At 47.2% G+C, this 1153433-nt stretch overlaps 1 protein-coding gene across 1 annotated transcript; it reads right to left on the bottom strand.

Moving 5' to 3' along the window:
- Positions 1 to 75953: 75953 nt before the first annotated feature.
- TANGO2 (transport and golgi organization 2 homolog) lies at positions 75954 to 614856 on the bottom strand. Its single transcript, XM_078667926.1, has 10 exons — positions 614726 to 614856; positions 575199 to 575305; positions 431827 to 431945; positions 322868 to 322956; positions 304610 to 304729; positions 279134 to 279248; positions 142823 to 142893; positions 107791 to 107944; positions 86486 to 86590; positions 75954 to 78618 (listed from the first exon to the last, which is right to left on the bottom strand). The coding sequence occupies exons 3-10, from the start codon at positions 431880 to 431882 to the stop codon at positions 78501 to 78503; spliced, it is 828 nt and encodes a 275-aa protein (XP_078524052.1). The 5' UTR covers positions 431883 to 431945; positions 575199 to 575305; positions 614726 to 614856; the 3' UTR covers positions 75954 to 78500.
- Positions 614857 to 1153433: the final 538577 nt, after the last annotated feature.

Below are 1153433 nucleotides of genomic sequence, written 5' to 3' on the forward strand. Positions count from 1 at the left end.
CCAGACGGACCAATGTCCCGGGAGACAGCCCACGGAGAAGACCCAACTGGAAGTCGCAGTTAGCGCAACCCGAGTTTCTCTCTAAAGCATCCCAGTGAGACCGTCCAGTCCTGAAGCCAGACCGACATCCCTGGAGACAGCCCAACGAGGAGAACCAAACGTAAGCCGCCAGCGCAAAGCAAGTATCTCTCCAATGTTTCCCCGCGCAACCATTCCGTCCCAAACACCGACGGGATAAGTCAGACAACATCCCTGTGTCCGACAGCAGATGACACGAGCGAAAGCATTAGCAAGATAAAGGCAAGCTGCAAAGACCCTCCAGTCCTTCTCGCTCCGCAAACTCACCCAAGACAACAGACGGCCGCCTGATGCCCAACTCAAAAACAACAACCGTTCATCATCGCCACCAAGGAGAATCGCACCACCAACGTGAATCCACACACTCCAGATAACCGGAGTTCCATGAGCTAGCCACCCAGGAACCGTCTCTGTGTGTCCCCGTCAACCTGCAGCATACCGAAGTAGAGCGTACCCGGCCATTGGAAGATCCACCCCTGGGATTACGCAAGACTAGGCCATGGCCATGAGGGGAGTTTTGCAGCGACCCCTAAGCACGGCCTACGCAAAGGCCCGCACAGCCCACGTGGAAATCCAGTGGCAAGGGGCCTCGGGGGAGCTCCCGTAAAATGGGAGTCTGAACGGGAGAAATGCATCGGCAGCAGCTCCTCGACACACACAGGACGCAGAAGCCACACCCGAAGACCAGGAGAGGAAGGCCTCACACAAACAGAGATCTTCCCGAGTGGACCTCACCACAGCTCCCAATGCACTGATGCTGGACTTTGTACATGGACTTGGACACTGTGAGACCAGGCCGGTCAAAAAAAAACAAACAAAAAAACAGTTTGCCAAGCCCAAATAAAACATCATGACGATGCGGTCCAAAGCTCCAGCGATGCATGGCTGACGACCTGAAGAAACTCAATTAGTGCTATTTGTTGTTTGTTTATTTTCGTCCAGGTTGGACTTTTGTTCCTTTCTTTTCATTAAGGTGGGGGGGGATGTAGTGTCTAGCTAGACACATTCTAGTGTTCTGCCCGCAAATGTAACACATTTTACACCCACCCACCACAGGCGTCACCAGTCAGGCGACCCTGTCAATAAAAGGGGCCGGGCGCACGTGCCCGAGGCCAGTTATAGCACCAGACTATCGAGTGTCCGTGTCAGTCAATCATCGCCATGTGGGCCTGAGACCCAATATTACAACACGCGGGGCCAAACCATTCCAGACGTTGACAAGTGCAGCTTCCATAACTCCTCCACGTGACATTCACACATGGGTTACTCGGGAGCCGCAAATGCTACACCCCCTGTAAACTTTGCACATTACATTACTTACCATGTTTTTAGAACAGAGCAATGAGAACTTACTAACTTTCTCACTTTCCCTAGAAGTGCGTGGCATCCGTTCTGATGGCGCACTGCAGTGCTGCGGCACATCGTTTGAGAATCGCTGCTGAAGCGTATTACAAACCTATGTTGTACCTGCCCTCGTTGGATAATTCATATCCCAGGAAGGTCACTGTCAGGTAGGCAATCTTTGATTTCTCAGAATTAATTGTGTAGCCAGGTGATGCTAATATGGTCACCACTCTATCTACTCAGGTTAGGTGTAGATTCAAATCATTGTCAGTTAAGCTGATATCAATATATGAAAATACTTTAGGATCTACTCATAAGAAGTCCATCATTAACACTGAAAACAAGCCAGGACTACTTTTATAGACCAAAGGCAAACTTCGGAATAATAACTGCACTCAGTCAAAACAGAAAGTGCTGGGACACTCACTTTCAGGTGCTATATTTTGACTGAAAACCCTATTGAAAATATCCACTGTCGTTTTTTATTTCTTCCGCACCAGGTTCATCATTAAACCGTGCTGTGCGCATTTTGTACAGCATATGTTCTGTGTGCAAATTCAAATTTCTATGGCCTAAGACTATTCTATAGGAACAGCTTGGCTTAGAGACGGGGAAAAAGGGGCATGTGTTAATAGTGTAGTGTAGTTCCTATATTCCCAATAGGCTCTGCGCATTGGAATAATATAAACAGCAGTGTAGACGTAGGACTGAGGTCATCTAGGTCTCTACTGACTATATTAGACTTAATTAGTTTTGCCAGCTAGCTCAGAGGTCACTAGAAACTTTCTCGAATGTTCAGGAAAGAGTTAACCGTCCTGATTTAGACAAGAAGGGATTAGTTTCTGACAACTGCATAAACATGACAACTTTCCTCCCTCAGAATAAAGAGTATATCTCTAGAGTCGTGTGAAAACAATAGACAGCTATTTCACTCAGTCAATCGTGCATACTTAGTTTCACCAGAGTGCAGAGAAATAGAGACGGGCGTTTTCAATAAAAAGGTGTTATTTATTGAGCAGTCTTCTTTCTCATGCAAGAGAAGTGAGTTGCCACAATTGCAATACTTATCATAAAGTAAAGTGCGTACAGTAAAAGTAGTATTATGAAATAATACTGTAAAAGCATTGATATGGTTTGTTATCCATATGATACTTTAAAATGGATAAAATATATACATACATAAAAACATTGACTAACGTACTCAACTGGTGCTTCTAAGATACGCCTACCCCGGTGTACCTGACCTAAGCCTAATACTTGGGAAGGAGTAAGTAAGTTGCAGTTTAAGTTAAGTTGCTTTTTTTGCCAAGAATCTGAATCAAGGAGGAGGAGCCAAGCTGGCGACCGAGATGGCTGCATAGACGCTCGGCTCCGTGAGCCTTCTCACCCCGCGCATACATCCTGGCAACTATCCTGAGCCGTAACGGCATATTTAAGTAGGCGAAGGATAACTTTCACTGACCGTTTGCTCCTGAGGCTTTTACGTGCGGCAGACCCGTGGAAATGTCCCCGACTGTTTTGCGGCCTTCACAGAGCTGGGACCGGGGTGTCGGGTGAGGAGAGTAGCCGGCCGCAACTGCGACAACAGCGGCCTCTGGTGGAGGTGAGGAGTCGGCCGGAGGGCACCGGAGATCTGATGGGCCGATGGCGACAGTGCCGACCCAGTCCATCTAGTGGAGTGCCTTGTGGGATGTGCGGTAAAGCAGGGTCGAGGGGGGTGCACGATACTTGGCCCCCTTTCCAGTGTTGTGTCCGGGCATGACTAGTGACTTCTCCCGGAATCGGCGGGCGGCTCCCAGGGAGCGGCGGAGATTTTGTTTAGCCTTTTGGTGGCCCTTCGATGGGAAGCTGCCTTGACTTTCGGGGTCCTCGTGGTGACTCCTGTTGCGCCCTGGTGTGGGGCCCGGTCCCGAAGTGAGGTGGAGAAGGACGAGGCCGGATCAGCTAAGATGGCGGACAGCACCCTCTTACGCAGACTGCATCCAGGCAGAGAAGCTGCTGTGCGGGATAGTCCTGGGGTCTGGCGACACGAGACAGAGCCCACGACCAGAGATATACTGGCTGCGCTAACAACCCTGCATACGACCCTGCTCCGGGACGCCCGGGATCTGGGAGGAAGGATGGCCGCCATTGTTGTCCCACCGTTCCACACGGGCATAGTTCGATCTCAAGGAAGCGCCGATGTGCCCGCCTCTGCGTCAGTGATGGGTGCTCCAGCTACGCCTATGTTCGTGGAGACGCTGGAAGACCCGGTTCATGAGATCGCTTTGGACAGATCTGTTGTACATGTGAGTGACTCGTCGGGGCACTTATCTATTCAGCGGCTGGGGAAGCAGCGTCGATCTATGGTTTGGGCTGCCCCGGCGGCGTTTCAGCGCTCACCGGGTGGTGTGACTCTCTTTCCCTGGCTGGTGAGACTGTGTTCGGACTGGAGGATGTTTTCGGGGTCGATACTGACACAGACGGATTTCCGCCATACATATTCGGCTGGGTTTTGGTTGCTGAAGTCCCATGGAGAAACAACACTGCCTGGTCCGCCCGGATCACTTGGACCCTCCACGCTGCTCTGTATGCCGATTGATAAGTGGACGTATGTTGGTACTATTGATAGACAAGGCCAGGGGTGAGACCGTCTAGGACATAGTGGAACTTATTGTTGGCTGACGGTGATTTGGGGGACACTCCGTGGGGATGTTATTGACTGTGCTATCGGTGATTAATGTTTTCCATGGCTATTCTGATCTTGCTTTTAGGATGTTTCCTGTGCGCGGTGGTGGGGGGGGCCGGGTGGCCAGATCGATGGCCCTTCCCCACATTTTTCCCCTTTTTCTTCTTTTTCTCTTTTTCTATATTTCGGGTCTCTTATTTAGCGCGACAGGCACGCTGCTGGGGGGGGATAGGCCGTAGCCTTCTGCAGGGATGCAGGGTGGGGCGTAGGGGGATGGGGTTTGTTCATTTGTCCTTTCTTTGTTTCTATGGCCCTTTGTCTTTCTTCCTTTTTGGTGTCGTCGTTTTTCATGTTTCCTACAGTATGTTTCGTTTTGAGGGGTGGGGTACAGCTTTGCTACGAAATGTGTTTGTTTTTACATTTATCCTGACTCGTATGCCTTACCCCCAATACTTCAAACGTATTTGCACTATTTGCGGATTTCCTGCTTCATGCTTGCTATTGTAGGACCATGTATGACCGTATGGCATTGATTCTGAGTTTTTCTTTATTGTAAAATGAACCTTCTCGAATCCTGAATCTTGCACAGTACGCTTGAATACAAGTTATATCCTGGACACTTATTAGACCCTGATTTTCGGGCTGCTGTATTTTTCTACATTGATTTGCAGTACTTATGACTTGACTAGCGGCCGGCCGGGGTGGTTGTAGGCCCATACTTGTATTTACTTGAAGTAACAATAAAGGTTCTCAAAAAAAAAAAAAAAAAAAAAAAAAATCTGAATCAAGAATTCTCTTAAGGGTTTAGTCAGCTCCGTACCTTGGTAATAGAATGTAGGAGGTCTTGTTTCTCTCTCTCAGGACTCGATCTCCCAGCAACCCGCAAGGGTGACTGGAAACACCGGAGCTGGATTTTCTCGGCTGGAGAAAAAGACAGCGTCTCCCTCAGTGCGTCAAATGGGAGGGTCGGCTTCCTTCGGCTCTCGCATCAGCTGAGCGTCAGGCAAGTAGATAGCCGCTCTGCTCCAAACCACCGTGTGTTTGCTTAAGGCAACGTTGGTATATTTATACCTGAAAGGTGCCGAGTTTGACGTAAGGTTGGACATAAGACGTCACTAAGAACTAACAGTTCTTTCTGGACTCCAGGAGTACTTGTGCAAATCAAAACAAAAGCAGGGGGATTTCCCGGGCTGCAGGAGGCTTGGTTTGTTTAAAGAACGCGTTGTACTTTCTAGGAGTCTATGGGAGTAGCCTTGCCGTATTTGGACCGCATGGGCTATTACTAAATATGGATATAATTCTTATGCCTTTATAAGGATATTATTTGTTATAACCATATAAGGGCATAAATCGGGAATATCGAATTAGGGTCCTAGATAGAATCACAATAATAGATGAGAGGCAAGGTGCTATGATGACTTGATACTACAGCTGATCGAATATTACTTTGAGTCCACGTTTTGCTTCTAGCTTTAAAAGATATTGTTTCGGTGGTTGTGGTTCACTACATAGGGGAATAACAAATGGACTAGAGTGCTCGACCCACCCTGCTTGGTTCCTGTATAAGGTCGGAGCTTGTCTCACAGCTCAGTCTCTGGCATAGATTTCTCTGAAATCTTCAGATACTTTGGGAGAGAAGGGTACCCTTATGACTTCCTTGCCCCAGGGTGCTTCCCTAATGAAGTGCGGAGGCCAGTCATTTTATGGCAGGATGATGCCATAATTATATATTTGTGTCCAGAAGACTGCTTTGAATGTGCATGCTATATCCACTTCCAGATCCAGGTCAACCCCAGAAGAATTCTACGTGGAACTTTCATCTACAGACCTCCTGGACCCCGCGTCCCATTCACTAACACCATCACAGACCACATCGCACCCCTCGCCTCCATGGACTACATACTGTTCGGAGACCTGAATTTCCACCTCGACAACCTCAGCAACCCCAACTTCACCACCCTCCTAGACAACCTCGCCAACATCGGCCTAAAGCAACTTGTCACCACCCCCACCCACAAGGCGGGACACACCCTCAACCCCTTCTTCGCCGGAAGAATCAAAATTCGCTTCAATCACACCACACAACCCCTCTGGATGGAACACCACTGCATCCACTTCTTCTCGGAACCCACTGCACACAAGCCAATGCCACACCCCCGCACAGGATCTGGAGCAAGATCACTGAAGAGCACCTCACCTCTGCCATACGCCTTCCGCCACCATGACCGACGCCAACTCTGCAGCCAACGAACGCCACAAATGGACCACTGACTGTGCCAATACGCTCACACCCCTCCAGAACTCCGACAGACAGCACACCACGAAAGCCACCTGGTTCACTACAGACCTCCGAGAATCCAAACGCTTGTGCTGATGACTAGGGAAAGCATGGAGGAAAAGCAAAACAATAGAAGCTCGCACCGCCTATAGGACCGCCACTACAGCACACTACCAACTCGTTAGATATACGAAGAGGAACTTCATCCAGGACAGAATCCTCTCCAACTCCTGCAACACCAAAGAACTCTTCAAAAGCATATAAGAATTGACCAGACCCCCCAGCAAAACCTCTGACGTCCCTACCTCCCAGGACCTCTGCAACAAACTTGGTTCCTCCTTCCACCACAAGATCAGGGCACTCTATGACAACTTCAACAAACATGACCAAGGGACCGACCCCATACCTTCCACCAGCAACGCCACCCAGCCGGCCATTCTTACCTGGACTCCTATTACCTTAGAAGACACCACAAAGACATTGCGGAGCAAACATTCCGGAGCACCCACTGACCCCAGCCCCCCACACATCTTCCACAGGGCAGCCATCGCACCAGAACTGCGACGGACAATCAACTGCACGCTTGAAACAGGCACATTCCCCAACAACATGGAAACGCATAGAAGTCAAACCTCACCTCAAGAAGCCCTCTGCAGACCCAACAGACCTCAAGAACTACAGGCTCATCTCTCTCCTCAGCCTTCGCCGCCAAAGTCACAGAGATCGGCAACGCCCAGCTAACTATCTTTAGAATCCAACAACATCCTCAACACTTCTCAATCCGGCTTCCGCAGCAACCTGTCAGGAATCAAACCCTGGGTTCCATCCTTAGTGACCCTAATATGAGGCGAGCTGGTCAAGATGTTTCAGTCAGACACACTTGGACGAAAAATTTACAGATTTGGAGAAATAAGATGGCCGCCGCAGTGGCCACAGCAGAAGGCGAGTAGACACTCTAGTCTCTCTGGTCACAGCTGCAGTGAATTTTAGGAGCAGCGCGAGCGCATTAAGGAATGCGCACTTCACCACAGAATTTGACCGGAGAAGTTCGTTTCAAGGTTGCGCTATAGTTTAGTCAGAGAAATGTTCCAGTAAAGATTGGTATTTGGTTAGCAATAAAACAAAAAGAAGTCAAGTTCAAATAGGCTCTCTGCGCATTCAGTCAAGCGCGAGTTGCCGAGTCAAGTTAAATTAATTAAGCCCTGAGAGGTGCAGACGAGTCAGAGAAGGTCACAGAGAAAAGATTCATCAAGTCTAGCTGTCAGAAGGAGTTTGGAGGCAAGCAGTTCGAAAAATCGTCTGGAGAAAGAAGCCCTGTGACGCATGATTTAAGAGGCTTGCGTGGCAGAAACCAGCTGGAGAAAGATAAGCTTAGTGAAAGCAAATAAAGCTTCAACAGACTTTTACAGAGTTGCAATGTTAAATTCGTCATTTACCTGACTAGAAATATTCACTGAGTCCATCGTATCTGAAAATAAAGAAAAGGAATATAGATTTAACATGGACAGTGTGCTTAGCCAGGCGAAAGAATATAATGAAATGTAAATATTGTAAATACTCACCAGGAGTTGAGGAATTGTAGTTTGCCCAGTCAACCTGCAAAAGACATTAAAATATCTGGATTAAAAAGTGTAAGAGGTGCAGAGCAGAATAACAAAGAATAACAGATCCCCAATTAGAGAAGAACTCCGCTAATTAGTGAAGTAAGTGCACTTACTCTAAGAAAGAAATTTAACATAGTCAAGGCTCATGTTAGGAAAAGTAATTTAAAACGTTATTTTTATTATATACTAGTGACAACTAACTAGAGGAGAATTGAAACACAACCATATAACAGAAGAGGAGCTAACGTCCTGACATAACGGTGGGTGAGAGAAGATTACAGAGTAGAATCTAAATAGTTTAAAAGAGGCGAAGGACCCATACAGGAACAGTCTCTTCTCTTCTCTTTTGTTATTTTATCCAATTTCCCCCTTCCACCGAGGTAATGCAAGGAGGTTCTGATTAAAGACCTACTGGCATTGCTGAGAGGGATTTGGGTACAAGCATCTCTGTTCCTGTGCAAGAACCGGTAAGCCAAGGTCTAGCTTCGAGTTCTGACAGAGTGAAGTGCCCAAGTTGCCTTCAGCACCCGAACAGAGATGGCGGAAGGAATTGACCTGCAATCCTTAGGAACAGTCTTAGACGCCATACAAAAGGAATTGATAGCAGTCAGAGAAGATAATCGAAACCTCAGACAGGAGGTAGTTAATTCCAGAAAAGAAACTGCAGAATTAGCGCAAAGGTTACGACAGTCCAGTACCTTAGAGAGGGAAACGATGAATCCAGTGTTAGAAGCCACAAATAGATCCACCACACAAGTAATTCATTCATTATCCCCTGTTATACCATTAGCCGCTCCCGAAAGATTTAATGGGGACCCACAGAAGGCACAAGTTTTTCTTTCACAATGTTCATTACATTTTATGTGCCGCCCTTCGATATTTCCCGACGCGCAGTCCAAGGTGGCTTTCATACTGTCTTATTTAAGTGTGGACGCAGCATCATGGTCTATGCCCCTAGTCACTCGAGATGATCCTTTGTTAAGAAATTTTGAGGAATTCAAACAAGAATTTCTTCGAATATTTGATCGGCGGAGAATATCCCAAGTGGTGGACAATGAGTTATTGGATTTGCGGCAAGGCAATCGAGAACTGATAGCGTACTTGGCCCAGTTCAATAAACTGGTGGTGGAGACTGACTGGCCAGAAAGCAAGAGAGCGGCAGTTTTTTATAGGGGTTTGAGAGACGAATTAAAAGATACTTTGGCCCAAATTCCCAATCGACCAACCGAGATTTCAGCACTGATTGACTTAGTTTTGGAGATTGATTTCCGCCAAGGAGAAAGAAGAGGTGAAAAGAAAAAAGACTTTAGGACAATCGCTCCAAGGTATGATAGAGCTCGATCTGACAGCACCAGAAGTTCAGAGAGCCAACAAGGAACTGAGTCCATGCAAATTGGAACGATAAGAGGACCATTATCCAAAGAAGAGAAGGAAAAAAGGAGAGCTAGTAATTTGTGTATGTACTGTGGATCGGGGGGGCATTTTGTTAGGAATTGTCCTAAGAAACCTAAAACAGCCTTTAAGCCGAAGGAAAACTAATGGCACCACCTGTGGAAGGAGTTGAACAGGTGAGTGCGATTCAAGAAATGACTTCAAGTGAACATCGGGTAGCGAACAACTTGCAAGCTGCGGCTCCGCATCTAAATTTATCAATGAAAGTGAGATTCGGACAGACGACCTTAACAGAAGTATCAGTCATGATCGATTCAGGAGCGACCGGAAACTTCTGCGACCTAAGATTCGCTGCTAAAGTAGGCATACAAGCAATCAGAAAAAACAGGAGTGAACCAGTCCGGGCAGTTGATGGAACGGACCTTTCATCAGGGCCTATTGTGAGTCACACGGAACAAATTCAATTGATCTCTAATGATGGCCATAAAGAAAAGATTCAGTTTAACTTGATTGATGCTCCCCAGTTCCAACTAATTCTGGGCCTCCCATGGCTCACCGAGCATAATCCCACGATTGACTGAAGTTCCAGAACCATCACAATGGATTCAAATTATTGTCAAGAGAATTGTTTTGGTACTAAGAAAGGACGTCTAGAGTCCAATGCGGCCTTATCCTGTGCTCAATCGGTCATTCAATGTGTGTAATCACCGCCCAAGAAATACCAGAGGAGTATAAGGAGTTTGAGGATGTGTTCAACGAAGTGGAGGCCGAACAGCTACCGCCGCATCGAGTCTATGACTGTAAAATAGACTTGGAACCGGGTTCAAACTTACCATGCAGTCGTGTCTATGCCCTAACGGAGAGAGAACATCAACATTTAAAGGAGTATGTGGATAAATATTTGGCCAACGGCTTTATTCGGACCTCTCAGTCCCCAGTCTTGTCTCCTTTATTTTTCGTGCCAAAGAAGGAGAAAGGAGAATTGAGAACTTGCATCGACTACAGAGCAATCAACAAGATGACAAAAAAAAATCGGTACCCTTTACCTTTAATCTCGGTACTTCTGGATCAGGTGAAGGGAGCTCAAATTTACACCAAATTAGATCTAAGAGGCGCTTATCACCTGGTCCGAATGCGAGAGGGTGATGAGTGGAAAACGGCATTCCGGACGAGGTTTGGGCTTTTTGAGTATCAAGTTATGCCCTATGGATTGTGCAACGCTCCAGCAGCGTTCCAGCATTTTATAAATGACGTCTTGAAAGAATTTATTGATCAGTGCGCAATTGTCTACATCGACGATATTTTAATCTATTCGGCCGATGTAACCAGACATCTAGAGCAAGTCAAAGGAGTGTTGCAGAAGCTACGAGAAAATAAATTGTTCGTAAAATTGGAGAAGTGTGCCTTTGATGTGTCGGAGGCTGAGTTTTTGGGGTTTGTCCTTTCACCATCCGGAATATTGATGGATCAACGAAAGGCCGAAGCAGTCACAAATTGGGACTCACCTGCGAGTGTGACGGAAGTTCAGAGCTTCATCGGATTCGCCAATTTTTATCGAAGGTTTATACGTGAATTCTCCAGAAAGATTCTCCCTTTGACGAAATTACTAAGGAAAGGAATCAAGTTTGAATGGACAAAAGAGTCAGAGGAGGCCTTCCAGTCTTTGAAGAAAGATTTCACCACGGCACCAGTTCTATTACATGCCGACCGGTCGGAGCCTTTTTATGTAGAGACGGATGCTTCAGACCAGGCCGTGGCTAGAGTGTTGTCCCAACGACATAAGACCACAGGACAGTTACAGCCGGTGGCTTACCGATCCAGGAAGTTAACCCCAGCGGAGGTCAACTATACCATAACCGAAAAAGAGCTGTTGGCGATTAAAGATGCCTTTAAGGAATGGAGACACTACTTGATGGGAGCCCAGCATCAAGTGACGGTGTTCACTGATCATCGCAATCTTACATTTTTGAAGACTGCCAGAACGCTCACGCCCCGACAATTGAGATGGTCTCTATACTTTGCAGATTACGATTTTGTAATTACCTATCGTCCGGGTGCGCAAAATGGAAAGGCAGACGCATTATCTAGAATTGGCACGGAAGCTCAGAAAACCTTAACTGAAAATCAACCAATCATTCCAAAATCGAGGATAATTGGAGCCACAACTTCCATCAATCTGGAGAAAGAAATGGGAGAAGTCATGAGTTCAGAGTCATTGCAAGAATGGGTTAAGGAAGATGCAAACAGAAGAATCATTCAACAATTGCCGTATTTCCAGGACACCTTGTATATTCCCACTACAGAATTACAACAGCAAATAATGCATGAATGTCATGATGATCGTCTAGCTGGGCACAAAGGAGAAGCCAAGACTGCAGAGTTAATTAAGAGACATTATTGGTGGCCGAAGATGACCTCAGACATTGAGAAGTATGTTAAGTCCTGTGGGATTTGCGCGCAGGGAAAATCGGAGCGGCAGGCACCTAAGGGGCTATTACAGCCATTACCCACACCACCTTGGCACACAGTAACACTTGACCTTATCACAGATTTGCCAAATAGTCAGGGTTTCGACACCATCCTAGTAGTAGTGGATGCCTATTCTAAGATGGCCCATTTTGTAGCACTAAAAGGGGTTCCCTCTGCCAAACAACTAGCCACCCAATTCAGTTCCCAGAATTCCAAAAATAATAATCTCAGATAGGGGTTCCCAGTTTTTATCTCATTTCTGGAGGGCCTTCATGGAGAGTCTAGGAACCGACGTTAGGTTTTCCACCAGCTATCACCCAGAGACTGATGGGCAGACTGAGAGAGCAAACCAAGAACTGGAACAATATCTACGTTTGTATCTCCTGGAAGAGGAGGGGGATTGGTCTGACTACCTATGGTCAGCAGAGTTTGCTCACAATAATGCAAAAAACTGTTCGACTGGGTATTCCCCCTTTTACTTAAACTATGGCAGGCATCCAAATGCGACTATTCGACAAATGGAAACAGCAGTCCCTGCAGTAAAGGAAGTCATTTCGCATTTGCATCAAATCCAACAAAGAGCAGAAGACAATCTAAAAATAGTCAAAGAAAAGTATAAGAGTTACGCTGATCAGAAGAGACGAGAGGGGCCTTCCTTGACAATTGGAGATCCGGTCTGGTTGAGCACCAAGAACTTGAGGTTAAAGGGAAATCGGAAGTTTCAGCCTCGATTTATTGGTCCTTATCCTATAGAAGAACAAATCAATCAGGTCACTTACCGATTAACTTTGCCACCCAAATTAAAGATTCACCCAGTTTTTCATGTATCTTTGTTAAAGAAGGCCTCGACAAACCTGAGAACTCAATTACCTCCAAAACCAATTCAGTTAGAAACAGGAACTGAATATGAAGTAAAAGAAATTATGGATTCCAAGAAATCCAGGGGAAGACTGTACTATTTAATAGACTGGAAGGGGTATGGGCCTGAGGAACGATCTTGGGAACTGGCGGAAGATGTTCATGCTCCAAGGTTGATTAGGTCTTTTCACCAACGGTTTCCCAGTAAACCCAGAAGGAGAGGACCTGCCTTGTTGGGGGGTACTGTCAGGACTCAAACCCTGGGTTCCATCCTTAGTGACCCTAATATGAGGCGAGCTGGACAAGATGTTTCAGTCAGACACACTTGGACGAAAAAGGTACAGATTTGGAGAAATAAGATGGCCGCCGCAGTGGCCACAGCAGAAGGCGAGTAGACACTCTAGTCTCTCTGGTCACAGCTGCAGTGAATTCTAGGAGCAGCGCGAGCGCATTAAGGAATGCGCACTTCACCACAGAATTTGACCGGAGAAGTTCGTTTCAAGGTTGCGCTATAGTTTAGTCAGAGAAATGTTCCAGTAAAGATTGGTATTTGGTTAGCAATAAAACAAAAAGAAGTCAAGTTCAAATAGGCTCTCTGCGCATTCAGTCAAGCGCGAGTTGCCGAGTCAAGTTAAATTAATTAAGCCCTGAGAGGTGCAGACGAGTCAGAGAAGGTCACAGAAAAGATTCATCAAGTCTAGCTGTCAGAAGGAGTTTGGAGGCAAGCAGTTCGAAAAATCGTCTGGAGAAAGAAGCCCTGTGACGCATGATTTAAGAGGCTTGCGTGGCAGAAACCAGCTGGAGAAAGATAAGCTAAGTGAAAGCAAATAAAGCTTTAACAGACTTTTACAGAGTTGCAATGTTAAATTCGTCATTTACCTGACCAAAAATATTCACTGAGTCCATCGTATCTGAAAATAAAGAAAAGGAATATAGATTTAACATGGACAGTGTGCTTAGCCAGGCGAAAGAATATAATGAAATGTAAATTTTGTAAATACTCACCTGGAGTTGAGGAATTGTAGTTTGCCCAGTCAACCTGCAAAAGACATTAAAATATCTGGATTAAAAAGTGTAAGAGGTGCAGAGCAGAATAACAAAGAATAACAGATCCCCAATTAGAGAAGAACTCTGCTAATTAGTGAAGTAAGTGCACTTACTCTAAGAAAGAAATTTAACATAGTCAAGGCTCATGTTAGGAAAAGTAATTTAAAATGTTATTTTTCTTATATACTAGTGACAACTAACTAGAGGAGAATTGAAACACAACCCCATAACAGAAGAGGAGCTAATGTCCTGAAGCTCAAGGGTGGGTGAGAGAAGATTACAGAGTAGAATCTAAATAGTTTAAAAGAGGCTAGAATTGTGATAATGTATTATTGTTTTTAGGATCCTTAGCGAAAGACAGCGACAGAAGATAGCTGAGCAAAGGACCCATAAAGGAACAGTCTCTTCTCTTCTCTTTTGTTATTTTATCTAATTTCCCCCTTCCCCCGAGGTAATGCAAGGAGGTTCTGATTAAAGACCTACTGGCATTGCTGAGAGGGATTTGGGTACAAGCATCTCTGTTCCTGTGCAAGAACCGGTAAGCCAAGGTCTAGCTTCGAGTTCTGACACAACCACAGCACCAAGGCTGCTCTCCTAACTGCCATGGATGTCATGCGCACACTCCTCGAGCAAAGCCACACTGCAGCCTTCATTATACTAGACCGCTCAGCAGCTTTCAACACCGTCTCCCACTACACACTAGCTGCCAGACTCCATGACGCCAGCACACAGGGAACTGCCCTAGACTGGATCCGCTCCTTTCTCGCCGGTCAAACGCAAAGAATAAGACTCCCGCCCTTCCTCTCCAAACCCACAGAGATCAGATGCGGAGTCCTCCAAGCATCCACCCTCAGCCCCATGCTCTTCAACATCTACATGGCCCCCCTCACAACCATCGTCAGAACACACAGACTCAGCATAGTATCCTACGCCGAGGACACCCAGCTCATCCTCTCCCTCACCATGGAACCCAACATCACCAGGCACAATTTCCTGAAGCTCAACTCAAAGAAAACAGAAGTCCTTATTCTTGGATCCACCCCCTCCGCGTGGGAAGACACCTGGTGGCCCCCCGCCCTCAGCAACCCTCCTACACCCGCGGACCACGCCCACAACCTCGGCATCATACTCGACTCCTTCCTCACCATGAACCGACAGATCAACACCATATCATCCATATGCCTCAACACCCTCTGCATACTCCAAAAGACCTTCAGATTGGATCCACCCCGAATCCAGGAAGACCGTCACTCACGCACTTATTACCAGCAGGCTGCACTATGGAAATGCACTCTACGCCGGAATCAACAAATCTCTACTGCGCAAACTCTAGACCATCCAGAATGTCCTCAGCATTCCACAACAAGACCACATCACCCAGAACTTACAAGACCTCCACTGGCTCCCCTTCGAAAAAAGAGTGACCTTCAAGCTGCTCACACACGCCTACAAAGCCCTCCACAACACTGTATCCCAATACATCAACAAAAGAATTTCCTTTTACGCCCCCCCAAGAGAAACCTCTGCTCCGCTGACTTAGCTTTGGCTAAAATCCCCTGCATCCACAGAGCCAGAACAGGAGTCAGATCCTTCTCCTACATCACGGCCAAGACCTGGAACAAACTCCCGCTCAGCATCAGATGAAGCCCCACCCTGCAAGCATTCAGGAGGAGCCTCAAGACCTGGTCTTCAAATGACTGGAGCTGCTTGAAACTCCCCAAGCACCTTGAGACATTCACGGGCGAGTAGTGCACTCCACAAATCCATGATTGATGGATTGCATTGGTATGCTGAAATTATAAACCATATCGGGAGGATTTAGAATGTTTTTCTGGAGTCTCAATAAGCATAAAGTCATGAGTTGGATTCGCATCCAGAAACCTCTTTAGCGTCTGATGTATAATCGTGACTTTTATGGCACTGTCTAGAAAAGCTCTCACCCAAGTCCTGTTTTATATGAGGAGTCAAGGCTGGATCAGCATGTTTTTTAGAAAGTCCTGTCACTTTCTTCTTTTTTTATGGGGGTTTTATAGTCCAAGCCATTCTCTTCCCTCTTTATGATGACATCAGTTTTGCAACCTCCTTGACTTCTCCGAGTGTATTCTTTTCTTCGGTATCAGATCGGCACCCACTTTCTATTCATTTACCTTCAGTGTCCTGAAAAGAATGTGAAGAACAGCATATCAGAAAACTAATACCGGTCTAGTTTTTAAATTTTCTCATGGTCTCTTAAGTTATAACCACCCCTGCTGAATTCTCAAGAAGCGGGTGATCCAGTCTGTCTTTTATGTTTGTCTTGTTGTTTTTTCTTCCCTTACATTGCACATTTCTCCTTAACAGATCCTTCAGTGTACTTTTTAGGTTTTAAATGTGGCTTAACAGGTCGAGTACTTAAGGTATCTCAATCTACAGAGGTATAAACTTCTGCAATGATTTTTGGTAGTTCCAGTACATAGTCGTGAACCAGAACTGCTTCCAGTCTCTGACGTGTAGCCAGAACTGAAGCCTCTCCCTTTATGTTGCTTAGGATGATAGAGGAAACTGTGGAGAAGTTCCCCATTGACTTATTTCCTAAATCCAGAGCTTGTGCAGCTCTGTGCTCCTTTTGTACCTGTCTCAGTACATCAGGGAGGACTGCCAATGAAGGCGTGCCATGAATACTGGTATAAACTCATGCAAGGAAGCTTCCCCAGGAGTTACTCCTCGAACGGAGTCACCACCCCAAGAGGAAGACACATGGTCAATATCATGAGTTTATCTGGGGCGTAGTGTACGTATACACTGCTTCTAACTGATTGGTCTACGGAGAAATCCAGAAAGTCATTCATTACGCTTCGCAGATGCTTTTCCCATGATAGTGTTAGTAGTCTGTGGAGAAACAGTCTGTATTTGTGTGGGAACAGCAGGCCCTGCTGCGACAGCTCAAAGTTCATTATACAAACTGTATGAGTTTGCTGTATAAGGTTGTCAGGGCGAGGAACAGGAGTGTAACCAGCTAAGACTGGCTACATAGCGCTGTGATTGCTCAGAGACCCCAAATGGACATGTCTGTGTTTATGCGGCAATAGACCACCAAACCAATTTTGGTGTTCGTGATAAATTAAAGGGATTTCCAAATCTTGGTAAGCCCTATAATGTGCTGGTGGATCTACCGCTGTATATTCTTGAAACTGCCCTGAGGCAGCATGGATAGGCTCATACTCCACCTAGGGATAGAAAGTCTCAAAGGCATATGCTGGATATGCAGCTATTACAAATGTAACTCCCCCCCCCCCCACACTCTCCCTCCCCCCGGGATACCTTGAGATTAGAGATGTTGAATAAATGCTTCCCTGCAATTGACCGCTATAACAAGAGGTGTTGCCATGATGGATGGACTCAATTTCAAATCTGGAATCGAAGAATTAGAAAACTCACAGAACTGGGAATAACCTTTTTTGAGTCAAGCTTGATGAACCTACGGAAATAGATGCTCCCTTATCTCCACTCGGAGGTAACTATGATTACTACGGATGTGTCCATAACGATGTAATATTGGTTCAGGTGTGTGATAAGTAAAAACTACTCAACGCGTAACCGTAAAATACTTACCCCACGTTGGGCACCAACTGTTGAATAAGTTACAACTTTGGCATAACTCTACAAGCTGTGCTTTCCCACCCATGGGTAAACTTGGTTCAATGAACCAGCGATGAATGTTAAAGACAGGTTATTGTAGCCCAAACAACACTTTTCAATGTGTTATTGACATAAAAGAATTGCTTTTGAGTTATTAACAATCCTAGAAAGGGACCAGGGGCACCATGGAAACAGAAACAAAACCTTATTTCGTTATTCCAGAATTACACACACTGTACTAAGAAGAACGAGCACTTAAGTAAAAAGTATATATTTCTACAAGAACAATCTGTTTCGCAGTACATCTAAAACAGCTACACAGAATATTATGAAAACAGCAAGAAGGCACGTTATCAATAACACAAATAAAATGAATATGTCTACCATTGTTTATAATGTTATTTAAAATGTCATCTAGAACCTAACGTCTACTTCTATGCGCCATACTGTGAGAGCATGGAAGGCAGAGCAACTTGGAGTCTAGAGTTTCTTAGGGAAAAGAGACGCACTGCATACTTTGTTGACAGCAAAGGTTGTCTTTATTAGCGCTGTACCAAGACAGTGATCCCCGCGTAGAGCAAACACACACTGTGGTAGCAGTCAGTCAGTCTTCCTCTGGGACTCCGCATTATCAGCTTCAGGCTTTAGGTGAGATGTTGCATCTACAAAATGCACTGGCAGTAGGTGAGACCACCTCAGGCAATAATCTGGGCAAAGGACCGGTCCTTACATATTATATATTTAAACCTCAGCAGAGATAGGACTTTTTATATAATTTTAAGAATGTCTAGCATAGATGATCTGCATCAAGGTATTGCCCTAGATGTTTTCTTATGAACATACAAGGTAAAAGGATGTCATGTCATGCTAGAAAATAGACATTTGATCAAGACAAATGTTGCCTTGTTGGTTGTATCTGTGTTATAAATTGAAGGGCCTGATGCTTTCACAGTTCTTAGAACGATATGGTCGGGCAACGTCTGCGTCTAATAGCAGACATGATAATGCTTCTCCGCAAATCGGGAAAGATGGCGCATTGGCGACTTCTAGCGTTTGAGAGAGGGAAGATGGCAGTCTCCATTAGTCAAAATGGAATCGAGGCCTACTTAAGATGGAGTTGAACCTTAGGGACTTTATGTTATACAGACTATGCAGCGGTTTATATGGTAAACACTTAAGGAATGAAAAATGGGTATGATGGAAACCTATGTATTTCTGAAAAGAACACAAGATACTGAGGGCCAAAAAGATCATACTTTCACGCAATGCAATGCAGCAAGACATCTTAGTGCGTTGCATGAAAGGGAGAGGGCAGAACTATGCCATGTTCAACATTACATGGCACATTCCTGCCCTCTCCTTGTGCTGGTTCACAATGTGCAGTTTTGCACCTGAGCGGGTACCCTTGCGCTGTGGGGCAAGTGTGCCGGTATTGCAGGCAGGATTATTTTTGTTCAGGCACGGGCGTTTTCCTCTTTCTAAGTGTGCTGCAGAATACAGTTCACTTAGAAAGAGGAAACGACAAGGAGAAATAAAGTTATTTCTCGGCTGGGTGCATCCCCTCGGAAGGTGTAGTATTTTGAAACATTCCCAGGTTTACCGGTCTTGGAAAATCCGTGAATTTACCAACATGTATGGGTGGATATGTGGTAACACCCCCACTCTACCCATCAAACGCCTTCCCAGGGGCTTCCTTGCGTTACTACAGAGTTACCAACAACGCCGGACCATGCAAGGTGGCCTTGCTTAGCTTGGTGAATCTGACTTAGAGTTTGTTTTACCCTTATGACGCAAGGGCCATACAGTCCCATGATAAATCTAGCCCCGAGTTTGAGAACAGTGGTTATTTGTACACCTTTGAATTTGTGGTTACCCACACTGCAGCAAATGGGTTCTGCCCATTTAGTACACCTGTTTTTTTTTGCAAATGACTACCCAGTTTTTGGAATTTTACTGTGAGTGAGTCTCAGTGCCTGTGTCTCACTCATAGTAAATTCAAGGTTATTGGACCAAGTGTTTTAATCGTCAGTGTCTGCCTTTTTAAGAAAAGGCTTCTGCTGCACAGCTAGGGTAAAGGGAAGTGGATTGGTTACACATGAACATGTGTGCACACGCATGTACACACATGTGCACACGCATGTGCAGGTTGTATGTGTAAGGCTTCCGTCATGAGCAGCATAATATCGTCAGACAGGTAGCCTGCCGTAGAAAGGACTCTGCAAGGATTAGTTCTGAGCTGGAGTAGGACTTATGAGTGGGCATTCATAAAGTAGGTCTGTGGTGCTTACTGCAAAACCTATTCTGCTCAAGTACAGGGTCGTTCTAATTAGGCCTACAGGGTCCAGCAAGGTACTAAACTGGGGTAAGTAATCCACTACCACACTCATGGAACTTCAAGATTTGTCACATTTGTTTGGCTCAGCTCTTATCCATATTCTAGGCCTGTTAAGAAATTGGATTGTTTTATGGGGGGGTGACTACCAATCTCAAGGGATAAATCACAACCCATGTCAGGGTGAACCCTAAAATTAAATAATCTAACCTAAGCTCAACCCCCTTGTAGCAGACAGGCTTAACTTAGGGTAGTGGGGAAAGAAATAAAGTCAAAACGCAAAACAATAAAAATCCCAAACCGAATTAGAGACAGAGTACAAATTAATACACAAATTGAAAACAAAATGACAAAAATCCAATATGGGGAAACAGCAATTCATTTTTAAGTGATAAGTAGAAATTGCACCAAAAAGCACAAAGTGCCAATGACAATCACTGGTTGCGGTAGATCGGGACCCAGGCATGATTTCAGGCTTTCCTCAATGGGGGGCACGTTGGATACACCAACCAGATTAGCCTTGGTCAAAGATTTTACCTCCTGAATTAGTCCTTTAAGTCCCAACCCACCATAAGAGTATACTTCTAGAGTTCCCAGGACCTCAGGGAGGCACTTAGACACTCACAGGGTTTCAGACAGAGGCCAAACAGGAGGGTCCAGTCCAGGTCCAATTGCTACTGGTCAGCTGGGCAAGTTACATGAAAAGGTCTCTTATAGTTTACTATGTCCCTTTAGCTTTAACAGGAGGTCATCCTTATGACCCGTGGAGCTCACTTATTTGTCCTGGGTACAAAAGGGAGAGCAGGTCCAGTCTCCAATGCTTTTCTCAGGTTTCAGACAACAGGTTTGGTGCTCTTCTGATCTTCCACAAGTCCACCTCCAGGCAGTGGTTGCATGGAGGTGCCACATTTATGCCAGGCATGAACTTGTGGGTGGGAATGACTCCTGGGATAAAAGTTCCCAGTGCCAACCTACACACTTTGGGCATTCCTTTAATAATGCGAAAGTCTCTGGTCACACTCACCTTGGGCTTTGTAGCCTGAGTGTGTATATGGGGAGTATACTATGGTAATCCTAGTGTCATCCCACATCTAACATTAAAATCCAGTTTGGGTGGAGTCACTGTAATCCCAATAAACCCAGAGACAAAAGTCTGGTAGAACAAAGCATGTTTTCCCAGCAACCAGACCGTGAATACACAAGAATTTTTTTGGAATCATGTTTCTTTGTCTTTCAAGTGCGCCCCTATGTATTATATTTTAACCCCAGCAGACCCGCCAAAGAGGATTTGACAATCCAGGAGGATACGGAACAAAGGAAGCACCCTACCCAGGTGTCAGCTAACATTTACCTGACAGGGGAGGCCTCTTTGAAGCTAAGACAGTTCCTATGCCCAATTCTACTGGTCATCCTGTCAAGGGAACAACAATGCCTCCCCAGACCCAGGCCTTTGTTCTCTGCTCTGGGGCCAGTTTTCACAGCTCCTCAAAAGCTAATGACTGGCTGGCAGACTTGGGTAAGCAAATGCAATTCTAGCTTCCAGGAACTTCAGGAAGGGAAAAGGTAACATTCTAAAAGTTACTTGTCAGTAATATTTATTTGAAAAAATGACCACCATTGAATTAGATTTTTAATAACTATTAAAAATAGTTGCTGAACAATTTGTATTGCTAGTCTCAATCCTGAGATACAGTATTAGTATTGTGTTGTAATCTGTTGTTTGTAATCTATGCGCACAGTACTTTCATACCCATGAAACATTCTGTGCAATGTGGGTGCCAGAGGCTGTAAGTGTAAATGCTATATATGGGGGAGTCCTAAGGGGGATTCTGGCTAGTGACGGTCCAAGATGGCAGCAAATGCCTGAGCTCCGGTGTGGAGCCTCCAGCTCCCCCACCTCCTGGAGCTCATTGTAAGCGGGGGGAGATGCTAGAGTCCAAAAACAACAGCGTTGACTCAAGCGGGGATTTTGCCTGTTGAATTGACCACTGCCATTGCCTGAGTAGTGGTGTGGTTGAGTGGAAGGAGCAGAGGCAGGCTCGGTCAAGATGACAACCCACATTGGCTGTGCAAAGTAGGCGCTGCCTTGCTGTGGGCTGAGGACTCTCACACTGATTGCGGCTCTGGCTCTGAGATAAACAGGTGGTGGGTGGCAGGGGTGAAAATGAAGAGGCTGCAGAGGGGGCTTCAAGAGGACTGCACAAGCGTCAATTGCTAGGAAGGAGCGGTGTGGGGGCCTGATGGAATGAAATCGTCACTGCGGTGAAGGGGCTGCAGGGCAAGAGCGGAGGTGCCCGTAACAGCCAGGCGCAAAACCTGCAGATGCAACGATAACCCAGTGAGGACCTGGGTGGAGGTTGTACCCAGAAACTCACCAGTTGCTGCAGCCCAGGAAAGGGCCTGATTGAGAGAAAGGACTCGGAGGGTTTGCACGGCTAAGTCAGAGGCCACTAGAGATGAGAGTGTCCCCGGCTCAAGAGCTGAGGAAAAGGCACTGCCGCCTCCGAAGACGCCGGCTCTGAGGCAAGTGAGGGGCAGACAGTGGGTCTGAAGCAGCTGCAGCAGGGGCCTTAGAGGACAGGGCAGCTACAGGACCCTAGGAAAGGACGGTCCGGTGGCATAGTGGACTGGGCACCTTGTGGATAGCACATGGCCAGTGGGGTTTGACTGTTGGCGTACGGCCCTAAACGAGGTGATGGACTTTGAATCTGTTGGTCCTAAACATACCCGAGGCCTGCTCGCAACTGCAAGGACACCATCTGTGGGTGCACGGCACAATGCAACGCTACTGATGGTGCCATAAGAGTCTCACACTGGGAACTGCTGCAACGACCTGAGGGGAAGCCAGAGGATTGGAGGCGAGTACCTTGGTAAGTGATGTGGCGGCCAAGGGAGAGGTAATTCCCCCAGACGCTGGACTTGGGTGTCAGGGCTGTCATAATTCTTTGCGCTTAAAAGGGTGCACAGAGTGCTGGTGTGCCCCCCCCCCCTACCCTAAGTGCCGCCTAGGTTGGTGATTGTGAGATTACTGCATTACCGGGATAGAGATTTGATCCTAAAGAAATCATGAACAGCAGGCCGCCTACAGGTGGAGAATGCTACAGTGGCCATTTACCCCGACTGTATGCTGTCATTCCAGAAAAAGTGGGCCACATTCATTGCAGTAAAAAAAGAATTAAGGGATGCAGGCATACGCTTTCCTCTCCTCTTTCTGGCCCGCCTTAAAGTCCTTGTGGGTGAAAACACCTGGTTCTTCGATGAGTCAGAGGGAGCCTGGAACTGGTACGAGAAATACAAGAAATACACCTCCTTCCTCACTGGAAAAACCCAGAGGATCCACCTCCCACCTCAGAACCAAAGATCACCCACGGTGTCTACCAGGGCTCATCCCACAGCCCCACGCTCTTCAACAAAAATATATGACCCTGCTGGCCAACATTGTCAGATCCCAAGGTCTCAGCATAATTTCCTATGCAGACGACACCCAACACATCCTCTCACTTACCGGCGATCACACCGCCACCAGAACCAACTCCCACCAATGCCGCTGACTGGATGAAGAACTGACTTCAGCTAAACACAGACCAGACGGAAATACTCCTCTTTGGCAACAGCAGCAAAACATGGAACAACTCCTGGTGGCCATCAGACCTAGGACCTGCACACACTCTCTCAGACCACGACAGAAAACTCACAGTTATCAGTGAAAGCTAGCACACCATTAATTCACAGATCAACACCGTCTCCTCCACCTGCTTGTTCACTCAGTGCATGCTAAGTTAGATTTTCAAGTGGCTACCCCTACATTCGAGACGCACTGTGCCAAAGGCCCTCATCACTAGCTGACTGAACTACGACCATGCCCTCTACGTAGTAATTGCTTCACACATCCTACAGAGACTTCAGACCATGAAGACCACCACAGCCAGACTCACCCTCAGCCTTCCCTGATGAACCTGCATTACACTCCACTTCTGGCAACTCCACTGGCTCCCACTACAGAAGATATACAAATTCAAGCTGCTGACCCACGCACAGGGCTCTACACAACCAATGATTGGCATAAATTAACCAATTGTCAGGTTTGCACTCCGCAGGATCCGCATGCAGTAACAATGCTCCACCTCCGGACCCTCCGAACACCCTGAAGTATAGGCACAGGGTGTTCAGACGATACGGTGAGGGAAAAACCCCAAAAGGGGAAAAAACCCAAAAGAATAAAAAGAAGAAGGAAGGGGCAGCAGGGAAAAAGAAAGTGTAAGACAAAAGTACAATGGTCAATACAATTATTAACCCTACACTCATTTGATTCTCACTAGAACACAACCAGTAGATTCACCTGTAGAAAATGCGCACAGACACCATACTGCTGTTTCTTCAGCCTTCCTTCTAACCCCATAGCCACTACTCAGCAATCTCTGGAGAATAGTACCATATTAATCAAGAAATGCACCATGAAATATGCAGCACGCCAGTGCTAAAAGAAAGTAAGGAGATCCACTTTATGTTGACAGAAAACCTCCTTTGCTACGATAGCGCAAATGTCTCCTTTACGCTGTGTACACCCAAGGGTTAACCCAAACACGGCATGGTGTAGTACCCTTACTACTGCCATCCGCTTTGGTATTTAGAATTCCAAATCCAGTCTGAGAAAACACCACGTCACTGATTCATGACGGTAGTGCGGAGGTCCTCATCCCCCCCTGCACTCCGCCACTTGCTAAGCCAAGTAAAGTATTTAAAAAACACACCACTGTTAGTTTTCACAGCGCGTGCACATCCGGACTCCGAAAGCCTAGAAAGGAAGCTTCCTCGCCGCCGCGAGGCAAAACAAACACACAGAGTTGCTCCGCTCCGCAGAATAGTTCGTAGAACAAATAACAACAAACGCGCTAGCCAGCGCGTTTCACAAATATTGGGCACAGTCTCAAACCTCAGAAGATATGAACAGCAAGGACATCACAGGAATACTCCGGACTCAGAGGAGCAGCCGCTACCTCCATCAACCAGGAATCACGAGCCCCGATCGCCAGGCTCCGCCCAGTGATATCCTGCAACAACGCCGGGAATTCTGGGAACAGTAGTTTAGAGCCCTAGGTTACTGGGAAATGTAGTCTTTTAGGCAGGCGCGCTGACCTACAACCTGACACCAATGCCTGAACTTCCACCAACCGTCAAGTCTGGGCTCCGCCTCCCTTTCACGTGCTCAAACGCCCCGCATCTACTGAAGCAGAAGTGGAGGACGCTCCTTCTCCCACATCGCAGCAAAGACCTGGAACAGCCTCCCCATGAACCTCCAGACCTTCACCACACTTCAGGAATTCCAAATCGCCCTAAAGACCTGGCTGTTTGAATAAGCCTCCGGGACCTGCAAGTGCCTGGATACCCTATTGGGTGATTAGCCTCGCTTTATGAATTCTGATTGATCTTCGACGTGGGATCACACAACGTTCCGCAACCAGGATTTAAAGTAGTCTTGTTTAGCGGGCCTAACTGGGTCCCTGTATCCAGTCTTCGCTCCATTGCAGTCGGCCCGAACGTGTGATTTCATCCCAGTCTGCCGTGACCAAATAATAACAGTAGGTGCTTTGTGCTTCTAGACACCACTTTTACTTAAAACAAAATTTGCAAATCTACTATTCTACTGATTGGATTTTCGTTGTTTTGGTGTCAAATAATTTACTACATTTGTGAGGAAATGGGGTGTATAATATGATGTGGTTGTGTGACCTCACTTTGTAATACACTTACCAACTCTTTTAGGTCCAGTAGGGTCTGTCTGTAAAACCCTCAGCTCAACCCTCGGTAGCTATGGCACTTTTCAGCAAGGCTTAAACAGAGGAACAAGTGTAAAGCATTTAGACAGCACCAAAACAACTAAAGAAGAAATCGACACGACACTCAAGAAATCTGACACCAATTTACAAAAACAGACTGTATTTTATTAAGAATTAAGACACTAGATTGTAAAAGATCCACCGGAGGGCTCCAGAGATATTGATTTTACAAGCTAAAGTAAATGAAAGCTATTTCACTTAACTGTGAACAAGCCTTGGCAAAGTCAACAAATTAGAGACTTACCGAAGCTTTCTCTGAAAAACTTTCTAAGTGTCAATGTGGTCAGTTAGAAGAACTTATGACACCCAACTCCGGCAGGGAGCTAGGGGGACCAGCAAGATTCTCAAGTACAGTTAACTCCACAGAAGAATCAGTCCTCCAGCAGTTCCAGGCACTTTATCCGTGTTTCTCTGGAGTGGTCCTGATGCAAGGGATTAAGGATGCTAAAGATGTTCTGAGGATGCTGTGGATGCAGCAGGGGTCTTTCTACAGGTATTCTTCGGGCCACGAAGATGGTGAGGCGGTCCTTTTTACAGGGTCGACATCCCAATTAAGTCCCCTGCAGTCTGGCCAAAATCCAGTTGCCACTGGACTACGAGTCGCCAGTTGTCGCGGACACAGTCTAATACTTCCTAGGTCGATAGCTTTCCTTTGAGGGTCCCAGCAACTCTCCAGCAGCACTCCCAGGCTTATCGAACTGGGGTGTAACGCTGTGATTTGGGTCTTAGTCCTCAGTGCTGCATGGTGGTGGCGGTAGCAGCATAAGGTCTAGGGGCTACCAACTTGCCCCAGCAGGCTTCTTCAGCTGTTGTGTCACTGAGCTGCAAACAGGTCAGTCAGCTGGCCCTTGGAGATCTCTAGGCTTAACTGGGCTCTGATGATGCAGCCTCCCTTTCCTGGTCTCTTGGTACAGAAGGGCAGTCCTTCTTTAATCCTACTCCCAAGGAAGTCGAGATCTGAGTTCTGGGTGGCAGGGGTGCCCTCTTTATTTAAAAAAAACTGCCCTCAGGCTAGGCTGAGGTTGGCAGCCAATGGGCTCCCCAAGCCCTTGATGACCACTTCCTGGGAAGTGTGGCATCAGTCTTTCCCAGGATACACCATTCTACCCACCCCAACATATGGCGAGGCCCCTCTCTTGACACTCAGTGTCCCCTAATCCACTCCCAGTGGTCGGCCACACGCTACTGGAAAGACCAGTTTGACATGGGGCTTCTCCTCTCCTATACCCAGGGCCAGTCTATCTGCCTAAGAAATAGAGCAGCCCCTCTCCCAAGTGTTACCCATTTGCCCTTGAAATGTGGCTTCTCCTTTGAAGCTCGCCTTTTGGGCTAACACCCATGTGGCTTCCTGCAGGCTCCTGGGAGTCCTTAGCACCCCCCCTAGGAGGGCAGATAGCTGTCTGCAGGATGGGCCATGTGTCTATCAATAAACGGCCACTTGAAACCATGGGCACCTAAAGTGGCAAATTCTAAAGTTGCACTTTGCCCACTGGTGACATTCAATTACATTTAACCATTAAATAGGATTTAGTGCACGGATTCCTTTGATACCATACCTTAGTAGTACCATTCAGAAGTTAACAGTGCTGGGGTGCCAGCCCGTAACTCTGTACTTGTCAATGGGGCTACTAGGGATGTATGACGTTACAACGCATACTTTTACCACGCATACCTTTACAACGCGGTATTTACAACGAATACCGTTACAACGCATAGCGCTTTGGGGTGCTGGATAGTGGCAAGTATAATTTTCTATTCCAACTCCAGTCCCCGTGGACACTAGGGAAGGTGTTGGATAGAAAATTAAACGTATTACCTATCCTAGAGCGCCCCCCAGCGCAATGCGTTGTAATGGTATGCGTGGTAATGCCTGCGTTGTAATGGTAGTGCGTTGTAAAAATTTCGTTGTAAACGTTACATACCGGCTACTAGCCTTTCCACAGTAGACATTTACATTTTGGGGTTTCTACTGCTGGAACATGTAAAAGCACGTGTTCCATTTTTTAACATACAGCACCCGGCCTTGGGGTTTGCTAGGCCTGCCATAGTTTTAAACTTCCCTTCTGCAGTGGCAGACTGGGAGTTAAGTTGTACCTGGTCCCACTTAAGGTGCCACAAAAAGTGCTGCAGTCCCTGGGGGACACTAACTTACTGGCCCTGGGTACCCCCCTGTATCATATACTAGGGATTTGTAAGTAAGTCACACTATGGCAATTGGGGACAAGCCAATTAAACATGCACTATTTAAGGGTCAGCGTACGGGCACCAAGCATACCCCCCCCCCACACACACCAGCTAATACTTCCAGGAGAACACAACCAGACTTTTGGTTAGTCTTTTTCGCTATTCAGAAAGAAAGGATGCAGGGGAACGGGCCAACCATTGCGGGACTTACTCAGCCTAACATCTTTCTGCCAGAGTCATTCCCACTCGAGAGATGACCTACATCAACTATGACAGGCCTCAACATAAATTGGGCCTTGCCTAGGACTGTGTCTCTGCCAACCATTCCTCCACTTTCTACTTGGAACTCAGAGGTACGTATCTCACCTAGCCCTAACTTGGCTAGCACAACACCTAGCTTACCCAACAAGGTCTCCCAACACTTGAGTAAACCCACAAAGAACAACAGGGTCATGGGGCCTACCTTACTTTCTGTTATGGTGCCTGACCCCATGTTAAGGATAGTGCCACAAAGGTAAGCACCCACCAGAGGCTACAGAAGCTGTCAGTGCCCAGAACCACACCCGAGCACTCTACTGACTGGTGGATGGGCTACATGAGGGGCTACTGTGGATTCCTGGGGACTCTAACTTTTCAGAGTGGGGGGCTACCACTGCAGTTGGCAGCCATCCTCCTTCCACCCTTTCTTCAGTCAGTTCGGGGGTGAGACCCATCCTCTGAGCAGTTGCCTGACTCTCCAGGACTTCTTGGGGGCCAGGAGGGACCTCACCAGGGCCAGTCTTGCGGTGAGGTTGCCACCTGGGTCTCTAAGTAAGAGTGGCCATCCCTTCCTACTCTTACCCCCTTTCTGGGGCCTACGTCTAACTTTAGGGACAGGACCTCCAGGATCCCTGGGACTGGCAGCACCTTGGTCGATCGAGATGTGAGTTCTGGGTGCCAGGTGTGTTCACTTTATCTTCAGAAAATGCCATCAGGGTAGATTGTGGTTGGTAGCCAATCGGGTACCAGGTTCCCTCATCCCCGATGACCACTTCCTGGAAAGTGTGGCATCTGGCTATCTGAGAATGCACCATTCTGCCCACTCCTAAGATGGTGCAACCCCTCTCTCAGCACTCAAGAGCTCCCTCTCCCACCCCCAGAGGTGTGGCTACCAAAGGGCAACATGCTACTGGAAAAACTGGTTAGACAACTGCCCTCTTCTCTCCTGTCCCCAGGGCTAGTGTGTCTGCCAAACCAATAGAGCAGTCCTTCTCCCTTTGTTGCCCAGTTGCCCTTCAAAGGTGGTTTCTCCTTAGAAGCTCGCCTTTTGGGCTAACAAGCCTGTGGCTTCCTGCAGGAGGGAGACAACACCTCTCTCCCATTCAGGCTCCTATTGTGAGCTTTTTTAGGAGTCATAAACATGTCTTCCCAGGAGGGCAGAGCGCGCTCTGCAGGACAAGCTCCGTGTACATCAGTAAACGGGCACTGGAATCCTTGGGCAAGTAAAGTGGTATTTTAGTGACACTAAATGTGATTTAACCATTACATTGCATTAGTGCACCAATTCTTTTGATACCAAACTTACCAACCTTTGAAGTCCCATTCAGAAGTTAGAAGTGCTTGGGTGCCAGACTGTAACTCTGTACTTGCTAATGTGGCAACTAGCCTTTCCATTGTAAAAGCAACAATTTAGTGTTTTTACTGGTGTAACATGTAAAAGCACATGTTCCACTTTTTAACATACGGCACCCTGCCTTAGGGCTAGTTAGGCCTGCCATAGGGGTGAGATATATATGAAAAAGGGAGATTTGAGCTTTGCCGTTAATTTAAATGGCAAATTGGAGTCAGCAGTTTTAAATTGGAGATATGTTATATCTTGTCCCACTCAGGGTGGCACAAAAAGTGCTGCAGTTCCTGGGGGAACACTGTTACTTACAGGCCCTGGGTACCTCTTGTACCATATACTACAGACTTGCAAGTAAGTTTGGCTATGCTAATTGCGAACAAGACAATTAAAAAATCACTATTCTAGGGTTAGAGCACATGCACTGAATCCTGTTTAGCTGGGCTCAGGGCATTTTAGACCCATTACACCAGTACCTAGTAGTAAAAATTGAGATTAAAAAAAGTTGGGGAAAACCTGCAAACAGCCTGTTTCCTTACAACCATTTACTCTATTGTTCTACATTGGAGTGGAAATGTTCTTGTGTAATGTTTTCTCTTTATTACTGTTCGACCTACTGCATAAATACTTTACACATTGCCTCTAAGTTAAGCCTGACTGTTTGTGATAAGCTAACAGAGGGATAAGCATAGGTTACCTTGGGGTTTGCTTGCGACTTCATCCTGACAGAACATGTGCTTGCTGCCCGAGTAGGGTTTCAACCCTCTCATCCTGTAACCCAATTTCCAACAGGTGGCATATATGCAACAAACACAGGGCAGGCACAATTTGGTGTTTTCTTTGATGATGTTCCCCCATCCCTTCCACCAATTCTCACCCAGGAGACCGGTGCCCGCTGATGTTGGCAAGGGATTATAATTGCGTAGCAGATATATGCTTGGACAGATTGGTGCCTCCCATAGCAGACTTTCCGAAAGTACAAATGGCACAGGATGTTCGGACATGGATAGACAACTAGTGCCTATCCGACCCATGGTGGCCACTGAATGCAGGGAGGAGGAGTACTAATTTGATTCACCAATGCATTACTAACATGTCCGTCTTTATTATAGCCTTATAGCCCGCTGTAGAGGGCTCTACCGGCTATTTAAAGGCCCTCTCCAGCGTTAAAGGCCCCGAGCCAAAGGCGAGGGCCTTTAACAAGGGAGAGGGACTTTAATAGCCGGTATAGCCCGCTACGAAGGGCTATAAGGCTATTAGAACATTCTGCCACTAGAGGGCAGAATGTTCTAACAAAAAAGAACAAAGCCTTATGGGTTCCTGAGGGGATTGGAATCTTATGAGGCGCTTGACCCGCCCCTAGCAGATGCGCTGGAGGTGTTCCTTGCTAGGGCATTGATTGACAGGCGAAGACAGGAAGGCTCTGCGAGGTCCTACTATTGAATCTATGATCAGGGGTGCACTTAAGGAACTGTCTTGGGGTAAGACTCCTGGTACAGACAGAATGCTGGTGAAGTTCTATCAGACATATGTATGTATGTATAATGTATGTATAAACCATTTTGTAACACGCTCTGTTACTTGGGAATGTCCTGGCGCGATGGGGAAAAGCAGAGGAAGACTTAGCAGAAACCAACTTACACCAAACTAGTGAAAAAATGCGTTTTTAAGTTTTTCTTAAACTGGGCTACACACTGAGCAGAGCGCAGATGGAGCGGAAGGGCGTTCCAGGCCCGGGCAGCCACCACAGATATGGATTGGCCCCCTAGTCTGGATCGCCTAAAGCGGGGGAGAGTCATCTTATACTGAGAGGACGATCTAAGATCTCGAGAGGGGACATATAGAATGAATCGTTTCTTCAAATAGGCAGGCCCTTGATCATGAGTTGCTCTAAACAGGAGTACAAGGGATTTAAACAAAATGCGCAGTGACACTGGAAGCCAGTGAAGACAGCACATGTGAGAGCGAACGCTCTTCCATCTCGGCACGTTGAACAGAAGCCGGACAGCGGCATTCTGGATAACCTGCAGGCGGTTGACCAAATAAGCAGGAATGCCACTAAACAGAGCGTTAGCATAATCCAGCCTTGCTAGAATGAGAGCTCGGGCAACCGTCTCTTTTGCTTTCCTGTGAAGCAACAGAAAAAATCTATGTAGCATTCTCAGGGTAGCAAAACAAGTCCCAGATAGCTTTTTAATATGGTCCTCGAATCTTAGGTCCTCCCCGAACCAAATGCCAAGATTTTTCGCGGGACCTCCCATCACCTTGGGGCTAGGAGTGTTGGGTGGCCACAGCGAGTTTTTAAAGCAGGGGGGAAAGAACCATAGAAGAGGACCTCAGACTTGTCCTCATTACATTTCAGCTGGGCCAAAGTCAACCAGCGGAAGACAGAGGACAGACAGAGTTGGACTGCTGAGGTGTCAAGTTGGTCATCTGGCCAGGTGAATAACAGCTGGGTGTCGTCAGCATATCCGATAATCTTAGCCCCGTACTGTTCCGCCAGATATACCAGGGGAGTGATGTAAATATTGAACAGTAGGGGACTAAGAGTGGATCCCTGAGGAACCCCAGTGAGAAGTGGTTTAGGCTCGGAGGCATAAGGCGGTATCCAGACCTGTTGAGACCTGTCCGATAGAAACAAGGACAGCCAGGCCAGGGCACACCCCCCAATACCAATTGCAGACAGCCTGGCGAGGAGGAGGGCGTGCGGAACGGTGTCAAATGCGGCAGAGAGGTCCAGCAAAATCAGGACCGCTCTGCCGCCACCGTCCAAACACTCTTTCTGCCATTTCAACCAGGGCTGTCTCCGTACTGTAGGCCGCCCTGAAACCTGATTGGGCTGGATGTAAAGCATTAGAGGTCTCAACAAAGCTCTCGAGTTGATGAAAAACCACTTTTTCACAGATTTTGGCCATTGCTGGCAAAAGGGATATGGGATGATAATTCCCAGGCACAGCCACATCCAGCCCTGGTTTTTTTAAGAGCGGCAAAAGCTTTGCTTGTTTCCAGCCTATAGGAACCTCTGCTGAGAATAGGGAGAGATTCACCAACTGGGTGACCTCACGGCAGACATTACTAGCCACTTCTGCAAGTACCTGAGCCGGGCATGGATCTGAAGGTGAGCCCGATTTGAGGGACTGGAGAAGGGGCAGTATGTCACAATCCACAGCTAGTGAAAAGTCCTTGAACTGTAGGGTGTCGCGCTGGCATGGCAGAGAGGAGGGGCCAGCCACTAGGTTGGCTGTTGGCAACGCAGAAAGCAGGTCCTTCTGAATTCTAGCTATTTTATTAATAAAGAAATTAGACAATTCCTCACACCATTGCATGGAAGAAGGGAGTGTGGTTGAGTCAGCAGCCGGGGATAAGAAGCTTTTTACAATAGAGAAAATGTCCCTACTGTTATTATCCGCTTTAGCGATTCTCCCTGCGTAGTAATTCCCCTTAGCTGTCCTAATAGCGGTATAGTATTTCTTTTGAGCAGTGCGTAGGGCGGATTTAGTCTCCAGACTGTACTCGCGTCTCCAGACCCGTTCCAGCTTTTTACATCCTAATTTCAGCTCCCTTAACTCGGGAGAGAACCAGGGTTGAGACGGGGTACGACGGAGCCTGGACAGAATAGTATGTTTCGTAGAGAGATTGGCCGCCCGCAGCACCCACTCGTTAAAGTCATTGACCGCTTCACCTATCTCAGAGGGGAGCGTTGGGTGAGCTCTAGACAGAGCCTGGCCAAACGCATCCAGGTTGATCTTCTGGGGATGGCTTCTAGGCAGAGCAGCAGCTAATCTGCATGCACCCTCCACCTCCCATGAAAACCTAATAAGATCATGGTCAGACCACGTCACTTTCTCTAGATTCAATGCCTTAATGGAAAAATTGGAACAGACTAAGTCCAGGAGGTGGCCTCCAACATGTGTCGGAGAGACCACCCACTGTTTTAGCTGAGCTAACTCGAAGACTTCCTCCAGTCGGCGAGCCTCCGTAGAGAGAGAAACATCTAGATGGATATTGAGGTCGCCAATCAGCAGGAATTTCAGGAAGCTCAGAGCCCGAGGCACTATGCACTCCTCCAGAGAATCAATAAAGTGGCTGGCATGACCTGGAGGCCTGTAAATCAATGATCCACCCAATGTGTCACTCCTGGTGCCGAGACTGACCGCAATGGATGCAGAGGCATATTCTTGAGCTGTGCTCTGACACCACTAGAGAGGGGCTGGTAGTATTGGTCCTTAACCCTTTCGCTGCTGCGGCAATTCTGCCGCAGAGCCTAAGGGGCGGGGGGGCCGCGCGGCGCTCGGACGTTTGTGATGGAACCGCTCTGTCACGCCCCTCGGGTGGGCTGTGCTCGTGATGGAGCGGTTCCATCATGGCCCCGCCCGCTCACTAGGACACGCCGCGCAGGCGCGAAATCAGCGCCGCGCAGGCGCGGCGAGCGGGCCGTAACGGAACCGCTCCGTCACCAGCACAGCCCACCCGAGGGGCGTGACGGAGCGGTTCCGTCACAAGCGTGGGAGGGGTTAAACTCCATGGAGATGCAAAAGACGTGGCACCTTATAGTCCCGCTATCCGTGCTAAATTTGGATTATAAGATCTTGAGTACATTATTGGCCAATTGGCTGCATCCTTACCTACACACAAAGACCAAAATGGTTTTATATCCCAATGCAACACCTCCTGGGCAGGGTTTAGCACTGCGCTGGTGGCGCCCAGTGGGACAAGCCTTCATTGCGCCTCCCCCCTGGATTACCTACTCCTCAGATTCCTTGACTACCACATGGCATAAGGGCCCCTCTTCTCTCCATTGCTCCTCTCGCACATAGATTTTATTTGTTTCAAACTGCTGGTAAAGGCTGGCTTTACTACTCCAATCACCTATCCAATTTAAATACAGATCTGTTCTTTGCAACAGGCATATTAACCCTCTGCCCTACTTTATCAAAACTGCCACTAGATAAAACTCCAATCTCTCTATCTAGCAGCAACATTAATCACAAGTTATCTTGACATTTGTATTGCTGCCTGAAATCTGAAGGCACAAGGAACTCTGCATCAGCTGCTTTTAAATCGTAAGTTATTGCTAAACATAGCGTCCCTAGCTGAGGTCAGCGCCCGGTACAGCTGCTCAGGTCGCACTACCTTAAAGCCACCTACAACAACAGATGATTTTATATTGTATTATGGGTGAGGCGCCACAAATTGAAATCCCCAAGGCGGTGGTGCTCTCAATAGACGTACTGAAGGCCTTTGAGATGCTTTACTGGGATAACGTAAGAGTGGTCATGCATCTGATGGCTATTGGTGACGGAACAAATGGGTTTCCCATATTTATACCAACGCACAGACGAGGCTGCGCAGGGGCTCTTGTATATCAGATCTGTTCCCAATCCATAGGGAACCGCGACAGGGCTGCTCTCTCTCGCCGATGCTGTTTGCGTTAGCCATTGAACCGTTTGCTAGCATACTGAAGGCCGGGGCAAGGGTATCTATCTGTGGGATGGAGGGTATCACATATCACTATAGGCAGATGATATGCTACTCTCTGAAAGATGCCAATGTAGGGATACAGTGGGCCGTGGCGGTCTTAGCAGAGTTGAGCGAGGTGTCCGGGAGCCAAACAAAACCTGTGCATTCCCTGTGAAGGCCTCCCTACAGTAACCACCCAGTGATTGCCGTAAAATTTGGAATTAAACGTGAATTCAAGAGTCCTTTGTTACTTGGGGGTGAGGGTATATCACACAGACGCTGATACTAGGGAAGGCAATCTTGGTAGGGCCCTACGGTTCTTGAGTGGGAGCATAGCCTTCAGGCTAACGCTGCGATTGCCACTCATGGCCAGGATTGCATTGACAAAAATGAATGTATTGCCTTGAGTCCTATATTACTTGGCTAACCTATCAGATTAGGGTACGCAGAACTTGTTTGACTCATTGAGAAAGCTACTCTGAGTTGATATGGGACGGACGGCGTAACAGCATGTCGTTGAGCAAGCTTCAAAGGCCACGGTGGGAGGGGAAACTTGGAGTACCGAGCAGTGAATTCTTTTACTATGCGGTACAACGCCAGTGGCTGGCTCAATGGAAGGCTAGTACCTTTGTGGCAAACTAGGGGGAGTTTGGGGAGAACCACAGTGCGCAGGATCTCCTGGCCATGCTTTTAGGGGGTGAAATTACTTCCTGTAAAGAAACCAAGGATTCTAGACATAGCCCTCCGATGCCGGAGGGGTGCACTCAAGTGTGTGGGAGGGCGCATTCGGTATGCAACAGCACTACTGCTAGTAGGGCTCCCCACCACCAGGGGTGGCTACTTCACAGCATGGCAGATGGAGAAACAGCAGCAGAGTCACTGACCCTGGGGGCTGCTAATGTAGAGGGAACCTTTCGGTCTCTGAAGAATCTGAGCACTTAACTCCTGGACTTGCAGAACCTGACGTATAGGCATTGGTACGGGTGACACACCAGCTCTATAGGTCACTGGACCCAGAGCCACCCCCCCCTCCATGCATGCATGACCTACTCCAGATGATTTTGAATTTCTTTTTTGGGAGGCAGACAGCTAATCTCCTGGCTATATAGAACAATATTGGCCATGACTGTAGATGTGCTGCTGAAAGCCTGTGCTAAGTGGGAGGCCATTAAAGGCTGGCAGTTCACAGGGAAGAAACAGGGAAGAAACAGGAAAGGACACAGGAACCTACTCACACTATCTCCAGAAACACCTGCTTTCAATACACTCAGTTTAATTGCCTACAGACCATCTACCTCATGCCACATCGCCTGAATAGGATGCTACACACCACTGACATTAGTTGCCCTCGATGCCATGCGGTAGACCCAGACTTTGCCCACATGGTCTGGGTCTGCCCGGTGATCGCCCGGTTTTGAAAACAGATTATTTCAGAACTGGGATATACTCTCAACCTGCAGGCAGTATATAAAGTGACACTCTGCCTGCTGGGACTCTATAGCTGGCAGGTAAAAAGGAAAGCCGGCAACGGATTCCGCGATTTAGCGCTAATTATAGCTCGCAGAAATATAGCCAGACACTGGAAATCAAATGATGGCCTTCCGCATAGCAGGTAGAAGGCAGATGAATAAAGCTGGCCACTGGAGAAGGAAACTGTCACACATCTAGAGGAATACAACAGAATGCGCAGGAAGCCTCTAGTGGATCAATGGCAAGATGTTGTCGACAGTTTTCTCACTGCGGAGGCACATAGAGTATAAGCAAAGTATGCATATAGGAGCAACTATGCAGAAGACGCAGCATGCGTAGGAGCGCATACAAGAGACACACCAGGGGACACCCCTGACACCAGCCCCTCCTAACACCTACACATATGCCATACTAGAGCATGGCATCACGTAAACCAGCACCACTCACGCACTCACTTGGCCTAGTTGGGAAAATTGTTTAAATTTTTACCAGTTATTCTTTCTAATTCATAAAGATTTTTTTTTTTATATATATTTTTATTATTTTAACACAAGAGAAATAATACACATATCGGGCACCACCAATCGAAACACAGCGCAGCTGTGGATGTGCGAACAAAGCAATGAAACACCATACAGTCATGAGCAGGAGAAAAATCAATACCAGCAAAGGCTGGAGCAAGCAGTTAAACGTCAATGACCGCAGGCATCCCCCCACATCATCCACCCACCAAAAATACAGGATATACGATGCATACACGTGACACCCAGATATGCTAGGAAAAACAGGAGAATAAGCCACAGCTCTTGCGGAGAGGGAAAAGGGAAATAGAAAGGTCATGGAAAATAACTAAGGAAAAAAAAAAAACGCAACCCACCACCCTACACCCCTGCTTATGGCTACGACCTAACCCCACTAGCAGTGTGCCTGTCGCCCCCTAAACTACACCCCAAGGATGGGGAAAAAGGTGGAGGAGGAGAATGTTACAGTACGAAACGAGCTCCCAGACTCCCATCCCCCCGCCAAAAGCAGACACCCCCTACCGGCAGAATAGCAAATCTCAGCAAATCAAAAGATAGTCCGTAGGGGAGCAGCAAACAAAGAAGAGAACATCCCGTCCGACCCCGGCTCAACAGAAATAGCAAACCCCGTCCAGACACATCAGAAAAACAGTAACCAGGCTAATCAAACGTACAGCCGGCCCCGCTCCCACAGATACAACCCAGCAAAAACAAAGGGAGACATTGCATCGAAGCGTAATCAAGTTCAGCCCAAACCCTCACGATCCATCACGAAAAGCCCCTCCAGCGCACATAGATCGCCATGATTCTTCACGTTGAGTACATCCATTCGAACCGCCATCACAACAGGAATACCAGAAAACAGTAGAGTGTCAAAGTTAATGCAAGGAGAGGAAAAGCAGGATAAACGTACGCAAAGTGCAAAAGTCAGAGCAAGTCCACTATCCACCGGTGAGAAAGCAGCAAGGCGGTGACGATCAATTACAGAAAGAGGCGAAGGTCGAATTTGGCAGTCGTAGTAGAAGGCACCTTGATCCATGATGGCAGTCACATCCAACTCGGGTGGCTTCAATGTAGGGCTTAACTCACATCCAGTCCTCTCGGCCTCGATAGCCGCCATTTTAGGGTTGCTGGGAGGGTCCAAATCAATATTCTGCACATGGACCTCGGTGCCAATAAAGACGGTATCCTTGGGTGGAGTATCTCGGCTTTCTAACAACAAAGGGTCAGAATCCGGTCTCGAGCCAATACGGTCTGCAGTTACGATCATCCCTTGGATGTTGGCGGTGAACCGTTCGTGAAGCTGCAAAATGGCGGCCATTACAGTGCGTAGCGACGGTGTAGTTTCAGTCCGCTCCATCGCCCCTCAATGAGCGACCGGGCGGGTATCCGAACCCCAGAGGTCGACTTCTCCGGGGCACAGGGCAGAATCGTTGTAGAAACCACTATAAAGCACGTCCACAGCACAGTAGATGCACCGTCGCCGCCCACGAGGAACCGAGCCCAGAGAACCACCGGGAGCTCAACGGGGTCTCCGGGAAGCGGATCCCCGAACAAGTAGACGATATTAACAGGCCACTGTAGTTGCAGGGTAAAGCCGTCACCGGAGCACCATCCAATAAGGGAGAAGCAAAAAAGCCGCTTCGGGAGACCGGATCCACCCACTTTTCACAGCCGATGTTGTTCGACTCCAACCCGGCCAAGTTGAAACTCGAGGCCCCGGCGTCAGATCGGAGGCAGGCCAAGAATGGCGCACGGTATAACTTCGCCGTCCGGGCCGCCAGAGATTTCGGGGTTGCACCTTTCGAATCAGATGCTGTTCACCAGCACGGGAGTCCGGCGGGAGTTCAGGATAAAGTTCAGGATTTATGAGCTCCTGGCGGAGGTCAACGGAGCCGGGAGCTTATGCGGCCATCTTGGTTACGAGCGTAGCTCCTCCTCCCAATTCATAAAGATTTGATGTCATCCAGTATCCACTGAAATGTCAATACTGTCGGAAACATAGCGGGTGATAGACTTGTACTGATGTTGCCTGTGAAATGCTCAATAAAAGTATGTTAAAAAAAGCATGGACATCCTGATCATCTTTCTAATAACCCTAATTGTTATCCTTATAATTCTACATGTAGAGGTTGTGGCAAAAGAGGTCATTTAGCTTGCATATGTAAAAGCACTAACATGCATGGTGCAAATGATGCTCCAGAGATCAGTCAAAAGTTCATATTACAAGTCATACCATCCCCAAGCAGTATTAACCAAGTGGATGCAGAGGCTGATAGAGGAGGGGGAGGTGAATCACTATGCCTGAGAGTAAAGTTGAGAATGGAAGGAAAAACTGGTTACTCTTTGCTGACTCAGGCTCTCCTTTTACTCTTGTAGGGGATAAAAATTTGGAAGATACTGATGGTAACAGAAATATAACCTTGTTATCACCAGATATAAACCTTGAAAGGGACGGTGGTTTTACGATTGATTTGATTAGCTATACAGTGATGAACATTAATTATAAGGGGAGAGGAACTGGGTGCAAGATTTACGTAGCTAAACGTGGTGAAAATCTACTAGGGTGGCGTCACCAAAGAGATTTAGAGATTTCAGTCTATCCCAATTCCCCTGACCAGGTCCTGTTGGTCATGAACGTTAGTGATGATGATGGAATTGTAAGAGCATTCAGAATAGTATTTGGAGAAGAGCTTGGACGTCTAAAGGACTTTAAACATAGGGATGTCCTAAAGAAGAATGTTATGCCAGTGGTGTATAAAGTAAGGTGGGTACCCAACCTAATCTTAAGACCTCTCCAAGAGGAGTTAGATAGGTTTCTATGCATGGGGCTATTGAGCAGATAGATGCCTCAGAATGGTTGGCTCCTATTGTTTTGCCTCCCAAAGATAATGGCACTGGCCGTCAGGGGCCTTGACCAGTGTATATGGGTGGACCTATCAATAACAAAAGGGGGAGAGAGAGACTAGATCAAGAAAGGATTCGTTCTCTCTGAACTAATATAAATAAACAAAAGGAATCCAATCCTTTGGTGTTAGGTGTGTCCTCCAAGAGTGGGGAGCACCCTTGTTTTTTTTTGTCCCCTCACACACCAACAGGCTCCTTGGTGTCATGCTTCATCATCGGGGTCCTCGTACCCCTCTACGGGGTACGGCGTGCTGCAACCTGGGAATACGCGGGAGCACTTATAAAGACTATGGGGCCGATTAGGATGGCGGACGGACGCAAGTCCGTCCGCCATCCCAGAGGTGGAGGGACCGTCCGCATGGACTGCGGAGGTCCCTCCGTGCAAAGCAGGATGTGACCGCCACCCTGGCGGTCACATCCTGGATATTTAACATTGCGGCGGGTGCTGCTTCAAGCAGCACCCGCCGCAATGTTAAAAGTGCATGTGTAACATTTACATGCACAAAGCGGCAGGCACCGTGCGGTGCCTGCCGCTTTGTGTATGTAAATGCTGGGGGGTACCATAGGTACCCCCCATGTGAACCCCCCACCCGCCTACGCCCTGGGGGCCCGCAACGGGCCCCCAAAAGCAAAAGTACACATGCTTTTCCACGGCGGAAAAACCGCTGCGGAAAAGCATGTTTACTAATGCATCCTAATTTGGCTGGCGGTGTCTGATAGACACTGCCAGCCAAAGGAGAGCTTTTCCGCCGCGGTTGTAATCCGACCGCGGCGGAAAAGCAGCGGACAGAATCCAAGACCCACCAGCCATCGTAATGCGGCGGTGGGTCTTTGGTGACTCCGCAGAGGATTTTCCGCCTCCTCCGGGCCGGCGGTGGCTTCCGCCGGCCCGGAGGAGGCGGAAAATCCTCTATCATAATCGGCCCCTAAGTGTGGTGTGGATGAGGTATTTTTTAAGTGAGCGTGTAGTGGGGTTTTTATTTATAGTGAGTGACGTTTAAAAAGTACCTGGCTCGTGGGGTGACAAAAAAAGTTTTTAATGGGCCCCCGGGCTGGTGCAATTAAAATTAAGTGTGGGAGCTTTTTTACGCAAAACAATGTGCGTCACCTCCTTTCTGTGTGCGTCGACATGTTTCGGTGTAAAACACCTTCAGGACGGGGTACACAAATCCCCACCTTACTCAAGTTTCTCTAACTTTTTTGTCTCTAAAAAGTGAGATATATAGTGCAGGTAAAACAGTGTACCTAACAAAACGCCGCTTAGTAGTCGACCTGTTAAGAAAAAGAAGACAAAAAATCTTTTGTGGTGGTCCGCTTTTCTTTTCAACAACCGTGGTTAAAGTGACCAGTGGTTTACAGGTTACCAAAATTGCGGTATAGAAACATACTATAGGTGTAAATCGTGCCTATAGTGAAGATTTGTTTAAAAAATGGGACAGACGAGACTCATTTACACATAACATAAAACACACACTTTCTAGATTTAGAGTGCAGTGTTGTTAAAAGGAATTGTAACACCATTTGTAGTCATAGGTATTTGTCATATTGTTTTGTGCCCCTGTAAGGAAAAAAAGAGACACTCCATGGCCCTGTGTCTATGTAACATACTGTTTTGAAGGGGTAGAGATGCCCCATGAACCAAGTATCCAAACGTCAGGGTCCCTTCTATTGCTTTGCACCTGGAGAGAAACACCTAGGTCAGAGGACTGATTCTACTTACATTAGCGTCGTGCAGACAGTGTTGCCCAGTGTTGTATATACTCACAATATCGGCGAGGTAATGGCTCCCGACCAACCCCTTCGTGGCTCCGGTGATTATGCCGCCATGAGTCTGAGTCTGGGGTATTTATACCTTTTCCGGTCTTTAAGTTGATTGTTTAAGTGTATAATTGGCGTTTCCGCCCTGCCCTTCTAAGGGCTTGTTGTCGGTTCTGCCCACGGCTCGATGCTATAGTGTCTCGCTACCGCGCATGCGTGTAGCTGGTCCCGCGCATGCGCGAGTGTCGAGTGTGCACTGATCTCCTCGCATTGAATTTATTTGCTCTTGTCCTTTGCAGAAAAGGGGAGAAGGAAGTATTCAAAACGTTTACATACACTCTATGGTCATCATAAGCATGTACTCTGGCCCGTGTATGTTCAGGATGAGACTCTAATGGTAGCATGCGCGAGTGTCGAGTGTGCACTGATCTCCTCGCATTAAATTTATTTGCTCTTGTCCTTTGCAGAAAAGGGGAGAAGGAAGTATTCAAAACGTTTACATACACTCTATGGTCATCATAAACATGTACTCTGGCCCGTGTATGTTCAGGATGAGACTCTAATGGTAGTACAATATATGTACTAAATAACCACTGGTGCTTGTGCTGTTGGGCTTGTACAGTTGATTCCCTTTTCCCCAATGTATCTCGAGGGTTAAATACTATGATTAGAAGACAAGCTCAAGTATTGCTGCCTGATTGTTTTCCAGTTGGATTGTGTTTTCAGGATGGGTCTTAACACATTCGTTCACTTAAGAGGTCAGAATAGGTTATGTTTCGGATTTTTTCGAAAAACGGACAATCCCTATACTAGTTGTCCCCAGGGGATGTTGTCGTTCAGGCCTTGGATACTTGTCCCCAGACGACATACCCATCTTTGTTCTTTTTCAAAGAGTCCTTGTTCTGACGGCAGCTGTTCTACTACTGTCCACTTTATGTCATTATATCAAAAACACAGGAAGGAGGTAGAGCCAATCGTTGGATTTATGCTCCACTAGGTATTTAAATAAACAAAAGAAATCCAACATATAATGGGGAGGGCGAGTGATCAATGAATATTGAAGCACTCAGTGTTTGTGAAAATACCCCTCACACACCAACAGGCCCCTTGGTGTCATGCTTCATTATCGGGGTCTTCGCACCCCTCTATCGGGATGCGGCGTGCTGCGACCGACGGCTACGTGGGAGCACTTAAGGTATTGGCTATGTGTGGTGTACAGTGTGTGGGTTATGTTTTAAAGTGAGTAGGGTGTGTGGTGAAAAAAAGTTAAAAAGTACCTGGCGCTAGAGTGGAAAAGAAAAAAGTTTTTATTCTGTACTCTGGCTGGTACCGTTAAAAAGAAAGTGCAGGGCGAGGTCAAACCTGTTGTATTAATGAACAGGACCTCTGATGTGCTTTTGTGTCGACATGTTTCGGAGACAAGCTCCTTCTTCAGGACAGGGGCACAGACTCCCTTCCCTACTCACGTCTTCTACTACATAAAAATGTGTATTTACAAAAAAGTGAAATTTATTCGGCTAAGTGTGCCTACAGCGGTCTGCTACAAGCACAATGACCTGTAGAAAGACAAAAAAATATATGTCACCTAATGGTTACCCATGTAGCGGGTAGTTCATGCAGGTGCAGTCACCTGGAACCTCACCATTTGCTTTTAATAAGCTTACGGAGAAAAAAAGGGGGGGGGGAATCACAACACATACAACATAAAACACATAGAGAACTAGGATTTTTACTGTAAGTTGTATTCATACTTGTGAAGCTTGGTTGTTGGCTTCATGAGCAAAATAGGAACGTCGGGGTGCTGCTTCAATGGCTATCTGCAGTGAAGAATGGTGAGGCTTTTACAATTCATTCTGTAACACTTACTTATATAGATGGTTTCAGATGTTCGTGGCCTATTGGTACTCCATCATTATCATACTCACAAAGTCAGGACGCTCTGATCACCGCCTTACCCCGCACGCTGCTCCGCTGTTGTGGAGTCAGGTAGCGGTCATGGTTATTTATAGCCCGTTTCGCTAATTGGGCGGAAAGAAAACTGTTCCCATGTATGGGTAATCCGCTCTGTAGCCATACAGGGCGTCTGTATGTTGCAGACGAGTTAACACAGGATTAGCGTCTGCGAGCGCCGGTGGTTGCTTCTGAGCATGCGCGGCCGCCTGCCACTATTCCGCGGCGCATGCGTATTAGGAGATGTCTGTTCCTAGCGCATGCGCACCTGACACACGCATGCTAAGTTCAGTGTCTACAGTACGCGTGTTGCCTACCAACTGTCGATCTTATCTCGGTCCGACTGGTGATACCGGTATCAAGTAGAATAAGAGAGATTAGCCTTATGTTTAGTGATAGATTCCTGATTTAGACCCAAAGTCTCCCCAATTAGCAGACTGACACTGTCATCTCCTCAATGTCTACAGTGCGCGTGCTGCAATTAGAGTTTTATAACGTTGCTGTTGTCCAAGTGGGCAAGACCTGTTTTAGAGGGATAAATAAATAAATAAATATACAAAAGGAGGGCCGTACGTATGATTACAGATTTCAGATATCAGGATTCATGGTCTTTTCATACTGCCTGGCGGACACTGTCATTTAGAGTGGACACTCATTATTTGTTCAGTGAATGTATTGCACAGTGATAGTCTCTTATGCTGATAATTGGCTCCATGGGACATCATCATTGAGCCCATTCAGATGGGTACCCAGACGGAACACCCACCGCTGTTCTTTCTGGAAGAGGCCCACATCAGAGGGTAATTGTTCAATGATGGTCCATTTTAAATCGTTTACGCAATGTTGGGATGTCAAAAAGTGCGTGGCCATTTTTGTAGTACTTTTTTTACAACGCACATTGCTCTTATGTTCATTCATTCGCGTTTTTATGGCTTGTGTGGTCATGCCCACATACTCCAGGTTGCATGGGCACTTTATAAGGTAGATCACGTTTTTGGAATTGCAATTCGTGAACCTCCTTTGTTCCCATGTGGAGCCATTGCTGAAGTTGAGTATGGTACTTTTTGCAGTCAGATGACAGCTGCTGCAGTTCCCGCATGGAAAATGTCCCCGGATGCTTATGGTTGGTTGTGAGGACGCCATCGTTGGTTTTGGTCGGGTGTGTACCAAAATGTCTTTGAGGTTACGTCCCCTGCGGTGTGCGAACATTGGTTTTTCCAGGTCTAGTTCACCACATGTTAGTATCCTCCAATGTTTGTTAACAAGTTTGGACACCTCGTTGGACATTGTGTTAAACGTCGTGATACAAATGGGTCATTTATTTTCCGTTGGATCCCTGATTCGTTCCTCTAACAATGCCTCTCTGTTATTGTTTTTTGCCCTCTTGAAAGCTTTGTTGATAATCCTGTTGGGATACTCTCGTAGTTTGAGTTTTTCTTTCAGGTCATCCGCCTGCCTCTTGAATTGGGACATGTCTGTACAGTTGCGCCTTAGGCGTAGAAACTGACCGTATGGCAAGTTCTCACGAAGATGTCGAGGATGAAAACTGTCATACCTCAATAGACAGTTTCTAGAGGTTGGCTTGAAGTGAGTTGTGGTTTTTAACATCCCTGCTTCTGCGTAAATGTTGAGGTCCAAAAACACCAAAGTCTGGTCTGAAATGGTGATTGTGAAGTTCAGGAAAGGGTTTTGGTTGTTGAGCCATTCCAGAAAGTTCTCAGCGGACAGGCGATCACCTTCCCAAATGACCAGGATGTCGTCAATATACCTCTTCCAGCATTTTATATTCGACCTGTATGGGTTTTGCTCGTGGAGGATTTTGCTTGTCTCAAGGTGGTGCACATAGAGACCAGCCAGGCTTGGAGCAAATGTGCTTCCCATGCTGGTCCCATGGCATTGTTGATAGATCGTGTTTTTATACTGAAAAAAGTTTTTTTGCAATGCAAGAGAAATGCATTCCAGAACCAATCCTCGTGGCGTTTGATACTTCCATGGTGTGGAGAAAAGCACCTCCTCAATAATCATCAATGTTTCATCATGAGGAAGGCTGGTGTAGAGGCTCTCCACATCGAGGGACAGCAGTAGTTGGGTGTTTGGGTCAAATGTTGTTTCCTGCAGTAGTTGTAAGACGGCCTTTGTGTCCTTTAGGTAGGTATTAGTAGATTGTACTAAAGGTCTCAAGAAAGCATCAGCGAATTTGGACAATGGTTCTAAAATCGAACCAATGCCAGAGACTATTGGTCGGCCAGGTGGTTGGTTAAGATCCTTGTGGCTCTTAGGAATACTGTAAAAATAAGGGATGCGTGGTTTTTTCTGCTCCAGGAATTCTCCTTCCTTTTTGCTCAACCAATCATGTGTTAGGCCTTCCTCAATCATCCCTCCGATTTTAATCCTGAGGTTTTCCGTGGGGTCTTGTTGCAGTACCATGTAGTTGCGTCTATCCGACAGGAGTCTCAGACACTCGTTGTCATAATATTCAGTGGATTGTAATACTATGGCTCCCCCCTTATCAGCTGGCTTAATAACTATGCTGGTATCATCCGATAGGGTTTTCAAGGCAAGTTGTTCTTCCTTGGTTGTGTTATGGAAGGTGCGTGTGGATGAGACATCCAATTTATTGACATCAGTCATAACCGCTTTTTCAAAAGCCAGTAACTCAATAGGGAGTACTGAGTCTGGAGGGGTGAAAGTAGACTTGGGTCTCAGACCTGTATCAGTTGTCAAAGCTTGTGTCGGTTTGTCCATAAAGAAGGCTTGTAGTTTCAATTTTCGTACAAATTCCTTCATTTCTAGGTTCACCTTAAACATATCCGATCTCTGTGTTGGCACAAATCCCAAACCTTTATTCAGTACCTGTCGCTGGATACTCGTTAGAGGTTTGGACGTTAAATTCACCACTAAGTTCCTCTCTGGTTGCTGGTTGATGCTTGGTTGGGCAGGGAGCCTGTCATGCTCCTGGTTTGCCGCGGGTTCCCTTGATCTGCCTCTTCCCATGTGACATTGTTGCCTTTCCGGTTCTTCCCCCGTGTCCCTGGGCGAGAGCCTAAAAAAGGTTGTGGACCGTAGAAACCTCCGTTGAAATCTTGGTTCCATTGTGGGAAACCTTGGGCATCTGTAGGGTGATTGAACTGGAATGGCTGGAATGGCGATGGTCCCATGTGTTGGATTTCTTTTGTTTATTTAAATACCTAGTGGAGCATAAATCCAACGATTGGCTCTACCTCCTTCCTGTGTTTTTGATATAGTCTAGGCAGCGTGCAGCTGCGGGAGTTATACCCCTAACTCTCTTCACAACACATAATCACATACACTAGGTACCTGTAGACCACAGCGATCGCAAAATATGGAGGACGAACATGGCCTAACCTTCGGCGAAGACGAAATTGATAGAATCCTGACAGCAGTAAACCCCTTTGAAGGACTTAGCAACCCTGAAACCGGCCCAAATATTGATGACTGGAACGAACTGGTGAAATTGAGACGCAACCAGATAAAGGCAGCTCTGCACGGTCTGATAATGATGGAATACTTAAGGAACAAGATGGGACCACCAGGCTTGATCGTAAAAAACGAACCCTTCATTTTCCAGACGGACATGCAGTTTAAGAAGGAATGGTCATTAATTTCTTGGCACTGTACCAGGGACTGGTTAGTTCTGATCATAAAGACAGCAACCAGGATCACACAGGAACTAAAAATCGATATTGGAAAGATTGAGGTAAAACTAAACACATACATGTCAACCGAGGACCTCAAAAACAGACTAGATGAGCTCAACCAACAAATGACAGAATTTGAATTCACTTTGAAACAGAGCAAACTCAACAAACTGGGCAAGGACAAAGACAAATTTACACCTGAAGGGACCTATCCGTACACCAAAGCTGACTATGTTTCCATGAAAAATGATACAGACAGTGATGGGTCAGACAACAGTAACGCCAGTTTAAATTCCAGCGGAGGGAGAAGGAATCGCCAAAACCGAGGAGGATGGAGACAGAGGAGACAGCAGTTCCCAAGACAACGAGGGTGGAGAGGTTACCCACCCCAGTACCCACAATACATGGGACCATCGCCATTCCAGCCATTCCAGTTCAATCACCCTACAGATGCCCAAGGTTTCCCACAATGGAACCAAGATTTCAACGGAGGTTTCTACGGTCCACAACCTTTTTTAGGCTCTCGCCCAGGGACACGGGGGAAGAACCGGGAAGGCAACAATGTAACATGGGAAGAGGCAGACCAAGGGAACCCGCGGCAAACCAGGAGCATGACAGGCTCCCTGCCCAACCAAGCATCAACCAGCAACCAGAGAGGGACTTAGTGGTGAATTTAACGTCCAAACCTCTAACGAGTATCCAGCGACAGGTACTGAATAAAGGTTTGGGATTTGTGCCAACACAGAGACCGGATATGTTTAAGGTGAACCTAGAAATGAAGGAATTTGTACGAAAATTGAAACTACAAGCCTTCTTTATGGACAAACCGACACAAGCTTTGACAACTGATACAGGTCTGAGACCCAAGTCTACTTTCACCCCTCCAGACTCAGTACTCCCTATTGAGTTACTGGCTTTTGAAAAAGCGGTTATGACTGAGGTCAATAAATTGGATGTCTCATCCACACGCAACTTCCATAACACAACCAAGGAAGAACAACTTGCCTTGAAAACCCTATCGGATGATACCAGCATAGTTATTAAGCCAGCTGATAAGGGGGGAGCCATAGTATTACAATCCACTGAATATTATGACAACGAGTGTCTGAGACTCCTGTCGGATAGACGCAACTACATGGTACTGCAACAAGACCCCACGGAAAACCTCAGGATTAAAATCGGAGGGGTGATTGAGGAAGGCCTAACACATGATTGGTTGAGCAAAAAGGAAGGAGAATTCCTGGAGCAGAAAAAACCACGCATCCCTTATTTTTACAGTATTCCTAAGATCCACAAGGATCTTAACCAACCACTTGGCCGACCAATAGTCTCTGGCATTGGTTCGATTTTAGAACCATTGTCCAAATTCGCTGATGCTTTCTTGAGACCTTTAGTACAATCTACTAATACCTACCTAAAGGACACAAAGGCCGTCTTACAACTACTGCAGGAAACAACATTTGACCCAAACACCCAACTACTGCTGTCCCTCGATGTGGAGAGCCTCTACACCAGCCTTCCTCATGATGAAACATTGATGATTATTGAGGAGGTGCTTTTCTCCACACCATGGAAGTATCAAACGCCACGAGGATTGGTTCTGGAATGCATTTCTCTTGCATTGCAAAAAAACTTTTTTCAGTATAAAAACACGATCTATCAACAATGCCATGGGACCAGCATGGGAAGCACATTTGCTCCAAGCCTGGCTGGTCTCTATGTGCACCACCTTGAGACAAGCAAAATCCTCCACGAGCAAAACCCATACAGGTCGAATATAAAATGCTGGAAGAGGTATATTGACGACATCCTGGTCATTTGGGAAGGTGATCGCCTGTCCGCTGAGAACTTTCTGGAATGGCTCAACAACCAAAACCCTTTCCTGAACTTCACAATCACCATTTCAGACCAGACTTTGGTGTTTTTGGACCTCAACATTTACGCAGAAGCAGGGATGTTAAAAACCACAACTCACTTCAAGCCAACCTCTAGAAACTGTCTATTGAGGTATGACAGTTTTCATCCTCGACATCTTCGTGAGAACTTGCCATACGGTCAGTTTCTACGCCTAAGGCGCAACTGTACAGACATGTCCCAATTCAAGAGGCAGGCGGATGACCTGAAAGAAAAACTCAAACTACGAGAGTATCCCAACAGGATTATCAACAAAGCTTTCAAGAGGGCAAAAAACAATAACAGAGAGGCGTTGTTAGAGGAACGAATCAGGGATCCAACGGAAAATAAACGACCCATTTGTATCACGACGTTTAACACAATGTCCAACGAGGTGTCCAAACTTGTTAACAAACATTGGAGGAAACTAACATGTGGTGAACTAGACCTGGAAAAAACAATGTTCGCACACCGCAGGGGACGTAACCTCAAAGACATTTTGGTACACACCCGACCAAAACCAACGATGGCGTCCTCACAACCAACCATAAGCATCCGGGGACATTTTCCATGCGGGAACTGCAGCAGCTGTCATCTGACTGCAAAAAGTACCATACTCAACTTCAGCAATGGCTCCACATGGGAACAAAGGAGGTTCACGAATTGCAATTCCAAAAACGTGATCTACCTTATAAAGTGCCCATGCAACCTGGAGTATGTGGGCATGACCACACGAGCCATAAAAACGCGAATGAATGAACATAAGAGCAATGTGCGTTGTAAAAAAAGTACTACAAAAATGGCCACGCACTTTTTGACATCCCAACATTGCGTAAACGATTTAAAATGGACCATCATTGAACAATTACCCTCTGATGTGGGCCTCTTCCAGAAAGAACAGCGGTGGGTGTTCCGTCTGGGTACCCATCTGAATGGGCTCAATGATGATGTCCCATGGAGCCAATTATCAGCATAGGAGACTATCACTGTGCAATACATTCACTGAACAAATAATGAGTGTCCACTCTAAATGACAGTGTCCGCCAGGCAGTATGAAAAGACCATGAATCCTGATATCTGAAATCTGTAATCATACGTACGGCCCTCCTTTTGTATATTTATTTATTTATTTATCCCTCTAAAACAGGTCTTGCCCACTTGGACAACAGCAACGTTATAAAACTCTAATTGCAGCACGCGCACTGTAGACATTGAGGAGATGACAGTGTCAGTCTGCTAATTGGGGAGACTTTGGGTCTAAATCAGGAATCTATCACTAAACATAAGGCTAATCTCTCTTATTCTACTTGATACCGGTATCACCAGTCGGACCGAGATAAGATCGACAGTTGGTAGGCAACACGCGTACTGTAGACACTGAACTTAGCATGCGTGTGCCAGGTGCGCATGCGCTAGGAACAGACATCTCCTAATACGCATGCGCCGCGGAATAGTGGCAGGCGGCCGCGCATGCTCAGAAGCAGACGCTAATCCTGTGTTAACTCGTCTGCAAAATACAGACGCCCTGTATGGCTACAGAGCGGATTACCCATACATGGGAACAGTTTTCTTTCCGCCCAATTAGCGAAACGGGCTATAAATAACCATGACCGCTACCTGACTCCACAACAGCGGAGCAGCGTGCGGGGTAAGGCGGTGATCAGAGCGTCCTGACTTTGTGAGTATGATAATGATGGAGTACCAATAGGCCACGAACATCTGAAACCATCTATATAAGTAAGTGTTACAGAATGAATTGTAAAAGCCTCACCATTCTTCACTGCAGATAGCCATTGAAGCAGCACCCCGACGTTCCTATTTTGCTCATGAAGCCAACAACCAAGCTTCACAAGTATGAATACAACTTACAGTAAAAATCCTAGTTCTCTATGTGTTTTATGTTGTATGTGTTGTGATTTCCCCCCCCCCTTTTTTTCTCCGTAAGCTTATTAAAAGCAAATGGTGAGGTTCCAGGTGACTGCACCTGCATGAACTACCCGCTACATGGGTAACCATTAGGTGACATATATTTTTTTGTCTTTCTACAGGTCATTGTGCTTGTAGCAGACCACTGTAGGCACACTTAGCCGAATAAATTTCACTTTTTTGTAAATACACATTTTTATGTAGTAGAAGACGTGAGTAGGGAAGGGAGTCTGTGCCCCTGTCCTGAAGAAGGAGCTTGTCTCCGAAACATGTCGACACAAAAGCACATCAGAGGTCCTGTTCATTAATACAACAGTTTGACCTCGCCCTGCACTTTCTTTTTAACGGTACCAGCCAGAGTACAGAATAAAAACTTTTTTCTTTTCCACTCTAGCGCCAGGTACTTTTTAACTTTTTTTCACCACACACCCTACTCACTTTAAAACATAACCCACACACTGTACACCACACATAGCCAATACCTTAAGTGCTCCCACGTAGCCGTCGGTCGCAGCACGCCGCATCCCGATAGAGGGGTGCGAAGACCCCGATGATGAAGCATGACACCAAGGGGCCTGTTGGTGTGTGAGGGGTATTTTCACAAACACTGAGTGCTTCAATATTCATTGATCACTCGCCCTCCCCATTATATGTTGGATCACTTTATGTCATTGACACAATGTTGAAGATCAAGAAAGTGGGTGGCCATCTTCGTGGTGATCTTTTTGCAACGTATGTTGCTCTTGTGTTCACCAATTCGCACCTTCACTTGTCTTGTGGTCATGCCTATGCATTCCAGTTTACATGGGCAGGTAATCATGTAAATAACATATCTGCTATTACAATTCGTCAGTTTCCGTTGTTCCCACTTCGTTCCGTTGGCGAAGGTCAGTTGTTTGCTTTTTGTGTGAGGTAGCAGCTTGCACAGTTTCCACATGGATAGTGGCCCCCCAGGCCATGCTGTGAGAGTTATTGTTGTGGTTTTGGTCATGTGTGAACCAGCATTCGACCAAGAAGAGGGCCAAAAATAATAACAGGGAAGCCTTGTTAGAAAACAAAACCCCTCCAGAACAGGGAACCAGCAGACTCATCTGTGTGACAACATACAGCTCACATTCCAACGAAGTGTCCAAGTTGTTGAACAAACACTGGCGCATTCTTACGAGCAGTACTCTGAAGATTGAGAAACCAATGTTTGCCCACAAACGAGGAAAAAACCTCAGAGACATGCTGGTTCACACACGACCAAAACCACAACAACAACAACAACTCTCACAGCATGGCCTGGGGGGCCACTATCCATGTGGAAACTGTGCAAGCTGCCACCTCACACAAAAAAGCAAACAACTGACCTTCGCCAACGGAACGAAGTGGGAACAACGGAAACTGACGAATAGTAATAGCAGAAATGTTATTTACATGATTACCTGCCCATGTAAACTGGAATACATAGGCATGACCACGAGACAAGTGAAGGTGCGAATTGGTGAACACAATAGCAACATAAGTTGCAAAAAGATCACCACGAAGATGGCCACCCACTTTCTGGATCTTCAACATTGTGTCAATGACATAAAGTGGACAGTAGTAGAACAGCTGCCGTCAGAACAAGGACTCTTTGAAAAAGAACAAAGATGGGTATTTCGTCTGGGGACAAGTTTCCAAGGCCTGAACGACAACATCACCTGTGGACAACTAGTATAGGGATTGTCCGTTTTTCAAAAAAATCAGAAACATAACCTATTCTGACCTCTTAAGTGAACGAATGTGTTAAGACCCATCCTGAAAACACAATCCAACTGGAAAACAATCAGGCAGCAATACTACAGCTTGTCTTCTAATCATAGTACTTAACCCTTGAGATACATTGGGAAAAGGGCATCAACTGTACTAGCCCAACAACACAAGCACCAGTGGTTATTTAGTACATATATTGTACTACCATTAGAGTCTCATCCTGAACATACACGGGCCAGAGTACATGTTTATGATGACCATAGAGTGTATGTAAACGTTTTGAATACTTCCTTCTCCCCTTTTCTGCAAAGGACAAGAGCAAATAAATTCAATGCGAGGAGATCAGTGCACACTCGACACTCGCGCATGCTACCATTAGAGTCTCATCCTGAACATACACGGGCCAGAGTACATGCTTATGATGACCATAGAGTGTATGTAAACGTTTTGAATACTTCCTTCTCCCCTTTTCTGCAAAGGACAAGAGCAAATAAATTCAATGCGAGGAGATCAGTGCACACTCTACACTCGCGCGGGACCAGCTACACGCATGCGAGGTAGCGAGACACTATAGCATCGAGCCGCGAGCAGAACCGACAACAAGCTCTTAGAAGGGCAGGGCGGAAACGCCAATTATACACTTAAACAATCAACTTAAAGACCGGAAAAGGTATAAATACCCCATACTCAGACTCACGGCGGCATAATCACCGGAGCCACGAAGGGGTCGGTCGGGAGCCATTACCTCGCCGATATTGTGAGTATATACAACACTGGGCAACGCTGTCTGCACGACGCTAATGTAAGTAGAATCAGTCCTCTGACCTAAGTGTTTCTCTCCAGGTGCAAAGCAATAGAAGGGACCCTGACGTTTGGATACTTTGCTCATGGGGCATCTCTACCCCTTCAAAACAGTATGTTACATAGACACAGGGTCATGGAGTGTCTCTTTTTTTCCTTACAGGGGCACAAAACAATATGACAAATACCTATGACTACAAATGGTGTTACAATTCCTTTTAATAACGCTGTACGCTAAATCTAGAAAGTGTGTGTTTTATGTTATGTGTGAGTCTCGTCTGTCCCATTTTAAAAAAAAATCTTCACTATAGGCACGATTTACACCTATAGTATGTTTCTATACCGCAATTTTGGTAACCTGTAAACCACTGGTCACTTTAACCACGGTTGTTGAAAAGAAAAGCGGACCACCACAAAAGATTTATTGTCTTCTTTTTCTTAACAGGTCGACTACTAAGCGGCGTTTTGTTAGGTACACTGTTTTACCTGCACTATATATCTCACTTTTTTAGAGACAAAAAAGTTAGAGAAATGTGAGTAAGGCTGGGATTTGTGTACCCCGTCCTGAAGAAGGTGTTTTACACCGAAACATGTCGACACACACAGAAAGGAGGTGACGCACATTGTTTTGCGTAAAAAACCTCCCACACTTAATTTTAATAGCACCAGCCCGGGGGCCCATTAAAAACTTTTTTTGTCACCCCACGAGCCAGGTACTTTTTAAACTTCACTCACTAAAAATAAAAACCCCACTACACACTCACTTAAAAAATACCTCATCCACACCATACATAGTTTTTTTAAGTGCTCCCGCGTATTCGCAGGTTGCAGCACGCCGTACCCCGTAGAGGGGTACGAGGACCCCGATGATGAAGCATGACACCAAGGGGCCTGTTGGTGTGTGAGGGGACAAAAAATAAACAAGGGTGCTCCCCACTCTTGGAGGACACACCTAACACCAAAGGATTGGATTCCTTTTGTTTATTTATATATGGGTGGACCGCCAATCTTTCTCCAACGTCACTGAAGCATTGGAAATGTTAGTTTCTCACTGTTATGACTCTTTCAGCTGCCTATCAACAGGTGCTTTTTCATGAGGCCTCAAGTGCTCTCACATTCTGAGTCTCAGCCTTAGGTGCGTTCAGATTTATAAGGATGACATTTGGGCTAGCTTCACCGGCTGCTTGCTTTAATAGAGTAATGAAGGAGTGTTGTCAAGGATTGATTCTGTGGAGTATGGAAAGGGCAGTGAGAGTCATGATGTTACCATGAGGAAGGTCTTAACCAGTTTGAAAGATAAAGGTCTTGCACATAAAAGAGATAAGTGCAAATTCAGTACGGGCACAGTTTATTTAGGCATACAATATCTGGCCATGGAATAAGTCCAAAGTTAGACCTGGCTAACTCCATTATTTTAGCACCCTCTCCAGGTAACAAAGATAGGTTTGCCTGGCAAAATACTGAACAAGTTACTTACGTTCGGTAGCGCCTTATCTGGTAGAGACTATCTAGCTGCAGATTCTATACCTTAGAATTATCCCCAGGCGTCATACTGGATCCAGACATTTTTTGTAAGCAGTACCCCAGAGCACCAGTGGGTGGCATAGCTCGGCTCCACGTAGCGTTGTCCACGAGAAAGCCTGTCTTGATAGTAAGGAGCCTGAGTGGACAATTGTAGAGAGGCTCAAAGGTAGCGCACATAACGAAGGTTAGGATGAGATTGAGATCCCACTGGGGCATAACCGAGGGAATGGTAGGAAACATAAGTGACAAACCTTTAAAAAACCTGTGTACAATAGTGGATTGGAAAAGGAAGGTCGGTCAGGCAACCGAAGAAAAGCAGAGATTGCAGATAGGTACCTCTTAACACTACCCAGAGCAGAGCCCTGCTGGGCAAGGGAAAGAACAAACAGGAGCACCCGAGAAAGGGGATCAATGTTTTTTCTGAACACCATGCCACAAATTTGGCCCAATGGCAGACGTAAACCGCCTTGGCAGAGGGATGCCTGGTTGCAAAAATAACATTACAGACTTCTGGCAGAAGGTCGAAGACGATCAACTATCACTGCTCAATCTCCACGCAAGAAGGCGGAGCTTTGACAGGTTCGGGTGGAGAACCCTTCCCTGCTGCTGCTGCGAGAGAAGATCCTCCAGAATCTGCAGCCTGATCGGAGGACCGATGGCCATGCTCAACAGCTCGGGATACCAGACTCTCTGTGCCCAATCTAAAGCCACAAGGATGACTTGGGCCTGGTCGTTCCGGATCCTCGAGAACTCAGGGCAGGAATGGTATGGGCAGAAAGCTGTAGAGGAAGCCTCAGCTCCACTTGTGACGAAATGCGTACCAGAGCGAGAGCTGCCTTGGAAACTAATGGTGTACAGAAAGCCTGAGCTCCACTCGTGACTAAATGCGTCTCAGAGCGAGAGCTGCCGTGGAAATTCAACTGCATAGAACTGCTGACATTCATGCTTTCGTGTCAGAGGTGAACAGATGTAACCAAGCACCTCCCCACTGCTGAAAGAGAACTTGCACCACCTCAGTATGGAGACTCCGTTCGTGATCTGCTAGGACTCTGTGGCTGAGTTTGTCCACCCTGGAATTCAGAGAGCCCGCCAGGTGTTGAATCATCAGGGAAATGCCTTGACGTTTCAACCATGTCCACAGATGCAGGGCCTCTTGACAAAGGGTCAACAATCCAATTCCGCCCTGTTTGTTGCCGAACCACCTTGCGTTGGTGTTGCCTATAAACACCTGCACTAGCCTTCCCTGGATGGAGGGTAGAAAGGCTTTCAATGCCAATCTGATCGCTCGGGGCTCCAACAGGTTGATGTGGAGTCCGGATACTGCCAGAGACTAGAGTCCTCGGATCTCCACCTCTCCCAGATGGACGCCATGAGTGACACATCTGTAACCACTGTCAGATCTGGTTGGGGAAGGGAGAGGGGTATGCCACTGGCCCAATCGCGGTTCGTAAGCTACCACTCCAGGTCAATTGTAGTTCCCTCCAAGATCTGGACTCTGGATTCCCCTGATGCTGCACCCACTGGAACTTCAGGTCCCAGTGCAGAGCGTGCATATGCCAATGAACATGTGTCATAAGCAGGATGCAGGATGCAGGAGGCCATGAGGCACAGCAGTGTCAGAGTCAGTCTCACCGAAACCCAGGATAGAGGCTGAAACATCTGTGTCATAAACTAAATGTCCTGGACTTCCCCCTTGGTAGGATAGACCCGAAACTGCACCATGTCCAGAACAGCTCCGATGAAAGGGAGCGTCTCATACGGAGTCAGGTGTGACTTCGGCACATTGATATTGAACCTCAGTGAATGCAGAAGGTCTGCCGTAGTATGGAGGTGGGAGACGACTGCCTGGGGCGAGCCTGCCATCAACAGCCAGTCATTGAGAGTCAACAAGCATCTGCACCCCTGTTCTCAGCAGATGAGCTGCAACCACAGCTATCCACACGGTGAGCACCCGAGGGGCTCTGGTGAGGCCAAAAGGGAGCACATCAAACTGAAAATGCTTGTCGCCCTCTGTGAACCACAAGCAACACCTGTGGGCTGGTAGAACGGGATTGTGGAAGACTCGGTCCTGCAAGTCCAACACTACCATTCAGTCTCTATGGTACAGGGCAGACAGGACCTGAGCCGGAGTGAATTTCTCTTTCTTGATGAAGAAATTGAGAGAGCGTAGTACGAGCATAGGATGAAGGCCCACATCTTTCTTGGGCACCAGAAAGTAGCAGGAATAGCAACCGCGACCTACTTCTGGCGCTAGCACTTTCTCTGAGGCTCCTTTGGCCAAAAGAGCCATCACTTTTTGGCAGAGAAGAAATAGGTGGTTCTCCGCCAGCCTGTCGTAAGTAGGTGGCATGGAGGAAGGGGTAGTCTCAAAGGGGAGGGAGTAAGCCCTTCGTTCAATCTGCAAAACCCACTTGTCTGTTGTTATGGGCCAGTGGGGCAGGTGATGGCCAATTCTGCCACCTACTGGGTGCTCATGCCATGCTATTGGCATGGGTGCCGTTATAAGCGGGCAGAGGAGGAGGGTTTGGAGGCTATGGCTGCAGGGGGGTGGTGGAATGACCTGACCGCTGGTCACCTGACCCATGGGCCGATAGGAACCACAGCAAAGATGAGGCTGGAAAGCCTGTGCGCCTCAGAAGCTGGGTGGGTTATGACACAGTTGCATGCCACTTCCGTGGCCACAAAAGGAGTGAAAGGCAGATTGGGGTAACGAGGGGTGACAGAACTCCCAAAGGACTGTCATTAAAGCCCTCCAGCACCACATCTGTCGTGTCCCCAAAGAGACGGAGGTCATCAAAGGGCATGTCCATGAGTGAGGGCTGGAGATGGTAAGAAAAGCCAGTTGTCCTCCACCAGGGAGAGCACTGCCCGGGGCCTCCTCTGGGACTGTTGGCAGCACCTGCACAACCGTATTCCGCAGAGTGTGGAAACAGTGGCCCAAAAGGCATGCAGTGTTCATAGAGTACAGTGCCAGGCTGGCAGAAAACATCTTCCCAAGATTGTCCCACCTCTTGGATTCACAGTCTGGAGGTGCAGTGGGGAAATCGCTAGGATTTATGTGAGGAACTTTGTGTCCCCTGGAGCTGGGCGGTGCTGGTGGGCAATTGTCCTGTTCACAGTAGCCCCTGTGCTGGGTTTGGACTAAGGCCCAAGCAGAGCATTAGTAAGTGCCTCATTGAAAGGGAAAAGCGCTTCTGATAAAGAGACTCCCAGCTGAGGTCTGACTGCCACCAAGGGCAAGCTAAGGTCTAGGACCTCAGTCACCGTCTGAATCACCATTGCAAAAGACACTTCCTAGTCTGTAGCTACAGTAGGGGCGAGAAAGCATGCCAGTATCTGGAGCAGTATCCAGTCCAGAGGCTTCACCCAGATCCCCACACCAATACATCTGTTTCTGATAAGGCTAGTATTCTACAGGGTCCAGTGACCCCTCTCAATCCTCGTCGAGTTCTAGCCCGTAAGAATAGGGCTCAGACTCCGGCCTGGAAGGCATGTCTCCAGTCGGCACCGGAACGGGCGTCGGATGACGCCCCTTCAGTTCTATATAGGAGTTGGGGATGAGAATGGGGATGGCACTACCTGTAGGGGACAGAGGTGCCGGGAGTGTTGGCCTTGGGATAGGAGTTGGGGAAGATCGAGGTGGAACGAACAACACTGATCCATCTGTAGATCTTTGGGGGCCTGAATGGCATTGGAAGCTGTTGTGTGGATCCATCAGTGGCCGGTACTAAACCTGTAGGGCCTGAAGGTGTGCCAGAAGGAACAGCCGCCCAAAGATAAAGAGCATGGCTTCATAAAACTCTCACAATTGGATGGAGGTCTCTCTGGCTCCCGGAAATTCAGGGACACGCAGGGCCAACCCAGGCACTGGCTCAACCGCGATACCAGGCCACAAGTGGCAACACTCTCTCGTCTTGTCGACCAACGGATGAGGTGCAGTCGAAGCATGCTTCGACTTCTACTTGTTGTGGGACGTGGATTTACCTGAGTGGCTTGATGACTTGGAATGCGATGACTACCTCAAGCTCTTTGACCACTCCCAGGAACTTCCACTTGACCAGGACCGTGATCGTCACTGCAGCTGCCATAAACTTAAGGGAGCGCTCCTCTAGGCCTTCGGAGGCATATCGCAGCAGTCAGAGCAGGCCTTCGGGTCATGATCCCGCGCGAGGCACCCAAGGCATACAGGGTGCGGGTCCATTGACATCTGTCGGTGACATGCACCGCAGTGCTTGAAGCCGGCCTTCTTGGATGACAACACTACCACACCTGAAGATAATCCTCTAAAAAGACCAACAAAATGTCACAAAAGCCTAGTAAAAAAAATACTAAGGGATAGCTCTTCATGTATCTGTGCTGGATGGTGCAGAAAGAAAATAACTGTCGTCCATGCGCCTCTGTCTCGACCTATATAAGAAAAGCAATCGTCACTTCTGGCGCAGAGGACGTCATGCGGAACCAAACCATGCAACATACTGGCCCACAGAGCATACTGCTCATGTAACCTTTCCAGATCCAGTCGGACACCTGGCGATAATTCTAAGGTAAGGAGTCTGCGGCTAGAAGTCTCCATCAGATTCTCCACATTTGTTCAAAATTTTGCAAGTGTTTTGCAACCTAAGACTACAGCTTAAGAAGGATGTGAGTTTTGAATGGTTGAAGGAACGTGAAGAAGCTTTTGGGAACTCTGGAGCACTTTGAGGTTTAGAAGAAGACTGTCATTATTACTGATGTCAGCTCAAAAAGGTTAGGGGTAGTTTTGTGTCAGATTCTGGAAGGTGAAGAAAGGGTGGTAGCATTTGCTTCACAATCTCTTGAGGCAGCTAAGGAGCAATATTCTATAATCGAATGTGGGGACATGGCAGGCATATGGGCAGTGTGCCATTTTTTGTTTTTTTCTGTGGAGTTTGCCATTTCTACTAAGGACAGATCATAAGAATTTGTTCCAATTATTAGATTGCAAGAATATTGATAAAACGACTCCTCTCATTAAGAGGTAGGTTGAGAGTTTGATTGAGTTCAATTTTCATGTTGAGTATCTTTCTGGTGCTAAGAATATTCTGTCAGATTGCTTATCCAGATAGTTGGTAGACAAATCAGTTTAGTCAGACACAGACGGGTCAAGGAGTCAACCGAGTAGGAAGCAGACGTGGCTAAGGATGGTGGGAGGAAACTAGTGTCAGAATATGTAGTTGCTGGGTGGTCCAACCTTAAATTTGTTTAGAAGGAAGCCAAGGTTTTTTTGCAAAATAAGGTATGAATTAAGAATTGTAAGTGGTGCACGGTACAGTGGAAGATCAGTTTAATCCACCTGTTGGATTATGGAACAAAATCATCAAGCTCGCACTCGAGGGGCATTTGGAATGGAACTTGACCAAGAGAAGGGTGTGAAAACATTACTGGTGGCCGGGTTTGGACAGCCAAACAGAGGGAGTGGTGAGAGACTGTCTGCATTGTGCAAGTAACGATAAATCCAGGTCCGTGAGGGCAGTGGCGTAACAAAACTTGAGGGGACCCCCCTCTAAAGTACATGGAGATAGCCCCCCATTCTCCACGTCAGTCAAAAGCGCTCAGGCCAGCGACCCGCCATACTGCAGGGGCTCACGCCAGCCATAAAAAAAGGATTCTGGTTCCTCCATTGGTCACATCCGCCCTTTCATTGGGCGATTTACATACATCAGTAAATACTGCTGCTACGCCCTCCAGCAAAGTTACGTAACACTGCCTCCAGCCGGACCACCAAACACATCCTCCTACTTGATGGCCCACCTTCAAGCGAAGCCCGCTCAGTTGACCACCTCCAAACACAGACCACTGCCTTCATGCCCGGTACTAACACATTCATTAACTCTACTCTCACCCCTATGAAATCCGCAGTTATGCTTTTACGCCCGCCTTAAAACTACCCCTTGGATGTCACTGTGAACTCGTGACTGCTGCCCACTGCTCCCCTGTCAACAACCGACCAAAAGACTGATGGCCGATCCCCATCTAACCACTGCCTACCAGTAAAGACAGAGCCTTTCAGCTGCTGCCCTCCCCAATGCCACTGTAGTAGTTTAAAACATGTTAAACAATCTCTTCAACTGACCACCCCAAAACAGTTCTTGCTGTTAGCTTCTAGGGCATCAAAGCCGTTCCTGCTACTTTTCATCCTCTGCATGATGCACACAATAATATTAAATGTACAAAGGGTCCGATTTTTGTATCCTCACGCCAACAATAATTTACACTATGTCCCCTACTAAACCATACCTCCTGTCAAGGCAAACCTGATATCATGGGTAGCACCAGTCAGCAAGTACCCCAAGGACAAACACCAGAGAGAATGCACGATTCATGTAATTAAACTTACAGTGACAACGTAGCATTTCCCCACACACTGTCAGCCCAGCAAAGTCTGCAACCGCACAGTAGCCATCAATACCGGCAACATCTAAAGCGCATTTCCACTTCCTTTGAATGGCAGCTCCTGATACATACACCTATGACCTCTGGGCGGCATCTACCACAGACCACAGCCTTCTTTGTCTCCCTAAGACTAACCAAATGCTGTTGGTGAACGCTTCTCTTCCCCCTTCTTTACTAATAGCTAATGGAGGATAACAAAAAATATAGTATTTTCTTATGCAAATAGCGTATCAAGCACTTGCTGCCCGCAGTCCTCACCAGATCAACACGTATCAATATTCTGCTATCGCACCATCCTGTCAACCCTATTATTATCTGGAGATGTTTTTATCCCTTCCGTGAACTGGAAAAAGCAATACCTTGCAAGAAAACAAGTCCCTTTAAAACCTTTGCTACTTATACAGGCTCACAAAGCACTTGCTTGTTTCACTTACTGTTGTTTTAAAGCAAACAGGTAACTCATTCTAGGATTGGAATTACTGCTTAGAAGTGTGGAAGTTAATACTGAGATGTAGGATGATTTTTTGCACGTATGCCAGACTCTCGTTCTTCCCTGCATGCGCATACAACACAACAATACAATTTAGCTTAACAAATTGTTCAGAAATGTACCGGAAGGTAAAGAAACAGCCCGTATTATTTTTACAAAGAAAAATAGAGAAACGTCCACTTCATACCCTATGACATAAAACCCTTAGTGTGCACAGCTTGTCCAAATCCACGCCACATAATTCAGCCCTGCCAAGTACCACGCATCTGGCATTAGACTAACGCATTTCCGTGTGGTGATCCGCATCACCGCACTGAAATGCAAAATCACACATAACAGGTATCGCGCCTCCTCGGGTACCAGTGCTGCTAATCAATGCTGGTGTACTATTATTTCCATGTGGCCGCAGTCTGTTTTCTGGTGCTTCCCCTGTCTCCTAAACGCGATACGATAAATATCGTTATGCAGTACAGCTGCATGTGTGGTAGTCCTGTAATGAATGTCCCTTTTCTATGCCCACAACATTTTGCCGTATTTCCATAGTGTGTCCGTAAAGTTAGGTCTCGCAAGGATTTGTTGCAGGCGTGTGCGCACCATGTGACATCTGCAAGGACTGGTTCCTGACAGGAGCTAAGGGGTTGAGAAGGGCACCGGAGCTCTGGAGTGGGTGATGTTGTGACCCGGGATAACCTCCGCCCCCCTGCGGGGATCTATGTGCAAAAACGGCCGCTCTGCATGAAGGAACCGGGATCCCAGATTCCAACACGATGACACCACAGCGCTGAAGTGCCCAATTTCATTGCTGTTTTAATGTTGGGGGAACGGAAATAACGAGGAGTAAGTATTAAAGGAATAACATGCAGGAATCTGTTTCCAGGCGGATTCCTACTTGTTTTCTTCAAAACTTTCACATAGCTGTGAGCTACTTTTAGCAGCAGACATCCTGGAATGAAAAACAAAAACGTTAATTGTGAAGGTCCCGTAACCAGGGCCGGGTCTAGGGCGGTGCGATCGGTGCCAACGCACCGGGTGCTGACTTGGGGTGGGGGCGTCGTTTTCCCAAGTATATGATCATTTTAAAAGCACCTGCTGCCACGTTCCTGTCCTCCAGCAATTTTCAGGCATCAATTTCAATGTCAAGGGAACTCTGGTGATTAATCGTCTTCCTGGAAAGAGACCGGAGGTTTGTCTAGTGGAAGTTTTGAATCGTATTAAGGTAGCGCAGAGGGTTAAAATGCCTGCTGCTAAGAACGGGTACCAAGGAGATGACAAAGCGCATATAATGTAAATAGGTCAGTGGGTTCCTTCTTTTATAAGAGAGCTCCTTTTGTTACTTGTTGTTTAGAAGTCAAAATTCTGATATAGAACATTGAGCTATTAACTGTCATCAAAGAGCTGCATGCAAACTGCAAGTTATATGTTAAAGTACATGCTCTTTTTTGCCAAGTCTTTCATTATACTAATCTTGCCAATAGGGTTCATTTGGTTAGAAAACAATTCTTATTATTAAAGAGAACTCCTAACAATGAAATTATGTTTTACATTCTGAACTAGCACCTTACCAGAATAAGGACTCAAACTATATTGCCTACCAGTATCGATGACATGTCACTCCTACACTACACCTTGTAGTCCTGCCTGAAGTAACATTTCCTATACACTGATTTACACACATATGATTGTCTCTGTGCAATGTGTGTGTGATGTAAAGTACTCAGACACCTTATACTGGTATGAGCGGTGGAATAAATCGAAATTAATCTGAGAGTCAGTGGTTACGGAGACTTGAGGGGGCACCGTTAAAAAGTGCTAGTAAGGGAATACGTGCAGAGGTGGTCATTTGGGGGGGGGTGCCAAAAAACATTGTCGCACAGGGTGGCACCAGTGTTAAGGCCGGCCTGGCCCGTAATGTCTGTGACCTAGGTGTATTAGTAACTCTTACCTGTACCATAGCATTGATTTCTTCAGATGCAAAATAGATATATAGCTGCACTGATTATGGGTGTTACATTGAGTAATTGCTAAATGCGTGACAATGGGTTTCGAAAGTGTTACTGAACATGGTGACATTGTATTGATACCGCACAATACACTCTCTGAGTGCATAGACATAACCTCCCCTCCCCTTACTGCCATGAATTATTGCTCCTCAGAGGGTTAGCGGCTCCAGTCATCTCTCGTAGTTTCACCTATTACTGTGCTCAGTCACCTTGCAGCCATCCAACACCTGTTGGCCCTCCCGCGGTCCTCAATGCTCCTCTTTTGACTAAAGCCCATTGAGAGACATGTTCTAACAGTGTACTATATTGCCACATCCAGCCTCTCAAGTTCGGGCCTCTGCCTGCTGGTCGCAGGCCCGTCAGGCCCACTTTACACACACACAGAAGAGGCCTCAGGTCCCCCTCCGTGCAGCAGGTGTTGTATTATTGCACCTACAGACCTTGCTCCGCAGACGAGCTGACTGCGCAGAGGCAAAAACAATAGGCGATGAACAGAATGCAAAACAATGTCATACATTCACCCCAGTACAGAAATTTGGGCCTATATCCATTGTTTTTTTGCTCACCATGACATTCCAGTTTGAACCCAGCCATATGCAAATCAGTCTTGACCCTGTGCCCCATGGGAACAGTCCAGCCGGAACTACCAAGCCAGGTCCTCCTTGGACTGGAAACAAGCATCCAAGGACCGGTTTCGGGCGTTCAGCCCTCATCAGCCTGGATAGCTTGATTCCAGTGGCATGGAGAGCACGGGACTCACGTCTGCGCATAACCGTCCCACTCGGGGCGACAAATGCAAAAACAACAGGTGATGGACAGAATGTAGAACAATGTCATACATTCACCCCAGTACTGAGATCTGGGCCTAAATCCATTGTTTTTTTGCTCACCATGCCATTCCAGTTTGAACCCAGCCATATGCAAATCAGTCTTGACCCTGTGCCCCAAGGAAACAGTCCAGCCCGAACTGCCAAGCCAGGTCCTCCCTGGACTGGAAACAAGCATCCAAGGACCGGTTTCGGGCTTTCAGCCCTCATCAGCCTGGATTGCTTGATTCCAGTGGCATGGAGAGCACAGGACTCACGTCTGAGCATACCCGTCCCACTCGGAGTGACAAATGCAAAAACAACAGGTGATGGACAGAATGCAGAACAATGTCATGCATTCACCCCAGTAGAGAGATATGGGCCTAAATCCATCGTTTTTTTGCTCACCATGTCATTCCAGTTCGAACCCAGCCATATGCAAATCAGTCTTGACCCTGTGCCCCATGGGAACAGTCCAGCCTGAACTGCCAAGCCAGGTCCTCCCTGGACTGGAAACAAGCATCTAAGGACCGGTTTCAGGCTTCAGCCCTCATCAGCCTGGATAGCTTGATTCCAGTGGCATGGGACTCACGTCTGAGCATACCCGTCCCACTCGGGGTGACAAATGCAAAAACAACAGGTGATGATGGACAGAATGCAGAACAATGTCATACATTCACCCCAGTACAGAGATCTGGGCCTATGTGGGAAGACTGATTGCCAGAAACTGGTCCTAAGATGCTTGATTCCGGTCCAGGGAAGAAATGGCTTGGCAGTTCGGTCTGGACTGTTCCCATGAGGAACAGGGTCAAGATTGAATTGCATATGGCCATGTCTGAACTGGGGTGGCTTGGTGAGCAAAAAAACGATAGATTAAACCCAGATCTGTGACTGGGGGTGAATGTTTTGCCATTGTGCAACATTCCGTCCATCATCTTGTGTGTTTTACTGTTCACCCTATGTGGGAAGGGTATGCCCCGACGTGGGTCCCATGCTCACTACGCCACTGGAGTCAAGCTATCCTGGCTGAAGAAGGCTGATTGCCAGAAACCAGTACTAGGATGCCTGATTCCGGTCCAGGGTAGACATGGCTTGGCAGTTCGGCCTGGACTGTTTCCATGAGGCACTGGGTCAAGACTGATTTGCAAATGGCCATGTCTGAACTGGGGTGGCTTGGTGAGCAAAATAACGATAGATTAAACCCAGATCTGTGACTGGGGGTGAATGTTTTGCCATTGTGCAACATTCCGTCCATCATCTGGTGTGTTTTACTGTTCACCCTATGTGGGAAGGGTATGCCCCGACGTGGGTCCCATGCTCACTACGCCACTGGAGTCAAGCTATCCTGGCTGAAGAAAGCTGATTGCCAGAAACCGGTCCTAGGATGCTTGATTCCGGTCCAGGGTAGACATGGCTTGGCAGTTCGGCCTGGACTGTTTCCATGAGGCACAGGGTCAAGGCTGATTTGCATATGGCCATGTCTGAACTGGGATGGCTTGGTGAGCAAAATAAGGATGGATTAAACACAGATCTGTGACTGGGGGTGAATGTTTTGCCATTGTGCAACATTCCGTCCATCATCTTGTGTGTTTTGCTGACTGCGCAGAGAGCCTAGATGCCTACAGAGGCGCAGGGAGCTGTGGCCTAACTCTAGTCTGGGAGAACATCAGAGGCACCACTGCACATACTGCTTCAGTCTTGGGTCTTCCCTCCTCTCACACTCCTTGCTAAATGGATGAAACACTTCGCCCCAGGACAGTCTAGACCACATAGTCCTAAAACATGTTAGATCCCAGTTGCACACTACCTCAAACAGAAGATCACTGAGGAGGCACTAGAGGGTAGGCCACTGGGGCTTACTGTGATTTTAGCATCCCAGAAATGGACTGATTATTCATAGATGAAAGCAGCTCTTTTTGGAAGGTTTAATCTGACCACAGATTAGCACTTAAAAACAACTTTGCAGCATTTCTACGCAGAGTAACCAGACATTTTGGAAGGCCTGATTGGATCTTGAATGAAGTGCCACTTTTAAAGTGCTGGAGTAAGTGTAACTTGGCGCAGGCAAACCTCAGATTTGTGCAGAGACCATCCTATGTATTAATTTTTGTAGAGTTACATTAACATGTAGCTGATGGAAAACTGCTTGGCGCTTGCAAGTTTGCAAAGACAGCTGGCAGGCTGGTCACCATGAGGGTGCAGAGGAATACACCTCAATTAGAGCACATTTTCACACAGATTCACTCATAGATGCCAAGGTTTCAGATTGGTAAGTGTGACGTTTTCATCATTTAACTGTAATAAAGGGCGACATTCACGCAGTCTGACTCTGCTCAGTTTTCTGTAGCTTGTTAGCGCACTTTAGTTCAGTGACTTTCTTAGAGTTTCTAGTTGCTCAAATTGGTGTAATTTCTGATATTTATATGTTTCCTTGCTCTTCATTGGTTGATTTTGCTCACGAGAAATAGTCACTCATAGTCGTTGAAATGTCACTCATAATTACACTGAAATTATGAAAATGTCACACAACAATCTGAAACCTTGGCAGCTATGGTAATTCTACCACACACAACACATTTCAACATCTCATAATTCCATGCCACACAATTCAACTATAAATAATTTCACCCTACAACAATTAGTACCACATACTTACAATCCTAAAAATGAAAAAACACATATTTCCACTTCACTCCATACCACATAATTCTACATCACATAACGACATTTAACACAACTTTAACACCACAACAAACCACATAATTACACTCTACACATCCCTATTCAACTACTCATAATTCCACTTCAACCTATATATTTATACTTCACACAACATATTTACACTTAACTTCAAAAGACATAATTACCCTCCACAAAATACACCTCTGCAACATGCTGCATAATTTCACTTCGCACAATTATACACCACACCATGCCACATAATTCCACACGTCACACAATTCACCCCCACAATTCATCACACAACATAATTACACACCACATACCACTCAGCACCACATAATTTACCTCCTCATAATTATTCTCTACTCCATATAGCATAAATACTCCACATAAATCCAGTCTATGCCACGTAGCAACGTTCCACATAACCACACTTCACACCATGCTTCATAATACACTCAACACAATTTTCACTCAACAGCGCACATTTCCACGTCACACAAATTCACATACACATTTCCATTCCACACCACATAATTCAACAACCTACATAATTCAAACCAACAACACAATTACACAACACACAACATACATCCAATTTACACCACAAAATTCCACATCATGCTACAATATTTAACAGCATACCACATAAGTAAACTCCACTACATACCACTCCACAACACAAAATACCATTCCAGATAATCTGACTCCAAGACATACAATCCCACTCCATGACACACAATCCCATTCCACATAATTCTAGTACACTCAATACCACACAATTACTATCCACATAATTACACTGCACACCATGCCACATTATTTCACTACACAGATCTAATCCACACAACACAGTTCCACAACTAACAATTCCAATCCAAACCATATATGACTTGCATATATGCAAATGCATATATTGCAAAACCATATATTGCAAATGCTTGTTTACCTTCCAATGCGTCCCAGCAGATCCTGTTCCTGGAGCTGCAAACCTTCTCCTGCCCCTGTCAGCTCTCATCTGTGCTGCCTCCTGCTCTCTCGGAGGCCACCACACCCTTCCTTTTTCCGGCTGGGCTCTGACTGAAGAGAAACAATGTAACTTGTTACTTTATTTCTCTTCAGTCCTGGTCCACCCGAGGAGTTCAGAGCAGGCTGCACACTACAGCTGCCTTAGAGCACACCTCCCACAGCTCTCTACCAATGAGCTGAGGGGGCCCCCTTCATGTCCTGAAGACTGGGGCCCCCCGCACCGCCTGGGCTGCGGGGGTGTTTGTTAGGCCCTTACCTGAGGGCAGTACCGCTGTCACCAGTAGAAATTCCTGATGAACCCTTTAGCAAGTTGGAGCTCGATATAGTTGGCTCTTTTGAAATTTTGCCACCTGGATAGAGATAGGCACTAGTATTGGTGAATTAGACGTCTAAGTGAGTCACAGCGTGCTGTGTAGGCTCCATAACCACCAGGAGCTTTTTGGAATTCTTGAAGGATGTACTTGCATGTGAAGCTAACCCCACAAATAATGGGTCCAGTTTGTGTCCGGACTGATGAAAACATTTCTGGATGGACTTTCAACTGTATACAATCACACTGATTTATATGCTCCCCAAGCTACTGGGCGTGTAGAAAGCATTAACCGACTGGTGAGATTGTTTGCTCAAACAGCATTAGAAATGAGGAATGTCTCTCAGGGAAGTGCCACTTGACTGTGTTCTGGTTCTGAATCTTCGGGTGCTTCGGCAGTTGGAGACTGGAGAAGTAAACTGGCATGACGCAGGCTGATGGGCTCCATTTATATCACTCTAATTCTTTGGATTAAATCTGCCTACATCTACAAGTGACTACGGTCATTAATTCTGGTCTTCGGCTGCCACAATATTCATAACACATTATGAGTGAAAGGGGTAAATTCAGAGGAAATATCTTATTTCCTCTGCTTAGGACGCTAAGAATTGTTGAGTTTTATTTTCCTTGTTCCTGTTCCATCATGTTCCTGTTTTATAACTCTTAGTTTGGTGTTAATGATTTTACCCCTTTCATTCATATTTCCTTAATGTTTATTTGTTTGACAACAGAGCTAAAGAAAATTCGAGCTAAAGGATAGCTGTAGGAACATCTATACATGTGCACAAGGTTTACCCCTCCCAAAATGACCCTTCAATTCGAACCGGGTAACAGAACCTGGCATGTAAAAAAGCTTTCCAAGAAGGAAATCTGGGTTGTGATAAAAATCCATTACATGTGCAAAGGAACAACATACACAAATGATAATAACATTATTTTTAATAAAAAATAATCACAAATTGTTACCTTAAAACAGCATATTTATAGCACAGAAGTGACCCAGAGAGGCTGCATCAAGGTGACTTCCTGCAAACTGCATCTGTAGTGCTGCTGCGACTGAATCCTGGACATCGTAACAACGCGGTGGTGAAAGGATCCTTGATCTCCAGTTTTGCTGTGGTGAGTCAAGGCGCAAACGCTAGCTCCTGCACCGGGAGAGATCTTTGTTGAGGTTGGGGCCCCCCCATAGTGACCAGGCACGTAACTACGCACCAACGCGGCCTGTCTGACTCTAAAATGGCGGTCAATGAAATGACCATGACAAGGGAGGACTGCACATCGGAAGGAAGGCACACCCAATGGTCATAAAAGGAAAAATTGGGAGAAGAAAAGGCAGAATGACCTCCCCTCACAAAGCCAGGTCCCTAAACCTGGTGTCCTCCTTTGGTGTCCCCCTAGCACTTCATGATCTGCGGGCCTACATCCAACCGGGGGAGCATGGGCGGAATGGGAGTTCCCCTCAGATGTGACACATTGCAACACTCACATGATAGCAGCAGAGACTTCTCTGGAAACCGCCCCTCTGTCATATCGAATAGGCCAGGGGACTTCATTCAGAGCCAAACTTTTCCTTACAGAACCCTCTCAGGATAGTGCCTGACCTCAAGATGGTGTCTGGATTTTATTCGGACCATGGTTTCTCACCCTCCAAACCCCCCTGTGCTACTTTGACATTCTCTGAGTACACCTGATCAGTATCCTGACAGCGGAGTTAGAGCATTATGTCCAACGCCCGGTGGAGCTGCTCGGTTCAGCTATTGAGGAGATTGGCCCTGGATCCTCCCCTCGGCCGTCACCTACCCAGCCGGACATTGGGCACAGTTTCTCCCGGTCTCCCTGTTTCTCCCATTCCTCCCCCTCCAATAACGAATTTCTGTAACTCTGCTCCTTTTTTTTTGTTTCCTATGTTTTGATTTCTATTGAACACATGTAACAAGTTAGCCTGTAACTCTGATACTCAGGTAAAGCGCTCTCATACATCCGGGTCTAGACAGTGCTATATAAAACACAATAAATAAAAAAAAAAATAAAAAAAAATATATATATATATACTAAGTTTTATTGCATTTTTAACACAATATCTATCCCTTCTGTGTGCTCATACTGACGATTTCATTGTTGAGGAAGATCCAGATTACTAGATTGAAAGGCAGGGAAAGTTATGCCATGAGGACCAGATCTACATGCCAGACTGTCATTTAAGGAAGAGAGTTTTATGTTGGAGGCATGGTGAACTTATAGCTGGACATTTGGGAGAAAATAAGACCTTTGAATTTATATCAAAACATTTATGGTGGACCAGGCATTAAGATGTGAAAACATGTGGAGGATTACATGATTTGTGTTCATATTAAAGGCATACACAAGAAACCAGCTGTCCTGACATCTTTACCTACACCTAATAAACTATGGAAATGATTTTCTATGGATTGAAGTACTGATCTGGCTCCTTCTAGGAAGACCACTCTGATCTTATAGTAATAGACTACTTTAATAAATATGTTCATTCAATACCCTTTGTCAGATTTCCTACATCTTTGCAGCTGGGTATAATTATGTTTTATAGGGTTGGTGCATTTTCATGGGATACCTAGCATCATTATTATGGACAGAGTTCACAGTTCATGTCGAACATTTGGCACAGTCTTTTGCATAAACTGGTATGGTAACCAACATCTTCAAGTCTACCAGTCATCACCTGCAGATGGATTGGCAGACTGAAAGGTTAAACCTACTTTAGAGCAAAATCTGCGTTGCTATACGTTGCAAACACAAACTGGGGGGACTGGGGCTAGAATAAGGTCCAGCATACGTGCCCTGTGTCAGGCATACGAGACAAGCAGTATGTAGTTCCTAAAGGGGGGTCTAGGTCTACCAGGAGGGGGGTGCTCCTTTTAGGAGCAAGGGGTGACATGCTTCATCATTGGGCAGCTCCTCGTTGGCCCGGCGCTGCGACGAGGGGGCTCTTTGCCTATGTGAAGTGTGAGGTGGGTTGGGGGATGTAGTGGTTAAGTACGAGTAGATATGGAAAAATGGTGTGCTTATTAAAATAACTAAAAGGAATCCAAAAGGCTTTTTATTCACTGGGTTCCTTTGTTATGATTAAAAAACAAAAGTCAAGGGGAGAGGTGGATATATTGATGTACTGCAGCCCTAGTTAATGTATGTGAACAAAAACATTTCTTTACATACATTAACTAACACTTACCCCCTACATCCCTCACTACCCTCACACTTCACATCGGCAAAAAGAAAAGAACTCCGGTAAAGAGCCCCCCCTCGTGGGGCCAGTTGGGCATTGCAGCGCTGGCACAACGAGGAGCTGCCCGATGATGAAGCATGAAACCCCTTGGGGAGTGTGGGGGCCCTTGCTCGGTCTCTTGCTAGACCCAGACCCCCCTTTAGGAACTGCATACTTCTTGCCTTGTAAGCTTGCTATACATTGCACCAAGAAGAACAATGGTCCATCTGGTTACGGACTATAGTGTTTGCATAAAATAAATCGTTGTACTACTCCTTGGGAGAATCACCTTTGTTGTACTACTCCTTGGGAGAATCACCTTTCTTTTATCCTTGTAATTTTCACCCTCCACTGCTTCCTTTGATCTTTCTTCTGCACTCTCTGTGTCTGCCTAACTAAAATACACATCTTCGGTTCACATTAACATCTTGCTACACTTACATCAAGCAAAAGCATATTATAAACACTTCATGGACAGCTAAGCACAGTGCTAGGTTATAACAAAGGGGACTGGATGTTGCTGCCTACTCGCTATCTTTCTTTGCCCACGTTTTATTGTAGGTTAGTTCCGCATTTTGCAGGTCCTTTCATATCACATACTAAATATTGTATGGTACATTAGCTTAGGCACTACATGTAAGATGGAGAGTATATGCTGCTTAATTAATGCCAATCCTAGTAAATGGATCCCTAAGGTTTGAGGTTCGGTCAACCATAGAGTCAAGGAGGGTTAGGGGGTCAGTTGCAGTGTTCGTTGGATTGAAACGGTTATCAGCCTTCAGAGGGTCCCAGGAAGTGGTCATCAGGAGAGAAGGAACATGTAGGAGCCAACAGCCATGATGATCGTTCGAAGCCGACGCTCTGTGGTGAACCTGCACTTCAACATCCGCAGCGGTGCTTCGCTGCATCAAAAAACCACCCGGAGAGCGAATTCCGCAAACGGAACACCTGCAGCCTTTCTAGAACTTGGTCCTGCTTTTCTGGGATGGTGGAAAACCGAAATATGAGCCTCAACAATTTTGAGCGCCCATGACCCAAGATGGCACTTGAAGCAAGCCGAGACTACTACCAGAGACCGTAGGACGGAAGCTGTGACATCCTGCTCAGACTATCTGCGAGGTTACGGCGAGTGAGAAGAAAATAAACAGTTAAATATTGAAACAAAAGCGGTGCGGCAACAGCTGTTCGTCCACTGGCAGCGTGAGGCATCTTATTCAACTGATAACCGGTCCCAATCCTGACGTGATCAGAGAAAGGTGTCCCAACAATATGGCGTGGCAGGATCCCTGACCGTGAAGTGGAGATGCTGCACTTTCTCGGATACCGAGTATGCCTTAAAAGTCCCCATTGTTGCTTGATCTCTTGCCCAATGCCGATTTTTGTTAAATAGCTGAAGTTTCTTGGGGCTGTGTATGCCGGTGTGGAGGATGCCTCTCCATAATTGCCGATCTTGAAATAGCGACGGCTCCTTTCTAATTTACATATTTCGAGCGTGTCTGTGTTTCACACGCTGAGCTGCTGCTACATACTTTTGGTGTCCTATGAATGCTCCCCAAGGCCAGGTCTGTAATGAGGGGCATGGGGGCCACCATGATCTTTTGGCAAGCAACTTTTTAAGGCCTCCCTGTTACTATCTGTTAATCCCTTGCCTGACCCCAAGATGGCTGCCACTGTGTTCCCTACCACGTCGTGCTACTCCTCTGATAAAAAAAACGGACTTCGAGCAGACCTCGAACACTTCCCCCATCCGGCCTACCCTTCAGGATACTGAATCTGTGAACCTACCTCTGACCGTGGAGAACTAGCTATTTTGGCCGATCCCCAGTGGAGCTACTTGATAGCTATAAAGGAGATGAGCTGTGGACTACCCCTTCGGCCTTCACCTACCCAGCCGGACATTGGGCAGACCTTACTTTGTCTCTCCGTCATACTTTCCCGCCTCCCCCTTTACTCCACCTACTTTCTCCTATACGCTCCATTTATCCCTCCTCTTTGCTCTCTAATTGTTTTCTCTTTGAGACCTAGCTGCTTGACTGATGCCCGGTGGAGCTACCTGATAGCTATAGAGGCGATGGGCTGTGGACTTCCCCCTCGGCCGTCATCTACCCAGCCGTACTTTGGACAGACTCTCCTTCGTCTCTCCATCCATCCTATCTCCATCCTTTCTCCCTCCTATACCTTTACCCCACCCCTTACCCTTCTAAGCTCCAGTTATTTTGCCTTCTGATGCTCTTGAAATGTTTTCTCGTAACTGATGTAACTTCTAACTGATGTCATTTTGTGGATCCTTATGTAAAGTGCTCTGATACCTCCGGGTCTAACCAGTGCTGTATAAAATTCAAATAAATAAATAAAAATAAATGGTAGTCCATTTGCTACCAATCGTATACTACCCGAGGGCATTGTCTGAAGATAAATAGGGCACCCAGATCTTAGATCTCAACCGACTTGGAAGGACAGAAGGAGGACTGTCCTGCTGCATCGAGGGACCAGCAAAGAGAGGGAATGTGCCTGCCATGATTGCTCATGGGGAATCAGAGTCAAGCCAAGAGAACTCCAAGGACCAGCTGAGTGGCCTCCTGTTTGCAGCACAGGGACACAACACGTTTACATTTATACAACAGCTGAAGAAGCCTGCTGAAGCAAGTTGGTAGCACAAAGTGTTCAAGCCACTACCACTGCCATCGTGCAGCACCGAAGACCAAGACCTGATGCAGAGAGTTGCAGCCTAGTTCGCTGAGCTGTAGAGTGATGTCTGAGAGTTGTTGCGACCCTCAGAAGGAAAGGTATTGACCCAAGAAGGATTGACCTGTCACAGCGACAATGGGCAGCTGGTAGTCCAGTGGTGATTGGACTTCAGCCAGACTGGAAAGGACTCTGTTAGACGTTGACTTTGCAACCAGGATCCCCTCACCATCTTCGTGGACCAAGGAATCCCTCCAGGAAGACCCCAGTCGACCGCACCGCATCCACAGCATACTTCGAGGTTCTTCAAAGTCCTTCATTCCCTCTGCTCCATAGAAATCCACTACAACGCAGATAACGTTCCTGGAACATTTGAAGGACTGCCTCTCCTATGAAGGTAACATTTCTTGAGGAACTTGCTGGACCCCCTGACTAGCTCTCTGGAGTTGTTCGCCTCCAAGTACTTCTAACCGACCACAGTAACATCTAAGTATTCTCTGATAAAGTTTCGAAGTGTCCAATTTGTTGACTTTGCCTAAGGCTTGCTCGCGATTGAGGGATTAAGCACTGATTTTTTATTGCTTGTAAAATGTATATCTCCAGAACCCTCCTGTGGATCTTTTCTGTACTGGTGTATACATTCTTATAAAATACAACACATTTTCATAAATAGGTATCTGTTTTCTTGAGTGTCGTCTAGATTTCTTCTTCAATTATTCTAGGCTATTTAAATGCTTCACACTTGTTCCTCCGCATAGGCCTTGCTGCTCAGTGCAACAGCTATCCAGGGTTGAGATAAGGGTTTTACAAAACCGATACCTACTGGACCGAAGGTGGTTGGTTAAGTGTATTGCACGGGAAGGTTGTACAACCACACCATATAATACACCCCATTTCCTCACACCTATATAGAGCCTACATATAAACCTCTTGCTGGACTATCCAAATTCCGCGTACTTTTGTTTTTCAACCTGAGGGTTCCTAACAGAACTGACAGAAATCACCTTCGGCGAGACCCAACCATATTCCATCTTCTTGGACGTGTGCTAGTTTCAGACGCCTCATCACAACTTGCACTGTTTCGGAACAATAGTTCAGTTTTTTTTAAAGCAAGTTTGGTGGAACCATACATCAAACTAAATGTTTGGGGGATGTTAAGGCTATGCAGTACTCAATTGTTAAGGGAAGAGGTTACTGGAGGGCTGGTAACAGTATCGAACTAGCAATGGTGTGCTAGACTACTAACAATTTTGGGATTATATTGCGATTTCTTTAATAGTGCATTTGATTCTTGTCCCAATAAAGATATGTTTCAGCATCACCTGGATCCACCTGACATGTGGACCAACATGCAAAAATGGATATGAAACAGGACAGAAGCCTCGTCGTCATCACAGTTTATTGTGAAATGTCAGCCCCCCTTGACGGGTCTCAGCACACATAACCACAGAATAATACCATACAATAAAGAGAACATACATGGAAGGGCAGGCTGAAAGAGCTCAACGGAAGTAGCAAAGATACCGAACGCTCCATGAAGTTTGGATTCATGGTGGATGAACACTTTGGAAGGTTTGACCCTACCCCACCGTCCGATGGAGGCAGTATACCTAGTTGTGTGAGTCTTGGCTGGACCCTAAGACTTCAGTGCATATTTATTGCTACTAAGTGGTAAAGGAGCACAGTTTCTGTATTCAGGCAGACCCAAGATCATGCCATGCTTGATTGGTTATTCAGCCTTTGATTGCACTGTTGATGACATCTCAGAGGCCAGGAATGGGGCTCATGTGTGTGCACTACACAACATGCTCACAAAGCCAAGATACTGTGATCTGCGTTAGGCTCTTGCAGGCACTGAGTGCAGCGCTACCTGAGACACACCCAGAAATCCTACAACGTAAGTAGGTAACTTAGTCGTTGCATGTGATTTGGGAAGAGACCCATCCTGAGACCTAAATACAATTTAAGGCTGCAAGAAATGCCAATTAAATATAGCACCGACATAATAATGCAAGTTGGGGCCAAACATAATTAACTATGTATCTCAGCCACAACCCATGCTCCGGAAATGTAAACAAACCTACGACTAACCAGGGAAGTGTACACCCTAAGCATCCTGTGGACCTGCTGCCAAGTTACCATCATGGTCTGTGACTTCACAACATCACTGCTGAATCTGTCTCTCTGACACAAGTGAAGCAACATTGGGTGGATCTGATGTTATCTTTACTTGCCTCTAAAGCACAGATTTTAAGGACATCATGAAGCAACAATCTGATGTCACAGACCTTGGTGAGAAGTTGACACAGGGCATTATAATCAACTGACATGTCCAGAAGACAAACAATCTGATTCAATCACCTAGAAAGCCTGTTTACCGCCCACTCGTTCACAGGTCCCATGAAATACAAGCAGCGCTACATTTATGGAGATTTGCTTCATCTCTGGTAGGAGTCAGAACTTTCAACCTCATTTTTGATGCCAAAGTTCCCTTTTTTCCAATAAATTAAAATCCTGTAAACTTGATACTTGTGCGATTCGTCCGTCTGAGCTCTGGACTCTACCAGAGTATGGTAGCCAATAGTAAGTGCCTAAGCCTGGCCTCTAGCACCTGAACACACAACTGGAATAAATATATGATGGAAAGGAAGAGATAAAATCAGATGCCCTCAGACTACCAGAAGCCGAGGACACTCAGAAGGAAGACTTACATGGTGTTTGTGCTTTTGTGAGTGCAAGGCAAAAGGCTGCTCTATGGCAATTCATACCACATTTTAAGGCTTAACTCTTGATGGGGTGCTTCCCTGATGATATGGAGCACATATGTCTTTCTGAGAGACTCCGAAGACTTTTGGGCTTGGGTTTTTGTCTTTTCAAGCTAGACGTGTTCACAGCGAGAACCTTCAAAACATGGCGTCGAGGATTCAGGGATCGCACATGTATTCAAGGTGTCCCTCGCTGCTGGGTTTTTACTCAGCAGGTAATGGCGCCCTCCCACTGCCGTCAAAGAAGGGGCTTTTCCTCTTGTTAGACAACTTTCAACTATTACATTTAGGCCAGAAAAGTCCATCCCCGGAGATGTGGATCCAGTTCTGGCATCTGTGTGTGTGCTGTAGACGCAGTAGGTTAGCTGCCACCAGACCACACTGTATGCATTTTGACATCCACTGCATATGGAAAAACTAAAATTGTTTTGAGCAGTGGGAAACAGTGAAGAATTAATGATCACTATAAACTCTACTGCACACACCTGAGTATCAAGGGAATATCTGCTTTACCTGGAGAGATTCTGTTTTCTTGCTGGGTACCTAAAAAACGATATAGAGCGAGCAGGCTCGATTATATGTCGCTACAGGGCCCTATACTATCACGCTAATAGAAAATGGGGGTCATGGAGTCGAGCCTCTGAGCCTTCTCTGACCCATGTATAGCTACAAAAGGTGTGTACTGAAGTTCTACCTATTTTAAATACACACAATTTAAAGCATGCCAATAGAAAAATAAATTAATTTCAAGGACATAATAGAATTAAAAACAAATAAAAACACCTTTCGGTTGCTAGTCAAAAGGCTGCTAAGTGCAGATCACAATGCAGTAGTAGGTACTTCTAAAGACATAAGGTTGCCATCGACACAGGTGAATACTTCCACAAACTACAAACATACAGGGCTCAACCCTACTCCAAAACACACAATGCTCGTCTTGCTCAAAGTCTTACATCATAGGTGCAGTAAAACAAATACATTTTAAAGCAGGTGACCGGTATAAAGCTGCTGATTTTTGGTATGGTGTGAAGATTCCTATGTTTGAATTTTGCAGGGTGCTGTGAGGTGCTATGTGATATTTCGTTTTTTTTTTTTTAATAAAAGCTCTCTTTGTAGTCCTGGATTTTCGTAATTGTCACTTCGATTGGTGGGATTGGCGGGTATCACGGTAGCTTGAACTGGTAAGTGCTGGTTTTCCATTGGGTGACGTCTGCGTTGAGCATGGTGCGTTCAGTGAAGACGACATGTCCTGCGGCATCTACCAAGACAATGGTATTGGTCCTGAAAATAAAGCACCGGAAAACAAATTGAGAAACAAGCATTAAAGAAGCCAACAGGTCTACCCTTCGCAAGCACAATTCATTATTTTATGTTTCTGTTGCAAACAAATCCAATATGCAAATACACATGCAAAAGTATAATGCGCATTGCCACAACTGATAGGTCAATCATTTGGGACCTTTTGGCTTTGCTAATAGCTTACGTTAAGTAAATACTTTGAATTTGTTACCCTCTTCCATGCTCATGACGAGCTGAGCTCGTCATGAGCCACGGCGCTCCAGTGCTCATAACGAGCTGAGCTCGTCATGAGCCACGGCGCTCCAGTGCTCATAACGAGCTGAGCTCGTCATGAGCCGTGGAACGCTCACATGCGGGGATAATTCCCCTGCTGTGCTGAGCGTTCCACGGCAGGTAATGCACCTGTGACGAGCTGAGCTCGTCATGAGCACCTGAGCGTCGTGGCTCATGACGAGCTCAGCTCGTCATGAGCGTGCGGGCGCCGTGCGCGCCCCCCAGCACAGCGGGAAATTAACCCCCGCAGCGAAGGGGTTAACACTTGTAAACTCTTTGCTTTGGTGCAGTTTTGTATTATAATTTATTAGTACCGTCAAAGCCAATAGGCTGAGCTAATGGGTTTTTGCAATGCTTGTTTGCGACATGCGAGATGAGTCACATTTAGGAGCCCGGGTGAGTTCTGGCTGTGTGAGGTGTTCATAGCTGGGCACGACTGGGAGGTCAAGAACAGAAGCTGAAGGCGGTGTGAGTCAGTGGACCATACCTGTATTCCAATTCCATGCTCATCCAATCAATGGGCTCTCGCATAGTTCACATAGTCATTTCACACATATGTACCATTCCTAATTGCCACATCTATTTACAACAAAATCATAGTTACTCATTTATATCACACTGCTAGCAAGCACTCATATAGCCAGTAGGGCAGGCTTGCTTTTGTCATGTTTGTTTTTGTAAAATAAGTCTTGATGCAATAGCAAAAAACTCACAAACAGGAGTGTAAATGCTCGGTAGGCTGCATGCTATGTAAAGCACAGCATTGTCGTTTTTTTTGTTGCCAAATATCTTTTTATTGATTTTAAAGATAGTGAAATATACAAGTATGCAATAATAACATGTAGGGGAAGGCAACCCTGATGTACAATATCAAACAAACAGTACAGTGTGCTAATAGATCATACACAGTTTGTGAGCTAAGTATCAGCAGTTTCCAACTAGCTTTAGTAGAGAGCGTTCGGGTGTGACCCACCCCACCATTCCCCTCCAATCCATTGAACATAAAAAACATAAATTGGGGTGTCACGGTCAGTAGGCGAATTGCACAAATAGAGGCTGTATAAGGACATAGAAAAACACTGCACCAGACTGCTGTTTGATGGGGCAAGTTAGGTGACAAGTGGGTTCTCGACCTTGATGAAGTGCGTCTTGCATGGAGTGTTTTGAGGATTGTTAGAATACAGGCCCTTCAAGAGGCAGTGAAACAGGATATCTTGGTATCCTTGTAAATCGCTCCTATTACAAAAGAGGACGGGGCGTGGTTGTTTGGTGAATGTTTTGATTTATCCTGCATTCCGCCCATCAATTGTGTCTTTTGATGAAAGATGAGCATTTGAAACGTTTCGTTTTCGATGTATTTGTTTATGAACCAAAAATCTAAAATCAGTCTGAATTCTCAGAAAGGCTCTTTCTTTTGAATCAGGAAATACTGCTATATGGTTAAATGAGGTGGGACACGAAGGGGGGTACAAGGTTGACATTGCCTCCTGCCTGAAGAATGAATTCTTTTAGGAGTTGCTGGCTTTGAGGTAGTCTTGGATTTGAAGAAATACCTTTTGTATTGGTATCTTTAGCTCTGTGGACATTGTTATGTGTGAGATAGTAAGGGGATTGAACACTCTGTTGACAGATTAAGCAGTATTTAGCATTAAACCCTTGTTTAAAAATGTTTTCTTTTCTTTTAATCCCAGTGCATTGAAGATTTTCACTTTATTCTTTATTTTGACAATTTCTTCATTGGCAGGATGACCAAACAGAGATGAGTCTGAAAAAGTAAGGATTAAAACCTTCCATTGAGCACCTGAGTTCAAGGTGACGAGTCCAAGCAAGGGATTCATAGCAAACAAGGGTGGAGGTTAATTCTACAGCTAGACTGCTCACTTGGTTGACCAATGGAGAACTCTCAGAGTTTTTCTGGGATGTCTTGTTGCTGATGTTTTGGCAAAACATTCATAAAAGCCTAATGCTGTTTATTTTTCACTCTGTACCTGCCAAGAAGAGCAGTTACACTGTTTTTTTTTGTGTTGCAGCAGTTCCGCAGACTTTCCGACTTGTCACATCCTACCTCTTACTCTCTCTGTCTGGAAAAAGGGAAGATTTTGAAAACTTTGGTAATGTAAGTCTTGGCAAATGAAAGAGCTTTGACCAGGCAAGTGAAAAATAGGAGAAGACGGACAGTTGGACATATGGATATCGGTGGTGATGGAGAGATATCCATCCTTGGTGGTCTTAATGTTGAAGAAGGTGCTCTTGTTTGACGTTGAGCGATGTCTTCTCTTAGAGGTCGACGACGATGATGGCTTTGTTGACATAAACAGCGATCTTGTCAACATTGTTTGATGCTCATTTGACTTCACATTTTTAGAAGATCAATGCCTCTGGTGTATATGGCGGTGATGAATAGATGGAGTCACACCAACCTTGGACGGCGAGCAAGTAGGCATTGAAGCTTTCGACTCAGTATGTTTCGACAACGATTTTGAAGGACGACAGGCATGATATTGTTGGATGTGTTTTTCTCCTGATCTTCTGTCCCTAGATCTCCCTGTTGGGGTTTCCTTGTTGGGACTGACTTGCTTACAGAAGGCGTATGGGAAGAGATTCCTCCAGCATCTTCTTCTTTTTCTTCTCCTCTTCTGTCCTCCTGTCCTGGAGCAACCCTCTGAGTATTAGGTCCTCATAGTCCTATGAAGCCATCTTTGCCATGTTCTAGCAGGGGTGTATTACACGCACATTATGAAGCTGGGAGACGGACCAAACAGATTTTGTGTGGGTCTGAGTTCACATTCTTCCTTTCACAAGAAAAGAAAGGGAAGGCATACTGAATGGAAAAAAGTCTACCTCTGGATGAAACACATTCCACTCATTACATGGATTCAAAATAAGTCAATTGAAGGTAAAAAAAAATAATCACAAAGATGACTGACATTTTTCTATAAAAAAAACAAGTACCAAACCTCACATCTTCTCCAAGACCCAAGCACAGAGGACAGAATAATGAAAACATTAAAAAAATATCAATGACTATCCTACGATGCAGAACAACAAACGTATGTAAAGAGAATCTGGCCAAAAAGGGATGATATTATGTGAAATATTAATGTATTATCGATTCATATGGTGGTTATGTTTATGACCAAAAAGACTTTGGGCTATCTATGTAAAGAACAGTCACAAATAGATAATTTCCATGAAGTAGCATCTAGAGACAGTGCCACAGGATAAGGAATATGGATAGGGAAACTCTACTACGTATAGAAGTGCATTCGCGGCTGCACATTTACATCCTAGTGATGTCATCATTCATGCTGGCCATCTATGTTCCCAACCTACATATCCATCTAACGATCAAACAGGAACCTTTGCTTTGAGTCTTCTCTATAATGACATATTCAAGGTCATTCTCCCTGACAACAGCTGATGCAATAGTTATCCGGGTGGTGTTTTTCTTGCACCGTATACTGCTCTTATGTTCCCATATTATAACATTCATTATCAGTGCTTTTTGGGTGTCCATGTCTTTATGTTTAAGGCCACCAGGACAAGTGATCATGTAGATAACGTTCTCGGAATTTCAATTTGTGTTTTCCTCCACTGCCACAGTTCACACATGTTCAGGTCAATAGTCTTAGTGGGTCTTGTAATAGACCGTGAGCTTCATCTCCGCAGGGAAAGTGTCCAATCGCCAATGGCATCTTCCAAAGAGTGGTTTTGATAACATCAAGATTGTAATTTGATGGTCTACTATACACATGTAAGTCCCCTAAATTTTGAGACTCTTTTAAAGAAGCACACAGGTTTTCCTCATTTTAGGTTGTCGGGTTCAGTACATGCCAGTTTCTGCTAATTACTTTTTTGATTCGGACGGAGATACCACGGTATGTGGGAACACATATACGCCTGTCACACTCATTCTTTGACAATGTCTCTAACATGGCTTCACAGTTATTATTGGCTACTCTGACTGATAATTCCTGAGTAATTCTTTTGTTGGGTCATTTATCAAAATATGGTATCTTCCAGTGTCTGCTAAGAGATGTACTACAACTGCTCCAGTCTTGTCCATAGGTTTGATGACTATTTCAGTGTTAAAACATCAATCCCCCAAGGCTTGCTGTTTGTTACTGGAAAAGTTGTGGAAAGTTCAAGTAAGGTTGTGTCCATTGATAAAACCTCTTTAATGACTGCCTGCTTATGGCTGTCACTTGAGGTGGGATATTGCTGGGTGGTAGATAAAAAGATGACTTTTTACATAAGCCTGAGTTGGTTCTGGTGTTAGGTGTAGCAGCAAAAAATACTTTCAATTTTATTTTTCTAAAGAATTTTGCTAATTTGCAGTATTGTATAAATAGGTCAACACGTGGGACCGGGACAAAGCCTAAGCCCTTATTGAGTACTTGGAACTGGCGTTTGGTCACAGATGTCTGGGTAGTTTTTGAGCAGGTTTACGCCTTGCTTGTCCCTGGTTGAGGGTCTTAGGACATAATCTGACATCACTTCTTGATGGTTCTCGTGGAAGAGGACAGTACATGAATATCTTAGTATTTCCATATCCCTGGATGTTTAGCGAGAATTTGGGTTTCTAGGGAAATGCAGAGGTGTTAATGGGGGCAACCAGCTCCTGGTCATGAACAGCACACAGCTCAGAAAATAAACCTGCACTCTCATGCATGAAGCACAGCGCGAGCCTAGGGGAAGAATTTACAGAAGGGAGCAAGACATTTCCTAGTAGGCAGTGCCTCCTAAAGGCAGCAATGCCGTGAGCCACGTGTTCGGATTCACATAAAACTCTGTCCTAGGACTACTGACCTTTCAGAAGCACCGGTCTCCTGGGACATATCCCAGCAGGTCTACACGCCCACCCATCTATGCAGCGATCTGTTACTGTTCTGCGATAGTGGTAAAGCACAGCAAATGCCAATTGCAGAGTCTTGCTGGGGGTATGCTCATGTCCTGTGCCATGTCCCTGGGGTGTATGATCTAAGATCTTAGTATCAATATCTTTGTCTCAATAGCTGTATCTCAGTATCTCTGTCACCATGACAGTGTCTGTGTCCAAGAGTAGGCATCTGTTTCACACGGCTTGTGGCCCCATGTTTAGTGCTTTCTATTGCTATCCAAATGTTTACATCCCAGAGATCGTCCCCAGCCCAGACCCTGTGCTCACGTCTGCCTTCCAGGGCTTGTGCCTCCTTGTTCCAGTGTCCATGTACCCACGTTACTGTTAGTGCCTGTGTCCCAGCATCCATGCCCGTGTCACCAGCCCAGTGTTTGTGTCCCTGTCGGATTCCTAAGGTTTGTGTCTATGTATTCATCCCCCATGTTACTTTCATCGTATTGGTGCCTGTGTCTCAGTGGCCCCCTCCGTGTCCCTGGCAACACATATGTGTCAATGCCTGATTAGTGTCCATAATCCCATATCAGTACTGGTGCCACTACCTGTTTCCCAGGATTCGTGTCCCAGAAGCCATGCAATAGAATCCTTGTTCCCAGCCCACTGCTCTTCTACTTTCTGAGCTTTATTCCTTGCGCATCGGGGTTGCAGAAATCCCTGCTCCCATGTCAGTGCTCGTGTGCTGGTGCCCTTTTCCCAGACTTCTTGTCCCAGGAGACATGTCCCAGAGTCCCTGCTCCCAGCCCAGTGCTCGTGTCTCAGTGTGCTTTCCAAAGATTATGGGGCATATGTAGGAAGGCGTTTGCGATTCGCCGGAATTCGGTGTTTTGGTATGTAGGTGCCACTTCGCAAAATAAGGAATCGCAAAAATTGTGATTCCTTATTTTGCTCAAGCATTTAAGGAATCTCAATTTTGCGATTCCTTAAATGCTATGTAGGGGTGCCTTTAAAATTGCGATTTTGGCTTAAGGAATCGCAAAATACCACCTACTTCAAGTAGATGGTATTTTGCGATTTCCTGTCAAAATGCATTTTAAAAAAAAAATTCAAAGTGCCATGTGGCGCACAGACATGCCCTTAGGGGATGTATGTGCGTCATATGTATTTACAGGCACATTCCAGGGGTGCAACAGGTGTCCTTTGGACACCCTGACACCCTTGGAATTGCGATTCTCAAATTGCGATTTTCTGATAGAAAATCGCAATTTGAGAATGTATCCCCATTCATTCCAAAGGGCCTCTTGGCCCATAGGAATGAATGGGACACTCATTCCTTAATTGCGATTGGCAATTTGCTAATCGCAATTAAGGAATGTTAGAGATTCACAAAAAAAATTGCAAATTATTACCTACATTCCATTTTGCAATTCTCAATTAGCGATTCCTTAAAAATCGCTATTTGAGAATCGCAAAATGGAAATTACCCACATATGCCCCTATGTCTTGTTCCTCCGAGTCCAGGCCACTGCCCAATATCAGTGCTCTTGTGTCGATGCCCTTTCACCAGAATTCGTGTCCCTGGATCCATGTTCCACTATCCGCGTCTCAGGACCCTCGCCTCTATGCTAACGTCTCCAGGATTTGTGTCCCCAGATCCATGTCCCATTATTCACATCTCAGGACCCACCCCTCTGTTAACATCCTTGTTTTGGTGTCTGCGGCCCAGTGTCCATTTTCCAGTGAGGATCCCCACGCCTGTGCTTGTGTCTCTGCCTACTTACCTGCATTTCCCAGTGGCACTGCCAAATGTTAATCTCAGGCCGGTTGCCTTTCCTCAGGATTCGTTTCCCAGAGCCAGTGATGCATTATTCATGTCTCAGTATCTGCATCCCCGTGCTGGCACCTTGTGTTGATGCCGCTGTCCTATGGTCCACATTTGTGTCCTAGTGTCCGTTTCCCAGATTTCCTGTCTCCCGCCACCCCCCCACCAATATAAACCTGGTCAAAAACTTGCCAGACATATCTTTGACTAAACACCAGGTGCAAGTACTGAATAAGAGCTTAGCCCAGCCCAATGCTTGTGTCTGCTTCACAAGGTTTGTGTCCTCTGTGTTGCAGTGTCCCTGCTCCATGTCAGCGCTCTGATGTCGGTGCTCTTTTCTCAGGATTTTTCTGCCCGGGTCTGTGTGCCAGTACCCATGACCCAGTATCTATGTGCCAGTGCCCATGCCTCTGTGTTTGTGTCACTGTGAGGATGCCTGTGTACACCTTCTTGTGTCCCAGTCTCCGAGTTCCTTGCTCGGTCCCTCTGTCCAGGTCTGCTCCCCATAGTTTGTGACTCTGTTCATGCACACATGTTGGTGTACTTGTGTTAGTGCCTCTGTCTCAGTACCCCTCCGTGCCCCAGGATCCGTGTCCCAACGTCCTTGCCCCAGTGTCCCAGCCCAGAGCTTACATCGCTGTCTGCTTCCCAACCATTTTGATTTTGGTTGTCCCAGTGTTCCTACTCCATTGCCAGTGCTTGTTTCTTAGGATTTGTATCCTGGGTTCTGTGCTGCAGTATCCACCTGCCAGAGTCTGTGTCCCTTATTCCTCCCTAAAGTCAAGAACAAGAGCAGAACCGGCTTTCGGTGGTCTGGACAGGGCGCTTGCGGTCATCAGCGACGTGTGAATCCTCGTCAGTGGGTGACGAAGGAGACTGTCATGGACAAACCTGTAGGAGGTACCTATGGTGATACTCACCGGGTTCCGTATCCAGGACAACGCACACACACAGCAGAGTATCCATTAATGATGGGCCGCACAAATTCCTGCCCTTGCTCCACGATTAACGGGTCCGGCAATTGCCTGGAAAAGCAAAAGACAACACAGTCAGATCCCCCATTCAAAACATCATGCAAACAAAACAGCTTTCGTCCACAAACATCTTCTCTGGGAAAACAGCTCAGTGGGTTAATACACCTGCATTTACCATTCTAGTCACATTTGAGAATCCTTGCAGGTCTGGCATAGCCATCCATGTCTTTGAGGTAAGTACACTAAAAAGATATGCCCTAGGATTTATTTTTCGTGATGCATAAAAAAGAATAAAGTATTTGACAAAGAGCATTAATACCATCATATCAGACAATAACTATAAGAAATCTATCTCTCGACAAGGGAGCATTATACCAATTTTCAAAAAGATTTTCATACCTCCCAGAATTATCTCTTGTTTGTCCAACCTTAATCCTAACTAGATGAAAGGACGACTCGGGAGAAAAGAAATTAACTAATTGCATTGTATTCAACTGGATTCTGCCAAAATGTATGCTGATGATGTGGTGTCGTCCTGCAATGTCTGGACAGGAATAAAAAGAGAGGGCGAGAGAGAGAGGAGAGTATGTATACACATATATCTTATATAAATTGCACATCTGCATTTGTAAGAAATTTGCATAATCTTGGATTTATCTCTAAAATTGATGCCTTCTAGAGATAGGTGGGCCAAGGTGATGCTGGACGGTCTAAAGTAGAGTTTGGTCCTTGTCCAACACTTTTTCATCTAACTTTTCAGATTTGGACCTCGGGTTGAGATCTTAGATCATCTCTGCCCAACCACCAGACTGGGGGCTATCTTGACATCTGATCCTAGGTGGTTGTAATCAGCATAGAAATAAACAATGCTAGATCTAGTCCATGACTAGAAAAAACTGGAACCAGATTCTGGTCTTTGCAGTAGAGACTGTTGCAAAAACCAACATTGTAATTGGTGAGATAGATAGGCTGGTTGAGATTAGGTAATGTGAGATTACAGGGATAAGGTTTTAAAAAGCAGAGGTTGTGATCTATGAAATGAGGTATCAGCCAATTCCAAAATTGTATCATGAAGGATTAAGGCAGGCAGGCAGGAGACTGAGAAGAGGCTATTCTCAGAAATCGAAAGTATGCAGAGGATGGAAAACGGTCACCGAAGAAAGAAACAATAGGAATGAAGCAGGAGTAAGTCAACCTCAATTTCTATGCAGGATTTAAGAGTATAGTGGAAGAAGGTGTTCTGACTTAACAAGCAATCACAGAATGTATGCTGTAGGGAGAAACCTAGTGCTCAAAATCTGGGGCAGACAGCCTAATCGTATGATTCTGAGTGTACAAGGCATTTAAACATTAAAACATTAAAATCATGTCCCAAGGCTAAGGCAGCCCTTTTAAACATAGCCTGGAGTATTCCAACCTTGGTACAGGGGCCACACACTGCACAAGGGGAGTTGGCACAGAAAAAGAAAAGTTTTCCTTTAAAGATCTTGCCTCACTATTCTGTAAATAGAAGGTGTTTTCACTGACGCACTTACTTATTTGGCACTGGTTGAGAGTCTCGCCAATACGCAATCACATTTATACCTGTTTTGTCACCTAAAATTGTCCAAGTGAGTGTTGTGCATTTTTCTGTGTGTGACTATTGTAGTAAATTAACTATATGAATAAGTGAAGCAGAGTGACAAAGGCCTGTGGGTTCCATTTTGGATGACCCGGATCTGTTTCTGTGCACAAGTTGGGGGGTGAAGTTGTTTTCCCAGATACTGAAAGTTATCAGGATTCAGGGAGGAGAGACCTAAGTGAGGACAAACGAGGCAAAGGTCATATTGAAATTCGATTAGATCATTCCTGTGGCACTGTGAATGAAGGGGGCTGCAGTCTGTTGTTCAGAGTGAGAAGGGTCCTTCAGGGTAGACCAGTCTTTTCCCTCTTTCCTGATCACCATCTTTGTAGCTGTTTATAGCCAGATGTAGAAAGTTCACGCCTCTTTATGCCTCTGCTGTGGGTGCTCCAGGCTGGATACTACTCGGCTGTGAGGGTGCATCATCCCCACAAAGGCTCTGTCTACAGAACTGCATAGAGAGGCACTTGAAAAGGAAGCCATCCCAAATCATTCTCCAGCCTGTTCCTCTTGTTTTGATCCTTTTAAAATCCCTGTTTCCATGACATCACAGAACAAAAACATATGTCTCACTCCCACCCCCCAACAACTCCTGAATGTGCACAGCCCAGCCACAGGCACTACACCCTGCTGTGTGCTCCAAAAATAACATCCCATAGCCCCCCCTTCCACAGTCTTCGTACCCCAGCAAGACTGAAAACACAATCCACCCTACCCCTCTTCTTCGGATGGCAAAACGAGATGGATCAGTATGAGGGGGAGGGTGTGTGAGGGGGAGGGTATGTGAGGGGGAGTGTATGTGAGGGGGAGGGTATGTGTGGAGGACAGGCCTGATCAGGCAGTGAAATCACTCCATTCCATCTCATATGTGCGGGCTTCATTCACTTACTCAGAGCCTATCCGAGAGTGCATGTGCTCACTCTCGCAGCCCAGTCGTTTAGTGACCGTCTCACTATAGAGCGGTGCACACGCATACTGCCTGACAGCATGTACCAACTCACAGCCTCAGAGGCGCACAAGTACTCACTGCTTTGTAACGCTAAAAACAAGTTACATTTTGATTGACTCGCAGTAATAAGTCCGGGGAATCACCGCCTGAGGTCTCAGTCCAGTAGGGAAGTCAAGACACAGTGAGAGTGTACCACAATGAGAGAACACTGTATGTAGCAAGCAATTCTAAAGCTGTCTATCTCTCTCTCTCTCTCTCTATATATATACATATATATATATATATATATTTTTTTTTTTGCCCATTGGTCTGGCCCTACGCAGTCACCCGCTGAAGAGCGATCCTGTTGCAAGACCACATTGCATCAAATCAAAATATATATGTGTATACACACACCCACACAGAATGTACATACAATATCTATATTAATAAGCACTCTACTTTTAACCATAAACTCTGCAACTCTAGATGGATTCCCAGGAGCAACAAATAAGGTGACAGTGCTTTTGTGTTCGGAGGGGGACCACTCTTTCATTGTCATTACCTGCATGCAAAAGGCAAAACAAATCCAATAAATCATTGATCAACTTTCTCCACTTTTCAAACAAAATGTCGAAATTGTGCAGGCAGTTAGAAAATATTCCAAGACTATCCAGTTGCCAAAGCTTCTTACAAATTTACTCTAGCAGAAACTGGCAGAATTGCCAACTACATATCACCAATATAGCACAATCTGTAACGGCTGCTGCCGGCTGTGGACAACTTTCCTTGCAGCTCGCAAACTGCTGGTGCCGGAGGCTATTGGACAAAGAGGCTGCCAGAATGCTTATCGCGAAGGGGGAGCAGAGTGGGAATCATGGATAGGACTGATGGCGTAGAAACAGGTTTCAGACTGATCAGGCTGTACGTGCAGCAGAGGGGGGCCACCAGTCGCAGCATCGCCTCCATCCCCCCTCCTGTTGCCCTGCTGTGGAAGCACACAACTTCTCCCCAATCAAAGCATGTACTCCGGGTTCCCAACACGTGGGCGTAGCCAACCGCTCTCTAGTGACGCCCACATAATTGTCTGGCAACAGCTGTGTTGCCAAGCCATTGTCAGGCGACAGCTGTGCTGTCAAGACACTGTCTGTTGATAGCTGTGCTGTCAAGCCATTGTCTGGTGACAGCTGTGATGTCAGGCCAGACCAATAAAATCCAATACAGGGAACCAGAGCGAAAGCACAAAGCACCAGTGATAGTCAATGGTTGCAGTAGACCAGGACTTATGCACAATGTGAGGTTGACTGCAATGCAGCATGGGTCTGAAACACCTAGCAGGTTCATCCTGGTCGAAGATTGTACCTTCTGACTTAGTCTTTTACGTCCCAATCCACCACAGGACTACATGTCTAAAGGGGAGGCACTGTGAGACTCACAGGGTGTCAGGCAGAGACCAAAAGCAAGCTCCAGTACAGGTCCAGTTGCCACTGGGAAGCTGGGTACTTCTAGGAAAAGAGATATTGTAGCTTGTGGGCTCCCTGTAGCCACACAGGAGGTCACTTCTTTGTCCTGGTTACAAGATAGGCCAGGTTCAGTCCTTGAGGAATCCTCTCAGGTCACAGACAGTAGGTCCAGTCCTTTTCTGATCTTCCTCAAGTCCGGAAAGTGATCTGAAATGAGTGTCTGGAGGTGCCACGTTTATGCCTGGCAATAGCCAGTGGGTGGAATGAATTCCTGACACGCCCCAATCAATGGGGTAAAAGTTCCCAGGGATAACCCTATCCACTTTTGCAGCAGTTCCTATTTGCCTTACTGAAAACAGGATCAAAATACCATGTTTTGGCATTTTCAAGATTGTGAAAGTCTTCAGCTACAGTAAACTTGGGCTTTGAGGGCTGTGTTTGAGTGAGTAGTGGTGGGTGTACTATGGTAATCCTTGTCTTCTCCCACATATAACACTAAAACCAAATTTGAAGCATGTACTGTACCCACAACAAATTCAGAGACAGATGTCTGGAAGAACAAATTCAGTAACCAGGCAGTGGATATACAAGAATTGTCTTTGCATCTTGGTCTCTACTATATAAAGTGCACCCCTAGTGTCACATGTGGCTCAATAGGCCTGTCGAGCAGGATTTGACTGTGCTGTCAAAAGGGGGCACACTCCCTCCCCACCCCCCTGCATATTCTGTTGAACTCAGAGGAGTCCTTTATGGCCATTCACATCAGCCTATTGATTTCTCCAGGGCACATTTTCACACTTATTCAAGGCTGAGCACAGGCTGAGAGCTGGCAGAGACTTATACTAATGAGCCTTCTGACAGTGCAGACCGCTAAACGTAACTTTCTAAAATCTACTTTTCCTTAATATTGGTTAAAACTCCAATCTCACCATTAAAAATAACTATTGAAAATAGTTTTCATTATTTTTCTAGCTTGTCCCATTGCCAACGTCCGTTATTGGTATTTTAATCTGCACCCTGGTGTTCTACATAGGCCAGCTAGGCCTGCAACAGTGAAGATATCTTTTAGGGCCTTGTTACTGTATGGACATTGTAACATTAACATTCTACATGTCCTACTTTTAAAACACATGCACCCTTCCTTGTGGGCTACAAGGCTTACATATGGGTGGCTTACTAATATTTAAATGAAGGTTTTTACCTGCCAAAGAAGAACCTATTTTGACAGATTGCAATGCATGTTTTATACCCTTACAGTCAGGCTATATTGGAGGCCAGAAGCTATGTTTGCACTGCCACCAAAGTAGATGGCACAATAGATGCTGCAGCCACCTAGTGGCATTATACTTCCAGGGCCCTGGGTACATTTTCCATCATATACTAGGGTCTGGTAAGCAAGTTAACTATACCAATTGGAAGTATGCCGAATCGACTATGTTTGAAGGGGGAGCACAGGCACTTTACTACTGGCTAACAGTTGAAAAGTTCTGAAGCCAGCTGAAATATTCTACGGGGACATCACACAAAAGATGCTTATTTACTACTGTGACTCAGCCCAGTTAAATGAGCTCTGCAAGTTATGCAGAAGCAAAACTGAAGATCTAATTGTAGCACAGGACAGCTTTTGGGAGAAAGAAGAATCTACTGTTGGATGGGAGACAGGTAGAGACCACAGTGGCCAATAGAAAGAAGGAAGGCAACTGGCTTATGTCCTTACACCTTGGTAGTTCCAAGTGGATAAAAGTTATCAATGCTTTAAAGACTCACAATCATTCTCTGTGAAAATAGGGGAAAAACAAATCAAATATGCTACGAGACGATCACAGGGGTGATGCAACTGGGTCTTCTTAAGAGTGGTGGAAAAAGGGCAAGAGTCACTTGCACTTCATTGCCCAGCCGTCCCATGATTTCCGTTTGATGTTCTCCTTCCACCTCTGTCAAGGTGAGAGACAGGGTATCAGAGCTGTTAACCATGGGTGAGATGGATAGGAATGAGAAGTGCTGTGGTGGATGGAGTGGATAAAGTGATTTTGTCTGTTAGGCCTCCTTCAATCCCTAAAAGAGTTGCAAGTGTTTAGATTTCTTCAAACAAGAGTACTTAACGTAGAGGGTGCGAAGAGGTGGGTAAGCTTGGTTTGTTAATGGATTTCCAAGTCATTTAAGAAGTCTCTAGCCTCACACTTAAGCAGAGCAAGCCAATGAAGATGTGGACTGGATAAAGGTCCCTAATGATAAGGCCTTGCCTGGAAAAGAACATTTAATGCAACTTTTCTTGAGGTCGGCTATCAACCCTACAACAGTCAATATACGGGTAAAGCTAGAGACTAAGAGCTTCCTGTGGGACTACAACAGCTGGGAAAACATGGAGACCTAAAGAGCCTGTTGATCTTTTTGCACAGTCAAAACAGAAATAAAGTGAAAACAAATAAACTAATAAAAGAAAAACTTATGGTACAGGAACTCTCACGAGTGAATGAATGAAGAGAGTGCTAAGTGTGGGTAAAGGAATGTAGAAAGATGCAGCATACCTCTAAGAAACAGGAGGTATGGGTTAAAAGAAAATACCACAGTGAATTGTGCAATGCACCTACAGAAAGGATACAACTGAGTTTATCCTTTCAAAAAACTATGTGTGAGTGCGTTTTGTTGTATAGTAACATTGACAAACCGGATAACATCTGGGACAATTCAGTTTGTGATTTAGTGCACCTGAGATGGTTTTTAAATCAGTCACAAATATAGGTTTCTCACTCAGTTAACATATGGTAGTAACCTGATCCAACCTGATCCAAGGCATGTAAATAGTGTATCTTCAGGAGCCAACCCATTACCATTTATGGAACAGCGATATCTTTAGTAGTCAAATGACTACCATTCACTTCATCCCTTCGATGGTCAGCCCACTTCTACTCTTTAAACACCATGGGCCCAATTCACACACAAAAAAAGCTGTATATGTTTTCACCCACAGATTTACTTCTATGTCCGGGTGCAGATTTACTACTTTTTTGGAATTTACGAACATTTCCTGAAGTATATATATGGAACGCTGCACCAGTCAGAGGTTTCTGGCAGAGAAATGTGACTGTTTCTAAGGATCCTATTCCCCAGTGCAGAATTACTGACAACAGAGAAGCTGGCAAAGGGGAATGGAGCCCTCTGTGCAAACATATCCATATGCTGTTTTTTCCAAAGGAATAATATATCCCCATGACAGGACTGCTTCTGCAACAGCTCCCACCAAATGTGGGGGTGATTTATTCACCTTCTTGCCCTGAAAGTGGAGTTACTGCAGCCGTTTGCTGGAGTAAATGTCTGACAATTTCTAGGGCGGGAAGGGACCGGATCTTAGTTTGGGAATGCCCACAAATGTACACATTTGGTGCCTTCCCGCCAAGGCAAACCACATCCTGGAATACCCTGTCCCACCATTTGAGCACACATAGCTGTCAAGTTTCCAGTATCCGTGTGTGTGTCTTACATTTCAATGGTTCAAGTGTGCTTATATGTGACATTTGATTACCTTATGTGTGATACTTTGAGTGACACTTTCAAGTCAAAGCAGCTGTGCCTGTGTAATGTTAATTTCAAAAAGTCCTGAGCAACCCTGAAAGAGTGAAGGGAAGGGGAGTGTAGTTAGGCATGTGCTCGATTACTGAAAAAGGGACTAAGGCTCACATGCATCAACAATGCCATTTGCGTTTCCTTATTAGCAAAAAATAAGGATTCGCTAATAAGGAATAGCAAGATGCTATGCATAAAGAAATCGCTAAAAAAATTGCGATTTCTTAATATTCCTTAATTGCGACTCGCCAATTGTGAATGGGAAGACATTCTCAATTTGCGATTCGCAATTAGCGAATCGCAAATTGAGAATGCAATTTCAAGGGTGCAGGGGTGTCCAAAGGACACCCTGTTGCACCCCTGAAATTAATCTGTGCACATATGTTGCGCACACACATGCCCATAGGGCATGTGTGCTGAGTTCAGCCATATATTGCTACAGCTAAGGGATGGTACGACCAAGACATTAGGTTTGAAGCCAGTGCTTTATTTCTTTGGATACACCTACTAGCGTCTCTCAAAGACAAACAAACTGGTTGTGTTAATAATGAAGGCTTTTTTTAGACAAAGCAGTCAAATATATCTAGGTAGCCCTATAACTGCATTTCCACATTATGGCTTCTTTCCCACCTCATACTGGAAGCCCTCCACTGCCATCCATAGCCAGGCTCTCCATACCCTTTCTCTGTCTAGCCTCATGCCCCGTGTGCCTGCTGGTCAGACCTAGTGCTTTGGCATGGGAGTCCGTGCTTTTGTCGCTTGAACAAAAGCATGACCCACACGCACATTATTAAACTTCTTAAAACGTTTGCTAATCTTGGCCAGTTGTTCGGCTGACAGTCTATCCTTTTCCTTTGTACTCATTCTTGATGTCAGAGCATCCGTCAGGAAACAATACATTTTCACTCTCGGTTTGTTTGCACTTCTCTGAACCAATTTCGGTTACACTTTCTCCCATCAATGAACAGGTCGACCACTCCCAATAACAATTTTTATTTCCCTCTACTAATCCACCACTAATTCACCTTCGGGTTCCAGAGTACAGTGCTACTCGCTGAAAAGTGCTTCAATGCCTCGTCTGTGGTAGTAAGTTCTACATAAATACAATTACAATTACTTGACTCCTGTTTGATCTTTGACCGCACATTTCAATATCACCACAGTGTTAAGTAGTCGTGGGGGTCTTGAATGGAGCAGCCTGAGAAGTACAATTAGGACTACTTTCCAAGAGATGAGGCCTTTGTAATTAAAGGTGTGTTTTAAAACACAAACTAAAATCACAAAGCAACAGCCATGCAATAAAACAAACACAAGCTATTGACTTTGCCAATTCTTGTTATCAGTATCATATAAATGAGTAACAGTAATTTGGTTGTGCATGATTACAATGGAAAATGTTTTAATTCTCAAATCGCGGGACAGTAAATGAAACATTACTACGGTCAGTGGAAGGGGTAGTAGTCTTCGGAGTGTATCAATCACTCCCAGGGCCCCTTTCACGATCCAGGTTCTTCTGCAGGTTCTAGGTTACACTTGCACCATTCTTCTCCTGATATCTTTCTGAAACCATCCATCTGCATATCTTACACCTCTCTTTCCTCGTCCGCAGTCTCTTTTAATCCCTCCTGTGCGTGCTTCCTTGAATCCCCTTCATTTCATCACCCCCCACATACAACACAGCCACTCACATGTAAGCACAGCAGTTTCTTTTACTATTGCCCTGTTAATGTTTCAACAGCTGTGTATCTCCTTCACACTGTCCAGCACAGAATAATAATTGCTATCGCAACGCCTGACCCTTGCTTTGTGTGCTCTGTAGAGAGGCCAAGTATTTGAATGAAAATGTTTCTGAACCCCTTTATGACCCACTGACTAGCACTTAGAGAAACTCGCCCTTCCTTGGGCCTCAACTCCAGAGCCCTCAATCATGGCATGATGTAAACACCCATCCACAACCTGAACTCAGACACCTAGGAGTACAGACTCTGCATGATATGTTGCATGGGAAAAAACTACAGAGTGAAACATAATCAAAAATGCAAATACTCTTGACAATGCAAAACTAAACACAAGTACATAGATCACCTCGAGTCTTATCCGGAGCATTAATGTAACCAAGGACGTACCATCGTTTGTGTCCTCTCAAAAAACCTAAGAAGTGTCAATCAGTAAGGGGAATCATCCCTTAAGGATTAGAACCCTCACTCACCCAAAGGTGACATGCTTCATCATATGGGTCCCCCTTACCAGTGTAGAAATCCTAGTCAACACTGGGAGCTACTACTTCGCGTTGTTATGAAGGAGCTCAGAGATGTTTTGTTTTACAGGGAAGGATGGGAGCTAATTCCCATGAGAGAATGGTGGGTGTCGTGAGGTTGCAGCGCCGTGTAAAAGTAAAGTGAAAGAAGTGAAGTTAAAACTGTCTAGGATAGATGCACTAACATCAGTTTTATTTTTGTGCTCTCCTGGCAGAATTAAAACGTGAAGCAACACAGTGGTATGGCTTTATAACCACTGTCACATTAAGGTCACAGTGGTTATAAATCCTTTGGGTGAGTGAGGGTTCTAATCCTTAAGGGATGATTCCCCTTACTGATTGACACTTCTTAGGTTTTTTGAGAGGACACAAACGATGGTACATCCTTGGTTACATTAATGCTCTGGATAAGATTCGAGGTGATCTATGTACTTGTGAAATTCGAATTGGGGAATCTTCACCTCGTGGGTCTCTAAACTTGTTCCCTTGGACCCCTAATCTACGGTAGTTGTATATATAATGCAAAACTAAAACCTGTGAAATGTAAAAAGGAACAACATTGCTGACATCCTGGTAAGGACCTGTTTCAATACCAGTTTTTAGGTCGAGTCTAGGCAGTGCATGCGTTGTCTCTCGACATGCTGTATCTCCTTCGGGGGCTTTCACCACGCACACCACTTACACTAGCTCCTTGGGTAGCCTTTAAAAATGCTTAGGTTTGGTAGGTAAATGCTTTACTCTCTCCCACCGTTTGGCTGATTAGTTACCACCCTGCAGACTGACCCTGTTACTTGAATTATTTCCTGATCAGCCATATATATTGTTGATGCACTACTTTTTCTTTTGCCTGGCCTTTTTTCTCGGTTGTTGTTGCTTATATTTCGAGCTTAGCTCCAAACTCCATGCTGCCTTTGCTCCCGCCCCTCCCGTGTTTGTAGCGACCACCTCACTCTTCCCTCCTCCTCTCCCTTTTCTGGACATGTTTTTTTTTTTTTTACTTAATGTTACTTTTTTGCAGTACGACAGTACATCATCGTGCGTCCACTTACATCAATTTACGTTCGCGGCCGAGCTCCTTCAATAAAGGGTTTGTTTAAACTGAGACTGGATGGCTACAGCATATGTATAGGCAGAGGCCATCTTATGTTTGTAGTCCAATGGAACCCGAAAGACAACAGGGTGACGTAGCCACTGCTGCATTCAGTTGTTGTAGCCAGACAATAGCGTCGATGTCAGCGAGGGGTAGGCAATACAGGGAAAAGAAAGTGGCTGACCGAAGTGTTCTCATCAACAGTGCTACTGTTTACTTGTGAGTCTACTACAACATCCTTAAAGGAATTATTTTATTAGAACTAGAGTGATAACGTTTTGCACGGTTTACTTACTGTACAGTAAGCCGCCTATAGTGTGTTCTGGGGGCTGATTGGGATGGCTCGCTTGGCTGTGTGCACAGTGAAAAACAGAGGCATCTTTTTGGTACTGTTATCATGTGAGTGTCACCAAGGGCGCAATACTGGAAACTGAACAACTGACTAGAACGAAAACGACAATTCCAGAATGCATTACTATGTGAAAAGAAAAACTCGAGCTGTCTCCCGGTTTCTTTGTAACATGGAGTCATCTTGTAACCAAATTTTAGTACCCCGATTAGTTAACCATGGCAACTGGGAGAAGCTGCAAAGTAGCAGGCATCCTGCAGGTTTACCAACAAGTCTTTATCTGTAGAGCAGCTAATGTTGAAGAGGTAGCCGTCCTGCAGTGAACTGCGTCAATCTAGCAGGAAACTATCTCTAAAACCATTATTTGCACATTTCATTCAAATCTGCCACCACACCCCAGGTCTACCTTGAATGACCTATGGGGTCCCAATAATGCTGCACACTAAGAAAATCAGATATAAATCTGCACACACCGACACAAGTCACATGCCATGTATTTGGGTGTTAGTGTGCTCTTGTAAGCACTGCCCATCACAACAAACCACACTCCAGCGTTTAATTGCATACATTAAGCTGAAGCTCTGAGCATACGCCACTCGCCCTCCTTATCTTTCACCAGCTTCACTTCAATTACTCACCTCAATTACTCCTTCTCTCCCCTTAATCATTCTCACCAACTTGCAGAAATACCTTCCCCTTTTACATCCTTCCTTTACTCACCACCACTACATCTTTCGTTGCATTCACAGCTCTCCAGATTTCCTCCCTCTCGCTAAGATCACCTACTCCTCTCTTACTCTCTCCCTGCTGTCTCACTCTAGCTGCATCTCCCACTTCCCTTCTGCACCCCTCTCCATTCCACTTACCTCCCCATGTCCTCATTGCAAAGCTCTACCCTGCATAATTTCCACCTACTCTCCCTCTGGCCACACTGATTACAGTGGCGTCCCTCCAGATAGGTTTGGCACGCGTGGGTTATTCTTCACTAGTGACCAGAGATCATATCATACAAATGCACGCTGGCCCCAGAGCGCCCCAATTTCGGTGCTTAGAAGTTATTTGTATGAAACCGGCATGTTACTGGTACTTGGTGCTAAAATAAACCACTCCCTTTCTTTCACATGCTGGCCACTGGTATGGTATTTCAACATTTCATCCCTTTGGATCTCAATATAATCAAGCTGAAATTACAAGGGCCAAACCTATTAACGAATCAGAAGCCAGTATTTACTAAGGACAATGCCACAAGCCAATGGAAAATATGGGCGGAGAGTAGGAGGAGCTTCAAGTCCATACTCGAATACAGCATGCCTCGCAGAGCAGCGCATGCGCTGTCCAGGCTCGACCTAACAAGAAAGAAAAAGACAAATCTGACCGTTTTTCTCAGAGCCCATCTTCTTCACGTCACTGCAATAAAGATGCTGAGGGGAAACGCAGTCATTGCTAGGCCTTGCTCATGCAGGGTGAGCGGTCATTATATGATCTCCTCCAAGACAGGAAGGCTACTATTGACGCCATCAACTACAAGATGATGATTATAGAGTCAAATCTGGAAAAACTCATAGGGAAAGGCGTCCAGACCAAAAAGGTGGCGCTGGATTTGGGTCGATCAGTGACACAAGTGAAGATGCAGGTTAACTTTCCGGGGAAAAGAATGAGTGACTATGAGGACATTAAGGTAGGTTTCTTAACCTTGGTACTGACATTGCAGAATGGGTTGGATAACATTGCAAGAGCTTAACGGTTAAAGTTTTGGAGGCCCCTTCTTATTAGATTAGTGCCCTCAGGCTGTGGTTTTTGGAGGAGGGCATTTTGTGGATTGATGTTTAGTTCACTCTGGAGATTTGCACATGGAGGCCAGGAACAAGAATTCGGGAACTAGGACTTTGTCTTTAGGATGGATCTCTCAAGACACCCAGTAGAGTAACAAGAGTTAGGGCACATAAATATTTAAAATTCAGAGGGCGCAAAGTATTGTCTCCTTCGACATGAGTCGGCAGACTCAGAATAAAAAGAGAACTACATGGAGTAAAATAAGACTTACTAGCACATAATCTGGAGGCTCCACTTTGGTTTCCAGCATCACTGCAGGCAGTAAGGAAGGGTATGATTTTCTTCTTTACGCAGTCTAGGTGACTCAAAACTTCCTGGTTTGATGGGAGGTTGATGGGTCTATAACAGTCTCTTGGCATTCCAGGCTTCGAGGCTTGGTTACTAATCGGCTCAGTCTAAGTGCTGTGTGATAGTTTAATTCTGTGTGTAGCAGGGAAGTACTCTAGTTTTCATTGACTGATTAGGAGTATCTACACTTGGTCATCCCATACTCCCTATTCTATTCCCCAATGTTTTTGGCTGGATGAGAGCGTATGCATTTGATTTATTATTTTAGCAGCTGTTTCAATCTCACACGGGGGCAGCTTTAACTATCTACCATATTCAATTGGATCATTCAGAATGACAATCTCCACATTTAGATGTGGTAGTTGTAAGAAAATGTCTCTTTTGCATGATCACCCCCCTGATGCTGCTGGTATTTTGAGAGTGCACTAAAGTTTGCTAACCAGAATTCAGAATTCAGACCCTATACAGGGTTTAAGCCGGACTGCTCGAAACCACAGCCACCCGGGGTTGAACTTTGGTTTAGCAAACAAGCTTAACTGGACCCAAGTTGATGTTGTGAGTGTTTTCCACAGTGAGATCCCACAACCACACCATATAAAACACCACGACTCCTCACTGTAGTCTTTATATGTATCTGAGGCACAGTACAGGAAGCAGCAGTGTGACGAAACTTGCCTTGTTAGGAATTTGCGTTCTTTTGGCTATATTCAACTAACCCAAAGAACAGATGCACAATCTCTTGTACTCTCCAACCTCGACTATTGTAATGCTCTTTTCGCTGGCAGAACGAACAAGAGTCAGTGGCATCTTCTAGGGCTGTCCCTCACGCTGTACCTATATTAATGGCCAACTCCTGTAAATATGATCATGTCAAAATTGGCTTCTGATTGAGACCGAACAGATTTGTAAAACTGCCGGTTTAGCATGTAAGGCACGACACAGAAAACTCCCTAAACATCTTTTGCAGAAACGGACCCTATCCATACCGAGTTAATTATCGTCTTCAGAGCCAAAGGTTCATGAAAAGTGCTTCCATTTCTTAGGCTACTTCAGACCCTACAGCTAAGATAGGAGATTCCTCGCTCATATCCATCAGAATATCTGACTCCTTTCACCATCTCAAGGAATCACCGAAGAGAAAAACTTGATGTCCCCCATGTCACGTCTCGTATTGAAAACAACCAATGATCCCAAATGGTTACCCATTGCACGTTATCCTCAAGACTCTTAATTGCATCGGTAGATTAAAGCCCTTACAGCATTTTTTAGAAACACTCCAGCAACAGTCTTCGGAAATGTAAATCAATGAACCTAGAAGGTTGCTCCCTGTAAACTGAACCAATGCCCACGTTAGTTTCTATAGAATAGCTACTGATTTATCACAATGCTTGTAGAGATCATGAGAATCTGACATCCTCCGGGGTTTTGTTTGAGCTGATCTAAACCCGTAGAAATTAAAATGAGAAATGACTCCTTTCTCACGACTAGTCCAATGCTTGGCTGGTGAACTGTGCAAAAGTCGAAGCGGAGGCCTATTTATCAATACATTCTTCTGGGCAGGGATTGAGGGAAATCTCTGTATCAAACATGAACCCCATGTCTCGAGAACAAGGGGAATTTAAATACTGAGAAGTTTGACTGATCACCTTTGTGTCATTTGTTATGCAAGAAAACAAAAATAAAATTCTCCATTGTCGCGTTGTGCATCTGGGTCCATCACCTACACAGTCCTATGACTGTCACCGTGTGCCCCGCTCCAGCTCCATGAGGTGTGGCCAGAGTTGTGTTATACAGGGGGAGTTTCAAGAGTCAACAAACCTCTGACCTCTTGGTGAAGAGTGTGTAGGAATAATAGTAAAATGGTTATTTATATACTGGTATACACTACATTTTTACTGTTTCTAAGCACTGATTATATAACAAGTGTTATTTTTACCCTATTTAATGGCATTCAGTTTACCTATCTTGGAAAGATGGTACATTGAGCAGGTCTTATTGGGATAGGAAATCTGGAAATCAAATTTGTGAGATAACACATTTCTCAGTGGCAACTCTCCAACTCACTAGGCCGTTCTGCTGTCATAGATGAATACCTGTTGTAGGTGTTAATTGGAATAAACTGAACTTCAAGGTAACTCAACATTCTATGTTCTATCCAAAATCGGCTTACAACAAATGGCTAAAAAACTATTCAGCATTACCTTTGTCTGAGGACTGGAAGAACAAGTTACTTACCTTCGGTAACAATGTATCTGTAAGAGGCATGGGTTAGTTCTATATTCCTTACCTTAGAATCACCCCCAGGTGCCAGACTGGATCAGGAGAATTTTTTCGTAACAGTACCCCTGCGTGTCGGTTGGTGGCATTGGTTGACTCCGTGTCCGTCGTCGGCATCGTGTCGCCTGGATGACATTGCGGTGCCTACTTAGACGCTGACCCTGCATGCTTATGTCAGTTCTGACACGACTTTCCATGCCAGAAGAGCAGAGGCATGCAAGACACTGACCACTGGTGAGCTAAAACTAGGGCCCTGCAAGGGAATCCCTGACCCTAGAAGTCAGTTTGCAGAGTGGGGATGATGGGTGGGACGGTAAGGAATCTATAAGTAACCTATGTCTCTTACAGATACATCGTTACTGAAGGTAAGTAACTTGTTCATCTGAAAGAGACAGTCATAGATTCATTACTTTAGAATAGATACCCCAGCAATACCAACCCCGGAGGAGGTTTAGAGAACCAAGTTCACACCAGAAAAGTCCTGGAGGACAGAACCAGCAAAATAGCCGTCTTACGGACTTGGCTGTTCAGGCAGTAATGTCTTGTGAACTTGTGCAAGGATGCCCACATAGCTGCCTGACAGATGCAATGAGTGGAACTCCATGTGCAAGGGCAGTGGTGGCTGCCGTAGCTCTAACGGAATAAGCTTGGAGTCCTACTTGAGGTATCTTTTTCGTCAAAGCGTAACAGACTTTAATATAAAGGACAACCCACCTAGAGATGGTACGCTTTTGAACAGCCCAACCTTTTGTGGCACCTGCATAGCCAACGAAGAGTTGATCACCCACTCCGAAATCTTTTGTGGGGTCAAAGTAGAAGGACAGCGCACGTTTAGGGTCCACGCAGTGGAGTCTATCCTCCTCCTTGGAAGGGTGCTGAGGTGGGAAAAAGTGGGCAAAGTAATGGTTTGTCCAATGTGAAAAGGTGTAACCACTTTTGGAAGGAACAAGGGTCTTGTTCGTAGCACCACTATGTCTGGACGCACAGAGAAGAAAGGGGGCTTAGAAGAAAGAAGAGCTTGAAGCTCACTCACCCCGAGCAGAGGTCATGGCAACAAGGAAGGCAGTTTTCATTGTGAGGTGCCTGACAGGACAGTAGGTAAGAGGCTCAAAGGGAGAACACATAAGATAAGTTAAGACAAGGTTCAAGTCCCACTGGGGCATTACGGAAGGAGATGGAGGTAAGAGATGAGTAATGCCCTTAAAGGATCTATTTGCAATAGGGGACTTGAACAAACATGGCAGATCTGGTAGCCGAAGGAAAGCGGTGATGGCTGCAAGATAGCCTTTAAGAGTGCCCAGAGCAGAGCCCTGCTACGCCAAAGAAAGTATGCACAAAAGGACCTCTGAAAGAGGGGCAGAAAGGGGATGCACAGCCTTTTCTGTGCACCATGTCCCAAACTTATTCCATTAATAGGCATATACCATCTTAGTGGAGGGATGCCTGGCTGCTAAGATGACATCACAGACTTTGGGCGGAAGGTCCAAAGCTGTCAACTATCGCCGCCCAATCTCCACGCAAGATGATGGGAGGCTGGACAGGTTTGGGTGAAGAACCTGCCCTGCTGCTGCAACTGAAGTCTGAGTGGAGGATCGATGGCCATGCTCAGGAGTTCTGGGTACCAGAATCTTTGTGCCCAACCCGGAGCCACAAGAATAACTTGAGCCTGGTCGCACTTGATCTTCTTCAGCACTCTGGGCAGAAGTGGTACAAGCGAAAAAGGCCCACTTTCAACAGCCAGTCGTCAAGATAGGGGAAGATTGGAACCACTGATCTGCACAGATGGGCTGCAACCACCGACATCACTTTTGTGAACACCCGAGGGGCACTGGTAAGGCCAAAGCAGAGCACCGTGAACTGAAAATACCTGTGGCCTACCGTGACCCGCAGGTAGCGTCTGTGGGCCGGCAGGACGGGAATGAGAAAATAGGTGTTCAGCGCCACCATCCAGTCTCCAGGGTCGAGAGCAGACAAGACCAGAGCCAAGGTTAGCATTTTCAACTTCTCCTTCAGGAGGAAGCGATTGAGGGTCCTGAGGTCTAGACTGGGACACAGGCCTTTACCCTTCTTGGGCACCAGAAAGTAGCGGGATTAGCAACCACAACCTACTTCTGGCATAGGAACCCGATCGATAGCTCCCATGGCCAAGAGAGCGGAGAGTTCCTGGCAGAGAAGTGCCAAATGATCCTCCGACATGTGATCGAAAGACAGTGGCATGGAGGGAGGGTAGTCTCGAAGGGGAGGGAGTAGCCGCTTTGGACTATTTGCAAAACCCACCAGTCTGACGTGATGGTTTGCCAATGGGGGAGGTGATGGTGAATCCTGCCGCCCACTGGCTTTTGGTGGCCCTGAAAGGTCGGACTAGGAAGGTTTGGGGGCCACTGCAGGAGGGGAAAGGTTGGACTGGCCCCGACCGCTGGCTCCCAGACCCACATCACTGGGTCCCGCGTCCGTGGCCAGGCAGAGGCTGGGCAGCTTTCGTGAACCGGTGGCTGATTGCTGCCGGGATACAGTGATGATACGCGGAATGGATTTCTGCCAACCTGACGGATAGATGGAACTTATCATGGCTCCTTAAAGCAATAGGCGGTGGAAGAACAACATACCACAATTCGGATTTGTGATATATTTGGAACTGCAAAATAGCGGAACGTGATTTTGGGAAATATTGGATCTGCAAACACAATACAAAAGAAATTGTGTTCAATACACAAGCTAAGACCCTTGAGGAAGCCCGAATGGGGCGAAACGTGCGTCGGCTGTGGATCATTGTCGATTGAACAATAAAACTTGAACTATCAAATTCACATGGCTACTGGAAGTCGCTTTTGATAAAGAACATTGATGGACAAAATAGTGTTAAATTGCACAAGGGATAAAAGTGACTATCTTTGATGTGCACTGGTGTAGTATCTTTTGTATTGTGACTGACTGCCTGAGATCTGTTTGGGCAGGGGCTCTTTGTGGATGCCCTAGGTGGATGTGCATCATACGCCAAAGCTGCACTCTATATTAAATTGCTTGATCGTAAAATTTAGATTTAAAGCTAATGGGACTGAAAGAGAACATATGTTGATGTGCAGGTCACCATAGCAAATCCACCATTCTTTGTTCTTGATGTGAACCGGTGGCTTGATTGGGTCGGACATGGCTGAGTGCCCCTTCCGTAGCTGCGAAAAGCAGACGGAGGTGGACGGGACGATGCAGTGAGACCCAAGGATCGGGCCGTAGCTCTAGAATCTTTAAAGCACACCAGCACAGAGTCTGCTTTGTTGCCGAAAAGGTGCCGACCATCGAAGGGCATATACAGGAAGGTTGACTGGACATCCCCCGAAAAGCCAGATGCCCTCAAACAGGCGTAGCGCCTAAGAGCTACTGACATGGCAATCGTTCTGCCTAGTGAGTCGGTGGTATCCAGTGCATAGCGAATCGTGAACTTTGCTGCGTCCTTCCCATCTGCCACCGCTTGGGAGAGAACAGCCAGGGACTCCTCCAAGCACTGAGGCAGCACTTGCACAACAGTATCCCAGATAGTATGAGAGCTGAGGCCAAAGAGGCATGCGGTATTCCCATACCGGAGTGCCAAGCTGGAGGAAGACAAAATGAGCTTCCCAAGATGATCCAGCTTCTTGGATTCCCTGTCTGGGGGAATGCACCCTTGTAAGATGAGGCTTGGACCACCAATCGCTCGGGGGTGGGAGGTAGGGTGAGGAAAACTGGGCCGCCCGGAGCTGGGTGGTGGCGGCAGGCATACGTCCTTTCCACAGGAGTGCTTGTGCTGGGCTTGGACCAGGTGCCCTAAAGGACGTCAGTGAGGGCTTTGTTGAATGGCAAAAGGGGTTCGGAGGAGGTTGCTGCCCTTTGAAGCATCTCTGTTAGGAGATTAGCCCATGACTGCCACTGAAGGGTGCTCCAGGCCCCGGGCCTCGTCTTCCCTTCGCACCACCACAGCTTAAAACACTCCCTCCTATGTAGCCACTGTAGGGGGAGAAAGCATGCCACGGTCTGGGGAAGTGCCCAGACCACTGGAATCACCCAGGTCTTCTCTACAGTCCCACTCTTCAAGCTGGTCTGCTAAAGGGCCCAGTGACTCCGCCCAATGCTCATCACCACCTTCTGGGCGATAGGGAACATCAGGGAGGAAAAGGGGAACAAAAGTACCCTCCGGCATCGGATTTGACGTTGGCTGACGTAGGTCTGGCTTCGGGCCAATCTTGTGGGTCAGGTTGGGGATGGTGTTGGCTGGGGGCATGATCGACGCCGGGGGCGTTGTCGCTGTGATCGGGGAAGGTTGAGTGAGGTTGCCGGGCACCAATCCTGATTCAGGCCTGGATCCATGGGGGTCCTCCGGTGTCGGGGCCACCTGCATCAAAGGCCCAGGACCCCCAACCGGCACCACGGGGCACGAAGGTGCGCCTGCAGAGTCGGGCTGCCCAAAGGTGGAATGGAGGGCTTTGTAAAATGCACAGAGATGGGCAGGGGATGCTCCAACTCCCGGAAACGAGGGTAGGCGTGGAGTCATCCTAGAAGAAGGCACCGAAGACGGAGCCTTGGAGCGACGACGCTCCGGGTAACGTGTTGCATCAGCCGAACGATGGGGAGAAGGTGAAGAGCGACGGTGTTTCTTCACCTTCTTCTCGTGCTTTGACTTAACTGAGGATTTCGAAGACTTCGAGTGCGACGAGGTGTGGGGGCTCCGCGAGTGGTCTCGATACCTTCCTCTCGAGCGAGACCGGAAACGACGTGGAGCTGACTGCCGGGCCTCCAAGAGTTTTCGGGCTCGCTCCAGCAAAGGCTTAGGATTCATGGCTTGGTAGTCGGAGCACAACTATAGGGTTGTGGTCGCCCACCAGAGGCACACAAGGTGCTGGTTCGTCACAGACATCAGTTTGTGACAGGCCTCGCACGGCTTGAAGCTGGACCAACGATGGGATATCCCTCCCACGCTAGGAGTCGAAGACTCAAAAAAGAAGTCGACAAAAGTAAAAAAAAAAAAAACAGCTTAGTCAAAAAATGACTAAAGGGGTAGCTCTCTCCTGATCTGTGGAAAAAGAAATAACGGAAGACAGCACGCAGGGGTGGCACCGCAATGTCATCCCGGCGAACAGGACGCCAGCGACGGACGCAGAGTTGACCAATGCCACCTACCAACGCGCATGGACTGCGGATCCAGTCTGACGCCTGGGGGTAATTCTAAGGAAAGAAATCTATACCTAACTGTTTTTCAGATACATATTTTTGGTACATGCCTATCAAAGCATCGCTAGCCAGTAGCTCTCACTAAAGAAAGTGATCTGGACAGACCCCAGCCATCTTCTCACTCTACGCCTGCATACCATCGCTTTCAAGGCCGAGGCACGGCACCAACAATCATCTCCATAATGCACTGTTACTTCTATGCAGCCCCTTTTACTCCGGTCCCCTTGACAATGAGAAAAGTCACTTCTCCCTTCCGTACCCTGAAAAGGATCCCCATTAGCAGGGACACCAGGGTGTCTGTCACCTATTTCACCCCTGGGATCGCATAAGTATTCTCGCAGCTGCCGGACGCTGGCGCTGGGTTTTTAGGCCATGTTCTTACGGATCTTCGTTAGTCATCACTTTAATGAGATCCTGCACCAGTTCCTCCTTGGAAAGCCCTTGGCTTTCTTTGATGGCTTCGGTGAAGAGATGCTTGCCATACTCCAGCTTCTTCCATGGCGTGTTCAAGATGCAGCAGCTCAGGCCATAGACACCTAGGGTAGTAGAGAACAAAGACAATTCAAAGGAAGAAAGATCCACAACACATGACCATACACTTATGAGAAACTCAACTTAATCGTAAGGAGAAGATGGTCTAGACATTAAAGCACCTCAAGGTTTAAATACTGTTTTGCATGTGATTGTCCAATCCATCTCATAACTTTTCAGTTCACCTAACAAAGGGCACCTGTGTCTATGTCTGCTTCATTTCCCAGTTACTGAACTAAGGAAACAGGCAAACAGGTGTTAGTGACTGCATAGTAGGCATGTTAACAGTGGCATCTCCTACCAGATGATAGTCCTTGTTATTGCCAGTGGCAGCATCGACACCAGAAAGAGCTATGGTAAATCTGACCCCATGCAGAGGAATGACACTTCAGTCTACGGAGGCTCGGAGATGGCAAAAGTGGCAGAGATTCTCTCCCATAGGATATTTCCAACAATGAGAATCCACTTACACATGAACAGTATATCAAAAAAATATCCTTCACCCTAATTAGAGTGCCAGCAACCAGATTATGGGAAAATACATTCTGCCATGAACATTTGAACTATGCCCAAGAGCATCAGTACCTCAAAGTTGAAATGCAGCACAGGGACTGGTGCGCTTCGACACCACAGTGTAACCTTGAGCTACAATCTTCCACACTAACTCAGGACTCGTTCACAATGGCCGAACATGGCCTGGACGACTGAAGTACTCACTCTGACATGCAAAGCACCAATATTGTGTATTTTGCTTCTGGTATTACAATTCAAAATCTTTTCCTTGAACAAGTGTACCTTCCAAAGTTGCAGAGCTTACGGAATTATATAATAACAGTACGTTTTTTTGGGACAGACTTATGCACTGAGGAAGCCCCTGATTGGGCAAAACATGTTGACTGCGTTGTTGTTTACAGTGAAGAAGGATGTAAAGAATCAAAAGCAAATTGCCTGATTATTGCTGTGCAATTACTGTTTTTTTCTGCACTTCCTTTTCGATACTCTCGATTTATGTTGCCTCTCTAATGTAAATAAATAACTTTCAAACAGTTTTGTCTTTTGGGCAGTATTGATTTTGGCGGTTATAAAAAGTTTATAGATGGCTGATGCAATATGTCTTCCTTTAGTTATTTCCTTATCAAAGCAATCACAGAGGGGCACCCTCCACCTCATTCGCAGGTCTAGTTTGGGTTGTAGCTATTAAAGCAAATAGAAACGTTAGGTAAAATTCTATTTTCAATGAAGACCTGTCTAAGGGCTTGTTGTCGATTTCCAACTCAGTGCTGCCCAAGGGGGCAATGAAAATTAAATCATGCATATAGTCTCAGTTATGTCTGAGTGGGGAAAAGTTTGCAAACCTGGTATAGCCAACTAAATAAACCAATAGTGATACCATTTTCGGGAACACAATGATGAATATGTGCTAAAGCTTACAGAATTACAAAGAACAATAAAAGAAGCAGGTATTGCGCGAATGTGAAGCATAAAACTGAGATGAAGCGAAGAGGGCCAAGTGCCAGGTACTATGGAGACTCTATTGTCAGGCTAATATTGAATAATATGTAAATTTGAGAAAGAGGACAATGAAGTTTAAATAAAGTGCAAATTGTTTCCTTAGAAGTTTATAGAAAATAATCAAAAACATTTTAAAATGTACACAGATAGAAATTAAAAGAAGTCCAAATGTTGAGGGTAAGGAATACAACTTTTAAGATTTGGGTATATCCTTATAAAAGTAGCGATGATGGGAAAATCCTAACTGACCAAAAATGTTTGTTGTTTTCGGTTATTCCTACACATGAAATACCCAATAAGCTTGTCATATTTTTAAGCATCTGTAACATATGCTTTGGGGAAGGTTAACAAAATATCGATTAGCCAAAACAATGAGTTTGGGTTCAATATGATAATAACCTAAAAAGGCACGCTATATTGCGAGAAGACACAGAATAATCTTCGGTTGCAACCCTGCTTCAAAAAGCATGAATATAATATTCGGAAATGATTAGTCCTCTTCCTAGAGAATATATGGTTTTAACGTATGTATCTGTTTGGGAAGTCGGGGAACAATTAGAGTAGAAGGGTATTACACACATTTTAATGAGTTTGTTCTTGAAGGCTGAGCTAAGATAATTAAACTTGCATATGGAATTATATAAAAAATCTTTTCTGCTACAGAAAGTATGATATTATGTTTGTTGTTTCTTGGTCACCAAAGATTGAATCAAGTTTCATTTTAAAAAAAGAAAAAAATCCTGTCACAAATTAGGGGAGGTATTACATTACTTCTAAAAATGAGATATGTCGAATTGCTGTAGCAGTATTTGGGATGGGTTTGTTCTCAAGAAACCACATCCTGCCTCTGGAAGTTTAGAGGAACAAAACACTGGTCAAGGCAAAGTGGTACCTCTTCATTCACAGCCAGGGAGCGATCAAGCGGAACGTGGTGGGACCACCTACCTATGCAAAGAAAGGAGTTGGCCAATGTGTCTCATATGGCCTCAAATGTGGGAAATCAAGTAACCCAGCTGACAGCTAGCTGACAGGGGTGTGAGCCTTGAAAGCATTTTTGCATCAACAGAGCATGAACTATGAGTGCATGAAGAGAGAACCTACTTTTGTCGCTCTGTGGGGATACCTTCTTTTGAGATAACAGATATTGCTGTTGCTTCCTGGAATGGGTGGAGCTGGAACTTAAAGAGTAATTTTACTAGCAACATTAAATGGAAGACTGAGTGACAGTGCTCGTTTTTCCTTCACACCTGTGAATAGTGGAGATGGACTGTAAGAAGTTCTAGGAGTGCTATTTTGTGAGTGGAGAACAACCAAGTGAACAAGAAAGGACTGCTTACACATGCTGCCAAGTATCACACTTCACGTGTGACACTAACGCATTTCAGTGTGGTGTTCCGCTACACCGCACTGAAATGCGTTGTAACGCATTTAAATGCCACTGTCTCACTTTGCTGTACCAGCGCTGAAACTGGTTACTAGGCTGCTAGCGCACGCACTGGCTCTGCTCCTCCCTGCAGGGACTTGCCAGCAGGCTCAGTAAACAGTTATTAATCTTGAACACAGTCTGCTGCTTGCTACAATGTTACTTCTTTTAGCCCTGCAGCCTCTGGCCTTAGAAATTCGTTCCCGCGCCGCGGCTTTCCGGAAGTGAGGTTGGATTCAGGAAGCGGGGGGCCGGGGACTCGACTCGAGTGGAGTGGAATGGTGCACTGAGTGCTGTCCCAGCGACGCGGCATAATAAGTGCGCTGCTGCCTGCGTATATTTATTACCAGGGATTTTGGACCGGACAGGACGGCAGTATCAACACTCTCACCATCATGGCAGTGCATGAGTCGAGGCCTCGGGCGTTGCAGGAAGATGCAGTCAGTGCTGTGCGGCCGCGACCGGTGTGGCTCACCGCCGCCGCTGCACCGAACTCACGCTCAGAGTACTGGATTGCCCCATCGCTGGGCATGTGCCCACGGGAGGTTTGCTATAGGTGTTGGAAACGCAGCAAGGGTAACTAGTTTGCAAGTGTAAGTAAAGCAAGGCCTCTGAAGCCTGAAAGTGCTGTCTGACAGGCAGAAGATAAAACGGACTTGCCACGTCAGACCCATGGATGCAATCAACCAAGTCCCCTGTGCTCAGTCATTCCCAGGAAGGGCAGCAGGCGAGTATCTGAAGCATCTGAGCGGCAATCGGAGCTCATTCAAAAGATGAAGCAAACCCCAGAGTGCACCTCAGAGTGGGGACTCGGTGATGTTTGCACGAGGCAGCGGTGCAGCCTGCATCAGAATGAGGTGAACGAGCCACACCAGTGCCCGTCCAGTGAGGACGATTTCCATCGGGGGCCAAAGCACCCAAACACAAACCTAGGTAGGGTAGTTCGAGACACCAACGTGTGGCATGAAATCCCTGCAAGAAGTACTTGTCCCAAAGAGTGCGGTTCAGGGGCAGTCTCTTGTCACTAGTGTCACCGCACAGCTTATGCGACTCACTGTCAGGAGGCTTGTGTCCTCAAGACTCACTAATCTCAAGGGGTGTAGGGGGAAGAGAGGTAAGGCTGCCCCCCACTCAATCACAAATAATCAAACTGTAGCCCTACCTCAGTGAACACACCATCCACTTTTCCAGGCCACAACCTGGGTAAAATTCGGGGAGGATCGTCGGAAGCACCGGAGGGACTCGGCACCAGTAAGGCGGTATCTGTGAGAGTGAATGTACTTATGGGCTGGTCACTGGGGTGCTGGCTGTTTTAACGGGTCGTGTGCATGGTGTCCGGTAGTGACTTTAGACACGGTAAAGCAGGCAACTTGTTGGGAATGACAGCGTTACTATTTTCAGAATATCATGAGTGATGTACCCACATGATATATCAGTAATTTCGGGACTGGGTTCTTTGATTAAATATCAACCGAGAGGCGGAAACTGCATTTTTAGTTATTGTAAACCCTAATGGAGCCGCTTCCTCCAAGTGAGGGGGTCGGGTCAGTCATCACTGTATAAGCAGGCCAGTACTATCTTTATGACGAATATTCATCAGTATACAAATAGATTTTTCGTTCATTCAATCCAACACAGGTGGCTCCTATCAGGACGAGTCACTGCGAGACACGTGATCACGTGACTCGGTGTCAATCTGATGGTTGCCGGTACATAATGGTTGGGCATCCCTAAGGTAAACAAAGAGCCTTTATTCCAACTTGTGCGTGGATTTTGGAACGTCCTAAAACTGCACTCTCTTGCCATAGAGGTGCAGCATGAACAGTACAATCTCTGCAATGCTCTGGTTTTTATTCACACAGGTCCTTGTTCAAACAAATCTTGACGTGAAGTTTGAGAATAGTGAACCCCTTTTGCGCCCTGATAAAGTTGCTGAATTTATAGCAACGAAACATGTTGGCTTGTTAAAGAAGAGGATATGGTATATAATTAAACCATTTTTAATGGAAGGTCTTGCAGCATCAGAATAAAGGAATAAGACGGCCAGCAAGACTTCTCCAGGTTTTACTTATTTGTTTGTGTTGATTGTTTTGGGGTCTTAGTATGTATATATGTTGTCACAGTATTGTCTGAATTCACTCACTGTGCTCTGTGTGTCTTTCTTTGTCACTATTCTCATCATTTTCACTGTGTGTACTAGTATATGTGTGCACGTCTATTACTTCACGTAGAGAGAGTAACCGATGATGAGAAGTGGGTAGACCGGATATTGCTAAACCGGCAACCCCCTCGGGTGTTACGACCGTGAGGTACTCTCTATTTCTCACACTTTTTCTAGTATATTTTGTTCTAATAAATGTCGGCCTGTGATTTTACTTGGTTTATGTTGATTCACTGAGACACCCTGGCCAAAGAAATAGTGTGAATACACACACCTAGGATATATAAATAGACATTGTTGTCTTTTACCCCGGTTGTGGCCTGGAAAAGTGGATGGTGTGTTCACTGAGGTAGGGCTACAGTTTGATTATTTGTGTCCTCAAGACCCTGCTTTATGAAGGGCCCCCCCACTGCGGTTTCAGGGCTGAGGACACTAAACGGGAACAAGTGTCTCCACATCACAGAGGCTGTCCACGTGTGTCCCATGATGGGGGGTGCTGATGCAACTTTAGCCTCAGAAAGGAATATAAAGCTTCCTGGAACAGGTCCGGATTCAGCCGGTCGATGGTCGGACCCCATGGTAGCTGCACATGACCGGAACACAAGGAAAATACACGTGTGTGCAGACATGTGTCCGCTAGGCTGAAGCAGATAAGGAGTCAGGACAGCTGATCGACCTGGACGAGTCTACTGCTGGAAGCGGACCTGACGGCAACCTCTCATTACTACAACCTGCGGTGACTCAAGCCCTGAGCCTGCCTACAGCAGGCCTTGCCGATCAGAGTCGCTGCCTTTAATTATGGAGCGCTGCGCCAAAAGCGCAAAAGCGCAAGGGCAGACATTGGTTAAGCATGTTAACCGTTCAGGGAGCCCGGCAACTAACCTGCTGCCCCTGAAGGTTTCTAGGCACTAGATCTCATTATGGTGAGAACTTTTTTCTAAGTTGATACTGTGACGTACGTACTGAGATTTGCTAACTTCGAGGTTCGTTTGCGAGGGAATAGGTTGGTGTTTTTCCTGAATAGAAATCCCGTACAGTGACTGTCTTCTACATTAATTTAAAACAAGATCTGTATTATATTTAATTAGCTTGTCTGTTCTTCCATTTACAATAGTGAAGCACTGAAATTCGTAACATGCTTTAGTGTCGTTGAGCAACATAATTTAATTTGAAAAGTAATTCTTCTTAAATATATGTGCAAGAAACTATCTAAAACAGCTGTAGCCCAGCATCAGTCCATAGACCTGAATGTACCTGAACTCGTTTTTCTCTCGAGTGCAGCTCTTTTATTCTCTCTCTGTGATGGACTGTCTGGTTGACAGCTCTCACCTGTGTATGTGCTACAGTACATATATATAGCTTTCTTTGTGCTTAGGACTTATCTTCAACGTGACAAATGGGGAATGTCATTTCTGAATGGCCATTAGTCTCTAGACACTCTACACATAACTTTTTCTGACTTTAATATTTGTTCCAGGATTTTGTGTTTAGGATTATGGAGTCCTCATCATGGGAACTGATAAAGAAGTGCTCCTCCTCCCAAAACGTATGGTGGATTAATAAAAAAAAAGGAAACTCCACAACCCTTTTGTTGCCTGTGTGAAACTTTAACGATTTCTCTTTTGGTCTGTCGGCGTCTGTCATATGTTTGCATTTTCTCATGAAGGGACATCCTGTTTAACCACAACAACATCCAGGCTGTAACCTATGTGTGCCTCAGCCTCACTCTCCTGAGCATTGCCCAATGCAGAGTGGTTGTGGCCACTGTCCAATCAGATTAAAAGGGCACTAGGTTAGTTCCCTTCCATTTCTAGAGACTTGCAGCTGTTTTAAGATCTTCTTAGAATGCATTGTTGTTCAAATGAATGTAATTTCCGATATTTATAGTTTTCCCTTTCCCTTCATTGCTTGATTTTGCTCGGTAGAAAGTGTCACTCATAGTCGTTGAAATGTCACTCATTATTATCGTGAAATTATGAAAATGTCACACATAGCAATCTGAAACCTTGGCAGCTATGCTCACATATTTTCCACTATTTTTCTGCAATGACTTCCGGGAGCCTTTACATACCAAATGTGAGGCCCAGCAAGCATGTCAGGAGGAATATGGGTGCGAATGGCCTGCAGCAGTGGTGGAGTAGAGAGTGCACTCTGATTACTGGACAAGTGGCCAGCAATGCCACTCCTACTGGGACTGCCATGCGCCTGGGGGGCCAGGGGGGCGGGGCAGAGCAGAAGTTCATAGACTGATGCAAACTACTCTGCTCATTCAGTGGCGGCTGCTTAACCACTTGCATGCTAATGACAAGGTGAACTCGTCATGAGAGCATACTGGAGCTGTGCTCATGACAAGGTCAACTCGTCATGTATAATGGGAAACATAAATCTCCAGCACGGGAGGGGAAAACCCCTTAGCAGCCAAGTTTAAGGAAACATTAAGCAGGAAAAATGTCATCACTCACACAGCATGATAAGTCAAGCACTGAATGGCAGGTACAAGGACTTCTACTAAATGTCTGGTGTCCTGTGGGCTGAATAAGAGCAAAAGATCCTCCCGCAGAGCAGTTGCTGAAGGAGGCTGACCAAAAACACTTTCTGTATGTATTAGTAAAAACATGACTGACTAATTGTTGAGATTTGCAAACAATTGGTGAGACAGCTAAAAAGCGCTTCTTATGCCAGATCTACAAAAAGAAAAAGAAAAAGAATTGTCTACCATCAGAGAGAAGAAGCAGACGGAGGCAGGCTTGAATGCCGTCAACAATGTTCAGTCGGGCAGCCCTTGAGAAAGAAAGGGCTAAGAAAGCATGGAAAGGGCCTAGGGCCAGAGCTCCTAACCATGCCTCACCTCCATTCTTCTGAAGTCTTACTACTTTTATCTTGAACATGCCCTCGTTCTCATCTCTTCTGGTTTTGTCCCTTTGCAGCACCCATTGCCGAGGCTGTGCCTCATCCCCACCATGATTGGACACACTATTGTCATGTCTCCACGTGCCCTTAAGCTTATGCTGGTCCCACTTCTGAGTTAACACCATAGACTGAGTACTGCAGTGTAACCCGGGAGAGTCGTCTCCTTCGTTCCTGGGTGGACCATGTCCTGTTTCATAGGTCAACAAAACCCGTTGATGTAAACCAGATGAAAAGGACAATATAAGGTAAATAAAAAAGTGTTACGCTCCCCACACCTCTCCACTACATGCCACGCTTTCGAAAAGCTAAAAATGGAGTATGCCAAGCTTGGCGCACACCTCTGACACTTGCATGAAATCAAAATCCTGTCCACAAAGACCACTATAAACAACAATCTACCAACTACATGTCACAAATGGAGTGGATATTTATTTGCCCAATCATACAGTGCTTTAGGTATACAACGTGCTACATAAATCCCAATACAATGCTACTTAGACATGGTTTCAAGGACCAGCGACAGGTATCAATTATTTCCTAATTTAAAGTCTTCAGAAGAGAAAATGATATTAATTGTTGAGTCATAGCCACCGACAGATGAAAGCATCCTGTAGAAACCAAAGTTGAAATACAAGGCACCAGACTCCAGGGGATAGGCAGAGACTGTCCCCATCAATTTAAACTTATTTGGGCTAGGGCTGTGGCACATAAATAATGGCAATTTGAGGAAATCCCCTATGTGAGAAGAGACATAAAATTCAGAAGTAGTAACATAGGGGTGACAGGTAAAAGCAGAGATGAGGAACTTGTGTCCTAGACTTCAAGAGACAATTCCCAGGTATTAAAGTTTTCAAAGTTTGGGAGAGGGAAATATGAGAAAAGAAATTTCGCTCATGTATCTGAAGATATTCATAGAGTCTGCTGGAAAAGTCCTCAGTATGAAGAAAGGCTGGGCTAGGGACAGTACCTTCCTGAGGGAAGTTATGCTGGTGCCTTTGGATGAATGTACAAGGATGGGTGGAATCCCAAAGAACAACAACAGGAGAAAGAAGCACTGTAGGGGATCCAAGGAATCGGCACAAGGTCCCAATGACGGAGAACAGAATACAATTGTGACATCTACTAGATGAATGCAGAAGAGCAGAAGCAGTGCACAGGCTTTGCTTGGGGAATGCAAACCAAGCTAGGTACAGTGCAGCTCAGGTAACCGAGAACAAGACCAAACACAATAAAAATGCTAGAAAATGTCATCAGCAATACAGTGATCCCAACACCTAATACTCAAAATTACGATCCAGAAGTAAGAGACAAAAAAATAAATATTAACAACTAACCAGAGAGCTAAGATAATGAAAGAAAGAAAGAATGTATACGACTCCCTTGCTAGTTGGAGAACTTCAAGCAGTCTTATAAGATCTTCTCACTGCCTGGAAAGTATAAAATCTGGCTCTCCACGTGACCCTTTACCGGCCAAGATCCTGAATCAACTTGACTTGGATTCCCGCCGTGTTTTGATGAAACTTCTTAACTCCTCCTTGGAAGAGTCACATGTCCCACAGGAGTGGAAACATGCGATGATTATTCCTCTCCTAAAAAAGGTTGGAGCTGATTCTTCTAACTTATCCAACTTTAGGCCCATCTCGCTGTTGCCTATTTTTCTAAGATTTTAGAAAGACACATCAACACACAGTTGACTCATCTTGTGGAGAGCTCGGGCTTCCTGCATTTGTCTCAATCAGGCTTTAGAGCGCATCATTCCACCGAAACTACACTTTTAGGAGTCACCGAGAGATTGCGCCATTGTATCGATCGCGGAGAAACATCTGCACGCATTCTCCTTGACTTGAGTGCGTCACATTCCATCCTTCTCGCAACTCTTCGGACCCTAGGAGTTGAGGGACCGGGTTTAGCTTGGATAGCCTCCTTTTTAAATGGTCGCACTTTTCAAGTTTTTTCCGCTAAAGCATCTTCTATAATTTGTCCATCGGTGTACGGCGTTCCCCAGGGGTCTATCCTCAGCCCGCTCCTATTTAACATATATGTTAGACCCCAGGCCACCATAGTGGAGGAAGCTGGTCTTACTTTATTTTCTTACACCGATGACACGCAAATTATTTTTTCCCTCTCTAATATGGAAGGTAATAAAACCTCCGCTTTGAAGCAAGGCTTGACTCAGGTTTCCAAATGGATGCAGAGCATTTCTTTAAGCTAAATGGGGATAAGACAGAGGTTGTGATCCTGGGCAAGGACAAAGATCTATGGGGGCCTCAACACTGGTCCAAGGATATGGGCCCTACCCCTCAACCCGTTGCTCAGGTCCGCAATCTCGGATTCCTCATTGATGAAAAGCTCACGATGCGGCAGCAGGTAGTGAAGGTGGCCTCCATCTGTTTTGCCACCTTGAGATGGCTTCAAAAAATCTTGTGGATGCTCACTATTTCCACACAGAGGACTGTAGTCCAGGCATTGGTTGTCTCCCGCCTGGGCTACGGTAATGTCCTCTATCTTGGAGCTGATTCAACAACAGTAAATAAACTCCAAGTTGTTCAGAATGCAGCTGCACGACTTCTTCGCAATGTTCCCCGGAGAATGTCTGCCTCCCAAGCACTTCACGATCTTCATTGGCTTAGGATTACGAGCCGAATAAAATTCAAGGCTCTTTGTCACATTTTTAAGATTAAACAAGGCACAGCCCCGAAGTACCTACAGGGTCTCATCCAGGCCTATAAGCCCAGTCGTTCCTTGAGATCTTCGGGAAAAGGCGATTTCATTGTTCCGAGATTTAAGTTAGTAAAGATGCGACGGTCGATCTTTTTCTCATCTAGGTCCTAAATCCTGGAATGCCTTGCCCTTGAACCTAAAGACTGAAACTGATCTTTTTCGTTTCCGCCAAGGACTTAAAACCTGGTTCTTCCAGCAATGATTAGGATGGTCTTCTTCAGTAAGTTTTCGTGGCAGTTCTTTCTTTCTTTAATCTGTCCCTTGGCGCCGGGAAACCCACTGCGGGTAGCTGTGCGCCTTATAAGTTTAAATAAATAAATACATAAATAATCCTGTGGGCACTACCAGATATGAGAAGAAAAAAAGGCCATCCTCAAGAGGGTGGGATTAGACAGACACCTATCGTCAGCAGTTTTGGAAAACCATATGGACCTAAGGAGAAAGTCCCTGTGCTTTATTCTACTGAGTGCAAGACCGATGATTAGGACCAATGACTGTTACCGTTGAAGATTGTAAAGTGCTGCTGGAAAAGTATTTTAAATGGCTTCCACTCAATACTTAGCAGCGTGTAAAATAACATCCCTAAGTAACATTTCTAGAAGCAACCGAGTTGGCCTATCAGTGTGTCATGGTCTTCATCCTTTTTCAGTCACTTGCCAGTCTACTGGGTCTATATCAAAGAGACGGCCTCTGCTTAAACCCACCCTAGCAGACGGACCTGGTCTCGGCCTCTTTGTCCTACTCTAGCTTTTTCAGAACTCATCTACTCTACGTTTGTCCCCAGCGGACCCCAGTATTTGGATTATGGGGAAGAATATACTGGCAGTCGGACCTGGAAAGCACTGACCAACAATAGCTACCTGTGAAGATCTGTGTATGATATAGAAGGTCAAACCAAGGCTTATAAAGAAACCTTATTTATAATGAACTGACTTTCTCTTCAGGCACTATTAGACACTGGTGGCCTAGACACCAAGCTAAACTTGCACATTAGTAAATCAATACATGTAAGTTTAATTTGACACTTTTGACTAACTTTACTACTGAGCTATTCACCAATTAAGAATGTAAACTTACTCAAAAGTGTACACTTACATCGCCACCACCTAAAACGAGGTGGAGTCAAATGTATGAGTGTAAAGTAACTACAGCCAGCACGGAGCAGCAGTAAGTCCAGTAATACACATGGTCAACCACTGATTATGCAACCCTACCATGGAAAATAATGGCGGTAGGGGCTTAAAATGGAACTCAATAGCAAATAATGATACATTTAAATGAATTAAAATATTTAAACATAAAAATACATTTAATTTTATCATTTTACATGTTAAAACGTTATGCAACATTTGTATTACAGTAGTTAAATCAATTTCAATTAATTCAATAGACCACTTCATTTCCTAAATTGATAGGGAAATTCTTTCACTGGTGACAGTAGCCCCAAAGAGCAGGCTGTGGTTCGGTTGTCCAAATCGATCTAGTGAAGAGTACAGCATTTCCTCAAAGAGTCTGAACCCATCAAAAATATATCTATGAATGATGCCTGCACATTACCAGAAAATCTGGTTGACTTCATTCATATGTGCCTTCTAAGTACAATACTGGTCTCAACTACCCTGCCAAGGCTCTTTGAAGTGTCCAGGCCTGCACGTATTACGTACTTTGCTGTATCCTGCCCATCATGTGTTGTCCAGATAATTTCTGAGGTCTTCTGGGACTACAACAAGATCTTATTTGTTACATCCCACTGGGCACGCATCAACCTGCCCAGTAAGAAAACAGACTTAGGAGCCAGGCTTGCAGACAAAAACACCCTCTTACCAAAATCATCAATCCTACTTGAGGCGATTAGATCCAGAGGAGTTGTCAGAAAGGAATGAGGTTAGACCTTATTAGTTGAAGTCTGCACAATCGGATTCTATTGCTTAGTGTTCTTAGTTAGGACAGGTCTATGGGCTGATAGAACGGCAAGAACAAGGCATGAGCCAGGCATCATCAAATGATAGCAAGGGCTCTGACAACGTCAACTCAGGTGGAACGATTTCGGTCAGAATGTTTTTGCCTCAAAAGATAGCAACTGCTGATCTAGCACCTCAGCTGACCGTTGCATGACCGCTGCAAATAAGTCACCTTTTTCCGTTAGTGTCCTTCTCTGAAAACCACAGTCCAAGAGAGCCTCTGAGTGCATAAGGGCTTGTATGTTGTGACCACAAGCATGACACCAAAGGCCCACCTAGTGCAAGTCTGTAGCCAGTTATCAGCTTGCTGCAGTCTCAGCACAGGTTGAAGCCTGTGGTTTTCAGAGGACACGTGATACCCTAGAACGCTGTCTGCAAATTATGGGGTCATCTTAAGAATAACTGAAGTTGGGAGTGGAGTTCTGAATCCACATCAGAAGGCAAGAAAAGAAATGAACAAATGTCAGTCCACGGGTTTTACACACACATGCACTGCTGTGTTGGATAAGATTCACAATCTTTTACGTGATCAGTTTCAATAGACATTTCACTCCTAGACCTACATGAGAGTAGGTTGCGTCGTAAGCCCTGAGGAGTCGTAGTGATTTGTTCCCACGCGACGAAACACGTGTCGGCTGGTTGTGGAACCAATAAACTCATAATCTTCTTCCAAGAAATTGAATGAAATTGCAACTGTCGTATTTTGCCTTTATACATATACTGTTATTTACTGCATTACCATTGTGAATATACCTTGTTTGTTGTGTGAGAGGGCTTTTGGTGTTTTAAAATGTCAGTGCACGGGTTACGCTTATGTGCAGCTTCATTTTGTCACATCCAGGGCTGGGCAAAGCCTACACGGAGCATCACAACGCCACCTTCAAGCACATGGGTGCATTACTGTTTAAAATCTCTAGATCCAATATGCCAACTGGGGGTACTGTACAGTTAGAAGTATGTATCAGAAGAGAAAGGAGTGCATGAAACCTGAGACAAAAAACTGCCCTTTCTGCCACACAAGAAAGATATTAGGGGTATAGATTTGGGGAAATTAAAATAACCCCCAAGTAGATAAGGCGGAAACTTTTGCTAGCTTACAGTACCATCAGACTAAAAAGCCATTAGGGCTTTTTTAGGCACGGTAGGTAATTAGTGAAGCTTCATTCCCACCTTTGACACTCAGATCTACCCTTTGACTAATCTTTTCCAGAAGCATGTAACATCCGCTTTACCGTACCAAATTCACATATGCTGGAGGCCTTCCATACCATTAGAAACGCTCTATATTCCTCCCGCCAATGTCTTACAATGTCCTCACTTTACTAGACTGCTCCATGTACAGGAAGATGCCACCGGCTTCAAAGTAGGTGCTGTTCATTCCCTACCTGATACTTAGGGAGTAGAAGAGTGCACTACGTTAGATACAACTTATGATTGACATACACAGTCAGTATCATCTTGTAAATGGAAATAATCTTTCCTATAGTCATATAGTAACTCGTCAGAGGAGATGGGCTGCTTCAGCCGGGGCCGTGTAATTCCGAGTGCAGCAGGCCAATAGACAGGGCATGTCTCTCAACACACACACTTACACAAACAATCTCTTTACCATACTACACCCCCTATGGACCACATCTAGACCCAAATCCTATTTTTTTAAGTTCATTTTTATTGATCAATAACTGTACTAAAATAAGACAGATTTATATTTTTAACCAAAACATACTCAAACACTATTTTTACTTACCCATTTCTTTATTTGGAAGAGACACAATAGATTGTTTTAAGTGTCACACATCGCTATGTCCACCCTGATCAATATGTAATTTAATTTTGGTTAAGTTCTACTTGGTTAATTTAAATTGGCACTAGACTTGGCATTGTAAGTGCAGCACTATATCCATGCACCGTGTGAAAACTTACACAAGAGCAATCTGTGTCTCATACTTTGCGTAAAAACCATAGAAATATTGTCATAATATTTGACGTGGGATTGCTTACTCCACTATACATTTCTCTCTCTTGTCAACGTCTGTTGTAGAACAGCCCTTTGCCTCCAACTTACGAACAAAAACACCATTGAAATCAGGGGACATCCGGACAGAAACATTATGCCAGCTACCATCCGTCGGTCAGGCGAATCTGTGAACATCTGATCTTTACTTCTTTAATTCATCAATAATCATTTGACAGCATTTTCTGTACTTTTTTTTAGATTTTAAATATTTCAATTGTGTTTTATTGGTATTTGTTTTTCTTTCGCGTATTTATCTCCAATATGTCCGAATTTGTGGTGAAGAACCCATTTTTAGTTTGACGGTCCATCATTTTACTTTACTCTTCTCTCTATAGCTGCTGTTTCAATAGCAACTAAGAGGACACTGGTCCAGTGTCTAACAGCAAAGGAGTCATCGGGAAAGGAAACCTATGTGGCTGGCGAGTTGCCACCATAGAAGTGTAATATTTCCATGCATGGATCAAAAATAGCTTTAATCGTTTATTTAAGTTCTTGTGATACTAACTTTATTCCATTTCTTTCTCGAAATTTAGTATTGTCACTAATATATTTGCTGTATTTCAACTTTTTGAGCCTACTTTTCGCAGGTATAGGGGACACTGCAGGGGAATGATGCTGAACCCCAAGGATGGGGAACAATCCAAAGACAAAATCCAACCCTCCTTAAAGCATCTATCTCAGCAGCCAGCAATGCCCAAGAAGAAGGAGGAACAGAAGCTGGAGGAGGAGGATGAGGATGAGGAAGGAGGGGATGAGGTGGAAGACATTGGTGCTTTCAACACAAAAAACAAGTCCTCATCATGACTGGCAGGATCACTTTTGTGGAGTGTCATTACCCAGCTTTCAACGAAGCAGCAACGGATGCTTATTCTGCCTATACAAGACTCGCCTCTACACAGCCCCCATCTTACATGTACCTCTATACACTATTCTCATGCAGGTTCCTCAACAATCTTCTCAATCATCTGAGGGAGAGGAGAGGATATCCATGAAGAGGAACAACTCTCCCACTTTATTAATACCCTCCCCAAAAACCTCCCAGATGGCAACCCGCTCTGCGATAGTCAAACTACATGCGATGACAGACGGCAACATATCTGGGAAAGCATGACATGGTGTATTTCTTCGCTCTGGAAGGATCACATTTTCCAACAGCAGGCAACTACATGGTGGAACATTTATTCAATGAACGCTACTTTTCATGAGATGGCCGACAATCTTAAAGGGCTCCCTCAGATGCTTGAACAGCAGACCTCCAGACCTTGGATATCTTTGTGACATATTACCAAGACATGCAAAAGGTGCCCCGTGAACATCTTCATAGTTTGAGGGAAGGGAATGAAAGACAGAATGCCTTGACCATGAAGATAAGAGGTGTTAACATACATGCATCAAAGTATATCTTCACGGCCAACGTATGTACATGATTAATCAGAAGCACATTAACCAATGAATGATACATCGCCCAACTAAACCACCTCAACCCCCTGCAATACCCACATTCTGCCCACCTCTACTTCAAACACCTGCATGTGCTCCACCACCACCAGCCAACACATCCACCACCAAATAAAACACCACCAACTTAACCACCACAAGACAAGAATGTCAATAGCAACACTCACCGCCAGCATTGCTTAGGCAGAGTTGTAGGACATAAACCCTGAAAATTAATGAACATTTAAATAAATTCACTACTTGTTCCCCAGCATACTCGCTGAAGCCTACATTTAAAAAAGAAAAGTATGTACCATTTGTGAAAATATCTTTGTGTAAATGTCATCTTCGACCAATTTGGTAATTTAAACTTAGTACACAGTAAAGTGTAATGCATGTTGTGTTCTTTGTTGCCATTCACATTTATGGTTTTCAAATTTGGTTTATGAAATTGTAAAGAATTCTCTACATACCAGGATGTTTTGTTTGATGTCAGAAAAAGAATATTTATTTTTTTCTTTGAAAATATTTTTTCCAACAAGTTTTTTTTACATAAAGTTGTGAGAATTTATAAAATTATTATAGTAAAAAATTGTACTTGGAATAGGGCAACAGGAAAATGAACAAGCTAATTCTCTTCAGTAACATTCCAGTGGACAAAGGTGGCTAGTCTCTAGTCATCGCAAACTACAACCCAAAGGAAACCGTAAATATGGAAGTGCTAAAGGTGCTTAAACAAGCAGGAAGCAGCCACATTAATACCCCCAGACTTAGGAAAACCCTGAATCAGATACAAACGTCCTTGATACCATACTGAAGGACACAAACTGATTCTAATCTGGTTTCTTCTTGTAAATGCTCTTTCTTTTCTTTCTTTAAAGAGCTTCTAGTCAACACCTGTTTTGTCTGGCTTCATCTTCAAGACTTTGCCAGGGATAAAAAATACACAAAAAGTTCCTCTTTGAGCCTACAATTATACCTCAGATGATATTCCATCACTTCATAAAGGACCAACATAAGGAGGGAAAACCACAGAACAAAATCATAAGAGAATTCAGTGCTAAGTACAGGGGTGCTTCGTCAAAGGTTGCAGTAAAATACATAACAATAGAAGTCCCAAATTAAAGTGTGCACATTCAAGTATATTTCTGTAAAAGGGTCTACAAATGCTACATTTCGACTAAAAGCTGACTCATATAAAAAGTACATGATGTATAAGGAACAAGTGTGTGTAAGAGAGAGGCCAATTTACTAGTAAATGTGATTATCAGCACCTTGAATGAAGTAAGAGTTCATCAAAGTATGCAAGTTCCTTGTGGGTCAAAAAAGCCATTCAATGTAGTTCCCAATATCCATAAAACAATTAGGAAACTACAGGCCATCAGTAATTAAAATCTTTCACAGTCCCCAGATACCGCCTGGTGTAGCCCTAAAGTTGCCATCACTAAAATCTTTGTATCAGTGCGGCATCACAAGTGGTCAAAGTAAAGCCGGCACTTTGCCTTTCAAAACCACGCCCTCATCCTCGAATGGATTGGAGTGATGGGGTTGCCTTCATACATATCAGCCCCCTAGAGTAGTGCCATTGCCCAACTTTCCTTGAAACGCTCTAAGGATAATGGCGTTCTTGCCGAACAAGCATGAGCCATCAAAAGGCAAATCCACACCTTTACGTCCCCGGTGAAACATGTGGAGTGCATCCGTGGGGTAGAATCACCCTGGTACCAACCGCCCTTCCCAGACAATCGGTAGTATACAAGGCCAGCTAAAATCCCATATTTGGTCACATCCTGACCACCTTGAAGCAGAGAAGCCCTAAGGTACTCCAAGACGCCAGCATGCTCTGCCATGTCCCGGATGGCATGTGCACATCAACCAAATAAGCAAACTGTACTGATAACCTTTTTGCTAGGCGAACTGCAAAAAATATTTGTTTTTTTGAATGCCTCAATCCTCTTAGACTCCATACAGGGGGAGTCGTAAGGAAAGAACTGGGGTTCACATTGCTGGGTGAATCTTGAACAACCAGACTCACTGGAGTAGGATGTTTCGTGAGGAAATCGGGGTCTACAGGAACCAGCCTGTGACATCTGGCCACCTGCTTATTTATCAGAAGGCAAAAACAGGGCTTAGAACAGAGGGCCCATTAGGGTGTCATTAGGGTGTCATCGATGGCTTCATTGAATGGAAGCAGTGGCTCAAATGTGGCCCAGGTTGTAAGTTTTCCTTAAGGGCATTTATCTTAACCTTAATAGAGGACAGCTATAGGTCTATGACCTAGCCGCTTGTTGAATTACCACAGCAAACGATTCATTAGAAGTCCAAGAGGTTAGTTTAACCCAGTATCAGAGGAAGTACCAAGTCCACTGACCTCTTCGCAGTACATGTAAACATCTTAAAGGAGGGGTAAATCACCCCCACCGCCATCTTTTTTCAGGTTGGGGGTACGCTTTGGTCAGAATCAGCGCCAAAAAGACAATGGAGCATGAGCGGGTGCGTTCATACAACTGGATTACACTGAGGTTGTATGGTGAAAGGATCCACTGTAGTGACTTTATAGAGCAGCCTCGGTCAGGGTCGTTCCAAACCCCGCAGCGGATAAACCACCATTGGCGATGAGGTAGGAGGGACAGACAGGTCGTGGAGCGGGAGTAGAAATCTGCAACAAATCTGCATACAGCCTGTGATGATCATTATTCTTTCTTTCAGTCCTTGTTTTCCTTGCTGCAGGCTCCTCTCTTTCTTGTGAGTCCTGATGATTGTCCTCACATCTTCTTGAGGGGTCGAAAGGTTGTCGTCTAGCGCTACGGACCTTGGATAGTTTATATCATTTACAAATGAGCCGTGTTGTTTTTGTTTTCAAGATACACAACTTTGATCACTAAATTTGTTCACGTGTGCATCACTTTGATGAGAGCACCAAGCACATTGCTCACATCCACATCCACTGCACCGCCACAATGTAATTTATTTTTTCATAAAAGTAATCTATATATGGTTTATTTAACTAAAGATTAAAATAACCATTTGGTCCATTTGTATAGCGTGTATTGCTTTCAACAGTGGTCCCAGAGTATCTTGATAATTTACAAAGCCATCACGACCAGCATCTCTGCTTATCTTGCAGACAAACTCAGCATCTCTGGTGGTTCTCTTAACACCCACACTCAACACACCATCCGACTGCAGGGACAGCCCAGACGCTGTTCCAATTTAGGAAGGAGTTGAAGACCCGCCTCTTTAAAGACAGTTACATCCCAATGCATTAACAGCTCACAGCCCAACTTCCTATTCTATTACTGGTTGACTTTATGTTGATCTTTGACCAAGTTACAAGGTAAGGGTAAACCCTGCATGCGAGACGGAGGCATTTTGAAGACTAGAGATTAAAAGCACCTGGCGGGCTTTACAAGTATCGTGACCCAGAACAAACAACAGAGATTTGTCTACAATGACTCATTGGAACTTTACAGTCCAAGTCAATCTAACTACTTTTTAGGTTTAATGGCCGATTTAAAGGGACAGATTCCCTATTAATTTATTTGTAGTGCCATATATCCGCCTTCGCCTTTGGAGCCTACCGTACCACCTACAGTCAGGGGTGGTTATGGTGCCCCCCCTCCCACCTTCTTCACAGAACTGAGGAAGACCCCGCCGTAAGGGATTAAGCAACCTACATATCTTCGGGGGTCGAAACGTCGACTTTGTAACTGTCACATGCCAGCGATTTCTCACTGTGATAGTGTACTTTCAACCATGGCTATGCATTTTCAACCTTTTAATTGTGAGGCTTAAGGATAAGCCATTCTTCAATGTAAATAATTGTGTGATAAGTTTAATGTCACTATCTTTCCTTTACATTGTTTCATTCCGCACTGGATGCACAATACCACTCCCCCCTAGTTTCCTTTCCCCCCATGTGGGGCACTTGTTTTTGGCATATTCTTTGATTGATTCGCTGACTCATAAGCATTTGCTATGTTGAATGTGATTAAATAAGATTGGACTTAACATTTACAACGTATTAGTGTATTTATGCTTACTGTGTTTTCAACTGTGTGTTTTGCTAAAAATTGTTCTACTGGGACCAATTCTATACTGTACGATCTTTGACCATGTGCAGTGCTCCACTGCCTCTTGGCTAGGGTCCCTCTATAAAAATACCATGTAAATACAAAAATAATGTCCTAAATCATAGTCATTGCCCCAATCTAGAGTGTGTGTATGAAGCAGATGCCTGGCAAGGGGGCAGAAATGACTTAGCATCCTCTGGCTCACTTTTCAACACAACAATACTTATATCCGGATTTGACATTGATGTTACAAGCTGGCTGCTGCAGGACCAGACGTCCCAGGGAAAACTATATATGATGGAGTAGTGGGGAAACCAAGTACGTCAGACAAACTGGAAGATAGTACATCAAGAGGTGGGCTGGGTTGGGGAGGGGCATAAGACATTACGGCTGCTATGATGAAAGTCAGGAGGATCCACGTTTGGAACTGTTCACTTATTGACTCCTGGAGTATTTGCTGCTCTCATTCAACGTCCCAGGTATCCCGAGAGATTGATTCCTGAACCTTTTTTAAAGATTAGATTGGCCCAGAGAGCCACATTCTTGGCACCCTCTGATGAAACCACTGGAGAACAGGGTTGTGAGAATTGACTGGACGACTCTCCCTGCTCAGCTAGTACAGTTTGACCTGAAGCGAGGTAGTAAGTGTATTATTTTTCTTTTTAAATAAGAGCTAACAAATTGTGAACGTTTTCTGCCGTAAGGTAGTCAATCTGAACTTGTCACATATCCCCAAAATCCTCAGCAACAAACCAATGTCCAGAAAGTGACTGACGGAAGAGGTAGCTTTTGTGTTTACTGGAAAGGCAGCGGATGCATCACTGAAGCAGCCCCGGGCATCACAGGAGGCTTGTACACTGAAGGTGTGCCAGCAGTGTCTGCTGCAGAAAAGGTGTGCTGTGTGCAGTGTTGGACTAGTATTCTGGGCAGCATGGAATAGGCAGATGGCCCAGCTTAAAAGGACCAGTGTGTGGGCTGTTTTTATGTCTCGGCCTAGCGAAAGCAGCACATGCGCTGCTCTCGCCATGCAGGGGCTTCTTGGAATCAATACGGATTCCCAAGCCTTGTCCCTGCTCCTCCTGCCTTTTTCATTTGTGTGCGCCGTTTGGCGTCACAAATTATTCCAAAGGCAGAGCAATGATTGCACAGGAGGCATTTCAATCCCTCATGGTTACCACCCTGTCCCCTTTTGGCGCCGCCCAGCAGGATTGGATCTCTTACCACGGCGAGACACAGTAGGCTTATTTATTAACTTGCTGCATCTTTTTTTTTAAACCACTGCATGCGTTTCTGTGTGGAATGCATTGTATGCTTGTACGCTACTTTGTATTCCATTCTTATTATTACGCTACTTTGTTGTTATAGGTTTCTTTTTGTATGTACGCTATCTGTTTTTTTTTTTTTTACTTTGAAACTGAGCGCGGCGCCGCTTCACGGACACTGCGCTTGGATTATTGATATATTTCTTAACTTTACCACTGAGCACAGTGGCCACTTCAAGGACACCGCACTCAGTGTTAAAGTTAAGAAATATATATATTTTTTAAAACAGCGCGGTGTCCGTGAAGCGGCGCCACACTCAGCTTTAAACCCAAGCATTTGCAATGCAATCAGACCAATTGCATTGCAAATGCTTGTTTTTTGTACCAGGTAATTAACAAGCAAGAGGCAAGCTTCTCTTTAAATGTGGTAACGCTTCCCAAGCTGTAAAAGTTATTTATTTTGTCCTAAGTCTTCACCCGTGGGCCGCTTTAACCCTGATGATCCCCGGACAATCAGAGTGGGAGGGGCCCTTGGCTTAGAAAGGGCCTCGGGGGGGCTCAGTGTCTGGTTACAGTATTTCACCGCTGACCCACCATTAGGAGCGGAGCACCGGCACCTCGGAGTCATTTACCCCTCCAGATCCCCTGCTGCTATCCTCCTCCCCCGCCCCTAATCTCACTGTGAGGCCCCACAGTAAACAAAGCCTGGTGTAGGACATCTGGTAAACCCCACAGAAATTGTTTAAAGGTGGGTCCTGCCTTGGGGGTTTACAAGTGCCAAATAAAACATGACCGAATGGCAAAGCCACGTGTGCAGTGGGCACACAGTCGCAGCCAAGAGGCTACAGGAGTGCAAAAGTGTAAAGATGGCTTGAATTTTAACATTTATCCAGAGTTATGCAGCGGGTTAAATTATTTTTTGCTGCTGTATATAGCGCAAACTCAACTCAAAGGTACTGGGGCGCTTTACATGAGCCCCAGTTACATTACATGGGGGGGGAGGGGGTCAAGTTCATTTTCTGTGGGCATGGTGAGATTAAACGATTTGCCCAGAATCACTGGAGCGGACGCAGAGACACGGACCTAGTTCCCCAGTTCCAAAGTCAGCAGCTAGGGCTGCTACGCCACAATGAATGTAATTTGTCAATTCATGTACCTCGAAATCATGAAACGTTGAGCAGGACCTGCATGTTACACCATAAGTCACACTTGTTTGTTTTGTTTTTAAACCCGCTGAAGCCAACATTTTAAGTGCAGCCAGGAAATGGCACCCCTGCCAGAAAGGGTCCTTTTATTTACTTTGGGTTGCCACCCCCTCAAACTCAGACAAAACGGGCCGGGACGGCAAACCACTTTCTCAGAAGTGGTGAGGTGCATTGTGGGAAGCCACCAAGTGCCCCGTAGAGAGCAGGATCGGATTTGAATGGTCGCAGATGTTGAGAAAGTGACGTAAACGGGTGTCCCTTGAGCTGGTGAAGGTGATACAGCTATTGAACGGACCATGAGTTTATTTATTTTGTTTCAGTTTTATATAGCGCGAACTCGACCCGAAGGTACAAGGGCGCTTTTTTTAGTGGGCACAGGGAGATTAAGTGACTTCACAGAATCACAGGTAGGTGAGACCACACCCACACTCAAACCTGGCTCCCTAGCTCCAAAGCCATCAGCTCTGGCCATTAAGCCACAGCCTCGTGCTGGCTTGTAGATTTAGAGGGCCGGGAACATTGGGGAGGTATTTCCCCGTGCAAGGACTCACCACTATTCCTGTATCTGTGTCCAGTAACAGGTGGCAGGAAGCTATAAGGTATCTGGTCGCCGGGGGCGTAACTGGTGTCGCTACAAACAAGCATTGAAAATGCAACAGGTCTCGCCTTTGATTGCGTTAAAGCCATTTGCTTTGCTAATGGTATTGAATAGCAAAGCAATGGCTTTAACTTAATGAAAGGCGAGACCTATTGCATTTTTAATGCTTGTTTTCTTGGTCATGTGTGCAGTGTCAGACTACAAAAACACAGTGTGCACACAGGCCCTCTTAAGATGCCAGTGCCGGACCGCCCAAAATAGTAGTTTAACAGTGACTGTGGCATGGCAATAAAGTGGTACACTTCTCTTCTGATGCACGTCAGTACCTGATGCAAGCATTGGGACTGGCTTGCCTGTGACATGGCACTGCTGTTTGAGCGGACCTTCTGGAAAGATCCAGTAGCCATGAAATGGAGTGCGGCCAGTATTTTGACATAGCAGAGATAACCTGGGGGAAGGCTGTTGGTCAATCAAGCCCCTGCTCCTAGTCTGCAACCACATCAAAGATCACTTCAGTTGAGAAGCCGTATCTGTCCAGGACTGCGTCCCTGGACATGCCAAATATATTCATCCTTTGCCTGTAAACCCGCTCTCGCTCTCCTTCTCAAATAATTGTTCCTCAAAATTAGGAGCTAAGCTACGAACACATTCATCAACATATTGGAGGCAGGAAAAGTGTCTGGGTGCATGAGTGCTTTTATTATGCGGTCAGCCTGTATGTGATTGGTTGATGTGATGATGCGTTTCATCTGTTGATGTGTGGGAGTCCAGAGCCATTACTCCTTTCAATACCAGGTGTGTTGCAAGTGTTGTAAGCTTTCTTTTTTTTAAAATAAATATATAGATATTAAAAAATAAACAAAAAAGTAAACAAAATATATATCACATTGTAATCCCATTGCTTTCTATTGGTATTTTGTGCACCTATTATTTATACAGCAGTGTGTTGCAATACCTGTGGGTGGCCATGTGTGGTGCTAGACTTACTCAAAGGCTTGCATGGAGTACATTTCCTACTGTGTTCTGCCCTTTCCGCCTTCAGTAACTATAGAAGCGGAGTTTGTGAATAACAATGGTCGTACTATTTCGAGGGTTCTTTGCATGTCCCTCGCTAGTAGGTCTCCCTAAAACCCAAACATTTAGGAGTAAGTAGTTCCCAATTTTTCTGCTAATCTCGCTTGAATAGGAATGTGTGCAGATATCTTCAACCACATGGGAGAAATCTCTGCACATAAAAGATAGGAGAGGTGGAGACCTCAACACGCAGGTTTGTAAACAGCATTTTGTAGTACATGAGCAATAGGCTCTAATGTGTTTTAGTGCTCATGGTAAACATTTTTAATACGCCAATCATGCCCAGGTAGTGATCATTTCTGAAACTAACAGCTTTTTTTTCCATTCTGTTCCCCATGTATGGGGTTGGACAGGTAATCTAAAAAGTTAGAATCTCAGCACAAGTAGTAGAGCGAGTCGCAGAAGCATCAGCTGCTGAATTGGGACTAGTCTCTGGCCAGATACAGGCTCCTCGGATTGTCATTGTACATTTGCTTAGTTGCAAAGGGTGGAGTCTGTGCCATAGTAGGATCTGAGTGTTGCACCTACTTTCGGAACACCTCTCTCCGCATTCATGAACAAATAGACACAATTAGCTATAGTGTGAAATAATATAATTGTGTACATGACACATTTAGCCCGGATGTAGAAGGAATTAGTCCTTGCTGAAAGATATCTTTGGAGGACGACCAACCCTGCCTACTGCTTGCCAGAGGGCAGGGGTAGGTTCACTGCGTTACACACTGATATGATCCATCATTTTTGCAGCAGCACTGTCGCGGCCCTCTGCTATGATGCAAGGTGCACAATATTCCTGACGGGAGGGTTGGATTAAGAAACCTCATTAGGTCTACTGAAAAGTAGGTACCTGTGCGACTTACTCCCAAAAAAGAAACACCCACTTAACCCTGAGGGTACGGCAAGGAATTCTCACTTTTTGGTCCTGATGAAATGTCATGGATTCCTCCTGTACCCCTGAGGTGTGAAACATATCAACCTATACACGTTGATAGATTGTTTACTTATAGTTATGCAGAGATGCAATCTGCACATACCTTTTATCCTTACCAAGGGGTCCCTGGATTAAAAATATATTTGTGGTAGTTTTAATTCACCATTTCACTTATGGCCCACACACCTGCACTCATCCTCACGGCTTTTTTACTAAAAGATCTCCGCTAAAGAGCCCTCTCGCGGGGGCCGGTGCGATATTGCAGAGCCGACCCCACGAGGAGCCAAGCCCGATGATGAAGCATGACACCCTTGCGGGTGTGTAAGGGCACTACTGCCTAATAAGGTAGACCCCCTCCCTCTGCTACAAATCTAACCTGAGAGGCACTGCCGCAGGAGCAGATACCCTGGTAATATTCTCATATTTGTTCTTGGGAGCAAGGGTTCTGGACCTTTTATTAGCTCCCTGTCCCCCCTCTTTTTGTGATTGATGGTATGTCAAGTATGCATGGAGACACTGATTTTCTTTCACACTGCCTATGTTATGTGATCTAATTGGAAAAACGCTGGTAACCGATACATACAGAATATCGCTGACCCAAAACTACCACAACACCTTAAAGTCAAAATAAAATGTGCATGAAACATTTAGTTAAATAATTGTGAACTCTACTTATGTTAGATTTAGTTAGTAAATATTTTGGAAAATGCAAAAAAAGAAGGAAAAAAAGTAAAATCATATTTTCTACAACCTCAAAGTGGCCGAATCTTGACATTACCTTGCCATATCATTGCTTGCACATTGTGGATTTTAAAACTCTACCTTTAGTCCTAGACAATTTGTGGGGCAAGTTGTAGTAACAAGCAAGGTTTGATTTCCAAACTGTTCTTTCCAAACGATGGGTCTCATGTTTTAGGCCCAAGCTGCAAACTATGCAGCGTTTTTAGCACACTGACTGGTTTGCGGCCTGAGCTTTATTCTGTGATGAGACTCATTTTGAGATGCTGTTGGTATGCTTGTCAGTTGCAATGAAAAAAGCACATCTGCAGATGTCACACAAATATCTGCCTTATTAATAGTAAAGAAACGTGAGGCATTCTGTAACTCCCTTTTTTTTTGTGCAGTTTTATATAGCGCGAACTAGACCCGAACCGAATCAGGTATCAGAGCGCTTTACATATTTTCCAGTTACGTTACATGAGGACACACTTTCATTTTAGGCACGGGGAGATTAAGTGATTTGCCCAGAGTCACGGGAGGTTTTTGGCGTCGTTACCGAGACTCGAACCCAGGTCCCCAGGTCCGAGGTCGAGCGTCCTAGCCGTTAGGCCAACCCCTCTCCCACTGCTGCTTGGAATGGAGCCCTTCGAGGGACTGAACATCCCTGCATCTCTTCCAATACAAGATGTCCACAGGCAAGGTAGTAATCATGCAGTGGTACCCTGGACCAACCTCTGACCCCTCTCCTCCCCCCCTTGCCATCCTCTCCCGCCCCTCACTAGCTGCCTGCCACCATTCACAAAGTGGGAGCAGTTTCAGGAAGTAATCTCTTACTTTGTGAATCAGATTCCACCTTAAGTCGGTGTTGGCACATGTTCAATGCTCTGCAAAGACAACTTAAGTTTAAAACCACTGATAGACTGTTTCAGGGTTACAAACAGGAGGGTGACACCCGATTGACTCTCTTTGAGATTCCAAATGAGCCCAAAAAGGATTTCGGCAAGTAGGAAACAATTTTCCGACTTAAAAGTACCTTTAGGACATTAGGACTTGTAAGTTGTGGTTGCAAAGCCTGTTATTTTGCAAATTAAGCCTTTAAGATCGCAGAATCAGTTCGTACTTTCAGCCACCTAAGTGTTTTCGAACTAACGGATTCTAAGAAAGTCTTTTTCAAACCAGACATTTTAAACCCTTTGGCCAACACTAGCAGGACACGGTGTGGTAAATACACAACTGGAGTTCCTAATCTTTGCCCCAGGATCAGGAATACTGTTCACAGCGATGTACACCTTGCGCTATCTTTTACACTTTCGTAAAACCCTGAGACTTAGCAATTCTTCTATTTACTCCCAAGGCAGCTCTTGCGCGTGGCCTTAGAACATTATTTATACTAGTCCATCCACTGTGACTGCAGTATGCACTGAAAGTTAAATGCACTGCGTTTTCTATCCCGCTGTGTCGTGTAAGCATCAGAACAATCCTAAATATGTTTGCTTTTCAAATGGGCAGAGACAGGGACACCAAACCCAAGCAAAAAAAAGCGTTAATTAGTGGAACAATGCAGCAGAGGCTTACGGCTTGGAGTGTCATCACCGCAGATCTGGGCCGAAGTGTCAACAGAAGAATCACGTTCAGGCTCCTCACCCACGCACACAAGTCTCTCCACGACCTGGGCCCCAAGTAACTCAACGACCGCCTGACCTTCTACACGCCCACCCGCCAACTACGATCGACCAGCCACGCCCTCGCCGCCGTACCACGCATCCGCAGAGCCACTGCCGGAGGAAGATCCTTCTCCTACCTGGCAGCCAAGACGTGGAACTTCCTCCCCATGCACCTTCGGCTGACCCAAGACCATCTCTCCTTCAGGAAGCAACTCAAGACCTCGCTGTTCGAGCAGTGACGTACCCCTCTCCCCCAGCGCCTTGAGACCCTTCCGGGTGAGTAGCTCGCTATACAAATGCATTGATTGATTGATTGATTGATTGATTGAACTGCAACCACTGTGATCTGACACGTCAAGTTAATTCTTCCGATAAGGTTGGACGCCCTGGCATAAGTGCTGATGATTGACAGCCAGTTGTAATCAGACTGGAGTCTCAAGGGTGATGCATTACCATTGACTGACTCCAAGCATCAGATCAGAGATCCGGTAAATACATTACCATTGACTGACTCGGATATGAAGAACTGAGGTCTTGAGTGATGTATTAATGTTGATGGACTCTGAAAATTGGATCGGAAGCCTTAGCTACCACATCGATTACTGATTGCAAATGGTAATCAGACTGGCGAACAATTGAGACATAGGAAGACCCATACTGATGCAACCTATCTAGTCTTTAGGCACCTTGAAAGAAGAAAGAAACAAACATATTCACTATTGTCATTTTCCAATAAACAGAGGGCCTGATTATAAATGCTGGATAAATTGCAATCCCTGAGCATACAACTATTTGCGCAGTGATTTCAATTCAAAGTGGTGCAATAAACAAGTTACTTACCTTCGGTAAATCATTATCTGGTAGAGACTTAATCGAGCTGCAGATTCCTTACATTTGAATTTCCCAGGTGTCTGGCTGGATCCGGAAACTTTTGCCGAGCAATATCTCTTGTGCGCTCCGTCGGGTGGCTCCACTCGGCTCCGCGCCACGGCATTGGTAGCGTTGGTTATGACGTCGCGGTCACCTATATAGGCGCCACCCAGGCGCACAGACTTCGGTACTTTTTGTTTTTTTCCACTCAAGAAGCGCAGAGTCACGAAGTAACTGACGTAGTCATGTGCAAAACTAAGGCCCTGAAAGTGGAGTAACCCTAGCCCTAATAAAATCAGTCTGCAAAGCAGGAAAATCATGGGTAGGGCTGTAAGGAATCTGCAGCTCGATAGACTCTCTACCAGATAATGCGTTACCGTAGATAAGTAACTTGTTCATCTGATAGAGACCTCTAGTTGCAGATTCCTTACCTTTTAATTGGATACCCAAGCCATACCAGCCCTGCAGTGGGGGCAGACCAATACCTTATACTATAAAGGCCTGCAGGACAGAACAGCAAAATGCCCATCACTGCGGACATGACTTTTCAGGCAGTAGTGCTTGGCAAATGTGCAAAGATGCCTACATTGCTGCCTGGCAGATGTCCACAACTGGGACAACCAAAGCCGTGGCAGTAGTTTCAGCCTTTCCCCTGGTGGATTGGGCCCTTAATCCCTCAGGGAGCCGCTTCTTGACCAGGGCATAGCAGATCCTAATGCAGAGAATGATCCAGCGAGAGATTGACCTTTTCTGCGCTAGCTGGCCTTTCTTAGCTCTTAAACACCCAACAAAGAGTTGGTTGTCCACCCGGAAATCTTTTGTGCAGTCAAGGTAGAACGACAACACTCTTTTTGGGTACAGACGGTGGAGATGCTCCTCTTCCTTAGATGGATGCGGGGGAGCAAAGAAGGTGGGCAGCGTGATGGACGGCAGGGCCGGACTGGGAACCACAAACGGCCCTGGCAAAGTGCTCAGCCGGCCCCGCCTCTCCACTCGGGGGGTTGGAGGTGCCACTGAGCTCTTTGCCGGGGCTGGTTTTCGGCCTTTTTTTGTTACAGTGCCGATTTTGCAGCTATGCTGCAAAACCGGCCTTGTAACAAAAACGGCACCAAGGGGCCCAAACCCGACCCCACCCGTGCAGCGCACCGGGGGATTGCCCGGTGCCCGCTATGGCCAGCCCAGCCCTGATGGACGGACCCAGATGGAATGGGATCACAACCTTTGGCAAAAATGAACCACTTTGTCCGGAAAATACATCATGTAGGGAGGCGTGCAAGATAACACCTGCAACTCACACACCCTCCGGGCAGATGTAATCACCCCAAAATGCCTGTCTTGATGGCAAGCAGTTTGAGAGGGCAATTGTGTAAAGGCTCGAAGGGAGCACAGATAAGATAAATGAGGACCAAATTAAGGCCCACTGCAGCCAAATGAAGCGCATGGGTGGAAGCAAGTGAGCCGGCCCATTTTAAAAACCTATTTACAATTGGAGATGTAAAGAGAGAGGGTTTGTCTGTCAGCCGCAAAAAACGCAGACAGAGCAGAAAGATAAGCCTTGATAGTTCCCAAAGCAGAGTCCTGTTGGGCAAAGGTTAGAATGAACAGTGGCAAGAACAGTGGAAAGAGAAGCAGAAAGAGGGTCAATAGACCTTTCTGTACAGTATAATACAAATTTCTGCCAACGCCAGGCGTATACCGTCTTAGTAGAGGGCTGCCTGGCCGCCAAAATAACGTTACAGAATTTGGGAGGAAGGTCAAAAGTCATCAACTGCCACCGCTCAATCTCCATGTAAGAGGCACACAGTTGACAGGTTCGGGTGGAGAACCCTCCCCTGCTGCTGCAACAGGAAATCCTCCTGAAGGGGCAGCCTGATCGGAGGATCGATGCTCATTTTCAGACGTTCTGGAAATCAGACTCTCCTCGCACAGTCCGGAGCCACTAGGATGACTTGGGCCTAGTTACTCTTGATCTTCTTCAGAACCTCGGGCAGGAGTGGTAAGGGTGGAAAGGCATACAGCATGCTTGAGCTCCACACGCGATGAAATGCATTGCCAAGCGATAGCAGTCTTGGAAACTCCAGTGCGCAGTATTGCTGACACTGCGCGTTCTCTATGAGGCGAACAAATCTAACCAAGGTTCTCCCCACTACTGAAAGAGACCCTGTGCCACCTCAGTCTGGAGACAAAATTCGTGATCCGCTAGGCATCGACAGCAGGGTTTGTCCATCCTGGCATTCAGAGAACTTGCTTTGTGCTGAACCATATCCAGAGACGCGGGGCCTCTCAACAAAGGGTCCACAATCCCACCCCACCCTGCTTGTTGCAGTAGCACATGGCGGTGGTGTTGTCTGTGTACACCTGCACCAACCTCCCCTTGACAATGAGAAGTAATGCCTTCAATGCCAGCAGAATAACTCCAAAAAACTGATATCGAGCCCGAATCCGCCAGAGAGCAGTGTCCCCTGATCTGCACGTCTCCCAGATTGCTGTCCCATCCCAGAAGTGACTCATCTGTCGGGTGGGGGAAGGGAGGGTGGGTCTGCTATTGACCCAATTGCGGTTCGTCAACCACCACTGCAGATCTCTTGCAGTTCCTTCCGAGATCTGGACCACATCAGTGAGATTTCTTCGATGCTGTGCCCACTGGAACTTCAGGTGGCCATGAGGCCTAACAGCCTCAGAGTCAGTCTCCAGAAATCCAGGACAGAGGCTGAAACATCAGAATCATAACTTGAATATCCTGGACTTGCTGCTCAGGAGGATAGGCCCGAAACTGCAATGTGTCCAGAACAGCTCAGATGAAAGGGGGCGTCTGAGAAAGAGTCAGGTGTGACTTCGGCACGTTCATAGAGTACCCCAGAAAATGCAGGAGGTCGCCGTAGTCAGAAGGTGGGAGACGACAGCCTGGGTCGTGGACGCCTTCAACAGCTAGTCGTCGAGGTAGGGGAAGACTGACTCCCCTAACCTGCGCAGATGCGTTGCAACCACCACCATCACCTTGGTGAACACCCGAGAGGCACTGGTAAGGCCGAAGGGGAGCACAGTAAACTGAAAATGCTTTTGGCCTACCTTGAATCGCAGGTAACGCCTGTGGCCCGGCAGGATGGGGATGTGAAAATACGCTACCGACCAGTCTTCTTGGTCTAGGGCAGACAAGACCTGAGCTAGAGTGAGCATCTTGAATTTCTCCTTTTCGAGTAAGAGATTGACAGTCCGAAGATTTAAAATGGGTCGCAACCCTTTGTTCTTTTTCGGAATCAGAAAGTAGCAGGAATAACAGCCAATGCCTACTTTTGAATCTGGGATTCCTCTCCATAGCTCACTTGGCCAAGAGAGCTGTAACTTCTTCTTGGAGCAATTTTAAATGTTCCTCCGTCAACCAATCCAGATATGGAAGAATGGGAGGAGGAAAAGAAAGGCAAGGCAGAGAATAGCCCTTCGGAATGATCTTCAAAACCCAGATGTCCAGTGTGGGAGATGATGATTGATTCTCCCACCAACTGGAGTAGTGCAGTCTTGCAGAGTCAGACTAGGAGAGCTTGGAGGATGTGGCTGCCGAGGCCAGGGTGGCCAACAACTTCTGTCTTTCATTCCTAGGTTAGAATGAACCATGTCTTCGCACGGCTTGGTAAGCCTGCGCAGGATGGTGGCTGGGACAGAGCAGACGCGACGGGATACCCCTTCCAGTGCCACGAAAGGGGCAAAAGCTAGACAGGCCACGAGTTGAAGATGAGAGGCTAAAGAAACTGGCCGTACCGCGAGAGTCCTTGAACCTCACTAGGGCTGAATCTGCCTTCTCTCTAAAAAGGTGGGTTTCATCAAAAGGCATGTCGATCAAATTTGTCTGGACATCGCCAGAGAAGCCAGTTGTACCAAGCCAGATATGGCGCCTCAAAGCCACTGTCAAGGAAATCAATCTGTCCAGGCAATCAGTTCTATCAAGGCCACAACTTATGGCGAATTTTGCTGCCTCTCTCTTGTCCTTAACTGCATGAGAGAGAGCACAGCCCTGTCCTCCTCCAGGACTTGTCGGAGCACTTGCACAACCGTCTCCCAAAAGGAGTGGAAGAAACGGCCCAATAAGCATGCGGTATTCACCGACCGCAATGCCAGGCTGGAGGAAGAAAACATCTTACCAAGTGAATCCAGCCTCTTGGATTCCCTATCCAGAAGAGAACGCACCGTGGGATGTAGAGGCCTGCACCACCAAGCTTTTGGGGGTGGGGTGTTGTCTCAGGAATTTTGGGTGGGCGATGGTGGCATGCAATTGTCCTATTCACAGGAGCCCCTGTGCTAGGATTGGACCACGTGCCTGGAAGGGCATCAGTTAGTGCTTCACTTAAAGGCAAAAGGGGTTAGGAGGTGGAAGCCCCAGGCTGAAGCCCTCCGGTCAGAAGATTAGTCCTGACCTGCACGAAGGGCAGTTCTTGTCTGAGGACCTCTGCCGCCCTTTTAAATACCATAGAATAAGATGCCACCTCCTCCGTAGATACAGTTGGCAGAAACCGCATGCCAGTGTCTGGGGACTTGTCCAGTCCACCCTCCCATTCCTCTCCCGAGCCTAACACATCTTCAAAGTATTCAGGCAACAACATAGAACCCCTAGGTTCAATCAGTGCCGAACGAAGCCGTTCCGATTCAGTGTCATCGGGGATAAAAATTGGGCTGGCACTACCGGCGGGTACAGGCAGCGCCAAAGGCACCGATCGAGTCGGACGCGATAGGAGGTCGCTATGGCATGACCACCGTCGACCTGGATCAGATCCCCAATGCCCCACCGGCGCCGTGGCCGGACCCTACAGCGCTTAATCCGATGGGGTCCCTTCTGATCCAACGGGACCCGTGGGTTCACAAGAGGGGTAAGCCCACGCAAAAATGTCAAATTCTTTCATTTGGGGCAGAGGTCGTAAAATCAGCCCCGACTCCGGCTCCGCAGAACCGTGCCAAGAGTGTTGGTGCTCCTTACCTCTTTCGTTGACGGACGACAGCCCAGGCGAAGATGAAGTCCACTTGGACTTCTTCTTGTGCATCTTCCACGAGTGTCCCGAAGCCCTCCAAAGGGATGAAGAGAGCTCTGAGCTCCAGGAGAGGTCCAGCAACCTCCTCTACTTCGATCGTGACCTCTGCGAAGTCTCGCTGGACGTTGTTGACTGCCAGGCTACAAGGAGCTTTATAGCCAGCTCGCACAAGGCCTTAAGAGCCATAACTTGACAGTCTGAGCACGACTTTGAATCATGGTCGCACTCGAGACACCAGAGACAGACGAGGTGGGGGTCGGTAACTGACATCATGCGGTGGCAGGCACTGCATGGCTTGAACCCTGACATCTTCACACACAAAGCTGGAAAAAATTCTGAAGTCGAGAAAAAGCCAGTCAAGAAGCAACATATAGGTAACTCTTGCCGGATCGGTGCTTAATTGACGCAGAAAGAAAAGAACTGATTTCCTAATGCCTGGGTGACGCCTTTATAGGTGACTGCGACGTCATAACCGGTGCTACCAATGCGTCAAGGTCACGCGGAGCCGAATAGAGCCATACGATGGTGCGAAAAAGGGGTAATGCTCAGCAAAAGTTTCCAGACCCAGCCTGAAGCCTGGGAAATTCAAATGCAAGGAATCTGCAGCTAGAAGTCTTTATCAGATAATGATCACACCCAGTAATTACCAGGTGGAAAAGAGATTGCAGAATTTGATACATTTGAGCAGTTCAAACCTGCCAGAATTCAACAAGAGGACAAAGCCGGGTGTTTACTGGGCTGTGCGAACTTTGATGTGGTGAGCACCAAAACATGCAGCATGTTATTCCTCAAAAACTCGCAACAGGTGATAATTATTGCATCAGACGTGATTAGGCCCCTAGTAGGGTCTTATGTTCCCTCAACTAGGTGAATGACACTACTGATCTGAGTGACTTGGTAATGTGACAACTGAGTTTGGGGCACCACTAGTCTTACCAGGATGAACATGTGTGGATACACAACACCACCAGTGAACCGTTTGTCAGTCAGTTCAACTTTATTTGGACACAATAGTACCCATAAAAGCACACAAAACAAATACATCACAGCAGGTAACCAAAAATTAATTAAAAAGGGTTAAAATATCCAATATACAGATGCTAAAGTGACTTGTGCAGAGCTATACAGCGTATTAGTACATATATATATATATATATATATATATATATATAGTGAACCGTTTGTGCTTTTCAACACTGTACGGCACAACCCTCACCCTGTGATGAAACAAAGCTGAACATGTAAACTTCACTGACGGCACCCTCCATAGCACAGACTGACTCCCACCGCCACACATTATTAAGCCCAGAGAGACATTTGACTCACCAGCCTTCAGGGCCATGGGCTCCGGCTCCCCCTGGGTCCCGTAGTAGTACATCGCATTGTCTTTAGAAGAACTGGAAGCAAAAAGAAGAAACAGTTAAAGGGCATGCGTGTCTACCACAAGACAATGCTTTGCTTGTGTTCTACAGGCTACTACTAGTCCTTCAACAGGAGTTGCAGGTCACTGAAGCCTTGGACTTGTAGCCCTGGACCAGGAGAGGCTGCCCTTAGGTGGGATCTTTCTCAATCTAAGGCACTATCCTTGTCAATGCACATAGTCCACAGTACTGATGGTACAGTGGGCTGAAGACTCTTCCACTAAGACCCTCTGGGATCTGTGAGGGGCAGTAGATGGGTGAATGGACAGGGCACTGTTGGCTCATCGCCAGCACCTGCCTGATGCCTGGAGGAAGGGCCTGTGCTTTGAAACCTGCTGTTTCTATTCTGGCCGCTCTGAATACTGGCACTGCGCAGCGGTCTGGGTGTAGCATATAGTGCCTATGAGCTCCCCGATAAACACACGCATTATACCCTTCAATCTCCTCCACAACTCGACAGAGGAAGGGTCCAATTTCTATCTGCTGCTGTCTTCCCAGTCCTTCGCCAACTCCAAACACAGACGCCCTAACCCCATGCCAGTGGTACTGGGACAAAGGTCAGACTGGGGTGCTGGCATCAATGTTACATCACTAAAGTCACAGGGACTGTGAAATGTCTAAACGCTACATAAAAAAACAAGCATACCAAATACACAACACCCATGCGGCAGGAGAGTGGTAAGTGTGTGTAGCTAGTGATGCATTTTGGAGCATGCTGTGGCAAATATAATACTAAAGCAAGGTGTGTCAACACCCGCTCGTTTACAGACAGGACATTTTCCATTGAAATGGCAACGAAATTCACTGTCGTGGTGGTTTACTGATAAATCTATGTAGTGCATAAACAGGAGAAGTGTGGCCCACCAATTAGAGCGGCAGACCCTGAGCAGAGGTCTAGCCCGGGACCAGGGTTCAATTCCCGACGCGGCAGGGTCTCGCCTCGGTGCCTACTCTTATCATGGGTCCCACTCTGCAACTCTGGGCAATAGCTTGCTTAATCTCCACAACGGCCCCAATAGCGCTGGGATGTCTGGCTTCACCTTGGGGGTGCCCAGTAAGGGGCATCTCACAGGGAAAGCCAGGAGGGGTTCCACAGCGGTATACAGCGCCAAGATACCTTCTAGGTGATAGTGCGCTTTACAAGTATACACACATTTAAACACATTTACAATATGTGGAAAACTGTTTCCAACTAATATTGACCATTTGCAAATCACTAAGTAGTGTCTTGTTTTTTTTATCCTATTAAAACCTCTTTCCACTACACTTAAGAATTGCAAAAACAAACGCACTTCAGTATATATATATTTATATATTTGTTTCGTTATTTTACCTGTATTTAAATGTTGTGAGTTATAAAAAAAATCTGACATCCTACATCCTTTCCTTTCACACTCCCTTTACCCCTGCAAGATTGTCTAATAGCTTCCTTTAACAAAATTCTTCAGTTTTGTAGTCAAAAAAAGGAAAGCAAACACCAATATCCAAGATAAAAGGACAAGCAGCAATTTGTCATAGGACACGGACTGACATTTGACCTCTGTCTTTGAATGTACAGCAAATGTAAAAAGATAAATATCAAATTTGAAGGCATTTTCATTGCTCATCCACCTTCTGAACTCCAGCATAGTCATTTTGGGGGTGCTGCAGCACCTCCTGCACCCCCTCTCTCGGTGCCTATGCCCACGCACAGTTCAGTGGTCATATAAATACACACACCACCCTGGGAGATACTGGGCCGCGTCACCCATCTGTGAACCTCCAAGGGGTGTGCCCAAAGCCTACGAGGAGGGAGCTGCGTCTGCCTTCCCGCCTTGTGGATGTCAAGTCACCAAAACCCTCAACCACAGCGGAAGTGACATCATGGACCCTTCGACCTCTGTGGCATTACAGGGGTCACCCCACCTCAGCAGGCTGCTAGCCACTGCTAAGAGGTGAGTGGAGAGGCGACGAGAGGGAACTGCAGCAGAACAGTGATAGCAAGAGTGACTAGCAAAGGGCAGGCATGGGAGGGGTAGCAAGAGAGGTGCCAGGGGCCGTGACTAGCAAAGAACGGGTATAGGGGTAGCAAGAGAGGTGCCAGGGGCCGTGACTAGCAAAGAACGGGTATAGGGGGTAGCAAGAGAGGTGCCAGGGGCAGTGACAAGCATAGGGCAGGCATGGAAGGGGTAGCAAGAGAGGTGCCAGGGGCCGTGACTAGCAAAGAACGGGTATGGGGGGGGGGTAGCAAGAGAGGTGCCAGGGGCCGTGACTAGCAAAGGGCAGGCATGGGAGGGGTAGCAAGAGGGGTGCCAGGGGCAGTGACTAGCGAAGGGCAGGCATGGGAGGGATAGCAAGAGAGGTGCCAGGGGCAGTGGCTAGCAAAGGGCAGGCATGGGAGGGGTAGCAAGAGAGGTGCCAGGGACAGTGACTAGTGAGGAACGGGGAACATCCTTTTCAACAAAACCCTAACAACGCGGTACCATTACAACGCAGGTTTTAGAACGAAAGTCGTTACAACGACTTTCGCTGGAGGGCGCTCTAGGATAGGGAATAGTTTAATTTACTATCCAACACCTTCCCTACTATCCACGGGGACTGGAGTTGGAATAGTAAATTAAACTATTCACTATCCAACGCCCCCCAACGCAAGTCGTTGTAACGACTTGCGTTGAAAAACCTGCGTTGTAACGGTACGCGTGGTAATACCACGCGTTGTACCGTCATACATCCGCGAGGAACAGGCATAGGGGGTAGCAAGAGAGGGGACAGTGACTAGCAAAGGGCAGACATGGGAGGGGTAGCAAGAGAGGTGCCAGGGGCAGTGACTCGCTAAGATCACATTACCGGACACCTAAAAGACCTCCACTGGCTTCCCGTCAACAAAAGAGTTACATTCCGTCTTCTCACCCATGCGCACAAGGCCCTCTACAATCTAGGACCCGAATGCCTCAACACTCGACTATCCTTCTACAAACCCACCCGCCAACTAAGATCGTCCAATAAAGCCCTCGCTGCAGTCCCGCGCATCCGAAAATCCACCATGGGAGGAAGATCCTTCTCCTTCCTGGCGGCCAAAACCTGGAACTCACTCCCCATTCGCCTCCGCCTTACTCAAAACCACATCTCCTTCAGAAAAGAACTTAAAACCTGGCTATTCGACAAATAATTAACCTCTTCCCAAGCGCCTTGAGACCCTCTGGGTGAGTAGTGCGCTATATAAATGCCCGAACTTGAACTTGACTAGCAAATAGCAGACATGGGAGGGGTAGCAAGAGAGGTGCCAGGGGCAGTGACTAGCACAGGGCAGACATGGGAGGGGTAGCAAGAGTGGTGCCAGGGGCAGTGACTAGCGAAGAACAGGCATAGGGGGTAGCAAATGAGGGGACAGTGACTAGCAAAGGGCAGACTTGGGAGGGATAGCAAGAGAGGTGCCAGGGGCATGTGACTAGCAAATAGCAGACATGGGAGGGGTACCAAGAGAGGTGCCAGGGGCAGTGATTAGCACAGGGCAGACATGGGAGGGGTAGCAAGAGAGGTGCCAGGGGCAGTGACTAGCACCGTGCAGACATGGGAGGGGTAGCAAGAGGGGTGCCAGGGGCAGTGACTAGCGAAGGGCAGGCATCGGAGGGGTAGCAAGAGGGGTGCCAGGGGCAGTGATTAGCACAGGGCAGACATGGGAGGGGTAGAAAGAGAGGTGCAAGGGGTACAGAATGAGTCAACAAGCTAGGAGTAGCAGCTGGCACCCCATGCTGTGACCTATAATTGGTTTCCAGGCGCTTGATGCTAGGCAGCAGCCTTCCAAGCACTAGGATAGCAGTCGAGTTGTCTACAGTCGTGCTGTAGGGTAGGCGCCCCTCTGGAGCTGCCCGTGACCCCACTCCAGGCCCGCGTCACGACAGCCACTGGCCGTTACTCACCTTCAGAGCAGACCTCAATCTTCTCGGTGACAAACCAATTACAGGCCCCGCCGTAGCGCCTAATTTACGAGGCCTGCGTCCGGGCTCTAGCGCTCCGCTCTTCCAAGTACAGACCCTCCCTGACGGACTGTAAAGACGCCTCCCCAGACAGAAGTGCGAGCACTGCAAGCCCCGGCGCACTTCATCAGAGGCCTCGGTGCATTTCTCATCATTCGCGCTCAGTGATACCTTCGTGGCAGCCTCTGAGATCTGGGTGTAAACATGGCTCATAAAGAAATAATCTCTAATGCCCGCTTCCGCCTGCAGCCCGCCCATATCCAGGCGCGCACTGCGGCCTGGACTCATTTTACAATGATTTTACGTCCGCACCCGATTGGATGCTGCCCGTAGGCATGAGTAGGCCCCTTTTGAGGCACGGAAATGTGACAGACGTGTGACGAAAACTGCGGAATGGCTGACGTGGGAGGGCGGAAGTGACACTCGCATTTCGATTGCATTTTGTGACTGCTCTGAAGAGCTCACAGAAAGGTTAAGAAGTAGAGGCAGCAGCGCTTTTCCACAGTCCCTACTAGGTCATCATTTCCTGCTGTGATGTCATCGACTCCCAGAATAACGTTTTAAACTCCATTGGACAGCAGAATCAGTCTGTGATGTCACCTAAACCTACCATAATGTAATCAGATCATATTCTGGGGTCGCCCTAATCTAGCGTGGCCACAGAGCCCTGTAATAATGTGATCAATGCCTGTAGTGACGTCATCAGCAGACGCTTGAACTTTGAAAAGCGACCCAAGATGGCGCCAGAAGCCCACGTGGACCGTAGGGTGGTTTTCGCACGACCTATAAGACTGGGACAGAGTGGCCCGCGTGGGGGACACGTAGCTCGCCTCTACCCCTGTCCTACAACATTTAAAAGGCATAAGCAATCGTAACTGTAACCACGGGCAGGCTTTGGTAGAAATATGTACGTTTTAAGTTTATTGAAAGGCGAAAGAAGCCCTCGCGCGGTTCTGTTGTCCAATCCACTTGGAATGACGTCAGAGTTCCGCATCCTCGACACCAAAAGTCAGTGCTTGCGCTAAAAGTGCAGGATTCAAGCAGAGAATCAGTGACAACAGGATAAACCAAATGAAAACGCCAAGCAGCACACACCTTCTCCTTTAAAATAACAGAAAAAAGTGACATCTTCCAAATACTTTGGAGTCCTGTCTGACCTTCTGGCAGTGGTATCAGCCGGGGAAGGCATGACATTGACCCGGGTACAGCATTCCGATCGAGGAAGCGGGTGCCACCTGCGATATATTGACTAAATAAAAAAACCCTACATGCCCTGACGAAGTTGCGTAAAATTCAGCAACGAAACATGTTGGCGATCCAGACACACTTCTAACGTGATTTAGCGTGAGTCTGTTTTAATTTGGGGTGCTCTCAGCCCAGAATAAAGTATGAGTGGCTAGTGAGTTCTCCAATTTTAATTTGGTGAAGAATTTTTCTTTTTTTTCCTCCTGGGGTTTTCTGTGAATGTGTACACTACAACAGCGATTGAAAGTTGTTATTCGCTGCTTCATGAACACCTAGTACATTGCTTGACTGTGGTGAAGCAAAAGGATTATTACATGGCGTTTGTCCTTTTCCCCGTTGTGTTTGTGTCTTTTTCTTTCCACTGTCTTGAGAGTGAGCTACCGATGATGAGAAGCGGGTACACTGGCAATTACTAGCCAGATAACCCCATTGGCGGTTCTACCGTGAGGGGCTCACTCTCTTTTTCCACACTTTTTTGGTGGTGCGAGTGATTGTTGTTGTGACAATTTTATTAGTGACCCTGTGTGTACTTTGACGTAGTTTGACACCGACACATGAACTAAAATTCTCGAAATATAAAGGGAAGGAGTAGTGATACTATTATGCACACACCCGGATGGTTCATGTAGTCCTATTGTTATATAAGAGTGTCGAGAGGGAGAGGCCACATTCTGATTTAGCAAAATAAAAAACCTGACAACCTACAATTGCATCCTCATCAATGCCCTTGGACACCTCAACAACATCCTCTGAACACCCATCAGCAGCAGCCTGGTCAGCCTGTACAATCCATCTATGAAGCCACCGACCTCCACCCGACACAAGGGCACTTCCAGACATCCAACCACACTTTCTTCTTTGGAGAAGCCGGAGAACTTCCTTGACCCAACCAGGGGTTTCAGTCCATCAACCCCACAACAGCTTGGTTCTTTAACATGCATCCGTCAATGACACCCCTCTCTAGCCCACATCCTCACCTCACCGACGATCCAGAATAAGACAGTTACAAGACTCTAGGTTGTAGTACATGAAAGTGCAAACCCGGTGGAACTATGGGGAGTAGTGTGAGGACTCCAAAACTTCACTTAAACTTCAATGTACACCATGCCACCAGCAGTGCGAGATTGCACCCCACCCTTAAAGAAACACTTCACTCTAACAGACTGCTGTACTTTGCTTTCTAAAATGCCTTCCAATCAACAGAGATGAATCAAATTACAACATCTTAAAGTAACCTCACCTGTAATAGGAAGCGCTGCTGGAAATTAACTACACAAGCCATGAAAGGCGAATTGCCAAAGTAATACGTTTGATCATAGCAGAGACATAATCGGACAATACGTCACACAATCCGTAGATAAATTTCCCAAGGTCCCTCTTGGAGCTCTACATTCCATAGGTGCATTTTCCATCATTCAGTTTATTGAAACACTAGCATTGGTTACGGTCATTCATATATAATTTGACTCATTTGTCCATTACTTGCCACTAACAGACCTTGAGTGAATTGTTCTTTCAATAGTTGTACTATATTGTTGTGGCTTTAATACCGACTTGCCCAAAAAGTGCATCTACAAAATCGCCTACAAAAACAATGCTGTGACAGTGGGTAGTTAAGGATAGTAAATGGATTCTTTATTAACTGAGTGGGATGATGAGAAACAACAATGATGGAGGACCACCTTAAAGGCTTCGAACCCCAACGTTCACCCACAGTGCTGAGAAAACAAAGACCACCGGGGACAGACTGTCTGCTGCAGGAAGTGAAACTGTTGACACAAGAAAGCGAACTGGAGCACTGCTGTTCAACCTCTTGTACTCTCACATCCAAACAGGGGAAAAGCCTTCTCCATGGCCTCCCAGACGGATGTACGTCATTACAACGCATGCTTTTATAACGCATGCCTTTACGACGCAAGTTTTACAAAGCAAGTCGTTACAACGACTTGCGTTGGGGGGCGCTGGATAGTGAATAGTTTAATTTACTATTAAAACTCCAGTCCCCGTGGATAGTAGAGAAGGTGTTGGATAGTAAATTAAAACTATTCCCTATCCTAGAGCGCCCCTCAGCGAAAGTCATTGTAAAAGTTGCGTTGTAATGGTTGCGTCGTAAAGGTACTTTGTTGTAAAAGTTGCATTGTAAACGCTGTTCCCTCTCCCAGACTGCCCACTGACCAGGCTCATCTAGGACCAGAAATACAGGATCACATCACCGAATCCAGAGGGAACTGCACTGACTGTAGTCCCAACCATATTCAAAACCAGCTGCATGATTTATAATGCTGGAGGCAGCTACGCAACCTTCACTGACCATGGATTGTAAAACATTCCTATTACATGTAAGACACGCAGACCTTTTCCAACGTGTCGCTGTAATATTATTTCAATTAATTAAATGATTCACAGCCTGAACCAGGTTGTCACAGTGTAATGATATCAATAAGCCAATATTAAAATTCATACTTGTATAAAGCATTACATTCAACAGCTAATATAAAACAAACAGGTAAACAGGTACATACACACACACAATTATTTGACCATTAGAAGATCTTGTAACACTGAACAAATATTTCTCAATCACAATTTCCGACTGCACTGAGGTTGTCCGGAGAATCCGACAAGATCTCGCTGGCCAGGTCTCACAAAGCATGAGTTTATTAGAGGAAGCCAGAAGCATTTGAAGTATTTACAGAGTAGCATCTTTGAAGGCCACTATCGGCTGCTAGGTCAACGGCTGGGGACTTCGGGGCACACCAGGACAAGATGCGGGAACATGTTGGATGTAGGCGACACCATGGGAGTGAGATCTTTAGCTTGACCTTCCGTGATAGGATGGTGTCAAGTCCCCCTTAGTTTTTAGGTCGAGCCTTGGCAGCGTGCATGCGCTGTCTGCAAGACCTGTTGCTATCTCCTCTATCTGCTTTTGGCAAGCCCATGAATTACAATTTGTTCGTTGTTGTGCCATTTAGAAATATGGGTTTTTTATTGGTGCATTCGGTCTGATTCCGACGCCTTAGCGTGCTTGGGTCACGCTCAGGCAATTTCACTCATTGTTTGCATGTGTGGGCCATCCCAATACGTTTGCAGTTCCTCCTGGTCATCCTGATTTGCCTTTTTATTTTGTAGGCTATCAACATTGTTTTAGGCTTTCGGGCCGTTTCACGGAGCAATGCTCTGTTCAGCACCTGCAAAGTGGCAAATTCTGTCCGGTAGCTGTTGAGCTATGCCAATAGCTCTAACTCAAAATAATGCGAGACATATTGCATTTCTAATGCTTGTTTTTTTGCACTTACGTCTCGTTTTCGAATTGGACATACTAGAAGACTTCAACTGGGAAGTCTACTTTCGCAGGAGTAGACTCCTGAAACTGGACTTGTGTTCCAGGCACGACCTTCTCTTATGTTCAGTGATGTAGAACTTCGCCTCTCATCCCCTAATTGCTTTCGGTTTAATGCATACTTCTCACGCAACTGTGAGTCGTGACTGAAGCCAAGGCACCATGGACACATGTTGTGTAGGTCCACGACTGACATCGGATTCTTGCATTCCGGGCGCAGTTTAAATTCGGTCGTTTTTGGCAGGGAAATTTTCCCCAGCACACTGTTGTAGAAGAATCTTTAAGTCACTGAAAGAATGACAAATTTGGGAGCGGAAATCTGGATCCACATCAGAGGGTGCAGAAAGAAAGGGATTGACGTCAGCGTGCATGGGTGGTGCTTATATACGACTCGGCTCTGTCACTTCAGAGCTGGTATGGAGTCACCTTACAGCCCCATGGTGCCACTTACCAGTGTATGCGAGCACTGATGGAAAATGTATCTGGATACAGTCTGGCCCCGGAGAGTATTCTAAAGGTGAGGAAGTATTAGACAGAGAGAAAGACACACACTTGGGTCCTCCAGATGGCAAAGTTCTTTTGCATTGTACAAAGTATAGCGGGGTATCATCAAGTACCCGTTCTTCACTATTAACAGACTTAATGAACACAAGTATGTGCTATAGTTTGTACACATATAAGCCCTTTGGTGTTTGTACTCCATGGTTCAGTTTGGCAGGCCCCATAAAACTATGTGTTACTAAACAATGGAGGAGATAGAAGCCAGAAGGATGCCAAAGCCAGCAGGTGAAGTAACGCTGAACAGAAGCTGAAAATCAATGAGGACTGTGGGAACATGCAGAACAACCTGATGGAACTGCAGAGAAAAACAAACAAGGGGATGGACAGAGGCTAGTGAAAAAAGAAGTGTAAAAGAGGACAAGCCACGTAATGCAAAGTGTTGTCTGATGCTAACAGATGCCATTCCTGGACCTAAATACATGTCTGTTTACGTTGAGCTGGAAGACCAGCTGCCTATTCTGAACTGCACAAGTTCCTTAGCTTCGACGTCATGAGCCAGTCTGCACACCTCTACCTTAACCGCGATCAACCTACCTCGCGGCTCTCTACTTACTCAACTCTCTTTCTATACCTCATTTAGTCGTTGCTCCGTCATCTCTCCTTCCAACCTTGCTCGCTCTACTTCAGACTACCTCCTTGTCGCTTACTTGTACCACCTGCTGCCTACTGTGCTTGTGTCTACCTCTCCCTTCTCTTGCTACCTCAACCGTTCACTACTCCATTTCTCTCTCTGCCTCTGTATCTTGTTGTATCTCTTCTCTTTTTATCTTACAAATCACTAAATCATCACTCTTCTTTCACTGCACCTCTCGTTGACTACCTCTAGGTCAACTTTCCCTACTGCCATCTATTCTCTGCATGAATTACCCATCTGAGTCATGCCTCTTGCCATACCTCCCCTCACCTCTGCTGCCATAACGCACTCTCACATCTTCATGTATGTGCCCCTTCTGTCCAGTTGTTCTCTCTCGACCTCACGCCTCTTCAGCGCACCTGCTGATAAAGGACAGGTCCGCTGCACGGCGCTAGAGAGAGTGGGCACCCATGCCTCAATTTCTCTATAGCAAGGTAAGCTCTGTAAGTTTTTCAATATTTGCCTCATCACACAGGACCATCAAACCTGTGCGGATTGTTCTTTGTGATTCTTCTGCAGTGTGAGGATGAGACGAGAGCAGGGCTCTGTGGTCTGAAGGGTCTATGCTAGAGAGAAATGACAGTGGTGGCAGCAACAGACTACAGCAGCGGGCCTTTGTCTTTCGCCTTAGTGGGAGATCTGCCTACTGGCCTCGCCTGTGTTTTTAAATTGGTCTGCTAGTCCCCTGCAAGTAGGTCCTTCGTTACATCCAAGTGGGACATGGATGACACACAACTTGGTGACCATGTTTACACAGTAGGCTATCCACGGCTGAGACCACGCATGAATCCATTCTACTTTCCTGCATTGGGATGGGATCTACAATGGAGGGTTGCAGAATCCCCAGTTCAGATACTTCGTCATGGGCCAGCCATTAAGGCAGGAGGCACAGGATCCCTTTGTCATACAGGGTAAACCCATGTCCCTCCCGGTTTCAATCTTTACCAGAAGTGTTACCCACTCCAGATCAGTGGTCCTGTGAGGAAGCCTCCTCCTCTTTTTAGATTTTGCTGTGGGTCTCTCCTGACAGGAGATGCCGAAGTCCACCCCATCATCCTGCTCACACTACAAGATAGAGGCATTGACTGGCCCAGTCTCTGAGCAATACACAAAAGGCAAGAAATGCGTGAAACTGGTCTCAAAGGTGGACTTGTGGACTACACAATCTGTCTGCAAACCCTATGCGCGCATGAGGAAAGCCACTGAACCAAGCTTTTTCTACCAGAATCCGGGAATCCCACACCAGTGGAGACTATTGAAAAGCTTCCAAGCTACAGGCTTGGGTTACTGACTGCTAGCTCTGCTTTGCCAGGTTTGGGATGTGAATCTGGCGAGGTCGACAGCCTGCATGGGGAGCTGCCATGGTCCTGCCTTACAGGAAGGAGCGAACAGGTTTCTAAGAGGGACATTTCCTGCTCTCTTGCACGAGGGAGGCGCGGCCTAGAGGACCTGAGGCAGGATAAACGGAAGCTCTGCGTTTGGTGTGTGAGTTATGGTTTGCATGACAGTTGTGGGAGTCAAAAACTGCGCTCATGGTAACTTCGGAATTTCAGTGTTTTTTTCAATTCTGAACTGAAATGAATTTTAACTGTGTTTTCTTAGGTGAAGTTTTGAGCCTTCTTAAACCATATGTTGACGTGTAATAACTAAAGCCAAAGCCAACTATAACTTCACTATAACCTTTGCTTTTTTCAGTGTTGTTTTTTTGTTGATCATGTGCCACATACAAGAGTCCCCAGAGGTTAACCGTCCACAGCAGGCGGCCAGCCCTCTGTGTACAAGGCGTTTGCACGAGCTCACGTTTCTCTCTTTCCCTTTCGTCCCTAGATATGTCACCACCTCCCTCAGCTCTGGATATTCCATCTTCTTCCCTTCACTGTACTGTTCTTTTTACCACTCTGCCCTTCTCCTGGCCGCTTCCATTTCGCTTACTCATCAAAGCTGGACGTCAGTTTCCTACCAGCGAAGTTTACACATAGAAAGAGTCGAGAAGGGACAAGGCAGAAGAAGAAAATGACCGGGAAATGTTCAGATTTCAACGGTGGAATGGTGAAAATCCTTACCGTATTGCGTTGGCATTCCCTGTTGGAGCAAGAATGCTGCGAAGGGTGTTATTTGTGACTGAGAATATCTGCCAATTAAGGCTACCGTTTCAAGTGCTATGTGCGTCTTAATATGATTTCATGCTCTAGTTTACTCAACGTTCACCAAGTCAACCATACCTGGTCTTTTCTACAGCATAAGGAACAGGTTGATTGAACAGGGACTCCTTGTAAAATACTGCTGTTGCAAGTAAAAACAAGCATTTCCAATGCAATAGGTCTCGCATTAGGAAAGTGTGAGCTATTGGTACTGTAAATGATTTTTTTTTAATATGTGTTGGCTTTGAAAATATATAAATTAATAGCATTGTTATTCACAAAGCCAATAGCTTACACTTTCCTAATGCGAGTCCTATTGGCTATGGAAATGCTTGTTGGTAGCAAGCAGGGACAGTGCTGTTGTGGTGCTGAGTGATGATGTGGTTGGGCTGAGTGATGTGGTGGTGTATTAGAGTGATGTGGTGGTGTCACAGAGTGATGTGGTGGTGTCCCAGAGTGATGTGGTGGCGTCCCAGAGTGATGTGGTGGCGTCCCAGAGTGATGTGGTGGCGTCCCAGAGTGATGTGGTGGTGTCCCAGAGTGATGTGGTGGTGTCCCAGAGTGAAGTGGTGGCGTCCCAGAGTGAAGTGGTGGCGTCCCAGAGTGATGTGGTGGCGTCCCAGAGTGAAGTGGTGGCGTCCCAGAGTGATGTGGTGGCGTCCCAGAGTGATGTGGTGGCGTCCCAGAGTGATGTGGTGGCGTCCCAGAGTGATGTGGTGGCGTCCCAGAGTGATGTGGTGGCGTCCCAGAGTGATGTGGTGGCGTCCCAGAGTGATGTGGTGGTGTCCCCGAGTGATGTGGTGGTGTCCCCGAGTGATGTGGTGGTGTCCCCGAGTGATGTGGTGGTGTTCCTGAGTGATCTGGTGGTGTCCCTGAGTGATGTGGTGGTGTCCCTGAGTGATGTGGTGGTGTCCCCGAGTGATGTGGTGGTGTCCCTGAGTGATCTGGTGGTGTCCCTGAGTGATGTGGTGGTGTCCCTGAGTGATGTGGTGGTGTCCCTGAGTGATGTGGTGGTGTCCCTGAGTGATGTGGTGGTGTCCCTGAGTGATGTGGTGGTGTCCCTGAGTGATGTGGTGGTGTCCCTGAGTGATGTGGTGGTGTCCCTGAGTGATGTGGTGGTGTCCCTGAGTGATGTGGTGGTGTCCCAGAGTGATGTGGTGGCGTCCCAGAGTGATGTGGTGGCGTCCCAGAGTGATGTGGTGGTGTCCCAGAGTGATGTGGTGGCGTCCCAGAGTGATGTGGTGGCGTCCCAGAGTGATGTGGTGGCGTCCCAGAGTGATGTGGTGGCGTCCCAGAGTGATGTGGTGGTGTCCCAGAGTGATGTGGTGGCGTCCCAGAGTGAAGTGGTGGCGTCCCAGAGTGAAGTGGTGGCGTCCCAGAGTGATGTGGTGGCGTCCCAGAGTGAAGTGGTGGCGTCCCAGAGTGATGTGGTGGCGTCCCAGAGTGATGTGGTGGCGTCCCAGAGTGATGTGGTGGCGTCCCAGAGTGATGTGGTGGCGTCCCAGAGTGATGTGGTGGCGTCCCCGAGTGATGTGGTGGTGTCCCCGAGTGATGTGGTGGTGTCCCCGAGTGATGTGGTGGTGTCCCCGAGTGATGTGGTGGTGTTCCTGAGTGATCTGGTGGTGTCCCTGAGTGATGTGGTGGTGTCCCTGAGTGATGTGGTGGTGTCCCTGAGTGATGTGGTGCGCGATGTGCACGTGGGGGGGCCGGGGAGCGGCAGCCTTTGAAGTCTGATGCCGAGGAACAGACAAATGGTGGTGTGTTATGTGGCTGGCGTGCACGCGCCTGTCTCACATGACCTGTATGGGATCCGCAGCCATTTTGGTAGACTTTTCTTTTCCACTTACTATAATTCTCGCCAGCAATCCGCAAACGCATTGGCAGGCGAGACCTAAAAAAGTCTAGATCCAAAAGCAAAAATAATTGCTTTAATAATTATTTTTTAACAATCTATTGCAGCCTAGAAAAAGTCTGGTGGGACGAAACATGTGTCAGCTGCAGTGTTTTGGAACTCTATACTGTGACTGTCATTGTGAAGTAAAAGAAAAACTCCAACTTCAGTGGATTGGATCGATTTATTACTAATAACCGATATACTCATTATGAGTTGGACTCTTAAAATACCAGGACTAGTATGTGCTTGTCTTCTCGCTCTGGTAGTATTTAGCTGGTGAACGCGAGGCAGTGTCAGATTTCCACAGTTTTCACATGACCTCACTTTTGAAAGTCTAACATAACTTGGCATAGTGAGGACCTGCATGAGCTGAACGTGCACAAAAAAATGTCAAGTTGTTTTGAACATGGGATCCCAAAATGTGTCTTGCCATGTCCTGACAGATCTTTAAGAGGGCACAAGTGGGCATATGCCAGCACAAACGAGTACAGCCGGAGAAGGGCCATTACAGGAGGCAGAGGGTAAATGTTGACTGTGGCATCAGTTTAGTGGTTCGGACTGGGTAACGCCATCAGTTGCAGGCGGATCGGTGCCATTTGTCACTGTCTGCCCTGGCAGCCAGAGCTTGGCACAAGATGTATGAATCTGTTGGACAGGATTATAAGGCCAGGCGCAATACAAGAAGGGCATTAAAAATAAGGCTGTCAGTAGAATTTATTTGTTCTGTTCGTAGTAATAAACCGTCAGATAAAAAAAAACATTAATTTCTTGGTCTCAAGTTTCATCGGGTTGTTGTGGGAAGTAATGCATCAAGAAAACAAAACGTGTGTGTTTCGAGAAAGTTAAATTAAAAGACACTGTGGCTAAGCAATAAAAGTTAATTTAGCAGAATTAGTAGTAAATCCTAGCCTCCTTTTGTAGTCACTGCTCAATGGCGTTGACCTCCGCCCCCAAGCTGGCGTGGGTGACCCGATTTAGATTTACTGCCACTATCTGAGAACACTGTGGTGTACACAGCAACAGGGGATGTGGAGTAGTGCATACTCGTATTGGTGACTTACCCACTCTAAGATGGCCACGGCTGACTGTAGGAAATAAGGGACATATCTATCCAAGATGGCGGCCAGTTTCTGCCTCCGGGTCACGACAGGCAGGACAGTATATAAGGGCTGCACCTTCAGAAAGACTCTGCCTGAGCGTGTTGGTGGCTTCCTTGCTCTAGTTCGAACCCAGCCTCCCTTCCAATTGCACCTTTGTGGTTTTCTTGCACACCTGCAATTCGTTTCCCTGTAGCAGGATTTTTTTTTTTTTTACAGTATGAGCTCATGTGTGGTCTTCCCGACCAGTATACCCCAGCCTTTCAGCACATTGAGCAACCGGCACGGCAAAGGCTCCATCACTAGTGCGAACAGGAGGGGTGACAGAGGGCATCCCTGCCTGGTTCCCTGGTGAAAGGTGAACCACCAAGACACTACCCCCCTACTCTCACTCTCACCATTGGGTCGCTATACAGTAATTGCCCCCATTTTATGCATTGCTTTCTCATGCACACCTTCCGCAGGACTCTCCACAAGAACTTCCAGGACAATGAATCGAATGCTTCTTCGATGTCTAGGATCGCCAGTGCTTACTGGTCCTCGTTGAGGTTATGGGCATGCATAACCAGCGACAGCTGTCTCAAATTGCAGAGGGTATTCCTACATGGTATAAAGCCGCATTGGTCTGTATGGACCAACCGAGGCATATACTCCAATAGTCGACTTGCCAGCACTTTACTGATGATTTTTACGTCGACATTTAGCATCTACAGGGGGCGCTAGGACGCCACCTTCGAAGAATCCTTTTTGGCTTTGGGCAGCATAACAATAAGCGCCTCCCTGGAAGGAACCCCAACCCAAATGCCTCGTTATAGACCACCAGTAATTGGTCCAGCATCTGACCTGCCTTGCGTTGGTAAAATTCTGCCGGCAGTCCATCTCAGCCCGGGGTCTTAGCTGTCCTCAGTGCTCTTATTTCAACCATTATTTGTTCCCTGGTTATGGGAGCGTCCAGACTATCCTTCTCATTTTATCAGGAAGACATCTGCCGGCCAGCCAGACATGCGTTCCCGCTCACCCCCGTGGCGTGCCAGTTGCCCGTGCCGCTTAAACCCGTTGCAGGTGTGCAGCAAAGACTTCCATTGTACCCTGTGGCATGCAGACCATCCGCCATCCGGTGCACCTGACCCTTACCATTGGTGGGGTACGCGGTTCGCTGCGGAGAGGCGCGGGGCGAGCAGTCTACTTGCATTATCACACTCCATGAGGAGCCGCTGTCTGTAATTCGAGTGGATACATTTACCTAGACAGTCTCAGGACTCCAGCAACTCTCGCTTCCGTTCATTCCAATCCTGCAATCTACGCGGCTGCTCAATCGCACAAACCTCCAACTCGCTGAGAATCTTTTCCAGGACGTCAAGGGACCTGGATAGTTTCACACCATGATACTTTCACACATTCTCCCCAAATCACCACCTTCAATAAAATATCATTGTAAAAAAGTAATATAAATAGTAAGGAAAAATACACAATATTAAAATAACAAGCAAAAACTTGCCATGCTGGCACGTATCTATGACATGACTATTTTAAAGGTATTGGATTTGATGGTAAACAGGTCATATTAGTTGGAGCCTTTGGACCAGAATCAGCTGAACGAGATGCCACACACTTCCTGACTCTCCTTCTCGGCTGGTGTCAAACCTCCTCTCCTTCCTGTCCCTACATCTGGCTGATGAGAGCTTCTCTGCTCCTCGCCCCTACCTCTGGCTGCTGTCAGAGCTCCAGTGCTCGGCTCTACCTCTGCAGGGGCGGCTCTAGGCTCATGGGGGCCCTGGGCAGGGAGCGTAGGTAGGGGGCCCCGAAAGAGGGGGTCCGGGCAGGGCGGAGCGCGTAGGACAGTGAAGAGGGGGGGGGTTATCAGGGTGTTTGGAAGTGGGACAGAGCGGGAGGCCGCCAAATCCCTGCCAGGGGCCGCCACGCAAATATGTATACACCCTCAGAGGATTATTATATTAAGGATATATATTGTCATGGAGGCCCCTGGGGTTTGGTGGCCCTGTGCGGGTGCACAGCTTGCACATGCCTAAGGCCGCCCCTGACTTCTGGCTGCTGTCAGAGCTCCTCGTATCTACCTCTGGCTGCTGTCAGAGCTCCTCGTCTCTACCTCTGGCTGCTGTCAGAGCTCCTCGTCTCTACCTCTGGCTGCTGTCAGAGCTCCTCTGCTCGTCTCTACCTCTGGCTGCTGTCAGAGCTCCTCGTCTCTACCTCTGGCTGCTGTCAGAGCTCCTCTGCTCGTCTCTACCTCTGTCTGCTGTCAGAGCTCCTCGTCTCGACCTCTGGCTGTTGTCAGAGCTCCTCTGCTCGGCTCTACCTCTGGCTGCTGTCAGAGCTCCTCGCCTCTACCTCTGGCTGCTGTCAGAGCTCCTCGTCTCTACCTCTGGCTGCTGTCTGAGCTCCTGTGCACCTTGTCTCTACCTCTGGCTGCTGTCTGAGCTCCTCTCCTTCCTGTCCGTACCACTGGCTGCTGTCAGAGCTCCTCTGCTGACGCCCCTGGCTTCTGTCAGAGCTCCTCGTCTCTACCTCTGGCTGCTGTCAGAGCTCTTCGTCTCTACCTCTGGCTGCTGTCAGAGCCCCTCTGCTCGTCTCTACCTCTGGCTGCTGTCAGAGCTCCTCGTCTCTACCTCTGGCTGCTGTCAGAGCTCCTCTGCTCGTCTCTACCTCTGGCTGCTGTCAGAGCTCGTCTGCTCGTCTCTACCTCTGGCTGCTGTCAGAGCTCCTCGTCTCTACCTCTGGCTGCTGTCGGAGCTCCTCATCTCTCCCTCTGGATGCTGTCAGAGCTCCTCTGCTCGTCTCTACCTCTGGCTGCTGTCAGAGCTCATGTGTTCCTCGGCTCTACCTCTGGCTGCTGTCAGAGCTCCTCTGCTCGTCTCTACCTCTGGCTGCTGTCAGAGCTCCTCGTCTCTACCTCTGGCTGCTGTCAGAGCTCCTTGTCTCTACCTCTGGCTGCTGTCAGAGCTCCTCTGCTCGTCTCTACCTCTGGATGCTCAAAGAGCTCCTCGTCTCTACCTCTGGCTGCTGTCAGAGCTCCTCTGCTCGTCTCTACCTCTGGCTGCTGTCAGAGCTCCTCTGCTCGTCTCTACCTCTGGCTGCTGTCAGAGCTCCTCGTCTCTACCTCTAGCTGCTGTCAGAGCTCCTCTGCTCCTCGTCTCTACCTCTGGCTGTTGTCAGAGCTCCTCTGCTCGTCTCTACCTCTGGCTGCAGTCAGAGCTCCTCTGCTCGTCTCTACCTCTGGCTGCTCTCAGAGCTCCTGTGCTCCTCATCTCTACCTCTGGCTGCTGTCAGAGCTCCTGTGCTCGGCTCTGCCTCTGGCTGCTGTCAGAGCTCCTGTGCTCATCTCTACCTCTGGCTGCTGTCAGAGCTCCTGTGCTTGTCTCTACCTCTGGCTGCTGTCAGAGCTCCTCGTCTCTACCTCTGGCTGCTGTCAGAGCTCCTCTGCTCCTCGTCTCTACCTCTGGCTGCTGTCAGAGCTCCTTGTCTCTACCTCTGGCTGCTGTCAGAGCTCCTCTGCCCGTCTCTACCTCTGGATGCTCAGAGAGCTCCTCGTCTCTACCTCTGGCTGCTGTCAGAGCTCCTCTGCTCGTCTCTACCTCTGGCTGCTGTCAGAGCTCCTCGTCTCTACCTCTGGCTGCTGTCAGAGCTCCTCATCTCTCCCTCTGGCTGCTGTCAGAGCTCCTCTGCTCGTCTCTACCTCTGGATGCTCAAAGAGCTCCTCTGCTCGTCTCTACCTCTGGCTGCTGTCAGAGCTCCTCTGCTCGTCTCTACCTCTGGCTGCTGTCAGAGCTCCTCGTCTCTACCTCTGGCTGCTGTCAGAGCTCCTGTGCTCCTCGTCTCTGTCTCTGGCTGCTGTCATAGCTCCTGTGCTCCTCGTCTCTACCTCTGGCTGCTGTCAGAGCTCCTGTGCTCCTCGTCTCTACCTCTGGCTGCTGTCAGAGCTCCTTGTCTCTACCTCTGGCTGCTGTCAGAGCTCCTGTGCTCCTCGTCTCTACCTCTGGCTGCTGTCAGAGCTCCTCTGCTCGTCTCTACCTCTGGCTGCTGTCAGAGCTCCTGTGCTCCTCGTCTCTACCTCTGGCTGCTGTCAGAGCTCATCTGCTACTCGTCTCTACCTCTGGCTGCTGTCAGAGCTCCTGTGCTCCTCGTCTCTACCTCTGGCTGCTGTCAGAGCTCCTGTGCTCCTCGTCTCTACCTCTGGCTGCTGTCAGAGCTCCTGTGCTCCCCGTCTCTACCTCTGGCTGCTGTCAGAGCTCCTGTGCTCCTCGTCTCTACCTCTGGCTGCTGTCAGAGCTCCTGTGCTCCTCGTCTCTACCTCTGGCTGCTGTCAGAGCTCCTGTGCTCCTCGTCTCTACCTCTGGCTGCTGTCAGAGCTCCTCTGCTCCTCGTCTCTACCTCTGGCTGCTCAAAGAGCTCCTCGTCTCTACCTCTGGCTGCTGTCAGAGCTCCTCTGCTCGTCTCTACCTCTGGCTGCTCAAAGAGCTCCTCGTCTCTACCTCTGGCTGCTGTCAGAGCTCCTCTGCTCGTCTCTACCTCTGGCTGCTGTCAGAGCTCCTCTGCTCGTCTCTACCTCTGGCTGCTGTCAGAGCTCCTGTGCTCCTCGTCTCTACCTCTGGCTGCTGTCAGCTCCTCGTCTCTACCTCTGGCTGCTGTCAGAGCTCCTGTGCTCCTCGTCTCTACCTCTGGCTGCTGTCAGAGCTCCTGTGCTCTTCGTCTCTACCTCTGGCTGCTGTCAGAGCTCATGTGTTCCTCAGCTCTACCTCTGGCTTCTGTCAGAGCTCATGTGTTCCTCAGCTCTACCTCTGGCTGCTGTCAGAGCTCCTCTGCTCGTCTCTACCTCTGGCTGCTGTCAGAGCTCCTCTGCTCCTCGTCTCTACCTCTGGCTGCTGTCAGAGCTCCTCTGCTCGTCTCTACCTCTGGCTGCTGTCAGAGCTCCTCTGCTCCTCGTCTCTACCTCTGGCTGCTGTCAGAGCTCCTCGTCTCTACCTCTGGCTGCTCAAAGAGCTCCTCGTCTCTACCTCTGGCTGCTCAAAGAGCTCCTCTGCTCGTCTCTACCTCTGGCTGCTAAAAGAGCTCCTCATCGCTACCTCTGGCTGCTGTCAGAGCTCCTCTGCTCCTCGTCTCTACCTCTGGCTGCTGTCAGAGCTCCTCGTCTCTACCTCTGGCTGCTGTCAGAGCTCCTCGTCTCTACCTCTGGCTGCTGTCAGGGCTCCTCTGCTCGTCTCTACCTCTGGCTGCTGTCAGAGCTCCTCTGCTCGTCTCTACCTCTGGCTACTGTCAGAGCTCCTGTGCTCCTCGTCTCTACCTCTGGCTGCTGTCAGAGCTCCTCGTCTCTACCTCTGGCTGCTGTCAGAGCTCCTCTGCTCGTCTCTACCTCTGGCTGCTGTCAGAGCTCCTCTGCTCGTCTCTACCTCTGGCTACTGGCAGAGCTCCTCTGCTCATCTCTACCTCTGGCTGCTGTCAGAGCTCCTGTGCTCCTCGTCTCTACCTCTGGCTGCTGTCAGAGCTCCTTGTCTCTACCTCTGGCTGCTGTCAGAGCTCCTCTGCTCGTCTCTACCTCTGGCTGCTATCAGAGCTCCTCTGCTCGTCTCTACCTCTGGCTACTGTCAGAGCTCCTCTGCTCGTCTCTACCTCTGGCTGCTGTCAGAGCTCCTGTGCTCCTCGTCTCTACCTCTGGCTTCTGTCAGAGCTCCTTTGCTCCTCGTCTCTACCTCTGGCTGCTGTCAGACCTCCTGTGCTCCTCGTCTCTACCTCTGGCTGCTGTCAGAGCTCCTGTGTTCCTCGTCTCTACCTCTGGCTGCTGTCAGAGCTCCTCGTCTCTACCTCTGGCTGCTGTCAGAGCTCCTCGTCTCTACCTCTGGCTGCTGTCATAGCTCCTCGTCTCTACCTCTGGCTGCTGTCAGAGCTCCTCGTCTCTACCTCTGGCTGCTGTCAGAGCTCCTCGTCTCTACCTCTGGCTGCTGTCAGAGCTCCTCGTCTCTACCTCTGGCTGCTGTCAGAGCTCCTGTGCTCCTCGTCTCTACCTCTGGCTGCTGTCAGAGCTCCTGTGCTCCTCGTCTCTACCTCTGGCTGCTGTCAGAGCTCCTCGTCTCTACCTCTGGCTGCTGTCAGAGCTCCTAGTCTCTACCTCTGGCTGCTGTCAGAGCTCATGTGTTCCTCAGCTCTACCTCTGGCTGCTGTTCGAGCTTCTTTGCTCCCCATCCCGACTTGTTGTTGTGGTTACATGTCTCCACCATTAGACTGGTGTCAGACCACCTCTTCTCCCTTCCCCCACCCCCCTTCTAGCCGTGCTATTATCGGACTCCGACTCTACATGGGCATTAGAGCTCCTTAGAGAAGCTGCCTGAGGCTTCTAGGCGGGTGCTGCTGATAGCAAAGCTCTCGCCACAACACTGTTCGCGGTGTCTGCTCGGCTGTGTTGAGACATTTATATAGCGCTTGCTATTAATGACGGGGTTTTGAAGCGCTGTGCTTGTGGTCGGAGAGCTGACAAGAGCACTGGTTGGCGGAATTCGGCCCGCTGCTTTCTGCCGGACCATGACGAGAAGGTGTGCACTGCATGGGAGAGGAGTGCTCAGAAAAGTGTAGCGTGCTGCAAAGAAGTGCTGCAGGGAAGGTGGTGTGCTGCAGAGAAGGTGGTGTGCTGCAGGGAAGGTGGTGTGCTGCAGAGAAAAAAAATTCTGTAGGGTACGTAGAATATTGCAGAGAAGTGCTGCGGAGGGGTAGTGTGCTGTAGAGAAGTGCTGCAAGGGAGGTAGTGTGCTGCAGACAAGTGCTGAAAAGAAGATAGACTGCTGAAGAGAAGTGCTGCAGAGAAGGTCTACAGGGGAGGTAGTGTGCTGTGGTGAAGTGCTGCAGAGAAATTAGACTTCAGCAGAGAAATGCTACAGGGAAGGTAAAATGCTGCAGAGAAGTGCTGCAAAGGAGGTAGTGTGCTGCAGAGAAGTGCTGCAGAGAAGATAGTCTGCTGCAGAGAAATACTAAAGGGAAGGTAGTGTGCTGCAAAGCAGTGCTGCAGGAAAAGAAGAATGCTGCAGAGAAGAGCTGCAGAGAAGTGCTGCAGGGAAGGTAGTGTGCTGCAGAGAAGTGATGCAGTGAAGGTAAAATGCTGCAGAGAAGTGCTGCAGGGAAGGTGGTGTGCTGCAGAGAAGGTGGTGTGCTGCAGGGAAGGTGGTGTGCTGCAGAGAAAAGAAATTCTGTAGGGTACGTAGAATATTGCAGAGAAGTGCTGCAGGGAAGGTAGTGTGCTGCAGAGAAGTGATGCAGGGAAGGTAAAATGCTGCAGAGAAGTGCTGCAAGGGAGGTAGTGTGCTGCAGAGAAAGGCTGCAGGAAAGGTAGTGTGTAGCAAAGCAGTGCTGCAGGGCAGGTAGTGTGCTGCAAAGCAGTGTTGCAGGGAAAGTAGAATGCTGCAGAGAAGTGCTGCAGGGGAGGTAGTGTGCTGCAAAGAAGTGATGCAGGGGAGGTAGTGTGCTGCAGAGAAGTGCTGCAGGGGAGGTAGTGTGCTGCAAAGAAGTGATGCAGGGGAGGTAGTGTGCTGCAAAGAAGTGATGCAGGGGAGGTAGTGTGCTGCAGAGAAGTGCTGCAGGGGAGGTAGTGTGCTGCAAAGAAGTGATGCAGGGGAGGTAGTGTGCTGCAAAGAAGTGATGCAGGGGAGGTAGTGTGCTGCAAAGAAGTGATGCAGGGGAGGTAGTGTGCTGCAGAGAAGTGCTGCAGGGGAGGTAGTGTGCTGCAAAGAAGTGATGCAGGGGAGGTAGTGTGCTGCAAAGAAGTGATGCAGGGGAGGTAGTGTGCTGCAGAGAAGTGCTGCAGGGGAGGTAGTGTGCTGCAAAGAAGTGATGCAGGGGAGGTAGTGTGCTGCAAAGAAGTGATGCAGGGGAGGTAGTGTGCTGCAAAGAAGTGATGCAGGGGAGGTAGTGTGCTGCAGAGAAGTGCTGCAGGGGAGGTAGTGTGCTGCAAAGAAGTGATGCAGGGGAGGTAGTGTGCTGCAAAGAAGTGATGCAGGGGAGGTAGTGTGCTGCAGAGAAGTGCTGCAGGGGAGGTAGTGTGCTGCAAAGAAGTGCTGCAGGGGAAGTAGTGTGCTGCAGAGAAGTCGCTGACGAACACTTCCAACTCTTTCGATAACACGATAAATGCGACAACGTACGCATTAACGAATTGAGCAGCATCCATTCACAGTATCCACTGGCTCTCCCAACCCGTCAATTATCTTTTTTTTATTTCTGTTAACACCCTGGCCACACCAGAGTGTTATGAAAAGTTCTGTGTACTTGTTGCAGTGACGAGAACTATGGCCATTGCTCTGGGTGGTCTCTGTTAACCGCGTTTCATGGACCAGCTCATCTTTATACGTTGCCCTTGCGAAGTCCATCTTGTCTTTCATTTATTGGACCAAATAACTTATAGGAATCTTGACCTTTTTGTTTGTAAAGTGCCTTCATACAGGATATGTACGAAGTACATCAACTTTCTGTTATATATGATTTGTTACTTGCCGCAATAAAACTTCAATATAGATTTATTGAAATAAAAAAAACACTGTACCAGCTGGTAGACCAGTCCCATGCCACCTACCCTGGCTAGCCAACCACTTCTTTACAACCCAAAGAAGACATCTCTCCCATTCTCGCCATTCATGCTAAGAAATCAAACGAAGTGCATTTTAATTTCTTTTTTTGATTTGGCTTGTAGATCCTACTCCTGAGTTTGTGACATCCACCATTTGTTTTTGTAATTTGTGGCCTTATTAAGAAGATGGTTTCTAAACATTTTCTCTCATTTCCCCCAACTCCTTATGAAAAAAGTGGCACTCTTATTTTGTGTAGCTCCTATAAGTGTCATGAGATTTACTCAGCACTATACTCCTGACTCTGTATCAACTTAGGTCAACTAAATTTATTGTGAACACAACTTTGTTTTGGTAGAGTGTTCCATATAAGTGTAGCTGGTCAGTCAGTCAGTATGGTGGGGTGCGGGGATTAACTCAGTCAGGCTTCAAGGTGCCAAGACATATGATTGGTACTTAAGTGCATTTCTGAACCTGCTGCACTTCGATCATGTAAAAGTCAAACAGTGGAGATGGAAGCCTGCAGCGTGTACACAGCACAACAAAGCATGCCGCGCGGCAAGACAATGCAACATACCATAATATAACATAATTGGAAAAACATACAGAAGGCCCCGGATCAACAACACAAAAGAGAAGCGTGGAGACCCCCAGTAGAACACGCGCTGATCAGAGGGGTACTGTATGCATTCCTTCTGAAGTGAGTGAAGTCCCTTCCAGTCTGGGCCTGGGGGTGCTGCAGAACAGCGCCCGCTCTTTCTGTTGTAAGAAACATAAATGTGCACCGTCTGCTCAGGTAAAGTCCGAGCACATGGTACATGAGCGGTAACGAGGAAGCCCCAGAACCCCCAAAAGAAAAGCTAGGCCTCGTACTAGTAATGGCCACCCCCTGGGCGGGGCCAGTCTGCATTCATGCACTCTCAGATGGCAGGGCTCACTTACACGTACTTTCACGAGGAAAGGGGCCTGTCCTCCAAAGCCTGCGCCCCTCCCGACCCTCGGCCAGTGAGAGGCGTCGAAGCCTTGATACTGTATTTTTTTTGTGATCACAGCTGCACTACCAGAGACGTCCACTGTGTGGCAATGTTGGACCGCTTTCTAAATGCTGTCCTTGTTCTGTATTGTACGTGGCTGACTGCAGCATAGTGCTGGGCGTCCTCGTCCCATATGGTGCAAACCAGGCGCGTGTGTGCCCGGTGGCATTTGTAAAGATATCAATTACAGACGGCTAAGTATAAATATCGGACACCTGGAGAAGGTGACCGTGAGGCGCGCGTGAATGCCCCGTGGCACCTGCAGAACATGTGATTTACACCTCATACAGGAAAATTATCCCTATCACCCCTATAAGCTCAAACGCCCCCTTCACCAAAACAGTCTTGTAAGAGTTGTGCTGTTTGCTCCACAACTGCAGATCTGCAACTACACACAAGCTGGAAATATCTGTCACCATCATTCATCACAATCTTGACATTCCTTTCCTCACTGTGACCTGGTTCAACGACACCTCTCATACTATTTTTGATCTTCTGCTACCCACCGACTAATCCACCTTCACATGCCTTTTATTTAGGTTTTAGAAACAGAAATAAAAGGCATTGTCATTTGCAATGTCAATAGCTCAAACTTGCGTAAATGCGAGACCTATTGCATTGCAAATGCTTGTGTTTTATTGTTGTGTGCTAGGAAAAAAAAATCCTACCCCCTCTCTTCTTTCATTTATAGGTACTCCGCAGGATTGTCACATAATTCTCTCACTTTGAAGTCAGAGAAGGTAAAGTAAACACCAGGCTCCCTCTGAAGACAACTTCACGTGTGACCTCTGTCTTTGAATGCACAGCAAATGTGACAAGATAAAGAACAAGATTTAAGGACCTGCTTACACAAAGTGAGTTAGTAGGAGAATAGAGTAAAGAAGGTTTGGGCAACGGGAGGGATGAACTCAAGCTGGACAACCTAAAACTAATAAAGCCAGGAAATGGAAAGCCAGAAAATGTGAGTCACAAAGGTAAACAACCTACTTGTAGGACACCCCCGCGCCGCACGGCCACCAGCTGCTGCGTGTGCCCCCTCCGCCCTCTGCCTCGCTGCCCAGCTGCTGCCACCCGACCACGCCCCCTCCCTCGAGCCTCGAGGTCCGTGGTAGCTCCTGTGCCCAGCTGTCTTTCTGTTAGGCTTAAGTTAGATCTGTATTGCTTTATTCTGTGTAATATTGTCTTTTTCCTTAAATTGTCAGCATTGTAGTTTCTGTCCCTCTGTTCCCTCCCCGCTCCCCGCTTCCCGCCACCGCCGCTAAGCCCCGCCCCTTTTGCCTTCTGTATCCCTCCCCGCTCCCGCCTCCCAGCTGCCCCGCCCACCCGCGCACTTGGCCATATATGGCGACCGTGCGACGCAGGTGAGTGTGACCTACTTGTAGGACACCCCCGCGCCGCACGGCCACCAGCTGCTGTGTGTGCCCCCTCCGCCCTCTGCCTCGCTGCCCAGCTGCTGCCACCCGACCACGCCCCCTCCCTCGAGCCTCGAGGTCCGTGGTAGCTCCTGTGCCCAGCTGTCTTTCTGTTAGGCTTAAGTTAGATCTGTATTGTTTTATTCTGTGTAATATTGTCTTTTTCCTTAAATTGTCAGCATTGTAGTTTCTGTCCCTCTGTTCCCTCCCCGCTCCCCGCTTCCCGCCACCGCCGCTAAGCCCCGCCCCTTTTGCCTTCTGTATCCCTCCCCGCTCCCGCCTCCCAGCTGCCCCGCCCACCCGCGCACTTCACCATATATGGCAACCGTGCGAACGCGCAGCGGGCGCGCCGATTGTGCGCCGAAGGCACGCCAAAGGTAAGCCCGTCTGCGCCCGTCCGCGACCGGATCGCGACCAGCGCCAGGACCCCTGGCCCCCACCGACGGAAGCCGACCCGACGAACCTACAGCGCCGTCGATCTCATCGCACTCAACACCGGCCGCATCCCAGGATGTCACCGAGCCGCCCCGAAGCACACCCACGGACCCTTCAGCTGCCACGCCTGCAAGTTCACCTGCATCCGGACCTTCCCTGCACCCGCCAAGCCGAACACCAGCAGCACCCACCTCAAGTGCATCCTGCTCAACACCCGCTCCGTCCACAGACACGCCATCGAACTCTGGAACCTCCTAGACGCCACAGCCCCTGACGTTGCCTTCCTCACGGAGACCTGGATGAACGCCTCTTCAGCTCCCGACATCGCCATCGCTATCCCAGAGGGCTACAAGATCATCCGGAGGGACCGCAACGCCAACCAGATGGGAGGAGGCATCGCCATCATCCACAAGAACACCATCCGCCTCACGACCAGCACCGACAACACCCTGACCACCGCCGAACACCTACATTTCCAGATCCACACCAACCCGAACACCACCCTCAGAGGCACCCTGATCTACCGACCCCCTGGACCACGCACACAATTCAGCGAGGACATCGCCGACTTCGTCAGCCCGCATGCCCTCCCCTCCGCTGACTACATCCTCCTGGGGGACCTCAACTTCCACCTGGAGAACAACAACGACCGCAACACCAGCACCCTGCTCGACAACCTCGCCAATCTTGGACTCAAGCAGCTGGTGTCCACCCCCACCCACCTCGCCGGACACACACTCGACGCAGTCTTTTCTTCCAGCGCAGACATCGACTTCAGCCACGCCACAGAGCTTCAATGGACGGACCACAGCTGCGTCCACTTCACCTTCAAGAGAACGACGACCCACCACCACCAGCAACAGGCCGCCCGCAGAAGCTGGAACAAGATCACAGCAGACCAGCTCGCCACCTCCCTGAGCCAGCACCCTCCCGCCAGCTCAGCGAACCCCAGCCAGGCCGCCAACAACCTCACTAAGTGGATCAGCAACTGCGCGGACGAACTCGCCCCTCTGAGGACCCCGCCCAGCAGACCCGGCAGCAAGAAAGCACCGTGGTTCACCGTCGAACTCAAGAGCTCCAAGAAGAACTGCCGAACCCTCGAGAAAGTCTGGAGAAGGGAACCTACACCGGACAACAGGACCTCCTTCAAGCTTGCCACCCGGAAGCACCACCAGCTGATCCGCGCCGCCAAGAAAACAGCATTCAAGGATCGGTTGGACAACAACGCACACAACAGCAAGGAACTCTTCAACATCGTGAAAGAGCTCTCCAACCCCAGCGCAGGAAACAACGACATCACCCCATTGCAAGACCTCTGCAACTCCCTCGCTTCATACTTCCACAACAAGATCGCGGACATACACAACAGCTTCAACAACCAACCAACGCACACCATGACCGAACAACCACCCCCCACCACCACCCTCCGCGCCTGGACCCCGATCAGCACCGAAGACACCATCCGCACGATGAACTCCATCCACTCCGGATCACCGACCGACCCCTGCCCTCACCACGTCTTCAACAAGGCCGACGCTGTCATCGCACCCCACCTGCGAGACATCATCAACACATCCTTCGACACCGCCACCTTCCCTGAGAGCTGGAAACACGCCGAACTCAGCGCTCTACTCAAGAAACCAACAGCGGACCCCACCGAACTCAAGAACTACCGCCCCATCTCGCTCCTCCCGTTTCCTGCGAAAGTCATCGAGAAGACCGTCAACAAGCAGATGGCCGCCTTCCTCGAGACGAACGGATCCCTCGACCCCTCACAGTCCGGCTTCCGAGCCAATCACAGCACCGAGACCGCCCTCATCGCCGCCACCGATGACATCCGAGCCCTGATGGACAACGGAGATACAGCGGTCCTCATCCTCCTAGACCTCTCCGCGGCATTCGACACGGTCTGCCACCGCACCCTAGTACAGCGCCTCAGCAACATCGGAATCCAGGACAAGGCGCTGGAATGGATCATCTCCTTCCTCGACGGAAGAACACAGAGAGTCCGCCTACCACCGTACAAGTCAGAGGCCTCCGAAGTCATCTGCGGCATCCCTCAAGGATCATCTCTGAGCCCCACCCTCTTCAACGTCTACATGAGCCCCCTCGCGGCCATCGTACGCAAACACAACCTCAGCATAATCTCCTACGCCGACGACACCCAGCTGATCCTCTCCCTGACCAACGACCCCGCCTCCGCCAGAGCCAACCTGCACGAAGGGATGAAAGAGGTAGCCGAGTGGATGACGACCAGCCGCCTGAAACTGAACTCTGACAAGACGGAGGTCCTCATCCTGGGCTCTTCACCCTCCGCCTGGGACGACTCCTGGTGGCCTCCCGCCCTGGGCACCGCACCCAAACCGACAGACCATGCACGCAACCTGGGCTTCATCCTGGACTCCTCCCTCTCCATGACCAGGCAAGTCAACAACGTCTCCTCGGCGTGCTTCAACATCCTACGCATGCTACGGAAGATCTTCTGGTGGATCCCCACCGAGACCAGGAAGACCGTCACCCAGGCCCTCGTCACCAGCCGACTGGACTACGGCAACGCCCTCTACGCCGGTACCACCGCCAAGACCCAGAAGAGACTCCAGCGGATCCAGAACGCCTCAGCCAGACTCATCCTCGACATCCCACGAACCAGCCACATCACCGGACATCTGAGAGACCTTCACTGGCTCCCCGTCAACAAAAGAATCACCTTCCGCCTCCTCACCCACGCACACAAAGCCCTACACGACCAAGGCCCGAGCTACCTCAACAGCCGGATCAACTTCTACGCTCCCAAACGCCACCTCCGATCAGCCAACCACGCCCTCGCCGCCGTCCCCCGCATCCGAAGAGCGACTACAGGAGGAAGGTCCTTCTCCTACCTGGCCGCCAAGACCTGGAACTCCCTCCCGACCGACCTGCGCCTGACCCAAGACCACCTCTCCTTCAGGAAGAAGCTGAAGACCTGGCTGTTCGAGCAGTAGCGGCACCCCCCCCAGCGCCTTGAGACCCTACGGGTATGTAGCGCGCTCTATAAGTGTCATTGATTGAAACAACGGGCAGAATGCATTCCTGGGCCAACTTTCTGAATGCCCCCAAGATGCCTTTAGCCGCAGCTGTCTGGTAGGGTTCGACCTAGCCGAGGTATTCAGAGTGTAGAGCCATGCGTTTCTATGTGGAACGAATAGTGAAATAGAGAGACGGCGACAAGGTAGTGTCCTTGTATGTCACAATTAAGGTGCAAGACAGAAGAAGCTAGCTCTCTCTCTCTCTCTCTCTCTCTCTCTCTCTCCACAACGGCCCCAGCAACGCCGGGGATGCCTGGCTTCACCTTGGGGTGCCCTCTCACAGGGAAAGCCAGGACGGGTTCCCCAGCGGTATACAGCGCCAGGACGCCACGTAACGAGGTAACAGTGCGCTTTACAAGTATACATACATTACATTACACACACAGACACACACACACACACACACACACACACGTGCTGCTAATCATGAACAGCAAGTGTCCGTCTCCAGCAGCGAGGTACCTTCGCACCACTGAAGGGCAGCTCTGTGCAAAGGACACGTTTGGATTGTATTGTATTGTATTGTAAGGGGTGCTTATAGAGCGCACTGACACCATGGGTTTCCTGGCGCTGGGTAGACATAGAGAGTACAGAAAGACTAGAAGGATTGGGGGAAGAGCCAGGTTTTTAAAAGCTTACGAAAAAGAATCAGAGAGTTAGAAACTTTAAGAGAAGAGGGAAAAGAGTTCCAAAGCTTGGGGGCCTGCGTCTGGTGGTATCTTAGCAACATTAATGCGAAGTGGAAGAACAAGGAAAGACGATGTCTGGCACGAGGAGGAATAAAAACAGTTATTTTCGCTCCCCCGAGGCCTGTGTGAAGAGATATTATTTCTACACATTCCTTAAATGGCGCGCGCAGGCCTCGGCCTTGGATCAGCAGCAGAGATGTGCGTACCGTGAGGAGGGCGCGCGGCCGAGGGAACGCACGTGCATTCACGCGCCACAAAAGCTCTCAACAGACGTCCTCTTGCCATGGAGCCATTTAGAGGTCGCACTTGCGACCCCTAACTTGCCCCTTACTACCCTGGCACTGCCTTTGTGACCCCTGGCTTCAGAGGCAGCAAAATCAATGCCAAGAAAACAGGGGTGTCAGGCATTATCAGTCAGGCTCCAACCTCGTTTTCTGCTAATTTTTATTACATTAATAGTGAATAACAGTTTATTGTTACCTATTAGAGTGATAAAAAGTGGAGGAGCAAGATCTGGATCTTCATTGGCATCTTAGATAAGAAAAATAAAATGGTTTCAATGTTAGTTATGTGCGTGCATGTGAGTGAGAGAGTTTGGGTGAAAGTGTGTATGTGTTAGCATGTATGTTTGTATATGGGATCTTGGATGTGTGTGTGTCAAAATGAGTAAGTATAAGTGAGTAAGAGTGAGTGAGAGAGTGTGAATGAGTGATTCAGGGTGAGAGTGAGTGCATGAGTGTAGGTGAAAATGAATGAGTGCTTATGATAGAATGAGTGTGAATAAGTGAATGTAAGTGAGCGTGTGTTGCTATGCTTGCAGATCCGCTGTTGGACCTGGCTGGCTTCTTGGATTATAGAAGCAAACTTGACAATATGTTGGCGCCGGAATACTGGAGGCAATATTTACATATGGCATGCCCTCAGCAAAATGCTACTGTTTGCCCTCTATTGGTACATGTTGGCATGGAGCACCCATGAACAAATGCCAGCGTTGGCCTCCCGGAGTAAATTCTTGGCATAGTTGGCACCTGGGGCACATTGTGTGTATTGTGCACTCCAGTTGTTGTCTACTATGCTGCTTCTACTCAAATGTGATGGCACATTCTTGGCATATGGGATGCCAACTGTGGCAAGGTCATGGGGCCATCCATGACAAAATGTGGTCTTTGACATATTAGACGTAACCTTTTACATGAGGGACATTCATAGTGCAAGAAAAGCAATATTAGGAACATTGTGGCTCTGGCATATTGTATGTAATGTTTGTGCAAAAGGGGCCGCCATGGCAAAACGCTGGTCTTAGCAATGGGGATAATTTGTGACATAAGGGGGCACCCATAGGACATTTTAAAAACATAAATGGCTGAACTCATAGGGACGGTCAGATTTCAGTAGCTTGGCACACCATGAAAGGACTTGAATATTTGTGAGTGTTTTTTTTTAGAGCCTATGGCTTTTTAGCAAATGTATGGGAAAATTGTGCATCAAAATACACTAGTAAAGACAATTTTTTCTCAATTTTCTCAGAGAAGAGAATCTCCCACCCTTCCTCCCCTACAATATAGAATATTAATGTATGTAACTTCAGCAATGTTAATTAATGTGATGTCATCAGGATTAAGGTTATGTGATGCAGGGTCAAAGGTCATAGGATTACACTTCTTGTGACATCATTAATGTCAAAGGGAATATGATGTCACTTTCACTGCCCCTGGCATTTTGGTAAGTCAACATCCATGCCTCCTGCTGCATCTCCATCTTAACTTCCATCCCTCTCCCTACCCACTCTACTATTCTCATCTTAACTTTAATCCAGGGGATTACGCAGGCCCCATGCAGTGCTAAGGGTGGGGGGTTCCAATCCTTCAGGGGGCCTGTGCAAAAGTGCCATCTTTCTTGCATTGGTATGCCCCCACTTTTTTCTGAACTGCTGATGTGCTTTGAGTGATTGTGCCCTGGGTACCTGCCAACCAGGTACACAGGGCCTGTGTTCCTTCCCTAAAATTGTGTTGAAACTAAAACCTAATTGGCATCTCTGGCCACCTTTCAGCCCCTAGTAAATGGTACCCCTGGGTACCCAGGGCATGGTGACCAGAGAAGATCCCTGAGGGCTGCAGCACTTATTGTGCCACCCTCAGGGGCCCTGTACCCTGACACCCACACACTGTCTTTGCAGGCTGAGTGTCTTAGTACAGAACCAAACAAAGAGTCGACATGGCACACATCCCTGTGTGCCATGCCCACAGAACCCACTGCCATGGCATACTTCAGTAACCCCTCTAGCTGGGTGCCATATGCCAGAGGTGTTGGCACAGGTGCATGAGCCCTGTGCCCCTACAGTACCCAGGGCCATTCCTTGGCACTGTAAGTGCAGTGATGCCATTAAGAGTATATGGTGCTGGGAGGTTGTCATTACGAACTCTACAGCACCATAATGGCTACACTGAAGACTGACAAGTTTGGTACCAAACTTCTCTGCACATTAAACTCGCACTGATGCCAGTGTGGGATTTAATGTAAAATGCACCAGAGGGCATCTTAGAGATGCCACCTGAAAACCTAACCTACAATCCACGTCTGGGCTGAGTGGCTGCAGAGGCTGCCACAGAGCAGACATGTTGCTGGACCTCTGGGTAGGAGAGCCCCCGCTCTCCTGGGACCCCTGGGTAGGAGAGCCCCCGCTCTCCTGGGCCTACAACAATGCACATCCTGGGCGAGGTGCTATGTCTCCTCCCCCAGGATGGGCAGGGGGAAGCTTCAAAGGCATGCCGCCTCTGTGAGCTTCTCCAGACCATTTGCTGTACCCAGCAACCAGCCCCCACCAGTCCTGACCCCCACTCTGGGGGGAAAAACTACGTCAGGAAGGGGGGTGTGCCAGCCTGTGCCAACCCCACCCCTCAGGTGGAGGAGACTAGGTGAAGCACAACGTCGGGCTCCGGCCATCTTGAAGACGGGGAGCCCTGCCCATACCCAGCTAGGCTCCTGCCCCCTCCCACAGAAGAGGAGCAGGCTAGGGGGTGTACTCACCCCAGGACAGGGACCCATTGGTCCCTGTCCTTGCCCTACCTGTAACGCCCCTAAATTCTGTATTTAGGGGCTCCCTGAACCTTCCTTCCTTAGATCCCGAGAAGAAAAGAAGAAAGAAGATCAAGAAGGAGACTCGCCGTGCAGCTGCTAACCACAGGACGACAACAACTGACTTGGCCCCAGCCCTACCGGCCTGTTGATCCTAGAACCAGCTCCTGCCTAATCCCGGCGACTTCTGCGGACAGCAACCTTGGGACACCCAGAGGACCTGCCTGCCTTGACCCTCTTGAAGATTGGGACTCCCATCAGCAGAGGCTCTGCTACAACAACCCCCCTGGTGCCAGCCAGGAAGCTCCGGACCAGCCCACTCTGCACCTGCCGAGCCCGGGCCGAGCACAACCGAACCAAGACCACGAGGACGTCCCCCCAGCGACTGGGACCCTAAGTCCAGTGCCCAAAGACCCTCCTCGACGAACCAGACGACGCCTGCAGATTCTGAACCAGGGGCCACCCCAACCGCGACCGGCTGAGGGTAGGCTTTTCCGACACCCAAAGACGCACCTGCACCCGGTGCCCTACAGCCCCCTGTGCCTCCCTTTGGGGTACCTACCTGTGCTCCAAGATCCCAACTTACCTCTCGAAGTGCTGGTCGCCCAAGGAGAGTCTCCGTCCCCGAGCCTGCCGCATTTGTTCCCCTTTGACCTTTCCCATTGGATAACAATGAGCGCCCGATGGCTCAAAAGCACCCTGCACCCAGCTGCCCGAGTGCCGCTGGCTGTGCCACCTTTGTCCTACCTACTTCCCCCCTTGCCAAGGGCAAGTGACAGGGAACCCAGGTCCCACAGCCGCGTGGCCTGCTAGCCAGCAGCCACCAACCGGAGGCCCCCTTTCCCTCACTGGATATCATTGGGCCTAACTACCTCTGCACCCGGCTGCCCCTGTGCCGCTGGGGGTGAACTAACTGTACTTACCTGACACTGGGGGACCCCTGAGCCTATGCCCAGAACCCTGACTTCACCAGCCAAGTACTCACCTGGAAACCGGTAACTCACTTACCTGCCATTGGATAACATTGACTGGTTTGACTTGAAAAATCTTCTAAGTGTGAAGTTTTGGAAACTAAAAATATTCATATAAAATCACCTGAATTCCGAAGTACTCACCTGTGATCAGGGGAGAAGCCAGTACTGCACCTTGTAGCCCAATACTGAACCACTAAAGCAATCCTTACCGGGTTTATCAGTAGCCTGTATTTTCTCCATAGAAATCCATTGTATGCTTTTCTCTGAAATTTCTTCTAAGTGTCTACTTTTGAAAACTTGAAATATTCTTTAAAAATCCTACGAAATACTGAAACGCAATTACCTAGCTGTTTTAAGTTGAGACCCCAGTGTTGGCCCCAGGAGCCAAGTACTGGATTACAAAAGTAATGAGATTGAACTTTACCTGCAACCTGAATTTTCTCCCATTGAATAACATTGCCAGCTTTACAGTGAAACGTTTCTAAGTGTGACATTTTAAAACAGCTTTATATTCCTGAAAATTCACTACAGTAACTAAGTCGTTTTTGCTAATCTGGTTTCAGCTTAGACCCCAGGACTGAATCTAGGATCTAGTCCTGGCACTCCTAAAGTAATCTGTACTGTAATCAACTGTACTTTTTATGATGACAATCCATTGAGCTCAATGCTAAAGTGTGTTTAGACTGGTGTTGCCTACTACAACCCCTATATCTACTGTGTTCACAAACTTTGTTGCTTCTTTGTAAAGTAATTACACGAGAAAACTCATATCTAGGAAAGTATATTTTTATGCCTGTTGGTTCTAAAAATAAAACAACTATATCTTTGGATATAAAAACAATCGGCCTGGAGTTCAGTCTTTGAGTGTGTGAAATCCTTTGCTGACTGAGTGTGTACAACAAATGCTTTGCACTGTCCTCTGGTACTGCCTTACTGCTCGACCAAGCTACCACTTTTGAGAGTAAGGTCAGTCCTGACTTTAACCTCTGTTATACCTTTGGGGTTTGTGGACTCTAGTAAAAAACACAAAAGAGCAGCCAAGGTCTACAGATGGTGTTTGACTGCAGTAGCAACCGTGAGGCACTGGTGGAGAGCGCATGGGACAAAGGGTTGTTAAAAATTGAAGACTATTAGTCACAAATAGGCTAAAATAATTCCCATCAGACCACCCATGTGGTGGAATTGCGTCATATGGGAATCACTGATCATCCCAAACCAAATCTGACCATATAGTGTCGATCCGGGAAGGGTTGTCAAAAAATAGTCCTATTGTGACAACATGAAGTGTTATGAATGGACAAAGTGCAGTGCTAACAAAAAATGTGTAAAATAAAATTAACTACCAGGACACCAGAGAACATTACAATAGGAGTCCAAGTGTCAAAGATTAAAAACACGCCAAGTAGTAAGACTACTCAAAGGCGCTGTGCAGTACGGTCGACATGTTTCAGCTATAAGAGCCATTGGCTCAGCTTTCTTCAGGACCTTGAACAGGAAAACAGCTACTGCAACTACATATGATACGTATAAGTGAAAAACAATGTAGATGTACTGATACAGAGTTACATATATACCAGGAATTAGTATACTTAAATGTCCACTCGAGGGAAAGAAAAGTGTCTTCTTCCTAGCAAGAGAGAAAAAGAAAACGCAAAAGACAGTATGTCAAAACAACACCGAATCCAACACGCTCACCCACCGTACACACACAGAGACCGTACAGACACACCTGCAGGAATAATTAGCACTTTGTCCATTCATAACACTTCATGTTGTCACAATAGGACTATTTTTTGACAACCCTTCCCGGATCGACACTATATGGTCAGATTTGGTTTGGGATGATCAGTGATTCCCATATGACGCAATTCCACCACATGGGTGGTCTGATGGGAATTATTTTAGCCTATTTGTGACTAATAGTCTTCAATTTTTAACAACCCTTTGTCCCATGCGCTCTCCACCAGTGCCTCACGGTTGCTACTGCAGTCAAACACCATCTGTAGACCTTGGCTGCTCTTTTGTGTTTTTTACTATGGTATAGGGGAGCGAGCAGTAAGGTCAGTAAATATTTCCCCCCGACCCTCCACACACCTGTTTGTTTTTTCAGTATATAGTGCAGCTTTCTAGTTGCGGGTCGTTTTGATTAGGGCGCAACCTGGTTTGCACCTCATAGCTCACCTAACTGATGTGTGTGTGTTGTCTTTTTGTCCACCCTCACTGACACCCTAAGATATCAACCCCCACTCTCATTTAGGGTCCCCATAAGGTTTGGTCACTATATCAATACACACTGACCCATGTTGGTATGTGTGCCCTTGAATTTAATTCATATTGTAGATTTCCCCTACTCAGCGAGCCATAGACCACTCTATTAGTATGTCCCATCGTACATATGACACCTGGAGACTCATGCTAATCACATTTTTGACCTGGGACAGCCGGCCCCCTATTTACAATTCTCGATCTGGGACAGTTGGTTCCCAATTTAAAATCTATAATCACACGCTATGGTGGTAATAGTGCAACATTCTTTGGTTCCATCACTAATTGCTGATATATATTACAGGAGCCCTGCATGATGACATTCGCCGATCTGGTGTTATTTAAACTCTACCTTCCGGGGTGTTATGTAAATGTGATCCTCGGAGCACAATGGATCTGCCATCATACATTATTAAAATATTCGCTCGTTAAAGCTCCTACCGGGGATTTATATTTCCGTTGTTTGGTGAGTCCGAGGGTCGGCGCATGCGTTATAGATTAATGGCTCCTTGCCTCCACGCATGCGCGAGAAAGTAGCGGCTTTCGCTACGCGATTTACCGCGACTACCTTCAACCCGGACTCATTACCCTACCAACGAAGGTTTAAAAGCAGGAAGGGGGGGCGTGTCCAAGATGGCGGCGTGATCGGACGCAAGTCTCCGGAGCTCCCTGCCCGATCCCGCCATATCGCCTAACATAGCCGCAATTCTCCGTTCATTGGCACCCGGAGGTCGGAGGAATCAACCGCCGGTGCTCGGCCAACCGAGAGACGGACGCCCATCGCGCCTGCTGCGATAGAGCCGCCGGAGCCCGGATTTGGCGCCATTGTGCGGCGGCTGCACCGCTGGACCGGAGGGGGTCCCGTTGGCGACCGCCGGCGGCTCGCTGCCCCCCTGTGTGGTGGGGACACTCCTGGACATCCGGCGAGGCTTCGCTGAGCCCCGCTGCCGCCCGCTCGAGCCCTGGGGGCTTGTCGCTGCACCAGCACCTCTGCCCGGGCCACCCTGATCCTGATCCGGCGGCGGACTACGCAAGACCCCGGCTTCTGGCCTACTCGCGTACCGCGGGCGGGCCTGTGCATCGGGCCGGCAGCAGTTCCGGCGGGGCGCCGGCCCGCCCCTTCTGCAGCGGACCTCCTCGACTGCATTCCAGGCTGCCACGCACGTCGCCTGAGGCGGAGGCTGCCGCCCCAGCAACCCAGCGAGCGGCCCGGCGGCTGTGCAAATCGAGGCCCCGGCTTCGGGCCTAGCTCACTCCCCCACCTGCCTGGAGTTCCCGCTGAGGGCCGACCAGAGCCCCGACTGGCCCCGCATCCGAGGGGGCCCTGGACACTGCCCCCCTGGTTTTCCGGCAACCCGTGGCGACACGGCTGACCTGGCCTGGCGACCGGAGTCCCTGAGCACGCCGACCCACCACAGGTGAGGAGAGTGGGGAAGGGAGTGGAAGAGCTCGGGGGGCACGACCGAGTCCCCGGCGTACGGACATCCCTGTGGGCCCCCGCTGCAGAATCCTAACTGGTACCTTTGGAGCGCCTCTCTGGGGGGGTGGGCCGCACTCCACTCATTGCGGTCTCTCGCCGGTCGGGCGGAGGCTTCCACCTTGCCTCTCCCCCCCCCTTGGGCTTGCGGTCATCTGAAGACATCGGTCCCTGCCCGTGCGCAGACGTCTGGACACTGCCTTACCCCCCACTCCCCGTCTGCCTCCTCACTGGTCCCTCTTAGCACAAGCGCTCCAATCTCCAACTGAGTGTCGGGGCCATACCCCCTCCCGCGCCATGGCGGGACAAAGAGGCAAAAAGGGATTGCAAACTCTCCTTGAACTGTTGGCTAAATCGCAGCCCAAGCCTGGCAAAGACCCGCCGTCCCCTGGGACCGGGAAGGCGTCATCGGCGACCACGGATGACCAAATGCCCATCACCAAAGCCTTTCTGGAGACGCTCTTCAACTCGCTACGGGACGATTTCAAATCCCTGCAACAGGAGGTGGCGGGGGAGGTGAGGGAACTCCGGCGGGATGTGGAGGACCTCGGCGAACGGGTGGTCGCAGTCGAGGAGGCTGATCAAGCCAGGAGCTCCGAGATCGAACTGCTCCAGCAAGAAGTCCTGCGACTCACGGACCAGCACCTTGACCTCCAGGCCCATACGGAGGACCTGGAAAACCGTTCCAGACGGAACAACATACGGGTCCGGGGGGTCCCTCAGAAAGAAGAGGGGGCTGATGTCACTGCGTACCTGCAGGCCCTCTTCAGGAGCATTCTGGGGGAGGCAGAAGATTTCCACATCCGCATTGACAGGGCGCATCGCGTAGGACTGCCACGCAGAGCCCCAGCCCCACCGCCGGACATCTTGGCCTTCCTTCCAGACTTCCCGCTTAAAGAAAGGATCCTCCGGGAAGCCCGGAGAGCTCAGCCCGTCCAGTTTCGAGGCCATCCCATTGCCCTTTACCAAGATCTTTCCGCCACGACTCTCCAGAAAAGGAAGGAATTCAAGCCAGTCACGGACTTCCTGCGGGGAAAAGAAATCTCATATTCTTGGGGGCACCCCTTTCGAATCATATTCAAATGGAACGGACGGCTACAACAGCTACGATCTCTTAAAGACACTTGTGGTCTCCTGGGTCTTGACCAAGTAGATGCTGAACCGGTTTTCAAGAGCTCGCAGGGCTCCTCCAGAGGGGGTTGGCAGACTGTAAGCCGCAGACGATCCCCTCCTCAGCGCTTCAGGCCCGATGCCTCTGCCATCTCCCGGGAGCGTGAGACTGCGGTGGCAGAGGTGATCAGAGAGACCTCTTCCCCAGAGTGATACTGACTCTTGCTTTGGAGATTGTGTATCGCACCTGCTCAGCCCTGACGACTGGCGGTTCGGGCGGGGGGCCCGGTGAAGCTGCCATCGGAAATGACCCCTTCATTGTTCTTAACCACAATCCTGTGTGCCTTGACGGGATTGGGACTACAAGTTTTCATTTTGTTGGGTTTGGGTGGGGGGGAACTGGGTTTGGGGTTTTGTTATTACGCCGCGGCCTACTACTGTCCTTATTTGCCTGTGCTACGTTGCCTACTTTGGTGGCTGCGGGCTGTTTCTGGGAGGGATGTTGGGTTAGGGAGGGACCCGGGGTGGGGACCAGTGTGCCACGCTACTTCAGCTTTCGCGCGAAGAGACCCCTCACCAAGGTGCATGTGCCGACTTGGAGTCTTCACCCACACAAATGGCTCATACCTAGACACATACAGGGACCACACCATACACTATTCACCGAGAACCGCCACGTGCTCCTTTGACGTGCCTATGGCCCACTCAGCGCTGCATCACACGCCCACTGCGCGATGACAGACAACTCCCTTAAGATTATAACGCTTAATGTGAAGGGACTCAACAACCCGATCAAGAGGAGAGCTGTTCTCTCTTACTTGGAAAACTCTGAAGCCACTATTTGCCTGCTACAAGAGACGCGTCTCCTCCAGAAGGACTGGCACAGAATGCGCTCGCGAGCCTTCCCGCAACAATTCTTTTCCTCCCTTCCAACAAAGAATGCTGGGGTTGCGATCCTAATCTCTAGCTCATTTAAGGGGAGGGTGGGTAATAAGGTGGGGGAAATCAAAGGCCGCCTCCTGGCATACGCTCTTACCGTGGGTGACAACGCTCACGATCGGCACCCTGTACGCTCCAAACACAGGTCAAGCGGCCTTCTTAAAAGGCGCCATTTCCGAAGCCCTCCAGACACCACACGCACCCCTACTCCTGGGTGGGGACTTTAACATTGTTATGGATACACATGCCGATCGGTCTGGCCACCGCTACGGGGACGTTGGGGCCTTGTCAACTGCCGGGCATGATTGGCTATCCGAAAGGGGCTTGGTAGACCTCTGGAGGGCACGTCATCCGACGGCCTCACAATTCACGTTCTACTCGCATGTGCACCACACCTACGCCAGGCTTGATCACTTCCTGGGTTCTTCAGATCTCCTTACAACCCTTGAGGGCATTACCATCACACCCGCAGCCCTCACTGACCATGACGCGGTGGAACTCTCCCTCGCTCTCCGAGCACCCCGACGCCCTCGAGGCCCATGGCGCCTCCGCGAACCCTTGCTACAGCGCCCTGATGTCACTAAACGTATTGGGGAATGCATAGACACTTACCTATCTACCAGCGATACACCGGGCATCTCGGCGACGGCTCTTTGGGGGGCTCTGAAATCGGTCGTGCGGGGCGAGCTCATAGCTATTTCGGCTGCGGAAGCTAAAGACCGCAAAAGCAAGAGAGAGGAACTTACGGCGCGGGTGGCGGAGCTGGAACGGGTGCATAGCCGCACGTGTGCCCCTCGTGTGTGGAAACAGCTAAAAGCTGCTCGGGCCCAACTCGCCAGTCTGGATACAGACAGGGCGGAGTTTGCGGCTCTCCGCCTACGGCATACTTATTATGTCGGAGGGAACAAAACGGGGCGTCTACTGGCCAGTGCTCTAAGGGCTAAGACCCAACGGGCCAAACTCACCTCTTTGGTTGGCGCCAATGGTAAAGTGCTCACAGACGATGCCCAAGTGGCCGAGGCGTTTCGTTCATACTACGCTTCCCTGTACGGGGGGGGAGGAAGTCCCGTCCGGGGATATTGAAGCGTACCTAAATACTGTGGCTATCACAGCGATCCCTGAATCTACCGCGGAAGCTCTCGATGCCCCCATAAGCCAGGAAGAAGTCTTAGCTGCCATCTCTCGACTGCGCCCCCTTAAATCCCCGGGCCCGGACGGCTTCTCGGCGGGCTTCTATAAGCTCTTCAATCGGCGTTTGGCCCCGGTGCTTGCTCGCCTCTTCAACTCTTTCGAAGGGGCGGCTACCATACCTCCGGACATGCTAGCCGCTGAAGTGGTAGTGCTTCCTAAACCCGGGAAGAAACCCACGCACTGCTCTGCGTTCCGCCCAATCTCGTTACTGAACCTAGACCTGAAGCTTTTTACAGGCATCCTTGCTGCCCGCCTTGGCCCGTGCCTTCCTGGTCTTTTGGAACCAGACCAATCTGGCTTTGTTCCAGGCCGCCAGTGTGCAGACAATACTAAACGGGTGCTCCACCTTATTGACAAGACGCATTCTCGAGCTTCGGACTCTGCGCTTCTTGCCATCGACGCGGAGAAAGCGTTCGATCGCGTGAACTGGGATTATTTACAACTCGTACTCCGCCGGTTCGGTCTCAGTGACCGTTTTTGCTCGCGCATAGCGGGCTGCTATCATCATCCACAGGCCACGGTTCGCCTGGGGAGCCTGCGCTCGCCCCCGTTTGAGATCCAACGAGGTACCAGGCAGGGGTGCCCCCTCTCCCCCCTCCTATTCGCGATGTATATCGAGCCTCTAGCACAGAGAGTCCGCGACAATCCGAGGATAGAGGGCATCGACTTCGGGCGCGAACCCCATCCTATCAGTCTATACGCGGACGATGTCATAGCCACTCTATACAGCCCTGCTACTTCGGTGCCTGCCTTCATGGAGGAACTTGACTCGTTTGGGGCTGTTTCAGGCTTCCGCATTAATATCGCAAAATCCCTCATCTTACCTCTAGGCAAAAATGCGCGCCCGCAGGCCCCGACATTGGGTCACCACAGCGGCCTACAGGTGGTCGACCGGGTACCATACCTAGGTATCACCTTGACTCCCTCAACCGACCTCACGGTCTCCACTAATTACGCAACTCTTGTCACCCGGATCCGCTCAGACCTGGCGAGATGGTCCAAACAACCTCTTTCTCTGCTGGGGAGGGTGGCGGCTATAAAAATGTCAGTCCTGCCGCGGATTTTATATTTATTTCAAACAATTCCCATTGTGCCCCCTGCGGGCACGTTGAAAACCTTACAAGACTTACTGTCTGGCTTTATTTGGGAGGGGAAGAGAGCCCGACTTCACAAACTGCTTGCATACAGGAGCATGGATGAGGGCGGTCTCGGAATCCCGGACTTGGCGCGGTACTTCCAGGCATCCCAACTCCGGTACCTGGTGGAGTGGTACAGACCCGAATCGGAAAAGAGATGGCTTTTCCAAGATAGAGCTATGGCTCAGACGCCGCTGTGGCGGGTTCCATTCCTGGCCAAACACCACAGGCCCAGATATATGTCACGGTCCCCAATCACTCGCACGACCCTACAGGTGTGGAATCGGGTAGCGCTCAAACGCGGACTGACTACTTTCCCTTCCCCTTTCACTCCCCTTCTGGACAACCCTGACTTCCCCCCAGGTGAGGGCCCAGGTGCATTTTCTCAATGGCGGGGCTCGGCGTGCCGAGCTGCGGGACATCTTTTTGACCTGAACGGATTCCTTTCCTTCGACGACATTAAACAAGGATACGGGATAGAACACCCCCACTTCTTCCAATACCTCCAGCTCCGACACTGGCTCACAGACCCGAACGTCATTACCCTAGTGGGCCGCCCCATGACGGACTTCGAGAGGTGGCTGCTTACTAAGTCAACAGATAAGCGCCTCGTCTCCGAACTCTATAAAATGCTTGCCCCTTCACCCTCCCAGGCTAAATCACCTGGTCAACGGCGCTGGGAGGCTGAACTTGGGAGGACCTTGTCATCCAAAGAATGGGGATACATCTACCATAGAGCCTCACACACTACACGAAACACCAAAGCGAGGGAAACTGCAGTCAAACTCGCCATATATTGGCACCTTACTCCGGTCCGATTACACCAGGGAAACCCGAAGCGCAGCGACCTTTGCTGGAGAGGGTGCGGGGAACGTGGTACCTTGACTCACATCCTCTGGGGGTGCCCCGAGCTGGGAGACTTTTGGAAACAGGTCCTAGATGACATAGACTCCACTTTCGAAACTGAAGTCCCGAGATTCCCAGCGTACACCGTGTTGGGCCTGCCCAATGCTTTAATGTTTCCCCTCAAATCACTACGCGGCCGGCAGATGGGCATCGCTATGCAGGCAGCCACACAACACATCTTGTCACTATGGGGCACTACGACTAAACCTACGCACACGGGATGGCTCCACAAACTGTGGTTCACCCTTGGGATGGAGCGTATTCATGCCACTCTCACCAGCTCCACAGACGCCTTTCGCAAGACATGGCTCCCCTTGCTGACCCTCTTATCCAAGGAGTTCAATGAAATCACCTGCCCCAAGTATCTTAGGGTTTTGCGTCTCACTAGCACCACCGATGACTCCCGGTGACTCTACTACTCATGGCCTCGTCTTGCTCCCGCGACTCGATGCAGGTGTCACTGACCTTCGTGGGCACACTGGTCGGGGTGGAGGGAGGGGGGATTTTGTGGGGGAGGGGTGGGGGTTTTTGGTTCGTGTTGTTTTCCTTATGTCAATCTTTTGCTCTTCCATGCATGACATTGCATCGCTAATTGGGCGTACCTTCCTTGCTTCATCTGCTACACAAGGGAAGACATGCTTGTCTGTCCCGCCCGCACTGTACGCTCTGAGTTTACTTTTCTCACAGAACTGTCTTACTATATGCCTGTTAAGAATTTCAATAAAAACACTTTTTGAAACTAAAAGCAGGAAGGGTGTGAATATTTTTCACCTCCACTTCAGCTCGTATTTGCAGCGAGAGCACCGACGGACAGGTGAGTCAGTGAGTGCCCGCTTTTGAGTTCAGTGAGGAATCTATTCACGGTGTACCAGTCAGGTTAGGAGGACCTGGCGGGCCCCTATTCTTCTATCTTGGTTAAGGCCAGGGAATTCCCGGCCTACTAATCAGCTCAGGATGACCCGGCAGGGCCCCTACCTTGTCATGTTTGGTAGGTCCTGGGTATCCTGCTTTTAGATATGGGGAGAGAGCTCAGCAGCCCCTTAATAGGGTTGGCCTAGGTAGCAACTTAGGGGTCATGCCCCAGAATAAACCTCTCTCGCATATAGTAACGCTGGAGTCCCCAATGGGCCATGACATTCCATAATATGCAATACTCTATATAAGGGTGTAGGGCATACAATACCTTGCATAGGAGTTTTCTTGAGATACACATAGATACCAGTTTTCTGTGTGATGTTAAGGATCGCAGGATGTGCGATTTTTATGTACCCCTTATGAATCTCTGTGGTGTTCAGGGTGGGTGTGACATCTTGTGTACTATCACACGTCAGTTGGGTTATATGTATAGAACCATTGAGTAGGACATTGTAAAGTTGTGTGCTTACTGTGTCTTTTATTTCTATACTATAGAGCGGGGCCTCATACTCCCGAGCGGTTGCCGGGTGAGGTGAGGTCATCACCCACACAAAGCTGGGTGAGTATCACTGAGAGGAAATGCCTCTGAGTGATTATAGCTAATTTGCTTGTTAGAATGCAGAATACAAATTATTCCTGCAGGTGTGTCTGTACGGTCTCTGTGTGTGTCCGGTGGGTGAGCGTGTTGGATTCGGTGTTGTTTTGACATACTGTCTTTTGCGTTTTCTTTTTCTCTCTTGCTAGGAAGAAGACACTTTTCTTTCCCTCGAGTGGACATTTAAGTATACTAATTCCTGGTATATATGTAACTCTGTATCAGTACATCTACATTGTTTTTCACTTATACGTATCATATGTAGTTGCAGTAGCTGTTTTCCTGTTCAAGGTCCTGAAGAAAGCTGAGCCAATGGCTCTTATAGCTGAAACATGTCGACCGTACTGCACAGCGCCTTTGAGTAGTCTTACTACTTGGCGTGTTTTTAATCTTTGACACTTGGACTCCTATTGTAATGTTCTCTGGTGTCCTGGTAGTTAATTTTATTTTACACATTTTTTGTTAGCACTGCACTTTGTCCATTCATAACACTTCATGTTGTCACAATAGGACTATTTTTTGACAACCCTTCCCGGATCGACACTATATGGTCAGATTTGGTTTGGGATGATCAGTGATTCCCATATGACGCAATTCCACCACATGGGTGGTCTGATGGGAATTATTTTAGCCTATTTGTGACTAATAGTCTTCAATTTTTAACAACCCTTTGTCCCATGCGCTCTCCACCAGTGCCTCACGGTTGCTACTGCAGTCAAACACCATCTGTAGACCTTGGCTGCTCTTTTGTGTTTTTTACTATGGTATAGGGGAGCGAGCAGTAAGGTCAGTAAATATTTCCCCCCGACCCTCCACACACCTGTTTGTTTTTTCAGTTTGTGGACTCTATACACACTGTACTGCCTTATTGTCCAGTATATATAGAGCCACTTTCTCAGAGGGCCCTAAACCCTTCAAGGGGGCGGGGGGCATTTATTCCAAGACCACTGAATATCTATGAGATATGGGAGGCTCAGGGGCCCCTCTTCACATTGAACATGGGGGGCATCATTTGATGTTATGCCAGTGCTTCCACCACACCCCCTCCCTACCCACTCTACTATTCTCTTTACTTCCACCGCTCACCCAGTCTAGGCCTCTTTGCATCTTATTCTCCACCCGCCCTCTACCTTCTACACTATTCTCATCTTTACTTCAATCCCTCACCCATCTACTCTCCTATGCTCATTTTTACATCCACCCCACCCTGTCCGTCCTCCCCCTACGCTCATCTCTACTTCTGTTGAAAATGGCAATGTATATGTACATAAGCGGCGTTCATTTGTGTTCACTGTAAGCGGAACGGATATCGCTAAACACTGACTGTGTTATCCCGCCAGCATAGACCCATGCACACACGTACAAGACAGCCATTTTAGACACCATGGCCTTTCTGCCCATCTGTCCCCGGCACCCCTCACCGCGCGCACTGCTCGTGCATCAGCCACAAGACCCTCTCCCTCTGCGTGACCCTGCTCTAGAAGTAGCACTCCTGCTTGACCCACACCCCCCATTTCCTCCCAAGAACACCCTTCCCCTCAGCTGACAACCCCCCCCCCCCCCGGCTGCACTTGGCCTCTCGACCCGGTCCCAAGTCCTAAGACCAAGCCTCGTGGATGTACATCCCCCTTTTCCCTGCCCAGCATAACAAAACCGTGATACACCAACCGAAGTGTCCGACCTTATCACCTGACCAACCTTTGACCTGATCATTCCCTCCTGCCCTCGTGTCCTGTAGGAATGTCCGGCTGAGAGATCACAATCTCTCTTGTTACATTCAGGAGGGGAGGATAACATCTGAGCGACTGGTATGGGAATAGGCCTGAAGCTGGGATTCCAAGCATGCCTTTTTCTACTTCAAAGCGTCTTTATTGTAATAAGGAATGTTTGTGCATCATAAACATGTGTATAAAAGACGAAGCCTCAGAGAACTTGTTAGAGCACCTCCTGAAGACACTATGCGAGTGTCCGAAATGACAGGCTCTCCTCATGAGAAATAAAACTCTATTCTTGTCTTCCTGCTTCCAGCGCCCGTCTCTTTATTTGGTAATTGTTCAAGATGGAAACTAAGAGGCGTCCTGCGCCAGCAGCCTGGGCATCAGGTGCGTTATGGGCTGACTTTTCCTCACTTCCAGCTCCCCTCATTTCCTCATCTTTCCTTCCATCCCTCCTTCTGTTCTGTGATCTATTCTTCCTCTCCCATCGTCTCCTAAACTATATTTCCATTACTGAACCTCCCCTCCCCAGTCCTCATCTTTTTTCCATCCCTCCCCTTGTTCTTTCCTCCCATTCGTCCCCTGTCCTGTGCCCCAGACTCCTCATTACATCCGTACCTTCCTACTGGTCCTCTCCCCTCCCCTCCTCTCACGTCTCAATACCTCTGCCTCCGTCCCTGCCCTTACTCCCTCCTCTCTACTCTACCACACCCTTCTTGTCCTCATCTGCCACACTTCCCTAACCTCATCTTTACTCCCTTGTCTCCCCCATATTTACACCCCACACCCTGTCTTCGCCCCTCCTCTCATCTTTGCTCTCAAGTCTCCATACCTCTGCCGCCATCCCTACCCTTACTCCCTCCTCCCTGCCCGTACTCCGTCCATCCCTGCCCTTACTCGCTCCATCCCTGCCCTTACTCGCTCCATCCCTGCCCTTACTCGCTCCATCCCTGCCCTTACTCCCTCCCTCCCTGCCCTTACTCCCTCCCTCCCTGCCCTTACTCCCTCCCTCCCTGCCCTTACTCCCTCCTCCCTGCCCCTTCTCCCTCCTCCCTGCCCCTTCTCCCTCCATCTCTGCCCCTACTCCCTCCTCCCTGTCCTTACTCCCTCCATCCCCTCCCTCCATCCCTGCCCTTCCCCCCTCCATCCCTGCCCTTCCTCCCTCCATCCCTGCCCGTACCCCCTCCATCCCTGCCCTTACTCCCTCCACCCCTGCCCTTACTCCCTCCACCCCTGCCCTTACTCCCTACACCCCTGCCCTTACTCCCTACACCCCTGCCCTTACTCCCTCCTCTCTACCCTACCACATCCTTCTCCACGTCCTCTTCTCCCACACTTCCCTAACCTCGTCTTTACTCCCGTAGGAGGGTGGACGACTGAGAGTGCACGGTTACATGACGGAGGGTGGACGGCTGAGAGTGCACGGTTACATGACGGAGGGTGGACGGCTGAGTGCACGGTTACATGATGGAGGGTGGACGGCTGAGAGTGCACGGTTACATGACAAAGGGTGCACGGTTACATGATGGAGAGTGGACGGCTGAGTGCACGGTTACATGATGGAGGGTGGACGGCTGAGTGCACGGTTACATGACGGAGGGTGGACGGCTGAGAGTGCACGGTTACATGACGGAGGGTGGACGGCTGAGAGTGCACGGTAACATGACGGAGGGTGGACGGCTGAGAGTGCACGGTTACATGACAAAGGGTGCACGGTTACATGATGGAGAGTGGACGGCTGAGTGCACGGTTACATAATGGAGGGTGGACTGTGAGAGTGCACGGTTACATGATGGAGAGTGCACGGTTACATGATGGAGGGTGGACGGCTGAGAGTGCACGGTTACATGACAAAGGGTGCACGGTTACATGATGAGGGTGGACGGCTGAGTGTACGGTTACATAATGGATGGTGGATGGTGAGAGTGCACGGTAACATGATGGAGGGTGGACGGCTGAGTGCACGGTTACATGATGGAGGGTGGACGGATGAGCGCACGGTTACATGATGGAGGGTGGACGGATGAGCGCACGGATATATAATGGAGGGTGGACGGCTGAGTGCACGGTTACATGATGGAGGGTGGACGGATGAGCGCACAGTTACATGATGGAGGGTGGACGGATGAGCGCACGGTTACATGATGGAGGGTGGACGGCTGAGTGCACGGTTATATAATGGAGGGTGGACGGCTGAGAGTGCACGGTTACATGATGGAGAGTGCACGGTTACATGATGGAGGGTGGACGGCTGAGAGTGCACGGTTACATGACAAAGGGTGCACGGTTACATGATGAGGGTGGACGGCTGAGTGTACGGTTACATAATGGAGGGTGGACGGTGAGAGTGCACAGTTACATGATGGAGAGTGGACGGCTGAGTGCACGGTTACATGATGGAGGGTGGACGGATGAGCGCACGGTTACATGATGGAGGGTGGACGGATGAGCGCACGGTTACATGATGGAGTGTTGTAAATAAAACAACGGTATTATTAAGCATTAGCTGAAGCCATAATGCATCAGTCCAAATATCTAGTATAGGGATTCCATTTTGTATTTCGAGTCCGCCATTTTTCATCCCTACATTGCCATGTGCTCAATGTTCTGATTGTCCTACCTCTCTGCCAGTTACACTGTGGATTCTACCTAGCAACAGTTATTATTAGTCCTTCTTGAGAGTGTAGCGCATGCTCAGCAGAAGTAACAGTTGTTCCTTATTAGCATAGCCCTCCCATGTTCTAGAAATACTGTTAGCTCCACCCACTGATATATTTGGAAATGTCCTTACGTGGTTGTAACCTCTGTCTAAGCTGTAAACTGAACCCCTTCCACTGTGTATAAAAGGGGCCATGTGCTTGTATTCAGTGTGCTACTCTGTACAATACTGTAGAAGTGTTGTGGAGGTTGTATCACCACCTTTAAAGGTTTAATAAACTATGTTTTTGTATTTCCAGTTCCTTGCCAACTTCATTTGTAAGTCTAAGGACTTTGTACACAGAAGGGCGGACCCTTTCGGTACCTTTGGGCCTTGCTGAGGCCTGAACTCATCAATTGGCGCCCGTCACGTGGGGCTCATCGGCGACTCGGAGGCTCGAAGGACTGGTCGTGACGAAGGAATGGAACTCTGCCGGGGAAGTGATCACTGCCAGCGGCGTCTTTAGTCCTGGCATCCTGAGGTATTTCTTCCTTCCTTCCGATTTGACCATCTGGGTGGCGCCGGTCTTCGACTGAGACCTCTTCTGTCGGTTTGCTGTGGATAAGCTGTTTGAGCAAATTGTGGAACTTGGCAAGTGAAATCTGGACGCTCGTGCTTGGTAAGGACCAATGTATGGTAATTACTGTGAGTGTTTATGGTAGCCAGTGATTAGCAAGGCAGTTTTAGGATACGCTTGCTGTGGCTTATGGATATGGATATGGAGATGTTTGGATGATCGATCATATTATGATTATGAAAATGGGTATATATGCGTTGCAACACATATAGGCAGGCAATGTGGAGATTTTTCTCCAACATATGGTTGTGAGCGGCGCAACGATTAAGTGCCATTTTTTTTGTATAAAATTGCGTATTTCGCACTATTTCTAGCATGCCTGCTTTTAGCGCACTACGTAAGTGGTGCTGCTGTGGAAACCGGTTAAGTCTTGAAGACTCGCAGCCGGCTCCCCCAGAAGGGACGCCGAATAGGGACATGTACATTAAGTTTGGTCTTTCCCTTATAATGTACAGCACATTGTGGAAGAAGTATACCAAGAAGGATCCTGAGTTGAGATGGCCTTTGTATGGTTCGTTTGATGTGCGCAAAATTGAGTATGTGGAACAGTGCCTGTGTAAGCGCCGAACGAGACAAGACATGTTTGAGAGTGTGCGAATGTGGGTGAAAGAAGTACGTGAGCGTGAGAAACGTGAACATGCGCTGATTGAGAAAGAGCAGAGGAAGAATGTGCGTGAGAAGGAGCAAGAAATGAGACAACGTGAACAAAAAGAAGCGGAAGAAAAACGGGAAAAGGAACGTAGATTGCAGATATCTGGCCAATATCCTATTCGACGGCCTCTTTATCCTGTCCTTAATAATTCTGATGATGATTTTTCATTACTAGATCGTTCTCCGCCTCCGTATGCTGGCCCGTCTGCTCCGAAAGGGGAAGATGAGGATTCTGGATCATTTAAAGATAAGGTAGACACGCGGTCTAAGTTAACATCTGATCGTATGGCGGAGCTCCGACAAATTTCTTATCGTATTCTTAAGGGTACAATTCCTCTTGCTGAAATATTGTTGTCTCTTGAAAAATGGCCGGACAGGGAAAAAATGTATTTTCTTGAAACCTTTTGATGAAGTAGTCGGGGCTTTTCGAAAATATTCTCCTGTTCTTGAACCTGATGACATAATACAAGATAAGAAAGAATTGCGTAAAGGTCTCTTTTCTCCTTCCCAGGCAGCTGATGCAGTTCGACGGTTATTCGTATTGCGGGATGAGGCGTCTCGGTTACGAGAAGAAAAACGACAAAAGACGGTGGACGACAAAGAGACGGGTTTGAGTGGCGACGGGAAACAATCACCTATCTTTTCTTCAGATAAGGTCGATATTGTGCATGTTAAACCTATGCGAGAGGCAGCGCCTTTGTATGTTCCTCCTAAAGGAGCGGGTACTAGTTCAGATAAAGATTCAGCTGATGCCCGAGGGTATTTTATCTATAATTGGGTATATACTCCTTGGAATAGAGCGGATGTTATGGCCTTAAAGAAAGCGTTACCTGACCCACGGAAAAATCCTGCTGCCTTTTATGAGGAAGTTGAGGGGGCTTTGAATTCTTGTACTATGACATTAGCTGACATTGATTTATTCTTTGGTCTTATATTACCCCCTGACATGTGGAGATCAGTACGGAAAATTGATGATTTAGTGACGTTTAAAGCTAAATGGGAAGACATTGAGGAGGAGGACAGAGCTAGGAAACCTGCGCAGAAACCACCCCAGCTCATTCTAGACCTCCCTGCTGCCATTTTGATTAAATTGAAGACGATTATCCCCCCTAAAAAGATTGACTGGACTATGTTAGCATCTTGCAAGCAAAAGACAGATGAATCAGTTTCTGACTTCTTTACGCGATTTGAAGAAACTTTTCACGATTTCAGTGGTCAGTCTCTGACGGATGACACGGGTTGACATCTGTTTGTAGACAAATATGTTTCAAATTTATTACCGGGAGTAGCAGCTCGGTTGAAAGCGAGTGAAAGCTCCTGGACGACTTCGACTCCGGCATCCCTCCTGACAATGGCTCAGTATTACGAGCGTCAGGAATTAGAAGCAAAAAGTAATGAAGATAAGAAATCTAAGGATTTGAAAACAAAAGTTATGTTAGCACAAGTGTATGGACCACCCCAGAGAGGAAATAATAGAGGTGGTCGGGGTTTTTATGATTCTACATATAACCGCACAGACTTGGCTAAAGATCAATGTGCATATTGTAAGCAACGAGGCCACTGGGCCAATGAGTGTCCTTTAGCGCGAGAACACAGGGCTATGGGACGGGGTAGAGGTTTTGGGAGAAATCGTGGGGGTTTCTCTGGACCACGAGGTAACCTAAATGACAGGGCTAGATTCGAATCTAGGGAGCAACAACAAGGAGGGTCTAATACCTTTGATAGACGAAATCAGTATCAGATGTCTGACTATGTGCACCCCGAAAGTCATGATTCCCAATATGCATAGGATTGCGTAGGATGGGGGGAGGAATCAGTTGAAGTACCAGTAGATCAGAGGGGTCCTTATGTTACAGCACATGTTTTGGGTTCTACTGATCAGTTTCTGGTTGATACAGGGGCTACTCGTAGCGCTTTGTCTAAACAATTGGTTCCGAGGGCTCCCCTGTCTGGCTTAACGATCACATCTGTAGGGTTCGATGGAACACCTTCCCTTAGCCCATTATCCCAACCCCTTGCATTTCATGTCGACAAATTTACAGCACCATGTCCATTCTTGCTTTCCTCAAACACGCCTGACAACATTGTGGGTCTAGACATGCTGAAACATTTTAGAGACACAATCCGCTGCTCCCCTGAAGGAGTACGCGTGATTTTAAATGACAATTACCCTGCAAAAGAGAGAGTGTGTATGGTCGCTGAAAGTGCTGCATTAGCCTCTTTACCTCACACGTTGTGGGCTACTTCAGACACTGATGTGGGACAGATGGTCATTCCCCCGGTTCGCATTAGTGTAAAGGAGGGAGCTGTGTTGCCACGCCTGCCTCAATATAGGATTTCACAGGAGGGTGAGGAGGCGCTCATACAGATTATGCAGGATCTTATTCGAGTGGGGGTGGTGGAAGAAGTCCCATACAATGTTTGTAACAGTCCTATTTTACCAATCTTGAAGAAAGACACTGATACTAGGGTATATCGATTTATTATTGATTTGAGGGAGGTGAACAAGATAGTGGTGCCCCAATACCCTGTTGTTTCTGACATCACGACACTCCTTACCTTGGTCCCACCAACAGCGACAACATTCTCGGTTGTCGACCTGAAGAACGCCTTCTTTTCGATCCCTATTCACCCTGATAGCCGTTACCTTTTCGGCTTCACTTTGAATAATCGATCGTATAGATTTTGTAGAATTCCACAGGGCTATACTGAGAGCCCTAGTATCTACAGTCAGGCATTGAAAAGACAGTTGGATTCCTTGGTCTTGCTTGAGGGGGTAGTGCTTATTCAATATGTCGACGATATTTTGTTGGCTGCTGACACCCCTGAGCAATGTGAGACTTGTACGTTGTCCTTGCTTTCCTTTTTGGCTTCTCACAATCATAAGGTATCTAAGAAGAAATTGCAATTCTGTAGACCTAAGGTGACCTACCTAGGCCACCTTTTGTCTAAGGAGGGGCGTGCACTTACATCAGATCGTATCCAAGCCATCCTGGACACACCAACACCTTCTACACAGAAAGATGTTCGAGCATTTTTGGGTCTTACGTCTTTTTGTAGGCAGTGGATACTGGGGTTTTCACATATAGTCAAACCACTGTTAGCGCTATTGACAAAAGACACTTCAATTCCCCTTCCTTGGACAGATGAATGTGAAAACGCTTTCCAACAGTTACGTCAGGCCCTTTGTTCAGCACCGGTGTTAGGCACTCCTGATTACACAAAACTTTTCACATTATATGTACATGAGAGAGATGGATGTGCGTCATCTGTGTTATTACAGATGCATGGGGACAGGCAGCGTCCGTGTGCATATTTCTCGGCATTGCCGGGGTGTTTTCGTTCGGTCGCAGCGACAGCTGTGTCAATACGTCAGAGTGAGGGAATAGTGTTATCTCACAAGCTGTTAGTGTTGGTTCCCCATGCTGTTGACGCCCTTTTGAATCAAACAAAGACGCAGCATTTAACAAGTGCCCGTCTGACCGGATATGAACTAACGTTGCTGGCTCCCCATATCACATTGAGGAGATGTGCTACGTTAAATCCAGCAACATTGTTACCATTCCTGACGACTCAGCCTGAGGCACAAGAAGCACATGATTGTATTTTTGTGACTGAGGAACAGACAAAGGGTCGTATCGATCTCCAGGATACGCCTTTCTCAGATGTGGATGGCTCCTGCCTGAAGCTACCGGATGGTACGACTTCGGCAGCATATGCCATCACTACTTTGTATACCATCGTGGAAACAGCACGCATACCACAGAAATCAGCCCAGGCAGCGGAGCTGATAGCATTGACACGAGCATGTGAGCTTAGTGCAGAGTTGTGTGTGAATATTTATACAGATAGCCGCTATGCTTTCGGAGTAGCGCACGACTTTGGCCTGCTCTGGAAGGAAAGAGGTTTTCTGACATCACACGGAACACAAATTATGTATGGAGAATTGGTGCACAATCTTTTGACTGCCCTGACATTTCCTAAAAAGATAGCTATAGTGAAATGCAGTGCACATAAGAAAGTTATTGACAAAGTAGGGCAAGGAAATGCTTTCGCTGACCAAGTAGCACGAGAAACTGCAATGAGACCTGACTCCACTTCAATGTATGTTGTGAAGTCACAAGCAGAACGAAGGCATGATGCTAGGAAAGAAGTGAGGGAAATACAGAGAGTTGCTTCTGATAAAGAACGAGAGCAATGGTCTGAAAATGGAGAACTGGATGATGAAGGTTGTTGGCGCAACAAACAAATGGATAGGTGGAAGTTGCCCACAGCTTTTGTCCAACCTATGGTTCAAATGGCACATGGGCTAGCACATGTTGGAGCTTCAGCGATTGTGAAATTACTTGCGCAAGTTTGGGAGCATCCAGAGATTGCTAGCACGGCCAAGAGAGTGGTACAGACCTGTATGATCTGTCTTAAATACAACCCAGGGAAAGGAACACGGACTCCAGCAGGAGGATTTGAAATACCTACTGCACCTTTTGAAGTCCTGCAAATGGACTATATCCAACTTGAACGCTGTAATAATCTAAAGTACGTCTTGGTGGTGGTGTGTGCTTTCAGTAAATGGATTGAAGCCTACCCTACTAAGGACAATACTGCAATGACTACAGCAAAGGTGCTACTGAAGGAGTTCTTCCCTAGGTATGGTGTTTGTAGACTATTATGGAGTGATAACGGGCCTCATTTTATAGCAGACGTTATCAAGTACGTTCTGAGAGGTCTGGGGATAAAACAGAAGTTTCATGCAGTGTTCCATCCACAGTCGGCTGGCTTGGTGGAACGCTACAATGGAACACTGAAGCTTAAACTAGCAAAGATCCAAGCTTCCACTTCTCTGACTTGGCCCGACGCTTTGCCTTTGGCATTGTTGTCAATAAGATCAGTACCACACTCCCGAACCGGCCTTACACCGTATGAAGTGGTGTTTGGTCGTCCCATGAATATTTGGGGAGTGCCCAAACCAAGTTCCGTATATGATGTACCTTGTGTATTGATGAATGACTATCTGGCACAATTAACTGATAACTTGGTTTCTATTCATCAACAGGTTCGAGAAGCACTCCCTGACCGGTCCACAGGTGAGGGTCATAGTCTCCGACCCGGTGACTTCGTCCTCATCAAGGCGTTCGAGAGGACGAGTGGCCTGGAGCCCCGATGGTGCGGTCCCGAGCAGGTTCTGCTCGCAACAAGAACGGCCGTCCCAGTGACCAACCGGAAGAACTGGATTCACTCCCTTCATTGTCGCAGAGTGCAACCCGGATTGGTGGAGCCTGCCGTGTTGACTGACCATCGAGAAATCCTGACTACAGAGAAAGGCCCTGCTGTGGTACCTGATGAGCATGAGGAGTTCTTCCCGGACCCGACGACTTCTGGAGTAAGAAAATACAACCTTCGACCCAGGAAGAAGTTTGCTGCTGTTTAGACTGCTGTCAGAACGGCCTCTCGGTTGGTGCAACGGAGAGCCGATGAGGCAAGGGGGGGGGGGGGGGGGATCAGCCTTGCATTAGAGTAGTGACACCCGTCTTGGCCCGTTGGTGAAGAAAACAACAGCCGCCTTGGGGGAAGAGTTCTGACAGCCTTTTTTTTTAGTTTCAGGAAGATTTGCGAGACATTTGTTCAACATGGAGAGAAAGAAAGTGATCTGCGCCTTTGGATTTATTGCTAGTGTGGCAGTTGTTGCCATTATCACGTGGTTTGTTGAGGATGTAATTCCTGCCCGTGATCTATATGTGGTTTCTACACCGGTGCCAGAGGAGCATTTCTTTTATACGCTCCCCTATCAGGAATCAAAACACCGCTTGTCCTTTGTAAATAACACCTTCATTCAGATGCTACATCATACCCACACTGCTACAAATGAAACAAATTGCTGGATATGTGGTATGATGCCAGCGCACCAGAAGAAGGGGGGAACACCGTTTATACCTCTCCCTTTCTCTCATAATGGTTCTTGTCGTGCCTGGTATACTCTTCTATTTGCCACAAGAAAGCCTGCTGTTGGAAGATTACTTTTTAGACTAAACAAAGAATGTCACCAGAATAAAGAAGGCTATCCACAAGCCAATGGAACTATATGGGAGTGGGAAGAATATCGACCGAACAATGAGTCTACTCCCTACATTTTTACGAACACTAGAGACACTGTCAAAAGTGAAAAATTTGTGATCTCAGTTGCACAAGCGGACTTATGCGTACAAAGTGTTGGGTACATCCCTGTAGGTGTTAGTGATTGTATTAAAGTCTTAAATATAGATGGTCTGAATAATAGCACATTTGTAGCATCCCATAATACATATTTTGTATGCGGTAATAGAGGATATTATCGATTACCAGCTGGCTGGTCAGGAGTATGCTATGTATCGTTTTTATTACCACCAGTGTTTTTAGCACCTGCCACTTATCATAAAAACTTGAAATTGTTGAATAAGGCCACTGTGAATAGATACAAACGTACTTTATCTATCGATGATGTGGACCAGACCGACACTAGTTTGCAGCAATATGTAGATTTTAACCTAGGTTTATTCTTCTTTGTTGGAGCTGCCCTAAACAGTAGAAAGATAAGAAGATTAACTAGAGTTGTAGAGGCAGTGACCAACCAAACTGCTGCAGCACTAGGAAACGTAACTGAAGAGTTGCAAATTACTAGAATTGTTGCCCTGCAAAACAGAATGGTGTTAGATGTCATATTAGCAGAAAAGGGAGGAGCTTGTAGACTTATTGGAAGTAGCTGTTGTGTCTTCATCCCAGACAACTCGCCTTCTGTTTATAATGCCATAAATAAACTGCATAAAATAGCTGCTGACATACATGTAGATAATGGTACATGGACCTTCTCTAGTTGGTTTTGGACCTTATTTACTACATGGGGTTGGAAGATCCTCACTGGCCTTTGTATAATAGTAGTAATTCTTTTCACTTGCTGTAAGTGTATTCAATGTGGTCCTATGATATGTTCTCTTTGCATTACCTCTTGTATACCCAATAAGAAAGCTGTTTCCGAAGCTGCTTATCAAAAGAGTCTAACTAAAGAGATTTCTAACATTATGAGCATTGACATTCAAGATGAGTTTGATGACTACCCTATGAAATGGAATGGCTTCAGCTAACGCCGAAAGGGTCGTCTGTTGTAAATAAAACAACGGTATTATTAAGCATTAGCTGAAGCCATAATGCATCAGTCCAAATATCTAGTATAGGGATTCCATTTTGTATTTCGAGTCCGTCATTTTTCATGCCCTACATTGCCATGTGCTCAATGTTCTGATTGTCCTACCTCTCTGCCAGTTACACTGTGGATTCTACCTAGCAACAGTTATTATTAGTCCTTCTTGAGAGTGTAGCGCATGCTCAGCAGAAGTAACAGTTGTTCCTTATTAGCATAGCCCTCCCATGTTCTAGAAATACTGTTAGCTCCACCCACTGATATATTTGGAAATGTCCTTACGTGGTTGTAACCTCTGTCTAAGCTGTAAACTGAACCCCTTCCACTGTGTATAAAAGGGGCCATGTGCTTGTATTCAGTGTGCTACTCTGTACAATACTGTAGAAGTGTTGTGGAGGTTGTATCACCACCTTTAAAGGTTTATTAAACTATGTTTTTGTATTTCCAGTTCCTTGCCAACTTCATTTGTAAGTCTAAGGACTTTGTACACAGAAGGGCGGACCCTTTCGGTACCTTTGGGCCTTGCTGAGGCCTGAACTCATCAGGAGGGTGGACGGCTGAGTGCACGGTTATATAATGGAGGGTGGACGGCTGAGAGTGCACGGTTACATGATGGAGAGTGCACGGTTACATGATGGAGGGTGGACGGCTGAGAGTGCACGGTTACATGACAAAGGGTGCACGGTTACATGATGAGGGTGGACGGCTGAGTGTACACTTACATAATGGAGGGTGGACGGTGAGAGTGCACGGTTACATGATGGAGGGTGGACCGCTGAGTGTACGGTTACATGATGGAGGGTGGATGGCTGAGTGCACAATTACATGATGGAGGGTGGACGGCTGAGTGTACGGTTACATGATGGAGGGTGGACGGCTGAGTGCACGGTTACATGATGGAGGGTGGACGGCTGAGTGTACGGTTACATGATGGAGGGTGGACAGCTGAGTGCATGGTTACATGATGGAGGGTGGACGGATGAGCGCACGGTTACATGACAGAGGGTGCACGGTTACATGATGGAGGGTGAACGGCTGAGTGCACGGTTATATATAGGAGGGTGGACAGTGAGAGTGCACGGTTACATGATGGAGGGTGGACGGCTGAGTGCACGGTTACATGATGGAGGGTGGACGGATGAGCGCACGGTTACATGATGGAGGGTGGACGGATGAGCGTGCACGGTTACATGATGGAGAGTGCACGGTTACATGATGGAGGGTGGACGGCTGAGAGTGCACGGTTACATGACAAAGGGTGCACGGTTACATGATGAGGGTGGACGGCTGAGTGTACGGTTACATAATGGAGGGTGGACGGTGAGAGTGCACGGTTACATGATGGAGGGTGGACGGCTGAGTGTACGGTTACATGATGGAGGGTGGATGGCTGAGTGCACGGTTACATGATGGAGGGTGGACGGCTGAGAGTGCACGGTTACATGACAAAGGGTGCACGGTTACATGATGAGGGTGGACGGCTGAGTGTACGGTTACATGATGGAGGGTGGACGGCTGAGTGCACGGTTACATGACAAAGGGTGCACGGTTACATGATAGGGGTGGACGGCTGAGTGTACGGTTACATAATGGAGGTTGGACGGTGAGAGTGCACGGTTACATGATGGAGAGTGCACGGTTACATGATGGAGGATGGACGGCTGAGTGCACGGTTACATAATGGAGGGTGGACGGTGAGAGTGCACGGTTACATGATGGAGGGTGGACGGCTGAGTGCACGGTTACATAATGGAGGGTGGAGGGTGAGAGTGCACGGTTACATGATGGAGGGTGGACGGCTGAGTGCACGGTTACATGATGGAGGGTGGACGGCTGAGTGCACGGTTACATGATGGAGGGTGGACGGCTGAGAGTGCACGGTTACATGACAAAGGGTGCACGGTTACATGATGAGGGTGGACGGCTGAGTGTACGGTTACATAATGGAGGTTGGACGGTGAGAGTGCACGGTTACATGATGGAGGGTGCACGGTTACATGACGGAGGGTGGACGGCTGAGTGCACGGTTACATAATGGAGGGTGGACGGTGAGAGTGCACGGTTACATGATGGAGGGTGGACGGCTGAGTGTACGGTTACATAATGGAGGGTGGACGGTGAGAGTGCACGGTTACATGATGGAGGGTGGACGGCTGAGTGCACGGTTACATGATGGAGGGTGGACGGCTGAGAGTGCACGGTTACATGACGGAGGGTGGACGGCTGAGAGTGCACGGTTACATGACGGAGAGTGCACGGTTACATAATGGAGGGAGGTCGGCTGAGAGTGCAGATTTACATGAATTCCACGGTGGATAAAAGATGCAGGACTTGTGCGTCATGGCTGATGCTACCATGATCGGAGCAGGACATTTGTGAAGATGAAGGAAGACGCACTGCTCAGGCCTGGCACAAGAGGCACGTGTGCACAACACGCGGAGACAGAGAGGGGAGGATGCTTCAAGCAAGGGGGGGGGAGATGACGGGTCACTATCGAGGCACTAGAAACATTGTCTGCATCAGTGATGGAGAGAGGCAGACCTACCTGGGCAGGTTGTTTCATCGGTGTGCACTGCCATTGAGAAACAGAGGTCGCTTCCGGAATTTGTTCTCTGATGCCCAGCGGCATATGGTCTCATCTTATAGTACCATCATGGCAACGGTCCCCCCCACCATGCATCCCGCAAATAAATACTCACCACACAAGTTTAAATTTGGGGAAAGCTGCTGCAGGTTTATTACATACGAAGTTATGTAATCTGGTGGGTTAGCTTACGGGTGATCCAAGGGCAGGCAGCATTCTCGCCACCTGCCCGCCTGATGAGCCAAGCAGCACCGTGGCGAACCACCTTCCTACTGCACCTTCTGGTGATCCGCTTCCCGGATCACATGAGCATTGGTCCCTTATACTCACGCCCCTTTCAGGGCGGAGCGTAGCTAGGCAAGCCCCTGGTTGCTCTGGTCCACAACCGCCCGAAGGCCTAACGGGGTGCCGACACAGGTTCCAGGAACTTCCCATGAGGCCCCTGGGGTTAGGCTCGGGCACCCCTGCCTGGCGCACCGGACATGACGCAGCACGCCCACGACCCCAGAGGGGACTCCTTCCTTGGCCAACCTCTCCCGATGGAAGGGGGAGGGAGAAGCCCAATGCCACCAGAGGGCCGCCCTCCTGAATGGCACCCTGCGGATGCCTCGGGCAGCCGCAAAGTAGCGCTATAACGTGAGGCGCCACCGCCGCGGAGGCCGCCGGACCTCTGTGCTTTGTTCATTATGTAACTACTGTCACTGAGGGGTTGGGCCTTGCGTACAATAATGCCAGGCGAGAAGGCGGGAGATGCTATTTTATATTAATCTTACTATTGGCTCCCTGACTGAGCAAAAAACACGATTTCAAGGAAAGCACAACCCCTAAAGTTCTGCGATTAAATAACTGGCAAAAAGGGAGGGGTCTCAGAGCCCCCCACACAGTCTGCACCTTTGAATACGACACTTGTGAGGTGAGTTGTGACGTCGGACGGAGAGGCTCAGTGTTTGATCTGCTGTGCCTGTGTCTGATCTGCTGTGCCTGTGTCTGATCCGCTCTGCCTGTGTCTGATCCGCTCTGCCTGCGTCGGATCCGCTGTGCCTGCGTCGGATCTGCAGTGCCTGTGTCTGATCCGCTGTGTATTTGTCTGATCCGCTGTGTCTTTGTCTCATCTGCTGTGCCTGTGTCTCATCTGCTGTGCCTGTGTCTCATCTGCTGCGCCTGTGTCTCATCTGCTGTGCCTGTGTCTCATCTGCTGATCCGCTGTGCCTGTGCCTGATCCGCTGTGCCTGATCTGCTGTGTCTGATCTGCTGTGCCTGTGTCTGATCTGCTGTGCCTGTGTCTGATCAGCTGTGCCTGATCTGCTGTGCCTGTGTCTGATCTGCAGTGCCTGTGTCTGATCTGCAGTGCCTGTGTCTGATCTGCAGTGCCTGTGTCTGATCTGCTGTGCCTGTGTCTGATCTGCTGTGCCTGTGTCTGATCTGCTGTGCCTGTGTCTGATCAGCTGTGCCTGATCTGCTGTGCCTGTGTCTGATCTGCAGTGCCTGTGTCTGATCTGCAGTGCCTGTGTCTGATCTGCTGTGCCTGTGTCTGATCTGCTGTGCCTGTGTCTGATCCGCTCTGCCTGTGTCTGATCCGCTCTGCCTGCGTCGGATCCGCTGTGCCTGCGTCGGATCTGCAGTGCCTGTGTCTGATCCGCTGTGTATTTGTCTGATCCGCTGTGTCTTTGTCTCATCTGCTGTGCCTGTGTCTCATCTGCTGTGCCTGTGTCTCATCTGCTGCGCCTGTGTCTCATCTGCTGTGCCTGTGTCTCATCTGCTGATCCGCTGTGCCTGTGCCTGATCCGCTGTGCCTGATCTGCTGTGTCTGATCTGCTGTGCCTGTGTCTGATCTGCTGTGCCTGTGTCTGATCTGCTGTGCCTGATCTGCTGTGCCTGTGTCTGATCTGCAGTGCCTGTGTCTGATCTGCAGTGCCTGTGTCTGATCTGCAGTGCCTGTGTCTGATCTGCTGTGCCTGTGTCTGATCTGCTGTGCCTGTGTCTGATCTGCTGTGCCTGTGTCTGATCAGCTGTGCCTGATCTGCAGTGCCTGTGTCTGATCTGCAGTGCCTGTGTCTGATCTGCAGTGCCTGTGTCTGATCTGCAGTGCCTGTGTCTGATCTGCAGTGCCTGTGTCTGATCTGCTGTGCCTGTGTCTGATCTGCTGTGCCTGTGTCTGATCTGCTGTGCCTGTGTCTGATCTGCTGTGCCGGTGTCTGATCTGCTGTGCCGGTGTCTGATCTGCTGTGCCGGTGTCTGATCTGCTGTGCCTGTGTCTGATCTGCTGTGCCTGTGTCTGATCTGCTGTGCCGGTGTCTGATCTGCTGTGCCGGTGTCTGATCTGCTGTGCCGGTGTCTGATCTGCTGTGCCGGTGTCTGACCTGCAGTGTCTGTGGAAACATTCCAAATAGAAAGCAGACCTTTGAATTGCATGACTGGGCACATGTATGTGTGTGCAGAAAGTGTCAGCTGGATTCAAAGGGTGATTAGGGTATTTATTGAACTTCAGGTACTAACACTGATTAACAATAACTGAGTGACTGAACACAAAGCACTGACCTTTAGAGTTCAAGGACAGAGTCAAGGTTGCAAGCCTACAGTCTCTGAACTTGGACAGTGTGCAGTCCTGGACTCAAATCCCAGCATCCTACTTCGATCACACTGTGTGATCCACGTCCAGCTGCGTTCCGTAGCGTATAATTCTACTTAAGCACACAGTGTGAGAGAACAATGACTCAATTCAGTTCAAGGGGTGCTTCTCCAAAAGGAAAAAGTGAATATAAAATAACAACGTTTCATGTTTAATAATATAGTCCACGTAGAGAAGATGAACAACTGGGTAACTCTAGGGAACTTAAGCAAGAGAGGTGGGTGTGTGTGTGTGGGCGGAGAGGGGGGAGGGGAGGGGGGTGTTCTGGCACATTTAGAAAAAATCTTACTTTCAACAAATGTCACTAAATTCTTTGATATAATCGTATTATATGTACTTGCAATTGAGACGCTGAGAAATACTGAAACTATATATTTGTGTCGTTTTAAAGTCTTCATCGTGTTTTTCATGACATTTGATGCCCGGTTTATACCTTTCGAATACTCGACGTTGCTGTGGGTGGCAGAAACAAGACCCCTTGGCTCGGCTCGCCCAAGGATTTTTGTGTCGACCCCAGAAATGTCGTTTCTCCTGGCACCTCGCCCTCCGCCCCTCTAACTTACGTTGCACCCGTCTCTCTTCTCGCTGTCCCCGCCGCTAGGGTGCAAAAGCGCACTGAAGTAGCCCATCTGAGATATTGTGGCGCTATCCACCCATAAACGAAGATGTGGAAGAGCAGATCGTCTCCCCACCCATGAAGGACTGCACCATCACGGCGGTGCCACCCCAGCAGAGACTGCCCCTATGGCGGTGTCACCCCAGCAGAGACTGGCTCCACGGCGGTGCCTCCCCAGCAGAGACTTGCTCCACGGCGGTGCCTCCCCAGCAGAGACTGGCTCCACGGCGGTGCCACCCCAGCAGAGACTGGCTCCACGGCGGTGCCACCCCTGCAGAGACTGGCTCCACGGCTGTGCCCCCCAGCAGAGACTGGCTCCATGGCTGTGACCCCAGCAGAGACTGGCTCTACGGCGGTGCCACCCCAGCAGAGACTGGCCCCACGGCTGTGCCACCCCAGCAGAGACTGGCTCCATGGCTGTGATCCCAGCAGAGACTGGCTCCACGGCGGTGCCACCCCTGCAGAGACTGGCTCTACGGCGGTGCCACCCCACCAGAGACTGGCTCCACGGCGGTGCCACCGCAGCAGAGACTGGCTCCATGGCTGTGACCCCAGCAGAGACTGGCTCCACGGCGGTGCCACCCCTGCAGAGACTGGCTCTACGGCGGTGCCACCCCACCAGAGACTGGCTCCACGGCGGTGCCACCGCAGCAGAGACTGGCTCCATGGCTGTGACCCCAGCAGAGACTGGCTCCACGGCGGTGCCACCCCAGCAGAGACTGGCTCCATGGCTGTGACCCCAGCAGAGACTGGCTCTACGGCGGTGCCACCCCAGCAGAGACTGGCCCCACGGCTGTGCCACCCCAGCAGAGACTGGCTCCATGGCTGTGACCCCAGCAGAGACTGGCTCTACGGCGGTGCCACCCCAGCAGAGACTGGCTCCACGGCGGTGCCACCCCTGCAGAGACTGGCTCCACGGCTGTGCCCCCCAGCAGAGACTGGCTCCACGGCTGTGCCCCCCAGCAGAGACTGGCTCCATGGCTGTGACCCCAGAAGAGACTGGCTCTACGGCGGTGCCACCCCAGCAGAGACTGGCCCCACGGCTGTGCCACCCCAGCAGAGACTGGCTCCATGGCTGTGACCCCAGCAGAGACTGGCTCTACGGCGGTGCCACCCCAGCAGAGACTGGCTCCACGGCGGTGCCACCCCTGCAGAGACTGGCTCCACGGCTGTGCCCCCCAGCAGAGACTGGCTCCACGGCTGTGACCCCAGCAGAGACTGGCTCCACGGCTGTGACCCCAGCAGAGACTGGCTCCACGGCTGTGACCCCAGCAGAGACTGGCTCCACGGCTGTGACCCCAGCAGAGACTGGCTCCACGGCTGTGACCCCAGCAGAGACTGGCTCCACGGCTGTGACCTCTGCAGAGACTGGATCCACGGCGGTGCAACCCCTGCAGAGTCTGGCTCCACGGCGGTGCCATCGCAGCAGAGACTGGCTCCACAGCTGTGACCCCAGCAGAGACTGGCTCCACGGCGGTGCCACCCCAGCAGAGACTGGCTCCATGGCTGTGACCCCAGCAGAGACTGGCTCTACGGCGGTGCCACCCCAGCAGAGACTGGCTCCACGGCGGTGCCACCCCTGCAGAGACTGGCTCCACGGCTGTGCCCCCCAGCAGAGACTGGCTCCACAGCTGTGACCCCAGCAGAGACTGGCTCCACGGCTGTGACCCCAGCAGAGACTGGCTCCACGGCTGTGACCTCTGCAGAGACTGGCTCCACGGCGGTGCAACCCCTGCAGAGTCTGGCTCCACGGCGGTGCCATCGCAGCAGAGACTGGCTCCACGGCTGTGACCCCAGCAGACACTGGCCCCACGGCGGTGCCACCCCTGCAGAGACTGGCTCCACGGCTGTGACCCCAGCAGAGACTGGCTCCACGGCTGTGACCCCAGCAGAGACTGGCTCCACGGCTGTGACCCCAGCAGAGACTGGCTCCACGGCTGTGACCGCAGCAGAGACTGGCTCCACGGCGGTGCCACCCCAGCAGAGACTGGCTCCACGGCGGTGCCACCCCAGCAGAGACTGGCTCCACGGCGGTGCCACCCCTGCAGAGACTGGCTCCACGGCTGTGCCCCCCAGCAGAGACTGGCTCCATGGCTGTGACCCCAGCAGAGACTGGCTCTACGGCGGTGCCACCCCAGCAGAGACTGGCCCCACGGCTGTGCCACCCCAGCAGAGACTGGCTCCATGGCTGTGACCCCAGCAGAGACTGGCTCTACGGCGGTGCCACCCCAGCAGAGACTGGCTCCACGGCGGTGCCACCCCTGCAGAGACTGGCTCCACGGCTGTGCCCCCCAGCAGAGACTGGCTCCACGGCTGTGACCCCAGCAGAGACTGGCTCCACGGCTGTGACCCCAGCAGAGACTGGCTCCACGGCTGTGACCCCAGCAGAGACTGGCTCCACGGCTGTGACCCCAGCAGAGACTGGCTCCACGGCTGTGACCTCTGCAGAGACTGGCTCCACGGCGGTGCAACCCCTGCAGAGTCTGGCTCCACGGCGGTGCCATCGCAGCAGAGACTGGCTCCACGGCTGTGACCCCAGCAGAGACTGGCTCCACGGCGGTGCCACCCCAGCAGAGACTGGCTCCATGGCTGTGACCCCAGCAGAGACTGGCTCTACGGCGGTGCCACCCCAGCAGAGACTGGCTCCACGGCGGTGCCACCCCTGCAGAGACTGGCTCCACGGCTGTGCCCCCCAGCAGAGACTGGCTCCACGGCTGTGACCCCAGCAGAGACTGGCTCCACGGCGGTGCCACCCCTGCAGAGACTGGCTCCACAGCAGTGACCCCAGCAGAGACTGGCTCCACGGCTGTGACCCCAGCAGAGACTGGCTCCACGGCTGTGACCCCAGCAGAGACTGGCTCCACGGCTGTGACCCCAGCAGAGACTGGCTCCACGGCTGTGACCCCAGCAGAGACTGGCTCCACGGCGGTGCAACCCCTGCAGAGTCTGGCTCCACGGCGGTGCAACCCCTGCAGAGTCTGGCTCCACGGCGGTGCCATCGCAGCAGAGACTGGCTCCACGGCTGTGACCCCAGCAGACACTGGCCCCACGGCGGTGCCACCCCTGCAGAGACTGGCTCCACGGCTGTGACCCCAGCAGAGACTGGCTCCACGGCTGTGACCCCAGCAGAGACTGGCTCCACGGCTGTGACCCCAGCAGAGACTGGCTCTACGGCTGTGACCGCAGCAGAGACTGGCTCTACGGCGGTGCCACCCCAGCAGAGACTAATTGCAAACACAACATTGATGGACAGAATGTGGATCAATGTCACACATTCACCCCAGTCCAAAGATCTGGGCCCAAATCCATCGTTTTTCCACTCCACACCACCCTGGGTTAGACAATGGCGATATGCAAATCAGCGCTGACCCTGTGCCCCATGGGAACAGTCCAGTCCGAACTACAAAAGCCATGTCCTTCCCAGAACGGAAACAAGCATCCGAGGACCGGCTCCGGTTTCGAGGTAACACCTCTCATCAGCCCGGCTAGCTTGATTCCAGTGGTGTGGAGTGCCTGGGACTCACGTCCGAGCATCCCCAGTACACTTAGAGCGGTAATTGCAAACACAACATTGATGGACAGAATGTGGATCAATGTCACACATTCACCCCAGTCCAAAGATCTGGGCCCAAATCCATCGTTTTTCCACTCCACACCACCCTGGGTTAGACAATGGCGATATGCAAATCAGCGCTGACCCTGTGCCCCATGGGAACAGTCCAGTCCGAACTACAAAAGCCATGTCCTTCCCAGAACGGAAACAAGCATCCGAGGACCGGCAGAGACTGGCTCCACGGCGCTGCCACCCCAGCAGAGACTGCCCCTATGGCGGTGTCACCCCAGCAGAGACTGGCTCGACGGCGGTGCCACCCCAGCAGAGACTGCCCCTATGGCGGTGTCACCCCAGCAGAGACTGGCTCCACGGCTGTGACCCCAGCAGAGACTGGCTCCACGGCGGTGCCACCGCAGCAGAGACTGGCTCCACGGCGGTGCCACCGCAGCAGAGACTGGCTCCACGGCTGTGCCACCGCAGCAGAGCCTGGCTCCACGGCTGTGCCACCGCAGCAGAGACTGGCTCCACGGCTGTGCCACCCCAGCAGAGACAGGCTCCACGGCGGTGACCTCAGCAGAGACTGGCTTCACGGCGGAGCCACCCCAGCAGAGACTGGCTCCACGGCTGTAACACCCATGCAGAGACTGGTTCCACGGCGGTGCCACCCCTGCAGAGACTGGCTCCACGGCGGTGCCACCCCAGCAGAGACTGGCTCCACGGCGGTGCCACCCCAGCAGAGACTGGCTCCACGGTGGTGCCACCCCAGCAGAGACTGGCTCCATGCCTGTGCCACTCCAGCAGAGACTGGCTCCAAGGTGGAGCTACCCCAGCAGAGACTGGCTCCACGGTGGTGCCACCCCAGCAGAGACTGGCTCCACGGCGGTGCCACCGCAGCAGAGACTGGCCCCACGGCTGTGACCCCAGCAGAGACTGGCTCCACTGCTGTGACCCCAGTAGAGACTGGCTCCACGGCTGTGACCCCAGCAGTGACTGGCTCCACGGCGGTGCCACCCCAGCAGAGACTGGCTCCACGGCGGTGTCACCCCAGCAGAGACTGGCTCTACGGCGGTGCCACCCCAGCAGAGACTGGCTCCACGGCTGTGACCCCAGCAGAGACTGGCTCCACGGCTGTGACCCCAGCAGAGACTGGCTCCACGGCTGTGACCCCAGCAGAGACTGGCTCCACGGCGGTGCCACCCCAGCAGAGACTGCCCCTACGGCGGTGTCACCCCAGCAGAGACTGGCTCTACGGCGGTGCCACCCCAGCAGAGACTGGCTCCACAGCGGTGCCACCGCAGCAGAGACTGGCTCTACGGCTGTGACCCCAGCAGAGACTGGCTCCACGGCGGTGCCACCCCAGCAGAGACTGGCTCCACGGCGGTGCCACCCCAGCAGAGACTGGCTCCACGGCGGTGCCACCCCAGCAGAGACAGGCTCCACGGCTGTAACACCCATGCAGAGACTGGCTCCATGGTGGTGCCACCCCTGCAGAGACTGGCTCCACAACGGTGCCACCCCAGCAGAGACTGGCTCCACGGCTGTGCCACCCCAGCAGAGACTGGCTCCACGGTGGTGCCACCCCAGCAGAGACTGGCTCCACGGTGGTGCCACCCCAGCAGAGACTGGCTCCATGCCTGTGCCACACCAGCAGAGACTGGCTCCAAGGTGGAGCTACCCCAGCAGAGACTGGCTCCACGGCGGTGCCACCCCAGCAGAGACTGGCTCCACGGCGGTGCCACCGCAGCAGAGACTGGCTCCACGGCGGTGCCACCCCAGCAGAGACTGCCCCAACGGCGGTGTCACCCCAGCAGAGACTGGCTCTACGGCGGTGCCACCCCACCAGAGACTGGCTCCACGGCGGTGCCACCGCAGCAGAGACTGGCTCTACGGCTGTGACCCCAGCAGAAACTGGCTCCACGGCTGTGACCCCAGCAGAGACTGGCTCCACGGCGGTGCCACCCCAGCAGAGACTGGCTCCACGGCGGTGCCACCACAGCAGAGACTGGCTCCACGGCGGTGCCACCCCAGCAGAGACTGGCTCCACGGCTGTGCCACCCCAGCAGAGACTGGCTCCACGGCGGAGCCACCCCAGCAGAGACTGGCTCCACGGCTGTAACACCCATGCAGAGACTGGCTCCATGGTGGTGCCACCCCTGCAGAGACTGGCTCCACGGCGGTGCCACCCCAGCAGAGACTGGCTCCACGGCTGTGCCACCCCAGCAGAGACTGGCTCCACGGTGGTGCCACCCCAGCAGAGACTGGCTCCACGGTGGTGCCACCCCAGCAGAGACTGGCTCCACGGTGGTGCCACCCCAGCAGAGACTGGCTCCATGCCTGTGCCACTCCAGCAGAGACTGGCTCCAAGGTGGAGCTACCCCAGCAGAGACTGGCTCCATGGCGGTGCCACCCCAGCAGAGAATGGCTCCACGGCGGTGCCACCGCAGCAGAGACTGGCTCCAGGGCTGTGCCACCCCAGCAGAGACTGGCTCCACGGCTATGCCACCCCAGCAGAGACTGGCTACACGGCGGAGCCACCCCAGCAGAGACTGGCTCCACGGCTGTAACACCCATTCAGAGACTGGCTCCACTGCGGTGCCACCCCAGCAGAGACTGGCTCCACGGCGGTGCCACCCCAGCAGAGACTGGCTCCACGCTGGTGCCACCCCAGCAGAGACTGGCTCCATGCCTATGCCACTCCAGCAGAGACTGGCTCCACCGCGGTGCCAGTCCAGCAGAGACTGGCTCCATGCCGGTGCCACCCCAGCAGAGACTGGCTCCATGCCGGTGCCACCCCAGCAGAGACTGGCTCTACAGCGGTGCCACCCCAGCAGAGACTGGCTCCATGCCTATGCCACTCCAGCAGAGACTGGCTCCAAGGTGGAGCTACCCCAGCAGAGAATGGCTCCACCGCGGTGCCAGTCCAGCAGAGACTGGCTCCATGCCGGTGCCACCCCAGCAGAGACTGACTCCACGGCGGTGCCACCCCAGCAGAGACTGGCTCCACGGCGGTGCCACCCCAGCAGAGACTGGCTCCACAGCAGTGCCCCCCAGCAGAGACTGGCTTCAAGGCGGAGCCACCCCAGCAGAGACTGGCTCCATGGCGGTGCCCCCCACCAGAGGCTGACTCCACTGCGGTGCCACCCCACCAGAGGCTGTCTCCACGGCGGTGCCACCCCAGCAGAGACTGGCTCCATGGCGGTGCCACCCCAGAAGAGACTTGCTCCATGGCGGTGCCACCGCAGCAGAGACTGGCTCCATGGCGGTGCCACCCCAGAAGAGACTGGCTCCACGGCGGTGCCACCCCAGCAGAGACTGGCTCCACGGCGGTGCCACCCCAGCAGAGACTGGCTCCACGGCGGTGCCACCCCAGCAGAGACTGGCTCCATGGCGGTGCCACCCCAGCAGAGACTGGCTCCACGGCTGTGACCTCTGCAGAGACTGGCTCCATGGCGGTGCCACCCCAGAAGAGACTGGCTCCACGGCGGTGACCTCTGCAGAGACTGGCTCCATGACGGTGCCACCCCAGAAGAGACTGGCTCCACGGCGGTGCCACCCCAGCAGAGACTGGCTCCACGGCTTTGACCCCAGCAGAGACTGGCTCCACGGCAGTGCCACCCCAGCAGAGACTGGCTCCACGGCAGTGCCACCCCAGCAGAGACTGGCTCCACGGCGGTGCCATCTCTGTGCAGGAGCAGAAGGCCTCGGGCGCATCTAGCTCGCTTCTCGCATTAGAAACAAGTTCAAAGGCCTGGCTCCCATGACAACTGCAAGCATACCTGCCTAGTGATGGTAATACCATGTGCCGCAGCCTTCAGCCCTCCCCATCCCCGCCAGCGCTCATCCCTCAAGCTGACCGTGGTTCCATGTGCAGCCCCCTCCTCTCTGCACAGCGGGGATCCCAGAGCCGAGCATTACAGCTCGCATCCGTGAAACCAGGCCCGCCCCACTTACATACAGGCCCCCTGGCATCGCATCCGTGAAGATGAAGCCCCTTACGTACAATCCGTGAAGACAAGGGCACCTTACATACAACCAGTGGGAAACCAAGCCCCCTTCCATCGCATCTGTGAGATGAGGCCCCCTTACATACAATACGTGAAGATCAGGCCCCTTTAGACACAACCCGTGAAGATCAGCCCCCCTTACATACAATCCGTGAAGATGAGCCCCCCTTCCATACAATCCATGAAGATCAGCCCCCCTTCCATACAATCTGTGAAGATCAGGCCCCCCATCCATACAATCCGTGAAGATCATGCCCCTTCCATACAATCCGTGAAGATCAGGCCCCCTTCCATACAATCCGTGAAGATCAGGCCCCTTCCATACAATCCGTGAAGATCAGGCCCCCCTTCCATACAATCCGTGAACATGAGGCTCCCTTATATACTATATGTGAAGATCAGCCCCCCTTCCATACAATACGTGCAGATCAGACCCCCTTCCATACTATATGTGAAGATCAGCCCCCCTTACATTCAATCTGTGAAGATCAGACCCCCTTCCATACTATATGTGAAGATCAGCCCCCCTTACATACAATCTGTGAAGATCAGCCCCCCCTTACATACAATCTGTGAAGATCAGCCCCCCTTACATACAATACGTGAAGATCAGACCCCCTTCCATACAATCCGTGAAGATGAGGGTCCCTACATACAATCTGTGAAGATGAGGCCCCCTTACATACTATCCGTGAAGATCAGGCCCCCTTACATACAACCCGTGAAGATCAGGCCCCCTTACATACAACCCGTGAAGATCAGCCCCCCTTACATACTATCCCTGAAGATCAGGCCCCCTTCCATACAATCCGTGAAGATGAGGGCCCCTACATACAATCCGTGAAGATGAGGGCCCCTACATACAATTCGTGAAGATCAGGCCCCCTTCCATACAATCTGTGAAGATGAGGGCCCCTACATACAATCCGTGAAGATGAGGGCCCCTACATACAATCCGTGAAGATGAGGGCCCCTACATACAATCCGTGAAGATGAGGGCCCCTACATACAATCCGTGAAGATGAGGGCCCCTACATACAATCCGTGATTATGAGGGCCCCTACATACAATCCGTGAAGATGAGGGCCCCTACATACAATCCGTGAAGATGAGGGCCCCTACATACAATCCGTGAAGATGAGGGCCCCTACATACAATCTGTGAAGATGAGGGCCCCTACATACAATCCGTGAAGATCAGGCCCCCTTCCATACAATCTGTGAAGATGAGGGCCCCTACATACAATCCGTGAAGATCAGGCCCCCTTCCATACAATCCGTGAAGATCAGGCCCCCTTCCATACAATCTGTGAAGATGAGGGCCCCTACATACAATCCGTGAAGATGAGGGCCCCTACATACAATCCGTGAAGATGAGGGCCCCTACATACAATCCGTGAAGATCAGGCCCCCTTCCATACAATCCGTGAAGATGAGGGCCCCTACATACAATCCGTGAAGATCAGCCCCCCTTCCATACTATCCGTGAAGATCAGGCCCCCTTCCATACAATCCGTGAAGATGAGGGCCCCTACATACAATCCGTGAAGATGAGGGCCCCTACATACAATCCGTGAAGATGAGGGCCCCTACATACAATCCGTGAAGATCAGGCCCCCTTCCATACAATCCGTGAAGATGAGGGCCCCTACATACAATCCGTGAAGATCAGCCCCCCTTCCATACTATCCGTGAAGATCAGGCCCCCTTCCATACAATCCGTGAAGATGAGGGCCCTTACATACAATCCGTGAAGATGAGGGCCCCTACATACAATCCGTGAAGATGAGGCCCCCTTACATACAATCCATGAAGATGAGGCCCCCCTTACATACAATCCATGAAGATGAGGCCCCCTTACATACAATCCATGAAGATGAGGCCCCCTTACATACAATCCATGAAGATGAGGCCCCCTTACATACAATCTATGAAGATGAGGCCCCCTTACATACAGGCCCCACTCAGGAAGGGAACCATCTGGTTGATCTACCAGGCCAGACTCATCACAGAGATGGCTAATGGTTACAGATACCCTTCTGACCTCTAGCAATGGTATTCCCCCTTCTGACCTCTAGCAATGGTATTCCCCCTTCTGACCTCTAGCAATGGTATTCCCCCTTCTGACCTCTAGCAATGGCATTCCCCCTTCTGACCTCTAGCAATGGTATTCCCCCTTCTGACCTCTAGCAATGGTATTCCCCCTTCTGACCTCTAGCAATGGCACCCCCCTTCTGACCTCTAGCAATGGTATTCCCCCTTCTGACCTCTAGCAATGGCATTCCCCCTTCTGACCTCTAGCAATGGTATTCCCCCTTCTGACCTCTAGCAATGGCATTCCCCCTTCTGACCTCTAGCAATGGCATTCCCCCTTCTGACCTCTAGCAATGGTATTCCCCCTTCTGACCTCTAGCAATGGCATTCCCCCTTCTGACCTCTAGCAATGGCATCCCCCTTCTGACCTCTAGCAATGGTATTCCCCCTTCTGACCTCTAGCAATGGTATTCCCCCTTCTGACCTCTAGCAATGGTATTCCCCCTTCTGACCTCTAGCAATGGCATTCCCCCTTCTGACCTCTAGCAATGGTATTCCCCCTTCTGACCTCTAGCAATGGCATTCCCCCTTCTGACCTCTAGCAATGGTATTCCCCCTTCTGACCTCTAGCAATGGTATTCCCCCTTCTGACCTCTAGCAATGGCATTCCCCCTTCTGACCTCTAGCAATGGCATCCCCCTTCTGACCTCTAGCAATGGTATTCCCCCTTCTGACCTCTAGCAATGGTATTCCCCCTTCTGACCTCTAGCAATGGCATTCCCCCTTCTGACCTCTAGCAATGGCATTCCCTGTCATCAGTGCCTACCCCAGGCCCCTGCAGTACTGAAGACCGCCTGCCACTGAGCCCTGCCTGACACACTCCTCTGCGAATGAGTTTCAGTAGCATTGCTCCTATGCAGGATCGAGTCGTACCAGAAAAACAACACAGTTGGTCCAGAGGAGTCCCTCCCAGCCAGAACCCAGACCCATATTATGTGGCGACCCACAAGTCTCCGTCTCCTCTGTTATTTTCAGCTTGGCCATGGAACCAGTGAGAGGCCTCCTGGGAGGAAAGGGCACTGGCATTCACCGGTATGCAGACAACACTGGACACCACCTTCCACGAGATGGCCTGCCTTTCCGGCTACAAGTCTGGCTGTGTAAGGCCTACGTCAAAGGCAAACCGAACTACCATGAAATTCAACCCACAGTAAGTACTAGCAGGCGAGGCTGGTTCAGAATTAGCTAACAAAGTTCAACTAACGGTCCTGACCCCAACTCACCGACTATGCCAAGCAGCTCTCAGATGCTAAAACTTCGGAACTTCAATTCCACCACTGGTCCTTTCTCATTTGTACGGAAGTAGCGCCTTCCTCCTCAACGTCCAATGACCCATCGGACACCCCTGAGAAGCATCCCATATGAAGTGGTAGGCCCCTACAAAGGACTTCGAAAATATAACAGAATTACAGTTAACCCCTTCCGCGCTGATGACGGAACCGCTCCGTCATCAGCCGCGGTAGCGCTGTGCTGATGACAGAGCTGTTCCGTCATGGCCCGCTCAACGTGCCTGCGCGGCGCTGATTTCGCGCCTGCTCAGCGCGTTCTATTGAGTGGGCGGGGCCATGACGGAACCGCTCTGTCATGAGCACAGCTCAACCGAGGCTGGTGACGGAGCGGTTCCGTCACCAGCATGGGCGCGCCGCGCGGCCCCCCAGCCCCCTTAGCGCTGCGGCGGAATAGCCGCTGCAGCGAAGTTGTTAAAGGTCAAAGAATTTCACTGGCTCACTCGGTCATCCTGCATTACTGCCAAGACATACTGCACGTCCACAACACGGTCAACTAAAACACTCCACCATGGCAAGGGGTTAAGACCTCCAGGGTACAGCACAAGCGGGGCAGCTGCAACATTGCCAGGCTGGCAGCCAGAAGAGGCGGGAAGTAAAGACCAGATGCAAAGTCAAGCACGTGATAGGTCACCTCAGGGCAGGTCCATAATGTACTTCCCTCCTCCTTCCAAAAAGAGCTAAAGTCCCTACCTCAAGACTCTCGGTGACCAGACCCCTATGAAAAGTCCCCACTCTATGCCCACTCCCTCCCACGCCCATGCTTACACTCCACTGAACCCCAGCACCTCCAGTGCAGCACGCCGCTGCTCCGTGTAGAAGTTCACCGCACTAAGATTTACTCATTGAATGAGAACAGGAAGACACATAAAATCTAAAAGTAACTGCAGTAATAATAATTATAAATTACAATTCTGGCATTAGGTAAAAAGTTTTATGTTCGCAATAGACAAGGCATTATTTCAATTCCCGCTCTAAATCTATACGATGGTACCATGAGTTCTATCCTGCCCCCACCATCTCTACCCCATACTGTTCATCATGTGTTACAGAACAGAGAGGGGACAGTTCCTTCCACCCCATCATTAGTTGTTCCTTCTACCACCATCATTAGTTGTTCTTTCCACCCAGTCATCAGATGTTCCCTCCACCCCATCATTAGATCTTCCCTCCACCCTTAACATTAGTTGTTCCTTTCACCCTCATCATTAGTTGTTCCTTTCACCACCAGCATTAGTTGTTCCTTCCACCCCATCACTAGTTCTTCCCTCCGCCCCATCATTAGATGTTCCCTCCACCCCATCATTAGATCTTCCCTCCACCCTTAACATTAGTTGTTCCTTCCACCACCATCATTAGTTGTTCCTTCCACCACCAGCATTAGTTGTTCCTTCCACCCCATCACTAGTTCTTCCCTCCACCCCATCATTAGATGTTCCCTCCACCCCCATTATTAGATCTTCCCTCCACCCTTACCATTAGATCTTCCCTCTACCCTTCACATTAGATGTTCCCTCTAGCCCCATCATTAGTTGTTCCTTCTACCACCATCATTAGTTGTTCTTTCCACCCAGTCATCAGATGTTCCCTCCAACCCATCATTAGATCTTCCCTCCACCCTTAACATTAGTTGTTCCTTTCACCCTCATCATTAGTTGTTCCTTTCACCACCAGCATTAGTTGTTCCTTCCACCCCATCACTAGTTCTTCCCTCCGCCCCATCATTAGATCTTCCCTCCACCCTTAACATTAGTTGTTCCTTCCACCACCATCATTAGTTGTTCCTTCTACCACCATGATTAGATCTTCCCTCCACCCCCATGATTAGATCTTCCCTCCACCCTTACCATTAGATCTTCCCTCCACCCTTCACATTAGATCTTCCCTCCAGCCCCATCATTAGTTGTTGCCTTCACCCTCATCATTAGTTGTTCCTTTCACCCCATCATTAGTTGTTTCCCTCCACTCCCAGCATTAGATGTTGCCCCCCTCAGCCCCATTATTAGTTGTTGCCTTCCCCTTCATCATTACTTGTTGCATTTACCCTCTTCTTCAGATGATCCCTCCAGCCCCATCATTAGTTGTTGCATTCACCCTCATCATTAGATGTTCCCTGCACCGGGGGCGTGCCCCGAGCATTCCCTGTGCCTGGTTCCTGTCCCCAAGTAGTGGGGGGGGGGTGGCTGTGGATTCTGGCCGGTCGGGCCTTGCTGAGATAGAGCTCCCTGATGCGAACGATGGCGGCTACAAACAGAGGCCCTGGTTGCTGTCGCCTGGGGTGACCACTGGGCCCGCTGGACAGACCCGCTGAGACGCGATTGCCAACCCTCCTGAACGAGGCGGGAGTGAGCAGGCACTGGCTGTGAGTGGAGGGACAGCGTGGACTGGTTGCCGCTGCCTGCCGCTCTTGGGGTCTAGATTGGGGCCGGTCGCTGTTCCGGCCTGCCTCCGGTACGGTGAGCTACCACTGATTCATTTACTGTACGCTGCTGTCCCAATCGGCCCGTAGCAGCACTTGGGAGCACTGCAGTAGAGCCCCGGCTAGGCCGAGTGAGGGCCCCGCAGGGACTGGGACCCACTGAGCCCAGTTAAAAACAGAGATGTCCCCAAGTGGCCTGGGTGGCTCACACGATGGGTTGACAAACTCCAGACTAGTGGTAATCATAGACTGGCCTAGTGTGGTCCTGGACGTGGCCCTGGGCAGAGGGCGACCACCGGGCCCCAGCTAAGCGCCGCGATAAGGCGACTCGAGGTCAGGGCCAGGGACTGCTGTATTTGAAGTGGGGCGGCATGTCTTGGGTCTACAGATCACTGCCGCAGATGCATCTGCTGGGCCACTGTCCCCTCCCAAGTGTTGTTGCCCTGTGGAGGTGACTGCGTGGAGTGGTGGAGATATGGAGGTGAGTTTAGGGGGATGTTTCAATTAAGGTAGACAGAGGCCAGAATCAAGAATCAAAGACTTCAACAACAGTTTTACCTCAGACACCATAAATCACACTAAATTGTCAAACACAGATGTCCCTTTTATTGACTCCGTGGTTGTACTTCATACTTTTTTCTTCAAAAAAACTTTTTAACGTTTAAGTTCCCCTTCATCTAATACATAGTGATCTCATCAATATTTCATAGTAAATATCACAATTGTGCACAACACATATATACAAAACATGAACTTACTAAACAACAAAGACCATTATTGAAAAATTCATACACAGAAAAAACGATCCGAATGTTTGGTTTTCCCATGCATTACATTGTGTTTTGATTCACTTCAAGCATTGCTTACAGCTATTCAAGCATACAGCGCTTAGAGACCCCGGTGGTTATAACGCGCTATACAAATTAAATAAATAAATAAATAAATAAATTGCTGTGAATTACTACACTCATGTCTGGGGAGTCGTCTGTATCTATATGTATTCCCCACAATTCTTTAGTATCCTACTATTTTCTTGCCAAAACTAGATTTATTCCTTCTAGGCACTTTCTATATTTGGGGTCCTATTAGGGGACAGAGATTATTATATGACTTGTCCGTGTGAGCCCGAACAATACGGCTCTACTCGCTGAATCAAACAGCGTCCCTTGATGTCTTCTTCAACTCTGGACCTCTAAATGATGCCAACTAGGGCTTAAACCCCTAGCATTCTGGCGTCGCATTTGGAGCAGCCAAGATCTCATCTCTTATCGATCTGAGCTTACCCGAGTCCTGGCCAGTGCGCGAGAGGGATCTTTGACACATCGTTTTATTGTAATTAAAGACTCATATAACCTTGAAAGTGTCTTGGATGGAATGGCTCCAGTTTTAACAAGAAAATTATTCCTGCAATGGAGGTATGGGACTCTTCCTCTAAAGACTTTCACCAAAGCATGGGCAGGTCAGTCTTCCACTGAGATCTGCCCTGCTTGTGCCCACACAAAAGAAAATGAAGTACATGTCCTCTTTTTTTGTCAAGCCTACCGTAAAAGCAGACGATTCTGGCTGGTCCCATTGCTTAAAAACCTGGGATTTAGAACATTTTTCCTGCATTCAGAGTTTTAAAGACTGATTGATCCCCGCCAACGGTGTTTGCTCTGGCAACATTTTTAACAGCGATGTGGCATGCTAGATCCAGGTATATAAAACTGGCAGGAGACTCTTGAAAATCCCTCGTTGTTTGATACATTGTTATTTGGTTTTATTACTCCTTTTTAAAATTTTTATATAATGTGTTTATTGTATATCTTTTATGATCAATCGATCAAAATAAAGATTTGAAATTTGAAATGATGCCAACGCGTTTCGACCTTATAGATATGGGCCCATCACTTTATATAAAGGTCTTCATCAGGGCGGGATAGAATTGGGGTAGAACATCGTTGAATCAACTTCTGTGGCAGAGTACTCTTGCTGGGGATTTGCTGCCGATATAGCTTGTGGGTGTCGCCGTAGGTCGTCTGTTTGTTTCTTCTGTAGTGTATCAGGGCTTGTTTGGTATTCGTGCAGCTGATTTAAGAGGCGTGTTCCGCTATCTCAGAAGGAGCTTTTTGTTGCGATCTCTTCCGTCTGTCTGTTTCTCGGCGTTGTGGTGCTGGTGGCGGTTGCTCGGAGAGCTCCTAGATACAGGGCATGCCCAAAGTCCAGGCGGGAAAGAATAAGAGCCTGGACCATTAATGTTCTAGCCAAAAAGGGAAGAAGAGGAAGGATTTTACAATGCATCTTAAGAACGCCGTAACAGGTGGCGACAGTTTTGTCACCTGGTGCTCAAAATTCAGGGAGCGATCTAGCCACATGCCCAGACTTTTGATCAGATTTTTTTGGGCAGGAGCGGGGCCAAAGCAGTTTGGCCACAATAACCCTGAACTGAAGATGGGAGAATTGCCTAGGAGCATAAGCTTTGTCTTTTCTCTGTTCAGTTTCAGGCAGGAGAGCTCCATCCACTTAGCCACCTTCCCCAGACAGGGGCACAGGCCGAAAGATGAATTCTCTGGCTGGTTTAAGGCCACAACTAGTTGCGCGTCATCAGCGTATGTGACTATCTTAATACCAAATGGACGGACTATCTCAGCCAGCGGGCTCATATATACGTTAAACAGTGTAGGGCTCAGGAACGATCCCTGAGGAAAACCGCAGTTGAGAGACATACGCTTAGAGATGTATCTCCTTCGAAGACCTGAAAAGACCTGTCTTCTAGGAAGGACTGCAACCAGGTGATGACACCCTCAGACACTCCAAGACTCCTGAGTGTAAGAATCAGGATGTTGTAGTTGACCGTGTCGAAAGTGGCGCTGAGGTCCAGGATGATGATGGCCGCTGTACCTCCTTGGTCCAGAATTTTCCTTGACTCTCCAACTACCGCTAAGAGAGCAGTTTCTGTCCCCTGTTGGGGCCGGAAACCAGTCTGGGAGGAGTGCAGAAGATTGTGGGACACTAAAAACTCAGACAGGACTAAGCTAATTGTGTCTTTCAAGGATCTTGCTAATCACTGGGAGGAGGGAAATAGGTTGAAAGTTCCCCAGGAGGTCAGGGTCAAGATTTGGCTTTTTGAGCAGTGCTCTCACCATGGCAGTTTCCAGGGCGAAGTCAAGATGGAGGAGTTAATCCGTTCCAGTATCACAGGAAGAATAGCTCCAGCGGCCTGGTTTAGAGAGTAAGGGGGAGCTGGATCTCTGGGAGAGCCCAATTTTACAAGGGCTGAGATGGTTTTTAAGGACCTAAGATCCATTAAGAGGATTTTCAGAAACTCAGTGCCATGAGGAGTAATATCCATGAGCAACGGGTCATTTTGGCAAGCCACGAGAGGGAAGGTGATGTATATGTTTTGAATTTTTTAATGAAAATACTCTGCCATTTCGTTGCAGTGGGTGAGAGCGCCCCAATGCGGGCTTGTGGGAGGGAAGTTGGAGAAGAGTGTTTGAGATGCGGAAAATTTCCAGCGGGGAATTGGACAAGAGACAGATTTTTTCCTCATAGTAGGAGGCTTGTGCGGATTTATTTTCAGCTTGATAGATTTTGATGGCATCCCTAAATTTCAGTTTGCTTGATGCCGCATAGTCCCTTCTCCATTTTCTTTCTAGTCTTTTGCAGACTTGTTTCTGTTCACAGAGCTTAGGGGAGTACCACGGAGAGGTCTTGGTTCATACTTGTTTACCAGTAGTTTTTTAGGGAGAACATGGTCTAGAGAGCACTCAATCCACTCAAATTTATCATTGGCAACAATGGGGTTCGGTTCGAAGGAAGGCCTGCTGACTTTAAGAATTGAGACCCCCTGTTTCAACGGAAGTTTAGACCACGTGCGTTCCTGGCTACTAATCGTGCTGAGGGAGGAGGTTGCCCCACGAAAGGGGGATCAGAAAGTGGTCAGACCATGGCATAGGGATTGGAACTCCCACGGAGAGTTCCTCACTATTAGTAAAGACAGGGTCAAGCAGATGAACTTTGAGGTGGGTGGATTGTTTGAACTGAACGCTGAGAGATTTCTAGCTAACTCAGAGAGAGGCAGGGGTGTTCGCAGGATGAACTAGATGTAAATTAAGATCTCCTAATATTGTAAAGTGATGTCGCATGAGATTTGTTTGCAATTAATGTATGAGTAATTATTGCTTAGAAGCTGGTCTTCTGAGCCTCTGAGAAGTCTTGAGTGTTACTGCCTTTTTCATTGACCACTGTCCACCCGAGGGTGATGTCTTATTTAAATGCCGATAAACAGATGTTAAAAAAAATTGTTGCTCCTGTCACCCTCTTCGTTAGAAGTTCCGTCTATCCTCAACGTTAGATGTTCCCTCTACCCTCATCGTTAGATGTTCCCTCTACCGTTGGAGTTTCCCTCCACCCTCATTGTTAGATGTTACCTCCACCCTCATCATTAGTTCTTCCCTCTAGCCCCATTGAACAAGTTACTTACCTTCTGTAACCCATTATCTGGTAGAGACAATATCTAGCTGCAGATTACTGACCTTTGAATTTCCAAGGTGTCAGGCTGGATCCGGAAACTTTACAATACCCCTATTGTGTGCCATCGTGTGGCTTCATTCAGCTCCGCGTGACGTCGGTGGCATCGTTAGCATCAGTTATGATGTCGCAGACACCTATAAAGGCGCCACCCAGGCGCGCGGATGTCAGTACTTTTATTTTTTTACCATGCCAGAATCGCAGAATCACAAAGTAATTAATGTAAACTTCTGCAAACTAAGGCCCTGAAAAAGGAAGTAACCCTAGCCCTAACAAAATCAGTCCGCAAAGCAGGGAGGCATGGGTGGCTCTGTAAGGATTCTGCAGCTAGATATTGTCTCTACCAGATAATGCGTTTCCGAAGGCAAGTAATTTGTTCATCTGATAGAGACTTCTAGCTGCAGATTACTTACCTGTGAATTAGATACCCAAACCATACTCTTCCGGCGGTGGCTTGCGGACCAATTCCTCACACTAGGATTCCTGCAGGACCAAACAAGCAAAATGTCAGTCCCTATGGATCTGACTGTCCAGGGAGTAGTGCTTGGCAATTGTGTGCAAAGATGTCCACGTTGCTGCCTGACAGATGTCCATGGCTGGGGTACCCAGAGCTAAGGCCGTAGTCACATGTTATCGCCACTAGAAAGGAGGCCTTGATTGTAAGAAGCTGGAGGGGACAACTGTGTAGAGGCTCGAAAGGAGAACACATAAGAAAAGTGAGGACCAGATTAAGGTCCCACTGTGGCATAACAAAGGTTGTGGGTAGAAACAAGTGAGCCAGCCCCTTCAAAAACCTATTTACAATTGAGACCTACCTGAAGAGAGAGGGTTGGTCTGGCAGCCGCAAAAAAGTGGATAGAGCAGAAAGATAACCCTTAAGATTACCCATAGTAAAGCCCTGCTGGGCAAGAGTTAGGATGAATAGAAGAACAGTGGAAAGAGTAGCAGAAAGAGGGTCAATAGACCTTTCTGTACAGTGTAATACAAATTTCTGCCAATGGCAGGAGTATACCGTCTTAGTGGAGGGCTGCCTGGCCGCCAAAATACTGTTGCATACTTCAGAAGGAAGGTCAAAAGCCATCAACTGCCACTGCTCAATCTCCTCTGCCGCTGCGACAGAAAGTTATGCCCTGCTGTTCCAGTCATCGCCAGAGAAGCAGGGCCTCTCTACAAAGAGTCCATGACCCTACCCGCCCTGCTTGTTGCAGTACCACATGGCGGAGGTGTTGACTATGAACACCTGTACTAGCCTCCCCTTGACAGAGGGAATGTTTTTTTTGTGTGGGGGGTTTTATATAGCGCAAACTATACCACCATTACGTTACAGACGAACACATTCATTTGGTTAGGCAGGCACAGGGAGATTAAGTGTTTTGCCCAGAATCACAGAATGTCGAGTGTCCCTGCGGAGACTCGAACCTGGTTCCCCAAGTTCGAGTTTCGTCAGGGAAGCTCAACATGCCTTCAATGCGAACCGAATTGTTAGAAGCTCAAACAAATGGATGTGGAGCCCCTGATCTCCACCTCTCACAGATGGCCACCCCATCCCAGGAGTGATGCATCTGTCACGACTGAGATCTAATTGGGGAAGGGAGAGGGGTCTGCCGTTGACCCAATCGCAGTTCGTCAACCACCACTGCAGATTTCTCACAGTTCCTTTAGAGATCTGGACCACGTTGGTGAGATTTCCCAGATGATGCGCCCACTGGAAGTCCAGGTCCAACTGCAGAGCCTGGATACGCCACCTGGCATGCTTTACCAACAGGATGCAGGCGGCCATTAAGCCCAACAGCCTCAGAGTCAGTCTCACAGAAATCCAGGATAGAGGCTGAAACATCGGAATCATAACATGAATATCCTGGACTTGCTGCTCGCGAGGATAGGCCCGAATCTGCACTGTGTCTAGAACAGTTCAGATGAAAGGGAGAGTCTAAGAATGAGTCAGGTGTGACTTTGGCACGTTTATAGAGAACCCCAGTGAATGCAGGAGGCTCGCCGTAGCCAGAAGGAAGGAGACAACAGCCAGGGGCGAGGATGCCTTCAACAGCCAGTCGTCAAGGAAGGGGAAGACTGACACCCCTAACCTGCGCAAATGAGCTGCGACCAACACCATAACCTTGGTGAACACCCGAGGGGAGGGGCACTGCTAAGGCCGCAGGGGAGGACGGTAAACTGAAAGTGCTTGCGGCCAACCTTGAACCGCAGGTAACGCCTGTGGCCTGCCAGAATGGGGATGTGAAAATACGCATCCTACAGGTCCAATGCTATCATCCAGTCTTCTTGGTCTAGGGCAGACAAGACACGAGCTAAAGTAAGTATCTCGAACTTCTCCTTCTTGAGGAAGAGATTGACGGTCTGAAGATCTAAAATTGGCCGCAACCCTTTGTTCTTTTTAGGAATCAGAAAGTAGCAGGAATGACAGCCCCTGCAGACTTCAGAATCCGGGATCCTCTCTATTACTCCTTTGGCCAGGAGAGCTGTAACTTCCTCTTGGAGCAGTTTCAAATGATCCTCTGCCAGCCATTCTTGATTTGACAGAATGGGAGGAGGAAAAAAAGAACGGCAGAGAATAGCCCTCCTGAAGGATCTGGAATATCCACTTGTCTGAATTATGGACCTCCAGTGGGGGAGATGATGATGGATTCTCCCACCAACTGGAGTGGTGCGGTCTTGCAGAGTCAGACTAGGAGTGCTTGGAGGCTGCAGCTGCCCAGGGCAGGGTGGCCGACGACTTCTGGCCTCCATTACTAGGACGGAATAAACCGCGTCCACGTTCCCGCACAACTTGGGAAGTCTGCGCAGGATGGAGGCTGAGATAGGGCTGACGCAGCCGGAACCCCCTTCCGTTGCCACAAAAGGGGGGAAAGCTAGACTGACCACGAGGTGTAGAAGAGAGGCTCAAGGATTTGGCCGTAGCGCGAGAGTCCTTGAACCGCTCTAGGGCAGAGTTTGCCTTTTCCCCCAAAAAAACAGATCGATCAAACGGCATGTCCATAAAGTTTGCCTGGACATCGCCCGAGAAGCCAGATGTTCTAAGCCAGGCGTGGCGCCGCAAGGTCACTGTCAATGAAATCGCTTTGCCCAGTGAATCAGTTGTGCCAAGGCGACATCTGCTGCTGCATCTCTTCCATCCTTAACCGCCTGAGAGAGCACAGCCCGGGCCTCCTTCGGGACTTGTGGCAGCACTTGTGCAGCCGTCTCCCAAAGGGAGTGGGAGAAATGGCTCAATAAGTATGCAGTATTCAACTACCACAATGCCAGGCTGGAGGAAGAAAACATCTTCCCAAGTGATTCCAGCCTCTTGGATTCCCTATCGAGCGGGGCGGAGGGGAATGTGCCCGGAGAGGTAGAAACCTGCACCACCAAGCTATCAGGGGTGAGGTGTTGACTGAGGAACTTTGGGTTGCCCGGAGCTGGGCGATGGTGGCGTGCAATTGTCCTATTCACAGGAGACCCTGTCCTAGGCTTAGACCAGGTGCCTATAAGGACAGCACTAAGTGCCTCATTGAAGAGCAAATGGGGTTTAGAGGTGGAAGCCCCAGGTTGCAGTACTTAGGTCAGCAGATTGGACCTGACCTACACAGAGGGCAACTCCAGTCCGAGGACCTCTGCTGCTCTCTTGACATAAGCTGTACCATCCTCCGTAGCTGCACTTGGTGGAGAGAGCATGCCAGTATCTGTGAAGTGCCCAGTCCACTGGCCTCCAAGTCCCTCATACCAGTCCATCTGCTCTGCAGAAACATCCTGGTGTTCTAAAGGGTCCAGAGACCCCTCCCAATCCTCTCCCATGCCTACAAAAATCATTAAAATGTTCAGGCAACAACATACAACCCCTGGGTTCTATCGAAGTCGAAATCCGCATTGAGCGACGCCGTTCTGGCTCCATGTCATCAGGGATAAGGATGGGGCTTTAATAGGAACATGAAACCCAGGGACAAGGTGGAAGAAGCGGGCACACCGTTACCAGCAGGACCAAAGTTCACAAACAGGTAACTAAACCGACAAAATGAAGACACATTGCCCAAATAAATGAATCCAGCTCTACAAATATCCAGAGAATGCAAAGCTATCTGTTCTGAAGAGAATACCAAAATAACAATTTCAGTTTTCCTATGAAATCGGACCAAAATTTGTGGACAGCCTTTTTGAGCCAGGAGAAGAATCAGGAGAAACACAAATGAAGATGATGCGCTAACCATGTGCATTAAGGGCTGATCGGTAGGTGGCACCCCAATCCAATATGGCCTCCAGGTATGGAGAGGCAAATGAGGAACGGTGGCTCCTCACCCCCACCCTCCCTTGCGGGAGCCAGCTGTGGAAAACTGGAAAAATACAATGATAATAAATTGGTTTTATTACCATCCATTTTATGTTTCCCGTTCCCTCTAAAGGCTGCTGGGGTGAGGCTTGGCTGTCATCAAAGACAGCAGGGGAGGAGTAATGCACAACCTAAGTGCGCATGATGGTTTGACCGGCTGTCTTAGGTCGGCCCAAACTGTCATGTGTACTTAGCTTTCTCCAACCCAGCTGTGTTGCACAGCCGGGTTGGAGAAACAGCACAGACTCCCAGGCGCCGTCAGAGCGGCAAACCAAACCACTCAGACCAATCCTGGCGCTGCTCTTAAGCTATTGAGATTAGCACCAGGATTGGATGGGGAGCCTGTGCTGGTGCTGCTGAGACACCGTCAGGAGAAAAGAGGAGCACTGAGGTGGCCGGCAGTGTCAGAACAGGTACGTTTAATTTTTTTAAATTATAATTATTTCCTTCGGCCTGTCCCCCTAGTCTCCACTTGAATTTTGCGGCGGTCGCCACAGCAGATGAGGAAGCCCCCTCCGTTCCAAGCCACCGGAGGAGGCAGCTGCCCTACATGTGAGTGCTTGGGGACCCTCCAATACAGTAATCTCCCCCAATCTAAGCACGACAGAGGGTCAGGGTGTGCTCACTGCAGCGCCGCAAAGGGACTCGAACCTGCAGGCTACCAACTACCAGGCCACAGAAGACAGGAGCCATGACAGCCAGTAACGGACAGGCTTGCATGGGAAGTGGTCTGACTGTGGTATAATGCAGCAGATATAATCAGCAAATTAAAAGGATACATTATTGTTCACCTGCAGCAATTCTGAAATATCATTCCTGAAATATATTTTCAGCCACGTGGTATCAGAAAAAAAGTAAAATCTACGCCGGAACCACAGCCAAACTACAGAAACGACTTCAACGCATCCAGAACGCCTCTGCCCGACTCATTCTGGACATCCCACGACGCAGCCACATCTCCGGCCACCTGAGGGACCTGCACTGGCTCCCCGTTGACTAGAGGATCACGTTCAGGCTCCTCACCCACGCACACAAGTCTCTCCACGACCTGGGCCCCAAGTACCTCAACGACCGCCTGACCTTCTACACGCCCACCCGCCAGCTACGATCGACCAGCCTCGCCCTCGCAACCGTACCAGGCATCCGAAGAGCCACCGCCGGAGGCAGATCCTTCTCCTACCTGGCGGCCAAGACATGGCACTCCCTCCCCATCCACCTCCGGCTGACCCAGGACCACCTCGCCTTCAGGAGACAGCTCAAGACCTAGCTGTTCGAGCAGTAGCGGACCCCTTCCCCCAAGCGCCTTGAGACCCTTCCGGGTGAGTAGCGCGCTATACAAATGCAGTGATTGATTGATTGATTACATCCACTGTGTTCGCAAACGGCCGAAACTAAATGGTGTGCAAAAGACTTGTGCAAAGGTTTATGTAGGATCAGGGGGAGTAACCTCAAAACAGGCTTTGATGGTAAATGAAAGGGAGAGCCTGAACTGCAAAATGTCCCTTTGACGGGGTTCAGAAAATCCCTCAAACAGAGCTACTTATCCCAAACATACGTATATAGAGGGAATAACTTGTCGATATTTTAGGACATAAAGGGACAACTAGCAAGAAATCATCAGCTGATGACATCAGAGTCTGATTTAAGGCTATTCCTCGTTACCTACACGTTAGCATCATCAGACCCCAGGCAAGGGGGCCCAGGGCAGACACTGGCAAGTAAGACCACACACGCACACGTTTACAAGACACAACAAGTTATACATAACTTAGCTATGGATGGATGAAAGGAAGCAGACTAGGGGTGCAGGTAAGAGCTCCTTTAGTTACATCCGCCAGTCAACTGCGATTGGCAGCAACTGCCGTCCACCCCGCTCCCGAGTTCCACGTAGGGAACCCCCACGAGCCCCCACATTCTACATAACCCAACACACCCCCCATCCTTCACAACAAGGAAAAGAGAAATAACAAAAGAGTGAACATGAGGAGAAACAACCAGGTAAAAATAATAAATAAATAAGTAAAAATACAATTAGAACCAACAATATTCCTTGAATCTGGCAGGAGTTGTCTTAACCCTGGAAGACACCCTGCTTTGGTGCACAGGGCTAGGGTCTGCTCGTCCATGATCTTTGGGGGCCGGAATCCACCTGTACACCCAATTTATGATTCACATATTTCGGCCCTAGAGTTGGGCACTACTGAAACCAAACTCTTATTTCAAATGATACCATTCTCCAAAATAACCACACAATCCTTCACCTCTGTGACGCGAACAGGAGCAGAGAAACGCGACAACCCTTTGAGAATGAAACCAGGTTTTTTAATTCTCGCCCAATCACCAACACACACACGGGATGTTCTGCCACACACATCTCTGGTGCACCGCACACATCTCTGGGGCACCACACACATCTCTGGGGCACCGCACACATCTCTGGTGCACCGCACACATCTCTGGGGCACCGCACACGTCTCTGGGGCACCGCACACGTCTCTGGTGCACCGCACACGTCTCTGGTGCACCGCACACGTCTCTGGGGCACCGCACACGTCTCTGGGGCACCACACACGTCTCTGGGGCACCGCACACATCTCTGGGGCACCGCACACATCTCTGGGGCACCGCACACATCTCTGGTGCACCGCACACATCTCTGGGGCACCGCACACATCTCTGGTGCACCGCACACGTCTCTGGTGCACCGCACACGTCTCTGGGGCACCGCACACGTCTCTGGGGCACCGCACACATCTCTGGGGCACCGCACACATCTCTGGTGCACCGCACACGTCTCTGGTGCACCGCACACGTCTCTGGTGCACCGCACACGTCTCTGGTGCACCGCACACGTCTCTGGGGCACCGCACACGTCTCTGGGGCACCGCACACATCTCTGGGGCACCGCACACATCTCTGGGGCACCGCACACATCTCTGGGGCACCGCACACATCTCTGGGGCACCGCGCACATCTCTGGGGCACCGCGCACATCTCTGGGGCACCGCGCACATCTCTGGGGCACCGCGCACATCTCTGGGGCACCGCGCACATCTCTGGGGCACCGCGCACATCTCTGGGGCACCGCACACATCTCTGGGGCACCGCACACATCTCTGGGGCACCGCACACATCTCTGGGGCACCACACACATCTCTGAGCAGTACTTCTTCTGTACAGCAGCCCTCACATCCACCACTCTTTCCAACTTCCTTTACTCTACTGATTTCCTGGACATCCGATCTTTGTTCAATTTATATGCAGCCCCTCCACCTCTCAAAAGGTAAAAAGGAGAAATACTCGTTCTGATGAGGGGGTGTACCCCACATCAGTACCGGTATTAATCCTGCGCCCCCGCCCCCCCATTAGGTCTCTCTGCTGGGAGCAGACACCGGACTGTGATGTCTGGCAGAAACAGATACATTCCTTCAATTTATTCAGACTTCATAGGAGACTGTGAAAGGAGAGCATACCTTTCACTTATAGTTTGCAGGATGATCTGACCTTTGTCCCAAAAACTGATAATGAAAGTGTCTGGACACTGCTCTTAAAAGCCGTCTGGTCACCCTGTGGTGGGTGCATGACAAAGTGTACAGCAGTCATGCTCTCAGGGCTGCGAACTTAAAGATAGAGAGATCTTTGCGAGCAGCTTCGTCCAGTGTCATCCTGTTTGGGCAGTTGCTGCATCCCAAGGCTGCACTGCCCCTTCCACGGCCTTGGCTGGTTGCGGATGGGATGTGGAAGTGGCGGTGAGGCCTCGTCCAGCATCATCCCATTTGGGCAGTCGCTGCATCCCAAGGCCAGGTGCTGATGGGATGTGGAAGTGGCGGTGAGGCCTCGTCCAGCATCATCCCATTTGGGCAGTCGCTGCATCCCAAGGCCAGGTGCTGATGGGATGTGGAAGTGGCGGTGAGGCCTCGTCCAGCATCATCCCATTTGGGCAGTCGCTGCATCCCAAGGCCGGGTGCAGATGGGGTGTGAAAGTGGCGGTGAGGCCTTGTCCAGCATCATCCCATTTGGACAGTCGCTGCATCCCAAGGCCGGGTGCAGATTGGACGTGGAAGCGGCTGTGTAGCCTCGTCCAGCATCGTCCCGTTTGGGCAGTCGGTGCACCCCAAAGGCCGGGTGAAGATGGGACGTGGAAGCGGCTGTGCAGCCTCGTCCAGTGTCATCCCGTTTGGGCAGTTGCTGCATCCCAAGGCTGGTTGAGGATGGGACGTGGAAGTGGGGGTGAGGCCTCGTCCAGCATCACCCCATTTGGGCAGTTGCTGCACCCCAAGGCCGGGTGTAGATGGGACGTGGAAGCGGCTGTGCAGCCTTGTCCAGTGTCATCCCGTTTGGGCAGCTGCTGCATCCCAAGGCTGGTTGCGGATGGGACGTGGGAGCGGCGATGCAGCCTTGTCCAGTGTCGTCCCGTTTGGGCAGTTGCTGCATCCCAAGGTCGGGTGCGGATGGGACGTAAAAAGCGGCGGTGCAGCCTCGTCCAGCGTCATCCCGTGGACAGTTGGTGCATCCCAAGGCCGGCTGCAGATGGGCCATGGAAGTGGCGGTGAAGCCACGCCAGCGTCATCCCGTGGACAGTTGGTGAATCCCAAGGCCGGCTGCAGATGGGCAGTGGAAGTGGCGGTGAAGCCACGCCAGCGTCATCCCGTGGACAGTTGGTGCATCCCAAGTCCGGCTGCAGATGGGCCGTGGAAGTGGCGGTGAAGCAACGGCAGAGTCATCCCGTGGACAGTTGGTGCATCCCAAGGCCGGATGCAGATGGGACATGGAAGCGGCGGTGCAGCCACGTCCAAAAACATCCCCTTTGGGCAGCCACTGAATCCCAAGTCCGGGTGCAGATGGGCCGTGGAAGTGGTGGTGCAGCCACGCCAGCGTCATAACGTTTGGGCAGTCGCTGCATCCAATGCCGGGAGCAGATGGGACGTGGAGGTGAGGCCTCGTCCAGCATCATCCCGTTTGGGCAGTCGCTGCATCCCAAGGCCGGGTGCAGATGGGACGTGGAAGCGGCTGTGCAGCCTCGTCCAGCATCATCCAGTTTGGGCAGTTGCTGCACCCCAAGGCCGGGTGCAGATGGGACTTGGAAGCGGCTGTGCAGCCTTGTCCAGTTTCATCCCGTTTGGGCAGTTGCTGCATCCCAAGGTTGGTTGCGGATGGGACGTGGAAGCGGTTGTGCAGCCTCGTCCAGTGTCATTCCGTTTGGGCAGTTGCTGCATCCCAAGGCTGGTTGTGGATGGGACGTGGGAGCGGCGATGCATCCTTGTCCAGTTTCATCCCGTTTGGGCAGTTGCTGCATCCCAAGGTTGGTTGCGGATGGGACGTGGGAGCGGCGATGCAGCATTGTCCAGTGTCATCCTGTTTGGGCAGTTGCTGCATCCCAAGGCCGGGTGCGGATGGGACGTGGAAGCGGCGGTGCAGCCTTGTCCAGCGGCATCCCGTTTGGGCAGCTGCTGCATCCAAGGCTGGGTGCAAATTGGAGGCAGAAGCGGTGGTGTAGCCTTGTCCAGCGGCATCCCGTTTGGGCAGCTGCTGCATCCCAAGTTCAGGTGCGGATGGGACGTAAAAAGCGGCGGCGCAGCCTCGTCCAGTGCCATGCCATGGACAGTTGGTGCATCCCAAGGCCGGCTGCAGATGGGCCGTGGAAGTGGCGGTGAAGCCACGCCAGCGTCATCCCGTGGACAGTTGGTGCATCCCAAGGCCGGCTGCAGATGGACCGTGGAATTGGCGGAGAAGCCACGCCAGCGTCATCCCGTGGACAGTTGGTGCATCCCAAGGCCGGCTGCAGATGGGCCGTGGAAGTGGCGGTGAAGCCACGCCAGAGTCATCCCGTGGACAGTTGGTGCATCCCAAGTCCGGCTGCAGATGGGCCGTGGAAGTGGCTGTGAAGCCACGGCAGCGTCATCCCGTGGACAGTTGGTGCATCCCAAGGCCGGATGCAGATGGGACATGGAAGCGGCGGTGCAGCCACGTCCAAAGTCATCCCCTTTGGGCAGCCACTGCATCCCAAGGCCGGGTGCAGATGGGCCGTGGAAGTGGCGGTGAAGCCACGGCAGCGTCATCCCGTGGACAGTTGGTGCATCCCAAGGCCGGATGCAGATGGGACATGGAAGCGGCGGTGCAGCCACGTCCAAAGTCATCCCCTTTGGGCAGCCACTGCATCCCAAGGCCGGGTGCAGATGGGCCGTGGAAGTGGTGGTGCAGCCACGCCAGCGTCATAACGTTTGGGCAGTCGCTGCATCCAATGCCGGGAGCAGATGGGACGTGAATGTGGCGGTGAGGCCTCGTCCAGCATCATCCCATTTGGGCAGTCGCTGCATCCCAAGGCCGGGTGCAGATGGGACGTGGAAGCGGCTGTGCAGCCTCGTCCAGCATCATCCCGTTTGGGCAGTCGCTGCACCCCAAGGCCGGGTGCAGATGGGACGTGGAAGCGGCTGTGCAGCCTCGTCCAGTGTCATCCCGTTTGGGCAGTTGCTGCATCCCACGGCTGGTTGCGGATGGGACGTGGGAGCGGCGATGCAGCCTTGTCCAGTGTCATCCCGTTTGGGCAGTTGTTGCATCCCAAGGCCGGGTGCTGATGGGACGTGGAAGCGGCGGTGCAGCCACGTCCAAAGTCATCCCCTTTGGGCAGCCACTGCATCCCAAGGCCGGGTGCAGATGGGCCGTGGAAGTGGTGGTGCAGCCACGCCAGCGTCATAACGTTTGGGCAGTCGCTGCATCCAATGCCGGGAGCAGATGGGACGTGAATGTGGCGGTGAGGCCTCGTCCAGCATCATCCCATTTGGGCAGTCGCTGCATCCCAAGGCCGGGTGCAGATGGGACGTGGAAGCGGCTGTGCAGCCTCGTCCAGCATCATCCCGTTTGGGCAGTCGCTGCACCCCAAGGCCGGGTGCAGATGGGACGTGGAAGCGGCTGTGCAGCCTCGTCCAGTGTCATCCCGTTTGGGCAGTTGCTGCATCCCACGGCTGGTTGCGGATGGGACGTGGGAGCGGCGATGCAGCCTTGTCCAGTGTCATCCCGTTTGGGCAGTTGTTGCATCCCAAGGCCGGGTGCTGATGGGACGTGGAAGTGGCGGTGAGGCCTCGTCCACTTTCATCCCATTTGGGCAGTTGCTGCATCCCAAGGTTGCACTGCCCCTTCCACGGCCTTGGCTGGTTGCGGATAGGACGTGGAAGCGGCGATGCAGCCTCGTCCTGCAACATCCTGTTTGGGCAGTTGCTGCATCCCAAGGCCGGGTGCGGATGGGACGTGGAAGCAGCGGTGCAGCCTTGTCCAGCGGCATCCCGTTTGGGCAGCTGCTGCATCCAAGGCTGGGTGCAAATTGGAGGCGGAAGCAGTGTTGCAGCCACGTCCAATGTCATCCCGTTTGGGCAGCTGCTGCATCCCAAGGCCGGGTGCGGGTGGGACGTAAAAAGCGGCAGTGCAGCCTCGTCCAGCGTCATCCCGTGGACAGTTGGTGCATCCTAAGGCCGGCTGCAGATGGGCCGTGGAAGTGGCGGTGAAGCCACGCCAGCGTCATCCCGTGGACAGTTGGTGCATCCCAAGGCCGGCTGCAGATGGGCCGTGGAAGTGGTGGTGAAGCCACGCCAGCGTCATCCCGTGGACAGTTGGTGCATCCCAAGGCCGGCTGCAGATGGGCCGTGGAAGTGGCGGTGAAGCCACGCCAGCGTCATCCCATGGACAGTTGGTGCATTCCAAGGCCGGCTGCAGATGGGCCGTGGAAGTGGCGGTGAAGCCACGGCGGCGTCATCCCGTGGACAGTTGGTGCATCCCAAGGCCGGATGCAGATGGGACATGGAAGCGGCGGTGCAGCCATATCCAAAGTCATCTCCTTTGGGCAGCCGCTGCATCCCAAGGCCGGGTGCAGATGGGCCGTGGATGTGGCAGTGCAGCCACGCCAGCGTCATCCCGTTGGGAAGTGGCTGCATCCCAAGGCCTGGTGTAGATGGGACGTGGAAGCGGCGGTGCAGCCATGGCCAGAGTCATCCCGTTTGGTCAGCTGCTGCATCCCAAGGCCTGGTGCGGATGGGCCGTGGAAGTGGCGGTGCAGCCTCGGGAAGATCGCTTCTGGGCTCACCGGGGTAATGCTGGAGTACCTGAGATCATACGTCAGCAGCGGCTGCACCAGTCTTTCAGCTGATATTACCCAATGCTTGGTTGTCAGGGCCACTGGAATTATGTGGCAAGAGAAGGCCAAATTATGTGGCAGGGTTGAGTAAATTATGCAGCGAGAAAAGGCAAATTATGCGGCGTGATGCGGCACATTTTTGTATAGTATTACTTCATTATTTGATACTTTTTTATACTTGTTAACACAGTCTGGGCATAGGGTGCATCTCATTAGTACCAGCTGAATACCCAAATATAGCAATAAGCAACAGAAAGGTGACCAGTCAACCTTTGCAAAAGGGCTTCCACTGCCCGGCAACACGTGCCACTGCGTTTTTTAGGTCTCGCGACCTATCAATGCGCGCAAGCGCATTGAGCGGAGCGAGAATTCAAGTGCTCAAAAAGCTTGTCAAACCAAGGGCTTTTTGCTGCGGTTTTCTTTGAGTTCATGTGAATCATGTGAACAAACAAGCACGCCCATCAGCCTCCCTCCCTCCCTCCTAATTGCATTTTTTCACGGCCGCACAGCACATCAAAGGGCTTCTCCCAGCGTGTGCTGTGCGGCTTCTCCTCCCCTAATTATTCATGGCTGGCCGGTGGCCGGCCGTACTTTCAGTTTCCCGGCCGCTCTGCATTATCAGGTACGTGTTGGTGACGATTTACACAGAACGCTTGTTTGTACTACTTGCCACTTCTTTTAGCTCCGAGTAAACCGACATCTTCCCCTTTTATTGACCTACATTCTTAAATTTTCGTCCATCATTCAAACAGCTGAAAACAGTTTCATATTTTGCAGCGCGTTATACATAAGTTCGGTAACGGTAACTATTTCTTCTGTTAGTAGCCAATGCTTGCCCCAATTAGTAACTTGGTATTGCATTGTAACTCAGATGAGTTAGTTAGCTGTAAAGCGCCTTAATCGTGGAGCAACACGAACACAGAGTCAAACAAGGCGCAGCAGAAGAGCTAGCTCTGTATGTATGCTTACGCGGCTGTATTATATAGCTTTCTGTCCTGAATTTGTTTTTCACCAGTGTGGCATGCTTCGGGTACAACAATGGAGACCGCGGCTTTCTTTTCCTATGCTTGGCTCGCCCATAAGACAAGGACATGAACAACATGAAAGGCAAAATTATTTTGTTTACAAAGAGACACATCGCGCTAGAACTTTAACAATGGCGGCCGCATCCTTTATTTTGTTGAGTGTGGCTGTCAAAATACAATCAGTCCTTGTACGGCAACATTCTAAATTATATTTCCCATCGTGGCATGCCGCAAATAATACTACACAATGACGGCCGCGCGTCTTCTGTGCACTGAATGTTTGTAACAACAAGCATTCCCATAGCCAATAGAACTTGCATTAGGAAAGTGTAAGCTATTGGCTTTGTAAATAACAATGCTATTAATTTATATATTTTCAATGCCAACACATATTAAAAAAATAATTGTCATTTACAATACCAATAGCTCACACTTTCCTAATGCGAGACCTATTGGCAACGCCAGTGCATGTTGTACCTTTTGAGCCATTTGAGCTAGAAACAAATAATTTTTGGTAAAATTTGTGGATTATGCAGCAGATGATTAATTGTGTGTTAAATGAGGTAAATCTAAAATTATGCGAAAATCTCTGTGGCCGCACAATCACATAATTCCAGTGGCCCTGTTTGTTTATTGTAGAAGACCTAGTGCGGCTCACGCTGACAAGTATTTAGGGTGGACTGGGGAACCTGTTGCACATTCAAGTTGCTGGTGGCCTTGCTTGCGAGTCGTTTGCGCTGTCTAGCTATGACCCCTGCCCAAAACAGGCTGAGCTTCTCCTCCTGGAAAGTATCTCCTTTGGCAGGGCTAGTCACACCCCTGCCTCTCAGCAGCCAGGAAGGTTTCTAGGCTCTTAATACATACAGTTCTTAATGACTCATTGAAAAAGGTCTTGTCACAACCACAATTTCCCAAAACACTGCATGCTGCCACCACCACTTACTGTGTCAATGGACAGAAGTCCGCTGTCTCCTACCCACTCATACAGGCCACGGGACAGGTCCTGGACCCTGAATACTCAAGGACAGACCCAGGCCGCTGCATACACAAGCCTAGTGTGATACTAGGGCCAAAATAACAAGCATTGGGAAAACCAGCAGGTTTCATCTATGCAAAATCTATTGAATTTGGCAATGTTTTTTACATAATACACAGCAGCAAGAGCAGCTGTGCAGTGCAACATGGCTTAAAGAACAAAAACAAATAAAAGCTTTCACGCAGTCATAGCTCTTTAAAAATAAACAAAAACACTTTAACCATGTGGCACAGCAGCATGCGCTGCAGTGCAACATGCAAAAAACACAACGCGGGGGTAGTGGAAACAGCGCAGGGGGAAGAGGTGGGGGATAGTGACACGAGGGAGGATGGTGGGAAACAATAGAGAGTGGGAGGGCGAGAAACAAGGGGTGTGTTAAAACATCTGGAAAGTGGGAGAGGGGGAGGATTAGAAATAAAGGAATGTGGGAGAGGGAGGGGCTTAGAAACAAAGGAAAGTGGGACAGTGGGTTAAGGAAAGTGGGCGCATGGCGTAAGGAGAGTGGGAGGAGGGCGGGGAGCTGGTTTTAACTTGTTCCATGCTGATGACTGAACCGCTCCGTCATCAGCCGCAGTGGCGCTGTGCTGATGACGGAGCGGTTCCGTTATGGCCCGGATTCCGCGCCTTCGCTGGGCGTTCCATTGAGCGGGCGGGGCCATGACGGAACCGCTCAGTCATCAGCACAGTGCCACCACGGCTGGTGACGGAGCGGTTCCGTCACCAGCATGGGCCCACCGTGCGACCCCCCCGCCCCCTCTGCGCGATGTGGCGGAATAGCCGCCGCAGCGATGTGGTTAAAACAACGGTGAGCGGGTGGGTTTTAACTACGAGGTGAGGGCCGGAAAAGTATTTTTTTAAACTACCAGTAGGAGCCTGCAGTGGAAGGACACTGGCTAAGGGAAAACTACTTGATTTAGGCTCAACAGCAGGACGAAGACTCTAAGCCCAGGAGGAACACAGAGGTGAGGAGTTGTGGCTGACCAATAGGAAGCAGGGTAACAAAAGAGTGACGTGGGAGTCAGCCATTGGTAAGTAATAGCGGGCTCTAAGCCCCTTTTATGATTTTTTTGTTAAATACAAGAGATTTTGCAAGCACAGCGCAAGGAAAACCTAAAAATAAGGATACCAGAAACATAAGCCATTGGACACTCCGGGCAGGTGTACATGCTTGTTTCCCATGCAAGCGCCATTACCCTTCACACAAGTTAAAGAGAGGTTTGTAAGCTGCAGACCACCAGGTTAGATGCAACCTTTAGTCCGTCCGAGTGGATAAAATGGGAGCATGGAGCTGGTCTTCGGAGAATGCGGCGGCGAGTAAAGGCTCTGCTGTTGTACCATTACGAGATTATGAGGCTAAACAAACATGGTTGAAACAGGTCACTAACCTTTCAGCACCCACACTTTTCAGAGCCACCTCCCAGTCACCGGAGCAGGCATTTTATGAATTAGCGCCTCTTATAATGTCTTGCTTTTCCTAAGAGATGGCCTCTCTCTCATCTACTGATGTAACATAGGCTGCAAAACTTAAGGTGATCAACTGTGAAATGAATTCCTGAGCAAACTCTTTAACTCACAGTATTTCGTCTTCCCCTTCGACGCGTTCCGCAGTAGATCTTCTGTCCTTGTGTAAAGCCCATCACTGGAAGTACCAGCAGAACAAGGGCCTGCCCATTAACTCAATGACATGAGGGGAGATTCATGCCTCACCAACATACACCATGATCAGAGCAGGACCTCTGCAATCCCACGCCAGCCCCGCCTTCTGCAGATCCTAACACTGGTCATGAATGGGATAACTCAGACCACCATCTTGTTTTTACTTCTTGCAGCAGGGCTCGAGTTGGGGTACCACACGGGTGGACGGCGTCCCCCCACTTCTATTTTTAGGACTTATGCCCTGTACTTGCAGTAATCTGACGCAGAAGGATGGCGTGTCACTGCTGACATCACTAGGCAGAGAGCTTCAAGGCTCATAACTCATGCAGGAAGGTCTGAAGGAGGCTTCTGAAGCCCACCCAACATACAAGGCCTTTGAAAGGCACAGGCTTAACTTAGAGTGGATATTGCTTACATTAATGAATCTTGCCCCATTTCACTGATTACTCAGGCAGGAATGTCAAATACTTTACTAAGTTATTTTGCTACTCGTGTGTCACGCATCCATCAATTTCCTCTCCACTGATATCTGACCAATTGCCTTTGAGCATCGATGGACCTCCCTCTGTTCGTGGTACGCCCTTTCCTGACTCAAGAAAGCGACTATACATGGTGCTGTCAGCGGTTCTGTTACAACCTCTCTAAGCAGTTTTAAGATCAGGATGTGCTGGGATGTGCCACATCTAGTAATGTTACCTTGCACTTGCAGCCACCATAAGGTTTGCAAACTCCAGCTGGACTTGTTCTCTTCTGACTCCGCGCAGTGACTTTGAATATAGGAAGAAGCACCAACAATCCAACATGGCAGCTAAAAGTAGCATCGGGACTAACAAAGACACTATTCTCGACAGAAAGTGAGGTAAATGCAGGGAACTGCCTCCCAGCACCACTGCGCCTGTCAAAACAGGAAACAGAACTGAAAACAAGCATTGGCAAACCCAATAGATCGGGCCTTCCTTGGTGCAATATATACTTTTTTGTCATTAATTGGAAATAAATGCAACAAAAATATAAATATGTTTAAAACCTGCAGACAGAGACTGAACTCTCTCTACTGGAGAAGGCCCAGCGCTGATCTGCATATAGTTAGTCCTCGCTTAAAGTGACATAGAAGAGCAAAAAAAACAATGGCTTGTTAAGTGGCCCAGAGTATATTATTACCAGTGGCTCAAATTAATTCATGGAGTGAAGATCAGAAACTGAGTTGCACATTTTGAGACACTGAAATCTGTGGCAGGTCGGACCAGACCTAGGTGAAAGCAGTCACAGAAGTAAACACACTATAGCCGTTACGCCTCAAGCCACAACAGCCATTAAGGCCCTCTTTGTCGTTATAGGACTCCGTTTGAAGCTGAACAGAGAGAGGGTCTTTAACAGGCGTTACAGCCCTTCTTGGCAGCAGGCTACAATGCAGCCATCATTATTTTGAAACAAAAAATAGCCTTGAACAATGTTTTTAAACCAGCCTCACTTGCACAAGTGTGATGGGTGAGTCCAAATCTCACCACACATGTTTGGGGGGTGGGGGGGGGGGGGAAGAGGACGACAGTCTTGTACCCAGAAACACTGCATTAAATAAAAGTACCCATGGTGCATTCTATAGCACAATGTACATACATATTGGTTACAAAGCTGTGTATGTTATAGGAACAACTGGAAGGAATTAATGAAATATTCCAATCCCTCAGGGCCCCGCCCACGTCCTGATGAAACCCTCTGGAGGCCCAAGGCAAAGGTTTGTGCCACAGGTGAAGCAGTGCTGATCTAATCAAGCTGCAGAGCTTTAAGTGGGCCGGGTCTCACGGGGTCTGAGCACCGGCAGTTTTTTAACTAGGCCTCGAAACGGGTCTCTATTTTTTTCCGGACTGCAGTGACAGCAGGCACATCGATGTGCGCGTGCGCACATTGCTCTAGAGAAGTTACGGCCTGACGTCATGCCAGGTGTCCATTGTAGGGGAAGGGGAATCCTTTAAAGAGTCATTTTCTCTCTGGATTGCCATTTTTTTAAAACTCAGGAGCAACAAGGTTGTCGTGGTGTCATCAGGACTTAAAGTGGAAACTTTTTAAATATTATATGCAAGCCATAGTTGCTGCTAATTTATCTTATGCAACTAACAACCATTGACAAAGCCAATAGTCCTGACTTGTAGGTATGATGTCACTTGTATCATATATCTGGATGCAATGACAGAAACAGCAAAATACAAGTCGGGCGCCACACTATGCTAAGCACAGATTTTTTTAACTGAAGTGTTTTAAGCCACGCCCTTACATTGGCCACGCCTCTTTGAGAGACCCTCCACTTTTTTCATCCCACTTAAAGACCTGTCAAGCAGCAAAGAGGTCTGGCGTCAATTACAGCGCATGTGCATATCAACTGTTTTTCTGGAGCAATGGTGTACGGAAAGTACCCCAGAACTTTATTTGGGCCGGGTCCTGCCGGTGCTGCGCAGTGGTGGTTCAAAAAACCAAGTGACTGGTCCGAATCGGGTCCTCTATTTTTACCCTCAGCATGAACAAACCTGGCCGTGGCAGCTGTATCACCCATCCCCAGGGTTTGATGTAAATTCGAAGAGGCTTTGTTATGTCCGCAGCTAATGGGAAGGTATGATCAGGGCCACTGGAATTATGCGGATATGCGGCCGCGGCGATTTTCTCATGGTTATACATTTGTCACGGTAAGTCATTATCTGCTGCCTAATCTGCAGATTTTAACCAAAAAAATTGTTTCAAACTCAAACGGTTTAAAAGTTACTAAACATGCAGCGACACATGTTGGCACATTTTGCCGCATGGCGGAAGGCCCTTTGCAAAGCCGGAAATGGTCCACTTTCTGTTGCTTATTGCTAACTTTGGGTGTTAAATTTGCAGTAATGGGGTGCAACCAATGCCCACAATAATAATCACAATAAAACAGAGCAGTGTTGGCTCTAGGACGGCCGCACAGGTGCTAGTACTAGAAACGTAGAGTAATAGTGTTCAACCTCTTGCAGTTCCGCTGCTCGGTAACCACTATGCACACACCAAAAACTCTACTAAAGAGGGAACACTTGATGTCTTTCATAACAATCTTATTCCGAACGTTCAGGGTAATTCACAAGTTCATCACACAGTTGTATTCTTTTACTCCATATAAGAGGAGGGAGCCATAATACAGTTTCCAAAAAGAACGTCTTTATTTACGTTTCATTATTACTTCGCGCTCCAACCTAGCCATGAGGTGGGGTGCTATCTCTGATCTTTCAGAATAACATTGTTATGAAACACTTCATGTGTTCCCTCTTTTGTAGAGATTTTAAAACCCAGACCGTGTTAACAAGTTTAACAAGCATTTGCAATGCAATAGGTCTCGCATTTACAGAGTTTGAGCTCATTGCATTGTAAATGACTATGCCTTTTATTTATGTGTTTTGAAAACCTGCAAGCAGTGCGTAAATACGCACTTTGTTTTGTTCAGATAGTCCTTGCTTATGAGAAGCAAGGCTGGTAGTAAAAGATGCGCAGTTATTGTCAGCCTTGCTTCTCGTAAGCTAGGGCTATAAGTACAGAGTGCATGTTTACGAAACACTTACAAGTTTTCATAACACATAAATAAAAGGCATTGTCATTTAGAACGCAAACAGCTCAAACTCTCGCAAAAGCGAGACCTATTGTATTGCAAATGCTTGTTTCACCTCCAGCTGGGCCGAGGTTAAGGGGCCATCAGGCCTCCCTTTGATGGAGTATCCTGACTGGAGGCAGCGTGGAACCTCCCACTTAAATGCAAATGCGATAGGGGGGGGGGGTAACAAAAGCACACCCTTGTTATCTCTTCACAGGTACTTGAGAGGCATGCAGTGTCGCTTTTTGCTTTGTTCAATCCCTGTACACAAGAACATGCACTGTAAGAATGTCACACATGTTGGTCTGTTCCAGTATTTGCACAAATAACAATTTAAATAGCACTATTTAATTTATTTTATCCTCTTCGATGCGTTGGCCGGCCCCCAGCCGTCCGATGCAATGGTGGGCGTTGGATGGTCGGGGGCCGTCCGTTCGGCACATGCTTCAAATTCCGCCGCACCGCGGCGGAATTTGCACCGTGGCGAAGTGGTTAAAGCAGTACTCATTTTAGTGCAGGGTGTTAAAGCGTTTTACATAACATACATATTATCCATTGACAATAACTCATGTAAGTGTGCACTTCAATGTACAAGATGCATTACGTGGTGTAGGAGTCTCATGTCCTTTATAGCTCACTGTGCTATATTAGAAGGTTTAAAATGTATGAACTGCAAGTAACAAAAGGAGCTCTGTGTTCTACATAAAACAAAAAATGTCATCTGCGTATTACATGATGTACTTTACAGGACACACCTAATTCTTCAGTACTACTTTCATTCATATCTGGGACTCCACAAAACCCAGATCTCTCCAACAACAACATTAAATCTCAGCATTATTATTCCCTGAGATTTACTGCATTCACCTCTGCAGCAGATGCCTTATCCCCATAAAATATTTTAAAATGTAGACTTTGCAACCAATTAAGCAGAACAGATCTACTATCAGGCTTCTCCGTGCTGCTAGTTTCTTTGTGTCAGGGTATTTAAATAAAAATATATATGTTGAGGCCCAGATTTTACATCAAGATAGCGCCACTTAATTGACACAACTCCACCGCCAAATCTCATTTGTTTAATCTCATAATGCGCTTAAAATTTACTGATCGAAAACAAGGACAAGGTGACCCTGCTCACAAGGAACCAGGGTAGTTAGATTATTATCAGAAACAGTGGTTCCTGTGGAATAGTACAAGGATCCTTCTCCTACCTGGCAGCCAAGACATGGAACACCCTCCCCACCCACCTATGGCTGACCCTGGACCATCTCTCCTTCAGGAAACAACTCAAGACCTGGCTGTTCGAGCAGTAGCGACCCGCCCCCCCTCCCCCCCTTCAGCGCCTTGAGACCCTAACGGGTGAGTAGCGCGCTATACAAATTCTGTTGATTGATTGATTGGAGTCTATACTGGTGTCTAAATGCACAATCGCAATGGAGAGGGTTAAAGTGATGTCACAAGGAGAAACAGACCAAATACACTTATTTACACTTTATCACAGTTAGTGTTTATATATTTACAAACAGTGTATACAGAAGAAATAAAAACAATTGGGCATAGTGTCCCCAGTGAAAACTGGAACCTAAGACATTAGTGATAAATTTGTGACAGTGGTATTCGTTTTCCCAAATATTCAAAAGTCTACCAATATAAAATGAACAAAAAGTGGACCACGGCTATATACAAGGATACGCATGGTTAAAATGGTTTGCTTTAGTTCTTTGTCGACACGTTTCGACCCTTTGTGTGATGTAGGGTTTCTTCAGGACCTATGGATGTAGGGACAAAGAGAAGGATAATGTTTGGGTAGCCCCTTGCCACTAGTTTAGCTTTCAGTGTCTCTGCTTCTGCCATGTGGTCTTCCTTTCGTGTACAGCTTCTGCGTAGGTGCAGAAACTGGACATAATGGTCGACTTTTTAATATTTGGGAAACCGAATACCACTGTCACGAATTTGTCACTAATGTCTTAGGTTCCAGTTTTCACTGGGGACACTACGCACAATTGTTCTTATTTCTTCTGTATACATTGTTAGTAAATATATAAACACAAACTGTGACAAAGTGTAACATAAGTGTATTTGTTTTTTTTCTCCACTGTTTCTAAAACGTACCAATGACAGATCTGATGAACATATGTGTGAGGTCTTGCTATCTGATGTCACTTCTTGTGATGTCACTTCTTGTGAGGTCAAGTACAATGCCACGCGGCGAGACGTTGTGCACTGTGATGGCACGTGCTGACTGCCTAACTTGATTAGTCCCCTCACTTTTTTTTGTAAGACTCATGCCCTGGGCCTATTACTAAACACAAGAGCACTCCCTCTTGTTCTTGTACAGAGTCTGCTCGCTCGTCCCTTGAACAGCACAACTATCCCTCAAGTTACACACGTTTTGCATGCCACCCCGACTGTCTCCCAAGTTACAAAGATGTTACCAGTTCATTCAGAAGCACCAGAGGACTATCCTGTGTGTTGCATAACCAAGGCCCATTCGACAGACAGCAGAGCTATCCCTCTAGTTACAGATATGCTTGCAGTGGGAGTGTCCCACAATTGTCTAAGAGGATGTATGACATTACAACGCATGCTATTACAACGCATGATATTACTACGCATGCCTTTACGACGCAAGTTTTACAACGCAACTTTTACAACGACTTGCGTTGGGGGGCGCTGGATAGTGAATAGTTTAATTTACTATTCCAACTCCAGTCCCCGTGGATAGTAGGGAAGGTGTTGGAAACTATTCCCTATCCTAGAGCGCCCCCCAGCGCAAGTCGTTGTAAAAGTTGCGTTGTAATGGTTGCGTCGTAAAGGTACTTCGTTGTAACAGTTGCATTGTAAAGGATGTTTACCGTCTTAGATCATGTAAACTCAGCAGCATGGCAGGTCCACCTTGGAGGCGGCTATATGTGAGGCAGAATGAGAGGGCGGTGCGGTAGGAACAATTTACTATTTTTTCAGGCAGTGCAACCACCAAAGTTGCTTCAATGGGGGAAAGCATGACAGCGCCATATCTACTAAGCTCTGCTCCCCAGTAATGGAGTGTTTTCTGGCTGCCTAGCGCCTCGCACACACACATTTGCGTCATGCTACAAAAGTGTGTATGTGTGTGCACACGAGTGGGACTCACATAGGTTTTGTATTTGAAGGATGCTCTTCCAGAACAAATAGTTTTAAATATTTCCCACTTTGTATGTGTGGGGTATAGTACAGCTCACATGTAAAGTTGGAAGCTCTGCAGAAAATAACACTTTTCTCAAACTTTGGACCAGCCGCAGGGAGGCTGAGGGCCCGGGGACCGGTGGGACTGCATTAGGTCACCTGGTCACAGGTCCTTCTTCCACCCACCTCACTACAGACCCCGGGTTCTGTTCTTCTAGGTGAGTACCCTCCAGGGGGAGGAGTTTGCACCCATCTGAGGGCCTGGGGTGGAATAGCGTCAGGTCGCCTGGTCACAGTTCCGTCTTCCACCCACCTCTCTACAGACCCCTGGTTCTGTACTTCTAGGCGAGTACCCTCCAGGGGGAGGAGTTTTGACCCCATCTGAGGGCCTGTGGACCGGTGGATAGCGTCAGGTCACCTGGTCACAGGTCCTGCTTCCACCCACCTCTCTACAGACCCCTGGTTCTGTTCTTCTAGGTGAGTACCCTCCAGGGGGAGGAGTTTGCACCCATCTGAGGGCCTGGGGTGGAATAGCGTCAGGTCGCCTGGTCACAGTTCCGTCTTCCACCCACCTCTCTACAGACCCCTGGTTCTGTACTTCTAGGCGAGTACCCTCCAGGGGGAGGAGTTTTGACCCCATCTGAGGGCCTGTGGACCGGTGGATAGCGTCAGGTCACCTGGTCACAGGTCCTGCTTCCACCCACCTCTCTACAGACCCCGGGTTCTGTTCTTCTAGGTGAGTACCCTCCAGGGGGAGGAGTTTGCACCCATCTGAGGGCCTGGGGTGGAATAGCGTCAGGTCGCCTGGTCACAGTTCCGTCTTCCACCCACCTCTCTACAGACCCCTGGTTCTGTACTTCTAGGCGAGTACCCTCCAGGGGGAGGAGTTTTGACCCCATCTGAGGGCCTGTGGACCGGTGGATAGCGTCAGGTCACCTGGTCACAGGTCCTGCTTCCACCCACCTCTCTACAGACCCCTGGTTCTGTTCTTCTAGGTGAGTACCCTCCAGGGGGAGGAGTTTGGACCAGGGCAGCCTAAGAGCTTAGCCCGCCTCGGCCCAGGCACCCCTTACACAGGTCACTAAGGGGGAATCCTTGTGTCCAGGTCGCCAGCACGGCCTTGGGCAGAATGTGCCACAAATCTTCACCTTTAACTCATCTGTGAGAAAAGACTACTTACTAGTTTGCCACTCGAAAGGTCAGAGTGCAATAAAAGGTCAGTCCAAGTGCTGTTTCAATACATTAAGAATATTTGACGATGCCAGCATTACAGGTGACGTATTCTCATAGGACTCTCGTTTTTCATCCACAGACATTGCGAGAGCCCCTGGAGGCAAGGATGACCGCAGGCCCCAGTGGTACCCAGGCAACAGGAGCTCTTCACCGCACACTCGAGCTCGAAGGATGGAAGATGCTGTGAAGATCGGTGCAGATGGAGCAAGATACAGTCAAGGTGACCAGTCTGATACACAAGAGTGAGGTTTACTTCCTCCTGGTACTATTCTGCCTGCGTGACGTGGGCGCATGAGCTGTGCCCGGGCACACAATGGCACACAGGGCTGCACTGTGCACAGGAGGCTGGTAACGGGCATAGGAGCCTTTTCATGGCATGCAAGGATGCTCCTGCATCCGGACATACAATGGCAGTACCGGACCACCTGCAGCTTTACCTGCCATGCCATGGCTGTTCCCAGCATGCACCGCGGAGCGCAATCAAGTACCTGTGTGGTTGGTACAAAAACAATCTTTTTTCCTGTCTTAGCATCTTTTTCATTTTTTGCTTGACAGTTATGAACCAGAGGGCACATGTGATCACTTGCACCACGTATGAGAGAAGGGCTATGCAGCTCCTATGGAACAGAAGGAAAAGGAGGAGGCGGCTGGGTTGGTCAACACCCCCTCCCTGAGATAGAGGCAGGGTGTCTCTAAATCTGGGCAATGGGTCCCTCACACACCCGGTTGGGTGTCATGCTTCATCATAGGGCTTGCTCCTCGTCAGGCCGGCGCTGCAATGCCTGACGGGCACCCTATGAGGGGCTCTTTGGCGGAGATCTTTTTCCCAAGCCATTTAAGTGAAGTGCGGGTGTGGGGCCTTGTGCTGTAGATGTGGAGTAAGTGTGTAGTGAGATGAAGGATAAAAAGAGGTGAAGTGGTGCTCCAAAATGAGCTTCATTTGCGAGCCCACTAGTCTCAGTTAAAAACATATGGGGTGTCACCGCTGATGTAATGGTCAGTGGTGGCTACGAGTATATGGTCCATATACACTTCGCCACCTCTGACCATTACACCAGCGGTGACACCCCCTATGTTTTAAATTGAGACTAGTGGGCTTGACCAACCCAGCCCCCTCCTCCATTTCCTTCTCTTCCATAGGCACTGCACACCCTTTCTCTCATACGTATCTTGTTTGGGGCTCGTATGCGGGACCTTCAAGCGCCCCTTATCCCTCCCTTGATTTAATAGTATCTCTTGCACTACTCCAGGTGTAGTGGTGAAGTGATGTTGGGGTGACCCATAGATCCCCTGATAGAGAAACCTCAGTCCGCTCTGCTTTCAGTGTCTGAACACTGCATTCGGCAAAGCCCTGGTGACGGCCGACAGCAGACGCAAGAACCCACCGCTTCATCCCTCTTCAAAGGCACCTAAGACGAGCTTCTTACAGGTTCACCCGCTCAGATGCATTGAATCCCACTGGTTCTAACGCACAGGTTCCTAAGAATGGACCTACAAAGGATCTTGGTGCCTTTTTTACCAACATTAAATGCAGCACCTGAAAGTGTAAGGCCTGGTGTGCACAATAAAGCAATGCCTGTTGCTGCGGCACCAAAGGGTACTTTTTGCAACCGCACAAAGATTCCAGCTCCAACTTACTTTATTGGCCTGCCTCAAATGTAACGCATCTATGAAAGACGCAGGATGGCCACAAACAGCTTTGGGGAAAACACACAGGTTGTCAGAAATGTAAACATATTGGCAAAGTTTTGCAAAGGTATTTACAAGTCCGGGAAGTAATACTATAGGAGTAATACTTTACATACGTTTACATGCCTTACCACTGACAACGATTAAAGCAGCGTTTCCCAAACTGTGGGTTGAGAGACGATAGAGGTGCCTTTATATTTATCTTGTTACATTTGCTGTGATTCATAGACATATATATGCAAAAGAAACAATTGATGGACGGAATTTATTTATTTATTTATATGCTTATATAGCGCCGGATTCGACCCCCGAAGGGGTATCTCCGCGCTTGGTTCACCATATGTACTAGAGGCCGAGCTTTAAGAGTGTGCATGGAATTATGCTGTCTGAAACAAACGTGTCTTTAGTATTTTCCTAAAGACAAGATAGTTAGTATTTTGTCTCAGGCTGAGGGGAAGTTTGTTCCAGATGGTAGGGCCCATGTACGATAGTGCTCGGCCACCCTGCCTTGCCTTTCTAATTGGAGGGACCTGTAGCAGTAGTTGGTTACTGGAACGAAGGAAACATCCAGGATTGGAAATACTGAATTTCTCAGCCAGGTATTGGGGACCTGAACCAAAAATGCTTTTGTGTATAACACAACAGATTTTGAACTTAACCCGTTGGCGAATGGGCAGCCAGTGGAGTTTTTCCAGGAGGGGGCGAGAAGGTGTTCTAGGCGGGACATTAAGGACCAATCTTGCCGCGGTGTTTTGAGCCACTTGCAGTCTGCTAAGCAGATTTTCATTAGCAGATATAAGAAGGCCGTTGCAGTAATCCAACCGGCTAACTACAAGGGCCTGGACAAGGGTCTTTCTGTAGATGTCGGACAAGAAAGGAAATACGCGTCTCAGGAGTCCAATTACCCGAAAGCAGGACCTAATCACCTGATTCGCGTGTTCCTTTAGTTAGCGATAGTCCCTGGTCTAGTCGCACGCCTAGGTTCTTCACTATTTGTTTGGGACAGGGGACAGGTCCTAAGTCCAGTGGCCACCAATCCGGTGACCACAGAAGAGGCGCCTCCCCAAAGAGCATGACCTCAGTCTTGCCCACATTGCATTGAAGGTAATTTGAGGCCATCCAGCAGGATACCGCTCTCATTCCTTCGGCAAAGGAGTGTTTGGTTGCAGGGGTGAGGGTCTGGAATGGAAACAGAAGCTGGGTGTCGTCAGCATATGACACTGGAATAAATCCATATGCTCTCACGATGTCAGCTAAGGGGGCCACATACACATTAAATAGTGTAGGGCTTAGGCATGAGCCTTGTGAAACCCCCTTAGTGAGCTCCATAAAAGTAGAGCGATAGGAGCCCAAGTTGACGCTTTGAGAGTAGCCTGAGAGAAAGCTCTCTAGCCAGGCCAGAGCCAGACCTCCTATCCCCACCTTCTGCAGACGACGAGAAGGATATCATGTGATACCATGTCAAAGGCTGCGGACAGATCCAGCAGCACCAGAATCATAGAGCCCCCTCTATCCTGTGACATCCTGATGGTATCTGTCACGGAGAGGAGCGCTGATTCGGTGCTGTAGTCGGGTCTGAAGCCCGATTGGGAGTGATCTAAACCTCCCGATGCCTCGATGAAATTAGACAAATGGGTATTCACATGCTTCTCGGTCATCTTGCTCAAATATGGCAGAAGAGAGATGGGGCGGAGGTTGAATAGGTCTGTCCATGGCAGGGCAGAGTTCTTACGAATAGGATTTACTACAGCTCTTTTCCATTCTTGGGATACCCTTCCTACCTTAAGAGAAAGATTCATTAGTGTCTGAATCATAGGGCAGAGTAGATTACCCAGTGAAGCAACCATCTTAGCTGGTATAAAGTCTAGAGGGGACCCCGTTTTAATATGGCTAATCAGAGAGTTGATATCACATTGACTAACCTCCGGAAAGACAGAAAGTGTGTCACTATTGCGTGTAGGAGATAATAGAGGGGTACTAGAGACACTACCCTTAAGGCTGGAAGCCTTTGTGATTTTTTCATAGATCAGCTCTATTTTATTTTTGAAAAATAGAGAGATGTCATCGCACAGGGATTGGGAGAAATCATCAGGACTCTCACAGGCTCTAGGTTTCACAAAAGTCTGTAGAATCCTGTAGAGTTCTTTAGAGGAATTGCCCGCTTCTGCCAACTGCGAGGTAAGGCAGTTCCTCCTAGGTAGCCTAATATTCTTGTGATATGAGGACAAAGCCTCAGAATACTTTTTCCCACTTTCCTCAGTGTGGGTTTTCCTCCAGGTTTTTTCCAATTTCCTGCAACCCTGTTTCTCCATTCTAAGTGTTCAGTGTACCATACCTCCTGTCTGGATGTAGGATACTGTTTATGCAATTTCATAGGGGCCAACAGGTCAACCGCCTCTTGAAGGGCAACGTTGAACTTGGATAAGGCGGACTCCATGTTGTCCGTAACTAGGATGGTAGGTTCCATCCATACTTTCTGTAGTTCATCCAGTGTCACTTTGTGCCACTGCCTGCGCCACAGGGGGGGAGAGGGGGGCCGTTTATTAGGTTTGTCTAATCCAAGAAGGGAAAATTCAATCATAAAATGGTCTGACCAGTTTACTCGGGTCGAGACAATATCTTAGGGCAGTTGGAGAAAATTACGTCCAGAGTGTGGCCTCCTATGTGTGTAGGGCCATTATTCTGTATATCAAGCCCTAGCAGAGAGAGATCAGAGAACAAAGATAGCGCCTCAGGATGATTGGGAAGGTCTACATGAATATTAAAATCCCCCAAGAGAAGGAAATCTTCTTTAGCCTTAAAATAATGGGCCAATAGTTCGGTCAGGGATAGTGTAACGCCCGTACTTGGCCGTGGTGGACGGTAAACTAGAGCTCCCTTCCAATGAGCTTTGGAAGCTGAACTAATCTTAAAGATCATTACTTCCATCAGGGAGCAACTTCTTTGTTCCACTATAGAAACCTTCAAACCTTCTTTATAAACTATAGCAATGCCGCCACCAGTTTTAATCAGACGGTCAAGCCTTAGGATTTTATATCCTACAGGGATCCCCAAAGTAATAGCAGGGACCGTATGTGGTTTTAACCAGGTTTCAGTTAGGAAGCAAATTTCAGGTTTTACCGTATTAATAAGGTCCCAGAGTTCAAAATAGTGCTTGGGCAGGGAACGGATATTAAGGAGGAAACTTTTCAAACCATTTTGCACTGGAATTCCCTCTCCCTTGCACCCAATAGAGGGGGTAAAATAGGATGCCTGAAATCGACAAGAAATACACGCAAAAGGGCCTTCTGGGCATGGCCAAAAGTCACGGGTACAACCCACTAGTGGCGCCGGTTGCAAATCTAATAAATCCTGGCCTGTATACCTGATGCGATATTCTCCAATGGGATCTGTGCCGATTTGAGCTGAGTCCATAGCCCCTAGCCCCGGCCTGTCGCGGACGGGCTCCTCTTCGGCTCCCCTGCGCGCGAACGCTGCGCGCTCGAGAACAGGTGAGGGCTAAATAGCCCTGAGAATGCAACCACTAGAGCTCTAACCGCTCCAGTGATGAACAGGAAGAGCCTGGCTCTCTCTTGTACAGGAATGCTGTACAATGCAAACATTCACCCCCAGTCAAAAGGATCTGGGTTTAATCCATCATTCTTTTGCTCACAACCCCACCCCAGTTTTGACCCAGTCATATACAAATCAGTCTTGACCCTGTTCCTCGTGGGAACAGTCCAGCCCGAACTGCCAAGCCAGGTCCTCCCTGGACAGGAAACAAGCATCTTGGGACCGGTTTAAGGGCATCACCTTTCATCAGCCAGGCTAGCTTGAATCCAGTGGTGTAGTGAGCACGGGACCCACGTCTGGGCATACCTTCCCACTTAAGGTGCTGTAGCACTTTTTGCCCTAAGTGGGAAGAATATTTCCCTAATATAACCACAAACATTGCCTGGGGCAAACACAATACACGCAGCCTCCTATACCTTACAAAACACGTGTACTGCATGTATTCAGAAGTTCAAAACTACCCCGACTTACCAATGTGGATCCCTTTTTGAGCTCTCTGATGTGCTAATGGGGGCCCTTTTAATGTTGGTGCGCGGGCCTTTCTTGTGCCCCATCCAACCCATCGAGTCCCACTCTCATCTTCTCCTGAACCCCCCGTCCACCGTCATTTTGGGGCCATCTGAGATGCACATCCAGTGCTTATGACTAAGATGCTGAGCCTGAGGAGGCAGATACTTGCAAACCAACCTCAGTTTGACCTTGGAGAGGTCACCTTGCCGGTTGGTTCGTGCCTGGAAAAAGCAGTGCTTGTGCAAGGGCTGTTCAGAAGAGCAGCTCCAAATGATCTTCCATGAGGCTGCACTCACCATCAAATTTACACTAAACACAGAAAGCAACCAACAGCCGGTGCAACGTTAATTACTGTGAATATGAGGCAAGCGGATCCCGACTCGAGGCACTTAGTGAAACAGCAAAAACCGCAGTGTACATGAGAACGGACAGTAGCAACAAAGAAACGACTTGCAGAGGAGGGAGCGAAAGAGTGTTCCCCCGGAGTGACGAACACTTGTGCAAGTCTTCTGTCTGGAACCAGCAAGCAACGAACAGGGGTCCTGGCTGAGAAGACGTCAGATGGACAGGGTGTCAGAAGTCCCCGCCTCAACAGGGAAACTTCTCGGTGGTTAACAAGAGGCCGGGGACGCTTAAGGAGGTCAGACAGGACCGCTATTAGTTTTTGGGGCATGCTCTGTTAACTCCCAGCTCTAAAGGGCCCGTTAGTCTTTGGTGCAAATATAATGTTTGGTGAAGCAGAACGAAAAGCTTCGGTGTAAAGCAGTGCTTAGTTTGTAATAAAACATGTGACAAGGAAATAGTCTGCAGGCCGCTTCCACGTGCACCGCCCACTGCCGCAGCATAACCAAGAATGTTACACCCTACAAGGGTGACAATTCTAGGACCCCAGAGTTAAAAGAATGGCTTTGGCAGCACGTATTAGTCATTTTTATTGTATATTGAATTAATGAACAACTGTTGTTGTGCTCGTCTCTAAATTAGACAGACAACGCCACCACGTGGCAGACTGTTATAGGTACCAGTGCCGAGCACCGGAAACCACTGGCTCAAATTAAGCACTGGTTTAAGGAAATACATTATTGTGATAGCTGATAGGAGACTGTCTGAAGCACAAAACATTGGTCCAAGGACTCACTGAACATGTTCCCAAACCTGGGGCATGTTTAGGTAAGGAAGTTATCACAGTGAGAAATGTAAATAATGGACAGACAGATCGAACAGCGATGGGAAGAGAGCAGAAATACATCTGCTGTAAGACAGAGAACAAGTGCATAGAAGGAAATAAACGACGTAGAACTGTGCCCACATGAAGTGACGAATAGACCAGGATGAGGTCAGCCAGGTTTGTACGAGGAAGTCTCTGATATGACGACTGTCAATCAATAAACTGTTTATCTTTATTACAAACAACCATTAAATGCATTTACCTTTAATCCCGTCCTCCGAAAGACGATCAGACTCCGTGTCGGGGGACTGAGAGTATTCTGGACGTGCATGCGGGTAGCCAGCAGTTAATTGAATCCAGGTGCGCAAAATGGATTTTTTTGTTTATTTTCAACACCTTCCCAATCTGAAACTAGCTTTTGAGAACAGGCAGGGCTTCCAGAGGGCACGTCCTGGCTGCCTGATCACGAGTGAACACAGTGACGGGTAGAGCAGGCGTCTGTCACACACGGTGGTAAGTAAGGGTGTTGTGGTACCCAGCACATAAGCGCGGCTCAAACTGGAGCAGGGAAGAGACGAGAGAGCAGCAGGTACGTTCAGTTAAGTAGCATTTCTATGTATGGTGGAGTTGGGAGGGAGACAGCATCTTAACAGGTGGGCGTTAATAAGAACAGCATTAATATATATTGACAGTATGGCTTGCTGTATTAGTAATGAGCTTCGCGGCGTTGCCATCTTGAAGTGCTGTAAGGGAACAGATGCTACTATGACCCCATTGAGCAGTGCTCCGTTTACCCACCTCCGAAGGATGAAGAGCTGAGCTGCCACGCTTGAACTTGTGACGTGCAGGTCACAGTCGATCACATCAGGGAGCACATATCTCGCTGCGCCATCTTGCTGGCTTACTTCCCCTTCATTGACACGGCCTCAGAGGCAGCTGGAGTCTGTGGCGTACTAATCTAGGGTGAAGACGTGATGTGGGCCTTTCTGCTGCGGCACTTTATTCATCTCAAGAATGGGCCCCCACCTGACACGGCTTCCTCCTCGGAACGTCACTTCCGCCTAAGACAGTGCGGCTTGTGGTAAAGCTGCGGTGCTGATAACGCAGGGTTCTAAAAACTATTCTGGGTGGGGAAAGCCATTTCTTTGACCTGGGGAGAAGGGGCAAGGGTGGTGTGTGGAAAGCCTCTGGCAGAGCACTGTGACAACGAGTGCTGTTTGCACAGTGGTGTGGAAGTCGGCTTTGGAGGGGTAAGGGTGGTGTGTGGAATGTCTGTGAGGAGGACATTACCTCTGTCAACGTAAGCGAGTTGTGTTTGCTAAGTATGGGCCAAAAATTCGTTCCGCTCGACGGATTTGCGGATTTTCCGCAATTTCGCAATCCGCGAATCTCACGAAATTGCAGAAAAATCCGCGAATTCGCGAGTGGGACACATTTTTTCCAGGAAGCACTTACAGGGTTACAGCAGGTGCCCAAGATGAAGCTAGTAATTTCTTTGTAACCATTTACAAAATGGTTACAAAGAAATTAACTTCAACTTGGGCACCTGCTGTAACCCTGTAAGTGCTTCCTGAGTGGCGCCTACAGAGTTCGTTGCCTACTTGCAACTATTCTCTGACCCTCGAAGCAGGGTCAGAGAATAGTTACAAGTATGGAATAATGCTCCTGTCACAAAAATTAAACCGCAACAGGAAGCACTTACAGATAAGGAAGCAGGTGCTGGACTTGAAGCTCAAATTCAGTAACACATTAACCAGCCCCAAATTAATTTGTCTTGGCTGAGGCTGGCTTGGCAGATGTGCTTTCTCCCCATAATCTACAGTGGTGAACCAGAGGGTGCTGTGATGAACCAGACGGTGCAGTGGTGAACCAGAGGGTGGCAGTGGTGAACCAGAGGGTGGCAGTGGTGAACCAGAGGGCGGCAGTGGTGAACCAGAGGGTGGCAGTGATGAACCAGAGGGTGGCAGTGATGAACCAGAGGGTGGCAGTGATGAACCAGAGGGTAGCTGTGATGAACCAGAGGGTGGCAGTGGTGAGCCAGAGGGTGGCAGTGATGAGCCAGAGGGTGGCAGTGATGAGCCAGAGGGTGGCAGTGATGAGCCAGAGGGTGGCAGTGATGAGCCAGAGGGTGGCAGTGATGAGCCAGAGGGTGGCAGTGATGAGCCAGAGGGTGGCAGTGGTGGACCAGAGGGTGGCAGTGATGAACCAGAGGGTGGCAGTGATGAACCAGAGGGTGGCAGTGGTGAAACAGAGGGTGGCAGTGGTGAAACAGAGGGTGGCAGTGGTGAAACAGAGGGTGGCAGTGGTGAAACAGAGGGTGGCAGTGGTGAAACAGAGGGTGGCAGTGGTGAAACAGAGGGTGGCAGTGGTGAAACAGAGGGTGGCAGTGGTGAAACAGAGGGTGGCAGTGGTGAGCCAGAGGGTGGCAGTGATGAACCAGAGGGTGGCAGTGGTGAACCAGAGGGTGGCAGTGGTGAACCAGAGGGTGGCAGTGGTGAACCAGAGGTTGGCAGTGGTGAACCAGAGGTTGGCAGTGGTGAACCAGAGGGTGGCAGTGGTGAACCAGAGGGTGGCAGTGGTGAACCAGAGGGTGGCAGTGATGAACCAGAGGGTGGCAGTGATGAACCAGAGGGTGGCAGTGGTGAACCAGAGGGTGGCAGTGATGAACCAGAGGGTGGCAGTGATGAACCAGAGGGTGGCAGTGGTGAACCAGAGGGTGGCAGTGGTGAACCAGAGGGTGGCAGTGGTGAACCAGAGGGTGGCAGTGATGAACCAGAGGGTGACAGTGATGAACCAGAGGGTGGCAGTGGTGAAGCAGTGGTGAATCAGAGGGTGCCATGATGAACCGGAGGGTGGCAGTGATGAACCAGAGGGTGGCAGTGATGAACCAGAGGGTGGCAGTGGTGAACCAGAGGGTGGCAGTGGTGAACCAGAGGGTGGCAGTGGTGAACCAGAGGGTGGCAGTGGTGAACCAGAGGGTGGCAGTGGTGAACCAGAGGGTGGCAGTGATGAACCAGAGGGTGGCAGTGATGAACCAGAGGGTGGCAGTGGTGAACCAGAGGGTGACAGTGATGAACCAGAGGGAGGCAGTGGTGAACCAGAGGGAGGCAGTGGTGAACCAGAGGGTGACAGTGGTGAACCAGAGGGTGACAGTGGTGAACCAGAGGGTGACAGTGGTGAACCAGAGGGTGACAGTGGTGAACCAGAGGGTGACAGTGGTGAACCAGAGGGTGGCAGTGGTGAAACAGAGGGTGGCAGTGGTGAAACAGAGGGTGGCAGTGGTGAAACAGAGGGTGGCAGTGGTGAAACAGAGGGTGGCAGTGGTGAAACAGAGGGTGGCAGTGGTGAAACAGAGGGTGGCAGTGGTGAAACAGAGGGTGGCAGTGGTGAAACAGAGGGTGGCAGTGGTGAAACAGAGGGTGGCAGTGTGAAACAGAGGGTGGCAGTGTGAAACAGAGGGTGGCAGTGTGAAACAGAGGGTGGCAGTGTGAAACAGAGGGTGGCAGTGGTGAAACAGAGGGTGGCAGTGATGAACCAGAGGGTGGCAGTGATGGACTAGACAGACCCCCCAGGATATAGCGGCATGGATTGGCAAATTTAGCGGCACAAAAATGAAAATTTAGCGGCACAAAAATGGAAATTTAGCGGCATTTAGCGGCATTTTATTTTGGGTTTTTTGCAACACCAAACACAGATATCTTACTGTTTGAGTTATTTGACAACATGGAGCGCTGGTGAAATTGTTAGAGAAGAAGAGTTGGGGCTCTTGCATGCTTGGGAAAGAAAGAAAAACTGAATTTAGTATTTTCTATAGACCTTTCCATTTTAACATCTGTGCTACTCTAGCTTCTGTGGTGTTTTACAAATTAACCACTGCTTACCAGTATAAAGTATCTGCCCTACTGGGTAATGTATTTAATAGATGTTCATGTCACAGGGAGGGTAGCATGAAATAAAACCGACGAAGAGCAAGTTCTGGTTTCCTAATTGGCGACCACAAACTTTGCGAAGGAATGTTAATGGCGTATATTTACTTTGCAGACAGAAATATCCGCTTGACTTGAGCAGCATTTAAACAAACAAATATGTTTAAAGTTGGACGAAAGACCACCTTCTTACCTGAAATTCGACTCTGTTCAGCAATACTGTTTTTTGGCACCGGTAAATAATGTATTTAGCAGGCGTGCCCCCCTGCCCATGTCCCCATTTTATGACGTAATGAAAGGATCCACCCTCTGCTCCAGAATGTTCCATACATGTATAATGCAACAGGCTGGGGCTATGATTCGTTGTTCAATTTTGAGGTAAAATGTTCGGAAGCTGTAAGTTAAGGTCGTGCAAAACAGATGTGATTTTTTCAAATGCATGGGGAACCCTCGGACAGGCAGAAGGCTTAACAGGGGGTTCTTTCTTCAAATGGTAAAACCGGCAGCCTCTCTAAAATGACCTTAGTTTTCAGAGTGTAAAAAGTACGTTTTCAGATCCCTGCGATGAGCGGGTGGGAGATTAGAAGAGCGGGGCTTCTCCAACCTTAGGTGGTTAAAAGAACCCACCATGGAAAAGACGTTTTTTCAGCAGGTCCTATTGGGTGGTTAAAAGAACACACCATGGAAAATAAATATTTTCAACAGGTCCTATATATTGCTTTCGGGGGCGTGACCTGGTTGGTGAGGTGCCTCGCGCTCCTTCTTTTAAGACGGAAACGGCGAACGGGCGGAAACAGCAAATTTCGTGGGCTTTTTGCAAATATCGCGGCATTTCCCGAGATCGGCCGATTTCGCGATTTTTTTTCAAATCGCGAAATCGCGATAAGCTGGAGGGTCTGACTAGAGGATGGCAGTGATGAACCAGAGGGTGGCAGTGATGAACCAGAGGGTGGCAGTGGTGAACCAGAGGGTGGTAGTGATGAACCAGAGGGTGACCGTGGTGAACCAGAGGGTGGCAGTGGTGAACCAGAGGGTGGCAGTGATGAACCAGAGGGTGGCAGTGATGAACCAGAGGGTGGCAGTGATGAACCAGAGGGTGGCAGTGATGAACCAGAGGGTGGCAGTGATGAACCAGAGGATGGCGCTGCTAAACTGCCCGGGAGCCCTGTGGCTGCTGAGCTGCCCAGGGGTTGTGAGCCCCCGCGCTACTGAACTGCCCCGGGGCCCAGTGGGTGTGAGCCCCCGTGCTGCTGAACTGCCCCGGAGCCCTCTCAGTGTGAAAATAATTTGTGCTCAATTGCCTGGGAGCCCTCTGGGTGTGAGCACACATTGTGCTAAGTGCCCCCCTGCCCCAGTACATATATACCCGTACCGCACAGCACCATTATGCTCTTGCACCATGAAGTCTGGTGTCTGGATGCTCCTGATCCGTGTAGGTGGTACCACCATCTGGTGCAGTCAAAATGTAAAGTCATAACTTTCTACACAGCACCAATAAACATGTGTCCCCCCTGGCACCGGCATGCGCATGTACCAGGCGTGCAGCACCCGCAGGTCACTGCACCCTACTGCCCAGCACCAGCATATGCCTGTACGGGCAGTTTAGTATGAGATGGGACATTGTCCAGCAGCAGCAGCTGCATGTGCCTGAACCCACTGAGCAGGATCAGAATGGCTTTGTACCAACACGCGCAGCAGAGCTATCTTGGACATCTGAAGGATTCTGGGGTCCTGTGCCAAACGTATTTTTGCATCCATGAGTTTCCCGAGCACCATCCCCGTGTAGCTCCTATGACCAGGAGCCTGCTTTCTCCTCATCTGCTGCTCTGCTCGGTCTCTGACCCTTTATAAACAAGATGCATGTGAACTCGCATAGAAGCCCCGCCCGTTTGGCCCCGTCCACCACACACTAGCGGTATGAAACATCTTCCCGCCCGTCCCCACTATAATGGCCAGCTCACTCAAGGGACCTCGGCGCCTTTTGGCGCGCTGGCAAAGTTACAGGCACACGTGGTCACATATTTGTGCAAATGGCAAAGAAATCCGCGAGTTTGCCGGAAAATCCGCGAACTCGTGGATTTTTTTTGCCATTTCGCGGACCGCAAATTCGCAAATTTCGCCAATACTTAGAGTTTGCACTGTGGAGCGGACATTGGATCATGGAAGTAGGGTCTGGTGTCCGTGGTACAAGGCTGTTGATGCTCTTTAGGTTGAGCCTGGGCAGCGCATGCCCTGATCTGCGGCTTGCTGTAATAGAGTATGGAATAGAAGTTCCACCTTCTCTCCGCCCATATTTGTCATTGGCTTGTGTCATTGCCCTTCGTAAATGCTGGCTTCCGATTCGTTAAAAGGCCTGTTAGTCCCTCCTTACTACCGCCTTGTCTTCATTTGTAACCTCACATAAGGACTGGCCCTTTTACTTCGATTGTTACATAGTACGTCTTTTTTAGTCTGTAAGCACTATTTTCTTTTTGAGTTTCTCCTAATGCAGGTACTACATGCTTTACGACAACATTCAGCACACCATGCATGCTTTCACTTTCCAAGCACCTTGGGACAATGGCGACGGCTTCTTTGAATAGGTCTCACATTTAGAAGAGTTTGAGCTATCAGCATTGTAATTGACACTTCCTTTTATTCATGAGTCAATTAGCAAATCAGATAAACAAAAGGCATTGTCATTTACAATGCCAATAGCTTAAACTCTCGCAAATGCGAGACCTATTGCATTGCAAATGCTTGTTCATATGTGACTTGGAGCAGAGTGGAAACAAACAGGGAAGAGCAGCAACTGACCACAGGCGAGAGTGGTGGAGAAACCGCCCAGGCCTCTGGTGGGCACCAGGTTTCAGTTCGTGGGTGGAGGATGGCAGCGCAGAGGACATCAGATTGCGTTTCACTTGGGTTACGTATAAGGCACCCTGCGGACACCCAAGCTCATGTTGTGTCCCACTAGGACCCCAGACTAAGAACGTCTTTCACCACCAGCACCTTCAGATATAAGAGGGTGGTGTTTGTTGTCGGATGGATAGCCATTCGTTACCCACCAATACCCCATAGGGTTGCATACATTTTAAACATGGGTGGGAGTTAAGACTGACATCACAGGCGAAGCGTAGGGCGGTTTGGACATCAGGACTCCTTGCAAACATATACTTGAAGGCCTGGGAGGACAGAGAGGAACGGTCATACTACAGTGTGGTCCAAACACACGCGGGTGGGGTGGGCGTGTTGGCTGGGGTCAGACACAAACTAACAGCTGTAACATTCCTTCTCCAAGGAGATCATCTTATAATGTGCCGAAGGGAGCTCAAACATGGATACGTAGGATTATAGGATACGTCAAATTATCCCTATTGTATGCACCATACAATAAGAATAATTTGACATATCCTATGATTAATTTGAGTGTATTGATCCCTCCATATCACTTGTCGTTTAGTGCCATGTTTGCTTGCCCAGATGGTGGAGGTTTATTGGACAAACCGAGCTCAGAGGGGTCATGTGTGCCATCTAGATACCAATGGGTTTCTGGCCTCCTTTTTTGAAGGTCACATGTTTCAGACAGACACACATGCAATGTTCACCCTACACGACTATGTACACATGTTAGCATGTATAAAGGCAGGATGTCGGGGCGGTGATCCGATTGGCCACCGAGTGGCATGCACATTTTATCATTTCCATCCGCATCTGGTTTGTTTCCGCTCTTCGCTGCTCCTTTTCCATCAGCGGGTCACTCCTTTCATCAGCGGGTCACTCCTTTCATCAGCGGGTCACTCCTTTCATCAGCGGGTCACTCCTTTCATCCGCCACGGAGCCTACCTGCTCCCGTGTCTGATTGTCTCTCGCACTCCGTCCGCTCCGGCTCCTCGACCCGGCCACCGCTGTGAGACGCGTCGGGGTGACATCTCATCCCATCTGTGACAGGAACAAGACCTCCGCTCTCAGCTGCTGCCTCCGACCTGCTTCTTATTCATGGCTCCGCGCCCTCCTTTCATCAGCCTCTTTCAGCTCCAGTCACCCTGCCTTCCACTGACGTGCACGGCTCCGGCTGCCCCCAATCCCCCAGGACTCTTCTGAACGACAGCAGCAGCGACAGCCGTCCAATCAGTGGCCGCCTCCGGGTCATTGCGTGAAATGAGCACTTTGCAGGCCAGGGCACTTTCACTGCAGCTCTCTGCGGCCAGGTCACCTGAGTGATGGTGCCTGGCTCCATCCGGGGCTCTCTGAGGCCAGGTCACTTAAGTGATCGTGACCGGCTCCACCAGGGGCTCTCTGCAGACTCGGTCACATGTCCTTGGGCTGTAGCTATGGCTTGACACAAACATCTCCCACAGCCCTGACTTCAGCATGGATGTTCGATTGCTGCTACAAGGTTTGTTTGTTGGATCAACCTTTAGCATTGGAGCTTGATCTGTGCAGCTCCGGGTCACTCATTCAATCCATAAGGGCATGCAGCTATCCATCGCATAAGGCGAGAGGGGAGAGGGGTTGGCCTAACGGCTAAGGCGCTCGACCTCGGACCTGGGGAACTCGGTTCGAGTCTCGGTAACGACGCCAAAAACCCCCTGTGATTCTGGGCAAATCACTTAATCTCCCCGTGCCTAAAAAAACAAGCATTGAAAATGCAATAGGTCTCGCAATAGAAGAGTTTGACATTTTTCGTTTTGCATATAGATGAGTGGCGTTGCGTGGATGAGTGGCGTTGCGTGGGTGAGTGGCGTTGCGTGGGTGAGTGGCGTTGCGTGGATGAGCGGCGTTGCGTGGCTGAGCGGCGTTGCGTGGCTGAGCGGCGTTGCGTGGCTGAGCGGCGTTGCGTGGCTGAGCGGCGTTGCGTGGGTGAGTGGCGTTGCGTGGGTGAGTGGCGTTGCGTGGGTGAGTGGCGTTGCGTGGATGAGCGGCGTTGCGTGGCTGAGCGGCGTTGCGTGGCTGAGCGGCGTTGCGTGGCTGAGCGGCGTTGCGTGGCTGAGCGGCGTTGCGTGGCTGAGCGGCGTTGCGTGGGTGAGTGGCGTTGCGTGGGTGAGTGGCGTTGCGTGGGTGAGTGGCGTTGCGTGGGTGAGTGGCGTTGCGTGTGTGTGTGGCGTTGCGTGGGTGAGTGGCGTTGCGTGGGTGAGTGGCGTTGCGTGGGTGAGTGGCGTTGCGTGTGTGAGTGGCGTTGCGTGGGTGAGTGGCGTTGCGTGGGTGAGTGGCGTTGCGTGGGTGAGTGGCGTTGCGTGGGTGAGTGGCGTTGCGTGGGTGAGTGGCGTTGCGTGGGTGAGTGGCGTTGCGTGGGTGAGTGGCGTTGCGTGGGTGAGTGGCGTTGCGTGGGTGAGTGGCGTTGCGTGGGTGAGTGGCGTTGCGTGTGTGAGTGGCGTTGCATGTGTGAGTGGCGTTGCATGTGTGAGTGGCGTTGCATGTGTGAGTGGCGTTGCATGTGTGTGTGGCGTTGCATGTGTGTGTGGCGTTGCGTGTGTGTGTGGCGTTGCGTGTGTGTGTGGCGTTGCGTGTGTGAGTGGCGTTGCGTGGGTGAGTGGCGTTGCGTGGGTGAGTGGCGTTGCGTGGGTGAGTGGCGTTGCGTGGGTGAGTGGCGTTGCGTGGGTGAGTAGCGTTGCGTGGGTGAGTGGCGTTGCATGGGTGAGTGGCGTTGCGTGGGTGAGTGAATGGTTAGCTGTTGCTTATGCGACGTATAGCACTTAATACTAAAGTAGGCAGACCTTCTTAGCCTTTGTGAGAATAATAGCAAAATAAAAATAAAAACCAGATCAAGTCAAGGACGCAAACGGCACCATGCTATTGTTTATTTACTCAGATGATATGCATAAAAATGTAACTTGTGAGCACGTTTCTCTAACTCTCCAATAATCCCATTACAACACTTTGTACAAATGAGATTGGGACTCATCCTTCCGAAGTCGAGAAAAATGTGCAATGCTGTGTTGAAGTTAATTTTTTTAATTAACAAAATGCAAATAATGTGGAGAGATTTCAAGTGATTCAGGAATGGGGGCCCTTGTAAAGAGAAAGTACGGCCGGCCTGGGCAGTGATAGGGGAGGAGGGAGGAGAAATGCGAGTCACGGCAGCAGCAGCCTTTGATGTGCCTGCCGGCCGGCCGTGAATAATTAGGGGGTGAGAAATGCGCTCGGAGGGCTGCCTTTGATGTGGTAATGCGAGGCAGGCAGGCAGGCGGCTGGTGGCATTGTGCACGCGCTTTTTAGGGCTTGCGCAAGCGCAATGACCTAAAAAGCACATGCACTTGAAGGAATCGCCAGTGGAATCGCCAGTGGATAAACACTGGATAAGCCCCTATAGAGCTTCGCCAGCTATGCGCTGAAGCGCATCAGCAGGCGAGCCCTAAAAAATGAAAGCGTCCTCATGTAACGTAACTGGTGCTATGTAAAGCGCTCTGATAACTGATTCGGTTCGGTTCTAGTTGCGCTATATGAAACTCTGCAAAAAAAAAAGAAAAGGCTGCCACTAGGACCGCTGCCCAGGACGAGGGCTTGGAGCACAGGGACATTAGTGAGAGGATTTGTTGGTGGAGATGGAAAAAGGACACTTCTTGAACAGTCGTGTGCACTCTGAATAGCGAATTGGCAGGCTCCCATCCAATCACCATTTCAGATGGGCGTCTACGTCTATCTGGCCTGGGCACCAATAGTGATTGCTCCTAACACATAGATGTTCGATCCTTCCCTGTGGGCGACATCGGCCTTCCCCAGGCTAACGCTGCCCCAGCACTGACCACAGTCATACTCTAGACACCTCGAGTCTACCCTTCACACAACCTCATTCGACCTTCCCCTGGCTGCGACTGTCCCAGCAATGACCACAACAGTCATACTCTAGACACCTCGAGTCTACCCTTCACACAACCTCATTCGACCTTCCCCTGGCTACGACTGTCCCAGCAATGACCACTGTCCCAGCAATGACCACAACAGTCATACTCTAGACACCCTGCAGCCTCCCCTATCATACAACCTTGTTCGACCTTCTCCAAGCTGCGACTGTCCCAGCAATGACCACAACAGTCATACTCTAGACACCCTGTAGGCTCCCCTATGATACCACCTCATTCGACCTTCTCCAAGCTGCGACTGTCCCAGCAATGACCGCGACTGTCCCAGCAATGACCACAACAGTCATACTCTAGACACCTCGAGTCTACCCTTCACACAACCCCATTCAACCTTCCCCTGGCTACGACTGTCCCAGCAATGACCACTGTCCCAGCAATGACCACAACAGTCATACTCTAGACACCTCGAGTCTACCCTTCACACAACCCCATTCAACCTTCCCCTGGCTACGACTGTCCCATGACCACTGTCCCAGCAATGACCACAACAGTCATACTCTAGACACCTCGAGTCTACCCTTCACACAACCTCATTCGACCTTCCCCTGGCTACGACTGTCCCAGCAATGACCACAACAGTCATACTCTAGACACCTCGAGTCTACCCTTCACACAACCTCATCCGACCTTCCCCTGGCTGAGACTGTCCCAGCAATGACCACTGTCCCAGCAATGACCACAACAGTCATACTCTAGACACCCTGCAGCCTCCCCTATCATACAACCTCATTCGACCTTCCCCTGGCTGCGACTGTCCCAGCAATGACCACTGTCCCAGCAATGACCACAACAGTCATACTCTAGACACCTCGAGTCTACCCTTCACACAACCTCATTCGACCTTCCCCTGGCTGCGACTGTCCCAGCAATGACCACAACAGTCATACTCTAGACACCTCGAGTCTACCCTTCACACAACCCCATTCAACCTTCCCCTGGCTACGACTGTCCCAGCAATGACCACTGTCCCAGCAATGACCACAACAGTCATACTCTAGACACCTCGAGTCTACCCTTCACACAACCTCATTCGACGTTCCCCTGGCTGCGACTGTCCCAGCAATGACCACAACAGTCATACTCTAGACACCTCGAGTCTACCCTTCACACAACCCCATTCAACCTTCCCCTGGCTGCGACTGTCCCAGCAATGACCACAACAGTCATACTCTAGACACCTCGAGTCTACCCTTCACACAACCTCATTCGACCTTCCCCTGGCTGCGACTGTCCCAGCAATGACCACAACAGTCATACTCTAGACACCTCGAGTCTACCCATCACACAACCTCATTCGACCTTCCCCTGGCTGCGACTGTCCCAGCAATGACCACTGTCCCAGCAATGACCACAACAGTCATACTCTAGACACCTCGAGTCTACCCTTCACACAACCTCATTCGACCTTCCCCTGGCTGCGACTGTCCCAGCAATGACCACAACAGACATACTCTAGACACCCTGTAGGCTCCCCTATCATACAACCTTGTTCGACCTTCCCCAGGCTGCAACTGTCCCAGCAATGACCACAACAGTCATACTCTAGACACCCTGTAGGCTCCCCTATCATACAACCTCATTCGACCTTCCCCAGGCTGCGACTGTCCCAGCAATGACCACAACAGTCATACTCTAGACACCCTGTAGGCTCCCCTATCATACAACCTCATTCGACCTTCCCCAGGCTGCGACTGTCCCAGCAATGACCACAACAGTCATACTCTAGACACCCTGTAGGCTCCCCTATCATACAACCTTGTTCGACCTTCCCCAGGCTGCAACTGTCCGGCGCCACCAATGACCACAACAGTCATACTCTAGACACCCTGCGGCCTCCCAATCATACAACCTTGGTGACCTTACCATGTGACGTAAATGGACAATCGGCTACTCAAAGCACCTGCCCTTTGGGGTATCTCAAGGTTCTGTGCGTGTCTGTGAGAACAATAGTTGCCCCTTCTAAAGGTGCCGGATGGAACCAGTGCAACGATCACCACTGGTGAAGATGTCAACCTTCAGCCAACTATGTACAGCATATGCACTAAATACGGTTCATGGTTAAGGGCAATAGGGTTTAGAATGTTACAATGGAGGAACCTACATGGGACAGACCTGACAGCAGTCAATCATGTTCCCTATCACCGAGTGTCGGTACACGTCACAGGATCTCCTGAGACAGGTTACTTTCAGTACCCACAGATCAAAACCCCACAGCTTGACAGAAGCAAGTTTAGCAGGAGGAGTTCACATTTTCCAACATGTATTTAAATACCTCTTTTCACTACCCTTCTAAGAATTTAGGTATATTCTATATAAATATATATTTGTGGTGTTGCAGCAGGCAGCTTAGCTGTGTACTGCAGGTGCATGTCTCGCTCCTTTTTCCCTCTCGTTTTCAATAAAGCACACTCTCACGCTCTTTCCCTTGCACCCCCGTTGCTCTGTCTCTCTCTCTCTCCAGTTGCTATGCGCTTTGCCAATTCTGGATGCTTCTTAAATTGCACAGGCAAAGCCAATGGTAGTGACCAGCCATTTTGAAAGTGTAATTTTTGTATTTGCAAGATGGCCGCTAAGATGCATGATGCAACACAGCAGCTATCTTGGAAATATTAAAAATCACAACATACAAATCATCCAGTCCAAAGTGTAGTAAAGAACCTGTGCTCCAGTGGAGGGACAAAGACAAAAAAAGCCATCAAATAAGAAAGAAACGTGTGAGATTTACACAAAAGATTACCAATGTAGTGTGGAGCTTGAAAGGCAGCGGCCCAGTCGTGATGTACTAACCCTCCCTTCCATCTTTCCCAGGCCATTTACAAGAACACAAAACTCCAAGGTGACTCGCAACATCTGTTCAACGCAGGACGAGCGTATGTCATTCCTTATAAAACAGGATTACTCTATTACCCTTCCCCCAGAAGGATTAAATATAGGTCTCTTGCTCCTCTATACGAACGAGCATGGTTAAAAAAAATGCCGCATAAGTGTAGAGCAACAGGCAATGGCATACCCACACACCAATACAATGGCATACCCACACACCAATACAATGGCATACCCACACACCAATACAATGGCATACCCACACACCAATACAATGTCATACCCACACACCAATATAATGGCATACCCACACACCAATACAATGGCATACCCACAAACCCGTGTCGTGCTAAGGATCAGCTGCAGTTCACGAGGTGTGGTCAGATGACGAGGGACTGCTGCTTCCCTGTAAAGGGCCATGGTCATGCAGACATAAACGTGTTGCACTGGGATCTACTCAGCTTATGGCAATTTCAGGAAAGCAGTTCAGACTGTCACAATATCTACTGGCTCTGGCAGGGGCACCATGATGTCACAACTGGGAACATTGTTACAGCTGAGCAGCTACTAACTGGGTACATTGTTACAGATGAGCAGCTACTAACTGGGTACATTGTTACAGCTGAGCAGCTACTAACTGGGTACATTGTTACAGCTGAGCAGCTACTAACTGGGTACATTGTTACAGCTGAGCAGCTACTAACTGGGTACATTGTTACAACTGAGCAGCTACTAACTGGGAATACTGTTACAGCTGAGCAGCTACTAACCTGGGACATTGTTACAGCTCAGCAGCTACTAATGAATATGCTACTTACCAGTATGCATCTGTTCTTGGCATGTAGGGCTGCTGACATTCATATCTATAGCATAGATCGCCGCCTAGTGTTGGGTCCGGATGATTGCACATTGTTGTCCTGGAAGAGTCTTCGAAGTATCACGAGATAGGTGGCTCCTCCCCTGGACTACAGTGCGCATGGGCATCGACTCCATCCCCAGATTGTTTTTAGCCATTGTGGCAAAGATGGAGTGTAATAGTGTAAGCGATGGCCATGCTTAAGATAGAATGCAAGAAAAGTCTGCAGCCGCTACGGGCGCCGGGGAGGAGGGCGGGCGATATGAATGTCAGCAGCCCTACATGCCAAGAACAGATGCATACTGGTAAGTAGCATATTCAGTTTGAGGCATGTGGGCTGCTGAATTCATATCTATAGCATAGAATACATAGCAGTCCCTCCATTAACGGCGGCCGCCCGTGCCAGCTGCAGAAGTCTGAAAAAGTGTTTTAAGAACAGCCTGTCCTACAGCTGCCTGCTGTTTGGAATGCACATCTACACAGTAATGTTTAGTAAATGTATGTGGTGTAGACCATGTGGCTGCTCTACAAATATCCTCCAAAGGAATATTACCCAGGAACGCCATGGAGGCCCCCAACTTGCGGGTGGAGTGGGCTCTGGGGGGGACCGTTAAAGTGCGCTTAGCCTTGTGATAGCAGATCTGAATACACCTAACGATCCACCTGGCGATCCCTGCTTTGGAAATGGGGTTGCCTTTGTGCTGGGCTGAGAAGGCAACAAAGAGTTGGTGTGTCTTTCTAAAATTTTTGGTTCTGTCAATGTAGTACATTAACGCCCTTTTGACATCAAGCGTGTGGAGCATTCTTTCTGCTACTGTTTCAGGGTTTGGAAAGAATGCGGGCAGTTCGATGGTTTGATTGACATGAAACTGCGACACCACCTTAGGAAGAAACTTGGGGTTAGTGCGCAGCACCACCCTGTTTGAATGAATTTGTATAAATGGCTCTTGTATTGTGAGCGCTTGCAGCTCACTAACACGTCTCAGAGACGTGATGGCAATGAGAAAAGCCACTTTCCATATCAAGAACTGAATCTCACATGAATGTAGAGGCTCAAACGGGGGACCCATCAATCTGGTGAGGACCACATTGAGGTTCCACACAGGGGCCGGTGGGGTCCTGGGAGGGATGACCCGCTTCAGACCTTCTAGGAACGCTTTAATGGCAGGCACCCTGAAAACAGAGAGATGCTGCCTGTTTTGGAGATAAGCCGCTATGACGGATAAGTGTATCCGAATGGAAGCATATGCTAGATTCCATTTGTAAAGGTGTAACAAATAGCAGATGATATTAGGAATGGATGCATCTAGCGGGTTGATATTGTGTTCTGTACAGTAAATGACAAACCACTTCCATTTTGCCGCATAGCAAGCTCTGGTAGTGGGCTTTCTTGCCTCCCGGATGATGTCCATGCATTCAGGAGGCAAATTAAGGTAGCCAAACTCTAAGATTTCAGGAGCCAGATCGCCAGATTGAGCTGTTGCGGATCTGGATGCTGAATGTCGCCATGGTTCTGCGTCAAGAGCCTTGGTGTGAGGTGCAGCCTTTGATGCGGTACCACGGAGAGTTCTAGAAACGTGGTGTACCATGGTTGGCGTGCCCACGTTGGAGCAACCAGGATGAGCGTCATCGAGTGTTGCTTTAGCTTCCGTGCCACCAGCGGAATGAGAGGTGCTGGGGGAAAAGCGTACGCAAATCTGCCTGACCAGTTCATCCATATCGCATTGCCCTGCGACTGTGGGTGAGGGAACCTGGCGGCAAAGCTTTGGCATTTTGCGTTTTCCCTTGTGGCAAACAGGTCTATCTCTGGATGACCCCATTGCTGGAAGTACGGGCGGAGTACTGATGGATGTAACTCCCACTCGTGCATCTGGTGGCTGAATCTGCTGAGCAGATCCGCCATCTGATTGTCCTTGCCCGGGAGGTGTTCCGCCATGAGGAAGATGTTCCTCTGAATGGCCCACTTCCACATGCTCTGAGCCAGATGAGACACCTGTGGAGAGTGTGTACCTCCCTGCTTTTGGATGTAGTACATGGCTGTCATGTTGTCCGTCCGGATCAACACGACTTTGTTGCACAGATGTACTTTGAAGGACTTGAGTGCCATGAAGATTGCCATCAGTTCTAGGTAGTTGATGTGCATCTTCTTTTGCTGCGTTGTCCATAGTCCCTGCACCGTGTAGTGGAGCACATGAGCTCCCCATCCATGGAGAGATGCGTCCGTCGTTAGGATAATCTGTGGCACAGGCTCTTGGAACGGTCGGCCCTTGCAAAGGTTGTGTGGATTCCACCAATGCAGAGAGTTGCATGCCCGACCGGTCACCAACACTAGGTCTTTCAACTGTCCTTGAGCCTGAGTCCACTGATGTGCCAAGCATTCTTGGAGCGGACGCATATGCAACCGTGCGTGCGGGACTATGAAGATGCAGGAGGCCATCATGCCTATCAGCTGCATGAACACTCTCGCCGGGAGTGAGTGTTGCGGTCTGAACCTTTGGATGAGCGACTGGATGTTGTCGACCCTCACTGGGTTTGGCTGAGCCGTGGCTGCCAGAGTATCTATCGTCGCGCCCAAAAACTGGCGCACATGGGCTGGCTGAAGGTGCGACTTTGGATAGTTTAGTGAAAACCCCAGACTGCGAAGGAGGTGAATGGTGTGGGACATGTCTGCGGCGCACTGCTGGGCCGACTTTGCTTGAACCAGCCAGTCGTCTAGATAAGGGTAGACATGTATGCTCTGTCTCCTGAGGTGCGCCGTTACTGTCACCAGACATTTTGTGAACACTCTGGGGGCAGTGGTCACTCCGAAAGGGAGGAACTTGAACTGGTAATGCCGGTCGTGGATGGTGAACCTGAGGTATTTCCTGTGGGATGGATGGAGTGGTATGTGAAAGTAAGCATCCTTGAGGTCCAAGGTTGCGAGGAAGTCTCCCTGGTTTAACAATGGAAGAACCTGCTGCAGTGTTAACATGTGGAAGTGTTCTGAAAGAATGTACTGGTTCAGAGGGCGTAGGTCTAGAATCGGTCTGAGTGATCCGTCCTTCTTTGGGATTAAGAAGTACAGGGAATAAACCCCTGTGCCTTCTTCCTCCACTGGCACGAGCTCTATTGCGCCTTTTTGCAGCATCACAAGAACCTCTTGCTGCAATAAGTGCAAGTGCTCTGCCGACATAGGACGTTGTTTTGGGGGTATGTTGGGTGGAGTGGATGTTAGCTACAAACAATAGCCGAACTGGATAAGTTTCCTGACCCACCTGTCTGTGGTGATGGACTTCCAGACTGGCAGGAACTGTTGGAGTCTCCCCCCGACAGGTATTGGATGGTCGGGGGGCAGTGACAGTGAGTCACTGTTTGGTTGTGGCAGAGGAACGGGAACTGTTGTTGCCTCTGCCTCTACCCTTGGCACTGGTTCCTCTGTATCCACCTCTACCCTGCTTGGTGTACGAGGATTGCGCCCCACTTTTATTGAATGGCGTCTGCTGCGACATGTGTCCTCTGTTAACACCTCGATTGCCTGAGTGACGAAAAGTGTTCCCTCGAAACTGTTGTGACTGGTGAGCACCCATGGACTTGGCAGTCTCAGTATCTTTTTTGATCTTTTCCAGGGTGGTATCTACCTCTGGACCAAATAACCTGTCTGGGTTAACCGGCTGGTTGAGGATAGTAGTCTGTATCTCTGGCTTGAACCCTGAGATGCGGAGCCATGCCTGACGCCTCAGCATCACACTAGTGTTGATTGCTCTTGCTGCCGTGTCCGCAACGTCTAGCGCACACTTTATAGCAGCGATGGAGATGAGCTTTCCCTCCTGGATAAGCATTTCAGCTCCCTCTTTAAACTGATCTGGAAGGTGTTGCATCAGCTGCTCTAGGGTGTCATAGTGTGCCCTATCGTATCGGCTTCTATCAAAAGGGAGGGAAGAGGATTCAAGGTCCATTCAGTTCCCCTAGTTAGATACTAAGTTAATCAAAAATGGGAATGGACACTAGTGTCTACTTAACCATCGGTTAGACTTTGACAACCCTCATAGACAACCTGGTTCAATCGATGCGGAATATCTTTTTTCCGCCCCGTCAGGTGTCATGGCATATTCATAGGGATGTCAAATAACGTGCGGTATGCCTGCCTCACCCGAGGCTACCTCTGGTTCAGGTAGAAGTGTCCAGAAATGATAGGGAAGGGAAAGAGGATTTCATTTAAAAACAGTGTGTCACCCCAAAAATGTTTTTAATGAAAAGGTTGACACTGTATTAAAAAAATTCGATATATGAATGTAATCGAGTAACTAGATTACCATATATCTATGTATATATGGATGCGTCAACATGTTTCAGCTCTTTTGGCCCAGCCGGGTCTGAAGAGCTTTCGTCAGGACAGAAAGGACAAACAACATACAAAAAGGTACTCACACAACTTGTGTTGGGTCCTTTAGCTAATATAGCATTTCTTATTTAGTCACCTATAATGTGGGAACACAAACAGTACACTACATTATGGTATATCAGTTATGGTGATTAGGCATGATACTTTTTTTAAGAGCGCACCGACTAGAATTACTAGTAAAAATATATATATGCACCTAATTCAAGATACATAAGTTATGCGTAGGTAGGAAAAACGGGAGACAACAGGTTTTCAATATGCAAATACAGGCAGGAAGCTATTTCTGCATTACGTGTTAAGGGAAGTAGGGGGGGGGTTATCGAGCATCTATTTCTCAAAAGCGCGATGTTAAGCGCGCAAAATAACATCGCGCTTTTGAGAAATAGATGCTCGATAACGCCAATATAGCTCGACTAATAAGACTGATTACTTACAGTTCTATTATTTACAGTTTGTCTACTCCATCACAACCCCCCCCCCTACTTCCCTTAACACGTAATGCAGAAATAGCTTCCTGCCTGTATTTGCATATTGAAAACCTGCTGTCTCCCGTTTTTCCTACCTACGCATAACTTATGTATCTTGAATTAGGTGCATATATATATTTTTACTAGTAATTCTAGTCGGTGCGCTCTTAAAAAAAGTATCATGCCTAATCACCATAACTGATATACCATAATGTAGTGTACTGTTTGTGTTCCCACATTATAGGTGACTAAATAAGAAATGCTATATTAGCTAAAGGACCCAACACAAGTTGTGTGAGTACCTTTTTGTATGTTGTTTGTCCTTTCTGTCCTGACGAAAGCTCTTCAGACCCGGCTGGGCCAAAAGAGCTGAAACATGTTGACGCATCCATATATACATAGATATATGGTAATCTAGTTACTCGATTACATTCATATATCGAATTTTTTTAATACAGTGTCAACCTTTTCATTAAAAAGAATTTTGGGGTGACACACTGTTTTTAAATGAAATCCTCTTTCCCTTCCCTATCATTTCTGGACACTTCTACCTGAACCAGAGGTAGCCTCGGGTGAGGCAGGCATACCGCACGTTATTTGACATCCCTATGAATATGCCATGACACCTGACGGGGCGGAAAAAAGATATACCGCATCGATTGAACCAGGTTGTCTATGAGGGTTGTCAAAGTCTAACCAATGGTTAAGTAGACACTAGTGTCCATTCCCTATCGTATCTGGCCAACAAAGCCTGCGTGTTTGAGATGCGCCAGATGTTGGCCGCCTGAGCTGCTACTCTCTTCCCTGATGCCTCCAGCACTTTCGACTCTTTGTCTGGGGGAGGAGCTTCACCCGTGGTTTGCGAGTTCGCCCGTTTGCGGGCATTAGAGTCCAAAGGCAACTGGCCCTTTATGTAGGTTGGATCGCCAGGTACCGGTCTGTATTTTTTCTCTATTCTAGGGTTGACAACCCTTGACCTCGTGGGTTCCTTGAAAATGTCCGCAGCATGCTTAAGGACCCCTTTTAGCATTGGAAGAGTCTTGACAGTTTTTTCAGCAGTGGAGAAAGTGTCAAAAAGGAAGTCAACCTCCACAGGGTCAGCATGCATTTCCACATCATGGTTTGTAGCTGCCCTCTCAATCAAGGCATTAAATGCCGCAGAATCTTCAGTGGGAGACGTCTTCACGTTATAACTCTGAGGGTCATGGACTGTGTGCTGATCCCCTTGATCACCTGTGTCCATCCACGAGTCCTGTTGCACATCAGGCTCTGTGTTTGCAGGAAAATTGTACTCCTCATCCTGCTCCCCTGCATCTCCATCAGAATAAGTGGGTGAAGGTGTTGCACTCCTGATAGTCTGTGGAAGAATCTGTTCAACCAGGACTGGAGCTTCTGGTGCAGGCTTTTTGCGCTTTAGAGGAATCGTAAATGACTCCAAAGGCTGTGATGTTATCTTCCTTTTGTAAAGCGTGAGCTTCCCGGTGTCGGCATCGATGAAATGCTCCGACCGCTCTTCTAATAAAGGTTGTCGATGACTCAAACTCCCACCCGGGTGAGTTGGCGTTGACACGTCCGAGTCCTTGGGCACCGACCGTGGTGCGAAGGCCTTCGGCGCCACCTTAGGCGGTAACGTGTAGAGGATCGGCATCAAAGTCTTCTTCAGTGGGGCAGCTGGCTTCGGTGCGGAAGGTGTGCTCGGTTGCGATGCCGAAGCCTTGTCTTTAATTCGCCTGAGGGAGTCTGAGACCTGCTTCGTAAAAGAAGCGGATGGTTTCGTCGACCCGACCGATGACCTCGGTCCGCCCCCAGGGGAAGACCCGAGCGTCGATGACTTCTGTTTGTCCGTTCGAGACGCAGGAGAATCCATGACCGGTGCGCTTCGATCTTTGTCCCCAGCCGTAGACGTCGACGCTGACGGCTTCGGATCGGCATCTCTGACTTTTTGCGTCGGGACCCCAGATTGTTGCTCTGCGCCCTTGGCCGACTTCGTCTCGACAGGCCTTTTGCCTTTCGGCTCGACAGACTTGCCTGATGTAGGCTCGACAGCCTTCTTGGATTTCGGCTCGACTGCCTTGCTTGACACCGGCTCGACGGCCTTTGTCGAGCTTGGCTCCTTGACCCCTTTCGGCACCTTTGCCTGGTCGACAGCTTTCTTTGGCTTTGAGGCCTCCGAAGACGAAGGCGTCGATGTTGGAGCAGACGTCTACGGTTTCGATGGCGCCACGGCCATCTTTGTTTTCGTCGACACCAATGGTTTCAGTTTCGGTTTCGATTTAGATAATGGCGGCTCCGCTGAGGTGTCCGTAGCCGGGCCGGAAGGCGGGGCCGTGGATCTTGGTGTAAGGTCTTGGGTAAGGCCGAGTGGCGATCCCTCGACCTGAGCCTTTGTAAGTGTACGAACGGGGCATAGCTCTTCCTCCGAGCTATCTTCCATGGCCCCAAATGCTTCGTCGTCGTCCCCTACCTCATCGACGACTTCCTCTAGGTCTTGGCCTTCGACGTCCGCTTCGTAGTCGGACTCGACTACCCCCGATGGAGGTGAAACCTGCAGTTGAAGCTCTTGCGCGTCTGCCTCCGCGTCGTCGAAGATGTCCACCGGTGCTGGAGCCGATCGCTGGGCCGCATCTTGATTGTTTTCTTCGATCGAAACCTGGAACAGGCCATACAGTTGGCCTCGTCGTGGTCCGGCGACAGGCACTTGTTGCACACTGGATGGACGTCAATGTGTGGGTACTTGGAACCACACACTGGACAGTTCTTGAACGGACTCCGTTCCATGCCGTCGAAGTCTTGCTGCGTCGACTGGGCCTATATCACCGAAGAGTCACACGACCCCCCCGGATATCCGACTCGACGAGTTGGAATATAGTCGGGCACCGAACGCAAACAATACCGACGGTCCGAAGAAGGCCTTTTGGCCTTGAAAAAGTTCTATAACGATTCCGAACAGGAGTTGTCGAAATCACATCCGAACCCAATGGCGGAAAAAAACAATCTGGGGATGGAGTCGATGCCCATGCGCACTGTAGTCCAGGGGAGGAGCCACCTATCTCGTGATACTTCGAAGACTCTTCCAGGACAACAATGTGCAATCATCCGGACACAACACTAGGCGGCGATCTATGCTATAGATATGAATTCAGCAGCCCACATGCCTCGAACCTGGGTACATACATTGTTACAGCTGGGCAGCAACTAACCGGGCACACTGTTATAGATGAGCAGCTACTAAATGGGTACATTGTTACAGCTGAGCACCTACTAACTAGGTACATTGCTACAGCCGAGCAGCTACTAACTGGGCTCATACATTGTTACAGCTGGGCAGCAACTAACTGGGCACACTGTTATAGATGAGCAGCTACTAACTGGGTACATTGTTACTGCTGAGAACCTACTAACTGGGTACATTGCTACAGCCAAGCAGCTACTAACTGGGTGCACTATTACAGCTGAGCACCTACTAACTGGGTACATTTCTACAGCTGGACAGCAACTAACTGGGCACACTGTTACAGCTGAGCAGCTACTAACTGGGCACACTGTTATAGATGAGCAGCTGCTAACTGTGTACATTGTTACAGCTGAGCAGCAACTAACTGGGTACATTGCTACAGCTGAGCAGCTATTAACTGGGTACATTGTTACAGTTGGGCAGCTACTAACCGGACACACTGTTATAGATGAGCAGCTACTAACTGGTGCATTGTTACAGCTGAGCAGCAACTAACTGGGTACACTGCTACAGCTGAGGGCCTACCAACTGGGTACATTGCTACAGCCGAGCAGCTAGTAACTGGGTACACTGTTACAGCTGAGCACCTACTAACTGGGTACACATTGCTACAGCTGAGCAGCTACTAACTGGGTACAATGTTACAGATGGACAGCAACTAACTGGGCCCACTGTTATAGATGAGCAGCTACTAACTGGGTACATTGCTACAGCCCAGCAGCTACTAACTGGGTACACTGTTACAGCTGAGCAGCTACTAACAGGGTACATTGCTACAGATTAGCAGCTACTAGCTGGGTAAATTGTTACAGCTGAGCAGCTACTAACTGGGTAAATTGTTACAGCTGAGCAGCTACTAACTGGGTATACAGCTACTAACTGGGTACACTGTTACAGCAGAGCAGCTACTAACTGGGTACAATGTTACAGATGAGCAGCTACTATCTGGATAAATTGTTACATCTGAGCAGCTACTAAGTCGGCACCCGGGCACAGCTGAGCAGCTACTAACTGGGTACATTGTTACAACTGAACAGCTACTAACTGGGCAAATTGTTACAGCTGGGCAGCAACTAACTGGGTTAATTAGCACAGCTGAGCAGCTACTAACTGGGGACATTGTTACAGCTGAGCAGCTACTAACAGGGGACTTTGTTACAGCTGAGCAGGTACTATCTGGGGACATTGTTACAGCTGAGCAGCTACCTTATCTGCTTGTCACAGTTGACTAGTGATATCACTACTAGACTGTAATAGGAAAATTACAGATCGGCTTTCATACAATGATCGCAGACTTCCATGTAAGATAATAGAGCGCAGAAGATCATAAGGAGATCATAGTCTTCCACCTAATACAATTGTACAAGTTCTGTCAAGGAAGAAGTAATCACCTGGTCATCCCCAGAGACGCAGTTTGACCATCTAGGACTGTGTGCTCTCAAGGGTCCAGTCAGCTTACCTGAGGTCAGCTGCGATGAGATTAAACCCATTGTACAGGTGTCCTTCGGCTGCAATCTTCTTCAGGTACGAATAGCTGTCCATGTCCGACGCCAGGAAGTTTGCTACCAGAGAACCTGCACGGACGATAAGCAGAGGGGAAACTGAGCTGGTTGAGAAGAGGCATGGTCTATACATGCACACTGGCTTTCAAAATCAAGGGCGGCTCTAGACCAGGGAATCATGATACTCTGACAGATCTGTCACTCCACACAGCCAGTAGGGTTGAGTTGTGGTCTCCCCTCCAGACCTCCCCTGACATGGCCATAAACCAATCTGCCTTGGATCAATGCTTACAAATAACGTGTAAACTCTAGACAGTGACTAGAAGCCCAGATGCTGAGCTGGTTCTACAAACAAACTAAAACACAAACAAGGAAAACAACCAATGTGAGCACCTTCAAGAACCGGAATCCCACTGTCGGAGGTAGTACAGAATAGGATCATGAGTAATGCCAGTTGCCCCCAAGACTAGTGTCCACATCACCCAGCACTGACATTTCTTCATTGTCTTCAAAAGAACAATGATGTAGGGCATCAGATCTCGCCAGCAGGTGGCAAGGTGCTGTGCCAGGGAATTCCCTGAGACTAGGCTAGGAGTTCTCTGACAAAGGTCTTGGCCATAATGCTTCCACTATGAATAGTGACCCGGGCATAATCCAGAGCTGAAGTACGCTTGCTGCTATGATGTCATACATACGTACGTGCACTAGCACATTATGTGGCACGCGGCATACCTCAGCTGTACAAACTCCCACTTTCTGCACTCCAGATACTATTCACATCTTGCATGTTCTCCACTGCCTACCAAGAATTTACTTAACCCGTTGGCTGCGTCGAATGTTCAGCTCCAGTGCTGAACGTTCGAAAAACGGGTGGGGCAGCGTCGGCCAACGGACGTGTGCGACAACCGTTGGCCGACGGCAGCAGCCAACGGGTTAAAGGTACTTGTGATAGAAACACCACCTCAACAAGTAGGAGGATTCTGGGCCCAGGAGAGTCATTATTGCTTAATTAAGAGATATTCCACTGATACACACTTGCTAAACTTTAGAAACCCTGCCCTTCATTTATGTCCATCTGAATACTGCGGGTAAATTATACAGGACTAAACCCTGTGTTTAATTGAGACATAGCTAAACCATCAATTTAATGTAAATTCGTATGAACCCTGCTTTTAATCAATACAAGTACGAAATCTGAATTTAATGTGTACCACGTCTGAGTCATTTGTTTAATTCATACATGTCTGAACTCTGCATTCAATGGATACCGGGTTTAACATAACATTTAATGCAGCCCTGTCTGAACCCCACTTTTAATGTATATCCTCCTCTGAACCCTGTTTAATGAATACCTCTCTGAATCCTGCTTTTAACGTATACCCAGTTTTACATATTATCTAATGTATACCCATTCGAGCTCTGCAGTTATTGTACACCTGTATGAACCCTGCTTTTAATGAATACCGGTCTGAAGAGCATATTTAATATATAACCGTCTGAACCCCACTTTTAATGCTCATTCTCTGAACCCTGTTTTAATGAATATCTGTAAAAACCGCAACATTTAATGAATAGAACTCTGCTTTTATGTTTAATTAATATTAACAGATTAATAAAGTGTACATAAATAATGAAGAAACCCTGCATTATTTATTATCTACCTATCTGAACCCTGCTTTTAATATATACCTGTCTAAACCCTGCGCTATTTATTATCGACCTACCTGAACCCTGCTTTTAATATATGCCAGTCAAAATCTAGTGTTATTTATTATCTATCTACCTGAGCCCTGCTTTTAATAAAATGCCTCATTAAGTCAGGGTAAATTACAGGACTGTCTAAAAGCCGGACAGGTCACCCCTATTAAAAAAAATAATGATGGCTGATCCAACAAACCTTGACAATTTTCACCCCATTTCCAACATATTGGCACTGGCCAAAGTTCTTGAAAAATGTGTTCATGTACAACTTTGCGATCCTGTCCACTAATTCAATCTCGTTGACCAGCACCAATCCGGTTTCCGCTCTGGCCACAGCACTGATTAGGCTTTGACACATAGTGGACGATGCTCTAAAAATATTGGAACAAAACGAATCATGCCTATTAATCCTCTTGGACCTCTCCTCTGCCTTTGACTCGGTAAAGCATGATTACCTTCTTGATTTACTAGAGCATAGGATGGGATTATCAGGGTCTGTCTTAAATTGGCTCACTTCGTTTCTGCAAAACAGAACGCAAAAAGTCAAGGTGAATCTATCCCTTTCCAACACTTCGCCGGTCACACTCTGGGTCCCACAAGGCTCCTCTTTTTCCCCCACGATCTTCAACTTATTCATGGAACCATTAACTGAAATGCTAAGGGCTTCCAACATTCACTATCATCTCTACGCTGATGACATTCAACTGTACTTTTTTCATCTCCTGAAGACCCCCAATCTCTCAATCCCATTGTTCAAAACACCCACAATTGGCTCAGAGGCAACAACCTCTAACTTAACACTCAAAAAACTGAATTTCTCCTAATAGCCCCACCCAACCAGATAAACTCAACGAGTGATTGGATGAACCATTTAACAGATTTCAAATGCTCACCTCAAATCATTGAGTCAGCCAAATCACTGGGAATAATCCTGGACAAAAATCATAATATGGAGGGAGGAGCTTCACGCGCGCCCAAGATGGTCGCGTGAGCACAGGGCTCCCGGACCCTCGCCACCTCCACCGATTATCCTGTATTTTATCCTGTTTTGGACGACGGGTTGTTCATGGCGAAGCCTGGCTGATCATTTATCCGTTTTCGGAAATTGTTTTGGACTTTGGGGACCGGTGCTACGGACCTTCGAATTCCTCAGGCCTGCTCCACGGTGGTGCCCCGGGCTATGTTATCTCTGCCAGCCGACCAGTAATCGAACAACAACGGTCTACTGGATTCATCTGGGCTCGGCAGTCACTTTCGGTTTCGATTCTTGCCCAGGGACCTGGTTGACCTTGCCTGCGGTGTGGCAGGACCTGATTGCCCTTACTGTTTGGCCTTTCGACGTTCAACGCCAGCCTATTGTCGCCTCCAGGTTTGAGACGGGCTTCTATTCTACCCTCCTTGGTGCTGCCTATGCCTCTACAGTAATTATTTTTACCCGACATCAAGCGACCCTCCGGGGTCCGGGATCTAAGATGGCCACCAAGCCAGAGGTTGAGAAACGCAAGTCTAAGCCGGGTGTTCGAGGAAGTGCTGTACAATCGAACGTTATGGACAGGTACACCCTTACTAAAGGATCACCGGGTGCAGTGTCTAAACCCGCGGCTTTGGTTCCGGACGGACCCTCGACTGAAGAGGAACTCTCGTTACGGGATGTTATGGGCGCCCTTTCTGGAATGAAGGCTACACTGGGACAGCAATACGAGGCCTTGTCCCTCAAATTGGATACTGTCTCCATAGATGTCAACTTGATCAGGGCAGACCTGGCGAAGACGAATGAAAAGGTCAAATCCCTCGATCTTAAGACTTCTAGCCTTGTTACCGACGTCTCTGACTTACAAGCTGAGGTCGGGAACCTGCGGAAAGCTAATGACTATTTCTCCGGGCGTCTAGAGGATTTTGAAAGCCGTGCCAGACGGAATAATATCCGCTTGATTGGTGTTCCGGAAGCATCGCATGCTACCTCGACGGACCTATTGGTGGAAGACCTGGTACTGAACCACTTGGCACCCAAGGGTCTTAGCAAGTTTTTCGCTGTCGAGCGTGCACACAGGATCCCTGGGGGCCCGCCTAAAACAGGTGCTAATCCACGTCCCATCATTGCAAGGATCTTTAATTTCCGTGACAGAGACACTATCCTGCAAGCATCGAGACAATCTGGTCCCATCGCCTTCGAGAACTCCACAGTCAGATTTTATCCGGACTTTACCCAACAGGTTCAGAAACAGAGACTGGGGTTTCAAGGGGTTAAGAAGAGGCTGAGAGAAAGATCCATGAAGTATGCTATGCTCTTCCCGGCCCGCCTGCGTGTGGTACATAATGATCGAACTTTCTTCTTCGACCATCCTGGGATCGTGAGTGACTGGCTGGATTCGATATACACGGAACAGGAACATTCTGAGGGCTCTGGACAATCGGATCGAGCGGAGGGAGGCCTAACGGAACAGGAATAGAGAGCGGTATCGGCCCCCGCTCCTTTATAGTTGACTTTGAGCTGTGGCTAATGCTGTGACACTATCGATTACAAGTATTTGGTCCTTTGGGGGTTGGTGGGGGGTGAGTGGGTCCTTCTCCTCCTGGCTTTCTTTACGTAGACTAGTTGGGGGGTAGGGCGACAGGCACACTGCAAGTTTATGGGGCTTTCTAGTCTTTCGCAGGGGTGCGGGGTGGGGGGTGAGACGGTTAGGGCATGTTTGGATAAAGGGGGTTTTGGTTTGCGTTTTATTGTTACTTGCATGGCGAAGACGAGACAAACTCCTGTTTTTGGATGTTGCTTAGAGTGTGGAGCGGGGGCGGGGCCGACTGCGGGGATGGGGGGTAGAGGACTCCGAATACTGTGTTGGAATGTAAACGGGTTGGGGGATAGGATCAAGAGGGCGGTAGTGATGCAGTTTCTGAAATGTTTGTCTCCTGATGTTGTCTTACTACAGGAGACGCATTTGCTCGGCAACACGTGCTATGCTCTCAATAGGCATGGCTATCGTCTTGTGGCGCACTCAGGTTTCACTTCGGGATCAAGAGGGGCGGGCATTTTGGTTCGGACTTCCCTCCCCTTGGCCATTGATGATGTCATGATTGACGATAAGGGGAGATATGCCGCCATTGTTGGGCGTTGGGAGGGGAGGGTTGTGGTTTTGCTTTCTGTGTACGTGCCCCCGGGCCTCCAAGCCACCACTTTCGCCGATCTGAGTGGGGTCATCCTGGGATTCCCCGAGGGTCTGCTTGTGGTTGGTGGTGACTTTAATTCCGTGGTTTCTGGGATGCGTGATCGTCACCCTCCCCGGGAACTACCGAGGGCCCAGTCCTGGTTGAGTGTTTTTCTGGAGACTCTGGGGCTAACTGATTGCTGGCGCTTGCTTCACCCGGAGCAGTCGCAATATACCTTCCATTCTGGAGCCCATGGTAGTCTCTCGAGACTGGACCATATTCTTCTTCCATCGTCCCAAGCCTCCGCCATCCGGGAGGTAAAGCACCTTGCGAGGGGTATTTCGGACCACTCTCCGCTCTGGTTGGTGGTGGATGCGCAACGGGGTTCGGCGGGCCGCGTGGCTCCGATCAACCCCTGGTATCTCCGAAATCCTAAGGTTAGGGCCGAGCTGGTTAAATCTCACGACCATTATTTTGTAGAGAATGTAGGTTCTGTTTCCTCCCCGATTTCGCTATGGGAGGCTTATAAAACTGTCATTCGTGGCCAGGCCCTTTCTTTGATCGGCAGCGTTAAGTGGGCTAACCGTGCTGAGGTGGTTCGTATTGAGGGTGAGATCACTGCTCTGGAGGGAGACTTGGAATCTGGGGTCACCACGGAGGGGCTACATTTGCTGGAGTTGAAACAATATGAATATAGGGCTCTGGTCGCGGATGCTGCTAAGGAAATGGGCAGACAGCAGCAGGGACGCCTGTATGATGTAGGTGACAAAGCTGGTAAGCTGCTTGCTTGGCTGGATAAAAGGGAGAATGCAAGTTGGGTTGTTCCTGTGATTGTTGCTGAGAATGGGGATAGTTACACTGACCCTGTTGATATTGTTACATGCTTTGCTGAATACTTCCGGGAAGTATACTCCCCAGTGTCTGATAGATCTGAACAGGATTCCCACTTGCTACTACGGGATATTGCACTTCCCTGTTTGTCTGATATTAATAGAGGCGTTCTGGATGCGCCGCCTACTGTGGAGGAGATCGCTGCTGCCATTCGTTCGGTCCGATCTGGCAAGGCGTCGGGCCCAAATGGACTTCCTATTGAGCTCTACAAACTTCGCCCTGATACGTTGGCCCCACACTTGCGCTCGATGTTTCTCGAGGCTCTGAAGGTGGGGTCCCTCCCCCCTGACCAGAGACTGGCCTCTATAGTCGTCATCCACAAAGATGGCAAACCTCGAGATCGCTGTGCCTCCTTTCGACCTATCTCGTTGATCAATGCCGAGCCTAAGATCCTGGCCAAAATGCTGGCTACGCGTTTGGCCACTGTCATAGGAGACTTGGTTCACCCGGATCAATCCGGCTTTATACCGCATCGCAACACGGCGCTTAACCTTCGACGTTTGCATGGCGTCCTGGCGCGAGCTGGGACGCTACGTGAGCCCGCCATTTTGGCGTCTTTGGACGCCACTATGGCGTTTGATACAATAGAATGGCCGTATTTGTGGGCGGTTCTTGCCAAATTTGGTTTCGGTCCGGAGTTCATTAAGTGGGTCAAGTTGCTTTACACTGATCCCTTGGCTCAAGTGGTGGTTAACGGTCATGTCTCCGCTCCCTTTGCACTCGGCAGGGGAACGCGACAGGGCTGCCCTTTGTCCCCTCTCCTGTTTGCTCTCGCCTTGGAACCACTGGCAGCCTGTTTGAGGTGGGAACCGTCCCTGAGGGGCATTAGATGGAATTCGGAACTTGAGGACCGTGTGACTCTTTATGCGGATGATATTCTGCTGTATCTAACGTCTCCTCGAAAGTCCCTCATTGTACTGTTTGATGTATTGACGTCTTTTCGTAAGAACTCGGGTCTTGTCATTAACTGGTCGAAGTCCTGTATATATGTCCTATCGGGAGACACTCCTCTTCTGCCTCGTGGCTGTCCCATCGCGGTCGCGCAAGATGGATTTAAATATCTAGGCATTTTTATCTCTCTGAAGCCTGAGCTGCGTTTTGACCGAAACCTGCTGCCCCCTCTTCGACGCCTCCGGACAGATGTTATTGCCTGGGGTAAACTGCCTCTCTCCCCCCTGGGAAGAGCGGCATTGTTTAAAATGATGTCGCTGCCCCGTTTCCTCTATGCACTACAGAATACACTTGACATAGTACCAACTAAATATTTTCGTGAGATTGAGAGCTTGCAGAGGCAACTGGTGTGGGGGGGTAGATCTCGTATTGCTATTGCCAAAATGACACTCCCGTGGTATGATGGTGGTATTGCTCTACCTGATATTCGTCGTTATTATTGGGCGTCTCACTTAGGGGCGATAAATCACTGTATGTACGGTCCTTCGCCGAATCCAGCCTTTGAAATGGACAAGTGGCTCTTGCCTGGTGGTGACCACTACAGAACTCTTTACTCCAGACTCACTCCTCGAAATGTAACGGGTCCCACCAGGACGGCCATCCAGGTATGGCGCCATGCTTCAATGGCAATAGGCTGGATGGATAAATTGACTCGCGCCACTCCGCTGTATGCCTCCGACAGACTTGGGTCTCTTTGGCAGTCGAAGGGATTTGATAGATGGGACTTGATAGGTATCTGTAAGGTGAATGATGTATGGGCCGGGGGAAGAATGAAGACTTTTGACGAACTGAAAACTGAATACGATCTGAGCGATCGCGAATTTTTTCGCTATGCCCAGATTCGCCACGCGGTCCTCTCTGTCTTCCCCTCGGGCTTAGACATACCGGAAGCGTCCCCGCTCGAGGATAGAATCCTAGACGGACACGTCCCGGACAGTACGATTTCGCTCATTTATAAAAAATTGATCAACGCCAGGTCCGATCTCTTGTGTCACCTTAGAGAGACTTGGATCAGTGATGGACTAGAGCTTGACGACGAGGACTGGCAGGCGGCGATCTCTTCCCCCACAGAGGTGGCCATCCCGGCGAACCTCAGATTTGTGCAGCTTAAAATCCTTCATAGAGTATATGTGACTGGACCTCGCTTGGTACACATGGGCTTTTCTGTGGATGGACTGTGCCGGCGTGGCTGTGGTCTCGTGGGCACATTCCTGCATATAATTTGGGAGTGTCCTGAGATAGCGCGATTCTGGACTCGTATACATGAAGTGATGGGTGAGGTCACGGGTGTGCGGATGATGCCGGAGGCTAGGAGATGCTTGCTGAATGTGTGGGAACCGAATGACTACAATGTATCGCAGCTTAGATGGGTGACCCTGGGCAACATGATCGCCAAGAGGGATATTGCCCAACTATGGGGTGCTCGGGGACCGCCTGGGATTCGGCAATGGAAACAAAACATGGATTGGTGCATGTTCAGGGAAAAAACTGTGTATATTTCTCGATGTACGCCCCGTAAATGGGGGAAGATATGGACTCAATGGAACTCTAACCGTGGTGATATATGTTCCCCCCCTCTCCCAGAATTAGATATTGAACCTGCATCCCCGTGACCCGCTGATTCCTCCACTTGATGCTATGTATCGGACTGCTGTTGATCCCACTGCCCCCCCCCCCCTTCGAGATTTCTCACCACGGATATTGTATGCACAATTGTGGACTTCTCCCGCTCCCCCCCACATGATGAAACTCTGTATAGTAATGATACCGCCTTGTTTGTCTTTGTTCCTTGCTCAGTTATTTGTGTGTTTAAACTTTAATAAAAATGTAAAAAAAAAAAAAAATCATAATATGCGGGAGCACATCAGTGCCACCACCAAAGGAGTAAACATGCGAACTGAGTATACTACGGAAACTAAAACCGTTCCTCCCTGAAACAGACTTCAAGCTGACACTGCATAACTCCTAATCCCCAGATTGGAATACGGAAGTGCTACTCTCACTGCCTGCCTAGAGCCACAACAGCCACCCCAAGGGCTTCCCTCAACTCGGCAGCAAGACTTATCATGGGGTCAAAAAGGTACGATCACGTCTCCCCTGACCTGAAATCCCTCAACTGGCTCCCTTATGAAGCTAGAATCCAACAAAAAATACCTGAACACTGCTTTTAATATATACCAGTTTAAACCCTGCTTTATCTACCTACCTGAACCCTGCTTTTAATATATACTAGTTTAAACTCTGGATTATTTATGATCTACCTCGGTGAACCCCGCTTTTAATGATATGACAGTCTTAACTCTGCGTTATTTATCATCTACCCATCTGTACCCTACTTTTAATATATACTTGTCTAAACCCAGTTATTTATTATCCACTTTTTTTATTTAAAGTTTTTTTATTGACATTTTACATTTTAACAAGTTACAGCGGTGTGCCATGTAGTAATAAGTAATTTCACTGTCTAATTTTCAAAATTCAGCACTCTTGTTTGATCAGATCCGATTGTTACTTTCAGTTTACACCATTGCTGTTCCTAAGTAGTATCCCCTAACTTTTACGAAGGGGGGTATGACAACGTTACAACAGTAATATAATATAGCATTTGAAGGAAATACATTTTCCATGTATGTAACAGAGAGTGGGAAAATATAATGAACCGAAATGAAAACACAGACAAATAGGGTGACCTTGCATAGTGAAAGGACTCAGTCAGCTTCATGCCGCCAGCCCGCAGTGATAGCGGGCAGCTACCTCTAACTATCAGGGCGATAGGCTTTTGGAAGAGGGGCCTGGTAGTTTCCAATGGGCGGCTCCCTCCTAGTGTTGTAATGAATGCCCTCTTCGACCAAGGCCACACCTTCTGCCCTGCATAGGGAGGGGTGTGTCTAACCTCCTCTGTTCGTTACAACTGGGCGGTACATTAAAGCCAGAGTTCTAGGGATGTCACCCAGGTCTTCTCGCAGCCGTCTCGTCTCTTTGGTCCCCCGGTGCTTCAACCTCCCCTTTCTCTAGCGAGTCATTGCTTGTCTCCGGGTCACCCCCGGGGGCGTACTCCGGGTGCTCCCATGTTACCAGCACCTCAGTCCATAAATACTCTATATGGTGGACCCGTACCCCTCTGGCTTCTTCTCTAATCAGCGCCCGCTCCTCAGCCCTCGCCCACTGTGTGACATCTGTCCTCCAAGTCAGGACCCTGGGTCCCACTGCCGATTTCCAGGTCATAGCTATTCTTCTTTTGGCTAACACTAGGGCCAGATCTATACACTTAGGACCAACTTTTCGTGAGTTTGGCCTCAGGAACAGCCCCAGCACACATGCCTCCAGAGAACAAGGGGGAGATCATCCAAGTGTTCCCCCATTGCAGCAAGTACCGCCTCCCAACAGGGTTGTAGTCGGGGACAGAATCACACAGCATGTTCAAATAAAAGTCTGGGTATCACCATCAGCAGTGATCTGTCGTTGAAGGCCCAGATTGGGACAGTGGTCTCTTCCTGCTTCTTCCAGTTGTGAAGGACCACAAAGATTAGTAGATTTTTTACCATAGCTCTTGTAATGCCCTAGGCCCGGTCTCTCAGGTAGAGGAGTATATCATCCGCATAAAGGGAGATAATGTGTTTTCTTCCCTCAACTGTCATGCCAGAGTCCCGGCCTTCCTGTCTGAAGAGCTCTGTGGGGGTTCAATGGCCAGAGCAAACAGCAACATGGACAGCAGGCATCACTGCCTCGTGCTTGTACACACCCAGTATTGTGGGGAGAGCGTGGCGGCAGTTCTGACCCGGCCGTCAGAACGGTGTATAGCAATCTGACCCACTTAACCCAGTTCTCTCCCAGGCCCATCTTAGGCATCACATCAAATAGTAAGTCCCACCGCACAGTGTTGAACGCCTGTTCAAGGTCCACTGGCATCAGCACTGCGTCCCGATTTGCAAGGGCTTCAGGATGATGCATCACATGATAAAGCTGCCTCAGGTGCTGAGAGGTGCAGCGGGTGGGGATAAAGCTGCTTTAGTCTTCATGATTCGGAGCCCATATATGTGGGAGCAATCGGAGGGACAAAACCTTTAAAGGATCTTAAAGTCTATGTTCAACATAGAGAAGGGGTGGAATTCGGTGACCTGGGCTCCATGTGTCTTAGTTTTGGGAAGGGGAATATCCACTGCGTCATTGGTGGACTCCAGGAGTGTACCGAGCCACCACGAGTCCGCTAACAGCATTTGCAACCAGGAGGCAATGGTCCCCACATAAACCACAGAAAACTCAGTTGGGAGGCCATCAGAGCCTGGTGCTTGGCCCCTTCCAATTTCCTTAATAGTTACCTAGATCTCCTGTATTGTTACAGGTTCCCCCAGGTCTTTGTTGTGTTCTTCACAAAATGTATTCAGTGGTATAGCCACTAAAAAGGCCAACCGAGCCTCTGCCGTGACGGGCACATGGGTAGCATACAAGCCTTCTCAATAATTGAAGAATTATTTATTGATTGCTGTGGGCAAGTGTAGAGACCGACCATCCCTCTATTGGATGTGTGTAATGCCCCCGACAGTCTGGTATAATGAGCCATGCTAACAGTCGGCCAAGCCTTCCCTTCCTCGTTGTGCGCCCTGTTAATGTATTGTTTGTAATCATGACTATGCACCCTTTCCAGAGTGATATTATACGGTTCCCTTGTCTCCTGAATCTCATCTAGTATCTCTGGCTGGGCACCAAGGACGTTATCCAAGGTATGCAGTTTATCCTCTAGTGTCTGGAGTTCCCTACTCAACTACCTCTAGGAACCGACCATCTGCCCGATACAATGCCCCCGTACCACAACTTTAAAAGCCTCCCACTCCACTATACTTGAGGAAGCAGAGCCCTTATTCTGAGTGAAGCAGTCAGATCACCCCCGCAAGGGAATCACAGTAGCATGTGTCTTCCAGAGAGGCTGGACTGAGCCACCACGTGGGGACAGGTGGACACTCCCCCTCTCTCCCAGGAGATTGGGGCTGTGGTCGGACAAGGCAAGATATTCAGAGTGCACAATATGTTGGGTAAGTCTCTGAGAACATACAAATCGATCTATCCGGGTGTGTAGGTTATGGATATGGGAGCAGTATGTGAAGTCAGGCTCCTCTCCATGCTGGGTCCTCCAAACATCCACAATCCCCCAGTGCCCCACCCAGTCTCGTAGTCCTTCTGCCAGCTTGCCCACACCCGATCAGAGGTGAGGTCGTGTGATCCAGCAGTACATCTAGTACACAATTAAAATCACCTAGCAGTAGGCTATCAGGTGGTAGGTCAGCTATGTGAATGGAGGAAAGAAATCTGGTCTTCGTTCGGAGCATAGATGCTTCCTAGTGTAATTTTACTCCCAAACAATCTACCTTCTACAAAAACATATCTACCCTCCTTATCTATAATGGGGTGGGTGAGCTCAAAGGGGACCCCTGCCCTAATCCATAATAAAACCCCCACCCCCGAATAGGAAGTAATATTAAGCTGGCCCAGCCATCTACGTTTCAGGCAATCAATTTCAGCCCAGACAAGGTGGGTCTCCTGAAGCATGGCCACCTGTACTCCCCTGTATGGCTCTTTGCGGGCGATCCCATCACCCTAATGTTCCATGAATTAAATGTCAGAGTCTGTCAGCAATCAGCCATAGGGAGACGCAGAGAGCCACACCTTCTACAGTCCCTCAGGGTTCTAAACTCCCATATCGTGCTGCGCAGCCCCTGCACAAACAAAAAGAATAATGAAAGGGAAAAGAAAGGCATAAACAAACCCCAACTATGTACTCCCCAACCCCAGGGCAGTACAGCAACAGCTGGCCATCCAAACTGAATACCTCAAACATTTCCTAAATGAATATCTTCCCCCTGTCAGCCTACAAGGGCCTCTCCGTGAGGTGTGGGCCAAGACGAGCGAGCCGAGTCCATGCATTACCGGTCCATCACAGTTTGGTCAGTACAAATATCTCTCTGGCAGTCAATCAGATTCACACATGCTGCAATGGGTTTATAGACCGCATGAGTATGTGTGGCTCAGTTCAGGAGACCTCTCCCACCCTTCACCCCCAACGCCCCACTGTCCGTGCAACAACAGGACCATATATCACAAAGATTATCAAACCAGGTCATCCGCCACCTGGGGTGCGACCACTGGGAGTTCCAGCTCATCAACCATGCGAGGACACTGAGTAGGACACCACTGATTTAAGGTTGATGCAGACTCCGCTCCTGAGGCTTTCTTGTGTTCGTGCACAATGTCTGCTACTGCCAGCAGGGCTGCTGCGAGTTACAGTTCAGCCTGCGAGGGGCATAGGTCACTCCTGGGGCCACCTCTGACAGACCTGCATGAGTGCATCCGTACCCTCCGCCTGGGTACCGGCGGTGTCGAATGTGCTGTGGGGAGGGCTGTCCCCGCCGGATCTTCACATAAGTGTGTAGAGCCATCGAGAATAATCCAGAGTTTGGATGGAAACATCAGGGAGTACTGGATATAATTTTCACAGAGGGCCCTCTTGACTTGGAATAAAGGATGGATAAAGGAGGCCCTTCTGGCCTGTATTGCTGCTGTAAAGTCCAGGAATATGGTGACCCTGCCGCTGTCCACAGTGTAGGGGTCCTCCAAACCCACCTTCTGCAATATAATATCTGTCTCGAAAGTGGAGCAGCCTGGCCACCACCAGTCTGGGAAGTCTGTCCAGGATCAACAGCCGCGCCGCTAGCCAATGGGCCCGCTCCAGTGCAAAGAAGGGAGTAAGCAGGCCGAGGCTACCTCCATTTGTAGCCAGTCCACCAGGTAGTCCAGCATATCGTTTTTTTTTCAACTCCCTCTGGGAGGCTCACAACCCTGATGTTGTTACGTTTACTGAGGCTCTCAGCATCTTCTGCACGTCATTCGAGGAGCAGCACCTTGTATCTCAGGTTAGACATCTGAATCGTAAGTGTTGTGCATTCAGGTCGAAATTTTGTAATGGAGGTCTCCACCCCATTGACTTGGTCCACCAACTTGTGGTGTTCCGTTCCCAATAGGCCAAGGCCCACTGACACCGTATGTCTTGTTGAAGGGTGGCCTTAGTATCAGCTATGGCCGCTAGGATGTTATTCGGCTGGTGCCGCAAAGGTTCCACAGCTGGGGTGGTGTCATCATCTTCCGCCGCGGCTCAACAGGACTATTCAGGCATTCAGCTCCCGTTTGTTAAGGCCTTGCTTTCCCTATCAGTGCCGCAGTGGATTAGGGATTACAAACAGGGTTAGACACTTAGGGAAACGTGCGCAACTCTTCCAATGTGGCCCTTATAGGTCCCCACTCTGGCACCAGAGGCGGGTTATGTTCACTGCCGCTTTTCTCAGTCTCATCAATATCTCAGGCTGATGACAGAGCAGTCCCACAGGCCATAAGTTCGATGCAGGGCCCTGAGTCGCAGCGAGCCTCACAGGGCACCAGCCAACACCACACCGCACCTCACGGTCAAGGGCGGGGTATGGCAGGTAATTATCAGTTCAAGATGGGGCACTTTGTCTGTACAGAGGGAACACCGCGGTGGTCCACCACCCAAGGGGGCCCCCTCCTTTTGTTGCATGAACTTAGGATCACAATCCCTGGGGTAGACCAGGGCAACTACTTTTACCTCAGTAAGGCAGGTCTAGTCTTCCCAAGCATATCGTAGCAGGAGCTACCTCTTCTCAGCGGCTTCGGGGACTCTCCAGAGCCCCCACTTCCTCGATGTCAATTGCTGAGGGGATCAGACATCTCAGCGCTCCGAGCAGTGTTCCTGTGTGCAGGTCGCATTGTCTGCCCCTGCACCTCTGCTCCCTCCAGGGAGTCCCGCAGCACCGTATGGCGGCGGTGGGCTCACCACTTCCCCAGGGGCGCAACAGGCGTGGTCATAACTCCCCAGGGTAGCCTAGACCGATCGGTCCCTAACAAGTCGCAAGCACCGTGCCCATTACACGGGGAGAAAGGTGCGTCACAACCACACTGCTGCCCGACCTCACCACCAAAGCTGCGCCGCCACTCATTTGTCCATTGCGGGGTAAACTGTCAGCAGGCACAGGTAAGGTGGTGCCTCCAAAAATGGACAGGTCGCCCCTCGGTTACCACCACTCTGGTTCTTGGCCCAGCCCTCTGGCATTGGCGAAACCGCCGTCCAGAGAGCAATGCAAGATGTCTCACGTGTTGCCCATCTCGTCCCTTGACACAGACTCTCTGGAAGTCCTCCATGCCCCTAATGCACCCTTCAGGGGCCTCCTCTAACATCCGGCAGTGATGGAAGTCAAGTTGCCGCAGTCCACAGGAGCCGACCACACCTGTAGCAGGGCCGTATCTCAGTTTGCGCTGCATGCCTCCCCGGCCCAGTTTCGGGGGCCCAGTAATGCTTCAGGCCCACCACGCGGTGCAGGTCCAGTGCTCTGCTCCCCTCTGTAGTCCACAGGACCTCTCCCTCTCCAGTGAGTTTTCTCCGGATAAGTGCGCCACAGGCCCTACTCTGCCACAACTTCGTGTTGATGTGTTCTGAGGCAAATCTCCGCAGCCGACAGCCAAACCTGGCTCTGTGGGTGTTTGGGCAAGCGAGAATAAGCCTGTTAACAGGCTGATAACGCCGGATTTCAGGTTAGCTGTTGGGCCAGGCACATAGCTTGTTTAGCAAGTGTCCGATGCAGACGCCATCTTGGCTACACCCCACGTTATTTATTATCTACCTTCCTGAATCCTGCTTTTAATATATGCCCGTCAAAACCCTGCGTTATTTATTATATACCTATCTGAACCCTGCTTTTAATATATACCAGTCTCTTCACACTGTTTCTGAAACGAGGACGCGAGAAGGAAGCTTTCGCTAGAAGAGACAACCATCTGTGCCCAAATCGGCACATGACAGCGACACAGCTACTGTTACAGTCACCCTTTTGACCCAAGAAGTAAGGACACCCAGGATATAGAAGGGAAACATTTCCAATAACAAAATCTACTAAACAAGCAAGTGGGTGACCGCATGGTCAGGGGACATTCGCCCTTCCAGGAGTGGAAATCAGCGAGGATTCCTCGTTTGGAGAAATCACGTCCCAGTTCCAAGACATAAAAACAAGCATTTACAATGCAATGGTTTCGCCTTTGGAAAAGTTAGAGTTATTGGCATTGCTCATGACATTTCTTTTTTTTTTACTTATAAATAAATGGCATTGTTATTTATATTGCCAACAGCTCTCACAGCCCACACAGCTCTCTCAGCCCACACAGCCCACAGCCGACACAGCCCACACAGCTCTCAGCCCAACACAGCCCACACAGCTCTCAGCCCAACACAGCCCACACAGCTCTCAGCCCAACACAGCCCACACAGCTCTCAGCCCAACACAGCTCTCAGCTCTCTCAGCCCACACAGCTCTCAGCTCTCTCAGCCCTCACAGCCCACACAGCCCACACAGCCCACACAGCCCACACAGCCCTCTCAGCCCTCACAGCCCTCACAGCTCTCAGCCCAACACAGCTCACAGCCCTCACAGCCCTGACAGCCCTCACAGCCCACACAGCCCACACAGCCCACACAGCCCACACAGCCCACACAGCCCACACAGCCCACACAGCCCACACAGCCCACACAGCTCTCACAGCCCACACAGCCCACACAGCTCTCACAGCTCTCACAGCCCACACAGCTCTCACAGCCCACACAGCTCTCACAGCCCTCACAGCCCTCACAGCCCACACAGCTCTCACAGCCCACACAGCTCTCACAGCCCACACAGCTCTCACAGCCCACACAGCTCTCACAGCCCACACAGCTCTCACAGCCCACACAGCTCTCACAGCCCACACAGCTCTCACAGCCCACACAGCTCTCACAGCCATCCGCCCACACAGCTGTCACAGCACAGCAGTTGTTCTCAGTGCAAGTGTGCACTGAAGCAGGTACTGTAGTAGAATTGGCCTATACCATGTACTGCACTGTGACATTTACACAGCACTTCATCCCCGGGCTGTGGAGCGCTCTGATTTGCACGGAGATCCTAGGTGCAAAGGTTTAAGATGGCGCGGGTTCGAGCGTGACCAGTGCCTGTGATGCTGGGTGACGCGTGTGAGGTCTGGAGATGGGGACTCTGCGCAAGCGCAGATCGGCCCTCTTACGTGGCTGGTTATAATATACTACTTTGCACAAGCGCAGACATGCCCTGCCTCTTACATGGCTGCGCAGCCAAGTTTTAATGTGCTCCATTTTTTTTTTTGCTGTTTGCAAAGTCCTCTTATTCCTGCTGGCACGGAGTGGTGCATCTTCGGCGTTTCACCCTGTGCGAGATTTGTTGAAGGAAGGAACAGATAGGAGAGGGGCTGCTCCATGACACTGTGGTTTCCTTGACAGTGGTTGCTCACTTTTTTTTGCTGGGGGAACGAACAGACAGGCTGACATTGCAGCACGCACACAGAAAGACGGACCTTAGACACTGCAGGCACACAGACAGACAGAGACTGCAGGCACACAGATAGACGGACACTGGAGGCACACAGACAGACAGACGGACCTCGGACACTGCAGACACACAGACAGGCTGACATTGCACGCACACAGACAGACGGACACTGCAGGCACACACACAGACAGACGGACCACGGACACTGCAGGCAGGCAGACAGCCGATCACCGCAGGCACACAGATAGACGGACATTGCAATCAGACAGATGGACACTGCAGGCGCACAGACAGCGGGACACTACAGGCACACAGACAGACGGACACTACAGGCACACAGACAGACGGACACTACAGGCACACAGACAGACGGACACTACAGGCACACAGACAGACGGACACTACAGGCACACAGACAGACGGACACTACAGGCACACAGACAGACGGACACTACAGGCACACAGACAGACGGACACTACTGTTTTCAACCTTAGCTCTGTGGTTATTAAAGCTTGCGGTGTCAGTGCTGAGGGATGGTCGAGTCCTTGGCGATGTGGGGAAAATAAAGTACCTATAAAGCATATCATGAACGGTGCATGACTCATAAGTGCAATTAAACAATATCTTAGGCGGACTACTACAACTGATGTCCAATCACATGCTGTGCTTCTGACAACCAACATGTGTGCGTAGCCGGAGCAACTCTATGTAGTACCCCTGATGATCACAGAAGGTCTCGCAGCAGATGGGCTATCAAGCCAGACCTAAAAAGGGGGTAAACGTACAGGAATCTCCTAGGTCATGTACTTTTACTTTCATTGTTCAATAGTGAATGGAGCGTAATGACGAAGTAAGCAATATATCCGGGTAAAATGTATCACAAATGGAGATTTATTACTAGAAGTCGACACAAAGAGGGGTAGTTACAAGCAGAAATTCAGTCCATAGCTGTCTTCATATAGAGCAAGATGTCCAATGCAGACGGCTGAAAGGAACTGACCACAGCACGTATCAAGCCATACCTGCGCATATCGATGTGGCACAAGAAGTGGGTTGTACGAAGTAAGTCCACTGGCAATAAACCCCCACCAGGAACACGTTGACAGCAGTTCAGCACTACTTCTTCGCTCTTCCAGCTGACTGGTAGAATATACTGCACATTACTTCACAGACACTATAGACACAGTCAGCAGACACTAGATACACAGCATACAGGGCACACCCCTCCCTCTGTCCAACAAGCACAAGTAGGCATCCTTATTTACCACACTCACAAAGCAAACCATGGTGAGAAGCATGTGACAGCCCCATCCTGCCCACGGTTTATACCTAGCATGGAAAACAAACACAATACACACACAAATACACCACAAACACAATGTAGCCAAAACAATCATCATGGGACTACGTAGCTTGCTCATGAATTGCACACCCTCTGCAATGGTGCACGTGACCCACAGCCTGTCTATTAACTACAACTAGTCCAAGCAAATCATGCTGTGATCCATTGACTGTCCATGATTCAACCACAACATGGTGCAATGCAACACATGGGACCCACAGTCTGCCCATGACTTAAATACAGTAAACACATGACACAAGCAAGCCCACGACTTATACACAAACATAACACGATGTAAGCGACTACACAGTCTGTTTACATGTTGCTCACAGTTTGACTTAAGAAAAAAAAACACAACTAGCCTGTTCAAGACGTAAACTTAACATGCAGCACATGATCCAAAACTGAATATGTGACGTGAAGATACACATGAAACGAGCCCATGACCAAGCCTGACTAACAGCGAGAACTTGCAGCTCCCCAACATGCATGCCAAAGGTACCCGATAAAATCAGAAGCAGTATGTCCATGCGCTTAGCCAACATGCAAGACACAAATCTAACCAGCATTCACCAACATACTGGATAAATATGTTCGCACTGTGCACTGTTACACTGCCATGCCCGAAACCTTTCATTCCTAAAATGGCATCCACAGCCCATAAAATAACCCAGAATTTTCAAATACCAATAAACAGTCAAGCAGACAGGCCCACACCATGCTTAAAAAGGGTGCCATTATGGCTTTCCTCTATAACATCCTGATATCTGTCATCTGTGAAGCTGCCACTTGGTGAACTCGCATACATTTACCAAACATTTCTGATTGTATATTCTAGCCCGTCAAGAGGCACTTGTGGGCCAAACTTCAATGGCTTTGTTCCAAACATCTGCATCATCTGCCCGCTAGCCACTGCTTTGGGTAAAATGCATTTAAGTCTATAAAGAGCATTTGTATCTACAGATAAAATATCTGTTATTACTGACCCTGTAAGCATCTGTTCCTAGCGTGTTGTGCTATAGATCACATATGCGCACCCTCTTCCTCAGAAGCTGGCGATGTTCACACTTCTCTTTGACACTACCCTTACACTACTCACCCACTGGACAGAAGGGAATCTAAGGTGTAGCCTGTGTCCCTATGTAGTGTGGACTATGAGCCGTGTCTTGTGAATCCAAGTTCTTAAAAGAAAAACATGTTGCGACATCTGAGCCCACTACTTGATGACTGGAGTGGCAGAGCACGTGAATCTACAACAGTACATGCTAGCACATGTATTTACAGGGTGTCACATTTTACTTTTTCTGAAGTCATTGCTCTAAATAGCATTTAACTAACCATTACGGTTTGTTGGTGTGTTCAGAGCAATAGTTAGCTTGTTCATTTACTCCCTTGGAATAGAGTACGGTTGAATTGTTTTCTGACCTAATCATCTCCTGGTTGGCTCTGAAGCCATAATTATGCAAGAATGGGTTACACTTCTGCCATGTTGGATCGGAGCTTGTACATTTACATGACTCTTGACGTCATTCAAAAGAAACTAACGCTCCCTATAAACATGAAAGTGCTTTTAACTAGGTCTGCCCGTTTTTGTAACATTTTATTTGCTGTTTGTTTTCCCTTAACCTTTTCTTATTTGTAGCCAGATCCCTAGAACTGTGCCTTTTGATATGAATTGAAATTTAAAGAGTGGATTTTGTAATTGTAAGCATTCGACTGCCAGAGATCAGGTAGGGTAGTGGCGAGAGGCTTAATTCCTACAGACCAGTCGTCCAGTTTTTCTCTTAGGCAGTTTCAAGACCTCCTTAAAATACTCGGGGCTCACCTACAAGCTGTTGAAAGCTCATTGTGGTATCATTTGTGCAAATTCAAGCTAACACGCATAGAAAACGCAGACAGTAAACTTCTATTTTGTGCTTCATGCTCTGAGCACGAACCACTCACCTGGACTTCCTCGGCTGGCCGGCCCTCCGCTCCTGTCCGGTTAGCCCCCCACCCTCGCCCGCTTCTTCCTCCTTCCAAGTGAGGCGGCCGGGGTGGCAGCGCTGCAGGCCAGTCCCGCCTCGCTTCACCCGGGTGCTGCGGGAGTTCCTCTCTGGGCTCCCAGTCTGCTGTCACCCGGCCGGGAGCAGCGCAGACTTCCAGCGCTCGCCGTGGCTCCTCTTCTCGCGCTGGGCGGCGGGGGGGGCGGGCACTTCCGGCCGGCCGCGCTGGGATTGGCCGGCCGGCTGAAGAAACCCGCGGGCGGGACGGGATACCAATATTTGTTTGTGAGGACACGGGGGGGCGGGAGAGGACGAGGGGGGCGGGCGGGAGAGGACGAGGGGGCGGGAGAGGACGAGGGGGGCGGGCGGGAGAGGACGAGGGGGCGGGAGAGGACGAGGGGGGCGGGAAAGGACACGGACGTCGGGAGGGAGGAGGGAACAGCAAACACGGCCCGGCCGGACCAGACACGGGGGCGTTCCCGGCGTCGCGTGACGTCGGCAAAAGGAAAAGAATCTCGGGAACGCCCCCGTGTCTGGTCCGGCATTGATGGACAGGCCCCTCGTCCAATGGCTAGGCTCCATTTATGGAGCCAGCCAATGAATGACGAGGGCCGACCCAAAGCCACACTACAGTTCTCATAAGATTTCTCCTGCGCAAAAGCTGCTTGCGCAGCTTTTTGCAGTCGAAACCTAATAAGCCCTGAAGAAGCCCGTGTTGGGCGAAACGCGTAGGCTGTGGATTATTTGCAACACAATAAAAGCATTTGAAAACTACGCCATCTGTTTGGAGATCCATCACTCCTGTCATCCATTTATATGTTATGCACGGCATTTGAAGCCAAAATTTGCATTGTACACGTTGCCTCTCCACATATGTGTAAAAAGTTTTGAAGTATAGTTAAGACCAACATAGGTGGCTGGTTTTAGGTAGGTGGGCAATAGTGCGTATTGTGGCTGGAACCAAGGAACGGTTCTTAAAAACTGAAACGTAGTGCAGCAATAATCCCTGCCACCAGGTTCTGTGTTGTAGCATATACCGGTCTAAACACTACATTATTTAATAACTACTTTCCTGAACCCTGCTTTTAATGTATGCTCATTTAAACCCTACATTATTCATTGTCTACCTGTCTGGACCCTGCTATTAATATATACATGCGTAAACCCCACATTATTTATGATCAACCTATTTGAACCCTGCTTTTAATATATACCCGGCTAAACTCCACATTATTTAATATCTAACTATCTGACCCTGCTATTAATATATACCCATCTAAACCCCACATTATTTATTATCTAATTATCTGAACCCTTCTATTAATATATACCCACCTAAACCCCACATTATTTATTATCTATCTGAACCCTGCTATTAATATATACCCGTTTAAACCCCACATAATTTATTATCTAACTATCTGAACCCTGCTATTAATATATACCTGTCTAAATTCTGCATCATTTATTATGTACCCATCTGAACCCTGCCTTTAATATATGCCCCTCTAAACCCTGCATTTAATGTTAAAACGTCTCAACACTCTGTTTAAAGTATACCTGTCTGAACTTTGCTTTAATGTATATGACTAAACCCTGCTTTTAATGTATATGACTAAACCTTGCTTTTAATGTATATGACTAAACCCAGCTTTTAATGAGTACCCATCAACACAGCATTTAATGTCTGCCTCCTGCTTTTCATTTATAAATATCTGAACCCTGCTTTTATTTACAACCATTTTAACCCTGAATCTATCGAAATCCTGTGTTTAATATATTTCCATCTAAATCCTGTATTTAATTTATATACCAGTCCGAACCATGCATTTAATGTATACACTTCTCACCTCTGCATTTAATGCATATCTATGCATATTCTATGCATATCTGCCGGAACCCTGCTTTTAATGTATACCTATCTGAACCCGGCTTTTAATATATGCCCATCTCAACCCTACATTTAATGCATAGCTGCCTGAACCCTGCTTGTAATGTATACCTATGTGAACACTGCTTTTAATATATGTCCATCTCAACCCTGCATTTAAAGCATAGCTGCCTGAATCCTGCTTTTAATGTATACACATGTGAAATCTGATTTTAATGTATTTCCATCTGAACCCCGCTTTCAATGTATACCTTTTAGAACCCTGTATCTAATGTGCATCATCTGAACCCTGTTTTTAATGTTAATGTATGCCAGTCAGAACCTTGCTTTTGATGTATACCTTCTCAACCCTACTTTTAATGTACATCGGGTGTACCCTGCTTTTCAAGTATAGCTTTCTGAACCCTTTATTTTATCTATAGCTTCTGAACCCTAGTTTTAATGTATACCTTTTGGAACCCTTGCTTTAATGTAAATGTGTCAGAACCATGGTTTTATTGAAAACAAGTCTAAATTGTACTTTTGAATTTATACTCTTCTGGACTCTGCTTTGAAGAGGTTTTTGTTGGTAAAATCAGTTTGATCAAAACGGTTATAAATGATTTTCACTCTGCTTTTAATGTATATACCCATGTGAAATGTGTGTTCCCTGTATACCCTGCAAACTCATGTATACTCACCTAAACCCAGATTTTAAAAGTATACCCGCCTGAATTCTGCTTTTAATGTAAACTTACCTGAACGGGGTGTAGAGTATACCCCGCTCAATCCTGTGCTTAAAGTTTCCCTGTCTGAGGCCTGCTTTTAATGAAAACTAGTCTCAACCATGTGTTTCACGTACACCTCGCCGAACCCCATGTTTAATACACACCTATCTTATCCCTCCTTTTAAAGTGTATCCAACTGAACCGTGCTTTTAATGTGTCTCCGTCTGAACCTTCACCCTGCTGCACCCTGATTTTAACATATAGCAGTGTGATTCTGGACCAGGCTGTTCTGAAACTCCAGATAATAATAATATTAATAATACTGAAGTTTATAAAGCGTATCAGCTACCTCAACAACAGAGGTGTCCCGTCGCTCAAGTAGCAAGCAACGCATGCAGGGTAGTTTCGGAATCTGGGGGGCAGACCTAGTTATGGCTGAAAAGCCATGTCTTCAGTGCATTTCTGAAGCAGGACTCGGTGTTTGCATGGCGGAGGAACCTACGCAGGGCATTCCACATTTTAGAGGTTCTAAAGGAAAATGCCCTACCACCCAGCCGGGCTTTCGCAAAGCGGGGGTCACAGAGCAGGTTCTGAGTGTTCGATCGCAGAGACCGATCTTGCTTATAACAGTAGAGTCTACGTTTAAGGTAGCTGGGGACATTTTCCCTTCAGTGCGCGGTAGGCCAGGTTCAAGGCCTTAAATTCTACTCTTTTTGCTACTGGGAGCCAATGTAGATCCTGTAGGTGTGGCGAGACATGATGCCGAAAGGGAATAAGTCTAATCAATTTTACCGCCGCATTCTGCACCATCTGCAGATGTCTAATTGCATATCTGATGGCGTTTTCTGCCCTGATTGACTCGGCTTAAACACCACGGAGTTTTCAAACCCGTGGTTTTACTAGCAGCACGGACCCTGAACCACATTACCAACAGTGCGACAAGATTTACCGACATCTGCAATTTTTCTATGATTTCTATGTAGTCGACACGTATTCGATATGTAACCTTCATGTGACGCCACGAGTAATCACGGTGTGATTCCGAACGTGCAGGTTGCCTGCCCCCCCTTTACCCCCCGTTTGTCCTGAAGAAGACCCCACAGCAAGGGCACCAAGTATCCCTGCGCATATTTGAGGGTCGAAACGTCGACAACTACTTTGTTCAGTGACAACTTCACGCCACCATTGTTACATATATTGTACTATTTGAAGTATGTCTTTGTGTTGAAATGCCGGAACCCTTGGTCAGTTTGTTTTGCATTTAATATGTCAAGAGAATATTGCCAATTAACTGATTTTAATGTCACCAACTCTCTTTATCCTCACATCCTCACCTGACTTTCACCCCCCTCCCTGCTCTCCTGGGCACTTTGCAACCACCATTTCTTGTCAAATTGTCATGTATATTCAATATACTTTATCCCACTGAGAATTAAACAGTGTGGATACATTGACTGTTCTGTGAGTGTCAGGCTGAGATTAATGTGTAGTAATTTTTGTTCACACTGGGACCCCTTCCTCCTAGTACTAATTGCATATTTGGGCAGGCCAAGATATAAGCCGTTCATGTAGTCCAGCCTGGATGTTACAGTGGCATGGACTACAATCTTCTGGAAGCAAATGTAGGAATTTACGAAGATTTTTTAATTTGCTAAAGCAACCAGCTGAAACCTGTTGGATTTGGGCCGAGAAGGAAAGGTTGGCCTCCCATCTCACCCCCAGATTTGTAATACTAGCGCTGGGGGAGGGCGGAGGCCACCACAGATCTGGCGCAGGCACTGGGCCCTTTCCAAAAAACAGCACCTCTGTTTTTCCCGCATTAAGTTTTAGTTTATTTATGTTCATCCAGAGGGCGATGTGCGTAAACACTGTTTAAAATGCTCAAAAGTCTCCGTCTGCTCCTGATAAGAGAAAACCAACTGGGTGTCGTCAGCATAAGAAATTGCCTTAACACCCCAGGTGGCAATCAAAAAGAAGAGAGGAGCTAAGTACACATTAAAAAACAAAGGGCTCAGCGCAGAACCCTGGGGGACGCCACGCCAGAGAGGTTTAGGTTTAGATGTAAATGGACGTAGGGCGACTTTTTGGGAGCGGTCCCTGAGGTAGGATTGCAGCCAGGTCAGTACCTTTCCCCCAAAGCCTATATCTTTTAATCTCTGAACCTGCCGAGCATGATCCACAATGTCAAAAGCTGCAGACAGATCCAGGAGCACCAGCATGGCTGATGCCCCTGAATCTACTGCCCATCTCACTGATGCTGCCAACTCAAGGAGGGCAGTCTCTATGCTAAAACCCGACCGGAAGCCAGATTGTGCTTCATGCAGATACTCAATTCTTGAGTTTCTAAGTAGGGTCTTGGCGTCTTTCCAGAGCTCATTGCCCCCATGTAACATCTGAACATCTTTGGCAGCTCCATCAGGGTTCCTTACCTCTGCCTTTCGCGTTCTTATCTATCTTCGGCTGGAGATAGTTTGTCAGAGCTGCCATTTGTCCTCTTTTGGTGATTCCAAGCCATGTCCCACCTTCCTTCCCTGCTTCCATGTCCAGACCTAAGGAGAAGGGAAAGAAGAAAGTGAAATAATAAGTGGAAAAGAAAAAGAGAGAAAGCACGTCAACTCAGCGCCGCAAAGTCTGCTCCAAATAAATGTATGCCATATGTGATCTACAGGACCATTCCGCTCTATGAAGATAATACACATACATTTCAAGCGCAGCTCCTCATAGGAACAGCTGCAGGCACCCTACCAAAACGGATGTTACAGTAAGGATGGAGGCACTTCAGGTTTGACTCAAACAGTTCAGGTTTGGGCTTACCGGTCGAGTCACACAGAACACCTCCCCCTGAGAGCTGACTGCTGTGATCATATCTGGTGAAGATGGAACACCTGCCCCTGAGGGCTGACTGCTGTGATCATGTCTGGTGAAGATGGCACACCTGCCCCTGAGGGCTCACTATGGTGATCAGGTCAGCAGAAATGGTTGTTGGGGACGAGCCAATACTGTCCCTGATGGCTGACTCCTGTAATCAGGTCATTAAAAATGTTATAGGGGAAAATAGAGCACATGCCCCTGAGGGCTGACTGCTGTGCTGAGGTCTAGTAAAGAGAGAACACCTACCCCTGAGGGCTGTCTGCTGTGATCAGGTCTGCTGTAGAGAGAACACACGCCCCTGAGTGCAGACTGCTGTGCTGAGGTCTGGTGAAGACGGACCGCCTGCCCCTGAGGGCTGACTGCTGAGGTCAGGTTTGGAGAAATGGTTGTTGGGGAAGAGGGAACCCTTGTCCCTCAGGACTGACTGATGTGATCATGTCAGAAGAAATGGTTGCTGGGGAGGAGACACACTGTACCTGACGGCTCACTGCTGTAATCAGGTTTGGATGAATGGTTAAGGGTGAAGAGAGAACACCTGCCCCTGAGGACTGACTGCTGTGCTGAGGTCTGATGAAGAGAGAACACCTGCCCCTGTGGGCTGGCTGCTGTGATTGGGTCTGCTGAAGAGAGAACACCTGCCCCTGGGGGCTGGCTGCTGTGCTTGGGTCTGCTGAAGAGAGAACCCCTGGGGGCTGACTGCTGTGATTGGGTCTGCTCAATACAGAACACCAGTACCCGAGTGCTGGCTGCTGTGCTGAGGTCTACTGAGAGAGAACACCTGCCTCTGAGGGCTGGCTGCTGTGATTGGGTCTACTGAAGAGAGAACACCTGCCCCTGAGGGCTGGCTGCTGTGATCAGGTCTACTGAAGAGAGAACACCTGCCTCTGAGGGCTGGCTGCTGTGATTGGGTCTACTGAAGAGAGAACACCTGCCCCTGAGGGCTGGCTGCTGTGATCAGGTCTACTGAAGAGAGAACACCTGCCTCTGAGGGCTGGCTGCTGTGATTGGGTCTGCTGAAGAGAGAACACCTGCCTCTGAGGGCTGGCTGCTGTGATTGGATCTACTGAAGAGAGAACACCTGCCCCTGAGGGCTGGCTGCTGTGATCAGGTCTACTGAAGAGAGAACACCAGTCTCTGAGGGCTGGCTGCTGTGATTGGGCCTACTGAAGAGAGAACACCTGCCTCTGAGGGCTGGCTGCTGTGATTGGGTCTACTGAAGAGAGAACACCTGCCCCTGAGGGCTGGCTGCTGTGATCAGGTCTACTGAAGAGAGAACACCTGCCTCTGAGGGCTGGCTGCTGTGATTGGGTCTACTGAAGAGAGAACACCTGCCTCTGAGGGCTGGCTGCTGTGATTGGGTCTACTGAAGAGAGAACACCTGCCTCTGAGGGCTGGCTGTTGTGATTAGGTCTGCTGAAGAGAGCACACCCCTGATTCTGAGGGCTAATTGCTGTGATCAGCTCTGGAGACATGGTTGTTGGGGAAGAGGGAACACCTGCCCCTGAGGGCTGACTGCTGAGATCAGGTCTGGAGAAACGGTTGTTGTGGAAGAGAGAACACCTGCCCCTGAGGGCTGACTGCTGAGATCATGTCTGGAGAAACGGTTGTTGTGGAAGAGAGAACACCTGCCCCCCAGGGCTGGCTGCTGTGATCAGGTCCACTGTAGATAGAATACCTGCCCCTCAGGGCTGGCTGCTGAAATCAGGTCCACTGAAGAGAGAACACCAGCCCCTGAGGGCTGACTGCTGTGCTGAGGTCTACTGAAGAGAGAACACCTGACCCTGATGGCCCCCTGGTGTGCTGAACCTGATGAAAGCTTTGCTGGATTAGGAGTGTGTGTTCGAGTAGGGCTTGACCAAAGTGTCAATCCTCAAGTAGGAGGTTCAAGAGCACTTGCTTTATGAAGTCAAATGGTTCTATGATATCCACCCCAGATATATATATATATATATATATATATATATACATACATATATCAATCCGACTGGCAGCTGCCAGTAGGTAGCTATAGTTAGGATCATGTTTCCATAGGAAAAGCGTTTTTTGTTTTGCCAATAACTTCTCACAACTTTTTTTTTTCTTTTCAGCTGTGCACCTGCTGTGTTGAAAGTTACGGGTGATCTGTCAAGTGGGGGCCGAGAAAAAGGGGGGGGGGCAAAACACATTTTCCCCATTCATTTTCCCATAAGGATTTTGAACACTACTACAGCCAGAACCACTGAACGGAATTACACCAAATTCCAGAAAGTGTGCTTTTTGTGATTTAGTGAAAATCTGTTCAGTAGTTTTAGAGATATTTAAGTTTGAAAAATATAGTTATCTGGGGACATGAGTCCTTGCAGTGGACTCGTGGATCCTATTGAAATATTTTTTTTTTTTTTTTAAACATTTTTATTAGCATTTTGCATCATGGAAACAAACATCAAGCATGTCAATGTCGAGCAACACACCCGTCCCCCCGCCCCCTATCCACTTTTCCCGATCCTACTGAAATTTGATTGCCAGCCAACAACTCAACCAGAAAGTGTTGGCAGCCATATTGGGACTCAGCTTGAAGCCCAGTCCCACAAAAAATGTCCAAATTAAAAACTTTTAAAAAAGAAAGAAAAAGGGGCAGGTTAGGAATATACCCGACCCCCCTACCCCCCTCCACCCCACCCCCAGCCGGGGATTACAAGCATTTTATTTAATTTTGTCATGAATTTGCAGGTAGACCAGCAGCAAACCGAAGGAAAAAAAAAAAAGACGAGCAGGCTCCTGCAAACTTTTATTAAGCTGCGGGTGGGTTAAGTCCCGGAGGGAATGTTTTTGAATTATGAGGGGGTGCCCACATGCCACCCCGCGCCCCAGGGACCACCACCTCCTAGGGGCAAGTAATTATAGAAATGGGGAGAGCCCGCGCATCCCCCCTGACTGATAGAGACTCCTGAGGCGGAAGCCGGGAGGGCGAAAGACATTCTTTTAAAATACTTTGTGATACTGTGTACTTTATAAATATTACCTGACTCTTGCTTCTCCTGAACAGCGCGCCTCGCGCTGCAACGTTTGTTTACTTCTAGGTCGCCATTCCTGACGGCGAGGCGAGCCACGAGACACGCCCACCTCGGTTGGCCACGCCCCCTCACCAGACCTATATATAGTGCGCGCAGATCTCTAAGCGCGACACTGATAGAGACTCCTGAGGCGGAAGCCGGGAGGGCGAAAGACATTCTTTCAAAATACTTTGTGATACTGTGTACTTTTTAAATATTACCTGACTCTTGCTTCTCCTGAACAGCGCGCCTCGCGCTGCAACGTTTGTTTACTTCTAGGTCGTCATTCCTGACGGCGAGGCGAGCCACGAGACACGCCCACCTCGGTTGGCCACGCCCCCTCACCTGACCTATATATAGTGCGCGCAGATCTCTAAGCGCGACACTGATAGAGACTCCTGAGGCGGAAGCCGGGAGGGCGAAAGACATTCTTTTAAAATACTTTGTGATACTGTGTACTTTTTAAATATTACCTGACTCTTGCTTCTCCTGAACAGCGCGCCTCGCGCTGCAACGTTTGTTTACTTCTAGGTCGCCATTCCTGACGGCGAGGCGAGCCACGAGACACGCCCACCTCGGTTGGCCACGCCCCCTCACCAGACCTATATATAGTGCGCGCAGATCTCTAAGCGCGACACTGATAGAGACTCCTGAGGCGGAAGCCGGGAGGGCGAAAGACATTCTTTTAAAATACTTTGTGATACTGTGTACTTTTTAAATATTACCGGACTCTTGCTTCTCCTGAACAGCGCGCCTCGCGCTGCAACGTTTGTTTACTTCTAGGTCTGAAATTTACAGACACCACTGTGCCTAATGCAGGAATGCACTGTTCACACTTGCTCTAGTGCACTACGTTTATTCAATATCTTTTAAAGCTTGTAACCAAAACTTACTGAAACTGTTTTTAAAAAAACCAACCGAACCAGTAATGCATCCTCTTACTAATAAATTTTCAAGACAACAATTCAATCTTGTTAGTCAAATTCATTACTTTTATATGATTTCGTGAATACTTTTTAAACCATACTTTTTTAACCAATGCAGCAATTCAAAATCATTGCAAATACATTAACATGTATGACATCAGTTCAACAAAAAAACATTGGTGACTTCATCTGTGTACTTTCATGGTTTCCCAATGCATTTCGATGCAATTGCATCTTCGTCAGGGGAATTTACTGTATAGGACAAATAACAACAATCATATATACAAAAATATCATTTCTTTTAACAACAATCAATTCAATTATCTCATAGGCAATCTTCCAAAGGTAACTTAATTATGCCCGCACTCCCTGCCCTCCCAAGCACTCTTGTGTGCTTCATGCTGTGGTTATCCCTATACATGCTATCAGAATCCAACAAGTGCAATCAACATGCGTGTCAACTAAGTACAAAAAACGTGACTCAAAACTTCAAGGAGTTCAAATAAAAATAATGATAGTCAAAACGTACCCTCTGTACAACAACTGCTGTTTGTGTCCTTATTTACAGATGAAATATCTAGCCTGTAGGTCAAGAGTGAGACTCGTGTAAATAAACCATACTGAACCACACGCTACCAAATCCAAGTTATGTAAATCATTACTTTACTTACTGCTCTCTGGATAATCGACTTGAACCCTTAGTTTGCACTATTCTTGCTTCCTAAAAAGACGATGAAAACCATGTTACCCTCGTGATTACGCTCACTACCAACTGCTAGTATTATTACCCTCCCACGAGCTAGAATTACCGTGTTTGTTATGCTCGTGCCGTCCTAATCTCCTCGACTCTCCTCCAAGCAAAAAAACGCCGTACTGCAAGACGCCATGCCGGGCAATATTTAAACCCGTCATCATAAATGGACCGCGGTCTCCGCCCACAGTTTCATATTACCGCGTTAGTACAATGTACTATCAACAAGAGCAACTCGAATGTGCACGCTATCCAATAGATCTTAAAAGAAATTAGTGTATGAGAACATACCCTTCACGTTGTGAAAATAACACCGCTGCTATCCGTGTTGACTCGTAGGGAACTATGCCATCATGTCGTCCATAAACATAGAAAGAGGACTCAAAGTTTACCCTTACTGAGCGTCCCAAGTCTAACCTGTGTAAAACACTACTCCCCACTTCGCCTGATCACTACCTAGACGTTAAAAGGACTCTGCAAATGCATAATGAATAATAATGATGACTAAAAAATGAAAAAATACACGTAAAAATGAAATTGAAAAATAAAAATGAAATTGAAAAATAAAGTAGTGCAAGTGATTATTGAACCAGTGCACACTTTGTTGTTAACACTTGTTGTAATTCTAATCCTGTATTAACACCTTATTGTATGACCACAGTTATTCAAGCAATTACAAATAACACGAAAATTCAATTTTCTCATTTAGCCCACCCGGTTTCACGGTATTTAAGTGTCTCATCCAGAATGTCTCTCTCTGTGCTATTCTTATGTTGGGATCCACATGGGGTTCGACCAACACCTGCTCCAGTACAGTGAATTTTAGTTGCGGAATAGTGTGTTTTCTTTCTCTCCAATGTTGCGCCAGACTAGATTTTTCCTGCCCTAGTCTTATATTAGACTTGTGCTCTGTGATTCGTATTTTAATTTTCCTTGTTGTACGTCCAACATAAACTAAGCCACAAGGGCACTTAATAGCATATATCACAGAACTGGTATTGCAGTCTGAAGTGTGTCTGAGTTTTATCAGCTTGCCTGTATGCGGATGTGCAAAAGTCTCTCCAGTCTGTACATTCCCACAATGGCTACAATTAAAGCATTTGCGCATTCCCTTTGTTCTTTCGTGCGACACCTGCACGTTTTGATGTTTCAGTAGTTCTTTCAGATTTTTTGATCTCGACAATGCGAAAATTGGTTTGTCAACAAACACCGTCTTGAAGTCTTCTTCTTGCTCAATCAACTCCCACCTCTTTAGTATACTTTTTTTGATCTTCGATGTTAATGTTGATTGCTTTAGCACACATACCTCACGTTTCGATGAACTTTTTTGCACCTTCTGCAATAGATCCTGTCTGGTTTTTAATGTTACTTTCTGTTTTGCCTCTTTGAGTACCTTTTCCGGATACCCTCTCTTGCCGTATTGTTCTGCCATTTCATCTATATCCTTCATCGCCTTGGATTCATCACTGCTGATTCTCTTAATTCTTGTGAACTGCGAAAATGGCAGATGATTTTTCAGATTTGCTGAGTGAAAACTCGAATAGTGCAACGCATTGTTCCTGTCAGTTGGCTTCTTGAAAAGTGTAGTTATGATTTTGTAGTATTCAACGAGGAATCACTTAATATTTTCCTATTGGAAATTTTACAATTTTGTTTGTATCATGGGTATTTTTCCTGGCAATCCAGGTTCTACCTTCAAAAGACAGGGACAAGCATGGGATTTACGGGGGCGCCCACATACGCTAATATTTTCATGGCCAAATTTGAACAGTCGCACATCCTTGAAAAACCGGAGTGGAAGGAGCACTTGAGATTGTATGTCCGTTATATAGATGACATCTTGATTATTTGGCAAGGCACTAAGGAACAACTGGAAGGAGCAATTGAGATTCTGAATGAATGTCATTCTATGATTAAATTCACCAACAACATTGATCAACACACAGTCAACTTTTTGGATATCACTTTAACTAAGGAAGGTGACAAAATCATAACTACACTTTTCAAGAAGCCAACTGACAGGAACAATGCGTTGCACTATTCGAGTTTTCACTCAGCAAATCTGAAAAATCATCTGCCATTTTCGCAGTTCACAAGAATTAAGAGAATCAGCAGTGATGAATCCAAGGCGATGAAGGATATAGATGAAATGGCAGAACAATACGGCAAGAGAGGGTATCCGGAAAAGGTACTCAAAGAGGCAAAACAGAAAGTAACATTAAAAACCAGACAGGATCTATTGCAGAAGGTGCAAAAAAGTTCATCGAAACGTGAGGTATGTGTGCTAAAGCAATCAACATTAACATCGAAGATCAAAAAAAGTATACTAAAGAGGTGGGAGTTGATTGAGCAAGAAGAAGACTTCAAGACGGTGTTTGTTGACAAACCAATTTTCGCATTGTCGAGATCAAAAAATCTGAAAGAACTACTGAAACATCAAAACGTGCAGGTGTCGCACGAAAGAACAAAGGGAATGCGCAAATGCTTTAATTGTAGCCATTGTGGGAATGTACAGACTGGAGAGACTTTTGCACATCCGCATACAGGCAAGCTGATAAAACTCAGACACACTTCAGACTGCAATACCAGTTCTGATATATGCTATTAAGTGCCCTTGTGGCTTAGTTTATGTTGGACGTACAACAAGGAAAATTAAAATACGAATCACAGAGCACAAGTCTAATATAAGACTAGGGCAGGAAAAATCTAGTCTGGCGCAACATTGGAGAGAAAGAAAACACACTATTCCGCAACTAAAATTCACTGTACTGGAGCAGGTGTTGGTCGAACCCCATGTGGATCCCAACATAAGAATAGCACAGAGAGAGACATTCTGGATGAGACACTTAAATACCGTGAAACCGGGTGGGCTAAATGAGAAAATTGAATTTTCGTGTTATTTGTAATTGCTTGAATAACTGTGGTCATACAATAAGGTGTTAATACAGGATTAGAATTACAACAAGTGTTAACAACAAAGTGTGCACTGGTTCAATAATCACTTGCACTACTTTATTTTTCAATTTCATTTTTATTTTTCAATTTCATTTTTACGTGTATTTTTTCATTTTTTAGTCATCATTATTATTCATTATGCATTTGCAGAGTCCTTTTAACGTCTAGGTAGTGATCAGGCGAAGTGGGGAGTAGTGTTTTACACAGGTTAGACTTGGGACGCTCAGTAAGGGTAAACTTTGAGTCCTCTTTCTATGTTTATGGACGACATGATGGCATAGTTCCCTACGAGTCAACACGGATAGCAGCGGTGTTATTTTCACAACGTGAAGGGTATGTTGTCATACACTAATTTCTTTTAAGATCTATTGGATAGCGTGCACATTCGAGTTGCTCTTGTTGATAGTACATTGTACTAACGCGGTAATATGAAACTGTGGGCGGAGACCGCGGTCCATTTATGATGACGGGTTTAAATATTGCCCGGCATGGCGTCTTGCAGTACGGCGTTTTTTTGCTTGGAGGAGAGTCGAGGAGATTAGGACGGCACGAGCATAACAAACACGGTAATTCTAGCTCGTGGGAGGGTAATAATACTAGCAGTTGGTAGTGAGCGTAATCACGAGGGTAACATGGTTTTCATCGTCTTTTTAGGAAGCAAGAATAGTGCAAACTAAGGGTTCAAGTCGATTATCCAGAGAGCAGTAAGTAAAGTAATGATTTTGATTTACATAACTTGGATTTGGTAGCGTGTGGTTCAGTATGGTTTATTTACACGAGTCTCACTCTTGACCTACAGGCTAGATATTTCATCTGTAAATAAGGACACAAACAGCAGTTGTTGTACAGAGGGTACGTTTTGACTATCATTATTTTTATTTGAACTCCTTGAAGTTTTGAGTCACGTTTTTTGTACTTAGTTGACACGCATGTTGATTGCACTTGTTGGATTCTGATAGCATGTATAGGGATAACCACAGCATGAAGCACACAAGAGTGCTTGGGAGGGGGGCAGGGAGTGCGGGCATAATTAAGTTACCTTTGGAAGATTGCCTATGAGATAATTGAATTGATTGTTGTTAAAAGAAATGATATTTTTGTATATATGATTGTTGTTATTTGTCCTATACAGTAAATTCCCCTGACGAAGATGCAATTGCATCGAAATGCATTGGGAAACCATGAAAGTACACAGATGAAGTCACCAATGTTTTTTTGTTGAACTGATGTCATACATGTTAATGTATTTGCAATGATTTTGAATTGCTGCATTGGTTAAAAAAGTATGGTTTAAAAAGTATTCACGAAATCATATAAAAGTAATGAATTTGACTAACAAGATTGAATTGTTGTCTTGAAAATTTATTAGTAAGAGGATGCATTACTGGTTCGGTTGGTTTTTTTAAAAACAGTTTCAGTAAGTTTTGGTTACAAGCTTTAAAAGATATTGAATAAACGTAGTGCACTAGAGCAAGTGTGAACAGTGCATTCCTGCATTAGGCACAGTGGTGTCTGTAAATTTCAGTTATATTAGAAACCTGACAGGGGTCAGTCAGGCAGCAGGTCGGCACCACTCAGTTAAAACACATAAAGTACTATTTGAAAACAGAAGGTGTGCAAGCTACATATACAGTTTAGTTTACTTCTAGGTCGCCATTCCTGACGGCGAGGCGAGCCACGAGACACGCCCACCTCGGTTGGCCACACCCCCTTCAACGCCCTGACCAACTAATATAAATTATGTGCCTTGACAGGAAGCGCAGCGGGCGCGACGATTGCGCGCCGAAGGCGCGCTTAAGGCAAGCTCGTCTGCGCTCGTCCGCGACCGTCCGGGGCAAGGGGCATGTCACTCTGCTCGTTTTACCACCTATTCACCTGCCCAACTGCGCTGCCTTCAGGGCCCATGGCCGTTATCTGCCTCCAACTGCTCCCATATCTCATCTCTTGGCTTAGCTCCTCCTGCCCATCCGACAATACCTTGGCCACAACCTGTCCCCCCGACTCCCTCTAGTGGTAGCGCTCCTCCAGCTGCTCCTAGATCTCTCACGGCTTTCTATCTGAATACTAGGTCTGAAGTAGCCCACGCCCATGAACTTTCGGTACTGCTGGATCTCCATGCCCCCGATCTTCTCTTCTTAACAGAAACTTGGTTCCGCGACGACTCCCTCCCCACCTTATTGGCTACTCTACCAGTTCCATATTACGCAATCCGTGCCGACCGGCTTAATGGTAAAGCGGGAGGCGGGGTGGCGGTCATTGCTCGAACCGACCTCCCGTTTCATCCCTTGTCCCTTCCAGATATCGCTACTACGGAGTATTTAGCTATCCGTACCACTTCCATCACGCCCCCTCTCACCTGTCTTCTCATCTATCGTCCCCCCCAATCTCCCTTGTTGTTCCTCCCGGATTTCTTGGAAGTACTGGCTACTATCACAGTCAACAACTCCTCCATTTTACTTTTGGGTGATTTTAATTTCTGGCCTTCTGACCAAGCCGAATGTCCATCTTCTAAGGAGTTCTCAGACACCCTTTCTTCTCTTAACTTCATCTCCCACATTCACTCTCCCACCCACGTCAAAGGTCACACCCTCGACCAGATCTGGTCCTCTAACTGCCCCGTAGAATCCCTTTCAATCCTACCCTGTACCTGGTCTGACCATCACTTGATTTCCTTCTCTCTTCCCATTCACCCTCCGATCAAACCCCCACTCCCTAAAAACACTTGGGTTCAAGCATGGGGCCGAGTAGACCCAGATAGTCTATCCTCCATACTCACTTCCTCCGCTCCCCTCCTTCAAGACTTATCTACCAGCTCCCAGGTCACGGCCATTGATCAATGGCTCTCTGCAGGCTGTGATACCATTGCCCCTCTGAAGCGGGTCTCAACCAAACGAGAGAAGGACGCCAACCAGTGGTTTAATCAAGATCTTAAAGCCACTAAACTGGCGGTGCGGCGTGCGGAACGGGCCTGGAGGAAAAACTACTGCCCCTCCTTGCGTTTAGAGTTTATAAACATCCTGACCCTATATAAGAAAAACATCCTAGAGGCAAAAACCATCTACTTTTCCTCCAAAATCCTCGCAGCCGAAAGTAAATCGAAGGAAATCTTTTCGATTGTTCACAATCTAGCTTTTTCGGATAGAACCTCTCTCAAACCCACCCCTTCTCTGGAACTCTGTCACTCCCTGAATGACTTTTTTATTCAAAAAATCGTAACCATTAAAACCAACATTCCCTCTCCTTCCCTTACCTTTGTGGACCCTCAGTGTCCTCCCCCCAAGGACTATTTCACCACCCTCCCACCTTTAACTAAGGAATCGATAACTGCCATAATCTCACTTGTTAAATCTGGTTCCCCGCTAGATCCTTGTCCGGCTCATATCCTCCGTCATATCTTTTCTAGCTGCCCAGATCCCCCCTCCACCTTCTCAACAGTTCTTTATCCCAGGGTGTGGTACCCAACTCACTTAAATCTGCTGTAATTGTCCCTATTTTGAAAAAACCTGGTGCCGATCCCTCAATCCCAGCCAATTTCCGCCCCATCTCTCTTCTACCGTTCCTGGCGAAAGTTCTTGAGCGTCACGTCACCTACGCCCTGAGCTCTTTCGTGGAGAAGAACGGGGCTCTTGCCCCCCGCCAGGCCGGGTTCCGCCCCGCACACTCCACGGAGTCCGTAGTGCTCTCGGTCCTTGATAACCTCAGGGAGGGAATGGATACCAACCAACATCAGGCCCTGGTTCTCCTCGACCTCTCAGCCGCCTTTGACACGGTGGACCATTCCATCCTACTTTCCCGTGTCAGGGCGGCGGGGATCGGGGGTACCGCGTTGGTCTGGTTATCCTCCTTCCTGAGGGACCGCACCCAGGCAGTTCGCCTGGGAGATTTCACTGCGAACTTCCGCGACGTTCAGTGCGGGGTTCCCCAAGGATCCTCCCTTTCTCCCCTCTTATTCAATCTCTACATCTCCCCTCTTATCTTTTCACTGCAACAAATGGAGGTCTCCGTATTTAATTATGCGGACGACCTCCAGCTTGTGTTCAACCTTTCCTCTTCTCCCGACTCTGTCTCCAACTTTCAAACTATCATGATTCACATCCGAGACTGGATGAACCATAACCATCTTAAACTCAACCCAGACAAGACTGAGCTGGTGTTGACGGGCGGTTCATCCAGTCCCTGGTCCCCCATCTTTTGGCCCCCTTCCCTTGGTGCCCCACCTGTTCCCTCTACCTCAGTTAAAACTCTAGGCATCAAGCTCAACTCCCAACTCACCCTTCACTCCCAGGTTAGTTCTGTGGTTTCCTCCTCCTTTTTGGCACTTCGCACTATTCGCAAGGTGTCCCGCTTTTTTTCTTTTGATGCCCTAAAACTTATCACTCTTGCCATGGTCGTATCCCGCCTGGATTATGGCAACGCCCTATATGCAGGTATCCCTGCATATAGTCTTCGGCGTTTGCAGCAGATCCAAAACCAGGCGGCGCGCCTGGTGTTCAAACTCCCAAAATCCTCCCATACCACTCCCCTCCTGAAATCTTTGCATTGGCTTCCTGTCTGTGCCCGTGTCCAGTTCAAGCTTGCATCTATCACCTTTCAAGCTCGACTGGGCACGGCGCCAGCTTTCATCTCCTCGGCGATCATTCCCTATGTTCCATCTAGGGAACTGAGGTCATCTTCCCAATCCCTTCTCACTGTCCCACGGTTTCGAAGAAAGAAATGGGGAGGCTCAAAGTTTGCGACTCTCGCCCCTACTTTTTGGAACTCTTTGCCTGCAGAGCTCAGAGCTTCAACCTCTTACCTGTTATTCCGGAAACAACTCAAGGCATACCTTTTCGCCAAATCCTTTAACTAATACTATAGTCTCTCATTTTTCTCCTACTCCGGGTTTTCTGCCCTGACCTCTTTCAGTTTTAGCGCCAAGAAACCGCTGGTGTACGTGCGCTGTATAAATAATTTTAAATAGAAATAGAAATAGCCACGGAGACCGCCACTTCCTGGGGTAATCAGTCATAGAAATGCGGAAGGCCCAGGTGTCCACCCCGCCCCCCCCCCGCAGTCCCAGGGACCACCACCTTACCAGGGCAATTAACTTACCCAGGAGTCAAATAGTATAATTGGAAGGGGTCCGTTGCAGCCGCTCGGCCCCAGGGAGCACCACCTCCCCAGGATTAAAGTAACGATTGGTGGGGGATCGCATGGCCCCCTCCTCCTGGAGCCATACATGGTCCTAGGGACCACCACCTCCAGGGCCGGGTCCTGCTATGCCCCGGGGTGCCCATCCCCAGGACTTAGCAGTTTGCTATGGTTTGGCAGGAGAGAAAACTGTGCTCCGCTTTCAGCCAGTGTGAGCATTGAAAATGTCTCACTTACTGAAAGCGGTGACCAATTGCTTTTACAGAGAGGAAGCTGCTTTTTAGCAGCACCCTCTCAGTAAAAGCAATTCCGGCTCCCGCAGGAGGCTGGGAACCAGAAGGGATTGCGGGGGCCTTTAGGCTCCCCTGCTGTACCCATTAATGGGGAGTGGCTGCCCTGGGTGGGACCAGGGCACCCACTATAGAGAACAGGCCTAGTGGGATGGGGTCCCCAAGTCCGAAATCGGTCCAGGAGGAGGTCGCATGGTTCCCCCCTCTCCTATTCAAGAAAGGCCCGACCATGGGGGATGGGGTCTCTGGGGCTGGAATTGGCCCAGGGAAGAGGGGTCACATGGCCCCTTTCCATAATTTGTTTTATAAAAGGCCGGCTTGGCAAGTCGCCGGAGGCCCCACTCCCTTTTGCCACCACTCCTGCAAAGTCCTTGGGGGCCACTACGCCATCCTGTTACCTCTAGTAGGTCTCACAAAGCCTGATTGCTGAGAGGACTTTGGAGGTCACGCCCCCTTTCTCCACCACTCTGCAAACGTGCCTCCTGGTGCACTGCTTGCTGGGGGATGAAGTCCCCTTGGCTTCAGAGGGGGCCAACAAGCCCTCCATTAAGTTCCATACAACTGCACTGCTGAGGGATCTTTGAAGGCCATGTACCCTTTCTCCACCACTCTGCAAATGTGCCTCTTGGCACACTGCTGGTTGGGGAATGAAGTCTGCTCGAATGCTGTGGGTCCTTGCGGGCCAACAAGCCCTCCTATTGCCTCCACAAAGTCCCAAACAGTGAGATTGCTGAGAGGTCATCAGAGGCCATGCCCTCTTTCTCCACCACTCTGAAAATGCACCTCCTGGCTCACAACTGGTAGGGGGATGAAGTCTCCTTGGCTGCTGAGGGTCAATGGGGGCCACATCTGCCTATCGTACCTCCCAAGGATGGCCATGGCATTGGAGGCTCTGATGGCTGTTGCCAGCAGCTCGGAAAATCTCTTCCCAATATTGTGTAACCTGCGCCCTTCCTTGACTGGCGGAGTGGTACAGGAAGTCAACAATAGGGATTGCCGTAACACAACACTGCGTGGCAGCCTTGAAATCATACAAGAAGCATTCCGCTTGCTTGACCGGCATGGGGAGGTCAAAACGTTTCAAAGCCCTCTCTCCCTCTCGAAAAGGTCATGGAAGCTGCCGAGATCTGCTGGAGGATAATCTGCCACTGGCAGCGTGGGAGAAGGTGGTGTGTGTGCCACACTCCATCCATTCATAATGGACATCAGAATCCACTTGTAGCTCCCTTTCTTCCAATTGTTGGTCACTGCTGTCTGATGCTCGGGCAAGAATCTGCAGGGGAGGAAGGACTTCTGTTTTTGTGGAGCAGGTGGAGTTTCCTGATCTGGTATAACGACAGGGTCCTCCTGTCGAGGAACTGGCTTTTGAGCTACATTAGCTTCAGGGAAACTTTTATAGTAGTCACTGAGCATCATACGTAAGTCTGTGACCTGTGACATCGGAAAGTTAATGGAGGGTTCCTGTTGGCGGTCCTCCTCTTTCTGCTCATAATAGGGGTAATGCTCTTGAAAAGTGTCCAAGCGCTGCATGCCTGAGCTTCTGTCTGAGAAGGAATATTCACCATCCAAGAACGCCGAAGGGTCATCTGGTTGGTCTTCTTCCTCTGATTCCAAGCACTTTAATCTGAGTTGAGAGGGGCTGTAAGCGGGCCATAAGGACCTACATTCTTCGATTCCTGGAAATGCAGGAGGCGAGAAGGAGGCAGGGGAGAAATCTTGGAAAAGTCCTGCAACAATGAAGGTATTGTTTTAGAGACTGGCATGTCCATTTTCCTCGTCAACAGGATTGTTGTTAGAGACTGCGCTGACGGTGTGGAAATGTCCGTCGACGGGGCAGAGATGCTCGTCGTCGACGCAGCTCCCAAATGAACCATCAACTACGAAGCTCTCAACGATGTTGAACTCCGCACAGAAGCAGCCAGCATCACCATTTCAGTTTTCGTCGATGCCACAGCTGTCATAGTTTTGACCGTCAACATCATAGATGGTGCTGAAGAAACAGTCGACGGAGCCCTTATTTCAACGGTCGGAGGCGGAAAAAGACCAGTCCACGGGCAGATTTTCTGAGATGGAGTATGTGGCACAGAAGGAGGAGCAGAACCAGATCTTTTTTGGGTATGAGAATAGCCAGGTTGCCCCTTTTTAGCCCTTTTTTCCACGGAAGACCCCTTGTTCTTAGATCTTGACTTTTTCGGATCACTCTGCACAGAATGAGGATCTTCTTCCTTCCTTTTCTTTGGGGAGGTATGAGGCCTTTCCTCACTCTCTGAGCCAGAATCTTTTACAGATTTTCTCTTTTGAAGCCAAAGGAGAAGTCTTCCCTCACGATCCTTGAGGGTTTTTGGAGAAAAAGTCTGGCAGTGCTTACAGTCTCTAGGCTCGTGATCTGGGTAAAGGCAGTAAAAACACTCTTTATGAGGATCTTCAGAGGAGAACCTGGACTTTCAACATATCTTAAAGGCCCCGAACAGCCCCTTTTTAGACTCTGACATTCTGCAGCAAATACAGAAAGAAAAGGATAAACTCACTTTCTAGCAACACCTCAGTTGAAGAGAAGGTTGAGGAAAAGGAACTGCTAGCTCAAAGTTGAAAAGTTCAAGGTAGAAACACTGTGACTGAGCAGAGCTAAGGGAGACTCCCTAACACACGACGTGCGGTAAGAAATCTGAGGTACGACGGCACTGCAGGGGATGGATACTCTAGGTCTGATGTGATTGGCTGGAGTTTAGATGTTCTTTAATGAGGTTAACTGGTTACTAAATCCCATGATTTTCAAGGGAGATTAAGCTTTTATACTGCTATTTTACTGTTACTGTGGGACTCCAACCATGACGACAAGGAAGATTCAAGCATGTGAATCTATAAAAGATACAAAACTGGAGAATTGGTAACACTCCCGGGCCATTGGAATGGTAAAATAGGCATCTTTCAGGTTCAGTTTTATCAACCAATCCTTCTCTCGTAACATATCCATTAAGAGATGGATCCCTTCCATTTTGAAATGTCTCTATACATGGAACATGTTTAGATCTCGTACGTGTATGATGACCACCACCCCTGTTCTTCATTTTCCACTAGTAAAAGTGTACTTACAAAAAACTTGTGGACTAAGGGAACTTCTATAATGGCGCCCTTTGCAACATACTTTTTACCACTTCTTCCACCACTCTCTGGGGAAACATCTCCAGAGGGTTCCATCAGGAAATCTATTTTGAAACCCTGGACGATCTCCAACACTCAAGGGTCCTGCGTTATAGCCTCCCAGACGTGGGTAAAAAGTCAGAGACGACCTCCCACTCTTCCAGGAAAGAAGAATTCGGTGAAATCACTGTATTCACCCTGGTAACCAGTTGAGCCTTGTGCACACGACCTGTTCCCCCTTGCACAATGCAGACGTCCTCTATGGGGATAGAAGGCCATGGATCCTCTGACTTTATATCCTCCGCCAAAGCCTCTTTGTCGAAAGTTTGTGAAGTGGGACCTCTGGAAGCCTTGGCCAGCCGAAAGTCCCTTTTGCCGGCCCATCCAAAAACCTATGGGCTGAAAACCCTGTGCATGTTAGATTGGGCCTTGTGGAGGGCAGTAAAGGTAGCTACGTACTTGCCAACTGTCTTAAACATGTCCTCTCGGAAGAGGAGGCGTTTGCGATTCTTGGAAGTCTCTCTCAGCCAGGTCTCCATGTTTGGGATTAATTTTCATGAGGACTACTCTATGCTTCTCAGCATTGAGGCCAGCATTGGCATTTCCAAGAATAACTAAAGCCCATGATGATCCTTGGTAGGGGTCCCAAAACATCAAGGACTCACTCAATTACCAATACAGCAACTCATACACCAACCCACACAGCCACTCACACACCCATATAGCCACTCAGTCACCCACTCACACACAGATACACACAGCCACTCATATATTATATGTTAGAAGTCTTATCATTCACTAGTAGTACACCTGGTATACTAAATACACTTGGTAGCAGCTTAGCATATATACTTAACACTCAAACTCTTAGAAAACACTTATACTCACTGGATGATGCCATCAGTGATGTCTTTGGAGAGATCATCAGTGATGTCACTGACGATGTCTTGAGTGATGTAATATGTGAGGTCATAAGAAGTGCATTACGGGGTGAAAGTTATAGTTAGCTATGTTAACTATAACCACTGAATTTCTATGGTTTTGTATGAGTGAAATGTGAGCCCAACTTTAATGTCCCTGTAACGTTTTTCTTTTCTCTAGTGAATATATATTTACAAATTATTTTGATTCTCCTTTCCCAAATCCACAAACTTCCTTTCATTCGGTGGCCAGATAGAAGAGGGCAGCACAGCAATTCCTCCATTAAGGTGATGTTTGCAGTTTTATTATTCAAAGTGCAAGTTAAGGCTGAAACTATACATATAAACAAACAAACAAACAAACACACACACACGTAGGTTCAATTACATTCATCAATGTAATTTGGAAGCACGGGTCAAACCTCTTGCGAAAGGTGCACAACTGGATCATACACCACAGAGGTGATGAGCTATATATGTAAAGATATATATGATGTAATGAAACCACATTAGCAGACCACTGTATTTTAAAGCAGAAGCAGATACTTCGCAACAGATGCAAAGACCCACCCTCAAAGTGCACTCTGGGTAATTCTGGCCACTGAAATGTATCCTAGCACCCTAAATCAGTGTGAGCCTATCACATCACTGGTTTGTCGTTTTGCACTCACCACTGAGAATGTCGTTGTTGTTCCCCCAGAAATCTGCTGGTCTGGAGGGTCTGAGGTAGGTCTCGTCCCTATTGGCTGCCAGAATGAGCCTGTAAAACAAGAAGTGATAGCAAAACAACTTTAGACTGTGAATGCACTGCTCTCCCACACTTCATCATGGAGTTATTTTGTTACTTTCACACAATCCTCACTTTATAAATAAACAATTTTATTGACATTTTGTATAAGACAATTACGAGCAAAGCAAGGAATGGCACGTTATCAAATCTGCACAGCTGTGGAATGTAGACGCAAACTTGTTTGTATTTCACATTTTATATGCAGGTAATGCAATAGAAGGACACCAATTCAGTTACCCAGCCTGACATAATGATATTGATGTTAAACATTGAGGAGACCCAGATTTTTCTGCGTGTCTTCGTGCTGCTCCAAGCCCAGTATATCAGTCGCTCCATGGTCAGACACTTGTCCATACCTCTAATCAATTCGCTGACCTCAGCTGCTTCACCATACCTCTTCATTTGTGTGCATGGTTCTGCTTGGTGACAGTCGGACCTAAGAAATTAACTTTTTTCTGTTTCTGTTAATGTATCGACATCCAAGTCTTCCAAGAGACCTAAAAATGCACGTTTGGGAGCAAAGGGAAGCTACTACCCTACTGTCTTGGAGAGGATAAAAGCTATCCCAGTGCAGAAAGTATCGATCACTCCACACCCTCAAATTGTAATCGGGAAATTGATGCTCTCAGGTTCCACAGTGTAATCCAACAGGTGACGCATGTTTTTCATGACATGGAGGTCATGCAAGTATCCGAATTATATCAGCTGACATCGGGCAGAGCCGGCAATTTCCCTTGGCGCCATATGGGTTTCCCTAGAGACCCTGTCTACTAACTCCATTGACCATCTGGATCCTGGCATGTAGGGGATTTGTGTTGGCCAGGGCCAGTAAGGCAAGCACAGTGGCTGAACAGCATAGGTACAATGACCAATAGAGCAGCAACTTGCCTGGCTCAATAAATCCCCATACGTTCCCTCACAGTAATGTGATGTGATGTGATGTGAGATGGTACTTATATAGCGCACTATCACTCCAAGGAGTATCTTGGCGCTTGGATTCCAGAAAAACAGCAGGTGGTAGGAGAAAAGAAGCTGCCTGTCTATAGAGCACATCATATAAATTCTATGCATTCGGAGTTGGACAGGGAGTAGATCCATGTTTTTAAGGACTTTCTGAATTTTGGTTCAGTTGTGGATTGACGCAGGAATGGAGGGAGTTTGTTCCATGCTTTCGTGCCAATAACTGCAATGGATTTTCCTCTTTTAGTTGACATTTTGAACCTAGGGACAAGGAGCAGGTTAGCTGTAGAGGACCCGAGTGATCTTGACGGATGATATTGTTCGAAGTGTTTGCGCAGGTACAGTGGGCCGTGGTGGTGGAAGGCTCTGTAAGTAATGGTAAGAACTTTAAAGAGTATGCGCTTGTGTATAGGAAGCCAGTGTAGTGCATCCAAAGCTGCAGAAGCCGAAGATTTCCTAGGCAATCTGAGGACAAGTCTGGCAGCTGCATGCTGGACCATTTGAAGTTTATGCAGGGCTGATTTGTTAAGTCCTGCATAAAGGCTATTACAATAGTCCAGCCTAGATGTAATAAGGGCAACAGCTACCGTACGTCTAGCACTCAGGGGAAGAAGATCAAAAAAATTCCTAAGGCTCCTGATGATGTCGAAGCATACCCCTGCTACGTCCTTGGCTTGTTGGTTGAAAGTCAGAGTGTTATCAAACTTTATGCCTAGGTTTCTAGCAGCATTGATAGTGTTAGGGGGGGCTTCTGCCTGTTCAGGCCACCAGTCTTGCGGCGAGAAGGAATTATTAGGTCCAAAAGGGATAATTTCAGTCTTGGACGAATTACACTTCAAGTGGTTGTGAGACATCCATTTGAAGGTTGCTGACGGACATTCTTTTAATATTTGTTCTGCATTAGATTGATTTTTGTCAAGGGTCAGAACAAGCTGAGTGTCGTCGGCGTAGGCGACAGTACTGATGTTGAAGGAGGAAATTAAATTTAGTAAGGGAACCATGTACAGGTTAAATAAGGTAGGGCTTAAACTAGAGCCCTGAGGGACCCCAGTTTTAGTGATTATTTCTTCTGAAGAAAAATCGCCCAGCCTTACAATTTGACGCCTGTATGCTAAATAGTTTTTAAACCATTCGAACACGGTTCCTGCTATGCCTGCGGTGGTAAGGCGATGTAAAAGGATAGCATGGGATACCGTGTCGAATGCTGCCGAAAGATCTAATAGGATCAGGACAGCATGTTTGCCCTGATCCAATGCAGCACGAATGGTTTCAGTGGAAGATAGTAGTGCAGATTCAGTGGAATGATGGGTTCTTAAACCTGCCTGACAGGAATGTAATATGCCATTTTCCTCAAGAAATGCCATTAGTTGTTTATTTGCAAAGGATTCTGCAATCTTGCAGATGGCAGGAAGAAGAGAAATGGGGCGTAGATTGGAAAGTATAGTAGGGTCTTGAGAGACCTTTTTCTGTAGAGGTTTCACTATTGCTACCTTCCATTGAGGAGGAATCTCCCCAGATTGGAAAGATGAGTTAATGATGGCGTTGATATAGGGGTTGGCCTCCTGTGTTATGGATTTAAGAAATGAGGGGGGGCAGGGGTCAGAAGGGGATCCGGATTTGAGGGTGGAAATTCCTTGTAGAGTGTCATCAAGACTAATATGACTAAATATTTCCCATCTGGGTTGATGGGGCTTGAGAACAGTTTCACTTCCAGGTTCTGCTGTTAGGAATTGGGGAAAGTCATTGGTGAGCATTTCTATTTTTTGGGTGAAGTAAGAAGCTATGTTGTTACATAAAATTTGGGACGGGGGACTCTCGCGAGTAGCAATTTTAGGTTTAGTGAAGCTGTTAACAATTTTAAAAATTTCTTTTTGGTTGTTGCTAGCTGCTTCAATACGGGAAGTGAAATAACTAATTTTTGCATCCTTAATGGCAGAGTGATACGCTCTCCTAGCTGTCTTATATATCACTTTGGCGTGATTGTCATAGTTCCGTCGCCATTTTCGTTCTAAGAGTTTGATTTCCACTAGTTGGTCTTTTAAGGTGTCTGAAAACCAGGGAGCAGAAATGTTCCTTTTTCCTATGGAATCTCTAGTTCTTTCTGGGTTTCTAATATTGTTACCAATGTCAGTCATCCATTTTTCAAATTTTTGATAGTCTATGGTAGTATTCCCCGAAAGAATGGGTTTGATTTCCTTGGCCACAACTAGTTAGATCAGGATGTTTCATAATTTTTCCCCAGTTGGGTAGAGCGTTTCCCCTACTCATTACCTCTTTAGGCTTCAATTGATTCCCTGTGAGTTCAATATAGAATTCAATGAAGAAGTGATCGGTCCAGGTTTGAGGTATGGGATCCTTAACCATCATATTATCCAAGTTAGAACTAATACAGTCAAGGGAGTGTCCGGCCTAGTGAGTGGTTTTAAAAGTTCTGAGAGTTAATCCCAGGATCTGTAAGATTTCCTTAAAATTAGAGGCGTGATTGTCATTAGGGTCGTCTAAGTGGAGATTTAGATCACCTACTATAGTAAAATTGGAATATCTGAGGGTCAGGTCGCTCAATACTTCTCCCACACTAGCAAAGAATTGCGTGGGATTACGGGGGGACGATAAAACAATGCTCCTGAAAAGGAGAAAGTGTCATGCACTTAAATACAAAAGTATAAGCTCTCAGCTTCTTTGATATCAGGAAGTTCTCTAACAGAACACTTTTAGACATCTTTGTAAATGATAGCCAAGCCACCACCACGCTGTTCTACGCGATCTTGTCTACAGATAGAGTAACCAGGGGGGACGGCGTGGACTATATCAGGGTTGGACCAGCATTGAAAGCCAGGTTTCTGTTATAAATAAACAATCTAAATCGTTTTCGCTAATTAGGTCAAAAAATGTGAAGTGCATGTTTGCACATGGAGCGTGCATTAATCAGACCACCCTTCAGGAAGTTAGGAGTGGGTTGATTTACAATAGGGTGATAGGGTTTAAGTGTATGTCTACAGACCGCACAACAAATGGGACCTACCCACTTGTCTACATCGAGGGTATGGTGGCAAAGGGAACAGCTAATATTTAAAGCTAAGATGGCGTTTTTGGATAGAGGAGTCGCCTGAGTATAGTGTGTAGCCCTAGGCCCGTCCTCGGCGTGGACGAGCACAGACGGGCTGGACTAAGGCGTGACTCGGCACGACAGTGGCGCGCCCGCTGCTCGCGTTCGCTGCGCGAAGCAGTGGCCATCTGTATTTGTAGTCCCTACTACAGCAAGGGCGCTAGGACTTGTAGTTCCCTGCCGTAGTTTTCAGGGGTCTGGTCCCGCGATTACCGGCCACAATCCCTAGTCGATTGTGAGCTCGGAGGGGGTGCAACAATGTTTTAAAGCAGAAGGGAGAATTATTTTAAAATGACAAAAGTCAAAAGCGCCGCAAATGAAAATTAATAACACAACGTTTTAAAATACGTACTGACTACCACCCGACTTCCGCCTCAGGTGCAAGGAATAATTAATGTGCTAGTGGCTGGAGCAGCCTAGTATTAATCACCAGGCTCCCGCCTCGCGTATCGTTGGAATCTCGCGTCTCATTGTACTCATCCATCAACACCCTAAGTACCCCCCTGCCCACGTAAAGGAAAAGAGGTGCTGATGATTGCTGAAAAAACATACCCAGGGTAGGGAATGGATAATCCTGCAGTGAATATCATAGCTTGGGGAAGGAGGGACAACATACTGAGCAGGCCTAGACACCTCCGGGTATTAGTGCGTGTTATACATTTAAATTTCATTTCATTTCAGGCCCACCAGACCCATAAAGGATACAGGAAGAGCTCTCCGCCGACCAAAGTAACTTTTAAGGGCATGGAAAACTTGGGCCACATTGTACTTCTAGACTATGTACACACACAAGTAAAGCCCACACACTCCTCTCATCGACTTTGAATAAGGTTTATGCCAATTTACTCCAAGCTCTAAATATTCCTCAAATGAGTTTAGGATTTGAATAGCTCACAGGCCGGAAAATATCAGCAAGATTCCCCCATGGTCAGATCATAGTTTCATTTGTGGCATTGCTCTTCAAATTAGACAATTAGCCTTTCATTCAGTACAGGAATGACAATGTATTTTCTTTCATTGGTTATTTTTTATTTCTTTTTTTCTTCATAAATTTTATCAAAATTATTTAAAACAATTTTTTCTCATTTTAAGTCTTTTTCTTAGTGAGCATTAATTCATTAACATTGGTGTTAATCCAAACAATTATAAAAGTGAAAGGTGAATAACGCAGTTTTATGCAGTTATTTATGCTAGGTTATTTTACGCCAGGCGTAAAATAACATATACGATCTGTGTTACCTCAAACTTAGAGATTGTTTTAGAGTTTGTAAGATTGTGGTATGGTATGAGTCATATGTATGTGAGTTAGTGTGTGTAACAGGGGAATGGTTGTGGAACACACAAAACATTTTGGAGAAACTGCATAAAACTGTTATTCACCTTTCACTTTTATAATTGTTTGGATTAACACCAATGTTAATGAATTAATGCTCACTATGAAAAAGACTTAAAATGAGAAAAAATTGTTTTAAATAATTTTGATAAAATTTATGAAGAAAAAAAGAAATACAAAATAACCAATGAAAGAAAAGACATTGTCATTCCTGTACTGAAAGAAAGGCTAATTGTCTAATTTGAAGAGCAATGCCACAAATGAAACTATGATCTGACCATGGGGGAATCTTGCTGATATTTTATGTGAAGTGTAGTCCTCTCTTTTCCCTGGTCGTAGAAGCAATTACAGAGGGGGTCCCAAATTCTATGTTAGCTCACAGGCCGGAACCCCTGGAGAAGGGTAGCTCAAGAATGAAAGCAAGTAGTCTGTGTATAGAATGACATGATACTCCACCCCAAGACCCACTTAGAGCTTTACACCAGTGCATCAATCTGTACCCATTGGGTGAGCGGCTCCACTGCAAGCGCACATAACAATGGTATTAAGGGGCAACGTTAGCAGGGCCCCCTCGAAATGGAGAATAGTCTGGATAAGACCCCAAAGTCTCAGATTCTGCTGGCTGCTCTTACAAGAGTCTTTCATATTTAAAATATGTTAGGCTGATGTTCATTTTTGTAATGCCCCAAATTGAATCTCCCACTCTAATGTGTTAAAGGGTTTAAGCTGGTCTGGGTTTCAGCTGGTCTATCAGTGTGAAAACTCTAACTTTATGGGTCCAGAACCAGCCTGCCAGGAATGCCTAACCTCAAAGAAATACCAATAGATTTCTCCAGCCGTAAGTTCCTGTATTGGCCCTGGTCAACAACATATTTACTTCAAGTCCTATGTTTCATACACATTGCTCCAGGGAACAAAGACCTTGATTCCTCAACAATCTAGCCACCTGCTTTGTCCCATAAGCAGCCAGAGATTAAGACAAACCATGCTTAATGGGCCAGCACAGGCAAGACAGGAAGTAGCAGATCAAGATCACTGGAGTCCAATTCTAGAACAAACTGAACCCACACAGAGATCTCAGCCTCTCTGCAACAAATTCAGGCAGACCTGAAAGCTGCCCCTCTTCTGGAGACCTCTGTCTTGTGGGCTATCCACAAAGATCAATTTCCTCTGAAACTACAGAACTTCAGTAGTTCAGGCAATATCACACTGACTAAAGGTTGACTGGGACTGTGATCCACGTGCAACTTTTGCAAGGACACGTTCTATTTGGTAGTCTGAAGCAGCCATGAGGTGTATTTATTAACACCATATAAAACTCCTTAATCAATAAATCATAAACATAGGTTCTGACATTTTAACCATCCACATACCACTTTTTTTCCCAGAAGAAAATATGCTCTGATAGGATACAAGGTGTCTGAAAACAATTCCCACATGCTACATCTCTAAGGAGGGCTCTACATACACCGGAAGACTAAAGACTATTGTTTTCCTTAGAATACAAAAGTCTCAAAGAGCTGCTCTTCCAATAACTACTTGTAGGACTGTTCCTCCAATATCGGAGATTTATAATTCCTTTAACAGCGATTTATATGTGACTTAACATGATATTGCTGAGTATTGGTCTTCTCATAAAATAAAGTTGTTGAGTACAGTTTTTCCTAAAATGTGATGTCCCTGAACACACTTTCATCAACTGCGAAAACAGAGTGCGGCTCTCTCTATATCATGACACCAAGGACAATGGTCTGCGTTTGGAGTGCCGCACTCTTCTTCAATAACACGATAGGAGGATCCCAGGGCAGCACTGCCATGACTGTACACAGATACCAGCTGCCTGCTTTCCCTCAGTTGTGTTTTGCTCAGCAGGGGAACTGTTGAGGTTGTGTCTTTGACTGCATCTTTGATTGCATATGGCACCTCTCTGCTTCAGACCTCTGCATGAGCTGTGTCCCTCTGTGCTGCTCAAGGGTGAACCTAAACTGCCATGTTGTGTCAGTGTTTCACCACCGCTTCCCCTTTCACCTAGACGTTCCTCCCTACTCCCGGCGGTTGCCATCCAGACATGCCAGTCTGAGTCCTACATCTCCCATGTGGCTGTATTACTGCATATTTCTGGTTCAGTCTGGACGAAGTAGAACAGGCCACAGAATATAACTGATTTCTCAGTGCTGCCTTTCCTATATATGACATGGCTGCAGAATATATAACAAGCATTTGCAATGCAATAGGTCTCGCATTTACGCGAGTTTCAGCTATTGGCATTGTAAATGACAATGCCTTTTATTTATGTTTTAAAAACGAAAACAAGAATAAAAGGCATTGTCATTTGCAATGTCAATAGCTCAAATTTGCATAAATGTGAGACCTATTGTATTGCAAATGCTTGTTTTTTTATATATACACAAGAGATGGTATCCTGGTGGGTAGAAGCCTATATTACAAAGAAGAATCGGCTTACCTCAACACCACAGTGATTACCACGGAGCCCTCTCCTACGCTGCCAACAAGAAGACCTTCCCTCATACCACCAGATAACTACGCCCAGCAAATAAAAGTCTTCCCTGGCCTGATGCTTTACAACTGCCCTCGATAGGAGGCCGTAGGATATTTACTGAGGGCAGTACACTCTGAAATGGCTTACCAGAAGCTCTTCTTTCTGAGCACTAGAGCCTTATTGACGTACTGTGACCTCTTTCCATACCCTCTCACATGTCTCACTAGTCCAGCAGGATTCAGTGTCAGTGACCATCTCTTTTCTAGAAAGTAGATGCCAGAGCAGATCTCAGAGTCCAAGGTGAATGTTTTACAACACTCCCATGCTTTACAGCTAGGTTTGCACCACATAAATACATACGTATACATAAACCTATGTCACTGGACTCATAAGGTTCCCCAAAAGGTCAACGACTAAACTGTAAAGGGCTAACTGAATGACTATTCTAGAGCGCTGTTTCTCCAAGGATCACTTCATTTCTGTGCGTTTATGTGCAAACTTCACATGTATATTTGTAAAGGCACATTCACCCCAGCAGGGGAATTATGGCACCAACAGAAAAAATGGATGTTTATGGTTACCCAACTGTACTCCTGTCATTAACCTTGGAAGGATGAAAGTGTGAGAGCCGCACCCCTCCCCCAGGGATTTGAACCTTTCTACGCAGTCGAATACCGATTCCTGCCTGAATGTGTTATCACACTGAGCCCCCAGACCAAGCGTATATTTTGCTGGAACATGTGATTCCGCTGTGGCCCTTCTAAAGTGTGTTCTTTTGCCTGGAAGCACGCCTTTAGGGCATGTTTGCCTACATGCACGCCCACACTACATCCAGCTGCCTGACCTCTGGTTGCTGCCACCTTTAAAACTGCAACATCCGTGACCAGAACCACACGCCTTTACAGCAAACTCATTAGCTGGTATGGGGATCCAATTTCTTCACCAGATTCTCATAATGTCCTGGGCAGTATCACAGTGTTACTGAGGCGAAACTCCAAAGGCTTCGGAGATTACAGGCAATCAAGATGGTGGCCCCTCTGATCCCCTGGTGGAAACGTGCTCTCCGAGGTGAACGAAAAAGCAGTCTGCGATGTAATGTGTTCTCTCGAATTACAGCAGCTGACCTATCACAGGCCTGGTGCAGTCGGTGGTGGGCACTTGGGCTTCTCGGGGACTGAGCAATGCTCAGCACCAAATAACTGGCCAAAGTGTACAAGGCGCCACTGGAAGCAGTAGCACAAAGAGCCAGTTTCTGTCAGTGTTTAGCCGGTTGCAGGTGCGCATGTTAACAGTCAGGGCAGGCAGCATCAGCAAATGGAGCACCTCATTTCACATTGATGTCTCACAGTGTCACTAATAAGCCCCTTTGTATCAACAGCACTAAGAAGTTCCAAAGCACTAGCAGCCACTATACCATCTGTGAGTCCAACTGCCCCAGACGACAAGCTCCACACCCATTGCTTCTCTATCTCGACCTACGATGAGCTCCATAACTCCTGCTGTTAGCAGTCACTCCCACCAACTTACTCGGCACAGCTCCACGTCGTGTATGTATCCTACAAGGGCTGTCAAGAGTTCAAACATGACTTCTATGCGGGGAGGGAGAGAAACCAAAAGCGTGCCATGCGCGTGTTGTGCTAAAATGTCGCGTTCGCGTGCACATCTACTGTCATCTACGCGTGCACATCTCCTGTCCCCCTTCGGCACAGAAACCAACAACAATAGATCTCGCCAATGCGAGCAGCGCATGTGCTGCATCGCTAGGCGAGACCTAAAAAAAGACAAGCTAGCAGTACCATTCCAAAACATTCCCATCTACAAGGTCAATTTTCCACATAATATAGAAGACCTCTGAGTTGTAATGGAGGCGGAGGGCTGAATTCTGCATCATGTTAGATATTGGATGACTCCTCTTCCTGAACATCTCTTTAATGCTGTACATGATCGGCAGAGGCCTTCATGTGCACTGTCATCTTCACGATGAGACTCATACTGAGCTAATTATCTCTGGGTCCTAGTGAGGATTTAGGCTCTTGATAGGAACAAGCAGCCAACATTTTTAGTTAACTTAAATCATGTAAATCATTATATATAAGAGAGCCCCGAAACTGCCTGGTAGTGGGAAGTTAAAGACGGTGGATGGGTCTAAGAGAATTCATTTTCATTTAAGTATCGACACCACTCCTTCTACCCACCAGCTGCTGACAAGAACAACAAAGGATTCAAATAATGGTTATTGTGGTAAAGATTTGTATGAAACCCACATGTACTAACAAGGATGTGCTGTAAGATCTCACTGGCCATCTCACAGCCACCAGGTGTGCAAAAAACGCATTATTTATTTTTAGACTTTCGGATAGTGCTGTACCTGACACCACAATCCTCTTCAAAGCACTGGATTGAGTGAGGTGAGACCCTTCAGGTGGTTCTCGGTTTTAGTTATCATTAAGGAGTGCCCTGAGAGGTTAATGATGGTTCATCTGGCCCCAGAGAAATTCAGTTCAGGAGACCAGAGAGTGGGCATAACCAATGTCTACAACGTATTAAAGTCATCCAGGATCTGGAGTCTCTCAGAACGTCATTTCCTTCTCTGCTGCGGTCCAGTCTCTGGGACAAAGGGGAGACTGCTCGTTCAAGCAGTGATGATCCAAAGCAGAGCCCATTGCTACAAATTATTGAAGTTGTCAAGGATGTGGAGGCCCTTGAATTGGAATATCCCGTCTCTCCTGGAATTTGCCCTCCAGGACCACCTGGGTGGGTCCTGGGGGAGTGGGGGGCAGTGATGCCACAAAGCACCATTGAGAGGTAAGAGTGTTCAGGTCTTTGAAGTTGAGGCTGTCTGGTAAGAATCTTAAGGTAGACTCAGTTACTTCTAATGGAACCCACCCACAGTTTTGAGGGTGTTCCTCTAGGTTCTGTTCTTTTAGTCTTACATTGATGGCACATTTAAGCACTGTGTGTGGATCATATTTTTATGTGGTATTTAGTACAGTGGACACTGAATAACGTTATCTATTCTAGGTACTGATGAGAGTTGAGTTCAGTGGGGCGTAACTAGCAGCCGAGGAAGATGGCTGCTTGCTAAAAGGGCTCTGTGTCGCGCCGGGACTAATCCCCTGAAATCCGCTCATTAATCCTACAGTGTTTGGGCCAGTTCGGAGGGAATGGTGATGAAATGACCCTCGGCTGTCGAACCTCAGGAAAACGAAACAACTGAGTGGCGTCGCAGGGGCATGAAACCGCCTCATAGCTGGTCGAGGCATCCCGGGAAAATGGCAGCCGGAACCCCTTTGGATGGGGGCTCTATGACTTGCCCACGGGCCCCCACATGGTATATCGACTGAGCCTGTGACTGATTTAAGTAGCTGGCAGAGCGGGTCGCTTACCTGTTGGAGAGGTGGACCCAGGACACTGCGACTGGAGGATTCATGCCCCCCATCGCAGAGTCGGAGGTGAGGTGAGGGTCCCGGGTGGGGCCTGAAGGCTTTAAAGGAGGCTGGAGGCAGGAGAGGTGTCCGGAACCAAGGGAGCAGTGGCGGACCTTCCGCTTGCCTGCTGACGAGGTAGGAACTTGGAACATTTGCGGGCAGCCTGGCGGCTTCTGGGTCGGACGCGGGCACCTGAGGGGCCTGCGGACAGCGGTTCCGAGACTGCAGCCTATGCGGCCCAGACAGAGACTAGTAGCAGCCCGGGAGGAGGGCCCTGCAGGAGAGGGCCGAGTGACATTCCAGTGGCTGGGGGAAAGAGCAGAGGAGGAGTCAGCCCGAGGCAATAGAGAGGCAAAACGGGGGCTCCGCTCCCCCAACCCCTTCTTAAGGTTTCATGGAGATGGACGGGGGCCCGGGTGTGCTTCACAGGCCAGGCTTAGAGGCATGCGGGTAGGGCGACCAACTGGCATAGGTGCAAATTCAGGACGGTGAGTGTAAAAATTCAGGACAAAGGGACAAAATTCAGGACAAAAATTCAGGACAAAGGGTCAAAATTCAGGACAAAAGTTCGGGACAAAAGTTAAGTTTTATAGACACGTCATAGGTGGTCGCGCAATAGTATATAAGTAAGTAAATAGACAACCACCTAATTAAAGTCAAAATGAGTTTATATTAGGTTGAGACAACTGTGCACGTCACGGTTTTTCAGTATGGCCGCAGCTTGCTACCTTAGACGATTCACAATTTACATCTCGCTCCAGCAGGTGCATTAGTCACCAGACAATGGTGAACCACACCTGAATATAAGTGAGGCCGCTTTTATTGTTGATTGAAAACTACTGGATATACAAGGAGGTTTGCAGTGCCAGCCCCCAGTAACAAAACCGCTCCCCCCCCCTTTCCAGCCTCCCAGGGAAACACCCTATGCCTGGTCCGGCCAGTCCGGCCTTGCTACCACCCTTCAATGGTGCCCCTCATCTTCACTTAGACCGTCTCTCGTGTATTTAATTTCTTTTATAGTGTTACTCATCCCAAGTATGTAGGGCAGGGTGTCGGAGTACGTTACATTACACACACATTATATAGAGACAATGACTCATATTAACGTGAAAGTCATTGTATAGGAAATGTTACTTGAGATAATGAGTGCTACAAGGTGTAATCAATCATTCAGTCTTTCACCATTCATTCTGTCCTTCCATCTGTGTGTCCATCTATATCCAAACATATTCAACCATTTGCAAACCTATCCACCATATATCCTTCCATCCATTATTTCACTCATCCATCCCTTCATCCACCCTTTCACTCGTCCAGCCAATATTCATCTACCCACCCTTTCACCCCATCCATCCGTACACTCATCCATCCACTCTTCAACCCATCCATCTATTCAGTCACCCATCCAGCCATTTACCCTTTCACCCATCCAGCCATCCATTCACTTACTCATCCATACATCCATTCACTTGCCCATCATCTACCCTTCCACCCATACATCCATCTATTTACCTTTTCTCTCATCCATACTTCCACTCATTCATCAATCCTTTCTTTCATTATCTATCCATTCACCCTTTCGTTCATCCATTCATCCTTTCAGCAATCCATCCAGCCATTCACACATTCCTTTAGTTTTTTACTTTCCCACCTTTTCACATTATGAGCTGAGCCTTTGTCTGCAGAGTCACAGACAGAAGAGGCCGATCAAGAACTTCACCTCGCTGTAGTTCGCAAGGCAAGGGGTGGGGGAGAGTTCACTATGCCCCTGCACATAGGCAATCTGAAAACGTAGAAATCATGAGTCATGCATGATGCACTGTGCCAGGATGTGAGGTGACTGTGACATGGTGTTGTTTCCACGCCTATAAGTGGTGTAAAAAAACTTGGGGGTCTCTTCAAAGTGTGTGTTCTATGTAATTAAGGGCGTGGTTTAAAACACCTAGGCAAAAAATCTGCGCTTAGCATAGTCTTCCGCCCGACTGGTATTATGCTGTTTCTGTCATTGGATCCAGATGTATAATACAGCAAGTATCATTACACCAACAAGAAGCCAGGACTATTGGCTTTGTCACAGGGTATTAGTTGCTTAAAATAAAAAAGCAGTAACAAGGGCTTTGTTGAATATAATATTGAAAACACCTCACTCTAAAATGATGGGACAGTAAAAGAACGATAACCCCTTCTTTTTAACTTGTTCTTCAGACTTCTTTAAATAAACTGTTTTTTCAGGTTGCAGAATTGGCGTTTTAGCTTTTTTCTAACAGATTGTCCTGTTGTACACTGAGGCTGGAGGAGGCCACCACATGCTGTCACACCACAGACTGCCCCATTGTCATTCTGTATGGGGCTATCAGCCGGCATACAGAATGACAATGGGCGGGTGGAGCTGCTCTTGTACTCCAGGAGGAGTGAGAGGTGGCCCCATCAGCGGGGATGAGGTCTCTCACTGGGGAGCAGTGCTGTTCCCTCAAGGCCAAAATTACGGACAAAAGGCATCCGTAAAAGGGATCCTCACGGACAACGGACGTGAGGTCCCAATTACGGACGGTCTGTGAAATTTACGGACGGTTGGTCACCCTACCTGCTGGGCCCCAGATTAGCAAGTACAGTGTATCCTGCCAGCTGCGTGGAAGCTCTCCAGCCTAGGAGACTGGAGCGGGAATAATCCTGTAAGCAGAAAGGTCAGAAGTGATCCCAATTGGAGGCATCGATTTAAGATTAGCTGAGGCGGAGTGATTGAAGATGCCCCTGGACCCGGGTGGGTCTATTAACCCCAGAGAGGTGAACTGTGTGGACTGGATCCTGCACTCACTGCAAACACTCAAGTCAGTACCACACTGGGTAAAGAGAGGATCAACACGGCAGGCGAGCAGGAGGGTGTTGGAGGGAGTCTGACCTGCCAGGGTCCGTGTGGGTCGAATGAAGCAGCAAGGTGAGTAGGGGGGGGGGGGGCGTGAAATGGTAAAGGGCCACCTTCAAAAACCCCTGCAGTAGAATAATCTGGATAAATAAGTGGGGAGGATGTCCGCAGCAAAGACTCCGACCCAGGGTGCAGAGTGCGTGGCTCCGTGAGGCGAATCGCAACAGGAATGGCCCCCTCCCTGCGCACAATTATGGCAGCCGGGGCTCCATCGCACCTATAGAGCCCCAACTGGATGTCAATCTACTCTGGTCCAATTTCCACAAAATTTCTGAAAAAGTGGCAAACGCATGTAAACGGGCTGCTTTCCACAACATAACGCCTGGAGGAACAAATAAAGATCTTAACAAAAGAGAGTACAGCAATGGCCCCCAGACTGGAGGATCAGGAAGGGATGGCAAGAAGGAACAACATAAGAATGGTTAGTGTTCCCGAATATTCTGAGGGTCCCAGTGTTGATCTATTCCTAGAGGACCTTGCCCTTAATAAGCTGCAAACAAAACGCCTCTCAAACTTTTTCTCTGTGGCATTGGGCCCATCTCCACGGCCGAGGTCGCTGCCGTGAACAATAATGGCCCGCATACTAAATTACAGGGATCGTGATACGATATTACAAGTGGCACGGACGCAGGGAGATCTACACCACGACAATGTGGTGATCCGCTTTTCCACGGACTTTACCTTCAAGGGGCAGCTCCAATTAAAAAGCTTTGATGAAGTTAAAAGAGCATTAAGGACCAAGGAGTTGAAATATATGATGTTCTTCCCCTCCAAACTGAAAGTCATCAAGGACAGAAAAACATGGCACTTTATCACCCCTGAAGAAGCATGGGACTGGCTGGAAGGTGGCCGGAAAAGGGGCCAATGGAGAAAAGAGGAAAGATCGATCCAGAGGCTCTGGGGAGAGGAGGAACACCCCCTCACCCCCCACCCTTGGACAGCCAACGAGAACTGCACCCCCCTTCGCGAGGCATGTGAGCATTCCAGCTGGGATATGAGCATGAAGGGGATGGTTTGGTACACAGGGTGGGGGGGCATCATGTGTGATGCTGGAGGGCTCGGGACGGGGGTGGGGGGCAGAGAACCACATGAGAGAAATTGGCATCGAAACTTTGTCTTAGACATGTTGAATTCACTCTGAGCCGAGGCGTATGCATTTAATCCAGTGTGCAGGGTATATTTCAGTTATGGCCGTATAAGTTATCCAGAATGCCATTAACTGGGCGGCTGCAGCCTTTTCCAATTACAATATGTTCTGTTTGGGGCAACAGGCGCCCTGTAATTTGGGGATGGGAGCAGTTCAAAACCCACAGAGCAGGGTAGCGGGTGGGGAGGTTCAGGGGGTTTACTGTTTATAATGGCTTCGCAGTTCCGTGACTAACTTTCACAGTGGGGTTTGGGTGGACCTTGTGTTTTGCAGATGATCTACAGGTGACATGGGAGGATTGTGGAAACCAATGGCAGTTGAGAGTAGACACAATTGAAGATTACAATGAAAGGTACACAAGGCACTTCTCAGGGGCTGATGATATGGTCCTGGAATGTTAACAGTCTAGGAAGCAACATTAGTCCGAGCACCTGCGACATCATGGCCCTGACATAGTACTATTACAAGAGACACCTCTGGGGCCACAATTACAAGGCTTTAGATAGAATGGGATATGAATAGAGGGCCCATGCTTCATGTACAACTGACTCACGGGAAGTGGGCATCCTGGTCAGGAAATCATTACCCTTTATCTCCCTGGGGGAATGGCATGACACACACAGTCATTATGTGGCCCTTAATGGGACATGGGAAGGGATTGATCTGAATCTTTGCTCGGTCTATGTTGCGCCACAACTCCTGGGGACGACTTTCCCTGACGTGGGGGACTTACTGTTAAAACTTCCCCCAACATATTGCAGATAGGAGGCAACATGAATGCAGATAGAATGAGTGGTGCAGCTGGAAGAGGAAGGGTGAGTCTCCTGCTCTAATTTGTGTCAACAATGAGGTTGGCCGATCTATGGAGGGAGCATACACCGGAGCCTCGTCGATAGTCTTATTTCTCTGCACTACATGGCAGTTTCTCTATGATAGACTACTTGGTGACACTCCGGACCAAGGTGCAGTGGTTTCGTGCTGCAGCACACCTGGCAAGGGGTATATCAGACCACTCCCCAGTGGAGGCCCGGCTCTTGGGTCCAACTATGGGCTGCTGGCTGCCACCAAGGCTGGATACATGGTAGCTGAAAGATAAGGGGATACGGGAAAAAGTACATGACTGTGTAGAACTGTATTTCAAAGAAAATCAGGGGTCAGTGGATTTGGCTGGCAGTGACCCTGTGGGAGGCATTCAAAACTGATCTCGGGGGCGGGGGGGGGGGGGGCGGGGGGAGCCACCGACTACAACTTCGCCAGCAAAAAAACAAAAAGGAGAATGGAGATCAGAGTAGGGGTATAGAACATGTAGGAAGGGAGTATAAGCTTGTTGTGGAAGGTTTACACTGATAAAAAAAATTATAGGTTGTGGGGCTTTCTTTCCCTTAATGTTGGGAGCGTGCCTTTGGTCTGAGGGAGGCCTTTGCATAGGAGGGGAGGAGTCTTGGTACAGAGAAACACCTGTCTCCTCTGATCTTGCAGCTGGTTTTGTGATGGGTAGGAATGGGTGCATCTGAATGAACACATGGACTACAGTTCGCAGCTAGAGAGATCTTCTTTCCAAGAGAATTCATAATCAGGCGGCCAGATCTCGTGCACAGTTTGTTTGATCAAACTCTTAGACAGGATGAAGTAAATGAGGCTGTAGCAGTTAAAAGTAGAAAGTACCAAGGTTCTAGCTAGTTCAGTTTGGTAGTTGACATGCAACAGCGGGAGTAAACTTTCTCAACAGGGAGAGTTTGAAATGTGTACTTTTTATCTCAGCATTGGTAAGTGGATAAAATGGTAGCATGGTGTCTAACAGGACTGAAAAGATTTTTGAATTTTTTGAGGTGGAGATGAGCCAAGTCTTTGCAGGATAATATGGGGCTTGTACCAATGATGAGCACCTGTATGCCCCCAGAGACTAGATTGTTACCTAGATCCACCACTGAGGTGGTGGAATTTGGGTTTATCTGCATACTTTGGAACTGATGTTAGTTGAGCTCAATCTGAGTGAGGAGTGGTGACAACAAGAACCGCTGTGACAGTCTTCCAGCAGGATTCACCTACAACAATAGTGATTTGTTGACTCTGGATAGACTGATCCAACACTGAACCTGTCACTCCAGCTGGCAATTCTGACTAATCGCGGCTTAGTATGAATCCTCAGTGAAGTGATATAATTATTTGAAAGTTTGTATAGGGCATACAAGGCCTTAGGAGCCCATAATCCACATCCATTGAAACTGGGCCAGATGATTTATTTTCCCTAAGTAACTGATAATTGTCTAGCTGGGAAAAGTCTGTTGTAGCCGACAGGGCTTATGAAAGAGGGTAGTGGGCACTTACAGCTTTGCAGCCGAAAGTACCTAAGTATCACTGGATTATGAATAAGCATAGACATCAGGAGTCACAGTTACCTGCGTATGGGAGCAAGTGGCCAAGTCCAACCACCTTCAGAGCACCAAGTTTGATGAAAAGCCCAAACAAGTTGTTCAACCAGGTTATACGCCGGGGCGTGGCTGGCAACATGGCTGACTAGACGCATATGCCGGACCTCCGGCCGCCGGTCCCTGATCCTCACACTAATCCTGTCCTCTAAGCCCACATCTACGGCCCATTTCGGATGTGAACGAGCCCCGACACCGTAGGCGTGCGACCAAAGCCGCTTTGGGGAACGCTACTCCGACACGAGGGGAGAAAGCGGTGTAGAAACGGAGACAAGCTGGAGCGGCCAAGATGGCCGATGAGACCAGCTAACTGCGCAACATTACCCGAAGACAGCCACCTGGAGACTCGCGGTGGGTTGACTGAAAGCGGCAAAATGAACATTACCTGCAGATCGGAGAGTGCGATGGTCAGCCGTTGATATTGAGCCGCGGAAACTGGACGAAGGTGAGGGAGCAGCATCCTCCTCCTTCCTCGGTGTGGGAACTGGGAAACGAGTGCCACCCCCAGCCCGCACTCTAGCTGCAAACCAGGATGACCGCCCGGTAATTCGCAGTGGGCTGAGTGAAGGCGGCGTAAGTGAACATTAGCCGCAGGTCGGAGTGTGTGGGGGTCTGCCGCAGACGATCTCCTGAGAGCTGTAATCACTGCTGGGGTTTCCCCAAAACCCCTCGGCAGAGATCATCAAGAGGCCGGGGTGGGCGGGAGAGAGATAAAGAAGATGTGGAGCCGCCAAAACCAGAGGAGGGTGAGGAAGTTTCATCCGCTTCACCCCTCGGAGCAAGAACCCGGAACTGAGGGTCTCTCCCCGGCTGCACTCGAGCTGCTGAGGCGATCCTGACGTCAGACCCGGAAATGACTGAGATGGCCGCTAGGCCTTACCAACATAAGGCAGCCTGCGAAGCACCCAGGGGCTGGACCTGGCGCCCTGACCTGCTGGATCATGAGTACTCTCTGAGCCTCCTGCCGCACAAGAAGTAAGTGCTAAAAAGTGCAGCGAGCCAGGAGAGTGGAGCGGGGAGCTGTGAGGCAGTGCCCCAGACACAAAGGGGGGGTGAAAAATGAAATGAAATGAAAAAAAGATTTATAGAGCGCTACAGTTGCCCTGAGGCGTCCAGGTACTAGAGATCAAGAGCACAACTTCCAGTGAGATAGAGCCAACAAGGGATAAAATTAGTCAAAGAGGAAAGTTTTAAGTTGTTTCCGGAAGGTCAACAGATTGGGATTAGATCTGAGGTACAAGGGAAGTGAGTTCCATAACTTGGGTGCGTTGTGTGAAAAGGATCGGCCTCCTGCTCTGGATCTCCTAATTCTGGGAACTGTTGCTAAAAAAGCCCGAGAGGAGCGAAGTTCTTTTTTTGGATAGTAGGGGGTAATCAAAGCATGATTGATTGTAGGGCCAGCTTTCCAGTAGGCTTGATGAGCAATGCACATGGATTTAAACTTGATTCTCTATCTAACGGGGAGCCAGTGCAAAGCTCTTAGTCCAGGCTCTATTCGAGTTCTGCGGGGATTCCAAGAAGTGTGCGCGCAGCGCTGTTCTGGATCCGCTGCAGTTTGTTCAAGCAGTACTCCGGTGCCCCCAGATATAGGACATTGCAGAAATTGATGCGGGACTGAATTAGGCCTTGGATGACTACCTGTTTGGCCTCAAAAGGTAACAGTGGAAGAATCTTTTTCAGCATCCTGATGAGGCCAAAGCAGATTGCTGAAGTTTTAGTGGCCTGAGTATTAAAAGTCAGGGACTTGTCCAGCCATACCCCCAGGCTTTTTATGTTTTCTCTGGGTGAGGGGGGTCCCCTAGACTGGCTGGCCATATCTGCTCCAGATTGGAGGGGGTCGGTGGGCCTAGAATCAAGAGCTCAGTTTTATCTCTGTTGAGCTTCAAGCATGATTCCGTCATCCAATTCTTCACCTGCTCTAGGCAGGCTGTGAGGTTAGTCTGTTGTTGATGGCAATTCTTGTGTGCAAGCGAGACCACCAGCTGGGTGTCGTCCGCATAAGTAACGATATTAATACCGTGCGGACGAACAATCCCAGCCAGCGGCCTCATGTAGGCATTAAAAAGCGTGGGGTTCAGGGAAGAACCCTGCGGGACCCCGACCTAGTGGGACCTTCTGGTGAGAGGGGAGAGATCCGGGGATGCCGCCTGAGTCGATTGAAGACGGGCCCCCTGACTTGAGGTAGACAATCTATATTTGGGCGGCGAGTGACCACCCCGGGGGAACAGCGACGCAAGTAATAACCCAACCCGAGTGCAGGTGAGAGGGGCTGTGCCAGGGGGGGGAGTGAAAAGCGGACATCCCCTGGGGCTACAGGGGCCTTCCGTACCCCCGGAGGACCCATCCAGAGGTGCCTTACAGCGACTAAAGCAGGGACACCTAGGCCACACAGGCTTCCGTAAGGAATCCGGAGAGGGATATGAATACCTGATAATCAGATCATGAACACATCAGGAGGGTAGAATAGTGAGTCTGACATGCCTTTCCGCAGCGAAAAGTGAGAAGCAAACGGAGCACCACTGAAACAGACGGTGAGCACAGTCTGGCAATGAGAAGGGGCCTGCAGTCAGTTCAACCGCGGGGTCTTCGATCCTATTGTTCCTAGCGGGGCGAGAGACGTGCCGGCGGAGTCGTCCTCTGAGCGGCTGCGGTGCTGGAGGACGCACCTGCCACCGACGGGGCAGGCAACACCCAGATCCGTCCTCAGATGAATGGAATACAAATACACGGATAGGGGCAGGAAGAACCCACCATAATCATCTAAATGACTACCAGAGAGCGGTGGACAAGACTAACCCTGGGCAAAGCACCCCGCTACTCTCGCGTAGTTTGCGAAATTTGCGCTACTTCGCACTACGTGAACTGCGCGTAGCACAGTGCAAACAAGCGTAGCGTAGTGCAGCAGTCATTTTTTGCTTGTTCGCGGTCCTCAACGTCTAGTTGGCGACCGCAAGCAAACAAAATGACATCCTGGCGAGGCTTTTTCCTCGTTCGCGATCAGCGACATGAAGTTGCTGATCGTGTGAAAAATAAACCTACCGGCGAGATTCTCAACACGGGGAGGTCAGGTTTCTCATTGCGAGTGGTCGCGTATGCTCGCGACCGCTCGCAATGAAAAACTACCAGTCTGCGTTGAGAAAGCTGCTGCTCGATTAAAAATCTACTCGAGTGGCAGAAACTACAGCTTGCACTGTGCAAGATGCCGTTTTCAATGATTGCACAGTGCCGGATGCTTGTCCGCACTGTGCAATCATTGAAAACGGCATCTTGCACAGTGCGAACAGGGTACTACACAGTTCGCGTTGTGCTACGCGTAGCTCATGTAGTGCGAAGTGCACTTCGCGTAGCTACACGTAGCGCTAATTCGCGAACTATGCCCAGGGTTAGACAAGACAGGAACTGGTCCAAATCTATGGTAGAAAGGGACCGAAACTGCAGAAACACTCCTAAGGGCTGCCTGTCCCCTTTGGCGAAAATTCATATGAGAAGGTGCGATTTCTGATGGTACGACAGATAACAGACTCCTGTCAGATCTCATAATGGCCAGAGATAAGGAACCCAAGACGCAAAAACAGGGAAAGATGGTTAAATATACCAAAGTACTCCCACGGCAGACAGAACCGGAAGGAGAGGTCATGGTTCCCCCAGACAATGCAGCCATCCTCCAAGTAATTCATGCCTCGAGAGAGGCCATCGAAGGTAAAATGTCAGAGATAAGATCGGAGGTGTCCCTTCTGAGGCAGGATGTACACAACATAGCAGACCGAGTAACCCAAGCAGAAACTCGTATTTTGGAAGTGGAAGACATGATCCACAAATTTCAATCCGTTATCAAAGCGCTCTAGGCTAACATGAGGGAAGTGGTTTGGATGGTCGACGACGCAGAAAATAGAGCAAGGAGAAACAACCTCCGCTTTATTGGGATACGTGAAGGACAGGAGAGATCTGATGATTACCTTCCTAACTGCGTGGTTGCGGAAAGTCCTCCCAGGAGCGAAATTCTCCACCTACTTCATCGTTGAGCGGGCACACAAAATGCCAAATGTGAGACAACCGCCGGAAGCCCCCCATGTCCCCTGATAGCAAAATTTCTTAACTATCAAAATAAGGACACAATACTTAGGGAATCGCGGAGGGTGGGAGAACTCAAACTGGACAATGTCAAAATTATGATCTTCCCTGATTACTCTAGAAAGGTACAGAAGTTGCGAAGAACAAACTCAGAGCCATGCCAATTTCATATATGCTCATCTTTCCAGCCAAGCTCAAAGTTATTTTTCAAGGATCAACTCAATTTTTCCACACACTGGAAGATGCCTGGGCATGGATAGAAGAACATCCTAGACCATGGACAGAGGCGACTAACAATGAGGCGCGACCTGGAGGGACACCAACAAAGTGGGAGCCTAGACCTCAGAGGATAAAATTGAAGCAGCGGCTTACTGGACGACATGAGAAGCCTATAGGGAGTACACAAATGGGGACCCCGTATCGACGGAGGAGAGCAGCTTTCGATGGAGGGTCGAGTCAGGCCCGAGTCATCAACGGACTCGAACCAAGGAGAAAGTACCCACACGGACCTCTCTGACAAAGATTCCCAAGGGGTCACAGACAGCAATCACCCGCTCCTAAGAGCTATCAACTGCAGAAGAGCCGGGAACAGAGATGCAGGGGTCTGACAATGTCCACCAACTGCAGCAAGAAAAAGGTGGCGAAGAAGACTGAAAAAATGGGCACGCTACAGGAGCAGATTGGAGATGGGTTGCAGGCAAAAAGGCCCCCCCCCCCTTAGACTTGCTTGCACTCAGAGGAGACTGGGCGAAACACTCTTTGTTGTTGAAAAAGACTATATCCTTTATTGTTTTAAATAATATTTAGGGATGGGTGGGGGATGACGGGTGGGATCGACAGACTTCTTGAACGGCACATGCACTTAGTTGTCATGTTGACAGTTAATGGGGTAGGCGTAGGGTGCGGGTGAAGTGGGGTGGGTGACTAGGGGTGGGGAAGTTAGGAGTTTTTCAGATTCTATATGTTCTCAATTCGGACGGCAGCAGGGCATCTCAGGATACAGGGCCAGCAACGGTCAGACGGCAGGGGAAGGTATTACTCCCCCTTTTTGGATTACTCCTCTTGGGAAGCACATCAATCACAAACGTAATGCATGATGCACCATATACCGTGTTGACATGGAATGTCAATGGATTGGTTAGTAAGATTAAGAAGGGACTAGTAAATAGATACATTAAGAGAAACAAGCCAGACGTGGTCCTCCTACAGGAAACTCACCTTTGAGGTACCCAAAGTACATTTACAGGGAGGGGGCTTACGTCATGCTGGCACACGCCGGATTTTCTCCTGGGGTGGTGAAGTGGCCATCCTCATCAAGAAGGGCATGCCCTTCCAAGTAGCTCAGACCTAACAAGATTCTGGTGGATCATATGCAGCGGTCCGGGGTACGTGGGGACGGCAAAAGATAACGCTGGTCAATGTTTATGCCCCGCCGCGATCCCTCCCGCTGTCCCTTCTGGGCAGAGCGGCTCTGTTTAAAATGCTAGCTCTTCCGCGCTTTCTATATGCCCTGCAAAACTGTCCCTTCTTGATCCCAGACTCTTATTTTCGCATGGTGGAAGGAGAGCTTCTACTGTAGGACGGTGGTGCCGCTCGGATTGCCCTGTCTAAGCTTTTTCAAGGATGGTACGACGGAGGCATTGCCCTGCCCAACCTCCGCCTCTACTATTGGGCGTCTCAGTTGGTGGCCGTCAACCACTGGGTACACGGCTCACCCCTTAACCCGGCCTTCCACCTTGATAGAATTAAAACTGGTCGGGAGGGCTACCTAGGTGCCTTTTACAGCAAGCCCGCTAAACATAGATACGTCGGTCCTATGGCTCACACAGTTGCACTGTGGCACAAAGCCAACAAAAGTCTGGGATGGGCGGACACGCTCTTTAAAGCTACCCCCTTGTGGTCGTCACAACGCCTGGGATCCCTCTGTTTCTCCCAGGGATTCGACAAGTGGGACATGATAGGGATTTCTGAGGTGGGAGATCTGGTCCACAAAGGTTCTATCCTGTCATTCAGGGATCTACAGACCAAGTACTCCCTGGCATCCACAGAATTTTTTCGTTATCTGCAAATCTCACATGCCATTCGGTCCCCCATTCCAGACCTCTCTTCAATTCCTCCTATTTCCCCCCTAGAAGACAGATTGTTATCAGAGCCGCTCCCTGAGAAAGCGATCTCCTACACTTATCGTAAACTGTGTAATAACCTTCCCAACTCTTTCCCGTCACTGCGAGTCCAATGGGAAGCTGACCTGGGCCCCTTCGATGAGGAATATTGGCGTTCGGCCCTCATGTCCCCTAGACAAGCGGCTATCTGCCATAGATTTCGCCTGATTCAGCTGAAGGTATTGCATAGGGCCTACATGTCCGCTCTTACTTTGGCGAAAATTGGGCGGCGCCCTGACCCCTTGTGCCTGCGAGGCTGTAACTTACCTGGCACCTTCTTTCACACTTATGGCGGCCAAAAGCGGTACAAAAGGGGGTTGGTGATGGACGGAGCATTTTGGCCGCCATAAGTGTGGCAGGGTATGCTCAGACGTGAGTCCCTTGCTCACTTTGCCACTGGATTCAAGCAAGCCGGGCTGGGGACGGCTGGAATGCCAGAAACCGGTCCTCGGAGGCTTGTTTCCGGTCCAGGGAAGACATGGCTTGGCAGTTCGGGCTGGACTGTTCCCATGAGGCACAGGGTCAGACTGATTTGCATATAGCCATGTCTGAACTGGGGTGGCAGAGTGGGCTAAAGAACGGTGATGGATTAAACCCAGATCTTTTGACTGGGTGTGAGTGTTTGATTGATTCAGATGCTCCGTCCATCACCACCCCCTTTTGTACCGCTTTTGGCCGCCATAAGTGTGGCAGGGTATGCTCAGACGTGAGTCCCTTGCTCACTTTGCCACTGGATTCAAGCAAACCGGGCTGAAGACGGCTGGAATGCCAGAAACCGGTCCTCGGAGGCTTGTTTCCAGTCCAGGGAAGACATGGCTTGGCAGTTCGGGCTGGACTGTTCCCATGAGGCATAGGGTCAGACTGATTTGCATATAGCCATGTCTGAACTGGGGTGGCAGAGTGGGCTAAAGAACGGTGATGGATTAAACTCAGATCTTTTGACTGGGTGTGAGTGTTTGATTGATTCAGATGCTCCGTCCATCACCACCCCCTTTTGTACCACAGTTTAATATACTGCACAGGTTGTATTAAAACAGGACCAAAAACTACACGCGATGGGCAGAGCAGGGACGCCAGATTGCCTGTGGTGTAAAACAGAGCGTGTCATAAACACTTCATGGGAGTGCCAACCAATACATAGATATTGTGGACGGAATGAACAAGAAATTAATAACATACTACAAACAAATCCTGATGAACCCCATGTATGTCCTTTTAGGCATTCACACAGACGTTGACATCCCTAGATATAAGCTTTTACTAAGTAACCTGGGACTTGTAGTGGCAAAGCGAGATATAGCCAGATACCGGGGAGTGCAGAAGTCCTCCCCATGAAACAATGGCAGACTGGTATGGATATATATACATGGATGCAGCAAAAAACAGTATATAAAGCACAGGGGTGCCCGGGAAAGTTGTGGAAAGTCTGGCAGCCATGGCTGAGTTATTACAATTTAGAGATGGAGGAAAAAGATGTAATATACATAACATAAAGCTATATGGCGGTGGAGAGGTTACTATTTCACATTCACGAACATCTGAGGGATTTGCTACAAACCCAACACATGGTATCCGGGTCTACAGTGGAGGAGTCAGCACAAGTCGTGCTTGAAACGAGACTGCAGCAGGCCTCGTACACTCCCGGGGACCCGTTGAGGCACCTAATTCTATCACAGAAGGTACCCACAAGACCTTACTAAGACTAAGATTAATATATCTTAATCGTTCACATTGTTTCCTGAAAAGAAAATCTCTTTTGAGGATTACACTTTCTGAGACACCCACGATCTTTGATCACACTGCACACTGGTCCTGAAGAAAGCCCACCTGACACACCTGTGCGAACAAGGGCTGAAACATGTCGACCATTTTAAGTACACCAGCTCATTACAGTGCGTGAGAGTCCTAAACACTCTTAGAAACGCACAACAGATATATTTTTAACACCTAACTCGAATCCAGACCTATTAAAATCCAATTCTGGCTGTATGAGTATTTTATAGAATTTACCCCTTCAAACACATCACTGATCACTACTGTTTTTAACCAGGGGTATTCCTCCGGGTGGAGATTGCATAATCACTAACCAGATGAGGATGCAGACACGCGTTCAATAGGCGGAGAACCAAGATATACCGCCCCTACCATCTAATATTTATTTATTTATTTTAAAAGTTTTATATAGCGCTGGCTAGACCCGGAGGTATCAGAGCGCTTTACATGAGCATCAGATCATAGTTACAGGTTACATCGTTACAAAGGTTACACAGTTCTTGGAGCATGGCAACATAGTTACTTGTAAGGTTGAGATAAACAATAAGCACAAATACGTAAGGGGTAAAGAAGGCAAGGTGAGAGATTCAGGGGGGGTTGGAGTAGGGGAAATAGTCAGATAATGAAGGTGGGAAAGAGGAGGGGAGGGTGAGAGTCACACCATGGGGAGAAGAGGGGAAGGTTGACGGGGACACAAACCGGTAGACGAGCCAAGGCAACGTCCAAAGTCCAGTAAGCTGTGATCCCATGGGAAGTGGTATCCCTCTCCTATCTCTATTGCGAGAGGCTCCCTTTACGCAGTGGACTCTCTCAGAGAGGTCTCCGAGACTCCAAGGCCTACATACTGGATCCTTCCCCAAAAAGGGGAGAGGGAGTGCCGGCAAGGGGTGCCATACCATACCTCAAGTGTGAGTGGCTCCCTTGGCGCAGTGGACTCACTCCGCGGGTTCGCTGAGACTCCAGAGTATAAATATTGGATCTTTCCCCAACAAGGGAGAAGGAGTGCTTAGTCAAAGGGCACAAAGAACAGGGGGTAGGCAGAGTAGCAGGCAAGGGGAGAGATTCAGGGGAGAGAGGATAGGAGCTAGGGAAGAGACAATAAGGAGAGACGAAAAGAAGTCTGCCTAAAGACCGACTGGGTAGGTGACAACCAAGGAGGGAATAAAAGGCCAATCTCCCCTATAGCTAAACCAAGTAGCTCCATCGGGCATCAGACAAAATAGTTCAGTCTCAAAACATTGAGAGAGGAGGGAGGGAGGGACATAAATAGAGGGAGGATGGGGTAGGAGACAATAGGAGAGACGACAGGAAGTGCAACAATGTGGTTCAACATATACTAGAAGAAAATCAACAAGTAAACATTAAATAAAACAATCAGCAATACAATTAGGGGAGGAGTGAAAGGCGAGAGAAAGTAGTGGGGGGTAGGGGACGAGAGGGAGTGAGGATAAGGGAAGAGACAACCATAGAGATGAAAGGAAGTCTGTCTAAGGTTCACAGAAAAACAGGGTGGGGACAAAGGGCAAGGGCATGTGAGGGCTGAGGACAGAAGACAGAAGACAGAAGCTGGAAAGAGTAGGCACGTGTATGAGGGTTTTTAAATTGGGACACGTCGGAATATTGCATACCCAGGATATGCAGGACAATAATCCTTTCCCCATTTGATGTTTTGTATATTAAGTTCAAGGAAGCTGAATGGATCACTCATTCCTTCTTCCTCCCTTCTTGATGATATAGTAACACATGGGCCATGAAAGAAGAAGTGTAATAGCACACACTCTGTGTCCTTACTAATTGCAACTGTTATTTATTGAACTGTATAGATATTATGTGAGATATACCTGCTGAATATTCTGTTGCTCTTTCAAAATAGAAAATATTTTTTAAAACATGTTACACGCCAGACTAAAGACCAGTATAACATTTACTGCGCTCCCTTGGAAAGAAATCCAATAAACATTGATAAAGAACAAATATTAATGTAAAAAAATGACAACTATCTGTTGGAGCCAGGAATCTTCTTATGGAGGAGTACGAGCACATGAGCAGAATCATAAAAAGCGCCATTCCTGTGATGATCTGAAGCCTTCTGAAGTGGAAGGTATCAGACACCGGTGATTTCTAAGTGAAACATCAATGCATCTCATCCACCTCCCAGGGAGCAGGTCGAGAGACTGATATCACAGTGGTGTTTTAACACAAACTGCAGGATGGTTTGCTGATTGGCTGGCAGAAACCATTGCTGACCTTTGCAGAAAAAGCACCTTTAAGGGCTTTCTGCAAAGGATGACTGATCGTGCAGAATTGACCTGTAATACACGAAGTGCCTGCAGAATTACAATCTCTCTGCCATTGGCCTACATAAGAAAGCGGCACATTCATCTTATAGCCACACTCCGCTCCATCGGAGAAGATTCATCTTGAGTGACAAGGACTCATTACAGCACATGGCCATCCTTATTACTGTCCCTGCCCAAGTTCATGGTTTTCAATTTAAATTTTATTTTCATGCATTAGGATATGTGGCATTAGTTGAAAGATGAAATAAATGCTATTTACTATTCAAAGAAAAAAAGATATACATTTTTAAGAAGAGAGGAAGGGAGACAATGTTATAAAGTGAGAAAGGCTGGAGCAAAAACCTTCATGAAGGTGAAAATAAAAACAAGTTATTGTTGGCGGGGCACCACCAATGGTGAGATTGCAGACACAGCAGTGTATGCTGTCTCCAAAGTAGGAGAAAGCAAGCGATGTCCTGTTGTAAGCCACCCTACGACATGTGTCATGGTACATACTCCAAGTACTGACTATGTCAAGCAGACCTGCTGCTCCACAGCCCTATGACTATTGACTTTGGGCTCCCTCCTTTGACTATCACCTACCCAGCCGGACTTCGGGCTAACCCGCCCGTGTCTCTCCTGACCTTACCTTCCCCCTTCCCCAAACCCTCCCCCTCTCCGCTCCTACTCTTTCCAGCTTCTGTCCTCTGCCCTCACATGCCCTTGCCCTTTGTCCCCACCCTGTTTTTTCTGTGAACCTCTTCCCTCGCCACTTGAGACTGATCTATTTTGTCTGATGCCTGATGGAGCTACCTGGTTTAGCTATAGGGGAGATGGGCGGTGGATTCCCTCCTTGGTCGTCACCTACCCAGTCGGTCTTTAGACAGACTTCCTTTGTCTCTACGGTTTTCTCTTCCCTTATCCTCACTTTCCCTCCTCCCCTACGCCCCACTGCTTTCTCTCTCTTTTGTCTCCTACCCTAATTGTATTGCTGATTGTTCGATTTAATGTTTACTTGTTAATCTTCTTCTAGTATATTGTTGAAGCACATTGTTGCACTTCCTTTCGTCTCTCCGGTCGTCTCCTACTACATCCTCCCTCTATTTATGTCTCTCCCTCCCTCCTCTCTCAATGTTTTCAGACTGAACTATTTTGTCTGATGCCCGATGGAGCTACTTAGTTTAGCTATAGGGGAGATGGGCCGTGGATTCTTGGTCGTCACCTACCCAGTCGGTCTTTAGGCAGACTTCTTTTCATCTCTCCTTATTGTCTCTTCCCTAGCTCCTATCCTCTCTCCCGTGAATCTCTCCCCTTGCTTGCTACTCTGCCTACCCCCTGTCCTTTGTGCTCTTTGACTAAGCACTCCTTCTCCCCTTGTTGGGGAAAGATCCAATATTTATACTCTGGAGTCTTAGCGAACCCGCGGAGTGAGTCCAATGCGCCAAGGGAGCCACTCACACTTGAGGTATGTTATGGCACCCCTTGCTAAAGCACTCCCTCTCCTCTTCTTGGGGAAGGATCCAGTATGTAGGCCTTGGAGTCTCAGAGACCCCTCTGAGAGAGTCCACTGCGTAAAGGGAACCTCTCGCAATAGAGATAGGGAAGGGATACCACTTCCCCTGGGATCACAGCTTACAGGACTTTGGACGTTGCCTTGACTCGTCTACCGGTTTGTGTCCCCGTCACCTTTCCCCTCCTCTCCCCATGCTGTGTCTCTCACCCTCCCCTCCTCTTTCCCACCTTCATTATCTGTATACTTCCCCTACTCCAACCCCCTCCCCTGAATCTCTCACCTTGCCTGCTTTTCCCCTTACGTATTTGTGCTTATTGTTTATCTCGACCTTACAAGTAACTATGTTGCCATGCTCTAAGAACTGTGTAACCTGTAACTATGATCTGATGCTCATGTAAAGCGCACTGATACCTCCGGGTCTAGCCAGCGCTATATAAAACTGTTTAAATAAATAAAAATAAAATAAAAGGTTACTGTGCAGAATTTTCTTTTTCCTCCTGGAGATTCATGCTCCATTCCATAACCACTAATACTAGTTCCATCTGCCTGGTCCATCATGAACATTGGTTGTGATCTGTCTACTAGGCATTAACTTGCATGTTGGTGTCTTTTGTTTCTTTGTTTTGATGTTTCTCTCATTTATAGTGACTATGCTTTTCCTGCACGGACACTGCATCCATTTTATGGAATTGAATTGTCGGCAGCAACATGGGAACTTTAGCTGTGCAATTCGTGCCCCAAGTAGCTTCAAATATGCCAGTTACAGGAGCACTGAGATGCAACTGCAGGTGTACCTGCCTTATCTGTGATTAGTCAAGACATTTCTTTGACGAAGGAAGCAATTCGGTCTCCCTTTCACCATTCAGAGCAACAAGGCCTTGAAGCTTAGGTCGGCAATCGTTGTCCAGGGGTGACTTATGTCAACTAGATGAAAATCCTGTAGGAATCTAGAACCGTCTCACAGGGAGATGCCTGTTTATAATGTGGGCATCTGTGGATAATATGGCACAAGGTGGAAACTTGAGCCCCTGTTGACGACACTCTACTGAAGTTACCCTGTAACAGGCAAAGACAACAGTATTCATCGACCCAAGCCTTAAAAAGTAAGTTGAAGCAATGTTGATTGGAGACATAGGAATGCAGGGTTTTAGGTCGGAGATAAGCCCCTTTCTTTATAGAGCACTACCATTAGGATTGCTTGATATGATTTGGGAAAGGCCTCTCAATTGCAAAGATTGGAAACTCCAGTGCTGACATGAGTGGACCACTATTCACAAATGCACTTAAATTGTTTCTGTGGTATTATATTGGAACTCCATTCCAGGAACAGCCTTGATTTTGTGTCATTAGTAAACCACACTCGGTTTCGTTGACTCCTTCGGCTTGGGACGTAACTTTCTTCAGTCACTGTGAACTATTTTCTGCCACTTTATATATCTCGTTTGCTTCCTTCCATTCCTTTTGGCCCTTTCACTGGTAACGTTTTTGATTCTTGTTAAATAATGTTGGTTGGATCCATTCTTAGCTAAAGATATGTAACCACCGTACCCAACAATTAAAAATCTGTGATACCTTCAAGAATCCATGACTGCAAATCTCAAAATTCATGTACAGTTTTCAGTCTCTGTTACCTACATAATCTCGAAACATACTGCAGCAGAAACCAGCATGTCATCGTATATGAACGTAGACTCATCTATAATCTACTACACTGAGCTGCTCGCCGATCATCAACATGAAGAACACAGACCGACATGCTGAAGGACCGCAGTAACAACATTTCACAATTGGAATGGTACCTAGTTAGGTCACCAAATTCCATACATTGGAGCTCTCACTTTTTGCTACTGGTCAATTAACTATTTCTGACAAAGAAATAGCGGTCAGTGAAACAGCAAATTCACAAAGAGGGAAGCTTGCGGGTCATAGCAAGGAAACAATACTTTACTAGTAAGTGGGATTTTGACAATTACTTCTGTCTTTGGCGCTCCAATCTCCACACCATCCTCAATGCTTACTATAGGTATCCCTCCTCAAGAAATTACAGGAACGCCCATTCATCATTTCTAACCAGCTACACCAGCCAGCAGCAGTTGTAGACAGTGGGGAGGGTTGGTGTTATGTACCGGAGCCAACTTCCATTGAAGGACTGGAAAGGCGGTCTGCAGCGTCGGGTACACATTCTTCAGCTCTTGCAGGTTTATGCCCAACTTCTTGTCTAACTCCTACCAGAGGACAAGAGCAGCAAGAGGTCACAGGAGGCCCGAGCTCCTCCCTGGCCTTGGAGTAGTCGCTGGTGAGTTTCCAGTGAGTGCCCACAAACACCAGTCATCGGGACAAGGAACAACCCTGCACTGGTTCTACCGAGGAACCAATAGGGATGAGAGATCAGCTTTGGATACAAATTCATCCTTCTATTCAGGTGGAATGTGTAAAACAAGGTTAAATACTGCAGATCTGTACTGTGATCTAATAACAAAGGACAAACTATCAAGACCACTCAGACATTCAAATCACGACATAGGACCACAGGCAAGAACCAGACACCTCTTAATGTAAGATGGTATCACTACACCTGGAGCAAAAGTGCCCTGAAGCCACAACCTAGATTATGGCCACCTTTAACAGAAATCTTAGGCAAATTCACATGATAAGGCCACCGATATTGGGGCTCAGAGTTCTTGTTTCTGTGAACCTTTCCTGTATGCAGCTGACAAAGCGAGAGTCAAGGGATGTCAGAAGCCTGACAGTCTCCAGCTTAGAAGAACATGACATAGCGTAAGCATGGAGAAGGTCTCATCATACAACAATGCTGCGGGCTCTGAAAATCTCACAGATGCCATGCTTCTCTTGCCTCCCTCTCAGAGCTCAGAGATGAGTGCTGGGGGGCATAAGACATTACACGAATAATCAACATAACTCTCAAGTGGCATTAACACAGTGTTCAGTGTCTCTGGTGACAATTTAAGGAACACATACGGCGACTGGATACTTTTCAGAGCCATGCAGAATCTGCACTGAACATTTCTTCTCCATCTGTTTTTCTTTTCATAGAAACAAAAATTATATAACACGTGGTTAATGTATTCCACAATGTTTTTTCCACTCTGACTGCAAACAAGAACATGTCGGGATGACTTTAAGTGTATTCTAATAAATCTTTAAACAAAATTCAACCTTCACAGATCTACCCTCGAACAACTTTGACTCAACTCTTCTGAACTTGCCAGAAAGCATCTCTGCCCAGAAGGAAGTCACAAGTACTTAATAATTCAATCAGAGGAAGTCATTCGAGCATATGGAAGTTAATAGATTTAATTAAAACAGAACAAGGGCTCCCTCCAGGAAATACAATTGGAACAAGCAGGAGCTGGCTGTGAAACACGGAAAGGCAGAGAATTTACAGAAATAGCACTGCACAGCTAGCAAAGCTCACTGGAAAGTTAAACGACTTAAAGGCGACATTGGATACATGCATTTTGAAGGTGTAAGGTCCCTTCCACCATCAATGGCCTCGAAGGTGCAAATCACTGGGATACTGGACACCACTTCCACCGGAAGGACATCTTACAAGAATTCCTGGATATTCTAAGGGCTAAAACTCAGACACTCTCCCAAAGAGCTGGGGTGACCTTGGGCTTGTATAGGACCCGACAGGCTAAAGCAGGCTTCACATAGGGTTGGTAACTACTGGGAGGCTGATGCAGGTCTATGGTGAATGTGAATCACCCCTGTGTGGTTGTGGCTACCATGTGGATGGATGGCCTTTAGAGGCAGGTAGCACCTTATGGTGGATGTGAATACCGCCAATAGGTTGGGGTTAGCCTGTGGTAGGTGTGAATGACCCCTTTGAGGTTGGTGCCACTCTGTGGTGGGTGAGGATGGTCTTTGGAGACTGGTGGTTAATGTGAATCACCTCTGTGAGGTTGGTGCCAGCCTGTGGTGGGTGTAGATGTCCCCCAAGAGCCTTGTTTCACTCGGTGGTGAGCTTGAGTGGCCCCTTAGACGCTGGTGCCAGACCCTGGTATGGAAGCCCCCTTCGAGGCGGATGTCGGCTTGTGGTGGGAATGGGTGTCTATTAAAAACTGGTACCGCCCCCTGGTACAGGAGCATTCATAATGCACCCATTAAGACAGATGTTGGCTTGTGGTGGGTGTGGATACCCCCTCAGAGACTGGTGTCGGCCTGAGGTGGATGTGGGGGGCTATTAGAAGTTGGTGCCGGCCACCGATGTGGATGACCTCTTTAACGCTAGAGCCTGCTTCCTTTACCTCGATTGGATTGTGAAAGGCTATATAACTGTATAAAAAAAATCAAATTAACCAATCAATCAATCAGGGTTTTTAAAGGGCAGCTACTCACCCAAAGGGGTCTCAGGGCGCTGAAGTGCACGGAGCTCCGTCGCAGAGCCAGGTTTTGAGGTCCTTTAAGAACTTGGGGACTGGTGGTGTCTGTCGGAGGTGGAGAGGGAGCGTGTTTCCTTCCTTGGCAGCAAGGGGGAGAAGGAGTGTCTGGACTTCTTGATGCGTGGTACCGTCCCAAGGGAGAGCTGGGCCGAGTGGAGGGATCTTTTGGGTGCGTGGAAGGCGAGGCAGAGGTTCATGTGGGCGGGTCCGGTGTTGTGGAGGGCTTCGTGTGCAAGAAGCTTGAAGGGATTCTCTTCTCGGCAAGGAGCTAGTGTAGTGTCCGTAGGTGTTGGCTGCTGTGGCAGTAGTGTGGTAGGTTGAGGTCTAGACACTCTCGGATGACTCTGGGCAGGATGCCTACAAGTTCCAGAGGGATCTGGAGATCATCTCTGAGTGGATGACTGCCAACTGTCTTCAGCTCAACACCAAGTCTGAGGTACTGCTGGTCGGGAGAGACACGGAGCTGTGGAGCGAGCGCTGGTGGCCTGCTAGGCTGGGCTGTGCACCAGTTCCTAAACAGGTGGTAAAAAACCTGGGTGTGTGGGTAGACTCCGCCCTTAGCTTTCAGACACAAACAAAGAAAGTAGCAGGAACATGCTTTGGCATTTTACGGGCTCAAACCAGTGCTAGAGTTCTTCGACCCGTCAATGAGGCAGGTAATTGTCCAGGCTTCCATTCTGTATAGGCTGGATTATGCCAGTTCACTCTACTTGGAAGCCAATAAGGCGGAAATTACAAGACTGCAAAGGGTCCAGAATGCTGCGGCTAGAACCCTGTTGGGTGTGCCCAGGGAATGCCCCACTTCCAGTGCTATCCGTCAGATGCATTGGTTGCCTGTGGCTAAACGCATAGAGTTCAAGATCCTCTGCATGTCTTTCAAAATGTTAAATCTCTTCTCTCCAGGCATCTTGGCGAATCTGCTTACACTATACACCCCCTTCCGGCAATTCCGGTCTATGGGTCAGCATCTGGCAGTTGTTCCGCGGGCGAGGGGGGCTCGTGCTGGTGGACGCTCCTTCTCCGCTTTGGCAGCCTAACTTTGGAATATGCTTCCCATCGCCATTCGCAGTCAGAAAAACTACCTGGCATTCCGCAAGGCTATCAAAACACACCTGTAGGAAGGTGGCTACCTGACTATGGTTACCCCAGATTTTTTGCCTGTGTTTAGCTGGTTTTTTTACTTAGTTGACCTGGTTCCCTGCTAATCAGGGCCCCAGGCCATCTGCTCTCTCTGTAAAATGGATTCCATGTACCCTAGGTACATACCACAATTGGAAATGGACTCCTTGTCAGCCCCTGTATAATGCACTATAGGTGCCCAGGGCATAGGGGCCACCAAGGCCTACCAGGGGCTGCAGCATATCTTTTGCCACCCCTGGCTGGTTCTTAAATTGACACAACTGGCTGATCACTCAGCTGGGGTAAGGTGGTGTAATCACCCCTTACTTAGATATAGTATACCTATATCTAAACCTATATCTGGACACATATTAACCTGTGAGCCACTCCTATGGAAGGCCTCATCAATCCTGGAGGCAGAGTGCGTGGTTTAATGTGAGATGGAGCTCTAGCATGAGCTGGGCCTGTCTGCAGCTGTCGGGAACCACTCCCTAAGCCGTTTCAGGATAATGCCATACCATATACTCGTAAGTGCCTTATAATCCTCGCGGTTATATAGCAACTCTGGTTTGGCTTTATCAAAACATGTCGTGTAAGGTGTCATACGATTTGGAATACTATCCCCTCGCCAGTTCTGGCGACGGGGATAGCATTCCACCCCTCTAGAGGGGTAAGACATGTTACTTTACTTAAATGCGGTTAATTTCTAAAAGGACCTTGGATCCACAAAATAGATGCCTCTGCCACAGACACGAGTCTGACCCCCTGAAGCTGACCGAAACTCAGCCAAATGGGGCCTGGACAAAGGGTTTCCTGTCGCAGGGAGGTGCTACACCCCCTCAGACAGGAGATAGTGGATTGTAGCAGGGAGGTTTGAAAGAAACCAGACACTGCTTGGGGAGCACAAGGCTGCCCCTTGCATAATCCGGCCAAACCGGTTCAGGGGCACTCCAGCCCTCGTGCCAGGGCGGCCTGGATCAAAGGAAAGGGGTGTATCCACCCCCTTCCTGGGTCCCACCCATAGGAGGAGACCTAGCAGGTAATCCAGCCCCCCAGATTCGAATAAGAGTGGGAGCAGTGCCAATGCACTTCAGATTATCCTGATGAAACATAAGAAACGAAACTCTGGACCCTTCGACATCCTACTCAACGTAGAAGACTGAAGAATCTCCCTTGTGGTCAAGGAGTGACCACCCTGTGCAAACAGGCACCATCCAGCCATCGACGTCTACTTTGTTGCAGTTCCCGCCGGAACTCGAGCGACAGAGATCGACGAGATCAAGCTTGCCTGCCTTCCAACAGCCCGATCCACAGTCCCTGCAGAGCTGAGACCCGTGGAGGCGACCGGAAGCGTGGGGCACGCCATCTTGAATTGACCACGAGACGCTGACCGTGCAGCCCACGAGTGACCCTCGAAGCTGTACACCGGGGTTTGAGAAGCCCCAGCCCTGAGCCACACTTGCACCGAAGTTCAGCCCTCCACACTCGACGAGTGCTGCGTGGGGCCCTTCTGCTTCTTTTGGCTCAACGCGTTGGCCCGGTCACTTGCCAGCCGGCTAGTGGCCCCTGTGCCGACGAAACTTGAAATTCGACCTGCGAATCTGGTTGCTCCAGATCTGCACCAGCTCCCCTGAAAAGGAGCCCCCACTCTGACCCTCCTGGTTCGAGTGAGAAGCAGTCTCCCGGTTCCGCGTGGATTGCTTTTGCCAAGTGTTCTTTGCTCCAATCTTGAAGCCGACAGCACCGACGGCGAGAGCCTGCGTGGGACAGATCGTGACCTGTTCCTGGACGTCGTAGATGCCCCAGAGCTCACGTGACAGCGGAGAGAAGCTCCTCGACGACCACCTGATTGCGCCCGACATTGCCTGGTTCCGTCCTGGTTCCACTCTGGTCACTGCTGAGTGACCCAGACTCCGTCCCCTCTGCTTTCAGGTACTTTTCGACTTGAGTCCACCCTTGGACTCCACCGGACACTTCTCTTTCACCCCGCCTGCAGCCCTTTCAGCTTCAAGCACCAAGAGCCTGCGTGACGAAACCCGACTCAATTTCGACCCTGTGCACCCGCTTCCTGTGGGTGAGGTAACTTTGCTCCGCCGGTGTTCCCACACTGGTACACATCTCTAGGGTCTGTGTCTTAAGTTTTGTTCCACTAGGTTCAGCGGAAGTGTCCTTAAACTTTAACTTTACAACTTTTACGCACCATTGGTTAACATTGGTGCATGCGTGCGCTTTCTGCACTGCACCCGAATCCCGTGGGCCTCTCCCGACTTCAGCATTGCTTGTCCCGACTGCTCCCAGCGATTCCCTAGGCCCTAGGCCTAACCACTGTTCGATTGGTATCTCTTATACCACTTGTTTAGTATATGGTTTGAGTGGCCCCCGCCCTCATCCATAATTGTGCAACTTTGTATGTTTAAACTGTGCTTTTGATTTAACGCTTGTGCCCCTTTATTCATAAAGAATACTGGGGATTGTTTTTAGTAATAAATACATATATTTTTATAATATATACTTGTGTGGTGTCCTTTCATTTGATATTACAGGATTGTATGTGGTAAAACAGCTCGCTTAAGACGACCTCTTAAGTTAAGCCTTTAGGCTGCTTAGTCCATGCTACCCCTAGGATAGCTTGTCTAATAAGGTTGACTTACAACCAGACACCATAAGGGATTGTTTGGTCTGATAACAGGTGGTTCCAGAATTGGAAACATCACCTATCAGGCCAACTTCTCACAACACCTCTTTCCTCCACTGTAGGCTGCTTCTGTTGTCGAATGTTCTGCAGTTTTCTGCTCCAGCGCTTGGACATCCCTTTGCCGGGGCAGCTGTACGCTATATAAAACCACATAACATAACATAACTACTGTGCCTGCGGCGTTTTGGACGGTCTTGAGTGCGTTGCAGTAGTCTAGTCTGCTGCAGAAGAGGGCGTGGGTGATGGTTTTCCTGTGTTCGAGGGAAATCCAGTTGAAGGTCTTTCGGAGAAGGCGGAGGGTGTGGTAGCAGGGAGAGGTGTCGGCGTTGATCTGGTGGTCCATTTTGAGTTCGGACCCCAGGAGGATCCAGAGGTTGCATGAGTGGTCTGTGGGGGAGGGAGGATTCCCAAGGGCGGGGAGCCACCAGGTGTCGTTCCAGGTATCGGAGTGTGGGCTCATGATGAGCACCTCGGTTTTGTCCGTGTTGAGTTGTAGGCAGCTGTTCTTCATTCACCTGGCTACTGCTTACATTCTCATTCACCTGGCTACTGCTTACATTCCGCCTTGAAAGTTATGTTTTGGAGAGGTTGGGTTCGTTAGACAGGGAGAGGATGAGTTGGGTGTTGTTTGCGTACGATACGATGTTGAGTCTGTGTGATCTGATGATTGATGCGAGCGAGGCCATGCAGACATTGAACTGGGTCAGGCCGATGGAGGAAACTTGGGGGACTGCTCAAGTGGTCGGTGTTGGTCTGATCCATTGTGTTCTGTCAGAGAGGAAGAGTGGATCGAGTCGAGGGTCCTACTTCGGATGCACAATATTTATCACTGAGAAAATATAACGTACAACTGATGCTCCAGCTCGATTTTAGATCTTTGATTGCTAGGTCATAAGGTCGAAACTGAAATTATCAAAATATGAAGACTCAACAATGCGACATTGAATCTAATAACCTCGAAATCCGTATTTCCCATTCTCACGTAGCTTTATTTAATATTTGTTCAACAGGACTCCAAACTTGCTCCACTGAATATCCCTGTTCACTCCTTTTGTACTCCACTTCTGCGAAGCGATGAGTGCAATGTATGGTTCCTATGCATTCCGGAAGTAGGGACCCCTGCTACAACACCATTACCATGCACCCCATCTCCTCTCCACCCTAGCCTACATAACCCAGTTTTCCAAGTCTTCTCTGGCCAGATTAATTAAGTCCAGTACTATTCAGAAGAGGATGTGGCCTTATGGCTACCGCGGTCAACCTCAAAGCTGGGGAACCGGGTTCGAGTCTCGGCAACGACGCTCAACATGCTGTGATTCTGGGCAAATCACTTACCCCGTGCCTAACAAAAATGAATGTGTCCTCATGTAACAAAGCTGGTAAGTAAAGCGCTCTGATACCTGATGTCTCGGGTCTAGATTGCACTGTAAAAAAAATCTAAAAAAAATGTCAGTTATTATTCCAACCTATCCGCAAACATTCTTGGACTGGGACTTCAGGCCACCAAAAACATCCTGAAAGTGGCTGGATCCAATGCTTTATTTGTGAAAAATAAGTGCCAGGGTCCTCGTCTGGAGGACACAGCAGCTTGCACCACCTATTGTGCCTACTAGTACTGCCAACGACGTTACCAACACAACTACCAACCCTCACAATCTTACAAGTGAAACAATTATGACTATTCCAGGCCACCCCAAGCTATAAGATGGGTTGGGCGACCGGTATTAGTCATTTTTAATGTACATTAAAGTAATTAACAACAATTGTTGTCCTCAAGGTGTGAGGACACTTGCTTGGAGAGGATTACTTCCTTGTGCCCTAACTATACATGCTAAACCGGAGGCAAACTAAAAAGAACCTGACTACATATACCTGGGTTCTTCCAATGTTACCTGTGTTATCTCTGCGGACTGTCTTCACTTTCATCACTTTATCTTGCACCATCCCCTTTCCTCTCAGAGGCACTCTGAGGTGGACGGCAACCAGGAGATGGTGCCAAATCAATCATCAGTCAGTAAATACATAAATTAATTGGCCTATAATGCAAACTGGACTTTGGGTTAGCGCCTGTGTCTTTGAGAGGGTTAAGATGGCATTTTATCAGTTTAAAGGCACCTTTCCAAGAATGAATGAGGCACTGATATCAGTGACGGCTGGGTTTGATGTAGTGAGGCACTCTGTTAACTACATCTCTAGAGTGGGCCGCTTCCTTGAAAGGTAGGATTTTAGATATGTAAGGGAAAATCAACAAATCGAGGAGGAGAACTGTGCTTGATTACACTTGAGTTTCTGTTAATAATGAACATGTTGGTAGCCTGCCCACAAGCATGGTACCATCGGCTGATTCAATGCCTTTTTTGTATTCACTACCACTTGCTTTATTTCTGCATTGTTCAATGGCTTGAAAGCAGTGGCAGTGGGTACAAGGGAAGAATGGGTTGTTTTGGGGTTGTGAGTTATGTTTTTGTAGTTGTTCATAATTCTCCATGTGGAAAGATCTGAATGTCTCTGGAGTTTTGAGCTAAAACCAGGAGTATAATCTGCCTTATAATCACAAACAGTTCATCCATGGTATTTGCAGGGTTCTATCCGATTGTTAAATTTTTGTGGAACATTTGACAGCACTATGGAATCCTCTCGGGTGTACCTTTCAGCTGGCTCTGCCTTGAATTTTAGGCATCTTCACTCTAGTTTCCATAGCTTTCTATTTGAGTCATCCACCTATGTAGCGTGTCGTCTGTTGGGAGCCTTTGGGAGTAACCACATAGAGCACCTCTTGTTATGATACAAGCAAATTAGTTGTTGGTCTACACAGAATTAGTTAGAATGTGAAGCCTGAAACCACTGTATCAGCCCTGGGTTGAATCAAGGAAGTGGAAGCCATCAGACATGTAGCACTGTGTTTTGAGCACTCTATCTAGGGATAGCTCAGGAAGTAAAAGGATCAGCTCAAAAGAATGGCTTCCAGAGGAGGTATGTCACTATTTTCAGAAAGCAATGTCAGTTTGCATTTCTGCTCTGTATTTCGTGGTTGTCAGAATTTGAAGGAACCCTGGTGGTTCAGTATTCTCAATAAAGCCGGTTGTTTCTTCTTTTACCCACAAGTTGAGATTTCCAGTGACGAGAATTCTTCGCAGAAGGTGTTAGGCACTCGACAGGCCTTGTTGCAAATGAGCTCCAAATTCTAGACTGTTGCAAGGCCACCTTAAATCTTTTCTATTTGCCAGAGACATTTAGAACCTCACATGGATCAGCTACTCAAAATAGCATTGGACCTGTCTGAGAATCAAGTTTCAGTGAGGCTTAATATGCAAACACAGACTTTTCCATCGGGTTGTAAACTTTATTGTTTATTTTCTTGTCAGAGAAAGTATTTCGATAAGGCCAGATTTGATGGCTATGATGTTTGCCTTCTCACTAACGGGGCACAAGCAATGACTTTGCCACAGCTAGGCAGTTTACTGTCCGATTTATAAGGGAGGACCAGAGCAGAATTGGAAACTAAAATGATCCATGGCAACAATGTTCAAACCAGCTCCGCCTTGGAGGAGACGGCGCTACTGAGGCATGATTGGTTCACGGCACCCCACCATGCTCTGAAAGCAGCACAGCGGGAACATTCGAATAGCCAGTTAAGTCCTGGATCATCAAAGAGCTAGACAGTTCATGGAGGGTAGAATTAGGTTATCAGTCACAACGATGAAGGACATCTGTGCAAAGAGGTGTGTCTACCTGGATCCCCATGTATGTGGCATGCTGATGGCATCGTAACCAATGAGATCTCCCAATACTCTGGTGTTAAAGCGCCGTCACAGCCATGCCCTATGACAGGGCCTGTATCTCAGTGTACCCAGCTCTTATGCACAAATAATGAATTTAAATAAAAAGCTCGGTCAACAAGGATTGATGATGGGGTGGTGTAAGAAATGTAATTATTATTTGGGGTGGGCAACTGCTCATCTCAAGGAATAATAACAATTCTTGCCAGGGTGAACCCTCAAAGGCCTGAGCCCAACCCCCTTGTATATATGGCAGAGGGTAGACAGGCCTAACTTAGATCAACGTGTAAAGTATTTATGCAGTATCAAAACAGTAATAAGGTCACAATGCCCAAAATTTCAACCCAATTAGAAGAATAGAGTAAAATTAATAATCAAAATGACAAAAGTCCAATAAGGGGGAACTGAAGAAATGAATGTAAATTTTTATTAAAGTAGAAATAGCACCGAAAAGCTCTAGGTGCTATGGTCATGGTAGACCGAGACCAAAGCGCCATTTCAGACTAACAGCAGTGGAGTGCAGGTCAAATGCACCAACTAGGTACTTGTACTGCTCAAAGTTTTTATTTTCTATTTTAGTCTTTTAAATCCCAATCAACCACAGGAGTACACTGCTAAAGACCCGCAAGATCTCAAGGGAGGCACCCCGAATTTCACTAGGTACCAGTGTCAACCACTATGCCGGCTTGGTTAGAGATGGCTCCCCTAGACATGCTTACATGGCGTTCCAATAGATAGGTACGAGGGCGATTCTAAAGTTTGGACCCCTTTCCTCTTAGACTATATAGGGCCACTTTCCTGTGCACATTGCAAACGTAGGCTACACTCTCCTAATAAGAAGACCAAGAGCATGCCAGGCCCGACCTCGAACCGAGATGGATTTAAGGCCGCCCTGATCAACATATGTATATATAAACATGGATGAGCGAGGACTCATGTCCTGATTTGCAATTTGCCATCCCTGATAACTACTCTTGTGTTCATACAGACACGGTGGACAAAAGAGAGGCGGCGCGGGGGGGAGGGGGGATGGCCATCATATACAGGAAGGCTTTTAAGTGCCACATGTTTCTGCCAGCACTCTTTTAGGTGTTCTGGTTTACCAACCCCACGGAATATGCAGATTTCATAGCATCCCTTGATCAGGCACCTGAAGGGGTGAGCCAAGATAGGATCGACTGTGCCCAGGCGGGCCCACTGAAGGTGGACGGCAGGCTGCACCGGGGACCGTGACCTGGCGAGACAATAACTCTGCTTTGGTGGAGGCCCTATGGATTAGGACAGACGGGGGAGGGGCCTCCTGTGTTTAATAAAGAGCTCTGCGTGGAAACTATTGCTGTCCACCAACAGAGGAACAACCGCAGACCGTAGAAGGAACCAACAATAAAAAGGTCACACGACTTAAAGTCCTGGCTAGCAATAGGGTGGAGAGACCGTAGGCCGTGATCTACCGCAATTGCTCGGGAGGAGAGCCACGGTAAAAGCGGAGGGGCGCGCCGGAGGGGAACCACAAACACCACCGAGGGAAACAGCCGCACATGACCCGTGGAACGAAGACCTGTGAATTTTAAAGGCAGACATGACTAGAGCAGACAAGTGGAACACCCAAGGCGGAGATGCACTAGGGTGAAACAGTAGCTGAAGCTAAACCCTCTTACAAAACAAGATGGTGAAAGGCAAAGGGGGGAATCCAGCACAAACCAACAAAATCCTGAATTATGCACAACCCCTGACCCCGGATCCTTGGCCCCAGGGGACCACACTGGAAGAACGAGAAAAAGGGGAGTTGGGGACTGAGGGGGCGGGCCCCTCACTACAAGATGTAATGGCAGCGATCCAGAACTCCTGAGACGATAGGGTCAATAGAAAAGGCTCTGTTGCTTTTGAGGTGAACCTACTACTACGTGACCTTCGCAAGGTTTCCGAGAGGATGACCACCACCGAACAAACTGTAAACAAGCTGCAAACTGAGGTTCACTCACTACGAGGCACAGTCACTGCACTTCAGAAAAAGGTGGCGCACCTTGATGACCGAGTAGAGGACTCAGAGGGTAGATCACTCCGGCATAACCTGCGATTTGTGGGTTTTCCTGAAAGGGCCGAGGGACCATCGATGGAGCTCTTCCTGGCGGACTGGATTGTAAACACTCTGGTCCACAAACGACTGTCTAAGGGTTTTAATTTTAAAGGGCGCACAGAGCACTGGTCCCTCCGCCGGGATCTGGTGCTCCACCCATAGCCATCCTCTCCCGGCTCTTCAATCACTGGGACTGCGACGCCATACTGCAAGCCACTCGCACCAAAGAACCACTGAGATTTGAAGGTCAACCAATTTCAATATTTCCGGACTACACGCAACGGGTTCATATCAACGGAAATCGTTCTTGGCAGTCAAGAATCGGCTCAGAGACCTCAACCTGAAATACAGTCTCTATTCCCTGCCAAACTAAAGCATTAAACACAATGGAAAGGCTTTGTTTTTTTTCTCAGCGAGAGAAGCAACTAACTGGCTGGATAGACTGGGACGCTCAGGCAAATGCCTGGTACCTTCGACGGATTCCGCTCATGTTACAGAACTATACAGCTTCGACCAAGGAAGCAGGAGACAACCAAGATGGAATTCTAGGAACAATGTGAGGAACACAGGGTGAGGGATGCTGATGCTGAGGGCCTCAATGTCGATCACGGGCTCCGATTAGGCCACGCAGGATCAGACGGTGGATCCGAGCCTCCTGGGGGTACTGGAGGACCGGGATGGTAACACGGGAAACACGACTGACAGGGTCAGATAAGTAACCACAGGGATGGAGGGTAACTGGAAAAGAGATGTGGAACATTTGGGGATGACATTATCTAGGAATAATAAGATTGGGATACCTGAGTCACAAACGCCTACCTTGTTGGCGAGGGCAAACTCTGAAGAACCTCATATGCAGCTGAGAGATGTCCGGAGGGAACATTCTCAGAATATTCTCATGTCATACACCAGCAACAGGGACTTTTAGTCTACTAGACTACTACTTTCTGTCATCAGACATGACCCATGCAGTGGAAGGGGTGACATATCTCACTAGATACATATCAGATCAGACCCCGGTCCTGTTAAGTATCTGGTGAACATCGGATCGCCCGGTGTCGCCTACACGCAAAATCGCTTCTAGATCCACCCCTCCCCCTTTGCAGCCACGATCTCGGAGACGATCACACAGTTTTTTTAGGAGAACTGGGGGTCAGCTTCTAGCGAAGCAGTAGAATGGGAGGCCAAGAGAGTAGACCTCCATGGAGTCTGTATCAAGACTAGGGCTAATCCCTTTGTTGTCCTGAAAAAGAGGTTTAGGGGATACCTCGAAACATGTCGACACAATACTAGGGATTGTAATTACAGAACAGTTATTTTTCCCTTTTATTAACCCCTTTTTATCCTTACCAACTAGGAGCAGGAATAAAACATATGCTCACTAGTTAGGTAAATTTTTAAATGTCATTTACACCACTCCCCCTACACTGCACCACACATATCCTCACAAAATAAGTGCTCCTACGTAACTCCGCAAGACGCAGCACGCCCCAAGCAGTAGATGTTTAGGATGGCCCCAATGATGAAGCATGTCACCCAAGTGCAACCCTGGGTGAGAGAGGGGACTCAAGAAAATATTTTTTTCTTTTCTACTAGCAGAGGCGGTTTTTCACCCAATTGCTGAACCCCCCCGTTTTTCCTTGGCTAGGTTCTTTTGATCTGCCATCTACGGATTCTTGTTGCTGTACTCTGAACACCCAAGAGGGTGAACCTAGCACAATCCTCCTCCACCCCCTGTTTTTGATTGACATGTATGCATGCCCCGTGCCTTCTAGAAGATGACTATGTCATGGCACTGCTCGATATAGAGCAATCTTTCGACTTGGTTGACTGGTCATACATGTGGGCGGTTTTACAATGGTTTGGGGTCAGTCCTGACTTCCTAAGATGGGTACAACTGATCTTTAATACTCCCACAACACGTGTGCTATTTGGAGGACTAACATCTGACTCGTACAGGCTAACACGAGGGACCCAATAGGATTGCTCACTTTCCCCGCTCTGGTTCGCAGCCACCATCGAGCCATTGGTGGCACCCCTAGTAATTTTAAAGGATACATGGGGAGTGCACCTAGGCACAACCAGACATGTGGTCTCCTTATACGCAGATGACACATTGGTGTACGCTCGGAAACCAGAACAGTCGATGCTGGTTCTCCTCAACATCCTGCAAAAATGCTGGGCCCTTTCAGGACTTCACATGAATGCAGGTAAATCTAAACTGGTCCCCACTGGAAGGCTAGCAGAGGACCAGACAGAGATGCTCCCTGAGGTAGACCTCCTGTGGGCGTCTGAGCGGACACGATACCTGGGGATTAATCTGGCAGGCACGGCCTCCTCCTACTTGAACCTAAATATTGGACGAGTAATGGAGGTTCTACAGGGATCCATACGATTCTGGAAATACCTCCCTCTATCTCTTATAGGGAAGATAGCTATCACAAAGATGATAATCCTCCCACGCTGCTTATATATAATGCAACATACCCTTAATGAAATTCCCAGTCACTACTTTAGAAAGCTAGATAGCCTGATGGTAGACTTACTTTAATGGTCTAGGCAGAAAAGGGTGCGTTTGAAAACATTAGAGATCCTGGGGGACAGAGAATTAGAGATGCCCTGCATGGAGCTCTATTATATGGCATCGCAATTACAACACGCAGTCCATTGGATGAACGACAATGAGAATTCGGAAAAACAACTCCTGCGGGGCACATATGGGAATCGCTCCCTACTGGAGCTCCTGATGCCCGGATCCCCAGTACCAACGGAGATATCCCAGATCATACGGCATGTAGCCCAAATATGGAAACAAAAGGTCCATAAAGTGGCAAGACACGCACTAGATATGCATCTATGGGTAGTGAAACCTTTCTGGGAAGATAGCAAAATCTAGGTTGCTGCGGAGATGGCAGGAGGGGGTCTGTCTTATGATGGGGGATCCATAGGACAACAGGCACTTTCTTTCTAGAGCAGAAGCCAACTCCACCTATGATCTTGGGATAGGTCAGTTCCTCCAGTATGAGAACATCAAAAGCGTAGCATGGGCGATTAACATCTTGAAAGTAATACTAAATATGGCACAGGGCCGATGGTTGATCTCAGAATTATACCGGGTCCTCCAGGATGATGATCCTGGAGACCCTCTACCGATCCAAACAAAATGGAAAACACTCTTGGGGGAGCCTCTGGCGACACAGGAATGGCGGAAGATCCATGAGGGAGTCCAGACAATAAGTACAAACGCACGATTTAAACTTGCACAATACAATTTGTCCATCAGACCTATCTGACGCCTCAGACTGAGTAGGATCTTCCCAGGTAGCTTGTCATTGCCCACGATGTGGAGAATCGGAGGCCGAATTTATACATATGTTATGGTTATGCTCGCACCTGAAAACATATTGGGACATGGTCTTGGCCAGCCTACAGGAGGCTAGAGGATTGGCGGTACCCTGGGAGATGCGTGCAGTATTGCTGGGACTGCTCCCCACCCCCCCTAAAACCTAAGCAGGAAATTAGTCATGTTGGGCCTGGTATTGGTGAATAGGCAAATCGAGATAACCTGGCGCTGCCCCTTACCCCCTTTACCGGTTTGCTGGATAAGGGACATGGGGGAATGGGTGGCTACCGAAGCAGCACGCATGAAACGCGTCTGTACCGACGACAAAGTAGAGGACGATCTTAAAGCACGAGCACTGATGTTAGTGGATCTGAATGGCACCATAGCAGATGAAGGGGTACCCTCGGACCAGGGAAGGGGGTAGACACCCCTGCATATTGACTAATGCGTACCTTCAGGGAGACCAATAGAAACCTCTAGACACAAAGGAGAACGTACATATGGACAGTTATCATCAATACATGTGACTCCCCACTGTCCTGATCCTATTCACAGCTCAGAAAAAACTAAAGATACCCAACATCACTTGTCCATCAACAGGCTTAAAAATTATGGGCAACAACTATGGAAACGAACAAGAACAGGTGACGAAGGTCTGTGGATGTAACACGGTGCCTGGATATTGAGGTTAAATCTTACCCTCTATGATGATTAACACATTAAAGAATTATTTACTATAAATGATTTCCGGACTATCGTTTTATTAAGTATGGTTGAACACTCATCATAATGTTTGGTTTCATCAATTTAAATGATCGACTCTTGAACCTAATCTGTAACTCAAGTTGAACATTCAGTCTTGCTGGCCCCTTATACAAAAGATCTGTTCAGCTCCTCAAACCTCGTGATACTCAAGACACTGAATGAACTTAGCACATCGACACTAGGTTTGTTTCTTAAGAAATATGTACCTCGACTGCCCATATTTCCCACTCTGCCTTACTACTGAAGTTCTCAAAGCCACAAGGCAAGGAAGCCCATAAGAAGTAAGACTGGTTTATTAAACGGAGTTGGCCTAAAAAGCCTTTAAAGTGTGCAAACCGCTGATAGAACAAATAAGTCCTCCGGAGAGTGGTCCATGTGATGTAAGGATTAAGTTACTTACCATGTACAAATCTGGTTTTGGCATTTGGAGCTGTAGATTCACATGCTTTGCATACTCCTGCCATCTTGTGTTGGGTATGGATCTTTTCAAGTTGCTTTTCTTCTAAGAAGTCTTTTCCAGTCAGGAGGTAAGGCGACTCCACCTTTCGGTGATACTGTGCATGGGCATTGACTCCATTGTTAGATTGTTTTCCCACAAGAGGGTGAGAATAGAGTAAGTCTAGTATAGAGATGTCCATGCGTATGTACCATGTATAACAAGAACTGCAACAACCACAGGTGTCCCGGGAGGAGGGAGGGCACATGTGAATCTACAGCTCTACATGCCAAGAACAGATGCTTACAGGGTAAGTTACATAATCAGTTTGAGGCATGTGTGCTGTAGATACACATGCTTTGCACAGACTGTATAGCAGTATTCTCGCAAAGTGGTGGCTAACCAGTGGGTGTTGCAGTCGTTTGAAAAAGTATTTTTAACACTGCTTTTCCTACATCAGTTTGTTGATGTACTAATACATCCACACAATAATGTTTGGTAAATGTGTGTGGTGTAGACCATGTAGCTGCCTTACATAAGTCAGCTTAGAGAATGATGCCTAAAAAGGCCATAGTTGCTCCTATTTTGCGAGTAGAATGTGCTCTAGGAGGTATAGTTAAAGTTATTTTAGTTTAACATAGCAAGTTTGAATACATTTAATAATCCAACTCGAAATGATGGATTTAGAGATAGGATTTTCTTTATGAGATGGAGCAAAGGGAACAAAAAGTTATTTTGTTTTGCGAAAATATTTTGTTCTATCAATATAATAGTGCTCTTTTGACATCAAGAGTATGTAGAGCTCTTTCTGCTACTTAATCAGGTTGAGGGTAGAAACACAGGTAACTAAACTGATTGGTTAATATGAAAAGCAGAAACCACTTTCAGATAGAATTTTGGGTTTGTATGAAGAACCACTATCTTTATGAAGCTGAAAGAAGGGTTTTTCTAAGGTTAATGTCTGTAGTTCACCAACCCGTTTTAGTTAAGTGATATCAATTAGAAAGGCAACTTTCCCTAAAAGAAATTGTAATGAAAAATTGTGTAAAGGTTCAAAAGGTAGACCCATAAGCATTGTGAGAATAATGTTAAGGTTCCAGACAGGTGCCGGTGGTACCCTGGGTGGTATTATTTTTTGGCCTTCCATAAAGGCTTTAATAACTGGAACTTTGAATTAGGATAAATGTTGCCTGTTTTGAAGATATGCAGCTACTGCCGCAAGCTGTAGTCGAATGGATGTGTAGGCTAAGCCAAGTTGCTGTAGATGCAAAAGATAACAAATAATATTTTGTATAGATGCATCTAGCGGATCAATTGTGTTATTATTACAATATAACACAAACCTTTTCCCCTTTGCTGCATAACATGTCCTAGTGGTGGGTCTTCTTGCTTCTTTAAGGCATGTCATACAATCTGGTGGTCGGTTTAAGTATCCAAACTCTGTGACTTCAGGAGCCAAATCACTAGGTTGAGTTCCTTGGGGTTTGGATGTCTGATTTCTCCATGGTTCTGGGTGACAAAGTTTGAAGTTATGTAAAGCTTCTGGTGTGGAACTATTGAGAGTTCTAATAGTGTGGTGAGCCATGGTTGAGAAGCCCATGTGGGAGCCACCAGAATTAGAGTGAGAATTGTCTGCCTGAGTTTCTGAACCATAAATGGACAGAGGGAGAGGCGGAAAAGCGTAAGCAAATATCCCAGACCAGGTGATCTATAGGGCATTGTCTTCGGATAGAGGATGTGGCAACCTGGAGGCAAAGTCTAAGCATTTTGATTTCTCAGCTGTTACAAAGAGGTCTATTTTTGTAAATCGCTATTTTTGGAAGTACAGAAGGAGTACTTGTGGGTGAAGTTCACATTTGTGTACTTGTTGCCTCATCCTACTGAGGAGATCGGCAAAGATATTGTCTGTCCCTGGAATGCGTTCTGCCAGTAGTTGTATTTTGTGATGAATTGCCCAATGCCGGGGGGGGGGGGGGCGTAGCTTGCCGGCGAACGAAATGGCAGCCTTAGCTGCGAGCTCCGCTGAGCAGTGCCACCTATCCTTAATTATCCTGCCCTAATAGTGCTTTCTGTGGGACAAGACTACCGCCCTTATTCGCGGCAAGGTTAACGGACGCCATCGCAGTTGCCGCGGATCCCCTGCGGCGCCCGCACTCAGAGATCTGGCGGGCTGGAGGTGCGGCGAGTGTAGACCGTGAAGCAGCGGCCTGGAGTTAACGGCCGATCCATGCTGCGTGGCCGTGCGTGCGGCGTGCCTGGCTGGCCTGCCCCGGAGAAGCCCGAACTGGTCCCTGGAGGCGCAACGAACACCGGTGGAGTCGGGTGGTGCGGGCTGCCCCTCCACACCCTCTAAGCCCCTGGAGTGTGGCTGGACTGGTGCTGGGCCCAGCCCCAAGACCGAGAGAGGCACGACCGTCCCGTGAGGTGAGACGGTGTCAGCTGAAGCCTGCTCTTGCCGCTATTGCGGCCCATCTGGGACCCCCGCGGTAGCGGGGAAGCAGGGCGGGCATACCTGGAGGCCCTGTGGGAGAACGCTGGTCCCTAGTGGGGCCCATAGACAATTGTGGCCTGGGTGGATATCCTCCCCTTCTACAGCCGGGCGTGGTGGCGAAATTACTGGCAGCAGCACCCTTTTGCGGATGGGGGATAACTGGCGGGGGCGCCTGGAACCTGAAGTGATCGGGCGGTTGGTCATGAAGATGGAAGACATTCGCCTCTGACCGCTGCCACACCCGTGAGTACCCTGCTGCCTGACTGAGCTCCCGGCCCCTGAGACTGGGTTTGCCTGAGGCTCTGCGCTTGGTGGTGCTGGCCCCTGGGGCCTGGCCGGCGTGGCTTGACCCTGTGACTGAACTGAGGCGGGCGAGGTTGTAGTGTGAGCGCGGCCACCCCGCTATGCAGCTTTAAGGAGTACAGGGGCTACGCCGCCACATCTGGAGTAGTGCCTATCCTGGTGGTGTAGCAGGGCACCTCTGCGCGCACTCTGCCCCTAGACCTGGGGGGGGGAACCTGGGGTCCGGTGCGACCCGCTAACTGCCCGAATTCCTGCATCGTACAGAGGCCCAACCCGCCTGGCGATAACTGCGGGGCAGCATGGGGAGAAACGACAGATCACAGTCTAAACTGAACTTCGAGCAGGGGCGCCCGAAATCCCAGGACCCAGCGGGAGCAGCTAAGGAGCACGCGCCCACGGCGCCAGTGGAGGACTCTGGCTCGGATATTAAGACCCTACTAATGTGTGAGTAGCGACACTGCGTAGACGTGGCTGAGGGGGCGGTGGTGGGCCCACGGATTCAAACTGGGGCATACCTACTGGCACTGCGGAGGTGGAGCGGAGTGGTAACTGGCTTTGTGGAACAGTTTAGTATTGTTTGATTGCGTAGCAACCTCTGCCCACGATTGCTGTGCACCTTTCTCGCCCCTGTTTGGGGCGATTTGTTTTGGCGGCCGATGAGGGGAGGACGGGGGGTTCTATATTCTGCTTGACCAGGTTGGGGGAGGTCAGCTGTGGGTGGGGGGGAGAATGTTTGGGAGTGTGAATGTTTCTCTGAGCGTTAGGGGGGGATCGACCTGTAGCCTTGCACACACTGTTTGGTACACACACACACAAAGGACGAGCACGAGCACTATCCGGAGTCTGCATAGGTGGTAGCCACGATCTGGGAGGCGCCTCTTTTCGGCTGTGCGACGCAGAAGTTGACGCTATGACTCGCCGGGGGATGGTTGTTGCGGGTGACACGGTAACCCCACGGACGATTGATTCCGGGGTCTTAACGATCATCGGAAGCTCCGGAAAGTTTTGAGTTACTTGCAAAGACAGCAGATTAACGTTGCACTCCTGCAGGAGACCCATCTTCCACCAAATAGCTCAATGTTGGGCTACAGGGGTCTCACTGGGAATTCTACTTCGGCGGGCTTTACATTGCATGCTAGAGGGGTGCTGACGTGGGTTAACCACAAATCACAATATACATTGGAACTATTGAAAGCTGACACGGCAGGCCGCTTTGTGATAACCCGGTGTAGAGGGCACATGTTGGACCTAGTGCTAATCAATGTGTATGGGCCGAACTTCGATTGTCCAGAATTTTATAAGTCGCTGGAGACAGTGGCTGGCGCTTACCGCCACCTGCCACTCTTATGGGGGGTGGATTTCAACTTGGTGCTGGACCCACGGCTGGACAGATCGGCGGGCCCAGCTCGCAGGCCTTATACCGCTGCGCGACAGTTAGACTGAACCATAACTAGCTTTAATTTGGAAGATGTTTGGCGGGCGGGTCACCCAGAACAGGGTGGATACACTCATTACTTGGCCTACCACAATATACATACCCGAATAGATTACTGGCTGATGTCCTAATCATTGATGAGTCAGCTGAGGAGTTGCAGAGTACTCCCGCGTATGCTCTCTGACCACTCCCCACTTTTGTTAGTCTTGGCTACCCCTAGGAAGGTTATACGTCCTTTCACCTGGCGCTTTCCCCCCTATTCTCTACTTGATCCTCTTTTCAGGGGGGAAATAGCGGAGGCAATAGAACTTTTTTTCGAGACGAATCTTGGCTCGGTAGATAGCTTCCAAACTGTGTGGGAGGCATTTAAGGTTTACATCCGGGGCGTGGCAATGTCCAAGCACTCAGGTGTCCTTCGGTCCATTAGGCAACGCCTGTCCGATATAGAGAAACAGCTGGGTCAACTGGAGGAACGGCAGAGGAGGGAGGCGGATGTATCTACGGAACAAGAGATCAAGGTGCTACTTGAGCAGTTCAATGAGGAAGCAGACAGGGAGATCCAGCCCTTGGGGAAGTACGCGAAAGCGCGAGTATATGGTGAAGGAGACAGACCTAGCTCGGTTTTGGCAAGGCTCCTGAAACGAAGGAGGGGCCGCTCAATGGTCCCGTCAGTTAAGTCAGAGACAAGAGACATCCTCACGGAAGAGGCGGATGTCGCACGTATTACGCAGATCTATACTCGTCCAAGGGTGGGGCGATGGGAGATGAGATATTGGACTATTTAGAACACATTGAGCTCCCCACATTCACAAACACACATAGAGAATTCCTAATGTGCCCTATAGAGAAGGATGAAATAATTGAGGCATTGGCAAGCATGAGGGTTAATAGTGCTCCGGGGGCGGATGGGCTTACGGTGGGGTTCTATAAAGCCTTCCAAGATGTTCTGATCCCCCACTTACAGACTCTGTTTGATGATCTGTGCGAATCGGGCTGTATGCCACAATCGATGAGGGAGGCCATTCTGGTGGCAATCCCTAAGCAGGGCAATGCACTAGATGAGTGCAGCTCATACAGGCCCCTCTCACTACTGAATGTCGACACAAAGTTATATGCCAAGGTGCTGGCAACCAGATTGGCCCTTCTCGCCCCGATGCTGGTAGCTCCGGAGCAGGCGGGGTTTATCCCAGAGAGGAACCTAACATACAACATACAAACGATTGTTGGCGTGATGCAACATGTTAGGCAAGACGTAAAGGCGGTGGCGGTATTTATCGATATGGAGAAGGCCTTTGATTCTGTCGAATGGTCCTTCATGAGACAGGTTTTAACTAGGATGGGGATCGGAGCGCCCTTCTTACAAATGATTGGAACTTTGTATGACTAACCATCGGCGAGGATCCGGCTTGGTGACCTGGTCACTGACTCCTTCCCTATAGGTAGGGGGACCCGCCAGGGGTGCCCACTGTCTCCCCTACTGTATGCCTTGGTGGCGGAGCCTTTGGCCTGCGCTTTGCGAGAATACCATGGGCAGGAAGGTATCGGCTTTCCTTCGTATAAGATTATAGTCTCCATGTATGCGGACGATACGCTATTGTATGTTCGCAAGCCTGAACAAAACCTCGGGGCTGTCCTGCGTGAAGTGGTGCATTTCGGCGTGCTATCTGGGCTCCGAGTTAATTGGACAAAGTCTGTGGTTTTTCCATTGACCCCGGTCACGCGGGAGTTTGAGGTGGAGTATCCGCTACAATGGACGACGGAGCCTATTAGGTATCTGGGTATACAATTGCACACTGACTCAGACCTGGTGTTTAGAGAAAATTATGGTGTTGCTGTTAGAGAATTGGAGGACGATGTGGAAGCATGGTGTAGGTTGCCCCTGTCCCTATTGGGCCGCATCTCAGTTATGAAGATGGTGGTGCTACCGAGGATGTTATTTCTTTTTACCAACCTTCTAATAGTGTTACCCCGTGCGTTCTTTCAAAGATTGAATCGGTTGATGGTAAGACTTGCTTGGGCGGGCAAACAACCACGGGTGAAATGAAGGACACTTACACTACCATATAGTATGGGTGGTCTGGGTGCTCCAGATCTAGAGCTCTATTACAGAGTAACGCAGGGGGCGCATCTGCACACATGGGTGCATGGTAGCCCGAACATCCCACATCTGAGAATGGAGAAATTGTTCTCGGAACCGCTGCCCTTACTTGTAACGATATTTCAGGCGGTGGACCGCAGGACGGGCATTTTAGACTCCATAGCATCTAGCAATCACGCATGGCATAGCCTCTTGCAGCACCGGGGCGGGGCACTGTTATACACACCGTGTATGCCGGTGGAATGGGCTCACTGGCTGACCCCCTGTAGAGATAGGGGTGTGATAGAGGCACTACACAAGCTCAATATAACCACAGCAGGAGACCTATTTCAGGAGGAGAGGGCTAAGACTTGGGAGCAGGTGCGGGGCACAGAGGGTACTGAAACTCTGCTGCAACGCTTTCAATTCCATAGGGTCCAAAGGGCCCTTTTAGAACAACTAGGCGAAGATCTGGCGGAACCCCCGGAGGTCCCCGAACTCACTTTTGTCTTAAAATCCGAAGCTCCGCGGAAACTAGTCACTAACTTATACAGGATAGCCCTATCCCATAGAGTGACGCAGTACACGGCGGCGCGTCTGGCCTGGCAGAGAGACTTGGAAATGCCGATTGATGATGATATGTGGCGGTTTTGCTGTGAAAACACTAAGCGTATTTCCCTCAATGGCAAACATAGGCTGATTCACTTTAAGTTCCTAAACAGGGTATACTATACCCCAGAACGCTTACACAGATATGGCCTTCGCGTGTCGGCCGAGTGCGAACGATGCCACGTGCCGATGGCGGATTTCCTACATCTCACCTGGCTGTGCCCGAGAGTGCAGTCTTTTTGGAGGGCCGTTTTTGAGGAGCTTAGTAGTATTACAGATGTGGAGATGGTCCCGACCCCTGCGCTTGCGCTCCTAGGCTACACCAAACAGTTACCTACGTTTTCGCGCAAACTGATTGTCATGGGCCTGTTAATGGCGAAGCGGGAGGTAGCGATGCGCTGGTTGCGGGGGCCGACTCCCACGATCCAAGGTTGGAAGCAGGATATGCTGTATTGTTGCACACAGACAGAGGTTTACAATGAACTGCTCCCCCCCGGGAGCCGACCCAAGAATTTCTGGGGATTGTTTCAGACATACATGAGCAGCAGGGAGGGTGAGAGGGAGGTTGAGCTCGGTGGGGGGGAGGAGGTATCCACGAACGAGAGTGATCAGGAGTGATAGCTGGCCACTCAAGTGTATATGTGTTGATGGATCAGAGGGGTGGCTTCCATTGGTAGCGCTTTGGGGCTTAAGGGCACTGTTCGCCGCCTGCCCGATTTCGGGTTGTTGGCTAAATGGCCGTGTATATCTGGATGCGGGTGCTGAAGATGTGCAATTTGTATTTTTAATCGGTGTGTGCGGGCGGGGGAGGGGGGGGGATTGCAGGTTGATGGGGAGTGTTTTCTTTCTCTCTTTATTGGATTACTGAAACTGAATAAACCAATTAATTTTTAAAAAAAGAATTGCCCAATGCCAAATGGTCTGAGAGAGGCGTGACAGTTGTAAAGAGTATCTCCCCACATTTTTTTACATAGTCCATTGTGTCATTTTAACCATCTGGACTAGGACAACTTTTCCAATCAGATGAGGTAGAAATGCTTTTAACGCTAGCTGAACTGCTTGCAGTTCTAGGTAGCTGATGTGATGGTTCTGTTGGGTGGTATTCCAAAGAACCTGAACTGTAAAAATGTTGTAAATGTGCAACCCACCCTTTGAGAGATGCGTCTGTTGTGAGCATTAGTTGTAGAATAAGGTTGATAAAGTGCCGCCCATTTGATAGAGAGGTGCATGTTGGGGTACCTCTGCCTCTCTCTTTACAATGGTTTCCCTCCATCAACCCCTATAGAATCCTTATAGAATCCTCTAGAGGGGGATGATGGTGTCTGCTTTGTATGAAGATGCGTCAGCAACTGTGGCATTTGTTTTGGAGCCTCCTCTGTAAATGGAGCGACGAAAGGAACATTTAGTAGAAGGAGATTGAAGTGCTCCCACTTCTGTATCCTTTTTCATCTTTTCAAGCTATTGGTCTATTTAAGGTCCACAGAGGTGTTCCTTATCAAAAGGTGCATTAAGAATAGTTTGCTGAACTTCTGGTTTGAAACCATACATTTTGAGCCATGCATGTCTCCTGCGTGGAATGCTGGTGTTGATTCCTCTAGCTGCAGTATCTGCTGCATCTAATGCACATCTGATAGAGGAATTGGAAATAAGTTTCCCTTCCCGCACTATTTCCTGCCCCTTTTTCTTGTGTTTTTCTGGGAAATATTGCAATTATTCTTCCATCGCCGTGCCCTATCACACCTAGCCAATAAACCTTGTGTATTGGCTATGAATCAATGGTTGGCTGATTGAGCAGCTACTCTCTTCCTCGAGGCATCTATTAGTTTTAATTCTTTATCTGGAGGTGGTTCCTCCCCTGAGGTTTGTGAATTTGCCTTTTTAAGGGGCATTAGAGACCACTAAAGAATCCAAAGGCAACTAATTAATTTTAAAAAATGGGTCGGATGGTGGTGGTTTATATTTGTTGTCCACCCTTGGTGTTAGGATACATGCCGTAATTGAATCCTTAAAAATATTATCAGCATGCCTCATCCTAACCTTTACAAGGACAAGGACTGTGATGTTCTGTGCGTGTTTCCTAAAGTTTCAAACAGGAAATCCTCTTCTACGGCTTCTTTATGTAAAGTCACTCCATGATAAGTGGCTGCCCTAGCAATTAACTCCTGATATGCAGTATTATCATCAGTAGGAGAAGGTTTAGCTGGATACAGATCCGGGTCTGTGTCTACCCGTGGATCTAGATTGCAGTCTTCCCCTGGATCAGGTGGTGTCATCATCATCTCCTATATCAGGATTTGTATTTGGAGAACCTGGTGGTATGATGTGTAGGGGGGTCTGAAGCTGGTATAATAGGTACTGGTGAAGAAGGTTGAGGGCTTTGAATAATGTTACCAGGACTAGTCGCCATGTCCTTTTTCTTTTTTAGAGGGATGTTATAATGAGTATCTATTTTCCATTTGGAAGATGGTATTACTGGCTTAGTTGGGGATCAGTGTCAGGATTTATATGTATTGTCTTTTGTGTGCGATCCAGCTTTTATTTCATTGTTTCTAGAATAGGCTCCGGTGGCTATAGAGGAGTGCCTTTATGTTTCCGTGCCAACATTTTCAGTGCTGAGCTCAATCTGCTCTTTTTACCTATCAGGCCAGAATGTTTCGGAATCTAAGGGGTATCATCCTTGCCCGAGCTAGAAGGCTCGCCTTGGTGTTTCATTGCCAACCATGGCCTGGTGGCAGAGGTGGCCCAATAGCCTTTTGTTTGGTTGAAGCAGGTTTGGTGGGCCAAAGGGCTTTGGTACTCACGGCACTCTGCCCAGCTAGAACGTCGTGGGACTCTAGTTCAATCTCCAACTTGGAATCGGTGTCCTGGACGGAGAAGGCCTCATCCGACGCATTCATTTCTTCATTCTCGATATCTTCTCTGAAGGTATCGGGGTGTCCTCGATACTCTGTTGCTGTATCTCTCTTCGTCTCTTAATCAAGCTCAATGGTCCCATTGAGTCTTTTTAGATCGGAACGACCGACAAGCGTTGCAGTCTTCTTTATGCTTCGGGAAGAGACAGAGGTTACAGACCTTATGATGGTTGGTGTGTAGGTACTTGGAATGGCAACGCGGACAGAATTGAAATGGCGTACATTCCATCAGCAGAAGACTCGATGATGGATTTTCAAGTGGAGGTCAACAGAGGAAAACAAGCTAGACCTTAAGGCCGCGTTTAGAGTTTCCTGACGGGATAACAAAAATGTTCCGAATTTTCGAAATGCAGAAGGTTTAAAACGCAATCGAAGCAATATCGACGAGGGTGGAGTGAATTGTGTACCAAAGGGATCCAGATTAGCGGCTTCGAATTGGCCCACTGCACTACACATCTGAACCCAATGGCGGAAAGAAAATCCAACAATGGAGTCGATGCCCATGCACAGTATCACTGGCAGGAGGAGTCACTTTAACTCGTGACTGGAAAAGACTTCTTCGAAGAAAAACAACTAGCAAACATCCGGACCCAACACTAGATGGCAGGAGTATGCAAAGCAGGTGTATCTACAGCCCACATGCCTAAAACATACCGACAACATACATAACAGGCTGTGTTGCCAGAACAGCAGAGACAGCCTTGCTGCTGTAGTAAGAGATACTCACATGGTATTGAAAATGAGACATTCCACCTGTTTTTTGCCTACAAACCCTCCGTGTTCTTGAGGGCTAGCCTGGCATCATCTGAAGCAGAGGTGCCAGCGGTATAAACGAACCCGAAGGGTAAACTCGGCAGCCAGCTTTGAAAATGTGCAAATTTCGAATCTGAATTCCAACATCACCCTTAAATGCACTGGATGCAATTTAGAATGTTCATTATAGCAATAAAAATATTTTCCAAGTTAGTTGAAAATTTGGCAAGCAGCGCCACAAATTACAATAACTGGCAACCCCTAGGTACAGAGTGCACCTGTTCCCTTCTAGCTTCGAGGGAGAGAGAAAGCACACAGGCCGTGTGACATACTGCTTCTGAGCACAGGCTTATAATATGGGATTTCATGCTTGCATCAGCTGCAGTGGCAAAGGCTTCGGGATCTCTCAAACCCACCAAAATGGGGGAGCCCCGGATACTCACAAGCTCCTTTAAAGGCTTAGGAACGCGCCTCACAATATAATGTCCCCAGTGCTACTGTGTGGGACTAGAACGTAAAGTCAACTCCTTCTGAGGTGTATATTACTCAGAAGAGCTATCTTCTAAGCGGTGCTGGTTTACAGCATGTTTAATATGGATTTCCCAGAAGGCCCTGCTGCAATGAGGTCACGACTCACGAGGATGGATTTTGAGAACAGACACAGAACTGCAGGGTTTTTGCAAGAGTGCACTGCTGGTGAGATGGGCCAAGTTGGCAATTAGTATCTTATTGAAAAGTTACCTAGGTCATACATTAGAGCTTTATGGACGGTGGTTTCCACAGTGGGCTTCTGATGCCAACGGAGCTTACGGGGGGGCATGAGTGATTACTGAGAGGCGAAGGGTCTAGGCCTGCTGTCTGACAGAATAGAGATGACGTGCTCGAGAGATCAGGAGATCAGGTGAGTGGTGAGTGGTGAACTAAGCATCATCACTATCAAACTGCGAGCTCATAGTATTCGCTATTTTGTGGTATTTCTCTCCAGGTCAGTCTCTTCCCCTCCTTTCTCTTTCCCTCACTGAAACTTCTTAAACTCTCTTTCCTAAAGTAAGTTGTACATCTTCCTCAGAGGAGACGACAATTACATTGTTAGATCTTGCCTGCGTTGCAGCGCATGCGCTGATCGATGGCGAGAAATTTTGTGAGAGAGGGATTTCAGAAAAGGGCTTTAAGCCCAGTCCCTCATTTCCATTGGCTGGCTTCACCGTTCATGCTAAACGGTGGCCTGCTATTGGAAATGAGGGTTTTTTGTGGACGCCTTTTTGCCTCCGATCCGACAAGTTTGCCTGCTTTGCTGCTGTCGCAAAGCACTTTCTTCTCTTTACGGGGCCATGTGTTTCTAATTTACGCTAATTAGAAACACATGGCCCCATAAAGCTAAGAGATCGATGCTTGTTCTTGGTCACGATCGGTGGATACGTGCTCAGGCTCCATTCAATGTGGAAGAGGACGAGAACAATATGCTGCACGGTAAAACATCAACACGTGGGCATGATATTGTGAAAGAGTGCATAAACTGGCATGAGCGCTTCTAAAAACGACCATTTTTGTCACCTAGCGGTCAGAGCATGGAGAATGCACAAGTAGAGAAAGTGATTCATGTGGCATATGATAAAATGCTTCCGTCCAGTGTTTTTCTTTTTCAAAACCTTTCAGGCGCTAGCCGGGATCACCTCAGGTAAACCGGGACCACAGCTCCCATAATGCATTATTGTGTTAAACAAGTTTCACAGACTGGAAACAAACTTTTATATCGCATGAAGTCATTTGGTAAACTTGTCAGCCCTTTTTGTGACCCTAGCGTTGTTCCCAAATTTAGTAGCAGCACTGGAATGTATATTTATTTCAGTGAAAATAAATGTGGCCTTGATTGAAACGCCGCTCGCCTGTTGGGGAAGCTCACCTTTGCTCGGAGGGGTCCGGAGCACGAGCTATCTCCCTTTTTGTGCCCGCTGCACTGCTACTGCTTCCCAGCTCTCCCCCCGCTGCCGCAGGCCATCTCTGACTCTCAGCGGCCGCTGTGCGGGGGAGGCCCGCCGACACCGGGGGCAGCAAGTACTACAGGGCCCAGCGTTCAAAGCGGCCGGAAGCCCTCCACACCACCAGAAACGCGCCAGGAGGCGCTATATCTTCTGCCAGTTCCTCGGCGGAGCGGGGGTCCTTGATTGAAACGCCGCTCGCCTGTTGGGGAAGCTCACCTTTGCTCGGAGGGGTCCGGAGCACGAGATATCTCCCTTTTTGTGCCCGCTGCACTGCTACTGCTTCCCAGCTCTCCCCCCGCTGCCGCAGGCCATCTCTGACTCTCAGCGGCCGCAGTGCGGGGGAGGCCCGCCGACACCGGGGGCAGCAAGTACTACAGGGCCCAGCGTTCAAAGCAGCCGGAAGCCCTCCACACCACCAGAAACACGCCAGGAGGCGCTATATCTTCTGCCAGTTCCTCGGCGGAGCGGGGGTCCTTGATTGAAACGCCGCTCGCCTGTTGGGGAAGCTCACCTTTGCTCGGAGGGGTCCGGAGCACGAGCTATCTCCCTTTTTGTGCCCGCTGCACTGCTACTGCTTCCCAGCTCTCCCCCTGCTGCCGCAGGCCATCTCTGACTCTCCGTGGCCGCTGTGCGGGGGAGGAACGCCGACACCGGGGGCAGCAAGTACTACAGGGCCCAGCATTCAAAGCGGCCAGAAGCCCTCCACACCACCAGAAACGCGCCAGGAGGCGCTATATCTTCTGCCAGGTCCCCCGCGACAGTGCCGGGCTAAGCCCGGGCAAAGGGCGGGCCGTCTGTGGCCGTCCGGGGACGACCAGGGACTGGACGGGCCACCCCCCTTGGCACGGACACATTGGGTCAGGTACTGTTTAACGTGGTTTTGGACTGATCACCTGTGTTACAAGACTAAAAACGACTCTGTGATCCCAAGCTGTTGCCGCAGGAAGAAGGGGGTTTGGGGTCCAAGTCTCTTTAAGTCATATGTTAAGAGTTGAGTTACTGGGGCACTCATTATAAGGACTCGTGGTTTCCGTTGGGGGGAGGATAAGAGGTAAAGAGCTAGACTATAATAGGTCTAACCACCCTAAAACACGCTCGGTTATGAGTAAAGCTCGCCAAACTGAAACCCCCAAACAAACATTGGCCAAATCAAAAGACTTAGCCCCACGTAAAGGGAAAAAACCCACCGCTATTGACCTGATGCTAAAGAAGGTATCCGGGGAAATAGAACGTATGGAAAGGAGCCTATCTTCCTCACCTAATCCCGTTGTAGCTACTCTAACACCCTGCAGAGACCAGTTACTAGCTGATAGCCCAAACATGACGGGGAATGCAGCCTCTCCACATAACGCAACTGAGGCCATTCCCTGTGCTCAACTCCCACCTTCCCCGGAGATTGAAATCTCAGGCCTTAGCGAACTCACCCCCCAGAGAAAACCAATACGTCGGGGGAGGATCAAGGGACAACAGAGGCAAAATAAGCCATTCACAAGGGATGTTCGATCTAAAAAAAAAATAGGCAAGAGGTCATCCTGGTAGATGATAATGCACACACAAATATAAACCCACCAGGATGGATCGAGGAAGTCCTAGGAGACCTCAAAAAACATCTAGAAACCTTTTTAATTGCCCAGTTGAAACCCATTATAAGCAAGGTGGATAAAATAGCGAATGAGTTGTCTAAACAAAGTAAGATAATAGAACTCACAACCAAGAAACCCCCCATTGGCCCCAACCAACTAAGCACCGTGGCCACTATTGACAACATTGACAAAAACACACTGTCAAGTAACAACTGTGTTAGCCATACCCAACATACAATTGCCCAGATACACGATGCGCCAAAAGTTCCCCAAGAGCAGAGAGGGGGATCAAACCAAGATCCGAGAGGGGGATACAATCACAAGATGAGCACTAAAAACAGTGATAAAGCCTGTAATGCCACAACACACACAAAGAGCCAGATCCACAAGCTACCCTGATCAGTTTCTACCTCCACGAGACTACTCCCAGTGGAGAAATAGATTTGCCCCTTTGCAATCACTTGATGAAAATGACGGACTACCTATGATGGAAAATGAGCCTGTAACACCCTTAGCAACTGGGGGATTCTTAGTGTCTGCATCAGAGGTTGGTCCTGTCAGCGCAAGGTATGAGCAAAAACTGAGGCCGGAAGAACCCCCTAATCAGAGGGTCGAGACTGAAAATGCCACAGAACCCATAGAATCAGGTGACGGTATAACAAAGGTACCCTGTACAGAGGGCAGGTAGGCGAATAGGGCCGGACTAACTATTCTGTCTTGGAATATAGCAGGCTTAGGGGCTAAACTTAAGAACAAGGAGTGGAATGAATACATAAGGGGCTTTAACATTATAGCTCTACAAGAGACATGGGCGCGAGACTCGGACTCATGTCAACTGGAGGGCTATAAATGTTTCTTTAGATCAGCCAAAGTAAATTCTGGGAGAGCAAAAGGAGGCTTAGTGATTTACGCAGACCTAGATCTAAAGGGCACCTGGCCACAACCGGCCTGGGCGTCAGACACAATACAAGCAGTTTTACTGCAGGGGCAGGGGCAGAGACTTCTGATTTTAAACTTTTATAACCCGGGTTCAAGTGATGGAAACTTCCCTATTCTGCTAGAGCTTGAGAGTAGGCTTAATGAGGAAACAGATCTAAGGCAGGGAGGGCTTGAACCAACTATCCTGTTGATGGGGGACTTTAACTGTCATTTGTGCCCTAAGTTACTCCCCATCTCTCCTGACTGGTCTTCCTGCCCTGTAGAAAAGGGTCCCCATTTTGAACACAATAAGGAGGGCACATTATTGATGAAGCTTCTAGACAGCTTTGCACTTACCCATACAATGGATCTGGTGCCGTTGAAAGCAGGGGAAACTCCCATACCCACATTCAAAGGTAGAGGCTGTGCGTCTATAATAGACTTTATAGTAATCTCTGCCTTTGCTAAAGATCAGATTACAAGAGTAAGAACGGAGTGGAGCCCCTTTAGCGATCATAATCCCCTCTTCCTGGAAATTAAATATAATGATCTACCAGCAAAAAACATGGGAGGAAGTACTGTCATCCAACCATCGGACCAAGGGAGGCGCATAAGGTGGGGAATGATCAACCCGCAAGATTTCTACACCAACCTAGTGGGCAAAGGGAAAGAACACAGAGACCTGCCTAGATCTTGGGATAGAGGGTAGAGGAGTGGTTCTGGCTTATGAATCTCTAATCAAAATAGTGGATGGGCTATTAAAAACCAAGAGGCCGATAAAGGAACTATCTTCACCAAGATGGTTTGATACAAACTGCTCGAGGGCATTAAGAGAATTAAAGCAGAGTTTAAAGAAGGCCCCGAGAGACAAGAATGAAATCGCCCACTGTAGACAGAATTAAAAAATGCAGGTTAAGAGAAGGAAGAGTGCTCTTCAAAAGGAAGTTTGGGCAGACCTTAGAGAAGCAGGAGAAAATAGGTATTATGCCCAATTTTGGAGAATTATAAATAGGCCCTGTCACCAAGACTCAAGCTCACCAGTAATCAGTACCAATATACTACCAGACCAATGGACTAATCACTTCAAAACCCTGTACAATCAGCAGGAGGTAGTCATTGTGGATGGGATTTGGGAGGGACCCAGGACAACCGAATTAGAATTTCCTTTGTCGGAAGTTCTAAAAGTAGTGTCCGGGCTGACGCGTATTAAGGCGCCAGGCCCGGACAGCACCCCCCAGACCTATTTTTAAGTAATACTGATCTATGGGCACCAATTTTGACTCGAGTACTTAATGCCGCAATTAAATCTGGTTTACCGAGATCTTGGTCAACAGCAGTGATTGTCCCCATATACAAGAAAGGCTGCAGGGACAACCCACAGTGTTACAGACCAATCTCGCTGATTGATGTCTCGGCCAAAGTATTAGGTAGGGCAATTCTTAACCGCCTGATAGAGTGGACTGGTACCCATAACACCTTGATGGACACCCAGTATGGCTTTCGGACAGGTAGGTCCACAAGTGACCAATGTCTCAACTTATATCTTTTAGCAGCCAAATACATTAAGTCAGATGACGGGTCTCTGTATATGGGATTTATGGACCTGGCAGCGGCATTTGACAATGTTAATAGAGCTAAACTCTGGGCATTTATGTTTAGATTGGGAATCGATCCAGATTTGATCAATATACTCAAGGAATTGCACTGGAACACCTCTGCCAAGGTCCGCTATAGCGCGGGGGGGTGAGTACCGATCCCTTCCCGTGCTCTGGCGGGGTGAGGCAGGGGTGTATCCTGGCTCCATTCCTATTTTCTCTTTACATAAATGACCTAGAGAGTGCCCTGTTGACACTGGGAACTGACTGCCCAAGAGTGGGATTGCGCCATATACCGGTACTGTTGTACGCGGACGACGCGGTCCTCCTCGCTCGAACAGCAGTGAGTCTCCAGCTCCTAATCACTGGTTTTGCTGAATTCATGAGGAATCTGGATCTTTCTGTTAATCTAACCAAGTCTTTCATCATGGTGGCAGGGAAAAAACCTCACAAGAGATTTGTGTTCAAAATAGGAACTTACGTTTTGGACACTGTGACCACCTTTCCATACCTGGGTCTCTTGTTTGACGAAAAGATTAAGTTTGCCCCACTGATTGAGGAAAGGTCCAGGAAACTTGTTTCAGCAAACGGGGCCATACTAAACTTCGCACGAAGGATGGGACGTTGGTCTCCTGAGCAGGTGATGACACTGTACAGAGCGGTCAGTACCTCCAAAGCCACCTACGGGGCAGAGGTGTGGGGTTTTAGGGATGCACATCACATATAAGTGGAGGAAGACAAATTTTTAAAGAAACTATTAAAGCTACCTCAGAGCATCCCGGCAGCAATCATTCATAAAGAGCTGGGCACTCCTTACATATCTGACCTGATCAGAGTGAGACCAATTTTGACCTGGCTTAGAATTTGGCTAAACCCAAATGCTGAACTTACAACACAGATTATTAAGGATTGTCTCCGGAGAGACAGATGGTTGCAAATCCCCTGGTTAAAATACATTAAAGAAACCCTAGAGTCTGTTGACCAGCAAATGTTATTTTCTGACCCTTCAAACTTGGATAGCTCTTGCAAATATTATGTACAAAAGCAGCTGCTACAAAAATACGACTACAGGAGGAATGAATTTGATTCTAATAAATCCTCGGTAGCAGCCCACTCGCTTGTAAGCAATGAAATGGGTATGGAATCGTATCTGTTTTTAATCTACAGCCAACATGAAAGGTTTTTAATGACTCGTTTTAGGCTCAATTTGTTGCACAATATTTTAGCTTACCCGTCTGGTTTTACATGAACAATTGAGCAGAAGGGTGCCTGCGGCTGCGCCAATAGGTCTCCACAGGACACCCTTCATTTTGAATTATTTTGTTCCATTTATAAAATGCCGCGTCGAAGATTCCTGGTGGACATTTTAAAGGAATCAAAAATTTACCATGCCAAAACTGCTTTATTATTCTTGCAAAGAGCAACTGAGACGCGTACTCTGTGTACTATCATGAGTTTTTTTTAAATTGTGGTCAAATTAAGAAATACAAGGGGTTGATGGAGGATGATATGAATTTACTGCTCCCTTCTTTTGGTTAAAGCTTGTAAATAATAATAACTTTTAAACCTGTTTTTAATATTGTAATGTTCAGTCTGATTATATGTGGATATGTAATGTTATGGATTTTTATGATGGTTTTCAACCACCGAAATAAATAAAGAACTGAACTGAACTGAAATGTGTCCCAAAAATATTTCTTTAAAGAACTAAACACATTTGTCAGCATTCACTTGTTTTCATTTCCTTTTGGGAAGTGTGCTGTCAGAGTCAGTTGTGCTGCATATCAAACCTGCTGTGCAGTCCCAGGGGAGAATTTCTTTCCATCTCGGAAAGATGCTTGTTGCTTTGCAACATCCATGTTGGGAAGCATAGATGGTGGGTTATTAGGGTTTAGTGTGCCATTGGCTGTGAGGACCTCACCAGCCCTTGCTTTAGGCGTTCCAGAATCACTACTTAGTGCATATTATGAAGGTCATCTCTGGGAAGAGGCCTGGGTGCACAGTTTTTAAGAAGCGTCCGTCTCTCCTATTAGAATCTTGATTTGTTAGATGAAAATAAGTGCAGACAGCAGCAGTAACCATCAGGTGGAGGCAGATTTGGCAGACTTTCTTAAGCCCCAGACGTCCAGTTGTGTCCTGACTGGGACAGTAGAGGAGCACCTCTGTAGTATGAGCTGAAAGGGTCAGGACTTCATGCTACATTTTAAACTGTGTGCTGCCCTGCCCCTCTTGCGGCACAGTGACGGCCAGCTACAAGTTTCACTGGCCTCTTTCCTCTGTGAATGGAATCGCTTTGGTTAAAGGCTGAGATTTTGCCTCTTCCCCTCCCCGACTTCCTGTGATGGGAGCACAGTTCACCATGTACTAAGAATCCGAGAAAGGAGGGTCAAAGGGATCTAAAGATTAAAGACTCAGACCTGGTTCACATCCCCGGATTAACTATGTGAAAAAACCAAAACGAACACAGGGAGTCTATGAGTACCCAGCGAATGGCTCAACTGCTAACACCCTTCTCAGTGAGTGTGAAAGGGATGCCCTAGTCATCCTCCAGCAGCTAACACAAAACACAAAAAGCACATAAAGTATGAGAAAATACATCAAAACTGCGTTGCAAAAGAGAAATGGTCGGCACGATCCATAACCATCTAAACGTGGATAACCATCAACTAGACTCAGTGATCAGTCCTATCATCTGGCTGTTCCACTTGTGCATGGGCAGGTCCCTTGATCATCGAGATCTCTTGCCGCACATTAATGGTACCGGATCTGGTCCACAGTTTTGATGTATTTTCTCATACTTTATGTGCTTTTTGTGTTTTGTGTTAGCTGCTGGAGGATGACTAGGGCATCCCTTTCACACTCACTGAGAAGGGTGTTAGCAGTTGAGCCATTCGGTTGGTACTCATAGACTCCCTGTAGCACAGTTCACCAGTCAGCGTTTACGCATTCTGGAAACGTGTAGAAATTTGTATGAAAACCTATAAAAATACACTGTGATTCCAGTTCCCCGGGAGATGTCTTATCATGTGACCTACCCGTAACTTCTTTTCTTCATTTCATTGGTTTTTCTTCTCCCCTTCCAAATAAACTGATCTTTAAAATAAAAATAAATACAATTATAAAAAGAAAACATTGAGTTCTCTTTATATTTAATCAGTGGTGCCCAATAGAAAAATATTTCAAAGCAATGCTTCAAGAAACTCAAAATGTCAGATCCGATGGCTTGGTAAACAAGCATTTGCAATGCAATAGGTCTCGCATTTACGCGATTTTAAGCTATTGGCATTGTAAATGACAATGCCTTTTATTTACATTTTGAAAAAAAAAACGTAAATAAAAGTCATTGTCATTTACAATGCCAACAGTTAAAACTCACGTAAATGCGAGACTTTTCATATAAATGTAACTGAATTTATAAAGCGCTTACTAGCCCATACAAGGCGTTGAAGCACTTTACGACAAGTAGAGCGCTCCTCCGGAACCCAAGGTTAATGGTTAGTCCAGTGGTTATTGTGATTAGTAATGTGCTCTCACGAAAAGGTGAATGCAGTCACTTTGTGAAATATGAATACCAGGGCGGTGTGCGCATTACAGGGGGGCATGTGGCATTAAAGCGAGACTTATTCTACATATTTCACACACCTGCTCCTTAATGGGTAATTTTCTAAATGCCATTATTCAGAAGTAATTAAAACAATGCTCATAGTGCAATCCAAGCCCCTGGTAGCTTTTAATATTTAATTTTGCGCGCCACGAAGCTGCTCGGTTTTATGCTCGACTATGGGCAGTTTTCATCTCAATTAATAATTATTTATTCCAGTGACATCCGGGCGTATGCACTTCTTTCTACCTTCGAGGCCGGAAGTGGTGTCCTGCTTAAATAATTTACGTGCGAGCTTCTGAATGTCAACTCCTCTCCCATGCAGAGAATTCCCACCATGCCCTGCAACTTTTAGAATGTTTTATAGGTTTAGGTAGTGAAGGCAGAGGGTTTAGGAAAGCGTCCTCCGAGAGGATACAAAGAATAACCTGCTTTTATTTAGCGCCCCGTATCTTTTTTGCTTCTCAGCACGGTGAACAACACATCTGCCTATTACCCATTTTTAAGGTACTCAGGGGCACATGCATCAAAGTTTTTGCGAGAACAAACAGGGCAATTCGCAAAAAACGGCCGTTTGTGCCCTCAAAAAGGCCTTTTGCGATGCACTCGCAATTTAAGAAATCGAAATTTATTGCGATATCTTAAATTGCGATTGCATTTAAGGAATCACAATTTGCGATTTCTTAAATGCAATGCTAGAAGCACTTAGAAATAGCGAATTCGCTATTTGGAACCGGAAAATACTGAGAAATTACTCTAGTCTGTATTTTGCAAAAACCTTGAAAAGTGCGATAAAGTGCATTTTTCAAGGTTTCAGGTTACACACACCCCCATGTGTGTGCGCAACATGGGTGCAAATCAAAATTTCAGGGGTGCAACAGGGTGTCATTTTAACACCTTTGCATCCTTGAAATTGCATGCGCAATTTGCGTGTACCTATTGGTACTCGCAAATTGTGCATGCAATTTCCCATTCATTCCTATGGGCCTGTAAGCCCATAGGAATGAATGAGAAGCCACTCCTTAATTGCGACTCGCAATTAAGGAATGTTTAGGAATCGCTATTTTAATAGCGATATCTACCTGCATAGGCTTTTGAGAGTCCTTAATTGAGATTCCTTAATAATCGCAATTAAGGACCTGCAAAAGCTTTTCTTGATGCATGTGCCTGTCACTTTACGGGCCTCGGAAGGATATACGGCTGAGATGGCCTTGCTGGATTCAAATCTGTGATGTGTAGGATACAGCAGTCAACTCACTGAGCCATCTAGCTGGCTAACGCATCTAACATGGCGTTCACATATTTCCGTGTGAGCAGCAGGCATTTGCTGCACAGCCTCAGTGGCCAACCGAGGCCAGTTCGGACCAGGCAACTGGATGAACGTCATGCCCGGCCTAGGAGTCGGGGTACTGGGCACCGGTGTCTCAGAAGGCCCGGAAATAAACATTATTCTTTCACACTCCGCCCACAAACAGAAGGACAAGAGGAAACTACACCCCAAGCTGTTCGAGCTCACTTTATCGATCACATATTAAAGTCATTTAGGGCGGTGAGCACTTGTTGTAGAGAATTGCGTGTAATCTGGTGGCCACAAGCTCAATAGTCCTAATATAGTTCGGAGGGTTAATGCGCCTCCTGAAGAGCATGGCAACTAACCTGCAGGTTTGTATTCTGTTACGACAGCTCAGTGGGTCAGGGCACATGCTGCACAGGTCCTTCTACAAACTACTAGTCACAAGTTACAATTGTGGAAAAACAAAGATTAAGATACGTGCCCACTGCCAGCAGCTGCAGGTAACTTACAAGACAGAAGAGTGAATCCCTGCAGGTGCTCATACAACTGTTCATTCTTCGAAGGTTAATAAATCAGATAACTGCTTGGTATTTCCCATTAATATTCAGTGAAAACCCCCTTTAGTTTGCATGGCCTGTTATAAAACAATGCATTTTTACTCTACGTAATTTTGATAATTACAGGGTACTCTTTAGATCTGCAACCCTCAGGTACACAGGATGTAACACTCCCTTGTCGCGGTCTACCTGTCACCTTTTGTCATCAACCACAGACTGAATCTCTATTTCCCCTAATGGTCTGCGGAGTCTGGAGGAAAGGGATGGACGCTGGTTGCACACGCTCTCCGGGCTCGATTCACAAACTGCATTTTGTAGTACATAAAAAAGCCCTGCATAGTACACCTTACTTACTACAATCTCAGCCTCCACCTCCACCTCTCCTATCTTTTCTGTGGGAAATTCTCACACATGTAAATTTAGTACTTAGTAAATGTGAGAGGGACCTGGGGAGAGTGGCTGAAGAAAGAGGCATACAAACTACTAAGGGCCCGATTCTGATGCGGGTTGGAAAGATTCCTGACCGAATCGGTTTGGAAATGGTTTCTGACCCGCTTGGATCGGGAGAGTCCCACCGACGGAGTACGATACATCCGGATACTTCCCGATACGATTTGGTTGGACTCCCATTGACTTCAATAGGAGCATATGTTCCTAACCACATCATAATTGGGCCCTCGGTCGGGAAGACACGTTCCTGATCCGATTTGGAAGGAGCAAAAGCTTAGAGACCGGCGGTGATAGGCGCTATATAAATAATTTATAACATAACATAACATAACATTATGAAGCCTTCCTAACCGCATCAGAATCAGGCCCTAGGTGGGAATGCTTCCGTAAGCGCATCAGAATCAGGCCATAAGTAGGAAGGGTTTGGAGACGGGTTTAGGGAGGGACATGCACCAACCCACCCACAAATGCCTAAGCCCACTTAACCACAAACCGCACTTCTAAAGTTACTACAGACAAAAAGGACCTAAGAGTACTTCAGTTCAGAGCTGGAGTAAGTGCATCACGGCCCATGGTCAACCATTGGTCCTGCAACACCCTCCCAATAAAAATCATGTTAAATTAAATTATTTACGCTAGTTGAACATAGACAGACATTTAATTTACTGCTAAAATATTTATCTGAAAATACGTTTACGATTTGAAAATATTTTAACACCATTTTTAAATTAAAAAGTTGATACATTAATTTATATTAAAATATAATTCGATTAAATCAATTATATACATGGCGATTTTTAACACAATAACAAGTCTTTTTAAACTCAAGAAAAATAATTTATTTTAATTCAAAATGATTACATTTTAAATTAAAATCAAGGTAATAATGCTGTGGCTTTTTTATTCTGTTTTAAATTTAAATTAAATATATGAGCATGTTTTTCATTAAAATTTGACTGAAAATATTTTTACAGATTTCTTTCAAGTTTAATAAACTTTGTTTTACTTTTCCCTATACATTACCACAGGGAGATTTCCACCAGACCTATTTCTTATCATTGCCGAGTATGGGGAGAGACCGCGACTCATCAAAGGCGAAGCCTTGAGTGAATTAGGATTCCTCCGCACCTCTCGGCAATGGTAATAAATGGCATACTACATTCTGCGTGTCTGCATAAATGATTTCTGCCATTGTTTCATGTTTGCTAATAGCGGAACATTCTAAGGTAAGGAAAAGGGAAGGGGGGGTTGTAGCGTACCAAGAACAGTGAGATTACAACACATAGGTATTTAAAAAACAGGATGCAAGTTAAATTGTGCAGCAAGGTAAAGTCTCACTGAAGAGTTGAATACATGTGTAAAGTCATTGTAATATATGAGGTAGCAAACATTTTTTTCAAGTGAAGTTCGCACAACTGTGGTAATAAACCTGAATGTGAGCTTTGCACTGTAGTAATAAATGTAAGAATGTACAAATAGTACAGTTGGTCTACAAAAGGTGTTTTTTGGCAACATTTGTTTTCACTGCCATAGAATGAATATATATTATACAGTAGGGACAGCCAGTATGAAATTACAGTTGAAATCGTGTTTTCACTGAAAAGGAATGGTTTTGATTCACCTGTATATTTTAACCCTATCCATGCTGATGACAGAACCGCTCTGTCATCAGCCGCGGTGGCGCTGTGCTGATGACGGAGCGGTTCCTTCATGGCCCGGCCGTTGCGCCTGCGCGGCGCGGATTACGCGCCTGCGCTGGGCGGTCCATTGAGCGGGCGGGGCCGTGACGGAACCGCTCCGTCATGAGCACAGGTCAACTGCGGCTGGTGACGGAGCGGTTCCGTCACCAGCATGCGCCCGCCGCACGCCCCCCCCGCCCCCTTAGCGCTGCGGCGGAATAGCCGCCGCAGCGATGTGGTTAACCACAACTTGACTGATTTGCATAAAATGTGGCAATCTAATTACTTATCTAAGTTTCGGCACGCAAAGTATCGTGAAGATCAATCCACAGAAAAATAACGTACACAGGTGATGGGGGGTTGGGGGGTGGGGGGACGTGTTTTCCCATTTTAGCTCCCATAGGAAATTTAGCTCACACCTAAAGCCCAAACGTCTAAACTGATTTACACTAAAGTTGACAAAATCAACTTTATGCAGGTTCCCATGCTTTTCTGGTTTAGTGTAAATCCATTCAGTAGTTTTTCAAATGAAAGTGTTTTTATAAAAATTCTCAAGCAGGCTTCAAAGTATTAAGACTTCTGTAGATCTCCGCCATTTGGGATTCGCAAATAATATGCATGTCTGGCAATGTCAAAAAGGGGCATCTGAATGGATGAGAAAACATTCTGCTCCAGTCATCTCTTGTGGTTCAGTAGATCCACAGCTGGATCCGAGAAATCCAATTGGCTGCCGCAGGAGAAAAAGTGCTCTTGTGGCTGTCGTATCAGGTCACTAGGTTAAGGTCCCTAAGTCCTGCCCACCCAAAAAAAGCTGCGTTGACTCCACGACCCCCCCATACCTCAGTAGAGGGACGCCAAAGGCCCCCTTTGTATAAATTAAGAAATATATATTTGGTGTTGCGAGATTCACAAGTCCACAGTGCCAGTTCCCGGCTGCCGTTTTAGGTCTCTGTGACTCGAGTCAGATACTTGCTTCAGGATGGAACTTGCACTAGGTTTTGAGAATTCGTCAAAATATATATAAAAGTGGTCAAATCCTAAGCACAAAGGAACACCCCTTGGGGATTGGTCCGGCTCTAAGAGCTAAGATTGTGACAAGAGAACTTATGATGGTCACTAGGGGGGAGAGGGTCACATAATACACTGTAAGTGCTAGAATATCTTACCCGAATAAGAATTACCATCTCTAACACATCTGTCCTGAATATACAGAATGCAGAGTCTCACAAGAACTCACTGCAATGGAAAAAAAATGAACGGTGTCATCTCAATTTGTTTTGGCTAATCTAAGGCATAGCCACAGGTACTTAAGGATAAAAGCAGAGAAGTCACCACCCATAGGCCAGTGACCAGAGCTATGAATGTTTTAATGCCCACGTCCCATGAGAGGACAGTTTCAAGGATTAGAATGTGTGCCGAGAAGGAAAGAGTGAGGAGGGATATTATGAAGACATTTAGTTTCCTGTATGGAATAAAACAGGACAAGAGGGGTTATGCTTCAGCTGAAGACACTCAGAGATGAAGATCACCATATGAGACTAGGGGAAGATTGGGGAGTAACCCTAGAAAAAGGCACAAATGCCCACAACAGCTTCCTAGAAAGAAGTGAAGAGACAAAGGGGCACATTTGCACCGCGTCCCCATCGTCTAGGCTGTTTCTGCGTCTGGAGGCCATGGAGACCATGAATGGTCTCCCTCTGAGGAGCACCATGAAGATTAACATAATGGTCACAGGTCCTCCTTAACCACCTCCTATGTGCCTCTTGGAACCAGGAAGTATGTGTGCGTGAGAAGAAGCAGAAAGAAGAACAACTGGAATGGCATCTGGTCCTCCTTACCTCCCTCTTCTCTGCCTCTGGAGACAACAATGGCCTAGTCTGTGTGTGAGGAGAAGCTTCAAGATGAACAAACAGGAAGGCACCAGGTTCTTCTTTCCTACCTTTTCTCCATTTGTGGAAACCACGAAGGGTTTAGTCCATGTGTGAGGAGAAGCATGACGAGGAAGGAAGAGGAAGGCACCAGGTCCTCCTTACCTACCTCTTCTCTGCTTCAACAGACCATGAAATGTCTAATCTATGTGAGAATCAGCATGACGATAAACAGATGGGGTGGCACCTTGTCCTTCTTACCTACTTCTGAATACCTTGTAGGGTCTGTGTGAGAATGGCAGCAGGGCTATCTGCCTCTACAGACCATGAAAGGTCTGTTTATGAGGAGAAGCAGAGACATGAGCAGATAGGATGCATTTACATTCTCTATCTGCTGTTACAACAGGTATTTCCATGCAACCGGCATATTCTCCATGTTGCAAGAAACCAGTACCTATGTTTGGGACTCAACAAGGCTCTTGGAAGCAAAGTCGGCACGGTGCTGCAGGGGAAGAAGTACACTGCTCAACAGAGCAACAGACGAGGTTTCGGAGTCTATTAACATAGCGCTATACTAGATTCGTCTACCCTGAACATCCATTCACACAAGCAAAAGGGTTCTGGAATGCAGACTTAATAGGAATTCATGATAGGTGTTCTGCCTGTAGCGCCAGTGTCCTGACTGCAGGACACAGAGTGCAACAGCAGAGTTCAAGGTTCTGCACACAGCTGCTTGACTACCACTGAGGCCCTTCCAGGTCCCACCTCAGATCAATGTACATGGCCACTTGGCTGCCTGCAAGGATGCGCATCTGTGTGGGAAGGCTCTCTGCTCAGAGGTTGCTTGGCACTTTTATAAATTGTGGATGCCAAGAGTGCATAGATGCCTAGGAGGAGCCAACAGTTTGATAACATACTAGTGTGTTCCAGGCTCAACCCCCAAATGCACCTGTCTGCAGTCAGACGCCAGCAGCGGAATTGGCACAGAAATGCCACACAAGGGGCTACATACCGTAGGACGGGCCAAGGTGGGAAGTGATGGGCAGGTTACATCACTTCTGTGGGGACAGCGTCAAAGGTATGGTATTGCAGGCCTAACCAATATTAAACAAGGGCTGGTATAAAGGCAGCCTGAACACTATCCAGGGACAACACATATCTTTGAGAGGCACCGCCACAGCAAGTCTACTTGGCCACTCCAGACAACATGCATGAGTGCCGTACATTATTGTTTCCCTTTTGGGTTTTGAAAGCCAAACAACTAAAGTGTAGCTGTAAGAATATTTAAAAAAAGTAAATGGCTAGGATACTAAAGTGAAAATACCCTTTCCTGGAGCTTGCAGGGCTGAACAGGTTGACCTAAACAAACACCAGAGCCCTGGTGGAAAAGGATGTGACCATGTTTACACTATCACTTCTCTTGCAGATCCCACCAAAGAGCAATGCATATTAGGGGGACTAGCTCATCTTTGGACACGCCAGTGCAACCCCCATAGTGTTAGATGCAAATTAGCTGTAAGAGTGTCCTATCACTTGCAACATCTGGTATTCAGAGCTGTAATTGAGCTCATAAGATGCTGAAAAGCTGGTTTTTAAAGTGGAAAAGCAAAATACAAATGTGTGAATATTTATGTACAAATGCAAAGAAGCATGGGCTGGTATCGACACTCGTGCCACAATGTACGCAGTAAGAAATGCTGGAATTCATCAGCATTAAGCATAAGTAATGCCAATAAAACAAATCAGAAAGGATGGCAGATATTTTTGCCACACTCATTTGTGAAACATGTTGAAGTTTACCTGGAAATTCTAGATTTTATCAACATTTTAGAATTTCTACATACTTCTTTAGAGTACCCAAACATGAATTAAAACATTGGGATATTTAATCCAATGACTTCAACTAAGATCACAGGTTTTTCACCCTGAAGAGGTAAATGGATTTTGTAAACGGTTTTTAGCAGACATGAGTAATTTGTGGAGAGTAGTATGAAAATTTCCGACCATTGAAACTGAACTATGCATTGAGTGACCCACTGCAGGTTGGGACATTTCCGCACTTTAAGGGGTCTCTGGACTAGGTACTAAGTAGTCATTCTTTCGTTAGCTAACCTGAACGTGATCCGCTGGGCACGTTTGCTATTCAATACACTTGGAGGTTGAGACACTAATCCATATTTTAAATGAAAAAATTACGAATCCTCCTGACCTTCCACAAAAATGTATGGAATTAAAAACAAAGAAGAGACCATTAAAACATGCTTGACTATGATTATGTCCGGGCCTGTTAATTCACATGTTTAGGGACCTTCAGGAAAGCCGGAGCAGCTTAATCTTTCCTGCAACTCGTGTGATCCAACATGGATGATGTAACATCGACCGCTGATTAATAATATCTAGCCGGCTCACTCGCTTCCAGGTACGTTTTGGGAAAGAGGGGACTGAATGAAAGCGCACACTTCAGGGTTACAATCGTTTATCATACAGAAAATGTGGGAGAAAAAGGTGTCTTGTCTGAGATATGGATTATGAAGTGACTGAGTCAAGTACTATTGATGCAACCTCTGGCAGACTAAGTCCCAATACCTTCCAGTTTGCGCATTTTTGACTAGGTGGGTAACACCAGAGACCTTACGCCCCAGCTCTACCTTTTCTTGCACGTTACAATATTTCCTGTGTCTGTACCAGGCCTTATCATGCTGTGCCTAGTCCCGCTTGGACACTACGTCACTTGCATGAATTTAAAAGCCTTGTCCCTACTGATGAATGCCCTTATGGTAACCGTGAGCCACTCCCATAATCCATATCATAAGAGCCATCCTTCTAGAAGGACCCCCCTCCATTGGGACATACAGATATCCTGCAATTGCAAGTATGCTCCTAGATCCAAGTGAGATTTTGTATTCTTCAATGTGTACACAGTTTAAATGATTTGGTTTTCAAGCATTAGTTTTACCATCATACATTAGACTGTGAACCCTTCAGAAGAGTTTATACAGCAAAGGTTCCCTGTGATGTAATGAAAGTGATGAAAAAAATTAGATATCGAAAAAAAATGACTTAAAAAACATTTTATAAATGTCCTATTATTTTTTGGAGGGCAGCAAATGTGTAAATTGTTAATTTACAAATCATATAAACTCATTGAAGTAAAGCATATTGATGGTTTTTAATCCAAACTATCACAAGGAAGTATTTTTCTGCTTGATGTGCTAAAGACTCAAGCTATGTTAATATGTTTATAAAGCGCTTGTATGCCCAAGAAGGGTGTCTTGGCGTCGGTTGAAACTACAGGTCAAGGAAATTATTCAACATGGACGCTAAAGAGAAGGAAAATAACCAGGTCGTCAGTGCTTTCCTAAAGGCCAGGAGGTTAGGTATGGATCTGAAATGAGGAGGTAGGTTGTTCCAGGCCTTGGCCGCTTTGACCACCAAACTTATACCTCCCCATTTTGTAAGCTTGACCTTGGGAGTCACCACCAAGTTGCAGGACTTGTGTACCTAGTGTTCTAGCGGGGATGTACCAAAAAAGCTAGTCCTAAGGAAAAGGGGACCCTGGTGGTGGAGGGCTTAGTGAACTAGACAGTAGGCCTTGAAGGTAATCCTCTGCCTGACTGGAAGCCAGTGTAGTTTTCTGGGTTCTTTTGAAATTGGCGTGTATTTAGAGATCCAAACAGAGCATGTGATCTGCCGGGTTCATACGCTTTAAATATCCCATTTCGAGATGTGTATTAACTGATACTGGGATATCCCTTATACGTGAGGCGTCTGGTGAAGTGTGTCAATGGAAATGACTATGAACGTTACTAAAATTCACACAAATTAGTTTCTTTACATGTTTATTTCTTAGAAAATATCCAGTCTGACATACTGATGTTTCTGCTGTTTCTCTGTATTATTTCAATGTTTTCTTATTAATGTATGCTCAGTGGGTGCAATGGGATGTTTTATTGATGCGCTCCCTGGCTCTTTGTAGTCTGATTTCACACTTTTTATGTATTCGCATCTGTTGCAAAGCATTGAGATACTGCCTGCATCATCTCTGTGCCAAATAAAATTGCTTGATACAAACAAAGATACTTCAGTGTGACAACAACAAAAAACAAGCATTTACAATGCAACGGTTTCGCCTTTGGAGAAGTTTACATTGCCAATAGTTTAACCTCTCCCAAATGTGAGAACTATTGTACCCTACGGACGACCTCAGCAGACAGCAATTACTACCACACACACACACACACTGGAGCAGTCACACACACACACTGGAGCAGTCACACACACTGGAGCAGTCACACACACTGGAGCAGTCACACACACACACACACACTGGAGCAGTCACACACACACACTGGAGCAGTCACACACACACACACACACACACACACTGGAGCAGTCACACACACACACACACTGGAGCAGTCACATACACACACACACACACACTCTGGAGCAGTCACATACACACGCACATACTCTGGAGCAGTCACATACACACACACCCAAGAGCAGTCACACACACACACCCCCAGGAGCAGTCACACACACACACACCCAGGAGCAGTCACACACACACACACACACCCAGGAGCAGTCACACACACACACACCCGAAACCTAAAAACCTCCCGCCCATGCTCATTACTTGATAAACAGTACCACCGCCGCCCTCCTACTTGCATTGACAGAATATCACGATACATTTTTCATACCATGTTACATGTATCCCCAAGTTTTGGTTCATCCACATGAATCTCGTGAACCTACCAGGCACTTTAAGAGAACGTATTTACACCGGACACCAGGGTTGGGGGGAGATTCATTTCTATTTAAAGGAGTCCGGAGCACCTACCCAGCAGTATTTCTTCCTCCTGTGACCGCCTGTTTACACCCCGAGGCTCGTGCTACGGTGAGAACACAGGGCAGCACATAGTATTAAACATAGGCAGTGCACACTTCAAAAACGCCAGAATAAGGGACACCGGGCCTTTAAATTCATACCAGTTTCTTGCACGTTTCTATATACAATTCCATACAAGTAAGGCAAGAAAATGCCCACGCATGGGAATTTTGAAAGTCTGGTTTGATTACAAACGCATCTAAGTGCTGCACATAAAAATAACGTTTCAGTAAGACTCGGAAAACAACGAGGGGACCAGGAGATCTGAAAAACAGGCATGTTAAACGTGAATAAAAACAGAATGCACAAGTTCCAATAGCTTTACCATCTAAGACTGGCCAAAAGACAGTCACCCGAGAAATCCCCAGAGAGACCTGCTTCAAAGGAGGATGAAAACACAGCACAGCAGCGAGGGAAGCGGGCAACACTCCCACTGGGGGAGGCAGCCTCTGGAGTAAAAAAAAAGTGAGGACAAATTCAGACGCTATGTTTTCAAGTCGTTTGAAAACTGATACTAAAAGGTCCTGTCGTGCATTTTCTGAGCACCAGAATTTCCCTTAAACCTGCTACCAACACTAGCCTCCCCGTTACAGAAATGTGCTTTGAGGGGAAAAAACGAACAAACAAAACATTTTGCACTGCCCGCACATCCGAACACCGAATCAACTTCTTACATTAGAAAGCAAAAAGCACAAAAGGTAAGGCAGTTTTAGACAGCTCCGAGCAACTCTCTCCATAAACGTGAATCAGACTGGAGACCACTGTTTTGCAAGTGTCCAGCAACAACTGTCCGTGGGTGAAAAACTGTCCATTGAATAGGTGCAACCAGTTCGCCGCACATAAACCGCATGTGCTGCTTTAAGACTTCCACCCAAACGAAACCTACAAACTAAAGATGGTCTTAATTAACAAGAATCACCAATTACAAACACATTTCTTAGATTGGAAGTTACCATTAGTTTGTCATTTCCCATGTTCTTGTGTAGTGCTACCCATGTTAGTACACTCCTCCTTTGCATCACCAGAGGTACAGGCGAAAACAAAGACACGGACAGCGGGCTGGAGGGGGCGAAAAGAAAGACACGGACAGCGGGCGGGAGGGGGGCAAATCAATCAAAGGTTGGGAGGTGCACTACTAGGATAATCAGTAGTTTAGGCTTAAGTTTGGTAGGTGGGTGGGGTGCTCTCCCAGGTGGCGTCACCGTCCAATGACGCTGAGAGGTACAAAGGAGTTGTGTGCACGCATTAATGTGAGTGCATCCCTGGATGGAGGCACACCGTGGGGTTCTAAACAGTTAGACTCCAATCAAGTTTATGATAGTTTCTTTGCATTTTATTTCATGAAGAAAAAGTTTTTTTGATATTCACATCATATCAGGTTCATTTAATGTTCACAAGCGTCTTGCATGTGGGTTAATTAATTCCACTCCCTATGCATTTCAGGCGGAGCCCTTTATCAAGGGGTATCTACAAGGGATGAAGAAGAACGGGATATCCATTACTATGACGTAAATGGAGGGTATGTGCATTCAAGGTTTACTGACAGTGAGGTGCCTAAAATCAAAACAAATGTGAGGACGATGCAAACGAGTGATATGTGCTAAGAAGTGATGGTGAAAAACACAGGATAGTGAACACCGGGTACAGGGTGATATCCGTTTTAGTTGGCGGTGAGTGAAGTGCTCAAAGACATAAATCGAAACGTAAGTAAAGCGTCAGAAAATAAAGCTACCATGTGAAAATACAAAGCTACCATGCAAAAAAACCAAACGTGTGGGTTAATAGTAGCGGTGTTTAATAAAGAAGCTGCTAGATGAACACTCACGGTGTAGGCTCGAAACGGGCCAGCTTTAACGTGATTCTAAAAAAACGGGATGGAGATCGACTTTAACAAAGTGCACTAATGGAGCGGAGCTCCTTAGCGTAGCCGTGAATGTTAACTCGAGGTTTCACTTACATGAAGTAGAAAACGTTGTTCGCTAGAATTCGGGGTACGAGAAGGTGAAGAGTGATTCCCCTGGAAGGTTAGGTGACGAGCCGATCGCCGGTAATATATTTAATAAACTCGCATGTGATAGGTTAGGGTGTGCGCAATAAAAAAGAAAGATGGACTAACGAGAAAAAGTTGCGGCGGAGGTAAAAATATACGACGGACTAAGTGGCTAGAGTGGTGAGATGGATAGGTGGGTAACAGTGACATTGCATGTAAAGATAAGGAAAATAAAAATAAGAAGGGAGGATAATAGCAAATAAGGTAATAGAATAAAGAATTCATAAATTAAGGGTAAACCAAAAGACAATGGGATAAAAAGGTGTATGAACAGGGCTTAGCAGGGGGGTGAAAAACACACGGACAGCGGGCGGGAGGGGGGTGAAAAACACACGGACAGCGGGCGGGAGGGGGCAAAGACACGGACAGCGGGCGAGAGGTGAAAAAGACACGGACAGCGGGCGGGAGGGGGCAAAGACACTGACAGCGGGCGGGAGGGGGGTGAAAAACACACGGACAGCGGGCGGGAGGGGGCAAAGACACGGACAGCGGGCGGGAGGTGAAAAAGACACGGACAGCGGGCGGGAGGGGGCAAAGACACGGACAGCGGGCGGGAGGGGGGTGAAAAACACACGGACAGCGGGCGGGAGGGGGCAAAGACACGGACAGCGGGCGGGAGGGGGCAAAGACACGGACAGCGGGCGGGAGGGGGCAAAGACACGGACAGCGGGCGGGAGGGGGCACAACTTACCTCATAAAGGAGAGAACAAACAAACAAGTCAGGTCCCGGGCCGGCAGCCAATCACAGCGCGGCCCGGGGAATGACATCACGGGGGTGTCCCGGCCGGCAGATTCGGGGGCATGTTTTTCGCCCTCTCCCCTTCCCATTGGCTGGAAGGTAAAATTCCAGCCAATGGGAAGAGGAGAGGGCGGTACTTAAAAAAAGACACAGAAACGCCCCCGAATCGCGTTTTCAAGAGAAAGTGCGATTGACAGCCTCTGCCTCCCAATGGCTAGCCTCCATTTATGGAGCTAGCCAATTGGAAACAGAGGCTGTCCTAACCTCACTACTAAAAACAACAGATTTCGACTGGGAGTGGCTTCGCCCCTCCCAAAAGTCGAAACCTAAACAGAGAACACACAAAAAAACTAAAGAAGGTGTTACAGAAAGAACAAGGGCATACGTGTGCTTTTGCTGCCCCTTTAACTCCCTTTGGACAGCACAGAAATCACAGTCTTACAGAAAGAAAAGTGTGGGATCATCTGAAGACGGGACAAGTGGGGTCATTTTTATTAGAACTAGAGATTGCATAGTAAAAGGGAAACTCCAGACAAATAAATATTTTTAGACTTGGGTGATCCCACTATGTAGCCACCAGCAGCCAAGAAGGAGTAGTTTCTGTCCTGTAACTCCAGTTCTGTAGTAGGGGTATCTCTGTTATAGTCATAATCTAGTGAATAGTCCCGCCCATGTGCGAGGACCACGGCAATCAAAAATAATCTCTTAAGTTGTCAAAAAAAATTGCAGAACTGCAAAGACACTTAAGAGAAAATTTAAAGACAAATAATGCAGCCTATATCCACAGGCTACACTGTCCAGTACTTCAACTAGAAATTCCACCAAAAAATCCACAAACAGCAAAGCCTGTCCAGATTTCCCTTACTTTTACTGCAAAACCCCTCAGAAATGATAGAGAGGAAGGCCTGGACAGACAAGCCCCATAGGCTGCCATTATGTGGTTTAAATAGGATACTGTGCCTTTAAGAGAATCTTCCAGAACTTTCTCCCAGTATCCCAGAATGCATAGCAGGTCCAACTTACTTTCAGTTCTTTTTGAAGGCGTAACACGCCCAGACCTGTCGCATTCCGTAAAGGAACATTTCTCTCCACCGGGGAGGCGGGAGGGCGCTTATGACTATAACAGAGATACCCCTACTACAGAACTGGAGTTACAGGACAGAAACTACTCCTTCTGTAGTAGGGGATCTCTGTGTATAGTCATAATCTAGTGAATAGAATGGCAAGCCCATCCCCACACCAAAGCGGCGGTGGAGAAAAGAGAAGTAACACCACTATTGTGCGAACAGATTTCGCAGCGAAGCCTGTCCAACCTGAGCATCTGCCCTGGCATCAGTGTCCAAGCAGTAATTCTTAGCAAAGGTATGAACCGACTTCCAAGTGGCCGCCTTGCAGATTTCTGCAATCGGAACATTACGGAGCAAGGCTGTCGTGGCAGCTTTGCCCCTGGTGGAATGAGCCTTAGGCTTACCTCCTAAGGTCTTATTAGCTTTTTGGTAACATAGCTGTATGCAGGACACAATCCACCTAGAGATAGACTGCTTAGAGGTCGCAAGACCCGTCCTGACTGATCCATAATTGACAAACAATTGGTCAGACCTACGAATATCTTTGGGCTTATCCAGATAAAATTTCAACACCCTTCTAACATCCAGGGAATGTAATGACCTTTCCGCTGGAGATGAAGGATTCTGAAAAAAAGTAGGCAAAGTTATGGTCTGGTTAACATGAAAATCAGAAATAACCTTGGGAAGAAATTTAGGATGAGTACGCATAACAACCTTAGCAGCATGAAATACAGTATAAGGTTCTTGGCAACACAGCGCCTGAATTTCACTCACCCTGCGGGCCGATGTAATGGCCACGAGGAACGCCGCCTTCCAGGACAGGTGCTGCAACGAAGCCTTATGAATAGGTTCAAAAGGCTCCTTCATCAATCTGGACAGCACCACATTCAATTCCCATGAAGGCGAAGGAAGCCTAACAGGAGGGAACACTTTCTTCAAGCCTTCCAAAAAATCTTTGATCACAGGGACCTGGAAGAAGGAAGTCTGTGAAGGGCATTTCCTGTAGGCAGTCAAAGCAGCAAGATGAACCTTAATAGAGTGGACATTAAGGCCAGACTGCGCCAACTGTAGAAGATAAGGAAGGATGACATCTTCCTTGCACGTCGTGGGGTCATAGTTCTTGGACTTGCACCAGATACAAAACCTCTTCCACTTGTACACATAAGAAGTCCTAGTGGAAGGTCTCTTAGACTCCTTCAGTATGTCCATACAATCTGCAGGAAGATTCAAATGGCCATATTGCACTATCTCAGGAGCCATGCTGCCAAACTCAAAGACGAGAGGTTGGGGTGCAACATCAGCCCCCCGAACTTCGTGAGAAGGACCGGCCTGCACGGCAGCCGCATGTGAGTAAGGAGAGACCGGTGAAGCAGGTCCGTGAACCACCACTGTCTGGGCCATTCCGGGGCGATCAGGATCATCCGCGCCCTGGACTGGGACAGCTTGATGAGAACCGTCGGAATCAGGGGAATGGGTGGAAAAGCGTACAGAAAGCTGTTCGACCAGTTGATCCATAACGCATTCCCCAGCGTCCCCGGCTGGTAGTACCTGGAGGCGAAGTCTCGGCATTTGTTGTTTTCGGCGGTGGCGAACAGATCTATGTCTGGAGTCCCCCACCTTGCGAAGACTTCTCCTAGTACTTCGTCGTTTATGACCCATTCGTGGTTTTCCTGAATCAGTCCGCTCAGTGCGTCTGCCTGAACATTTTGCACACCTGGCAGATGTGTAGCCGTTATCGTCAGCCCTCGAGCCAGAAGCCAGTGCCAGATCGCCTGCGCCTCCTGCGACAGAGTGCGGGATCTCGAGCCTCCCTGCTTGTTGAGGTAATACATCGTGGTCGTATTGTCCGTCTGTACAAGCAGAGAGTCGGTCTGAAAGGACGGATGAAAAGCCTTCAGTGCCAAGTGAACAGCTCTGAGTTCCAGGAAATTGATATGATACGTGGACTCCGTCGGGGACCACGTCCCTTGAATCTGCAGGTCTCCGGAGTGCGCTCCCCAGCCCTGGAGAGAGGCATCCGTCACGATAGTCTGAGTGGGAATGTCCTTGTGGAAGGGAACCCCTCTGAGGAGATTCTCCGCTGAACACCACCACTTCAGAGACTGAATAGCATGTTGAGACAGTCGTATCTTGTCGTCCCAAGATCCTTTCTTCTGATCCCACTGATCCTCCAAGCACTCCTGCAGCGGTCTCATGTGAAGCCGTGCATGAGGTGTCAGGAAGATACAAGAGGCCATCGATCCCAGTAGAGAAGACACCGTCCTCTCCGTCGTGGATGGAGTGGTCATAAGAGCCTGAGCCTTCCGAAGGAGTGATAATCGTCGCTCCTCCGAAGGAGACACGCTTGCTGACAGCGTATTGATGGAGGCTCCCAAGTACTGAATGCACTGGACCGGAGTCGGAACGGACTTGGACATGTTGATGTGCAACCCCAATTTGTTCAATAGAACGCACGTCTTCTGGAAGTGAGCTTGCGCTTCCGCGAAGGAGGAGGCCTTGATCAACCAGTCGTCCAGGTACGGGTAGACAAACACCTTGTTCTTCCTCAGGTGTGCAGCTACCACAGCCATGCACTTCGAGAACGTCCTCGGCGCAGACTTCAGTCCGAATGGCAGTACTGTGTATTGATAATGATTGGCGCCGACTCGGAACCGCAGGAACTTCCTGTGTTTGTGTGCAATGGGCACATGGAAATACGTATCCTGGAGGTCTATGGCACACAGCCAGTCTCCCCGTTGCAGCTGAGGATAAATCTGATGCAACGACAGCATGCGAAATTTCTCTCTGCGAATCCATTTGTTTGCCTGTCGCAAATCCAGAATGGGCCTGAACTCGTTCTTGTCCTTTTTGCGATCCAGGAAGAACCGGGAGTACAGACCTCTTCCCCTTTGAGACAGAGGTACGTCTTCTATCACCCTTTTCCTTAACAGGATATCGGCCTCCGCCTGGAGTTCTCGCAGTTGATACTGAGAGCCTACCGGAGGAATCGATGGAGGCGGGCTGGTGAACCGAAGACTGTATCCATTGCAAACAATATTCAGCACCCACTTGTCCTGAGTAATTTTTCTCCACTCTGCCAGAAAAGATTGAATGCTTCCCCCCCCACCGGAGCGGGTAACAGTCATAGGGGAAGTAAGTGCTCAGGGCCTAGACCCGGCCGGGCCTTTGGTCGCTGGTGCCGACTGATGGCCACCTCTGCCCCTCTGGCGCTTTTGGAACGGCCTCCTGAACTGCTGCTGTTGCTGCTGCTGTTGCTGTCCAGAAGACTGGCCACGTCCCCTGCACTGGCCACCGAACCGCCGTTGGAACGGACGGTACGTCTTCTTCGTCTCCTTGGGTTTCTCCAAACCCACTGCAGTTAGAGTCTCAGCCTCCGCCTGCATGCGGGCCATCTCGTCGTCAGCGTGCTTTTCAAAGAGGGTCTCGCCAGAAAATGGAAGGTTTGCGACCCTTTGCTGAGCGTCCGGTTTCAGAGACGTGGGACGCAGCCATGCATGCTTCTGTTGGTTGATTCCGTGACAGAAACCATGCGCCGCCAGTAAGGAAGAGTCAGCTGCAGCGCTGATGACTTGGTTTGCCACCAACATCCCTTCGTTCAGCACGTACTGAAAGTCTTCCCGCTTGTCACGCGGTAGAAGTTCCACAAATTGCTGGAGGGACTCCCAAAGGGCTCTATCATACCGACCCAACAAGGCGAGGGCACTAGCAGCCTTCATTGAGGTCGCCGAAGTCCCACAAACCTTCCTCCCAGATGAATCCAACCACCTAGACTCCTTATCTGGTGGAACCGTGGAGGAAGGCGTGGTGTTTGCGCGCCGCCGTCACAATCACCGAATCCGGAGTGGGTTCCTTCCTCAGAAAGGCCGGGTCTGAGTCCGGAGCCCGGTACTTCTTCTGTAGCCTAGAGGGTGCCGCCCTAGCCATCGCAGGGGTGAGGAAGAGGTCCGTGGCCGGTTCCTCTAGACCCGGCACTAGTGGCAACAGCGGTCGAGACAAGTGCTTCTGATGTAGCATCTCGAAGATGACTGAAGTCTTGGGAGTGGGCACCGTCAAGGCAATGCCCAACTTCGCTGCCCCACGTAACAACACGTCCTGGAAGGACACCAGATCGTCAATCGGCGAAACCCTCGTATCCGGGGAATCCGACAAGGTCGGGGAGTAATCCCTGGTCCCCGACGACCTGGTCCGTGAACGAGATCTACGCCTCCTGTTGCGCCGTCCGGATCGTGTGGAGGACCTATGGCGCGAACGTTCCCTTCTTCCGGAACGAGAACGCGACCTCCCTGCACGTGGGCGCTCCACTGGCTTCCGTGGAGGTGACTTCCGTGGAGGTGTCTTCCGTGGTCTATCCCGGGGTTTCGGAGTCCCCTTGGGAGGTGTCGGAAGCAGAGGCAAGGACACCGACCTCGGTGGCCTGACCGGAGGCTTCTCTGGCAACGGCGCTGGACCATGAGGGGGAACCGGCGGAGGAGGTTGACCTGCAGGCGGAAGCGCAGGAAGTGGAGGCAGAGGAGGAGTAACCGGGGGAGCCTCCTTCGGGAGAGGAGGAGGAGGAGGAGGAGTCGTAGGCCGTGGCGGTGTATATACCACTGAGTACACCGAGCCCGGTGACTTCTTCGGGGGAGGGGCCTGCGAACCAGACCCTCCAGAGCGTGAGCGACGCCTCCGACGTCCTTCCCCGGAACCAGCGTGACTTTTCGCGCCAGAATTCCTCCTGCGCCGCTTAGGGGAGGTAGAGCCCCTTGAGGACGCCGATCTCTTCCTGCTCGACGTCGAGCGCCGTTTTCCAGCCCTGGAACGTCGATCCCTCGACTCCGGCGTTGAACGCAGTCTCCTCGACGTCGAGTGCTTCTTCCTCGACGCCGACCGTCGTCCTCTCGACGACGAACGGTCAGACCTCGACGTCGAGCGTCGACTCTTCTTCTCCGTCGTCGACCGTTTCATCCTCGACGTCGAGGATCCCCTCGACGGCGATCTGGTCGACGGCGAGCGGCGGTGTCGCTTCGACGGCGAGCGCCGGTGCCTTCTTCGTCGACGGCGATGCGTCGACTCCGACGTCGACGACTTCGACGACGCCGTCGGCGGTGATCTCGACGGCGGCCTACCCAGGCCTTTCGACGTCGACCTTCCACGCTGTCTCGACCCGGAGCCCCGGGGAGAAGGGGAACACACCGTCGTCATCCCTCTCGACGTCGTTGTCGATGCTATCGACGGAGACCGGGACCTTTTGCTGGTCTTCCTGCCTCTGGGGAGCCCCCCAGAGGCCTCAGCATGGGCAGAGGGAGCCTTCCCAGCCTGCCCAGACCCACCTGCAGCCTGCAGTCGCCTCTCCTCTAGGCCTTGGAGCCTAATCTTCAGCCTTTCTCCCTGGGTCCTAGTAGAGAAGGTCTGGCAGATGGCACACTCCTCAGAAACATGCTCTTCAGGGAGGCAAAGAATGCAGACGTCGTGTGGATCCGACTTGGCCTTCTTCCTTCCACATGCTGGACACTTGTCGAACAAAGCAGGCATTTTAGATCCCTAAAAGCCTGGACAAACACACAGGAGTGAAAAGGAAGAACCAAGAATCAAATGAGAACACTTTTAAACCAAAAAGTGAACAAAAAATTCCAATAAACCCTTGAACAAGGGAGAGCTCAATGCACAGGGTCCTGTAAGCAGGAGCCGGAAAAAAGAACTGAAAGTAAGTTGGACCTGCTATGCATTCTGGGATACTGGGAGAAAGTTCTGGAAGATTCTCTTAAAGGCACAGTATCCTATTTAAACCACATAATGGCAGCCTATGGGGCTTGTCTGTCCAGGCCTTCCTCTCTATCATTTCTGAGGGGTTTTGCAGTAAAAGTAAGGGAAATCTGGACAGGCTTTGCTGTTTGTGGATTTTTGGGTGGAATTTCTAGTTGAAGTACTGGACAGTGTAGCCTGTGGATATAGGCTGCATTATTTGTCTTTAAATTTTCTCTCAAGTGTCTTTGCAGTTCTGCAATTTTTTTTGACAACTTAAGAGATTATTTTTGATTGCCGGGGTCCTCGCACATGGGCGGGACTATTCACTAGATTATGACTATACACAGAGATCCCCTACTACAGAACTCTGCAATCAGAGATGTGTAAAATGGAAGTATAACCTCCCAAAAGAAAGGACTCTGACAGTATGGGTAAACAGGTATAAGCAGTCAAATAAATAGGTTGGATGGAGCTATCCTGTTAAGTGCAATTGTCAGTTTCCTCTTTCCAACTGCTATCTCGATCAAGTTTGAACCCATTTTCAACTGTTAGCAAATTAAGCATGCACTTGCAGCTATGAAACACCCATGATGCACTTCCACATCAGAGATCCACTGATCACCCCACTTCCTTTCACTCTCTAGCCCGGATTTGTTTTCCCAGCTCATCCTATGCTTCTAAAGGCTGATGCATCCGATTTGGACTCGACTGGTATTTAACTAGGCAACAAAGCATTTTCACTCCTAGTTAGGTCTCGCCTCGGCAGCGCATGCGCTGTCTCTTCAAGACATTTAGTATTCTGAATGGGCTTTAAGCTCTGCCCATTTTCAAGGACTGCCCCTGTTACATGTGCTGTCACTCAGACAGTTTGTGAGCACTATATTTTTTCTTTGAGCTGGAGAACTCAAGGTCAGTGGCTGTGGTTAACAGAGCTCTACTGTAAACAGGGCTGTACATCTTCCTCTTATCTTGCCCCATTTGCTGTGCATTCAAAGATCGAGGTCTGTTCTCCCCCACCCCCCTTGTTTAGTTTTGGAAGGAAGCCTATGTAGTACATCAACCGTATACAGCAACAGACTTTACCAAACAATTTTTCACAAGCAATTAAAATCAAAATGTTCTTTTCTTTAGACCACATGTCCATGTCTTGCACCTTTTACACTTTTTACAAAACTTGCAAAGAAAAACAAAATATTAGGAAAAAGTACCCACATTACCTGTTATGAGCCATACATGCGCGCCGACGTTTGATTGCATACCCAAATTAAAAATCCATACTCAATTAAAAGCAGAGCACACACTGTTGCAGCTCTTTCCCCTTGTTTATTTACTTTGGGTGCCGTGTTTGGTTTACTTTGCTTCCCATTACAGCCACACGGTCACACAGCCTTTCCTACAAACAACAAATTATAATATTGTTGATAGCCCAGCAGCATAGCTAGACTTGTTGGGGGCGGGTTGAAGCCGTACTAAACATTTATTGGTACTGCATGGGCGTCAGGACAGCACAAGAAAACAACCATAGATGCGGCCAGCCCCAATAAAACATCACCGTCCAAGTTACAGTGTCTACGTGGAACAAAGACCACATTGTGCGCTTTGGCCATTTATAAAAATAACATTGTAAAATCGGAACTGGTTTTAAGTCTCTGCTTGTTTTATTTACTTTTGGTCAATCACAGTCCAAGACAGCATTTCGGCAGTCCGCCCCTCGCTGCTCTCTCACTCCTCCCTTGTCTTGACCCCCACTGTCTATTGTTGCTGCAACCTAACCCCGCCCCCCTCTCTCGTGTTGTATACCCTTAAACCCTTAGGAACTCAAATGACGAGAAGGTCCGTTTAAATACCAGGGCAACGTCAAGCAGGTATTTTGCTTCCACTGGGCCAGAGAGGATTAGGTCGTCAGTGCGGTTTTATTACCAAGAACTTACACACAAGTAAAAGACATGGCCATTTACAATGGCAATATCTCTAACTCAGACTAATGCAAGACTCATAGTATCTGGTCATGTCATGCCAACGTATTGAGGAGACAACAAAATTGCCTATCACAAAACGACCAGGTTTTGCAAGGGAGTCACCTGGGTTTTTGGTCCCGGGCTTGGTGGCCATCTAAGGAAACCTACCAAATCCACAGATTTCTCAAAGCTAGACACCCGTGATAGTCCAGGGAAGTATGGCTTGCATGGATCGCCAAATGTTTTCCTACCCAGAATCCCCTGCAAACCTCACATTTGGCTGAAAAAAATTCACATTTTCACATATTTCTTTCCATGGACTCACCGTGCCGGCACAAATGTCCTACCACACAGCGTTCGCCTCAACCTCCCGAGTAAAATGATACCTCAACCAACTGGATAGCAACCACCCAGCACAGCACTACAGAGTGCCTCTGCCACAGGAATCTAGTCTAGATGATAAACAATTGACCAAAGCAAGAGTTCCTACACCCCCTGTCTTTTGCTCCCCCTTCTATGCTCTCCTCCAGACCTTAACCTGATTCAACAAAAGACAAATCTGTTTGCTGAACTAAACTTGTCAATTATCATCATAACTGTTGTAAAGCGCTCAGATACCTTTGGTTCTGGCCAATACTCTATTAAACTGTTAAATAAATAAATAAAAAGCATGATGGTATGCCCTCAGCACAATTCTTTTTCATTTTCCCTTATGCAGCTATGAAGGTGGCTGACTGTGACATGCATAAGAAGACTGCAGAGTGATTTATCCAATTTAGTGGCTCCATTAATTGACAAGGCGAGACTACATGCCACATTTCAAAGTCGTTCAGTGGAATTCAGTGATTATGAACAGCTGTGTCTACTTTATCAGTGAATCATGGACTCGGGTGTGTGAGAAAAATCAACTTTGAGGTATATTTTGACACAAAAATATTTAAGTGAATGAAAAGGGATTCATCGCTAGGGAAAGAGACAGCCAACATCTGAGGTCTTCACTGAAATCAGTGCTAGCAATATTGTACATTGGCCCTTTCTGCGCAGTCGCCCCAGACGTTTGCCTTCCTCTGTCTTATTTAGCTGAACTCGTTTTTGTTGGCTTTTAGGATCCTCTTCACTTTTTCCCTGCAAACCGGTGCTAAAGCGCTTGTGCTCTCTCCCTCAAAACATGGTCAAATTGGCCTACACCTGAAAAGTACATTTATTTTACTTGTATGCCCCTAGTAAATAGTGCTACCTGTACTGAGGGCCTGTAAATTAAATGCTACTAGTGGGCAGCAGCACTCATTGTGCAACAAACTAACCTAGCCTTTTAAAACATGTCACAGGTGCCACTGCGCTCTTTAGTGCTTTAAACTGCCATTTTGACCTGGCAAAATAAACCTTTTGCCAGGCTTAAACCTCCCTTTTAAATACATATGTCACCCTTAAAGTCTCATAGTGCAGGGTGCAAGGTATTTAAAAGTTAGGAAGTTTTACATGTCCTGACAGTGAAAAACAACTACAGTCGTTTTTCACTGTTCGAGCTGCCGGGGGGGGGGGGGGGGGGGATATTTTCCTATCCACATAACGAAGCAACGGACTCCTACAGCAAGAGATTTTGTCCATTTGAAATTTTTTACTCAGGAGTCCTTTCTTGTATGATTGACTAAAACACAATAACCTTTGTTAAAAAAAAATGTTTTTTACTGTTGTAAAGCCTATCTTCTCCATATGATAACACTGGGTTACCTTATTATACTTAAGTGCTAACTTCAAATTGGGAACAGATAGAGAAATACTGTTTACGCTCAAATGAGTTGAAATTTTAAATTTTCTTTAAAGGTAAAGTTGAATTTATATTACAATTCTGAAAATGCTACTTTTAGAAAGGTATAATTTTTCTGCCCAAAGTTTGTGCAGCCTTTCTAGGAGATTCCAGCGGCATGGGCCTCTTAATGGTTCCCCTATTATGGATGTGTATAGGGCTCACACAGTGAGCCAAGAGACTTGGGTGCAGCTGGAAGACGGTCTTCCTGACTGGATGGATGGGGAGTAGCTACACTCTGGCCGATTATATTTCAAAGGACCTTTTCTACAAACAAAGGAACCTGACACCAGGCCTACCCTGCCGTTTGTCACCCTAGACAGTTTGGAGTCAAACTCAGGGGAAGAACTGACCAGAACCAATTTTGGAGGTAGGTCAAGACATTTCCCACACAAATGATGGCACCAGGTATAAAGAGAGGGCCTTCAGAACCACTCATAAGAACACTCCAGGATGTGTGGAAGATTCAGAAGAAGTAATGCCCTTCTAGCAGGACTGCCATGCTACTTGAAGGACTACCTTGAAGATGAAGATGGAAGTTTGGAACTGCCCCCATTCCAGGCTACCCAGAGTGACTCCAAGGGTCTTTTGGCTGACCTCTGGTGTGACCTACAGGGACACAATAAGTTTCAAGAGACTTCCCTGCAACTGCATAGCTGCAGCTGGATCTGTCTAAGCCCTGCTGCTGGCCTCATCTGGAATGAGTCCTGATCCCCAAGAGGTGTCCCCTAGGTCCACAGGAGAAAGGTCAAAATCCTGAAGTCTGGGCTCCTCACAACAAGAAATGGGCCCTTTTGCACTGAAACGCTGCCACCTACAACGAGAGCCAACAAAAACTTCTGGTGAAGCCTTCTCTTCACGGCGACAGCAACCATCCATGTCAACAAGCAACAAGAGACATGCACTTCGCGCTACAGCAACAACAGTCTATAACAACTGCCAACACAAAGCTTTTAGAGACCTGCTCTTTGTGCCGACAGTGGCTGCCCACGACAACTGGCAACAAGAGACCTGCACTTTGCGCTTCAGCAATGATAGTCCACGTCTTCTGTCAATGCGAAGATCCAGCAAGGACGGGCTCTTTGTGTTACAGGTATGACCATCCATGACCCTCGACCTGCTCTAATGCTGAAAGCCTCCTTCTTGCTTCCGGGATAGTAAACTGTTCTGGAGCACAATCAATAGTCCATTCCTCCAGAAGGAAGAATTTCCAGTCCTCACAGCCCAAGTAAGTGAAGATAGTTGGGTTTGACATTTTTCTGAGATTTTTGACCCAATTAGGGAGACCCATGATAACATTGGTATTAATCCCATCCCACCACTTCAGTCATTGGGTATTACTCTTCAGGAAGTTGACATTGCAATTAACACCAGCAAAGGGGGGGAAGGCCCCAGGCCCCGATGGGGTACCGATTGATCTTTATAAATACGATCTGGCACTGTGGAGCCCACTGTTGACTAGAGTTTTTAATGCCACCGTCGACCATAACACCCCGGCAACGTGGAGCGAATCCATAATCATACCAATCTATAAGAAGGGAGATAGAGGAGAGGCTAAGAACTACCGCCCTATCTCCCTTCTGGATTCCTCTCTTAAAATTACGAGTAGGGTTTTATTGATACGTCTGGAAGAATGGGCCGAAGATAATAATATTCTTGCCCCGTCCCAACATGGTTTTAGAAAGGGTCTTGACACAATAGAACAGTGCATTAACTTAAATCTCCTAGTAGGGAAATATACCAAGGCCAAACAGGGCTCTCTGTTCTTATGTTTTGCGGACCTTTCTAGCGCCTTTGATCTGGTGGATCACACCCTGTTGTGGACCACTTTACTTGATATGGGCGCACCTCCGGCTATTATTCATTTTCTAGCAAGATCAGCCCAAATCCGCTACGGACCAGAAGGGGAATGTACCAGAAAGATCAAAGTTAAATCTGGTATTAGGCAGGGCTGTGTCCTGGCCCCGTTGCTTTTTTCCCTTTTTATCAATTCAATTGAGCAGGAATTAAAAAATGTCCAAGCTGACGCCCCGCAAGCAGGAGGCCAACCTATCCCGGTGTTGCTTTGCGCCGATGATACTGTCCTGCTCTCAAGAACCCTAATAGGCCTCCAGAAGCTCATGAACTACTTTTATGATTTTATACTTAGAAAGAAACTCAAAATCAACAACTCTAAAACTTTTATCATGGCATGCGGCAAGAAGGTAAACCACCTTAAACCTTTTTACTTCAAAGAAAACCGTATTGAGGTTGTGGATAATTTTTGTTATCTGGGCATTACTTTTAATAGTGGAGGGTCTTGGACCCCAGAGCATAATTATGTCAAAGCAAGGATGGGGAAGGCTTCCCTAGGTGTGTTTCGTTTTGCAACTAAACTGGGAAGCCGACGGATCCCCGATATGTTAAATATTTACAGACATAGATGTACCTCAATAGCCTTATATGGCTCAGGGGTTTGGGGATATTGGAAATCAAGGGACCTGCAAATATCGGAAAATATTTTTTTAAAGCGACTACTCTGCCTTCCACCTTCGGCCTCTACTGATCTCACCCATAAAGAACTAGGGATAGATCATATAGCCGATCTAATTGGATTGAGACCTTTAATGGTATGGAGATCTATTTGGATCAAGGACGAAACAAGCTTTACTAAGGAAATCATTGATGACTGTTTGCATTTGGAAAATGTTCACAAAATCCCTTGGTTAAAGTATGTGATCTCTACCTACAGTGAACTTTATGATCTGGACGTTTGTAAAGATCCTGCAAGTGTAATTACTCTATCCAAACAGGAGGTTAAAGGCGAATTTCTGAGGGCTAAACTCCTTAAGCGTAAAGTTGAAACACGAGATTATTCAACCCACGCTTTTTATTTTTCGAACTTAGACGAAGGACGTGGGTTACCCACGTACCTCAGTGTCGTCAGTCGACGGTCCCACCAATTTGTTCTACTTGGTGGCGTTTCCAAAGATGAAAAACTATTCTGCCACCCCTTGTCCTTGCGATGGATTATCCAAGCAAAGTACCCTGCACTTCCTGTTAATTTGTCCCCTGTATAAATCCCTACGTATCCTTTTCCTCAAACCCCTGTTTAAAAAATATTCAGTGTTTACTACAGGAAATGCTATGAAATTATTATTCTCACTTGCTAACCCAGACCTATGTTTTTTTACTGCAACCTTTATTTTAAAATCTATTACTGCAAGGAAATGCATGGTTTTCTAGTAACATATTTATTCACAACTACTGCTGCTAGTTTATGTTTTATCCATTAAGTAATGACATGATATGTACTTTCCATGTGTAATTTCATATGTGCTGTGTTTTTAACTTGTATACTTTTATGATGTTTTATAACAATCGAATAAAGTTCATGAAATGAAAATGAAATGAAATGACTCCAAGGGTCTTTTGGCTGACCTCTGGTGTGACCTACAGGGACACAATAAGTTTCAAGAGACTTCCCTGCAACTGCATAGCTGCAGCTGGATCTGTCTAAGCCCTGCTGCTGGCCTCATCTGGAATGAGTCCTGATCCCCAAGAGGTGTCCCCTAGGTCCACAGGAGAAAGGTCAAAATCCTGAAGTCTGGACTCCTCACAACAAGAAATGGGCCCTTTTGCACTGAAACGCTGCCACCTACAACGAGAGCCAACAAAAACTTCTGGTGAAACCTTCTCTTCACGGCGACAGCAACCATCCATGTCAACAAGCAACAAGAGACATGCACTTCGCGCTACAGCAACAACAGTCTATAACAACTGCCAACACAAAGCTTTTAGAGACCTGCTCTTTGTGCCGACAGTGGCTGCCCACGACAACTGGCAACAAGAGACCTGCACTTTGCGCTTCAGCAATGATAGTCCACGTCTTCTGTCAATGCGAAGATCCAGCAAGGACGGGCTCTTTGTGTTACAGGTATGACCATCCATGACCCTCGACCTGCTCTAATGCTGAAAGCCTCCTTCTTGCTGCCTTCACCAACACAAACAGCACACTTTGCGCCAGACTTGAGAAGGTAACTTTTCAGCAGATCTAACCTGGTCCCTATATTCCTCCCGTACTCTATTGTGGTCCACCTGAACTTGTGACTTTCCCCCAGTCCAAGGCGATCAGATAACCACATGTGACGCTTTCTGCTTCTTGGTGCAATTTTCACTAAACTTTAAAATCTCCGGTTCTACGGATTGGATTATGGTCATTCTGATATTATTTATAAAAAATGACTATTTTTCTAAATGTTGTTGTTTTGTCACTATCACTGTTGCTGTGCTGCATAAATGCTTCACACATTGCCTCTAAGGGAAGCCTGACTGCTTTGTGCAATGCTGACAGAGGGTTAAGCACAGGTTAATTTAGGGAATTTTGTGGTTCACCCACCTCACTCAACCAATAACCCAATTTCTTACATATAGGATACCAATAAAGCAATTGAACATTCCCTTTAGTCACTAGAGTCTAAGCCTGAAACCCACAGCCATTGGAGTCAAGTAATCCAACCTGACTGCTGCGTCTAATGATCCAAGTTCTCAGTCGCGAGCATTGCATATTTGATACATGTACATAAATGTGTCCAGGACTATAAAAATGTGGCTCAGTAAGACTTCCGGATCCTCCACTTCTTGTTTTGTTATCCACATCTCTTTGATCATGCCTGGTTTTAAAAAAGACTTCAGTGAAGGTGGTGGTCAACTTATTCCAGGTCCTAACTAGTTCTTGCTAGTTAACTCCAATGACTGCGGGCCACAACACACTCCGCAGGACCACCTACCGTTACAGCCACTACTAACTAATCTGACAAATAATATCAGTAACTTTCCCTTAGCTGCTAAGAAACCAAGCTGGCTACAGAAGTAGATATTACTACTGTGAAACCCTGCCTTACCTTCACACTATACTGTAGATTATCACACCAGATGTTGACGTATTATTTGTACGTCGAAGAGCTCTTAAGTCAATGTGTGATCCTAACAGATAACACTCTTAACCACTTTCTTACAATGTAAGAACTGAAACGTGTGCTCCATCTGGAATTGTATCTTGGAAAAGATCTGACAAATGCCTTCGTACCTCCATCCAAAGAAGGGTGTATGTCTAAGGGCTACTTCTTTTTGGTCCTCTCCAGATCTCAGGAGAACCAAACAAAAAAAAGTTCAGCACTAAATATTTTCTAATAAAAAGCTACCAAGCCCATTAAATCTCGTATTCATTTCCAACTAACCTACAAGTACATCAATGTGGCTGCATGAGCACAATCCAGATAAAGGCATGCACTTAGTCTCACTGATGGAAAAGTTACTTAGCTTCGGTAACTGCACTTCTGGTTGATACATACTTTTTCTGCAGACTTCTTACCTTATGCATATCCCCCAAAAAGCTAGACTGATCCAGACACTTTTTCCTGGCAGTAGTTTTCCCTTCAGACACAACTCTACCAGCCCAATGTGGTGACAGATTAAGTTAGGTTCTTGGTAATTTTGCTGCACCTCACTGAGGCATGCAGAGGGGTACCAAGCAAGCACAGAGTGACAGCAACAAAAACACATATCTGCATACCTGGGATCTTTTTAATACACATGGTACTAACTCATCGGGGGACACTGAGGAATCGGCAAGAAGATTATGTATCTACTAGAAATACTGTTGCTTACGGTAAGAAATGTTTTCTTCTGATGGATACACCTTCACTCATAAACCTCAACTTCTGAATAAATCGCAAAGCAATACTTCCCTGGGAGACAGGATTGAGAAGTGCTAATTCTATGGCAGGACCAGAGGCTTCGGATTATGCCTTCCTTTCTTCACTTTATTTTCAACAGCAGCAAGAAAAACATACAAAAACTACTTTTCCCATGAACACCAGGGAAAAAAACAGGAACTTGAAACATAAGTCCTTCTTTAGTCTCCACGCTCCGATGGCACCCATAATGCATTGCGGCTCCTTCCTCTTCCTCTTTCTTCGCTGCTCAGCAGCAAGTTAAGTGTTTTTGTCACTCTCTCCTGGGTTTTGGGGATGTCTGTGGGCAGCGTGTGGCTATATTGTTTAGCGCTGTGGTTTTCGACCCCCTACAGGTCCCCTGATTGTCGCGGGACGCTTTGGCGCTCCTCACGCGATTTCTTGTCCCAGTGTAGTGCGGTGTGCCTCAGGCGCCGCTAGGGGGCAGTGTTCTCTCTGCCTGCAGGCGCGCTATAATTCGTGTTTTTACCGCGTTTTTTACCGCATTTGCGCAGCTTCGGGGCTGTCCCTGGCCACCCAGTGCTGACACCCTGCGGGGTCGTAATTTAGGGTTTCCCTCAATTTTGACGCCCAGAGTGGGTTGTATTGGTTACTGAACACCCTGGAAGGGTCGTAATTGGCGCTAGTGTGTAGCGCAAGGGGACGCTTTACTGGGTGATGCCCTAGTACATAGAGGGCTGTTGCGTCCCTAGGCTAGTCCCGAAATTCGTGCCTCTGTGCCGCCATATCCTCTGGGTTGCCCAGTACCACAATGTGCCCTCTGGGGTTATAAGCAGCTGCGCCGTACCTCCCTTCTGTAGAGCCCAACTTACCTCAGTATGCAGGGGGAGTCAGGCCGGTACACGGAGGAGGACCCTCTAAATTGTACCCCCTGGGATGATGACTTTTACCAGGCAGTGGATGATTCCATCTACAAGGCGGTGGATCAGGCGATTGTGCCCCTGGAGCAACGCCTGACGGCGCGTTTGGACGAGGCGTACGCAAAAATTGCGGCCCTCATCCCGGCGCCTGCCCCGGCATCGGATCCTTCCCCGTCAGCGGTCCCCCCCCCACCTAAGAAACCTTGTACTGAGGGGATTGATCCGGTGGCCTTTGATAGGGTTAGGAACGCCTTTAAGGCGCTTGAGGATCCCCTACCCGCCCCCTCCCAACCGGTGAGTGCTCCGCCTCCTACTCCCCGCACGATGTCCCCGGAGCCCCAGCAGGATGATGATTCTCCGGACTCGGAGGAAGAGGCCTGCTCTTCTAGGTCGTGGCTCCCTTCCCAGCCGTCCACCTCTGCGGCCCCTTCGGACATGTTGGACCCAGACGATATTGTCCACCCACGGTCCTCAGAATGGGTCCCGGGGGATAAGGTGGCTCTCTATGTGGCGAACCGTCTCCGGAAGCCGGTAGACAAAGATGCCCGTAGCCGCCTTAGGGCGGAGTGCCCCCGCCCTTCCCTGGAAGGGAAAGTGGCAATGACCCCGGACATTGACCCGAAAATGGCCACTTTCTTCGCTAAGTTTGTTAAAGATCCCCGGAAGGGTATTGACCGGTCCTGGCGTACTTGCCAGGACAAGCTTTTGGACGCAGTAGGCCCCATGACCAAAAACCCTCGACAAGGCAGAAGAGGCCAAGGTGTCGGGGGATCTCATCTCTCCGGAAGTCTTGTCTAATTGGGCGCAACGCGCCATTATTTTCCTTGGCAATGCAAACTGTGCCCTCTCTACGGAGAGGAGGAGGTCACTGCTGATTAAAATTGACCCTAAATTGGGTGACCTCGCCTCTTCGGAGGCTGGCGCGGTGGCGCAAGGCGGTTTGTTCAGAGATCCTTTTATTAAGGAGCTCGGAAAATTTGTGGCTACGTTTACGTCATTGGACCGGGCCCAGTCCAATATCAAGAAAGTTTTTGCCCCTCGGGTTTTTGATGGGGCCGGACGAGGCAGGGGCCGCTCGTTCGGTCGAGGCAACCCCTCCGACAGAGGACAAGGCTCTGGACGCGGGCATGGTCAAGAACACAGCTCCCGTTTCAATAATTTTTACCCCACGAGAGGTCAGAAGTTCCGGGGACGTGGGGTCTACCGAGGTCAGCAGCAGGGTGGACGAGGTGAGTGTGCTACCCTATGCGAGTTTGCGGGTAGGGGGGCGCCTGGCGCAGTTTCTCCCAGCATGGCTTTCCCTTACCAAGGACGCCTGGGTACTACAGACGGTTCAGGGCTTCCAGTTGGAGTTCCATGGCCGTCCGCGGCAGCCCCAGCGTCCTCGTCCCATTACGTTCTCTCAGCACGATGCGGAATTGGTGCGCGACAAGGTTTCCGCCCTCCTTCACAAAGGGGCGATTTGCTGCGCGTGCGAGCACCCGGACGGCTTCCTCAGCAACATCTTTTTGGTCGACAAGGTCAATGGAGGCAGTTGTCCGGTTATCAATCTAAAGGAGTTCAACGAGTGGCTGGTCTACCGCCATTTCAAAATGGAGGGGATCCACCTCCTGAGGGATGTGCTGCGCCCGTCCGACTGGATGGCCATGCTCGACTTAAAAGACGCCTATCTGGCGGTCCCGATTTTCCCTCCGCACCGTCGCTTCCTGCAGTTCAGGTGGGACGGGCAGGTCTGCGAGTTCACCATGCTGCCCTTCGGGCTCTCCTCAGCGCCGTGGTGTTTCACAAAGGTGCTGCGCCCGGCAGTGGAGGCCTTGCGGGCGCGCGGTGTCCGAATGATAGTGTACTTGGACGATATGCTCTTCATGGACCAGTGTCCGAAGCGCTTAGCGTCCCAGCTGCAGTTCGCGGTGGACTTACTGCAGGGTCTAGGGTGCGTTATCAACGAGAAGAAGTCTCGCCTAGACCCGGCTCAGTGCGCAACCTTTCTCGGGTTCAGCATCGACTCGGTTTCAGCCTCCTTGAGTCTTCCTGCGCGGAAGATGTCGAAAATTCGACACGAGTTGCGCCAGACTCTGGCGAAGCCTCTGATATCATTGCGTCATCTGGCACGGGTAGTGGGCCTGTTGTCGTCTTCGATTCAGGCCATCTTCCCGGGCCCACTTCATTACCGGGCTATGCAGCGGTTGAAAGCGTATCACCTCAGGAAAGGTCTGACATACTCGCAGTTGATTCCGCTGTCGGAAGAAGTGAGGGACGAAATGCGATGGTGGCTGACGCACATGGAGGCCTGGAATGGTCGTGCGATATTTGGTTCCGCCCCAGACGTAGTGATAGAGTCGGACGCCAGTCGTACGGGCTGGGGTGCCAGGTGCGGAGAATTCTCCACGGGCGGCACCTGGTCTGCCCTCGAGCAGTCATTGATATCAACTGTCTGGAGTTGCTGGCAGGTTCCTTCGCGGTACATTGTTGGACCAAGGATCGGGTCCAGTCGTGTGTCCTTCTACGGATGGACAACGTGTCCGCGGTCCGCTATATCAACCATCTGGGTGGGACCAGATCCAAGATGTTGGCGGATCTCGCGCGGGACTTTTGGCACATCTGCCTAGACCATCAGGTCTCGGTCACGGCGGAGTACTTGCCGGGCCGTCAGAACGAGGTGGCCGACTGGCACTCCCGGCACCTCCTAGATGCCAGCGTATGGAAGCTGGACCCGCTGGTGTTTTCCCAGCTCATGGCCCGTTGGGGTCCGTTTTCGGTGGACTTGTTCGCCTCGCGGCTGGACCACCAGTTGCCGAGGTATTTCAGTTGGCGCCCGGACCCGTCGGCGGAGGCGACCGATGCGTTCCTCCAGGACTGGTCGGGAGAGCAGGGTTATGCGTTCCCTCCATTCTCAATGATAACGCAAGTGTCAGCTTTGCTGCGCCGTCAGTCAGCGCAAGTCGTGATGATCACGCCATGGTGGAGGTCTCAAGTGTGGTTTCCAGTTCTTCTGGAACTTTCCTGGGATTCTCCAATCCTACTCCCCCACTTTCCTCACATTCTCCTGAATCCGGACGGGAATCCCCACCGGCTAGTTCAGGAGGGCTCGTTGAGAATGATGGCATGGAGGATCTCCGGCGTCGCTGGTCTCTCCCAGGCCTTTCAGGAAAGGCAGAGGATCTACTCTCTAAGGCCTGGGCGGACAGCACCACCAGGAGATACCGTTCAGCGTGGCATAGGTGGCGTCGCTGGGGTCTGCGAGGGAGTTTCAATCCCGTGGGGGCGGATGTAGTCCATGTCCTTAATTTTCTGGCCTCCTTGGCGGAGGAAGGTTTAGCCTACAGGTCTATCAATACCTTCCGCTCAGCCATCTCGGCGGGACACGACCTGGTTCAGGGTTCCCCGATTGGTGAGCATCCGTTGGTCTGCAGACTGTTGAGGGGGATTCGCCTCTCGCTGCCGCCTGAGCCGCGGTATTCTGTCCTATGGGACGTGAACAGGGTTCTGAACTTATTTCTTTCTTGGCAGCCAAACGCGTTTTTGTCTCGCAAAGAGCTTACGGCTAAGTTAGCGATGCTACTATGCTTAATTTCCTGCAGGAGAGTCTCGGATGTGCGAGCACTTGATGTTACAGCCCGGGTGTTTTCCCCGGAGGGTGTGTCCTTTACTGTGAGCAGGAGAACTAAAACCCTTACGAGGGTTATTTCTTATCCGGCCTTCCCGGACTCCCCCAAGCTGTGTGTGGTGCAGTGCCTCCGTGCATATGAGGATATGACTGATGATACTCGCCCTTCGGGTGAGAGGCAACTTCTTATTGCCCTACGGAAACCGTACAAGGCTGTTTCTTCCCCGACAATCGCCAGATGGGTGCGTTGGGTTATGCAGGAGGCGGGGATTGATACGAAAGAATTCGGTGCTCACTCAGCGAGTGGCGCTATGGCCTCAAAGGCTTTTGCTCTAAGAGCTAGGTTGGAAGACCTGATGAGAGCTGCGGATTGGTCCGCAGATTCCACGTTCAAGAGGTTCTATTTTAAGCCAGTAACAGAAGTGGCTTGGCTGGTTGTCGACAAGCTTTGAACTGGCATAATCCTAAGCCTCCGGTCCTGCCATAGAATGAGAATTTGCCTAGCTTTAGTGCTGGTAAGTTCCAATTCTATTAAGGACTCGGATGCGAGGATTATCCCTCCCAATGACTTCCTCGAAGTGGACCCTCCCCGTACTGAATGTAAGTAACCTGTTCATGGGAATTCAAATGTTGGTAATGCTTTTGATCTGTATGCATGCAGTGTCATGTACCTTGGTATTCTCGAGACGATCGGAATCTGACTGAGGTTTCTTGCAGGGAATGATGGTCCAAAACAGGATGCGTGAGTCTGCCAGAACATGGGCTTCGCGCGAAGGAAGAGGAAGGAGCCGCAATGCATTATGGGTGCCATCGGAGCATGGAGACTAAAGAAGGACTTATAGAATTGGAACTTACCAGCACTAAAGCTAGGCAAATTCTCATTAACCAAGAAAAGTCACGAGCACCCTTCTGGTGGAGCCCACCACCTCCCCTAAATCCAACAATCACAATAGTAATCTGTCTAGCAATATCATAGGTGCTAATATAGGCCGAAAATAGTCATGTCCTTTAAATGTGTTGGACGTTAATTGACATTATTACGCTATCTATCCTATATAAGCCTAAAATTCTTCAGTGAATATATTGAATGTACATTGTAAAACAGCATTTGTTATATTACAACAATCAATAAAAATGCTTTAAAAAACAAACAAAAACAAACAAAAAGGAAGTCATGCATCACAGCACTTGCAAAGTATCTGCCACTGTGTCCTTGGGCTGAGAGGCGCAATGATTGGCTAAAGGAAGCAAAGATGACCATGTGACCAACCAGCAGCCGTGAGATATGTAGTCACTCCTATCCTTTAGTGGGATGCGGAGGAAAGAAGGATGGATTGGTAATGGACTGGCTCACGTGAAAGGCATAGACCATTTTTAGGAGGGACAGGCAAGAAGAACCAGCTTATCTGGTTACAAAACGGTGAAAGTTAGACCAACAGAGAGCCGGATGTTCTCCAAATCTACGGGATGAAGTTCTGGCCACCAACAGGACAGTCCTTACAGTACAAAGCTGAACAGGGCAACTGTGGATCAGCTTGAATTGTGCAGCCATTTGTAAAGTCAATACAAGATTCAAACACCACAGAGGATCATAAATGGAGCAGGAGCCTAAGAAAGACAGGAGCTTAAGAGAAGGACATGAAGGCAGCACCCATTGCCACAGGCAAATCACCTCCCTACACAAGGTCTGTGAAACCACACTACCAGGTAAGTTGATATAATGGATGGTAGTAGAGTCTGACAGAATCTGAATGGCACTCCCAAGTGGGAAGGAGTAATGCATCCATGGCCAGGCATACCTCCGGCAGCTTCTGTGCATATCCTGGCCAACACAGGTCACAGTTATTGCACCATACAGTTGCTCAGACACCCATCCTAGCCCAATACGGTCGGTGACAGTAGTAGCCTGTGGTGGGCTTTAGGAGGACCCACCAAAACAACTGTTGGGGGGGGGGGAGGAGAGGTAGTCCACCACTGTAGATCTGGATGAATTGACCTGAAGATCAGCGCCTCGGCTAAGAAGCTCCACTGATGTTGGAGCCACTGTTTTCTCAGGTATCAATAGAGGGCCCCTTTTCAGCAATCTGGACTGTGACAGCAGTATGCGTGAAGCCATGAGACCAAGCAAACTTAAAACGTGTGGAATTGGAACTCATGTCGGAGTCCTAAACCTCAGAACCATCTCCAGAATATCAAAGATCCTCTAAGGAGGATGAAAACCCTTCATATGGGTTGTGTTCCAACACCACTCGTCAAGTTTAACTTCAGCATTCGAGTGGGGGGAGACTCCTCAACATTGATAATAAAGCCTAATTCATGGAGGAGAGTCAGTGTGCGCTGAAAATATTCTGTGATCAGTACTAGAGACAATGCATTCTCCAGCCAGTCATACAACAAAGAAATACATGGGCACCTGTCGGTTGCAGTGAGAACACGATATACCAGCACTTTGTAAAGACGAGTGGTGCAGTTATCAGTCTGAATAGTAGGGCAGTACACTGATGCTGGGATCCCACCATGAATCTAAGGTAATATCTTTGGGTTGGAAGGATTGGCAGACTGAAGTAGCCATCCTGGAGGCCGAGGGACACCAACCAATCACCGCATCGAGGGCCAGCAGAACTTGGATCAGGGACATTATCTTTAATTTAGCCAGCAAAATAAACAGGTTCAAGAGGCAAAGATTGAGGATTGCTCTCAGACTACTTGTTGGGCACCAGGACGTGAAAGGGAATAAACGTCTGTGCCTTTATCTTCCATAGGTACCAACTTTATGGCCGTTTGTTCAACAGGGTGATCACTTCCACCTCTAAAGTCAAGACCTGTGATGCAGAGTATATGCTAGAAGAGGGAGGACAGCCCAGAAGGGAGAAAAGATAGGGTAGGATAACGCCAATCAACTACCGGCTGGTGGGAAAATGCCCATGGAGTGGTACATTTGTTGGGACATCTGGATTGGTTTAGAACACTGTCTCTACCTAAACTGCTTTGCTCTGGAATACCCTTGAAATTCAATGTACTGTTGGTGAAATGGTCTTGCTGGGGAAGACTAGGGTGAGCTAGTCACCTGTATTTCTACTATTCTTGAAGCACTCCAGCGAGTAGTTGTTACTCTTTAAACAGCTGCTCACTATCAACCCATGAGGGCTGCCGGGGCATTTTCTGAGAAGCCAGTGGAACGGTTCCCAGCATGGTGACGCAGAGTGCTTATGGATCAAGCCGATTTCGGCCGTTTCCGACCGGTATTAGGATTTTCAGATGTAGGGGCATGTTATTTTAAGAATCGGTAATTTTACCGATTCTGTAAATATACCAATTCAGTAAAATACCGAATCGGTATATTTACCGAATCGGTAAATCCATATGTAGCTGACACTCCTAAGAGTGCCACACGTCCTTAAGAGTCGGTATTTTACCACACAATCCTATTGTGTGGTAAAATACAGAATTCAGGTGTGCATGCACATCTGTGCATGCACACCTGTGCCATGTGACACACAGACATGCCCTTAGGGCATGTCTGTGTGCCACATGTCACACAAGCCTGTACTTGGGGTGCTAGAGGGTGTCAAAGTGACACCCCCTGCACCCTTGCAGGATTCGGTATTTACCGATTCGCTAAATACCGAATCGGTATTGCCCATTGATTCCTATGGGCTTCAAGGCCCATAGGAATCAATGGGCAATACCGATTCGGTATTTAGCGAATCGGTAAATACCGAATCTTCCTGAATTCGGAATTACCTAATTCTGCCCCCTTCCCATTTACAGACTCTTAAATACCGAATCGGTAAAATTCGGTATTTAAGAGTCTGCAAATGGGAATTACCTACATCTAGGCCAATATCCCTTGCACTTACTCTATCGTGCCTCTCTAAGACCATCTCTTTGCTATACACTTTAACGCTCTTCTTATTGCCCGTTTGCCCTTGTTCTTTCACAGTGTCCACCCCTCAATTCCACTTGGCTATTCTCCCTGAATTCCTTCCTTTATACCTGTCCTCTGAGCTGCTAACTCTTCATACACCCAATCTGATCATTTCCGGCTACAAACTAAAAAGAAAACCTTGACTGTTTCATGGTGTTATCTGTCTACCCTTTCTTTTCAATCCCACCATCTAAAGTGGAAACTACCCTCAATACTTTGGCTCAGCAGTTATACTTCCCTTTCTGAAAAATTCATAGCTGACGATTTCTCTCCTTTCATTGTGCAATATTGGAACTATCTTTCTTCAAGAAACTGGAAAGCCTAGTTTTTAACTAGCGTACCACCTACCTCTCTTCTATTGGACATCTAAACCCACACCAGTTTGGCTTCCATACTCTTCACTCAACTGTAAACACATACTTTTATGCGGCCAACTGTCTCTCCTTTGTTTAAAATGATCAGCAAGCTTCTGTTCTCATTTTTACTGATCTATCAGTGGTATTAGTCCTACACTGCTCTCTGCCCTCAATATATTAGGTCTCGGGTACTCTGTTCTTCAGTGGTTCTCCGGAGATCTTTCGGCCCTCTCGCCATCAGTGATGTAGTCCTCCAGAGGTAAACACTGACAATGATACCAGTTAGGATCCCTCAAGAGGCAGTCTGTCCCAGTCCCACTCCAATTCTCCATTCTCATGACTTCTCTTTCAAACATCTTATCCTTTGGCTTCTCCTAAAACCGCTACACTGATGACACACAAATCTCATTTTCCTTTCCCACACTCTCCTCCTACATCCAATCACACATATCTGACTACCTTATGGCTATCCAGCACTGGGTTGCCTTCAGTTCTCATTTTAAACTCTTCCAAAATTGAGCTCCCTACCTCTGCACCAGCCCGCCTGCCAAGTTCCACCCACTTTCCACAAGGCATTTCAACTATCGCCTGTGCCACGACCTTCGAGGTTCTCTTCAATCCTTCTATGCACACGGAGTAGTCTATCACGGCAACAGTCACAGCAGCATGATATGCACGTCTCAATATAACAAAAATTAGCCCATGACAACTGCAACACATTGTCAAGGTTTTAATCAATTCACCAATACTTAGTAGATTAGATTACTGTATGAGCCTACTCGTGGGCTTTCCTTAATGTTCCTTCTCATGAATGAACAAGGTTCTCGATTTTGCCACTAGAACCTTGTTTCACCTGCCAAGGCACACAACTACCACCATTACATTTAGTTTTGAAGCTGGGTGGCACTCTGGTAAAAACAGCCTACCATAAATTATCCTGGATTGCCATCTAACTAGAATAGAAAAGAGTGCAACGCATGATACGCACTCCACCATGCTGTCATATTATGAGCAGGGCCACTGTTTTTTGGGGGGATTCTGCAACCAGTGTTTTCCACATGATTAAGGAGTTGCTGCATCTGCCACAAAATCCAACATTGGCTGCATAATTTGCGAATCTCACAAAAACAAAATTCGAACTCAAATGGATCAACAGTTTCTAAACAAATACTGCTTCACATGGTTCCCAGCACTGGCAGATCCTTTGGAAGGCCGGTCACCTTTCAGTTGTTGATTGCGGTATTCAAGTTTTAAAGTGGTGCGTATGCTGTTCGACTTTGCTCAGACACTATTAATCATTGCTAAAAGAAGAAAAGACCAAACTACTGTAGCTACAGATTGTGCTGCATTACCCTGAATAATTTGCCTTTTGTTGTTGCACAATGAAGTCAACCCTACCACACAATTTAGTCCTCCATTGCTGCATAACTCAAGTGGCTCTGATTAGGACCCATTGTTGTATTTGCTGCTTTCCCTATGTCCACAGCTTGCCTCTTCTCCACAAAAAACGGAATTGTTGAAGCTCAATCACCACGTTAGTTCAAGTATTCAATCAAGAACACCTATGTTCTGTTATTTGACCTTATTTAAGACATCTGCTGGACACGCCATGATACTTTCTGCTAAATCAGTTAACATATTCAGACATTTATAGAAACAACTGAGACAACTGAAACATGTGACTGACCATGAGATCCATATTAAACCCAATGATGGAATCACTAGCCAGCATTTTTATGATGCAAGACAAACTCAAATTACCTGTATGCATTTTTGGAAACAGGTCGCGGGTCAAACTTGAAGAAGATGATGCACATGGAGGAGGCTTCTGGAGTCCACACTCCTTCCAATCGGGGTGTTGTAGGTTATGGAGCCAGATCCTGCACATGGAAAGAGCAGAAGAGATCCATAATAAACAACAGTCGAAACGCATCGAAAACATTATGTGAACGGTGATCTCGAGTGCAATGGGGGTGGAGTCAAATGCATAACTATAATGAACAAAATATTATGCAACTATGTTGTTGGACTTTCAATTAGAGGTAATTGCACATAAAATATAAAGCACAGACCTTAAATGAAAAAAAACAAAGGCAAATTAAACATGTCTTCACAGTGTTGGAGCAACTCAGGTTCATCATTAACTGTGCAGGAACGGTTGTTATGTGTCTAAAGGTATGGGAACTTTTTCATTAAAATAAAGCTTGAAAATGTTATTCTCAATAGATCCCGCCATCTCTAACCTCTGATATTAAGGAAAGATCGGAAGCCCCAAAAGCACGCACGAGCCAGCAGTGGATCGACTTCCGCTCGCGCAGCTGTTTAAAGCTCCCCCGTTCCCATTAAAATCAACGGGGCACCGAAGGCGCATTTGTCTTAATGAGGAACATTTGTCTGCATCAAACACGGGCGCTCTCACAGCTTCCAGCGAGCTTTAAATGTGAATTTAATATGGTGTGATCAGAAGAGAGGCAATGACAGGTGAATATTAACCGAGCCTTGGAGAAGAGTGTCCTAGACGTCATCCATCTTCTTCCGCGGCCGCCAAAAGCAAGGGAAAGCATTTATTTGTGTTTAAAATCATGCTAACCAGCCAATGGACGTCCACGTGGTGGCTGATGGAGGAGAAAGAAGCATGCTAAGGACATGTGCAGTGACCAGATAAGAGAGCTCAGCTCGGTCTGTGAGCAGGCCTTAGCTTAGTCAAGAACGTCAGGGGGTGCGAGAGTGAGATAGCCAACAAGCGAGGAGGTGAGCCCAGCTAACCAGGACCGGCTGGGCCACTGGACAGTGATAACGACCCAGGTAGGGGGCATTAGTTTTCAGGCATTTGGAAAATTAAGATAACTCGATGCAGGGTTGGGATTATGTTAATCTTTCTAGTGAATTTCCAGCTCACATTAATGTAGGGCAGACAGGCCCACAAGAGCGGGTTAGCATAAGCCCACACCTAACACCAGCAGACCAGGCATAGGATGGAGAGAGAGAGAGAGAGAGAAGTTGCCTTTTAATTGTCCGGGCCCAGCAGCAAACCACGCTTGGAAGAAGAGATGAATCAGAAGGAGCAGGATAGGTGAAAGCCTCAAATAAGTGGATAATGCTGCAGAAAAATATAGTAGTATGTAACCACATAGGACACCTAAAACTCCAGGAAAGGGAAGTTTGAAACTACCTGGTTGATAAAACTCTCCCACACTGTTGTGATCTACAAACAAGCAGTGGCTCCTTCTTCTTTCTCTCTCCTTCTCCCATTTAATACAAAATATAGAAATTATAGCACAAATGTAAATGTATGACGTGCAATGCGACGGATTCATGGGCTGAAGGTCATTGCAATTTATTTTATTCTGCTGAGGTGTCATATGTTCGGCTGTTGTAGGGTGACGTGTACGGGAGGCTCGAGCTGATGCACTAATGATTTAATAAACACTGAACCGTGTGGATGACTTGAAGCTAACTGAAGGTGCCAGGAGCGGTTTCCTTGCCCACTGGCATGCGACAAGCACCATAATGTGATGACAGGAAGGGAGACAAAAGTAGAAAGGGCAGATGGAGCTAGTCTGAAGCAGGACGAGGATGAGAGACATTGAGTCCAAGTCAACAGCCCGCCTCCACCCGTGCAGCCGATGAGGGGTCTTCAGGTAGACACACACAAGTAAGGTCGCAAGTGGGGCAGAAATGTTACATGAGGATACCTGTAATAAAACCATTGACCATCCCAGCTATTTTAATTAGACTTCAAATATGAGCTCCAACATTACATGCAGTGCTCTGGAGCAAGTACATTAACCATCTAAGCTATTGTAATTGGACGGAAACTGACCATTGATCTGTCCAGCATTTTAATGCCAAGTCAGATAAAACAAATTACAGAAATTCTCACAATCAGGTACTTCTCCCCTTTGAAATAACATAAAGCACCATATACAAGTTGAAAACACATCGAAAGTATGTTAGAGTTGTCTAGACTGTCCCTAAAATATTTTAATGGAAACAGAAGCAGAAATGCAATGTTAAAGTAAAAGAATTCAGAGGGTTTTACATAAACTGCCAAGTAAATACAATTACCTGTCCTTTCCATATCCTCAGAAAAAACAGAAATGCCCAGTATATTTTTCTGAGAAAGTTGACAACCCTTTCTGCACATCTTCAAAGAAGACAGGCAGACCAACTGAATGCTCACAATCATGGGTAAAATCCACAGCTCGACGCACCACCCTACCCCACCACAGCACCAACAGACAGGTAGACATCAGTGGATGCGACTGATGCCTCTGGAACATGGCAAAACAGAGCTTCCCTTACAGAACAGATAGAGCACACCATCAGTTGTGCAAGCATCACTCACATTTCAGGCAGTCGCAGTGCAAGTTTGCCTCTATCACAGAACAGATACACATATACACCACGTGTATCTGTTGACAATGTCCCTATCTTCACACAAGTACATCACAGCCTACCTCACACAACAGGTCACCTTCCCATCAGCAGTGCAGGTTTCCACGCCTCATGAAACAGGTACAGCACGGGCAGAAGTACAAGCTTCCCTCCTTCGCTCAACAGACACAGCATTGTAAGGGCAATGGAAGCTTCCACCCGTGACACTACGTCAGCAGTAGGAGCCGGACTATCACAGACCAGGTAAAGGCCAGGTTGAATCTGTGAAGCCGCCTCTTTCAGATAACCGGTACAGCACTGCAGCAGCAGTGCAAACACCCATGCTTATTGAAGCTTATGTTCCAGTGGACTGGTTAGTGCACGCACGGTTTAGCAAGTAAAATGGTTAAGTAGGAATGGTTGAGACTTGGGCGCGAGCAGACGCGAACACCCTTAGGCTCCCTAGGATTAAAGGGGATTACAGAACGAGCGGTGAAAGCTGGGGAGTCTACCTTACTAACGATAAAGCAAAGAACGACATACACCCACCGTGAAGTTGATACTGTACCCAGGTAATGGACACCATATCTACCTCAGAATGCATGCATACTGACAGGAGGGTTATGAGTGGCCACGTGACCTACCTGAACATGGTTGACCCCCCACCTGCTCCCTCCACTCCCAGAGTTACCCTCGCTCTTCAGGACTATAGGTGACCCATGCAGCATATGCAGCCTTAAACGAAGCTTCTTGACGCCTGCCCCATCGCGTACTTGAGGAGAGATCCAGTACGATGCCCCACTTGCTTAGACCTATATGCTATTTGTGCCTGCGCTCCTGCCCCCAAGCTCACACGCACGACAAAGCAGGGACAACTGCGTACTGCTTCTATTCCAACACTTGGGCCTGATCTACTACTTAGGACATTGACGCCTTCACATGATCAACAATATTTCCTTTCCTCTTCTCTTTTGCATACAGACTCCACTGTTTAAGCTTTTATAGTTGGTGTTCCTTGTTTGTAGAATACTGTTATTCCCTCCTCTCCTTTGCAGTCGAAACAGGTTACCCCATTGTATGCACATGATGATTGCATTGAAGATTCCCACATGCTTTTACGGATTTTCTAATGTTGCAATAATGTCTTTTCCATGTCAAAAAATCGATAGAAATATATTTAAAAAAAGAAATTATGGATGGTTGAGTAAAAAAACCTACTAAATTCAGCACTGAGATACCCCAAAGGGTGAAGGTGCCCTTACATGTCTTAGTATGTATTTGGAGGGGTTAAATGCTGTATTGGCACAAGAGTAAATAAATGGACAAGTGTATGGTGGTGTAAGTTGGTGGACAATTCGGTGATTGTGTGGCTCATGAAATTAGGTTTTGACTAATGCCAAATTTGTGTGGACAGATGGATATCTAGATGAATGGAGAATGTGGAAGGAAATAGTATGTGAAAGGAAAATGTCTGTGGATGAAGGATATTAGTGCACACATGGGGGTGATGGTTACTTTGTGTGTATGGGTGGATTAAAGTTGACTTTGTGTAGGTGGTTTATGGGTATGCGTTAAGCCAAGTAATTTGGGGAATTTCACTTTACGCTTGTTATGTGAAATTCCCCATATTACTCCCTGTAGCATAGATGCATATGTGGACGGATGTGTGGAGCTTACACCCGTTTGCACGGGCTGTGGCTAGTGGCTTCGAAGCGCATGCATATCTACCTATTGGGTAACGAAGCACGCTAAATCTCTGTGATGGGGAAGAACTGTTACCAAATCCCATCAAGGATTCTAGCACTACCTAATGCTTAGGGGTTGTCTTGTGTGTACTTAAATCATACGCCAGTACCAGACCGTTCAACAATGACAAACATGTCGTCTTTGATATGACACTGTGACTTGGCCACTGCTGGCTGTAAAAGAAGCTCAGAAAGAAAGGCAGTGAGTCATCTCAGAATGTTGTATAACATGTTGTTGACATGCATAATCCAATTCTAGGGTCACAAATCCAACTGTGACTTCTGCAATTGTGCTAACCATGCGCCCCAGATCATCAGAATATTCATTATTTACATCACTTCAGAATGGCAGAACATGAAGCGCTATAACAAATCATTGTTGGGATGCTATTGAGCGGTCAGTAAAGTGTACCTGGGTGCACTGCTATCCTCAGAGTAGGTAAGGAACCACCACAAACACTGGCCCCATGAGTCCACAGCTACATCAAAGGGCCTAATGGAGGTGAGCGGTGCAGTCCTGGGAGCTTGAGCCTGGTGAAAGTGAACAGAGCTAGGTTCATTAGGACCCGACAGCTAAAGATATCACTGGCATGCAGATCCTATGTCTAACACTTCTCATGGAATTCAGATACAGGAAAACGGATGCTGCAGTGGGGAACACATCATATAAGCAGCAGAGGGCACATCACTTAAGAGTCACCTTCAGATGATGGAGCACTCTGTCCCAAGTGTCCAAGCACCACAAACAAAGCCAGAGTGGGGCATGAAGCTTCAAGAGTGTGCGTTGATCAGATCACCGTGGTCATCATCCCAGGTGATAGCGCTTCTTTAGATGAAAAGGGTGGGAAGGCTCTGACAGGGACATTGGCAAAAAATTGTAACAAGGAATCCTTTCCAAGAGATGTGGCCTAATTAATTAAGGGCATGGCTTCAAACAAGAAAAATAAAATCCTATGCTTTACAAACCATGCCAACTTGCCAGTATTTGGGTACTTCTCTGATAGTTTTGTTATTGCATCTACACATATCATAAAGAGTAACAACGAGTTCCTTGTGTATTAAAATTGAATTGTCTCAATTCTAAAAATTTGAGACTTGCTTAGATCTGTGTAAGGCAGGGTGGTGTTCAGAGTGTAGATTCTCACAAAGGGGAGAGCGAGAGATTACATGCCCAGTTGCATACTCCTAAAGACACTATTCACACACAAGAGCAACTGGGCAAAAAAAGAAAGGAGATGGACCCAGTCCGGAGAGGATGCTGCTTCCTAGGTCTGCCCGGGTATCCAAAGATATTTGAATAGACGCCTCACTCACTTTATCATGACATGCTTCATCACTGCCACATAGCCACACCCTGGAAGGGATCCAGATAAAGAATGGGCAGATAAAAATACCTACAGGTATACCCAAAGGATTCCTATATTTGTTGGGTATCTGAGGAATAAATAAAACGTTTTGCTGGGTTTTTGTTGAATCTAATTGTTCAATTAACCCTAAAACGTCAAAGCCAACATGCTTAATCTCCTTTCGCGCATTTACTCTTGTGTGTGAACGGTGATCAAAATGTGTCAATCACTTCTATTTACCTTCGCACCACTTTATTCTGTCTTTTCTCATTCTGACAGTTACCTTTTTCTCCTCACGTCTTTCAGAAAACTGTTCGTCTGCATCATCATTTTCCATTCAGACCATCTTGCCACTCTTTTCTCTGCACATACTTCTGTTCATTTCCTCCTTTCACCACCTCCCACCACTCACAACCAACAAACTCAGCTTAAAGCTCTGCGATTCATTTTCCCTTGGCGCTGCCATTATTTGGACAGTTGTTGTCCTCTTTCACATACTTTCACCATAAAAGCACACTTAGAAAAGGCACACGTGACCACTGCTTTGAGCACTGTGCAGAGATCTCGAGGATTGCATGTGCAATATATCAGAACATCTTTATGACCAAATGACAGGGACTGTGAGAAATTCACACTACCTTCCGACTCATCTCCAGTGCCCAGCCATGAACACTGACCCACATCCGAAACCCACCCAGTCGCCTAGAGGTGACCCAGTTCAAATAAAGAGTGATATGTTAAACACATTTCCCACTAAGGTTTGGTCTGAGCACTGCTGTTCCTTGGTTTTACCAGTTATCTTATATTACGACCATGATGTGAAGCACGTCTCTCGTGGAGCCGGCAGACCCATCCCCATGATATGCACAAGGCGCTGGTACGATACACACTGTATGCATTATAACTGGATAGTTATATCGCCTGCTAGTTGTATTCCTCTCTGACTACTATGCTACGTACACATCATAAAATGTAAAACGGTCAATACAAATATTGGGGGAAAAAAGAATTATGTTGAATGAAAAACCTTCAGAAAAACAACACATAGAAATAAATTACTACTTTTGGGATTACAAAACCAAGTTAAAATGAAATTAAAACAGAGATTGCATTGTGGTTATGGATCACTTCAAGGATTTATATAGTAGTTGATGGGAAATCAAGCATTGCTTTTGCCGGTTAGGGACAGGGATTTAGGACCCAATAGGGGGCTATTTCAAAGACGGCTTTCAAGTACTGCTGCACTGAAGACCTGGCAGGACCCGACCCACTTAATGGCCTGGAGGCGTCACACTTATGTGGAGTGAGTGAAAGCCAGACGTCCATCAGATCACTGACAAAGGTCCTGCCTGTGTATCACACACACATCTTTGTAGGTCACTCTGCCAGCCCAGTCTTGGAGATGGACGAGCCACTGAAAGCTCGAGCCAGATGCCTGGCTCTGGCTCGTCTCAAGCTCCTCTTGGACCCTAAAGCTCAAAATGAGCCGAGCTCGCCCATGGCTTGTGCCTGCCCCCACGTCCAAGTTCAAATGCCAAGAATTCATCGTAAAGCAGGGATCTTTGATGTAAAACAGGCAGAGAAAGATACCCATCCAGCAGCTGAATTGTACAATGTGAAACAAGAAAATCTGGGATAAATCCCAACTTTTCCACTTGAACAAATTGTGTGGCCCTACGCAAATATCTGATTTCACTGAACCTCCTGTTACTTCATTCTCACAAATGAGAGCACCTTCAAATACACGAGTTCAGGAAGTCTGCTGCACAAAACCTCTTGTGATAGATTTAACACACCATAATGTTGCTCCATCTATACTAAGAATCTAGACCTCATACAGGGCACACATGAGAAATTACTCGCCTCTGATTTCAATAGTGGCATTGTCGTATGGGTGGGTGAGGTATAAATATTTCTGAGCTCATATTTTAAAAGTATTACTTTTAATAAATGTCTCTCAATCTAGTGATATTAATCTGAAGTACTAAGGTGAAACGTTTCCCCATTTTAAAGAAATACACTTTTTTCTTTTACAATTTTGAAGTGACCATATCGTATTTCTAGATGATGTTTGTTGCAAAATGTACATGCCAAAAATGTTACTGTATTTCGTGCACGGATTCTTAAAAGTAAACCAGACCCTTGTCTCGGTTCTGACTCTGCTCTCTCTCCCAGTTTCTTTGTTGGCTCACCCACCGCTACCCAGTCTGCAGCAAAAGTGACTAAAGTCACTCTTGCTGCAGGCAGAGGGCCCGACTGCACAGCCAGACCATGGCCCTGCTGGGAAATTATGAGTGGGGTGTTCCACCCCATACAACCACCTGAAGCTACATCTCTGGCACAACCAGTAGGACTCGCCTATAAAAGCTATTGGCAGTGTGTGATGGTGGGTCGGTCGTAGGCCGGAAAAGCAGGCAAGGAGGCCGTATATAGTGGGCTATACTGTTCGTTTATTGCACCAAGACAGAAAACAAAGTCCCAAAAAGAAGTAAGGAGGTCCAGGGGAGGATGTCGCTGTTCTTTCCGGTTCTTGGGATCGGGTCCGGATCTTCGGGACGTCCGTCGACGGCTCCGGTAGTGGGGAGGATCCACGGAGGGCAGCAAGAGGAGAAAAAACAAGGGACCGTTAGTCCTGTCTTGAGCCTTTGGGCAGGAAGGTACCAAAACACCGTCACCCGGGCAGTGAGGGGGACAGAAAAGAACCAGTGAGGTAAGGAAGGACTCGGGGGGGGGGGGGGGTGAAGGAAAGACAGGACGGCAGATAGAAAAGGGTGTTGCTCGGTCGGGCGTGGAAGGCTTTGTACACGGTGATAGTGCTTTACAATTATACTACAGTGCAAGGGATGTGAGACTACAGAGGGTAGGAGATATTTACAGGGGCTATACAACGGGCTCCTAATGAGCTATGGAAAGAAGACTCTAGGGTACTCACGCGGTCCGCCGTAACTCTCCAGTGAGTCACGGCCGCTCTTCAGCCACCTCCTGAGGGCTCCACCACTCTTCGGTCCACACCTCTTCCTCGCACGCCTCCTCTCCTTCTCCTACAAAACAATTAAACATTCCATTACTCAAATATAAAGGTACACACTCAAATTAAGTATCATTTAGACTGAATTTAATTCAGCTTTCTGCAATGATTACCTGTAGTCTCACACATATTATATTTCATATTCATACAATACATGGTAAATTACGTACACTTCTTCAATTAGTGCTCGGTGAGTGTCAGAAAAAGAAAGGAGATTTAAAGTAGGGTAGGGTGTGTTTGGAAAAGAATAAGGGACAAAGAAAAGGAATTGTGTCCTGTAAACAATTCTGTCTTATTCACAGAGCATTTCTAGTCCTGTTACAGATCAATGTTGTTCCCTAGAATCACACTATACACGGGGGCCAAGTTTGTTCAGAGTGACTGTCAGCAGTAACACAGATGGTGTAAGACATCTACACCCTGGATTGAATCGCCCGGTGGATGTAGGACGCTTGCCACACCCATTGATACACTGTTCAAATTCTGATACCCCGTCATCTGGGACGCCTATTATTGACTAATGCTCTTTAAAGACTGGAGAACCTAAACAACTCAACAGGCGCGAGTCTTAATTCAGAAGGGACATCACCCAAACGCCTGTACATGTGCTCAATGTCACTGTTTTTAATTGTCCTGAGGAAGACCCCAAACTGAGGATCTACCCGCCCTTACCCTGGGGGTCGAAACGTCGACAACACCATCAACACATACACGCCCTATTGAAAATTTGCCAAACTTGGCCCCCGTGTATAGTGTGTTTCTAGGGAACAACATTGATCTGTAACAGGACTAGAAATGCTCTGTGAATAAGACAGAATTGTTTACAGGACACAATTCCTTTTCTTTGTCCCTTATTCTTTTCCAAACACACCCTACCCTACTTTAAATCTCCTTTCTTTTTCTGACACTCACCGAGCACTAATTGAAGAACTGTACGTAATTTACCATGTTTTGTATGAATATGAAATATAATGTGTGAGACTACAGGTAATCATTGCAGAAAGCTGAATTAAATTCAGTCTAAATGATACTTAATTTGAGTGTGTACCTTTATATTTGAGTAATGGAATGTTTAATTGTTTTGTAATCGACCACCCTTTTTATAACTTTGTACTGACCCAGGTCGATGAGGTAAGGGTTTACCCCATTATTACCTACCACTCCTCTCCTTCTCCAGTCCGAGTGTCCTGCCACGATGCTCCGACGGCGTCCTGCTTCCTGGGCTCGGCTTTTCCCTGTTCTGGCGCTGCCGCGGGGGCGGGACTTCCGGGGTTGATGGGATGTGCTTCCTCCGGTATCAGGGCTCTGGTTGGTCCCTGCAATAGAGAGAAGGGCGGGGGTCCGTGGGTTATGGCTGCTGCCTCGAGTCCCGTCGCCGGAGCGGGACTGTGTCTTTGGGGTTGCCGTCGTGGCGAAAAGGAAGGAGGTACGTGTGGAGGAGGGCGGCTTCCCTTCAGGGGGGCTCGGGGTACCGTCTCACATCCCCTTCCCCTAGCTGTCCTTCTTGTACCGGAGGCAGATAGGGGATATCGTGAAAGGAAGTCTGCATTACCCTGGTCTGATCCTTTTCTGTGTTTTGTCGTGAAACGGAAGGGCTGTACGGACAGAAACCAGCAGAGGACCCGGTCGTTCTGGCCTTTGTTCCGGGCCATCCACTCCAAGGGGGCGTGGTCGGTGTAGAGGAGAAAGTCTCTGCCTTCAAGGTAATAACGCAGGCTTTCCACTGCCCACTTGATTGCCAGGGCTTCTTTTTCCACTACAGCGTAATGTTTTTCTCTAGGGAACAGTTTGCGGCTCACATATAGTATGGGTCTTTCGTTCCCTAGGGCATCTTGTTGTGATAGCACTGCCCCCAGCCCTTGATCGGAAGCATCCGTTTGCAGAATAAACGGCAATGAATAGTCAGGGGGCACCAGGACCGGACTAGAGGTCAGGGCGTCTTTTAAGTCCGTGAAGGCCTTCCAGGCTTCGGGTGTGGGGTTTCGCAGCTGCTCATCAGATCGGTTTGTCTTCTTTAGGAGATCTGTGAGGGCTGCAGCTCTCTGGGAAAAGTTTGGTACAAACCGCCGATAATAGCCTAGAAGGCCCAAAAAGGCTCGGAGGTCGTTCTTTGTCTGAGGGAAGGGAAGGGACTTGATGGCCACGGTTTTACTTTCTTGGGGTCTTATCAGGCCCTCCCCCAGGAGATACCCAAGGTATTTGACTGTCTTGGCTGCCAGGGTGGTTTTGGCGGGGTTGATGGCAAACCCAAAGGACCATAGGGAAGAGACAACGCTGTGAAGATGTGTCAGGTGTTGGTCCCAGCTGTCACTAAAGATGACGATATCGTCTAGATATGCTCCAGCGTAACGTGAGTGGGGCCGTAGGACGTGGTTCATGGCACGCTGAAAAGTGGCGGGGGCGCCATGCAGCCCAAAGGGCATGACCGTGAATTGGTACAACCCCTCAGGGGTGGAAAAGGCGGTTTTCTTTTTGTCCTGTTCCCTGAGGGGTATTTGCCAATACCCTTTGCAGAGATCAAGGGTGAGGATGAATTTAGCCTTTCCTATCCTCTCTATCATCTCATCCACCCGGGGCAAGGGATAGGTGTCAAAGCTGGATACCTTATTGACCTCCCGAAAGTCAATACAAAACCTGACAGACCCGTCAGGTTTGGGCACCAAGACGATAGGAGAGTTCCAGTCGCTGACTGAGGGCTCTATAATACCCATCCTCTGCATCTCCTCTATTTCCTTCCGTATAACCGCCCTTCGGGCCTCTGGGACTCGATAGGGCCGTAAACGGACCACCTTTCCTGGCTCTGTGTCTATGACGTGTTCCGTGATAGCGGTTCGGCCTGGGGAAGAAGAAAAGACCCCTTTCACAGAACAGAGAGTTTCTCGGATGTCTCGGTTCTGGGTGGGATTCAGATCGGGGTCAAGGCAGGGATCAAAAGGGAAAGGTATGGGCCGGCGGGTTCCGGCGAGAACCGGGCGGGGTCATTCCCATTTTTTTAGCAGGTTCACGTGGTATATCTGGGCGGTACCCCGAGTGGGGTCCAGCTCTACCTCGTAGGTGACTGGGGTCACCTGCCGGCGGATGGCATAGGGGCCTTGCCATTGACCCAGGAGTTTTTGGTCTGACGAGGGCATCATAAGGAGGACCAAATCACCCACAGCGAAGACACGGGTTCGGGTGCCCTTGTCGTATTGCCTCTTCTGGGTGTTTTGGGCAGTTACTAGGTTCTGCCTTACGATGTCTCGTATCTGAGATAGGTGGGACTTCAGGTTTTCTAGATATTCAGGGAGTGGGCGGGTGCGATCAGGCTCTGCTTCCCAGGCCTCCTGTGCCATGTCTAACAGAGTACGTGGGGGCCTCCCATACAGCAACTCATATGGGGAATAACCAGTGCTGCTCTGGGTCTTGCAGCGAATGGCGAATAGTGCCAATGGTAGCATGTCTTCCCATCGTTTTGCTTCCAAGCCCAGAAATTTTTTCAATGTTTGTTTTAACGTAGCGTTGTAGCGCTCAACTAATCCGTCGGTTTGCGGATGATACGCTGAAGTCCTGATCTGTTTTATCCCTAACTGGGAACAAACCTGTCTCATTAGAGCAGAAACGAAGGGGGTACCCTGATCAGTCAGGATTTCCCGGGGAAACCCCACTCGGGAAAAGATGGAAATAAGGGCCTTGGCTATGCTCTGGGCCGTGGGTTGACGAAGGGGTAAAGCCTCTGGAAAGCGGGTGGCATAGTCGACTATGACCAACGCATAGCGACACCCACTACGGGAGGGTAGGAGGGGTCCAATGATATCCATCCCTATTCGGCTGAACGGGATGTCAATAAGGGGGAGAGGTAGTAAAGGCACTCGGGGGGGTCTGTGACGGCTGTGTTTTTGACAGACCGCACACTCACGGCAGTATGTTTTAATCTTCTGATGTACGCCAGGCCAGTAGAACTTTTCCAGAACCGCTTGACTGGTCTTCTCGTCCCCGAAGTGTCCCCCTAAAAGGTGGCTGTGAGCTAGGAAGAGAACTTTGTCATGGAAAGGACCAGGGATTAACAACTGGGGTTTCTGTTGGGGCCCACCCTTTCGATACAGCAACCCGTTCCGTTTGTAAAAGTAGGGACCTACTTGCAGCGGGTCCTCGTTATCCAGGGCCCTCCCCCACGCTTCCTGAAGGAGGGGATCCTCCTGTTGTGCTGCCCTGAAATCCCTGTCAGTCTGCCAGGGGTGGTCATCCGTGAGGGCGGGGTAAGCAGTGGTGTAGTCCTTTTTTTCTCTTCTCCTCGGGCTTTTGGGCTTGTGCGGTTTGGGATCCGTAGTCGGGGTTGTTAGGCCTGAAGAATAGGGAGCCTCACTCCACCACTGAGCCAGGGAGTCTGTTGTGTCCTGGAGGAGCATAGGCAGTCCTGGATAGTCGCTCCCCAAAATGGCTTGCTCGGGTAGAGCCGGCACCAGTCCGACAGTGAGACTTGTTCCGGGGTCTTTGGGGTGTTGGACATGAACCTGGGTGGTTGGATACCGTTTGGTATCCCCATGGACACACTGGATATCCACGACTCCTGTAGGGTTGCCGACTGGACAGGAGAAGTCCTGAGGCCGGAGAACACTTTGACGACAACCGGTGTCGGCTAAAGCCATGACTCGCTGTCCGTCGATCGAGACGGGGCAATGAAACGGGGGAGGGGTGGTTTCCTGAGTGGAGCACACACAGTTCCGCACGAGACCGACCTCCATCGCCTCTTCTTTCTGTGGGCACACACGGGCAATGTGCCCAAAACCCCCGCACGAATAACACTGGGGTCCTGGATTAGGGGGCCGGAACAGGACCGGTGAGGGCATAAGGGGGGTTGGTTCTGGTCTTCGTGGTAGCAGAGGCCGGGGGGGGGGGGACGAGGGCCTGTTGCGTTGTGGGGCCTGTGAAGATGGTCCTCCTTACCCCGCTGGAGTTCTTGAGCACGGCTAAAGGCACTCGCTATTTCGATGGCCGTGTCCAAAGTGAGGCGGGAGTGTTGTCTAACCCATCGCTGAGTAGCCGGGTACAGGGAGTTCAAGAACTGTTCGAGATATATTTTCTCCAGGATATTCTCTTTAGTGGAGGCTTCTGGTCTGAGCCAACAATTCGCCAGATCCCTAATCCGGAAGGAGAGTGCTCTGGGGTTCTCTTGGGGTCTCTCTTTCGCTTGTCTTAGTTGTACCCGGTAGGTCTCGTCGGCAATACCGAGACGCTCCAGGATACACCGTTTGATGTCCGCATACGGGTTGTTGCCCTGGATGTTGGCCTGTTGGTAGGCGGCCTGCAAGTCGCCTGTTAAAAGGGGACCTAGATATTGGCCCCATCGGTCCACAGGCCAGTTGGCCGCTTGGGCTAGTCGTTCAAAGTTAGTAAAGAAGTAGTCCGGGTCTTCCCCCGGCACATACTTCTGGAGGACCACGGAGGGGAGAGAGGCCACAGGCCTCTGTTGTCCCATGGCATCAGAGAGTTTTCCCAAAGCTTGTTCATGGGCTACTCCCTGGCCCTTCAGAACGTCGTGGAGCTGTCCTCGGTCGTCTTCCGCGGTCTTCAGGAACCGTTCCATGAGCTTTCCGAATTGGTCTTGTGATTCCGCCATTTTCGTCAGGACGGCCTCCATGCTTCCGGCGGATCCCACTTCTTACACCAGATGTGATGGTGGGTCGGTCGCAGGCCGGAAAAGCAGGCAAGGAGGCCGTATATAGTGGGCTATACTGTTCGTTTATTGCACCAAGACAGAAAACAAAGTCCCAAAAAGAAGTAAGGAGGTCCAGGGGAGGATGTCGCTGTTCTTTCCGGTTCTTGGGATCGGGTCCGGATCTTCGGGACGTCCGTCGACGGCTCCGGTAGTGGGGAGGATCCACGGAGGGCAGCAAGAGGAGAAAAAACAAGGGACCGTTAGTCCTGTCTTGAGCCTTTGGGCAGGAAGGTACCAAAACACAGTCACCCGGGCAGTGAGGGGGACAGAAAAGAATCAGTGAGGTAAGGAAGGACTCGGGGGGGAAGGAAAGACAGGACGGCAGATAGAAAAGGGTGTTGCTCGGTCGGGCGTGGAAGGCTTTGTACACGGTGATAGTGCTTTACAAATATACTACAGTGCAAGGGATGTGAGACTACAGAGCAAGGAGATATTTACAGGGGCTATACAACGGGCTCCTAATGAGCTATGGAAAGAAGACTCTAGGGTACTCACGCGGTCCGCGTAACTCTCCAGTGAGTCACGGCCGCTCTTCAGCCACCTCCTGAGAGCTCCACCACTCTTCGGTCCACACCTCTTCCTCGCACGCCTCCTCTCCTTCTCCAGCTCCAGTCCGAGTGTCCTGCCACGATGCTCCGACGGCGTTCTGCTTCCTGGGCTCGGCTTTTCCCTGTTCTGGCGCTGCCGCGGGGGCGGGACTTCCGGGGTTGATGGGATGTGCTTCCTCCGGTATCAGGGCTCTGGTTGGTCCCTGCAATAGAGAGAAGGGCGGGGGTCCGTGGGTTATGGCTGCTGCCTCGAGTCCCGTCGCCGGAGCGGGACTGTGTCTTTGGGGTTGCCGTCGTGGCGAAAAGGAAGGAGGTACGTGTGGGGGAGGGCGGCTTCCCTTCAGGGGGGCCCGGGGTACCGTCTCACAAAGTGATTTTTAGCAGTGCTGTTCAGCAGCATGCCTGTTGTGCTGTGTTAAAAGGTGAAACCGCTGAGCCAGTAGTTCAGTGTGTCCTTTATTTTAAGCTACAAGTCAACAGAGACCCCATTCACAAACAGGGCAGTCATCAGCCTCTAACCGCTTCCCCAAGCTCTGCCTCCTCCACTCTAAAAGCTTGAGCTTGGTCATCCTTCCATACATCACTCCTAGGTTACAGAACCCAACATGTTAGGGGTTTTGTAACCTAAGATAAGACATCATCTCCTTCATTTACACTAAAACAATGTCAAAACCGTGAGCACCCCCCCCAACTAAAAAGAAGAAAATCTAATATGTTACAAACATTTCAATGAAAATGAATACAAAGCATAGAAACAAAAGACACACATAAGCATAGAAGCAAACGTACACAATCACAAAACCGAGCCAGTCTTTTCCTTACACGCTGGGGCCATCGGCTCTTGGGTTCTTTTGGCAACTCCTTGGCTACAGAAATTACACTTTTTCCTAGCATAGAGCTTCATTTGGATACCCTAAGATTCCAAATCTTATTGTCATCAGTTTTCAAAGTATTCTTGAACACCTTTCTTACTTTTCAAGCCTGACTATATTTGGAAATGTTCCATCTTTTCTTGGAGGTTTGATTTGCAGGCGTGTTTCTTTGACAGCGTTCCTCTTGTCATACAACACTTTTGCTTTCAATTTCTTTTCTTCATCTCTTTCTCTCTATCCTATTAATTCACTAACATGCTCATCCACCTTTTCCTTTTTATCATTGACCCAAGCCAGGATGACTTCACAGCTTGGCATCCTTCCTTAAACAGGGAAAATAGAGCCACCCCTGTAGCTGAATGTAGGGTTAGTCTGTATTCTCTTACTTTCTTTCTCATACTCTTTTCCCAGTTCACACCACACATTAGGGACTGTTGCAAACATTCTTTCAAGACCTTTATAAAGCGTCCTACGACACCACTGGATTCAGGATGAGATCATGCGGCCTTCTCGTTATTTACATCTCTCACTCTCCAAAATTCTTCAACCACTGCTGAGGTCAATTGAACTCCATTGTCTGTAAGAATGCTGGAAGGAAAACACTCCCTCTCAAATAGTTGCTCTAAGAAAAGAACCACATCCTTTGACTCAATCGAGTTCACCACCTTGATCTCTGGCTAGCGTGTAAACATGTCCAAACATACCATCACATACTTCTCATATGAACTTACTCTCACAGGCCCGAGTTGTCTAAAGCAATGTCCACCCATGGTCCAGAGGCCTGTTCCCTAATCACCATGGGTTGTGTCCAACACTTTAACAGCTTGTCACAATGTGCACAATCAATACAGTCTAGTACTTCCCTTTCTATCATTAAGTCCATTGATGGCCACCAGTAGCAGTCTATCCTTAGTTTTTGAGATGTGCGTTGTGCGTGTGGCTAGCATGAGCACTCTTAACCAATATATTTCTTAACTCTACAGGGGGTGTGGGTTTGTTCACTCCCAAGAGTATTCCATCCACCACAGAACTCATTGCGAATTTCACAGTATGCTAATGCATGCTCTTCGCGCCTGTTTTTTGCTCAACCAACCCCCCAAAAATATTTTTATAAAATATTGTAAACACATCACTTTGTAACATCCTCTTCCATTCTTCCTCTTGTGTTATTCCCTTAGTTAGGACACACACATTTACTTCTTCATAGTAGTCTTCCCCACCAAAGTTTCCTTCTTGCAAGGACTCGTCCACCTCCAAATCGACATACAACCTTGAGAGACCGTCCGCGTGTAGATTGCTTGCACCAGGTACATACATTAGTTCAAACAAACTCCTGAAGCTCAACAACCAACCTACGAATGCGACTCGAAATGAGGTCAATACCTTTCTTTGCAAAGACATCCTTCAGTGGTTTATGATCCGTTTTTATCTGAAACTTGCGTCCCCAAAGAAACTTTCTTTCTTTTCTAACAGCCCAACAATATTTTAAGGGCCTCTTTCTACCAGTCTGTGGGTTGGTGGGGGAGGGAAGGGGGGAGGAGGCGGGGGAACCAAGCTGACAGCAAGAGGCTGTGTGGGAGGAGCTGGGAAGCAAGCTGACAGCAGAGGCTGTGTGGGAGGAGCTGGGAAGCAAGCTGGAGCGGACAGCAGAGGCTGTGTGGGAGGAGCTGGGAAGCAAGCTGACAGCAGAGGCTGTGTGGGAGGAGCTGGGAAGCAAGCTGACAGCAGAGGCTGTGTGGGAGGAGCTGGGAAGCAAGCTGACAGCAGAGGCTGTGTGGGAGGAGCTGGGAAGCAAGCTGACAGCAGAGGCTGTGTGGGAGGAGCTGGGAAGCAAGCTGACAGCAGAGGCTGTGTGGGAGGAGCTGGGATGCAAGCTGACAGCAGAGGCTGTGTGGGAGGAGCTGGGATGGAAAAGCAAGCTGACAGCAGAGGGTGGGCAGGAGGGGCAGGGGAAGCAAGCTGACAACAGAAGGTGGGTGGGCAGGGGATGGGGCACCAAACTAACAACAGAAAACAGAGGTTCGGGTGGGTGGGAAGGGTTGGGGCACAAGCTGACAACAGAAGTTGCATGGTCTGAGAGGCCCAGCAGGTGGGTGGGCAGGAAATGGCCGACAATGGAGGTGAGTAGACAGTGCTCGATAATTAGTTACTGGAGGGTGGGCTGGAGTTGATGGAGAAGCATAAGGACAATGGTGGGGGAAGGGGTTGGGAAGCAATTCGATAATGGAGGGTGGGCAGACAGGACTCAGGGGGGGAATGGACAAGGGAGTACTGGAGAAGCAAAAAGAGCAAGAGAAGGTATGTGAGGTGGAAGCATAAGTGACAACTGAGGGTGGGTGAGAAAGGAGAACACAAAGGGGAGTGGTACATGAGGGAGACGGATGGAAAACACATACACTCTCGTAGAGTGCGTTAACAACAACAAAAGATAGAGCTTGAAAAATTAGCAGAAAAAGGACACAAGTGATGACAATGAAGTCAAACATTGATAAGCAATGGGCAAGCTCTAAGCCTATTGTAAGATAGTATGTCTAGCAACAGACTACGCATGCGCAGTCTTAGGCCAGACCTAAAAAGGAGCATTACGATGGCTTGGAAGCCAAAGATACCGCTCCCCTGGAGGCCCTTTCCCAGCCTCATCATTAAACATTACTCTGATATTACACTGCCCACTGAGAATGAAAAGGGAGTGAGTCTTACAAGATAAAGGCAGAAAACACTGGATTGTTTCGTACAATAGCAGATCATTACAATGGCCACATATTTCACGCTGATATGTTCTGCGCATCATAGTTTCTTTTTAAGATTGAGGATGGCCTGGTAGATTTTCCCACATTAAAAGTTTGCAAAACCATAACAAAAGAGAACACCATTGACAAATGTCAAAAGAATGGCAGAGCCATCCAGACCTATTGGCTTTGTCAGTGCTTGTTTAAATGATCTGGGCCATTAAAGAAATAAGAAGCCCATATGTAAATAACCCTTTGTCCTTCCCAATAGGATTAGTCAAGATGGCCCACCGTGCCACGAACCCTTTTACTGGAAACCAAGCAGCTCCAGACATCTTCTGGCCTTATTGCACCATCAGTGAGGTGCTGCTTCAAACTCTATGGCACATTGATTAAACTCTATGCCCAGTCTTGTCATACCCACCTACCCACCACAGCTGACGCGACACACACGTCAAAAAGTCGAGAGGTAGGCATGTCTGAAGTATATTTGAGGACTGTTCAAAACCATCAATGTCACAATGGAACTTAAGTTACGCTTTACTGATCAGCCACAATTAGGCTAAAAGGCGCTGGAGTTACTTGTATTCTCCATCAGGACTGACATGGCCTAGAAGTTCAGTTAACATTAGTCCAGAATAACAGGACAAGCTTTCGTGTCATATTCTGGGATGCATGTGCTTGGATACAATCGGTAAGGTCACCACTAGAAAACCGAATGTATTGAAAGCACCGTAGAATTACTAGTGGTTGAGATTTATTCAAGCATTACTTTAAAAAAAAAAATTTTTTTTTACAGAGGTATTATATAGCACGAACGGTATCGGGTATCAGAGCGCTTTACATAGTATCTGTTGTGTGACATGAGGACACATTCATTTTTTTTTTGTTAGACACAGGGACCCAGGTCCCCAGATTCGAGGTCGACCGCCCTAGCTGTTCCCTAGCTGTTAGGCCTAAACTTAGCCATGAGTTTAGGACGAGCACTAACCATGTGATTATCTCTGACCGTGACACGAACGCTAATGGCAACCATAAGGCAAAGCCCAGCACAGTGCTATGACACTGAGAATGTTACCCCCAAAGTCAGAAGCACAAGCTTAATGCTAATCACTAAACTGTTGGGAATTGCGGTAAAAAAAAAAGACAATGTCGTTTTAAGATTTCATACGTCAAACTTAAGTATTCTAACTGAACATTTCCTGTAATTCGTTTTTGGCCTACACTGTTTGGATACTTATCGGCATACATTCAGGGTAAGCAAATGTAGCATTTTGGAATTCTATCTGTGGGCTCGTGACCTCTTTTCTCGCTTCTACTTTCTAGCCCATATATGTATGGTTTTAGATGCAAACAAATAGATTTCATTAGCTTGTTGATGCTTTTCCATTATCTTTGCAGTAATTACAATCTATAGTCAACAAGGTCTTGCTGAAACATCCTCTAACCCAATATTCAGCTGCAATTACCTAGCCACAAATACCCCACTGTGCATGCTACTGGTCTCCACTTGATTGTAGGTAACCAATGGACACACGCTTCACGACCCTGACATGTGCCAGTATAATATGCCATCATCTGTCGGTCACAAAGAAGCCGAACAACAACATACAAACGGTTAGAGCTTTGCCTTTTTAGTCCAGGAGCAGTGGTGAAACTATAATTGATTATTAATAAGCGACTGTTTATGTTTTGCCATAGAGATGAAGTGTCACTGTTCTCGGTTTGCTAATTAAGTAGGCAGTGGTGAAATGCTAATATGAGCAAGGGGCATTCTCTTATTGACTAGCAATAGCTCAGGCAGTGTCTATGGGGTTACCTTGCCAACTACTCGGTTTATCACCTTTAATTTCCTCTTTAAAGGAGAGGTCATGTGATTATGGGTATGTGGGAGTCACCTTACAAGCAATATCTCACTTTGTCATGACAGGACCACTGATTGGCCAGCTCGGTTTTGATTTTTGTCCTTGCAGCCTATATCAATCCCAAAGAGATCATCATAATACACCTGCCATGGGTCTGCACAGAGACCATACAAACACCTTAATCAAAGAAAACAAGCTTACACTATAAATCGTTTCTTAAAGACATGATAAAGGATACCTGCTGAAATAGGAGAGGCTCAAAATACCCTATTATCAACATTTCAAAAACAAATATAACTTTTGTACACTTTCCCCAGTAGTACCTCTTAAAACATATGCCACAGCTGTGGTGCTATCATGCAATTTAGACATGCAATGGGACCCTTTCACACCTCTGCTCTGGATAGTAGTTCAAATACGAACACATGGTGGTTCTATAACGGGCTGGTACTATAACAGGTAATGGACGGACCGGTGTACCCAGCAGGCACCAGACTCATGAAAGGACTTTTAAAATAACAGCAAAACATGGAAATATTAGGAAACATGAAACGTAAGCTAGGATTGCAAAAATTGAGTACCTGTGTTTTTTCAGCATCTACAAATAACCACGTTCTGTGTGCACCCCCCTCCACCCCCCACACACGCACACACGGTTCATAGTCAAAAAGAAAAGAAAGCGATGAAAGTAATGATGGGAAAAGCAGAATTATGAACTTGTTTCCTTAGAAAGATGCTTGTGTGTGTTCTGCCATGAAACAGAAGCAAAATAAAAAAATAATAAACCAGAGTAATGCCAGACTCTGTTCTAAATCGAGGGCACATGCTTAAATTGAGAAGATATTGTTAACTCCTCACTCTGAAAAACAGGTGAGCTTTCAAATGTTTTCTTCTAACAGTGTAGATGCGGAGTACACGTGTACGGGCTGCTGACCAACTTTGCAGGCTGCACCACGGACTCAGGTGACCAAAACACCCTTTCCAGGACAGCTTTCACAGAAAACTCTGAGATGCAAAACATTGTGTTGCATTAAAGTAAATAAAAACCACGAAAGGCCTTCAGCAGAGACAAAAATCAATCTATTTAGCCAAAGTGTTAGGATTAGATGCAATGTTGTATCAACCGATTTAATGATGTGCCTGACCTTCACAAGAAATATAACAGTTGTACACAGTGATAGCACTGTGTACAACGATTTTAGTTTCCAATGTGGTGGGTCGGCTTGGGGGTTTTTGTTTGTCGTAACAGGAATCTAATTAAAAATAATCTTAACCTCAAACTAACTAAACAAATCAAATAACGGACAAGCCTTGAGAGCCTTCATAAACGCGCAGAGAGGATACACCAAGTGTCCCAATGCTAAAACAAGTGCGGCCCCGGCGAGCCTCGCATACAGGAACTGGAGTGTCCACGTGAAGAGACAGGGGGAGTAGGAAGTGAGCCCGCGAGTGGTGCGCGCGCTTGGGACAGCGGTCTTCACTTTTCAAGCACTGCACTCGTGCTTGTGGTGCGTCGCTGCTCGCTCCCGAAAGGTGGATGTTGCCACGGGCGCGAGTGCAGTGCTTGAAAAGTGAAGACCGATGGCTAAAGGCCCTCCTATGCAGCGCATGCGAGCTGCGTAGGCGAGACCTAAAAAAGCGCCTTGGAGAAACTCGGCTCTTCCCCACATAAGCACCATAGGCGAACAGAAAATTACAGCATATTACTCTGTATATAAGCATTTATTTTCTCTATAGATATGTACCTATCTTTGTGTATTGCTTTGCATACACATGTAGAATAATTACGTTGTTGTAAATAAATAAATACAAATCATCTTTGGTCTACATGTACTTACTTCCGTTGTGCATATATGTACCTTCCATGTACTTGGATCTGTGTGTCTGTTACCTGTCTCCTGAAAAAGCATATCCAATGCACTACCCTATTTCTCATCCTGTACCTCTATCAATTTATTTAATCTATATATACTTACCTCCTCAATGCATCTATATACTTTCAGTGTGCTTATGGATCTATATATTTATCACGTTCTTCTAATTTAGCATTTCAAATGCACTACCCTATTTCTCAGCCTATACTTATCTCAATATATCCTCTGGCCCAACCTTCTGACTCATCTCAAACTTATTTCTACTACTCTTTCCAATGCACTACCCTATCCCTCACCCTATACATCTAGCAATATATCCTCTACATCCACTGTCATTTATCCCAAACCCCATACCACTACTATGATCCCCAAAATAACCCTTTCTAGGCTCTCTCCTACTCTACCCCTCCTTGCATCATCTGACACCTCTTTTTACTATACCGATCCCCCAAAACAAACCTTTATAAACTCTTCCCTCTGACTCTTCCCCTCAAAACCCCCTTTTTACATATCCAAAAGCCTCCTCCTACTGCTATGACCTCAACAAAAAAAATCTCTCTTCTGTCCCTCCACTATCCTTTTCAATCAAAATAACAGACTACCATGTTCACTTCTCAATTTCCATATTCCACTATACTAATTCACCATTAATCCTTTATGGGTTCCAGAGTAGCGTGCTACTCGCCAATGAAGCTCCTCAAAACCCAATCAAGGGGTAGCAAGCGCTATATAAATACAAACCTCTTTCCCTCTTCTATACCGCAGACTACTCTTCTCTATCCAAATAACTTTATAATATATCCACCACTCAAATTACTTCATACTTCACTATCATAATGTTCAATGCAAATCCTTTATGGGTTTCAGAGTAGCGTCCTACTCGCCAGAAAAGCGCTTCAACACCCATCAGGGGTAACAGGTGCTACATGAATGCAAACCTTTCTTCCCTTTTATCCCTCCACTACCCTTCTCACTCCAAATAACTGACTAATATGCACCACTCAAATTACTTTCATATTTCACCATACTAATTCAGCACTAATCCTTTATCGGTTTCCGGAGTAGCGTGCTTCAAGATTCTGCTATCTTTCCGAATCCAAATAACTGACTAACTTATAACTGACTAACCTATCCACCACTTAAAATGTACTTGCATGTTTCCCTATACTAATTCAACACTAATCTTCTATGGGTCCCGGAGTAGCGTGCTACTCACCGAAAAAGCGCATTGACGCCTCGTCAAGGGTAGTTAGCGCTATATAAATGCAATTACAATACAATAGAATACAATAGTGCAATGTATGGAAGAGGTTTCTATTTGGATTATAACCATATATTTTTAGCACTTGTAATGGCCACACAGGCATGTCTAGCTTAGTATACACGTGCACAAAATCTATTCCCGGTCGATTCAAGGGGTTTTACACCATTCTCATTCGCTCTCGGCTCACCAGCAGGGGAATGAAGCACACATCTGCAGAAGTAAAGACCAGTGATAACAAGAAGGCCAGGAATGACCAAAGAGCGTGACCGGGCTATCATTAGGCCAGTACATTGGTGCACTTTAATCACCGGCCGTGGAAGGTTACAATTTCATTTACATGCACTACCTGTAGCCCAAAGCAAAGCACTGGATGCCCCCTTATGTGGAGGCATAAAACATTAATGACAGTCACTTGCTGCCTTCATCCACTCTTCCTGAGTCTACCCAGAGGTTTTAAAGCACTATAGGCTAAACCCAACAAGCGTTGGGCAAGCTAAGATGACTAATTTACATTCGGAGGCCTGACTGAAGCATTAGCAAGGTCTGCTACAGTGAAAAAGCAAAAACAAAAGCAGTTGCTTTCTTTTTAGGAGATAAAGAATTGGATGTGTGATTATTCAAGGCACTTTTAAGACGTAAAATAGTCCCACATGAACTGCAATCCAAGTTCTCAATTGGAGGCGGAAAGATTCACCAAACAGCCAATAGCTTGGTGAGAGAGGTACTCCTTTGGGCCAAGCCCACTCTAGTTCCATGTTAAAGAGTTGGTAACAGCAGGTACGCACACAGCACCGCTGCCGAGCTAGACCTAAAAATAACACTAAAAGAGACGGAGCGCGGGGGGGGGGGGGGCTGAAAAGTGCTCATTTTTAATACAAACTGAAAATGCTGCTTGCAGCTAGCTACATCTGAAGACATCATTACCACATTAAAAGAAGTCGAAACATGACAGAATGTAGGAGGGAATGTCTAATATCACACAATAAACAAAGTTTCCTGCAGTGCAAACTGAAAAGCATTTAAATTCAAAGCGCTCGGTCGGTTGCAACCCCTGTTCCCGCGCCAGCCCAGGCCCGTGCTCTCTCCCCAGAGCCACGCCGATCACTTGCTGTTTCTTTGTCAATTAATTACCGCCTTATCCCTTTCATCGTCTGGTAAACCGACGCGGCTGACTTCAATTAATGGCACTGTTTCTTTATTTAGTGCTGAATGCAATTAGCGAGTGAGATTTATGGCCGGACGTGTACTCTGCATCTACGACCAATGAAGGCGCCAGGCCATGTGTGCAGAATCACACAGTGCGTGGGAGAACCTGCTGGGCCACCAACGGATTCCTAGCGACACCCCTGCGAGGTCACTGCTCTCTGATGCACTGCCCCCATACATCACCCTCAAGGGCCTTGGCAGGGACTGCGGACCCTCACACCTGGGGGGCCCCAGGCTGCCTCGTCACATGGACAACTGCTCACTGCTTGGGCTCCTGCCCACAAGCCAGCCAGGGTGGCAGAGTGGCAAGCTGGGATTGCTAGAGTCAACAGGCGTGGCCAGGCCCACATCTCTCCACTTCTCCCACGCCGCTTCTCCATGCCACGTCTGAGACGTCAGGCCGCCCTCCATGGCGGCTTAAAGACGCGCCATGCTGAGAACCATGCGCTGTGACTTGTACGGGACTGGAGGCACCACCAGTGGACCACCAACTCCAGGCCACAAGAGCATCTGGAGGAATGGACATTTAAATGTCATGGAAATAAACCATGAACCACTAAGACTTGACTAACCATTAACAAACTGCCCCAATGTCTGAATGATCACTGCTGCAGTGCTTAGACTGCACATTAGAACCCCTCAACTGGGCCACAAACATGGTCTGTGAGGCAATCTGAAGGAGTCACTGAAATGAGGCACAAGACTGCCTGGATTTGTGAATTATAAATGCATCTGACAATATTCATACATATACATATATATATACAAACATACATACATATATATACAAACATACATACATATATATACACACATATACTCATATACATACACATATATACACACACATATATATACATACACACACATATATACCTACACACATATTTATACATATACACATACATACATATACACGTATACATTCACATATAAATACACACACATATATATATATATATATATATATATATATATACACACACATACATACATACATACATACATATCCATACATATCCAGGATCCACAACGCGGAAGGGGACACGCTCCAAACCGCCAGCAGTGCTGCTAACGTGCTCGCCAGCACATATTCACTATTCCAAGCCTCTCTGTAGGAACAATACGACTTTGTCACTCTGGAAGTCTCCTAGGGTAAATTGGATTTATTCTGCAAGCGATCAATGCATCTCGTCCACGCTGACGGGGCTAGTGGTGCAGGAACACAGGGGCAGGGCCCGTAAAACAAATAAATAAATATCTATATATTTTCTTTTCTTTTTTTTCATGGCAAACAAATATTTAGTTCAGGAAGCCAGGGTTAACAGCATGTGTGCCAACTGGAGCCCTCAACACTTCTCCATTCTAGAAAGTGAACCACAGAAAGTGAGCACTCCCACTGACGTCCGAAGAGCAAACACCACAAGGAGTGTTGACACACATATACCGCACCAGTGGCTTTCATCTGAAGAGATCTTGCTATCTGGCACTTTGCAGGCTGGCCGGGAGCAGCAGGACTCTGGCAATAGATCCTTCTCAGAACAGAAAGCCTTTAAGTGCTTTGTACGGCCTCTGGTCCTAGACAAGAAATATCACACAGTTTAGGTCATGAAAGGGTAAAAACACAGACGCTGGTCCAGCTCCTGTCCACAAAGGCTTTCCTGAGAAAACTGGACGAAGACTGAACAAGCATTTACAATGCAATGGTTTTGCCTTTGTTAAAGTTAGAGCTATTGGCATTGCTCTTGACACTCTGAAGCTCCACTCTGAAGCTCCACTCTGAAGCTCCACTCTGAAGCTCCACTCTGAAGCTCCACTCTGAAGCTCCACTCTGCACTCTGAAGCTGCACTCTGAAGCTCCACTCTGCACTCTGAAGCTGCACTCTGAAGCTCCACTCTGAAGCTCCACTCTGAAGCTGCACTCTGAAGCTCCACTCTGAAGCTCCACTCTGAAGCTCCACTCTGAAGCTCCACTCTGAAGCTCCACTCTGAAGCTCCACTCTGAAGCTCCACTCTGAAGCTCCACTCTGAAGCTCCACTCTGCACTCTGAAGCTCCACTCTGAAGCTCCACTCTGCACTCTGAAGCTGCACTCTGAAGCTCCACTCTGCACTCTGAAGCTGCACTCTGAAGCTCCACTCTGCACTCTGAAGCTCCACTCTGCACTCTGAAGCTCCACTCTGCACTCTGAAGCTCCACTCTGAAGCTCCACTCTGCACTCTGAAGCTCCACTCTGAAGCTCCACTCTGCACTCTGAAGCTCCACTCTGAAGCTCCACTCTGCACTCTGAAGCTCCACTCTGCACTCTGAAGCTCCACTCTGCACTCTGAAGCTCCACTCTGCACTCTGAAGCTCCACTCTGCACTCTGAAGCTCCACTCTGCACTCTGAAGCTCCACTCTGCACTCTGAAGCTCCACTCTGTGACTCACTCCTCCTCACGGATAGAGTGGTCGCTCCTTGTGCCCCTGACTCCAGCTGGTATCGTAGCGCTGCTCCGCCAATATCTGTGTGTTACTTTGAATTGCTTTGACCTGCTGTGTGCCCTGTGTAGCGCTTTGCCTTATTAGCGCTATAGTGAATCAATTTGGCAGCTTTTTAACATTGTTTGCGCATTTGCCCAGAGCGCTCCGACCTGCTCCTCCCCCCGCCTCCATTTTGCTTGTTTATCTTCCTCCTCGTGTGCCCGACCCGCCTCCCAGCTGTGACGCCCTCGCCCCTCCCCCCCACCATCCATTTATGGCCAATGCCCCCACGCGCAGCGTCCACGCGCTACGGACACGCCGAAGGTGCGCCAAAGGTAAGCCCGTCTACGCCCGTCCGCGCCTGGACCGCGCCCAGCGGCATACCCCCTGCCCCTCGCGCTGCCCAGCTCTCCCGCATTACCTATGATGCCGCCGCCCTCCTAGCCCTTAACCCCGGTCGCGTCCCCAACTGCGTCCAAGCCGCTCCTGGACACACTCATGGACCTTTCTCCTGCTACTCCTGCAAATTCAGCTGCACCGACAACATCTCCGCTACAACCACACCACAGATTCCCGACCCCAACCACCTACAATGCATCCTTCTCAACACCCGTTCAGTCCACAGACACGCCATCGACCTATGGAATCTACTAGACACCATCTCTCCAGACGTCGCCTTCCTAACGGAAACCTGGATGAACGCTTCCTCCGCCCCAGACATCGCCATCGCTATCCCTGATGACTATAAGATCACACGCAAGGACCGCACAGACCATACAGGAGGAGGAATCGCTATCGTCCATAAGAAATCAATCCGCATCACAACTAGCTCTGACGCCAACCTCACCAACTCCGAACACCTTCACTTCCAGATCCTCATCGACCCCAAGACCACACTCAGAGGCACCCTCCTCTACAGACCACCAGGACCCCGCGCTAAATTCAGTGAAGACATCACAGACTTCATCACCCCACACGCGCTCCCCTCCAAAGACTACATCCTTCTAGGAGACCTCAACTTCCACATTGAAAAGATCAACGACCGCAACACCGCCACCCTCGTGGACAACCTCGCCAACCTCGGACTTCACCAACTGGTCACTTCCCCCACCCACATCGCAGGTCACACACTCGACCCCATCTTCACTTCCAGCAACCATGTCTCCTTCAGCCACACTACGGATCTCCTCTGGACTGACCACAGCTGCGTTCACTTCACCTACAACAAGCCGAAACCCATCATCCACCTCCAACCAACCCTACAAAGAAACTGGAACAAAATCACCTCGGATCAGATCTCCACATCGCTCCTTCGAACCTCCCCGGCCCTCTCCTCTAACGCCAACGAAGCCGCCTCCAACCTCACCGTTTGGTTATCCAACACCGCCGACACCTTAGCACCACTGAAAAAACGTCAACACAAACTTGGCAACAAAAAGGCCTCTTGGTTCAACGATGACCTCAAGAAGTCCAAGAAACTGTGCCGCTCCCTTGAAAAGGCCTGGAAAAAAGACCCATCCACCAGCAACAAGAACACCTTCAAAAGCGCCACCCGCATCCACCACCAACTAATCCGAAAGGCCAAGAAAACAGCATTCAAGGATCGACTCGACAACAACGCCCACAACAGCAAGGAACTTTTCAACATCGTCAAGGAATTTTCCAACCCCTCGGCCAACTCCAACGACATCACCCCCTCTCAATCCCTCTGCGACTCCCTAGCCTCATTCTTCCACAACAAGATTGCTGACATCCACAACAGCTTTGACAACCAACCCACCCTACCATCTGCCGACCATCTTCCCCCCGTTAACACCCTTAACGACTGGAAACCAATCTCCACTGAAGACACCATCCGCCTGATGAAGTCCATCCACTCCGGATCCCCCACAGACCCATGCCCTCACCACATCTTCAACAAAGCAGACTCCGTCATAGCTCCGCACCTCCGAGACGTCATCAACTGCTCCTTCAACTCCGCTACCTTTCCAGATGACTGGAAACACGCTGAACTCACCGCCCTTCTGAAAAAACCTACAGCGGACCCCACCGAACTCAAAAACTACCGCCCCATCTCGCTTCTTCCATTCCCGGCCAAAGTCATCGAGAAAGCCGTCAACAACCAACTCGCAGCCTTCCTCGAAGCCAACAAATCACTGGACCCCTCACAATCTGGATTCCGAGCTAAACACAGCACTGAGACCGCCCTCATCGCAGCAACAGACGACATTCGAACTCTACTGGACAATGGAGACACAGTCGCCCTCATCCTCCTCGACCTCTCCGCAGCCTTCGATACGGTCTGCCACAGCACCCTTTTACAACGCCTCAGAGACATCGGAATCCAAGGAAAAGCACTGGAATGGATCACCTCGTTCCTCACCGGAAGAACCCAGAGAGTCCGCCTCCCACCATACAAGTCCGAGGCCTTTGAAATCATCTGTGGCGTACCACAAGGATCCTCTCTTAGTCCCACCCTCTTCAACGTATATATGAGCCCCCTTGCGGCCATCGCCCGCCAACACAACCTCAACATCATCTCTTACGCGGACGACACTCAACTGATCCTCTCTCTCACCAAGGACCCCAGCACAGCCAAAACTAACCTACACGAAGGAATGAAAGAAGTCGCCGAATGGATGAAACAAAGCCGTCTGAAACTGAACTCAGACAAAACAGAAGTCCTCATCTTAGGCACATCCCCCTCTGCATGGGACGACTCCTGGTGGCCAGAAGCCCTTGGAAAAGCACCCATCCCGACAAACCACGCACGGAACCTTGGCGTGATCCTGGACTCTTCACTCTCAATGAACAGACAAGTCAACGCCGTATCCTCCTCCTGCTTTAACATTCTTCGCATGCTCAGAAAAACATTTCGCTGGATCCCCTCCGAAACAAGGAAAACAGTCACCCACGCTCTAGTCACGAGCCGACTGGACTACGGAAACACTCTCTACGCAGGCTCCACCGCTAAACTCCAGAAGAAGCTACAACGAATCCAAAACGCCTCAGCCAGGCTCATATTAGACATCCCACGCAACGAACACATATCTGGTCACCTTAAAGACCTCCACTGGCTACCCGTCAATAAGAGGATCACGTTCAGACTGCTTACCCACGCACACAAATCACTCTACGATATCGGACCAGATTGCCTCAACTCTCGACTGTCCTTCTACACCCCCTCCCGCCAACTTCGCTCTTCCAGCCAAGCCTTCGCCACTGTACCTCGCATCAACAAGACCACCATGGGAGGCAGATCCTTTTCATACCTGGCGGCCAAAACATGGAACTCACTCCCCGCCTACCTTCGCCTCACCCAGAATCACCTAGCGTTCAGAAAACAGCTTAAAACGTGGATATTTGACAAATAATCCCCCTCCCCTTCCTAAGCGCCTTGAAACCCTCTGGTGACTTGACTTGACTTGACTCTGAAGCTCCACTCTGCACTCTGAAGCTCCACTCTGAAGCTCCACTCTGCACTCTGAAGCTCCACTCTGAAGCTCCACTCTGCACTCTGAAGCTCCACTCTGAAGCTCCACTCTGCACTCTGAAGCTCCACTCTGAAGCTCCACTCTGCACTCTGAAGCTCCACTCTGCACTCTGAAGCTCCACTCTGCACTCTGAAGCTCCACTCTGAAGCTCCACTCTGCACTCTGAAGCTCCACTCTGCACTCTGAAGCTCCACTCTGAAGCTCCACTCTGCAGCTCCACTCTGCAGCTCCACTCTGAAGCTCCACTCTGAAGCTCCACTCTGAAGCTCCACTCTGAAGCTCCACTCTGAAGCTCCACTCTGAAGCTCCACTCTGAAGCTCCACTCTGAAGCTCCACTCTGAAGCTCCACTCTGAAGCTCCACTCTGAAGCTCCACTCTGAAGCTCCACTCTGAAGCTCCACTCTGAAGCTCCACTCTGAAGCTCCACTCTGAAGCTCCACTCTGAAGCTCCACTCTGAAGCTCCACTCTGAAGCTCCACTCTGAAGCTCCACTCTGAAGCTCCACTCTGCACTCTGAAGCTCCACTCTGCACTCTGAAGCTCCACTCTGCACTCTGAAGCTCCACTCTGCACTCTGAAGCTCCACTCTGCACTCTGAAGCTCCACTCTGCACTCTGAAGCTCCACTCTGCACTCTGAAGCTCCACTCTGCACTCTGAAGCTCCACTCTGCACTCTGAAGCTCCACTCTGAAGCTCCACTCTGCACTCTGAAGCTCCACTCTGAAGCTCCACTCTGAAGCTCCACTCTGAAGCTCCACTCTGAAGCTCCACTCTGAAGCTCCACTCTGGCTGAACATAACAGTCTGCAGTTTCACACGTTACATTTGTGTTAGCTGCATTACGTCATAATTTATTGTCAAAGGCTGGTTCAAATATGTTCTTTCAATGTTTCAAGCTGTTTTCAAGCGTTCACGCTTTAGTCAGCCCACTACCGAGCAGACTGACCCGGACCCAGCCCAGTCCATCCAGGGCTTTCAGTGGCATTCATCACAGTGTCTCACCGGAAGGCGGGCATCAGAGAGAAGCGGGAGGGGGCGGGAAAGGGGGAGGAGAGAGCTGACGACGGCCGGCCGGAGCAGAAGACGGGCACCAAAACAAGCGGGAGGGGGAGCAAGGGAGGTGCCGGCAATGCCGGAACAGAATCGGGGGCGTTCCCGGCGTCGCGTGACGTCGGCAAAAGCCAAAGAAACGCGGGAACGCCCCCGAATCTGGTCCGGCATTGACGGACAGGCCCCTCGTCCAATGGCTAGGCTCCATTTATGGAGCCAGCCAATGAATGACGAGGGCCGACCCAAAGCCACACTACAGAACTCATCAGGATTTCGCCTGCGCGAAAAAGATGCGCAGAGCGCATCTTTTCGCCAGGCAAAACCTAAAAATGAACACTACCTTGCACCAAATTCATGCACCCAAATGCCTGGCCTGGCAACAGAAGCATGGGGCATTTACTTTCCAAAATACTGCCTACCCACTGGTGAGATGTTTCAACCACTCTTTCTCTGAAATATCAATGCCCGCCACAGCAAAAAAAGTGAAAATATCCAATAACATACTTAAAGTGGGACTAAGGGTGCACGCTGTTTACAGTAGACAAGCTACTCCTGCTAGACTACAAATCTGTCTTCAAAGCATGCTGCAGCACAGGAACAGAAACCTAACATATGATAGGTGACACCCTCCAGACCACAGATGAAGAGGACCGCTGCCTCCTGATATTGCTGGGCCTCTCAGCTGCTTTCAACCACGTCCATTATCTTACCCTCAAACCAAGCCCTGGGTTGTCTAAGACCACTAAAGTCACCATAAGGGTTGTCTGGATTGGTGCAGGGTGCCCACTTACATACGTGTACACTATATACCATGTCAGCTTATCACAATATGTCAATGGTCTCTTTATCTGTGACTCCGTCCAGCTCTCTCATGCCTTTCAGCTAGGTGTGCACTACACAAATACATACATGTACGCAAAAGTAAGAGTTTAGGAGATGTAAAAACAATACAGCGGAAAAAGATTTAGAGAGGACACAGGAGCACTGGGGGAGGCGTTGTGTTGGTCATGGCAGTAGTTGCAAGCAGTTTAAAGTCCCAGCCTGGCATATACAGAGGGTGCCAGCTTAGATGTGGCATTACCAGTGAAGGTTCTCCTGTTGCAGAAGATTGCCTTCTGGAGTTTTAATGTGCACCAGGTGAAATGTGGGCCTTTATAAGGCTGCGTAAGTTCTGCTTCTGTCAGCAACTGGTCAACTTTGTAAACTGCTCACTCCATCCACTGGCTTAAAGATACAGTGCCCACATGCCACCCATTTTCAAGGCTCAGCCCGTGCACTGGCTATTATAGATAAGCCAGACCCTCAGCTCGATTCATCTTTGGCTCGGCTCTCATTCATTTACTGGCTCTCCCACCATAACATATCACACAGTATAGGGTACCCTACTGCAGTAAAATCAATCAGTCAGGACATTTGTCAAGCGCGCTACATACCCGTGAGGGTCTCAAGGCGCTGCGGGATGGGGTGGGGGGGGGTGGGGGGGAGAGGGTGCTGCTACCGATTGAAGAGCCAGGTCTTGAGAAGTCTTCTGAAGGCCAGTAGATCTCCAGTCTGCCGTAGGCTGGTGGGGAGGGTGTTCCAGGTCTTGGCGGCAAGGTGGGAGAAGGATCTGCCGCCGGCGGTCATTCTTCGGATGCGGGGGACTGTGGCGAGGGAGAGCCCGGCGACGCTTGCAGGAAGGGGTGTAGAAGCTGAGTCGTCTGTTGAGGTACGCTGGGCCGGCGTTGTGAAGGGCCTTGTGTGCGTGGATGAGGAGCTTGAAGGTTATCCTCTTGTTGACGGGGAGCCAGTGTAGGTCTCTCAGGTGGGGTGTGGTGTGGCTGCGGTGGGGGATGTCGAGGATCAGTCGCGCCGAGGCGTTCTGGATGCGTTGCAGCCGTCTCAGGAGGTTGGTTGACGTTCCTGCGTAGAGGGCATTTTCGTAGTCCAGCCTGCTGGTGAAGAGGGCCTGGGTGACTGTTCTTCTCGTTTCAGTGGGGATCCGCTTGAAGATCCTGCTGAGCATTCGGTGGGTGTTGAAGCAGGAAGAGGAGACAGCGTTGACCTGTTTAGACATGGAGAGGGTGGAGTCGAGGATGACTCCCAGGTTGGGTGCGTGGTCGGTGGGTGTCAGGGCTGTTTCCAGTGATGTCGGCCACCAGGTGTCGTCCCAGGCTGAAGGGGTGGAGCCAAGGATGAGGACCTCCATCTTTTCTGAGTTCAGCTTCAGTGGGCTGCTCTTCATCCATTCGGCGACAGCCTTCATTCCTTCGTGGAGGTTGGTTTTGGAGGTGTGAGGGTCTTTGGTGAGGGAGATCAGCTGGGTGTCGTCGGCGTAGGAGATGATGTTGAGGTCGTGCTGTCTGGCGATGTGGGCGAGGGGTGCCTTGTAGATGAGAACAGCATTGGGCTTAGGGAAGAGCCCTGGGGTACGCCGCAGATGATCTCGGTGGCGGTGGAGCGGAAGGGTGGGAGGTTGACGCACTGAGTTCTGCCGGAGAGGAAGATGTGGTCCAGTCCAGGGCCTTCTCTTGGATCCCAGCGCTGTGTAGGCGTGTTCGTAGTGCGCGGTGGCAGACCGTGTCGAAGGAGGCTGACAGGTCCAGGAGGATAAAATACATTTACAGGTAGAAGAGGCTGTTTTTTTACATTGCCTCTCGGGCCTGATGGTGTCACGCATTCCCTGCCTAATCAGACCACTTGGAAGGTGCCCATAAAAGACATGGGCCCGATTTGGAACTGCGGGGAGTAGAGTTCCGTTCAGCACAATTCTAAGAGGCCCAGTGTGCCTGCACCCTGCCTTACTGTGTATGGAAACAGTGGACCAGATTTTACCAGCTGGAAATTCTAGCAGGTACAATACCTGTGGGAAAAGTCCCCTGCCCAAACCTCAAACAAAGCACGGAGGAACAGTGCATGCTCACGCCTGCCAGCTATAATTCTCTACCCCTTCCCTCCAATCGCGCATTATAGCGCCTTATAACACACTTTTACGGCAGCCTAGTGCACAATTTTATCACAAGCTCAGAGCAGGTGCTAAATGTGCATGTTAACCCCTACAGTAAAGGGAATACCATGCTGAAAGCCAGGTCTACACAGTAATTCCCAATGTCTTTAACTATTTAATTCTAAATAGTGGGTTGCTGCCACACAGTACTGGAAATTACTGGTGCAGAGTTTGCAGCACCCCAGTACTGTGCAACTGTGGGCCACTTAAAGTGCCTGGGGCTAGATCAACAGGGATGAAAGGCCCAGTTAGCACTTCCCACCAAATCTATAACGCCACCATTGTATTCAGTGCCACTTGAAAGCTTGTGTAGTTAATACTACCATCTTTTCTCGATTTGAACTATGCCAGTGCTTGCTATATGGGTGTTTTGGGTTAACTATTTACAATCTTCAAGATGTTCAGGATATGGCATCATGACTGGTCATGAATTACATAACATTTTATAGGGTCTCCAAGGCTCTTCTGCACTGTTTGCCAATCTCTAAAAATATCCATTAGAAGGCTGCCCACTTTGGCCCCAGAGTCTACTATGAACAAGGGCTCGTGCTGCTTTTGTGTTTGCTTCCGAATCTAAGTCCCCTGATTTAGAAAGACTTGGCGAGGGTGTAGCGGGATGTTCCTTCACTCGATGCTTCCTCGATATGAAATGCACTGTTCCTGACCAGCACAAAATATACCCAATCATTCTATGTTTATAAAAGTTTCATCTATTTTATTGAGTATCTTCATATCTTTTCTGATGTTTAGTCAGTTCAGCCGTAGGGTACTCGTTACACTTTATAAGGAACAACGGAACTTATAACTTGCTTGTATAGGTTCTGGATATATTTAGTGGGTGCCCTCAAGCACTAAATGCAGGGCCGGTAGTCATTTTAGAAGAAATCGAGTTGAAATGATGGTGATGGAATATTATCACCTGAAGGAAAGCTTGGGTGTCTCGCAGCTGACCTATCGTTAGACTGACAGACAGCTAAGAACATTGTCAAATACACTTAAACATGTTATCCTATCAGGTTTGATCAGTATGTTTAAAATGCACAATTTATCACTCTGTTCTCTTGCAGTGGGTCCAAGGATAGTCACGCGGCATTGTTTGAAGTGTTAGACCCGCCTCCAACGGTTGACCTGTTGGTCCTTCCCCAAAGTTGGGGTCCAGTTGCACCCCTGATCCCCCAACAAGACCATCGAGCATGCCCAGCTCTCAAATATCTGGGAAACGCTAGGCAACCCTACTCATCTTCATGGGTGCCCAGTCTTCTTCACAGCCCGCCCTGAATCCTGGAGCGGGACCTGGTCGCACCACACCCTCAGACACCAACAGTGGTTTGGCATAAAAAGTCATGATCGCATTTACAGACAGGTAGGTGCTGTTGACACGCGAACGACCCTGGCTTTTCCAAGTTTTGTCTGGGCAGCCCATGGCTCGTAGTCAGATTCTTCATCCAAAGCAGGTGCTGTTGTTACTCTCCACTGCCCAGTACAGCATGCTCTCTCCTTCGCCCACTGCGGCTTCCAGCTCCATTTTCAGTGTTTACATTAACAGCCAGTGACCAGCTGCTGGGATGTGTCAAACGTGCCCAATGAACAATTACAAGCATCCTTCTGTCAGTGCCAACTCCTCGGACACCCACCAGGCTAGGGATTCTGATCTGCCACCTGGCAGTCGGAACTTCAGTGCTGCAAAGGGTGGACAAGAGTGAAAACTGCAGCTTTCTAGCCACAAACTCAGAGTACTTGAATATGCAATGGCCAGCAGGCATGACAAAGTACCAGCGTTGGTGAGCCAAGAGTGGCGAGACATCTGCTCCTGGCACACCGTGCCCACATGGTGTCCACCTTCACCCATGTGACGTCAGAGCTGATCTTTCACCTTCAAAAGAAGAGAGTTTCCCAGATAAACCAGAAAGGACTGGGTATCAACAATAAAAAAAAGGGGGTTCCTTTCTGTGTTCTTCAGTTAACTAATGACCCTTTGCTACACAGTAAATTATTCACAAACAATTTTATACATGACATGACTAAATATTTAGCGCAGGAGACTTAATTGGTTAATTATTTTCCATAAATTTATTATTAGCAAATATCTTTGTTAAAATCATACAATATACAATAAAAATAGTGTGCATTCAATGACTCAGATCTATACTATTTCACCTCTATTCTAGGAGTCGTTTGTTACATGCATAACACCCATTGAACATAAAACAAGAAAAATACAAATTAAACAATTATTTCCATTACAAATTAAAATCATATGAAGTCCTTTTGTCGACGCGTTTCGATGCTTGAATTTTAATCGTGAGAACACCTTCCTCAGGACTGAACTTTGTTAAAACCAGTTATCTTCTTTTTTAATTGTTTGTGAATATTAATTTTCTATGGCATCCAAGACCCTCAGGATTATTTTCTAGGTCCTGTTTGTGGGTGTGATTATACCACGATGCTTCACTATAAGGGGTGCAGTCATGTCGTTATTGACACCACAAAGCTTAATTCCGTTATTAGGCTCTTGTTTTGTATGTAAATCCCACGCTGTTTAAAATCATAGCGTTCTCTACAGGACATTAAAATCTTTGTGCCGCTTAAAGTTTTGACTCTTCTGACTCAGTGGCTATGTTTCTTAGCAAGTCCGGTAGCTTTTCGGGGGGCTTTTTACTTTCTCCCTCTTAACCACAGATTGGCTTTATCTTGCGGTTTCCAGCAGAAACATCTGTATGCGCATGAGCGTCACGGCGTCCTGTCCTCTTCGCGATTCTATCGGTTTAACGTCAGAGTTGATGCCTCTCGTCCCTCTTTATTATTTTGCCTCATGTTAGTTTTAAAACCAGGAACATTTCGGTCTGCCTTACTGGAAACGGCTCCATTCTGTCTTAGCCCTGCTAAAGACATGAGGTGTCCAAAAGGGAACATACTACCAAAGCTGTGGCCTCCAGAAGACAAAACACATTCAACATGGGGCCGCTAGACCCAGGCACAATATGAGACACAGACAGACATAGGTCTGTAAGTTAGGCTTTCGGAACTGGATACAAAACTCAGAATGAGACCTTTATAAGGAGGTCCATCACTCCAGGAAAGGCCTCCAGAACTGAGCACAATACTCCAGCTGATGGTCCAGCACCTGACAACTTTCAGATAATGGCGTCAGAACTGGGCAGAATTCTTTAGATGAGACTCTAAAACTGGGCACAGAATTCCAAATGGGGCCTTTAACTAGTACCTCTGGAGCTACAAGCAAGACTCCTGCTGACGTATCCAGATCTAGGCGCAGTCCTCTAGATGGGCCTCTAAACCCCCCAGAACTAGATGCAAGACTCCAGTGGAGGTCTCCAGAACTAGACACAGTCCTCTAGATGGGCTTCTAACTGATACCTGCAGAACTGGATGCAAGACTCCAGCAGAGGTCTCCAGAACTAGACACAGTCCTCTAGATGGGTTTCCAACTGATACCTGCAGAACTAGATGCAAGACTCCAGCGGAGGTCTCCAGAACTAGACACAGTCCTCTAGATGGGTTTCTAACTGATACCTGCAGAACTAGATGCAAGACTCCAGCGGAGGTATCCAGAACTAGATATAGTCCTCTAGATGGGTTTCTAACTGATACCTGCAGAACTAGATGCAAGACTCCAGCGGAGGTCTCCAGAACTAGACACAGTCCTCTAGATGGGTTTCTAACTGATACCTGCAGAACTAGATGCAAGACTCCAGCGGAGGTCTCCAGAACTAGACACAGTCCTCTAGATGGGCTTCTAACTGATACCTGCAGAACTGGATGCAAGACTCCAGCGGAGGTATCCAGAACTAGACACAGTCCTCTAGATGGGCTACTAACTGATACCTGCAGAACTGGATGCAAGACTCCAGCGGAGGTATCCAGAACTAGACACAGTCCTCTAGATGGGTTTCTAACTGATACCTGCAGAACTAGATGCAAGACTCCAGCGGAGGTCTCCAGAACTAGGCACAGTAGCACCAAAGATGGGACCTCAGGACTGACACAATTCTCCTCTGCTTTACAGGTGCCAAAGCATTGCCCCTACCTTTCTCCTGCACCCAAAACAGCATCTAGCTTCACTGCCCTAGAAACATTTCTCCCCTTAAGGATGATCTTGGTCCCTGTTAAGCAGCGGGTTACAAAGGGTCTTTAATACTGCACGGAGTATCTCGCTACTAAAAGCGTCATCATAAAGTTTGCGTATCTGGGTTGAGCCACGGCATGGAGGTGCTCCGCTTCATATCCAGTCTTTTACTCAGATACTGAGATCCCATTGCCAGCTGATCATCCTACACACAATAGTAGACAGGAGAAACGTTCACGATCTTCGGTTTCTAGAGCCCACATGCAACGGCAGCGATGAAAATATCACTAACTGACAGAATCTGAACTGTCAAACGTTTCGTCATCCAATCAATGATGGTGATATTATTAGGTATTGTACGTCCAAGCTCTAAAGCGCAAACTTGAAACCATGCAGTCGTATGACCTTGCATCAGTGAGCCAAGTGTGAGGATTCAATGTTCCTTACGGTATCAGATTGGACTCAGCTGAGCTAATGTAGCCTTCCTCCACGTGGGCTACATGCGGGCACAGCGTTAGTTCGGTACACATTAATACCTTCGTTTTAGGTTTCAAATAGTGATCATTGAGCCCATTGGCAAAGATTATGGTATCAGAAGAAACAAGACAGAGTCTATAAGGGTTTAATCCAAGATAAGTGCAGTCTTAGCACAGTGCACGCACGGATCCAAAACTACGTAGTAATCTGGTGGTGTTTCAGCATTGTATAGGTGAACTGCTTTCTAGAACCCTCAAATTTAAACCAATTGCCCAAACCATTTGGAACTTTCACTGGTTGACGTTTAAAAATCGAATACAATTTAAGACACTCTGCCTTGTATTCAAAGCATTACATAATCTAGGTCCGCAGTTTCTTAGAAACCAGCTAACACTCTACTGTCCTTCCAGACAGCTGCGATAGTCGACTCTGCAGCAACTAATTGTTCTACGTACAAAGACAGTCTCCTGGGGAGACAGAAGGTTCTTGGTTACTGCAGCCCAACTTTGGAATTCCCTTCCATTGTCAATCAGGTCAAGTCACTCTCTCCTGTTATTTCGTAAAAGATTAAAAACCTGGCTGTTTAACCAGTAATCCATCTCAGGAACCAGTATCAGGAGAGTCACGCATTGAGTCTACAGCGCCGAGACGCCCACGGGCATTCTTTCGCGCTCTATAAATCTCAAAAATAAATAAATAAATAAACAAGTAGACCTCAATCAATATCTACTGGATTCGATTTAACACAGCAAATCATAAAAGTACATATAGATAAACAGTTCAATAAAATCACCTAAAAACAGTACATCACATTTCATGAGAACGAGTGAAACACCTCCGCTAAAAACCACTTTCAGTAAAAACAGATATTATGACTGGATAAAAATTGAAGATACGATAGAGAAGGCCTTGATTGCATAAATAATTAATTGGCAGAATAAGGGGACATAGAAATTTACATCTAAACTGATAAATTTAGGACAAATAAGACAATATGCAAAGTGTCCAGATCAGCAGCCATTTCACATGTGCAAATTGGGTGCTCCGATGGTTTATGCTACCCACCTAGAAGCGGAGTAAACAAATTCAAGTGGAAATAAGAAAAGTCACCTGTGAAAGACAGGCATATCAAGCGTCAAATGCATCTCCGTTTTACAGAAGGATTTCACCATGGCATAATGGACATACAACTTTGAGATAACATGTGATTAGCTCTTTTTTCTTGCATTTTGGTGTGAAATGCCTCCTTAACCCACGACATCGGATTGGAAATTTGCTCAGGTCAGAGAAAAGTTCTGTTCAACCAGAGTGGATAAGATGACAGTAATCCAGACCCAGGCACTCTTTTAGAATCTTTCTGTTAAATTCCAAATCATGTTTCATCTAAACAGAAAATCACAGTAACAAGAGATGAATTTGTATATAATCAGAAATATGTCTTACCCCCAATTCCTCATGCACAATCTCTGAAGATGCACTCTGGGGATCCTCAGTATCCTCATAAAAACAGTTTTCGGCAACTCGGATAGGATAACAGGGCTTAGATCTCACAGTCAAATGACACAGTCGGAACACATTTGGCTTTATAAAGATCCACTAGGGATTTTATGTGGGAATGTGCACCTAGCGCAAGCATCGACACCATGAGCTGATCTATTAAAAGACTGTACATGAGCCCTCATTAATGGATTCCGATTCAATTCACATATAACCATATGACAAGATAACAGCATTTATCGATTATTACCAAAGCAATGTCCAATAATCGTATGCGTTTTGGCATTATTCGGCCCTAGTATTTGAGTTAGTAAAATTAATTTTCAGGACCAGACTGTCCATAAATTCTTAAAAACGGTCTAGCAGAACTGAGGGCCATTAGCTGTTTGTTTAATAAGGACAGTATCGTCCACATAAAGGAAGCCTGGAAACCGCATATTCCCTCCCTTTGGAAAATCCTTGCAATGATCTTCTAAAAATTGCTCTAGCTGATTGATATATGAAATAAAAAGCAGGGGGCTAGTATGCAGCCCAGGCGGAATGCTCTCCCTAACCTAAGGTTTGTTGTGTACTCGCTCTAAGGGCCGAATCTTACAATGCTTAAAGCCCAGTGTGCAAATCGTGCAAAAAAGTTACAAGTGCACTATCTACTCCTTTGACCCTAGTACAGCCCAAAGCTTCAATCTGTTTACAGTGTCAAAGTAAGCACGCACTGAGATCCATGAAGGGTAGATAAATCCATTTATTTTTTGCTGTGGAGTACTTTTATAATCAATAGGTATTTATTTAAGTTCTGTTCGATCGTCCCCTGTCCTGATCTAAAACAGTACCAAATATCCGACAATAGCTTGGTGTCTGCCCATTCAGTTAGTTTTTTCAACCGTAACCATCCAATAATTTTCACTTTGGCATCTACTAAACAGTTCCCTCTTTTTTTTTTTAATTCGGCGCAATTGCTGATTTTTGCCAGGAAGTGGGAATAAGCCCTAATGTTGCCACAGTTAAATGTTGAGTAACTAAAGAAGCCCAAAAGTCTACAAATTAATTATAAAGATCCTCTGACACTCCACCCGGACCAGGAGCTTTTCCGGAAGAGAGGCCCATTATGGCTTCTGATACTTTGGCCCCATCAAAATATAACTCTCCTCCTTAGGTGAGGGATGGATTCGAAAGAGAAGGGCATTCTAGTGTAGATGGACTCAAAGTGGGTGACTTAATCCTGCGCTGGGATTGTTTGAACCATATCTGGTGCGGTAGCCGCACTCAAGAGGGGCTGGTTAACTACTCGCCAGATGGCCAAACAGTCTCTTAAAGAGCATTAGGCCTCTAACTGCTCCCGAGCTTGACTGTTAAGGTTGTTCTTCCGGGTCACACAGGCCTATAATACCAGCTGCTGGCCTCCTTCACTGCCTCTTTAGATCTCAGTTTCTAATAGAGACCCATCAGGACTTTAGGGGCTGTTGAGTGGTTTTTAATCGACCATTGAGGTCCAAGGCTATCCACGCTTCTGCTCTTAATAGTGAGAGCAGTCTGTACTTCTTTACAAATATTTGTAAACGAATCCAGAATAACGCGGCAGGGTGTCTCTAACTGTAGGCAGGCTTCAAATTCATTGCTACATGATTGAATCCGATTCTTCAGGAAGTCACCCAGGATTATCTTAGGCCAACCCAGTCTACAACCCTGCTCTTTAGTTAGAAAGGGTTCCTTATATGATGTAATTTTCTTATACCCAAAGTCATACCAGCTAAACACTGCCAGAAGCGGATTAGGTTCACTGTCGGTAGTCCTTACTGTTTAAAACTTATTAAGAGGGCAGAACTCAGGCCGACACAAAAACAAAATCGGTAATTGAACTATGGCCCTCTTCCCTTAAACGTAGGTACAAGATCTGGGGCCGTATGTATCAAGCCAAATTGACTTCGCAAACGCCGAAATTCGCAGAATTTCGGCGTTTGCGAATGCAATTTGGACTAATGGTATGTATCAAGGAAATCTGCTTGAAAAATAAGGAATCGCAAAATTTGCGATTCCTTATCTTGCGATTGCATTTAAGGAATCGCAAAATTTGCGATTCCTTAACTTGCGATTGCATTTAAGGAATCGCAAATTTTGCGATTCCTTAAATGCAATATAAGAACCCCCAAAAAAATCGCAAATTGGCCTTAAGGAATCGCAAATTACCACCTACTTCTAGTTGGTGGTAAGTTGCGAATTCCTTTCAAGATGCGCATTTTTTCTTTTTTCAAAGTGCCATGTGACGCACATACATGCCCTTAGGGCATGTATGTGCGCCACATGTGCACCCATGCAGATTTCAGGGGTGCAACAGGGTGTCCTTTGGACACCCCTGCACCCTTGAAAATATTCTCAATTTGCGATTAGCAAATTGAGAATCGCAAATTTCCTTTCATTACTATGGGCCTCCTGGCCCATAGGAATGAATGGGAAATTATTCCTTAATTGCGAATTCGCAATTTGCTAATCGCAATTAAGGCACTTTAAGGAATCGGTAAAAAAAAGCGATTTTCTACATACATACCATTTTGTGATTTCTAAATAGCGATTCCTTAAAAATCGCTATTAAGGAATCGCAAAAGGGTATGTTGATACATATGGCCCCTGGAGAGTTAGCCTGTACTTTCGACAAAAGACTAATAAGATTAGATTCTGAAAACAGAATATTTAAAAAGGTCCCCTTGACGGGACTGAATACAATGTGCCCGCTCCATGCCATTGAGGAGGTCCTCCTTTCGTATAATTGAGCAACACAATGAACTAGGGTGCACCACAAACTCCCCTAATAACAGGATCAGTGGAGAAATAGTGGGACCTGAAGGAAACCTTCCAAAAACAATTTTTAGCTCCATCTTTCAAGGTTCACTCGAGATGGATGAGTTACTGACATTAATTACTAAAACAATAGTCTTATGGGGGGAAGTTAGGAGAACGCCTAGAATATTTAGCGAGTTGTATGGGACAATCTCCGTTTCACAACTTAAGCCTAGGTTGGCAAATGCCACCAGCCCTACCTTTGCTCTGCCCTGTAACGAAGGTGTGGTGTTAACATGAAGGGCAGCAGAACCACCAAGGAACAAAATCCCCGAAACTACCCAGGTCCCTTGAAGACAAACTATCCTGAAATTAATCTCATGGTCATCAGCTAATAAAGTTCGTATCCCGGCAATATTTCAACTCAAGATCACAAGTGCAATACAACTCACAGATGGTGCCTCTGCCCCTTTCAGCTCCACCTCATAAGTAACCGGAAGTCAGTAGATGCAAGGACCACAATTCTCAAACTCTACTTGCAACACTGGCAGCCATGACGTCAGCCACGAAAGACCAGGCCCACCCTTCTACACCAAGGCATGCAGAGCAGGGTAGGCAGCACTTCTTAAAAGGCCGAGAGCCACAGTACACATCGCCTCAGCTGCAGAACATGTGTCATGTCCTGTTCAAGAGCCGCAAGATGAAATGTGAACAAACGATTTAAAGTTCATCAATTGATTCATTTAGCTTTAGGCGGGAATCAGCGAGCATACAGTTATCTTTTTAAACGTGAGAACGGAAGGCATAAAATGAGGCAACTGTACTCTTTGAAAGATTCGGACTGAAATGTTAAGATGTTAAATCAATCGCTTTGAATTGATGAATTTCTTTCTCTCTCTTTTAATTGAATTTACAAGCATTCTTTACAGTAAATAAAGTACTTTTAAAGTTAAAGCCCTCGGATTCGAATTACTAACAGGCTCTTTCAGACGGCACCTTCCCGTAGTTCAGCGCCCCTTACAAAGTCCTTCATTGGCAAGCAGGAGTCCAGTGACAACACATTTCTGCTGACAGGATTGTAAAGCTGGAGGACGATTCTTGCCTCATTCTAGGAGAAGGAAGTACAAAATGTAATTTCAGAACAATAGAAAGTGTGACACTGCCAGAGTTCTAGTATCAGATATTCCACCAGTCCCGGACGCTGCCAGAGTTCTAGTATCAGATATTCCACCAGTCCCGGACGCTGCCAGAGTTCTAGTATCAGATATTCCACCAGTCCCGGACACCGCCAGGGTTTTAGAATCAGATATTCCACCAGTCCCGGACACTGCCAGGGTTCTAGTATCAGATATTCCACCAGTCCCGGACGCTGCCAGGGTTCTAGAAACAGATATTCCACCAGTCCGGGACACTGCCAGGGTTCTAGAGTCAGATATTCCACCAGTCCCGGACGCTGCCAGGGTTCTAGTATCAGATATTCCACCAGTCCCGGACACTGCCAGGGTTCTAGTATCAGATATTCCACCAGTCCCGGACACTGCTAGGGTTCTAGTATCAGATATTCCACCAGTCCCGGACACTGCCAGGGTTCTAGTATCAGATATTCCACCAGTCCCGGACACTGCCAGGGTTTTAGAATCAGACATTCCACCAGTCCCGGACACTGCTAGGGTTCTAGAATCAGATATTCCACCAGTCCCGGACGCTGCCAGGGTTTTAGAATCAGACATTCCACCAGTCCCGGACACTGCTAGGGTTCTAGTATCAGATATTCCACCAGTCCCGGACGCTGCCAGGGTTTTAGAATCAGATATTCCACCAGTCCCGAACGCTGCCAGGGTTTTAGAATCAGACATTCCACCAGTCCCGGACACTGCTAGGGTTCTAGAATCAGATATTCCACCAGTCCCGGACGCTGCCAGGGTTTTAGAATCAGACATTCCACCAGTCCCGGACACTGCTAGGGTTCTAGTATCAGATATTCCACCAGTCCCGGACGCTGCCAGGGTTCTAGTATCAGATATTCCACCAGTCCCGGACACTGCCTGGGTTCTAGTATCAGATATTTCACCAGTCCCGGACACCGCTAGGGTTCTAGTATCAGATATTCCACCAGTCCCGGACACTGCCAGGGTTCTAGTATCAGATATTCCACCAGTCCCGGACACTGCCAGGGTTCTAGTATCAGATATTCCACCAGTCCCGGACACTGCTAGGGTTCTAGTATCAGATATTCCACCAGTCCCGGACACTGCCAGGGTTCTAGTATCAGATATTCCACCAGTCCCGGACACTGCCAGGGTTTTAGAATCAGATATTCCACCAGTCCCGGACACCGCCAGGGTTCTAGAATCAGATATTCCACCAGTCCCGTACACTGCTAGGGTTCTATAATCAGATATTCCACCAGTCCCGGACGCTGCCAGGGTTTTAGAATCAGATATTCCACCAGTCCCGAACGCTGCCAGGGTTTTAGAATCAGACATTCCACCAGGCCCGGACACTGCTAGGGTTCTAGAATCAGATATTCCACCAGTCCCGGACGCTGCCAGGGTTTTAGAATCAGATATTCCACCAGTCCCGGACACTGCTAGGGTTCTAGAATAAGATATTTCACCAGTTCCGGACACTGCTAGGGTTCTAGAATCAGATATTCCACCAGTCCCGGACACTGCTAGGGTTCTAGAATCAGATATTCCACCAGTCCCGGACACTGCCAGGGTTTTAGAATCAGATATTCCACCAGTCCCGGACACTGCTAGGGTTCTAGAATCAGATATTCCACCAGTCCCGGACACTGCTAGGGTTCTAGAATCAGATATTCCACCAGTCCCGGACACTGCTAGGGTTTTAGAATCAGATATTCCCCCAGTCCCGGACACTGCCAGGGTTTTAGAATCAGATATTCCACCAGTCTCGGACACTGCTAGGGTTTTAGAATCAGATACTCCACCAGTCCCGGACACTGCTAGGGTTCTAGAATCAGATATTCCACCAGTCCCGGACACTGCTAGGGTTCTAGAATCAGATATTCCACCAGTCCCGGACGCTGCCAGGGTTTTAGAATCAGATATTCCCCCAGTCCCGGACACCGCCAGGGTTCTAGAATCAGAAATTCCACCAGTCCCGGACACTGCAAGGGTTCTAGAATCAGATATTCCACCTATTCCGGACACTGGTAGGGTTCTAGAATCAGATATTCCACCAGTCCCGGACGCTGCCAGGGTTTTAGAATCAGATATTCCACCAGTCCAGGACACTGCCAGGGTTTTAGAATCAGATATTCCACCAGTCCCGGACACTGCCAGGGTTTTAGAATCAGATATTCCACCAGTCCCGGACACTGCCAGGGTTTTAGAATCAGATATTCCACCAGTCCCGGACGCTGCCAGGGTTTTAGAATCAGATATTCCACCAGTCCCGGACACTGCCAGGGTTCTAGAATCAGATATTCCACCAGTCCCGGACACTGCCAGAGTTTTAGAATCAGATATTCCCCCAGTCCCGGACACCGCCAGGGTTCTAGAATCAGATATTCCACCAGTCCCGGACACTGCCAGGGTTTTAGAATCAGATATTCCACCAGTCCCGGACACTGCTAGGGTTCTAGAATCAGATATTCCACCAGTCGCGGACACCGCCAGGGTTTTAGAATCAGATATTCCACCTATTCCGGACACTGCCAGGGTTTTAGAATCAGATATTCCACCAGTCCCAGACACTGCGAGGGTTTTAGAATCAGATATTCCATCAGTCCCGGACACTGCTAGGGTTTTAGAATCAGATATTTCCCCAGTCCCGGACACTGCCAGGGTTTTAGAATCAGATATTCCACCAGTCTCGGACACTGTTAGGGTTTTAGAATCAGATACTCCACCAGTCCCGGACACTGCTAGGGTTCTAGAATCAGATATTCCACCAGTCCCGGACACTGCTAGGGTTCTAGAATCAGATATTCCACCAGTCCCGGACGCCGCCAGGGTTTTAGATTCAGATATTCCCCCAGTCCCGGACACCGCCAGGGTTCTAGAATCAGAAATTCCACCAGTCCCGGACACTGCAAGGGTTCTAGAATCAGATATTCCACCTATTCCGGACACTGCTAGGGTTCTAGAATCAGATATTCCACCAGTCCCGGACACTGCGAGGGTTCTAGAATCAGATATTCCACCAGTCCCGGACGCTGCCAGGGTTCTAGTATCAGATATTCCACCAGTCCCGGACACTGCCAGGGTTCTAGTATTAGATATTCCACCAGTCCCGGACACTGCTAGGGTTCTAGTATCAGATATTCCACCAGTCCCGGACACTGCCAGGGTTCTAGTATCAGATATTCCACCAGTCCCGGACACTGCCAGGGTTCTAGTATCAGATATTCCACCAGTCCCGGACACTGCCAGGGTTCTAGTATCAGATATTCCACCAGTCCCGGACACTGCCAGGGTTCTAGTATGAGATATTCCACCAGTCCCGGACACTGCAAGGGTTCTAGAATCAGATATTCCACCTATTCCGGACACTGCCAGGGTTTTAGAATCAGATATTCCACCAGTCCCGGACACTGCTAGGGTTCTAGAATCAGATATTCCACCAGTCCCGGACACCGCCAGGGTTCTAGAATCAGAAATTCCACCAGTCCCGGACACTGCAAGGGTTCTAGAATCAGATATTCCACCTATTCTGGACACTGCTAGGGTTCTAGAATCAGATATTCCACCAGTCCCGGACGCTGCCAGGGTTTTAGAATCAGATATTCCACCAGTCCCGGACACTGCCAGGGTTTTAGAATCAGATATTCCACCAGTCCCGGACACTGCCAGGGTTTTAGAATCAGATATTCCACCAGTCCTGGACACTGCCAGGGTTTTAGAATCAGATATTCCACCAGTCCCGGACACTGCTAGGGTTCTAGAATCAGATATTCCACCAGTCCCGGACACTGCTAGGGTTCTAGAATCAGATATTCCACCAGTCCCGGACACTGCTAGGGTTTTAGAATCAGATATTCCCCCAGTCCCGGACACTGCCAGGGTTTTAGAATCAGATATTCCACCAGTCTCGGACACTGCTAGGGTTTTAGAATCAGATACTCCACCAGTCCCGGACACTGCTAGGGTTCTAGAATCAGATATTCCACCAGTCCCGGACACTGCTAGGGTTCTAGAATCAGATATTCCACCAGTCCCGGACGCTGCCAGGGTTTTAGAATCAGATATTCCCCCAGTCCCGGACACCGCCAGGGTTCTAGAATCAGAAATTCCACCAGTCCCGGACACTGCAAGGGTTCTAGAATCAGATATTCCACCTATTCCGGACACTGCTAGGGTTCTAGAATCAGATATTCCACCAGTCCCGGACGCTGCCAGGGTTTTAGAATCAGATATTCCACCAGTCCCGGACACTGCCAGGGTTTTAGAATCAGATATTCCACCAGTCCCGGACACTGCCAGGGTTTTAGAATCAGATATTCCACCAGTCCCGGACACTGCCAGGGTTTTAGAATCAGATATTCCACCAGTCCCGGACGCTGCCAGGGTTTTAGAATCAGATATTCCACCAGTCCCGGACACTGCCAGGGTTCTAGAATCAGATATTCCACCAGTCCCGGACACTGCCAGAGTTTTAGAATCAGATATTCCCCCAGTCCCGGACACCGCCAGGGTTCTAGAATCAGATATTCCACCAGTCCCGGACACTGCCAGGGTTTTAGAATCAGATATTCCACCTATTCCGGACACTGCCAGGGTTTTAGAATCAGATATTCCACCAGTCCCAGACACTGCCAGGGTTCTAGAATCAGATATTCCACCAGTCCCGGACACTGCCAGGGTTTTAGAATCAGATATTCCACCTATTCCGGACACTGCCAGGGTTTTAGAATCAGATATTCCACCAGTCCCGGACACTGCTAGGGTTCTAGAATCAGATATTCCCCCAGTCCCAGACACTGCCAGGGTTTTAGAATTATATATTGCCCCAGTCCCGGACACTGCCAGGGTTCTAGAATCAGATATTCCACCAGTCCCGGACACTGCCAGGGTTTTAGAATCAGATATTCCACCAGTCTCGGACACTGCTAGGGTTTTAGAATCAGATACTCCACCAGTCCCGGACACTGCTAGGGTTCTAGAATCAGATATTCCACCAGTCCCGGACACTGCTAGGGTTCTAGAATCAGATATTCCACCAGTCCCGGACGCTGCCAGGGTTTTAGAATCAGATATTCCACCAGTCCCGGACACTGCCAGGGTTTTAGAATCAGATATTCCACCAGTCCCGGACACTGCTAGGGTTCTATAATCAGATATTCCACCAGTCCCGGACACTGCTAGGGTTCTAGAATCAGATATTCCACCAGTCCCGGACGCTGCCAGGGTTTTAGAATCAGATATTCCACCAGTCCCGGACGCTGCCAGGGTTTTAGAATCAGACATTCCACCAGTCCCGGACACTGCTAGGGTTCTAGAATCAGATATTCCACCAGTCCCGGACGCTGCCAGGGTTTTAGAATCAGATATTCCACCAGTCCCGGACACTGCTAGGGTTCTAGAATCAGATATTACACCAGTCCCGGACGCTGCCAGGGTTTTAGAATCAGATATTCCACCAGTCCCGGACACTGCCAGGGTTTTAGAATCAGATATTCCACCAGTCCCGGACACTGCCAGGGTTCTAGAATCAGATATTCCACCAGTCCCGGACGCTGCCAGGGTTTTAGAATCAGATATTCCCCCAGTCCCGGACACCGCCAGGGTTCTAGAATCAGAAATTCCACCAGTCCCGGACACTGCAAGGGTTCTAGAATCAGATATTCCACCTATTCCGGACACTGCCAGGGTTTTAGAATCAGATATTCCACCAGTCCCGGACACTGCTAGGGTTCTAGAATCAGATATTCCACCAGTCCCCGACACTGCTAGGGTTCTAGAATCAGATATTCCACCAGTCCCGGACACTGCCAGGGTTTTAGAATCAGATATTCCACCAGTCCCGGACACTGCTAGGGTTCTAGAATCAGATATTCCACCAGTCCCGGACACTGCTAGGGTTTTAGAATCAGATATTTCCCCAGTCCCGGATACTGCCAGGGTTTTAGAATCAGATATTCCACCAGTCCCGGACACTGCTAGGGTTCTAGAATCAGATATTCCACCAGTCCCGGACACTGCTAGGGTTCTAGAATCAGATATTCCACCAGTCCCGGACGCCGCCAGGGTTTTAGAATCAGGTATTCCCCCAGTCCCGGACACCGCCAGGGTTCTAGAATCAGAAATTCCACCAGTCCCGGACACTGCAAGGGTTCTAGAATCAGATATTCCACCTATTCCGGACACTGCTAGGGTTTTAGAATCAGATATTCCACCAGTCCCGGACACTGCGAGGGTTCTAGAATCAGATATTCCACCAGTCCCGGACACTGCTAGGGTTCTAGTATCAGATATTCCACCAGTCCCGGACACTGCCAGGGTTCTAGTATCAGATATTCCACCAGTCCCGGACACTGCCAGGGTTCTAGTATCAGATATTCCACCAGTCCCGGACACTGCCAGGGTTCTAGTATGAGATATTCCACCAGTCCCGGACACTGCAAGGGTTCTAGAATCAGATATTCCACCTATTCCGGACACTGCCAGGGTTTTAGAATCAGATATTCCACCAGTCCCGGACACTGCTAGGGTTCTAGAATCAGATATTCCACCAGTCCCCGACACTGCTAGGGTTCTAGAATCAGATATTCCACCAGTCCCGGACACTGCCAGGGTTTTAGAATCAGATATTCCACCAGTCCCGGACACTGTTAGGGTTCTAGAATCAGATATTCCACCAGTCCCGGACACTGCTAGGGTTTTAGAATCAGATATTTCCCCAGTCCCGGACACTGCCAGGGTTTTAGAATCAGATATTCCACCAGTCTCGGACACTGCTAGGGTTTTAGAATCAGATACTCCACCAGTCCCGGACACTGCTAGGGTTCTAGAATCAGATATTCCACCAGTCCCGGACACTGCTAGGGTTCTAGAATCAGATATTCCACCAGTCCCGGACGCTGCCAGGGTTTTAGAATCAGATATACCCCCAGTCCCGGACACCGCCAGGGTTCTAGAATCAGATATTCCACCTATTCTGGACACTGCTAGGGTTCTAGAATCAGATATTCCACCAGTCCCGGACGCTGCCAGGGTTTTAGAATCAGATATTCCACCAGTCCCGGACACTGCCAGGGTTTTAGAATCAGATATTCCACCAGTCCCGGACACTGCCAGGGTTTTAGAATCAGATATTCCACCAGTCCCGGATACTCCCAGGGTTTTAGAATCAGATATTCCACCAGTCCCGGACACTGCTAGGGTTCTAGAATCAGATATTCCACCAGTCCCGGACACTGCTAGGGTTCTAGAATCAGATATTCCACCAGTCCCGGACGCTGCCAGGGTTTTAGAATCAGATATTCCCCCAGTCCCGGACACCGCCAGGGTTCTAGAATCAGAAATTCCACCAGTCCCGGACACTGCAAGGGTTCTAGAATCAGATATTCCACCTATTCCGGACACTGCTAGGGTTCTAGAATCAGATATTCCACCAGTCCCGGACGCTGCCAGGGTTTTAGAATCAGATATTCCACCAGTCCCGGACACTGCCAGGGTTTTAGAATCAGATATTCCACCAGTCCCGGACACTGCCAGGGTTTTAGAATCAGATATTCCACCAGTCCCGGACACTGCCAGGGTTTTAGAATCAGATATTCCACCAGTCCCGGACGCTGCCAGGGTTTTAGAATCAGATATTCCACCAGTCCCGGACACTGCCAGGGTTTTAGAATCAGATATTCCACCAGTCCCGGACACTGCCAGGGTTCTAGAATCAGATATTCCACCAGTCCCGGACACTGCCAGAGTTTTAGAATCAGATATTCCCCCAGTCCCGGACACCGCCAGGGTTCTAGAATCAGATATTCCACCAGTCCCGGACACTGCCAGGGTTTTAGAATCAGATATTCCACCAGTCCCGGACACTGCTAGGGTTCTAGAATCAGATATTCCACCAGTCGCGGACACCGCCAGGGTTTTAGAATCAGATATTCCACCTATTCCGGACACTGCCAGGGTTTTAGAATCAGATATTCCACCAGTCCCGGACACTGCCAGGGTTTTAGAATCAGATATTCCACCAGTCCTGGACACTGCCAGGGTTCTAGAATCAGATATTCCACCAGTCCCGGATGCTGCCAGGGTTTTAGAATTAGATATTGCCCCAGTCCCGGACACCACCAGGGTTTTAGAATCAGATATTCCACCAGTCCCGGACACTGCCAGGGTTCTTGAATCAGATATTCCACCAGTCCCGGATACTGCTAGGGTTCTAGAATCAGATATTCCTCCAGTCCCGGACACCGCCAGGGTTCTAGAGTCAGATATTCCACCAGTCCCGGACACTGCCAGGGTTCTTGAATCAGATATTCCACCAGTCCCGGATACTGCTAGGGTTCTAGAGTCAGATATTCCACCAGTCCCGGACACCGCTAGGGTTCTAGAATCAGATATTCCACCAGTCCCGGACACTGCTAGGGTTCTAGTATCAGATATTCCACCAGTCCCGGACACCGCTAGGGTTCTAGAATCAGATATTCCACCAGTCCCGGACACTGCTAGGGTTCTAGAGTCAGATATTCCACCAGTCGCGGACACCGCCAGGGTTCTAGAGTCAGATATTCCTCCAGTCCCGGACACTGCCAGGGTTTTAGAGTCATATATTCCCCCAGTTCGTTATAAACTAAACTATATTCTATGACAAGGCTTGGTACAAAAAGGTTTCTAAATTATGCAGCAGACTGCAAAGATTCAGTCATTTAGCCAAAAGGTTCAATGCTTATCTGCTGAAATGAATGCATCTGCCCCAGGGAGGTACATAGCGCCCGCCTCTTGCCCTGTACAGGTAGGTGCTTCGTAGCACATAGCGCAGTGTGAACGCCCCTCCCGCCCGTACCCGGCGGCTGAAGCCACGGATTGTAATTACTAACCTGATATCCCGTGAAGGCCGCTGTAAATACGGCAGCTGATTGCAGTCATTAGGGCGCCCATCACATGCTTATCTCTGGGCACGCACAGCGCCTCGGCCGGGCCTTCAGTGCGAGGCGCCACCAACACTTACTTGTTTGCAATTACCCCGCGTCCTGGAGCACCAGCGGGCCGGCCCCATCCATTAAGGGACTGGCACGGCGGCACGGGGAGGGCACGGCTCACCCGGCGCCAGGCAGAGGCGCCCGGCCCCGGCGATGCGCCCCGGAACGCTGCCCAGTGCGTGCCGCGATGGCAGCGCGCCTCGTGCTCTCGAGTGCAAATCAGTGCAGCTCGTCGGCGTTAATTGCAATTTATGTGTTGAATGAACGTTGTTTAACTGCCGTTCATTTATTATTGTAAACACATTTGTCACTGCTGGCTGCTCACTCTCACCCCTGCCTGGAAACAAAGGGCGGGCCTTGAAGGGCAGCAAGTCTGACCGACGGCTACCGACGAGAGCTTCAACAGGCTGGAGTTTACCTCATTCCATGTTATGACTTTCGGAAGAGAGACCTTAGCGCTGGAAAACTCCGGTAGAAGTAACTAGGCGCTCTATAAATCAATCATTTTTATCATCATTCTTATGATTATTATTTAAATAGAGCACATTTTGGAGAAAGGGCTGAGTCTTTTGTCCTCTGTCTGCTTCCTAGTTCCCAGGGACCAGGAGTGCGCCAATAAACATCTCACTCTGTTTTCACGACCATCAAACAGGACTCCCAGCATGCATCTGTTATAGGTTGTATAGCTCAGTCCGCATCACACACAGTCAGGTGCGCCCCCCCACCCCCCGAGGACGCAGGCACGCCTGATAAAGCCCCGGCCTCTTGGCCAGCGCCCCACACTCATGAAAGAACAAGCATTTACAATGCAATAGGTCTCGCAGCATTAAAGTTTGAGTTACTGGCATTGTAAATGACAATGCTTTGCATTATTTTTTTTTTAATTTGCAATTGGGATATAAACATTGTTTGTGAATGGTTAGCTGATGTGGTGGTGTCCCCAAGTGATATGGTGGTGTCCCCGAGTGATGTGGTGGTGTCCCCGAGTGATGTGGTGGTGTCCCCGAGTGATGTGGTGGTGTCCCCGAGTGATGTGGTGGTGTCCCCGAGTGATGTGGTGGTGTCCCTGAGTGATGTGATGGTGTCCCTGAGTGACGTGGTGGTACCCCTGAGTGGTGTCTCTGAGTGATGTGGTGGTGTCCCTGAGTGATGCGGTGGTGTTCCTGAGTGATGTGGTGTGTGAGGGTGAGGGTGAGGGTGTGAGGGTGAGAGGGTTGTGAGGGTTGTGAGGCTGTAAGGGTGTGTGAGGGTGAGTGAGCGTGTGTGAGGGTGAGGGGGTGTGAGGGTGTGAGGGTGGGGGTGTGAGGGTGTGAGGGTGTGAGGGTGGGGGTGTGAGGGTGAGGGGGTGTGAGGGTGGCGGGGTGAGGGTGTGTGAGGGTGAGGGTGTGTGAGGGTGAGGGTGTCTGAGGGTGAGGGGGTGTGAGTGAGGGTGGGCGAGGGGGAGTGATGGAGGGTGAGGGTGTGTGAGGGGGTATGAGGGTGAGGTGTGAGGGTGGGTGAGGGATGGAGGGTGAGTGAGGGTTTGAGGGTGTGTGAGGGTGAGAGGGTGCTGCTTTGGAGGAGGGCGTGAAAACATATGTCAGTACCCATGGTCAAAGCAATTAATATGTAATCCACCATTCTCACCCTCTCCTGGACCCCATTCATATTCTAATCATAGTTTTCCCTTTCCCTAAAAAACGCCAACTACTTTATAAGCTGGCCCACTTTCCCCTCCCCAACACCCAGCTCTGCAGGTTGCAAGGGAGGGAGGGAGGGATGGATACACACACACACACACATTACAACGTTACTTTCTTAATAAATCATTGTCACTAGATCGTATTTATTAATCAAGTATAAATTCACTCACTGCTCTATCTCACACGCTCAGGAGCAGTCACACTCGGTCCCCGCGTTCTCTCCCACGCACTCGCCAATCTCTCTCAAACAGACGCATGTATTTCTCTCCCACGCACATGCATTTCACCCTCGCTCTCTCTCACACTCAAAGCTGATTCCCCTTCTATATCTCCATCACACACGCCTGCCCTCTACGGTTGCCCTTCTTTTCGCACATTCGCCACTCTCTCCTCCACACTTTGAGGCAAAACTCACTCACACCCAGCCCTCTCGCTCTCTCACTCCCGCATAGAAACACACACACACTCCGTCACACATACATATAGTATTCTACAAGCAGGGCAAGTAACTTTGAAACGTGGACTACCTTGTACTTTTTCTGGTCCAGTATTTCTACTGTACGAATTTTAAAACTCACTTCCCTATATCTCTGTACAAAATACATTTAATTAAAGCAGCACAACTGCAAGTGTTGATGGCACGCGCTCCCTGCGAAAAAACTTTCACCTCCAGTCTAGGCAAGCCTGCAGGATGGAGGGGGTGGGAAGAGGGGTGGCAGCCACAACACACGGAAGAGTGGGGGTTTTACTGGTAAACGAGGCAAGGGTTAAAAGGATTATGGCCTCAGTTCGTCTGGGCGGGGGGCTGGAGGTAGCGATATAATTATGGCACCGGGTGGATTAGGCGGGGCGCGCCGCTCACTAGGCATTGCTGAGGAAACACAACTCGGAACTCTGTTGGTACAACTCCCAGTGTGCCCATCTGCTGAGAGCGGAGCAGCGACACAACCCAGAGCCTGAAGCGATATCAGCGGTGTTTGCAGTGCCCTGGCCGCCCCTCTGCTAGCCCCCCAGTCACATATCTGCTAATGACCCGCTGGTTACCCTCCGATTACAGCAATATTTTATTTGTTGGTCGTGATGCGCCATTCCCTAAACATGGCACCCGTGGCAGCTTAGTCAGTCAGCACGCGCACTATGGCCCAGTTCACGTGGTTCGTTCCTTTTGCTTTTTTGTGACATCAATGCCGGAGACAGAATTTATATAGCGCAAACTTTACCAGAAGGTGTCAGAGCGCTTTACAATAGAACCAGTTAAATTACAAAAGGACTTCAGAGTACAGCCAGCGAGGGCCGGCAGTCCAGGAGCAGCGGCCGCCGCCGGGGCCCGCGCGCAGCAGCCGGCGGAGTTGGCGAGCGTTCAGGGACGTCACCTTCATCATGGGGCTGTGGCGCGCGGCGGAGATGCCGTCGCCGTGAGCGTGCACATCGGCAGCTCCGAGACTAAAGTGGAGACTGACTCACGCGCATGACCAAATCCCATGCACGCGTGGCCAGCTCTGGTCTCTCCCTCTCCCATTGACAATGCTGCGTGTGTGGCCAGCTCTCGTCTCCACTCGTTGTCGGCTCAGCCGACGAATATAGTTCTCGGCGAGAACGCGCTTCTAGCGCTTCTAGCCGAGACCTAAAAAAGCAAAACCCGTTTATTCTGAGAACGAGACCCAAACACAATATCAGGACCAAAGGCGCTCCGAGGCCATGCAGATGGCAGGAATGTAACCCAACAATGACTGCAAAATCCAAGCTCAAAAGGACAGACACCGGGCTTTGGCGGGGACCTGGCAGTGACCCACGTATAACTCGTCTACTAAAAGCACAGTTTTACCCTTCTCTGGCAACCTCCCCCAGATGCAAAGCAGAAAGGCTGAAAGAAAAATCTGATAAGGTTTGAAGCAGCCCTTCTGCAGCCTTTTCTCTCGCTCCAGCCCCAAAACACATGAAGTGAAACTCAAAGGATCTCTGTCTGGTGAGAGGCCGGAAGAGAACTGTGCTATGTTTTAGGCCCTTACCTAGAGCAATCGGGAGCTGGCCTTAAGATCCAAGGCTGTGTGGGTAAAAACATCAGCCTCAGTCTCAGAACGTCTCACGCTTGTCTCAACAAGACCTTACATGGACCGAGGTGGCAACCGAAGACCAAGACCTCACATGGAATGAGGTGGCTACCGAAGACCAAGACCTCACATGGATTAAGGTGTCTACCGAAGACCAAGACCTCACATGGATTAAGGTGGCTACCAAAGACCAAGACCTCACATGGATTAAGGTGGCTACCAAAGACCAAGACCTCACATGGATTAAGGTGGCTACCGAAGACCAAGACCTCGTATGGAATGAGATGGCTACCGAAGACCAAGACCTCACATGGACTGAGGTAGCTACCAAAGACCAAGACCTCGCATGTTTTGAGGTGGCTACCAAAGAGCAAGACCTCGCATGGGTTGACATGGATTAAGGTGGCTACCGAAGACCAACACCTTGCATGGATTGACATGGATTGAGGTGGCTACAGAAGACCAAGACCTCGCATGGGTTGACATGGATTGAGGTGGCTACCGAAGACCAACACCTCGGATGGATTGAGGTGGCTACAGAAGACCAAGACCTCGCATGGATTGAGGTGGCTACCGAAGACCAAGACTTCGCATGGACTTCGGTGGCTACGGAAGACCAAGATCTCGCATGGACTGAGGTGGCTATGGAAGACCAAGACTTCGCATGGACTAAGGTGGCTACCGAAGACCATGGACTGAGGTGGCTATCGAAGACCAAGACCTCCCATGGATTGAGGTGGCTACCAAAGACCAAGACCTCGCATGGATTGAGGTGGCTACCGAAGACCAAGACCGTGCATGGACTGAGGTGGCTACTGAAGACCAAGGCCTTGCATGGACTGAGGTAGCTAACGACGACTAAGACCTTGCATGGATTCAGGAGGCCATCGAAGACAAAGACCTTGCATGGATTGAGGTGGCTACCGAAGACCTCACATGGATTGAGGTGCCTACCGAAGACCAAGATCTCACATGGATTGAGGTGGCTACTGAAGACCAAGATCTCACATGGATTGAGGTGCCTACCGAAGACCAAGACATCGCATGGACTGAGGTGGCTACTGAAGACCAAGACCTCACATGGATTGAGGTAGCTAGCGAAGCTGGCCTTCTTAGGACTGCTCTTGCACTCCAGAGAAGAATTCCACCATACCAAACACGCTGGATTAGATTATGCTCAAAGAGGGTTTTCAGGTTTCAACATACTCTGTTTAACCACAGTGCACTCCCCAAGCAACCTACGCCATTGCTCACAAGAGGGCATCCTTCCTTGCACTATCGGACTCTACACTCTACTCTACCCCTGTCATGCCCTTACCAGGCGGCCCCTCGCACAGACAGCTCTTCACTGCCTAACCCACACTACCTCACGCACACTCCACAGTTCCACAAGTTACGGTTCATTGTTAATGTGTTTGCCAACACTGCCCCATGCTGTGTCAAGGTGTCAGTAGATGTACTACCATACTCAGCTGACTTCCTGTTTATGAGTTGCCGAGCCATATTGTCATGCACATTCGGTGCTGTTTTTATACAATGTCTAAAAATTTATTAAAACATGAGACAAATATCTTCCCAAACAATTTTTAATTTTTAATTGACCTACTTGTAATTAAATAGCATCATCAGAAGTACCCAAGTGTGACCTGTGACCAGTGTAAGAGCTTCTCTGAGCTCTAGGCTTCATGCTCAATGAACCCTGCTAGATATAAATAAATGAAAAAATATGCTCCAGTGAGAGTCAATGAAGGAAAACGATGGAGGAATCTCCCAGACCTGCACGCTTCAAAAGGAACCGCAAGTACTACTATCACGCCACAGTCTCCAGAAAAGTCAAACGAGGAGGACTCCGGTGGCATTCAGGCACACACATTGAGTGCCCTCAGCAACAGGCTGCCTTCACATTGTTGGTCACACAAGAACAGTGTTGCTGTTCAATGATGAACAAGCAAACAACTAGCGATGCAAATTCTCATCAGCCACAGTCCATGAATCAGAATGTGCAGTAAACGGTCTGTGATAGCCATAAAATCTGTTCCAACCATCCAAAACCATCCATATATTTATTCTAGGATTTATTTCTGTATTGTTATTGCTCCATTATGCAAAGCGAAGTCGAACGTACAAACGAGGAACAGAAAAGGGTCAAAGTTTGGAAGTTATGACAATGAAAAATAGATATGATTAAAAAACGGTTAGAGAGCAGAAATAAAACTTAATAGAAAAAACGGAGTTGCCTGTTCTCCATCCTAAGAGCCTTCAGTATATTTGCAAAACTAAGGTGGACGAAGATCCCATGTTAGATAATTAAGTCTCCAGAGGGGCTTACAAATGAGAAGAGGAGAGGCTAACATAAGGCCAAACAAAGTCAGTTTCACTAGACCGAAAAGAACAAATAACAGACACGACAGCACAATGTAATCAAAACTTGAACAAGCAACTCTTATGAATAAATGCTGATGAAGGAACAATACTGAGCCTCGGTGAAGCACCGCATATCCCCGATCAAGGCCTACAGGAATCTGTCCTCGAGGAGACTGCGGAGATATGTCTTCATGTGTATCTTCCTCGACTCTTCCGCTAGCAGCTGACCTCCAACAGGATTCAAAACATTACAGACCATGGGTGCTCTGTGCAGTGTTCAGAGGAAGGGAGGTTGATGCGGTCACTCATATGTCCTCCCTGAACAATAAATCTATATATATGTGACGCTCCAAATAATTGCCACACCTACATTGAGGATAGAGAGCTAAATACAGTGGTTTCGTTTCTTATGTCAATGGTACCAGGAATACCTTGTTTAGAATGCAAGAAGCCTGACCCACCAAGGTAGCAGACGACATCATTGGGTTCTGCTCAACTCTAGGCGGGCGGTGCAGTGCCAAGGGGGCTCTCATCCGGGTGCACTTTTGTGGAAATCTTTTTACTGCCCTTTTTCGTTGATAGTGCATTTGATGAAGGATAAAAGTTGCTGCAAATATCCAAGGTGGCTAACCTTTTATTTTCAATTTGGTGGCCTATGGCAAGACTACAAATAAAGGGAACAATTGAACTTGATTTCTTCTTTGATCTTACTAACTGGTCTACATGTGTCATACTTGACTGCCTATAAAGCTCAATTGAAGTTTCTTCCTTACTAAAACTCTAGTATCCTACAATTAAGGTGGGTAACTTACAAAAACCAGATAACAATTAGAATCAGGACACTACAAAGAAGGTGTAACAGTGTCATAAGATCACCTACCTTAAAAGTATATAGATCACCACCTTATGTGATTGGGCCCCTTCACTATTTCCATAGTCTAATTGGGCCTCTTCACTTGGATATCAATCATTCACTGTGACAAAGTTCTTTTCATTATTAAAGTTCTTATTAACCTGCCGCTCACAAAGTTGATCCTTAAACCTTTTCTGTCTATCAGGCTGGACAGGTGCAGAGTTTCCGCATCTTACGGGGCCCCATAAGATTACAAAAGGGCTAACGACCAAATGCCATTATTTTCATGATTATTTAAATGTGTAAACAGTCTTATATCAAGAGCCAGGGTATATGGTAAAACAAATCACGCTTAGCTGCGCCCACGAAAAAGTTGCATGCTGTACATGCAGTGTGTGCTCAAGCATAATCACGATGTCGTAGTTTGGCAAAGTTGGTTATTAGATGGCAATATGCCTTGCCCACATCAGTGTTTGTTGGATTATTAGATGGCAACAGATACTGGATCACGTGAGTGCCCACACCTGGGGGATACTCAATGGGTTGACTGCACCCATGTTGTCACAATAAGCTGGAGGATAATTTAAGATTAGGTTACCCACGTAGATAGTAGGATACTCAAGTTTGGACCATGTCTTAAGTGTGCATACTCTGTGAGGGATAAAAGTTTGTACAACTTTGCCCTGTTGGATCTATTTTGTGGGAAATTGAAGATTGCACTTTTTGCCTTCTGTGAGAGAGGGAAACTTGCTTTGCTACAGCCAAGTTGTACCTATTCTGAGAGGCAGTGAAACTTGCACTGCTGCTGCCCTATTTGTACCTGTCCTGTGATGAGAAAAGCTTGTCTTGAGGAAACCATGGAAGTGCCTGTCCTCTGAAGGAGGGAAGCTTGAGCTGTTTCTTTCAAAGTTGCAGGTGTCTATGAAGAGGGCTGTTTCTGCTACAGTTGAGCATGTCCAGGCCAGTTAGAAGCTGTTGTTTGACCCACAAAAAACTAGTTGTAGGGCCCAGACCCAGAGACCCTGGTTTCAATTCCTGCTTCCCAGCTTGGCCAGACTGTGTGACCCAGGGCAATTACTTTTCTTCACTCTGCCTTTTTGCAGTGATCATCACATTTGAGGGCACCTTCAAATAACCACTTCAAGACGTGTACTGTACTAAAACCCCTCGTATATAGTTTAATAGCCCATAACTTTGCTCCTTCTGCAAAAACACTAAAGGACTTTCACAGGAAGCACAAGACAACCCACTTGCCTCTTGGTTAGCTAATAAAATGATCATCAGGGGAGGAGAGGGCACAAATGTGATATACATCCAGGATCTGATTTGCACAATATCTTATCGCGATACCTGATTTCAAACAAGCATCCAAGCTTGATCAAACAGTGTGACCCTAGGATCTTACTTTTATCCACTGTGCCTCCTTTTTCACGGTCACCACATTTGAGAGCCACTTGCAATAGTTCAGGATGCACACTGTACAACAATCTCTCTCGTGCACGGTTGCTCTATCTATAAAAAAAAAAAATTAGCTAAAAAGTGGTTCCATGTCATGTGTAACACATACTGAGAACTTTGGCATTTTTTTCAGCCCATAAGGAAACTGCTAAAAACAAAACTACAACCCCACAATGCAACATGCCACTGGTTGAAAAAACAAGCATTTGCAATGCAAAAGGTCTTGCAATTCTGAAAGTGTGAGCTACTGGTGTTGCAAATAATAATGCTCACTAGATTCTTTTGTTTGTTGCAAAATATCCCAGCTGTAGCATAAGTAAGAGTGCAGTACCTTACGTGGCTAATAGAGGTCCCTTTACAACTCTACAGGTACACTTAGTAACAGCGCGTGGTATTGCACCCTTTTCTTGCTTCGTGGATTTTACTTTATTACTTAGGCTACTGCAGGGATATTTTTTACCAACAAAAATAAAAAATAAAACATTATCATTTTCAACGTCAATAGCTCAAACTTTCAGTAATGCGAGACCGAATGCATTGCAAATGCTCGTTTGCTTCTGAGCTTCCTCAATAGATGTGCTTCTATGTTTTCACCAAATGCATATAACAATCTTGCACACTTGAAAGGGTCTTCAGAGCACTAAATAACACCAAAATCAATAAATAAATCCATGAGCGAATGAATAAATACATACATAAATAATAGGTGGCATTATATATGACAGCAGCACCCGAAACTGGATACAGAAAACTAATTTCCTGAGGGCCCAGTGCTTCTATGCTCTGCGCATAAAATAATGACTCCTGAGTTTAGAAGCTGGTACTGGGTGCAATACATTTAATGAAAATATTAACTTGACATTTTTCATTCTTATTATCTACGAGTGCCCGTATCCGAGGCATAGTTGGCTCACCGTAAAAAACAAAAGTAAAAACACATTACAGAACTTTAAACGGCAACATCGGTGGTTTGTGACAAAGTCCTACCAGACTGGAGTCTGGTTCTAGCATCAGCAGGGTCTCTCCTTCCCAGACAAGCAGTAGGGCCTTTGCCATGAAATCGAATGTATTGTTAGTGCATCCCTGCGTGAGCTGTGCTCTTCACCAGGGCTGTATCCTGTATGGCCTAATATCTATGTATTGTGCAGACCATGTTGTTTGATTTATTTTTTTATAGTGAAGAAGGAAGAATGGTTTGGTACAGCTGTATTTTGCACACAGCTCGTTCTCAGCGCCTGGTTGTTTTTGCTGCTGCATAGATTGAACTATGGTTGAGGTAAGGCTCGCTTTTATGGCAAATAGGGCTGAAAATAACACAAATTTCTACGTCCTTGCTCTTTTTGCTGAAAAAAAGAGAAGCGGAATGCTCTTCCGGATGCCTGGCCTTCAGCCGAGGTGCAAGTGGCTTGAAAATAGAGACGGAAGGCCGCCATTGCCTGCTTACCCCGGCAAAAAGAAAGACGCATGGCCATTATTGTTAAAGCGTGCCGTACTGTAAAAAAAAAACATGTTTAATGAATGAAAAGGTGCAAGTTGGGCAAGCCGCGTAGTTTTAAAATATCAAGTGTGGCCACCATTGTTAAAAAAAAAAATGAAGTGCTGAGAAATAAAACAAGCATTTGCAATGCAACAGGTCTCGCATTTATAAGAGTTTGAGCTATTGGCAATTGTAAAAGACAATGCCTTTATGTGCTGATTTAAAAACATAAAACAAAAGGCATTGTCATTTACAATGCCAATAGCTTAAACTCTACTAAATGTGGGACCTATTACATTGCAAATGCTTGTTATCATGCTGCCGTTAGAGGGAGAGGTTTTGTTTCAGCGATCGGAGCTCCTGACTCTGGAGCTGGGGACTAGTGTTTGAGCCTCTGCAAGGTTCAACATTCTTTAATTTTTACCAAAATATTTAATCTCCTGCCCAGGACCTAGTAATTTAAATTATAAATCAATAAACAGAGATCTCTTTGAGAGGCGGACATGCAGAGTTTGGGGGGGGGGGGGGAGGAGTGGGGAGAGAAATTAAAACAAGCCATGCAAAGGGCATGGATGGAGGAGGGAGAGGGAACAATGGAGCAAGCTTCCACAGATTTCTCGAATTAACACAGCGCCCGCTTTGCCCAGCCAAAATTTACAAGACAAAGCTGCCAATTGAAAATATGGGCGGAAAGTGGGTGGAGCTTCAATTCCATACCCGAATGCAGCATGCCTCGCAGAGCAGCGCAAGCGATGCACAGACTCGACCTAAAAAAAAGACAATGTTGCAATAGAGTTGGGTGAGCCGTGCACAATAAATGAAAAGTCGCACGTCCACCATCGTTAAAGTCAAAGCAGGGCATGCTGCACTGCAAAAAGAAAAGTCTCAAAGTTGCAGGAGAGCGTGTCGTGCCTGCAACAGACTGTAGAAGAAAGTCATGTACGAAAATAGTGCTCACAGACTAAATAAAACATACAAAGTAACAACACATGTAAGCGGGGCAGTCCTCGTGGGAGGTTACAACATGAGAAAATTGGGTACTAAGGAGGGATTACTAAGCCTATTAACAAATCAAAGGCCACCATTTACAAAGGACAGTAACAGGAGCCAATTGAAAAGATGGGCAGAAAATGGGTGAAGGTAAAGTCCATACCTGAATAAAGCAGCTCTCAAAGAGACAGCGCAAGCACTGCCTAGGTGAGACTTACAAAATAGATGTTGGTATCTAATGTCATAGTCCCAAAGCGCAGTAGTGAAATGCAAAATAAAATAAAATTTCCTTCTTGGCCTTATGACTTTTTTACTTGTAGGCAGGCACAGGTTAAACAGTCCCCTAGGTGAGAGGGCAGATAAAGCCTTTCAGATGCAAAAGCAAGCATCTCTTGCTAATGGGCAAACATGAACACACCTTGGAAAACCAGAATACTAAAAGAACCTAATTTACCAGACAGAGAGAGCAACAGAAGCAAATCCTGTCTAGAGACACAGGCAAAGGAAAAACAAGCATTGGAAATGCAATAGGTCTCGCAGCATTCGAGTTAGTGCTTTTAGAATTGTTTATGGTTTATGTTGTTTTTTAGTCTAAAAGTCTAATTAGTCTAACGTTCCTATAACCTTTTGTTTTGTCAGTAAAGAAAAAATAAATATATATATATATATATATTATCCACAGCTCCCTCACAGGAAACAAATGGGTCGCACTCCACGGGTATTCTTTTTGCAGTTTTTTTATTTTATCGTTTTAAGTTACATTTCCACAGGCAGATGTTCCGATCTACGCGTTTCGGTATTACAAATACCTTGCTCACGATCAACCGTTCTCTGGGCTACCCCTTCAAGATATACCACAATACAATGTGTTTCATACATCACTTCCTGTTCGGGGTGTGTCAGAGCCTCTAAGCTTTATGGGACATGTAGTTTTTTACTCAAGTGTCGATATTACTTCCTATCGCCCAATTTTTACATTTTATATTTCATTAGATGCAAATAAAGATGTTGTGACATGCTGGTGATATTAAGTTCCCTCTGGTGGGATTAGGAAACAGTATTGTAACAATTTTAACTCCGTTTGTTTCTAAGCAGCTGCATTATTTTGTTTCTAATCTTTTCCCTCTGGTGGGATGACGTTATATATGTAGGAATCATATAATTAAACTCCGCATTATCGGTATCACTGATTTATAAGTACAATTTGATTCTCACATAGTGTGAGGCTGTCTTAATATCCCAGATTCCCCATAGTGCTCAATTCCACCTTCATTATTCTAACAACCACTTGAGTGATTTCACTATTATAATATCACATTTTCGTCATTACTTATTTCTTTTGCACCTATTAACCGCAGTCAACATGGAGTAAATATATATTGGGCGTCACAAAAGTTTAAGAAAAGAGAAGTTTTCATAAATGTATATACAATTCTTCAGATTGATTCAGCCCGTAGGGCGTTAAGGTTCGTAGGTTTAGGATATGGCGGGATTCCTTTTGTCGTAAGAGTCTTTCTCTGTCTCCTCCTCGATCTTTCTTGGGGACACTTTCCAGACCAAAGAATTTCAATTGGCTCCAGTCACTCTGATGATACAGTTCCATGTGCCTGGCTATTGCATTAGCCTTGTCTTTGTGGATGGTGGCACGCACATGTTCCAGTATGCGTTTTTTAAGTTCACATATTGTACTGCCCACATACCTCATGGGGCATGGGCATTCCACGACATAGACCACATGGGTTGTTTTGCATGTGATCAGCTCCTTTATCTCCCAGTTCTTTTTGTTGGACATTTGTACCTGTTTAATGGGTTTGGCGATCTGACACACCTTGCAGGCGTAGCACTTCACGAACCCCGTTGTTTTTAGCCACTCATCCTTTTTTGTTTTTTTAAAATGGCTATGGATCAGATGATCCTTGAGGTTCTTTGCCCTTCTGTAGGTGATCGTTGGATGTGGTCCCACCATGTCTTTCACAGTTTCATCCAGTTGAAGTATTTTCCAATTACGCTTGAGGATATCAGCAATTCTTTTGCTCTCGTTAGAGTAATCCATTATCATGCGTATGGGTTCCGCTTCCTCTGTTGATTTTTTCGGTTTTCTCTGGAGACATTCCTCTCTTGTTTTTTTGTCTGTTCTTTCCCAGCATTTGTTCACAATGCCTTTATTGTATTTGCGTTTTTCGAATCTTTTCGAGGTTGCAGTGCTGTGTTTTTCCCACTCTTCATTTTCGCTGCAGATCCTCCGGATTCTTAAGAATTCCCCATATGGGATACTACTGATCAGGGAATGTTGATGGAAGCTGGTTGCTTCTAGTGTGGAGTTGGTGGCAGTGACTTTACGATGCAATGTTGTTTGAATCTGGTTCCCTCGAATATAGATCTCAGTGTCCAGAAATACAATCCTCTCATTGCTTATAACATAGCTAAATTTGAGATTTGGTATGCTGTTATTCATGATGTCGAAGTATCTCTGGAAATCCTCTTTGCTGCCATCCCAGATGATGAGTAAATCATCTATATAGCGGGTCCAGCTTATTACTTTATTCAGTGCTGTTTCGTTGCTGTTGCTCCACGCTATTTCCTTCTCCCACCATCCCATCGCCAGACAGGCATAGCTGGGACTGAAGGAAAATCCCATCGCCGTCCCGCTGTTTTGGGAGTATAGTTCATCCCCAAACATGAATATATTTCTGGTTAGACAGATCTGGATCATATCCAATATCATCTGGTTATGATGTAAAAATTCCATTTTTCGTTCTTTCAGGAAATAATTACACGCTGTAAGGCCCATGTCATTCCCTATGTTGGTATAAAGGGAGATGACATCCATGGATACCAAATGGTACGTGTCCTGCCATGGGGTATTTTCAAGTTTCCTGAGCAGATCACTCGTGTCTTGTATGTAGGAGTCCAGGTCTAGTACAAACGGATTCAGGAAGTGATCGATATAGTTGGCAATGGGTTCCAGGAGTGAGCCTTTGGCAGAAAGGATCGGGCGTCCCGGGGGCATCTTTGCGTGCTTGTGCAGTTTAGGTAGAAAATATATGGTTGCGGTGACTGGGTGCGCTACCGTTAGATATTTCCTTTCCTCTTCGTCAATTAGACCTTTTTCTGACCACTCAAACAGTCTTGCATCCACCATTTCCTTTATTTCCATGGTGGGATTTTTTCTCAGTTTGTCATAATACTTTGTGTCTCTTAATTGACGGTGCGCTTCCGTGATATATGCCGTCTTTTCCAGTATCACCACATTTCCGCCTTTATCGGCCATTTTTATTTCGATTTGTTGGTCTGCCACAAGTTCCTCGAGCGCCTTTCTCTCCAATTCTGTTAAATTGTCTTTGTACTTGATGTTTTTCAGTTTATATAAGTCTTGGGTTACAGCCTCCTGAAAGAGATCAATCTTATTTCCAGGTGCCAGTTGGGGATAAAACTTGGATTTAGGTTTCATCCCACTCAGTCCTGCACCTGTTTGTTCGCAAGCTTCTTCCAGGGTGATGTCGCGATTCACATCATCATTTAAGTTTATCAGGGTCATCAGGGCTTCCGAGTCTTTGGCTGATAAGGCTATGACCCCTTCCTGTATAGGGACTTTCTTGGTCCTTTCGGTTTTTTGCTTTTCTGCAAAGTATTTGGCTAGCTTGATTTTTCTGATATAGAGGTAAAAGTCTATCCGGACTTGGGCTAAGTTCATTTTTATCTTTGGACAGAAGTTAATTCCCTTCTTCAGAAGTTGTTCTTCTGTTGACGATATTGCCCTTCTGGATAGGTTGACGATATTGCCCTTCTGGATAGGTTGACCTATCCAGAAGGGCAATATCGTCAACAGAAGAACAACTTCTGAAGAAGGGAATTAACTTCTGTCCAAAGATAAAAATGAACTTAGCCCAAGTCCGGATAGACTTTTACCTCTATATCAGAAAAATCAAGCTAGCCAAATACTTTGCAGAAAAGCAAAAAACCGAAAGGACCAAGAAAGTCCCTATACAGGAAGGGGTCATAGCCTTATCAGCCAAAGACTCGGAAGCCCTGATGACCCTGATAAACTTAAATGATGATGTGAATCGCGACATCACCCTGGAAGAAGCTTGCGAACAAACAGGTGCAGGACTGAGTGGGATGAAACCTAAATCCAAGTTTTATCCCCAACTGGCACCTGGAAATAAGATTGATCTCTTTCAGGAGGCTGTAACCCAAGACTTATATAAACTGAAAAACATCAAGTACAAAGACAATTTAACAGAATTGGAGAGAAAGGCGCTCGAGGAACTTGTGGCAGACCAACAAATCGAAATAAAAATGGCCGATAAAGGCGGAAATGTGGTGATACTGGAAAAGACGGCATATATCACAGAAGCGCACCGTCAATTAAGAGACACAAAGTATTATGACAAACTGAGAAAAAATCCCACCATGGAAATAAAGGAAATGGTGGATGCAAGACTGTTTGAGTGGTCAGAAAAAGGTCTAATTGACGAAGAGGAAAGGAAATATCTAACGGTAGCGCACCCAGTCACCGCAACCATATATTTTCTACCTAAACTGCACAAGCACGCAAAGATGCCCCCGGGACGCCCGATCCTTTCTGCCAAAGGCTCACTCCTGGAACCCATTGCCAACTATATCGATCACTTCCTGAATCCGTTTGTACTAGACCTGGACTCCTACATACAAGACACGAGTGATCTGCTCAGGAAACTTGAAAATACCCCATGGCAGGACACGTACCATTTGGTATCCATGGATGTCATCTCCCTTTATACCAACATAGGGAATGACATGGGCCTTACAGCGTGTAATTATTTCCTGAAAGAACGAAAAATGGAATTTTTACATCATAACCAGATGATATTGGATATGATCCAGATCTGTCTAACCAGAAATATATTCATGTTTGGGGATGAACTATACTCCCAAAACAGCGGGACGGCGATGGGATTTTCCTTCAGTCCCAGCTATGCCTGTCTGGCGATGGGATGGTGGGAGAAGGAAATAGCGTGGAGCAACAGCAACGAAACAGCACTGAATAAAGTAATAAGCTGGACCCGCTATATAGATGATTTACTCATCATCTGGGATGGCAGCAAAGAGGATTTCCAGAGATACTTCGACATCATGAATAACAGCATACCAAATCTCAAATTTAGCTATGTTATAAGCAATGAGAGGATTGTATTTCTGGACACTGAGATCTATATTCGAGGGAACCAGATTCAAACAACATTGCATCGTAAAGTCACTGCCACCAACTCCACACTAGAAGCAACCAGCTTCCATCAACATTCCCTGATCAGTAGTATCCCATATGGGGAATTCTTAAGAATCCGGAGGATCTGCAGCGAAAATGAAGAGTGGGAAAAACACAGCACTGCAACCTCGAAAAGATTCGAAAAACGCAAATACAATAAAGGCATTGTGAACAAATGCTGGGAAAGAACAGACAAAAAAACAAGAGAGGAATGTCTCCAGAGAAAACCGAAAAAATCAACAGAGGAAGCGGAACCCATACGCATGATAATGGATTACTCTAACGAGAGCAAAAGAATTGCTGATATCCTCAAGCGTAATTGGAAAATACTTCAACTGGATGAAACTGTGAAAGACATGGTGGGACCACATCCAACGATCACCTACAGAAGGGCAAGGAACCTCAAGGATCATCTGATCCATAGCCATTTTAAAAAAACAAAAAAGGATGAGTGGCTAAAAACAACGGGGTTCGTGAAGTGCTACGCCTGCAAGGTGTGTCAGATCGCCAAACCCATTAAACAGGTACAAATGTCCAACAAAAAGAACTGGGAGATAAAGGAGCTGATCACATGCAAAACAACCCATGTGGTCTATGTCGTGGAATGCCCATGCCCCATGAGGTATGTGGGCAGTACAATATGTGAACTTAAAAAACGCATACTGGAACATGTGCGTGCCACCATCCACAAAGACAAGGCTAATGCAATAGCCAGGCACATGGAACTGTATCATCAGAGTGACTGGAGCCAATTGAAATTCTTTGGTCTGGAAAGTGTCCCCAAGAAAGATCGAGGAGGAGACAGAGAAAGACTCTTACGACAAAAGGAATCCCGCCATATCCTAAACCTACGAACCTTAACGCCCTACGGGCTGAATCAATCTGAAGAATTGTATATACATTTATGAAAACTTCTCTTTTCTTAAACTTTTGTGACGCCCAATATATATTTACTCCATGTTGACTGCGGTTAATAGGTGCAAAAGAAATAAGTAATGACGAAAATGTGATATTATAATAGTGAAATCACTCAAGTGGTTGTTAGAATAATGAAGGTGGAATTGAGCACTATGGGGAATCTGGGATATTAAGACAGCCTCACACTATGTGAGAATCAAATTGTACTTATAAATCAGTGATACCGATAATGCGGAGTTTAATTATATGATTCCTACATATATAACGTCATCCCACCAGAGGGAAAAGATTAGAAACAAAATAATGCAGCTGCTTAGAAACAAACGGAGTTAAAATTGTTACAATACTGTTTCCTAATCCCACCAGAGGGAACTTAATATCACCAGCATGTCACAACATCTTTATTTGCATCTAATGAAATATAAAATGTAAAAATTGGGCGATAGGAAGTAATATCGACACTTGAGTAAAAAACTACATGTCCCATAAAGCTTAGAGGCTCTGACACACCCCGAACAGGAAGTGATGTATGAAACACATTGTATTGTGGTATATCTTGAAGGGGTAGCCCAGAGAACGGTTGATCGTGAGCAAGGTATTTGTAATACCGAAACGCGTAGATCGGAACATCTGCCTGTGGAAATGTAACTTAAAACGATAAAATAAAAAAACTGCAAAAAGAATACCCGTGGAGTGCGACCCATTTGTTTCCTGTGAGGGAGCTGTGGATAAGATATCAGCAGCGTGGTTCAGCTGCAGGGCGCCGCACCCGTACTGAGCGCTGTTGGAGTGGCGAAAGGAACCAACCATGGAAAATATATATATATATATATATATATATATATATATATATATATATATATATATATATACGGACCCTGGAGTGCGAGTCTTTTGTGTTTCCAAAAATACTTGTGGGGACCTTTTCTGACATATATACATACATACATATATGCACACACATATGTATACATACAGTTTAATTTGTCCTTTACTTATCTTTTGGCACTGCGCTTCAATCTTTTACCACAGGGGACAGAGCGCATCCTTGACCTCTTCTGACCTTATGAGAGCCAGGCCAAGAGCACATTTTGCATGGGGAGTACTGGCGGGGCCAATAGACCGCAGGCCTCTACAGGATAAGGGAGTGAGTGTCCTTCAAACTAAATTCTCCTTAGTTGATTAACAGGGTCTTTTCAAAGAAGAGCAATGGAATTCACTTTAGAGCAATCTTCAGTGTGCCACTTTTGCACTAAAGGTGCCATATATAGATTCAGCAGTCTAAAAACTGCTATTTAAATTCAGTGTCAGATCTTCATGTGCAGGTGCTTACCTTTTGAATCTTTGTGAATGACAAGATGAAACATTATACTGTTATCTTAATTATTTTTTACATACATAAGTCATTCACGTAAAAAAACAGTCAACAGGCACGAGAAGGGCATTACGAGTTAAACCCCACTTCTGAAAAAGTCAAACAGAAAAACATAGGAGGTCGTTTAGATCTTGGTGGATTCCAAGGCCTGAGTAGGGAGAATCAGTGGAAGCAGGCACTTGCAAGGGTGGCTGACGGACAGCTAGGTAAAGATTTCCTGTTGGCGGAGCAAGCAGTGGCCATGCCATTTCAAAGCCTCATGGTTCCCCCACCTCTAAATGAGGAACTCACAACACAAATTCAGCGGAGTAAAGCTCTGCCTGTTGATAGCTGAGTTCACAATAAAGAGAAATCTAAATGACCTTTGAAGTGTTGATTTACAGCATTATAACTATCCACAAAATAATATCAAACAATAGGCACAGTCGTCTAAGCAGTGTTTACAAAATGTACGGCTCGAAAAAATGAAGCAAAGTAATATAGCCTAACTGCACAGTTCCAAAAGATTACAACAATAGGGATTTGGGGGGAAGCCGACAGGAGGGAGGTCTGCCCCCTGAGCAGATCGGGAGGGTGGTTCAGTCCATGGGACTGCCATTTTGTGTTTTGTTTGGGCTTCATAGGTATAGCCCACAAATCGCTTACAGGCTATATAGGGTTAAGATTTTAGACTGCTTGCCACCATTTTAGGTTCTGAAGAACTTGGTGGCAGGGAGGTGCATTTATCATAATTTTTCAAAAAATGTTGCGTGTTTAGCGAATGATTGTAAGGAGTTGGTGACTACAGCGAACGTATATTGTGCAGATTAATTTAGTTGTGCTTACCTGTGATGGAGGATGAGAGGGTTTGTGAGGCGCTGCGCCGCCTCCTTGAGGCGGGTCGTGTTGACTTACTAGTGGAATAAGCCATGGGGCCGGCACCCCCAGCAGGGAAGGCGTCAGCGGGGGTAGCCACTGCGGTGGTGGAGTTCTCCCTGCCGTAGAAAGTGAAAGCGGCAGGAAGCCACCAGGTAAGGGTGAGAGGGGCCTCCCATATGGAAAGAGAGCGGCCCCTCGGGGAATGAGGCGCTTAGATGCCGGGTCGCGTTCTGTGATTCCAGTTTTGAGTCTTGAGGCGGGGAGTGGCTGGGCCCTTTCGGGCAGAGAAAAAGGCAGTGTCTGTCCTTGCGGCCGGGAGAGTGGTGAAGGTGCCTCCAGCCTCAGGGTGTTCTGGTATGGGGCCGCACGAGGAGAGAAGGGAGGACAGAGCAGCCTCGGCTGTAATGCTGCCCCGCTCTGCCCCAAAGTATGGGCAGGGCCAAGCACTGCAAACCTCATCGACGGAGGAGCTAGCGATGAAAAAATTATAAAGAAAAGAAGAAAGGCTGAGAGGAGGGAGGGTGGGGAGGAAGAAAGGGAGTAGAGTTGGCGGCTGTAACGCCAACCCGCTAGGGCCCAAATTAGGGGTGGGGTCAAGTACAGTGAGCCACCTCGATGAAGAGCTCGCTAATAAAGATAAAGAAAGGGTGAAAGGATGGGGGAGGGGAGTGGGAGGAAAAGAGGAAGGCGAGCCGTCGTGGTTTGGGCTGCCTGGGGAGGCAAGCAGCACATAAGGTGGAATGCCAGGAGTGGAAGAGGGGTGGGAGCACGAAAATGAGGTGGAGGGGGGCCCTGAATTAATGACAGGCTGGACAGGGGCTTGCGAATGAGTGGAGGAAGAGGACATGCCTGAGGATTTAGAACCGGCTGGAGAACACAGAGCGTGGAAGAGTTTACGACTTTTTGAATCCTGGGGAGAGGAGGTTCGTTGGGGGTACTGGGTGGCGCAACTCGACGCAAGAGGGGGTTACTTCAATGCTAAAGAGGAGCTCCATCTCAGAAGGGAGACTCGGGCAGGGAGAAGAGGTCCAAGTAAACAGAGAGGGGCAGAGTCAGCGATGATTCAGGGTCCAGCGTCCGTGTTTATTGCGGCTATGCTGGTATGGAGTGGGGAGGAAGAGGAAGGGGAGGTGAAAGGTTTAACAAGCAGTGGAAGTAAGAGAGGTGGATGGACAGGTGCAAAGGAAACAAGTAGAAAGACATTGGCGAGGAGAGGCAGGAGAGAAAGAAAACAAGACGGACGGACGGAAGAGAGGGGAGGGGGGAGGAGAAATGCGACACGGAGGAAAGGGGAGGGGGCGGAGCGGGTTAAATTATACAAACCAAATTGGCGAGGAGAGGCAGGAGAGAAAGAAAACAAGACGGACGGACGGAAGAGAGGGGAGGGGGGAGGAGAAATGCGACACGGAGGAAAGGGGAGGGGGCGGAGCGGGTTAAATTATACAAACCAAAAACAAGCCTTTCACCGTAACACGGCGGGCAGGGGAGGGGGCGGAGAGGGGAGAGGTGCGACACGGCAGGATGTGACCGTTGCGGCGGTGTTACGCGGAAGGAAGTTAGACGGCGTTAGACGGAAGGAAGAGAGGGGAGGGGGAGGAGAAATGCGACACGGCGGGAGGGGGCGGAGCGGGTAAACAACGACGGACGTGCACGCGCACGCGCTTTTAAGGTCAATGCGCATGCGCATAAGCTCAATGCGCATGCGCATTGACCTTAAAAGTCACGGGCACTGCAAGGAATCGCCACGATTCCTTGCAGTGTAGATAAAGAGTGGATAAGCCGCAATAGTCTCGCTTGCATCGACAGGCGAGACCTAATGATGACCTGTCCTGTCACCCCCTCTTCTCGACCCCATCCTTGGGGTTCGTGTGAATTATGGGGCACACTTACACCACCGTGTGACGCGCCCTGCATTAAAGAAGTGCAGCACGTGCTGCATGTGCTGTCCCGTGGGGGCGCCAGTGTGCACGTGCGCATGCGTGTTTCAAGGAGAGCACGAGGAGAAAAGAAACGTACATTTTGAGAGAGGGGGGAGGGAGGAGGGGGAATATTCTGGCACTTGTTGGCAGTTTCAACACAAATAGAAAATGCCTGTGCATAAAGTCTGAACTCCACCTCTGGCACCCTCCTTGCGTGGAGTGCACAACGACTGGCGTCCGGGGAGGGCAGCTTGGTTTTGAAATATGGCTGTATTACAATCCTCAGCATTGGTTGCCAAACAGGGAATGGGTCAGTCCCAGATTGCAGCAGCACGCCACACTCTGAACATGCAAAGTAAGGGCAGCAGAAGGCCACGACAATCCTCTTACCCCACAAAGAACTATTTGGCTGTACGGACAGACCTGCCTAATGGAGTTGTATGTCGAACTATCTTGTACAGAAATATTGTCTGACAAATATGGTGTTCTGAATAACCTTTACAGAACTTTAGCTCTAATTAGTACAGATTTCCTATTATCAACTTTAATGCAGTGATACTTTGTAAAACATATTTAGAACACAATATGTATGCTAGGGAGACAATATTCTGACAATATTATAGTACCACATCCATCATGGACAGAAGCAGTGCAAGCTTCCACTACACACAGCAGTATAAACCCCCTCCTCCAACCCAGAACAGATGAGGGACAGGAAGAAATGGAAGAGACAAACAAGGCGGGATTAAAGAACACTGAGCAAGCTTGAAAGGGGCCATGGGCTGCAGGTTTGCAAGCCTCCACCACAAACTAAAATGAGGTGACGAGCAGCAGAGGTGCAAAATTACCCACCCACTGAATGTGGCAACAGGTGTGCAAGCTTCTTCCACACACAGGGCGACGAACAGGCTTGCAAGCTTTTCCCACACACTAAATAGGGCGACGGGCAGCAGGTGTGCAAGCTTCTCACACACACAGGGCGACGAACAGGCTTGCAAGCTTTTCCCACACACTAAATAGGGCGACAGGCAGCAGGTGTGCAAGCTTCTTCCACACACAGGGCGACGAACAGGCTTGCAAGCTTTTCCCACACACTAAATAGGGCGACGGGCAGCAGGTGTGCAAGCTTCTTACACACACAGGGCGACGAACAGGCTTGCTAGCTTTTCCCACACACTAAATAGGGCGATGCACAGCAGGTGTGCAAGCTTCTCCCACACACAGGGCGACGAACATGCTTGCTAGCTTTTTCCACACACTAAATAGGGCGACGGGCAGCAGATGTGGAAGCTTCTCCCACACACTAAATAGGGCGACGGGCAGCAGGTGTGCAAGCTTCTCCCACACACTAAATAGGGCGACGGGCAGCCGGTGTGCAAGCTTCCCCACAAACTTAATGGGGCCATAGGCCTCCGATGTGCAACACACACTGAGTGGGGCAGGGATTGGTAAGGTGAGAGTAAGTAGCTCTCTCTTTACCCAATGTTACCTCCCAGCACATGCATTATGGTTAAATTTCCCTTGCACACAGAACACGTGCAGCACTGGCTCAGACAGCACAACATTCCCTGACTTGTAGAATCCTTAGACCCGTGGCAGCAGCATGGCGCGGGCGTCCACGAGGCGATCAAAGGAGGCCCCCTGTGGACGTGATAACCAAGGAACGAATATGTGCAGCAGTATCATCAGTCATGCTCGAGGCCTGGCTATCCAGAAAGAACAAGTTAATTGCCTTCTGTAACACCTAATCTGGAGACTATCTAGTCACAGATTCCTTACCTTAGAATATTATCCAGGTGTCAGACTGGATCCAGAAAGTTTATTGAGCAATCTCCTTGCGTGCCAGCGGTTAGCGCAATTCTGCTCTGCGTGGGTTCTTCGGCACTGTCCGCACCGCAAGTGCGTGCAGTACCCCAGCATGCTTAACTCAGTTTCAAGACTATTTTCTGTGCCAGAGGCACGGAGCCATGATGAGGTAGTGACCAGTGTACCAAAGTGATGTCCTGAAGGATCTCTTAGAAATGCATTTTACAGTTCGCAGAGCAGGGAGGATTGGTAAGAAATCTGCAGCTAAATATATAGAGGTTCTACCAGATAAGGCATTACCAAAGGCAAGTAACTTGTTTATCGGATAGAGACTGCTAGCCACAGATTTCTTACCTTAGAATAGATTTCAAAGCAATCTCTCCCCGGAGGAGGGTGTGCAGACTGTGCTACACTAAGAAGTCCAGGAGCACTGAAAGGCGAAATACTCATGTCGAACTTCATTGTCCAAGCAGTAATGCTTGGACAATGTGTGCAGTAATAATTACACCACATAACTACATGACATATTTGCAGAACTGGGACTCTGCAAGCTAGCACAGTTGTCGCAGCTTTGTCTCTGGTACTGTGAGCCCACCAGCCCTCAGGAGGTTGCTTCTTGACCACTGCGTAACAGATTTGTTTATACAAAGGACAAACCATCTGGAGATGGTTATCTTGGTTACTGTTTTTCCTTTCTTCGCACCAACAAATCCAATAAAGAGTTGATGGTCCACCTGAACGTCTCTGGTATGATCAATGTAGAACAACACGCACACAAGGCTCTCCACGACTCGGGCCCGAAGTACCTCAACAGCCGCCTCACCTTCTATACACCCACCCGCCAATTCCGATCCGCAAGCCTCGCCCTCGCCTCCGTCCCAAGAATTCGGAAATCCACCGTCGGAGGAAGATCCTTCTCCTACCTGGCAGCCAAGACATGGAACTCCCTCCCCACTCACCTACGGCTGACCCAGGATCACCTCTCCTTCAGGAAACTACTCAAGACCTGGCTGTTTGAGCAGTAGCAACCCCCCCCCCCCTCAGCGCCTTGAGACCCCTACGGGTGAGTAGCGCGCTATACAAATTTCATGATTGATTGATTGAACAACAACACTCTTTATGGATACTGGTGGTGGAGACTCTCCTCTTCCTGGTAGCTTTGGGGTGCAGAAAGGAGGTAATGTGATATTTTGCAGACGTTAAAAGGTGTAACCACCTTGGGTAAGAAGGTGGCACAGGTTCCTAAGGAGTAGAGAGAGGTGTGATAGGAAGAGCCTACAATTAGCTTACCCTCCTGCCAGATGTTATGGTCACAAGGATGAATGCTTTGATGGTAAATAGTCACAAAGCTCAGCTGTGAAGTCGTTCAAAAAGTGAGCACATAAAAAACAGAGAACTAAATTAAGATCCCATTGGGACATAATGAAAGTTGTAGGGGGAGGGGGGTGGACAGGTGTTACAAACCTTTCAGGAAACGAGTTACAATGAGTCACTTGAACAGGAAAGGCTGGTCCAGCAACCGCAAGAAAGTTAGATGGCCAAAAGGCACTGTTAACTGTGCGCAAAGCAAGGCCTTGCCAGGTAAGTGATAAAGCAAACAAAAGGAATTCAGACATGGATGCAGACAAACCATCAGCGGACTTGGCAGCACTCCAACTCACAAATGTGTCCCATCGGCTGGTGTGTGCAATTTTCATTGGGGGATGCCTGGCTGCCAGAATGACATCACACACATCTGGAGGGAGGTCAAAGACTCTCAACGTTTGCCGCTCAATCTCCACACATGTAGAAGAAGAGTGTGCAGATTCAGGTGCAAGAAGCTACTCTGTTGCTGCAGCAGTAGATCCTCCCAAAGGAGCAGTCTGATCAGAGGACAGACGCTCCTGTGTTTGGGATACAATACTCTCTGTGCCCAATCCAGAGCCACCAAGTTGATTTGGCCCGATCAGTCCTGATCTTCTTGGGAACACGGGGCAGGAGTGGTATCAGGGGGAAAGGTGTACAGGGGTCCTGAGCCTCCTTAAAGACAAAATGTGTCTTTAAGCAAACACCACCTTGGAAATGTCCCCGCACATAAGTGTTGACATTGCGTGTTCTCGTGATGACAAACAGATTTAACTAAGATTATCCCCCGTCTCTGAAGGGGCCTTGCACCACCTTGGGATGGAGACACCATTCATGATCCACGAGCCATTATTATTATTATTATTATTATTAAATGACATTTATAGAGCGCACTGACACCATGAGTTTCCTGGCGCTGTAGGACAGAGGTGAGATGCAGCAGGGAGATTACAGGAATTAGAGGGGTGGGGGGGAAGAGGAAGGTTTTGAGCTGCTTCCTAAAATGAAGGAGGGAGCTGCTAGATTTAATGGTCAGAGGGAGGGGATTCCAGAACTTTGGGGCCAGGAGGGTAAACCTTCGTCCGACGAATTTATTGGTTCTGGTTTTGGGCACGACAAGCTTGTGAAGGTGTGAAGAGCGTAGGTTGCGAGTAGGGCAATAAGGATGGATGAGTGAGGTTATGAATGCGGGGCTGGTGCCATGAAGGGCTCTGAACGTGAGGCAGCCCACCTTGAAGGCCACTCTCTGCTCTACAGGCAGCCAGTGCAGTTTGTGCAGCAGTGGTGTGGCCGATTGCCATTTGGGGGGATTTGTGAATGAGGCGGGCTGCTTGGTTCTGGACTACCTGTAGGCGGTGAAGGAGTGATTTGGGAAGGCCGTGATAGAGGGAGTCAGAGAAGTCCAAGCGGGAGAGCGCTAAGGAGACGATCACTTGGATTAGAGCAGCAGGGGGGAGTAAGTGGCTAATTTTACGGATCTTGCGGAGTTGAAAGGAACAGGATGAAACCACCGAGCCGACTTGAGATCGGAGGGAGAGTTCGGCGTCGGTGGTCACGCCGAGGCTCTTTACAGTGTGCGCGGGGGTTGGTGGGGTGCCCAGTTCCGTTTGCCAGAAGTGGGCCCCCCAGACAGTAGGGCTGGAGCCCGGAAGAAGGAGCTCTGTTTTCCCGGGGTTCAATTTCAAATGGTTGGCGTTCATCCATTCCTGTATGTGGACCATGGCGGAGTGGAAGTTGGCTACCGCGTTCTGGGAGTTGAGGGGGAAGATGATCTGCAGATCGTCGGCATAATTATATACTGTGATATCCCAGTTACGGAGTGAGTGGAGTAGGGGCCGGAGGTAAAGATTAAACAATAGAGGTGATAGGGATGAGCCCTGGGGGACACCACATGTCGTGAGGGTTTTGGGCGCTGTGTAGGGGCCCTACCGGACGGCCTGTGATCTTCCGGACAAGAATGATTGTATCCAGCTCAGGGCGAGGCCTTGGATGCCAGCCTGTTCGACACGGTGGAGCAGGATGTTGTGGTCCACCGTGTCGAACGCAGCCGATAGGTCCAGGAGTATGAGGGCCTGGGAAATCCCTGCGTCGGCGTTCCGCCTCAGCGTGTCGAGGACAGCCAAGATGACAGCCTCCGTTGAAAAGGTAGGCCGGAAGCCCGCCTGGTTGGGTTCCAGGTAGCTAGATGACTCGATGAATTTGGAGAGGCATTGGGTGACATGCGTCTCGATTATTTTGGAAAGGAAGGGTAGGAGCGAAATGGGACGGAAGTTGGACAGATCTGCTGGGTCCGCGCCGGGTTTTTTCAGTAGCGGGACTAGGATGGCCTCTTTGAAAGAGCTGGGGACAGTGCCTGTGCTGAGCGAGCCGTTCAACAGAGGTAAGATACATTCGGGTAGGGAGTGACAGATACTCCGCAGGATCAAGGGAGGGCAGACATCGTTCGGGGAACCTGATTTTACCCGAGACGCAAGCTGGGCCAGAGAAGCAGAGTTGAGGGCCGGGAAGTCTGAACAGACAGAGGAATTGTTGCGGGGAGTTTCAGAAGAAGGAGTCCGGGGAGAGCTGGGGATTGAGGCCTTGATTTTATTAATTTTCTTGACGAAGAAGAAGTTGAGGGCGTCGCAGGTTTCTTCGGTTGGGGTTTGACCTGGAAGGGTTCTATCATCAGAGGTGAGTTCGTTCATGATGCGAAACACTTCTTTAGATTTGTTGTCCCAAGAGGAGATTCGGTTGGAGAAGTGAGATGATTTGGCTGAGGAGATTGCGATTTTGTAGTCTCTCCGGGCTAGGATGTATTGCAGCCTGTCTGCTTCAGAGTAGTTACGTCTCCATGTACTTTCCAGCTGGCGCACTTTCAGTTTGAATTTTTTTAGGTCATTCGTAAACCATCTGTGGGAGTTGTGGTGTCTGGTCGGGGGGAATTTGGTGAGGGGAGCAAATATGTCACTGGCAGACTTCAGCCAAGTGTCGATGTCACAGTCCAGCTCGTCAATATTAGTGTTGGTGGGCGGGTTGAAGGTGGACCGGGTATCGGAAAGGGTCGCGAGCAGACCTTGGGAGTCGTGGGAGCTCCATTTGCGGGAAAGGCCACCTGCCATCAGTGGGCGGGGCATTTTGCCACTGACAGTGAGGATGGTATTCACTAACTGGTGGTCTGACCAGGTGCAAGGGGAGATGGATGGGGGGGAGAAGGTCAGGTTTTGGGACCATATCTGGTCCAAGATGTGGCCCTTAATATGGGTAGCCGAGGTGATCTGTTGAGTCAGGTTGAGGCTGGTAAGGGCCTCAAAGATCTCCAGAGCACGGGGCCCAGCGTTGGCATCGTCGAACCAGTAATTGAGATCGCCGAAGAGAGCGAATCTGGGGTTGGAAGTGAGTAGGTTGATCAGCTGGCCGGTCAGGGTAGCAGCAAAGGAGGGCATGGGTTGGGGGGGGTCGGTAGAGGAGAAGGAGTGTTAAGGCTCCTAGATCCGTTTTTAGACTGAGGATAAGGTTATCGACTCCCGGGAGGGGAAGGGAGGAAGTGGAGATGAAATTGAGGTGTTTAGATATTATGGCGGCCACTCCGCCTCCGGGGCGGTTGCCTTGACGGTCAGTGCGGAGGATGTAATAATCAGGGGGGAGTGCCGCCAGAATATCAGGGAGAGAGTCCGAGGTCAGCCAGGTCTCCGTGAGTAGGAGCACTTCCGGTTTCTCGGTGGATAGGAGGATAAAGATATCGGCGTGATGCTTTATCATGGAGCGGGTATTCAAATACAGCACCCGAATGGTGGTATCGTTCGCACCCGGTTTGGCGGGGGGCATGCTCCGACTGGTAGGCTGCCGGTCAGACGAGATAATGCCGGTGGTAATGATGCGTTTGATGGTGGTGGGGGAGGGGATAAGATGGGTGAGTTGTAGGTCCCTGAGGGAATCAGCCGAATATGAGATAGAATGGCCGGCGAGACTGGCCCCTGGGCCCGGTCTGGCGCGGACGGGCTTTCCTCTGGCGCGCCTTCGGCGCGCGTCCGCTGCGCGTCCAGGGGGGGCACATTGTTTATTGAGAGGGAAGGGGCGTGGCCTCAGGGCCGTGGGCGTGGCCTAGGGCTGATGGAGGAGAATGGCGGCGGAAAAGTTGGTGCCGTGGCAGCGTTTAGATCGGCTGCGCGGCGAATAAGGAGTGAAATTAGGGCAGGGGAGTGCCCAGGAGGTGGTGCAAAGCAGGTAAAACAGTATTTTTTTAATCAAAACAAAGTTTAAAATAAGCGATCTCCCGGCTGTGCCTCAGGAGTGTGTGACCATTGACAGCCGAGGTCGTCTGCTCTAGCGTTCAGAGAGCCCACCAGGTATCAAACCCCCAAGAAAATGCTCAAAGATTCCAGCCATTTCCAGAGATGCTGGGCCTCCCGACAAAGGGTCCACAACCCCACCCCACTTGCTGCAGTACCACACGGTGATAGTGATGTCCATGAACACCTGAACCAGCGTTGCCTTGGTGGATGGAAGGAAGAAAGGCTTTTAATGTCAGGTGAATCACTCCCAGTTCCAACAGGTGTGGAGCTGAGATTCCTCCGATCTCCACCTCTCCCAGATGGTTGGCCCAACATAGAAGTGTAGCATCTTTCACTACTGTGAGCTCTAGGTGGAGAGGGGTCTTCTGCAGACCCAATCGAGGTAGGTTAACCACCACTGCAGACTTCTTGCAGTTTCTTCCGATATCTGGATCAGGTCATCGAGATTTACAGGCAGCATCAGACTTAGTATCACCGAAATCCAGGATAGGGGCTGATACATTTGAATCATAGCCTGAATATCCTGGACTCGCCGTTCCGGAGGAAAAGCCAGAAACTGCACTGTATCCAGAACAGGTCCAATGAAAAGGAGTGTCTGAGAGGGAGTCAGATGTGACTTTGCAACATTGATATTGAACTTTAGCAAATGCTGGAGGCTTGCTGTAGGCTGCAGGTAGGAGACGACTGCCTGGGATGAGCCCGCTTTCAACAGCCAGACATCGAGGTATGGGAACACTGGTCTCCAATCTCTAAAGATGTGGTGAAACCACTGCCATCCCCTTGGTGAAAACCTGAGGGGCGCTGGTAAAGCCAAAGGGGAACACAGCAAACTGATAATACTTGTGGCTCACCGTGAATAGCAGGTAACTCCTGCGGGCAGATAAGATGGGTATATGGAAGAAGGCATCCTACAAGTGCAAAGTTACCATCCAGTTTCCAAGGTTGAGAAAAGACAGAACCTGAACCACAGTGAGCATCTTGAACTTTTTCTTTTTCAAGAAGTAGTTGACAGGGTGTAGGTCTAGTACAGTGCAGCCTTTTCCAAGCAAAAGGTGGTCCTAATTCAGACAATCAGGTGACAATGGTAAAGGTGGCTGGTCTGTTGGAAAGGTAGTGTGTAACCCCGATGGACAATCTGAAGCACCCATTTGGCTGATGCCATCTCTCGCCATTGCAGAAAGTGAAGTTGAATCCTGCCACCAGCCAGTTGCCCGTGATGGTGTGAGGCCATATTAACGAGGCTTTGAGACTGCGGCTGCTAGAGGGGTTGGGGTGGACTGGGTAGACCTCTTGCCTTGGTTCCCACAAACCTTGTGGGAGCCAAGGCCATAAAAGGACTGAGGTGCCTCCTGGATCTGGTGGCTGGGGAAAGGACATAGCTCATAGCCCCTACCGTAGCCAAAGAAGGCGGAATGTGGCTGTTGCAGACTTTGGTAAGCCCCAATGACCGAACAGTAGTTGTACTACTATCTTTGAAACGGTCAAGGCCGAATCCGCATTGTCTCCAAAAAGGCCATCAAAGGGGACGTCCATAAGGGATGCCTGAACATCCCCCGGAAAAAGCCTGTTGTTCCCAGCCTGGAGTGACATCATAGTGCCACTGTGGAAGTAATGGCTCTGCCTGGCGAGTGTTGTATCCAATCCACATCTGATGGTGAACTTTGATACGTCTCCCTCATCAGCAATAGGTTGAGAAAATATGGCCCAGGCCTCTCCTGAGACCATGGACAGAACCTGAGCAACCAAATCCTACAAAGTATGGAAATATTTACCCAATAAGCACGGGTGTTCACTGACCGCAGTGCAAGACTGGTGGAAGAAAAAAAATCGGCTTCCCAAAGGTGTCCTGTCACTTGGATCCCTATTCAGTGGTGTGGTAGAGATTAATTTTTAGAGGTCGAAGCCTGGATCACCAGACTCTCACGGGTGGGATGCTGGGTGAGGAAGGCTGGCCCCTGGGAGTAGGGACTGTCGGCAGACAATGGTCCTGTGCACAGGAGTGCCTGTGCAGGTATTGGGCCAGGTCCAGAGAGGGACATCAGTGAGGGCTTCACTGGAGGGCAGTAGGTGTTCTGAGGGAGACAGTACAGGTTGAAGCACTTCTGTTAATATTCAAGTCCTAACCTCTAACATATTGCAACGTCAGGTCCACGATTTCAGCCACCTTCCTGACCACCATTACAAAAGAGGCCCCTCCCTCAAAAGCCACCTAGGGAGGAGAGAGACCAGTGTCTAGTACGGTATTCAGATCACTAGCATCAGCCAGGTCCTAATACCAGGTGTTATTGGCATGAGCTCTCCTATGGGGTCGGAATAACCATAGCAACCCTCAGACCCCCCCCTCTATTTGTGTTTCTCACTGCTGGTCTGGCTCCACACCAGTCAGGAATCACAAAGATTGCTGTCGGCGGCACCGGGAACGGTGCACTGGAAAGGTCACAGGAGGAGGTTGTGAAGTCGGAGCCGGGACAAATGTGGATCCACCAATGGATCATGAGGATCCGACTGGCGCCAGGGGTAAACACACAAGCGTAAACACAGTCTAAGTTGCTCCCGAACCCATGGGGCCCAAAGGTGCTCCAGAGGGGTCAGACCACTCAAAAATTAGGCTCATGGCCTCATAAAATTCTCTCTAAGTCAGACGGAGGTCGCTCCAGCTATCTCTGACAAATGTGGAGTGGACCCAGGCTTAGGTGCAGGCTCTATAGGGCCAACCTACAGACAAGGCCTGGACTTATGGAGTCTTTCCCGCACCTCACCCCATGAATGGGACCATCGCCGGAGAAGTCAGAGAAAGCTTTGACTTTTTGGACTTCTTTTTAGGAAATTATCCAAAAAAGACCGGGATTGCGATGATGACCGGCACGAGTGACGAGAGCAGGCACGAGCGGCGAGAGCAGTCCCGTCACCTTCCTCACGAACAGACATAGACTGGTGCGTAGTCATGCAGCGAGACTTCATGGCCCGCTCACAGATGGCCTTTGGATTCATGGTTTGACAATCCGACCAGGCCTTGGAGTTGTGGTCCCTCTCCAGGCATCACAGGCACACAACGTGAAGGTGTGTAGCAGACATTTGCCAGTGACAGCACAAAGTTCTGAAACCAGTAGGCTTTTTGGAGACATACCTGAAAAAAAGGCACACTGGTCGTCTAAGTCAACAAAAAGGTCAAAAAAAGTCAGTCATAAGGTGGCTGATGGGAACTTGATTCAGATATGTGCTGATGGTACGGAAATGCTGATGGTACGGAAAAGAAGGAACCGAGGTTGGCTCGCTGTGGTGGCACCTATAAAAGCACCATGCAGATCTCTTCCGGTGTGGATGACGCCAACGACGCCACTGCCGAGCCAAATGGCACCTGCCAATGTCAAGAGGACTGCTCAAAAAACGTTCCAGATCCAGTCTGACACCTAGGAAATATTCTAAGGTAAGGAATCTGAGACTAGAAGTCTCGATCAGATGAAAACTGATGCTCCAACCACATCCACGTTTACTCTCAAAAAGAGCTGATGCACCCTTTATTCAAAATGCTCACTGTATAATGACTCCACGTGAAGACACCCCCTTTCTTTGGCGATTCTGATGCCATCAGGGGAAATACTGCAACTATGGGTAACTCCTTACTCCCTCTCTCCTGCGCCTCGCCATGATGTGCCCAACGTCTTAAGCAAACAACTGTTCCTGTCCAGCACCCACAGTTATATTGCAGAATTGCACCATTCTCAAGATTGGGCTACGTCAGGATTTCGAAATAAATAGTTTGAAAAACAAAAAGTCAGAAATTGAAAACAAAAAAAAAAGATCGTTTCAAAGCAATTTAAAACAAGGCATTCACATTTAAGCATATTATTCATTCTTCTATTATTTAAGAAAGAGTAAAATACATTTACTTTGGCTTTCAGACTTGCCAACTGCATAGACTATTAGATTTAAAACTCAGAGTGTCTCACTTTTTGACTATACAGAATTTAAATGTCTAAGTTATAATCCTGAATCAAACATGTAGTGTGTATGAATGAGTTGAAATCACTGCAGGTCTGACTCAAGCTTTCATTCATCTGAGGGGGTAAAAGGAGAGTGGCTGAGTTGGGAATTAATTGATAACTATTAAATATCGGAAAAAAATGTGTTGGATGTTCTGTGAATGGTCACGGGAAGTATAAGCAGGCATCACCACCTACTCCATGTATGACATGTACTGTGGAGTTAGTTCATAGTCTGTCTCTAACACCGGGTACTCTGCACACCTTCAGCAACGACCGAGGCTGCTCTCCTTTTAGACACCTTGTAAATAGTTGTGTTGTTGAAAAGTTCCTTCACCTCTTAAAGCAGGATGTTTCTGAAGGGTGTGTCTCTCCTTTTGTTTGATGTTTCGTACCTCCTCCCACCCAGGACACTTTGGTTTCCAAAATAAAACTGGCAAGGGCGCTAGGGGACACAGAAGGTTGTCCAATTTCTGCTTTACTTCACTCTTTACTCCCAGCTGAACACCCAACAGACCTGTGTTAGGACAGAAGGGGAAAATCAGTCCATAATCGAGGGACCCCGAAGGACTTCACCTCCAGCCAACATTCTGAAGTCTGCCATCTCACTGCCAATCTTTGCCTGGCACTGAAAAGCCCAGCACGGTCCCAGTAGCATCACTCACTCAGTGACCGCTAAATAGCCTCTAAAAACCTATTGAAAAGCCTACTAATGATTGTGGATAAATTAGATGTGCAGTCCACGTCTGACCTATAGCGGACAACCCTTGGGCATCGCACGACTGTCCAGATGGCCACTCAGACATTGGCTGCCACCAAAACTAACATGTTGTGAAAGTCAGCCCTTTATAGAAACCAGCAGAGACACTTCTACGTACGTTCATGGCCAATCTCAAAGGAAAACACACCTTACAGCCTATTCTACCTTGGTTTTCTTGATCAAGCACAGACCTGTCTGGATTTTCCGCTAGTCACCGATTCATTTAAAAACAAGCATTTACAATGCAATGGTCTCGGCATTATTAAAGGTAGAGCTATTGGCATTGCTCATGACATTTTTTAAATTATAAATAAATGGCATTGTTATTTACATTGCCAATAGCTGAATCGCTTGCATATGCGAGACCTATTGCATTAGCACCCACACACAGAGTAAGTAGTAGAGTAGTAGAGTGAGTAGTTGATAGTGAGTAGGAGAGAGTTATTCGTAAATAGAGTATTAGAGAGCGAGTAGTAAAAAGTGAAAGTGTGAGTATTAAATAGTGAGAGTGAGTAGTAGAGTCCTAGAGCCACACACACTTACATGCATAGCCACACCCTTACATATACAAAGTGTATTTTTAGTTTCAGTAGTAAAGAGTGAGTAGTATATAGTGACTAATTATGAGTGAGTAATGTTGAGTAGTATAGAGTGTAGCCGAGTGTGTAGTACAGTATTACAGTAAGTACTATACATTAGATGCTATTTAGTAGAGTGAGTAGTAGTGAGTAGTTGATATTGAGTATTACAGTGAGTAGAGAGTGTTTTGGAGTTGTATAGTAAGTATTCGAGTGAGTATTGATAATATTTGATAGTGAGTAGTAGAGAGTGACTATTTGAGTGAGTATTTGTGAGTAGTAGAGAGTGTAGTAAAGGGTGTGTAGTAACGTGTGTAATAGAGCGTTATAGTGAGTACTGTAAAGTATTTATTTGTGCACTAAAGTGAGTAGGGAGTATTAGAGAGTTGTTGAATAAGTACTTTAGTAGTAGAGTGAGTAGTAGTGAGTAGTTTATATTGAGTAACACAGTGAGTGCCCTCACAGCCCACATAGCTCACACAGCCCACACAGCTCACACAGCCCACACAGCCCACACAGCCCACACAGCCCTCACAGCCCACACAGCCCACACAGCCCACACAGCCCACACAGCCCACACAGCCCACACAGCCCACACAGCCCACACAGCCCACACAGCCCACACAGCCCTCACAGCCCACACAGCCCACACAGCCCACACAGCCCACACAGCCCACACAGCCCTCACAGCCCACACAGCCCTCACAGCCCACACAGCCCACACAGCCCACACAGCCCACACAGCCCACACAGCCCACACAGCCCACACAGCCCACACAGCCCACACAGCCCACACAGCCCACACAGCCCACACAGCCCACACAGCCCACACAGCCCACACAGCCCACACAGCCCACACAGCCCACACAGCCCACACAGCTCTCACAGCTCTCACAGCCCACACAGCCCACACAGCCCACACAGCCCACACAGCCCACACAGCCCACACAGCCCACACAGCCCACACAGCCCACACAGATCACACAGCTCACACAGATCACACAGCTCACACAGCTCACACAGCTCACACAGCTCACACAGCTCACACAGCTCACACAGCTCACACAGCTCACACAGCTCACACAGCTCACACAGCTCACACAGCCCACACAGCTCACACAGCTCACACAGCTCACACAGCCCACACAGCTCACACAGCTCACACAGCTCACACAGCTCTCACAGCTCTCACAGCTCTCACAGCTCTCACAGCTCTCACAGCCCACACAGCTCACAGCCCACACAGCTCACAGCTCACAGCCCACACAGCTCTCATAGCTCACAGCTCTCACAGCCCACACAGCTCTCACAGCTCTCACAGCCCACACAGCTCTCACAGCTCTCACAGCCCACACAGCTCTCACAGCTCTCACAGCCCACACAGCTCTCACAGCTCTCACAGCCCACACAGCTCTCACAGCTCTCACAGCCCACACAGCTCACACAGCTCTCACAGCCCACACAGCTCTCACAGCCCACACAGCCCTCACAGCCCACACAGCTCTCACAGCCCACACAGCCCTCACAGCCCACACAGCTCTCACAGCCCACACAGCTCTCACAGCCCACACAGCTCTCACAGCCCACACAGCTCTCACAGCCCACACAGCTCTCACAGCCCACACAGCTCTCACAGCCCATAGCTGGTCCGCGCCCGTGCTGAAGGAGAGGTGCCTGGTATGACTTACAGTTAAGAAGCGATGAAACGAATTGTCGGAGGAGATGGGCAGTGGAGAGGAAAAAACACATGGGGTCTGTACAGATGACTCTCGAGGGAGGTAAAACAATGGAGGAGCCTGGGGGGTTTACAGTCGAGAGAGAGGTGACGCACAAGAGGTGCCCAGTATAACGTGACACGGAGCGCCTGGGGTGACTTGTAGTGGAGGTGTACAGCATGAGGGGGGGGGGGGGTTGGCTACAGGGAGGTAAAACAATAGAGCTGCCCGGGGGGTGCGTACCCTGAAGAGGTGACGCAGACCATCGTGTGGTCACTCCTGCAGCCGAGTCACTGGTACTTTGAGGCGCCCGAAGTTACACAAGAGGTAATTACATTTGCCGCTCGCCCAATCACATCTCTCTGGAAGGATCCCTGGTCTCCGGTACTGAAGGCATCCGTACCAGTTCTCCATCCTTCTGAGTAAATTGAACACCACTGAATTTAGCAATAGTAACATCTTCTATTTACAGAGCTTGGAAATGCAAATAAGTAAGTGTTTTATGAAACAAGATCGGTATTCCTGCATATCACATTTCACTTTGGTTCTCTGTTCTGCTTTCCTTGAATAAGCTTTATTCTGGTCTTCAAGTTTAACCTGAAACGATTCCTTACGCTGAAGCAGGTCACATTCTACCATCTAACTTTGCGAACAGTATGTTTTCTCAAAAATGAATGCAACCCAGATACCATACTCTTGGCTTTACGTTACCCTCAACTTATTCCCAGACAATCTAGAAAAATTAAGGCTCTTAATTAAAATCTGAAATCGGTGCCAGACACTGAAATACGAAGAAGTGAGAGCAATTGGCGTGATCAATACATTGCACACTGACACTACATCCGCTAAGCAAACAAAACACCACTGCACACCACAAAACCTAGCGCTTCAAGTAAATTCCCTAGTAGGCTCGTTAGCACAAACAAGGACACAAATACCTTTATGTTGATGAAGTACACAAAATGGGGAAAGGGCTAAAAATCGAGGTCTTCAAAGCAGCCTCGCTTAAGAGCTGACAGTAATGCCTCTGATTGCGGACAGGGCCACCGCATTTGGCAATAATGAGGTGCGACTGCCCTACCTACCTACACAACAAGTTCACATTCTCACCATTTCGGGAATTCGCTAAGCACACGTCCTCGTTCACCATCACACCGGCTCACTCCATCAGCATGCAAATCACCAACGAAAGAAACCAGAGCGTGCCGTAAACATGCCGCAGCGACTGCAGTGAGCTGGGCACACACTCAAAACCGAGCCTCGCCTTTCACGGATGCCAGGCTCTGCCAGTCTCACTCACTCACACACCCGTGCCCGAGAATCAACAAGCTGTCGGCGGAGCATACTTGCCTTCAGCGCCCGCTGCCTGGAATCACAAGCGCACCATCCAAAGCGCCGGGAAGCTCATGCTGCGCTGCTGTGCTCTGGTGAGGTGGGCAATCCCCTCCGTTTTACCAGCCAGACGTGGCAGCTTGCACTGAGATGATGCGCTGGGAAGGGAAAACAAACCGCGCAGGTCAGGCCGAACCAGATTTACTTGCAAAGCAAGGCGGCACTAATCCGACTCCAGGATTGAGAACGGGGCGCGCAGAACAGCCAGAAACCTGAATGGAACAGAAACTAGTGAGCACTCGCGCAGTAGGACACTAGGAAAAGTCATTCAAGGCAGACTACGGATGTAGGGGCCTGAAGGGGTAGGCGCACGCCAGACAGGAATGGGTAGCATGTGTGGCGAGAGGCTGAAAATGGCGGCCGCAAACATCCAAAATTTTCGGATTCGGGGGCATGTTTTAGCATTCAGAGTGACAGGTGATGTCACAGGGCGAAAGAACGCCAAAAACACGCCCCCGAATCCGAAAGAGACAGGGCTTCATTGGAGTGACTCCCCTCTCCTCCAATGGCTGGGGTCCGTTTAGGAAGCCAGCCAATGGAAAAGAGGTGGAGGAGAGAGGCGGGTTCCAAGCCCAGTCTAAAAATCATTAAATCTCCAACCAAAGACTGCGCAAGCGCAGCCTTTAGGTCCTCGACCTAAAAATACATTACTGCTACTTAGAGTATATGCTTTTAGTTTTAAAAGGGCACATATAAAGTAGAACCAATTATGACTAATTAAATGCTTTTTTAGAAAAGTGGTTGACATGGTCATCAAACAGAGAAGTAAAACTTACAATAAAGGGTTGGTGGTGTCTCTGGGGCTCAGTAACACTGGATTGTCCAACACTGATGCGAGAAAATTCTTCAGATTAAAGAGACCGAAAGATAAACTTTGGTGAAAGACCAAGAACAGCACAGTGATGGCTGGTGCTCTATTGCAACACCTAATTACTGACAGTCTGGCTGGTCTGCACTGAACTGGTGTCAGTACTGACATCAACATTTGAATAGTGAACAACTGCTGCTAGACTGATATCGTAGTGCTTGCGCGTGTTGCTGATGTATGTGAGAAGGGATAGGGCTGGGCATACTACCTAGTTAGCAAGGGCGACCGACATTCCAAGGCATAACAAGTCGCATCTTTCCTTTGTCTCAGATGTCTCCACCCATTGGCACCTCAGAGAGCACTTTAAGGTGGCGGAAGATGAGAAGCTTCCTTATGGATTCACGGCTGGAGATCGGTAAATGAACATAGATGAGACCATTATTAAAGAGATCAGAGAGGGAGCTGAAGGCGAAAAAGTATTAGAACATTGGAATGTTGGGAGCTTCATTGAAAACAATGGAGTGCTCTGGGGTTATAATGGCTGGTATAAGCCCGGAGCTCCAACATTCCAATGTTTCTTTGTTCACAGCTCTGGCTGTGAACAAAGGCTTCAGGGAGCCTGAGGGGATTTCAATCCCCTCGCACTCCATGATGCCTTTGTTTAATTTGTTAGGACATTCTGCCCTCTAGTGGCAGAATGTTCTAATAGCCTTATAGCCCTTCGTAGCAGGGCTATACTGGCTATTAAAGTCCTGCTGCCTTGTTAAAGTCCCTCGCCTTTGGCTCGGGCCTTTAACACTGCAGCAGGCCTTTAATATAGCCTTATAGCCCACCGTAGAGGGCTATACCGGCTATTAAAGGCCCTCTCCAGCGTTAAAGGCCCGAGCCGAAGGCGAGGGCCTTTAACAAGGGAGAGGGACTTTAATAGCCGGTATAGCCCAGCTACGAAGGGCTATAAGGCTATTAGAACATTCTGCCACTAGAGGGCAGAATGTTCCAACAAAAAAGAACAAAGCCTTATGGGAGCGTGAGGGGATTGGAATCCCCTCAGGGTCCCTGAAGCCTTTGTTCACAGCCAGAGCCGTGAACAAAGAAACATTGGAATGTTGGAACTCCAGGCTTATACCAGCCATTATAAGCCCGGAGCACACCATTGTTTTCAATGGAGCTCCCAACATTCCAATGTTCTAATAGCCAGTATAGCCCGCTAAGGCTATAATGATCAATGAACAGAAACACGAAGAATGTTAGATGCAAAAATCCAACATTGATTCACCCCTGGCGAAACCCCATGAAAGGCATGTGACTCAACGTAAGATGGAAACGACACTTACGGAGGGCTGGTGGAGAAACTTTCGTCCGACATTTTCAGCTGCCCCAGTGATTGAGATGTACATGCAGCCACTCAAGTTTGAAGAGACATCAATATTCAAATAAGGCATGCTCCATGTTCACTGGTCAATGGAAGAGGTTGTGGTGTGGAGACAGAGAGGTGAGTGGACTACAGACTGTTGAAAGGTGCAGCCAACATGGAATATAATAGTGACTTCACCGCCATCTACTCATGGAGAAGGGGGGACTTTGTGTTACTTATTTTCAGCGGGCCCCCTTGCTGTTGCACTGTCACAAGCAGTTGCCACAAACGTTTAATGCTTATGTTTACTGAATGTGCTGTAAAACACAAAATGTCTACAGGGATGCACTACACAGCATCATTTATATCTCCGTGCGCCTTCGTCACCCACCTCACCCCAACTAACCATTGGAGGACTTGGACCGATGGCCAAGGGGAAGAGAGGCCGCCACAACCTCATGTACTGACACTGCTCAACTCTTCCATCGCCTTGATTCGGCACAAAATGTCTCGAGGGATGATTGTAATGAGTGTCAGGATGCCCATTACTGTAAACCATACACCTGCAGACAGTCTACTACTAAAAACAGGATCAAACTCCCGCCAATGAAGTGCTAACAATGCTCCTCTGAGGGCATGTCAGAGTCACACACTTCCAATCTTCACTATATGAGGGAAAGCCCAGACTAAAAAAATCCAAGAAGTGGAACTGACCCTGAGGAGGAGAACTATTCATGTCCCTGGCACAACTTTTTCCACGGCATTTATTGACAACTGACACTCTCCCGCCCAGGGCCTCTTCCTGTCCCAAACAGTCACTGCCACCTCAGGGACCCGCTACGGTTTGTGATTCTAACAGCGAAAATTCAGGACATGAGGCTGACATTGAAGACACTTAGGTCCCTCGTGCAACCTTCATTCATTCCAATATTCATTCACTCACTCGTGCGCTTTGTGCTGTCAGGATAGGCAATAAAGCCCCAAGGGTACAGATTGTAAAATTTGTTCCTTGGAGGTAAGTCACATCAATCCTCAGTCATATATTGCCTAAGAGGGCAACAGATTGTTTCTGCTGCTCTCTTCTGAGGCCGGGTACTGCCTATATCTAACAGGCGCGTGAGCGCAGGCACACAAGATGGTGGGCGCGCGGTGATCTCTGTCTGTACCTGATCACAAGCAGATTTTTCTACGCCGCATTACGGCGTTTTGGCCATTACAGAGGTGTATTCTATGAAGGCAAAGTTCTTCTCTGCGGTTTCAGAGGTGTATTCTATGAAGGCAAAGTTCTTCTCTGCAGTTTCAGAGGTGTATTCTATGAAGGCAAAGTTCTTCTCTGCAGTTTCAGAGGTGTATTCTATAAAGGCAAAGTTCTCCTCTGCAGTTTCAGAGGTGTATTCTATGAAGGCAAAGTTCTTCCCTGCGGTTTCAGAGGTGTATTCTATGAAGGCAAAGTTCTTCTCTGCAGTTTCAGAGGTGTATTCTATGAAGGCAAAGTTCTTCTCTGCAGTTTCAGAGGTGTATTCTATGAAGGCAAAGTTCTTCTCTGTAGTTTTAGAGGTGTAATCTATGAAGGCAAAGTTCTTCCCTGCAGTTTCAGAGGTGTATTCTATAAAGGCAAAGTTCTCCTCTGCAGTTTCAGAGGTGTATTCTATGAAGGCAAAGTTCTTCTCTGCAGTTTCAGAGGTGTATTCTATGAAGGCAAAGTTCTTTAACTTTAAATTTGAGTTGAATATTTTGTTCTAATGTTTTATGATAAACATAGTAACCCCTCAAAATATAAGCCTTAAAAGCATCCAAATTAGTAATGTTAGAGGTATCCTCCGAATGATTATTGTGTAGCTTTTCAGAAAATGGTAAACAATACTTTGTTTTGGTTTGCATCAGATGGTACAATATCTGTATTTATTCTCCTTCTGGGCTCGTGTTGAGGAATATCCTCAAGTGTTACAGAGAATAAAATGAAGGTATGGTCTGAAATAATTATGGGTGCTATTTTAGGATTGGAAATTGCAGGGCATAAATTCCTGGAGGAGAGTAAGTAGTCAATACGAGAATATGTAGATGAGCATTCGAGTAGAAAGTAAAATCCTTATCAGTGGGATAAGTGAGTCTCCAATGATCAATTAACCTAGTATTAGCCAGGAATGATTAAAATAGGGCATAAGACTGTGGAGGCCGAAATGTAACTGTTCTATCTAAAAGTGAATCTGAAATCATGTTAAAGTCTCCTCCAAGAATAGAAGGCAAATTTCCTATAGTCAAAATTTCTGAAGAAATGGATTTCCAAAAATTAGGTTCAGCTTGTGTAGGAGCATAAACCTTAAATAAATGAATTAGATGTTTGTCAATTTATGTTTGAACATACATAGATCGACCATCAAAATAATGTTTACAATATAAAATGGTAACTGGTAGCTTACGAGAGGGAAAAATGGTCAGTCCCTATTTACGCCCTTGTGCAGGTGATAAAACTAGAGTGCTCACCCATGATTTTGTCATAGATGCCAAAATGGCATCATCAATGTGAGTTTTTTTGCAGATAACATATACCCACTTTACATTTATGTATATAGTCCAATTTTTCCCTCCTCTCTATTGGATGACGAAGACCATTAACATCTAAAGAGGTTCTTTACAAAGTGTTCCCATTAACCATGGAAAGGAAATAGAAGACTGGAACTAATTATACAAATAAAGTAGCCCATTGAAATAACAAAGTAAACAAACAAGACAGACATGACAATTATAATCCTAAGGAAAGAAAACACTGAGTGAAACATTGAGACAGCAAAGGCACAATCCAAGTTGGAAAGAAAGCATAGCTGCTAAGGAAAAGAAGATTATTGCGAAAGTGATATGGCTGAATATCATGTGTTAAGTGTAGAACTATGAAAATCCATCTCGATTGGAGCAAGAAGATCCAAATAGGCAATCAAATCTGCAGGTGGAGGGAGACTTGAATATAGCATTTTCCATATTCTCATGACTAATAGATCAAACAATACATATTTATAGCCTTCACGAAACCATGGGCGTAGATCAGAAAATTGCTTACGTAATGCAACAGTTCCTTAGCAATGTCTTGATGGATATATATTATATTGCCTTCCACCATTAAGACTGAAATTTCCCGGACAGCTTTACATATCATTATGAGGTTATGATGACGTAAACCTTTTAATATGACTTGTCGCGGTTTACATTTGTTAGGTTTCTGATGTGAGAGAGTATGCAATAACCTTTATTTATTTCAAACTTCTGTGATAGTTTTAATTTCAATAGGGCTGGGAATAGATTTTCCAAAAAGGCTCTGCAATCCTGATCCTCAATATTCTCAGTTAACTTAAAAATGCCAAGTTACATTGGCAATATCTACTTTCCAAATCCAACAGCATCTTTTTCATAGATGTAATGCGTATAACTCTGTGTCAACCGAGTAATTGCAGCATTATCACATAATCGAATCTCAATATCCAAGACTTCCATTGAAAGATCTGCTAAATCTCTTTGTGTGTGTTTAATATCCGAGCTAATAGCGTCAGTGGTATTACGAATCGCCTGAACTTCTTCCAGAATTTTTGCCATTGACCCCTCTTGTGACTCAATCAGTTTAGAGTTCGCAGGAGTTGGTGAAGTAGCTTGCTTTCTTTTGTGGAAGTATGGAATGTGACTTTCATGTCTGAATTTGTTAGGAAAACCAGTAGTTAAATTGGATATGAAATGCAGAAGTTGTACTTAGTATTAAAACAGTAGGCAACTGACTAAAGCCTTTATGTAGAAAAAAGGGTGTTTAAGTTGCTTGCAGTGTAAGAACCATATGCCTTTAAAAACTGCAAAGTGTGTAAAAGGCAGCAACTTTAACAGAACCAAAATGAGTTATAAAGTCATCCGCCTCTCTTCAGTCTATCCCTCCCTCAATATAGTCACCAGACAGGATTTGCAGTCCAGAATAAAACCCCTCCTCAAAGAATCCAGAGGAAAACATCAACAGACTGCAGAGGAGAACTTTGCCTTCATAGAATACACCTCTGAAACTGCAGAGAAAAACTTTGTACATCATTGATATCAGATATTATTGATAGTTATGCTTTAGTATCAGGACATTCTTTAAACACCAATAACACTATTTTTTTCCCCTTTAAACATAAACATGTTCTGTATTGCGGATAGGATACATGGCACTGGTTCAAAATTAGAAGGAGAATTGGGTATCCCAAATTGTAAGAATTAAAATGTTCCCTTTCTAACAGCGTAAAGAGTTATTGGTTCTCTAACCCGGATCCCCACTTAACACCATCATGAGAGAAATACTTTAGCGCCATTTCCGTTACAAGCAATTACAATCAAAGAGGTGAATGATGATTGCTGTGAAGAAACATATTCCATTTATTAGCAATCTTTAGAATAGAATGCTCACGGGAGGGGGCAAGGTAAGAAATATTTGATAGATCAAGAGGAGACATGTTTCAGAGCGAGAACCCAAAGCTGGAGGCATTCATCGTAAACCGGGGAGCGATACGTCTCCAGATCAAGCAGAGGACTGATAGAGTCCAAACAGTGCAAAGACATAACTGGCAGGAAAACAGCAGAACTTAAGGTACAACGAAACACAACACATATTCAATTCTGTAGGAGAACGGGGTCAGGTTCAGTGTCAGAGGAGTCACATAAAGGTAGGTGGATGACAGCATCAGCTCTATGGAGTAGGAGATGACATGCTCTGGCAAGATACCTTCAGGTCTCCGAGAACGTAGAGTTGGACACTGCGTTCTCTTGAAGTCACAAGCTCTTTTTAATGCGCTGCAGTTACAGATGGGCAACAGGGGCTTTGTGTCCTAAATAAAAAGTGCCCGGTCGGTCTGTGTCCCTCATGCAGACCAATGTCAAGGTCCTAGAATCTGCCACGTTTCAACCCTTCTCATTCCAAGGCTCAAGCCAGCGCTCTTCTATGTGTAAACCAATGGAGAATGGGAAAAGGTTTCAATATTAAAAACAAAACTGTGTAGTTTACAGAAATGAAGACATGCAAATGAAGAAAATAAATCCCAAAGAGTTACACTATGAGAATAAGATTTCTTCGCCAAACCTCTCAACTCCAAAGAAAATCACCGTGTCCTTGAGTATTCGTCAGCTCAACTCTTAGCGCTATGCTGTCGCCATTAAGGATTAGACCGAAATAGAACATGCAAACTAAGGTAGCTCCCAAATTCCTCTGAGCTCAGCCACTGCAGTGTTTCTGGGACACGGTGTCCCAGGGAGTCTTTTTACTTAGCATAAACCACCTCACCAGCACCAGGGAGATGCTAATTAAAATGTCAATTTTCCAGCAGAGACTTAGTTACAGTTCAGATCTCACTCCCAACAGACTGGAGTGGCCGGAGCATTAAAGGGATAAAAGGAGAAGGTGCCAACCGGTGGCAAGGCTATTATTTTACGGCGCTCAACCGACGCCTTCAGAAATTCACTTTGTGAAGCAAGATTTATTTTAATTTTCCGTTGTGCTGGTCCACCTGAAAATCCTTTTCTGTTAAATTAATATATATTTTTTTAAATAGCTGCCATTCACACATTTGGAGATTAAAACAAAATTGAACACCTATTCAGCGCTGTGCTTCTTAAAAAACACTTAAGGAGACAGGGGCTGCCGGACAGGCTTCCGTACCTGTAATCGCATCAGGATTCTGCGTTGCAGACATCAGGATTCACCATTTACCTAAGCTTCGATTGGCCAAAGTACCGGCGTTACCTCGGTGGTGTCTGGTTTAATCTAGAACCTCCATTTATTTCCTGGGGCATACCATTTATTCCAATAAAATCGCTTGTCAGGTGCTGGAAACGTTATTTTTGTGCATTCATCATTGAGGCTCGTCTCATCTTAGGACAGGATTGCTACTATTCTGGATGAACAGGGTTTTATTTGCGCAATAAAAATAAGTGACACCACATGAGGGCGAATCACGGCAGCTGCATGTCTAACATTACACATGTGTTCGATTTTTCTAAACGGTGTTTTCTGCGGACCTCAATATAATTACACACTGGCTGTGTTCAGTTTGTGAAATAAACACCAATAGATATTCTCCTAACAGCAACTGATGCCTCCAAAATATAAGAATACACAACCACAAAGTAGGTTTTTTGCATGGAGTAAAGCTCTTGAAGGGACAAAGGAAAGATAGTAAATGACCAGGTGTTCGCATAATCTCTTTACAAGTCCATTGACTGTCAGGGGCTCTGAAGTCCACGCGGAGTCAACCGCGGTCCCCTTTGTTAGAATCATGGATGGTGTGCATTCAAGGTGTATGGGTCTCCCCTCCTAGTCTGGAGGACCCAGCTCATGCCCAGGTACTTGAACCTGAAGGTCCATGAAAGCGCCTTCAGGTTCTGCTCTCTAGGCTAGCTCGCAGGTATAAGGAGGAACGCTAGCGAGAGCGCGTTACTGCACAAGTCTCCCCAGCAGTCAGTTGATACCACTGGAGTAACACCGCCATCATCGGAGTACAGAGGTTCATTTGCAGTGGTGTCTATAACACATGCTCGGAACCCCCTGGACCTTGATTGGTCATTTCTAAGGTAAGCACAGTTTCTTACTCTCAGAAGTGTGCAGCCTGTAGCCCTGGGTGGCTTTCTTCTTACCCTACAAGCATGAGGCAGGGGTGCGACCCCAAATCTAGGGTAACTCAGTCTCTGTCCTGGCTACTCACGAAGGTATGCCCTTTCTGTTCAGTGGATAGTTTCTACTTTCAGCCATCACAGACATTCATTCAACACCATTACTGCAACTAGAAACACTCTTGGGCTGTCCGCGTGGTTTTCAGGCTAAGAGGCATGGAACACGCTGAACCAGAAACTGGGACCAGAGGAGGTGCAGATCATGTTCAGAATGGAAGTAAAACTCCACTGGGAATTTACTAGCCTATCAGAGACATTAAGAGCGTATTACGACATGGATCTCTACTGGCTATCTGTGAATGTATCATCTTAATTTTGTGTACTTCCTTCTTCTTCCAACCTCACCACTTGGCTCTCTGGTTCAACCAGCTTTAGTGTTCAACCTTTGCTAAGACACAGCCCCCTGACATCCACTCTGATAGACACAGTGAGGATTCTAGGGATCACATCTTAAGACATGGTGGTGCCCACATTCCTGAAACCTGCAACAGGTGATACAGAAGTACCACAGGTGACCGCCATGATTCCATTAGGTTTCGGGATTCACACAGGTGCCAGTAGTCATATTGGATAGACTACTGGATGAGGTAGAAGTACGTGTGAAAAGTGAGATGAACTATGTTTTAACCGAGTAGATCTAGGAGGAAGGTAATTCTGACTGACACCACAAGGACATAAGACGGGGCGATAACGACAGGTATGACAATCAGCTACCTCTCTCTGAACCTCAAAGGTGGGAGGTCGATACAAAATATTAGTTGGGAAAGTGAGCAATGAAAGTTTGTGAACAGCGAATAACCATTGCAAAAAGGTTAGAGTTTATCAGATTAAATAAGCAGTTGTAGTACAAACTCGCTAGCAAATGGTTAAAAAGTTTACCAAGTGACCTGATCAGTAAGTAATTGTCAGGAGCAGCACGTATTCAATAAAACAAAATAAGAACACCCACCAAGGAGGTTCCTTTGCGATCAATTAAGCGCATCCCAACTAGTAAACTGTAATTTCCTGTAATTTCATCTCAAGAGCTCTGTAATGACATAGCGCTCTTTTTCAGTCCAAAATATCGGACATTTGCACCTCCTTGGAGTCACAGAGACTGCTCACGGCTGAGTTACCTGGTTCAGTGATCACGGACACTGTATCGGTAGAGCCTACTTCGACCAGCTGTCTGGACTCATTTCCTTCGCTCTCCTTACAAGAACTGGAGACGCTGCTTGATAAAACTAAGTCAGGGTCTCCGCTGGATGCCTGCCCTTTAAAGATCTTGAAGCAGTGTAGAGGATCCCTTTTACCCCCTCTGCTCGACATCATGAATGGGGCAATGAGGGAGGGTGTCTTTCCACAGCAGTGGAAAAATGCGGTGGTTAAACCATTGCTTAAGAAACCCTCCCTCGATCCAGGGGTACTGAAGAACTTTCGCCCCATCTCACTGCTCCCGGCGCCCGCAAAGATGCTGGAGGCCCATCTGAACAGGCATCTTACTGTTTTTGTGGAGAATTCTGGCTGCTTGGATCCTTCCCAGCATGGGTTCAGGAGGGATCATAGTACCGAGTCTGCCCTCACCCTGGTGCTCGATTCCATCCGTACGAGTGTGGATGGGGGTCGGACATCCCTCCTGATCCTTCTTGATCTCACGGCTGCCTTCGATACCCTTTCTCCCCGTGTTCTTACATCTCGACTGGGTGAGATTGGGGTCCGAGGGGCAGCCATGGAGCTGCTCTCTTCCTTTCTGGACCACAGAGAGCAGAGGGTAATGCTGGGAAAATTCCTATCTCCATCCCTGTCTGTGCAATGTGGGGTCCCACAAGGGTCGGCGCTCAGCCCTACCCTTTTTAACATCTATGTGACCCCCCTTGCCAGACTTATTAGATCTTTTGGGATGGAGGTAGTTTCCTACGCGGATGACACCCAGATCCTCGTGTCTCTCTCTCAGTCTACCGAGCTGACAGCCTCCAATTTTAGATCTTGTATGGAGGCTGTCAGTAAGTGGATGATTTACAATTCACTGAAATTGAATGGGGAGAAGACCGAGGTTATGGTGTTTGGTGGAAAGGAGGAGATCTGGTCCATGGAGTGGTAGCCCGACTCGCTGGGTGCCTGTCCTAATCCTACATCTTCGGCCAAAAATCTAGGGGTCATTATAGATCCCAACCTTGATATGTGCCAACAGGTCAACAGGACTGTCTCCACCTGTTGGGGTATAATCCACATAATAAGGAAAATGAGGCACTACCTTTCCCCGCAGGCAAGAAGGCAACTTGCCGTTGCCCTTTTGGGTTCCCGCCTGGACTACTGCAATGCGCTGTATGCTGGACTTAATAAGAGCCAGCTGCAGCGCTTGCAGGTAGTCCAGAATGCGGCAGCCAGATTTGTCCTAGATCTTCCCAACCGGTCTTCGGCCACATTAGCTAGGAAGCAGCTTCACTGGCTTCCGATCAAGGAGCGGATAGTTTTTAAGTCCATGTGCATGGTCTATAAGGCTTTGGCGAGAAATTGCCTCACAGGGATTGGATCTGCCCTGTCTTACTATCATCCGGGCAGACACCTCCGCTCCTCCCATCATCTTTTTCTTCGTGTTCCGCGTATCCGGAAAACCAGATGGGGTGGTAGGGCTTTTTCCCATCTGGCCCCCAAATGGTGGAATGATCTCCCGATAGAACTAAGGTCCCTTCCCTCTTTACAGAGTTTTAGATCTGCCCTTAAAACTCGTCTCTTTGTTCAAGCTTATGAGTAGCTGTGCCCTGCATTTTTGATCTTTTCTGTTAGGCGCCTTGACACCTTCGGGTTTAGTTTTGCACAATACAAGATGCATAATAAATAAATAAATAAATACATAAATAAATAAATAAAATAAACTGTATCCAGACACTTTTCAGCGCACACAATAAAATTGACAAGAAAGATATGGACCATCAGAACGGTGAGCAGTATCCTCCTGCAAACCTACCCACGGATTGTTACCTTAGTCTTTCAGAGAATTTTAAATTACGCTAATGAATTATAATAGAATACATTTTTAATCACCAAGAACTTAGTATAACATTTTTTAAGTCGCATGTGAAATGAATTGCTGAGTGCACGTCTCTACTCCTGACCCCGTGGACCTACTACTACCATAAAGTAGATGGGGAGGAACTAAAAATTGGAGTAATAGGTTCAATTCACAAAGATAAATATACATACGTAGATTTAGTCATATATATATTTAGTTATACAACAAGGTGTAAATCTATACTTTTTACTATTCACCATTTCCAAGTGTAGATTTACAACTAAGCATAGCCTTTGATATTTCCACTGCTGCTCTCCTACAACAGGAATTTCGAGTGTAAAGTTACTCGTAACTTTTAACTCGTATGTGAAGATCTCCTCCACCGAGACAGGGATGTCCTTATGCAAAAGTATAGGTAGAAATGTTAAAGTTTAATATTTTCAACAATAATAAAATATTTTTTTGTAACATAGAACTAGTAAAATGAAATGCTTAATCACATTAACTGTGTATTACATTAAAATATATTCAATTTATAAATATTCTATAAAACACTTTAAAAATACCACCCAGTGACATTTTATTTAAAATGTATTACAATTTTTTAAACGTTGTGTGAATTTATATTTTTTATTTCTTTATAAAACTTTTTTAATTTAGCTTTTTAAATTTTAGAATAATAAAATAATTATTTAATATATTTTATAACATTCTAAAATTAAACAAAAAGCATATATTTTAAAAGTCGAAATAATTACATTTATTTAACATTAGTTCTTAAAGGATGTTATTTTAGGTCCCCGACTCCATTATTTTCTATGGGAGTGTGTTGCAGTAGTTAAGAGTGGCTGACTCCAAGGCTCGAACGGAGCGCTTTTGTATCTTTAAAAGTGTGGTATGTGAACTCTTTTCTGGGTGGGTATATATAGTAACCAGTCTGTCTGTAAACCCCCCACCCTTAAACTTTTCTAAGCCATTCACATTTAGTAGTAAGCAGTCCCTGCTTTCCAGTCACTCCCCCATGTCCCTCTCACGTTTATTACTGGAACGTAGGCACACATCTGCAGAGATCCCCGCTCCCATGGGATAGATCTCTGCATAGAAAGGATAGGGGACGCAGAGGACTCCACCTAAAAGCATGTAAACTGCATTTTGCAGTATGTCTGTAGTACTACAAATGCAGTTAAGGCATGAAGCCCACTGGGAGGAGGTGGGGAAGACACTAAGGGACAGGCATACTCAAAAGAATAGATCTCTAAAACTCATTCCTGTGTACAGGGTTTGACTGCCAGAAGGTCCCAGAAACACCTGCTATAAGAGGACACAATGAAGGTTTAGAGACACAGCATTGCAGCTTTTAAGCGGCCCATGTAGGTACCACTTATCTTACTGAAAACAAAAGGGTGCAATATTCCACTACAGGGATGTCAGGAAAGCGAATGATCGGAACCAGAACAAAGCACAAAGCTGCTTGGCAGAGGTTCAGCAGTGAAAACAGTGTGTCTGTAACAGTGCCAGCAGTGTTTTTCAACCATTTTGCAAACTTATGTGCAGTAGAGACAGGGTAAGAGATGTACTTTCAATACCTTTTGTGCTCAATTCGGCCTTGAATTCTTACATGCCACTGCTGGCAACATAATGTAATGCCATTTAAATTGGTTGAATAGTACTGGCAAGACCTTCTGGGTATCTTTTTAGTTTAAATACATTTTTGTATTTCATATGAAACATTAAAGAGTAAAACATTTGCCACAATGCCCCTCACCCCAAATCAAAACCATTGTCCCACATCATCCAGTTCAATCACACCATTACAGTTGGATAAATTGTCTGCGGTTTCAAATACAACTATGCTAAAGTGTTTTTAAGTCTACAGTGTGTTTCTTTTTTGCTTGGCAGAGTTCCAGTTTGCAATCTTCTAGGATTTTTAGGGCCCTCAGCCTTCTGGGGAATTTGAGTTCTCAAAAGTCTCTGGACAAATAGGTTAAACGCATATCCCACTGTTTCCTAAGCTCCTGTTCCTTCCTTAGAGCAGGTAGCCAAAATCCACCAAATTCTGGCCATTGTTTCACTGCCAAGAGTAGATTGGAGAGACGTTTTCCTTCCTGCAAATATGGAGTAAATCTCCTTGGACGGAGGACCACCCCAGGGAAATAGGTCAACTTCGAGCCTGTTACATCATCAATCGTTTTAGGAACAGAATGGCATGAGTTTCAGGCAGGACCAGAGAATGAAAAAGTAATCCCAGTCCGCCTTATTCTCTCCAGCAGTGACATCTCCAAGTGACCCTTATCTAACTATTTAGTAGAACCAGTGATATAGTATATTCAAAAGGGTTTTCCTACAGCCAATATGGTTGGCTAAGGTACCTTCAATCAAGTCAATGCAGTTTATTGTATAGATTACTTAAAACCATGACAATGTAAAACATTTTAAAAAAGACAATATGCAAAATGACAAAAAAAAGAGAATGATGGTTCCTTGCAAGACCCTGTAAGACTAGCGCATAGTGCCCAAAAATTAAAAACTCTGAATATACAAGCGGTTTTAGTTAAATTTTGGATAATTTAACTATTTGCAGTCTGTTATAATTGGTCCAATTTGAATTTTTTTAATAAAGAAGAGAAAAGTCCATCTAAAAAAATGGAGAAAATGCTTAACAGGTAAAAAAAAAAACCTATTGCGAAGTGACCAAACTCTACAATGCCTAGTGTGCATGGCATAAGCTAAGAGTTATCGATTCACGATCATCTCAATCTTTGGTGTGAGTTTTTAAGGAAGTCCTGCACAGCTTTAAAGAATTTGCCTATTCTTGCCAATTCGAGAGGCACTATATGGTGTTAAAGGTCCAGTTCATTGCCTGATTACATGTTCTTATAACATTAGTTAAAAAGAGTGGCTTTAATAGAGATCGCAGGTAGTCAAGTAACATCGGGCAGCTACAAAGTAAATGTGAAAAAGTTTCCGATTTGTAGCCACAAAGTCTACACTTAACTATCTTAGAAAGCAGTGGCCAGTTGGGGTTAACGTCTTTAATGTGTAATGCCAGCATCCTTGCTGCCAATATTTGGATCAGGCAAACTTTCCCTATTGCACTGTTGATATAAGGTTGTGCCTGAAGTCCAACTTGGCTGTCATTGTTATATCATACAGCCAGAACCTCTTAATGGCTGTGTACACTTAATGTTTTGCAAGTCTGTGGTCTTTGAGAGTAGTTTAGTTTGTTTTGTCATTATACTTTTTACTGCGGTATATGTAATTGAAGGGGTATTTAGAACGGTCAGGTCAATTTGTAGAGTTGCTGCTGCAGTCGTTAACTACATGGATCACGGTTTGTTTTTATATTTGAATATATCTTGCAGAATACATTTCAAGGTACCTGGCAACGCCGTTGAGCATCTATACAAGTACTTTAAAAAAGACCCCATGTTAGACCATACAATGCCCACCTGGCCAAATTCAAGCCTCACCAAGGGTCCCCTGATTTTAATGGGGCAGTTTGAACACTCTTTTATACGTTTTTAGGAGTACTTTTTCAATAGTTTTGGTGAGTTGAGCTGGAATGCCTTGCTGCCATAGATAAATGAAGAAGGTAGTACGGCCCTCAGCACTTCTAATTGGGGCTAAGGAGAGGCTTTCAAGAGCTGTATGTAATTGGCAAAGTCTAGTAATTATTAATGCTGCCTTATCCTTTAAGTGGCTCTTACTCAAAAAACCCAAGGCTGACCCCAATGGACCTCAAGAACCTTCGACCCATCTCCCTGCTCCCGTTCCCGGCGAAGGTCATTGAGAAGGACGTCAGAGAACTGACCCGCTACCTTGAGGAGAACGGCATCCTGGACCCGTCCCAGTCGGCTTCCGCAGCACCGAAACTGCCCTCGTTGCTGCCACCGATGACATCAGGGCCCTGCTGGACAACTGCGAAACCGCAGCCCTCATCCTCCTGGACCCATCAGCCGCCTTCGACACTGTCTGCCACCGCACCCTACGCACATGCCTCCACAAGGCAGGGATCCGTGACAAGGCACTGGGAATGGACCACTTCCTTCCTCTCCGGCAGAATCCAGAACGTCCGCCTCCCCCCCTTTCCGATCCGAAGCCGCCGAGATCCCCTGCGGCGTACCCCAAGGTTCATCCCTCAGCCCGACATTGTTCAACATCTACATGGCACCGCTCGCTCACATCGCCTGACTACACAACCTCAACATTATCTCCTTCGCCAACAACACTCAGCTGATCCTCTCCCTCACCAAGGACCCCCTCACCGCCAAAACCAACCTCTACAAAGGAATGAAAGCTGTCACCGAGTGGATGAAGGACAGCCGTCTGAAGCTGAACTCTGACAAGACGGAAGTCCTCATCCTCGGCTCGACCCCCTCAGCCTGGGACGACTCCTGGTGGCCGACAGCACTGGGAGCAGCACCAACACCCACCGACCACGCACACAACCTAGGGTTCATCCTCGACTCAACACTCTCCATGACCAAGCAAGTCAAAGCCGTCTTGTCCTTCTGCTTCAACACCCTCCGTATGCTCCACAAGATCTTCAGGTGGATCCCCACCGAAAGAAGAAAAACAGTCACTCAGGCCCTCGTCAGCAGCAGGTTGGACTACGGAAACGCCCTCTACGCAGGAACAGCAAAACACACAAAATGATGGACAGAATGTTGCACAATGGCAAAACATTCACCCCAGTCACAGATCTGGGTTTAATCCATCGGTATTTTGCTCACCAAGCCAACCCAGTTCAGCCATAGCCATATGCAAATCAGTCTTGACCCTGTGCCTCATGGGAACAGTCCAGCCCGAACTGCCAAGCCATGTCTTCCCTGGACCGGAATCAAGCATCCTAGGACCGGTTTCTGGCTATCAGCCGTCTTCAGCCAGGATAACTTGACTCCAGTGGCTTAGTGAGCACGGGACCCATGTCTGGGCATACCCTTCCCACATAGGGTGAACAGCAAAACACACAAGATGATGGACGGAATGTTGCACAATGGCAAAACATTCACCCCCAGTCACAGATCTGGGTTTAATCCATCGTTATTTTGCTCACCAAGCCACCCCAGTTCAGACATGGCCATATGCAAATCAGTCTTGACCCTATGCCTCATGGGAACAGTCCAGACCAAACTGCCAAGCCATGTCTTCCCTGGAACGGAATCAAGCATCCTATGACCGGTTTCTGGCTATCAGCCGTCTACAGCCAGAATAGCTTGACTCCAGTGGCGTAGTGAGAATGGGACCCACGTCTGGGCATACCCTTCCCACATAGGGTGAACAGCAAAACACACAAGATGATGGACGAAATTAAAACATGACAAGTGTATTTGTAAAGCACACGTTCACCCCTAACATGGTGTCTTGGCGCTGAATAACAGATGTTTATTGTTACCCAACTTAATGGTACTCATTTTATCTACCTCAGATAAATGAAAGGCTGAGTGGACCCGCCAGGATTTGAACCTGTGACCATGAGGCGAACACAGGCCCCTGCAGTGGATGCATTAGTCCACTGAGCCATCTGACCGGGCTTATAACATCAATACTAGTGTTAATCATGTATTTTGTACTTGTATTAATGGCGATTGGCACATCCAATTTCGTGACTCAGTACACAGAATACTCACCATTTTGTTTTTTGAGTTTTGAGCGTTCAACTCAACCACATTGCTGATCACAATTTAGGTGAACCATGTATAAAATTGCAGCACCTCCACCCTTCTTAGCTGCTCCAGGTACCCCTCTCCTATGTGTTGGGAGCAACGGAAGGAGGTGTTTGAGGCATATTTGGAGGCAATTGTTGGGGATATTTTCACTTCGAAGAAAAAGAAAGCCCTATTGGCTTACAATTTAGGTTCTAAGGGCAGAACTGTCTAAAAAACACTTCCATTAGAAACTGTGAGTATGCATACAGCAGCTGAAGAAGGGGATGAAGGTTCTCACGAATTGGTCGATGAGAACTTATCTGTTTTGGAAACTATGGACAAATGATTCAACCCAAAGAAAAATACAGTACTGGAACGGCACAAGTTTTTGCAACAATTCCAACTTCCGGACGAAGCAATCGACGACTTTGTGGTAGCATTATGTACACTTGCAATAACATGTAATTATAGGAACTTTAAAGATGAGATCATTTGTAATCAACTAAAAGAAAAGAACTACAATAAGAACAAACAAGAAAAGCTACTGAGTACCGAAGATCCGGATTTAGATAGGGCACTTACAATTGCCAGAAGTATTGAACATTCTGAGTATTGCGTCAAGGAATTGAAAGATGTAAGTGAAGTGAAATTATTAGTAAAACAATCTGACAAACCACGTGAGAGAGAAAAGCCATGAGAGAAAGAGAATGTTGTTAGAAAATCACCCAGAGTGGTGGGTGTACAGGGAAAATTTGTTCATGGGAGGAGTGAAATGATTTATTTTTTTCGCTGCAGCAGCAAAGATTATTTGAGTAATAGTAAGACTTGCCCTGCTATTATGGGGTCATGTTTTAAGTGTGGCAAGTAGGGGCATTATTCTAGAGTATGTAAGTCAGGAATAGGTCAAAAAGGTTGAGGTGTGTATGCGATGGATGATGTGGAGTCCAAATCTGATGAGAATTATGTGTTGTTGATGTTATCTTCACCTGTTGATGTCAAATCAGAAGAAATTGCTGCAGTAGAGTCAGTAAAGGAGAGGAAACCTCATCATTGTGAGGTGTTGTTGAATAGTAAGAGAGTTAATATGATGGCTGATTCTGGGCCCCCTTGTACCTCTGTGTGTATGAGTGATTTTAAGCAAATTCTGAATGCTTTATTAGAACCTTCCCAAGAAAAGGTTTTTGCTTATGGGGGGGAAGAAAGTGGACATTTTCTGTGCTAATCTAGAATTTGAGCACAGCTCCACTCAAGGAACCATTTATGTGACTGAAAATTATGCAAATCTTTTGGGGTGGGACGAGCAAGGTGAACTTAATATTTTGCTTGACCTGAATCCTCCCAGACAAATGAGGTTACTTGAAGAGAGTGAGGTGGATAAGTGCCAGAGTATGTTGTTGCTTGATTATTGTGCGTGGGTTAGGCGGTACCCCAGTGGGTTTACAAAGGAGTTGGGCAAATTTAAGGGTTTCAACACCGTATTATGTTGAAAACCGATGCATATCCTATGGTGCACAAAGTACATAAGGTAGATTTGGTCTTAAGGAAGGAGTTAAAACATACATTTGAGAATGTATGTGGGTTAGGCATAATCGAGCCTATTAAGGGTTCTGAGTGGCTTTCTCCCATAGTATTGGGGTGCAAGGTTGACAAGTCTGAGATTGTGCATAGATTTATGAGATTTAAACAAAAATATTTGGGTGGATAGGCAGCCCCTCCCAAATATCAACGAAATGCTAACCACTCTTGATGGAGCTGAAGTGTTGACTTCTTTGTACAGGTCGGCGGCTTATTACCGCGTAGAATTGTGTGAGGAATATAGGCATTTAACATCTTTCGTGACACCCGAGGGGGCTTATTGTTATGTGCGCATACCATTCGGATTAGGTTCTGCCTAAGCTGTGTTTCAGAGGTTGATGGGTAACCTGTACAGGGATGTTTGGGAGTAACATAATTCCAGGACGACATATTGCTGTTTGGGAAGAATCAGAAAGAACATGATTTAAGGTTAGACGAGGTTTGACAAATGCTCAGGAAGAGTGGTCTGACATTAAGGAGGGACAAGTGTAGATTTAGTCAACATGGTGTGGATTATTTGGGACACCATGTATCTGGTACTGGAATTGCGCCCAACATGAATATTTTGAGAGCTTTTGAGGACGCACCAGCACCTACAGATAAGGATCAACTTAAACCATTCTTAGGGCTCATTGAGTATTATTCAAAATTTGTGAAAAATGTTGCTGCAAAAACAGCATGTTTACGTTTGCTTTTAAAGAAAAATGGTAAGTTCTTGTTGGATAGTGAATTGAACAGGACCTTCATTTCTATCAACATGGAAATAATTGCAGCAGGGCCTTCAAAACCATTTAATACCAGTGATGTCTCCATTATTACTACAGATGCTAGTAATTGTGGTTCAGGGGTAGTCCTTATGTAAATGAGAAGTAACGGTGCAGAGGAGATTGTCGCTTTTGCTTCACGAGCATTACAGGATGCTGAACATACTCTACCATAGAGAAGGAAGCTTTGGCAATGTGGTGGGGTGTTCAGTACTTCAAGAATTTCATTTGGGGAAATGAGTTTCTCTTAAGAACGGATCCTAAGCCATCGGTGGATTTGTTCAAAACCAAATGTGGTGGAAGAGCAACTCCATGTATTGCCAAATGGCAATATCGATTGCAGGAGTTCCAATACAAGTTACAGTATGTTCCTGGTGTGCAGAATTTTGCCGCTGATTGTTTGTCCAGGTTACCCCTGAAGGACCAAGTTGATGAATGTGATCAGGATTTTGAGGTTGTTGAATTTGTATTTGCAGTTGATGTAGCAGTGAAGAGTGCACTTTCGGAGGAGGAGTGGAAGCGAGCATACTCGGAAGATGAGGTGATGCAAGAAGTAGGAAAATACCTGTCAAGTTCATGGCCCCAAGTGAAAGGAATGCGTGAAGCTTTAATTCCTTTCCGGAGAGTGGCAGAAGAGTTATCTATTGTAAATGGAGTGATGCATAGGTGTGAGCTGTTGGTTGTGCCATGTGGTCATCGTAGCAAAATACTGTCTCTTGCTCATGAGGGTCATTTAGGTATATATGCCATGAAACGTAAAGTAAGGGAAGGTTTTTGCTGACCAGGTGTAGACAGGGATGTTGAACATCATGTGAGAGAATGTTATGCATGTGTTTCGAGTGACAAAGCACAAGTAACCGTACCTTCTGTCACGCCGGTGCAGAGTGATAATGTATCTTGGAGCAAGTTGGCATTGGACATTGCTGAAGCTTTGGCTATTCTGAATGCTACTTCTGAGCATATTTTGGTCCTGATAGATTACATGTCTAAGTAGCCTTAATTGAAGCTTGTGGAAACTGTGAACACCACAACAGTGATTGAAAAGTATTTGACAGAGAAGGTTATCCTGAACAGTTTGTAACTGACAATGAAACTCAACTTGTATCAAGGGAAATGCAGGAATTCTTGGGGTCTTAGGAATTAAGCACATTAAATCTTCTTTATATCATCCCCGAAGCAACAGGTTGGTGGAACGATTTAACAGCACCATTAAAGGTCACTTACAGTTCGCATTGGTTAATGGGATGGACTGGAAGGAATGTATTCGAGATATGCTTTGGGCAGTTGTTGGACCTGGCCCTTTTGGCAGGTTCACCCAGAAACTTTTTGCTTTTTCCTAGCCTGTTTTTGGAACCTAGTGTTGATGGTTTTAGGCCTTTGCGTACTTTTTCACTGTGGTACAGTGTAAAGTGCGTGAGCTCTCTGTGTATGTGTGGTGAGTGACCTGCCCTCCCATAGGAATGAATGGGGAATATGTATGCCCATGGTAGTTCCTGATGTGTGGGGAGTGCAGGGTCGAGTTTGATATGTGCGAACTCGTGAGACTGAATGCTGCGAAATGGTGTATGCGGCATGGTTGTGTCTAGTCTAGAAGTGCCACTTTTAGAAGTTGGCATATTTGTGTAGTGAGTCTGCTGGCACGTGATTGGCTGGTGAGCCTGGCCCAGGAGTGCCTGGGCCTGCTTGTGGATTGACTGTCTGGTTTGAGTGTGATAGGGGCTCCAGAGCCCCCAGGAGGTTGTCGGAGTCAGCCCGTGGATGAAAGGCAGCATCTGCTGCCAGGGAAGTGGGAGGAGATTAGCACCTGATAGTGAAGGGCTGTGCCTGCCTGCTACAATGCTGGCTCCACCCCCCGCTGGGCGACTGTCACCTCTGTCCCTGATACTGAAGGGACTTCCCTCTAAACCAGTCTGGCTGGTTCTCACACTGCCTACACAAAGACTTCAAAGACTTTTCTGTGTATAAGAAGGGGCTGTGTCCCCTTCCAAAATGTTCTTGTTTCTGACTTGAATCTGCCAGGGGCGTGCTGCTGCTGGGGCTCAGGGGAATCCCTGAGCCCTGCCCAGCCCCTGGACACCTGATGGACTTTCCTGGACTCCTGGGGGACCCCTCTGCCTGGCTTGGGCTGATGGGGGGGACTTGGCTTTGCCCCCTGGGAAGCTCTGGGACCTTTGCAGCATGGAGAAGCTGCATTTCCCTGCAGAGAGCGCTTTATTTTTACTTGAACCCTCTTTGTTGCCTGCTGGCGCTTGGGAGCGCTTGATTCGTATTTCTAGCGCCTGGAAGCGCTGTGGTTCTCCCTGAGCGCCTGGGAGCGCTCTGTCTGTTTGCTAGCGCTGGGAGCGCCGTAGATTGCCCGTTGGCGCTTAAAAGCGCTTTGTTTGCAGAGGCCGGTGCCCACCCGGCATGACCAGCGAAACCGAGGACTTCCCGAGCACTGGGAGCGCTTTATTTTTAAGGCCGGTGCCCACCCGGCATTTGTTGCTTCTGCATTCGGAATCACCGCTGCTGCCCGGGACGAAGCACCGAAGGGGCCGCGCTAGGATTGGCCCGCTGTTGGGGGCTCGTCCCGGTGGGCCGCGCTGCCATTGGCTGGCCGGTCCGGGATTGTTTGGTGATGTTTCCCCGGGCCGCGCAGTGATTGGCTGCCGGCCCGGGGAAGGGGGAAGAATGATGGCGGCGGCTGCTGCGGGGCTCCCGTGACCGAGAGGGAGCCCCGAGAGAAAGAGGGGAAGCTGTGCCGATTTGCGTTCTCCCTCTGTGGGAGAAGGACCAGAGGAGAAATGGTGCCACCGGAGGTGAGGCGAGGCCGATGCGGGGCTCCCGTGAGCTGATGGGAGCCCCGGGATGTGCAGTGAGTCACGAGGCATAGTGCCGTGCCTGCCCCCGCCGGAGCGGCTGAGAGGAGAGCCGCATGGAGGAGAACTGCCCCAGGAGCCGCCGCCGCACAGGGAAGCTGGTAAGTGCGGGCATCTTGGCTCAGGGGCAGTGCTTGTGGTCGAGTCCCCCGTGAGGGACTCCAACGGCGGCCACATACTTGCTGAGAGCCCGAGAGGCTCCCACGGAGGGGACATTTTGGTGTAGAGCCGGAGAGGCTCTTGGGGCATTCATATGTGTCAGAGTCCCCAGGAGAGAGGCTCCACCGACCCCCACAGTTATTTACAGAGCCTGCTAGGCTCAGGGGGCATATTTGTTCAGAGCCTGTGTGGCTCCAGCATTTGGCCGCAGTGTGATGTCAGAGCCTGCGTGGCTCCAACGATTGAGCGCAGTTCTGTCCCTGAGGGCTAGTGAGAGCCCTGCCGCAGTTCTGCATCCCAGCTGCCCAGCAATTAGTGGACAGCTGCACCATTTAGTTCTTGTGTGTTCCCAGGTGCCCAGCAAGTAGTGGGTACCTGCTACATTTAGGCTTGTGCTTGGACTGGCGCTGCATGGCAGCGCCCCCTGACATTGAGACTCAGGGCGTCCTAGCCCCAACAAGGCCAGTTGGCCTAGGGACTGCCACAGGTGGTGGCTTATGTAAGGTTGTGCGCAATTGTATGGTTTTTATTCCTGCACCTCTGAATGTTTTTAGACATCATGTGACTTTTGCGCTATTGTATTGGTATGGTACCTCTGAATGTATTTTTATTGCATCATGTGCTTTGTTCTTAACACCGCTGAATGTGTAGGTTTATGCATCATGTGTTTCCCTTTACTACTCCTCTGAATGTATATTTATGCATCATGGGTAATGTGTTCTTTTCTTAGACCCCTAAATGCTGTGTGATACTTAGGTGGTTGTTCTTTTTAGTACAGGTGGTCCTAGTGAGGTCCTGGTCCCCTGCGTGACATTCTCCTAAGGTGTTTAGGGTTGCATAGGTGGTACTTACCTGTCCCCAGTAGTTACTGGGTGTGATTTACAACTGGTATTCTTTTGGCTATACTTATTCTAAGTTCTATAAGTACTATTTCTATATCTACAAAGTGTTGATTCTGACAGTGGCCCATGTGGCCCTGTCCTGTACATAATCCCTTATGAATGTTGCCTGTGCCAGTTGGCACAATGTACATGTGTGATTTTTATCTGATATGTTTTGACAATACAAAAGTTATTTTAATATACCCTTGTGTGGAGTTCCTTTTGTGGTGTGCCTAGGATGTTGTTGCTGTTGTGCGCTGGCGCAAATGCTTTACACATTGCCTCCGGGTTTAGCCTCACTGCTCGTGCCAAGCTACCAAGGGGGTGAGCAGGGGTTATCTTGGCGTGTGACTTCCTTGCCCTGACTAGAATAGTGGTTTCTGCCTGGCTTTGGCGTCAGCCTTAGCCTACCAGAAATAGCCAGTTCTAACATTGTTGGTCAGCGGTGCAGATTTGGACTTGTGTTTGCGCAGTGCCACAGCGACAGCTGGCTACATTACAAAACTCTGCATTTTTCAGATAGTCACATGTTTGGGATTATTGTTTTTGATTTGGTTTTTCCTCAAGAGTGTCATTTTCAGATGGTGTTCCTGCGCTTTATGTTTAGTGGCAGATGAGAGAAAATGACAGGGCGGGACGCCAGTAGAGGGGGAGGTTCCCATAGATTAGGAATCCCTTGCTGGGTCCAGTGTCCAATTCCTAGTCCTGTCCCTGTGTGGGTAGATGGAAGAGAGGGAGTGTGGAAGAGAAATGGCTTGCTTGGGAGGGTGGTTATCCCCTGAGAGTAGTGTGTGTGTGTGTCTGGATTCCCCAGTATGGTAGGATCCAGTGGTGGCAGCTAAAATATGTCCAGTGCGTGAAGTCCCATTCCCAGTTCCCAGAGTATGGTGCCTGGTGCTCAGTAAGAGGGTGACAGGTTGAGAGTCAGGGGCAGTGAGGAACTGTCTCACCAGTCTGGAGGGGGAGTGTGTGGATGAGTGGTGTCTTGAACTGGAGGAATGGTGTGAGGTTTTTTTAAGGAGCTTGCACGTGAGGTGTACCTCTGGTGGTGTGCAGGAGATCCTGCAGAGGCACTGGACAAGAAGGTGGATGTCTGCCGGTGTGCTAGATGTCTTGCAGAGGCATTAGGGAGTGATTCTAAAAGTAGTGGCTTGTGTATCTGATGATCCTGTGTAGGTGAAGAGGTTCATGTGTAGCCCAGCTAGGTCCCAGTAGGATGGTAGGGGTGTAGGGGCTCACGTCCTGTCTCAGTGGAGGCGGAGTGAGTGTGGGACGGTGTGTCCCACGTTGGCATGAAACTCTGTCTCAGGGCCTGGAGGGTTCCCTAAGGGAGCACCAGGTCAGGGGCCTAGGCTGTACTTACAGGTCATTTGAGGAGGATCGTCCTGTGTCTAGAGGATGGGGAGTTTCTGTAACCAGAACTCCGGCGGTCCTAGTATTGGGCAGTACCGCTCCTAAGTGGAGGGTGCAGAAGTCCTGGTTGAGGAGTGAGAGGGGGAAAGAGTCCCCAGTGGAGGAACCAGTGGGTCAGGGGCCAGCCAGAAGGGCTGGGCCACCAGTGAGTGACCATGGTGATGCCACTTCTGTCCTGGGGGATCTCTGCGCCCTGCCAGGTGGGCAGGAGGTCGCGAGATTAGAGCCAGGCAGACTGTCACAAGACACAGTAGTTATGTGTCACCCTCGGAGGGGGGCATGCATGCTCCCCGTGAAGTCCTGGTTCGCTGGGCATTTAACCGTCTAGAGTGCTTGACCATTTGTGGGGCCTCTGGAGGTTGTTCCCCGAGGAGGGGGAGGCCAGGTTCAGGTTCAGCCTGACCTGGAGGGAAGGGCATCTGTAATCAGAGTCCTGACCTGGTTGTTGGCTTCCAGGGGTACCGCTCCAAGGTGGGAGGGTGCAGAACTCTGGAGGGGGGGCAGAGGGACGGTGTCCTTACTTCTAACCCCGGTGCAACCTGAGGGTTTAGATCCTAGGTTGGGAGGAAAGTGTGTTGCTGATACGCCGCTGGCGTGTGCTCTGTCTAGCCTGGAACATACTGAGAATCACCCTGTGATAGGGAGTACTGGAGGAGAGTGTGTCGCTGATACGCCGCTGGCGTGTGCTCTGTCTAGCCTGAGACATACTGGGACTCACCCTGTGATCATGGAACTGGAAGGGGGTGCAGAGAGAGGGAGTCCTCGCCTCTGACCCCGATGTAGCCGGAAGGTAGATCCCAGGTGGTAGACCAGTTGATGGGGTGAGGTCCTGATCTGGTGACAGAGTTGTGTTCTGGTGGGTGCTTCCCTGTGAGGGTGCGGAACCCCAGAAGTAGAGGTAGGGTGGGGCATTCTTGCCCGTGACCTCTGGTCAGCCTAAGGGTGTGGTCCCTGGGTTGAAGAATCAGTGGTAGTTGTAGCTACACTGAGAGAGAGTGGAGAGTGGCTATTGTGTGCCAGGGGTTACTGCCCCCCACTCTGTGGATTGGTTAAGACCTGTGATATATGGATGGCCTAGGGCCTGGTCCTGGCTGTGGATGACTAGTGTGTGCCAGTGGGGTACCCTAGTTGTGCCAGAGAGCTTTTGTTGAGAGAAATCTATGTAGGTTCAGAGTGGCGAAAAACTGGAAGGTGTCCCTGCCGTGCAGGCCCGTGTCCGTGTTTTGTCGCCCAAAGCAAGGAAGCCCATCAGTGGAGTGATTGGTCTACCCTGCGTTTTGGCTGGAAGGGGGTTGTGTTGGACCTGGCCCTTTTGGCAGGTTCACCCCAAAACTTTTTGCTTTTTCCTAGCCTGTTTTTGGAACCTAGTGTTGATGGTTTTAGGCCTTTGCGCACTTTTTCACTGTGGTACAGTGTAAAGTGCGTGAGCTCTCTGTGTATGTGTGGTGAGTGACCTGCCCTCCCATAGGAATGAATGGGGAATATGTATGCCCATGGTAGTTCCTGATGTGTGGGGAGTGCAGGGTCGAGTTTGATATGTGCGAACTCGTGAGATTGAATGCTGCGAAATGGTGTATGCGGCATGGTTGTGTCTAGTCTAGAAGTGCCACTTTTAGAAGTTGGCATATTTGTGTAGTGAGTCTGCTGGCACGTGATTGGCTGGTGAGCCTGGCCGAGGAGTGCCTGGGCCTGCTTGTGGATTGACTGTCTGGTTTGAGTGTGACAGGGGGCTGCAGAGCCCCCAGGAGGTTGTCTGAGTCAGCCCGTGGATGAAAGGCAGCATCTGCTGCCAGGGAAGTGGGAGGAGATTAGCACCTGATAGTGAAGGGCTGTGCCTGCCTGCCACAATGCTGGCTCCACCCCCCCGCTGGGCGACTGTCACCTCTGTCCCTGATACTGAAGGGACTTCCCTCTAAACCAGTCTGGCTGGTTCTCACACGGCCTACACAAAGACTTCAAAGACTTTTCTGTGTATAAGAAGGGGCTGTGTCCCCTTCCAAAATGTTCTTGTTTCTGACTTGAATCTGCCTGGGGCGTGCTGCTGCTGGGGCTCAGGGGAATCCCTGAGCCCTGCCCAGCCCCTGGACACCTGATGGACTTTCCTGGACTCCTGGGGGACCCCTCTGCCTGGCTTGGGCTGATGGGGGGGGGGGGACTTGGCTTTGCCCCCTGGGAAGCTCTGGGACCTTTGCAGCATGGAGAAGCTGCATTTCCCTGCAGAGAGCGCTTTATTTTTACTTGAACCCTCTTTGTTGCCTGCTGGCGCTTGGGAGCGCTTGATTCGTATTTCTAGCGCCTGGAAGCGCTGTGGTTCTCCCTGAGCGCCTGGGAGCACTCTGTCTGTTTGCTAGCGCTGGGAGCGCCGTGGATTGCCCGTTGGCGCTTAAGAGCGCTTTGTTTGCAGAGGCCGGTGCCCACCCGGCATGACCAGCGAAACCGAGGACTTCCCGAGCACTGGGAGCGCTTTATTTTTAAGGCCGGTGCCCACCCGGCATTTGTTGCTTCTGCATTCGGAATCACCGCCGCTGCCCGGGACGAAGCACCGAAGGGGCTGCGCTAGGATTGGCCCACTTTTGGGGGCTCGTCCCGGTGGGCCGCGCTGCCATTGGCTGGCCGGTCCGGGATTGTTTGGTGATGTTTCCCCGGGCCGCGCTGTGATTGGCTGCCGGCCCGGGGAAGGGGGAAGAATGATGGCGGCGGCTGCTGCGGGGCTCCCGTGACCGATAGGGAGCCCCGAGAGAAAGAGGGGAAGCTGTGCCGATTTGCGTTCTCCCTCTGTGGGAGAAGGACCAGAGGAGAAATGGTGCCACCGGAGGTGAGGCGAGGCTGATGCGGGGCTCCCGTGAGCTGATGGGAGCCCCGGGATGTGCAGTGAGTCACGAGGCATAGTGCCGTGCCTGCCCCCGCCAGAGCGGCTGAGAGGAGAGCCGCATGGAGGAGAACTGCCCCAGGAGCCGCCGCCGCACAGGGAAGCTGGTAAGTGCGGGCATCTTGGCTCAGGGGCAGTGCTTGTGGTCGAGTCCCCCGTGAGGGACTCCAACGGCGGCCACATACTTGCTGGGAGCCCGAGAGGGGGACATTTTGGTGTAGAGCCGGAGAGGCTCTTGGGGCATTCATATGTGTCAGAGTCCCCAGGAGAGAGGCTCCACCGACCCCCACAGTTATTTACAGAGCCTGCTAGGCTCAGGGGGCATATTTGTTCAGAGCCTGTGTGGCTCCAGCATTTGGCCGCAGTGTGATGTCAGAGCCTGCGTGGCTCCAACGATAGAGCGCAGTTCTGTCCCTGAGGGATAGCGAGAGCCCTGTCGCAGTTCTGCATCCCAGCTGCCCAGCAATTAGTGGGCAGCTGCACCGTTTAGGTCTTGTGTGTTCCCAGGTGCCCAGCAAGTAGTGGGCACCTGCTACGTTTAGGCTTGTGCTTGGACTGGCGCTGCATGGCAGCGCCCCCTGACATTGAGACTCAGGGCGTCCTAGCCCCAACAAGGCCAGTTGGCCTAGGGACTGCCACAGGTGGTGGCTTATGTAAGGTTGTACGCAATTGTATGGTTTTTATTCCTGCACCTCTGAATGTTTTTAGACATCATGTGACTTTTGCGCTATTGTATTGGTATGGTACCTCTGAATGTATTTTTATTGCATCATGTGCTTTGTTCTTAACACCGCTGAATGTGTAGGTTTATGCATCATGTGTTTCCCTTTACTACTCCTCTGAATGTATATTTATGCATCATGGGTAATGTGTTCTTTCTTAGACCCCTAAATGCTGTGTGATACTTAGGTGGTTGTTCTTTTTAGTACAGGTGGTCCTAGTGGGGTCCTGGTCCCCTGCGTGACATTCTCCTAAGGTGTTTAGGGTTGCGTAGGTGGTACTTACCTGTCCCCAGTAGTTACTGGGTGTGATTTATAACTGTTATTCTTTTTGCTATACTTATTCTAAGTTCTATAAGTACTATTTCTATATCTACAAAGTGTTGATTCTGACAGTGGCCCATGTGGCCCTGTCCTGTACATAATCCCTTATGAATGTTGCCTGTGCCAGTTGGCACAATGTACATGTGTGATTTTTATCTGAAATGTTTTGACAATACAAAAGTTATTTTAATATAACCTTGTGTGGAGTTCCTTTTGTGGTGTGCCTAGGATGTTGTTGCTGTTGTGCGCTGGCGCAAATGCTTTACACATTGCCTCCGAGTTTAGCCTCACTGCTCGTGCCAAGCTACCAAGGGGGTGAGCAGGGGTTATCTTGGCGTGTGACTTCCTTGCCCTGACTAGAATGGTGGTTTCTGCCAGGCTTTGGCGTCAGCCTTAGCCTACCAGAAATAGCAAGTTCTAACAGCAGTTATAACAATGCCCCACATAAATACAAGAGTTTCTTCTTTTTCATTGTTATAGGGAAGGATTGCTGGTTCCAGATTGAGCAAGGAGTGGATGAGTAGGAAGTTTATGGACTTGAGCAAGTAGGGAAGGGCGATAGACGCAAGAAGTACAATGAAGAAAAAATACAGCACAGTGGAAAAGGTTGAGAGAGTACTACCAGTGAAGGTGGGAGATTGGCCGAGAATTTAGAAGCCTTTTTTCGTAACCAAGAAGCAGTTAAAGTTTTCGGCACCCAATAAAGTAAAGAGAGTCAGGGATCATGCTGTGGTGTTGGAGAATGGTAAAATATGGAACAGTATGATAGCTATTGTTTTTGATGACATGCTGATTATATGCGGGATAAGTTAAGTAATAGTTTGGAACATAAAGGAGATGGGTTAATTGACTTGGTGGGTTGTTCTAAGGTAGTACGAGCTAAATTCTTACCTTCCAAATTTAAAGATTATTTGATGTAGGGTGTTGAACTCATTTTGAGCTGGAAGTGTCATAATTAATCTTAAAACAGACCTAATGTGTTTACATTTGATTTCTTGTGAGCTGCATTTTGTATATATTTTCTGTGTGTTGTCAGTTTCATGGCGCCTAGTTTTGTACTTAGTTTCCTCTAAGTTACATGTTCATTTTTGCCATGGTTTACTGTTGCTTATTGTTGTGTACGGAAGAGGTATGTAGGTGAAATCCGGTGAGTTGGAACATGGAATGGGGGTTCCAGGTCAGTAGTTGCTGCCTGGGGCTCGGTGCCGCTGGAAATAAAATTGATTTACTCTCTACTTGATGCCGGTCTTCTTTTTCACATCCTTCCTCTGCCACCTCCCCAAGAAAAGTGTTTGGTAAAGTACTGTAGGCATCCATCAGTGAATAACAATATAATGAGTTACAGAGAAAGGAACAACATGCATACTTGGTCCTGGGATTAACTCTCTACAGTGCTGGTAAATCACATTCAGGTTGATCACAAACACACCTCAATGGGAATATAGTAATTACATTACAAGACTAGAGGCTACCATTATGCATTATTCCTTTAATGTCACTCCATGCAGCATTCAAAAGTTATATATCACAAAGAAATCATTCTAGAACAGAACCTTCCTAGCATATAATAAACACACACACACAGAGCAGTCAGCCTATTTTAAATGCGGCTCCACGCAGATAAGTATCTACATTCTTTAATCCTTGTCGATCATTTTCTGCGGAGTGGCGGCGTTTCGTCGCTGGTGCTGAACCTGACCTAAGTTGTCCGTTTTGCCCAGGGCTCAAGGAAACTGTAGATGATGTCCTGTACTTTTGTCCTCAGTATTATGTACATAGGAGAAAATGGATCCTGCCGTTGTGTCACAATCTGGGTTTTTGGAGACTACAAAACTAGGGTATTCAGGGTAGACACAGCTCAACCAATTGTCTTTGATTTCTCCAAGGTTTTTTGCATATATGGGGGGACACAGACAAAAAACAGACTGCTCTATTGTAGTCTGTTACTTAGCACCTAAGATTCTTTTGTGTTTAAGTTGCATTTTACTGTTTCTTTATGATTTCTTAATGCACATGCAACTGTAGATAATAAGTATAGGAGTTATTAGACGAAATTTAACTTCGTATTTTAAAACCGTTGTGATGTTCTCCTTATTTGCCGTTAATTTTAATTGTGGATGTGGATGTTTTAATTATTTTACAGGTCATGTTTTTAAGTGTTCCAATATTGAATGATTTTACAGTTTTAAGTCATTGTGTTGCTTTTATGGCAACTGCCAAAATAAAGCTATTATGATTGATTGCTTGCTGGTTTCTATTATATTCTCTTTAGGCTATCTAGAAGTCTGTTTTTTGACTGAAGTTCAGTTTCCAATTTACAGAAATTTCCTTTTGTAAATGTTATTGTGTATTTTAGGTCTTTTTATGTGTAATAAAATGCTAAGCCGCTGGCCTGATTCCTGTGAGTGTTTCTTCTGGCCCCGTGGGCACTTGCCTGACTCCCCAGATCGGGGACCTCGCCTTCTACCAATGCACCGGCAGTCCACGCAGGGAGTATCACCTTCTGTTTGGCCGTTTTTACCCGACATATCTCAGATCCAACACAACGTGTCAGATAAATAGATCCATGCTGAGCTCTGGGCACGGGCTCCACCGGCCCGGTGCATCAGGGAGTCTTGTGCAGGCCATATTTCTCTCGATGCATCTTTGAGGACACGACGCATATGGAGGAAATATTAGAGGAAAGCAATGGGCAATGGACTTTCGCGCTTTATGTGCCGCCATTTTAGTTGGCTTTCTTTTATTAAGAGGCAACTTATTGCTCGAGACACTGACGTCATGGGGATTCCTGACAGTTACGGTGTCTCCGCAGTCAGTTGTTTATCGGGCACACGTTTGTTTAATCTCCTCGCTTTTCTGAGCGGAGTTAACACTATTGTAGGTCAGTCTTTCTCTGCCCTCATCATCGTTTTTCCTAGGCTTTCACTTTGGTTATTACCAACAAGAAAGGTAAAATAAATTTCCCTTGGCATTCTGGTGATTCTATGTAAACTGTAAGGAGTCCCTATAATAGGTTTATTGTTTTTGATATTAGTACCCCTCTAATATATACTTATTAAGTCAGATCAGGAGATTGATTTAAACAAGGACTTAATTAATCCAGAAGGAGATGCATACCTGCGTATGTCAAACCTTGCACCAGGTCATAGCTAAAAAGAGACCTTTGGCATCTGACTAAGCTGTTGACTGTGATTCTGCGTCAGAGGGAGACTCGGATTGTGGTAAGAAAGGGGGAAGGGATTAACCCCTTTGCCGCGGCGCGGATTTGGCCACGGCGCAGGCGGGACCCGGGAGGGGGGTGGGCATGGCGCTCCCTCACTCATGACGGCTCCACGCCGTCATGAGTCACGGGTGGCGTGTGCGCTTGACGGCGTGGAGCCGTCATGACCCCGCCCACTCACTAATTCGCCCGCACCAGCGGGGAATTAGTGCCGCGCAGGTGGAGCGTGGGGGGAGTCGCAGTTGCTGACGGCTCCACGCAGTCATGAGCACACGCCGCCCGTGGCTCATGATGGCGTGGAGCAGTCATGAGCATGGAAAAGGTTAAAGAAGATTAAACACATTGAGGGGGCTTCTTCCATGAGCAACACCAAGCACCACAAAACATACAGGAGGTCTAAGCACCTCAAAGATATCATAAGGTCTAAGCACCTCAAAGATATTGGGTGTCCTTCGCAGCATATCTATCTTCGGAGCGCAAAGTTGCACACAAGACTATGCCATGGACAAGCTAGAGCTTCAGAATGAAGGGCTCCTGGATGAGTACATTTTTTATCTAGATCAGGGTGACTGACGTGGATGGCCTCCTTACAGAGGAGGAGGTCCCGTCGTCCTCCAAGCGGATAGTCAAGGATCTCTTGGGTCAAGAAATTTTCTCCCCTCATAATATCAGACACCTAAGGAGTGCCGTATGGTAGCCTCAAGATCACGTGAGGAGGTTTATCAGACGTTGGATTACAATTCCCCTTGAAAAAGAGGCCAGTAATATTTTAAGAGAGGAATGCTCAAGGCCTGTGATTCAGAAAATGGTTTGTTGACCCCCAACCTGGATCCAGAGTTAATTACATTTTTATTTATGCTTGGCAGGGACCCTAGGAAAGGGCTAGAGAGGTCATTTAAGGCATGCCAGAAGCTTGTGCTTTTTCATGTCTTAGGACCCCTTGCCAGAATAATTGACATGGCAGAGGATTCCAAATTCAATGAGGCCCTGGTAGATGTTAATCTACTCAGGGGTTGGAGCCAGAGGGCTGGGCTCAACGCCGAACGGTGTAGAGTCGTATTAACGAAAATAAATTCAAAGCTAGGAGACCTTGCTGAGAGGGAGCCTGCAGAGAAACCCAAGGGCCTACTCTTTGGGGAGGATATGATAAAAATTCTGGGGAGCTATGTGGCTACATTTATGGCCCTAGACAAATCCTAAACCATTATGAGGAGAGTTTTCAAACAAAGTGTGTTTGGCCGGGCCAGAAGAATGGCCCCTTCTGCTGGCCGAGCAGAAGCCCCACTTCAGAAAAAGAGGCTTCGGTAGGGGTGATCAGCTGTGTGCATCGCATCCTTCTACTCCCAAGGAGGATGAGCCTATCGTGCAAAAGGCGTTAGATCCTGTGGACTAGGCTCAACCAATTTTCACAGTGAGTACGGTAAATTCTTCCATTTCTTCTTCCCTGAAAAAAGCGAGGGCAGTCTCAGGTTTTTTTACTCAGGCTTGGGAAACAATTACACAGGATCCTTGGGTTCTGGAAACTGTTCAGGGGTTCAAGATAGAGATCCTAGAGGAACCCTTTTCAGTCTTTTCCCCCCCAAGAGAATTACATTTGGCTATAGACAAGCAGATTGGTGGTAGAAGAAGAGGTGGGTTCCATGATGCAAAAAGGAGCTATAGTAGAAGTACCCTTGGCATGCGGGGTTTCGTGAGTACACTTCTCCTTATGGAGAAAACAGACAAAGGATGGAGACACGTAATATGCCCCAGGGATCTCACCAGGTACCTTGCATATAAACACTTCAAGATAGAGGGAATCCATCTTTTTTGGGATGTGTTATTAGAAAAGGACTGGCTGGTGAAGTTGGATCTGAAGGATGCCTACTTCACCATTCCTATGGCCAGAGAATGCCAGTGTTACCCCCAGTTCATCTGGCAAGGCTGTCTTTATCAGTTCCAAGCACATTCATTTGGTCTTTCCTCTGCACCTTGGTGTTTCACTAAGAGGATGAGAGTGTTGGCCTCCTTTCTCAGAGAAAGGAGAGTGTGCAGGATCATGTACTTGGACGATATTCTCATAATGTCCCAATGTCAAACACAGATTCTAAAAGATCTGGAAATGGTTATATTTCTTCTGGAAAGTTTGACGTTTCATAATAAACAGGGAGAATGTTATTCTTAGACCCTTCAGGTCCCTAGAGTTCTTGGGCTTCACTATAGACACAGTGAAGGTGGTTCAGCTTTTACCCTTGAAGATTACCAAGACTCGGAATGAGAAGGTTTGTACTAAGAAAAGAGTCTTTAACTTTAAGAAAACTTGCCAGGCTTCCAACCCTCCCTTCACTTCCATTCAAGCTGTTTTTCCGGCCATTACACTATCACGCTTTACAGAGAGTAAAAGTGAGAGGACTGCAAAGAGGTTTGTGGTATGAAAACAGGGTAATACTGGATCAGGAGGAGATTGGAGTTGAATTGGTGGCTGGAGAACCTGGGTGCTTGGAATGGCTGGGCAATATTTAGATGCTCTCCAGAATTTATTCTGGAATCGGATGCGAGCCTTCATGGCTGGAGTGCTCGTCTGGGTGTCCAGTATACAGGGGCTCTGCGGTCTCGCATGGAGAAGTCCCATCATATAAATTATCTGGAGTTGCCCACAGGCCTCTAGGCTCTAATGAGCTTCAAACATTATCTACAGAGCAGAACAGTTCTGTTGAAGATGGACAACATGTCCGCAGTGGCATATATAAATCAATAGTTGGTATAAAGTCCTCGGTCCTATAGGATTTGGCCAGGAGACTTTGGATGTTCTGTCTAAAGCACAAAATAAGTCTCAGACAGAGTACCTACCAGGGACGGCAAATGTGTCGGACGTCTGGAACTCAAGGTTTTAAAGGGATTACAGCGACTGAAAGCTTAACGAAATTTACTTGAAAAGTCTGTCATTTACTTGGTCCGTTGGAATTAGATCTTCTTGCAAGCAGGCTGACATTTCAACTGAAGAGATACTTCAGCTGGATGCCAGATCCGGGTGCTCTGGGAGTGAATGCCTACCTGCAGACTTAAGAATCCACGCTTACGGTTTCCCCTCTTTCGCAATGATTCAGGGGTTTTTTCAGAAGGTGAGACAGCACACATTTGGGAAGGAATGTCATGCATGCTTTGTCCTGGGAACAGAGCAACTCGCTACAGTCCTGGCAAATCACATTCAGGTTGATCACAAGCACACCTTAATGGGAAAATAGAAATTCCTCGAGTTACTATAAATTACATTTGTGTCTTAATAGCCAACCCACATCTACAAACATCCTTCTCTTTTTTTTATACTTAAATAATACTGAGCTGGCCTCTGTATTTACTAAGATGGAAATACAGCCTGTAGGTGGACCTCTAAACAATTATGTCCTAGAAACAGAGCAACTCTTTTTGCTCTTTCTAAATAGCTTCTTGGCTAGACCTATTGTATCTGGCAAAGAGATTTACCAGAGGCATCAGCATGGTAATTTCACCTCATGTCAAAGGAAAGGAAGGCAGTCTGTTTTTCTTCACCGTACATTCACCCTCTGGTTCCAGTCGCCCCGGAATTTGAGCATCATTTACAGAAACAAAGACATCTAGTCTGATAGTTTACGTTCTTCAAACTGGGGAGCGGACCCCACTAGGGGGCCCTCAAGTGATCCAACGGGGTGCATCAGGCTCTGGACTAAAGAAGCACTATGCTAATAACAGTGCTTTGTTTTAAGGTAAACAGAAACAAGCAGTAGTAAGATGCTCTGTAATGGGCTATCACTAACATGTTTTGTTATTTATATCCTAGCTGGGAGTACGTGTCAAAAAGGAAGGAACTCCAAATATTCTTCAAAACCCCCATCACACTTCTAATAATCACACTGTGAATACATGTACGAGTTAGTAAGGCCTGCCTGACCAGAACAGTATGTTTGGCAATCATGCACATAAGTGCATTTTTAAAACACTAACTGCAATGTTTAAATAAGCCTAGACAGATTTAAACATTGCCAATTGAATAAAATAATTGTGAGAAATTCTGAAGGGGGCCTGATCTTTTTTCCCCACTGGAGCGGGAACTAAAAAGTTTGAAGAATATACTAATTAAGTAAAGATCAACTTCTACTTTTGCTACCAGTATCAAGGGTTGGTTCTGAGCCCGTGTTTTCCTGTTCATACCCTATTGGTCACGTTTCAACCACAAGATTTATGGCCATTTATCATCACTGATAAAGAGGTCTAATGTGAATATACTTCATCCAGTTTTCAACACTTTGCAACTGAAAGCTTATGGTTCTGACTCAAGTCAAAGTCTACATTGAGAATGCCTCCCATGATACTAAAAGGTCTACCTGAATATGAAATTCAAGAAATTTGTGATTTCTGAATCTTCTGAGGTCACCTTCAATTCTTGATGCATTGGAAAAATTATCAGTCCAGTGAAAACTCTTCTGAAGATGCTTCCTTAGTCAATGTCCCCTATTAGTTTGTTATTTTTTCAGAGGCATTCTGATAAACCCACAGCTTCAGAAGAGGGCATACTGATGTTTCTGGCAAAGAGACTCACTAAGGCGGCAGTGTGGTAGTTTAGTCTTGCATCTACTTAAAGGAAGGTAATGAGGCTTTAGTTGTTGTGCTAGGAACGAACTAAGGATGCTGCTCCTTAGCTGGCATCGTTTCCTCGGCTGCAGGGACGGTTCTACGCATAGAACAGAGCACTGGAATAAAGAGTTGTCTGAAGAAGCGGAGGAGTATGGAGGATAAAAAGGATGATAAACATAAAGTTGTCCTTCTTACACCTGCTATTTTGAGGAAACATCATTCTCATGAATAAAGTTTGGCTTGGCTAACCTTAAACCTATTCCTATCCAAGATGGTCTCTTTTTCAGTGTGTGTTGCATAAGTTTCCCAATCCAAGTTGAGTTAAACCTTTTTTTCCTGTCATGTAATTTTCTGCCTAGACCATATGTAAAGAGGCTTTTGTAAGAGAAGGATGCATTACAGCACTTAATGGTTTTTCATTTTGTTCATGGCCCTTCCAGATGTTTTTCGTCCCAGATTTTTGCTCCATTTTTCTACAGTATTATTTCTTATTGGATTTTCTCACCTAGAAGACTAAACGTTGGGCTCTCTCGGCCCTGTGGTGTTGGGGCTTTGATGATCAATTACTGTACCATTCATGATCTACCCTCAAAAATCACCAATATTACCAAGGATGTTTTTTCTTCCCTTTGTGACTTTTTCAACATAACAGATCTTTTCACGTGTATATTAAATGCAAGGTGTTTATTGGGCAGAGTCACTCTTTACTGGGGCAATCAAGAGAGAAAATAGAAAGAACTCCACTGCATCCAGACTTTGACTAGATCCTAAACACATGTCCTGAGGAACTGAGTAATCTACATGTCCCTAGTAAATCTTTTCTGGTTAGACTTAAAAATATCTCAAGAACTGAACAGCTCTCTATGTCCATTATAAATCGCACTGGAGTGGACCTCCCAAATACATCCCTGTACTTGCAAAACACATCTGGGTGGACTGCACCACTAGTACGCTCCATACTCACAAATATCAACAGGAATTGAATATCTCCCTACACTCCCTACATATGCCCAATGCGTGGAACCTAAAAGTATGTTTCTAGAAACCAGGTACCTTAGTTTCCCACAAATTTCAACTGGATTGAAGTCACTAAATCCGGGCTACTCAAATACATTTTCCTAGGAACTGGATAAACATCTAGGTTCTTTGTTAAGCCTATCTCTGGGGCCCACGCTGGATATTCTACAAGGGCACTGTTAGACCGGTCAGCCTTAGGGTGGTCTTCCCCATTTATTTTTCGCTTTTCCCTAATTTTTCCCTCCTACTTTTTGTTGGCCTTAGGACTCTGGGCACCCTCCCATTGCTAATCAATGCCAGGGTGCAGGTGCTCTCTTCCCCTAACATGGCTGCCACTGACCTCTGCTACTGCAGCGTGGTCTTTTTAGGGACACTCTAGTAGCCAGGAGCTGGCTGGAACCCTTAAACAATGTTGCAATACCAGCCTGCCCATAGCTAGAATCAGGGAAGCTCCTGGAACCTTCCAGAACAGGGGAGGAGCCACCAACTGCCACTGCCAACTGACGCTATATAAGGAAAGGGAGGGAAACGTTCGAGTCAGTTGGGGCATCACTGACCTGGGGGACCCTACGCAGGAGATTTAGGCGGTAGGGCCTAGACAGAAACCTATACCACTGGGGGTGACAGGGTTTAGGCGCTGCCCACCAAGCTGAGTAAGGTACACTAAACTAGCCCACTGATCTGGCCCGGCAGGAGGGGAACCCAGGGACCATCTGAAGTGACCTGCTGAGAAGAACCTCCAACTCAACCCGCCCCTCCTTTCACGGAACCAAGAATTTACTTCAGAAGGGCGCAGGACTCAACTGGTGCAGAGAAGACCCCCTTTCTGTGCCCCCAAGGACTACTGGGGATCAACCAGGTATTGAGCCTTGCCACTTCTGCGCCCCGTGAAACAACCTGTGCCTCCAGCACTGTCCTGCCTAAAGTGATAACCTGCCTCCAATTTAACTAAACTACCTGTGGAGCGCACTGCCTGCCTAGCGCTTGAACTCCACCCAGCTGTGCCCCTTCAGAAGCGCTGCAATTTGCGACCTGCTGACTGACCCAAGCGCCGTGAAACCCCCCGGCACTAGGCCCCTCGAGATCGCTGAGCCACTGAACTGCCCCTGGCTCCAACGCGCTATCTGGGAACTCACCGCCGCAGCCCCGGTCCTTACTGAGTACCCCTGGGGACGCGCTGTGCCTTGGAGCGCTCCCGGGCCCCCGGCGCTGCCGTGACCTGCTGCCGCTGCTCCCGGGCGTCTGAGGAGCCCAGGGCTCTGCCGCTAGCGCCGCGGCCCCAGCGCTGTCCTGGCGAGTTCTCCCGCTGTTGCTGGCGTCATCGTTGCGGCCCCCGGTGTCAGGAGAGGGCCGCCGCTGCGCTGAAGTAGGCTGCACTAGGCCCTTAGGCCGCCGAAGCCTGAAGCTCGACTCCCGCATCACGTGACGGGGGCGCCGCGACTTCGGCCGCGACCCCGCCCGTACAGCCTTGCTATTGGCCATCCCGGCCGCCTCCGCCGCTGCCTGTCGCGCTGTGATTGGCGGGCAGCCCTACCTTGCTGCGAGGCCCAGAAACCGGCAACATCCCTGTTGGAGGGCTCCGGGAGAACCGGAGAGCCCTCCCCCAACGAGGAACACGCCGCAAGGGCCCCTTCCTCTAGGCCTCCCGCCCCCTGGGAGGCGGGCGGGAGCCCTAGAAGAAGAGCGGAGCCCCGCGGTCGCCCCGCCCCAAAGGAGAACTGTGGTTGGGGCCCTGGAGGACACTGAAGTCCCCTTCTGAACGGGAAGGGAGCCTGTAAGCTATTTTGAGGCCCGGAATCCCGTAAAGTTAACCCCCGCTGGGGAAGACTGGTGACTGGGCCCGTTGGCCCCATATTAGGACCAGAGCTGGGCCAGGGCCCTGCCAAACGCCTTTGGGGCCTGAGTTTAGTCGAGTTAACCCCTGGCTAGGGGTCTGCTAATGCTTTCTTAAATGTTAATTCAACCTGCAGAGTGAAGAGGTTATTCCTAAGGAATTAAATGTTTTACCTATGCTTGATGAAACGCTCATTTCACTCTATGCACTGTTTCTCCTTGCCTTAAAGAAATGCTCTACATGCGTTTAATGAACTATTAGCCTTCATTTGATGACCTGCTTATTCCTGCCAATAGGAAATGTTATTGCCGAATAATGAAACGTTATTCCTGGGATGAAATGTTTATTCCTGCAAAATGAAATGTGTTTAATTGCCTTTATAAAGAATTCCTTGCAGGTGCTGACGAAGAGCAAGGCTGATGCCAGGCCTGCAGTTATTTAATACTTAATATTTATTGATTTTGGTATTTATTGCTGAGTGAGGAAACCCATGCGTTTTTAAGAGAAGCTAATAAGTTATACGCCTGTGAATTTTTGATCACCCTGATGCTAATCTTATATAAATAGCTATTGATTTGAATCCAGCATACTGGTGTGGTCTCAGTCATTGCGTGTGCATTTATTGTCTCAGTGGATGCGTGTGCTGTGTAGTCACTTAACACCTGAGCTTTCGGGTGCCTACCTGCTCGTGCCAGGCTACCCCCGGGGAACTGGTGACCCCAGTTCCTACATTTGGTGCCGAGCGGTGGGATTCAGGACCTGTGACTATACAGTCCCTCTCCAGCATACAGATCCATAAGGACTCGTGCTGATGCAGGCGCGCTTCACACAGCCGCCTGGTCATTCCGAAAAGTCAGCCCCTCACGTGGAAGCAAGTCCAGCTGCCAACACCAAGCCTGAATTGTCCAGACTATAGGACGCTGTCCTATGCCGGCACGCTGATCTTAAAGGACTCGTGCTGGTCATCGGCAGAAATCGCACGGCCACCTAGCTTTCCCTACCGTGCCCCTGTGCAGATTAATTCCCCAATTGACGATCTCTTTAGATCGCACGCTATCAAGCGTCTCTCCAGCACGCCCCAAGCTAGACAACCCAGTCCTGATGACGATCCTTACTTACGTGGATCGAAACGCCGTCGACTTTACAGCTCATTAACAGGCGTACCTCTCTAATGTGGTTTAAATATTGAAAAGCAATCTTGAATCTGTGATATCACCTTGTCACATAATTTTGAGCTACCCTCTGTAGATTGTTTGCACCTTGTTCACTGTGCGCCGTCCATGCTGTTCACCCCTTCACTTGCGTCGCCACCCTCACTACAGTCACTTTTGTAGAGCACCAAGTTTTATATGGTTGTCACAAATTGAGTTTATGCAGTGCTGCTTATAACTGTATACTACTGACCATGAATTCATACCATAAAATAAGATGAATGATTATCTTACCTTAAACTAAAGAGTGTTCTCCTTTTTCTTTGCCAGCAATGCGATACGCATGCATGTTTAATTGACTGTTAGTTCATCCTATTAGGACATTGTTTTTGATTATTACTGCAATTAGACTGGACACCTATCGTGCCTGCAAGTATAATTAACTGCCCCCACTGTCTAGCCTGTGTGTATAGAGACCTGTTTGACCCAGAATTGTTACCTACGTCCTAGTGCTTTCCCTTTATTTTATCTGGGTCCCCACCTGGCAAGATGGCGTTCCAGCTATCCGATCTGGAAGAATACACAGTGGTGCAGCTTAGGGAATTATGTCAGGGGATGGGGGTGCCGGTTGGGCGGAGAGCCGCAAAGGAAGAACTCGGTACCGCCTTGAGGGCATGGGTAAGGGCCCACCCAGGGGAGAGAGGGGATGGGGAACAGGAGGGGCAGGTCACACCAGGGGAGACGGGCACTTCAGAAGACCCAGGCCTGCTCAACAGTGATATGTCTGACAATGTGTTGCCGGGAAGACGTTCCGGGGCAGGGAGCAGTGTATCCAGGGGGAGTGCGTCGTCGCAGGAGTATGAGGACAGGAGGGAGGAGAGGCGATTGAAGTGGGAGCTTGCCAAGTTAGAGCACGAGAGGGAGAGAAGGAAGATAAGAAGCTTGCTTTGGAGGAAAAAAGATTAGCAATGGAGGAGAGGAAGTTGGCGCACGAGCTTCAGCTCAAGGAAATGGAGCTGAGAGCATTGCAATTGGGTGCGCCAGGAAGTCCCAATGGTGGCAGCGTACAAGGGGCTTAACAGGAGCCTAGAATGTGGTTACTCAAGGAGGTGATAGCGAGCTACACACAGGGGGATGACATTGCCAGGTGGTTGGAGGCGTATGAAGTGGCCTTGACCGCCCATGGGGTGCCCGAGAAACACTGGGGAGGTGGCCTGTATCGTTATATACCTCCCAACGTCAGAGACACCCTCCTGTACTTGGATAAGGCAGACCAGTTCAGGTATTCCCCCATGAAGGAGGCGCTCATTAAAAAGTTTGGCCTCAACCCCGAAATGTACCGCCAGACGTTCTGTGGCATTCCATAAGCTGTCCACGCAGAATTGGGTGGATTGTTTTGACTATGCCCGTAAGGCTCTGGATGGTTGGGTGCGTGGCAGCGAGGTGCATGATTATGAGGGCCTGTACAATCTTTTTTTGGGAGAGCACCTCTTGGATAAATGTTTTTCGGAGCTGCGCCAACATCTGGTGGACCGCAAGCTGACTGATCCCCATGAACTTGCGGAGGAGGCGGATACTTGGGTTAGCACCCGGGTGTCACACAAGTGCCCCGGGGGAGATGGCCCGAAAAGCGGACAGGGCGTCCCCCAGAAGAAAGAGGGGGGAGATAAAAAGAAGGAGTTCTCACGAGGCCCACAAACTAGACAGTTTGGGAGAGGAGTAGGTACCCCACCTCAGTCCAGTTCCCCAAAACCCACTTACCCTGACAAGAGTAAGCAGCCAAAAGTGGTCCGGTGCTATGAATGCGGGGAGGTTGGACACTACAAGGGAGATGCCCAGTGTCCCAAATGACCCCCAGTCCCCACAGGTGGCAAGAGTCCCGGGGTGGCTAGTGTAGCGCTTGGGATGGAGCTGCTCCTAGATAGGGAAGGGGAGTGGACAGGCCTGACCCTGGTTTCACTTGGGGATAGAGAGATGGTCCCAGTGACGCCCTTACCATCGAATACTGCTAAGTACCAGCAGAGGGTGAAGGTCAATGGGGAGGAGGTGGACGCTCTGAGGGACACAGGTGCCAGCATGACCACCGTAGTGAGGCGGCTGGGGTCCCCTGAGCAGGTAGTACCTGATGTGTTCCATCCGGCCGTGTTGGCTGATGGCAGTCTGAGCTACTATCCCGTGGCTCAGGTTCCCTTTGGGTGGGGAGGAGTGCAAGGCCTGTTGAGAGTTGCGATAAGCCCTGCCTTGCCTGTGGACTGTCTGCTGGGAAACTACCTGGAACATACCGCCTGGAAGTAAGTGGAGTTTAAGGCCCACACTGAGATGCTGGGGCTACCAGGGTGGACTTGCGTGGTCATGCGGTCCATGGCTGCCCGGCGAGAAGCTCAACCCGGGTTGGAGCCTGAGACAACGGCATAACCCAATGCTGGTCGTGAAGAGGAGAGTGTTGTGGAGGACACACCCTTGTGATGGATGGGGAGCCCACGGAGGTACCCCCGGAGTCCGTGGAGGTGGATGTCGTTCCCGTGGGGGACTTGCCGACCCTTGCCGAGTGGCATGTGGAAGGAGGGCCTACCCGGGAGGAATTCTGTAGGGTGCAGAAGGAGTGCCCCACGCTTGAAGGCATGTGGCGACAGGCCGAGGCCCAAGCAACTGATCATGTGTACTGGGAGGATGGCTTCCTTTACAGTGAGCCTAAGGTTCCGGGGCATGGATCCTCAAGGGCCTTTGTGGTACCCCAATACTACCGGGCCTTCCTATTGGAACGGGCGCATGAAATTCCTTTGGCTGGACACCTGGGCCAGGACAAGACCTTTGCGAGGCTAGTCCCTCATTTTTATTGGCCCGGGATGAGAGTTGCCTCTGACACCTACTGCAAGACCTGCAAGACTTGCCAGGCAAGTGGCAAGACTGGGACTAAAGTGAAGGTCCCTTTGGAACCGCTCCCGGTGGTTGGGACCCCTTTTGAGCGGGTCGGTATCGACATCGTTGGGCCGTTGGACCCTCCGACCTCTGCAGGACACCGGTTCATCTTGGTGTTAGTGGACCACGCCACTCGGTACCCGGAGGCTATTCCTCCGAGGACCGCCACTGCACCTGTGGTGGCGCAGGCGCTGATGGGGATATTTACCAGAGTGGGATTCCCCAAGGTCGTGGTGTCGGACAGGGGCACAAACTTCATGTCGGCCTACATGAAGACCATGTGGAAGGAGTTCGGAGTGACCTATCGGTTCTCCACTCCTTACCACCCCCAGACTAACTGGCTCGTAGAGTGCTTCAATAAGACCTTGAAGGGGATGGTCGGAGCCTGCCAGAGGACTTGAGGCGGAAGTGGGACATCCTCCTCCCTTGCCTGCTGTTTTCGTACCGCGAAGTACCACAGAAGGGAGTCGGGTTCAGCCCCTTTCGATCTGGTCTATGGCCACCCCGTTAGGGGGCTCCTCAGCCTTGTCAAGGAGGGGTGGGAGAAGACTTCGAAGAAGCTTCCCCGTGATGTCGTCAGCTACATGCTGGCATTCCGCAGCCAGATGGCCTAGCTGTGGAAGGAAGCCTCAGACAACCTGGAGGCTAGCCAGGCCGTCATGAAGGAGTGGTATGACCGCAACGCTCGGACGGTGGAGTTGGACACTGGACAGAAGGTGTGGGTCATGGAGCCTGGGGAGCTTAGTGCCCTCCAGGACCGGTGGACTGGTCCGTACAAGATTGTAGAGCGTCGAGGACAGACCACCTACGTCGTGGATTTGAAGACCCCCCGTCAACCCCATCGGGTGCTCCACGTCAACCGCCTGAAGCCTCACCATGAGCGATCGGAGCTTGCTCTCCTCATGGTGACGGATGGGAGCGAGGAGGAGGAGAGTGAGCCTCTTCCTGACCTTCTGGCGGCCCAGGAGAAGGATGGTTCAGTGGAGGGAGTTGTCCTCTCCCCATCCTTGACCCCAGAGCCACAGAGGGACTTCCGCCAGGTATTGGCGCAGCACGCCTCGTTCTCCCTCACGCCTAGAATTACACATCTGTGTACCCGTGATGTGGACACAGGGGACAGTTCGCCAGTAAAAACCAAGTCTTACCGGCTGTCTGAGAAAGTGAAGAACAGCATCCAGGGTGAGGTGGCCAAAATGCTGGAGCTGATCGAACCTTCCAGCAGCCCGTGGGCTAGTCCCGTCGTGTTGGTACTGAAAGCGGCCCCACCGGGCACCACACCAGAACATCGGTTCTGTGTGGACTATCGGGGATTGAACTCTGTCACCAAGACTGACGCTCACCCGATCCCACGGGCAGACGAGCTGATTGACCGGCTGGGAGCAGCCAAGTACCTCAGCACCATCAACTTGACATCAGGGTAGATTGCCATGGCCGATGGAGCAAAGGAGAAGACAGCGTTCTTCACCCCCGAGGGCCACTTCCAATTCAGAGTGATGCCCTTTGGGCTCAAAAATGCTCCGGCCACTTTCCAGCGGTTGGTGAACCAGGTGCTGTCTGGCCTGGAGTCCTTCTCAGCGGCGTACCTGGATGACATAGCTGTCTTCAGTAGCACCTGGGAGGACCATCTGCAGCATCTCCAGGAGGTGCTGCAAGCTTTGCAACGTGCTGGTCTGACCATCAAGGCTAGCAAGTGCCAGATTGGACAGGGATCTGTCGTCTACCTGGGACACCTGGTGGGCGGGGGTAAGGTGCAAACCCCTCCATGCCAGAATTGAGACCATCATGGCCTGCGAGCCCCCCAAAACCCAAACTGAGGTCCGAGCTTTCCTCGGTCTCACTGGATACTACCGCAGGGTCGTCAAGGGATATGGTACCATCGTAGCCCCCTTGACTGAGTTGACATCCAAGAAGCAGCCACGCATGGTGATCTGGACGGCTGCTTGACAAGAGGCATTCGAAACACTGAAGCGCGCTATGTGCACCGCTCCGGTGCTGGCCACCCCTGATTTCCAGAAAGAATTAATCGTGCAGACGGACGCCTCTGAGCACGGCGTAGGTGCCGTGCTATCGCAACTCAACAACGACGGCCAAGACCAACGTGTGGCCTTCATCTCCAGAAGACTCCTCCCTCGGGAACGGCGATGGAGTACCATCGAGCGAGAAGCCTTCGCTGTGGTCTGGGCCTTGAAGAAGTTGAGGCCATACCTTTTTGGCTCTCACTTCCTGATTCAAACCGACCACAGACCCCTTCGCTGGCTCATGCAGATGAGAGGCGAAAACCCCAAGTTGCTAAGGTGGTCCATTTCCCTACAGGGGATGGACTTTCTGGTGGAACATCGGCCCGGAGTTGACCACGCCAATGCGGACGGTCTCTCCCGGTTTTTCCACCTTAGTGACGAGAACTCCCTAGAGGATGGGTAGCTCTCCCCACTTTCAGCTGGGGGGAGGGACGCATATTCGACCTGTCAGCCTTAGGGTGCTATTCCCCATTTTTTTTCGCTTTTGCCTCATTTTTCCCACCTACTTTTTGTTAGCCTTAGGACTCTGGGCACCCTCCCATTGCTAATCAATGCCAGGGTGCAGGTGCTCTCTTCCCCTAACATGGCTGCCACTGACCCCTGCTACTGCAGCGTGGTCTTTTTAGGCGCACTCTAGTAGCCAGGAGCTGGCTGGAACCCTTAAACAATGTTGCAATACCAGCCTGCCAGCCTGCCCATAGCTAGAATGAGGGAAGCTCCTGGAACCTTTCAGAACAGGGGAGGTGCCACCAACTGCCACTGCCAACTGCCAACTGACGCTATATAAGGAAAGGGAGGGAAACTTTCTAGTCAGTTGGGGCATCACTGACCTGGGGGACCCTACGCAGGAGATTTAGGCGGTAGGGCCTAGTCAGAAACCTATACCACTGGGGGTGACAGGGTCTAGGCGCTGCCCACCAAGCTGAGTAAGGAACACTGAACTAGCCCACTGATCTGGCCCGGCGGGAGGGGAACGCAGGGACCATCTGAAGTGACCTGCTGAGAAGAACCTCCAACTCAAACCCTCCCTTCTTTCAAGGAACCAAGAATTTACTTCAGAAGGGCGCTGGACTCAACTGGCGCCGAGAAGACCCCCTTTCTGTGCCCCCAAGGACTACTGGGGATCGACCAGTTATTGACCCTTGCCACTTCTGCGCCCCGTGAAACAACCTGTGCCCCCAGCGCTGTCCTGCCTAAAGTGATAACCTGCCTCCAATTTAACTAAACTACCTGTGGAGCGCACTGCCTGCCTAGCGCTTGAACTCCACCCAGCTGCGCCCCTTCAGAAGCGCTGCAATTTGCGACCTGCTGACTGACCCAAGCGCCGTGAAACCCCCCGGCGCTAGGCCCCTGGAGATCGCTGAGCTACTGAACTGCCCCTGGCTCCAACGCGCTATCTGAGAACTCACCGCCGCAGCCCCGGTCCTTACTGAGTACCCCTGGGGACGGGCTGTGCCTTGGAGCGCTCCAGGCCTCCGGCGCTGCCGTGACCTGCTGCCGCTGCTCCCGGGCGTCTGAGGAGCCCAGGGCCCTGCTGCTAGCGCCGCGGCCCCAGCGCTGTCCTGGCGAGTTCTCCCGCTGTTGCTGGCGTCATCGCGGCGGCCCCCAGTGTCAGGAGAGGGTCACCGCTGCGCTGGAGTAGGCCGCACTAGGCCCTTAGGCCGCCGAAGCCTGAAGCTAGTCTCCCGCATCACGTGACGGGGGCGCTGCGACTTCGGCCGCGCCCCCGCCCGTGCAGCCTTGCTATTTGCCATCCCGGCCGCCCCCTCCGCTGCCGGCCACGCTGTGATTGGCGGCCGGCCCTACCTTGCTGCGAGGCCCGGAAACCGGCAACATCCCTGTCAGAGGGCTCTGAGAGAACCAGAGAGCACTACCCCAACGAGGAACACGCCGCAAGGGCCCCAACAGGCCGAAGATCAAGGTAACACCCCTGGGAGGCGGGCGGGAGGCCTAGAGGAAGAGCGGAGCCCCACGGTCACCCCGCCCCAAAGGAGAACTGTGGTTGGGGCCCCGTTGGCCCCGGAGGACACTGTGAAGTCCACTCCTGAACGGGAAGGGAGCCTGTAAGCTATTTTGAGGCCCGGATTCCCATAAAGTTAACCCCCCTGGGGAAGACTGGTGACTGGGCCCCGTTGGCCCCATATTAGGGCCAGAGCTGGGCCAGGGCCCTGCCAAACGCCTTTGGGGACTGAGTTTAGTCGAGTTAACCCCTGGCTAGGGGTCTGATAATGCTTTCTTAAATGTTGATTCAACCTGCAGAGTGAAGAGGTTATTCCTAAGGTATTAAATGTTTACCTATGCTTGATGAAACGCTCATTTCACTCTATGCACTGTTTCTCCTTGCCTTAAAGAAATGCTCTACATGCGTTTAATGAACTATTAGCCTTCATTTGATGACCTGCTTATTCCTGCCAATAGGAAATGTTATTGCCGAATAATGAAACGTTATTCCTGGGATGAAATATTTATTCCTGCGAAATGAAATGTGTTTAATTGCCTTTATAAAGAATTCCTTGCAGGTGCTGACGAAGAGCAAGGCTGATGCCAGGCCTGCAGTTATTTAATATTTATTCATTTTGGTATTTATTATTGAGTGAGGAAACCCATGTGTTTTTAAGAGAAGCTAATAAGTTATACTCCTGTGAATTTTTGATCACCCTGATGCTTATCTTATATAAATAGCTATTGATTTGAATCCAGCATACTGGTGTGGTCTCAGTCATTGCGTGTGCATTTATTGTCTCAGTGGATGCGTGTGCTGTGTAGTCACTTAACACCTGAGCTTTCGGGTGCCTACCTGCTCGTGCCAGGCTACCCCCGGGGAACTGGTGACCCCAGTTCCTACAGGCACCAAATAACGTTATACTTTCCCTACCTCTCATAACAGAAGATTTGCTCTCTAATCGTACTATGCATTCCTCACATTACCTGAACTTTCTAAAAACCTCAAACACACTGTTTATCTATATGGACTTTATGGGACCTGCAATATATCTCAATACTCTATTACTCAATACTCTATTACCGCAACTCTCATATAGGCCATTGCAAAAACCCTCCAGTCAATTGTGTAACAACAAACACTATTGGCATATCTCGCATTTAAAAGGGAAGTTTCTATACATGTCCCTCAAACACTAGCAGAGTAAAAACTCCAGGTAATGAACTCCATAGCTGAACTACAATAAAATACATTTTGGCAATCAAAATATTTTGAAAATCCGCTCAAATATTTAATGGTGATCCATTGCAAACAATGAATTGTGATGTTGCATATGCGTAAAGCAAAAACAACACAATGTGCTTTTCTAACATTTAAACAAGATATCCTACATATTATTATTTTTGTTAATATACATAACACTTTTCAGATATTGCAACGTCTTAATAGCCGTCTCCATTATTCAGTGTTATGTCACACTCAACTAGTGAATATGTTGGGAGAGCAAAAAAAGAGAAACAAAAGAGGACTACATTTAGTTATAGCATAATTCAGCTGATCATTTGACGACAGATGCTAGGAGTGAAGTTATTCTCTGCAACCCTCTGCCACCAGAGAGTATGATCATTACTCCGATGGTGCATGCTAGACGTACGCAGCTGAAAACACTGAATAATCTCTGGTCTCACCTATATAGTGTAACTAGAGGACATGATTTAGATATCAACCTCACCATGACAATATGAATATTAACTGCTGGTTAGTTTATGTGTGTTGCAGTTGTACACAGGTTGATACCAAAAAGGAAAAGCTCACCAGCAGGTAAGCACAGTGACTGAAACATTGACAATACCTGGGAAACTCCCTAGTTCCAAAACAGACATATCTGTGCTATAAACATATAAAGGCGGTACATATTACCAGAGGTAAAGCGTGAACATTTTTCAAAAGTATTTAAGCAGCAAGGTGCAAGACATAATCGCTAGGCAGTAAAAGAAGAGCTGCTTGACATATGTAGTTGTGCAGAATGAGGAAGTACTCAATAGGCGACACATTTTATGCCATCTGTTTTCATACCTTGTCAGTTCTTGCTTTCCCACACTACGTTTTATCTATAATTAGGGACAGCAGTGTGCAAGTTATGCCCACCAAATAAAGTGGACCTTATCAGATGACAGAAGCAATGTCAATGTTTGAGGCACTGTAATTTGTCTTGAAAGCAATGCTGAGTTAACTATTCATGTATATATTCAATCACATGTATATTTACTGCTGCAACTAAGTAGAAGTCTAAACACTTAGGTGGAGATTTCCATTTGGGAAAATTACTAATGTTTATTAGTCTTTAAAAATAATACATATTTTAATGAAACGTATAAACTGTTGCCGCACATTCACTCACTAAATGCTTATAAAATAAGACAATAGATAAAATAGCAATGACATCAATTGGTAATCTATGTTGTAGTTCAGCATACAGAGGCTCTCGTGCATATGTTCCAGTATGATATAAATGTCTGTACTAGGGAATAGCATATATGTGTCAATTCTATATTGTTGATGTTTACAGCTATTCTGCACATGGGATTTGCATTTCGGATATCCACATCTACAACTTTTTGTATGGATCCGCAATGACAGCCATGTTAATAAATTAAAATACCAATAAAGATATTTAAACAAAAACAAAACAAGGTCCACAATTCTTTTGATAATTATCATAAAACCATTAAAAATGACTGACAAACTGCTCCTTATTAAGACCAAAATACTGTTTTGATTGGAACTCCATAGTTCACAGACCTCTTTTGCCCTCTAAAAGGAGAAATTTTCACAAACTGGAAAGAGAAGGGAGATCCAAGAAATGCGCCAGTTTCCCCGACAGCTCTAAAAGTTGCTAGAAAAACTTTGAGAACAGACATTCGTAATGCAAAAGTTATTTTCAAACACAGATTGAATGTTCTCTTAATAAACCCCCAAAAAATGTTCAGATCGTAAAAGTAAGCTTCAAACCCAAAATAGAGTTGCCAGTCACATACTCAAAGGGACAACTTTTATCTGATATCTAAAGACAAATTAAGCAGGACTGTTAAAGATATGAAGCTCTCCTTCTACCATGACTCAACTCTGCAATCAATCAAAACATATCCCTCACCTATTCAGGCTTTGGAGTCAACTAATTAATTTATCTCTACAGGTAGGCATCTACCCAGGCATACAAAACCCAGCATAATCTCATCAACCTTACAGAAAAAAAAGTAAATAATAACAATTAAGCCTTCCCTTCTGTCCTCTCTAACAAAAGCCTTATCAACATTCCACAGTGTGACAAAGTACTCCAGAAGAGTCATTTGGGTCAACTCGCTACTATTATAGATCAACTAAACATATTAACATCCTATAAATGTAGCTTCTGCAAGAGGTTCAGCAATAAAATAGTTAGGCCGGAAATTTTACATGAAAGCCACAGCATCATAGACCAAGGTGATCTAACTGCAGACGTTGGTCTTGAATAAAAAATTTTAAGGACAGCCAGTGGTTCCACCATGGGGGTGGAGTAGATTACTCCATCCCAATGGCGGATGGACCACCCGTCACATTTATAAATGAATGCCAAGCAGGTAGTCACTTAAAAATGCATTGGCAGGGACCACAATCATGGTGGTGCCTGTCAATGCATATCGCTCTTTGGAGCAGGGCTGCGCGAACATGATGCAACCATGCTCCAAACTGTTTTATTTTATTTTTTTCAAAAAGGAAATCAGGAAACGAGATTTTCTTTCTGAAAATAAAAAAAAGTAATACTCCCATCGCCATGGTGGTGGGGGTGCATTATTTGCTTTTTACTGCCCCTCAACGCCAGGATTTGCTTGGCGATGACTGGCAGGAAATAAATGGATGCCTGTCAGTTCATCCTGATTGGGTGGGCCATGTAGCCATTCCTCCGATGGCCCTTACTCCATCGGGCCGTTGAAGAAATTTGGCGAAGTCACCTCCATAGCCAAATCTCAGAAAGGTTGGCCCACAAAAAATATCGGGCAGGCGGACAATTATTTTGCTGGTGTGCTACTGCCAACATAGAAATCAGGCCCTATGATACCATTAACCATCAGTATCTAATTTACCCTGGAAAATTGTATGTGCTGTAGATTTATGGTCTGCAAAGCTTACCCTTTCCAAAACTGGATGTCAAGGAACTTTCTAAGACTGAAGCCCGACAACACACAATTCACCCCTTTCCGCTACCACCATGTCACAAATGGCTATCGGGACTGCACTCTGCAGACATCTACCTCTCTCTAGGCGCAGAATTTAAGACTATAGGCAAAAGGCTAGCCCCCACCTTTCCAAGTCAAGCCACAAGTATGTCCTGGCTCCACTTCAAAGCTTTGTGAGCTTTTCCACCAGACAAATATCTAGAGTAAACAAAATAGACTAATTCAGTCTTATTTACTGTGACTTACACTGGCTTGCAGTCAAAGCAAGAATTTAATTCAAGCTTGCCTGAATCACATTCAGTTTCATTCACATACAAAAACCAGACTACTTGCCAGCTGCCTTAAAAATCTTGGGTGGATATAGAAGACTTAAAAGCATGAGATGGGCTGGGACACAACTATCTCAGAAGATTGAATAGGTAGTTTGAGGTACGAATGTTCACCAGGGTGCTACAAAGCATCAAGGCAGTAGACACTCTAGGAAAGAGGCCAGGATGTGTGCATGTGCAATCTAAATCAACACAGATGCAAAAAAACAAGGAGATTATGACCAGGAAAAGTACTCTACAGGTAAAACAGGCCTTGAAGCTTACACAAACATCTATGAGATTTCTCATTCTTCCATATGAATAAAGTAGGCATTAATAGTTTTACCTTAGATGGGATTCAGTGACACATTTTTCAGCTGTAGATCGAGGCAATGTTCAGGTGATGTGGGGCTGTGAAGACGCTGTGTTGTTGGCTTGAACAAGATGGATGCCCTGGCATAGATAAAAGTAAAAGACACATGAAAAGATATTCCAATTTGAAAGCAATAAAAAGACTGGTGTAAAATCAATGTCTGGAAGAAATTTCTGCCTACTGGCTAAGTTGGGGACGTGTGAACCAAGACACTTGACTCCTAACCCTAGCTTTGCCACTTGATCACCAATGGCCTAATTCTTTCAATCCATTGGAAATGTGCGTAACGAATTGTGAGATCTAAGCAAATAAATGTGTAAATATTAGAATGTGAATAAAACAACCATACAATATAGTGTCTGGTACTGTTCCAAAAACATTTGCAGCACTTTTCCTTTAAACAAATTCCACAAGTCCCCAATACTGTTCCATATAGTCGCTTGTACTGGTGATGCTCTAGTTAAAACAAAAACAACCTTCTTGGTAAAGCATTACTGCTGCAGGTTGGAGATAAGACCAGTCCATATCAAATACCAAACATAAATAACAATCATTAAGAACAGTCTTGTGCGCCTAACCACAAGCAATACACACTTGTAGCTATCTAGACAGAGTTTTGATAGAAACACTATAGACAGGATCCACGGACAATGGTACAGGACCATCATGGTGAGGGTTCAAAGAAGAAGAGAGGCTTGTGGGACAATATACACAGCCTCAATTTTAAGCACTTTACTTAACACTGGTCTAATGAAAATTAATGTTTAGAATGCCGGGCCCTCAAACACAAGTTGTCATTCTTTATCACAGGGCCCGATCCTCACCCCGCCGGACGTCAGCAATTGTTAAGGATGCGCTCGCACTTCGTGCGGAGTGTGATACATGTACATAGTTTTGGTATATTGTTTGCGTGTAGTGTTAGTGTCAGGGAAAAGTGATAATAACAAATATTTCCTCTCTTAAAGATCTAACCCCTCTGATTCTGCCGCTCTGGACCAGGATCATCAACAGCTCTTTACATCAAGGCAGCATCGCTGACGTCCTCAAAATTGGTCAAGTCACACCCATCCTAAAAAAAAAAACAGCTGACCCGATGGACCTTAACAACTATCGCCCTATTTCGAACAGCCCTACCCTAGCCAAACTCTTGGAAAAATGCGTTCTCAAACAATTGACAAAACACATTGACCGCTTCAACCTCCTTGCCAATCACCAATCTGGCTTTAGAGCAGGGCATAGCACTGAAACAGCCATGACTCACATTATCGACGATGCGTTACAAATACTCGACCAGAATGGATCATGCCTACTCATCTTACTAGATCTCTCCTCTGCCTTCGATACGGTCAAACATGAGAACCTAATTGAACTGCTATACCTCAGAATGGGTCTATCAGGCTCAGTGCTCAATTGGTTTACCTCCTTTCTGCAAAACCGGACCCAAAAATTCAAGGTCAATAACTCCTTCTCCAAACCTGTACCAGTAACTCTTGGAGTCCCACAAGGGTCCGCACTATCCCTTACACTATTCAATCTATTCATGGAACCTCTTACTATCTTGCTGCAAGTACCCAACGTCCAATTTCACATGTACGCAGATGATACACAACTCTATCTGAAGATTCATTCTCCTGAAGATGTCAAACTACTCAACCAAACGCTAATGAACACCCAAACATGGCTGGCTGAGAACCACCTCAAGCTTAATGCACTCAAAACTGAATTCCTACTTATGGCTCCACCCTCCAAAATTCCTCTCCTTTAGGATTGGTTCAAACACCTCACGGCATTCAACGTGCAACCTACAATCATTGACTCAGCTAAATCTCTGGGTATAACCCTTGATGGCAACCTCAACATGCATAAACACATTGCCAACGCAACAAAAGGAGCAAGTTTCCAGATTAATATTCTAAGGAAACTTAAACCCTTCCTACCAAAAAACGACTTCTAGACGGCAGTTCAAGCTCTAGTTATTCCCAGGATCGAATACAGAAGTGTCTCTCTTTGTGGTCTCCCCAAAGCTACAACAGCACCACTAAGAGCCACCATCAACGCGGCAGCCAGGCTCATCACGGGCTCAACAAAAAGGTTCCACATCTCCCCTGACCTAAAAGCTTTGAACTGGCTACCATGGAAAGCCAGAATTCACCTAAAAATAGCATGCTTGACCCACAAAGCCATTCACCATAAAGCACCCAGCTATCTCTCTAGGAAACGGTCTATCTCTGGAGGCAAGAGATCCACAAGAAGTGCAGAAAGCCTATTACTGAAACCACACAGATTTAATAAGGCGAAAACTTACAAATGCTCCTTCTCAGGGATGGCTCCTAGGATTTGGAACGCACTACCCCCAGAAACCAGACTTACCACATATACTGCACTGTTCAAAAAGGAAGTAAAGGCGATTCTCATGGAAAAGTTCACATGAGCTTCACTGAAGGACATGACTTATATAGATGCAAACAGACAATCTACATGACACTTAGGCTCTCTCGGCCCGCACCTTTCTCTGTCTCCTACTATGCACAACGTAGGATTCAGTTTCGATCTACCTCTCTCATTTGTTGTATTTATGCACACTATGTACACACATATTTGTATTGTGTTGTTTAACTCTCGCTGCTTGATATACATTGGTTTTTTGTATTGTGTTGTATAATTTTCACTGCTTGTAAAGCGCTCGGATATCGGCAAGGGTCTGGTTCGCGCTCTATAAAACTTTCAAAATAAATAAATAAATAAATACAATCTACAGAACAACACCCCATAACATTATGTCAAGTAGGCGCTCATGGAAAAGGTGAGATGTGTATTAGGGAATCTTCTCGTAGGGATGGCTCTTATTGAGGGCTGTTTTGATGAGTGCCTGGGGGCTGGTGCCCTAAGGTGTGGGGGATGGGAAGTGAGGAAAGCCAAGAATGGAAATTTGTACTTAAGACACTCTGAGGTAGTGAGAAGGTGTTGTGTTTTACAGGAGGGATAGGGGGTGCAGAGAGATGTGGTATAAGTAGTGTATGGGACAGGGCAAGCTGAAGACCCACTCTAATGCTAGAATAATTAAATTTTGACAGAACCACCTTGTGTCCTGTGCACCAGTTTTAAGGCCATCTAAATGAGAAGTTGGTTGTAAGACATAGGGGGCAGAACAAGTATGAAGGCCAAAGTCAATTCCTTTCTCCACAATAGAAAAGAGTCATGAAGTACAGGACGACTGTGACAGAATTAGAGAACTTGAATGCTGAGTTGTCCAGAATGTATTCTATAGTTTACTTTAGATAGAAAGATGTAAAACTAATTTTGTAAGTTATTCAAAATAATGGTATAAGTGGTTGCACCAAACTGCCCGGTCTGTGACTGATCACTGAAAGGACTAGACACACAAAGCAACATGTACGAAAATAATCTTATTTTTACTAGAGTAGGTCAGAAAAAAGCAAACTGAAATTAGTTTAGCAATGAAAGAAATACTAATAATGGAGTGAGTATTATCATGGCAACATGCCTGCCACTTGAGTTAGTCTCAAATGGAGGGTCCTAAAGAAAGGCAAGATAAATTATCTACATGATAATGCCAACTTGACTGATTTTCATTTTATGAGAACCTGCATACAAAGGGTCTGTGTGGTGTCTACCCAGTTCCCCTACAAACATGCTATGGCTTCCCAATTGCCCATAACAGTGCTTTGAGTGGACTGGAGAGAGTTGTTGCGGGGTGTCTCTAAAAGGGATATGGCCAAAGAAATGCAAGTAGACATTCTTTCTGAAACTTGGCTTATGTAATTAAAAATGAGGCCTAAAATATGCGAAAAATAATCTTGTGCTTCACCCAGCAGCACCTGCCCAGTATATGAGCACCTCTGTGTTTTTCTTAAGGGCATCCAGAAATGTAGACCTAACATAAACCAGAGTTAGCCAATGCTAGTCAGTAGTGATTCTTATTCAATATCAGATAAACGAGCAGCACTGATGAAATCCTTGTGAATATTTAGAATAGAAAATGTTTCAATTGTGGAACTATGAGACAGTAAAATAACCAATATGATGGTCTCGGGAAGGGGTGGGTCTTCAGAGTGTCTTAGTCAAACTAGTTCTCTTCACACCCCTATTTTCTACACTTTCACCCTTTTATCTCCACACATATTTCTGAAATCCTTCATCTAAATATCTCACACGTCATCATCTTCCTATTCATGGCACTGTCTTTTCACTTAGCACTTCAGCTTACATCACCTCCCATTCACCACGCCCTCTACCTCCACTCTATCTCTTAAAAACACCCACTCTCCACCCAGCTACACACACAGCATTTTTTATGGTCTGGCTTCACAGTGCAGCTGTCATCAGACAATTATGTGAGTATCACTAGAGGTGGACTTTGGCTCCACCCAGGTGCTAGAAGCCAGAACTTCTTGTTTCAATTAGGCGGAAGTATGTGGGCTTCCCAAAAAAAAGTGATTGCACACCACACAGCTGTGATTATTGTGTTTATTTATTCAGCTGCCTAAGTTTGAGCTTTCAGGACACGACATTGTAGAGCTATTAAAGTATGTTAGATAACTAAATAATTTTCTCTGGCAGTAGCAAAAATTGGACAGTCATTAACCTACATGGATTTTTAGGTCTGGCTTGACAGTGCAACTGGGACCTGAACTTTTAACCTACACCAGTGGTTCTTAACCTTTGGACTTCTGTGGCCAATTAGGAGGCAGCAAAGAAGAGTGACACTAAAGCCAACAAATGGTAAGCAACAGGTGGGTTCCAAGCCCTTTGTTGTAAACCATACGAGTGCATGGGCTGCTGCAGGATATCCCTAAAAAGGTGTCTTTGTCCCAAGGAAGACGCTCAAAAAAATAAATACACCATTTGCTATCGTTAATGCCTTCTACTGCCTTCAAAAGCACCTCTCAGCTCAGTGTGTGTTGTAGTGATCCACAAGGCTTTCTCCTATCTAAGCAAATACCTCCAGATAATGCTGGTCAAAATGTGAGCACACATGTTAAGGAGGCTCCTATTAACAAGGCTTTTGGTTGTTTATACGTAAATAATATATTCAAATGCTAATAACATGGCCCCTATGTTTAAATTAGGCTTCCGGTGACATATCTTTGCTTTTGGGAGCGTTGAAGCCTGGGAGCACCTCTTCTTGAGTGCCAACAATCTTGTTTTAACTTTGAATTGGGTGGTGAGGCAGGATGGGGATAGAATAGAGCTAACAAAGCTGAGATTTTGATTTTCTTGTTAACTTTGCTTTCATTTCTTTATAGTTGCTGTTTCATTTAGCAAGTTACTGTGCGCCAGCAGAGCTTTTAATACAGTCTGCATTACAGCTCACACATATTAACACAATGTGATACAAACGACAGGTTGTGGTTGTACATACTCTTATGCTTGCTTTATTCCAGAAGATCCAATAAAAGATATTTTATGAGGATTCAAACCTGTGATCCTAGATTACACAAACATCTCTGTTGCAAGTGCCTTAACCACATGAGCTACTTTACCAGGAACATATCCTAAGGCTTGTTGGATACACAAGGGTCCCTACAGCCAGTGCCTTAATCCATCTTAAAATGTGGACTGTTTTTGCTCCTCCTGACAAAGCCCTTTAAGACTCCATTTCCTACCTCTTCCCAAACTCCATTCTATTTGTGGGTTTCTGGACTAACTCTTTACCATTTCCCCAGTGACCATATACCTTGGAGCTTCCATAATAGCGCACAGTGCAGAGAAATCAGCAGTAGTAAATCCCATGCAACAGCTGGAAAATGGGAGTAACAAAGCATGTTCAGACTGTACGTATTGTACCAACCACAAACTTGTACATTCCTGGGCTTTCCCAAATGTCAATCCAACCGGGTCTCAACCTTAAACAAGCATTGCAACGCAGTAGATCTTGCATTACGAAATGTTTGAGCTATTGGCATTGCAAATAATAATGCAACGCCAATAGCTCAAACTTACAGTAATGCGAGACCTATTGCATTGCAAATGCGGGTTTTTATAAACGTACAATGCGCACAGAGTTGGTTCACCTGCCAAGTAAATGTTTTATCCGTTTTTAAAAGTTAACTCTTCTTGGTAAGAATCCGCTATTCCATTTCTGCCTCTGGAAGAGGAGTGAATGTGATCTTTGAATGAATTCTCTTTCCACCAGTCCTCAACTGCCCTGTGCACGGATTGTGGCTGGTGCATTGTGAAACCGATAGATGATCCAGTTCTGGCCTGATGGCCTTGTCACCCGTTGTGTTTACACACCTCACCTAACATGGCAGGTGTTACAGGGAATGTTTTCAGTTGTTGGTTGTGTAACTGCTGGCAGTGAATGGATCTGCAGCCAAGAGTCCTAAAGTGGGTCATATTTTATCTTGTAGCACTTACATGACCTGTACAGCTACCAACCTCTGTGAAAGAGTTGGATTTTACCAAGTGATATGGTCGTCTTTGCTACTGGAAGTCCAACGGCAAGGCGCTTGATTCACAAATTCAGAATTACAACTGGGAAATAAAACAAACTCCTCTGTGAAGTAGGTGCAGCATGGTTCAAAGGCATGTGTGCTTTCTTTATACACACATGTAAAATATGACCAACTTGGGCAAGAGAACCTCCAGCGGAACGCAGAATGGATGAGAACGTGAACCAAGCGGTCCACCTTATTTATGATGTTACACGTAAAAACACTACGATAACAAGCACTGGCAATGGCAATAACCCACGTATACACAAGAGTTTGGTGAACTGAGCCAAAGAAAATGCGCACCTCGTCAAACTCTATTTTTTCAATATTGTAAGATTTTCATAAGCAGCACGCCGCCTTTGCTGCGCTGCATCCTAAAAGCATAAAATAGGAGCGAGGCGCACATTTTGAAAATAAAGGAGTGCGGCTGCCATTGACTGTTTACTCAAGACAGAAAAAAAAGGTGCGCAACCACCATCATTAAGCCCTTCCCTGCTTATGACCAAACCACGCCATCATGAGCCACGGGCATCGTGTGCTCATGACGGCGTGATTCAGTCAGCTGCGGCCACTCCGCCCACGCGGCACTGATTCCCAGCCTGTGCGGGCGAATTAGTGAGTGGGAGGAGTTGTGACAGAACCACGCCGTCATGAGCACAGCTCGTCCGTGACTCATGATGGCGTGGTTCCGTCACAAGCATGGCAGCGCCGCGGTCGCTCCCCCACCCCCACAGCGCCGAAGCAGAATTAGTGCCGCGGCCAAGGGGTTAAAGTGTGTCACGCCGTCAACAAAAAAAAAAAAACATTCTTTATAAATGAAAATGTAAAACTTGGGCAAGCTGCACATTTTGAAAATATCATGAACAAAATACAATGGTGCAAAAATAGTGTTGGGCGAGCTGTGCACAACATAAGAAAAGTCGCATGGCCAAGTCCAAGCACGGGGTGCTGCTTTGCAAAACAATATATACAAATCATTGCGTTACGGGAGGGCATATCGTGCCTGCACCAGCACGTAGGAGAAAGTCATGTAAGAAAATAGTACACACAGAATGTAAATAAAGCATATCGAGTAACAACACGTGTAAGAGGGGCAGTGCTTATGGGAGGTTACAATATGAGAAAGGGAGATACTAAGGAGGGACTAAGAAGCCTATTAAATCAAAAGCCACCATTTACAAAGGACAGTAACAGGAGCCAACTGAAAAGATGGCCCGAGCTTCAAGTCCATATCTGAATACAGCATGTCTCGAAGAGACAGCAGCAAGTGCTGCCTAGGCAAGACCTAAACAGTGTCAGAGATCTACTGCAGACCTACAGCAATGGAAAGGGGAATGGGTCACCAAAAGATTTTTGTAGTGTTGAGGAACAGCTTTCTCCACGGGAAAAAATGTACTCCCACCGGAAAACAAAAAATGTATACGCTCAGCAACCGACATTGCTCTGCTCATTCAATCTTTGCTATGTACAATCACGCAGGGACGGAATAGGAGCCAGGGGCATAAGTCACATTACATTACCAGTTGTAAGCCTTGAAACAAGGAGAACTACTTGAACTACCAGTAAATTATCAAAATGTCATAAAATTGCTTCTGTACATACTTTTACAAGTGAAGATTTACTACTTTTTTGTGAAATTGCCCTCTAAATGAATACAAGTCTGCCAGGAGAGGAGTGATTATATCCCCATCAGTTACAGGCTCCGGGTACTTCAATTACATCCTGCATTGTCCATTATTTGTTAGTGAACTCAATAAATAACAAATTAATTATTTATCTCATTCCGAACCTTATTTGCCAAGATGGAAACTTTCTGTATTGCATGTCAGGGAAAAGTAGGGTAATTTATGCGACCAATTGCCTTTTTAATTTGAAAGCAGGAACAAGTGGATACTAAAATGGATCTGTAAATGATTTGCTGTAAGGTAAACTGATCTGTATTTAAAATGATTTTAATCATGGCAGTGTTATTCATTATGGTTCTAAGATATTGTAACATTTCTAGAAATGAAAAAACTTGCATTCAAACTGGGTTATATAAACCAGAATGTTTTTATGCGGTAAAACAAATGTCACTGCACACGAGGGGGAACAACCTAAGTACATCCTCCCTGACATGCACAAACAACACTTCAAATGCCTAGGTTTTTATAAGCAGAGGACCTGTCGGTACCTCTTCTACCTTGCAGGGATCCAAAGATATTTGGCAAAATAACCTCACCACCATACGTGCTCTACAAGGAACTCGGGGACTAAACATTGTTAATCGCAGCACAACCCATGTCATACCCTAATTAATGAGACTCTTCATACAGTTTGTTGGCCCTTCAACCACTAGATATGCACACCAAAAAACAGGGTAGAGTTACAGGTTCCACATTGAGTGGCACCAGCGAGTCAAGCAATAAGATTTGATGCCAGAAAACCTTAAGTTAATAGTGTTTACTACAAAACTATGTGCTTGTATCAGAATCAGATCTAAGAACACGTCCTATGTCCCTCCCGCCATAATCCCCTTAATTCCTTCAGCCCCTACCATGTTTGATGGACTGGTAGCAAACAGCTCCACACTTGCAGACCTTTGTACACAAGGCCCACAGCCTGCACATTACTCTTTGCCTTCTAGCAAAAGTAGGAGCATGGGCCGTCGTGAAGTCACTAGGGGCAGTAATAGTAGAACATCTGGACCTAGTCCTGCTTTGGTAGATGCACAGGCTCTATTTCAAAGCCACCCAGTGATAGATCTACCTCCAGTCTCCTGTCCCGATATTGGAATATTGACAGGAGTACCAGGGTTGCGTAAGGGGCAGAGAGAGACTTCGGGCGAGCTAACAAAGTTCTGGACTGATTGGTAAGAAACAGATATTTTCCCTTCCCCAAAGTAAACAATAGCCTGTTAACGCGCAGAGTTTGTTGGTTAGGCCATGGAAAGGCAAATAGACCAGGAACTTACTGCGTGGTCATTAATTTTAGGTCCCCCCATTTAGTGAACCATCTTTTGATGGGTCATCTTAGTAGACAGGTGGGTCATTTGCATATTGACTGGACACTGATTATTTTTTGTTGATTTTTATTAGAGTCTGCACAACTCCTTCAAGACCTTAGCTCCCCAACGGTTTCAACATGGTCAGTTGATGAATGCTTTGGTGCACACACCTACCGGTCCCATTAGTGCTCAAGGTATGTTTGGTTTCACTATTTCTAACAGTTTTGATGTTCTTGCTGTAGTTGATTGACAAATTCTCATGGCAGGCTCCCATAAAAACGCCTCAACTGAAATAGTGCATGCTGGGAGTTGGGGAGCCAAAAATTACCAGAGGGGTCCTCTAGATCAGGCTTGACCGATAATCCAGCACCTGGAAATAGGTCTTCCACCCATATCACGACTGGGCAATGCAATCTGCCCAATCGGAGTGACCTGGCCACACACATATAGGGAACAAAACCAATTTCTCTCCCAAAGTAAGTGGGCCGACAACTCAGCCCTGGTCTAATTTTGATAATGACAAGCTGGCTTCCCTCCCCAGCTTAACTATAGATTATATTCCCGGTAGGGATGAAGGCGGGTGGGTAGGGCTCGATCCTACAGATGTACAAATTGTCCCAAGTTCGGCTCCGGCCTTGAAATTACTTTCAATGAATATTGCTGGGCTTGCAATGAAAGCTAGAATGTCCTGATTGGGCCCAGTTCATTATTTCACATGATCTCTGTTTATTTCAAGAGACCTGGTGTACAAAGTTGGCATTTCGGATGGGATTTGTAAATTTTAGGAAGGTTGCTCTATTTAATGGTAAGGGAGACCATCAGGGGGCCTTACTATTTGAGGTGTGTACGTCCCTTTCCTGTAAGATGGAGGAACTCATAACTCCCTCCTCAGACACTCTGGGAATTTCCCTGACTTTTCCACAACTTACTATTCACATTTATAATGTGAATCAAAGACCAGGTGAAAAAAGAACAAATGATGGACAGAATGCAGAACAAAGTCATACATGCGCCCCAGTACAGAGATCTGGGCCAAAAGCAAAACATTTTTTGCTCACCATGCCATTCCAGCTTGGACCCAGCCATATGCAAATTAATCTTGACCCTGTGCCCAATGGGAACAGTCCAGCCTGAACTGCCAGGCAGGTTTATCCCTGGACTGGAATCAAGCATCCTAGGACCAGTTTCAGGGTCTCTCACCTCATCAGCCAGGACAGCTTGAACCAAGTGGCATAGAGAGCACAGGACCCACGTCTGGGCATACCCATCCCACTTGGGTGACAAATGCAAAAAGAAAAATTGATGGACAGAATGCAGAACAATGTCATACATTCACCCCAGTACAGAGATCTGGGCCTAAATCCATTCTTTTTTTTGCTCACCATGCCCTTCCAGTTTGGACCCAGCCATATGCAAATCAGTCTTGACCATGCGCCCAATGGGAACAGTCCAGCCCGAACTGCCAGGCCTGGTAACAAGCATCCTAGGACCGGTTTCGGGGTATCACCCCTCATCAGGCAGGATAGCTTGACCCCAGTGGCATGGAGAGAACTGGAACCCGTCTGGGCATACCAGTCCCACTCGGGTGACAAAAGAACATTCAGGCTGGACTGTTCCCATGAGGCACAGGGTCAAGACTGATTTCCATATGGCCAGGTCTAAACTGTGGTGGTATTGTGAGCAAAAGAATGATGGATTTAACCCAGATCTCGACTGGGGGTAAATGTTTCCGTTCATCAATTGTGTGTCTTTAGCTTTCTCACCTTAAGTGCGCCGGGTGTGCCCAGACATGGGTCCCGGGCTCACTGTGTTGCTGTAATTTAGCAGCGATTAGGCTAAGCATTAGCAGAAGACATCTTGTATTTAGAGACTATCTTGTCCGTTGTGTTGAATTCATTTTGTATTTCTGGCAGCCATTTTGTTTGCCATGTGCTCGACATGTGTTCTGTCCTACCTTCCTGTCAACTGCTCTTGAAATCCGCTAGAGACAAGATATATTTAGCCTCTTCTGCTTCGCACATGCTCAGTTGAGCTTACAGCTGTCCCCAACTTGTAACGGTCAGGATGTGTCCACCAGAATTAGCTGTCAGTTTCTCCCACTTGTTGCCAGCACACTCTCTGTATGACCTTATATGTAATTAAAACCAGCATTCTGTACTTGTACTGCCTTCATTTGAGCCCCTGTGTGGGTATAAAGGGACCAAGCTACTTCCATTCAGTGTGCTACTTCATACATTGCCGAAGGGTGTTGTGTGAATGTAGTTCCACCTCATGAGGTTTAATAAACTCTGTCTTTTCTATTCCAGCTTCTGTGCAAACTTCTTTCTATTTGTCTGAGAACTCTGTGCAGAGAAGGGAGAACCCCTAGCACTGGTAGGCCTTGCTGAGGCTCACCACCAAAAATTGGCGCTTCCAGCACGGGGCTCATTGGCGACTCGGATACCCGAAGGACTGGTCGCGACAAAGGATTGGAATCTCGCTTTGGACGCGATCGCTGCCTGAGGAGACCAGAGTCTTGGCACCCACTGCGTTTTTCCTTTCTTTCTGATCTGACCATCCAGGTGGCGCAGGTCCTCGACTGAGATCTCTTCTGTTGATTCGCCGTGCAGTGACCATTTGGTCGATTTGAGAACTTGGCAGTTGGAACCTGGACACCATTTGATTGTTAAGAGCAGTTCTGCAGCACTTGCTGTTGGTTTGATGCCTTTGCTTGGTATGGTAGTTTAGTAAAACTTACTGCGGCTTTGTTTGTACGATTGGCCAATATTGAAAACTTTGTTTGAACGGCGCAACGTACTAAGAGTACCTTAAGCGCTACTTTGATTATAATACTGCATATTTTACACAATTTTTGGCACGCCTGTTTCCAGCACACTTCGTAGGATGTGTTGCTTTTGTAGTGATACCAATTTGAGACTTGACGAAGCACAACCCGCCCCCCCCGGAGGAGACGCCTAATAGGGACATATATGTTAAGTATGGTATTTCTTCCATAATGTACAGCACGTTATGGAATAAATACACTTGTAAAGATCCTGAGTTGCGTTGGCCTATGCATGGGTCATTTGATTTGGAAAGATTCAGTATGTGGAGCAACGGATGTTTAAGCGAAAGGCTAGGCAAGATATGTTTGACTGTGTACGAATGAGGGAGAAAGAAGTGCGTGAGCAAATGAAGCGCGAGAAGCCTTGATTGAAAAAGAACAACGTAAGAGTATTCATGCGAAAGCCTTGGAAATGAAAAATAGGGAAATTAAAGCGGGGGAAAATAGGGAGCGTCATTTACGGGTAAATGGCCAATACGCTGTTCGTAGACCTCTTTATCCTATTCTTAATAAACCCCAAGATGATTCTCTCTTATTAGATCGTTGTCAACCTCCGTATACTCTTCCTACTACTCCTTATGTGTCAGATGAGGACTCTCCTACAGACCAGGACAAAGCTCAAGAAACTCGTTCAATGTTATCTGCTGGGTGTGCATCTGACATTAGATCTGCTGCGCGTAAAGCCGTTCCTAGTACTGCCACTGCTTCTGAACTTTTAGATAGTATAAAAGGTTGGCAGGAAAGGGAGCAAATACATTTAACCGATACATTTGCCGCAGAGGTTATTGAACGATTTAGGAAACATTCGGTAGAAATGGAGCCCGATGATGTAGCAGCTGATTGTAAACAATTACGTGACGGCCTTTTTGTTTTTTCCCAGGTGCCTGACATGATCAGACGCTTGGTTAAAGTGCGTATTGACGCAGCCCATTTGCGAGAGGAGAAAAAGGCAGCAGATGCAGCTACACAAACATCCCACGTCAGCATGGCACAAACTTCTACTCTTGAAACAGATAAGAATGTTGTAATTAATGTGAAACCCATGCGGGAAGCTAAGGGAACGGGTACAAATGATAAGACTTCTGTAACTGCTAAAGGGTATTTTATTTATAATTGAGTTTACACTCCTTGGAATAAAGCAGATGTTATGGCACTTAAAAATGCATTGCCTGATCTGCGAAAGAATCCAGCAGCCTTTTATGAGGAAGATGAGGGTGCAATTAGTTCTTGTACTATGACTTTGCCTGATATTGATTTGTTTTTTGGATTAATATTACCGCCTGATATGTGAAGAACTGTGCGTAAAGTTGATGACCGTGCGACATTTGGAGCATTATGGAAAGATTTAGAGCAGTTAGATGAAGATAGAGAACCTGCACAGAAACCGTGTCAGTTATTTTAAATCTTCCGGCAGCTATATTAGTTAAGTTAAAGGCGATTATTCCCCTAAAAAGATAGATTGGGCTGTATTAGCGTTGTGTAAGCAAAAGGCAGATGAATCGGTTTCAGATTTCTTTACACGCTTTGAAGAGGCATTCCACGATTTTAGTGGCCAGTCATTAACAGATGACACGGGTAGGCATCTGTTTGTCGATAAATATGTTGCAAATCTTTTGCCAGGAATAGCTAGTCGCCTAAAGGCCAGTGAGAGTTCATGGACTACCTCTTCTTCGGTTTCTCTCCTAACCATGGCTCAGTATTATGAGCGACAAGAATTAGAAGCTAAAGGTAGGGAGGATAAAAAGTCTAAAGAGTTGAAAACAAAGGTTATGTTAGCTCAAGCATATGGATCGCCTTCTAGAGGTAATGATAGAGGTGGACTTGAATCGTATGGTTCGTCTTTTCCTTCTTATACTCGTTCGAATTTATCTGTTGACCAGTGTGCGTACTGCAAGAAATTTGGACATTGGCTTGGATTGTCCAGTACTGCGTGCTCAGCAGTGTATACGTGGTCGGGGACAAATGAGAAATCGCTCAGGATATTCAGGGCCTAGAAGAAGCACGAATGATCGCGCTAGGTTTGATGCTAATGCACGTGGGCAGGATGGGTTTAACACTTGATAGAAGGAACCAATATCAAATGTACGACTATGTGCCATCTGATTTACAAGATTCTGCTTATGCATAGGATTGCCTAGGATGGGGTAAGGAATCAGTTGAAGTTCCAGTAGATCAGAGGGGTCCCTATGTTACAGCACATGTTTTGGGTTCTACTGATCAGTTTCTGGTTGATACAGGAGCTACTCGTAGCGCCATGTCTAAACAATTGGTTCCAAGGGATCCCCTGTCTGGCTTAACCATTATATCGAAATGTTTTGATTGAACACCTTCCCTTAGCCCATTGTCACAACCACTTGCATTCCATGTTGATAAGTTTACTGCTCCATGTCCGTTTTTGCTTTCTCCAAACACACCAGACAATATTGTGGGTCTTGATACGCTTAAATATTTCAGGGCTACGATACGATGTTCTCTGGAAAGAGTACGGGTTATTTTGAATGACAACTACCCTGTGCTTTGAGAGATCTTGTATTGTTAAAGAGGACATTGCACTAGCCTCACTCCCTAGTACTTTGTGGGCTACTTCAGACACCGATGTAGGGTAAAGGGTTATTCCGCCCGTGCATATTAGTGTCAAGGAGGGTGCTTCTTTGCCAAGACTGCCTCAGTATAAAATTTATAAAGAAGGAGAAGAAGCACTTACGCGCATTGTTCATGATTTGATTAAAGCGGGGGTTGTGGAAGAAGTTCCTTACAATGTTTGCAATAGTCCGATTCTTCCCATTTTGAAAAAAGATACTGACACCAGGATTTATAGATTCATCATTGATTTAAGAGAAGTCAACAAGATTGTAATACCGCAGTACCCTGTGGTTTCTGACATAATGACCCTACTTACTTTGGTTCCTCCGACAGCAACTACATTCTCTGTTATAGACTTGAAGAACGCTTACTTTTCGATCTCTATTCATCCTGATAGCCGATATTTGTTCGGGTTCACTTTGAATAATCGATCGTATAGATTTTGTAGAGTTCCTCAAGGCTATACTGAAAATCCTAGTATTTACAGTCAAGCATTGAAGAGACAGCTTGATTCCTTTACTTTGCCTGAAGGAGTGGCTCTCATACAATATGTCAATGACATCTTGTTGGCAGCTGATACGCCTGAGCAGTGTGAAAAATGTACTTTGTCTTTGCTTTTTTTTCTCGCTACACACCATCATAAAGTATCACGAAAGAAATTGCAATATTGTAGACCGAAGGTAACCTACTTAGGTCACCTTCGGTCTAAGGAGGGCCGTGCACTGACACCAGATCGCATTCAAGCAATTTTAGACAACCCAGTACCTTCCACACAGAAAGATGTCCATGCGTTCATTGGGTTTACTTCGTTTTGTAGGCAATGGATATTGGGCTTTTCACACATTGTTAAACCCCTGCTAGCGCTTTTGACTAAAAACACTCCGATCCCCCTTCCATGGACAGGTGAATGCCAAAACACTTTTAGTCAGTTAAGACAAGCTCTTTGTTCTGCACCAGTGTTAGGCACACCAGATTACACAAAAGCTTTTACACTCTATGTACACGAGAAAGATGGGTGTGAATTGTCAGTTTTAGTACAGACACACGGTGATAAGCAGCGCCCTTGTGCATAATTTTCTGCAGTTCTTGATCCTGTTGCTCGTGCGTTGCCTGGATGCTTCCGTTCAGTTGCAGCAACAGCTGTGTCCATACGTCAGAGTGAAGGGATAGTTTTGTCACACAAACTGTTGGTGCTAGTATCCCAAGCAGTAGATGCCCTTTTAAATCAGACCAAGCAACACTTAACTAGTGCTCGCCTGACAGGATACAAATTGACACTGTTAGCACCTCATATTACCTTGAAGAGATCGGTGACACTGAACCCAGCCACTTTGTTGCGATATCCTGCAACTCAGTCCCAGTCAAAGGAACCTCACGATTGTATATTCCTTACTGAGGAACAGACACAGGGTCGCATCGATTTGCAAGATACACCCCTTCCAGATGTAGATGGGGAACTGTGGGTTGATGGGTCCTGTCTGAAGTTACCAGATGGCACAACTTCAGCTGCTTATGCAATCACCACGCTTGAGACTGTAGTGGAAACAGCTCGCATACCTCAGAAGTCGGCTTAAGCAGCTGAACTAATAGCTTTGACACGAGCGTGTGAACTGAGCAATGACTTATTTGTGAACATTTACACGGATAGCGCTATGCTTTTGGAGTGGTTCATGATTTTGGCCTACTCTGGAAGGAAAGAGGCTTTCTTACATCCCACGGGATGCAGATAATGCACGGAGAATCAGTACATAATCTCTTGACTGCACTTACATACCCAAAGAAAGTTGCTATTATGAAGTGTAGCGCACACAAGAAAATCATTGACAAAATAGGACAAGGCAATGCCTTTGCAGATCGCATAGCTCGTGAAACTGCGATGCAGGGAAACACTACTTCCATGTACGTAGTAAAGTCTCAAACTGAGCGTTGGCATGATGCTAGAGAGGAAGTATTGGATATACAGAGATCTGCCTCTGTGGAAGAGCTTAAGCAATGGTCTAAAGAAGAAATGTTAGACGATGAGGGTTGTTGGCATAACAAAGAAATGAATAAGTGGAAATTGCATGCAGCCTATTTACAACCTATGGTTCAAATGGCACATGGGCTGGCACATGTTGGAGCTCAAGCACTAACTAAATTGCTTACGCAAGTTTGGGAGCATCCTGAAATTGCTCTGTAGGTAGCGCGGAACGTCCGTGCCACAAAGGAGTTGCACAGCCGTATGCACAAATGTAAATGATATTCACACGTATTCCATATTTTCACCAGATTCATCCAATTTTTATTCCAAGTTCTATTCCAAAGTTTACTCGTTTTTTCACCATCACGTCAAAGACATAAAGTTTTCACGTTTTATGCGTCTTAATGCTCTGTGAGTGCCCATCCGGGCTTAATCGCAGGCTTTAACTTAAAACTTCATAGTTCCAGAACATTCCATTCTACCCAATGCATTTCGGTCTGCACGACCTTCTTCGGGGGTATCTATAATGTTAAAAGCATATTTTAATAAACGCTCCATTTGCACGACACTGCTACAACTGACAATTCGCCCAAGTGTCCCTCCCAATTCATCAGTGATATACCTGAATAATATGTATTGACTCGTGCGTGCGCTGTTAACTACCCCACCCCAGTTACCATTAAACATAATCTAAATGTGCCCTCCCGGTCAGCCTCGCGCTAGAAATATATTTTAAGAAAACAAAAGTGAACAATCTGCAAAAGTGCAACCCACGTCTACATTTCTAAACTCGCAGTCAATCCCTGGACGTACCTGCTCAAACGTTCTAAGTATTGAACCGCCTATCTTTCCAGATACGTGTGAATATCATTTACATTTGTGCATACGGCCGTGCAACTCCTTTGTGGCACGGACGTTCCACGCTACCTACAGAGCTGTTTACCTTAGATGCTTATTTGGGACGGAGCATCACGGAGTGCTGCACGCTAAAATGGAAAAAAAAAACATTAAAAGAACAAGCATTGAAAATGCAATAGGTCTCGCAATAGAAGAGTTTGACCTTTTTCCTTTTGCAAATGGATGAGTGGCGTTGCGTGGATGAGTGGCGTTGCGTGGATGAGTGGCGTTGCGTGGATGAGTGGCGTGTGTGAGTGGCGTTGCGTGTGTGAGTGGCGTTGCGTGTGTGAGTGGCGTTGCGTGGATGAGTGGTGGATGTGGTGGTGGATGCGGTGGTGAAGTGGTGGTGGATGCGGTGGTGAAGTGGTGGTGGATGTGGTGGATGTGGCGTTGGATGTCGTGGTGGTGGATGTGGTGGTGGATGTGGTGGTGATGGATGCGGTGGATGTGGTGGATGCGGTGGATGTGGTGGATGCGGCGGTGGTGGTGGATGGGGTGGTGGTGGTAGTGGTGGATGGGGTGGTGGTTGTAGTGGATGTGGTGGTGGATGTAGTGGTGGTGGGTGTGGTGGTGGTGGTGGATGCGGTGGTGGTGGATGTGGTGGATGTGGTGGTGGATGTGTTGGTGAAAGCACAAGAAGGCAATAAGGCCTCAAAGGGTGCCTGGCATAACACCCTCTTCCCCTATTTCCACCCCCAAAAAGATTCCGCTGACCACATAAACCCATTACTGACGTGCCAAAGTCTAACCCAGTATAAGTATACCCTACGTGGTTTTCAAACAGTTGGTGTGCAGGGGTATAGAAGCTGAAATTAAGAACAGAAGAGGACTGGGATGGATAAGCAAGGTCGGAGGTCAAACATGCCATCTCAAATTCTTCGGGGCGGGGGCAAGGAACGCACGGCAGGAAGTGTCGGCCTGTGTCAAAGCAGCAGCCAGCTGGGAGATGAGCACGTGCCTTTTGGGGGTGGGCTGTTGCAGAGAGTGCTCACGTGACCTTCCTCAACACAAACAATGCGCATTCAAACCCTCCAGGGGAGGGGTGGGCGTACTTGGACCAGGAGGTTAATTGCGGCTGGCAAGTGGCACGCTATTTTAATACAATATGGAGTTTTGTGCAACGTGTGAGTTTGGGCTGCGGGGGACTGTGGGAGTAGGCAGCAAAAATGCTTGTTAGTATGGAGTGCTAAAAGGTAATATGCGAGAAAGTTATTTCAAAAGTATTGTGTGTGTGAAGGAAGATTGTATGGGTGAATGGCAGAGTATGGATAAGGAAGAGTGGGGGGCAAAAGATATAAGAGCAGCAACTTGTTGATAGTAAAGTTATGGAAGGCAAAAGGAATGTGAGCATATTTGTAGAGGCGAACTAAATTGTTTTTGTGTGTTGTCGTGTTATTTAACAGAAATAACTAACAATTGTAGCATTGTAATAACATATAAAAACAAGTAAACAATAATGAGAAGTAGTAGAAATACAAAAGTTGCAGTACAGCTCCAAATTGTTATATTAAAATGGATGCTGTAGTAGGTAGAGACAGGGAGGGAGAGAAGAAGATAGTAGCAGTTGCGTAAGAGTAAGGTAGTATTGTGTGCAAATGGTATGATGTATTATAAAAAAACAATAAGGGCTTAATGGAGAAAGGGAGGGTTAAGAGCACGAAAGATGGCAAGCAAATAGTAGTGGCATGTAGCTAAAGCAGAAGGGACTCAAGAAAAAGGGAGGTAGGGAGGGAGAAAGCAGGAAGTGCAGTATGGTAAAGTGTTAGTTTGTGTTAAAGCAAATAGTAGCAGATGCACTGAAGGCGCCTTGCAGTCTGTATTTTTTTTTTTTTGCAAGTAAATGGTCCGGTATTTAATTAAAATAAAAGAAGGGACTTGTAGGACACAGGATGAGAGGAACGCGCAGGACGTCAAGCAAATAGTAGCAGATGCATCGAAGGTGCCTTCCAGTCTGACAACACAGAATAGATGGTGAGGTAGATTAGGTTAAGGAGAGGCCGCGCATGAAGTAATGAAGCGGACGCGCTTTGTGGTGGGGGAGGGGGGTGCATCTGTTCTGTGAAAGTGTTCATGAGTCTGTATGAAGGGGCTTATATGTTTGTGTGTGAATTTTATAGTTGTCAAATTCTTTGTAGTTGAGAGAGGCAAACAGAAAATACAGAATGACAGAAAAGAGACGGGTGAAAAGGAAAGCAAAAAAGAGACGGAACCAGCTTTGCAAAGGGGCAGATGGAAATGATCTAGACAAAAGACGAGAGGGAAACCTGAGCAATGCAGGCAGAGAGAGAGTGAGGGTTCGAGAAAAGAATGAGGCGTTGCGGTTCTCTTTCTCCCTCTGGTCCCTCCTACCTGGGATGATCCCTCGCTTGTGAAAAAGGGAGAAGAAACGGTTTTCACGTGAAAGGGCATGTTTTGGGATCAACTTCAACTACACACGTGCAAATTGTGAGATCGGGAAAGGCATTGTGTCATTCCTTCAGAGGAATAAATGGAAAAAATGCTTCCGTGCGGCAGCGCTGATTGAGCCGAGTATGTAAGAGGAAAACAGCTTAGGGAGCCACTAGAAGCTTTGCCTTCATCCAGAGCGATTCTGGCGGGCTGAGATTGGGAGGGTTTCAGCGCTGCTAACTTTTCGCTGGGATTTCACGTGGTGCGTGCGCACACAAAGAAGGGAGGGGTAGTGAGAGAGAGGAAGGGGGAGAAGAGAGGGGGTAGTGGTACACGAGTGCAAATTGTGAGATTGTTAAAAGCATTGTGTCATTTCTTCAGAGGAATAAGTGACTCCGGGGAAAAGGGAGGGGGCGGAGCGGGTAAAAAAAAAAAAACAAGACGGAGGGAAGGCAGAGAAGGGGAGGGGGGAGGAGAAATGCGACACGGCGGGCAGGGGAGGGGGCGGAGCGGGGAGAGGGTGTGAAAGCAGCAGGGGTCTGGAGTGCGGCTGAGGGAACTTAAGAAATGCGACACGGCAGGCAGGGGAGGGGGCGGAGCGGGGGTGTGGGAGGAGTGCGCCTGAGGGAAAATACATGCAAGGCAGGCGGCTGGGGGCATGTGCACGCGCTTTTAAGCTCAATGCGCATGCGCATTGAGCTTGAATTTCACGGGCACTGCAAGGAATCGCCACGATTCCTTGCAAGTTGGTTAAAGACTGTTTAAGCCCCCATAGTCTCGCAAGCTCGATGCGCATCGACAGGCGAGACCTAAAAATGAAGTTTGAAAAGGTAAAGGAAGGTGTGCTTCAGGTCTAATTACAGTGCAGCATCCTGAAATTGCCAGCACAGCTAAAAGAGTGCAACAGTCCTTTTTGATCTGTTGGCAGTATAATCCTGGAAAAGGGACACGGACTCCTACAGGTGGGTTTGCTACACCAACCGCACCTTTTGAAGTTTTGCAGATGGATTACATCCAACTTGAACGCTGCAATAATCTAAAATATGTCCTAGTGGTGGTATGTGCCTTCAGTAAATGGATGAGGCATACCCTACGAAGGATAATACTGTTCTTACTACAGGAAAGGTGCTTCTGAAGGAGTTTTTCCCTAGATATGGTGTTTGTAAGCTTTTGTGGAGTGACAACGGACCTCATTTTATTGGGAAAGTTGTTGAGCATGTCCTGAAAGGGTTAGGGATCAAACAGAAATTCCATACAGTCTTCCACCCGCAATCAGCAGGATTAGTGGAAAGATAAAATGCTACTTTAGAAATTGAAGTTGGCGAAAATACTGGCTTCCACGTCTTTAAAGTGGCCAGATGCATTACCCTTAGCATTGTTGTCCATAAGATCGGTGTCACATTCACGATCTGGCCTCACCCCGTACGAAGTGGTCTTTATATTTGGGGAGTTCCTAAGCCACGCCCCACACAGGATGTTCCTTGTGTTCTGATGAATTATTATTTAGCACAGTTAACCGACAGTTTGATCTATATTCATCAACAGGTTCGAGAAGCGCTTCCTGACAGATCTACAGGTGAGGCCCACGAACTCCGTCCTGGCGACTATGTGACGGTCAAGGTCTTCGACAGATTGAACAGCCTGGAACCGATTTGGCGAGTTCCGGAGCAGGTGCTACAGCAGTTCGAGTGACGAACAAGAAGAACTGGGTCCACAGCACACACTGTAAGCGTGTGTCGCCTGCCTTGGTGGAACCTGCTGTACTGGCCGACCATCGAGAGATTCTGGAGACAGAGAAAGATCAAGCTATCTCACCTGACGAGTCTGCGGAAGTCTTCCCGGACCACACGATTCCTGGAGCATTGCGATACCACTTGAAACCAAGGAAAAAATCTTCAGTGTTGAAAAAGACTGGTTGAGCTACCGCCCTGGGTTAGTGAAACGGAGAGCCTATGTGGCAAGAGGGGGGGAAGGGGGGGATCAGCCCTGCGTTAGTGTAGTGACACCAGTCTTGGCCCGTGGTGAAGAAATAAGCGGCTGCCCAAGGGATAAGCGCTCCAACGATTGTTTTCAACGAGTTTTTAGGAAGATCAATTATCGCTGTTGCTGAAATGAATAACAAAAGAATCATTTGTGCTGTAGGTTTGTTGTTGCTCTGGTGGTTATGGCGATAATCACCTGGTTTGTTGAGAAAGTGGCTCCTGCTCAACACCTTCTTGTTGCCACTACTCCAGCGGAACATCACTATTTTACACTTCCCCATCACGAGCAGAAGCATCGACAATCCTACCTAAATAACACTTTCATCCAGATGTTGCATGATACACACAATGCCACGAATACTACCAATTGTTGGGTGTGTGGGATGATACCTGCACACCAAAAGAAAGGAGGAACACCTTTTATTCCTCTACCGTTTTACCACAATGGTTCATGTCAAGCTTGGTATGCCCTTTTGTTTGCTTTCGGAAGACCCTCAGTAGGTGGAATCATCTTTCGGTTGAATAAAGTATGCTACCAAGATGAAGATGGTTATCCTCAAGCTAAAGGGACTAAATGGGACAATAATTTGACACCATATGTCTTCACAAATATGAGAACAATCAAAAACACTGGATCTTTTGTTATTTCGGAGACCAGAGCTAAAGCAGATATATGTATTGGCAGTGCTGGGAGAATTCCCGTAGGACGGAGTGAATGTATTTTGACATTGATTATTGAAGGAGCTAATAATAGTAGTTTTACATCATCACACAATACATACTTCGTATGTGGTAATAAAGGATACGATCAATTGCCTGTTGGGTGGTCCGGAGTATGTTACATATCATTTTTGTTACCCCCTGTGTTTTTAGCACCTGCGTCATATCACCTCGACCTAAAGTTGTATAATGATATTTCCAAGAACAGATACAAACGAACAATAAGTACAGATGAGGTTGACCAGACAGATACCACTTTGCAACAATATGTCGATTTCAATTTGGGTTTGTTCTTCTTTGTGGGTGCCACATTGAATAGCAGAAAGATAAGGCGATTAACTCGTGTTGTGGAAGCTGTCACCAATCGAACAGCTATGGCACTTGGGAACATTACAGAGGAAATACAAATTGCGAGGATTGTAGCACTCCAAAATAGGATGGTGCTAGACGTGTTTTGGCTGATCGAGGTGGTGCATGTCGCATCATCGGTAGCAGTTGTTGTGTATTTATACCGGATCACTCACCTTCAGTATATGATGCAATCTCAAAACTGCATAAGATTGCTGCAGAAATTCACACAGAGACTGGTACATGGACATTTTCAAACTGGATATGGACACTCTTTGCTACTTGGGGCTGGAAGCTACTGACTATTCTATGTATACTACTGGTGATACTATTTACATGCTGTACTTGTATACAGTTTGGTCCTATGCTTTGCTCCATGCGCATCACTAATTGTACACCTGCCAAAGGAAATACTGCAAACATAAAAGCACAACAAATGTTAAATAATGAAATTACTGAGATGATGAACATCAATGTACAGGATGCATATCTAGATTACCGCAGTTAAACGAATGTCTTCAGCTAATTCTGAAAGGGTCGTCTGTAGTAATTTAGCAGCGATTAGGTTAAGCATTAGCAGAAAACATCTTGTATTTAGAGACTATCTTGTCCGTTGTATGGAATCCATTTTGTATTTCTGGCAGCCATTTTGTTTGCCATGTGCTCGACATGTGTTCTGTCCTACCTTCCTGTCAACTGCTCTTGAAATCCGCTAGAGACAAGATATATTTAGCCTCTTCTGCTTCGCACATGCTCAGTTGAGCTTACAGCTGTCCCCAACTTGTAACGGTCAGGATGTGTCCACCAGAATTAGCTAACTGTCAGCCCCTCCCACTTGTTGCCAGCACACTCTCTGTATGACCTTATATGTATTTAAAACCAGCCTTCTGTACTTGTACCGCCTTCATTTGAGCCCCTGTGTGGGTATAAAAGGACCAAGCTCCTTCCATTCAGTGTGCTACTTCATACATTGCCGAAGGGTGTTGTGTGAATGTAGTTCCACCTCATGAGGTTTAATAAACTCTGTCTTTTCTATTCCAGCTTCTGTGCCAATTTCTTTCTATTGGTCTGAGGACTCTGTGCAGAGAAGGGAGAACCCCTAGCACTGGTAGGCCTTGCTGAGGCTCACCACCACAGTGACACTGAAATCAAGCTACCCTGGCTGATGAGGGGTGAAACCCCGAAACCGGTCCTAGGATGCTAGTTTCTGCTCCAGGGAGGACCTGGCTTGGCAGTTCAGGCTGGCCTGTTCCCATGAGGCACAGGGTCAAGACTGATTTGCATATGGCCGGGTCTAAACTGGGGTGGCATGGTGAGAAAAAGAATGATGAATTTAACCCAGATCTTTTGACTGAGGATGAAGGTTTTGATTTGTTCTGCATTCCGTTCATGAATTGTGTGTCTTTAGCGATCAAAGACCAGCGGCATTGAATAGTTTCTACGACTCTAGAGCTGCTAAGCACACATTTGTCACCAGCCCTGGCTGGAGTTTGGAAACTGGTGGGAGGAGACTTCAACAGTCAATTTGAACCCCTAGAGGGTAACTTAGGATCAATGGCACAGGAGGAAGACAATGTTGGTCAATTCCTAGGCTATCAATTCCACGATTCAGAAAATGGTCACCTCTAACCCCACAAATCCTTGCAATGACATTAAATCAGGGCCTTCGAGCAAGTAATTGTAGAACTGCATCCGACAAACGGTAAACATACCTTCAATCACCCTTTTAGCACTAGTCATGTTGATTACATTTAAGCGGATGTGAGGGTCTGGCCTTACTTAAAGGATATAGAGATTTGTCAGAGACAAGATTGTAATCATAATGCACTCTCCAGTGTTATTGCTCTTCCACTTTGTGGCATGACAGCCAACCCAGTTGATCCTTTTGATAATAGATTGAAGCCAACCAATAACATGCACATAGTGAAATGAAGCCAAATGGCCCTGTCTTATGAACGACTAGATGTAGTCTACAGGGGAGTAGCAAAATATTTAAATGGTCTCTTATCTCAGTCTGGATGGGCAGACACTACTGATAAACTTAAGAAAATTTGTGTAGGTCATTTTCAAATGTGTGGAGAGCTATAAAGTATTTTTCTAGTGGAAGCCAAAAAATCTATAGGGAAGTATTGTTCCCCATTATGGTATAACTCTTCCTGTAGGCGGGCTATGGCTGCCATGACACAAGCTAACAAGCAACAAGACAGACTGAAGATCCAAATTAAAAGGGCCGCTTATAAAAAGATTTTATGCCAAGCCAAAAGGGAGTGGGAATCAGTGAAGGGGGCAGGGCTTTTAGAAGCGGTACGAAAGGGGGGGGGAGACCATCGGTCTATTTGGAACACAGGGCCATATGTAGGTAATCTACATTTACCGATTCTAAAATACCGATTTTTACCGATTCGGTATTTAAGAATCGGTAAATGGTATGTAGGAAACAATTTGGTAAATATTACCGAATCGGTCCGATTCGGTATTTAAGAATCAGTATTTACTGATTCGGTAATTCCCATTCAATCCTAAGGGCCTCCAGGCACATAGGAATGAATGGGAAGCCATTCACTATTACCGATTCGGTCAATACCGAATCGGTAATAGGGGGTACATATTCAAGGGTGGCAGGGTGTCATATTGACACCCTGTTGCACCCCTGAATCGTGCATGTGTGCACAAGTGGCACACATACATATGTATGTCTGCCACATGGCACTTTTAAAAAAGCACAAATTTGCTTTTTTAAAAGGTTTTCGATATTTACCACCAACTTGTAGTTAGTGGTAAATAACGAATCCTGAATGCAAGAAGGAACTCACTTGAGTGCCTCCTACATAGCTTTTTGGATTCGGTAATTACAGATTCCTTAAAATAAGGAATCGGTATTTTACAGATTTCTTAAGGAATCAGTAATTACCGAATCCTTAAACCTGCCTCCTACATCTCAAACCCTAAATACCGGTCGGATTTCGGCCGTTACCGACCGGTATTGGGCTACCTACATATGGCCCTTAGTCTCTTCTGGTTCAGCTGATGGTTACCGCATTGTGCGGTCTAATGTACCGGCGGCTGATTGGGTTACTCATTTTTCCAGCTTATATTCTGAAACTAAAGATGCCAGTTTCACTGTGGCAGCTTTTAGTTGTGATATACTAGTGGGCATGAGATACATGCATGAAGGAGAAGAGGTACCCATTATCACGCTGCAAGAAGTTAGACCTGCTGTCTTTAAGATTGTTCCCAATTAGGTACCAGGCCCTGCCAAAATCCGGGAGATCCTTATCGCAGTGAGATCGACGTTTGGGGTCAATACCTCACAGTTGTTTTTAATGGCATATTGAATGGTGCACCCATCCTACCCATATGGTTAGGAGCAGAAACCATTCCCCTGCATAAAAAAGGCTGCCCATTGCTCCGGTCTAATTATAGGCCTAGAAGTCTTATTGAATACTCACAGAAGTAATTCAGCAGAATTTTGATGGGAAGGCTTCAAGAATGGTTAGCCATTGGCGAAGTGCTTACTCCCCTACGGGCTGGGTTATGGGACAGCACAAGTACACTGCACCACGTCTTCCGCCTCCAAATGCTTTTTTGGAAGACGGTGGTTCTGGGAGGAGGCAGGTTGTACATAGTATTAGTAGACCTCCAGTCAGCCTTCGACCTGGTCCAGAGGTCTAAGCTTTGGCAGGTAATGTCAGATATGGGTGTCACAAAATACTTATTAGCCAATATTGTAGGACTCCATGAGTACAACTATGCCCAGGTAAGGTGTGGCCACCCAGGTGAGCTGACCGATTGCTTCCCTGTCACAAGAGGGTAAGACAGGGCTGTGTTCTAGCCTCTACCCTTTTTACAATATATATTAATGATTTGATTGATCATCTGAATGGGTGTGAGGGGGACTTTTCAAAACTTGCAGGATATAGGGTCCAGACAACACTTTACTAATAAACAAATCGCCCATGGGGCTACAGAGGATTGTAGATAGTTTTTATATTTTTTGTTCCAAAAGCGTTTTGGAAATTAACGTCTCAAAGATAAAATATATGGTCCTTAATCCCTGCTTCACAACCAGACCCAGTCCCAAGCTCAAAGGCTCCATATTGGAGAGTGTGCACACCTTTGAGTATTTAGAATTAATTCTTATTGAGCCATTGGACTGGCGACACCATATCGATAGGTGCAGACTAAAACTTGAACAGCATTCTGGAGAGCTGATAAAAGTGCAGAGCAGTTCAAAATTTTGCCCAATATCACTAGCACTGCAAATTTACTAACAGGCCGTAATAGCTACCCTCTATGGGGTGGAGCTCTGGGGTTACAAGGATACAATGGCCCTCACTTTAGTTGAAAATAGATTATTGAACCAGTTGAGAGGCATTCCTGCCAGTTCCCTTTTACTTCCTCTTAGATTAGATATGGACATCAGGCCAATATCATCTTTCAAGGAATAAGGTCAAACCTTAACCTGAGACTCTTTATTTTTTAAGACCGGCTTAAGAAATAAGGATTTGTGCCAAGTCAGTCAGATACTGGATAATTAGTATATATTTTGAGTAATTGCATAAATGACAGGTTAATTAACACATTTGTAGGCAAACAACGTCACAAGGAGTATTGATGTTACAGAGCACAATCTCCACTACATTTTATTTCAGCCTCTACTCCAAGAAGAATGAATTATCAGGCAAAAATATATCCCACAAAGACAAAAGCAGCACTTGCAACGACATAGACACAGAAGTCCAAGAAATGACAAACTTCCTTCCATACAATACAAATCGGCAGTTGCATTCTTTGTTCAGGTCTCGCATAGGCAGCGCACGTGCTTTCTTTCGAGACATGCCGTATCTAGAATATGGGCTTCAAGATCCGCCCATCTATTTCATTGGTTCCTTTTGCTGTCTTTTGTAAAAAGCAGGCTTTTGACTAGTGAATACTCTTAGCAGTCCCCACTTTTGAAGTTGTGTATCCTCCGACGAGGACTGCCTCTGTTACATGTGCATTTATGCTTTCCTTTTATTTACCATACCTTGTGGGGACTCTTTTCTTGGTTGACTTTTCACCTTTTGAGCTAAAACACACATAATTTGCTTTCCTATGTTTCCTGCTCTTCAGACGTGGTCCAAGGGTGACTGTTTCTTTGCAACTCCCTCTTGTTTTCTTTTGCTCCCGCAACGTTTGTTCTCCAATACTGTAACTGTACATGTTCAACCATTGTTTAATTATATTTGTAATGCTTTTACATGTAATTATTACCATCTGCATGTTTTTTGTAGAGCTGACGCCGAGGCTCCAGACCCCAAGTCGGCAGCTCCGTTTGTTACCCCACATCCCTAACTTGTGTTTTTTAGGCTCCAGTGTCTACTAGGTGCCTGACGGTGCCTCCAGTGCAGCCATTTTATACAGGTATACTTGCAGCCAATCAGAAGCTGTCCTGCAAGCTTGAACCTGCTGCAGCTATAGACAATCTGTAGACTGAACAAGTCCTAGGCACATCAATCCGCTGCTGTGCATCCCGTAAGTGATGTCATGTAAGTGATGTCATGTAAGTGGTGAAACGCTGACCATCCAATTGCATTGGTTGGTGTTTTAGGGATCCATGCCTTCGACCACTCTACTGAGCAGCTTCTGTGGCATGCCACTCGCACTGTTATATGGTCATGAGCTTATCTCCTGCAACCACCCACTCCTTCCCACCGCTCCTGTGCGCCTCTGCTCCATGCCCGCCCAAGGCCCCACACTTGGTGCTACCGAAATATGCCCCTTTCGTACGGTGTGTTTAAAGTGACTTCCATGGCTCCAGCCGCCAACGGCCTCTCTGCTCCAGCTACAACCCCGCCATCTCCACCTCTGTCGCTGCTCGTTGTGCGGTGATTGCTGCTCGCTTCTCTCTTCTGCTTAAAAAGGATGTGCCTTGGTGTGCATGGGTGGGGCCGAGCTCCTCCTGAGGTCTGCACCGCAACCACCCTTGTGTAGTTGTGGGGCTGGACCATATCCAGTTTTCTGCCTGAGGGGGGCCGACTATTGTTCTGTGAGGCTTCATCTGGTTGCTTCTCATGCTAAACAAACTCCCCTCTGAGGGGACGATGTCACCTTTTTGCATATGACTTGCCTGTCTGGGCTTTGAGTTCCTTTCTGCCACAGCTGAGCCTTGAGGATGTGTTGTTAATGATTAAAGTCTGCGTAGTTGTAACCTAACATTAACCTAGAATCAGGGCCACTGACATTATGTGGAAGGGGAAGACCGATTTATGTAGCAATAAAAAGCAAATTATGCGATTTTTTTGCACATTAACTCTCTGGTCTAAAGTGCTACATCATTAGCGTTAATTTAACCTCTTGATTCATAACAGCATAGCCAATGGTATTACAACAGCGGTAACGTGAAAACGAACGAAGTGTTGATGCATTATAATATAAGTTCAGATTTAGCTGTAAAAATCCGATGTTACTTATACAAAGTTCTATTTTCACATTTGTCATTTTATATCATTACGCATATTTATTTGCTAATAATTTTAGTATGCAGTTTTTATGCATCCATTTTTACATGGAATTATATTTTGATGAATGCAGGAGGATTCAACAGACAAAACAGGAGGAACGGGACAGGATTTCACAGTGTTTAAAAGTTTATTACGGTTGTCTTTTTAGCCTATGGCCCCATGGTGAAAGTTGACCATTCGCCACATGATGATATTTTAAACCCAGACACTGTTGTGCAATCTGCAGCTGGCAATCTTGGGAGTGATAGTGGCCCAGCCATCTCGCCCCTGGGAAAAAAAGCAGCTGTAGCCCTTAGAGTCAAGCTACCAGCTCTCATCTGTTTAAGCGTTTCTAACTATCACTATCTCTCGTTCTTACCTATTTATGGCCCTCCTACTTTCTCCGTCTCTGTCATCAGCCGATCTCCCTTCCACCTGTCGGTCTCTTTCGCTCTCCCTATTATCCCAGTCTCTTTCTCTCTCTCTTCCTGAGTCTCCCTTATTTCTATGTCCATCTTTCCCATGATATATATATATACACACATATATACACACATATATATATATATATATATATACACACACATATATATATATATATATATACACACATATATATATATATATATATATATATATATATATATATATATATATATATATCCCCTCCCCTCTGCTCCCCTCTCTTTGACTGTTTTCTACTGCTCGCTCTTACTCCCATTTCGATTTGTCCTTCTTCTAGGCTCTAAATGACTCCCTCCTCTCCTCTCTCTTCCTCTCCGGTACTTCGCCCTCCCTCTTCAGCTATTTCGTTTATCTATCTCCATTGTTTTATCAGGCCTAAACGGACAGCTCGATGCACGGACTGATGCCAAAAGAGATTGCATGGAGCACAGACAGGTGCTGCTGATTGTGGTGTTGGCGTTCTACCCAGCTTGTGCCTGAATATTAGGGTCCTTGGATGCTGCGAGTGACAGCACCAGCATCAGTCACTTGGACTTGTAGCTTGGAGGCCATGCTGGCTGTAATAAGGGTCTCAAGCTTCCCACAGCTTAACCTAGTTGCTTTCAGCTTCAAGCTGCATCTCCCTCATCCACCATCGCTGGGCTGCTTCCTGCCCATAACAAAAAAAGCAGAGCCGCCAAGGCACTGACAAGCCTTCAAATGATCTGGTTACACCTGAGGTGACAAGCTTAATAATCTCAAGTAGTTGCAATCACAGCCAGTGTCATGGTCACTTCAGTCACCAGCACTTTCCACTGGTTGTAGGGTCTGTAAGAGACACGAGGGCACAGGCAAGATGTGATGGACACGAGGAGCACCTACGGATGACCCAGGCTGGAGCTCTCCAGCTGCATGGTGCACCAAAGCCTTACTCTGATTGGCTGTTGTGACCATTGGATCCCTCAATCGCTATCACTGGAGTGTGTGGCTTTTCGGCAAAGGGAAAATAGCAGCTCTGAACTAACATACATAATGTGGTTTAATTTAAAGAAGAGTTATCAATTCATGCCCTTGCAGTAAATTACCTTGAAACGTGTGATGCTTGGCAGGCAGCTGCATGCAGAATTGCACTCCATAACACACAATCTCACTCCACATAATCCCAGTACACTCAATGCCACATATTTACTATCCACATAATTCCACAGCTCACCATGCCACATAATTCCACTACACAAATCCACTCTACGCCACACAATCCCACAGAGAACTAAACCAATTCAACCCACATAATTCCACTACACACCTCACACCTCCATAACAATTGGGTAAAAGACATTGTCTTTTAAAATGTCAAAAATTCTAACTCAAACAAAAGCGAGACCAATTGCATTACCAATGCTTATTTAGATATCACATTACTCTTGTGCAAACTGTTGCATCCAAGTAGCAATGGAAGAAGAAAGACCGTACGTCATTCTGCCAGCTGTGCTCTGAAAATCTAAACCCAATGCTTGCACAACAATTTTGCTCAAGAACAGTAGTCCTTTCACAGTTTCCTTGGACCTTTAGCTGATACTCCATTAAAGCGGTATGGGCAAAGAAACAAAACCATTGCAACAGAGCTATGTGTCAATGTATAATAGTAGCAGAGAATGGGGGCACCTCAGGCAACATGTGCATACCCCCACCGCACAAAGCATCACGTGCATGCTGCTGGAAACAAACTGATGAGGCAGCTGACATAGAGAATGTTCCAGTGTACACAGAGGTGGCACGTCAACCACAGTACACAATGAAATCCTCTCTTACGCGAAGTGAGCAATGCACGAGCACCACTATAGCACAGAACTATATTCTTCACATTGCTAATGTTATGGAAGAGAACAACGTTTGGGATTTCTCCTGAACTGGTTCCCAGATTGCTAGACTTCGCCATACAATAAAAGTAATCAGTGGTTCCCACATCTCCAGCCTTATTAAATAGTTGAATTGCAACTTCTCATAAAACTAAAATCTTCCATCTCTATGCAACGTCAGTACAGTCCTTTAAACTCTGGTTCTCTTTGTAGGTTTGTATGCACATGGCATTGTTGTAGCACAAACCTATAAGCAAAGGCAGCAGAGCTTCTCTTTCACTTATACGGTTTCCCGAAACCTTCCAAGGTGCCCCTGAAAGCCAGCCTTTATGATGCAGAACATCTAGGAAAAGACGCAATGAAATATGATCATACTAATCCCAGGAATCTCCACCTCTTAATGAAACCAGAAACGACTTCAACCAGACAAGTATCACACACACAAAGCCCTTGAGCTTGGCCTTCCAATATACCTAAAACACAAATTAAGCATCATAGGAGGTTTAAGAGACATTACATACTATTCCCAGTTACTCCGTTAAATAGCCAAAGTGGGTCACATACTCAAATTGGTCTTTTCACACAGACTGATCACCCAAAAACCTGTTATGCTAACTTCCTAGTCACAAAATTACTTGGTTACCTTTAGGGTAGAAATAGTTGGTCTTGAGGCACTGAAGAAGCCCCCCCACCACATCCAACAACCTCTGTGAAGACCGGCTGACCTTCTTTGAAAAAGAAACTTTCAAAGATTTGAGTAAATAGCCAGGAGAATGAGGAACTCCTCTCTGAACAAACTCCTAGAATTCACTGAAACTTCCAAACTTTCTCAACCATGAGCTTCGACCAAGTAAAAAAAACAAAGCTACAAAATAAGGTCTTAAACCTCGCCGCAGACCATCAAAGAAACCTTGATCATACTTGGCCCCCACATCAGGCAAATGATAAATGCTTCATTCAAACAAGAAAGTGCAATCTAAACGGAAGCAATCCATATATCCCCATAATGAAGAAACAATAAGTAGACCCATCAAAGCTAACAAACTCCAGATCCACCTCAAATGTCCCTTTCATCTGCAATATCTTGGAAAGCGAAGACTTCATTGAAACAAGCAACCGGTTACAAGACAGACAATTTGGAATCAGACCCAGGGGATAAGAGGGCGCAGAATCCGTAATCGCAGACATTAGCTACGATCTCTTGTTCTCAATGCAAAACATTCTGACATTCTAATCCTATTCCTACATTATAGGCTAGAAAATAGGGCAGGGATAAATGGGAAAGCACTTCAGTGGTGCAACTCGTTTCTTTTAAACCAATGCCAACAAAACAAAATGGATGTATTCTTCTCATCTTTGAAACTTAACATGCGGGGGTTCCCCATACTCTTCCTGTCCTGTCCCTGCTACTGTTTAACATCTACATGAGACCCTTGGTGCAAATCATACAAATCTACCAACTCCAATTCCAGATGTACGTATACATGAAAATCCATCTCAAACTAGACAACCTCGAATAACAAAAAACCATGTCAAAAAGTATAACACATATCTACCACTGGATGAAGGACAATTACCTCCAGCTCTAGCTTTAAAACTGAACTCCTGATAACCAACAAGAACTTAACAAGCTGCTTCCTCTACAAATGGCCAAGGAAATTAGGTGACGCACCTTACCCAGATCCAACCAGTGAGATGCTTTGTGATCAAGTTTGACAAAGATCTCTCCTTTAAATACCAATCTCAAACTATTGTCAAAAGCACTGAAACACACCTCATGATAATCAGGACAGCCCCTTCACCAATGAAAAACCACTCGCTTTAGCTAACCAGGGCGCTGGTCCTATCTCATCTAAACTACTACAATAGAGTCTCAACAGGACCACATAAGGACCTTCAGAAACTTCACAACAAACAAAATTAAGCATACAGAATCTGTGTCCATTCAAACAAATCTGACTACATCACATGAGCTCTGAAAAGTCCCCACTGGTGTCACAGAGTATCAAATACAAACTCCTATGCACATCTTCGCATCACAGGAGGGAACAAGTCCAAAATGCTTATAAACCTTACTTTGACGTATTTACCTAGTTGGGTATTTACATCAAGCACAGCTAACTTGTGTCCAAAATAGATTCCCCCAGGTAAGCCAATTGAGGATACAAAGATCTAAAATCTGAGAGGGTCCATGTGAAGCTCTATATGTCCAAACCTCAGACTCGAGCTTTTAGGAGATTTTACAATATACCACCATGCCCCTTCTTTTGCTGGAAGAGGATCCACCCTATCCCATCACATGTTGTATAGACGCATCTGCTATTACAATATGCTTTCAGAGGATACACAGATATTCTTTTGCTCCTTTTCTATTAATAAAATGCAGATAAGCAGGGTATTCTATGCTGCTGTAGGGAGCCTCGCACTAACCGCAAGCCGCCCGAACGTTGAGAGCCCTCATCGCCCCTGGCCGCCTTGCTTCACTCAGGCGCTGCCCGGTCGGACCTATCCTCGGCTGCGCATCTTCAATTTTTAGACGCCGCATCTGCCGCCATTGCCAGGGCGTCCAGTCAATCACGCGATTACTATTACGTGAAAAACACTGCCTGATTTCAACAACCCTGTCCTGATGACGATCCCGACTCACGGGGATCGAAAAGCCGTCGACATCACAGCGCAATTCTATGGCGCATTTTACGTTTTGTGCTCCTGTTAAACGGTTTGATCCATGATTTAAGTGATTTCAACTTAATCCTGCGGAGCCATCACTGTATTATTTCTTTGTCACTTTGCGCCGTTCACGCTGTTCACGTTCAGCACTTGCATCTTCACCTTTCACTAATTGTAAATTTCTCCACTCATCAAGTGCCCTCGGGTTGTCACATGATTCTCTCTGTACAGTGGTGCTTAACTGTATTTCCATGTGAAACACCCTCCTCTGATTTGGTGAATAACAAGCTTTTAAACCATACGAGCCTCCTTGTTTCTTGTTCATGTAATGCTGACTGCATACATTACTTAACTGTCTCAAATTGATACCTGTTTGGAATTGTTGTTATTTATACTCCACACCCATCCCGACGTGGTCTATGGGTTTACTCCTGTTGTTCTTACACGTAGGGAGCCAAAGGCACACAATGACGAACGGAATGCAGAACAAATCAAAACATTCACCCCCAGTCAAGAGATCTGGGTTAAATCCATCATTCTTTTGCTCCCTATGCCACCCCAGTTTAGACCCAGCCATATGCAAATCAGTCTTGATACTGTTCCTCATGGGAACAGTCCAGCCCGAAATGCCAAGCCAGGTCCTCCCTGGACCGGAAACAAGCATCCTAAGACCGGTTTCGGGGTTTCACCTCTCATCAGCCAGGCTAGCTTGAATCTAGTGGCACAGTGAGCCCAGGACCCACGTCTGGGCATACCCGGTGCATTTAGGGCGAGAAAGCAAAAGACACACAATGATGGACGGAATGCAGAACAAATAAAAACATTCACCCCAGTCAAGAGATCTGGGTTAAATCCATTGTTCCTTTGCTCACCATGTCACCCAAGTTTAGACTCAGCCATATGCAAATCAGTCTTCACCCTGTTCCTCATGGGAACAGTCCAACCCGAACTGCCAAGTCAGGTCCTCCCTGGACTGGAAACAAGTATCCTTGGACCCTGCTGTAGGGTGCATCAGTGCTTAATTTATAAAATAAAGAGCGCCTGTCCCTGAAGCTCTGCTCAGCCCTCAGCTACTGCAATTAAATGCTGGTGTGCGAATACCAAGAGGGCCAGTCTTAAATTCACCTCATACTTCTTTAATACACTAACAGACACTCCTTACTCATGTTATTGCACTCTTGCAGGTTCCTTCTTTCTCCCTTTGTGACAATTTGTCAGTCTTTCTCTTCCTCGGTCTTTTCCCTCTCTTTCACTTGGTAAATATCTGATGCAGAAAAAAAGTGCTGGTCCCCAAAATAAGTACTGGTGTGCCATCACCAACCACTGGCTCAAATTAAGCTCTGGAGTGTACCTTTAGTAGATACATATCTCTTCTCTGCTTTCAGAGCGTACCAATTAGGTAGCATGCATCAGCGCAGGTGCTCCCCATCCATTAACCAGATATACAAGGTACAGGAGATGTGTGGCATTCACTTTCCTGTCACAAGGTGACAAACATGACACGTTTCTACTGCAAAGGACAGCTCCATAAGTAAGAGGAAGAAACCTATGCCCTGCTGCCCTAGGGAGCACCTTATGCTATAAAGGGGTATACAGCCCTGCTCTTCTGCTTTACACGCTCCTTAAACTGTAACAGGATATATAGCCAGGTGCCTCCTCTGCTGTTAAAGGGAGCTCCTTGGCAGGATGTACAGATGTGCCCCTGCGGTCTTACAAGCACTGTGTCCTGTAATGGGATGTAAGGAAGGTCCCTGCATCTCTACCAACGTGTGCTGCGGAAAGATGTACAGATGTGCGCCTTCTATGCAGCCTTAGACACACTTTATTCTTTAACAGGGTTGTAAAGCATATCCCTGCTCTGCCAACAAAGTGAGGTAATTGGAAGAATGTACAGATGTGCTCCTGCTCTGCTGCCTTAGACACAATAAATGTCAAGGCAGGCCCATATTCTCATAACAAGCTGCTCGAGGGATGTACAGCCATGCCCCTGCTCTGCCACCTTATACACACCATATCTTGTAACAGGATGTAAAGCAGGTACCTGCTCTATTGTCAAAGAGTGCTCTTTAGCAGGATGTGCTGATGCATAGGCATAGAACCCATGGGGGCATGAGGGATGTATCCACTCCGGATCTGGGAGCGGAGGGGACACACTGGCATGTAAACTGATGAATAAACATTGGCAGACAGAGCATGTCTCTCTGAAGTCACACTGCACTTCGTTTAAGTCTCCATGAAGCACTGTAATCTCAGGAGCAAACTCTGAGGGGGCTTCGAGACTTCTCTATTTTTTTAAATAATTTAATTGTGGTTCTTGAGGTGTTGAGCCTGTTCTAAAAATGTTCCATTTGTAAAGCCAGGCGAGCTGGTAGCATAAGGGAAGGCACGAGATGCAATTGTATGTTAATGTTGTTGCTCCCTCCGCTGACATGAGAAAAAGAACGATTTTTAGGAGAGGCTCAAGTTCAACATCGCTATGACCAGAATTACATAGTTAGCCAAAACAAGAAGAGGTTCTGAGCACCCACAGAGGTAGTTGCTTTCCTTACAGTTCTTTTAGGAAATGATTGGGAAGTGGTGCATAGCTTCAGACAGACACGTTCTGTCACTGTGCTTGATCTTCAGTGTTTGTGAAAATATTCCAAATAAAAAGCATACCTTTGAAACTACTCATGAGTGTACACACATCCTCTGTAGTGATATTTTATTTTTGTTAGTTTTTCAATTAATGTTAATATATGGTGTTCTTTAGAATCACTCATCATGCCTTAAATCAAACTGATGCTATATATTTATTTAGTATCAGTTAATTGTAAGATGTGGTAAGTGAGTTTAAAGAATACCATACACAACACAGTCCTGAACACAAATCACAGCATTCCAATTTTTCAAAACGGTCTGATCCACGTTATTTCACTTTACTTCACTATGTATCATTTTCCTTAACGATTCAGTTTGAGAGCACATTAAAGTGATGTAATATGGGATCCGTACTTTACTATAACATCATGTACATGGTTAATATAAAATAATCTTACTTCACATTTAATAATGTAGGTCTATATATAGAGAGAGTGCTTTAAATAAGGTGAAAAACCTGGTGCGGATCTCTCAACAGGGTGTGGCTGATGTAATTATGGGTGTGGCTTAAAAACACGCAAGCTAAAAACCTGTGCTTAGCATAGTGTGTCACCCGACTGGTATTTTGGTGCTTCTGTCATTGTGTCCAGATATATAATACAAGTAACATTACACCTACAAGAAGTCTGGACGGTTGGCTTTGTCAAAGGTTGTTAGTTGCATAAGTTAAATAGGAAACAACTACAACTTTGTTGTATGCAATCAGGGCCACTGGAATTATGCGATTGTGCGGATGTGGTCATTTTCGCATTATAATGGGTTTGCCGCATTTGCCAAATAATCCATCATCTGCTGTATAATCTGCAGATTTTAACAAAAAAAAAATAGTTTCTTGCTCAAACGGTTCAAAAGTTACTAAAAGCGCAGTGACGTGTTACTGCACAGCCAAAGGCCCATTGCAAAGCTGGTCTGGTTAATTTTCTTTTGCTTATTGCTTTATTTGAATATTAAATCAATACTAATGAGGTGCAACCAATGCCCAGACAGTAATTAACAAGTGTAAAAATAACAAAATACTATTACAAAATATGCTGCACTACGCCACATAATTTGATTGTTCTTGGCACATAATTTTCTCAACCCTGTCGCATAACTTGCCCTCCCCTCCCGCATAAGTCCAGTGGCTCTGTATATAATATTGAAAATGCTTCTGTTCTGACATGATGAAGCTGTGAAAGATCTATAATGAGTCTCTTTGAAGTTACATTAAAGGCAGTGAAGAATGGTACTGCTGCAGAGTTGAGATTTTTTTTTTCACCCAGAGGGTGAGGGTAAAAATGGAGAGCCTGATAGAGACACGTCTCAGTACAGGACCCGGCTCACTTAAAGCCCTTTATACAGAGAACATGATTCCACCATTTTGGTAACTCATAACTAGGGTGACCAGAATTGTAAAGCCAAAAACCGGGACATTTAACAAAAATAGAAGAAGGACTTCAATTGTACTTCAAGCTATGAGAGCACTTTGCAGCAGAGAATTACAGAACAGGTAGTGAGAACATACATGAAATGCAATTTTTAAACCCAGAAGCTTGCCTGTTAATTAAATTGCTTTCTTGACACAACTGCTAACTATCCCTGCTTTGTAAAACATAAAAAAACACATCCCACCGTTTTCAGTCGACCCTCTTTAAAAACCGGGACATGAGCTACATTTCTTGAAATTTGCTGGGACAGCTGGTTAAAAACTGGAACCGTCCTGGCAAAACAGAGACGCCTGGTCACCCTACTCATAACATAACAAAAGTATTTGTAAAGAGCACGATTATCGACCTCAAATGGATGAAAGGCTGAGCGGACCCGCCGGGATTTGAACCGGTTACCATGAGGTCGAACACAGGCCCCTGCAGTGGCTGCTTTAGACCACTGAGCCACCAGACACGGCAACACCTACAGGGTTTGAGGCTATTCTTCAATGATTCATGTTGAAAAATACACATTTCTTCCAATAAACGCCACTGAAATCAGGGATGTAATCGGATGCACTTAATTGAAATAGAAATAGTTATTTTTTTGCGTTTTGTTTGTTGGCCAATTTACATCTTTAGATGGCTCGGCTCGTGCTTTGGCTCTTAGAGCCGAGCCGAGCCAAGCCAGGTGTGCTCAGGCTCTGCTGCCTTTGACGCGCCTCCTCCATCAGCTGCATGCATGACAGGTCCCTGCTCTGAAAGGAGATCCTTGAGGCTTTACTGCCACGCTCTCTCCAGCTACCTTTCATGCCCTGGACCCTGCTACACCCGCCACCCATCCGCTACTCACCCGGGCCGCCTGTCAGCTCATCCTCACGTCCATCCTCCGTTGATGCACTTTTAACTGGCGTCCGCACTCCGTATGCCTAACACTTCCGGGTCGCAAAAGAACCAATCCCGCGCCTGGACATTCCATGTGCGTCATCTGAGAGTGGGCGGTACTGCTAAGGTGTAAGATGTCATAGAATTGGAGCACGGGGGACACCCAGCCAATCCTAGTGCGCTACACAGAATTCCGAAGTGCTGATTGGCTGGAGAGTCCGCACGTGCCTTCGTCTGATCCGTCCCCTTATAGTCGGCGGGTGCCGCCCATCTTGTGGCGCGTGGGTTGTAGAGGAGGTTGCTGTTGTGTAACGGTGCGGGCGGTGACAGGCTGTGGAGAGGCGGGTGTCCCAGGCTAGGCTGCCGCTGGGATCGAATAGAAGGAGGGGACGAGTGTGGCGGGACTAAGGCGTTAAGTAGGGCCCCAAGTGAAGAGATGGAGTGACGTTTGGTTCCTGGCACAGTCTTGTCACTACTGACAACGGGGTAGGCCCTCGTGGTATTAGTTTCTGGGTCTTGGATGGAAGTGACAGCCCAGACCCTGTATATCATGGAGCGGTAGTTGTCTACGGTACATTTGTCCTTTATATCATTTATTCACTCTGGGCGAAACCTGTATTGGCGCACCCATGTAGCCTGCTGCATGTCAAAAATTGGGGAGGAGAAGAGGGTTAAGATTAAGGAGCGCCATGTAAAGAATTTAATTGCGGATATAAGTACACTTGAGTCTTTTTCAACAAAATTATAGCCAGCCCATATATTTAATTGCCTACAGTAAGTATAGACCAGAAGAGAATGTGTTCTTTTCTTCAGAGAGTTTAATAAAAAAGAGGAAACAATTAAAAAGGGAGAAATTAAGAAAAGTTGAAAGCATGACGTGAGGCGAGTTACATAAATTAATGTTTCAGGCATTTTTAAGAAATAAATTCCTTAAACACGTATCAAAAATAAATTGTATGTTAATTCTGCTGAACAGCATGTACTCACTATGGAGACTTCAGCTGCAGATCAATTCCAGAGCTTCATAAGTAAAATCTAGGAGACCGACCAACACAAAAACGAGATAGAAGGAACACCAATATTGTCACCCAATACGATAAAATCAAAAACATAAATCATGAGTTACATTACTTTTTTATATGTATCAAGGGGACCTATATCACCAAATATGAGGGACAGCAATGGGAGAGAGTTTTGCTCCCTTTTGTACCAACATATTTATGGATTAGTATGAGAAGGAGCATGCCTTGAATGACAATTTCAGGTAGGTTATAACCATGTAGTTACATGGAATAGGGTCATCAATTAAATATTCATATTATGGAATGGTACTGACAGGGAATTACAGGACTATCATACATTTTCACTTCAAATGTGAAATTATTATTGGAATATGATCAGAAATAATTGATGTTTTTGGATCTGGAACTCTGTGTAGAAGATAGGACTTTGCATAGTAGAGCATATAGCAAACCGACCCAGAGTAACAGTGTTTTTCATTTTGAATAAGGACATCCATAGAAACAGAAAACAAATATCCCTACAGGGAGCTACTTAGACATAAACACAATTGGAATGAGAGTGTTGAATATCTAGCACAGGAAGCAGAAATAGTGTCCAGATTTCTTTTCTTTATTTCCCAGAGTTTTATATAGCGCAAACTTGACCCGAAGGTACTAGATCGCTTTACATAAACACCAGTTGCATTGGGCTGTTAGTAGCGGTATCCTGCACATATCTCAGGCCTCACCCTGTCCTGCGGCTCGGCGAGTATAAATAGTCGGGTACTCAGGGCTCTGTAATGCGTCTTTTTGAAATGCAGTGGGCATCTGCACTCAGGGAGAGACGCCTCTCCGTTAGCTCAGTCTCTATGGCTCACTGTAGCATCCTATCAACTTAGGTGGGCATTAGGGAGGATACAGGTGACAGAACCCTCCAATGGCCTCTCCGTTGCCCCATAACCACAGCCAAGTCAGCTCTGGATGTAGCCAAAACAGTTTTATGATACTTATTGCTTTTGTCAGGTGGCTCAGCATCTGGGCGTCTAAAGCATAAAAGTTGACCAAATCGTAAGCTCCACACAGCCTTTTCAGGTGCTTATAAAAAAACGTAGGAGCCAAAGGCGACTTGCCACGTACCTGCTCACCTGACAGTCATAAACTCTCCAGATAGAGGAGGTAAGAGACGTGGCCCAGCCTCGTTTGGCTGTGGACGGGCACACACGGGCCTGCTCTAGGCCAGGTCTTCGCCTGGGCGCGTCCTGAGCTGCGGGCTGCCTCTGCCGATGTTATGCCACTCCAGCGGCTCACGTCACAACAGAGTGGCTAGGGGCTGTTGTTCCCTCCCCAGCTGTGTGCTCAGGATCGAGGTGGCAGGATAAATAACCTCCAGGCAGTAGGGAGTGAGGCTTCCGTGCTGCAGGATTCCTATGCCGATGTTATGCCACTCCAGCAGCTCACCACTCTGGGGAGGCTGGGGGCTGTAGTTCCTGCCCCAGCAGTGTGTCCAGGATCGAGGCGGCAGGACAAAGAACACCCATGCAGCAGTGAGCTATATGAGTATACATAAACAAACAAATATGGTGAGATTTATGACCTAATTTTTTGCCAAAAATGAACAAATTTTTAATGTTGTGAGGAGACATTGGAGTATCTAGACAATGGATAAGGGATATCAATATTGTCACAATATACGATAAAATCTAAAACATACATTATGAATCCTCTAACTCTAAAAATGCTTAAATGTTCGTCCTTACTTTAACCCTAATGACTCCTGACTACCTATCGCTTCGCTGTAAGTTTCCTCAAGAAACTGCTTCAAATTCAATGCTGCACATTAAAATCCATTTGACACAAGGACCAATAAAAAATACTCATCCTCAATTCCTTCAACATGAACAAAACATGAAAAAGAGGATGATAGTCATGAAGATAGCTAGATATACAGCACTCACTACAACTGCGTTTATGTCGTAGTAGCTCCCGTAAGGAATATTAGTTTTTTGTTTATATGGATATCCTGAATCAAAATGCAAGACACTATTGCTCGAGGTTGGTTTTCTATATGATTTATTATGCAAAGTCCTGTTTTTTACATAAGAATTCCAAATCCAAAAACGTCTATTTCTTCAGATCATATTCCAGTGATAGCAAGGTCGCAACCCTTCACTAAATGGTCCAAACACTTACGGGCTCCAACTGTAAACTATTGGTCTACATTGAAGATGTGGAGGTTGCTTCAGACAAAATAACCTGTGGTCTTTAGGGTTTCTGGATGGCTGTGAGGGATCTTAGCCTGAGAAATTTCTGAAAAACTGGCAGAAGACCCTTATGACTGTCGTCAAGTTCTTCTGCATGCTTTCTGGTCAAGCAGGTGCTAATGCCAAAACCCCCTCTTGGAGTTCCACCCGGTCCCTGACCACACGTCTTGTAAATTAGAGCGAGAGGAACCTCATCCTCCATACACCAAGGGAGATTAAATGTGATTCTCGAATATGCTGATTTTCACAGACTATACGAGAATGGTACTGAGGCAAAAAAAAAAAAACTTTGAACCAGCAAAGCAAACATTTCACACAATGGATATCAAATATATGCATCTGTACTTTACCAAATTAAAGATAATCTACAGTAAGAAAACTTTATTTTTTGACCACCGGAATGTGTTAGGCAGTGGATTGAGGAGCGGCCTAACAGTAGCAGGAGGCGAGAGGGAGACATGGCTCTGAGGAATGGAGTGGATCCACACAACATCGTTGATTTGATGACAATCACACAGGGACTGCAGTGAGCTTGCCTCCGGTCGCCCTCACCACAGCCTGTATGGAGCAGCTGACCCGGCAGACTCAGAAGACGGAGCTGGGTCTCGCTCCTTTCTGAGGCCTTTTACATGGTAATGATAGGGGTCCCTCACACAACAGCTTACCATATTATTCTCTTTCTTTCCTATTCATATTCTAAATTTGGACAACAGATGCTTCCGATGTGGAAGTGTAAGGTGAGATATAGAAGGGACTTGCGATTCTTGTTTTTCTCGATTTTTCTATGTTTACGGTTGGTGTCACTAAATGGACCTAATCTGATGAATACACGTTTACAGTTGTCCCTACCGCACCAACAGGCTGCATTTACTAACCAGTTCTAAGTAATAACCTTGAATGTCAAGCGGCTCCTAGATAAGATTAAGGTGAGGGGACAGTACTGGAATATGTTAAAAGACATTCCTCATGGATTATTCCTCTGCAGGAGACCCACCTCCTGAGAACTAGGTGCCCCTTCATCGGGAGATCCAGCTACTCCAGGAATAATGCAGCTTTTGCCAGTGGACTGGAGGGTGGTGATAATGCCCCATAAATTGTTTCCGCTGTTGCTTATTAAGGTACACACAGACGACGAGGGCCCCTTCATTGTCCTAGAGGGCACCCTAGAAAGATTGTCTTGTAAGCTGTACAATGTGTATACCCCCCTCACGGGTCTCAGGCACCCTTCAGGCACTCTCTGACATGCTGCTGCCCCACTCACATGGACCCTAGTGGTGGTAGGTGACATCAGTGCTTTAATGAATGTCTCCTTGGATATAAATTTGGGTGCAGTAGAAGGTAAGGATGAGGTGGGCTGGGTCCATTTGTTTGGTTGAGGTCTAGTGTCTTTGGCACCCACACAGTCGAGGCTTCTCTCACTATTCCGTTCCGCACAACTGCAGCTCCATGATAGACTACTTATTTGTCTCTCCGAAGCCATAGGCCAATTTCAAGTGCTCACATTTTCCTGCGAGGCCTCTCAGACTATTCCCCAGTCGAGGTGGGCTTTCGACCATCACTTCTTAGGCACCTGGTGGTATCTGGGAACTGAACGCACTGTGGATGCAAGAGATAGTGATTTCAAAGACCTCCTTTGGGAAGCAATCGGATACTACTTCGATCCTAACGCTCTATCTGTGACTTCCCCGGTGACCTTATGGGGGACGTTTAAGACTACGATAAATAACAAGGCACTCATTGGTCTGTGGCAGAGATTGGGACAGAGAACAAGAGATTTAGAGCTCGAGGAGAAAATTCTCTTCTCGAGCAGGCATCTACATTGGAACAGAGGGGAGCAAACCGGGCACTTTTAGAAAGTCTGTGCATGTTCCTCCAGCATAAATTAATGGGCATTGATAAGCTTGCAAGGGTTATTTCCAGATATTGGATTTAAGCGCATGCCAATAAGGCTCTGAAGCTTCTAAATTGGCTTGCACACAGAGAAGAGGGGGGCCATAATAATTTCACAACTGCCCTAAAGGGACAGCTGGTTGCTCTATAGTTCCCATGAAATGGTGGAAGCCTTTGTGGACTACAATAAGGACCTATATAAAGAGCAAACCCCCTCATGACCAGAACAGCTTTACCCCATCATGAACAGCATTCCACTGCGCTCGCTGTCAGATGCTGGCCGGGACATTCTAGATGCACCGCTGACGGTAGACGAGATTCAGGCAAAGGTGACTCTCTCACCGTCTGGCAAGTCGCCGGGACAGAACGGATTCTCTGTTGCGTTTTTTTGAATTGTTTCTTGTTGACGTTGATGCCCCATCTTCTCAAACCTTTTAAAACCATAGGTAGCTCGCCCTCTCTCCCAGATGACCTTTGCGGTGCACTAATTTCCTTTATTATTAAAACCGTACAAACTAACAAAAGAACTGTCCTCTTATCAACCTATTTAGCATAACGTAAAGCTTAAGATGTTGGCTAAACTGCCAGCCACCAATTAGATCACTGGTTCATGTAGACTAGAATGTCTTTATGTCCCAAAGGGGTATGGGACACTGTCTTCGCCTCTTATAGGTGCCCTTGGCCCACATTGAGGGTATGCAGAGCCCCTCAGTGCTATTTTTACTGGATTATAAAAATGTGTTTGATACCACACACTGGCCTTTTTTTTTATTTCAGATCCTATGTTAAATGAACATCGACCTCCAATTTATAGCACTGGTGGCAGCTCTCTACTAAGCTCCTTGGGTGAAAGTAAGGGTCAATGGAGTACTCTCCCACCAATGGAGCACTCTCCTGTTCAACGCTGTATGTGCCAGGAGTGTCTTCTGTCCCAATTCCTTTATTCACTTGCAGCAAATGGCTTCCTCTGGCCTGATGGAACATCTCTTTACGCTGATGAGGTGCTTCTGTATTTGCAATATCCTCAGCCATCCCTTGCACGTCTGTCCCATGTTCTGCATGTATACGGAGAGGCAAGAGGGTTGGTCGTTAACTGGGAAAAACCTGTGTATGCTAATTTATGCGGTATGCCCTCTCAGATGGAAATCAGAATGGCTTGAACCCATCGCGGGAGGAAGTCAAAATGTGAGACACCTGGAAAATGCACCCTCCGAGAATACAGTCAAAAATTGCAGAGAGGCAGATAAGACCCCTGGTCTGCTTTCTGAAACTGAAAAGGCCTCTTTTCCTGATACTTACCTTGTGAAGACAGGAGGGAGGACTGATGGTGGCCAGTATTAACAATGCCATACACCAGCAGTTTGTGCACTTATACAAATAGCCTGCACTAGAGTTGGGGCCCGCTGTTGTGGACTTCCTAACAAAGCTACATCTCTGGAGGCTGGTAGAAGACTTCCAGAAGGAGGAACTAACAGAGACCATTTTTGACATGTCCTGGAGGAGAGCACCAGGGAGAGATAGGCTGCCCTTTGACTTGTGTCACTCTTTCACTCACTGCTCACCAACAGGTTTACAGAGAGGTAAAATGGCGAGGTAGGCTGCCTGACAGCATGAGGGGAGCCATCATAATTATGTTGATAGAACCTGACCAGATCCCGAAGGCCCCAGGATCATACAGGCCCGACTGAATAAAAAATATAAACACAAAATGATAACCACATTTCTGGGAAATAGATTATGATGGGGTATGGGCTCCCTGGTTCATAAACACCAATGCAGCTTCATCCTAGGACTTTGTACATTCCTGAATCTTATAAGGCTAACATCACAAAATAAAATGACGGACAGGGTGTTGAAATGTTTCAAACAATCACCCCCAATCTCAGATCTGGGTTTAATCCATTGTTATTTTGCTCGCCACGCCACAGTTGGTTAGACCCAGCCATATGCAAATCAGCTCCTCATGGGAAGAGGCAGCCCGAACTGCCGAAACAGGTCCTACCTGGACCAGAAACAAGCATCCTAGGACTGGTTTCAGTGCATTATCTCTCATCAGCCAGGCTAGCTTGATTCCAGCGGCGCAGCGAGCATGGGTCCCACATGTGGGCATACCCATAGCTGCTTAGGGCTCACATAGCAACATCACAAAATAAAATAATGGACGGAGTGTTGAAACTTTTCCAACACTCGCCCCCAGCCAGAGGAGGTGGGTCAAGACTGATTTGCATATGACTGTGTCCAGACTGGGGTGGCATAGTGAGCAAAAGAACGATGGATTAAACCCAGATCTCTTGACTGGAGGCAGGGCCGGCCTTAGGCATGTGCAAGCTGTGCACCTGCACAGGGCCGCCAAACCCCAGGGGCCGCCACGCCGATATATATCCTTAATATAATAATCCTCTGAGGATGGATAAATATTTGCGTGGCGGCCCCAGTGGCAGGGATTTGGCGGCCTCCGGCTCTGTTCCACTTCCAAACACCCTGACCGACCCCCCCACCCCCTTCACTTGCCTCCGCGCCTCTTCCGGGGCTTTCTCTTCCGGGGCCCTCTTCCGGGGCCCCCTACCTACGCTTCCTGCCCAGGGCCGCCATGAGCCTAGAGCCGCCCCTGCTGGGGGGTGAGTGGTTGAAAAGTTTCATCACTCTGTCCATCATCTTGTTCTGTTTCTTATATGACTAAACCATGTGCTACACGCCACAAGCAATCTAGGTCAGTGGCTCGTTGGTGTGGTGGATATCAAAAAAGGTGTTTGATACCTTGGACTGGAATTACATGATGTCTGTATTGGACATGATGGCATTCTGGGCTGGTTTACTGGGTTTGGTCAACCAATTATACACAGATCGCATGGCCTGAGTAAAGTTAAATGGACTATAGAGAGCGTTACCCCTTGTCCCTGCTATTGTATGCCCTGGCAGGCAAACCATTGTCAGTCTGTCTAAGAGAAGCAATGCAGAAATGGGGTATATGGGTGGGTGTGAGCTACTTCCATAACCGGCATCACCAGTTGTGAGTGTGTGGCTGGTTAGTGCTGATGGCTGCAGATATTAGAGCATCTACACTGCAGGTTCGGGAAAAAGTAACACTTTCTCCACATACTCAGCAAAGAGTGCAGCACCAAGAGCCTTTCTGGAAGACTGTTAATAATGTGGGCTTGTCTCATATGCCTGCTGTAAGAACTGGGACCGCCAGTTCTCCGGGGGTGGTAGCTTGGCTCGAGCAGGAAGGCAACCAGGGGCTTACGTGTAAAGTAGCTACTCAACACACCCATCCACTGAGACAATAAGTGGGCGCAATAATGGAGACCACACCAGTACTTTTGATTAAAAATCAATATCTTTTATATAGAGTTCAAGTCAGGGTAATCAATTCATCAACATTTCCTAAGAGAGTTCATTAAAACACTGTCATCATGCGAGCAAGAATAGCAAATCATCAAATAACTCAGCCTGTTGCAATAACCTCTTCAGCAGGAAAAGGGGGTACTCTTATGAACCATGAACCGGCAATTCAGGAAGCAATCATGAACATTTCATCTTGTAAATATAAACAGCTCGATACAGGTAACCATTTCATTGACATAGTGAGGGGGTGGTAGGTCAATCAGCAATAGAGCACATACCCCTAGATACTCTAGGAAGCCCGCCCCTGCAAGAAATTTAGTGCAAGGCATGCAATCCACAGTTCACTTAGCAGGCATATGACATATAATCAGGCATGCACAGTTAATCTGGAATGAGCCTGTCTTCAGGCATGCACAGTTAATCTGGAATGAGTAACCTTGATGCTTAACCAATGCCTCCCAGTCATTAGAGGCTCCTTGGGGCCAACGGGGCCCAGTCTCAGTTCTCCCCGGGGGAGGGGTGAACTCGGGTCCTTGTCCGGCCTTCCGTCCTCCTCCCCTGGGGTTACCTGTTGTCTTCGGTCCTCCGGGGCCCTTGCGTGGACTCTGCGGCAGGGGGAGGGGTTCCAGCCCTCCCGGGGCCTCACTCGGCTCAGCGCGGTGCAGGGACAGCTGAGGAGCACCGGTGCCAGGGGCGAGGCAGGACCAGCGTTTGGGGGCAGATCGGAGGGGGCTCTCGTGCTCCGCGGCCTCCTCCGCGACGAGTCGGGGCTTCCCTGGGTGCCGGGCCTCAGTGCAGAAGGCCCGGTCTGGGCGGCCAATGGCTGCGCGGCTTTGGCGGGGGGCGTGGCCGATGACGAGGCCGGAGTCCCCCGTCACGTGCAGGCTTGGGAGGCTTCAGGCCTAGTGCGGCCTGGTGTAATCAGTGCGGCGGCCCTCTCCGGGCATATGGGGGCCGCCGAGGGAGGCTCGATGTCAGCGCAGGACACGCTGGGGCGCCGGGGCACGGAGAGGCAGGTTGACTTCGGCCCAGCGCGGCCCGTGGAGGATTCCGGCGGCCCTCTCCTGACACACGGGGGCCACCGAAGGGGACGCAATGCTGGCGCTGACGCCGCGGCCACAAGTGGGGATTCCTAGGTGCTACAGGAGGGCGCAAACGGCTCCGGGCCGTGGCGGTGAGTCACCCTGGCCAGCGTGCTCAGTTCTCAAAGCGCTAGGGGGCAGTTTCAGTCAGCGCTCACACGGGGCATCAGCGTGAGGGCAGTCAAGCGCTTGAGGGGCACTTTACAGCAGTTCTTGACAGGCAGGCAGTCTCTGACACAGCGTTTGAAAAGGGGACAAGTTACAGCGCTTTTCAAGTTATGCAGCAAGTAATGCAGGCAGGATGGAAAGCAGAGCAAGTCAGTCAGCGGGAGGCAGGCAGGGCAAAATGGGCCCAGATGGAGGCAGGGAGTGCGCAGGGCAGCACAGTCCAGTACCTGGTCGATCCCCCAGCAGTCTCTGTGTGAAGGGCAAGTAGTCTTCTCGGCGCTTGGATGGTTCTGCGCCCTTATGTGATGGTTTCTTGAAGAGGGGGGGGGCTTGAGTTGGAGGCTGGATAAATTTCCTCAGGTGACTGAAGATGGACCCTGGGGTTCCCTACCGCTGGGCCAGATCAGGGGGCTTGTCTAGGATACCTCACTCAGCTTAAGAGGCAGCACCTAAATCCTGTCACTCCAAGTGGCATAAGTTCCTGACTAGGCCCTCCCGCCTAAATCTCCTGCGTGGGTTCCCCAGGTCAGTGATGCCCCAACTGACAAAAAAAAGTTCCCTCCCTTGCTTAAGTATGCCCAGGTCAGGTGACCACTCTCTAAGGCGGCAAAAATAAGCTCCACCTTTCTTCTGGAAGGTTCCAGGAGCTTCCCCACTCTACCTATGGACAGGGTATGGCAGGCTGGCATTGCAACAATGTATGGGGATCCAGCCAGCTCCTGGCAACTAGGGTGCTACACTAAAAGACCACGCTGCAGTAGCATGGGCCAGTGGCAGCCATGTTTGTAGTAGAGAGCATCTGCACCCTAACATGAATTAGACATAAAAAGGTGCCCGGAGACCTAAGGGCCAACAAAAAGAAGGTGGGAAAAATGAGGCAAGGGCGAAAAAAATAGGGAAAGACCACCCTAGGGCTGACAGGTCTAACATGCGCCCCTCCCAGCCAAAAGTGGGGAGAGCTACCCAACCTCTAGGGAGTTCTCGTCACTAAGGCGGAAAAAACGGGAGAGACCGTCAGCATTGGCGTGGTCAACTCCAGGCCGATGTTCCACCCTAAAGTCCATCCCCTGTAGGGAAATGGACCACCTTAGCAACTTGGGATTTTCGCCTCTCATCTGCATGAGCCAGCGAAGGTGACGGTGGTCGGTTTGAATTAGGAAGTGAGAGCCAAAAAGGTATGGCCTCAGCTTCTTCAAGGCCCAGACCACAGCGAAGGCTTCTCGCTTGATGGTACTCCATCGCTGTTCCCGAGGGAGGAGTCTTCTGGAGATGAAGGCCACAGGTTGGTCTTGGCCATCATCGTTGAGTTGTGATAGCACGGCGCCTACGCCATGCTCTGAGGCATCCGTCTGCATGATGAATTCTTTTTGGAAGTCTGGAGTGGCCAGCACCGGAGCGGTGCACATCGCGCGCTTCAGTGTTTCAAGTGCCTCCTGGCAAGCAGCCGACCAGATCACCTTGCGTGGCTGCTTTTTGGACGTCAACTCGGTCAAGGGGGCCACAATGGTGCCATATCCCTTGACGAACCTGCGGTAGTAGCCAGTGAGGCAGAGGAAAGCTCGGACCTCAGTCTGACTCTTGGGGGGCTCCCAGGCCATGATGGTCTCAATTTTGGCCTGGAGGGGCTGCACCTTACCCCCGCCCACCAGGTGTCCCAGGTAGACGACAGATCCCTGTCCAATCTGGCACTTGCTAGCCTTGATGGTGAGGCCAGCACGTTGTAAAGCCCGCAGCACCTCCTGGAGATGCTGCAGATGGTCCTCCCAGGTGCTACTGAAGACAGCTATGTCATCCAGGTACGCCGCTGAGAAGGACTCCAGGTCAGATAGCACCTGGTTCACCAACCGCTGGAAGGTGGCCGGAGCATTCTTGAGCCCGAAGGGCATCACTCGGAATTGGAAGTGGCCCTCGAAGGTGGAGAACGCTGTCTTCTCCTTCGCTCCATCGGCCATGGCAATGTGCCAGTACCCGGATTTCAAGTCGATGGTGCTGAGGTACTTGGCTGCTCCCAGCCGGTCAATCAGCTCGTCTGCCCGTGGGATCGGGTGAGCATCTGTCTTGGTGACAGAGTTCAACCCCCGATAGTCCACATAGAACCAAAGTTCTGGTGTGGTGCCCAGCGGGGCCGCTTTCGGCACCAACACGACCGGACTAGCCCACGGGCTGCTGGAGGGTTCGATCACCCCCAGCTCCAGCATTTTGGTCACCTCACCCTGGATGCTGTTCTTCACTTTCTCGGACAGCCGGTAAGACTTGGTTTTTACTGGCGGACTGTCCCCTGTGTCCACATCATGGGTACACAGATGTGTAATTCCAGGCGTGAGGGAGAACAACGAGGCGTGCTGCGCCAATACCTGGTGGCAGTCCCTCTGTTGCTCTGGGGTCAAGGATGGGGAGAGGACAACTCCCTCCACTAAACCATCCTTTTCCTGAGCCGCTAGAAGGTCCGGAAGAGGCTCACTCTCCTCCTCCTCGCTCCCATCTGTCACCATGAGGAGAACAAGCTCCGATCGCTCATGGTGAGGCTTAAGGCGGTTGACGTGGAGCACCCGATGGGGCTGACGGGGGGTCTTCAAGTCAACGACGTAGGTGGTCTGGCCTCGACGCTCCACAATCTCGTACGGACCAGTCCACCGGTCCTGGAGGGCACTACGCTCCCCAGGCTCCATGACCCACACCTTCTGTCCAGCGTCCAACTCCATCGTCCGAGCGTTGTGGTCATACCACTCCTTCATGACGGCTTGGCTAGCCTCTAAGTTGTCTGAGGCTTCCTTCCACAGCTTGGCCATCTGGCTGCGGAACGCCAGCATATAGCTGACAACATCACGGGGAAGCTTCTTCGAAGTCTTCTCCCACCCCTCTTTGACAAGACTGAGGGGTCCCCTAAAGGGATGGCCATAGAGCAGTTCGAAGGGGCTGAACCCGACTCTCTTCTGTGGTACCTCGCGGTACGAAAACAGCAGGCAAGGGAGGAGGATGTCCCATTTCCGGCTCAAGTCCTCTGGCAGGCTCCAGATCATCCCCTTCAAGGTCTTGTTGAAGCGCTCTACGAGCCCGTTAGTCTGGGGGTGGTAAGGAGTGGAGAACCGATAGGTCACTCCGCACTCCTTCCACATGGCCTGCATGTAGGCCGACATGAAATTTGTGCCCCTGTCCGACACCACGACCTTGGGGAATCCCACTCGGGTAAATATCCCCATCAGGGCCCGCGCCACCACAGGTGCAGTAACGGTCCTCAGAGGGATAGCCTCCGGGTACTGAGTGGCGTGGTCCACCAACACCAAGATGAACCGGTGTCCCGCAGAGGTCGGAGCGTCCAACGGCCCAACGATGTCAATACCGACCCGCTCAAAAGGGGTCCCGACCACCGGGAGCGGTTCCAATGGGGCCTTTACTTTGGTCCCCGTCTTACCACTTGCCTGGCAAGTCTTGCAGGTCTTGCAGTAGGTGTCAGAGGCAACTCTCATCCTGGACCAATAAAAATGTGGGACTAGCCTCGCAAAGGTCTTGTCCTGGCCCAGGTGTCCACCAAGGGTATCTCATGCGCCAATTCCAACAAAAAGGCCCGGTAGCACTGGGGGACCACTAAGGCCCTCGAGGATCCATGCACCGGAGCCTTTGGCTCACTGTACAGGAGGCCATCCTCCCAATACACGTGATAATTGCCGGTCTCTAGTTGACCGCTTGGGCTTCGGCCTGTCGCCGCATGCCTTCAAGCGTGGGGCACTCCTTCTGCGCCCGACAGAATTCCTCCCGGGTAGGCCCTCCTTCCACATGCCACTCGGCAATGAAATGAAATGAAATGAAAATGAAATGAAATGAAATGAAATGAAATGAAAAACAATTTTTAACGCGCAACTAAGCCCAGATGGGCGTCAAGGCGCCTAACCAAATAATACCAGATAACAGAGACTGATCCTAATTACGGATAAGCCCTGACAAAACACCAGGTCTTGAGCGCCTTTTTAAAGGAAGACAGAGAAGGTTGCATCTTAATCTCAAGAGGTAACAAGTTCCATAGTTTGGGAGCAGCAACAGAAAAAGCTCTGTTTCCCCAACGAACGCTTTTGGTACGTGGGACAACCAACAGATTCATCTCAGAAGATCTTAAAGATCTACCAGGCTGATACCGGGTCAGCAGGGCACCAAGGGGGTCAGAAGAGCCCTCTGCCAAAGCTCGATAGACAAGACAGAGGATCTTAAACGAAATCCTGAGATGAATGGGCAACCAATGAAGGCTCCTTCTGGCCATCGTAGCAGATGAAGCTTTAGGAAGTGCTAAGACAAAGCGAGCAGCCGCATTTTGAACTACCTGTAATCGCTGAATGAGCCCCTTGTTGGAGTCTACATAGAGCGCATTACAGTAGTCCAACCTTGAACCTATCAATGCTACTGCCACCTGTTTGCGTGCTGAGGGAGAGAGATAGTGAAGGATCCTCCTGAGAATCTTTAGCACTCCCCAACAGGTGGCCACCGTACGGTTGACCTGCAGAGTCATGGATAGGGAGGTGTCAAAGATTACCCCAAGGTTTCTTGCTGACTGGGAAGGGGATGGACAGGTTCCCAGTGAGGCCGGCCACCACTCATCCGACCAGATATCCTGGTCCTTGCCAAATACCAGGATCTCAGTTTTGTCACCATTCAACTTCAGGGAGTTCTGAAGCATCCAATCAGAGACTGTCTGCATACAGATCCTGAAGTTGGTGGCGGATGATGATATTGAGTGGGCCAGTGACACCATAATCTGGGTGTCATCGGCGTATGACACCAGTTCCATCCCCTGAGATTTTACTAGCCTTGCAAGGGGGGCGACATAAATGTTAAATAGGGTCGGACTGAGAGCCGACCCTTGTGGCACCCCACACTGCAAGGACATAGCAGGGGAAAGGAACTCACCAAGCTTGACTCTTTGCTCCCTATGCTGTAAAAAGGAATGCAGGAGGTTCAGAGCCATGCCGGAGATCCCTGCCTCCCTCAACCGAGATGTAAGCGTTGAGGGAGACAGGGTGTCAAATGCCGCTGTGAGGTCTAGTAGAACCAACACAGTAGTTTGGCCAGCGTCCACCTTCCTACGGATGTTATTTGCCACCATAGTCAGAGCTGTCTCCGTACTATGCGCCTTTCGGAACCCATGCTGGGAGATGTCAAGATACCCAGATGAGTCCAGGAAGGCGGTAAGATGGCCATTGAGGTGTGTCTCAAGAATCTTAGCGGGAGCGGGTAACAGTGAGATAGGTCTAAAATTTTTCAACTGTTCCGGGTCCAGCGTGGGCTTCTTGAGTAGAGGCTTCACTATCGCTTTCTTCCATATTAGGGGGAAGGTACCTTGGGTTATAGCACCATTCATAACTTCCAGGAGTGGCGGGAGCAGTATCGCTCTGCATTCCTTCAATATCCTCAGAGGACAAGGATCTAAAGGTGATGAGGATTTAATCCTATCGAGTAAAAGCTCAAGTTCTTCTCGGGTCAGTAGTGGAAAGGCCGTTAGACTAACCGGATGGTCTCTAGTCCAGGCTTGTAATTTGTTCAGGGTTTGGAGTGAGGAGTCAGCTAAGGACTTTCTCTGAGTTTCCAGCGCAAGATAGATGTCCTCAATTTTTTTATGGAAAAACTCTGATATATTGTTGCAGAGCTCCTGCGAACCCACAACTGGATCGGGGACCTGAAGGGAACAGAGGGAGTCTACAATCTTAAAGAGCTCCCTGGAGGAAGTAAGGGAGGTGGTAAGATTCGAGAAGTACTGCTGCTTTTCCCTGATAACATTAGTTTTGTAATCGGCAAGCAGACCCTTATGTACTTCCCTTTCAATGGGATCCCATGCTTTCCTCCATTTTCTTTCCTGTCTTCTGCAGCCTTGACGAAGGAGTCTAAGTGAATCCGTGTACCACGGGGCAGTGGGCTTACGGCGAGCCGAGTATCTAAAAGACAGGGGAGCCAGCTCATCAACCGCTAAGGTGATAGATTCAGAGAGCAATACCGCAGCATCCTCCACATCTCCCAGGGAGGAGAAGGTGAACTTCTTTATGTAAGGTTCAAGAGTGTCATTGGTGATGTTCTTATAGCTCCTTTTTGGGCCTCTGGAAGTGGAGTACAATGCGGCAAGGGTCGGCAAGTCCCCCACGGGAACGACATCCACCTCCACGGACTCCGGGGGTACCTCCACGGGCTCCCCATCCATCACACGGGGGGTGTCCTCCACCACATTCTCCTCTCCATGACCAGCATTGGATTGGGCCGTTGTCTCAGGCTCCAATCCGGGTTGAGCTTCTTGCCGGGCAGCCATGGACCGCGTGACTACGCAAGTCCACCCTGGTAACCCCAGCATCTCAGTGTGGGCCTTAAACTCCACTTCCTTCCAGGCGGTATGTTCCAGGTCATTACCTAGCAGACAGTCCACAGGCAAGGCAGGGCTGATCGCAACTCTCAACGGGCCTTTCACTCCTCCCCACTCAAAGGGAACTTGAGCCACGGGATAGTAGCTCATACTGCCGTCAGCCAACACGGCCGGATGGTACACATCAGGTACCACCTGCTCAGGGGACACCAGCCGCCTCACTACGGTGGTCATGCTGGCTCCTGTGTCCCTCAGAGCGTCCACCTCCTCCCCATTGACCTTCACCCTCTGCTGGTACTTAGCAGTATTCAATGGTAAGGGCGTCACTGGGACCATCTCTCTATCCCCAAGTGAAACCAGGGTCAGGCCTGTCCACTCCCCTTCCCTATCTAGGGGCAGCTCCAACCCAAGCACTACACTCACCACCCCGGGACTCTTGCCACCAGTGGGGGCTGGGGGTCGATTGCGACACTGGGCATCTCCCTTGTAGTGTCCGACCTCTCCGCACTCATAGCACCGGACCACTTTTGGCTGCTGACTCTTGTCTGGGTAAGTGGGTTTTGGGGAACGGGACTGAGGTGGGGTACCTACTCCTCTCCCAAACTGTCTAGTTTGCGGGCCTCGTGAGAACTCCGTCCTTTTATCTCCCCCCTCTTTCTTCTGGGGGGCGCCCTGTCCGCCTTTCGGGCCATCTCCCCCGGGGCCCTTGTGTGACACCCGGGTGCTAAACCAGGTATCAGCCTCCTCCGCAAGCTCACAGGGATCAGTAAGCTTGCGGTCCACCAGATGTTGGCGCAGCTCTGGAAAAAATTTATCCAAGAGGTGCTCTCTCAAAAAAAGATTGTACAGGCCCTCATAATCATGCACCTCGCTGCCACGCACCCAACCATCCAGAGCCTTACGAGCATACTCAAAAAAATCCACCCAATTCTGCATGGACAGCTTATGGCTGCCACGGAACTTCTGGCAAAACCTTTCGGGGTTGAGGCCAAAGTGTTTAATGAGCGCCTCCTTCATGGGGGAATACCTAAACTGGTCTGCCTTATCCAAATACATGAGGGTGTCTCTGACGTCGGGAGGTATATAACGGTACAAGCCACCTCCCCAATGTTTCTCGGGCACCCCATGGGCGGTCAAGGCCACTTCATACGCCTCCAACCACCTCGCAATGTCATCCCCCTTGGTGTAGCTCGCTATCACCTCCTTGGGTAACCAGAATCTGGGCTCCTGCTGAGCCTCTGGTATGCTGCCACCATTCGGACTTCCTGGCGCACCCAACTGCAATGCTCTCAGCTCCATTTCTTTCAGCTGGAGCTCGTGCGCCAATTTCCTTTCCTCCATAGCTAGTCTTTCTCTCTCCAAAGCAAGCTTCTTGTCTTCCCTTTCTCTCTCCCTCTCATGCTCTAACTTGGCAAGCTCCCACTTCAATCGCCTCTCCTCCCTCCTGTCTTCATACTCCTGCAACGCCACACTCCCCCTAGACACACTACTCCCTGCCCTGGAACGTCTTCCTGGCAACACATTGTCAGACATATCAATGTTGAGTAGGCCTGGGTCTTCTTGAGTGTCCGCCTCCCCTTGTGTGACCTGTCCCTCCTGTTCCTCATTCTCTCTCTCCCCTGGGTGGGCCCTTACCCATGCCCTCAAGGCGGTGCGGAGCTCTTCTTTTACAGCTCTCTGCCCCACCGGCACCCCCATCCCCTGGCAAAACTCCCTTAACTGCACTACCGTGTACTTATCAAGGTCAGCCAGCCGGAAATCCATTTTGTCAGGTGGGGACCCAGGTAACTTGGAAGAAAGATCCTAGGACGTAGGCAACAATGCTGGGTCAACACAGGTCCCTACACACTTTGCAGGCTAGACAGTGGTGGGCAATCGGGTAAGCTTGTAGGCACGATAGGTGTCCAATTAATTGCAGCGCACTCTGTCCCACTGGAGGGTGCTGGGTAGCTACAGGTCCTGGATCCCACTGCTCGCCAACAATGTAAGAACTGGGACCACCAGTTCTCCGGGGGGGTAGCTTGGCTCGAGCAGGAAGGCAACTAGGGGCTTACGTGTAAAGTAGCTACTCAACACACCCATCCACTGAGACAATAAGTGGGCGCAATAATGGAGACCACACCAGTACTTTTGATTAAAAATCAATATCTTTTATATAGAGTTCAAGTCAGGGTAATCAATTCATCAACATTTCCTAAGAGAGTTCATTAAAACACTGCCTTCATGCGAGCAAGAATAGCAAATCATCAAATAACTCAGCCTGTCGCAATAACCTCTTCACAGTTCACTTAGCAGGCATATGACATATCATCTGGCATGCACAGTTAATCTGGAATGAGCCTGTCTTCAGGCATGCACAGTTAATCTGGAATGAGCCTGTCTTCAGGCATGCACAGTTAATCTGGAATGAGTAACATTGATGCTTAACCAATGCCTCCCATGTCATTAGAGGCTCCTTGGGGCCAACGGGGCCCAGTCTCAGTTCTCCCTGGGGGAGGGGCGAACTCGGGCCTTGTTCGGCCTTCCGCCCTCCTCCCCTGGGGTTACCTGTTGTTTTCGGCCCTCCGGGGCCCTTGCGTGGACTCTGCGGCGGGGGGAGGGGTTCCAGCCCTCCCGGGGCCTCACTCGGCCCAGCGCGGTGCAGGGACAGCTGAGGAGCACCGGCGCCAGGGGCGAGGCAGGACCAGCGTTTGGGGGCAGATCGGAGGGGGCTCTCGTGCTCCGACGCCCCCTCCGCGATGAGTCTGGGCTTCCCCGGGTGCCGGGCCTCAGTGCAGAAGGCCCGGTCTGGGCGGCCAATGGCTGCGCAGCTTTGGCGGGGGGCGTGGCCGATGACGAGGCCGGAGTCCCCCGTCACGTGCTGCAGGCTTGGGAGGCTTCAGGCCTAGTGCGGCCTGGTGTAGTCAGTGTGGCGGCCCTCTCCTGGCATACGGGGGCCGCCGAGGGAGGCTCGATGTCGGCGCAGGACCCGCTGGGGCGCTGGGGCATGGAGAGGCAGGTTGACTTCGGCCCAGCACGGCCCGTGGAGGATTCCGGCGGCCCTCTCCTGACACACGGGGGACGCAATGCTGGCGCTGACGCCGCGGCCACAAGTGGGGATTCCTAGGCGCTACAGGAGGGCGCAAACGGCTCCGGGCCGTGGCGGTGAGTCACCCTGGCCAGCTCGCTCAGTTCTCAAAGCGCTAGGGGGCAGTTTCAGTCAGCGCTCACACGGGGCATCAGCGTGAGGGCAGTCAAGCGCTTGAGGGGCACTTTACAGCAGTTCTTGACAGGCAGGCAGTCTCTGACACAGCGCTTGAAAAGGGGACAAGTTACAGCGCTTTTCAAGTTATGCAGCAAGTAATGCAGGCAGGATGGAAAGCAGAGCAAGTCAGTCAGGGGGAGGCAGGCAGGGCAAAATGGGCTCAGATGGAGGCAGGGAGTGCGCAGGGCAGCACAGTCCAGTACCTGGTAGATCCCCCAGCAGTCTCTGTGTGAAGGGCAAGTAGTCTTCTCGGCGCTTGGATGGTTCTGCGCCCTTATGTGATGGTTTCTTGAAGAGGGGGGGGGGGCTTGAGTTGGAGGCTGGATAAATTTCCTCAGGTCACTGAAGATGATGGACCCTGGGGTTCCCTACCGCTGGGCCAGATCAGGGGGCTTGTCTAGGATACCTCACTCAGCTTAAGAGGCAGCACCTAAATCCTGTCACTCCCAGTGGCATAAGTTCCTGACTAGGCCCTCCCGCCTAAATCTCCTGCGTGGGTTACCTAGGTCAGTGATGCCCCAACTGACTAAAAAAAGTTCCCTCCCTTGCTTAAGTATGCCCAGGTCAGGTGACCACTCTCTGGACAGGGGATGGCAGGCTGGCATTGCAACAATGTATGGGGATCCAGCCAGCTCCTGGCAACTAGGGTGCTACACTAAAAGACGACGCTGCAGTAGCAGGGGCCAGTGGCAGCCATGTTTGTAGTAGAGAGCACCTGCACCCTAACATGGATTAGCCATAAAAAGGTGCCCGGAGACCTAAGGGCCAACAAAAAGAAGGTGGGAAAAATGAGGCAAGGGCGAAAAAAATAGGGAAAGACAACCCTAGGGCTGACAGGTCTAACACCTGCAGAGCCACACATCAAGGCTCAAACAAGAAGCCCTACTCAGCCTGCATGCTATGGACCTCAGACTCCGTAACTTAAGGGGCCATACCTTATATTGGCTCACCAAACGGCCAGATCAAGCCAGTGCTGCGTTACAGGTCCGGACATGCCTTCGAACATACAAACAATGGTGTGCACAGACAACAACACATAAAAAATTGTGTGAAAGCAAGGAAAGTACCTCACGGACGTAACACCCGAGGGGGTTCCCGGTCTATAAATGATCGGTCTACCCACTTCTCATCATCGGTTACTTTCCTTGCTCGGAGGATAAAAAGAAATGTGCCAGAATGAGTGCACAAAACAGAAAAGAGAAATGAGAGAGGGAGTGTGTATTTACACTACCTAGTAGGATAGAAAAGAATTGAGAAGTACCTACACCCAACACCAACAAACACAAATATAAAATAGTGAGGTTTGGCTGGCTGAATCAATTTTATTCTGGTGCTGCCAAACTTCACTTTTAAAAAATGGTTAAATTGATACCATTAATGTTGTAACTGGACCAACATCTTTCATTGCCTTTTCATTGGCAATTTCATCAGGGCAAATGGTTGGGTCTCTTATTCTTTATCCTCCATAATTCATATGGGAACCTGTGCACACACATACAATTAAAACAACAGAACACAGCAGTGGTTAACTCGTGGGTCAATCAAGCAAGGTCTATAGATACAGCACACTCGTGCCAGTGGAAACACCACGCAGCTATTACCTTATGCTCGCACTTCATGAGTATACCGTCGAGCATCACAGGACGTCGTGTCAAAAGATCACGGGTCCGTCTTGGAGACTCCTCAATGTGAGCCACCTATATAAAAACATACATCACACCAGATTCATGGATCATGATGGCCACAGTATTGTTGGCTATTTACAAGGGACTCATAAAGTAAAGTCCACATTTGTAAAGCGCACAATCACCCGTAAGGGTCTCTAGGCGCTGGGGGGCCGTCGGGAAGATTAAGCGAGCTATTGCCCAGAGTCACATGGTGCTGGGCTAACCTGCCGCCGGAGCCGGGGATCGAACCGTGGTCCCCAGATTCCAGCGTCAGTCGCCCTTGCCGCGGCGCCACACCTCTTCCACTCATGGAGCCCAGTGGACACCTAAAGTATGCCCTCAGGTTACCCATCGGTAACGGTTGCCACAGATAAATTCACATTATGACGGGGCATTGCTAGCGTCATCACATCAATAACCAATAAAGAATGGAAATTCGTAAGTGAGAAAATATGTACAGCTCGGTAGGGGGATGACTCGACTGAGTTCTTTACCTCCTCCTTAGACCAGCGCTCGCCCGGGGGCGCCGCGTGTCTCCCAGTAATGTGCAGAAGTTACTAGTAAAGAAAGAAAAACTCGCCGCTCTGGGAAATGCCCAGACGGGAGTTCCTACCGGGAACGGTGTGTCGAGTTACCAGCTAGACCGGGGCCAAGTGCAAGCGCACCCGGTTTGCACATACCGCTGCCGAGTCCCTCCGGCGCTTCCGACGTCTCGCAATCCAAGCCTGGATTGGGACGCGGAAGTACCCCGGCTGGGACTCCGCCCACCTCGCGCCGTGGCGGCCATCTTAGGAAAGTACTGACGCCACGCTCAGTAAACATACAACTTTATGAACAATGGATGAACAGTTGACACAGGGCCATTTAAAAAAATTTATATAGCATGACGGCCCTCTTTTGTATTCCCGTGATATTAATTACACGCAAAAGGAAGCTATCAGCAACGGACCCTGAAAGCACCTTTATTATGATGTATTCAAGCCAATCAGGAGTGCCAGCAGTCCAAAGGACACGCACCGGAAAAACAGGCATATAAACCGGTGGGAGATGTTAGGGTAGGTATGTTATGTGTGGTGGACAATGATAACAGCAAGGCCTAGATCAGGGCTATATATCTAAATCTTGCAATAACTACAGGTGACAGCCAGTATAATTTCAATACACATTCCTTGCACTTACCAGCGCTAAACCTTAATTCACACCGTGTGGGGATTCTTGTCATTCATGGCCACAAAACAAGTTGACGGCAGTGCAACCCAGGTGTCTACCGACGACTCACTTTATTCCACTCAATAGAGTCGTTAAGCCCCTCTTTATCTGCCTTCTCTAAATAGATCCAGCGTGCTTCCTTTCTCGCAAGTATTGCGTCCAGGTTGTGCGTATTACCCACAACCTTCTCCAATACTGTCCATTGTAAATCTTTCTGCCCATGGTTTTTTTCAATAAAGTGCTGAACCAGCCGAGTTGTCAATTTTCTTGCTCGGATGGTACTTAGGTGTTCCTGAATACGCACTTTCACCCTGCGTGTAGTGAGACCAATATACTGCAACCCACAACTGCAAGTGATTCTATAGATAACATGTGTGGTGTTACAGTTACTGAATTTGGTCAAGTGCCATATCTTGCTATTGTGTAGTGTGACTTCTTTAGTGGCAGTAGTCAGTGGGCACACAGAACACCCACCACAGGGATAATGACCCGCCGGAATCGACCTGCTTTCTGGATTAATAGTCATAGTCCTAGTGTGAACCAACTTGTCGCGCAGATTGGCTGCCCTCTTGAATGCAAAACGAGGGACTGGCATCTTATCATTGGGAGTGTCCAGTAAAGACCAATGTTTGCGAATGATCTGTCTGATTTTAGTCGACAGTGGGTCGAACGTGGTCACCACAGGTAGGCAAGGCTGATTAGTTTTCACATTGCGTTCAAGCAGGGCATCGCGAGGGGTGTTCAAAGCCCTCTTGCGTGCATGTTTAATAACCCTGCTTGGGTACTGTCTCTGCTTCAGTCTATCGACAAGGCCAGCGGACTGATCTACATATGCCGCAGTGGTGGAGCAGTTCCTGCGGTAACGCAGAAACTGGCCCACCGGCAGATTGTCTCTAAGAGAGCGCGGGTGGAACGAATGATAATGCAGAAGGGAGTTTCTGTCCGTGTCTTTCTGGTGGACTGTGGTAGCCAATTTATTATCCTCCACAGATATATCCACATCCAGGTATACTGCTTTACAATTGCTGATTGACCATGTAAAGCGTAGGCTTTCATCAGCTTGATTCAGCCAGTCGAGGAATAGATGTAATCGGTCCTCTGTACCTGTCCAGATACAGAGGACATCATCTATGTAACGTTTCCATTCCTGGATGTTGCTCAGGAACGGGTTAGAGGGGTGGTAAATTACATTCTCCTCGAACTGGCCCACATAAATACAGGCCAGACTCGGGGCAAATGTAGCCCCCATAGATGTCCCAGACAATGTATGGGGATCCAGCCAGCTCCTGGCAACTAGGGTGCTACACTAAAAGACGACACTGCAGTAGCAGGGGCCAGTGGCAGCCATGTTTGTAGTAGAGAGCACCTGCACCCTAACATGGATTAGCCATAAAAAGGTGCCCGGAGACCTAAGGGCCAACAAAAAGAAGGTGGGAAAAATGAGGCAAGGGCGAAAAAAATAGGGAAAGACAACCCTAGGGCTGACAGGTCTAACACCTGCAGAGCCACACATCAAGGCGTCTGCTCCCAAGCTCCTCTCCTCCCCACTGAGGTGGCCGTAAGAGATGTTGGACTTTAAAGTCCTGGTAATCTGATATTAACCCAGACTGCATTTCTAAAACTACATTTATATTCTTTGCACCTAATTTGAAGCATTTTTAGCTTTCCAGTTAAAGTATTGAAATTACTGCTAGTTTCTTTTGTTTGACTCTCTGGGGACATAACATTCGGGGTTGACTGTCCAGCCATGTTCAGTGCCTGCAGTCTTTTGTTTCTTTTCACTAGCTCACCGTGCTGGTAGCGGCCTAGTCGTTTGAAGGCCACGCTATTTAAAGGTGGCCGGGGCGCGGTCCCCCCACTGGCGCCCTGTAGGTGCACCTAAGGCAAGCCTCTCAGCACACGTCCGCGCCCATCCGTCTCCAGGAGCCAGGACCCCTGCCTCTTTTTTAGCAGATGCCAGCAACCAGGCTAGGATTACTTACACTGCAGATGAACTCTGCAAACATAGGAGTAGATATACTGATGGTACTAGCTCTCTATGTAATTCTGCCTTTCCTTCCATTCTAGAACGGCCCATTGCCTGTCTAAAATGCAAATTTCAATGCTTTTATGAGGCTGTAGAGTCCAGGAGTGCTGCATCTTCACCGACCACTAGTAGTTTCTCTAGTTCACTTGTATTACTGGCTTTCTCTGTCATATCAGATCCCTTCCAAAACATGTGGTTGAAATATCAGATCCCTTCCAAAACATGCAGGTGAAATATCAGATCCCTTCCAAAATATGAGGTTGAAATATCAGATCCCTTCCAAAACATGTGGTTGAAATATCAGATCCCTTCCAAAACATGAGGTTGAAATATCAGATCCCTTCCAAAACATGCGGTTGAAATATCAGATCCCTTCCAAAACATGCGGTTGAAATATCAGATCCCTTCCAAAACATTCGATTGAAATATCAGATCCCTTCCAAAACAAGCGGTTGAAATATCAGATCCTTTCCAAAACCTGCGGTTGAAATATCAGATCCCTTCCAAAACATGCGGTTGAAATATCAGATCCCTTCCAAAACATTTGATTGAAATATCAGATCCCTTCCAAAATATGCAGTTGAAATTTGGGACCTGATATCGTCACTCTAGCTGGTATTGGCTTTTTTCCTGAAACTTGGCTGAATTCTTCTACCTTTCCTGCCATTTGATTAGCACACCCTGATAACTACCAGATGCTCAGATTAAACTGAGAGTCCAGACCAGGTGGAGGAATAGCTATCATTTTTAAAGACACTGTAAAAGTTTCACTAATGGACACGTTGCTAACAGACTGCGCAGAAAATTGTATATTCAGAGTGGAAATCTACCCTATTGACTGTTAGAGAGGGGCTCTTGTGTATCACCCTCCACGTTCTAAGAACGTTTTTAGTCAGCGTCTTATGGAATGTATTGTCCTCCATTTTCTCGTGTCCCAATATTTTCTTCTATTGTTTGATTTTAATTTTCAAGGAGAGGACCTTACCAGTTTTGAGGTAGTTCAATTGACCTCAGTCCTAAATTAAGTCTACAACAGAATGTGATAGGACCCAATCATTTAGCTGGCCACACATTAGATTTGATTTTGACGCCTGTACTTTGCTGTGTGAGGCCTTGCAATCTCTTCTCTGGACAGATCATTCTTTAATATGTTTCCAGATCCGCCAAATTTAAAAGGTTCGAACTGAAACCTAAGTACCTAACGAAATGTACTAGACCCTGGCATAAAATTACACCGGATGCTTTCTCTTCAGAATTTGATTTTATAATAACAGACTCTGATATTTACAAAGTTCTACCTGATTATCATTCAGCTGCTAATGCAGCTTTTAACAAGATAGCTCCCTTAAAATCCTGCTCTAAGCCTAATCATGGTACACATGCTCTCTGGTACTCCTTGGAGTTGCGTATTGAAAAAACCTTGTGTAAAAAGCTTGAGAGATGCTGGTATCGTTTGATAAAAAAGTTTATTCACTACCCTTAATGAAGTACCATCGAAATACAAAAAACCCTGCAAGGCATTTATCTCTAACCAAATTAATCAGGCAGGGAATTCTTCTAATGTGCCTTTTAAAGTTCTTAATTCTTTTCTTAAACCATGAGCCTGCTCTTATGAGACCGAGCCTTCACAATTTCTTTGTGGTTCCCTTGCACATCATTTTGAAGGTAACATTATTTACATTGATCAGAGCTTTCCTAATACAAGTGAGCAAGACAATGAGAAGCCTAAGCTCTGTTCGGCATCCCCTAATAATAGTCCCATTCTAAAAGAATTTAAGCCTCTGCAGCCAGATTGTATCCAGAAAGTTTTAGCAACAGCAAAATCAGGGTCCCCTTTGGACATTTGTCCACCTTATATGGTTACTTTTTTATCCCTTCAGTTAACCCCTGCTATTTGCTCACTATTCAATTTATTTATCACGTCAGGCAAATTTCCTGGTGGTGGTTATTCCTATTAAAAAAAAGACTAACTTGCCTTCTATAGATCTAACTAACTATAGACCCATTTCTCTCCTTTCGTTATTGTGTAAATTGCTGGAGAGTCAAATTGATATTGGAAACAAATATGTTGCTTGATCCGTCCCAATCGGGGTTCAGACCATTCAGCACGGAGACCCCTTTGGTTGCAGTGACAGACCATATCAGATGCTGCCTTGATAACAACATTCCCACATTACTTGTGCTGCTGGACCTCTCAGCAGCATTCGATACTGTCTCCCATTTCTAGAATGCTGCTGAGACTGCAGGAGTCTAGTATTCATGGGACAGCTTTAACATGGTTCAGGGACTTTCTAACTGATCGCACCTAAACTGTTACTTTGGGTTTGTTTACTATGAAAGATCAGGTTGCAGCCACTACTGGCTCATGTTTTCACATTCTACGGAGAATGTTCCCTCTCCTTCCATATTCAGAGAGGAAGACATTCGCTCAGGCACTGGTTATCAGTCGTCTGGACTACCGTAACGTTCTTTTAGCTGCAATAAAAGATGCGCTGCCATTGCCAGGCTCCAGTTCCAATGGAAAGATGGCTGCCTAAAATACCTGGGCGTCTATGTCAATAGGGACCTGGAGGCATGATGGAGGACAACCTCGACCCAGGCATGAAGCACTTGTGGCTCGACACTTGGTTGCACATGAACCTGTCTCTGTGGGGCCGCATGCAAGCGGTGAAAATGGTGACCCTCCCCGCTTCACCTACGTCCTGGGCATGCTCCCCATGCTGACAGCTCTCTCAATACTCCGACAAGTGGACAAGGCCATCAAGGCCTTCGTCTGGGGATCAGTGAAGTCCCATTTAGCCTTTACGAAACTTATCGGCCACAGGTCCACAAGGGGCCTGGTCCTCCCGTCTGTGGAGCACTATTGTATTGCTCTCCACCTGGTGCAGTTGGCATTCATGCATATCCTCGTTCGGGGTACCCCGTTAAGGGTGACAATTTAAAATCGGCTCATCCATGGCTCGCCGGGGCTGCTCCCCCTCTACCTACCCATACCCGCTGGAGCCCTGAATCCTATGCTCCAGGCAATGTACAGAACCTGGGCGCAAGCCTACAAGCTCTTCTCGGTGGAGACCTACCTTCATGACAAAGCACCCATGTGGAGTAGCCATGGCATCCACATTGGTGGGGCCATGCTTGACTGGACTCTTTGGTGCGCGGTGGGTATACATACCATGTTGCACCTGCTCTGTCAGGGTGAACCCAAGTCCTTTGTGGTGTTGTTGGAAGAATTCGGCCTGCAACATACCCAGCATTGGTGCTATAAGCAACTGCGCCAGTGTCTAGCGAGCAGACTAGACACTATCACTATCGAATTCGCTGCTTCTCCTGCATGACCTGGTAAAAAAGTCCACATTTGTAAAGCGCACAATCACCCATAAGGGTCTCTAGGCGCTGGGGGCCGACGGGAAGATTAAGCGAGCTATTGCCCAGAGTCACATGGTGCTGGGCTAACCTGCCGCCGGAGCCGGGGATCGAAACGTGGTCCCCAGATTCCAGTGTCAGTCGCCCTGGCCGCGGCGCCACACCTGGTGAACCTCCCCCGGCTAAAACACCATGATCGCCACCTCCTCACCACTGCTCTCATGATGGCCAAAATCTGCATACTCCACCATTGGCGCTCTCCGGAGGTCCCAGCCCATGGGGAATGGCTAGCTGCCATGTTCGGGACAACCTCCTACGAGAAGGTGATTGATAACCTGATGGATAGGGCTGAAGAGTTCCTCCTTATTTGGTTCCCCTTCCTAGTTGAAAACCGACCCCCAAGGCCATCCTCTCTGTCTTTGTTTTCCCAGCCCACTTCCCCCTGCTCTCTCTCACTCTACCCCGAGGTTTTTTGTTTACCTGTTACATTGGTTCAGACCCCCACCCCTATTGTCAGATTCACATGTATCATACTTGACAACTGTTTCACTCTCCTATACTTTAGTTTTACTGCCTATATTCTGCTTTGTTTTCATTGGCATTTGTGAATTCAATAAAATAATTTCAACCGGCGAACCGAAAGGAAAAACAGGGAAAACAAAAAAAAGCAATCTCAGTTTCAATTCTGGTGGCAATTCTGGTGGCAACTACATGTAGAGACACAGGTGCAGAGACAGATCCCTAAAAACTTAATAAAGGAGGAAATCGGATCTCCAGCCGTAACACAGGACATGGAGAGAGGAGATAAAAGGGATGCTGTCGCTGTTGAGGACACTGGTGATATCGGAGCAGGAAGGCGAACATCCGTGCCAACCAACTTGGAACCCGACAGAGGAAAGATATAAGGGGAAGGGGGAGGCATTGCCCAGCAAGAAACTTATGAGGCAATGGGACAACCTCAAGAAGTACCCCAAGAAACATCGGAAAATACAGAAAATATAGAACACATTGAGAAGTCGGCAGATGACCCACATCCACACAATGTGGAAAAGACAAAGGAAACGGCTCATGTGCTACAAGTAACTATCGAGAAACAGAGAGGCCCTGAAACCAGAGGGTCCAGAGCAAGGGAAAAGGACTTGGAAAAAAAGGAACCTCATGATAGTTGGAAAACTAAAAGCAAAAAAATGGAGAAAAAATTGGAGAAGGAGAAAGAGAAAGAGAAAACCAGGCGAAAAATTAAAGAGAAAGAGAGAGAGAGGGGGAGAGATATCGAGGAAGATGCCAAAATGGAGCTAATGGCCAAGAAAGCTCAGAGACTACAAACAATAAAAAACGTAAAGGCTAATAATCCAGGCTCTCCGACAACGTCTCAGCCTAGAATCTCTAATATTTTCAGTCCTCTTCATAAGGATGCTGCGACTAATGCCCTAAAGAGAGAAAAATCACAGATCAAACATCAGTGCAATACAGGTGGAGCCGGTGTAGCTAGTCCTGGTATGCCCCTAGAGAACATCGAAAGAGAGGAAAACGTCATCCAAGTTGCGAATATCGCCAATCAGCTCGCAGCTCCAAGTGGGACCATTGAAGGACCTAGGGCACCCATTAAAATAAAAACAATAAAGACTAATCAGAGGGAGCAATCTGATCTAAGCAAGATGCTTCTACAAGGGCAAGGTATACATCTAGAAAATAAAACATACTCTGACGAAGATTCAGATTCAGATATGTATCAAACAGGGATGTCTATTTCTAGCGAATCAAGTGAACAAAGTGAACAAAGTGACTCAAGCAAAGCCAGTATAGGACCACAAGCGGAGACTTTATCTTCGGAGATTTCTGGATCCCATGACTCGAGAAAAATATGTGAAACAAATCCAAGGAAAAAACTAGGGGAAAAAAAGAGGATAAGAAGCAAACAAGAATGCAACATCATTAATGAAGAGACTACAGAACCAGGCACTAACACTGATCTTGGCAGAACCAGAACAAATCTTCCTCGAAAAAGCCCGATCATAAAATCATTGGGAGAAGCATCTCGTCAGAAATGTAGCCCGGCCGAGATAGAAGAAGGAGGTCAAAAAACTATAGTAAACGGCTGTGGGTCTGGATTGATGAGTGAACCTTCACTAAGCGATGTTCTAAGCTCAATAAAGAGCTTTCATAAGGACGTCAAAAAAGATAGCCAAAGGAATCGGGTAGCCATTGACAACCTGCAATGTACAGTAAAAAAAGTCGAAAATATTTGCACGGAGATCTCGGAGAGAATGGCCACAGTAGAAACTCGAACTGAAAACCTGGAAACAGATGTCATCAAACTGCAAAAGTCAGAAAAAGAACATGAGGGAATAATCAAAGATCTTATGGCAAAAGTCGAGGATCACGAGAATAGATCCAGACGGAACAATCTAAGATTCCTTGGTATCCCAGAAAATTTTGAAGGAAATGATGCCAGAGGGTCTATGATTACACTAATTAAATCTGCATTCCCAGAATTGGAGGCCTGGGACCTGGATAGAGAGGTTCAGCGTGTTCACCGCTTCCCTTTGATTCAACCGAAACATTCTCACAAAACACGCCAATATCCCAGGGCTATGCTGATCTACTTTGGAAACTTTCTTCTCAGGGAATCAATCTACGATCTTGCAAGACCCACAAGCCAAAGGGAATATAAAGGGTTCAAATTCTTTGCTAGGCCAGATTTTGCGCATGCTACCGTAGAGCGCAGGTGGAAAATGCGTCAATTATTTGCACCATTTGAAAAAATTGGTGCTAAGGTTTTCTTACAGAATCCGGCACGGTTGAAAATCATATTTAAAGGTTCAGCCAGAAGCTTTACAAGTGAAATACAAGCCGAAGAATACTTAAGGGAAATTTCAGAGATGGAGACCCGAAATGCGGGGAAATAATAACATGTAAAGAAGCAGCACGTGAAAAATGAACACTCTGGGAATGCATGGGGGAGTACTAGAATGGATAGGCAGGACGGTGCATACTGGGAGTTTGAGTTTAAATGAATATGGTGAATGATAAACTGCACTGGTATAGAGGTTGTGGTCAATTATATTTTCTTTTTAGAATAAATCTGTCCGGGCAACGGTGTGCGCTCTGGCGATCTGACCATACGGGCGCCCACACCTAGGACCCGGGACCTAGGATGCCTCATGGGATGGTAAGGGAAGGGGAGGGTGGGGGGGAACCCAGGGGGGGGACGGGGGAGAAGGGGGTGGGAGCTTAGGACCAAGGAATGTCAATCACATGAAGGGTAAAAAATACTGCATTATTGTAGTCACAGACAATCGCCTAATAATTAGGAAACAGAGACTTGGATACGATATGAGAATGATGGCAATAATTCTAATTTTAGTATGGCTAAGATAAAAATTGTTTCTTTAAATATCTGCGGACTCAACGATATCAAAAAAAGACAGAAGGTGGCAATAGGATTACAACTAATGGAGGCTAATATCGCCTGCATCCAAGAAACTCATATCGAAGGCTCTCAGCACTACTTACTAAAGTCATTAGGATATAACCTCATTACTGCTACTACACAGGGAGTCCGATCAAAGGGGGTGGCAATCCTAGCAAAAGGTGGGGGCTCCAATTTGATAGAGTACTTTCCGATAAACTTGGGAGATGGGCAATTGCCGAATGCAAGTATAATAAGGGCCAAAATAAACTAACAATCTGCACTATATATGGGAGTGTCTTTGATGAACCAGAGATACTAATAAAGGTCTCCAACGAGCTTGCTCATTGGCCGCTACCCCTTATAGTATGTGGGGATCTTAACCTACATCTCCCCGGGGACTGGACCACCAGACCGGATTTTAAATACAATGGTAGAAAACCAAGAGTTTTTCGGGCACTAAAAGACTTATGTGTGGTACATAGCTTAATAGATGCGTGGCAACATAATCACTGGGGAGATCCTGGTTTCACATTCTATTCATATCCACATTCGCGACATGCAAGACTCGACTACATGCTTATATCAAATTCGCTTAAAAGTGTATGTATGATAGATAAATTGCCACGCCTATTATCAGACCATAACCCCCTAATTTTAAAGCTATCATGCACTCCGAATAACTATTCAATTAAGAGCTGGACGTTTGAAAGGGCCCTGTTAATGAATGAAAAGTATTGCGAACATATGAAGGCGTGGATCCCTGGCTTCATTGCAGATAATCTCGAAAGCACATCTATAGAAATAGTATGGGACGCACTTAAAGCGGGTATAAGAGGAGAGACATTACAATTCTCTCTGCGAGTTAACAAGGAAGGGAAATCCTATCTGGCTGCATTACATTATAACCTAGGTAAAGCCGAAGAAAATCTGATCGCTGCTGCTCAACAAGGTCATGGGCTAGAAAGTGCATTAGCACAGGTAGCCATTGCAAATTTTGTTTTTACAGAAATAATAGTTGAAAAAGCTATCATTAAGGCAGCAGTAAACAAGGAAAAGATATATGAGTTGAGTGAACTGGTTGGGCATCAGTTAGCGGTACGTATCAGAGAAGAGACATCAGCAAGCACCATTAGAGAAATTCATGACCCACGACTAGGCTTAAAATCAGAACCAGATGAGGTAAGGGCTGCATTTCAGAGATTTTATCAAGAGCTATATACCAAATCTATAAATGGATTGGGGGATCCAGATCAGTATTTAGATGGAAATCGAGGACCTAGATTTGAGAAGAATGACCAGGAAATGCTGGATGGATTACCGAATTGGGATGAGATCCTGCTATCCTTAAAAGCATTAAAAAGCGGAAAAGCAGCAGGACTGGATGGGATACCATCTGAGTTCTATCTGAAATTTGCAGATCAATTGCAAATAATGATGACTTTGTTTGCACACATATTTCTGGGAGGTACTCCTCCTCCCTCCTGGTCAGAGGCCAAAATTGTGGTCTTCTTGGAAAAAAAAAAAAATTCACTCGATTTAGGCTCATATCGTCCAATCACTCTAATTAATGGGGACTCAAAAATCTACTCGAAACTCTTGGCGGCCAGATTGGCACCGATAATAAATAAAATAGTATCTAAACACCAACATGGATTCATACCAGGAAGGTCAACAACTGACCATGTTCAAAGGGTGATCTCGTTGTTCGACTATGCGGAATCTTCAGGGGACCCTATGGCGCTTATACTTCTTGACGCAGAGAAAGCCTTCGATAGGGTCTCCTGGAGATTTTTATGGACGGCAATGTCCTATAGTGGAATCAACAACACATTTATTATGGCTGCTCGAGGACTTTATAATAAACCGAGTGCTAGAGTATTAGTCAATGGGCTCCTATCTGAAAACTTTGTAATCACAAGAGGAACCAGGCAGGGATGCCCCTGCTCACCGCTCTTATTTGCAATATATATCGATCCATTTATTCGATGGTTGGATAACTGTGTATGTATATCACCTATCACAATACGTAGGCATAATACTAAAACCTTGGCATATGCCGATGATATCGCGCTTGTCACCAGAGACCCCAGTATAGCTATGCCGGTGATAGAAGAGGAGGCATACCTATTTGGATTGGTGTCTGGATATAAACTGAATTCTAATAAAACTCAGATCGTGTTAAACAACAAGATTGTGATGGGGGATCCAAGAGTGACTGAGGAGGCCGTATACCTAGGGGTTACAATAAGTGCGAGAAACAATGCGCAATTTGGCAGGAACAGCTGGAAGTAGAGTCAAATATCCCCCGCATAGCATATGACTTAGCTTTGAATTCATTGATGTCAATAAAGCTACAGGCACAATTTTATAAAACCTTCTTCTGCCTATATTACACCCCTAAGAAAATTGCTAAATGGGGAACAGGGAAGGGAACAACATGTCCTCGTTGTGCATTATATGGAGCCGATATTATCCATATATTTGCTACATGTAACACTCTTACTAAGCTGATTAATGATATCTCGGAATTCCTATCAGAGGTCTGTCAAACAAGAATAGAAATCTCAACGGAGGAAATAATGCTTGGGGTAGCAAATCGGGAATTGCAGACAAACACTCAGGGGCTAATATTTGTGGCGATGGCAATACTTCGACTTACAATTGCATCAGCTTGGTTAGATCCAGAGCCACCTGCATTTCAACAATGGAGGGCCAGGTTATTAGCCACCTGTAGTCTGGAGGTTGCAATTTATAAAAACAAAGGCGCTAAAAAAAGATTAACGGGCATGCGGATTTGGTCACCAATGCTATTGTGGATCCAAAGACATACATGATTGCATTTAGTGTATATAGTATTATTTACATTTATATTTCTTTGTACCCCTATAGCACAGTGAAAATTAACTGATGTTGTATGTATATAATAAGCATATAGTATTATATACACGTGTACTTTTTTTATCTCTATAGCACATCTTGGATTATAGTATTATTTACATGTATATTACTTTGTACCCCTATAACATAGCTAAGATTAACTGATGGTGTATGCATATGATAAGTATTTGGTATTAAGTACATGTATACTTCTTTGGATCCCTATAGCAAATTTTGGATTAATTTCTATTGTATGTTTATAACTAGTGGCTTACTTATTTATTTATTTATCTATATTTTTCTTTTTTTTCTCTTCTCTCTCTTTTTTTTTCTCTTTTTGACATGCTCTTGGTCAGGGAAAAGGGGGGCGGGGAAGGGGGAATGCATTTATTGTAAAAATTGTCAATAAAAATAAAAAAAATTAAAAAAAGGAATGGCTTGAAAAAAAAAAAATTCTACACAGGAAAAGACAGTCTCACCCTTCCACAACCTATCTCCAGCTAACTTAACTAGAATAATTCACTCCAACATGGAATCCCCACAATTCACATTGCCAGTTACACCTTAAACCCACACTAGTGCTGTAAGCATTCTTCTAAAAAAAACTTTATCTCCTGAAATGTTGCTTTTCCTCCTCTCCTCCAAAGCTACTCTTTTACCAGATAGCACACAACTGCTTAACCAGTGATTACCTTTATAGGAAGTCTTCTCCACTTTGCTTAGAACATCTCTCATCAAACCAGCGCATTAAGAGCTATGCCATGTAATGCTTTCTCAGCTTCCAAACACCGCTTTAAGGTTGCTGCCCCTTTCCTCTCTATTTTCACCATATATTTAATTGCTGCTTCTTAGTAATATTTGGTGATCTCAGGATAGCACCCCTGTCATCAATGATTTAGATAGTTTAAACTCTGCCAACATGATAGGAAGATAGGAAAGGTGGAGGGATTGTGATTATTGCATAAGCAGAGATACCAATCTAATGATGCCCTATTAACCCAAGCTCTGGTTGTGAGTCTTTATCAGGAGGGCTAAAGGTTGGTATAAAACAGCTATGGTTTATCTTCGTCTGTGGACCCTTGATTCCCCTGGAACTTTCTCTTGATTTTAGCAGATGAAATTGCAAGCACTCTTCAGAAAGAACATCTTATGCTATTAGTGGATTTTCACCTATGCGCCCAGAGTTTATTTCTCTTGTGGGCCCTGCCAAGTCTTTCTTAAGGATCTGGCAATTTATATCTGGAACTTAAGAATACCAATCTCATTTACATATCTGGTCACCTTTTGGATCCTGTTTTTGCATTACTAAACCTTAAGACCTGTTCTCCCTTTGGTATCTCCCCCCCCCGCTTCCATCGAGCTAGAAAAGGTGGTAGAGCTTTTGCGGTGGTTACTTCCAAATTATGGAATTCCCTTCCACTAAATCTTCGACTGATCGAATCAGGATCTCAGTTCAGATGTAAACTGAAGACATGGCTGTCCTCCAGCTGCTAACTTCTAGGTTCTACGCCGCTGCTGTCCTCAGCGCTGGGACACCCCCGTTGGGGGTAGCCTCGCGCTAAATAAATTTCATATATTAAAAAAATAAATAAATCTCATGGACAGACCATCTGGCAACACCTTAAAACAGTCAGGTTCCTATTAATTTGAAATCTCAGGTAGTCCACTTAGAGGTCCTGAGATGTGATTGGAAGAGCTATAAGGATGAAGTGTGTTTTTGAGTAACACTATTTATTGATTTTTCAATAAAAGGCACAAGAAAAAAGACAAAACCCCAGGGTGGGGACCTACTCAGCTAAATATAAAACAGTATCAAACATAGCAGACAACAGTACGCTCCCTCCGGTGGTCAGAATCTAAAAATAATTAAAAGGTGGTAAGGTGAAAAAACTGAATCCTTCACCCATATACACCAACTATCTCCACCCTCCCTCATTGCCTGTCCCCCAACTTGGGGGATGAGACCTAACCGTACCACGGGGGGGCACCAACAGATATGTTCTCGTTAGTGTGCGCTCCCTCCACCCTAAAACTATCAGGCATGCGCTATCACCGCTTACTAAAAAACAATTCACCCCATCTCACACATTGGTTGTATAACGTTACAACGCATACTTTTACAACGCCTACCTTTACAAAGCAATTTTTACACCGCAACATCCACTACAACGCACACCATTACAACGCATGCCATTACATCGAATACTTTAAAACTACCTTTACAACGCATTCCATTACAACGCATACTACATTTACAACGCATACCATTACAACGCATTACATTACATTCCATGTAAGGTAAGTATTGGATAGTGTAGGGGTAAAAATTACTATTCTAACTCCAGGGGGTGCAACAGTAGGGTAGGTTTCGGATAGTGTAGGGGTAAAAATTACTATTCTAACTCCAGGGAGTGCAACAGTAGGGTAAGTGTTGGATGGTAATTGTATGCGTTGTAATGGTATGCGTTGTAATAACTGAGTTGTAATGACATGCGTTGTAGTGGTGTGCGATGTAGTGTCATGCGTTGTAAGGACTGCGTTGTAAAAACATGCGTTGTAATGGATTTTACATTGTAAAAGTTGCGTTGTAATGGTAGTGCGTTGTAAAAGTTGCGTTGTAAAGGTTGTTTCCCCACACATTAGCCTATAAACAGATTTCCATTTGGTCTCAAATCCTAATTAAGCTCCATTCATGTTACTGGTGAGTATTTCCGTTGGCTTGAGAGCTGTGGGAATGTGTAGAATCATTGAGCAAGCGGAAGAGGTTCTGTCTTTTTCTAGTTGTGGTTTATGGGTAGTTTGGGCACTCCCAATTGTTGGAAGACTGTGTGCCATTCCTGTTTCATCATAATTTCTACTATAGGAGGTTTAGCATCCAGAATCAGTACCTTCAGTATTGGGAACCCCAGCATACTTTTCAATGTGTCAGCCATCTTATCTCAAAAAGAGCGGAGCTTGGGGCAGAGCCACCAAATATGTAGCGAGTCACTGAGTCCCCCACTCCCCGCCCACCAGCAGTTAGTGCTTGCATTTGGGTACGTATGGTGCACGCAGTAGAGGGTGCAATGCCATCCAAGCCATACTTTGTAATGGATTTTCTTACCCCGAATAGAAGTAGAAGAGAAGTATATGTCCCTCCCTAGCCGTTTTCTCTGTGCTTGTGAGTGATTTGTGCTCCTAACAGGAGGTTCCAAGAGTGATTATGTCGGCGGTGGTCTGAGCAGCACTGTGTAGGTAACACTGGCAGTGCCAAGTCCTTGACGCATGTTTGCTACAGGATGGCACCTTGCACCAGACTTGCCTGACTCCTGAACAACCCAGTAATAGGGTACTCGCCGATGGTAAACAGCGTTTACAATGATTCTTTTTCTCCGCTTGGAATGACAACACGGTTGTGATCACGACCGCGTTGTGATTCCGCATACCATTACTCCGCAAGTCAGAACAACGACTTGCGGAGGAGGGGGGAGGTGTTGGATTTAAAATCCAACACCTTCCCTAGTGTCCGCATAGACTGGAGTTGGAATAGTAAATTATACTATTCCAACTTCCAGCGCCTCCCCTCCGCAAGTCGTTGTTACGACTTGCGGAGTAATGGTATGTGGAATCACAACGCGGTCGTGATAACGACCGCGTTGTGATTCCACTCGGAGAAAAAGAATGTGGGAATTCAACATATATTCACTCCCGATTCAGAGAACTCTGTCTTAGGTGAGAGCCTTACAATTCACGTTTGTGCATAGAATGCAGCTTAGGTAGGCAGGGATACGCACTTAGCCCTGACGAAAACCCCAGACCCAGTTGGACTCTTGGTGTGGGCCGAAACATGTTGCCAAAATTAAAAGAAAATTCAGGGGCAATTGAGAAACTAATGCTCAATTAAAACCGTATTTGTTTTTATCGATGCCCACAGTACCCTACGAATAAAGAGGATTACTTTTGTGGATATCATGAGACATTTTTAGATTTTCTTTCCTATCTGGATCCCTGCATTATCAAGGGAAACATTTTAAAGAAGAACTCTCATCCTTTTGGTTGAGATCCGCCCTGGCGGTGCTGTCCTACCAGGGTGTGGATAGGTGCCGATGATGAAGCGTGTCATGATTCAGTGAGTGCAGCGTCCACTCCAAAATCTTTGGATGCTCTGGTAGGATCATCTTTTCTGGATTCCGTTGTTTTCCTTCCGCCTAGTTGCCCTTTTTGTGATTAAAATATGTTTCCATGTCTGTGGTGCATCTTGTGCGATGAGCAGTCGATACACATTGGAGATGATCCGCCTAGTACCTGGCAGTTTGGTAAAACGTGTTTCTAATGGGGTTTTATCTTGCACAACTCCTTGCAGAACCTCTGAGTTCATAACCCAATGATGGATCTGGACGTAGTGCAATCATTCTTACTCAGAGAGGTTATGTTATGTTATGTTATGTTAGTGATATTTTTAAAGCACACTGCTGCCCAAGGGCTTCCTGGCACTATGTCAGATGTCCTTCTGAGGCATGATCACGAGGTAGCTTCCTCCTCTAAGAGTTAAATAGCCACGTTTTCAGGGCCTTCCTAAAGGCAAACAGCTCTGTAATGCCTGTAATAGAGGGAGGGAGGGAATTCCACGCTTTGGCAGCGCCTAAGAAAAAACTCCTACCTCCCCAGTTGTTTTTATTTGGCCCGAGGGATGCAAATGAGTTTGGCTTCAGAGGAGCGCAAAGATCTTGTAGGAATATACCAATTGGTATTATGGATCAGATGGTTTGGACCCATGGAGTGGAGTGACCTATGAGTGATACACAGGGCCTTAAACAGGACTCGCTTCCTAACGGGCAGCCGGTGCAGCTTTCTAACTTCGCCTGAAATAGATTGATGCCTTGGGGAGCCTGACGGTAATCTGGCTGCCGCATTCTGTACGAGTTGCAGTTTCCTTAAAAGACCTTCCTGCAAGTTGATATATAGGCCATTACAATAGTCCAGCCTGGACATTGCTAGGGAGGTGAAACTCAGCTTTGCATTGCAAAAAGATTTTGGGGACAGAGGCACTAAAAATATCCAAAATCATTGGATACCCCTCTTCCTCCATCCTTGGACAGCTTGACCATTGAGGCTTAAAGGCCTCATTGTACTTGATGGGTGTATGGAGTCAGAGATATGTTACCAGCTTTTTGGTTGCTACAAAGGATTCCCAGGCCCTTAAAGTCAGGAATTCATCACTGAAACTCCAAATCATTTTCTCAGTCCTTGCAAATACCACTGATGGTTTGAATCCACAGTGCTGAAGAGCTCACTATTGTAATTGACTCATTCATGGTCCCCGAATCCTTAATGCGATTTCATTCTTATTCGTAACAAGTGATAACATTCCTGATTTACAAGTGTGCATTCCCAATTAAGGTAATGTGGTAGTAGATGACTACGTCTTGAAGCGACCCTCACAATCAAAATGTCAAAATGTCAACAAACCCTCCCTTTTGGTTGACTTGTACATTTAACACCAAGTGATTGTGTATGAGGTCACGGTATCTGGATGTGAACTGTTTAAAAAAATGTACACTGCCATTGGCGGTCCCTCTTCAATGTCGGCAGAGCAGTGACCCTTGCCGACGCAGACCAATGCCTCTTGGTATTGTCCGCGCCCCCCTTCTTGGCCGCTGTGGTCTCTCCCTGGTGCTCCTCCATCTCCATTGTCTGCTGGACGCACTTAAATATTGTTGCATGGAATGCAAGGCTGCCTAGCCGTAAAACCACCTGATCTCTCTATAGTCCACAACTGGACACTCCCTGCCCCTCTATCCCATTCCTGCAGGCTCCTGCTTTCCCCTTTGTGTCGGTTTTTCTGTCTTTCTCTGTCCTTCCGCTTTGTATTTTTTCACCTGTTTTGCTCTTTGTAAAAGAGTCTGGAAAAATATGTGCTGGTCCCCAAAAATAAATGCCGCTGGCCCCCACCGGCAAACCCATGCTCAAATTAAACACTGTGTTTAATGTATCTTTGATGGAAACAAGGTTTGTCCTGTGCTTCTTTTTCAAATTAATTTTGATTTACAATGAATCAGAACTTTAATTAGATTTTAGATCCCTCTAAGATATTCATGAGGAGTCCGCTTCTGAATGAGTCCCACAGGACAACTGTTCTAATAATGCATGCTTACCTTGATCCACCCGGGCATACAGGGTTGTTCTTGTTTCATATACCCTGATGTGCTTCGTGTGCAGGGAAAAGCTGGAAATTGCTAGCCTGGGTTTGGAGCTCCAGCTGAGAGCCATCTTGGTTCATCTTTGACGTTGTAGTTGCTGCTTTAGCTAGCTTATTCAGCAGTATCCCTACAGCACTTGATCTAACACTAATGTGCTAGTGGCAGAAGGCAAAATTGCTCTTAACACAGTGGTAGGTAGTTCACTAACCCTCCAGAAACACAAACAACTAATCTATGAAAGAAAAACATTCTTGGTTCTCTTACGGGTTTTAAAAATCATAAACTATGGGGCCCATTAGGATGTCTGGCGGATCGCCTCCACCGTGCGGGCGGTGGTGAACCGCCAGACATCCATACCCTCCCGCCATATTACTATGGCGGGGGGACCGTGGCGGACGGAAAGACGTCCGCAGCTTTTCCGCCCCTGTCGCCTTGCAGCCGGGGCGGAAAAGGTTTAATATGGTGTCGGTGTCTATTAGACACCGCCAGCCATATTACCATGGGCCAAAACAGATGCCGTGGCATCGCCGCCACGGAAAGGCATGCGGTCTTCACTTTGGGGGCCCCCTGTGGGCCCCCGGAGTGGAGAGGTGGGGAGTGCACACGGGGGTACCTGTGGTACCCCCCTGCATTTGCATAAACAAAGCGGCAGGCACTGCGCGGTGCCTGCCGCTTTGTTTATGCAAATGCATACGTGCATTTTTAGCATTGTGGCAGTCGGTGCTGAGAGCCCCGCCCGCCACAATGCTAAAAATGCGGGATGCGCCGGCCACAGTGGTGAGCGCATCCTAATACCCCCCACTGGACCCCTGCCCTCATGGTGGGCAGTCCCGATCACCAATAGGATGGAGGGCGGACTAAGTCCGCCTGCCATCCTAATGACCCCAATAGTGTTCAAAGTGCAGAAAGGTAATAGTGGAGAAATTATGATTCCAAAATTAGAATTGTGTATAAAGAAGCTGAAACAACCTGTTAAAAATAAAACAAGCTAAATGAGGCTTGTCTCTGAGGGGCACAAGCATCAACCTAAATACCGGTCGCAAGCGGGCGAATTCGCAGAATCGACCCCTTTGCAACCGGTATTTAGGCAATTGGGATGCATCAACCCAAAACCCATTTGCAATATAGGTAATTGCAAATTTTGTGATTACCTAAATTGTGAATGCTTTGAGGGAAGCACAAATTGCGATTCCCCATTTGGGATGCATCAAGCCTTTCCTAAATGTGACTGTGCATTTAGGAAACGCTAATTACCATCAACTGCAACTTGATGGTAATTTGCAAAATGTGCTATGTGGCGCACACATATGCCCTTATGGCATATGTGTGCGCCAAATGTGCACACATGCCAAATTTGGGGGTGGAACAGGGTGGCCTTTAAGGCCCCCTAGCACCCTTCAAATTGCATTTGCAATTTGCGAGTACCTATTCGGTGCTCGCAAAGTGCGAATGTCTTCTCATTCATTTCTATGGGCCTTAAGGTCCATAGGAATGAATGGGAAGACATTCCTTAACCCCTTTAGCGCGGCATTTTGGGCTCAAGACCCTGCCGCGTCGGGAATTGAACCCTGGTCCCGGGTCTGACCTCTGCATCAGGGTCTGCCTCCTCTAACCAGTGAGCCACACTTCTATATATAGAATAGCTCCTTTATATTATATCTAAGCTACAAGAACCGGAAGCTTTAAAATACGAATTTTCACCTACTCACAAATTGTGTGAAGATATGGTCTGCTCTTTCGAAGTTTAAATTCTTACAATGAGAGAGTGTGTTATTAAAGAGAAGATTCCCAGACCTCATACCATAGTCAATGTCCCACAAAAGGTTATAGACAAGCCTGACGTTAGAAATGGGGTTACTTGTTGACTGGGGTGTAAGCCCTGGTCAAGGAGTAACCTACAGCCCTAGTCAGGATAAGGGCCAAACAACTCCCAAATTAACCTGTGCTCAACCCACTGGTAGCTCTGGACAGAGCAGTCAGGCATAACTTAGAGGCAATGTGTAAAGTATTTGTGCAACACTTCAAACAGTAAACCAGTGAACACACCACACAGAAAGGATCCCACACCAGGTTAGAAAAAAGAGCTTAATGTAATAAATAAAACAAGACCAAAAATGACAAAAATCCAATTAGTAGAACTGGGGATATTGAATTTTAAAGTTTGTAGTAAGCCAAAAAGTCCAAACTGCCAATTAGGGATATCTGGTCGCACCAGACCAGGAGAAAGCCACAAGTTTAGACCGACCACGATGGAGTGCGGGCCAGCTACAGGAACCCATTTAAGTTCGCTTAACAGAGTATCTTAAATCCTGGTTGTAAAGCATTGCGAGGATCCACTTCGAAGATGACCTGTGCAGCTTAAGCGATGCGTTGGTTCTGAGATACGGTGAGGCTGTGGTGCGAGGTCCTGTTGCTGTTGCATCGTTGTCAAGGATATAATCGACGGGGCTTTTGATGCGAAGTCTGGCGTGGGGAATCCGGCACTGAGCTGTCGATGCTTTGGTTCTTAGGAGCTGTGAGGCTGTGATGCTGAGTCTGGCACCATCATTCGAGGCTGCTGTAGATGAGAGATGCAAGCACCTGGGCTGTGGATGCGCTGCAGCGATGCTTTGATTCCGCGGAATGCGGGAGTGACGTGGGGCTTTGTGAGGAGTCCAATCCATACACCCGGTGTGATCCTGTGGTTCTGCTTGGAGATGAGCTGCTCAGGCAAGCAGATGCGTAGGTTCTGCTCGGGGTTGCGCCTCACAGCAGAAAAGATGCATTGGTTCAGCTGGCAAGCACCTTAGGCTCACATCCAAGGGTCCAGGACTGGGGTGGCACCACTTAGCAGGGTAGACTCACAGATGGCAGGTGTAGGTGCACATTTGTTGGAAACCTGTGATGTCACTGATGCTTCAGATCAGGAGGCCAGCCAACTAGCCACTGGAGACACTCTGGGTTCTGGGTTAAAGAGACGCAGGTCCAGTCTTTCTCACCCAAGCAAGAGGGCAGCAGGAAGTAGGTCAGCAAAGCAGGAGTCCAGCAAAGTGCAGTCCAGCACAGTGGCAGTCCTTCAGCAGCACTGCAGTTCTTCTTCCTGGCAGTGTGTCCACAGGTTCAGTAGCGTACTGAAGTGGTGGTGCCTGGGTGTATGGAGTGAGAGGTATGTCACCAACTGTTTGTTGCTACAAAGGAGTCCCTGGCCTTTCATGTCATGCCCATAGAGGTGCTCCAGTAAGAATTGGGTGGCCTATATTTTTTTTATCTAGCCAAATTAAGGGACTTCCAACTATGGTATAGTCCACTTGCCTCTAGTTCTTTTCAGACTCTAAGATAGACCATTCCACTGAAATTTTCAATTGAGCGGCAGTGTAGAAGGAATGTATGCCAGGCATGGCCAACGCCTTGCCTCACTGGACCAAGCCAGTAGTTTTCAGGTGACCCGAGAAGTTTCACTGCTCCATACGAAATGCATTAATTGATGTTTGATTTGATTTAAATATGATGCATCTAACCACACCGGAAGGGCCTAAAACAAATAGAGAAATTGCAGAAGAATATTGATTTTGACAATGTTACTCCTGCCCATCCATGAAATAAACATGCTACTCTACGACCCTTGGTTCCACCTTATCACTGCCATTAAGAAGGTTAGTTGGCATTAAATATTTCCCCATTAGTCTTGGGAATGTGAACCCCCAATATTTGATAGACTTTTTAGCCCAGCGGAATGGGAGTGCCAGGCTCAAATCAGACACTCCCTCCTTTTGGAGAGTCAAGCTCAGAGCCTCGGATTTATAATAGTTAATTTTGTAGCCAGGCACTAAAATTAAAATAAAAGAAGGGCTATGACAGCAGGGAGGGAGGATCAGGGAGTCCTCACCGTGAGCAAGACGTCAAAAGCGTACAAGGAAATCTTGTATTCTTGGGCAACAAACAAAGTAATCCACATCACAAAGTCTGATTGCTTAACTAGGCAGGCCAGTGGTTTGATAAAGAGGGCAGACAGTAGCGGTAACAAGGGGCACCCCTGTTTACAGCACCTTCCTAGCACGAAGGCCTCGGAAGTTGGCCACTTAAAGCTACCCTTGCAATCAGGTGAGTGTAGTTAGAGAAAACCATACTCCGGAAATATGGACCCATTTCCATCTTCTGAAGGATAATTCAGAGAAATGACCAGTCCACCCTTTCAAATGCCTTTTCTGCATCCAGCAATGGAAATACGCTGGAATCTTGTAGGTGACAACTTCCCAACCATGTGGATGACAGACCTAATGTTGTCATCGGTCTAGCATCCCTGAACTAATCCACTCTGCTATGGTTGTATTAGGATGGGGAGAACTTCATTAATGTTTGTTATAAACAAGGGAACCCCATACAGTAGAACCTGGGGTAGAACGATAATTTTAAAGAACAATGGTTCGAGGTGGGCCGTAAGAGGTCCTTAGAGGGAAAAAGAGCGAGTATTTAATAAGTCGCTAGGGAGCAATGGTAGTAGGTAAGGATAAGAGTTTTTTTATTTTTACTCTTTTCTCTTAACTGCGAAAGAGGTACTCGGACCCCCTTCTCCTGCCACACAGAACTACGACGATTCATTTCAGGCGCCAATTTCTACCATAGCGACGAATGCGCTTTTGGAACCCCCTTCTACACTGATTGTGTTTTAACTTGATTAATCTTCTGTAATTCAAGTAGGACCCTTGCCTACATAGAAGTGAACGAGCGCTACTTGAATTCCTCATTGGAAGACGTAATTCCGATAATTTTTAAAATTCTTTGGAAAAAAGCGACACCCAACCAGCTGTATTGTACGAATGACTATCCTTGCCCTACCCACCGGCAAGTTTCAGGAGGCTCAACTGTCCTGATGAAGATCTAAAACAATATAGATCGAAACGCCGTCGACCTACCCAAGGAATTTCACTTGTTCTATTGTATATAATTGTTGTGTGTTTTTATCCTTGTTGTTGTGTGACAGTCCGTTCACTTTGATCACTTATGTCACGTTCTGCACCGTATTATTCACCTGAGCTCCTGCAATACAGTATATATATTTATGTATATCATTAAGAGAAAAGAGTAAAAATAAAAAAACTCTTATCCTAACCTACTACCATTGCTCCCTAGCGACTTATTAAATACTCGCTCTTTTTCCGTAGAGAACTTCATTAAGGCAGGTGGCCAAGATTTAGGAGTAGAGCTTTGTGTCAAGGTTCAGTAGAACTATTGGGCGGTATGAAGTACAGGCTAAGGCTCCTCCCTCTGCAGGGCTGTATGTGTACAGAGCTGGGCACCGTTAATAAAGTTTGTTTGTTTCATAGGTGAACAGTAGTCACCGGAATACTGGTTAGAATAAAATCGGCAAAATTCCTTAACTATGTCATCTAACTCCTGTTCTTCTTGGTTATGAAGGACGTGAATGAATTCTCTCTCCCACCTACCATGCAGCAACCTAGCCAGATGTGTCCTTATTGTAGTTCCCTCTACATAAGTTTATTTTTTACTGTGGAGAAGGGTCAATTAAACTTTGCCTGTATAGTGCAAGTGAAGCAGTTCTCTGGCCACAATTAACTTTCATATAACCTGTAGGGTTGGTGCACTGGCTTTTTCTCACTCTTACTCTTGTATGTCCTATTCTAACTTGTGAATTGTAGTTTATGATGGCAGAGATTCTCAGCCATGGTTAGTATGAATCTGCCCATGATCACCACGCTGAAGGTGTCCCAAAGTCCACCTGTCGAGATCAACTCCCTATAATAAATATAGAAATATAAGTGCATTGCTGATCATTCCTTAGTTAGTGCAGGAGTGTGACCAATGCACATGTAAATAGTATGTATATCCCATGTGCATGGGGTGCATCTCTTGCCACACATCCCGTAGGCCGAACTCCCATATATCTTTTTAGCCGCTTTGAGAATGCTGCCCACTCGTCCCTGTCAGCATCCCTACTTTTCCATCTGGGGGTCCCAAACTGCAATAAAATTACTGGCCTGCACAATCTCACCCCTGGCCACCCTCCGTATCTCCAAGATATGTATGGGGCATTGTGCTGTTTTAGGGGGTGTATACTGTGGGTAATGTGATGGGATGCCTATAGAGGGTGCTGGCTAATATGATGTATCTGCCCCCCTTGTCTAGTCCATTGTCCATAATTATAAATGGGAGATCATGTTTGAGAAGTATTGCCACCTCTCTTGGCTTAGTGGATACTAAAGAATAATATGACATAGGATAGGCTCGGTGACACAATTTCCCCTGCTCCTTCTTTAGGAGATGGGTTTTCTGTAAGCATACCACATCAGCATACCACATCTGGGTGAGAGTCTATTAGACTATTTCAAATTCCTACCTCTCCTTTTATGTAGGAAGTTTAGACCTTTTATGGCTAGGGTAAGTAAACTAAGACTTGGAAATCATTGAGTAAGAGTGAGCGTATGAAGTGTGAGCGAGTGCCACTGCGGTGAGAGCCTCCCTCTCCCCCAAGTAGTAAACTAACCAAGTATATAACAGAAAAACATAATCCCAACAAAAAAAAGGGTATTTTATTCCCCCCAAAGAGGTAGCATCTGAAGGCAAACATTTACCTCCATCAGTGCTAGGTGTGGAGAAGAAACCATCCACCCCCCCCCCCACCATCCGCAACTGCCATTTGGAGGGCCACTGCCCAGTCCAGACCAACCACTGGGTCCAGAGGAAGCAAAATGGTTCGCCACTTCACAGCCGACCCAACCAAGAAATTATCATCGAAGAGCAATGTAACTTGCCCATCTTGGAGTTCAATGTGTAGCAGGAGTCCCCATGGCCTAAGCAGGAGCTGTGTGTCTCGAAATGACTGATTTATGGGCTAAAACTCCCGCACTCAGAATGATAGGCCCAGACATTTTTACAATATACAGACCGAAAATGAGCAGGGAGTCAAACAGCTGAGATGTCAGTCAGTGCACTCATCTCGCGGATCCATCCAATCTCTAACTTGATGCGTTCTTAATCACACTGGTTCATGGCATGGTTTCATAGGCGACTCCAGCCATTCAAGTCACTCTTTGGATCTGGAATGTTTCCTGTGTTCCAGCGTGATGAGGCATCTGGATTGCCCCCATAAGTCCGCCAGTTTGGGCTGGGGCCTATCCACATACCCCTACACACCCAATGGCTTCATAAAAAGGTCTCCGGTAAAGGGCCCCTTCGCGGGTGCCCGTCAGGCATTGCAGCGCCGGTCTGATGAGAAGCAAAACGCCCTATGATGAAGCATGACAACCCTCGGGTGTGTGAGGGCAATCCATAAAAGACCTGATCACTCCATCATTCACCTTCACTTTAGGAACTGCACATTCCTTCATTTTTTGCATATCCTCATTGGGAGCACATGTGCAGGTTCCTCTTTTTGAGAAATAGCCTATCCAAATATGCCAAGTGGCCACGGCTGGTAGATTTCTTCTTGGGACGCAGAAGTAGAGCCCTATCAGTGCCTACAGGTGCCAAGATCCGCTTCCGCCCTAGATGCTGGTTATTACCTCTTCAACATGTGCTAGACATGGACCAGCACCAGGTATCCCAATGGTACAGACTGGTTCAATTTGGCACCTCAGTGCGTGGTTTCGGCTGGGCAGGCCTCCAAAGTTCTCTATCCATCGTGTTATGGCAATGCATAGGGCAAAGCAGGGCCTCCTTGCTGGTCCCGACGAGCAGCCCCAGGGCATCTGTTCGTTTACATCCAGGATCTATCTCTTCTTCTCCCACCAGGGCAGCAGTCCTCGGTCCTCTCTCATCAACAGTCAGCCAGCCCACATGACTCTGGTGCCCTGCAGGCTACACTTCCCATGAATCCTACAGCCGAGGGCCACTCATTGTCGTGCTAGAGTGTTCCACTACCAGACGCCATCCTAGCGTGATCTTCAACTGCCAGCTGGGTGCTGAGGGCCAAAAGGTCTCCCGAGGATGGCCGAGGCTTCCTTGGGTCAGAGGTCAGGCTTATCCAGGGCTTTAAGCATGATGAAAAAGCTAGGAGGTCTCTCAAAGGGACGTGGCTGATATCATTAAGGGCGTGGCTTAAGAACATGTAAACTAAAAATCTGTGCTTAGCATAGTGTGCCTCCCAACTGGTATTATGCTGCTTCTGTCATTGCATCCAGATATATAATATAAATGTAAATGTAAATGTACAGGAAATTATATAGCGCTTGCTTAGGGAACCCGTCCTGGTATTCCCCTGTGAGATAACCCCGGCAGGGTATCCGCAAGGTGAAAGCCAGGCATCCCACCGCGAGGGGCCGTTGTGGAGATTAAGCAAGCTATTACCCAGAGTTGCAGAGTGTGAACCCGTGAATCGAGTAGGCACCGGAGCGAGAATTGTCAAGTCCATGGACATTTTAGGACTCAAGACCCCGCCGAGCCGGGAATTGAACCCTGGTCCCGGGCTGACCTCTGCTTCCAGGTCTGCCTCCTCTAACCAGTGAGCCACACTTCTCCACACAAAATCCAGTAACATCACACCAACAACAAGCCAGGACCATTGGCTTTGCCATTGGTTGTCAGTTGCATAAGATAAGTAAGCAACAACTATGGATTTGTAGTATATAATATTGAAAATGCTTCTGTTCTGAAATTATGAGACTGTGAAAGACCTATAAGGAGTCTTTTTGTAGTGACATAAAAGGCAGTGAAGTGTGGTACTGCTGCAGAGTTAAGATTTTTTTTTCACCCTGAGGATAAGGGCAAGAATGAAGAACCCGATAGGCAGGGCCAGACTGGCCGTAGCAGGCACCAGGCGTTTCCCTGGCCGCTAGGGTGGGGGCCGGTTTTGGGCCACTGCGGGGTAGTTTTTGTTACCGGGGGCGGGCAATATCAGCCCTCTGTAACAAAATCGGCTGAAACTGGCCCTCGCAAACTGCTCGGCTGCACCCCCCTCACCCCAGGAGGTGCCAGCCGAGTAATTTTCTGGGGACGGTTTCGGTTCCCAGTCCGGCCCTGCCGATAGGGACCCGTCTCAGCACCTGCTTTTTATAACTGCCGGTGCTGATCACCCGCAAGACCCAGCCCACTTAATGCCCTTGGCTCATCCCTGGGAGCTTGCCTCTAGAGACCGCCACTCTAGACGCTCCAGTACACACAATCTTCTCTCTAGCCCCACGGGCAGTGCTCAGTTAAAAAAATGCCAGGGTTCTCATTAGGAGACCACTGAATCCAGTACACAATCCGTTTGTGTTATCGTACAGGGAGGGACTGTCGCCGTTTCGACCCTGTCTGATTGTTAGGGTCTCTTCAAGACGTAGTCATCTGACTACCACGTCAACATAATTGGGAAGGCACTTGTATATCAGGAATTATCACTGGACCTCCACATCATTTGCTCAGTGCTTGCAAATACCACTCATGGCTTGAATCCACAGTGCTGAAGAGCTCACTATTGTAATCGACTCAGATATTGTCCCCGAATCCCTAATGTGATTTCATTCGTATTTGTAAGAATTGAAGAATTCCTAATTTACAAGTGTGCATTCCCAATTAAGATGGTGTGGTATTCAGATGACTACATCTTGAAGAGACCCTAACAATTGGATGGAGTCATACGTCGACAAACCCTCCCTTTTGATTGACTTGGCCAAGTAACACGAAGTGGTTTGTACGAGGTCACGCTACCCGGATATGAACGGGCTCAGACAATGTACACTACCATTGGGAACTCTACAGTGTCTTGTGTTATGTATGTTGTAACTATATTCACAATCTGAGCACTGTGTCATCTGCCCTATGATCACTCATTTCACTCTTTGATGCATATGAATTGGTTTGATCAGTGCCTAGTTTGTGAAAGAAAGAGTGCCGGGGCCCGAAGATCTGCTGAAAAGCCCGAAGTCGATGCACTTGAATATGGTTGAATGGAATGCCAAGGCTGCCTAGCCATAAAACCCCTTGATCACTCTTTAATACACAACCAAACACTCCCTGCCCCTCTATCCCATTCTTGAAGGCTGCTGCTTTCCCCTATGTGTCGATGTTTCTGTCTTTCTCTTTCTCTGTCTTTCCGCTTTGTGTTTTTTCACCTATCTTGCTCTCTGTGAATGACGCTGGAAAATAGATGCTGGTCCTCAAAAGTAAGTGCAATGTGTAAAGTATTTGTTCAACCCTTCAAACAGTAAATCAGTGGACACTCCACGCAAAAAGTATCCCACACCAGGTTAGAAAAATAGAGCTTAATTTAATAAATAATACAAGACCAAAATGACAAAAATTCAATTGGTGGAACTGGATATATTGAATTTTAAAATGTTGTAGCGAAAATAGCGCCCACAAGCACAAAGCGCCAATTGGGGGTATCTGGTGGCACTGGACCAGGACAAAGGCACAAGTTCAAGCGATGGAGCGCGAGCCGACAACAGAAACCCAGTCAGTTCCGATGAACGGAATACCTTAAATCCTGGTTGCAGAGCATTGCATGGATCTGCATTGAAGATGCGCCACGCAATAAAACAGATTAACTCAAACGGTTAAAGATAAGTGGCAGAACTCGCATTTCTATTTCTTATTTCGCAATGCGGAGTCCGGCGTTGTCATCGAGGCTGCTGTCCATGAGAGATGCAAGGGCCTGGGCTGTGGATGTGCGATGCAGTCGGGGCGATGCGTCGATTCTGAGTAATGCAGTGGCAATGCGGGTCTTAGCGACAGGTCCAAGCCACGAAGCAGCGGTGATGCATCAGTTCTGTTTGGCGATAAGCCGCTGAGCCGAGGAGATGCGCCACTCAGCAGAGAAGACATGTTAGTTCCACCGGTAAGCAGCTAAGGCCTACTTCCAAGGGTCCAGGACTGGGGTGGCACCACTGGCAGGGCAGACTCACAGATGACAGAGTCCAGGTACAAGGTTGTTAGAAGCTTGTTTTGTCCCTGAGGCTCCAGATCAGGAGGCCAATTGAGGGCTCCAATCAGCAAGCAGTTTTTTACCTGAAGCAGGCTTTACACCCCTCTTCCTCTTTACGGCACTTATAAAGCTTCTTTATTCTATAAATGTAGAAAGCCATCCTTAGCCTTGTGGGAGGATCTATTTGAATAATATGCATGACTAAGACAAGATATTTTGACCCGTACATCATCTGTGGGTGAATTACTTTGTTTCATATTTTGGCACTGAGTTTGGCGGTCTGATTTGTTTTGTTTTGGTCAAGTCACAGCTTGCATGTTCTGTTTTTATTATTTTAATAGTCTTGACATACATGCTGCACCTTTGTGAGATTTTGAAGAAATATAGATATTTAACCTCCCATATAAAATAGCTCTCATAAAGATGCAAATAAGTTTTTTAAGATGTTCAAGATAGGATCTTTACTTATCAGTAGTTATTTATTTTCAAAAGCGGGTTCACACTCCCTTGTACAGTCCAGAAGAAGCAGGAAACTGATTGGCCGAAACGCATCGACTATCTACTGAGAGGAGTCCACGTTGATAATTGAAAAGAACTAATTGATGTATGGACTGCCGGCCTAATAACATTGGATGTCCAGTATTTGAATATTAGACGACGACTATAATGAAATGAAAGTGGACTATCTCTTGACGGACCCGGCTTGAAAATACGCATTGGACCGTCTATTTATACGCATACGAGGATAGTGTGACTGTGGTTTTAAGGATTTTGTAATAAGCTTTCACAAATAAATCATTGATGAATAGTTGCACTGAATGAAGTGTCCGGATGAAAAAAAAGATTTCATTAATGCATTGTATAAATTACATGTTGTCCAATAATAATTTGCGTATTATTGTTAACCAGAGAGTTCAAATTCATCCCACTAGAGTTACTGTTGTCTTTTTACATGATCACCCTAAACTATAAAGGGTTATTTGGACCACTCCCCTAGGATAAAATCATGTACAACATGGTCAACAATACTCATATTTTTGGAGATCCATAGTTGGCAGCCTCATTACTTGAAAAAAGGGGTAAAGACAAACCACCATCGCATTCTCACAAGATGTTTGTCGAGACTGCCATAACGCCCTCGCAAGACGGGCGACTTAACGGATCTGAGTATGGATAGCAACGATTTTCTTTCCTGTGTCATTTGTTTTGTGGTGTCTTATACCACTCTTTCTTTGCATGCATAATACCCTAATGCTCAGTTCTTTGCCTTTGCCTCTAGCTGTAGGGTGAAGTGCTGGTGGAACAGCCATACTGCTGTTGACTGTAGTAGCCGAGGTATATGAGCTCCATTATTTCCTCTTATAATTTAGGGTTTGGTACGGTCCTTTCGTGTTCTGTTCCTCTCCTGATTTTGGGGTGGGGGACTTTGTATGTGGGTCTACCTGCATTTAAAACTGAATGGAATGGCCACCATTGCATGTTCATGATGGATGCTGAGTTGTGTCCTTTTTTGCCATTAGCGTGTCTGAACTTTGGTACCCAAGTATGGAGGGAGGTACCCTTTTACTGGAAAAGGAATGTGTCTCAATATTAAGACAACAAATTTCCTTTTCCAAAGTTTTTTTTCGAGGATGGAAAAATCCTGGCAATTCTGAAAGAAAGGAAGCTGAGAAGGGAGGACGTAGAGCTGGAATCACCCATTTCACAATTTGGAACAATTTAAAAATTCCAAATCAGTGGTTCTGCCAAAGTATAAAAAAGAGGAACCCAGAGAGAAGTACCAATAAGGGCAAATAAAACCTTTTGGGATATAGCCAAGATTCACAAGTGGTAGTCCAGGATCTTTTAATAGAAAGACGTCCTCCATACACCCTTGAAAAAACTATCAGCGGAAAGTATACCTCTTCTTCATAAATAACAGAGAAGAAGTTTTCAAGACCTGCTCTTAAGCAACCAAGGACAGGAAGATAACGCACTTGGACATCCAAATAACTTGCCAGGAAGGAAATAATCCCTAGCTTGATTTATTCGAGATCTGCCGAGTTTTTAATCGCACAGACTACTGGAGGTCCTGCGGAGACCCAATAGATGTGCTTGTAATGAACAATGTCCTGAAGAAGGTGCAAGATTGTGTAGATAACCAAAACGCCGCGTCGACAATTTGTTTGTTTACTATTAACTGTAGTGTGGCCAAGGAAAATTTTTTGGTTTTTTTTAGCAATAAATTGTGAATTTAAATATTTTTCACTAAAGATGTTTTTATAATTGTGACTAATTGTTTTTAAATGATGCATAACATGATTCCAGTACTGCACTGATATTTTAACAAGACCTTTAATAAATAATTGAAATTTTAAGCTCATGTGTGATAATGTGCCCCTGTTGAATAATTGTTACAAAGAGTTTTGTAAATTTGGTAACCTGCGCAAAGACTTTCTTCACACTGAAGGGTAGGTCGCTATACAGTTTAGCGACTTACCAGGATTTTTCCATCCTCGAAAAAAACTTTGGAAAAGGAAATTTGCTGGACTTAGTTACCTGCTCAGAGTAAAATTTATGTAGTCCTGTTCTCTTTGGGAGAACGGGTAGGTTCACTTCTTGTTGGGGTATGCAGTGTGAGTGGGGGCGTTATTTGTGGATTTTGGTGACATGCAACCCATTTTCTGTTTTCACACTGTTGCATACACACTTTAGACTTTGTATAGGTTTTGCTCAATCATTTATCATTGTACATTATGCATGATTGCAAGCTCACAGTATGTGTTGACCTTTCGATTATTGACCTGGCGTGTCTGCGAGGTAAATGGTGCATGGGAGGACAGGAAGATCTCAACCTGTTTGAATAGACACAAAGTCGATAGATCTTTTCTGCAGGAGATAAACTTGGCTCCTCATAACGAAAATCTAGAATTGGGAGATTTGGAGGTTGTTGTCTATTTGCTTCCTGCAGAACAGATGTTGGAGGAGGTCTTATGTGGACAAGAAAGGAGTTTCTACTCCATGTGATGAAGGACAACTGGTGATCCTTGAGGGAGTTGCCTGGCTGTTTAGGTGGCGGGGCAGTGGTTATCTCTTATACTCATCAATGTTTATGGTCCTAAGATTGTCCACAATTCTATTCTGATCTGCCGTAGGTATGTAAGTCTTGACTTTCAGACCATGATATGAGTCGGAAATTGTAACATTTGTCCTTAACAATGATTTAGAAAGATTCAGAGGTGCTCCCAGGGGACCATCGGCTACAACAAGAGGCTTACTTCAGATAGTTCAACAGGATGACTTGGTTGACGTTTAGAGATTTAAACTTCGTGGACCTCTGGGTTTTACATGTAAATTAGTTTAACAACATCTACTCCGCCATCGAATCCTGTCTTGTATCTGCGGGTCCCTTTTGGAGGTTTCCCTCTGAGATGTTGCTGGATTCGTTTTCCAAATGTGAGGTGAAATGAGGTTACAGTAGACTACTTCTAAGATTACCTGGGCTCAGGTCCTACTTATCGTATCCTACGGAAGGTGTTTAACGCCTATACTCGAGACGTTCGGATTGATAAGTGCACAGGTGTTGGAAAGTACACAGGAACCAAGAATAATTATCCAGATAGTTTATTATGAGCGGCACAGCAGCAGATGAAGACAGGCACTATGCAGACAGGGACAGCAACTGACTCAATGCCTAGCAGCTACTGTGAGTTCTAAAAGGAACTCTGAACATACAAAGGAATACAAATCATTTAAAGATACAGAAATGAATATACATGTGGATAAGAATGTAACACATCTCCCTTCAATAAGGAAAAACAAAGTGACAAAACAAATGCATAAACACTGAAACAAACTGAAGAAATAAAGATGGTTATTAAACATAGTCGGCAAAATTCTTGGGAACAAATTTAGGACGGGAAAATGACTTAAGCCTAGATGCAATAGATTCCATCGTTTTCTGTTGTGAAACAGGAAGCTTTGTACTATGAACCTCTGGACATTTGGCAACCCGATTGATGTTCCACAATTTACCATCTTGAGTGATAACAGTGTTACTAAAAACTTTAACAAGCTTCATAGGTTTGCCAAATTTATCGGAACATTTGGTTAGGAAACCTGGCCTTTTAATCCCAACCCAATCACCCACAGACAAATCAGAAACTTTGGCATTCCATTTATTATCATACCACTCTTTTGTCTTAGCTTGTTTAGATTCAACTTTATGAGAAACATCCTTAACAAGATCCTTTGAAAAGCAGTTATTTGAACACTTGTCCCTGAACCACCAAGGACAAATATTAGAAGCAGGATCTCGTCCTTTAAGGAGACGAAAGGGACTAATCTCAGTTGTTGAGTGTGGATTTATGCGATAAAGCCAAAGCTTTTCTCGCAATAGATTTTTCCAATTGCACCCCGACTTGACCACCTCAGATACAAACCCTTTCAAAACCCTGTTGAAACGTTCAACTAAACCATTCTCATGGGGTTCATAGACAGAAACAGTATGATGTACAATGTTTTGTCGTTTAAGGAAGTCTTCCATCTCTAATGAAGTCAACTGAACACCATTGTCAGTGACAAGTGTCGAAGGACAACCCTCTCTTGAAAACACCTCTTTAAAAAACTCAATAACCATATTGGTAGAAGCAAAAGAAACAAACTTGACTTCCGGCCATTTAGAGTGGTAGTCAATAAGAACAAAAGCATAGCGAGAATCATTGGGAAGACACATAAATGGCCCCGAGATGTCGAATGCTATTTTTTTTCCAAGGCTCAGTGGGCCAAGGTGTACACTTCAACGGAGGAACATTCACTTTTAACATCTTCTCACTACTCATACAAACCTCACAATCTCTTACCTTGTGATCAACCATTCGATCTAAACCTGGCCACCAAAAATAATTCCTTATTAAGCGTTTCATCGCAGACATCCCCGGATGTGTCTTACGAGCCAGTTCCAAAATGACATTTTGCATAGCAAATGGTGGTACACATTTTCCAGATTTGAAAATTAAATTATTTTCTAATTCCAATTCATCATAAACCTTGAACATAGGCATAAAGTTCTCTGTTAAATTCTTCTTGTCAGGCCAACCCTCCAAAATATATTTTTTTATGGTCTGTAAAGAAAGATCTTGATTGTCTGCAAGAGTCCAAGACTCTTCTGAAATATCCTCAAATGTACCCAATAAAACATCTTGTAAACAAGTGACTACATCAGTATCCTCAGAAATGTTGTTGACAGAGGTTTGACAAGGAAGACGAGACATGAAATCTGCAACAACATTTTTTTTACCTGGAACAAATTCAGGCGTGAAACAATACTCGTGTAATCTAGACGTTAGTCTAGCAATGCGTGCAGTCGAATTCCAACCTCCTCCTGGAGAAAGAATGTTAACTAATGGCTTGTGATCCGTTCTCAGAACAAATTTACTTCCCCAAATATAGTTTCTGAAATGTTCAATCGCCCACACACAGGCCAAGAGTTCTTTTTCAATTCCAGCATATCTGCGTTCGCTTTCATTTAAAGTTCGTGATGCAAAGCCTGTCTTCATCTGCTGCTGTGCCGCAGATGAAGACAAAGCGATACAAAAGGGGATGATGGACGGAGCGTTTGAACAAATCAAACACTCACCCCAGTCAACTGATCTGGGTTTAATCCATCACCATTCTTTAGTTCACTCAGCCACCCCAGTTCAGGCATGGCTATATGCAAATCAGTCTGACCCTGTGCCTTGTGGGAACAGTCCAGCCCGAACTGCCAAGCCATGTCTTCCCTGGACCGGAAACAAGCATCCTGGGACCGGTTTCGGATTCATAATCCTCATCAGCCAGGCTATCTTGAATCCAGTGGCCAAGTGAACAAGGGACTCACGTCTGAGCATACCCTGCCACACTTAGGGCGAACAAAGCGATACAAAAGGGGATGATGGACGGAGCGTTTGAACAAATCAAACACTCACCCCAGTCAACTGATCTGGGTTTAATCCATCACCATTCTTTAGTTCACTCAGCCACCCCAGTTCAGACATGGCTATATGCAAATCAGTCTGACCCTGTGCCTTGTGGGAACAGTCCAGCCCGAACTGCCAAGCCATGTCTTCACTGGACCGGAAACAAGCATCCTGGAACCGGTTTCGGATTCATAATCCTCATCAGCCAGGCTATCTTGAATCCAGTGGCCAAGTGAACAAGGGACTCACGTCTGAGCATACCCTGCCACACTTAGGGCGAACAAAGCGATACAAAAGGGGATGATGGACGGAGCGTTTGAACAAATCAAACACTCACCCCAGTCAACTGATCTGGGTTTAATCCATCACCATTCTTTAGTTCACTCAGCCACCCCAGTTCAGACATGGCTATATGCAAATCAGTCTGACCCTGTGCCTTGTGGGAACAGTCCAGCCCGAACTGCCAAGCCATGTCTTCCCTGGACCGGAAACAAGCATCCTGGGACCGGTTTCGGATTCATAATCCTCATCAGCCAGGCTATCTTGAATCCAGTGGCCAAGTGAACAAGGGACTCACGTCTGAGCATACCCTGCCACACTTAGGGCGAACAAAGCGATACAAAAGGGGATGATGGACGGAGCGTTTGAACAAATCAAACACTCACCCCAGTCAACTGATCTGGGTTTAATCCATCACCAATCTTTAGTTCACTCAGCCACCCCAGTTCAGGCATGGCTATATGCAAATCAGTCTGACCCTGTGCCTTGTGGGAACAGTCCAGCCCGAACTGCCAAGCCATGTCTTCCCTGGACCGGAAACAAGCATCCTGGGACCGGTTTCGGATTCATAATCCTCATCAGCCAGGCTATCTTGAATCCAGTGGCCAAGTGAACAAGGGACTCACGTCTGAGCATACCCTGCCACATTTAGGGCGAACAAAGCGATACAAAAGGGGATGATGGACGGAGCGTTTGAACAAATCAAACACTCACCCCAGTCAACTGATCTGGGTTTAATCCATCACCATTCTTTAGTTCACTCAGCCACCCCAGTTCAGACATGGCTATATGCAAACCAGTCTGACCCTGTGCCTTGTGGGAACAGTCCAGCCCGAACTGCCAAGCCATGTCTTCCCTGGACCGGAAACAAGCATCCTGGGACCGGTTTCGGATTCATAATCCTCATCAGCCAGGCTATCTTGAATCCAGTGGCCAAGTGAACAAGGGACTCACGTCTGAGCATACCCTGCCACACTTAGGGCGAACAAAGCGATACAAAAGGGGATGATGGACGGAGCGTTTGAACAAATCAAACACTCACCCCAGTCAACTGATCTGGGTTTAATCCATCACCATTCTTTAGTTCACTCAGCCACCCCAGTTCAGACATGGCTATATGCAAATCAGTCTGACCCTGTACCTTGTGGGAACAGTCCAGCCCGAACTGCCAAGCCATGTCTTCCCTGGACCGGAAACAAGCATCCTGGGACTGGTTTCGGATTCATAATCCTCATCAGCCAGGCTATCTTGAATCCAGTGGCCAAGTGAACAAGGGACTCACGTCTGAGCATACCCTGCCACACTTAGGGCGAACAAAGCGATACAAAAGGGGATGATGGACGGAGCGTTTGAACAAATCAAACACTCACCCCAGTCAACTGATCTGGGTTTAATCCATCACCATTCTTTAGTTCACTCAGCCACCCCAGTTCAGACATGGCTATATGCAAATCAGTCTAACCCTGTGCCTTGTGGGAACAGTCCAGCCCGAACTGCCAAGCCATGTCTTCCCTGGACCGGAAACAAGCATCCTGGGACCGGTTTTGGATTCATAATCCTCATCAGCCAGGCTATCTTGAATCCAGTGGCCAAGTGAACAAGGGACTCACGTCTGAGCATACCCTGCCACACTTAGGGCGAACAAAGCGATACAAAAGGGGATGATGGATGGAGCGTTTAAACAAATCAAACACTCACCCCAGTCAACTGATCTGGGTTTAATCCATCACCATTCTTTAGTTCACTCAGCCACCCCAGTTCAGACATGGCTATATGCAAATCAGTCTGACCCTGTGCCTTGTTGGAACAGTCCAGCCCGAACTGCCAAGCCATGTCTTCCCTGGAACGGAAACAAGCATCCTGGGACCGGTTTCGAATTCATAATCCTCATCAGCCAGGCTATCTTGAATCCAGTGGCCAAGTGAACAAGGGACTCACGTCTGAGTATACCCTGCCACACTTAGGGCGAACAAAGCGATACAAAAGGGGATGATGGACGGAGCGTTTGAACAAATCAAACACTCACCCCAGTCAACTGATCTGGGTTTAATCCATCACCAATCTTTAGTTCACTCAGCCACCCCAGTTCAGGCATGGCTATATGCAAATCAGTCTGACCCTGTGCCTTGTGGGAACAGTCCAGCCCGAACTGCCAAGCCATGTCTTCCCTGGACCGGAAACAAGCATCCTGGGACCGGTTTCGGATTCATAATCCTCATCAGCCAGGCTATCTTGAATCCAGTGGCCAAGTGAACAAGGGACTCACGTCTGAGCATACCCTGCCACATTTAGGGCGAACAAAGCGATACAAAAGGGGATGATGGACGGAGCGTTTGAACAAATCAAACACTCACCCCAGTCAACTGATCTGGGTTTAATCCATCACCATTCTTTAGTTCACTCAGCCACCCCAGTTCAGACATGGCTATATGCAAACCAGTCTGACCCTGTGCCTTGTGGGAACAGTCCAGCCCGAACTGCCAAGCCATGTCTTCCCTGGACCGGAAACAAGCATCCTGGGACCGGTTTCGGATTCATAATCCTCATCAGCCAGGCTATCTTGAATCCAGTGGCCAAGTGAACAAGGGACTCACGTCTGAGCATACCCTGCCACACTTAGGGCGAACAAAGCGATACAAAAGGGGATGATGGACGGAGCGTTTGAACAAATCAAACACTCACCCCAGTCAACTGATCTGGGTTTAATCCATCACCATTCTTTAGTTCACTCAGCCACCCCAGTTCAGACATGGCTATATGCAAATCAGTCTGACCCTGTACCTTGTGGGAACAGTCCAGCCCGAACTGCCAAGCCATGTCTTCCCTGGACCGGAAACAAGCATCCTGGGACTGGTTTCGGATTCATAATCCTCATCAGCCAGGCTATCTTGAATCCAGTGGCCAAGTGAACAAGGGACTCACGTCTGAGCATACCCTGCCACACTTAGGGCGAACAAAGCGATACAAAAGGGGATGATGGACGGAGCGTTTGAACAAATCAAACACTCACCCCAGTCAACTGATCTGGGTTTAATCCATCACCATTCTTTAGTTCACTCAGCCACCCCAGTTCAGACATGGCTATATGCAAATCAGTCTAACCCTGTGCCTTGTGGGAACAGTCCAGCCCGAACTGCCAAGCCATGTCTTCCCTGGACCGGAAACAAGCATCCTGGGACCGGTTTTGGATTCATAATCCTCATCAGCCAGGCTATCTTGAATCCAGTGGCCAAGTGAACAAGGGACTCACGTCTGAGCATACCCTGCCACACTTAGGGCGAACAAAGCGATACAAAAGGGGATGATGGATGGAGCGTTTAAACAAATCAAACACTCACCCCAGTCAACTGATCTGGGTTTAATCCATCACCATTCTTTAGTTCACTCAGCCACCCCAGTTCAGACATGGCTATATGCAAATCAGTCTGACCCTGTGCCTTGTTGGAACAGTCCAGCCCGAACTGCCAAGCCATGTCTTCCCTGGAACGGAAACAAGCATCCTGGGACCGGTTTCGAATTCATAATCCTCATCAGCCAGGCTATCTTGAATCCAGTGGCCAAGTGAACAAGGGACTCACGTCTGAGTATACCCTGCCACACTTAGGGCGAACAAAGCGATACAAAAGGGGATGATGGACGGAGCGTTTGAACAAATCAAACACTCACCCCAGTCAACTGATCTGGGTTTAATCCATCACCATTCTTTAGTTCACTCAGCCACCCCAGTTCAGACATGGCTATATGCAAATCAGTCTGACCCTGTGCCTTGTGGGAACAGTCCAGCCCGAACTGCCAAGCCATGTCTTCCCTGGACCGGAAACAAGCATCCTGGGACCGGTTTCGGATTCATAATCCTCATCAGCCAGGCTATCTTGAATCCAGTGGCCAAGTGAACAAGGGACTCACGTCTGAGCATACCCTGCCACACTTAGGGCGAACAAAGCGATACAAAAGGGGATGATGGACGGAGCGTTTGAACAAATCAAACACTCACCCCAGTCAACTGATCTGGGTTTAATCCATCACCATTCTTTAGTTCACTCAGCCACCCCAGTTCAGACATGGCTATATGCAAATCAGTCTGACCCTGTGCCTTGTGGGAACAGTCCAGCCCGAACTGCCAAGCCATGTCTTCCCTGGACCGGAAACAAGCATCCTGGGACCGGTTTCGGATTCATAATCCTCATCAGCCAGGCTTTCTTGAATCCAGTGACCAAGTGAACAAGGCACTCACGTCTGAGCATACCCTGCCACACTTATGGCGAACAAAGCGATACAAAAGGGGATGATGGACGGAGCGTTTGAACAAATCAAACACTCACCCCAGTCAACTGATCTGGGTTTAATCCATCACCATTCTTTAGTTCACTCAGCCACCCCATTTCAGACATGGCTATATGCAAATCAGTCTGACCCTGTGCCTTGTGGGAACAGTCCAGCCCGAACTGCCAAGCCATGTTTTCCCTGGACCGGAAACAAGCATCCTGGGACCGGTTTCGGATTCATAATCCTCATCAGCCAGGCTATCTTGAATCCAGTGGCCAAGTGAACAAGGGACTCACGTCTGAGCATACCCTGCCACACTTAGGGCGAACAAAGCGATACAAAAGGGGATGATGGACAGAGCGTTTGAACAAATCAAACACTCACCCCAGTCAACTGATCTGGGTTTAATCCATCACCATTCTTTAGTTCACTCAGCCACCCCAGTTCAGACATGGCTATATGCAAATCAGTCTGACCCTGTGCCTTGTGGGAACAGTCCAGCCCGAACTGCCAAGCCATGTCTTCCCTGGACCGGAAACAAGCATCCTGGGACCGGTTTCGGATTCATAATCCTAATCAGCCAGGCTATCTTGAATCCAGTGGCCAAGTGAACAAGGGACTCACGTCTGAGCATACCCGTTCAGACATGGCTATATGCAAATCAGACTGACCCTGTGCCTTGTGGGAACAGTCCAGCCCGAACTGCCAAGCCATGTCTTCCCTGGACCGGAAACAAGCATCCTGGGACCGGTTTTGGATTCATAATCCTCATCAGCCAGGCTATCTTGAATCCAGTGGCCAGGTGAACAAGGGACTCACGTCTGAGCATACCCTGCCACACTTAGGGCGAACAAAGCGATACAAAAGGGGATGATGGACGGAGCGTTTGAACAAATCAAACACTCACCCCAGTCAACTGATCTGGGTTTAATCCATCACCATTCTTTAGTTCACTCAGCCACCCCAGTTCAGACATGGCTATATGCAAATCAGTCTGACCCTGTGCCTTGTGGGAACAGTCCAGCCCGAACTGCCAAGCCATGTCTTCCCTGGACCGGAAACAAGCATCCTGGGACCGGTTTCGGATTCATAATCCTCATCAGCCAGGCTATCTTGAATCCAGTGGCCAAGTGAACAAGGGACTCACGTCTGAGCATACCCTGCCACACTTAGATGAAGACAGGCACTATGCAGGCAGGGACAGCAACTGACTTAAAGCCTAGCAGCTACTGTGAGTTCTAAAAGGAACTCTGAACATACAAAGGAATACAAATCATTTAAAGATACAGAAATGAATATACATGTGGATAAGAATGTAACAACAGGCTTCTTCAGTTTCAAACCGTGGCGATCTGGATCACTTGGAGATTGATATAAGTCATTCAATCAATCAAACAGGACTTGTAAAGCACGGCTAATCACCCGTGAGGGTTTCCAGGCGCAGATCGGAGTTAGAGTGACTATGCCTCAATGGGCGGAGATGGACTGCTTGGCGAGATACACTTGAAGTTCCAGGAATTCCGTGATTTTACAGCTCGCAGAGTAAAAGTTCTTGAGGAAATATGCATGGCCAGCGCATTTGGTGGGGGTGAGCAGGCCTGGAAGACTCTGTCTAGGATGTTGAGACCCATGTGGGCCGCTGGTGACATCACAACGATTGAACCTGCCAATAAAGTTATGCTGTGTGATGCGCCTCATATTTTGGCGCGGTTCAGGGAATGCTATGAATGTCTCCATTCTTCACAGTTGACTTATGCCGCTGTCCAATTATTAAAATATTTTGACAGATTGTCCATGGTGTGGTTGAAGGATGAGGAGAGGGAGCAGTTGCTGCTACAGATAATGGTGGATGAAATAAATAAGTTGTTAGTGAGATGCTGGTTGGCTGCGCTCCCGGGGCTGACTGTCCCTGAAAATGTTTATAAAGAATGCATCAGTGTCTTGGCCTCTCATATTCCAGCCAGGAATGATGAAATATGCAACTGTGGCTTTCTTCAGTCCCCCATATGGGAAGCAATTATCCTCACAATTTTGAAACTACTTAAAGCAGATGTTTTGTGCGCATCTTACAGACAGCTGTGCTTTCTCAATACTGACACTGAAATCTTGGCAAAGATTATGTCCACAGCGACTTGAATTATGTGATGTTGTGGCTGTTGCGTTTTCTGCTTAATTGTGTATTTGCCTCATTTGCCACATAATGCATCAATTGCTGCAGAATTTGAAGATTTTAACCAAAACAATTGATTCTAGATCAAAAGCAGTAAAAGTTCTGAAAAGTGTGACGACACGTTGTCACACAGGTAAGTCCCTCTGTAAATGTTCACTGTCCGCCATTTTGTTGCTTATTTCTGTATTTGGTTGTCAAGGTTGTACTAGTGAGGTAAAACTTTGCCCAGATAGTGTTAAGATGTGTAAGAATTCCAAAATAATGAGGTATTACTAACACTAAATGGGCCACATTATCGGTATAACTGGTCTTTTTTTGAGGCATAATTTAGTGATCGCTGACGCATAATTTGGTCCTTCTCTGCCACATAATTCCAGTGGCCCTGATTATGGGTAAAATATCTCCTCCCCTTTAAATCCAGACTTGTCTGGCAACCAAGCTGGTTTTGTTCCTTGCTGTTCAGCTATGGAGAACCTGTGCAAATGTTTCACTTTTCTAGATCAATGGAATCTGGATGTGAAGGATGTTGTGGTCTTTTTAGATTCAGAAAAGATATTTGATTCACTAGAGTGGGGGTATATGTGTTCTGCCCTTAAAAACGAAGATTCGTTAATGCACGGCTGTCCTGGTTATCACTACTTTTTGCTAACCCTCTTGCTAGAGGTAGGGTAAACAGGGCTCTGATGGACTCACTGGATGTGAACTGAGTTACCTGTTAGGTTGCCATCTCTCCCCATTGTTGGATGCTGTAGCATCCAACAATGGAAGTGGTGGCATGCACACCGTTGTAATCCTAGCTTACAATGGCATCCAACATCCAACAATTAGTGCCATACCATTCGTTTAGGGGCAGGAGAATCACTAGCCGGCATAAAGCAATATCTTTATATGTTTTTCATATCCTGTTGTAGGCACTCTGATCTCAGCCTCCCTCAATCTACGTGAAATCTTGCTGTTTGGAACTATTTCTGCCCCCACGATTAATTGGATGAGTTTTTCATCTTACCATTGGCTGAGAGCACAGCTCAAATTACCCTTGCCCCGCCCCTCCAGTGGAAGGAAGACTCAGTCCAATACTAGCGCCTAGGATGCATCAAGAGACCATGAAAATATTTGAAGATCATTATTGGAAGGTGCTGAGTCAGGTGTTAGAGCAACTAGATTCCTAGACGATTGACAGTCCTTAGGGTTCTGTGTCCTGGAGATGTCTTTATGGAATTTGTATTTAAAGAGCTGGTTCACTTCGGTGGGGAGGACTGGGTGCATTGAGACCCTTAGTCAAGGTTCTCTATTACAGCATCCTGAAAACTCTACTCCTGTTGTACCTGGGATCAGTGGCGTAGCGTGGGCAGGGCCACAGGGGCAGTTGCCCCGGACGCAAAATTCGTAGGGGCGAATAAAATGTCAAAAGAAAAAAAAATGTGCTAGTAGCTTCTCGGATTTTGGCATTTCACTGAGGATTCTATTTTTCTGTTGGAGTATGCTCACAAACTACCACCACTTTCATGCTCCTTGTACTTACTAGTAACAGTAAACTGCACCGTGAGCGAGGTCGACTACTGTTTCTCCCACAATCCCCCTCTCTCAGAAAATGCCCGGTTGCAATACCCTGAAAGGCAAGGGGAAGAGACATACACACACTACTTTTTTAGGTCTCGGTTAGCATAGGCTGCGCACATGCGCAGTCTCGCCGGCGAGATTTAATGATTTGGAGTAGCGAGGTTAAGCCCCGCCCCTCTTCTCCATTGGCTGGCCTCCTAAACGGTGGCCAGCCATTGGAGAAGAGGTCTCAGTGACGTTCTTCTTTCAATCTAAGCCCCGTCCTTTTACGAATGGGGGCGTGTTTTTGACTTTCTTTCTCCCCTCTTCTCCATTGGCTGGCCTCCTAAACGGTGGCCAGCCATTGGAGAAGATGTAAACAACAGTAAAAAACACGCCCCCCAGTCTGAAAAGGACGGGGCTTTAGAGATGGCAAGCGCTTGTTGATAAAATACGGGCCCTTGCTTCTTTAATAAACTGCCAAGAAAAAAAGTTTTGAAATTGCGGAGATTGAAATATAACCTGCTAATGGTAAAAACATGCCGCTCTGGTTGGAGAGAAATATAATCTCAAGCTCGCTCCTTCTTGGTGCAATTTGCATTGAAGTGAATAGAAAGTGGCGCTGCAAGCCTTGAAAAGAAGGGGCCGCGCGACGGCCGCGAGCTCCCAGCGCCTGGCAGGCAGTAGAGCGCAGTGAGCCCCTTGTCCAATAGAACACCACAAAAGCACCTCGCGCCCGGGATAGAGTGTTGGCCGGGAGCTCGCGCCGGAGATTAATTGGAACGTTTGCTTGGGAACTCACGCCGCGGACAGAACGTTTCCTGGGTGCAGCACGCGGAGGGCAGGACGCTGGTGCAGTGCGGGCACTCGAGCTGGGAGCAGCAGGGGAGAGCGCGAGCCCCCCCAGCAGTGCGCCCGCTGGGGAGTGGAGGCACCCATACCCATGTGCTCGCCGGAACGGGCTCGCTGAGTAAACAGGTCCCAGGAGATGCCCGGGTCCCCACCGACCCCCACGCTGGAGGAGATCCGTTCATGGTGGGAAGTACCGGCTATCGCGTACTTCTGCTCCCTCTTCCGTACCACCTTCGGCCTGCCAGACTTCGAGATAGAGGTGAGTCCGGGGGCGCAGTTTTGAGCATCAATGAAGAGTGGAGGGAGGCTGGGGATGCTCCTAGTGGTTACAAACCTGTGTTTGTGTCCCACCATGTGGAGCGGATGGATCTCGCCCACCTTGTGCTGCTGTCCTGGGATACAGTAGAGACGTGAGTGGGACCAAGAACCTAAATACTTTTACTGTGTGGGGTGTACGAGTTAAATATTTGAGGGAAAATTGTCAAACAAGTGCTTGTTTCGCACTCTAGGCGCACATTTGGGGAATGCAAACCAGCTGAGCGGCTGTCTATTATCTGTGCACCTTGTGCTTTGCTTGACGAAAACACCGCTCCCCTTGTTGTAGGCTTTACTTTGATTTGGGGGTCCGGCCTGCGTTCTGAAAACACGCAGCTCTATTTGTTTGGGATCACCGTACACGTGGTTCAGACATGATACATAAACAGAACTCCTATTAAGTTTATTAAGGGAGAGATGTGGCATTATGGCCGCACGGGAGTGAGGCTTTGCCAGCCGGGCTAAAGATCCGTTCAATATCTGCGGATCTTCCGACAATGGATGCCCAAAAATGTCAGCGTTTGCAGTGGAGCTGGCGAGGAACCTGAGTATTGCAGTACTAATAGCTGATTCAGCAGGAACACAACTTTTGTGTTCCTTCCCCGTAACTTTCTGAGCGAAAAAAAAAATGGCGGCCGGGCCTGGCCATCACAGACTTGGAAACGGAGGTAGATAGTGAGCGCTGGGAATCTGTTGCGGCGCTGCCCCTAAGAGCGGAATACTAGATTGCGAGTCTGCTTGCGGATCTGGATGTCGTATACTCCCGACCATTGCCAGGTACTGTGCGGACCAGGACCAGTGTGTTATAGTGGCAGTTATTCATAGTGGTGGCATAGGACTATAGCACTCTTACGCAACATGGGTGGTGACTGGTGGCGCCATCTGGGGAAGGCCATTAGCCTTCAACGGCCCCCGCGGCCCAAGAAATTTTTGGCCTCAGCGCTGCTGGAATCTAGCGAGTTGAGTCCTGGGAAGCTCTGTCCGCATGAGAAGCCATGTGGATGTGAGGGGACTCCGGGACAAGGGCTGATGAGCCTAGGAATCCTGTCATGGTTCGAGGGGGTGATCACAACCATGGGATGCAGGGTTGCGAGTAGGTGGATGGGGGTGGAGGGGTTGAAACATTGCTATGGGACTGGAGTATTTGGAAGGGTATTATGGGTAAATTTGAGTCAAGGATCTGATAAATAGGATTGTGCACTTTGGGAGTAGTGCTCTTTGCTGCTGGATGGGGCTACTTGGAACCTCTCATCTGTTTCCCCCTTGTAGACTCTGTGTGTGTTATGTTATGTTATGTTATTAGATTTTTTAAGCGCAACAGCTGCCCCAGCAAAGGGGCGTCCCGGCGCTGCCAGATCGAGAAACAAAAACAGAGGCCATCCAGAAAACTTCAAGAGGGAAGACTATGGTGATGGAAACAGAAAGGTTTTAATGGCCTTCCGGAAGTCTAGCATATTCTCAATGCCACGGACATAGGTCGGCAGAGAGTTCCATAATTTAGCTGCCAACACCTGGAAAGAGCGGCCACCCATGCGACACAGTTTGAAGCGCGGCACCTTCGCCAAATGTTGCCCCAGCGAGCGCAGACTATGCTGCGGGACATACCAGGTCAACAGAGGGCACAATAAGGCCGGGCTCTTGGTCTTCAGAATCTTAAAAGCCATCACCAGGGCTTTAAACTGGATCCGAGATGATATCGGTAGCCAGTGTAGTTTTTTCATTATAGCTCTGACAGAGCACCATCGAGGGAGCCCTATCAGAGTTCTCGCGGCCATATTTTGAACTCTTTGCAGGCGTAGGGTCTCAGATTTATTAGCACCCAGAAGCAACACGCTGGCGTAGTCCAAGCGTGAGGATATCAAGGCTTGCATGATGATCTGCCGCACCGTTGGTTCAAAATATTTCAAGATGGGTTTGAGGCCTCTCAGCAGACCCACGCAGGTAGCTGCCACTCTCTTCGTGTGGGTCTGGAAGGTTAGTGAGAGTCCATCCAGACTCCCAAGTTCTTTACAAGAGTCGTTGGTATTGGCATTTCGCCCAGCGATGCCGGCCACCAATGCTCAGACCAAAGGGCGGTGTTCTTCCCTACCAGCAAGACCTCGGTTTTGCTGGTGTTGAGCTGCAAAAAGTTGTCCGTCATCCACTGGGCAACAGCTGTCATTCCATCTCTAAACCTGGTAGCCGTGTCAGATGGCCCTTCAGATAAAGTGATGACCAGCTGGGTATCGTCTGCATACGATACCAGCGTAAGGCCCCACTTTTTTGCTACATCGGCCAGGGGTTGCACATAAAGATTAAAGATTGATGGACTAAGTGCAGAGCCTTGTGGGACCCCCTGACCGATAGGGTGAGGCTTAGAGATGAAGGGTGGAGCTGAGACCCGAAAGGATCTCTCCTCAAGGAATGATCGAAACCACTCTAGGGCGGAACCCGTAATCCCTATCGCTTCCAGACGAAATAAAAGGATGTCATGAGATACCGTATCAAAGGCAGCACTGAGGTCTAATAAAATCAGAGCTGCACTCCGACCGGCATCAAGAATCTTCCTAAGATGTTCAGCTGTAGCAAGTAGGGCAGACTCGGTGCTGTGTCCCGGCCTGAACCCGTTTTGAGACGGATCCAGGATATCATTGTTGTTCAGATAACGAGACAGCACTTCACTCACATGGGCTGCCGCAATCTTTGCAACCCACGGAAGGAGAGAGATGGGCCTAAAGTTTTCTAGCTTAGAAGGGTCTAGAGAGGGCTTTTTAATAATGGGAGAGACCCAAGCCTGTTTCCAGGCTCTAGGTACTTTAGCAGAGGAAAAGGATAGATTAATGATGTCGCCGAGTGGCTGTTGGAAGTGCGCCAGGGACTCCAGAAATTGTGCTGGCCTCATTGGATCCGCTGGGGAACCTGATTTCACCTTCCTACAGAGTTTACCTAGCTCAGCATCAGAGATTTTAGGGATGATTTCCAAGATAGGGCCATTCACCCTAGCTTCGCCAGGGATTTGAGGGCTTGATACGTACTGTGGGAAGGTCTTATAAATCTTTTGCACTTTTTCAATAAAAAAAGTGTCTAGTTCCTCACAGTGCTGTATTGAGGATATTTTAGATGCTGTACGTCTGGGGTTCTTTAGTTCTTGCAACATTTTGAAGATGCATTTAGTAGGGTTTGGGCTGGTTTGTATTTCCTCCGCATAAAATGAGGCCCGAGCGGAACAAATTGCTTTATGATACACCTTCAACCTAGCCAAGTAGATGGCTTTGTCCCTCTCCTTATAATCTTTCCTCCATGACCGTTCAGCTCTCTTGCATTCCTTCCTCAACGCTCTTAGAGCATCATCGTACCACGGGTTTGAGATGGATCTACGTCCTTTTGTACATTTCATAGGTATACAGGCGTCCAAGCCTTTGGTAATCCATTCACAAAAGGCGGTATACGCCGCATCCGGATCTGCCATATTTTCCAGGGAGAGCCCTCCAAGAAAAGCATGGAAGTGCTTTAATTTAAGCTTATGCCAAGGTCTTTTCGGGACCCTCTTCGCCTCCTCCACCTTAAAAGGCGCCAAAATCTCCAAGCTGGCTCTTATCAAAAAGTGATCAGTCCAGCCCATAGGTTTCGGGATAGCTAAGGACATTTCTAGGATGTTAGAGAACACTGGATCAAGGGTATGACCAGCTAGGTGCGTAGCCCCTTTCACCAGCGGGTCCAACTGTAAGGCCGTTAGGTCTGCCAGTAGACTGTAGATAGTTGGGTCCTGAGCCAAATCAAAATGCAGGTTCAGGTCTCCAAAAATTGTAAAATTGGCAGACCTCGCCACGAGCGAGTTAGCTGTATCTAACAGGGCTTCAATGAACTTAGCGGCGGGTCCTGGTCGGCGGTAGATATATAGTCCTGAAAGTGTAAAATGCGCATTGATGGTAATCTTAAAATGAGCACATTCCGCTCCACGTATCTCTTCCTTAACAAAGGAGCAAGGGTACTGGGCTTTATAAATTACCGCGATACCACCGCCTCTAGTCTCCCTATTTAGTGCCTTCATTAGGTAACCAGCCGGAAGAGTAAGATTAATTATCCCTGTCATGTCGTCGTCTCGCAGCCATGTTTCACATATAAAAAACACATCCGGAAATTCCTCACTAATGAGCGTCTGGACTTCTAGATAGTGTTTACCAAGTGATCTAACGTTCAGCTGGAGGACCGATATCGAGGCCACAATTCCAGTTTTTCTGTCCGGTCTCACACGACCAGGGGCGGGGGTTCTAAACTGACAGCTAGTACACTCCAAACCGGTTTCACCCAGCTGTGACAGCGGTCTCGTACACCTCTCCCCCCCTTGGTTCAAAGATAATATTACCTCTCTCTAATAAAACGGGACGACCGGTATAAATCGGCCAGCGGTCCTGGCGAGAGGCGATGACTTGGCAAGGACGGGCGCAGACGGGCTTGCCTTTGGCGCGCCGCTGGCGCGCCCGCTGCGCGGACGTTTAATGGTGGCCATAAATAGTGGAGAGAGGGGGGAGGGCGTCTGAAAACAACTAGACCGTCACCACCAAACTGTTGAAGAAATGGCGCCCACGTGAATCCCTGACCAGCTCCTATTCGGCTGCGGGGTTCGCGGTGGCAGTGCGGGAGGGAGAGAAATTACGTGGGGTGAGCAGCAATTAATTTAAATAAAGAACACACAAGAGTTTAAAAATTAGTAATCAATTTTTAAAAACACAGTAAAATGCTCCTATCTTTTTCCCGGCTGTGCCTCAGGAAAAGTATCAACAATCTGGCTCTGTGTGTGTGTGGCTCTCTGTGTGTGTGTGTGTGGCTCTGTGTGTGTGTGTGGTTCTGTATGTGTGTGTGGCTCTGTGTGTGTGTGTGGCTCTGTGTGTGGCTCTGTGTGTGTGTGGCTCTGTGTGTGTGGCTCTGTGTGTGGCTCTGTGTGTGTGTGTGTGTGTGTGTGGCTCTGTGTGTGGCTTTGTGTGTGTGTGGCTCTGTGTGTGTGGCTCTGTGTGTGGCTCTGTGTGTGTGTGCGTGGCTCTGTGTGTGTGTGTGGCTCTGTGTGTGTGTGTGGCACTGTGTGTGTGGCTCTGTGTGTGTGTGTGTGTGGCTCTGTGTGTGTGTGTGTGTGTGTGTGGCTCTGTGTTTGTGTGTGTGTGTGTGGCTCTCTGAGTGTGTGTGTGGGTGAAAATGCAATAGGTCTTGCATTTGCGAGAGATTAAGCTATTGGCATTGTAAATGACAATGCCATTTATTTTTCTGTTTTCAAAACAAACACATAAATAAAAGTTTTGTCATTTACGATGCCAATAGCTCTGACTTTTGCAAAGGTGACACCGTTGCATTGTAAATGCTTGTGCTGTGTACTTAACAAGTGTGGCGCGATTACAGATGCTGAATGGAGATATCTGTGTTGAGGTGTTACGGAGCTCTGCAGGGCCCTAAATCTGCATCGTGTAAAAACACCCAAAAAGGCAGCATTGGTGTACTTATTTTTTTTTTAAATTAAAACCAGGCGATTCATTTTTTTTTTTAGTAAAATGCATTTTACTTCAATTACATCAGTATTTTCTTTAAATCTGATAGGTGTGTTTTAGGGTATGGGTCTCAATACTAGACTGGTGGCAGGCACTCAGGAAGTGCTAACAGGTTAGGGGTCACAATACTTGCCTTGCCCTGGGCGCTGGCAACCCACGCTAAGCAGCTGCCTAGAATAATCTGTTTCAGTGTGCTAATGGTGGAGGTTTACACACAAAATTCAAAAATATTATCTCCTAAAAATATAGGGATGGTCTCACTGCTTCTTCTCCTGAACTGCAGGGTACCAGGCCTGCTTGGGAGACAGATCTGGGTTAACAGATGAACAGTGGTTTTACTGCTGTGTCCAAATATAGTTTGTCTCTTTGAACAGCAGTCACAGACCACTGCACATCAGGTTTATTAATTGACTTTGCTACACACCCGCCAGGCCGCTTGCTTTTGGGTTTACTGAGACAGTTCCATAAGCGAGGTGCTCCTGGGATGGAGCCGAGTTGGTGCTCTGGGATTCAGGCTTCTGGATTTCCTTTATTTATTTAGCTTGGAAAAATGAAACAATGTAATATTGACCTCTTTATTGGCTTTACTTGGGTTTGTAAAATCCTGGTACCTGTGAGATGGTTTACTGGCCAAGCGGAGGGTGGCAATGCATTAGGTAGGGGGCCACTCCCAAAGTCAGGAGAATGGATTAAGGATCTGGGACCAGATCTAGTTAAATACTATTTACCTATTCTTAAAAACCGAATCATACCGATTCGGTATTTAAGAATAGGTAAATAGTATGTAGTTAATTTTTTGGTAAATGTTACCGAATCTGTAAAATTCGGTATTTACCGAATCGGTAATTGCCATTCATTCCTATGGGCCTGGTGCCCATAGGAATTAACCCCTTGCATGCTGGTGACGAACCCCAGCCATCACGCTCCGCGGTGCTCGTGTGCGGATGACGGCTGGGGTCCGTCACGGCCCCGCCCTGTTCGTTTGTTTACCGCACAGCGGCAGAAACGGGCCAGCATCGAAGGGGTTAATGTCATTTACCGAATCGGTAAATACCGATTCGGTAAAAGGGGGAAAACATTGAAGGGTGGCAGGGTGTCACTTTGACACCCTGTTGCACCTCTCAATTATGTATGGGTGCACATGTTGCAGACATACATGCCCTAAGGGCATGTATGTCTGCAACAAGGCACTGTTAGAAAAGCAAAAAAAAATGCTTTTTCAAAGGTTTTCGTTATTTACCACCAACTTGTAGTTGGTGGTAAATAACGAATCCTTAACTGAGGAATGCACTAACTTGAGTGCTCCCTACATCTTGGATTCGGTAATTCACCGAATCCTTAAATTATCTATTAGGTAAAATACCGAATCCTACAAAAATGCCACCTACATCTAAAAAGCCCTAACATATTGTCTCCTAAATATATAGGGAAAGCTTCACAGCATCTTCTCCTGGACATTCAGGGTACCAGGCCTGCTGGTCTGCTGGTCGGCCATTACCGACCGGTATTGGGCGACCTACATCTGGCCCTTGATGTTCTGCAATGATGCATTGGATGCCAAAGCCATTCTCCTCCCACAGCCTTTTAGGCCCAGAAAAATTTGGGCCCAACTCTGGCAATATTTACTCATGCAAACTCATGATAATGATTCCATGGGACCACTTCAGATTGTGATGTTTTTTCTTTTTATCGCATTGTTTGTCATTTGTTATGCTTGTGCTCTACAAACTGATGTGTATCTGTGATGTAATTATGCAGGTGCTGTTTTCTTTACTGTGCACATTTACTCTTATTAAATCTATGCATGCATTGCGCCCGTGTTCGCTCCTTGAAGGTCCTGTTATATAATGATAAAGATTAAAAAAAATAAAATGCAAACATCCTAACTCTCATCTCTAAACATCATATGGTTCACCAACACCACTCTCTACTGGAATCTGCTGGAAACTGTGTAGCAGTAAGTTCTGTTTTCTTAAAGATAAGAATTTTACTCCTCGTATGGCTGTCGACCAGGAGTACAGATCTTCTTTCATTGTTTCCAAGGTAACAGGGATTCGCCAGAAACAGTGAGAGCTATAACATGTTTGATGCTGCCATCCTAATGCAATGAATTAAAACAATCTAATTTAATAGGCTAAAGTGACAATCTAGGTTTGAGTAGTCTTTATTGTAGTTAAGAGAAGGCCATATAATGAAAGTAGTGACAGGAGTTTTCAAAGCACTAATATTTGTCCATTTCACAAAAGCAAACAACATCATGTGAATATAAATATATCACACACCCATGGCCCGATTACAAGTCTAGCGGTCCATGGACCCCCCCACTCATGTGGGTGCAGTGGTGGCAGTATCCCGACTGCCCTATTATGAGGCGGGTGGTCGGACCGCCATATCCCAGCCGCAGCTGTCAGAGTACCACCATTCCATCGTGGTGTTGTGGCGGTGTACAGGCATCAGTATGCTTAGCGGGAGTGCTGCGGTCCCACCAAGCATATTAATAGTTTCCTCTCTGGCAGGGTTATCATGGTGGTTCCTCCTCAATGAAAACCCTGGCGGAGAGGAAGCAAAGGGCGCCTACAGGGCCCTTCGGTGCCCCTGTGCCCTGTAGATACACACAAGGGGAGATTTTTCAGTCCATGCTGTGCAAGAACTGTTTTTGGCGTTCCCATTGTGGTGTCTGTTTTTAGAGGTACCGCCATGGGAAAGGCAAAAAAAAGCCTGCCAGACAGGAGGAAACTCCTAATCTTGCACGGGGGCCGACGACGGCTTTCACAGTGCGTCGGCAGGGTGGACCCGGCACTGCACCACCAAAGTCGTATTTGGGCCCGCAAGAATGCCAGCTGAGTGGAGACCTATGTTCCATCCTTTGTGGCTTGGAGCAGGGGCAGCTCTAGGCTCATGGCGGCCCTGGACAGGGAGCGTAGGTAGGGGCCCCGGAAGAGGGGGTCCGGGTGGGGCGGAGCCCCCCAGAGCTCAGGGGGGGGGGGGGGGGGGGGCAGGGTGTTAGGAAGTGGAATAGAGCCGGAGGCCGCTAAATCCCTGCCATGGGCCGCCACGCAAATGTGTATCCATCCTCAGAGGATTATTATATTAAGGATATATATTGACGTGGAGGTCCCTGGGGTTTGGTGGCCCTGTGCAGGTGCACAGCTTCCACATGCCTAAGGCCGCCCCTGCTTGGAGACTGTGAGAACTTCTCCTGCATAGCTGCTGACATGTGCACAGGAGCTAAACGTGCACGGACCAGGCTGTCTCTGCAGATCTCTCTACATTTGGTTGTTACTTCACAAACTATGGCCACTCAGACCAATTCAACCGCTGCTCTCATGCTGAGAATTGTATTCCCAGCATGAAAGCAGCCTCAGGATTGGGATCTGGGAGCCGGCACAGTGTGCAACAGCCCTGGAGTCAACGATCGGAAGAGGAGCCCTGCGACAACAGTAGTGGCAGGTAAGTAAAGTTTTTTTTTTTCTTTTTCTTTCTCTATGCTTATGCTTGTATCTTCCTCTTCTCCCACCCCCACTGCTTCAGATCCCAAGCAGCCGCCACTATTAGTGATATGGTTTAATGATTTCAGGCAGTAGATTTTCTGGTGGCCATAGTGAGAGACAAATGCTCAATACAGTGATGTATTTTCAGTTTACAGGCCAGCCGGCTTCGGACCAGGCCCTCGATATTATGTGACTGGCGTGTATCTGGTTTGTCTATCTTGCTGATATCTGTTTGAATTGAGTTGTATTATCTGTATATAGTATGTCTACATTAACACACTTGTGTACAAACTGCAGAAATGACCACGTGGTTATTTGATTTTCAGTTTTCATTGGTTTCCCTTATTGCCCAATTTCCAACTTTCTCCTGTTAGAAGAAGGAGCCCTGGCTTCAGACTGGATCGGATAACTTGAAGCATCTTGGCTTGCATTTTCCCTGTTTTGATTTCTCTGATGTTGTGAGGTCTAATGATGGGTTTGGTGCCAGACTGTATAAATCTAGTGGTCCCGATTTTTTGTGCTGCTGTACCTGGGTGCCCAATAGCAACACCCTAACCATTTATTTTTTATATTAACCCCTTCGCTGCGGGGGTAATTCCCCCACGGTGCGGGGGGGGGAGGTCCGCGGCGCCGCTGTGCTCGTGACGAGCCCAGCTCGTCATGACTCACAGTGGAACTGTGCTCATGACGAGCTGTGCTCGTCATAGACGGGCCCACTGATTAATTCTCCCGCACAGCCGGGGAATTAACCGCGCGTGGCAGGGCCGCGGCCGTTATGACGAGCTCAGCTCATCATGAGCACAGCTCCACTGTGACTCTTAACGAGCTCAGCTCGTCATGAGCATGGAAGGGGTTAAGCCTTTGCAAAGTATATAGGTCTTTCATTCTAGACTGTGCAAGATTCTCGCATTGTAAAACAAGTAAGCGGGAGAGGGGGCAAGTGTTTTACTTCAACAATAGTGATCCCCTGCCCTGCCACTTTGCCCGGACACTGGCCGCTACTGTTCTCTACCTCTTCCTCATCATGATTAGGAGAGTCGCACTGCACATTGACTCCCTGCTCCCACTTCAGCAATTCCTCCTTTCATCAGCTGCTCTGTGCGACCAGCCAGGTGGTGCGGACATCAGATGTACATGGTGCTGCTGTAAGGAGACAGGCACATGTCAGTAGCACAGCACACACAGGGGAACGCAGAGGAGCCCATCCAGACCTTGAGGAGTCAGGGTGAACCCGGTGATGAAGCATGCCACTACTAGAGTGGGTGAGGATTGTATATAAAAAAATTATTATTTTTATTTCACCCACTTCTCACTGAAATTGTGTTTAGTCGTGGTGCACACACGCCACCGCACTTTTCGTTATTTGTGTATCGAACGGCCAGGAGCAGCAGGTCAGAGTGAGCTGGCCTGCACAAGCTGCCGGCATGAGTATTAGGTGCAATATGCCTGGATCAGGTGCAGCAACACTGTTTGCAACACTGAAGGAGCAGAGCACATTAGGAGAACATCAGGATAAGTGAAATATTTCCTTGCCCATTGTTCTTCTTTATTCAAAGGGGATGTAGCCTTATGGCTAGAGCGGTCGACTTCGAAGCTGGGGGACCGGGTTTAAGTCTCGGTAACGATCCTCAACATCCTGTGATTCTGGGCAAATCACTTAATCTCCCCGGGCAGATGTACGACCCTTTCATTTAGCGCTTCGCAAATTGCGACTCATTGCGAGTCCCAAATTGCGAGACACTAAATGGAATGTTCAACAGTGTTATTACACTCTTTTGTGATTCCCAATGGGGTCGCAAATTGCGAGGCTCATTAATATTAATGAGCCTCTCGCAATTTACAAGCCCATTGTGAATGCCAGCCCTCCCAGGGATGGTGGCCTGCTGGGCTCAGCACACCACCATGTCTGGGACTGCTTCCTAATTAAGCAACTTTTTTTTTTTTTTAAATGCAGTTTAAAAAAACAAAAATGAAACATTTTAATTTCATTTTTTGAGGGCAGGCAGTGGCCGCTGGGACCACTGCCTGCCCTTAGATAATATTTTTAGAGACAGTCACAATTGCGGTCACAAAACATTCAGACATAGCATTGCGGACGCAATTACGAAGGGAACACCCCTTCCTAATTGCGACTTGCAATTTCTAAATAGTTGGCCATGTACAATTCCTAAAAAGCGAGTCTCAATTTATTTGCGACTCGCTTTTTAGGAATTGTACACGGCCAACAGTGATTTTTGCATGCGCAAACTGGTTCGCAAAACCGTTTGCACATGCAAAATCATGTCGTACTTCTGTCCCCCGTGCCTAACATAAATGAATGTGTCCACCTGTAACGAAACTGGTGCTCATGTGAAGCGCTCTGATAACCAATGTCTCGGGTCTAGTTCGCGCTATATAAAACTCAAAAAAAAAAAAAAAAGTGTTCTGTGCCTTTATCTTAATACACTTTCTCTTGTGCTGCTCCCCTCTACTTGTCTCCTGTGCTCTCTGTACTGTTCCTGAGGGCCTTCTCATTCTCTTTGCAATTTTATCTCTCCTGAGTGGTATTTTCCCAGGACTGGAGTGAGAAGCGGTTAAAAATTACGTCCTCTGGGATTATTTTAGTATATTAGTTCGTTCGCACCTTCTTTCAAATGCCAAACCCCGACTCCATACACACACTCACCATTCATAAAGGTCACCGCTCAACTGGTGGCTACAATGTATTGGCACAAACACATATTGTTCATAAGGTAATGATTGTAATTTATTCATGCTACAATCAAAGGAGAGAGTAAGGGAGTTTGTTCACTCAGAAGTGAACTAGAGATCACTCCTATTCCCCTGGGAGGAAATGTATCAAAAACAATGAGAGGAGTATCCCCTATGAAGTTCTTCAACTTCATAGGGGATACTCCTCTCATTGTTTTTGATGTAATTTATTCATACCATTTATTACTTTATACAAGATTAAGAAAGAAAAAATAAATTGGTTTCAAGTTAAAACCATTTTTTGTCCATAGAATCATCATGAAAAATATGTAACAATACTAAAAACAATTAATCACCTTCACAAAGCTTTAAAAAATCATAACACAAGAGTTAAAACAGACACTGTAATCTTTGTCATAAATTGCCATAATCCACGGTTAAACCTATGTACAAACACCCTAATGCCTTGTATATCATCAATATCTAGGGTGATGTTCGTGTAGATGGATTTGTGGCAACAGAAAAAGGCGTTGACGCGTTTCGAAGGCTTTATCTCATTCCACCTTCTTTATCAAGACCATTATATTATGTACTCCCATCCTTTAAAAAGCTATAATGTAAACATATATACATGCTGAAGTAAGAAGCCCCATTAGCCAGTCTGCAGCCTGGTTATATACCCTTGAGATACTGATGCACCCTCTACATCCTAAGCAGAAAAGTGCCTGTGAAGGGATCATGCTTGTTTTTGAAGTAAATGAAATGCAGTGCAGGTTACCTACTAAACATTTAAAGATGCAAAATGGTACCGTTAACGCCTACAGTGAAGCAGGCTTGAGCCCACAGGAGAGAGGCCACAAAGCCTTCTTTGTAGCCTTGTATTGTAGTGAGGATCATACACAAGGAAACATTGAGTTCAGGAGACTCCAGGTTTATATCAGTACCCCCCAAGCACAGCCAGAAGCACAGCCTAATGACAGCTAAACACAGAGTGTAGGCGTTAAACCAGGTATAAAAGTTCCTTATAAGAATGTTCACACTGGAGTTTTCTGCTTTGGATGCTTTGAGTGTGATTTATAAGAGAAGTGAACAAGGAGAATACTGTATCTTGGCGCTCCTGCAATCACTTAATTCTTATTCTTTCCCTTGTTTTCCTGTTGTGTGAAATCAGGTTATTAGGGAGTTATTGCCCACATCAAGAAATAATCACAATCTTTGTCAAGGTGAAACACTAAAGTCACTAAATAAACTGAGCTCCGCATCCTGGTTGCTATGGCTCAGAGCAGAAAGGCTCAATTTAGAAGCAATGTATAAAGTATTTATGAAGTTCCAAAATTGAATATAGTCAAAACACTGCACAAGAAAAATCGCAAACCAATTAAGAAAAGTAGAGAGAATTTGAATTTTAAAAAAATGACACCAAAACTACAACAATCCAAAAAAAGAACTGGAATTGTTAATTTAAAAACTTAAATGTAAAAAGCACCAAAAAGATTTAAGTGCTCACCTCTTCTCAGGCTCTTCTCAGGTCACAAACAGCAGGTCCAGTCTTCTGTTCTTCCACAGGCGCTCAAAGTGTTCTGACGAGGGTACTGTTGGTGCAACATTTAGCAAACAGAAGAAGATGATGGCTGGAGTGCTGAAACTTTTCAACCACTCATCCCATTCAAAAGATCTGGGTTTAATTCATTGTTCTTTTGTTCACGATGCCACCCCAGTTTGGACCCAGCCATGTACAAATCAGTCTTGACCCTGCTTCTCATGGGTACAGTCCAACCCGAACTACCAGGCCAGGTCCTTCCTGGACTGGAAACAAGCATCCTGGGACCGGTTTTGGGGTATCACCCCTCAACAGCCAGGCTAGCTTAAATGCAGTGGCACAGTGAGCAAGGGACACACATCTGGGCATACCATTGGCCACTTCGATGCAAACATAGCAAACACAACAAGATGATGGACGGAGTGCTGAAACCTTTCAACCACTCACCCTACTCAAGAGATCTGGGTTTAATCCACTATTCTTTTGTTCACTATGCCACCCCAGGTTGGACCTAGCCAATGAAATTCTGTCTTGACCGTGCTCTTCGTGGGAACAGTGCAGTCCAAACTGCCAGGCCAGGTCCTCCCTGGACCAGAGACAAGTATCCTGGGATGGATTTCGAGGGATCACTTCTCCTCAGCCGGGCTAGCCTAAATGCGGTGGCACAGCGAGCAAGGGACCCATGTCTGGGAATAACCTTGGCCCCTTAGGGCAAAAATAGCAAACACAACAAGATAAAGGATGGAGTGCTAAAACTTTTCATCCCCTCACCCCCAGTCAATCAATCCCCAGCCTGTCACCGGGGGTCATTCCTTACCCCTTACCTAACCAATAGGGTAAAAGTTCTCAGGGGCAACCGTGCCTACTTTTGCAGCACTTCCTGTGTGCCATGCTGCATATAATCTCACAATGCCTCTCGCTGCCTAACTCCATGATGGTGAAATCCTTTTCCTGTTGTGCAAAGTTTGTGTGCCCACCCCAGATGTGTGCCCAGGGAAATGAGCAACCCCTCCTCTGTGGTCACTCAAAACCAGTTATTGGGGCAGCTCAGCTCTCACTGGGGTTAGAGCCTTCCTCGTCTGGGGAGTGGGGTCTGTCCAAGTGTCAGCTAATATTTGCATATGACAGGGCAGACCCATCTGAAGTCAATTAAGCTCCTGGGCACAGCCCAGATGGTCAGAACGCCACAGGAGCACAGCACCTCTCCAAATTTAATGCCTAGGTCTCAGCTCTGGGAGCAAAGTCACACCTCATCAAGGAAGCTATTTAGCTGCCTGGTGACAGTTGGTCTCATGCAATTGAGCATCCAGAGGCTGTAGGCAGGAAAATGTAACTTTCTAAAAGTACCTTTTCCAAAATATTCAGAATCCTATATTTAGAAACAATAAGTGGGAAGATATAGCCTTCTGAGGGCAGGGTGCTGTAATCTGGAACACTATTTTTCTCTACACAGCTGACATTTTAAGTTTAAGGGGAAGCACAAAACTTGGCTGTGCTGTTCCTAAGTGAGTACTTATTTGTTAGTTCTGCCTATGACATTCAAGGTAGCAGCATCCGCGTTAACGCTAGGAAACTCTGAGCGAGTTATAGTTGCACCAAAAATATCCATAACAATAATAATATTAATCTGTGTTTTCATTATTTGGGTAATCTTTTATGTAAAGAAATAAAAAGAAAATATCTGTACAAATGGGCAATATATTGGTCTATCTACAGATAATGACACATAATTTCTGTCCCTCACATGTCACTCCATGATTATACTATCGAGGAGCGGAGGCTTGCAGACCTAGGCTGGGAGGCGGCGATCACGGCAGTTATCATTCCTGGACCTAAAGGGTCCATCTGCTCTCCCTCCTATGAGGCGCAGTTTACCTCATCATAGGAATCATTAAAACCTATCATTACAGACAGTGGAGTGTGAGTATTGATCACCCCACCAAGTGGAACGCTCTCACCCAAGTTTGGTAAGATTAGAGCCCTTTATACTATGATCCTGATGAATGCCGCGGACCCAGTAGGGCCTAGAGGCAGAAACATGTTGATCTCACATACAGCGGTGGGGGGACACTAATATCCCCATGGCACCGATCACTTTATTTTAGCTACCATATGGATGTCGACGCTATTAAAATTAAGTAGACACCCATAATGGCCTTTTAATTCACTGCACATTATTCTTTGGGCCCCACTTAGTTTAGAAGTGCATCCCTGTCGTCAGGTGTATGTCCGCCCTCTATCAAACCAAGTTTTTAGAGGGCGAGGACTGGTCAATGATGAAGCATGACACCTGGTGGTGTGTGAGACCAGTCCTTCACTTTTTGTGAGATGCCAGCACTCACAAAATAACACTTCACTTACACTAGTAATATTCCTACTGGTAGCCGTTCATTGTGGTATATAGTTCATGTTGGAGGCTGCCGTCTACCAGTACCCCGTGCCTCTGGTTCCCTTAGTCCAGATTTACCTGGACATTGTGGTTACACTCCATGATTATGTGCAACATTAAGCCAGATCACCCAACATGTTTCCACATATGCTAAACAAGCTGCTCCATTTCACCCATACACTCTGAAGGGCGCCCCGAAACCGGATGTAAATCAGATCCCTTCATGATCTTATCAGAGATATGAGGTGCTATATACATAATGCAGTTTGACCACCCATGAGGCATTTTAGACATAGTAATAGCTATGTAAAATGCTTTATAAATACCATTGTACAATGCAATACTGTGCCGTACAATACGATACTGTACATCTAAAAATACTACTGTAAGGTAGTATCAATCAATCAGGTGTGTGTAAAGCTCTTCTATTCTCCGTGAGGGTCTTGAGGCGCTGGTGGCGGGGAGACTGCTGATCCATCTGGGCGCTGGGGGTCAGTCGAAGAGCCAGGTCTTGAGATCCTTCCCTAATAAGGTTAGCATAGTATACAATGGCCATATCATTGTAATACTCATTCACAGGATTTTATGACACATTCTGACAATAGTTCTGCTGTGTGAGATCCCAGCATTTGGTTTCATGCTCCACTCACCTTTGTCAAGGTTCCGCTGGTATTTACAGATAGAGCTCATTAGTCGCTGTACACACAGAAATAGCCAAAGTACTTGCTCATGGATCATAGGCCAAACAGTGTAGATTAGTCAGGATTCAAGACTTTGTGGATGTTACCTATGGTAGTGACTAGGGGAAATGCCTCAAAACGATCACTAGAGGTGTCACACGAGGAAGGGACAGTATTGTGTAAGAGTAGGTATTTAACAAATGTCCATTTTGAAAGTTATGAAAATTGCTATAATATGCCTGATTCTCAGACTATAGTACAGATCCGCGGGGAATGCTGTTATCCCACTCTTAGAGGATAGCAACCTCTTGAAAAAAGACACTGTGACAAGGGTAGGTCTTGTTTTATGTTCTACTGGAAGCCTTCTTGTGTATGGGTAAGGGTATTCCACCGAAATACAACTCAAAAATATCTTCTGACCATGATATCATGGTTAAATTATTGTGAATACAAAATATAAGTATGTATATTTTTTTACTGTTTTAATGTAATATCGAAGTTTAACATATTGTTTAGTTTAATATTGTTTTTATTAAGGTATTTTGTAAGATTTATTGTAATATTTAATTATTTTATTATACACATTCATGTTAAATGTATTTAAATTTTAATAGTAATGTGTATTGTTTCGGGATGTTGGGTTATCAGAGATTTGGTGGATAGAATCTTAATAATATATTAATTAATATTCATTAATGAATTCTGTTTTATCTTTTTATTGGTATTTATTTGTTTCATTGATTTACATTAACGAGATACACAATAGTATATATATATATATATATATATATATATATATATATAGATACATATATAAATACAAATATAAATATATATATATCGTGTGTCGAAACGCGTAGCGATAACTGGTGAAACCTTTCCCTCTCTGAGTGCGCATTTGATCCTTTTCTGGTTTATGTAATATATATTTATATATAGCTTATATTGTATTACTTTATTTATTATTTTTAAAATCCAGTGTCAGAATGGAGCTTTGTATTCAGAAAGGCATGTTGCTGAAACGCATCATCATATATCAGTAATTGATTAATGTATTAATGATGCATATTTTATAATTATATCAATTGTATGATAAATAATTAATATAAAACATATTTATTTTTAGATTTTTAAAGAAATTCGAGTACATTTTAAAGGGTTGTGAGATATATTAGGGTAATGAGTGGCTTGTTTTTAATTATTAACGTATAAGTCATAAAAAATATACGTACAATTTTACAAAATGATATTTCTTTTGGCTGTGCACATAATTATTCAACATCACAAAAATTTTCTTAGTTTGTGTGTTTTTTGTGATTTGATATATAAAAAAATTCCAGTTTGTTACAATGTTTCAAATATATTTATTTTTATATTTAATTTGTAAATCATTTTTAATGGGTACTTATATTATTTGAATGTGGTGAATCTGACCACCCAAATGTATACTGCTTCCCCAATGTTTATTAGATTGTAGTTATATTAGTGTGTCTACCCCACTCCTAACTCCCCTAATGAATGCACTTTCCCCAGTGTTTGTTAGACAGAGTCAGGATAATGGTTCTGGACAGAAACACTGCACAACCTGCTCATGGTGGTTGGGGGGTGAGGAGAAGATAGAAGACAGGTCTGTGGAAGCTTAGAGGATTTGCAACACTAGACTTCTAACTGCAGACCTTCACACTACTTATTTCTGGGGTCTAAATCCAGTTCCAGATCCTCTGGTGGCAGAATCCTATGTAGAAGACCTAAAAGGACTTGTGCACCTTGCTTGCCGTTGAATTGTTAGTTGTATTGGCTCTTCACTCATGCTTAGTTCACATGTGTGCTTCCTTCGTTCACCTTTGTTGTTTTCCTCCTATTCAGTTGCCGCTGTGTTCCCTTTCCTTTACAGCCTATTAGTCCATTGTTCTGTTGTGCTGTGGCTTGTGTCTCCTAATTTGCTCCTCACATTTGGACTGGTGTGTTGTCAGCAGCCCCCAGGGGCAGTCAGCTGTATTTTGGCCCATACTGGTTTGAGCCAAACTCTCTGTTGAGACCAGTAAGCCTACTGTTTGTATATCTGTTTTTATGTGGTGCTCCTATCTGTTGCATAATTCTTACCATTTCCTTCCTGTTGTAAAGCTGTGTCAACTCTGCAGATTCCATCAACAACTGTCTGTGAGGGACTGCCTCTTGAGAGAATCACATTGGTTCGAAACTGAGTCAGTTACGGTGTTTACATCTCTCTCTCTTTCACTTTCCTGTTTTTTCCACATTCCTATTGCAGACAGCAAGTTCTGTTTTGCTATGAGTGTAGATTCTCGGGGGCGACAGGGGTTTTCGGTGTGTCCACAAACTCAGAGCTCGACATACTGGAGTTAGATAGTAAATCTGCCCACTCACCCCCAATGAATGCACCACTTTCCTCAATGTTTGTTGGACTGGAGTTAGATTAGTAAATCAGATGATCCCCCTCCCAAGTATGCACTTTACCCAGTGTTTTTTTAAAGTCATGTTTGAATAGTACATCTGACCTAATGTATGCACTTTCCAAAATGTTTGTTAAGCTGGTGTTAGAATTGAAATCTGACCCCAAGACCCCAATATGTATGCTTTACCCAATGTTTGTTAGACTGGAGCTTGAATACTAAATCTTACCCGTCACAATGTATGCACAATATCCTAATGTTCTTTAGACTTGAGTTAGAATGCTAAGTCTGAGCCCACTTTAGTGTATGCACTTTCATCAATGTTTGTTGGACTGGCGCAAGTAGTAGTATATCTGATCCTACCCCCAACCACTTCAGTGTATGTATTTTCCATAATGTTTGTAGGATTATAGGTAGAGTAGTGTACTTGAAATGTTTTAATTTGTGTATTTTCAAATAGTTTGGGATTAGAGTTTCATTTAATTTACTTAATTGTGTATTTCTGAAAGATATTTTCATGATATTTTATTGAAAAAGACATTTTTTAAATGTCTTTTAAGTATTTTTATGTGTGTATTTTTTTATTTCCATTTTTTTTTGTAATGTACTGTAGTGTTGAAATAATGTTATGATTTTAGTATTTAAAAATTGTTTTTTGTTACATATTTACTAAATATGTTTTTAATAGTTTAATAAATATAAAGTATTTTTTATTTGTACATTTTTTTAATAATTATAAATGTTCGTGTTTTGTTTAATAGTTAATATAAATTAACATTTTACTTAAGAACTATATTTATTTCTATAATAAAAGTATTTATAATCTAAAATTTAATATTAAAGGTTTTAATATTGGTATTTAATAATACCATTTTTTAATACATCCTATTTGCAGCAACTGTTCTAAATATTAACATGCACTAGCATTGAAAAAAGTATTTTTCGAACCTGGGCCCAAGCTCCGTGCAAGGCTCTCACCAAACTGTATGAAATAATGCCGGGAATAATCACAGCAAAATAGTTCAGCCAATTGCGGCTGAATCTGTGTTGCCCGGAGCAGATGTTACCCATCATGCCAGCACCACCGAACACAGAAGCCTACCTGACCCATACCGTGAGTAGTAGAGTGGAACTTCTTTCCAGCTGTTAGAGACCACATCGGATGATGCAGCCCTTGGAAACATGATTAGAGTTCAACACACTCCATTCTCCATCTTGACGTAATCGTTTTACCTCCTTGTGTAATTCCAGTTTGTTACAATGTTTCAATTATATTTATTTTTATATTTAATTTGTAAATCATTTTTAATGGGTACTTATATTATTTGAATGTGGTGAATCTGACCACCCAAATGTATACAGTTTCTCCGATGTTTGTTAGATTGTAGTTAGATTAGTGTGTCTACCCCACTCCTAACTCCCCCAATGAATGTACTTTCCCCAGTGTTTGTTAGACAGAGTCAGGATTATGGTTCTGGACATAAACACTGCACAACCTGCTCATGGTGGTTGGGGGGTGAGGAGAAGATAGAAGACAGGTCTGTAGAAGCTTATAGGATTTGCAACACTAGACTTCTAACTGCAGACCTTTACACTACGTATTTCTGGGGTTTAAATCCAGTTCCAGATCCTCTGGTGGCAGAATCCTATGTAGAAGACCTAAGAGGCCTTGTGCACCTTGCTTGCCGTTGAATTGTTAGTTGTATTGGCTCTTCACTCATGCTTAGTTCACACGTGTGCTTCCTTCGTTCACCTTTGTTGTTTTCCTCCTGTTCAGTTGCCTCTGTGTTCCCTTTCCTTTACACCATATTAGTCCATAGTTCTGTTGTGCTGTGGCTTGTGTCTCCTAATTTGCTCCTCACATTTGGGCTGGTGTGTTGTCAGCAGCCCCCAGGGGCAGTCAGCTGTATTTTGGCCCATACTGGTTTGAGCCAAAGTCTCTGTTGAGACCAGTAAGCCTACTGTTTGTATATCTGCTTTTATGTGGTGCTCCTATCTGTTGCATAATTCTTACCATTACCTTCCTGTTGTAAAACTGTGTCAACTCTGCAGATTCCATCAAAAACTGTCTGTGAGGGACTCACATTGGTTCGAAAGTGAGTCAGTTACGGTGTTTACATCTCTCTCTCTTTCACTTCCCTGTTTTCTCCACATTCCTAGTGCAGACAGCAAGTTCTGTTTTGCTATAAGTGTAGATTCTCGGGGTCAACAGGGGTTTTCGGCGTGTCCACAAATTCAGAGCCCGACATACTGGAGTTAGATAGTAAATCTGCCCAATAACCCCCAATGCATGCACAACTTTCCTCAATGTTTGTTGGACTGGAGTTAGATTAGTAAATCAGATGATCCCCCTCCCAAGTATGCAGTTTACCCAGTGTTTTTTTAAGTCACGTTTGAAGAGTACATCTGACCTAATGTATGCACTTTCCAAAAGTTTGTTTAGCTGGTGTACGAATTGTAATCTGACCCCAAGACCCCAATATGTATGCTTTCCCCAATGTTTGTTAGACTGGAGGTTGAATACTAAATCTTACCCCTCACAATGTATGCACATTGTCCTAATGTTTTTTAGACTTGAGTTAGAATGCTAAGTCTGAGCCCACTTTAGTGTATGCACTTTCATCAATGTTTGTCGGACTGGAGCTAGTAGTATATCTGATCCTACCACCAACCACTTCAGTGTATCTATTTTCCATAATGTTTGTAGGATTATAGGTAGAGTAGTGTACTTAAAATGTTTTCATTTGCGTATTTTCGAATAGTTTGGGATTAGAGTTTCATTTTATGTATTTAATTGTGTATTTCTATAAGATATTTTATTGATATTGTATTGAAAAAATACATTTTTTAAATGTTTTTTAAGTATTTTTATTTGTGTATTTTTTATTTCCTATTTTTTTAAATGCACTGTAGTGTTTAAATAATGTTATGTATTTTAGTATTTAAAAATCGTTTTTGTTGCATATTTACTAAATATGTTTTTAATGGTTTAATAAATATAAAGTATCTGTTATTTGTTAAAAAAAATTATATTGATAAATGTTTGTGTTATGTTTTAATAGTTAATATAAATTAACATTTTACTTAAGAACTATATTTATTTCTATAATAAATGTATTTATAATCTATAATTTTATATTAAAGTTTTAATATTGGGTTTTAATAATGTCATTTTTTAATACATCCTGTTTGCAGCAACTGTTCTAAATATTATCATACACTGGAACTGAAAAATGTCTGTCCGAACCTGACCCCAAGCTCCGTGCAAGGCTCCCACCAAACTGTATGAAGCTATGCCGGGAATAATCACAGCAAAATAGTTCAGCCAATTGCGGCTGAATCTGTGTTGCGCGGAGCAGATGTTACACATCATGCCAGCACCACCGAACACAGAAGCCTACCTGACCATACCATGAGTAGCAGAGTGGAACTTATTCCCAGACTGTTAGAGACTGCATCCTATGATGCAGCCCTTGGAAACATGATTAGAGTTCAACACGCTCCATTCTCCATCTTGACGTAATCTTCTTACCAGCTTGTGTACTATTAACATTCTGCCTCCTGACAGACTGACCCGGATTATTGAGAAGAAATTGTTGTACTAAACAAGGGGCATGAATTGAGATGCAAACTGCCTTTCAGAAAGAGGTCACATTTCCAATCAATTAAAAATTGAAGATTTCCTCCATTTATTTTGGAATCATTTGGAATATTGTTCTAGACACTTAATTTTTTGATATTTCTGTTTATGCTTTTTACATAGAACAGAAGCAAAAACATATTGCAATGTACATCTTGACATATCCTATAGCATAGACCATTGCAACATATACTTCGTACAGTTGTATTCATGTGTGTCATCAGTTGCTTCTCGAGTCTCCCCCTCCACTACTGCCATCAAATCTCTGGTCCTTGACGACCAGTCCTCCAAGTCATCGGCCAAATACTCATTGATGCGGGCCATTTTCTTCCATATTTCCTCTGCAATGGTCCATTCCATTGTGTCCCACCCAGGGTTTTATATCGGGTCCTGTCGCCCCTAGCCATCTGATTGCTTTTTGCTTTTTTGCCAGCACTACGGCCAATAATACAAACCTGTGCAGTATTCTCTTCCCTTTGGGCAGCAGTATATTGCTAAGCACACAGTGTCGAGGGGACTGGTCAGTAGTCCAGTTATCCTACATAAGCTCGCAACCACAGCCTCCCAGTAGCTCTGTCATCATACACAGGTTCATGTCATATGTTGGAAATCAGCACGTTCCTGTCTGTACTTTGACAGTCAGAGGGTCTGGTTGGGTAGATTCTGAGGAATGCCAATGGAGCGTAATAAGTTTGGTGCAGAAAGTTAAAATATGTTACCTGAAATCTGTCATTGCTAGAGATTAATTTGACTTGCTCGCAGGCCCTCCTCTACTTGTTTCTGTTAGTGGTGGGGTGTCATCTCTGTCCCATTGTTTGCGGACTTGCAGTTCCAACTTCCTCCTCTTGGTCCATAGCGCCCTATATAATCTCGACACCCCTTGGGTGGCCATGCCCCAATCCAGGAGTATCATTAAGGTACTAGAAGTTGGGGGTGACAGGGAATCCCAGCCAGATCTCTCTCATCACCTTGGTCAGCCTACCATGCTGTAAGAATTGTCCTGGTCCCACCCCAGACTGGTATTGCACCTCTCCAAATGCCAGAAGCTGTTCTCCCAGGAAGAGTGTTGTACAGCCCCCTGCATGCTAATGTTCCATGGTCATGTCCCTTGCTCGCTTCCAGAAAGCCTGTAGTCATTGTAGCTCTAACGTCCTAGAAAAGGGATAGCACCTGAGCACTCAATGCGTCACATTTTCCCATATCTTTTCTGTGCATCGTATTACATATGGGGGTTCTTGGTGTGGTTCTTACCCCATCATCAGTACCGTTTGTAGTGCATGGTTGCCATAGCATCGATCAAGCAGACGTTTCTGCCAGTCAGCTATCAGAGTACACCAACATATGGCATGCTGTAGGTGTGCCGCAAAATATATATAATTCTAAGTCAGGAAGGCCAAAGTTCCCCTCTTCTCTGTCCAGCTTTAAGGTCATCAGTGCTACTCTACTGCATCTACCAGCCCAGACCAGCATTACCAACATGGAGTCATGTTCTCTGAAAGTCTTGGCACATCATTAACAGAGGTGAAAAAGGGAATCTTACACTAGAGGTATCATGTTTTAAATAAGACACATGAAATGAAGAATGTATTTTCTAGGAAGCTAGAAATCTTACTCTGACTGTTAGTGGACTTATGATGCCTAAATTGAGAAATGGACCATAATATCTTGGACTTAATTTTGATCAATGATTAGACAATGGAAAGAGCCAGTCATAATACTCTATCTTATGAGATCAGCCAATAATTAATGCTTACTTACCTGCCTGTTCTGTGATATCTGGTCTTTTTATAAATTAACTAGCAGCCCATCCCGACGTTGTCCAGGGATGAATGTGTGTGTGATTCACGCTGGTAGTTTGAGTGCTTTGAGGCCCCGCCTGAGCCCCGGATTAAATTTCTATCGTGAAGTGGCTTTTATCGTGTGGTACGCTGCCTACCTTGAGTGTCCGTCGGAGTCGGTGTAGCGTGAATGGCGCGCTTGTGCGCCCCTTTATTTTTATTTTTTGTGCAGCCCCCTCTGACAAAGCTGACGGCCAGAAAGGAGTAAAGGTTTGTATTTGTTTCCAATTAGCAACGCAGTATGGCAAGGTCCATGAATGCGGCGCACGTTGGTGTTTGGAGACGGCATGTCAGAAGTCAGCAGAACGTGAAGTTGGAGCGTAAATGTGCGCACACATTGCTTGTGAAAGCCGCGCCCCTTTTTAAAAAAAAATTTGTCCAGCCCCCTCTGACAACGCTGACGCCCACAAAGGTTGCGCCGCACTATATATGAGTAATGCCGCCTGAATGTCAATGGGCGTGAATGCGGTGCACCTTGGTGTTTGGAGACGGTTGTGTGATAACTGAGCACAACGCCAAGGTGGATCGTGAATGGTCGCGCACATTGCTTGTGAAAGCCGCGCTACTGAACTCCGCGGCCATTTTCTTTTTTTATTTGACCACGCCCCTCTGACAACGCTGCACGCCCACAAAGGACTAATGTGAAGTGTACTTTGACACGCCCACGCCCTACTTTTTATTTGTGCCACGCCCCTCTGACAACGCTGCACGCCCACAAAGGAATAATGTGATGTGTACTTTGACATGCCCACGCCAACGCCCACAAGGGACTACTTTACCCCTAAGGTTCTTTGACCTTTGTAATGTATATGGTGGGCAGCTGTATAGCCTATGTCCATCTGCTGCAACTCCCCTTTACAATGTTGTATTGGGTGTTGGGAGTGGTGCTGTACCTCTTGAGATTACCCACCTCAAAGGTTTCAGCTCTCTCTTTATAATAGTAGTATAGATCAGACATTGTTTTGTCTTTTCACAGAGAGTTCATAACATTTCCTGAACTTCTGGGACTTTCTCTTTCATCTGAAGAGCAAAATGTCTTTGGATGAAATCCCTAGTTGGTTAAAGAAGGACTGAAATCCAAAGAAAATGGAATGAATTGCTATAGGAGAATACTGAAGTATGCAATAAATTTCCAATTTGTTTGTGTGACATTCGCAAAAGAAGACGTATTGGTGCGTTGGTGAATTCTATTTCTAACCCTTCATACACCCTTGTGTCTTCTGGAGTCCAGAGAAAATCCTTCTTTTATTTAATAAATCAGTATTAGGTGTAAAAATATCTGCAACATCCTTGATAGATTTTCTATAATAGTTTCCAAACTCTAAAAAACCTTTGAGTTCCTTTAGCAGTTGTGGGTGTCTTCCATTCCAGAATGTGTTGAAACTTGCAAATGTCCAGAGCTAGCTGGCTCTTATAAATAGGAAGACCCACATAATTAATTATTTGATCAAGGGAATACTTTTCACGCTTGGCGAACAACTGATGTTTGTGTAATCTTGACAAACCCTTTTTATTTTAAATTCTCATCATGTTTAAATATCATCAAGATAGAAGACCATAGCATGAAAGAGCCGGTCTGAAACAATTGGGACAATACAGTGTTGGAAGACTTCCAGGGCATAACTTTGTATTCAGAATATCCAAGTGGCGATCTAAAGACAGTCTTCCACTCAACACCTGACTGTATTTGGATGAGATGATACCCTCCTCATATGTACAGTTTTGTAGAAATCTATGCAGCTTGTATTGTCTTTAGGTTTTCGAGAGGAAGAGGATATTGATCCTTGACAGCCACTTGGTTAAGACTTCTAAAATATATAGAATTCTGTAGTATCTTTTTTTTATGAAAAAGAGTCTGCTGGAGATATTGAGGATGTCATAAACATTTTTTAGATCCTTTCCTAATATTGTTGAAGGGCTTTGCGCTATATGGAAAACAAGGAATATGCCCATCTAATTGCAACTACAGCACCAGAAATCAGATTGATATAGCAATCAGAGTCTCTGTGTGGTGGTAGACGATTATATCTAGGCTCTAGAAAATGTATATGAAAAATATGGGTATGTGTTGGGAATAGATAATAACTGGGCTATTTTTTAAACTGAGGGTTTGATTGTGAGATTTTCCAAATTGCCTTGTTGTATATAGAATGTTGAACCTTTGCAGTCCAAATAATAAAGGAATTATGCGGCAAAACAAGAACATTCCTACAATCATTGGGTATTGGAGAAGAGCTATTGGGTCAAATTGCAGCCATTTAGGATGTTGTACAAAGGTTACTAGCAAAAGTTGAGCCTCTTTTTTAACTAGCCCAGCAATGATAGCCTAACTATTTGGGGGGCCCAGAGCCAAATGTAATTTGGGGGCCCCTGTTCAGAACAGCTTTGAATTTATGATCTAATTTTAGCTCTTCCACACCCTTTTTGGCCAGGTCGCTGACCCGGCGCAGGCACACTCCTCCAACTTCTAAATGTGTTTACATCTAATATTCAAGGATAGTGATGTCTTTTGAATATTATAATACAGCCGCAGTTCACTAACAGTACTGCAAATAAACGTTGTGAACTTCCTCCCATTTCTCACAAGTGAGGTCCTCTTTTGATCTAAAATAAACTTTTTTATGAATGGTGCATAGTGTTGAAAAACATGACATTTCTCTGTAAAATGACTGTAAAAGATTCCCATACATCGCTCATATAACAGATTGATGGGATACTGTCTTTAAAACAATCTGTTTAAGAATTATTGCAGGTCTCTGTGGAACAGAGCTGGCTCTATCAGGGCGCCCTGAATGGCTGGTGCTCTGGGCCAGGGCCCAATATGACCATGTCTTAAATCGTCTCTGTAGTCCAGTTGATACATGTTTTCCATCACCACTTCTGCTATGTGAGGCTTATTCTTCTGTACTAAAGAAAGCAAGAGATCTCTAGCCCAGTGCACATATATAGAAGTATCAACAGTCTGTTTGAACAGGTGCATTAGTACATAATTCTTGAAATGTTAGGGTGGCATTTAAAATTATAAAACCTTAGGATGTGGTTAGATTATAGATTTATGGCAAGGGTTCACATCTCTTGTCTATTCCCTTTGTTTTAAGGACGAGAGCTCTAGTTTCCATGGAACAGTTCGGGTCTTACAATTAGTTTATTGTTTCAGCTGTAGCTATATCATAAACCACATTTACAAAGGTTTAGGATATAAGAAATATAAACCAAAGAAATTTGAAGATCAACAGGATAAAATGTACAAAAGATAATAAAATATTTAGACTGGTAATGACAAACCATATTAAAAGCATACATAATATTTAGGGGCTGATTCTGATGCGGTTTGGAAGGCTACCTAACGGCATTTGCTCCATCCGAAATGGATCGGGAATGTGTCTTTCCGACCCAATCAGAAAGGTTTCCGACCGATGGATTACGATGCGAGTTAGACGTTTAGAATATCCTAATCTGAACCCGACGGCATTCAGAATGACCGAGCAGTACGGAGCAGACTCGTACATCTCTAAGAGCCACCTTTCCAACAACCGATTACGAGGCTGGATTCAGACAGCCTTCCGAATCACGCCGTCTGACTTGAATTGGCAGTCGGAATCAGATTTGGGGGCCCGTAGCCGGACCACTGCACCCGGAGCCTTCCCAGTCTGGCCTGTGGGGGTACCCATGGGTCCCCCGTTACCAGCCATGCACAGTGTGGCAGGCACCAGGGGGTAAATCTAATGCCACAGCTCTTACACAGAGGGAGGAGTCATTTTTGCCTTATTTCGTGGGTTTTGGTGCACAAAAGCATTACGTTCTGAATATTATCTTTACCTCACCGGCGACAGTCACAAAAGTCATTGCCGGCAAGGTCCAGCATCTAGATTATATATATAGGGAGCAGCGTTATTCTGGATGGGACTGGTCTTAATAAGGTACACTCTCATGGGTCTTACTAGTACAGAGTTAGATCTTCAAGTACCCAGCTTATTTGCCTTTTCAACTGTTTTAATTTCTTAAGCAGTATGCCTCCTTCACCAACCTGGTAAAATCAGCCCCAATAAGAGCAGGGTTATGCCATTAATAGCTATGCCCTATATTTGTAAGCAGGCCCTTCACATACTTTGCCCAACAAGTAGTGTCAGTGCCTTTTGAAGAAATCTTCTAATAAAGATCTTAAATACAGACTGACAAGGTAATTACAATTCTGTTGAGTCCAGTATGAAGGTCAGTGATATCTGTAACAGCTTTAATACCCAACTCCAGATGAATGAGTATTAAAGTGGTGTCAGGGCCCATCTTTAACAGAGAGCATAACACCTGTTCTCTGTTCCCTATAGTTAGGTTTAATATAACCCCAAATCTCGGCACCATACAGTGCTGCCACAACTGCCTTTTGCTTATGTCTGCGTTGTGCTGTGGGCGTGTGCTGGGGGGCGTGTGGTACATTCCGCCCTTCATATCGTGTGCTGTGGGCGTGTGCTGGGGGCGTGGGCGTGTGCGGGGCGCCGAATTACGGAGGAAAAAAAGTGAGCGTTGTGCCCAATATTTCATTGTTTTTTCTTCCCAGGTTCTGTACATTCCAGCTCCAGGTGTCCACCCTGCTCCCTTTAAATACCCCTGCACCCCATAATCATAACCCACCCTTACTCCTTAAAATACCCCAACACCCTTAAACACTAACCCATCTTAACCCTATAAATATACCCTGTACCCCAAAACCCAAACCTACCCCTAAACCCTAAAAATACCCCTGTACCCCAAAACCCAAACCTAGCCCTGAACCCTAAAAATACACCTGTACCCCGAAACGCAAACCTAGCCCTGAACCCTAAAAATACCCCTGTACTCCAAAACCCAAACCTACTCCTGAACCCTAAAACACCCCTGTACCCCAAAACCCAAACCTAGCCCTGAACCCTTAAAATACCCCTGTACCCCAAAACCCAAACCTACCCCTGAACCCTAAAAATACCCCTGTACCCCAAAACCCAAACCTAGCCCTGAACCATAAAAATAACCCTGTACCCCAAAACCCAAACCTACCCCTGAACCCTAAAATACCCCTGTACCCCAAAACCCAAACATAGCCCTGAACCCTAAAAATACCCCTGTACCCCAAAACCCAAACCTAGCCCTGAACCCTTAAAATACCCCTGTACCCCAAAACCCAAACCTACCCCAGGACCCTAAAAATACCCCTATACCCCCAAACCCAAACCTAGCCCTGAACCCTAAAAATACCCCTGTACCCCAAAACCCATACCTATCCCTAAACCCTAAAACTACCCCTGTACCCCATAACCCAAAACTATATCTGAACCCTTAAAATACCCAAACACCCCAAAACATATACCTCAGTACCCCAAAACATATACCCCTATACCCATACTTACCTTATCCAAAATTGAAAAAAAAACATGCTTTTACCATTCATGCATTTACAACGAATTTCGTTTGTAAATGTATGCGTGGTAAAAGCATATAAAATGTAATGCCATGCGTTATAATGGCATTGCGGAGTCATGGTACTTTCGTAATGAAAGCATGCGGAGTGATGGTAAGCGGAAAGAAAGTTGCGGAATAATGGGTGTTTACCCTCCCCCGGTAAGTACATTGGTGGCACGGCGGCACACATCTCCAGCAACATACTCATATTTTTTCACCACCGATTTGAAAAATACACAGGTCTCTCTCATTGATGGCCAGCACCGACATACACTTTTAGACACACCTCCCGCCACAAGTTCTAGAATTGCGAACTTTGGAGCTGGGGAGCTACGTTTGAATCTCGGCATCAGCTCAACATCCTGTGATTCCAGGCAAATCGCTTTGTCTCCCCCGTGCCTACCACAGATGAATTTGTTCTTCTGTAATTCAAATTGTGCTCATGCCATGATGTCGAGTTCGCACTATATAATATTGCAAGGAAAAATAAAGTAGGGAAACTCGAGTTCACACACTACTGAACGCGCACTCTTAAGTGCATCAGCAGTGCACTGTGAATCGGAGCGTTTCACAGGCCTGTCACAGATAAGAAATGCTATCAAAACGAAATCCTACAAAACAATATACTACTGGCCGGCAGCAATTTATTTATTTATTTATTTATTTTGAAAGTTTTATATAGCGCGAACAAGATCTTTGCAGATATCAGAGCGCTTTACAAGGGCACGGGCTGCTAGTCATTCATAAATCAGCTAAATAAAAGTTGGACAAGTAAACAACCTTGCTGCACACCAATGATATTTTTAAGCATCAATGCATTCTCCCATTGGCCGATAATGCACTTGAGCCAATGTTGCCATATGGAGGCCTTTTATAGCTGAAACTAGAGATTGCTTGATTCCCATTTGCTGCAACATGGTCCAAACTTGGGGCTGCTACCAAAATCAATTGCTGATTTCAGTACAAAAGAAGTCAAATATAGAGGAGTTGTTTTATGTATATGTATTTTTTTACATAAAGCATATAGTCGAAATGTTTGGTCCACCGCCCTCATTCCTTTTCAAAATCCAGCTTCTACCTCCATAAGAGCACAATTTGCGTCACAACAAACTTGTAGGTGATTAGGGAGGGATGTATGTCGTTACAACGCGATGTTTTACATCGCAGTACTTTACGATGCATGTTTTACAACGCAAGTCGTTACTACGACTTGCGTTGTTGGGGGCTGGATAGTGAATAGTTTAATTTACTATTCCAACTCCAGTCCCCATGGATAGTAGGGAAGGAGTTGGATAGTAAATTAAACTATTTACTATCCTGGAGCGCCCCACAGCGCAATTCGTTGTTACAACTTGCGTTGTAAAAGTTGCATCATAAGGGAACTGCGGTGTAACATCCGCGTTGTAAAGGATGTTCCCCATTAGGGAGCACCTATTCTAAAATTTCTCGGGCTTCGTCCAGCTAAGAAATTGCTCTATAATTTGCTGGATCCCTGAAACGACTTTTTTTTCTGTAACAGGACCGTCTTGGTTGACTGCCAAGACAAAGGAATCAGATTTAGTGCTAACACAGTGTTGTAGACTTTTGTTAAGATCGGTGCCTAAAAAGTGGGATCAACAATAAAAACTTGCTGAGACAAGATCAGGTCCATGTGCTTTTTTGGCCTCTGGGCATTGATGGCCCCCACTCCCTCAGAAAATAAAACAACCAGATTATTTACACGGTCTGATTCAGTCTCCTAATGTAAATTAGTGTTTTTAAAATACAGTTTTTCAAAGTGGGATACCCAAGCGTTTGCTTTGATATGGCTTTCTATCTTTCTTCCCCCTTATTATATCTAGGGGTTACAAGTTCCCAGAATTTTTTGATGCCTTTTTTTAAATCATTTTGTGTATCACTTCATAACCTGATTTGTCATCTACTTTTTTACTCAATAGTAATTACTCTTTAATTCTTGAAAGGGGAAATCAGTATTGACTGTTAATCCCCTATTTTCCAGAGCTGGCCCATTTTTTCCTCCCGGTATTCCATAACAAACCAGTCTGAGGGGCTACACATGCTCCTTCCCATACCAGGTCTTATGGTGGACCATACCTCTACACCCTTGTAGACCACCATCCTAAAGGAATCTAGGGCTGCCCTTTGCTCACCTTGCTTTGCTCTTAATATGGATTCTACATTGCCATTAATGTTTTCCATTAAATATGGAATATTACTATACTATTTATCCAAATTCCATCTTATAGCCATTCTATTTGTAGTTCTTAATGCATTTGGCAGGTAATTAAGCATCATGGTATTTGAATCTTCAGATGCAACATAGCCAATTGATGTGGTGGCCATCAGTAGATTATGATCTATTTCTGTTCTTTTTATGGCTTTTATTGCTATTACTTTTCCCAGGTCCTTATGTTAATGGAATATAGTGTAACAAACTTACAATTTTTCCTGAGCTTAAAGTGTGATTGGCAGGGCAGTCAGACGCAGGATGCCCAATCTGAATCCCTAGTATGTTGTTCAGCAGCTGTATCAAAAAACCTTTCCCTCTCGCCAGATTTCTTTTTTGCCAGGATTATTGGTTTCAGGACCCCTCCACCCCCTTCCTCTAAACCTTTTGGAGGGGGGATGGTAAGGTCTCTCCACAAGACTTTCCAAAGCTGTAATCCCATTCTTATCGTTAGAAAGATGACCTGTGGGAATATAAACATTCAAGATGCCCACTAATTCTTGTTGTGTTGAGGTTCAATTCAGCGGTATATGTATAGCTTCGAATGGGAGGTTACACAAAAGGTGCTGCTTCATATTTAATTTCATTGAAATAAAAACTGACAATTGCCCCACTCCCCCATTTGGATGTTCCTTAGCAATTCTTCTTGCAGAAATGCAAAATTTGTTTACCCATCTAGAATGGCCTCTGTTAGAATGTATGTCTCCTGGAAGCAGATGTTTTTATGAATGATTGCCATTCCAGATCATCCAAGTTTGAGCCTAGGCCTGCAAATTTCCAAGAGAGAAGATGTATGTTATTGGTACAAAGGCTCCTTATGTCATGCCAAGAGATGTGGATGAAATATCGTTAAATAATCCTAGAGGAAGGAGTAGAATGTTTGTATCTTTGGTGCTTTGTAAAGCAGCTGGCAACATGCCAAAGATGCTGTTGGTGATTTGTCGTTAATTGAATTTATCGTTGGACATATTAGGGTCTACCAATGGCTCCCGCTGGCCTCTCGAAAGACCCTTGTCCAGGTTCTGATAGTCAACCGCCTGGACTATAGGAATATGCTGATTGCAGCGTCTAATGAATCCCTCTGCTCAAAATGACAGGTGGTGGCTAGCGGAGAGAGTGATATATGAAGGAAGAGGATGCCTTAAAAAATGGACCAAAATTTGGGGGGAGTGGAACAAAAGCAGAGGTCTGATTTGTGCGCCTTTTATTGACTCTTCCTTGAATGATCCCGGAAACTAGATATTTTGACGTTCGCACCAAAATTGATACTGTAAAGATTGATTTGACGAGTTTAGTCTGTTGTATAGATTTAATTCCACCTGTATAAATGCACTGTGCTCATTTGCTGCTAGATTTATAAAAAAATTAAAACATTTCCAGGTGGTACAAAATACTGCTGCCCGATTGGTTAACAAACAGCCACCGGTCACACCTTCAGCCCCACTGCTCAAAGCCCTTCACTGTCTCCCCGTAAAGAAAAGAGCAATTTTTAAACTGCTCTGCTTGACCTATAAAGACCGGTCAAGTAAAGGACACAAAAATCTACAAAACAAACTGATCCCCTATCTCCCCCAAGGAAACCTCAGATCAGGGAGTCAACTCCTTTGCCCCTATGAGACAAATTGCTACGTGGGTGGGTGTGTCTGAATTGCATTCAGTTAAATGGGGACAAGACTGAGATTGTACTGTTTGGCAAAGCGCAGTTCCTCTGGACAGCAGATTGGTGCCCTTCGAAGCTCGGTCCAGCTCCCGCTCCCAAAACCACAGTAAGAAACTTAGGCATTTTGTTGGATAGCAAATTATTGATGAAAGATCAGGTGACAGCTACCTGCGGCACGTACTTTGGGGTAATCATGAGGGTGTCTTCAGAGGACCTCCATATACGTTCCAGTTTCTTACAATTTGATCTGCCAGTTTTTAGTTCTGTAGTGTACCAGGGGGAAATGGGTCATGATGATTTAGTAGAATGGGTTATGTAGGGGGCGACTGTGTCAAGTGCACCAGAAAGGATTCTAGAAACTTCTCCCAGGGTAAGTTAATGTCCGGTATATTATCCAGATTACGGGTCTTAAAAGAAGCTTGAAAACTTTCTGCAGTCAGCTGCTTCCACCTTCTTGTTTTCATCCCTTTTTCTGTTTTAGATTTCATAGGGACAGATTTAAAGGGGATTTTAAATTTAATAGAAAATTATCTATCCAGGTGAGATCTTCAGGTGAGTCAATGTGTATGCGCTGGAGGTTAGCGAATAAGAGGTCTAGAGTGTGGCCAGCTGAGTGCTTGGGGCCTGTTTTATCAAATGGAGATCAAGCATTTTAAGATTAGACTGTAGGTTAGAGACGCTAACGCTTAGTCGGTTGCTAACTCGGCGTTGTAGTTGAAATCTCCGATTAAAAGAAAGTTTGGTATGTATATATTGTGAGGAGCTATTAGTTCTAGTAATTTGAGGCGTGATATACTATGGCTACTTTCCATATGTGACCATGGGGGGTTAGACTTTAAATATGGCTAACTCTGCCCAATCCATAAGAACTAAGTCAAGTAGTTGTACTTTGAGAGTGTCCCGAAAAGCAATAGCTACTCCCCCCAAGGCTCTACTTCCCTGTCCAATCTGACAAGTTTAAAGTTATACGGGAATGCAATGGTGATCCAGGGGCGGTCCGAAGTATGGAGCCAGGTTTCTGTGATAAAGCATATGTCTGGGAGCTGCTGTGTAAGTAAATCCCATATTTCTACAGAGTGTTAAGAGATGGACCTGGCATTAAAATAGAGGCTATTTAGCATAGAAGAGTTTGAGAATTGTGCCTTAGAAGAGTCGCTGCTCTCTGTGGTGAGCTATTTGAGGTGTTAGGTTGTGTGTTGGAGGGAGTGAGACTGCCATTGTTTCTAGTGGGAGAAGGTAAGAGGTTAGAGGTACAAGCAAATTTACATTTCAGGCAAGAGAAAGGTCCCTCTGGGTAATGTGGAGGCTGAAGGAAACAAAACTGGCCTGAGGGCCTGAGTTTATTTATTTCGAAGCTAGTATAGCAAATCCTCTGGAAGCCACGATACAGGGTTCCTGGCGGTGTTCGGCGTTGATGGGCGCAAACAGGCTTGCCTTTGGCGCACCAGCGGTACACACGCTGCGCGCACCCGCTGCGCGTTATCGCCAGGATCTGTTTTTATGTGAGGGGAAGGGGACAATTAGACCGCCACCAATTTAAGATTGCGGCTGCTAATAGAAACACAATCAGGAATTGGAAATGCTGAGGCGGACCAGGGAGCAGGAGATAGCAGCGGAGGGTATGTGGCATGTGCTGGAATGGCGTAAAAATCAGTGCTGGTAAAAAGTAAAATAGGTAAATTAAACAAAGATTAAAATCTGAAGATTTGAAAATTATAAAATTTCTTTAGGTCTTAGTTGGTGCGCTATGGCTGTTGCTTGTCAGGTCTAACCGTTGCACGTTGGCGGAACTTAGAATATGTTTTTATGTGAGGGGAAAAGAAGGGGAAGTTGATCTCCTTCATATGAATTATTCGAGGTTTCTTTGTGCTTTCTAAATTCTGAATTTCAAAATTCAGTGCTGTTGTAGCCAGACTTATTGTCCCATTCCTGGCAAACGCGTGGTCATATGGATATTTGGACAATGGAGAGCCATGGCATAATATCAATGCACACAACACAAGGGTAATTCATGTTATTAGACATGTGTTTGCAAATATTAGGAGATTAGAATTCCACTTCAGTTTTTTTGTGTGATATTTCCCACCTGACCTTCTAGTGCATTGGGCTCGACTCTTTTGATATCAGTAAGTGTGTTTAGATAATGATAAGCTCTTGTCCAACTATGGTCACCCGGTGGAATTATTTCAGAAGAAATGCCTTTTTCCTGGTGGAGAAAGAAGCTGCTAGTGGGTTACGGAGCAGGTCCATGTGACCAGAAGGACAAGGACTACTGACTTATGATCATCTTTTTCCAAGGTAGGGCATTTTTCTTTGATATGTTGATGCTAAATTGTATTTGATGATTTAAAAGAAATTTTTATAAAAATAATTTTAGCATTTACATTTTTTTTTCTTTGTTTTTTGAAAGCTATACATTCTGCCCATTCGAATGACATCATTGTTGCACAGTCCTGTGCCCTGTTGTTCAAATATGGGGTACAGACACGGTCCCTCAGATTCTTCTATGTCATTAATTGGGGTTGATCTTACGGCCTCAGTCTTTGATGTTTTGTAGACAGTTTAGTATAAGTTTTTTTTTTAAACAGTTTTTTATTGTTTATTGTTAACATCAACCAAACATGTACATTGGCAGTTCAAACAAGAATCAAACCCCGATGGCACAAATATACAGTTATTCTCATTCCGCGACACATTGACCACATTGGAGACAGCACATCACATTTTCACATTCTATACGGCTTACCCTCGTGACTTCTAATTAGTGTTCCTTAGTTATCGTATTTCATTCCTCATCACCCTCTTCGTCAGAGCTGGCACTATCATCCTCTGGCAGTGGATCGCACAAATCCCCCCTGAAGACATTCCAAGGAGTCCAGATCTTATTCCATTTACATGGACTAGCCCTGGTCTTGTACACCGCGTGCTCTGTAATCATCAGCATATCCATATTCTTGCACCAGTGCTCCAGTGTGGGTAGATCCAACGTACCCCATTTCTGCGCTATATCTCTCTTAGCAACCATAATGCCTATCATACCCCAGGTTTGATCATGGCGGGAAAGATCGTTCGGGTCCCATATATTCAAGATACATTTGCGCAGTTTAGGCAGGAGGGAGATCTCTAGTGTCTGTGATATAGTGCGCATTACCTGTCTCCAGTATTCTGCTACAAGTGGGCAGTCCCAAATGGTGTATAGAAATGTTCCCTCCTCCCCACACCCACGGAGACAGTAGGGATGTTGACGCTTGTGATCCGGCATGGTCCTCCTGCTGTTGGTTCCGGTGATGCCTGTTCGTGCGGTGAGGTGCTCCTACTTGTCGCCAGCCTTCCAACCAATCATGGGCTGTTTCTGGTGTGTCAAAAAAACACGTCTTGTTGTCAGCTACCACTCTTAGTTTTGCCGGAAACAACATTGAGTAAGATATTTCCCTCGCTCGCAGTGCCTTTTTGACTTCTAGGAAACATTTCCTGCGACGGGAGACTTCAGCTGTGTAGTCTGGGAAAAAGGCAATCGTTGAGTTATGTACTCGGATTGGTGGCGAGATCCTTGCCGCCTGGAGAATTGCGTCTCTGTCTCTAAAGTTGAATAATCTGGCCAGGATCGGCCTTGGGACCGCTCCTGGTTTTGGCTTGCCGCCGGGGACTCTGTGCGCTCTTTCTACTGAGAAGAAGTGGGACAATCCCTTGGGCTGCAGCCTGGTCTTGATCAATTCCTCCACGTAGAGATCCGTTGCTTGTGTGCCTTCTGTCTCCGGAACTCCAAGAATTCTTACATTATTCATTCTTGAGCGCCCCTCCTGATCATCCAGCCTATCCTTAAGTAGTTTATTTTCTGTCTCAATTCGTGCCAGAGCTGTTTGTAATTCTGAGGTGTCCTCCACTAGTGATTTCGTGATCACCTCGACCTCTTTGATCCGTTCCGCCATTTTATGAAAATCTGCTCTTAGCAGCGTGACATCTGTGCTTTCATTATGTCCTCTAGTGTGACCTTCTTGGCCCGTCTCCTTCCGGTGTTTTCCCCATAGATGCACGTCCCTCCGTTGATGGCGGGTTGTTCTTCTCATAGGCGTATTTGTCCAGTCTTGTCTGTGCTGTTTGCGTCTTCGGTCCTCTGCCTAGCATGGTGTCGCCTCTCAGAGCCTCTTTTAGCTGGCCAAACTCACAAGTGCGTGGCCACTGTCCCTAGGACCCTGCGAATTGTGGCGATAGATTTGTGATAATGCTCTTACCCGTGCTTAAAGGCCCGGCGGGTCGACACTGCCTGATGCGACCGTGGGGTGTTCACCTATCACGCCCGACGCTGTGAATCCGGGCCCGCGGTTTCGTTTTTCTTTTGGTGCAGTTATTCTCCCTTTGCTTTCTTGTTTTGTTGTGTAATTGCTTTATCTGTTCGTGATGTGCGGTTAACGCTTTATTTGGTCTTCTCCTTGGCGGTGTCACATGAATGTACTCTTTCGGACCTGTTGGAGGAGTAGCGTGTTCCTAGTCCCTGCGTTCTCTGGCTCCCGCGTATGTAAAAGTTATTGTGTGGGAGTGAAGGTCAGCATCATGCCAACTTGCCTTGAAGTCAGGTTAGTGCTGCCCCGCCGGTGTATACATGTCCAGTGCAATCGCCTCCACTGTTGCCGGTCCTAAACCGCCCCCTCGCACCACTCGTCTTCCGAGCGCTATATAGCGTCTCTGTGGCCCGACCTCGAGGAGCTGGTCCCGGGCAGGTGTCGCTGTAGGCCGTGCACACCCCTGTCCACTTTCAGGCCTCCACGTCGTGTGTTCTACAGGGTCCCAATGGGGGGGGCCCTCTATGTCGCATTCACCGTCCTCCGCAAGCCGGGGGGGACTGCGTGTAGCGGTAGGTCCGTGCGAGGGGCTGCGTGCAATGCGGCGCCTCAGAGCTCGCGACGGTTGCAGTGTCCGCGCTATCAGGACTCTGTGCACCTCTCCGTCTTCAGTGGGCTCCGATGTATTGCCTAGGAGGTCCGCTCGCCGGTCTTCCACGCTTGGCCCTTTTTTCGGCGTGCAGTGTTTCTTCAGGTCTCCGGACTTGGTGAAGGCAGGGCGGACTTCCTGCCTGTCGAGCCCGCCTCACTCTCACTTCCGGTCGGATCTCGGGGGCACCTTAGTCTGGTGCTCAGGCCGATGTGCAGGCCGCTGCAGGTCGGTGTTCGGTTCCGCAGGTTCCCTGTCTGAGTTTTTTACTGGATCTGCACCGGTCGATGCCGCCCAGTCCTGAACATCGGGTTCAGCCTTCGGAGTCTTCAGTTGTCGCGGATTATTGTACGGATTGTCGGAAGGGGCCGCCTCACACACGAGCTCTCTCGTTATACAGCCATCTTGTTTGGCTGCTAGCCACGCCCCCCTATAAGTTGGTTTTTGATAGGATAAGCAACATTAGGTTCTATTAGTTTCTTCACCCTCTTTTTGTGCTAGTGAGCAGAAGACTCTGAGGAGGGGAACCGTGACAAGAGTAAAAAATAGAGACCCTGGAGCAATCCTTTGCGGGATTTTGGCATAGGGCAAGCCACCTTGCTGCCCGGCTCTACACTAAAGTGAAAGGGAAGGAATGCACTGTATTTTTGCAATACAGTGCATTCCTGTCATTTCTCCCTGGATTGGCCACCTTTCAGCAGCCTAGCGCCACCTAGGCACCCTTGGACCATGGTGCAAGGGTGCCTCTGTTGCATGCAGAATTGTTTTTGTGTAGGAAGGGTGACACACAGAAGCACTTCTAAGAGGCTTTTTCCTCCTATGTTTGCTGCAGAATGCAACACACATAGAAGAGGAAAAAGCTAGGCAAAATAAAGATATTTCTCCTCGTTACTCCTTACCTCGGGAGGCTTAAGGATTTGGCGCTTCCGTAGGTTTACATGATTTTGTAAATCTGGGGCAGTGTCAAAATTCATGGGTATTGCGTGGAAACACCCACCGCAACGCTCATGGAATGCCTCCCGAGCGCAGAGTAAGGCGACACAGCGATTTGCACTGCGTTGCCTTACTCAAGATTTACGAGGCCGCTCAAAGCCACGTAGGGTAGCATTTCATGGATGTATGTCACTACAATGCACACTTTTACAACGCATACCTTTACAACACATTTTTTACAACGCAACATCCATTACAACGCATTCCATTACAACGCATGCCATTACAACGAAAATTAAAAAACTCAATTTACAACGCATTCCATTACAACGCATAATACCTTTACAACGCATACCATTACAACGCATAACATTACATTGCATGTTTTGGTAAGTATTGGATAGTGTAGGGGTAAAAATTACTATTCTAACTCCAGGGGGTGCAACAGTAGGGTAAGTGTTGGATAGTGTAGAGGCACACATTACTATTCTAACTCCAGGGGGTGCAACAGTAGGGTAAGTGTTGGATGGTAATGTTATGCGTTGTAATGGTATGCGTTGTAATGACTGCGTTGTAAAGACATGCGTTGTAGTGGTGTCCGTTGTAGTGTCATGCGTTGTAATGGTTGCGTTGTAATGGCATGCATTGTAATGGATGTTGCGTTGTAAAAGTTTCGTTGTAATGGTAGTGCGTTGTAAAAGTTGCGTTGTAAACGTTGTTTCCCGCATTTCATGGCTTCATAAATCTGATACAGAGCCCTGCATCATGCATGTATCACTTTACGTGGTGCAAAAGTAACGCAAGGCACTCATAAATAACCCCCTGGGTATCTGCACTCTGCTTGTTCTCTGCACTCTAAAAGTGATTATATCTAAAGACAAGAAATAACTCTAGTAATATTTCATCTTTTGACTTCACTACTGCTAGTGTGATATATGATAAACATTGTGACAATATCTATTTCCAACTCTATGTAGTGGGTTGAAACTCTGTGACTTCCAACAGCTGAAATATAAATGAAACCTGTATAACAGCTCAAATAATTAGTCTGAACTTTAACCTCCTATACGAATAACTACCTTCAGTGATCCGTTAATTAAGCTTGTACTGAATGATTATCACTGTATCAAGTTCATCAGCTGTAACTGTTGTGAATGTATCTAGGACCCTAATTAAATATTCCCGATTCATGCCCTTATGTGGTTATAACAAATAATATCCTTATAAAGGCATAAGAATCATACCCATATTTAGTCATAGCCAATGCAGTCCAAATACGGCAAGGCTACTCCCATAGACTCCTAGAAAGTACAACGCGTTCTTTAAACAAACCAAGCCTCCAGCAGCCCGGGAATTCCCCCTGCTTTTGTTTTGATTTGTGCAAGAACTCCTGGAGTCCAGAAAGAACTATAAGTTCTTAGTGACGTCTTATGTCCAACCTTACGTCAAACTCTGCACCTTTCAGGTATAAATATACCAACATTTGCCTTAAGCAAACACACAGTGGTTTGGAGCAGAGCGGCTATCTACTTGCCCGACGCCCAGCTGATGCGAGTGCTGAAGGAAGCCGACCCTCCCATTGACGCAATGAGAGAGACTCTGTCTTTTCTTCTGCCGAGAAATCCAGCTCCAGTGTTTCCAGTCACTCTTGCGGGTTGCTGGGAGATCGAGTCCTGAGAAAGAGATACAAGACCTCCTTCATTCTGAAACCAAGGTACGGAGCTGATTAGATCCTTAGAGAATTCTTGATTCAGATTCTTGGCAAAAACTAACTTAACTTAAACTGCAACTTACTTACTCCTTCCCATGTATTAGGCTTAGGTCAGGTACACCGGGGTAGGCGTATCTTAGAAGCACCAGTTGAGTACGTTTAGTCAATGATTTTATGTATGTATATATTTGATCCGTTTTAAGTATCATATGGCTCAGAAACAATATCAATGCTTTTACAGTATTATTTCATAATACTCCTTTTACTGTACGCACTTTACTTTATGACAAGTATTGCAATTGTGGCAATTCACTTCTCTTGCATGAGAAAGAGGACTGCTCAATAAATAGCAACTTTTATTGAAAACGCCTGTCTCTCTATTTCTCTGCACTCTGGTGAAACTATGCATGCACGATTGACTGAGTGAAATAGCTGTCTATTGTTTTCACACGACTCTGGAGATCTACTCCTTGTTCTGGAGGGAGCAAAGTTGTCATGTTTATGCGGTTGTTAGAAACGAATCTCTTCTTGTCTAATCAGGAAAGTTAACTCCTTCCTGTTCATTCGAGAAAGTTTCTAGTGACCTCTGAGCTAGCTGGCATACCTAATTAAGTCTAACATATTCAGTAGAGACCTAGATGACCTCAGTCCTACGTCTAAACTATCGTTTATGGTTTTCCAATGCGCAGAGCCTATTGGGAATATAGGAACTACACTACATGGCGCCCAACGTTTGGTAAGGCGATAATCTAACGCAAGATACTAGAGTAACTCAGTCGTGCTTTTCACACAGACCCCTTTTCCTGTAAAAACTCCAATAGATGTCTGGAGTGGGTAAAAGGTTAATATCCGCCGGAACTTAGTAGGAAGAGATTCATATGTATTCGTTTTTGGTTTAGTCAACGTTGAAGGATACAGTGTTCCAAAATATTGTGCACCTAATCTTTGTTTCCTTGAAACTTGCTCTGCAACAAACAAAACTTTCTGTCAGAAAAATGGGGGAAAGTGAGGATGAAAGAGAGAGAGCTAGAATAGCAGCTCAACTTATAGCGGATGACACAAGTCTCCAAGAAGAAGACCCGAATGCTATAATCATTCCGGTAAATGTAAGAAGAACTATAACTCTTAAACTTATAGAAAATGGACTATCATCAAGAGGTGGTACAGTCATATTTGTGGTAGAGGCCCATGAATATCGGCAGACAGAGGTATTCTATTCATGGATAAATTTTCCAGCAGCACACGCTGTGACACAAGATTTACACTATTACAAAATAGAGGAATCTCCAGAGGAATACGCTCCTTTCGAGGATGTTGAAATTCCCCTAACATACCAAGAGCACCTGCTCTGGTTTAATGGCGCCCTAAAACATCAAAATCACATCACCAGGCTCGGTCCACTAGGTAGACCAGGAGCCACGTGGCCGGTTCTAGCCAGCTACACACCACATCCCGACATTGAAAAAATGTCAGACCGGGAACTTTTAGCTCAGCTAAAACAACTAATTAAAATACATAGACAATTGGTCCAATATGTCATGCGGATTTCAACAGTCCAACCAGCAATAAAAATTCCACAGCACACCCCTCACCAGGGAAACACAAATAAAATCACACCACAGAATATACAATCAGCCATTGGCAAAATACCCGCAAAACGGGAATAAATTCCATTCTGGTTAGCTCAAAAAATCACTCAAATAGAGGCAGTATTTCCTGATACTACACCTCATGAGAAACACAGAATTCTGACTATCTGCCTTCCAATGGGGATCGCACCACATGTGGAGGACTGTGATACTTGGGGCACAGTCTTTGCTTCAATATACACAAAAACACATGGTGTTCCGTCCATGGCGGTTATACCAGATGTATTAAGACAGATTCAAAATGAATACGGTGCAGAACCTGCTTTAACTCTAGATATGAAATTACTGAAAGACTTTAAGCAAGTCTCGGCTATATTACTAGCCAACATAAAAGGAGAAGCAGCATCTGTGGCGATCCAACAGAAATTGAAAGAAACAGATATAGCAGAACAACCTTTTGAACTTGCCAGAATCATAGAAAAATCCTATGAAGAACTAGGTAGAGATAGTTTGGGTGGGAAACCACTAAAACCCCAACTAACTGAAAATCCTGAAAAAAACCTTTATTAAAAATAATCTCAACACTCCAAAAAAGAGGTGGGAGGGTAATAAAGAAACCACTCCTAGAGAAAAACAATTCCAGTCCAGAGGAAGGTCTCCTCAACGAAGAGATAGATCTCCAGAACGAGGAGGCAAGTCTCCCCAGAGGGAGCCCTCTGAGAAAAGATACAACCTTAGAAATAGGGATAATTTGAGAAAACCTGACAGATATCAAGATATTGATACACGTCCCTCTCGATCTTTTCAGACTTCCTCACAGAAATCGGGAAGAAGAGGACGATCAGAACACAAAGAAGAGCACGTCAAGTCCAAAGACAAGGAACCTGCTCATCAAAGTAAAAAATTACAATTTCCCAAAAAGAAGGTAGCTAGTATTAAAATAAAACATGCTGAGGATTCTAAGGACACAACTGAAAAACGGAGAGTGGGCCCAGACAATGCTAGACAGCGCAGCAGAAGTGACCATAGCTCGCAAGATCCTGATGAATCTTCTGCAGACAGTGGACATGAATGAATACATTCAAGTGGAAACTGCAGACACCAGAGTTAGCAAACGCCATAAATTATATGAAATAACATTGCGTATAGAGGGGGACAAAACTAGGAAAATAAGAGGTCTCTTTTGGGATAACCTATCGAAGGGCTATCATATCCTTCTAGCAGAAAAAGACTGGCCACCAGAGTTTGTCAGGGAGTGCCCACATGGCGAAGAAATTATTATGCCTGCCTTCTCAAATCAAATTCCAATTCATAAAAAAATACACATTTGCTAGAAAATGGGCAGTAGCCCAAGCCCCTGCATTATATAAAAATCATGTAGGATGGGATGAGGATTCACCTCACCATAAAATCCAGTTAAAAAATCAACCGACTGCCCAAAGGCAGTGCCCAGTTAAGCAAGAAGCTAAAAAACAAGTCAGGGAGATCTTAGATCAACTTGAATATCAGGGGGTAATTGAAACATGCACCTCACAAATGAACAATCCTTTGTTTCCTGTCTCCAAGCCAGACGATTCATTTCGTCTAGTTTTGGACTACAGACATCTAAACTCCTGCTGCAAAACATTTGCAGTACAAAACTCACACAGTGCAGCACTAATGAATAACATCGTGCGCAAAAAATATAAAATGACATTAGATATTTCAAATGGTTTCTTTTGTCAAAATATAGCACCTGAAAGCAGGTATTTGACCGCTTTCTCAACAATGGGGGCGCAAAAACAATTTTGCCGACTCCCACAGGGATTCAAGAATAGCCCAGGATTATTCTCAGCAAGGGTAACAGAGTTACTACAAATATATGATGATGAGGCATTATCATATGTCGATGACATCTATCTTACAGACGACGACCTGGAGACTCACTTAAAAAGAGTGAACACCATAATACTTATGTTCGCAGCTGAAGGGTACAAATTCAACTTTAAAAAGTCACGAATTGCCCACCTAACTGTCCTGTTTTTAGGATATGAATTATCAAGTGAAGGCAAAAACCTAGCAGACAACTTCTTAGAGAAGTGTGCAGTACTCCAAGCACCAAAAACGCTGAAGAACTTACAATCAATACTAGGTTTCCTGAATTTCGGAAGAACATACATTCTAAATTATGCAGAGAGGGTTAAACCTCTATACAAATTAACAAAACCTGATTTCAAACCAATTAATTGGACTCAGAAACACACAGAAATTTTAAGATCATTACAAACAGACATGTTAGCTAAAACAAAACTGCAAACACGCGTAAACGTACGCAACCTTGTAATCCGAGTCATCCCAGGAAGATGCGGATTCACATACCTGACCTCTAATGAGGGAGAAATGGTACCAATAGCTTATAAATCACACTTGTACACACAAGCTGAAATGAAATTCAGTTCAACTGAAAAAATTCTAACTGCGGTTGTAACTGCTGTAGCAAAAGAAAGAGCCCTAGCCCAAGGCAAGAGCATATCTGTTTTAACAGCAGTATCAGCCCTTGAGGCAGTAACAAGACCACGCTTTCCAAATGCTTTGGCATTAGATCCAAAATGGATACAATGGGAAATTCTCTTGCTGCAGAAGACGTGAAACACGCATTTGATCCGAAAATGAAAAAACTAGAAGATCTAGAATACGAACATGAATATCATCTGCCAATTGAAATTCTGCCTCTCGAACAATACACCTATGTAATCTACACAGACAGATTTGCTCAACATTACGTTGTGGATAAAAAATCTTACAATGCAGCGTGCGCGATTGTTAAAGGTCGCTGGCGCTTAGGTAAATTCAGACCGATAATAACAAAAACTGAATCACTCAGAAACTGCACAGCTGAAATAAGATCTTTAAAGATGGCGCTTGAAAATGCCGATCGCGAATTCCAGACACTAATAGTGTGCGAATCGCATTACTGCATCCAGTCTTACAATAACAACTTGCAGACTTGGATTAAAAATGGTTACAAGGATGACACAGGTGCCACAATAAAGCATAAAAAGCTCTGGGAACAGGTAGTTCTTTTGCAGAAAGAACTACGAAAGACTCACGTGATACATACACTGAGTCATCAACGTGATGGCGTTCACGTTGCAGGGAATTCATTGGCTAACAGAGCCACAGCAGCAGCGGTTCGACCGGCTTCCGTAGCCACACAAAAGCATTCTAAAAAACACATAGATGGAGAAACCATGCTGGCGGTAAAAGCCTCATTAAAAGGCGACTATGCAGCATTACCTCTCAACTATCCACTCAGTAATACATACATAATTGATGCAAACTCCGTTCCTTTTGCTCAAATCCCTGGAGTGGGGGACAGAGTAATTCCAAACATGAAACGGAGAGCTTACTTGATTCAAGAAGCACACATGGGAATGGGTCTGAGGCACCAAGAGATTTTGAAATCTCTAATAGAATTACAATCACAATACTGGTGGCCGGGGATGAGCGTGCAAATTTACGACTTTGCAATGAATTGTCAGAACTGCAATAGAAATCTCAGTTGTGAACCGGACCAGACACCTGCTCGGACACCTCTATTAGAAAGCATTAGGCTATCTATACGCAGAAATCCAGGCGGAGAAATGCAATCCCATGATTATTAAGACGAGATTCATTAAGATAAGGCCCCCAGCACTCGGCTGACGCCAGAACTGTAATAAAAGATTTGCGAGTCTTTATAGGCACATACGCAATTGGCATGCTACATTCTGACCAGGCTCCTGCGTTTAGATCTCGAGCTTACAAGGAGGCCATGTCCAGCATGGGCATTGCATTGCGGTACACTAGTCCATTCCATCCCGAGGGAAATGCGGTAGTGGAGAGAAAAAACCGTGACATAAAGCAATCTATAACGGCAAGGGTATTAGGTTTGGGTGATGGGTGGGTCAAACATCTAACAAGTGTCCAACTTAGTCTTAACAATCTGCCAAGAAATTCTCTAAGAGGTATCACTCCATACGGACTATTGTTCGGTACTAGAATGATAATCCAGGACCTAGATTGTCAGACTTCAGTGGGGAAACAAAAATCCTTTGATATCAAAGAACGTTTGGCTGTAAATACCGATTCTGTAAATACCGAATCTTAACGATTCGGTAATTTTTACCGAATTATTAGGTACATAGCATTTACCGATTCGTAAATACCGAATCGGTAAAATTCGGTATATACGAATCGGTAAATACTATTTACCTACATCTAGCCCTTAGTCTTTAGACGGCCAAGGAAGGAATACTCTGAAACACAAGTAACTTATATTCCATGAATCCAAGATGGCCGCCACCATTGTAAGTCTCAATATTTCCATGGTGATCTGAGAGATGTACTTGTGCATTTCATGCAGTGCAAACATTGCAGGCCCGAATCCTCATACCATGCAGCGCCCATACTCTGTACACACTGCAGACTACAGACCTCTAATGCAAAGTTGTATTTAGTGCACCTAAGAAGTTGAGAGGAGCAGAACTTCATGCATGCCATTGTATACAGATGAGCATGGGCTGTGGCTCATCATGACTCAAAAAACATCATTTGAAAACCAAAATGTAACAACCATCTAAAGCTAAACCCCAGCAAAACCGAAATCCTGCTCGTCTAACCAAAAGAAAAGCTCTTTGCCGTTGATATTCGGCTAGAGAACCTCACTGCTTTAAACTTCAAACTATCCATCTCCAACTCTGTAAAATATATGGGGATTACACTTGACTAAACCTGACCATGAAAGAGCATATCAATGTCTCGTCTTAAAGTGTCTTTTACACGTTGAAACACCTCAAAAATATCAAACCCTTCTTCCCCAGTGAAGACCTAAAGATTGTGGTGCAAGCCTTAGTCCTCTCCAAACTGGACTACGGTAACCAATGCTCATGGGTGCCTCAAAAGCACACGTAGCCTCTCTCAAAGCTACACTTCATGCAGCGGCCAGACTTCTGTTGGGGGAAAGTCTCATTGACCACATCACTCTCACTCTTAGGAAACTCAACTGGCTACCAATCGAGGCAAGATATATATTCAAAACTGCTTGCATTACACACAAAACTCTCTATACGGAAAAAACAAGTATACCGTGCTACAAACTATCAAAAGCCAACCAAAAGAAACATCTTTGAAGCTCATGCAACAGTCTACTCCTGACTTTGCCCGAATTCAAGAAAGAAAAATTGCTCAAATGCTCCTTATGTGACTCATTCCCTCATTTCAAGAAGAAACTTAAACTTCTTCTTCTCATTAAACGAGTAAACCCTCCCCCCTAAATGATCCGATTGGCCCGATGCTCCTACCCCACTCCCTCCATCTATATTTGAGTACAGCTACCTTGGGGAATAACTGTGACTCTAATTCCCCACTTTCTCTACTCCTTTCCATAACTACCTCTGAACTATTGCGTTGGCACATCCTACTGTCTAGCGTATACTTTTTTTATAAGGCTACTGTGTATTTCTAAAATCTCCTAGCCCACACCCTCTATCTAAATTTGAGCCCCACTACCTTGTGGAAGAACCGTGACTCTAATCTCCTCACCTTCACAACTCTCTACCATAACTACTTCAGAACTGTTGTGTTTGGATATCCTGCCATCTATCGTATACTTCTTTATATAATAATGATTGAAGTTCACAGTATTTTACCCTCAACCATACAGTTAAACACTGCACATACATGTCAAAAACCAACCTAAGGGGTGTAGGGGTAATAGTCCCCATTCCTGTGTGTCAAGCGCTAAATACTGCATGCCCAGAGCGTTACATGGTAGAGAAGCAGGTAGGAGGAAATTGGCGAGTATACTGCTTTCTCCAAGAGTGCGGCAACTCTGGCAGCTAGGGGAGGCATGGAGGATCCTGCGCGGGAAACACAATCTGTACGTTTCAGCTCCATCTACACACATGGGTCAGCCATATTGGATTATTGTCAAGAATTACATACTCTCTTGTAGAAGGAAACCTATCGTTATGCAATATAGCCACTGCGTTCATTCTCATCAAAGGTAATTAGTGACTCATTCTTCTACTGGGGAATGGTCAGTTGAGGAGAACATTGAGGAGAACGTGGCATGTTGAGGGGTTTCTCCTCATTTACATGCTGTTCGCACCTGGCCTTTCCCTCATTGAGACCCATTATTGTTTTTTCCTCGCTTCTCCCCTCGGGTACCCTGAAGCTTTGATTCTGTTTTCTTTGGCTTCTCTTCCTCTTACAATATTTATTGAGTGATTAACTGCTGCCCTGTATTATCTTGGAGACATTCTCTGCCTGGTTCTTTGGCTTGTGTCAGAACAGGAGGGGGGGAGTGTACTTAAGTGTGTGACTTATATTTGGTTATATGAATTATATGAATTAATTAATATTGATTGATGCATGCATGTCTCCATCTAGAGTGACCACATTCTTTTGCCTCCATTACCTCTTCCTTCTCAATGGCCAACATCTGATTACCCTTCCTTCTCCCCTGTTTTATTACCTGTTTCCCAGACGTCTTTTCTACCAAGTGTTGGCTCACTCAGTCTTGGGTATAAAGGATAAAATGGAAGGAGTGGGTCAGCAGAAGGGCCAGCCTGCCCTTAAGATGTGCTTGTTTCCCGGCATGGCGATGGGCCCCTGTCAACCGCCAGGGCTTAGAAGGGTATGGTCTCCCACAAAATTGTACACCCCACAGAACTGGGCTCCCCACAAAACTGTCAAACTCAGTGGCTTTGCAGTGGAGCATGGATTTCACAAAATGATAGTACCCCAAGTAATGGATGTATTCAGAAGGACTGCACACTGAGAGGGGGTGATGGACAGTCGAGGTGAGACTTCTGGCAAGATCCATGATTTGATTTGATTGTGGAATTTATATAGGGCACTGTTGCCCAAGGGCGTCTAGGCACTTTGCAGAGGAAAATGCTGGAGATGGTATATTTTAGTTTGAAAGATCACATATGATATTTAACGGAAGCAGGTTCCACAGCCTCACCGTACCCAGGAAAAAGCGTCTTCCTCCCCAGCTCGCTTTCTTGAATTTTGGTGTTCGGAGGAGTTCCCTCTGTGCTGAGGGTAGGTGCTTTGAAGGATGGTACCATGTGATGTGTTGCTTCATGAACGCTGGTCCATTTTCGTGGACAACTTTGTATGCTAGACATAGGGCTTTAAAGTCTGTTCTTTTCTTCATAGATAACCAATGGAGTTTTTTCAAGCCTTCAGAGATGGGCTGGAATTTGGGAACGTCTAGCAGCAATCTGTCGGCAGCGGTCTGTGCTCGCTAAAGTTTAACCATGTGCTGTTTCTGAATGCCTAAGTATAGTGCATTTCCGTAGTCCAGTCTAGCCATGCTAGGACCGTCGCTAGAGTTTTTACTGCTTCAGGGGTAATGAAGAAGCGCACTTTGCGGATTGATTTTAAAGTGAGAAACACTAACGAGACAACTTTGTTGACCTGGTGTTCAAAGGACAGTTTGTCCTCGAAGATGATGCCTAGGTTCCTCACTTTATGGACTGGGGTAGGGTGAGCACCCGTATTGGAAGGCCACCAGCTTTGTATCTAGAAGGATGTGTCAGAGTCCGATAAGAATACCTCAGTTTTGGTTCCATTAAGCTTTAGACAGTTTGTCCCCATCCATTGGTTTATGTGGGACATGGACTGGTGTAAACGCTCTGCAGTTTCCTCGGGCATGCTAGAGATGGACACCACTATTTGGGTGTCATCATCGTAAGATATGAGTGTAAAACAGAAATGCCTGATGACCTTAGCTAACGGGGTCACATAAAGGTTAAACAGGGCGGGGCGTAAAGAGGAGCCCTGCGGCACACCACATGGAAGAGTGAACTGTTCTGAGCAGGAGTCCCCTATCTGAACATATTGATATCTGATGTTCAGACAGGATTTGAGCAGTTTTAGAGTAGAGTTCTTGATTCCCACCTCTTGGAGCCTTTTGATTACAATGTCATGGTTCACGGTGTCAAAGGTCGCCAACAGATCCAACAGGATCAAGGCGGCCTTGGCACCCGTGTCCAGTATTTCCCAAATCTCCTCTGCTGCCATGATCAGGGTGGTTTCAGTGCCATGTCCTTGTCGGAAACCATACTGTGAGGAATCCAGCAGGTCTGCCGAGGAGATGATGGTCGTTAATTGGGAGTTCACATTTTTTTCCAGGGTCTTGGCCGGGAAGGGGATCCTTGCTATTGGTCTGTAACTGCTGTTGTCATTGTGGTCTAAATTGGGTTTTTTCAATAATAGGAGAATGGATATTGTCTTCCATACGTCTAGAAAGACACCTGAGCTAATTATTTCTTTAAAAAGTATGCTAAATTGTTCACTGTTTGTATTCCGTGCCATATGAAATATATTGGGAGGACAGGGATCTGATGGTGCTTTGGATTTTATTGATTTAAATGCCTGCTCTACCTGTTCTATATTCGGTGGCACGAACGAATCCAAGACATTGTTGGGGCATGGGGAGATTGTGGCGGGAGTGACTACCATGTCATCACTCCAGTCTGAGAGGGATTCAAAAAAGGTTTGTACTTTGTCCTTAAAATACCCTGCTAGTTGGTTGCAGAAAGCCATGCTGATGTCCTTTTTTTGTGGTTCGGGAAGCTTGACTAGCTTCTTTAACCACTTGGATGCTAAGCCTGTGCCTGGACTTCAATGTAATTTCCATTGAAGTCAATGGAAACTCCATGACGAGCTGAGCTCGTAATGAGCGTCGAAGGGGTTAATGTTGAAAATAGTGCTTTGCTGGAGTTGCCTGCCTGCTGGATTTTATCTGAACTAGATCTAGACTAAGCCCTGGTGTCACCACAAGCCGCATTTGCTGCAGGGGCATTTGATGGATGATATAGGACATTTCTAATGATAGTGTTTTGTATAAATATTGTTTACTGTGTTGTCAAATGACATACTTGTATTTGTATATTTACAAACCGTGATATCTCTTCATACCAAAAGGTGTTGAAGCCTAGTTTTTATTTCCTTCATTTTATTGTTACTTTGTTTAAAAGGTGTGAAAGAAGGGCATTCCCATTCTTCAGAGGTCTCCTGCACCCATAAGAGGAACAAATTAGAGGAGGCATTTGAAAAATACTCAACCTGCCATCTTGAAGGGATGCAGTGACTGTTTCAGAACATCAACACGGGCAATCAGCTAGCAAAGGGCCATACCTGGGTGGAAAAAAGCTGGTTTGGGGTAACTGGGTGTGGCTTTCAGATGCTCGTTTGTGCTCATTTCCTTATTTCTTTATTGTTTCAGCAATTTCCTGACAATATAAGTCAACAATAGAATAATCTCAATGAAATGCAGATGTATGTGAAAAGTTAACCCCTTCGCCGCGACGCGAATTCCGCTGCGGTGCGGTGGGGCTAAGGGGTGGGAGTGGTGCTGCGGTAATCAAGACAGCTCCCGGCCATCATAAATCACGGTGGGCGTGTGCTCATGACGGGCGGGAGTCGTCTGAACTCCGCCCACTGATTAATTCTCCCGCACAGGCGGGAATTAACACTACGTTGGAGGAGCGGCAACGTTCGGACGGCTCCCAGCCGTCATGAGCACACGCCTACTGTGACTCATGACGGGCGAGAACCGCCATGAGCACCGAAGAGGTTAAGTGGGCCCATCATTCCCTTTCTTGTTAGATGCCGATCCACTGGTCCACCAAAACTATGAGATACTGGTCCATGCAGAATACATGATCGCGTACCATCTCCCAAACAAGTCTTTATATTGATAACATTTGTGCTACAAATTCACTAAATCAAAAGTATAATAGAGTGCACATATATACACAGCTTTAATTTTTCATTGGGATGCAATAACAATACAAATTGAAGTATTCCTACCACCATTTGTGCACTGGTGCAAACATAAGAAATTACTAATTTATATGCAAATTTGCAAACCCATGATATCTCCCGATGCTCCTACAACCTCCTATAGGCTACAGCAATACAATAATGTATAGGACAATTGTACTACACCTCACAACATAGTGAATCAACAATCAGTTCTTGATTACAGTGTGACAATGCTTATTGCAAATTTCTAATATACATTCAACTAATGGCCATCCTGCACATATGTAAGAAGATAAGAAGCTAAAAATAATTTCCTCATCAGCCCTATTGCAAAAAACTGGACGCTCATGGTTGCAATTGTTCCATAGGAACTAAACAAGGGCAAATTCCACCTTTGACACACTCTTACAGGCGTTCTATAAAATAGCAGTAAATGCATCACATTGTTCCTCCCCCAAACGTACAGTTACAAACTTGACTGCCCCGGGCAAGCTGTGGGCGTCTCACAAGATATTCTCTTGTTGGAAATACCCTCATCCTAAACTTGTTGTCTAAAGTAAGTTTCTGTTCAGTATCCATCTGATTTAAGTAGCATTTATAGCCCAGTTCCATCTTATAGTCATGGTAACCAAATGTGATGCGTACTGGTCTTATCTTGGCAAACTTTAGTTCCCAATGTAATAGCTGATAACATTCTTTTATAGTATCTGCTGTACTGGGGCAGACGTCGCTTGGGTCACTGTAGAGGATACCCAATTGCAAAGCAGTTTTTAATGTCCTCACTTATCCCAGCCAACTAATTCCCTCAAGCTTGCCATAACATAACCGTTTAACCACTAATTGGAAATACATGGTGGCTTTTGGGTTTCTGATAAGCCTCATCCTATACAATATGGGTTTTATTTCCACCATCTCTATGATTGTGGTTAGGCCAAGTTCCATGTATAGTGCATGCGGGGGTAGAGTGAGGGGGTACATGGTCCTAGTCTTAGCAGTCTCTAAATAAATAATTTCAGTCATCTACGGCAGATGTAGGTTGCCATATCCCCATTGCTCTGCACCATATGAGGTAGCAGCTCCCTCTTTCTGTTTGTGGATTTGGAGAATAGTGAATAGTACTGATGTATTGACTACCGCCTTTTGTCTAAACTGTAGCCCAGGCCTTGATGTTTGTAGCAATACGGTGCTAGACTTTGCTATCTGTCCTTCTATCTAAGCTGTTTATTAAAATGAATGCCTGGAAAGTCATAGTGCGTTACGCCTTCGATTTCTTTATCGTATACCATTAATTTCCTCTTAAGGCCAGGGGACAGCTTCAGAGACATAATCTTTATTTTGATGTTTAGGCCCTTCTTAGTGCAATATTCAGAAAATCTTCCCAAGAGTTTATTCATCGCATTTTTGGCCTTAGTCACTAGGACCGCATTGTCCGCAAAGAGGAGAAGAATCAGGCCCTTAAGGCCTGTGATTTAATGGACATCATGGGGCTTCCATTCAGAAGGCTAACACAATATTTAAAAATAAGCTAAAAATTAGGAGAGCTAGTATACATCCCTGCCTTGCTCTCTTCTCATTATGTAAGTTTTCGTTGCATTCGCCAGCAGACCCATAGCGAACCACAGTTGTATTTCCCATGTGGAGCCCCTTTATTGCCCCCAGAATTAACCTCTTAGGGCTAGATGTAGGTGGGCTAATACCGGTCGATAAACGCCGAAAATCGGTAAATTTGCTGTTACCGACCGGTATTTAGCCCTTTGCGATGTAGGAGGCTGGATTTCAGGATTCGATAATTTACCGATTCCTTAAATTAAGGAATCAGTAAAATACCGATTCCTTAATTTAAGGAATCTGTAAATTACTGAGGGCCAGATGTAGGTCGCCAAATACCGGTCGGTAACGGCCGAAATTCTGTAATTTCGGCCGTTTCCGACCGGTGTTTGGAATTTGAGATGTAGGTGCCAAAAAATTTCCGAATCGGTAAATAAGAGTCGGTATAATCCCGAATCGTAATTCTCCGAATCTTTATTTACCGAGTTCTTATTTACCGAGTCGGAAAATAAGAAATGGTAAAAACGGGCCATCGAGATGTAGGAAAGGGAAAAAATACCGAATCCGATGAAATTCGGTATTTAAGAATCGGTATTTACCATGGATTGAAAGCAGGTGGTAACCGGGTGCAGCCTTTAAAAAGGGGCCCAAAATGCAACAGTTCTGCAAGAATGGCGGCATTTTATGTCATTGCGAGGCGGCAACGGCTACAGACAGCAGGAGAGAGGGTCTGGATGAGGGAGGAGCACGTCTACAGGCAGAGGATCACCCTATTTCAACTGACTGAGCCAGAGATACTGCAGAGGTACAGGCTGCACCCCAGAACCATCCTGGACTTAATTAGGGACCTCCACCCATACCTGGATCACCCAACACCCAGGGCCCACGACACCCCCCCCCCCATGTGCAGGTGCTCTGTAGCCTACACCTGCTTGCCTCTGGGAGCTACCAGAGTGTGATTGCTGCAGTTGGTGGTGTGTCCCAGAGCTGCCTATCACAATTTTTCCGGAAGTTCCTAGAGGCCAAGACACAGAGAATGGAACATTACATACGGTTCCCTGACACACCTGTGGAACTTGCAAAAACCAAAACTGATTTCTATCAACTGGCACACTTCCCTCACGTGATAGGCTGCATAGATGGCACCCACATTCCACTCTGTCCACCTGCAGCCCCTGAACACATCTACAGAAACCGTAAGTCAACGCACTCCATCAATGTGCAGGTGATATGCAATGCTGCCCACATCATCACAGACATAGTGGCCAAATTTCCAGGTAGTACCCATGACTCCTACATCTTCCAGAATAGTGGGATATACACACGGAGACACCAAAGACACTGAAAGGAATTAGAGAGTCAGCCAGCTAGAAAGGAAATAGAGAGCCAGCCACAACACCCCCAACAGAACTACCTACAAGGCTGCACTCAGATGCTATCACCAGCAAATCAGAGACACCAAGAAAAAAACACAGGTGGACTGCACCGAAGGAAGCTGCAACAGCTGCAAGGAGATCGTCTTGATCGTTAAGGATTTCACTCACCCTCAGCCACTGTCCACAACATTGCTGCCTCCCAACAATTCTGTGACAGCCTATCCAACTTCTTCCATACTAAAATCTGAAACATCTACAGCAACTTCGCACACCAACCCAACCCCAGAGAACTCATGCTAACCTACCCACCACCAGCCAAGATGGCCACCTGACATAATGACAACTCTCACTAGAAACGAAACAGCTGCAATCATGCAGACCATCCATCCAGGATCCTCAGTGGACCCACATAATCAACGCCTCTATCATGTCCGCCAATTTAGCAGATGAGTGTAAACTTGCAGACATCAACTTCCTCCTCAAGAAGTCCACAACCGACCCGAAACAACTAAGAAACTTCGAACCCATCTCCTAACTCCTCTATCCAGCCAAAGTGATTGAGGAGGCCATCAACAAGCAACTCACACCCACCTAGAACTTCACCATCTTCCAGACAGCACTCAATCAGGATTCAGAATGAGCAACTGCACCGAAACAGCACTCATTGCGGCTACCAATGACATTCTAATCATCCTGGGCTGAGGAGAAACAGCGGCCCTCCTCCTGCTCAACCTCTTGACCTCTCTGCGGCCTTTGACACGGTCTCCCATGACACCCTCCTCAGAAGACTCCACATGATTGGCATACAAGGATCCGTTCTCAAATGGATCTGTGCCTTCCACACAGAGAAATCCCAAAGGGTAAGGCTGCCACCCTTCACATCAGAAACCAAGAAATTTATATGGGGAGTCTCACGCGGCTCGTCCCTCAGGCCCACCATTTTCAACATATACATGACATCATTTTGATCACAAGACATTACCGTCATCTCCTACACCAATGACACCCAAATCATCATCTCCCTTACAGACAAGATAAACAGCACCAGAAAAAACTACACCAACTGCATGACATGGTAGCAGACTGGATGCAAACCAACTGCTTGAAGTTCAACTCTGAGAAGACAGAAGTACTGGTCTTTGGGAACAAGACCTCCCCACGGGACTTCACTTGGTGGTCATGGGAGGTAAAACCAACACCCACACCCAAAGACCATGCAAGAAATCTATGGCTCATCCTAGCGACAAGCTCCACATGACGGCTCAAGCCAACGCTGTGTGCACCTCCTGCTTCCACAAACTACACATGCTCCGAAAGATCTTCAAATGGCTGCCTCAGAACACCAGACGAACCATCACGCAAGCACTCATCACCAACAAGCTGGACTGCGGCAACACTCTCTACACCAAAATCTCCAAACAACTCCTATGCAAATTCCAGACCATGCAGAACACTGCTGCAAGACTCATACTCAACCTCCCATCCCACACCCACCTCACACTGCCCCTCAAGAAGCTTCACTAGCTCCCTATTCACAAGCGCAGCCAATTCAAATTTCACAAGCACAGATACAAAGCCCTACACAGCACAAGACAAGAATACCCGAACAACCACATACACTTTCACCAACCCACCAGACACCTGCACTCTGCCTCACTCGCACACATTCCCCGCATCCGCAAAAGCAAAACTAGAGGTCACTCACTCTCCCCAAGGCACAGAAAGACCTCCCTAAACACATCAGGGCCTCCTTCTCACTTCTTGAGTTCTGCAAGAAGCTGCAGACCTGGCTCTTTGTATAAGCACCTTGGGGACCACACACCTACACACCTGCCCAAGTACTTGGATACCCTCTTGGGTGATTAATGTGCTATACAAATCAATATAACATAAGGTAGCCCTTATAGTCCTTGTCTTGAGGGACTTGGGAGTAGACCTATCTGGTGGCCAAATGGTGGAGGGGTGATAGTTGGATCATTTTTGCATGCAAGTATCTCAGTTTTCTGCAAGTTCATCTTGAGGTGGTGACATAGCATACAGTGATCAAACTCTTGAAAGCATTGGTTGATGGCACTGTAGTGAGATTTTTCAAGTCGTCAAACTTTGAATGATTTGTGTGTCACTAGTGTAGTTCTATCAGTTGAGATTGAAGCTTTTGAGGAAGACTGGGAGAGGGCTGAGGTACATGTAAAAGAGCTGTGGGCTGATGGTACATCCCCAGGCAGCGTAATAAGGGACTGGCATTGAATAGAAAGGAGGAATTGACATAGTACTCACTCTCACACTTCTTGCAGTCCCAGGCCTATTAGACACAGCACAAGTTTTTCAGAAAGGTATGTAGGGTGTTAAGATGGCTCAGCTTGTATGTGATGCAAGCAGTCTTATTCACTGAAAAATATTCCAGTGAAAGCCAATGGGTGTAAGGACAGCTGTCACGCACTCACATTTGTTTGCATTTGAGATAAGTGGACGACCACTTTCATAGGAGCTATGCACTGCTGTGATATATGCATGAAATAATTTAGACTTTTGCGCCAACTTAGGGCCATATGTAGGTAAATGGCATTTACCGATTTGTAAATACCAAATTTTACCGATTCGGTATTTACAAATCGGTAAATGCTATGTAAGTATTTTTACCGAAATACTTACCGAATCGGTAACATTCGGTAATTACCGAATCAGTACTTACCGATTCGGCAATTGCCATTGGTTCCTATGGGCCTTGAGGCCCATGGGAACCAATGGCAATTACCGAATCGGTAAATAACGATTTGGTATATACTGATTCGGTAAATTTGCCGATTTTACAAGGGGGACAGGGTGTCACTTTGAAACCCTGTTGCACCCCGAATTCAGGCTTGTTTGCCATGAGACACACATACATGCCCTTAGGGCATGTATGTGTGTCACATGGCACAGGTGTACATGCACAGATGTGCATGTACACAGGAATTCGTTATTTACCATCAAATAGAATTTGATGGTAAATTACGAATTATTAAGGGCCTGTGGCAATGTTTTCAGTGCCACCTACATTATGCCAGTGCCACCTATATTACCGAATCTGTAAATTTACCGATTCGGTAATTTACAGAATCGGTAAATTTACCGATTCGGTAAATTTACAGATTCGGTAATATTTTGGCCCCCTACATCTGAAACTCCAAATACCGGTCGGTGCCGGCCGAAATCGGCCGTTACCGACCGGTATTTGGCCACCTACATATGGCCCTTAATGACTTGTTTTGGAAGGAAGAGTTTAGGAATATGAAATCTGGCATTTCTGGCTCCCTGTCAAAAGTGGTGTAACTTGTCAAGTATGAAGCCAATGGAATCTGCAGAGGTGACAGTTTCAGGTTCTCCTTACCTTTGAGATGGTTCATTCATTCTCTGGGTACATATTGGCATTTTTAAAAGGGGGGACTGAAGAAAGTCTGTCTTCTGTGGGTTCAGTTTAAGATTCATATTTTTCATCCACTTTTGAATTTCCTTATGGGAGGTGGGTAGAGCTTTAGGATTATTTGAGCATTGAGTCCTAATGTGCAGCTGGGAGTCATAAGCATATTTGTGAAATGAGATTCCCTATTTTTATTAAGAATCTGCCATGAATATAGAATGTTATCACTCTAGTTGTTCATTAAAACGCTTTGCTGAAGCTAGAATAGAACATCTGGGAATCAGCTGACAAGCCGCTGCAGCTATTGGACGTACATGTTTCACTGAGTTTTATCAGATTCTTTTGTAACCTGGTTTAGGAAAGTACTTGAGAATTTATAGAAAATGCATCTTCATTTTAAGCTTTCATTTCAGCTTCCAGACACTTACCATAAATTCCATGAAAACATCATGAGAGGACACGATTTTCTCTCACAGATGGTTCATCACATCCCAATGGATGATCCACAATTTTTCACAACTAACCACAGTTCCTAAAATTCATATGTCACCAATGGTATTTGATTTATATTATTATCACCCTTTCTATATGTTCCTGTTTGTGCCCTCAAATGTAGGCATTCACTACAATGGATGTACGTTGTTACAACGCATGCTTTTACTACGCATGCCTTTACAACGCAGGTTTTTCAATGCAAGTCGTTACAACGACTTGCGTTGGGGGGTGCTGGATAGTGAATAGTTTAATTTACTATTCCAACTCCAGTCCCCGTGGATAGTAGGGAAGGTGTTGGATAGTAAATTAAACTATTACCTATCCTAGAGCGCCCCCAGTGCAATTCGTTGTAAGGACTTGCGTTGAAAAACTTGCGTTGTAAAGGCACTGCGTGGTGAAAGTTGTGTCGTAAAGGATGTTTCCCACTACAATGCATTTCAATGGGACAAAAATGGTGGAACCTTGTCATAAAAAAATCCAGCCAGTATACTTAATGTAATCTTCCACCCAAAAAGTCCCATGAGAGATACACCATCTAAAAACAATTTTGTGAAATTTGCTCCAAATGTCAAGAGTTTAATTTAAATTGCAATATTATCCAAAGAGAGGACACTCCTAGGTAGATATTGACCGGGGTGGAGTAGGGTCATCAGCTTCGCCTCAGGTCTTCTTACTCCAACCTAGCCAATAACTACTTTGAATACCTCCTCCCCTGTGGATTATATTGCATAATTAGAGCACTGGAAAGTTGAGAGCTCTATTTAAGGCAATGTAGTGCAGAGGTCTAATAATGGCTGAGATAAGTCGTCTGCTTCAATATTCCTATGTTTGCGTTATTGTTTCTCCCTGTTGAATTTAGAACATTCTACCCTCAGTTGGTGGAATGTTCTAATAGCAGTGTAGCTTTCTCCTGAGGTCTACGTCAGTCATTAAAGTCTCTTATACTAATTAAAGGCCCTCGTCCCTCGACGAGAAGGCCTTTAAAAACTGACTATAATCCTATAATAGTAGAGTTGGAGAATGAGCATCCAATCTTAATGGATTTTGTTCTGCCTGGAAATAGGATCTAAATCAATTGAGCACTGTTTCTTCACTGCCAGTTCTTTTGTTTAAGATTTTGAGGAGTGTCTTGAAGGTAATTGTAAGAGATGTCACTGATATGAGGAGAAAGACCAGGAGACAGGAAATCTCCTTCTTTACAGAGATGAAGAGTGCTATTTACAATTTTAAGGAGATGGGTGTTGGAGTTGTGACCAGAAACCAAAACCAGATTGGAGACTACCAAGGAGACAAATATTTCTAGTACAACCTTTTGATTGGCTGCTGTCACATCTTTCCCGTGCCTGTTATGAAGTGTAGAGGTTAGTGTTAGGGCTCTTAGGGTGAGAACAAACATTCTGTATCTTCAGAGAAACTGGGAGAGTCCTGGCTAGGGCAGGAGTTTATGATTTGTAGCCACAGACAGAAGCGGGCATGCAAACATTCTTTGGCCACAGAGGGTGGGAAGGGCTCTGATGAGAAGTTTGATGGTTTAGTATTAGCCATGACTTTCTCAAATGTGTCCTTTCCAAAGGGTGCAAAGATATCCCAAGTTGCAAGGTTATTTTTTTTGGTGAACTTGGTTGTCCAAAAGTGAGAGGGCGTGTTTGAGTATGAAATACTTGCTTACCGTGGTCTTTTTTGGGAAGTGGAAGGCCATGGATTTCAATTAACTCTTGGTGGGTGGCCTGCCAGCACACCAGGGTCAAGACACACAAAAATTATCTTAGAAACCCCACACGGCCAACAATCAGCGTTAATTGAAGGAACACCACGTACATATTAATCTCGTGTGTGTGAGTATTTATCACATTTCTCTTATGCATTTTTCATTATGTTTGTCTTTTTTTGGTAATCATATCCATTAGGTACATTCAAAAGCAATAAGAATACTATAAACAGACAACATCAAATACTGTTTAAGTCAAATCACAATGCAATATAATCACAATAAACTAAAAGTGGTTCAAACATACATGATCTGCTGAACAGACTGGGAGTTGTTGCCTTTAAATCCAAAGTAACTCACTCCAATGAATGTCTCACCCCGTAAAGATGGGGTTATGTATCCAATTATATGTTACCACACTCAATAAAGTCCATATGGCAATTCATACTTCTTATTCGAGTAGATAGATGCCATTTTTTGGAATCTAAAGCACAACTTTTTGCTGAGCTGGTACTTCCAATGGATGTGCCAACGTGTTTCGACCAGGGTGGGTCGGCTCCCCTAGAAGAATACCGCCTGACAGAATTAGAGATCTCCATCTGCTTGCTGGGTCATTTTTAAGCATTCATTGTGTCTGCTCCTGTGGTGTTTTCTTCGAAGGTTGAAGAGCCCACTTGGCAATCTTTTTTGTATTACAAGAATAAACTACACAAGCCAGAGTTTGTTCTCGAAAACAAAAAATCTTTAGTTTTCAACGGCAGGGAGCTTCGTCCCTGGCCGGGAGGGCATTTGAGCACTTTTCATGGGAAGATCACCAGGCCTGACATGTTAGTCTCTGGGCAAAGAGATCTAGTGATGGTGGCCTTGCTCTCAATAAGGTGGAGTGACCGTCACTAGGACAGGGCAGCCTTGTGACAGATGAGTCACCAGGTAAAAGGTTTATGCCCGCAGAGCCAGGAGAGTCGCTACCAGTGTCAATCTGATGCACCCCCACTCCTAAGTACTGCAAAACTGTAAGTTTGGTGGGCAGCCTTTTTGATTACGTCAGGGCTCCTGTGTCACCAAACTCTAAATGACTAAGGGCCAGATGTACAAAGCATTTTTCCGGTCTCAAATGGCCCAATTCGCAGAATCGGGGAGTTTGCTGTCAAGATTCCACTCACTTTGCACAAAAAATCTGCAGGAGTGAGAATAGTCCTCCCATTACCTCCCTTGAACAACCCCCAGCACCCAGAGCAGGCGCAGGTGCCTGTGGGTTATGCCCAAGGGTTGCAGGGGTGGAGGAATAAATGTAAAATGTAAATGTCCAGTATTTGTAAAGCGCGAACAATTACCCGAAGGTGTCAAGGCGCTGGGGGCCGTCGGGAAGATTAAGCGAGCTATTGCCCAGAGTCACATGGTGCTGGACTGATCTGCCTGCCGGTGCCGGGGGTCGAATCGTGAGCCCCCGGGTTCCAGAGTCAGACGCCCTGGCCGCTACGCCACACCCACCTCTTCCAGGCATAGGGGTAGGGAAGAAGAGAAGACAAAATGTTCTGGGAATGGTTCCTCTGCGGATCTGTATCTCAAGCAGATGGACTTTGGCTGGAAGTCTTGTTTCTGTGCAAGAGGACACAGGCAAATAGAATGATGTCAACCTGTATCAAATAATCACCAGTTTGATCCGCATCAATAGTCTCTCATTGGTTGAATAATCAAGTTTGTGGGAGCCGCAGGCTCAGTACACTGACCTGTTTAAAGATGACGCTGTTATTTTTACTGTCACTGATGCTGCCCCGGATCCAATGAGAAAGCGCCGGCGACAAGAAGACTCCACAAGGCAGCGCAAGGCAAAGGACACTGTCAAGTACTGCGGAAGGTGAGGAAGTATATGATGTATATGAGTCTATCTGTCTATCTATCTGTCTATCTATCTATCTATCTATCTATCTATCTATCTATCTATCTATCTATCTATCTATCTATCTATCTATCTATCTATCTATCTATCTATCTATCTATCTATCTATTGATCTATCTATCTATCTATCTATCTATCTATCTATCTATCTATCTATCTATCTATCTGTCTGTCTGTCTGTCTGTCTGTCTGTCTGTCTGTCTGTCTGTCTGTCTGTCTGTCTGTCTGTCTGTCTGTCTGTCTGTCTGTCTGTCTGTCTGTCTGTCTGTCTGTCTGTCTGTCTGTCTGTCTGTCTATCTATCTATCTATCTATCTCTCTTTCTCTCTATCTATCTATCTATCTATCTATCTATCTATCTATCTATCTATCTATCTATCTATCTATCTATCTATCTATCTATCTATCTATCTATCTATCTATCTATCTATCTATCTATCTATCTATCTAACTATCTATCTATCTGTCTATCTATCTATGTGTCTATCTGTCTATCTATCTATCTATCTATCTATCTATCTATCTATCTATCTATCTATCTATCTATCTGTCTGTCTGTCTGTCTGTCTGTCTGTCTGTCTGTCTGTCTGCCTGCCTGCCTGTCTGTCTGTCTGTCTGTCTGCCTGCCTGCCTGCCTGCCTGTCTGTCTGTCTGTCTGTCTGTCTGCCTGCCTGCCTGCCTGCCTGCCTGCCTGCCTGCCTGCCTGTCTGTCTGTCTGTCTGTCTGTCTGTCTGTCTGTCTGTCTGTCTGTCTGTCTGCCTGCCTGCCTGCCTGTCTGTCTGTCTGTCTGTCTGCCTGCCTGCCTGCCTGTCTGTCTGTCTGTCTGTCTGCCTGCCTGCCTGCCTGCCTGCCTGTCTGTCTGTCTGTCTGTCTGTCTGTCCGTCTATCTATCTATCTGTATATATAGATATAGATATATAGATATATATACATATACATACAAAGGGTCACAGGGGAGGTGGGAAGGATCCAACCAAGAATGACAGTATTTCCAAGAGGTAAGTGATGCCTGTTGTTTTTACAAGCACAAGAACGTACCTCAATGTACGTATAATGAACCAAGACCTCCACAGGCAGGCGCAGGGCCAGCAGAGGAATGAGAGACTTTCCCCAGCTACAGGCAAGTAAACAAAATGGATGTGAGGAGGTGAGCCAACAAGAAATGAGGTGTTGGCAAAATGGTGCAGGTAGGTCTCTCGTGATGGTATGCAGGGAGCGGGGGCCAACAAGAAGGGTAATATTGCCAGAAACAGTGCAGGATTCGGCATGGAACCTCAGAAAAGAAGCCACGCGCTGGCTTCTAACACGAACACAGCTTTCAATCAATCAATCAATCAATCAATCAGAGTACTTGTAGAGTGCGCTACTTACCCGTTAGGGTCTCAAGGCGCTATGGGGAGGGGGGGGGGGGGGGGGGGAGGGTGCTGCTACTGCTCGAAGAGCCAGGTCTTGAGGAGTCTTTTGAAGGCGAGTAGGTTTTGGGTCTGTCATATGTGGGTAGGGAGGGTGTTCCAGGTCTTGGCGGAGAGGTAGGAGAAGGATCTGCTGCTGGAGGTTGTTCGTTGGACGTGGGGGACAGTGGCGAGTGCGAGGCTGGCGGAGCGGAGCTGGCGGGTGGGGGTGTAGGAGCTGAGTCTGCTGCTCAGGTAGGCTGTCCGGCGTTGTGGAGTGCTTTGTGTGCATGGGTGAGGAGCTTGAAGGTGATCCTCTTGTCGACGGGGAGCCAGTGTAGGTCTCTCAGGCGGGGGGGTGATGCGGCGGGGGACGTTGACGATCAGTCGGGTGGAGGCGTTTTGGATGCGTTGTAGTCGTCGTAGGTGTTTGGCTGGGATCCCTGCGAAGAGTGGGTTGCCGTAGTCCAGTCTGCTGCTGACGAGGGCCTGTGTAACCGTTTTTCATGTTTCGATCGGGATCCACTTGTAGATCCTGCGGAGCATGCGGAGGGTGTTTTAGCAGGAGGAGGAGACAGCGTTGACCTGCTTAGACATGGAGAGGGAGGAGTCGAGGATGACTCCTAGGTTGCGTGCATGGTCGATGGGTGTTGGTGCTGTTCCCAGTGTGTTCGGCCACCAGGACTCATCCCAGGCTGATGGGGTGGGTCCGAGGAGGAGGACCTCCGTCTTGTCCGAGTTTAGCTTCAGACGGCTGCTCCTCATCCAGTCGGCGACGGCCTTCATTCCCTCGTGAAGGTTTGTTTTGGTGGTGTGTGGGTCCTTGGTGAGGGAGAGGATGAGCTGGGTGTCGTCGGCGTAGGAGATGATGTTGAGATCGTGATGGCGGGCCACTTGTGCGAGGGGGGGCCAAGTAGATGTTGAACAGAGTCGGCTGAGGGATGAGCCCTGGGGGACGCCGTAGATGATGTCGGTGGCTTCGGATTGGAAGGGTGGGAGGCAGACGCTCTGGGTTCTGCCGGAGAGGAAGGACGTGGTCCAGTCAAGGGCCTTCTCTTAGATTCCGGCTTCTAGCAGGGGTGTCTTTAGAGTGCGATGGCAGACCGCGGCGAAGGCGGCCGACAGGTCCAGGAGGATGAGGGCTGATATTTTGCTGTTGTCTAGTTGGCGCCTGATGTCATCTGTGGCGGCGATGAGGGCTGTCTTGGTGCTGTGGTTTCGTCTGAATCCGGATTGGGGTGGGTCCAGGATGTTGTTGTCTTCCAGGTGGCGGGCCAGTTGCTTGTTGACGATTTTTTCGAGGACATTTGCCGGGAACGGGAGCAGGGAGATGGGCCGGAAGTTCTTGAGGTCCTTGGTGTCCGCCTTGAGCTTCTTGAGGAGGGCGTTGATTTCGGCGTGCTTCCAGCTTTCCGGGAATGTCACTGTTTCGAAGGAGATGTTGATGACCTTCCGTAGTTGGGGTGCGATGGCTGCGTCTGCTTTGTTGAATACGTAGTGTGAGCACGGGTCTGACGGAGACCCTGAGTGGATGGAGTTCATGACCTTGCGTGTCTCTTCGTCGTTGACGTTGGACCAGGAGGTCAGGCGGATGGCGCTGGTGCTGTTAACAGGGGAGGTGGAGTTTGGCGTAGTCGGGGCGGTTGTAGTGTTGAAGCTGTCGTGGATGTCAGCGATCTTGCGATGGAAGAAGATGGCTAGTGAGTCACACAGTTCTTGCGAGTGCGGGATGTCGTTGGTGTTGGCGCTGGGGTTGGAGAGTTCCTTTACGATGCTGAAGAGCTCTTTGCTGTCGTGTGCGTTGTTATCCAGGCAGTCTTTGAAGGAGGATCTCTTGGCTAGTCTGATGAGGTGGTGATGTCTGCAGGTGGCGTCCTTGTGGGCTGCGTGGTTGTTCGGTGTGCATTCGTGGAGCCATATTTTCTCCAGTTTCCGGCATGCTCGTTTGGAGGTCTGGAGTTCGTCGGTGAACCAGGTGTCTCTCTTGCTGGCGTGGCTGTTGGAGGGTTTCTTGAGCGGGGCAAGGGTGTTGGCGCAGTCGTCGATCCATTGTCTGAGGTTGCGGGCTGCGGTGTCTGGGTTGGTGGGGTCGGTGGGTGGGTTCTGGGCGAGGGTGGTGATCAGCTAGTCTTCGGTGACTTTGCCCCAGCTTTAAACTGTGCTGCTTCTGTGATGAGTGCCAATTCACACATGAGCCCGCAATCTCATGAGGCCCACACAGCAACTTGGCACTCAAACGGAAGGACTACTTAAGTAGTCCTTCCTTCAGGAATATGCTCCAACTCGCACACCACACATGTACAGGTTGGGCGAATCCGAACAATTGCGACTGTAAAAATGCTTTTCCAAATGTACAATATGCAAAAGTGCAATTTGGTTACTTGTTACTGAATCACATTTTGCATTTGCGATGCAGTATTTGGAATCAATCAATCAGGATTCTTATAAAGCGCGACTACTCACCCATGAGGGTCTTGAGGCGCTGAGTGGAGGGTGGGCGTGCATCTGCGGTCAAGTCGAAGAGCAATGTCTATAGGTCCTTCCTGAATTGCGGCAGCAATGGTGATTGCCTCAGGTGCTTAGGGAGGGAGTTCCAGGTCTTTGCAGTGAGGTAGGAGAAGTATCTTCCTCCTGCCATAGTCTTGCGGATCCGTGGGAGGGTGGCAGTGGCCAGTTGGTCAAAGCGGAGATGTCTGGTGGGAGTGTAGAAGGAGAGGCGGTGGTTGAGGTATGCAGGTTCGGCGTTGGGAAGGGCTTTGTTGGTGTGTGTGAGGAGCTTGAAGGTGATTCTTTTGTTGTAAGGTAGCCAATGAAGGCCTCTCAGGTGTCCGTTGATGTGGCTGTGGTGTGGTATGTTCAGGATGAGTCTGGCGTAGGCGTTCTGGATGTTCTGCAGTTTCTTTTGGAGCTTCTGGGTGGTGCCGGTGTAAAGTGTGTTGCCGTAGTCCAGTCTGCTTCTGACGAGCGCATGGTTGACCATTTTCCTGGACTCGCTAGACATCCACTTGAAGATGTTACAAAGCAGACGGAGCGTGTGGAAGCCGCAGGATGAAATGGCGTTGAATTGGTGGTTCAATAAGAGCGAGGAGTCCAGGATGATGCCACGGTTTTGTGCATGTTCCGTGGATGTGGGGAAGTTCCGAGTGCTGCGGGTCAGAAGGAGTCATCCCAGGTGGAGGGGTTGGAAGTGGAAACCAGGATGAGGACTTCAGTCTTTTCTGAGTTGAGCTTGAGGCAGCTGTAAATCAATCCAGGTGGCAATTGCCTTCATACCGTTGTGGAAGTTGCTCTTGGCTGCTGTGAGTTCATCTGTGATGGAGAGGATTAGCTGAGTATCGTCGGCATAGGAGACAATGTTTAGTCCATTGCTTCTGACGATGGCTGCCAGCAGGGCCCTGTAGATATTGAAGAGGGTGGGGCCCAGGGAGGATGCCTGAGGCACTCCGCCGCAGCTGATTTATGTTGGTCCTGAGTTGAACGGTGAAAGTTTGACTCTCTGTGTTCGGCCGGTGAGTAAGGAACAAATCCATTCTAGGGCTTTAACACAGATGCTGGCGTCATAGAGTCTGGCGCAGAGGGTGTGGGGGAGACGGTGTTGAAGATGACTGAGAGGTCCAGGAGGAAGAGGGCAGCAGTTTCACCTCAGCTGAGGAGGGTGTGGATGTCGCCTGTTGCAGCGAGGATAGCGGTCTCGATGCCGTGTTTGCTTCTGAAGCTCAGTTGGGAGAGGTCTTGGATGTGGTTTGTTTTGATGAACTCGAATAGTTGGGTGTTGATGGCTTTCTCTGTGACTTTGGCTGGTAAGGGGAGCAGAGAGATGGGTCTGTAGTTCTTGAGGTTTGAGGTCTGTTGGGTCAGCAGAGGGTTTCTTCAGCAGGGGTTGAACTCTGCGTGCTTCCAGCCTTCCAGGAAAGTGGCTGACTCGATGGAGGTGTTGATGGTGCTGCAGAGTTCGGGTGCACAGGAGGTGCCGGCTCTGTTGAAGATGTGGTGAGGGCAGGAGACCGAGGGGGCTTCGGATTGGATGCTCTTCATGATTCTGAGGGTGTTGGTGGTCCAGGTGAGGTTGGTCCAGGTCTACTGGGAACTGGAGCCATTGGGTGTTGTGGTAGCGGGTGGGGTCGGTGGGTTTTGGGTTGTGAAGCCGCCGTAGATCTCCTTGATCTTGCAGTGGAAGAAGGTGGCGAGGTTGTTGCAGAGGTCTTGAGAGCGGGTAATGCCTGCTGTCTCTGTGCTGGGTTTGGCAAATTCTTTGACCACGGCGAAGAGTTCTTTGCTGTTGTGTGCATTGGTGTTGATGCCTTCGTAGATGGCTGCTTTCTTTGTTGTTCTGATGAGGTGGTGGTGTGTGGTGACGGCGGTTTTGAAGGCAGCGTGGTCTGCCACGATCTTGCTGCTTCTTCGTCTTTTCTCATGCTGTCTGCAGGTGTATCTGGACTCTTGGAGGGCAGGGAAGAACCAGCTGGCTTTCTTTGAGAGCTGCTTGCCTGATAGTTTTCTGAGGGGAGCCAGTGTGTAGGCTTAGTCGGAGATCCAGTGGCAGAAGGTGCGTGTTTCGGGCGTCCATTCCAAATACCGAATTGGTATGGTATGTATTACTATTTAGCGAGTGAATTCCGGTTGCAAAACAGTAACACTTTACCACCAGTTTAAAACGGGAGGTAACCCATTCTCAAAGTGGAAGGGGTCCCAAAGGGACTCCTTCCCTTTTAAGAATGTAAATAATAATATATTTTAAGAGCACGCAGTAGTCCACTCCCACTTATCATTCCCTATTCTCAAAAACTGAAACTTCAAGGTTTCATTTTTGTTCTTTTTAAACACATCTTGTTTTCCTTTAAGGAAAATTACTGCATTAAAACAAATTGCTTTATTAAAAAGCAAACACAGATATGGTGGTCTTTTGACCTCAGCAGGCCACCCTTCCTGATGTCTGTGATTCCAAATGGGTCTCAAACTGCGGCCTAACTCATTAATATTCATGAGTTAGGTCTATTTATGACCCACAAGGAATACCTAAATGAAACTCAATGAGTTTCATACATTGGGAATCCCGATTTCCTAATTGCAGTTCAGATAAAATCCCAATTTGGAAATCTGTATTCCTTATATTTGTTCATTTGGCCCTAATTCTTTACTTTTAGATTCCGGTAAAGGAGGTGGGGTGGATACTGTACGTTTTGGCGGCATGATCTGGAAGTGTTCCTTTGAGTGACTGGGTGCTCTCAAAAGCTGCAATTATAGGAGGGAGGATTTTGCGCTGTGCAGAGTTTGCCTACAGGGTTGGACTGGCCTAGAGGGCATTCACTAAACAACAACAATGGTTCTGTTGGGGATCACAATTAAATCGAAGAATGTATTGAATCCAAAAATAAAACAATATATCCGATGAAGGATATATGAGGAAACAAACACTGACCACAATAGTAATAAAGGTACATTTTTTTGTATGAACCTTGTAGCGAATAAATTCACAATTCCTTGAGTAGCTGTCCAAAACATGCAAAACATATGGACTGGGTATACATCGGGTGAATGAGTCGTGACTGGTCACAGAGTGCTGTAAACAAATAAATGAAGTGACAAAATAATCATGCATATAGACGAAACATTACATCATGAGTATCCACTTTAAAATGTACTTGTCGCTAACGGATAAATAATTTCTTTGCTTCGTTGAGACGCTGTGTGGACAGATATGTTATGTTATGTTATGTTAACATTTTGATAAAGCGCAACAGCTGCCCCAGCAAAGAGGCGTCCTGGCGCTAAAGAACCAAACCAGAGCTGTACAAAGAGAAGAAGGGAGGCAGACAGGGAGTCCTAAGGAGAGGGGAAGAGATGGGTCTTAATAGCTTTCCGGAAGGCAGACAGGTTTTCCAGAGAGCGAATGTTCAGTGGCAAGGAATTCCAGAGCTTGGCTCCCAAAACCCTAAAGGAGCGGCCGCCGATTCGGCAAAGCTTTGTACGGGGTACAGTCAGAAGGAGCTGGCCTGATGAGAGCAAATTGCGTAGTGGCACGTAAGATGTTAGAAGCGGGCGCAAAAGTTCTAGACAGCCGAATTTGAGGATCTTGAATGCCATGATGAGGGTTTTGAACTGAATACGAGATTCAATGGGCAGCCAGTGCAGATTTCGGATGGTAGCTCGGACCGAGCATCTGCGGGGAAGACCAACCAAGGCTCTTGCCGCAGAGTTCTGCACGCGCTGCAATCGCGCTATCTCCACTTTGTTGGCGCCCAAAAGTAAGACATTGGCATAGTCTAAACAGGAGAGGATGGAGGATTGAAAAATGAGTTGGCGGACTTTAGAGTCAAAGAAACCGAGTATCGGGTTGAGGCTCCTCAGCAGGCCCACACAAGTAGCTGCCACTTTTTTTGTGTGGGTCTGGAAACTAAGCGAGGAGTCCATCCAGACGCCCAGATTTTTGACCAAAGTTTTAGGTGGTGGAATGGTGCCCAACGACGAGGGCCACCAGTGTTCATTCCAATAGCTGGAGTTCTTCCCGAGGAGCAGCACCTCTGTCTTGCCTGCATTAAGCTGCAGGCAGTTGTCCGTCATCCACTGGGCTACTGCCGCCTGGCCATCCCTAAATCTCGAGGCCGAAGTGGACGGGCCTTCGGTGAGAGTGATGACCAGCTGCGTGTCATCTGCATATGACACCAGCGTTAGGTCCCACTCTTTAGCCACTGCCGCAAGTGGCTGCACATATAGATTAAAAAGGGATGGGCTAAGTGCAGAGCCCTGAGGGACTCCTTGGCCGATGGAATGGGACTGGGAGAGAAACGGGGGAGCTGACACCCGGAAGGATCTGTCCCTCAGGAATGAGCGGAACCATTCCAGGGCAAGACCGGTAATCCCAACTGTCGCCAGACGATTTAACAGAATGTTATGAGAAACCGTATCAAAGGCTGCGCTGAGGTCTAGTAAGATCAGCGCAGCACTCTGACCGGCATCGAGGATTGTCCGGAGATGTTCAGTCGAGGACAGGAGGGCAGACTCAGTGCTGTGGCCCGGCCTGAACCCGTTTTGAGATGGGTCCAAGATGTTATTATGGTCCATATGTTGGGACAGAATGTTGTTTACAAGAGCCTCCGCAAGTTTAGACAGCCATGGGAGCAGCGAGATGGGTCTGAAGTTTTCCAGTTTGGAAGGGTCTAAGCAGAGTTTAGTTAGATCATCATATGAGATTTCTGGTATGAGCATCAGCGTGGTGCAATCGGTAGTGGAGTTAGTGGAGTTAGGCGGGTCAGAAGAGTGCTGTGGGAATGATCTGTAAATTTTTTGAACTTTTTCTACGAAAAAAATGGCAAGGTCCTCACACTGCTGCGCAGAGGTAATACTGGAGGCTAGGGTTCTGTTACTCTGCAGTTCTTGCACCAATTTAAAAATAACTTTGGGGGGGTTTGGGCTAGAGTTGATTGCTTCTGCGTAAAAGGAGGCGTGTGCAGAGCAAATAGCTTTATGATAAAGTTTTTGTTTGGCTAAATAAGATGCTTTATCCCTGTCACTGTAATCCTTTCTCCAGATTCGCTCTGCTTTTTTGCATTCTTTTCGCATGGATTTCAACGTATCATTGTACCATGGGTTGGAGGGGGAGCTGCACCCCTTAGTCCATTTGGCTGGGATGAGGGCATCTAGTCCTCTAGTAATCCAGTCCTGGTAGGCAGCGTATGTCATATCGATATCCATGCTTGCCTCTTACTGGAATTCTCCTAGAGTGGCGTGGAGGTCGCTGATTAAAAGTTTATGCCACGGCCTCTTTAGGCGTCGAGTTGGCTCGTCTTTGTTGAACGTTTCCCTAACCATCATGGTGATTTTGATTAGATAGTGGTCCATCCATCCCATAGGTTTGAGCACTTCTGTCCTAACCTCCGGGATGTTAGTGAAGACAGGGTCTAATACATGCCCAGCCGAGTGTGTGGCAGCTTGGATTAAGGAATTTAATTGTAAGGCTGCAAAATCAGCCAGGAGGTTTTTGATGGTAGGGTCTTGAGTCGAGTCAAAATGGAGGTTAAGATCTCCTAATATAGTGAAATTGGCCAAGCCCACCACTAAGGAGTTTGCCACCTCAAGGAGAGCTTCGATGAACTTTGGAGCAGGTCCAGGGGGTCGGTAGATGTAGAGCCCAGACAGGGCAAAGTGAGGGCCCGTTGTGATCTTGAATTGAGCACTTTTACAGCCCCAAATATCTTCCTTAGTGAAAGAGCAGCTATATTGTTTTTTATAGATGACTGCTATGCCACCGCCTCTAGCCTCTCTATTTAGAGTCTTCATTAAATAGCCCTCTGGCAACGTGAGGTTAGTTATACTAATCATGTCATCATGAAGCCAGGTTTCACATAGAAAGAGAATGTCAGGGGTCTCATCAAGTAGGAGAGTATTTACCTCAAAGTGATGTTTAACGAGGGACCTGACGTTCAGTTGGAGAACGGTGAGAGGGGTATAATTGGGCGAGCCTAATCTGATCCCAGATAGGCAGGGGCTGGGAGTAGCAAAATGACAGGACTTACATTGTAGGCATGTCTGTCCGAGGTGGCCTGATATCTCCTCACAGCTCTGGCCAGGGTTCAGGGCGACAAGAAGTTCCCTATCATAGTGGCGAAGATCCCGTAGAGCTTGGCCAGGGGGACAGGCGAGAGGCGATGTCTTGGCAATGACGGGCGTAGACGTGCTTGCCTTTGGCCCGCTGACGGCGCGCCCGCTGCGCGTCCGGAAGATGCACATGATTAATAAGAAGGGTGGGACGGCGATAGGCGGGGGGCGTGGCCTCGAGGAACGCCGGTAATGGCGGCAAGAAGTGTGTCAGATTCTCGAGTCCGCGGCAGCACTAAAATCCACTGCGCGAGCTGTTTAGGAACAAGCTTTTGTCCTGAGGATGTCAGGAGAAGAGTGAGATACATAAACAGAACGTCGACGTTTCGACCCTAGATAATTGCGCTGATTTGTGTGCATCTTTGGCGGGTCTTCATCACGACTAAAAGAAGGAGGAAGGTAGGACAGCCTTATTAGAGATGAGAATTTCTTCCGACGGGTCCTACAACATGGGGGTGGAGAGTATCAGCCGATAAACTCCATGGTCATGTATGGAGAAAGTATTTTTTGTTCCTTTGTCCACAATCTTCAGCACCAGCCGGTGGGAAGATCGTGAGAAGGGGTGCAGCCGTGGTGATCACTGGTAAAGCGGAGAGGGTGTCTTAATCCGTCCGTGCGTGTTGATGACTAGAGGGCATTTAGGCAGTGACCAATGTGCTGGTCCGATAGGTTAGTATGTGGGCCTTTTTGTTGCTGTTTTTGGGCCTGTTTTATGGTCTGCTGGGCTGGTTTTTAGGTCGAAACCTACTAGACAGCGCAGCAGTCTGGTTTGTTAATTACATATTGAGGACATTCGGAAAGCTTCTCTGGGGGTGCATTAAGACCACTGCTTATTATTGGCGTTGTGGTTTGTAACACATATTTGCTTGCTTTATATTTGCTGGCTTTATTTGTTTTAGGATGTCCAGATCGAGTTTGTTGCTTCTGTGGCCCATACTTTATTTACTGTATTCTTCCACAGCTCTCTTTCTCTAAACAGACCTTTACATCTTGCTCTTATCTTATCACAGTTTCTGTGCATTCAAAGACAGAGATCAAATGTCAGGCTTTGTCTGCCAAGGGAGCTTGGTGTTTACCTTTCTTTCTTTGACTACAAAGCAAGAGGATTTATGTGACAATCATCCTGGATTCTGGGGGTGTCCTGGAGAAAGGCTGTATGGTGTTATTTTTTCCTAGCACACAACAAATGTAAATGTCTATAAATGAACTGTGCAGATATTTCAGAATATATAAGAATTACCAAAGCACAAATAAAGCATATTTTTGGGTAATTCTGAAGTGTGGTGGAAACAAATATTTTAATATGATCAAAATAAATCAATGCACTAGGTGATGTAATTTCCACACATTGTTTGTGGGCTGTATAGTTTTATCAGTAAATCTTTATGTCTGTGCAAATGTAATCGTCATTCTAACTAAAAATGTGTTGTTTGTAATGGCAGAGTGCTACCATACCATGCATACTCTGCTTTAACGCACTCTACTTCACCCTACTCTACACCACTTCACCCCACTGCACACTACACTGCACCACTCCACACTACACCAGTACACTCTGCGTCACTTCACTCTACTCAGCATCACTCCCCTCAATGCCACTGTACTCTATGTATTTCTACTCTACTCTGCACCACTCCACTCAATGACAATGCAGTCTACGCCACTGCAGTCTACTCTGCTCTACTCCACTGCACTCTACTCTGCTCCACTCCACTTCACTCCACTGCACTCTACTCTGCACCACTCTACACTGCGCAACTCCAGTGTACGCCACTTCGCACTGTCTTTGCACTCTACTCTGCAGCAGTCCACTCTCCGTCTCTCTTCTCTACTCTGCACCAATATACTCTATGCCAATTAACTCTTCCCCATTCTACTATGCTCCCCTGCACTCATCACCATTGCACTGTACACCACTCCAGTCTAGTCCACTCCACTCTACTCAGCACCACTCCGCTCTATGCAACTCCACCTTATGCGACTCTACTCTGCAATATTGCACTCTATGCCAGTGCACTCTACTGAGTACCACTCCACTCTATGCTAGTGGACTCTAAGCCAATCCATTCTATGCCACTCTATACTACTCTGCACCACTGCACTCTTTTCTACACCACTGCACTCTACTGGGCACCATTCCACTCTACGCCACTGCACTCTACACCACTGCAATCTACAAACATAAGTATTTAGAAAGCGCATGTTCACCCAGAAGGGCATTTTGGCGCTGAATAACAGATGTTTATTGTTACCCAAATCAAATCAATTGCACTCATTGTATTGACCTCAGAAGAACGAAAGGCTGAGTGGACCCGCCTGGATTTGAACCTGGGACCATGAGGTCAAACACAGGCCCCTACTGAGATGAATTAGTCCACTAAGCCACCAGATGCTCCACCACTCCACTCTGTGCCACTCTACTCTACTCAGCACCACTCTACTCTACACCAGTGCACTCTACTCTGTAATGGTGTAGAGTGCATTGTCGTAGAATGCAGTAGATACTGCACTCTACAACAATGCACTCTACACCACTTACTCAAAACTAATGCACTTTACGCCAATCTGCTCTGCATCACTGCACTCTACGCCACTAAAGTCTACTCTCCAGCACCCTGCTCTACGCCTCTGCATGCTACCCCACTCTACACCATTGTTCTCTACGTCATCGCACTCTGCTCCATTCTATTTTATCCTGCACCACTGTACTCTATGCCACTGCACCCTACACCACTCTACTCTGCACCACTCTACGTCACTGCACTCTACGGCACTGCATTCTATGACACTCTACTCTGCAAGACTGCACTCTCCGCCACTGAACTCTCTGCCATTCTACTCTGCACCACTGCACTCTATGCGCCTGCACCCTATGACTCTCATCTGAGCATACCTGTCCCACTAGGGGTGACAAATGCAAAAAGAACAATTGATGGACAGAATGCAGAACAATGTCATACATTCACCCCAGTACAGAGATCTGGGCCGAAATCCATCGTTTTTTAGCTCACCATGCCATTCTAGTTTGGACCCAGCCATATGCAAATCAGTCTTGACCCTGCGCCCAATGGGAATAGTCCAGCCCGAACTGCCAGGCCAGGTCCTCCTTGGACTGGAAACAAGCATCCTAGGCGGACATTGGGCACAGTGCCTCCTCGTCTCCCCACTATGACTCCTTCCTCCCCTCTTTCCTACGAATTCTTGCAACATTGTTTTTGTGTCCTGTACCTTACTATGCTCTTGTAACTGATGTAACTTTTAACGCATCAATCCTAAATGTAAAGCGCTCTGATACCCTCTTGGGTTAAGTTTGCGCTATATAAAACCTTATAAATAAATAAATAAATATGCCACTGGTCTGTACTCCACACCATTCAACTCTACGCCACTATACTGCACTCTACGACACTGCAGTCTACGCCACTACATTTTATGCCACTCCCTATACAACGTGTCTTTACAATTTTAAAACTGCCCGATTTGCAAACATGGGCCACTTTTTCCCTCTCTGATTCGCAAATGAGGGCCACTTTTCTGTGGGTGCCTGAGCTTATTTTCTGACCTAGTCCGGAGCTGCCTGCCTATATGGTTTCCGGTGTGCTTTGAGTCTGAGGCGGTTGGAGGTAGCGGAGAGTTTTCTCCCCTCCCCCACCCCCTTCAGAGTTGTTTTCATTGTCATTAAACCAATTTGGTGTTTTCTTGACCCTCTTCCGTTTAGAAGAAATGGAAGCCAGTCTGTCCATAATGCTGGAGATCGCATCACTAAATCCAGGGCCGGACTGGGAACCAAAACCGGCCCTGGCAAAGTGCTCGGCAGCCCCCCCCCCCCCTCCGGGGGTTGGGGTGCCGACGAGCTCTCTGCCAGGGGCGGTTTTCGGCTGATTTTGTTACAGGGACGATTTTGCAGCTATCCTGCAAAAAAGGCCCCCAGGGGCGCAAAACCGTCCCCACCCTTGCGGCACACCGGGGGATTGCCCGGTGCCCGCTACGGCCAGTCCGGCCCTGACTATATCACTCCACTAAGTCTCTGGTTAGTGCAGGCAGCAGTATTTTTGGGTGGGAAACCGCTATGGCAGGCTTGATGAGCTTGCACCCAGATTTTCGGGGAGTGGGAACACTGAACTCAGCGGCGGCCAGCACAGGTAAGCGCGGCGGGGCAGGGCTGCGGCGTGTGGGGTGGGAGGTGTATAAGTTGACAGATGAGGTATAATTAAATAAATAAATACTACCCATTCCATCGTCTGTCGACTTCCCCCCCTGCCGCGCCCCATCACACCCCACCGCCCTTATTTGTGCCGGCCACAGCTGCTTAGAAGAACCCAATCAAATTGCAAAAGAATTAAATCAAGTAAAAAAAGATAAGTGTTAGGGTTCTCGTCAGGAGGCCATTGCACCTTGCTCTACCCATTGCCCCTGCCAGCGCTGCCATGGGCAGAACCAGCACAACCTCTAACCATCACACTCCTACAAGTGTGACATTTCCAACTATTCCTGGACTCCAAAGCTTTTAGAATGGCTTGGGCGGCAACTATTTGTCATGTTTTATGTATATTAAATTAATAAACAATTGTTGTTCTGCTCATCTCTAAATTAGTTGAACAGCGCCACCATGTTGCAGACTGTCATACGTACCGGTGTTGATAATTAAGGGTCGGTGTGGAGCACCAGTAACCACCGGCTCAAATTTGGCACTGGCAGAGAAGATAGGTGCGCAGGTGGAAAAGATGGTCGGATGGAGGTTAAAGGAGGGCGTGTGTTTTTGTGCGTTGTGGAGAGTGTACAGTATATCAATTCTGCGTCGCTCTGTACAGTGTGTGTAAGAAGGGTAAGGGTGTGGGGGCACTTTCAGTGGAGGGCTGAGAGTACTAGCATGCAGGGCTCTCCCATACATATCTTTTCTACGTGGTGTGTATATTTAGGGGCGACTGCAGGTGCAGGGATTGGGATGGCGGTGCTGCGCACACAAGTGTGAGGATGCTAGTAGTGCGGGTGCAGACGGTGCATGCCTGCTCTAGGGGACTGCTCTGTGCAGTGTGAGGGGTGCTGGTGCACGCAGTGCATGCCTGCTCTGGGTGCCTGCTCTGTGCAGTGTGAGGATGCTAGTAGTGCTGGTGCGGGCAGTGCATGCCTGCTCTAGGTGACTGCTCTGTGCAGTGTGAGGGGTGCTGGTGCAGGCAGTGCATGCCTGCTCTGGGTGCCTGCTCTGTGCAGTGCGAGGATGCAAGGGGTGCTGGTGCAGACAGTGCCTGCCTGCTCTGTGCAGTGAGAGGATGCGAGGGGTGCTGGTGCAGGCGGTGCATGCCTGCTCGGTGCAGTGAGAGGATGCGAGGGGTGCTGGTGCAGACAGTGCATGCCTGCTCTGTGCAGTGTGAGGATGCGAGGGGTGCTGGTGCAGGCGCTGCATGCCTGTGCCTGCTCTGGGTGCCTGCCTGCTCTGTGCAGTGAGAGGATGCGAGGGGTGCTGGTGCAGGCGGTGCATGCCTGCTTTAGGTGACTGCTCTGTGCAGTGTGAGGGGTGCTGGTGCAGGCAGTGCATGCCTGCTCTGTGCAGTGTGAGGATGCGAGGGGTGCTGGTGCAGGCGCTGCATGCCTGTGCCTGCTCTGGGTGCCTGCCTGCTCTGTGCAGTGAGAGGATGCGAGGGGTGCTGGTGCTGGCGCTGCATGCCTGTGCCTGCTCTGGGTGCCTGCCTGCTCTGTGCAGTGAGAGGATGCGAGGGGTGCTGGTGCAGGCGGTGCATGCCTGCTTTAGGTGACTGCTCTGTGCAGTGTGAGGGGTGCTGGTGCAGGCAGTGCATGCCTGCTCTGGGTGCCTGCTCTGGGTAGAGTAAGGATGCAAGGGGTGCTGGTGCAGGCGGTGCATGCCTGCTCGGTGCAGTGAGAGGATGCGAGGGGTGCTGGTGCAGACAGTGCATGCCTGCTCTGTGCAGTGTGAGGATGCGAGGGGTGCTGGTGCAGGCGCTGCATGCCTGTGCCTGCTCTGGGTGCCTGCCTGCTCTGTGCAGTGAGAGGATGCGAGGGGTGCTGGTGCAGGCGGTGCATGCCTGCTTTAGGTGACTGCTCTGTGCAGTGTGAGGGGTGCTGGTGCAGGCAGTGCATGCCTGCTCTGTGCAGTGTGAGGATGCGAGGGGTGCTGGTGCAGGCGCTGCATGCCTGTGCCTGCTCTGGGTGCCTGCCTGCTCTGTGCAGTGAGAGGATGCGAGGGGTGCTGGTGCTGGCGCTGCATGCCTGTGCCTGCTCTGGGTGCCTGCCTGCTCTGTGCAGTGAGAGGATGCGAGGGGTGCTGGTGCAGGCGGTGCATGCCTGCTTTAGGTGACTGCTCTGTGCAGTGTGAGGGGTGCTGGTGCAGGCAGTGCATGCCTGCTCTGGGTGCCTGCTCTGGGTAGAGTAAGGATGCAAGGGGTGCTGGTGCAGGCGGTGCATGCCTGCTCTAGGTGACTGCTCTGTGCAGTGTGAGGGGTGCTGGTGCAGGCAGTGCATGCCTGTGCCTGCTCTGGGTGGCTGTTCTGTGCAGTGTGTGGATGCGAGGGGTGCTGGTGCAGGCAGTGCATGCCTGCTCTGGGTGCCTGCTCTGTGCAGTGTGAGGATGCAAGGGGTGCTGGTGCAGGTGGTGCATGCCTGCTCTAGGTGACTGCTCTGTGCAGTGTGAGGGGTGCTGGTGCAGGCGGTGCATGCCTGCTCTGGGTGCCTGCTCTTGCAGTGTGAGGATGCGAAGGGTGCTGGTGCAGGCGCTGCATGCCTGTGCCTGCTCTGGGTGCCTGCTCTGTGCAGTGAGAGGATGCGAGGGGTGCTGGTGCAGGCAGTGCATGCCTGCTCTATGTGTCTGCTCTCTGCAGTGTGAAGATGCGAGGGGTGCTGGTGCAGGCGCTGCATGCCTGTGCCTGCTCTGGGTGCCTGCTCTGTGCAGTGAGAGGATGCGAGGGGTGCTGGTGCAGGCAGTGCATGCATGCTCTATGTGTCTGCTCTCTGCAGTGAGAGGATGCGAGGGATGCGGGTGCAGGCGGTGCATGCCTGTGCCTGCTCTGTGTGCCTGCTCTGTGTAGTGTGAGGATGCGAGGGGTGCTGGTGCAGGCGGTGCATGCCTGTGCCTGCTCTGGGTGCCTGCCTGCTCTGTGCAGTGTGAGGATGCGAGGGGTGCTGGTGCAGGCGGTGCATGCCTGCTCTGGGTGCCTGCTCTGTGTAGTGTGAGGATGCGAGGGGTGCGGGTGCAGACAGTGCATGCCTGTGCCCGCTCTGGGTGCCTGCTCTGTGTAGTGTGAGGATGCGAGGGGTGCTGGTGCAGGCAGGGCATGCCCGCTCTGGGTGCCTGCCTGCTCTGTGCAGTAAGAGGATGCGAGGGGTGCTGGTGCAGGCGTTGCATGCCTGTGCCCGCTCTGGGTGCCTGCTCTGTGCAGTGTGGGGATGCGAGGGGTGCTGGTGCAGGCGGTGCATGCCTGCTCTGGGTGCCTGCTCTGGGTAGTGTGAGGATGCGAGGGGTGCGGGTGCAGGCGGTGCATGCCTGTGCCCGCTCTGGGTGCCTGCTCTGTGCAGTGTGGGGATGCGAGGGGTGCGGGTGCAGGCGGTGCATGCCTGCTCTGGGTGCCTGCTCTGGGTAGTGTGAGGATGCGAGGGGTGCGGGTGCAGGCGGTGCATGCCTGTGCCCGCTCTGGGTGCCTGCTCTGTGCAGTGTGGGGATGCGAGGGGTGCGGGTGCAGGCGGTGCATGCCTGCGAGGGGTGCCTGCTCTGTGCAGTGTGAGGATGCGGGGGGTGCTGGTGCAGGCGGTGATGCCTGTGCCTGCGAGGGGTGCCTGCCTGCTCTGTGCAGTAAGAGGATGCGAGGGGTGCTGGTGCAGGCGCTGCATGCCAGTGCCTGCTCTGGGTGCCTGCCTGCTCTGTGCAGTGAGAGGATGCGAGGGGTGCTGGTGCAGGCGGTGCATGCCTGCTCTAGGTGACTGCTCTGTGCAGTGTGAGAGGTGCTGGTGCAGGCAGTGCATGCCTGCTCTGGGTGCCTGCTCTGTGTAGTGTAAGGATGCAAGGGGTGCTGGTGCAGGCGGTGCATGCCTGCTCTAGGTGACTGCTCTGTGCAGTGTGAGGGGTGCTGGTGCAGGCAGTGCATGCCTGTGCCTACTCTGGGTGGCTGCTCTGTGCAGTGTGAGGATGCGAGGGGTGCTGGTGCAGGCAGTGCATGCCTGCTCTGGGTGCCTGCTCTGTGCAGTGTGAGGATGCAAGGGGTGCTGGTGCAGGTGGTGCATGCCTGCTCTAGGTGACTGCTCTGTGCAGTGTGAGGGGTGCTGGTGCAGGCAGTGCATGCCCGCTCTGGGTGCCTGCCTGCTCTGTGCAGTAAGAGGATGCGAGGGGTGCTGGTGCAGGCGTTGCATGCCTGTGCCCGCTCTGGGTGCCTGCTCTGTGCAGTGTGGGGATGCGAGGGGTGCTGGTGCAGGCGGTGCATGCCTGCTCTGGGTGCCTGCTCTGGGTAGTGTGAGGATGCGAGGGGTGCGGGTGCAGGCGGTGCATGCCTGTGCCCGCTCTGGGTGCCTGCTCTGTGCAGTGTGGGGATGCGAGGGGTGCGGGTGCAGGCGGTGCATGCCTGCTCTGGGTAGTGTGAGGATGCGAGGGGTGCGGGTGCAGGCGGTGCATGCCTGTGCCCGCTCTGGGTGCCTGCTCTGTGCAGTGTGGGGATGCGAGGGGTGCGGGTGCAGGCGGTGCATGCCTGCTCTGGGTGCCTGCTCTGTGCAGTGTGAGGATGCGAGGGGTGCTGGTGCAGGCGGTGCATGCCTGTGCCTGCGAGGGGTGCCTGCCTGCTCTGTGCAGTGAGAGGATGCGAGGGGTGCTGGTGCAGGCGGTGCATGCCTGCTCTAGGTGACTGCTCTGTGCAGTGTGAGGGGTGCTGGTGCAGGCAGTGCATGCCTGCTCTGGGTGCCTGCTCTGTGTAGTGTAAGGATGCAAGGGGTGCTGGTGCAGGCGGTGCATGCCTGCTCTGGGTGCCTGCTCTGTGCAGTGTGAGGATGCAAGGGGTGCTGGTGCAGGTAGTGTATGCCTGCTCTGAGTGCCTGCCTGCTCTGTGCAGTGTGAGGATGCGAGGGGTGCTGGTGCAGGCGGTGCATGCCTGCTCTGGGTGCCTGCTCTGGGTAGTGTGAGGATGCGATGGGTGCTGGTGCAGGTGGTGCATGCCTGCTCTGGGTGCTTGCTCTGTGTAGTGTGAGGATGCGAGGGGTGCTGGTGCAGGCGGTGCATGCCTGCTCTGTGCAGTGAGAGGATGTGATGGGTGCTGGTGCAGGCGGTGCATGCCTGCTCTGGGTGCTTGCTCTGGTTAGTGTGAGGATGCGAGGGGTGCTGGTGCAGGTGGTGCATGCCTGCTCTGGGTGCTTGCTCTGTGTAGTGTGGAGATGCGAGGGGTGCTGGTGCAGGCGGCGCATGCCTGTGCCTGCTCTGGGTGCCTGATCTGTGCAGTGTGAGGATGCGAGGGGTGCTGGTGCAGGCGGTGCATGCCTGCGAGGGGTGCCTGCTCTGGGTAGTGTGAGGATGCGAGGGGTGCGGGTGCAGACGGTGCATGCCTGTGCCCGCTCTGGGTGCCTGCTCTGTGCAGTGAGAGGATGTGATGGGTGCTGGTGCAGGCGGTGCATGCCTGCTCTGGGTGCCTGCTCTGGGTAGTGTGAGGATGCGATGGGTGCTGGTGCAGGTGGTGCATGCCTGCTCTGGGTGCTTGCTCTGTGTAGTGTGAGGATGCGAGGGGTGCTGGTGCAGGCGGTGCATGCCTGCTCTGTGCAGTGAGAGGATGTGATGGGTGCTGGTGCAGGCGGTGCATGCCTGCTCTGGGTGCTTGCTCTGGTTAGTGTGAGGATGCGAGGGGTGCTGGTGCAGGTGGTGCATGCCTGCTCTGGGTGCTTGCTCTGTGTAGTGTGGAGATGCGAGGGGTGCTGGTGCAGGCGGCGCATGCCTGTGCCTGCTCTGGGTGCCTGATCTGTGCAGTGTGAGGATGCGAGGGGTGCTGGTGCAGGCGGTGCATGCCTGCGAGGGGTGCCTGCTCTGGGTAGTGTGAGGATGCGAGGGGTGCGGGTGCAGACGGTGCATGCCTGTGCCCGCTCTGGGTGCCTGCTCTGTGCAGTGAGAGGATGTGATGGGTGCTGGTGCAGGCGGTGCATGCCTGCTCTGGGTGCCTGCTCTGGGTAGTGTGAGGATGCGAGGGGTGCTGGTGCAGGTGGTGCATGCCTGCTCTGGGTGTTTGCTCTGTGTAGTGTGGGGATGCGAGGGGTGCTGGTGCAGGCGGCGCATGCCTGTGCCTGCTCTGGGTGCCTGATCTGTGCAGTGTGAGGATGCGAGGGGTGCTGGTGCAAGCGGTGCATGCCTGTGCCTGCTCTGGGTGCCTGCTCTGTGCAGCGTCTGCATGTGCGGGGTCAGCTGGGGGCGTGGGGGCCGGAGAGGCGGTGGGTGCTGACCATGCAATAAATGCCTGCTCAGTGCGGTGCGTGGATGCAGTCAGATGCGTCGATGCAGGCATTGAAGGGGGCGTGGGTGCAGGCTTGCAAGATGCCACCATTGCATTCCCTGTGTGATGCGTGGGTCGAGGGTTGATTGGGGGTGCGTGGGTCGTAGGGCGGGGGGTGCGTGGGTCGTAGGGGGGGGGGTGCTGGCATCGCAGGTCACACATGGACGCCTCTCCTCTCTTCTGCGCGGATGAGCCGTGATGGAGCGGTGCAGGAGGGGAGGGGGCGTGGGTGCTGCTGGCCATGCAGTCTCCCACGCATCTCTCGCGGATGGAGGGGGCGTCTGCTGAGCCCTGAGCTGCAGCTCTTGCTGCTGAGGCTGGCCCCGCCCCCTGCCATCCATGCAGCAGCAGCAGCATCGGAGGGAGAGCAGGCAGCAGGCGGCAGGCAGCAGGGAAGGTGAGCCGAGCTCCCTGCAGGGGGGAGGGGCACAGGTGTGCCCGCCTGTGCGGGCCTGGGATGCTGGGTACCCGCGAGGCTGGCAGGAGGGGGCAGGGGTCAGCCGGACGGGTCTCTGTGCTTTATTTGTTTTGCAATGCTGGTGTTGTCACCCGCCCCCTACCACACATACACACACACGCACATCTGGAAAGCAGCACAGATGCTTTGTGTTCGCGTGAGCGGTGTATGCAGATGCCCCGTGTGTGTGTATGTGTGGTGGGGGTGGGGGTGTACCATGAAGGACTGGGAGGGCATCCCATGTTCAGACATGCCCAGGGGGGGCCCTCCCTGGACCCACAACTGGCTGTCACAGCTTGTGTACCCCAAGTAACTCGCATCTTCTTGTTTACCGTGCAGCCCCCTCTGCCTCCCCACCCCCATCTCTGGAGCCTTTATCTGCTCTGATTTCCAGGGATGGCAGTCATTAGATGCTCTCTGCAGATGTGACCCCTTATCTTCATGTGTGTGCCTGTTGTGTTCCTTGCGCACACACACCCGCTCTATATGTTCACATGTGACCCTGCGGTCAGATGTGACCCTCTATTCTTTCATCCCGAGCTCATGTGACACCTCACCTCCTCTGCCACATGTGTGCAGATGTTACAATGTTGAATGTCAGCAGTGTGCGTGTGTGTGCGTGTGAGCGTGATACCTCGCCTCCGAGGTAATACTATGCCCAGATGTTACTCTTTCTCCTCGCGGACCCTTGTTTGTGGTTCCTGCGCCCCCCCCCTCTGCCCCACTCATGCAGCTGTGCTGGTCTCTCTCCAGCCTGCGTTTGACCCATGTACAGATGCCACTCTGTGCCCTCGCCCCCTTCCCTACCCCCCCCACCAATGAATATGGTCAGATGGGTTCTTACACTGCTGCTTCAGCACAGACGTGAACATGTGTCACCCCTTGTTCCACAGAGGTATATGTGATTCCTAAACGTCTCCCACTCCAGGGTCCCTCATCCCCTGACATACAGGGAGAGGCTGGACCCATCCCACCCCTCCTCCTTCAGTACACCTGTGATCTCCCCCCCCCCCCCCCCACACCTGGCTGCCACTGTGACCTGTGAGGAGAGATCGGATCTAATCCTGGCTGCACTATCGTTGCATCCATGACCCTCTGCACCCTCTCCTTTCATCCACACCCAGAGATCTCACCTCCCTCCCACTCTTTCAACACAGATGTCATCTCTGATTTGGTTCTCAGCACATATATAAGCTCTGTTTTTTTTCCTCTGCTTAGATTTGATATCTGAATCCTTTGCCTGCACATATGTGATTGTTGATTTATTTTCCCTGCACCGGTGTGATCACTGATTTCCACATCTGGAGTGATATGATCTCTGATTCCCCTTGACTGTACAGTTATGATCTCTGATTCCATCTGACTGCACCAATATGATCTCTGATACCCTTGATTGTACTGATAGATTTAATTAAGCCTAACTGTGCTGATATGATCTCTGATTACCTTTTACTGCACTGATGTTTGATTCCTGCTGACTGTGCTGATATGATCTCCAACTCCCTTTGTACTGATATGATCTCTGATTCCCTTTGTACTGATATGATCTCTGATTCCCTTTGTACTGATATGATCTCTGATTCCCTTTGTACTGATATGATCTCTATTTCACTGTGTACTGATATGATCCCTGATTCTCTTCGTACTCATATGATCTCTGATTTCCCTTGGCTGCACCAATGTCTGATTCCCTCTGACTGGACTGATATGATCTCCGATTCCCTTTGTGCTGATATTATCTCTGATACCCCTTGTCTGCACTGCTGTTTGATTCCCTCTGACTCTGCTGATATGATCTCTGATTCTCTTCCACAGTACTGGTATCTAATTCCCGCTGACTGTATTGATATGATCTCTGCTTTCCTTTGCCTGCACTGGTGTCTGATTCCCTCTGACTGTGCTGATATGATATCCGATTCATTTTGTACTGATATGACCTCTGATTCTCTTCCACAGTACTGATTTCTAATTCCCGCTGACTGTATTGATATGATATCCGATTCATTTTGTACTGATATGATCTCTGATTCTCTTCCACAGTACTGGTATCTAATTCCCGCGGACTGTATTGATATGATTCCTGATTCCCTTTGCCTGCACCGATGTCTGATTCCCTCTGACTGAGCTGATATGATCTCCGATTCCCTTTGTACTGATATGATCCCTGATTCCCTTTGTACTGATATGATCTCTGATTCCCTTTTCACTGATATGATCTCTGATTCCCTTTGTAATGATATTATCACTGATTCCCTTTCGACTGATATGATCTCTGATTCCCTTTGTACTGCTATGATATCTTATTACCTTTTCACTGATATGATCTGTGATTGCCTTTGACTGCACAAAGCCCTATACAGAGAGGGGACGGGGAGCGATGAAGAAAAAGGTAGGTCCAGTACCAGTGCTCCCAAGAACGTACGTACAATCACTAAAGGGTAACTGTTCCTAAAAGGCAAGCTGCAGCCTATTCTGGTTGCAAATAAAGAAAATGAAATCAGAAAGGGAAAGGCAGAGAAGAGTAAATTGTAGTCTCTATGCATGCAGTTGGAACTCTGATGAAGGCGGGGGAATTTCTCCTTTTGGAAGTAGCGCCCTCACACACTCTTGCGAGTGTCATGCTTCATCATCTGGCGTTGCTCCTCGTGGGGTTGGCGCTGCTGTCCTCCACGGGCCCCACGAGAGGGCTCTTTATCGGAGATGTTTTAGGAGACGCCGCAGTTGTGCATGTGGGTGTGTGGACCTACAAATTGTGAAAGTGAGTTAAAATTACCTTGACAGTACCTAGAAGTCAAGTTTTATTCGTGGGTCCGGGAGGTAAGAATAAAAAATATACGGGAGATGGAGCACCTCCAATAAACAAATATAATAAAGGGGAGAGTATTATGCTGCTGCTCTCATTATCCCGTGCGTGTATTTGAAGGTGAGGTCTGGTCGACATGTTTAGCGCTTGGCAAAGGTCCCTAATGGATCCTAGTGCGCTTCTTCAGGACCGTGATGTGCAAAATAAAACAGTAAAAATAGGAATGAGGGAAGACGATACCCTGTTTTCCTACGGTATCTATATTAAGGTATAGGTGCGTCAAGGCGCTCATGGGAACATCTCAATCTTATTCCTGTTTCCAACCCCTTTCAAAGAAATGGAGTGCCTCATCGGCAAATCCTGCTGTCACGAAGGAAAAATACAAGTCACCCCCTTCGTTGCAGCCCAATGCCTGCCCTGCTGTTTGTCGGACACTCGCAAGAGTGTGTGAGGGCGCTACTTCCAAAAGGAGATATTCCCCCGCCTTCATCAGAGTTCCAACTGCATGCATAGAGACTACAATTTACTCTTCTCTGCCTTTCCCTTCCTGATTTTCTTTCTTTATATGTAACCAGAATAGGCTTCTGTTCTGCTTGCCTTTTAGTGATTGTGCCTTTGACTGCACTCATAACTGATTCCTTTTGTATTGCTATGATCTCTGATTCCCTTTGTACTTATATGATCTCTGATTGTCTTTGACTGCACTGATATCTGATTCCACCTGACTGTGCTGATATGATCTCTGATTCCCCTTTACTTCACTGATATGAACTCTGATTCCCTTTTACTTCACTGATATCTGATTCCCTCTGACTGTAGTACTATGATCTCCGACTCCCTTTGTACTGATATGAGCTCTAATTCCCTGTGTACTGATATGATCTCTGAGTCCCTTTGTACTGATGTGATCTCTGAGTCCCTTTGTACTGATTTGATCTCTGATTCCCTTTGTGCTGATATGATCATTGATTCCCTTTGTGCTGATATGATCTCTGATTCCCTTTGTACTGATATAACCTCTGATTCCATTTGTACTGATATGATCTCTGATTCCGTTTGGCTGCACTGATGTCTGATTCCCCCTCACTGTACTATGATCCCTGATTCCCTTTGACAGTACTGATATCCGATTTCTCACTGACTATACTGATATGATCTCTGATTCCTTTTGTACTGATATGATCTCTGATTCCCTTTTTACTGATATGATCTCTGAGTCCCTTTGTAATGATATGATCTCCGATTCCCTTTAACTGCATTGATGTCTGATTCCCTCTGACTGTGCTGATATGATCCTTTAATCCCCTTTACCTCACAGAATCTGATTCCCTCTGACTGTGCTGATAAGATCTCTGAGTCCCTTTGTACTGATGTGATCTCTTATTCCCTTTGTACTGATATGATTTCTGATTCCATTTTGGCTGCACTGATGTCTGATTCCCCCTCACTGTACTATGATCCCTGATTACCTTTTCACTGATATGATGTATGATTCCCTTTGACTGCACCGATGTCTGAATCCCTGACTCTGCTGATATGATCTCTGATTTTCTTTTAATTCACTGATGTCTGATTCCCTCCAACTGTAGTGATATGATCTCTGATTCCCTTCGTACAGATATGAACTCTGATTCCCTTTGACAGTATTGATATCGATTTCCCTCTGACTATACTGATATGATCGCCAACTCCCTTTGTACAGATATGATCTCTGATTCCCTTCATGCTAACATGATCTCTGAGTCCCCTTGGCTGCACTGATGTCTGATTCCCTCTGACTGGACTGATATGCTCTCTGATTCTCTTTTACCTCACTGATATCTGATTTCCTTCAACACAAAATGACCGCAGCGCGAATTCCATCACGGTGCTGGGATTCTAATCAGTGGGCGAGGTTCAGATGGCCCCGGCTGTCTTCCGCATATGCCCACCGTCACAGCTTTGAAGGAGTTAACTTCACTGATATGATCTCTGATTCCCCTTGGGTGCACTGATGTCTTATTCCCTCTGACTGGACTGATATTATCTCCAATTCCCTTTGTACTGATATGGTCTCTGATTCCCTTTTACTTCACTGATACCTGATTCCCTCTGACTGTACTGCTATGATCTCTGATGACCTTTTTACTGATACAATCTCTGACTCCATTTGATAGTACTGCTATCTCTGGTACCCTGTGAATGTATTGATACAACATCTGATTACCTTTGTAAAGATGTGATCTTAATTACTCTGCCATTACAGATAGGATCTCTGATCGTGTTAGATTCCAGATGCATAATATCTGCTTTCCCTTGTGACTAAATATATGACCACTAGTTTATTTTCTCTCTAGTGATGTGATATATGATTCCCTTTCCCTTTCAAGATGTGATTTCTGATTTCTATGTCTGTACAGATTTGATTTCTGATTGCCCTTGTCTGCAGAGGATATTTTCTGTAATATCCCTGTCTACACAGATGTGATCTCTCATTCCCTTTGTGCAGTTGTGATCGCTGATTTCCATTGTACCAATGTGATTTCTGACTTCCCTTTCTGTTCAAATGTGATATCTGATTGCCATTGTCTTTACACATGTGAACTTTGATTATGTCATGCTGTATAAAATGATTTCAGAATTTATTGCGTGTATAAATGTGATCAGTTTCTCTTTATGTGCACGGATGTGAACTCTGATTCCCCTGTACGTACAATTGTGTTGTACGATTTTATTTCTCTGAACCAATGTGATCTCTAATTTCCCTGCATGTACAGACTTTGTCTCTGATTCACAATGTTCACGCAGATGTTATCTCTGATTTCCCTGGTGTACGGATAATATCTCTCATTGCCAGTGTCTGTACAGGCGTGACCTCTAATATCTCTGCTTTTAGAGATATTGTCTCTGATTCCCAATGTGTCTACAGGTGTAACCTCTGTGTGTACAGATATTATCTCTAATTCCCAGTGTCTGTAGAGGCGTGACCTCTGATATCCCTGCTTTTATAGATATTATCTCTGATTCCCAATTTGTCTACAGGTGTAACCTCTGATTACCCCGTGTGCACAGATATTATCTGTGATTCCCAGTGTCTGTACAGGTGTGACGTCTGATCTCTCTGCTTTTAGAAGTATTATCTACGATTCCTAATGTATCTAAAGGTGTTACCTCTGATATCCCTTCTTTTAGAGATATTGTCTCTGATTCCCAATGTGTTTACAGGTGTGACCAATAAAATCCCTGCTTTTACAGATATTATCTCTAATTCCCAATGTGTCTACCGGTGTAACCTAAGATTTCCATGTGTGCACAGATATTATCTCTGATTCTCAGTGTCTGTACAGGTGTGACCTCTGATATCCCTGCTTTTACAGATATTATCTCTAATTCCCAATGTGTCTACCGGTGCAACCTATGATTTCCCTGTGTGTACAGATATTTAGCCCTTTAGCTCAAGCCCATCTGGCCACGCTGACCCCCCTTTCAGAAGAACAGGTAGCTAAAGCTATAACTGAGGTTAAGGCAGGATCTCCATTTGATGCCGGTCCACATTTTATCTTTTCCTGACTAGTGTCAGCTCTATATCCCCAAGTTACTAAAGTTTGTAATCAATCTCAAGAGCAAGCCTCCTTCCCAGATATATGGAAGGAAACAGTGGTCTTCACTTTATTAACGAAATTAGGCCTCGAAATCTACAGATCCTGCAAACTACCGACCAATTTCCCAACTTCCGTACCCATCCAAAGTTCTGGCGGGTTTGGTTAGTAGACATCATACCTTTTTCCTGGAGACCAACAATCTATTGGATCCCTCGCAGACAGGCTTTAGGGCCAATAACAGCACCGAAGCTACCCTACTTGCTGTATCGGATAATATCAGATCCCTTGTTGATCAAGACAGAGCCGTAGCGCTGATCCTTTTAGACCTTACTGCGGCATTCAATACCGTATCCCATAATAATCTATTACGAATCCTCCATGAAAAGGGGCTATGCTCAAGGGGCTTGTCATGGTTAGCATCTTTTCTGGAAAATCGAACCGAAAAGGTCCAAATGGGATCTTGCACCTCTTCCCCAAAGACTATTAAATATGGAGTTTCACAGGGAGCCTCCTTGAGCCCCACACTTTTTAACTCGTATGCCTCCTCTCTGGCAAACATCAGCAGCAAATGGGGCTTTGACATCTGCTCATACGCCGATGATACTCAATTAATGATTCCCTCTGGCTGATAGTTCGACCAATATTGACACCAAGAGCAACCTAATGAATTGCCTTACCAAAATTTCTGGCTGGATGATCGAGCACTGTCTAAAACTAAATGCCGGAAAGTCGGAGATTCTGCTCTTCGGGGGTGCTCACGTATTCTGGGACAGCAGTTGGTGGCCCCAAGCATTAGGCACTGCCCCAGAACCCAAGCGTGCTGCAAAGGATCTGGGCATCATTTTTGATGATACCCTATCCATGTCGGAACAAGTACGCATGTTGTGCGGAAAATCTTTGCAACACTGAAGCTTTTCAGGAGGCTTTTTCCCTGGATTCCTTTAAACTGCCGGAAAACGGTGACTCACTCCCTTTTTCTGAGCAGGCTGGATTACGGAAATGCACTTTATGTTGGTATGGCCGAATACCTTTTTTCTCGACTCCAGGTAGCCCAGAACGCTGCTGCTAAACTGATCTGCAATAAAAGCAAATATAGCTCAGCATCCTATTGTATGAAGGAGCTACACTGGTTGCCAGTGCGCCAAAGAGCTAAATGTAAGCTCCTCTGCTACACACACAGAACTTTACATAAGAAAGGCCCACACATTTTGCAAGACAAAATGAAATTCCATGTCCCATCACGTAACCTGAGAACGCGCCAGCAGGCCCTTGCAACGGTCAAACACACGACCAAAGTCAGAACGGGCGACCGATCCTTCTCCAAATGAGCTGCGGTCCTTTGGAACACCCTCCCATTGGACCTACACTTGACAGACAACTATCTGCTTTTTAGAAATAAATTAAAAACTTTCCTGTTGCCTAAATACTGCCCTCATGATCCAGCAACTTAGAATAACCCCCCCTCCCTCCCCCCCACTGCACTGCCTTTGGTCCTAGCGCTGTGATGTCCCTCAGGATGAATGTCGTGCTCTATAAATACATTAGAATACAAATACAAATTATCTCTGATTCCCAGTGTCTGTAAAGGTGTGAACTCTGATATCCCTGCTTTTAGAGATATTGTCTCTGATTCCCAGTGTCTGAAAAGGTTTGACCTCTGATATCCCTGCTTTTAAAGATATTGTCTCTGATTACTAATGTGTCTACAGGTGTAACCTCTGATTTCCCTGTGTCACAGATATTATCTTTGATTGCAAGTGTATGTACAGGTGTGACCTCTGATATCCCTGCTATTAGAGATATTGTCTCTGATTCCCAATATGTTTACAGGTGTGACCTCTGATATCCCTGTTTTTAGAGATATTGTCTCTGATTCTCAATGTATTTACAGGTGTGACCTCTAATATCCCTGCTTTTAAAGATATTATCTCTGATTCCCAATGTGTCTACAGGTGTAACCTCTGATTCCCTGTGTGCACATATATGCTCTCTGATTCCCAGTGTCTTTACATGTGTAACCTCTGATATAGCTGCTTTTAGAGATATTGTCTCTGATTCCCAATGTGTTTACAGGTGTGACCTCTGATATCCCTGCTTTTAAAGATATTGTCTCTGATTCTCAATGTTTTACAGGTGTGACCTCTAATATCCCTGTTTTTAAAGATATTATCTCTGATTCCCAATGTGTCTACAGTTGTGACCTCTGATATCCCTGCTTTTTTAGAGATATTGTCTCTGATTCCCAATGTGTCGACAGGTGTGACCTCTAATATACCTGCTTTTAAATATATTGTCTCTGATTCCCAATGTGTCTACAGGTGTGACCTTTGATATCCCTGCTTTTAGAGATATTGTCTCTGATTCCCAGTGTCAGTACAGGTGTGACCTCTGATAATCCTGCTTTTATAGATATTATCTCTGATTCCCAGTGTCTGTACAGGTGTGACCTCTGATATCCCTGCTTTTAAATATATTGTCTGTGATTCCCAGTGTCTGTACAGGTGTGACCTCTGATATCCCTGCTTTTATAGATATTATCTCTGATTCCCAGTGTCTGTACAGGTGTGACCTCTGATATCCCTGCTTTTAGAGATATTGTCTCTGATTCCCAGTGTCTGTGCAGGTGTGACCTCTGATATCCCTTCTTTTAAAGATATTATCTCTGATTCCTAATTTATCTACAGGTGTAACCTCTGATTTCTCTCTGTGCACAGATGTTATCTCTGATTCCCAGTGTCTGTACAGGTGTGACCTCTGTTATCCCTGCTTTTAGTGATATTGTCTCTGATTCCCAATGTGTCTAAAGTGTAACCTTTAATTTCCCTCTGTGCACAGTTATTATCTCTGATTCCCAGTGTCTGTACAGGTGTGACCTCTGATATCCCTGCTTTTAGAGATATTGTCTCTGATTCCCAATGTGTCTACCGGTGTAACCTCTGATTTCCCTGTGTGTACATATATTATTTCTGATTCCCAGTGTCTTTAAAGATGTGATCTCTGATTTCTCCACATGCACAGATGTTATTTCTGATTCCCAGCGTCTGTTTAGATGTGATCTTTGGATATCTCCTCACGAGGAGGTGACATTGGAGTGCCCTTTAAGAGATCTCCGGTTGTCATGGCATCATCTAGTTATTATGTGTTCCAAATCCCCTCACAGGCCTGACTAGGAGCAGTGGAAAGAATATCAGTGCACCAGATAAAATGGAAATGGGCCCGCTGTACCACTCTGTATACAGTTTTTGCCTTTTTAGGCCTTTTGCAATAAATTGATGCCGCCGGGAGCTGGTCTTGTGAGTACTGTGTTGACTTGCTTCTTGCAAGCACCTGCCCATGGGCTCACCTAATTTATTGTGCACTCTATGCAGTCCGACATAGAGTGACCACCTGCTTCCGGTTTGTTATGGACAAGGTGTCTAGTCCTGCTCCTTTGTGTGATAACCTGATGCATTCTGGGTGTTGGAGGCTTGTTTTTCTTCAATTCCACGAATTAGACTAACACCCCTGGAATGAGCTGTAGGTGAAAAACTAAGGATTGGGGACATATCAATACTGGTTTGGAGTGAGGAGGCCGCCATAGTCTGATAGTTGTCTGGTCACTTCCATTTCTGAAATGTTACTGGGGTTCAGGGGATCAGCGATCCACATTGTGCCAGATCTGGGGAACAGCTGTGGGATTATTTAAGAGTGATTGACTGGGGCGCGCTTTGAAGCTTGGGCTCCCCCTTGAGGTGGAATGAGGTATTGATTTGTGTCATTTCAACGGGAAACAACCTTTACAACGCAACCATTACATCGCACTACACTTACAACGCAGGCATTACATCGCAACATCCTTTACAACGCATGACCCTACAACGCCGGCATTACAACACATACCATTGGAGTTAGAATAGTAATTTTTATCCCCTACACTATCCAACATTTACCCTACTGTTGCACCCCCTGAAGTTAGAATAGTAATTTTAACCCCTACACTATCCAACACTTACTCTACTGTTGCCCCCTCCCTGGAGTTAGAATAGTAATTTTTACCCCTATACTATCCAATACGTACCTTAAATGCAATGTAAAGGTATGCGTTGTAATGGTATGCGTTGTAAAGGTAGTATGCGATGTAATGGAATGCATTGTAAAGGTAGTTTTTTAAAATGCGATGTCGTGTCATGTGATGTAATGGAATGCGTTATAGTGGAAGTTGCGATGTAAAAACTGCGTTGTAAGTGCATGCGTTGTAAATGTATGCGTTGTAACGTCATACATTCCATTTCAACACATAGCGCCGAGAGAAATTCCTTGACTTAGGGTGCTGGTCAAGGTTTCAAAGGTAGATTGAAAGTTTTCCTCTTGTGCGCTGCCTTCATTCAACCATTCACTCTCAGTGCCTTCAAGGCAGATGAGTTTGTACCAGGCAGATTTAAAAGGGGTGTGCTCAGGGCTGTGTGCTTTGGTCTGAAGGGTTTCACTAATTTCGACTTAATTGTGTTATAAGGCCCTCACACTTTTATCATAGACGTGAAACACATCTTGTCCCAGAGACATCTCGGCCCTGTGGGCTCCTAAAACCCTGCTCTCGTCCTTTGTGACTGATGAAGTTTGCTGTCCTTACTTTGGGTCCACTGCTGACCCCCCACTTCCTGCCGTAGGTTATTCGATGTACATACAATCGATGGGTCAGATTCACAAAGGTAAACTGAGACGGAAGTCTAACTGGTATTCACAAAGGGCGTTTGCAACTAGTAAAGTTAGACTTTTGTCTAAATTAAACTTAAGTTTTGGTCTTAAGTTTAACTGAGCCCCAGAAATTTAACTTAAGACCAAAACTTAAGTTTAACTCAGACAAAAGTCAAACTTTACTTCTTGTGAATGCCTTTTGTGAATACCGAAAGTCGTAAAGTTAGACTTTTGTCTCAGTTTACCTTTGTGAATCAGACCCATTGTCTTTCTTTAGATGTTCCCTGCACTGGTACCTTGGAAACTGAGAGAAATGAAGGGGTTACCTCTCTTTTCACCGTATTTAAATGTAATCAATGACCCTCTGGTACACTTAGGAGGCCTGGTTGACCTCTACAAATAAACACTTAGGGCCCGATTCACAGAATGAATTTAAGACTAAATCCTAAACTTACTACTATTTGGTATTCACAGAATGCACTTACTAATTTCGGGATTCACAGAGTGAACTTACTTCTTTCGGGATTCACAGAATGAACTTACTACTTTCGGTATTCACAGAATAGATTTAAGACTACTAACTTTATGTCCGCACTCGGGCCGGAAATTCCGGCCCGGAGGCGGAGCTTCCGGCTTGGAGGCAGAGCTTCCGGCCCGGAGGTGGGGATTTAGCCATGGCTGAAATCTCCACCTCTGGGCCGCAAGCTCCGTCTCCAAGCCGCAAGCTCCGCCTCTGGGCCAGAAGCTCCGCCTCCGGGCCGCAAGCTCTGCCCCAAGTCAGAAGCTCCGCCTCCGGGCCGGAATTTCCGGCCCGAGTGCGGACATAAAGTTAATAGTCTTAAATCTATTCTGTGAATACCGAAAGTAGTAAGTGCATTCTGTGAATACCAAATAGTAGTAAGTTTAGGATTTAGTCTTAAGTTCATTTTGGGAATCGGGCCCATACAAATCCTGAGACTGAGTGATGGTGGGTTACAGTTGCTGGTCCTTGCAGTGGGCTTCTTGTAATTTCTGCATTTGCATCTGATCAGTCATTCCTGTGCTGGATGCATGAGCCCCTGCACGCTTTCAAACAGCAAGACCAGCACAGTCACCTCACTCGGATGGAGTAATTGGGTGGGGGTAGGGGGAGGGGGTGGTGGTGTAGGGGGGACAACAGCTCCTCTGCAGCACTGCCTAGGCCCACCGGGTCCACCTTTACTCTGAAGGTCTCTCTCCTTCCTTGCTGTGCACGTGAGAGCTGGTGACCCACTCTCTGAAATCAGGAGATCACTTAATCTCCCTTTCTTGTGGCTGTCATCCTGTAGCTTTCTTTCATTGCTGTCTACAAATACAATCTCTCATATCTTCGTCTGCACTGATTAAAATGCATATTATCCCACCCTGTCGAGATGTGAATTTGCATTTTCGGACTATATTTGAGATACAGTTTAATATCTTATTTTCTCTGTCAGTACACGTGACATATCTTAATTTCTCTGTCTGCACCTGTGAGGTATAATATTTCCCTTGTCTGTAACTCTGAGGCATAATATGTTTCCTCTCTGTACCCCGGCGGGATATTTCCCCTGTCTATACCTCTGAGGTATAATAATTCCCCTGTCTCTTTGGCTATTATAACTTCTTTCCCTTGTGCAGTCTCTTATTGTGTCTGTCTCTATTGATGTGATTTGGTATTTCTTTTATGTGTCCAAATTAAATCTGAAATGTTCCTGTGTCCCAAATATGATCTTTATGTTACTGCATAAACAAGGTATCTTATTTCCTATGTTCTTTCCTGCCTGTGCCTGTGTGAGATCTGTTTCTTCTTTCATTTAATATATATTAACTCATACTCCCCTACATGTATAGGTATGATTCCATATTTGCCCGGTAGATGGGCTCTGCACTGAATTGTTACCCTGTATCCCTCCTGTGTACCTTAGATTCCTGGCTTTGCTAATGATTCTCTTTTCTGTCCCTATGTGATGTTTTATTTCTCCGGTCATTGCACATGAGAGATGTTATTCCCCCGGCTGTGTGGATATGCTTAATCCGACCCTGTCTGTAGGCATGACGTATCACAGTTTGCCTGCCTGTAAAAATGCGATGTTTCACTTGCCGTCTGTAACCAGAAGATATATTAATTCATTGTCAGTGATGGTTTATTTCCCACCTGCACTTCGCACATATCTTATTTCCCCTGTCTGGACACAGGTGCAGCTGTGATGTTTTTTTTATTTCCCGCCAAGTAAAGGTAAAAGGGGATCCCTGAATAACCCTATATGAACCTGGGCCATATATATTAATTTCACTCAAAGGGGGTTCTCTACAGAGATGGATTTTTCAAAGCTTATTTCAATCAACAATAGAAGGAATTGTCATTATTGGAAACAGGTAATTATCAATGTGAGCAAGCACATATCTACTATGCATACTTATTCAACGGTATTACCACAGAGCTATGGTTACCATAATCGAGCAGTCAGGACAATAAAATTAAAGTAAACATTTTTATACATCTATATTTTTTGAACAAAAGAGAAAACATTTGTATGTACTTAAGTTCATCTTCTATATACACAGCCCTTGTATCTAGCTTGTAGAGGGGGTGTGCTCACGTGTTTACTGTCCACAGGACGCCAATAGGTAGTCCCAAAGTCCAAAAGAAAGTACCAAGAACTGCACAAACTTTTTGCAGTCCAAACTACCTATGAGTTAATCATTACTCGTTCATTCAATTTATGTAAGAACTCCACTTGTTGTGAAAAGTTGACACGTTTCGGCTCATGTTAGTCAGGCCCCCTCAGGAAAATGTACAAAGATGGGTAACATGAAAACCTAATCGCCAAAGTGAATCAGAAATGCGATTCTTCCCTGTATGGTGTTGGTGTATATCCACAACATCTAGGACTGCTGGTGTAAGAAACAATCCAGGGTCCTCCATTGGATGCCTCACCTACAACACAATAACGATGTGGCGCATCATCCAATCGATAGGTTAATTCTAGTCGTGATAGTGCATGAGGACCTCCTTGTGTATAACTATTATTATTATTATTATTATTATTATTATTATTTTTTACTTTATTTTTCAATTTTGCAAAATACAAAAGAAGGACCCCCCCACCCAGGCATCGTTAAAAAGCATTTGTTTACAGATCGACAGACTCATTATGGCACATCACGGATTAGGACAACCTCGGAAAATACGGAAGTTCATGTGGTACAATAGCATAAAACAGTGTATTACGGACATTGTGAGGGAAGACAGGCCAGGCCGTACCGCACACCTTGCAAATAACCCCTCAGTGATCTTCCCCCTCTCCCCCTCAGACTCCGATTCGTGTGCTGAAAATAATTCGCCACTAGTCCCCTCTGAGTCACTGTGTGACGATTGTCCGTCCGTAGCGAGACCCGTCATACACATGGTACGCCACGCCAACAGATCATCGTGTAATTTTTCATCTTTCCTAGTGGTTTGCATGTGTGTTTCCTCTGCGAGGGTCCATTCCCTCACATCCTTAAGCCAAGTGTCCACATCAGGGGCCCTCTGTCCCATCCATGTGATGGCGACCCTACGCCTTGCCAGCACCAACATCAGTTGTAACAATTTAAATGGAAGTTTCCTTTTCCTAGGCTTGGGTACCAATCCCAACAGACAATGCAAGGGGGATAGTTCGATTCGGAGGCCAGTACTATTATTATTATTATTAATAAACTAAATTTATAAGGCACACAGCTACCCGAAGGTTTCCCGGCACTAAGGACAGATCTCAACAGAAAGGACAGCATTTACTGTTCATATAACCAAACACATTACTATGCCAGTTGGGATTCTGTTCATGTGTGCAGATGGAATGCACCTTGCGGTAAGGCGGAGAGCTACTATCTCTTACTACGGCTATGAGTGAAGGTTTTATTTCCCGCCTGCAAATCGCAGACTTCTTAGTTCTCCTGTCTGGACACAGGTGCAGATGTGATGTCTTATTTCCCGCCTGCGAATCACAGATATCCTATTTCCCCTGTATGGACACAGGTGCAGATGTGATGTCTAATTTCCCGCCTGCACATTGTAGATATCTTATTTCCCCTGTCTGGACAGAGGCACAGATGTGATGTTTTATTTCCTTCCTGCTCATCACAGATATCTTATTTCCTCTATCTGGACCGAGGTGCAGATGTGATGTTTTATTTCCCTCCTGTACATCACAGATATCTTATTTCCCCTGTCTGGATAAAGGTGCACATATGATGTTTTATTTCATGCCTGTACATCGTAGAAATCTTATTTTTCCTGTCTGCACAGAGGCACTAATGTGATGTTTTATTCCCCTCCTGCTCATCACAGATAGCTTATCTCCCCTGTCTGGACAGAGGTGCAAATATGATGTTTTATTTCCCGCCTGCTCATCGCAAATATCTTATTTCCCCTGTCTGGACAGAGCTGCAGTTGTGATGCTTTATTTCCCTCCTGCTCATCACAGATATCTTTGTACTCCTGTCTGGACAGAGGTGCAGATGTGATGTTATATTTCCCTCCGGTGAATTACAGATGTTATCGCCCCTGTCTCGACAGATGTGCAGATGTGATGTTTTATTTCCCTCCTGCACATTGCAGAAATCTGGTAAACAACCTTTACAACGCAACTTTTACCACGCAGTGCCTTTACAACGTAACTTTTACAACGCAAACCATTACAACGCATTGCGCTGGGGGGCGCTCTAGGATAGGGAATAGGTTTAATGTACTATCCAACACCTTCCCTACTATACACGGGGACTGGAGTTGGAATAGTAAATTAAACAATTCAGTATCCAGCGCCTAAAAGCACTATGCGCTGTAATGGTATGCGTTGTAAAAACCGCGTTGTAAAAGCATGCGATGTAAAAGCATGCGTTGTAATGTCATACATCCCAGAAATCTTATTTCCACTGTCTGGATAGAGGTGCATTTATGATGTTTGATTTCATGCCTATACATCGCAGAAATCTTACTTTACCTGTCATAGCATAACTATTCTCAGTATTATCAGGCCAGCGTTTCTAATGCATTATCTAATGATAATTTAAATGTATTATTAGCTAAATTGGGATTAAAAATAATCTGTTATTAGACAAAAAGAAGTGTTTGCATGGTGCTAGCTGAGCAATAAGCGTAATGAATCTTAGGCCAAATCTTGGTCTAGGTTTGAATGGAGAAAGTCTGTTGGAGGTCAGTTTTCTATAGTAATTAAATTGTAGTTTTAATTCTGTCTTCAGGAACTGCATCCAAACTCTTATAAATGTAAGCAGCATTCACTTGAAGAGAAAAGCAAAAGATAGGAAATGTGTCTGGGTGAATTTGGTGCAGGCCAATAAGGAAAAAGAGAGGTCTATAATTAAAGGTTTTAATTGTTCATATTTTAAAACATAGGAGGAGGGTAAATTTAATTTGCTTTATAATTTGTGAAAGGTAAGGAGGCAATCATTCGAAAAAAGCTGTGCTATAGTTATCTTTGCAAATCAAGGGCCATATGTATCAAGGCTTTTTCAATTCGCAAAGGCCGGAATTCGGCGAATTCCGGCCTTGCGAATCGCAAAAGGCCGTTTTGCATTTATTGATATGTATTAAAAAATCGCATCATAAGGAATCGCTTAAATTTGCGATTCCTTATTTTGCTATAGCATTTAAGGAATCGCATTTTTGCGATTCCTTAAATGCTATGTATGAAGCATTTTACTATAGCGAATTAAGCTTAAGAAATCGCAATTTACCACCAACTTTCAATTGGTGGTAATTTGCGATTTCTTTTAAAAATGCACACATTGGCATTTTTTAATGTGGCATGTGACGCACATACATGCCCATAGGGCATGTATGTGCGCCATATGCACACACATGCTGATTTCAGGGGTGCAGCAGGGTGTCCTTGAGACACCCCTGCACCCTTGAAATCAATCTAATTTTGCGATTAGCAAATTGCGAATCGCAAAATGAAATGCATGTCACAAACATTCCTATGGGCCTCCTGGCCCATAGGAATGAATGGGAAATTATTCCTTATTTGCGAATTCGCAACTTGCGAATTCGAAAATAAAGAAAAATAAGGAATCGCAAAAAAATGCGATTTTTTACATACATACCGTTTTGCGAATTCTAAATAGCGATTCCTTAAAAATCGCTATTTAGAATTCGCAAAACGGAACTATGATACATATAGCCCCAAGTCTTTCCAGAGGAGTGTTCTTTTATTTAATTTTATGTGTTTATTATACCATATGGGATATAGATGTAAATTATCCAGGGTAGGAGTGCATGAGACAAAAGGAGTTTGGCTAAGGAAAAAGACTGTGTACTTGTAGGGGAATAAAATGATTTGGGAGGTTGTGAGATGTAAACTATACCTTGAAAGGAAAGGGAGTAAAAGAGAGTTTTCATGTTTTTGCCAGGTAGTGGGAGCAAGGTCAAGTGTACTCGATAAAAGAGGTATAATCTGTTTCAGAGTAAAAGCTGAGTGATATTTGGAAAAATTAGGAAAAGTTACTCCACTGGAATCTGTGGGTTGTTGGCGCTTACACAATAATATATGTGATTTCCTGTTTCTTCGTAAAACAGACTGTTTATGGATTTAATAAAAGATTTTGGAGTTGAACTGGAAGCAGGGATAAAGTAACATTTATGATCGGCAACAGCCTCATCTTAATGGTGTCAACTCTACCCCACCAAGATAAGAAAAGAGGTGACCATCTCTCAGACAGCATTATCATTTTTGTTTAACTGCCGCAAGATTGCTAGAAATAGTGTCTTTTATGGAGTTAGCTTATAGGATACCGAGATGTTTGATGTAGTTTGAGTGTCATTTATAATCATATTCATTAAACATCTTTTCGAGGCAGTACTTATTAACAGACCTGACTTCTGATTTATCAAGATTTAGCTTATACCCTGATATAGTAGGGTATTCTTTTAAAATCTTTAAAAACTTCAGAAATGGTTGCGTGTGGATTTAATATGAAAAGTAAAACATCGTCTGCATAAGTAGTAAATTTGACCTCATTGGCTTTATTTTTGTATCCCGAGAACTGGCTTGAGCGACGGACATTTTCTAAAAAGTGTTCTAAAGCAAGTATTAAAAGTAAAGGAGACCATTGGCATCACTGCTGAGGGCCTCAATGCAAATGAAAGTAAGAGGATTGTAAACCATAACCACAAATTGAAGTAGTAGGTGAAGAATAAAGCAAACTAATCTATTTATAAATTTGAGACCATGCCATTGCAATGCTAAAAAAAAAAAATGTCCAAATGAACACGTCAAAGGTTGTTTTGGGGGGAAAGTATGATGTGTGGTTGTGACTCTTGGATGTCTGGTTACTAATATACGAAAAAGTTCTAGAATTATCAGTAATATATCCACCCTTAACAAATCAGGATTGTCCAATTCCAACTAAATCAGGGATGACTTGATTAATACATAGAGCCAAGATCTTTGCGAAGATCTTACAATTCATGTTAATCAGAGAGATGGGTCTGTAATTTCCACATAAAGAGCGTTCTTTATCTTTCTTAGGGATTAAGCAGAGCATAGCTTCGACAAAAGTGCCTTGTGCAGTATTTAACTAATGTAAGTGTTAAATTAACAGTAACTATTTTGGGATTAGTACCGTAGCAAATTGGAAATAAAACTCAACAGAAAATCCATCTGGACCAGAGGCCTTAACTTTGATAATATAGTGATAGCTGCCTGAGTCTAAGCTACTGATAAGTCCATTTCCAAAGAGGAAAGGTCAACTGATTGGGCTGAATCTTTAGGTACAGTTCCAAAAAGTTCATGCAATGCTTCTTGTGGTGAATTGTGGTCTGGGGTATATAGTTGCTTATAATACTCCATGAAACATTTCAAAAATGTTAAGTCGGTACAGTGTCTTTTACCAGAACTATTAGAATTTACCTTTATTTGAAATTTTTGTTGCTAACATTTTACCTGACTTATTACGCCCACCATAGAACTTTCCATTGACTTTTAGTAGAGATGTACTTGCTTGCTCAACACATTTTTTATTATGAGCTAATTTGGCTTTTTTTAGGCGGGCTGGAGTGTCTCTGCAATAGTAGGAAAAATATTCCTCTTCATGAATTTTAATATGTTTTAGTAACAAGGAGGTTTCTTTGAGTGAGGTGTGTTTTTTTGATGCAACAGACCCGATAATAAAACATTTGGCAGCTGCTTTAAATGCATCACAAATGAAATTCATTGCACTATCAGTAGTACGATTGAGCTAAAAGAATCCCATACTAAACTTCTCACATTTTTCAACAAAAGATGTATTATGTATTATTAAACTTCCAGCTTTTAGAATGTAAGCTATCTGGCAGAATATCTAAGTTGACTATAACAGGTGCATGGTCAGAAATAATGACATTTGGTGTAGCAGCGTCACGCCTCTGGAATGATTTTCCCCAGAGTATTAGACAATCTAATTCTCTTTTTCTTTTTAGAAAAAGCTTAAAAACGTGGCTTTTCCCTAGGAATGAGCAAAATTAGCTTCCTACTTGCAAATAGAATCTATGCTTGCTGATGCCATCTGTTAAGTCGCAGCGCCAGGATACCCGTAGGGTGACAGTTCGCGCTATATAAGTCTACAATCCAATCCAATCCACCTAAATTCAGCCCATACCATAGATTGATAAATGTTATGGGTTAGCAATGTGTAATCTCTTGAGCTGGAATGGTGCACAAGGGAAAAAGCATGAATTCCATAACATCAGGGTTAAAAGTTTTTCAAGCATCTGCTAATTCCCAGGAGAGTATTGTGTTTTTTAAAGAGCATTAGGATTATATTTAGTTTGAGAATGTCTGTTAATAAAAGGATCCATCAATTGAATGCAGTCTCCTCCCACTATAAGATTTTGAGTAGGAGGGTGGAGAAACTTTCCCAAAATTGTACATCAACACCTGTGGAACCAGGTACAAATAGAGAACTGGATATTATTAATTTTAAGAGTTAATACTAACCACTTGCCATCATCATCTATAACAGTAGATTCTATATGTAGAGATAAGGATTTATGGAAAATAATTATGACTTCATTTTTGTTATGTTGTGTGGGGGAACAAAACACCTGACCAACCAAACTTGTTTTGGGAATAACAATATCTTTTTCTTTAAGATGGGTTTCTAGTAATAGGGCAATCTGCCATTTGAGGTGGGATAAATGAGTGAGTACTCTTTGACGCTGAAATGGGTTTCGATGACCTTTGGCATTCCATGAAAAAATGCTTACATTTCTCATATTAATCAATCAAGAAAGATGTAGCACATACTACAAATAAATAAGCAACTTTGAAATATGGAGGAGAGAATGTTGAGGGATACAAAATTTGAAAAAATGAATTTTTCAATAAAAGGAAAGTGTGAAGCGAAAATCAACAAAATAAAAAGGGGAGAATGGAAGAGGAGAGAGAAGGACGAAGAAAAGAAGAAAAAAGGAGTCAAACAGAAAGAATTAAAGCTAGGAATGGGTAAAAAAATACCTTAAAGAAAGACAAGAGGGCAAGATGCCAAAAGACTTTAACCATTAATTGAATTCGCGAAAAGGTGCCAACAGTATGTGTGGGGAAGGTGGAGCACAAAAAAAGAAAGATGAAGCCAACCTCAGGCAGCGCCCCCGGACATCTTAATTAAATAGTAAGGGAATAAGAAGAGAGAAAATAATCAGAAGGTAAAGTATGTGAACATTAAAACTGTGGATCATATCAACATTAATGCATAGTAAAAGGGGTATAAACACGTACCGACACTGGATGAGACAATTTACACATGCCGAAATGAGGGAAAAGAAACAAAAGAATATGAAGACATGGAACACAGTAATCCATTTGTCATGGAGAAACAAGGACCTATAAAGGAAAAAGGAAATGTTAAACATCAGTGAGTAATAAATTAGAAAAATGTGTTCAACAAATAAAATGGCATTAGAGAACACTGCTTTAGCTAATCCATTTGTAACAAAGATACTCAAGTCTTGCTGAGATCCATCTCCTCCCCTTTATGGAAGTGGAGAAATGTTTTCAAATCCTCTGGATTGTCAAAAATAGAATTGTTGTCCTTGTAAGTGACTTTGTACAAACAAGGGTGGATGAAGCCAAATCTCATAGAATGCAAAGCTGGGTGCAAGTCCAAAAACTCTTTTAGTCTATTAGCAGTTGATCGAGCAACATCTTGAGTGTAGACTATCTTCTGACCTGTCCAGAGCATTTGTTTTCATTGCTTTGCAGGTGAAAGAGCCTTCATAAGATTGCATACTGTAGGAAGAAGACAATGATACCTCTCAGACTATTGGAATTGGCCTTGGAGGAGGACATCGAACTAGCACTGGCTCTCTTGGAGCGTGTACTGCCTCCTGCGCCAGCTCTCTTAGAGCTCACTTAGAGGTGTGGTATCAGAGCTCGTATTGCCTCCTGTGCTGGCTGTCTTGGAGCTCTCTTAGAGGTGCGGTATCAGAGGTCGTAGCTCCTCCTGCGCTGGCTCTCTTGGAGCTCTCTTAGAGGCTTGGTATCAGAGCTCGTATTGCCTCCTGTGCTGGCTCTCTTGGAGCTCTCTTAGAGGTGCGGTATCAGAGGTCGTATCTCCTCCTGCATCAGCTCTCTTGGAGCTCTCTTAGAGGCTTGGTATGAGAGCTCGTATTGCCTCCTGTGCTGGCTCTCTTGGAGCTCTCTTAGAGGTGCGATATCAGAGGTCGTAGCTCCTCCTGCGCTGGCTCTCTTGGAGCTCTCTTAGAGGCTTGGTATCAGAGCTCGTATTGCCTCCTGTGCTGGCTCTCTTGGAGCTCTCTTAGAGGTGCGGTATCAGAGGTCGTATCTCCTCCTGCATCAGCTCTCTTGGAGCTCTCTTAGAGGCTTGGTATGAGAGCTCGTATTGCCTCCTGTGCTGGCTCTCTTGGAGCTCTCTTAGAGGTGCGGTATCAGAGGTCGTAGCTCCTCCTGCGCTGGCTCTCTTGGAGCTCTCTTAGAGGCTTGGTATCAGAGCTCGTAGCTCCTCCTGCGCTGGCTCTCTTGGAGCTCTCTTAGAGGCTTGGTATCAGAGCTCGTATTGCCTCCTGTGCTGGCTCTCTTGGAGCTCTCTTAGAGGTGCGGTATCAGAGGTCGTATCTCCTCCTGCATCAGCTCTCTTGGAGCTCTCTTAGAGGCTTGGTATCAGAGCTCGTATTGCCTCCTGTGCTGGCTCTCTTGGAGCTCTCTTAGAGGTGCGGTATCAGAGGTCGTAGCTCCTCCTGCGCTGGCTCTCTTGGAGCTCTCTTAGAGGCTTGGTATGAGAGCTCGTATTGCCTCCTGTGCTGGCTCTCTTGGAGCTCTCTTAGAGGTGCGGTATCAGAGGTCGTAGCTCCTCCTGCGCTGGCTCTCTTGGAGCTCTCTTAGAGGCTTGGTATCAGAGCTCGTATTGCCTCCTGTGCTGGCTCTCTTGGAGCTCTCTTAGAGGTGCGGTATCAGAGGTCGTATCTCCTCCTGCATCAGCTCTCTTGGAGCTCTCTTAGAGGCTTGGTATGAGAGCTCGTATTGCCTCCTGTGCTGGCTCTTTTGGAGCTCTCTTAGAGATGTGATATCAGAGCTCGTGCTGCCTCCTGCGCCGGCTCTCTTGGAGCTCTCTTAGAGGCTTGGTATCAGAGCTTTCTTGGAGCTCGCTTAGAGGTATGGTATCATAGCTCGTGCTGCCTCCAGTCACCTGTTCTCCTAGCAGTATAGTATCACACTGGTCATCCAGGAGACAGAGCCTCCCGCTGCGGCCTGCTATCCTAATAGAATAATACGTCAATGTTGGTATTACCACTTCCTGTTACTCACTCTCCCGCAGATAAAATAACACTCTGGTGGCATCAGAGCTCATACCACTTCCTCTCACCTGCTCGTCTCCAGGTATAAAACCACTCTGGGGGTGAGTGTCTGAATAGTTCCAGTGCTCGATCCATCATCTCCTTGTTTTTGCGTCGTTCGCCCTAATTGGCAGGGTATGCCCAGTCGTGGCTCCCTTGCTCACTTTGCCACTGGATTCAAGCAAGCCTGACATGAGGGGTGTTTAACTGGAGACCAGTCCCAGGATGCTTGTTTCCGGTCTAGGAAAGACCTGGCTTGGTAGTTCGGGCTGGACTGATCCCATGAGGAACAGAGTCAAGACTGATTTGCATATGGCTGGGTCTGAACTGAGGTGGCAAAGTGAGCTAAAGAATGATGATGGATTCAACCCAGATCTGTGACTGAGGGTGAGTGTCTGAAAAGTTTCAGTGCTCCGTCCATCATCTCATTGTGTTTGATTTATCACAGCTCGTGCCACCTCCTGTCACCCGCTCTACTACAGGTATAATATTATTCTGGTGATATCAGAAATAACAACAATTCCGGTCACCCGCTCTCCTATAGGTACAATACATTCTTGTGGTATCAGTGCTCATGCCACTTCCTCTCACCTTCTCTTCTACAGGCACAGTAACACTCTGGTGATATCAAAACTTGTGCCAATTCCTGTCACCCGCTCTCCTAGAGGTACAATAACACTCTGATGGTACTAGCGCTCGTGCCACCTCCTGTCACCTGCCCACCTACAGGTATAAAACCACCCTTGTGATATCAGAGCTTGCTGTGCCTGCTGCCACCTACTCTCCTATAGGTGTAATACCACCTGGTGGTATCAGATCTCCTCTGCCTGCTGTGGCCTGCACTCTCACACGTGTAATTCCACCCTGGTGGTAAGAAAGCTCACACTGACTGCTGTCACATGGTGTCACTTTCCCAGTCCCCCGAACGTCCTTTCTCGCCCACCTCTTAAATCGAACACGGCCACTTATAATGCAGCGATCAGAAGCATTTACAGCGCGCGGCGGCATCGATTACCCGCAGTTATTTAGGGATACTGACAAGCCACATCATTAGAAGTTATTGATCGTCTGTCAGCCGCATTGGGGGCTCAGGGTGTGCGATCTGGCAGGTGTTTGGGAAGTGAGGTGGCCAGGCCTGCACCAGGGGTGGCTCTAGGCTCATGGTGGCCCTGGGCAGGGAGCGTAGGTAGGGGGCCCCGGAAGAGGGGGTCCGGGCGGGGCCCCGGAAGAGGAAGCGGGGTCAGATGTAGCCCTGTCTGAACCCCTTCCACGTACCAACCACCAGGGAGGGGGAAGGCATTTGATGCCTCGTTTGGAACTTTGATTGCGGAGACTGGTCCACTCGTGCCTCCCAACCCACTGGGGACTGCCACTGAGGAACATGGTTGGTACGTGGAAGGGGTTCAGACAGGGCTACATCCTGTCGTGATCTTGCAGCTACTAAGGTCTCTTTGGGAGTCTAAGACATTAAGAATTAGAGCAGCGGTGATGTGCATTTTCGTGACTGTTCAAGAATTCCCTATTTTAACAACATGCATGTGCGCAAAGACCGTATTTTGCATAACATTGTGTTCCACTCGCACCTGCATTATGGGTCTAGTAGTTTACTACCACAGTCACGTGATGCGCCGTTTGAATAAGAGACTCTAGCGCACCTGGGCGCCATTTCCTGTCCGTGAGCATGGCAAGACGCCGAAACGTCGGATATCAGGAGCAGGCGCTTGCGTGATTCCGAAATAAAGCCTGTGCAGCCGTACTGGGTCTCACCTGTGTTTTGTTTGATTATATATATATATATACATATATATATATATATATATATATATATATATATATATATATATATATATATATATATATATATATATATATATATATATTCTTTTTGGGGGGGTAAATTCTGCAGATTATGCAGCATATGATGAATTATGTGGCAAATGCAGCAAATACATATTTATGCAGAAAATGCAGCAGCCGCAAAATCGCATAATTCTCGTGGGGTTGGTTGTAGGAACACTTGATATTGCCATTGGGTTGGAATCAGGAAATTCGGGGTCCTCTGCCTTTGACTGACGGTATTTTTGGACTGCTGTTACACCGCTGAATGGAGAATGAAGGCTATGATTGCCCTGATGCTTGGGAGGTGAGGCAATGAATTGAAGTTCAGGATATATTTTGAGATCGTCAGATCCCTGGACTGTGATTGTCATAATGCAGGAGCACTGAGGGGGGGCAGGTCCTCGACTTCAGCCAGGATATCTTCTGGGATTGTTTTTTTTAATTGCCTTTTCATACCACAGGGATGACAAACATTCGAGAGTGTTCAGTAAATCAAATCACCCAACAATACAGGACTGTGGCAGGGTAGTAGATTACAATATTATAGAGAGAAGAGACATGCAGGCCAGAGAACATGGGGGCATATTATCAACGGCCAGCGATAATTATCGCTGGCCGTGCATAGCGATAATTTTAATATCGCAGGCTATCTCTGGAATGTATTGCCCTGGTAGCACGTTATTAACAACGCGTTTCTCCAGGGCGATAAAAATTCCAGAGATAGTGAGGTTATCGCCGTTTTGCAGGGAACATCGCTGGTTTTCCAGCGATGTTCCCTGCAAAACAGCGATAACCTTGCTGATACGACCCACAGGGTCGTATCAGCATAATCCCCCCCAATGTTAGGGATAGGTAAGTCTGCATTTTAGCAGACGTTAGTCTTTGGAGTAAACAGTAGTTTTCTCCAAAAACTAATGTGTGCTAAAATGCTGGGGCAGCCTTGTAAATATCGGGATGTGAGATGTCCATCCGGGGTACACCCAGTGACGCCCACTTTGCATCTCATTAGAGATGCAAAGGGCGGCATTGGGAACAAGCATTGGAAATGCAATAGGTCTCGCACCATTAGAGTTAGTGCTTTTAGAATTGTTTATGGGTTTTTTTGTAAATGTTTAGCATTTTTGTTTCCTGTAGCCAATGCGAAAGTATTACAAATAAAAAAAGCCATAAACATTTCTAAAAGCTCTAACTGAAATGGTCTGAGAACTATTGCACTGTGTGAGGGTGAGTGAGGGTGAGTGAGGGTGAGTGAGGGTGAGTGAGGGTGAGTGAGGGTGAGGGTGAGTGAGGGTGAGTGAGGATGAGGGTGAGTGTGGGTGAGTGAGAATGAGGTGTTGTGGGTGAGTGAGGTGTTGAGGGTGAGGCTGAGGCTGAGGTGTTGAAGTGTTGAGTGAGAGTGAGGGTGAGTGAGGAGTTGAAGGAGAAGTGTTGAGGGTGTGTGTGTGAGGTGTTGAGGGCTAGTGAGGGTGGGGGAAGTGTTGAGGATGAGTGAGGGTGAGTGAAATTGAGGGTGAGTGAAATTGAGGGTGAGTGAAATTGAGGGTGAGTGAGGTGTTGAGGGTGAGTGAGAGTGAGGTGTTGAGTGAGAGGTTGAGTGAGTGTGAGTGAGGGTGAGGGGTTGAGTGAGGGTGACTGAGGGTGACTGAGTGTGACTGAGGGTTAGTGAGGGTAAGTGAGGGTGAGTGAGGATGAGCATGATGGTGGGTGAGGGTGAGTAAGAGTGAGTGAGGCTGAGGGTGAGGGAGGGCGAGGCATTGAGGGTGAGTGTTGGTGAGGTATTAAGGGTGAGTGAAGGTGAGTGAGAATGAGGGTGAGTGCGGGTGAGGGTGAGGCGTTGAGGGTGAGTGAGGGTGAGTGAGGGTGAGGGTGAGTGAGAGTGAGGGTGAGAGTGAGGGTGAGTGAGAGTGAGGGTGAGTGAGAGTGAGGGTGAGTGAGAGTGAGTGAGAGTGAGGGTGAGTGAGGGTGAGTGAGGGTGAGTGAGGGTGAGTGAGGGAGAGTGAGGGTGAGGGTGAGAGAGTGAGGGTGAGTGAGAGTGAGGGTGAGTGAGAGTGAGTGAGTGAGAGTGAGGGTGAGTGAGGGTGAGTGAGGGTGAGTGAGGGTGAGTGAGGGAGAGTGAGGGTGAGTGAGGGTGAGTGAGGGTGAGTGAGGGTGAGTGAGGGTGAGTGAGGGTGAGTGAGGGAGGGTGAGGGTGAGTGAGGGTGAGTGAGAGTGAGTGAGGGTGAGGGAGGGTGAGGGTGGGTGAGGGTGAGGGAGGGTGAGGGGTTGAGGGTGAGGGGTTGAGGGTGAGTGAGGGTGAAGGTGAGTGAGGGTGAGGGTGAGTGAGGGTGGGTGAGTGAGTGAGGGTGAGTGAGAGTGAGGGTGAGTGAGAGTGAGGGTGGGTGAGGGTGAGTGAGGGTGAGGGTGGGTGAGGGTGAGGGTGGGTGAGGGTGAGGGTGGGTGAGTGAGAGTGAGGGTGAGTGAGGGTGAGGGTGGGTGAGGGTGGGTGAGGGTGAGTGAGGGTGAGTGAGGGTGAGTGAGGGTGAGTGAGGGTGAGTGAGGGTGAGTGAGAGTGAGTGAGAGTGAGGGTGAGTGAGAGTGAGGGTGAGTGAGAGTGAGGGTGAGTGAGGGTGGGTGAGTGAGTGAGGGTGAGTGAGAGTGAGGGTGAGTGAGAGTGAGAGAGAGTGAGGGTGAGTGAGAGTGAGGGTGAGTGAGAGTGAGAGTGAGTGAGAGTGAGGGTGAGTGAGGGTGAGTGAGGGTGAGGGTGGGTGAGGGTGAGGGTGGGTGAGGGTGAGTGAGGGTGAGTGAGAGTGAGGGTGAGTGAGGGTGAGTGAGGGTGAGGGTGGGTGAGGGTGAGTGAGGGTGAGTGAGGGTGAGTGAGGGTGAGTGAGGGTGAGTGAGGGAGGGTGAGGGAGGGTGAGGGAGGGTGAGGGTGAGTGAGGGTGAGTGAGAGTGAGTGAGGGTGAGTGAGGGTGAGTGAGGGAGGGTGAGGGAGGGTGAGGGTGGGTGAGGGTGGGTGAGGGTGAGGGAGGGTGAGGGGTTGAGGGTGAGGGGTTGAGGGTGAGTGAGGGTGAAGGTGAGTGAGGGTGAGGGTGAGTGAGGGTGGGTGAGTGAGTGAGGGTGAGTGAGAGTGAGGGTGAGTGAGGGTGAGTGAGGGTGAGTGAGGGTGAGGGTGAGAGTGAGTGAGGGTGAGGGTGGGTGAGGGTGAGGGTGAGGGTGGGTGAGGGTGAGGGTGAGTGAGGGTGAGTGAGGGTGAGGGTGGGTGAGGGTGGGTGAGGGTGAGTGAGGGTGAGTGAGGGTGAGGGTGAGTGAGAGTGAGTGAGGGTGAGTGAGGGTGAGTGAGGGTGGGTGAGGGTGAGTGAGAGTGAGTGAGGGTGAGGGTGGGTGAGGGTGAGGGTGGGTGAGGGTGAGTGAGGGTTTTCTCTGCAACTGAATATTCTCTGTTTCTCACCCAGTGACTGTGCGAAGGGAGCAGAAATCATGTGACACACTGGGGCACCGTGTGAGATGGTAGGTTTGGATTGACCACACTTGCCACATAACGTAACATATTATTGGTAACTAAAAAAAGAAAACATGTTCTAACTTAGATCAAAATAATACTGCCAGAGAATGTGCTGCAAAATGTCACAACATTTTACCTTCTTGCACATTAGGTATATAACCACGCTGCTGGATTCAGTCCTGCATTGCCGCATAATCCTAGTGGCTCTGCCCATGGTAAATCCGAGTAGTGATTCGAGGGGTTCTACTTATGATGATGAAACCCGTATTTTGAAGGGACTCGTGAGTCATTTCGCATATTTCAAGTGTTGCAGCTGCATTTCTGTTTGAATGAAAGGTCCTGGCCTCTATAGACCAACGTGCTTTGTTAGCGCTGATGCAAGTCTGGTGGTCTGTGATTTGGCTATTTAAAGACCTGTGTAGATTGGCCGTTATGTCTGGATATATGTAACATGTATTGTGATATAGAATTTGGATTGCCAATTGTTGTTTTCTACAGTGCGTTGTCCAAACATGTTACATACACAGCACACTGTAAACAAGCCAGTTTACACCTCTTCCAAAACACAAGTTGCTATTTCACTCTCCGCCTCGACTGATGCCACGGGCTAGGGGTGCGTTATTTTGGGAAGCTTGTGGCGTTTTGGCAAAAAGTCTTAAATAGGTAAAAAGATAAAAAGTTCTGTGCGTTTAAGCGTTCGCCGGAAAACGTGTACTTTACCGAAACTATTAATATTGCCCAAGCTATTTTTCTCAACGCAAAAACACTTTCCTGCATTTTAAAAATGTTGCAGGAGATTTTTTTGGGGTGTCGCAAACATGCGTTTTTTTGTGCGCGAGTACACTAATTTGTCACTCATGTCGCTCAAGCGCATCGGAATGACCTCATTTTCAAAGTGGCAAAAAAAAAATATAGGAAGCATGACGTGTATACGGTTTAATTGAAAAAAAAAAAAAGATGACAAAACAACACAGCCAGCTGCGAGAAAATATTCCACCATACAGGTAAGTGTGGGAGGAAAACGTTGACTGTTTGAAAAACGCGTGAATTTTATGATGCTAGGTGAAAGTAAATAACTGGCTAATTTTTGGCAAACCCCTGCTTCTGTAACAAAAATCAAACCCATCCATATGACAGATTAATTAAATTATTCCTGGTGCCCGTTTTAAGGAGAAAAAATAAACAAAAAAGAAGCCGGAGGGAAGAGAGGGGAGGGGGGAGGAGAGCGAAAGGATCGGAGACACGGCGACACGGCGGGTAAAATAAACAAAAAAAAAGCCGGAGGGAAGAGAGGGGAGGGGGGAGGAGAAATGCGACACGGCGGGAAGGGGAGGGGGCGGAGCGGGTCAAATAAACAAAAAACAAGCTGGAGGGAAGAGAGGGGAGGGGGGAGGAGAAGTGCGACAGGGGAAATGCGAGACGGCGGGAAGACGGACATGCACGCGCCCGTGACTTTTAAGGTCAATGCGCATGCGCATAAGCTTAATGCGCATGCGCATTGACCTTAAAAGTCACGGGCACTGCAAGGAATCGCCACGATTCCTTGCAGTGCAGATAAAGAGTGGATAACTCGCAATACTCTCGCCTTGCTCGATGCGCATGCGCATCGACAGGCGAGACCTAAAAAGGGTGCTAACATGCGATTATGCATGTTTGCACCCTCTTGTAAATAGGGTGATAGTTTTATCTCCGATCTTTTGGCTTTTTAAGCCAAAAAAAGCGGAGATAAAGCTCTTGTAAATATACCCCTAAGTGGGTACAGTTTATGAGAATAACTTTAAGATTTATCCACTCACCGGAACAGGTGCAAGCGAAGTGCCACTGTGGGGCTGGTTGCACAGCTCTGTGTGTGGTCTAAAGGTGTAACATTAGCCCCTGCAGCCCTTTGGTGTGGGGGTCAGGACTGTGAACGATGTGGCGGGCCCCTGGCCTGAGAGCTCTTGACTGGGTCCGGAGCGTGGAGGGCCCTCTCCATGTACTTTGCCGGGGGCCTTCTCAAGTTTTGTTCTGCCACTTGTGTTGTCGGTTCACCTGTGCCTCCGTAGGTGTGGAAGTTTGTGTTAGGAGATATGCTCACAGTGGTTTCGGTATCACACGACTGGGTTGGTTGCAGCTTTGCATAGTGTTGGGCACGTTGATGTGAAAGAGCCTTTTCTGTAAGCAAGTCTCTGGTAGGCCTGTGCGGTGAACTCCGCTTCGCACGCGGAGTTCTGAAGCGCAGTGGAGTATTTTCATTGCTCGCGCTCACCAACATTAAGTTGGCGAGCGAGGAAAATCAAATGCTAGACCGCCTTCCAAAGATATTTCTGAACATGGTGGGCCGCGGATGGTCACGACAGCTCGCGTTGAGAAACCATCCGTTTGTGTTGAGGAAGCTGTTGCTTGTGTCGAAAATCTACTGGAGCGGTAGAAAGAAGCATTACCCTCTTGCGCTGTGCATGGTGCTGTTTGTGCTGACTTTCCCCCGCGGGATAAACACAAGGTGCTAAAAATCAGTGCGAACGGCATGACCTAATGCATTTCTGTTTGTGGAACTCCACGTAGTGTGGCGAAGGTACGCAGAACTCTGCGAACTCCGCCCAGGCCTAGTTTTAGGTGGAGGCATTGGCTAATTTGTAAAAAATTAAGTGCCAGGGCCCTCGTCAGGAGGCTAAAGCATCTTGCATCATTCTGCTGCTGTTAGCACTGCCAATGACAGTACCAGCACAACTACTAACCATATCATTCATACAAGTGTGACAATTCAGACTATTCCCGGCTCCCAAAGCTATAGAAATGGCTTGGGCAGTAGTTAGTGGTCATTTTACTGCATATTAAATTAAAAAACAACTGCTGTTGTGCTTATCTCTAAATTAGACATCCATCGCCAGTGCCATAAGGGCCGGTGTTGACAATTAATTGCCGGTTGCCAAGCACTGGAAACTCATCTGCTGAAATTAAGCACTGGGTGGAGGGCCACACATCTAACATCGGGCCAGGTATTTTTAGGCTAGAAGGAGCAGGACTCCTGTCTGTCTTCTAATCGACTATGGAAACTGCTTGGTGTATCCCTGTAGAGTGAGGAAAGAAGGGTTTCTACTCTCTCCTCTATGGTGTTTAGGACCTCTTTCCAGTAGGTTCCAACAGGTGGGCATTCCCATGCCCAGTGAAAGAAACCGCCAGGGTCCCATGGACATCTAGAACATGGACATCTGGAAAAGTTGGCACTTTTTCCTTGATGGCGTTTATGCAGGGAGCAGTACAATCTGTGAAGAAATTTGAAATGGAGGAGTTTGTGTTTTAATTGATAAATATTAGTTTAATATGAGCACAACAATATTTCCACATGTCCAGAGTGATATCATTATCCATATCTAGCCACCATTTGTCATAGGCTCTGTGTATGGGGTTAGCTCAATCTATAGTTTTTATAGTGTAAAGGCCCAGCCCCGCTGATCTGGTTTTTGGATCAGTTGGGTAAGAGGAGGAAATTCACAGATGATGAATTATGGCCGCGTCAAGGACGTAGCCCACTGTATCCACCGCGGGTGCAAAGCCTTCGAATTTGGTAAACTGGCTTTCGTCACTGCCTCCAAGGCAGGATACGGAGTAACAACCAAAATCAGGTTCATCAGGGAATTCTAGTCAAATCAACTGGGCTGCAAGGCCACGTGCATGTTGTCAAATGTGTCTCAGGTTGTGAGAGTCTGGTCCCCATTGAAGTGGTATCTTTTGGGATTGTTGGGGGTGCTGGCAGTGTTTAATTTGTAAAACAGTAAGTGCCAGGGCTCTCGCCAGGAGGCTACTGCAGCTGGCACTACCCATTGCCCCGCCAGTGCAGGCAGTGCCAATAACAACACAACTATTAACCATCCCACTCCCACAGGTGTGACTATTCCAGGCCCCCAAAGCTATAGGATCGCCTTGGGCGGCATGTTTTTGTTATTTTAAATGTATATTTAACTAATAAACAGCTGCTGTTGGGCTCATCTCCAAATTGTAGAAACAGCGCCACCATGTGGCAGTCTGTTATGAGTGCCAGTGTTGACAATTTAGTGCCGGTGTTGAGCACCATAAACCACCAACTCAAATTAAGCACTGGGTGCTGGATCGAGAACATCGGGGGATTGGCATGGTTTGAGGTAATGAGGTGTATATGACCATAAGGTCAACACTGGGCAATAAGTCACAGGGGAGCATCACCAGTGAATTCAAGGCAAACAGTGAGCTGCTGGGGTCTCCGAGGAAATGGCTTAATATACATCTGCAGATGTGCTCGTAAATAATTGCTGTGGAGTAGACCAAACATTTGCATTTGTAGAGTAATTGTACTGTATTTAGTTGCATGGAGGAATGGTTAGATTTTTTTCTGTCTCTCTATGAATCTTAAATATGGGAAGAATATCAGTTGTCAATAAAGATCCAGAGGGGTGTACTCTGTTGTGTGTTCAACTGGCAACACCGGTGCTTCAGGACCCCAGAACCCTCTGTTTGCACTAACATTCACTGCAGATGCTCCTAGTTCACCTACTGTCCAGATGAAGACCGTCTGCAATTGCCCATGGGGTTGAAACGTTGATTTCCTCAAGTAGACAAATGAGTTTTATGAACAATTTCGGATATCTTAAAAAACCATCGTTGTTTATGTAGGAAACAACCCTCACCACTTGTATACATGTATATCAACCTATGAATAAATGTGTCTTGATACCCCAGAAGTTGAGCACAGTGCCACATTCAGCTGTATTTTTTATGTCAGTAAATGAGCATGTTATATAATATTTTTAGATTTTTGACAACGGTCTGGCATGGTTCTTGGCTAAAGTTGACAAAATGAAAACACAAGTTAGTAACAGTGCTGTCCAAGATCACATAGACAGTTCGAGAAGAATAAGGAGTCATTGGACAAGCTCTGCTTAAGGTAACATAGAAGGCCAAATGTCATAAAGAGCAGGCAATCATGAGGCCGTTCCACATTCAGATTAACTAACGCCCACTGTGTGCAAGAAGAACAGCTAACAACATTTATGGTAAAGAGGGCCGGGTTAAAACACTTAGGGGCTCCATATGGTGAGACTGAATCTCAGTAAGTGTCTCACCCTCAATTGTTTTTACATATAGGATATACTTTCTGTATACCTGTAAGAAATTGGGTTGTAAACTGAGAGGGGTGGAAGCCCCACTCAAATATTAAACTCAATCTTTGTCATGGTGAACCACAAAAGTCACTAAACAGACCTGAGCTTAACTCTTTGGTAGCAAAAGCAGTCAGGCTTAACTTAGAGGTAATGTGTAAAGGTTTTATGCAGCACTCGAACAGTAGTGAATGAAAAACACATTACAAGTAAAATCCCCCCAAATTTAGAAACATAGAGTAAATTGTAAAAAATAAAATGATACCTAAACAATAAAAGACAATCAGTAGAACCAGAGTTATGATTTTTCACATGTTCAGGCTGTTTGCGATGGAGTGCAGGTCGAATGCAGGGACCATGTTTATCCCACTGAAGAGTTACCTTCTCAAGTCAGCAGGAGGAGCTGCATTTCGTGTTGGCAGGCTGCGAGGAGGTCTTTGCCATTGTGAGGAGCAGATCGAGTGTCACTGATGGTCTCTGGTGTAACACGAAGAACTGGTTGTCACTGGAGTTCTGCACTGACGGTCGACCCTTATTGTTGCTGTCTCCAAGAAGTGCAGATTGCACTTGAGCCTCGCATTGGTGGTCATCGCGGACGATTGCTGTTGGCACAAAGAGCAGGTCACACTGGAGCTTCGCATTAGCGGTTGTCCTAGGTAGTCAATTCTTGGCATAAAGAGGTCACTTTGCGGTTGTTAGGAGCCCAGAACTACGGTCTCTTCTCCTGTTGTTCAAGAGGAGTACACTTTGATGCCAACCAAGGGGCATGAACTGGGTAGCACCTCTTGGGGATCAGAACTCACTGCAGCAGAGGCTGGAAGCATGGCTTAAGCAGGTCCATGTATATCCAGTTGGTACTGGTTATCAGAGCTGTTGCAGGGAGGCCTCTGGAAGTTTGTTATGTACCTGTACCTCAAACAGGAAGTCAGGCAACTGACCTTTGCAGTCACTTCTAAAGAGCCTTGGTTCAAGGCAAGTAGGTCCAATCTTCCTTCTTCAGAAAGCAGGGATGTCCTTCTTCTGAATCTTCCACTGCTCCAGGAGTGTTCTGATGAAAGATTCTAAAGGGGACACTTTTTCTCCTAGTGCCAACCTTTGAATGGAGGAATTTCCTAGCCCGCCTCCAAACTGGTTATAGTCAGTTCTTCCCATGGTCCTGACTCCAAGCTGTCTAGGATGACAAAGGCAAGGGCTTTTTGATGGGCAACCAGGGCTGGGCACATCGCCTCCTCAGCCATCCTATCAGGAAGTTCTTCTCCCCTCTAGACTTCTTTTATATTAATATACGAAAGCAATGCACAACTCACAACAGTAGAGTCATTCACAGTCATGTAAACAAGGACACTCATCGGCAGAAAGGCACAGTGGCTTGGGCAGAAAAATGGCAACTTTCTAAAAGTGGCATTTTCAAAATTATTACTTAAAATCAAACTTTATTATTAAAGAAGATTTAATTTGAGTGGAAACAGAATTTCTCTATCTATACTCAATCAGAAGTAGTTATCACTTATTAAGTGAAATAAGGTAGCACAGTGTTAGTCTACGGAAGAGATAGCCTTACATCAGTGAAAAATGACTTTAGAAGTTTTTCACTGTCAGGACATATAAAGCTAGAAGACATTTCGATCAAGCCTTATCCCTGTGGCATATCCCAGTACAGGTTTGCAACTTCCTGGAAAATATTCAGGATTTGACTTGCTCTCCTGATCCATGTTGGGTTTTGTTGCAGCCAGTGTGCATTTCCTGCCATTGCATCCAATTCCCAGAATTCCTTCCTCACTTCTACGGATGAGGGGAGGGTTCTACACAAGTGAGATATGTTTGGTGAGCTCTTTTAAGCCTCTGCTTCCTTCAGTCCAGCATTGGATATTGTAGAAGTGTTCTGGTTGGCCAACCCTTTGTTTCTAGAGTTCCTGATTCCTGAGCTATTGTTACTTCGCGGTTCCTGAACCCGCACTGTTTATCAGGGTACCCTTGTTTCTTTACCACCACTATTGTGCAGTGCTTCCTTTTTTTTCTGGTCCAGCTTTATTTTGTAGTGTATACTTTCTTCCTTAACTGGCATCATTCTGTAGAGCATCCTTGTTTCCAGAGATTGCTCAGTTCTGCTGTGTCTCCCTATTTCTTTATCTAGCACTACTGTGTGCTTCCTGATTCCTTGCACTTCCTCTTCATCTGATCGAAATGCCTTCTAGCTATCACACAGTCTAACATGGATTCAAATGAAAAACAAGCACATAGCACAAGTTCAGCGAGCTTAATTGAACCCTGGTAACACACCACCAGGAATTCCCCACAGTGTTGGGCACAAAAATGTAGGATGCTACCCTCAACAGATTGCTGGATCACAGGAAGAAAAATAAAAGATGTGATTAACCTAATGCCAGGGAGCGAAGTGCAACAGGCCTTTAGCAGCATTGTACATTTTGGGACAGTTGGATTGCTGGATGCAGGGATGCTTTAAATCACGGTCAAAGTGGGCAATTGCCCAGGGCTCCCACTTTCAAAGGGGTCCGCTGGGAAAGCGAACTTTCTCTCTTTTTCACCTTTTTTCATGGTATTTACATCTCTTCCTCTTCTCTGCCTCTCTCTAACTTTGTCTCTGTCTTTCTTTAACCCATGTCATTAAGGGTTTTTGTGTCCTTGGTAAGACATAATATAGCCTTATAGCCCGCCGTAGAGGGCTATACCGGCTATTAAAGGCCCTCTCCAGCGTTAAAGGCCCCGAACCGAAGGCCAGGGCCTTTAACAAGGGAGAGGGACTTTAATAGCCGGTATAGCCCAGCTACGAAGGACTATAAGGCTATTAGAACATTCTGCCACCAGAGGGCAGAATGTTCTAACAAAAAAGAACAAAGCCTTATGGGAGCGTGAGGGGATTGGAATCCCCTCAGGCTCCTTGAAGCCTTTGTTCACAGCCAGAGCTGTGAACAAAGAAACATTGGAATGATGAAGCTCCAGGCTTCTACCAGCCGTTATAAGCCCGGAGCACTCCATTGTTTTCAATGGAGCTCCCAACATTCCAATGTCCTAATTTAACTTTTTTCATGTGACGCTTTTACTGAACGTTTAGCGTACGATTAAGCATTGTTTGATTTAGTAGAAAACAGGTAAAAATGTAAAGTTCTTCAGGACAGGTACCCTCAAAATGTGCCTTATTCTGGGTGCCCCAAATCCTTAAGCTGTCACTGGCTGGATGGAGATTAAAAGGTGTGATTCGTTAAGCGCCACGGTATATGTCTGATTGCTGAATAAGGGAGAATTTAAAGTGTGACTCATTCTGTGGCTGGTACTATTTTATGATTGTTAGATAGCAGGATGGACAAAAACCGGTGTGACAAATCCACTATTAGGTTGTACTTTCTGGCTGTTGGAACTTAGGAGGATGAATAAATTGTGTGATTCATTCAGCATCAGGGTATAATTTTTGATTGCTGGATCGCAGGACATAGCATATACCACGTTAATTATTTCAGCATCACGGTACACTTTCTGTTAGATTGCAGGATTGAGAAAAAAAGAAGTGATTATTCAATGTCAGTAACAAGGTATATTTTCTGTTTTTTTGTATTTTATTTTTTTATTTATTTATAATTTCACAGCAAAGGAAACACACATATACAGAAGGACGATACCAATGGCAATTCATAGGCATACAAAAAATACAGCAAAAGAAAAAATAAATAAATAAATCAGCGCTGATCATCATAATATATATCCATAGCCATACATAAGCAGAGACAAGCAGAAAAAAAAGGCGAGAGAAACAATTACAGAAATAAATAGGATTTCCGTCATATTCTACATGATTCATTCAGGTCCACAAATGTCAGACCTCATAATAATCACGGAAAACACCACCCCAAATTTTCCGACCTTGTAGTTTCCTCCTAGATCCCTTAACTGAAAAGAGACCCCTTTCGAGTTTGTATAAACTATACGTTTTGGCTCGCCATTGTTGAAATACAGGTGGATTTTCCTGTAGCCACTCAGTTGCTATACACAACCGGGCTACCGTCATTGAAAAAAAAACAAAATGGCGATGTTGATATAATACATCCACCGCCCTGTCTGTAGGAATTTTTCCCAGTAACATCATAGCCGGTGTAATAACTAAAGGCGTTTTAATAACTACTGACAAAAACTGTTCAATATCCACAATAAAACTTTGAAGTTTAACACACCCAAAAAAGATATGTAGACTATCCGCATCGCCATCCCTTAAGCGAAAGCATTTACCGTCATAACCACCACCCCATTTTGCCAGTCGTGCAGGGGTGTAATATAAATTAAATAAAGTCTTAAAAAATTGGGCTTTTAAATTTGCAGACATTAATGATTCCTTTGCCAACATAAGCGTATCCTCTATTTCAAGTCTCCTAACGCAGTAACCCACTTCAACCTGACTTTATCAAGATCATCTGGTCTTCCCGAAAGTAATATTTGATATAAGACTCCAATTTTAACATGTCTTCTAACCCCTTCTACCACCATATTTGTTTGCAGACCCGCATTTAGGCGAGCCAGAAAATCACGAATTTGAAGAAACTTAAAAAAGTAGGTTCTAGGAAAGGCAAACTGGGCCATCATTTCCTCAAATGATTTACAACCCCCATTATCCAGATAGAAATCGCCCAAAATTCCAACCCCTTTCCTCTGCCAATTTAGTGACATTTCATCTGAAAATATAACTGGTAAAAGCCTATAGGCCTTAAAGGGTGTATAATAAGAGATTTTCTGCATTGCAGTTGTTTTAAACGTCCATTTCCAAACGTTAAATGCGCCGGGAAACCCACTGCGGGTAGCTGTGCGCTATATAAGCTCAACTACAACTACTACTACTACTACATTTAATACGCGTGCGCTTGTAGTAGCTGCCATCCAACTCAATAAATAAACATTGCTTCGCTATTGGGCCTAATAACACATTACCATTCCATATAAAAACTGCTCCTACACTTCTGCAGTTTAGAAAGAAACTTAAAACGTGGCTGTTCCCAGCATAAGCACTACCTTTCCACCTTTTGAGAGAGTTCTGCAACACTAGCGCCGAGACACCCGCAAGGGTATTTGTGCGCTCTAAAAATCGAATAAATAAATAAATAAATAAATAACATTTCAAAAATAGTAGGGGCAATAGCCCTATTAACAGCCGTCTCCCCTGTAATCATTACCCTCATAATAGAAGAAAAAATCCGGCACTGACATGCCCCCCCTGTCAAGAGGCAATGTCATGAGTTTCATTGCCCGTCTAGGTCTACCTGGGCTCCAGATGAATTTGGCACACATTGATTGTAAATACTGTAGCCTTTTTTTAGAAATTTCCATAGGTATTGACCGGAATAGGTACAAAACCTTTGGTAGTACATTCATTTTGACAATATTGCACCGGCCAATAATAGAGAAATATAATCGTTCCCACCTTTCTAATGAGCTCTTGATTTTAAAAGTCAAGGCGTTCTAATTAACATCCACCAATTCGGTCATATCTGAATCCCTAGATAGGTAACTTCTCTTACAACCCTATCGTCATGCCATACTAAGCTATCCGAACATAGAATCTGCATCTTTGATTCATTAAGTTTGTAGCCGGTCATACTACCAAACTCTTTGGCCAGTCGCTCAATTTCTCCAATAGCAAGTGCAGGATTCACTGTAATTACAGCAATATCTTCCGCGTATGCGAACACAGAAAAACAATAACCAAAAACTCGATACGGTGGAATAAGAACACTCCGAGACAATTGTTCAATAAAAGGATTAATGTACAAGGCGAACAAAAGAGGGGAGCAGGGGCAACCCTGGTGGGTTCCCCGGCCTATGCTCAATGAATCAGAAAGCAATCCCATAGAACATATTTTAGCCTTAGGGGCTACAGAAAGAGACTGTAAAGCAACAATAAATTGCTGTCCAAAACCCAGTTTATCCATAAGTCTCCACATATAGCCCCAATGCACACGGTCGAACACTTTCTCAGCGTCAAGTAAAATAAGCGCTAACTTGCTTTTCTCCACTCCTGCAATGTCAAATAAAGTTATTACTTTATTTACATGATCAACCGTACCTCTTTTAGGTATAAAACCGTGTTGCTGTTGGGGCACTAGGGACGTTATAACATTAGCCAATCGGTTAGCCAAAATCTTGGAGTAGATTTTATTATCAGCATTTAATGATGATATTGGGCGATAAGATCCAACCAAATCCGGAGGTTTGCCTTTCTTGCAGAATACGGCAATCGTAGCATCCGACCAAGATTTAGGAGGATATCCCAGCTGCGCCGTCTGCATAACTTTAAGCAACTCATCTTTCCGGATATATTTTCTGACTGCAGGATTGCAGAATAGAGACTCAGAGGTACGATTCAGCCAGTAATAGTCTATACCCTGATTGATGAAAATAATATATGCAATAAAGTACCACCTGCTGTGTGCTATAAGAATATTGCAATGCACATAGGAGTTCCATGACCATATAGAGGAACAAGGAGAAAGTATGAGTTCCTTCTTAAGGTTGTTGAACTCTGAGGTGCATTATCCTGATCATGTATGGCAGTGGGTACTTTATTCCTTATAATACATGGTCACACCATCATCTTTCCCACAAAGCACTTAAATCAATGGTGAGTAGGTGTTTCATGTGAAAGAGAGAGCATGTTTGTAAACATAAAGAATAAAAATAGAAACTCTAGAGCAAAATTAAACACATTGAAAAGGTGTTAGATATTTGTTGCAAAAGGATATTAGAAAAATCTTAATGTGTCATTTTTTGTTAAAGAGGTACAGTAGAAACATACAGACGGATTTTTACTTTTCTATGCCTACCCTAGGTGTGCAAAAACTAAACATGTTGTCATAAATTTCCCCTTTCTCCTTGTCATAGTACAGCTAGAAAGACAAAGCAGAAAAAAGAAAACTACGGTTTTGTTTTCAATCTTTAAACTGCTGCTTGAGACATGCTCTGTGACCCGACCTGCCATTCCCTCCAGCTGCTGCCTTTGGCCAGACATTGTGACGTCAGATCTCAGCTGTAATAACTTATTGCAGGTGTTTTCTGAGGACAGTGCTTTATAATCAGTGACTGGGTGCATCACAAGTCACCAATTAGAAAGAAATTAGAGACAGGATTTTAACACAGGGATTGCCGAATTCCATGTATTATAGGTGAGACGCATTCAGTATCATGGCGTATGATGCTGATATGACCAGAGAGTTCTGATTTTTGCATCATACGAAGGTGAATGAAAGGTTTGAGCTATTTAGTGTCTGGGACAGGGTATAATTTCTGACTTTTGGACTCCAGGATGGAGTCTAAAAGTTGTTGTTCAGTTGTTTTTTCGGTATAGTTTCTGATTGTAGGATGGTGAATAAAAGGCCTAATTGATTCAATGTCAGGGTGTGCCCTCGAATTGTTGAATTGTAGGATGGAGAATAAAAGTTGTGATTCATTCATTAATCAATAAGAGTGTTGCAAAATTCCCTCCATGTGTTTATGAATGGCTCACTGTCCTCAGTTCAGTGGGCCTACCATTGACCGTCCGGGGGTACTTTCTAACTTTTGGATGTCAGATTGGAGAAAAAAAGGGTAATCCACTCAGTGTCAGGTACAGGGTATAGTGCTTTATTTTATGATCTCAAGAAGGAAACTAAAAAAGAATGTAAAAGTTGTGATTGAGTTAGTGTCAGAGTACACTCTGACCACTGGATCTTGGGACGGAGAATAAAAGGTGATGCACTCTATCAGTGTCAGTGACAGAAATTTTTTGGGGGCTTGTGGACTACAGGATGGAGACTAAAAGGTGTGGTTCGCTCAGAGTCTTGGTATAATTCCTGACGTGGATTGTAGCATGGTGAATAAAATGTGTCATTGATTCAATGTCATGGTGTACCCTTGAATTGATGGATTGTAGCATGGCGAATAAAAGGTGTCATTGATTCAATGTCATAGTGTACCCTTGAATTGATGGATTGTAGGATGGCGAATAAAAGGTGTCATTGATTCAATGTCATAGTGTACCCTTGAATTGATGGATTGTAGCATGGCGAATAAAAGGTGTCATTGATTCAATGTCATAGTGTACCCTTGAATTGATGGATTGTAGCATGGCGAATAAAAGGTGTCATTGGTTCAATGTCAGGGTGTACCCTTGAATTGATGGATTGTAGAGTGGAGAATAAAAGGTGTCATTGATTCAATGTCATGGTGTACCCTTGAATTGATGGATTGTAGCATGGCGAATAAAAGGCGTCATTGATTCAATGTCATGGTGTACCCTTGAATTGATGGATTGTAGAGTGGAGAATAAAAGGTGTCATTGATTCAATGTCATAGTGTACCCTTGAATTGATGGATTGTAGCATGGCGAATAAAAGGTGTCATTGATTCAATGTCATAGTGTACCCTTGAATTGATGGATTGTAGCATGGCGAATAAAAGGTGTCATTGATTCAATGTCATAGTGTACCCTTGAATTGATGGATTGTAGCATGGCGAATAAAAGGCGTCATTGATTCAATGTCATGGTGTACCCTTGAATTGATGGATTGTAGCATGGCGAATAAAAGGTGTCATTGATTCAATGTCATGGTGTACCCTTGAATTGATGGATTGTAGAGTGGAGAATAAAAGGTGTCATTGATTCAATGTCATAGTGTACCCTTGAATTGATGGATTGTAGCATGGCGAATAAAAGGTGTCATTGGTTCAATGTCAGGGTGTACCCTTGAATTGATGGATTGTAGAGTGGAGAATAAAAGGTGTCATTGATTCAATGTCATGGTGTACCCTTGAATTGATGGATTTTAGAGTGGAGAATAAAAGGTGTCATTGATTCAATGTCATGGTGTACCCTTGAATTGATGGATTGTAGCATGGCGAATAAAAGGTGTCATTGATTCAATGTCAGGATGTACCCTTGAATTGATGGATTGTAGAGTGGCGAATAAAAGGCGTCATTGGTTCAATGTCAGGGTGTACCCTCGAATTGATGGATTGTAGCATGGCGAATAAAAGGTGTCATTGATTCAATGTCATGGTGTACCCTTGAATTGATGGATTGTAGCATGGCGAATAAAAGGTGTCATTGATTAAATGTCAGGATGTACCCTTGAATTGATGGATTGTAGAGTGGCGAATAAAAGGCGTCATTGGTTCAATGTCAGGGTGTACCCTCGAATTGATGGATTGTAGCATGGCGAATAAAAGGTGTCATTTGTTCAATGTCAGGGTGTACCCTTGAATTGATGGATTGTAGAGTGGAGAATAAAAGGTGTCATTGATTCAATGTCATGGTGTACCCTTGAATTGATGGATTGTAGCATGGCGAATAAAAGGTGTCATTGATTCAATGTCATGGAGTACCCTTGAATTGATGGATTGTAGCATGGCGAATAAAAGGTGTCATTGATTCAATGTCAGGATGTACCCTTGAATTGATGGATTGTAGAGTGGCGAATAAAAGGCGTCATTGGTTCAATGTCAGGGTGTACCCTCGAATTGATGGATTGTAGCATGGCGAATAAAAGGTGTCATTGGTTCAATGTCAGGGTGTACCCTTGAATTGATGGATTGTAGAGTGGAGAATAAAAGGTGTCATTGATTCAATGTCATGGTGTACCCTTGAATTGATGGATTGTAGCATGGCGAATAAAAGGTGTCATTGATTAAATGTCATGGTGTACCCTTGAATTGATGGATTGTAGCATGGCGAATAAAAGGTGTAATTGATTCAATGTCAGGATGTACCCTTGAATTGATGGATTGTAGAGTGGCGAATAAAAGGCGTCATTGGTTCATTGTCAGGGTGTACACTCGACTTGATGGATTGTAGCATGGCGAATAAAAGGTGTCATTGGTTCAATGTCAGGGTGTACCCTTGAATTGATGGATTGTAGAGTGGAGAATAAAAGGTGTCATTGATTCAATGTCATGGTGTACCCTTGAATTGATGGATTGTAGAGTGGAGAATAAAAGGTGTCATTGATTCAATGTCATGGTGTACCCTTGAATTGATGGATTGTAGCATGGCGAATAAAAGGTGTCATTGATTCAATGTCAGGATGTACCCTTGAATTGATGGATTGTAGAGTGGCGAATAAAAGGCGTCATTGGTTCAATGTCAGGGTGTACCCTCGAATTGATGGATTGTAGCATGGCGAATAAAAGGCGTCATTGATTCAAAGTCATAGTGTACCCTCGAATTGATGGATTGTAGCATGGCGAATAAAAGGTGTCATTTGTTCAATGTCAGGGTGTACCCTTGAATTGATGGATTGTAGAGTGGAGAATAAAAGGTGTCATTGATTCAATGTCAGGGTGTACCCTTGAATTGATGGATTGTAGCATGGCGAATAAAAGGTGTCATTGATTCAATGTCAGGGTGTAGCCTTGAATTGATGGATTGTAGCATGGCGAATAAAAGGTGTCATTGATTCAATGTCAGGGTGTACCCTTGAATTGATGGATTGTAGCATGGCGAATAAAAGGTGTCATTGATTAAATGTCATGGTGTACCCTTGAATTGATGGATTGTAGCATGGCGAATAAAAGGTGTCATTGATTCAATGTCAGGATGTACCCTTGAATTGATGGATTGTAGAGTGGAGAATAAAAGGTGTCATTGATTCAATGTCATGGTGTACCCTTGAATTGATGGATTGTAGAGTGGAGAATAAAAGGTGTCATTGATTCAATGTCATGGTGTACCCTTGAATTGATGGATTGTAGCATGGCGAATAAAAGGTGTCATTGATTCAATGTCAGGATGTACCCTTGAATTGATGGATTGTAGAGTGGCGAATAAAAGGCGTCATTGGTTCAATGTCAGGGTGTACCCTCGAATTGATGGATTGTAGCATGGCGAATAAAAGGCGTCATTGATTCAAAGTCATAGTGTACCCTCGAATTGATGGATTGTAGCATGGCGAATAAAAGGTGTCATTTGTTCAATGTCAGGGTGTACCCTTGAATTGATGGATTGTAGAGTGGAGAATAAAAGGTGTCATTGATTCAATGTCAGGGTGTACCCTTGAATTGATGGATTGTAGCATGGCGAATAAAAGGTGTCATTGATTCAATGTCAGGGTGTAGCCTTGAATTGATGGATTGTAGCATGGCGAATAAAAGGTGTCATTGATTCAATGTCAGGGTGTACCCTTGAATTGATGGATTGTAGCATGGCGAATAAAAGGTGTCATTGATTAAATGTCATGGTGTACCCTTGAATTGATGGATTGTAGCATGGCGAATAAAAGGTGTCATTGATTCAATGTCAGGATGTACCCTTGAAATGAAATGAAAAGAATTTATAATGCGCAAAAAAAAAAAACAATAACCCGCAGGTATCAAGGCGCCTAATAATACAATCAGAATTTGAAACAGACGTCCTTACATATAGGCTTGTTGAAAAAGGCGAGTTTTTAGGGCCATGCGGAATTTCTGTAAGGATGGAAGAGATCGCAGGTCAAGGGGGAGATCGTTCCACCATTTGGGGGCTAGCGTGGAGAAAGCCCTGCCACCCCATTTAGCTCTTCGTACACGGGGGGTTTTAAGAAGCAATTTCCCAGAGGAACGCAAGCTTCTGCCAGGGATATAATAGGAGATGATAGATCCAATACCAGTGTCGCTATTTTTAGTGATGGCTCTGTAGGTCATGCAGAGGACTTTAAACCGGATTCGGAGTTCGACCGGTAGCCAGTGCAGTGATTTCCTGGCTGCAGTGCCTGAGGAGCGTTTGGGGATATCCAAAACAAATCTGGCTATGGCGTTTTGGACCACCTGTAAGCGCTGTAGGTGGCTCCGGTTTAGCCCAGCATACAGCGCATTACAGTAGTCCAAACGAGAGCCAATTAATGCAACAGCTATTTGTTTTCTTGCCTGCAAGGAAAGATATTTCCTGATCCTTCGCAGGGTATGGATCAAACCCCAGCAGGTCGAGACAGTTCTGTTCACCTGACCGCCCAAATCAAGGGCTGGATCTAGCATCACCCCAAGATTCTTAGCAGATGTTGTGGGGGAGGGACATATTCCTAATGAGTCAGGCCACCAATTGGCTGACCAGATGTTTTCTTTCCCCCCAAACACCAATACCTCAGTCTTCTCCCCATTCAATTTGAGAGAGTTCTGAATCATCCAGTGACCAACCGCCTCCATACAAGATCTAAACTTGGAGGCTGTGGGCACATCAGAATGGGGAAGAGAGACGAGTATTTGAGTGTCGTCTGCATAAGAAACTACCTCCATCCCGAAAGATCTTATTAGCCTGGCCAGTGGGGTCACATAGATGTTGAAAAGGGTCGGACTAAGCGCCAACCCTTGAGGGACCCCACATAGCACTGGTCGGGATGGAGATAGGAACTCTCCCAGCTTGACTCTTTGTTCTCTCCCAATAAGGAAGGAGGTCAACAGATCCAGGGCTGCACTTCTCACCCCACCTCCCTCAGGCGAGATGTAAGCACTGAGGGGGAGAGGGTATCGAAGGCTGCTGTTAGATCTAACAGGATCAGGAGGGTGGTCTGGCCCTCATCTACTGTCGTGCGGATCTTATCAAGCACGATGGTGAGGGCTGACTCGGTGCTATGTTCCCTCCTGAATCCATGCTGGGAGGAATCCAGACATCCCGAGCTTTCCACGAAAGTAGCGAGATGCTTGTTAAGATGTGCCTCAAGCATCTTCGCAGGGGCAGGAAGCAACGAGATGGGGCGAAAGTTTTTTAGGGTCTCCGGATCCAGGGATGCCTTTTTTAACAGGGGTTTGACTACTGCCTTCTTCCACTCTGTAGGGAAGATACCATCTGTAATAGCTAGATTCATTATGTCTAGCAATGGCGGTAGGAGGGTCTCCCTACATAGCTTAATAATTTTCAATGGACAGGAATCCAGAGGAGATCCCGACTTGATCTTGTTAAGCAGGATCTCCAGATCTTGTAAGGTCAAAGGAGGAAAGGAATCCAGGGTGCACAGTGGGGAGATGCCAGTAGTATTCATGTTCATCTCAACCCGGGTGATAGGTGCACTAACAGAGAGTCTTTGTTCCTCGAGAGCCAGATGGATATCCTGTATCTTGGTGTGGAAGAAGGAGGCGATCCTGTCACATAAGTCCTGCGAGGGGATAACTGGATCAGGGGCTTGCAGGTTGACTAAGGAGTCAACCGTTTTAAAAAGCTCCTTTGGCGAGGAAAGCGAGGTAGTCAGGGTAACAAAGTAATCTTGTTTGGCCTGTGTAATCTCGGCTTTATATTTCCTAACAAGGATTTTGTGATCCTCCTTATTCTTAAAATCCCAGCTGGCATGCCAAAGTCTTTCCTTTCGCCTCACTTCTTGCCTCAGAAGTCTGAGGGAATCGGAGAACCAGGGGGCGGATGGTCTCTTTCTGGCTCGGCGGCGAGACTGTACTGGGGCCAATTCATTCAAAGCCTCAGTAGTGACCAGTTCGAAGTGGCCAACTGCATTCTGTACGCTGTCCAAGCCAGTAACAGCGAGACTTGTAGCCCAGGGCCAGAGACTTCAATACCCTTGAATTGATGGATTGTAGAGTGGCGAATAAAAGGCGTCATTGGTTCATTGTCAGGGTGTACCCTCGACTTGATGGATTGTAGCATGGCGAATAAAAGGTGTCATTGGTTCAATGTCAGGGTGTACCCTTGAATTGATGGATTGTAGAGTGGAGAATAAAAGGTGTCATTGATTCAATGTCATGGAATACCCTTGAATTGATGGATTGTAGCATGGCGAATAAAAGGTGTCATTGATTCAATGTCAGGATGTACCCTTGAATTGATGGATTGTAGAGTGGCGAATAAAAGGCGTCATTGGTTCAATGTCAGGGTGTACCCTCGAATTGATGGATTGTAGCATGGCGAATAAAAGGCGTCATTTGTTCAATGTCAGGGTGTACCCTCGAATTGATGGATTGTAGCATGGCGAATAAAAGGTGTCATTTGTTCAATGTCAGGGTGTACCCTTGAATTGATGGATTGTAGAGTGGAGAATAAAAGGTGTCATTGATTCAATGTCAGGGTGTACCCTTAAATTGATGGATTGTAGCATGGCGAATAAAAGGTGTCATTGATTCAATGTCAGGGTGTACCCTTAAATTGATGGATTGTAGCATGGCGAATAAAAGGTGTCATTGATTCAATGTCAGAGTGTAGCCTTGAATTGATGGATTGTAGCATGGCGAATAAAAGGTGTCATTGATTCAATGTCAGGGTGTAGCCTTGAATTGATGGATTGTAGCATGGCGAATAAAAGGTGTCATTGATTCAATGTCAGGGTGTAGCCTTGAATTGATGGATTGTAGCATGGCGAATAAAAGGTGTCATTGATTCAATGTCAGGGTGTACCCTTGAATTGATGGATTGTAGCATGGCGAATAAAAGGTGTCATTGATTCAATGTCAGGATGTACCCTTGAATTGATGGATTGTAGCATGGCGAATAAAAGGCGTCATTGGTTCAATGTCAGGGTGTAGCCTTGAATTGATGGATTGTAGCATGGCGAATAAAAGGTGTCATTGATTCAATGTCAGGGTGTACCCTTGAATTGATGGATTGTAGCATGGCGAATAAAAGGTGTCATTGATTCAATGTCAGGGTGTACCCTTGAATTGATGGATTGTAGAGTGGAGAATAAAAGGTGTCATTGGTTCAATGTCAGGGTGTAGCCTTGAATTGATGGATTGTAGCATGGCGAATAAAAGGTGTCATTGATTCAATGTCAGGGTGTACCCTTGAATTGATGGATTGTAGCATGGCGAATAAAAGGTGTCATTGATTCAATGTCAGGGTGTAGCCTTGAATTGATGGATTGTAGAATAGAAGTGGTGGTTCCTTCATCAATCTATAAGTGTGTTGCAGAATTGATCAGTGTCATCAGTTCAGTGGCCTGGCCTTCAGTCAGGGACAGTGTGTAGTTCTTGATTATTTAATCACAGGATGGAGCGTAAAAGGTGTGATTCAATCAGCATCATGTTATACCCTCTGACTGTTGAGGGGCATAATGGATAATAAAAAAGACTGAGTCAGCGAGTGTCAGGGTATGGGCTGCCTGTTGGATGTCATGAAAGAGAATAAAAGGTGTAATTCAGCCGGTGTCAGGGTACACTGTGATTGTAGGAGCTCAGGGTGGAGAATAAAAGGTGTAATTTGGCCAATGTCAGGGTGCACTCTGACTGTTGGATCCTACGGTGGAGAGTGAAAAGTGATTCAGGCGGTGTTGTGGTTTACTCTCTGGCTGCAGGACCTCAGGATGGAGAATGGAAGGTGTGATTCAGTCGGTGTCAGGGGACACTGAGAATACAATGCTCTCCCCTACCAGATCTTACCTTTCCCTTACCCCCTCTCTGCAATAAAACAGGCTCTATAGCAGTGACTTGCCATAAATAAAAACAGCTCCATGGGACTGACGCCCCATTGAACAACAAACTCCATGGGCTGACATTCCAATGGATAAGAAACTTCATGTGGCTGTCTCTTCATAGGACGACAAGCTTTATAAAGCGTCCCCTCCATAGGATAACAAGCTCCATGGGGCTGTCCCTTCATAGGACGACAAGAGCTCACCCTCCATAGGTTAACAAGCTCCATAGGGCTGTCATTTCACAGGTCGAAAAGCTTTATAGATCTTACCCTCCATAGGATAACAAGCTCCTTGGGAGTGTTCCTTCATAGGACGACAAGCTTTATAGAGCTCACCCTCCATAGGATAACAAGCTCCATTGGGCTGTCCCTTCATTGGACGACAAGCTTTATAGAGCTCACCCTCCATAGGATAACAAGGTGCGTGGGGCTGACCCTCCATAGGAGAACAAGCATCTACGGGGGTATCCCTTCATAGGATGACAAGCTTAATAGAGCGTCCCCTCCATAGGATAACAAGCTCCATGGGGCTGTTCCTTTATAGAACGACAAGCTTTATAGAGCTCACCCTCCATAGGTTAACAAGCTCCACAGGACTGTCCCTTCACAGGTCGACAAGCTTTATGGATCTCACCCTCCATAGGATAACAAGACAAGCTTTATAGATCTTACCCTTCCTAGGATAACAAGCTCCTTGGGGCTCTCCCTTCATAGGATGACAAGCTTTATAGAGTGTCTCCTCCATAGGATAACAAGCTCCATGGGGCTGTTCCTTTATAGAACGACAAGCTTTATAGAGCTCACCCTCCATAGAATAGCAAGCCTCTATGGGGGTATCCCTTCATAGGATGACAAGATGTGTAAAGCGCATCCTTCATAGGATAAGAAGCACTTATGGAGGTGTCCCTTCGTAGTACGACAAGCTTTTTAGAGCTCACTCTCTATAGGATAACAAGCTCCACAGGGCTGTCCCTTCACAGGTCGACAAGCTTTATAGAGCTCACTCTCCATAGGATAACAAGCATCTGTGGGGTGCCCCTTCCTAGGACGACAAGCTCTACGGGACTCACCCTCTATAGGATAACAAGCATCTATGGGAGTGTCCCTTCATGGGACGACAAGCTTTATAGAGCTCACCCTCCATAGGATAACAAGCATCTGTGGGGTGCCCCTTCCTAGGACGACAAGCTTTATAGAGCTCACCCTCCATAGGATAACAAGACAGCCCTCCTCGCTGCCACCGACGACATCCGCGGGCTACTAGACCAAGGACACACAGCGGCCCTCAACTCGGAGAAGACCAAGGTCCTCATCCTCAGGCCTTGCGCCCTCGGGAGCCCACCCATCTCGACAGACCATGCACTGAACCTCAGCATCATCCTCGACTCCTCCCTCACCATGACCCGCCAGATCAACGCCATTGCCTCCACCAGCTTCAACTGCCTTCGGATCCTCCACAAGACCTTCAAATGGATACCCCCAGAATGCTGAAAAACCGTCACCCATGCACTCATAACCAGCGGATTGGACTACGGCAACACCCTCTACGCCGGAACCAACAGAACCCTCCTACACAGGTTGCAGACATTCCAGAACGCCGCAGCGAGACATGTCCTCGTAACCCCGCGGCACGAACACATGACCCGTCACCTTCGTAACTCCACTGGCTCCCCATCGAGAAGAGAGTTACCTTAAACTGCTCACCCACGCCTACAAATACCTCCACAACATCGGACCCAAATACCTGAACGAGAGAGTCTCCTTCCACGTACGCAAGAGGAACCTTCGCTCTGCAGACATCGCCCTCGCAGAGACTCCCCGCATCCGCAGAACCAGAGCAGGAGGCAGCGCTTTCTCCTACATCGCAGCCAAAGACTGCAACGAGCTCCCAATGAACATCAGACGCTCCCCCACCCTACACACCTTCAGGATAAACCTCAAGATCTGGCTCTTCGACTGAACCGGAGCTGCACCCTCCCTACCCCCCCTCCCAGTGCCTTGAGACCCTCACCGTTGAGTAGCGTCGTTCATAAATCCCCTGATTGATTGATTGAATACGCATCCATGGGGGTGTCCCTTAATGGGACGACAAGCTCTATAGAGCTCACCCTGTATAGGATAACAAGCATCTATGGGGGTGTCCCTTCATGGGACGACAAGCTCTATACAGCTCACCCTCTATAGGATAACAAGCATCTATGGGGGTGTCCCTTCATGAGACGACAAGCTCGATAGAGCTCACCCTGTATAGGATAACAAGCTCTGTAGGGCTCTCCCTTCACAGGTCGACAAGCTTTATAGAGCTCACCCTCCATTGGATAACAAGGATCTATGGGGGTGTCCTTTCATAGGACGACAAGCTTTATAGAGCTCACCCTTGATAGGATAACAAGGATCTATGGGACTGTCTTTTCATAGGAGAATAAGCTTTATAGAGCGTACCCTCCACAGGATAACAAAGGCACAACTGAACGACTGGTGGCCTGGAAACTAACCCAAAAGATTTGGTTGATCACGTCTTAAAATGTTAGGGTGTGGATGCTTCAGATGGTTCCAGATCTTCATTGTAACCTTCACCGCACATCCCAGAAGCTAGGTCTCGGCTGGCGGTCCAGGCTACGCTGTAACCTTCACCACAAATCTCAGGAGCTAGGCCTCCGCTGGCGGTCCAGACTCAGCAGTAACCTTCACCACACATCTCGTGAGCTAGGCCTCGGCTGGTAGTGCAGGCTCAGCAATAATCTTCACCGCACATCCCAGAAGCTAGGCCTCGGCTGGCCATCTAGGCTCAGCAGTAACCTTCACCGCACATCCCAGTAGCTCATCATTGGCTGGCAGTCCAGGCTCAGCAGTAACCTTCACCGCACATCCCGCGAGCTATGCCTTGGCTGGCGGTGCAGGCTTCGCTGTAACCTTCCCTGCACATCCCACGAGCTAGGCCTTGGCTGGCAGTCCAGGCTCAGCAGTAACCTTCGCCGCAAATCTCAGGAGCTAGGCCTCAGCTGGCAGTCCAGACTCAGCAGTAACCTTCTCCACACATCCCGTGAGCTAGGCCTCGGCTGGTGGTGCAGGCTCAGCAATAACCTTCACCGCACATCCCAGGAGCTAAGCCTCAGCTGGTGGTCCACGCTCAGCAGGAACCTTGAGCACACATCCCACAAGCAAGGCTTTGGCAAGCAGGCCATGCTCAGAAGTAACCTTCACCACACAGCCCACGAGCTAGGCCTCGGCTGGCATCCAGGCATAGCAGTAACCTTCACCGTACATACCGTGAGCTAGGTCTCGGCAACCAGACCAGGCTCAGTAGTAACTTTCACCGCACATCCCATGAGCTGGCCCTCGGCTGGCGGTCCAGGCTCAGCAGTAACCTTCACCGCACATCCCGCGAGCTAGGCCTCGGCTGGCGGTGCAGGCTTCGCTGTAACCTTCACCGCATATCCCACGATCTAGGCCTTGGCTGGCAGTCCAGGCTCAGCAGTAACCTTCACCGCAAATCTCAGGAGCTAGGCCTCAGCTGGCAGTCCAGACTCAGCAGTAACCTTCACCACACATCCCGTGAGCTAGGCCTCGGCTGGTGGTGCAGGCTCAGCAATAACCTTCACCGCACATCCCAGGAGCTAAGCCTCAGCTGGCGGTCCACGCTCAGCAGGAACCTTCAGCACACATCCCTCAAGCAAGGCTTTGGCAAGCAGGCCATGCTCAGAAGTAACCTTCACCACACAGCCCACGAGCTAGGCCTCGGCTGGCATCCAGGCATAGCAGTAACCTTCACCGTACATACCGTGAGCTAGGTCTCGGCAATCAGACCAGGCTCAGTAGTAACTTTCACCACACATCCCATGAGCTGGGCCTCGGCTGGCGGTCCAGGCTCAGCAGTAACCTTCACCACACATCCCACGAGCTAGGCCTCGGATGGCGGTCCAGGCTCAGCAGTAACCTTCAGCGCACCTCCCACGGGCTAGGCCTCGGCTGGCGGTCCAGGCTCAGCAGTAACCTTAACCGCACATCCCGTGAGCTAGGGCTCGGCTGGTGGTCCAGGCTCAACAGTAGCCTTCAGCACACATCCCACGAGCTAGGCCTTGGCTGGTGGTCCAGGCTCAGCAGTAACCTTCAGCGCACATCCCAGGAGCTACGCCTTGGTGGGTGATCCAGGCTCAGCAGTAACCTTCACCGCACATCCCAAGAGCTAGGCCTTGGCTGGCAGTCCAGCCTCAGCAGTAACCTTCACCACACATCCCACGAGCTAGGTCTCGGCTGGTGGTCCAGGCTCAGCAGTAGCATTCACCGCACATCCCACGAGCTAGGGCTCGGCTGGCGGTCCAGGCTCAGCTGTAACCTTCACTTCACATCCCCGAGCTAGGCCTCGTTTGGCGGTCCAGGCTCAGCAGTAACCTTCAGCGCACCTCCCACGGGCTAGGCCTCGGCTGGCGGTCCAGGCTCAGCAGTAACCTTAACCGCACATCCCGTGAGCTAGGGCTTGGCTGGTGGTCCAGGCTCAACAGTAGCCTTCAGCACACATCCCACGAGCTAGGCCTTGGCTGGTGGTCCAGGCTCAGCAGTAACCTTCAGCGCACATCCCAGGAGCTACGCCTTGGTGGGTGATCCAGGCTCAGCAGTAACCTTCACCGCACATCCCAAGAGCTAGGCCTTGGCTGGCAGTCCAGCCTCAGCAGTAACCTTCACCACACATCCCACGAGCTAGGTCTTGGCTGGCGGTCCAGGCTCAGCAGTAGCCTTTACCGCACATTCCACGAGCTAGGGTTCGGCTGGCGGTCCAGGCTCAGCTGTAACCTTCACTTCACATCCCCGAGCTAGGCCTCGTTTGGCGGTCCAGGCTCAGCAGTAACCTTCTGCGCACCTCCCATGGGCTAAGCCTCGGCTGGCGGTCCAGGCTCAGCAGTAATCTTCACTGCACATCCCGTGAGTTAGGGCTCGGCTGGTGGTCCAGGCTCAACAGTAACCTTCAGCGCACATCCCATGAGCTGGGCCTCAGCTGGCGGTCCAGGTTCAGCAGCAATGTTCACTACACATCCCACGAGCTAGGTCTCGGCTGGCGGTCCAGGCTCAGCAGTAACCTTCACCGCACATCGCACGAGCTAGGGCTCTGCTGGCGGTCCAGGCTCAGCAGTAACCTTTGTTTCACATCCCGCGAGCTAGGCCTTGTTTGGCGGTCCAGGCTCAGCAGTAACCTTCAGCGCACCTCCCACGGGCTAGGCCTCAGCTGGCAGTCCAGGCTCAGCAGTAACCTTCACCGCACATCCCATTAGTTAGGGCTCAGCTGGTGGTGCAGGCTCAACAGTAACCTTCAGCGCACATCCCACGAGCAGGGCTTCGGCTGGCGGTCCAGGTTCAGCAGAAGTTTCACTGCACATCCCACGAGCTAGGCCTCGGCTGGTGGTCCAGGCTCAGCAGTAACCTTCAGGGCACATCCCACGAGCTGGGCCTCAGTTGGCGGTCCAGGCTCTGCAGTAATCTTCACCGCACATCCCAGGAGCTAGGCCTTGGTGGGCGGTCCAGGCTCAGCAGTAACCTTCACTGCACGTCCCAGGAGCTAGTCCTTGGCTGGCAGTCCAGGCTCAGCAGTAACCTTCACCGCACATCCCACGAGCTAGGCCTCGGCTGGCGGTCCAGGCTCAGCAGTAACCTTTATCGCACATCCCGCAAGCTAGGCCTTGGCTGGCAGTCCAGGCTCAGCAGTAACCTTCACCGCACATCCCACGAGCTAGGCCTCGGCTGGCGGTCCAGGCTCAGCAGTAACCTTCACCGCACATCCCACGAGCTAGGCTTCGGCTGGCGGTCCAGACTCAGCAGTAACCGTCACCGCACATCCCAGGAGCTGGGCCTCAGCTGGCGGTCCAGGCTCAGCAGTAACCTACACCGCACATCCCACGAGCTAGGCTTTGGCTGGCGGTCCAGGCTCAGCAGTAACCTTCACCGCACATCCCACGAGCTAGGCCTCGGCTGGCGGTCCAGACTCAGCAGTAACCGTCACCGCACATCCCACGAGCTAGGCCTCGGCTGGTGGTCCAAGCTCAGCAGTAACCTTCACCGCACATCCCACGAGCTAGGCCTCGGCTGGTGGTCCAAGCTCAGCAGTAACCTTCACCCCATATCGCACGAGCAAGGCCTTGGATGGCGGTCCAGGCTCAGCAGTAGCCTTCACCGCACATCCCGTGAGCTGGGCCTCGGCTGGCGGTCCAGGCTGCCCCAGGAGAGTCAAGGAAGCCAGGGAGTCCCGAATACCAGTCTCTTTCCCAGTTTCCATTCAACTGGTCAGAAGGGAACTGCTGTAGTCGCACCTCTGACACTGCTTAGTGGTCACTATGACTTCAGCATATGAAAGGCGCCTGATAGGAGCCTCGACCCAGAGCACACTGAAAATGATCTCCGGAGGAGAATCCTGCTCCATGAGCATCCGGTTCAAGGCCAGGGACCCCCAGCGGCAGGTAGTGTGCAGCAAGTGTGCTGTTTAGTGTGCGCATTAGTGACAGTGTGGAGTCCTGTGCTCTGAGTGACTCAGTGGGCCATGTTGTCGTTAATGACAGCATGGATCCTTGTGCTCCTTTGTGACAGAATGGAAACCTGTGTACCTGAGTGACAGCAGTGGGTCCTGTGCTCCGGAGTAAGAGCAGTGAATCCTGTGCTCCTAAATGATAGCACTGAGTCCTGTGTCCTGAGTGACAGTATGGAGCTCTGTGCTCCTCAGTGACAGCAGGAAGCTCTGTGATCCTCGGTGACAGCCGGGCGGTCTGTGCTCCTCAGCGATTGCAGGAAACCGAGGGGCCGATTCACAGAACTAATCTGAGACAAAATCCTAAACTTACTACTTTTGGTATTCACAGAAGGCATTTAGTAGTAGTAAAGTTAATATTTTGTCTTAAGTTAATATTTTGTCTTAAATTAGTATTTTGTCTTAAATTAGTATTTGGTCCTGAATTAAGATTTTGTCTTAAATTAGGAACATTTTAACGCAGTTTCTTGATAATATGCTACTTGATTCTTAAACTGATACCAATGAGGTGAAACCTTTTCCCAGAGGGTGTTAGAATATTAAAATAAAAGTATCACAAAACGCGCCGCATTACGTCGCACAATTTGCCGGTTTTTGCCGCATAAATTAGTCAACTCTGCAGCATAATTTGGTCCGCCTCAGCCGCATAATTCCAGCGGCGGGGTTAAAGGGCTCCAATAACGCCTCACAAATTCCCCCGCTCGCTGTTCGGGGCTTTTATTTGCAGCGCGCGACACTTTGCTCCGCGCGCACCTATTGTAAACATGATTGGTGCTAATAAAACCGGACGTCTATTTTAAGACCCAAATAAAAGTGTCTCTAGACAGAGCAACGAAAGCGCGTGACTTCCAGACACCCCTGAAGCAAGGCGGGGCCTTTAAAGCGGGTGTAGGCCCGGGGTAGCCGAGATCCCAGTGCCCCCTGCGCCCGCGTGAGCAGCGGGTCCAGCCCTTGGGGTTCCTGATGCATTCTGCTAAAGGGCCCAGCTGGGATGAAAGTGGTTCTCAGCCCCACTGGGCTCTGTGTTGAGTCTTACTCTGGCTGGGCTTCAAGGCGCTTGAACTGGTTCTCAGACGCACTGGACTCTGTGCTGGTTCTTAGTCTGGCTGGGCTTCAAGGCGCTGGGAGTGGTTCTCAGCCCCACTGGGTTCTGTGTTAATTATTTAGTCTGGCTGAGCGCCAAGGCGCTGGAAGTGGTTTTCAGTCCCACTGGGCTCTGTGCTGGTTCTTAGTCTGGCTGGGCTTCAAGGCGCTGGAAGTGGTTTTCAGCCCCACTGGGCTCTGTGCTGGTTCTTAGTCTGGCTGGGCTTCAAGGCGCTGGAAGTGGTTTTCAGCCCCACTGGGCTCTGTGCTGGTTTATAGTCTGGCTGGTCTTCAAGGCGCTGGAAGTGGTTTTCAGTCCCACTGGGTTCTGTGCTGGTTCTCATTGTGGCTGGGCGTCAAGGCGCTAGGAGTGGTTCTCAGCCCCACTGGGCTCTGTGTTAATTATTTAGTCTGGCTGGGCGTCAAGGCGCTGGAAGTGGTTTTCAGTCCCACTGGGCTTTGTGCTGGTTCTTAGTCTGGCTGGGCTTCAAGGCGCTGGAAGGGGTTTTCAGTCCCACTGGGCTCTGTGCTGGTTCTTAGTCTGGCTGGGCTTCAAGGCTCTGGGAGTTGTTTTCAGCCCCACTGGGCTCTGTGTTAATTATTTAGTCTGGCTGGGCTTCAAGGCGCTGGAAGTGGTTCTCAGCCCCACTGGACTCTGTGTTAATTCTTTAGTCTGGCTGGGCTTCAAGGCGTTGGCAGTTGTTTTCAGTCCCACTGGGCTCTGTGCTGGTTCTTAGTCTGGCTGGGCTTCAAGGCGCTTGAACTGGTTCTCAGTCCCACTGGGCTTTGTGCTGGTTCTTAGTCTGACTAGGCATCAAGGCGCTTGAACTGGTTTTCAGTCCCACTGGACTCTGTGCTGGTTCTCAGTCTGGCTGGGCTCAAAGGGTGTCTGCTTGCTGATGAATTGATAATGTTTAATAATTGGGGTAGGGATTTAGAACACTATAGGAAATAATGTTAAAATTAATTCATTTCATTTGACTTAAAAAAATATACATGCAATTATATTGTTTACATTTATAGGTACGCATATAAATATGCATACACATATAATACATTTTATTTAGAAATATTTTAATAACCTTTTTTAATGTAAACCAACTGTAATTCATTTTTATAAACTAATTAAATTAATTTTAATTAAATTAATTTTAATTAATTTAAATTAATTCTACACATAACTTTTGGTATCATGTAATACATAATAAATAAATATAAACATTTTACTTCAGTTGGGTAGATTTTTAAAGACATCTTTAGAAAATAATTGAATTTAATATATTTAAATACATTAAATATTTAATTCAGAATTAAGTTAATGGTACTGTAGCATTTTTGCTTTGTTTTACATTTTAAATAAATATGTAAAAATAATTTTCAATAAAATGTATCCTAAAAATATTTGTGTTCCTTTTTAAAAAACATTTTACTAACGTTTTCACTTTTCCCTACACCTTATCACAGGGAGACTCCTGCCTACAAGTGAAAAGTTACTAATAGTAACTTTACATTTGTAAATTAGGCTGCAGGTCCTGAATTTAGGGACTGGAGATATGTAAGTCTACACTTTGTAGTAAATTTACTCTCAGAAATGATGTATAGCCAAAAGTAGTACATTTACTTCAAAGTGTTGGAGTAAATTTACATGTGTAGAGTTACTTCTTTTGGTAAGGGGGCCCGTGATTGCTTGGGAGGTGTTCAGCAGAGCACAGCTGCCCTTAAGCTCGAGGGTACTGCATCTAAGTGGGCTGAGTGGGCACTGCTGTGCATCTCCTGGCCTCTCGATGGCCCTTACCATCAAAGCGATATAGTTCAGTTGGTGCACGCACCTGCGAACATGTAGGATAGCTCCGTTATTAAATGGCCTAGTCCTTAAAATTCCCCATTTGCGACTGGTTATGAGTTTGAATCCTGGCATTGCCAGCTTAGCTTTTAACCCCTTCTGCTATTTCTACATTGAGGACCATTATAAAGGACAATAGTAGCAACTGCTATTTATAGCGCTTAGAAACAGCAGAAGAGAGGTATGAAGCGCCAAGTGCTTATTGTGGAGGAGACACTCTAGTAAAGTGAGGGAAGAGTGCAGTAAGTGGGTCCCACCTTGGAAAGCAAGGTGTATAACTGTGGTTTTAAGAGCGACATTTTGCCAGTCGCTTGGCCTTTGACCCTAAAGCGGTTCTGTTCACACAGAGGGTTTGCTGAGGTGGTGTGGTTATGCATCTTTGGGAAGAGCTGACGATAGATGGAAGATAGCCTTAATTAGTAACTGCTGAATGCCAGGGTTGCCGAACACCACTGCTTAATTTGAGCCGCTGGTTTCCAGTGCTGGGCAACAGCATTTATTTGTCAACACTGGCACTTATGACGGGTGCCACACGGTGGCGCTGTTTGTATAATATAGAGATGAACAGAACAACAGCTGTTTATTAATTCAATGTACATTAAATCCAACTTACTTCTGCCAACCAAGCCGTTCTTATTGCTTTGCCGGCCTCAAATAGACTGAACTGTCACACTTGTAGCAGTGTGAGGGTTCGAAGTTTTGTAGGTACTGTCATTGGCCGCACTGGCTCGGCCAATGGGTAATGCAAGCTTCAGTGGCCTCCCGACGAGGACCCTGGGACTTACTATTTTACAAATTAAGCACCGCTGAATACTCAGGCTGCATAATCTCTCCCTACTCCAGGTTTTTTTAATCTCTGCTTTCTCTCTATCACTGTTTTCCTTTCTTTCTCCTCTGCTTTCTTTTTTCCTTTTTCGTTTTTCTCTCTCTTTTCCTTTGAGACAAAGGCTGATGATGAAATGTAAGAATTTGTGCCCGCCACTTGTAACCACTGGCACAAATTAAGCACTGAACTGTGCCGCTGTGGCAGATGTCACAGGGAGAGCTAACCTGTACGCAGATCACCACAAAGCAGCCAGCAACTCTAGCACCGTGAGACCCTCACAGGTGACTTGCATCGCTTTTAAATCCTTGAGTGATTGATTTATCCACTCTATGCTCTTTAGTGTAGCATTAAAGCTCACTGCCAAATGGTATAGTGGGGGACAGGATCTTGACCAGTCAATGCAGCCTGAGGCGAAAGGGCTATAATGCCATTAGAGCATTCCACCCTCTGAGACACTCATAAAAAAAATGTAAATGTAAACCTGTATTTGTAAAGCGCAAACTACCCACCCTTACAGTACTCAAGGCGCTGGGGGCCGTCGAGGAAATTAAGTGAGCTATTGCACAGAGTCACATGGTGCTGAGCTGAGCTGCTGCCGGAGCCGGGGATCAAATCGTGAACCCTGTGCTCCGAAATCAGCTGCCCTGGCCGCTGCACCACATCTCTCCACTCACTGGACTGTTGGAGCTGGAAGTCTGTACTGAGGTGGGGGAGCCACTGGGGGCTCATGCCAGATGCATGGCTCTGGCTCGGCTCGAGGTCCTCTTCGAACCTCGAGCCCAAACTGAGCTGAGGTTTTACACGAGGAGATGCGGCCTAGGACTCGAGCTGCCGACTCTTGAACACGGGGAACTAGGTTTGGTTCTGGCCATGGCTCAACATCTTGTGAATCTGAGTAAATCACGTATTCTTCCTGCGTGAACACATAGACTGGGTCTGTTGCGAAGTACTCGTGCGTCCACACATCAGGTGTGTGGTATGAAAAACTGCCCAAAAAGTGGCTTTTGCCTCATCCACAGGAAATTAAAGACACACCATTAACCTTTACTATGAGGAAGAGATTCCCATCTAGTGGCTGAAATGCATAATGTGAACTAAAACACCTGGGATTAATCGTGGCTTCCTTGCTCGACCAAAGTGTGTGATCCTAGACAAATGCTTTTATTTCACAGATCGTCCTTTTTCCGAATTATTACACATGAGAGCTCCTTCAAATATGGAAGTGCAAGGGGTGCACTGTAGAAAGACCTCGCTTATGTTTGATTTATTGGCCTATAGTGTTTCTCTGTCTATAAGAATCTAGGCCATATACGGGGTGCACATGACAACTGACTTCCCTCTTAGGTCATTACTAGCATTTTCTTTAGTGCAAAGGCAGGAATGTTTCTCAGTGATGTTTTAAAATTCTTACTTTTAATAAATACTTCTCAATGCAGTGATATAATCTGATGTACTAAGGTTCAACGCTCCAGCTCATTAAAGAAGTAAACGTGTTTAGACATTTTGATGACCCTCTCAAACATTTAGATGATGTTTGTTGCACGATTTACACAACTCTGCTCGTGCACGGGCTGTTAGAACCAAGCGAGACCCTCTGCTCTGTCTCGCTCGGTTCTCCCTTTTAATTGGTTGTTTCGCCCACCCCTGCTCTGTACTGCCATTATTCGCCCAATGACACTCCATTGTCTTCTGTCCAGCTTCTAACAATACGGTGTTCTATTATAAACTATTACAGCCCGCTGATGAAGGCTATATTGGTTGATAAAGGGAAACAACCTTTATAACGCAACTTTTAGCACACAGTGCTATTACAACGCAGACTTTAAAACGAAAACCATTACAACGCATTACACTGGGGGGCGCTCTAGGATAGGGAATAGTTTTAATTTACTATCCAACACCATCCCTAGTGTCCACGGGGACTGGTGTTGGAATAGTAAATTAAACTATTCACTATCCAGCACCCCCCAGTGTAATGCGTTGTAATGGAATGCGTTTTCAAACTTGCGTTGTTACAGCATGCGTGGTAAAAGCATACGTTGTAACAACGTACATCCGTTGATAAAGGCCCTGAACCAGATTTGTAGGCCCGACGCCTAGGTGGGGGTCTAGAATGGTATAGAGGGACTTAAACAACATCATATAACTGGTATAGCCTAAAGCAGAAGGGCTAAAAAAATATTAGAACACTTCAACCACTGAGGATAGAATGTTTAGAAAAAAATAGAAAGACATTTTGGAATGTTGGCTTTGAAGGCCTCTATCAGCCATTATGGCCCTTCTGCCTCCCCATTCTCTTCAATTGCGCGTGCAACATTCCAAGTGTCTAATATGGCTTTACAGGGCTTCCTGGTGGTGGCGCAAGTGTCTGTGATCAGGAAGAAGGCACTCTGTGGACAGAGGGCCATTTATGTGACTCACGGCGTTGTGTTGATTGGAAGGCAGTGTGAGGTTGATGTATTTAATTTGTGCTATTTTGGGGGCAGTGTTGGGTGTTGACATGTGGGCTTCGGAGGATTTAAGTTAGTTGACATTTAACTACATGATGCAGTGCACTCAATCGATACATTTCCTTAAATTATATTATAACAATAGTCTGTGTACACTGCAGGCACTTTAATCCACTGAGCTCCAAGTGTCTTAAGACGAAGCCAGACCACCTGAAATTTAGAAAGGCCTTGAAAACTGCTCTCTTTTAGACCAACCCACTGTAACAACTTCTTCTGCAAATCCATGAGTGCCGAGATACCCTCCGGGGGGTGATTCATGCGCTATATAAGCCTATAAACTAAACTATATGACATGGGTATTTCGTAAATTCATTCATCCTTTTTTCATTCTTCCAAATGCTGTTGTGATGTTTTTTGCCCAGTTCTTAACCTAGGAGTTCACACATACAATTTGTGGACCACAGCCCTACACTGGACGGACCACAGCTGTGTTCACTTCAGCTACAAAACCACCTTGACCCACAACAACCCACAACCTATTCCTCGGAGAAACTGGAACAAAATCACCTCTGACCAACTCCTCACATCACTCAACCAAAACCCTCCCACCCCCTCGTTGGACCCAAATCAATCGGCCACCAATCTCAAGCAATGGATCACCCACAGTGCTGACAAATTAGCACCCCTGAAAAAGCACCAGATCAACTCAGGCAGCAAAAAGGCTCCCTGGTTCAATGATGACCTTAAAAAATCCAAGAAGCTATGACGCACCCTGGAGAAAACATGGAGAAAAAACCCAACCACCGACAACATGGCCACCCTCAAGGCAGCCACCCGCAAACACCACCAACTGATTCGATCCGCCAGGAAATCAGCATTCAAGGATCGTCTAGACAACAACACCCACAACAGCAAGGAACTTTTCAACATCGTCAAGGAATTCACCAACCCCACCGCAGCATCTAACGACATCACCCCCTCCCAAGACCTCTCTGATGCGTTATCCTCCTTCTTCTACAAAAAAATTGCCGACATTCACAACAGCTTAAAGAACACTACCAACGATCAACCCTCACCACCCCTCTCAGATCCCACACCGCCAACTAACAACCTCAGAGCCTGGAACCCTATCACTACTGAAGACACCATCCGACTAATGAACTCAATCCACTCTGGCTCACCAACCGACCCCTGCCCCCACCACATCTTCAACAAAGCTGACTCCATCATCGCACCCCATCTCCGTGATGTCATCAACTGCTCGTTCAACTCTGCCACCTTCCCAGAAAGCTGGAAACACGCCGAACTCAGCGCTCTCCTGAAAAAACCCACAGCAGACCCCTCTGAACTTAAAAACTACCGACCCATATCCCTCCTCCCTTTCCCCGCCAAAGTTATTGAGAAAGCCGTCAACAGACAGCTCGCCGCCTTCCTTGAATCCTACAACTCCCTCGATCCCTCTCAATCCGGATTTCGAGCCAAACACAGCACCGAAACCGCCCTCATTGCAGCGACAGACGACATCCGAACACTACTGGATAACGGAGAAACAGCAGCCCTCATTCTACTCGACCTCTCCACCGCTTTCGACACAGTCTGCCACAGCACCCTTATACAACGCCTCAGCAACATCGGCATACAAGGAAAAGCCCTGAACTGAATCATCTCATTCCTCGCAGGAAGAACTCAAAGAGTCCGACTTCCCCCATTCAACTCAGAGGCCACTGAAGTCATCTGTGGAGTACCACAAGGATCATCACTCAGTCCCACCCTCTTCAACTTTTACATGAGCCCACTCGCATCCATCGCGCGCCAACACAACCTCAACATCATCTCTTACGCCGACGACACCCAGTTATTACTTTTCCTCACCAAAGACCCTAACACCGCCAAAACCAATCTTCGCGAAGGCATGAAAGAAGTAGCCGAATGGATGAAACTTAGCCGCCTAAAACTCAACTCAGACAAAACGGAGGTGCTCATCCTAGGATCCTCCCCCTCTGCCTGGGACGACTCTTGGTGGCCTTCCGCCCTGGGCACAGCACCCACACCCACAGACCACGCACGTAACCTTGGCTTCATCCTAGACTCCTCTCTCTCGATGTCCAGACAAGTCAACGCAGTCTCATCCTCCTGCTTTAACGTACTTCGCATTTTCAAAAAGATCTTCCGCTGGATCCCCCTCGAGACAAGAAAGACTGTCACCCACGCACTGGTCACGAGCCGACTGGATTATGGTAACACACTATACGCCGGAATCACAGCAAAATTACAGAAAAAACTCCAACGCATCCAAAACGCATCAGCGAGACTCATATTGGACATCCCTCGCCAAGATCACATCACCGGACACCTAAAAGACCTCCACTGGCTTCCCGTCAACAAGAGAATTACGTTCCGTCTTCTCACCCACGCACATAAAGCACTCTACAATCTAGGACCCGAATGCCTCAACACTCGACTGTCCTTCTACACACCCACCCGCCAACTAAGGTCGTCAAATCAAGCCCTCGCCGCAGTCCCGCGCATCCGAAAATCCACCATGGGTGGCAGATCCTTCTCCTTCCTAGCTGCCAAGACCTGGAACTCACTCCCCACCCACCTCTGCCTTACTCAAAACCACATCTCCTTCAGAAAAGAACTTAAAACCTGGCTATTCGACAAATAATAAACGCCTTCCCCAAGCGCCTTGAGACCCTATGGGTGAGTAGTGCGCTATATAAATGCCCGAACTTGAACTTGACCAGTCCTGTCTGGCTTCTCTCACTCACAAAAAAGCAGTGACAGAATGCACACCGATTTGCTTCAATTTTTCAAAAAACGTTCATTTTTTACTCTGTAGCGTGCCGGCCCGGGATCGTGGACTGCCCAACCACGTAATTGTGAAATCACTGAAAACAGTGGGGCGTTTAATTAACACCCCACCCCGGACGCACTGCGTTATTGGTGCATAACAAAGATGCCAAAAGTTGATCAAGTTCATCACGAATGTTTATTTCATATTTCGCCATTCCATCTAAAGCGTTATTCATGGTTTATTCAGTCACATGGTGGACCCACTATGTTCACATATAATCCTTAATGCTGTAGACATGCCATTACGAGCCTTATTCTATAGCACGGAATGTTACATAGATATTCTTCAATTAGATCCTTTCCGTTACCCAATGCATTTCGTGCCCTTCCTGGCCCTTCGTCAGGGGTTCTCTACAAATTTAAAACATGACTGTTGAGTTATGTCTTGAGATAACTTATATTTACTAAATTTTACAATCAATACACACCATGTCAAATAAACATGCTTGAGACTAAGCTCACCCCGTCAACAACGATTTGCCCGCAGAATTCATAAATAATAGATTTCACTTGTTAACCCCTTTGATGCTCATGACGGAACGGTTCCGTCATGAGCACGGTTGGCCTGTGCTCATGACGGAACCGTTCCGTCATGAGCCCGTTGGCTCATTAGAACGCTCAGCACAGCGCGAAAATTCATGCCGCGCTGAAGCGGTTAAATATCCCCTTCTTCTTACCCACTTATTTTCCCAATAATCAAAACCCCCCAAACTTCGCTCACTGCCATTAGTCCAAGGCTGATGGGCTGGGGCCACTAGCAGACGCCTGTTCGGAAAGACCCAGATTTCTTTGCAGGCCAGCATGCCTCTGTGGCTCAGTAATCCCCTCCCAGACGGCATATATCACTGTCAGCCCATTGGTTAAACTGCTGCTGGGACTTTAAACAGGTAATGCAGCCTGTCAGCCATTTCCGTAGCAATCAGTCTCCGTATTGTCAGCCATGCAGCTGCAGTAATGGCCCTGTCACTCCACGCGGCATGATTACTGCAGAGAGCGGGTGCCCTTCTGGGAAAATCACAATACTTGCTCTGCACAGGACTCAAAACTGCAGGTCATGGAGGCGTAGTAGAGATTTACACAACCAATCAACTTGCAAGATGCCGAGTGGAAATAGGGCTCCTACGGAGGCTGTGTTAATGGCAGGGCCAACTCAGACTTTTATCCTTTCGAGGTACACTGTTTAAGGGAGAAAGCTTGGGTTATGCAACACTGTGCCTTGGCCAGGGGTGGAAAACTAAGACCTTTTCCTCACTGACTCCTTTTTAGGTTGCGCCTGGCCAGCGCAGGCGCTGCTCTACGAGGCATGCTGTATTCTAGACTGTGGCTTGAAGCACCTCCCATATTTTCCATTCGTACCTGTTTGTACCCTTCATAAATGCTTGCTTTTGGTTGGTTAGAATGCTTAATTAGTCACACCTTTTTGTGTTTCAAACACTCCCAGGAGACTGCCCCTTTTACACGTGGTCTTACTCTTTTTTTTACACAGGTTCCGTTGTGCACACTATTTTTTTCTTGTATACCTCAGCTTGTGTATCATCACAGCACCCGCTTTACGGAAGCTGTGCTTCATGCTACAGTTGGCATTTGCATCGCTGGTTTAATTATTGTTTTACTTTGGAGGCAGTGAGCCTTTTAATGACATGCCCACTTTCATTTTCACCATTGGGTCTTGTTTCCTGCTTGTGGCAGCCTGCTCGCCCAGTGCTGTCTCTCCCTTCACCCTGCCCCCACCACCCCTCTGAGATCGCTGCTTTTCTTTTAAGTGATTTGCCCAAAATCAAAGGATATTGAGTAGTCGGCGAGACTCGAACTCCTGAGTCGGCAGATCTGACCGCATGTCCTTCATAGCATGTTTGATGCCATTTTATTGCAGTTTTTTAAATGTTGCCAGATGTAGTCATTTATAAGCTCAAATACTGTTCAAGTCACATTGTGGGCTGTCTCCTCACCCCCTCACCGCTTTTATTTCCACCATCCCGTCTTGTTTCCTACTCACCCAGTGCCGTCTCTCCCTACTTCTTCACCTCGCACTCACCACCCCTCTGAGATTGCTGCTTGTATTTAAGTGAGTTCCCAAAATCACAGGATGTTGAGCCAATGCCCAGACTCGGACTCCTGAGTTGGCAGCTCTGACCGCACGCCCTTCACCGCATGTTTGATGCTATTTCATTGTTGTTCAGGTCTCACCTTCTTTGAGACATGCTGTATTCAGGATATACACACAACAACAAAGGGGAGATGCCAATACTGATATGTTTTTTTAGAGCAATTGCTTATACCAACGTACAGACACAGGTTCAATACCTTGGGTGGCTATAGAATAGCTGTTTATTCACAATAATTCGAAAACAACGGACACAATTTCAAGTTTTTTGCGCCTTTACAGGTTGTATTCGTAACGAACAACACCAATTAGAAAAAAGGAGTAAAAAATGTTTCAACCATATCATCACTTTCCAAACGTATCACATTCACACCACTCGCATTCAGACATATGTAAAATACACAAATGATAAAGAAGAATGAATTGAAAAGATGTAGGGTCAACTATACAGTTCTAAAGCAATTATTGGGAGTCACACTATATACATCGCTATTATTTCATTTTAGATTTTTCAGTTGTCAAACAGAATATAAACACTCAATGGGTGTATAAGCACAACACCAAGTGCCAAAACGTTAAACACCAGGATAGCACACGTTGACCCTAAACGGTCTACGTGTTTCGAATCCTTACTAATCACAGGATTCTCATCAGGACCATAGAACGCTCCATCAGAAGAGCAAACGGAGATTAAGCTTTCTCCTTGCAAAGGGATTTTCTTGGGAGGCAAAAATCCAGTCTTCTTAAGAAAGGCGCGGACCGCTGGGGTGCCCCGGGCGGGGGTCGTGGTACAAGCCTGTGTGTGGATCAAGCAGACTTGGCCAATTGTAGCTGCGTTGGAGAAAAAATCAGCACGCCGGCTATCGTTAGTTCGCCGAGTCGATCGCCGTAGGCGAGCAATTCGTCAATGGGGATCGGGGACTGATGCAGTGCACGCAACAAAATTCATTTTATTTATTTATATGTTTACTTACCTGTTAAACTCCGTGATCCATACATTACTACCCCCCCCCACCCTGCCCCTCCCCCACCCCACATCACCACCCGGCCGGTACTCCCACTACCGGCCGCTGCTAGACTCCAGTCAGAAAGATCCTTACGAACAGGAGTATCATGGCTTGGTCCAGGTGGCTGGTGAAGTCTTATGTAATCTGCAATAATGCAGACATTTTATGAATAAACATGGAATGGCAGGTGAGCGGGTTACATTCCTGTTTCTCTGCTGGATGCTTCCATTGAGTTGTTGTCCTTGTTTTGCTGTGTACTAAGCCTCTTGTAAGTTGTGTTTGTGTTTGTCTGCGCCTCCCCACAGCTCCAGGTTTTTGTAATGAGTAAAGTCATGAGTAGGACTTACTTTATGCACAAGGCACACATGATATGAAGCTCAAGGGTTGTTTGTTCTTTCATAAGTTATTGAATTTGTGATTGTAAACAAAATATCACTCCCAAGCAAAGGACAAATTGACAGTCCTTTCACTGACGCTTGAACCCTCGATGGCGGCGGGAGTACTCTCGAATTTATGACATAATTCTACTTCATTTGTCCGGACCAGATTTTAAATCTGATCGAGATATTTATCAGAAAAACACATCAGACCACTGAAGGATACGTATTGTAGATAAAATACATATTTCTTAGACCCATATTGTATGGCACCACACACAGGTTTTACCTGGAATGTGGTGAATTTGCTAACAGAGATTTGCGCTTGCCCTGAGGAAGTCGTCGGGGGATTTTCCCCGAGACGAAACACGTGTCGGCTATTAGCTACATTTGGTGATACCATCTATACCAACTCACCATCATGAACTAATGTATAATACATCTACGGTTGTGATAAGGATGAAGGAAATAAGAAAATAAAGAAGAAAACTATTTGAGAATACCTTGAAAATGGAAACTTTATTGGACTGATGATTTGATATGGCTCAATTTGAATGTCAATTTTTCCTTTGCTCTGGAGCGATATTTTGTTTACTGTGTATCCGCTGTGTACTTTCAGTTACAGAGGATTATTGGGACGCGGGTGTCCGTTTCCATTTTGTTCCCTGGAGCAACCTTGAAGATATTTGGTCAAATTGTTACTCAAATATTGGTTTTGAGCAAGGTTTAACCTAGCCACGCTTCTAAGTTTACAGAAATTGTGATTGAGTTAAGAATTGAAAAGCTTGTTTTCAGTTTTTGAGATATCTTGTGTTATATTATGTTAACATATGTTAATGGAGCGCATTGTTACATCTTAATGTTTTATAAATTGGCAATTCTAATAAATCTTATGGGAGCGTGAATTTGAAATGCAACTTTTCTGATGGTTCATAACATCTCGTTCCCAACCAATCTGTACTACATTTTTGAGGTTCTATCTTGGGTGTGTGTTCACTTCCGGTTGAAGGGTTCACGCAGTCAACAAAGTAGGGCCAAATGAATCTGCAATCAAAGAGACCCTTTCCCTTCGGACTAGGGGCCCGATGTAGGTAAATCCCATTTACCGATTTTGAAATACCGAATCTTACCGATTCGGTATTTTAAAATCGGTAAATGGGATGTAGGTCCCAACATCTGGATTCGTTACCGAATCCTTAACAATTCATTAATTACCGATTGGGTAAATACCGAATCGGTAATGCCCATTCTTTCCTATGGGCTTTGAAGCCCATAGGAATGATTAGGCATTACCGATTCGGTATTTACCCAATCGGTATTTAAGGAATTCACAAGGGTGCAGGGGGTGTCACTTTGACACCCTCTAGCACCCCCAAAACGGCCATGTGTGCAATGTGGCACACAGACATGCCCTAAGGGCACGTCTGTCTGTCACATGGCACATGTGTACATGCACAGATGTGCATGTACACAGGAATCGGTTTTTTACCATGGATTTGTATTCCATGGTAAAATACCGATTCTGTAAGCCATGTGCTGCCGGAACATAGGCTACCTACATCACATTTTCGGTAATTTTACCGAATCGTTATCATTACCGAATCGGTAAATATTACCGACTCGGTAAATTTACCTATTCGGTAATGATAACGAATCGGTAAAATTACCGAAAATGTGCCCCTACATCTCCATGGCCCTTTACCGATCGGAAACGGCCGAAAATCGGTATTTTCGGCCGATTCCGATCGGTAAAGGGCTACCTACATCGGGCCCTAAGAAACCTAAGCATAAGACAGTATCATTAGCACCATCACTGTGACGTGTGCCACATTATGCGTAGGTCTGTGGTAGTGAATGTAAAGGTGTTTTGTTGCACTTGTACTGACAAGTAGCTGGGTGACGTCATGGGCGCACTTCACAAGTGCAATAGTTTGATGGTGTATGGCTATCGCCAGTAGCCTAAAATGGCGGCCTTTGCTTGTAATGCACAGGAACACAACAGTTGCCTTGCATATGCGACTGTGTCCCCTGTTTGGCGCCTGCAGACACCTGCGAAACACCAGGGCCAGCTCTTGTCAGGTTCTTCCAGCTGAGACCACATCTGGCTAGTCGTAGGGTCACTGCACTGGCTTCCAGTGGCAAGGGGCACTGAATAAAAGGGGCCATCCAGTGTAAAGAAAAACACGGTTGTGTTCACACAGGTCTGCATCTCTGACAATCACCAAACACAGACCTTCTAGAATTGTCCACTGTACGTTAAGGTCAGCCGGGGTTTGAAACGTGTTGTGACGTCATTCACCGGGTGGGCTCCTTTAAGGCTCAGTGAGCTGTAGGCAGACAACACAAGGCCTTTCCATACAAACTGAGGGGCATATTAACAAGGAACAGGGAAAATTAACGCTAAGGGCGCTTAGCGGTAATTTTTTTAACGCCCGCTATCGCTGGATAATATCGCCTGGTTATCGCGTTATTAACAACGCTAACTGCCTAGGTGATAAAAAATCCAGCGATAGCGGCATTTTGGGAGGTTATCGCTGGTAATGCAGCGATAAAACTACAAGGATAGGGATAGCCTTGTTGATAGCCCATGGTGGATTTAGCCATGCAATCCCCCTCCCATTGGATTACATGGCTAAGTCTGAAAATTAGCAGACGTACAAAAGCAGCGTTAACCGTGATTAGCCCTGTTTTTTTTGTCTCTAACAGGGTTAGCGTGAAGCTTGATAATAGGAGAAATGTTGCTTAGCCACATTTCTCCTGTTATTTTGCTCTGGAAAGCCCACTTTGCATCTCTTTAGAGATGCAAAGGGAAGCGTAGTGAAAAAGGGTGCTAACATGCGATTTTGCATGTTAGCACCCTGTTGTTGATAGGGTGATATTTTTTATCTCAGCTTCTTTGGCTTTTAAAGCCAAAAAAGCGGAGATAAAGCCCTTGTTAATATGCCCCTGAGTTGGGCCCTTAGCACATCTGTGGCTCGAAGGCTGCCAGTCGTGAGTGTGAGCTAGGCCTCGACTCTGTGCACACAAACTCGAGCTGGGACTGACACTTTGGGGGTCATTACGAGTCCGCCCGCCATCCTTTCGGGGATTGAGTCCGCCCGCCATGAGGGCGGGGGTCCCGTGTGGGCAATTAGGATGCGCCCGCCACAGTGGCGGGCGCATCCTGCATTCCTGGCATTGTGCACTCAGCACCGACCGCCACAATGCCAGGAAGGCATGTTGTGCACTTCCATGCACCGCGCGGTCCCTGCCATGTTGTGCATGGAACTGCTGGGGGGTACCATAGGTACCCCCCATGTGCCACCCCCCCACCCCCCAACATCCTGGGGGCCCCAAACACAAACACCGCATGCCTTTCCGTGGCGGCAACACCGCCGCGGAAAGGCACCCTCCCGCCTGCATCCTGATATGGATGGCGGTGTCTAGCAGACACCGCCACCATATGAAACCCTTTTCCGCCCAGTCAACTTATTGACCGGGCGGAAAAGTGGCGGACGATCTTCCTGTCCGCCGCGATCCCCCCGCCATACTATTGTGGCAGGGGGAAATGGGTGGAGGGCGGGCTAGGATGTAGGGTGGATCGCCACCGCCATGCGGGCGGTGGTGATCCACCCTACATCCTAATGGGCCCCTTTGTGTCTCAGAAGGACCCCTAGACCCCTCTGCAGCAACAACAACAGACTTCCTGTTCTCAAATTAATCAGCTCTTTATTCAACAAGGAGCTTAAATGAATCAGCAACAAATAACAACACACATATTGACCTAAGAAATAATTGACTCTCTCAGTGCCATGAAGTCTGTAAGCAAACAGCTGGAAAAAAATCAAACGTCACAACACAACAGCATGAAATAAAATCTGTATACTATTTAGCCTTTAGAAGAAAAGGATGGCAACATACAGATATTTTATGCGAACCCTGTCTGTTGGTGAGATATTTAATATTACTCCATATTTTTTTATCACATTGTTTAAGTTATTCGAAAAGTTCATCTTGTTTCAGCATTTTTTGTTTTTAATGACTACAGTTGGAAACAGCCAGTTAATAGTGAGCAAATGGCATAGAATGTCCAGCTGCCTGCTTTATACATAAGGACAGCATGCCAGCAGAGCCAGTGAGGTCACACTTACAGAGTAAAGAGACCTATTTATCTGGTGAGAAAGCACGCAATATGATGGTAGTAACTGATTGCGTTTTTTCACCTTTAATAATTCATTATAATGATTTGTCTGCGGCCGTCCAGCTGATCACGCTGCTCCCACTTAAACCCCGCTGAGCACAGGGCGCAGCTGATCTGACGTGAGGACCGACGATCAGAACCAGCCTCTGCCAGAGTAGCGTCCTGGGTGGACAGAAGTGTGACACCCTGGCGGTCTAACGGAAAGCTGTACACGCCGGCCGAGCCTACCTCCTGTCCCTGAGGCTCCGCTGAGGCGTGCTGCTCGAGAGTTGTGGCTGTGGGGCGGCCGGGCTTTACTCCGCTGCTGTGCATCGTCTTCCAGCGCTTCCGGCTGGCCGGGCTTGGCTCCGCCGGTCGGGAGAGATTCAACTACAGCCCCCAGCAGCCTCCCCCACCATCACTGCGCAGCGCCAGGAGGCGCATAAAGACACACCCACTCCTTCGTCCCGCGAGGACGCGCTCGGGACGCGCCGGGCTAAGCCCGGGCAAAGGGCGGGCCCTCTGAGGCCCTCAGAGACTGAAAGAGACTGGTCTGGGCCACCCCCCTTGATTTTTATTCCTTGGCCATTAAGGTAACTCTTTAGTACGTTTGACTGTTACGACTAGCAGTTGAGAATAGCCCTGATGGAGGGTAAAAGCAAAAGTAGAGTGGTGGTTAAAAAAACTCCCATGCATACACGTTCGGTTACAAGAAAACAAACATCGGTACCACCTCCTTTACCCACCCTAACTGCTATCGATAGAATGTTACAGCAAACTATTGGGGTTGTGGTTAATGCCATTGAGAGCACGGAGAGAAGACTCTCACTGCCAGCTAGCATGTGTTCAATAACTCAATCGCCAAATGTGGCTAGCACATTAGTTGATATTACAAATGAAACATCATTATCTCATGATTCCCTTTTGTTACAATCTTTTGCAGGTCTACCTAGAAATGCCCAAAATCAATTTGTTGTACCTCAACATTCAGAACCATCTATTACCTGTGTCAGGGATAGCAGACTGTCTTTAATAATAATAATAATAATAATAATCCACATTTGTAACGCGCACAATCACCCGTAAGGGCCTCTAGGCGCTGGGGGCCGTCGGGAAGATTAAGCAAGCTATTGCCCAGAGTCACATGGTGCTGGGCTAACCTGCCGCCGGAGCTGGGGATCGAACCCTGATCCCCAGATTCCAGCGTCAGTCGCCCTGGCCGCGGCGCCACACCTCTCCCTTAACACCTGACTTGACAATAAGTGTCACACCGCAGCCTACAATCCAGAATGACGCGTGTAATGATCTGGGGCATTTAGATGGCTGTGACATCAACGGCATCACCCCCACTGTAGAAACGAGTGATATCAGTTTGGTAAGCAGCGAAACTGATTGTGGGTCTGTTCAGCCTAAAATGAAACCTACTTTGGGTAGGAAGAGGCTGATAATCAGTAAGCAGGGTAAGGCATTTAGACGCAAAAAGAGGAGAGCGGTACAAACTCAGGTAGACCGTGAGAGGGAGGGTGAGAAACATCAAAACAGTGGAAACATGCATCTAGAGGAAGCACTAACTCCAAATAGTGTTGAGGGACTGAGGCAATATTTAGAGAAAACCATAATAACCCACATTGCACCAGTGACAGAAACCCTTATTAAAAAAGTAGAGAATTTAGAAAAATTGGGCATAGCTAACCTGGATGTCTTAGAACAACTGGGTACACAGGTTAGGTCTCCTACAACTAATGTATCACCCGGAAAATTGAACAAAAATACACCAAGTATAGTAAACAGAACCTCTACTGAGACTGCCCCGGCGGTGAACTCTGCAGCTACTATAAGTGGCAGCAAGAGGCCAGCGACCATTTTTCCCAACACAACAAATGGGGTGAAAGCCGTAGGTGGTCAGAAGAATACAGGCGATCATGTTTATAATAAGAACCCGTCAGCACCCAGGCGTCACAATAATAATATCATTCCGGCCACAATTAATTTACCACCGGAATGTAGACCATATGTGGGGATTCCTGCTAACGTACCCAAATTATTGCCTACCCAATTTGAAAATCAAGATACTTTAAAAAATAAAACTTTGCACTGGTTGGTGAAAAACTGTGGCTTCCCAATACGTGGGGCCAGTGAGATCATTTCTACTCAGAGGGTAGGATGGGTGGGACCAAATAAAAAGGAGATAAATGGGGATTGCTTAGTTATAAACTATAGGACTACTGAATGGGTGAGAGATTCGATATTACACGCACCCATGCCATCTAATCAGGAATATAATACCACCTTGTTCCCACTTGATTACTTTTATAGGAATCAGTCAGGAAGGCAAATTACCCCGCACCCATTTCAGCACCCTAGAGCTGTACATATTAACCAACCAAATGTTCCCCCCACTCCGGCCCAACTGTTCAATATATACGATAATTTTGCAGTCCCAATTTACAATAGATTTCAGGTGTTCAACTCATTAGAGGAGAATGATTGACTGAATGCATCATCTACGACCACACAACCTGAGATCATTGTATTTGGTGATACAGTGACTTTGGTAAAAGAGTTGGGGGGTCAATGCTGTGTAAGAGTTGAAACGGAGCAAACCTTAAATGTGACCAACTATGAATCAAGCAAAGATAATGATGTAACTATGGTGACTGTCAATGCTTTACAAATCACCAATACGATACCAAGTATAGAAACATCATCATTATCTAATCACTCTGAGGACACAAGAGACAATCATGTTGATTCCCTTGTAATTACCACCTGGAATATAGCAGGAATTGCTGCTAAACTAAATACACCGTTTTGGGACAACTTTACTAAACAGGGTTATGATATAATCTGTTTACAAGAGACATGGCACAGAGAACAAATACAAGTTGATGGTTACACCTCTTACAGCGTGACAGCAGTAGTCTCTAAGGCTGGCAGAGCAAAGGGGGGTCTACTGACATTGGTTTCTACAAAACTAACGGAATTTAATGATGGAGGATATATGGTGGTGGGTGAGCACGCCTCAGTTTTACGCTTAATACACAGTAAAGGCAGGGATCTAATTATTGTGAATTTTTATAACAATATTGTGGGTCCCAATCGGGATAAGATCGTCCCTGATGTTGAGTGTGCAGTAGAAGCAGCAATTGCACGCTCAAATAACAGAACTGTGATACTATGGGCAGGAGATTTTAACATCAAAGCATGTAGTCAAGCCCGAAAGGGGATCTCTGGACATCGTGAAGAGTACCCGGGTGGTGATAACATCTTCTTTAACCATTTCCCACACAGTAACTATGGTAGTGCACTGAACAATCTGGTAGCTAAATTAAATCTGGAGCTATTAGAATGTGTAAAGAATAAAAAAAACGAAAAGTGCCCCACGTTTAGAGGGAGGGATGCTAACTCTAATATTGACCATATTCTGGTGACTAATGGCTCTGTTTACTCCAACGTCTGGGTAATAGAGCAGCCCGTGAGTGACCATAATAGTATCTCAGTGGAACTAATGGGCTGGGGCCCGAAAACAACAGTATATGGTAGGCCCGTCCAAGGGATCACGGCTGAGAGACCAAATGGCATGAGGATCAAATGGACCAAGATAGACCCCAATAAACTGACGAAGGATATCATTTGTAAATGTAATATAGAGATTGAATATTGCTTAGCACCAACTGTGACCGCGCCCACCTTACTCTCTAACTTTTTAAAAATAACAAGTACCGTTGAGAACTCTTTGGCCGTAAGAAATAGAAACCCTAAGAGAATTAAAACTGTGTGGTTTGACAAACAGTGTGCCCAGGCTTTAAAAAATCTAAAAATAGCACTGGATGATAAACCAAGAGATAAAGAAAGAGTCAGAGAAGGACAAAATTAATTATAAATCTGCTTTGGTATCTAGGAAAAAAGAGTTGCAAAACGACGCTTGGTATAAACTAGATAGGGCTGCTGAAACTAAAGATCATAAATTATTCTGGGAAACTATTCATGGTCCTTTTTTAAAGAATGATAATATTCCCGAAGTTAGTTCTCATGTTAGCTGCCATGCCTGGATCGTTCACTTCTCAGAGATTTTTAACTCTGATATTAATCTAGATGGGTTGGTTTTTAGTGCAGATGCATTGTTATGCCCTAAATGGCAGAAAATGCACCTATTTTTAACTTTGGATGAAGTTACAGAGGCAATCAAAAATAGTAAGGGTGGGAAAGCACCTGGGCCTGATGGGGTACCCATGGACCTTTATAAACATTAAATAATCCTATGGGCCCCAATTTTAACACGCTATTTTAATGCTGCAGTGGAAGATACTTTGCCACTGACATTGGGTCAGTCAATTATTGTTCCCCTCCATAAAAAAGGATCTAGGTCCGAGGCCCGAAACTATCGACCCATCTCACTCCTGGACTCGACAGTTAAAATCCTTAGTCGAGTCCTACTAGTGAGATTGGAAGCCTGGGCTGAGGAAAAAAACATCTTATCCCCAGTCCAGTATGGGTTTCGTAGGGGGATGGGTACAATGGAGCAGTGCGTGAACCTGGAACTCATAGTCGGCAAGTACACTAAAGCCAAAGCTGGTAATCTGTACCTGTGCTTTGCCGACTTGAGTTCAGCATTTGACCTGGTGGAACATGCACTGCTCTGGCCTACTTTACTGGAGATGGGCGCCCCCACTGAAATTATACATCTGCTTGCCCGGCTGTATAACAATCTGTCCAGCAAAGTGAGATACGGAAGAGATGGTGAATGTACCCCGTTTTTTAAGATCAGGAGAGGTATTCGGTAAGGATGTGTACTTGCCCCTCTACTGTTTTCGCTTTTTATTAATCAGGTCGATCAAATTTTAAGACAGACTAATGCAGATGCACCCACCATTAATGGTAACCCAATGCCAATCCTTTTATACGCGGATGACGCGGTCCTCATCTCTAGGACACATAATAGACTGCAACATCTAATTAATCAATTCCATCTTTTTATTGAAAACAGGAAGTTGAAAGTTAATAAAGGGAAGACGGTTACAATGGTATGTGGTAAGAAACTGAGAAAATGTAAGCCCTTCTTTTTAGAAGGGGAGAGATTAGAATCTGTCAGTAGTTTCTGTTATTTAGGTATTACCTTTTCAGGAGATGGGAAATGGGTTAATGAACAAAAAAGTGTCCTATTTAAAATGGTTAGGAATACAAGTTGTATTTTTAGATTTGCTGCAAAATTAGGGGGACGTAGAATTCATGAAATGATATCTATATTTAATGCAAGATGTATATCTTCAGCCATATACGGAGCCGGAGTATGGGGATATGATGCCCAGAGTACCAAACTGATTCAATGTGAGGAAAATGTGTTTTTAAAACGTTTAATCAGTGCACCAGCTACGGCTTCAACTGAATTAACACACAGGGAACTTAATATGAATCATGTTAATGATTTAATTGTTTTACGTCCCCTGTCCCTTTGGCGCTCAATTTGGGCAAAGGAGGAGACAAAGTTCACCCAGGATGTAATTAATGACTGTATTAAACTTGATCGTCGATCAACTATTCCCTGGTTAAGTCATATACAATACTGGTACATGACACTTTATGGCCTAAACATCTTCAAAGACCCTGTAACTAATTTTGTACCATCGAAGCGGGAGCTTAAAATCTTATTCCTTAAACATACAGCTGGGATTAGAGCGGAAAAATATGCAAAACAAAGTACGTTCAATCTCTATCTGGAATATAATATCAATGAAGGCTTCCAACCCTATCGTAGCATTGTTAGTACTAACTCTCATCGTTTTGTATTGATCCGTCTCCGTCTGGGAATTGTGCACCACCTTGTGGCCTTTCCCGCGGTTAAGAAACCCGCTACCTGTCTGTGTCCTTGTGACGGCAAATCCAAACAGAACACTTGTCATTTTATGTTATTCTGTAACTTTTATACCTTTTATAGAACATTTTATTTGAAACCCATCTTTTTAAAATATAATACGCGTGGTATACAACATGCGATGCAACTGATGTTCAATCTAGAGACCCCAGATGTATGTTTCCATGTGGCCACTTATATTTTAAAATGTATTTCCGTAAGAAAGTCAATTATTATATGAATGTATTCAATAATGCTTTATCATTTTTAAGTACTTGAAATCTGTGCTGCTAAACGTATTGTGTATTTTTGGTAGGATGTTACTGACACTTTGCACTTTATCATGCTAACCATGCTAATTTGCACACATATGAATATTGTATAATTGCTGCTATCATCTCTGTTGAGCACTGAAAGAAGGCCATAGCACTTGCACTTTATTATGACGTAGTTTAGGCCTTTTAAGCATGTGGTTTTGTGCTGCTAAATGCATATTGCACTTTTACGAACGATGGAATTAATACTTGCACTTTATCAGGCTACTTTGCACATATATCAATATCAGATGAATGCCGCTATACTGTAGTGTACATAGAAATAACTCTATAATTATTTGTGTGTTACTTTTTGATAAAATTTTGTACATATTTTAGCGGAAACGTGTCCCTAATAATCTGATATATATGTATGTTGTTTTGTTACTATGTCTGTTGCTATATGGTTGTATTTTTACATACCGAATAAAGCTTCTTTTGACTTTGACTTTGACTTTGATTTGTTTACATCAAGTGTGTGAATTAAGGTGTAATTGGTGTTGGGGCTGTTTTGTCTCCCAAAACTACTGACACTAAATAATTATTCTTAAGCGCTCATTTTCAGACTCGGAGGCCTTCTGTGAGCCCCAAAAATGATGGCCCTGGAACAGAGATAAACCAGATCAGATCACTTACACCAGACAAGGTTCAAAGTCAAAACCATGAAGGTTTATTTAACATTTTTAATCATTTCACATCACAAAAATAGTTCAAATGAATACATCTCAAAATGCAAATACATGGGAATTAGCATAAGGCAATCGAAACTGATCCTATTTTAGTTAAATAGCCAGAATCGAATATAGTCTGGCAGTAGGCGTATAAAAGAAAGAGCAGATTATCAAGGGACTGTTCTGCTTAAAGGCGAGGACGATATATGAAATCTTTAAGTATTTAAGTCATTAAACAGACTTAAATAGAGGCTGCTCTCCAAGGGAAACCAAAAACATCTGGCACCATCCCAAAAATCTTGCTGTACAGGTTTTAAAACAAAGGAATCACACTGCCAGAATGGTGTGAAACAAATTATACATCACAACAACGAATGGTAAAACAGAAAACACATTACAGGGAAAATGACTTTCACTCTAATACTAATGAATATTCCTGCATTATACTAAACAAGAGAAAAATAATGCACATTTCAAATTGTGTGTGTAACCTCCTCTAGCGAGATGAAGTGGCTTGTAAAGATGAAGCCGAGTTCTGCGTCTTCCTCCAGGGACAGGAAGAAAAATATATTTTTAGACACAAGAGGAAAGGGACCTTAAAACTGCTTTAATTAAGAATATTTTATAAAATGCTGAAGGGCACGTTTTTAACTGGAGCTACAGAGAGAAATGAGAGACCATAAAATGTGCAATGTACAACAACAGAAAGTGAATTTGAGGCATGGCTGGGCCTCTCAATTTTAAAAGCATTGTTAAATACAGCTCAATTATATTATTTATGACCCGTTCATGTTAATGAAACACAGCTCATTTATTAATTTTGAATTTGCTTCTACATTAACCACATCTTTTGTGTGTGCCAACGGAGGGAAACATCCTTTACAATCCAACTTTTACCACGCAGTGCCTTTACGACGCAACTTTTACAACGCAAACCATTACAACGCATTGCGCTGGGGGCGCTCTAGGATAGGGAATAGGTTTAATTTACTATCCAACACCTTCCCTAGTGTCCACGGGGACTGGAGTTGGAATAGTAAATTAAACTATTCACTATCCAGCGCCCCAAAGCACTCAGCGCTGTAAAGGCATGCGTTGTAAAAACCGCGTTGTAAAGGCATGCGTGGTAAAAGCATGCGTTGTAATGTCATACATCCGCAAAAGGATCATACACTGTTCTTCGTACAGAATTCATAAGGAGTGACTCTGCGGCAGGGCTGTCTCGCTGGCTCATCGCGGCTTCTTCGGCTGCGGAGGGAGGGGTCAGCCTTTTCTGGTCAAGGAGATGATGGTCAGTGAGGCACAACTTTGTTACACACCACGGTGTAGCAATAGGTCACTCTCTTATTGACAAAAGTGGTGCAAATCTATCCAGAATCTTCTTTGTAGTAGTGAGGGGTAGTTTGCAGCAGGAGTGACCAGTGAAGGTCCAAAGGAGAACATTTTCAGGATAACTACAGACTGTGTGAATACGTTTTATTTAGATTCTTTGCATATAGATGCATTTTATGTGGATTCTGGCATGGTGAAGGGCTGGCATGAAGTCGACCCTCTTGGACTGACATTGGACATCCATGGTTTGAAGTCTTTGGATACCTTTCTTGAAAAAAGGTTGACTCTATGGAAATGCTTGATCTGACCCTTCTGATTCCCTGAAGGTGGGGCACCTCAGTCAAGTAGCCTTTTGGCGATAGCTCACCTGTGCCCCTTCAAAAAGCGCCCCGTTTCATTCAGGCCAGCACTGACCGCGCACTAAAAAGCAGGGCGGCCTGGCCTGCGATGCCACGCCCCTCAGCAAGATGGAGTCCAAGAGTTATTTTATTTCTTTACAATGTTCAGCAATTGTTTTTCTAAAGTTTTTTGTCTTGTTTTATTTGTAGAGAGGTGGTTACTCTGGGGCAATGAGTGAACTGCCTGGACACATTTCCAGTATACAGGGTTCTCAAGTCTTTGTTCGCTCTTTATTATAGTTTCTTCATCTTTCTTTGAGCCTTCACATTTTACTATACTTAGTATCTTGGGATATTATTTAGAGACTTTCAAGGAGAGAGCTCTGACATGTGGGGAACAGAGACCCACTTCCTGAGGTCCTCATCTTCAAAGCGGGGATTTTGGGGGCAGATCTGCACATCCCTTTAGCTATCAAGAGAGTAAGTGTGTCGTTTTGTAACATAAAGTGCAAGTTCAACCAGAAGGGTATCTTATCACTGAAAAACAGATGTTTATTGTTACCTAATTTAATTGTACTAATTTTATCGACCTCAGAAGGATGAAAGGCTGAGTGGAGTCATCGAGATTTGAACCTGTGAGCATGAGTTCGAACACACACCCCCACTGTAGACGCATTAGTCAACTAAGCCTTCAGAGCCGGATTGTTATATACTATTAATCATTTTTACTCCATAAAAGTATATTTTTTTTGCCTTACTTGAACTAAAGAAGTTGTGTATTTGCTCTGCTTGAAGTTCAAACCAATCCCTCCCGACTCCTTCCTTTGACCAAATGATGAAATTCCAAACCATATTTACAGTTTAATTTAATGTCCATCATTCAGAGCACTTTGGAAAATCCACAGTAACACCACAAATCGGTAAACACCTCACCGCTCAAGGACTCAACTGTCGGATTTCAAATTTACCTTTTAAATGGGGAACAAATTCAGAAACAACGGTTCCCACTTGATTTTACACACTAAAGGGTGTTGATTTTGTATCAGCTATTTGCAGATACTAAGAATCATGGAATTTACTTAATTTGTAAAAGAAGAAGTGCAGGTGCTGAAAGTTTTGCCAAGGAGGCCACCGCTCACGTCTTCCTCCGGTCAGCCCCACTTTCAACACTCTCACTGCCTCAGTCTCTATCTTCTAACCTTGATCTGTTGTCTGTCCCCTAAGTCTTTGCTCTAAGAGTCTATCCTCTCACCTCTCTACTTGTTTTTAATCAACTTTGTCACACCCTGTATTTCTGATTTGCCCTCTATTCATTTGAGCCCTGCCCTTTTTTCTTTCCACTTTTATCCATGCTCTGCTCTCTCTCCCCTCGATCATGGCTCTTTACTATCACCCTCTAGCAGTGATTAGCTGTATCGCCGTTTTATCATTTGTCTGCTTTTTTTCCTCTGTCCTGTTCTCCACATTCTTACATTCTACCTTCTCTCTTCTTAATGCTCTCTTCTTTACATCATGGCTGCTTTCTCTTTGTATCTGATTTGCTCTTCTCCTTTTCCTCGTTTTATCTTTCTCCTCTCTTGTTGTTTCTTCTCCTCTGTACTCTTGCTGTCTCTCATCTATAAAGAACAAAACAGTTGCAAATGCCACTAATTTTTCAAAATAAGCATTAGTTGAATGAACATACGATCAAAACAATATGTTTTAGTGAAATAAATTCCGTTTGTTTTAATCTTTTTGCATTTTCATTTGAACACTTCTATTTCAAAATAATGTTTCAATATATTGTACAAATATTAAAAACCTGGAGTGCACAGCAAATATCATATACAGTGATAACAAACTTGTTAAATATTTACAGTGTAATACAACTTGCTCACCATTCAATCTTCACTCATACACCACTCAATCCACTACAGACCAAACAGACTAACAACAAAACATAAATGATTCGAAAAAATTACTGGATTCACTCTCCAGCAACAGAAGCCAAATGTTTTTTTACAGTCTATACAAATATTTCCTCGTTAATGATTCAATTGTGAGTTTTTTAGGCTATTAACGGGGTCTACGCGTTTCGGGTCAGTCCGTGAGCGCACTGTCAATCCCCAAGTAAGTCAGGGGGGTGAATGCAAGGTTGCCTGCCAGTATGCTAGATTTTGTGAATGCATCTCTGATTTTGGCATTTGCTGATGCTTTTTAGATTGGGATCACAACCCTTCCAGCTTGTATTGTCGAGCGCAAGGTAGGTGAGGACACTTGAGTTTCGGGGTAGGGCAGTGTAGTGCTTATCTTTTCCCCCCCACAATAGATTTTTGTTTTTCATTACAGATTGGTCCTGAAGAGAACTACGCAAGAATGGTAGTTCGAAACGCGTAGACCCCGTTAATAGCCTAAAAAACTCACAATTGAATCATTAACGAGGAAATATTTGTATAGACTGTAAAAAAACAAGTTGTATTACACTGTAAATATTTAACAAGTTTGTTATCACTGTATATGATATTTGCTGTGCACTCCAGGTTTTTAATATTTGTACAATATATTGAAACATTATTTTGAAATAGAAGTGTTCAAATGAAAATGCAAAAAGATTAAAACAAACGGAATTTAGTTCACTAAAACATATTGTTTCGATCGTATGTTCATTCAACTAATGCTTATTTTGAAAAATTAGTGGCATTTGCAACTGTTTTGTTCTTTATACAAGTGTGGCAAGCAATGCCTGTGGGAGCCCATACCCAGTGGTTTTGTGTTCGTCTCTCATCTATAACACTGCTGCTGCCTGTGACCCCTGTCGTCAGCCTGTACATGTCCCTACTATTTTGAACTCTGTGTTTTCCTGTTGTCATTCCTAAAGAAGTGGAAGATGATGTGTTTTACTTTCTTACCTACACAGAGTGAAAAACAAAATGTACACCAAATGAAAATGCTTTTTTTGCATATATTAATCAGTGTGGTATGACTGGGTTTATTGCGGAAGAGACGGCTGCTCGCACACTGCAGGTGATGTCACTGCTAGTGCTGCCTGTAATTAGTAGGTCCAGGGATGACAATGGCATCGGCATCCACTGCTCAGCTTGCCGTGACCCTGCCTGCTACAGCACAGGCATTGTCCCCAGCAGTAATGCTGCCAATGCCGGTAAGTATGGCTGTGGTGCCTACAGGACTCACTCATGCTCAGCAATTAGCATTGAGGATAGCAGTAATGCAGGGCTGCCGGATATGATACTTTGGCTATGCAGCAAGTGGAAAATCCACACTTACTTTCATTTATTCTTCCTCAGGAGCCCTCACTCCCAAGTTCCAAATGCGCTCTTGCACCTTCCTTGCCTCAATTCCGGAGCCAGACCCCAGCTACAATTATCCAATGGGAGGTTAAGGCTCAGGCAGTGGCAGGGTGCAGCGGACTCCGGGAATAGAATGCTCGCCATAGTTTGTCGATTACTTCTTGGATTTGTGATCAGCATGATGACATCATCACTAACATGGTGATACACAATCATGCCTGCCTGGAGAGGCGTATGTTGGCCTGTCTATGAACATTTATCAGCCAGAAACCATGCAATGTATGTTATTCTTTTTATTTTGAATTGAACAATTACTATTGAGACCACCACCTACAGGTTCAGAAATTGTAGCCCCAGTCCTGTGAAAGAAGTGCAGGTGCTGAGCACCTGAAAGCACCTGCTCAAATTAAGCACTGGTAATACGGTATTATCACATTTGTAGTGCAGTAAATCCACATTACCTTAAGAAAATGTAGGGCCCGATTCACAGAACTAACTTAAGACTAAATCCTAAATTTACTACTTTTGGTATTCACAGAAGTTAGGATTTTGTCTTAAGTTTGTCCTAAGACAAACTTAAGACAGACTTAAGACAGACTTAAGTTAGGATTTCGTCTTAAGTCTGTCTTAAATCTGTCTTACGTCTGTCTTAAGTTTGTCTTAAGTCTGTCTTAAGTCTGTCTTAAGACAGGGCCCTTGCACATACTTTATTACAAATTAAGCACTGGAGCCTCGAGTGACCCTGGTTGCTTATCTTACAAGGGATGTCCTGCCCAGTGCAGCCTGGGAGCATGGGCTGTGCAGAGGGGGCTGTCGGAGGTCACTGTTTGAAGGGAGGCCTTCTGCATCAGAGACCTGACCCTCAACATGGCCGGAGGGGCTTCTTTCCACATCTTGTGATGTTAATAAGGAGGATTGTGAACGCCTGCAGTGAAGCGGCCCAGAGCCAGGGCAGTTCTGCTCTGAAACAAGTTAGGGACAGTCTTACAGGAATGCTGGTCTGTGCGTCTCTACACTGGCAGAAACTCCTTGCGAAGAAATCACATTTTCAAGGGACACATCCCAGCCAGTATTCCTGAACCTGTGAACCCGGAATGGGCTTTTGAGTAGGCCTGGGCGGTAAATTCAGTTCCGTTCGCGGAATTTGTGGATTTTGGGTAATTTTGCATTACGCGGAGAACGCAAAATTGCCCAAAATTCTGCGTTCCGCGACGTCACAAATTTTTTTGCTTTTTCGCGTTCTCTAATGCGTGTTCGCGAGATATTCCCCCGAGCACGCAAACAGCGATTGCGAACAGCAAAAAAGCATCGCGAACAAGCAGTTCCGCGTGTTCGTGGAATTTCTGCGTGTTTGCAGAGATTTTTTTACCGTTTTGCGGAGATTTGAGTAACGCGATTACGCAAATTCCGCCCACCCCTACTTTTGAGCTGCAAAGGCAGTTCTTTGTGTGGATTTAGGTTTGTACATCAGCCCTTTGTGATTCACGTGCTCAGTGCCCACCGGGCAGTGATTTGTGGTGCGACTTCCTTCCCTACGGAGTTAATAGTCCAAAGATGCCTTTTTAATGGGATTGTTAAAGTGTCGCTTGTGGCAGTACATTCGACTGCACTCTACAGCATTGACTGCCCTCCTGACTCAGGCGTGACCTGCTCATCCGTATGCGCCCCCTCCTGGCAGCAAGGGGTATCACGCTCCATGGAGAGAATAGTTGTGCTTGGCACAAACTCTGCTCTGGAGAGGAAGATATGTACTAAGGGAAGAATGAGGCCAGACTTTTAAAGGGACAATGATTCATGGGGCTGGAATGTTTGTCCAAGCCACTTCTTGGAGTGTTTTAGAGGTTTATGTCTCTGTTTCCAGAGCCTGCTTTTTTCTGTCTGCAAATCACTTGGCGATGACCACCTTCAAGTCCTGGTGCTGTGCGTGGAGTCAAGGGGTGCTTTGTTCGGGGTGGGGTTTGTGAGGGAGTAGTGACCCATCTGCATGTGTAAAGTTTATCCTAGGTAATCCTGGGGTGTTTCCCCTAGGTTATAATTCCAGTTTACCCCTTTCACAGTCTTCAGACACTATTGGAAGTGCCTGTCAAATCCCCCTTCTCTTACGAGACCTTGCTCCCCGTTTGGCATTCAATTTGTATCAGGTTTACACAAACTAATCATATTGACCTACACCTTGGGGATAAAAACTGACTTTTAATTTGGTCCTTTATCCTACACTCTTGTTTTTACTCATGTCTAATTGGCAAAACTAATAAATTATTTTTTGACACAATGGGACATTTTTAAATTCACTTATCTCACCCTTCACCAATCACTCATTTCCAGCTCCGGAGTAAACTGGCGTCGCAGCACACGAGGGTGGCATTCGGCCACTCCTGGAGGGGCCCGATGATGAAGCATGTCACCAACTAGGTTGGTGAGTGAGGGCCTTCTGAATAACCAAAAGTGGTTTCATTCACGAGTTAATTTTACAGTGAATGGGATACATGCTTGCTCGTCTCTTCATTCTTTTCTCAACCAAAAACCTAATCTCAAGCATCATTTTTGCCAAAAGTTAAAGGACTGTGTCTAAGATCTGCGTAGTACCCAGGAATGTCAGCACCCCACAAAACATGGTAGGGACAAAATACACCAACCAGGGAGTGTAAGATTGTAAATTGATACTAGCAGAGCGCACTACTCACCCGCAAGGGTCTCAAGGCGCTTGTACGAATACCACTGTGGAACCCATCCTGGCTTTCCCTGTGAGGTGTCCACTCCTGGGCAACCCCCTAGTTGGAGGCCAGGCATCCTTAGCATTGGGGGGGCTGATGTGGAGATTAAGCAAGCTATTGGCCAGAGTGGGACTCCATGAGTGGAATAGGCACCGAGGCGAGAATTATCAGGTCCGTGGAATTTTTGAGCCCAAGCCCCGCCGAGGCCAGGAATTGAATCCTGGTCCCGGGTTAGACCTTTGCATCAGGGTCTGCCGCTCTAACCATTGAGCCACACTTCTCCCCAGTGCTAGAGGAGGGAAACCAACAGCGCCTACTTTTTCGTATTTTTTATATATTGTTTACCTTTGCTTGAGAAGCAAAACACTTCATAAAACATAATCACTACTGTTCAAGTAAATTGAAACACTAAGTGGTTACTGTATAAAATTGTAACAATTGCTTCCTCTCTTCGGAGTTCACAAGAATCACCACTTTACTGGCTTTTATTATTCACAGTTCTATAAACAATGCTTAACAAACAATGTCATTTGTTGATACTAAAATACATAAAATTCCAATACAATATGTTCAAGAGATTTGATATCTGTAAGTACACCGGAATCTGGATAATCTATTCTCCTTTCCATGGTTCGTGGTACCCTAGAAAGCTGTCTGACACCGGCTCATAGCCTGAAGCATAGTCATGCCTTTATTTAATTGGGAAAGCAATTCAGATAAATATAGCACCCAGTGCAAGTCACTTTTACATCCATTGACATTAGATCTATTGGTCGCATCTGTACCAAGATTATATTTTTTAAGACATGTTTAGCTTGTCCTGTTTTCAGTGGGTATTTTTTTTAAATGACGATGGGTATTTTTTAGTGTTTTCCCAAATTCTGAAAATCTGTGTTAATCAGTGTTTTTGCTTCTGCTTCAGAAAGGTTTGACAGAGACAGTGTCTTCCATCTTTAGTAACATGTGATATACATAGCAGTTTTTACTTGCTTATTTTTTGTTTAGATATCTCTTTGCGCTATCTGTATTATTAGATAGCTCAGCGAGTTAATCATTTTCATCTACCACTGCCTGGCCTGCATACCACATGCAGCAGAAGGCTTACAGAGGCTCCCGATAGGCAAGCCCCACGGGGTAAGATACACCATGCTAGCATGCCCCACCCCCATCGTGATAGGAAACCCTGCCAGCATGGCTACCCACACCCCTACAAACAGAAGTCCTGCCAGGGCGCAAAGCCTACAGTTTACACTTCAAATTTGGCTCATTGGTTTAAAGACTCAACAATTTAAGTTGTGTACCACACTTGTGACTTGCAACACTTAGACGTGACAGCATTTAAGATTAAGGCACTAGATAAAACAATTGTGTTATTATTGTATGTCTTTACTGGATTGTTAGAATCCACAGCTGGAAACTCTTTTTAGGTCGAGCCTAGAGTCAGCGCGCATGGGCTGCTTTGAGAGACTTGTTGTAGTGGAGTAGGGAATAGAAGCCCCGCCCACTCTCTGCCCATATTTGCCATTGGCTTGTGTCATTGTCCTTCCTAAATGCTAGCTTTTGATTCGTAAATAGGCTTGTTAGTCTGTCTATAGTAAGGCCTTGTCTTCATTTGTCACCTCCCATGGCGACTGGCCCTTTTACTTCAGTTGTTACACAGTACCTGTTATTTAGTCATTAAGCACTATAATCTTTATCGAGGTTCTCTAACTGCAGACACAGGTGCTTTGGTGCCTTCTTTACAACCCCACCCTCCCTCCCTGTGTCTGTACCTTCTTTACCCCCCTCCCTCCCGTTGTCATGCCTTCTTTAACAACCCCGCTCTCCCTCCTGTTGGACGTGCCTTCTTTCAAACTCCCTCCCGTTGTCCGTGATGCCCACCATTTGCAATGCAATAGGTCTCACATTTACGCGAGTTTGAGCTATTGGCATTGTAAATGACAATGCCTTTTATTTATGTTTTGGTTTTTAAAACATAAATAAAACACATTGTCATTTGCAATGTCAATGGCTTAAACTCGCGTAAATGCGAGACTTATTGCATTTCAAATGCTTGTTCACATGCTGCTGAAAACAAAGAAAGGCTGAGCAAGAACTGGGTAAGAACGAGTTGAATCCTGTGCAGCCGTATCGAAAATCCTAAACTCGTTCTTTTATACCATTGTGACCATTTAAGAACAGCAAATGAATGGAAAACTTGCATCTAAGTCACGACCTGCTTTCTTATCCTGCTGTTGAACTGTGCACCATATGCCCTCATAAGACAAGATGGATAAATCCAATGTCAGCCCGAATTCCCCACTCCCATCCTTGGCGCCCCCAGCACTGCAGCATCATATTGAAGAATTGTATCCATCCATCATATGTCCTTAAGGTTCATGCCAACCTGCCAGGGTACATAGGCCAAGGGACCCTGTTTCATCTAAACACAAGGTTCCCTGGCCCTTGTCAACTAGAGCAGCTCTGGACATTATGTGGATTTGGGAAACATCCTTTACAACGCAACTTTTACCATGCAGTGCCTTTACGATGCAACTATTACAACGCATTGCGCTGGGGGGCGCTCTAGAATAGGGAATGGATTTAATTTACTATCCACCACCTTCCCTACTATCCACGGGGACTGGAGTTGGAATAGTAAATTAAACTATTCACTATCCAGCACCCCTTAACGCTATGCGTTGTAACAGCATGCGTTGTAAAAACTGCGATGTAAAGGCATGCGTGGTAAAAGCATGCATTGTAATGTCATACATCCTGTGGATTTCTACCAGTAAACCAAAGTGTGGCAGCCAGGTCGCAACGCTCGCAGTCATGCTGTGTTGAGCATGGGGGGCACCAGGTGGAGGGAGTGGTGGGCAGTGAAAGGGTCATGAGGGAGGGAAATAGGTAGAAAGGTAGGAGGTTCACTGCAGTGTTAATGGAAGAGCTGCAAAATGACAAGGTTGGCACACTTGTTGAGGCGACAATGGCGTTCTCGGGGAATTGACCCTACCTTTACGAGCCAGCAGCAAGTTGCTTTAAGGACTATCTTTGATACCGTCTCCTCTGCATAACAAAGTAAAACAGGGCGCAATGCAAAGGGGGAAGAAATTAAGCTGGACACTATTGCTCCCTTCTTATTTTATCCTGTCATGGTATTTGATGTGGTGCTGTCCCCTAGTGGTCAATTTTGGTGGTTTTCAGTTTCAACTGAAAAGCCATATTTATATCGGGTAGATTTTATCCGGGCAGTAATCGGTTGAAACTGAAAATTGTATAGACTAGTCATATCATTGACATGAAACCCAGCACCCTTAGTTAAGAACTCAAACCACTGTAAGTATGGATCCTAGTGATGTGGCATTTATATTTTAGATATTTCCACCTGTGATTATCCACTTTATTTTTTTGCATTTTTTATCTGTATTGATCCATATTTATTTTGTGTTTTAGGAAAAAAAATAAACAGGAAACTAATATGTTTCCAGATTTATTTAATCAATACAATAAATGCCTCTTGCAACAGGATGCCTCATGGGTTTCAGTGCTTAAGAAGGTGTAATTTTAATGCATCACTCATCTACAGTATACTCATATGACATTAGCATTGAAGTACATGAGCACATCTGTAACTGTGTAAAGTTGCACTACGAAAATGTATTTCTTTTTCTACATTCCTGTGTGTCAGCCTGCACTGCTATTGGCCTACCGGTCATGAAGCACAGCATAATTTTTAACCCTGGGCGGTGAACGCCGCTCCGCTCGTAGAGTTTGCCGAGTTTTCCGCATTACGCAGAGCTTGCTGAGTTCCCAAAAACTCTGCTCCACGTAGCGGAGCGGAGATTTTTTTCTCTCTCGCATTCGTCAATGTCAAGTTGGCGATCGTGAGCGAGGAAAATCAACAACCCGGCTAGATTTTTCATTGTTCGCGATCGTCAACATCAAGTTGGCGAGCGTGGGCGTGGAAAATAAACATCCCAGCGAGATTTCTCACGTGGTGGTCAGGTTTCTCATTGTGAGTAGTCGGGTATGCTCACGAACACTCGTGTTGAGAAACTGCCCGTTCGCATTGAGAACGCTTCCGCTCGAGTAAAAATCTACTCGAGCGGCAGAAAAGGAAAGAAGGGACCGCTTGCACTGTGCAAGGTGCTGTTCGCAATGATTGCACAGTGGGGATAAGCATCCGGCACTGTGAAATCACCGCGAACGGCATTTTTCTATGGAACTCCGTCGCTTGCAGAGCTCCGCGTAGTGCGGCTGAGTTTTTTTGCCACTTCGCGGAGTTCCGCGTAGTGACACTCCGCGAACTCCGCCCAGGGTTAATCATTTTCCAGCTTTTCACATTTAGAAATAAGTACAGAGAAATAGATGGTTTTCTGTCTATATTTATCTGTAAAAATCAGTAAAAACTGAAAACTGGGAGGCTTAATCTTAAGTGATCTCCTGTATAATTACAATTTCCACTATTATGCTCCTAGAGTTTCGTCTACATTCAAGACACTGGCGAAACAGGTAGAGCTCTAATTAACGGAAGTAACCAGCAAAAATTCTAAATTAATGCCATACACCAAAAGTCTGTTGCTTGTTTTTTGGGAGATTGCGATCAACGTAATGGAAGGAAGGCGTTCTTGGGTTGATTTGCTTCAGTTTCTTGTCTTGCCGGAGGATGGCGTTGAAGTCTTGTATTTAGATATTGCCAGTGAGGATGATTTGGGGATCATCGGGGTATTATTTCTAGCCTTGATTATTATGGTAATAGGAGAATTTACCTAGATTCTCAGGTTTTCCTGTGGAATTAAATAGCCAGAAATATGCCGTCATATCCATGGTGAATGAAAGTCATCATGATCTCGAAGACTTAAATAAGCTCACCCTGGTCTGTTGTATCTGACTCTATCTGATGTCGGCATGGACTGGCTAGCCCTCGAACAACTTGCTTCGACACCATTTCTTATCTTGCGAAAGAAAGTGCATGTTGATTTTATGAGAAAAGGGGAAACATCCTTTACAACGCAACTTTTACCACGCAATGCTTTTACATCGCAACTTTTACAACGCAAACGATTACAACGCATTGCACTGGGGGGCGCTCTAGAATAGGGAATAGATTTAATTTACTATCCAACACCTTCCCTACTAACCACGGGGACTGGAGTTGGAATAGTAAGTTAAACTATTCACTATCCAGCACCCCAAAGCGCTATGCGTTGTAAAGGTATGCGTTGTAAAACTTGCGATGTAAAAGCATGCGTGGTAAAAGCATGCGTTGTAATGTCATACATCCTGAGAAAAGGCATTCTCCCTGTGCATGTGTTTCTCTGTGTGCTTTTCCATTTCAGAAAATCAGCAACATAGTAGCCTCATTTGTGGTGTTGTTTACTGCACAACATGTCATTAATTGTATTCATTTGAGCCTTCCTCGCGAGGAAACCATGCTCAGGCTGTTCCTGTTCTTGTAGCATTCAAGGTCCTCTGCTCGAGTCTTTTCCAGAGGCTATTCATTAGCTGAACTATCCTTTGTATTTATGCATTATTTAAATGTCATGACATTTACTATATTCCCTTTATTAATGTAGCGCAAAGTATGTGTTTACTAGATGTATCTTATTTGATGTATCTTGTGTATTTGAAAAGTGATTGGTTTATTTAAATGCATCTTTGTTAATCCGGTGTTTTTATGTCATGTCAGACCATTCTGGGTCACTTTGTTTTTTTTGTCTAAAAACATATAAAAGTGGCTGTTTTGGGGAGACGTGCCAGAGATGTTAACACTTACTTAGAGGGCAGAATCTGTGTTGGCCCTTTTGCTCTATTATACTTTATTTCTGGCTGTTCCTTGCTTTAGAGATGTACTTGTTGTTAATTCTCTTGCATTAATTGTTTTTACATATTTTTTATTTCTTTAATTGAGTTTGCTAATTACTTTTTGCCTTTTGTAGTGAACTTAAAAAGAAACCTTTATAGTTTTTTAGGTCTCGCGACCTATCAATGCGCGCAAGCGCATTGAGCGGAGCGAGAATTCAAGTGCTCAAAAAGCTCGTCAAACCAAGGGCTTTTTGCTGCGGTTTTCTTTGAGTTCACGTGAATCCCGTGAACAAACAAGCACGCGCATCAGCCTCCCTCCCTCTCCCCGCACACAGCCTTACTTGGATTTCTCCTCCCCCTACAGGCTTCCCCTGCCAGCAGCATTTGCCATCACGGCCGCAGGCCGTGACTTCAAAGGGTTCCATTTGCTCCTGACTCCCCACCCACTGGTTCACACTTCACTGGTCTCACATCAAAGGCATCAGCCTCCCACAGGCTCCCCTCCCGCCCCCCCCCCCCCCAACGTCCTCTTTGGCTCCTTAACTTCTGCCCTCTCCCCCCACCCCCCTCCCTGTTCCTTTTCGTGTTCTTCCATGGTTTCTCTTCTTTTCTTGCTTCCTGCTCACTTTGAAATTTTAATTTCCCCCCTTTTCCTTCCTCCTCTAATTCTCCCTTATGGTGCTTTCCTCCATAGCTAATATTTTCTCCCTGTTTAATATAAGCGTGGACATCTGTGATTAACGGTGCTTTCGATTTCTGGAACGGTAATGACAGTGTCCGATGCTATGTGTTCTTAATTATATTTGAACTAGTTTGTTGCATGTGTGAGTTAATCGTAAATAATTGTTTTAGTGCATTTCAATACTGGACTTTATATTTAACCGTCGCATTAACATGTAAAAAAAAACCTGCTGAATGAAAGTAAGGGATTTAGCCTAGGCGCCAAACTAGTGTCTTCGGAACGCAGGGACCTGGGTTCTATTCTTGGCGTCGGTGAGTAAATAATGTAATCCTTCTGTGCCATAAAAAAAGCAAATATGTGAAATGTAATTGTGTAATTCAAAAGATTGAATTACCATCTTGAAAGTGCAGCATCTTTCTCTCTACCCCCAAGTACGTACTATTTAAATACTAATACGTACACAAAATACGCATATATTCAAATAACTAAATATGACAAACCGTACCTTGCGCTACCTCACATTGTGGTCTGCTACTCCACAGCAGCACATGATTATAACGTCGCGAGCTATGTTTCCTAACAGGGCTTGCAGCGTGTTTAAATGTCTACATTGCATTTAGCCTCCGGTACATTTAGGCTTACGATATAAAAAAAAATACAAGCCACGAGAAGATCATTTTTATCAAGGCAAAACATGTATGGCAGAAGCATGTTCCTGCTTGATGTTCTATCCCTAGAAACGCCAATATTGATGTCAGTCTATCAGCACAGGAGACTCGCAAAAGCAGGTCCCCGCTGTAAGTATTTATAATGTGTCTAGAGGCAGTTTCATTACAAGTTCACAATTTGGTTATATGATACCATTTCAAACAAGTCACGTTCTAACATTAACAAGCATTGGCATAGCCAATGGGTCTCGCTTTTGGGACCATGTAAGTGTTTAGCCATGCAACAGTTTATGTTGTTGCAACAAGGATATTATGCTGCATAACTACTTATAAGGTCCCAAAAGCGAGACCTATTGGCTATGCCAATGCTTGTACTTAAATTCTTGTCATGTGAAGGTGTCACTTAATGCTCTGGGGTTAGTCTTATGAAGACTCAGACGGTCCTATCTTACGCCTCGACCCTATTAATTGGTTTAATTAGAGCATTAAAATCTCAAAGTGTTCTTAAGCTCGTCCTGGTCTGTTGTTCGGAGTCCACCTCGTGGTACCGTGTTCTGTGGCGCCATAGGATGTCCTTGTATAGGTATGCCATCTCTCGTGGCATGTGATATTGGTGATCAGCCAACACGTTCCTTTTCTGGAGGGTGGCTTATCTTTTCTGGGGAGTGGCTTAACCCCTTTCATGCAGTGAAGCTGTGCTCATGACGAGCTGGGCTAGTCATAACTGCCGGGGAACGCCCATGCAGGGCTAATTCCCCGTCTGTGCAGGCGTTCTATGGGAGTGGGCGGAGTCGTAACGAGCTCAGCTCGTCATGAGCACAGCTGCACTGTGCAGCGTGACGAGCTGGGCTCGTCACGACTACCGTGGCTCCGCGCGAGACCCCCCCACAGAACCGCGAAGAAAGTAACCCTGGGTGGAAGGGGTTAAGATGATGTGTGGGTAGAATTCATTGAAGTTTAAGGGGACTCTTATGAGATCCCGATCTCTCACTAGCGTAATAAAACTTGATGGGGGGGGCCCTGCAAACTACATGGAGGGCCCAACTCGGGACTCAGTCAGGAGCTGTCATGCCAGAGTACTGTGCTAAAGGGGTTACCTGGAGCTCGGGGGCCCCGCACCACAGTGGCTGCGGGGGGGGAGGCTTTGTTACACCACTGCATTCCTTGCTATCCATCTCAGGAGGATGTAATTAATGCAACACAGCTGTCTTAAGAAGTGCTTAATTTTAGCCAGTAGTTGCAGGTGTTACTCACACTGTTTTTAGGGGGTCGGGACTTATTTGTCATCAGCAGATTTTGACCCAGAGCAAGAGTGAGGAAGGCAGAAGAGACGGAGAGAAGGAGGAAGAGAAAGACGGTGAAACAGTGACAAAGGGGGAGAGCAGAGATGAACAAATGTGCAAGAATGAGTTAAAGATGAAGGGCGTGTGGGATGGCGGATGAAAGACGCATGAGGTGGAATCAAGATTACGCAGCCTTGGTACTCGTCAACCTCGCTGACACGCCAACACTGGGCTTCCTAGGAAAGCTTTGGGCCCCGGCGCGCAGTGGCATAGCTAGACCTTGTGCCGCTCATGGCGATCCCTGCCAGGGGGGGGAGGGGGTGGGGTGGGTTTCTGGCAGGCGCGCAACACCCATTGGGCTCACGGGGCTTCAGCCCCCCCCGTCGTGTGTGTCAGCCCGGGCTGACACAGCTTCCTTCGCGGCTGGCGGCGTCTAATTGCAGCCGCACCCGAAGTCTTCACAGGTCTGTTAAAGACCATTTAAATGTAAATGAGGCTTCCTAGAGAGTGAGAGACAGAGAACCCGAAAGAGTGACACAGGGAACGCTGTGATAGAGAGACACCGGGAACCAGGGGCGTAACACAGGCCCCTGCAGCCCCCGCAGTGCGTGGGGGCCCAGAGCTGCAGGGGGCCCCGAGCTGCAGGGAGCCCCCTCAGCACAGTAATGAGGCCGGAGAGCTCTAGATGAAATCTGGAGCGGGGGCCTCACTATAGTTAATGTAATCAAACCGAAGAGAAAACTACAGCGAGCACAATATACATGTGTCCAAGTATTTAAGAAAATACTTCCATTTATTAAGAAAAACGCAAATGCCACCATGCTCATGCAACTAGCATTTCCTATCTGCCATTCTGCCTAGCATTCCCCTGTCACCGAAACTATGGTAAATGAGTGTTAAAATATTCACTCTTGGAAGCTAGCTCTCAGGATCAAACTAAATCAATAGAATGGTGTTTGCCACAGCAAAACAAAACACCTCTGTGTTCGGCAAAATATTTAAGCATTGGTAAAGCCAATACATCTGGCTAAAGGCTTCACTGGCATTGCCTCTTTATTGCCGAGTTTGTGCTCTGTTTTAGTGGCTTCATTGGTGAATCTGACAATGTACAAAATGTTGAATGGGTGTGTACATGAATGGATAAATGAGTGTTTCAATGAATGGATACTTGATAGGTAAGTGAATGAATGCATGTATGGGTATTTGAATGGGCAATTGCTTGAAAGAATAGTAAAATAAAATGTATAATGGATGAATGTGTGATGGCACGGATAGGTGCAGAGAGGTTAAACTAATCAATGGCAGAAGTGATAATGTTATTAAAATGCTAGGGATTGCCAACATTATGCCAGTGCAAGCATTACACCAAGCATAGGCACTATTATACCAACAATGTCCACAATATATAAAGAATAACCTCAAATATGCCATTTCAGTCATCTCATAGGAGTGAGCAGTATCATGCCATGGGGGTCAAAGCTGTTCCAAAGAATTGCAGCCCTAAGGCTATAGCCAGCATTGGGCAAAGGTAAAGTTAGGCTTTTGGTCTAAGTTTTGAACAAAAGGCTAACTTTACTACCTTTTGGTATTCACAAATATAAGTTACGAGTAGTCTCTTTATGATTGAGGAGTTTCCACACCCAGGTGGACCTCTGCCCCAAGTGCGGAGATTCCACTCCGAATGCAGCGATTCTGCTATGAGTGTGGAAACTCTGCAGTCGTAAAGATTTTACTCGCAACTTATGTTGTGCACACTGAAAAGTACTAAAGTTGGACTTTTGATCAAAACTTAGACCAAAAGTCTAACTTTGCCTTTGTGAATTGGGCCCGTTGTGTTTGAGGTGGTTATGAACATATCAGTAGACAGAGGTAGACAGGAGCAGGCAGGGGCTGTCAGGAGAAGGCAGGGGAAGGCAGGAGCAGGCAGGGGCAGACAGGGGCAGGTAGGAGCAGACAGTAGCAGGCAGGGGCAGGCAGGGTCTGACAGGAGCAGGCAGGGGCCGACAGGAGCAGGCATGATCTTACAAGGTCAGACATGACCAGGCAGACAGAGGCTGGGACAGACGGGAGTAGGCAGGACCTGACAGGAGGATGCAGGGGCAGACAGGAGCAGGCAGTGTCTGACTGGAGCAGGCAGGGGCAGACAGGAGCAGTCAGGATCTGACAGGAGAAGTGAGGATCTGACAGGAGCAGTGAGGATCTGACAGGAGCAGTCAGGGGCAAGCAAGGTCTCACAGGAGCAGGCAGGGGCAGACAGTAGCAGGCAGGGCCTAACAAGAGCAGGCAGGGCCTAACAAGAGCAGGCGACACGGGCAGGGTCTGACAGGAGCAGGCGGGCAGGAAGGAGCAGGCGGGGTAGGCAGGGTCTGACAGGAGCAGGCAGGGCAGGCAGGAGCAAAGAAGAGCAGTCAGGATCTGACAGGAGGAGGCAGGGACAGGCAGGGACAGGCAGGAGGAGGCAGGGGTAGACAGGTGCAGTCAGGATCTGACAGGAGCAGACAGGCGCAGCTTCTTCCACACAGGAGACAGTTATCCAGCCAAGGGCTTCACACTGTCCGCAGGGCTGACATTTGGGTGCCGCCGTCTGCCTCCAGTGATAGATCTAACTCCTTTGCAGGGGGCTGTGGAGCTTTCCAGGAACTCTCAAGTATTTCCAGCAAAACTGCAAATCCAGTCGAGAAAGGTATAAATATTGCTTTCTCCTGCGAATGTTTGAAGATCTTGGAAAAGTAGTGTTTCAATTAACTGACCCAGAATGGTGAGAGAGAGATTGGACTGAAGTTAATAATATCCAGAGGGTGCAGCAAACCTTTTTCAGGAGGGGTTTCACTGCGGCATTTTTCCAGGCAGTGAGAAAGGTGCCTTGTCCTAAAGGAGGACTCAACAATTCCAACAAGGGGATCTTGAGAAGCAGAAACAGAGCTCCTTTAGCTTCTCCGGGCAGAATCTGACTGGGGTCTTGTGGGCGCAGCCTGCAAGGGTGGCAGCAAGGTTGGTTGCATCAACATGTGCACAGGAGGTGCAGTATCAAGGTTGGTTGCAGCAACAGGTGCAAAGGAGGTACAGGTGGTACGATCTTAAAGAAAGATTGTTGGGTGTAGGCATTATTTCAGTCAGAATGTTTTCACATATTTGTTTAATCTTAAAAAGAAAGTGCCAGACCGTTGCAAAGTCGTTGAGACTTTTAGAGAGCACCTGAACAAATATTGGGAGATTGCAATCTCTCTAATAAATTAATTGAGCTGGAGAAATGCAATCTAAAAAGCACTTGGGAAAGGGTCTCTGCCAACAAATAAGTGACGAGAGACAAAGATGAAGGCCTAGTAAGAGAGCAGCATCATGTGAACATGTAAGAGCTGCACCATCAGGATACTCCAGCCATAAACTGAGCTTTCCCAGGACCACCAGGAGACTCCAGCCATAACCTGAGGTCTCCCAGGAACATCAAGAGACTCCAACCATAACCTGAGTTCTCCCAGGACCATCAGGAGACTCCAGATGGAGCCTGAGGTCTCCCAGGACCATCAGGAGACTCCAAATATATACCAGGACACCATCAGGAGACTCAATCCATAGACCGAGGTCTCCCAGGACCATCAGAAGTCTTCAACCATACGCTGAGGTCTCCCAGGACCAGGAGATGTCCTTTCTGGGGGCCAGAATAGAACGTTCCTCCACCAAGGAGGAAAGGTTGCAGGTTAAGAGGAACATTCAGACCCCGACATTGCCATATCGGAACTGGTTTGTAAAGACAGGGGGCATATTTGTGAGAGCCTTGTGGCAGTGGCATAACAATGCCCCCGCTGCCCCTGCAATGCAGAGAGCCCTAGAGCTCCAAGGGTCCCCTTCAGGTCAGTGACCTGGCCTGAAAGATCCCGAGTGAGTCCGTAGGGGGGCCCCCTCCATGTACTTTGCAGGGGGGCCCCCTCATGTTTCGTTACGCCACTGGGAACTCGAGAGAATGAGAGACAGAGGCACAGGGAGAATGAAGGAGCAGAGTACCCGAGAGTGTTATCGACAGGGAGAATGCGGGCACAAAGGACTCGAGAGATAGAGAGCATGCAAAGGGGAGAGACATAAGACAATGGGAGATTGAAGGCACATAGTCCTGAGAGTTCAACTCTAAAGGGTAAGGGGCTTGGCCACTTTGAGAGAGGGAGGAGAGAGATACCGGTTGGTGAGGGGTTTGGGGCACTTGGGGAGGGGGGGCAAGACACCATTTGGTGGGGGGCGCTGATGCACTTGGAAAGGGGGGCAGAGACACCGTTTGGTGGGGTGCTGATGCACTTGGAGAGGGGGGCAGAGACACCGTTTGGTGGGGTGCTGATGCACTTGGAGAGAGGGGGGGCTGAGGCAATTGAGAATAGCGGAGAGCGTACTGTGATTTGTCGGGAACCACACTGACAGACCGGTGGTGGCGGGGGTGGTCCATGCCACGGACACCGATGGATGCAGCAGCAGCTACAGACAAACACAACAGCGACGAGCGCGGCCCTCACCTGATCCCTCGGGCATCCTCCGGGCACCTCCTCACAGCCGGCTCGCCATCTCACCCACGGCGCTCCAGTGGCCGAGGGATGAAGGTCAGTAGCAGAAAAAGAAATAAGAGGCAGGGGTCCATGTGGCTGACATTGAAGAGCGATGGGGAGGTGAGGGGTCTTACACTGCAGAAACCTGAGCCCGGGGACCCATTAAATGTGGCCTGGTAGAGGCAGGGCAGAGGACCTGAGACTAGTGGGGCATGGGTTCGGGGGTCTGTGGCCTCGGAGACAAATGTCCAAGAGACTGGGGCCAGGGAGACTGACATTAGTGAGACACTGTTTCAATGCTTCTGACACCTGACAGACAGATGCCCGCGATTTCATTATATTATCATTAACCATCTTCCAATGACCCGTACTTCAGATATGTTTTAAAAATAAATAATGTGTCAGTGATTGTGTAAGTACTTAATTGTCTGTATAACTAGAAATGTCTCAAGTTATTGTTTTAAACATATCTGATGCAGACCTCATTGGGACATTGCTGATGTTCATGCATGACGAGTTCTCCAGGATGGCTTCTGTGGTATTGCTGAGGCATCATGATAGGCCTGGGTCAAGGGAGTCTGTCACACTAGTAAGATAGAGGTACAAGGGGTCTGACGTCTGAAAGACCGATGTCCAAGAACCAGGGTAGACCTAGGCCAAAGGAATTTGTCACACTAGTGAGATAGGGGCTCAAGGAGTCTGACATCTGAGAGACAGATGTCCAAGAACCAGGGTAGATCTGTGCCGAGGGAGTCTGCCACTGGTGAGACATGCATTCAGGCAGATGTCCAAGTTGTCTGCCTGAGATGGAGAGACATAAGTCTTGTGACACTATGGCTGTGGTTCCCAATCTGTGCGCCCCGGCACCCTGGTGCGCCATGAAAACTAGCCAAGGGCGCCACGGACAGATTCTCGCACAGTTTGGGAATCACAAATAAATAGTATGTTTTTCACTTACGTGCATCTAAATTGAACACTGCTCCGTGTGGTCAGGCCTGCAGTGGTTGCCCTGGGCAATGAGAGGGCAGTGTAACCTCACTTTCAAGGCGTCTACTATCAGATCAGGAGGGAGGGGAGGATGTTTCAATGTCTTTGCTTTCATGCTGTCCGGTGCTGTTTGTCTCCTTTTTTCTGTCCTAATCTAGAGGGTTTTTGCCCAGAATTGCAGTATAGCTCAGCCCAGACTCTCCTGGGGTCTTTCAAAATGTTAAAGCTGCTGCTGAGGCCTTAGCCAGAGATACGCGGTAAGAGAAAGTATCTCTTTGCAAGGAGGGACATGTATTATTTATACACTTATTTGGAAAAAGGTGGGGGTGGGGGTGAGGGTGGGGAGCAAGGGATATGAAACAGTGCGACTCACAGTATACATAAAACATGCTCCAGTCTCAGTAAGATCATTCAGAGGGTTGAGAGTCTGCTGTAATCATATGCGAGCAACAGACCTGCAGGTCACAAGTGCAAATGCCAGTAGTAGCCTTTTGGGTTAACGGGGCAGTAGCGAACAACACAATATAATATTTGTTTTTACACTGCTTTTTTTATCACAAATATTTACAATTTAGGGAGCATACAAACACAGAAGTTTGTCCACAATTGCATGATTTTTGACCTGATAGAAACCAGGGTTAACATCCATGTGTCCAAATTCCAAGGCTGCTTTAGGATTTATTTATTTTTAGGTGAAAAAAATATGCTTATTCACTTTAGAAAATAAGTTTCAGGTATATGCCTTTACAGTCTGACATATTATTGTAAGTAAACAATTTGTTATCACGCCTTCGCTTTAGCTCCCTATTGTGCCTTTCTTATTCTCTTTCCTGAATAGAGAACCCAGGAGCCTAGCAAACAGAATCACCTGTGATCATCAAATCAAATGAGATAATATTGAAATTGCAGGAAAACCACGTGCATTGCCAGTGCTCAATCAAATGTTTTTTGTTTGCCTTTTCTGTTTGCCAAAAATTGCTGCAGACTTACTCCAAACCTTGATTGTGCTTGAATGTGTCTAGATCATGTTTGTTTTAATTCTTTTATTCCATTGTCCACGTTTTACACATTATATTGAAAAGGAAATTGGAATAAACAGCAGAGAACAGTGATCACTATTAATAGTATCATCCAATATATATTTGTTTGCAAAAGTGAATATTTAGTTCCGCAGCTATGCCATATTTTGTTTCTCACAACGTGTTGGTAATTCATTTGTGAATTCCTCACCTGCTGTCTTTTTCAGAATTTGTAAATGGCTAAGAAACATGGCATGCTCTGATTTGAGGTGAATAAACCTTGTTGGGGTTTTGTCTGATGAAGCTCACAGTGTGTCAAACAGTCTGCAGAGCACACGCCAATGTGTTTCAGGCATGGACACTGACGTGCATTTACAGTTCACTTCTCTGAGAACACTATTTCTCTCCAATTAGTCCAATCAGTTGTTGATACAGCATGGGGCTCTGCAGTGGCCAGGATATGATTACATCTATGTTTTAGAATACCTTCAGCTTTATCCCATTTATTTTTAGGGAAAAACATGAAAGTACTCCAGAGAATGGGCTTACATTCACCACCCGCCACAAAAGGTACCATAATGGGGAGCCGCGGCCAACAGTCAATAGGTAAAGGGAGCCGTAGGTTGGAAAAGTTTGGGAACCACTGCACTATGGCATGGGCCCAGGCAGGCGGGCAACACCCATTGGCCTCAAAGGGCTTCAGCCCCCCGTCGTGTGTGGTAGCCCGGGATGAGACACTTCCCGGGGCCTGCTCACAGCCGCACCCGAGCACTTCACAAGTCTTTAAAAGACCTTGTGCATGTTAATGGGGCTTTGTTGTTGTTTCACCCCTTCTAAGAGCCCCTTCAGCTCGACTCTGCCGAGTGCCTAAAGATTCAGCCCCGCCGAAATTTTTTCTTAGCCCCCCCCGAAATTTGACTCTAGTTGCGCCTCTGGTTTCTGGCTATTCCTGTGCTTGCCGGCACCCAGCGACAGCCGCAGGTAAGAGCAGGGGCTGGGGGGTGGGGGGAGTCCACCCCTGCCCCCTTCTACAACGAACTGGCACTTCTACTTTTAGAATTTAATCAACAAACCTTGGGGCATATTATCGCGGGCCGTACTGAGCGATAATTTTGTTATTGCAGGCTATTTCTGGTATTTATCGCCCTGGTAGCGCGTAATTAACAACGCATTACTCCAGGGCAATACAAATTCCAGAGATAGCGAGGTTATCTCCCTTTTGCAGGGAACATCGCTGGTTTTCCAGCGATGTTCCCTGCAAAAGGGCGATAACCTTGCTGATACGACCCACAGGGTTGTATCAGCATAATCCACCCCCTATGTTAGGGATGGCTAAGTCAAGATTTTAGCAGACGTTAGGTTTTGGCGCAAACTGACATTTTCGCCAAAATATAATGTGTGCTAAAATCATATGGGCTGCCTTGTAAATATCGCGATGTGAACATTAGTGAAATTTGCAAAGTAGTCAATCTGGGGTACGCCCAGTAACGCTCACTCTGCATCTCATTGGAGATGCAAAGGGAGGCGTTGGGAAAAAGGGTGCTAACATGCGATTATGCATGTTAGCTCCCTCTTGTAAATAGGGCGCTGGTTTTATCTCCGCTTTTTTGGCTTTGTAAGCCAAAAAAGCGGAGGTAAAGCCCTTGTAAATATGCCCCTTAGGGTCTGCGCTCAAAGATGGTGAGGAAAGGCGCGCTCCCAGGTTTGCACACGGTGACGTCATTTGAGGAACCTGTTGTCAGAGTGAAAAGAAATGTAACCGCTTCTTATTTACCACCAATTATTTGTAGTATTACCGACGGCTTGACTAATTCAAAATGGTTAGCAGTAAAATGAACAGACCATCAAAAAGTTGTCAAAAAAGGGAAAAATGATCATATTCTTGTATTTTAGTTCTAACTTGAGTTCTGGGACAAAACAGAATGTAATAGAGGTGTGTGTGTATTGTCCTTTAAATGATGCAAGTGAACACAAAATGACAGGGGCCTCCTGCAGAGTATGGCAGGGGGCCCCCACGTCACCCCAAGTTAGGGAAATTAATTGGCCTTGGGTTCCATGGGGGTTCCCCCTGAATGATTAGTGACCGTACGAAAGGTTGCCCCCTACCCCGCACCCCAACAAAAAGTGAACATGAAAAGGCGCTAAAACTACCACCCATTTCGGCGCTACTTTTTATACAAACTTCGGAAATGCTGACCTTGAACCAAGTGTTAATATGTGACGTGCAAGGTACGTCACCCAGATCCCCACCGCAGGTATTCATCCCACTGAGCTATATTTAGCCAGTGATAAATGAAGCAGCAGTGCAGTACAGAGCCCCCTCCCCCCACGATACTCATGTAGGCACTTAAGTGCGCCCATTAGCGTCGGAATGACTTGAATTAAGTCTGCCCTCGAGCCCGTCGCGACGGTGCTCGTGCGGAAAATGGGGTCAGGCGGATATGATCGCCCCGGCTCCCGCCCGCGCCGGTCTTAAGTAAGTCAGTGATATGCGCCAGCACGGACAGCGCCCAGAAGCCATCAGTGGACGCGCCGGCGTGCTGGGCTAGGCCGGCCGGTGCAGGGGTTAGACCTGCATGGGCCACTTGGCTAACGAGCAATGTTTGCAACGCCCATGGCATGAAAACTGAGGATTGCTTAGTGCTGCATTGCTGTTAGTATGGCTTTGAAGCGCTATCGGAGTAGAGTAATTTAACGCCTTAGTTTCAAGTATTCTGTATCAGGACCATCAAAGGTGTAGGCCTGGCTGGTTACTATCCGGCGCCTATGTTTGGCTGTAGACGTGTTACGGGGATTTGGCGCCTGTAGGCGGGTCTTTCCTACCGCAGGTATGTGCACTCTGAAGGACTAGTGTATGCACTCTCCCGGCTTGAGTGCTTAATTTGACCCGGAGCTTTCCGGTGTTAAGCACCTGCACTTAATTGGTTTCCGGTGCTTGGCACCGGCAGTGACGGCTCCTAATTGTCAACACCACAGTTTGGCAGTCACAAGGTGGCGCTGCTCATGTGATTTAGAGATGGGCTGTATAACAGTTGCTTAGGAAAACAATATACATTAAAAATTACTAATGCCTGCCTCCTTAGCCATTCCTTTAGCTTTGGGGACCTGGAATAATCTGCACTGTCGCATTTACATGCCAGAGAGATGGTTAGTAGTTGTTTTGGCAGCGATGACCGGGGTGATGGGTGGTGCAAGCGGCAGTGGCCTCCTGGTCAGAGCCCTGGCACTTAACATTTTACAAATTAAGCACATCATACGTATGAGGTAACCTCGACTACTTGGTCGTGTTAGGGCCGACTGCGTCACTTTAAAGATGCTGACTTGTGGGATTTTGGGTGGAACCTGGGAGGGGGTGTGGCCTAGAGAGGCGTGTTGTCTATAGTGCTGTGTCTTGTGAGCTGGGGTGGGGGCGCTGTACTGTGTTGCATGCGTGTGGTGGCAAGCTAGGCACCAGGCACCAATTCTGGCTTGGGCTGGTAGTTTGCTTGTTACACGCAGTAGTTTAATTTATTGTATTATTATATTAACCATTTGTAGGGCGCTCTCGTCACCTCCCAGGCATCCAGTGACCAGACACATTTAAAGCATGGGCAAAGTGGGCTCTGGCCCCGGGCCCCAGCCTTTCAGGGGCCCCCTGATAGAGCCAGCTGTGTTCTGCAGAGTCTTGCCCTGATGACCTTGAATAAGCCTTAAACTGATAGTTTACCGCGGTGGCAATTCCGTCGCAGTGCGGCCGTTCTATTGCGCGGGCGGGGCCGTATCGGCCAATGGACGTGCGCAGCACTATCGAGGTAGTGCTTGCGGCGGCCGTTGGCCGACGGGTGCACTTACCATTTTATTTTTATTTTTAATGTGGGTGACCAGTAAGAACTATTCCATACATTTTGCAGAAACGTGTTTATGTTTCATTAAACACCCATACAAAATGTCTTAGTTCAAACAGGCCATCCCATGTGAGAAATGGGAGGTGGTCACAGAGATTGTTTGCAGTAATGTTAGTGAGCTGCTGCTGTGTTACAATATTGAAAACACACAGCAATGTCCCTGAATATCAGATGTAAGCACAGTAGGAATTTGGACAAGTATGAGAAGGCACTGTCATTTACCAGGGCAAAGAGGGCATGAAAGAGCTGAAATTGGATCATAAATTCAAATCTGTTCAAAACAGGGGCCACAAAATACATTGGCCCAGGGCCCCAAAAATCCTTAAGATGTATGTCCCTGCCAGCGTGGTATTCTGCCACATAGTTGGGGTTAAAAATAAATTGCTAATCTTCCTGTTTCTGCCTTGATCAGGGCTTTCACAGACAGTCAGAGAGCTTTTCTGCCAAAGGAAATAGACGATATTGTAAACTGTTCTTCGAACTGAGGGAGGCTGTGTTTAGTCTACTTGTAACTCAAAAAGATAGGTAAAGGAACCGTGTTACAGAGAGATAAGGATTTTCACAGGATCACACAGTTTGGCCTGGGAGTGAAGCTGGGACTGGAATTTTGGTCTCCAAGTCCTATTGCAGACAATTTTGTCAGTGGGGAAACTCAAGGGCACATGCATGTAAAGAACATGTAACAGAGATGAACTTTCCCACAAGGAAGAGAGCCAGCTCTTCCATCATGCGAGTGTCTCTCTCTATGTCTATTAGGGCGCAGCAAAGTCGCTGAATCCGCATGTTTTGAAAATTCTGTTGAAAGAGAACTAATTAGTATATTTAATAACATCACAGGAAGTGATGTCATGTGACCTTTGAAATTAATGATAACACAAAGTATCATGAACAAAATAATAAAATGGATAGAATAAACCAAAACCACACTAACGCAGACGGATGTATGTCATCACAACGCATGCTTTTACTACGCATGCCTTTACAACGCAGGTTTTACTACGCAAGTCGTTACAACGACTTGCGTTGGGGGGCGCTGGATAGTGGAATAGGTTAATTTACTATTCCAACTCCAGTCCCCGTGGATAGTAGGGAAGGTTTTGGATAGTAAATTAAACTATTCCCTATCCTACAGCGCCCTCCAGCGCAAGTCGTTGTAATGACTTGCGCTGTAAATCCTGCGTTGTAATGGTACTGTGTCGTAAAAGTTGCGTTGTGATGGATGTTTCCCAACGTAGACACAGCATACAAATGGCGTGGAATAGCATTCTGGTGTGTCTAAAGGAGCTCGTCTGACGAATATAAAGGCTGCACAAATCCCTCCCTCCTCCTGGGATTGCTTCCCGACTCTTGGACAGCTCCAACAAGCTGCTCTGCACATACTAGAGCTCTGAGCTGAGCAGGTTTCAGAGTTCAGGTTCTATCCCTTGGACAGGTGAGTCCTCTAGCCTGTTGTGTGTGAAGGCTAAACCTGCCCTTGCAATGTGTGAGTCTCACTCGCAATGAGTGAGACTTGAGGTCTCAGTGCAACTCAATCAATCAATCAATCAAAGCATTTGTATAGCGCGCTACTCACCCGGAGGGTCTCAAGGTGCTTGGGGAGGGGGGGTCCGCTACTGTTCGAACAGCCAGGTCTTGAGCTGCTTCCTGAAGGCGAGGTGGTCCTGGGTCAGGCGGAGGTGGGTCGTGAGGGAGTTCCAGGTCTTGGTGGCGAGGTAGGAGAAGGACCTTCCCCCTGTGGTGGCTCTTCGGATGCGGGGGACGGCGGCGAGGGCGTGGCCGGTCGATCGAAGCTGGCGTTTGGGAGCGTAGAAATTGAGGCGGCTGTTGAGGTATCCTGGGCCTTGGTTGTGCAGGGCATTGTGTGCGTGGGTGAGGAGACGGAAGGTGATTCTCTTGTTGACCGGGAGCCAGTACAGGTCTCTCAGGTGTCTGGAGATGTGGTTGCGACGGGGGATGTCCAGGATGAGTCTTGCTGAGGCGTTCTGGATCCGCTGGAGTCTCTTCTGGAGTTTGGCGGTGGTTCCGGCGTAGAGGGAGTTGCCGTAGTCCAGTCGGCTGGTGACGAGGGCCTGGGTGACCGTCTTCCTGGTCTCGGTGGGGATCCACCGGAAGATCTTGCGTAGCATGCGTAGGATGTTGAAGCACGACGAGGAGACGGCGTTGACTTGTCTGGTCATGGGGAGGGAGGAGTCCAGGATGAAGCCCAGGTTGCGTGCGTGGTCTGTTGGTTTGGGTGCGCTGCCAAGGGCGGGGGCCACCAGGAGTCATCCCAGGAGGAGGGTGAGGATCCCATGATGAGGACTTCCGTCTTGTCCGAGTTCAGTTGAGGCTATGCAGTAGCAGGGATAGATATTGTTGCAAGGGAAAGAATAGAAACCAGGTTTTCCCTTAAATAGTGACTGACCCGGGAGTACTACCTATGGATTAGTGTCTGACTGCTACGTGTGCTGTCATGTCTCCCTTTGCACTGAGCAAGATTAGCTCAGAAATAACAATCGCCCCATAACTTGGGCTTCTATAAACAGACTGCAGCAATTTTAGCGTCTTCTCTATCCAAACTATGAGTGTGAGTGTTACACTGATACTCACAGTGTTCACCTCTGTTCTGGATCCTCACAAGGCCTTGTGCACTCATCCGAAAAGCCATCATTTTTGGATACGTCCTGCGGTTCCAAAATCACAAAATAGCGTGGTACTCTCTACGTGGCCATGCTGTTGGTTTATGCCCCAAGATGGCACAGGGAGTGGATTGCCCAGCATTAATATCTGTGTTTGACCTGTGTTTGAATGCCAACTTGGTCAATTGAGCCTTCATCCTTCTGAGGTTGATCGATCGACCACCATTAAATTTAGCAAGAGTAATTCACAGCCCTTACTGATGCTAAAAAGAGCGGCAGGAAGCACTCCTTAAAAATTAGTTACTTCTATGGAAGTATAAAGAGACCCCCCCCCTCACGTAGGCCTGGCCTCAATCCCCTCAAAAACTATATTCCGCTGGACGGAGAGCAGTGTCTGTCCTTTCTGCCACTTGTCTGAGACCCCAGCCCCTCACACTAATTGAACGCCTTGAAATTCTATTAAGGTTGTAGAAATTGGGGGCTAAAGGTTTCCTTCAAAGGGCATTGGTTCCACCTGTTACGTCTCCTTTAAAACACATAAAAAACCCTTATTCTAAAGTACCAAAACTGACCCTAACAAAATTACTAACTCTAACCGCCCACATTAGTCATAGACATAAATCTAACCGTAACCTTATCCCTAAAACCCAAGACCCAGCCCTAACCCTAAGCCCAGCTTTAACCTGACACTTGCCCCACCTCCAAAAACTTGATTTAACCCTAACCTCGCACCATGCTCCTAGCCTTGACCTGCGCTCTAGCCATCACTCGAACCCTAACTCCAAAACCTAGACTTAACCATAACCGTGAACTCTGCTACTAAGCCTGACCTGAGCCCTAGCCCTAAGCCTAAACCCGAAGCCTAACCCTCATCCTAGCCTTAAACTTGAACATAAGCCCTAGCACTAACCATAAACTATAGCGCAAACGCTGCCCTAAACCTAAACTTGAAACGTAATCCTAGCCCTAACCCTTAGCCCAAACCCTAGCCCTAAACCATGGCCTTAACCGGAACCCCAACTCCAAAACTCTGACCTAACTCTAATCCTAAACCATGCTCTTAGCCCTTCCCTGAACCTTAGCCCTAAACCTAACCCTGAAACCTGCCGCTAACCCTATTCTCAGCCTTAATCCTGACCCTAGGCTCTATTACTAAACATAATCCTAGCCCACATGTAGCTATAACTCTAAACTTAAACTCTAATCCTAGCCCTAACCCCAAAACCCAACCCTAACTCCAAACCCTAGCCATAGCTCTAACCCTAACCACTTTCTGATGTTGTTCATTTTTTACGCTTAGCTACATGTGAATTTTTGGTGAAATACTTTTACCATGGATTAAATTTGTAGCTTTCAAAACTACTCTGGATATTCATGAATAAATGAGTTGTGTTTGTCCAGGGAAATGGAAGAAAGTTCTTTCAAGACTTAGCTGAAGACATGCAATACTGGCTCGCGACTCCCCAATAACGGTGATATGACGCACGCTGTTAAGAAAAAGAATTGTACAATTTTAAAGAAATCTTGAGATATCTGATGAAAAATCAACTATCGGCCTCCCGCTGCTGTCAAGAGACCCACGTGGCAACAACAGATCCAAGGGAGCGTAGCATGTGACTGAAGACGCCAACACGCCACACTGGGAACCTAAGAAGGTTCCATTTTACATGGGGGTCGGTGGGGAGTGATTTGCCTCTCATCATAGGAAGGAGGCACGTCTTGTACCATGGATGAAATGACACTACTCAGCTGACACTACTAAACATCCTGAGTGTGGAAATTACAAGAGAAGAAAACTGGGCGGCGGGGGAGATAATGTGAACATGAGCAAAAAGTAAAAAGCCATTTGCTAAGATATTGCTGAGGTTTGCAGAGTGCATTAGAACAATGGGGTAGACCCAGTAAGTCAAAGGACCTTGGTAATAGTATATATATGAAAAAAACGTGGTCCTTGACAGAACTCCAATTATCAATTAATGTAAATCTTAATTTTTCACAAAGAGAGTGAACAGATTAAATCTGTAACCGAGGGAAGAAGATGTGTTACTTGCAAAATACGCTATAAATGCAACAGACCCAACACAAACATATCAGAAAACCAATATTACTTGATGTCACTTTTATATAACAATTTTATTTACATATTCATGAAATAATTAATGAAAGAAGAGGGAACTGCAGAGTGCAGTGAGGGGAAAGAAAGGGGTGCTCAAGTGAATTGAAGAGGAAAAATAGCTCAAACGGCAAGATTGAAGTAATTCTGTACAACTAAAAACCAAATTTTCCATTGCACGACCAAAGCCTACCCATACAATTCTATATACATTGTTTTATTAAACAAAAAAGCATGGAACTGGGACAAGGGAATAAATGGTGTAGGCCTCAAACTGATAGGGGCGTAATCGTCGACGTTTCGACCCTGGCGCAAAACGGGAAATTCACGACCTCTGCTGCGGGTCTTCTTCAGGACAATGATCGGGGACGTGGGAGGGAAGAGGGGGAGAGGGTTGACCACAGAAAAAGTGTGGGGGTGTGTCACGCCAATTTAACTGGACGGGCCACCTATTAGTGATGTGTCAGTAGATGTCCAAATTTGAATAGATGATTTTAATGAATGTTCGGATTGTGTCGTTCCAAAACTTGTTTCAAGATGGCTAGACTGGAGGTCATTCGCTTAAAGACACTATTAGAGGCAACCCGGACCTGATGACTGTGGGGGTCCTCAGTCGTATTCCTCCGTTGAGTTATAGAATCCCAACAACCACCGAAACGGGTTTTTGGAGCAAAATGGCACAATCGAGCAGCGTCTCGTCACAGAGTGTTCTTTCTAGAACAAACTCTGGAAGCTTCCAAGAGGCTAATTGCATCCTCTTAGAAGTTTGTAAGCTGGATCCACACAAGTAGGTCAAATGTTACGAACATCTCCTAAGGCAAGTAGAAAAATATCCAATGTCTTGTGCACTAATAAGGTCAATTCCCCAGGAAGATCCTTAGAGCTATGGAGACCCATTACTGAGCCAACTCACTGCAGAATCAGGCCTGCAATTTAGTGAACGACACATATAGTCTACAAGGGGCGCCCGCTTCGAGCTTCCGTGATCTCGAACAAGATCTACGAGGAGTCAAGAATATAAGGCGGCCTCACCGTACGCGTGCCTCCATCAGCCAAAGCTAGAGATCCATGAACAATATTCGCAACTCACACACAGCAGGGGTCCACTTTAGGGGTTCTTGGTGTGCCATAGTCGATGTAGTTGACAATAGCTTGAAGCGGTTAATGCCAATCAAGCAAAATATAATGGGACACTGATAAAATGGAACATGTTGTGATGTGTCGTAGAAAGCAAACTAGGCCCATTCTCTGCTACACATCACCCAGTGTCCTTAAATGAGTTCAGCATCTCTTAGAGCCTTTTACCAATTATTGGGTTTCTATGTGTTCCTCAGACCCTGGGCTCTAAATACTGTTCCATACAAAGTGGTTCTGTCGGATTCCCTTATTACATATACATGAAAACATGTCAGTCACACCCAGGAGTTAAAAAAGTAATTGATGACCATTTATGAAAACATTGCACCAGTCAAGTTTACAATGCTTTCTGCAGTGGTGCTCCGTGATAAGTGCAAAAAGTGCTTGTGATAAGTGCAAAAAGTGCTAGTTTAGCAAATGCAGACCAAGTCTTTATTGAAAAATGGCAATAAATGAAAAAACATGAAGTAGTCAGTGTAGGCACATCCAGGCCTGCCAGGTGATGCACAAATCAGCCAAAGGACTTCAAAAATAATGAAATCCTAAAAAAAGCTTTGCTGCTGAAGAGATTCCTTTGTGAGCCTTCTCCACCCAACCTTGGAGGGTATTGTCCATTTATTGTTTTTTTTTCAATAAAGATTCTGTCTGCATTTATTATACCGATTTTACAAGTTACATTACCTATCCTCAAGATGACTTGCGTGTTCCTTTTATTTGTCCTGAAGAAGACCCCCCTTTAATGCACCACTGACACACTACTTCGGTGGGTCGAAACGTCAATGATAATTTCAGTCGGTATCAAAAGGACTAAGTTGGGGGAACACAGTCCTTGAAGACTAAACAAACTTGTCCCAATTGTCGAAACTCTATGAATTTTGTATTATGACCAGGCCTTCATACTAAATAATCCTGAATGTTGTATGTGTATTTCTCTTGTTTATGTTTTTTTACACCAATCTTAGCACTACACAAGCACTTTTTGCACTTATCACAGAGCACCTCAGCGGAAATCATTGCAAACTTCATCGGTGCAATGTTTTCATAAATGGTCGCCTACGACTTTTTAACTCCTGTTTGTGTCATTGAAATATTTTCTTGTGTACGTAATCAATGAATACGACAGAACCACTTTTTCTGATACATGATCTCTTGGACCCACCAGGTACCTTCTGACTCTACCAAGTCTGCATTTAGGCCTCCCTCAGGGATATTTTAATTGATTTTAATTGACGTGTGGAGGCTTCCTCGGCTGCCTAAGTTTGTTCATCGTTGGGCCCTTGGCCGGCCCTAAATCGGATTAACCGGGGTAGCGCCCTGGGTGAAAATAACATTTGGTGTTTGTTATCGGGTGAGGCGTTGTTGCGCTGTGATGGCAGCAGGTGTGAAGATGAGAGAAGGGTAGGGGGTTGATGGGGTGCTAACAATTACACTGAGGTACATTAAGGGCTGATTACAAAGTCTTTAACGGAACCCGATTGAGACCAAGCGGGATGGACGAGCTTCTATTTGCATGTCATTAACTCCTTAACCACAGGGCAAATTCCACCGCGGTGCGGGAGTTCTTAAGAGAGGGCGGGCCGCATCGGCCAACGGACCTGCGCAGCACTAGCCAGATAGTGCTTGCGACGGCCGTTGGCCGACGTGCACAAGGAAAGGGTTAAGTCAGGCGGGTCCCTGCTGCACCCCTTGGAATACTGGCGCCCTGGGCCAAGGCCCTGCTCGTCCATGCCCAAGGTCAACCCTGGTTGGGACACTCTATCGACACATAGAAGGCTCTGCCCAAATAGTGACTTACTTGGCGGGGTGAAGCACTTTATATAGATACCACAAGTAAGTTAGCACCCAGAAGGGCAGGAGGCATCAGTTGTGGGTCTAATCAGGGCAATGGAGGAGGCAGATTACTTCATTTTTTTGCTCGCCACCCCTTTGACAAATTTCTGCTTTTACGCGACCTTCCTTTGTGTGACCCAAAATGTCCCACAGCCAAATAGTCCCACACAGCCCTTGTTCTTCCAGTGGCGCCCCACTGGCAGCTTTAATCTTTCAGTTCCATTGGTGCACAGTGATCCATCACCGGGCATGCGCAGTGTGGACGGCTCCATTCTGTCTCTCCGGATTGTAATCCTGAGCTGGTGCCTTTATTTGACAGCCGCATAGAGGTTGCGAGAAGCCTGCCAAGCACCTGTCTCGCAGTGTGACATCTCACTGAGGCAGTGGTGGGCTAAAGGGGTGGGGTTGCTGTGCCAGCAACAAATATGGCGGTGTCCTACATCACCGCGATGGCATCCGCTAATCGTGACGTCAGCAAGAAAGAAGATTGAGTTTCATGGAGTCTCGCATGTCAACATAAGTTTTGTAACCCTCGTTATCACTCGATTTATTTTCCAGATTTTGTTTCATTACCCCCTGGATCAGACAGCCATCACCTTGAGCTGGTCATGACAATAATACAAACACCTTCACTGTTGTGATAGGTAGCGACACTGTTCTGTATCAAATTCACATTAAGTTCACAAAGAAATCTGAATGTTTTGGAACTGATCTGTTCTGAGACAGTACAAACAAGGGGCCTCATTTATGAAAGCATTGCGCCACCAGTGCGTCACTTTTTCCCATGTTAAAAGTGACGCACCGGCGGCGCAAGGCCTTCATAAATAAGGCCCAAGGTTCTTTCCAGCCCTATCATCTCTTAGGATAAGATTGTGGTGGACGAAATCCAAAATTTGCCTGTAGAAAAAAAAGGAAACATGCAGTACCACAATGTGTGACTACCATTTTTTGTGGCAGATGTGTGTAGAACAACAATTTCAACCAGGTTTCAGTCAATCCCAGTTAAAGGTAATTCTTTTTAGGATTTAAAAGTACATTTTATCAAGAAGGAAAAAGGGAAAATAACAAACAACAGGTTCACAATATAATATAATAACAATGTACTGAAAACATTTGAGAAATAAGATAGAGCAGGGCAATATTTGCAATTATATGTAGAAAACAGGATGGAGGAGAGGGAAAGAAAATAGAAAGGACAAAAATAAAAATACTTCTCATATAATTAAATTAGTAACATTTTAAACAGTAGTGGAATTACAAAAATCATAGAGCACATATTATAGAAGAAACAAAAAAGCAAACATCACTATTAGATTGGAAGCTTTAATAAGAAAAATAATGTATTCAAGGAGGATTAGATAGTTCATCAGTTAAGGGTTGATGTATGAAACTCTTTAAAACTGAGGAATATAGAAAAATGGTTACTGGAGACCAGAGAACGTCAAAGGTAATTCTGATATACTTCATATGTCACAATATGTACTGAAGGAATAAAACAAACATATTTAGCAAAGAAGTGTGAACAGAATTTTTCAAACAGAAGTGTTGGAAAAATTATTTGCATATTGTAAAAATACAAGACATACATACACAAAGACTAAATACATCCACATAAAATCTCTATGTGCTCCATAGGAGGAGTAAACACACTGTACTAGTGATCAGAAGAAACAGGCTGAAAACAGATAAACAGCAACAGACAATATGCAAAATAGTCGCAGAGAGCATCTATACTAGTTAAGTTCGTCATAACAGTCCATTGAACTCTGCATTAAATTTCACATTCAGAAACGCCTTTGTAGCGCTATATTTCAAAGATGTTTCGAACCTCCAGTAGTTTCCGGGGTCATCATCAGGACACACATTTGAGCACATGCAGAAGCCTATGTGTCCACAGATAATGGAAAGGTAAATGGAAGAAAATCAAGCTATGACTCTAAACTATTTAAAAGAGCTTATTACATGGTCAAAGAAACAGAATTACATTTTAAATAGGCAAAGGGTATTAAAGTACGAAAGATAAGAATAAATTTACTACTAGCAAATCTACACGCGTAGGTTTACATTCTTGACTAGGCCTCAAGTTTGTAGAACCTATAGATACTAAAGGAATTAGGTTATCTTTAAATTTCGAGACCAATGAAGTGCTAAGTTTATAAATATGTGATAAGGCGCACCATTAAACTCGGTGGAAACCATTGTTAAAAATACCAGGTTGATAAAGCCGGCTGGGCGATATTTCACTTTATTCACTTCAGTAGTCGTGCACGCCTAAGTGTTCCAAAATCAATGAAGGTCAGTTTCAGCCAATAATTTCTAATGGACTAACAGAAGGGGTAGAGAGATAGCACTTGAACTTCAACATCAACAGTTTTACAGCAAGAAATACAGATTGGAGATTGTCCAGCTGGATATTTCAATGTAGAGCTACGTAAAGACAAAAGGCCACTCTAGATATTTCAAATGCAAGTCCGTCTTCATTACATTTAATAATGGAAGTATTATAATTTGAACTTTCATACATGAATCAGTAGACAAAATGTACTGTCTATGTCCATTTGTATTTCTAGTGTCTTGGAAAACTTTACAAGAAGAGTTTAGAAGTTCGTTGAATATTCTCTCTGTGACGGAGGCTGCAGCCAATCTCTCATCTGATTGGCTGACAGATGCATACTGATTTTTACAAAATTTCACACAAACAATTAACATTTGGCAGAAAACCATATCTCTAATGGTTAGCTTTAACGAGGTGCACTGGGACTACACGACAGGGGAGGGACACACTTTGCAGCAGGTTTAACTAAATTCTGCAACAAGAAAAAGAAAATTATGCAGCGCAATACGGTACTTTTTTAATAGTATTACTTAATTATTTTGTCATTGTTACACATATTAACACTGTCTTGGTAAAGGTTTCACCTTATTAGTACCAGTTTAACACCCAGATACAGCAATAAGCAACTGAAAGGTGACCAGTCAACCTTTGCAATGGGCCTTCCACGGTGTGGCAACAGGTAGAGCTGCGTTTTTAGCAACTTTTGATCAGTTTCAGCGAGAAACAATTTTGAAAATGAAAACCTGCAAGTTTTACAGCGATTATGGATTATGTGGCAAATACGTAGGGTGACTAGGCGTCCCGGATTTGCCCGGACAGATTTTGTCAATTTTGTCTCATGTCCCGGTTTTTAGAAGGGGTTGAATGAAAACAGTAAGAGGCACTTTTTTGGATGTTCTAAAGCTTTGCTAGTTAGCAACTGTTATAAGTAAGCAGTTTAATTAATAGGCATGATTTTGATTGTAGAAATTACATTGTATTTACTTTTTTAATGCATATTTTGTGATCCTTTGTTGATGACAGCTGTCATTCTGCCCCATTCCGTGGATGAAAAATGATAGTCCTTCTTCTATTTTCCCCAAATGTCCCGGTTTTTTGGGTTCTCAAGATCTGGTCACCCTACAAATACAGCAAATCCATAATTAAGCAGAAACCACGCTGCTACACAATCCCTTAATTCCAGTAGCCCTAACACGTACGTAACCCCCTGATTTATATGGTGATGATCTGCCTTACATCAAAGACACATGTCAGAACCTGGGGTAGAGGTTAGGTGAAGCGAGTGAAAGCGCCTAGACACGTGCCTTCTCTCAGCCCCCTATCCATCCTTCTTAGTATGTTTTTTTACACGTGAGAGGGGAGGAGAGGCGGTTGCATCCTCCTTGCCGCTCTGCAGCCTCCCTCTCTTCCCACAGATAGCGCCTAGAGGCACGCGCCTGTAGCCTAGGGGGCAGGTGTCTGCCGCTTCTGCAGCCCAGGCACTCTGTCACCCGCCTCTTGCCCTCCAGCGCCTGGGATGGCGGCTGTGAGCGGGAAGTAATCCACTGTATGGCGAGTTCACAAACTGCTGTCCCCGAGCGCCCTGCGGGGGGCATTCCTACTACATGCTTCCTCCGGCGAGATGACAACTGGAGCGTGGAGGGGGCGGGGAGCTGTAGTACCGGGTGAGGGGGATGAAAAGAAAGGAGTGTTACTCATTACTTATCTCTTTGTTCAACTACTTGTGGACGAGGTTTGGCAATCTCTGGAGGTTTCTATGTGCCAGAAGCAACAGAAAGTTGGGAGGGAGATATAAGATGCAGGTGGGAGTTTATAGTTTGGTGTCCTGGCTCCTGAAGGTTTGCAGGCTGTACACTTACTTTAAATTAAGGAAAAATCTATTTAAAAATGAAATATGTGGGATGGTAAGAAAAGCAGACTTAAAGAGAAAGAAGAGTGTGTGTAATGATGAAAAAAGAGCAGATCTCGAATGTCCAGTTACTTAATGTGCAGGCTTGCATCTTTAAACAAGCCCTGGCAATGCAAATAGATCTGGTTTCTGCACCCCTACTTTTGTTCATGTATATCTTTATTTTTTAACAAAGTTAAGCAATAGACATTACATGTGTAAAACGAATACAAAGTGAACAGGCTGCCATCTAATGGTGGCATGCACATGTTTGCAAAAATAAAAAGTAAGTAAAGATTGACACATTACAAATATAAAGTGGGCTGCTCCGCTGTCCCATAACTAGGTTCTGGTGGGAGGAAGCAACATATGAATGCCACTTGAGCTAGACCAATGGGTGGAGAGCACTGACTGGAACCTCTGTATATCTCAGTATGTATTTTTATTACCATTTTTGAACAGCCAAATCTGTCTCACGTCTATACCCCAAAATCTCAGATTTTTCTGTTAATATAAAACAAACCTTTGCAATGTTATCAGTTTCTTTTTCTGCATGGATGTCATTGTGGGCCCTGACTGCCGGCGAAGTCCCAGGTGAACCCACTTGGTGTTCACCCTTTCACATCCCTCCTCCCCGGCACCTTTGTCTTTCTTTCAATCATCCCATGCTGCGCCATGCCCTGCCCCAAGGACGAGTGGTAGGTGTCCTGCCTTATCTTTACCGCCAGTGTGCACATGGTGTTCTGTACCCCCAGTGTGCACATCGTGTTCTGTACCCCCAGTGTGCACATGGTGTTCTGTACCCCCAGTGTGCACATCGTGTTCTGTACCCCCAGTGTGCACATGGTGTTCTGTACCCCCAGTGTGCACATCGTGTTCTGTACCCCCAGTGTGCACATCGTGTTCTGTACCCCCAGTGTGCACATGGTGTTCTGTACCCCCAGTGTGCACATGGTGTTCTGTACCCCCAGTGTGCACATCGTGTTCTGTACCCCCAGTGTGCACATGGTGTTCTGTACCCCCAGTGTGCACATCGTGTTCTGTACCCCCAGTGTGCACATCGTGTTCTGTACCCCCAGTGTGCACATGGTGTTCTGTACCCCCAGTGTGCACATCGTGTTCTGTACCCCCAGTGTGCACATCGTGTTCTGTACCCCCAGTGTGCACATCGTGTTGCACCCTCTTCACCCTATGTCCATCATTTCAACCAACGCCCTTGCCACCTTTTCCCCTCCCATCTATTCCCCTTATACCTACTCGTGGCCTGTGACTGGGCCAGGGGCGTAACACAGGCCCCCGTGGTGGTGGGGGGGGGGGGGGGGGGGCGGTCAAGCTCCAGGGGTCCCTCAGCACAGTACCCTGGCTGGAGAGCTCCTGATTGAGTCCAGAGGGGGCCCCTCCGCGTATCTTGCAGGGAGGCCCCCTGAAGTTTCGATACACCAGTGGACTGGGCACTCCACGTCAGGGGCGCCATGGCGCAGAGACAGCAGGGGCATACCAAGGGCATCATTTAAGTGCCTTCTCCACTGGCTGGCACTCTCCCTAGGCCGTGGCACCATCACTGAGAGAGGGTCACAGGGACCAACCTGCCCAGGGAAGCTAAGCAGTGGCGGCTCCTCTGCTATGGCGGAGGAGCGTCGTCTCACTGCTTTTAATCAGTGCGAAGTAGAAACATAAAATGATAATAACTTTGAGTTATTATCATTTCATGCTTCGTGCTGCTTTGCGGGAGGGCAGGTGGGCGTGGCTGTTTTGCACTCGGAACAGGGCAGGGGAGGCGTGGTTAGCCCACTCCTATGTGTGCAATGATTTTTTAGTCTGCTCTCTTGGGCTACCCAAAACAGTCACGCGCACTTTCCATATTCTTCATGGAGGCTGCATTATAGCCTACATGGAGAACATGCCCACCCCTCCAGCCCCTGGCTGAGCGTCGAACCAGGACGCTCAGACCAATCACAATGTGGCATTGCAGTGTTGTGATTGGTCAGGGGAGCCTGGGTGCTTACCAATCGCAATGCTGCATTGCAGTATTGTGATTGGCTAGGGGAGATTGGGTGCTTATCAATCACAATGCTGCATTGCAGCGTTGTGATTAGTCAATGGGCCCTGGCTGTTCCTGTTCCACGAGGAGAGCAAGAGCAGAGACGCGGGTCCCGGCTGCAAGGTAAGTCGAGACCTATTGTATTGCAAATGATGTCTATATTATCTATTGAAAGAAACGTGCATAAAGAGTGGGCACTGGTTCCCTGCTGCGCTGTGTGTATGTTCTGTAAAGAATATGTGGTCTGGGCATGATGGTGTTGTCTGTGCGGCGCAAGCGCAGAAGGGATCTTCGTAATTCCTGTGGCGTCTTGAGCGCATACATTAACTAAAAATATTTCCGAGTTAATGCATGTTTTTTCTGACAGCAGAGCTCAGAAACACAAAGAGGTAATTGCTGCTCTCTGTTTCCAATCTCTGCTGTCTGCAAAACTTTTATTAATTCGGACACATTTTACTTAATGCATGTGCTCTATGTATGCATGGTCTGTCCTAGTGCAGCCCTGAAAACGTCATTGACACCACTCCCGGAGTGTGATACTTGGTCCTTGGAAGGTGTTTCACAATCACGTTTACATAGTGAATGTGCAAGAGTCTTGAAATGTGTGACATTTCAAATTTTAACTCTGCTCAAGCTACAGGAAGGAAAATGCCTTCCAGTTTCAGGGCCGGACTGGTTATTAATCCCATCATGCATTTCCCTGTGGCAAGGGGCCATTGGAAGCTGGTGTTTGAAGGACAACAGCTGCTGCCACTGTCCACAGCTCCCTGGGGTTTTGTGGCAGCGAGCACAACAGGGAACAAAAGAGAGAGAGAGAGAGAGAGAGAGAGAGAGAGAGAGAGAGAGAGAGAGAGAGAGAGAGAGAGAGAGAGAGAGAGAGAGAGAGAGAGAGAGAGAGAGAGAGAGAGAGAGAGAGAGAGAGAGAGAGAGAGAGAGAGAGAGAAAAATGAGAGAGAAAATGACCAAAACAAGAGAGTGAATAAGACAGAATAAAAATGAATGGATAATAAGAGAGAGAGATAAGATGGAGGGGGGCTATTTGAACATTTTTCGTGGCTGCTTTTGTTTTCCTGTCCAGATCTACCCAGTATATTCTGATAAATTAGAAGGAATCATGGGAATTTGAAGGTGGCAATCTAGAGAGGTTAAAAATAATATATATTTCCTCAGGAGTCTGCTCATGTCCTGTGACAAAACAGGGCTTTTTGCAGATATTCCCCCACTTTTCCCCCCTGTTTTGACTACTAGAGGCTGGTTTTTGACCCTGAAAGTGCATTAAAACCTGCTGCCCCGGCACCAGTGCTCTCTTCCTTCAACTAGTATGTGTAAATTGGCAACCCCAATTGACAAGGACTTTACCCCCTTACAAGCCCCTAGTATAAGGTACCAGTGGTGCCCAGGAAATGGGTGATAAAGGGGTCTCCAGGGCTTTTAGCACTGCTTGGGCCACACTAGGTGACCCATATAAACTAGTGACTGTAGGCCTGATACTGCAGACTGCAGGAACGGTGCATACGACTCCATTTCAACTTTGCCGTGTGTGGCAAAGTTAATGCGCTGCTTTTAATATATGTCAGTCACCCCTAAAGAAGGCCTCCTGAGCCCAGGAAGGCTAGGGAAGGGGCACATCAAGGCTGTGTGCTTCAAAGGCTACACCACCTCAGATATGCATCTGCGGTGCCCCCCAAAGGAATAAATAGCCCTCTGCCTGCCCCAGCCACATTTGCACCAGGGCAGGTGGGAAAATTAGGTATGTAGGAGATGTACACCCCCAGAAGGCTCGTCACACCTCTAGGGTGAACTGCCTGGTTAGTGCACCTAAAGAAGATTTCTACTATCTTTAAAAGTGGTAGAAATAGTGGGTTCTGGGTAGAAAAGGTGACACACAACCCTGGATGTGGCCACCTCGGGGGCAAATTAACTGCTGGGACCCATTGGCCACCTGCACCCACACTGCTAACACCCCTAAATCTAGGATTTAAGGATCATCTCTGACACCAGAACCTCAGTTCCGATTCAACTTGCATCGAAGAGGACAAAGAGGAGACCCAAATCTACGACAACAGGACTTGCACAAACCAAAGATGGATACTCTGCACTTGCGGCAACGCACTTGGAATTGTGCTCGGCAAAAACTAGGTTACCCCAGAGAGAGCCAGAAGCAACCACAGACTCCCTCGTACTAGTTTATTTATTTATTGTAATGTTTTATAGAGCGTGAACTTGACCCAGTGTCAAGTACAGAAATATACAAAGATTGGCGCGGGGTAGGGTTGCTGAAAGCATAGAGACAAAAGGGGACACAAAGGTATGGTTACGTTAGGTAAAACAAAGCTCTGGATCTGAAGAATCACTGACCATCGGGCCCTCCGAGGGATCGCCCAAATCCAGATGGTCTAGTGCATTGCAAGAACTGCAGTCCTGCCTTCCATGAACTTTTAGGCAGCTACCATGTTCCCTGGGGCCACTGGACATCGAAGTACCTATCCGCTGTGTTTTACTGCTGCCAAAGCTTGTTGGTTTCTAGACCAGCAACCGAACCCTTCAGTCGACGCTGCATCAAGAGGGAACTCCATTCAACTTTTGTCAGACATCAGTAGTGGCCCGTTGTTGATATTTTGCACCTTGTTTCCCCGCAGCACTGTGTAAGTGTTAAAAGCAGCTCCCCCGTGGCTCCCGTTCAACACCAAGAAAAGCCAGGACAACTTAGCACCCAAGCTCTCCCGGGCAAGTACAATCAAACAGACTGTTGTGGCTTGGTCCAGGGACCCGCACCACCCCGACCCTCCCTGGGTTCCATGCAACTCGACATTCAAGTGACCGTTTGTCACTAGCGTTTTTTTACCATTGACTGCAATGATAAAGTTTCACTGTATTCTTTCGCACTGATTTTATATTGCTTCGGAAATCCATAACTCCAGTTATACGTATCTGATTCTGTCTGTTTTGGTGTGTAAATTAAGATAAAAATCTGCTTTATTTTTTATAAATCAGTGTTGGATTTCTTTCAAGTCATGTCAATTACTTATTGTCCATGTTGGTACTCTGAAATGCTTAACATATGTTCCTCTAGTAAAGCCGGACTGCTCTTTGCCACTCTACCACAACTGAGCTAAGGAGCTATTATTGTGAATCCAAGGACCATCTTTGGTATTTGTGAGAGTATTGCATGGTGAAGGCTAACCAGCCACACCACATAATACTCCACCTTCCTATATGCCCTGCACCCCCCCATTACAAAATGTTTCCAAAAATGAAATATGTCCATTGAATACCGTGAAAATGCTGTCCTCCTGTTTTGAAAAAAGTCTGTCGGGAAAACACCACAACTACCATAAAAATGTCCCCTCGTCCCAGTGCTTAATTAATAAAATGAAATGAAATACCAGCATTTGTAAAGCGCACAGCTACCTCCAGAGGGGTGTGCCGGCGCTGGGGGCCATTGGGAAGATTAAGCGAGCTATTGCCCAGAGTCACATGGTGCTGGGCTAACCTGCCACCAGTGGCGGGGATCAAACCGTGAACCCTGTGGTCCAGAGTCAAGCAACCTGGCCGCTGCGCCACACTTCTTCCATGTGTCAGGGACAAAAGTTGTTCTTAGAAGACTTCAGTTGCTTCGAATGTCACAGTTGCCGAATACCAATGTTGAGTATTCTTGGTTCCAACATATCCACCACCATTCACCCCCTGGCCTTTCAACTCCCTCTTACAGGTTCTGTTTCATTCTGCTCTCGCCCTTTGTCGCTGTTTTTCTGTCCTTCTCTCATTATCCCTTTTCTGTATTTCTCCCTCTTGTTCGAGGTCAAAGTATGATGATGAAAAATAAATCCCGGTCCACAAAAATGAGTGCTGGTGGACCTCGGGAAACAACCTTTACAATGCAATCATTACATCGCATTACTTTTACATAGCAGTCATTACATCACAACATCCTTTACATCGCATGTCATTACAACTCAGCCATTACAATGCATGTCACCACAACACAGGCATTACATCACAAGTCATTACAACGCATACCATTACAACGCATAGTACCCTTACACTATCCAACACTTACCCTACTGTTGCACCCACTGGAGTTAGAATAATAATTTATACCCCTACACTATCCAATACTTACCCTACTGTTTCACTCACTGGAGTTACAATAGTAATTGATACCCCTACACTATCCAACACTTACCCTACTGTTGCACCCCCTGGATTTAGAATAGTAATTTGTACCCCTGCACTATCCAACACTTACCCTACTGTTGCACCCCCTGGAGTTAGAATAGTAATTAATACCCCTGCACTATCCAATACTTACCCTACTGTTTCACTCACTGGAGTTAGAATAGTAATTGATACCCCTACACTATCCAACACTTACCCTACTGTTTCACTCACTGGAGTTAGAATAGTAATTGATACCCCTACACTATCCAATACTTACCCTACTGTTTCACTCACTGGAGTTACAATAGTAATTGATACCCCTACACTATCCAACACTTACCCTACTGTTGCACCCCCTGGATTTAGAATAGTAATTTGTACCCCTGCACTATCCAACACTTACCCTACTGTTGCACCCCCTGGAGTTAGAATAGTAATTAATACCCCTGCACTATCCAACACTTTCCCTACTGTTTCACTCACTGGAGTTAGAATAGTAATTTTTACCCCTACACTATCCAACACTTTCCCTACTGTTGCACTCACTGGAGTTAGAATAATAATGTATACCCCTACACTATCCAATACTTACCCTACTGTTGCACCCCCTGGAGTTAGAATAGTAATTTATACACCTGCACTATCCAACACTTACCCTACTGTTGCACCCCCTGGAGTTAGAATAGTAATGTATACCCCTGCACTATCCAACACTTACCCTACTGTTGCACCCCCTGGAGTTAGAATAGTAATTTTGACCCCTACACTATCCAACACTTACCCTACTGTTGCACCCCCTGGAGTTAGAATAGTAATTTTGACCCCTACACTATCCAACACTTACCCTACTGTTGCACCCCCTGGAGTTAGAATAGTAATTGTTACCCCTACACTATCCAATACTTACCCTACTGTTTCACTCAATGAAGTTAGAATAGTAATTATTACCCCTATACTGTACAACATTTACCTTAAATGCAATGTAATGGTATGCATTGTAATGGTATGTGTTGTAAAGGTAGTTTCTGAAAATGCGATGTAATGGCATGCAATGTGAAAGAATGCGTTGTAAAGGATGTTGCGATGTAAAAACTGCATTGTAAAGGCATGCATTGTAAATGTATGCATTGTAACGTCATTCATTTGTGGACCTCACATGCATGCACCGGTTCAAATTAAGCAGCGAGTGCCAAGGACATTGACGAGGCAGTGCTTACCTGTGTTCAAACCGAACCCTCGCATTCAGCTACTGGAGCACCTGACGGCAACCCTGACCTAGCAAGGTATGTAAGGCAGGGTTAATACTTCCGGTGACACAATCATCCAATCCCCGGCAAAGTCCTGTCCTGAAGAGCTATAAGAGCATCAATAGTTCACTCTTTAAAAACCACCTGTCCCTGTGTGTGATTGCAAAAGTATGAAATCTGCTCCTTTCAAATTACTCATTTATTTGGAGAAAATGACTGACTTTCTTGAAATTCACAAAACATTCCTGTGGGAAGGAGAGGTGTGGTGCAGTGGCCAGAGCGGCTGACTATTGAGCACGGGGCTCATGGTTTGATCCCCGACGCCGGCGGCAGCTCAGCTCAGCAACTTGCGACTCTGGGCAATAGCTGACTTACAGCCTGATTCATCAACGGGCCATTTTGCGAGCCCCTAATAGCGATTCATAGCGAATCGCTATTGAGGACTCGCAAAACGGTATTCATGTAGGAATTGCTAAATAAATAGCGATTCCTACACATTCCTTATTTGCGAGTAACAATTTGCTACTCGCAAATAAGGAATAACTCCCCATTCATTCCTATGGGCCAAAAGGCCCATAGGAATGAATGGGGAGTATCCCTTATTTGCGAGTAGCAATTTGCTACTCGCAAATAAGATAGCGATTTTAAGGGTGCCAGGGGTGTCCAAAGTACACCCTGTAGCACCCCTTAAATGCACATTTGAACAGGTGTTGCGCACACACATGTCCAAAGGACATGTGTGTGTGTAACATGCAAAAGAAAAAAATGCACTAAAGTGCTTTTTACACTATTTTCGCAATTTACCACCAAGTCAGACTTGGTGGTAAATTGAGACCAAATATTGCGATTTCGCTATTTCTAATTGGTTGATGAATTGCATTTAAGGAATCTCTATTAGAGATTCCTTAAATCCAATTCCTCGCAAATATGCAATTTCGGTAATAGTGATTTTTGCATTTGGGATGATGAATCCCAAATGCAAAAATCGCACTCGCAAAGGGCCAGATTCTCAGAATCTGGCCCTTTGCGAGCGCAAATCAGCTTGATGAATCAGGCTGTTAATCTCCCCGACGGCCCCCAGCACCATGATACTTTAAGGGGTGGTATGTTCGTGCTTTACAAATATGGATTATTATATATGGCTTAATCATGGAACGCTGCAACTTGGTCGGAGTACTCACAAAATGCAGCAAGTGTATATTTCTGAAGGCGCACCCACATACCAAAACCAGACCTGGCAAAAGTATTCAAACCAGTCATGCACTCCAGGAGTCTGTGAATGTGCCACGGCCAGTGTGTTACTTATCCTTGTGTCTGTGTCCTGCTTCTAGTGTCTGTGATCCATGTGGGTGTTGACTTAAAACGCCTCAGGGTTTCATGTGTAGAAAAATAAGTGTAAGGGTATATTACAGGAATACACTGCAGGTTGCACCACCACTGCCAACATTGTCATACATCTTCCTCGAATGTGACCATTTATACAAATCCAGGGCTTATAAAGTTGTACTGCCTGCACTGGTAATTGATGGATGGATTGATGGATGAATGGGTGGATAGATGGCTGGATGGATGGGTGGATGAATGGGTGGATGGATGGATGGATGGGTGGATGAATGGGTGGATGGATGGATGGATGGGTGGATGGATGGGTGGATGGATGGATGGATGGATGGATGGATGGATGGGTGGATGGATGGGTGGATGGATGGGTGGGTGGCTGGGTGGGTGGATGGATGGATGGGTGGATAGATGGATGGGTGGATGGATGGGTGGATGGATGGATGGATGGATGGATGGTTGAATGGATGGGTGGATGGATGGGTGGATGGGTGGATGGATGGGTGGATGGATGGATGGATGGATGGATGGATGGGTGGATGGATGGATGGATGGGTGGATGGATGGATGGATGGATGGTTGAATGGATGGGTGGATGGATGGGTGGATGGGTGGATGGATGGGTGGATGGATGGGTGGGTGGCTGGGTGGGTGGATGGATCACCCACCATGTGGTGGATTGTCATAAACAAAGTGCCGGTGTTAAGAATTAAGGGCTGTTGCAGAGCACCACCACATATTAAGCATTGCCTCGTCCTAACACATTTCTTCACTCTCAAATAAATTACATGGGAAAAATTCTATTGATGGTGGGTAGCACACGATTAGCTAAGGTGCATTTGGGGGTTGGCAAGTGAGCTGAGACTTCGTGAATTCGTGGTTTGTTAATAACCACATTGTTTGGCCCAGTGAGAGCACTGGGACTGAGTTCAGGCCTCTGGTTCCTCAGACTGCGGTCTGACCAAGAGACAACATCCACTGCATATGGGCAGTGAGGGGCTTCAAAGCCACCTGGAGTTGGTCCCTGAGAGCCATGTTTACTTGTGCAGGGTCTGTGCTGTAGCCTTCATCAGGACCACAAGCACTCACCTATTTACTGCTGAGGAGCACAGTGATGGGCAAGGGGCAGGTCTCCTTGCGCCTGACTGCAGCACATCAACTTGTGCAGGTGGGAGAAGAGCTATATTCAGGACCACTAAAATTATGCAAATGTACAGCCACAGCATTTTTGGCATAATTATGGACTTGCCGCATTTGTCACATAATTCATCTAATGCTGCATAATGTGCAGATTTGAACACAAAAATTGTCTCTAGCACAAGCGGTTTAAAAGTTACTAGAAGCGCATTAACACACGTTGCTGCGCCGTGGAGGCCCTTTCAAAAAGTTGACTGGTCACCTCTCTGTTGTTATTTCTGTATTTGGGTATTAAATTGGTACTAATGAGGTTCAATCAATGGCCAGACAATGAGTAAGAAGTGTAAACATGTCAAAATAATGAGGAAATACTATTACAGAATGTGCAGCATTATGCTGCATAATTGGGTTCTTCTTGCCGCATAATTTTCTCAGCCTTGCTGTATAATTTTGCCCTCCACTGCACATAATTCCTGGGCCCTGGCTATATACTTAGACAGGAACTTTTGGCAAGAACACGCCACGCGACTCTGACGATACAGGTTCGGTGGGATGGACATCTCTGTGATTTAAAATACTCGGTTCGCACAAACCTTCATGTTCATATCAGTTTCACTCCACCTTTGGACCGGCACCGGGGGATATTAACCCGGGTCCTTTAACACAAGCGCACGTCTTTGGATAATATTACCCATACTGTTACTGGAAGCAAACCTGCATGTCTCAAAGAATTTGAGCTTGAAGCTTTCCACTGCTGATACACCACGAATGCTTTTAGGACGTTGCTAAAACTCCAGGATCCATTTGGAAGAATGGCAGTTACCACTATTTATTGATCTGGCTGCCGAGGACCAAACTAACAGTTATATTCAACTGATTGACTCTATATATGGACCTGACCAAATTGCGAATACACTTTTGTGCCCTGAGGAAGCTCTCATCTTGGGAGCGAAACGCGTTGCCTGTTACTCTTTCTCAACTGATTTTATATTTTGAAAAATTCTGATCTAATAAAGAAGTTACTATTTTTCAAATATCTTCGGTCTACTGGACTTTGTTAAGTCGTGCACCCCCATTTGTTTTCTAACGCCCTGGCTATATTACTTTGTCTTCACAGGCTGCCCAGAATCAAGACTGCAAGCCTGCCTGTAGGGTGACCACCTGTCTCACTGTTTCCAGTCCTGGATTTTTCTGTGGTAGCATAATGCATTCTGGATATTGTTCTTTTGTTTTTCTTTAATTGAACTAATTAGCCAACAACTAAAATCTGTGATATGTAGGTGAAAAGTTCAGGTCTGGAGACTGCTTAATTTGTAAACAAAATGAGCTCCACGGCTCTAGTCAGGAGGCCGCTGCAGCTTGCACCACACATTGCCCCTGCCATGCTGCCAATGATAGTAACAACACAAATAATAACCGTCACACGCCTACAAGTGTGATAATTCTGACTTGTTCAGGCCCCCAAAGGTATAAGAATGGCTTAGGCAGCAATAAATAATTGTTGTTGTGTCCATATCTAAATTAGCCAGACAGTGCCACCTTGTGTCAGACTGTCACAAGCCCCAGTGTTGTCAATTAAGTGCAGGTGCCGAACACTGGAAATCACCGGCTGATATTAAGCACTGTGGAGACAGTCTCTTTAATGACCTGAAGTGAGGTGGTCACCTATCTGCCTTCAACAAGGTTGCTTCATTGCCCCCCAGACTCTTACCACACAGGTTGAGGCTCATTTCAAGTGAAACATATGCCTGCTGTCTCCCCTGGCTGAGGTTGAGAACTGTGCTGCCAGGGTGGAGATGCCCTCAGAAGCCCACCCACCACACATCTTTTTTTCTGTTCAAAACATTTTATTATTTAAGTAATTATCACATCTTCTAACATCAGGGCCGAAAAACCCCTGAAAGGAGGGGCTTGGGTGACATAAAAAAGCTAGACTTCCGCGAACTAAACGACCCTTGTGTAGATGATGTATTAAGAATAAAAATAATAAAGTCATAATTGTATTTTTGTTGAAAACAATATTCAGGCTACTGGAATTATGCGCTTTTACGGTAGCAGTGTTTTTTGCATAATGATGGATTTGCTGAATTTGCGACATAATCCATCATCTGCTGCATAATCAACAGTTTTCAACAAAAAAAAGAAATTTGATTCTAGCTCAAATGGTTCAAATGTTGCTAAAGAAATAGCAACACATGCTGCCGGGCATTGGAACGCCCTTTGCAAAGGGTGACTGGTCATTTTTCTGTTGCTTATTGCTATATTTGGATATTAAACTGGTACTAATGAGTGCAACTTATGCCCAGACAATTTTAACAAGTGCATAAATGAGAAAATAATGAAGTAATACTGTAGGAAGCCGGCTTTGGATATACTATACCAAAGTAAGGTATAGTGTGCACAGAGTCCAGGGAGTCCTCAAAGGTAAAGCAGAGGCCAAATTAGGTAAGTACTAACAGCTCTCTTCATGCTAGTGTGGCCAAGCAGTCAGGCTTATCCAGGGGGTATGTTAAGCATGTATTGTACTAACTCACTCAAGGACTGATTACACACATTCCAGACCCACTGGGTAACTATAAAGAAGGTATACTTGTAGTTTTTTTCCAGAGCCAAGCATGACTTGATACAGGCAGATAAAATGTACTTTCAATTGCAAACCTTAGCATAGACATGAAATTGGGAATGGATTTGCAATTGTTACAGGTTGGTATAGTTTTAAAAAGCTGGTTAAATTACACAGTAATTACTTTTAGAATACTTTTTGATTACTTTTATATTACTTTTAGTTTACGTAGAGTACTGGTGGTGGTATACCTAGATACCACACCTAAGGATCTCACAATACAAGGTAAGTAAGACTTTTGTTGGCTTGAGTTATAGTTACCGTTGTTCCCATACAAAATAACAGTTCAACACTTAGAACATTTTTAGGCCCAAAATCTCATAATATTGGTTCCTATGGGCAAAATTATGGTTATCGGTTTCACAGGTGAGTAAACATCTTACAAGTGGGCGTTCTGGGGGTTAGGACCAAGGTACCCCAAGGTCTTGGTAGGCACTCAAGTTGGACCACCAGCTGCATTTGGGAGGCCGAGTGCAGAGTGCAGGGGCCCAATATTAGCTAATGGGGCTAAGGAGGCCTCCGGTTAGGTACTGCTTACCAGCAGGCCATTTGGGTGTGGGAGCAAAGCTCATAGGAATGAGGTCAGCACTGCAGGGGCCAGAAATCGGCACAGGAGCGGCACCACCAGTGTCAGTCGGGTGCAGGGTGCCACGGAGACTTCGGGGATCCTGTGACTCTTAATGGAGACTTCCAGTTCGGCAAAGTTGCTGCAGACTCGGGCAGGGAGGCTTCCTGAAGGAGAGGTATGTTGGACTCTTGGGGTATGCCTGGATACCATCGGTTGGGCCACCCAAGGCCGAGGGGCGTCGGGTGCAGGGGTGTCGTCTGGCACCAAGTTTTCTTACCAGCTCCCGTTGTGGTCAGGGGACCCTTCAGGTTGAGGCTGCAGGTGTCGTCTTGAGGCTTGAGGGAGGATGAGGATCACCATATCCCAGGTTAGGATTGCTGGGGAGGCCTCCTCGTGGTGTTGGGCCACTCGAACTCGGGCCTTGGGCGTCAGGTGTAGAGTGGTGCAGAGGCAGGAATCCAAATTCTAGTTTTGGAGTCTTTGTTGAGCAAATCCGGTGCTCACTGGAGACAGAGTCTGTAAGGTGAGTGCAGGGATGGACCTCCGGGCTTTGGGCAGCTGCTGGACACACCAGGTTCTTCGCTGTAGGCAAGTCGGATGCGGGACAGGCCGTTGGAGCTGGGGGCAAAGCAGTAGGTGTCCTCTCTTTCTTGGGTCAGCCCGGCTCTCCGGTCCTTCTACTTTCTTCCTCGAATCTGAGGAAGCAAGTTTCAGGGTGGCCACTAAATACTAGATTTAGGGGCGTTAAAAGTGGTGTGCAGGTCGGGACCAATGGGTCCCTTTCTTGGGGTAGGTACATCCTCTATTATGCCACCCTCCAGTGGGAGGGGGGAACGCCTCTTTCTTATTTAGTTGGGTCCCCTCATCCTCAAGATGGAGGGGACTGAGATGTGTGCTTCGCCTCCCCTTCCCCACCTGAGGGGTTGAGTTGGAAAAGGTGGGCACACCTCTCCTCCTGACTCGGTTTTCACGCCGTTTCACCCACCCAAAATGGGAGACAGAACCAGTGGAGGCTAGTTGCTGGGGGCAGCAAAAGGCAGGGACAGCTCACAAAGGCGGCAGGTCTTTTAAGCTTCCCCTTCGTGGACCCTGCCCATCCTGGGGGAGAAGGCATGACACATCTGCCCAGGATGGGCTTTGTTTCTGGACCCGGGGAGCGGAAGCTCTATACCCAGAGATCCAGAAACATGAATTGTGGTGGCAAATGGCAGGCAGCCATTCAGGAATCACACCAGTGCTGGTCGAATTTCAGGGGCATCTCTAAGATGCCCTCTGAGTGCATTTTACATTAAATCCCACACTGGCGTCAGTGTAGGTTTAATGTGCCGAGAAGTTTGCTACCAAACTTCCCAGGGCTCAGTAAAGCCATTATGGAGCTGTGGAGTTCGTAAAGACCGACTCCCAGACCATATACACGTTATGACTTCATTACACTTGCAATGTCAAATGAGGGGCTTAGATACTGTAGGGGTACATGGTTCCTGCACCTGTACCCTCACCACTGACATAGTGCACCCAGCTAGAGGGATGACTGATCTATGCCAGGGCAGTGGGTTGTAGGCATGGCACACAGGGATGCGTGCCATGACGATTCATCACTTTTCTCTGCACCAGAACCTGCAGCCTTAATGGCAGCGTGTGGGTGTTAAGGTACAGGGGGTATAAGGGTGGCACAATAGGTGTTGCAGCCCTTAGAGGCCATCCCTGGTCACAGTGCCTTTGGTACCCATGGTAACTTTACAAGGGGCTTACATGTGGTCAGAGAGGTGCCAATTGTGGGCACGAAGGTACAGGGACCCAGGGCACATCAAGCCAGGTTGCATCAGATGACAGGCAAAAAGTGGGGGTAACCATGCAAAAAGGGGCACTTTCCTACAAATACTATCACAAAACATGCCGCATTACGCTGCATAATTTGTCTTTTCTTGTGCATAACTTACTCAACCCTGCTGCATAATTTGGCCTTCTCCTGCCGCATAGTTCCAGTGGCCCTGACTGTATTATACTGTTCTAGACACATTACAAAACCCCATGTACTGATAGCAACCTATGAGAAGCTGAAACCTGCATTAGTCACTTCTTGAAGCATTCATAACATTGGCACTGAAAAAAACAACATTGGGAAATGCTTGAATCTGTTCCTTTAGCCTCAAGGCTAAAATATTCCCATGGCTGAGTCCATTGTATAGCACACAAACACTCATTATTCGTGGCTGAAATGAAATGTAAAAACATGCTAATCTATGTTCTTAACATAAAACTATTAACGTCACTCTTTTCAAATATATTCCAGCTCACCGAATTCCACCCATAATTCGGATCTCACACATCAGTCTAAGCTAACTTTTAAACGTGGAACTCCTCCCCCCACACAGCAATTCTGATAAGTAAGTAACATATTCATCATTTGTGCACCAGAATTGGCAGTGCCCGCCTGGATGGGGCTATGCCTGGCAATTTGAGGCTTTGCGCTGACATTTAGGGTGCTTGTGGGTGAGCCCGGGCATTGGCAGCTGCGCGTGTGCACGTGATGTTTGATCCTGGGCACATGACTCTGCTCCTGTGCATTAGAAGCCATATCGCGACTCGAGGTGTGGAAGGAAGTGCCTGCAGGGCTCGAGTCGGGGGTACACGCAGGTACACGGTGTCCCCCACTCTTTACAGGCCAAGAAGTTAGGCCCCACAGAAATATGCTGAACTTGTCATTTTCAGACACCGGGACACATTCAGCAGTGTCTGCACGTTGCCTGCTTTCCATTCCCAGCAGCAACGTGCAGGCAGCGAGGGAGCCTTTTTTTACCTCCACCTGGGCCAAAGTTAAGGGGTCATCCGGGCTCCTTTTGTTTGTACGTGCTGCCTGGGGGCCGCCTGGAACCTTACATTTAAATGTAAATGCCACAGAGGGAAACAAAGGTACACAGCTTGCCTTCTCTTCACAGGTACCTAAGAGAGGCAGCTTTTGCCTTTGTTCTGTCCCTGTATATAAATGCAGACACTGTAAGACTGTCAGATGGGTTAGTCTGTCCCAGTATTTATAAGGGTGGGCGTAGTTCGCGAAGTAGCGCTACGCGAAGTGCACTTCGCACTACGCGAACTTCACGTAGCACTACGTGAGCTGCGTAGTAGCATGTTTGCACTGTGCAAGATGTGTTTTCAAGGATTGCACAGTGCGGACAAGCATACGGCACTGTGCAATCATTGAGAACGGCATCTTGCACGGTGCGAGCTGTAGTTTTCTGCTGCTCGAGTAGATTTTTACTCGAGCAGCAGCTTTCTCAACGCGAACTGGTAGTTTCTCATCGCGAGCGGTCGCGAGCATGCGCAACCACTCGCAATGAGAAACCTGACCTCCCTGCGTTGAGAATCTCGCCGGCATGTCATTTTGCTTGCTCGCGGTCGCGAACATGACGTTGAGGACCGCGAACAAGCAAAAAATGACTGCTGCACTACGCGTGTTCACATAATGTAAATAGCACTATTTTATAGCGATACGTCGTCACGTCATGAGGTCATTTGCACATTGTCTTACTTGGTCAGTCCCCCCACTTCTTTTTATAGTACTTGTGCCCTGACTGTCTGGGTGTTTGCGGCTGTACTTGGTTTAAAATGGCGGTGTCCGGACACAGCACGGTTTTGGGTGGTTGGAGGTTGGGATTGGCACGTTAATTTGTACCTATATGATGACTGCACACACCTGGGTGTGTGCTTGCTACACCCTTGGCATGGTGTGGTTGTTGTATGTATGAACTACCAGGTCTCTACCCGTTTCTTATAATGCTCTCTTCATAGTTTAAGTATGGGCAGTCCATACCATACACCTTTATGCCTGTTGTAACTGTTTCTATGCGATTAAACTTGCATTTTTAATTGTTTCATTTACTCCACTCGTGTTACTTTCTCTGATACCTGTAGGGTTGGAGGTGACTCAGGAAATCAAAAGATTATTTCGAAAAATCAAGGCTTTAAAACATAGCCTGTAAAATCTTTCAAATAAAACATAAAAATGTATCAAAATAGTTCATTAAAAATACAGTCCATCAGTGCAAACGGAGACGAAGGAAATATAAATGCGCTCCTCGGGCCCCCATCTCGTTCCTTACCTTAATTGCAGCACATATATATTTATACACCACAAGCGAGGCATAAATTTAACTCCGCAGCGGGCAGGCTTCGAAAAGCCAGCATGCACGTCTCCATGTTCTACAACATAAAGAAATGGGTTCTCCTAAGGGTGGTGTAAATTTTACAGAACTAGAAAAAAACTCCTAGCAGGTTGTAATGGCGTGGCGGGGCAACAAAGGGAACTGAATTCGAAAGCTCAGACCGGGGCCGATTCACAGAACTAATCTGAGATAAAATACTAAACTTGTACTTTTGGTATTCACAGAAGCCATTTAATAGTCTTAAATTAGGATTTTGTCTTAAATTAGGATTTTGCTTTACGACAAACTTAAGTTTAATTTAAGTTTAACTTAAGTTTAATTGAAGGCAAAATAGTAATTTAAGACAAAATCCTAACTTAAGACTATTAAATGCCTTCTGTGAATACCAAAAGTAGTACGTTTAGGATGTTGTCTCAGATTAGTTCTGTGAATTGGCCCCAACTTGATTAAAATAAGCAAGCAAGACAATATGGCTGCGTGACCAAAGGCCCCTCCCAGATAGGACTCACCTCCCTGGCTCGGTTTAAGGCCCGGATGTGGGTGGGCCAGAGACGGCCGAACCTTTACTCAACACCCGGTTTACGCAGGGGTTAGAAATCCGAGTTATGAAGAATTTACTGCACATATTAATTACCGGGTGAAGTCCACACTCTTTGGTAAATTATCACATTTTAAAGCGGCCGTAATTTAATGGAGGTAACGAGTACGCCATTCAGTGACATGTGGCTTTTGGTGCGCCAAACTCCAACACCTGTGTGTTATTCCCCCAAAAACTCAGAATAGGTGTAATTTATTTCACCTGAATAATTCTGAAGTCAGGGGTGTTCAGATTTTAACCACCTCGCTGCGGCGGCTATTCCGCCGCAGCGCTAAGGGGGCGGGGGGGCACGCGGCGGGCCCATGCTGGTGACGGAACCGCTCCGTCACCAGCCGCGGTTGAGCTGTGCTCATGACGGAGCGGTTCCGTCATGGCCCCGCCCGCTCAATAGGCGCGTCGGGCGGGCCATGACGGAACCGCTCCATCATCAGCACAGCGCCACCACGGCTGATGACGGAGCGGTTCCGTCATCAGCACGGAACCGGTTAATGGCCAGGATAAATAGCACGTACCCTTGCTGGACTCTCATACTCAGGGCCTCTGGAGCATATTAGATTAAATGGAGGTGCACCTCAAACCTCTAAATACAACCCATTGACTGGCGTCTTCCTGTACCTCAAAAACAAACCTCCCCCCCTCCCCCCACACCTTGTACTGCAGTACAGCCAACCTCTAAACGCAGCCCTATGTCTGGAGTCTTCCATACCTCAAAAACAAACATACCTCAATACCTGGCACACTAGCACCTCCAAACTCTAGGAACATCCTTAAGTCTGGAGTCTTCCAAACTGCACCTCCAAACAGGCTCATACCTGGCACCACAGTACCTCCGACCTCTAAACACAGCCCCACATCAGGAATCATCCCATACCTCATCTCCAACGATGACCCTGCACCTGGCACCGCAGTACCTCCAACCTTTAAACACAGCCCCACATCTGGTGTCTGCCACGCCTCACCTCCAAACATAGACTCATACCTGGCACCGCAGTACCTCCAACCTCTAAACACGGCCCCACATCAGGAATCATCCCATACCTCATCTCCAACGATGACCCTGCACCTGGCACCGCAGTACCTCCAACCTTTAAACACAGCCCCACATCTGGTGTCTGCCACGCCTCACCTCCAAACATAGACTCATACCTGGCACCGCAGTACCTCCAACCTCTAAACACGGCCCCACATCAGGAATCATCCCATACCTCATCTCCAACGATGACCCTGCACCTGGCACCGCAGTACCTCCAACCTTTAAACACAGCCCCACATCTAGAGTATTCCATACCTCACCTCCAAACATAACCAAATACCTAGCACCGCAGTACTTCCATCCACTAAACACAGCCCCACATCTAGAGTATTCCATACATCACCGCCAAACATAACCAGATACCTGGCACCGCAGTACCTCCAACCTCTAAACACAGCCCCATGTTTGGAATCTTCCATACCTCACCTCCAAACATAGACTCATACCCGTCACTGCAGTACCACCAACCTCTAAACACGGCCCGCATCTGGAGTATTCCAGACCTCACCTCCAGACATAACCAAATACCTGGCACCGCAGTACTTCCATCCACTAAACACAGCCCCACATCTGGAGTGTCCCATGCCTCAGCTCCAAACAGGCTCATTCCTTACACCGCAGTACCACCAACCTCTAAACACAGCCCCACATCTAGAGTATTCCATACCTCACCTCCAAACATAACCACATAACTAGCACTGCAGTACCTGTAACCTCTAAACACAGCCCCACATCTGGAGTCTCCCACACCTCACTTCCAAACAAAACACCATACCTGGTACCTCAGTACCTCCAACCTCTAAACACAGCCCCACATCTGGAGTCTCCCATACCTCACTTCCAAACAGAACACCATACCTGGTACCTCAGTACCTCCAACCTCTAAACACAGCCCCACATCTGGAGTCTCCCATACCTCACTTCCAAACAGAACACCATACCTGGTACCTCAGTACCTCCAACCTCTAAACACAGCCCCACATCTGGAGTCTCCCATACCTCACTTCCAAACAGAACACCATACCTGGTACCTCAGTACCTCCAACCACTAAACACAGCCCCACATCTGGAGTCTCCCATACCTCACTTCCAAACAAAACACCATACCTGGTACCTCAGTACCTCCAACCTCTAAACGCAGCCCCACATCTGGAGTCTCCCATACCTCACTTCCAAACAGAACACCATACCTGGTACCTCAGTACCTCCAACCTCTAAACCCAGCCCCATGTCTGGAATCTTCCATACCTCACCTCCAAACAGGCTCATACCTGGCACAGCAGTACCTCCAGCCTCTAAACACTGCCCCATGTCTGATGCCTTCCCATACCACACCTCCACGCATAGACTCATACCTGGCACTGCAGTACCTCCAGCCTCTAAACACCGCCCCACGTCTGGAGTCTCCCATACCTCACTTCCAAACAAAACACCACACCTGGTACCTCAGTACCTCCAACCTCTACACTCCGCCCCATGTCTGATGCCTTCCCATACCACACCTCTAAGCATAGACTCATACCTGGCACAGCAGTACCCCCAGCCTCTAAACACTGTACCATGTCTGGAGTCTCCCATACCCCAGAAACAAACATAGCCCCACTTCTGGATTCACTCTGACCTCATTCCTTAAGCATAACCCCACGTGACAGACGGCAACTCTCCAACCCCTTAGGAAAGCCCCTTCTCTGGCATTCTTCCAATGCTACCCTCAAACGAAGCCCCACACCTGCATCTGAGTACCCCAACCACTAAACCCAACCACATATCAATCCTCCTACCACACGTCACACAAAACATGCCCAAACCCTGATGTGCCAGTATACTCCACCTCTAACAACACAGCCCCAAAATCTGGCACCCCGCAACCTTGTTCCCGCATCATACCCTGAAGACTGGCACCCCCTTACTGTCCAACCCCTATATGCATCTTCATAGCCGGCACCCTATCAGCAAACATTGCTAGGTGCTCTGCCCTTCGCCGTACTCAAACGTAGGCCCGTGTCTGGTGTCAACGAGGGACACATCCATTGTTAACGTAGATCTTGAATGGAGACCCTGAGTGCTCTACACACAAATTATTGATTTGTGCATGGGACAGTGAGAGCCATTTCTCACTCTTATCTGAGCACCATCACAGAAACATTAATTCAACACGATAACCAAGCAAGTACTCTACACCACTTTACTCAAAACCAATGCACTGTACGCCAACTGCTCTGCACCACTGCACTCTACGCTGCTATACTCTACACCACTGCGCTCTACATCACTACAATCCATGTCATGTTCAGGCCATTGCCTAGTGTCAGATTAACCATATAACTAGACTCATGTTTTCCCCAACAATTGTAGATACAAGTACCTTACTCTATGCGGCGCCATTGTACACCACTCTAATCTATGCCTCTGTGCTCTACGGCACTCTAAACCGCTGCACTCCACCCAATGTACTCTACACCACTTTACTCAAAACCAATGCACTGTACGCCGAGTAATCTGCACCACTGCACTCTACGCTACTATACTCTACTCTAGAACGCTCTACACCACTACACTCTACGTCACTACACTCTATGCCAGTCTATTCTACTCTGCACCACTGTATTGTATGCCACTGTACTCTACTGAGCAACATTCTACTCTATGCCACTGGACTCTACGCCAATGCACTGTATACCAATGCACTCTAAGCCACTGTACACCATTATGCTCTACAGCACTGCGTGCTACACCACTCTACACCATTGTGCTCTATGTCACTGTAATCAACGCCACTATATTCTACTCTGCACCACTGTACTGTATTCCATTGGTCTCTGCAGCACTCTATTCTGCTACACTCTGCTGTACGCCACTGCCCTCTACGCCAATGCACTCTACACCACTGCACTCTAAGATGCTCTACTCTATAAGGCTACGCTATCCACCATTGAACTCTACACTACCCTGCAGCACTGCCCTTAATACCACTGCACTCTACTCTACACCATTCATCTCAACGCCAATGCACTCCACGCTACTGTAATGTACTCTGCACCACTGCACTCCATGCACTGCACTGTACATGACTCTACACCACTGCACTTTAGGCCACTCAACTCCACACCTCTACACTCTATCCTGCACCACTCAATTTGACCCTACACAACTTCTCTCTATTCTGAAACAATCTACTCTATGTCACAGCACTCTACACAACTGCACTCCGCCCAGCACCACTCCACCGGGCGCAACTCCACTCTGCGCCATTGCACTCTACGCAACTGCACAACTCCACCCTGCACAACTCCACTCTGCACCAGTGCACTCTATGCTGCACCACTCAACTCTACTCCACCTTGCACCACTCTACTTTATACCACTACACTCTACATCAATAGACTCTACACTACTCTACCTAAAACCAATGCGTTTTATTTATTTGCTTGTGTACTTACCTCTGTGCGGCCGTATTCCGCAGTTTACCAACCCCCACCCTGCCCCTACCCACTCCACATCAGCGCCCGGCAGCACTTCCACCACGGTCCGCTACTGGTGAGAGGCCACCTGCCCTCTCACCGGAGGGCACTTTTTACTGTTTTGCCCACTTCATTTCAAATTTAGGATGAAATGGCGCAGCCAGTGTTTCAGAATGTGTCCTCAAGGAACTACATAACAAAGCGTAACCAGATGTGCCCCTCCCCCTCCCAGTTCCTGCTGTGCCCTGTTGTATGTACTTTTCTTGTGTGATTAGCTTGAAGCACCTGTCTCCCCTGATAGCTGGTGTACGGACACACTTGGACTGTAGTACTACATTGTATTTCACCCCTGCTTTATGACATGGGTCTGCAGCTCGGCGAACATTTGTGAGCGACGAGTTTCTCAATTTTTAGATTCCTGAAATTACAGATGTTGTGCCGTGGTCTTAATGACTGCTTTTGTCTTCTGTGCGCTGCTGATCTTAATTGGCTTACATTGAAGCCTCTTCTGATAAATTGTATACAGTTTTACATGTTATGGGCACATTGCCCGAAATAAACGTCGATTGATTGATAATCAAAAAAATTCAGTCTGTGGTGTGCACCATGAGAGACATAGGGGCAAATTTACAAGCCCCTTGCGCCTCTTTTACGCCGCCGTTGTGTCACTTTTGTGACGCAGCGGCGGCGCAAAAGATGCACCATGGTGCGAGGTACTTACATCTGGGAGATGCGTCACGTTGTAAAGCCCTGCGCCAGAAGGAGGCGTTCCTACGCAGGGGGGGGGGGCGTTCCGGCGCAGGAACGCCTCCTAAAAGTGGCTGAGTGAAATCTACAAGATTTCACTCAGTCACTTTTGAGCCCATGCTGCATCAAAACCCTGCGCCTGCTTGAAGCAGGCATAAGGATTGACGCAGCATTGTGAAAATAGGGCACCCCAGAGCATTGCTGGAGCTGCGTTACGCTTGCGACGCAATTTCAACAATGCGCCGTTTTTATGGCATAGATGCGTGACGCATCTGTGCCGTTTTTGCCCCATGGTGTGCCGCATTGTAAATGCGGCGCATCTGTGGTGGCGGAGCTGCGGCGCACAATAACTGGCGCATCCCTGCTGATATGCAGGGATGCGCCACTTATTGTAAATCTGCCCCACAGTCATTTATATGGAAGCTATATTGTTTTCCCTCGTGGTGCACGTGACCTCACGTGAACTCCATCATGTCTGCTTCCGACTTGCCATGAACACTTACACAGTTTGTCTTTTCCAGTACAAACCTCTCCCGATTTGCAAACATGGGCCACTAAGGGCCATATGTATCAAGCTAATTAGCATTCGCAAAGGCCGAAATTCTGCGAATTTCGGCCTTTGCGAATGCTAATTAGATAAATGGTATGTATCAAACATGTTTGATGCAAAATAAGGAATTGCAAAATTTGCTATTCCTTATTTTGCGATTGCACTTAAGGAATCGCAAATTTTGCGATTCCTTAAATGCAATGTATCAAACAAAAAATATTCAAAAATTGCCATTAAGGATTCGCAAATTACCACCAACTTCTAGTTGGTGGTTAGTTGCGAATTCTTTTCAAAAAGCTTTTTTTACAAAAAAACAAAGGTGCCATATGCCCCCAAATGTCTTTTTTCAGGGGTGCAGCAGGGTGTTCTTGAGACACCCCTGCAGCCTTGGAAAAATTCCTAATTTGCGATTAGCTAATTGCTAATCGCAAATTGCACTTTCATTCCAATGGGCCTCCTGGCCCATGGAAATGAATGGGTAATTTGCGATTAGCAATTTGCTAATTTCAAATTAGGAATGCTAAGGAATCGCTATTGAAAAGCGATAAGGGCCCACATGCATCATTGTGTCTTTTTGCATTTCTTAATTTGCGAAAAATAAGGAATCGCAAATTAAGAAATGCAAAATGATATGCATCAATATTTTCGGTATTCTTTTGGGATTCGGTAAAAATCGCAATTTTTACCGAATCCCAAAGAAATACCGATTTCTTAACTTAATTTTCGCAATCCCCATTGATTCCTATAGGAGTCAATGGAAATTGCGAGTGGCACTTAGAAAATTTCATGGGTGCAGGGGGGGGTCCAAAGGACCCCCCCCTGCACCCCTGAAATGTATTTTTCGCATCATGTTGCACACACACATGTCCTAAGGACATGTGTGTCCGTAACATGAATGTTGAAAAAAAAACATTTTCAACATTTTACACACTTTTTCCAAATTTACCGAGTGGTTCAACCACTCGGTAAATTTGGCACCCTATTTGCGAATTTTCACTTTTTAAAAAAATGATGCATTGCTTTTAAGAAATCGCACATCTGCGACTTCTTAAAAGCACCCGCAATTTTAGAATTCGCACACATGTTACGAATTCTAAAATTGCTTCATGCATCCCAAAAAGCACTTTTGCATTCGCAAACGGCCGATTTTAAGGAATCGCACCGTTTGCGACTACAAAAATGCTTGATGCATGTGGGCCTTTGTACATACATACCGTTTTGCGAATTCCAAATAGCGATTCCTTAAAATTCGCTATTTGGAATTCGCTAAACAGAAGTATGATACATATGGCCCTAAATCTCTAACAGGGGCCACTTTCATTTGGTGCCTGAGGGCGGGGGGGGGGTGGTAGGAGGGGGGTTTGAGGGGCAGAGAGGTCAGTACTCGCTCCTGTGGCATACAGCACCGCAGAACACTGATTTCTTGCACAAGATCAAACATTGCACAATGTCCCCTGTATTGTATTTCACGGTGTAGGTGATGGCTGCTCTGGAATCGTGAACCCGCTGTCCTCGTTCGAACCTTTGACGTGTGTACATTGAGGACATCAGTTGTAAACAGAGGCTGTGAAGTGTGACACCCCGGGGTGTGATCGCCAGGAGAACGCTTTCCAGTTGTTTAAAAAAAATCTTTACACTTGTGGTGATGATATTCACAGTGAAAACCCAAAATAGCAGCACACGCACACGCAGGGAATCCTGGGAAACCCCCTTTAAGCTGACGCGCACATTCCTGGAAGGTAGGTGGAGTAAAACAAGCATTGTCAACGCCAATCCGTTTGTTGTGTTGTATTGTGTTGTATTGTATTGTATTGTTTGTAATTGCATTTATATAGCGCTTACTACCCCTGACGAGGCGTCAAATCGCTTTTTTGGCGATTCACACGCCTCTCTAGAACCCATAAAGGATTAGTGTTGAATTAGTATAGTGAAATATGAAAGTGATTTAAGTGGTGGATATATTTGCCAGTTATTTGGATTCAGAAGGATAGCGGAAGGATAAAAGAGGAGGGTGAATGCACAGAGAGGCGTGTACCAGAAAGGGAAACATTCACATGACCACCACATCTGCAGGCACCAGGCATCCAGAACGAATACACGTGCATGCGCATATGAACACAGAACAACATGGATACAGGCACAGAGATCAACAGGCATACAGGAACACACATGCACCCACCCACAACACACACACAGGCATACATGTACATGAGCAGCACACTAAAGCACACTTGCAGACAGGCATAAAGCCATTTAGGGCCTGTACACTGTCACACACACAGATACCAATCTTTGGATGTTTCAGGGTTAGTGGGTGGATTAAGAAACAGAGGACTGGGTGTGAGGGTATACATGGAAGGGTTGATGGAAGCTTTGATTTATTGAATAGTTTTATATAGTGCATAAAAAAGTAATGGAGCATCACAGCGCTTTGAAAGAAAGAGTTTCAGGGTATGCTTTTGGCCTGGGCAAATTTCTATTACAGAAGCATAATTTTCAGGGGCGGCTGGTACCCTTTGAAAGTGGTGAGGCAAGCCATGTGCCCACAGATTCCCAAAAACTAAATTAAACAAACCCTCCCTCCAAAAGCCCAAAGTATAACAACCCATCCCTCCATAAAAACAACCCCTCCCTCCAAAACCCCAATATTAAACATACATTTATTACATGTATTGCACATTTAATATATAAAAAAATAAAAGTAAATTGTACTTACCCACAGGCTACAACTTGTCCTCCTCGGTGTACTCCTGCAGTCTGTGGCAGGAAGAGCTCCCCTAACCAATCCAGACACTGTTCTCATGCTGTTAATCAGCATGAGAAGAGTGCCAGGATTGGATGGAGCGGGTTCCACCGATGCTCTTGTAGGCCCTGGAGGCCGATGCTTGCCCTCCACCCAGCAGTCTAAGACAGCTGAGTGGAGAGCTGCAAAATGTGCATGTCACTTTGGCCGGCATAAGACAGTCGACATATCTGACTTGTGTACTTTGCAGTGTCTAGTCAGTCCTCCACACTGCCAATCAGCAGCAGAGGACACGCCCCCATATCTCCTGGCTGAGGGGCAGAGGTTGGGGTGGGGGGCAGACTGGCAGCTGCTGCAAGCCATGATAAGAGTTCAAAGTAAAATGGCAAACAAATCATGTTATTGCCATTTTATTTTTAGCACATTGTGGATAGCAGTGGGTGGGTGGGGGGTTTGGGGGGCGATGCTCCCCCGCCCTCATGAAGAAAGCACAGCTGTTAATCCTGTATAATTTTAGTAGTGTTTCATTACACTTGTCATGCAAAGTTCCTGACATTATGTTGTTACACCGCATTGTGTAATTATGTGCCATTTGCAGCAAAAAGGTAACATAAGTGTGCAGGAACAATCAGAATGCAAGCGGCTGTTGTCAGCAGTGTTTGTGTTTTTTGCGCTATATTTTTAGCGTACAATCTCAAGTTAAAAATTGAGGCAATTACGTATTTTTTTAACCCTGGCCAAAGCACTACGCTACGCTCGCGTAGTTTGCGAAGTTTCCACTACTTCGCACTACGCAAATTGCACATAGCAAAGTGCAAACACGCGTAGCATAGTGCAGCGGTCATTTTTTGCTTGCTCGCGGTCCTCAACGTGAAGTTGGCGACCGCCAGCAAGCAAAATGACATCCCGGTGAGACTTTTAACTCGTTCGCGATCAGCAACATCAAGTTGCCGATCACGAGCGTGGAAAATAAACCTCCCGTCGAGATTCTCAATAGGGGGAGGTCAGGTTTCTCATTGCGAGTGGTGGCGTATGCTCGCGACCGCTCACGATGAGAAACTACCTGTCCGCGTTGAGAAAGCTGCCGCTCGAGTAAAAATCTACTCGAGCTGCAGAAAACACTACAGCTCGCACTGTGCAAGATGCATTTTTCAATGATTGCACAGTGCCGGATGCTTGTCCGCACTATTGCAATCATTGAAAATGGCATCTTGCACAGTGCGAACAGGCTTCTACGCAGTTCGCGTAGTGCTACACGTAGCTCACGTAGTGCAAAGTGCACTTCGAGTAGCTAGGCATAGCGCTACTTCGCGAACTACGCCCAGGGTTAGTATTTTTACCCACAAATATAGCACCAAATGCTGCGAAATTTAGCATTTTTTTCCAGAAATTTCACATAATTGCGAAAACTTAAATTGCTCGATTTTCGCACAAACCTAGTATATATGAGCATACATAAAACCATCCGCGAAAGAAAATACTAAATAACAGGTATAAGAATAGGGAAACTAGTAAAAGCGAAAGCTAAAAAACTCAAAAGTACTTACGAAAAAGAAGCTGCAAAGGACACGGCATATATATAAATAGTCATAGTTAAGGGTGGTCCGAGAGTGCAGTCTTCTAGGGGTGAGCACACAACACTTTGTGGAGACCTCTGTTCAGTGGAGAAGTACAGCCATAAAAGGGTAAATATCACATGGGATGTAGAACCCTTCATGCAAGACAAGAGAGAGATTAAAGAGTATGAGGAAGAAAGTGTCACAGGAGAAGCTGCGTTTCAGCTCCTTTTTTAAGGCGATCAAAGATGGTTGTGAGAATGGAACACGGGATATGAGGTCCACTCTTTGGAGGGCAGCTGGAGAAGGACCGGTTCAGGGCAGATTTTGTGTTGATGATGGAAATATCCTCCTGGAGTCATCTGGAACTACGAAGTTGACTAGAGCCTTCGGAATAAACATATGCTATTTTATCCAGATGTGAGTGGTGAGAGTGTATGGGTTTGTGGGTTAAGTATGGCAATTTACAAGTAGATTTGTTCTCAATCGGAGGAGTTGACATTAAGTAAAATCGGAGTAAACATCGCGATATCGGTTCGTCTCAAAAAGCAGACAAATTGTACCATACAGTGTAGAATTCTGGAGAGGATGGTAGATTTTAGGAAAAGTAGTAAGAATAGAGTTACCATAGGCTCACCTGGAAAGGATCAGAGCTTCAACTACTATCCTTAGGTCTTAACTGGTGATTTCTAGGTTTATTTCTGATGTTTTTGTGGAGATTCAGTTGGTTATACAAAGTGAAGCGGACTGAATTGTCGCTCTCTGTAATGGTCGACTTACATTGGAGAACATTTGTGAATCCGACCTTTCTTCAACTGGAATGGACCAGGATTGTGTTGAGTTAACCGCATCGGTGCGGCGCTTAATTCCGCTGTGCGCTAAGCGCAAACGGAAACCTATGCGTTCATGACGAGCTCAGCTCGTCATGAGCGTACGAGAGGTGTACCTCATGACGAGCTGAGCTCGTCATCCGCATCGAAGGGGTTAAGTAGGAGCTCTGTGTTTCTAGATTTGAATTTGAGCTGATTAATTGTCAGCCAAAGCTGTATACTATCAAAATACAAGTCCAGTAAGGCGATGTCTGAGGGGGAATAAACCTTCTATGATAGAGTATCATCAATAGACTGCTGCTACAGTGTGCCTGTCTCTCTGATGATGACGATGCTGCTCAGTGGTACCCGATAGTGGCTGAAGAGTGTCAGAGCTAGAACTGATTCTTGAAGAGCTCCTTCAATATAGAAAAAGATTTAAGAAAAAGCTGCTTATTTAAATCTTCTAGAAGCAATTAGTAAGATAATATTTAAAGCAGTCCAGCGCCTTGTGTTCAAATCCGGTACGATACCGAAGAATGTCATGGTCAATCGTATCAAAGGCAGCTGATAAATCTAGCAGTACCAGAAGGCAGGAATTGCCGTTGTCGAGGATACGCAATACATCATTGAAGACTTGAGGGATAGCTGATTCATTGCATTCCCTAAACTGAAACCTGATTGGAGGCCATCCAGAACTTTACTATCCTTCATGCACTGTTTCCTTTGGTTGTAAATACAAATTTCAAGTTGTTTTGGCACAGAAAGGGAGACCTGAGATTGGTCGAACATTATTAGGACTGGACTGTTTGGATCTGCTGTTGGTTTTTGAGTCAAGGACCACGTGACCAGCCTTTAAGGATTCTGGAAAGAGCCCTTATGTGAGTCAAATGCCGATTCTGGACACACTCCCTATGCGGGTGAAGGGTTGTACTGGTGTGGCACAAGGTATTTGTGGTTTTCAAAAAAGTTTCCTTTCTGTGTTATTAGGCTTTTATATTAGTGACCAACAGGCCTACATATCTGTCAAATAGCTTTTGTTTTTAGACCGTGACACTAAATGTTATTATAACTGCACGTATGTATTTCAAAAATGTTTTAATGATCAATGAACTTGTTTTAATAAAATTAATCTTGAGAGATTTTAATTCAAACCTAGTGTGGTGTTATAATAACATTTAGTGTCACGGTCTAAAAACAAAAGCTATTTGACAGATATGTAGGCCTGTTGGTCACTAATATAAAAGCCTAATAACACAGAAAGGAAACTTTTTTGAAAACTACTCTGTACCCAGTCCTTTCTGGTCTCTGGGAAACTCTCTCTCTTTTTTAAGACAAGATATTTGTGCACATCTTTCACAGGGTTGGCCAGTATCAGATCAGCAAAATTGTCTGAGAGTGAGAGTTTGGATCTGTGGAAAGGAGTTCATTTTGAGATTTCTTCTGAAGAAGAGATCAATTATTGATGGTTTCCTAGGCAAGGCAGACTGCTAAGTAATCACTGAATGAAAAATGAAAAAACAAAATGTACTGGTACTTATCCTGCTACATTATTCTTTTTCTGTTTCTTTCAGTGGATTTAATGAGTATAATCTAGTAACATTGTTCTACAGTTTCTCTTGCAACAGAAGTTGCAAAGCGCGAGTAACCTTTTTTTAATCATGCAGAAAAAAGTGTTTCTGAAACAAAATGGTTTCTAATGCTAATTCTGCTCTGAAAAAGGCTAGCAGCTGAACCGTACCTTCATGTCTTTTTAAAGTGCTGGATTCAGAGACAGATTTCAGCCTGTGTGAAAAGAGAATGTATGACGTTACAACGCATGCTTTTACCACGCATGCTGTTACAACGCAGGTTTTACTACGCATACCATTACAACGCATTACACTTGGGGGTGCTGGATAGTGAATAGTTTAATTTACTATTCCAACTCCAGTCCCCGTGGACACTAGGGAAGGTGTTGGATAGTAAATTAAACGTATTCCCTATCCTAGAGCGCCCCCCAGTGTAATGCGTTGTAATGGTATGCGTAGTAAAACCTGCGTTGTAACAGCACTGCGTGGTAAAAGTTGCGTTGTAAAGGATGTTTACCGTGAAAAGACATTACATTCCTTACTCGTGAGTAAACATAGACCCTGAATAAAGAAAAGTAACCACCACCTTTCTTTCTGCTAGCCTCTCCATGAAATACTCACAAATAATTATAGCAAAGGCTTGACTCTCTCTTGTAGACTGTGAGACAAGGAACATTTAGAAAGGGTGCACATTGACTATTACTTTGAATAATAGTTACACGCTTAAGGGCGTGTTAATCTATAGACCCCCAGGCCCCATAGCCATGTTTGAGGAGAGTCTGGTGGAAGGCATTATAGAGACCGCACTGTGCACAGATACATTTTTGCTTTTTGGAGACCTTAACTTACATCTGAACAACCCTTTAGATAGTGTGAGCAAGAATTTCAGTCAGGCATTAGGAGCCCTCCAATTGAACCAAATTGTCAACGGCCCGACTCACCAGTTGGGTCACCTATTAGATCCCATCTTTGTCAACTGGGGGGAAGTAACAGCCATGACCCCTATACCCATCCCCTGGTCGGATCATCACTTAGTCCCTTTTTCTATACGAATCCCTGGAAATAGACCCCCGCAGCCAACACCACGGTACCATCTTAGGCGAAAATGGAATACCTTCTCCCAGCTTAAATTCCACGAGGCACTGACTAAAGGGGGGAGCCCTGGGGGGGATGATGTTGACACGGCCAATACCAACCTCTGCAATCGCATCCATGAGGCACTAGGCAAAGACGAGCATACCTGCCTGGCCAGCCCTGGACAAGGTATTATTAACAAACGCAGCACGGAGCTTTGAAGACTCGCTTGCGGTGCAAATAGACAGCGTTAGATGTGCTTTTGTAAAAATTGTTGATTAATCTTTTAAAATTGCATTTTCTTTTTCTTTACATATAGCGCTCACCCGCACTCTAATTTTGGAAAACTCACCGCTATTTTTAGCGGGTCACTTAGGACTGCAACTCACCTTTTCTCCTTTCCAACCATCTTGGGTGAGGCAGGGATTCATCGCGGTGCCATTTCGGTCAGCGCCCTAGTCTTTACGCCGGATAACTCGCCCCTATTTAAACCTCTCAATGACGACGCGCAGCGGAGACGCGCAGCGGGACTGCCGGACTCACGCCGGAGTCCAGCCAGAGTCCTGCCCGTCTGGGCTCGTCCGGACTCAGACGGGCCTGGGGCCTGGTACTATGCACAATAATTTGGCTTCCAGACTGAGGTACTCCCGTGAGGAGCTTATTGCATTGCGCCACTTTCATCCTGTGGACCGCTACCCGGTAGACAATGGACTGCTTTTACCACCACTCGGAAGGGTGGACCAGCTGCCTCCTCCGCAGAAAGGTAAGAAGACCTTGCTGTTGGGTTTGCTGAACTGCAGATCTCTCCCGAGGCACTCAGTTGAAGTCAATCTCCTTGTGCAAGACCAGGACCTAGATATCCTGTTCCTATCGGAGACCTGGATAACTGCCAGTTCCGACGCCGACATCGTCCAAACCCTTCCACCGGGCTTTCTGCTGTTTCATCTGGACAGACCTGAGGGGCGTGGGGGTGGCATCGCTATCTTATATAGAGAGACTTACGTATGTAGGGCCCAGAAGGGCTTAGTTGCTGACTGTGAGAGCTGCCATTTCTCTTTACAGATATCTCCCACAGTGGCACTGTCAGGTTTACTGATTTATCGGCCCCCAGGTTGCCTAGGCAACTTTGTGAGTTCCGTAATGGAAACTGTGACGATGCTGGCCTCATCGACAACCAATTTTATAGTGTTGGGAGATCTTAATCTCCATTTTAATGATCCCACAGATCTAATAGCCCGAGACCTTCAAGATGACTTGAAAGCATGTGAGTTGCCCTTAATTAATGCAGGATCCACGCATGATAAGGGTCACCTATTAGACCCAATGTTTTCTAATATCCCCCGTCTCCTGGCCAGGTCAGCATATCCTCTCCCGTGGTCCGACCACTTCTTGGTCTCGGTTGAATGGCAAGTTGAGCTACCCCCAACACCCACCCAACAGGTTTTCCTGGTGGACAGAGCTTGGTCCAGATTATCGATCAATGACTGGACCTCCAAACTGGTAGACTCGCTTCCTTCTCCCGAGTCAGACCCGATTAAAGGAGATGCGAACTTCAACCAATGGTTGACTGCTTCGCTTGATGCCCTCATTCCTAATAAGAGAGTGTAAAAGAGGGAGAAAAGAATCGGCTCGGCTCCCTGGTACACTGCTGAGCTTCGCTTGCTTAAGACAGGATGTAAAAAGCTAGAGAGGGTATGGAGAAAGAAATTAGAGGCAAATAAGCGAGAGGAATATCGTGTAGCTATGAGGGGTTATAAAACTGCCCTCCGGCTGGCAAAAGCCCAATTTTTTGAAGAGCGCATAAGATCGGCCTCAAACTCATCTAGGGAAACTTTTAAAGTGGTGCAAGAACTCCTTAAAGTTCCCGAACCTGTAGCTACACATGATAAACAGAAGTGTAAGGAGCTGGCAGACTTCTTTCACACAAAAATAGGAAAGATACTTAGTTCCCTGCCTCAGATCATTCGACCTCAACAGACTCAGGAAAAGAACTCCTTAATTCAGCCTAGAGAGTTATTTTCCTCTCTAGATACTTTCGGCCCAGTTTCAGAGGCTGAAGTATTGAAAGTCCTTAGATCTATGAAAAGTGGCTCCCCTATGGATCCGGTCCCTATGACATTTTTAAAGCAAGTAGCATCCTCCATAGTGACTCCTATCACTGATTTGATGAACGCTTCTTTCTCCCAGGGCTTGGTGCCACCAAGCTGGAAAACAGCAGTGGTTAAGGCACTTTTAAAAAAGCCTAACTTGGACACGGCGGAATTGGCAAATTTTAGGCCCATATCTCTTCTGCCAGGCCTCGGCAAAATTGCTGAGAGACTAGCGAATTACCAACTGTCAGGCTTCTTGGAGTCGAATGGACTGCTCCGAGACTCGCAGACCGGTTTCCGTCCAGGTAAGGGCACTGACACTGCCCTCCTGGCAGTCGTAGAAGAATCCAGACGCATTATGGACTCGGGAGGATCAGTGGCGGTGATCCTCCTGGACCTTAGTGCGGCGTTTGACACCGTTAATCATCAGGTGCTGATTCAGCGACTGTCAGGGGTGGGTGTGGCAGGGGCCGCTTTGAAGTGGCTTAGGTCATTTCTTGACGGCCGTGCATATCAGGTTTGGGAAGGCAGCAATCGGACTACATCTATCCCCCTCCAGTGGGGGGTGCCACAGGGCTCCTCCCTTAGCCCTACATTGTTTAATGTATATATGGCCCCCCTGGAGGATGTGGTGACCCCTTATAACATCAAGATCATCAGCTATGCTGATGATACTCAGTTAGTGGTCGCCCTTTCACAACTGGTAGAGAATCCCGATTTGCTGTACTCATGCCTGTCGGAAGTTCACACCTGGATGGACCAATCAGCTCTTAAGCTGAATGGCTCTAAGACAGAGATAATGATGCTAGGGAATAAAGCTCCCTCACTCCCATTGACCAGCTGGCCTAGTTGTATGGGTGATCTCCCCAGCATGAAAGAGGAGATTAAGAGCTTGGGGGTCTGGTTGGAACCTGATCTTTCATTCAGGACCCAAGCTAAAACAAGCATTTGCAATGCAATAGGTCTCGCAGTAGCAAAGTTTAAAGTTGTTGGTATTGTAAATGGCATTGCTTTTTATCTATTTTGTTTTAAAATCAATAAATATATACAACGTTAATTATAATGTTAGTATGTGGTAGTGGGGCAATTGTGTTATAGGAAATACAGTCCATGCATGTGGGATAAGACGCTATCAACAACTGCCACTCCCTATAGCCATGGATTAATATGATGTTTTGCCAAGTGTGTTTTCTGTTGCAGAACCCATACCATGATTGCCAACTGATGCTGAAAATAGTTCCCCAACAAAAAATGCTGACGACCAGCTTTCAGAATTAAATCAGTTGGATTTGTGAATCGCACAGGCGCTGCATACTGTGTTCTGTAGCTCCTTATATAAGTGGCACATGCTGCTTTCGAGAGCAAAGAGCGTGTGCTCTGACCCGACCCCCCACCCACGAAAGCCTGAGGAGCTTGCCGGGGTCACCTTAGTTGATGAAACAACTAGGACTTCATCGCCAATCACGCCTCTGTGTTTGCACACAGCAGCGACACCTAGCAGCCCAGGACCCTCATCGGCAGCACAGAGACAGCTGACATGGTTAGGTGTTTCTGCTTTTATACATCATCCTACCAACGGAGGGCAGTGACAACAGTCAGTAGTTCTGCTAAACCAGCCAAAGTGGGGTAGTGGTGTCCAACCCAGCAGGACTAACAGCAGTTTTACAACCACAGCAATACCTATGCACCCACACTACCACCACAGCGCACAAAAATACTGACCGCACCAACAGAGGGAATGGGTGTGTTGTATACTGGTACACACCCACCACAGAGCACACAAAACAAACAAAATGGCAGCGCCTGCCAGAAGAAAGGCCGCTCTGCATACCAGCAGACTACCACCACATTAGCAGAACTAGGAAAGAGTCTCAGCACAAAGATGCAGGGTATCATGGGTAACCAAAAAGTGTTTATTGTATCTGCTCATAGCATTTCAACAATAAAATGTGTACCAGCAACCAGTTACATAAGAGGTTTTCTTTATATGACCTCAGAACAGGATGTAGATTCTATGGATGGTGGCATACGTGCTCACAGTGATGAACTGACCGGACACGAATCGATACGACCGCCCACAATAAACACACAACGCTATGCCGCAAAAAGGTCTGCACGTGGGTGCCACTGTCAGCTGCTGCCTAGTTAAAGCTGCCAGACTGCACACCGCACACTTCAAAGCAGATCACACGCACCACCTACGCACAATCCAGGCGTCCAGAGACCACTCACCGCTGAAGTGAGCTGCATGCAGGCTGTTTGAGGACACAGTTCATGTGAAACGAAAATGTATCGGAGGGATGCACATTTTCAGGTGTGTGTGTGGGCGGCTGTATTTCCATTTCAAGCACTGCCCTAAACACGTGCCTTTCCTTCCAAAAACCGATTCGGTATGGGTATGGTTTTTTTAAAGCCATTGAGCGGTTTACTATATACCAAAAACACATTTATAGGTAGCAAACCGTGCAATTTACAAAATCATAGAGTTTGCGAACAGTAAATGTGTTATGCACCAAAGCCATCAAGTATTCAAAAGAACAACAAATTAGCTACATGTGGACAGACACCCCTTTGCAGGAAGCAGTGAAGGCAGGTCTTATGTTATAAAGAATGCGCGTGCAAAGAGTGCGCTGCCAAATGGGAATTAAGCCATGTGCTACAGGAAAAAATGCACTCTACTACCACACTGCATCTCCTCTCATATCTGAGCTGCGTACCAATATACACACACAACTCATTTTAGATGATCCCTAGCTCAGCAAGACAAAGAGCTTTGTGCGACACCGCAGAAACAGCTTCCCACCCTCTGTTTCGGCTCTGGGATTGATGTGGGGTGGCGTAACATGGGCACGCAGTAAGACAGGGAGGCATTGTGAGCGGTGTCAGGGAACTCTTAACCTTGCTCCTGGTCCCCGGGCACAGCAAGACAAAGGCGTCCACGGCCACAGAGCTGCATTCTGCACCAGGGGCGGCACGGTCAAAAAGAGTCGATGGGTCGCTGCTTGTGTACACAACAATATTCTGGCATGGCAGGGTCCAAATCAAAAGTGACGTCATCTCCCGACCACCGCCCAGACCTCGCAAAGAGTTGGGACATTATGGACAGAGAATTCACCACACGGCCACTGTGACAGAAGAAAACGTGCACGATGCTGGTAGAGAGCACACGCGTCATCTGTGCACATGACATGCTAGAGAGAATACAATCAAAACAGTGCACACCATTTGTTGTTACAGCGCACCCATCTCCGGTGCAATTCCGCGCTGCCCAGAGATCTAACGTCTCCGATATACTGTCTGCGATGTAACCGGCGTCCAATGATCGCACACGTCAAAGGTCACGCTGCCATAAATAACACATTTCTACACTACCCACCCTCAACCGGCTGAGGAAAATACACATCTCCAAGGCACTGCAATTCAGGCAGGCGGGACACGCATTGACATTGCAGGGCCTACGACGTCCCACATAATGTGCATCACTGACGCGCACAGCGAGGGGTCATAAACGACACACATTACTGATGCACCAACACCCAGGCTGCTAGAGAGAACATACAGACACTTGCAGTAACTGACAGAAAATGTGCACACATCAGAAGGCTTCACAAACAACACTGACACAAAACGCAGGTCGATATTCAGAGCCTACATCCACAATGTATGTGCACGATACACATCAGTGCAAACAGTCAATGGTAATACATATCAGAAGCGCGCGCCGCTATGCTGGCAGACAGATTACATCACAGCTGATGCACGGCTCGTGCTGCCAAAAGAAACATACATCCTCACTGCTGTGCACGTGCTGCTTGCAAGAGCGTATGTCATTGCCCTACACAACATGCTGCTGGTATTCTCATCTAACATAAATAAACCCATGCTGCCCGAGAGAACGTACTCACCACCTCGCTATATATATATAACATACATCGCACATAGAAAGGCTAATGTCCAATCACACTCCTGGAGTCAAAAACTGCACAGAACAAGGGAAAGTGAAAGAGCATCCGCGCGTTGTAGGCACGGCGTGAGCGTGCACATCGGTGTGACCTGCAGCTCATGACCGTGGCAGCGCCTGACTAAGTGTTGCTCGGCTGGTGCTGCCCAGGGAGGAGACCGCCAAAGCGCCTAAAGCAAAAAAAAACCACAACATAGTCTCTACGTGCAATACATTTGTTTACCCAGCATGTGCGAATAGCACTTCAGTAGTCTTGATGCCTCGTGACCGCCATTGCAGACGGACCCGGAAGCTCTTGGCCGGCCGGCCAATCCGCTCGCGGCCGACCGGAAGTCCCGCCTCCCCAGGTCCGCGAGCTGCCGGCGCATGGAGCGCCCTGCCGTCCGGTGTAGCCCGGGTCCCCAGGAGGGGGCCGGGGAGAAGGAGATGTGTGGCGCCTGTTGCGGGGCTCCTCTGACCTGAGGGAGCCCCGATTTAGATGGAGACGCGCCGTGAGGAGCCCCGCCGGAAGAGCGCAGTTGGTGAGTGGGGCCCAGGGCTGATGTAAAGTGCGTGCGTGCCTGTTTGTATGCGTGGGGGGGGGAGTGTGTGCGCGAGGGAACGTGTGTGCACATGCGTGACTGTGTGTGATTGAGAGAGAATGCGAGGTAGGGGATAGTGTGCCTGTATGTGTGCCTGTATGGGTGCTGTATGCCTGCGTGTGCATGCGCGCGCCTGTGTGTGTGTGCGTGCGTGCATGCAGAGAGGTGGGGACTGCCTGTGTGTGAGCAAGGGCTTTGCGCATGCGCAGCGGCTTTGCGCATGCGCAGCTACCAGACGCTCGCTCCCGAGGTCAAATCCGACGCTCGTAACACTTTGGTGTCCACTCTCCTGAAAACGGATCACATTAGTTGTCGAGCTGACAGCATTCATGCTTCGCATGAATGCTAACGTCAGCTCGACCTAAAAACGGCAGGAGTTTGTTTCGCCCTGTTACGTTCAGCTCGCAAAATCTTCCCTCTTCTTCCTTTTCCATCCAGGAAGTTGTTGATTCAGGGGCTGATAACATCGCGACTCGATTATAGCAATGCCCTTTTTCTGGGTGCCCCTGAATCTACTTTTAACAAACTTCAGCAGGTCCAAAATGCGGCGGCCAGATTGCTCATGGGCACTCCCAGAACCGAGTCAGCTAGACCTGCCCTAAAGGCATTGCACTGGCTCCCAGTGCGGGAAAGAGTAAAATTTAAGGCACTCTGTATAGCCCACAAAATTCTCCAGGGGACAGGACCCCCTATTTTGAGAAATTTAGCCGTGCCATACAAAGCGAACAGAACATTGCGTTCTGACCAGAAACATCTCCTCCTAGTCCCCAGAGTAAAGAGGGCACGCACGGGCGGGAGAAGATTTTCGGTGAACACTGCGAGGCTTTGGAATTCTCTACCTTTAAAACTGCGCGCTGAGACCTGCACTTTGCGCTTTCGCAAATGTCTGAAAACTCATCTGTTCCCTGTTTGATTGCACCGGACTGACTGTTTTTATCTGTTGGTGTCCTGTTAAGCGCTGGGATGCCCTAGGGTAACTGCGCGCTATATAAAATTTTAAATAATAACTAGACTGCACAGCTCCTCTTCTAAAAGCTAAATCTGGTGGCCGTATACAAAAATCCGCCCCGTGGTTTAACGACAAATTAAGAGTCTTGAAAACTGCATTGAAGAAAACCGAAAGAGAATGGCGCAGGACCTTCTCTAAAAACCAGAAACGCCTACTTGTCTGAGAGGCGGCTTTACCACAACCACATCAGAAAGTCTAAAACAGCATATTATACGCTCAGAATCAATGAAGCTGGTAATTCAGCGAAAGAGCTGTTTTCCCTTTATAAAACTCTTTCGAGCGGAAAATCTGCAATCATCCCGGACGACTGTTCTTCTGAATCGTCCGACAAGATCGCTGATTTCTTTGCAGAAAAAATATCTAAAATTTACTTGCCATTTCCCACTAAACCCATAAATGGGACAGAATTCATGGAAAGCACTAGGGATTGGGGGGATAGACACAGACTGACCATCTTTGTCACCCCGCCCCCAGAAGATCTCATAAAAATCTGTAGATCTGTGAGGTCGGGCTCTCCACGGGACCATACCACACCAAAACGTCTGACAGAGAGTCTGGTGGTATTGGAACCATGCATCAGACATCTATTAGACATGTCTTTCAGCACCAAGACCGTACCTAAAGATTGGAAAAAGGCGGTGGTCCTACCCTTAAGGAAGAAACCCACTATCAGCTTCAAGAAATTAGAGAACCTCCGTCCAATCTCACTTTTACCTTACCTGGCTAAAGTCGCTGAAAAAACGGTCAATATGCAGCTGATGGACTTCGTGGAAAAGGCTGCTCTACTACATGACACCCAATTTGGCTTCCGTCCCGCCACTCAACGGAGTCAGCGCTCCTAACGGCGTGGAGACTCTTCGCCAGGGGGTGGATGAGGGTCATACCATGGCCCTCATCCTATTGGACCTGAGTGCAGCATTCGACACTGTAGCCCATGCCACTCTGCTACAGTGTCTGAACAATGGAGGAATATCTGAAGCTGCACTCCAATGGATCCAATCCTTCCTGACTGAAAGAAGTTTTCAAGTCCGCCAGGGGGACTACTATTCCAAAGACATAGAATTGGGCCAGGGTGTTCCCCAGGGATCGTCCCTGAGCCCAACTCTATTCAATCTTTATGTCTCTCCAGTGGCCCCTATTGCTATGGGCCATGGACTGAACATAGTGTCATACGCCGATGACACGCAGCTGGTTATCTCCCTCTCACGTGCACCCGGACTTGCCATGGACAGCTTCAGGGCGTGCATGCAAGACCTTGCAACCTGGATGTCCATCAATTGCCTTAAGTTAAATGGCAATAAGACCGAGGTGCTCGTGGTGGGGAGGAGCCCATCTGTCTGGTCGTCGGCGTGGTGGCCCCCATGCCTAGAGGAGGCTTCCGTGCCACGTCAGGAAGTCAAAAACCTAGGTGTCTGGCTCGATGCTGACCTGTCTTTTGGACCCCAAATAGATCGGGTGGCGGGTGTCTGTTTCAGCGTTTTAAAAACCTTACGGAAGGTTCTTGCCCTCCTTCCTATGTCCGCCCGGAGAACGCTGGTTCATGCCCTCGTTACATCGCGCCTAGACTACGGCAACCTAATGTACCTTGGAGCGACCGCTAAGGCAATAAACCGCCTCCAAGTATTACAGAACGCGGCAGCCCGCCTCGTCTTAAAAATCCCAAAAAGATCGGATTCCAAAGCTGCCCTCCAGACCCTCCATTGGTTGCCAGTGAGAAGCAGAGTGGAATTTAAAGCCCTCTGTACTTGTCACCGCATCCTCGCCAAGAAAGCACCAATACCACTTCAGAACCTAATCTCTAGGTATGTACCATCACGCGCTCTGCGCTCTTCTCACAGAGGCCTACTAAAAGTCCCTAGGGTTAAAAGGGCCCGAATGGGAGGACGCTCTTTTCGCCACTTGGCAGCAAAGAGCTGGAATGCCCTGCCTCCCAATCTCCGCCTGGATTCTTCCGAATCCAGCTTTCGGAAGAACTTAAAAACACACCTATTCTCAAAATAATCATGCTCTCTTCTTGCTTCTACTCTGAGTTCCTCCTTAGTTGCAGCGCGGGGACACACTTCTGCGTAACCAAGCGCTTTACAAGCTTCCCTATATATATACATGAGATGAGAAAATGGGAATGTAATGATAAAACCCTGTTCTTTCTTCACAACCCACCAACCACTAACCACCAACTTCAGCCTCCAAGTGCACAGACCAGACTAGACGTCCTCCTTCCAGTTATAGAGTTCCCGGGCCCGATTCACAGAACTAACTTAAGACAAAATCCTAAACTTTTGGTATTCACAGAAGGCACTTACTCATTTCGGTATTCACAGAAGTTAGGAGTCCTAAAGTTAGGACTCCTAACTTCTGTGAATACCGAAATGAGTAAGTGCCTTCTGTGAATACCGAAAGTCTTAAAATTAGGATTTTTCTAACTTTACTACTACTAAACTGAGTAAAATCCCAATTTTAAGACTTTTGGTATTTACAGAAGGCATTTAGGAGTCCTAAAGTTGGGAGTCCTAACTTTACTACTACTAAACCGAGAAAAATCCTAATTTTAAGACTTTCCGTATTCACAGAAGTTAGGAGTCCTAACTTTAGGACTCCTAACTTCTGTGAATACCGAAATGAGTAAGTGCCTTCTGTGAATACCAAAATGGTAGTAAGTTTAGGATTTTGTCTTAAGTTAGTTCTGTGAATCGGGCCCCCCATGAATAGTGCGAAAGCTCCTTGGAATACAAACCAAAGACCACATGACTGTCACTTTCGCTTCCCTTTATAAATTAATAACTTCTCCTTGTGTGTCCTGCTGGCAGCCCCAGGGCTGTGCCTTTGCCTTTTCAGCAGGCTTCAGTGAGAATCGGTTGGTTAGTTGGAGATGTGATGGAAGAGGCTATGCTTACATTTTGTTCAAAGCAGAGTCCTCATAGAAGGACTGGTTGGTATGGAAATTGCCAGATGAGTCCATAAGCCGGTAGAGCCGTCGGCCAGAGAAGCTGGGGTAGAGTCAGTAATATGTCCCCTTGACTCTAAGTCCTTACACATGCTGTCGCTGGCTGGCTGAATCACCGAGTTTCCTTCCAATCCCCTCTGACTCTCAGTGGGGTACTCAGAGGGCCAGTGTGTTGTGTCCACTTAAGTTGTGATAAAGTAATTGTAAGTTGTGTATTTGTTCACCATTGAGGGCAACGTTGATAGGAGTCTTACTAAGTGTATCTTGTGTTGTGGTGCAAAAACACTTAACCCACAATGAAAATAGTACAGAAGTGTCATATAGTTTGGTAACATGGTGCTCACAACAGCACTTCCCACCAATTTAGCTTACAAATGAAGTTAGCCTGAAGTCACAACGCGCATCCAACATAGACAAGTGAAGATCGAACTGTGGTACCCGCAGTGCATCGAGTGCCACTGAAATGCCAGTCTGCCAGGCCAGGCAATATTCTGCAAACCTAAAACAGAAGCAAACAACTTGGTAAAGCTCTTTGGTCCCACATCATCTGACTACAAGATCATATCACTACCTCAGCCAGGGGTCTAACTTAAATGTTAAAAAGGGTAGGGCTGATGGCTGAACACTGGGGGATGCCTTGTACTAGTGGTCTTTTAGATGACGCGAAAGGAGGGGATATAACTTGGAAAGACCGCTCTTTTAGAAAGGAAGCAAACTGTCAGAGCTTTGCCCGGTACTCCCAGTTCAGGGAGGCGAGATAGTAAAATCGCACGTGAAACATGCGCAAAGGCCAGACTTAAACCTAGGAGTATCAGAGCCCGGGATTTGTCAGCATCTGCAGAGCTTCGAAGGGCTTTGGTGACTGTTAGAAGAGCAGTTTCGGAGCTGTGTGACGATCTGCAACAAATTTGGGAAACATCAAGTATTTGATTTTGTTCTAAAAATGTAGGGCCTGATTCACAAAGGTAAAGTTAGACTTTTGGTTTAAGTGCAGACCAGAAGTCTAATGTTACTACTTTTTGGTATTCACAAAGGTAAGTGGCGAGTGGTACCTTTATGTCCGCACTCGGAGCAGAATTTCTGCACTCTGGCCGGAGTCTCCTCACTCAGGGCAGAGATCCACCCCGAGTGCTGAGATTCTGCCCGACTGCGGAAACTCCCCCTGCCTGCGGACGTAAAGATACTTGGCCTGATTCACAAAGGTAAACTGAGACGAAGGTCTAACTTTACGACTTTCAGTATTCATAAAGGGCATTTACGAGTAGTAAAGTTAGACTTTTGTCTCCGTTAAACATAAGTTTTGATCTTAAGTTTAACTGAGACCAAAAAGTTCAAATTAAGACCAAAAGATGAGTTTAACTGAGACAAAAGTCTAACTTTACTACTCGTAAATGCTTTTTGTGACTACAGAAAGTCGTAAAGTTAGACTTTCGTCTCAGTTTACCTTTGTGAATCGAGCCCACTATTCGTAACTTGTACCAAAAGTCCTAAACTTAGACTTTTGGTTTTAGTTTGCCTTGGTGATTCGGTCCCACTGTAAAGAGATTAGTTACATGTTGCTCCACAACCTTGGATAAAAATGTCAAAAAGGAGATTGGACAATAGTTTTCTGGCTGAGTGGCATCTAGCGAAGGCTTTTTAAAAAGAGGAATAACCCTGGCGTCTTTCCATGACATTGGTACTCCTGCAGTACTCGTTAGAGGTTGGTTACTTCATGAAAGATGGGATTGATACTTTCCTGAAATTTTAAAATGTAGTCAGGTTTCACCGGACTCCGGGTATACAGATTTTACTTGGCGTATTAAGGTGGAAATATATCTACGTCAAGCAGAGCCAATACATCCAGAGGTGCCCATTTCGTGTGGGTGGACCCTGTGTCAAGGGAGGGAGGCATGACTGTTTCCTCTTCTAAAATGAAGATAGCTATATTTGACCTTATTGACAAAGTGATCAGCAAGGTTATTGCAGTGGCTATTTGAAGCCTTCGCTAAACCAGGAGTGGGTGTAGGTTTATGTGTGCAAAAAAATCTCTCCTAGGCAATTACAAAATTATACAAACAACACTTTGTGGATGACTCAACAGAAACAGTAAACTATATGTCTAAAAAACTATATTTTATTCAATATTACAAATTCATGTTATTAAAAATGTTGTTTGACAATACAATACAACAATAAATCCTTGGAATCAGTACATGTCATATGATCCAATTGACATAAACATTACATTTGAATCTGTTTAAAATCCTTTATAATACTAAAAAAAACACAGTAGTAATTGTCGACGCGCGTTTCAGCGTTTCAAACGCCTTCTTCAGGAAATTACCACAAGCAACTTTTATATTTCCTATGAATATGCAAGACTTAGATGGTTTTGCAATGTTTTCATAGAATGATAGAGTTTTAAAAATGAGTCCTTTAAAAATAGTCCCTTTCAATGATGTCGGGAATGTGGAACACGATATATTAAAATTGCATTGGTTTGGACCTCCTTCTTCTTACTTAAATCATAGGTCAGATTGGATATACCGGAGCTATTGAGAGTTTCCTGGTTGTCTGATAAAAAGCCAAGAACTGTGCGTGTGTTATTTGGTCTTATTAGTTGTAGCAGTAAAGGGTTTGTTGATAATGCCCGATATTAGCATGGATATTGGTGCATTCGAGTCTCATAGATGTATTAACTCCGGTTCGCTCGATGGATTCTGGCGTCTGACGTCATACGCGGAAGTAGTCCGATCACGATTATTGCAGCGGCTATTTGAAGCCTTCGCTAATCCAGGAGTGGGTGTAGGTTTAGTCAGGCTGTTCACGATAGAAAAAACTTCCTTAGCAGGATTGCTGCTGTTTTTAATTTTGTCAGCATTCAATCGCGTATATAGAGGGCACGCCAGCAGAAACTTTCACTTCATGTTGCTGGATGTGACTGCGCTGGTCATTGGCTGTTGACAGACTGTTCTGAGGAGTAAGATAAAGATGGGCATGAGATGCCATTCTTAGGAGTACGTGGTCCTCGGTGCTGTTCATTGGCATTCATTGGCGTGAGGAATTTTATAACCCTGGGCAGAGTTCGCGGAGTTGCACGACGCGGAGCTACGTGAAGTGCAAAAAAAAACTTTGTCGCACTACGCAGAGCTCTGCAAGTGACGGAGTACGGTAGAAAAATGCTGTTCGCCGTGATTGCACAGTGCTGGATGCTTCTCCACACTGTGCAATCATTGCGAACAGCACCATGCACAGCGCAAGCTTACCTTTTCTGCCACTTGAGTAGATTTTTACTCGAGCGGCAGCTTTCTCAACGCGAACGGGCAGTTATTCAACGCTAGCAGTCGCGAGCATACGTGACAACTCGCAATGAGAAACCTGACCACCCGCAGTGAGAAATCTCGCCGGGAGGTTTATTTTCCACACTCGGGCTCACCAACTTGATGTTGGCATTCGCGAATGAGGAAAAATCTCACCGGCAGGTGGATTTTCCTTGCTCGCGCACGTCAACTTGACGTTGATAAACTCGAGCGAGGAAAGAAACTCCGCTGCGCGAAGCAGAGTTTTTTGGAACTCCGCTAAATCCGCGTGGCACGAAGTGCGGGAAATTCCACAAATTCCGCGAGCGGATCGAAGTTCACTATCCAGGGTTAGAATTCTAGGAGTTGCAGACCAGGCGCCCAGTCACACAATCTGCGATTGGCAGGCTCTGTACACAATGTTTTGGTCCTAAATAAAGGCCAATACGGCTATGTTAGACGGGGACCCAGAGGGTCGGCCGACTACTGGGGGAGAGGCCTCCGATGAGGGCCGTCTCCGGCGATCGTACAGACAAGTCACTTCCCTCCCCACAGATAGACACCACACAAGGATGAGATCAACTCTCTTTATATAGGGTTCTTGCGGCAAGGGTATCAGCGGTACAGGAGATTCAGGACTCGAGGGTCCTCTCAATTCTAGTCTCTGTAGGAAAAGGGGGTAGCGGGACAGTCTTGGTACCGGATCGGTACAGGAGGTGGCAGGAGGGAAGCTCACAATCCTCGAGCTTAGGAGTCTGCGGGGTCGGGCCGCGGCAGCGCCAGCAGGCCGAGGCGATGGTTCAAATGGCAGAGGGCCGCGGCAGCGCCAGCAGGCCAAGATGATGGTTCAAGTTGCAGGGGGGCCGCGGCAGCGCCAGCAGGCCACGATGGTGGTTCAAGTTGCAGAGGGCCGCGGCAGCGCCAGCAGGCCAAGATGATGGTTCACGTTGCAGCGGGCCGCGGCAGCGCCAGCAGGCCAAGATGATGGTTCAAGTTGCAGGGGGTCGCGGCAGCGCCAGCAGGCCACGATGGTGGTTCAAGTTGCAGAGGGCCGCGGCAGCGCCAGCAGGCCAAGATGATGGTTCACGTTGCAGAGGGCTGCGGCAGCGCCAGCAGGCCAAGACGAAGGGTTCACAGAGCAGGGCTGCGGCAGCGCCAGCAGTTTCGCCAAGGATGAGTTCTTCTCGGTGTCTCTCGACTCCAGGATACAACTGCCCTCCTGGTCTGGGGCCTCCCCAGTTATAGGTCTGGTTCCCTTTGATGTCCGGACCCTCACGCCTTGAGGTCGGGAGGTCCGGAATGAGGGGGTCCCGACACCCAGCAGGGGGTTGGAGCCAGCGCCCAGGGAGGCCGGGGGTGATCGACACCCGGCGGAGGAGAGCCGTTGACGCCTTCTTCTTTCATTGATCTGCCAAGTGGTCTCTTTACCTCCTGTGTGGAGGTTGGTGCCTTGATGTCGGGGCCGGGCCAGGCCCAGGGTTGGGGTCGAGTCGAGGCCACGCGGCCTCGTGTTGTAGTGTCCAAAGATGGCTGCCGGGCTGGGGCCATGGGGCTGACGGGGACCCGGCCAGCCGGTACGGGAGGGTTCAGGAGCTGGAGTCCCGGTGTGGCCGGGTTGTGGATTACCTCGGGGGGTTGCCGGGGTGGCTCTTGCTGGGGATTCAGGGAGAGCCGGGGTCCGGGCCCTGTTGTGCGTAGGGGGTGACGGCCCGGCTACGAGGCCTGTCCAACATGCGTCCCCCCCAGCTGAAGGCAGGGAGAGTCAGCCATCATCTTGGGGACTCTCCTCGCCGAGGCGGAAAAAGCGCGACAGGCCGTCTGCGTTGGTGTGGTCCTGGCCTGGACGATGCTCCACAGTGAAGTCCATCCCCTGTAAGGAGATGGACCAGCGCAACAGTTTCAGGTTCTCCCCCCGCATCTGCATCAGCCATTGCAGGGGTCGGTGGTCTGTCTGCACCCGAAAGGGGGTGCCGAAGAGGTAGGGCCGGAGTTTCTTGAGGGCCCACACTACGGCGAAGGCCTCCCTCTCGATGGTGCTCCAGCGCTGTTCCCGGGCCAGCAGGTGTCGGCTGATGAATGCCACTGGCTGATCGACTCCCTCGGTGTTGAGTTGGGAGAGGACGGCCCCCACGCCATGATCGGAGGCGTCCGTCTGTACGATGAATTCCCGGCCGTAGTCAGGAGCCTGGAGCACGGGGGCAGTGCACATGGCGGCCTTCAGTTTCTCGAAGGCCGATTGGCAGTCCGGAGTCCAGTTGATCGTTTTGGGGCTCTTCTTGGATGTGAGCTCCGTGAGGGGCCCTACGATGCTGCCATAGTCTTTCACGAACCGCCGGTAGTACCCGGTGAGCCCCAGGAAGGCCCGGACTTCGGTTTGGGTCATAGGGGGTTGCCAGGCCTGGATGGCAGCGATCTTGAGCTGGAGGGGGGCCACCAGACCGCTTCCCACTTGGTGTCCTAGGTAGGTCACGGACCCTTGGCCCACCTGACATTTGCTGGCCTTGAGGGTGAGCCCGGCCTGCTGGAGGGCGTGTAGAACTTCCCGCAGGTGGCGGAGGTGGTCGGTCCAGTGGTGACTGTACACAGCGATGTCGTCCAGGTAGGCGGCGCTGAATCCTTCGAGGCCCGCCAGTACCTGGTTCACGAGTCGTTGAAATGTTGCCGGAGCGTTTTTCATGCCTTATGGCATCACTCTGAAGTGGTAGTGACCGTCCGGGGTAGAGAAGGCGGATCGTTCTTGGGCCCTGGGGGTGAGGCCGATTTGCCAGTAGCCCGCTGTTAAATCGAAGATGCTCAGGTAGCGGGCGGCCCCCATACGGTCAATTAGCTCATCTGCCCGGGGGATAGGGTGAGCGTCGGTCCTGGTTACGGCATTCAGTCCTCGGTAGTCCACACAGAACCGGAGCTCAGGGGCAACGCCCGGGGCGGCGGCCTTGGGGACCAGGACGACGGGGCTGGCCCAGGGGCTGTCCGAGGGTTCGATCACTCCCAGTGTCAGCATCTTGGACACCTCGGTCTGGATGCAGGCGCGCACCCGATCTGGTACGCGGTACGCCCTGTGGCGAATAGGGGGGCTGTCCCCGGTGTCTACATCGTGAAGGCACCAGGGGGTGACCCCAGGGGTGAGAGAGAACAAGGATGCGAATCGTGTCAGGAGAGCTTGACAGTCTTGGCGTTGCTCCGGGGACAAGGCCTCGGAGAGTCTGACCCCTTCCACGGAGCCATCCTGCTCGAGGGTCCTCAACAGGTCCGGAAGGGGCTCGGAGTCTTCTTCCGTCCCATTATCGGTAGCCATCAGGAGACTGAGTTCTGAGCATACAAAATGGGGCTTGAGTCTGTTGGCGTGGAGGACCCGTAGGGGGTTCCGGGAAGTTTCCATGTCGATTAAGTAGGTGACGGGCCCCTTGCGTTCGATCACCTTGAAGGGTCCGGACCATTTGTCCTGTAGGGCACAGGGTTCAACCGGGGACATCACCCAGACCTGCTGTCCCGGCTCGAACTCAATGGAGGAGGCGTGCTGATCATACCATTTCTTCATGTCCTCCTGACTGGCTTCAAGGTTTGCTTTGGCGATCTCCCTGAATCGCCGGGTCTGGTTGCGAAGGGCCAGGAGATACTTGTATATATCAGGGGGAGCTTTCTGGGGGGGCCTCTCCCAACCTTCTTTGACTAGGCTGAGGGGACCCCGGACGGGGTGTCCGTACAGGAGTTCAAATGGGCTGAAGCCTAGGGATTTTTGAGGGACTTCTCGATAGGCAAACAGGAGGCACGGGAGTAGCACGTCCCACTGGCGACGGAGGGGTTCTTCTAGGCCCATGATCATTCCTTTGAGAGTGCGGTTAAACCGCTCGACCAATCCATTTCCTTGTGGGTGATAGGGGGTCGTGAATTTGTAGGTGACCCCGCACTGTTGCCAGAGAGACTTCATGTATTTCGAGATGAAGTTCGTGCCCCTGTCGCTGACGACCTCCCGGGGAAAGCCCACCCGGGAGAAGATCCCCATCAGGGCTCGGCCTACCACAGGCGCCGTCACGGTTCGAAGAGGGATAGCCTCGGGATAGCGGGTGGCGTGGTCCACCAGGACCAGGATGAACCGGTGTCCTTGGGCGGTTCGGGGGTCCAGGGGCCCCACAATGTCTATGCCTACCCGTTCGAACGGGGTGGTGACGACGGGAAAAGGCTGCAAGGGTGCTTTGGTTTTTCGGCCACTTTTTCCGCTGGCCTGGCAGGTGGGGCAGGCCTTGCAGTGGTTGGTGACATCTTTTCGCATTCGGGGCCAGTAAAAGTGGGTCACCAGGCGGTCGTACGTTTTGTCCTGTCCCAGGTGTCCGGCAAGGGGTATATCGTGGGCTAAGTTCAAGAGGAAATCTCTGAAGCGGAGGGGCACCACCAGCACCCGACTGGCCCCCAGTTCTGCAATCCTTTGCTCACTGTAGAGCAGGTCATTGTCCCAGTAGATCCATTGGGCCCCCGAGGTGTCCCCTGCGCTCTGGGCAAGGGCTTGCTGCCGGAGTCCCTCGAGGGAGGGACAGGTTCTTTGTTCTTGTTGGAATTGTTCCTGGGTGGGACCCCCCTCTTGACGCCACTGGGCCAGGTCGGGGAGGTCCGGGAGCCGAACGGGTCCTTCTTCGGTTTGGGCCGGGGGACTTGCTTCTGGGGTGGCCTCCTCTGGGACAATCGCGGGAGGAGGCTCCGGCCACTCGGGTTCTTCTGGACTGGGGACGGCACGGGCGGTCATGGACCGGGTCGTGGCACAGACCCATTCGGGGAGGCCCAGCATCCCCAGGTGCTCTCTCCGTTCGACTGCTGCCCAGGGAGAGCTTTCGAGATCGTTCCCCAGGAGGCAATCCACGGGGGCATCATCGCGGACAGTCACTTTCAGCATCCCTGATACTCCGCCCCATTCGAAGGGGACGTAGGCCATTTGACATAGACTTTCTGAGTTGTCGGCCGACCGGACAGGGCAAAGAATGTTCGGCAAGATCTGGTCCGGGGCCACCAGATGACAGCGGACCGCGGTCACACTGGCCCCGGTGTCGCGGAGGGCTTCAGCCCGGCGGCCATTAATGTTCACCCACTGGCTGTACTTCTGCGTGTTGGCGGGAAGGGGGGCCCGAGGGATCAGGTCTCGTTCCCCTAAGCAAACCAGGGACATGGCGGCCGGTTCCCACTCAGGCTGGTCGGTTTCGTACTCTTCTTGGTCTTCTGGGGTTTGCTCTTCCCCCAGGGCTGCAGCAGCGACCTGGCGGGGTAAAGGGTTCGGGTTCTTTGGGCAATTGGGATAATTTGCGTAGTGGCCGGGTCGCTGGCATCGGTGGCAAGTGATGTTGGCTCGGAAGCCGGGTCGCATCGGGGGGTTTCCCCTGACGGCCGGGGGTGGGGTGTTGCTGGCGGGAGTCACCGGGCCGGTGTCCCTACCCCGACCCTGGCCTCCTCCTCCCTGGGGGCGATGGGGCCCTTGGGCAGTTCTGTGCGCTTCGCTGGGTCCGTTTCGGCCAACTCGGGTGCTTTCCCATCGGTCAGCTTCGGCGGCGTGTTGCCGAGGTTCCGTTAGTTTACTGTCCAGGAGGTGCTGCCTGAGTTCGATGAAGCAGTTGTTAGAAAGGTGCTCCCACACAACAAGGTCAAAGAGCTGTTCGTAGGTGGTCACGTTGCTGCCCTTGATCCACCCCTCGAAGGCCCGGCTAAAGAAGTTCACGTACTCCACCCAAGTTGTACCCGGGATCCGTTTGCAGTCGCGGAACCGCTGGCGGTACATCTCGGGTGTGAGTCCGTATCGAGTGAGGAGGGCGGCTTTCATGTGGTCGTAGGATGTCATCAGATGGTCCGGGAGTTGCAGCAGGGCGTCTCGCCCTTCGTTGACAAACCTCCCCCATAACCCGGCTCCCCAGTCGCTCCGGGGAATCCGGTGGGAGGTCATGGCTACCTCGTACGCTTTGAACCATTCCTGGATGTCATCGTTCTTGTAGTACTCTCTGACGACATCTTTGGGTATGTGGACCTTGGGGTCTGTAGGGGCCGGAGTGTTCGTGCGCTCGGGGACCCCGAGTTCCTTGTTCTGCTTCCGAATCTCTAGTTCTTTGAGGTTGCGCTCATGTTCGTAGGTTAGCTTCTTCTCTTCTAGCTCTCTCTGCCTTTGTTTCTCTTCTCACTCCTCTCGGAGCCGTAAGTGTTCCAACGTTATTTTTTGTTCCGCCAATTTGAGCTCTCCATCTAAGCGCAGTCGTGCCAGTTCTAATTCATGGAGCCTGCTTTTTTCCCGTTCCCGGACCTCTTCTGGTGAGAGACCCGATCTTCTTTCTTCCGTCGGCGTGGGGCTTGTTTCGGGTGTCTCGTGGCTTCGTGTTAGGGGTACGGTCGTACCCGTCTCCGCCCAAGCTTCCAGGGCTCGTTTGAAGTCCTCTTTCGTGCTCAGTCCTGTGGTTGAAATGCCTAATTCTATGCAAAATTGTTTCAGTTCTCTGTGGTTGTATTCTTCCAGTTTTTCCATCTGGAATTTTTCTGTTGCTCCGCTCTCTTTTGTTGTCATGGTGGTTGTGTGTCGTGGGGCGAGTGACCCTCTGTACGATTATGCGTAGGTTCGGATCGCGCCGCTGGCCACCAATGTTAGACGGGGACCCAGAGGGTCGGCCGACTACTGGGGGAGAGGCCTCCGATGAGGGCCGTCTCCGGCGATCGTACAGACAAGTCACTTCCCTCCCCACAGATAGACACCACACAAGGATGAGATCAACTCTCTTTATATAGGGTTCTTGCGGCAAGGGTATCAGCGGTACAGGAGATTCAGGACTCGAGGGTCCTCTCAATTCTAGTCTCTGTAGGAAAAGGGGGTAGCGGGACAGTCTTGGTACCGGATCGGTACAGGAGGTGGCAGGAGGGAAGCTCACAATCCTCGAGCTTAGGAGTCTGCGGGGTCGGGCCGCGGCAGCGCCAGCAGGCCGAGGCGATGGTTCAAATGGCAGAGGGCCGCGGCAGCGCCAGCAGGCCAAGATGATGGTTCAAGTTGCAGGGGGGCCGCGGCAGCGCCAGCAGGCCACGATGGTGGTTCAAGTTGCAGAGGGCCGCGGCAGCGCCAGCAGGCCAAGATGATGGTTCATGTTGCAGCGGGCCGCGGCAGCGCCAGCAGGCCAAGATGATGGTTCAAGTTGCAGGGGGCCGCGGCAGCGCCAGCAGGCCACGATGGTGGTTCAAGTTGCAGAGGGCCGCGGCAGCGCCAGCAGGCCAAGATGATGGTTCACGTTGCAGAGGGCCGCGGCAGCGCCAGCAGGCCAAGACGAAGGGTTCACAGAGCAGGGCTGCGGCAGCGCCAGCAGTTTCGCCAAGGATGAGTTCTTCTCGGTGTCTCTCGACTCCAGGATACAACTGCCCTCCTGGTCTGGGGCCTCCCCAGTTATAGGTCTGGTTCCCTTTGATGTCCGGACCCTCACGCCTTGAGGTCGGGAGGTCCGGAATGAGGGGGTCCCGACACCCAGCAGGGGGTTGGAGCCAGCACCCAGGGAGGCCGGGGGTGATCGACACCCGGCGGAGGAGAGCCGTTGACGCCTTCTTCTTTCATTGATCTGCCAAGTGGTCTCTTTACCTCCTGTGTGGAGGTTGGTGCCTTGATGTCGGGGCCGGGCCAGGCCCAGGGTTGGGGTCGAGTCGAGGCCACGCGGCCTCGTGTTGTAGTGTCCAAAGATGGCTGCCGGGCCGGGGCCATGGGGCTGACGGGGACCCGGCCAGCCGGTACGGGAGGGTTCAGGAGCTGGAGTCCTGGTGTGGCCGGGTTGTGGATTACCTCGGGGGGTTGCCGGGGTGGCTCTTGCTGGGGATTCAGGGAGAGCCGGGGTCCGGGCCCTGTTGTGCGTAGGGGGTGACGGCCCGGCTACGAGGCCTGTCCAACAGGCTAGATAAAAACTTTCCTTCTTGGTGCTAGTTTTTATGCTGTTCCCATCACTCCATTTTTAGGTCTAGTTACATACAGCTTTTATCAGTCTGGATTAGCTTGTAAAATCAATTCTTGAACGAAGTGCGAAAAGAAGTAAAACCCCCTACAGCTGTGGCTTTCATGTTTTTTTAATGGTTTGCCACTGCTTAGATGGGTTGTCCATTATGGTCATGGCATTTTGGGAGTGGGGGATATATTTTCCCAGGTGTTTCCTTGTTTGGGTTTGATGGGAAATCAAGTAGTCCATTTGCTGACTGATGTGACATTTGCTTGTGTGTGTTCTTAGATTCACTTACTTAGCTGCAGATTTGTGACCTTTTTGTTTAGGAAGTGCTTGCAGTTTGACTGCCTAAGCCTGTCATAAAGACAATGCGCTATTCACTAATAATCTTTTCCTGTCATTTGTTGTACATTTGTGTCATGATAACAGATCATTTTTCTGTTCACAATGTATGGAAATACACACACACAGGTTTTTTTTAAAGATTCATTGAAAATACTGGCCCATCATCATAGTATCATGCAATATTTTGCTTTGTGTGTATTTTTTAAAAGTTCAACACTTACAATGCAAACCTCATGCTCTGACTCTTATCCATGACACTCTTATTTAAGCTTAAGAAGTTAATTTATTTTGGCACATTGTTTTTAAGGCCAGCTGGGGGCACCACCCACGAATGTGCCCAACTATTACCAACCCCGTCATATAATAAACATACATACCTTTTGGATTTGCTAATGCTTGTTTTGCTGCTTGTTTTCACTTGAAATGTGTATCTAACTGTAGGGCTATGAGAATATGGATGGCTTGTGAAAATCTTTTAAAAACAATACCACCAAAGGTTGTTGTAAATGTACCATGAACATCAACATGGGGTGACAGAGGTAGTAGCTGCTACCCTGCTTTGCCATTGGGTGCCCCTGGCATTGCCCCAGGTCTGAGAAGTCATGAAGGGAGTTAAGGGATCAGAGAGGGTACAGGGTCCAGCTGCCCTCTGTACCCCATAGTTTTCACTCCCTGCACCTCTCCTAGTACCTCATCAACATATAGGCAGTGCTTAATTTGAGCCGGTGTTTTCCGGTGCTTGACATTGGCACTTAATTGGCAGTACCAGCACCTATGACAATCTGCCACATGGTGGTGCTGGTTGTCTGATTTAGAGTGAGCACATCAACAGTTGTTTACTGATTCAATGTACGTTAAAATTACAATTAGCTGCCTCCCATGCTAATCTTATAGCTTTAGTGGCTTGGAATAGTCTGAATTGTCACTCTTGTAGGAGTGTGATGGTTTGTTGCTGGTTTGGTCCTGCCATTGGCAGAGCTGGCAGGGCTAATGGGTGGTGTAGGCTGCAGTGGCCTCCTGATGGGGGCCCTAGCACTTAATGTTTTACAAATTAAGCACTGCATACTGCAGGCTTTTGATGGGATAATGCTCGTACATTGGCAATCGTGGGGGGCATTAAGCAGAAGGTCAAAGGGTGCATAATGTCGCTTTCACTACCATAGCACTTTTGGGGATTGATGTCTATGAAATGTGCACATCAGTTTCCAGCAGAACTGATAAAGACTCGAGCACTGAAATAAATAAAAATAAGTCCGAGGGCAAAAACAGGGTCAACATTCTAATGAGCCAGCAATGGGTGAAGCTGGGGGCTTTACAGGCCTGGTGCATGACAAGCAGGCATAGAACAGGCAGGCAATGAACAAGCCTGGCTGCCCTTGTTTGCCATTCTATAGTATGTCTCCTCTGCTCCCCTCCCCCTCCTCTCTGCTGGAATCTTCCACGTCAAAGAGGGTAGCCATCACCAGGAAATAACAAATCTGAGCCCAGCCCTGGAAAGAAATGCTCCCACCCAACTGCGAGAGGCGGGATGCCACGCCCCAGACAGAAGGAATGTCAGACCCCTGTGGAGGGAGCAACCATGACCTCAGAATCGCCTTCTGTGCCAAGGACGTGCCTTGGAGGGAAACTGAGTGTCCCCACCCAGCAGGGCTTAATTTGAGCCAGTGCTTTCTGGTGCTCAGCACCACCACCTAATTGGTTTCCGGTGCTCGTCACCGGCACCTAATTGGCAACACCATACTAAGAACAGTCCACCACATGGTGGCAATGCTCATCTAATTTAGAGATGAGCAGAACAACGGTAGTTTATGAATACAATATACATTAAAATTGCTAATACCTGCCTCCCCTGCCATTCCTTTAGCTTTGGGGACCTGGAATAATCTGTACTGTCCATTTACATGCGAGAGAGATGGTTAGTAGTTGTTTTGGCAGCGATGACAGGGGCAATGGCTGGTGCAAGGTGCAGTGGCCTCCTGGTCAGAGCCCTGACACTTAATACTTTACAAATTAAGCACTGCCACCCAGGCAGGCGTGTTTCCTAAGAGGATCTGGCGCGCTAAGCCCCGTCTGAACTGTGGTCTCGGAGCGAGATTGCATCATGGCTCCTTGAGCGACGAATGGAGCATCCCTGCCTCGCGCCGGGGACCCAGGACGTTTAAATGTCCATTTAAATGGCCGCGCTTTCTTTGAAGTCGCCTCGGGCAGTTGTTTATGACCAGGGCTGCTGGAAAACGGAATGATATGAATTTGCTGCACGTGACATTATCGAGTGTCTGCTGCATAGCTGCAGACTTTAGCAGGAAGGACATTGTGTTACTAAGCTTAAATGGACCAAGTGTTATTAAGTTATATTTCAGCTGTTGATTTTCGTATGCAGGCATTTAAGGAGATGAGATATTTGCCAAGATAGCGCAGACATCCCCGTTTGAGTCACAGGAGGAAGGATTCCTAAAAGAATGGTTCCTTCTTTGTCAGGAACAAGTTAAAAAAAATATATTTGCATTCATTTTTTTTGTAATACAAAGAAGTTTATAGGAAAAACACACCAGGAGATTCCTATAGAAACATTTCCAGGAGAACATACAGTCACAACAATCTTGATTATCTATAGATGCCCGCAGGCTATGCAGGATCGATGGGCAGCCAGTGTCACGCCAGGCGGGTGAGGTGACCCGGAGCCGGCGTGAGGTCCGGGGAGCAGAACGTCAGATGTGCGTATAGTATGTGATGGAGAAGTGAGTACCTGGTGGGTGTACAACTAAGGTGTAGAGGGCGCAGGGGGGTGGGAGTAGAGGGTGAGGGTTAGTCGCCTCGAGCGTCTATTATTGGGGGACCTGTCAAGAACAAGTTTTGTTTCCCGTTTTTATGAAATACATGTGTATATCACGTACCCTCTTCTCCAAGTATTTCAAAGCAATGGTTTGAGTTGGGCACTCGGCCTTACAGGAATCACAAACGCCACTTTTCTTTCTATGGGCCAACGTCTTAAATTCTAGCGTTGTATAGGTTTATACATTTAGTTTAGTTTTAATCTGGAAGAGAAATGTTAATTAAAGATGTTCTTGTCCTTCAGTACAAGCTAAAATCATTCATAATTGGTGTATAACGTTTGAAGAAGAGATTCTGAACAGGAACAGTTTTTTCCTTAAGAAATTATTTTTTATGTATTTTGCTCGGATTCCTTGTACATCAAGGTGAAGGGTGTGCCATAATGCAAATGCGTCACAAATGATATATAGTATGCCTATATTTGCATAATGTGTAATGAAATTTTCCACTCTTATACTTAAACTTGCTTTTTTCCTTGCCACATGGTTTAGTCAGTAGTGCCGCATAAGTTTCCTCACTGCTGCATAAGTACAGTAGCCCAAACCATGACTCACCCACAAGATAGCTGGAAAAAATAGAGTAGTTGGAACAGTGGCATGTTTTGCATGAATATGGATTTGACACACTGAGTATGTAATCCAATATCTGTGGTGTAATTGTCAAATTACACCAAACAGTTGTTTCCTGCTCCCCTAGATCACAGTTTATCAGAATTGCTGGGGGTACAATTTCACCAGACATTTTGTGAAAGTTAACTGGTCAGCTTCAGCCGTGGCTGGTGTCATTAGGCCTTAACCAAGATGTCAGTCTTACCCAGGCCACTCAGGGCCATATGTATCAAGCTAATTAGCATTCGCAAAGGCCGAAATTCGCAGAATTTCGGCCTTTGGGAATGCTAATTTGCTAAATGGTATGTATGTAACATTTTTTCGGCAAAATAAGGAATCGCAAAATTTGCTATTCCTTATTTTGCGATTGCACTTAAGGAATCGCAAATTTTGCGATTTCTTAAATGCAATGTATCAAAGAAAAAATACTTCAAAAATGCCCATAAGGATTCGCAAATTACCACCAACTTCTAGTTGGTGGTAAGTTGCGAATTCTTTTAAAAAAGCAATTTTCAAAAAAACCAAAGGTGCCATATGACGCTCATACATGCCCTTAGGGCATGTATGTGCGCCATATGCCCCCAAATGTCTTTTTCAGGGGTGCAGCAGGGTTTTCTTGAGACACCCCTGCACCCTTGAAAATATTCCTAATTTGCGATTGGCAAATTGCGAATCGCAAATTTCCCCTTCATTCCTATGGGCCTCCTGGCCCGTAGAAATGAATGGGTAATTTGCGATAAGCAATTTGCTAATCGCAAATTAGGAATGTTAAGGAATCGCTAAAAAGAAGTGATTTTTTACATACATGCCGTTTTGCGAATTCTAAATAGCGATTCCTTAAAAATCGCTATTTAGAATTCGCAAAATGGAACTATGATACATATGGCCCTAAGTGTCGGGCCATATGTATCATAGTTCCGTTTTGCGAATTCTAAATAGCGATTTTTAAGGAATCGCTATTTAGAATTCGCAAAACGGCATGTATGTAAAAAATCACTTCTTTTTAGCGATTCCTTAACATTCCTAATTTGCGATTAGCAAATTGCTAATCGCAAATTAGGAATTTTTTCAAGGGTGCAGGGGTGTCTCAAGAACACCCTGCTGCACCCCTGAAAATGACATTTGGGGGCATATGGCGCACATACATGCCCTAAGGGCATGTATGAGCGTCATATGGCACCTTTGGTTTTTTGGAAAAAAGCTTTTTTAAAAAAATTCGCAACTTACCACCAACTAGATGTTGGTGGTAATTTGCGAATCCTTATGGGCATTTTTGAAGTATTTTTTCTTTGATACATTGCATTTAAGAAATCGCAAAATTTGCGATTCCTTAAGTGCAATCGCAAAATAAGGAATAGCAAATTTTGCGATTCCTTATTTTGCAGCAAAAATGTTACATACATACCATTTAGCAAATTAGCATTCGCAAAGGCCGAAATTCTGCGAATTTCGGCCTTTGCGAATGCTAATTAGCTTGATACATATGGCCCAACACCCCCATCTGATGAACTGAAGGCAGGGCTCTTCTCTGCAGAACCTTTGCACTGGTGCAAAAACAAGATGGCTGCCTGTATAAGAGCGAATGCAGCAAATGGTGTGTGCACCGGGGCAATGCATGCCACGCGCTCAAGGCCATACATGTCACACGCTAATTTCATGCTTAGTTTACACACTAACCAGGGGAGGAAATACACGGTCTGTACTTTCCAAATGGGAAAGATGGGATTAACTCTGATGTAAAATCCATTCGCTCCATTTCTTTCTTTCATAAGTAGTAAAGAGCAGGCAAACTCAGTTTACTCTCTTCTTGTTTTTAAAGATGGATTAACGTTTCGTTGTTAAAATCTCCATAATGCACAGGAACTGACTAACATGCACAAAATAATCTTGTATATATGCTCAGCAAGGGCTTCTAAATGCATTTTTGTTTTAGTTTTAAGTAATTTGTATTCGTTTTATTAAATAGACCTTAGTGCAATAGAGACAGGCGTATAATACAGTTCATAAATGATGTGCACTAGTTATACAATCATTGGCTTTAAAAGGGAGGTGTACACAGAAAACTATAATAAATAGATTAAAAGACAGATTGAAAAACAGAAAACCCCAGATACATGCATTTTATCCTTAGTTGCTCTGGTGTAAAAACCTTTCTATAATATGGATTCATCTGGTATCCTTAGCCTGGGAGCCTAAATTGCTACATAGCCGGTGTGGCCATATGACTCTGTATCACTGGGCCAAAACATTTCCTGCTCTGGGTTTTGATTTAACATAAGAGTGCATTCTGGGAGCTGTAGTCTCTGTTCATTTTAATTGGACCAGGACCAACGCACCTGACAACAATGACATGTAAAATCAAAGTACAGGAATGGACAAGTGTATCCTAGTATCCCAGTGTTGTGGCGCCATCTGGTCGCCCTATGCAGCGCCCTATTTTAAGAAGGAAGTCTCACCTGGAATTGGGGTTTTGTGTTACTGAGCTTAAAATGCGTTTTCGTATTACAGAGTTCTCAAATCTCCAAGCTCTCTGCTGCACAGCAGATCCAGACAATGGAGTTTCTTCACATTCTTGGATCTGTAGTCCTAACTTTATAGTTGGCTTTAACAGGACTACCATTCCCAGAATGCAAAGGAAACTCTCAGCCTGGATAAGTGATTCACACATGGTCTGGGACGTTTGAGAGTTTTGCTGTTAATTAGATGATGTTACAACGCCTTTTGAATTATTTATGTTATACTGTGATTATTGATAGTAATAGAAAATAAACTAAGGATCATTGCTGCATATTTTGCAGTTTCCACTTGATTTTCTCTTTTTTCCTGCAGCCACATTTGGAAATGAGTCCCAGTTTGAAGGAAAACCCTCCCTGTAATAAAAATTTATTTACCTGGGGACAGTTATGTCACTGAATTCTGATGGATTTAAAGCCCCCTGCATTGCTGCAAGAGCATCAAGCAGCATACAGAGCATGGCAAAAAAATATGGATAATCACATTTATTATTATTATTATGAACTTATAATGCACACAGCTACCCATAGGGGATTCTGGGCTCATTTATAAGAATCAATGTCATGAGGACACGTTATTTCCAGTCCTGGGCTTCTATTTACCACATCAGTGCATTTTGGGAATTGTAGTCTTGGTTTACTTTGATTACATATGCTGTACTGTCTATAAGAGGTGTGGCGCAGCGGCCAGGGTGCCTTACTCCGGACTATGGGGTTCACAGTTCGATCCCCGGTGCCGGCGGCAGGTTAGCCCAGCACCATATGACTCTGGGCAATAGGTTGCTTAATCTTCCCGATGGCCCCCAGCGCCGGGACACCACTTCGGAGGTAGCTGTGCGCTTTACAAATACTGGTATTTTTTATTTCATAAAGATTATAGCATGTTACAACATGTGCTTTTACAATGCAGTACTTTACAATGCAGTTATTACAATGACCACGTGTTACCATGCATGTCATTACAACGCAAGTCGTTTCACCGACTTGCTCTAGGTGGCGCACTGGACTTAGGAATAGTATTAAATAGTATTCCTACTCCAGCTTGCCCAACAGCAGGAAAGGTGTTGGATTTAAAATCTAACACATTCCCTGGTGTTGCCCGCCCCCTACAGCAAGTTGTTGAAATGACTTGCGTTATAATGACACGCGTGGTAATAGCGTGGTTGTTGTAACGACCGTGATGTAAAGTACTGCGTTGAGTCCGTTCCGTAGTACACGTTGTTTCCCGTCTATCACACCTGAAAACCATGGATTGTAAAAGTAAAGTCCAGAACTGGAAAAGTGGTGCCCTTTAATATTGAATTCAGGGCATCTGACAACAGCAGAGCACTTTACGCCGAACAGTAACGCAGTGGTGGTGTCTCCAACACACCGCGCCATCTACAGCGCACTATGGTGCATGCAGAGTCTGGCTGGGACTACACGACAGGGTGAGTTGGGAACATATAATTGTGTCACCATGAGCAGACTGTACCCTTGCTGATTTGCATACGATTATGCATATTTGCAAACGGAGGCCGAGCAAGATAAAGTGATTTACCTGGAAACACACATTTCTTTTTAATCAAGTCTGAAAGCCGGAATTAGATCACAGGCCTGGGGTGTGATTTGAAATGCTGTGTTTATAGACTCACAACTCCTAGTATTCTAACTCATCTTGATTGGGTTTTCTGTTTTTTTTTCTATGTTGTCTTAAATTACATTATCTTGTTCCACAGAACAGGGACCTGAGGCGCTCGTTTATGAAGCCATCAGATAGACCAGTGAGTTTTTCTACAGAAGTAGTTGGATATGTTTGATCTTGAATTAACCCGTTGTAAACCAGGCATGTCCAACGCAGGACATGTCTTGGTTTGCCGGATCCATGCCACATTTTCCAGGCAACCACTGATTTTGTAAATCATTTCTATTCAGATTAATTGTGTGCAAATGTGTCTTACATGGATGGGCTGAAAATCTGGCATGGATTCTGCCTCCTTAGATCGATGTGGGACTCCACCATTTCCTGAATTTGATCTGGGGCATATGTATGAAAATCCCTGTATGCGATTCTCAAACAGCGATTTTTTGAGAATCGCTATTTGAGAATGGCAAAAAGTGATGTATGTAAAAAAATCACAATTATTTTGTGATTTCTTAGTATTCCATAATTGCGATTAGCAAATTGCGAAATCGCGATTAAGGAATACTTTCCCATTCATTTCTATGGGCCAGGAGACCCATAGGAATGAATTGGAAGTCATTCTCAATTTGCGATTCGCAATTTGAGAATCGCAAATTGAGAATAATTTTAAGGGTGCAAGGGTGTCATAAGAACACCCTGATGCACCCCTGAAATTAACATGTGTGCGCATGTGGCGCACATATATGCCCAAAGGGCATGTATGTGCACCACATAGCACCTTCACAAATGCCAAAAAGTGCTTTTGTGAAAGGAATCGCAAATTACCACCAACTTGAAGTTGGTGGTAATTTGTGATTTCTTAAGGTGAAATTGCAAAGCTTGAGTGCTTCTTGCATAGCATTTAAGGAATCGCATTTTACGATTCCTTAAATGCTTACGCAAAGTTAAGGAATTGCAAAGTTTGGGATTCCTTAATTTTGCAATGCGATTTTCCTCATACATACCATTTTCCGATTTTTTTGCCGCAAACGCTGCTTTTTTGCGATTCGCAGCGTTTGCGACTAAAAATTCAGTTGATACATATGCCCCTTGTTTCGTTTAAATAGTTTTGAGGTAAAAAGAACCCTGGTCTGTGAGTTGCATAGTCAGGAACTCGGCCACCAGACACCCCTCCTGCCTGACATGGAGCGAGAAAGATACTCTATTCTTTATATGTTCCTTCTAATTTCTGTTTTTTAATTATTTCACTTAGACATAATATCTGAACCTATCAGGATCATGCGATGGCATCTTTCTCTGCACCTACTTGCATTTTAGAGAGCGGAACAGGAGGGAATTGTGATTTGTCAACTATGGAAATTTCAGCGCGAAAAAGAAGTGCGTAGATAATTAACTCTTCCCTGAGTAGGTAAATGCAAATCCTTCCTCCACTCTTTGTGCCATTGTGAACATTTGTGAACAGATATTGTGCAGACAGGTTGCCAATCTCTTGCCTGCTTAAGAGATTCCACAACTTTGGCAGTGAGAGGTATTTAAGTTACAAGCTGTTATAATATATCACAAAAATAAACTACACAACCACAATAAGTTACCACTGCGTTTCCCCCTTTAGGTCGAAGTAATTCTTATTGAAGGGTTGTTTCTGAGAAAGTGTGAATGATTACTCTGATCTACAAAGGACGCTGAGCCCTCATCCGTATTGGGCGGCTTGTTTCATCATCACGCTGAGCCATCATTCACACTAAGTACCAAACACCCTTACCACCCTATACCCTTCTCCACCACTAAACGCTAAAAACACCCTTACCATTGGATAGCCTTATCCACCCCTAAACGCTAAAAATACCCTTAACCACGTGCATGCTTATGGCGAGCTGAGCTCATCATGAGGCAAACTGGAGCTGTGCTCATGACGAGCTGGGGTCATCATAACTGCCGCGGCCCACCCACGCGCGGCTAATTCCCCGCCTGTGCGGACATTCTAAAGGAGTAGGTGGAGTCATGACGAGTCTAGCTCGTCATGAGCACAGCTCCACTGTGCACCATGACGAGCTGGACTCGTTATGAGTACCGCGGCGCCGTGCGTGGCTACTCCACCCCGCCCCACGGGGGAATTAGCCCAGCGTGGAAGGGGTTCAGTGTTGGTGCCGCAATTAAGTGCAAGTACCATGCACTTTAAACCACTGGCTCGAATTAAGGACTGCCCTAAACCCTCTTTACACCCTTACCACCCAATACCCTTACCCATGCCAATATCCTAAAAACACTTATACCATCAAACAGCCTTACCCACTCCTAAACCCTGAAAATACTCTTACCGCCCAAAACCCTTATCCACCCCATAACCCTAAAAACACCCTTACCATTCAATACCCTTACTCACCGCTGAACACCAAAACACCCTGATCACACAACACCCATAGCCACACCGAAAACTCTAAAAACACCCTTACCACCCAATATCCTTACCCATCCCTAAACCCTAACTAACAATACCATTACCACCCATTATCCATGGCAACCCTTAATTCCTAAATCTTAATATATATCTACACACACACACACACACACATATATATATATATATATATATATATATATATATATATATATATACATATATATATATATATATATATATATATACATATATAATTTATGTATACATATATTATCCAAACACACACAATGTGAAGGAAATGCATGGTAAAGGCACTGCGTGGTAATAGATGCGTGGTAATAGCATTGCGTGGTAACAGATATGTGGTAAATTGCGTGATAATGAATGCATGGTAATGGCATTGTGTGGGTCCGACTGCATGGTAAAGGCTGCTCCCTACGCGACTGAAGCTATGCTGCACAAATAATGGCAGCTTAACTTCTCAGCCTTGCTGCTATGCTTTTGAATGTCTCAGTGGAGATTATACTTTCTTTATTGGAAACTCAGCAGGACTGGTATTCCTTTAACTGGGCAGTATCAACACTTTTAACACATTTGGCGTTTCAGCGCGCGCAACGAAATTCGTTTTATTTATTAATTTCTTACAACGCATGCTTTTACAACGCATGCCATTACGACGCAGGTTTTACAACGCCAGTCGTTACAACGACTTGCGTTGGGGGCGCTGGATAGTGAATAGTTTAATTTACTATTCCAACTCCAGTCCCCATGGATAGTAGGGAAGGTGTTGGATAGTAATTAAACTATTCCCTATCCTAGAGCGCCCTCCAGCGCAATTCGTTGTAATGACTTGCGTTGTAAAAGTTGCGTCGTAATGGTACTGCGTTGTAAAAGTTGTGTTGTAAAGGATGTTGCACTTCCTCCTTCCTGGCTGTGAGGATGGGTCTGGGAGGGATGCAGTGTGGGGAACAATCAGAGACTGTTTTGTCCACAGCTCCGGGTGCCCCCCGTGCCCAGCTGCCCTGGGCAGCCATCCAGCTTGCCCCCTCCTAAATGCAGCCCTGATCATGTTAACATTTTTAGGTCAAGCCTGAGCAGCGCATGCGCTGCTCTACGAGGCATGCTGTATTGAGGCATAGAATTGAAGCTCCACCCATTTCACGCCCATCTTTACAATTGGCTGCTGTTACTGTCCTTGCAAAATCATTGCTTTTAATTTGTAAATAGGATTAATAGTGTATCCTGGGTACCGCCTTGTCTGCATTTGTAACCTCCCAAAACACCTGAACTTTTTACTTGTGTCGTTACATGGTCTGCTTTATAAGTCTGTGAGCTCTAATTTGTTTAATGATGTTCCCCTATTCCCCAAGACATTACAGTGCGCCGTACGCTTTTAGTAATGTATCTATTTAACCCCTTCGCTGCGGGGTGTTTTCCCCCCCTGTGCGGGGGGGAGGGGCCGCGCGCAGTGCCCCCATGCTGGTGACGAGCTGAGCTCGTCATGAGGCAAAGCGGAGCTGCCCTCATGACGAGCTGAGCTCGTCACGGCCGCACCCGTTTTTAGAACGTTCAGCACAGCGGGGAAATCAGCCCCGCGTGCGAACGTTCCAACGGGCTCAACTGTACACCATGACGAGCTGAGCTCGTCACCAGCATGGATGAGGTTAAATTACAGCGCAGTCTGCTTTAACTATACTGGCTGCGCTTATTTAATTATTTAATGTACGGCGTGGTCCGCTTTCACATTAGCTTCTGTGCTTATTTAATTATTTATTTTACAGCTCGAGCTGCTTACACATTAGTGGCTGATCTTATATTTTATTTAATTAACCGCATGGGCCACTTTCACTTTAGAAGGCACGCTACAGTACCTTTCTGAATTAATTACTTTTTAAAAACTTTGGATGAAAGTGCCGCAACCGCGCTTTCACTTTAATGTTGGCTGCGTCCTTTTCTTTAGACACTGCTCACTGTAACCAGAATATGGGAGCAGCGTCTAAAGAAAGGGGCGTGACCACCACTGAAGTGGTCTTGCATTTGCAAGAGTTTGAGCTAATTTACAATGCCAATTGCTTAATCGCTCACAAATGCGGGACCTATTGCATTGAAAAAAAATGCTTGTTCAAAAGCATCTCTGTGTGCTTGGAACCAAGCTGGTTTGCAGCAGAGTGTATATTAGTATTTAACCACATCGCTGCGGCGGCTATTCCGCCGCACCGCTAAGGGGGGCGGGGTGGCCGCATGCTGGTGACGGAACCGCTCCGTCATCAGCCGCGGTTGGGCTGTGCTCATGACGGAGCGGTTCCGTCATGGCCCCGCCCGCTCAATAGAACGCCCAGCACAGGCGGGGAATCCGCGCAGGCGCGGCGGCCAGGCCATGACGGAACCGCTCCATCATCAGCACAGCGCCACCGCAGCTGATGACGGAGCGGTTCCGTCATCAGCATAGAAAGGGTTAACATCAGGGCAGCACTTGTGACAACTGCTTACATTTGCAAGCATCATGTTTAAAAGGCAACCATCTGAGAGCCTGTCTAAACATGTCAAAAACAGCTGCTGGGAGAAGAGATGAGTGGAATGTGGGAGATGTGAAATGCATTGCCTGGTCCCTGCTGGGAAACCCCTTCGCCTCTTTTGACAGGCACCAAAGACTCTTCCCTGCTGCCTATTAAATAGACAGATAATATTGGGACAGCACAGTAGGAGAGGCTGTCTGTCCTAACAGTCTGTCTGTCCTAACACAGCCATTAAAAAGCAGAACTGAACTGGAAACCAAAATCAGCCCTGGCAAAAATGTTCAAACAAGCAAGATGGCCGCCACTGGAAGCAGGCCTTGTATGTCTGGCGACACTAGCGTAACGGAACTTCAGGGAACGACACCCGCAAACTACATGGAGATATCCCCCGACCCAGTCAGGAGCTGTCAGGCCAGGTGCCTGCCGCCTATGCACAGTGCCGGAGGGCCCCCCTGGACCGCAGGCACTGCGGCGGCTAAATGTTACACCACTGACTGATGAAGTTATGGCAGCCCATCTGGCTCCAAAAGTGACCACTGAGAAGATGCTGGAGTAGAAGAAGGCTGTATTTATTGATTAAATACTCATTCATTGCCCTGATATGCCCAATGCCATCACAATGCTTGAAGTTGTGTCACTGTTATTAAATGTCAATGGTAGTAACTCATCTAGTAAACCCAGAATAGGTCGAGGCACCCCATCCATGGGTCATTACATCGATGTCACCACGTCGATGTAGCCACTACTCAGACAGCCACTACATTGTTTAGAATAGCTATGCAGCACTTAAGGACATTTTGAGCTACATTAATGCAACTAATGTGTAGATGATACATTTTTTTAAGGGATTCAGATTAATATAGGTTAGGTCCAGGGTCTCCAACCTTTTCTGTAGTGAGAGCTACTTCTGATCAGTGAAGATCATCGTGAGCTACTGAAGCCACATTGTTACCAGGCACCCAACGCCCAGCTTCATTGACTTTAAGCCTAATGTCCATAGAGCCTGATACTATGGTTTGAACCAGGCGCGCAACACCCATTGGGCTCACGGGGCTTCAGCCCCCTCCCCCCCCGTCGTGTGTGTCAGCCCGGCCGGAGACAGCTTCGCGGGCTGTCGAGAATTTAATTGCAGCCGCACCCGAGTACTTAACAGGTCTTTAAAAGACCATTTACGTGTAAATGAGGCTTTCGTTGTGTGTTCGCCCCTTTTTACAGCCACTCTGTCTATGTTTGGAAAAATTTGCCCCCCCCCCCCGAAATATTTTTCAGCCCCCCCAGAAATTTGGCTCTAGTTGCCCGCCTGGTTTGAACACAATACTTTGACTGAGGGGCACTTCGACATGGCTGCCATGTGTGTCAGTGAGAGCGTGATCTTTGGGGATGTATGAACATGTGTGCGTAAGAATGGGATAAATGTGTATGGTTGACAGGGAGCCTGTGTCTTGAACTTGTGGCACAGGATGTACCTTTCACCACGTGTGTATCACTTTTACATACATAACACAAACCTACAACCATTTTTCTAAATGGGAGAAATGTAAAGTGCAGAAAAATGTTCTGCATAAATGTTCGACATATGGCACTTTTTCTGCACTTTAAATGTCCCCTATGGAGACTGGGAGCAAGGGGCCTGCCGTTGACACTTGAAAATGGGAGAAATTAAAAAGAAGAGTTAACTTAATCTTTAAGGTAACTTTTCATTTTAATTGTCTCCCATTTAAAAGCATTCAGAAACATAATTTTGGTTTTATGCTCCAATATTGCCTTGACAAGTACTTTTACTTAAGAGTTAAATACCTCAGTGCTTCAGTTCTTCTCCTCTGTACCCCAGCCTGGATCATGACTCTGACTGTGCCCTGCTAATTACCAGGCCGCTGCCTGCAGCATGATTATAATAATGCAAAATAAACACATCCTTCCCTTAACTTTAAAAGGAAAATGTGACCCTGTGCTTATTTTATCATGAATTGAAGGCTGCAAGCTACTCTGAAGGTGTCTGGGAGCTACTGGTAGCTCGTGATCGACTGGTTGAAGACACTTGGGTTAGGCTTTGTGCTCCTTATTTAATTAAATTTAATTACATTTAAATTAAATAGAATAGTCAACTGTTTGAACTTTATATAAATTAATTATTAGGTTGCCAAACATTTAATTCAATGTAAGTTATTTGCGGGTTAGGCAACATTTTTAAATACACGCATTTAATGTAAACTAAGTACAGTGAGGGGTTGGCTTTAGGGTTAGCATTATTAATTAAAAGAGTTATGGTTAATAATTCAATTTAAACTACATTAAAATAATTAAGGGATAGGGACAATTATTTTAAATGTTTTTAATTAATTAAAGGCTAGGGAAGGCTTGATGATTATGCAAAGCGTAATTCTTAATTTTCATTTCCATTTATAATAAAGAAATGTAGATTCGGAAAGGGTTTAAGGTTAGTACTAAATTTAGGTTAATGCTAATTATTTAATTCAGTTTCAGTTAAATTGATTAAAGATTAGGGTTATTGCTGGTACATGGGTTATGTTAAGATTTAGGACTGCAAATATGGTAGTATAGATCAATGACATATTTTCATAAAAAATGAATCCAATTTAACGTTAATTTAAAAAGGTTGCTATACTTACAGAGATGGGGCAGTGTGGTTGATGTACTTGTGAAATACTTTTCAAATGTGCATTAATGACGTAGTTTCTGTCAAGGTAGTGACTTTAATGTAGTGGTACCCTGAAGTAGTGTACATAAAGGTAGTTACCTGCAACATTGTGCCATTTTTGCATGACATTAAATACTGGATTTAGCTTGTTTATATACCTTTCCTGTTTGTGTCGATACTTTAAGTAAGAAACAAGACCAAAAGGAAGTGATGTAAGGTGGGGATGTCCCGCCCACTGTAGAGAACATTCATGTCATTGACTCTCTAAATAAGGCATGTGGGATCCAAGCTTTTTGGCGAATGTCCTGCTGTGCAAAACTTTAAATAGGACCCTAAACTGATTAATCTTCAGTGTGGTGTTTGCTGTCATACTGCAAGTGTTGGCACAATCTTTGAAAAACATTGTTGTGTTTCAAATTACACATTCGTGTGGAGAGTGCATACACAATCAGTCTCCTCACTGAGTTGGAAATGGTTCATATCAGCCCACAAGGTTGCAGTACATCACTAAAAAGCTTTTCAAGTGTAGAGTTTGCAGATAAAGCCTCGAACACAAAACTGCAGCAACTTTCAAGAGAGCACACCCACCCTCCTGTTACTGTAAGGAGCTGAGGCTGGTTCACATGAAGTGAGCACTGAAATTGACAATTTAAAACACAAGCTGCGCTGCAGTTTTGGGATGACTGGTGACAATGACATGAGAATGGTTCAAGAGATGGAGCAGCTGTATTTTATCTCCCTACGCAGTGGTAGCTAGTCGGTTGTCACTAGGGGCTAGATGTAGGTAACTTCAATTTACCGACTCATAAATACAGAATTTTACCGATTCGGTATTTATGAATCGGTAAATTAGAAGGAGGGAGATGTAGGAAAATTATTTTTTTGAATTACCGAATCTGTAAAAATCGGTATTTACCGAATCGGTATTTACCGATTCGGTAAATACCGATTTCTGCAAGGGTGCAGGGGGTGTCACTTTGACACCCTCTAGCACCCCAAATACAGGCACATCTAACATGTGGCACACATACATGCCCTAAGGGCATGTCTGTGTGTCACCTTGCACAGGTGTGCATGCACAGATGTTCATGCACACCTGTATTCGGTATTTTACCACCCGATTGGGTGGTAAAATACCGACTCTTAAGGGCCCGTGGCACTTTCTGAAGTGCCACCTACATCTCATTTACAGAATCGGTAAATTTACAGAATCGGTATTTTACCGATTCTGTATATTAACCGAATCGGTAAATTTACTGATTCTGTAAATGACATGCCCCCTACATGCCAAATCCTAAATACCGGTCGGCCATTACCGACCGGCATTTTGGCTCCTACATCTGGCCCTAGAACTTTAAAGAAATTTTCCGCTTTTTTCTGAAAATGTTGGCACATTGTTGAGTATCTTTGAGATTAAACATTTCTACTGAGCACAACACAATAATTTATCATAAAGTGAACTAACATAAAAAAAATATATATAACATGATGGGGCACCGCGCAACCAAAAATCCAAAACAGGAAGCCACTAACAATCGCAATACTCCACTACAATAATGCAGCACAAAAACATAGGAGCACAAAAAAACAACACAGCACGTCACCACCACAACAAAATTCAGTGCAATAAATATGCATAAGCATCATTGTCACATATTACTTCCTCCACAAATCTGCTCTCATGATACAGTGGTAAAAGGTGTTTTATCTAAGTACTTCCTCAGTTACCACCAACAGTATGTAATAACGGCACTCAAATGTTTTGTGATCTGGCATGTATGCTTGGGACTGCCTTAAACCACGGTGTGCCACCCACAACGCTGGTGGAATAAAGTGCCTCGACTAATTACACACATTTACCACTGTAACCATATGTATGCTGTGCTCAGAACTGGAACAGCCCATTATATGTACTGGGGTGACCCTGTAACCCTCAGAACCTGGGTGACCATTAAATGAAAGGCCCTTTGTATGGTGTATAAAGGCAGAGTCACTGGGATTATGAGATTTTTGCAGTCACAGCGTTTTCCGCATAATTATGAATTTGTCGAATTTGCCACATAATCCCTCATCTGCACCATAATTCACAGATTTTATTCAGAAAACAATTTTGTTTCTAGCTCAAATGGCTCAAAAGTTACTAAAAACTCAGGGTAACTGGTCACCTTTCTTTTGCTTATTGGTGTAATTGAGTATAAAAATGGAATAATGAACTAAAACATTTTACCAGACCCTGTTAAAATGTTTAAAAATGTCAGAATAATGAAATAAGACTTTCATAAAGTGTGCCGCATTAAACTGTATAATTTGTCTTTTCTTTTTGCATATTTTAGTCAACCCTGCTGCATAATTTGTTCCTTCCCTTCTGCATAATTCCTGCATCCCTGATCAAGTACGTTCGAATTTAGACCCCATTTCTTGGCATGTAGGATAAATTAATCTCTTGATTGGAGCCTTTAGTCTTCATGCCAAATTCTTCTTCCCCTTCTCTTTTTCTGCAGTAAGGACCTTCAGAGTCCAAGGTCTTAAACTCTGGGACCTCCTTGCCTTCCCCTTCTGCCTGCAGACAAACAGCTTTACTTTCTGGAAGACACTAAAGGCCTCATGTACTAAACAATATGTGGTTTTAAAACCTACAGTTCTCAGAAAACATAGAATTCATAATTGCAAAACAACTTTTTAAAATGTATCAAAGCCCTTTCACAAGAAAACTCTTTCCAACTTGTAGAAGGGGTTTTGCGATCCATTGCGAATCACAAAAAGGAGGGCTCATGAAAGGGGTGTCAGGAGCGTGCGTGAAAGGAGTGTCCCCCACCTGTTTGCCATGTGTAAACTAGATGCGTCAACAGCCGTTGATCAGTTACCTACAGTGCTTAATTTGAGCCTGTGGTATCGGTGCTTGACAGTGGCACTTAATTGTCTACATCAACACTCATGACAGCTGCCACATGGTGGTGCTGTTTGTATAATTTAGAGATGACCAGAACAACAATTGTTTATTAATTCAGTATACATTAAAAACAACTAATGCCTGCTCCCACAACATTTATATAGCTTCGGGGCCTGGAATAGTCTAAATTGTCACACTTGTTATGATTGGAAGCCATTACTGTGGTGGTGGCCTGCTGGGGTCCTCAGACCACCATGTCTGTGACTATATTTTCATAAAGAAACTTATTTTTTAAATTGCAGCCTGTTTTTCTTAAACAAAATGGGATGCATTAAAACTTCCCTTCCAGTGTTGGTAAAATATCAATGTATTGTGACCTGATTTTGGTCAGAAAACATTGCTACGTAAGATACTGACTTGTTATGCGGAAGGGATGCCTACAACATGCACTGTATAAAAAAACACATTTTCTAAATTAGTTCTAACTGTTTCACACTTACAAGACCCTGCTTTTCATATAATGCTTTGCCGCAGACTGCCAACTGCAATTCGCTAACCCTACCTCCCTCGCTTCTTTCCCACTGCCGACCCGACCCAACCTCCCACCATAGTGACTTTGCGTTGAAGATCTGTGTGAACATAGTGAGCACCGGTTGTAACCATGCGCTGCCCGGTACATCTGCTACCACTCTTCGTGAAGCCCACGGCTACGCTGGTCCTCAAAAATATAATAAAATGAACACACATTAGTGTTCTTTGCAAATGATTACTGTATATCGAACCTCATGCAACCAGAAAATAGATTTGTGCTAAGCACTGAAAATCATTTCACTGGAAACACAGAGAGACATACTGACTTTGTCAATGTTTCTTTAATGGGGTTGCGTCCACCTACAGCTGGGCGGTGCAGCTCTGCACTCTTCCCTGATCGACACGAGGCGTGTGAAGTGAAGTATATGCATTCTTTTAGCTAGTTTGGGTTCATATTGGGTACTCAATAGCTGGACTGGTCACTCCTATAGGCCACCCAGCTTGTTTTCTGTGAATCTCTGCAGTTTTAGTGAAGGCTGGAGATGGAGAAGAGTTGATAAAAGTCTGGACTCATCTGACTCCAGGCAGGAGTGTAAGAGCGGTGGTGAGAAGGGGCGTGGTGGGCCTCCACACCTCTGGACTGGGGATGGGGGCCACTTTGGATTGAACACCCAGTTGGATCCTAAGCTCCATTAGCCGTGCAACGGTCTAAAAACTGGTATGTTCCACACTCGCTGACATGACAATGTTTGCCTCACATATTTAATAGTCGCTCACTAAGGCAGGTGAGAAAATCCTCTAGAATTCTTAGGTGAGCATTCCCCATCCCTAGTCTGAACAATAATTATTCCAGTATAGAACATCAATTCCAGAAAGCCACAAACATCACAAAATTGTTTTGTAGAGCAAGAAGGGACACTTTTTATACCCCAAAATTATTTAAATGTCTCTTTCACATCTCACTTTCCACCTTCTCCCCTATTCATACGCCTCGCCATTTCAACGCCTATCTTATAACTCCGTCCACTCTCCTCTGTGTATTGACGCCTTTTATGTATGAATGAATTTCTTTCTTTTATCTCCTCTCTACCTCTTCACCTGCATTTATATTCAGTTTTATTATATACAGTCCTTACCTCTGTCTCCTCACTCCTTTATTGTATTCATACCCTTGAGGCACTTAAATCTGTCTCATATCTACACTCTTCCTATAAATTATCTTAACCCCGGAGTTGTTAGCACTTTCAACTCCCCCTACTGCCTTATGTTATTTATTCTCTGCATTTATTGTCTCTTTCTGTCTCTCCATTGTTTACTCCATTTGTAATCCTCTAATATTTAAAAGTGTCTCTCACATTTGCCCTTTCATGTACCTCTACAACTTCACAATAGTGTTTTGTAGATTTGTAAAAAAAAAAAGGCTAATAGTGTACCATAGCCCAACACAGTCCAGCCCAGAACAACCACCACCTGTGCTCAACCAACCCACCTTAGCACAACTCAACTCTTCCTTGCGCCATCCACTTCAACTCTCTCCAGCCATGCCCAACCCAATTCTGCACAGCTCACCTCAGCACCAACTCAACTCTGCCTGGCGCAGCCCAGTTCAACTCTTGCCAACCCGGTCCACCTCAACTCTCGCCACCCAAACTAAAGCAACTCAACTCTGCCCATCCCAATCCAAAAAAAAACAAGCCAGTGCAGCCCAGCCTAACTCTACCAAGTCCTGCCCGACCCAGCAATGTCCAGCCCAGCTCAGCCCAGCCCTACTCAACTCTGCCCAGCCCAACCCAACGCAACCCAACTTAGTTATGCCCAGCCCAGCAAAACCCAACTTAACTCTGCCCAGCTCAATCCAAACCCAAATCAATTCAGCCCTGTCCAACTCAGCTGAGTCCAACCTAAAGCAGCCAAGTCCAGCCCAACTGAGCCCAGCCCAACCATACTGAGCTCAACTCAAACCAAACCAACCCTGACCAACCCAACTGAACTCTGCCCAGCCTATCCAAAAGAATGTAAACCAATGCAGCCAGCCCAACTAAGAGAAGTCCTGTCCGACACAGCCAAGTACAGCCCAACTCTGCCCAGCCCAACTCTGCGCGGCCCAATGCAGTTCAACTCTGAACGGCCCAACCCAGCCCAACACTGTCCAGTCCAATCCAAATGAACCAAAACCAATGCAGCCCAGTCCAACTGAGTCAAATCCAGCCTGACACAGCCGATGCCAGCCCAACTCACCCCAGCCCAACCCAGCCTAATTCAGCCAAGCCCCATAACCTTATTCCCACTGCTTAATGTTCCTTGGGTGAACAAAAACATGCTCAAACTCAATGGCAGTAAAACCGAGGTTCTGATAGTAGGACCCGACCAGAACCTCTGGAATTCCAGACACTGGCCATCTGAAATGGGCCCCCTGCCAATACCATCGCATCAGGTCCGTACTTTGGGCTTTATCATTGACAGAGAACTAACCATGGAGTCCCAGGTGAACGCTCTCTCAGCCACCTGTTTTACAATTTTAAGATGGCTCAGAAAGATCGTATGGATGCTCCCTGGTGACATTCAAAAGACAGTGATTAACGCATTAATTACCTCCCGCTTGGACTACGGGAACGTCCTTTATTTGGGGGCATCTCAGGCAATTATAAGGCGCATCCAACTGATACAGAATGCGGCAGCTAGGCTGCTCTGTAAATGCAATAGGAGAGATTGTATGTCCAGCCACCTAAAGGCACTCCACTGGCTAAAAATCGAAAACAGAGTCAAATTTAAGACTCTCAGCCTCATGCACAGGATAAAGTGGGGCAAGGCTCCTAAATATCTTCAGATCCTGGTGAACACCTACATGCCTGCCCGATGCCTGAGATCGGCCACCCAAGGTCTCTTCTGCGTCCCTAAAACCCGTCGGGCAAGGATGGGAGGCAGATCTTTCTCCCTCCTCGGCCCAAAACTCTGGAATTCCCTTCCCAACCGCTCCGTCTTGAAAACAGGTATTCTTACTTTCGCAAAGCCATCAAGACCTGGCTTTTTAACCAGTGACCTCTTCTGGCCTCCTATTTACAACCCTTTCCTACCACTCTAGTGCAATAGTCTGCTTAGCGCCGGGAAGCCCTTTCTGGGTATCTATCGCGCTCTATAAGCCAAATAAAAAATAAAAATAAAAAAATATCAACATTTTGTGTCAACCTGTAAAGGAGTGGCCCAACATGCCTGAGTCTGCCAACTTGTTCAACAACAATGGAAGGTGAAGCATGTTCATGTACACATCCCAGTTCCATTGCTCACACTTCCAATATGGAAAGAGAGGGCACACTCCCAGAGGTGTATTCTGGAAAGTGTGTTATTGATCAAGCAGAAGCTGACCTACACGTTTCGGCTGTAAGGGCCTTGTTCATGGTGGGAAGCCATTGCAAACAGTGCTCAATATAAACAAAACATCATTTGATTAATCCACGTTAGACATAGAAAAGAAGCTTACATACAGTCTCAACTTCCGATATTGTTAATTTGATTAGATAACGCAAAGGAATTCAGGGGCATATTACCAAGGTGGCACTATAAACTTATTGCCGCTTTTGCAGCAGTTTTAGGCCGAAAAACGGCGATAAATGTATCGCCTTATCAGCAAAGACATGCTATTGCGTGTTTCGCTTATTTAGCGCCCCTTTCAAAAAACGCCCAGCTTTGCATCTCTAATGAGATGCAAAGTGGGCGTTCCGTGCCAAAATAACTGGAGAAATGTCGCTAACCGACATTTCTCCAATTATCAAGCTGCACGCAAACAAGCAGAGTGTTAAGAAAAGTAGCGCTAATCACAGTTAATGCTACTTTCCTCACGCCTGCTTGTAACCTGATTTAGCCATGTAATCCAATGGGAGGTGGATTACATGGCTAAGATCACCCTGCCCTATCAGCAAGGTTTTGCTGGTTGCAGTGTGATTATCGCTGGATTTCCAGCGATAATCACACTGTTTTCCAGCTAACACTTGGATTCCTTTCGCTTGGGAGATAAGCGTTGCTGATAGAACGCTATCTCCGTGATATAATCCAGCGTTAGCCTGCGATAATTATCCTTGTGCTAAAAGCACTGAGCGATATTTATCGCAGGACCTTACTAATATGCTCCTCAGTGTCTAACCAGGTTGTCCCTCCCATTGCCAGGAAAACACTCTAAGTGTGACCAGCCGCAGCCCGTGGAGGGAGTTCGGTGGGGCAGGGAGGCGGTGCGGGGAAGGGGCAGGGTGGGGGGTGGTAAACAACGGAATATGGATAATTGTAGGTAAGTAAACAATTTAATAAATAAAACGAATTTTGTAGCGCACGCTGCATCGTATTTTGCGATGCAGGGTGCGCTACGAAATTCTTTAAACATGAATGCTTGTCTGGCTAGTCAGTTGCTATGGCATCTCCTTCCACCACAGAACCCTATGCATTTTATACATTCCACATGCACAGATCAGGATTTGGGGCCCTGAAGATCAGCGGTGCTCGAACGATTTTCAGACCTGGGGTGTTGGTCATCTACGTCATGTGACTTAAGTGCCTCGTTTGTGCTCTCCGTGCTGCTATCCGCGCTCCTGCTGTACATTCTGAAGTATTTGTACATTGCTTATTTATCTGAGAGAAAACCTCTGGAATATTGTGTCCTTGTATGTGTTCTACTTCCCCATTGAGAGTTTCATTAGTTACATTTTATAAATGCCAACATTTGCAGTCAGAGAAAAAAAAAGTAAACAGGTTTAGCAGAAGTTTGTCATATGGGGTTGTATGTCATGTGAAAGGTTGCACTTGGACGGACAGTATAAATGCTCCAAGACTAAAAAGTAAAAGCATTTTTAGGTCGAGCCTAGAAGCAGCGCGCATGCGCTGTCTGTGAGCCATGCTGTAATCTCTCTCTGGGAGAATTTAACACACCCTGCTTTTTGATTGGTTACAGGGTCTGCCATTGCAAATTCCACTGCTTTTGTTGGTGAACATTGTTCATTTGTCCCGCCTTATTGATTTCTTTTTAACGCCCTGGCCACTGACCCTTCCACATCAATCCTTTGACCAGTGGCCATATGTTTTCTTTTACTGCACGACTTTTTTTTCGCCCTCTCCTCGCCACTCGTAAGTGCATGGCACTGCCTCCAGACCCAGTTGCCTTAATCTCCCCGTGCCCTCGACCAACTCCTGATGCTTTTTAAGCATCAGTTATTAATGGTTTAATACTTTACAAGCACCTTTATTTATTTATAAAATGTGCCGCTTTAAATTTTTATATTTAAGGAGAAGTGCTGTACAACTCCTCCCCTTTTGCTGCTCTACGGAGTCCTGCAGCTCATCAGGTTTCTTCCAGGGATCAGGATCTCTCTAGGAAAGGATTTGCATGCACCCGTACCAGTGTCTAACTTGACACCACGTGTGATCCATGGCGAAATGGAGTAGTGTTTTTTAAGACCCTGTTTTTTTGGGTGCTGCATTTTCCTTTTTCGTTAGGCACTTTACTAGAGTGCAAGTGTTTTCCAGTGTTTATCTCATGTGCTGTCTCCATGTTGCTCTGTGTGCTTCTGTGCTACCCTCTCTTTATTGCACTGTTTCACCGTGTGCTTCTCTGCACCTCCTGTGATGTTTGCATCACCCGTGTGGTACTCGGTCCTCCAAAATAAGGTGGCTGTCCGCATCAAAAGTTATTTTTTTTGTACTTCTTTAGCCATGCTGCAACGCATCATGGTGCTGTGCAACATGGCTAAAACCCATTGAAAAGCTAACAGGTCCTTACGCGAGACCTGTTGGTTTTGCCAATGCTTGTTATTGTTAATTCTCTAACTGAACCTCCTCAAGGACACAGGGGGGTGGAGCTGCGGCACCCACTGCAACCCTACTTCCAGAGCCACTGGACACAAGAGGCGTAGAGCAGAGCCCTTAGCCCCATAGCATCAAGTGGTGCAACAGAAGAGCTCCTGATAACAGCAGAGTCATCAATCAGGTCTCAATGGGTGTTTACTCATCCACTAAAATTAGAATGTGAAATAAAGGCAGAGCAAGGAAGTGAAAAGGTCAAAGATCTGTTCCCTTGAAGGCCTGTGCCCTGAGAGCGGCCCCCCCTGCCTCCTCATTGTCTTGTCTTGGTAATTGCTTTTATTAATTATGCAGAGTTGTATGACTTCCACTGAAATGGCTTTTTGTTTAGTCTGTGGAGGTCAATGAAATTAACATATAAATGGAGAGCTCTGCCTTCTTTCCTGTTAGTGGAGAGGTGAATAAAAACAAATACTTTTTTTAAACTCCATGTTGTTGTGGTATGCTAATTTTGAAGATAATTGTTTTATTCTGTGCTCTTGCCCTTCTGTAATTGAAAGATGCTCGGTTTAACTGACTTCTCCCTAGAAACCTTTCATACATATGATGCAGACCGACATGTTAAGGCATAACGGGCAAATAGGGCAATTTCCCCGGGCCCTCAACTTCCAAGCCGTTTTCTGCACCCACCAGGGAAAGTGGGTGGGACGGTTGAAATTCATGTCATACTAATATTGCTCTAATTTGTAATTTAATATTTTTTCTATTTTGACAGCTGAGAAACTCAGGGCCATGTTTACTAAGGGTATGTGTGGTGGCAAACTCATGCAAAGTGATGCAAAGTAGCACAGACTCTTGCAAGGGTGTTTACATTTCAGTGCAAAAGTATTTATTTGCATAGAAAAGAGCCCCTGTCTTTGCGAAAGTTGTACGCAGCTTAGCTCCACTTTGTGTGAAATGGGCATTACTTGGGTGTATCGTGGGTGGATTAGTGCAAGGACACCTAGTTTTGGATGCAAAGCCCGATCTACTAAGATAGCCAGACTATGTTATGCATTAAAGAATAATACCTTGAAGCAGGCGCTACAACTGAGAAATGTTTTAATTTCTGCAAACATTCAATATATTACGTGTCCTGTACTTTATCAATCAGTCAAGCAAGTAGGGATTTATAAAGTGCAGCAAATCACCCCTGAGGGTCTCAAGGTGCTGGAGTTGCCTTCTGCTTCGTGGTGATCCGTTCATTCAAACAGCCGGGTCTTGAGTCCTTTCCTGTATTCCCGGAGTGATGAGGCGGTCCTGACGGGCAGGGGAAGGTTGTTCCAAGCTTTGGCTGCCAGATGTGAGAAGGAGCGTCCTATACTGTTTCTTTGGTGGATCTGGGTGTGTCTGCAAGGAAGAGGAAGGTGGATCGTAGGTGTCTGGTTGGTTGGTGGATGGTCATGTGTTTGTTGATATATCCTGGTCCTTCGTTGCGCGGGGCTTTGTATGCGTGGGTCAACATCTTGAACTTGTATCTCTTCTGGATCGGGGGCCAGTGTAGCTTCTTGAGGTGCCGTGTGATGTGGGTTAGTCTGAGGGGGTCGAAGATGAGTGTTGCTATGGAGTTTTGTATTGTCTGTAGACTCTTCAGGAAGTGTGCAGGAATTCCTAATTAGAGCGTGTTCCTGTAGTCCAGCATGCTGGTGACGAGGGCCTGCGTAACAGTCTTTCTGCTGTTGATTAGGAGGCACTTGAAGATTTTGCGGAGCATGCGAAGGGTGTTGAAGCAGGCAGACGAGACTGCGTTTACCTGTCTCTTCATAGATAGCTTTCTGTCCAAGAGAAAGCGGAGGTTGTGGGCATGGTCTGTTGGGGTGGGGATGGGCCGAGTTCAGCTGACCACCATGCATCATTCCACGGGGAAGTGTTGCTCCCAAAGATGAGAACTTTTGTCTTATTTATATTGAGTTTGAGGCAGTTGTCCCGTATCCAGTCGGCGACATTCATCACACATCTGTGGAGGTTGGCTCTGTTGGTGGAGGGTCTTCTGAAAGTGAGAGAATGAGCTCGGTGTCCTTGGCATGGATGATGTTTAGTCCATGCGATCTGACGGTGTTGGCCATAGAGGGCTGAGGGAAGATCCTTGATGGATGCTGCCGATGATCATCCTCTTGGGTTCCGAGGTGAAGGGTGGTAGGCAGATTCTCTGGGTTCTTCCGGTGATGTATGAGGCGTTCCATTTAAGGGAGTCTCCCTGGACTCCAATGTGGTGGAGTCTGTTGATCAAGATGTGAAGGAAGAAGGTGTCGAAGGCGGTTGACAGGTCCAGAAAGATGAGGGCTACTGTTATGACATAGTTGAGAAGGGCCCTGATGTCGTTAGTGGCTGCGATCAGGGCTTTGTGGGTGCTGTGGTTGGCTCAGAATACGGATTGAAGGGGATTCAGGAGGCTGTTGCGTTCCAGGTGTCTGGCGAGTTTCTGGTTGAATGCCATCTTGAGAATCTTTGCTGGAAAGAGGAGCAGGGAGATGGGCATGTAGTGCTGCGGTTCTGGTGGGTGGGCAGATGGTTTTCTTCAGGAGGGGCCTCACTTCAGCATGTTTCCAGTCCTCAGGGAAGGAGGCTGAGGCAACAGAGGTGTAGAACTTATTTGAGCTCGTTGCCAATCGTCTTGCTCCCGAGGTTGAAGATGTGGTGGGGACAGAGCCTGTGGGCACTCCTGAGTGCAGAGCGTTCATGATGGAGATTGTGGCTCGGGCTGTGAGAGAGTCCCAATTAGTGAGCAGGTGTTCGGGTCTAGTGTATCTGGGTGTGAGTAGGCTGATATTGTCGGCAGTGGGAGGCCAGGGTTTGAAGATTTCCAGAGATGCTCCCTGCCTGCTCTTCGGTATGAGCGGGCTGTGTGCCTGTTGCTGCAGGACCACGGGGCTGGTGCTCACTTTCTCTCACTCCTCCAGAGATGCTCCCTGCCTGCTCTTCGGTATGAACGGGCTGTGTGCCTTCTGTCGGGGACCATGGAGGTGTTGTTTACTTTCACTCACTCCACCAGAGAAGCTCCCTGCCTGCTCTTGGGAGTGAACGGACTGTGTGCCTGCTGTTGTGTCCTGCGTGACACATTCTAGTTGATCACAGGAAGTGATCATACACTCTACACCCACCCACCACCGTGTCACGAGTCACGTGACACAGTCAATAAATAGAGCCGAGCGCACGTGCTCGTGGCTCACTAACCCACGAACATCACGGTGTCTGTGTCGCAGTCCTTAATAGCATGTGGGCCTAGGGCCCCAACACAACAATGGCGACGAGGAGTGGTGGCTGTGTCCACGCGTGCCACAGCCATTTTCGTCGTGGGTGAAAGGGGGAGAGAACAGCAGGGCGACATCGTGCCCCCTCCCCTCCCCCAGGATCGGCGCCAGCCTGCCGAGGGGCCCGCGGGGCGTGTGCCTTGCCCCGGGCCCAGAGGTCCACATCGAGGTGACTGGGAGCTCACCCCCTGGGGGTCACGTGACACAGTCAATAAATAGAGCCGAGCGCACGTGCTCGTGGCTCACTAACCCACGAACATCACGGTGTCTGTGTCGTAGTCCTTAATAGCATGTGGGCCTAGGGCCCCAACACAACGCCTGCTGCTGCAGGACCATGGGGATGTGTTCACTTTCTCTCACTCCACCAGTGATGCTCCCTGCCTGCTCCTCGGTATGAACGGGCTGTGTGCCTGGTGTGGAGGACCATGGAGATGGTGTTCACTTTCTCTCACTCCTCCAGAGATGCTCCCTGCCTGCTCTTCGGTATGGACGGGTTGTGTGCCTGCTGCTGCAGCCCCCTGGGGTGCAGTGTGCCTGCTGCCACGGTACAGCAGATGCTGCGTGCTCTCAGTACTGTGTGCTTGCTCTGTGCATGCTCCCCTCATCAGCCGCTCACCTCCTCGCCCTTGCCTGAACTTTACCTGTGAGAGGATGAAAGCTGCCATTGATCGAAGGATAATAGCATTAGAACTGATATGATTATTGATTGGATAATGACATGACTACAAACATAATGATATGTTTCTGAATGAAATCCTTGCGGGGAGATCAGTGTAATGAGGTTAGATTGCTAGTATCTTCGCATACACATTTTCTGATAATAGTAACTATCCTGTAATGGGAGGAAAGCGTCAAAAGTGATATAGATTTTCTTTTTTTCTTACTGCTGTCCTCCCACGCGCGCATTTTATCATTATTATCCGCCCTCAGAAGGCCATACGATTGGAGAGCTCTTTTTCAGCTCAAACAGCGAAATGCAAAAAACTGGCTCCCGCCATCTATGGAGCTTTTGCTGACAGTAAATAATTTTGGACAAACATGTGCCTTTGGTATGCTGACTTGGAGTTGCTTGTTTTATACAATTCAAGTCCTTTTACCATTTAATCCAAACCCAACAATGTTTTACAACCACAGCAGATCTGTCCCAAATTGTGTGTTAACTCTTGTTCTGGACAACATAATCATCTAATGAAAGACAAGGATTGGAAAATCCAATAGTTCTTGCTATAGTGACCAATTAATTTTGCCAATGGTTTTTGGCCGTGCTGCACACCATCCCTGATGCTTCCAGAATGGCAAAAGTAAAAAAAAACAGGAAAAAAGCCTAGGATGGGGTCGCCTAAGTTATTTTCTAGGTTTGTGCACTATGCATAGAACTGCCTACAAAATGATGCCGGCGCTGTTATTTTTTGTTTTTCGTTATTGATTCAAGTTGGAGTGCTCAACATAAATGAAAAAATAGTGCCTAACAAGCAAATAGTGGAAGCAGATATGTCAGCCAATCAAAGCGATGGTAAAGAGTCAAAGCTCCATGGGCGGGACAACCACAAGACTGAAAAGTTGAGAAACAAATAAAACACAGGCAAATGAGAGTGACAGGAAATCCAACCAATGGTAACCAATGGGCGGGCTCCAAACCCCTCTATGCTCTTTATAAGCCACAATAGGCCTTGCAACAGACATCACAGATAGGCTCAACCTAGTGAGATTTTCCATGATCATTAACTTATCTTTTGTACTCTGTAAACAATGACCTTTATTACAGAATACGAAGTCGTAATTTTGTAATTATGTATTTATTTTATTTGCAATCAAGTGTTTTTCGCTTGCCTTAATTTTGTTTCATTTTGACTTGTCTCCATAAAACTTCTCCAATAAAATTGGAGGCTGGCAAATTTGGTGCAGATTGGTCTGAGTGAGGAGAGATATACTGGAGGTCTGAAACTTTATGTCTCCTCTTCAAATTCTCACAGGAAATGTTGGAAAGTGAGAGCACTAAAAGGGGACTCAGATGAATATCATGTTTACTTCAAGTTCTAGAAGCCACTATGATGTAAAGCCCTTTTTGGTTTGGTGGAAAGTCATTTAACAGGTTTTGTGAAATCCTTAAAATAAACATGCAGCTATTTTATCTACTATTATTTCCGTTTATCTGAAGACTCTGGTCTCCCTTTTCCCAGTTGGAGGTAGCCTTCTGATTGGCTGATATCTGCTGAGCATTTTTGATCCAGCAGCCATTCTGGTTTAGGGATGGACATTCGAATTTGTAGATCCAGTTGTGAACCACATTATACCTTGTGGGTACGAGCCGCAAGTGACAACATTGATGACATCATTGATTATTTTATTTTATTTTTTTTTTAATTTGTTTTTATTGCAGAATTATAGACAAACTTCAAGGTCAAACGACCAGACAACCTCCTACAACTCGAGGCACCATAACGTGACAAAATAGTACACAGCCATTTAGCCCACATCCCGGAGGCCGGGCGGCGCACCAATCATCTCTTTCCGTCCGGTCCACATAGCGGCCAAAAGGACATCCGGCCAACAGCACGATCCTGTATCTGCTTTTTTATCACCTAACAAACTCCCCCCCAACGCTGATACTTCCCACATTTTCCTGTATGCTATGTCCAGGCCCCCAGTATCCACCCCAGCATGTCCACCTTAGTCCTCCACTAGATCAGTCGCCCGATTGCGTCTAATACCATTCCCTCCTCATCGACCCCTACGTGTCTCCCTACCACCGACTGCAGGTGAACTGGAGGGATCCCCTGACTTGGAAGCCCCCTTCAGTGTGTCAGCAGTGTCCCAGTATCTATCCCCCCCGACCCCCCCCCCCTGCCGCCATAGATGTGGGTGGTATCTATGTGTCCCAGAAACTGCGTCAATACGCCCATCGGGGTCAAGCTGTGGTCTCCCTAGCCTCATGGAACCTCCCCGTCCAGGCTCCCCTCCTCTTCCTCCCTGGTCAAGTAGTCGTTCAGGGCCTGCACAATCATCTCCCACGCTCTCGCAAGCTCTAAGCTCTTCTCATTACCGGTCCGCGTAGCCTGCCGCATTCTGAGCACACTCTCGCATTGGGACCATTTACGCAGCTCATTCGACCATCTCCGGACAGACGGGCCCTCCCTGGACTTCCAGTGCCAGGTAATCTCCCTCTGCGCCAGGATAAGTCCTAAGTCGATAAACTTGCTCGTGTTTTTGGTCTTCGCCGTGTGTGGGAACCACAGCAATATACATGCGGCCATGTCAAAGTCCACCTCCCTGTCCGTGACAGCATTCAAAAGCTCCCCCACCTCTGCCCAGTACGACCCCAACCGCGGGCAACCCCACAGCATATGGTCTAACTCAACTGCAGGTACCAAGCATCTCGGACACGCTGCATCCTGTACCTGAAAGTACCGTCTGATTTTCCCTGGCGTCAGGTATGCTCTATGTAATATGAAGAAATGGACCTGTTGGAAGCGAGCGTTCCTACAACCCTTCCACACTCTCTTCCAAATGTGGCCCCACTCCGGGTCCGGTATGGGCCTACCTATACTGTCCTCCCATTTCTCCTTCAGCTCCGACAACGGCGCCAGACCCTCGTTCAGCATTCTCGAATGAAGACAGGTCACCGCCTTTACCGTACCCGCAGCCATCACAACGTACTGGCAGGCCATAGTCGTTTCTGGTTCGCCTAGTCCCCCCTGCCAGTGTTTTTGTATCGCCGTAGTCACAGCGGCATGCAAGAGGTAGCTCCCATCCGCAAGCCCAAATTGGTCCTGCAACACCCGATAGGGTACTAGCACCCCGTCCGCATAAAGATCTCCCACCATCTGCAATCCCAGGTCCTCCCATTCCGCCAACGGAGACCAATCACCTCCATGAGGCAGTGCCGTCAGCATTCCCAGGGGGATCTCTGGTGCATATGGGCGAGCAGAACCCGCTCTCTTCAGGCTCCTAAGCCAGCACGACCTGAGGGTTTTCTCTTCAATCGTGAGATCGCCCAATCTCAGCTTTTGCTGCAGTACAATGTAGGACAGGATGTGCCGCTGAATCCCCTTCCCTCGTCCCTGGTTGGGGCCCCTGAACTCTCTCGCGACGTTCTGCGTCAAGATCTGGAGCTGGGCCGCTAGGTAGTACAACTCAAAATCGGGGACCGCCATCCCCCCCTCAAGCTTGGGCCTATGCAAAGTATGCAACGCCACTCTGCGTCTTCCGTGGCCCCAAAGGAAGGCAACTACCATTGAACGCAGCTCTCTAAAGATCCTCGAGGGATCCATACCGGCAAGGTGCGGAAATAATAAAGCAACCGCGGCAGTGCCACCATTTTCAGCAGCGCTACCCGGCCCTGCACCGACAAGGGGAGAGAGGCCCAAAAAGTCATGCAGCCCCGCAGCCCCCGTATGCAACGGCCTACATTACCTTCCAACAGGTCAGCGGCCACGTGATAAACCCGGACCCCCAGGTAGGTGAAGCAGGAGCCCTCCCAGACCACATCCATTGATAGAGGGGGGTACGTCACGTTCCCCTTCAGCGGGAAAATGCAGGTTTTACTCCAGTTTACCCTAAGGCCCGACATCCTGCCAAACCGGGAGAGCAGTTCCGTCGCCCCACCAAGGGCGCCTTCCGTATCCTCCAAGTAGAGCAGCAGATCATCCGCATACAGTGAGATGTGATGAAGTCCCCCGTTGCTCCAGACTCCTGGATACAGTACTCCCGTTCGCGCCTGCGCCGCCAATGGTTCCATCGCCAAAGCAAACAGGAGGGGGGACAGCGAGCAGCCCTGCCTCGTCCCTCTACGCACCGGATATGCAGGAGAAATTGCCTGTCCCAATCTGACCCTGGCTGTTGCATCAGCATAGAGGACCCTCGTCCAGCGGCCAAAGCCACCCCCAAGGCCAAACTTCTCCAGGACCTTATCAAGATATAGCCATTCCAGGCTATCAAAGGCTTTCTCTATATCCACTGATAACACTGCGGATCTACCGTCCAGTGCCTGGGCACCATCCAGTATACGAATCAGGCGGCGGATATTAAGGGACGTATTTCTCGTGGGGATAAACCCCGCTTGGTCCTCATGGACCAATGTGGTCATGTGTGGCAGCAATCTGGTTGCCAGTATACGGCTTAATATCTTGTAATCGACTGTCAGCATAGATAGGGGCCTATATGAGGTCACTTCTGTGGCATCTTTCCCTGGCTTCAGCAACGGCACCACTAAGGCTTCTCTCATCGATTGGGGGAGGCGTCCCAAGGTCTGGGCCTCTGAATACACCACCAGGAGTCTCGGAGCCAAAATATCTATGAATTTCGCATAAAATTCAACCGGTAGGCCGTCCACCCCCGGTGTCTTATTCCTAGCCATCTGTTTAACGGCCACCCGAATCTCCGATAGAGTTATCGGGCCGCCCAACCCCTTCGCAGTCTCATCATCTAATGAGGGGAGCTGAGCAGCAACCAGGTATTCATCTATCCTGGCTCCTTCCCCGCCCAACTGGCTCTCATATAGGGTCGTATAGTAGGATTGGAAGCGATTCAAGACCGCAGACTGGGTATAAACCACTTCCCCGGTCCCCGTTTTAATGCTCATGATCGGGTTGCCTCTAGGTTCTGGGTTGGCGAGTTTGGCAAGTAGCGTGCCCACCTTATCTCTCTCCCCGTGCACCTTGAGAAGGTACAACTTGTAATCATAGCATCGCAGCCTTTCCGTTTCCCTAGCCACTACTTCTTTCGCCTCTAGTAGCCCGCCCTGTAGCTCCGGTCGTTCTGGCCTGCGCCTCTCTAGGTCCCTTAGCGCACTTTCAGCCTTCTCCAGATCCGCCACTACCGTCGTTCTGACATTCGCAAACCTGCCCATACACACTCCTCTCACCACCACCTTCATCGCATCCCATTCCACCGATCTCGCAGTGGTCGTATCCGCATTCACCTCAAAATACTGCTCGACGCCCTGCTGGACAGTGGCGCTAAACACTGGATCCTCCAATGTGTCAGGGCCCAACCTCCACGTCGGCACCGCAGACCTCACCCGCCGCCATTGTACTGTCATCAGTAAGGGGTTATGGTCAGAGATGGTCCTGGCCAGGTACTCCGTATGTGTCACCAGTGCTGCCATACTACCGCTACAAAGGATAGAGTCTATTCTGACATGTAAAGCATGCAGTGCCGAAAAGAAGGAGTAATCCCTAACAGCAGGGTGTTGCTCCCACCACACATCCACTAGGCCCCACCTCTCCTGCCAATCCTGCCTGTGCGCGGCCAACCTCCGTACCGGGGAGTCGACCAGCGGCGGGTGTGATCTATCCCGCGCCACGTCCGTGATGGAATTAAAGTCTCCTCCCACTATAATGGGGCCCGCCAGGAAGTGAGCCATCAATCCGGAGAGTTTGTCAAAGAAACTGGCCTGGTCTACATTAGGGACATAGACACTGCTCAGCACCACCTCCCGGCCATACAGCCTGCCCTCCACCACCACAAAGCGGCCCTCAGGGTCCACCAATTGGTTCGTAACCTGAAACGGGACTCCTGCTCTCACCCATATCAGTACCCCTCTAGCAAACGCCGAATACGTCGTACCAAACACCTGTCCCCGCCATCTCTTTTGCAACGCCGCACATTCCTGCTTAGTCAGGTGGGTCTCCTGCAATAATGCAATCTGAATGCCCCGCCTCACCAAGTAAGCATGCACCCTGCTTCTCCGGGACATCGTACGCAGGCCACGGACGTTCCATGTAAGGGCCTTTAAATCAGGTAACGTTCCCATTGCCTCTATTTCCCATCCAATTCGGCAACATCAATTGAACCCCCACACCACGGCAGCACTCCCCCCAACGTAAAACATCCCCAAAAACTTTCCCAACCCCGCTCCCCAGAACAGGACCCAATAACAAAGCATCAGCCCCCATCCAAACCAAAAACATCACACCCAATCCACTATACTGTGGTCGTCACCACAGAAGGCCTTAAGGGCAATGAGGGGAGGCCCGGGACGATCCGGGGCAGACTGTGTCCCAGCTCCAAGCCCTAGATCCCTTACGACTGTCACATCAGAGTACCTGCCGGTCCGCCAGATACCCCAGGTAGTCCGCTCCAGCAGCAGCCGCAGTGCAGGCCCACTCAGCCATTATCACTCGTTGAACAGCCCATCCGCCGTCTGCGGGGTGACCTCCGGTCCCACAGCGTTGTCCGCCTCAGACAGTTCCTCCCCAGACTTTCTGCTCTCCACTTCCGAGTCAGAGTCTCCCAGTTCATTCTCCTGCTGCGAACCCGTGATTAACGCCGTCGCTACCAGCGCCCCCTTTCTGGCCTCCGCCATCTCGGCAGCTCGCTGTGCCTGTTTAAGTTTGTTCTTCTTACGAATGCGCTGGGACTTCCGGATTCGCACCGGCTGCTGTCGTTCCCGGTCGCCTTTTTGTTGGCGGTCCGTGCCAGCGCGGTACAACTCCAGCCAAGACCACGCCTCATCAGGGGTCTGGAAGAATTGGGTCGCCCCATCCAGGATTACTCGCAGTTTGGCCGGGAAGAGTAGGGAATACTGAATACCCTCATTTCTCAGCTCTTTCTTCACGGCCAGAAACGATGCCCTATTCCTCTGAACCTCTTGCGTATAGTCCGGAAAGATCGTGACCGAGCTGTTATCCACTGTGAAGGGGCCCACCGAGCGTGCTCTTTGTATCAGGTAGTCCCGGTCCTTGAAGTGCAATAGTCTGATCACCATCGGCCGTGGGGGGCGCCCCTGCAAGGGTGGACGAGACGGGACCCTGTGCGCCCGCTCCAGGGAGAAGAACGGGGACAAGCCCTCCGGGGCCACGACCGTTCTCAACCAGCCCTCCATGTAGGCCACCGCACCATCACCCTCAATTTTTTCTGGCAGGCCCACCACCCGTATGTTGTTCCTCCTGTTGCGGCTTTCGGAGTCCTCCGCCCGTCTCTCCAGCGTCGCCAGCCTCTCCATGACATCAGACAATTTGCGTTCGACAGTGACCACCGCAGGTTTTAGTTCTAGGAGCAGTCGGTCATGATCCTTAACTTTGTCGGACAATTTCGCGTGATCCGCCCTCAGCAGGCCCAATCCAGTGGCCACCTGCGCAATGTCCTGGTGTAGAGATTCTTTGGTCGCCGTGATTGCATCCAGAATGCCATCTAGCCGCGCGTTCAGGCGGAGTTCCTGCGCCGACGCATCTTGCGCTGCTGGTGATCCCCCGTCCGCGTCCGGCCCGGCCAACAATCCGCCACCCCCGACCGCACTCCCAGTACTGCCGGTGGCGGCCATCTGGGCAACCGCGTGTGTCGACGCTGGGTGGTCCCCCAAGTGTCTGGCCAGTCCAAAGGACCCACTGCCGGGCGTCCGCTCCTCAAGCCCTTCTCACACTCCTCAGGCCCAAGCGTCCGGCCCGATCCTGGCTGCTCCCACCAGGAGGCTCGCCCCCTGCTCAGAAAGGGACCCCCACGGTCAGGGCGATCCTGCCCCCAGGTCTCCTGGCGATCCTGCCCCAACCGGCTCCATTTGGCTCAAGGGCTCCGTCAGCCCGCACCACACCACCACACCAGGACCCGACAGGCGCTGGGGCCAATAATTCACCGCGCCCCCTCAGGCTCTCCACGCAGTCCAGCCCCCACTGGGCTCAGGTGTGTCCCCTCGATGGCACCGCTCAGCGGACCCCCACCGCCGTCCAATTCCAGCTCCCTTGGCCGGCTCCACACCAACTGCGCCAGTCCGTGCCTGCCTGCAAACAATCGCGGTCGGCCGGCCAGGTCGTGCGCTCTCCCCTCCGTCCGCTCCTCACCCTGCACGGTTTGGATCCGCCACCTCAATGCCTCCGGGCCGCGCCGCAACCAGCTTCACAGCGCCGGCCCAGATGCCGGGAAACAAAAACAATGCTGGCCCTCAGATGCCAGAGCACCGCAGATGTCGCTTCCCCGGCACTATGGCCGCCGGCGCCAGCGGTGGGGGGATGGGGGGATGGGCACTCCGTCCGCGAGTCCGTGCCGGGGGTCCCCGACACCGCCCTTCCCCTGCGGTCTCTCCACTCCCGCAAACCTGGCTGGGCTGCGCCCGCTTGTGTCCTCGGGCCGCTGCCCGCCCCGCTCCGCGGCCGCGATCCTCAGTGCCCTGACACTCCGGCGCTGCCGCTGGGCACCATCGCCATCTTGGGCTCTTTGTTTTCCGTCTCGGGGCACCGCAATCCGTGCCACGCTCTCCGCCCCGTCCACGGCCACCTGCCGACCCACGAACGTCTCGCGTGGTGCGTCCGGCGATCAGCCCTCGAATCCTGGGTTCCACTGCGCCCAGAAGTGAGGGATTTACAGGAGTAATGCGGGATCAGGCACGGAGCTATGGGCTCACGCCGCCATCCTTATCGGCGTCCAAGCCACGCCCCCTTTTGATGACATCATTGATGACATCACCTATACACATCCGGTGCAGATCTGTGGATCTGTCCTGGGGTACATACAGGGCCTGACCTCAAGGCATGCATACTGTGCACAGTGTCTGAATACTGTTGAGAGGCCAGGACCTGCTGTGCCTGCGGCCATCATTATAAACAAAAATACAATGACTGCTTCCAGCAGGGACGGAACAAGAATGGCTGCTGTCCACTCTGGCTGTATAACAATGTCTGCCACCAGCTCTAGTTTCATAACAATGGATTTCTCCGCCTCCTGCCGCCTACAGCTCTGGCCTGTATAACAATGGATGTCTCCAGCTCTGGCCTGTATACCAATGGATGTCTCCAGCTCTGCTGTATAACAATGGAGGTCTCCACCTCCTGCTGTCTACAGCTCTGACTGTATAACAATGGATGTCTCTGGTTATGTAACAATATATGTTTCCACCTCCTGGCACCTACAGCTCTGGCCTGTATAACAATAGATGCCTCCAGCTCTGGTTACATAAGAATGGATGTCTCCAACTCCTGCTGCCTACAGCTCTGTCCTGTATAACAATGGATGTCTCTGCCTCCTGCTGTCTACAGCTCTGGCTGTATAACAATGGATGTCTCTGGCTCTGTCTACATAACAATGGGTGTCTCCAACTCCTGCTGCCTACAGCTCTGGCCTGTATAACAATGGATGTCTCTGGCTCTGTCTCCATAACAATGGGTGTCTCCAACTCCTGCTGCCTACAGCTCTGGCCTGTATAACAATGGATGTCTCTGGCTCTGTCTCCATAACAATGGGTGTCTCCAACTCCTGCTGCCTACAGCTCTGGCCTGTATAACAATGGATGTCTCTGGCTCTGTTTACATAACAATGGATGTCTCCACCTCCTGCTGTCTACAGCTCTGGCCTGTATAACAATGGATGTCTCTGCCTTTTGCTGTCTACAGCTCTGGCTGTATAGCAATGGATGTCTCTGGCTCTGTCTACATAACAATGGGTGTCTCCAACTCCTGCTGCCTACAGCTCTGGCCTGTATAAGAATGGATGTCTCTGCCTCCTGCTGTCTACAGCTCTGGCCTGTATAACAATGGATGTCTCTGCCTCCTGCTGTCTACAGCTCTGGCCTGTATAACAATGGATGTCTCTGGCTCTGTCTACATAACAATGGGTGTCTCCAACTCCTGCTGCCTACAGCTCTGGCTGTATAACAATGAATGTCTCTGGCTCTGTCTACATAACAATGGGTGTCTCCAACTCCTGCTGCCTACAGCTCTGGCTGTATAACAATGGCTGCCGCTGACTCCGGTTACATAACAATGGATGTCTCCGCCTCCTGCTGTCTACAGCTCTGGCCTGTGTAACAATGGATGTCTCCAGCTCTGCTGTTTAACAATGGATGTCCCCAGGTCTGGTTAAATAACAATGGCTGTCTCTGGTTTCATAACAATGGATGTCTCCAACTCCTGCTGCCTACAGCTCTGGCTGTATAACAATGGCTGCTGCTGACTCCGGTTACATAACAATGGATGTCTCCGCCTCCTGCTGTCTACAGCTCTGGCCTGTGTAACAATGGATGTCTCCAGCTCTGCTGTTTAACAATGGAGGTCCCCAGGTCTGGTTACATAACAATGGTTGTCTCTGGCTCTGGTTTCATACCAATGGGTGTCTCCAACTCATGCTGCCTACAGCTCTGGCTGTATAGCATTGGCTGCTGCTGACTTCGGTTACATAACAATGGATGTTTCCAGCTCTGCTGTTTAACTATGGATGTAGCCGGCTCTAGTTAGCCCCCCAGCCTTTCCCGATTTCGCGAATCGAGATATTCCCGCCAAATTTGTGGAAGAAGGCGATGCCCGCTATTTTTGGCCCAGCTGCCGCGATAAAATACTAAGTTGTTTGTTTCATCATTGTCGCTGCTGAACTTCTGCCCTTGGACGGCATAAATCATAGTCTAGAGCCTGGCAGACTGCAACAGAGAGGCAGATAACCCCCCCCTCTTCCCTGCAGCAGTAATGGTTTGGGAGTGAGAAGGAGGGTTCCAGTGTGTCTCTTAGATACATATAGGAATCCAGGCCTCTCCGGTCTGTGAAGCTTATCTTGAAGTAACTAAAAAGTTAAAGCTTTGGCATTAGTTCTTGAGAAATGAAGTTACAACCTATGTGTGTGTGTGTGTGGGGGGGGGGGGACGGGAGGGGGATAAGGGGAAGGGGAAGGGGGGGAGACCGGAAACAAACTATACGTTTTTTTTCATGGGGTACAATATATAACATAGGTCGATCAGTACTCTGATCAATAGGAATTGCCAAATTTTAAAACATGATGAACATTTGAGAGATGTAGTTGGTCAGCATCCTAAGATCACAAACCATAAGGGATATGTTAAGTAGATCTATGTATCACCAAGAACCTGATTGGCTGACCAGCAGAGGTTTGGGTTTCAGAAAATCTGCCACCTGTAAGGCCTGCAAATTTGTACTAAATTGTACGGAGTAGAAGACCTTTGAGGGCAGGACAATTAAGGTCGGGAATTGATTACTTGTGAAACAGAGTTTGTGGTGTATGCATTGGAATGTGTTTGTGGCCTGAGATATGTGGGCAGCACAATCAATCGGCTAAAATTAAGGATCTTGCAGCACATCGGGGCCATAAAACACCATGATCATACACACCCCATGGTTAAACATGTTTGGGAACAGCATCAAGGAGATATGACATCTTTTCAATATTATGGCTTGAAACACATTAAAGCTCAACCGCGTACAGGCAATAGGGAACTTGAATTGCATTAGTGTGAATCACGGGTGATCATTCTCTTAGGCACTGGCAAACCATGGGGCCATAACCTTGATGTTGAACTGCGTGTCCCTCTGTGAGTTTGCTTAAGACCCATACTATGTTCCATATGTTCTCCATTTCAGATCACCAGGCTGGCTTGAACAACAGAAGAAACTATATAAATGACTTACTCCCTTTGATTTGAAGAATGAGGACATATTTCTTTGTATTGAGGTTGACCTGTATATATCTATGTTTGATGTTGATTACCTCACAGCCCTTGCACTTTAGAGAGAAGTGTATGACACTTAATTGGGGTCTCAGAGCACTTTAGCACATCAGCAGACTTGCAATCCTGTCTTGAGGAAGGGCTTAACTATGTATTTGGGCAGTGAGATGCAACCTTTGATTACGTTTTTGAATTTCTGTGAAGATAAAAATAGGAATGGATGAATATGCACTCATTTTATACAAGAATATTAGACTACAATATTTATTGTAATTATTTTTGACTGGTTTAATGAATTTACTTGAATTTTTAGAGAATTTTTTGTTGTTGTTATTTATACCTTTTTGGTGTCCTTTTACAACAGGAGTAGGTTGTTTACAGAAGTATTTGCACTTTATTATGAAAGACATGGTTGTAGCGTACTCAACAGTGTCACAAATTGTGTACTCTACCCATAGCCAGTTTGACTAATTAATTGAACTAGAAATGAATCAGTGCACTTTATAGGATTTGTGCAAAATGATGATGATAAGAAGCATTAGCAATTTTTTTTATGATAAGTACATTTGCATGGCTTTGCACCATTATACAGTGTCTTAGGGCCATATGTATCAAGCTAATTAGCAATTTCGGCCTTTGCGAATGCTAATTAGCAAAATGGTATGTATGTAACATTTTTGATGCAAAATAAGGATCGCAAAAATTGCTATTCCTTATTTTGCGATTGCACTTAAGGAATCGCAAATTTTGCGATTCCTTAAATGCAATGTATCAAAGAAAAAATATTCAAAAAATGCCCATAAGGATTCGCAAATTACCACCAACTTCTAGTTGGTGGTAAGTTGCGAATTCTTTTAAAAAAGCTTTTTTCCAAAAAACCAAAGGTGCCATATGACGCTCATACATGCCCTTAGGGCATGTATGTGCGCCATATGCCCCCAAATGTCATTTTCAGGGGTGCAGCAGGGTGTTCTTGAGACACCCCTGCACCCTTGAAAAAATTCCTAATTAGCGATTAGCAATTTGCTAATCGCAAATTGCCCCTGCATTCCTATGGGCCTCCTGGCCCATAGAAATGAATGTGTAATTTGCGATTAGCAATTTGCTAATCGCAAATTAGGAATGGTAAGGAATCGCTATCAAAAAGCGATTTTGTACATACATACCGTTTTGCATTTCCTAAATAGCGATTCCTTAAAATTCGCTATTTAGGAAATGCAAAATAGTTTGATGATACATATGGCCCTTAATGAACAAATGAACATTATTGGTAAAATGTATGAGCAGCAAAGTAATGATGTTATCATTTGATGGGACATCTGCACAAAAATTTAATTATAATATGTGTATCAACCCTTAATCTCCTTTTCGGCTTTAGATATTTGCTCTGGATACATATGGCATGATCAATTATTTCAGTATCTGAGAAAAAAATATTTGAGCGTTTCATTTCCTCCCCCTCTCTGATAGAATTAGTATTTGAAATGTTATTATTATTGTTGTGGTGCAATCACCCCTTGTGGAATTTCAATATGGCCGAAACCCCGTGACGAAATAATTCAATGTACATTCTAGATGTTGCCAACAGGAAGTACATGATGTGGGTGACGAAGTCCCTTGCTGCTTTTTAGGTTTCGGCTACCGTCGCACTCGTAAGCAGGGGGCGGAGCCGAAATCTTATGTCTGTAGTATGGGGGCCTGAACACGCCCCTCTCCTCCATTGGCTGGCCTCGTAAATGCTGGCCAGCCATTGGAGGAGAGGAGCGTCACTCAGTTCAGGGCTCGCCTTGACGTGATTCGGGGGCGTTTCTGGGTCTTTTTTTAAGTCCCGCCCTCTCCTCTTCCCATTGGCTGGAATTTTACCTTCCAGCCAATGGGAAGGGGAGAGGGCGAAAAACACGCCCCCCGAATCTCAAAATTACCTTGTTTGCCATGGCGCCTTGTTCGCGCCCCTCGCTCCTTGTTTTTTTTTTATTGAGCGCGATTATCCGGCCTAATTGAGGGCTCGGCAAGGTGCGACCTCGCGGATCTCTAGGGATTAAGGCCTCGCGATCAGACAGGACAAGCGCGAGGCCACGTCTTGGACCTGAAAGCTATGCGCGCGCGAAGGATGTTTAGCAAATTGGGGGGGGGGGCGTTGTTTTGCAATTGGCGGGGGGAGCATCCTTTTGCAATTGGTGGGAGGGGGCAGAGCATCCTTTTGCAAGTGGGGGGCCTCCTTTTGCGCAACGCCACGGCAAGTGGGCTTTTCTAAACATACAGCACTGTTGGGAGCAACAGCTTTCATATGTTGAAAATTCTACACTTGGCGCGAGTCTGAAGGCAGCTTCTAATGATATAAACATGCTGGCATCAAGAGATGGAAATCGTCAGGGGGCGGGCCTAAAACACAACTTCGTGACACCTTCGGTCATTAAGAACATTTTTAAACTGTGCCAGTAACTGCGTATTTTCGAACACTTACTTTTTGCATGGGAGTTCTCATATACTCAGTATGACAACACCTGCAGGTGCGCCATTTACCCCTCAGTTCGTCAATCACCTCGTGTCATGGCTCCGCTGCTTCAAAGAGCCCGAGGCGCACAAGTCTATGCATCGGATCTGCGTTGTTCCTGTCCAAACGAATTCGTTTTATCACTAGTATTTACATTCTCAAGGGTAATCCCCAGACAATTTGACAAAATAACAAGCTGCTTGGGTGATACCAATGCATCTGTTTTATGTTGTAATCTCCGTGGACCTTCACTCAAGAACCTACACCCTCTCCCTTTGCAGTGTATTTGTTAGAATGGATTTAGAAACAAATACAAATGTATGTGCTCACCTTTGCACGGCCAGGGCACACTGCCCTGATGCTCCGGCCCTAAATGCTGTTTTTTCTCAAGTTTCACAGAAGCGATTAATTAATCAACCTATGTCAGGGTGTTTGGATTTTAAAGTGTCGCTGTTTTCCTCTTTTGGATAATATAACATTGATTGGTTCTCCTATCCCATCTCACACCAGTGTGTGGGGTCTTCCCGTTTTGTTAGTAGATGTATGTAATCTGAAGACTGTGTGCATAACATATTTACAATTATAAACTGACCGATAAAATCATGAAGCAGCACAGCCTTGCTTACAGTGTTGGTACTCTCCAGGGGTGCATGAGGGTATGAAGTGGGTTTCAAGACCTAGCTCTGCCTTCACCTGCGCAGAATGCTCCAGTGTAACATTATATCATTTTCTTGAAAATCGGTGTAGTTACTCAAAAGCAACAACTTCGTCATGGCCCTGCCCCATTTGCGAGAGATTAATCTATTGGAATTGTAAATGACAATGCAATTTATTTATTTATTTTCAAAACCAGCACATAAATAAAAATGTTGTCATTTACAATGCCAATAGCTCAAACTTTTCAAAAGGCGAAACCATTGCATTGTAAATGCTTGTTAAACACTGAGAGTGGAATAGATGGGATAGCCCGGTTGAAGGTGTGAGCCGAATTGCATAGGCTTTAAATGTGGGGTGTTGCAGTGGCACTTTAAAATATAATAAAAATTCATTAAGCACTTGGACCTGGTGCTACGCTGTCTTTTTGTTGGAAGCGGGGGAGGGGAATGCGGCTGGATTATTGGACTGGAGTGGATGATTGTTGTGGAGAAAAATATATATAGATGCGCACACACATACACATACACACGCACACACACCCGCACACACACCCTGTCCTCCCCCCAGAGAATAAATGACAAAACATTAGCCTTTGGTGCAAAACAGGAAAGAGGAATGCACATGCAGTGACCAAATTGAACAAATAAACCAGAAAACATGGGATCTATTTCTGCTTACCCACATGATCAAAGTGTGTGCTCTTAGAGCTTCCAGCATTTTGAGATTTTACGATGCGCTAAAAAATTGCGAAACCAAGGAGCACAATTTCCACAATATGTGCCATTTATGCCACAAACAAGTGAAAGGTTCATGGGCAACACAATTTGTTTATGGCATTTGCTTCCTCGTTTAACAAATGGTGATTGGTTATTGGCTGGACACGCACACGTCATTATGTGCCGCCGCAACACCCTTGAGAGCTGCTACATGCTGACGTATTTACAGATTTATACTACAGTTTGCTCGAGCAGAGTCAGGGGCAACTCAGAGATGCCTGTTCAGGGCTCAAGCTACAAGATCCATTTTCGGAACATAAAAAATGGAGGTCTTATAGCTGAAAGTTAGAGAAGTGGTGAGGAGGAACCTGCGTGGAGGTAGCAGCCTGCTGGGAGAGAGGTGTGGTGGCTGAGGCACGCGGTACTGGATCTATTATTCAGTAGATCCATCTCACTAGTTGGTGTTTTTGGTTGCTTTTTAGGTCGTGCCTATAGCGGCAGCGCGCATGCGCTGCTCACTTTGCGGGGCATGCAGTATTCAGCATGGAGTGGAAGCTCTGTGGAAGCTCCGCCCCTTCTCTGCCCATCTTTTTCATTGGCTTAGCTCCTAAATGCTGCCTACCGATTGGTTTTAGGCTTGTTAGTCCCTCCTTATGAGGGCCATGTTGTGATTTGTATCCTTCCGTGGTTACTGGCCCCTTTACTTCGAGGGTTGCACAGTACGTTTTATTTAGATTGTGAACATTATTTTCTTCCCTTGCCCAGCAGTCCGTGCCTTCCAACCCCTTCCCCCCACACTGTGGTTGTTCGTACCTTCTCGCCCGGCCGCACTCCTGCTTTCAATGCAATAGGCCTCGCGTAAATGCGGGTCCTTTTGCATTGCAAATGCTTGTTTTAAGCACGTCATTGCCATTTACTGTTTCAGCCGTGGATGCATTTGTCACTGTGTTAAAGTAAAACAGGGATCGCTATGGTGAAGTGCTGATCTATTAAAATAGCACTATGTATTTTTTTCGTCTGTGGGGTGCTAGCATAATGCTCAAAGGCGGTGATTAGAAGGCAGATATATAATCAATACCTTTAGGCCCAATTGGCTCAAGGACTGAAGTCCTCGTTGCTTTCATTTTAGTGTCACCAACAGATAATATATTTGAGTCCCACTAAAATCAATTCAGGCCTTCACCCTTCCTAAGATGATACAATTAATTTCAATAAACTCAGTAATATGAGCCCTATATTTACAGTTTATTGAAATACCAAAGACTAACATTTAGCACACTTAAAAAAAAACAAGTTAGTATTCAGAGAGACCACCAGATGAAAACTGTTCCAATGCAATCCGATAAAATAATTAAAAAAAACATCCTCAAGGTGTGAGCGATAGTGGTCGGTGTCCTTTCTAGGCCATCTAAACTGTGATGCCATGTTACCTTTTGTCCTTTAACCTCAGAAATTTATATAATTTCTATATTGAAATGCTTCACCTCAGTTCATATAAACTCCCTCCAATTTGACCTTTCTTCTTCGCACTTCTACAGTGAAAATATCATTGATGCATGTGAATTCTTCTACCACTTACCACTATTAAAAATTAAGATACATAAGATGGATCTGGGACTTTGGATAAACAGCTCCAAGTCCGGAAAATCTCAAAGAAAATCGGATGGCTAGCCACCCTGTACTATTGTGCTTAGTTGACCCAATGCTCAGGGCCACTGGAATGTATGCAGCTTAAGATGATGAAATTATGCATAAAATAAGGAAAATTATGTGGCGTAATGTGGCTAAATTTGTGATAGTATTTCTTCAATAGTTTGTCATTTTCACACAACGTAACAATGTCTGGGAAAGATTTGACTTTATTTGTACCAATTCAACACCCAAATAAAGCAGTAAGCAACTGAAAGATGACCGGTCAATCTTTGTGAAGGGCCTTTCACTGGACAGGGACACTTATTGTCATATTTTTACAAACTTTAGATCCGACTGAGCTAAAAACAATTATTTTGGTTACAATTTGCAGATCATGTAGCAGATGCTGGATTATGTGACAAATGCGGCCAATCCATAAATATGCCGAAAACACCGCAGCCACAGAATCTCATAATTCCAGTGGCCCTTCCTGTACTCCGGAATGTTATTACCAAGAAATGTATTGCAAACAAATACTCCCAGATACTTTAAAAATGTCTTTTTCAAAGCGGAATATTCTGATGAAAAAGTTTTAATTGATTTAAGACTGAAAAAAGAATGACTGCCAGTAACATAAAGTGCCACAATAATGCCGCAAAATGTAAATTTCTGTGCCCCTAAATTTGAAATCTATGCTGCAATATCCTGGGGGTGGGGGTCGGTCTAGTTACACAGCAATGGATTTTCACAACGTTGACTACACTGCAAAGGCTACCAACACTGAGTACATTACAATGTTTCCAGCTCTGGCTGCAAAACAGTGGCTGCCTCCATGTCAGTCTGCAAAATAATGCAGGTTCTCACTGATCTTGCTGCATAACAGGGACTGTCCCTTAGCTCCGTGGTTCAACAATGGATGTCTCCAGCTCTAGTTACATAGCATTTGATGCCCTCAGCTCTGACTACACTGCAAATGCTACCCACAGCACCGAGAACATGCCAGTGGTTGGTTCCAGCTCTTGCTACAAAATAGTGGCTGCCTCCATGTCTGTCTGCACAATAATGTGGGTTCTCACATTTCTTGCTGCATAACAGTGGCTGGTTCCAGCTCTTACTACAAAACAGTGGCTGCCTCCATGTCTGTGAGTATCATAGGATTCTCACAGATCCGGCTGCATAACAGGGTCTGTCCCTCAGCTCTGCTCTTTAACAGTGGCTGCCTCCATGTCTGTCTGCACATTAATGTGGGTTCTCACAGATCTTGCTGCATAACAGTGGCTGGTTCCAGCTCTTACTACAAAACAGTGGCTGCCTCCATGTCTGTGAGTATCATAGGATTCTCACAGATCCAGCTGCATAACAGGGTCTGTCCCTCAGCTCTGCTCTTTAACAGTGGCTGCCTCCATGTCTGTCTGCACAATAATGTGGATTCTCACATTTCTTGCTGCATAACAGTGGCTGGTTCCAGCTCTTACTACAAAACAGTGGCTGCCTCCATGTCTGTGAGTATCATAGGATTCTCACAGATCCGGCTGCATACCAGGGACTGTCCCTCAGCTCTGCTGTTTATCAGTGGCTGCCTCCATGTCTGTCTGCACATTAATGTGGGTTCTCACAGATCTTGCTGCATAACTGTAGCTGTCCCTCAGCTCTGGCTGCAATCATTCTGTATACCAGAGGCTCATTCCAGTTCTGCTCTCACCTCTGGACTCGCGACAGAATTGATTAACTGCATCTAGGTTTTTACAGAATGGGTTTCTCCGTCGCGAAGACCCTGGTGCTGTGAGTGTCAGCTATCCGAAATGACTATTGATTTATCTTCCCATCTAATTAAAATGAAGAGTAGCAGGCAGCAGAACCTTGTGCTGCTTTAGCAGTATTTGTGACATTTTGCAGAAAACCTAGAAAATGTGTTTTTTGGATGTAAGGGCAAAGGCGGTCAAATTAGTAATTTCTGGTGACAGATCAGTCAGGGGATTTACTCTATGTAGGAACTCTTCAGTGGATTAAATCGCAGAAATCTGGAGGCACAAGCTGATTCCAAAAGTAATATTTTCCCCTTTCTATGACTCCGCCAGGTGAGCTGTATGTTTCTCGCACTCCCTACGCTAGCATTGGAAATGCAATGAAAATTCATGTCCCCATCTCCCCGCTCAATTCTTTTCATGAAGCTGCTCCCCCACTGCCGATGGCACGTCTCACAGTTTCTTAGCAACTACGATCAAGCATGGGTTTCCCTGGACGCCATTTTGGAGTGTCTGTCTGCACTAAAGTCTCACTTTTAGGAAGCTTTCAAATGACAAGACCCAAAGAAAGCAACAAGATGGCGTCTGCGGATATCCTGGCAGCCGCAGCACTTGTGAGTAACGCCATGAGGGCAGAGAGACGTACGGTTATAACAAGGAGGGAGAGCATAGGATCAACGTTGGTAACTATGGTTATGGGTTAACCAACAACTCACAATGGATACTGTGCATTTTGTAATTCTGATTATAAATAATGAGAAGTGTTGCATCACTGCAACAAAGCAGCGATGCAACACTTCTCAGTGCGCACTTCTTGCGACACCATCAATGCGTCATATTTACTGTATGACGCATCATGTTGCAAGGAATGACAGATACGTCAGTATTACTGACGTATCTGGCGGCGCAAAACTGACGCATTGCTGGAGTTGTGTCGGAAGTGAGACGCAACTCCAGCAATGTTCCTTTCACATGGGCCTGCGTCAGTCTTATGCCTGCGTTGAGGCAGACGTAAGGGTTTCATGCAATGGCGTCCCAGAAGTGGCGCAATGAAATCTTATAGATTTCAACACGCCACTTCTACGAGGCTTTGATACGGGGGAACGTCCACCCTGCATACATTGTACCTGACGCAGGTGTTAACGCGGGATTACTGGTTACTAGTTACCTTACCAGATCCCAAACCAAGTCGACTAGATCGTTGGTACCTGTCATTGAGTAAAAGGTAATCTAACAATAGGTCAATCAATTAGGAACTTACACCACTCTAAATGACTACTGACCAGGATTAAGTTTCAAAGATTTAATATAAAGTCAAAGATAACTGAAGATACAAACTTCTCAAAATGAGATTCAGAAGATAAATTGGTATCACTATGAACATGAACTTTTTGAATAGTCTGAGTCTGAAAAACAGAATAATGAGTACAAATTCAAATAACATGAGCGTTGCCAAAATGGATACAAGTTGCAACCTCAAAGTCATTACAGAAAAGAAAATTCAGGTTAGTCTGTCCCTACACTACACTAAGTGACATCCCTACTTAACAAGATCTATACCCCTCTAGGTGTCAGCCGTGGTGACTTCCTAAGAAGATCACACACTTTTCTTTGTCTCTTCTCTGATAGTGGGTCTCTCCTGATCAGCCTATCTGCCTACCCATCCGCTTCCTTAGGCTCCCAAAATCATCTGCTCTGCTCTCCTCCCGGGTCTCTTTCCCTAATACCAAATCCCATTTCTGGTAGGAACGCCCCCTGGGACGCCCCTCACGTGGTACATCTTTGCGCGGTAAACTCCATGATGGTACTCTTCAAGACCCTCGTTAAAGTTGACCTTGGTTCCCAGGCTTCTTCTCCAGTGCGCCGATACCCCCTGAAATTCCTGGAAACTCCTACAGGCCTGCGCCAAGCGCCACTGAACAAAGCCCCTTTCATTCTAGCTGATTAGGACCCTCGCACCTGCATACAGTCCGTCCTGCAGTGGGCCTCAAATTCCAGACTCCACCATATCTATAGGTCGTAAAGCACACGCGAAGCTCTGTGCTAGACACCTCTCGACTTCTCTTCTAACGAGCACATGGCACATCAAAAGGAGATGACATTATCAGTTCAGGCCTACTTGATTTACACGAAGCGGGTCACTGCACTCTAAAACATTTAACTTGATTTAAACAGCATTCTTAACTAGCATACGTTTCTAAAACAACACATCTATAAAGCATATATTTCAAACTAGATTCGATAATACATTTTGGACGATCCATGTTAACCCCATCTCACATTATTTTAGCAGCACGTTTAGATTTGCTGTGAATTGCCCTAAGGCCTACACAATATACTGGTTTTCAGAGTTCCATTCAACTCTTACATTATTCCTTTAACATGAGAACGTGAGGTTTTCATATTCATCCCAAACGATTCTACATTAATCTCACACAGTTATGACTATTGTTACTCTACTTAAACATTCTATGCATTTCACTACTGAATATAAGACACTCTGTGTATTTCACTTCTAAATATAAAAACACTCGTGTGCAGCGCATGTTTAAACTAACTACGTGCTTGTAAATATGGTGCACTTATACAATTTTCAGACTTGTGCTCTCTCACAGGTATAATGTAGAACAGAGGTTTACAAAGTGGCGCATCTGCCTAGATGCGTCGCTTTGTAAATAGGGTGCATCGTGGTGTATTTTTTACGCTGCCGGCGCGTCACAAAAAGTGACGCACCGACGGCGCAAAAGTGTTGCAAGGGCTCATAAATAAACCCCTGAATATTTTCCTCTGTGTCCGCATACTGGTCTGGAAGAGAGAGGATGAGGAATAAACATGTAAATCGCACTTTCCGGAAATGGTGGTGGGTGAGTCCCTAATAGAATTTCCAGTTGTATGATTGCAAATGGCTTTCACTGAGTCTAGTTACGGAAATTAATTTTGTAGATATAGGAAATTGTGTGTGTTTACTCGCCACATAAAATGAGGTCATTATATCAGTTGAATAGTACATTCAAACCAAAAATTGGGTCTTTCCTCCATAGATGCTCATTAGAAACCCAGTAAGACCACATGCCAGCAAGGGGTCCGACTAGTAACTAATCAAGTGGAGTTTCCATCAGCAGTAAATTTGGTCTGGGGATAGAGGCAGCCTCGGGGTCTGACAGAGATACAGGAGTCTCATTTCAATTTATATTATCATTGGTAAGACAAGACTACATGGGAGACAGGGACACTCTGGATGTTTAGGGGGGGCGCACTAAGCTATCAGACTTTTTCTCGCTCATGAAGATCACGAGACCCTCTTGCTTGTTGATGTTTCCTAACATCTGGAAAAAGTTTTTCCAAACCAGGCATGAGTAAAAAGAGCGCCTGAGACTCCTCCCCTTTATGTGGCTGGGCATCACATTCTTGTTCATTATGTGGAAAGAAAGGCTGGCAGGGCACTCTGCATGTTAATGTCGCTTGGCAAAGACCTCACACACCTGGAGGATATATTTTTCTACTTTTTTCAAGTTTAATAAGCTTTTTTGCTTTTCCCTATACTTTCCAATAGGGCAACACGTTAAAAATATTTTTATGTTGAATACTATTGAACATTCATTTTATTTATGTATTTTAAATGTAAAAGAAAGGAAAAATGCTACAGCATTAATAATTAATTTTACATTTTAAATGTAATTATTTACACTATATTAAATTGAAGTTATTTTTCTGAAGATGACATTTAAAAAATCCAAATAAAAGTAAAAAATAAATACACTTTTATTGTGTAATATTATTAAACCAGATTTATAGATTGAATCAAAAAGTAATTTAATTATACTTTAATGAAAATGTTTTATTTTGTGTTTTTTTACATGAAATTAAAGTTATGGATCTTTTAAACTATTTTAAATAATTAAATTTAACATTATCTCCTATGGAGTTTTATTTTAACCTCTTCCATGCTCATGACGAGCCGAGCTCGTCATGAGCCAGGGCGCTCCGGTGCTCATGACGAGCTCGTCATGAGCCGTGGAACGCTCGCATGCGGGGATAATTCCCCTGCTGTGCGAGCGTTCCACGGCAGGTAATGCACCTGTGACGAGCTGAGCTCGTCATGAGCACAGGAGCGCCGTGCCTCATGACGAGCTCAGCTCATCATGAGCGTGCGGGCGCCGTGCGCGCCCCCCTGCCCCCCAGCACAGCGGGAAAATAACCCCCGCAGCGAAGGGGCTAAGTCCCTACCTCCATTACTTTCTGTGGGAGGTTGTTGCAGTACCTGTGGGTGGCCATGGCGGTGTTGAACTTACACCATCTCTAAGCTGGGATATATTTACTTCTGCTTTTGATCCTTTTTGGCTGTGGTAACTATAGAAGTGTAGTTTGTGCACAGGAGTGGGCCTACTCTTTTGTGGATGGGTGCAAGCGCATCCCTACACTGTTTGCTAGCTCTTTGGTAACACCTCCTTACTCCTCCCTTAACCCATCCCTTTTAGTTGTAAATATTCCCCATTTTCCAGCCACCTTCGTCCATTCCACATTTACTACTAAAACATATATCTACATATGCAGAGTCTGCAGTCAGGACGGAGACCTCAGCACAGAAAAGGGACAGACGGAGACGCAGGTCTCCACATGTAGTATGTGAATACCATTTTGCAGTACGTTTGTAGTAATGTTACAGTACTATAAAGCACAGTTTTTTAATAGGCCCCATTGTGTTGAAGGTAGTGGAAAGTCATTCATTGGTTTCAGTGAAAACTATGACAAATGTTTGCAGTTTAAGAAGCAACTATGACTGTAAATCAGAGCCATTCCTTTATCTGCGAAGGGAGTGAGGTTACGCAAATAACAAACCATATTAATTAAATTAAAATTAAAATTATTTATGTTTTTGTTATGTGAATAACAGAATTGCATCACTATCCAAGAGCGTGTGAGGCATAGTGATATTTTGGAAATATATCACTATTGATAGCAAGTGTTAGATAGTTCTATGCGGATAAAAGGAAGTAAATACATCTCTTTTGTCTTCACATACCCACTACTAACTTATAGAGGCCAGTGCACAGTGGAGCAATGAACCAGATGGAGATATCCAGTATTTCTGTTTTCTCTCTTATCCTATTTGCCCTTTCCCGGGTCTAGTGCTTGCTATCAAATTCCTACTGCACTTGGTTGGCCGTGGATACAGAGATGTGCGGAAAGGTTATCGCCCGGTAGGATCCAGAATCCAGGTTAGTGGAGTCTGACAGAACTTCAAAGACACACCTTGTAGGTCCATCATGAAGCTCAAAGTCCAGGGGTGCAGGAGTCAGCATCTTGCTGGAACCGTGCATAGCCCTGTAGCCCAGCATGGTCAGGGGGACCCAAGGGTGCCTTGAGACATGCTCTCAGCTCAAATGTAGCTTCAACTTGTGCTCTTTGCCACACTAAGTGGAGGCCAGTGGAGGCTGTGCTTTGATGGGTTAACCACAAAGGAAGTTGGTCGCCGGGGAGTCATGCTCACCAATCTAGGGTTCTGCTCACATACAACTCTCCTTCCTCTTCAAGTGAGGTGCTGGTGAGAGAGCAGCAGATATATTGCAATCTGTCCTGCAGGGCCCTGTCCTCTGGGACGGGAGAGTCAGACAGACAGCCTTTCAGGTCATATGAGCATCAGGACCACAGGCAGATCCCTTGAGCCTTGGACCACTTCTCGTGAGACACGCAGCATGCAGCGAGATGTTCGCGAAAGAGGACCGTGCAAATTCCAGTTGGAGGTTCAGAATGGCTTTCAGTAGAGCTGCTCCCTTTCAAAGCTTCTGCAATCAGCAGAAAGTAGGGAGTCAGTCAGGTGAAGGACATGCTTCCTTAGCCCTTCAACTAGAGGACTAAGGAAAATTGCTTTGGACTATTTAATTTGGGACTGAAGGGGGATGTATATTCCAAAACCTCTAGGAAGAAGGTAGCTCCTTCTATGTTGATCCTCTTGTCCTGGAGCAGGACCCCGTCACTGGCTTCTTCCAACACATTTAGGAGCGGACGGCCTGGGCAGAAAATATAATGACTCCTCCAGTCATGGAGAAGAAGAAGACGGGTGCCATAAGGAATGGGATAATCGTGTACACCAGGGCTCTCCAACCTTTTCTGTAGTAAGACCTACTTATGTTCAATGAAAATCATTCTCTGCTATTAATAAATATGATTAGTGTTGCCATAGAAACCACATTCGACAAAGTGACAGTGGACACCTTTTGCTAGATACCTGCAGTAATTACCTCAGTGCGTCAGGCAGGGAGGCCAGCAGTAATGTCAACGAAGGTCTTTATTAATTTCGAAATGCCTCTACATGCGTAATAATATCCGTAGCTGCAATGTGCAAAGATCTATCCAAATCAGCACAATTTATCATTCAAATATCAACTTTAAATACATTTTGGAAATTCAACTACAATTGCCCAAACATCAGGTTATGATTTTTGAAACTGCACAGATTTTAGAGTCAAATACACGCTTTTCACTTTACCGTAATTCAACCAAGAGCAAGCTCCTAATTTAGTGGAGTGGTACTCAAATGGGGGAGCTATGCTTGTTAGCTGGAGACCTACCAGTAGCTCAGGAGATACTCGTTGGAGAATCCAGGTGAACAGAGAAGTGTCTTGAAGGAATCCATTCATCGTTGCAATCCAAGAACCGAATCACACAAACATAGGTTGTCCCCATGTGCCACGGCTGACAGAAAGTGGGGGAGCAGTGGGGTTCTCCTTGAGGAGAGCTGGCTGGATTTTACAAGGAGGGGTGAGAAGACCTTGCCTGGGGTGTAGCTTCAGTTGGGGTGGGGTGTTACACCGCCCTAAAAATGTATCCTGTAGTAAATAGTTGGGACAAGGGCTTTCAGTCGGGTATGATGAAGTGTCTGCCGGATTTCACCTGGGATTTTTATATTGCCACGCTGACAAAAACATGCACACTCTCTTATCTCTTTTTTGAAGGCCTTCAAAAATGTTGACTAATTTGAAAAATGTTTTTAAGTGCCTCTAAAAATCTGTCGTTCTCTCTCTTACCACTCCACTGCCTCTTAAGCCCCCCTCATGTCCTGCTTCTCATATAATGTGTTTTAACAAGATAAACCAGCATGGCTGTTGAGAAATCTGAAACCCACAACCCCACGCCCCATCCAATCTTATTGACCAAGCTACACACCTGGGCCTTCTCCTTGAGGGTACAGAAAAGAAAACTGCACCCCGCAGAACATAGAAATTACAACCAGCAACCAGTAGGAGTGATGTAAAGGGTGGGGGTGCCCCCCTGGGAAAAGTTATAAGGTTTTTTGGGATCCCCATCTCCCAGAGCAAAGAGTTTTGTTAAAGGAACACTAGTGTCTGTGTTAGAGAAGTTGCGTTGGCTGAGGCTACGGGATATGCTGAACAGCGGAATTTGTAGGTGAAAAATTGAAAAGCTAGAAAATGGCACCGCCAAGGGGGGAACTTTCGCCCCAACACGCGTGTGAGGCAATCCTCATCTGTAATACTCTATACTTTGCTGCAACCAAACCACACTTTCCGTACCCGCCATGTCTCTTTCTTGGGTGGGCCAATCCCCGTAGGAGAGCTAGCTCGACCACGCATCACCTCATGCTCGAAGCCCTGTTTCGCTGAGGAGTGACCTAGAAATACGTGTTGCCCTCCACGCCGCGCGCTCTAATTACGCGTCAAAGAAGAGTAATGTGCTTTTGTAGGCAACAAAGTCAAAGCCTGTGCGGTAGACGCCTTCAGCGCCTGATCCGCACTTGCGTTAATTAAACTGTTAATGAGGTCTCTGTGTGCATAATGGGGTGAGATTATTGAGATATTGATATTGTAATTGATATATTGTTGTTGCAGAGCAGCTCAGGGGTGGGGCATTCGGGGGTGTCTCATCATGGGCGGTTTGGTGATTTTGTTCCCCCCCCTGCACCTTCAATAAAGGAATTTTCCGCTAGATAGTTGGGTCTTCGGACTCCCAGTCCTATGTGCCTGCTTTGAGTTGGGTTTCACCCATCAGAAGCAGCACTCACAGATGTTAGTCACTGACATTCTGAACCTGCAAAGTTTTCTTTTTTCCAGCCCCCTTCCTTCCACCCACAAAAGTGCAGGGGGTACGACCATGGGAGAAATGAACACATAAAGAGGCCTGATGGCTCTGCAAGCAGAGGCTTCTCAAAAACCTTTCTCCTGTCCTTTGTCTGTGAAAGGGAGTTGTCTTCACTTGACTATATATTGATCAGCCAATGAAAGGAAAACTCACAGGCATTGAGCCTCAAAACTATTTGCACATATACGTTTGACTTACACATGCATAGGAGGTTTTTATTAGTGTAAAACTACTTTTGTTATTCTCAAACAATGGTTTTGCACTTATCAAATTAAGCTTTTATTAGTGTGAAACTACTTTTGTTATTCTGAAATGATGGTTTTGCACTTGTCAAAGTAATAATGCATTAAAAAAGTTTGATTTAATTTTCTAAGCAGGGGTGGGCAGTGCACATTACAGGGTAGGAGTGACTCTTATGCCTGGTTCACAAAGGTAAATGTACACTTTTGTGTAAGTTTACTATTTATCGGTATTCGCAAACTACGATTTAATAGGCAGGAGCAAATATTTTTCCTTTGTTTACATTTATTTTCGAAGGAGACTCTGCCTAGGTAAAGCCTCTCTTGGGGGCTGATGGGCAGCAGACCCACTGGACCTTCTTGGGGACACCCGACTCCTAGTAACATCATTCGATGCTGAGGAGAGCCCCACAAGGGAGGGTGACACAGAGGGGACCTCATTGACGGCGTTCAAAGTGGAAGCCAAAAGATTCCTGATGAACAAATTCATACCCTAATAGGGTTAGACTCACAGGCCTGTTGACATTGAACCTGCTGACTTTGTTATTACTTTTGATACAGCTCCCCCTTGTACACTGTGTTTTACCCTTGCTACCCGCCTACACTTCTTTTATTGTATTACCCTCCTAGTTGTATTTTGAACTGTATTTTCTTTCTCTCCCTTACTCTTATGGATATTGTTATAGATATTGCTTTTGTCCTTCCTCTCATCATATTGTAAAGCGCTCTGTTATCCCTATGGATCTTGTTTGTGCTATAAAAAACTTTATAAATAAATAAAATAAATAAATAAAACATAGGGTGAAAGCGAACAGAATCACGAGTGCTGCATACGGGATAGTTCTGTGTATCTGCTTGCATCAGGAGGACACTTTCCACGGTAGTTGGGTCATTACCCGTGTGCAGCGATCATTGGCTAAAGCCAACAACACCAAAAACAAACTTTCATACTCCGAGGTAATCGCCCTCAAAGTGTAAATTGTATTCTCAGTCATCCAACAACAGTTATAATACAAAGGAAGGAAACATATATATTCAAAGGGAAGGAAAAAATCCAATAAAAAAGCCCTACGACACCTCAATCAGTTTGAAAAGTTCCTTGGACGTCATTAGTTTGAAACATGAACTGAATGAGGGAGCTCCCGCTCCAGGCCCATTGAGGAGCCCTATGGATAGAAGGAGCCGCAACAACGTCTCTTTCCCATTGTTCTTCCTCTATTTTTATGTCGAGCCTGGGCAGCGTATGCGCCGCTCTGTGGCATGCTGTATTTGAGTATGGACGTGAAGCCCCGCCCACTCTCTGCCATCTTTTTCTTTGGCTTGTGTCATTGTCCTTCGTAAATGCTGGCTTCTGATTCGTTAATAGGCTTGTTAGTCCCTCCTTAGTACCGCCTTGTCTTTATGTTTAACCTCCCATGAGGACTGTCCCTTTTACTTCTGTTGTTACACAGTATGTCTTATTTAGTCTGTAAGCATTATTTTCTTTAACGAGTTTCTCCTACTGCAAGCACAACATGCTTTCTTGCAACATTCAGCACGCCATGCACGCTTTCACTTTCCAAGCAGCCCGGGACAATGGCAGCTGCTTCTTTAAAATTAAATAGGTCTTTCAGTTTAAAGAGTTTGAGCTACTGGCATTGTAAATGGCAATGCCTTTTATTTATGTGTTAATTATCAAACCAGACAAATAAAAGACATTGTCATTTACAATGCCAATAGCTTAAACTCTCACAAATGCGAGACCTGTTGCATTGCGAATGTTTGTTATTCTCCTTGCCTTAAGATTAAGGGTGGGCGGACATTTCCGTTCCGCCCACGCAATGTGTGGAAATTTGCACCTTCAGCAAAGAAGGCGGAGAAACGGGGCAAATTGCCGCACGTTCGCGGGCGGAACGGAAGTTGGCCGCCCGCCCGCCTCCCGCCCGCCTCCCGCCCACCTTATTAAATTATATTTACAGGCTACAAATAAAGTTAAATAAAACTTACCTTATTGAGCTGCAAACTTCCCTGTCGCGGCTTCTTCTTTGAAACTGCGCATGCGCTGGAGCATGCGCATACTTGGCATGTGCAGTTTCAAAGAAGAAGCCGCGAAGGGGAAGTTTGCAGCTCAATAAGGTAAGTTTTATTTAACTTTATTTGTAGCCTGTAAATATAATTAATAAGGCAGGCGGGAAGCGGGAGGCGGGCGGGAGGCGGGCTCGCGAAACGGAAATATCGCGGAGAGGCACGGAGCATTGTTCAATCTCCGTGCCTCTCCACAGTAGTCCCTTCCGTGACTTCCGCCCACCCCTACTTTAGATAGCCCCTTGGTGGCAAGGGCTTTTTCTTCAACACTTCCTAAGCGCACGCGTTCTGTCGTGATCGTTCACCGGTGGCTACATCTCTGACACTGTGATGTAGACCTCCCTGTCCAGGCCCCTTTAACCCAGGTTCCTGCACCTTTCTCTCCAGGATAGCTAGACCCTGCAGTCTCTTGCCCCACTCACCCTCAAATCCTACAGTAGCGGTACTGTCCTGGGGGTTTGATAGCTGCGAACTGTGTATTTAAATTGCTTTGAAATCGCTTTGAATTTTAATGAATTTTAATCTGTTATTCATGTACTGTGGAACTTGCACTTTGCCCATTGCTCTGGCTTTTTACGCCCTCCTGCTCCCGGCTGCATTTTTTAGGTCAAGCCTGGGCAGTGCATGCGCTGCAAGGCCTGCTGTATTTAGGTCGGGACTTGAAGCTCCGCCCACTCTCTGCCCACATTTTTCATTGGCTTGTGTCATTGTCCACTGTAAACTGTGGCTGATCATTGGTCAAAAGGCTTAGTAGTCCCTCTTTAGGACCGCCTTGTCTCATTTTGTAACCTCCCATGGCGACACCCTCCGTTACGTGTGTTGTTGCTCGGTAGGCTTTAATTACAGCTTCTGAGCGCTATTTTCTCAAATAGCTTTGTCCTGCCTGAGGTGCATCAGAGCTGATTGGTGGGTTTGGGGGGAGTTCCAATATAGGCAGACTGGAGCTGTACATGAGCAGTAGGTGTGCCGGTGACTCACCGAAGTGTGCCAAAGGCAAGCCATTCTGCGCCCGTCCGCACCCAAACCGGACCAGGGGTCAGGTCCCATGGCCAACCTTTTACCCATACCGCTATGGAGCTGAGCGACGTGAGAGAGGTGGGGCTGTCCATCCGCTACCTAGCAGGGTGGTGGAAAGGTTAAGAGTAGAAGGACTAATTAACCCTTCTGTAGAGTTAATCCAGGTTCATACCAGTGTAGAGAAGCAGGGAGGCAGACCAGATTGGCAGAAGTACAGTCAGGGGGTAGTAGGACGGGGGCAAGAGCAGCATGACAACTTTACTAAAAACTCTGGCCCGGATGGGGAGCTAAGGGTAATGCTGCTAAATACACATTCCTTGCACAAACATAACTTGTGAATCTTCTCACTCCTGCAGGAGGAGGAGTTGGATTTATTGGTACTGACTGAAACATGGTTGGAGACAGAGTCGGAATCGAATATAGTAGCAGTTCTGCCTCCGGTCTATTGCCTTCTGGCGCATAATCAACGGGGGAAGACCGGGGGAGGGGTTGCATTGGTCGCCCGGAGGTGATTCACTAAAGAAATAGTGGCTCCTGAAACCATTGATGGGGCAGATGTTTTGGGATTGAAATTAAATATAAAATCCAGCTCTATGGTTATTGTGGTCATTTACTGCCCACCCTATGTGACACCCCTCTTCAATCAATTATTTAAGGAATGGTTGAGTGCTGTGAGCTCACATATAACCCGGTAGTAGTGGTGGCGGATCTCAATTATTGGTGGGACGCCCTCGCTAGGCCCCCCCCCCCCACTGTATGTTCAGTGAAGGGATTAAAATGTTGGGTTTAGACCAATTAGTTGAGCTACAGACTCCTGATAAGGGCCATACTCTGGACCTGGTGTGGTCCACTCAGCGGACAGCCAGGTTAGCAGCGATTGAACCCTGCAGCTGGTCAGACCACTACCAGACTAATGTTGTTAGCTCTCTGCCAGTGGGCACTCTGTCCACCAGTCTGGCGTACAGTACGCAGTTGGACTAAAATTGATAAAGACTATTTGGTGGGCTCCCTAAGGGTCTCAATAGACCCCTAACCCCAAATAAATGGGAGGATCTGAAACAGGAAAGTGCGTGGCTCATGAATTGGATTCAGGACACCATAGGTAAGGTGGCACTGGCACGCACAGAGGGAAAGAGTAAGGGATAGGGCCACTTGTGTTCCCTGGTACAACCCCTCATTACGGGAGGGGAAGCGGAGGCTTCGTCAGTGTGAAAGGAAGCACTATGGGCCGAATGCTTTCAGAAACTATAAAACTGAGTTGGACCCCAATAAAAGAGCTATCTTTACAACTAAAGCAGCCTTTTATGAATTATGGATTGCTGAGGCCATGGACCCACAAAAGGAGACCTTTAAGGTGCTTAAAGAGTTAAGCCAGATCAAAGATAAGGTTCTAGCTGCAGGCCCAGTGGATTGCAAACTGATGCAGTACTTTGTTATGGACAATATCAGGGATATCCAGAATGAGATGAGGAACACTCCGTTGTGTCCCTGCTGATTGTTGCCAGTAGACGTACCTCCCTATCAGAGATTGCAGTTATCTGCACCTCCACTTTTGGATGTGGAGGCATTGGCTGCAGTCAAATCGGGCTCTTCGGAGGGTCCCTTCTCGCTGGAGGTGTTCAAATCGGGCCTCCTCATTTACGGGGGCGAGCTTCTGTCTCTTCTAAATGCCTCTTTATTGACTGGTTAAGTTCCATCTAGATTCAAGAGAGCTATGGTAAGCCCACTGCTGACATAGACGGGGGCAGGCCCAAATAACTTAAAGAACTATCACCCAGTATCCCTGCTGCCATTTACGGCATAGATTCTGGAACGGCATGTGACTAAGGGCCAGATGTAGGTATCCAAATACCGGTCGGTAACGGCCGAAAATACCGATTTTCAGCCGTTACCGACCGGTATTTAGATACTGAGATGTAGGGCATTAAAAAACTACAGATTCGGTAATTTTACCGAATCGGTACTTTTACTGATTCGGTAAATGTACCGATTCGGTAAAATGACCGAATCTGTATTTTGAGATGTAGGTGGCACTGTAAACAGTGATACAGGGCTTTAAGGATTCGTTATTTACCACCAACTATTAGTTGGTGGTAAATAACAATTCCTATGTAAATGCAAATATGTGCATTTACACCTGTGCCATGTGGCACACATACATGCCCTAAGGGGCACACAAGCCCTAATCAGGGGTGCAACAGGGTGTCAAAGTGACACCCTGCCACCCTTGACTTTTTCGGTATTTTCCGAATCGGTAATTACCGATTCGGTAATTGCCATTCATTCCTATGGGCCTCCAGGCCCATAGGAATGAATGGCAATTACCGAATCGGTAAATACCGATTCGGTAATTACTGAATCTTACCGATTCAGTAAAAAATACCGAATTATTACCTACATCTAATTTACCGATTCTAAAATACCGAATCAGTAAAATTCGGTATTTTAGAATCGGTAAAAAAGATTTACCTACATCTAGCCCCAAGATCCTTACTAAATTTGTGGATGATCGGCAATTGCTTCATCCTCACCAATCAGGCTTCCGGGCCTACCATAGTACAGAATTGGTGATGCTCCATGTACTGGGCAAACTCGGGTTGGCAGCAGACAAGAACACATTTTCAGTGCTGATTTTGTTAGATCTGTCGACAGCGGTCGATACGGTTGATCATCAACTGCTATTGCACCAGTTAGTGGTTTGCTGGATAACAGGGTCCACCCATCAGTGGATTTCATCGTTTTTGAGTGATCGCTCAGAGAATGCAGATGGGTGGTAATGTCTCCAGGGCAAGGGCTTTACCCTGCGGGGACCCTCTAGGATCTGTGTTATCCACATTGTCGTTAAGTATCTAAAAACTGCTGCTGATTACAGCACTAGCGCAGTTGGATTGTCAACTGTTCAACGATGCAGATGATACTAATCTTGCAGATTGAGAGCTCTGCGCAGTCGCGGTTGAACGTGTCGAACATCTTTCGGTTCACCATGAACTGGATGGCAGCTAACTCTATGAAGAGGGATTCAGACAAGACTGAAGTGCTGGCAATGACCAGGAAGTTGAATCCCTGGATAGACTGTTTCTGGTCACTGGAGCTAGGCTCCCCAGTGCACTGTTCTATTAGTTAAAAGCCTTGGCATTCAGCTGGACAGTAGCCTGTCAACGTCCAAGCAAGTGGCGGCAGTCTGCAGGAGCTTCACAGGTCTCTGGAGACAGCTCTGGATACTGCTTCCAATTCTTTCCTTTTCAACTATGCGAACAGTGGTGTCGGCAATGATATTGTCATGGTTTTACTATAAAATGGCCTGTACATCGGCTTTCCCAAGCATTTGTTACTTAAGCTACAGAGATGGGTGCATGCCTCTCCACTGCTGCAATATCTCCATTGGATGCCACTTAAACAGAGGGCCATATTTAAGGGCCTGTGCATTGTACACAAGGCACTGTATGGCACCGTACCAGTTGACATCAAAGAACATTTGAGGCACTATGTACCAGACCATTGTCTACAGTCTTCCAAGGCGTACCTGCTGACCAGCACAGACTTTAGTAAAGCAACCACGGACGGCAAGGAATTTTCGGTCTAGATTCCTCAGGTCTGGAATGGATTGTTGGAGAGTTTAAGAAAAGAGACAGCCCTCCTTCCCTGCTGGAAAGTTTGAAAACGTTCCTATTTAATAAAGCTGGGGGTAACAAGTTATAATAGCCTTTAGGTAAGCGCCAAGAGACCAGTGTTATCTGTGCGCTATATAAGTACCATTAACATAATATAACATGTATGAGAAAAGATGTGGGTGCTCCCTGTGAGAAAGCTGCTTGAGTCTATGAGAACTAGGAGATGGAGCGGCGTTGGGGAATTCTAGGCTCTGTTTATGCGAGCTTCAGTTCCTAACAGGTCACTCTTTCTCAAGAGCTCCCTCAATCCATGTCATCATTCGGTTGGGCCGAAGTGAAGAAAAAGATTAAACCGAGGGTATGAGAGTGCCATGCTGGGTTTGGGTGTTCTGACTCTCTATCCATGAGATTCCTAAAGAAACTTTAAGAGCAGCATTTGAGGATGAAAGATATAAGATCTGCAGATAGATGGGGTTATTCTAGCAGCATGCAATGTATTTTTGTATGAAAATCCATTTAGAGGGAAGAGCTTACCCAAGAAAGTCTTGTTCTTGTTGGTGTAGTAAAAAATAAATACTGTTTTATTGGAGTGTTTAGATTGTCCATCACTTTGAGGATGATATCGAATAGAATAACAACGTCAGTACCTCAGAAACAGATAATCCTTGTTCCTGAAATCAGAGATGAATACAGACCATCTACCCAAAATGGCTTCAACTAGAAAACCGTAGTTCAGGGAGTATATTGAATGAAATTGGAGGTTAGGGCTTTGTATAAACAGATATTGAAGGAATGAAGTTAGCCATTAAAGTATGCAGTGCCGCCGTGGTCAAAATCACTGTGAATTCTTGGTAGTGAAGAAGACCAGTAGCAATATGCAGAGCATATGAGTGTCTTGGATGAGGTGGTACAGATAGTGTTTAAAGATTTGGCTCAAGAATGAATGATCAGCATCTTCTCCGATATGATTTGTCTTGATTGATGGCACCCCGCAAATCATTCCAATATATTAAATATAATGTTTTCGTGGTGCCATAATGACCCGCTGATATGAATCATGCTACTAGTGTGGAAACAATTTCGTTGTCTAAAGTGTCGATATAGATCATCTTTATTTTCTTGGATGAATTTTCCATATTTGCAGGTGATCAGTTGGTCTTGTGGAAATAATGGTTGTTTACCCGCCGTCTCTTGTTAAGGATTATTTTAAATTAAGACATACACCTTATTGATGTGGTTGGATAGCAGGATTTTCATACAAGAGTCAGAAGCCATTCAATTGGGAGGCGAGATATTTATTTCATGTTCAGCCCTTGGGTTACAGACACCATCTGATACCTCCGGTTGGTTCTCCATCTTCCCTCCACCTGTAATCAAATGGCGTGATTCACACAGCATACAGGCCACGACATTTCAAGCAGCATTAGATTCTCACAGCATCCACACCCAAGATTCTATAGCATGCCCACTCAGCCCATGCATACACACTGACACATGACTTCACCACAGCATCCTCTTTCCTCGCACAAAAATCAACAAAGGCACTCCATGCCACTACACTTATCCAATGAAATTTCAAACTAATGATGGTTTAATGTATTAAAACCAGTCGCTAATTTAAACAAGGTTTTATTAATGAAAGATGCTTTTTGGATCAACGAACTTCCAAATGTCATTCCTAAAAGTTTAAATGAAGAGGTTCATTTTAATGGCTTGTTGTTAACTATATTTAAACTACATTAAAGGTTTTTATAGACATTCAGAGCAATTTGGCAGGAAGAAAGATTCATCCCAACAGTTGCATATAGGATTGACGGGGCTCCGTACGAGCCGACATACGAGGTTAACAGCATCATACCGCACATCAAGTGGACTACATAGGAGTAATGAAGTCATGGTTACAGTTGAGAAGTGTATGGCATTAGGAAAGTTAATGTACTCCCAAGTAAAACATTTTTAAGAAATACAAAATTGATTTATATTTATATGGTAAGTTTTGCAAGGATATTATCCTCCTGAACAAGGGTTTCCACCAAAAGACTGAGGGGCATAGGTATGAAGAAACCATTTTGCGATTCACAAATTGGATTTTTAGAGAATCACAACTAGAGAATCGCAAAATGCAATGTAAGTAGGATTGGCTAAAAATTTAGTGAATCCTACATATTCCTTATTTGCGAATCGCAAATTGAGATTCGCAAATAAGGAATACCTTCCCATTCATTCCTATGGGCTAGAAGGCCCATGGAAATGAATGGGAAGGGATTCTCAATTTGCGATTAGCAATTAGAGAATCGCAAATTGCGAATGCAATTTCAAGGGTGCCAGGGTGTCAGAGGGGCATCCTGTTGCACCCCTGAAATGTGCATGTGTGCATATGTGGCACACATACATACCCTAAGGGCATGTATCGGCGCCACATGGCACTTTAAAAAATGCAAAATAGTAAATTTTTAAGTGAAATCGCAATATACCACCAACTTGAAGTTGGTGGTAATTTGCGATTCCTTAAGGCCAAATCGCACTTTCATTTATGCTTCTTACTTTGCATTTAAGGAATCGCAATTTGCGATTCCTTAAATGCAATCGCAAAATAAGGAATCGCAAAAGTTATGATTCCTTATTTTGCGAGGGAGTTTTTGTGGGCTACATTACACACTGCTAATTTGCGTTCGCAAACGCTGAAATTCTGCAAATTTCAGCATTTGCGATCGCAAATTGGCTTCAGACATACGGCCCAATACTTTGCTGGATCATCTTGCAGGTCGAGGCAACCAGCTGCGGCAAATGGTTCTGCTGCTTTGCAAAATTGAGATACCTTTATTCCATTCTTGGCTTCAAGATAATCCATGGAAGTGGCAGCTGGGGCACACTTGGAGTTCACTGCCTGCTCCATGCTCTGTGAGTCCACACCCTACCTTCACAAGCTTCTAAAAGATATACCTGGCACCAATTCCTGGCTTCTGGTTGGCATCTCTGGCATAAGAGGTTTTATAGTGGCACCAGCTTTTGAATACCGCTCATTATAAATAGTGGGTTTGATGGGCACCATGCTCACCCCTGGCTTCTTCTGGGCATCCCTGGTATTTGTGGGGCACCTTCAGAGCAAGAAGGTCACCACTGACCTGGTGATCTGCCGTGACATCTGGTGGCCACATCAGGCATCTGGTTAACACACCCAGAATCTGGCACGAGGCCTTAAAATATTGATAGCTGGCTGCTATCTATAGCGTCTGAAGGCAGCCAGACGCCTGGTGGACCACCTTGGCATCAGCGGGCCACCGCCTAAACTAAGTACACATTGTTGGCTTTTTCTTCCCATCCTATACATCTAGTTTGTGTCTTTGACATCTGTTGGTTATCTCTGGTACATGATGGTCATGTCTTGCAAGTGATGGACTGTGTGGGAGTATCTGTTAATGTAGGGGGGTCAGTAGTATATACGCTGATGACAACAACAGGATAATATCTGGGGACAAAACTAGAGTATTTTGTAAAATTAATAACTTTTTTTGCGAATTAAAACCGTATAATTCGATACAAAATTACAGCATTTTAAAAAAGAATTACAAGCTTTAATTAGGGGACAGGGGCTATGTTTACAAAAATGCAGCCTGCTATTTAGAAAATGGCAGGTCGATATTTGCAATTAATTAGTGTGTATATGGATTATGGGAGCTGGTATTCAAGTGTACTTGTTTTTATTTACAGTAAAATTGCATGTACGAGAAAAAAGCAAGTGATTTGTTAAAAGTAAAATGCAGTATTTGAGATCACAGTTTTTTGTGCTTTTTCATAAAACAGCAAGTTGGTGTTTGAAAAAAAAAGAATGTATGTGCTAAAAATGAACTGGTATTTCAAGCAAAAGAAGATGTGTTTAGAACCTTAAATTCTGACGTTTGAGGAGCACAATCAGCACCTCTGTAATGTATGTGTAAAGATGACATTTGAATGTTACTCTGTGCTACTGTAAGGGCATTTATTAATAATGTTATGTCCTGGGTGCAAGAGGGCATTAACTGCTAAGGCTGCTATGTAATTAATCATATGGAGTCTTTCCATCACCTATTACATGACCCTCATTTCTGTGGCCAGTTGCAAAATGCAGGATAGAAAAATGAAAGTAAGTAGAAGGGAACGGTGGTAGAAGATGGTTTGTACGTTTTGAAAACTGTATTAATTATATTACATTAGTTGTTATTTTAAATTGCTTATGCAGATTATGTGCACTGCTTGTAAAACCCCTGCCTTTTAGCCGATGTATCCAAAAATGGTACCATGCTATACATAATTATGGGTACAGGGGCACGAGAGGATGCTCTGTAGTTCTTTTAAGGGGGATGGGGGGACTTTCGATTAGGAAGCTCTAAATATGGGATAACTTGAGAGGTCTGTGGTTCTGATTTCCCTCCATCACTCCTGCAGAAAGGCAACAAAGTCCACTGACCTCCTTTTGTCAAAGCAACAGCAAAGGAGAAAGAGATTCTAGCACAATTTAATTCAAAAGAGAATCTAGTCTGGGCCTTCAGCTGTGGGATGCAGCAGATCAATACCTGGTCCATCGCTCGTGAGATGGGGGAGGGGAGGCCCCGGGTCTGATCTCTTCACCGGGAAAAGGTTCTTAACTCCCTTTGAAATGTATTTTTCCCCTTCCTTTGCTTCTGAGGCTCAGAGGCACATGTATTGAACTTTCTTCAATGAATGATGCCAACGAGGAGCAGGCTGCTGGGCCAGGGCAGACCCCAGTATCTCAGGTGTGAGTGGGAGATGGAAATGTGTACCACAGCCGCTGGAATTATGCGATTGTGCAGCCATTTTCGCATGATTATAGAATTGCCGCATTTGCCACATAATCGATGATCTGCAGCATGAGCTTCAGATTTTAACAAAAAATATATTGTTTCTAACTGAAATGGTTGAAAGGTTACTAAAAATGCAGCGGCATGTGTTGCTGCGCAGTGGAAGGCCTTTTGCAAAGGTTGACTGGTCACCTTTCTGTTGCTTATTGCTATATTTAGGTGTTAAACTGATACTAATGAGGTGCACCCAATACCAAGACAGTATTAACAAGTGGAAAAAGTAGAAAACAATGTAGTAATACTATTAAAAAATGCGCCACACTATGCTACGTAATTTGCATTTTCTTACCGCATAATTTATTTAACCCTGTCACATAGTTTTGCCCTCTCTTGCGGCATAATTCCAGTGGCTCTTATGACAACAGGCTGCATCCACCGCAGCATCAGCCCCTCCCAGCTCTAGAGAGGGAGGGGCAGATGGGACCTCCGAATTCCTGCAGCGTGGGCGGGGCGGCCGCGCCGTGACGGAACCATTCCGTCACCAGCACAGCGCATCCGTGGCTCGTGACGGAGTGGTTCCGTCACAAGCATGGAAGGGGTTAACAAAGCCAAATCAATTTTCTTGTGTATTCGACGTGTGACCTGGATTGTTATTACACATAGAGCAATATTGTTTTTTTTAAAATCAAACACAAGAAAGGTTTTGTAAGACACACAGCCTGAACTCACATATATGAGGGTGCTCAGATATACAACAATGAGCAAAAAGTAGACTCCGTCAAATAAAGTGTCACCTAAGATCACACAATTTGGTCAAGCAGGAAGGGGAGTCAGGATTTTCAGAGAGTGCAATTCAGTTTCTTTCTGACATTGTAGCCTTATGGCCCGCAATAGAGGGCTATACCGGCTATTAAAAGCCCTCTCCAGCGTTAAATAGCCGGTATAGCCCTGCTACAAAGGGCTATAAGGCTATTAGAACATTCTGCCACTAGAGGACAGAGTGTTCTAACAATTGGAATCCCCTCAGGCTCCCTGAAGCCTTTGTTCACAGCCAGAGCCGTGAACAAAGAAGCATTGGAACGTTGGCGCTCCGGACTTCTACCAGCCATTATAAGCCCAGAGCACTCCATTGTTTTCAATGGAGCTCCCAACATTCCAATGTTCTAATAAAGGTTAATGGTTTGTCCTTAACTCGTGGAAGAGGAGATTAGCACAGAGGACAGAGCAGAATCCACATTTTATTTTTGGTAGTTTCACAGAGCATGAACTTTGCCCATGGACTTATGAGTGCTTAACAACTGACACATAGTACTTTATTTTTAATCACTCAGGGAGATTTGCTGGATGTACATGATGTAGAGCGGCGAACATCAGGGGCGGCTCCTACACTAGGGTAGAGGAGCGCCGCCCCACTTCTTTCTCGCAGTACGAGAAGAAGAAATATAAAACGGTAATAACTACCATTTTATGTTTCTGCTTTTCGCACTGAGAGAAAGCAGAAGGGTTTGGTGGGGGCAGCAGTTGGGTGGGTCTGCTCGAGGGCAGGGTTGGAGTGGCTTGCCCACTGCTGAGGGCGCTGATTGTTTGGTCGCCCGCCCAAACCAGTCATGCGCACTCTGCCCTTTCTCCATGTAGGCTGCATGCAGCGTACATGGAAAAAATGGCCTCCCCATAGGTGCCTGGCTTGGGGCCGTCCTGACCAATCACAACACTGCAATGGCTTGGGGGAGGGTAGGGAGGCTGCCTGCTGAACTCCTGTCCCCCAATCTCAACATATCCCAGCTGATCCCATATATGACCCTGTTTCTACCTGGGGTGGCTGCTCCTCCATGGTGGAAGAGTGTCACCCCCCTGGCTCAGAGCCTGCAGCTAAAAAATAAAACAATGTTTTATCATCATTTTATTTTTCACCTGCTGCCTGAGCCAAGGCGTGTAGGGAGGGGTGGGGCGGCGACCATGGGGGGGGGGGGGGGGGTGGAGGACTAGTTGGTGCACTTCTAAGTGCGCATGTTTGTTTGACCAGCCGACCTAGACCCGCCAAACCCACATGCGCACTTAGGTTTCTCCAACCCAGCTGCATTGAACAGTCGGGTTAGAGAAACAGCACAGACTCCACAGCCTGAGTGCAGTGTCAAACCAGCCCATTCAGGCCAATCCCCGCACTGCTCTCATAGAATGAGAGCACCGCAGGGATTGCACAGGGAGTCTGCGATGCTGTCCCAGTGTCTGCTGAGACCTGGAAGAACACTGAGGCGCGACGCTGGAGGTGGCCGGCAGCTTCAGGTAAGTCTTTCTTTTTAAAAATTATTATTAAAGTCCCGCCCCATGCTCCTCCTCCCGCGCTCCCCCGAACCCCCTCCACCCGCCTCACCACTTTTTGTTTGTAGCGGCCACCACTTGTTTCTGCTGAACTCCTGTCCACCAATCTGACCCTCCCCCCGTTGAACATCGCCTGCCAATCCTTGTTCACCCTCTTCCCTACTCTTCATGTAGCACCGAGAAGGCTCAGTGCTAACTGGATGGATTGTTAAGTTTTTGTAAGCGAGCAAATAACCGAAAGTATACTGGCTCTGAAAATTCCACTGTCCAGAGCGGGGAGGAGAACTAATTTTGAAATTTTGTCAAGTTTTCATTCGTTTTCTGAATTGGAGATAGTTTGTAGCAACCCTGATATAGGAGGGTACAAAGTTCTGAGTCTTGGTGGCTCAGAAGGTAAAGGAGCTGCCTCTTTGTTGGCTGAGATTCATTTTCGGAATAGTCACTAGGAACATCACAGATCCGCAGAGTCCGAGACGGAGCTATGGAGCTTACCAAGAGAGCCTACGCTGGATGTAAGAAGGAAGCCCGGGCAGGTAACTACGCTTCGCCAGTGGAGTTTACGTAGTTTTGCCTACGGTCCGCGTTCTGTTGTGAATGCGGAGTTTAGGCAAAACTAAGACTCTGTGGTGTAGTGTAGTTAGCCGGCCCCTCCACCCTCCCAAGGTAATTAAAAGTAATTAAAAAGGCACTTACCTGCCCCGTGGCTGCCTGCTCCTCGACATGGACGCTCTCGCCGTCCTTCTACACTGATAAATTCATAACCCCTAAGTTGTACGTCTTGCTAGCGTGCATTTGCACGCGCAAGGCGTACACCATAGGGGTTATTAGTGAAGAAGGACTTCGAGGAGGAGGCAGGAGAGCGGCCATGTCGAGCAGTGGCGTAACGAACCTTGAGAGGGCCGCCCCTGCAGGGTACGTGAAGGGGCCCCCGCCGGACTCAATCTAGAGCTCCGCAGCAGAAGTGCAGTGCTGACGGGGCCCCCTGGAGGGTGAGGGCCCCCCGCACCGCGGGGGCTGCAGGGGCCTGTGTTACGCCCCTGATGTCGAGGAGGAGGCAGCCACGGGGCAGGTAATCGCCTTTTTAATTACTTTTAATTACTTTGGGAGGGGGAGGGTGCGGAGCGAAGTAACACGGAGTTGCTTTCAAGCTCCGTGGAATTTCACGTGGAGGTACTACGCCTGCTCTGCCCAGGGTTAGTAAGAAGGTCCTTTGTGGTGCAATGCCCGGGGAGTGAGGCATAAAGTTTTAAACATTAAGTGTTTATGAATGGGTGACCGGAGAAGTGTTTATAGATGATGCCTAACAGATTCAGAGGCAGGAATATTGAGCAGCAGAGCGTGTTGTTGGTTGGATAGATAAGTTGGAAGACCCAGATACAGTAAGTTGGCAAAGTCCAAGCAAGACAAGAATTGAGCCTGAACTACAGTTTTTCATGATATCAGAAGAAGGCGACTGAGTATTTTACGTAAAAGAGAAAGAGTCTTGAAACTTTGGGCAGTGGTCTTCATGACATTTGAAGTGCTGGAATGAGTATTGACAAGCATGATATATGACAAAACATTTGGGCATAGCATCAACTTTTTTCTTTGCTAAAAACCAGGATTACCTAATGCCAAGGCTGCCGAGTCTTGATTCCACCTCATGCTTCTTTCTTCCACTACTCTACACTTACTGTCACTTAATTTGACTTTTCAGGTTCTTTTCCATCTATGCTTTCTCCTCTTGTTACTGCTCTTTTCGTTATTTTTTCCTTCTTCTTCCCTTTTTTCCTTTCTCTCTCTCTCTCTTGACCTGGGTCAAAGTATGACAATGAAAAATAACTTCTGATACCCAAAAATGAGGTCTGGCACTCGCGATCTGCAATCACCAACACAAATGATGCTCAAAATGCCTGTTTTCTAAACTTGAAGACACTATCTTGAACAGCTCTAGCTCTTTTGGGGGTCTTATGCTCTTAATCAATGTGACCCCACGATCACCTAATGCTCCTATATGACAGTGCTGTGATCCACTACCCCCTGTTTTCGGTTGCTTGGCAATTTTCTAGATTTTCAAATGTTGCCTATCCTCAAAGTGACCTGATCCCATCCTTCGGGTGACCGCAGTTAAAGCTCAACCCATGGGCCTTGCAACCATGGGTGTGTGAATTTTCTTCAACATATTTTTGCTACCGTCTCAAAACTCTGGATCGAGGATATGCTTATGAAAAGGCTGGACCTAAACCAGCTGGAATCCTTTGCTTTAACAAATAACCTTCTTGCTTCTTTCCAAGTGGGCCTAATTTCTGCCAGAGGAGCCTGGTGTCCAGTCTTGATGACCTCGGGAGGGATGTGGCAGAGCTGGTGGACCGATGACTCCATGGACCACATCATCAATCTAGTTGCCTGCTCCATGTGGTTTTCACTGGCTCATGTCTGCAAGCAATCGCATAGTACCAGACCAATCATATCCCTGCCTCCTTTCTCATCTTGACCTGTCCTTTTGTGGGTGTTGTACCACCAACCATATTATTGTCTTATTCTTCATCAATCATTAGGATTTAACCCTGGCTAATTTGCAGATCATGTGGCAGCTCAACAAAAGATTTTAGTCACAAACAGCACGTCAACTTCACGCCATTGACAAATGGCTTGTTGCAACAGGTACAATATAGGCCATCGGGGTTATGCTCAGAAGGTAGGGCATTGTGTTCATCCTGTCCAGGAACTTTGGTCTTGATCCCATTGACACTCAAATTTCTCTAAACCTTCAAGTTGAAACTGCAGCTAAAACATGCATTTTGCCTCGCAAGCACTTGTTAATCAGACTTATTGTGAACAGAGCGCCTTTCCATGAGGCCAACTTAACTCAGTTTGGTGAAGGGAGTTTTCTTGACCAAACAGACCAGTTAGCGCACAGTCCAATCATTCCACAGGACACAAAACAAGGGTCCAAAGATCCACCAGCGACCTCCTCTCATGCACTCAACCAGCAGCTCTCTCATTTTCATGGACTTTTAGTTGTGTAAAGGTTCCTCTAGAGATACTTCTTGCCTGAAGTTACAGACCAATGACACGAACACATACCTTTTTTAGGAAGATATACAATCTTTCCACTAGAACCAAAAAATAGTCATTGTTTTATTAACAGTGAAATGGAATTTAACACCTTTAATTCAATAGTTATTGAAAGAGGCCATTTATTAAATCATGTAAAATACCTCTCCAAACCTAAGCATACATCCTCTAACAAAGGAACTTTCTAAAATGCCTTGTGTTGGAGATTGAGAGAGAAGCAGGTCTGGGCAAGCAGAGCTGTCTTACTTTCGCTACACTGGATGGCCCCTTTTGAGTGACTCAGTTAAAATCTATGTAATTATTTTAATTAATCACCTCTGTGCTGTTACTAGAAAAATATATATTTAAATATATTGAAACATATTAGGAATTTTCTAAATGTAACACGCGGTTGCTGTTAACACGGTGGATTTATTTTGGCTCAAGCTGACTTTCAGGGTTATATGTAAAGGTGTAAAGAGTCAGCAATATAAACTTTTATCTCTGAGGATTCAGCGAAAATGTGTCTTTGTTCACTGTACTCTGTGTGCTCTTTATAATTATCCAATGTGTACAGACAATGTTTGTAATATAACCAGATAAGTGAGCTTATGTACACAGATTAAGAAGTACCTTAGAACCTATTAAAATATATGATAAGCACACTGAATCATATCAGGAATTTTCTAAAATTACATACCATAGAGCCTATTTGCATGTCTCCCTACCCAGCAGGAGCATTGTCAGTGCAATTGACATATTGACACGTGGTCTGATTTGTTCTTTGGTTTTTAAAATATTGAGTTAAAACTCAATGAGATGAAAGTAAACGATCTGACTTGGCCTGCACAAAACAAATGTTAATCCTCAGTCACTTCACCGGAAGACAGCTTTTCTCTCCGCTCTGTAGGGCGGCAGCCGCCTCAACTATCCTGTATTAGATGCTCTGGAGGTTGGCAGCCGCCTCAGCTATCCTGTATTAGATGCTCAGTAGGCCGGCAGCCACCTCAGCTATCCTGTATTATATGCTCTGTAGGCCGGCAGCCACCTCAGCTATCCTGTATTAGATGCTCTGTAGGCCGGCAGCCACCTCAGCTATCCTGTATTAGTTGCTCTGGAGGCCGGCAGCCACCTCAGCTATCCTGTATTAGATGCTCTGTAGGCCGGCAGCCACCTCAGCTATCCTGTATTAGATGTTCTGTAGGCCAGCAGCCACCTCAGCTATCCTGTATTAGATGCTCTGTAGGCCGGCAGCCACATCATCTATCCTGTGTTAGATGCTCTGTGGTCCGGCAGCCACCTCAGCTATCCTGTATTAGATGCTCTGTAGGGCGGCAGCCACCTCAGCTATCCTGTATTAGATGCTCTGTAGGCCGGCAGCCACCTCAGCTATCCTGTATTAGATGCTCTGTAGGCCGGCAGCCACCTCAGCTATCCTGTATTAGATGCTCTGTAGGCCGGCAGCCACCTCAGCTATCCTGTATTAGATGCTCTAGAGGCCGGCAGTTACCTTAGCTATCCTGTATTAGATGCTCTGGAGGCCGGCAGCCACCTCAGCTATCCTGTATTAGATGCTATGTAGGCCGGCAGCCACCTCAGCTATCCTGTATTAGATGCTCTGTAGGCCGGTAGCCACCTCAGCTATCCTGTATTAGATGCTATGTAGGTCGGCAGCCACCTCAGCTATCCTGTATTAGATGCTCTGTAGGCCAGCAGCCACCTCAGCTATCCTGTATTAGATGCTCTGGAGGCCGGCAGCCACCTCAGCTATCCTGTATTAGATGCTCTGTAGGCAGGCAGCCACCTCAGATATCCTGTATTAGATGCTCTGAAAGGGCAGTAGCCACCTCAGCTATCCTGTATTAGATGCTCTGTAGGCAGGCAGCCAACTCAGCTATCCTGTATTAGATGCTCTGAAAGGGGGGAGCCACCTCAGCTATCCTGTATTAGATGCTCTGTAGGCCGGGATCCACCTCAGCTATCCTGTATTAGATGCTCTGTAGGCCGGCAGCCACCTCAGCTATCCTGTATTAGATGCTCTGTAGGTCAGCAGCCACCTCAGCTATCCTGTATTAGATGCTCTGTAGGTCAGCAGCCACCTCAGCTATCCTGTATTACATGCTCTGTCAGCCAGCAGCCACCTCAGCTATCTGTATTAGATGCTCTGTAGGTCAGCAGCCACCTCAGCTATCCTGTATTAGATGCTTTGTAGGCCGGCAGCCACCTCAGCTATCCTGTATTAGATGCTCCGTAGGCCGGCAGCCACCTCAGCTATCCTGTATTAGATGCTCTGGAGGTCAGCAGCCACCTCAGCTATCCTGTATTAGATGCTTTGTAGGCCGGCAGCCACCTCAGCTATCCTGTATTAGATGCTCCGTAGGCCGGCAGCCACCTCAGCTATCCTGTATTAGATGCTCTGTAGGTCAGCAGCCACCTCAGCTATCCTGTATTAGATGCTTTGTAGGCCGGCAGCCACCTCAGCTATCCTGTATTAGATGCTCCGTAGGCCGGCAGCCACCTCAGCTATCCTGTATTAGATGCTCTGGAGGCCGGCAGCCACCTCAGCTATCCTGTATTAGATGCTCTGGAGGCCGGCAGCCACCTCAGCTATCCTGTATTAGATGCTCCGTAGGCCGGCAGCCACCTCAGCTATCCTGTATTAGATGCTCTGGAGGCCGGCAGCCACCTCAGCTATCCTGTATTAGATGCTCTGTAGGCCGGCAGCCACCTCAGCTATCCTGTATTAGATGCTCTGTAGGCCGGTAGCCACCTCAGCTATCCTGTATTAATTAGATGCTATGTAGGTCGGCAGCCACCTCATCTATCCTGTATTAGATGCTCTGAAAGGGCGGTAGCCACCTCAGCTATCCTGTATTAGATGCTCTGTAGGTCGGCAGCCACCTCAGCTATCCTGTATTATATGCTCTGTAGGCCGGCAGCCACCTCAGCTATCCTGTATTAGATGCTCTGTAGGTCAGCAGCCACCTCAGCTATCCTGTATTAGATGCTCTGTAGGCTGGCAGCCACCTCAGCTATCCTGTATTAGATGCTCTGAAGGCCGGCAGCGTCCTCAGCTATCCTGTATTAGATGCTCTGTAGGTCGGCAGCCTCCTTAGCTATCCTGTATTAGATGCTCTGAAGGCCGGCAGCCACCTCAGCTATCCTGTATTAGATGCTCTGAAGGCCGGCAGCCACCTCAGCTATCCTGTATTAGATGCTCTAGAGGCCGGCAGCCACCTCAGCTATCCTGTATTAGATGCTCTGAAAGGGCAGTAGCCACCTCAGCTATCCTGTATTAGATGCTCTAGAGGCCGGCAGCCACCTCAGCTATCCTGTATTAGATGCTCTGAAGTCCGGCAGCCACCTCAGCTATCCTGTATTAGATGCTCTAGAGGCCGGCAGCCACCTCAGCTATCCTGTATTAGATGCTCTGAAGGCCGGCAGCCACCTCGGCTATCCTGTATTAGATGCTCTGTAGGCCGGCAGCCACCTCAGCTATCCTGTATTAGATGCTCTGAAGGCCAGCAGCCACCTCAGCTATCCTGTATTAGAGGCTCTAGAGGCCGGCAGCCACCTCAGCTATCCTGTATTAGATGCTCTGAAGGCCAGCAGCCACCTCAGCTATCCTGTATTAGATGCTCTGAAGGCCGGCAGCCACCTCAGCCATCCTGTGTTAGATGCTCTGTAGGGTGGCAGCCACCTCAGCTTTCCTGTATTACATGCTCTGTAGGGTGGCAGCCACCTCAGCTATCCTGTATTAGATGCTCTGAAGGCCGGCAGCCACCTCAGCTATCCTGTATTAGATGCTCTGAAGGCCGGCAGCCACCTCAGCTATCCTGTATTAGATGCTCTGAAGGCCGGCAGCCACCTCAGCTATCCTGTATTAGATGCTCTGTAGGCCAGCAGCCACCTGAGCTATCCTGTATTAGATGCTCTAGAGGCCGGCAGCCACCTCAGCTATCCTGTATTAGATGCTCTGTAGGCCAGCAGCCACCTCAGCTATCCTGTATTAGATGCTCTGTAGGCCAGCAGCCACCTCAGCTATCCTGTGTTAGATGCTCTGTAGGTCGACAGCCACCTCAGCTATCCTGTATTAGATGCTCTGGATGCCATCAGCCACCTCAGCTATCCTGTATTAGATGCTCTGTAGGCCGGCCGCCACCTCAGCTATCCTGTATTAGATGCGCTGGAGGTCGGCAGCCACCTCAGCTATCCTGTATTAGATGCTCTGTAGGGTGGCAGCCTCCTCAGCTATCCTGTATTAGATGCTCTGTAGGTCGACAGCCACCTCAGCTATCCTGTATTAGATGCTCTGTAGGCCAGCAGCCACCTCAGCTATCCTGTGTTAGATGCTCTGTAGGTCGACAGCCACCTCAGCTATCCTGTATTAGATGCTCTAGAGGCCGGCAGCCACCTCAGCTATCCTGTATTAGATGCTCTGAAGGCCGGCAGCGTCCTCAGCTATCCTGTGTTAGATGGTCTGTAGACCGGCAGCCACCTCAACTATCCTGTATTAGATGCTCTAGAGGCCGGCAGCCACCTTAGCTATCCTGTATTAGATGCTCTGTAGGCCGGCAGCCACCTCAGCTATCCTGTATTAGATGCTCTGAAGGCCGGCAGCGTCCTCAGCTATCCTGTGTTAGATGCTCTGTAGACCGGCAGCCACCTCAACTATCCTGTATTTGATGCTCTGTAGGCCGGCAGCCACCTCAGCTATCCTGTATTAGATGCTCTAGAGGCCGGCAGCCACCTCAGCTATCCTGTATTAGATGCTCTGTAGGCCGGCAGCCACCTCAGCTATCCTGTATTAGATGCTCTAGAGGCCGGCAGCCACCTCAGCTATCCTGTATTAGATGCTCTGTAGGCCGGCAGCCACCTCAGCTATCCTGTATTAGATGCTCTGTAGGCTGGCAGCCTCCTCAGCTATCCTGTATTAGATGCTCTGAAGGCCAGCAGCCACCTCAGCTATCCTGTATTAGATGCTCTGGAGGCCGGCAGCCACCTCAGCTATCCTGTATTAGATGCTCTGAAGGCCGGCAGCCACCTCAGCTATCCTGTATTAGATGCTATGTAGGTCGGCAGCCACCTCAGCTATCCTGTATTAGATGCTCTGTGGTCCGGCAGCCACCTTAGCTATCCTGTATTAGATGCTCTGTAGGCCGGCAGCCACCTCAGCTATCCTGTATTAGATGCTCTAGAGGCCGGCAGTCACCTCAGCTATCCTGTATTAGATGCTCTAGAGGCCGGCAGTTACCTTAGCTATCCTGTATTAGATGCTCTAGAGGCCGGCAGCCACCTCAGCTATCCTGTATCAGATGCTCTGTAGGTCGTCAGCCACCTCAGCTATCCTGTATTAGATGCTCTGTAGGTCGTCAGCCACCTCAGCTATCCTGTATTAGATGCTCTGTAGACCGGCAGCCACCTCAGCTATCCTGTATTAGATGCTCTAGAGGCCGGCAGTCACCTCAGCTATCCTGTATTAGATGCTCTCGAGGCCGGCAGCCACCTCAGCGATCCTGTATTAGATGCTCTGGATGCCAGCAGCCACCTCAGCTATCCTGTATTAGATGCTCTGTAGGCCGGCAGCCACCTCAGCTATCCTGTATTAGATGCTCTGGATGCCATCAGCCACCTCAGCTATCCTGTATTAGATGCTCTGTAGGCCGGCAGCTACCTCAGCTATCCTGTATTAGATGCTCTGTAGGGCGGAAGCCACCTCAGCTATCCTGTAATAGATGCTCTGCAGGGCGGCAGCCTCCTTAGCTATCCTGTATTAGATGCTCTGGAGGCCGGCAGCCACCTCAGCTATCCTGTATTAGATGCTCTGTAGGCCGGCAGCCACCTCAGCTATCCTGTATTAGATGCTCTGGAGGGCGGCAGCCACCTCAGCTATCCTGTATTAGATGCTCTGTAGGCCGGCAGCCACCTCAGCTATCCTGTATTAGATGCTGTGTAGGGCGGCAGCCACCTCAGCTATCCTGTAATAGATGCTCTGTAGGCAGGCAGCCTCCTCAGCTATCCTGTATTAGATGCTCTGAAGGCCGGCAGCGTCCTCAGCTATCCTGTATTAGATGCTCTGTGGTCTAGCAGCCACCTCAGCTATCCTGTATTAGATGCTCTGAAGGCCAGCAGCCACCTCAGCTATCCTGTATTAGATGCTCTGAAGGCCAGCAGCCACCTCAGCTATCCTGTATTAGATGCTCTCTAGGCCGGCAGCTCCCTCAGCTATCCTGTATTAGATGCTCTGTAGGTCGGCAGCCTCCTTAGCTATCCTGTATTAGATGCTCTGTAGGTCAGCAGCCTCCTCAGCTATCCTGTATTAGATGCTCTGAAGGCCAGCAGCCACCTCAGCTATCCTGTATTAGATGCTCTCTAGGCCGGCAGCCACCTCAACTATCCTGTATTAGATGCTCTGAAGGCCAGCAGCCACCTCAGCTATCCTGTATTAGATGCTCTGAAGGCCAGCAGCCACCTCAGCTATCCTGTATTAGATGCTCTGAAGGCCAGCAGCCACCTCAGCTATCCTGTATTAGATGCTCTGAAGGCCAGCAGCCACCTCAACTATCCTGTATTAGATGCTCTGAAGGCCAGCAGCCACCTCAGCTATCCTGTATTAGATGCTCTGTAGGCCGGCAGCCACCTCAGCTATCCTGTATTAGATGCTCTGAAGGCCAGCAGCCACCTCAACTATCCTGTATTAGATGCTCTGAAGGCCAGCAGCCACCTCAGCTATCCTGTATTAGATGCTCTGAAGGCCGGCAGCCACCTCAGCTATCCTGTATTAGATGCTCTGTAGGCCAGCAGCCACCTCAGCTATCCTGTGTTAGATGCTCTGTAGGTCGACAGCCACCTCAGCTATCCTGTATTAGATGCTCTGTAGGCCGGCAGCCACCTCAGCTATCCTTTATTAGATGCTCTGTAGGCCGGCAGCCACCTCAGCTATCCTGTATTAGATGCTCTGAAGGCCAGCAGCCACCTCAGCTATCCTGTATTAGATGCTCTGTAGGCCGGCAGCCACCTCAGCTATCCTGTATTAGATGCTCTGAAGTGCCGGCAGCGTCCTCAGCTATCCTGTGTTAGATGCTCTGTAGACCGGCAGCCACCTCAACTATCCTGTATTAGATGCTCTAGAGGCCGGCAGTCACCTCAGCTATCCTGTGTTAGATGCTCTGTAGACCGGCAGCCACCTCAACTATCCTGTATTTGATGCTCTGTAGGCCGGCAGCCACCTCAGCTATCCTGTATTAGATGCTCTAGAGGCCGGCAGCCACCTTAGCTATCCTGTATTAGATGCTCTGTAGGCCGGCAGCCACCTCAGCTATCCTGTATTAGATGCTCTAGAGGCCGGCAGCCACCTCAGCTATCCTGTGTTCGATGCTCTGTAGACCGGCAGCCACCTCAACTATCCTGTATTAGATGCTCTAGAGGCCGGCAGTCACCTCAGCTATCCTGTATTAGATGCTCTAGAGGCCGGCAGTTACCTTAGCTATCCTGTATTAGATGCTCTAGAGGCCGGAAGTCACCTCAGCTATCCTGTATTAGATGCTCTGTAGGTCGTCAGCCACCTCAGCTATCCTGTATTAGATGCTCTGTAGACCGGCAGCCACCTCAGCTATCCTGTATTAGATGCTCTAGAGGCCGGCAGTCACCTCAGCTATCCTGTATTAGATGCTCTGGAGGCCGGCAGCCACCTCAGCGATCCTGTATTAGATGCTCTGGATGCCATCAGCCACCTCAGCTATCCTGTATTAGATGCTCTGTAGGCCGGCAGCCACCTCAGCTATCCTGTATTAGATGCTCTGTAGGCCGGCCGCCACCTCAGCTATCCTTTATTAGATGCTCTGGAGGCCGGCAGCCACCTCAGCTATCCTGTATTAGATGCTCTGGATGCCATCAGCCACCTCAGCTATCCTGTATTAGATGCTCTGTAGGCCGGCAGCCACCTCAGCTATCCTGTATTAGATGCTCTGTAGGCCGGCCGCCACCTCAGCTATCCTGTATTAGATGCCCTGGAGGTCGGCAGCCACCTCAGCTATCCTGTATTAGATGCTCTGTAGGCTGGCAGCCACCTCAGCTATCCTGTATTAGATGCTCTGTAGGCCGGCAGCCACCTCAGCTATCCTGTATTAGATGCTCTGTAGTCCGGCAGCCACCTCAGCTATCCTGTATTAGATGCTCTGTAGGGCGGCAGCCACCTCAGCTATCCTGTAATAGATGCTCTGCAGGGCGGCTGCCTCCTCAGCTATCCTGTATTAGATGCTCTGGAGGCCGGCAGCCACCTCAGCTATCCTGTATTAGATGCTCTGTAGGCCGGCAGCCACCTCAGCTATCCTGTATTAGATGCTCTGGAGGGCGGCAGCCACCTCAGCTATCCTGTGTTAGATGCTCTGTAGGCCGGCAGCCGCCTCAGCTATCCTGTGTTACATGCTCCGGAGGCCGGCAGCCACCTCAGCTATCCTGTATTAGATGCTCTGTAGGCCGGCAGCCACCTCAGCTATCCTGTACTAGATGCTCTGTAGGCCGGCAGCCACCTCAGCTATCCTGTATTAGATACTCTGGAGGGTGGCAGCCACCTCGGCTATCCTGTATTAGATGCTCTGTAGGCCGGCAGCCACCTCAGCTATCCTGTATTAGATGCTCTGTAGGCTGGCAGCCACCTCAGCTACCCTGTATTAGATACTCTGGAGGGTGGCAGCCACCTCGGCTATCCTGTATTAGATGCTCTGTAGGCCGGCAGCCACCTCAGCTATCCTGTATTAGATGCTCTGTAGGCCGGCAGCCACCTCAGCTACCCTGTATTAGATACTCTGGAGGGTGGCAGCCACCTCGGCTATCCTGTATTAGATGCTCTGTAGGCCGGCAGCCACCTCAGCTATCCTGTATTAGATGCTCTGTAGGGCGGCAGCCACCTCAGCTATCCTGTATTAGACGCTCCTGAGGCCGGCAGCCACCTCAGCTATCCTGTATTAGATGCTCTGCAGGCCAGCAGCCACCTCAGCTATCCTGTATTAGATGCTGCTGAGGCCGGCAGCCACCTCAGCTATCCTGTATTAGATGCTCTGGAGGGTGGCAGCCACCTCAGCTATCCTGTATTAGATGCTCTGTAGGCCGGCAGCCACCTCAGCTATCCTGTATTAGATGCTCTGGAGACCGGCGGCCACCTCAGCTATCCTGTATTAGATGCTCTAGCGACTGGCAGCCACCTCAGCTATCCTGTATTAGATGCTCTGTAGGCCAGCAGCCACCTCAGCTATCCTGTGTACGATGCTCTGTAGGCCGGCAGCAACCTCAGCTATCCTGTGTTAGATGCTCTGTAGGCCGGCAGTCACCTCAGCTATCCTGTGTTAGATGCCCTGTAGGTCAGCAGCCACCTCAGCTATCCTGTATTAGATGCTCTGTAGGCCGGCAGCCACCTCAGCTATCCTGTGTTAGATGCTCTGTAGGCCGGCAGCCACCTCAGCTATCCTGTATTCCATGCTCTGTAGGGCGGCAGCCACCTCAGCTATCCTGTATTAGATGCTGCTGAGGCCGGCAGCCACCTCAGCTATCCTGTATTAGATGCTGCTGAGGCCGGCAGCCACCTCAGCTATCCTGTATTAGATGCTCTGTAGGCCAGCAGCCACCTCAGCTATCCTGTGTTAGATGCTCTGTAGGCTGGCAGCCACCTCAGCTATCCTGTATTAGATGCTCTGTAGGGCGGCAGCCACCTCAGCTATCCTGTGTTAGATGCTCTGTAGGCTGGCAGTCACCTCAGCTATCCTGTATTACATGCTCTGTAGGGCGGCAGCCACCTCAGCTATCCTGTATTAGATGCTCTGTAGGCCGGCAGCCACCTCAGCTATCCTGTGTAACATGCTCCGGAGGCTGGCAGCCACCTCAGCTATCCTGTACTAGATGCTCTGTAGGCCGGCAGCCATCTCAGCTATCCTGTGTTAGATGCTCTGTAGGCCGGCAGTCACCTCAGCTATCCTGTGTTAGATGCTCTGTAGGCCGGCAGCCACGTCAGCTATCCTGTATTCCATGCTCTGTAGGGCGGCAGCCACCTCAGCTATCCTGTATTCCATGCTCTGTAGGGCGGCAGCCACCTCAGCTATCCTGTATTAGATGCTGCTGAGGCCGGCAGCCACCTCAGCTATCCTGTATTAGATGCTCTGTAGGCCAGCAGCCACCTCAGCTATCCTGTGTTAGATGCTCTGTAGGCTGGCAGCCACCTCAGCTATCCTGTATTAGATGCTCTGGAGGCCGGCAGCCACCTCAGCTATCCTGTATTAGATGCTCTGTAGGCCGGCAGCCACCTCAGCTATCCTGTATTAGATGCTGCTGAGGCCGGCAGCCACCTCAGCTATCCTGCATTAGATGCTGCTGAGGCCGGCAGCCACCTCAGCTATCCTGTATTAGATGCTCTGGAGGCCGGCAGCCACCTCAGCTATCCTGTATTAGATGCTCTGTAGGCCGGCAGCCACCTCAGCTATCCTGTATTAGATGCTCCTGAGACCGGCAGCCACCTCAGCTATCCTGTATTAGATGCTCTGTAGGTCGGCAGCCACCTCAGCTATCCTGTATTACATGCTCTGTAGGGCGGCAGCCACTTCAGCTATCCTGTATTACATGCTCTGTAGGCTGGCAGTCACCTCAGCTATCCTGTATTAGATGCTCTGTAGGCCGGCAGCCACCTCAGCTATCCTGTATTAGATGCTCCTGAGACCGGCAGCCACCTCAGCTATCCTGTATTAGATGCTCTGTAGGCCGGCAGCCACCTCAGCTATCCTGTGTTAGATGCTCTGTAGGCTGGCAGCCACCTCAGCTATCCTGTATTAGATGCTCTGTAGGCCGGCAGCGTCCTCAGCTATCCTGTATTAGATGCTCTGTAGGCCGGCAGCGTCCTCAGCTATCCTGTATTAGATGCTCTGTAGGCCGGCAGCCACCTCAGCTATCCTGTATTAGATGCTCTGTAGGCCGGCAGCGTCCTCAGCTATCCTGTATTAGATGCTCTGGAGGCCGGCAGCCACCTCAGCTATCCTGTATTAGATGCTCTGTAGGCAGGCAGCCTCCTCAGCTATCCTGTGTTAGATGCTCTGTAGGCCGGCAGCCACCTCAGCTATCCTGTATTAGATGCTCTGTAGGCAGGCAGCCTCCTCAGCTATCCTGTGTTAGATGCTCTGTAGGCAGGCAGCCTCCTCAGCTATCCTGTATTAGATGCTCTGTAGGCTGGCAGCCACCTCAGCTATCCTGTATTAGATGCTCTAGCGGCCGGCAGCCACCTCAGCTATCCTGTATTAGATGCTCTGTAGGCCGGCGGCCACCTCAGCTATCCTGTATTAGATGCTCTGAAGGCCGGCAGCCACCTCAGCTATCCTGTATTAGATGCTCTAGCGGCCGGCAGCCACCTCAGCTATCCTGTATTAGATGCTCTAGCGGCCGGCAGCCACCTCAGCTATCCTGTAATAGATGCTCTGCAGGGCGGCAGCCTCCTCAGCTATCCTGTATTAGATGCTCTGTAGGCCGGCAGCCACCTCAGCTATCCTGTATTAGATGCTCTGAAGGCCAGCAGCCACCTCAACTATCCTGTATTAGATGCTCTGAAGGCCGGCAGCCACCTCAGCTATCCTGTATTAGATGCTCTGTAGGCCGGCAGCCACCTCAACTATCCTGTATTAGATGCTCTGGAGGCCGGCAGCCACCTCAGCTATCCTGTATTAGATGCTCTCTAGGCCGGCAGCTCCCTCAGCTATCCTGTATTAGATGCTCTGTGGTCCGGCAGCCACCTCAGCTATCCTGTATTAGATGCTCTGAAGGCCAGCAGCCACCTCAGCTATCCTGTATTAGATGCTCTGTAGACCGGCAGCCACCTCGGCTATCCTGTATTAGATGCTCTGTAGGCCGGCAGCCACCTCAGCTATCCTGTATTAGATGCTCTGTAGGCCGGCAGCGTCCTCAGCTATCCTGTATTAGATGCTCTGTAGGCCGTCAGCCACCTCAGCTATCCTGTATTAGATGCTCTGTAGGCCGGCAGCCACCTCAGCTATCCTGTATTAGATGCTCTGAAGGCCGGCAGCCACCTCAGCTATCCTGTATTAGATGCTCTGAAGGCCGGCAGCCACCTCAGCTATCCTGTATTAGACGCTCTGAAGGCCGGCAGCCACCTCAGCTATCCTGTATTAGATGCTCTGTAGGCTGGCAGCCTCCTCAGCTATCCTGTATTAGATGCTCTCTAGGCCGGCAGCCACCTCAGCTATCCTGTATTAGATGCTCTGGAGGCCGGCAGCCACCTCAGCTATCCTGTATTAGATGCTCTGAAGGCCGGCAGCCAAGTCAGCTATCCTGTATTAGATGCTCTGTAGGCTGGCAGCCTCCTCAGCTATCCTGTATTAGATGCTCTCTAGGCCGGCAGCCACCTCAGCTATCCTGTATTAGATGCTCTGAAGGCCGGCAGCCACCTCGGCTATCCTGTATTAGATGCTCTGTAGACCGGCAGCCACCTCAGCTATCCTGTATTAGATGCTCTGTAGGCAGGCAGCCTCCTCAGCTATCCTGTATTAGATGCTCTGGAGGCCGGCAGCCACCTCAGCTATCCTGTATTAGATGCTCTGTAGTCCGGCAGCCACCTCAGCTATCCTGTGTTAGATGCTCTGTAGGCCGGCAGCCACCTCAACTATCCTGTATTAGATGCTCTGGAGGCCGGCAGCCACCTCAGCTATCCTGTATTAGATGCTCTCTAGGCCGGCAGCTCCCTCAGCTATCCTGTATTAGATGCTCTGTGGTCCGGCAGCCACCTCAGCTATCCTGTATTAGATGCTCTGAAGGCCAGCAGCCACCTCAGCTATCCTGTATTAGATGCTCTGTAGGCCGGCAGCCACCTCGGCTATCCTGTATTAGATGCTCTGTAGGCCGGCAGCCACCTCAGCTATCCTGTATTAGATGCTCTGTAGGCCGGCAGCGTCCTCAGCTATCCTGTATTAGATGCTCTGTAGGCCGTCAGCCACCTCAGCTATCCTGTATTAGATGCTCTGTAGGCCGGCAGCCACCTCAGCTATCCTGTATTAGATGCTCTGAAGGCCGGCAGCCACCTCAGCTATCCTGTATTAGATGCTCTGAAGGCCGGCAGCCACCTCAGCTATCCTGTATTAGATGCTCTGAAGGCCGGCAGCCACCTCAGCTATCCTGTATTAGACGCTCTGAAGGCCGGCAGCCACCTCAGCTATCCTGTATTAGATGCTCTGTAGTCTGGCAGCCTCCTCAGCTATCCTGTATTAGATGCTCTCTAGGCCGGCAGCCACCTCAGCTATCCTGTATTAGATGCTCTGGAGGCCGGCAGCCACCTCAGCTATCCTGTATTAGATGCTCTGAAGGCCGGCAGCCAAGTCAGCTATCCTGTATTAGATGCTCTGTAGTCTGGCAGCCTCCTCAGCTATCCTGTATTAGATGCTCTCTAGGCCGGCAGCCACCTCAGCTATCCTGTATTAGATGCTCTGAAGGCCGGCAGCCACCTCAGCTATCCTGTATTAGATGCTCTGAAGGCCGGCAGCCACCTCAGCTATCCTGTATTAGACGCTCTGAAGGCCGGCAGCCACCTCAGCTATCCTGTATTAGATGCTCTGTAGTCTGGCAGCCTCCTCAGCTATCCTGTATTAGATGCTCTCTAGGCCGGCAGCCACCTCAGCTATCCTGTGTTAGATGCTCTGTAGGCTGGCAGTCACCTCAGCTATCCTGTATTACATGCTCTGTAGGGCGGCAGCCACCTCAGCTATCCTGTATTAGATGCTCTGTAGGCCGGCAGCCACCTCAGCTATCCTGTGTAACATGCTCCGGAGGCTGGCAGCCACCTCAGCTATCCTGTACTAGATGCTCTGTAGGCCGGCAGCCATCTCAGCTATCCTGTGTTAGATGCTCTGTAGGCCGGCAGTCACCTCAGCTATCCTGTGTTAGATGCTCTGTAGGCCGGCAGCCACGTCAGCTATCCTGTATTCCATGCTCTGTAGGGCGGCAGCCACCTCAGCTATCCTGTATTCCATGCTCTGTAGGGCGGCAGCCACCTCAGCTATCCTGTATTAGATGCTGCTGAGGCCGGCAGCCACCTCAGCTATCCTGTATTAGATGCTCTGTAGGCCAGCAGCCACCTCAGCTATCCTGTGTTAGATGCTCTGTAGGCTGGCAGCCACCTCAGCTATCCTGTATTAGATGCTCTGGAGGCCGGCAGCCACCTCAGCTATCCTGTATTAGATGCTCTGTAGGCCGGCAGCCACCTCAGCTATCCTGTATTAGATGCTGCTGAGGCCGGCAGCCACCTCAGCTATCCTGCATTAGATGCTGCTGAGGCCGGCAGCCACCTCAGCTATCCTGTATTAGATGCTCTGGAGGCCGGCAGCCACCTCAGCTATCCTGTATTAGATGCTCTGTAGGCCGGCAGCCACCTCAGCTATCCTGTATTAGATGCTCCTGAGACCGGCAGCCACCTCAGCTATCCTGTATTAGATGCTCTGTAGGTCGGCAGCCACCTCAGCTATCCTGTATTACATGCTCTGTAGGGCGGCAGCCACTTCAGCTATCCTGTATTACATGCTCTGTAGGCTGGCAGTCACCTCAGCTATCCTGTATTAGATGCTCTGTAGGCCGGCAGCCACCTCAGCTATCCTGTATTAGATGCTCCTGAGACCGGCAGCCACCTCAGCTATCCTGTATTAGATGCTCTGTAGGCCGGCAGCCACCTCAGCTATCCTGTGTTAGATGCTCTGTAGGCTGGCAGCCACCTCAGCTATCCTGTATTAGATGCTCTGTAGGCCGGCAGCGTCCTCAGCTATCCTGTATTAGATGCTCTGTAGGCCGGCAGCGTCCTCAGCTATCCTGTATTAGATGCTCTGTAGGCCGGCAGCCACCTCAGCTATCCTGTATTAGATGCTCTGTAGGCCGGCAGCGTCCTCAGCTATCCTGTATTAGATGCTCTGGAGGCCGGCAGCCACCTCAGCTATCCTGTATTAGATGCTCTGTAGGCAGGCAGCCTCCTCAGCTATCCTGTGTTAGATGCTCTGTAGGCCGGCAGCCACCTCAGCTATCCTGTATTAGATGCTCTGTAGGCAGGCAGCCTCCTCAGCTATCCTGTGTTAGATGCTCTGTAGGCAGGCAGCCTCCTCAGCTATCCTGTATTAGATGCTCTGTAGGCTGGCAGCCACCTCAGCTATCCTGTATTAGATGCTCTAGCGGCCGGCAGCCACCTCAGCTATCCTGTATTAGATGCTCTGTAGGCCGGCGGCCACCTCAGCTATCCTGTATTAGATGCTCTGAAGGCCGGCAGCCACCTCAGCTATCCTGTATTAGATGCTCTAGCGGCCGGCAGCCACCTCAGCTATCCTGTATTAGATGCTCTAGCGGCCGGCAGCCACCTCAGCTATCCTGTAATAGATGCTCTGCAGGGCGGCAGCCTCCTCAGCTATCCTGTATTAGATGCTCTGTAGGCCGGCAGCCACCTCAGCTATCCTGTATTAGATGCTCTGAAGGCCAGCAGCCACCTCAACTATCCTGTATTAGATGCTCTGAAGGCCGGCAGCCACCTCAGCTATCCTGTATTAGATGCTCTGTAGGCCGGCAGCCACCTCAACTATCCTGTATTAGATGCTCTGGAGGCCGGCAGCCACCTCAGCTATCCTGTATTAGATGCTCTCTAGGCCGGCAGCTCCCTCAGCTATCCTGTATTAGATGCTCTGTGGTCCGGCAGCCACCTCAGCTATCCTGTATTAGATGCTCTGAAGGCCAGCAGCCACCTCAGCTATCCTGTATTAGATGCTCTGTAGACCGGCAGCCACCTCGGCTATCCTGTATTAGATGCTCTGTAGGCCGGCAGCCACCTCAGCTATCCTGTATTAGATGCTCTGTAGGCCGGCAGCGTCCTCAGCTATCCTGTATTAGATGCTCTGTAGGCCGTCAGCCACCTCAGCTATCCTGTATTAGATGCTCTGTAGGCCGGCAGCCACCTCAGCTATCCTGTATTAGATGCTCTGAAGGCCGGCAGCCACCTCAGCTATCCTGTATTAGATGCTCTGAAGGCCGGCAGCCACCTCAGCTATCCTGTATTAGACGCTCTGAAGGCCGGCAGCCACCTCAGCTATCCTGTATTAGATGCTCTGTAGGCTGGCAGCCTCCTCAGCTATCCTGTATTAGATGCTCTCTAGGCCGGCAGCCACCTCAGCTATCCTGTATTAGATGCTCTGGAGGCCGGCAGCCACCTCAGCTATCCTGTATTAGATGCTCTGAAGGCCGGCAGCCAAGTCAGCTATCCTGTATTAGATGCTCTGTAGGCTGGCAGCCTCCTCAGCTATCCTGTATTAGATGCTCTCTAGGCCGGCAGCCACCTCAGCTATCCTGTATTAGATGCTCTGAAGGCCGGCAGCCACCTCGGCTATCCTGTATTAGATGCTCTGTAGACCGGCAGCCACCTCAGCTATCCTGTATTAGATGCTCTGTAGACCGGCAGCCACCTCAGCTATCCTGTATTAGATGCTCTGTAGACCGGCAGCCACCTCAGCTATCCTGTATTAGATGCTCTCTAGGCCGGCAGCCACCTCAGCTATCCTGTATTAGATGCTCCGTAGGCCGGCAGCCACCTCAGCTATCCTGTATTAGATGCTCTGTAGGCTGGCAGCCTCCTCAGCTATCCTGTATTAGATGCTCTCTAGGCCGGCAGCCACCTCAGCTATCCTGTATTAGATGCTCTGAAGGCCGGCAGCCACCTCAGCTATCCTGTATTAGATGCTCTGTGGGTCGGCAGCCACCTCAGCTATCCTGTATTAGATGCTCTGTAGGCAGGCAGCCTCCTCAGCTATCCTGTATTAGATGCTCTGGAGGCCGGCAGCCACCTCAGCTATCCTGTATTAGATGCTCTGTAGTCCGGCAGCCACCTCAGCTATCCTGTGTTAGATGCTCTGTAGGCCGGCAGCCACCTCAACTATCCTGTATTAGATGCTCTGGAGGCCGGCAGCCACCTCAGCTATCCTGTATTAGATGCTCTCTAGGCCGGCAGCTCCCTCAGCTATCCTGTATTAGATGCTCTGTGGTCCGGCAGCCACCTCAGCTATCCTGTATTAGATGCTCTGAAGGCCAGCAGCCACCTCAGCTATCCTGTATTAGATGCTCTGTAGGCCGGCAGCCACCTCGGCTATCCTGTATTAGATGCTCTGTAGGCCGGCAGCCACCTCAGCTATCCTGTATTAGATGCTCTGTAGGCCGGCAGCGTCCTCAGCTATCCTGTATTAGATGCTCTGTAGGCCGTCAGCCACCTCAGCTATCCTGTATTAGATGCTCTGTAGGCCGGCAGCCACCTCAGCTATCCTGTATTAGATGCTCTGAAGGCCGGCAGCCACCTCAGCTATCCTGTATTAGATGCTCTGAAGGCCGGCAGCCACCTCAGCTATCCTGTATTAGATGCTCTGAAGGCCGGCAGCCACCTCAGCTATCCTGTATTAGACGCTCTGAAGGCCGGCAGCCACCTCAGCTATCCTGTATTAGATGCTCTGTAGTCTGGCAGCCTCCTCAGCTATCCTGTATTAGATGCTCTCTAGGCCGGCAGCCACCTCAGCTATCCTGTATTAGATGCTCTGGAGGCCGGCAGCCACCTCAGCTATCCTGTATTAGATGCTCTGAAGGCCGGCAGCCAAGTCAGCTATCCTGTATTAGATGCTCTGTAGGCTGGCAGCCTCCTCAGCTATCCTGTATTAGATGCTCTCTAGGCCGGCAGCCACCTCAGCTATCCTGTATTAGATGCTCTGAAGGCCGGCAGCCACCTCGGCTATCCTGTATTAGATGCTCTGTAGACCGGCAGCCACCTCAGCTATCCTGTATTAGATGCTCTGTAGACCGGCAGCCACCTCAGCTATCCTGTATTAGATGCTCTGTAGACCGGCAGCCACCTCAGCTATCCTGTATTAGATGCTCTCTAGGCCGGCAGCCACCTCAGCTATCCTGTATTAGATGCTCCGTAGGCCGGCAGCCACCTCAGCTATCCTGTATTAGATGCTCTGTAGGCTGGCAGCCTCCTCAGCTATCCTGTATTAGATGCTCTCTAGGCCGGCAGCCACCTCAGCTATCCTGTATTAGATGCTCTGAAGGCCGGCAGCCACCTCAGCTATCCTGTATTAGATGCTCTGTGGGTCGGCAGCCACCTCAGCTATCCTGTATTAGATGCTCTGTAGGCAGGCAGCCTCCTCAGCTATCCTGTATTAGATGCTCTGGAGGCCGGCAGCCACCTCAGCTATCCTGTATTAGATGCTCTGTAGTCCGGCAGCCACCTCAGCTATCCTGTGTTAGATGCTCTGTAGGCCGGCAGCCACCTCAACTATCCTGTATTAGATGCTCTGTAGGCCGGCAGCCACCTCAACTATCCTGTATTAGATGCTCTGAAGGCCGGCAGCCACCTCAGCTATCCTGTATTAGATGCTCTGTAGGCCGGCAGCCACCTCAGCTATCCTGTATTAGTTGCTCTAGAGGCCGGCAGCCACCTCAGCTATCCTGTATTAGATGCTGCTGAGGCCGGCAGCCACCTCAGCTATCCTGTATTAGATGCTCTGTAGGCTGGCAGCCACCTCAGCTATCCTGTATTAGATGCTCCGTAGGCCGGCAGCCACCTCAGCTATCCTGTATTAGATGCTCTGGAGGCCGGCAGCCACCTCAGCTATCCTGTATTAGATGCTCTGTAGTCCGGCAGCCACCTCAGCTATCCTGTATCAGATGCTCTGTAGGGCGGCAGCCACCTCAGCTATCCTGTATTAGATGCTCTAGAGGCCGGCAGCCACCTCAGCTATCCTGTATTAGATGCTCTGGAGGGTGGCAGCCACCTCAGCTATCGTGTATTCGATGCTCTGGAGGCCGGCAGCCACCTCAGCTATCCTGTATTAGATGCTCTGAAGGCCAGCAGCCACCTCAGCTATCCTGTATTAGATGCTCTGTAGGCCGGCAGCCACCTCGGCTATCCTGTATTAGATGCTCTGTAGGCCGGCAGCCACCTCAGCTATCCTGTATTAGATGCTCTGTAGGCCGGCAGCGTCCTCAGCTATCCTGTATTAGATGCTCTGTAGGCCGGCAGCTCCCTCAGCTATCCTGTATTAGATGCTCTGAAGGCCAGCAGCCACCTCAGCTATCCTGTATTAGATGCTCTAGCGACTGGCAGCCACCTCAGCTATCCTGTATTAGATGCTCTAGCGACTGGCAGCCACCTCAGCTATCCTGTATTAGATGCTCTGGAGGGTGGCAACCACCTCAGCTATCCTGTATTAGATGCTCTGAAGGCAGGCAGCCACCTCAGATATCCTGCATTAGATGCTCTGTAGGCCGGCAGCCACCTCAACTATCCTGTATTAGATGCTCTGTAGGCCGGCAGCCACCTCAACTATCCTGTATTAGATGCTCTGAAGGCCGGCAGCCACCTCAGCTATCCTGTATTAGATGCTCTGTAGGCCGGCAGCCACCTCAGCTATCCTGTATTAGATGCTCTAGAGGCCGGCAGCCACCTCAGCTATCCTGTATTAGATGCTGCTGAGGCCGGCAGCCACCTCAGCTATCCTGTATTAGATGCTCTGTAGGCTGGCAGCCACCTCAGCTATCCTGTATTAGATGCTCCGTAGGCCGGCAGCCACCTCAGCTATCCTGTATTAGATGCTCTGGAGGCCGGCAGCCACCTCAGCTATCCTGTATTAGATGCTCTGTAGTCCGGCAGCCACCTCAGCTATCCTGTATCAGATGCTCTGTAGGGCGGCAGCCACCTCAGCTATCCTGTATTAGATGCTCTAGAGGCCGGCAGCCACCTCAGCTATCCTGTATTAGATGCTCTGGAGGGTGGCAGCCACCTCAGCTATCCTGTATTCGATGCTCTGGAGGCCGGCAGCCACCTCAGCTATCCTGTATTAGATGCTCTGAAGGCCAGCAGCCACCTCAGCTATCCTGTATTAGATGCTCTGTAGGCCGGCAGCCACCTCGGCTATCCTGTATTAGATGCTCTGTAGGCCGGCAGCCACCTCAGCTTTCCGGTATTAGATGCTCTGTAGGCCGGCAGCGTCCTCAGCTATCCTGTATTAGATGCTCTGTAGGCCGGCAGCTCCCTCAGCTATCCTGTATTAGATGCTCTGAAGGCCAGCAGCCACCTCAGCTATCCTGTATTAGATGCTCTAGCGACTGGCAGCCACCTCAGCTATCCTGTATTAGATGCTCTAGCGACTGGCAGCCACCTCAGCTATCCTGTATTAGATGCTCTGGAGGGTGGCAGCCACCTCAGCTATCCTGTATTAGATGCTCTGAAGGCAGGCTGCCACCTCAGATATCCTGCATTAGATGCTCTGTAGGCTGGCAGCCACCTCAGCTATCCTGTATTAGATGCTCTGTAGGCCGGCAGCCACCTCAGCTATCCTGTATTAGATGCTATGTAGGTCGGCAGCCACCTCAGCTATCCTGTATTAGATGCTCTGTGGTCCGGCAGCCACCTCAGCTATCCTGTATTAGATGCTCTGAAGGCCAGCAGCCACCTCAGCTATCCTGTATTAGATGCTCTGTAGGCCGGCAGCCACCTCGGCTATCCTGTATTAGATGCTCTGTAGGCCGGCAGCCACCTCAGCTATCCTGTATTAGATACTCTGTAGGCCGGCAGCCACCTCAGCTATCCTGTATTAGATGCTCTAGAGGCCGGCAGCCACCTCAGCTATCCTGTATTAGATGCTCTGGAGGGTGGCAGCCACCTCAGCTATCGTGTATTCGATGCTCTGGAGGCTGGCAGCCACCTCAGCTATCCTGTATTAGATGCTCTGGAGGCCGGCAGCCACATCAGCTATCCTGTATTAGATACTCTGTAGGCCGGCAGCGTCCTCAGCTATCCTGTATTAGATGCTCTGTAGGCAGGCAGCCTCCTCAGCTATCCTGTATTAGATGCTCTGGAGGGTGGCAGCCACCTCAGCTATCGTGTATTCGATGCTCTGGAGGCCGGCAGCCTCCTCAGCTATCCTGTATTAGATGCTCTGGAGGCCGGCAGCCACATCAGCTATCCTGTATTAGATACTCTGTAGGCCGGCAGCGTCCTCAGCTATCCTGTATTAGATGCTCTGTAGGCAGGCAGCCTCCTCAGCTATCCTGTATTAGATGCTCTGTAGGCCGGCAGCTGCCTCAGCTATCCTGTATTAGATGCTCTGTGGTCTGGCAATGCAACTTTAACTTCCACGGTTTCAGTTCCAGTGAAATTCACAATTTCTCCCATTTTTAGAAAGCTTCATGTCTCTGTTGCAAACTGTACCAAGCCCGCCTGCCTGAGAAAGATCTTTTGGGAGAACAGTAAAATATGTCGTTGGAGTTTGAGTCGACCTACCCATGGAGTGCCCATCATTTCTGCTTCTATAGGGGTCCTTCTTCGTACAAACGTGGGACATTAGATCCCAACAAGCTTGTTCCTTGGAGCAAAATAGGAGACCATCTCATGGACAATGTTAATTCTCCCTCCCTCCTCATTAGAGACAAGGGCTTCCCTTAACCTCTTCTTAGGATGGGTGTCAGATCTTCTGCCTGTGTGCCCTGTTCTCTCTGTCTTCAGTGTGTCTGATGCTTTGCTTGTTGTGTGTCCTCCCTCTGAGCCAGTCACCCGCTTCCACCACTCTTGCGGGGACGTGAGATTGTTCTTATGTTGTCTTCTCAAGACCCCACTTATCAAAGAATCCAAAATAAAGGCCCCATTAGGATGGCGGGCGGATTGCCCCCGCCGGGCCGGCGATCCGCCCACCATCCATGCAGAAAGGACCCACCGCCATATTATAATGGCTGAGGGGTCTGCGGCGGACGGAAAATCCGTCTGCCGCTTTTCCACACAGCCAGCCATATTAGTATGTGGATTTACAGATGCCTGTCCAAGGCATGCGGGGTCTGCTTGGGGGGCCCGTTGTGGGCCCCGAGGGACTCCGGGGGGTGGGGGTGCACATTGGGGTTACCTATGACACCCCCTGCAGGTCCATGCACAATATGGCAGGCACCGCGCGGTGCCTGCCCTGTTGTGCATGGAAGTGTGCATCGCCCGCCACAATGTTAAGGATGCAGGATGCGCCCGCCACTGTGGCGGGCGCATCCTAATGGCACACACGGGACCCCCACCCTTATAGCAGGCGGTCCCTTTTTATGACAGGATGGCGTGCATCCTAATGTGCCCCTAAGTGTCTCTTGTCTTCCATGAACCTACCCTCCATTGTCTGTCTGTTCAGCTGACTATGCCACCTCCAGGCACATCCCTTTCACTGTATTCTCGTTCTCATGCACTGTGGGTACTTTGCAGTACACTTGCAGGGATCTATTCTCTCATTCACTTTTGTTCTTCACCTGCTCTACCTCTAAAATGACCTCAAATATTAAATTAACTCCCCAGCACCCCCATATTCAACATTTCTAGATCTTGTGTGATGTCCAGAATCGAGAGTATGCAAACTAAAGACTTATATTCCATATTTCTCAGACATATTTAGAGTTTCTGCTCCTTACGTGTGCCCTTGCAGTGTTATCTTTACATGGAGTGGTGTGAATTAGATAAGGGATTTATGTCCGATAGTCAGATTTTTGCAACAGACACCTTGAAATGTTGGTGTTTTTTATTTATTTTAAGAAGTCTCACCATCACAGCCTTTGTTCCTGGATGCTGAATGTCTTCTTGTGTTCCCTATGCATGTATTATTTATTTTTGGTTTCTTCAGAGGCTGTAAGACTGGAATCAGCAAATCCATTTTCAAGCGTGGCTTTTTTGTTCAAACCACGCGTCCCATTATTACCACGGATATGGACTACATTGGCCAAGATTTTGTGCCTGTTTGCGAGCACAGGGGTCCTCAGTACAGCCATACCCCTGGCAGTGGTCTGCCAGCAGTATTTTGAGTGTGGAGGTGGGACCACCACAGGACCGCAGCTTCCGCCGGGATCCTGGATCCCGTGGCATGGCGTTCGCAGTCAGGGGCAGCAGTATGCTGGGGGAGCAGCTGCAGAACTGCCGAGCATATTACAAGTTGTCTGTCCACCGCCCATTTCATGGCAGTGAGCCGATCATAAAAAGGGTGGTGGAGAGGAATCTAGGGGGGCACTAGCACGGCCCCCTGGTGCTCCTGGCCCTGGGTGTGCCAGCGGGGTCTCATGTTGTGCCCCCCTGGAATTGCACCCCCATTCCTGCACGGTGTGTCATGCACGATGTGGTGCATGCCCCAACATGCAGGAAAATGTTGCACGTGCTGTCACGGCGGCGAGCCTCACTGACCAGCACCGTAAAATCGCCACAGCACCACTGCCCCTCATGGATTACACGCGTAATCCGTCAGGCAGGTGCATTGCGGTCTTGGCCGTCCTACTGTTAGTGCGGCAGTGGCGGCCCAACAGGATGAGGACCACCAAACTCATAATCAGGCCATTTATGTGTAAAGCCTGCTGCCCTAGAGACGTGGTAGAACACAATAGAATATACTGACTTTCAATACATCTTCATAAAATGAAATATTATCCGATGGCATCAAAAAAATGACCCCCTCTGGACCCAATGCAATGATTCTGGCCTCGAACCCTGGTCACTGTGCTTGAAAATAAATGTTAGTCAAGTCTTTTTCTATCTTCATTTATACTTTTATAAAACGGTAGCCCTATATGGATATAAATAAATGATCTCTAAGACTCTGGAGGTAATGTTTGTATAAATAAATATATACAATAAGGTTTTATTAAAATAACGTTGATGCCTCTCAGAAATTTTACATTTGGACCAGTTTCGTTTTCAGGAAAAAAATAATTTCTATGATAGGCGTTTTTATAAATGTTTATTGTGACTTTTAACTCCATACTACTTGTGATGTAATATATAATACATACTACACATAAATGTCCATGGGTCTAAATCAATTTCAAAATCTAACTCACTGATAAATCAAACATAATCCAAATCTAGACATCTTAGAGGACCTCATTAGAAGTGTGGATACCCATCAGTCACCAACCGGTGCCACCCTTAGTCATCATCTGGGTCTCCGCTTGATATTTCAATAGTGAAACGTTGATGTGAGCCTGAGAGCTATTGACCGTGTCCCACACCAACTTACGAGTCACTGGATGACCTACAGATGTGAAATGATTATCACTTGTGATGGGAAAAACTATATTGCAGTGCGAAACTAAATTACAAAAAGTGAATTAAAATTGGGCGAATGACAGAAAATGTATCTTTATTAATATCGCTCAGTGCCCAAGACTAAAAACAGTGCAAAATGGGACAGCTTTCAACAAATAACTGTCATCATTGTTAATAGGGAATATAATACTCCTAGCTCTGTCAGTAGTTGTCTTATTACACAGCTTTTAATGACATTGTTACACACGTGCGCAGGATCACATGGTTCGAGGGAGTTGGTAGCTCGCATGATCTTCCTCCAGTTCCACTTTTACATCAGACCAAATTTTAAAAACGTTATACTTCGAATTCCTGAGACCCTCTAATTCAGTCCTGGTATTCCTGGGGTATGCAGGGTTGCAGAACAGTTGCAAAGATCAGAAAAGGCAGTTTTGTAATTTACTATCCATAAAATATATTGTTATTACTATATTCTCCTATATTCTCAGATATAGTTTTAATATTGAAAACTCTCAAATAAAACGAACATTTTCTATTAATGCAAGCTTACTATAGAAATACAACGAAAAAGAAATACATGCATGCATCGATTCTGGCCCGTTGTGTGTTTGTGTGACTTTGACACTGTTTTTTAGTTGCTTTCTCATGCTCTTGTTTTCTTCTCTTGCAGTGCTCGGTTTTGTTTCTCTCTTGATGAACACACCAAAGCCAACGTCTTCTGGGTCTGTCTCCAGTGGTTGAGAAGAGAGGCAGTTCTCTGTCGCATCACTGGTAAGTGATTTTTTTTCTCTTTTTTATGTTATTTCTCTGCCTAGCCCAGCACCAACACAGTGCCATTGAGTGTGAAGGTGAGAAGCAAAGAGCAATAAAACAATTCACTGGAAGGGGCACCCAGCATATACAACCCTGCTGCCTACTTATCTCACTCCCTTTCCACTAGTACCCCTACTTTGTACTTTTTACCACATAATCAATAGTCCAACAGGGCAGTGAAAATCTTCTTCGAGTAGCAATTTGTGTGTATTGATGAATTTACTTTGGACACTTTGTCTAACAGTTATTAAACACAAACATGGGCGTGTCTGATTGACATTTTCCGAAGTCTCATATTCTGATTGTGCAGAGTATGCGGTGAAATTATTAAAAAAAAGCTTTGCGAGAGGAGGGAGGGGGTTGACGTGTAGCTGATCGCAGAACCTTTTCTATCATATTTTTAGTGCATATCACTATTAGTGTGTGTTTGCACCTGTTGTGTGATCTTGCGCCGTTTTTGCACTTTCAATATATGATGACAACAGTTGTGTGCTGGTGGGCATGTTTCAGTGCGCCATCTTCTTCCATATTTAAATTCGATTGTTTACACTTCTTTGATGGTGTTTTCTTCCCTGGAGAAGGGGAAATCTCGCGAGTGACACACCCCATGGGCTGATGACACTAGGCTGGCCCAGTGAGGTGGCAGTAGCTCGCGCATCCCTCTGCGTTCTCCCTACATCCTGGTACTTGTAGTGCTGGACTTGTCTTGGGAAATGAAACTACGAGGACCAGAATGCAATCCAAGCGCGTGACGTGGGTCACCTCGATTTCTCTGCACACTTGTCCATGATTCCGTACTCGCATCTTATGACGGTCCTGGACAGTGGACGTTGTGTCCAGAGGCTCCTGCGGCGTGTTTGCTGTCACCCACTTCAATGTCAGGAAACCCTTTGGGGGGGCAGCAGCAGGGCCATTTATACAAATGTAAACAGTTACATTATTGATTTATTGAACGCGTTTGTGCAGCTCCTCGTGTCTCTGTTAACATGCCTCAGTGAGCTTTAAGTGATGGGGAAGTAGGTTGGCGTAGGATTGGGCGGGTCAGTGGGATTGCCTTGGTAAAGTATGCTGAGCCTTGTTAGTTGCAGGGTATGCCCAGATGTGGGTCCCTTGCACACCTTACCACTGGATTCAAGCAAGCCTGGCTGATGACGGCTGATTAGCCAGAAACCGGTCCCAGGATGCTTGTTTCCGGTCCAGGGAAGACATGGCTTGGCAGTTCGGGCTGGACTGTTCCCATGAGGCACAGGGTCAGACTGATTTGCATATGGCCATGTCTGAACTGGGGTGGCAGAGTGGGCTAAAGAACGGTGATGGATTAAACCCAGATCAGTTGACTGGGTGTGAGTGTTTGATTTGCTCAAGCCCTCCATCCATCACCTTGTTAGTTGGAGAGGTACGAGGTCTCTGATGATTGCTAACCAGCCTATAATGAGAACAATTCTGCATGTATGACCAGCAGGCTTGGGAGCGGAGAGGTCTCAAGTGATCGCTAACCAGGCTGTATAGAACAGTCTTACGCATATGACCAACAGGATAGGGAGCAGGAGACAGTCGGGCCTGCAGGTTTGAGTCTGATGTTCAGGCAGAGTTACACCTCTCTGCTCTTCAGAGTTGTAGGTGATCTACCTCAAGATTGTGATGTGCCTGAAATGAGTTCTTCAGCGGGCACCTGGCCATACATAGACCTTCCCAACGAGCCTTGTGCACCTCGCCGGGCAGATAGCTGGGTGGTGGGGCTGGAACCGCTGGAAGGAACCAGAAGTGCTTCCATGGAATGTCTTGTTAATACGCACCGCGTCTTTAGTTGTCTTCTCGCTATTTAACTGGAAGCCATAATGGAACCTATAGGTATTTATTTATTAATGAATTGATAAATGTTTTTATTTATTTGCTTTTAAGCGGCAGTAATATTTGAGCAGAAGTGTTGTACATAGCAACAGTGGCACTACAAAGGTCACAAGAGTGGTGCATTAACCTTAGGTGAATAAACAGCTACGTTTGCATAAATTGTGCCATTGTATGCATATGATTGGTGGAGAAAAACTCAGAACTGCATCCTATGTGAGATGCAGATGTATACACATACCTACAAGCTATATAAAAGGCAGACACATACACGTCTGCAAGCTGAGATAGGCAGACACAAACATGTCTACAAGCTATAAGATAGGCAGACGCAAAACATACGTCTGCAAGCTATATGATTCGCAGACACAAACATGTCTACAAGCTATAAGATAGACAGACTCAAACACATCTTCAAGCTATATGATAGGCAGATGCCATCACATGTCTACAGCTATATGATAGGCAGGCACAAATACATGTCTACAAACTATATGATAAGCAGACACAAACAAATGTCTAAAATCTATATGATAGACAGACGCAAACATATATCTGCAAGCTATATGATAAGCAATCGCAAACAAGTCTACATGCTATATGATAGGCAGACGCGAAACATATGTCTACAAGCTATATGATTCACAGACGCAAACACATGTCTACAAGCTATATGATAGGCAGGCACAAACACATATGTACAAACATGTCTACAAGCTATATGATAAGCAGACACAAACAAATGTCTAAAAGCTATACGATAAGCAGTCGCAAACACATGTCTATAAGCTATATGATAGACAGACGCAAACACATATCTACAAGCTATATGATAAGCAGTCGCAAACAAGTCTACAAGCTATACGATAGGCAGACGCAAAACATATGTCTACAAGCTATATGATTTGCACACGCAAACACATGTCTACAAGCTATTTGATAGGCAGAGGCAAACAAGTCTACAAGCTATATGATAGGCAGACACAAACACATAGCTACAGATACATGTCTTCAAGCAGTGACTAAAGAAACCAATAGTTACAACAGAGACAGCATTTTAAGTGGCCATCAAGGCTTATCACATCCCCCCAAGAACTCGCCAAGGACCAGCACCCTGAGCAGGTTTCTTTTGCAAATGTCCCAGAAAGATCTCTCTATGGGACCCGATTGTAGGAGAGTAGGGTCTGCAATCCTATGATCACCCAGATTTTTGCTTTTTGCTTCACTGGTTTACGACTTTCCCTGGCTGTGGGCCTGCTAATCAGACCCACAGCCTAGCTGTTCTCTCTACTCCAAATTGTACCCAGGTACTGAATTGGCACTGGGCCCTCTCAAGTCCCTGTACCCAGGGCTGAGGTGCACCCAGAAGTCTCCCAGGGGCTGCAGCATGTATTATGCCACCCCTGGGCTGACTAACTAAATCAGACACAACTGGCTGCTTGACAGCTGGGGCAGAGTGGTGTACTCACCCTCTGCTGTAGATATAGTATTCCTATATCTAAACCTAAATGGACACACAGATCTCCTATCAGTCACTCCTATGGCAGGCCTTGACAATCCTGAAGGCAGAGTGCTTGGAATCATGTGAGATAGTGCTCTGGCATGAGCTGAGCCTGTCTGCGGCTTTCGGGATCCATCCCTTAGCCGTTTCCATGATATCGCATACCCTATACTCTTAAGTGCATTATAATCCTCGCGGTTATGTGCCAACTCTGGTATCGCTTTATCAAAACATGTCGAGTAAGGTGTCATACGAATTGGAATACTAACCCCTCGCCAATTCTGGCAACGGGGTTAGCATTCCGCCCTTCTAGAGGGACACGACATGTATGTAACCTGTAACCCCGGTTAAAGTCAGACAGAGCCTTAGCTCCACAAAATGGATGCTGCCACCGAGACACAAGTCTGCCCTCCTGCTGCTGGGAGTCCTCCCAGCCCAGGAGGCAAGGACAAAGGGTTTCCTGCCAGGGGCGGTGCCAGCACCGTCCCAGACAGGATTTTGTATATCCTAGGTAGGCAGGGCTTTAGAGGAAGGTGACTGCAAGTGGCACCCCGGTGCTCACTGTGCATAGGCCGGCTGGAACCAGTTCCAGGGGCACTCCAGCCCCTGATCTGGGGAAAGCCCGCCAAAGGAGAGGGATGTAACCACCCCCCTCCTAGTCCCACCCATAGGGCAGGACTTAGTCGCGTGCCAGCCCCTTTTTGCAGGATAAAGGTAGGAACTGGCCCCCTTCCAAATCAGATCATCTTTGAATCCTGAAACTACTTTCCACGAAAGGAACTCAAGACTTCTTCCCAAGATTCTCCCTTGTGACTAAGGAGTAGTCACCCTGCAGCAGCAGGCACCAACCAAGCATCGCGGTTTGTTGCCAGTCTCTCCTTCGGATCAAAACTGCTCCAGCACGACGAGAACCGGCTTCCCTGGCACCTCTAACCTCAACCTACATCATCAGCCCAGCTGTGATCTGTGGGTGTGACGAGACCTTGAGGGACCGGCCATCTTCAGAACTGCACGACGCTTGTCCAGCACGACCACCGAGTGACCCTCGACCGAGTGCTTTGGGGTAAGAGAAGCCCCGACCCTGAGCAGCTCCAGCACCGAAGTTCAGCCCCCCTGCATCCACGAGATCTGCGTGGGGCCCTTCTGCTCTTTGCTGCCAACCGCGTTGTCCAGGTCGCTTGCCCGTTGGTTAGTGGCCCTCTCACGACGCTCCACGACGACAACCACTGCTGGTCTGGTTGCTCCAGACTAGCCCTTGCTCCCCTCCAAAAGAGGAGCACCCTGGACCCTCCTGGTCCACTCAAGACGCCATTTTAGGTCCACCGCGTGGGCCTTGCATTTGCCAAGACTTGTTGCCCAATCCTGGGTCCAGCGACGTCGACAGCAAGAACCTTCGTGGGACAGCTCGCACCTCCATCCTGGTCGCCGACAACGCCTCCTGGTCCAAGAGACTGCAGAGCCCAGCAGCGCCCACTCACCTGGCTGAGTTGACTTCGTCCGGTGCCATCCTGGTGCCCACCCAAATCACTGGCTAGTGATTCAGAACTTGGTCCCCTCTGCTTACAGGTTTCTTCTTCCCTGATCAAGGCTTGGATCACTCCGAACTTTCTTCACTGGCCGCCTGCCAGCAACTCTTTCTTCAGGCTCCTGGTTCTTCAACGAGGGTTTCCGACGTGACTTCAACCCTATGCAGCCGCAGCCCCTGGGCTAGGTAAACCGAGCACTCCGGTGCTCCAGCATAGTCCAACACTCCTAGTGTTCCGATCCACTCTTGTTTTCGACCCACCTAGTCGGGTTCGCCCGAGAACAGTAACTTTGCCTTTGCTAGCTTCCATAGACATTTTCCCGCCTTACGCGTGAGAGTTTCCACTCTGCACACGACGTCCACAGGCCTCCTGCATCTAATCCCAGTGTTTAGAATTGTAGGCCTAGCGATTCCTGAGTCTATGAGAATAGTTACTTACCTGCTAGTAATTCGCATTCCACTTATTGTGTATATGGTTTTTCGTGCCCCTAGGGCATTTGTGTAAATTGTGCGACTTAAAGTATTTTCGTAAGAGTTTTGTTGTGTGCTTAGCTCCCTGACTCATAAAGAGTTCAGGGTAGTCTTGTTATAAATAAATATCTGTTTATTTTCATAACAACTTGTGTGGTGTCCTTTCACTTGGTGTTCAAGGGGTAATGTGATGGTAAAACAGCTGGCTTAACACGCCCTCTAGAGTCTTAGCCTTAGACTGCTCGTATCCATGCTACTAGGATAGCTGGTCTATAAGGTTGACTTACAACCAATCATCAATAAGGGTTGTTTGGACTGATACATAGTGATCACTAGAATAGTGAGCACTGCATATCAGGCCAACTTCTCACATTGGTGGCAGCGGTGGGATTTGAGCTTGCTGTTGTTTTACCACACATATCCTAAGAATATCTTTTGAAAGATCACATAAGTACTAAGGTACATATAACTAAGCTTAGAATACTCTGAGTTCTACTGAACCAGCTGTTGTAGCTCCTAGGGCCTAGCACACCCTAAACTACAACTCTAGCAAGGGATCAGTAGGTAAACATATAGTGTAGGTAAGTGCACCACTTACACCTCACTAGAAAAGCATGTCTACCCATGGAGAGTCTACTGAGACTCCCCTTGTGGATCTTGACCCTCCACAGGTCAAATCAAGATATGCAGCTCTCAGTTTCCAGGAGATGAGACAAGTGTGTACCTCCAGGAAACTGAAACAGGGGTCTAACCCCACCATTCCCTTTCTGATAGGTCTCTTAGAGACATATGATGCGAGAAAGATTTCTCAGCTAGATGGGAATATGCCAGCCTTAGAGGGTACCACTGGGGATCCAGACCTCCACAACACTGTAAATGCAGTTGAGGAGGAGGATCCTGAGGAACTCTCTGGGGATGAGGCAGACAAAGGTCTTGAGGTAGTCAGAAGGCTAACTAGGGCCAACTTAGACTTGCTTGGGCTAGGATCTGGGGGATCCCCAGTACTGACCCTAAGTAGGCCTAACCCTGGAGTTAGGAGAGATAGATCTCTTTCTAGGGACTCCAATAGATCTCTGCACTCTAATGCCTCTTCTCAGAGGAGAAGGAACTCTCCCCAGAGGAGATTGACTTCCCCTCAGAGAATAGAGCATGAAGCCAGAATGAGACAGGCTGCTCTGAGGATTGAAAGGGAAGAACTTGCCCTGGCCAAAGAAAAGCTTGCCTTTGCTAGAGAGCAGCAGATGAGTGGGTTAGTTCCCACTGGTGGCAGCAATCTCCCAAGAGATAGAGAGAAGGGTTTAGATACTAAACACCTGACAAAGATAGTGCCCCCCTTTAAGCAAGGGGATGACATCCAGAAATGGATGGCTGCTTTGGAGAGGGCCTGCACTGTGCAGGGCATTCCCCAAAGTCAGTGGGCAGCTATACTGTGGCTCTCCTTTGATGGCAAGGGTAGAGATAAGCTCCTCACTACAAGAGTGGAGGATGCTAACAATTACCAGGTCCTGAAGAATACACTGGTTGATGGGTTTGGTTTAACCACTGAGCAGTACAGGTTGCTGTTCAGAGACACCCAGAAAACTCAGTCTCAGGACTGGTCTGACTTTGTGGATTGTGCCACTAAGGCTTTGGAGGGCTGGTTGCTGGGTAGCAAGGTTACTGATTACACAGGATTGTATAATCTGATGATGGGAGAACAAATTTTAAATAACTGTCAGAACCAGTTGTTGCACCAGCACCTTGTTGATTCAGATCTGACCTCTCCCCAAGAATTGGGAAAGAAGGCAGACAAATGGGTCAGAACAAGGATCAAGCAGAACCAGAACCAGAACCAGGGTGGTCAGAAGAAAGCAGACCAGAAGGGTAATACTAAGAGTGAACAAAATGACCAGAAGTCTTCAACAGGTCCCCAACAACCCAAAGAGGGTGGGGGTCAGGCTTCACAGCAGAAAAAGAAGACTCAAGAAGGCCAGTCAAAAAGGTGGTGCCAGTACTGTAAAAGTAAGTCTCACTGGTTTAGTGAGTGCACCAAAAGAGGAGGGCAAACCTCTACCACTACAGCCCCTAAGGCAACTGCACCCCCTAGTACAGTCAGTAGTGGTAGTGCACCTCCCAAGGGATTAGTTGGGTTAACCTTGGGAACTGAGGAGTCTGACAACTTAGTTGGCACACTCACTCAGGCTGTCCTTGTCTGTACAGGGGATATGGATATGTCCCCTGATGTAAGTCCCAATACTTTGGACAAATACAGGCAGACACCTTTAATAAATGGCAAAATGGCTCAGGCCTATAGGGACACTTGTGCCAGTGTCACCATGGTGACACCTAACTTTGTGGACCCTGGACAGATCATGCCAGGTACAGATTTCCTGGTGACCAATGCCAGCAACGTCACTACCAGTCATAGTATGGCGATTGTTGCTTTCTCCTGGGGAGGGGTAAGTGGCCAAAAGAAAGTTGTGGTTAGTTCAGACCTCCCAGTGGATTGTTTGTTGGGCAATGATTTGGAGTCATCACTATGGTCAGAAGTGGAGCAGAGGACTCACATGGAAATGTTAGGCTTGCCAGCACATGTGCTTGCTGTGACTAGGTCACAGGCCAGAAGATGCCCCACTGAACAGGTGCTGGATCCTGGAAGAATGGACCAGACACCTTCCAAGAAGAAGAGCAGTAGGGTTAAGGCTTTGCCTTCCCCCTTGCCCCAGGTTGAGGATCAAGTCTCTGAGGAGGCTGATCTGAGAGAGCTGAGGGAAACTGAGCCTAAAGAGCTTGAACTTGATCAAGTTGAGTTTCTGGGCTCAGGGGGACCCTCCAGAGAAGACCTGGGGAAGGCACAGTTAGACTGCCCTTCCCTTGAACCCCTCAGACAGCAGGCTGCTGCTGAGGCTGCAGGGAATGCCACAGGTGCCCATAGGGTATACTGGGAAGATGGACTCCTGTACTCTGAGTCAAGAGACCCCAAGCCTGGTGCAACCAGGAGGCTGGTCATCCCCTTGTCTCTGAGAGGTTTCCTTCTCACCTTGGCCCATGAAATTCCCCTTGCAGGTCACTTAGGCCAGACAAAGACTTGGGACAGGCTTGTCTCACACTTTCACTGGCCTCACATGAGTGAGAATACCAAGGAGTTTTGTCGCTCCTGTGTCACTTGCCAAGCCAGTGGTAAGTCAGGTGGCACAACAAAGGCCCCCCTCATACCACTACCTGTGGTGGGGGTTCCCTTTGAAAGAGTGGGGATTGACATTGTTGGTCCAATGGAACCCCAGACAGCATCAGGGCACAAGTTTATACTGGTGGTGGTGGACCATGCCACCAGGTATCCTGAAGCTATTCCACTTAGGACCACTACAGCACCTGTAGTGGCAAGGGCCCTAGTTGGAGTGTTCTCCAGAGTGGGCTTCCCTAAGGAGGTTGTTTCTGACAGAGGTGCAAACTTCATGTCAGGATATCTGACTGCAATGTGGAAGGAATGTGGTGTCAACTACAAGTTCACCACCCCCTATCATCCACAGTGCAATGGGCTTGTTGAGAGATTCAACAGGACCCTCAAAGGGATGATTCATGGACTACCTGAAAAGCTCAGGCGTAGATGGGATGTCCTGATACCCTGCCTCTTGTTTGCTTACAGAGAGGTCCCACAGAAGGGGGTTGGCTACAGCCCTTTTGAACTTCTGTATGGGCATCCTGTAAGAGGACCCCTGTGTTTGGTGAAGGAAGGATGGGAGAGACCTCTCAAAAAGCCTGCAACCAGCATAGTGGACTATGTACTTGGTCTCCGCTCCAGGATGGCTGAATACATGGAGAAGGTAACTAAAAACCTAGAGGCCAGCCAAGAACTCCAAAAAGCTTGGCATGACCAGAAGGCTGTCCTGACTGTGTACCAGCCTGGACAGAAGGTGTGGGTACTGGAGTCAGTGGCCCCAGCAGCCCTCAAAGACAAATGGTCTGGGCCCCACACCATCATTGAGCAAAAGGAGAGGTCACCTACCTGGTGGACCTTGGAACCCCCATGAGCCCCCTCAGGGTGCTCCATGTGAACAGGCTCAAGGCATATGTCGACAGGAAGGACATGAGCTTGCTCATGGCCACAGATGAGGGACAGGAGGAAGAGAGTGACCCTCTCCCAGACCTGCTCACTCAGAATCCTGATGATGGATCAGTAGATGGTGTTGTCTTTTGTGGCAGCCTCTCTGAACATCAGCAACAGGATTGCAGACAAGTTCTGCAATCCTTCAGACATATGTTCTCTCTGACACCCAGTCAAACTGATTGGTGTACCCATGAAGTGGACACTGGAGACAGTCTGCCTGTCAAGAGTAAAATCTACAGACAGCCTGATCATGTCAGAGACTGCATCAAGACAGAAGTGCAGAAAATGTTGGAGCTGGGAGTCATTGAGCCCTCAGATAGCCCTTGGGCTAGCCCAGTAGTTCTAGTGCCAAAGCCTCACACCCAGGGTGGTAAGAGAGAGATGAGGTTTTGCGTAGACTACAGAGGCCTCAATGCCGTCACTAAGACTGATGCCCACCCAATACCAAGGGCAGATGAACTTATAGATAGATTGGCTTCTGCCAACTACTTAAGCACATTTGACCTGACAGCTGGGTATTGGCAAATCAGGTTAGCTGAGGAAGCCAGGCCCAAGACAGCATTTTCTACCCCTGGTGGGCATTATCAGTTTGTAGTAATGCCCTTTGGTTTGAAAAATGCACCTGCCACCTTCCAAAGGCTGGTGAATCAAGTCCTCACTGGGATGGATGACTTCTGTGCAGCATATCTGGATGATATTGCTGTCTTTAGCTCCACCTGGGAGGATCACCTGGTCCACCTGAGGAAAGTGTTAGAGGCCCTGCAGAAGGCAGGCCTCACTATCAAGGCCACTAAGTGCCAGATAGGGCAGACACAGGTTGTATACCTGGGCCACCTTGTAGGTGGAGGCCAGGTTCAGCCATTGGAGAGTAAGATACAGGCCATCAAGGACTGGGCTCCTCCAATCACCCAGACTCAGGTTCGAGCTTTCTTGGGCCTGACTGGGTACTATAGGAAATTTGTCAGAAATTATGGGTCCATAGTGACCCCCCTTAATGACCTGACAAGTAAAAAGATGCCAAAGAAACTTCAGTGGACAGCAAGCGGTCAGAAAGCATTCGATGACCTAAAGCAGGCCATGTGCACAGCACCTATCCTAAAGAGTCCAGACTTCTCCAAACCATTCATTGTCCAAACAGATGCTTCTGAGTTGGGTGTGGGAGCTGTTCTATCTCAGCTGAATTTTGATGGCAACGACCAGCCAATTGCTTTCATTAGCAGAAGGTTGACCCCCAGAGAGAAAAATTGGTCAGCTATTGAGAGGGAGGCCTTTGCTGTGGTTTGGGCCCTGAAGAAGCTGAGGTCCTACTTGTTTGGCACTCACTTCACAGTTCAGACCGACCACAAGCCCCTCTTATGGCTAAGTCAGATGAAGGGTGAAAACCCCAAACTACTTAGGTGGTCCATTTCCCTACAGGGGATGGATTTTACAGTGGAGCACAGACCTGGTACTGATCATGGCAATGCTGATGGGCTCTCCAGGTATTTCCACTTAGAGCAAGAAGACTCACCTGGTCAAGGTTAGTTTATTGTCCCAAAGTTTGGGGGGGTCATGTAGGAGAGTAGGGTCTGCAATCCTATGATCACCCAGATTTTTGCTTTTTGCTTCACTGGTTTACGACTTTCCCTGGCTGTGGGCCTGCTAATCAGACCCACAGCCTAGCTGTTCTCTCTACTCCAAATTGTACCCAGGTACTGAATTGGCACTGGGCCCTCTCAAGTCCCTGTACCCAGGGCTGAGGTGCACCCAGAAGTCTCCCAGGGGCTGCAGCATGTATTATGCCACCCCTGGGCTGACTAACTAAATCAGACACAACTGGCTGCTTGACAGCTGGGGCAGAGTGGTGTACTCACCCTCTGCTGTAGATATAGTATTCCTATATCTAAACCTAAATGGACACACAGATCTCCTATCAGTCACTCCTATGGCAGGCCTTGACAATCCTGAAGGCAGAGTGCTTGGAATCGTGTGAGATAGTGCTCTGGCATGAGCTGAGCCTGTCTGCGGCTTTCGGGATCCATCCCTTAGCCGTTTCCATGATATCGCATACCATATACTCTTAAGTGCATTATAATCCTCGCGGTTATGTGCCAACTCTGGTATCGCTTTATCAAAACATGTCGAGTAAGGTGTCATACGAATTGGAATACTAACCCCTCGCCAATTCTGGCGACGGGGTTAGCATTCCACCCTTCTAGAGGGACACGACATGTATGTAACCTGTAACCCCGGTTAAAGTCAGACAGAGCCTTAGCTCCACAAAATGGATGCTGCCACCGAGACACAATTCTGCCCTCCTGCTGCTGGGAGTCCTCCCAGCCCAGGAGGCAAGGACAAAGGGTTTCCTGCCAGGGGCGGTGCCAGCATCGTCCCAGACAGGATTTTGTGTATCCTAGGTAGGCAGGGCTTTAGAGGAAGGTGACTGCAAGTGGCACCCCGGTGCTCACTGTGCATAGGCCGGCTGGAACCAGTTCCAGGGGCACTCCAGCCCCTGATCTGGGGAAAGCCCGCCAAAGGAGAGGGGTGTAACCACCCCCCTCCTAGTCCCACCCATAGGGCAGGACTTAGTCGCGTGCCAGCCCCTTTTTGCAGGATAAAGGTAGGAACTGGCCCCCTTCCAAATCAGATCATCTTTGAATCCTGAAACTACTTTCCACGAAAGGAACTCAAGACTTCTTCCCAAGATTCTCCCTTGTGACTAAGGAGTAGTCACCCTGCAGCAGCAGGCACCAACCAAGCATCGCGGTTTGTTGCCAGTCTCTCCTTCGGATCAAGACTGCTCCAGCACGACGATAACCGGCTTCCCTGGCACCTCTGACCTCAACCTACATCATCAGCCCAGCTGTGATCCGTGGGTGTGACGAGACCTCGAGGGACCGGCCATCTTCAGAACTGCACGACGCTTGTCCAGCACGACCACCGAGTGACCTTCGACCGAGTGCTTTGGGGTAACAGAAGCCCCGACCCTGAGCAGCTCCAGCACCGAAGTTCAGCCCCCCTGCATCCACGAGATCTGCGTGGGGCCCTTCTGCTCTTTGCTGCCAACCGCGTTGTCCAGGTCGCTTGCCCGTTGGCTAGTGGCCCTCTCACGACGCTCCACGACGACAACCACTGCTGGTCTGGTTGCTCCAGACTAGCCCTTGCTCCCCTCCAAAAGAGGAGCACCCTGGACCCTCCTGGTCCACTCAAGACGCCATTTTAGGTCCACCGCGTGGGCCTTGCATTTGCCAAGACTTGTTGCCCAATCCTGGGTCCAGCGACGTCGACAGCAAGAACCTTAGTGGGACAGCTCACACCTCCATCCTGGTCGCCGACAACGCCTCCTGGTTCGAGAGACTGCAGAGCCCAGCAGCGCCCACTCACCTGGCTGAGGTGACTTCGTCCGGTGCCATCCTGGTGCCCACCCAAATCACTGGCTAGTGATTCAGAACTTGGTCCCCTCTGCTTACAGGTTTCTTCTTCCCTGATCCAGGCTTGGATCACTCCGAACTTTCTTCACTGGCCGCCTGCCAGCAACTCTTTCTTCAGGCTCCTGGTTCTTCAACGAGGGTTTCCGACGTGACTTCAACCCTATGCAGCCGCAGCCCCTGGGCTAGGTAAACCGAGCACTCCGGTGCTCCAGCATAGTCCAACACTCCTAGTGTTCCGATCCACTCTTGTTTTCGACCCACCTAGTCGGGTTCGCCCGAGAACAGTAACTTTGCCTTTGCTAGCTTCCATAGACATTTTCCCGCCTTACGCGTGAGAGTTTCCACTCTGCACACGACGTCCACAGGCCTCCTGCATCTAATCCCAGTGTTTAGAATTGTAGGCCTAGCGATTCCTGAGTCTATGAGAATAGTTACTTACCTGCTAGTAATTCGCATTCCACTTATTGTGTATATGGTTTTTCGTGCCCCTAGGGCATTTGTGTAAATTGTGCGACTTAAAGTATTTTCGTAAGAGTTTTGTTGTGTGCTTAGCTCCCTGACTCATAAAGAGTTCAGGGTAGTCTTGTTATAAATAAATATCTGTTTATTTTCATAACAACTTGTGTGGTGTCCTTTCACTTGGTGTTCAAGGGGTAATGTGATGGTAAAACAGCTGGCTTAACACGCCCTCTAGAGTCTTAGCCTTAGACTGCTCGTATCCATGCTACTAGGATAGCTGGTCTATAAGGTTGACTTACAACCAATCATCAATAAGGGTTGTTTGGACTGATACATAGTGATCACTAGAATAGTGAGCACTGCATATCAGGCCAACTTCTCACACCGATGCCTTGTGATTGTGTTAGGATCCAGAGGCCAGAGCAGTAGCATCTCCCTTTTGCCCAACTGAACAGCCCAAGTGTAAGTGGACTAAGGGGTCAGGGAATTCCTACCCTGCTCCCTTCTCTTTGTTAAAAAAACTATTTTCGTTTAGGCCTCGGCTGAGACTGAGTCCCAAGATGGCTGCCAACACGTCCTGGTTGAAGTGTTGGCAGCCAATCAGATCTCAGCAACATATCTGGAGGGTTCACATATCTAGATATACAAATTTGGATTATTTTTCTTAACTCTAAAATAACTGAACGTATTTACACCAAATAACAAAAAGCATGCTTTCTGGATCAAAAGCTACCTTTTAACCACATTTAGTGTAATTCCATCCATCATTTTGGGCTGTAGTCATATTCAAAAACCCTATGGAAATTAACATGTAAATGCACTTTTTTGTCCCCTCCCCTTTTTCTTGGCCCCTGCTTGATTGATCACCCCAAAACTTTCCATGCACAACTAGAATCAGGGCACACTTCTTTTTAGAAACTTTCGTGAAGATTCGTTAAACGGCGCCAACTTTATAGGCAATTCAACAAACACTTTTCCAATGGAAACATGGACCTAATTATAACTACCTACTGGCGACCACCAGTAAGTTAAATACATATATATATATATATATCTCGCTCCAAGCTCCTCCAAAAACAGAATTTTGCTGAACTCCTGGCGGGTGCCTTGTAATAGTGAGGAAGGAACTCACTTTTAAATGCAGGCTCCGGCGCATGCAAGGTATAGCACACGAAGGCACTCAGGGGAAGTGCCTTCGTGTGCTATACCTTGCATGTGCCGGAGCCTGCATATATATATATATATATATATATATATATATATATATATATATATATATATATATATTTATATATATATATATATATATACATATATACATAGATACATACATACATCATACATATATATATATATCTGTGTGTGTGCGCATATATATATATATATATATATATATATATATATATATGTTCACTGAAAAAACCATAGGTTTCAGGCCTTATATAGTTAGGAATTAGCATTTAAAGAAAACATTGAAATTGCTCCTATATAGTTAGTTGTACTAACTATATTTCGCGCACCCGCAATCCACTGCTGATGATGTCATATATTACATCATTCATGACATGGTCAGTGACATCACTGATGACATCTCAAATGACAACTTCCGTGGCGTGCCGGGTGCGCTTACGGGTACCCGTACCCAAAGCGCTCGAAGCGCGCATATAGATATACATTTTTTTAAAGTTAATTTTTATAAAAACCACTGGAGCGATTTTCACCAAATATGGTGTACCAGTCCCTACCGTTTTGCCAAGTTTGGTGTAATTCCGTTCAGCGGTTCGGGCTGTAGCCGTGTCTAATCGTCCTATAGAAATTAACATGGGGGAAAACACGTTTTGGGACCCTTCTTTTTTTTCTCGGCCCCCGCTTGACGAATCCCCCCGAAACTTTCAGGGAAGGAGCAGAGCATAACGGGCCATCTTCTTTGAGAAAATCGCGTACATTCAATAACCGGCGCCAAAGTTATTCCCAATAGAATGTTGTGGATTTCCTATGGAAACTAGGTGCTAACTATATATACCTACTGGCGACCATATATATATTGTATGCTCTGTATGTTTATGCTGTTATTTCACAACTGGTTGTATGGATACACTGTTGTGTGTGTTGTTAGCAAAAAGGCTGCTGGTAACAGACTGACATATCATGGGGAATGAGCACTATGGCGGTCATCCACAGATCATTGACATGTAATAGATTCAGATGATAGATATACTTTGCTGTCCTTCATTTTGGTGTTAATTAATTTGCCGGTGTATGTGCATTTCCTCATCTGCATTGAGACCAAGAGGTACCTTAGTTTGTAGCCTTATGATGTATCTGCTTTCCAAACATGCATAGTTGAAGTATTCTCTCCCCACTTTTCTCATTTTTAGGGATGTGTGCTACTCCATAGTACCTCATGGTCCTGCAGTCGATGTCATGTGACAGGGCATAATGTTTGTTTAACAAAGACAAGGGAACCCATTTAATGGTCAGGAACTTGGGTAGAAATTATTTTCAAAAACAACTGTCCCTCACACACAAATTACTGCTGTAATTCACATAGAAATACAGTGATGTCTACATTTTAACTGTCCAACTGGATGTAATCATTTAATGTGAACGTTTGTAAGAGCAACATATAAGTGGGACATTTAACAACAGAAAAGTAAAGGACTCAGGCATTGAAGTAGCGAGGCCTGTAACACAATTCAGTAGCTAGGCCAATGGATATACATGCCAGCACCATAGCACATGTTGATAAAGGGACTCAGATCCGTATCCCCAGCTCCAGAGTCTGCAACTCTGGCCACTGCGCCACTCCTTCCCTCCATGAAATTCAAGTCCATCTGAAAATCCTAATCATTGAAAACTTCGGCTAAACTGTAAGTTCCTGTTAATATTACACTTAAGTTAAAAAAGTAATACAATTGTTAATGACAGTATGCTAATAAAGAGCTCTGTCTTTTTTATTTGGTTCATGACCTTGATGTTGAGGACGCTGTCTGAGAGGTGACGCGCCTCTGTAGTTTTAATTTCTCCATGGCAAAACTGGAGTAAAACCAGTAAAAACTTGCAGGAGCAGTAGGGGGTGCTATTCATGTTTTATACACACGGTAGACAGTTAACTACTCTAAGGTCTAACCCAAGATACGTCTTGCAGCATGATCTAGTTAGTCTCTGGTTAGTCTCTGGTCCCCTCCTTTCTCATTCATTATACATCCAGTCACTGGCTTGGTAAACCACCTGAATCATTAGAATTGAACAGGTTTAACAATAGTACAAATAACTATTTATTTATTTATTCATGAAGTTTTATATAGTGCGAACAAGATCCTGAAGGATATCAGAGCGCTTTACAATAAGTTGGTGGAGAGGACAAAAAGGAAATAAACGCAGCAAATTGTGGAAAGAAAAGAAATGGTAAACAGTAAGAAATGGTACACACAAAAGGTGCAATATTAGGCAGACGATATAGTCCGTGACTGTTAGTTGTGCCATGGAGCTAGGAACCAAGAGATAGCCACCTTATGAATGCCACAACCTTAACTATCACACATAATTAGAACCTGACTCAAATAACACACATTCTTGTGTGCTTTTTTCACAAGTGTTTCCATTAAACACAAAACTAGATCTATTGACTTTGCCAAGGCTTGTTTAGGTCAGGCTGGATAGATATGCTGTCTGCCTGACATATTGTTACCAATTATTTCAAATTTGTATACAGTAGGCTTTGGCTGCACTAGAGGCATTTTACCCTCTCACCTAATTCTTTTGGCTGTTTGGAGAACCATTCTGCCTTCAGAAAGTGCGTCCGATGAAATACATGAGGTGGTATTTTACATCTGAAAAACTAAATTGAATCATCCCACTGTTTGTGAAACTCAATTATTATCTTCCATGTGCTAATCTATTGAAAGTAATTGTTTTATGCTATTTTTCCCAGCATTAGTAAAGCCAATTCTGACTGGCTTTAAAGAAATGATCAACATTCGGGTATGCATCACATATAAGCAGCCTTTGTGAATGCCTGTGTTTACATCTATTAGTACATTAAAACCAGACCTATTGGCATTGCCAATGCTTGTTTACTTGTTCTGATTGAGAAAAGTTCATTACCCTTAGATCCAACTTAGCATAAAGATCACACACCCACATTCCCCTCGTGGGGAAATAAAGTTGAATGCAGCTTTGTCACTGACAATTATGCCATTAACAAATCAACTTAATGTGGATGTCCATGGCAACAGAAAGCCGGATACTGGAAACTTGCTGTATTTTAAGTGACAGTCACAGATCAAATTAGATTTAGAAAACAGTTTTTATTGTCCATGGGCAGTGGCAACTAGATTGTGGGCCCTATGGCCAGGTGGTATTTTGGGTACGTGCTCTCACCTCTCGGGGATTCTTCCAGGTTTATGTTTGCATGAAGTAAACATCTTTTTATTGGGACTAGCTGGAACGAAACCTGCATACCCTGGTTATGCAGGACACGTGATCCTTCTCCCTTGATTATTTGATATTGAAACTAAGGAAGCTGAACGGATCACGTCTTCCTTCTCCCCCTACTCTGATTTTCTGAGAATCAAGATATACCGCTAAATTTACCAACTCTACACGTGCATGAGGGTTTTTTATTGGGACTAGCTGGAACGAAACCTGCATACCCTGGTTATGCAGGACAAGTGATCCTTCTCTCTTGATTATTTGGTAAACATCTTTACGTCAGGTCAGCGTTTAACATCATGGCTGAAATGCAGCACGTATGGAAATTTTACCTTTTCAGGTTTGGTGTTAGCCAAGACCTTTTGATTTAACTAAAATGATTGTAATGATTGTCGTTGGGTAGGGGTGAAGTTCTGGGAGGAATGAGGCAAAGTCAGAACGAGCGTACTGCACGAAGTTGGGGGTTTATTGGTATAAGTCTTATGGCAACACAAACAAAAGGAAAACTTCAAAGTCCCATAGGGCTGACAAAAGAAAGTCTAATTGTGGCTCCTTTCTTCGGTCTTGACAGAAGTCCCTGGGTTGGATCTAGCCGAAAGGTCTTTTTCCTCGTAGAGACGTGTCCCCAAAGAAACAGAAAGAAAGAAAGAATACCCCGGGTTACTGGCGTGACCAATATCAATTATGTGCATGAGGGGCGGGGAAAGGACGTGAAGGGGATCACCAGGGACCACCACCGTTCGGTGCTCTTTTCTCTCTGTGTGAGTGATAACGCTTGCACAGGCGCTCCCGTCCCATGACCACCCAGCCGCCCTCTACCCGTTCCCTCCCTCCGAGAAGAACACCCCCTGTATGCGCGCCCGTACCTTGCGGTGCCACACTTCTCCTGTTGAAGTGTGGCTGGGCGGAGCGTGGTTCCGTTGGCCTCCTGGCTTCAGCTGCGGCGGTCTGTTGGCTGATCCTGCTCCGGTCTCTGGTGGCGGCAATTCGGCTCCGGTGTCCTCCCGTCCAATGGCGAACTCGTCAGACGCTTCCTGCTCAGGTCCGGCATTCGCCCTGTCCCGCTCCAGATCTCGCGTTATCAGCGCCGTCGAGGGTCCTGATTGGCTATCCGGGGCTGACGTTATCGATGTTGCTGTTGTTGTTCCTGCTTCCGGGTAAACCCAGGCGGCCGGAGAGGGGGCGTGGTAATCCTGCGTGCGCCGGGGCAGAATGGAAGAGGGACAGTCATGGCAGGTAGGGACACATCCCTCCCCCAGGATTTCCCCGATCGGGGGAAAGAGGAAACCGGGACAGAAAGTCAGCGTTCCCATGTTCAAGACCCTTGCGATAACGGACCTCGATTTGGAAGGGCTGAAGAGCTAGAAACCACCTAAGGATACGATCGTTGTGGCCACGGTTTCGTTGCAGCCATGTCAGAGGAGCATGGTCCGTATAGAGGACAAAAGGCCGACCTTCCAGATAATACCGGAGCTTGTCCACACTCCAGCGGACAGCCAAACATTCCTTTTCAATGGTGGAGTAAGCTTGTTCTCCGGGGAACAATTTACGGCTGATAAACAGAACCGGCCTTTCCAACCCATCTGAGTCCTCTTGGGAAAGAACCGCCCCAATACCCACCCCAGATGCATCGGTCTGAAGAATGAAGGGTTTCGTGTAGTTCGGGGAAACCAAGACGGGCGAGGTGGTAAGGACTGTCTGCAGTGTCCGAAAAGCCTTGGTTTCTTTAGGAGTAGGGGCTGGTAGCTTAGGAGATGACTGAGATTTTTTTAACAAGTCCGTGAGGGGACCGGCTATGTCTGCGAACTGTGGAATAAACCTTCGGTAGTACCCTACTAGGCCCAAGAAAGCCCTCAAGTCTCTTTTGGTTTTGGGATAGGGAAGTTCTAGGATGGCCTTCACTTTCTCTGTCTGTGGTTCTATAAGTCCATTTCCTAAAACGTATCCTAAGTATTTCACCTTTCTGAAGGCGACTCTGGTTTTCTTGGCATTAATGTGAAACCCTGTGGTTCTTAGGCTAAGGAGAATCTTCTCAAGGTGTTCTTTATGGTCTTCCCATGTCTTACTAAAGACGACAATATCGTCCAAGTAAGCGGAAGAGTATTGTTGGTGAGAAGACAATATTGTGTCCATTGCCCTTTGGAATGTGGCCGGGGCCCCATGCAAACCGAAGGGAAGAACGGTGAAATGATAGTGACCTGAGGGGGCAGAGAAGGCTGTTTTCTCTTGGTCTGCTGGGTTTAGCGGAATCTGCCAATACCCCTTGGTGAGGTCAATAGTCGTGATATATTGGGCTTCACCAAGATGTTCCAACAGTTCGTCCACGCGAGGCAGTGGATAGGCATCTTGTTTGGACACCTTATTGACGGCTCTGAAATCTATACAAAACCGGATACTACCGTCCGGTTTAGGAACCAGTACTACCGGAGAACACCAGTTACTGCGTGAAGGTACAATCACTCCGGAACGTAACATCTGGCTGATCTCCTCCTGAAAAGCGTGTCTTCTGGCTTCAGGGATTCTATAGGGTTTTTGTTTCACTACAATTCCGGGAGGAGTGGGAATGGAATGAACCGCTATGTTGGTTCTCCCGGGTTGGTCAGAGAAAACATCAGTGTAACGGAGAAGAAGAGACAAGATTTCATCTCATTGGGCCTCCGTTATGTCTGGGTTGATAGGAGTGTCCATAACAGTATGAGGGACAGTCATAACAGTTTGTACCGCTTGTGGGGGTTTCCCCAGCCACTTCTTAAGCAGGTTTATGTGGTACATTTGTGTCTTATTCCCTGTTAGACGCAGGATGTAGGTGGTCTTTCCGATATTTCGGAGGACCTCAAAAGGTCCTTGCCATTCTTTTCTGAGTTTGTGTGTAGAGGAAGGCAATAATAATAAAGCCCAGTCTCCTACATCCAGTTCCCTCCACTTTTTTCCCTTATCATAGAACGTCTTTTGTTTCTTCTGTGCTATGGCGAGATGTTCATGGGCCAATGTCCTTAGTTTATGAAGCCTAGTCTGGAGTTGTCGTGTATAGTCTAACAGGGCCTCCGCCTCGTGTGCTCCCTCCTTTTCCCAACTATCTTTTGTGATCTCCAGAAGCGTTCTTGGAGCACGGCCAAACAGTAGTTCGAAAGGGGAGCTGCCTAGACTGGCTTGTTTTTGGCTCCGGAGGACAAAAAGGGCCAGGGGCAATAACTGGTCCCAATTCTTGCCATGCCCAGATAAAAGTTTCTTCAAGGTAAGCTTTAGACTACCGTTATACCTCTCAACGAGGCCATCCGTCTGAGGATGGTAGACAGAGGTTTTAATGTGTCTGATTTGTAGTTGTTTACACACTTGGGCCATCAAACGTGAAACAAACGGTGTTCCTTGATCTGTGATGATTTCGCGAGGAAATCCCATTCTAGAAAAGACCTCCACCAATTTTTGAGCGATGGCTGTCGAAGTAGCTGCGCGGAGGGGGAATGCTTCGGGATAACGAGTGGCATAGTCGACTAAGACCAAGGCATACAAATGTCCCCTTGCCGATTTGGGCAGTGGACCTATGAGGTCCATTCCAATCCTATCAAACGGTTTCCCGATGATGGGTAATGGATTCAGAGGAACCGGCGGGGGAACATAAGGATTTCTTCGCTGACAAATTTGACACTCCTGACAATAGCGTTGTATCTGTGCATACACTCCGGGCCAGAAGAAATGCTTTAAGATGGCCTGCCCTGTCTTTTCTGCCCCTGAATGCCCTGCCAGTAAATGAGTGTGTGCAAAAAAGAGTATCTGGTCCCTGAAGGCCACAGGTACTAAGAGTTGTGGTACGTCATCTGGTTTAGCCAGTCTATACAATAACCCGTTTTTCTCCATGAAAGTAGGATATGTCCTCTGTAGAGGATTCTGACCAGAACGGGCTATGTGCCAGGCGTTGGTAAGCGTGGCGTCGTTCAACTGTGCTGTTCTAAAGTGCGTATCTCTAGCCCAGGTTCAGGAACAAGCAGAGTGTTGCGTGGGATGTTTTGTAAGGCATCAGTTAGTAGGGTGGAAAAACCCGGGTTGTCTGTTCCTATGATCACAGGTTCCGGTAGAGAAGCCATGACACCCACTACTACTTCGGTTCTAGTGCCTGCAGAGGTACAGAGGCTTTCGGTAGCTAGCGGGTACTCCCTAACGTCCCCATGAACGCAGCGTATGTGCACGGTTTTCCCAGGCATTAGACATGAGGGAGGGACAAGTTCCTGTCGGACTACAGAATGTCAACACCCAGAATCTAGTAAGGCCCTAACCACTTTCCCGTGTATGGCCACACTCACATAGAAGACAGGTCCTGTCTCTTGTGCGAACAGCAGCGAATATGGAGCGTAACTGACGTCCATGGGTTCTTCGTCTTTCTCCTTTGGTTTTTTTCTGCAGAATCTCGCTATGTGCCCCCATTCACCACAGTCATAACATTGAGGACCGGAATTAGGTTGTAACTCAGGTTTGGGAAAACGTGGCCGTGGGGGTTCAAACGGGGGTTTTGGGAACTTCTTTTCGGTTTTTCCTGGTGTAAGTTTCAGAGGTTTCTCTGGTTCTCCAACAGGGGGACGTCCTTGGGCGTGGGCATAAGAAGTGGCCATTTCAATGGCGTGTTCCAGAGTCAGCCCTGCGTGTTGCTTCAACCAACGCCATGTGCCATAGGGCAGCGCCTCAAGAAATTGCTCGAGGTATATTTTATTCATCACATCATCTATATTCCCCTCCTGTGGCTTTAGCCAAAGGTCAGCGGCTGCCTTCAATTTATAGAACAGAGTCTTAGGGAGGTCCCCAGGTGTTCCACGTTCCTGTCGGAATTTGAGCCTGTGTGTCTCTTCGTCCACACCCAAACGGTCCAAGATATATTGTTTCACAACGGCATTAACAGAGGTGCCGTCTTTGTTGATCATTTGATAAGCGGATTGGGCTTCCCCCGTCAACAGAGGGGCAAGGTAAAAGGGCCACCGATCCCCAGGCCAAGCGCTGGCCCTAGCAGCCCTCTCGAAATTTAGAAAGAAAGCCAAAGGGTCGTCTCCTGAGGTGAACTTCTGTAGAGGGACTACAGTTCCTGGGGCGTTTGTCCTACCTTGACCCAATACAGTCATAAGTTGGTTCTGACCTTCAGCTAATTTCAATAGGCTATCTGCCTGAGCCTGTATGGCACTAGTAAATGCTGTGCGGTCAGCTTCAGCCTGAGTAGAGGTTTGGCCAATAGCCCACTCGAGTTTGTACTGGCCCTCTTTCATTTGCTGTGTTAGGGCTTCCATCTTGTATCAGAGGACGGTTCGAGAAAATCCCACTTCTGACACCACTTGTAATGATTGTCGTTGGGTAGGGGTAAAGTTCTGGGAGGAATGAGGCAAAGTCAGAACGAGCGTACTGCACGAAGTTGGGGGTTTATTGGTATAAGTCTTATGGCAACACAAACAAAAGGAAAAATTCAAAGTCCCATAGGGCTGACAAAAGAAAGTTTATTTGTGGCTCCTTTCTTCGGTCTTGACAGAAGTCCCTGGGTTGGATCCAGGCGAAAGGTCTTTTTCCTCGTAGAGACGTGTCCCCAAAGAAACAGAAAGAAAGAAAGAATACGCCGGGTTACTGGCGTGACCAATATCAATTATGTGCATGAGGGGCGGGGAAAGGACGTGAAGGGGATCACCAGGGACCACCACCGTTCGGTGCTCTTTTCTCTCTGTGTGAGTGATAACGCTTGCACAGGCGCTCCCGTCCTGTGACCACCCAGCCGCCCTCTACCCGTTCCCTCCCTCCGAGAAGAACACCCCCCGTATGCGCGCACGTACCTTGCGGTGCCACACTTCTCCTGTTGAAGTGTGGCTGGGCGGAGCGTGGTTCCGTTGGCCTCCCGGCTTCAGCTGCGGCGGTCTGTTGGCTGATCCTGCTCCGGTCTCTGGTGGCGGCAATTCGGCTCCGGCGTCCTCCCGTCCAATGGCGAACTCGTCAGACGCTTCCTGCTCAGGTCCGGCATTCGCCCCGTCCCGCTCCAGATCTCGCGTTATCAGCGCCGTCGAGGGTCCTGATTGGCTATCCGGGGCTGACGTTATCGATGTTGCTGTTGTTGTTCCTGCTTCCGGGTAAACCCAGGCGGCCGGAGAGGGGGCGTGGTAATCCTGCGTGCGCCGGGGCGAAAAGGAAGAGGGACAAGCGTCAGCTTCAGAGTCGTGGCAGGTAGGGACCTCCTGACAATGATATATATATTTTCATTGAAAAAAATCAAATGTCAAAGCGCAGTGTTATGTGTTGAAATAATATAGAAACAGGTGTTTAAGACCCCAAAAAACGCGGACATTCACAGTGATAGTTTATTGAGCTAACTATAACTTGTGCCCGCCATGCCTTGCTTATGACCATGCATATTACATCACTTATGACATGTTAAATGACTACATTGAAGACATCACTGATGGCATCGCAAATGACATCATTGAGGACATCACTGATGACATCACTGGTAACACAATAGTCAACTGCACCATGGTTTTAAGAGTGCACATCTGTGGATCCATAGCATCAAAATAGTGAAAGCCCTGGAGGCAATCGTAATTGTGCATGTTGAAGGTTATTTGGTGCACTGTTTAGAAATTACTAAACTTTGGGCTGGAAGTGGTGCTCTAAGGTAAACAAGATAAAGGCTGAGTGCACCAGGTGTGAGCGGTAGAGTTGTGAGTGAAAGCAGACTGTGGCTTAATGCCAAAGTATGTTGCAAAAAGTAATTATTACGTCTTCCGTTCCGTGGTATGTCTGGCACTCACCAACTATCCCCTCACACTCTCACTTAACAGACACCAACAGCACAGCACACCACCCTCTTTTGCATGCTTCTCAACACCTACTTACAAATCAAACATGCCATAGAGCTCTGGGACCTGCTTCAGACCAAGCACCTGCAGGGCCAGACTGGCCGTAGCGGGCACCGGCCAATCCCCCGTTGTGCCGCACGGATTGGGGTCGGTTTTAGATACCTGCAAAATCGGCCCTATAACAAAATTGGCCAAAAACTGGCCCTAGCAAAGAGCTCGTCAGCACCCCCAAGCCCCCGGGGGGGGCGAGCACTTTGCCAGGGCCGGTTTTGGTTCCCAGTCCGGCCCTGCGCACCTGACCTACTTTTCTGCACACAGATCTTGCTGAACCCTGCAGCAGCCCCTGAATTCACTATAGCTATCCCTCCCAGCTACTAGATTGCAAAGATGGACAGACAACATAAGCCAGGTGGTGGTATCACCATTGTCCATTGTCATCTGCTGCACCACCTCTCAGAAACAACACCCAGCAACATGGAACACCTGTCTTTCAAACTCTGCATTTCATCCAACTTCACCCTGAGCAGCACCCTCAGCTACAGACCACCAGGACCATGCACACATTTTGTCCACACCATTGCAGACTTAATTGCACCCCTCATCTTTTACTCCAGCAACTTCATCCTCCTCGGAGATCTGAACTTCCAGCTGGAAGACTGCATTGACCCAAACACGTATGCAGTGCTCAAAAACCTAGGAAGCCAAGTCCTTTTTCAGCAAGTAAAGGAATCCACACATTCTGCCAGACACCTCCTAGAACTAATTTTTACCACCTTCAACATCATTTTAGGCGACAATCCCATGCCGATCACCTGCACTACACAACACTATCATCAAATTTACCATTCCAGTCCCATACCATCATAAAACAATCACCAACAGGGCAGCCTGCCGAAACTGGAACAGCGTCCCAGAGGAAGTCTAGATGACAAAACTCTTGAAACACCGACCAAACCTCAGCAACAACCTACCTGACTCCATAACTAACTTCAACAACTGCATCACTCCTTGTGCTGACACCATTTTGACCCAACAAAGCCACCAGATCCAGATCACATGTTAGTTGGTATACGGAGGAACTCAGGACGTTAAAGTGATACTGAAAAAAACTGGAACACAAACGGAGAATGAGTCAAGGCAACACAGATAGGAACACCTTTAAATCTACCTGTAAACGCTACCAGCAGCCGATATGGCCCACCAAACTCTTCATGCTTGCAGATCGCTTGTAGGCCAGCTCCAACAGCAGCAGAGGGAAAGATTTCACCTCCTTAGTGGCAGCCTCCAACAGCATCACCCCCTCACAAGACATCTGCAACAATCTCTCACAATTTTTTTGCAGCAAGATATCCACCATGTAGTACAACTTCAGCCCCCGTTCAGACCCAACAAAACTCGTTACATGGCTCCGCATGTCGCCCAAGGCATCCACCATGAGCACATGGCTCGTTATTTTCATGGATGAGACAGCCTCCGCCATGCAGTCCATCCACTCTAGGGCCCCAGAAGACCCTTAGCCGCACTAGGCCTTCATCAAAGGACTGCAACCCATCAGCATGGCACTGCCGATCCTGAATGCGTCCATCTCATCAGCCCCCTTCCCAGACATGCGGCAACATGCCACATTATTCTCACCGCTCAGAAAGCCTTCGGTGGACCGTATGGTGCTGGCCAACTACAGTACCCTCTTCCTGCTATCGTATCTGGCCATAGTCCTGGAAAAACGTATTAAAAAATGCCTCACCAACCACCTCAAAACGATCAACTCATCAGCGTTACGAAATCTGGCTTAAGACTCAACCACTGCACAGAAACAGCCCTCATTGCGGCTACAGATGACATCTGTTTAATCCTTGACAGAGGATATACGGCCACCCTCATCCCCCTAGATCTCTCAGCAGCATTTGATATGGTATTCCACCCCATCCTCATCTGATGCATGCAAGATATTGGAATCCAAGGATCCACTCTTCACTGGATCTGCTCCTTCCGGACTCCTAGAACACAATCAGTCACCCTCCCCTCTATTCTTTGGATACCTACAGCCTCCTCCGTGGAGTATCGCAGCTATCCTCACTCAGCCTGATCCTCTTCAACATCAACATGATCCCACTTGCAAGCACCATCCATGCTCACAACATCAATATCCTATCCTAAGCCAATGACACCAGCGTATAATCTCCCTTTTGGACAAGACTCCCAGCATTCAGACCCTGACCGAAGTTGCCAACTGGATGAAGACCAATATTCTTCATCCGGTTGACAACTTCAACAAGACAACAGTTGTGATCTTCTGCAAAAAATACTGTGGAACTCCACCCAGTGTCTTGCTGAAGAAGAACCTGCATCACCCACGCCAAGAACCTTGGGATTGTCATTGACAGTCAACACAACATGGCCACCAAGTTAACGCTGTTGAAGCCTCCTGCCTCCTCACCTTGAAGGTGCTTAGTAAAATTCAAATGGCTCGCCACCAGCCTGAACTATAAGAACAACACCTACACTGGGATCAGAAAAAAACCTCAGACGATGACTTTAGATAATTTAGAATTTGGCAGCCAGAGTCACACTCAACCTACCACGCACATCATACCACAACGTGGGGATCTCCATTGAGTTCCGACACACAAACAAGCCCAGTTCCATCTCCTCACACACACCTTCAAAGCACTACACAGCACAGGCCCTGTCTACTGCAATAACCACAGTTTATTTCACAAACCCAGCAGACACCTCCGCTGGGCCAAAATCCTACTTGCAGACATCCCTCGAATACGTAGAGCCAGAACTTATCTTTGCCTACATTGCTCCTAAAGCCTGAGCGACCTGCTGTTTCGCAACCATGATACCTCTTCACTTCTTGAGTTCAGCAAGAAGCGAAAGAACTAGCGCTTTGAGTACGCTCACCCACTATCGCTACGCGAGGCTAGACTCACACCTGCTCAGTGTCAGGATAGCCTATGAGATTCTAGGGAGCTTTACAAATATAACATCGCATACCAGTAAGAAATGCAACTGAATGGTAGAGGGTTGCCACCCAGACTTATCCTGAAGGAACATAAGACCTCTCTATGCTTTCCCAAACACAAGAACCCTTCCCATTGGGTGCAGCAAATCAGCTTCTAGTCATAAAATGCAGTTTTCTAGACAAATGCTAATGATTCTGTGATAAACGTTTAGTTGACTTTGACAAAATCGCAAATAATCAACCGAGCAGCAAAGCTATACCTCAGCCTTGGAATTGGTCAAATGATCCAGCTCAGATTTTCATTTCTTTTTTTTTAAATAACCACTTTTCGTCCACTCTGATCCTGGAAGCACCAACAAAGAAATACACAAAAGTCTCTGAAACAGCTGGCTATGTACCAAACTCCTGATGAATTAACAGACATCCCGTCTACAGCCGTAATGTACTTCATAATAAGCAATCAGCCCATTTTTCCTCAAGCAAGCCATTGATAAGCCTTCACTCAAAAAGCCACGAATTACTACAGTTCTCTCTAGCCATGTCTCTATATCAGAGGTACTTGAAAGAGATGTTGTTACCAGTAGCGGCTCACACAGGTAAGAGTGATGGGGCGGTGGGGTGTAGGGGTGATCAAAGTTGACAGACGTCGAGATAAGTAATATGAAATAGATAAATAAATAAAAGCACTTACCTTGCACTCACCTCATCGCCGAGTGGCGTTGCAGCGAGCGCAAGGTAAGTGGTTTTATTTATTTATAAGTGAGAAATGTTGCATGATGCTAAAGCCATATTTAGCATGTCTCACTTGTACATTTTGTGCACCCTGGCCTTGTGGACACCAAGGCACTACTTACCAGTGACTTGGTTAATTTAAAAAGTAAGCTCTTCCAGATGTCAAATCTGCTTATTTTACATGTGCTGGCTGCAACTAAGGCTAAAGCTCTTCAGGTCTGCAGTGGTAGTCCTGAAGCCATCCTTTTAAAGCCACAAGAGTGGAGGGTGGTGGTGATGTAACAGCACACTGTACACCAGACGTGACGTGACATTTATGCCACTGATAATATTATGGCCTCACTAGAAAGCCTAACAACAGTTGATGGACAGAATGCAGAACAATGTCATACATTCACCCCAGTACAGAGATCTGGGCCCCAAATCCATCGTTTTTTTGCACTCCACACCACCCCAGTTCAGACATGGCCATATGCAAATCAGCCTTGACCCTGTGCCTCATGGGAACAGTCCAGCCCGAACTGCCAAGCAAGCCATGTCTTTCCTGGACCGGAATCAAGAATCCTAGGACTGGTTTCTGGCTATCAGCCGTCTTCAGCCAGGATAGCTTGACTCCAGTGGTGTGGAGAGCATGGGACTCACGTCTGAGCATACCCATCTCACTCGGGTGACAAATGCAAAACAACAGTTGATGGACAGAATGCAGAACAATGTCATACATTCACCCCAGTACAGAGATCTGGGCCTAAATCCATTGTTTTTTTTGCACTCCACCCCACCCCAGTTCAGACATGGCCATATGCAAATCAGCCTTGACCCTGTGCCTCATGGGAACAGTCCAGCCCGAACTGCCAAGCCATGTCTTTCCTGGATCGGAATCAAGCATCCTAGGACCGGTTTCTGGCTATCAGCCGTCTTCAGCCAGGATAGCTTGACTCCAGTGGTGTGGAGAGCATGGGACTCACGTCTGAGCATACCCATCCCATTCGGGGTGACAAATGCAAAACAACAGTTGATGGACAGAATGCAGAACAATGTCATCCTTTCACCCCAGTACAGAGATCTGGGCCTAAATCCATAGTTTTTTTGCACTCCACACCACCCCAGTTCAGATATGGCCATATACAAATCAGCCTTGACCCTGTGCCTCATGGGACAGTCCAGCCCGAACTGCCAAGCCATGTCTTTCCTGGACCGGAATCAAGCATCCTAGGACCGGTTTCTGGCTATCAGCCGTCTTCAGCCAGGATAGCTTGTCTCCAGTGGTGTGGAGAGCATGGGACTCACGTCTGAGCATACCCATCCCACTCGGGGTGACAAATGCAAAACAACAGTTGATGGACAGAATGCAGAACAATGTCATACATTCACCTCAGTACAGAGATCTGGGCCTAAATCCATCGTTTTTTTGCACTCCACACCACCCCAGTTCAGACATGGCCATATGCAAATCAGCCTTGACCCTGTGCCTCATGGGAACAGTCCAGCCCGAACTGCCAAGCCATGTCTTTCCTGGACCGGAATCAAGCATCCTAAGAGTGGTTTCTGGCATTGCAGCCGTCTTCAGCCTGGCTTGCTTGAATCCAGTGGCAAAGTGAGCCAGGGACTCACGTCTGAGCATAGCCTGCCAACTTATGGCGAACAAAGTGGTACAATAGGAGGTGGTGATGGACGGAGCATCTGAACCAATCAAACACTCACACCCAGTCAACAGATCTGGGTCCAATCCATCACCGTTCCCATGAGGCACAGGGTCAGACTGATTTGCATATGGCCATGTCAGAACTGGCGTGGCAGAGTGGGCTAAAGAATGGTGATGGATTAAACCCAGATCAGTTGACTGGGGGTGAGTGCTTGTATTGTCAACGGTCCGTTCATCATTTCCTTTCGTTTTGCTTCACTAGAAAGCCTGGCATGCTTTTAGAACTATCCTCTTCTTACTGATTATGTGTAAAACAACATTCACTGGAGGGTGCATAACATCCTCCTCATGCCTTGAGTCGAATATGCCAGTACATCTGGTCGGAAACAATGTGTGGACATGCTAAAAGACGCACTTTTCTACAGACTCCATCTCGGAAACCATAAATCAGTGGCTTCCATAAACAACCAACCGCCTGTGTTTCAATCAAATACAACCAAGAGAAAGTCCCAAAATACTTACACAAATAACACAATGCACCAATGAGCCACTGCACATCAACTTCTGATCTCACAAAACACACTCCTGCTCTTGGCTCGGCCCCAGACCCAACTGTGGAAGGCACTCGTGTTTCTTGACTTTTATGAGAACAAACTAAAAACATTCTAGCTGTGCCTATGCCTCATAGTGATTTAGTTTGCTTGGGTACATTCTCACTGTGCCCATCCCTCAAATGACTTAGGGCCTAATTTAGATTTCTGCGGACGGGATACTCCAATACAATGGAGATGGATATCCCGTCCGCCAAAATATAAATCTCATTTTATCCTATAGGATTTATATTGCAGCGGACAAGTTATCGGATGTATGTCATTATATCGCATACTAATACCACGCATGCCATTACAACGCGGGTATTACTACGCAATGTCAATGACATCGCATTCCAATACATCGCATACTTTTACCACGAGGATGCCTTTACCACGCATGCCATTAAACGCAAAGGCATGCGCGGTAAAGCTATGCTCGTGGTAAAAGTATGCAAGGTAAGTGACAACTGTACCCCTACACCTACACAACACACTACTCCCACCCCTACACTACCCCTAACCCAAAAACACGACAACACTACACTACTTCCACCCCTACACTACCCTAAACCCTAAAACACTACTACACTACCCACACTACTCCCATCCCTACACTACCCCAACCCAAAAACACTACCACACTACTACACTACCCACACTACTCCCACCCCTACACTACCCTAAACCTTAAAACACTACTACGCTACCCACACTACTCCCACCCCCTACACTACCCTAAACCTTAAAACACTACTACGCTACCCACACTACTCCCACCCCCTACACTACCCTAAACCTTAAAACACTACTACGCTACCCACACTACTCCCACCCCTACACTACCCTAAACCCTAAAATGCTACTACACTACCCACACTACTCCCACCCCCTACACTACCCTAAACCCTAAAATACTACTACGCTATCCACACTACTCCCACCCCTACACTACCCTATACCCTAAAACACTACTACGCAACCCACACTACTCCCACCCCTACACTACCCTAAACCCTAAAACACTACTACACTACCCACACTACTCCCACCCCTACACTACCCCAACCCAAAAACACTACCACACTACTACACTACCCACACTACTCCCACCCCTACACTACCCTAAACCCTAAAACGCTACTACACTACCCACACTACTCCCACCCCCTACACTACCCTAAACCTTAAAACACTACTACGCTACCCACACTACTCCCACCCCCTACACTACCCTAAACCTTAAAACACTACTACGCTACCCACACTACTCCCACCCCCTACACTACCCTAAACCTTAAAACACTACTACGCTACCCACACTACTCCCACCCCTACACTACCCTAAACCCTAAAACGCTACTACACTACCCACACTACCCACACTACTCCCACCCCCACACTACCCTAAACCCTAAAATACTACTACGCTATCCACACTACTCCCACCCCTACACTACCCTAAACCCTAAAACACTACTACGTAACCCACACTACTCCCACCCCTACACTACCCTAAACCCTAAAACACTACTACACTACCCACACTACTCCCACCCCTACACTACCCCAACCCAAAAACACTACCACACTACTACACTACCCACACTACTCCCACCCCTACACTACCCTAAATCCTAAAACGCTACTACACTACCCACACTACTCCCACCCCCTACACTACCCTAAACCCTAAAACACTACTACGCTACCCACACTACTCCCACCCCTACACTACCCTAAACCCTAAAACACTACTACGCTACCCACACTACTCTCACCCCCTACACTACCCTAAACCCTAAAATACTACTACGCTAACCACACTACTCCCACCCCTACACTACCCTAAACCCTAAAACGCTACTACACTACCCACACTACTCCCACCCCCTACACTACCCTAAACCCTAAAATACTACTACGCTACCCACACTACTCCCACCCCTACACTACCCTAAACCCTAAAACACTACTACGCAACCCACACTACTCCCACCCCTACACTACCCTAAACCCTAAAACACTACTACACTACCCACACTACTCCCACCCCTACACTACCCCAACCCAAAAACACTACCACACTACTACACTACCCACACTACTCCCACCCCTACACTACCCTAAACCCTAAAACGCTACTACACTACCCACACTACTCCCACCCCCTACACTACCCTAAACCCTAAAACACTACTACGCTACCCACACTACTCCCACCCCTACACTACCCTAAACCCTAAAACACTACTACGCTACCCACACTAATCCCACCCCCTACACTACCCTAAACCCTAAAATACTACTACGCTACCCACACTACTCCCACCCCTACACTACCCTTAACCCTAAAACACTACTACGCAACCCACACTACTCCCACCCCTACACTACCCTAAACCCTAAAACACTACTACGCTACCGACACTACTCCCACCCCTACACTACCCTAAACCCTAAAACACTACTACGCAACCCACACTACTCCCACCCCTACACTACCCTAAACCCTAAAACACTACTACACTACCCACACTACTCCCACCCCTACACTACCCCAACCCAAAAACACTACCACACTACTACACTACCCACACTACTCCCACCCCTACACTACCCTAAACCCTAAAACGCTACTACACTACCCACACTACTCCCACCCCCTACACTACCCTAAACCCTAAAATACTACTACGCTACCCACACTACTCCCACCCCTACACTACCCTAAACCCTAAAACACTACTACGCTACCCACACTACTCCCCCCCCTACACTACCCCAACCCAAAAACCCTAAAACACTACTATGCTACCCACACTACTCCCACCCCTACACTACCCCAACCCAAAAACACTACCACACTACTACACTACCCACACTACTCCCACCCCTACACTACCCTAAACCCTAAAACGCTACTACACTACCCACACTACTCCCACCCCCTACACTACCCTAAACCCTAAAACACTACTACGCAACCCACACTACTCCCACCCCTACACTACCCTAAACCCTAAAACACTACTACACTACCCACACTACTCCCACCCCTACACTACCCCAACCCAAAAACACTACCACACTACTACACTACCCACACTACTCCCACCCCTACACTACCCTAAACCCTAAAACACTACTACACTACCCACACTACTCCCACCCCCTACACTACCCTAAACCCTAAAACACTACTACGCTACCCACACTACTCCCACCCCTACACTACCCTAAACCCTAAAACACTACTACGCTACCCACACTACTCCCCCCTACACTACCCCAACCCAAAAACCCTAAAACACTACTATGCTACCCACACTACTCCCACCCCTACACTACCCTAAACCCTAAAATACTACTAGGCTACCCACACTACTCCCACCCCTACACTACCCTAAACCCTAAAACACTACTACGCAACCCACACTACTCCCACCCCTACACTACCCTAAACCCTAAAACACTACTACGCTACCCACACTACTCCCACCCTTACACTACCCTAAACCCTAAAACACTACTACGCTACCCACACTACTCCCACCCTTACACTACCCTAAACCCTAAAACACTACTACGCTACCCACACTACTCCCACCCTTACACTACCCTAAACCCTAAAACACTACTACGCAACCCACACTACTCCCACCCCTACACTACCCCTAACCCAAAAACACTACCACACTACACTACTCCCACCCCTACACTACCCTAAACCCTAAAATACTACTACACTACCCACACTACTCCCACCCCCTACACTACCCTAAACCCTAAAATACTACTACGCTACCCACACTACTCCCACCCCTACACTACCCTAAACCCTAAAACACTACTACGCAACCCACACTACTCCCACCCCTACACTACCCTAAACCCTAAAACACTACTACACTACCCACACTACTCCCACCCCTACACTACCCTAAACCCTAAAACACTACTACGCAACCCACACTACTCCCACCCCTACACTACCCCTAACCCAAAAACACTACCACACTACACTACTCCCACCCCTACACTACCCTAAACCCTAAAACACTACTACACTACCCACACTACTCCCATCCCTACACTACCCCAACCCAAAAACACTACCACACTACTACACTACCCACACTACTCCCACCCCTACACTACCCTAAACCCTAAAACGCTACTACACTACCCACACTACTCCCACCCCCTACACTACCCTAAACCCTAAAATACTACTACGCTACCCACACTACTCCCACCCCTACACTACCCTAAACCCTAAAACACTACTACGCAACCCACACTACTCCTACCCCTACACTACCCTAAACCCTAAAACACTACTACGCTACCCACACTACTACCACCCCTACACTACCCTAAACCCTAAAACACTACTACGCAGCCCACACTACTCCCACCCCTACACTACCCTAAACCCTAAAACACTACTATACTACCCACACTACTCCCACCCCTACACTACCCCAACCCAAAAACACTACCACACTACTACACTACCCACACTACTCCCACCCCTACACTACCCTAAACCCTAAAATGCTACTACACTACCCACACTACTCCCACCCCCTACACTACCCTAAACCCTAAAATACTACTACGCTACCCACACTACTCCCACCCCTACACTACCCTAAACCCTAAAACACTACTACACTACCCACACTACTCCCACCCCTACACTACCCCAACCCAAAAACACTACCACACTACTACACTACCCACACTACTCCCACCCCTACACTACCCTAAACCCTAAAACACTACTACACTACCCACACTACTCCCACCCCCTACACTACCCTAAACCCTAAAACACTACTACGCTACCCACACTACTCCCACCCCTACACTACCCTAAACCCTAAAACACTACTACGCTACCCACACTACTCCCCCCTACACTACCCCAACCCTAAAACACTACTATGCTACCCACACTACTCCCACCCCTACACTACCCCAACCCAAAAACCCTAAAACACTACTACGCTACCGATACTACTCCCACCCCTACACTACCCTAAACCCTAAAACACTACTACGCTAACCACACTACTCCCTAAAACATTACACCCTAAAACACTACTACGCTGTGGAGAAGTGTGGCTCAATGGTTAGAGCGGCAGACCCTGATGCAGAGGTCTGGCCGGGACCAGGGTTCAATTCCCCGCCTCGGCGGGTCTTGGGCTCAAAATTCCACGGACCTGATAATTCTCGCCTCGGTGCCTATTCCAATCATGGAGTTCCACTCTGCAACTCTGGGCAATAGCTTGCTTAATCTCCACAACGACCCCCACAATGCTAAGGATGCCTGGCCTCCACCTTGGGGGTGCCCAGGAGTGGACACCTCACAGGGAAAGCCAGGATGGGTTCCACAGCGGTATTCATACAAGCGCCTTGAGACCCTTGCGGGTGAGTAGTGCGCTATACAAGTATCAATTTACATTTTATTTATATATTTACTCCCACCCCACCCCTACACTACCCTAAACCCTACAACACTACTACGCTACCCACACTACTCCCACCCCTACACTACCCTAAACCCTAAAACAATACTACGCTACCCACATTACTCCCACCCCACTACTACCCCAACCCGAAAACCCTAAAACACTACTACGCTACCAACACTACTCCCACCCCTACACTACCCTAAACCCTAAAACACTACTACGCTACCCACACTACTCCCACCCCTACACTACCCTAAACCCTACAACACTACTACACTACCCACACTACTCATACTACTCCCACCCCAACACTACCCTAATGCACTACAATAAACAAACACTACAACACTACACTACCCTAAAACCTAAATCAATACACTACATAAACATTACACTACCCTCCCTAATACATTACACTAAACAAACACAACACCACAACACACACTAAAACGTGTTAAAAAAACACTACATTTAAACTACCCTAAACCCTACGAAAGTAACCCCACCCCATGCACAAACCCCCTTATCTCTCTCCTCTCCAGCGTCGCCGTCGGATCCTGCTTCCTCCTTCCAGCTTGCTTCACGTCGTTGTGAGGAAACAGCCTAAGTTTCCTCACAACGACGTGGATAGCCGCCGCCGTCGCCATTACACATTACATCGCATGCGTTGTAAAAGCACATGCGATGTAAGGGTATGCGTGGTTTTACCACGCGTTGGAACATCGCATGCGTTGTAATGCATGGGATGTAAAGGCAACGCGTGGTAAAACCCGCGTTGTAATGGTTGTTCCCCCAAGTTATCCAACATTTTTGTGATGGAGTAACTTGTCCGCTGATATCTAAGTCAGGCCCTTAGTTTGCTTGAGTACATTCTCACTGTGCCCTCACTGTGGTTTAGTTTGCTGGGTTAAAATTCTCACTGTGCCTATCCCTCAAAGTGACTTAGTTTGGTGCGATACATGCTCACTGTGCCCATCCCACAAAGATATTTAGTTTGCTGTTGTACATTCTCCCTCCACCCATCCCTCAAAGGGATTTAGTTTGCTGGGGAAACATTCTCACTGTGCCCATCCCACAAAGTGATTTAGTTTGCTGGGGTACATTTGCACTGTGCCCATCCCACAAAGTGATTTAGTTTGCTGGGGTACATTTGCACTGTGCCCATCCCACAAAGTGATTTATTTTGCTGGGGAAACATTCTCACTGTGCACATCCCACATAAGTGGTTTCGTTTTCTGGGGTACATTCTCACTGTGCCCATCCCACAAAGTGACTTTGTTTGCTGGGGAACTTTCTCACTGTGCCCATACTTCAAAGTGACTTAGTTTTCTGGGGTACATTCTCACTGTGCCCATGCCACAAAGTGACTTAGTTTGCTGGGGAACTTTCTCACTGTGCCCATGCCTCAAAGTGACTTAGTTTGCTGGGGTACATTCTCACTGTGCCCATCCCAAAAGTGACTTCATTTTCTAGGGAACTTTCTCACTGTGCCCATGCCTCAAAGTGACTTAGTTTGCTGGGGTACATTTTCACTCTGCCCATGCCTCAAAGTAACTTAGTTTGCTGGGGTACATTCTCACTGTGCCCATGCCTCAAAGTGACTCAGTTTGATATGGCACATTCTCACTGTGCCCATGCCTCAAAGTGACTTAGTTTGCTGCGATACATGCTCACTGTGCCCATCCCACAAAGAGATTTAGTTTGCTGTTGTACATTCTCCCTCCACCCATCCCTCAAAGGGATTTAGTTTGCTGGGGAAACATTCTCACTGTGCCCATCCCACAAAGTGATTTAGTTTGCCGGGGTACATTTGCACTGTGCCCATCCCACAAAGTGATTAATTTTGCTGGGGAAACATTCTCACTGTGCACATCCCACATAAGTGGTTTCGTTTTCTGGGGTACATTCTCACTGTGCCCATCCCACAAAGTGACTTTGTTTGCTGGGGAACTTTCTCACTGTGCCCATACTTCAAAGTGACTTAGTTTTCTGGGGTACATTCTCACTGTGCCCATCCCACAAAGTGACTTAGTTTGCTGGGGAACTTTCTCACTGTGCCCATGCCTCAAAGTGACTTAGTTTGCTGGGGTACATTCTCACTGTGCCCATCCCAAAAGTGACTTCGTTTTCTGGGGAACTTTCTCGCTGTGCCCATGCCTCAAAGTGACTTAGTTTGCTGGGGTACATTCTCACTCTGCCCATGCCTCAAAGTAACTTAGTTTGCTGGGGTACATTCTCACTCTGCCCATGCCTCAAAGTGACTTAGTTTGTTGGGGTACATTCTCACTGTGCCCATGCCTCAAAGTGACTTAGTTTGCTGGGGTACATTCTCACTGTGCCCATGCCTCAAAGTGACTCAGTTTGCTGGGGTACATTCTCACTGTGCCCATGCCTCAATAGTGACTTAGTTTGCTGGGGTACTTTCACACTGTGCCCATGCCTCAAAGTGACTTAGTTTGCTGGGGTACATTCTCACTGTGCCCATGCCTCAAAGTGACTCAGTTTGCTGGGGTACATTCTCACTGTGCCCATGCCTCAAAGTGACTTAGTTTGCTGGGGTACATTCTCACTGTGCCCAGGCCTTAAAGTGACTTATTTTGCTGGGGTACATTCTCACTGTGCCCATGCCTCAAAGTGACTCAGTTTGCTGGGGTACATTCTCACTGTGCCCATGCCTCATAGTGACTCAGTTTGCTGGGGTACATTCTCACTGTGCCCATGCCTCACAGTGACTCAGTTTGCTGGGGTACATTCTCACTGTGCCCATGCCTCAATAGTGACTTAGTTTGCTGGGGTACTTTCACACTGTGCCCATGCCTCAAAGTGACTTAGTTTGCTGGGGTACATTCTCACTGTGCCCATGCCTCAAAGTGACTCAGTTTGCTGGGGTACATTCTCACTGTGCCCATGCCTCAAAGTGACTCAGTTTGCTGGGGTACATTCTCACTGTGCCCATGCCTCAATAGTGACTTAGTTTGCTGGGGTACTTTCACACTGTGCCCATGCCTCAAAGTGACTTAGTTTGCTGGGGTACATTCTCACTGTGCCCATGCCTCAAAGTGTCCATTCTTCCATTCATAAGGACCGATGTTTCACGGCGAACAAGAACCCGCTCTGTCTTCTTGCTGACCTCACCCTGTGGGTCTTGGCCGGGCTTCACACTTCTCAAGTGCCGCTAGTCTCAGTGGATTTGATGCCTACTTTGTTGCTGTCCCTCCTAGTTCTGAATGTTGCCTTTTAAGGGCTGTAATGTTCCAGACTAATTCATGGCGGGCAGGTGGGAGCCTGTGCATGAAGGGATGCTCTGTGTGGGAGCCTGGGGGCGGAATAAGATGGGCGAGGAGTCGGACATAGTTGGCTCACTCAATGGGCAGTCTTAGCTCATGCGCCCGGCACTGCGGCTGCTTCTCACGCAGCCGGAGTCAGTGCAGCCAGATGATTAGGGCACCATATGAATATCTTGTGGAGTCATTTAACTTTAGTTGATTGGATTAGCCCCTATATGTTGTTCCTAACACTTTAGATTTTGGCACATTTCACGAATAATGTTGCTACGCTGCACTTACACAGCTCAGGATTGCCAGAAAGTTCCTGAAACTGGTTGGATATGGAATAACCAGAGTGCTTGGGGCAGCGGAAGTGACATCATAGACCTTTGAGAGTTGATTTATTTATAAATTTTATTTATAAAGTTTACTTATTTATAAAGTTTTATATAGCGCGAACGTGACCCATGGGGGTATCAGAGCGCTTTACAATAAAAGAACATAAATGGTTGAGGTGGTATACAAACAAACAAATTTGTCAAATAATGCAAAAACAATATAAAGTAAATACACAACAAACATAGAGGACCCAGATGCTGCAGGACGTTGTGCATTAGACAGTTAATGAACGTTAGGAGATTGTGCTAGCAAACATACATATTATAACGTCTAACGATTCAAAGTTGATATATAAGATGTATAGATGACCAGGCGGACCCATAGCCAGCTAAGTATTAGACAACATACAGTATAGAGCAAAAAGAGTTGTAATAAAGCCTTACATACGATAGAATGTACCAAACCATTTTAGATAGGTAGTGGTGATAGGATCTTAAAGGTGACTCAGTGTCCTCCTATAAGTAAAACTTAGTAGATTAATTTGTTCATTAGTAGTCTTTTTACTTCCTTTTTGAATGCAGTAAAGGAAGTGATTCCACACCCTGAGAAAGCTCTAAAGCCTGTTCTCTTCTTATGGAAGGTTTGAGGTTTCAAAAGGAAAGTGCTCGCACTTCGTAGCTGTCTGCATCCTCCAAACATTTCAAGCTTTAGCGCCAAGTCACTGGGTGTACTGTTGTGAATTGCTTTGTGCGTCATGCACGCCACTTTAAGGTGTATTCTTGCCTCATACGGCAACCAATTTATTGCTTACAGGGTTGGTGAGATGTGATTGTTTCTTTTGGTTCCAGATACCAGTCTAGCGCCGCATTCAGTGCTGATCTCAATGGGGCCAACTTGTATTTAGGGAGACCACAGAGGATGGTGCTTCCATAGTCAAATCTTGGCAGTACTAGGGCTTGTACTGCAGTTTTTAGATCTGCCTGAGGGAGGAAGGGATGTGCGACTGCATATTCAAATGTTTATCAATGGAGATACCTAGGGATTTAGCTGAATCAATGATGAGAGGGACACAGTCGAAGGAAGTTAGCTGTTTTAACCAGAGGTCTAGCTATGGCGTGTGGCTCGGGGGTATGATGACAATTAATTCCGTTTTTTTGGTATTCAACATCAGATGGTTGTTAGTGAGCCAACTTTGAGTGTTCAGTAGACTAGTGTTTAGGGCAATGAAGTCATCAGGCGAGGAGATTTTTAGATACGGCTGGGTGTCACCCGCATACAGGTGATATAGAATGTTCGCTGATTTCAGTGCATTCGCCAAAGGCTCCATTAGGAGGTTGAAAAGAATGGGTTAAAAGGCAGAACCCTGAGACACACCAAGTGTGACAATGGAGGGTTGCGAGAGTGAATTCTTCATCTTAATTCTTTGTGATCTGTTATTCAGGAAGGAGGAGAACCATTGCAACACTGTGCCTATGAGGTTGTCATGCAGGTTGTCATGCTTGACCGTATCAAAGGCGGAGGACAGATCAAGAAGTATCAATAGGCATGATTCATTGCGGTCAAGCATTTTTAGTATATCGTCCATAATATGTGTGAGTGCAGATTCTGTGCTGTGTCCACGGCGGAAGCCCGATTGGTGACAGTCTAAGAGGTTGTAGTTCTCAATGTGGTTGGACAATTGAATTTGTACACATTTTTCCAATAATTTTGCCAAGGTGGGGATGTTGGTAATAGGCCGCTAGTTGTTAAGATCAGATGGAGAGGCGTCGGCTTTCTTTAGTATAGGAGTGACCTGCCCTATTTTAAGACAGTCCGGAATGGCACCTTGACTCAGAGAGGCGTTTACAATTTTTGCCCATAATGGTAAGATAGATGTTTTTAAAATGTTGTACAAGGCAGGCGGCATGGGTACGCGAAATGATTGGAGGGCTTGATAGCATCACAGGTTTGGCACCTGTTTGCTGCAGAGAGGGTGAGCGAAGGGTAATGAAATAAACAGAAGACTAACCTCTGCTCATAACATGATAGGGCAGTCCTAGCTGCACTCATAAAGATACTACTCTTAAATCCCTTTGTGAATACCAATCAATCGTAAGCTTACACAAAAGTGTACGTTTTCCTTTGTGAATGAGGCCATAATACTCAGAGCCCTGTTCACTTTCTGTTCTTGCTGTTGTATTCATGTCCCGGGCCACTGGTAGCGCTGCAGTGCCATGAGGCCAGTATTGACAGATAATGATGCTTATTGTTCCCCAACTCAATGTTACTGATTTTATCTTCTTAAAAAGGAAGAAAGACTGGGTGATCCTGCTGGGATTTACACCTGGGACCATGGGATTAAACACAGATCCCTAGAGGATGCATTAATCCACTGAGCCACAAGATCAGATTAAAATGAAACGTGCATGCATTTGAGCAAGCAAGTGGTGCAAGGAGAAGGAGTGATCATTCAGTTGGTTTATGTTCTAGAGCAAGAAGTATCTAGGCAAGTCTTTTCACGGCGGCACAGAGCCTTATGTTCAAGGGTGGGTGGAGCATGGGTAGATTTCAGGTTTCCAGAGCCATCCATAAGAAGTGAAGACTTTGCCGCTTGCTTTTAGAGCCTATTTGCTGAAGACAAAATGGATCCTGGATTGACACGTGGTTCTAGAGCAGCGGTCTTAAAACGTTGTAATGCCGCACCCCCGTGAAAAAAAAATCATCGGACCACCCCTCAAAATGTTTCACAATTCTATTAAACTGGTAATGTTTAAATCTGTTTAGACCCATTTAAATATTGCAGTTAAGTTCTGTTACTGTTTTCAAAATGCAAACAAATACATGATTGGCAAACTATTCAAGTCAGGTAGCAAATCAAGCACTATTATCAGCATAACCCTGTTTTTGGCCAGAGGGAGGCGCATATTTTTTGCGCATTCCCAGGTGTACCTGGTCTTGTAATTCTGGGAATACATCAAAAGCCATGGGAGTTGCATGGGAACACCCACGCAACACCCATGGAGCGCGTACCCAGGGCCGAGTAACGAAACGCAGCGATTTACAATACGTTGCATTACTTCATTTTTTTTGAGCCACGTAAAGTGGCTTCAAAAATATGACTTAGGGTTTGCGTCGCTCTTGCACCTTGTTGTGTGGTGCAAAAGCGGAAACAAACCAGGTCATCAATATGACTCTTAGTTTTCTTGAGGTATCATGAGACCCCTGTCATGCCAAAAGCGGTGCACTTTGGGAATGCGGTGGGTGACTTGGAGGACAACGCCCTCTTGAACACCCTCTTCTGGAGGGACGGCCACCACTTAAGCCCCAGCAGACCAAGCAATTGGCAAAGACTGTGCTAGACAAAAAACTGTGACCTAATATAACGACCGACTGCAGGGACAGGAGGACAGGCTCTCAGCTGCCAGAGGCTGATCCCAAAGCAGAACAGAGGTGCCCCTAAATTATGGATCCCATAATGTTGAACAATTCAAGTGCTATGATACTAGGAGCAGCGGGTGGGATGCCAGCAGGCTCCCGGGAGGTGCCTTGGACTCTCTTTGGAGTGGCTTGTACCTGGGACTGGCTGATACAGTGACTCCAGGGGTTAGAAAACCCCACGCCATAATCCGTTGTACCCTGAGAGTCCACTAAGAAATGAGGGAGTACTGGGGGAATCAGATTTCATCATCAAACACCTTTATTTCGGTCAATAAGACCATGAAAGTATAAATACATTACAATCCAAAACATAACAATATAGGATTAAAGCACACCAAACACAAGTATAAAAGTTTGAATGCAACGACTGTGTCAAGAAGGGGAAATTGGCTATGCGGACCATCCTAGCGTTTGATTCAATGAAAGTGCAAATGCAATAATGGCACAGAAAAAAAGAAAAATACGCGAGCAAAAGTGAAAGCTGGCAAATCAATTCATTAAGAAGATCAAGCAGCGCAAGCAGAATTACTAAGATCAATACAATACATGTAGCTGTAGAGGATTGTACCTAATATACCTCAATTAAAAATCATAATTTCATGTTAAAAGAATAAAAAATGTAAAAATCCATTAAAAGACATATTAAAAAAGGTATTATTTACTTTTCTCTATAATTACAAGGATAAAATGATCTATGCACTGATAACTTGAATTATTGTTGTCAAATTTACTCCATCTGCCCCCCTTGTAATGCTTCATTCTGCACAACAGGGTGGTCTGTAGATTTTGGCTGCTTAGTGCAACCAACGTCTGTGCCTGAGGTTTACAGCTTTACTCACAACCCCGAAGGGTTTTGTAAGTCCAGTTACCAGCCCATCGGAGAGTAGGATCAGCTCGTAATGGGGTCCCTGATTCGCAGTAAATCAGGGCGGTGGAAGAGGAGGCATTTCTTTAGGGGGGGAAACATCCTTTACAACGCAACTTTTACAACGCAGTGCCTTTACGACGCAACTATTACAACGAAAACCATTACAACGCATTGCCCTGGAAGGGCGCTCTAGGATAGGGAATAGATTTAATTTACTATCCAACACCTTCCCTAGTGTCCACGGGGACTGGAGTTGGAATAGTAAATTAAACTATTCACTATCCAGCACCCCTAAGCACTATGCGTTGTAATGGTTTGCGTTGTAAAAGTTGCGTCGTAAAGGCATGCGTTGTAAAAGCATGCGTTGTAACGACGTACATCCGGTGATATAGAATTCATCTCATTGGGAATTATTAACATGGCCAGTGGAACCCTAAAAATTAGCAAAATGGACTATAAAGTAGTTTTCTAACTCATGAATTTCCAGCCCGGTCCAGGTTGGGTTTGCCACACCACATTTTTATGATATCCACATGGTTTAAATGTCCCTACAATGAATCTGAGGGGGATTCGTCTACGTAGGAAGTGATCCACTAGAAATTCAGAAATGGATCCAGGGGCTCCTGAACTACCCCCTGCCTTGGACCATGATGATGCTGGAATGCACCCCTGATGCTGACGCTCACTCTCCCTTGCAGTGCTGGTCAGCACAGCCTATAGCAGCCGTGCTTTTTACAGAAGGGTTGTTCAGATAACTCCATTGTGACCAAAGAGAGAGAGTGGAAATTGTTTTCTGAAAAGTATTTTTTTTGAAAACTGTGTCCATTGATTTGAGGCTGGCTGGGGGCCACAGAGATACCAATGGGGGTGAAGCCGTGATGAGAAAGCCCTACTGCTGTTGCAAACAGCCAACCGCAGGCCAGGGATGGGACTGTGCCTGTGTGACACTAGCAGGCCTCCTACAAGAGGGGAAAAATCAAAAGGTCTAGAGTCCCACTTGGATGTTGCAACTTTCCCTCCAAAGTATTGGCCTTTCGGCGCATGGTGTCAGTCCGTAAAGTTTGTAGGCCATTGACTCTCCATATAAATTTAGGCTTGACTGCCACGTCAGCGCCCTAGGGTCTAAGCAGGGGTCTTCAACACAGGTCCCTGACCCAGCCAACATTTCAGAACAACTATTACTATCTTATGGGCCTCCATTGAGGCTCCTTGTAATTGAAGGCACCTCCTAGAAGTCCCAAATTTCTGGCATGGATCCAGCCCTCATGAACCAAAGCGCCTTGAATCAAGCATCTTGTCCCCAGACCTTTCTCCTTCACCCACCCCATGGGTACCACACCTGACACCGGGAGGAGCGGTGCTATCCAGGGTGGCCCTGGGTACCCGGACAGACCCGTCCCGGGAGTCTGCTTTGGAATAACCTGCTTTTCATTTGCTTTGCAAATATGGATTTCGATTTAGGAAAAAACAAGAGAAATCATTTCCCTTCACACAGATCCGACATTTATAAACAAATATCTTCAACTGACTGCCTTTCAAGCATTTATAATGCATTCGAAAGATGAAACTGTTATTCTTTGTTGTTTATCATCTAGTTTTCCCAAAAGAAATGAGACAATTTTCGTGTGTTTTTTAATGTAGTTCTCATACTGCAGTTTCGAACTGTTGTAAATAACAGCTGTTACTATTTACCAGTTTAATGGCGCTGCAGAGCACTGTATAATATGCATTATAATATTGGGAGCTAAATCAAATGAACACAAAATATAAAATGTCTCCGGGAAAATAAGCTCTGATTCAACAGACATTGTTTTTGTGGACCTGCCTTCTAAATTGCAATTCGGTCCCAGATCAATGGGTTGAAACTGGAATTCCAGGCACATACCCCTGAAAAGCACCCACTTCTATGTTGAGGTGGTAACCGATTTGGAAACGGTAAGGAGTCCCCTTTAACCCCTTGCATGCTGGTGACGGAACCATTCCGTCACGAGCCACGGTGGTGCTGGGGGGAGGGGGGCCGTGTGGCGCCACCATGCTCGTATCGGAACCGCTCCGTCACGAGGCTCGGTGGTGCTGTGCTGGTGACGGAATGGTTCCGTCACGGCCCGGCCGCCGCGCCTGCGCAGCGCTGATTTTGCGCCTGTGCTGAGCGTTCTATTAGGCGGGCGGGGCCGTGACGGAACCATTCCGTCACAAGCACAGCGCCACCGAGCCTCGTGACGGAGCGGTTCCGACACGAGCATGGTGGCGCCGCACGGCCCCCCTCCCCTATAGCGCCGCGGGGTTAAATCCCTTCCCCTATGTGCATTGGCGTACAAGTTTTAGAGAGAGGAGGCAGTAGTCCAGAGGACCATTGCCAACTCTCACTGAAATGTTTGAAAATTGAAAACTTTTTTTAAAAAAGCAGCCCCATTTCATTTAAGAAAATTGGACTGCTTTAAACAAAAATAAAAGTTTTTATTTGTCAAAGACAATCACGGGGATGGTCTGCTGAGCCTTTCAGGCCACCATACCTTCGATTGTGGCCAATCAGAGAGAGTCACAATTGTGGTCAACCTAATCAATATTAATGAGGAAGATTGAACTGCAACCCATTTGGATTCCCTACGCTATTAACCGTGACATGTCCCTAACCAGACCATAATAAGAACGAACTGCCAGAAGTAAAGGGATAACCCTCTCAACAAGTGGAGAAATCTTGACCAAACAAAATCACAATGACCTTCAAAAGAAATCCATGGCTGGACCAAAGGAACATGTTTCTGCAAAGTACAGTCTCCGGACATACAATGGACACGTATTATGCCTATAATTAACTCTGTTTTTATATTTGCAAAGATTCATCCAACATCGGGTTTTAAATTGGGTTTTAATCTGGAGATTCCCGTGTATAAGCTAAAAAGAATAATATATATATTTTTGTATTTTATGTAGCAATATTGCAATGGTTTTAAGTAACTATGCAGGAAATGAAGAAACTTGAAACTATGCAATTAACCGAACTTTTAACATATAAGTCAATTCGCAATCGTGACTGCTTTTTGGGACCAGAACAATAGTACTTCTGCCCTTCCTCACTCCTGTCTCTCACACTTCCTTGTTCTGCTGGCGGGTCTCTCAAGGCGAGCCTTCCTCTTCACACTGAAGGTTCTTGCCTTGGGAGACACCTTCCAGGCTGAGCTTTGAATTGTGTAGTATGTCACAGTTGATTTCTACCTCTTGTGAGTTCTCTAGTGAATATTCTTGCTACCACTCCTAATATCCCCCGAGAATACCAGGCTAAGCGTAAAGATGGCTCAGTGGGTAAGCCTAGGCTGCAGAGGTCTGTGTGTTACTTTTACACAACTCAGCCCCTCACCTTCCTGGAGACAATGCAAACGACTATGGTTGAGCTGGGTATTAATTATACCATTCATAATTAAAATGCCATGAGGCAGTTCAGTTTGTGTTGCACACTGCAAACAAATAGGGCATCATTATAACTGTTGTTGCCACTAATGACAGCCATGGATCTTCCATTTTGTTGTTGAAACCTCAGTCCCATTTCCTGTCTGTGTGACTTTTGAATTTGTGACATGATGAGGCTGCCATGTTCTTTTAATAGGATTATCTGGTCGTGTCACTTTTCTTAACACTCCTTCGCATATGTCTATATTTCTTTTCTCTCTGCTCATCATCGGGGCAATGCCCCTACGCCACCACCGTCACAACATTCCGCAAGAACCTGAAGACCTGGCTCTTTGACTAATTCTGTGGACCTTTTCCACGTATTCACCGCCTAGAGACCCTCACGGAGGACTAGTACGTGCTCTACAAATCTGTTTACATTACAATACCCCTGGGTTTAATTTAGAGTCGTGGAGTCGGTGTTAAATACTCTTTCTATGGCGGAGGAAATTCGGCTGGAGAATTCTTAAAGAGATATAGCTTTTTCTCCACCAATCGGAGGATTACCATTAGCACTGGGGTCTAAATCTGGACCCTGTGTCCTAAGTATCTTGATTCTCAGAGTAGACCTTTTTTTTAATGAGGTTACCATTATGCCATAGAGGTCTATAAAACACCAGTAGCGGCCATTTGGCGTTGCAGCGTGCCAATTGTATTTTTTTTAATTTTTTAAAGAGTTTTATATAGCTCGAACTTGACCCGAATCGAGTATCAGAGCGCTTTACATAGCACCCGTTACGTTACATGAGGTCACACATTCATTTTTGTTAGGCACGGTGATTTGCCCAGAATCACAGGATGTTTTTGGCATCATTACTGAGACTCGAACCCAGTGTTCCCCAGGTCCGAGGTTGAGCGCCCTAGCCATTAGTTTTGTTTATTTATTTATGTACTTACCTCCGTTAGGCCGTATGCTGGAGTTTACTACCCCCCACCCTGCCTCTCCCCCGCCCCACCCCACCATCCCGCAGCACTCCGTCCAGGAGACGCTACTGGAAAACGCTGATGTCAGAGACGAGACGATGCAATCAGTGATGTCATCAATGTCGGATGCGGTAGCCCAACTACAGTTTGTGATAGCCGGAGCCGTGCTAGAATTTCATAAAATGTGTGGTGTCCCAAGGACAACCCTCTATGCCCGCGGGGACCAAGGGACCATACGTTATATGAATATCTATTAATCAATGACTCACTCTGTTCTGTTGTTTTTTGGTGAGTCATTGATTATTACACTCAGTATATAACATACACAATAGTGTTTTGTGACGCAGGCTGCTGTTGGTCTGGTGTCTGTCTTCCTAAACATGGAGATAATAAGCCAGATGGCTTTGTCTTGAAGAGACCCGCCCACTCACAAGGGGCTGAAACATCGACATACATCTCCATTAGTTCCATGATTATTTGTAATCCGCATTGTGCTATGTTGTACGCACATGCTTGTCTGTACAGCTTGACTTAGGAACAAAGGACGAGCTATTGTGTCTTTTGTATACATTTTTAAGTTTGTAAACACACTTAAGCACTGTGTCGTCTGCACTTTGTGTGAGTCGCACTATTATTTGCATTTGTATTGGAGGAGAATGTATAATAGCAATAGAAACCTGTCTAGTCTCAGAGTCTGTTTGATACAACTCTAATGAGAACCTTCCATTAGGCTGCTATGAACAGTACATTTAGGGCCTCATTTACGAGGTTTTGGAGCAGGGCAGCGCCACAAGGAATCCTGCTGCGCTGTCCTGCGTCAAAAGAAAAAGGCAGGAATGAGCCGTATCTATGCGATACGGCACATACCTGTCCTTTCCCCCTGTGCGGGCGCACAATGGGCTGCCATGTGCCAATGCAGGCACCCCTGTGCCATGGTCCAAGGGTGTCTGCCCTGTACGGGTGATTGTTTGCAACGGCTAAGGCGCTCGACCTCGGACCTGGGGAACTCGGTTCGAGTCTCGGTAACGACGCCAAAAAACCCCTGTGATTCTGGGCAAATCACTTCATCTCCCCGTGCCTAAAAAATGAAAGTAACTGGTGCTATGTAAAGCGCTCTGATAACTGATTCGGTTCGGTTCAAGTTCGCGCTATATAAAACTCTCAAAAAAAAAAAAAAAAAAAAAGGAACACCTTCCTGCTCAACAACAATCATGAGAGGTGATTCCCTCTTTCTATGCGTGCAGCGAAATGCAGCGCACATAGAAAGAGGAAACAACGAGGAGAAATAAGGAAATTTCTCCATGTTGTGCCTCCCTAACCCCACCCTTGGGGTGGCGTTAGATTCTGATGCATTCCCAGAATTACTTTTTCTCCTAAATCTGGGAATTCTTCAGATTCCATGGGAGTTGCATGGGCACACCCACAGCAACACCCTTGGAACGACCCTTTCATGCAGTGTTTTGCATGAAAGAGGCACATATTAAAAGGCTAAGATAAAAAAATCTACGCAAAGTGGCTTTACGTGGCCTTGTATATATGCTGCGGCACATTGTGCTACCCAAGCTTCAAAGAGTGACGCACCAGCAGCACAAAAGTACCGCTAGGGACCTCGTAAATGAGGCACATAGGGTAGATTTCCCACGATTGACACAAAGACGATTCCATTTTTCCTAAAGCGCCCCATGGTGGACTCTGTTTATATAACATAAGATTTTCAGAATAACCTTTCTTCAATTTTGATTCTTTTATCATGAGTGGATATTCTTAATATCGAACTTAGGGCCAGATGCATCAACAATCCATTTTGAGAGTTCCTAATTGAGAATTATTGCGATTCGCAATTAGAAAATCGTAAAATAGAAATGCATGAAAGTGTGTTGAACACTTTCTGCGATTCCTAGGGGGTCGCAAATGACCTACCTCATGAATGAGGTAGGTGGGCAATTTGCGACCCCCTAGGTATCGCAAAAATCAGGGGGATGGTGGCCTGCTGGGGTCAGCAGACCACCATATCCGTTATTGCTTTTAAATAAAGTAATATTTGTTTATGTAAAGCAGCCCGTTTTCCTTAAAAAAACCGGGATGCTTTACAAAAGAGAAAATGAAAACTTTTCCTTTCATTTTCTAAGAGCAGGCAGTGGTCCGTGAGACCACTGCCTGCTCCTAGAAAATGCATTTACAGACATTCACAGAGGTGAATGTTTTCAAATGGACCAGACTGATCTACCTCAAGAGTGGCTCCAAGCACACACTCTTCTTCCTCTCTCAGGCACCGTCATCCGACTCACTCCCACCTTCCTCTTGTAACCAATACTGGGGACTCACATTCACTCTGGGCGATCTATTTACCTGCACGCCTCCGCTGAATCCTGTCTCTGCACTGTATCTTGGTTGGTTTACACTGTGTGGAAGTGGCGGTTGTGGCACCTGACTTTGCTGATTAACTATCTGCTGCTGTTGCGGTTGCTGTTGAATTACCTCATTCTGCACTTGTGGATTCAATGATGTATTTTCTGGATTAACTCTGGGTGGATACTTACACTCTTTCCTCCAATGCCCTATTCTGCTGCAATTATGACAAGGGAACTTTTTGTTGAGCTCTTCTATATTTCCTACTAATTTTGTTTTGTTGAAATTTCCTTTCAATTTTCCCTGACTTGCATCAGTATTTTTATTTTCCAATTGTGCCACTTGGTATTCTGCTACCTTCACTTGTGCCCACATAGCTTTTTCTTTTAACTTCTTTTGTTTGGCATCGATCTCTTCACTTCAATATTTTGCTTTTCTTAAAACATCATCTACAGTGCCATATAATACTATGCCTAATCATGTCTCCAATTTCTGGTCTTAATCCATACACAAATCGATATATAAAATGACTCATATCCTTTTCGCTCAACTCTTCATATCCACTGTATTGTTAAAATACCAACAACAATCTTTCATAAAATGCATGTACAGATTCTTTTGGTTCCTGTGTAGTTCTGTCTATTTTTACCCAATCTGTCTCTTTTGGTGGGATTTTATTTTTCAAATACACAATCACTTGTTCATATTTACGCACTACTTCAGGTGACGGAGCACCTGCTACTTTGTCTCGAGGATATTCCTCTTTTGGCCAATTCACAGTTATTTTACATTCGGTCCATAAATCTGCTGGCACAACTATGTCAAATAATCCATCCAGATCAACCCATAGCACTTTTGAATCTTTCACAAATCCATCCACCTGTCGATACCATTCTACTGGTTTTTCTCTCAATCTGGGGAAATCATTTGTAAATGATAATATATCCTGTCTACTCCATGGAACATGTACATATCCTCCTCCAGGTATTTCTCTCATAGGGAACTCGTTTGCAACTGTCTCCTTTTCTCTGACTGGAAACGCTAATGTGGATTTATCACTAGCCTCCTCTTTCTTCTTTGCCCATTTCACTCTCCATTTATTCACATCTCCCCATCTCCGTAACAGCACAATTAATAACTAAAATTACAACAATTAACAATTAAATACTATTATACTAGGAGCAGCGGGAGGGATGCCAGCAGACTCCTGGGAGATGCCTTGGACTCTCTATGGAGTGGCTTTTTCCTGGTACTGGCTGATACAGTGACTCCGGGAGTTAGAAAACCCCACGCCATAATCCGTTGAAACTTGAGAGTCCTCTATGAAATGGGAAAATACTGGGGGAATCAAATTTCCTACATCTGTTCCCTTTGACAGCATGGTTGTAGGTTTGGGCTGCCTAGAGCAAGGAAAGTCACTGGGGGAGGTATCTGTGCCTGAGGTTTACAGCTTTACTCACAACCTCGAAGGGTTCTGTAAGTCCAGTTACCAGCCCATCGGAGAGTAGGATCAGCTCGTAATGGGGTCCCTGATTTTCGCAGTAAATCAGGGCGGTGGAAGAGGAGGTTTTCTTTAGGGGCGGCGTCTAGAGCAGTTACACGAGTGTGGGACCCATGACAGATATTCAGGAAACCTTCATTAAATAAGTGGACATAGAATTCATCTCATTGGGATTCATTTACAGGCCAGTGGATCCCTAAAAATGAGCAAGATGGACTATAAAGTAGTTTTCTAACTTATGAATTTCCAGCCTGGTCCTGGATGGGGCGCCACACCGCATCTTTATGATTCCACATGGTTTAAATGTCCCTACAAAGAATCTGAGTGGGATTCGTCTACGTAGGAAGTGGTCCACCTGAAATTCAGACATGGATCAAGGGGCTCCTGAACTAAACCCTGCCTTGGACCATGATGATGCTGGAATGAACCCCTGATGCTGACACTCACTTTCCCTTGCAGTGCTGGTCAGCACAGCTTTGAGCAGCCGTGCTTTTACAGAAGGGTTGTTCAGATAAATCCATTGGGATCAAAGAGAGAGGGTGGAAATTGTTTTCTGAAAAGTATTTTTTTCTGATAACTGTGTCCATTGATTTGAGGCTGGCTGGGGGCCACAGAGATACCAATAGGGGTGAAGCCATGATGAGAAAGCCCTACTGCTGGTGTAAACAGCCAACCGCAGGCCAGGGATGGGACTGTGCCTGTGTGGAACAAGCAGGCCTTCCACAAGAGGGGACTGTACCTGTGTGGTACTAGCAGGCCTCCCACAAGAGGGGCAAAATCAAAAGGTCTAGAGTCCCACTTGAATGTTGCAACTTTCCCTCCAAAATACTGGCCTTTTGGCACATGGTGTCAGTCCGTAAACTTTGTGGGCCATTGATTCTCCATATAAATTTAGGTTTGACTGCCACGTCAGCGCACTGGGGTCCTCAGCAGGGGTCTTCAACACAGGTTCCTGACCCAGGCCAACATTTCAGGACTACTATTACTATCTTATGGGCCTCCATTGAGACTCCTTGTAATTGAAGGTACCTCCTGGAAGTCCCAAATATCTGGCATGGATCTAGCCCTCATGAACCAAGCTGGGCACACGCCTTGTATCGGTTGTATGTTATTACAACGAATTCCGTTGCAACGCATGCCTTTACCATGCATGCGTTACAACGGAATGCTATTTCAACGAATAACCTTTTCCTCTCTTTGTTCGTGGTGACGTCGTACGTCGTTAAGAGGAAGCGGGTTTCTTTCCGTTTCCTCTTAAACGACGCCGAGTGACTTTAGGTGAGTTTCTTTTTTTTAGGGGGGGAGACTGCCCAAGCGCCCTTTTTTATTGTTAGCCTTTACCACACATGCCTTTACTACGTACCTCGTAGTAAAAGTATGCGTGGTAAAGGCTTTCGTGGTAACCACGAATGCGTTGTAATGCATGCGTGGTTAATGTTTCCATGGAAACGGCCGCGTTGTAGTGGCCGTTTCCCCCTTGTATCAAGCATCTTGTCCCCAGATCTTCCTCCTTTACCCATCCCATGGGTACCACACCTGACACCGGGAGGAGAGATGCTACCCAGGGTGGCCCTGGGTACCCGGACAGACCCGTCCCGGGAGACTGCTTTGGAACAGCCTGCTTCTCATTTGCTTTGCAAATATGGATTTCGATTTAGGAAAAAACAAGAGAAATCATTTCCCTTCACACAGATCCGACATTTATAAACAAATATCTTCAACTGCCTGCCTTTCAAGCATTTATAATGCATTCGAAAGATGAAACTGTTGTTCTTTGTTGTTTATCATCTAGTTTTCCCAAAAGAAATGAGACAATTTTCTTGTGCTTTTTATGTAGTTCTCATACTGCAGTTTCGAACTGTTGTAAATAACAGATGTTACTATTTTCCAGTTTAATGGCGCTGCAGAGCACTGTATAATAGGCATTATAATATTGGGAGCTAAATCAAATGAACACAAAATGAAAAATGTCTCCTGGAAAATAAGCTCTGATTCAACAGACTTTGTTGTTGTGGGCCTGCCTTCTGAATTGCAATTCGGTCCCAGATCAATGGGTTGAAACTGGGATTCCAGGCACATACCCCTGAAAAGTACCCACTCCCACGTTAAGGCGGTAACCGATTTAGAAAAGGTAAGGAGTCCCCTTCAACCCCTTGCATGCTCGTGACGGAACCATTCCGTCACGAGCCACGTGGTGCTGTGCTGGTGACGGAATGGTTCCGTCACGGCCCGGCCGCCGCGCCTGCGCAGCGCTGATTTTGCACCTGCGCTGAGCGTTCTATTAGGCGGGCGGCATTCCGTCACAAGCACAGCGCCACCGAGCCTCGTGACGGAGCGGTTCCGACACGAGCATGGTGGCGCCGCGCGGCCCCCCCTGCCCCCTAGCGCCGCGGGGTTAAATCTCTTCCCCTATGTGCCGGTAAGGGCAGGACAGTGGCAGTGTCTCCCGACCCCGCTTGGTGCCAGGTAAAATACTCCACAGAGCGGCACTATCGTATAAGCTGTCATAGCTTGTGGTATTTTTAGATTGATTGCGAATTTTAAAAATACATTTCACTTGCGCCGTATGTCACTTGATTTCTGATTTTAAAAACGCACGCTGTGTTAAAATTGATATACGAATTTAAACACTCACCCTCTGTGCACATACAAGCTATCCCAGAACTGTAAGGGGATCCAGGGGCTCATTTCCCGGTCTGTTCTCAGTGGTCAAGCCTGCCCGCCCTGGTCCGACTCGGTATCCAATACCGTTGAGCGGAGGGCGGGGCAGGTGAGAGACAGACACGCCCAGCAACCCCGAGGCAGTCGAGCGGTTAGCGCTCTAGTACCAATTTCGAAGGACTATTTAGCCAGTCGTCAGCCCAAGCGCGCAGCGGTTGCGCGCAGAGGGGCGCCTTCGACAGCGCCAAAGACCAGCCTAAGACCTGCCCGTCTGCGCCCGTCCGCGACAGGACGGGGCACAGGGGCCATGGATACTGCCTCTTCTCGAACAGGGACGTGGAAACAACATATTACATATCCTGCTCAATCCCTATTAGACTTAAAGCCGTCTTCTGTATGCAGCACTAAAATACCATGGCATACAGTTGAGGGAGGCTTCTCATGTCTAGAGTGTCGTCGTCGAACACTCAGCAGTAACACTCAATCTGATGTAAGAACTCCTACAGATGGACTGAAGTGTTTCCTTCTAAATGTGCGTTCCCTGCCCAAACATCAGCATCAAGTCTGGGATCTGGTCAATACTATCCAGCCGGACATATGTTTTGTTACCGAAACATGGATGAAGCCCCATACAATTACAGCTGTAACAATGGGGGTCCCAATAGGATATAAGTTCAAACATTTAGACAGAGAAGTGAAGACAGGTGGTGGCCTAGCGAGAATACACAAAGACGATATAAAGGTCACTATACTTGCACAACATCAAAGTTTACAACTAGAAATCATGTTTTTCAAAGTTGACCTAACCAGCCACACCTCTTGGAAAGGTGCTCTGGTTCATCGTCCTCCAGGACCGAACCCAGAGTTCCCACTCACTCTTCAAGAGCTGCTAGCTCCCCGACTTAAATCCAACGAAGATTTTATCCTCTTAGGGGATTTTAATATTCATGTTGACCAACCAACATTACCTGAATCCCATTCCCTTATCACGGACTTATCTAACCTAGGTCTAAAATTACAAAACAACGGACCCACACATAGAGGTGGCCATACGTTGGACCTTGTCCTTTCCAACTGTACCAAGCTCACCTGTCTCCCAGCAAGAGAGATTCTATGGACAGACCACTTCCTTTTAGAATTTCAACTCCTGACTCTTAAGAGACCCACCAATAAAGCGCCATCTCCTCCCATCTGGCGCCGTCAATGGCATAAAATTTCCTTAAATAATCTACAGGAAATTTGGGTACAACCTACTATACTAACAGCAGATACAGTAGACATGGCATTGGCCAAACTCACTGACTCAATCAAGCGAGCCATTGATATTTTGGTCCCTTTAAAATTATATAAAGAGCATCCCTCCTCCAAGCAAGAAAGCTGGTACACACAGGAGCTAAGGGAGGAAAAACAGAAATGTAGGCGAGCAGAGAAAAAGTGGAGGAAAAATAAGACTGAGGAGACTCGAGCGGTTTTTTATCACGCTCAACTAATATACTATAAAAACATTAAGCAGGCTAGGAAAAACCGCCTACTGCAACAGCTAGTAGAAGCGGGCAACTGTCCCAAGGAGCTCTTTAAAATCCTGCAAAATTTTGTTAAACCCGCCGCATGTGAGAGCTCAGATGAGTTCTCACAGACTTTATGCGACGAAATATCATCTTTCTTCGAGAACAAAATAAACACTATTTATGAAAAAATAGTGGCGGCCAGCAATAGTAACAGTATGAGTGACACTAATAAGCTTATAACCCCAACTCTGCGGAAGGATAACGTACATCCACTATCATCCTTTCCTCTAATTGATAGTACAGAGCTCCCACCTCTTATCACTCATATCAAATCTGGATCTCCAAATGACCTCCTCCCTGCCAAAATGGTTCCTCCTCTGATGTCTCTCCTGGGGCCCTCCATACAGAGTGTTATTAACATCTCCCTCATCAAAGGACAGGTCCCAGCAGATTGGAAAAGAGCGGTGGTAAACCCAATACGAAAAAAAGCGGCTTCCCCATGGACCGACCTCTCCAACCTGCGTCCTATTTCACTCCTGCCATACATCGGCAAAATAGCTGAGAAGCACGTAAACACCTATCTTTCACAACATCTTGAAGCGACGGAGGGCCTGGACTATTCACAATCTGGTTTCAGGCCGAACCACAGCACCGAATCAGCCCTTCAAACAGTGACCAATAACATCAAAATGGCACTGGATGAGACAGCTCCATGATTCTGGTGTTGTTGGACCTCTCCGCCGCCTTTGATACGGTGTCTCACAAGGTGCTTCTTGAGCGACTGAAGGACGTAGGTTTGGAAGGAGCGGCTTTGTCATGGATGGAAAGCTTTCTATCTGGTCGCTCCCAAGAAGTTAGGCTGGGCTCCCACAAATCCATCTATAGGGAGCTCAATAAGGGAGTGCCACAGGGCTCCTGCCTGAGCCCAACACTATTTAACGTGTATGTAGCTCCCTTAGCCAACTTAGCAAGATCATTTGGGTTTACCCCGGTGTCGTACGCCGACGACACCCAACTTCTCTTTCCCTTCAAAGATCTGACATCTGCAATAAAAAGATCTTTTGCAGATGGCATGAGAGCCATTGCAGAATGGATGTCATCAAACTGTCTCCAATGTAATGTAGGGAAAACTGAGGTCATGCTGTTTGGACAAGCAGCAACCCACTGGTCACCAGAATGGTGGCCTCTAGAGTTAGGCCCTGCCCCCAGCCCTAAAAACACTGTTAAAAATCTTGGCGTGTTACTAGACCAGGCACTCACCTTTAAGGACCACGTAAATCAGGTGGCTAGCACCTGCTTTCGGGCAATTGGGATGCTAAGGAGAGTGTTCCCCTATCTGCCAGACTGTCACAGGAAAACACTTGTGCAGGCATTAGTCATCAGCAGAGTGGATTACTGTAACGGCCTTCTACTAGGAGCAAATGAAGGGCAGTTCAAAAAGTTACAGGTGATCCAAAAGACGGCAGCAAGGGTAGTCCTTAATGCCCCCCCCCCAGGACTCCCTCTCTCCCGCTGCTGACCAGACTCCACTGGTTACCAGTGAAGAAACGAGTGCAGTTTAAGACCTTGTGCACTATTCATAAAAGTGCAATAGGAGAAGGTCCAAAATATCTGGCCAAAATCTTCCAGCCATATGCCCCTGGGCGAACCCTGCGCTCTGGTAACCTGCAGCTTCTGCAGGTGCCTAGAATAAAAAAGTCCAGACAAGGAGGCCGAGCACTAGCCCATATGGGACCAAAGCTCTGGAATTCTTTACCCCTCGAGATGAGATCACTCACCAGCCATCTGACATTTCGAAAGATCTTAAAAACGCACCTATTCTCCAGTAATTGATCTCTCCCTGTTAAACTATACCATCTTATCTGACCACAGACCATCTGAAGTTACGTTCTTTCTGGCAAAGCGCGGAGATACCCCTTCGGGGGTCTATTCAGGCGCTATAGAAGAATATAAAATAAATAAAAAAATAAATAAATAAATTGGCGTACAAGTTTTAGAGGGAGGAGGCAGTAGTCCAGAGGACCCTTGCCAAATCTCACTGAAATGTTTGAAAATTGAAAACTTTTTTAAAAAAGCAGGCCCATTTCATTTAAGGAAATCCGGCTGCTTTAAAAAAAAAAAAGTTTTTATTTGTCAAAGACAATCAGGGGGATAGTGTGGTCTGCTGAACCTTGCAGGCCACCATACCTTCGATTGTGGCCAATCAGAGTGAGTCACAATTGTGTTCGACCTAATCAATATTAATGAGGTAGATTGAACTACAACCCACTTGGATTCCCTATGCTATTAACCAGACCATAATAAGAACTGCCAGTAGTAAAGGGATAACCCTCTCAACAAGTGGAGAAATCCTGACCAACAAAATCACGATGACCTTCAAAAGAAATCCATGGCTGGACCAAAGGAACATGTGACTGCAAAGTACAGTATCCAGACATACAATGGGCACATATTATGCCTATAATTAACTCTGTTTTTATATTTGCAAAGATTCATCCAACATCGGGTTTTAAATTGGGTTTTAATCTGGAGATTCCCGTGTATAAGCTAAAAAGAATAATATATATATTTTTGTATTTTTGCAATGTTGCAATGGTTTTAAGTAACTATGCAGGAAATAAAGAATCTTGAAATTATGCTATTAACCGAACTTTTAACTTATAAGTTAATTCGCAATTGTGACTGCTTTTTGCGACCAGAACAATAGTACTTCTGCCCTTCCTCACTCCTGTCTCTCACACTTCCTTGTTCTGCTGGCCGGTCTCTCAAGGCGAGCCTTCCTCTTCACACTGAAGGTTCTTGCCTTGGGAGACACCTTCCAGGCTGAGCTTTGAATTGTGTAGTATGTCACAGTTGATTTCTACCTCTTGTGAGTTCTCTAGTGAATATTCTTGCTACCACTCCTAATATCCCCCGAGAATACCAGGCTACGCGTAAAGATGGCTCAGTGGGTAAGCCTAGGCTGCAGAGGTCTGTGTGTTACTTTTACACAACTCAGCCCCTCACCTTCCTGGAGACAATACAAACGACTATGGTTGAGCTGGGTATTAATTATACCATTCATAATTGAAATGTCATGAGACAGTTCAGTTTGTGTTGCACAGTGCAAACAAATAGAGCATCATTATAACTGTTGTTGCCACTAATGACAGCCATGGATCTTCCATTTTGTTGTTGAAACCTCAGTCCTCAGTCTGTGTGACTTTTGAATTTGTAACATGATGAGGCTGCCATGTTCTATTAATAGGATTATCCGGTCTTGTCACTTTCCTTTACACTCCTTGGCACAGGTCTATATTTCTTTTCTCTCTGCTCATCATCTGGGCAATGCCCCCACGCCACCAGGCTCACAACATTCTGCAAGAAATTGAAGACCTACAATAAATAAAAAGAAAATTAAAAAAAGAAATGCAAGACCTGGCTCTTTGACTGATTCTAAAGACCTTTTCCACGTATTCAGCGCCTAGAGACCCTCACGGGGGGCTAGTACGCGCTCTACAAATATTTTTACATTACAATACCCCTGGGTTTAATTTAGAGTCGTGGAGTCGGTGTTAAATACTCTTTCTATGGCGGAGGAAATTCGGCTGGAGAATTCTTAAAGAGATATAGGTTTTTCTCCACCAATCGGAGGATTACCATTACCACTGGGGTCCAAGGGCGATATGTATCATAGTTCCGTTTTGCGAATTCTAAATAGCGATTTTTAAGGAATCGCTATTTAGAATTCGCAAAACGGTATGTTTGTAGGAAATCGCTTATTTATAGCGATTCCTACACATTCCTAAATTGCGATTAGCAAATTGCTAATCGCAATTTTCCCATTCATTTCTATGGGCCAGGAAGCCCATAGGAATGAAGGGGATATTTGCGATTATTTTCAAGGGTGCAGGGGTGTCACAAGAACATCCTGCTGCACCCCTGAAACTGACATGTGTGGGCATATGGCGCACATACATGCCCTAAGGGCATGTATGAGCGTCATATGCCACCTTTGAATTTTGAATAAATTGCTTATTCAAAAGAATTCGCAACTTACCACCAACTAGAAGTTGGTGGTAATTTGCGAATCCTTATGGCCATTTTTGGATTGATTTTTCTTTGATACATTGCATTTAAGGAATCGGCGAATTTCGGCCTTTGCGAATGCTAATTTGCTTGATACATATCGCCCCAAATCTGGACCCTGTGTCCTAAGTATCTTGATTCTCAGAGTAGACTTTTTTTTAATGAGGTTACCATTATGTCACAGAGGTCTATAAAACACCAGTAGCAGCCATTTGGCGTTGCAGCGTGCCAATTGTATTTTTAATTTTTTTTTAAAGAGTTTTATATAGCGCGAACTTGACCCGAATCGGGTATCAGAGCACTTTACATAGCACCAGTTAGATTAGATGAGGTCTCACATTCATTTTTGTTAGGCACGGTGATTTGCCCAGAATCACAGGATGTTTTTGGCGTCATTACTGAGACTCGAACCCAGTGTTCCCCAGGTCCGAGGTCGAGCGCCCTAGCCATTAGTTTTGTTTGTTTATTTATGTACTTACCTCCGTTAGGCCGTATGCTGGAGTTTACCACCCCCCACCCGGCCTCTCCCCCCCCTGCCCCACCATCCCTCAGCACTCCGTCCGGGAGCCGCTACTGGAAAACGCTGATGTCAGAGACGAGACGATGCAATCAGTGATGTCATCAATGTCGGATGCGGAAGCCCAACTGCAGTTTGTGATAGCCGGAGCCGTGCTAGAATTTTATAAAATGTGTGGTGTCACAAGGACAACCCTCTATGCCCGCGGGGACCAAGGGACCATACGTTATATGAATATCTAATTATCAATGACTCACTGTGTTCTGGTGTTTTTTGGTGAGTCATTGATTAATACACTCAGTATATAACACACACAATAGTGTTTTGTGACACAGGCTGATGGTTGGTCTGGTTTCTGTCTTCCGAAACATGTAGATAATAAGCCAGATGGCTTTGTCCTGGGTGAGACCCTCCCACTCACAAGGGGCTGAAACGTCGACATACATCTCCATTAGTTCCATGATTATTTGTAATCTCCATTGTGCTATGTTGTACACACATGCTTGTCTGTACAACTTGACTTAGGAACCAAGGACGATCTATTGTGTCTTTTGTATATATTTTTATGTTTGTAAACACACTTAAGTACTGCGTCATCTGCACTTTGTATGAGTCACACTATTATTTGCATTTGTATTGGAGGAGAATGTATAATAGCAATAGAAACCTGCCTGGTCTCAGAGCCTGTTTGATACAACTCGAATTAGAACCTTCCATTAGGCTGATATGAACAGTACATTTAGGGCCTCGTTTACGAGGTTTTGGAGCAGGGCAGCGCCGCAAGGAATCCTGCTGCGCTGTCCTGCGTCAAAAGAAAAGGGAAGGAACACAGTGCATCTATGAGATACGGCACATTCCTGTCCTTTCCCCCTGCGCTGGCGCACAATGGGCTGCCATCTGCCAATGCTGGCACTCTTGCGCCATGGTGCAAGTGTGTCTGCGATGTTGTGGAAAATTAGTACGGTTTGGTAAACATTATCTGCGCCATCTTGCCTTTTCCCCTGATGCCACACTTTTTGTCGTGCGCACCCGCCATTTTAGGTGCCTCGATCAGAACCACCCTCTGCACGCCACTGGCCCCCAGCACAGCCCTTCACCCTCACAAACCCCCCACGCACTAGCCACCCCCCGCTCTCACATGCCTTGGGTCATAAACCCCTCTTCAGCGCAGCTCTGCCTCAGAACCCCATCCTGTTCCCAGCGCGACACCTCCCTTCATTCCTTTCATGGTCCCAGGCCCTTTGATACAAACCCCCTTTTCCTGTGTGCCCGTTTGTCTTCCTCGTTCCCAGGCCGCCACCTGGCCCTGCGGATACTGTTTATTGCCCCCCCCCCCACGTACAGTAGGAAGCTTCCCCCATTAAAGGACCCTCGAATTGATCAAAGCCCCCACCCTGTGATATCCGATCAACCCCACACATTCCGTGAATCGGCGGAATGTCCAGCTGCGCGATAATCATCACCTGTTGTGACCGGGGTGGGGACTTCAACTGTAAATGTGTGTGGGAACGGGCCTGAAGGGGAGATTCCGAGGATGTCCTTTCATACTTCAAAGCATTACAAGAATGTGTTACCTGCAATAAAATTCATAAACTGTGTATAAGAGGCCAGGCCTCAGAGATGCGGTTAGAGCACCTCGTGACGATACTGGCTGTCTGAACTGATGTGTTCTCCTCCGGAGAGAATAAACCTTGTTTCCTGCCTTCCAGTCTCCAGCGCCTGCCTCTTCATTGATTAATATTTTGTGGGTTAAAGAGGCGATACCGCCGGGCAAATATTGATTGTCCCAGACCTGTTTTTACAATTGGCGTCCCAAGCGTGGGGCCCATCAGCGACACGTGGATCCAGTGGGAGAGGTCCTGACGACAGAGTGAACGACTGCAACGATCGGGAGAGCTCTTGCCCAATAGACCCTCGTCTGGCAGCCGATCATCCGAACTTCACTGGTTCCGAACAGACCTCTCTCGAGTGATCTACGGTCCTGACTGGGAACCATCAGGAGTGCCGCGAGGAATACGAGGAAAAGAGGACGATCGGGCGCTGGATTCGGAAGATAAGAAACTGTCCATACGGTCCGGGTAAGGTCGTGTAAACACGACGAATTGCGAAATGATTGTTTTGTTGACCGGAAAATACTAGTATTACTCTTTGTTGATTTGTTTGGAGATTCACTGTCTGCAAACGGAGAAACAATAGGCTCTCTCTCTTTGCAAACAGTGAAGGATAGGTAACGCAGCCAGCGCGCCTATCTTTCTCCCCCACTGATTGATTATTTGTTCACGGATTGTTTTCGGGAGATTTTCCCTCTCCCACACTGATTAATTGTTTTTGACCCCGAACTACTGTTCGCGGATTGTTTTCTGGAGATTCTCTGTCTGCAAACAGGAAAGAACAGGTTCCTCTTTGCAGATAGTGAAAGGGTAGAGGACGCAGACCTTTTGCGGGCCTACTTATTCTCCCCACTGATTGTTTATTGACTGTTTTGATATTGGTTCATGAGGTATTCACTGCCTGCAAACAACGTAGAATAGAAATATTCTGTCTAGTCTTTGCACGCAGTGATAAGATAGGCAGTGCTGACTTTTTGTCCTCGTTGTGAGCCGTCATGTCTGTCTTCTCCCCACTGATTGGTAGTTGGTTCAGCCCGGACCGTTTATTGGAGGTGGACCATCTAGCTCCGCTGGAAGGCACCCCTAATAAAGACATGTTCACAAAGTATGGATTAGTTACCATAGCCTATAGTAAGCTGTGGCACAGGTATACCAAAGAAAATCAAGAGAAACAGTGGCCACTGATAGGATCCTTCGATCTTGATAAAATAGAAACGTTAGAAATAGCCCTTTGTAATAATAAGACAACGCCTATTATGCTCGACAGTCTCGGTATGTGGCGCAAAGAAGCAATGCAACGAAAGAAAAGAGACGAAGTCAGAGTAGGTAAAGGAATATATCGACAGGACAACCCCAAGACACAACGACCCGAAAGTAATCCCCCGACACTACGCACAGGACGACCAGACTTAGGGCAAAACCAATGTGCTTTTTGTAAATGTTCCGGGCACTGGAAAGCCCAATGCCCGACTCTACTGAACGAGGGTAGGAGCAGAGGGCCGACAGAAATAACAGGCCGGCAGAAAGGGAAAAGGCGTGAGACAAAGATGAATCAGACTGACACGGACAGGCCAGATAGAACCACCACGTTTGATTATGCCCGATGGCACAGATTTCGCCAGACCGATTTCAGCGACATGTTTGAGTCCTCATAGATCGAACAACGCTAAGACGAGAAACCCAGTCTAGCTCTAAGTTACCCGGTGACGAACCCCGTACTACTGCTACTGTTCCCTACCACAAAAGAAAGCCACCCTTTTCGGATAACCTACAGAAACAATACACAGAGTAGTCTCGGACAGATTAGTATACATTCCATTAATGAACTCAAACTTCGAGTGCAATGGGACTGATTACTCTCTGCTGCCCCCCCACTCTGTAAAAAAAAAGGAGCAATTACAGGCCTGCATAGACAACCCCCCATTACCCAGACATGTCTGTCCAAACAAAATACCTACCCCCACTCCGGAAGTTCCCGAAATGCCGCAGGTCACCGGTCACGCCCATCCGGAAGGTGAAACACACAGCACGTGTGGGGCGGGGCCTGCTGACAGCCATCGATCGAAAAGATCGCCAGTGGGATGTCCAGGAGGCACCACGGGCCCAGCATGAAATGGCCGTCCCATCCTCTTCTTCGTGGGGTGGCGTCCCCCGGGCCACGAGTAGGGAGGGGGCGGATGCAGATGACCCCCTCCCTCGTATCTCCTGGTCCGGCCATCACAAATACCTCCGCTGAAGAATTGGTACGGGGTGGGCTGGGAGGGAGAGGCGACGCGAACAAGCCTCTCCCACCTCCTCGGATAGGAGGTTTCCCAGCCCCGGTCCGGCCATCACAAATACCTCCGCTGAAGAATTGGTACGGGGTGGGCTGGGAGGGAGAGGCGACGCGAACGAGCCTCTCCCACCTCCTCGGATAGGAGGTTTTCCAGCCCCGGTCCGGCCATCACAAATACCTCTGCTGAAATTGGTACAGGGTGGGCTGGGAGGGAGAGGCGACGCGGACGGGCCTCTCCCACCTCCCCGGATAGGAGGTTTCCCAGCCCCCGGCCTGGCACCGAAATCCTCCAGGCAGGCGGCGCCCATACTTGCGCAGCACAGGACATGCCACGGCGGCGCCCATACTTGCGCAGCACAGGACTTGCAACGGCGGCGCCCATACTTCCGCAGCACAGGACATGCACCGCAGGCGGCCATACTTCCGCAGCACAGGACATGGGATGGCGCCGGCCATACTTGCGCAGCACAAGACATACGATGGCCCTCAAGTGTACTTGTGGAGCACGGGATGTGGAATGGCCATCATGCATGCCCATGAAAGAGGGCAGCGTGGAGTGCACCGGGAGAGGGAGACGGCGCGAACGAGTCTCCCTCGCCCCCCCAGGTGGGGGCGCCACAACTGCACCCTAGCCGAATGTCCTGCTCCTACGGCACGGTGTTCCATTTTTTCACCCCAAAGGGCCTCTTCCACTCTTGCAGACTCGACGAAGGGCGGCTGCTGCAGGGTCTCAAAATGGCGTCTGGGCCCCCTGGAAGGCGGGTCTAGGCCGCTAGAGTAACTTTGACCAGCAATGTAACTCGGACGCTTGCCCACCGGGGCACGAGCCCCCACCTCCGACAGCATCCCCACAGCCTTGAAGATTCTAAAAAGGTCCCCGGAGCCCTCGGCCCCTGCAGGCTTCCGGTGAGGAACAACTGCCTTGGTCGCTAACGAAATAACCACGACATAGCCACCCCTTCTGTTAGCACGAGTTTTTGAACTGCCGAAAAGGACTCTGGTCCAACCGCCGGTTGTGGGAAACATTTTGTCCCTGATGCTACTTCCGGACTAACCCGGCCCCGCCCAAAATGGCGCCGGTGTCAATGAGAACTTACGAACACCTCGTGGTGTTTTTACTAATAAGACTTGATGTTCTGAGATATGTATATGATCCTTTGTACACTTGACGAAAAAGAGGGAGGGTTCACTCGACGAACATGTAAAAGGACCCCGTTAAAAATGTTGTTTTCAATGTACGATTTATTATGATATTATTGTAACTGATACATAACCTCGCTTACGACACACGCCCACGGTATGCATATAGAAAATTTGATTGCAACTAGTCTGACTGTGCTTCCAATTATGAAATGAATGCCCCTTGATCCCTCAACTATTGATAGACCTTTTTAGTTTCCTGCAAATGACTAAATAAACCCTTTTAAATGTTTTTAATGCTGCAAAATACCCCCCCCCTTACTGTACGTGCTTCAGCCACCGCCGTGTCCGGCCAAATACGATTGCACCCTCATATCTACATGCTGAACGATTGTGCAAATAAAGGTTTTCCAAACTATGAACAGGTATTGCATGCTTTTTGTAAAATGTGGGATCAGCGGGAGAGTTTTTTTGTGCGCTCTGCTTTGTTCTCTTTTTAAGGTTATTAAAAGACGGTTGCTCAGCCCCGGATTGAGGATCGAATCTAAGGCACGATACTCTGCCCCCGAATATGCGACTGGCTCAGGAACCAACGCAGGGAGAAGGACCTCGACTTCTGAGGACGGGTAACGTGAAGTGGTGTAAATGATAGATTGTTATAAAGGTACGGCACTCAAAGGTACTAGGGAACAGAGTTGGCCGAAGAGCTGATATGCCTTAGAACATCACAGCGTTGGAAAAGATTTAAGGACCCCGATAGCTAGATACATCTACCAACTAGATACCTCGCACTAAGTGCCTCTGATTTTTAACGTTTCCCTACACCCGACCTATAAGGACACACTGCCCCCCCCTGGCTTCAGAAACCAAGACCCCAGGGATTCTATCCCGAGGAGATAAGACGAGTATGTGGTAAGTAAAGGACTTTCGTGCCCATGCATTTGATATGCTCGAATGTTGTCCCCCTCCCTTCCCCTCTTTTCCTCCCTCTGCAGGTTACATTGGAATCACGACTGAGGTATGGTGAAGATCTGAAGCCTCGCCATGTCTGATACATGAAGCGGACTAACGCTGCAAGGTGGCACCTAAGCACGCCCACAAACTGCTCTTGTAACGAAAGAGCCAATAAATTGTATGATATGATGAAACACGATCACCCCTAATCCGTGTTGCGTGAATGGGCACATGTCACGTATGTCTGAAACTATGAGAAAATGTTTTTATGCGACTGAAGCGTTGACTTAACTAGTCAAAGGACCGAGAGTGCGAGAAGTGCGACACAATGGTGCCTTTTACTCAATGCATGTCCCCTGTACCCGGCCTAATGCTCGTCCGTCCCAAACTGCATGCTTTCGAAATTCTAACACAGACCCGTAATGTCCCATGTTGTGTAATGCGCTGAATAGCCTATCTTAATACACGGCCACTCCCCATGTCGCACGTGTACTATTTAGCCTATTGTTGCACATCTCTCTCTCTCTCTCTCTCTCTCTCTCTCTCTCTCTCTCTCTCTCTCTCTCTCTCTCTCTCTCTCTCTCTCTCTCTTTCCTCCACACTCTCACTCTTCCGAACGACTAGCACCTAATTGGCAAACCGCCACCCCTGGTGCACCATCCAATTGGCTCCAAATACCGCAAGTATTTGCACAAAATTTGTCTTGAATAAAATCACCTTGGTGCCATGTCACTACCTCTCCTTTCTGCTAAATATTGACGAAACCTAGAATTGGCCAAACAGGAAAGGACGGGTAAGACGACTGAGGATCCCTAATCTGACCCGTAGGAAGGGAACTACATGTCAGTGGCTTCTATGATAAAAGAAAAATGCCTCAGATAACGCGACCTTCCCGTCCCGAATTGTTTCAATACCCAAACCGTAAAAGTGATCGAAACATCCCCATCTTCCCAGAACGCCCTCAGTTTTGTATCAACTGCCCTGGACGAGAGTTTTAAAAATGTCCCTCACCCCCGGTTGTAAGAGATGGGTCGACTTACGACTAACACAGGCCAGCCGTTGTTCCTAGAAATGATTTGTTGATGAGCAAGCTACCGAGTTTAGAATTCGAGAAATGTCACTGAACGCTTACCAACTGAACTGTGGCCTTCTGCTAGATAACGCCCTCATGACACAAAGCAAGACGACAGTCCCTCACCACAGTTTGCTATGTTCATAGTTGTTTCCCATAAGATCCCGGTTTTTAATGAAGTAGTCAGGTTGTAAGAGACTATGTAGGAATTAGAATGATGTTTGCAAAGCTAAGATTAGACCGAAATGAAGAAATTGTTGCAATCAACCCTGTTAAAAGTAAAATGTTTAGCTGAAAAGTAGGATGCATTGATAGAATGGAAAATTGTTTAGCCTATGTTCGTTCCTCAGAAAGATACCTATCAGACCATGGTGATAGCACGTTGCACTTTTTCGTAAAATATAAAGCCCTGGAGAACGGTATAGCTTCGTAAGGCTCGTACTAGGAAAGTGGGTCTCTGCCAGAAGAACTGACGTAACTGTAATAAACAAAATGCAATGAATAAGTACCAGATCTCGTACCACGACAATGAATGTAACACCAACAAACACCAAAGAAATAGTTACGAAGGAAAGTTATAGGAAATCCAGCAAGCCCATCATCAATTATTTATATGTTGGTTGTGAACCCCAATGTAACGGATGTTTCTCATTTGCTTGGAGCTGGGAGAGAAATAGACTTATGTGATTACCTTCCTCTGCCAATTCTCTAAAGACTGTCTTTTCAAACTCATTTAAGGGTACCACTGTCGGAGGAGAGAAAGACCGGATGTGGGAGCACGCGGCCTGACTACAGATCGTGGAACATCTGCGACACTGGCCAAGGCGAGACCGCAACAGTAAGGAGTCACAGGACGAGGCACCGTTTCCGACAAAATGAGAGGAAAGGGCTGACCTGATGCCCCTGCTCGACGATCAACATGTGCCGAAAAGTCCCCGCTCTCTGAACTCGGTCATGGACCCGCCTACCTAAAATTTTCCGTCCCTCTGGTCTGTTCCCGATCTGGCCCTGCTCCATCCCCCTTTTCCTCCGACCTACCCTAAGGACTACTCACACACACACCCTTCTTCCACCTGAACTCTTTGACAATCGACTCAAAAGGACACAGGGCGAAAAGGACCTTTTTGACCAGGAAAGCGAGGAAAAGGTCATGCCCTGCAACGCGGGACCTAGAATAGAGCTGGACACGTAGCTCCACCGCCGGTGCTCCACAGTGCCAACAGAAAACGACAAAGAATGCTGAGAACTCACTAATAATGGTCCATGACAATAGGACTTCCCCTTCGAACAATGACACCTCTGATTATCGTTTTTGCTACGTCTCATTTCTCTCCCAGCCACCATTGTATTGATTATGCTCCAACCGAATACAAAAAGAACTCACATATGTAATAACCTATCCGTTCATATTCCGAATGATTATAAGCATCTATGAAATGTACCCAACGCTCTCATTACAGAATCGTTTTTTTTGTCCGATATTGCATTACTATGACTTTCCTGCAAACGAGCTTATCGATAGGCCCGCCTCCTAAGATGAAAGATTTTAAATGTAATGTTTATAGCTCCTTCACCTGGGTTCCTACTTCTTTACTTATGACCACCACAGTAGGCATGGATAGGAAATAGGCCAGCAAGATGTCTTGGAAATGTTAAAGGGAGGACTGTGGAAAATTAGTACGGTTTGGTAAACATTATCTGCGCCATCTTGCCTTTTCCCCTGATGCCACACTTTTTGTCGTGCGCACCCGCCATTTTAGGTGCCTCGATCAGAACCACCCTCTGCACGCCACTGGCCCCCAGCACAGCCCTTCACCCTCACAAACCCCCCACGCACTAGCCACCCCCCGCTCTCACATGCCTTGGGTCATAAACCCCTCTTCAGCGCAGCTCTGCCTCAGAACCCCATCCTGTTCCCAGCGCGACACCTCCCTTCATTCCTTTCATGGTCCCAGGCCCTTTGATACAAACCCCCTTTTCCTGTGTGCCCGTTTGTCTTCCTCGTTCCCAGGCCGCCACCTGGCCCTGCGGATACTGTTTATTGCCCCCCCCCCGTACAGTAGGAAGCTTCCCCCATTAAAGGACCCTCGAATTGATCAAAGCCCCCACCCTGTGATATCCGATCAACCCCACACATTCCGTGAATCGGCGGAATGTCCAGCTGCGCGATAATCATCACCTGTTGTGACCGGGGTGGGGACTTCAACTGTAAATGTGTGTGGGAACGGGCCTGAAGGGGAGATTCCGAGGATGTCCTTTCATACTTCAAAGCATTACAAGAATGTGTTACCTGCAATAAAATTCATAAACTGTGTATAAGAGGCCAGGCCTCAGAGATGCGGTTAGAGCACCTCGTGACGATACTGGCTGTCTGAACTGATGTGTTCTCCTCCGGAGAGAATAAACCTTGTTTCCTGCCTTCCAGTCTCCAGCGCCTGCCTCTTCATTGATTAATATTTTGTGGGTTAAAGAGGCGATACCGCCGGGCAAATATTGATTGTCCCAGACCTGTTTTTACAATGTAGGGGTGATTATTTGCAGGAAGGAGCACCTTCCTGCACAACAACAATCATGAGACGTGATTTCCTCTTTCTATGTGTGCTGCAGAATACAGCGCACATAGAAAGAGGAAAAACGAGGAGAAATAAGGATATTTCTCCTCATTGTGCCTCCCTAATGTCACCCATGGGGTGTTAGAATCGGATGCATTCCCAGGTTTACGATTTCTCGTAAATCTGGGGATTCTTCAGATTCCATGTGTGCTGCAGAATACAGCGCACATAGAAAGAGGAAAAACGAGGAGAAATTAGGATATTTCTCCTCATTGTGCCTCCCTGATGTCACCCATGGGGTGTTAGAATCGGATGCATTCCCAGGTTTACGATTTCTCGTAAATCTGGGGATTCTTCAGATTCCATGTGTGCTGCAGAATACAGCGCACATAGAAAGAGGAAAAACGAGGAGAAATTAGGATATTTCTCCTCATTGTGCCTCCCTGATGTCACCCATGGGGTGTTAGAATCGGATGCATTCCCAGGTTTACGATTTCTCGTAAATCTGGGGATTCTTCAGATTCCATGTGTGCTGCAGAATACAGCGCACATAGAAAGAGGAAAAACGAGGAGAAATTAGGATATTTCTCCTCATTGTGCCTCCCTGATGTCACCCATGGGGTGTTAGAATCGGATGCATTCCCAGGTTTACGATTTCTCGTAAATCTGGGGATTCTTCAGATTCCATGTTTGCTGCAGAATACAGCGCACATAGAAAGAGGAAAAACGAGGAGAAATTAGGATATTTCTCCTCATTGTGCCTCCCTGATGTCACCCATGGGGTGTTAGAATCGGATGCATTCCCAGGTTTACGATTTCTCGTAAATCTGGGGATTCTTCAGATTCCATGTTTGCTGCAGAATACAGCGCACATAGAAAGAGGAAAAACGAGGAGAAATAAGGATATTTCTCCTCATTGTGCCTCCCTAATGTCACCCATGGGGTGTTAGGATCTGATGCATTCCCAGGTTTACGATTTCTTGTAAATCTGGGGATTCTTCAGATTCCATGTTTGCTGCAGAATACAGCGCACATAGAAAGAGGAAAAACGAGGAGAAATAAGGATATTTCTCCTCATTGTGCCTCCCTGATGTTACCCATGGGGTGTTAGAATCGGATGCATTCCCGGGTTTACGATTTCTCGTAAATCTGGGGATTCTTCAGATTCCATGGGCGTTGCATGGGCACACCCACAGCAACAGCCGTGGAACCACCCTTTCATGCAGTGTTTTGCGTGAAAGAGGCACATATTTACAAGGTCAAGATAAAAAAAATCCACGCAAAGTGGCTTTATGTGGCCTTGTATATATGCTGCGGCACATTGTGCTACCCGAGCTTCAAAGAGTGACGCTCGGGCAGCACAAAAGTACCGCTAGGGACCTCATAAATGAGGCACACAGTGTAGATTTCCCTTGATTGACACAAAGACGATTCCATTTCTCCTAAAGCGCCCCATGCTGGACTCTGTTTATATAACATAAGATTTTCAGAATAACCGTTGTTCAATTTTGCTTTTTTTTAATCATGAATGGATATTCTTAATATGGAACTTAGACACAACGCACTTTGACATTGGTGGAGGTCAATATAGCCTTTGAGGACATTTTTCCCAAAACAACTTTCCTATTTAAAGAAACATGTTCACAGCTGTAAACTTGGTATGTATTTTATTTTCTGCACCTTTATTGTACTCTAAACATCTGTCTCAGTGGCAACATACATTATACAGATCGAAACTTAAGAGTACTTCACCGTATGGTGTAAATTAATTAATATCGATTCATTTAGAGAAGTGCTGTGGAGTAAAACATGCAAAGAAACAGAATCAAGCCCCCATCTATATCGAAAAACAGACATTTAATTGGACTGAAAAATTGTTACAAAGTTAATTCCAGGAAATGTAAATTGTTTATGGTTCTGCGCCCGAGGCACCCCTGTCATTTTTTGACCACAACTCCTGTTTCAGTGATTTTTCCACATATATTATAGCGCTAAATCCATTTTATAGTCTGCTGTTTTTAGACGTTTTTTTCCTGTTATATAATGGCTGTGCCATTATTTTAATTCCATGCTGTCCAATAATTGTTTTTTAAGTGATTTTTAAGTGGACAATGGAAATGGTACGCAGGAAGGCGTGCCTAAACTTATTTTGTATAACTATACACCTCACCAGCCCACATTGGAAGGTTAAAAGGAAGCCGCATTACTAATTGCCCACACTTTGGGGCTGATTCACAGAACTAACTTAAGACAAAATCCTAAATGTACTACTTTTGGTATTCACAGAAGACATTTAGTAGTAGTAAAGTTAGGATTTTGTCTTAGGTTTGACTTAAGACATACTTAAGACAAAATCCTAACTTAAGTCTGTCTTAAGTCTGTTTTAAGTCTGTCTTAAGTCTGTCTTAAGTCTGTTTTAAGTTTGTCTTAAGTCTGTCTTAAGTCTGTCTTAAGTCTGTCTTAAGTTTGTCTTAAGTCTGTCTTAAGTCTGTCTTACGTCTGTCTTAAGTTTGTCTTAAGTCTGTCTTAAGTCTGTCTTAAGTCTGTCTTAAGTTTGTCTTAAGTCTGTCTTAAGTCTGTCTTAAGTCTGTCTTACGTCAAACTTAACACAAAATCCTAACTTTACTACTAAATGCCTTCTGTGAATACCAAAAGTAGTACGTTTAGGATTTTGTCTTAAGTTAGTTCTGTGAATCGGGCCCTTTCTGCCTGGATTTGGGTTTGAAATCCTTCCCGAGACGTGCACAAGTTCTGAATTGTTCTTTCAGCTTTGTGTGGTATTGTTAACAGCACGGCTTCACTTGCAGTGTCCTCCGGGCCTTTGCCATGTTGTGACACGGTGCCAGACAGACCGTATCAAACAGTGACTCGCCTGGGGGAAGGTTCAATGGTCTGTCAAAAGGATGCACCAGGAAGAGATCATTGGAAAAGTAGAGCTGCCAAATGTTGTGTTCCATTTTATGAGTTGCTAGGCTAAGTTAAGCTATATTCTAGACTGGAATGTGCCCCCTTTGATGGGAGATCCCTAATGGACAATATACCAGTGGCTCCAGACAATAAAGTTGTGCACTTGGAACTGTGTCCTGTCGTGTGTACACAAACACTAAAGATCACACGGTAGAGTCGGAAGTGACGAGGGACTGGATATGAAACGAGAGAGCACACGACCAGAGAACATCCAATGCAGGCACTCAGGGGGCAAATGAACATACAATCCATCACCCAGCACACAATAAGACTATTATGGGCCCGATGTAGGTAAAAGGGAATTTCCGATTCCAAAATACCGAGGCGGGCCGATTCGGTATTCTGAAATCGGAAAACGAGATGTAGGAAACAAACAGCGAAATAATAGGGAATCGGTCGGCATCGGTAATGTGAATCGGTACGTACCGAATCAGCACGGACCGAATCGGAAAGTACCGAATCGCCTACCACCGATTCGGAACTAGCCGAATCGGCTACCACCGAATCGGAATTAGCCGAGTCGGAAAAATCAGAATCGGCAATTACCGAATCGGAGGTATGAAAACACACCCATGGCCAAAAAGCCCATAGGAATGCATTGAAGAAACCGAATCGGCTATCTCCGAATCGGATGATACCGATTCGGATTTTACCGAATCGGTAATATCCGATTCGGAGATAGCCGATTCGGTAAAAGCCGCTTCAGCCAATGAGGTGGCTCCCCCTCCCAAACAGGGAGTGGCAACCCTGGCAGGTGCAGCCAATTAAGAACTTTCTGGAGAGCCAGCCTGAGCTGAGCAGTCACAGTTAGCAGCAGTGGGAGTAGGAGGTAGTGAACTGTTCAGACCAAGATGGCAAACCAGAGTGAGAGCCAGAAGTCCAGCCAGAAGAGGAAGCCTAAGTTCAGCAGCACCGAGCTGCAGGTGTTGGTTGAGGAGGTGGTGAGGGTGCACCGGCAGCTATTCGGAAAGCTGTCCCTCAATGTGCCAGAAAGCACCAAGAGGAGGCTCTGGAGCGATATCGGTCAGAAGGTCAACGCTGTGGGTGTCACCCCCAGGTCCCTGGATGAGCTGAAGAAGCGCTTCTACGACATCCGCAGCCTGACCAAACGGAAGATGGCAGAGATCCAGAAGCAGGCTGGAGTCACTGGTGGTGGCAGGAACCCGGCGCCACCCCTCACCGAGCTGGAGGAACTGGTCTCCAGCACCATTGAGAGGGAGAGCGTGACCGGAATTGGGACCCTGGACAGCTCAGCCAGAGCTACAGCTACAGGTAAGAGGCATGCGCATCAGGACACACCCTACCAGACACCTCCCCATTAGACACAATGCATAGCCAAACCCCAGCACAGTACTGCAACCAACATACAAGAGACAAGCATCATGGTACATCCAGTCAGCAGTAGGTATCAAAATATGGCAGTGCAGAATCACAAGACATGAAACAGTGGAACACATTCTACGGAGATGCTAGGACATGTGGAATGCTTTAATTGTACTGACTGTAATACATCGGTACTCTATTTACAAATGCTTCTTTGTACCTAGGGGCACCATCAGGCGGACAAACACTGCCAAAGGAGGCAGCAGCACCATCTACCACTGCACTCGCAGGGCCGAGCACGAGTCAGGCTGCCGAGGAGGAGGAGGAAAACACAATAGGCCTGGATATTGAGGGAGACCTGGAAATTGACTTTGATGCACTTAACTCCCCACAAATGCAAAGCACACCCTCCTTGCAATTCTCCCCAGAGAACTCCCCGACAAGGGAGCTCTTTCCACCTACACCAGCTCCTGCCACTGTGGCTCCAGTACACCCTGTCCTGGGAGCAGGGGCTCAGGCCCCGGCCAGCACCACACCCCCACCAGTGGCACCCCAGCCCACGCAGCAGGCGGGCAGCAGCAGTACCCGGCGCCGTGCCATTCCCACCACTGCAGACCCAGCACGGGAGGCCAGTGTGTTCCGGGGCCTCGAAGGCAATATGGTGAAGATCCAAAGGCAGCAGGCGAAATCCATCATGGCATGCCAACGCCAGCTCCTGCAGCACAACCTGCAGATGGGGGAAATGGTGAAAGGATTTCAGGCCTTTGTGGCTTCCAACAAGGAGGCAGTAGCAGGTTTAGGCAGGCTAACCACTGCCATCACACAGTTATGTGGCAGAATGGAGGAGCAAGAGGTGGTGCGCAGGCGGGATGCCCGGGTGCAGAACCGCTCCTTGAGCCGCCTTGCTGCAGCAACGGCACAACTCTGTCAGCGTGGTGCCAACATGGAGTCTAGTCTCGCTCAAAATACCGCAGAGTTGACAAGGGGAATGGCCCGCATCACGACAGCAATGGAGGCCTTGATCATCTCTAACACTGCCGCAAATCCTGCCCTGGACCTGGGGGATGCTGGGGACAGCAGCAGCCGCAGCAGCCCGGCCAGCGCTGCGTCAGAGCCACGCAGGAGCACCAGGCGCTCCGCAGATGCCGCTGGTCATTCTGAAGGGGGTGAGGGACACCACAGTGGGGCTGCAAAGCGCTCAAAGAAATAGCCTAGCAAGGGCGGGTGAGGCAACCTGGACCCTAGACTTTTGTTTTCATTGACATTACACCTTTTTTTTGTTGCACATCAGTGCAGTAACTGTGTAGCAACAGTATTAAAAATTGCTTATTCAACACAACCATTCACCTGTCTGTGCATTTGTACTCACTCAGAAATAGTTTGCTGTTATCTCCTCACGTCTATATCTCCCATCACTTGGCGTACACACCCCAGCTGGCTGTGTTAGTGGCACAGCTTCGTCGTCATCATGGTCCTCGTAGTCACTCAACTCCACCTCAGTGCCCTTCTTCACCGCAAGGTTGTGTAACATTGCACAGACAGCTATGATTTTGCAACAGGTGATGGGGGTGTACTGCCTTGCACCTCCACTCTTGTGCAGGCATCTAAACCTGCTTTTCCAGATGCCGAATGTCCTTTCCACAACATTCCTGGTGCTTTTGTGGGCACGGTTATACCTCCTTTGGCTGGGTGTAGAGGGGTTGAGGTAGGGGGTGAGAATGAATGAACGGAGGGCATATGCACTGTCGCCTAGAAGGAAAAGGGGTAAAATTACTTACATGCATACATGTATTTCACTTTGCTGTTTTTGGTTATGGGGGGCTGATGATGTGTCTCACCTAGGAGGTATCCTTCTCCAAATTCCCCAGCCATCAGCCGTGCATAGATGCCGCTCTGTTGGAAAATGTAGGAGTCGTGGGTACTACCCGGAAATTTTGCTACCAGGTCTGTGATGGTGCATTTCGCATTGCAGATCACCTGTACGTTGATGGTGTGAGTGGACTTCCGATTGCGGTAGATGTATTCTGTGTCAGATGGTGGGCAAATCGGAATGTGTGTGCCGTCTATGCAGCCAATGATGTGGGGGAATCTTGCCATCTGGTAAAAGTCTGCTTTGGTCTGTACAAGTTCTGCCTGGGTTGCAGGGAAGGAAATGTAGTGGGCCATCCTCTGGATCATGGCATCAAGGAACTTGTGGAAGAACCTTGACAGGCTGCTCTGGGTCACCCCTCCTGCCACAGCGACTACACTTTGGTAGCTGCCAGACGCCAGCAGGTGTAGGCAGCATAGCACCTGCACCTGCACAGGGATTGCGTGTGCCCTTGGGGTGGGGTGCTGCAACAGGGGTTGGAGGTCCCTAATGAGGTCTGTGATGGTCTCTGAGTCCAGCCTGTACCGCTGTAGGATCTCTGCATCTGTCAGCATGACCAGGGTGATACGTTGTCTGTATACCTGCTCCTCTCTTTGCCATTCCCTCTCTCCTTGCTGCTGTAGCCGTAGCCGCCTCGCTATGACATAAAAAGCTGCCATCCTGCAAGTTGCAATGCATTTTGGGGCTGTTTTTATGGGTTGGAGTTGGTTACCACCTGATCGTAATCCATGGTAATTGCCGAGTGGATTCTACCGATTTTGAGCCAAAATCGGTGTTTCTGTGTCTCCCTACATCTCCCCATCTGTCCGAAGCGGGGATTTTCCCGATCGGTGAATCTACCGAATTGGTAGGTTCTCCGATTTGCCTTCTGTCCGATTCGGTGTCTCTACCGAATCGGTACATGCACCGAATCGGCTTATGTCCGAATCGGTGTCACTACCGAATCGGTACATGCACCGATTCGGCTTATGTCCGATTCGGTGTCACTACCGAATCGGTACATGCACCGATTCGGCTTATGTCCGATTCGGTGTCACTACCGAATCGGTACATGCACCGATTCGGCTTATGTCCGATTCGGTGTCACTACCGATTCTGTACATGCACCGATTCGGTGTTTGCATCCGATTCGGTGTGTTACCGATTCGTACTGTATCCGATTTTCGGTATGTACGTATCGCATTCTTTTACATTCGGTAATCATTCCGATTCGGTTTTCGCTCCGATTTGTACTTTTTTTGTGCCATACATCTCGATGCCAGTATACCGATCGGTAAGGGCCCAGATTCGGTATTTTCGGCCGTTACCGATCGGTAACGGCCTACCTACATCGGGCCCTAGTCTTAAACACACAAAGGACAACAGGTCAGGAGGGATATTAAACCGCAACTCAAAACACCAGCGTGTGAATTAGACACGTGACAGACTTTATTACCATTTGTGATTCAGCTGTGTTACCATTTTTTTTACTTCAGGGCAGATGCACTATTTACTGGTTGCAAAAAAGTGCATGCAGGCTTTATAGGTTAGAAAAATACTGTTCACAAATTGTGACCAGTTTTTATCCGACTAGAAAATATTTTTATGGACAGGCCTACGTAGCGTTAACTCGGTTCGTTCGCAAAAAAGACAGAATTGTTTTGACTCGTAATTAGTGTTCATTAGCTAGGTCACAATTTCTGACTGAGTCTGTTTGTTCACAATCACAGGGATTGGATCCTGTGAAGATTAGCAGGCCACCATGTCTGTCACTGATTTTCATTGAAGTAAACTTTTTTTTTTTTTTTTGAAAATCTTTATTAGCATGTAGGCATAATATACATTTATTGTTTTACATTTCAAGGTTTTACTATCGCATTCACAGGACACCTTATTTGGATGATGAGGTTGTAGTATCAATTCCATATCTGTGTCTCAGTACTCCCACCCAGAATCAGTATTTGTTCTTCTATATAGCCTTACATTAGTTAACAGAGTTCGTCAAATTCGGTATATGATATGTAACCTAACAAGAGCATCTTCCCTTATAAATTCAGGAGAGAGCCCCCCCCCCAAACTTAAGTCATCACTCTTTAATACGTCTCTTCAGCCCTCCTCTCATCAACACGTCTCCCAGCCCCATTACATTTCACAAGCGAGTTATTTCAATACGTCGCTGCATTCGGCCCTTTTTTATAGTGATTCCCTACTCTACCCGTTACTCATCCTCCCCCTCAGAGTCCTGGTCGTCTCCTTCTGGTAGGGGTTCACAAATCTCACCCCTATAGAAATTCCATGCTGCCCACACCTTGTTCCATTTGCGGGGGGGAAGCTCGAAGTACATAAACCGTTCGTTCCGTGACCATCAGGATATCCATGTTTTTAGCCCATCTGTTCACAGTGGGTAAATCCGAGGCCCCCCACTTCTGCGCAATATCACGCTTCGCCACCATCATGGCCAGTGTAGCCCAGATTATCCCATACCTATCCAGGTCATTGGGGTCCCAGATGTTCAAAAGGCATTTACGTGGCTCTGGTAAAATGGAGACCTTGAGTGTTTGGGAGATTGTGCGTACTATTCGCCTCCAGTATTCCTGTATGTGCGGGCATTCCCACAGGGTGTGAAATAGTGTTCCCACCTCCCCGCAGCCCCTCAGCGTGTATATCACAGATTTTGACCAGTTCAGGGTATACCCCGACGTCCTCCCGTGCGCATTGCAAAGTTGCAGCAGGGCTGGAATCCCGTCGTCAGGCTCAACCATGTAAATGAGCATGTCATCCGCGTAGAGGGAGATTTTATCTTCCCACCCCTCCTCCCATTTAATGCCTTTAAATAAGGGCGTTGTTCTAATCATGATTGCTAAGGGCTCGAGCACCAACGTGAAGAGCAAGGGCGACAAGGGGCATCCTTGTCTTGTCCCTCTGCTCAACGGGAACGCCGGCGAAATGTGGCCATTAGCCACTACCTGCGCCACCGGTTTTGTGTAGAGGAGTCGTATCCAGGCTATATATTTCGGGCCAAAGCCCATACGGGCAAGCACTTCAAAGAGGTATTCCCATTCCACCAGGTCAAAAGCCATTTTGGCGTCTAGAGAGAGAATCACAGCCTTCTCCGATAGGAGGTGCGAGCGAGCCAGTACTCCGTGCACCCTCCGGAGATTCAGCGCTGTACTCCTATGGGGCATAAAGCCCGATTGGTCGGGGTGGATCAGGGTGCTCAGGTGCGGCATCAGACGGTTGGCCAGTAGTTTAGCCAGTACCTTGGCCTCCACATTAAGCAATGATATCGGGCGATATGAGGTGCATTCGGTTGGAGGTTTCCCTGGCTTCGGTATAGCTACTATCGTGGCCATGCGCTGATCCAGCGGCAACTCCGCCTTCTCCCTACTCTCCATGTACATGTCCAGTAGGGGTCTACTAAGTACTGGGGCCATTGACTTATACCATTCCACAGGCAGTCCATTGGGACCCAGTGCCTTGCCTGATTGGAGTGACTCAATCGCCAGTTGGATTTCCTCTTCCGTTGGGTCTGCCTCCAGTTCTTGTTCATGTTCCGGTGTAATGCTAGGGAGGTCAATGTCTGCTAGTGACATTGCTGCCGTTTGTGCAGTGACGATGTGGTCTGGGGTGTATATGTTCTGAAAATGTTGTGCCAGAGCGCGCACAATGCCTTCTGGGTGTGTCAGTTCTTGGCCGTCAGCAGTGCATAGCCTCTGAATACCTCTTGCGCCTCCCCCTCTCCTGTCCAACCATGCCAGCATCTTCCCTGCTTTGTCGCCCACATCATAAATTCTATGTAGAGTGTTCGTGACATAGCTCTGTACTGTCGTTTTGAGGTGGGCCTGGTACTGCCTTTGGCGTAGCAGCAGTGTGTGTGTTGTAGCCGGCGAGGGGGACGCCTCATGAGCAGTGTTTGCCTCCTGGAGTGCCAGTTCCACCTCAGTTAGTTCTCGCCGGGTATCTCGTTTGTGCCCTGTTATGGCTGCTATTGCAGCACCCCGAAGGACGGTTTTATAAGCTTCCCATAGAAGCGAGGGTGAAGCCACCGTTCCATTGTTTTCAGCAAAATAATGCGTCGTCGCTAGTTTAAGTTTCTGCCGAATTTTAGGGATTTTTAAATAATTGGGGTAAACTGGGTAGATTCTGGCGCATTTCTTTTCTCTGGTGGTAAGTGTCAGAACGATTGGAGAATGGTCAGAAATGCCCCTGGGCAGGATGTCTATTGTGTCTATAGATCCTAGTCCCACCCCCAGAAACAAAAAGTAGTCTATGCGAGATAGGCTATTATGTACGGCGGAGTAAAAAGTGTATTGGGTCGCCGTGGGGCGTAGATGTCGCCACACGTCCACAACGCCCAATGCGTCTAAAAAGTCGGGGAGTGACGCGTTCCCTCCTGAGCGGGCTCTGATGGGAAAGGTATCCATCGCAGGGTCTATTATTGCATTTAGGTCACCTCCTATGATTGTGTCCCCTTCAGGAAGATCTAAGAGGAATTTGCCCAGGGCAGGCAATGCTACTGAGTGAAGTGCCGGGGGAATGTAAACTGATACCACATTAAGCGGTTTGCCCTCCCACTGGCCATGTATAGCTGCGAAGCGTCCCTGGTCATCTGTCGCGCAATGTGTAATTATAAAGGGCGACGTTTTTTTCAGTAGGACCCCTGTCCCCCTAGACCCAGAAGTGAACTCTGCATGTACTGCCATTGTGTATCCGCGCCTATCAAGCGCTTTGCTTGTCGTCCCTGCCAGGTGTGTTTCTTGGAGCATCACCAAATCCGGGCCCTGGCGTTTGATGGCTTGCAGGACCAGGCCCCTTTTAATTTTGTCTCCTAGGCCTCTAACGTTCCAAGTGAGCATGCGCAAAGGGGGCACCCCCACCGTTGCCGGGAAACCCTCAGTGGGTGCAGTCTGAGGTGTTCGGGCCATGTGAATGTCGGGACAATATTGTGTGCATTGTGTCGTTAGGGTCCGTGCAGCCGTGGCCATGCACGATGAGGCATAGGAGTCCGTCGATATGTAGAGTGGCAGTACGATTCGTGGACTGAGTGATGACCATGAATATTAACTTGAACAACAAAACTTTACCCCCAACCCCCCTCCCTGCTCCCCTGCTCCACGGACAAAACCCCGCCCGTTCCCCCAACATTGCAGAGTGCTTTAGTCCCTCCCCAACTGTCTTACTTGCTCGTGGGGTTGGTGAGTCCCTTACAGGCACTGACTGTCCCCACCTTACTCAGCTGTATCAGGTCCAAGGTCCATTGCGGCACATCCAGCTCTTTCCCTATATAAACAACCTTCAAACCGGAGCCGGTTTGTCAGAGTCGAGCGGGTCTCGTGCAGTGTCAGACTCTGTTGCTGTCGTGTCATTCTAATGGGATGAGTGGTTGGTTCGGTCATCTATTTGCCTGTCGTTTCGGTGATTAGGCCGATCCCTATGCGGACGGTGATGCTGTCCCATTTGCCTCCAACCATCTAGCCAGTCTTGGGCCGCCTCCGGCGTGTCGAAGAACCATGCTTTACCATTGGCTACAATCCTCAATTTGGCAGGAAATAGCATTGAGTATGGCAATTCTCTGTCCCGCAGTGCTTTTTTCACCTCCGTGAATGACTTGCGGCGTCGGGCCACTTCCGCCGTGTAATCCGGAAAGAAGGATAAGGTTGCGTTCTGAATCTTAACCGGTGGGGAGACTCTCGCCGCTTGCAAGATTGCATCCCTGTCTCTAAAATTGAATAGTCTGGCCAGCACAGGCCGTGGCGCCGCTCCCGGCTTAGGTATTCCGCCCGGAACCCTGTGCGCTCTTTCCACTGAAAAGAAGTGGGATAGGCCTTTAGGTTGCAGTTTGGTCTTTATGAGATCTTCGACGTAGAGGTCCATTGCCCGCTTCCCTTCTGTTTCCGGAAGTCCAAGGATGCGTACATTATTTCTTCTAGAACACCCTTCCTGGTCATCCAGCTTATCCTGTAGAAGTTTGGTGACTTTCTCCATGCGTTCCATAGCTATTTGTATTTCTGACGTGTCTTCTACAAGAGATTTCGTGACCACCTCCACCTGGGACACTCTTTCAGTCATTTTTTGGAAGTCCGCTCGCAGCAGCGTTACCTCAGAGGAGATGGAGCCCACCGTAGCTTTTACGTCTGAAAGGGTTCTCATAATGTCCTCCAATGTTACTTTTTTAGTTCCTTCCATTTCTGGGGTAGTGCCCACGGAGTTGCGCCCATTGCTTTGCGGTTGTCCATGTTGGGCGTAAGCAAACTTATCCAACCTGGTCTGTGTGGCTCCGCTCCTAGTGCCCTTGCCCGTCATGTCGCTGAGGCCTGCGGGGTCTGGGGCCGTCCCTTTCTGTGCCGTGGTCGGCGTTGGGTGATTTGTTTTGTCCTCTGCGTGTAGGTCAGGGGATAACTGGTTGGCACGTCTCGTTGCAGTGCAAGTGCCTTGACGTAGTTTCCTTTCGTCCACCCACCGTCACCGCGCCGACCCTCTTTGTCGTTCGCGCTTCAGGCCCGTGAATGCGCACCCTCGTGTTGATACCGGCCGGCAGTCCGTCGCAGTCGCCGCGATGACTATGGCGCCCTCTGTCCTTTACAGTTAGTGTCTAGTGCTCCGCGCCGCTGTCTACCTTCAAATGTTTCCTGCGCCTGTACGGCCTTAGTGGCCCTTATGGTGGGTCTCTTGGGTTGGATCAGATCCGCCGCCACGTTTCCAGGCCGAATGGTCAGCCCGACGCTCACAATTCCGCCGTTGCACCACTGTTGGTGCTATCAGTACTTGGTCCGGGCGCGGCCCTGCCAGGGTGTGTTCCAGTTTGATTTGCAAGACCGTTTCTACTCCAACGGGTCAGCACCGCCACTATCGTTCCATCTGGGTGGGCGCTGCTGGGCCTTCCCGTGTGTTCAGGTGCGTAAGCGCCGTATCCCTCCGTCCCCCGGGGGCTCTCGCCTGCACTGTAGTCGGCCCAGCCTTGGTGTGCTAAGCTTCACTGTCTCAGAGGGTGAATGGAGTACATCCCATCCGTTGTTGTCGTCGGTCTGCGGTCACGGATGCTCTGGGCTTATTGTATCCCCCCTGGAGGTGCCCATTGACCCGCAGTGCGCCGTCGTTCGCTCCGCCCCACCTCCGCTTCCGGGGCCGGTGTCTCTCTTTACCTCCTTATGCGGACGCCGGTAGAGAGGTCCGCGAAAAACAGTCCTTGGCCGCGTCCCAGAAGGTGTTTCCACTGTTCCGGTGTTAGTCACGGGCGGCTTCTTTGCTTCAAGTAGGGCGCCGGGAGGCGGCTCCTCAGTGAAGCCGGTCCGGTCCCACTTCCGCCGGGGCCGGAGGATCACTCGAAGCCGATGCTTCCTTCCGGGCTACAGGCCCCAGCGCGCCAGAGTGCGGTTTGGTGCGTTCCGGTCCTCGGATTTTTCCAAAAGTCGGCTCGATGATGCCGCGCCGAGCCCGGACCAGATCTTCGCCGCTTCGGGTGGGTGATGGTGCGGATCAGTGCGTCGGATTAATGATTAGGCCACAGTGCCCTCAGGAGCTCTCACGCTATGCTGCCGCCATGTTTGGCTGCTGGCCACGCCCCCGTAAACTTTTTTTTAAATGCCGCTCGTTTTCCTTAAAGGAAATGGGGCATGTTTTAAAAAAAATATTTTCGTTTTAGTAAGTTTGTTTAAGAGTTGGCAGCAGTGCCAGGGACCACCTCATACTCTTCAACAAACTTTTTTTTTTTAAACTTTCCTAAAAGGGACCGCAGAAGGACCCGTTCATTTGAGGAACCCCTTTGTTTATGATGCTGAAAAATTCTGAATATTTTGAGACTGGATTTCAGTTGCAAAGATTCATACATAAGATACCAAGTTGGAATCCCATTTTAGGAGTGAGAAATCCTTTTCAGACTCTTAAGGTTGGATTTGTATGTAAGAAAAGGCATTGTAACAGTCATTAATTCTGTATCAGATCGTTTGTGACGTTAAAACTCTTAGTACATTTTTTACATTTGTTTTTATTGGCATTTATATTGCATAGAAACATTATTGCATTCATATATTGCAACAGCGGCACAATCCCCTGTTTCCCAACATCCCGTATGGTGGTGAGTCAATCTAAACAAATGCACATTGCTCTATCTTATCTTGTACAAAATGCAATCAGATACAGCCAAGCTTAGGTTTTTGTTTACCAACACCGTGTCCAGTAGGGCTCCAGTGTAGGGCATGCCCAAATCATAGGGAAGAAGTCTGCCGCCTGTGACCTACATCTAGGGCACTCACCCCCGGGGTCGGATAAATCTTATGTAGTCTGCTCGGAGTGAGGTATACTTGGTGAATTATATTATATTGTAAAATGCTTACATGCACATGCATCAAAGAATTTTGCGATGGCAAACGATGCGAATCGCAAAAAACGGCCGTTTGCGATCGCAAAATCTGCCTTTGGAATGCATGAAGGGTGAAGGCCCTCGCAATTTGAGAATTCGCAAATATTTAAAAAAAACTTTAAAAAATTGCGATTTCGCAATTAGGGGGAGCAAATCACCATGAGGTTGAACCTCATGGTAATTTGCGAAAACTTTGAAAAATGCACTTTTGTGCATTTTTCACAGTTTCATGTTGTGCACACACATGCCCTATGGGCATGTGTGTGCACAACATATGTGCACAGATTGATTCCAGGGGTGCAACAGGGTGTCCTTTGGACACCCCTGCACCCTTGAAATCGCATTTTCAATTTGCGATTCGCTAATTGCTAATCACAAATTGAGAATGTCTTCCCTTTCATTCCTATGGGCCTTTAGGCCCATAGGAATGAATGGGGAGGTATTCCTTAATTGCGACTTGCAATTTACGATTAGCAATTAAGGAATATTAAGAAATCACAATTTTTTTTGCGATTTCTTCATGCATAGCATTTTGCGATTCCTTAATTGCGATTCCTTATTTTTCGCAATTAAGGAATCGCAAAAAGCACTATTGATGCATGTGCCTGTTAGTACATTAATATTATTATTATTATTATTATTATTCATTCTTAGATAGTGCATAGCTACATGTGAGGTTTCCCAGCATTTGAGCATTGGCCCTTTATTCTTCTTGTTGGAATATCCTTCCACCTCCATCCCTTAGCGCTTACAATTGACTGCAAAGCTTTAGTGAGCGTGTTTCATATCAAGAAAATACTATAAAAATGTGGGTAAACGCTCATGCTCAGCTACAAGAATCAACTCAAAAATAACGCATTATAGGAGGGGAATTAAGTAATCAGGGGAAAAGGAAAAAGCAAGAAACAGGTCCTAAGACCTTATCCAAAGGAGGGGAGGAGAGAGAAGAAGAGGTGGAGCACAGGACCGGGGACAGTTAAGCCATTCTCCTACAAGAGCAGCAGTTACAAAGGTAACCCCCCCCTTCCCTAGTCAGGAATGGGATTTGCACCTATAAAAATTGCAATCTCCGCACATCGGGCTCTATTCACAAAGGCAAACTGATACAAAAGTATAACTTTACAACTTTTAGTATTTACAAAGGGCATTTACGAGTCGCAAGGTTAGACTTTTGTCTCAGTTTAACTTAAGTTTTGATCTTTAGTTTAACTGAGACCAGGACTTTTGGTCTCAGTTAAACTTAAGACAAAACTTAAGTTTAACTGAGTCAAAAGTCTAACTTTACAACTAGTAAATGCCCTTTGTGAATGCCAAAAGTCGTAAAGTTAGACTTTCGTCTCAGTTTACCTTTGTGAATAGGGCCTGTAGACTTTTGCTTTCAATTAAACTTAAGTTTTGGTCTTAAGTTCAACTCAGACAAAAGTCTAACTTTACTACACGTAAATGCCTTTTGTGAATACTGAAAGTTGTAAAGTTAGACTTTCGTCTCGGTGTATATTTGTGAATCGGGCCCACAGGTTTTGCTTTGGTGCAAAGTTAGAACTGTGACACTATCCCATTGCTTGAAGTTGGACAAGTGATGAGTGACCAAGTGCTGACATACAGTGCTTAATTTGAGCAGGTGTTTGCCAGGGTTGAGCCCTGGAACCCATTATAAAGTACCTGGATTAGCTGAGATGCTGTGCTCGTGACTGCACTGAAGCAGAGAGCTCAATGTGCTGGTGTAAAGTGAAACCACCGGCACCAGTATTTCACACCCCTTACATTTTCCTCCCAGTCCAAGCCCTGAGGCATGGTGCTCCAGGAAGCTGGGATGTCCATATTCCACTAGTTCTGTTGGAAGGGCGACTGAAGCTAACCTAAACCATATCTAAAAGAGGTCAGTTCTATGCAGGCCAGCCCAAGTGAGACATCACAGGTGGTGGGATCAGAGAATTCAATTCCCCAAAATCCCATCTGCCTCCTTTCAGCCTCTCCCCTTTACCTGGGTAAAGATCATACCCACCCGATGGCTAGCTTCTGGCCCAGTTAAGAACCAGTCAGTAGAACCCTCTCTGGTGGAATTCAGGAAGAGACTCAAGACCCGGCTTTTTGACTGAACCCTACAACCTAGCGCCTGGATACCATTGCGGTGATTAGCGAGGCTCTACAAATACGGATTGACATGGAGCGGATTGATAGACTGAGTAGGTCATGTGTGTGTGGGCCAGTGCCAGTACATGAGAGGGGCAAAAGATTTGGAACTCAGGTGTAAGTTAAATTTCTCCCCATAGGAAAGGGGAAGTGATACCCTTCCAGGAACTTCAGAAACAATACGAAATGGGGGGTAACCAAGTTTTACCGAAGGCCCACACAGGCAATATAATTGAGATAGAAGAGAAAAACATTAGAGATAAGGGTGTTAAGGGGCCCCCCTACACAAACATGCAGTGTCACAAATATATGCTACATTGTAAGTGCTTAATTTGTAAAAAAAAAAGCTTAAGTGCCATGGCTGTTGCTGGGAGGCCAATGTAGCTTGCACCACCCATTCCCCTGCCTGCTCTGCCAATGAAAGAACCAATACAACTTCTAACCATCACACTCCTACAAATGTAACAGTTCAGACTATTTCATGCCACCCAAAGCTATAAGAAAGACTAGGGCAGCAGGTATTAGCAGTTTTAATGGTTATTACATTATTAAATAACTGTTTTATCCTCTTTTCAAAATTAGACAAACAGTGTCACCAGGTGGCAGACTGTCATATGTGCTGGTGTTGACAATTGAGTGCCGGTGCTGAGCACCGGAAACCACCGGCTCGAATTAAGCACTGTACACTGCTCAACATCTGTCTACCTTTTCTTACGGCACTCAGGGACAAATGGGAACGACACCCTGGGAGACTTGAGGATAACGCCCGGTAGGAGGCATGTGGATACACAAGGGAATTGACCATAATTACTGCTACAGCTAAATATTTTCCACAGAGCATATTATACTAGGACAAGTTTGTTGGCGCTGAGCAGGGCTGGCAGTGACAGATGCCTTAGGCATTGTGGGCAGCGAGGAACATTGGTGCATACACTGTGGGAATGCCAATATTTACGAGGATATTGTCATTCATATTTACGAGGATATTGTCATTCGATCGACGAGACATTGTCAAGAGGGCTAGGATTTAATCTGAACATTTCTCCCACTCGAGTATGCTGGGTACATCTGGAGAGCAGTCGCTAGACGAGTGTGCATGTCTGTTTTGCAATGTGACGCTGGCAGCGGCCAAGCAGGAAATAATCCAAAACTGGGGTAAGGGAGCATCCCCAGAGTTTAGCTTGGCGATCTAACATGGAATTGTGCAGGCAGCAGGAACAACTAGTGTATCAGTCTCACAGAGCCCCTAGAAATTTGGGAAGGTGTTAGGCCCATGGATGCAGTTCGTGGATGAAGCGAAAGGGTAGGGGCCAGACCTGTGGGGCCAAGGCTGGATTCAGGTGGAAGCATACTCTCTCGACGGCTGGGGCTCACGCTGTATGGAAGGCCGGAATGAGGTGGGGCCAAATGGTTTATTTTATTTATTTATTTTAGAAGTTTTTTATAACGCTGACCTGACCGGAGGGTATCGGAGTGCTTTACATCAGTTACAGAGCAGAACAAAACAGAGCAAAACATAATACAATAAAGTGGAAAGTTCCTAATAAGAATATTAATAATGTCAATGATTAAGAGTTCCATTACGGGGTCTTGTTGACACAGCGTCGGAGAGGAGTGAGGTGTCTACTTCAGCACTCCGACTGCTCCTATAGGTTCGCTAGGGATCAATCGAGGAATAGGATTTTGAGCTGACTTTTTAATTTAGCGAAGGAGAGAATAGTTCTGATGTGGGGGGAATAGAGTTTCAGATTTTGGGCGCGTTTCCGGCGAAGAACCTGGCCACGGTTTTTTGTTTTCGTGATTTCAGCAGAATGAGTAGTAGGGTGTTAGAGCTTCTGAGGTTCCTGTTCTGACCTGCTTTTTTGAGTTTGACAGCCAGATATTCGGGTTTGCCGGTGTGTAGGGCTTTGTGTGTGTTTATTGTACATGGAGGGAGATTGTATGTGTTGGTGTCTTTACATTTTGTATGGGGAGTGTGGTTTTAGTCCAAGAACTGCAGACCGGGGAAAGGGGGGGTTTCGTATGTTTGTTTCATGCTTATAAAACAAAAAAAAGCTTCTTAAATAAAAATAATTCTCCCCATGAGCTTCAAATTTTGATGTCCTTGGCTGTGTCAGCTGTTGAATGGTGACCATGAGTCGCGAACCAACCCCCTCTTTCTCGGTATTGCACTTTCCATTCGTCCATCATTTTGTTGGGTCAGTGTGCCACTTGGGGCCTGGTGTCATTGTCACACGATTCCTTTTTCCCCACTTCCTAGAGAAGCGTCCTTTCAGCTCTTGTTGACACAGTTGTTCCCTGCTATGGGATGGGCCACTTACCTCCTGTTATTCCTTGTGGTCCATGGGGCTTACTAACTCATGATATGTGCCAAAGAGGAGCACCCTCAGCTTGTTGGGGAATACAGTTTTTTAGCCATCTGTATCACCCTGAGCTTCTGCTTAACAACTGAACAGTTTCTCTTGTTGCTGCACTTGACTTATGTAATCAGGGACGAACATCACTCTTGTTGACTCATACATGACTCCAGTCAGAACTGGTCGCTCCTCTCGCAGCTCGCCCCAGCCATTTGGTGCCAGCGACCTGCATCCTGCCCTGCCTTCCTGCCCTGCCATCTTGCACCCTGCCACTGTGCTTGGTATCGTTGCCTGCATTGTGCCTGCGACCGCATTGAATTTAATTTAATTGTGATTGTGTGCCAGTGACTTTAATTTTAATTTTATTGCAATTGTGTGCCAGCTAATTTGTGCCTGCTACCGCATTGTGTGCCCCTGACAGTGCCAGCGATCGTGCCCACGACCTCCCAGCCTTGTTGTTGTGCCTTAAGCCCGTCCACGCCGCCACTGCTCCCCCGCGGCCCCACCCCCGCTCCCTCCAGCTCCTACTGGCCATCCTGCCCCGCCCGCCGCCTCCCAGCTGACCCTCCCTCCCACTAACATACCTACACTGGTAACGCGAGACGAGGAGCTGTGTCCAGCCTGTCTCCAGTCAGAACTGGTCGCTCCTCTCGCAGCTCGCCCCAGCCATTTGGTGCCAGCGACCTGCATCCTGCCCTGCCTTCCTGCCCTGCCATCTTGCACCCTGCCACTGTGCTTGGTATCGTTGCCTGCATTGTGCCTGCGACCGCATTGAATTTAATTTAATTGTGATTGTGTGCCAGTGACTTTAATTTTAATTTTATTGCAATTGTGTGCCAGCTAATTTGTGCCTGCTACCGCATTGTGTGCCCCTGACAGTGCCAGCGATCGTGCCCACGACCTCCCAGCCTTGTTGTTGTGCCTTGAGCCCGTCCACGCCACCACTGCTCCCCCGCGGCCCCACCCCCGCTCCCTCCAGCTCCTACTGGCCATCCTACCCCGCCCCCCGCCTCCCAGCTGACCCTCCCTCGCCCCGACCCCCTCCTTTATCCATTTATGACAGATGGACTTACGCGCAGCGTTCACGCGCAGCGGTCGCGCCCCATGCGCGCCGAAGGTGCGCCAAAGGTAAGCCCGTCTACGCCCGTCCGCGCCTGGACCGCGCCCAGCGCCAGATCCCCTGGTCCACGCAAACCCCACTCCACCCGCATAACATATGCCGCCGCCACCATCCTAGCCCTTAACCCCGGACGCACACCGCAATGCTACGAAGCTGGCCCGGGACGTACCCACGGTCCCTTCGCCTGCCATTCCTGCAAATATACCAGCATCAAGACCCATACCACATCCACTAACCCCAAAAACAGCTCCGACTCTTATCACCTGAAGTGCATTCTGCTAAACACCCGCTCGATCCACAGACACGCCACTGAACTCTGGGATCTACTGAACACTACATCACCGGACATCGCCTTCCTTACCGAAACATGGATGAACGCGTCATCAACACCCGACATCGCCATAGCCATCCCGGACAACTACAAGATTATCCGAAAAGACCGCACCATCCAAACAGGAGGAGGCATCGCCATCGTCCATAAGAACACCATCAAAATCACGACCAACTCCGACGATAACCTCACAACCGCCGAACACCTCCACTTCCAGATCCACACCGACCCTAGGACCACACTCAGAGGCACCCTCATCTACAGACCTCCAGGAACCCGTAAACAATTCAGCGAAGACATCACTGACTTCATCAGTCCACATGCCCTCGCATCCGAGAACTACATCCTACTAGGAGACCTCAACTTCCACCTGGAAAAGAAAAACGACAGCAACACCACCACCCTTCTGGACAACCTAGCCAATCTCGGACTCAAACAACTTGCCGACACCCCCACCCACGTAGCCGGACATACGCTCGACCCAATCTTCTCCTCCAGCAAACATATCTCCTTTGATCACACCACAGCCCTCCATTGGACGGACCACAGTTGTGTTCACTTCAGCTACAAAACCACCTCGACCCACAACCCCCCACAACTTATTCCCCGAAGGAAATGGAACAAAATCACCACCGACCAACTCCTCACATCGCTCAACCAAAACCCACCCGCCCTCTCATCGGACCCAAACGAAGCGGCCATCAAACTCAAACAATGGATCACTCACAGCGCTGACGAATTAGCACCCTTGAAAATCCATCGCACCAAACAAGACAGCAAAAAGGCCCCTTGGTTCAACGATGACCTCAAGAAATCCAAAAAGCTATGCCGTACTCTCGAGAAAACATGGAGAAAAAACCCAACCACCAACAACATGTCCACCCTCAAGGCAGCCACCCGCAAGCACCACCAGCTGATTCGATCCACCAAGAAATCTGCATTCCTGAATCGACTCGACAACAACGCCCATAACAGCAAGGAACTATTCAACATCGTCAAAGAATTCACCAACCCCACCGCAGCCTCAAACGACATCACTCCCTCCCAAAATCTCTGCGACTCGTTATCCTCCTTCTTCTACAACAAAATTGCAGACATACATAAAAGTTTCGGAACAGCTCCAACGAACAATACTCTCCACCCCCCTCAGAACCTAAACCGCCCTCTACCAACCTCAGCACCTGGAACCCAATTTCCACTGAAGACACCATCCGCCTGATGAACTCCATCCATTCTGGCTCGCCAACCGACCCATGCCCCCACCACATCTTCAACAAACCTGATTCCATCATCGCACCCCATCTCCGTGATGTCATCAACTGCTCCTTCAACTCTGCTACCTTCCCAGAAAGCTGGAAACATGCCGAAGTCAGCGCCCTCCTGAAAAAACCAACTGCAGACCCCTCCGAACTTAAAAACTACCGCCCCATATCCCTCCTCCCATTCCCGGCCAAAGTCATTGAGAAAGCCGTCAATAGCCAACTCGCCGCCTTCCTCGAATCCAACAACTCCCTCGATCCCTCACAGTCCGGCTTTCGAGCCAAACACAGCACCGAAACCGCCCTCATCGCTGCAACAGACGACATCCGAAAACTACTGGACAACGGAGAAACAGTGGCCCTCATTCTACTCGACCTCTCCGCCGCCTTCGACACGGTATGCCACAGCACCCTCATACAACGTCTCAACAATATCGGCATACAAGGAAAAGCCTTGGACTGGATCACCTCGTTCCTAGCGGGGAGAACTCAGAAAGTCCGACTTCCCCCATTCAGATCAGAGGCAACAGAAGTCATCTGCGGTGTACCACAAGGATCATCACTCAGTCCCACCCTCTTCAACGTTTACATGAGTCCACTCGCTTCCATCGCGCGTCAACACAACCTTAACATCATATCCTACGCTGACGACACCCAGCTGATCCTTTCCCTCACCAAAGACCCCAACACCGCCAAAACCAATCTTCACGAAAGCATGAAAGAAGTAGCCGTCTGGATGAAAAACAGCCGCCTAAAACTCAACTCAGACAAAATGGAAGTGCTCATCCTAGGGTCATCCCCCTCTGCCTGGGACGACTCATGGTGGCCTGCGGATCTGGGCTCAGCACCCATACCCACAGACCACGCACGTAACCTTGGCTTCATCCTAGACTCCTCACTCTCGATGAACAAACAAGTCAATGCCGTCTCATCCTCCTGCTTCAACGTACTTCGTATGCTCAAAAAAATCTTCCATTGGATCTCCACCGAAACAAGAAAGACTGTCACCCACGCACTGGTTACGAGTCGACTACGGAAACACCCTCTACGCCGGAATTACAGCCAAATTACAGAAAAAACTCCAACGCATCCAAAACGCTTCAGCGAGACTCATTCTGGACATCCCTCGCCAAGATCACATCACCGGCCACCTGAAAGACCTCCATTGGCTTCCCGTCAACAAGAGAATAACATTCCGTCTCCTCACCCACGCACACAAGGCCCTCTACAAACTAGGACCCGAATGCCTCAACACTCGACTATCCTTCTACACACCCACCCGCCAACTAAGATCCTCCAATCTAGGCCTCGCCGCAGTCCCGCGTATCCAAAGATCCACCATGGGAGGTAGATCCTTCTCCTACTTGGCGGCCAAGACCTGGAACTCACTCCCCACTCACCTCCGCCTTACACAGATCCACATCCCCTTCAGGAAAGAACTCAAAACCTGGCTATTCGATAAATAATAATCCCCCTCCCCAAGTGCCTTGAGACCCTCTGGGTGAGTAGTGCGCTATATAAATCCTTGAACTTGAACTTGAACTATTCTTCTGACGGGCTGCCCAGAGTGTGCTTTCTCTATCCATGTTGTTAAGGAGTTGTGCTATGGAAGCCCTTGATGGTGCCCTGGTGGGGTCTTTGGCATCAGGGCTTGGTGAGCTTGCCCAGAGCTGAAGCAGGAAGACACCTCTTTGTGAAGGAATTGTTCTGGAGGATTGCCTTTGTCTACTTGGGGAAGCCCACAACCCTCAGATTGTCACACCATGTGTGTCCCCCATATCTTCAAGCAGGACCTTTAGACATTTGTTGAGTCTACTTGCTAAGCCACTGTACTTCTGAGGGCATGAAGTGTGCCTTTGTTGCTAATATTTAGCCCTCTGCCATTGTTACCTTTCTAGCAAATTAGGAAAATCTTGATGTACACAGAGAGATGTCCATGGTAACCTCTCCAATCTTATTCCTCGTCCATAACCGTGTTGCTTGGTGAGTTTGGATCGCTCGAAAGATAGGATTAGTAGATATTGTCACTGCTTCAGGTGGCTCTGCTGGGATTGGTATTGAGGTCGAAGCCTAAGGAGAAGGCTTTGGATTTGGCTTCAATTATCTGTTTTGGTTTATTGCCGGGGCACAACACCTTTATTTTTGGCCATGTTTCTGATACTGGACGATGGGAAGGCAGGTTTATCCCGCACCCTGTCAATCACTGATTGGCTCTCTCTACAGGGGCAGATGCTATAGAGGGGCTCGGACCATGAGCCCCCCCAAGCCAAAATAGTGGGGGCTTCACTGAGATTGCACCTGCCCAAGGTAGAGTGTTAGAAACTTCTACATTGTGAGACCCAGAAAACAACCAAGTCTCATTATGTCTCCTGAACGAAGGATGTGCTCCAGGGTTGCCGAGAAGCCGGTTAGCAATATCTTTGCCGTGTGCACGGAGAGAGAGTGCAGTCACTGCTTGCCACCATTTGAAAGGTAGGAACCTTTGGCAACAATGCCGATGATCAGTAGTGATACCCGGCATACGGAAGTATGTGAAGATATCAAACAGAAAAATATGGAACTGCAACACTTTAGTATGCCAGATGTCAACTTGCACAATATCATCAAAGTAAGTAGATGTGGAGTTCAAATAGTAAATATACACTTCCATACGGCATTTTACCTTGTCGATAGTGTGCAAGTTGGAATCTTGCTTTCTATGTTGTTGCTGGTCCATACACTTACATAGGGAAGTGCAAATTTACTATTCTAACTCCACATTTGTGCACCTTGATGATATTGAGATGGTATCTTGCAGTCAATATTTTCGAAGGTCAACATTTAAACGTTTATTTTATAGGCTTACACCAAGGTAAGTTGTCAATGTGTACATTTATTAATCAAACATTTACTTAATATGCTTGACTGTGATGCACAGGTCAAGGTGGGAGTGTCTATCGCAGGTAAAAGTTAAGCAATTGTGTACGTGTCCAACATTAGGAAGTGCTGGACAGTACCCGACACATACGAGACCCTCCCCCCCACTGCGGCTCCACCCCTCAACGCGTTTTCCGTGTCCTAACGCTCACCCACCAGGCTCTTTGCCTCCTGGTAACATGAGGCAAGCTTGAGTTTCTCCCCCCATCGATTTCTGCTGTTAAATCTCCTTCCTGCAAGAGCCAGAGTGGAGAATTGAAAAGTATGAACCTTTGCAGAGTTATATTGGAAGTGATCGCAGGGCAGGAGCCTCGTGCTGATGAATGGAAGGAGTAATTGTACCTGCTCTGAGAGAAAGCGAGGACATGTAGGGTGACTAAACCTGAGCCGAAAACCAGCTGGGAAGGGACCCGGGGGGAATTGGTTGAAACAGGGATATTTTGTGAAGACCGACGCAATACATCAGACTTCTTCATCTAAGGTCACACCAATCTCTGCAAGTGACAGTCACACTTCATGGCAGCTCTCGCGAGCAGAGCCCTGGGTTTCTGTACAGAATGAGACACTGGAAGGGGGTCTAGGTGACAGCGGAGAAGAACATTGCAATGAAATACCTTTATGACGACCCATCTTCAGGGCTTAATTTGTAAATAAATAAATGCCAGGGCCCTTGTCGGGAAGCAACTGCGGCGTGCACCACCCATTACCCTTGCCTGCGCTGCCAATGACAGTACCAATACAACTACTAACCATCACACTCCTACAAATGTAACAGTTCAGACTATTCCATGCCACCTGAAGCTATAAGAATGGGTTGGGCAGCAGGTTTTAGTCGTTTTTAATGATATTTAAGTTCTTTTTTTTTTTTTTATAAATCTTTTTATTAACAATGCTCGTGAGACCATACAGTACACAATAGTGCCAAAAGTCCATACTTGGAGATACATCAGAAATCATCAGTAAAACAATTACGAGGGAACAACAAGGACAACAAATAACCCCTCATCCCGACAACCTCTATATGTCCACCCCAGATTCTCTGTATTTCCGCGAGGGCGCCCACACTCTCTTCCATTTTTTAGCAAATCCCCTACTTTTGTACACAGATTCTTCAATTCTTAAATAACTGTTTTAATAATTCATTTCAAAATTAGACAAACAGTGCCACCATGTGGCAGACTGTCATGAGTGCTGGTATTGACAGTTAAGTGCTGGTGCTGTGCACTGGAAACCACAGGCTCAAATTAAGCACTGCCCTTTTTTGGAGAAACCCAAAGAAAGAAAACTTGGATTAACACTGTGTGAGCTGCGAAATTATGATCTCCTATAAGAAATCCTGTTGGTATGTATGCCTTCCATTAGCATGAACTACCGGAACAAAATCTTGTTTCTCAATGACGTAACAACAGTAGTAAACAAAGATATTTTCCACTGTTGTGATGTCATCTAGGGAAGCTGTTGCTTCCCGCATATGTCAAGACCAGAGCGAGGTGGTTAAAGGGCAGCTGGTAGCCTCCGCTGTCATCCTCCACTGTTTCTGGGTCTCCACAGACCCAATGGAGGCAAGATAAATTGGCCAGGGGGCTACTAGCTACAACCACCTCGTTTGTGTGTCAATGGTTCCCTCTGGAGACCTGAGCCTACAGGCGAAAACATTCCCAGCTGAGTGTTCCTGGCTCTCTGCTCTCAATGGCTGAATGGAGGGAGCGTCTTTGGGCAGAAAGGGGCAAGAATGGCACAGAAGGTGGTGAAGGGGTAGGAGGCCAGGTATTTTTTTTATATATCTAGCCTGGGGGTGGCAGGGTAAATAAGAGGGCAGTGTGTTCAGGGCAGGAGAACCTACTATATTTTTATATATTTGCTGGGGTAAATATAGAGAGTAATGTGGGTAGGTGGCAAGAGCCGAGGCATTTTGTTTTTAATTTGAGCTTGGGGAGGGTAAATGTAGAGGGTAGATGTGGTGGCAGGGTGAACAACCTTTACAACGCAACTTTTACCACGCAGTGCCTTTACGACGCAACTTTTACAACGCAAACCATTACAACGCATTGCGCTGGGGGGTGCTCTAGGATAGGGAATAGATTTAATTTACTATCCAACACCTTCCCTACTATCTATGGGGACTGGAGTTGGAATAGTAAATTTAATAATTCACTATCCAGCACCCAAAAGCACTATGCGTTGTAATGGTATGCGATGTAAAAAACGCGTTGTAAAGGCATGCGTGGTAAAAGCATGTGTTGTAATGTCATACATCCGGTGGCAGCATCCAGGAGACAGGTTTAAAAAAAATCTTTTGGAGGGGCAGGTCATGTGGCATGCCTCCACCATTACTCCTCTGCCTAGATGTTGAAAGCAGGGGCACATATTTTGGGCAATCATACAATTAAAGAGGGCTAAACAGTAAATAACACATGTTTTTAACCCCTGACTCTGAGTGACGTCACAGACAGCTCAAGCCTCTCTCTTGTTGTCTATTTGATGTCACTAGGTACATCTCAGTGAAAGACACCCACTTTATTCACCGTTATCATCTGTAATTGTCCATGGCTAGACAACGTTTATTTTAACTACCTTCACCCAAGCTAGCCCTGGCCGTCACTGTAAACCCAAAGCGAGCAGTAAACCTGTTGCTATCACAAGCGCTAGAATAATCTGAAACACTAACCCTTAAATCTAACCCTTTCATCTCTCTGCACCCGCAACTTCAGTTAAGAATAGCCATAATTCTAACTTTGACCCTACGACTTTGCACATGGAATAAGTTGCATTTCTAAGTATTATTGAAGTAATTTCAAACTGAGTTTGGCTATCCTGGAAATGTGTTCCCAAATGACATCTCTGCGTATGAGATGCTTATTATGTTCCGTCATTAAAACAAATCTTTTGCCCCACAAAAAAATACCACTGGATTTTTTCAACTGCCCAGACGTGCAAATTCATACTGATGCAAAGTCCTTGAAGCAAACCCACCGGTCTTCTCTCGATCCTCAATTCTGTGTGAAATCATTGCCTCCAATCCACATTTGCTAGTGTTAACCGTGAGAATACATTCCCTCAAAAAGCCTCAATATTTTTATCAATGATATCTCCTCCTTTGTTTTTTATTACATTCAAGCTCACACGTCATGCCACTTTTACTTGCTGAGCAGTTTGCTCATATTCTCTGTCTAGAATGTACATTTTTGTAGAAACTTCAAATGAAATTCACATACTCCCAAAAATGAAGCTACATATTCCTTGTCAACAGGAGTGGGGGCCTTGAGTATGATATTCACTAGCCCTGGGTGTGGTTCTATACCTTCCTGTGAAATAACACAAATTAAGTATTCAATACTGCTTTTACTAAATTCACACTTGCATCTGTTTGCAACAGTCCTTGCATCGGTAAACCACTTTTTATCACTAACTCTAATGTCTCATCCTGCTCCTTTCGATCATTTCCAATCACCAGTATGTCATTCTGAAATGCTGCTGCCATTTTGATACCCACCTGCACATTTCCAGTCATATTGTGAAATAGAGGGCGATGCCAGTCTAAACGACATATTGTGGAACTGAAATGCTCCTGTGGGAAACCCAAAAACTGTCAAGTGTTTACATGTAGAATCAGAGGAGTTGGCCTAACGGTTAGGGCGGTCGACCTCGAATCTGGGGAACCGGGTTCAAGTCTCGGCAATGACGCTGAACATCCTGTGATTCTGGGCAAATCACTTAATCTCCCAGTGCCTACACAAAAATGAATGTGTGTCCTCATGTAATGCAACAGGTGCTATGTAAAGCGCTCCGATAGCCGATGCCGGGTCAAATTCATGCTAAAACTCTGTAAATTTGATGGTATGCTGATCTGTGTCAGTTTTTACTGAAGAATGTGGCGCCAGGAAAATCCATCAAAAAGTCGCCAATGCAAGGTACGGGATGAGAACCGAATCAGATTTCTTGGTTAAAACGTCGTAGAACAATTTATACTCTAAGCTAACCATTTTTATACATTCTATAACAAGGGGGAATAACCATAAGGATGATTCATCTGGTTCAATTACCCATCTGCACTCATCCTCTTAAGTTAAAGCTTACAACAATCTTATGCCATAAAGTTCTCGAATTTCCCATCGGCAGCCAAAATATGTAAAGTTGTGCATATGTGACTATAGATTCATGTCTCCACTGTTCTATAATAGAGAACTTGTGTCACATAACCACTAAACTGGACTGTATGTCGAATCAATCAATCAGGGGGGTTATAAAACGCACTACTCACCCATGAGGGTCTCAAGGCGCTGGGGGGGGGGGGAGGGAGGATAGGCAGCTCTGGCTCAGTCAAAGAGTAAGGTCTTGAGGTCCTTCCTGAAGAAGTGCAGGTTGGGGGAGCGTCTGATGCTGACCGGGAGTTTGTTCCATGTTTTGGCTGCGATGTAGGAGAAGGCCCTTCCTCCTGCTCTGCTTCTGCGGATGCGGGGGGTCTCTGCTAGGGCGAGGTCGGCAGATCGGAGAGTTCTTTTGGGTGCGTGAAAACAGACTCTATCATTGAGGTATTCAGGTCCGATGTTGTGGAGGGATTTGTCGTTGTGGGAGAGAAGCTTATAAGATATACTCTTCTTGACCGGGAGCCACTGTACGTCCAAGTCTCTTGACCGCTTCCTGGTACTCATCCAACTCATCCTCATCTTCAGCTCACACCTGCTATGTCAGATGTTTAAATACAGTCTGTCCGTAGAACCCTTGGCTCTGTCCCAAAGGAAATATTTTGCATTCAGCAATATCTATTTCCTCCTTTAGCCCCCAGATATGGAGTGAACCCTCTAAACAATGCCTTCCACCTAATGAGTGGTTCTCCTAGGACCTGGGGAAATGGTGGCAGCAGATTCCTATTCTGCATGTTCAAACAATGAGTTGTGCAATGAACAACCACAGCCACATCACACTAAAAAATGCTGTTTTAACTGCCATGGACTGATCCTAGCAAGGGACAGCCAGGCAGAAAAAAACATAAGATAAAAAGAATGATTTAAAATGATAATACACTAAGCAAAATTCAACATGAAACATATTTCTCATGGTGACAATTTTTGTTTTCTCTCACTGTGGAAATGGAATCTTGGTGTGTGTATCACCATTCCAAGCACTGCATATGCAGTGTTTATATGAAAATGTAGCTTATGCTTGTTTCTTCAAGGGTGTGCGTGTTACTGCTGTAATCAGGTACATATATCAACTTTACTGTTGATAACATACAGCATTATTTCTGTCTGTCTAGCCATGTGTAAGTGTCACTGCTTTATAACCAGCTGGACTGTCCGAAGTCCCCATTAAGTGTTAATGTCTACGCTTGATACACGGTGAATTAATTTAGTGGGATCCCAAAAGGAGTGCGTGTCACCGTTCAAAAGGGATACACACAGAGAAATCGGTTCCAATCCAATATGGCGGCATCTCTTCATCACATCACACTTAGCGTGGTGATACCCTAACACCAAGGGCGAGTGTGACGCGCTGAGAAATGTTAGAGCTCTGAGAGCACCTGCACCCCCCCCCCAGAGGTACGTGGAGCCTCACTGGACTTGGAACATGCAACTCTCTTAACAGCGCGTGAGGGGTGGCCTGACTAGCGCACTAAGTAGCTCCGATAGCGTGTGAACGGGTGCACGAGGCAGGGTCACTTTGAAGACGAACAAAAAAAACAGATCACCGCACATTACTAGATCTTCCCCTGTAGATAAGCACCATTGGGGGTGATTGGATACAACAGGTAGCTGATGGTGATTGTCACAGAGCAGTTCACACTCTAGGGTGACATGAAACAAACCCAGACCCTTGAGAAGAGTCTGAGGAACCACCATTTGTGACAATGGACAAAATGTATTCTCCAGACCCCTCAAACGTTCGTTGCCCCCTCCAACGAACGTTTGGAGGGGTCTGGAGAATAAATGGAGTTAGGAACAACTACAATTTAACAATTACAGTGTAACCCATTTGGCCGCACTGTAAAACTCAGAGTTGGAAGATGGGATTAAGTATGGATTTATTACAAATTCAAAGCCAAGCTGATATGAATCAGTCTCAGAAATAAAGTATAAAAATACAGAATCACTAATGGATATCCAAACCATCTGACAACCTTTATCCTCAACAACAAGACTTGAATGAGGAATTCCGTAGCTGCAATACATATAATTAAAAACAAAGGGCCAGATGTAGGAAGGCAATTACCGGTCGGTAACGGCCGTAATCGGCCGTTACCGACCGGTTATAGGCTTTTCCTATGTAGGTGGCAAATTTACCTATTCGGTATTTACCGAATCATCATTTACCGATTCGGTATTTACGAATCGGTAAATGAAATTTAGGAAGCACTTTGAAGAGTGCTTCTGTGATTACAGGATTCGTTATTTACCACCAACTATTAGTTGGTGGTAAATAACGAATACCTCTGTAAATGCAAATCTGTGCATTTACACCTGTGCAATGTGACAGACATGTATGTGTGCCACATGTGCACAGAAGCACTATTCAGGGGTGCAACAGGGTGTCAAAGTGACACCCTGCCACCCTTCACTCTTTCTCCATTTTACCGAATCGGTAATTACCGATTCGGTAATTGACATTCATTCCTATGGGCCTCAAGGCCTATAGGAATGAATGGCAATTACCGAATCGGTAATTCCCGATTCGGGAATTACCGAATCTTAACGATTCTGTAATTTTTACCGAATTATTACCTACATAGGATTTACGGATTCTAAAATACCGATTCGGTAAAATTCGGTATTTTAGAATCGGTAAATCCTATTTACCTACATCTAGCCCAAAGTCTGGCGAGTAGATTGAAAGTTTCTATCCTCGTGCCATTACATGAGGTTGTCTAAGAAAATCTACTAAGCCCTACTCTAAACTAGGAATCAGGAGACCCCTATTTTAGTCAAGAAGGCAGAGAAAGTTATCAGCATAGCAGAACCTCTGTAGAAGTTCTCTAAAGGGAAAGAATATTGTATCGCCTAAAGCCACACAACCGAGATATCGCAAAGAGGTCTGTACCTCTCCGAGTCTATAGGGAATCTGAATAAAGCTAAAGTGTGATCCTCTATTATACCTACAACAGAACCTTCGAGAATCCCTTGTCATGTCTCATTATTTTCCATCTTCAAACAACAAAACTTGGCAACTGTACTCGAGATTTCTTTCCTTTGATCCACACATTAGAACGTCCTTGGATTCCTCCCGTCTCCCTATTCCACACGAACAGTAGTTCTCTCTTCGTTTGCTTCTTCTCCTTGCCAATAGATACTCCTTTCGAGCCCTACTACCTCTTTTACACAATGTGCTTTTCTTTAACCATGAGCTCATGCAAATGCACCTGCAGAGGAGAGAAAAACATTGCATCTAAAGCACACGTTCACGTTGAAAGTTAAACATTTGGAAATCCAAATGCTTAAGGCCTTTGGCCAGCTTAACGTGGCACGCTTCTCAATACATGTTTTAAATGCATGATTACAAATAGATATATGGCACTATTCAAATAGATACTTTTACGGATATAAAATAAATGCAGAGTATTATTTAAATAGGTGGGCGAATTTATAAGAATTAACAATATTATTCGAACAAGAACAAATGCAGGTATTTATGGGAACTACAATTTGTTGTTACTGTAGGGAAAAATGTGAATATACACACTCATAAATGGCGAGATCACACAGTAAGTGCACTTTCTGTTTCTGTTCAAGTGCATAACATACGTTAACCCCTCCCATGCTCCTGACAAGCTCAGCTCGTCATGAACCTTGGTTACGACGTGCTCATGACGAGCTGAGCTCGTCATGACCCGCCCGGCGCTCACACGCGGGGATAATTCCCCTGCTGTGATGAGCGTTCTTAAGAAACGGGAGTGGTCGTGACGAGCTCAGCTCGTCATGAGCACAGCGCCACCGTGCTGCATGACGAGCCAAGCTCGTCATGAGCACCGGGGCGCTATGCGTGCCTCCCTCCCCCACCCAACACAGCGGGTGAATTACCCCCGCAGCCAAGGGGTTAATAATGTTAAGTCACACGTATAGATGAGACCATCCGTAAACATATATGTGGCGTCGTTAAACATGAAGGGTGGGGCCACAATGACACTGCTCCAGTTGCATTTGCCATCTATGGGTAGTGGGGAAGATACATTTGTTGTCAAATTGTGAAGTAGTCAGGAGCTCCAAGTAAGGGAGACACTTTATTCATCACAGCTCCCCTGTAGCGCCAGGAGCCAACTCCAAGTGGTGCTGATGAGACACAGTAATCCACATTCTACCTAGTGTAGTGGCTGCCGGGTGTGGAGACAAAGTAGATCAAGTAACAAAGGAGCTAAAGTAACATTACTATACTGAGGTTGTCTTCAAGGTATTGCTAATCATACATCATTTGCAATTCTTTACCCTGGCCGTGTTTTACCCAATTGCATTCGCCTCCTGGTTCAGTCAGATGACTGGGAAGGGGCTGTCTTTTGTAGATTCATTAACCAAGGGGTGGGTGAACATAGGACTAGGGTGTTTCTTGATTGCGGCATGTTTGCACACACTCACATGCATGCACACGCACACACATGGACACAAACCTCGATTTCATGAGACTACAGCCACATGCATCAAGCGATTTAGGAATCGCAAACGGTGCGATTTGCAAAAATCAGCCGTTTGCGATTCCTAAATCACTATTAGGGATGCATCAAAAAGAAAATACAAGAAATCGCTATTTTTTGCGATTTAGAGAATTGCGATTGCATTTAAGGAATCGCAATTTGTGATTCCTTAAATGCAATGCATGACATCCTTAACAATTGCGAATTCACAATTAGGAGGGAAAAAATTACCATCAGGTAGGACCTCATGGTAATTTGCGAAAATTCTAAAAAATGCAATTTTTTGCTTTTTTCACTCTGTCATGTTGAGCACACACATGCCCTCAGGTAATGTGTGTGCACAACATATGTGCATAGATTGATTTCAGGGGTGCAACAGGGTGTCCTTTGGACACCCGTGCACCCTTGAAATCGCAATCTCAATTTGCGATTAGCTAATTGCGAATCGCAAATTGAGATTGTCTTCCCATTCATTCCTATGGGCCTCTTGGCCCATAGGAATCAATGGGAAGGGATTCCTTAAATGCGATTAGCAAATTGTGAATCGCAATTAAGGAGTAATAAGGAATCGCGAAAAAATTGCGATTTTTTGATGCATTGCCGTTTGCCATTCCTTAATTGCGATTTCTTAATTTTCGCAATTAAGGAATCGCAAACGGCAACAATGATGCATGTACCTGAATGTGTCCCAGAGACAAGGTACAAAACCGCATTTCAAAATACAGTCAAATGAAGGAAGGACTGACTCAAAAAGGGAGTTCTAGAGTGGAATGTAGAAATACCGTAAAGGTTTATTACAAAGAGAACAATACATAGATGCAGCAAAAGTCTCATTTAAGTGTATAAGGTTACTGCCATGTAGGCTCTCGTTAATATGGAACAAATTCGGAATAGAAAGCGACATCATTAATACGCTAAGTCTCAAATGAGCACCACAATGAGTAAGAAATTAGGCAGCATCCGTAGTAGGGACCAAAAAAAGTTCTGGCTCACCTCCAAATTCGTGGGGGGGGGGGTATATAGACTATCTCTCCTTTGAGGAACATTAGAGCAGCAAACTTATTGTGGCGTGATAAAAAAAATTACTTTTCAACAAATCACAATACAGCATTTAAAAACTTCACATAGCTCTACCACCTTAGCACTGACCCACTACACAACTATTGAGACAGGTCATCTGACCTAATGTCATCCAGAGGTGTCAACAAACGACATAAACAACAGTGAACCATTGTGAATGAATGCAATACCGCGTGCAAGCGGAAGGTCCTTGGGTGAATGTTGTAGTAGGCTTGAGCCTTCTTCGAAAACAATGTCATTTAGACGTAAACAAGCCTACGTCTTGCTTTATTACGTTCAGTAGGAATAGATAAAACGAACATGATGTAGCATCGATTTTCAAACAAGATGGCATTGAGGCGGGAGACAGCCATGACAACGTGGGCGTTACACGCGCTGCCATTACGACGCTGCCATCACGACGCAAGTCGTTACAACGACTTGCGCTGGAGGGCGCTCTTGGTAAAGGAATAGTTTTATTTTCTATTCCAACACCTTCCCTACTGTTATGTGGGCTGGAGTTGGAATAGAAAATTAAACGATTCCACAATCCAGCGCCTACAGCGCAAGTCGTTGTAACGACTTGTGTTGTAATGGATACGTCGTAATGGCAGCGCGGGGTAACGCCCGCGTTGTCATGACATTCATCCCATTGAGGCCTATTTGAGGCCTAGTTAGCATATACCTAGAAAACACACTTTAACATGTAATAACATAGCATGTCAGCATACATATGAGTGCAAGTGTAGATTAATAATACACACCTTGTCTTAGACACAAAATGTGCCATCACACACTATAGAGACATGTCCCCGTAACGTGATGGGCATCCACATACACACCCACACACACGTGATGGCCGTACACATACACACCCACACACACGCATAGATATTCCTGGGGCATTTGGCATGATTTTGTAAACAACCTTATCGGTGACATCACTGGTAAAATGATGATTTTACCTCTGCATCTTATTAACTATCGAGTCGCGGCCATAGGTCTTCATATGTAACTGAGAGTCCTGTATTAAGCTCTCTGTTTTTTCTTTAAATGTCTTTGCTGCTTTATGTTATGCTGTGTTATGCTAGGTTGTATGATGGAACCACACATGCAATTACCACGCATGCATTTACAACGCCGTCAACACCACACATGCGTCATTACTGCGCATGCATTTACATCGTCATTTTTCACGAAGCATATGGCTTTACCACGCATTACCATGAAAATGTCATTTTAAAGGCATGGTTGGTAAAGACATATGCATGGTAAAAATTAACACAAGCACGCACAATCAGTCATAGCTGAACACACACAACCATGCTACCTTTACTTACTCGGGGTTTAACGTCACTCTTTTCTTTTCTTCTCATTGGTCACTGACTCCTCATCCCTCCAAGTTCACTTTCTCTTGGCCTGCTGTGCTGGAGTTGCTTGCTCTTTCTTGCACTCCTCCCCTGTTGTAGGTGCTCTTGCTTCCACCCTCCACTCCCCTTCTGCCGTGGTCTGTGGTCTGCTCCATCCCTACCACCCCTCTCCCGTCCATAGTCTTGCTTGTTATTACTGGGGGCAACATTTGTATGCACCTGAAGGAGCAGTCAAAATGGAAATCAGACCACATTACCACAACCAGAGATGATACAACTAAGAGGATGTGGCTTTGCAACCAGAGCGACAAAGTGGGGTACAGGAATCGTCATTCGTTGACACAATTTGAGCCGGATGGCTTTCCGCAATGGACGGCTCTGCTGTGGCTGGTTTCAGCGTTATTTGTGATTTGGTTTCCTTTCTCGATTCTCTCTTTGTTTACTTTCCTCCTGGCCTTCTTTTCCTGTGCTTCTCCCTCATTGTTTGTTGTGCCTCACAACTCTCCCGCTATGTGGATCGTTGCAGCACATCAGTATTGTATTCTAAATCACGTGTGTCAGTTGCTCCTGATCCCTGTACTGAATAACAACGTCTACTTTTACCTGCTATGTTATGTTATATGCACTTATAACGCGCGCGGCTACTCAGGAGTGTCCCGGCGCGATACCTTGCAAGAGGGTGGGAGGCAGCCAGAAGAGATTATACAACGAGCAGTGTTTTCAGCCGTTTCCTGAAGGATGTATGACGTTACATCGCAAACTTTTACAACGCACACCGTTACAACGCAATTTTTACAACGCAGATACATTTACAACGAATGCTTTTACAACGCATGACATTACATAGCAGATGCTATTACAACGCATGCCATTACAACGTAAGTATAGGTAAGTATATTATTATTTTTTTAAATGTAATTTATTAAAATTTAATAAATTTAATAAATTAAATTATTTTTTAATAATTAATTTGTAAATATATATACTTTAAAAAATAGTTTATTTTAAAAAGAACAATTATTATTAAATAACTAATATTAAAAAATAATAAAATTATTAAAATTAATTATTTAAATTATTTAAAATTATTTATTTAAAAACTGAACCCTAAAAATACCCGTTACCCTGAACCCTTAAAATACCCATGTACCCCATAACCCATACCTAGCCCTGAAACCTAAAAATACCCCTGTACCCCAAAACCCATACCTAGCCCTGAAACCTAAAAATACCCCTGTACCCCAAAACCCAAACCTAGCCCTGAAACCTAAAAATACCCCTGTACCCCAAAACCCAAACCTAACCATGAAACCTAAAAATACCCCTGTACCCCAAAACCCAAACCTAGCCCTGAAACCTAAAAATACCCCTGTACCCCAAAACCCAAACCTAGCCCTGGAACCTAAAAATACCCCTGTACCCCAAAACCCAAACCTAACCCTGAAACCTAAAAATACCCCTGTACCCCAAAACCCATACCTAGCCCTGAAACCTAAAAATACCCCTGTACCCCAAAACCCATACCTAGCCCTGAAACCTAAAAATACCCCTGTACCCCAAAACCCAAACCTAGCCCTGAAACCTAAAAATACCCCTGTACCCCATAACCCAAAACTAAATATATACTATTACTTAAATTAATTTATTTAATTTACATTTAAAAAAAATGATTAAAAAAAATAACATACTTACCAATACTTACGTTGTAATGGCATGCGTTGTAATAGCATCTGCTATGTAATGTCATGCGTTGTAAAGGCATGCGTTGTAACGGATCCTGCGTTGTAATGGTGTGCGTTGTAACGGTGTGCGTTGTAATAGTTGCGTTATAAGGGTTGTTTCCCTTCCTGAACAGCTCAGCATCTTGGATACAACGCAGTTCCAAAGGGAGTGCGTTCCAGGCCACTGCAACCTTATAGGCCTAAGAGCTGCCGCTACCTGCAGCTACAAGTCGTCTTTTTGCTGAACAGATGCTTCTTTGTGAAATGGGAAACAGCCATTACTAGCCATTGCACGGTCATAACCACGCATGACCATTACCATGCATCCTTTACAGCGAACATGCCTTTATCATGCATGCCCTATTTCATTGTAAAGGCATGCATGGTAAAGGCATCTTCGTGGTAAAAATGTAATCAAATCCAGTATTTGTAAAGCGCACAATTACTCAAGGGTGTCAAGGCGCTGGAGGCTGTCGGGATTAAGCGAGCTCTTGCCCAGGGTCACATGGTGCTGGACTAACCTGCCACCGGCAATCGAACTGTGAACCCCGTGGTCCGGAGTCAGGCGCCCTGGCCGCTGTGCCACACCTCTTTCACTCGTGGTAATGAATATGCGTGGTAAAGGCATGCTCATTGTAAAGGATGCGTTCCATTTTTCATGTGTGGCTATGACCGCGTTGCAATGGCTGTTTCCCGTTATGCTATGTTATCTGTGCTTTTACAGTGCACTTATCACCCATGAGGGTATTCGTGTGCTTTGTAGACAGTGTGGGAGCGCAGTCCAGAAGGGCTTACTCGAAGAGCCAGATCTTCAGCTTCTTGTGGAAGTCAAGCAGAGAGGAGGCGGCTCTGATGTATTGTGGGTGGATCCATGTATGAGAAGGTGTAAACTGCAGCCCTGTTTTTCTGTCTGCATGGGGTGTGTGCTAGTGGGAGTTCGGCAGAGAGAAGCGGTATCTCGCTCCTTTGTTAGCCACATCCTACCGCACATTGGAAGTGGACTTAAGCCACATCCTACCGCCACATTGGAAGTGGACTTAAGCCACATCCTGCGGCCACATTGGAAGTGGACTTGAGTCACATCCTACGGTCACATTAGAAGTGGACTTAAGTCACATCCTACGGTCACATTGGAAGTGGACTTAAGCCACATCCTACCTCCACATTGAAAGTGGACTTAAGCCATATCCTACCACCACATTGGAAGTGGAATTAAGCCACATCCTACTGCCACATTGGAAGTGGACTTAAGCCACATTCTACTGAAACGTTGGAAGTGGATTTCAGCCACATCCTACCGCCACATTGGAAGTGGACTTAAGCCACATCCTACCACCACATTGGAAGTGGACTCAAGCCACATCCTACGGCCACATTGGAAGTGTACCTTAGCCATCCTATTGCCTCACTGGAAGATGACTTAAGCCACATCCTACCACAACATTGGAAGTGGACCTAAGCCACATCCTACCGCCACATTGAAAATGGACTTAAGCCACATCCTTCTGCCACATTGAAGTGGACTTAAGCCACATCCTACTGCCACATTGGAAGTCGATTTCAGCAACATCCTACCTCCACGTTGAAAGTGGACATAAGCCACATCCTGCCGCCTCATTGGAAGTGGACTTAAGTCACATCCTTTAGTCACATTGGAAGTGGACTTAAGCCACATCCTACCACCACATTGGAAGTGGACTTAAGCTACATCCTACCGCCACATTGGAAGTGTACCTTGGCCATCCTACTGCCACATTGGAAGTAGACTTAAGCCACATCCTACGGCCACATTGGGTTTTGACTTAAGCCACATTCTACAGTCACATTGGAAGTGGACTTAAGCCACATCCTACCGCCACATTGAAAGTGGACTTAGGCCATATCCTACCACCACCTTGGAAGTGGAATGAAGCCACATCCTACTGCCACATTGGAAGTGGACTTAAGCCACATTCTACTGCCACGTTGGAAGTGGATTTCAGCCACATCCTACCGCCACATTGGAAGTGGACTTAAGCCACATCCTACCACCACATTGGAAGTGGACTCAAGCCACATCCAACGGCCACATTGGAAGTGTACCTTAGCCATCCTATTGCCACATTGGAAGTAGACTTAAGCAACATCCTACCACAACATTGGAAGTGGACCTAAGCCACATCCTACCGCCACATTGAAAATGGACTTAAGCCACATCCTTCTGCCACATTGAAGTGGACTTAAGCCACATCCTACTGCCACATTGGAAATCGATTTCAGCGACATCCTACCTCCACGTTGAAAGTGGACTTAAGCCACATCCTACCACCTCATTGGAAGTGGACTTAAGTCACATCCTACAGTCACATTGGAAGTGGACTTAAGCCACATCCTACCACCACATTGGAAGTGGATTTAAGCCACATCCTACGGCCACATTGGAAGTGTACCTTAGCCATCCTATTGCCACATTGGAAGTAGACTTAAGCCACATCCTACCACAACATTGGAAGTGGACCTAAGCCACATCCTACCGCCACATTGAAAATGGACTTAAGCCACATCCTTCTGCCACATTGAAGTGGACTTAAGCCACATCCTACTGCCACATTGGAAATCGATTTCAGCGACATCCTACCTCCACGTTGAAAGTGGACTTAAGCCACATCCTACCACCTCATTTGAAAGGGGACTTAAGTCACATCCTACAGTCACATTGGAAGTGGACTTAAGCCACATCCTACCACCACATTGGAAGTGGATTTAAGCTACATCCTACCGCCACATTGGAAGTGTACCGTGGCCATCCTACCGCCACATTGGAAGTGGACTCAAGCCACATCCTACGGCCACATTGGAAGTGGGCTTAAGCCACATCTTTGGGCCACATTGGAAGTGGTCTTAAGCCACATCCTACGGCCACATTGGGATTGGACTTAAGCCACATCCTACGGTCACATTGGAAATCAACTTAAGCCACATCTTAGGGCCAGATTGGAAGTGGAAAATACAGAACTGTCCGAGGAAGATAAAATAAAAAGTGAAGGACCTTGGCAGAGATGTGAAGCGAGATTTGATCTCTAAATGTAATAACCTGTCTGCCGGCAAAGAACTGTTAAATTGAGACATAAATATGTGTCCCAGCTCAGGGCAGTAGCAGAGTTCACCACCACAGCCATTCTGAGCCAGGGCATGCATCACTGCCTCATCAAACCTGCCTGCATCTTCCGCCTCGCTCACTCGCTTCTCTGCCCATCTTCGCCTTCGAAGGCATCTTTTTATTTGGTGCAGAAATCATGGACCTGCTACCCATAAAAACAGTCTTTTTCTGAATTGATCCACTCATATTTCTGTAGTGAGTTTATCACTGACACAAGCCCTAGGGTAATTCTGTTTTTATTGCCTGAGAAGCCATGATTTAACAAACCATATGTTCTGAGTGTGCGGCACCTCTGGCACTTGGGCTGCTTAAACTATTTTTGTTATAGAAATCTAGGGCCTCTAGTGCAAATATTCCGATAATATTAACGATTCACAATTTGTGATTTCTTATTTGTAATGTACTAAAATGTATTTGGTAGAAGAGGTTGCAATTTGTTCACCAACCTTTACTGAATGCATTGGTATTTTGCAAACCAGCCTACTTCATTAATATGCATGAGGTATAATATGTTGAGCTCGCTGTCCCCCAGGATACCACCTAGCACGTGCGGACAGCAAGACGGGGACAGGGGGGGTGTAATCTTCCCAAGTTCTCGGGATCGGGGAGACACAAATGACCACACAACAACAGTGTTTTAGGTGTGCTTCCCTGCAACCTTTAATAAAGAAAGTATAGAGGACAATGAAAATAGCGATAAACAGTATCGCAGTGTGTGGAAACCCCACTATCGGTAGTCAACTAAGAAAGAAACAATATGCATAACGATACCCATTAGCCGCCCTGTTCCTCCTGTAGGGCTTCGATCCAACCGTCCTCTGCACGAATACCGGTCCCGGCATTCCCCAGCAGAGGGCACTGCGCAGAACAACGGCCGACAATACCGTTCGAATGGCTTATGGGGTTGACTCATTACACTGGACAGTAGCGCAGGATATCGTTGGAACACCCCCTCGGGAATGCCCAGCCGGGCACTCGACCGTAGGGCACAGCGAGCAAGGAAGGGAACAGCCGCTCTACCTTCAAACACTTCTCACTGTGGCTAGCGTGCTGTTGGAACACCCCCTCGGGAATGCCCAGCCGGGCACTCGACCGCAGGGCACAGCGAGCAAGGAAGGGAACAGCCGCTCCACCTTCAATCACTACTCACTGTGGCTAGCGTGCACTTTTCTTTCCGGTGGGGAGTACCTCTCGGATGAACACCGGAATCCGAAAACCCCAGCAGAGACGCGGCAAACACCTCCGTGGTGTGCGTCTCTGCTCAATCCTGTCTTGGGAGTGTAGAAACCAACACTCTACCAAGACTCCTCTCGAATGGCGGGAAGACGTGCAGCCGCGCGTCTTACCTCCGTCGCGGATCTGTTGCTTCAAAACAGGTTCTTTGGAATCACGAACAATGCCGGTCCGGCGTCCACAACCAGCAAGGTCCAAACAGGAAACAAGGAGGCCGGCAAGGATCTCAATATCCAACGCCTTCCCTTGCTCCTGTGCGCCTTATGTAGGCGTTTCTGGTTCGCGCGCTGATCGCGCTACGCATGCTGGTACTGGTAGTCCTGGATCCGCTAACTACCTCCGGACTTCTCTGCCGTTCTGTGCAGCAGTACCACATCGCGCCACCGGAGACCGGGAGTTCCTTGACAGTACATCCTCCTCCCATCAACCCCTCCCCATGGGGCCCGCGCAGGCAGGATGCTTCCTATGGAACGCAGACACCAGTCGAGGTGCATGAACACCAGAAGCCGGTTCCCACGACTGTTCCTCCGGGCCATACCCCTTCCAGGCCACAAGATACCACAGCTTGCCACTCCACCATTTGGAATCTCGTATGCCAGCCACTTCATACTCGACATCTGCGTCCACCTCCACCGGCACGGGCGGCACACGTCGACCAGGGGCCGATGGCTTCAGCAGGGAAACGTGGAACACCGGGTGGATCCGCATGTGTCCAGGAAGACCCAACTTCATGTTCACAGGGCTGATGCATCGAGTGATGCGATAGGGTCCGATGTATCGGGGATGAAACACGCTGTGTTTGTGAAACCGCAGGTTCCTGGTGGATACCCAGACGTAATCCCCGACGGCATACAGAGGCCCAGGCCGCCGCCTCTTGTCCGCCGATGTTTTGTATGCGGCCTTAGCTGCTTTTAAGCATTTCTTCGACATCAGCAGTGTTTCCTTGATGCACGCCACCCTCTCGGAAGTCTCAGGCACCCTCCGGTCCCTGACAGGGTGCAGAAATGGCAAGAACCTCGGGTGATGGCCGTAGTTGCTGTAAAAAGGGGATGCCTTAATAGAGCTATGCGTAGCATTGTTATAGGCTATCTCCGCAAGCCACAGAGATCCACCCTCTCCTCTTTCCCCTGATCCACAAAACAATGCAGGTACTGCTTCAGGGACTGGTTCAGGCGTTCCGTCTGGCCGTCTGTTTGAGGGTGGTAGCTAGTAGACATAGCCGAGGTGACGTGCAACGCCGAACACCACGTCCTCCAGAACTGGGCAGTGAACTGCGCTCCCCTGTCAGACACGATCAGGCTGGGCAGACCGTGCAAACGCACCACGTTCCTTAACAAGAGCAAAGCCAGTTGGCCAGCGGAGGGCACCTGTTTACAGGCTATGAAGTGCCCCATCTTGGTAAGGTAGTCCACCACAACTAAGATAGCTGTGCAGCCTTGGTCCGCCGGTAACCCCACGGCAAAGTCCAGGGAAATGTTCTCCCATGGTTTGGTGGGTGTAGGAAGAGGCCGTAGTAAGCCTTGCAGGCGACTGTGATCCGATTTCATGGCAGCACAGATAGCGCAGGCTTCACCCCACCGTCGAACATCCGCTCTCAAGGACGGCCACCAGAAATGCCTCCCTAGACTGGCCACAGTTTTCTCGAACCCAAGGTGGCCGGCACAGGGCGAGACGTGACACCACTCGAAGGCTTGCTTCCGGAGCCAGGAACTTGGTATCAGCAAGCGGCTCCCGTTCACGGGTATCCCGTCCTTCACCTGCCACTCTCCGTGTCTCAAGAGCCAGCTTCTCCAGGTAAACAAACGTATCCCCCTCTGAATCCCTCTTAGGAACGTGTCTGGCTGTATCACCCCTAGCACCGCCTCCGGACGGATGATAGAGTGCGCCGGGGTCGTCCTTGGTACCGCAACAGAGGATTGGCGAGAGAGGGCGTCCGCTTTCCTGTTTTCTGTGTCAGGCCGATACGTGATGTGGAAGTGGAAGCCGGAGAAGAAAAGCATCCACCTCATCTGCCTGGGCGACAGGTGTCTAGCCGCCGTCATGAATTGCAGGTTGCGGTGATCTGTGTACACGGTTACCACATGCCTGGCTCCCATCAACAGGTGTCTCCATTCCGCGAACGCCTCCCTGATGGCTAACAACTCCTTCTCAGCGATGTGGTAATTACGTTCCGCGTCGTTCAGCTTCCTGGACATAAAGGCCACTGGATGGAGTGCTCCGGTGTGTTGGTGCCGTTGTGACAGAATGGCCCCCTCGCCGACTTCCGAGGCATCCGCTTCCACAACATAGGGTAACTCCGGGTTGGGATGAGCTAGGATGGGTGCGGAAATAAACGCCTTCTTCAGCGCCACGAAGGCTGCCTGCGCCTCTGGAGTCCACACGAAGGACTGCGACTTCTGCAGAAGCTGAGTAAGCGGGGCCACCAGCCCGGAGAACACGTCGATAAATCGACGATAAAAATTGGCGAACCCAATAAAGCATTGTACGTCCTTCACTCCCCGCAGTGTAGGCCACTCCTCTACAGCCCTGACCTTACGCTCGGCCATCTCCTGTCCCTCCGGGCTCAGCATCACTCCGAGAAACTCCACGGACGTGACGTGAAAGTCGCATTTGCTGAGCTCGCAGAACAGCATGTTCTCTCTGAGTTTCCGGAGTACCGTGGACACATGTTGTACGTGTTCCTCCTCCGTGTTGGAATAGATGAGGATATCGTCAATGTACACCACTACGTACACATCCAGAATGTCACGGAATACCTTGTTCAAGAAGTACTGGAAGGCCGCAGGGGCATTGCAGAGTCCGAACGGCATGACGAGGTATTCGAAGAGGCCGAATCTGGTCTTAAAGGCCGTCTTCCACTCGTCGCCTTCCCTCATGCACACTAGATGGTACGCCCCTTTGAGGTCAAGCTTTGTGTAGACCCTGGCTTTCTTTACTTGTTCCAGCAAGACACTAATGAGTGGCAAGGGGTACCGATTTTTTACGGTAATAGCGTTCAATGCCCTGAAGTCCACACACGCCCTCAGTTCACCGTTGGCCCTAGGGATGAAGAAAAGGGGCGAGGCTGCCGGGGATTTGGAGGGTCTGATGAACCCCAGCCCCAGGAGTTTGTCGAGGTAGGAACGGAGGTGGAGGTTCTCTGGCTCCGTTAAGGCGTATAGCCTACCACTGGGTACACAAGCGCCTGGAACCAAGTCAATTTGGCAGTCATACATCCTGTGTGGAGGAAGGACCGCTGCTCGCACGTCGTCGAAGACGTCTGTGTAGTCGCTGTATGCTCTGGGTAGGACTACCTCTTTCTCCGCCTGCGTGGCGACTCTGTGAACCAACCTTGGTCCGTTAGCAGAACCCTTCTGCAGCCCGCAATGCTGATGACAATGCGGAGATGTCATCACAACCGTGTGCGCTACCCAATCGACAGAAGGGTTGTGTTTTTCGAGCCACGGTAAACCCAGTATAACCCTTTATTGCGGCACTCTGATGATACTGAAGTCTATCCCCTCTTCGTGCAGTTCCCCGAATCTCACGGGTATTACCCCTGTATGATATCCGATAGGTCCGGTCACCAGCCTCCTCCCGTCCACTGCATAGACCTCCGGTGTCTCTTTCGGTATGAGGGCAATGCCCAATCGCAGAGCCTCCTCTTTATCCATGAAGAGCCCCGTGGCCCCTGAATCGACCATAGCTTCTACCGGAATCCACCGTGTATCCACGGAGACCATAACGGTGATGTACAGGTGCTGCTGCCGTACCCGAGCAAGGCATGATAAAGAAGGGATATATAAACGACTCCTAGAGGCCCCTTCTCTGTTCTGGGAGTCCATTAGTTTTCCGCCGGGACGTCAACTGCTGCATTTACAGTCCTGTTGGCCCTGAATCGGCTATTCTTTAGTTTGGCCGGGCACTCGCGCACATAGTGCCTCTTCTTGCCGCAGTATAAACAGAGGCCTTGTTTGCGGCGTGCTTCTTTTTCTGTGGCGGTTAAACTGGCCCGAATGGCTCTAATATCCATGGGTTCAGCCTTCGCGGAGATGTTGGATTCTGCGTTTCCTTGCGACACATAGGAAGGAAGCGATTTCCCTTTACTGTTGTGGTCCCCTTTACGTTCTCCTAAGCGGTGATCCAAGCGAAGTACTAAGCTGATGACACCTTCACATGTCTTGGGCTGTGGGTCAATCTGGGCTACAACGTCTTTGAGATCATCGCTCAACCCTTGATGGAATGTCGCCGTTTGCTTTGAGAGCGGCCATTTAGTCTTGGCCACCAAACGTCGGGATGCATTTAAGTAATGAACCAGATCATTGTTGCCCTGGCGCAGCTCCAGTAGTTCTCTGTCAGCGGTATAGGAATCAGCACGCCTATCGAACACTTTCAGGAACTCTTCACGAAAGGCCCCCCAGTCGCAAAGGAGAGGGTCAGGAGAGGCGACCGCTGTGCCTTACCCAGGCCTGGTCGCCCCCACGCTCCTCCTGCTGCCTGCTTTGCTCCTGTGCCCGCCTGCCTGCCTGCTGATTGCTCGCTAGGGCGACCCAGCCGCCGCTGAGCCGCCCACCCGCACCAGACTTTCCCGCCGCTGCCTCCCTGCGGCCCCGCCCCCCGCCAGCCCATTGGCCACCACCCAGCTGACGCTCCCTCCCGGCTACCTTTTTAAGGAGACCTCTCCTTCACCTCGGGAGTGACCGCTGTGCCTCACCCAGGCCTGGTCGCCCCCACGCTCCTCCTGCTGCCTGCTTTGCTCCTGTGCCCGCCTGCCTGCCTGCTGATTGCTCGCTAGGGCGACCCAGCCGCCGCTGAGCCGCCCGCCCGCACCAGACTTTCCTGCCGCTGCCTCCCTGCGGCCCCGACCCCCCCCAGCCCATTGGCCGCCACCCAGCTGACCCTCCCTCCCGGCTACCTTATTAAGGAGACCTCTCCTTCACCTCAGGAGCGACCGCTGTGCCTTACCCAGGCCTGGTTGCCCCCACGCTCCTCCTGCTGCCTGCTTTGCTCCTGTGCCCGCCTGCCTGCCTGCTGATTGCTCGCTAGGGTGACCCAGCCGCCGCTGAGCCGCCCGCCCGCACCAGACTTTCCCGCCCCTGCCTCCCTGCGGCCCCGCCCCCCGCCAGCCCATTGCCTGCCACCCAGCTGACCCTCCCTCCCAGCTACCGTCTTATGTCGCCCCCACGCACGCGCAGCGGGCGCGCCGATTGTGCACCGAAGGCGCGCCAAAGGCAAGCCCGTCTGCGCCCGTCCGCATCTGGACCGCGCCCAGTGCCAGGACCCCTGGCCCCCGCCGATGCGAGACCACCCGACAGACCTACAACGCCGCCGCCCTCAACGCACTCAATGCCGGCCCGAACCCCGCCTGCTGCCGGGCCACCCCGAGACGCATCCACGGACCCTTCACCTGCAAGGCCTGCAAGTTCACCTGCCTCCGAACCTGCACCGCACCTACCAAGCCAAGCACCAGCAAGACCCACCTCAAGTGCATCCTGCTCAACACCCGCTCCATCCACAGACACGCCATCGAACTCTGGAACCTGCTCGACACAACTTCACCAGACGTCGCCTTCCTCACGGAAACCTGGATGAACGCCTCCTCTGCACCCGACATCACCATCGACATCCCAAACGGATACAAGATCACCCGGAGGGACCGCATTAACCAGACCGGAGGAGGCATCGCCATCGTACACAAGAACACCATTCGCATCACGACCGACTCCAACGACACCTTCTCCGCCGCAGAGCACCTCCACTTCCAGATCCACGCAGACCCAAAGACGACGCTCAGAGGCACCCTCGTCTACAGACCTCCGGGACCACGCACACAATTTAGCGACAACATCACGGACTTCATCAGCCCGCACGCCCTCCCCTCCGCTGACTACATCCTCCTAGGGGACCTCAACTTCCACCTGGAGAACAACAAGGACCACAACACCGCCGCCCTGTTGGACAACCTCACCAACCTCGGACTCAAGCAACTGGTCAACACCCCCACCCACTACGCCGGCCACATGCTTGATCCCGTCTTCTCCTCCAGCAAGCACATCACCTTCAGCCACGCCACCGGACTCCACTGGACCGACCACAGCTGCGCCCACTTCAGCTTCAGAAGAACCACGACTCACCACTACCCGCAACAGGTTCCTCACAGGAACTGGAGCAAGATCACCGCCGAGCAGCTCACCACCTCCCTCAGCAGGAACCCACCCGCCAGCACAACGGACCCCAACGAAGCAGTCCGCAACTTCACGCAGTGGCTGACCGCCTGCGCCGACGACCTCGCGCCACTAAAGAAACCTCCCAGCAGACCCAGAAGCAAGAAGGCCTCCTGGTTCACCGACGAACTCAAGGACTCCAAGAAGAACTGCCGCACCCTCGAGAAAGCCTGGCTCCGCGACCAGACCACAGACAACATGACCGCCCTCAAACACACCACCCGCAAGAACCACCAGCTTATCCGCACCACCAAGAAGAAATCTCTGAAGGAACGACTGGACAACAACTGCCACGACAGCAAGGAACTCTTCAACATCGTAAAGGAGTTCTCCAACCCCAGCACCGGCAACAACAACATCACTCCTTCACAAGATCTCTGCGACTCTCTCGCCTCGTTCTTCCACCGCAAGATCGCAGACATCCACAACAGCTTCGACGCACCATCCAAGCACCCTACCGTCGAACCAACGCCCCCCACCGCCACCCTCCGCACCAGGACCACGGTGACCACCGAAGACACAGCCTGCACGATGAGCACCATCCACTCCGGATCTCCAACTGACCCCTGCCCCCACCACGTCTTAAACAAGGCCGAATCCACCATCGCACCCCAACTCCGGAACATCATCAACACCTCCTTCACCACCGCCACCTTCCCGGAGAGCTGGAAGCATGCCGAGCTCAGCGCCCTACTGAAGAAACCAACAGCGGACCCCACCGACCTCAAGAACTTCCGCCCCATCTCGCTCCTCCCTTTTCCTGCCAAAGTCATCGAGAAGACTGTCAACAGACAGCTTGCCGCCTTCCTCGAGACAAACGGATCCCTCGACCCCTCGCAGTCCGGTTTCAGAGCCAACCACAGCACCGAGACCGCCCTCATCGCAGCCACCGACGACATCCGAGCCCTGCTCGACAACGGGGAAACAGCGGCACTCATCCTCCTGGACCTTTCTGCAGCGTTCAACACTGTCTGCCACCGCACCCTAGTTCAACGCCTAAGCAACATCGGTATCCAAGAGAAGGCGCTGGAGTGGATCACCTCGCTCCTCGCCGGAAGAACACAGAGAGTCCGCCTCCCCCCGTTTCGATCCGAGCCCACCGAAGTCATATGCGGCGTCCCGCAAGGTTCCTCGCTCAGCCCCACCCTCTTCAACGTCTACATGAGACCTCTTGCAGCCATCCCACGCCAGCACAAACTCAACATCATCTCCTACGCCGACGACACACAGCTGATCCTCTCCCTCACCAGAAACCCCTACACCGCCAGAACTAGCCTACACGAAGGGATGAAAGACGTCGCCGAATAGATGAAGAACAGCCGCCTGAAACTGAACTCAGACAAGACGGAAGTCCTCATCCTGGGACAATCGCCCTCCGCCTGGGACGACTCCTGGTGGCCCCCCGCCCTGGGCACCACTCCCAAGCCAACAGACCACGTACGTAACCTGGGCTTCATCCTGGACCAGACAAGTCAACGCCGTCTCCTCATCGTGCTTCAACACCCTACGCATGCTCCGCAAGATCTTCCACTGGATCCCGACCGAAACCAGGAAGACGGTCACCCAAGCACTCATTACCAGCCGACTGGACTACGGAAACACCCTCTACGCCGGAACCACAGCCAAGCTACAGAAAAGACTCCAACGCATTCTGAACGCCTCCGCCCGACTCATCCTGGACATCCCCCGACGCAGCCACATCTCCGGCCACCTAAGGGGCCTGCACTAGCTCCCCGTCAGCAAGAGGATCACGTTCAGGCTCCTCACCCACGCACACAAGTCTCTCCACGACCTGGGCCTCAAGTACCTCAACGACCGCCTGACCATCTACACGCCCACCCGTCAGCTACGTTCTACTAGCCTCGCCCTCGCCGCCGTACCACGCATCCGAAGAGCCAACGCCTGAGGCAGATCCTTCTCCTACCTGGCGGCCAAGACATGGAACTCCCTCCCCATCCACCTTCGGCTGACCCAGGACCATCTCGCCTTCAGGAGACAACTCAAGACCTGGCTATTCGAGCAATAGCAGACCCCTCCCCCTAGCGCCTTGAGACCCGTCCGGGTGAGTAGTGCTCTATACAAATGGTATGATTGATTGATTGATTGATGGTCATCTCTGGCCACCAAGGGAACA

Source organism: Lissotriton helveticus, chromosome 11 (genome assembly GCF_964261635.1).
Source record: "Lissotriton helveticus chromosome 11, aLisHel1.1, whole genome shotgun sequence".
NCBI lineage: Eukaryota > Metazoa > Chordata > Amphibia > Caudata > Salamandridae > Lissotriton > Lissotriton helveticus.

Bases quoted from the DNA above. Each gene is read 5' to 3' on its own strand.
- TANGO2 (XM_078667926.1), bottom strand. From the start codon at position 431,882: ATGTGCATCATCTTCTTCAAGTTTGACCCGCGACCTGTTTCCAAAAAT. The intron at 322,957-431,826 runs GTAATTTGAGTT...CTTGTTTTACAG, and splicing joins GTTTCCAAAAATGCATACAG to GCTCATTCTGGCAGCCAATA. The intron at 142,894-279,133 runs GTAAGCTGACTG...TTTTGCTTCCAG, and splicing joins CTCATCGCAGCTGACCTCAG to TTCTTCTAAAGACAATGCGA.